At 37.8% G+C, this 1,080,015-nt stretch overlaps 8 protein-coding genes, 1 long non-coding RNA gene and 4 pseudogenes across 46 annotated transcripts; 5 read left to right on the top strand and 8 right to left on the bottom strand.

Moving 5' to 3' along the window:
• The first annotated feature begins 113,332 nt into the window (after positions 1-113,332).
• Positions 113,333-261,558, top strand: SNAP91 (synaptosome associated protein 91). 10 transcript variants are annotated; one of them, XM_058734605.1, is made up of 29 exons: positions 113,333-113,446; positions 114,754-114,913; positions 163,395-163,537; positions 164,177-164,252; positions 165,011-165,113; positions 166,795-166,888; positions 168,584-168,695; positions 178,195-178,301; positions 182,733-182,774; positions 188,346-188,416; positions 193,365-193,392; positions 197,808-197,917; positions 200,011-200,129; positions 215,022-215,036; positions 215,183-215,350; positions 221,575-221,682; positions 222,320-222,580; positions 222,817-222,894; positions 223,074-223,145; positions 223,597-223,680; positions 224,996-225,079; positions 234,315-234,449; positions 236,118-236,252; positions 239,622-239,652; positions 240,614-240,725; positions 252,338-252,421; positions 253,992-254,096; positions 258,094-258,196; positions 260,144-261,558. In XM_058734605.1, the coding sequence occupies exons 2-28, from the start codon at positions 114,784-114,786 to the stop codon at positions 258,184-258,186; spliced, it is 2,700 nt and encodes an 899-aa protein (XP_058590588.1). In that variant the 5' UTR covers positions 113,333-113,446; positions 114,754-114,783; the 3' UTR covers positions 258,187-258,196; positions 260,144-261,558. The 10 variants fall into 10 exon arrangements, with proteins under 10 accessions (XP_058590588.1, XP_058590584.1, XP_058590591.1 ...); XM_058734601.1 differs by having other exon boundaries at positions 236,103-236,252; XM_058734604.1 differs by lacking the exon at positions 113,333-113,446 and adding an exon at positions 113,564-113,585 and having other exon boundaries at positions 236,103-236,252.
• A 12,802-nt stretch (positions 261,559-274,360) lies between these two features.
• PRSS35 (serine protease 35) lies at positions 274,361-288,215 on the bottom strand. The gene is made up of 2 exons (XM_058734600.1): positions 287,602-288,215; positions 274,361-277,192 (listed from the first exon to the last, which is right to left on the bottom strand). Exons 1-2 carry the CDS (start codon positions 287,610-287,612, stop codon positions 275,932-275,934), a joined length of 1,272 nt encoding a protein of 423 aa, XP_058590583.1. The 5' UTR covers positions 287,613-288,215; the 3' UTR covers positions 274,361-275,931.
• A 32,665-nt stretch (positions 288,216-320,880) lies between these two features.
• Positions 320,881-322,430, bottom strand: LOC131513465 (26S proteasome regulatory subunit 4-like). Its single transcript, XM_058732611.1, is given in 3 exon segments — positions 320,881-321,885; positions 321,888-322,223; positions 322,226-322,430. Coding segments are annotated over 3 exon segments (1,299 nt in total). The 5' UTR covers positions 322,401-322,430; the 3' UTR covers positions 320,881-321,097.
• A 60,601-nt stretch (positions 322,431-383,031) lies between these two features.
• On the top strand, positions 383,032-385,466 carry LOC131515438 (acyl-protein thioesterase 1-like; annotated as a pseudogene).
• Positions 385,467-388,635: 3,169 nt separating this feature from the next.
• Positions 388,636-578,781, top strand: ME1 (malic enzyme 1). Its single transcript, XM_058734598.1, has 14 exons — positions 388,636-388,832; positions 416,131-416,264; positions 420,339-420,488; positions 464,212-464,287; positions 470,022-470,183; positions 480,880-480,983; positions 527,472-527,581; positions 543,087-543,184; positions 544,902-545,015; positions 560,830-560,935; positions 562,306-562,448; positions 565,205-565,378; positions 573,095-573,193; positions 577,119-578,781. The coding sequence occupies exons 1-14, from the start codon at positions 388,755-388,757 to the stop codon at positions 577,287-577,289; spliced, it is 1,719 nt and encodes a 572-aa protein (XP_058590581.1). The 5' UTR covers positions 388,636-388,754; the 3' UTR covers positions 577,290-578,781.
• Positions 532,853-541,059, bottom strand: LOC131514839 (transmembrane and coiled-coil domain-containing protein 3-like; annotated as a pseudogene).
• Positions 578,782-587,625: 8,844 nt separating the features above from the next.
• RWDD2A (RWD domain containing 2A) lies at positions 587,626-590,953 on the bottom strand. Of its 6 annotated transcripts, none has more exons than XM_058734595.1 (3): positions 590,837-590,953; positions 589,572-589,911; positions 587,626-588,555 (listed from the first exon to the last, which is right to left on the bottom strand). In XM_058734595.1, exons 2-3 carry the CDS (start codon positions 589,770-589,772, stop codon positions 587,878-587,880), a joined length of 879 nt encoding a protein of 292 aa, XP_058590578.1. In that variant the 5' UTR covers positions 589,773-589,911; positions 590,837-590,953; the 3' UTR covers positions 587,626-587,877. The 6 variants fall into 6 exon arrangements, with proteins under 6 accessions (XP_058590578.1, XP_058590577.1, XP_058590576.1 ...); XM_058734594.1 differs by having other exon boundaries at positions 590,809-590,923; XM_058734593.1 differs by having other exon boundaries at positions 589,572-589,789; positions 590,809-590,922.
• A 14-nt stretch (positions 590,954-590,967) lies between these two features.
• On the top strand, positions 590,968-614,403 carry PGM3 (phosphoglucomutase 3). 3 transcript variants are annotated; one of them, XM_058734580.1, is made up of 13 exons: positions 590,968-591,075; positions 592,811-593,016; positions 594,429-594,613; positions 596,410-596,477; positions 601,402-601,535; positions 602,454-602,649; positions 605,330-605,487; positions 606,312-606,395; positions 608,850-608,948; positions 610,834-610,950; positions 611,640-611,762; positions 612,758-612,931; positions 613,991-614,403. In XM_058734580.1, the coding sequence occupies exons 2-13, from the start codon at positions 592,813-592,815 to the stop codon at positions 614,066-614,068; spliced, it is 1,620 nt and encodes a 539-aa protein (XP_058590563.1). In that variant the 5' UTR covers positions 590,968-591,075; positions 592,811-592,812; the 3' UTR covers positions 614,069-614,403. The 3 variants fall into 3 exon arrangements, with proteins under 3 accessions (XP_058590563.1, XP_058590561.1, XP_058590562.1); XM_058734578.1 differs by lacking the exon at positions 613,991-614,403 and having other exon boundaries at positions 612,758-613,977; XM_058734579.1 differs by lacking the exons at positions 590,968-591,075; positions 613,991-614,403 and adding an exon at positions 591,354-591,441 and having other exon boundaries at positions 612,758-613,978.
• A 428-nt stretch (positions 614,404-614,831) lies between these two features.
• DOP1A (DOP1 leucine zipper like protein A) lies at positions 614,832-726,388 on the bottom strand. Of its 14 annotated transcripts, none has more exons than XM_058734563.1 (39): positions 726,260-726,388; positions 694,533-694,723; positions 690,582-690,763; positions 682,301-682,471; positions 679,263-679,452; positions 675,800-675,898; positions 670,246-670,345; positions 669,384-669,493; positions 668,383-668,491; positions 666,914-667,034; positions 665,208-665,327; positions 662,220-662,334; positions 661,839-661,868; positions 661,310-661,543; positions 655,463-656,084; positions 654,324-654,598; positions 652,960-653,112; positions 650,754-650,854; positions 649,179-649,438; positions 645,440-647,429; positions 644,500-644,611; positions 644,209-644,391; positions 642,307-642,432; positions 636,141-636,323; positions 634,464-634,519; positions 633,217-633,321; positions 628,775-628,841; positions 628,461-628,605; positions 628,205-628,284; positions 627,027-627,136; positions 626,622-626,771; positions 626,423-626,484; positions 624,686-624,838; positions 623,438-623,574; positions 622,254-622,309; positions 621,231-621,395; positions 618,435-618,564; positions 617,408-617,467; positions 614,832-615,435 (listed from the first exon to the last, which is right to left on the bottom strand). In XM_058734563.1, the coding sequence occupies exons 2-39, from the start codon at positions 694,668-694,670 to the stop codon at positions 615,130-615,132; spliced, it is 7,506 nt and encodes a 2,501-aa protein (XP_058590546.1). In that variant the 5' UTR covers positions 694,671-694,723; positions 726,260-726,388; the 3' UTR covers positions 614,832-615,129. The 14 variants fall into 14 exon arrangements, with proteins under 14 accessions (XP_058590546.1, XP_058590550.1, XP_058590558.1 ...); XM_058734567.1 differs by having other exon boundaries at positions 636,141-636,275; XM_058734575.1 differs by having other exon boundaries at positions 645,440-647,261.
• Positions 725,784-974,128, top strand: UBE3D (ubiquitin protein ligase E3D). 9 transcript variants are annotated; one of them, XM_058734585.1, is made up of 11 exons: positions 728,444-728,649; positions 739,275-739,471; positions 743,157-743,247; positions 754,895-755,126; positions 760,841-760,910; positions 769,172-769,241; positions 770,227-770,335; positions 773,172-773,335; positions 822,419-822,557; positions 892,358-892,440; positions 973,952-974,020. In XM_058734585.1, the coding sequence occupies exons 1-11, from the start codon at positions 728,573-728,575 to the stop codon at positions 973,956-973,958; spliced, it is 1,239 nt and encodes a 412-aa protein (XP_058590568.1). In that variant the 5' UTR covers positions 728,444-728,572; the 3' UTR covers positions 973,959-974,020. The 9 variants fall into 9 exon arrangements, with proteins under 9 accessions (XP_058590567.1, XP_058590572.1, XP_058590573.1 ...); XM_058734584.1 differs by lacking the exons at positions 728,444-728,649; positions 892,358-892,440 and adding an exon at positions 725,784-725,923 and having other exon boundaries at positions 973,952-974,128; XM_058734582.1 differs by lacking the exon at positions 892,358-892,440 and having other exon boundaries at positions 728,443-728,649; positions 973,952-974,128.
• On the bottom strand, positions 738,014-738,715 carry LOC131514838 (elongin-B-like; annotated as a pseudogene).
• LOC131514500 (uncharacterized) lies at positions 769,243-801,197 on the bottom strand. The gene is made up of 2 exons (XR_009263099.1): positions 801,077-801,197; positions 769,243-770,429 (listed from the first exon to the last, which is right to left on the bottom strand). It is a non-coding gene; the product is annotated as an uncharacterized LOC131514500 (long non-coding RNA).
• LOC131514498 (heterogeneous nuclear ribonucleoprotein A1-like) lies at positions 947,606-949,250 on the bottom strand (annotated as a pseudogene).
• Positions 974,129-1,080,015: the final 105,887 nt, after the last annotated feature.

The raw sequence follows: 1,080,015 nt of genomic DNA, 5'->3' as shown, positions 1-1,080,015 counted from the left end.
TTTATTTATGTAATTATGTTTTCATAAGACAGAAAGATTGTGAAAAATCCAATATAAAACCCTATACATAATATGTGTGAGGGATCTTTTTTGAGTGATGGAAATGTTCTAAAATTGGATCACAGTGGTAGTTGCACAACTCTGTAATTTACTAAATGTCATTAACTTGTACAGTTAAAATGGGTGAATTTTATGGTATGCAAAATATAGCTCAATATAAAAACTTCATTTATTTTTAATTTTTTTAATGTTTATTTTTGAGAGACAGAGAGACAGAGCATGAGCAGCGGAGGGGCAGAGAGATAAGGAGACGTGGGACTTGAACTCACCAACTGTGAGATCGTGACCTGAGCCGAGGATGGTTGCTTATCTGGCTGAACTACGCAGGTGCCCCACGATATAAAAACTTTAAATATGACATTAAAGTATTGATTCCTAACCATACTCAGTCTGGGCTTCAGAAACCAAAGTTGCAGTCAGAATCAAGCCTACTGGAAATGTTTCTGAATTTGGGTTTTTTTAAATATTCCTCTTTGGGACACCTGGGTGGCTCAGTCGGTTGAGTGTCCAACTTCAACTCAGGCATGATCTCACAGTTTGTGGGTTCGAGCCCGTGCCACGCTCTGTGTTGACAGCTCAGAGCCTGGAGCCTGCTTCAGATTCTGTGTCTCTCTTTCTCTGCCCCTCCCCTGCTCATGCTCTGTCTCTCTCTGTCTCTTAAAAAGAAAGAAAAGAAAGAAAGAAAGAAAGAAAGAAAGAAAGAAAGAAAGAAATGAAAGAGAAAGAAGAAAGAAAGGAAAGACTGTAGTGAATTTGCAGTAAGGACTTAAGGCCTCCAAACTATTGAGTGCAGTTGACAAACTGTCAATATCTGTCTCTGAAGTCTCCACTATTGCTAATTTGCCAGAACCCAGGCCCTCATACTGAGGTCATTATAAAAGGAACACTCGTATCACTTCAATTTGAGGTTGACCTAAAGTGCAAGCCAAGTGTTTTCAAGTGACTAGGATCTTTATTTTGCATTATTAGAAAGTTAAACACATGAATGGGTTCTAAACTTACTAAGCTAAAATACTCTTTTTTCCCCCTTACAATTGGATTGAAACTTCTATGATCAACACTTAATGCCAATGAAATCTTATTTGAGATGGTTGATTTCATATAAGTCTTTTTCCAGTTCAAGGATTCGATTCTTAGTGAAAGGTGGCATTTCTAAGCTTCAGGCATTTGAGGATCTTCCCAGCTTTAAGGTAAAGATAATGGTTGTGGTAAAACTGACTGGGAACTGAGTGGAGCTGGTGTGTGTTGTTTTAAACCAAGAAGGTGCTCACAGATGGCTCAGAGAGAGATTTAACAAGTCTGCGCTAATCACACTCATACATGGGAATATCTCCATTGAAAACAGCCAGATTTCACTGTGCCCTCCAGCAACTTTGTTACTTGGTTAATGACAACAATGAAGTGTAGTGTGTAATGGCCTAAAAACAATATGCTTTATATTGTAGTTGCATGTATATTATGAAAGCCGCAAGGAGAGTTTATGAGAGGTGGTTCCAACTCAAAGTATATTGAAGATACAAAGTATTTGCAGACGTTTAGCTTTGACAGGTAAACTATTCAGAGTTCTTGATGGCTTCACTTCTAGATGTTTCTAAACTTCCGTACTAGCCCCAAATAGGCTAATTTCTCCTCCTAATAAACAATATAAAATAAAAATACAATATGTAAAAAATGTACTCACCTGACATAAAAGATTGATCTGTCTCATACAAAACTATATTTTACCATGTTTTGTCACATCTGACACTTTATGTCAAATGTCCATTAACCATACAATTTTAATATCTATATTAACTAAATATCAGTGGCCAAAATATTACAAACATCAAGATTTAGTTTTAAATTTTGTTTTTATTTGTTTTTCTTTTTTTTAAATTTTGTTTTTAGAATAAAACATAAAATAGAGAGATGATTCAGAAAAGAAAATTAAATTCAATTAAACACTTATTGATCAGCCCCCATGTGCCAGAAACTGTATTAAGCATTGAACATACAGTTTGAATAAGACCAACATGTCTTATTTCCAATTCTCATAGTGCTTGTATTCTAGTTGGGAAACAGAAAATAGACAAATAAATAAAGGAGATAATCACAGAGTTGCAACAGTGGTATAGACAGAATTGAAAAGGGATTTAATACAAAGTAATCAGGGAAGCCTCTTTTAAGCAGGGTGATCAGGGAAGGCCTCTGAAGAGATATTTAGGCTGAGCCTTGAATGAAAAATGAGACAGGACCATTTCCTAAATGATCTATAATTATTGCTGCTATATCCAGACCATACAAAGTCATAGCAGAAGATACCTACCTGCTGTGGGTGGCTCCAGCTATTAGTGGGAGACCAGACAGCTGGTCGTGGGCTGTACCAGAGAAGGAAAGATATATTAAATAGTATTTTTCTGTATTTGTTTGTGAGTTTTATTAATTACTTAGGGAATTACTTGGATTATAGAATAATATTTATTTTCCTTAAATATGTAAATGACTTCCAGTTTAATGAGGAGCCAAATTTTAATTGAAAGTATTAGGTTTGAAAGGTGTCATACTATTCAGGGCACCTCGGTGGCTCAGTCAGTTAAGCACCAGGCTCTCTCTCTCTCTCTCCCTCTGCCCCTTTCCTTCCCCTCATAGGGGGATTTCTCTCTAAAATATTTTTTTCTCTCTAAAATAAAAAATTTCTCTCTAAAATATTTTTTCTCTCTAAAATAAAAAAAAATTTTTTTTGATTAAAAAAAAGGTGCCATACTATAATATGGCAGCAGCAATATTTGCATGATAATTTAAGTAGGGAAACCAAATGTAGTAGTATGAAATTGAGTAGAATTGACTTTTTGTTATTATTGAATGAAGTATATAAGGGGATTTATAGAAGGTTACAAGTGAAGAATGAACTATCAGTGAATATATAAGTGAGATTTTGTCCATCTTTAATGCTGCTAGGCATTCATTAGGCTCTCAGTAATGACGGGTTGATTGAAAGAAGAAAAACAGACAAGCATGATCTTCATAAAACTTGTCTCAATTTTATCTGTTATCCCATAATAGTCTTGGTTACTACAATGAGGCATTTCAGTTGCCAGGATTGTACAAGAATCTGCTGGTTGCCTTTTCCATAGCTATTCCCCATCTCCACCCTCATTCTTGCTAAAAGAACCCCAATTGTGTGCAGATATTAAGAAGTCAAGTGCTTTTAGAAAAACTATCCTCTTTCTCAGTCACAAGGAGAGAATCATGATTGATCTTGCCAGTGATTAGTTTAGGCAGTCGTGTGATCCAATTCTCACCAATGATATTTAAATGGTAATTAATTAATTAATTAATTAATTTAGAGAGCACACAGGGAAGGGACAGAGAGAGAGGAAGAGAGAGAATCCCAAGCTGGCTCCACATTGTCAGCACAGAGCCCCATGAGGAGCTTGACCTCACGAACCATATCATGATCTGAGCTAAAGTCAAGAGTTGGACGCTTAACTGACTGAGTCACCCAGGTAACCCCTTTGTAAAAAAATGTTTATTTATTTATTTTCTGACAAATGATATTTAAAAATTAGTCAGTGTTATGGTGGCAGGGTGATTGTGGGAAAAGTCTTTCTTGCTGCCTAAAAGGAAAGCATGGGAGGAAACACACCAGACCCCCATGTTCTACTTCTCAATCTTGTATTTACTTTCGGTATCAAGACTTGGGGCTCATGAAAGCTTTTATGAGCTAAGATCCTGAAACTAGCAGGTTGGAAGGATGTAAAGATCCCGGGAACATTTTGATAACCATTTGTGGAAATACCCGGCATCCAGACTTTTGGTATGAAGATGTGAATATTCTTATTTGAATTTTATCCCCTATAAAAGGTATTTTAGTTATTTGTAGCTGGGCGTATCTTCATTCAGTGACTATTCCTATTTTGTAGTATTCAATAGATCAACTGAACATACTCTTTTGTAATCTGAATAGGCAGTTGATTTGAAATTTTAATGCAGGCATGTCAAACTACTCTTCCCAGCAATGGGATGTGGTTCCACAATGCAGTGCTCCTTGAGTAGGTAAATACAAGTTTGTTATCATTATCTCAGTGATCCTTAAAATCTTCATTGTAGATTAAGTACTATTTAGTTGTTCTGTCTTTTGAAAGTTTACATTGAAATTTAACAAGCAGGGTATTATCTAAGATGGTGTTTCTTAAGTCTGTTGACCTTTAAAAAAACAAAAGAGCCAATGTTTTTACCAGCAGAATTAGTTTCTTGGGGAATAGCAGAGAATTGCCCTTTGAAACAAGCAAACTATGGTGACCAGCAGGCGAGTCCAGAAAATGGAGGAGAGGAGGCTGCTTTTATAGGGGAAAGAAGGAAGCTGGGAAGGTCTGTTAGAACTTCTCATTGGCTGAGTGTGGTGGTTTCCCATTGGCTGAGCTGTTGCTAGGCAAGGAGAAACTCTTCTGTCCTCCTGCCTCCTATGTAGAGTAAGCTTCTTCCTGTTGGGGAATGCAAGGTATGCTTCTTATGGCAAGAGGTAGTACATGAAAGCTCCCTCCCCACAACCCAGGGCTTTCTGACTCCATTTTAAAGGTTTCCTTTAATTTACTTTCACAAGCCTGTTAGCCTCAGGACCCCTATAAACTCTTAAAACTTATGAGAATAATTATTTCAAAATGAAAAGTTAAATGAGGGCTCCAAAGACCTCTAGCTAATGTAGATCAAATCCATCAATATTTACTTTATTAGGGGCGACTGGGTGCCTCAGTCGGTTAAGCGTCTGACCCGATTTCAGCTCAGGTCATGAACTCACATTTTCTGAGGTCAAGCCTCTTATGGGGGCTCTGTGCTAACAGGGTGGAGCCTGCTTGGGATTTTCTTTCTTCCTCTCTCTCTGCCCCTCCCTGCTTGCACACATGTGCTCACTCTCTCTCAAAATAAATAAATAAACTTTTAAAAAGTATTTACTTCAGGGGCCACTTGGGTGGCTCAGTTGGTTGAGCATCTGACTTCAGCTCAGGTCATGATCTCATAGTTTGTGAGTTCAAGCCTCACTTCAGGCTCACTGCTGACAGTCTGTCAGTTCATCCCTTACTTGGCTTTGAATCCTGTGTCCCCTTCTCTCTCTGCCCCTGCCCCACTTGCACTCTCTCTCTCAAAAAAATAAATAAAACATTAAAAATATATTTACTTTATTAAAAACTAAAACTGAGGAAATTTTAAAGTATATATATATATATATATATATAAATTCATTTAAAATAACAATTACCCATTGTGTATTAACATAAAATATGTATTTATATAAAAATGGCTATATTTTCTTTTTTTAAAGTTTTTTTATTTTTGAGAGAGAGAGAGAGAGAGAGAAAGTGAGCAGAGGAGGAGCAGAGAAAGGAGAGAGAAAATCCCAAGCAGGCTCCGTGCTGGCAGCACAGAGGCTCAAACTCAGGAACGACGAGATCATGACCTGAGCCAAAACCAAGAGCTGGAGGCTTAACTGACTGAGCCACCTAAGCGCCCCTAATTTTCCAGAACTAATTTCTTTTTGTGAATTTCTTTAACACCTGGGTGAATAGAAGATGACTAGATCCTCATATCTGCTCTGCATTCAATTTGTTGCAATATGTTGCCTTGGTTGAAGGGCATGGAGAAAATGCAGTCTCAGATGGGTATGTTTGGAAAAGAAAGCGTTTCGTGAACCCTTAACTGCATTCTAGGAACTCCACAGAAGTCCTGCACACCTAATGAACCACTCATCTGAGATAACATAAACTACCCTGACCCGACAAGACACTGAGAAATCATGCTATTTTTTTTTTCTTCAGCAGGTAGTTACAAACAAACACTGGCAGATCAGGAGAGTTAGATCTTATTCTCTCCTCAGGACAATTTGTCTCCATAATCGTAATAAATGTAGATGGCTCATTCTATTAACCAATCAAATTTTTCTTATATTTAGAAGTTACTGAAAGCAAATTCAGGAGAAGACTGAAATGAGAAGACATGAGCTCAGAATTAATTGTGAAATGTTATATCTGATCATCATTAGTGTTCTCGAGTAATTTGACGATGCTCACCCCGGATACATGGCAGGATGCTCTCCCTGCCCTTTGAAGTCAGCTGTGGCCATGTGATTTCTTTAACCAGTGATATATGAGTGGAAGTGAAATGTCTCATTTCTGATCAGAGCCATAAGAACCAATAAGCAATTTGTCATGTTCCTTTCCCTCTTATCTGGATAGAGGAGATTCCATCAACTGAATAAGAAAGATATGGAGCAAGACCCTCTGCTGAAGTAAACCTTTGTGGTTTTAAACGAGTGAACTTTTGGAATTGTTTGTTCCTATAGTATAACTCAAGCCATGTTGTCTAATTCCCTTTACTTTATGATCCATGAGAGAACAATGCCATGAAAGCAAACAGTATCGTCATAAAATTCCGTCTTTAACAAGCTGCGAGACTAGATAAGGATTGTATTGCTTTTGACCAAAATTTATAGGGAAAGAAATACAATTAATGTGATTTTTGAAGCAAATTATATTCATTAAAACAATACCAAATTGGGATGAATTATTAATGTTGCGGTAGGTAACATTTTGGAATTGTCTTTACAAAAAGAATTTTCATTAATCTTCAGAAATATTCATCATCTAGCATTACATGAAGGCTCTGCTGGCCTCTAGAGGGAGACATTGATGGGATCCACTCATTTAATTTCATTTCCTGAAAACTCTATAGAAATTAAGATTCTTGGGGTGACCGGGTGGCTCATTCAGTTAAGCATCTGACTCTGGTCATGATCTCACAGTTTGTGAGACTGAGCCCTTCATTGGGCTCTGTGCTGACAGTGTGGAGCCTGCTTGGGATTCTCTCTCTCTCTCCCTCTCTCTCTTCCCTTCCTCTGCTCTTGTACATGCTCTCTCTCTCTCTCAAAATTAATAAATATTTGAAAAAAAAAGAAATTATGAGTCTAAGTCAGGCCTTCACCCCTTATTTAAAAAAAATACCATTTGTCTTATGATACATAATAGAAACTTAATAGAAATTAACAGTGACTTAAACAAAATTGAAATTTATTTTTCTCTCATATAAAATAGTTTATTAGATAGATATTCCAGGGTTGGTATGACAATTCTTTTTTAATGAGGGAACCACATGGTTTCCTTCTGTCTCTTTGTGCCACCATCCATAGGATATGGACCTTGCCTTTGTTGCCCAAGATAGCTGCTAGCGATCCAGCCATCAATCTACACTCCAGGTAATATTATGGTATCACAAAGAAAAAGTAAAAGGGTCAATGATGTCTTTTAAGGAGGTGTCTTAGAAGTTGCTATATAATTTTTCGTTTTAGTCTTTTGGTCAGAATTTAGCCACATAGCCACACCTAGCTGCAAAGAAAACTAGGAAATACTGCTTTTATTGTGAACAATCCTATTCATACCTAAAAACCAGGGGGGTTGTTACCAAGAAAGGATGAATATTGGGGTGGCAACTAACAGAATGTGCCACACTGTTCTACAACAGTCACAACATAAAACTACTTGCAAGAAATTTTATCAGAAGAGTAATTCATAAAACAATTGATTCCCTTCTTCATACTTGCAAGTTCAGTGGACTTTGGGAGTCTGGAGCTTATCTTGGCTTTGATCATAGCACGAGTACAGTTGGAAAGCAAGTTTTCTCTAAGTTTGCAAAGGTGAGATGACAGGATAAATTGGTCTATTGAGATCATCCTTAATCACTGAATGCCACCTAAAGAATATTATATCTAGGAGGTAATCTTTTGGCTATAGTATATTTTTTATAACCTTTAATATTGTATCATTTCAAACTTACAAAAAGGTTATAAGGACTCGTATATTCCCTTTACCAAGGTTCACCAATTGTTAAACATTTTGTCCCATTTAATTTATTGTTTTCTCAGTTGTACACACACACACACACACACACACACACATTTTTTCTCAATTATTTAAAACTAAGTGGCAGACATTATGCTCCTTTACTTCTAAATACTTTAGTGTGCATATCCTAAAATCAAGGACAATTTCTTTCATAACCACAACACAGTTAACAAAATCAGAAAATGCTACAATGGTACAATAGCTATTATCTAATCCCCAGTCGATATTCAAATGTCACCAGTTATCCCAATAATGTCTTTTATACCTGTGTTTCTTTTCCTGGCCTAGGCTCCACTTTAGAATCATGCACTGAATTTAGCTTGCATGTCTCTTTGGTCCCCTTTAATCTGTGACAGTCCCAACACTAAAAATAAGTAAATAAATGGGGGCGCCTGGGTGGCTCAGTTGGTTAAGTGCCGAATTTGGCTTAGGTCATGATCTCCCGGTTCGGTTCATGAGTTCAAGCCCCATGTCAGGCTCTGTGCTGACAACTCAGAGCGTGGAGCCTGCTTCGGATTCTTTGTCTCCCTCTCTCTCTGCTCCTTCCCCACTTGGCTCTGACTCTCTCTGTCTCTCAAAAATAAACATTAAAAAACGTTAATCTGTGACAGTCCCTCAGCCTTGCTTTGTCTTTCATGCCCTTAGTATTTTTTAAGAACACTAACCAGTTATTTCGTAGAATGCTCCACAAATTGAGTGTATCTGATGATTCCTCATGATTAATTCAGATTATGCAAATTTGGGGAGAATATCTCAACAGTGATGTTTTATCTCTTGCAAGGCATCCTAAAGGTGGTATATGAAATGACTTTGCCTTGTTATTTGTGACATTAAATTTAATCACTTTCTTTTTTTTTTTTTTTTTTTTTTTTTTAATTTTTTTTTTTTCAACATTTTTTATTTTTTATTTTTGGGACAGAGAGAGACAGAGCATGAACGGGGGAGGGGCAGAGAGAGAGGGAGACACAGAATCGGAAACAGGCTCCAGGCTCCGAGCCGTCAGCCCAGAGCCTGACGCGGGGCTCGAACTCACGGACCGCGAGATCGTGACCTGGCTGAAGCCGGACGCTCAACCGACTGCGCCACCCAGGCGCCCCTCACTTTCTTAAGGTAGTATCTGCCAGGTTCCTCCGTTGTGATGTTTTCCCTTTGTGATTAATAAGTACTTATGGGAGATACTTTGAGACTATATAAGTACCTGTTTCTCACCAAATGTGCACCACTAAATTTGGAATCCACTGATGATTCTTACCTAAATCAATAGCTATGATGATGGTTTCAAAATGGTTTCAAAAGATAACTTTTTTGCTCCACCATTCCTTCCACCTGTATTAGTGGGCATTTTAGGCCATAGTGTTTTGATTTTTTAAAAACCCACATATTCTATTATTCAGAATTCCATTTGATATTTAAATCTATGGGCATGGAAAAGAATATGGTTTTGCAAACAAAGTGTTTTAGTTTAGGCTTCTATAACAAATTGCCATAGACTGCGTGGCTTATAAACAATAGAAGTGTATTTCCTACAGTTTTGAGTCTAGAAGTCCAAGATCAGAATGCCATCATGGTTGGATTCTGGTGACAACCTCCTTCTGGGTTGCAGACTGTCATCATTCTGTATCCTCACATTGAGGAAAGAGCTGGAGAGCTCCCTGGGGTCTCCTTTCTAAGGGCACTAATCCCATCATGAGGGCTCCACTTTATGACCTAATCACCTCCCCAAAGTCCCACTTCCCCAAAGCATCACACTGGGGTTAGGATTTCAACATATGAATTTTGAGGCAGCACAAAAATTCACTCCATGACTGGAAGTTCTTGAAATTCTGCCTTGGAGCACAGTGTAATTTTGTGGATGATTTTTTTTTTTTTTAAATAGAAACCCCAGGTAAGTCTTAAACATATTATAACTTCAAAGGCTTGGAAGCATTTTAAAAATTCATTTTAGATCAAGAAACTGAGGCACTGGGAAATTAAGTAATTTGTCTAAGATCCCTTAGTGGGTAACTGGCAGAGCCAAAGTTCAAACCCAAGCAACTCAACTCCAGAGAATGTGCTCTATAACCACTGTGTTTTGAAGAATCAATGAGCAGAGCTGAACACTAGAAGTACTCACGGTATCTGAGTGGTTGGTCTATTGAGAGCAGATTTCCTTTCTTGGGCTGGGATCCATGGTCATGGATTCATCCTGTTCCCGGAGCAGAGGATTATCAAAAGCCAGGCAGGACTGGATCCTACAAGGGCCTGAAGTTGCATTTATAAATGATAGCTAAGAAGATTGTATTGAAATAGACATTTGGATATTAAAATTTTTGAAACTTATGTGGCAATTGATTATGTATAGTCTAGCTAAAGTTTTTAGAGTGTAAGATGCTTCCTCGTAACAGACACATTGAATCCCGCTGTCATTTCAGTATAGTGTTTCACCCACCCCTCAGCTATGCCTGTTGTCCTCAAATCTAGGACCTACCAGGGTGGACCTTTCCAGCCTTCAGCCCTGGTCAGGGAGAGATTGTTTGCTTGGTGCATGTGCTGGCATAGGGAAGTCTAACTGCTGCAAATGCAGACTTTCAACTAATTCTTCTGTTTTCAGCATCACCCCACATTCTCATCTTGAAGGATAACTGGTGCCTCTAATTCTTGAGGCTTCTCGGGGTTCTGCAGCATGAGTCAGCTTGTTTCTCGGTGTTGTCTTCTCCCACTGCTGGTTCAGGTGTCAGCTTTCTTCAAACTGATGACTCAGTTACTAGTTCTCCATTCCCTCCTTCTCTCTGCCCTTGAGCATGTGTGCTTTTCTGCATTCCTTTACCATCATCTGAGTAGGGTTTTAGAAGAGAACTGAAACAAATGTATACTCAATCCACATTTCCAGATACCTCTTTAATTATATCATTAGAGAAAGGTAGACTGGAGCAGCACCAAGAACAATCTATAGGTCCGTACAAAATCAGGTGTATTACTCTTATTCTAATAAGACTAGTACTGATAAGCTGCTGAGGCAGAAATGAGAGGGTTTTTTTTTTCTTAAAGAATGTTAATTCTAGCAAGATTATGCCAGAGCTGGTTTCTATAGACAATTTGATTCTACTGTGCCATATATGTGCTGTAATATACATAATGCACACATGTACGTGCAATACACATATTATATACTGGATATTGAATCCAGTAGTTTGTTACACAAATTATTGCAGAGTCGTGTGGTGAGCTCCAACCTGTTTAGGGAGGGTAATGTGTTACTTCTCCACCCCACCGCACTCCCCACCTTGTCTTATATTTGTTCACTATTGGTTCTATCAGTCTGTGGCTAACTTAAGGAAAAGGGAATTTATTGGAAGTGTATCAAGTGTTCAAAGATAGACCCAAAGGGATGCTGGGATTCAAGCAAAAGCATGACAAGAACAAGGAATCTCGGAGGAACTGATGCAGGAAGCAGGGAATACAGACTGTCACCAGGAAAGAACAGCCCGGTGGGAGTGTTACTGGTGACACCACCACTGTGTAAGATGGGTCTTCAGATTGCCTCCATTTGTGCCATACTCTTTCGGGGTTCAAGGTCTGAGCTGTCCTTTACCCTACCTAAGCCACTGCAAGTTGTTCACAACCACAGAAGACCGAACCCGGCCCTGCCAGGACATTCTGGTGGGTCGGGTCTGCCTCCCAGAGTTGTCCACTCACCGAAGAGGTGAGGCAACATCAGGCAGAGAACAGATCTGTACCGTTGGCTCGCACCTTCTAGGGAATGCAAAATAAGAGCCAGGAATTCCTGCCCCCAAGAATTTTCCGTGAAGAGATCAGGGTATTTTAGGACAGAGACTCTGTATCAGATGCCCATCGCAGATGCACGTGCCTCCAGCATGCCCTGAGCATCTTTTGCTGCCTGCCTAGGGCAGCTGTTGCAATGTTGTGGGTGGCCACTAGGCATGCTCCCACACACAGCCCTGAAGTCAGGGGAGTGATTGCCTTCTGGGGCCACCCTTGGCCAACAGGTTATGGATAGATGTCTCTCCCCAACCAATCATTTGGTAGACAGTTCTGAAATTATCCATACATCCCTCCACAGGCCCTGGTGGGATCAAGCCTCAGTGGTCCCCAGTAGTGAATAACTTGATAAAATATCCTTGCAGTAGTTTTTTCTTCTTTCCTATTTATACTTACAGGTCCCTTACTTTTGCTCCCTGTGATCACATGCTAAATAAACCTTGCACACACAAATCTTTGTTTCAGGCTCTGCCCGGGGCAGGGGGGACCCAGGCTAAGACAGAGCACATAATGCAGAGCCAAAATAAAGTTGGCTTCAGGGATTATGCTCATGAAAGCAGCAAACAGCATTTGTGTGGGTGCTGTTTGTTCTAATTTTATTTATTTTATTTCATTTTTTAAAGCTTATTTATTTATGTTGAGATAGAGTGTGCAAGCAGGGGTGGGGCAGAGAGAGAGGGACACAGAAGACAGAGAGAATCCCAAGCAGACTCTGTACTGTCTGCACTGTCATGACCTGAGCTGAAACCAAGAGTCAGACACTTAACCGACTGAGCCCCCTGGGCACCTCTGTTCTAATCTTAAAAAGAAGAAAGAACACAGTGTACCCAAGGTGTTGGTAATTACTGTGCCATCTTAGGTCCCTTGCATGGGCAGACTTTGCAAGTACAGTTTAGTTCCCCTAAGTACAGGCCAGGCTTCCCACCATCCCAGTGTTTTTTACTAGGTGTCCAGAATCTGATGCCTCTTGGGTTCACAGGCACCCTAAGGGGAAAAAGGCTGATCAACCAGGGGACAATCAGAAAGAAGCCCAGATGGCCCTGTTAGGTGAGCATCCGACTCTTGATTTCAGCTCAGGTCATGATCTTGCAGTCGTGACATGGAGCCCCACATTGGGCTCTGCGCTGAAAGTGGAGTCTGCTTAAGATTCTCTTTCTCTCTCGGGGCGCCTGGGTGGCGCAGTCGGTTAAGCGTCCGACTTCAGCCAGGTCACGATCTCGCGGTCCGTGAGTTCGAGCCCCGCGTCAGGCTCTGGGCCGATGGCTCGGAGCCTGGAGCCTGTTTCCGATTCTGTGTCTCCCTCTCTCTCTGCCCCTCCCCCGTTCATGCTCTGTCTCTCTCTGTCCCAAAAATAAATAAAAAATGTTGAAAAAAAAAAATTAAAAAAAAAAAAAAAAAAAGATTCTCTCTCTCTCTCTCTCTCTCTCTCTCTCTCTCCCTCTACTCCTCCCCCACTCATGTGCTCTCCCCCTCTCTCTCTCTTGAAAATAATAAAAAAAAAACCCAGAAAATCATATTTATTTCCAGTATGTCCCTCCCCCTACAAACTCACTGGGCTTGTGCCCCCAAAGTGATGCTTTCTTGGCGACTAAAAGTACAGTCAATTGGTGTGTTAGTGATGACAGCCAAGGCTATTCTGCATTAACAGATATACCCCAGATTTCAGGGGCTTACACAATAAATATTTCTCACTTACACAAAGTCCAATGCAGGTACTCCTGATCACACAGCCTTCTAGGACGGGTGTTCTCCAAATTCTTTCTATCCTGCAGATTCATTGTCTTTATACTTATAATCTCCAGGGTGCAGCAAAAGGGAAGGCAGGGTCAATCACAGTGATTCCTTATATTCCAGGTCTATAAGTGGCACTCACTACTTCCATCCACATCCCATTGGCCAGAACCAGGAATATGGTCCCACCTAGATGCTGAGGACTGGAGAATGCAGACTTCTTGTGTGTCCAGGAGGAAAATTAAACGATTTGGCAAGCCTCAGGAAGGTCTCTGTCTCATCTTCCAGGAGGTTCTTGCTCAGTGATTGCTGGACCATCACAGAAGAGGACAGAAGCAGACTTAAATCCCTCCTAAGGCCTGTTCTCTAAGCACTGGGATTTTCCTTTCTTGGGTCATTTCCTCCAGATTAATTCCCAGGCTTCTGGGGTCCCATATAGTATGCCCATCTCATGCTCCTTTTTTCAATCTTCTCATCCCTGCAGCCTCTTTATCCCTCTCCATGCACCATGTTCTCTTATAACAGACTTCAATGACTCAATAAATCTAGAGCCTAAACCAAAAGAAGCCAAAATATCCAAATCCCTTTCTCTAAGGTTATGGAAGTCTTGGTTTTTGAACTCTCCCAGAGGGTAAGAAAGAATTACATTCTCTTCCTCTCCTTCAGCAAAGAAATGGTTGAGAAAGAACTGAACAGTAAAATTTTCAGAGTGTTATTGAGTATTTACATTCTACTATGAGCATTTCATGTCCCCTTCCCCCCCCCCCCTTGTGCCCTTCCCAGTTCAGGTGCTCACCTTCTCCCACCAGAATCTTTGCCTCTACCCCACAGATATTATCTTTTGACATAAACATATGACCACGTCATTCTACAGTGTAGAAATCCGTGATGGCCCTTGATAGTCCCATAGGTACACTTCCACACAACTGTGTGATACCTGTGGTGGCAAAATAATGTCCTGCCCCCACGACTCCATCCTCATCTCCTGACTCCGTGAATATGTTTTGGTAAAGTGGACTTTGTGGATGTGATTAAGAATCTCAACATGGGAGATAATCCCGGGTTATTTGGATGGGCTCAAGGTAATTTATAAGAGGGAGGCAGAAGATAGTAGTAGGAGATGTGGTGAGGGAACTCAAAGGTTGGGGTGATGTGAAGACGGGCCATGAGCCAAGGAATGCAGGTGGCCTCTGGCAACTGAAAGAGGCCATGCATGGATTCTCCCCTGGAGCTTCCAAAAGGAGCCAGCCCCAAACACTTTGATTTTAGCCCCATTAGACTTATTTTGGACTTCTGGCCTTCGGCATTGTAAGAAAATAAACATGTGCTGTTTTGAGTCACCAAGTGGTCATATATCACAGCAACGACAGGAAACTGATACAACTCCCAAGGCTCTTTCCATCCTGGTCCCAGGCTACTTTCCCAACTTCATTTCAGCCCCTCTGTCTTCTATCTCTTCCAAACACGGTGGAGGAACCACTGCTTTTCAGATATTTTGAAACCCTGCTTCTACTATCCCCCTACCCCTGCTCTTATCCACCCGATAAGGCATTAAACTCCTGCTCATGCTCCAAGTCTCAGCCCAAATTGCCTTTGCTCAAAACAGTCCTGCCCCATTCTTCCTTCTCTCACTATGTTTTCACCACTTTGAACACACCTAGTCAGTTATTGAGGATTTTCTCCTTTGTCATATCATGAATTCCTCTCCAGGAAAGATCATTCAAGTATTTCTAGTTATTTATTTTTATTTATTTGTTTATTTGTTTATTTATTTATTTATTTATTTATTTTTAAATGCTTATTTACAGAGAAAGAGTGAGAGGGGAAGAGGCAGAGAGAGGGAGAGAGACCACGTAAGCTCCACCCATAACAGAGCCTTATGTGGGCTTGATCCCATGACCATGAGATCATGACCTGAGCCGAAATCAAGAGTCAGCACATAACTGACTGAGCCACACTGATGTCTTGCCCCAGTATTTCTAGTTTTTAAACTAGTGCGGAAACTACGATAGGTGCTCATGTTTATTGAGGGGAATTTAATTTTACATACTTGTCCATGTGAAACCCTTTAGGTGTGAAAAAGCAGCCCATATCAATATGATGAGGAACTTTCACATGAACTGGACTTCACGTTCTAAATGTTAGGCAATCTTCTCACCCATACTATGCTCCATTTTTAAATTGCCATAGGAGCAGAAGTAATAATAATCCATTGCATAAAATCATTTATTGGATCAGGGTTAAACTTTATAAATCTACTTTTAGGTAATAGATAATATTTATATATTGTTTCTACTCCATCAACTACATCGCTTATGAACTGGAAAATATATAAGGACTTCAGGACAATGTAATGGTCATAACAAAGTTTCATGTAATGAAATTAGCCAATTTCTATAAGCAAAAATTTTAAGCGATTAAAAATCTCAGATTTTAACAAGTCAAATCTAGTTGAAAGGTGTGGTGGGTGTTTTTGTTTTGTTTTGTTTTGTTCAGAGAGAGAACTTGAGCGTGAGTAGGGGAGGGGCAGAGAGGGAGAGAGAGAGAGAAAGAGAGAGAGAGAGAGAGAGAGAGAATCCTAAGCATTCTTCATGCCCAGCACAGAGCTTTATAGGGCTTGATCTCACAACTGTGAGATCATAACTTGAGCCAAATCAAGAGTCAGACAGCTTAATTGACTAGGCCACCCAGGTGCCCCAAAAGATAGGTTTTGTATAGACATTATGAACAGATATATGCTCATAACATCAAATATCAGGTTACATTATACAGACACAGCTGTTAAGGAACTGATTGTGGGCAAAAATTTCCAAACATCTGACTTAAGAAATCAGAACTCTAAGCATTTCTGAAAATAAACTCAGAAGAAATTTTGGGGCTTCCCTAGCGTTATCTCATCCACGGGAGGCACACTTGCTGACATGCTCCTATAGAAATCTGACCCTTTCGGAATTTACAAGAAACACTGCACAACGATGAATCCATCTACAGCCTCACAATCCTGAGAACTGAGGTTGGCAGTATTTTTTCTGATAATTTTATTTGCATTTTACAGATGAGGAAATTGGCACCAGTTAAATTGAGTAACTTAACTGTGGGTCCCACAGCTGGTAATGGTGCCGGGATGTGAGCCCAGGCAATCAAGTCCAATGTCTGTGGTCTCAACTCTGAGGGTGTGCTGCCTCCAAGACAGGGCATCTATCACCTGCTGCTGCTCCAAACAGGGTCGCCATTTTCTAGGTGACCTCCTCAGCAGGATGGCTTCTAAAAACCTCAGTGATCACAGTGAGTGGGTAGGGGTTGAACTGGGCTAACCAGAACATAGCAGGTGTGAACACTCCTGTCTCTATTGTTGGCGGAGGCTGTTCCAGGCTGTGGAAGTCTGACTAAAAGTTCCAGGGGCTCCAGGACCCTCAGGAATGTCTCTCTGCCTCTAATGCTGACTTTGTAATTAGAAGTTTCTGTCCCCAGATAAATTAGTGGTAGGCAGTAATGCTCTTTCTGTGAGAAATAATAGATTCTAGACTTTTCTTCCCATGGTAAGTTTGCGCCATAATATTAGATTTAATTATTTGAATTTAATTTGTTAGTAGATTGAAGTTTAATTTTAAACATAGAATGAATTATAGTAATAAGGATCTAACTTATTGAAATTCCTAATAACAACAGTTTCCTCATAAAATGAAACAGGACAGCGTCAGAAAGTGTTACCGCCGAGAAATGCCCCACCTTGATCAGGTTCTTGTCCTAAACCACACTTCTGGTTCCTTCTTCACTGTGAGTCTTGACGGTGGAACCAAGGCCTTTTGAATCCACAGCTGGGTGTGGACGCTCTGTTCCCTCCCCCACCCCTGACCAGGGAGGAGCTGGACATAATGCTGGCACGAAGCTCTGTGTAATCAATCTGCTTTCCACTCCGTCTTTCCTGAAGATTTTGCTTTGTGTCATGGTCTGCTTATGGGAAAACCTAAATAAAGATTAAGGCCAAGTGAAATTTCACTATGGTTTCACATCCATGTCCGTTTTGAGGGCTGGGTTGACACTGAAAGATCACACTATGTTTCTAGGTTTAGACCAACTGTCTCTAGTTTAGAAATCCTTCTGCAGAGGCTGAGGGCTTACCCCAAATCCTGGGTACTGGGGTGGCCATGCTCAGCCATTGGATGCTAGTTGACGACTGCCAGGTCCTGGCTGTGGAGTCAGATATAGCTTCAGGGATGCACAGGGAGTCTGTTTGGAAAGACCAGCACACTTACCTCCAACAGCACTTGCTCCATGAACCTTTTCCTAGTCTTTTCATTCCCTAAGTAGGAATCTCCTCCTTTGTGCTTCCCCCACCCCGGATACACTTCTGGCCCAACACCAATCATATGTGATTATAATCATTTGTGCACATTCAATGTCTTTATAATAGACAGCAAGCTCTTCGAAGGAAAAGATCATGTTTTCTTCATCATTGTGTCCCTGCTACCCAAGAAGATTCCAAACTCCAATATTGTGGAGGCACTTAACAAATGTTTAGTTGTTGAACAATGGATTCTACATAGAAAAATCTAAATGGATTTTTCTATGATCCTCTTCCAGGATCTCCAGGAGTAATATATAGTGAATGATGGGTCTACATAACAGCATCCACTCATCATGCTCACCTGAGACAGGTCAGGCAGGTGACTGTGCCAATTCTCCCAGCAGTGCAATTGGGACATTCCAAGGCATGGGGCGCCTGGGTGGCCCAGTCAGTTAAAGAATCTGATTCTTGGTTTTGGCTTGGGTCACGATCTCATGATTTGTGAGTTCAAGCCCTGCATCAGGCTCTGGGCTAACAGTGAGGAACCTGCTTGGGATTCTCTCTCTCTCTCTCTCTCTCTCTGCCCCTTTCTCTCTCTCTCACCCTCACTCTCGCTCTCACTCTCCCTCAAAAATAAATAAATAAACTTAAAAAAAAAAAACACTCCAAGGCAGCAAGTGAAATAGGACTGAGCCTTATAGCTTCTTCTTCACATGGCCTCTTGAACTATTTCCTAGAGGTAGACACTGAGCAGCGTATAGCTGCACAGGCCTGTGGTCATATATACTAGTTCCTATACTAGAAACAGCCAGTGTGTTCTCTGGATATGGCCAGTGCCAACCTGCTCAACAGCTACAAGCATTTAGCACCAGTTCGGCAGAGGACAGGCTGCAGGATGGTGACTCAACCCTCTTTTCCCATGGCTAGAGTCATGAAGAGCTCTGCTCCTCTTTTCTGGTTTTGGATTGTGGGTGGGGGAAGGCTGTCAGCCATCATCTGCGGCTTTTCCAGGAATCCTGTCCTGTCATTTCTGAGCAAGGAGAACGGTGTCTATTAGATAGAGCACTTTATTTTGCCCTTTTTAGTGAGAACTGTGTTCTTAGCTGTAAGACAGAAGCCTCTTCCCTGAGAAAGAGACATAATGGAAAATTAAATCCATACTTTACATTCAATTAGGGGAAGATACTTAGAAAAGGCCAGAGCCTCTTACTTACAAGGAGCATAAAAATACATGTACACGGTGTGCATAAATAAATAAATGGCGGAATGAGCTGTGTTACTTCAGAACAAAGGTTTTTTTTTTTCTTTAATGTTTACTTATTTATTTACTTAGAGAGAGAGAGAGGGAGAATGCAAGCAGGGGAGGGCCAGAGAGAGAAAATCCTAAGCAGGCTCCACACTGTCAGCACAGAGCCTGAGGCGGGGCTCATACTCAAGAAATGTGAGATCATGACCTGAGCCAAAATCAAGAGAATTGGACACTCAACCGAGTCACCCAGGCGCTCCCAGAATAAGGTTTTGTAAATGAGTGAGGAATATCTGTCAGTACTGAAAAGTAAACATATCTATGTCATACTTTCAAGTGAAAGAGCAAATGATATAATTCACGTTTTAAAAAATCCTATAGATGTATATGTATAGCCGTATATTTTGTAAAAACAAATGTCTATAAGAAATGTCTAAACAAAATGTGTCTGTTGGGTAGAAGGTAATTTTCATGTTTTTATTGTTCAGAATTCTATTTTTGTTTAAATTTTTATAACAGGTGTCTTTTTTATTTAAAAACAAAAAAATGAATAAAAACTTAATAGAAAAAAGATAAATGGTCAAAGGAAATGAACAATTTTTCAGTGAAAACATGCAAATTGCCATTTACCAAAAATTTTAAATGTATATTTTAACTAATTTTATTTTTTTTCATGTTTATTTATTTTTGACAGAGAGACAGACAGAGTGTGAGTGGGCAAGGAGCAGAGAGAGGGAGACACAGAACCCGAAGCAGGCTCCAGGCTCCAAGCCATCATCATAGAGCCTGACGTGGGGCTCAAATCCATAAACCGCTAGATGATGACCTGAGCCGAAGTCAGATGCTTAAACAAGTGAGCCACCCAGGCGCCCCCATATTTTAACTAATTTTAAAGAAAAGAAAACTAAAGCAACAACAAAGTACCATTTCTGGCATGTCAAACTGGAAACTAATTTTTTAACCCTAATAGATAGTCTGAATGAGAATATAGTGAGAGAGGTAGGCACATTTTTTCCCACCGGTGCTGGGAATTTATACAATTTACATTGGCACACTCATTCAGAACAATGAAGGCACAATATATTTGAACCTTAGAAAAGCCTTACTTTTCTATTTTACTCACCAATTCCAATTCTAGAAACTATCAAAAGGAAATAACTTATGTATCAAAAATTTACATAGAAAAATACTTATGAATCATTCATAAGAACAGAAATTAAAAGCAATCTATTCAATAATACAGAAATTGTTAATGGATAATACGCAGCCATTTAAAATATTATGCTCAAAGACATGTTAAAATCTCATTTTATAATTCAGTAAAATTGGGAACAAAAAGCATCTAAGGTATGAATTCAGCTTCATGGGTAATCAAGTACCTAGATGTGTGTACACATTCATACATAGACAAGAAACTAGAAAAATAGACCAGAACATTAAAATTTGTAATAGCTGGGGTTGTAATTATAGGTGATCTTATTTCTTTATAATTTTCTACACTTTCCATTTTTTCAGCAATATTCTGATTTTCCACCTATCAGGAAAAACAGGGAAGTTAAACTAAAATAATATGGGAAGTAAAAGGGAAAAAACTTACTACAGTTTTTTTTGATTAGCATCAAACAGAAAAACTATCAGCTGTGTTTATATGGTGTACTACTCTTAGTGAAGTGTGTTTTAGGACAGAGAAGATTTTTAAAAAGCCAGCAGTGTCTATTTGTGATTTTCCATAAGCTTTTAACATACAGTATCTTGGTTCTTGGTTTTTTGTTTTTGAATTTGGAATTGCATAGTTCAAATACACCTATAACTATTGTTAAATAGTTACATAAATACTTTTACAACATCTGGGGAATTCAAATACATTCAGCTGGGCTGTACTTGCTAAACACAGCCGTCATATATATAAAGATCTTGTTACAAAGAGTCTGTGCTTTCCATGCTTCAAATCCAACTCTGATTAAGCTCTGCACTGAAACAGGATTTCAGGCATCCGTATCTTGGATCCAGATGACAAAAGAGCTCACTTTATCTCACCAACTCTCCAGGAAACAAATGCTCCAGATATCAGGCCTGGCACCAGCAAATGCTCCCTGCTTGTTTTCACTAATGCTGTCTCTTCACGTAAATGTTAGTTTTGCTGGGAGTTTTTATTTTTGTCATTTAATATGAGGACAGAAGATTCGGGGGGGGGGGTAGAATATTTTTTAAAATCGCTTGCCTTAAAAAGTACTTCTTAAAAACATAAGTCTGTATACTTTATATGGTGATTGATAAAGTCACCATCCTTGATAAGAAAATTCCTGCCAATTTCCTCATCTTTCCTTGATAGGCTCAGATCATAGGAAAGAAGGTATCCAAGTGAATCTCACTATTTTCGGTCCACAATTGCTCTATCCACATTGAAATACATTTAAGAAAAACATCACAACCAAATTCATTTGGAGAAGAGGCAGTCCAGTCCAGATTTGGTAAACATTTATATTTTGCACTTCCTTTAAACTAAACAGAAAGCGCTGGTGTTGGCTGGAGATCTGCCTCTGAGTGCTAATGAAAACACCCCACACGGTCCAGGTGGTATGTGACAGGCAAGTGTTACTCACACAATTACCTGGGAAAATGCAGTGCTCCCACATAGCATGAGCCGCAAGCTTTGTCTGTTAATAGGGCTTGTCAATATACTTAAAAGTTATCGACATTAAACCTCTGGTGTCTCTAACTAGTCCCAGTGTGTATTTGACTCTCTTTGCCATGCCATACATCCCTTTAATATCATCTCATAGAGATTCTTCAGTGTTTGAGGTCAGAGTAGACTGGAACTTAAAATTCCCTTTCATTTGGCTCAATCTCCACCTGACTTTAGGCATTTTTCACCATGCAGGGCTGTTCCTAGAAACTACTATATCTAGGGCACATTGTAGGAACTCTCATTACTATATGTGCATTATTTGTCTTAGTTTCCAAATGACGTAATCAATGGCAGAATAATCTAAAGAGGAGGCAGGGTAGTTAACCAAAACAATATACAAAGTCTTACCAGATGCCAATGCCAGGTGCCAACGGCATGCCCATGACAAGCCTGTTGCACATCCACATATGCACAGGCATTCGAGTCGAGTTGGTCAGTCCATGGGTTAAAAGAGTACTGGCTCCAGGACATCTATTTTTTTTATTCACTTGTCCTATTCCATAGCTCTTTGAACATCCTGAGTGATCAGAAGCTCTTTGAAATACAGTCTGGATTCTGTTCCGGTTGGGTTATGTAAGTCTAACATCTTCATCTTTTATATCCCAGCCTCAGTGTTCTAGTTAATCAAATAAAATGGCTTTTCGTGAAAGAAATTAGATCTCAGTGCAATTATGACAGGCTACTTCTTTTTTTCAATAATGAGAAACAAAATGGAAATAAAAATTGCCAATGGCCTCCAGAGGCTCCCCAAAGCCTCCTTTGTGGAAGTTGAATGCCTCAGGCAAGACACTTAACAACTGGCTCAGCAACCCAGCTGTGTGTGGCTCATCCTTTACAACTGACCTGCCATGTGGGTGAGTTCCTTCCAACATGCCTTGATGGGAAACTGTGCTGTCCTTGGAAGTGTTTCTGAACGTAGGAGGTTCAGATACTCTTCAGTAGCCCAAGTCCATCATTTTCCAGGCTCACATCCCTTAGATCCAGAGTATGAAAATCCGAACCCCATTCTGCGATGACTTTGGACAATATATTTAATCTTAATTACAAAGTAAAATTACAATTTACTCATCTGTAAAATACCTATTGGGTCTATCCTAAGAGTTAAATGAGGTAAGATATTTAAAATGCTATCACAAAGACATGAATGGCAGCAAGCACGTGAAAAGACGCTCAACATCATTAGTCTTTAGGCAGATACCAATCAAAACCTCAGTGAGACATTACCTCACACTACCTAGGAAGGTTAGAATCAAGAAAAAATTGAAAATAACAACTACTGGTGAGGAGTAGAGAAATTAGAACCCGCGTACTTTCTGGTGGCGATATAAAATGGCAACTGTGAAAAACAGTGTAGCGGTTCCTCAATAAGTCAAATACAGTTAAATCATATGACCCAGTAATTCCACTCCTGAGTATATGCCCCAAAGAATTGAAAACAGGTGCCCAAACAAAAACTTGAGCATGAATATTTAAAGAAGCACTATTCCCAATAGCCAAAACATAGAAATAATCCAAATGTCAATCAACTGATGAATGGACAAAGAAAATGTGGTGTATCCATAAAATGGAATATTCATAAGCTATAAAAATGAAGGAAGTACAGATACATGCTGCAACATGGAACCTTGAAAATATTATGCTTAGTAATATTAAGTATTATACTAAGTGAAAGAAAAGAAGTTAGATCCAAAAAGGCAACATATTTTATGATTCAACTTATATGAAATATCCACAATAGGCAAATCTATAGAAATAAAAAGCAGATCAGTAGTTGCAGGGACTCATGGGAGGGAAGAATGGAAAGTGTAATGGACATAGGGTTCCTTTTTGGGGTGATGAAAATGGTCTGGAACTAGAGACTAGTGACGGTTCACAACACTGTGAATACACTAAACTACACTAATGATAAATTTTATGTTACATGTGGTACTTTGCCATAATAAAACTTTTCATAATAAAATTTCAATAAAACATGAGTTATCATTACTAAATAATTTTTGAATTTTTACATATTCTCAGAACAATATTACCTGACAATTATTATCTAACAATATTGTGCTTGGGTTTTATTCTATTAGTAGAATTATTGTTTAATTGATATAATTCTTATCTCTTCAACTAAATTGTATGCTGCATCAGATCAGGACAGGACCTCATTACCCCCCACCAAGCTATTCCTCTATACAGACAGAACTTCCTGTGAGAATTGATTTCACAGGTGCTGAACGTCTTATCTGCCCCAAGGGTTTTACCCCATAAGCCCACTTTGAACTATGAAATTCCACATGAGAACGACTCCTTTGTGGAAGGCACTGTGTCCCTACCATTGAAATACTGGTTTATTATCTGGAAGAGTTAATACAATGTACCAACAGATCAGATAATTTAACAGCTTAGCATGAATTAAGTCAGTCATCAAAAAAGGCATTTGAAGGAAAGGGACTTGGCACAGGAGATTTGGTAGGGGGGTGACTGAGCTGACAGTTTTGCCTGTTACCATGAGTTTCAGCGATTGGCTCTAAACCACCAGCGCAGTGGGAGAAAACAATACCCTGGAGGAGGATAGTTCAAAGGGAGGTAAGAAATTTGAAAAGCAAATTTCACCTAGGTGAGATTTTACTACCATCTTATGTTGTACCAAAGGTATTACGCCTATCCCTTTACAGCATGCACTCAGTATGACAATCAAGATACTTTTCTTTCGAATGAAAAAGCCTTCATTCTTTTGAATGGATGAGGTCTGGAATAGGTTTTAAAAGTCCAACTTCCTATACCCCTCTCTTTTTTCACCAGTTATAACTGAAATAATAATAATAAACATTTATCAGACTTACAATGGATTAAACAATGTATATGATTATTTTATTCAATCTGCCCTTAATCCCATAAGACAGTTACTATTATTACTCCAATTCACAGAAAAAAGGAAACCAAAACTTCCAAAGGGTAAGCGACTTGCCCAAGTCATAGCCTAGTGGGGCCAGCTTTCAATCCATCCAGAACCTCCACTCTAACTACCACGCTGACTGTTCTAATGCCCTCTGTCACTCTTCGTGGAAACATCAGCATGGGCTAATGGAGTCTAAGAAAATGAACCCTAAGCCAACAGTAGCAAAGAGCAATCATGAACACTGTATAGGGCCATTTTAATCATTTTTCTCTCTGCCACTCCCAGTCACCACACACCTCCCACCTGAGACTTTGATCTTTAATTGTTACTGTCAAAGCAAGATCATCATATCCCCTATGAGAGCATATCAAGTGCTCATTCCAGTTTGGGTTGACTTTTTTGTGTGTGTGCAAAACAAAACTAAACAAAAAGGCATATTGAAATAACGGGAAAAAAGTTACAACTCTAATTGGTTGTTACGTGATATTTGTTGCAAGTACTATGTTTAGCTTGTGTGGAATATCTATAGCCCATCTTATTTCTTTTACTGTGTTTCAACACATATGCAGAATGACCATTCATGGGTTATAGTAACACGTCTAATATGTCGTCTATATTTATTTAATGATTTCTTAAGATAGCTTTACAATCACCAGCTTCAGATAATCCAAAACCCTGAGTTGAATATTTCCTAGGTTCCCCACAAACTATTGTATAAATCTGGCCAGTTCCCTCTTACACCTATGCAGATTTGTTTATCACATTTATGTACTTTCAAAGCAGTTGAAAGGAAGACTTTGAATCCAAAGCATCTGGGTATAGAGTGTCATGTGACCAAATAATCTGGTAACACTTGGAATTTTTTACCTTCACCGCAATCTTTAGGCAACGTGTACAAATTAATCTGCATATGCATAATCTGGGCATACATATGTAGACTGAGTCTATATAGCAATCTCTTTTTCTTTTTCTACATAACATTCTCTCCAATGGCTTAAAATCAGCACAGCCATTATTTTCTTGATCTTTAGAATTTTCCTTTCATAGCTGAGGAATTTGCTAGGCTATAGTTTTTCATCCAGTTGATCATAAAACATTTATCTCTTCAAAGCTGTGATGCTCTCCAGAGGCACTGAGCAAGAAATGTATCAGGGTTTCAGGGTTTAAATCCAAGAGTGATGTGACCAGGAGCATCTGTCCCACTCTTACTTGAGCAGAGGGATGGAGCCACTGGGTCCACGTTACAAATCTAACCATGCACATGTGGTAACGTGTTACTCCAAACACCTGACGGTCCTCTGCTCCCTCACCCACCCCTCACTACACACACAAACCCACATGCTGGCAAATGGCAAAATTAGTACAGCCAGATGGGTGGTGACCTGAGAATTGCTGAGACCATCTGATGCAATCAGAGATTTTACTTGCTGGAGATGTTAATTATTTTGTGTTCAGATAAATACTATAATGTGCAGGAAAGGGACTATTATTTGGAGCTGACTCCTGTTTTAGAGCATGGGCTGTCAGGAGGATGCTCTGGTTGGTCGCTTTAGGATCTAACTCTCAACAAGTCTTCCTGAAAAGATAATTAAAGGACTCCCAGCTCAGCTAAGCACATAATGTTTACATCAGGCAGATAGCAACAAAAAAGCTTCTCAAAATTTGTAGTTTGGCTTCTGAGTTTCTACAGGAATCCATAGAAAGTATGTTAAATTTATGTGTCTACTAACTCCCACTGTGCCTGTTGAGCCTTTCTTACTTTTCAAATAGGTAGCCACTTTGGACTCTGAAACGGATCAAAGCAAAGGTAGAAGATAAGGGCTTAGGAAATGCTCTGAATGGCAGTTAAGGATTCAACAATCAAACAATTCCCTTGCTACATGCTGCTAGGTTTTCAAGACTATACCGTGCATTCTGGGTAATAAAGATGTTATCTCTCCCTTCAAGGAGACTACAGTACAGAATAAGAATACAAAAGAGGGGTGGGCACTAAGATGGCTACTCAAGAGGTATTTCTTTCTTTTTCCCAACAGAATTCCAGTTTTGTTTGGGTAGCAATGTGTCCTGTCCCTAGTGATGAATGATCTAAGACATCCCTTTTCTCCTTTCCCAGATTACGTTTTTGCTAGCATGTCTAGCTAGGGATGACACAGTTGCCATTGGTACTTTCTTCTACCTTGGGACTTTCATGTGAAGATGTAATACCCGGAGCAGCCATCTTGTGATGGTGAGGTAAAAAGGACATAGATACAAATCTAACAGTCTGACAATGATGAAACCAAAGGGTTTTTTGAGTTGTTGATGAAACTTTGGAAGCACACAATAAATATCCATAGAGTTAAACCTTCCATTAATGTGGTCTTCTATGACACATAACTGAAGGCTTTCTAAACAGATATGACATATATTCGTAAACTATCAGTTAAACAATAGCAAGTTCTAAAATCTATGATGTTGAGTACTAGAGCAAGGACAATTAAGATAGAAATGTTTACTTTTTCCTTTTTTTCTTTTTTAAATATTTATTTATAAACTTTTTTTTAACATTTATTTAGTTTTGAGAGATAGAGAGAGACAGAGCACAAGCAGGGGCAGGGCAGAGAGAGAAGGAGACCCAGAATCCAAAGACGGCTCCAGGCTCTGAGCTGTCAGCACAGAGCCCGATGCGGGGCACGAACCCATGGACCATGAGATCATGTTCTGGGCCAAAGTCGGACACTTAACTGACTGAGCCACCCAGGCGCCCCTTAAATTTTTGAGAGAGAAAGGGAGTGTGAGCAGGGGAGGGGCAGAGAGGAGAGGGGGAAAGAGGATCCAAAGTGGGTTCTGCACTGACAGAAGCTAGCACAGCAGCTAGCTTGATGTGGGGCTTGAACTCACAAACCGCGAGATCATGACCTGACAGACGGTCAGCCTACTGAGCCACCCAGGCGCCCTGATGGAAATATTTATCAAACACTTCCTATTCTGCTTGATGTTATTAGACATACACTTAGGAAAAGCACAACAGAAACTATCTCTGCTGTAATAGAAGAGGTAGAACTTAAGGTAGGCCTTGAAGGTGGCTAGAATTGAGACAGGTCGAAGGTGAGAAAGGACATCCTTCTAGGGAGGAAGAGCAACATAAACAGAGGTGAAAGGGCATGAAAGGTCATGACTTCCGCAAGAGATAGTAAGTCATGCTGAAGGAAGGAGAGGTGAAGCACTGGTTGCAAAGAGATGCCCAGGTGAGTGGGAGGGGTTTGATTGATTGGAGGTCATGATAGTCAGAGGAGTTTGGGCTTGGTCGTCCGGTAATTTGGGAATAACTGAAGGCCAGAGGAAGTACCATGAAGAAATGATTACAAAAATGAATGCAGGTTGGAAGGGAGGTGATAGAGTCTGGGGATAGATAGACAAGTAAAAAAAAACTGTTATGGAAGTAACAATATTAATATAACACTAGTTATATTAATCATTGGCTAGTAATAGCCAATGATTTAACATTTATTACATGCCAAACTCTAAGTGCTCACATTCAATCCTCAAATGACTCTATGATATAGGTTTGAATATTTTTGCAGCTGAGGCTCTGAGGCTCTGATAGCTTCCTAACTTGCCACAGGTAACACAATTAAGACAAAGCAGTAATAAAGTAATTAAGTAGTAATATGGGTATGAGGGCTGATTAGGGTGGTGTATCCGGGAAAAGAAAAAAAAGCATGTCTAGTAGACTCTTTAATCTCAGCAGCTCGCTTCTTGTCCCTGAATTCATCAACAGAAGTTCATAAAAGTTCCTTTACCCTACATCTAGTTGCTTCTGGAACTCTTTCTGGATTCTGTCTCTCAAACCTGCTTTCTCCATCTTGCAAGTTCTACACTACAACACCTTCCCCACACTTCTCATTGTTATTCTCAATGCTCTCCCATAGACTTGCTGCCTTGACCTCTCATTGATTCATGGAACATGAACCCCAACTGGCCTGTGCTTTGATCGGTCAGTCATGGCCAACCCCCTTTCTACTCCCAGGCCCAGACTGCTTTAACCCTTAGAAACCTGGGCCTCCAGCTTGGCCTGCAGGAAGAGCAGGAAGAGTGAATATAAGATACATTGACAGGGGCGCCTGGGAGGCTCAGTCAGTTAAGTGTCTGACTTTGGCTCAGGTCATGATCTTCCAGTTCCTGAGTTCAAGCCCCATGTCGGCCTCTGTGCTGACAGCCCAGAGCCTGGAGCCTGCTTCGGATTCTGTGTCTCCCTCTCTCTCTGCCCCTTCCCTGCCCTGTGTTCTCTCTCTCTCTCTCGAAAATAAATACACATTAAAAAAAATTTTTTTACAGGGGAGGATTGGTATTTTGAAGGATTGGTTTCTTGATGCATTGCTTTCAGAGGATGAATGAAAAGACACTATGATAAACACCAGTATCTCTAGTCTCAAGAGTAGAATAGTGTTGCCACCCACAGAAGGTGAGATGTGGAAAAAGGTCAATGATAAGATCAATTTGGGTACAATAGGATTGACCTGTAGCCTAATAGTGTCAGAAGTTATTAGAGGTTATTGAGCCAAATCTTCTGATGTTGGGTTTATGTATAACATTCAGGCAGAAAAAACTAGTAGCTAGGATGAAGTAGCCTACTGTAAGTCTGCAGCTCAAGAGGCTGGTTTGGGAATCAAAAACATAGTTATGGGAGTGAAAAGTGAACAGAGAGACTGAGTAGAACAAGCAGATGTCAAAGACAGAGTCATGGATTCAGGGGACAAAGCCCCAGATAGGAGGCATATGAAAAGGAGGAAGCAAGGAACCAGAAATGGAGGCTGAGAAGGAAGGAATAGAAGAATACGCATAGAGTCGACATCAGTGCCAAAGAACTCTATCAGGGGAGAGGGTTTCAAGGAATTTTTAGCTGAGTCAAAAGTTCTTAGAGAAATCACACCTCACTTGAAAAAAATCTTTTTTTTAAAAGGATCTCCAAACCTGTAGGGTTAGAGCCTACTTTAAAATTCAATATATTTTCACGGGGCGCCTGGGTGGCTTAGTCTGTTAAGTGTCCAACCTCAGCTCAGGTCATGATCTCACGTTTTGTGGGTTTGAGCCTCCCATCGGGCTCTGTGCTGACAGCTCAGGGTCTGGAGCCTGCTTCGGATTCTGAGTCTCCCTCTGTCTGCCCCTCCCCCGCTCTCTCTCTCTCTCTCTCTCTCTCTCTCTCTCTCTCTCTTAAAACAGTAAAAACATTTTTTTGTAATTTAATATATTTTCAGATTATGCCAACTGATTTTATCTGTTCACCTACTGAAGGACACCTTGGTTGCTTCCAAGTTTTGGCAGTTATGAATAAAGCCACTGTGAATATCCACGTGCAGGTTTTTGTGTGGACATAACGTTTTCAACGCCTTTGGGCAAGGACCAAGGCGCACTACTGCTGGGTCACGTGGTAAGAGGATGTTTAGTGTTGCAAGAAGCTGCCAAACTGTCTTCCAAAGTGTTTGCACCGTTCTGCAATTCCGCACCAGCAGTGAATGAGGGTCCCGTTGCTCCCCATCTCACCAGCATTTGGTGTTGTTAGTGTTCTGGATTTTTGACCACTCTAATAGATGTATAGTGACACCTCACGGTTGCTTTAATTTGCATTTCCCTGCCAACATTTGATGTAGGGTATCTTTTCATATGCTTCTTTGCCTTCTCTGTACCATTTTTAGTGCGGTGTCTGTTAAAGTCCTTGGCTTTTTTTTTTTTTTTTTTTTACTCTGGTTGTTTGTGTTCTTACTGTTGAGTTTAAGAGTTCTTTGTATATTTTACTTAACAACTATTTTTCAGATGTGTCTCTTACAAATATTTTCTCCATTTCCATTGATTTCAAAATCTCTAATTTTGTCTCATCTCTGCCACTCCCATAGTTTTTCTCTGAGCTAAAACATGAGCTTTTTCTCCTAGAATTATGTTTTGCAATATGGTAGTCACCTGTCACTTGTGGATATTTTAATTTAAATTAACCAAATGAAATCAAATTTAAAATTCAGTTTCTCCATTGCACAAGCTACATTTCTAGTGCCACGCATAAGTAGTGGCTACTGTAATGTGCAAAGCAGATATAGAACATTTCCACTATTACAGATAGTTCTGTTGGATGGTTCTGTTCTACAGACTCAGAGGATTCTATTTTTATAGGATTACAACATGCTACATTTTCTACCTGGAGACCAGAATGTCTGTACGTAATGCCAGAATAACCTCATGCTTTTGTTCTTTTTCTTCTGTCATTAATTAAAATTTCTGCTTAAGTGGATCATTGTTAGAAATAGTTAAGGTGATTTGCCACTATTCCCAGATATTTCTGGCAATTGCGAGTGTCTATAAAGTTGCTATTATCTTTTCATAATTTTTATTCTCATTTAAGGATCAGAGGTCCCTATGTACTCCATGAGTCTCAAGTTCCAGTTTAAGATGTAAATGAAGAACGTGAGTGTTCACTAGGAAATCAAGATTTGATGCCCATTCTTTGGTCTGACTTGAATGTTGAAGCATTTTATAGGAATAGCACGCTTGAGAATAAATGAACTACAATTTCTATCATAAGTACATACCTAAAAGCCAGCGTCTATTAGACTACAGATTAAGAGACATGTGATATAGATCAAATTAGCAAGAGCATTAAATGAGTAACTGAAATAGCATCAACTGAAAAACCAAGCAAAGTAAATAAATAAACCCTAAACTGGCAGGATTTTCTTGGCAATCCTAAATCCAATCAATTTCTGCTGAGTACCAGTATTCTTGATGCAATTAAAACACAGTAGAATGCATATGTTGGGTTCTAAGTAATATATGTGTGTGTGTGTGTGTGTGTGTGTGTGTGTGTGTATTTTTACAGAAATACATGATATTCTGCCAAAGATGACTTAATGTAATGTTTGGATTATGAAAGCTTTTAATATGCAATTTTGATAACTGTTGTATTTTGCTTTTCCATTATAATCATAGTCTATATGTTTATATACTGTAAACCTTCATGATGTTTATCTCCAAAGATATAAAAGAGAAATGTATAAGAAGCCTAGTGATAATTTATAAGATTTGCTTTCCCAGTCCTATGCCCCTTTCTCTTTCACACACACACACACACCCTGGAGTTATAGCGGAGAAGAAAACCTTCCAACAAACCCACTTACAATGTAACAGCATCTTTTCATATTTCCCATTGCATAGACCAGAGAAATATGTCAATATTTCTGCTCTCTTTAGAACTTGATGAGGATTACCAAGTGGTGACTGTGGGAAGACATTTTCCATCCTTTTTTTTAATCTCCCTATCTTTCAGGATGCTCAAAAAAAGAATGCTATGCTTACTTTTCTGTTTAAAAATCACCCAGTGTTTCCTGTGAGTCATCAGCCAGAGGAGTAATATGATTCCATCGTATGGCTGAGTAAACAGAGAGATCTGATTTCAGGCTAGGAACAAATTTCAACGTGCAAATATAAATCACATAGTTGATCCTCTTTTTCCTCTTTTAAGCAATCCTGCCAGGCATCCAACAAGAGGGTGAAAATCACACTTTACTTGAGCACGTGATTTTCCACTTTTTATCACCTTTTCTTGTTAAAACATGACATTTCTTCCTTGAATGTTTTTTCTCCCAACTTAGGAAATCTTTTTAATTAATTTTTCAAAGTTAAATAATTTTGATTATTAGTGTTTGGATAATGAATGAGGATGTTTCAGGGCAAAATGTCAGAGTACGTTCTAAAGAAAATAATATGGGAAGAGCTGGGGCAAACTATAAGACACACAAATCCATTTTTCTATTTATGTGGGCATACAGCTGAAAAACAGATGAATACAAATAATACAAGGCAGGTAGGAATGTTCTTTGCATCTTCCAATGCCATGAGTTTAACTCACCACTTTATTTCTTTTGTCCTAAAAAAGAAGATGCAAGTCATAACCTATAGCCACCACGAAGTGAGAACACTAAGAAGAAAAACATCTATTTGGTCATTTGGCCATTTGGCCAATTTGGGAACCTTTATGTGAAAGAAAAAAAAGAATGAGACAAATTAGAGGGTGGGTGAGAATGGAAATATATACCCCTTAGAGGAGAGTGGGTGAGCTGGCACAGATTTCTTACTTGGAATCCTGCCATCTCCTCGACCATGTGGAATCAGCTCCAACTTTAGCTGAACCATTAACTAAGTTTATGACCAAGGATAAGCTGCTTGATCTCCCTTTGGACTACAAAACTCCTTGCCTCATAAACTAGGGATTTGGAGGCCCACAGGATGTTAGGGTTTCACGAACAGACAAACTAAGAAGGGTGACCATAAAGCCCAACAATAACTATCATTTTACTCATGGTACTGGGAGGGAGAGAGCCCTGCTAGCAGATATCTGGATCCCCTAGATCCATGAAATATACTCAGTAGATTCGGCTCCTTGCCCTCGTCTCCTTTCCCACTAATTCATACTCTGTGATTCCATGCACGGCATTATGTGTTTGATCATCAGAGCAGCTTGAAACAGGGAGCCTGGGTCTTCTCACTGGGCATTTGCTTCTGTGGAGCCCTCACACAAACCAACACGATGGAGTCTGTTGGTAGGATAATTTGCTCTTCTATTTTATTATTTCCAAGAGTAAATCCTATTTGGATATACAGATTTATAGACAAACCAATGTCCCTTAGAGTGAAGGGCAGAATGGAGGAGAGGTGCCGCAGGTGCTGGTGAGGCACACTGGCTGGGCTTCCAGTTGCCAACACCTGCACCAAGAACTTGCTATGTGAGACCCCTCTGCCTCCAATATGGCAGGCCTGACAAAGGCTGGAAATGTTGCCCCTCCCCAGAGCAGGCCTCATTCAATGACTGATGGGAGCTGGTGTGTAACTATCCCAGCTCCCGCATCCTTCTGGAGTACATGGTCTACACTGGCATTCAGGATTTTCCCAGTGGGATTAGGTTTCACTCATACATGGTGATGGCTGCCTCCTCATGCACTCACCCTATATTGGCTGCCTTCCTTCCCTGTCTCACTTTCCCACTCTCCTCTGGTTGTGACTTTCTTCTCCCGAACAAACTGTTTGCACTTAAATTCTTATCTGTGGGAGGCCAAACTAAGATTGGAGATCATTGGAAATTTGGCTTATATTAGTTTTATTTAAAATAATTTTTCAAAAGGAGGGGGAGTGTCTGGGTGGCTCGGTTGGTTAAGTGTACAACTCTTGATTTGGGCTCAGGTCATGATCTCACCAGGTCATGAGATCATGCGCCAAGTTGGGCTCTGTGCTGACATCATGGAGACTGCTTGGGATTGTCTCTCCCTCTCTCTTTGCCCCTCCCCTGCTTGAGCACATGCTCTTTCTCTCACTCTCTCTCAAAATAAATAAAGAAAAATTTTAAAATAAATAAATAAAAGGAAACCTTGGGGCCTGGGTGGCTCAGTTGATTGAATGCTTCACTCTTGATTTCAGCTCAGGTCATGATCCCGGGGTCCTGGGATCGAGCCCTGTGTTAGGCTCCATGCTGAGCAAGGAGCTGCTTAAGCTTCATTCTCTCTCTCCCTCTGCCCCTCTCCTGTTCACTCTCTCTCTAAAACTAAAAAAATATAATAATTTAGAACATTTAAAAGAAAATCTTTTAAAGATAGCTTGTGCCAGATATTCCTAAGCACTTTACAGACACGAAGCTTATAAATCCTTTCAAAACTTTCTGAATTAAGGTACTAAATAAAATGTTTATATTTGAATTTTTACAACAGCAGAATATAAATGTTTCAAATGTTTTCTTTCCTCTATTTTTTTTAATTAAAGTCTAGTTGACACAAATGTTACATTAGTTTCAGGTGTGCATCATAGTGATAGCATATGATTTGACAACTCTATATGTTATGCTGTGCTCACCACAAGTGTAGCTACTGTCTTTCCTTTTTATTCTAAATGAGTTAAATTTAAAAATGGATAAATCCATAACTGTATTAGGGTTTTTAACTAGGTTGGAAAAGTATATACAATCTGAGATCACTTGAGAGACAAAAGCAGGGTACCATAGTACTGGCTTGCCCATGGTTTCGATTTCTACAGTTCCAGTTACCCAGGTCAGTCGCCATCCGGAAACAATTGATCCTCCCTACTTATCCTCCGAGGGCCAATAGTCACCTAATGCTACATCACAGTGCATGCATCACTCACCTCACTTTATCTCATCATGTAGCATTTTATCATTTCATATCCTCCAAGAAGGGTAAGTACGGCATAAGAAGATATTCTGAGAGAGAGAGGAAGAGAGAGACCACATTCACATGACTTGTAAGACAGTATATTGTTATTATTGTTCTATTTTATTACTAGTTATTATTGTTAATCTCTTACTGTGCCTAGTTTATGAATTGAAAGAGGTATGTATGTATAGGAAAAAAAAACATAGTATATATATAGGGTTCAGTACTATCCACAGTTTCAGGCACCCAGTGGGGAGGTCTTAGAACATAACCACCATAAATGGGGGACTACTGTATACTTCAGGTGTCGTTATTTTACATTGACTCTCAGTTATACTTTATTTATGCTTCAGTTTCTCTTATTAAAACCGAAGTAATTGTAATGGTTGCTACCCACTTTTACTTAATTTTAAGTTTTATTCATATTTTAATAGTACAATCACAACTAACTCATATTATTCTATTTTTATTATAATAAAATGACCTGAATATATTAAAATGCACTGTGGCACAATAGCATATATTAAGAATGAAGAATTTTTCCATTAAGATGTGTAATCAGCGTAATCTTGGACAAAGATTACTTTCCTTTCTGTGTCCTAGTTTCCTCACCTGTGAAATCGGGCTGTGGGTTTGGATTATGTGATGTCAGTCTCTAGTTCTCTTCACAAGCATGTTTCTTTTCAGGGCTGGGTTATCCTGAAAAAAACATGAACAACCCTAGATCATCATGCTCCTGTTAGGATGTGACTATGTTCCTGTGAATAAATCAGAGCTTTTCGATCTTTTCACTTTTTTGTCCCACCATTGATTACAGATTTAACCAAGAAACAGAGACAATCATATTATTGAAACACAACAGTCTTCCTGAAATTAAACACTTTCCTGTGTTTCAGCAACAGGAGGTTGGTAATGATGAGGGGAGAAAATAGTTAATTTCGTCATCTTCCTTCCCCCTACATCTTCTTGTCTTGTAGTTTGGCAGTGACATGGCAACTAGATAATCACCGTCAGACCTCCCCCGATCACCCCCTCCTCCTCTACCCCTGCAGCTCTGCCATTGTTTTAGACTTTATTAGTCATTGTATGTGTTGCCTTTCTAGCTTTTATCTCTTTTTTGAGTCATCAATTGATTTAATTTCTGTGTTTTTTTAATCTTCTGATTCTCTGGATGGCAGATGGTAGAGTTTGACAGATTTTCTCGTCTTAATGAAGGACCAAACAACTGGAGTATTGTGCATGTGTCATTACTTTCATAAATCTTAGTGGTTTTCCCCATGTTTCCCAATGTTTCAAGAGTTCCTAGAAATATAATAAGCATTAAGCTTATAAAGTCTATTTAGGCAAACAAGGTTGAACGTAATCTATTCCCTTACAAGCAACAGATATATAGAATTGTTCTCAATGTTTAAAAAAATCCTTTTAATTATTTAATCTGCACATATTTACTGAGTATCTATTATTTAACAAGCACTAGCTGGCAACTTAAAAAGGAAGGAGGAGGAGGAGGAGTAGAAAGAGGAGGAGGAGGAGGAGGAGGAGGAGGAGGAGGAGGAGGAGACATTTCTAACCCTTTCTAAGCTTATAGTCTTTTGGGAGATAATACATAATTAGAAGTCAGTAAATAATTAGGTAATACAGATGGCATAATACATTAACTAAATCCCTGCCCCCATTGAGGCTGGAACTCAAATATTAAAGGGTTTCTTACTCTCCCTCAGTTTGTGGGCTGAAATGTGACACCTCCATAAAGAAATCATTTCTTAAAATTTTGTTTCTGGTACCAAAACTCTAGGAAGTATCAGGAATGCATTGCTTCTCCTACATTCCCCCCACCCCCACCCCCCACCCCCTCCCTCCAAAAACAGGTTATCAGTAGAGGAGAAATTCAGAGAAGAGTGATATAGCTTCTGGAAGATCCTTGGTCAATTTCTCCTGCATGGCCCTGAAGTCCATGTCAACCATACAACTGCATTTTTGTCCTCACCAGTGAGAAATGAATAGAATTCGTTGACTTATTCTTTATTGCAGGGATCTCTTAAGGCCTTTCCAGGAAGATAAATTTCACAAACTGTAGCAAATGGAAAAGCAGTTTCTCTTTGCTGTTTTATTGTTACTTTCAGAGAATAGAGGGGGCCTCCCCCCCCAACCTTCTTCATATGAGGACGTGGAATTACATTTGTAGCACTATGACCTATCATTTTGTCACATAAGAGGTAAGAAAGACAGTGAGAATGCCACCTTCTCTTGTGAAGCAATAACCTGGATGCATATAACTTTATTTACTCACCCCCCCAAAATAGAGGCTCAAATATGTTTGGACATTTGGGGAAAAAACTCACAACAGAGTAGCAAACACCTGTAAGGGTAATATCAAAATATAAATATTGTTCTCAGCAGAGAATAATTTAAGGCATGGCAGAGAAATTGACTGGCCTCAAGCTTTCTTGGAGTCCTTAAATTTTGTCTTGTTCTTTAACTTAGGAGGACCAAAATTAGACCCAGTTTAGAGAAGGAATTTGCCATGTGGATAAAATAAGTGTTAATGGGAAAATTCAGGAAAGACTATGTGGAAGATGTGAGTCATGAGCAAACCTCTGAAAGATGGGTAACATTTGGCTACTTAAGGTACACCATTGGCAGTTAGGTTCAAAGCTTATAAATAGAAATGGGAATTTATACTGAGAAATAGATAAGGGGATATTTTCAGTGAATCATTTTAGAGACAACCTGATATTTAAATGTGACAAAAAGGGCCTTGCAGAAAATTACTCCAAAATTTATATCCTTGACACCAATGTGGAGTCAGTTTAGGGAGGGTAAGGATGAGCTAGGTTTTGAATATTTGATTTTAAGGCCTTGATGTGACTTTGAAAAGGCCTGTCCTTTGGATGGGTGGAAAAATGAAATTGTAACATATTGAAAGGGCAAGATGGGTGTTAGAGATTTCAAAATCACTCTTGGAACCACAAGGGCAGAGGGTTCTCTCTAAAGTTCACAGAGAGATGAGTATTGAAGGCATATAGTTGGACTTTAGGGATCCATATAATATGGGAGGTGAAAGAAGACAAGCCAGAATGGGGAAGAAAACGAAGGTTGCAAGGCTGAAGAACAAACAGGGAAGTAAGGAGTCACGAAAAACACGAAGGAAATGGCCTTTTCAAGGAATATGTGATCCATAACCCAAAATGTTATAAAAACAAGTCATATGAGAATAAAGGAAAAACTATTAAATGTTACCACATTCAAGAGAGCAATTTCAATGTAGGGATAGGGGTCAATGTGAGAACATGGGAAGCTGAAGCAATGAAGGCGACCAAGAGAGAGGTGGCCAGAGCTTAGCAGGCAAGAAAAAGATGAAGATAAATGAAAAGTACAGGTGAGTTTCAGGTGAAGGTAATGAAGTTTAAGCTTTAGGGCCCCTCCCTTACATGGACCCCTTCTAAAGCCCTGGGAGGAGCCCTAGCAATGTACTCAGCTGGTCACGTTTTGTAAATTTTGTAAGAGTAAGGTATTTTAACTGCGATTGGCTGTAAGGTCATTTCCTTTCCACTTTAACTTCCCCTCCTCAGCATGAGATGTGATTGAGGGGAAGTTGAGTTGGAGATACATTTTTTTTTGGATTTATCCAAATCATGGGGTACTAAGTCACATCTGGGTATAGTAAATTACTGCTGGTCGACCAGGTATGAGAATAGCTTCTAGAAACAGCTTTTGTCCACTCTACCAAACATCATGACTTGAAGACAATCAGCAAAATTTGGTCAAGTGTTGCCAGTTAAAGGGTATTTAAAATTAGTCACTTAGAGAAAAGTGGAAATTCCCCCAAATCTTGCAACTTATGTAAGAAAGAAACCTGATAAATATTTTCTTAAAATTGGCAACAATTCTAAAATTTAACATACCATTTCAATAATGAGTTATGACCCCCCCAAAAAAACAAAAAACAAAAACCACTTCCTTGGACTAGATATAATAAAAAACAAAGTTCAATCAACCATGCAAAAAAAATGAATTATTTTTCTTTTCTCAATGTAGAAAAATGCTATTACAAAATTGTTGTCATATGAGAAAGCAATCAAAAAGTATGTTGTTTTATCTGGATTTTTAAATCAGCTTTTAAAAAATGTTTAATTTGTTATGATTTATTTTCTCCTTATAAATATATATTTACGTTTTTTAAAATTTATTTATTTTCGAGACAGAAAGAGACAGAACATGAGCAGGGAAGGGGCAGAGAAAGAAGGAGACACAGAATCTGAAGCAGGCTCCAGGCTCTGAGCCGTCAGCACATATCCTGATGCAGGGCTCGAACTCACAGACTGTGAGATCATCACCTGAGCCTAAGTCGGACACTTAGTCGACTGAGCTACTCACGCGCCCCAATATATACTTACTTTTAAATTAGTTTTGTATTCTTAGGCTTCACACCAAATTCTTAGGCTTCACACCACGATGCACTCGTGATGTACCCAGGTTTTATTGTTTTGTTGTTTTGAGGCGGGAGGGTGAATTTCAAGCAAAATAACAGCGATTAAACACCTACTCACTAAATGCAACAAGCAGTGCATTTCCTGATTTCATCCTCATAACAAATGCACCAGTAAACTGTGGTATTATGGAGTAATGAATATTTACAGAAAAACTTGGGTTTTTTCCTACTACTTTTACTAACTGATAATTCTCACGTGGACACACAGGTTTCTAATGCCATCTCAAAAGCAAGGGTGTATGCCTGTAATCTTGAAATATTTTATATTTCTGGCCACATACCATATTGGAGTTTATTTTTCAGTCTGTAATAAAATATAACACCATTGCACTTGATATAAGTGAATATATGAATTGCTATTAAGAAATCTCAGAGAAGGAAGCAATAAATGTGCTAATAAAGTTATAAGAATTCTGTCAAAACTGGAAAACCGGTTGCATATCTTTCATAAAGCAAATGTTTTGTTCATAGTCAATATGAAGTGTGCCAATTTGGATTCCCTGGCTTGTTTCCACTTTTACTCAGTAGGCATCTGTCAATTCTTTGTGGCAAGATGTCCATTGGCCCACTCCCAGGTCCTTATGTAACAGGAAGAAAACAGCTCAGGCAAATGCATGCCCTTTTCAAATGAGAATTTCTGTTCCGTGGAATATATTCCCTCCAAGGTCTTCCATTATATTAATGCTTCCACCACTACAAAGTTGCTTTTAGTATTTCATGCATTTTAGACTAGAATATTTCATGACAGTAAAAGTAATTAGCTTTGTTTGTTTGTTTAGCATTTATAGAAAAGACAGGTTAAAAATCCGTGATTAAATTTTATTGGGTTAGCCAGGTCAAATGTTGATCAGGATGCCATAATGTGACATTTCTAACCATGGTTTTATTTATAAAGTCTGAACACCTACATAATAGGAAACGACCCACGACAGACAAGAACTTTATAGGAGGTAATTGTTATTGGATGAAGATGAATTCTTCCCTGATGTGGAGTACCTGTGAATTTCTGGGTAATTAAGTCATCATATAGTATTTTGTTTCCTGTGCCAATCTATATGGTATCCATTTTTAGCATGAATTTGTCAATTAGAGTACTTTTGAAAGCTTATTGCCTTTAAAATGACTCATTTCCACCATTATTTTTTTAAAAGATAGAGATAATAACTAAAGTACCACTCTGAGAGCTGAGCTAAATATAGAGTCTATTTGTATCTAATTCAATGTAGAAACTCGATCTGGGTGTCTATATGACAAATTCTTCAATTGCTCTTGGCTTGTGCCTTAATATAGAACTGCCATGCAGATGATTAAAGCTTCTGTATGTAGTAAGCTGAATGTTACATAGCTTGTACATTTTATTAGCATCAGAGACTTTACCAATCTTAGGTAAACAATATGATTTTTAAAATGTCGTTTCTTTGTATGTAAGAGACTAACAAAAATTACGTTACACTGTAGCAACATACTTGGTTTCATGTGAGCTCATCTAATTTAAAAAAAAATTTTTTTTAATGTTTTATTTATTTTTGAGACAGAGAGAGAGACAGAGCATGAGCAGGGGAGGGGCAGAGAGAGAGGGAGGCACAGAATCGGAAGCAGGCTCCAGGCTCTGAGCTGTCAGCACAGAGCCTGACATGGGGCTCGAACTCACGAACTGTGACATCATGACCTGAGCCGAAGTCGGATGCTCAACCAACTGAGCCACCCAGGAGCCCCATGAGCTCATATAATTTTGACGGCATTGTTTTCTTTTTTCTTAACCAACTTTGTTCTTGAATTTTATTTGAATTTTGATTACACGTTGTCAGGCACTGTATTGACTAAATCAATCATTTAGCTTAGTATCAACTAGTTAGCCACAGAGCTCATTTTGTGAAGTTATAGACATTAATAAAACCAAAAAAAAAAAAAAAAAAAAAGAAGCCTTAGTAATCACCAGACTAAGATCCTAGCATTTATATACTGCCCAGGGCCTAATAACTATTATTTAAGCAGATGACTGAAGTTATGATCCAGCTGCACCTCTATGGTAATCATGGTGTGCTAAGAGCAAACCAGAATGGAAATATGTGTGCAATTTGTAGAATAAATCATGTACTCTATGTTATTTAATTTTTATCCTTCAATAGTGTTTTTTTAGAATTGTATCCTGGAGTAGAGGGTGGCGTTTGAAGAGGCAGTTGAACACAGGAATGTTAGCATTACTCAGGAGGACTGAGGGACCTACTGGAACAGGGAGTTTTAAGACAAATCAGTATTCTATTTCTGCCCAGATAATGTAGCAAATAGGTTTAGCTGTGGGCAAAGAAATGGACTGAATTATTTCTCAAGGAAGTTTTCATACCCCAATGCTGCTCCATGCAGCAGAGTATATCTCTTGTATGAATTTTAAGGAAGAACTGGAAATAGTTGGAATCTACATACATTTTAGTATAGTTTAATAAAATCTTCAGGCATATAGATATATTTAAATCCACATATACTTATATATAATATATTTAATGTAATATTAATGAGAAAAACATGTGGGCAATGATTTCTCATGCTAATCTGAAGGGGATAGTAAGGACCCTGACAGAATCTGTCTGTATATGTATTTGCTTATCAAAAACAAAAGCACCTATATTGCAATTAGGCATTAATTCCTGCTATGAGTACTATAAACCCACCATCAATTACTGAGTTCTAATGATGCAAGAGAATGTAAACATCATAAGCAAAAGGGAACACTCAAAGAACATTCTGCTGTGGTCTTTATTTGCCTGAATTATGGTACCTAGCATCTACTGTTCAGTTTTAACAGGATTAAAATGTCCTTCTTCTGAAATGAGGACAGGACTTTAAGATAAATGTTAAAGTCCCTTAAATTTCCCACAGATTTTCAAGGGCCTTGAAAAAATCGTCTTTCTACTTATGAATAATCCAATCTTATAGATAACATCAACTCATGAACCAAACAATGAAGTCATATTTGGCCAACCTCCCAACTTTACAGATGAAAAAATGGAGGCCCATACTGTGGTTGGCTTACCCAGTCTCCCGACTGACTGTTGCAAGAGCGTGGACTAGAATCTAGATCTCTAACCAACCTCAGTCCTCTCTGCTTTGCAACATTGCACAGCCTCATACCTACACTGACTATTGGTGATTCCTTTCTTTAAAAACCACAAAGAGACAAATACGTGCTATTTTAAAAGAGAGTGGACTAGAAATATCCCATGCTGGGCTGTCCCTGATCCCTGAACATTATTGAAAGAACATGGATATTTCACACAATGTCATGGTATCACTTCATCCTAGAGGAGTTCCATTTTGGTTTCTCTATCAAATTATTTGACCTGTGAAGAAACAGTTATGTGTAAGTGGCTTGTTAGTAGTTATGGTGTATATAGTGGCCCGAGAAAAACTAATCGTAACATCTAGTACAATTTCATATACACAATCCATGCTCTGTAAATATTTGATGATCATGGCATTTAACATCTATTTGAAATGTTCTTAAAGTGAACATAACATAATTATATTGCATGGTTCACATCTTCTCTCCTTCAAACATATGCTTAGGGTAGAAATCTATCTTCTGGATTATCTTGGGTGAAGTGCTAATTAGAGACAATGGAATGAACACATTCAATTCTCCACATCCTTTCCAGATACATGCTTCTCTTACTCAACAAGTTCTTCAGCTTTTTTCATCATGAACACTGTCATAGTGTATTTTTAGCTACTTTCTACCTCTCCAAGTCATGCCCCACCCCCTCAAAAATGGTGGGAAAGTGTTGGAAACAGGACCATTTGTAATTCAAGTAGACCCCACTAGAGTGCACCATATGATCCAAAAAGCTAATTTAACATGTTTTTAAAGTCTGAGAATGGAATTACAACTCTAATCATCAAGGAATAATTTTGGAACATTGAAGCAAATATGTGCACTGACAAAGGGTGGCTTCGAAAATTGTTTAGAACAAGATCACATAATTTACGTTCACTGAATTTATAACTCTCTGCACCATGGGAGTCAGCTCCAAGGAATGCTAATGTTATGTTTTTCAAAGGTAAAAATCATTTTAACATTTTTATGTCAATAATAACCAAGCACAGACTACTTTCTGGCATACTACAGAATCTTACACTAAGAGTTTGATGGGCATCTGTTTTATGCTCTGATAAGATGGTGAGGAAAGAAAAATTACATCGAGACAAAGAGAAAATAAAAGCAAGCACCAGACAACCTGAGCATTATAACAAAAATCATAGAAGACTAACATGTCTACAGGAACTCAGCATTCAAACTTGGTTTATGGATATAGATGGTCTTAAACGAGAACGTAAATGTTCCCAGAGCCCTTGAGGGAAAAGTTTGGGAAAATGACAAACTCAGTTGGGTGGACACTCTCAGGATTGTGAGCGATGGGTACATCTCAGGAGGAGCCCAGCAAGGAGGACCCTGGAACCCTGGAATGTCATCTTCCAGGCTCTTGGAAACCTGGTGTCACTCTGAATGTTAATAATGACAACAACAAAAAGTTGATGTGGGAAACGTGTCAGAGCAGAAAAAGGGAGAGAGACATTTGACCTTTGGACTTCTAATGTAAGAAAAAGATGGCTGCTACAAAGCTCAACCCAGTGGTCTTTACACTGTTCAGGTCTCCACCAAATCACTAAAATCCTGCTCAGGAAGCAAAGCATATGCCTGGAAGCTACTCTTCAGGAAGACACAGTGTGTGGTCAAAGGCTCAGGAGGAAATAAAGGTGAACTGGGAAAATAGCCTCTCTTGGCCACATAATTCAAAGAAGCATTAAAAAGAAATATACCACGTGCTGGAAAAATAACAAGAATTGACAAAGAGAATAAAAGAAATCCGAAGGAGGAGCATCAAAAGCACAGGCCATTCAAGAGGAAATTTGTGAGTGCAGCAGCCATAAACTCATAAACAAGGTTTTTTTCTTAATTTTTTTATTGTTTATTTTTTTGACAGAGAGTGAGAGACAGAGCTCGAGAGGGGAAGGGCAGAGAGAGAGGGAGACACAGAATCTGAAGCAGGCTCCAGGCTCTGAGCTGTCAACACAGAGCCCAATGCGGGGCTCGAAATCACGGACTGTGAGATCACGAGCTGAGCTGCCGTCGGACGCTTAACCGACTGAGCCACCCAGGCACCCCAACAAGTATTAAATTAATTCTTATTTTTAAAATTATCTTTGAATGGCTGAGTCACAGAATTCACATGCCCAAAAGTAACAACAAATCATCAAATCTTTGTGTTTATTTTAAAACACAATACAGTATTTCATTGCAAGGGGCTTTTAGATCAGTCATGTGTGTAAGAAATAAATAGCCCAGTTTAACTCCCATGAAGGTGGCAAAGTGATATATCACAGCTTTTGAACATGGTAAACTGACCAGAAGAATTTGGAAGTATTGAAACCAAGCTTGTAATATGGGAAGAAAACATTTAGTATCTTATAGGAAAAACATAATTTAGACAAGAATTTAAACGTTCCAGCAATACTTAGGAAGGTGCTAATAGAATTGACTAAGAGGCTATAGACACCTGCCTGAGCTTTGTTCTCTGCGGAAAAAAGCAATAATTCCATACCAGATGGTGGGAGGTCCCGTGGTCAGGATAAACCCTCCAGGTAAGGGCGTGGGTTGGAAACAAAACACAGCTCAAGCAGCCTTTTGTGTAGGAACATCTGCAGAAAAATCTCACAGAAGTGCATGTAACAGAAGGGGACTCACCATATTCAGTGGGCTTCACTACCCTGGAAAAACCATGAAATTTAGAATCACCAAGTGATCTGCGGAATCAATCTGGGTTACATTACATGGGCCTTTATTATCATAGAATACATGCCTTTTAGATAACTTCCTGCATGCTTCATCCATAGGAGTACAATGACAATAGCAATTTATGAATAATTTAAGTCGAATCAAAATACAAGTTGTAAGAGCTATGAGACAAGTTGGGAGTTGGAGTGGTTTATTTTTATTGCAAAATCAGGAAAACATTTCAAAATATATGAATTATTTTGTTTCAGGCTAACACTTCTCCAGTCTCAGTCACTTTGCTTTTGCTTTCTTTGCCTGCCTTGATGATTTCTTTATAAACCAAATGAACTAAGTGTGAGTCTGTTCAAAACACACTTTTTAAAAACTGTATCAGATAATTCCAAATAACTGAATGTACAAAAGTAAAGAGCTGTCAGATCATTCTATGAAAGGAACAGGGGAAAAGAAAAGAACTATTTGAAAGTGGTTCTGTTAAAGATAACTATGACATATTGTCACATGAAAAAAGCAACCTGCCAACGGTATGTAAAGTCTGATTTCATTTAAAAAGAGACAAAGAGACAGATCACACATGCACACAGTTTAAAGTATAAAAGATGTACCCTAATTATTTTATTTTAACCATACTTACATATAAGTGGTATATTTGAAGCTGATTCTTGTTTCTTCAATTTACTTGTTTGCATTTTCCTAATTTTCTGCAATTATCGTGTATTACTTGGAAATAAGAAAATAATACAAAACGTATTTAAAACTAAACCGACTCATTTTCATGTAAGTGCCCCTGGCATGGTTTCAGATGTCAGAACTGGTGACTCAGAAGGGTACCGTTGGATGTGACTGCTATATTTTGGGATTTTTTTTTTCTTTTTAGTGAGTCATGGCAGTTGACTCAGAGTGAAATAGGGCAGAAGGAGCAGGGAGGTATATGGCTGGTAGAACTCATCACTTTGGGATCTTTCCTCACCCTACCCAGATTCCTGGGAGAACCCAAATTATTTAAAAGACTCCTCTTGGCCTGAGTCTTTCATTGGCTTGGTTTGTTTTGGGCAGATCTGCTGTGCAGCCAGGCCTTGCCCCACCCCAGCCTAATTTGACTTGACCCCCCCCCCCACCACCCCCACTTGGCTTAATCAGTTCCTTCCTTCATTAGCTAATCTCCATCTCTCAGGTCACAACTTGTGTCCTTTGGCTGGTTTGGCTGTGTTCTCACTGGACGTTTCACCTGATATTATGCCTTTTCTGAAGATTTCTCAAGGACTTTTTCATGTGGCAAAGGATTGGAGGGATGCGGCTCTTGGCCTGGCTGACCTGTTTGAATAGCTTGATTCAGGACTCAAGCAAACAGTATGGGGTAGTAGAAGTCTCAGGTGTAATGAGATTTCTCTGCAGGCTGATGGAGCTGTCATGGTGGTGAGGAAAGTGCAGTTGTGTAATACCAGGAAGCTACACAGGGTGGGTGGGTGGTTCCTGGGGAGGTGTGTCCATAGGATCAAGGCTCCAGCTACTGGGTCAGATTTATAGGCAATCTTGCATCAAGAGTCAAACAAGAGAAAAGCAGAGCCCTAGTACTCCTATCATTGAGATGGAGAACTAAGCAGGTTAATGGACAAAGGTCTCAGAATGCGGAGGGATGCTAAGAACTTGGGCTACAGATGAGCTCAAGCTTAGGAGCCCCACTCTCAGAATGCAAATACTACAAGAGGCAGGTTGCAACCCTAAAACCAGGATAAGAGCTTAGGAATTTAGTACGAAATCTCACCAGGAGGAATGAAGTAGATAATATTGGCTCAGGAACTGGGAGAGGGGAAAGAGCAATGCCAGGAAGAGGCTTAGATAATGTGCAGGGAACCCACACTGAGACTCCCAGAAAAATTAAAGTGGACCAAATCAGAGTTCTGAATGACACTTAAATCCAACCTTATTAACTCATTTGAAATGAAGTTTAAGTAACCCAAGTATATATATGTTACATATTTGTTACATACATATCATATATATACATATATATATGTATATATATATATATGGTATGTATATATTTGTTGTAAAAGTTCTGAACTATCACAGATAAGATTAAAGTCCCCTTTTGATACCATTCCAACCTGGTCCACTCCCTGTTCCTCTTTAATGACACTGCTGAAGTATCATGGCTACCATCCTTTCTGACTTCGTATGGATTTATATAAATATTTTGTAGGGTAATTATCCCCAAAGATATTTCTGAATACTTGGCAATTCAAAAATGACTAAAGAGAAGTAAGCTTTTTGCAGCCATGTCGTATGGCTTTTTAAGAGGCTGTGTTGCTATTACTGTCCCTAGAAAGTAAGATGTTTGTCATCTCAGCCGTATGTCCTGTGCTCATCACCGAAGGCAGCACTCAGTACCCAGGTTATGCCTTCAGAGATAAGCAGAGACCCAAAGATAATGACAAAACCATACATTTAAACGTATTTAACATTGATTTTTAAACCAATTCAAGTAGACTCTAGTAGAAAATCCAGAACCTTGTTGAACTCCTTGCAGTTGTTTCATAGTTTAATATTTTTATTTGGAAGGGCAGTATTATTTCAGTGTTTAGAGCCTTGGGAGACTCAAATCTGCAAACATGAAACAGGTCACTGGTACTATGATGTAATGTCATTGATCCACATGCCCCTCCTTTTTGAACATGAACACCACCCCCAACCAAACTAACTTGAGAATTTCTTGCTGTAAAATCTTATCCATTTAGTTTAAGGGTTTGGTTTTTATAAAAGTGCCTATACTTGCCCTGAGTTATGCAGGAAAGCCTTGTCCACCATGGATAGTGGGAAGGGAGCGTGAGGATGCTGTGAAAGAAGCAGAGGAGAACAGGAATGAGCCCAGAGTCAGGAAACGGGGACCCCAAAGGCAAATGTGACCATCTTCCATGATTTGCCTGTGACCAATTCCTCATTCATATATATATATCTATATATAATATAGATATATATATATATATAATAGATATAGATATATAATATATCTATATTATATATAGATATATATATCTATATATATATATACACATTATATATATACATTTTATATATTTATATATATTTTTTATGAGCTTTATATTTCCTGTCATTTCTTTTGAAAAAGAAAGGTGCAAATAATTCCATTGGTTTCCTGTGGCTTTGAAGAACTAATTCAAAATAATTTTACTTCACAGGGAAGTAAAACAGATGATAGTAAGCAAACAGTGAATAATTTCTTGCTACATGCAGAGAGTATTCCAGAGTTTCCTATTTTATAATCCATACAAGAAGATGCAAATTGATGTATATACAAAAGCTGAGACATGAGAATGGGGATATTTTAAGGAAAGAACAATGAGGAATTGGAGAAAATACTGAAATTCTGCATTTTCATATTTAGCTTCTTAATAAAAACCAGTGTTTGTGTGAGTGAACACATGGCACATTTTTTTCTTTTTCTTTTTTAGTTCTGAGATAATATATATCAACTAGTCCAACTTAATATATATCAGTTCATTACCTGTTTCCATGTTTGTGTATACCTTAAGAGATATTTAAATTTATCTGTGAATTTGTTACTTCAAGTTAAATTACAGCATATCTTAGTCAAATGCAATAAATATTAATAGTCATTGGGCCAGCAAAAAGCCTCAAGTTAGAATATCATTATGTAATTCAGAAAGGACATCCAACTGTAAAAAGCATTGAGGATTATTTTGGGCCAAATAGAAATTCTTCAAGGGTATTTGGGAAATATTATTTTACTTGTAGAATCACTGGTAGTAACTATTATATACAATTTTGGATGTTTGTGAGGAAAACTGATTCTTTCAAATTCTTATCTTTATTTTAAAATCTAAGTACAGGGATGCCTGGGTGGCAGAATCGGTTAAGCATCCAACTCTTGATTTCGACTCAGGTCATGCTTTCAAGGTCATGAGATCAAACCCCCTCTGAGGCTCTGCATTGAGCGTGGAGCCTGCTTGGGGTTCTCTCTCTCCCTCTCTCTGCCCCTCCCCCCACTCACTTGAAAATAAATAAACATTGGGGCACCTGGTTGGCTCAGTTGGTTAAGCATCTGACTTCAGCTCACGTCAAGATCTCACAGTTTGTGAGTTTGAGCCCCACATTGGGCTCACTGCTGTCAGCATAGAACCCACTTTGGATCCTCTGTCCCTTCCACTCTCTCTGCCCCTCCCCTGCTCACACACGTGCCCTCTCTCTCAAAAATAAAATAAACATTAAAAAATAAACATTTGTTTATTTATTTACAAATAAATCTTTCTCAAAATAAACATTAAAAAATAGATGATACTTAAAAAAAATAAAAGCTAAGTACAGAAAGTATGAAGGAGTATATTTTCCACATGTGTTCAAGTGATACAAATTTTACACACACAAAAGTGTACACTTATTACTCAACAATAGACTTCTGTGTCTTATTTCTTAAAGCTCTTTTTCACTATGATTTTAAACTCTAATACATCTGTGAATATTCTTTCTATAAATCACGTATGCCCTTATACACACTCTTCAACTCAATAGTTACCTCATCCCTCTAAACACGGTCCTCAGGTCCCTTAAGAATTAAATATTATTAAGAGTAACTACTCACAGGACTCTTATAAAGATTGAGATTAAATAATATGAAGAGTTTAATACAAACCCTTGAACTAAAAACCTAATATAAACTCACGAACCCTTAAATATGGCAGTGTTGAGTTTTGCTCTGTAATAAACTGCTTCAACTTTTTTTTTTTTAAGTTTTGATTTAAATTCCAGCTAGTTAACATACAGTGTAATATACATTTCAGGTGTGCAATATACTGATTCAACACTTCCATACAACACTGGGCGCTCATCACAAGTGTGCTCCTTAATTCCCATCACCTATTTAACCCACCCCCCCATCCACCTCCCCTCTGACAACCTTCAGCGTGTTCTCTATACTTAAGAGTCTGTTTCTTGGTTGCCTCTCTCTCTCTCTTTTTTCCCTTTACTCATTTGTTTTGTTTTTTAAATTCCACACATGAGTGAAATCATATGGTATTTGTCTTTCTCTGACTTATTTCCCTTAACATAATGCTCTCTAGATCCATCCATGTCATTGCAAATGGCAAGGTTTCATTTTTTTTTTTAATGGATGACTAATACTCCATTATATATACATACCACATCTTCTTTATCCATTCATCAGCTGATGGACACCTGGACTATTTCCATAATTTGGCTATTTGTAGATAATGCCGCTATAAACACTGGGGTGCATGTATCCCTTTGAATTAGTATTTTTGTATTCTTCAGGTAAATAACTAGTAGTGCAATTGCTGCTTATACAGTAATTCTATTTTTAACTTAATTTTTTTGAGGAACCTCATACTGTTTTCCAGAGCAGCTACACCAGTTTGCATTCCCACCAACGGTGCAAGAGGGTTCCCCTTTCTCCACATCCTCAGCAACACCTGTTGTTTCTTATGTTGTTGAGTTTAGTCATTCTGATAGGTGTGAGGTGATGTCTCATTGTAGTTTTGATTTGCATTTCCCTGGTGAGTGGCTTCTAACATCTTTTCATGTGTCTGTATGCCATCTGTATTTCTTCTTTGGAAAAATGTCTATTCATGTCTTCTACTCATTTTTTTTTATTAAAAAAATTTTTTTTACATTTATTTATTTTTGAGAGACAGAGAAACAGAGCACACGTGAGGAGGGGCAGAGAGAGAAGGAGACAGAATCCAAAGCAGGCTCCAGGCTCTGAGCTGTCAGTACAGAGCCCGATGCAGGGCTTGAACTCACAAACCATGAGATCATGACCTGAACTGAAGTCGGACGCTAAACCGACTGAGCCACCCAGGCGCCCCTCTACTCATTTTTTAATTGGAACTGCCTGAACTCTTAGTGACTTAGAACAACCACCATTTATTTAGCTCAGAATGCTGAAGGTCAGTAATTTGGAATGAGCTCAATTGTGCCATTACACTGATCTGGGCAGCCTGGATTAATCTCTACTGGAGGTCTCTCTTGCACCTGCAGCTGGCCTCCAGGTCATATAGCAGTCATAGCATTCCAAGAACAGCAATTAGAAGCTTGCCAAGCCTCTCAAGGCCAGGCTCAGAACTCACATGATGTTGATTCTGCCATACTCAATTGGCCAAAGCAAGTCACAAGGTCAGCCCACATTTTTACCTCTTGATGGGAGGAGGTGGGAAGAATTGTGGCCATTTTTGCACTCCACCACAGCCCTCAAATCATTCCCCTTCCTTTTGTTATACTCTAGCAAGGTGTCTACTTACCAAATTAATGGATTAATTTGAATTTATATACGTTTTATTTTCTCTTCCTACATTTCTGCTTTTTTTCCTGAGGTATATTTACATAGCACTTTGGCGTTATAAAGTTCTTCCACCAAATTGGTCACTTTATGTAATGCTCACAGCAATCACTGAAGTAGACACAGGAAGCATTTTAATTTCTATGCTACAATAAGGGAACAGTAACTCAAATAGGATAATTTGGGTACTTGAGCTGACTTGAAGAGGCTTCTGAGAGTCATTTGTTAAATCTTCAGGAGTCTTAGGAGCTGGTTGTTAAACACAGCCATTTTTAAAAGTTCAATTTTATAAATTTACAATTAAATAAATTATATTAAAAATTAAAAGTAATAGATACTCAAAACACATCACTCTCTAGTTATTTTACCATTATCCTGAGGTTATTTACATCTATTGTATCTTCATGATAGAAACACCATACAATGGTGTGTTACTTACTGTACATGTCTTTCCAATTCTACACCCAGTAATGTTATGTTGGTAGCTTGAAATTGGCTATGGTGACAGTATTTATGCCATGAAAATCAGTATTTATTTATTACTGTGTTGATTGCCTATGCTTTAAAAAGCGATGAAAAATGTTAATAAAGCATATTAAATTTAAAGATGTGTTATGTCCAAAAACTGTGTTATGTCTATGACTGTTACATTGTAAATAACACAAACAATTGAGGAAATATTTTTCCAGTATTTAAATCCTATTATCTGATTTAATAAAGAAGCCATATCATTGACATTCCAACATCCATCCTCATTGCCTCGCTTTTGTCTCACTCAGTAACATACATGAAAATATCAGTCAACATTCATATCAGAGCTGAGCTACACTCAGAGAGCAGGTGCTAAACATTTATCATCCCAAGTTCACATAGCTGGTGTTAAAGGGGAGATACAAACTCAGATCCAATGGCCCAGGCTTAGCATCCTTTTCTCTAACTTCTGCGCCTCTCTTTTCAAAGAGGCAAGGGGATAGGACTACAATTATTGATTGTAGACAAATGTCTAGTTCCTTTATTTCCTTTCTTCACATCTCATCTTATAGGGTCACTCTATTTTAAAGGCTTAGATATCAGGGAGTCTGAGTGGCTCAGTCAGTTAAGCATCCAACTTTGGCTTAGGTCACCATCTTACAACTCATGACTTCAAGCCCCGCATTGGGCTTTCTACTGACACTTTGGAACCTGAAGACTGCTTCAAATTCTGTGTCTCCCTCTCTCTCTGGCCCTCCTCCTGAAAACACACACTCTCTCTCTCTCAAAAATAAATAAACATTAAAAAAATTTTTTTAAATAAAACGTTAGGTACCAGAATAGTCTGACTATCTTAACATGCAAGAATTTTACACTTCGTTTAGGGGATAAAAAGAATCTCTAAATGCATTTTTCACACTGTGGCTCACAACTGGGAGACTAAATTAATAGTTACTAAAGTTCATGGATTTTCGATTTGGCCCGATGTGCACCCTGCCACTCATTAGCTGTGTGACCTTGGGTTAGCCAAGCCTTTCTCCTCTCTCTTTTCTCAACCTTAAAATGAGAATAATAGTAACCATAATGATTATCGCATGGGATTTTAACAGGTTTAAATGGAATAATGCTTGGCTCGTACTGAACACTCAAAAACATGTTAGGAATCACTAAAACTACTCTTCCCTAGCATATCGAATGTGGTAGGAGGAAAGAGGTAAGCGTGGCAGATGATGTTGATTGAAGTTGGCCTGTCCATACCTCCACTCTCTGGTCATCTGCCAGGGTTGTGGGGATGTCAGTGCAACCCAGTTAGGCCCGATGAAGTAAATTAAAGGTTACTTTTTAAGGGAACAGACTTGATTGGCATGGCCCTTTGGCCTTTTGCCGTTCTCTCCTCTCTATCCTGCCCAAGGTAGAGCAGTCATAAGGCAATATTGCGACACTAGAAGACAACATGCTGAAATGCTGGGGTGTGTGTGACGGGAAGAACTTGCATTCTGGTTTGGTGTTTTTTTTTAATTTTTTCATGTTTATTTTTGAGAGAGAGAGAGAGAGAGAGAGCACAAACCGGGGAGGGGCAGAGAAAGAGAGGGAGACACAGAATTCAAAGCAGGCTCTGAGCTGTCAGCACAGAGCCCGACACAGGGCGCTAACTCATGAACCGCAAGATCATGACCTGAGCCGACGTCAGACGCTTAACTGACTGAGCCACCCAGGCGCCCCAGAACTTGCACATCGGTGGCATCATTGGGCTATCAGATACCCTGGACTTCCATTTCCGGAATTCTTGAGATGTGAGAAAAATAAACCCTACCTGCTTAAGCCACCATAGGAGTATTTTCTATTATTTGCCACTGAGAATATTTTTAATATAACATGTCAAAATTAGAGGTGGGAGTCAGGAAAGAGAAAAGAGCACAGTGAGGAAAAAAAGAAATTAAGTTCATGAAAAACAGTTGTTTAACTTCTCAAGATTAAACACCTTCCAACCATCAATACTATATATTTTCTTATAAACTACTGATCACACAGTCAGGAAGTTAGTAAATGGAAGAAAATACCAAAAAAAAAAAGAGTTCTTTAGGAATTCTTTAGGAAATCAGGAGATTTCCCACAAAGAAAAGGAAATCTGTTTTTTCCTAACTCTGAACACATTTAAGGGTGAGAAAAATACATGACAGTAGATGGGAAATTTAATCTGAGGGAAGGTTGCCTAAGAAAAGAATGGATGATATAACTGTCAGAGGGAAAAAATTATGTGTGTATATATATATATATATATATATATATATATACATTCTTCTAAAATTACTGAACTTCTAATGAAGTCCTTCTAATGAAGAATTGCCTGGATATAGGAAATATGAGCTGTAGCAGTTGATACAATCTTGCCAAGAGTTAGCTAATTTGGGGTGAGTTATCATTTTAAAAAATGAGGCTGAAAATGATAAGCAATATTCATTGCAGTTAATTAAGGAAATCATGTATTCTGTTTCTTTCCTAATATCCTTAATTTAAGATACAGGAAAAAAAAAAAAAGCATTTAGCCAAGCATGACTTCCTCTGCAATACTCATTTTCTGCCTCCAGTAATGCCTAAGAAAAAAGTGCCTTTCTTTTGTGCATGCTCAGTACTTGGTGACTAAATAAACTCAGAGCTTCCCTGAAGTAGCATCTTAAACAATTCACAGTATAATAAAATTAAATTCTTCCTCTTTACAAAATATGATTTTTTTTTTTTGGACACAAAGAAATAAAAGCATCTGGAGGGTGCTCTGGAAGGGGGTCAGGAGACCTAGTTCCCTGGTGTCTGGCCCTTTAAGGGGCATATGGTCTTGTGTAGCCTGGGGGCAGCTGAATTAGAAGCTTCCAAGAGGGACGAACCAGTGAGGAGACAGTTTAGCCCTGGTGCACCCTGCTTCAATTCGATTCACCAGATCTAGCTTGTTCCATCGCCAGTGGGCTTGCCTTGCTCGAACATCTTTCTAGCCCTATTTCTGTCTCCTGCTGTGTCTAGCTTCAGCCCTCCCAACAATCTCATCATTACTCTGCCTTTGGTTGGTATCCTATTTTCCATTCTTGACCCTTGTCAGAATGATTTTCTAATTCCTTTTATGTTTGACTTCTTTGTTTCAGGCCTGTTAAACTCCTCGGGTTCCATAATCCACCTTGTGCTTCTTTCTCCTTCCACTTTTCATATTCCCCTTAGCTGTGGCTCAGTGGTGGGCTTTCCTAAGGACTCAATGCCCATCTATTTAATAATCTATGCTAGAATTTTGCCAGGCATTGACCTCAAGTTTGTTTCATCTGCATTTCCTAGGTCCACCTTTCAAAATCGTACTTTTGAAAGCTCCTGGCCAACTTTTCTTATTTCAGGGACCTGAACTTTACACTAGGAACCTCCAAGCTTACCTACAGAAGGCCCTGTGATCGTATCTCTAAGTTAGTAAATGGATAATATATAATATATATAATAATTATATTAATGTATTAATTATATATATAATTATATATATATATACATTAATATATTAATAAATATATAATTATATTATATAATAATGACATATAGTTAATTCTCTCTCAATAAATCTTGGTGGGGTGGTGGAATCTTGGGGATGATTTGTGGTTGCCTGTAGCTTTAAACACATTCAAAGAAGCAAGTCATTTTCAACGACTGCCTCTTTGAGGCTGGTCTTTTGTGCCCTCCAAACTACATTGACTTTATGAGTCCCAGTTTAAATACCATTTGCATCACAGAGAAATAAAAAGAGAGTTCAAAAGTTCTGTCTTTTCTCTTTAAGTCTGTTGATAGCATACCATCTGCCCCACGTCTTGACCATGTCTCTTTTTTATTGTTCTCGCTCTGAACTTAGCTTAAGAAAAAGATCACTGGAAACCCTTTTGAAAATATTGTTAGCATTTCCACAAGATTCAGCATATCCTGTACTCGAGCCCTTCTGATATTGTTCCCTTAGATTTATGTCGCCCTCACATATTGATCCTTGAAATTTTAGATCCCTTTTATCTTGTTAATCAAAATGCACACTGGATAAAGGAAATGTCAGGAAGCACAAAAGAAGTTCTGCTTTGATGGGTCCCAGAGCCGGCCTCTTGGATATTATAAACTGGATTAGAATGTTCTCCAAGGTGTGTATCATTTTCACTCAACTGCAAGATTTGTTGCAGGCTAATGATAAATGTATAGCAGAAGTCGTTCTTGTTGCTTTCTAAATCTTTTGTGATATTATATTATTAATAACAGAATTAGCTGATGTTCTACCTTTATTTTTTAAATTTCTTTAAAAGTTTATTTATTTATTTTGGGAGTGAGAGAGTGTGGGAGGGGCAGAGAGAGAGAGAATCCTAAGCAAGGTCTGCACTGTCAGCGCAAAGCCCATTGCGGGACTGCAACACATGAAGCATGAGACCATGACCTGAGGGGAAATCAAGAGTCAGATGCTTAACTGACTGAGCCACCCCGGTGTTACATGTACTTTAATGAGGGATTTTGTAGATGGCTAGACCGTTGTGGACTCTGTTGCTGTCACATCTGTCCCTGTATGTATGCCATCAGTCTCCCGTCTTCTTCATCAAGCTGGACATAGTTTGGGAAACTTAACGACATCACTTCTGTTTTCTTCCTTTTCCTCTCTCCTTCTCTTTTCACCTCAGTGTACTCCAAACTTTCACCCTTGAAAATCACACATTTCCACATGTTTATTCCTGCCCCTTATGTCCCATAGGCTTCATATGAGCTAGTCAGACCCTTCTGTTTTTCGATTTTGGCCTCAGGTGCTACCTTGACACGCTGGGTGATGCTTATAAAATCATGTTTACCTTCTAGTGCTGTTATTTCAAATCCCTTTTCTCCATTCTCCATGACCATATAGATCATCTCTGATCATCCCAGGATCTACTAGTCTTCCTTCCCCCTGTCCCTCCTTCCTCTTCTTTCTCTCTTACTCTTTCTTTATCAAATGTGTATTGAAGGCTTTACTACATGCCAGCTGCACAGGATACATCAGTGAACAGGAACTTCTAATCTTAGGAGCTGATAGATTTTAATCAAAGATGGAACTTTTGATAGCATTTAGTGTGCTTATTTATGCAATTTAACAAGTAAGCATTGTTCATCGAGTTCAGAGCACATACAGAGCACCAGACTAGGAAATAAAATAATCAAAGCAAAGTGGCAAGTGAGGGGTTGTTTTTCTGAAAGAAAATGGGCTTTGAAGTCAGGTGAGCCTGGGTTCAAAACCCCTTACCAGGATCCTGTTCTTCGACTGAGATGAGTTATTCCCAGTCTCCTCATCTATAAAAGAGTGTTTACCACCTTGTGAGAATTGGAGATATGTGTATGTGTGTGTTTGTACGTAATTTTCTCAGCTGGAATAACACTTTGAAAATTTTACCCACCGTGCAGACCAAAATATAGTCTATAGCTTGTCTACAAAAGGGGAAACCAGTTTCTCCAAATTACAAATGTATCTTTCAACTGGATATTTCTCTTAAAATAATATGCCACTTTTTTCTCCAATAAATTGGGATACAATTTTTCTCAATCCAATATCCCAAGGCAGATTTTAAGTTCATTGTACCATTGACTATTATTATTATTGTTTTAACTGAGAACATTTTGGGTGAAATCTTTGAGTTTATTTTTGGAAGTTTTCATTATGTTGTCCTTTTTACTTCATGAACAGGAATCACACGTAAGAGAAATGTTACAGTTGCAATATTGACTTAAAGTTTTAAAGCTCTCCCAGAATCTTTATTACAATCCCACCCTATGAATCACTGTGGACAGAAAAGCCTTTTGGCATTTATGTTTTTTAATTTTTTTAATGTTTATTTCTGAGGGTGAGAGAGAGAGCGAGAGAAAGAGAGAAGAAGGGGCAGAGGAAGAGGGAGACAGAATCCAAAGCAGGTTCCACACTCTGAGCTGTCAGTATAGAGCCTGACGCGAGACTCGAACCCATGAACCATGAGATCATGACCTGAACCGAAGTCCGAAGTCGGACACCCAACTGATTGAGCCACCCAGACGCCCCAGCATTTATGTTTTTTATATTGGCATAAAACAGGATGTTACCATAGCCCCTCTCATTTTTTTCAGCATGCTTCAGAATTGTGTCAGTTTTCAGGGCTACTTCCTTCCTGTGGGTCAGTTTTACCAACCACCCAGCTGCAATCTGTATCTGTAACAGACGCACCTCTGCTCCACATATCTGCAGGCACACAAAGATTAGCGACTGTCATCCAGTGGTGGACATGCTCATGGTCCTAGGCCTTCCTCCCTTATTCTCATATGCTCCTTCTTTGACCTAGTCTGGCTTCTGGTCTTTGCCTCCATCAGTTGTGTGATTGTACTCCTGACCTGGTAGACTTGTGAGTTTCTGGTCCACACTTTGATTCCCCTTCAAACACTGGATGCCATTTGTAGTGATAGCTCTCTTTAGTCGGGGTTTTCTCAGTAGTAAGACCCATGCCATTTGGGTATTCATTCACTCAATAAATCTTTACAAAGCAGCTGATTCGTGTCATTGACTCAATAAATCTTTACAAAGCAGCTGATTCGTGTTAAGCTTCCTGCCTTGAGACCAAATTCTCAAGCTTATTTCTTATTCTCCCAAAGAGAGACTTAAAAAACCCTTTTCCCAGCCCCTTCCATCCGTACTTACAATGATGGTTTCCACCTATCATTCAGTCACACGCAGCTCTCGAGCCAACACTGACAATTAAGAGATGCAGCTTTAATGGTGGATTGAATCTGTAATTGGTCTTTCTCTTGTGGACCCAATATCCAGTGTACCTGGAAAGAATCCACCACGTTGCAGCTTTCTCTTAATGCCCACTGTATTAACCAATGTGTACAATAAAGTCTATAACTCAGTTTTCTCAGCCAGCAATCTAGTCTCCCTCGTAGGCCTGGGACATGGCCTCTAACTTAAGCCAGTCCACTTTGGGGAGCTTTGACTAGCCCAACTTCTACTGGTATGCCTCCACCATCACTGCCATAGCCAACTAACTATTCTAGGCACAGTTGCTCACATGGAGTCTTGTCCTAAGCAGACCTGGATGATACACTTGGTTTTTGAGAATTGCCTGTTACTGGTCCCATCTACAGACTGGATTCCATGTAACATCCTCTGGAACCAAAATGCATCACTTGTGGCCTTTAGTGTGTTACAGTTTCTTGAGATCTTCTACTCTCCCTTCCATTCTTATTCTGTTGAGATTTTCTTCTTGACCCCCTCTTCAGCCATCATTCCTCATCCACTGAATGTGTCAGGCCTGAACTTACCTGAGTTAGGACATGTGCCAATACAAAGGTAATCAAATAACTTGTCATCCAAAGCAGGACAATTTTGAAAGTAAAATGGAGACTTATTAATGACTACATGATGGCGACAGCTATCAATACTCACTGTTCCAGGAAAATCAGGTGACCCTAGCCACAGCAAACATGATGATTTAACGCCGGACATACCGATCTTATGACTCCTTCTTTTGGCACTAGGAATGGCCTTAAAAGAGAAACACTATATTTTTAAAATCAAAATATTAATTACAGCCTTCCCCAAACTGTCATTTTTGTTAAGTGTACTTTAGCATATTGACGAATGCTATCAAATGATTGTGTTTCACAGATCAGTCTCTGCTCAGTCTGTTTTGTAGCTAAGTTATCTGCCACAGATACCAGCACACAGTAGTGCTCAAAAAAGTCTATTGAATATAATTTGTAAATTTGTAAATTCACATTTCTGCACAAATAAATATGCGAGGAGTGCTCTATCAAGATTTAGTCAGAGTAACCATAGTACGTCATATGAGAGTACACGGGAATTAAGGCATCTCACAGTTCCAATCTCCAAAATCTTCTGCACCAAAGACTTTTCTCCTATATTTTATGATTATAACCTTGGGCTTAAAATAGGTACCCATTTATAACTAAACAGATATGAGATTTGGAGGTGCGGGCTTGGAAAATTGTGTTCTTATGTAGAGATAGTATATCTATCCTCTTCTTGTGAGGGTTAGAGTATGACTATGTTAACACAAAATTACCCATGAATGTCTTTCCCACGTTTTACCATAGAAAAACACTTTGCCAACTAATGAGCATCTTCTTCCCTTTAATAACATGCCTACTTATCAAACAATATGAAATATGGGGCTAATTTAGAGGGAAATCATTGCATGAGGCTATCCCTCGTTAGAAAACATTTGGAAACAGAAACTATGCTGTATATGAAAAAAAAAGTAAAAAACAAAACAAAATCATAAGACACATTGTCCATAGCCTAATGTAATCACATCGGGTTTGTACTTCATTTGAAAAATCTTCTATTTTCTTTTCTTTTCTTTTCTTTTCTTTTCTTTTCTTTTCTTTTTTTATTATTGAGGGACAGAGAGAGACAGAGCATGAGCATGGGAGGGGGAGAGAGAGAGGAAGGGACCCAGAATCTGAAGCAGGCTCCAGGCTCTGAGCTGTCAGCACAGAGCCCGATGCAGGGCTTGAACTCACAAACTGCAAGATCGTGACCTGAGCCGAAGCTGATGCTAACCAACTGAGCTACCCAGGTGCCCCAAAATCTTCTATTTTTCTCCTTATGATGATAGTTTGTTGTCTTCCAAACACTGGTAAGTGAAGTTCACTTATGCACCCTCCCATGAGTTCTTGGGATAATTTGATGTTCTGTTACCAAGTTAATGAGACACATGCGCTTATTGAGCCTTTTACAAAAGAAGCCAGTATACTTAAAGCAAAATCATTTGTCAGATCGTGTCGTATCTAGTGTCTTTGCTAGGGAAGAAGTAAGAAGTAGCAATGAACTCAATAAGCCCACGGCCCCCTAAAACTTCCAAATGTATGCATTTTAAAGACACATTTCAAGCCCACTTACAGGATGGAGGTCATTTCAAGCCTACTTACAGGGTGGAGTCAGATTCCCTGCCCATGGCCATCAGTTTGTCTCTTTAATGAAATGCCATGGTAGATGGCAGAGGATTTCAGAGCCTTCATAGTCTTATAAATTTTGGTGTCATTATTATCAGAGAGACTAGAAAACATACTTCCCAATAAATATATCTGGACAGTATGCACAGCGGTAAGCATCCAAGCCCTGGAAAATGACTGCCTATGTTAAATCACAGACCAGCTGCTGAATAGATCTGCAACCCTGAATGAGTTCCTTAACTATGGGTATCAGTTTCCTTATCTGTAAAAGTGGTAATAATAATTGTACATACTTCAGAAGATTATTGAAAGGATTAAATGAACCAACAGCCCTACGGTGTTTTACAGAAGTGCCTGGAACAGTAAGTGCTTAATAAACATCAGGCATTATTAATATCGAACACACTCAACAGAGAGGGCCAACCATTAGCATGTATATGGCCACAGCCTGTGATAAGAGCACACTCTTCTACTGAACTCAGAGATAGGCTCTGAATCATTCTGACAGAGTCCTAAACACCGTGCTTCATCCAGCCACTTCCATTTGACCCAGATGAAACCTACATCTCAAAGCACGGACAGCTAGAAATAGGGCTTCCTTGAGAGCACACCCCAAAAATGCATTAGAAAAGCAGTCTGCATAGGCATCTGTGGTGGTTTTCATGTTGTGGGAGGAGAGTTTCCCGACATAGATAGAGAAGGTATAGCCCCATTTGGCAGGCTGTGATGTGCAGAACTCCTGTTTCAGTGGGAGATTCTCATGCATACCTTTCAACTTTGACGATGATCATGTGAAATGCCTCCTCTGAATAAGACAGCAAATGATCTTCTGCGGAGGTTTTGTCTGTAAAATGATCCCCTGCATTTTACATCTTCCATCTCACTTCCTTACGCAAAGCTTATTTTAAATCAGATGTGAAAAAAACAGGCACCAGGCTTCAAACCCAGAGACTTAAACAAGTCAAGACAGGACTCAGGAGACTTAGGCACTACTTGTAAGATCTGAGAAGTACAGATGGGTAAAATATGTTCATCAGCTGATCTTTTAGCATTTATTTTGTGTCAGCAATAGGGTTATATGTGAGTGATGGAGGGACTCATGATTTTTTTAAAGGAGAACAAAATGTTAATAGGTGAGAAAGATACATAGGCAAATAATATAATAAATATTAATAATAACAGGATAGATTTGGCTTTACACTAATTTTTAAATAGATTCAAGCACAAAGAGACAAAGAATAAATGCACTTCCCAGAATTATATAAGTGGTAGTGGCAGGGTTGGGTCTAGAACTAAGGGTCTTCCTTCTAGTCCACTGTCCCTGCCTCAACAGCACCTAATTATAATTTGATACCTTAGATTTACATTTACACTATCTTGTGCTGCAAACACAAATCACTCTCACATAAATGATCTCACTTTTCATAAAACAATCATGTTTTTCTGGTTTGGCTTGCTGGGTCGTGGGTATCTGCACACATTCACCGTCAGTGATAAGGAGAAGCGGTAGGATAATCAAGACAGTGTGGAAGGAGAAATGATACATTTTAGGAATGGCCAATAGATGTACAATTTTTGCCACCTAATGGTTTTTCAAAGTTATATACATGCCTGATGCAAATCCTTTGTACCTAAGTGTGAAGAAATGAACAAATGCTCAGGGAAGGGCTGATAGTTCACCACTATCAGGGACGGTGACACAGGACAAGAGTGTTAGAATGTTTACCTTTAGCATTGGATTTTGGGGATGTGATCACACACTTTCAAAATGTCAATATTAACCTAAATAGCAGCAAGGAATAATCAGTGGGGGGCAAATCAATACACTGCTTGCTTGTGCTTGCTACTCCACAGTGAGTATCGGTTCTAAAATCAAAGTTCTTTCTATAGAGTTGTCAGGGGAAAATTACAATTAGAATAGCTGTTGGAGGACTGAGCAAGAGAAAGAAATGTCATGCAGGTAGATTCAAAATATTTAAATAAAGTTCAAGGTAGGGAGCCTTCAGCCTTGCTTTTCCATAGAAACCAAAAAAAAAAAAATCTTAACAAAAGTTATTGAATCCACTTTAATACAATGTGGGAAGTAAATCGATGAATTGAGTGATGTGAAAGCAACAATCAAACACATTCTTTAACGTGAAGGAAAGGACACACTCAAATAAAAGGAATAATTTATTATCTGCCGGTCTCTGGTGAAGATGTATTCTGAGAAAAATTATTTATGCACTGATAAAAATGTTGTTTCTCTTCTCTGAGACCACAAACGACTGTAGTTTTGTTTGTTCCTCCTCTTATAGCACAAACGATCTTGACACGGTGTATATCGCATACCAAATGGAACATAATGTACCAAATGTAACCATCACTCAAAACAGACAAACACTGCCTTCACATCGCGGTTTGGGAGAAACCACAAAACAGCATGTCATTAAATATTCAGCATATGTCCTCACTCCTCTCTGTCAGGAACTGAGTGCTCTACTGGAGTGTACTCAAAGCGTAAAGTTGGTGTGTTTTCCCTAATAACACACCTGTGCTCTAAATAGAGTTGGCTTCTATTTAAGGAGAGACAAACTGAAGTCAGATCCTGCCGTAAATTCTTTGTTCCCTCAAGTTGTGCTACAGTACATTGCTACTGCAAGCAAACAACACCGAGTCCAAGAAGGTTTGAATTCATGCGTTAACTCTTTTTGGTCCAATTAGTATTTCACGTTGCTCAAAATTTTTAATCGGTAAAAGCTAAGTCTGCAAGTATTCTCCCATTCCTTTTTTGAGGCCAACACTTTGTAGTCTGTGAACTCAGAACTCTTTATTCATGGAGTCAGGGAACTGGATTCTAGTTGCAGATGTGCTGCTGACCAGCTATGACACATTGGTCAGGTCACTAAGTTCACCGTCAGTTCCTAACCTGTAAAGTGAGGTGTTTTTGTGAGATGGTTCCTAAGATCTTTCCTACATCCACATTCCTGTTCAGTTCATGAAATTGTGATAGAACACATTCTCTCAGCTTTCGATGACTGAATAGATATTAATCAAATATTGGTAAGTTAGAGATATGTGCAGGTCTTGTAGAACACGTAAATTAAGAAATAAATCATGATTTAGGACTGGGTCAAAAATAAGGAGGCTTCTATCAGTTTCAGGGGAAAATAAATTGTGGCTGAACTCAAAGACTACAATAATGCTAAAGCATCAAGTCATGATTTGATCTGTTGAGTAGTTGAAGTCCATCTGATTCTGAGAAGGTTTTCTAGTTAAGAGCCTCCAAAGGACAAATTTCTTGTCAAGAAAATCAGCAGAACTATTGCACATATGGGACAATTGCTTGTGTAAAATGTCTCAGTGCTTCTCCCCAAATTCCCTCTGTTAGAGCTAGGGGAGGAATAGAAGTTTCGGAGATCAGGGCCTCGAAGACGGAGCAAGAAAGAGGAGCTAAGGATGGAGACAGTGCCACTTCCTCCTGAACTGCTTACAACATGTAAGAGAAGCAATGCACCATTTCTTTGTGCGTATCAAATACAGGTCTCTAGTCACCTTTTTAAAGTAATAAACTGTTTTAGAGCAGTTTCACCTTCACAGAAAAGTTGAATGAGAAGTACAAAAATGTTCCATCTACCTCCTGCCCCCATGTATACACACACAGCCTCTCCAACTGCCAACATCCCGTACAAGAGGAATACGTTTGTTACATCTGATGAACGTATGTTGACACATCATTATTACCAAAAGTCTACAGCTTACATCAGAGTTTACTCTAGATATGCAGTCTGTGCGTTTTGATAAATGTATAATGAAACATATCTATCATTGTAGTTATCATATAGAATAGTTTCACTGCTGTAAAAATCCCCCAAGTTCTATTCACCCTTCCCTCCCCACTAACCCCTCGGCAACCACTAATGTTTTTACTGTCTCCATAGTGTTGCCTTTGCCAGAATGTCATAAAGTTGAAATCAGACAGCATATACACCTTTCGGATTGGCTTCCTCTCTTAGTGATATGCACTTAAGTTTCCTCCATGTCTTTCCATGGCTTGATAGCTCATTTCTTCTTAGAGCTGAATACTTTTCCATTGTCTGCATGGACCTCAGTTTCCTTTTTTGCTCACCTACAGATGGACATGTTGGTTGCTTCCAAATTTTGATAATCATGAAGAAAGCTGCATGTGCAGACTTTTGTGTGAATATAAGATTTCAGTTCATTTGGGTAAATACCAGGGAGTGCACCTGCTGGATCTTATGGTAAGAGCGTGTTCAGTCTTGTAAGAAACTGTCAAACTATTTTCCAAAGTGACTGCACCATTTTACAATCTCACCAGCAGTAAATGAGACTCCCTGTTGCTCCACATCCTCATTACCATTTTTTTGGTCAGTATTTTGTATTTTGATCATTGTCATATATGCGCAGCGGTATCTTGTTTTAATTTATAATTCTCTAATGACATAGGACAGTGGACCATTTATTCATATGCTTACTTACCATCTGTATATCTGCTTTGGTGAGGTGTTTGTTCAAGTCTTTTGATCATTTTTTAGTCAGATTGTTCATCTTTATATCATTGAGTCTTAAGACCTTTTGCATATTTTGATCTTTTTTTTTAAGTAAGCTCCCCGCCCAACATGGGGTTTGAATTCACAACTCTGAGATCAAGAGTCGCATGCTCTACTGACTGAGCCAGCCAGGCACCTCCACTTTCTTGTATATTTTGGATAACAGTTCTTAATCAGATGTTTCTTTTGCAAACATTTTATCCCAGTCTATGGACTGTCTTCCCATCCTCTTGAAATTGTTTCTCATAGAAGTTTTTAATTCTAATGAATTCCAGCTTATCAATTATTTCTTCCATGGATTGTGCCTTTGATATCATACCTGAAAAGACGACCATACCCAAGGTCATCTAGGTTTTCTCCTAGTTATTTTCTAGGGGTTTTATAAAACTTGCATTTAAAAAAAAAATTTTTTTTTTAATGTTTTTATTTATTTTTGAGACAGAGAGAGATAGAGCATGAATGGGGGAGGGGCAGAGAGAGAGGGAGACACAGAATCGGAAGCAGGCTCCAGGCTCTGAGCCATCAGCCCAGAGCCCGACGCGGGGCTCGAACTCACAGACTGTGAGATCGTGACCTGAGCCGAAGTCGGACGCTTAACCGACTGAGCCACCCAGGCGCCCCATAAAACTTGCATTTTACATTTAGATTTGTGATCTATTTTAAAGTGTATGTGTGTGTGTATGCGTGAAAGAGGTAAAGTTCATGTCTTTGTTCTTTTTTTTTTTTTGCTCATTTGTTTTTCTATGTGATGTCCAGTTGTTCCAATACCATTTGTTCAAAAGACCATTTTAGCTCCATTGTATTGCTTTTGCTCCTTTGTCAATGGTCAGTTGACTCAATTTATGTTCTGGGCTCTGTCTTCTGTTCCATGCATCTATTTGTCTATTTTTTTTCTTCTTTCTTTCTTTCTTTCTTTCTTTTTTTCCAATACCACAATGTCTTGATTACTATAATTTTATAGTAAATCTTGAAGTCAGGGAGTGTTAGTCCTTCAATTTTGCTCTTCTTCAATATTGTGTTGGCTATTCTGGGTCTTTTGCCTCTTTGTATAAACTTTGTATCACTTTGTTGATAGTCACAAAATGACTTACTGGGGTTTTGATTGGATTTACATTGAATGTGTAGATCGAGCTGGGAAAAACTGACATATAGACAATATTGAGACTTCCTATCTATGAATATGAAATGTCTCTCCATTTATTTAGCTCTTCTTTAATATGTTTCATCAGAGTTTTATAGTTTTATAGTTCGTATAAAATCGTATAGATCTTATACCTATTTTGTTAGATTTATACCTATGTATTTCTAGGGTGCTAATGTAAATGGTAATGTGTTTTTAATTTTAAATTCCATTTGTTCATTGCTGGTATATAGGAAAGTGATTGACTTCTGTACATTAACATTTATCCTGCAATCTTGCTATTATCACTTATTAGTTACAGGAATATTTTTATCAGTTCTTTCTGATTTTCTACATAGATGATCATGTCATGGGCAAACAAAGCCAGTTTTATTTTTCCTTTATACTCTGTATACCTTCCCCCCCCCCTCTTTTGTTTCTTGTTTTAATGCATTAGTTAGGACTTCCAATAAGATGTTGAAAAGCAGTGGTGATAGCAGACTTCTTTACTTTGTCCCTGATCTTAGCAGGAAATCTTTACATTGTCTCACCATTAAGTAAGATGTTAGCTGCAGTGTGTGCATGGTGGGTGTGGTTGTAGATTTTCTTTATGAAGTTGAGAAAATTCTTCTCTGTTCCTATTTACTGAGAATTTTTACCATGAATGGGTGTTGGATTTTGTCAAATGTTTTTTCTGCATCTAATCATATGATCATATGATTTTTCTTCTTAGCCTGTTAAAGCATCTGATTACATTCATTGAATTTTGAGTGTTAAACCAGCCTTGCATACTTGAGATAAATCCCACTTGGTCGTGGTGTGTATAATTTATATTTATATGTATATATTTATATGTATATATATTTATTTATATATTTATATGTATATATAAATATACATGTATACATGTATACATATATGCATATATATATGTATAATTATCGGATCTGATTTGCTAATATTTTGTTGAAATTTTCTGCATCTATGTTTGTGAAGAATATTGGGCTGCAGTTTTCTTGTAGTGTGTTTGTTTAATTTTGGTATTAGGGTAATGCTGGCCTCATAGAATGAGTTAGGAAGTATTTCATTTTATCTGCTGGAAGAGATTATAGAGAATTGGTATAACTTCTTTCTTTTTTTTCATATATATATATATATATATATATATATATATATATATATATTTTATTATATGAAATTTATTGTCAAATTAGTTTCCATACAACACCCAGTGCTCATCCCAAAAGATGCCCTCTTCAATGCCCATCACCTACCCTCCCCTCCCTCCCACCCCCCATCAACCCTCAGTTTGTTCTCAGTTTTTAAGAGTCTCTTATGCTTTTGCTCTCTCTCCCACTCTAACCTCTTTTTTTTCTTTTTTTTTCCCTTCCCCTCCCCCATGGGTTTCTGTTAAATGATCAGAAGAATTCACCTGTGAACTCATCTGGGCCTGGTGCTGTTTTGGAAGGTTATTAATTATTGATCCAATTTCTTTAATAGTTATAGGCCTATTAAGATAATCTATCTCATGGTGCCTGGGTGGCTCAATCAGTTAAGTGTCCAACTTCAGCTCCAGTCATGATTTCATTGTTCATGAGTTCAAGCCCTGCATCAGGCTCTCCGCTCTCCGCACAGAGCCTGCTTCAAATTCTGTCTCCCTCTCTCTCTGTCCCCTGCCTCTCCCCCATTCTCTGTCTCTATCAAAAACAAACATAAAAAAATTTTTTTAAAGATAATCTATCTCTTCTTGTGTGAGTTTTGATAGATTATGTCTTTTAAGAAAATTGATCCATTTCATCTAGGTTATCAAATTTGTGGGCATAGAGCTGTTTATAATATTCCTTTATTATCTTTTTAACATCCATGAGATTTGTAATGATATCCCCTCTAGTCAGCTTTTAATTTTTTTAATGCTTTTTATTCATTTTTGAGAGAGAGAGAGAGCATGAGGGGGGAGGGGAAGAGAGAGAGGGGGACAGGGGATCTGAATTGGTCTCTGCGCTGACAGCAGCAAGCCTAATGTGGGGCTCGAACTCATAAACCGCAAGACCATGACCTGAGTTCAACTCTGATGCTCAACTGACTGAACCACCCAAGGCACCCCTCTTGTCAGTATTTAAATGAGTGATTGGAACATTTCTGATATCTCTCAAAAGAAATCAAGTAATTGTTTTTCATTTTTATGTGACCTACAGCTGATTAACATTGAGAAATTAATGGCATTTGATAGAGAAATGAGTTCTTCACTTATACTCCCTATAAGAATAGTGTATATAATTTGGTTTGTGTACATTGGCCATAGACTACCTAATAAAGAATAATATAGCTAAAATGCTCCTGTAGAAAAGAACCTGTCTACTCAATGTGTTTCTTTCTTAATAAAAGAAACTATTTTATTTTTTTAATTTTAATTCCAGTATAGATAACAGTGTTATATTAATTTCAGGTGTACAATATAGTGATTCAAGAGTTCCATATGTTACTCAGTGCTCATCAAGATAAATGTACTCTTAATCCCCTTCACCTACTTAACCCATCCCTCCACCTACCTCCCCTCTAGTAACCATGTTTGTTCTCTATAGTTAAGAGTCTAGGGGTTTTTGGTCTCTTTTTCTCCCCACCTTTGTTCATTTGTTCTGTGTCTTAAATTCCACTTATGAGTGAAATCATATGGTATTTGTCTTTCTCTGACTTATTTCACTTAGCATTATACTCTCTAAATCCATCCATGTTGTTGCAAATGGCAAGATTTCATTCGTTTTTATGGCTGAATAATATTCCATTGTATATACATACCACATTTTTATCCATTCATCTACCAGTGGACACTTGGGCTGCTTCCATAGTTTGGTTATTGTAAATAATGCTGCAATAAACATAGGGGTGCGTGTATCCCCTCAATTTCACATTTTGGTATTCTTTGGGTAAATACCCAGCAGTGTGATTACTGGATTGTCTGGCAGTTCTATTTTTTTTTTTTAATTTTTTTTTCAACGTTTTTAATTTATTTTTGGGACAGAGAGAGACAGAGCATGAACGGGGGAGGGGCAGAGAGAGAGGGAGACACAGAATCGGAAACAGGCTCCAGGCTCCGAGCCATCAGCCCAGAGCCTGACGCGGGGCTCGAACTCACGGACTGCGAGATCGTGCCCTGGCTGAAGTCGGACGCTTAACCGACTGCGCCACCCAGGTGCCCCTCTATTTTTATTTTTTGAGAAGACTCTGTACTTTTTTCCACAGTAGCTGCACCAGTTTGCATTCTTACCAACAGTGCACTAGAGTTCCTTTTTTTCCACATCCTTATCAATACCTGTTGTTTAAAATAAGCTATGTTTAGGGGCACCTGGGTGGCTCAGTCGGTTAAGCGTCCGACTTCAGCTCAGGTCATGATCTCACGGTTCGTGAGTTCGAGCCCCACGTCTGGCTCTCTGCTATCAGTTCAGAGCCTGGAGCTTGCTTTGGATTCTTTGTCTCCTTCTCTCTCTGCCCCTCCCCCACTCACACTCTGTCTCTCTCTATCAAAAAATGAATAAACATTTAAAAAATTTTTAAACTATGTTTAAAGTATACTAAATTCCCAGACCTATCGAATGGGAGAAAATATTTGAAATCATGTATCTGATAAGGAGTAAATATCCAAAATATATAAAGAATTCATACAACTCAATAGCAAAACAAACAAACAAGCAAAAACCTGATTAACAAATGGGCAAAGGAACTGAGCAGGCATTTTTTCTAAAAAAACAAAACAAACAAACAAACAGAAAAAAACAAACATACAAATGACCAACAGGTACATGAAAAGGTGCTCAACATCACTAATCAGAGGTATGCAAATCAAAGCAACAATGAGATATCAACTCACACCTGATAAAATGGCTATCCTCAAAAAGACAAGAGATAACAAGAATTGGTGAGGGTGTGGAGAATAGGGAATACTTGTGCACCGTTGGTGGGAATGTAAATTGGTGCAGCCACTGTGGAAAACAGTGAAGCAGGAATCCAAGGGGCACCTGGGTGACTCAGTTGGTTGAGCATCCAACTCTTGATTTTGGCTCAGGTCATGATCCCAGGGTCATGGGATCAAGCCCTGCATCAGGCTCTGTGCTGACAGTGTGGAGACTGCTTGAGATTTTCTCTCTCTCTCTCTCCTTCCCCCACTCATACTTGCTCTCTCTCTCTCTCTCAAAATAAATAAAAATTTTGAAGCAACTAAGAAAGAATTCAAGAATTAAATGTGAGTCTTCCTCTCATTTAACAGTCAAAAATCTTACTTGGAAATTTTGGTCCTTTCCAGACAAATATGCTTTGGGGATTTTTTTTCCCTCAAGACATTCTTTCCATGACATCTGTCACACAGCTTATGAATTTCTGCCAACATCTAATATGTTATTATAAATTTTTAATTATTTCCTAAAAATTTATTAAAATATCTGTCACGTTCCCAACTATAAGCAAATCATTACTTTCTTCCCTAGTTTCTTGGAGTCTTCACATAATCATATTCATTCTTATTTACCAAATAGTATCTGAAAATATTTTTGGAGTCCTTGCAAGACATTCTTTCAAGATATTCCTTTTGAGAAATCCATAAAATAAGAGCTCTGTTTCTTAGAATTCTAAGTCATGATGTCAATTTTGCAGCAATGAAATAATTGTTCAGATATAGAATTAGAAACAAAATCTTTGTCTTTCATTTATTATTTTACAACTTTTCCCTGAAAGTATTAATATTTGATATTTGCATATCTTAAAAACATTTAGTAATCAACTTGCTAAAGCCAAAAATATTTCTTAACACTATTCACTTTTGCTATTGAAGTTTGGCTTTTAAGAATTACATCTGAAGTTCAATGGAGTATTTTTTTTGAGTTTATTTATTTTGAGAAAGAGAGAGAGGGAGAAATAGAGAATGCACGGGGGAGGGGCGGAGCGATAGGGAGGCAGAGAATCCCAAGCAGGCTCTGCACTGCCAGCACAGAGCCCGAAACTGGGCTCTGTCTCTCAGATCATGAGATCATGACCTGAGCTGTATTCAAAGTCGGGTGCTTAACCGACTGAGCCACCCAGGCGCCCCCTCAGTAGAGTCTTTAATATGTTTTACTTCCTTAATTTCAGCATGTTAGCCTCAGGGATTTACAATGTTTCCTCAGACCTCTATTCGTTTGCACATTATTCACAGTGAATAAATGTCACAGAGCAGAGAGCAGAGTGAGCCCAAAAGAGGTAAAAGACAATGTGATCCGGCCCCAGGGTCTGGGCTAGTGGAAAAAAGAAGAGTTTCCTTGTTCCTTTCTGGCAGGAACCAAATGCTGACGCAAGCAGAGACACTTAGAGAAGAGGGAAGCTGGTGGTCTAAAACAAGTCTTACTTGCTTTTTTTTTTTCCTTCCTGTAATTCCGGTCACCAGTTCCAACATGTGGGTGTTTTTCCCACACCACCAAGAGATTCTCTTGACACCACGTGGGTGTTCTACAATTCAACCCGATTCTGGCATGGCCTACCTGAAGATAGCATCAGATCCCATGGTTAAGTCCTGCAAGACAGTCTCACTCCCCACCTCCTTCCGTCACTACAGATGCCAAGCACAAATCCAGGTTGTTACCTGTGCTTCTGACCTTAACAGTTATAGATCGGAGGTTCCAACAAACTCCCTCCTTGGGTGAGATTAATTTGCTAGAGTGGCTCACAGAACTCAGAGAAACATTTTACTTACTAGAATGCCAGTTTATTGTGAAAGGATATAACCCAGGTATAGCCATACAGAAGAGATGCATAGGACAAAGTATGCAGAAGGAGCACAGGCTTCCAGCCACTCTCCCCACATCCCCTTATGTTCATCAACAAGTAGGCTCTTGGAACCCCACCCTGTTGGGGTCTTACGAAGGCTTCATTACGTAGGTGTGATTGGCCATTGATGGTTGATTCACCTGTGGTCCTGCTCCCCTCTCCTCTAATCATGAGGCTGGTTCTCCTTCATCCTTAGATGAAGTCCAAAAGTCACCTCATGAACATAACAGAAAACACCTTTGTCACTCTCATCACTTAAGAAATTCCAAGGGTTTTAGGAGCTTTGTGTCAGAAACAGGATGGAGGAAGATCAAATATATTTCTTATAAATCACAATGTCACATCTCTTCCCCTCCCCTTCCCTCTCTGCTCTCCTCTCCTTTCTCCATTTCACTTTGGACTCTTAGTTATAATGAATAGAATGCATTCAGATTAGTTCCCATAGAGATTTAACATTATAATATGGAGAATCCACACCTACTTGGGACACTGGATATAATGAAAACCACAGAAGTCTTCCTGTCTCTGTCTGTCTCTCTCATTCTGTCTCTCTCTCTCTCTCTCTCTCTCTGGCTGTGTAACTTGTATCTTGTGACATCTGTTTTACTTTGTGCATCTGTTCTATTTGCATCTATTCTATTTGCATCTATTAAATGACTTCTCATTACTATAATTTCTGTTTCCATCACATCTGTCTCTTGACTCTACATCACGCCCTCAGTTTGCTTCCCTTTCCTAATTCACTCCACTTCTCATTCTCCAACCCCAAGAAATGAATCTGATTGGCTCAGCTCCTCTTTACAAATCATACTATTGATGGTCTTAATCCACAGGGACTAAGGAATAGGATCACATGGTGCAGAAGGGGCTATGAGCCAGGTGGGCAATGGTCAACACTCTAGTGGTTCTCCAGCTTTCTCTTTGTTTCTTTATTTTTTCAAATAGTTACTGAATACTCACGATGTGCTCATTACTGTTATAGGCAATAGGGTTTTAAAGAGTCAGTCTCTGCTTTCAAGAAGCTAATTGTTCATAATGAGGGAAAAGCAAGCTAGCAATAGCTATCAGGTGTTATCGTAACGGCTACAATAAAGGGTGTTATAAAAGCACTCAGGAAGGGCACCTCAACGATGATGATGCCAGAAAGCTTCCTCAGGTAAGATGATGCTTGAACTAAGTGTAAAAGATTAAGTAGAAGTCACCCAGGTGATGGGAGTGGGAAGTTGGTGAAGGAGAAAAATACAAGGGATTCCTGGCAGAGGAAGCACTTTATACAAAGGCACACTGTAAACTCCTGGGGTTGCAAGAGGTTTGGTAGTGCTGAGTGCCTGGCGAGAGACAGACTGAAGAGGGTAGATCAAGAAGTGTCATGTGGGAGTTTGGAAGACAATGAAACCACTGAAGAATTTTTAATAAGGCAGTAATACAGTCATATTTTTATTTTGTAAAGAAGTCTCTAGTAGCAGTGTTGGCAGTGACTTTATCAGGTGCTACTAGAAGCTGGAAAGTAAGTTAGAAGGTCGGTCACTCTAGGTAGGTCAATCTTCAAGGTAGGAAATGACGCGAGGGCCAGAATTAAGGCACACCATTGGGGTGGAGAAGGGATAGATTTGAGAATCCTTAAGAAAGTAGAATTAATATATATACACAAAGGAAAAGGGGCCAAAAGTCTGACAGCTTTACCTGCTTGAATACTGACCAAACCCACCTCCTAAAATAGGTCCTAGTGGAACCCCTAGTTTTTGTTTTTTTTCCGTGTCTTACACTGGTGTGCATGGTGGATGAGAAGATGTGGGGAGGGGATTATGCATCCTCTTAAACATCTAGGGAGAATGATTTTAACAACTCTTCAGCCCCCTTTTGTAAAACCTTATTCACTTTCATCCCTTAAACCCCTTTCCCATCAGACATCTCTGCCTCCTAGTCCATTCTTCCATGCTCTATTCTCTTTCTTGGCCACTCTGCTCTCCCACACTCCTTTGATTGACACTGGCCAGAAATTCTTCACTCATCTATTTAATCAACACTTACTAATTTCCTCTTATAGTCAGAAAGGAGAGAGTGATCAAAGGGCAACCCTTCCATGACACCACAACCACTTATTATAACTTCAAGACAGAAGATCAGGCTGGAAGTATGTGAATGCACCAGGATTAGCAATTAATGAACCAGTCAGAAAGGCTTTAATGACCTCACTAAAGCAAGGCTTTACTGGACTTCACCACTCTGTAGGAACAGGAGGAGAACTGACATAGATCTCCAGATTTTACTATCTATGGTCAATAGCAAGGGTAGGAACAAATATAATTTGGAACTGCTGTTTTGGAGGACCCTCTAGCCTATCTAACCTGCACAGTCTCTTAGATTTGCTTTCACTTTCTGGTATGTAAGCAATATATAGCCCCTTTAGGGATAAAAGAGGTATAACTTCCTCTGAGTCACTAGAAGTTACCAGTCCCCAGCCCCACCCCCACTTTAGAAAAATGGTTACTGAATTCTTCCAGCATAGTTTGAATTTCAGCCATAATTACTCCCTGCCAACAGACTTCCTATCTCCAGCATGATGGCAAAGGACAAGGAGAAAGAGAGTAGATAGAGGGAGAATTGGGAAGGAATCCTTGTATCGAGTTTTATACTAGAATGGTCACACTGGAACCAAGCAACATCCCTCTGTTTCATAAGGCACTTCACCTAAAAAGGCTGGGCAAAGTATTTCTTGTTTACTTCTGGAAAGGAAGTAAAGCTGTGTGTGGGTTCAGGTCAACCAATGAGGAAGGCACAAAAGGAAGAACAATGGCAGAGGACGCTAGCATCTGCTTCACAGTGACTGGCAAGCAGGGGAGGGCAAGGTAGCAGTACATTTGATGGTCTGATGATACACTTCAAGGTTCCCCTGAGGTGCACTTGTGAACAATTCAACATGGCCGTTAACAGCTGAAAAACACTAATATCTGACAGAATTCCAGAGGGTGATATCAGGGCCAGGGTTTTTCTGTTTGGGCTGTAGCAAGGCAAAGGCGACAAAGAAGGCAAAGATGTACATCTTGCCCTAGAGGCCAGACACGACATGAGATTATTCACAGAATTTTCACAGCCAACCATGGTGGACACCTTGAGAAGCTTGGTAAACAATCTCTTTCTTGGCTTCTATGTTAGGGAAATGTGAGGTGGCCAAATTGTCACACACACACACACACACACACACACACAAAGAAAAAAGAAAAGAAAAAGCTTCTTGCAGTTTCACTCAGGTTACCTTCCTCCCCTAACCTCTAGAAAACCAGACACTTTCCCTGAAGAGATCTTGTCCCTTGAACCATGATTCCTTCAGCTCTCCTACATCCTACTCCCCCAGTTGTTCATTCACTGATATAGAACACACAAACACTTCACTACACATAAAACAAATGGGTTACAGCTACACGAATTTGTAGCAATACATTTCTTTTGATAGAAGTTGACTTATGTGATGTCATTTTACCGTAATTTCAGAGGCCCTCTCTTAACTTGCTTTTACATTTCATCTTCCTTGCACACCAGAAATGTTCCTCTCAGCTTCCTTGGTTCATGAGAAAGTGAAATTGCTTCTCTTTGAGCTTACAGAGTCACCCCCATTTCTAGGTCATGTTCACTTACTTGCTTGAGTCCACTTGAACTGTAATTTAATTTTCTGATAAAATTATCCCCAATTACACATCCCTGGCTTAGAAACTAAAAGTTACTCATGCTGCAACCACTTCTTCCTGTTTTAATGCCTTCTCCAAAAGCTACCGAGTTCTCTTCCAATTTTTCCAATGATTTTTTTCACCATCTAGGGTCCCCTCAGTGCCTAGGGAGGCCCCTCTCCAAGGCCTACATCTGGATTGCACTTTCCCCTCAATGACACATGAAACATCATGTTAGTGCCTCTTCAGACTGCCCATTTTAGTTGTTTTACCGTCTAGTCTTCCTTTTGTTTTGTTGGGAGACAAGGGTTTATTTTGCATTATGTGGTTAAGCTTTACTGGCAGGATGAACAGGAGGTAGGGAGGTCCATGGAGCTGAAATGTAATAAAGAAAGTCAAAACTGTCAGAGATGGTGAAAGAAAGAGAGAGAGAGAGAGAGAGAGAGAGAGATTCTGTGTAGAAAATTCCCACCCCCTGCAGTAGTTAATACTTTCCAAGCCACTTAATACAGTGCTAAGTTAATGGAGGCATTCGTGTTTTCCCTTCTCCTATAGCAGATAGTGATGATATTTGTTACAAACCTGGACAACCTATCTACTTATTCTCTACTTCTCCCTTAAACTAGTTCTCTCACAGTTCAACAGAGCCATGCTGTTTCGTTTGTTTAATTGAAATGCTTATTTTTACCAACACCCAGAGGCCTATTAGTGAAGGCACGTTTTTAGAAATCTAACAAATAAGCAAATGCATCCTTAGATCACAGACACAGTGATCCTATTTTGTTTTGTACAAAAAGGAAAGCACTTATCACACCTACACATTATTTTTTCCCCGTTTTCATCCACTTAAATGTGTTTTATGGAGAAATGACATGTGATTCCTAGTTTTTAAAACCACAACTAGAATTTCCTTATGGGGCATTAATGTGAATATCCTTTGAAAATCTTCTGTAATGATATTCAGTTTCTCCTTTGTGCTTTTAAATGGCCTTATAATTGAGCAAAGAAGCAAAAAAATTAAAGAGGCATGGGCACGCTGGAGAATAACGGGAAGGTCATACCACTAACCCAGCAGAACTTTGATCTGAGATACTGCCCAGATGGCATCACTGGTTAATTCTTTCCAACATTTAAGAAAGAAATAATACCAATCTTACGCAAAGTCTTTGAAAGTATAGAGAAATAAGAAATGTTTCTCCACTTGTTTATGATGCCAGCATAACTCAGACAACAAAATCTGGCAAGGACATTATAGGACAGGTAAATTAATAGCCCAATCTATCTCATGAACATTAAGGCAAAAAATATTTTAAATACATGGTTGGATATCTATTTGGGGGGAAAAAATGAACCTTGACTCTTAAGTCACACTAATTCCAACATGGATTATTGACCTAAAGGTGAAAACATTGAGAATAATGAAGCTGGGGAAAGAAAACGTGGATTAAATAATGGCCACAGGATAAGCAAAGATTTCTTAAATGGGACACACAAAACACTAATCATAAAGGACAACAATGATAAAATAGATTTCATAAAATTAAGAAATTCTTCTTATCAAAAGGCAACAGCAAAAAACAGTGAAATAGCAGGTCATAGAGAGCGAGAAACTTTTTTCAATACATATATCCAACAAAGGACTTGTATCCAAAATATATAAGGAACTATATAGGTCAATAAGGAAAAGGCAAACAATCCAATGTTTAAATGGGCAAAAACCTTGAATAGGCACTTCATTAAAGATGATATTCAAATGTCCACTAAGAACTTGAAAAAAGTGCTCAATATCAATAGCAGGTAGGAAGTGAAAAACTAAAACCAGAATGAAATATCATGGCATACCTGTCAGAATGACTAAAAGCATTTTTAATGATACCATTGGTCAAAGAGCTGGAACTCTCATGTACTGCTGTTTGGAACAACCATTTTGGAAATCTGATTGACAGTATCTGTTAAAACTAAACATGCAAAATCCCTATGAGTCAGCAATTCTACGAATCTACCCCTTAAAAATGAGAATACATGTAAACCCTTAAGACCCAGATCAGAATTCATCATAGCAATGTAACATATGTAGCCCCCAACTAGAAACATCCCAAATGTTAATTAACAGAAAATGATAAATAATTTATGACATATTTATGCTATGGGATGTTTTACAGCAATAATAAAGAATGAACTACGATAATTCCAAAGAAATAATGCTAAACTTTAAAAGCTGGCACAAAAGAGTAAATTAGGTATTCTTTCATTTTATAAAGTTCAAAGAAAGCCAAAACTAATCTGTGATGCTAGATTTTATATATATATATATAAAAAGCTCCCAAATGATTCTAATGTGCATCTAGCTTTGAGAACCACTTATATAAAAAAGAGATAACGGAAGTCCCAGGAAGTGAGGTGATTTGGCCAAGTTCTCTTGATTCCTAGCTTTGTTTAATTTTTGAACAATATTTCAAAATTTTGAACAATATTGTCTGTGTCTTTGGGAAAAAGATATAGCACCAGAACTTGATTTATGTGTGTTATACATGGAATTCCAAATCTTAAGATGTTTATACTGTCCCCAACAAACCTATTCAGTGTCGTTTCCATAGGCTGCCTGAGAGATCATTTTCATTTGAGAGTGAGTAAACATTTCTGTCCCTTTTCCCATGAAAACTTTCTTAGATAATTTCTATTATTTTAAAATGGCACGTGCATAAATGTATCCATAATCCAATATGAAGGAAGTAACATATATTTTTCTCAGTGTCATTTTACCTCTCTATCTGGAACTAGTTAAACCAATGCTCTCATATCTCCAGTGTTTACCTTCCAGGTTTTATTGGCTTTAACTTTTCTGTTCATTTTTAAATCATTTAGAAAATTTCCTAAAAGGCTCAGGACACCTACGTGGCTCAGTCAGTTAAGCATCCAGCTCTTGGTTTTAGCTCAGGTCATGATCTCACAATTTTGTGGGTTTAAGCCCCATGTTGGGCTCTGAGTTGGCAGCGGAGGGCCTGCTTGGGATTCTCTCTCTCCTTCTCTCTCTGCCTGCCCCCCCCCCAAACTGTCTCTGTCTCTCTCAAAATAAATAAACAAACAAAAAACCAAAAAGCAGTATGGTATTGACATAAAAACTGACACATGGATTAATGGAACAGACCAGAGAGCCCAGAAATGAAACCAAATACATATGGTTGATTAAGTTATGACAAAGAAGCCAAGAATACACAGTGGGGAAAGAACAGTCTCTCTAGTAAATGGTGCTAAGAAAACTAAGCAGCTACGTGCAAACTTATGAAGCTGGATCACTGTCTTACACCATACACAAATACCAACTCAAAATGGATTAAATACCTGAATGTAAGTCCTAAAACCGGAAAACTTTAGAAGAGAATATAGGCAGTAAGCTTCTCGACATCCATCTCGGTGATACTTTTTGGATCTGACACTAAAATCAAAGGCAGCAAAAGCAAAAATAAACAAGTGGTACTACGTCAGACTAAAAAACTTCTGCACAGTAAAACAAATCATCGACAAAATGGAGCCTAATGAATGGAAAAACAGTTGTAAATTATATTTCTGATAAGGAGTTATGATTCAAAATGTATAAAGAACTCATACAACTCTGGCAAAAAAAAAAAATCTGCTTTCTAAAATGGGCAGAAGATCTGAATAAATATTTTTCCGAAGAAAATGTGCAGACAGCCAATGGGTATATTAAAAGGTGATCAACATCACTAATCATTAGAGAAATGCAAATCAAAACCACAAGGAAATATCACCTCACACTTGTTAGAATGGCTATTACCAAAAAAGACAAGAGATAACAAGTGTTGGTAAGGGTGTGGAGAAAAGGGAGCACTCGCATGCTGTTGGTGGAAATGTAAATTGGTGCAGCCACTATGGAAAACAGCATGCAGCGTTTTCAAAAAATTAATAATAGAACTACCGTGTGATCCAGCAATTCCATTTCTGGCTATTTAGCTGAAGAAAATAAAAACACCAGGGGCACCTGGGAAGCTCAGCCGGTTGAGTGTCCGATTTCGGCTCAGGTCATGATCTCGTGGTCAGTGAGTTCGAGCCCCGTGTGCTTGTGCTGTGCTGACAGCTCAAAGCCCGGAGCCTGCTTTGGATTCTGTCTCCCTCTCTCTCTGCTCCTCCCCCACTCACGCTCTGTTCTCTCTGCCTCTCAAAAATGAATAAACGTTAAAAAAATTTTTTAAAAGAAAAGAAAAACACTAACTCAAAAAGATACATGCACCTCTTTGTGCATTGCAGCCTTATTTACAATAGCCAAGATATGGAAACAACCTAAGTATCCATCACAGGGCAAACGGGTAAAGAAATCATTATATGTATATTATTCAGCCACAAAAAAGGAAATCTTGCCACTTACAACAGGGATGGACTTCGAAGGCACTATGCTAAGTGAAATAAGTCAGATGGAGAAGGCCAAACACTGTGTGATTTTAGGTATATGTGAAATCTAAAACAACGACAACAAAACCCATCAAACTCAGAGATACAGAGATGAGATTGGTGTTTACCAGAGGCAGGGGTTGGGGAGGGGCAAAATGGATGAAGGTGGTCAAAAGACACAAATTTCCAGTTATAAAATAAAAGCCCTGGTAACTATAGTTAATAATACTGCATTATATATTTGAAAGTTGCTAAGAGAGTAGAGCTTAAAAGTTCTCATTACACACACACAAATTTGTAACTATGCGTGGTAACAAATGTTAACTAGACTTACTGTGGCAATCAATTCTCAATATATACAAATACTGAATCATTATATTGTACACTTGTAACTAACAATGTTATATATCAATTATACCTCAATAAAAAAAATGCTTATTATGTTCATTCAGTATCTTAATTCCATATGACAAGATGATAAAGGCAGAAAAATGCTCACATTTTTTGCTTTTGATGTGATCAATGTAGAATGCATTCAGATAAGTGTAATTCAAGAGTATTACCCATCTAAATAAAAGAGATGTGTTATCACTTTGCACATCTAGTTATTAGCAATCATGACAAATAGCTCAATGAAGGAAAGTCAATTGACACATTTATGTGTGAAAGGATTTAAATATTCATAGCTGAAATTCACAAACATATGTACACAAATGTATGTAACCCCTGGAAAACCTCAAGGAAAGGTAGGTTAACTAAAGGAAGACTAATAAGGAGAGTGACCAACAATAATCAGCTTTACTGCAACAAGTTTTATTCGTGCAGCTAATGCCTCACCCTCTTTTTTGTTTTTTTTTGTTTTTCTGAAAACTTTATCCCTTCTAAACTTCTTTTTCTTCTCCTGCTCCTCCTCCGCTTCTTTTTTGTCTTTCAGAGTGTTGTCATCTACCCCAAACACTCTGTGGACTTCTTACTAGTTTATCTGAAAACCCAACTCATTTCCTACCGGTGAAAACACCGGTTCGTAAGCTGTAGCTTTCATCTTCTAGTGCACCAGTGGTGCTAAGCAATAGCCATTCAGCACTATTTTCTTTATAGGTACTCTTTCTTCATACTTTTCAACATGCTTGATAAATTGCATCTACTAGTGAATTTCTTTCTAATAGTATATCATCCTTATTCACAACCAGAGCTAGGGGCTCTCTATGTTCCACTTATCTCCAGTATTGGAGTCCTCACAGCCAGCTAGGCATAAGTGATCCAACACCAAAGCCCTAACTTATTGCCTGTATTCTTTAGAACCACTCCTGGTACTATCTCAGGTTGGCTTCTCTGGATGCAACAGTCAGCACAAGTGTAAGGGAGGGGCAGGAGCAGATTGAGCATGGGGAAATGTCAAACTATGATACAGGAAGATAAAGCCTCAGCCACTCCCCCTGGGGAATTAGAACACATACTATTCATCATCTTGATGCCTCAGTGGGTCTTTATAATCTTGCCACTATCAGTGCCTGGATATGGGCCTCTGGGAAGGGTGTGCCATTGAGGGAGGGGCTGTCTGCAGCTGAGGCAACCCTAGAAGGTGCTGACAGCTAGGGCATCCAATTCTTCCTGGAAGGGGAATGGTTTCCACCATAGAGATCCATGAGGACGGAATGCAGATTATGTCAGGTCTGAAAAAGATCCCAATCCTTCAAAGTGACCCCAGATTTCATTTGAAAGACTATAGATTTCATTCAAGCCTGATCTTAATTTGCAGCCTATAGCGTATGCCAAAACTTCCCTATTTACTTTAGAAAATGCTCTAAAATCTCACTGACCTAAATACTTAGTGCACTGTAAGGTCACTAGGAAGGCTTTTTAAAATGTACTTTTGAAAGAGAGTTTGTTTTTCAAGAAAGATTGAATATGAAAAAAGGTTTTGGAGGGAAATGATGTAACTCTAAGAAAAAGTGCTTTAATATCACCAGGGGAAAAGAGAACTCCTAGGATCTCATAGAAGTATGCTCGAGTTTAGGCCGTGCTTTAGATATTAACTTCTGATCCTGTGAGTTTTGGCCAAATTCTAGGAGTGCAGGGATCATTTCCCAAAAACCTCTTTAGCCTTTTCCTGTCTCCCTAAATCCAGATTAGGATCTCATGAATATAAAATTCAAATTCCATCCAGGGCACTTAAAATCTTTATCCATTAAATCAGGTAAACATTTTAAAATTCCTAATTTGGGGACATTAATCCTTTTCTCCCTCAAGAGTTTTCTTGTTCCGCCGTACCACAAGCTGAGAACCAAGTTACCACTAAGGTTTCTCCTGAAACAGTTGCTACTAACCCGCAGGGCAGCCCCAAACAGAGAAAGGTCCGCTAGGCAAAGTGTAAATGTTACTTACCTAAGGACACCAGACCTTTGCTGTGAACTAATTTCAAATCAGTTTCCTACGCATTAGGCTTCGTGAGGTCACACTGTGCCTTTTTGATACCAGCCAATAAAGGCATTTGTAATAAGTTTTAATATCAGGAATACTAACCCAGTGTTTTGGGCTGCCTTACCAACTGTCAAACCAAAATTCCTTTGTTTTTCTGCTGGCCAATAAAAATTATCAATTTTATTCCTTGACATAAAAACAAAAAAATAGTTTCGTATTATGAATTTAGAACTTGTGTCATTGATTAAAAATCTCATTACTATTATTTGATCCCAGCAATGATGTAAAAATGGAATATCAACCTTACTGTAAGAGTTCACATGTCATTGGGGAAAGGAATGGGGGTTTTCTTAGGGCCTATGTCTTGCACTGAAAATAAATGTTCTCCTTCAGAACTAACAGTATTCTTGGAACTCTTCCCTTTGTTCAATTAGCTTGATTAGGAACAATTCAGATGCAATGTTTTCTCTTATTAAATTCATACCACCCAAAACTTCCCTCAAATAAAGCAAGGTTAACATTGTGTCCTCAGTCCATCAGAGTAAGTGACAATATCTAGATTATTCTCGCTTTTCTCTTATTACTTATTCTCCCTCTTTCTTGCCTCATCAACCAGAGTATAAGCTCCCTCAGAGAAGAAAATCAAGCCTGCTTGTTTTCTATTGCCTTCAGTGCCTGGCACTAGACTAGTGGATAGAACAGTCCCCAGGGCTTGGAGGAGTGGGAAAATTAAATGTAATTGTACAATTTGGTGGGGTTGAAGCTGTATCACATATCAGCCTGAAGGGCCTATTTAATTAGTTCCAGTGAGAAGGCAGGCGAAGGGCGCAGCATCAATAAAACAGAACTCAGTCAGCAAATGTGACTCTTGTCAGCCTATAATTCCCCTTCCTCCTCCTGCTGCTGCCACCATTCAGCCATCTTTTCCACGCTGAGAGTCAATCTGGCAGGTGTCCCTTTCCCCCTCTGCCCTCCGGCCAAAAGACTCAAGTTGATAAAATTGTTGGTAGGGAGAGAATGAAGAAGTGACCCTTTGCAGCATAACTCACCCTAAGTCCCAGACTTCTGTAGAAATCACCTGAACAGTGAGTGATGAAACATGGTCCTCTGAAGCCCCTGGGGGCCTCAAAGGTCTCTGGAACCCTGCTACTAAAAATAAGTGTTAGATAGCGATGCAGACTTTCAGGCTCCATTTCCTTCACACTGAACCAGAATCTGTGGTTTAACAAGATCCCTAAGTCATTCACAAACACAGTAAAGTTTGGAAAGCATTAGAACACCCTTCATTATGTGTACCAGGAAACGAAGCCCTATTAAAGCTAAGTATCTAAACAAAGTGTGTTAGTAAAGATTGGCTGATCAATTAATTCATTGACCCTGAAGAAACAATAACATTAAACTGTATAATAAACATTACTAAGAGAAGGGCTTTAGCTACTAACCAGAGATTCACCAATAATTGAATGAGAAATCCAATTACATGGCAATACATGGGAGTATAACTCTAGTTCATTAATATTTCTTTTTTTAATATTTATTTATTTTTGAGATAGAGAGAGATCAAGCATGAGCAGGGGAGGGGCAGAGAAAGAGGTAGACAGAGAATCTGAAGCAGACTCTGCACTGACAGCAGCAAGTCCAATGCGGGGCTTGAACTCATGAACAATGAGATCATGACCTGAGCCGAAGTTGGACACTCAGCTGAGTGAGGCACCCAGGCGCCCCATGTAGTTCATTAATATTTCTAAGCACCATCATAAGGACTGCTCAGGAAATGCTTGCATGAAATTAAATGCAAATATTAATTTGTTCATGTGTTTGGTTTTGCCTGGACTAGGTCATAAAAGGTAGAAAAAGGTCTTTGTCATTAGGCAAGACTTGTAGGAGTTTCTAGGATTTCAAAATTTGTTACTTCCTTTATCCTTGAAGTTTCTTCCTGGTCTGTTACTCCACCTCCAGCCACATGCAGGTTCTTTTTTTTTTTTTTTTCCTTTTCTTTCTTTCTTTCTTTCTTTCTTTCTTTCTTTCTTTCTTTCTTTCTTTCAGTGTAATTACTTGTTAATGAAAGGGAATACAGGCTCTACTTGGAGAACACAGCAAAGTATTTCAAAGAATAGAAATTAGGGCTACCTGGTGGTTCAGTTGGTTAAGCGTCCAACTCTCGATTTTGACGTAGGCCTTGATCTCACTGTTCATGAGTTTGAGCCACGTGTCAAGCTCCGTGCTGACTGTGCAGAGCCTACCTGGGATTCTCTGTCTTCCTCTCTCTCTGACCCTCCCCTGATCACTCTCTATCTCTGTCTCACTCTCTCTCAAAATAAATAAATAAACATAAGAAAGAAATTACTCACAATTCCAACCCAAGAGAAATAAAGTTAGCAAGGTCATGTATTTTCTTCCAGTTTTTTTGTGTAGTTAAAAAGACACTGTATTTATAGTTCAGCAAGCTTATTTCTTTTAAATTGTGATAAAGCATATTATCATGTGATTACCTGGAATATCATCAAAACTTCACTATCAGAATATAATAAGATCCTTTATAATCATAATCAAAATTTACTGGGTTCCATAATTTAATTAGGGAAAATAAAATCTTTTTTAAATATATATAAAACATTAAACTTATATTGTATTTCTTCTTCTGTGAATAATTCACTTTCCAATGCTCATTTTATCTACTGAAGTTCATGGCAATTTTTTCTCATTGATTTGCATGTGATATTTATAGTTACAGATACTGTGTATTTCAATCCAGATAGTATTGTCTGTTTCTGGACTATATTTTTGAGCCAGCAACAGTTTTTATTATTGTGGCTCTGTGGTATGTCCGCATACATGATTGGCAACTCTTTTCTTGCTGTTTTCCAAAGTTTTCTTATATATTTTCCTACATATTTTCAAGGTTTTGGCTTTTTAATTGTTAGTTTCTAGTAAACTCTTATACCGAGAGAATTGATGGCTACTGCACTGATTTTTTTGGAATTTACTGGAATTTCTTCCTGCCTTGAATGTTTTATAAATGTTCAATGTGTATTGTCTGATTGGAAAGTATGGTTTTCTATATGTATCTATCAAATCAACATGTTATTCATCATTAGTAAGATATTCCATATCCTTAATTTTATGTCTGCCTGATTTATAAATTTTTAAAAGCTATGTTAAATCACCCACTCTGCTTGTAGACTTATCAAATTTGCTTATTATTTTCTTAATTGTTGTTTTATATACACATTATGGCTATTTGGTTAAGTGCTTACGAGTTTGTGATTTATGTTCTTGATGGATTTTTCTATTATTATACCATGCCTCTTGATCCTATTAGTACCTTGGTTCAAATTCTATTTGTAACATTGATATTGCTATTAAAGTAGCAATAGTGTGTTTATCTGTGTTCATGTTTTGATTTTCAACTTATCTGTATGTTTTTGTTTAAATTGTGTTTATTAAAAGTAGTATATTGTTGGATTTAAGAATCTAATTAGATAATTATTTTTAATTTGTGAATTCAATCCTTTGGTATTTGTTTTAATTATTGATATATTTAAATTTATTTATCTACCTTATTTGGGGATTTTTAAAATCATCTTTATATACTTCTTTTTTCCTCTCTTAGTGTCTCTTTTTGAATTGCTGTTTTTCACATTCCCCCTTTTTTCTCCACTGCTGATGTGGAAGCTATAGACTGTATTTGTACTTTTTTGGTGGCTGCACTTAAGTGTTTATATATATTTAAATGTTTCTAACAAAATTTACTGTTTCATACTACTTCTATCTGCCTCTCAAATAAGACATTATTTCAGTTTAACTCTTCAACCACTCATCTACCATATTAATGGCATTTAGAATTTCATTTTTCCATCTTAAATGCAAAAATTGTTAATTATGTTTAAATAGCCAATTACATTTAATAGGTCTTTTTATCATTTTCTGAGCTCACAGTTGTTTTCTGGATTCCCTGCCCCCACTCTCCATCCAGTGTTACTGTCACATTGATAATTTAGAAAGACTGTGTCAGTGGTGAGCTCTTTTTCCCACATATGTTTGACTCTCTTTTTTTACTTTTACCTCACCTTTTTTTCATACTAGTTTTGCCACTTGGCAGGTATGTTTCTTCAGCACTTTGAAGATAGTATCCTATTGTCTGTGGATGCTGAGGAAAAGTTTGTTGCCTGTTTCAAAGTATTTCCTTTCAATATAATTTGCCTTTTACTTTGGTAGCTTTAATAATTTTATTTTTTCTTGATGTTCTTCAGTTTCACTATGATAACCATCTTGCTTTGAATTTATTTATATTGCTTGATATTCATAGCATAGTTTGTTATGAGAACTCATTTCTTTTTTCAGTTAAAAATGAAAACATTTTCCTCAAATGTTATTTTTCCTTCACTCCCGTCTTCTGGAACTTCTGTCAGACATGCATGAGAGCTGCTATACATATGTCTCAACTGCTCTTTCATGTATCTTCTCTCTTTATCCCTCTGAGCAAACTCTTCAGTTCCATCTTTCAGTTTGCTAATTCTCTCCTTGATTAGGTCCAGTCTATTTTTAGAGTCTCTCATTTTTCTATCTTTTATTTTCATAATTTTAAAGTGTTTTTTTCTTCATATCCATTTAACTTTTTTAATTTCACCTTTTATATTTTATTCTTTTGTAACTCTGATTCTTTCATTTAACTCTTTGAGCATTCTACATATATTTATTATGTTAAAGCTTTTATCCAACTGATATAATTCTATTTTAATCTGAGGTCAATCCATGTTTTACTGTTGATTTTGTTGGATACTAAGATTATATTTCTTCACATCGTATAGAAATTTGGTCATATTTCTGAAGTTAAATTTCCTTATGTATGGTAAAATTTTGGTTTGTAAGCTCATTTTGAATGCAAAGTTTTAGGGTTTTGTTTTGGTTTTGTTTTTTTTTCCTCCATCTCTCGTTTTAGCTACTTACTTGCTTTGTATATTACATTTTATCTAGAATTTCTCTATGTTTGAAATGGTTGGGATAGGGAAATAGGTCCTAACCAGTTAGCTCTGTCAAATGTCATCTCTTTATGTATATTAATATTAATATAAATTCCTCCAAGTTTCACTGAGATTCTGTTCAGACAGAATCTGTGTTAAAATTTTAAATTAATTTGGGAAGAATTGATATCCTGTTTAGACTTCCCAACTAGAAACATGGACTGTGTGAATTTCCACTTTATCAGGTTCTCTTTTCTATTTCCTAGTAAACTTTCATATGTTAATGCCTTTTGGAGTAGTTAAATCCATATCACTCAAAACAGAGTTCTTCATCAATATTACTAATTTAAAATCCCTTGAATGTAGCCAGGATACAAGAACGTTCAGACTTGATGTGATACTTCTCCTTAGTCCCTACAAGCTCTCCTCTATGAACTAATGCCACTTTTTATTTGTTTCTTGCCATCAAAGGATTCCATGGGCAGTACTTCAGGCTTTGCAAGGGCATGAGTGCATTTCTCTCCCTAGGATTGCTGGCTACTTTGATCATTTAGACCTACAGCTTCTTGGACTAGTTTCCTCCAGTCATCTGTTTCCTTTTTTAAGGACAATGTCAAGGCCCAAAGCCAGAAACACATGGCCATCAGCCAAGAACAGAATTGGTCCATAGGGTAAAGCAGCAGCAGTTGTTGATGGAAGGCATGTGTGGGTGTGTATTTATGTGTATGTGTGTATGCTAGGGACACCTGTTTATAAATCTTTGGAGAAAGGAGTCTTATAATTGTCCAGCTCTACTTCCTTTACTTAGCATTTTGTTGATTATAAAGTATTTGTTCTAAATGCAAATTTTCTAGCTGGGTGGGAGGGTCGATAGCAATCTAATAAATAAATATGCCCTAATGTTCATATTTAATCCATTTAAATTTGACTATGTGCTTATTTAGCAATGGAAACCTTCAAATGTTTTTGGGTACCAGCATGTTATATGTTTGAACCTAATTAGCTCCTTTCATTCCAATTTATTTATGTCTGCTATCTTCAAAAGAAATGTCACTTGGCCTAGCACTCATCAAGGAAAAATAGACTTAAAATATAAATGATCTGGGGTGCCTGGGTGGCTCAGTCAGTTAAGCATGTGAATCTTGGTTTTGGCTCAGGTCATGATCTCACAGTTAGTGAGATCAAGCCTGGGGTCAGACTTTGCTCTGACAGCATGGAGCCTGCTTGGGATTCTCTCTTTCCCTCTCTCTCTGCTCCTCCCCCAACTCATGTTGTCTCTCTCTCCTTCTCTCAAAATAAATAAATAAACTTATATATATATATATATATATATATATATATATATATATATATATATTCTGAGAAAAAAATGTTTACAAGATGGAATAATTTCTGAACTGTGTCTTGAAATGACAGATAATATGTACCTATATGTGATATATTTTCTTTCAAAATAAAGAACCTAAAGTTTAAACCTAATCAAAATTTCAAGATCTACAAAATTCCTGATGACAGCAAGAATCAAACCAAAATAAAACAAAACAAAATCTCATTAGACGGGAAAGACAAAGCCAAATTGTCTTGAGATGAAATGTGTGTTACATGGGTCATCTGTTTTGGAGCCACAAAATCTATCTGCCACAAGATAAAATAGTTTCAATCAAGCATTTTTAATTAAACTAGTTTACTACGGTACCCCATTACCCTAATTAAACAGCTAAATACAGTATTTATAGACATTTCTTAAGAATTTAAAACAAAATCCCAAAACCCAATAGATCAAAGTAAGTCATTATAAGAAGGAACTCCAAAACGTTGGTTGTTTTTTGCTGCTTACACTGTGCAACACTTCAAGGGGCATGAGAAGACAAACCAAAGAGACTCAGAACATTCCTTTGGCTGAATTATGTCCTTGCAGTTTGCCACAAATCATTCAATTAAAGCAAAAAGCCTTGAAGGGTTACAATAATAATCTGAATCTTTGACTCTGTTTATACTAGAACTCCAAAGTAATGAGCGCTGTCTTATGAAAATCATTGACATAGGTAGCAATAAATATGCTATTATTTTGGGAGGTTTTTTTAAACATTTTTTTAATGTTTATTTATTTTTGACAGAGAGACAGAGCATGAGTGGGGGAGGGGCAGAGAGAGAGGGAGACAGAATCTGAAGCAGGCTTCAGGCTCTGAGCGGTCCGCACAGAGCCCGATGTGGGGCTCAAACTCACAGACTGCGAGATCATGACCTGAGCCGAAGTCAGACGCTCAACCGACTGAGCCACCCAGGCACCCCAATTCTGGGAGTTGTTGAGACAAGACTTTAGTAATCAATCACAGAAAGTTCCTGGTTCAGAAACCAGCTTTGCAAGAATAAAAAGATTCACTCAAAAATATGTCTTAAGTATATCTTTCATTCTCAAAGACTCAAAACTATGTGAGTCCATAGCTATTTCTCTTGTTTCTGCAATGTTCCTTCAACATTCCTTCTGAGGATTTAAATGGATTTAATTTTTACTGGAATGAAATCTAATAAAACCGTTCCTCATTGCAAAATGTCAGCGATTGGAATAGTGACCGTTAACACAAGATTTCAGCTTTTCATCCAACTATTTATTACTAAAGGATTTGATGGTAACATCTTTTCAAGTCACCTCTTTCATCCTTAAAGACCAACTTTCATCATTTCAGCTGTCATTCTAGCATCTCACCCAGCCCTTTCTCATTCCTAAGCATAGCATCCCAGTTAATCATAAGCATGACGCAAAAGAGAAGTAACTGTAGGTTCTGTAGATTCAAAAGCATGCCAAGTTGTGGATTTCTTGAGAAGACAATTTGAGTTATTGACTTTCAGAATTGTTAACAAACATCGATCCAAACTCTCACATCCTCTGTAATATCCCCCACAGATCGTATCATCTAGATAAAAGTCTAATTCCAAAGAATTCATCATCTTTCATGACAGACCATTTTGCTTTGAATAGTACTAACATGTATTATAAATGACGTTAATTCCATAAATTTAGATCTGCTTTCCCATAATGTCCACTGATGGGGACTCCTGTGTCTATATAAAGAAAGTCTACTCCACCTTCTAGAAGACAGCACTTAACTTTTTTGAACATAACTATGCTATCTACCGTCTCCATGTCGTCTTTCTCCTTCCATATTAAACATTGACACATTCTTCAATTTCATTCCCTCACCCTTTCTTATGTAGACGTACTCAACTTGCCTATAACCATCTTTAAAAATGTGGCTTCCAGAACGAAAGAATATTCATACGTAGTCTGGTCAATGACAGCTGAAAGAGGGCTGCCTCCTATAAATCCTCTTCTTGTCATTTTGCTCATTAATAAAATGGGATTTCCTTTCGGGGGAGTGATATCAAATTGTTGTTTTATGTTGAATTTACAGTTAATTCAACTCCCTGGGCTTTTTTATCTGATATGTTGTCAGTACAATCTCTTTAATCCAATATTTATCTTTTTGACCCTATATGAAGAAATTTTCATTTTCTTTTGTTTTAAAAATAAACTATCAAAAAGGAACTGGGAAAATGTTTAAATACCCACAACTTCACCAATCTAAGCATGTCAAGTCAACTCTTTAAACTTTTCCCTAAGTTTTCCTATATGTTTAATAATCACATCATAGAAGCCATCTTGTATTATTTCATTTTACATTTTGTATATTGTGTACATTAAGTATATTTTCATATTTCTATGTGGATTCCACAATTTTCATCTTTTTAAAATCTTCTGCCAAATTTTTCATCAGGTTGATGTACCACAGTTTCACTAAGCATTTCAAACTTTTATTATAAATAAGCCTATTTATTTCCTTAGAATAAACTCCCAGAATTATAAGGTTGGATGAATCCCTCTCTGAATCTACGGTACTATTGCCAAACTATTTCCAAAATAGGAGTTTTTTATGCTAGTTTTCCCTAACTCTCCAGGAATGAGTATTTAAGGATATCTTTGTTCCCCTAAGATTACTGGATGAATATTCTGTATATTGACTTTAACTTCTTAATGTTGGAAAATAAACTGATTATTGTCCTTTGCTACTTTATGCCAAATTCCCTAGCAATACTATGTAAGTGTCTGTCTGTTATAACCTGGCCTCAGATGACCTTTCCTGGGTCATTTCCTCCTAGCCAGGCAGGATTAATATCCTGACCTGCTTGTTCCAATAGGCTTTTGTACACGCATCATGGGTAAGAGCGTTTCAGTAAGCATGAGTAAGATACACAATTCATCGCACTGTTTCATAATCATTGTCTACATGTTTGTTTCTCACCTAGACTGTAAGGAAGGCTCTCAAGGAAGTATTGAGGTCTTCATTTTTCTATCACGAGTACCTACAAGTGTACCTAACATGAAGAGTTAGTATTTTATGACAGAATAGAGGAACATCCCATTCAATCTTGTCTATAATGGCATTATCATTATAATGGTATCTTGTTATCTTTTTAAGATGTGTTTCATTGGTTATTACTAATGTTGAGTATTTTTCCATGCTTATTCAATCACCCGTTTGTGATTGTCTATGCTCTGTGTCCATTTATATGCTTAGATGGGTCTTTGCATTTCTCTCGCCAATATGAATGTTAATTTAATTTATTTTCATTTAGCAAATAGTTATATAGCACTGATTATTTGCCAGGTATTGCTCTAAGTGCTTTACAAATATTAGCTCATTTAATCCTTGCAAAAACCCTTTGAGATAGCTGTTGTCAGAGGCTCAGAGAAATTAAGTAGCTTGTCCACTACTAAGTGGAGAGCCAGGATATGATTCTAGGGACTTCAGAGTAAGAAATACTCCAAGTGGGCCCCAGGCATCCTCATACCCACTGACTCCTTCCCTCCCTCTCCTCACATGCAATCCAGATTGTGGAAATTTACCTTTGTTTACAAAATGCAATTCACTTTCCCTTCTAGGACTAAGATTCACTTATCTATAGGACTAACTTTGTCCACAGCTCTTCCAGCCTCCATTGCTGGGGACTATGCCACTCCTTCAACCAGAAATCCTGCTCATCTCATTCAGGCCACCTGGATGCTACTGGTCAGACTGTACCCTCTACTGAGACACTCCCACTGCCTTGCCCCAACTATAAGACAAAATACTAAGTGACAATAAAATGTTTTCTCTGATCCTGAACTGACCTCACCTTTTGTGTGTCACAGTCTTAAGCTGTTGTTTGCACCTGCAGAGACTATGGTGTCCCTTAGCGTGTAAATGCAGTCCCCGATCCTCCAAGGCACAACACAGGTAGACACAAGATTACACTTCCAGCTTTAACATCCTCTGCCACTTCTTGGCATAGCTCCTATTGGCCACTGCCCCATGTAGAGATGCCAGCCTGCCTTGCTGCATTGGAAGAATCTATTGGTCTTTTTCTTCATGTTCCATTCTCTTATTTCAAATTTTAGAAAGTTGTTAAAGCTTGGGGGTGCCTGGATGGCTCAGTCAGTTAAGCATCTGAACCTCGATTTTGGCTGGGGTCATGATCTCACAGTTCGTGAATTTGAGCCCCGTGTCAGGCTCTGCGCTTCACAGTGCAGAGCCTGCTTTGGATTCTGTCTCCCTCTTTTCCTGCCCCTCCCCCACTAGCTCTCTATCTGTCTCAAAAAAAAAAAAAAAGTTGTCACCTCTTGAAAGACATTGGGATTGGAAGGCAAGTGTCATGCTCTTTCTTTAAAGTTCAATCTCATTAAGTTTTACCAATTAGTCCACCTTTTGGCATTCTTCTGAATATGAATTGTATTTCTCAATATATTCACAGTAGCAAATTTATCATCTAAATCTTGATAAAAATGTCTCTTGTGTTTTCATTCAATTTTCTGGCTCAAAATTATTGTCAAATATAAGACCCCATACATACACCCAGGGTCTCCTATCTTATTTGAACACTTCTGGATCTATATAGCTGTCCTGTAACCCACTCCACACTTGTCTCTCCTGTCCCTTATGTTGTCATCAGAGGTTTTAGAAAATGCCTTCCCGAAATCCAGGTAGATTTTTTACACAGATGTGCCTGATAAAACAATGTATTTGCGTTAAGAAAGGAAAATATGTCCCCAGGGGATTTTGTGAAATGTATGTTTCATTGTTTTATCTTAATTGTGTCTCTCTCCCATATTCAGAAGTTGTAAAGTTGATGTGGGATATCCCTAAATGGCTATTGATTTTCATTTCATCCTAATAGTCCCTGTAGGTTTCAGAAGTAAGGCTGTCTACTTACTAAAGTCCCTAGTTTTATAGTTTCCCAAGGTTCCTCTAAGTCTAGTAAATTTTCTCAGGGGAGCCATAAACATTTCACAAGGTAGAACTGACTGTTATTTTCTTTTTTTAACTCATCAGCTATTTCTTGATCACTAGGTTTGCATTAAAATAGCTTTCCAGTAAGTATTACAAATAGGCAGATAACTTCTTTACAGTCATCAAGAAATAGGAATTATTTTGAGAATACAATGGAGACTTTTCCAGTTTGTAAAAACTAGTTTTGTTGCATTCACGATTAAGTGATTTCAGTTGTTTATAAAAATAGAACTCTTTCCACTTGATCCCAGTCTTCATATGAAAGACCCTCATCATTTCCAGTCCATCATTTCATTGACCTCTTTAAAGTGGACTTCAAGTGAAGCCGGAAGCACAAAGTTCCAGGGACATTTAACTAACGGATCAGCTGTCTAATCACTCACAGAATTCAATTCTGCCTCAGACATTACTTTGTCTTATAAAATAACTTTTCAGTGACTCAGATATAAGAAAGTAGTTTCACAACCATGATCTTAAAAAAGTCCTGGGGCACCTGGGTGGCTCAGTCAGCTAAGTGTTAGGCTCCTGATTTCAGCTCAGGTCATGATCTTAGGGTTCATGAGATCAAGCCCCAGAGTGGACTCCATGCCTGGCATGGAGCCTGCTTAAGATTCTCTCTCTCCCTCTCCCTCTGGCCCTTCCCCCTGACCCTCAGGGAAAAAAAAAAAAAAAAGTCCTGAAGTGACTTCATGTAAAAAATTCCATCCTGCCTAATGTTAACCCTAGCAACAGGGCAAACATAATAGAAATGAAAAAGACCTCTTACCTCCTCTATGAAATTCTTGACATTTTCCCATTGCTATGGGGATTTTCTTAGCTGAATGCACTTTAAGTTAGTGCTTTCCCTTAGCAAGCTCTCATGATATTTTTCCCCAGAGCTCCAGAACTAGAACTATTAGTTTAACCCCTCCCTATTCAGAAAACAGAATCTAATCCAGATTCGTCTTTTTAGGTTTATATCTTTTTAAAGTAATGTTTACCCTATTCGTCCTGACTTTTGATAATCTCTCATTCCAAAGAACAAGACTGAAAAGAATGCATAGTTTGTACTTAGGAAATTCAATAACTATCCCCATGGAATACTAGAAAGCTTAAAATGAGAAAGCTGGCATAGATTTTAGTTCTTTAAACACAGTGGTTTTTCCTCACTGATTCACTGGCAACACCAAGTGAACAAGTGTTTGCTGGTATGAAAGGCATCCTTTCACTGTAACATATCAGGAGTAACATGTTCAAAACCCACATTCTCAGTTTTAATTGTCAAGTACTATATCGTTTGTATGTTTTCATATATTGTGTGGAATCTTGGCATCCTTTTACTTTAATTTTAAAAGTTTTTTTAGTGTTTATTTATTTTTGAGAGAGAGAGAGAGAGAGAATGTGAGTGGGGAAGGATCAGAGAGAGAGGGAGACACAGAATCTGAAGCAGGCTCTAGGCTCCCAGCTGTCAGCACAGAGCCTGATGCGGGGCTCGAACTCACCAACTGTGAGATCGTGACCTGAGCCAAAGTCAGACACTTAACCAACTGAGCCACCCAGGTGCCCCATCACCCATTTACTTTTACATTTCATCAGGAGTAACATGTTCAAAACCCCTGTTCTCAGTTTTAATTGTCAAATACTGTATCATTTGTGTGTTTTCACGTTTTATGTGCAATCCGGGCCATTTTCCTTCAAAATCTAATCATAAAAGTAAACTAGCAACATATATGGCTATTTCTGTAGTCATACACGTTTGAGTTCAGTTTTAGTAATGCTTGTGAGTGGGCGGTTTATACCTGTCCATACTTAGCTAAAGAGCCAGCTTAATTGTGAGGTTAATTGCAATTTGCCACAAATTTATTTTAATATAGGCATCAAGGAAAGACATAAAATGAAAACACATGGTCGCAAAGTTATTTGTGGACACCTTAGAAAACATTAATGGTTCCACTTATACGTATTACAGAGTGATGAGTGTGACGGAAGATGTTAAATCCCCACACTGTAGTGATGAGTAAATTTTGCCCTGTGGCAATACAAATAACTGAATAAAACAAATTTGCCCTTTGTTGTGTGCTAACCGAATTACCATGTGTTCATACACCATAATTAGTGGCATTTCACAATCCAGGGCATCTCAGAATGTAGAAAGTTAGTGGACAAAAGAATATTATCTAATGCACCAATTCAAATGCGCACATGATAAAATGGTTCCTTTTAGTATAACATGCATGGAATGAGGTCTTCAGAATTTCTCAGTAGCAGGTGTTGGATATATAAATACATACCCAGAACTGTACATTTGGCTTCTCTCTATTTGTTTCCCCTTTTCTGTTACTCTTCTTTTTTAAGCCACTGACCTTATTGCTTATTCAAGAACAAGTTACCTGAAGTGACTGTCATGTTCTTCAGATTAGAATAATAAATGCATGTTATTTTGTGCTACTATGAAATCCATATAGAATGCCTTTTAAGTAGATGAATTGTTTATTCTTAAATAGATTGCTTTTCAGCTCTAAGGGCTTCATATGTCTGATTTGTTTGGATATAGAATTGCCTAGCATACAGTCCTCTGATTAAAGGTCTATGAAAAGGGGCACCTGGGTGGCTCAGTCGGTTGAGTGTCCGACTTCAGCTCAGGTCATGATCTCGCGGTTGGTGAGTTTGAGCCCTGCGTGGGGCTCTGTGCTGACAGCTCAGATCCTGGAGCCTGCTTCAGATTCTGTGTCTCCCTCTTTCTCTGCCCCTCCCCTGCTTACTCTGTCTCTCAAAAATAAATAAATGTTAAAAAAAAAAAACTTTAGGGGCGCCTGGGTGGCGCAGTCAGTTAAGCGGCCGACTTCAGCCAGGTCACGATCTCGCGGTCCGTGAGTTTGAGCCCCGCGTCAGGCTCTGGGCTGATGGCTCGGAGCCTGGAGCCTGTTTCCAATTCTGTGTCTCCCTCTCTCTCTGCTCCTCCCCCGTTCCTGCTCTGTCTCTCTCTCTGTCCCAAAAATAAAAAAAATAAAAAAAAAAAAGATTAAAAAAAAAAAAAACTTTAGAAAAAAAAGGTCTATGAAAAATAGGGGCACTTGGGTGGCTCAGTCAGTTAAGCGTCCGATTTTGTCTCAGGTTATGATCTCACTTTTCATGAGTTCAAACCCCACATCGGACTCTGTGCTGACAGTTCAGAGCCTGGAGCCTGCTGCAGGTTCTGTGTCTCGCTCTCTGTCCCCCTCCCCCACTCGCACTCTGTCTCTCTCAAAAATAAATAAACATTAAACATTTTTTTAAAAACCTGTATAAAAATATATTTTGCACAGTTATACTTTTGACAAAATTAATTATTGACTCATAAGGGTCATCATCCGCTCTTAAACGGTATTTTGTAAGAGTTGGGAAATGTCATGTGCCAGATAACCAAATAGACATCTCCTCATTCATTTCATTTTGAAGAATTGGAATATCACTTTATAGTCTGTACTGCTATACTACATGCTTAGTGATTGATAAGACTCACTTTGGGGCGCCTGGGTGGCTCAGTCGGTTAAGCGTCCAACTTCGGCTCAGGTCACGATCTCGCAGTCGGTGAGTTCGAGCCCGGTGACGGGCTCTGGGCTGATGGCTCAGAGCCTGGAGCCTGCTTCCGATTCTGTGTCTCCCTCTCTCTCTGCCCCTCCCCTGTTCATGCTCTGTCTCTCTCTGTCTCAAAAATAAATAAACTTAAAAAAATTAAAAAAAAAAAGACTCACTTCAATGATGTACACTGTTGAGAAACTTCCAAATAAATTTTGGTTAACTAACTCAAGCTAGTCTCCTAGTGCCACAGGAGCAGGATCAGATCTACTTGCTTACTGTATATGCAACTTTTAGGATAGAGTCTGGTACATAACAAGATATCAAGAGAGGTATTTGGTTTGTCCACTAGATGAGATCAATGGACCTATCAATTGCAGATATGATTGAACAACAGCAAGCCCATCGTTAGAGGTTATTCCAGGAGGAGCATTCTCGCTCCCCTTTTAGGTCCTGTGGATTCATCTGAATAGTATCTTCAGAAGAAAACAGTATTCAGCATCTTTGCTTTAATGTCAAGGTGACAAATAACAGAAACTGCAGGCTTTCTGGGAGGTAACCAAAGCAAAAAAACATCAGGAAAATTTGTTGGATAAAATGAAGTATTTTATTTATGGCACCTGATTAAAAATAAGAAAATGGCCTTTCCATCATTTGTTGTTTTTTTTTAAATTTTTTAAATGCTTATTTTTATTTATTTTGAGAGAGAGAGCATGTGCATGCATGAGCTGGGGAGGGGGAGAGAGAGAGAGGGAGAGAGAGAATCCCAGCTGCTCTGCACCATCAGCACAGAGCCTGACACAGGGCTCGAACTCACAAACTGTGAGATCATGACCTGAGCTGAAATCAAGACTCGGAAGCTCAACGGATTTAGCTACCCAGGCACCCCTCAATGGTGTTTTTTAAAGCATCTATGACTATGGCTATTATCAACATCTCCCATTTATTTAAAATTAAACTTCATTTCATGTTATGGCTTATAAAATAAACTTTAAGAGGGAAAGAAGAAAGAATTTTTTACTTTGGAAAAATGACTATTAAAATCTTAATTACTAAGTGAAAATTTTTATTTTACTTTTAGCTACGAAAGAATTTTTAAAATGTGATTTATATTTTTTAAATTCTGCCTGATTATTGCATCACTTTTTCTGACAAGACCAAAAAAACGTATTTTTGAATGTATAAACCTACCCAAATGAATGTTCATTAAAATGTACCCTTGACAAAGAGAACTTTGAAACAAGAACAAGCCAGATTACTAAAATTAAAGACTAAAAAGGTTGGCCAAAAGCTAAGGTACTGAGGAAATTAGGAAACAGCTAACATGTTGAGACACAAATTTGGGATCACCAAGGGATCCCAGTGGAATGAACAATCAAGACAGCTTATGGAATTCATTTCTCAAGTCTTTACAAAAAGAGAGTTTCCTTAGTACAAAATGACTTAAATGAACTGTTGCCCGACGGCAGGAGGATATAATAGAAAAACATTCAACTATCATTGGTCCCACAGCCCTTTATCCTTATATAATCTTTCGAGTCATGTGGTCCTAGTATTTCAAACTACATCATTACCTTTTCTTTTCTTGTAACACAAAAACATGCATTTTTAATCTATTTCCATGCTTGGGTGATATTGAAGTACATTTAAATCAATAATGTGTTTTCCTTGTAATAGGACCACATGGAGATTTGGTCCCACTGAGCATGGTTTGAGGGCCTTTGGTTTCTGACCTTATGACAATGTTAGTTGACATTGGTTATTTTTCTCCTTTTTTTTCCCCATTATAAACCCAATAGGACTTAAATGTAATGGAGATATGTTGAAAAGTATAGTCTGTACTTAAATTTTTATTTTGTTCAGGTTCTTATGGCAATAAACCCTGAGAAGGCAACATCCAATGATAAAGAGATTTGGAAGAGGGACTTGTGATTCACATATAGGAAACACACATATCAAGGAAGAACACTTCAAGACTGAATATGTTCAGCACACACACACACACACACACACACACACAAAGAGATATAAAACTTTTGTTTTATTAAGGAAAAAAGAAAATGAATTAGAGAGCAGAAATACAAGGCTGGTTGTTTCTGTTGTAAGCATGGTGGGTGGTCTCTTCCAGCCACCAGCTTAGCTGCCAGTCAGGATTTGCAAAACTGAGGGGTGCCACCCTGGAGAGGCTGGGCAATCCTTGCAGCTCAATGTGCTGCTGCTGCAAAGCTGGCAAGGGCTGGGAGTTGCTGTGATTGAAGAAAGCACTGACGGAGAGGTATGTGTAAGATATTATAGCAATACGGAGGATGGGCATCCAACTCAGCTTGTAGAGGACTGGGGTAGGGGCGGAGGGTCTCAAATGTCCTGCCTGAATACATCTTGCTGAGGATTTGGACTTAATCCTGACGTTAATGAGAATTCCCTGGAGAGTTTTAAATAGAAGACAAGTGTGATCAGAGCTCTCTTTTAGAAAAATCACTCTGGCAACAACTCAGAAGATGAATTAGTGAGGAGTGAGAATGGAAACAGGGATATAAGTTAAGAGACTCTTGGGAGAGAAATGGTGAGGACTGGACACAAGACAGAGACAGGTGGAAAATGAAATGCATGTAGAAGGGTAGGTATTCAGGAGGCATTGGGGGAAGTGGTAGATTGCCAGTGGGGAACGAGGGAAAGGAAAGAGTGTAGGATGGAGTTAACTGCTCTGCTTTGGATGACCGGTCTCCTTTGGCTTTGTGGTCTTGCGGAGGTACCAGTTTGAGAGAGATGGGTTCAGTTTTCCATCTCAGTACTGGTACTTGAACATATCTTTGTACAACCAAGCCTCAAAACCTCCTATTTCTTATCAGTCAAGATAGGTTATTCTGTGAAAAATCACCCAAAGTTTCAGTGACTTAATCAAGTAGAGATGAATTACTCTACATCCTTAATGGGTCAACTGAGAGCTCCATGTCATGCCCACTCAGGGTCTTGCTAACAGACTGGCTACTTCCTGAAGCACTGCCAGAAACTGTGGCAAACAGAAAAAGAAAGGTGACCAATTGTGTGGTGACTCTTAAAGCTTCTTGCCAGAAGTGACACATCCTGTATTAACTTAGTTCATGAGCCAAAGAGGATCACATGGCCACACCCAACTTTAAGACAGTAGCAAAGTGTTGGGGGGAACTGGAATGTTTGGAGAAGAACACCAATATCTACACGTTCTAGTCTATAATCATTATTTAAGGAGACTCATTGCCAGCTATATATCAGTCCATGGGAAGAATATACCCTAAAAGAGTTACTTAAGAATCTTAATGGTCTTTCCATCCCAGCCATTTAACTTAATAGTATATTAAGTTCATTCAGGGAAATACTTTTCATCATCACTTTCCCATCCTAATCTGGTACACTCTTTCCACCTAGCCCAACAACATGAATTCCTTCCTCCCACCCACCCATTTTAAGCATGCTTTGTACATTCAACGAATATTGTGCCAGCCACTGGGGACACAGTAATGAACAGGGCAGACATGAGACAACATCCCTATCATCAGTTTGTTTACAGTCTATCAGGAAAAACATAAACAAATAATTACATATTTACTTATGATTGTAATAAGGACTGGGAAGGCAAAACTGCTTTGCAATGAAGAGTCTAAGAACAGGGGATAGTTTGGGAGGGGGGATGGACAGCTAGTTGGGAAGTCTGCCAGGTAAAAATCCAGGAGAATAATTACATGAAGAGAGAAATGTTCGCAGTAACACCAGAAAGTGGGAAAGCCACTGGTACTCAAGAGGGAATTAAAATAAATCCAGCATGATTGAAGCAGAATGAAAAAGAGAAAGAGGCAGGGGGCTGGAGGTTGAGTCAGGGATGAGATCACAGAGGTTGTCATAGAACAAATTAAGGAGATTGCACATTATGCTAAAGCAATAGGAAGTCATTGAAGTTTTAGGCAAGGGAATGACATCATCTATATAAATATACAGACATGTGAGGGCTGTTCAAAAGGACATTTACAAGAGTAATTATCAATGTATTGTACATCAGTGGGGCAGTCACCGTCTCTAAGTCTTTATTCAAATGTCCCTCCTCCATGAACCTCCCACCTTTAACCATCCTAAGGCTAAATGGCCACTCCTCCCATACTAGTCTCCAGATCTCGCTTACTCTTCTTTTTTCCTGTAGTGCCACCACTTTTTAACATTTTAGACAATTTACCTACTTATTCGTTTATTGCCTGTCTTCTCTTCCTAGAATGTAAGCTCCACAACGATTTTTTTTTCCTAGAAAGTGCCTGGCAGATGGGTTTTCAACAAATATTTGTTGACTTAATGGCGTATCACATTATTATTTAAAGCTATATTGTATGATGGTTTATTTATCAGCGTTTGTGATTCAACACACTTGGTTTAAAACAACTATTTCCTAACTCTGTGGTCCGTAGGCAAAGCATATATTGTAATTTAATTCTTAAACATGAAAATTGCTGCTGCAGCAGAAATTCATCATCTGCTTATTCAAGTTTCTGGAAAAATGTTTTTAGTTTATTTTTAAAATTGAGCAGATTTTAAGAAGAAAAGATTATGAAACTTGGGTCAGGAATCATGAGTCACAGTGGCAGCTTAGCTATTTTACAAAGTTGTTACATACCCCAATCAAAATGTACTGCTATGCTAACAAAATTATAGTATTTTCACAACACAGCAGTGATTAACCCTTTAAACCCTTACTTTTGAATGATTATAACCTTACTTGAAGGTGTTTTAAGGACTAATATGCAGTTAGCAAGTTACAGCTTGTAATAATGTCTAGAATTCCTTGGAGGAACGCCAGTTGATCTGTAAAAAGTGCCAGGCAGTCTGCCTTTAATTTCCCTATGTATCTGACCTCAACTAATCAGAAGGACCCTTAGAGTTTCCTGGCTTATTTCACAAATTAAAATTTTCTGAAAAATCCGTTCTCTTCATCAATGTCGTTATTACCTATGAGTTCCCATTCATTTATTAAACTCATTTATTGAGCCTTTACTGTGTTTTAGGTACTGTGTTATTGGTCCATTCATTTGTTACCTCACTGGCCAAACGTTTATTTATCTGTATTGGGGAGAGGCAAGATTTTAAGAGGTAAAATGAGACAATTACATAGTCAGGAAATTAATTTATCTGTAAAAAAGTGAGAAGGGTTAAGTAAGCAGAGGAGGACATATTCGCTTTTCATGAAAAGAAAACACTTCAAATTAGCTCCAGTTTAAAAAATTGTTTTGGCTGTAAGTAAGGCTGAAAGCCAGAAGATGAGTTATAATTGAAAATCTTTGTATTAAACATATACAAATATGTTAAACCAAACGTAGAAACCGAAGAAAATTCTTATTTCAATTATATGTTTAGTACTATGAGGAAATACATTCTCATATTAATAGTCTACTTTCTAAACCACTTGAAGACAGCTTATGCATGAAACCATAGTGCAAGAGAGTAAGACTAAAACAGGGAAGAGTTCTTGTTCAGCTTGATTTCTTGCTCCTGTACCCCTTTTTAGAGATAGGGCTACTTTGTTCATATTTACAAAATCAGTGCTATTCCAAGTCTGAACCAAGCCAAGTAGTACAGACTTTTAATGGTAGTAAGAATGACTTTTTTTTTTTTCAACGTTTTTTATTTATTTTTGGGACAGAGAGAGAGACAGAGCATGAACGGGGGAGGGGCAGAGAGAGAGGGAGACACAGAATCGGAAACAGGCTCCAGGCTCCGAGCCATCAGCCCAGAGCCTGACGCGGGGCTCGAACTCACGGACCGCGAGATCATGACCTGGCTGAAGTCGGACGCTTAACCGACTGCGCCACCCAGGCGCCCCTAAGAATGACTTTTAATTCCCATTCTAGAGTTTCTCTTACCAGCTCTTCTACCGATATTAGAATCCTACCCTTACCCTTGGCCTGTTGACTGGACTCTGCTCCCTCATGGTACACTTGTCTGGATAACCAAATACTGCCTGCTTGGCCTTTGGTTGACTATAGCTAACAGACACCTAGCATTTTCTGGCACATTGCTACCATCGTATGTGAAATTTGGGCTTAGGCTCTTGTGTTTGGAAACCTAAAGATGGGCTGCTGTCCTTGTCCTATTTGTTTTTTTTTTTTAATCTTTCTGTAGCTAACTCAGCCTGAGTAAGACCTCAGTGTACATGCTTTCAGCAATAGTTAAAGCAATCTATTCTACATAAACTTGCTCACAGTTGGTATAACAATAGACATAGGGGCACCTGGGTGGCTCAGTCGGGTGAGTGTCCGACTTCGGCTCAGGTCATGATCTCGCGGTCTGTGAGTTCAAGCCCCACGTCAGGCTCTGTACTGACAGCTCGGAGCCTGGAGCCTGCTTCGGATTCTGTGTCTCCCTCTCTCTGCCCCTCCCCCCACTCATGCTCTGTCTCTCTCTCTCTGTCAAAAATAAATAAACATTAAAAAAAAAAAGACAATAGACATAGATTGTGCCAGAACATTCTTCCACACCCGTAAGAAAGTCTTTCATTCCATTAGCCCACGATATCCTTCAGTATTGTGAAGGTAGCTCATGTTCTTTTATTTCTCATAAAACTCTGCCAAGTGCTATTCCTCTTGAAGTTTCCATGTAGAAAGAAATTTGCTAACCATGGAACAAGCATATCTCTGACCTGATTTCAGACAAGCCTCTTTGAGGTAGCCCTACTACAATCAGGACTTCTCACCTACTCGGTGGGGCTGAAAGCCATAAAGTATTGTCTGATGATAGGGGCCTTGGCTTCCTGAATCAAGGAGATCAAGATGAAGCTGGCAAAGTTAAAAACTGGCAAGGTATCATGCCTCAGAGATATCTGTCTACACTTCCAGATGAAAGTAACACTTAAATCTTTCATAAATGTCACATTCAGCCTTTAAGATGGTCACGATGGAGAACAAAGTGGCAACCGTGACTCTTCAGCAATGAGTTCCTTGACTGTGGACAGATCCTTGTCATTAAAGTGATTCTTTATACACAGAGCTGTAGGAAATATATCAGATGAGGATGAGGATATGGAAATACCTCCATGATTGCTAGCTGAAACTCAGACAACTGCAACTAGAGAAAAGCACAGGAGATATTTTAAGGACTTACTGATGCCGAGTAAGTGGCAAGGATGTGGGCTGCTGGGGGATTATAGCCCCTGAAAGATGACGTATTTGAGCAGATGTAATTACCATCAAGGGCTTATGAGCAAAAGTCGTGTATCTGAGGCAGGTCTCAAACAGAAGTAGCCACACCAACCATTCCTATAGTTGGAAATCAATCAACAATATTTATATACACAGTTGAGAATGGACTGTGGCTCCCTAATAGGAACCATGTGGAAATGATAATTGACAACATCTCCAAGTGCATAGGACAGCAACCAGCAATAAAGTTTGCACCTGCCAAATCATGTCCCTCACTGGATATCACCAAGCCAACAAAATGTTGAAGATACAAGCAACAGTATGTACATTACATCTTCAAAATATAATGAAATGTGTACATCTTCAAAATTTTGTGGACTGTTGGGACATCTGGGTGGCCACTCAGTTAAGCATCTGACTCTTGATTTGGGCTCACGTTGTGATCTCACTGTTCGTGAGATCAAGTCTCACGTCGAGCCCCCATTGGGCTGAGCCTGCTTGGGATTCTCTTTCCCTCTCTGCCTGCCCCTCTCCACCTCCCTGTCTCTCCAAGAAATAAATAAACATTTTAAAAAATTTTGTGGACTATTAATGAGAAATATTTTGATAATATTAGGAAACAATGCTGCATAAATACTAAGTTTATTGACCTACTTATTTGATTCATATTTCATTGCTTTTGCCCTCAGAATGGAAACTTTGGAGTTTTCTTGTGTTGTCAGTGTTCATTGTTTCTTAACAGCAAAATCCTGAGTGAAGTTGACAGGGGCTGTAGAATAAAGTCAGTAACAATGAAAACAAATTAGCTGTCTCTTCACATCCAGCAGATCTAAGAGATGCACCACTGACACTGATTCAGGTGTCATTAAACCAAATGCTCATCTTTGACCCTGCCCCTTTAAAAACATCAATATAGAGGCATAACAAGCATCAAATCCATATATGATGAGTGGTGATGCCAGAGAATTTCCTGAGTTTTGTTTTTATGACTACATCTAAAATCATTTATAATGACAATAGAATTAAACCAGTTTTAGGTTGAAAAAGACAAAATCTTAAGGTGAAGTTTTCCATTGATCAAGTCAATAATGGCCATAAATTTGGAGAATTACAACAACCAATTCAACTTTAGTTTCTCTGTAGGTAATAATTGACATTCTAGCACTTTTTTTAAAATCTATTTCTTACTTAAACGTGAAAATGTGATCCTCTGTTGAAAATTTGGTTCTCCAAACTAACATTTTTAAAAAAGGAATTTATATATTTTGTTTCATTACACTTTTTTAAAAAGTTTATTTATTCATTTTGAGAGAGAGAGAGTGAGTGCGAGTATGCATGCAAGCTGGGGAGGGGCAGAGAGAGAGGGAAGGAGAGAGAGAATTCCAAGCAGGATCCACTCTCAGTGTCAAGCCTGACTAGGGGCTCGATCCCATGACCTTGAGATCATGACCTGAGCCAAAACCAAGAGCCAAATGCTTCACTGACTGAGCTAGCCAGGTGCCCCTGTTTCATTACACTTTTATTTGAGGCTTAATTTGGCAATATCCTAGCATGAGTCTAATATGAGTATGAGAAGAAACTATACATGTGGAGTCCTCTAACTTGCTAAGCCTCCCACGGCAATGCTCTGTCCTTTATAATGACTCTCAGATGGTTAAAGCCTAAGTCCTTGGACAAAGAAAAATACTCATGGCAAGTAGAGAAACAATATTGTTAAATGGATTGTGCTCTAGAAAGAGTAAGGCCTTCCTTGTTCCATTCAAAATTAGTTTAAACAGTAACACAGCAGCTCATTCTCATCTGGTTATACTGAACATCAGATAGCCTAAACTTTCCATTGCTCTTTAATGTTGTCTTTACCGGAGAAACAGAAATGGTTGGCTGATATAATTATAGTTGATAATTCTGTAATTATGATTGTAGTTGATCTAAGTAATTCTTTTTGCCAAGAGAACTTTTAAAACTGGCCAGTAATGCGTATGTTCCAGTTACACAATTGGAGAGAGTGTGAGAATACCAGATCTTCTCCCAGCACACTGCTGTGTTCCTGGAGCTGTACTGAGACAAGTGCATGGCCTTCTTCTATAGCACCCACGCAATGGATTATCAAGTGAGCCCAAGTCACTCGCGCTAAGCAGCTCAGGATGTAAACTGAGCTGTAGACAAATACAAACAACGACCAAAAATAGAGGAAAGGACACTTGGGTGACTCAGTTGGTTGAGCATCTGACTTTGGCTCAAGTGACGATCTCATGGTTCCTGAGTTCAAGCCCCACATTGGGCTCGCTTGCTGCTGTCAGCGTAGAGCCCTCTTCGGATTCTCTGTCCCTTCATTCCCTGCCCCTCCCCCACTTCTGCTGTCTCAAAAATAAATAAAAAATAGAGGAGAAAGTAAGATAATGAGAGGAAAACTTAAAGAGATAGACTTCTGGAAGGTGAGGCACACGAGCTCAGCCCTCACAAGCTTTTAAGTTAAGAGTTTATTTGGGAAACTTCCTTCTCCAGACAGACTTTCCTGATTAATCCTCTCCTTTCTCCGAGAAAATTCTTTTCACCCCACAAAATTTCCTTGAAAGTATCACTTTAGATTGAGAAAAAAGAAAGTAGGAGCTGTAGTTTGTTACAGCATTGTTGTGTGATGACTATTTGCATATGTATGTGTTTTCTACTCTAGTTCTCTAGGACTAATAGGAGCTTAGTCCCACCCAGGATGATATTGGAAGTGATCTAGTTTTATATCTCAGGAACGAGGTAAATTATTATTTTCTCACTTTAGAAATGATACTAGTAGGGGAACCTGGGTGGCTCAGTTGGTTAAGCATCTGCCTTCAGCTCAGGTCATGATCTCGCCATCCGTGCGTTTGAGCCCCACGTCAGGCTCTGTGCTAACAGCTCAGAGCACGGAGCCTGCTTTGGGTTCTGTGTCTCCCTCTCTCTCTCTCTGCCCCACGTCCCCCCCCCCTCCCCCCGCTTGTGCTCTCTCTGTCAAAAATGAATAAATGTTAAAAACATTTTTTAATAAAAAAAAGAAATACTAGTAGAATAGTATATTTATCAGAGAGCCATATAAACTTGAATTGTAGTTCCAAATAATAAAATAATATAATAAAAATATAATATAACCATAAATTAACAAAATAATAAAATCAGTTACTCCACCAATAACCACTGAGTACTATTAATCCCATTTATTGGGCTTTTGCTGTATGCCACACACTGTGTTATTGGCTGTATATGTCATTATCACATTTGATGGTAATAACGGTCCTTTGAGGTAGATATTATGATTGTGGCCATTTTGTAGATGAGGAAAAGTCATTTTGGAGACGAGGAAAAGCCCTAGAGGCTGCAGAATTTGCCCAGAGTCAAGCAGCTAGTAAGGGCCAATGCCAGGAACTCAAACCAGGACTTGTCTAATTCAATAACCTAAGATATTATATACCATACTTTCCTGCCAACACATTTTAAAAAGGATTTTTCTGACTAAGGACCTAATTAATATAATGAAATGAGAGTCTATCATAACGTTATTATATCTTTATTAGGAGCAATGGGTACAGTGCAAAGAACACTGGATTGGAAGTTCAACAAGTGGAGTTTAGGACTGCTTATGCCATTACCTCAGACTGATAGAGGGAAAGTCACTTAAATCCTATAGTCTTAAATTTCTTCATCTGTGAAAAGAAGGCTAAAATAGAGGATGTGGAAGAGATTTGCAGGTCATGATACAGCTGGCCAAGGGGTCTTGAAGAATGAGCAGGACTTTGCCTGATATGGGAAAGAATATTCAAACCAGAGTAAATTCATTGTGTTATTTTAATTTATGCTCAAGTCATTTTTAAAATCAGTTTCCAATTAGTTTTCAGTAGTTCTCAATGAATCTTAAGTGAATCACTTATCATACTTCTGAGAGTACGGGTTTCTCTTTACAGGTTCTTCACAAAGGTGTACTTTCGTGTATCGCTGTGGTAGTTGGTCCTTCAATGAACTTCCCAGCGATAGTCTTCTCCCTTTAAGTCTGGGCTGTCTTTGTAACTTGCTTTTGGCTGATAGAATATAACAGAACTGATGCTGTACGACCTTGGAGTTAGGTCACAAGAAATCTTAAACTTTTACCAAAGTTTCTTGGAACACTCTGCCTTGGAACATTTCCTCTTGGAAGCCAGCCATCATGTAATAAACGTGACATCCCTGGACTCTGACATGAGGAACCCAAGCCACATACAGATACCCTGTGTTGGTGCTCTGGTCCAACCTCAGCTGAGCTCTCAGTGAACAGCCAGCATCAACTGCCAGACACGTGAATGAATAAATAAGTCATCATGGGCAGCCCGATAGCCCTGGCTGTCATTTGATGACAACCAAATGAAAGACTTCAAAGGAGAACTACCCAGCAGAGCCCTGTTAATTCACAGAACTATGAAACATAATTAAAAATTATTTTTAAGACAAAATTTATTATAGGTAACCAGAACAACAACAGGAAAGCAGAATGGCTGTATTAGATTTAAAACAGGGAAGCAAAATGAAAATACCATATTTAAATTATTTTTTTATTATGCATGTGAGATGTAGTACATGTTCCTTCAAATATGCTGGTTGCCATGGAATTCATTTTAACCTATTAGGCAGAACAAAACTTAATAAATATTGTTCATCCTGATTTGGAATATACTATCTCTTCATTTACTTTTATTCTCAAATAACTTGAATGGTTTCATGGATGAAATATCTAGTTGCTTGAATCTCAATCTTACTGATATTCTATGCAACCTACTATTTTCTTGCTACATTACAATGCTCATCAGGTTTATGGTCTCTTTCATTTGTCCCCTTATAAAAGTAAACCAATCTTTTTGTCTCTATACAAGTACATTCAGGATATCAAAACTTGCTTTTTGTTGCCAGTTGCTTTTGAGTTTGGATAGATATGTCACATTTATGTGTGGGGGTGGCTATATTCCAGTATAATTATTTTTGCACATCATGTGTTTTTTTTCTAATTTGATAGAAAAGCATCCCTGGAATAAAAGTACCCTCTAAACTACTTTAAGGAGGACATTATAGGTTTTAGAGAAAAATGTGAATCTTCCAACACCACCTCAGTTAGTTGCCTGAGCGAATCAGGAATTAAAGTTTCTCTTAATCTTGTTGTATCTTACAAATAAACTGAAACCAATAACTTGAAGACATTTGCCTTCAGGTGTTGATATAAATTGTGTCTACATGTCATCATTGTTGGTTTGGCTTTTATGTATTAAATCTGATACTGAGAAGAAAACATGTATATTAAATCAGATTCAGGAAAAAAATCTGTGTGGTAATATATATGTATATTGACTAAGAAAGAAAAGCTCAATATATATATTTTTAAAACACATTGTGAATGTCTATTGTATTTAATCTCTTTTCTGACCACTAAGAGAGATCAAAAGATTTTTCAGTTTGTGAAAGTATTGAATGTAAATGCCTGTTCTTGACTAAAATTTACTCGATGTTATTTATTGTGTTCCTGGATCTTCAAAGGGAATATACTGATAACGAACCATTTTTCCTCCCCTCAATGTATTTCTATCTTTTGATCAATTTTCTTTCAATATCATATACAACATTCATGGCTATATTTCTAGGTTTTCCTAGATATAAGAACCTGGCATTTCTTAATCTTTGCCACTGCAAACATGTTATTATTTCTAAAGCTCAGTAAGACCGTCTTCCAAAACAATAACATTTCAAAAGTTGGTTCTACCCTTGACATAATTTACTAATTTAAATATGACACTGCTACAGTTTGCAGATTTTCAAACATTTTTCTGCTGCCATTCATGACAGAAGGATGTCCATGTGTGGGATACTCTCCCATGCATACCAGCAGAAACATGGGCAGTACACCAGAGACAGACTATGGTTTCTCACACTTCACAGTGTTATCTGTACATAAATATCTGTAATCTCACACTATTATAGGATTGACCATGAATCTACTCCAATTTAATTTTGAAAGGTAAATCACTCACAGACTGTATTATTTTAACCATTACTGAAACATGTTACAAAAACCTCTGAATTAATAGCATTGTATGTGACATGACATTACTAGTGGAATGTTGGAGAACCACTCTTCTACTCTGTTTCCTATTTCATGAAAATTGTCTAATTTGCATAATGTTTTTCATAACGTTCTCTTATCCTTTTAATGTCCATGGGATCTATTTTTCCTTTCTTTCCTAACATTGGAGATTTGTAGCATCTCTTTCTTTCTTTGATGAGTCTAATTTTTTTCTTGATCAATTTCATTGGTCTTCTCAAAAAAACCAGCTTTTGGTTTCATTGATTTTATCTATTATTTGTCTATGTGCTCTTTCACTGATTTTTATTATTTCCTTCTTTAAGCTCATGCTGAATTTAATTTGTTCTTCTTCTAGTTTTTTAAGATAGAAACTTAAATAGTTGCTTTTAGGTCTTTCTTCATTCTGAACATAAGCATTTTAATGCTATAAATTTCCCTCTAATCACTTCTTTACCTGCATCCTATAAATTTTTGATATGCTGAATTTTCATTATCATTCAGTTCAAAAGTAAATTTTCTTACAGGAGAGTTAGATCCATTGGTTATTTAGAATGTGTTGTTTAATTATCAAATATTTAGGTATTTTCAGATATCTGTTATTAAATTTTAATTAAATTCCACAGTAGTAAGACAAAACAGTTTCTATGATTGTAATTCTTTTAAATTTATGTGACTAGCTTTGTGGCCCAGAAGGTAGTCTATCCCGGTGAATGTTCCACGTGTTCTCGAAAAGAAACTGCTGTTGTTGGGTGGAGTTCTTTATAAATATCAACTAGGTCAAATGTTTATATGGTTATTTCAAGTCATCTATACCCTTACTGATTTTCTATCTACCTGTCCTATCATTACCAATCAAGACAAGAGTGTTGAAATCCTCAAATATAATTGTGGATTTGTCTATCTATCCTTTTAAAGGTCTTAGTTTTTTGTTTTACCTTATTTTTAAGCTCTGCTCCTAGGTATATAAATGTGTAGGATTATTACATATGCCTGATGAATTTTTATCATTATTAAATGTGCCTCTTTATCTGTACTAATATTTCTTACTCTGAAGCCTACTTTGTATATTAATATCGTCACTCCACTTCCTTTCATCAGATTTATTGAGGTATAATTTACATACAATAAAATTCATCAGTTTTAAGTGTATAAATTGATGCACTTAAGAGAAATACAAGAAGTTGTGTAACCATCATCACAATTTATGATATAGAGCATTTCCATCCCTCCAAAAAGTTACCTGCTATCCCTTTGTGGTCACTCTTTCCCCCACTCCTGCCATCTGATAGCTTTCTGTCTCTATAGTTTTTCCTTTTTGGAATGTCATATATATGGTATCACAGCAAATAGCATTTGGGGTTTGGGCTTCTTTGATTTAACATAATGTATTTTCAACCATGTTGTTAGTTTGTTCTTTATTATTGCTTAATAGCATTCCATTGTGTGAACAGACCACATTTTGTTTACCTATTTGCCAGTACAATAGCATTTGGGTTTCTTTCAATGTGGAGCCATTCTATAAAGCTACTACAAAATTTGGGTACATGTTTCTAAAATGAAATGTGTTTTTATTTCTCTTGGACAAACATCTAGGTGTTGTATTGCCAGATCATATGGTAAGACTGGTATCTGAAACTCAAGAATGGTGGTCTTAGGGTATCTTTCTTTACCCATCAGGCTTCTATCTAATGCTAGAATCAGTCCCAACAGTTATGAAATCATGACTTCATAGTGAACAATGTGCCAGGTAACAGGAGTACACAACAGAAACTTGCTATCTATAGGTAGACATTTTAAGGCCTTAAGGCCCAATAGTGGCCACCTGTAGCCAGAAAAAAACATCAAAAGAATTCACAACTTAAGTTCCGATCTTGATTCTACTTTGAGAGTGTAAAAGGTTTTTTTTTTTTAAGATTACAATAAATAACAATCTTCGAAAACGTGAACACGTGATACTATTAACCCAGCCCAAATCCCTGTTTAGAAATTCTTGTATGCAATTCAAATATACTTAAGATCTTCAAACACTATATTTAATTGGCAGATGTTACTTTTTAAGGATACAAAGAGTTTTCCTTACACAACCAATTAATTACTGTGGATATAATCTGGGCCTTGACTGCTGGTTTTGTTCAGTATTCGCGCTTGCAGCAGACCTCAGTATCTGTTTAAGACCAAAATGGCTAGAATTACCTGCCCACCCCAGCTCCCAAACGTAACTGAAAAAAGTAGAGGAGCTCCAAGGAGTTAAGGAGGCACAGACAACGGGCACCGTGTGCCTGCAGAATCTGACATTTAAATCGCCCTGCCCTTCTGGGCCAAGGCTGCCTTGGACAGGCGGGCGTGTCAGAGACAGAATGTAGAGGAGAAAGGGCTGGGCTCTGCCAGGCAGCGCGCGGCGACGCCCGAACCTTGGCCTTCACAGCAGCACTCGAGAAGCCCACTGCCAGGGTTGCTCCAACGCCCCCGCCGCCCTCCGCGAATCCCGCAGTAGCCGCGCAGGTGTGCGCGGTGCGCGCGCACGCAGTGCGTGCCGGGTGCGGGTCTAGCAGGCGGAGGGGCTGCTGGGCGCCTCGCGGAGGGTGGTTGGCTGGTGGGTGTCGGCCTCCCAGCCATCCCGCCTCCTTCTTCTTGTCTCGCGCCGGCCGGGGATGCTCGCGCGCGGCGCCCCCTTGCCTGTAAGCCGGCCGTCTCGGGGGTGCGGGGGGGGGGCGGCGTGTGTGAGTAGCTGGGAGGGGGCCGCGAGGAGCTCGGCGGAGAGCTCGCCCGGGTTAGTCCGCCGTCGTCACCTGACTCGTTGGAGCAGCCACAGCTGAGGTGGGGGCGGGGATGGGAACGCGGCGCGGATCGCTAGAGAGACGCGGCAGCGCCGGCGGAGGAGGCGGCGGCGGGCGGGTACAGGCTTCTGGGGCCACGGGCGGCGGGCGCAGGGACCGCGGAGTGGAGGGCGGGGGGCCGGGCTAGGGCAGGAGGCATCGCGCCCCGGGGCACCGGGTCCGCGCGCGGCCGCACACACCCACCCGGCGCGGCTTCCCTCGGCGGCCCGGGCTCCGCTCATCCTGCGGCGGGAGGCGCCGCTCCCGGGGCGGGGTGAGTACCCGCGGCCCCTGCTCGGCCCCCTCCTCCGCGCCAGGGCAGCGCGCGGATCCTGAGAGGATAATCCTAGGGCGCGGAGAAGGGCAGCGGCTGGGTGACAGCTCCGTGGCGCGCTCGATTGCGGGCGGGGGGGCTGGGCTGGGCTGTCAGCCCGTCTCTGCTCCACTGCCAGGAAGGGCGAGGCGCCGAGAGACTCCGGCGCCTCCGCAGAGCCCCCGGGCGGCCCCTGCGGCGGGGATTTGGGGGCGAGGGGAGGGGACCCGGGCGTAGGGCCTCGGCGGGCCTTTGGAGGCGGCGGTGAGGAAGGAAAGGGAGGAGAGGGCATAATATGGCGCAATGCTAGGATAATCTCCACCGCGCCCGAAGGAGGACGAGCCCACTGCTGCAGCAGCGCGAGGAGGAGGAGGAGGAGGGAAACGGCCAGGGCTTGGGTATCCGATTCAGACCCCGGAGCCTGCGGGCTACTGGGAAGAAACGCTGCGGCGGGCAAGCGAGAGGTGGGCACACGGTGGGCGCGGCGCCCAGGGAATAACCCCGACGCACGCCGGAGCTGGTCGGACACGCGGGGATCAGGTTGCAGGCGAAGTGCTGATTGACTGGGGGGGAGGGGGGCGCCGGAGGGGTGAGGCGGGAGGCACGGGGAGTGGGATGGGGACGGTGTTACGAGGCTGGGACCGGAGGGGGCTCCGTGACAGACCTACTCTGGTTCAAGACCCTTAGATCGCGTCGCAAGAGAGGGGCTTAGCGCTTTGCTAGCTCCTGGAGGTGGTACCAGGGCGGGGACGGAGGAGAAGGGAGCCGCCGTGCGGCTGGAGGAGGCAGGGCCGGGGTGCTCGGAGGGTAGGGTCTGCGGGTTTCAAGCAGGACCATCTCCCCTTCTTTCCCGCAGAAGAGGAGGCGATAGACTTGGCCGGAGAAGATGTCGGGCCAAACGCTCACGGATCGGATCGCCGCCGCTCAGTACAGCGTGACAGGCTCCGCTGTTGCGAGAGCGGTCTGCAAAGCCACCACTCATGAAGTGATGGGCCCCAAGAAAAAGCACCTGGACTGTAAGCATCTTTTTATATAAGCGGGACTTGCGCAAGGCAGAGGCGCCCTGGATGCCGGCGTGCGGCCTGGGCTCGCAGTCTGTAATGCTGCGGCTTTCAGAACTCCCAGCTGAGCTCCAAATCTCCAGAGGTGGAGGTGTTGCCTTGGGGCAACCCTGAAACCTTGTGTTTGAGCCATTTTTTTTCTCCTGTTGACCTCCAAGGTCTTGGTGGAGAAAAAAAAAAAAAAATACTTGTATGTATTAATACTATAAAATACTGAGAAATTGCACATTCTGGATTGGGCACTTTTCACCTCTTTTTTTTCTTTCTTTCTTTCTCCACACACCACTCCTTTATCCAGGTTATAGGAAATCAGGGGTTGAACAGTCATAACCCTCCCCCACCCCCAAAAAAGAAAAAGATGAAATTATAAAAGGTCACATTTATCACCCTAGTTTTCTAAATACATTTTAAAAGTGTCATCTCTTTCACTGTGGCTGCTGAGGTTTTGTGTGTGTGTGAGTGAGTGTGTGTTGTACATAACCACACCAAACTGAAATAAATTCAAACTATTGAATGAGGAAATTGAACTTCAGAGATCATGGAGATTTCATTTTACACATCCTGGCACACTTCTTTGTCCCATTCTCAGAAGCTGCTGGGCAGAATGACTGCTGTGGTCACAAAATGGATGTGCTTTTTCCAGCATTTGTGATGGTGCACTTTTACATGAAAACGTTTCATTCATAATGCTTTCTTTTTATATTTGTTATTTGATGGAAAACAGCTTTAATCTAGTTTAGAATCTGATATAAAATTTTCACATGATTAACGCTGTAAATACTTAGTTATTGAAAGACAAACAGGGACTTAGAAAAAGGCACTCACTGGGTTTAGGTGTTGAGACTCTTTATAGGTAAGGCTCCATCAGCACATGTCCTCTAGCTGATTCAGCTCTAGCTGTTCAGTCTCGTTGACCTGCTTAGGAACTGCTCTGTTATGATGTTTGTTGATAAAGGTCAGTGCTGGCATAAGAGACACAACTATAGCCATACCCATTTCCTATCTAGCTTCCTTTGCCCATTTTCTGAGTTTCTTTTGCTTCAGGCCTTCCCCAGTGTCTGCCTTGTGCAGCGGAGAAAATGGCACCAGTGTTAGAATTGACTTTAGTGCTATTATCTGTATGAGCACAGCTTGATGAAGCATACAGCTGGACATTGTGAGGGTTATCCAGGCTTGTGAAGCTGTTGTGTCACAGAATTGAATAATTTTGCTTCTAGAAGCTTGTCTGAGGGGAAAACACCATTACCCCTTTCCTGGGGGAGTTTCTAACAAAATTTGTTGATTATGGTATCATGTGTTATATGTGCAGTACAGGATGGAAGAGGCCACCAGGGCCAGGGCACCTAACAGGAGTGGAAATTATAAATTCATGACCAGCTCATTTTGCTGCAGCATGCTGAATCATTTAGCCATCTTTCCATCAGTTTCCCCAACTCTGGAAAGATGACTCATGTCTTAAAGGTATGTGTCAGTCTAGCAAATATTCATTAATAAAGAACTTATAGGTTATTGATTTGCTAAATGCTATGAAAATGATAGACCAGTATATTGATACATATCATAAACATTCACAGGTTTGAGCATTTCATCAAAACATTATTCAGATAAAGACCCACTTTTCCATATCTAAATATTTAGTCGCCTTAGTATTTTAGATCTGGAAAAGTCTCTTAAAAATTTTCAAGGTGGGAGGTTTTCCAGTATCTCCAGCATATGTTACTGAGTGGGGTGATTTTGAAGATGTGGAACATAAGGGGGAGATTCTGTATTTAGGAAGCAGATGAAGCAGGAATTGGTATTGAATTAGTGTGAATAATCATAAGAGCTAAACATTTATTGAGCAGTTAGTATATGCCAGGCACTGGGCTTTACATTATTAATTTATTGCTGCTTAACAGGTTCAGGAAAGGTAATTAACTTTCACAGCTTTTAACCACTGCACTTAACTATTGTCTGTGGCTTATTGAGTAATATTTTCTGTGGGGGGCTGTGGGGAGGAACAGTATTAGCCTGAATGGTTAATCTCCAAAACACCTATCCTGTTTGTATGGCTTTGTGTGAAATCATGCAGCACAACCCATGCTCTATTGCAAATCTCTATGGTATGCATGAAGACTTTTGAATTTGGTCACTTAAAAAATGAGCAAAAGGCAAGCACTGAACAGTATTAGTTTTCTTTTTAACATTTTAGTTTTTGAATAAGTAATAAAATAAAAGAGCTGCACTTAAATACAACCTTAGGGCAAAATTTGGAAAGATAGATATCACATTATTGATATGTCCTATCTTAAGAAAAAATGACATGGAAAATTTGAGTATACAAATATTGTTATATTTATATGCATTTTAAGAGGGCATTTTATTTGGAATTCCTTGTGAAGTTCCTTTAAATAATAGTAGACTATCTTAGCAATTTTTTCACAGGTTTTCGGTAACATAACAGTTATAACAGTGAGTCACATCCATTATTAGGACATGCAAACACATAACTAAGTTTCCCTATAGGCATTGAAGCACTCTGAAGTAATGTTTTAGTATTGAAAATACTAAATAGTAGTTGGGAGGAAAAGAGCATAATGTAGAGTGGAAACAAAAAAAAATAATTAGCTTGATTTGTGTATAACTTTTTAGTTTGGAATTTAGCTTGAAAGGTTATAAGATTAAAGTTTATGGTTTTGTGATTTTTTTTTTGCAGATATTGGATTAATGGAATAGGCTCTGAATATTATTTAAAGTATTGGTTTAAAATATGATTTTTTTTTCTGTTTGGGATGATAGGCCAAGAAAATTAGGGTTCATTCTAGTGGTTTATAAAATGATGCTTAATGGTATATGATTTAAACATTTAAAGGAATGATTTGTTAACATCTGAGGGCAGAGCAAAGGTGGAGATAAAGAAACTCTAGGCATATAGTCTCAGATTTCCCCCCTTTTCAGTAACAGTAAGTTTCTTAGAGGAAAAATATATTCAGAAAAAGCTTCACCATAATCAGCAGATATTTATTGAATTTAAAGTAAATTAATATTGGGGCTCCTGGGTGGCTCAGTTGGTTAAGTGTCCAACTCTTGATTTTGGCTCAGGTCACCATCTCACGGTTCTGCTCATGAGATTGAGCCCTGCGTCAGGCTCTGTGCTAACAGCATGAAGCTTGCTTGGTATTCTCTCTCTTCCTCTCTCTCCTCCCCCACTTGTGAGAGGGCATGCGTGCACATTCTCTCTCTCACAAAATAAACATTAAAGAATAAATTAATATTTTATAATATATATTTTAAGGTACGTTTGAATTATGTAAAACTTTTATTCCATACTCTGCTATAATAATCTTGCTCCTTGCACATGAAAATTAAATACTTGACCAATGTTAGTTTGACATTAGTTTTTCTGGGTCCCTTTATACATCTTTGTTTCCTTTTCTTTGTAACTTTGTGTACCTACTTGGTAACACATGAAATATCCAGGATTCAGCAAGTATTTAACTTTTGGTTACAACTTTTGTGTATTTCAGTTGCTTTTCCTTTTCTGTTTTGTAGTTGATGGCCTGCCCAAGTCAAATAATAAAGAGATAAGATCCAGTAGGGCACCTAGTATCTGCCCAAGTGCTGTATCACAGTTAAAGAACAACCAAAAAATAGAATCGGCCCAGTGTAACACCTGCAGGGAGAAATTTGGAAAGTTTGGCAGCCTAATATTCATTTCTGTTAATAGCTCTTACAAACAACTTCTATATATGTCCTGTGGTTAAAAAACCCTATTTAACATTATGAAAATTTAAACATAGACATTTATATCAAACCAAACCTCATGAAAAGCCAAATTGGGTATCAATAATGCAATTTTTTTTCCATTTTAAACATCTTGAGGGTTTTTAATAATGAGCTTATGCTACATAATGAACAAGTGATTTGAGTTCTGAATCTTACGTTTGAGGGATACTGACTGTCATTTTAGAAATGAGTCCTATCCCAAATTAAGAAAAAGATGTTACTTCTTATTACAATATCTATAAAAGTAGTGGGAGATATGGATTATGTTTTGATTCAAGGCAAATATTGGCAAGTTACCACAAGATTCCTACTGTTTTAATTTTATTCATAAGATATCTGCAAATAAGAAATATTGTGAGTATATATAATGAAAATTTAACCTTAAAAGTTTATTTGCTTTACAGAAGCTTGCTTAGTATAAATAAAATATATTTTGATTTATAGAAATGCTATTTGCATGCTAATTCAGTTGATACCATATTTATACTTGTGATAACTGAAAAAAATCTTTCTATAGTGCATAGATCCAAAAAATAAAGACTATTGAATAAAATTAATAGGATCGATGTATAAAAGTTTACTGAACACTAGAGTAACTTTCAACGTGAGAAGTGTACTGTTTTGCTGTAACATATTTTACTTTTATCTCATTTGTTCTCATTTCACTATTTGTTATTGACTAAATACACCCTCTCATTTTTCTGTACCAAGGCACGCTCCATTCCTCCTTGATTTCACCAGAAGACCCAGTCTAGGTGTGGAGATGGAGGAGATAGTATTTTTTAGGCAGTGAGGAAGAGCCGGGGGAAATCACTTCTGAAAAAGCATTCAAGTCAATGATCATTTATACAGTAAATCTGTAAAGACGCCAATCTGTATGGTCCTGTGATGTTCCCAGACAACACTCAGCATTCTGGGAGAGGGTGGAGAGATCATGTGAGGTTTGGGGGCTGGCAGGAGCAGGAAAAGCAGAAGAGTGGCAAAGAGTCTCAGGTAATAGTAGGGAGCATGCTTTAGAAATGACTTAAAATTGGGGTGCCCGGGGTGGCTCAGTCAGTTGGGTGTCTGACTTCAGCTCAGGTCATGATCTCACAGTCTGTAAGTTCAAGCCCCGCATCAAGGCTCTGTGCTGACAGCTCAGAGCCTGGAGCCTGCTTCAGATTCTGTGTCTCCCCCTCTCTCTGCCCCTCCCCTGCTCATGCTGTGTCTCTCTCTGTCTCAAAAATAAATAAAAACATTTAAAAAAATTTTAAAAAACAATGTCTTAAAATAGTTAAGCAGGCTTTATATCAACTGTTTTTTCCTGGATCTTTTTACTTGCAAATTTTCAGAGAAATCTTTTTTTTTTTTTTTTATGGTATAATATTCTATTTGGGTCACTTTGGATATTTTTTTCTCCTTTGGTGATCAGTGTAGTTAGCAGATACTTTCTTAGAACCAGTATATAATTGGTAACTCACAATTTTTTAAAAGTTGCAAAACTTGTATATATGGAAAAAAATAAAATCATGTAAGAGTAGGTAAATTTATATATTAATTGCAATATTAGCTTGTAGTATTTTAGATTAAAATCTAGATTTTTGATACATTGCCATATTAGTTTTAATGTTTAATAAATGGCTGCTGAAGTCTTGTAATTTAATCTGTGCACTCAGTTGCTATGGATCTATCTCTTAGCTTTTCACAAATAAATATCCTTCAAATATCTTACCTCCTCTTTTCAGATTGATTGATGCTGGGATGGGATGTTCTTGGAGCTTATCTAGGTTTCAGTAACTTCGTAAAGAAGGTCAGAAGTGACATATAACCTTCTTCCCTGAGGGCCTAGGATGCTTTCCTTAACAGAGTTGTATTTTAGGTGGCTCAACTCCTGAGCCAGCTGCTATTAAGTGAGCCTTCAAATATAATCATAGTTCAATTAAATAATTTGAAAAGCCCCATTTCTTTCCATTAAAAAATATTTATTCAGGGCGCCTGGGTGGCTCAGTCAGTTGAGCGTCCAGCTTTGGCTCAGGTCATGATCTTGTGGTTTGCGTCCAGCTCTGTGCTGACAGCTCAGAGCCTGGAGCCTGCTTCGGATTCTGTGTCTCCCTCTCTCTCTGCCCCTACCCCGCTTGCTCTCTCTCTCTCTCTCTCAAAAAGTAAATAAATAATAAAAAAATATGTTTATTCAGTTCCACCTTGTTTGCAAATTATTTTCTCTTTACAGAGAAACACCATTTGCTTGTGAAGGGAAATGTTGGCTGTCTTTTTTCTTAGGGGTTTATGTAATGTGCTCTATACTTTGTTTCTCATTAAGGAGAGAATAGTAGAATGGCATACCCAGTGTCAGTTAAATGATGACCTATAAGACAGGATGGAGTCTTCCTAGGAGCAACTCGATGACAGCCCAAACCAGAGAGAGAATTGCACCCAAAACCCCACAGCCTTTTTACACCTGGGTTCCTGCTCTCTCTTCATTTGTTCCAAATGTGTGAGGATCCCTCCTGCCTTCCCATGTGTACATAAACTGTCTCTACTATGCATCTTTAAGAAGGATTTAATGTTTTCTAAAGGATTTTGTGATAAGCCATTCCTGGCTACTCAAGAGAGAAGCTGCATTTTTGTCTACTTTGTGTGGTTTTGCTTTTTGGCCTGATCATTAATTATTCTCCCAGGGTTAGCACTTTTATTTTATTTTTTTTATTTAAAAAAATTTTTTTCTTTTAACGTTTATTCATTTTTGAGACAGAGAGAGAACGGGGGGAGAGTCAGAGAGAGGGAGACACAGAATCGGAAGCAGGCTCCAGGCTCTGGGCCATCGGCCCAGAGCCTGACGCGGGGCTCGAACTCACGGACTGCAAGATCGTGACCTGAGCCGAAGTTGGACGCTCAACCGACTGAGCCACCCAGGCACCCCAGCACTTTTATTTTAAATGATAACTCTCCTCCTTTCTGTATCAGTTGTTCTGTCATCTGTATCTTTAACCTCTCCTCCTATCTCTCTCATGAGCATTTTCAAGTATCTCCATTTAAAACAAGCTCACCGAGGGGCGCCTGCGTGGCGCAGTCGGTTAGGCGTCCGACTTCAGCCAGGTTACCATCTCGCGGTCTGTGAGTTCGAGCCCCGCGTCAGGCTCTGGGCTGATGGCTCGGAGCCTGGAGCCTGTTTCCGATTCTGTGTCTCCCTCTCTCTCTGCCCCTCCCCCGTTCATGCTCTGTCTCTCTCTGTCCCAAAAATAAATAAAAAACGTTGAAAAAAAAAAATTTAAAACAAGCTCACCGACACACAGCCCTCCTTGGATTCTATGACCTCTTCCAGCAGCCAACCTGTTTTCCCTTGCCTTTCTTTCACAGCCAAGCTTCTTGAAACAGAAGCTCACCATTCCAAAGAAAACAAACACAAGTCTACCCCTCTTTGGATATCCTGTGTCTTTGGCTTAACCCAAGTGTGAACTACTAGGATTGTTGTTAGGTTCCAGGCATTGCCCACCGAATTGGCCAAGCCACTAATTTGAGTTTCCCCTCATCTGTCACATCCAGTCAGTGATCAGTTGTTAAAAAAACTCTCTGAAATGTCCTTCTTAACTGTTTCTGCCTTGGTTTAAATCAGTTACAAACCTCATTTGTAAAACAAAGGTGAGTAATGTTACTTACGTGTTATCTTTGGTGAGATACAATGCATGTGAAATACCTGGCCCAGAGCTTGACTCACAAATGTGCACTGAACATCAGTTATGACTACCGCTGTTGCTAGTGCAATCGCTGTTGGTGCTACTGTTGCCCTTACTCGTACCATTACTGCCACTACCACCACCATAACAACAGACATGACCATTAGTGATTTGCCCTTACCACTTCTCCACGATTGTTTTTTGCCCCCTCCTTTCATTTACTTCAGTTTGTGCTTTAATTCCAACTTTCTCTTTCTATAGTTTGAAAGCTTAAAATACATATTATTTCTGTTTCTTTTCATGACCACCTTTAAAAATGTAGTTATGTCTACTTAAAGTCTAAAGTAGAACAGTATCTTTTTATTTCCTCCTAAAGAAGAGAAATTTAGAAACTTCAGTCACCCACTTCTCACTTACATGCTATGTTGGGTAGTGTTTTAATTCTACCATAGTTTTAACTCCCAAAGTTAGATGTTATTATTTGATACAGGCAGTGTTTATGCAGGTAAATCCTCCTTGACTTTACCATTCCTTCATTATGTCTAAGATTTTCCAGAACTATATCCTTTTAAAGCTCCTTAAGTGAGGCTCTTTAGTAGTAAACTCTATTTTTGTCTAAAGATAAATTTGTCCATATTTTTGAATGATAGTTCATATATCTTATATATGTATATATATTTTTTTCTATATAGTTTATATATAGTTGTTTTCTCTTGGAACATAATTTCACTCTTTTGGCTACTGTTGTTCCTTGTAAGAAGTCATCTATGAGTCTACATGTCTTTAGGTAATCTCTTAGTACTTGTGGCAGCTTCTAAAATCTTGTTTGTCTTGTCCTGCTGTAGTGCATATGTGTATACATGTAACTTTTTTTTTTAATTTTAATTTCAGTATAGTTAATATAACAGTGTTGTTTTAGTTTCACAGGTACCATATAGTGATTCAACACTTGTATACATTAGTGCTCATCATTCTTAGTCCTCCTCATCTGTTTCACTCATCCGCCTCCCACCTTTCCTCTGATACCATCAGTTTGCTCTCTATGTTTTGGTTTCTCTCTTTTTTGTTGTTGTTCTTTGTTTTGTTTCTTAAGTTCCACATATGAGTGAAATAATATGGCGTTTGACTTTCTCAAGCTGACTTATTTCATTTAGCATTATACTCTCTAGATCCATCTGTGGTGTTGCAAATGGCAAGATTTCATTATTTTTATGGCTGAGTAATATTCCATTGTGTGTGCATATGTGTACGTGTATATACCACATCTTCTTAATCCCATTCATCTATTGATGGAAACTTGGACTATGTCCATAAATTGTCTATTGTAAATAATTCTGCAGTAAGCATAGGGATGTATATATCTTTTTTAATTAGCGTTTTCATATTCTTTGAGTAATTACCCAGCAGTGGAATTACTGGATGATATGATAGTTTTATTTTTTATTTTCCGGGAATCTCCATACTGTATAATGGCTGTACCAGTTTGTATTCCCACCAACATTGCAAGAAAGTTCCTTTTTCTCCACATCCTCACCAACACACTGTTTCTTGTGTTTTTGGCTTAGCTATTCTGGCAGGCATGAAGTGATATTCACTATAGTTTTGATTTGTATTTCCCTGATGAGAAGTGATATTGAGCATCTTTCATGTGTTTGTTGGCCATCTATGTGTCTTCTTTGGAGACATGTCTGTTCATGTCTTCTGTCCATTTTTTACTTAGATTATTTGACTTTTTTTTGGTTCTGAGTTATATACATTCTTTGTAGATTTTGGTTACTAACCCTTATTCAGATATGTCATTTGCAAATATCTTCTCCTATTCAGTAGGCTGTCTTTTAGTTTTATTGTTTCCTTCACTATGCAGAAGCTTTTTATTTTGATGTAGTCCCAATAGTTTATTTTTGCTTTTGTTTCCCTTGCCTCAGGGGACACATCAGAAAAATATTGCTGTAACTGATGTTGGAGAAATTACCACATGTGCTCTTTTCTAGGATTTTTATGACTTCACATCTCACATTTAGGTCCTTAATCCATTTTGAATTTATTTTTGTGTATAGTGTAACAAAGTGTCCCAGTTTCGTTCTTTGGCATGTAGCTGTCCAGTTTTCCCAGCACCTTTTGTTGAAGGGACTGTTTCCCATTGCATATTCTTGCCTCCTTTGTTGGAAATTAATCGACCATATTGTAGTGGGTTTACTTCTGGGCTCTCTATTCTGTTCCATTGATCTATGTGTCTGTTTTTGTGCTTGTACCATACCGTTTTAATTACTATAGCTTTGTAGTATATCTTGATATCTGGGATTGTGATCCCTACAGTTTTGTTCTTGTTTTTCAAGACTGCTTTAGCTATTTGGATTTTCTTTTCTTTTCTTTTGTGGTTCTGTACAGATTTTAGGATTGTTTGTTCTAGTTCAGTGAAAAATTCTGTTGGTATTTTGGTAGGGATTTCATTAAATCTGTAGATTGCTTTCACTAGTATAGAAATTTTAACAATATTCTTCAAAGCCATGAGCATAGAATGTCTTTCCATTTCTTTGTATCATCCTGAATTTCTTTCATCTGTACTTTATAGTTTTCAGAGTCCAGGTCTTTCACTTCCTTGGTTAAGTTTATTCCTAGGCATTTTATTTATGTATTTATTTTGGTGCAATTGTAAATGGGATTGTTTTCTTAATTTCGCTTTCTACTACTTTATTATTACTATGTAGAAATACAACAGATTCCTGTATTTTGATTTTGTATCCTGTGACCTTACTGAATTCATTTACCTCCTCTAGTAGTTTTTTGGTGACATCTTTGGGTTTTCTAGATCATGTCATCTGAAAATAGTGAAAGTTTTACTTCTTCCTTGCCAATTTTGAATGCTTTTATTTCTTGTTCTTGTCTGCTGTGGCTAGTAGGACTTCCAGAACTATGTTGAATAAAAGTGGTGAGAATGGACATGATTTTGTTCCTGATCTTAGGGGAAGAGCTCTCCATTTTTCACCATTGAATATGATATTAGCTATGGATTTTTCATATATGGTCTTTATTATGTTGAGGTATGTTCTCTCTAAACTGACTTTGTTGAGGATTTTTATCATGAATGGATGTTGTACTTTGCCAAATGCTTTTTCTACATCTATTGAAATAATCATATGATTTTTGTCCTTTCTCTTGTTGATGTGATATATTGCATTGATTTACAAATAATGAACCACCTTTGCATCCCTGGAATAAATCCCACTTGATTGTAGTGAATGATTTGTTAATGTATTGTTGGTTTGGTAATATTTTGAGGATTTTTGCATCTATGATCATCAGAGATACTGGCCTATAGTTCTCTTTTTTTGTGGTGTCTTTATCTGGTTTGGTATCAGGGCAGTGCTGGCCTCATAGAATGAATTTGGAAGCGTTCCTTCCTCTTAAATGTGGCTTTCTTTTATTTATCCTCTTAACACTAAATCTTTTCATTATATTCTTCTATCTCATTATATCCTTATATAACATTTATAGTTTCAAATGTTTTTTTTTACTGTTTAGCATGCTTTGTTTTTCAGGTATCTTCCAGTTTATTAATTCTCTCTTTATGTTGTGTCTGCTTTTACTCATCCTTTCATTTCGAATTTTATTCATTAATATTTTTCATTTTTGAAGCTTTTCAAATTTGCTCTTTTTTGGATGACATAGATTTCTTACTCACATTTTTGAGTTCCTCTTTGGTTTATTCACCATTTGGAACACAGCTCACTTTATATTTGTATCTCATACAAATAAATGTATATTTGTATCTCATAGATCATGAAGTTCTGTGTCTGCTCCTGTTTTTGACTGACTGACTATTGTGAAATGTTTCCTCACGTGTTTTATAATTTTGGACTTCATATGTGGGAATCCTGAAAATTTAGGATAACCTAGAGAGGATTTGTGTTTGCTTCTGTCAAATCCCACAAGTGCTACTGTCCTGAGGGCACCTTTAGGTGGTTTCTGCTATTGGAGTTTCCCATCCAGTGCAGGTCTAGGTGTGTAATTCGAAGTCTAAAAAGCTCAGAATACCAGAGTTCTTTTTTATAAAACATTTTATAGCAGAACTTGACCTTATCCAGTCTTTATGTTTCCTACCATCAAAGTTTGTATGTTGAACTACAGAAATACTGTTGTATTATAGTCTGCTGTCCAGATTAGACTGGGGTGTTACTTAATATATGGCGTATGTACCATTTCACTTTTGTAAAATCTGAACAATCCTAAATTCTGAAACACATATGGCTCTGAGGGTCTTGGATAGAGGAGTGTGAATCTGTAGTCTAAATATGAGTCACCAACTTGGACAAGGGAAAAGCTATGGTTATAAAAGCCCTAGATATTTCTTCTTTTTCCTTCATTTACCCAGAACCTAGACTGAGTAGGACGAGCTTTTGTCTTCCTTTGCTGGAAGTTGTTCTTTTTTGTTTTTGTTTTTTCTTCTTATTTTACAAAGGGAGTAACCCTTTGAGGATCCCAGCTTTCTGTGGAGGTCTTTATTCCAACTAGCCACCTTGCTTAGTCTCAAGACCTTGTTTCCTGTTCCCCATAGGGCTGTTAAAATCTAAGCCTCCTGGCCTCTCAGATTAACACATGGCCTCAAGGAGCCTGCTCTTCGGTATCACTTTGCCGTGTGTTTTTCTGCATCTTCTTTCTGTTTTGGCCTTGGGGATTGCTCTTATTTTCTTGTGAGGTCACCCAAATGAGTGGAAGGATGACAGTAATATTTACCCAAATTATCAGGTGTGCTTTTTTTCTGTATGCTAGAGATGCAAGCAGCCTGTTTTCCTATCCTCTGTTCTTTCCTTCCACTCCCCATACACACCACAGTTCGTTCCTGAGAAACTTTGAAATTCATTAGGTTCATCTATTCTCTGTATTACTTTTTGTCCTTTATGCAGTTTCTGTGTTTTAACGTATTTTTAAAATTTCACTTCCAAAACCTAGTTTAGTCATTCTTTCTCAGGACTTCGATGGCCCCCCATGCATGCATCCCTGCCATATCACTCACGGGGCTGCAGAGGGATCCTGTTTAGTAGAATTTCTTGTTCCCTCTAGTCTTCAGTTTCATTGAGGCTGCCTTATCTCTAACACCAAACAGCATGGGAGCGGGTTTTGGTAAACCTTTAGTGAATGATTTTTTATTTCAGATTTCACATCTCCCAAATTTTAGAACTTTTTTGTTCTTATAAACTTTCTCTTTAAAGATTTTACTTTTACTTGCTAACCTTTCAGAAGAGCAAGGAGTTTAACTTGATTCATTTCCTCTCAAGGTTTTGAAAACCAAAGTGTAATATTGGAGGAAATAAAACAGCTAAAAGAAATATTAAATTGCTTAATGTACATAGCTGTACATTTCCTGATGGTCTTTTAACACTTGCATTCCTGTGACATGATAAAAATGTTATTTGGGAGAAAATTATATCCTTGACGTGAAAAGATTTTTTTGGTTGTAAGTTAAAGCATATGTGTACTTCTCTTGATGGATGTCATCAATAATTAGGTAGTATATGATTATTAATATTAGAGAAAATTCTTCACTAGCATTTATTGTGTGTATATGTGGGTACCCATTTGCTTTAGTTTGTTTTGAGTTGGATGCAGTTAGGTAGCATTGTTTTTCCATATCCACCTTATAATTCACGAGTGTATACATTATGAGTAGTAGGGATAGTTATAGAAGAAAAACATTATTTCAAAGTAGCTGTATACTTTTAATTTTCATTGAAATGATATTCACCATTCATGATTCACTAACATGATAATATCACCATTGAGGGTTTTAGAAAAGCTATGAAGAAAGGGAACAAACTTAAGCTAAAATTTTGGGTTGTGTTTCCTTTGTAAAGAGAGCAATAAATGTTAGCATATTTAATTTGGCTTTAATTTCACTTGTTTGTAGAAATTAGAAATTACTTTCAGTATTGAGGCTTTTAGTAGCTTATTTAGCACAATGCCATTATTTATTCATTTAACAAATATTGGGTATTTACTAAATGTCAGGAATCATTCCAAGAGGCAAGGATACCATGGTGAACAAGATACATATAGCTCTTGGCAGCTTATTAGGGGAGAAAATGAAAGAAATAATTATGAGTGGCTCAAAAAGAATTAAGTGCTAACAGGGGAAGTAAAGACCCCAGTGGAGGTACATTGCCGAAGTGATGTTTAAGCTCAGACCGGAAGAATGAGTGGACTACGTAGGTGAGGGACAGACAGGAGCTGCTGCACCCTTCTCTAAGAAGAGGTTCAGAGAGAGCAGGGCACACTGTAGGAATTTAAATAAGTTAAGGGTTACTGGAAAAGTAAATTTAAGAAGGCTAAGAATGTTAAGAAGCAAGAGCTGAGTTGTGGATGGTGACCAGATGTGGAGGGCCTTCTAAAGCTGGAGACAACCTTCATTTTCACAGATAAGGAAGCTAAGTGCCAAGGAGGAAAAACCATACATTCTGTGTGGGTTAATCCTGAATAATTCCTATCTGTCTGCCTTGAGCAGGTGCCCTAATGGGTTATTGCTTTGTTCACCTAGTTCTGATTGCTCTGTTGATGCTAGGAAATAATATCTGTGTGAGTCACGTGGGAAATGGAAAAATATTTAAACATATATACATACACACCCACATACACTTTAGTAGTCTGAATTCAAATTCACCATAAATGCAAACCAAACCCAGGGCACTTCTGGCACAGTGGGCAGTCACGAAGCAGTCCCTAATGGCATTCTAGGACGCGCCTTGCCAGTCTGACCTCTTTTTATCTTTTTCCTCTTTTTGTCTGTTGCTTGGTTGTTGGGTCATAGTGCTAACACAGAGAATGCTACCTCTGCCATTGGTGACAGTGAAGACTAAAAAGATTACAGATGTGTGTAACTTAGTTGAAAGTCTTAAAAACTGTGTATTAAACAAACTTTAAAGGCCTTTTAGTTCGACCTTATTTTTTGATGACAGAATTTATAACATTCCTTAACCATTACCAGTGAAATAATAGAATTTTATAATCAGGCTTAACTGTTAACAGTCCAAAACAAACCAAAAAAAAATCAAAAGTAACCCCCCCCCAAATCACCATATATATTATGTATATCTAAGTACGTTTATGCCATGTTTTGCTGGGTTTGTTAGAATGTTACTGTCAAAGAAAAAACCTAAGTTATTAATATTGAGGTTAAGTAAATATCCAAGTGAAGAATTTTATTGTTCTCCTGTTCTTTCCGAAGCTAGTTGTTTCCACATTATCATCTTCTGTAATTCTTTTCCTTAAGAGAAGTATTAAAAATACCAGGAAATATTTTATTATTTTTCCTTAAAAGCTGGAATGTAATTTTAGAAAACTTTCTATAATCTCAATGCCAACTTGATTAGCTTCAAATTGTATGCTTTACAGACCCTCCACCATCTGCCTAAACCATTCAGTTCGGCCATGGCTTCACAAAGTTTTGTAATTTTTGTCTCCCTAATTCAGGAGGGTTGCAACGTGTTCATGTTTTTCTGGGCTCTTCATTAAGCATTTTACATTTAACATTCTGGTTTTTGCCTGCCACTAATTAGCATGAGTGCACCCTTGGAAGGTTCCATGGAAAGCTGATTTGAGGATGTGCTAACAACAGGCTGAACTCACTGTTAACACCTGCATCTCCTCTTTGCTTTGTTGTTTTGTACTTCCTTTTTTCCCCACAAGGGAGCCCATCATGGTTCAAAAAGAGTCACTTAATTTTTAGTTATACTTTATTGCATTTTATGAAAAACTGTGTGCTGCAGTAACATTAGTCTGTCAAGGGTCTATTTTCTCTCTTGCTCTCTCATTCTGTCTCTATATGTGTGCGTGTGTGGTGTATATATATATATATATATATATCAGTGGAACCTAGTGACTTTGGCCCTTCTTTGGATTGTTGTACTAATCAATTCATGCAGTAATGCTGTGAACTTAGAAGTGTTTCTTCAGTTGAGTTCAGCATTACTTTTTCAGGTGGAAAAATAAGAGTATAAATTGGGCACTCAATTGGTGGGAATGTAAATTGGTGCGAATATTTGGGAGAGAAAATTGGCAATATTAGTCAAAACTCTTAAAGATCCTTTGACACAGCAATTTGACTGCTATAAATTTATCTCTGATAAATAGTTGGCATAAAAAAGAAAAGTATGCATTCAAAGATGTTTGTTGTAGCAATGTATATAGGAATACAAAATTGAATACACCTAAATACTTGATTAAAAAATGATGGGTGTCCAAACAATAAGATCTGGGCAGCTTTGAAAAATGAGGTTGTTAAAGTATATCTGACATGTGAAGACAATTTATTAGATATGGTCTAATTTTCATTTTTTAAGATATAGATAGATAAGTTCATTATACATATTTTGGTAGAATATTTACCAAAATGCTATCTGTGTGTTGAAGGATTTTTACTTCCTACTTTATACCCATATTAGTCATGACTAGTTTGATTATGAGTTACAGGAATATAGATGAAACTAATTTGGGCAAAGACAGGGTCATTTTGGCCCTTGTAATCAAGCTGAGGGAAAGGCACGGTGAACTGGACCTCCCTGGTGCTTGTTTAGGATTCTTCCTCCACCTCCCGTTTCTCTCACCTCCATTTCACACAATAGTGACAGAACACGTGCTTCAGTCTCACAGATTAACTTTCTCAGTGAGTCTGGAAACACAGTGGACTAAAGCTCCCAGGTTCACATCACCACAGCCTCACCAAGAGAAAGGAATTCTCTTCCTAGAGTTTTACAAATTCATAGGGAAGAATTCTGACTTGCTGTGCTCAGGTCATGGTTTGTCTCTGTGAGTACGCATGATACTATGGCTGTCGGTCTTAACCAGAACTACCTTGTTGGGAATCCCAAGAACTAGTGGCTTGATCTGAGTTTTATTTCTTGCTCACATCACAGTCTGCTGTGGATGGCACCTTCCTTCTAGGGATTCTATCACTTAGGATTTCACCACTGAATTCTATGCATATATAACAGAGGAAGGAAGATAGTTGAGTTGGGGGCAGTATTGCAGGGAAAGATTTAGGTCCAGGTCTAGACATCATTTGGCCTATATTCCATTGGCAAGAACACAGTGGCCTCACTAGGAGAAGGTGGGAAATGAAGACTAGTTGTGAATCCAGGAGGAGAAGGAAATGGGATGTGAACACATAGTATTGACTCTATAATGTCCATGGAAAAAGAAATTGGATTATAGCTTGTCACCTATATCTTAAAACACTTATTGTATGCCACCTAGATCTCCAGGGATTTCACTGCTATAGTAGTGTGGTCATTAATATCTAATAATAAGCTAGCTACTATCATTTTCTTTTTCAGTGAGATCAGATGATTCTGGAAATGGATGACTAGTGGCCAGCCAGTAGACTCGTTGCATATTTCTCCATCCTTGGCAGACATTGCAGATTGATCCTGGCACAGGTTTCTTCAGAGCTTTGATTTGGCCTCCTGGTGCATCCATAGACAATACTTTGGATTTCTGCTATCAATCATAGTTGACACTCAGGATGAAACACATTTGCCATCACTCGGCTAGGCAGTTTATCCATGCAAGATAGTAAGGCAAAGCATTTGCTGGATTTACCTAGAACCCAAGATTGGCATTCAACTTGGATGGTGCCAAACCTAGAATTCATCTGACAGTGACCTTGTCTTTAGCATCTAGTAATTCAGGGCACCTGGGTGGCTCAGTCAGTTAATTCAGGGCACCTAGGTGACTCTTGATTTCAGCTGAGGTCATGATCTCACAGTTCATGAGTTCAAGCCCTGAGGCAGGCTCCACACTGACAGTGCAGATACTGCTTGGGATTCTCTCCCTTTCTCTCTGCCCCACCCCCAAAAATAAATAAACTAACTTACAATCTAGTAATTCAGTGATTTGTGTGGTTAGGCCATGGGGAGTAGTTCTTCCTTGCTCTGTTTGATAGCCACAGGGTGTTGTTCCTGGTTGTCTGTTTTGCATTAACAGAGACTGTTAGGGCCGGTGTGAGACAGGGAACAGATGTTTGAAAATTTGCATTTAAGATCTAAACTTTCAGGCATCAGGTCTGATTCTAATCAATTGCCTTTAGATATGTTATACAAAGCATATTTGAATTTTAGTACCAAGGAGTTTTCTTTGAGTTGTTACTTAGGTACCTACATGGATATGATTTCTTTTTTAATGTAAGGTGGTTCTTTATTCACTTTTTGATGAATAAAGGGATTCTCTGGGGTGAAGGAGGGGCTCACACATGAGCATTGTGCATGGCACATGTATGCTATCGATTGCTGCCATCCTCACGAACTCCTGTGAGGTAAATACTGTTATCCTTACTTTACAGAGAAGGAAAACAAGGCCGGAAGAGGTTAGGGAACTCATCCAAGGTCCCACAGATAATGAGGGGAGAAGTCAGGACTTTATCAGGGATTCTGTTAAGACAGTGGGTTTTATTTCCTTTGCCTCATGTTTTTTGCTTGTGTGTGTGTCTGGTGTCACAAGTAACAATAATCCAGTTAAAGCACCATGTGATTGTTTTAGGAAGGAAAAACAGGGGATGGGATATGAAGACAGTTTATTAGCAAATTAGCTAGATGGGCAAAACCCCTGCAAAGTCCCTCCTCTGGCTCATGGGAAAAAAGGTGGACAGGTTGGGTTCAAATGACTGTTCCTGAGCCAGTCTCACCCCTCATGGGTTATGTCTTTTGATGGCTTGACACTGAAGCCTTTATTTTATCATATGTGTTAATTCAGGACTTCGGGAGGTGATGGAAGCTACAGCAGGAGGAGCACTGATTAGTGATCAGAGGACCTGGTGGAATTCCAGGCTCTGTTGCTTTAGGGCCATGATCTTGGCCAGATTAACTTTATTTCTTTGGGCCCCAATCTCTTCTTTTCTAAGGCATCCTGGGGATATGGTAACACTCAAATGAATAGATTTGTTAAAAACAGGAATAACAACAAACTTAGACCCTAAATTACTCTCCAAATTATTGTTATTAGAGGCAAAAACCTTTTGAGCCCCAACAGTTATCTTCCTGGGTACCTTTCAGGTCCTGCATGCGGCAGTAAATATGCAAAAGAAGACCAGCCTTAGCTACTCTGTGCTGATCTTGCGTTACTTGAGAGATAATAGTTTATTCTGAGAACATGTGAAAAGAGAATGGGGATAGTTAAACCCTCACTGTATGTTTGCATGATTTTGTTTTTGTTCTGTTGACAAATGTTAGTACTAATTATAAAAATATTAGTGTAACTTGTGTTTGATTAAAATAATCTCCTAATATATACTGAGACTTGGTGGTATAGGTTTAGACTTAGCATTTTTTAGATATTAAAACTTTCAAATATAGTCTTTTAGTAAAAGGTTATTGCTACTTAAAAATAATAGTAGTTGTCCATGGAAATGTTTAAGACATACAGGAAGTGATAAAACTAAAATATGTGGAGTGCCTTTATTGTTGGGCCTTAGCATTTTGTACTACTCTCTGGTTATAATTGAAGAATAGAAAAGGAGAGGCCCTAAATAGACTGTTTTGCATTAGGCATTAATGAGTTGCCTTTGAGGAAATATATATTTTTTTGATATTTGGAAAAAAATTTTGAACTGGCAGTAAAATTGGTTGAAAAGTAAGGTCAGTTTTCATGGTGAATCTCGATGTATATTGTGTATACTAATAGTGAAATGTATTTTAAGGAGTTTTTAATACTAACAGAAAGGTGAACAAAACTTATCACTGTGTAACAAAACTTAATAATTAATAATGTTAAGGGTACTATCTTCATTTAGTTAAAGACATTTTGAAAAACTGTTAGCTGGATAATTGAATCATTTAAAATTTTACATATAAGAATTTTATCCTTCTAGCTATCAGTAAGCTATATAGTTGTGGTTAAGAATAACCAATAAACTAAATAAACTAATAAACTAATAAACCAGATACAGTATAACTTCAGGCAAGTTATAATTCTGAGAGTTTGTCAAAATCTTAAATAGGTAATAAATATGAGCTCTTTTATTTTTAAGCATTTTTGTGTGTTTTTGGTTTAATTAAACTGCTAAACTTGAAAAGCTTCTGTGAAAAGTGTGGAAAGAGCAAACATTTGCCTTGATTCAGGAGTACCATTCTTGAATTAAAATTTTAATATTAAAAATCCAGGAGTTGTTAGTAGTAAGAATACTGGAATTTAAATGCATAAAAAATGGAATATTAGCAATTTCTGCATCACAGTATGATCCATTCTGTATATCCAATCTTGGTTATCTTATATAAAGCTGAGTTATATAGTTTGTAGTTTAAATAGTTTTCTTTATATTATATGAATGTATTTAGAAAAATTAATTTCTTTCCCATACTAATTTAAGTTTTTTTCGACTTTTAATATGGGAACCAAACTAATACTACCCATATCCATTTTCTTATAGTGCATACTGAAAAGATAAAATTGAAGGGTGTTAAGGAATGAGATATAAAAAAAGAAATTGCTAAAGTTCTAAGACTTGTCCCTTTTGAGCTAAAGATTCACTATTCCTATTTCCAAACTTCTATGAAAACAGGATTTTGCAACATTGGTGCTTTCTTTTTTTGGAGTCACATTAGTCAGTATGGACATAACCAACCAAACAAAACAACTTGTTCAATGTACCTATTGCTTTAATAGAGAATGGAGTATTTTAGTAATGTGTTACTGAGCAGAATTGTGTTTTCTTAGACTTGCAAACTTTTATTCAGCATGTGCTTCCTGACTAATTTTGAGATCTCAAAATATATTCTAGTCTCTTTTGGATTATAGAGCAAAATAAAGATATTGAGATCAAAGGTCTCTTAAAAAGTTGTGCTAAAGGAGAGGTACTTCAGAAATGTGTTACATTTGTCTTGAATAACAGTATTATTTATTCCTCAAGGAGAGATTTGTTCATCACAGCACTATTAGAAACCATTCCCTGGAAAAAATTAAAATAGTCAAGTTATTGTTCCATGTCCATAATCATTAGGAAGACCCTAATAGGCTCTTTTTCCCTATGTTTCAGAAAACTTACCTGAGAGTATTTTTTATAGTAATCAAACAAATGCAAAGATAATTTTAATGAATTGTTCAGAGATAGGGTAGAGTAGGTAGGAGGAAATTAAGATTAATTTAAAAATTTAATATATATAATGAAAATAAAGTAAATGATGACAAACGGAAAGGAAGTAAAAGGAAAAAAAATGAATACAGTTACTCTAAATCACTGAAGATAAAATTTTATATCCTACAGGAAAGGTGGAGAGTTAAATGTCAGCATGTGTAGGATAGAAAATAAAGAAAAGTAAGGCAACTGACATGAAGCAAAAGAGGAGGTTTGGAGACAAATATTTGACATAGTTTAATAGGAAATCAAACATGTGATATTTATATCCATAGTTTTTTGAGGACTGATGTCAAAAATTTTCTAAATTTAAGACCTCGTTCTTTTCTTTACTATCCTCTCTCTTGATCTTTAAACTTAGATAATGGTAAAGGGTTAATACTGAAATTAGGTTAATATTTATCAGATTTTTAAAATATTTATCCTGAAGTTATTTGGAAGTTTCCATTTTTAGTGCATGTTTTGTGTTTACTTTTTCACCTACTGTTTTTTGGGTTTTTTTTGTTTTGTTTTGTTTTTTTACCGTTTTTTATGTGAGCAACATGTTTTAAGGTTCATTCATCATTGCTGCGTTCAACAAATGTTTATTGAAGACCATAGTATACTCTTCTAGGGTTGGTTTTCTTGCTCTTATAGTTTCATAACTTGATAGGAGAGCCAAAATGGAATTTTTAATTTCTAGAGTTTAAGTGGATGATTATTTGAAAGCTGTGCCATGTAGTCTCATAGACACGTTCTAAAGATTGCAATATATTCAAATATAAAGGGCTGATTGACAGTTCAGTTACCACGATGGCTGCTTTGTCATTAAGCTGTTTGGCCCTGCTACCAGCTTCTCTTTCTTTGGGTGCCCCTAAATGTCTTCATCTCTAATGTTGCAGATAGAATGAGAGGATGTTCTAAGCCTCACCCTGAGCCTTGAAGGGTGGCACACTTGGAGTTGATAGATCTTGAACAGGTGCTTTTGCTCCCTGTGAGTAATACTTAATTCCTTCAGGGACTCAGTAAGCAGAGCATAGAAACTAGTGAGATGTTGTGGAAAACAGAGATGAGACAAGCACCCTCTATTGAGAGCCTCATAAGATAGATATAGAAGCAAGCCAGTAATGATAAGCCATTATAAGTTAAATAGTGAAGTTATGATGAATATATTGGGAAAACACATAAGAGGGAATGGCCAGTTTTGCCTGAAAGTTGTTGGGAAAGACTTTTCTGAAGTACTGGTGTTTGGCTGGGTATTGGGGGATGAATAAGAGTTTGCCAGACAAAAAGACGCATGACTACCCAGGACATATTTAGTATGTAGTGAAAAGAAAAGTAGGGTGAGACAGTGTAGTAAAAAATCACAGAGGCCTCCACAGAGGCCAACTTAAAAATAAAATAAGTTTTATTTTGTAAAGCAGTGAGAAACCAGTCCAGAGTTTTAAATAGGAGTGTACCATCATCAGATTTATTTTTTAGGAATATACATCAGGTTATGTAGAAAACAGCCTCATTAGGGACAATCAAGATCAGATAAAGATACTAGAGTGAGTCAAGTGATAATGAAGGCCTGAACAAGGAAAAACCAACCGGATAAAATGGAGAGGTTAGATGGGAAAGGAAATTCTGCTCCTGAAGCTATGAGCTTGTTTTGAAGGGGAAGGAGGCCTAGGAGACCAGGGGAATCTAACATTGTTAGTTGGACAAACTATGGAGGCAAATTTCTTCAGTTTGAAAACATTTTCAGGCTCTTACACTCAGTGCATCGAAGACTGGACTCTTTATCTTGCCCGGAAACCTGTTTAATCTCATGTCAGTCATCTGAATCTTATTTGACAGCAACTTCATCTATCCAGTCTTTTGTCATTAAAGTCATTCTTGACTCTTCTTTCTTTCTTACCCATATTTATTTAGTCGGGAAAACCTTTTGGCTCTGCCTGTCTGCAAAACATATATATCCAACCACTTGTCACCACCTCCAATGCCACCATCCAATCCTAGCCACCATTATCTGTTACCAGGATTACTGCAATAGCTGCCTAATTCTGCTTCCATCCTTACCCCCATCCCCAACACAACAGCTAGAGTGATCCTTTTAAACGTGATTCTAGTCATGGCACTGCTCTGCTCAAAATCTCCATTTCAGGGGCACCTGGGTGGCTCAGTCAGTTAAGCATCCAAGTCTTGATTTCGGCTCAGGTCATGACCTTATGGTTCATTGGATCAAGTCCTGTGTGGGGTTCCACACAGTCAGTAGGGAGCCTACTTGGGTTTCTCTCCCTCTTTCTCTTTCTGTCTCTTGCCCACACACACACTTGCTTTCTTTCTCTAAACAAACAAACATTAAAAACCCGCCATTTCACTCACCCCAAAATCTAAAAGCCATTGGAATGGGCCTTCAAGGCCCTGTAAGATCTGGCCTCTGCCCCCTCCACCTCACACTGGACTGCAGGCACATCGGCCTCTTACTGTTTCTGAACAAGTCAGGGAAGCCACTGTATTGGCACCAACTCTTTTCTCTGCCTCAAATGCCCTTTCCCCAAATGTCTGCATGGATAAGCATAATGGTCTCTGCCTAAGATGAGCTTACAGTATAGTAGGAGGAAAAGAAATATATGTAGGAAAGAATATTATTAACCATATTATTAATTGTATTTATGTTCTTGGTATGTTGTGATACAGGTATGATTTGGAAGTTCTAACCACAGTTAAATTGTAGCTGAATTTCAAGTGAACTTCATCACAAACATATGACCCATTTAGGATATTAGGATTTCCTGAAAAGCATGGAATAACTTGCTATTTTTTTCTTAAAATGGTGTCTTTCATTGTCACAGTTTAAATAAAAACAACTAAATCCATGCAGTACCCATATCCACTTGAAGTGACTGATATTTTACCACGAATCCCACTGAACACTTCACTCTGTTTATATTACGAGAGCTCATCAAACCCCCATATGAACTCGGCAAGCTTAAGAGTTAACAACTAGCTTAAATGAGGCACAGAATATCTGGCTGACTACAATCAAATCAATCATGTTAAATCCATTCTTCACTATCAAAACTTGATAAACTTGACCTTTATCAATGGCTTAAGTGTTTACATAAGAATTACTGTCCAAGAAAGCCAAAACCTAGTGAACATACCTTGTATTCAAGCAAGGCACTAGGAGTGCCTAAACAGACTTTCATGCTCATCAACAACAACAAAAGCAACATCACTGTTAATTCACCAAGTGTGCAGTTGTAAACACGCTGGTAAGAATGCCTCAAGTTATTTCTAATCTCTATGGAAATTGGCCTTCATCTCATCCTTATTCAGTCATACCCCCATGTGAAACAGCACTAAAGAAAAGTTTGATTAAGCTCTACTAATTGAAATTAGAGTTGGTAAATTTAGTGTTGGCTGTTGAATCATCATTCCATTAATCCAAATGTTTGTAATCGTTGTCCTAAAGGATGTTTAGGCTCTAATATATTGCACCGGAAATTCAAGGAGGCTACCTAAAGACAATATAAAAGTAAAGTATAAAAGCATTCTTATCCCCATTTAATGGCCTGGGCCCAAATTGTGCCCTAAATTTACATAATGCATTTGCTGAATTGGTCTCTAAAGACCTATTAGCCACAATTTAAGCACAAAGCTTTGTCAGTGCTTTGAAAAAAAGAGATACTTTAATATTTAAATTATGTGGAACTCATTACACTCTACCCCCTGTTGTTAAATACCTCTGTGGCCAGTAACTTTTTAAAAACTAAATGGCAAATTTTATTAGGAGCTCTATAAATATGACTAGTTTATTTAGAGGAACACTAGAGGTAATAAAAATAGTGGTTAACTAAGTAGCCAACTTACACCTGAGAGGCTTCATCTAATTTTGATGAACTTTCATAGGCCTAATACAGGAAGAACCCAAATAAAAGACACAAGAAAAAAATCAGTGCTAAGTATGGGATATGAAGGAAGGCTAGAATAAGGCAGTTGAGATCAAGGCAGAGTGCATTCCGGGTTCACAACAAATACTTAATGGATAGGTCTAGGGTACACCAGGTACTATTCCAAATGCTTAGGGGTATGTCTGTGAACCAAGCAGATGAAAATGCTTTCCTTGTAGAGTTTATATTTGACGTGACTAGTAAGATAGTCGATAAGCAATAAACACAATAAATAGAGTAAGATATTAAAGACAAAAAATTCTATAGAGAAGAAGATGTAAGCACAGATACAGGAATTCATTAGGTGGGCCTTGAGTGTAAAATAAAAATGACTGAATTTTATGTGTAGGTGATAGGCCATTGAGGTTGTTTAGAACAAGAGAACCATCAGCTCAAAGAGATGTTTTAGGAACGTTGGTCTTGTCGAATGCAGAGAGGATTGGAGTGATGGGAATCCGCTTAAAAAAAACTATCTCAGAAGACCAGAAGCAGGTCTAAAGGGTTGGTAGGTGGTGTGTATAGGGAAACTGGAAAGAATGGATAGACTAAAAGACATGAAGAAGATTATAATAATGTGTTGTTAAAGAAAATGAAAGAGTCAAAGATGACAGGTTCCATGTCCAGTTTTGCCTTATAGAAGGGTTAAGTAAAAAGTTAAGCAGTGTGTGAGAGTCTTAAACCTCCTAAAAAAAGAGAGAGAATGGTGATACCTCTTTGTGTTGGGCCTCACTTTAATTCTTTTTAATAATATTGAGATGAATGTTTTTGGACAGGGAAAATCAAGTGTTTATGATTTTTTGATTCTCAGTCTGTGCCAAGCAACACATTACGCATTGCTCCTACTGCTTATAGCCTCTGCCAGAAATAAGATGTCTTCCAGTGTGGAAAGAGCTGATGCAACTCTGTATTTGGGGATGGTGCAGAGGGGTTTCCTCCCTACCAATAGTCATGCTCTGAGGGCATGACAGAGTAACTGTGTCCACGTGGGGTGCGTTCTGACCCTTATTATAGCTTTCTTGGAAGCATAAATGTTGGCCTTGTGGCATCCACTCATAATTCTTCTCTTGTTTACACCGTGAGGGACAAGTTTTGCTCCTTTTTGTAACAGGAAGTTAAAGCAGCGAATGGGGATGATCTTTAAAGAGAATTATAGCAAGGTCTATGCAGACATTCCACATCCTCCTCCTTTTTCTGCCACATTTTGGTTATCTTCTGGGAAGGAGACACAGACCTTGGTGTAACTCATTTTAAGAATGATTGTTATGGTTTTCTCCCTCCTTCTGTTCCTTTGAGAAAGAGGAGTAATTACTCAAAGGTGACGCAAAGGTTTCTTGAAAACTGTTTTTAAATTCAATACGATATGAAATCGTTTCTGATTTTTAAAAAAATAATGGCTAGAACTCCAAGAATTGGAGTTACTAACACAGGTTTTAGGGATAAGGAGAAAAGGAGCATTTATTATGTTTCTCTCAAAAAAAAAGTTTATTTTGTATCTATCATATTTTAGAAACTTTGCTGGTGATGTCTTCCAGAGCTCACATTCTAGTAAAGCACACAGATACGTGAATAAACCTGCATGGTATTGTAAGATGAGCTCTAAAGGTGTGTAAACAGACCAGGGAAAGGACCATGTTTGGTAAAGTCAAAGGAAGCTCCCAGAGAAAGTATTGTATGAACATTCAGCATGAATGGGAGCCCTAGAGTGGACAGCAGGAAGAAGAGAATGCCAGACCTGAATGACAGCGTATGCAAATACAGACAGGTGTGAAAGAGCACAGGAGGCTCCCAGTTTTGGAGGCATGCTGTGTGTAAGGAAGCAAGATGTGGTGCAGGTTGGGCAGGCAGCAGGAGCATGTTTCGGCCTTTTTCAACCAGGCTTCCTCATCTGAACTACAGAACACAGAGCATGATATAAGTAACAATTTCAATTCCCCCAATGATATTATATAACTAAAATCATTCCAGATGGATGAAAGATAAGTCAATTTGTTACATTACAATGGCTACTTTAGGATATTGAGGAACCCAGGTTGAGAAGGACTTAATTATATGAAGTTATTTGTTTCTTTTTTTTTTTTTAACTTTTTTTTTAACGTTTATTTATTTTTGAGGCAGAGAGAGACAGAGCGTGAATGGGGGGAGGTCAGAGAGAGAGGGAGACACAGAATCAGAAGCAGGCTCCAGGTTCTGAGCTGTCAGCACAGAGCCCGACGCGGGGCTCGAACTCACGGACCGTGAAATCACGACCTGAGCCGAAGTCGGGCGCTTAACCGACTGAGCCACCCAGGCGCCCCTGTTTCTTTAGTAGAATGACATGCTCACATTTGCATTGAGGAATATATTTTTGAGAGCTAGTTAAAAATATAAAAAGGGTAGAGGAGGGGCACCTGGGTGGCTCAGTAGGTTAAGCATCTGACTCTTAATTTCAGCTCAGGTCATGATCTCCCAGTTGGTAGGATCAAACCCTGCACTGGACTCTGAGCTGAGCATGGACCCTGCTTAAGATTCTCCCTCTGTCTCTCTCTGTCTCTCCCTCTGACCCCGCCATACACGCGCACTTGCATGCGCCTCTCCCTTTCCCTCCCCCACTCCCCCCTCTCTCTCAAAATAAATATATTTTTTTAAAGTAAAGTAAGGGAACGAGTTATGAGATAAGTGGGACAGTGTTCTAAGCAGAAGTTAATAAGATGATTAAGGTAGAGCAGAGAAAGTTTTAGAGACATGTACGAGGCAGCATCTATATGACTTGGTAATTGATTGAACATAAAAAGCAAGACAGAAGGGACAGTGCTGAGCTAGAAAGCTGAGGTGCCTTTGTGAATGGCAGCACCATTTTCTGGGCTAGGCGAAGTAGGTTTGGAGAGAAGGAAATCTCTTGGAAATGAGGAAATGTCTTGGAAAAATTATTTCCATTTTTGTGTTGCTGGTCTCTTTTAGATTATCCAGGTCTAGTGGAAGTAGAGGCATGGAAAAGATTGCTTGAAAAGATAGTCTTGACTGAGAAAGGAGAAGGACTGAGGAAGTTTTCTTGGGGACATCCATTATTTAAGGGATTAGGGGAAGAAGAAGAGCTTTATTGGAGACTAAGGCAGAGATAAGAGAAGGGCCAGAAAAGGGTGGTTCTCCGAAATCCCAGAAATACAACATTATAAAAATTAGGTCAGTATTGTCCAGTAGCACATGAAATGGATTAGGATGGGAACTAGAGAGTATCCACTGGTTTTGGCAGTTCAGTGGTCACTACTGACCTTGGAGCAGATTCAGTGAGGATTATTGTCATTTCATAGAGGCTCATGAGGGCTGACCAAGTTGTATTGGACTCCAGAGGTGTGAGTGAAGAAACAGAGAAAGAAGTTGTGAGTTTAGTGGTCTAGAGTATAACACAGTGTCAAGAGAGGGATTTCATGTTTCCTTGTCCTCAGAAATGGACTATATTAAGCACGTGTTTAAAAGATAACAGAGGAGGGACGCCTGAGTGGCTTAGTCAGTTGAGCGTCCGACTTCAGCTCAGGTCATGATCTCGCGGTTTGTGAGTTTGGGCCCCACTTCCGGCTCTGTGCTGACAGCTCGGAGCCTGGAGCCTGCTTCGGATTCTGTGTCTCCTTCTCTCTCTGCCCCTCCCCCACTTGTGCTCTGTCTCTCTCTGCCTATCAAAAATAAATAAATGTTAAAAAAATTAAAAAAAAAAAGAGAACAGAGGATGATGGAAGGAAGTGAGTGGAGAATAGGCTGGGTGGGTGATGGGTACTAAAGAGGGCACTTGTGATGAACACTTGTTGCATGTAAGTGATGAATCTCTATAGCCTACTCCTGAAACCAGTATTGCACTGAACATTAACTAGAATTTAAATAAAAATCTTGAAAAGAAAGAAAAAGATACAGAGGAGAGGGTACAATAGAAAGAATTTAAAGGTACAGACAGAGTAGGGAGAAAGGCCTGGGGGTTGGGAGCCCAGAATGAGCTGTGGCTGGAAAGGAGAGGAGGGCTCATCTTTCTCCAAGGTTGAGGAGAGAAAACAGTGGACTGTTATGTCACCAGATGGAAGGGAGGTCTAGAGGGTGTCAGAAGTCAAGGGAGCCTGTAACTTAAAAGCACGTTGCTTTCACTGCTGGGACTCAATAATGCGAGCTCTGTGACCTACAGAGCTTCACATTTAAAATTTCATATCGAGGTGCCTGGGTGGCTCAGTCAGTTAAGTGGTTAAGTGTCTGACTTCAGCTCAGGTCATGATCTCACAATTCGTGGGTTTGAGTCCTGCATCAGGCTCTGAGCCTAGGACCTGCTTCGGATCCTTTGTCTCTCTGCCCCTCCCCTGTTTGTGCTCATGCTCTCTCTCCCTCTTTCTCTCTTTCTCTCTTTCTCTCTTTCTCTCTCAAAAATAAATAAACATTTTAAAAATACAATAAAAAAAATCCGTATCTTGAGGGTTTGGAGGTCCATGATTCCTGTCACCAGTCCCTATTTCAGAACACTTGGGGAATGTGGTAAACCATGATCAGTCATCTTTGGGACAAGTTATTGCTTTTAGAGTTGATTAGAGTCAATAGATAACCCTCTAGTCTACCTCTCAACCCTTGATCTTGTCTGTGATAGACAATTGCTGCTCAGAGTGTGTGCCCTTCAGTTATCCGTATTCTCTAGTATTTCTCACTGCCAACAGGTGCAATTCTTTTTCTTTCCTCATCTGTTTTTCCCTTGATGCTGTGTGTGTGTGTGTGTGTGTGTGTGTGCGCGCGCGCGCGCGCGCACGCACACGTGCACGCATGCATGAATGTGAGTGTGTGAGTGAGTAGGCTACTAATCTTTGTCATTTTGCAAACTATAGATTAATCTTCTGTCTTTTAGATATACAAAGACTCATCATTTGTCTTTATTTTGGGGATCTAAACTAATGGGAGAAAAGTGCTGAAGAGAAATGTGGGAAAATAGGCCTCTCTCTCTCTTTGGGCTGCAGGGTCACAACAGTTCTGAGGCTGTGTGCGTATTGTTCCACAGGGTCTGAAGAGGTGGACGGCCTTAAAAGAAGCAGTGACTGCTCTTGGGGGAAATGAAAATGAAGTCAGTAGTACCCAGGGACCTCAAGTGAAATAGGAGGCAGCAGGAGTAGAATAGTTCAGTAGGATTTTGTGGGAATGTACCATTGCTACAGAAAGAAATTACTAGGTTGAATTATATGAAATTGCTAAGGTTGTTAAGCCATTTTTTTTTTTTTTTTTTTTTTTACTGAGACAACAATGGTAATTTTGAGTAGTTCAACTGAATGTTCTTGATTCCAAATATACTTGTAAACTTTTGGATCTAACCCTTCTAAAGCTGGGAACTGCTATCCTTGATTATGTGTGGTTCTCTTTTCTATAAATATTACTTGGTTATAACAGTAAATGCTGTACCTGTATATTCCATTCTTATAGACTGTTACTCATAGAGCATGATCATTTGCCCACAACTGAAACTGGGGAAAATATTGATTACAAGCTGGGACAGCTTCCCTGGGGTCCTACTCTAGCCTGACTTCAGCTCCTGGGGTTTCAAAACTCTTACTCTACACAAGCAGTCCTCATTAGGGGCTGAGTTTGCCCCAAAGGGGAAATTTGACAATACCTGGAGATGCTTTTGATGGTCTTGACTGGGGGAGGGGGGATGCTACTGCCATCTCGTGGTTAGAGGCCAGGAGAACTGCTAATCCTCCTGCATAGGACAGCACACTCCCCACCCGCCTCCAACCAAGAATTATCTAGCCCAAAATGTCAGTGGTGCCAAGGCTAAGAACCTTCTTTTAGACTGAGCACCAGGGAACTTTAGAAAACACTTGCAACGTTATACATCGTATTTCTTAGTGGTGAGCATAAAAAGTTTATCAGGAAATGGGCAGAACTGAGAAGAATTAAATTTGTAGAGAATGTAGTGGAGTGCAATTGATGGCCAAAATATCCTGTGTTTGTGAAGCCGCTAGTCTGCACAGCATGCTCTGAGCATTTAGACGTGGAGAGTTTTAAAGACGAGTTGGATCACCAAAGAGTGAATTTTTGGCGGGAAGTAACAGTGCCAAATTTCTTATACCATATGAATGAAGGGAAATGCAAATGAGAAGATCGGAAGTTATAGAATAGGATAAGAGGGAGGTAGCCACAACAGAAGGTTTGCAAATTCAAAACCTTACTTGTTCCTTCTAAATTGTATAGTGATATGTCTGTTACTATGGTTATTAATGTGTGTAACGTTCTAAACACAGATGGTTGTATAGGTATGAATGGAAAAAAGAGTCGTGGTATGATAAACTCTGTAGTCCTAAATTTTTAGACTTTACTGATACATGTGAGAGAGGTTTAGCTTTTTCTGTGACATAAATTGTGTGACCCAGAAGACTTTATAAATATATTTGACTTGACTCACTCCTTCCTCTTAGTGCTAAAGAGATGTTACAGTGTCTTTATAAACAGCTATTAAGAATGAATAATAATCAAGTATTACCTGTGTAATGAGAAAGATGGTTATATTTTGAGTTAGCTTATCTTTAGGAAAAAAAATAAGTGGACATGGGTAGTATATACCTTTTTGTTGCCAATTACAAACATTGAAGCTTTGTAAAGTCTTAACTATCACCTTCTTGTGGGACAATCTGCTTAGTGTTTAAGTTCCTTAGGTGTCTCACCACAGCCTGTAATCATAACGTATCTGAAGTATAGTAAAACTTAGGACTAATCTACCAAAGAAACTGACTGTTGCAATATTTCCAGGGTTAAAAAAGAGTGAGTTTCATTATGGGTCATCAGAAAGCTCTTTCCTCCTAGCCCCCTAATCTGTTGTGGAATCAGCAACTTAATTCTTTTTTTTCTGGCCATTGAATGGAAGAGAGCGGTCTCAGTTAGCCTGATGGGGATTCTCCACTGTGCAGGGCTTGTTGCAAAAGAAAAGAAAGGGAGGCAACCTGGCATTTCAGGGGTCAACGTACTGATTTACCTTGCTGCTGCTACCACCTGTTTATCAGAATTTCTGTTCAATACTTTTCCCCTTATATCCACTCATCAGTAAATGTAGTGTCAACATCTCCTGTTGGGTGCTTCTAAAGCAAATGTAGAACCCGATCTCAGTTTTTCCTTATTTTTTTTCCTTTTTTTTTTCTCCCCTAGGAATTAAGGATCTACATGGAGGAGAGACTTACATGTTCTTTTCATCTCACTTTAACATTCTTTTTCTTTCTTTTACTGCAGTAAAGTTTTGTATCTAAACAGTAAAGATATATTAAGAACTAAAGTTGTATCCCTTGATATTTCAAAAGAGCATAAAATTAGGTGTTTTTTGGACATTTCCTACTATGAAGTTCTGTAAAAGTTTCTGAAAAAATAAAAATAAGACTTTGGGAGAGGCCAAGGAGATAAAATAATATTGGGAAGTGTTGCCAAGGAATCCTGCCTAGGGGAGAGGGAATTGGAAGGTAGATAAAAATCCAGCCTTGTACTAGCCTTGGAGTGAAAGATGGATATGAATTTGGGAGACATTCTAGAGATTAGGCTATAGATTACAGCAAAGGGGAAGAATCCTGAGTGTCTGCAGCAGAAGCTGCCATTTTGGGATATTGTTTATTTTTAGGGAACATAAGTTGCACATGTTGGTAGGGAGCTTGATTGGAACAGAAAACTGATGCCTTCTTTCTGCTGCTTGGGTCCTAGCTATGAAATACTGCTTTTCTTTATGGCTGGAGAGCACTGTAAAAAGAGGCATTGAATATAAAGAATTAACTGAGGATGAAGTGACTATTACTTTCTGAGAACAGAATAGAAAGTGATGGGCTGTGGTTAGAGCATGGGAAACTTAGGTTAGATAGTTCAAAAGACATGCAGAGTTGATGAGTTTTGGGATATGGTAAATTTACTAATGTGGTAAATTCTTGAGACATCCCTAAAATACTGTTTTGTGATAAGTTAAATGCAAACTCCTTATGCTTATTTTTAGTTTGAGGCTCTGTGAAAAAAAAAAAAAAGAAACCTTAAGGCCATCAAGTAAATAAGACATGAGTTAATTTATCTGACACACCTGAAGACTAGACACAGGTAGTGTGGCAGTAGCAGGAAATCAGAAACCCAAACCACACGTATCTTCTAAAATCTCCCTAGCAACGAAGTCAGCAAAGGCCATCCTTCCAGCAATTACTGCCAGGTTAGAGAACTGGCTTGAGATTCTTTGTGGATTGCCCAGAACACCAAGATCTTCTGTTTCAGTGGCCTGTTACAAATGTCATCTTCCACCTCTTTGGTGCTACCTACTTTTTACATGCCCTTTTAAAGTCCTGTTCATATAAATTGTCTGATTCTTAAGGCCTAGAGTTCTTTTGAAACCCACAGGATAATTTATAAGAAAACACTTGGAGAGGATAAAATATAAAAGCAACATAGTGTTATGGCTAGTGGACATATGTAATTATTTCTGCCTCGTGGCTGAAGACTCTAGGCTAAATAAATCCAGTGACTTATTTCCAGGTTGCATGGTTAATGCCAGAGTGAGCTGTGTATGGATCCTAAAAGACAAAAATATAAACTACCAATTTTTGTCTTAATAGTTTTCTACCAGCAGAAGCTTAACTAGAGTTAACTGAAGATGAAATATTTGGCACATGGATTGTTTACATCCCCCAGCCCCCAATCTCATGCAATAGTGGTACATGGCTCTGGACTCAGATTCATGCGGGCAGGTGGTTGGGCTCTTAAGCTGGCTCCTTGGAGCTTTGTGACTCACGAGGCTGCATTCAGGAGACAGCATGGTCAGTATCTCCTCTATTTCAGTGGGTCAAAAGAATCATAGTAATTTATGATGTTGACTTTGAAAAGTTGCTGATGGCTACCCCTGAAACTGACCCATGTTTAGAATTTAGAATACTCTTGGGTATAGTTTGTCATGATGCCTCAATGATTGACATAATTCTTAGGACATCCTTTTATGTGCCCCACAGACAGTAGACATACCTTTCGATGTCTTTCAAACATTACACAAGGCATGGCATTCCCTATGGTTGGAAGTGAAATCAAAGAAGTGAAAGAGTAGGTGGAAGTGGGTAGAAAGAGGAACAACATAAATGGAAGCACCCACCTCACTTACCCTGCTTCTCTCTCCCAGGGGGTGCAAGAGGGAAGTCATCCAACTGTCCAGATACTGTAAGCTTGTCATTCTTGATTCCTCTCTGTAGCTCATGCCTCCCATCAAATCCATCAGCTAATCCTCTTGGCTCTACCTTTGAAATATCCAGAATCCTACCTTTTGTTTTCCTGCTTTTATCTCATTGCCACACTGATACCAGCTCATTATGTCACTCTCACCTGAACTATTAAAGTAACCTCCTTTTCTTGTCTTCCTGACTTCACTCCTTCCACCCGGACTATGCTCCACACAACCACCATAGTAAATCTTCAAAATATAAGTTGGGTCATGTTATTCCCTTGATCCCTCCAGCAACTTTGCTGCATTTTAATGATATATCAAGTCCTTCTTGTGACCTGTAATATATTTTCTTTTCCTGATCAGTTCTGTCTGCCACTCTCTCCCTTGCTCACTGTTCTCCAGACACACTAGCTCTCTTGCTGTTTCTTGAACCCATTAGGCATGTTCTTACCTTGCGGCCTTTGCATTTGCTGTTTGCTCTGCATGGAATATTCCTTCCTTGCTGCATTTAGGTCTCTTTAAATGTTATAACCTTTAAGAGGCCTTTTCTGGTCACCCTATCTGAAATAGTACCCACTATTACTCTCTGTCCCCTTATTTTATTTTCCCTCACAGTACTTATCTCTGCTGGGCACATGATAAGCATTTAGTAAAAATTTGTTAATGAATTAAATGAATTAACAAAGTATGCCAAGTCCTTTTTGATATAGGTAGCAAAGGGTAAATCTAATTATAATTCTGTGTGTATCTGTCTCTTTTAGTGTGTATTACCCTATGTATAGAGTATATGTGTCTATCTATATATAAATATAGTGTATATTATTTATATACTTTACAGATTTTTATATACAGATGCTTTGATATCCATTCCTTACACATCAGACTCTGTGCTACATATTTTGTTTGCATTACCCACTTTACTAAAACAGCTGTCAGATAGGTGCCATTATTATCTTCATCATAGTAATGTAGAAATGGAAGTTAAGAGAGGCAACTTTGCTGAAGGTCACACAGTTATTAAATAACAGATGGTAATTGAACTGGATGGATCTGGTCTGGTTTCAAAACCTTAACTGAAATGACTCACTACACTGTGGATGCATCTCCTTATTTCAAATCTGCCAAAATCCTATGGGGGAGCAAACAGCATAAGAAGGGGATTTTTGTAGTATATATTTCTACAAAGGACTACAACGTTTACATATTTTTCTTTGAGATGAAAAAATGGTTTACAAATAGTTTACCTAAATAGTTTAGAAACTAGATTACATTAAAATTCTAGTAATGTAAAAATACAAGTAAAGTTTTTATTGAACTATATTGACTAAGTGGAAAAAAAATTATTTTTTAAAAATCACTTTATTATTAATTTTGAGAGAGCATGTGTGCGCAAGCAGGGGAGGGGGAGAGACAGGGGGAAGGAGAGGGAGGAAGGAAGGGAGAAGATCCCAAGCAGGCTCCTTCTGTCAGCACAGAGCCCGATGCGGGGCTTGAGCCCACAAACTGTGAGATATGACCTAAGCCAAAAAAATCAAGAGTCAGACGCCAACCTACAGAGCCACCCAGGCGCCCCAAGTGAAAAAAATTTAAAAGCTCACAGTTTGCACCTTTCCATTTAAAGAGGAATTTATTTGAAGAAGGACACTGTTGTTAAGTTCTGCAAATAACTGTTCGTCACAGTGGGCACATTTACAAGCTGCTTCCCCTTGATCTCTGTAAAGCCATAGGTGTTTATTCTTTTATTTCTGGCTCCATTCATCCTCATCACTTACAGTTAACAGTTGAGGGTCATCAACTCTTACTCCTGCTGGTCCACCTTTGCTGTCATGTATGCAGTTCTCAACACCTCGCTCTGTAGGGCATCACTCCCACCGCAGCCCTCACGAGGTCATTTCATTCTGCACGCCAGGCTAGCCTACACTGGCTGCAGTTCTCTCAACATTTCCCCTCAACCTTTATGATGTCCATGGGATGTCCGACCACCTCCTGCATATTTTTGTTCTGATTATTTTCTAGTCATCCTCCTGTCACCTCAGAACTTCTATATGCAAAATTTATATTTTATAAAGTTATTTCACATTATCAGGTCTACTTTCTGCATAGGAGAAAGATATTCTGTTTCTCTTTCCCAAAATGCAAGCCTTTCATCTATGCTCTGTGTCCTATAACCAGCTCACCTGCAACAGAATTTCTACACAAAGGACCCCTTTTATCTCAAGGGAAGGCACTGCTGGGGGTTGTTGAATGCTATAAAAGGGCAGAAACAATGGGGTCTCGAGGAGCAGGGAGATACTCAAGTGATATCAGAGCTGGGACACTGTAGAAGTCATGGGCCTGGTTCCTTTTGTTGTGTGTTGTTGCAATTTGTATCACTTAGGATTCTTTCAGTTGCAAGTAAAAAGAATGCCCCAAGTTGGGAGTTAATAAATTAATTAACTATCTTCCTTAACAAGTCTGGAGGTGGGGCAGTTCCAGCTCAACAGCACCACCACAGACCTAGGTGCCTTTCATATTTCCCCACTGCTGTCTCTGGCTTGCTGAAGTCTATCCTCGTGCCTCAAGATGACCATGATGTCACATGCATACACAACTACATCCATTGAAGGCGAGGAGGCATGTTTCCACTCTGTTAATTATAAAGTGCTATTTAATACAAAGAAAAAGGTTTTCCCAGGTGACTCAGCAGACTACCCTTTGTATGTCCATGTCTAGCTACAAGGGAAGCAGGGATGGCACGCATCTGACATTTTTTGCTTTTCTGATGGGTGGACCAGCAGAGGGGATGGGTGGCATCCTGCTGGTACAGAAGAAGAGAGAAGGAAATGGGTATTGGTGAGGCAACCATTAATGTCTGCCATTCATACTGAGCCGAGAACAACCTTGAAACCATCTGCATCGTTATCTTTTTGTATTGCCCAAATTGGAAAGATTACTTTCTGTTTTCAAATGTTTGAGTTCTTTGATGTTGTTAACTAGCAGGAAGGAAGTGAGAGAGTAGAGAAGGAAGAAAAAAAGATATAAATTGAAAAGAGCAGTTTATCAATTTACACATAAGTTAGTTCACGTGGCAGTTGCTCTGAGCTGTTGATGTTTAAAATGTGTGTATTGGCAATCGTGGTTCTGTAGCTTTGCATTTTCTTTCTGAGGGCATAAGTTTAGATGATGGTTGTAAGATAAAGGAATGACCCATCTTTGTTCCCCTTTCTGGCATTCAGTCTAAGGAAAATTGCTGTTCTAGTGGTGTTTGCCAGAATCTTGTAATTAAACTTACAGAGAGATGTTCAAATAGGAATATAAGTTGCCTTTCTGAACTTTGGCTGCTGATAAAAGCATATCAGTGACATAGAAAGTAACTCTAATTTGGTGATGCAGTTGTATCCAGGAAGAATTATGGAAAGAGGGGCGCCTGGGTGGCTCAGTCGGTTGGGCGTCCCACTTCGGCTCAGGTCATGATCACATGGTTGTGAGTTCGAGCTCCGCGTTGGGCTCCGTGCTGACATCTCAGAGCCTGGAGCCCGCTTCGGATTCTGTGTCTCTCCATCTCTCGGCCCTTCCCCTGCTCATGCTCTGTGTCTCTCTGTCTCTCAATAATAAATAAATGTTAAAAAAATTTTTTTTAATTAAAAAAAAAGAATTATGGAAAGAAAGAGACCCCTCATATCAACTATCAGTTTTAGTCTGGAAATACTTTATACTGAGGCAGATAATGCTAAGCCAGCCATAGGCATCTCATTTATTAAGTGTCTTTTATATGCCAGGGCTTGTGTCAGGTACCAGGGATCAAAAGATACAGATATGACTTCATTTCTGCCTGTTGGATCTTGAGCTCCAATATAGCAAAGACATATGTGAATCAACAATTATAATTTTATGTAATAAATAATAATATGGACTGTAATAAAGGACTGTAATAAAGGACTGTAATAAGGACTGTAATAAAGATGTGTAAAGATTAGCACAAATGACAATGTCTATCCTGTAAGGTAGTTAATATTACTCCCATTTCTAGGTGAAAATACAGAGCCACAGAGTGGTCAAATTCAGTAGCAGAGTTAGGTTGTAATCCAGGTCTCTGGTCCCAAGTCCAGTATCCTTTGCCACACTCTGCATGGAAGAGAAAACTAAAGCCTCTCCTCCCTTTGAGGGCGATATTAGAAGAGGCTTCTTGGAGGTTGTATTATTTGAGATTGCCTTAAGAGATGAGACCTCAAGCAAGTGAAGGCAGAGATATTCTAGGCAGTAAGAACAGAATGAAAAAGTATCAATACAACATTGTTGGTACACCATGTGTAGCAAAGAGGAGGACAGGAGCTATGCCTCATAGAAGGCCTTTTACTCCGGGTTGAGGTCATTGTGTTTAATTCAGTGGGCAGCAGAAGGCCCCCAGCGGGGTTTTGAGCAGGCGACTGCCAGGATCAGAAGTGTACACTTGGGCGGTCATTTTTCCACAAGTACATCTAGTTGGGCTGGATGCAATCCAGAGAACAGGTTACAGAGCAGTCCAGGTAAGAGATAAGAAGGGCCCTGTCATATGCCATGCTTTCACATGGCTCAGGTGGTTGAGAGTGTCACACAGCAGTGGAAAAAGAAGTAGGTGATCATGAATTTGAGAGTTATTCAGGTTTGTTGCATTTTCTTATTTTAGTGAATAATTATTTACAACTCTCAAAAGTTAAACTTCTTTTTCCACTTATATCTATTTCTTTTCTTCTACTACTTTTGGATATTATCTTGCCTCAGAGGAATTTTCCAAAAGATGTTCAAGTGCTTAAAACTACCAAAATGAAAGACTTCTACTTTGTGGCAAGATGGAGTAACAGGGTCCATATTTACCCTCCTGCCTGAAAGAACTGAGAAACTGGACTAAATGTATTCAATAACTGTTTTAAGTATTTTGGATGTCAGGCAATAGGGCACAGTGATCTCTGAGAGGCGGAAAACAAAGTGAGTTCTACGTTGTAGCAAAGAGAGGTTCCAGGCTGTAGCAAAAGGTGGAGGACACCACCTGAACTGCAGCCTTCTCTGAACTGCAGGGATGGAGCTGGGTCTCTGAGAAGATTGATACAGTTAAAATGACCTTAACCAGGCTGATCAGAAAGAAAAAGAAAAAAACATAAATTGCCAGTATCACGTAATTATGAGACAGATGACATCACTGCTGACTCTATAGATGTTAAAAGGAAAACAGGGAATACTGCTAACGACTTGTTGCCAGGATAACAACTGATGTGAAAAGGACAAATGTGTTTAAAAGCACAAACTACCCAGACTCATTCAAAAATAAATAACCCAAACAACTCTGTATCTATTAAAGAAATCAAAGTTATGGTTAAAAACGTCTATCAAAGAAAACTCCAAGACCGGAAAAGAAATAACCCCAGTTCTATACAAACTCTTCCAGAAAATTGAAGATGAGAGAATACTTCTCAACTTATTCTATGAGGCCGTTACTCTGATTGCAGAACCAAAGATATTACAAGAAAAGAAACTGTAGTCTAATATTCCTTATAGACCTGCATGTAAAAAGTCTTGACAAAACATTAGCAAATCAAATCCAGTGACAGAAAGATAAAGCATCATGACCGAGGGAGTTTATCCTAAGAATGCAAGGTTTAACATTTGACCACTAATCAATGTAATTCACCATAATAACAGACTAAAAAAGAAAAACCATATGATCATCTCACTAGATATAGAAAATATATTGGACAAAATCCAATATCCGTCTATGATAAAAACTCTCAGCAAACTAGGAATATAAGGAAACTTCCTTAATGTGACATGGGATATCTCTGAAAAACCTACTGCTAACATCACGTTTACTAATGAAAAACTGAATGTTTTCCCCTTAAGGTCAGGAAAAGAAAGGGATGTTCTTTCTCGCCACTCTTCAAATTGCATTCTAGCCAGTAGCAACACCATCAAGCAAAAAAATAAAATAAAATAAACAATAATAATTGGAGGAGGAGGAAGAACAGGTATCAGGACTGTAAACAAGTAAAAACTGACTTTATCACAGATAGCATATCTATGTAGAATATATGATAGAATCCACCAAAAAAACCCCTGATAAGTGGGATAAGCAAAGCTGTGGGATATAGTCAAAATACGTAAGTTGTATTTTTTAATATTGGCAGTGAACAATTAGAAGTTGAAATGAAAAATGGGGTGCCTGGGTGGCTTAGTCAGTTAGGCATCTGACTCTTGATTTTGGTTCAGATCATGATCTCGGGGTTGTCAGATTGAGCCCTGCATCAGGCTCTGTACTGAGCGGGGAGTCTGCTTGAAATTTCTCTCTCATATTCTCTCTCTCTCTCTCTCTCTCTCTCTCTCTCTCTCTCTCCCTCTCTCTCTCATACTCTCTTTCTCTCATTCTCTCTCTCTCACTCGGCCACTCTCCCCTGTTCCCACACACTCCCTCTCAGATAAGAACAAAATTTTTAAGAAGTTGAAATGTAGGGGAGTCTGGGTGGCTCAGTCAGTTTAGCATCCGACTTTGGCTCAGGTCATGATCTCATGGTTTGTGGATTGGAGACCCGTGTTGGGCTCTGTGCTGACAGCTCAGAGCCTGGAGCCTGCCTCGGATTCTGTGTCTCCCTCTCTCTCTGCCCCTCCCCACCCTCTCTCTTTAAAAATAAATAAACATTTTTAAAATTTTTAATAAATAAAACGTTGAAATGTAAAAAAAACAGTACCATTTACCATGTTATCAAAATGTGTGAAATACTTAGGAATGAATCTGGCAAAATATATGTAAGACCTGAATACTGAACACTGCCCAACGCTGCTGGGACAAATGAAAGCAGATCTAAGTAAGTGGGAAGACAGACTATGTATATAAGTGGGAAGACTCAGTATTGCTAAAATGCCAGATCATCCCAAATTGAACTATACATTCAACATGATCCAAATCAAAATCCCAGCAATTTTTGTTAAAATTGAGAAATTCAACATAAAACTCATAGAGATACAAAGGATCTAAAAGAGCAAGAAAATACTTTGAAGAACAAAATTGGAGGGCTAGCACTCACTGATTTCAAGAATTATTAAAATTTACAATAACATGGGGCACTTGGCTGGCTCAGTCGGTTGAGCGACCGACTTTGGCTCAGGTCATGATCTCACGGTTTGTGAGTTCAAGCCCCACGTCGGGCTCTATGCTGACAGCTCAGAGCCTGGAGCCTGCTTCAGATTCTGTGTCTCCCTCTCTCTCTGCCCCTCCCCCACTCGTGCTCTGTCTCTCTCTGTCTCAGAAATAAATAAACATTAATTTTTTTTTAATTTACAGTAACAAAGATAGTGTATTGGTATAAAGACAGACAAATGGATGAATAGAACATAGTCCTGAAATAGACCCCAAGATATATGGTCCACTGATTTTTGACAAAGGTACAAAGTGGGAAAGAATAAAAGGGATGTTTCTCAACAAACGGTGCTGGAACAATTTGATATATGCAAAAAAAAAAAAAAAAAAAAAAAAGAAACCCTATATCCTTTCCCCATACCATTTATAAAAACTAACAATGTATTGTAGATCTAACATACAATCCTAAAACTATAAAACTTCTAGAAGAAACAAGAGAAAATCTTTGTGACTTTGACTCAAGCAAAGATTTCTTAGGTATGACACAAAAGCACAAACCCTTAAAGAAAATCTTGGTAGATAGGACTTCACATAACTGAGAATTCCTGTTCTTTGAAAGGCAGTTAAAAGCATGAAATGAGAAGCCATAGACTTGGAGAATGTATTTGCAAATTATATATCTCATAATCAACTTGAAGCAAAATAACTCCATAAATTAGAAAACAATCCAATAAAAATGGCTAAGAATTCATACCTATGGCAAATAAAGTAACAAAAAGTACATGGAAAATATGTTCAACTTCAGTAGCCATTACAGAAATGCGAAGAAAAGCCATCATGAGACACCTTGTCACGCCTGTTAGAATGGCAAAAAGATAAACTATAGTGCCTGTATGCTGCTGGTAGGAATGTAACGTGATACAACCATTTTTCAAGTAGTTTGGCAGTTTCTGATATATTTACTTCCAAATGATTTAACCAGTCTACTCCTAGGCAGTTACCCAAAGGAACTGAAAGCATATGTCCATGTGAATACTTGTACACAAATGTTCATAGCAGTTTTACTTGTAATAATCAAAAACTGGAGGCATTCCAAATGTCCATCAGTAGGTGAATGAATAAACAATTTTTTTATGTCCATATAGCAGAATACACCTCAGTAATAAAAAAGGAATGCAACAGTTGGATGAGTCTCAAAATAATTATGCTGAGTGAAAGAAACCAGACCTCTCCCCTGCCTCCCCCCTCCAAAAAAAAAGTATGATTCTCTTTATTAGAATCTTTATGTGTTGGTAGATACAAACTAATGTATGTTGGATAACAGCAAATTGGTGGTTGCTAAGGGACAGCAGCAGAGAAGAATGGGGAGGGGTAGGGAAGAGGAATTATAAAAGGTCTCCAGGAAAACTTTGTGGGTGATGGATATGTTCACTATCTTGATTTTGATGGTAGTTTTATGGATGGATATTTGTCAGCATTTATCAAATAGTATTCTTTAAATGTGTCTAGTTTTCTTTGGTATGTCAGTTGTACTTCAATAAAGATACTGTCAGTCGATTAAGCACCTGACTCTTGATTTTGGCTTAGGTCATGATCTTGTTGTTCCTGAGTTCAAGCACCACATTAGGCTCTCTGTTAGCAGCAACCCTAGGATCCTAGGATCCTTTGGATCCTCTGTCCCTCTCTCTCTTTGCCCCCCACTCTCTCTGCCCCCCCCCAACTCATTTTCTCTCTCTCAAAAATAAACATTTTAAAAAAACTATCTTTACAAAGATACCAGTTCTGTCTCAAGTTCAGCTAACACTTTGAATTCTAAGGAATTCAAATATGACAGATATTTTAGCATTTAGATTTGCACAATTTTCAGGAACTTTTTTTCTGCATGTTTATGTCTATGCTTTGTTTTAATTTTTTGAAATTTAAAAAATCGAAACCCTTGATTTGTTGAGCAAGTAGAGCAGTAGATAATTGTATACACTACTAGTGAAAATGTAAATGTTGTAACCACCATGTAAAAACATTTTGTAAAGTTAACTATGTAGATACCCTACAACCTAGCAATTCTCTTTTTAGATATATACCAAGAATAGCAACTCTCAAACTGTTTGGTCTCAGGATACCTTTGTACTTTTAAATTATTGAGGAATTTTGAGAGCTTTTGTTTATGTAAGTTATATCTTTAGAAATGTATTAGAAATTGGAACTGAGAAAGCTTAAAAATACTTTTCATGTTAAAATAACAGTAGTAATCCTATTGGCATATTAACACAAATAATACTTTTAGGGAAAGTAATTATTTTCTAAAACAAAAATATGGAGAGAAGAATGGTGTTTTAAATCTTTATACGTATTTTTCATGTCTTGTTCAATAGAAGACAGATGCTCATATCTGTTTCTATATTCAGTCTCTTGGGATATACTGTTTGAGTTGAGGTGTATGAGGAAAATCGGTCCTCACACAGATACACAGTTGGAAAGGGGAGAACTATTTTAATAACTTTTTCAGAAAATTGGTGGATTTCCTTCTTTGATACTACACCATAACTCCCTAAATGGGAGTTTCTTTCTTTTCTTTTCTTTTCTTTTCTTTTCTTTTCTTTTCTTTTCTTTTCTTTTCTTTTCTTTTCTTTTCTTTTCTTTCTTTCTTTCTTTCTTTCTTTCTTTCTTTCTTTCTTTCTTTCTTTCTTTCCCTCTCTCTCTTTCTTTTTTCATTGTTTATTTATTGAGAGAGAGAGCATGCATGAGTGCACAAGCAGGGTAGGGGCAGAGAGAGAGGGAAAGAGAGAATCCCAAGCAGGTTCCAAACTGTTACCACAGAGCCTGAAGTGGGGCTTAAACTCAGGAACCATGAGATCATGACCTGAGCTGAAACCAAAAATCAGATGCTTAACCAACTGAGCCACCCAGGCAACCCTTCAGTAGTAGTTTCTTGAATTTAGATTGCAATATTGATTCTGAAACCACATCAGTGAATTTTTTATACTCTGTTATGTTAAAATCCATTCTCATTGGTCTATCTTTGAATTAATTGAATTTTTATTTTGTAACATTATGTACTAGCCTTTTGAAAAATATTGGTTTGCAGAGTTGCATCTTCCAAATGTTGTCATATTTCATTATATAATACCAACAAATGATACTCATGAATGTCACCAACAATCTTAACAGAGAGCTGGAAAATTGTGAAGCTTACTGTGGCAGACACAAGTTTTCAAAAATTCTAATTTTAACTAAAATATGGAATTTTATCATTGGCAACCAGTACTGTCATTTGTTTTCTTTGACAGGCTCACTTTCTTTATGGTTGAGAAAATAAATGCTGAATACCAAGTCAGAATCACCATGATTTGAAGTCTGTCAGTCACTCTTTCAAGTAAAAATCACAGTCTACACAAGTGGTTAGTTCAGTTCATAATTCAACACACAATTGCTTTTCCAGCATTCATCTCTGCTGTGCATCAGAGTTGCTTTATGCACACTTCCCATTTAGTGACAGAACAGGGTCAGCAAGCATTTTTCTCTAAAGGGTCAGAGAGTAAATATTAGGCTTCGTGGACCACTGAATTTAGTTTCAGTTGAGCATTGTAACTATTCAGCTATGTCACTGTGGTGTGAAAGCAGCTTTAGACAAAATGTAAACAAATGGGCATGGCTGTGTTCCAATAAAACTATTTACAAAACAAGAAACATGTCCAGGTTGCCCAACAAGCTACAGTTTGCCAGCCCCTGACAATAGAATATTTAAAAGATGAATATTTTAAGGTCAGGATTTAATAAAATCTATAACCTCTGCTTCATCAAGGACATGCCTCTCAGTAGCATTGTATCTCATCACTCATTCTTCCATCTCCACTCCACTCCCCATCCTTACCTCTCTCCATTGTGTGGCACTCCTCTCTGAGGCTAACACTAACATCTCTAGAATTCAGAAATTGTAGAGCTCCTTCTGCCTCTAGAATTCCCCATAAGTTATGTCTGCTCTTTTCAACCTTACCTCTTTTTGGCTTTTCCTACTTAGATTTAAATATGCTTAAATGTGTTCCATCTTTAAACCATAAAAACCATCCTTTGACCCTCTCCCCTTCACAACTAGTCTGTACTTGAGCTTTATTTCCTGCGCATGACAGCAGGCCAATAGTTGTATGTATTCTATTCTTGGGGTTCAGTTTGTGAGGACTCAGTAGTAGTTGACATTGGTGATCCCTAATTGCTTCTTGAATTTTGTGAAGCTCTCTTCTTAATTGGCTTTCACAATTTCACTTTCCTGGGCTTCTCTTTGCCATCTGTTACCTCACTCATTTTTCTTCCATTTATCTCTAAATGTTAGTCTTTTTTAGCTTTGATTCTTATTTCTTATTTATAACATAATCTCCATGGGGGGAGGGGTATTGCCTCTTCTACTTCCATGATTTCAGCTCCCATTTCATTGCTGATGACTCCTAAATTTGTATCTAGGTCGAGTGTTGGTTCTGAACTTTATTTATTTTATTTTATTTTTATTTTAGAGCATGAGCAGGGGAGAGGAACAGAGGGAGAGAGAAGGGACCTTAATTAAGTAGGCTCCGCACTCAGAGTGGAGCCAGACACAGGGGTTGATCCAGTGACCTGAGCCGAAATCAAGAGTCAGATGCTCAACTGACTGAGCTACCCAGGCACCCCATCCTGGACTTTAGAACATGCTTCCAGGCCACTATCAGACATCTCAACATTGATCTTCGCATCTGCTTCAAATGTTTTGTGTTCAAAATAGTTTATGTCTCCTTTGAAACCAGCTTTCCTCCCTTTCCAGTAAAAAGCATTTACTGGACCCCAAACCAGAAATCTGAAATTGGTCATGATTCCTTTTCCTTTCCCCTCTAATATCCATTTGCTCACCTGGAGACATCAGTTGAGCCTCCTGAATATTTTTCTACTCCATTCATTATCTCCCTCTATCCCTACTGCCTTTTCATTAGCCAGGCTCATCTCATCTCATTCTCAACTGGGCTTTCTAACTTACTCTCTTCCTGTATTCTAGTATATCTTTCCAGGCATATCTTATCCCATGCCTCTGCTTACCTTTGCAGATAAAATTTAGTAGTCACTGAATGATGTGGTTGACTATAAAAGTGAAGTCTTATACTTCTCTGCTAAAATCCTGCCAAGGCTCCTGTAGGGTGAAATCATGTGTGAGATCCCTCACTGGTCATGCCCTTGCTCTTCAGTTAAGTTCCTCCCCATCACCTGCCCACACATACCCAGCCCCCAGACTGCCACAGTTCTCCAAGGACATCTCACCTCTTAGGATTCCACACTTTGCTCACTTGGTAAAAATGTCCTTCTCCTCTCCCATGGCATAGCTGACTTTAGGATCCTCCCCATGGATGCTTTCCTAGTACCCTACTCTGTTCTCGTAATTCAGTGTGTGTATAAGAATACTTACAAACATTTGTTTTCAGTGCCTACTATGTTAAGACACTTTGCAATCCTTATAATAGTCCTGAAAGGTAGTAATTATTACCTCCTATTTTAAAGATAAGGGCCTAAATGAAAGAGACATTTTATTTGTTAGAGTTTGTTATCTAGACAGGGGCTAAGCTAACCCTGGACCTGGGCTCTCTGGACTCTATCTTGTTGCTTCTCTTTACTCATTTCTTAGAGGCTTTCTCAATTATCTGACCAGGTATTTGTCTCCTCTGACCAGAAATATGTTTCTATATCCCCAGATCCCAGTTCAATAAATGAATGAATAAAATAATTTGTGACTGAAACAGAATTTCAAGTATAAAGTAGTCCCATGATACAGTCTTAAGAAACCATGTCACAGCTTTGTGATTTTTCTTCTTTAAAGAATTGTTTGCTTATATTTTGGGCTAAAGTATGGGGTTTTTTGGTAAATTTTGCTTAACAAATATTTATTGTGCACAGCGCACTCCACAGAAAACAGACATTGGCATGACTGTTGCCATCGTCAAGGAGCTTTGGTATGGTAGGAACTTACGAGGGATACACATCTAACCTGAATACCCAGCGGGAACAAAATGCCTCAGATTTTAAAACAGAGGGAGACCACATCGGCCTGCACTTAAAAGGGAGCAGAATTTATTTCAGGGTTGCAGTATCAACTTTTTTTAAACCTAATTTTTTATAAAATAAATAAATGAATAAAGCAAATGTATGGTTTATTGATTACTGAGCATGGAGTTTGGTCAGGAAAAGGATGGGTCTGTCTCTGCATTTGTTGCATGGGATTCTGAGTATCACCTGCAGTTCTCTGCAGGGTGGGTGTGGCTTGTAAGAGAAGTCTTGTAGGATTGTCCTGAGGGATCATACTGTGCTGTTGGAAGTACCAGTTGACCCTTGAACAATCCCAGGGGTTAGGGGCATTGACCACCCATGTAGTCAAAAATCTGAGGCTAACTTTTGACTCCTCCAAAATTTAACGACTAATAGCCTACTGTTGACTAATAGCGACCAGAAACCTTACTGGTAACCTAGTCAGTTAACACATATTTTATGTTACATGTGTTATGAACCATATTCCTTACAATAAAGTGAGAAAAGAAAGTTACTAAGAAAATCATAAGGAAGAGAAAATACATTTATGGTACTGTACTGTTAAAAAAATCTGTGTGAAAGTGGACCCTTGCAGTTCAAACCCATGTTGTTCAAAGGTCAGCCGTACCGCCCTCAAGTCTGCGCTGCCCCAGTGTGGCTTAGCTTCTGTCCCGTGGCACATTGTCTTTGGTTGCCTCATACCTCTTCGGCAGCACTCGCCACTTTTTCTGAATGCTAGGCAGCCCGCTTTGGCCACTATATAAATTTTTTTTTCCCTGAGGCACGACTGGAATCATAGTGATAATATGTAAATATGGACAGTGAATGTATCATAAAGGTTTCTCTCTTATAAGCTCAAGTCACACCCTAGTAATTTAATGCATTCATGGTGTTTTTTGGTAGCTTAGGTAAGTGTGATGGAATTTTTTTTTTTTTTTTTTTTTTACTGTTTGCTCTCATTTGCCACTTAGGTGGTAAGTATATTTATTAGGACCCATCAGAATTAAAATCCAGGTGAAGTATGCATTTTAGCAGCTTCGTGTTTCAAAATATACATTTATGTTATTGCCTTCAAATGCTGTGTAGAATGAGTACATTTTTGGGACATTGTGCTAGGAAAGAAGAATTGACATGAGGCTTAGCTTTCCTGTAATTCGTAATTTTATTTTATTTTATTTATTTATTTTTTTTTTAATTTTTTTTCAACGTTTTTTATTTATTTTTGGGAAAGAGAGAGACAGAGCATGAACGGGGGAGGGGCAGAGAGAGAGGGAGACACAGAACTGGAAACAGGCTCCAGGCTCCGAGCCATCAGCCCAGAGCCTGACGCGGGGCTCGAACTCACGGACCGCGAGATCGTGACCTGGCTGAAGTCGGACGCCTAACCGACTGCGCCACCCAGGCGCCCCTGTAATTCGTAATTTTAAAGAGTGATATTGGTACCAGAAAACCAATAAAATTCAGAATAGGACACAGAATTCCGTAGAAAAAAATAAGCTCAAGAAAAAAATAAATGCTTTGGGTAAAACATGTATTTATGTGTTCATGTGTAAAGATACTGTAATTTCATTTTAATTTGGTTATTAGTTATTGTTAAAGCAATTTTGGGACTCCTGTTTTAGTAAGCAGGTTTAAAAGTTTAAAATTTGAAATGAAGTTTTGTGTGTAATGATTAATATCATTGTTGGATTTCTTCTACTTTCATAGATTTGATCCAGGCTACCAATGAGACCAATGTTAATATTCCTCAGATGGCCGACACACTCTTTGAGCGGGCAACAAACAGTAGCTGGGTGGTTGTATTTAAAGCTTTAGTCACAACACATCATCTCATGGTGCATGGAAATGAGGTAAAGGAAGTAAATGAAGTAAACTTAACTTTTCTTTTTTTGGGTCAGGGAGGGAGACTTTTATGGAGGGTTCTTTGACTTTTCACTAATTAGGAGAAGAAGAAGAGGAAATATATGATTCAAAATCATCGGGAGGAGTACAATTCTAATCTCTTTAGCTATTTTTCAAAAAATAAATGTTAGACATTCTTTTGGAGACATTGAAATATTAAATATTACTGGTACTTGAAGTGTATATACCATATAAATGCATTAGTGGGCAAAAATGTCAGGAGAAAGGAACAATGAAATTATTTTTCCCATTAGGAATAGTCTTTTTAAATGAAAATTGCTTTCATAAAGATGCTTAATTTTGGAAAATATTAATAAAATAAAAATTACCCATTTTATATGGGATGCCTACTGAATCATATTAAATTGCAGTGTTTCTGTTATATAAGAAATGAAAGGTCATAAAATTTAATTCTAATTCAATGAGTACTTTTCAGTCTTTTTTCCCTTTCAGAGGAAGAGTGAGAAGCTTTATAACTGAGTAAAAAATAAAATCATTATGAGAATTGGTAGCATCCTTTAGTATCAGAAATTGCTTAAAGGTATGATTTGGGAATATTGGTTTTCATTCTAATTTTTGTTTTTCAGAGATTTATTCAGTACTTGGCCTCTAGAAATACACTATTCAATCTCAGCAATTTTTTGGACAAAAGTGGATCCCATGGTGAGAATATTTATGTTTTCTAAATTTTTGGATAATGCTTTTGATGCAGGTTTTTTTTTAATTTTTGAAGTGAGGTTATTAATCTGTAATTAGTGTGGCTGATAGTTCTGTTGGGTATTCAGGAAAAAGCTTAAAAGTAATTATATTGTTACTTTGTAAAGCTTCAAAATATTTAATTTTTAGACAACTCAGCATATAGATAACATTAACTTTACTTTTTGTCTTTTTCAGTGTTTACCTTAATAGTCAGTATTCTAGACCCACAATTGTTTATGAAAGTACAAAAGGCAATGAAATGAAAGGTACTTTCCCAATTAAAAAAGAAAAAGATTCCAGCCTTGAAGCAACGTTCTTCATAAATTAGAATTTGAACTGCAGTCATGTGTCCATTCATCATACTTACTGGTTGCGTATCATGTATAAGACAAACGCATCAAGCAGGTAGTTCTCAGGTAGCTATGCGTATTAAGATGGAAACAGCCTGTTTTTTGAAATGATAAACAAATTTTAAGGAAAATCAGAAAAGATAATTAATCTGTACAAGGATGGTAGTATAACGAAATTGAAATGTCTTAGAATGTCTCAGGCCTAAAGTATTTTTGCTTGCAGTAGGATTTAAAATGAGGCCTTTCTGATACATTTATTGACCTCATTCTAGCATTATTTACATTTGCGGAATTTAAAAAAAATGGTACTAACCAAAGCACAATTGAAGGTATTATATTAATTAGTTTTACTTCTTCTGCCCCTCTCCCCAGGTTATGATATGTCTACCTTCATAAGGCGCTATAGTAGATATTTGAATGAAAAGGCTTTCTCTTACAGACAGATGGCATTTGATTTTGCCAGAGTGAAGAAGGGGTATGTTTGGGGTTTTTTTTCTTTCTCATATTTATTTGAGCAGAGTAAGTCTTTGGGGAACACTTGACTTTCCTTAACTAAGCTTAAATGCCAAATAATTTGGTCATGAAGGCCCAGTTTACAATCACCTGAAAAAAGAGACTCAATAGTATTTTAGAACTCAGCCTTGAGATTGTAATATGTATTACTTCATGTATATTTTCTTGCAGAAAATCTAATTTGCTGCCCATAGTTGACATGGCATAACATTTTATTTGTTAAAATCAATTCAAAATTCTTAAACACATATATTCCTTTAAATAATTTTAAATGGAGAAATTTGAAACAAAGGTCAAAGTTCAAAGTACAGTGGCTCTAGTTGACAGTAGTTATTTCAGTGTGTTTTGATTGAGGTAAAACTGAACACACACACACACACACACACACACACACACACACACACACAATTGAACTGGTTAGTAATACTAACCATGGATTTAGAAAACCTCATCGAAAGAGAAGCACTTGATTTTAATACATGATTATCATTTATTTCCCTCTAAATTGATGCTGAATTTAATCAGAAGTGTTCTGCCATAAATTTGTGCAGGTCTTGTATCTGTTCCTGATTTTAAATAATGACAAGATATTGTAAGTTTAATATTTTAGTCTTAAGAATCCACACAAAAAAAAGACAAAATTCTATTTTTCTAATACTGACCCAGGCTTAGCTTTGATACACTTTTTTTTTTATCATGGTGGTGAACAATATAAACTTGCCCATTCAAAATAATTAGCTTCTTGTGGGTGAACATTTTATAGAATGTTAGGTTTTTACTTCATCTCCTTCTCATTATGGATGATTCTAGTTTACATGCTTTCCTCTGATGTCCTACATGGGCCTGGGCAGCCATGGCTGTTGTTCCCAGCTGCATTGTGGCCTTTCTGTAGTAGGTCCATAGCCTTCTTAGGAACTTCTACACCCTTTTATGGGCACTTAAGGATACTTTGGGATGCTTTCCCTACCCTCGAAGTGGGAGAGACCCTGAAAGTTGCCATCATTAGCCTGTTCACATCACCTGGGTATTTCCCTCAGTTACTTCAATACTGCCGTCACTGGATGCAGTGGCCCCCTAAGAGGCCTGTGGGTAGACACAGGGTTCAGTGCCTTCTCTGATGCACCCTCCGTCATGAACCTCTGGTTGGGTCCTCTGCAGCTAGTTAAATTCTGTCTCCTTTTGGCCAAACTGTGCATATCCGCTTGCAGTTTTCTCCCCTTGATAGTTAATAGTATACACTCTGCACTCCCAGCCCTACAGGTTTCAAAAGCTTCTAAGACATGTGTTCTCTCTTTCTCTCAAAAACAAGCCAATAAACTGGCATTCACAAAATGTATACCTCTGTTATAGATTTGGAAAAGTACATCCAATAATTCAACTGATCTCTTTTATCCAGACCACACTGCTTTCTTCCTTAGGGCAATGCAGAGAAAAAGAAAGCATTGCCTGTGTGATTGAGGAACGAGAACGGGTAAGAGGAAGTAGTGTAGAGAGGGTAATCAACTACAGCCTCTTAATATCTCAAAATCATCCCGTAAGATTAACAGGGAAATGGTGGGGGGAAGCTTAGAAGAATGCATGTGGTCTTGAATTTTCCATATACAAGTGAGTTTTATCTTTCTCTTTTTTTAAAAAAATTGTAGGGCCGATGGTGTAATGAGGACAATGGCTCCTGAAAAGCTACTAAAGAGTATGCCAATACTGCAGGGACAAATTGATGCACTGCTTGAATTTGATGTATGTATCTCACTAGAAAATGTTTCTTACACAGTCAATACTGTCTTTTGTTTGAAGGTGGGCTACAGGTAAAGCTGGGAATATGCTCAGGAAGCAGATTTAGATCTCCCCTGTTTCAGTGAACTAGAAGAACACTTCATTTAGGCTCTTCGCACAGTAGAGATGACCTTGGTTGCCCAGTTTGGGCACTTTACCAGGTGTTTACTTAAGTCATGGAAAAATACAAATGGCGTGTTCTCAGAACCCCACTTCAGAACAGGGTGGTGGTCTTCTGTTGTGTTTGACAGGATGAAGAAGCTACAAGATGTACCTTTAGGCAGCTAAATAACTTAGCCTGCTCTTAGAGGCCATTTTATATAGATAGCTTAGATGATACCATCCACCAAAGAGAATTATATTTGCTCTGTCATCATCTTTCTTCCTAGCGATACCAATGTGATATGTGTCTTAAAACCATACCTGTATCTTGAGTGTGATAAATACACTGACCTACATATGTGATAAGATCATGAAGAAAAGCACACACGTGCATGCGTGCACACGCACACACACACACACAAACCAGTGAAATCTGAATTAAGTGGGGAAACTGGGGAAATCTGAATAAGATTGGTGGATTGTAGCAATATCAATATCCTAGTTGTGATATTGTACAGTAGTTTTGCAAGATGTTGCCATTGAGAGAAACTGAATAAATCGTACGTAGAATTGCTGTATTTTTTACAACTGCATGTGGATTTATGATTATTTCAAAATTAAAAGCTTCAGTAAACATGTCTGATTCACAAAAATAAAATATTCTGACACGTGAGAAGATTCTTGACTCACATTAGCTTTCCTCTCTTTTTGTGGTTGCCTGAAACAAAGATTTCCCTCCAATATTAGTAACTTAAAATTTCTGCTAACATTACACAGTTTAATCTGTAACTGAGTCCTGGTCACAACATTCATCTCTTGTGAAATTTCAGTAAAATCAGCAAAACATCTTGTTTTTTTGATGGATTTTACAGTAAAGATTTCACTAAGTATTTATGGAATTGCTTCTCTTAACTTTTTTTTCCTCTTTATTCATTTATTTTTCTTTGCTTTTCTTGCCCTTAAAAACAGTGCTGTCTTAAGGGGGCGGGGGGAGTCATACAGGAAAAAAGAACAGACCCTTGAGGAGTTGGGAACAAGGGTTGGGGATGAGGACAAATTATTCTTCTTTGCATTTGTGATTAGAGTATTTGGTGGATGGGTGAATGTTATAAGTCTCAAGAATTATTTTGGAGGTCGGTGACTAAGGTGTCTATTCCCCATGTGTGTGCTTCCTCGCTAAGTCACTTCAGGTCCCTTTGAACCCTTCCACAGAGACCTTTACATCTGTAAAGGGGAAGTGGAAGAATATAATATAGCATAGTAAAAGTAACAAAAGACTAGATGTTTAGAAGTGTATTTGATTGACCTGTGGATCATTGGTCAAATAGGATGTATAGATGTCTTGTAATTGATAGGACTAACTCCACTGACTGAAACTGAAACAAAAAATATATATACAGTCCATCTTTTAATATTGGTAGAGTTACTAAAAGAGTTATACAAATTTATAGAATGTGAATTAATTTGTTAGTAATCATTTGAGACATTTCCATGTGCTCTGAGAAAAATTGTCATTTAATGACATGCAATTAACATTAAATTTTTATCTTTTTTTAGGTGCATCCAAATGAGCTAACAAATGGTGTCATAAATGCTGCATTTATGCTTCTTTTCAAAGATCTTATTAAACTTTTTGCTTGCTACAATGATGGCGTTATTAACTTACTTGGTATGTAGAACTGCTAATGGTATGGTATCTTTGAATAAAGACTGTATCAGAATGCAAAGATTTGGATACCATAGACTTACTATGTAATAATCTAAATATATGATTCATCGAGGTCACGTTTCTCTGTTCTTAGTCAAGAGTAAGTGCAGGAAACAGCACTCTAGATGTTTTAAGCAGGAAGGGATTTTATACAGGGATTTTGGTGCTTACAAAATATTGGAATTACTGAAGGTTCTAGGCTTTGCCTCTTGGACTAAGTCCCAATATGTTCTACTCTACTGTGCTAACAGCTACCTCTGGTACCACCTGTAGTGATGTGTAGGGAATAGGAAGCCACTTGTCACCTCACCAAGTATAAGGGGTACTCCAGCTCCTAGGGTCCTTGACCCATATAATCCAACAGTGGTGAGCAAGGTACCATATACTGGCCAGTGGTTCAGAGCATATACTAGAGTCTTTAACTTCTTAAGGTATCTTCTTCGATACCTTTAAAATAGTGTCTTCTGTAGACCATTCCATCATTATGTAAGGTCAGCTATTTCTGGACTGAAGGGATTCATGCTACGACTGACAAATTCTGTGGGATGCATCTGTTGTCTCACTTCTTGTGCAGTAAAATAGAAGTAGGATTGTGTGAGATACCGTGATGGGGAATAATTCCACAGATGGTGGCACTGGCAAAGCACTATGGGCAGAGGTGATAAACCCATATCCAGGATGAATTATCTATTATGCTCTTTTCCTTGGTAAAAGGAATTAATCCTTAACCTGGTACTTGGAGGATGACTCTGTACTCCCTGGATTATGATGCCGTGGTAGAAGTTCAGCACTGATCTCTGCTTTTGACAGACTAAGGGCTTAGCAACAGTGGCAGATACATCAGACTCTGTGGTTGGACCTACTCACAACCTCCATTCTGATGTAATCACTTTGTTCATCAGTGTATGGAGTCCTCTTATCCCCCCGATCATTGAGAACCTTTTTGTGGCATATGGCCTTTGGTCTACATTTGCATGGAATGAAAATAGTCTCATGCTCTTTATCCTTTCTGAGAGGTCCACCCACTCCTTTTCTCCAGACCTTGTCACCAATCTTCCAGTTTTATTTTTTCTAAGTCCCTGGTCATCCAGGCCAGCAGTTTGCTCATATTTTGGGGGTAGTTCCATTTGTCTCACCATCTTTCCTTTGACCTAAAGTAGAATTCAGATTGATAATACTGTTTGAAGTTTGGCCTACAGTGAAAGATTTCTTTCCACTCTCAAGTTCATCCCTTTGTGGGGATTTAATGATTCAGCAAACCACTTTTCATTAGTGCCAGCATGAGAAACCATCTCTAAACCAACCTTGAATTCTTTTTCTCCTCAGTCTGCTGGTTATGGGGAACTCCCCAGAGGGATTGGAGGGAGAAATGCAGTGCAGAAGAGCCATCTGTCTGTACAGCCTGCACGGGTATTCAGAGTTGACTTGAGGCTGACCTCTTCCATACCACTCTCATTTGATGATAGAGTGTTCTTGCGCTTGCCCAGCTTATGGGTCTGTAAATTAGATAACACTTGAGGTCTTATGATCACTTGATATTCTATGGTTAGAATCTCAGCCTCTATAAGCAAGCCAAGAACAGTTTTTCCAAAGGAGATTAGTTACTGTCTGAAGAAGACATGGCTCTGCTCCAAAGCACCAGAGGCTTCCACTGTATTTTCCTATTGGAGTGTGCCAGATGCATTCTGCAGCATTTGGATCTGCCGCAGACACTTTGAGTACTTTTAGGTTTGTGGGAACAAAGGCCCATGTGGCTCTAGTTTGGAGCAGTTGCAGAACCTTCCCCTGATCTGGATCCTACTTATATCTGACACCATCCCTGATACTCATTTTAGAGCAGAGCACACACATATAGTATATGTTACCTCCAAAACTAAAACAGCTCAGCAAAACTTTTGCCTACATTTTAGTTATAGGGGATGCGTGAAGCAATTTGTCTTTGACATGGAGGGGACCTCTGGACCCTAAGAAACTTTGTTGATGTGGCAGGTCTCTGAACTTTCATAAATTCTGTCTCCCACCCCATGACATACATGTGACTTATCAAGGCATCCAGCATTACTGAAATTCTTGCCCACCGGGTACAGTCAGCCTGATATTGTTAGTGTGATAACCCATGGGATCATGACAGCTAGAGAGGTTAATATCCTTGAAATAAGACAGCAAGTGTATGATATCATCCCTGCCAGATGGAAGCAAACTACTTTTGATGGGCTCTGTTTATTGAGATAAAGATAAAAGAGTTTGCTGGTTTGATAGCTGCCCATCAGGTGTCAAGAGTGATGCTGATTTTATGCTGGTAAGGAGGATACATCTGGAAGTCTGCAAGTCGGGGTCATCACCTGATCAGATTCACAGTAACCTATTGTAAATCTCTATCCGCAACCCGTTTCACAGACCAGGTATGCAGGGTAACTGAGGAAATGATGGAATTGCTACCCCTGTGTCTTTCAAGAGGTCAGGAAACCAGTGTGGGGACTCTGCTAGTTTCATAGTGTTTCTATTAGAAATATATATTCAGGAAACTGGGGAAATAACCACAGATAGTGTAATATATCCACTGGATGCACTTTTCTTTTATCACCTAATCCCCAAAAAACTTCAACTCAAATTGGTAGAATGAATAGTGACATTTTGGGTCCACAGGGAGTAGCATCAGTTTAGCGTCAGTGTTCCTGAAAAGTCTGGGTATGTCCCCTTCCCCTGGGTATAGTCACCCTGGTAAGGGTCCCTTTTGCAGAAGAGTAAGAAAAAGTGCTCTTGGCTGTGTTTCGAGGACATTTCTCAAGAATATTTGGAAAGCTTATTAAAATTCAGCTTGCTAAACCTCAACCCAGACTTTCTAATTCAGTAGGTCTGGGGTAGGGCCTGAGAATTTGCATTCCTGGTAAGGTCCTGAGTGGTGCTCTTGCTCCTGGTCATGGACTTCAGTTTGGGAATCACTATTTTAGAGCTACTTCCAAATACTCAGGCTAGCTTTTGAATCCCTGTTTTGTGGCATGTTCACCCAAATTGACAAATTATCAATTATATCCAAAATCTAATTAAATACACTTTCTTCCTGGTCAGAACCTTTAGAATCTATACCAGCTGTCTACATTTTTATCAGTGAGGGTTTCCAGATTCACAGGGAAAAATTCAAGATGCCCACTTACTTAAATTTGTATTCAGATCAACATAAATAATTTTTTTGTGAGAGAGAATGTGCATTTGCATGCATGTGGGGGAGGGGCAGATGGAGAGGGAGAGAGAGAGAGAGAGAGCGAGCCCGCCCCGAACAGGCTCCATGCCCAGGGCAGAGCCCCGTGTGGGGCTCGACCCTACGACTGTGAGATCATGACCCCAGCCAAAATCAAGAGTCAGACACCAAACCAACTGAGCCACCCAGGAGCCCCATGAATAATTATTTTAGTATTAGTAAGTCCTATGCAATATTTGAGACATACTTATACTAAAAAGTTATCTATTTACAATTTGTTTAAGTCAGTGTCTTGTATTTTATCTGGCAACCCTACTGCCAACAGAAATTTGTAAGAACTTGCACTTCTTTTAGCCTGTATATTTTTTTCCTCCTGGGTCAGACTTTGTATTTGTCTCCCTAGGGCATGCTGGCTTCTAAATCTCATTCTAGGTATTTAGGCAGTTGGCAAAGGGAAAGGGGTATGAAGTAGATGGATTGGACATGAGAAAATTTTTCATTCCCTTATGAAAGGTGGCTTGATTACAGGATCTCCAATCAGGGCAGGATCAGCCTCTTCAGACAGAGAAGGAAAAGCTTCTAGCAAGAGTAGCTCACTTTGGTTTGAATCTACCCAAGCACTCTCCTTTCCAATTTTCCTTCTCAATAAACATCCTAACTTTCACAAAGGAGACCGTGGTGAGGCTGGGAATTTAACTTAACGACATATGTTGTAATTCAGCAACCTACAAGATTAGACTCTGACTTTGAGTGATGACAGGCCTGTGTCTGCCAGAGATAAGATTATTTGAGGGCACTTTTGGAGTATCACTGTCTGACTGGTGCCTTGAGCCAGTAATTTAAAATCCTGTGTTGTCATTGTTCTTTGGAGTCAGGAGCAACCATTCACTCTATATTCTGTTTGCCTTATTCCCATCATGGTGGTCTGTCTCAGCAGCGGCTTGGTCTGGTAAGCTTCATTTTAGCTGCTCATTTGAGAAAAACAGAGGTGATGATTTCAGTAATTATTTTACTCCTGCATGGCACAGACTGTGAGAATCAATTTTTTGATAGTTGTGGGCGGTCATCACTGCCTTCGGATCCAGCCAGTTACACATCTAATCCCGGATTCCTATCTTTGACATTTTTGAGGGCCTGATTTCTACAACCACTTCAAATACCAAATACGACGTACTTACTCAAGAAACAGAAACCACTCGACATACTCTAAATTTAGAAAAGGATCTAATGTAGGGAGGTGGGTGCTTAAGTAATTATCAGAAGCCTTTAGGACCTGGTCTAGGCTCAGCCTCCTGAATGACTTCCGGAACAATAAATTCTCACACACCAGGGAAGCTACTATTTCTGAAGTACACGGAAAATAAGAAGCTGCTGCCACCGCCTCAGCTGCCTTGCAGCCTGAGGAAGCTAGAGAACGGACACCTGAGGCTACCTTCCAGGAAGTAGGGAGTCGCATCAAGAAGGAGTAACCACTACTCAAAACCTGGGAAGCTGGAGGGTGGGCAGTGGAGTGCTGCCGAAAGATAATGTATCTCACACTTCTAGGAACTTTCTTGTGACAGAAATAGCTTGAAATGTGCAGGAAAATGGTTTCTGCCTCCGTTTTACCTTCCAGATCTCTCACAGGTCTGTCTAATTTACAGAACTGATTTTGCATCTAGCTTCCTGGCTTCTCATGAGTCTAGAAAGAGAGAGAATGGAGGTTGGGTAAGGCAATCAGACACACTGGTCTTAGAGATGTTGCCTTATTGGGGAAAGATACCTGCTCTTAATATGTAATGCAACACTGTGTTACCTTTATTTCAGGTGAGAGTGTTTCTCAGTAAACCAAATAACAGATCTTCCTTCCCTTTTTTTGGGCTTATTTTACTCTTCTTACCACTCATAAATTTGAGTTTTTGTTGAAGTTCATTTCTAGCCAGTTTTTTGTGTGTATATTTTTCATTGAAAACCCTATGGTTTCCTATGGAGATACGAATCTCAAATCTGTTGTTTAAGCCCTTACCTTTCTTACAAGCTTCAGTTTTGCCGGCCTTATTTGTAGATATTGAAATTTAGATACTGTGTTTTTAAAATTCAGCAATCTCTAAAAAATGAACTCTTGAATTTTCCCTTCCTAATCTCCTTATTTCTGTTGATATATAAGTCCTTTAAAACTAAAACCTGCTATCTTTGAGTTGCTCGTCTTAACGCCTTAGCCAGTCAGAAATGAAGTTCTGCTGATTTATACTTGTGCCCTCTCACTAGTGTGTGGCCTTGTTTGTTTCCTGCTTCTGCTTCAAGAACATTGGACTTACTGCCTTTACAATTTTCTTAGCAATTAAACATGCGAAGCCAGGGGCACCTGGGTGGCTCAGTTGGTTAAGTGTCTGACTCTTGATTTCGGCTCAGGTCGTGATCTCACGGTTCATGGGATTGATCCCTGTGTCGGGCTCCGTGCTGATAGTGCAGAGCCTGCTTGGGATTCTCTCCCTCTCACTTTGCCCCTCCTCTGTACCCCACCCCCAAAAGTAAACAAACTTTAAAACCATGTGAAGCCATGTGATTCTCCTTGATTGTCTTCAACATCTACTTAAATGCAGCTATTTTACTTTATTTTGACTTCAGAAAGAAGACTGTAGTAAGAATGCATTTTCTCTTTATATTAAAATAATAACCATGCAATATATATATTTTTATTTCATCTAATTTGAAAAAGATAGTCTGTTGGCTAACATTAGAAACAGAAAAGGTGAGTTGTATCTTCATATTAAAGACCTGACTTCAAAAGATGTAGAGGTGTGCATTCTTGCCTCATCATATTCTGGTGTTGAGTGGCCTTCATTCAACGTTGCTGTCAAATTGCTCATGTGAAAGTAACATTCTAGAAGATATGTACACTTGCTATCCTGAGTGTTTTGAGACAGGTATGGTTTTTTTGTTTGTTTACTAAGTAGTGCTGGGAGTTAGGTTTATAAATGCACTATGGGTTAGTTTTAATTAAAGACTTCATGAACAATTCTCTGGATCTAATGTTGGAATCAGTAGTGGTGCTGCAAATCTTTGCAAACATTTTATCACTATGATGAAACTATGATGTGCAAGCAAGAAGATGCTTTCCTTCTGATGAATGCTCATTAGTAATAGTCCACATGCACAGCCTCAGTGTACTTCACAAGATGAGATTCTTTTTCATCTGGTTCTTTTCATTAGGACAGTTGTTCTGTGAAAATTAATACTAATATGACAAGGGAATTTATCAACACATTATAAAGATTACGTTACAAAGGCCAGATTTGACTTTGTCTCAGTCGGTTAAGCATCTGACTTCAGCTCAGGTCATGATCTCGCGGTTCATGGGTTTGAGCTCCACATCAAGCTCTGTGCTGACAGCTCAGAGCCTGGAGCCTGCTTCAGATTCTGTCTGTCTGTCTGTCTCCGTCTCTCTCTCTCACACAAAAATAAGCATTTAAAAAAATTTTTAAAAGAATATTAATTTCTCAGGGCGCCTGGGTGGCTCAGTCAGTTAAGCATCCAACATAGGCTCAGGTCATGATCTCACAGTTCATGGGTTCGGGCCCCGCGTCGGGCTCTGTGCTGACAGCTCAGAGCCTGGAGCCTGCTTCAGATTCTGCGTCTCCCTTTCTCTCTCTGCCCCTTCCCCACTCATGTTCTGTCTGTCTCTGTCTCAAAAATAAATAAATATTAAAAAAATAAAGAGTATTAATTTCTCTTGGCCATACCCTAGTCTGAGGGGACAAGGGAATCTCACAGTTTCACTTCTCAGTACATGTTGCTTTACTGTGTCATTACCACTGTTACAGAAACAATTATGAAATTATAACCTAAAGCCATAATAATTTCATATCTTTTGTTCCCATATCCTAAATTATCATGAAAGGTAAGAACAGTTTAAAACGTATCCGGAGGAGACAAGTTGCTCAAAATTCTGATGCATTAGTTCTAAAAATAAATTGAGATTATTCAGTTGATTCTTCTTTTTGTGTTATTGCTAAAGATCTGATGCAAAGAAATAAAGTTAGATTAGTAAAGAAAAGTAATTTAGACATTTGGAAAAAATGTGAAGATTATTTAAAAAGAAAGAAAATTATGTTTTACCAGAATAAATCATTTTTTTCAAAAGTTTAAGTTAAAAAATACTTGTTCCCTTATAGCACCATGATTCCATCTGTAGCATTAGACAACAGAAATGGGTGGATAAAGATTATATTTGGCCAGTTTTTTAAATTGAAGCATAGCTGACACACAATGTTATATTCATTTCAGATGTACAACATTTTGATTTGACGATTCTATATGTCATCACTCAGTGCTCACCGTAAGGGTAGTACCCATCTGTCAGGATACAGTGTTATTACAGTATTATAGAAGGGAAGGGAAGCAGTGTTATTACAGTGTTATTGACTGCATTCCCTATGCTGTACTTTTCATCTCTGTGACTGACTTATTTTATAATTGGAAGTTTAGACCTCTTAATTCCCTTCATCTATTCCAACCACGAGTTTGTTCTCTGAATTTAAGAGTCTGTTTATTTTTTGTTTTGCTTTTTAAATTCTACATATAAGTGAAATCATATGGTATTTGTCTTTCTCTGTTTGACTTGCTTCACTTAGCATAATACCTTTGGGTTAGATTTGACCATTTTTTAAAAGCCTCACTTCTGTCTCAAATCTCAAGTGGAAAACAGTTTGTGTTTGTTTTCTTGATCTTTTTCTTCCCTTGAATGCCCTACAGCGGAGGTCTGTGTTAAATGTAAAATTACCCAGACTGTCAACAGAAGGTAATGAGTAGCTACCCTCAATAATTAGTTCTTTGTGTAATTACATATTATTAAACCTTTCTTGAGAAAATTAAAAATACTTTTAAGGTAGTAAAATTACATGCTGAATGAAATTAAGAACTTTAAAATATGAGAGAATATAAAAATAGCATGAGTTTAACAATGTGAAAATACAACATAATGAAGAACAGTGAATCATCTTCAGTTATGATCTAGAGTTGTCTGGAAGCTAGGGCAGGGTCTGCTGTGTCTCCATCTGCAATGTCAGTAATTATTGACTGAATGAACTGATGAATGACTGGCTGCAAAAAAAATACTGATAAAGTAATGGTTTCCTTCCAAAGATGTATGGAGAAAATACACTCACATACTGTAAGTATAATGGAGCTATAGTACCTTACTGATTGTGAATTCCAGTCTTGGGAATGTAAGAGAGAGCAGCAAACGGATCCTCCTCTGTTTTTCTGTCTAGGAAGTTGAAGGTTAAGAAAAAGGATACAATTATGTATTAGAAAGTCATGATGAGTTTGGTAAACCAAATGGTTTTCACAAAACTCCACTACTTTGTAACTAAGAGACACATTATAATGTTTGAAAAAAATCACTTATGGACAACAAAAGTATCAATTTATAAGGAGTGTAGACAATTTAAAGAATTCTTTAATTTGGATAAGTTGATTGCTTTATGATGAGCTAGCAAGAAAATAAGAATGCTGTAGAACACAATCATAACTTTTGAGATCATCAGCAAGTATTTGATAAAGCAGGGTACTGGGACATATGGATCATGAGTTTCACTTGTGACATTTCATATGTTCTTCTACTTTAATTGTGCTTTTACTGTTTAAATGCCTTCGTTTGAGACACCTAGAACATAACACTGTTCTTAAACTTTGCAGGTCTCCTTGGTTAGGTGCTTTAGTACCTCATGTGGGTTTTAAGGCCTGGTGTTTTGATCCAAACATTCATTTAGGTGTTTCAAAAATTGTGGGTTTATTAATTTATATTTTATTTTTTAATATTTATTTATTTATTTATTGTTGAGAGACAGCACAAGCAGGGAAGGGGCAGAGAGAGATACAGAATGTGAAGCAGGCTCCAGGCTCTTAGCTGTAAGCACAGAGCCCAATGCGGGGCTCGAACCCACTAACTATGAGATCGTGACCTGAGATAAAGTCAGACGCTTAACCCACTGAGCCACCCAGGCGCCCCATGTTTACTTATTTATTTTGAGAGAGACAGTAGAGAGCACAAGCAGGAGAGGGGCAGAGAGAAGGAGAGACGGAATCCCAGGCAGGCTCTGCGCCGATAGCCTGATGCTCACAAACCATGAGATCATGACCTGAGCTGAGATCAAGAGTCCGATGCTTAACCAACTGCGCCACCCAAGCACCCCTAGGTTTTAATTAATAGTATTAACATAAACTTAGAAGAAAATTGAATACAATAGCCTTTTCAAAATGCTTGTCTATCTCTTCCAGAAAAGTTTTTTGAAATGAAGAAAGGACAATGTAAAGATGCCCTAGAAATTTACAAACGATTTCTAACTAGAATGACGCGAGTATCTGAATTTCTCAAGGTTGCAGAGGTAAGTAATATTAAGCTTTGTTGGAAAAACATTCCAACAAAGAATATTAATTTTGTTAATATTAATTTATGTATCTGGAGTCAATAGTAGGGTTTATAATATGTCAAGACATTCTGTCCCAGATCCCCAGTGTGTTAGGATTGGAAGTGAACTCAGAGGTCATGTCTTCCAGCTTCTCATCCACAACTGTATTCTGCACTCCTGCATCCCAGTTAATGATCATTCTGTGTTCAAATACAGGTGTCCTGGACACTGAGCAGATTCTCAGCTCTGCAAGGTGGTTCATCTCCCCTTCTAATTAATGGCGATCTTTGATTGTAAGGAAGGGTTTCCTTTTTACTGAACCCTGTGGGAAAAAGCCCTTAGGAAAGTCTGTGTATTGTTGTTAGTGTGTAGAAGTCATAAATATGACCTTCTTACTTTGTCAATGACTTAAACACAATGAAAAAATTAAACAGAAAATTTCATTAATTTTATGAAGTTTATACATTGTTTCTTAAGGATATCTCTTTGTTCGTAATCATAATAACTGTGTAACCATACAGTTGGTGTTCCTGAGGTTACCTGTAAGTTAGTGTTTTATGAAATCTAGTTATTGATGAATACTGATATTGGAAGAGATGACGTTGTTACTATAGTCCTTTGGCAGGATGACCAGTTGGTTCTTCTCTTACATGTCAGTGAACGAATTGTTAGCACTAACTGGAGTGCTGTGTAAGGGGGGGTTCTGAAGCATATGATGCCATGGATATTGGACATTCATCCCATGTTTTTGCTGTTTTTGCCGTTTTCAGAATATAACGCCAGAACAAGCGTTTTATACACACAATTCCAATGCACTCTAGTCCGTGCATTATCTATCTTTCAAATTTCATCTATTCACAAGGAATAATAATTGTCACATTCATATTAGGAGACTAAAATAATGTTATAAAGTGCTACCTCTTGACCTTTGATCCAAATAGTTTGTAATCAGAATAAAAGTCTTTTCTTGTATATAATATGGGAAGCAGTAAAGAAGAGTGTATAGGAATTACATACACATTAAAGCATATTCATGTGTACTTCTCATGGGTTTATTGATGTTGGTTGTCTTTAAGGAAGGATAGAATTGCTTGAAACTTTCACTTTTGCTGCCACACAAGTTTTATTTTTTGTATTTGATAAGATTTTCCTGTGGTTTAGCCTTAGTTATCAAAATAATCTAGTAAAATTTTCCCTTTTTTTCTGTGAAAAGATCAGTAATGCCTAAGCATCAGAGCAGAACATCCTTTCATTGTTTCATTAATGCTTGGTGCACATTTCATTAATGGTGCACATTAATGCTAGTCAGTTTTCCTATCTCTTACTGTATACATTAAGGTAAGGAGCTGGGCATGTGACAGCCTGGGGTATATGTTTCTCTAATCGCTAAGGCTGGGATCAAGGTCTTCATGAGAAAGGGGGTATTTATTGATTCATTCTGTATTTTTTTTAACGTTAATGTTTGTTTATTTTGAGAGAGAGAGTGTGTGTGAGTGAGCAGGGGAGGGAAAGAGAGATAGAATCCCAAGCTGAGTGTGAAGATAGAATCCACACTTAGTATGAAGCCTGGCTTAAGGCTCAGTCTCATGGCCATGACATCATGACTTGAGCCAAAATCGCACATTTTACTGACTGAGCCAACCAGGTGCCCCATTCTGTTTTTAGATGTAAAACTTTATTTTATGTCTCTTGATAACCTCATGTCAGCCTGGGCCCATGTCAGGCTGTCGAAAAGAAAATATATAGAAATTCAATGTCATTCTGAGAGTTTTTCTTCAAATAACTGAATACAGTATTATACTTTTATTTGAACGTTATGACCAGGACTTTGTTATAGAATGATACTAATTTACAAAATTATTTTTCATAGAATAAATGCTAACCCACAATGGGCTAACAGTAACCATTTGTGTTTTCTTTATTTAAGTTACATTGTTCATAATTTAGACATTAATTGTTTGAATACCAGTGTTGAGTGGTTTGGTTATGATTGGTAAATACAGAAATTTCTTAACACATGTACAAAGCTTCCCTCTCTACCAGACGGCTCTTGTGTGGTGTGCATATGTGTGGACTCATACCAAATAGTTACCTTGTAGTTAGTACCATTTTCCTGAAGAATGTACAGAAGACTTGCAGAATGTCATTTTTAAAATACAACTGTGTATATTGGCTATTTGGCAAATGTTAATGAATTGTCTGCCATACTAAAAGAAATATAGACTTGTCAAACAACTAGTATGCAAATATTCAAATATCCCAGAAGAATTGCTTAAAGTGTAGAAAACTTCCCATGTTTTGAATTCTTACAATGAAGTCTCCTGAAGCAGAGAACTGAAACTTTGTAAAATGGTTGTTTTATAGGTAATAGGCGTTTTTGCTAAACACACTTCCTTTTTTATAGAAGTAAGTTATTCTTAGTTTGCTATTCTAAGATAAATACCAAGTCGTAGGAGTTATATCTCCCAGAATATTTGCAGACAGAAAGTGATGAGATTTCTGTAATACAGCCACCCCTCAGCTCAAGCCTTCAATTACATTATGGTTCAGAAGTTCAGGTGAGTGAAAATAGCAGTGTCAAGGAAGAATTCCTAAATTATGTCTTTCTGTTCAAGAAAGTTGTGTTAACTATTTAAGAGAAACACATCACCTTTTGCCAAGATGATCCCAGTATTAAAGATCCATAATACTTTAATTTCAAACATGCTGACTTCATTCATATTAATATTTTAATGGATCACCTAAAGAGGTATTAAAATATAGAAATAAAAGGAATGAAGTTACCTTAGTTTATAATTTCCATAATTTGTAATATTTAAGTGAGTTTAGGGAAGCAGGAGTAGCTTCCCTAAAGTCAGAGTTCAGTCATTAGCAGGTAAAGTCTACACATCTGGGAGGAATCTACAGCCTAAGTTGCTCTAGAGGGATGAGGGTCAGTGCCCTACCTCATTGGTTCTTCACACTAGGCAATTAATGCTCCCCTTACATCCCCAGCAACCAATGTCTTGAGACATTTTTAGTTGTCGCAACTGGAGGTGGGGGAAGTCTACAGGCATCCAGTAGGTAGAGACCGAGGATGTTGCCAGTATCCTACAGTGCACGAGACAAACCCCACCAAAGAATTATCATCCCAAGATGTGAATAGTGCCAAGGCTGAGAAACCCTGCTGTATATAGAGAGAAAGCAAAAGAAATAACTTAGTTAAGCATTTGTCACACGAGTAGATTTTCCGACCTCCAGTTTGTCTTATTGTCTTTGTAGGAGCCGAACATTTACGCTTCATGTATTGGCTTCTGCATTTCCATCAACATCAAAGCAGTTCATTTCTCAAAGAGAGAGACTTAATTTAACCCACTTTGTTCCTTTGAGCCTAAATTTCATTATTTATAAAATGAGAGAATTTAAGTTATGATTTGTATTTTTCTCCAAATTTTTATTTTGAATTGTTTTAAAATCTACAGAAGAGTTGATAGAGCATATAGTCAACACCTATATACTCTCTTCGTTGATTCACTTCATTAATATATTCCCATATTTTTGCTTTTTCTTGTTCTTTCTTTCTCTTTTTCTGCTCTTCCTCCCTCCCTTACCTCTCTCCCCAAGGTACCAACACTAAAAATTCACATATGCTTTTACCTAGTAATTCCATTTCTATAAATGCATCCTACAAATGTATCCACGCAGGTGCAAAATGCCTTACAACATTATGTGTAAGGCAAGAGACTGGAAGCAACTTCAGTGTTTGTTAATACATGACTCGTATAAATAAATAATAGGAAAAGAAGCTGTTGTAAAAATAAGGAAACTCTATGTGTTAATGTGGATATAGGTCTAAGATATATCATTAAATGAAAAATATAAGCCCGGTGTATGTAATACACTATTATTGTATAGTAACATGGGAAGTGAATATGTATTTATACATTTCCTGTTTCCTTGGATATACATAAGGAAACTCTGGAAGGATACATAAGCAACAAACAAAATGGTTCTCTGTGGGAAGAGAGGTGGATACTATACTCTGAACAAGTTATTAAGATGAACATTCCCTGTCCAGAGGACTTACTGAGTATAATTAATTTAAATTTAGTATAAGAATTTTGTTTTAGGCTTTTAGTTGCCATTAGCCTTGGAGGAAACCTTTACATTTTATATTTCAATTTCTTAAGTCTTTTTTGGGGTTCCAGTAAAATTCTGTGCATTTGTTATATCTAACTACATTAACAAAATCATTGCTCTGTTATATTGAGTAGAAAACTACACAAAGCATATTTTCAAAGTGAGATTGACAATTCTTTTATACCAGGATTGAGCCGTACTTAACTAATCCTGTGGGTAATCTGTTAAATGCAAAGAAATTAATTTTTAAAATTCCCATTAAGTAACTTATTTTTTTTTAATCTGCAGCAAGTTGGCATTGATAAAGGTGACATTCCTGACCTCACACAGGTAAGTGATTCTCTGAATAAAAAGTATAGTATACTTTACTATACCCCTATAGTGGTACTTTACTAAACCACCATAGTGGTTTGCCATAAATTACCTAGGGCATAGTCTTGTAAGCATTTAATGCATTTTGAATTTAAGTCAGCCAACTTTCTTGGAAATTATTTTGGCTTGCTTATTTTTTCTAGCTATTGAATATATTTCTGGAGATAATGTGAAGATTTTCCTGCCCATTTAACACAATTTCTTCTTTAAAGGCAACTGAATTTACTTATTGAGACTGTGTTTTCATTCTTGAACTTGATTCAAAATGAAACCTTGAATAATGTTTGAAAAATGCTTTATGAACAGTGACTATTGGTAGGCATGTAGTCAGAACATTAGGAATGTTTTTTCTGCTATTCTCCTAGTTTTTAACATTTCCCAGGTATGCACTGATTCTTGACTCCCCTGTGAAGTGGAAGAAATTCTGTAAAAGAACCTTTAAAAAAAAAAATGCTAGTGGTAGATAAGTGATTTTTCGAGGGACCATCTAGTAAGCAAAAGCAATAGTGGTGCTATCTTATCAATCTTTTTATGTGTCAAGAGGGCACACTGTAGGGTTCCTAATATGTAGAATCAAGACCATTCACGTGTGCAGAATTACTTTGTGACTTTTCTCATAATTGGCAGGAACTGTTTTTATTTAATCAACTCTTTACTCTGTTATGGTAAATTCTATCCCAAACATGTCCTTTAACTAGAGACAGTGAGATGATAAGAGAGAATATAGAGCTCCTTGCATACCAGCAATGAATGTATGAGTTTCCTGTCTTCGTAAATAAAAACTAATTGTAATAGAAGGAAATGTTCATAATGAAAAATACCCAGTTTTTAATAATGTCAAAATGTATATAATAGACTATAATCCCTTGCAATGTTTTTAGATTTAAAATAATTTTAACCTTAAATTTTTATTAAAAATTAGAGAACCCCAAAGTAATAGTCTCTGTATTTATGTTATTAAAATACCAACTAAATACCAATAATCTTTCATAAGTAAAGTTTTGAGAACAATTCAAACATGATGGCATTGTACTTTTTGCCTTAAAAGTTGGGAGATCACTGCTTCTAGTAGACAGAATATTAATATATTTGTGCTATTATGAGAAGATAGTGTTCTTTGATCAGATATGTACCTGAATAAGATATTAGTATCATTTTGGATATGGTTTAGATATTAAGTATGTAAAGTACCATTAAAAATTTTTTATTAGATATGGACGCATGAATTTAATAACGCTGTAATAAAAAGTGAAGACAATCAGTATGCTTTCATTTTAAATTATTTAATGATAATAAACATTTACATTGTAGTTTGGTAAAATAGCCCAGATAAATAATACATATTAACCTAAAAAAGGTAGATATTAAAATGTTTTGCTCAATGAATAGCTTTTAGAGATAGTAAATCACCTTTATTTAAACTGTATAGACCGCTCTCACTGTGGAATAAAAGTAAAACTATCATATCAGGGAGGCTCTCAGTTAAGAAAATAGACCCTCATTTGTCTCAGTTTGTACAGTGTTTGAAAGAGACAAAGTTTAAAAGAATGCTTAAATACCTTTTTGTTTTTAAAATTAGAAAATTGTAGGTATCATTGAAAGAAGGATTCACATACTTGGGTTTAATTTTTAATGTTACTATAGTATTCATTATCACTTATATAATCTCCTCTCAAAAAGTCCAGAGACATATTGTTTAACGTTGTACATTGCGTTACTCTAATTTGGAGAACAGATATCCAGTCCTTAAAGAAGGTAAAGTTGTGCCCTGGGTATTCTGTGGTAGAGATTCATTAGAATCTGGTATCATTCTTTCCTCTGCTATTTTAGTGTCCTTAAGAGCCACATAAACTTCCATATTAACATTTATTCTTAAATTACTTCTTCACACATTCCCTAGTTAATTTCTCCAGCATATACTTAAATCTCAATACAAGAGTATTGAGTGCTTCTGAAATTTCTTAGTAAGTAACCTAATTGTGATTTCTGTTAGGATTGTGACAGAGCTAAATATACTTCCTAATTCTTATTTAGAACCCCTCCCATAGGTCTACTGGAGGCTTCTAACTGATCTGGCAGTTTAGACCCACTATGATGGTATGGTCAGGCAGAGCTGGAATGTGAACTATTCTAGGGTTAGTCCTTTAGACAGTGTTAGACCATGGTTAATCTGGAAATGGGTCAGAGATACCAGGTTGTGTGGACTCAGTTTAACACCTTTGAGATTAGGTTCTCTCTGCCAGTTCCTGTGTGGCCATTACAGCCACTGAATCTAGCTGTGGCAGTGAACCAAAATACCCAACATGGAAGAGGGCTAAGGAGGAGCTGGAGGTCAGAAGGCTACCTACTGACTGGGAGTAAGAATAGGCTGCTTGTAACTGGAAAGATGAGAATTCTTACAGCAAGGTGGAGCAGAGGAATTTAATGGACATCATTTTGGTTGGAAAATGCACAATAAATACCAGTGTGGTCATCTGTAGCCCTCTTTAAATAATTGTGCATATAATATCATCAGAACTGCATTTAAATGATTTATGAACATCAATGAACTTTTAACAAAACATTCAAAAGTGCTATATTGGGTGAGAAGAAGAATAATACAGTATCAGAACTGCTTCTTAGCACTTTCAAATGGTTTCTGAGTTCTAATGATGAAAAATTTGAAGGATCTTTTGGTTGCTTTTTTTCCTGTTTGGTTTTAATGATGCAATAGAATCTAAAGTATCTGAATTGTAGATGAATGCTTCCTTTTTGATCCTGGGCTCACAAGTCGGATTTAAATTTGTTCCAAGAAAAGGATTTTCAAAATATCATTTCCTGTTTGGGGTGTGTATATGTGTATGTGCATTACAAATTTAAAATACCTCCGTTTATGAAAAACATCTTAGGTTTTCTTATTAGGAATTCTGGTTGATCTGAAAACTGCTGGTAAAGAAAAGTTAAAAAAAAAAAAACAAAACACAACTGTCCCACTGATGAATGGATAACTGTGATACATTGCTATTACCTGTTAGCTTTCACAGGCTGACTCTGGTCTTTGGGTTGGTGTTTTCCACCTGATTGGCCCGTTGACTTCAGCATTTTTAAAAATAAGGAACTAAAGATAACTGCTAATTGTAGTTTGTTATTTTAAGTTCCTTTTCCAACAGCAGAGGTATTCTCAAAGTTTTGTTCCTTGGAAATTTGACACCGTTTTTGTTTATTTGTCTACTATATGCCAAGTTCTACTCCATGCCATAGAGTTAAAGCAGCTGATACTGCTACATTTGTGAATATTGCTATCAAAATTGTTTTTTCCTCCAAAAACACTTGAGGAATTTATTTCTATTACACTTCACATGTCCTTGTAAGAACTATAAATGATGAAGCATTTTTAAACCTATAAGATAAAATGCTCCAAATTTAATTGTATCTGCAATTCATTACAAAATAACTCCCCTTAAAGATAAAAGTCAGTTTTGTAGTCTGCTCTTAGTAAAAAATTGTTTAACTATTATGATTTTTGTGACTGGTACTTTATTTTAAACTTTTCATCCTTAAATTATGAAAAAACCTTGCAAAAAGAATGGAATTGCAAACTGTCCTCTGGTTTTTTGGTTTGTTTGTTTTTAAGAAACTAAGGAAGTTTATAGGTGAAAACACCACCTCTTTCTTTGTTATCCCATATTGTTCTGTTTTGTGACTGTAAGTAGCACTTGTCTTTTTAAACCGTTTTAGAATCACATTTTCTTTACTTTGCATTTAACATTTAGAAGACCTATGTCTTATAACCAGGGAGAGGTTCTGTGGCTTGATGTATTTTTTCCTTACTACAATCCCAGTGAAAAAAAATAGAAATATGAAAATTTTGAAGTTCTATTCCCATGCTTCCTAGGTTCCATTGTTATGGCAATTATAATAATAAGTATTATGAAAATTAGCATGATAATGTTGAAGTTATTGGGTGTTAATTTGCCTAAAAGTTGTGAGGCTCTATTTTTTTTCCTTTTAATAAGGCAATGCATATTCTGTTTATTAAATGAACATGTCTTTATAATATACTGTTTGTTCTATAGAGCAAAATTTTCCTTACATCTTAAATTTTTACCTTTTTTAAACTTAGAGATATACTCGTATTTGCAATTTGTTGGAATTTGTTGAGTAAGTCTACTGTCACCTAAGTTATATTTTTAAATCATAATTTTTATAATTTTCTAAATTTATTACATCCCCTATAATCATTACTCTTTCTATTCTAGAGTCCATAATGTTTTAGATAATGGTCACAGGTCTGACTCTTTCTACCCTACCTCCATCACTTTGATGAAGTTAATATTTTTGTTCACTTAGTAACTTATATTTATAAATTTACATGTTTGGCTCATTTAGTAATTTATATATATAATAATCATATAATTACATATATAATAACCACATAATTGTTAAGATGGCTCATGAATCTATTGGTGAAGTGAAAATGGTATTAGATATCTAGAACCTTTAAAATTAAAAAACTTTAATAAGAATTTTACTTTGTCATTATAGGTACAATGTAAAATGTACAGTTGTTTGAATTTCCTTGAATTCTGTGAGCTGTTTTAGCAGTTAGCATATTAAAAGTCTTCAAAATCAATTTCATATTAATTTGAAGGCTGTTAGAATTTAATGTATCTATAAATGTAGTTACATATTTCATTCGTGGAATGCTGTTCTTTGAATGCTTATGCTGCTATTAAGGTCTAATTTAGGTTAAAATTATTTAAAGATGACATTAAATTTCTAATGTTTGAGGAATAGATGGAGTGGAATATATATATGAACCTCATATTTCTCTTTCTAATATACAGTAAATGCCATCACTTTGTATTGCCTAAAATGTTATTATAAAAACAGTTCAGGTACCTTTTAATAAAAGAGTTAAATATATTAAATTTGGCAATACACAGTAGTTTAACATTATCATATTTGCTAAAGTATTTATTATGTATATAAATTAAGTAGCTCAGTAATAAGAAAATCTTAATTGTTGTTGACTATTAAAGTTGTATTCTTTTCTCCACAACTATCACTCCCCCCCCTTTTACTTAATATAGTAGCAATTTTTCCTAACATGTCAGTCAAACAGAGATAAGTGAGAGTTTACTGTATTTTCAAACCTCCATAAGTTTGTGTTTGAGCACTTATATTTCTTACTTAGATACAAATACCTATTCTTTTTTCATGTGGTCTTATGGAAATATATGGTTAACTTGATTTGAGTTTACTGCATATAAATAGTATCATAGAAAAGTCTATCCAATGTAATCTCTACACTGAAACCATGCTGTAGTGCTATTTGTTATGCAGTGGGAGTAAGTATATGTACGATGGCCTGTCTGAGATTCCATGGAATTTAAATATTTAAGTGCCAAAAGACTTGGAATGAAATCATCTCACATATGTATTGGGGTCCACCCACAGAACTCCACCATACAAAGTTACAGTGATGTTCCAGTGTATTTACTTTGAAAGAAAGCAATGCAGACATTTATTTTTACTTTCTTATTGTAGGCTCCCAGCAGTCTTATGGAGACCCTTGAACAGCATCTAAATACATTAGAAGGAAAGAAACCCGGAAACAAGTATGCATTAGTTGTATATTCTAAATAAGATTAAAAATGCTACAGTCGTTCTTTATAAGAATGAGATATATCATGCTACCATGTATACTACTACAGATTTAGAGTATGCTTTATTGTAATTCTTCTAGGTTCCCTCAAAAACCCCATTCATCCCATTGACTTGTGGCAATGTGACCCCATGTATAGGCACTCTTTCTGCAGGCTCATGCAGCAAATTAGTAGGTTATACATAGGTTGCCTGAACTTGCTGACATATATACCTGCCCTTAGAGGGGATTCACAATATACCGAAAAAGAGTTGCTCATGTTTAAAAATTGAGGCTGTTGTTATTGGGCATATGAGTAAAGCAGTTTCACAGGTAGCCTTGAACATTCTTTTACACTGCCAACCCTGTTGTGAAAGAAAGCAAAGCCCTCAAGTATAGTTTTCTGCATTTTAGACTCTCCTTACTTGAACCATTCAGCATGGCATACTGCTGACATTTTGCTCAGACATCTTTTTCATACAAAGAATAGCAATCAGCAATAAGTCCAATTTTACTGGATTTTCATTATCTTTGTGTTTGGGCACATACATTTTTCACTATTTTTACTCATTGCGTGCAAAAATGTCCAAGTTCCATTTTTTTTTTCTTCTCTCTAGCAAGTATCAAACTGGTCTATTCACCAGACCCTGTGCTTTTCAGTCTTTGTGCCTTGCTCAAATTACAGTTCTGCTAGTCTTGGATACCGACCTTCCTTGTCTCCGTGTGTGTAAATCTTACCCATCCTGGGAAGGCTACCTCATTAAGCCTTCCTTAATCATGCACTACTCTGTGTTGTGGCCATTTTATTCCCACATATGTGGTTTAAATAGATTTTCTTAATCTAAAGTTCAGGGACTGTTTTATACCTCATTATCTCTACCTATTCTCTCTACAGAGTCAGCTTGAAATCTGTCTTTGTTGGTCCCAGCTTTTTGTTTATTTCATTTAGATTGACAGCAGAAGTTAACAGAGATGACCTATGAAATGATCATTGCAGGGCTGTATGCTGATGATGGATTTTGCCTATGATATAGTTATCAAAATGCAACCTCTTCCTGCTTTCTTCTCTCTCGGCATTTGCCCAGAATCTAGATTCATGTCTCAGTGTTACTTTTTGCTTGTTGTTTCATTAGCTAAGTGTCATTTCTATCATCCTTTCCAAGTTAGTATAAAGATCGTTGCATATTTTAAATTTTCAATGATAAACAGTAGTGTAGGAATCTCTCAGGCAGTTATGGCAGAGCTGTTGGGTATGATGCATGGCAGGACTTCTCAGGGGCTCTGTCAAGGTTATCACCACAGTACAAGGTCTGCCCCTGCTTCACCGTGGCCATGGATGATCAGAATTTTGTGGATAAATTGATGTCAACTAAAAGACATGAGAGTACATTAAGTGACATGGGAGTATATTAGATGACCACTTCCAGTTATTGCTGGGGCCACCCAGTATTAGAGTATCTAAGAAGCCAAAGGAGTTGTATAGGATTCGAGCAAAAGGAGGCATGAAGCCTAAGAAATGTCCCTGCTCCTTTGATAGAAGGACCTCCAACTAAGGAAATATGCACATCCCCTGGACTTAAAGCCTCTCCCTTGGGCAATGCCTGATACGTATTGGTGAAAAGTCAGCTGGTCTGTACTCTTACCCTCCTCAGGGTCCCCCACACCCTGAACAGAACCACACTTTCCCCTTGTTAAATCTGCCAATGCTGCAGTCAACAGAAAAGCAGCCTATAGGGTGAATTTTATTAGCCCCAACTTCAAGTCTAAATTCGCCCCCTTGTGGCTGCTGCAAACTATTTTTGGAAAACTTAGCTATGTACACATAGTCACATTTCTAAGAGCAGGGAAATAGAATTTCAGTGATCTTCTGTTTTGAATTACCTTTGGCTGAGCATAATGTTTCTCTCTCCTTTAAAAATCATTTTATGCTTGTCATATTTCTTTTCTGAATTGGCTGAGAGACTGAATATGAACTTGTCTTTTGCTTATTCCCTATTTTTAAAATAAATGAACTATAGTAGTTAACTGTTTTCTTCTTTGTATGTTTGTGCTTACCTGGGAACTTAAGTGAAGGGTGAGTACTACATTGAGTGGCTTTTTTGCATTTGGTTATTATTGAGAATGCAAAAAGCACTCTTAAGACTCCACATTTGGTATTTAGAACATTTATTTAAAACTGATTTCTGTCAATTTTACACATCTGTGTTTTTTCATCATACTTTTTTACTTGTCTCCCAAGGTGACTGGCATAAATGGTTTTGCTTTATTTTGGTCTTCTCAGATCAAGATTACCAGTCTCTCTTAGGTGTATTACTCTTAGATTTTGGAAATAAAGGTTGTTTTTTTTTTATTTGATTAGTAAACAAAAGATTTTCCCATGGCATATGGCAGGAATGCCAAAAGACAGTATTATAGAGAAAATTAAAGTTGTTTGTCTTCCAATAGCAGTATAAAATTATTCTAATCTCTGAGTCAAGGAAATGCATACAATGCCACATTTTTAAATGTCTGCCATAAAAATATGTATGCTCTTTATATTTAATGGCTTTTATCCACTGATACTTATTTTTGAAGTCTTATATAGTACTATGTGATATATTTGTATATTTTATGTTTCTGTGATTCCATAGAACAAAAGAGAAATTGATTTTATTTTATATGTGGGTTTACTAAGTGTTGAGGGTACAGAAAACCTGAGAAGAAGTCTGTTGTAATTAAAATTGTTTAGAAGATGTAGATAGGTTTTTCACATCTGTTTTTTTTTGTCTCTGTCTACCATCTATAACCAAAATTATGTAGAGATTATTGTGAATAAAACATAACAAAATGTCCTCATTTGATGGCTGACTATTAACATCTTGGAAGTAAACCTTGGCATTTTCTATGTTCGTCATAAAAACCCATGGATTTGTCTGTAGCATTTCACAGAATTTAGGAAAGGACTATATGGGTCATTCATTCTCTTCTAAAGTTATAATCGTGCTTTATTCTTCCCAACACAGTTCACTATGTACTAGATTTCTCTCATTAAAATTATAAAAATGAATATTGGCTTTTAGCAAATGTCATTATATAAAAGATTGTAGCATTTTCTTTTATAAAGGACAAATGACCAATGGTAGGGTATTAAGTCAATCAAGAAACCGGTGAAAGGAAGCAGTTTGTATGTTGTGTAAGAGAGGAACACACGTGCTGGGCCCACGTGTGTTTTTGTCAAGAGAGGCTGGAATGTGAAACGAGCGCAGGCTGGGGCATCAGACAGACTTGGACTGGAGTCTTAAATCCACCATTAAAGAATGGTGAGGCTTGGGCAAGTTATTTGCTTCGCTGAGTCTTGAAGCCCTGGGATTTTAATCAGTAATTAATGATGCTTTTTAAAGCTATGGCCCAATGGGAGCACACCTCTGTTTCTGACCTCTTGTATGAAATCATGGCAAAGGCTAAGTATGGTCCATACAAAGAGACGTCGCATTTCCTGACAGTTTAGTTTCACACAAAATAATTTTAAGACTCTTAGTTAATTTTTTTAAAGGAGTACATGAATGTATTCTTATTTTAAAATTCAAATGATAGAGAAATATCAGTGCCTGCAAAGTGCCAGGTGTTGTGTAAAGTGCTGGGGATATAAAGCAATGAGATGGATTCCCTTCCTTCAGAGAATTTAGCATCTAGTGGAAAAGACAGATAACTAAACAGACAAATAAGGTACAGTGTGGTAAGTGGGGTGATGGCTGGACAGAGACAGGAGCTTTTATTTGTTTGCTTAATCCATGGGCTAATTAGAAGTGTCATTTAGTAATGGTGCTCATGGAGGAGCTTGGCAACCTGATTCTTTTGCCACTTATGGTATTTGTACTTAGGTTTGAGCATGATAATCTTTAAATAGCAGGTATTTGCAAATAAAGTTGAATATCAAAGTTATTAATGTGACATATAATAATACATTTCTTTTGCTGCATTCAATAAAACAAAAATTCATGATACTGTACAAAATTTCAGTTATTAAATCTCTGCTAATTTTGTGTTGCTAGTGCTACTTGTGATATTTCCTCTGTAGATGAGTAGAAAGCCACCCTGCCATCCTGAACGACTCTGACACTAGGCTTCCTATTGAAATATGTTTTTTCTTCACTTTGTTTTATTATTAATTTATTTTCCACCGACTTGGGTTAGTAAATAGTAAACTGTTGAGGCAGCAAAGTGTTTCTGAAGCACTTTGATAGAGATCATGTATAATAGTGCTAGCAGTAATCTCACTAAAAATTTTTTTTACTGCTTTCTAATTTTCTCACTCCTTTAGAAACAAGCATTGAGGTTACTGTTCTTTTTCAAGCTCCCACCACTTTGAACACGATAATGGGAATACTTTCCATAGATCGTTTTCACTAGAGCTGTGAACAAAACAAACTTCAGGAGTATACCATGTGGAAGTTGAGACACATTTCAGACACAGGGCTCATAGGGATTTTTTAAAGTCTAGTGTTACTTTTATGCATCACAATTGTGATTAAATGAATCACAGTGTACCTCAATGAGTTTTCTAACTTTTTAAAATAGTACACCAGAGGGTTTTTTTTTTTTAATTCTGTAAAGCACTATATTCCCCAAGTCTTGGCAACATTTTTAAAATTCCAGTTTTATTTTTGATGGACACAGGCAATAATGATCAACTCAAGTTGCTAGAGATACACACAAAAAAACTTAAGTTTAAGAATCTCTAGTACTAGAAATTGAGTGGGTGGAAAATATTGAAAGAGGATGTCATAATTGAATGAAAGAAAAATTATTTTTTAAAAAATAGTTTGTCCATTACTAAAACATCTGCATATAAACGAGTTAGTACTTGACCAAGCGTTACCGAACTTAATTGCTTCTACAAATTTATTCACGTATATTCAGGGTTTTTTTTGGTTGCCTTTTAGATCTGGTGCTCCCTCTCCATTAAGTAAGGTAAGTTTGCTCTTTCTTGTGTTTTGACCATTTTATCAATTTTTGAGTGTACAGTTAACTGGTATTAACATTCACTTTGTTGTGCAACTGTCGCTGTCATCCCGTTTCCAGAACTTTTTTCATCCAAACTGAAACTCTACACTTTCAACACTAATTCTACATCCTTCTCCTCAGCCCCAGGCAACCCCCATTCTGCTTTCTGTCTCTGTGAATTTGACTACTCTAGATACCTCAAATAAGTGGACTTATCCAGTGTCTGGCCTTTTTTGACTGACTTATTTTCCTTAGCATAATATCTTGGGGAATTTTTTTATGCGGTAGCATATGTCAGAATTTCCTTCCATTTTAAGTCTGAGTAACATTCTGCTCTATGTGTATACCACATTTTCTTCAACCATCTGTCAGCGGTCACTTGGGTTGCCTCCATTTTTTGGCTGTTGTATGTACATGTTCCTTTCATCAAAAACCAAAAAATAAAATCACCATGATCCGGAAATTCCAGTTTTGAATGTATACATACTGAAAGAAGTGAAAGGAGAAAGTCAAACAGGTACCTGTCCTCATGGGTCCTCTATTAGGACTAGGCTGTTTTTTTTTTTAAGTAGGATAAATTTTCATACTTCTGTATTTCAACTGAAAATAAATGTAACATTTTACTAGTTACAAAGCACATGCATGCTCTGCATCACAGCCCTGTGAGATAAATAAAGCACATGATTTTATACGTGTTTGGTTTAAAAAGTCAATTGTAGTTGGGTGTCTTTCTGCAAGCATGCTTTTTAGGCAGTCTACTATAATAATTTTAATAATTCTTTCACCTCCCTCTTTTTTGGTATATTGGAGGACATGATTGGGATTATCAATGACAATAGTATTTTTTTCCCCTAGTTCACAGCTGCCATTGTACTTTTCGGGAAAAAAATGTAATAAATGTACTCTTTCATCTATGACAGATTTCCATTATGTGATTGCTGTTATTACAGACATGAAGGATATCATTATGACTGCAGTGGTAGTTCCCATACACCCTGTACTGTGTCAGTACCGGGCTGGCTGCCTAAGATTCCCTCAGGCAGCTCAAACAAAAAGATCCCTGGTGATTGTGTTATACAACCAGGTTTAAAATCATTATGTCTATGTGAAAAGTCACAACGTATGACTGCAGAGTAGAGTGTGGTAAAAATTATGGCATCATTTGGGATGATGTCTCCACATTTTGGCCAAATGAAATTTAATTGGTATTTTCTTTTTGTAATAACAGGATTATTCTGGTTCTGTTTCCCTAGCTCTCTCATTTCTTCAGAGCTTATGGTTACAAGGCAGTTTTTAATGGGTCTTTGAAGACCTTCATTTCTGCATTTATGTTGGTAGAGTCATTGTCATCATTAAGTTCTCAGTGGTATTTTCATAAACATCACTTTCCAAACTTACTTGCATGTATTGGTTTAAAAAACACTAATTTCTTTTAGAGGAGTTGTCAGTATCCACAATGGATGACCTACAAATTAAATTTTGTTATTCCTTTATATTCCCTTGATAATATTTCGTGTTCCATTTGAAAACTTTTAATTTTTGGTGCAGAGAAAGGCTTGAGTTAACCTTTTCTGAGCAACAATATCCATACTCGTGTGTTTGTCTTTCTTGACTGCTGAATGCTTAGCACTTGTGTAGCTATTGAATTGTGACTTCTTGATTCATGGACAGATAGTATCAGACAAATACTGTTTAAGTCTAAAACCCCTAAACATTATCTCCTCAGTCCTTTTTCTAAAAATTTATTCTTATTAAAGCTTTCTTTTTAAATTTTTTTTTAAATGTTTATTTTTGAGAGACAGAGCAAGCAAGCTAGAGAGGAGCAGGGGTGGGGGGCAGATGATCTGAAGTGGGTTCTGTGCTGACAGCAGCAAGCCCGACATGGGGTTCAAACCCACAAACAATGAGACCATGACCTGAGTTGCAGTCAGACACTCAACTGACTGAGCACCCTGCCCCACTGCCCTAAAGCTTTCTTTAAATTTGGTCTATTTGAAATTAGATATCCATTTACAGCAGTATCTGATAGCCCTTGGTTGGTCTTAGTCTTCATGTGTTTTACTTGCTATTATATAACATTTCCACTTATAGAAGTAAGTATTGGTGGGCTGGTTTGAGATGTTCTATTAATATTTCCCTTGTAGATACATGGAGAATTAAATATAGCAAATAAAGAGAAATGGAATTAAAAAAATTCTCAACAAAATTTTTTATTTTTAATATTAACGGACTATTAACTCTTTAAAAATCAGTCCAGGGAGGGGCACCTGGGTGGCTCAGTCAGTTGAGTGTCCGACCTTGGCTCAGATCATGATTTCACAGTTTGTGGGTTCGAGCCTGGCATCAGGCTCTGTGCTGACAGCTCAGAGCTTGGAGCCTGCTTCAGATTCTGTGTCTCCATCTCTCTGTGCCCCTCCCCTGCTCGCTCTCTCTCTCTCTCTCTCTCTCTCTCTCTCAACAATAAATAAACATTAAAAAACATTCAAAAAAAAATCAGTCCAGGGCACCTGGGTGGCTCAGTCGGTTGAGTGTCTGACTTCGGTTCAGGTCATGATCTCACCATTCATGAGTTCGAGCCCTGCATCAGGCTCTGTGCTGACAGCTCAGAGCCTGGAGCCTGCCTTAGATTCTGTCTCTCCCTCTCTCTTTGCCCCTCCCCTGCTTGTTTCCTCTCTCTCTTCCTCCCTCCCTCTCAAAAATAAGTAAAAAATATTTAATAAAAAAATAAGTCCAGTGCAGGGCACCTGGGTGGTTCAGTAGGTTGAGCATCTGACTCTGGATTTTGGCTCAGGTCCCAATCTAACAGTTGTGAGATGGAGCCCTCTGTCGGGCTCCACAGTGAGCATGGAGCCTACTTGGGATTCTTTCTCTTCTCTCTCTGCCCCTCCCCCACTTGCAAATGCACACTCTCCCTCTGTCTCAAAAATAAACATTTTTAGGGGCGCCTGGGTGGCTCAGTCAGTTAAGCATCCGACTTCGGCTCAGGTCACAATCTCATGGTTCGCAGGTTCTAGCCCCACATCAGGCTCTGTGCTGACAGCTCAGAGCCTGGAGCCTGTTTCAGATTCTGTGTCTCCCTCTCTCTCTGCCCCTCCCCCACTCATGCTCTGTCTTCCTCTGTCTCAAAAATAAATAAACATTAAAAAAAAATTTTTAAATAAATAAACATTTTTAAAAATAATAAATAAACCAGTCCAGGACAGTAAGTGTTAGATTGTATTTTACTTTTTTAGTTTTATCTTTGTCACATTAGGGACTGGATATAGTCAAGACACCCTTAAGCTGTCAGTGGCTTGAATCTTGTTTATGAATTGTTCTTTGCCATCTGTGAATTATTTTGAAAGTTAGATTTCTAGAATTTAAAGGCATCTGAGAAGACTATATGAAGTCTGATTAAGATGTGAAGGAAAAAGAATGGGCTTGGTTTTATAGCAATTATTACAATTGATAATTTTTTTTCACTTTTAGCAGCTAGTGAGATCTTTCCTGCTAATTTTATGTGTAGGAAATATCATTTAGCCTTAATTTAATTTAATTTTATTTTATTTATTTTTTTATTTTTTAATATATGAAATTTACTGTCAAATTGGTTTCCATACAACACCCAGTGCTCATCCCAAAAGGTGCCCTCCTCAATACCCATCACCCACCCTGCCCTCCCTCCCACCCCCCATCAACCCTCAGTTTGTTCTCAGTTTTTAACAGTCTCTTATGCTTTGGCTCTCTCCCACTCTAACCTCTTTTTTTTTTTTTTTTCCTTCCCCTCCCCCATGGGTTTCTGTTACGTTTCTCAGGATCCACATAAGAGTGAAACCATATGGTATCTGTCTTTCTCTGTATGGCTTATTTCACTTAGCATCACACTCTCCAGTTCCATCCACGTTGCTACAAAAGGCCATATTTCATTCTTTCTCATTGCCACGTAGTATTCCATTGTGTATATAAACCACAATTTCTTTATCCATTCATCAGTTGATGGACATTTAGGGTCTTTCCATAATTTGGCTATTGTTGAGAGTGCTGCTATAAACATTGGGGTACAAGTGCCCCTATGCATCAGTACTCCTGTATCCCTTGGATAAATTCCTAGCAGTAGCCTTAATTTTAAATACATGACTAGAAGTCATTGCAATATTAAGCCAAATATTTTCAACATAATTTTATATAAACTACATTTAACTTTTAAAATTTGAAACCTGTTTTGTCCAATATTGATTGCTTATTATAATTCTCAGTTTCAAATTTTCTTGAGTTTTTCCCTCCCACAGGGCATTACCCAAAAATTGCCGTGAATGTCATAGGTCTGCAGAGTTGAAGTCCTGTTGCTCTGTGTCCTTTAGATTCTCATTTGACTAGAGTCTGTTGTGCATCTTCACTTTCAGTCTTCTCCAGCCACAACCGTTACGTCTCCCAATTCTACACCAGCTAAAACGATCGACACATCCCCACCAGTTGATTTATTTGCAACTGCATCTGCGGCTGTCCCCGTCAGGTTAGTTAATGAGCATGTAGTGAACTGTTTATTAATATTTTTTGTTTTATTTTTGTGTGCTGAACCGCCATGTTTTCACAAAATGAAATCTAGTCCTAGTAACATGATAGTTTGGGCTATTTTTAGGTTCACAAAATAAGTCCTTTGACATTTTAGTCAGTCAGTGTCCTAGGCCTAGACTCTGAAAGCATCAGAGAGACCTAAGCTGTGGAAATCATCTTCTTGCTCATACATTTAGGAAAAGAGGTAGAATAATGGTACACACACTTAAATGATACGGAAAATGCCTTCTGAAATTAGCCTCATCTTGTATGAAATTTAAAGGGTGTCTTAAGGTGCTTTAAAACAAAACAAAACAAAACAAAACCTTGCAAGTGTGGGCCAGTTAGCTGGTACTTATGAGGAACTCAGACACTGGTGGTAGGAAGAGACCATCAGGATCTTCCTAATCAGCTTTTATAGCACCTAAATGTCCTAACAGTAGTGAGAAAAGTGGGGATGACTGTGCACTGTGTACAAATCTCAGGGCTGCTTACAATGAAGCCCCAACTCAAAGAGGCCTCCTCAAATCATAATTTTGGGTCACCTTTGTTTGGTTGTTACCTTGAGAGGATTGATAGTATCTGTGACTTATTATGGATGCCCTATATTTGGAGACCTGAATTTTGAACTAAGCAATAAACCCACATAAGGTACCCATGTTAACTATGTGTGTTACCCCCTGCTTGCTTAGTTCTGCTTTTTATAATCACAGACTTGGTAAAACCAAGTCCTTTTTGCATCTGTACTAAGATAAATTGCTTCTTATAAAAGCTTTGGTTCAGGTCTTAATGATAAATATGTTTCCCTATCCTGGCTCTTAGACCAGTTATATTTATGAAGTGAATATCAAAATTAGGCACGTTTCATATGCTTTGAGAAAAAAAAGTATGTCGAGGAATCCTGTCTTCGAAAGAATATCACTTGAAAATCTAGTATGTGAAAAAGATAAAGAGGGAACTGCTATTTATGAGGAAGGGTGGGGAATCTGGCACCCTGGTGGATTGGTACCTGGCCTGGTAACCTCTAGAGCAGTGGGTTTCAAACCCGAATGAAACACCTGGGACCATGTTAAAATGAAGATTCTGATATAGCAGGTAAGAGGTGAGACTAAGACTTTATGCTTCTAACAGTGTCTCAGGATGTTACTGGCTTAAAGACCACACTTTGAATAGCAAAGCTCTAGGCTCCTCCTTGGAACTTCTACAGATGGAGAAGCTTTGTAAAGCACAGTGCCAACTGAATGAGAATAAAAAATACAGAAGTAAATTTTAGATGAGGCTTCTTATAGGCAAACTTGATATGTTGTAGTTTAACTTAGAAAAAGGTATTATTTTTATTTTATTTTATTTCATTTCATTTATTTTTTTGTTAGTAATTATTCATTTTAATATTCTTTGCTTTCTAAATTCTTAAGACAAAATTTTTTTCCATATAAAACAATTTAGAAAATAGAGAAAAGGATAAATGATTCATGATTCTTACTCTAATACCTTTAATATTTGGAGTACACTTCCTTTTATCACACTCATAACCAGCACTTCACATGCTACCCCGTGGACATTAACATATTTAATAAAATTCCCCCTTAATTTGAGGCATTTAGGTTTTCTCCTTTAATTTCTGCTTTATGATTTGTTGAGTGACCCATTGACTGAGGTTTGGTTTACCTGTGTTATTGCATATAAAACAAGAGTTGGCCAACGATGTCCTGTGGGTGAAATCTAGCCCGCTGTTTTTATAAAGTTTTATTGGAACAAAGGCACATTCATTTGTTTATGTATTGTCTGTGTCTTATTTCATGCTACACTGTCAGAATGGCATAGGGATAGACCATCTATCTCACAAACCTAAAAAACTTCAGCTTCTGGTCCTTTTCAAACTAGTTTACCAAGCCTTGGTATTGAAGAACATGTGCTGTACTTTCCAAAATACTATTCTGTTACTGGATTTAAAATATCCAAAATCTTTCATGGTTTCTGCATCAGTATTTAAAAGCATCTTCACATTATAAAATTTTTAAATCTGATGTTCAAGTTGTGTTCTCCTTTCAGCACTTCTAAACCATCTAGTGATCTTCTGGACCTCCAGCCAGACTTTTCTTCCGGAGGGGCAGCAGCAGCCACGGCACCAGCACCAGCACCACCTTCCGGAGGAGCCACTGCGTGGGGAGGTGAGTGAAACCAGACAGCCGTGTCGTCTTTCTGTTTAGTTGTTTTTACTCAGGCTGTTACTGTTATACTTACCTTTAGTTACCCAAAATGTTGCTAGGAACTTAGAAAATGCCAAGAATGGCATCTATCGATTTAAGTATATATTGAGAGAGACAGAAAAAGTACCTATAGTACAGTTAAAATGTTCAGGTAGTCATATGGTTTTTATTTTAAGAGTTGGAAAAAGGCAGTATTTTTCTTTGCTATTTTAAACCTCTGATTATTTTGGGGGGCACCTGCTGGCTCAGTCAGTTAAGCATCTGACTCTTGGTTTCGGCTCAGGTCATGATCTCATGGTTTGTGGGTTTGAGTCCCATGTTGGGCTCTGCACTGACACTGTAGAACCTGCTTAGGATTCTCTCTCTCACTTTCTATCTTCCCCTTCCCTGCTCACACTCTCACAAATAAGTAAATAAACTTTAAAAATAAAATAAAATTCTAATTATTTTTAATAATTGTTTTCTAGAAATTCAGGCATTAGAGAATTGGGTATTCCCATGAACAGCACTTGTAATTTAATTTGTTCAGGTGTAACCTCCTTCCTGGATTACTTTTATACCCACATTGGTTTTAATTCATAGTGGATTTGACTTCAGCCAGTTGAAATCTGGGATAGATTCTTGTTTGTGCCAGAAAAGATCCATGCTAAACTAACTGAGAAGAAATTCACCTAAGTGCTTGATTCCCATTTTATTCATGGATTGTAGAAAAATTAAACTTTTGTAAGTATTTGATTAAAAAGCAAATTAAATAATGAAAAATAAGTTAATTACTGCATAATTCTTAGGGCTGCACAGAGTTGGTTTTGAATACCTTGCACTATTGCACCAAACTATCAAAATAATTTTTTTAAGTTTAAAAGTGATTCGTACAACTATAGGAACAACACAGAGGGAATAACATAAGTAATGTAGTGTAACAGGAGGTGCCCCATCATAGCTCCCCACACACAGAAAAAGTAATTTGGCAACCATCTGTGAACAAAGTGCCTTTGTGGGAGCTTCAGGATCCAGGTAGGAGGTTGCAAAACCCCACTGGAGCCTAATACCAAGGGAGGTTGTTTTAAGAAGGCAGGCCTACGCCCACATAGGGGGCTCACCACCCTTCCTCCTGGCTACAGACCTGGAAACACCACCATGCTTCTGTGGACACATTTACAGTCCTGTTTGGCATTGGTCCTGCCATCAGCAACATCAGCAAAGGGACCTAGGAGGAGCCATGCTTGCCCTTGCCTCGGGTAACACGTCTGCTGACCTTGGTCTCAGCTGTCGATTCTGAAATGGCCTGTGACCCAGCTCCAGACTCTCTCAGTCATGGTCTGGGTGCAGTCCTGCCTGCACAGGAATCCAGCAAGAGACACACCTGTCTGTGCCCCTAGAGGCAGGCCCAGTGACCTTAGTCCAACCTCAGATCCTGAAGCAGTCCTGTGACTCAGCTCCAGATCTGCCCCGCATAAGGGAGCATTCCTGCCCATGCAGGGACCCTATGGGAGACAAGCCCATCTGTGTCCCTAGAGGCGGACCTGCCAACCTTGGTCCCAACCTTGGTCCCTTGCCCCCATGAGCAGCCCTATCATGTCCCAGCCCCACCCAGCTATGGTCCAGGAGTAGACCTGCCTGCCCAGGGACCCCGTTGGAGCCACACCTATCCATGCACTTGCCATCTTTGGACTCAACTGCAGACCCTAAAGTGGACCCTTGTCCCAGTTCCAGCACTACTGACCAAGGTCCTGAAGGTCCACTCAGGGATGAGGCAGAATCGGAACCCATCCAAGCCCCTGGCAAGAGGCCCACCAACCATGGACATCATAGTATACCCAGCAGGTAGCCACATGACCCAGCTCCAACTCCACTCACCTGTGATTCTGTTCTGATACTCTAGGCAGTGTCATTAGCCCAGAGCAGGTGAAAGTCTTTACCTGCCAAAATGAGTCCTTGGAAGAGCCGTTTACTTCTTTAAATTCACAAACACCGACACAAGACTACATGGATCATAAAGAATCAGGGAAACAAACATGATACCACTAAAGGAAACTAGTAACATTCTTAATAACTGACCCTGAAGAAATGGAGATTTATGAATTGCCCGACAAAGAATTAAAAGTAATCATCTTAAAGAAGCTCAGTGAGATGCAAGAGAACACAAATAGACAACAAAACAAATCAAGAAGACAATACATGAATAAAATGAGAAGTTTAATAAAGAGATAGAGGCCATAAGAAAACCAAAGAAAAATCCTGGAGCTATAGAATATAATGACAGAACTGAAAAACTCAATAGAGAGCTTCAACAGCAGACTTAATCAGACAAAATAAAGAATCAGCAAACTCAAAGATAATTATAAGACAGCAGTTAGAAGAACAAGAAGGAAAAAGAGTGAAGAAGGCATATGGGACCTATGGATGCTATCAAATGAATGAATACATGCATTGAGGGAGTCCCAGAATTAAAAGACAGAAAAAGAGGGGCAGAAAGGTTATTTAAGGAAATAATGACTAAAAACTTCCCAAATTATATGGACATGGGTATGGATATTCATATTCATGAAGTTCAAAAGTCCCCAAGCAAGATCAACCCAAAGAAGACACAATATAATCAAATTGGCAAACATCAAAGATGAAAAGAAAAACCTAAGAACAGCAAGAGAAAAGCTACTTGTCACATAGAAAAGAACCCTGATAAGGCTATCAGCACATTTTTTCAGCAGAAACCTTGCATGTCAGGAGTAAGTAGGATGATATACTCAGAGTGCTGAAAGAAGGGGGAGTAAAAAACTTCAGCCAAGAGTACTATACCCAGCAAAGTAAAAAGATCAACCCATCAAGATGATATAACAGTTGTAAATATATATACACCAAACATTGTAATACCTAAATATATAAAACAAATATTAACAGAACCAAGGGGAGAAATAGCCATATTGTAACAGTAGAGGACTTTATTATGCCACTTTCAACAATGGATAAATAATCTAGGCAGGAAATCAATAAAGAAATAGTAGGTTTGATAACACCTTACTCCAAATGGGCTCAACAAATATATACAGAACATTCCATCCAACACAGAAGAATATACATTCTTCTCAAGCACATATGGAACACTCTCCAGGATAGATCATAAGTTATGACACTTACCAAATATTAACAAATGAAAGAAGATAGAAGTCATATTGCTAACCTCAGTGATAGAAACTAGAAATTAGTAACAGAAGGAAAATTGGAACATTCACAAATATGTGGAGATAAACAATATACTCCTGGACAACCATTGGGTCAAAGAAGAAATCAGAAAGAAATCAGAAAATATCTTGAAACAGATGAAAATGGAAACATACCAACACATATAGGATTCTACAAAAGCAATTCTCAGAGAAATGTTTATAGTGTTAAATGCCTACATTAAGAAAAAGAAACATCTCAAATAAACTATATAGCTTTATGCCTCAAGGAACTAGAAAAAAGAACAAACTAATCCCAAAGTTAGCAGAAGAAAGGAAATAATAAAGATTAGAGCAGAAATAAATGAATAGAAATTAGGAAGACCATAGAAAAGGTCAGTGAAACTAAGATTGATTTTTTTGAATAAACAAAATGACAAACTTTTAACTAGACTCACCAAGAAAAAAGCAAGGATTCAAAAATGAAATAATAAACGAAAAAGGAAACATTACAGCTGATATTGTAAAACTACAAAGGGCCATGAGAGACTACTATGAAAAATTATATGCCATCATATTGGATAACCTAGAAGAAATGAATAAATACCTAGAAACATATAATTGACTGAGACAGAACCATGAAGAAATAGAAAATCTGAAAAAATTCACAATGAGCGAGGAAATTGAAGCATGAGTCAAAAATTCCCAACAAAGAAAAACACATGATAGCTTCACAAGTGAATTCTACCATTTCAACAAGAATGAATGTCATTACTTCTCTCACTCCTCAAAAAAATTGATATGGAGGCAACACTTTCAAACTCATTTTTTGAAGCCAACATTATCCTCAGACCAAAGCCAGATGAGGACCCTCCAAGAAAAGGAAATTACAGGCCAATAATCTTGATGAACAAAAACACAAAAATGCTCGACAAAATATTAGCAAACCAAATTCAGTAGCACATTAGAAGGATCATGCACCATGATCAAGTGGAATTTATCCCTGGAATGCAAGGATGGTTCACTATATGCAAATCACTAAACATGGTACATGGAAATCATATGATTTCAGTAGATGCAGAAGAAGCATCTAACAAAATTCAACATCCTTTCATGATAAAAACTCTTAACAAATTGTATGTAGAAGGAATGTACCTCAACATTACAAAGGCCTTATATGATGTGCCCACAGCTAACATCATAGTGGTAAAGCCGAAACTTTTTCCCTTAAGATTAGGGACAAGGCAAAGATGACCACTCTCCACTTCTATTCAGCGTAGTGCTGGAAGTCTTGGCCAGAGCAGTTAGGCAAGAAAAAGAAATAAAAGGCATCCAAAAAGGAAAGGAAGAAGCAAAATCGTCTCTGCAGATGACATAATCTTGTATGTAGAAAACCCTACAGACTCCACCAAAAAACCGTTAGAACTAATAAATGAGTTCAGTAAAGTTGCAGGATACACAGGCAACATACAAAAATCAGTTACATTTCTATACACTAACAACAAACTATCTGAAAAAGAAATAAAGAGGACAATCCCATTTACAGTGGCATCAAAGGAATGGAATACTTAGGAATAAATTTTCATCAAGGACATGTAAGATCTTATACACTGAAGTGCTGTGAACATTGATAAGAGAAATTGAAGAAAACAAATAAATGGAAAGATATTCTGTATTCAGGGATTGGAAGAATTAATATTGTTAAAATGTCCACATTACCTTTTTTTAACCCCTTCTAAGATTTTATTTAAATTCAAGTTAGTTAATATATAGTGTAGTATTGGTTACAGGGGTAGAATTTAGTGATTCGTCACTTACATACAACACCTAGTGCTCAACACAAGTGCCCTCTCTAATGCCCATCACTCATTTAGCCCATCCTTCCACCCACTGCCCCTCCAGCAACCCTCAGTTTGTTCTCTGTAGTTAAGAGTGTCTTATGGTTTGCCTCCCTCTCTCTTCTTATCTTATTTTATTTTTCCTTTTTTTCCACCTATGTTCCTCTGTTTTGTTTCTTAAATTCCACATATGAGTAAAATCATATGGTATTTGTCTTTCTCTGACTTATTTCACTTTGCATAGTACACTCTAGCTCCATCCACATTGTTGAAAATAGAAAGATTTCCCTTTTTGAAGGCTGAGTAATATTCCATTTTACACACACACACACACACACACACACACACACACACATCTTTATCCACTCATCAGTCAATGGACATTTGGGCTCTTTCCATAATTTGGTTATCGTTGATAATGCTGCTATAAACATTGGGGTGTATGTGCCCCTTTGAATCAGTATTTTTGTATCCTTTAGGTAAATTCACACACATATAGTCAATTACCAGGAATACACAACAGGCAATTGCTGGGTCATAGGGTAGTGCTATTTTTAACTTTTTGAGGAACCTCCATAATGTTTTCTAGAGTGGCTGCATTCCCACCAACAGTGTAAGAGGGTTCCCCTTTCTCCACATCCTCACCAATATCCTGGCTAATTCTGACAGGTGTGAGGCGGTATCTCATTGTGGTTTTGATTTGAATTTCCCTGATAATGACTTATGTTGAGGATTTTTTCATGTGTGTTAGGCATTTGTATGTCTTCTTTGTAGAAATGTCTGTTCATGTCTTCTGAACTAGGTTATTTATTTTTGGGTGTTGAGTTTGATAAGTTCTTTATAGATTTTGGACACTAACCCTTTATCAGATATGTTATTTGTAAATATCTTCTCCTATTCTGTAGGTTGCCTTTTAGTTTTGTTGATTGTTTCCTTCACTATGTAGAAGGTTTTTATCTTGATGATGTCCCAATAGCTCATTTTTGCTTTCGTCTTTTTTCCATTGCATATTCTTTCCTGCTTTGTCAAAGATTAGTTGACCATACAGCTGTGAGTGCATTTCTGGGTTCTCTATTCTGTTCCATTGCTCTGTGTGCCTGTTTTTGTGCCAGTTCCATACTGTCTTGGTGATTACACCTTTGTAATACAGCTTGAAGTCCAGAATTGTGATGCCTCTCACTTTGCTTTTATTTTTCAACATTACTTTGGCTATTTGGGGTCTTTTCTGGTTCCATACAAACTTTAGAATTGTTTGTTCTAGATCTTTGAAAAATGCTCATGTTATTTTGGTAGGGATTGCATTGAATGTGTAGATTTCTTTGAGGGGCGCCTGGGTGGCTCGGTCGGTTAAGCGTCCGACTTCGGCTCGGGTCATGATCTCGCGGTCCGTGAGTTCGAGCCCCGCGTCGGGCTCTGTGCTGACAGCTCAGAGCCTGGAGCCTGTTTCGGATTCTATGTCTCCCTCTCTCTGACCCTCCCCCGTTCATGCTCTGTCTCTCTCTGTCTCAAAAATAAATAAACGTTAAAAAAAAATTTAAAAAAAAAAAAGAATCTTTGAGTAGTATAGACATTTTAACAATATTTGCTCTTCCAATCCATGAGCACAGAATGTTTTTCCATTTCTTTGTGCCTTCCTCAATATCTTTCACAAGTGTTCTATAGTTTTCAGAGTACAGATCTTTTACCTCTTTGGTTAGATTTATTCCTAAGTATCTTATGGTTTTTGATGCAAAAATATCCATATTACTTACAGTGATCTATAGATTTAGTACAATCCCTAGAAAAACTGCAATGGCATTTTCCCATAAATATAAAATAATCCTGTTATTTGTACAGACCACAAAAGACCCCAAGCAGCCACAGCAGTGTTGAAAAAGAACAAAACTGAATGCATCCAACTTCCTGATTTCAAACTATAGTGCAAAGCTATAGTAATCAAAATAGTGTGTTACTGTTATAAAAGCAAACCCCTTCACCAACAGAACAGAGATCCCAGAAGTAAATTCACACACATACAGTCAATTACCAGGAATACACAACAGGGAAAGGATAGTCTCTAATAACTGGTGTTGGGAAAACTGAATATCCACATGCAAAGGAATAAAATTGGAACTTTATTTTATACCATACATAAAAATTAACGCAAATGCATTAACAACTTAAATATAAGACCTGAAACCATAAAAAACCCCACAGGAAAACAGAAAAATCTTTTCAACATTGGTCTTAGCAATTATTTTTTTTTTTGCATATGACACCAAAACGTAGGCAACAAAAGCAAACATAAGTAGGACTGTGTCAAACTAGAACACTTCTGCACAGCAAAAGAAACAATCAGTAAAATGAAAATGCAACTTCCAGAATGGGAGAAAATATTTGCAAACCATGTATCTAATAAGGAGTTAATATCCAAAATATGTAAGGACTCAATTCAATCGCAAAAAAACAAATAACTTGATTTAAAAATGGGGAAAGGTCCTGAATAGACATTTTTCCAAAGAAAGCATATAGATGACCAATAGATATATGGAAAGGTGTTCATTATCACTAATCATCAGGAAAATGCAAATCAAAAGCACAATATTATATCAGCTCACACCTGTTGGAATGGCTATACCAAAAAGAGATAACAAGTACTGATGAGGATATGGAAAAAAGGGGACCCTATACACTTTGGGAGTGCAAATTGGTATAGCTGTTATGGAAAACAGAGAGCTTCGTCAAAAAATTTAAAAAATAAGACTACCACATGATTTACTAATTTCACTTCTGGATGCATACACACACACACACACACACACACACACACACGCACGCACACACATATCAGAGAGGTCATCTGCACTCCCATATTCATTGCAGCAATATACAGAATAGCCAAAATATAGAAATAACCTAAATGTCTGTCAGTGGACAAATAGAGAAGGAAAATGTGTTTTATATATGAATAAATGTAACTATATATATATATTCATTCATTCATATATATATTCATTCATATATATATTCATTCATATATATACATTCATTCATATATATACATTCATTCATATATATATATATATATATTCATTCATTCAGTGGAATATTATTCCGCCCTAAAAGAGAAGGAAATCTTCCAATTTGCAAACACATGGATAAACATGGAAGACATTATGCTAAGTGAATAAGCCAGACACGGAGAGACAAATATGTATGATCTCACTCATTATGTGAAATCTAAAACAGTCAAATTCTCAGAAGGAGAAACTAGAATGATGGTTGGCAGGGGGTGGAGAGTAAGGCACAAAATGGGGAGACATTAATCAGAGGGTACAAATGGTCCATCGTAAGATGAGTAAGTTCTGGAGATCTAATGTGTAGCTGGTGACCATAGTTAATAATACTGTTATATACTTGAAATTTGATAAGAGAGTAAATCTTAAATATTCTGACCACAAAAATAAAGGTAGTAACTAGCAGTTATGTGGGGTCATGGATGTGTTATGTCGATTGTAGTAATCATTTCACGAAATATATCAACTCATCACATTGTACATCTTAACTATATACCTCAATAAAGCTAGAGTGGGAGGGTGGAAGAAACAGCACAAGTGAGACATTAACTAGCTGATGAGGAAACCAGTAAAATGATAAATACAGTTCAGAGGACATTTCAAGGAACTTGGTATTTATTGGGATTTGAAAAGAAATGTTAGGGGCGCCTGGGTGGCTCAGTCGTTTAAGCGTCCGACTTCGGCTCAGGTCACGATCTTGCGGTATGTGAGTTCGAGCCCCGCGTTGGGCTCTGTGCTGACTGCTCAGAGCCTGGAGCCTGTTTCGGATTCTGTGTCTCCCTCTCTCTCTGACCCTCCCCCGTTCATGCTCTGTCTCTCTCTGTCTCAAAAATAAACATTAAAAAAAAATTAAAAAAAAAAAAAAGAAAAAATGTTAGGTTAGATACAAAATTAGTTAATGCCCAGTAGGTCAATAAAAGATCATATCTTGAGGTTATCTTCTTCTCCAAGACAGAATATAAAAATCACTTATCAACAAGATCTGTAACTTTTAATATATCATTTTAGAGTCAGAATCCTTAATTAACATTTAAATTCAAAGCCAAATGAAGTTACCTTCCCCAAGATAATTAAATAATCCTTGGGTGAGCTTGCTAAACAATGTGTCAGTATGACATCAGAGTAATGCTATAATCTCTGGATTGTATTTCCAAGTTGTTTTGGCAACAGAATAAACAACAGATAACCAGTCCTGCAATAAAATTGCTAATTATAAATATGAGCATTTTAAATATTGGTGTTTTCCCACTGAAAACATTTAAACCTCCTGTGTTGAAATGTTCAACTCTTTTTTTTTTTTTTTAATGTTTATTTCTTAGAAGGAGGGAGGGAGGGAGAGAGAGAGAGAGAGAGAGAGAGAGAGAACGAGAATGAACGGGGAAGGGGCAGAAAGAGAGGGAGATAGAATCTGAAGTAGGCTCCAGGCTGTCATCACAGAACCTGATGCAGGGCTCAAACCCATGAACTGTGAGATCATGACCTGAGCCAAAGTCGGACATTTAACCGACTGAGCCACCCAGGTGCCCTTGAAATGTTCAACTCTTAAGCCTACAGCTATCAATTTTTTTAAATAAAATTGCTCTTTCAACTTCACTTAACTTTGTTAAATTTCAGTTGGTAAAAGGAAAATATTCTTGCTGAGATTTTATAAGGGCATTCTTCTGGTTCTCATGTTTTCATTCTGAGCTTCAAGTTTCAGAAATTTTTGATTATTTCAATTTACTAATTTTCATTACCACAGTATCTTATACAATTAATTGTGTTTTCTGGTTCATTTAAGAATGCTCCAAATCCATATCCTTAAATCAGACTTTTTATGTCATAAATTCTTGTAAATGGCTTTTAGAGAATTTTTATAATTTAAAACTTAGTGTTAATTATAATTTGTGGGGTTATACGAAAATTTTTCAGTTTTATATGAATATAATAACTCTTTAATTCTGTCAACTATTTAAATCAGTATGTATTCACACTGTTAATTTTCAGAACTTCTCAAACATTTATTTAGTGACTGAGTTAGAACTTTAATGAATAACCAGTGAAAACTTAAACCATCTCCTTTTACCTTATTCTTTGGCATGAAATTGAAGAGAAATTCTCCTTTTCTCTTTCTCTTTCTTTCTTTCTTTCTTTCTTTTCTTTCTTTCTTTCTTTTTCCTTTTCTTTTTCTTAAATTTTGCACCAAAAGAATGCCAAGTAAAAAGTAAAAGCTAGATGAGATCTTTTAAACTTGCATTGAAACAGTTTTATTCATTTCCATCTTCAAGCACTTTTTGCTAAGGCACACAATACTGTAAAGAATAGGTTATAATAACCAATTTTATGAGACTACATTTCAGCCTTTACTTGTTCGAAATAAGTGATCATTGAGGACCAAAGCATTAAGATAGCAATGGATAAAGAAGAAAGCAGAATTGTGTGATTTTAGTTAGGAGGCTGTTCAGGAGGGACATGCAGTTTGTGCCTTGCTCAAGGCAGAATGAGAGGGGCTAAAATCCAGCCCACTGTCTGCTATTCAAGCTGTGACCCTTTTCATCCTTGAAAAAGGGGTGCTTTTCTTTTCCTTATCTGCTGGCGCAGACGGAACACTTTTTATATAGTACAAAGCACCCTCCAGGCTAATAGAACCTTGGCTCAGGACCTGATGGTCACTTTTTGATAATTAGACATCATTAGTCTTCTGTCTCAAGAAAATGTCTATGACTACAGTATTTCATAGCAGTAGAAAAACCAGCTAGAGAGAAAAATACTAATAAATTCTCTAATTCCCAAGCAAAATAGTAAAAATAATAAGTCTTAAGACACTGAAGTAAACTTGCATAATATGAAATGGAGTAATATTAGTCATGTTCAGTTTGCATTTATCCTATAGATATGCCAGGGTAGTAGAACATGATGCTAAATTGTAACAAATATATTTTGGCTCATTTGACTAAGCAAAAATAAATAAATAAAATCACTTTCTCAGTCTTGTTCGATGAAATCAGGTCACTTCTATTATTAAAGCACATTTTAATTTTGTATAACCAGACAGTAAAATACAAACTCTAAAACTCTTTTAGACCTATTTGGATATTTTTATCTGCCCATAATGCTAGTAAGAGGATTCACTTTCCAGCATCCATGGCCACTTCAGATGTTTAAGAATTTCTCTTGGAGGTTATACATACTGATAAATATTGGCATTTTAAGGGATATCTTGTAATGAGGGTATTTTTTTCTATTGGTGTAAGAGACAACCAAATTTTAGCAAATTCATATTTTAGTAAACCTAAGTTAAATAATGCATACAAGATTTGCCTCTGTTGACCGATAGTGAGCATTTTTGACTGAAAGAAGATAGAGCTTTTTGTAATCCCTGCCTCTGGCCCCGTAATAAGGAGAGTGTTTTTCTCTTCATAATAAATTCATCTCTCAGCACAAACAAGTGAGTATGTATGTTGTATTTCTGTGTGTCTTAGAAGTGGGAAACAGATCATTACTTATTATAAATGTTTGAAGTGAAATTTCTAACTTTTTGAGAAATACAGAATTACTGCTAGGGTTTTATTAGAATTAAGAAACCTAATAGAAATTAATTACCAACGTGCATTTGAAGGCTCATCATTATTATGCAGTAATATGACTTTAATAGTTTTCATGGGGAATATTAGCCATAGTATAAGCAATTTTGGTGACCTATATTACCATTTACTTGCTAATTAAATCTGAGGGGCATATCTATGGGCTGTTTAGGAAACACAGAAAGATTTATAGAAGCTTTGAAATTCATATTTCTGTAATGAAAATTATAATTTGACTTAAATATTAGCTATTGCTATTGTTATCATTAACAAGCATTTGATACACTCCAGGCATGGGTGAGCACTTTAAATATATTAATACATTTAATCTTTTACAGTAACCTAAGAAGTTTAGCTGCATATCACTGCAAAATACAGATTTCCTTGTTAATTCGGTTATAGTTCTGTTTCCTCAATTACAGTGAATATTTTCTAGTAATTTCCTTAGTTCAAAAAAATATGTCTGATTATGTAGTACTTGCAGTGAATTGAACTCTGCTGCTGTGGGTTTTGGGGCAAGGGTTTGTATAGTTTAATCCTTTATAAAAAGTGGTAGCTTTGAGAATAATAACTATTCCCATCATCCTAAAGTAGGGCTTTCTTTTATAGTAGGGAAAATTTTGCATAAAGCAATAAATAAGTAACATAAATTATATTTCCTCCAGAAAATTCAGATTTTAGAGACTAAAACCTGTGGCAAAAGTTTTCAGCATCAGTAATGCCCCAGTATGTTTAATCATCATAAATTTTCCTAGGAAATTTTACTCTCTATCTTTAATCATATTGCAAGCAGTCTTATAGCCCTCCATCTGAAAAAAACAGTAGTCACAAGCAAGGAACTAGTGTTTTAATCTTTTATAATTTTTTTAAGGTTGTTTTTGTTTTTTGGGGTTTTTTTTTTTGAGAGAGAGAGAGAGAAAGAGAGAGAGAGAATGAGAGCGCATGCACACAAACAGGGGAGGGGGCAGAGAGAGAGGAAGGAGAGAATCCCAAGCAGGCTCTGTACCCACCAGCAAGGAGCACAACACAGGGACTCGAACCCACAAACTGTGAGATTGTGACTTGAGCTGAAATCAAGAGTCGGACGTTTAACCGACTGAGCTGCTCAGGTCCTCCTTAATCTTTCATACTTTTAAAAAATATTTCTATTTCTCTCCTTCTAGTACACATAGATAGTCTTCTCCTTTATCACTTACCAAATGTACAAAATAAATTGCCCATTCCCTGTCATAGACAATCGCAGGTCTGGAAACTTAACATCACATGGCTCTTAGCCCTTCTAAGTCAGATTGCATCTTGAAATAGCCATTGATAAAACAAGGCTAGAGAGAGTCCCACCAATGCCAGGAGAATAGAGAACCAAGTCTTTCTGGCTTCTGATGACCCACTTTGGTTTCCAATTAAAATTTTAGGGTGTATGACTATTGAGTAACAGTTGTATTGGGCCTGATTCTGCTGGTTTAAGGAATTATTGGAAGGACCTTCTTTTTCTCAGGATTTGGGACCTGATCACCTAACAGTCCCAAATCAGTATAGCTCCTCTTTGCTTGGTGTTCATTATGCATACATTCTAAAATTAAAAAACTGTTTCTAATGGGATGTACCCTGTATGTTATCATTTTCTAATGTAATGAAATGTATAAGATTTGGTTAGGTAGAGCCTTGATTACCTTAGTGTATCTGTAGAGTGCTTTATCTAATATTTATTGGGTTTGAAATTGCATAGTTAAATGAGTATGATCATTTTTTTTTGAAAAAAAAATTTTAATGTTTATTTTTTGAGAGAAAGAGACAGAGCAGAAGTGGGGGAGGGGCAGCGAGGGAAGGAGACACAGAATCTGAAACAGGCTCCAGGCTCTGAGCTGTCAGCACAGAGCCTGACATGGGGCTTGAACCCATGGGCCATGAGATCATGACCTGACCTGAAGTCGGACACTTAACCGACTAAGCCACCCAGGCACCCCAAATGAATGTGATAATTTTTAATGTCAAATTTATGTTTCTCAGTTTTTTAAAATGTCTTCTAGAACTTTTAGCTTATTGAGTTCTCATAATGTTTTTAAGCCTCTTAAAAAAATAGGTCACTAATGACTTCTGATAAAATGTCTTCATGATTAAAATAAATTTCCAGTAACATTCATGAACTCAAATATGAGCCCTGAGGCTTATCACATGACTGGGAGTATGCGCATACCATTGGACACTAAATGTTTAACCTAAAGTCATAGTATAGTTAAGAATTACCCCTCCCGGGCTTTTTATTTGGATCCCAACTGTAATCTCACTATTGAACACTAAGAAAGTATGTACCTCTGAAGGGAGTACAGACCTCAGAAGGGCTGAAAAGTGTTAATGCTACACAATCTGTCACATTCATCTTAAAAATAATTCTCGGGGTGCCTTTGTGGCTCGGTTGGTTAGTGTCTGACTCTTGATTTCCACTAAGTTCATGATCTCATCTTGAGAGATCGAGCCCTGTGTCAGGCTCTACACTGATGTCTGTGGAGCCTTCTTGGGATTCTCTCTCTCCCTGCCCCTCTCCCACTCACATGTATAAACACACTCTCTCTCTCAAAAAAAATCTGTTTTAAATAATAATTCTTATATGTTGTCACATAATGTCTATAAATGGAAAGATTATATATTGAATTGAAAAACCTCTGAGAGTGTGAAACTTATGAAGAAAAAAATCATGTAGTTTGAGGTTTTTTTTTCCCCTAACTCCTAAGCTTGCATTCAGTTCTTTGACTATGTGTGGTATGTTCTTCAGTCAGACTATAGCTATCATAAAGTCTCTCTTTATTCTGTGGTATTCTGGACTGAAGTGACACATCAGATACAGAGGATTAATAAAGTTTGATCAACTACAGTTTCTTCAGAATTGATATTTATCCTATAGTAAATCAGTCAAAGCAGATGAAATGATAAATCTGACAATAAATTGAGTTTGTCAAAGTTGTTTAGTGCTGACTTCAGGTAAGTGTCTTGACCTTGCTCTCTGTGTTCCCACCTATAAAATCGAAAGCATGGTCTAGAGGATCCCTACGGTCCCTTCCTGCTCAAACATTCCATGATAATAACAGATAATACATTAGTTTTTAATTACAAATGGTTCAGAAAGGTGCATAAAGCTAAAACATCTTCAGTTAGTACCTCGCCCTGCTCGGACGTTGGTGTGCTTGCGTGTTTCAGCTCTCTCTTATTTCTTCATACGCTGACACATAATGGACATCGATAGACCTTTTGGGAGAGGGTGAGTAAAGCTTTATTTTAAACTTCTGTTTTAAAAGAGACTTCTGTCTCTTCATCACTGTCCTTAATTTGATGATTTGGAGCCTGGTACATCTTTTGTCCTTTCCTCTTCCCTCCTGTTTGTTCTTTGTCTGTGGTACAACACAGATTCTCTGGCTGCAATTTCCTCTGTTCCCTCTGAAGCACAAATTTCAGACCCATTTGCACCAGAGCCTGCCCCTCCTACCACAACCGCTGAAATTGCAACTGCTTCAGCCTCTGCCTCAACTACTACAACTGTCACCGCTGTCACTGCTGATGTGGACCTCTTTGGAGGTTAGTCAGTCACATCACTGTTTTGTCCTTTTCCTTCCAGGTTTGGGAGTTGCCTTAGAGTTGAGGTGCTTAAAAATGTTCACGTGATAGGACAACATGTCAGAGTGTTTACTTTTTAGATGTTTCTTCATATATATTTATCAACACTAACTTTATCAATTTCATCTCCACTTAATTTTAGTAGCTTTAGAGCAAAGATTGCAATGCTTTAGGCCCGTGTGATGTTTCCAGTTTTTAAACGTCGGGATTTAAGTTGCTGTTAGAACCCTTGTCCCATGTATGTCCCTGCCCTGCAGCATCTATGTGAGAGTGGTGCCAGGCCACTCTATCACATTTAGGTTTGGCTTCTTCACCACCTTCAAACTAGCTGAACGAATCATATTTGCAGAATATGGAAGGGGAAGTTCTGGCTTAAGTTATTTTTTAAGATTTGGAAAAAAAGTCATCCAAGAGTAGTTCAGATTTGGAGGTCTCTGAAGAAAGTTTGGGGATACGCCCATTTTGTAACTGTAAGCTTGTTCTGTACAAGCAAAGAGTTGGATCATCTTTGGCCTTGGAACTTTGAGAGATCATTTGATACAACGCTCACATGCTGATTGAAAACAGGTTTAGGTTAGACTTTGAAATGATCATCTGAAAATACACTTTATGTTCAAATGTAAATTCTGACAGAGTTGACTCACAGCTGTGAACTTGCGTCAGGTATCCTAGACTCTGGCGGTATAACATGCCTGGACCTTATGAACCGACCGAAGCCAGTGTGTTTACATATTCCCATCTGAGCGGTGCTAATGTCCACACCTGGAGAAGTGCTCATATCAAATACATGCATCGAATAGTGTTATATTCATCATAGTTTTGTGTTTCTTTGTTACCGTATAACTTTCCCGGGGCATTTTGAGAATATGGTAAAGAAATTGGAGGAAGCAAGTGATGGGGACAGCGGGACAGATTTGGCAGGCTCTCATGGAGTTAATACATTCCCCTGGGAACATACACTTACTGGTCCGTCCCGCTGTGCCACCCGCCGTGCCCCAGTCTCTGAGGCTTGCCAGCACTGTCTCGGACAGGAGCGCTCCGGTGGACACAGCACCGTTGCCATTGTTTCACACAATGAAGTTGCCGCTGCTTGCAGCGCAGCCATTCCTGTTGCAGGAGAAACCTTTTTTTAAAGTGGGGGAAGGGGGTTTGCAGGCTCTTGCATATTTTATTGAAAGTAGTCAACCACTAGTGAAAGTTAGTTTTTCAGTTATTCCTCTATAACTTTGAGACCAAAAATTAAATTTTCAGCTTAAATTTGTAAAATGAACTTCTTCACACACCCCCTTCCCCCCTCCCCATTATTAGTATTGGGTATGGGTGGTTTCTCGTACGCTTATCTTTTCAGAAACACTTCAAGGAACATATGAACAGGGCAGATAACTATTTTGTGCTTAAATATTTCTGCACCTTTAGCTGTTTAGATTTTTATTTTTCAATCCAATTGTAAGAAACTTAAGTGCCTTTAAGAAAACAGTCAATTCCATCTTGCTTCCTCCGTGGCTCTCTAGAATAGTAAAGCCTGATATAGTTCCTTGAAATAGTCTTTGTGCCATTATGCTGTTTGTGTTGATCATTTATGGCTGATTTTTCTACATTCATCAATCAGAAAAACCTGTATATTTGTAAATATTTTCATGGTTCTTTCTATCCTGAAATACCAATTTAAAAGACTAATACTGCAGAAAGTCATGTAACTTAATCCCAAAGAATGGGGCTCTCCTTGTGATTTTCCCAATATCCTTTCTAGTCATCTGGCTGTAGGTAAAGTGAGTACATCTGTAAATCTCATCATAATTATTTTTACTGATCTGGATAGCTCCATAAACTATCTCCTGACCTCTTAGCTGTAAAATCTCTACCTTTATGGCCAGGAGTCTACAGGTGTCACGGTTGCACAGTTTTCAGTGATATTCCCTAATTTCTTTCATGTTCTTTATTGATTTATAACGGATCATCTAGAGATGGGCCATGTTGTGTGGCCATTTTTTTTCTTACTTTGTGTCACTAAAATGGGCAAGTGGTAGAACTCTTAAATACAGTAAGGGCACCAGATATTTTGTTTACATGATTTTAAAACATGCACTTTTGAGGTTTTATCTAGCTCATACAGCAGTATTAAGTAGATGTCTTTTTTTTTTTTAATTTTTTAATGTTTATTTATTTTGGAGAGAGACAGAGACAGAATGTGAGTGGGTTAGAGGCAGGGAGAGAGGGAGACATAGAATCTGAAGCAGGCTCCAGGCTCCGAGCTTGTCAGCACAGAGTCTGACATGGGGCTCGAACTCACGAACTGGGAGATCACGACCCGAGACAAAGTCGGGCACTCAACCAACTGAGCCACCCAGGCGCCCCAGTATTAAGTAGATGTCTTTAAAAATAAGTTAAAGAGATTTATTTCTGGGAAGTAGTTAATTGTTTAATTTCATGAATATTAAATATTAAAACATTGATATTTCTATGCACTCATAATAAATTTGAAAAACGGAAAATGTCTGATATTTTAAAATATTCACATTGATACCCCACATAACATTTTAGTTATTTCAATGTAAGTCATTAAAAACATTTTCAGAAAATTATATTTACTAAACACTTTATTTTTTTTTTTTAATTTTTTAACATTTATTCATCTTTGAGAGACAGAAACAGAGTGTGAGTGGGGCAGAGGCAGAGAGAGAGGGAGACACAGAATCTGAAACAGGCTCCAGGCTCTGAGCTGTCAACACGGAGCCTCACGCAGGACTCGAACTCACTGTGAGATCATGACCTGAACTGAAGTCAGACACTTAACCGACTGAGCCACCAAGCGCCCCACACTTTATTTTTTAAAGTGAACTTTTAAGGGGGAAAAAATGCTTTCTGTGATCATACAAGATAGTATTGTACTTTTAAAAATTAGTAAAATTTACAGATGTTGATAAAAATAAAAGACAGACTTTTCTAAAATATTCTATTTTTCACTTATGGATACTTTGCCAACAGCAGCATATTGTTTGTGACAACACAGGGTTTTTTTTTTCCTGAGCACTCAAATGCTAATTGATACTAATTCCTCTACACATTCACCAGGGTACACTTTCAGTCACCTGTGTCAGTTTGGGAGCAAGCTTTCAGGAGCATGTAGTCTGTGAGCATGAAACCAAGTGGCTGGAAAACCAGAGAACTTCCCTCACAAGCCTGCTCTCATTTGTGCAAGTTGGTTAACAAACTAAGTACTAAGTACTTAAATATAAGCACTTGAATCTAGATTTTGTGTAAGAGTCATAACCTGGGACCTTTGGGGAAGACTGGAATGGTGACTTTCAGGTTGTTGACAGTGATTAAAACCCCTGTCCAAGTAAGTGATTTAAAGATGGCTCATGGGACTGGAGAAGATGGAGAGAATTCAAGCTGGGAAAATGATAGCTATACGAAATTTTTAGAAAGGTAGTCACATGATAAAAAGTTGGAGAGAAAATTCTTCCTAGATTGCTAGAGGGAAAAAAAAGACTGGTCCGTAGCAGTGGCTGGGAGACTGTTTTGCTGGGGAAGGCCTGGACTGGGTCCATAATTATAGAACAGCAGGAACATGCATTTCCAGGAAATAGCACGGGTTGAAAATAGCCAGTATGTAAAAATGAACTGCAAATGGGTAACAAGGGAAAGAGAACTTGATTAGAAAGAGCTTGAGTTTTCAAAACTGGAAGGTTAATACTGCCTTTGATAATGAAAGAAAACTAGGTAGTAAAACAAGTTTAATTTGTTTACAACAACAACAAAAAATTCTATTACCTCTCACAGCTTGAGGGCCAACTGAGCTCTGCTGGACAGTTCTCATTCATGGTCTCCTTCCTGGCTACAGTCGGGCTGGGGCTGGTGTTATTCAGGCAGTGGCTGGGGCTGCAGTCTTACTCGTGCACATCTCTGCCTTCTGGCCTGGGAAGACAGCCAATGGGACCTGGGGCAGCTGGGCTCCTATCTTTAAGAAAACCTCTGATGAGAATAAATGAGTTTATAATCTTTAATTTTCAGTAACAGGGGAAGCATTTAAAAGAGATACACATCTTGCTGGCAGGGAGAAAAAACCTCTTTTGAGGACATGGTTACAAATATGTGTTTCACCTGCTTACATGTAAGTGGTAACTGCAGAGGGAAGCCTGTAGATATTTATTTGACCCCCGTCCCCAACACTGACATAACTGGTGTTTATTCCATCGGACAAACACGAAATAGTAGAATGTGTCATGGTTCATAACAGTGTGGCATAGTGGTTAACACAAAGCCTCTGTCATTTTATAGCCAGATGCTGACTCTACCATTTGCCTGCTGTGTGACCTTGGTCAAGTCACTCAGACTTTCCAAGCTTCCATTCTCTTATCTACAGAGTAAAGATAATAGAATCTACATCATGAGATAGTTACAGGAATTAAATTTAATAATGTCATAAAACATTTACACAGTGACTGGCACATGAACACTCACTAGGGACAGCTATCACTGTTTCTACTAGTTCTAGTATTATTATCCTCACTTCTATTTATAGAAATAAAAAGAAAAACTGACCTGACCCATGGCAAAATACTCTCAGCCCTGCCTACTTCCTCCTATACTTTCTTGTGTTCTGCCCCAGCTCTTCAGGTATTGCTCTAAGCCCTCTCTATCACAGCACCCTTAGCATGGCTTCTGGGGAAGCAAGACTGGCCTATCCACACTCCAGTATTATTTGGCCTCTCCCCTGACTGACCTCTGCTCAGAAAACATATTCCCTTGTGTGGCTTAGGGAAGTAAGCAAACCAAATAAACCTGTAAGATATGAGTAACTGATTGTCTCATTATGTCTTCTGAGGATATTTGTGTTTTTATAAAGACACTTTTAACCCAAGTGTCTAATTTCATGTTTGTTGTTCCACTTAATGCTGGGCCTCAGGAAAGGAAAACAGGAAAGTCTGTTTCATACTCAGATCAGTTTGGAACATGCTCCGTTAAACTCAGAATCAAGTGCCTTGACTATGTAAATCTCCAAGAAAGGGAAGATACTGTGTAGTAGTTCACAAGCATACCTGACAATTTCTTTTTAATGGCCAGAGGAACAGTGTTCTTGGGGACACTTGTAGATATTGTGGAAGGCAGTATTTTAGGATGAGAAGTCTAGCAGGTAAGTGGCCGATTCTAGATGGGTGTTGGTCCCCACTTTCAAGGAGTTTCTTCTAAGCAAATCATATTTATGTTGGCTCATTCTGTTGTACTTTCAAATTATAGAATTTCTTTGAAAACTCTGGGTTTTTTTGTGTGTTTGTTTTTTACCAAACTAACATGGTTTACTGGCAGAAATACATTGGGTGCCATTTGTACACATCAGCCATTTATATATTTATAAATTGGGGCTACCTGTTTGTTAATGAATTTTCTGCTCTAAATAGTAATATGCTTGTAGTCTTAAATGAAACCGTGTTTTTAGTATGTTGAAATTAGATCATTTTCCAAATAATGAGAGCAATACAATATTTGAAAACAGCAATAAACTTAAGTTGAAATAAAGGCAGTATGGTATCATCCCCTAGTTTTGTTTTCTATTTCCTTAAATCCTTGCTTGTATCTGAAAATGCTTTTCAAGGATAACAAAGACTTAACTTTTATGAGTACTTAGTAAACTTTTCATGTTAACAGTGTAATTTTTCCTGTACTAGACCATAAAATATTTTTTTAACTAGAATTATTTGTTTACATTTCCATCATATGTTTAATTTTATGGGCATTAAGGAAAACATCTATGTTTGGTAGAAACCACCAGTCGGAGACATCTTAGTAACATAGGGAATAAGTATTACCTAGACATGAAAGATTAACAAGATCCTAAATTACATAATAAAGTTATTTTGTGTTTTAATTTTCACATCCATTAATTTCTAATGATACATAAAACATGCTTCTCAGAGCCCTTATACAATGAGAATCCTGTGGCCTGATGGATCCTAATAGGCCTCAGCAGTATGAACACTGTATCCTTTGCATGTGACTAACATGAAGGAGTGCAAAGAATCATTGTTTTGTGACTGCCAGCAGCGCATGGGCCGTAAAAATGCATTTTAAGAAATTCATGTTGTATAAGGGAGCCTTTTTCGCAATTTAACTTGGTTCTTTTACTATATTTTCTTCTCTTTTTATTCCTTTTAATTTCTGTTGTTTTAAAAACTGCACCCAAGATGCCTTTGCAGCTTCTCCTGGGGAGGCCCCTGCAGCATCCGAAGGGGCCGCCGCACCAGCTACCCCAACCCCCGTAGCGGCAGCGCTCGATGCATGTTCAGGAAATGGTGGGTTGAAAGTCATGAGCAAGTCTGTTGTTTCTCTGTCCTCATGTGAAACTCCCATAGTTAGATGTGGCCATGTTTTTCTAACTTTAATCTCTTCCAAGTAGCGAGTATCATTCACAACGGAATAGATAGTGCTGGCACTTAAAACATTAAGACGATCAAGTGCATACTTAATCAAAATTGACAATTTCTCAAGATTGACAATTTTTGTCAGTGCAAGTATGCTCTCTTAATGTTTTTGTCCTCCAACGCTATACTGTACTCCTTTCTAACACTGAGTTCTAATATATAGGCATGTTTTAATGAGTTTTCAAAGCTACCAAATTGCCCAGTTTGAGGGTTTGAAGAAAAATCTCTGATCCTAGACTGGAGGCTAATCTTAACAGTACTTTGAAGTGTTCGGGTTTCTTAACTGTGTTACCCACTAAGTTGTTTTTTTTTTTTTTTCTTTAGAGAAACGTCCAAACCACTGACCCTTGCTAATAGGCTAGTAGTGCCAGTAATGCAATCCACGCAGCCCAGTGCCTAGCTAGTGTGTGAATATCTGTGTCAGGTGTCTTTCACCCTAGTTGTGATGCCTCTCTCTTGTCTCTCTCCTTACCGATGCTGTATGTGTCTCTACTTTCCTTTCCAAAAGACCCCTTTGCCCCGTCCGAAGGTAGCGCAGAGGCTGCGCCCGAGCTGGACCTCTTTGCAATGAAGCCACCTGAGACCAGTGTTCCTGTAGTTACCCCTACAGCTAGCACAGCCCCTCCGGTTCCCGCCACTGCTCCTTCTCCTGCTCCCGCTGTCGCAGCTGCCGCTGCCGCCACTACCGCCTCCGCCACCGCCGCCGCCTCCGCCGCCACCACCTCCGCCGCCACCACCGCCGCTCCTCCTGCTCTAGATATCTTTGGTGGTAATTCTTTGTTGTTGTTGAACTCTCTTCACCTGGTGGATTGAATTCTGATAACTTGAGATACCCTGCACACACAACTGTTACTGCATGACTACCGTGTAAACTACATGCTTTTCTAGAAACCGTTTGCTGCTTATTTCGGAATTGTCCCACGTGCGCACTCAGAATCGGAAATGTGATGCTGTGTCGGACTGCTTTGTCGAGTTGAGTAAAGGCATGTGTGTTCTTGGTCTTAGATTTGTTTGAGTCTCCTCCTGAAGTCGCTGCAGCGCCTAAGCCAGATGCTGCTCCTAGCATAGACCTGTTTGGTACAGGTAAACATCTCAAGCAACCCCCCCTCCCTTTTTTTTTTTTTTATATATTAGTTCTCCCAGATGTTTTCTTGATTGAACTCTCTGTGCTCACCTGTGATAATGCATTTGTTAGATATTTAACTTTGATTTCAGCTTTCTACTTACCTCTGCTTGGTTTTGGTTTGTTTCACTTTTGGAAGATGCTTTCTCCTCTCCACCACAAGGGGCCTCTCCTGTGCCTGAGAGTTCTCTCACTGCTGACCTCTTATCCGGTGAGTGCTTTTGCCAAGGCCAAGCCTTCTGAGATGTCTGCTGGGGGTTATGTGTGTGCAGAGGCGGATACGAAAACACGCAGGTTCGTCTTGAGTTCTTTTAAACTCAGAATTCGCTTGAAAGAAATAAATCTCATTTTGGCTCATCACCAACTGATGAGGTTACTGATTTCAAATCTAATGCTGGTGAAAAGACACAGCTTTTATCCACCCCCCCCCGCCCCCCCCCCCCGGCCCATGTTAAAATCTCTGAGTTTCAGGAGTCAAATGTTATTTTCTTCTGCAAAGTATGTATTTTTAAATCCATTTGCTTCTTCTCAACTGTTAAAATGGTCTGCAGTCTTACTGCCTGCTGTTAAACATGAAATCCTGAGAAGCCACCTGTCAAGGCTCGTGGTTTTATTTTCCCTTGGGTGACATGCCCTTTTCCCTGTTGTGTGCTTCACCGCAGTGGATGCATTTGCAGCACCGTCTCCTGCAACCACTGCCTCTCCAGCAAAGGTGGACTCTTCGGGCGTGATAGACCTTTTTGGGGGTGCGTATCTCTCCTCCTTCAACACGTGAAGAGTCTTTTCCCCCCCTCTCAGAATAGTTTTTAGATCTTCCGCTTCATTATATCCCATCAATTTTTCTTTTGACTACGTGAAGTTATTTCCGTCTCTCAGCTGTGTAAGCTTACGTTCTTAAGACCTTTTCCATTTCTTTGCCATCGTCATCTTCATTCTCATCAGCTCACCATAATTTCCAGCGCATGGCCTAACGAAACCGATCGTTTCTTCATTTGAAGTCTTTGTGTTTTTAACTTTTTGTTCCTCCTAATGTAGAATCAGCTGGTTGGAATTTCCTTCTACTGTTCTTCATTGGCGATCCTGATCTATTGGCTAAATCAACATTTATAAGTTCTTAAAAAAAAAAAAAAAGCAATGTAAATATTAACTAGATAATTTGGAACTGAAAACAAATAAACCAGTCCAAACTGAAAACATAAGCTGGAGAGCCATACATTATTCTGTAGGGTTTATTTATGTTGAGCTTAATGTTTTAAATCCTGCCAGAGAACCGGAAGATGTTTCACTGATTTAAATGTATTCTTCCGTTACTTTGTGTATTATCTGAAGGCAGGGAGATGCACTGAATTAACTCTTAAGCTACTCAGTTGGATGATGGATTTAAAATCTTATTTTAGCATTAAATTTCAGGGAAAAGTACAGATTTGAAGTGATTTCTTCATGAATGTCCACAAATGTGTGTGCCACAGGCTAAAATGTCATTTTTAGTAAGTTAAACCACACCGAGTACCTTCCCCACTGAATGCCGAAGCATCATGGTATGAGCCCTGAGGGGTACAATGGTGTCACAGTCTCTGACATTCAGGAGCTCAAAACTTGTGGCAAATAAACACTGAACTGTGGTATAAAAGTACAAGTTGGGCTGCTGCTGCTGCTCAAATTAAGTTTGTTCTTTTTTTTTTTTTCTAAGTTTAATGGAGTTCTAAATGGGAAAGTTCTATTGTATTACCTCTGGGTAAAATTTTTAAAACCTTGATCCTATTTTAAGAGATGACAGGATTCAGTCCAGAGGGTCTTTTCTTTAAATGGAAAAGAAGAATTGTCTTACTCTTACAAAGAGGTATTAATCTGAAATATTCTCGGACTCTTTTTTGAGAGAATAAACTCAGAGCGTGGTCAGAACATAATTCAGTTGACTCAGTCATTTCATGTATCTGAAGGTGACAGGCTCACCACACAAAGTATCATGTCTATGCATTTCTCGGGTAAACACTTAATTTACTTACTGTACTTACTGTTTACACTCTTTTACTTTTTTGCTGCACAATGGATAATGGGTAGATGCATTTGGAAGTAGTGCTTCTGAACCCCAACCTGCACCTCAGGCTGCTTCTAGTTCATCAGCATCGGCAGACCTACTAGCTGGTAATTAATTCATTAAAATAAAATGGTATTTTGTGGAAGTTAAGTTTTGATATATTTTTATAAGTTACAGATATGTAAACTTCAACATGCATGTATTCCTTCCCTTTTGAGACATAAAACTGAAAAACAAGACATTGTATAATAGAAGGTTATTTCCCAGGATTGTATAAATACCAATATTAAAATCACAGTTGTATACAAGTCACCCCTGTGGCTCCTTGGATGCTCTTAAATGCCTTACTTTCTTTAATGTTAATTTTATTTTTGAGATAGAGAGACACACACACAGAGTGTGAGTGGGGGAGGGGCAGAGAGAGGGAGACAAAATCCGAAGCAGGCTCCAGGTTCCGACCTGTCAGCATAGATAGAGCCTGAGGCAGGGCTCAAACTCACAAACAGTGAGATCATGACCTGAGCTGAAGTCAGACGCTCAACTGACTGAGCCACCCAGGTGCCCCAAATGCCTTACTTTCAGTCATCACATTTCTTTTTGTTTACAAAAGAGGTAATATGCTTATGTAGCAAATTTTATCTTGTATTGCCTGTGCCCATTTTTTTTTTTTTTTTAAGAAATTTGTGTGGAAAGATACCATTATGTTTGTCAACTGATTCTGTAACTCCAGGATAAAGTGTTACAGATTTCCACCAGGGTTGAAACTGTTGCTACCTATGCCACTTTTTTTAACTAGCTGTTTGTTTGTTTGTTTGTTTGTTTGTTTTTTAATCTGAAAACTTCTGGAGAGCTCTCAGTTCAACAGGGCCATAGTGTGGCGTAGACTGACACAAGATGTCTAGGATTATTGCTTATTGCCAGGATGGGAAAGATGGAATAGCAGGGAAGATTTCAAAGACTCAAAGATAGTAAAAGCTAACTGTCAGCCTTCCTTGTAAGCAGGGAAAAGTATGCTTCATGTTAGCCAGACCTAGAAATTGCTATTTTTACAGGCAAAGCATTTGCCATTTGCAAGACCACAATAGTAAGTTTGAGGCTCAGGTTATCAGTCAAACTCAAAAGACACTGCTGGTTTACCTCATTCTGACTTCACTTAGAAGGTTACATAACAAAGTGCAGCGGTAGCATCATAGAGGCCTCAGACACTCAGATCCAGCTTCCAATGTTCCTCCTCAGTCACCACAAGGAATGCATTTTGGTCATATGGTTGGCAAGGGATTGATGTGTGTGTGGGTCACATCAGCACAAGGACGTTGCCACGTTCAGAGTCTCTCAGCTTAAATTTCCTGCTAGTCATGTTGCACTTGAAACAGTGACTAGGTCTTATTTTTTCATGTAATGAACAATCCTGTACAGGTGTAGCAGGCATAGAACATTCATTCTTGGGTTAGTAATGAGTAATGACTTCATTAAAGGATCCTCATCACTTTTCAGAATTGTAGGAAGTTTGATATGAGGTCAAGTCATTTTTCGGTAATTTTTTAAAATGTTTATTTATTTATTTTGAGACAGAGAGAGAAAAGGCAGGGGAGGGGCAGAGAGAGGGAGAGAGAGAATCCCAAGCAGGCTCTGCACTGTCAGCACAGAGCCCAACATGAGGCTCCATCCCACGATGGTGAGATCATGGAGGTCAGATCTTTTCTCAAGAGGCCCGAAAGGATAATCACAGCCTAGCTGTTGACGCTTCCCTTCCATCAGCCTTTCAGACTGGTTATTTAACAAACTGTCCCAGGGGTGGTAGCAGTTCTTTGTGTCTTTCCCACCCTCTCCAGACTACCCTGGTTAAATATGACATTCTTGTTTGCTGAATCCACTTCATATTAGTGACCACCAGCTGGTATTTTGTGAATGGTGAAGAACCAGGGTTCCACCGTAATGTTGCTGTGCACTTTTGGAACCTGCAGATATGATAAGAGGCAGTGCACTTAACACACACCACAGCTGGTTACCTGGGGAAAAAATACCGGCTCACCTGGGTTTCCTCCTGGCCTGGTGTTCTTCATAGCAGCTTCAAATGGGTCACAGAAGCTTTTAAGCTCTTACAAAACCAATAACCTTAATTCAGGTTTTCAAAGTTCAGCAATAGGTTTTATTTTAATAGGCCACAGAAATAGCATAGTTTTCAATGGTTATTTGGGCGAAATGACCTTGTCAATTTTAAAAGGAGATTACTGGAACACCTGGGTGGCTCAGTCAGCTGGGCATCCAACTTCAGCTCAGCCCATGATCTTGCAGTTTGTGGGTTCAAGCCCTACATCAGGCTCTGTGCTGATAGCTCAGAGCCTTCAGCCTACTTCAGATTCTGTGTCTGCCTCTCTCTCCCCCTCCCCCACTCACACTCTGTCTCTCTCTTAAAAATAAACATAAAAATACTGTTAATAAATAAATAAAAGGAGATTACTGATTATAAGCCTTTTGCTTTGCAGTTATAATTAAGGTTTGCCGTTATAATTAAAGTTATGGCATATGAAATCAAATGTTCTAGCTTTTTGCAGAATTCTCAGAAGTCTTTAAAAGACAATGTTCCCTTCCAGTTCCAAGTTAGAAGTCAGTGGCAGAGCCAAGAGATGTGATCCTGGGTGTGAGATAGGGTCTAAAACACACGTGGAACAAGCAGGAATAGTTTTGTCACCCACTGTCAAGTGCAGCGTCGGGTACCTGAGCCTACACAGCTTCGTATACAAGGAGGTCCAACAAGGAAGTACACACAAAGTACAAGTTAGAACTCACCAGAAGCAAGCTTGAATTGCTCGATTGTGTCATCCATCGTGAAATCTTAGTAAAATGAGATAGAAAGGGAGAAAATTGGTGATGAAAGTGACAGTGTCATTTACATAGGTTTTACTGATTGTACACTTCCCATTTTTTCCAGTGCATCATCTTGTGACCTCTTCAGTGATGGGAAACATATTTTGTGCACATTTTTCCCTTTCTCTATTTTTTTTATTTAAATAAATGAATTTTTAGTGTAAGTAGGTATAAATGGGTTTTAATGTCTAGCTTGTTCTACAAACAATTCTTATAATTTAATCTGTACATATCTGAGTCTGATTTACTTGACCTGAAGGCAACTATTCATTTACCTTATATCCTGATATAAGAGATTTTTAAATTCTAATTTCTCTAGATCTTAAGTATTTGGACTGGTTTTTCATACTTCTGTTTTGCTTATTTAGAAACATTTCTCATATTTGTTCAGGTAACACAGCATGAATCCATGTTCTCATTGAAGAATATCATGGAATATTAATATAATTTTGTACTATGAACTAGAAGCAAATTTCCTAGCCAAAAAAAACCTGCTAAAGTACACATAAAATCCCAGTTACATTTATACATTAAATCCAGCTGACAGCAGCTATTTCAGAGTTTTCATACTGCCTAGACATTTCTGTTGAATGAATATCAATGGTAGAACAAATATTTGGAGTACTATGTTATGATAATTTGCAACGAGGCTTAACATGTGTGTTATACTTGTGTGTGTGTGTAGAGGGAGAGAGCAGCCAAGTCCACTATAGAGAGGAAGCTTTTTTTTTTTTTCCCTAAAGATAAATTTGCCCAATCATAGATAACAAGGAAATCCACAAATATCATGTTCAAAGTAAGAATTTGAACCAAAAACAAAAACAAAAAAAAAGCAGGAGGGAAAGTTGTATTTCATGAGTCTCTAGAATCTTGAATACTGGCTTTTGTTAATAAGACTGTTTTATAAGAGAATAAAAAGAAAAATAAGGGGCGCCTGGGTGGCGCAGTCGGTTAAGCCTCCGACTTCAGCCAGGTCACGATCTTGCGGTCCGTGAGTTCGAGCCCCGTGTCAGGCTCTGGGCTGATGGCTCGGAGCCTGGAGCCTGTTTCCGATTCTGTGTCTCCCTCTCTCTCTGACCCTCCCCCGTTCATGCTCTGTCTCTCTCTGTCCCAAAATAAATTAAAAAAAAAAAAAGAAAGAAAAATAATACACAGACCCAGTAATGGAAGGTGTAGACTCTTTAGAAGTAACGTTGGTTTTTGAACAGGGCTCTCGCTCCACAGATTTTTTTGAGGCAATAAATTTACATGTAAGTCACAGGGTAAATGTAATAAATATGTAGTATAATTAAATGTTAAAATGATCTTTAGAATTTTTAAACCCAAAATTAAGAATCATCTCAAATTGGGGGGAAAGCTTTGTCAAAAGTTGATATGTAATTTAAAACTAGAAAAAAAAATTGGGGCACCTGGGTGGCTCAGTCGGTTAAGCGGCCGACTTCAGCTCAGGTCATGATCTCACGGTCTGTGGGTTCGAGCCCCGCGTCGGGCTCTGTGCTGAAAGCTCAGAGCCTGGAGCCTATTTCAGATTCTGTGTCTCCCTCTCTCTGACCCTCCCCCATTCGTGCTCTGTCTCTCTCTGTCTCAAAAATAAATAAATGTTAAAAAAAAAAAATTAAAAAAAACCAAAAAGAAAACTAGGAAAAAAAAGATCAAATGGGCAGTCTTTTAAATTGGGCATATCTCTCATAAAAACTGGCTATTTTTTATTCTAATGTACTCTTCTAGAACTGTCAAATAATACCAACTCCAGAACTGAACTATGCATGAAATATCATCTTAGTCGTCTTCTGCCCCTTGAGTAAAAATTTCAAGTTCTGTTTGGTGTACCCAGAATGGTGAAACTAGACAATATTCTAGAAGAGACAACTGTTTTGGCCGAAGAGGACAGACTCAAAGAATAATTCTTTCCAAATCATTGAGATTACTGATAAGATACAGAGATTATCCATAGCTCAGGTGGAATCCGACTAGAAACTTGAGTTAAGTTTCTATCAAACAAATGGAAATATTATTTCATACAGTGAGTAATAAAGCTCTCAAATGCCTCTTCAGATATAACAAATGAAAATATAGATGTTTGAAATATATAGATTTCTGGATGACAGATGTAAAAGTGGATGATTAAGAGAGATTTTACCTAACTTCTGAGGTTGACAGCAAGCAAGAAAACCATTTTCTTCCATTATAGTCACAGTTCTGGGGTGACTGCCCATAAATTTGTACTAGTATAGGAATGGGCCACATCCTATCTTTAATTCTAAAGGCAGGAAATCATACAGGCCAGTCTTTGAGGCCATTTGTAGTTTTTGTATTCTCTGCTAACCACATGACATAGATGACTTTTTAGCAGAGCCGCAGAGGTCTTTAAATTGATTTAAAATATAAAAATGTTCAATGTGGAGTTAATAACTAATAATAGCCACTAAATGAGAATTGGTTCTCTACAGAGAACCAATTCTTTCATTCTCTGTGGGGGTGGGAGACAGTCTGAAATGTGTCAGACAAAAGACTCTCAGGCTGTTAATCCTAGAAATACTATCTCAGATTGATCTTAGTAAATAGAATGTGTTGATAACTGACTATATTACAGAGTAATTGAGATGGCATCATCTTTAACCTAAAAGAAGACTACCAGTAGTTTTAATTTTTTACTCTCCTGACCCAACTGATCTATTATATTGACTGTGGCTATCAATTTTGATATATCTGTTAATAGAACTTAAGTGTATGGGCTGTTCCCCTTAGAAAGATAGATTCATAAGACTAAGTATCTGTGACAAAAGGCAGTGTGTGTGTAGATGGTTGAGCACTTGAAGGTAGTTGGTGATTCATTATAGTGTAGGACAGTCCAAATATGCCTGCAGGATGTCTGGAAGCCTATTGATTATTAGCATAAATTCCATAGAATATCTTTCTTAATGTAACTTAGAACCATATAGAAAGAAATATTAGTGGTGTGAGTTTTCTTACCTCTATTCCAGGGCTCTAAAAGTTTTCACTTAACAGAAGGAGTTCCCTCGTTAATATCTATAATTCACTTAAAGTATAACAATAGATTTTTTTTCTTTAAGATAATCAGTTGGCTATTTTATAGCACTTTATAGCTTTTCAATTAGTTTAGGTTTATGAGGGCACATACTGAGCATAATGCACAGAACTGAGCATAATGGGAAAAAGTCATCTTTCTAGATCTCTGTCAACTTCGTAAGCCACAGGAAGAGTACAACTCTGATGTTACTCCTGGCTGTGGAAATGAAGCATGTGGAATCCTCTCTCTTACTTGCCATCATTTGGCCTTGGGCAGATTATTTAACCTCTCTGGCCTCAGTATTTTCATCTGCGAAACTTCATAGAGTTGGGGTGAGGATGAAATGAGCTAATGTATGTTTTGGGTTGAGCAATATTATCCTGCTGTTTTTGTAGGACCAAAATGGTCAAATATTGACAATTCATATGGTTTGTATGGTTCAACCTTTAAAAATTCTTAGGGGTGCCTGGGTGGCTCGGTCGGTTAAGCGTCCGACTTCGGCTCAGGTCATGATCTTGCGGTTTGTGAGTTCGAGCCCCATGTTGGGCTCTGTGCTGACAGCTCAGAGCCTGGAGCCTGCTTCAGATTCTCTGTCTCCCTCTTTCTCTGCCCCTCTTTCGCTCATGCTCTGTCTCTCTCTCCTTCAAAAATAAATAAACATTTAAAAAATTAAAAAATAATAATAAAAGTAAAAATCTTTAGAACTTGGTGAGCCCCATGACAGTGTTAGCTTTACCCTTTCTTAAAGGTTTAAGCTTTCTTGAAGAAGGGGCTAATTTTTTTTCATTATTTATTCACCTATGGATGTGATCTGCTTATGTTACGAAACTCAGTAGCACTAAGCACATGAGCCCTGTGTTGTAAATGCATGTTTTTCCCTTTCTACTACTGAATATTGGGTGAATATGTTAACTTCCCTTTGCATCACTTCTAGTGATAGACAGGATTGAATCAGATGATCCAAGGCTTTCTCCAACACTAATATGCTATGATTCTACAATAAGTTTTCTCTTCTTGGCCAAGTTTTAAGAAACTGAGATTCAAGCAATTCTCTCCGCATTCACCTATATCAAAGAGAACCACACCAAAGAAAAATTGCCTAAATTAATCACAGCCATTTTCCAACTTGAGGTGTGGTATGTTTCAAGACACTCAGCATTAACACAGCCGTCAATCTCCTTAAAACCAAACGATCCTATCCACAAAAATAATTACTTCTCACCCATCCTTGCTTCATAGTATTCTTAAAGATCTAGAGAATGTCTTTTCTTCAATGCTTATGTTACTAAAATCCTAAAGGTCACCTCAGGTAGCCACTGTGAACTTTAAAGACCATCCTCTATTAAGTAACAGTTTTCTGAGTTGCATTGTTTTCATACATCTGTAAGGAAAGCCTAAACTTGTGTCATTATCAATATCCAGGAACAACATGACTTGAACATTATTGTCTGCTTTAGAAAATAGTAATCGGAGAATTTCAGTGAAAGTCATTTTCAGTATTATAAACTGGTTTTACAGAATGTAAGCTTAAGGATTTTTTAAAGCATTTGTTATGTTTTTGCAAGAAGTTTCTGAAAAAGAAAAGATGCGGCTAGATTAGAAGGGAATATTTACACCCAAACTAAATATAGAAAAGACTTCTGGAAGTAATAAAATTCTTTAATAATAGAGCATCCTCTATTAAGAAATTGCTGCCTTCTCCGGTTGTATGTTTCATAAAGAAGCAATACAGAGAGAGCTTTGCTTCTGCTTCTATCTGTTGAGAGAAATTATTTGCTTCCAGCCTTCAAAAGATAAGTAATTTGAATTTTGGTTGCTTTACAGTGGCCTCTGATTTTTCCCCACCTTTTGTATTCAAAGTGTCCTTATTCAGTAAACATTAATCCAGTGTTTTAGGCATTGTGCTGATTAGTGAAAAACAGGAGGAGACACAGTTCCTGACACCAAAAAGCCATCCCCAGAGTGGGGTTTGGGGGTGGAAATAAAGACATATGATGGGAATAGGATGAAGATATGTATCAGATGCAGAGGGCACAGAGGCAGAGCATGTAACTAACTCACTTGGACTTGGGGTGGGAGGAGTGGGCATAGCTGTGCCTGATAGTAGTGGGTGACAGTATCAGTCCAAGAGGCCTTCCTGGAGTAGGCATCTGAGTCACCATGATGGTGTTATGGATGCAATCTAGTTTGCAGGGAAGGGGTAGGGAACAGAGACAGAAGAGCTTGATTACTATGCAAAGGAATCTGCGTTAGATGAATCTGAAAGTTATGGAGAGCCATTGAAGGACACCATTTAGAGAAGTAACTTTGTCAGCATTTTCCACTCAGAAAGATCACTCTAGCTGCACTGCAGAGACTAGATTGGAGGAGGTCCAGACTAGAGGCAGGAAGCCCCTCTGGGTGGCTATTGATGAATCCTGAGAGCTGAGTGAGGGAAGCCCACACTTAGCAGTAGCAGCACTGGGATAAGAACATGTATGAAAGATGTTAAGAAGGATTTGGTGGCAGAGTGCATGAATATTTTTATGATTTATATTTTATTATTATACTTAGCCAGTGTGTACAACTGAGCATTTTCTAGCTCCCTGATACTGTGATTTGAAGAATCAAAATTTTAATGTATTGAAATTATCTCCATTTGAACCCTATTGGGACCTTCTTAGCTCTGTGTAGCTCCATTGTAATGATAGATTTGGTTGCCCCAGGTTCTCTCAGCCAGGGTTGAGATATATTCTTATGTGCTATTTCATTTCTAATTAAATTAGATCTCATTAATACATGACAAAACCAGCAGTTTCCAGAGGGGAGATTGGGGGTGGGGGGCACGGTGGGGGGAAGATAGGTGAAGTAGCTGATGGGGATTAAAGAGAATACTTATCATGATGACCACTGAGTAACGTATAGAATTGTTGATTCACAATATTATATACCTGAAACACTAGTAAAACACTGAATGTTATACTTGAATTTTAGAAAATCAGTAAAAATCATTTATTTCAACGTTTTTTTTTTGTTGTTTTTTTTTTTGTTTTTTTTTTTTATTTATTTTTGGGACAGAGAGAGACAGAGCATGAACGGGGGAGGGGCAGAGAGAGAGAGGGAGACACAGAATCGGAAACAGGCTCCAGGCTCCGAGCCATCAGCCCAGAGCCTGACGCGGGGCTCGAACTCACGGACCGCGAGATCGTGACCTGGCTGAAGTCGGACGCTTAACCGACTGCGCCACCCAGGCGCCCCAAAAATCATTTAAAAATACATGACAGATATCAAGATATGTGAAAAACCTTATAAAAAACTAAGTTCCAGATTTCATTGACTTCTCATCTACCTGCATTCGATTCCTTCTCAGTCTTCTGTAACTCTTCCTGACTCTGTTTTTCTTGCCTTTACCTACGTTTAGTTGTTTCTGCTTATATTTTTCTGGAACTGTTTTTTCCCCCCAGGATTTGGGGGTTCTTTTATGGCCCCTTCTCCATCACCGGTGACTCCAGCTCAGAATAACCTGCTGCAGCCCAATTTCGAAGCAGCTTTTGGAACAACGCCTTCAACTTCTAGCAGCAGCTCCTTTGATCCATCAGGTGAGGCAGTGACTTTCAAACGTTCTTTGCGTTTGTTCTGATTATAAAATATGCCACCTAAGGTTAGTGTGATATCAGAAAACTCATAAGCAAATACTGAGTGGCGACCTGGTTTTAAAACTTTAATAAATCTTTTATTCTGTGTTTTAAGTAAATATTTCAGTACATTTTAGAAGATTTAAGGATAACCTGTAATCCTTTTCTGTGTTTCTGTTTTAAATTTTTAGCAGAGATCTAACGGCACACACACCATCTGTTTGCATGAGCTTACGTGCACATGGCTTAGAGACAGTTAAGGGAAAACAAACATTTTATGCAGTATCTGAATGTGTGGACACTCCCAACTGCTATTGCTTACACCCTCTGAAGCTTGCATGGCCCTCGGTTTTATGAAGTTGAGACACAAATAGTATTCTTTGCCTGCCTTTAATCTTTCATCCTGCTGTCATTTTGTTTGTATTCTCTTCCATTCTACTCTTCCCATGCTGGGTCCTTACTACAAATTTTCAATTGGTGAGTTTTTGGCAATTAAATGTGCTTCAGAAACACCCTAAATATATCCCCTGCCTGACAATTTGGTTGCTTCTATTGCCAGTGCCTAGTTGAATGCTGTCCCTTTCCAATTTAGAATTACCGTATGGTAGTGTTTGTGGTAAATATTCAAAGTTCTTTAACAAAAACTACCCACAAAAATTTCGACGCGGATAAGATATTAGCAACAATTTATGTAGATCTTTTGAGTCTGCATTTTGAATGGTCTTTCTGTATTTGAGGAATGAAACAAGTGGTAACTGGTTACATAGTGATTAGGAAACATCAATAATAGAATGATTTCTAATGTTTAAAATAGTTTTTCCCTTAAACATTCCTTGAAAGTTAGAACCTAAATTGATTACTATAATGAGGAGGGGGAGGGTCACAATTTTTTACTTCTAAAATATGGTCAACTGTTTGTCATATACTCATTACTAGGTACTAACCATTAGATCATGTTTTATTCCACCACTAACTTCGTAAGAAACTAGGAGATCTAGCCTTCTTTCTCATTTAGAATTGTTTTAAAGATAAGCATTATAGGAAAACAAAATAAGCATTGTAGGATCTCAGAGTACATTATCTAGGCTTTGCTGTAAATTACTACCATTTTCAGTAAAAAAGTATTTTAGTGATTGTTTTTAATAAGAGTACCACTTATTGAGTGCCTATATAGAGGAAGCATTATAATAAAGACATGACATATATTATCTAATTTGATCTTGACAACAGGACCATGTGGTAGTAGTATTCTTCCCATTAGTTTTCAGAGGAGAAAACTATAGCTCAGACAGTGATTTTCTCAAATTCACACAGTTAGTGAGGCATGCAACTAAACTGAGCCTAATTCCAACCCCAAAATCTGTGCTCTTTCCTGTACATTACACAGATTTTTTTCCATCTTTATTTATGTTTACTAGTATTTCTGTACTTTATGGGTAGACATATGTAGACATGTTCTTCTACGTGTTACAGTCATAAAAAGTGTGAATTACATGCCTTCTTTTGTAAGATTGTACATTCACTTCTTTTATAGTTTTTCAAAAGACAATTTCCATTTAAGTTTGCATATGGCCTTATTTTTCCAATTATTCTGACTCTGGTCTATTTGATTTTTAGTGTTTGATGGTCTAGGTGATCTACTGATGCCAACCATGGCACCAGCCGGGCAGCCTGCACCCATCTCAATGGTACCCCCCAGTCCAGCCATGGCAGCAAGCAAAGCCCTTGGGAGTGACCTTGATTCATCTCTTGCCAGCTTAGTAGGCAGTGAGTAATACAGTTGTTTGTTGTTGGGTTTTTTACTGTATCATATGTGAATTTTTGTTCTCTATCCTTTCTTATATATTTGTTTCTGGATTCACTTACAGGTGAGTATATCAAGGAGCGGACAGAAATTCTTAATGTTCTACCCAGTACAGTTCCTTGAAGGATAGACAGTTGTTGTGCCATTGTTTCACAGGCAGCACCCATGCCGTTTTTGATATAAATTACTAAAGGGATAGAGAGCATATGCAAGTGTCAAACCAAGTACATTATGTATACTAAGTACTTAATTTTTCATTTCACTTGGAAATAAGAACACAAAGTAACTTAAATACTGAAATAATGACAATTGACCATCCATGTGAATTTTGGTTACTCATTCAACAAATATTTACTGACTACCAAGCACTCTTCCAGGCTCTAAGGCTAAATCAGTGAACAAAACAGGTATAAATTTCTGTTCTTACGGTGCTCAGGAAGGGGAGAGACAAACAGTTTGAAATAAGTAAGTTCTGTAGTACATGAGGTCATAAGCATTCTGGGGAAGAAACAGACCGGGCGAAGAGGAGTTGGGAACACTGTAGAGGGGAGTTGGGTTCCCTGAGAAGGTATATTTTGAGCAAAGATCTGAAGGTAAAGGAATGAACCACATGGATCTGAGGGAGAATATTTGCAGGCAGAGAAGATAGCCAGTGCAAAGGCATTGGGGCAGAAAACTGCCTGTCATATTTGAGGAATAATAAGGAGACCAGAGGCTAGAGATGGGTAAAGAGAGAGTCCTAGGAGATGAGGGCAGCTAGTATAAAGACTTGCCTTTCCTTTTAACCCTAAATTTGATTCTTTATTAAGGTGAATGGGTTCACACTGCCGATACCTTTTCATTTTAAGTAAAAGTGAAGTATTTTTTAATAAAATATCTTCCAAAACTGAAAAAAAAAAAAAGATCTACATACCCCCTATCAGTATTCCAGTTTCCTTGTTTATAGAGCTTGATGAGTTGAACCTAAAATTCGTATGGAAATGCAAGGAAGCCAGAATAGCCAAACATTCTAAGTAAAGAAGAATAACCTTGGAAGACTCACATTTAGTGATTTTAAAACTTACTACAAAGCTATAGTAATTGAGAGAAGTGGTATTGCCTAGGGATGGGCATATACCTCAGTGGAATAGAATAACAGTCTAGAAATAAGCATACATCTGTGGTCAGTTGGTTATCACCAAAGTTGCCAATACAGTTCAATGGGAAAAGAATTATCTTTCCAACAAATGGTGTCAGGATAGCTGGACATCCACGTTTAGAAGGATGGAGTTAGATATCTTGCTTACTGCAAAATAATTAATTCACAGTGGATCATAGAACTGTATGGATCATAAGTGCCAAAACTATAAAACTCTTAGAAGAAAATGTGTTAGTAAACAAATTTTCATGACCTTGGATTGGATAATGTTCTTAGATATGACACCAAAAGCACAAGCAACAATAGATCAAAATAGATAAATAGAACTACGTTAAAATTAAAAACTTTTGTGCTACAAATGACACTATCGAGAAAGTAAAAAAATAACCCACAGAATGGGAGAAGGTATTTGTAAAACATATATCTGCTAAAGAACTTATACCCAGAATAAATAAAGAACTCCTACAACTCAATAATGAAAATACAAATAACGCAATTTTATTTTTTTTAAGTTTCTTTATTTTGAGAGAGAGAGAAAGTGAGTGGGTAGGGGCAGAGAGAGAAGGGGGAGAGAATCCCAAGCAGGCTTTGCAGGGTTAGCACAGAGCCCTATGTGATGTCGGGCTCAAACTCACGAACCGTGAGATCACGACCTGAGCCAAAATCAAGAGTTGGATGCTCAACCGACTGAGCCACCCAAGTGCCCCCAAATAACCCAATTTTAAAATGGCCAAATGATTTGAATAGGTCTTTCTCCACAGAAGATATATGTATGGTCAATATGCACATGAAAAGATGCTCCACACCAGTCATCTGGGAAATGCGTATCTAAACCACATGAGATATCACTTCTCACCAATTAGGATGGCCATAATTTAAAAAAATAAAATAAACAAACAAAAACAAAAACAAAAGAAAAAAACAGTGCTGATGAGAATGTGGAGACATTGAAACTCTAGCATTGCTGGTGAAAATGCAACTGTGGAAAGCAGTTTGGCAGTTTCTCCAGACCTGAAACAGTTACCCTTACAGAGCATACCATATAACTAGCCTAGAAGCTCTTCCCATACATCTCTGCCCAGCTTTGCTCAAATCTCACCTCCCTGAGGCCTTCCCTGAACACCCTGTTTAATGCCCATCACCCTCATCCTACCTGACCAGATCCCTTGTGCCCTGCTCTTCCTTTGCTTATTTCCGTAGGCTTTCCTATCACCTTGTAGTAGCCTACATAATTTACTTTATTATTTTATTGTTTTATTCTCCATCTCACTCTATTAGAATGCACATTCCCCTAGGATCAAGATCTTTGTTTTCTTTACTAATGTATCCTATGTGCTTACAACAGTGCCTGGCGTCTATGGAGGCTCAATAAATATTTGCTGAAGTAATCAGTGAATTGAGATTAGAGTGGAATGAGTAAGCCAATTATGTCAGGAGTCCCCAAGACCACCTTCACATTCAGAGATCCACTAGAATTCAGAGGACTCAGCAGCACATAGTTGTACTCACAGCTAAGATTTATTACAGCAGCATAATAAGGACACACAGCTGGATCATTAGGGCAAAAGACACAGGCAAGTTTGGGAGTATCCATATACCGACTTCCTTATGCTCTCCCCTTCCCAGGAGGGGAAAAGCATACAAAAATGCAGCAAGCAACACGTGTGATATTTCTGCCCAGGGAAGCCCTGTAGAGACTCCACACCCAGGTCTTTTATCGGATGCTGATCATGTAGGCACTCTGCTTAACACAGCCCAAAATTTCAGTCTCGCAGAAAGAAGGAAAGCAGGTGTTCAGCATAAACCACATTGTTTGTACAAACAGTTTAGACACAGTAGCCACCCTTATCATTAGGAAAAGTATTACCGCAGCATGGAGAACAGTTTACTAAGCTGGGTTCCTAGATGCCAGCCACATAGGCCTTTTAAGAGAACAGTCTCAAGCGTGCTGTGTTTACTCTTTCCTAGATACCAGCTGACATTAAAATGTGATCCTTAAGTATAATGTGAAGTAAAAGAAAATGTTAGATTTCTGAACATGTTTCCTAACATAGTTTCTCCTTTGTAAAATTGAATACAGTCATTCTTAGGCAAAATGTGGACTTTTTCTAGAACTCTCTTTGATCTTTTAAATGTCATATCATTTAAGCTGAGTATAGAGGTTTAAGTTCTTTTTTCTTTTATCCTTTTATAGATCTTGGAATTTCTGGTACCACATCGAAAAAGTAAGTGTTTTTGAAATTATCTGGTTTTCTTGTGGCAGTGTATTTACATTTATTTGAGACGATTAGATGCATTGGAGTAATAACTTATTCTCGAGCTCAGTAATTTCAAAATTGGTTTTTACTGCATTCTGGACTTTTGTTTTTGTTATTATTCTACTGGAACCTCCAAACTGTTGGCTCTGCAAGGAAAAGGAACAATCTATTTTGGTCTCCAAGATTGTCACTAAATTATAGCTAGAAATACTTCAGAATTATGGTTTGAATGCTTTAAGAGCTTTAAATTCTAGAACACTATTCCTAGCTAACATTGGTTTTTAAAAGTCTGTCATGGAGGATCAATTTTAAGGAAGGATAGAAAGAATGGTCAACGATGTACCCTCTCTTTAGATGCACATTTCAGTACCTTTGAAATTGGGATGCATTTTACAGTAGATATATCTGACAGTCACTGTAAGGCAGGTTGTAGTCATGATGCAGTTGTGTGAAACCTTCTGATGAACCCTCCGACATCTAGAAGAAGTGCCATGATGGATGAAACAAACTACAGATATTTGATAAAGTATAGAGTATTTATGATATTTGGAAGTTTTTGTAACCAGTGAGGAATTTGGTTGAATTTTGTGGCACATTCTTCTATTGGAAGAATGCATGTTCCTCTAGGATCAGGATCTTCATTTTCTTCACTAATAATCCCAAGTGCTTACAACAGTGCCTGGCATCTATAGAGGCTCAATAAATATTGAGATCCAAACTCTAAATAATTTTTTATCAAATGCTTTTTTATACTGTCTTAGATACAATACAGTAAGACTCCTCTATAAGTTTAATTTGTTCTCTTTATTACCACTTGCCTTAGACTACATCTAATCCCAAATAAAAGTATCTAAGGAGCCACACACATTGTTTTCTGAGTAGTGTGTTTTTAATACATGTGTTTGTTTTTTTGCATGCTTGATTTTAGGGGCGACCTTCAGTGGAATGCTGGAGAGAAAAAGTTGACAGGTGGAGCCAACTGGCAGCCCAAAGTCGCCCCTGCAACCTGGTCAGCAGGTGTTCCACCAAGTGCACCTTTGGTACGTAGCCACCAGGGCCCAGGGCAGTGCTGACAATTTGCCATTTTCCAAGCATGGGACAGAGTGCACTTTGTTTAGGTTTGCTACTGACATTGTACTTTTTCATCCACATTGAGGGGACATAAGCAGGATGCGATATTTACCAAAATGCAAATTTCATTGACTTTCTATTAATAGATTGTGGCCCATTTTTTTATTTTCATTATTTCAAAATAGTATTTATGCTTCTTTAGATATTACTTCTATATTTGTACAGTTATGGAAATAACTTTTCAAAATAATTCAGTATCACTGGTAATTATCCATATTTTGCTCCCATTTCTTGCCCAAGTCGCCTAATTGTCTTAAGAAGTAATGAAAACTTTTTTTTTCTTACCAGAAAGATTGGGCAGTTTTCTGTTGTGTAAATGGACTTTGATTTTAAAACTCTATTAATTCTGCTTACCACTTTTTAAACTGAAATACTAACACCATCTTTTCTATAAAATTTAAATAGATTTCATGTTTGTGTATTAAATTTCTATTAATACCAATCATTCACTCTGGGAAAGAGTGTATCACTGGAAGTAAAGACTATCACTTTGTGAGATTTGTTACCACAAAAAGGATGTTTCCTAAGGCAGCAAAATTTACTGTTTTCCTGTATATGCTCCATTTTTGGCTAAACTGGGCTAGTCACTGTTTCCCAAGCTCAGTTGTAATTTTTCAGCTTTGCTTACTACCTTCACCTGAGTCACTCTTTACTAAGGCTTTCTTGATGCAAACCTTTCCTTGTTGCCTGAATTAATTCCTAACCATCACCCACCAACCCCAGCCAAACATGCATAGAAGTGAATTAGTATAAATTAGAATATAAACATTTTAGGTAGACTTTATTAAAATTAATCATGCTCCATAAATTAATTTCAATACCTGAATTATAGAATTTAAACATGTTTTCTTTTGAATAATTTGATAAATAGTAATGTTTTTATATATAAAGTTTTATTATAATTTTATAAATAAGTGTAAACCAATCTGAAAAGGGCCATTTGAACTAAAATTTACCACTAAACAATACTAGTAGTATTAATCAAACTACAATTTATACTGATGTGGGATCACGGAGCCCAATGGTCAAGAAAGAATTTTTGAGATATTTTACGGTGCAAAAAAGTTGTTTATTGAAGTACAGAGATAGGACCCATGGGCAGAAAAAGCCCCATTGTAAGTGTGAGGAGTGACTGATTATAATAGGGTTTTCTGTCTTACGGAAGGGAAGGTGACATTAGGGCTCCAGGAAATTGAGTCTATAGGTTTCTGGAGGTCTGACTATTCTCAAGATTGTGCTTTTCTTGTAAGTCATTAAGACAGTGACAAACTGATGAAGTTTCATGTCCTCCATGACTGTGATCTTTAGCAGTTAACCATTGGCTTTTTCCTTCCTTTGTTCCTGGGCAGTCTTGAGTGCCTGAGAAATGTTAAATATGTCCCTCTCCCACCTTGGGGAGATTTTTGCCCTCAGCTTGCCTTTTGTTATCTCATCAATGAATACCACATATTGACATTAAATTTCACGATTTATATTATGATTACCAAATTAAAGAAACTAATTTTCTTATTCTCTCTAAAAGAGGTCTAAAGAGACCTCATGTGTTGTTCTGAGAGGTTTATACTTTAGTGTATTGCCCTTATTAGCAGGCTTAAACTTTTCATTGTTTTTTTAACAGGTTAATTTCAGAACAGTTACAGTGATAACAGAGTTTAAAGATAGACTGGAGGAAGCTTGGGTATCTGGCAGATAAGCTGTAGGCTTAAAAAAAGAATAAACAAAAAAGTGGTTGAGAACCACAGGTGAGGGTGGAAAGGAAGACAAGGAAGAAAATCTCAGGTAGAATCCACACAGGGGATCACTGTGAATGAAGCTACAAGACAGTGGTTGCCCGGGTTTCTTAATGGGGCGGTCACTAAACAATGAGGCCATTTAACCAAGAAGCAGAAGGAGGGAGAACTACTTTAGTAATAGTATTAAGTTGGAGACCTTCCTTGGTCAGCACCTCTCCTGAGATCAAGATTTTCACCATACAAGGTTACAGATTCATCAGATACTTAATTTACAGCTGGTCTGCTTCTTCAGGACAACAAGGCTACTCATTATCTGATTAGCAGGCACCGTCACTGAGAATGAGATTGATATTCTCTCTCTTTTTTTTTTTTAACTCCAAACTCCTTATTTTTATTTATGAAGCAGAAGATGTTAAGTTGTTAGTAATTAAACTCCAGGAAGTAAAAGACAGTACACTTTAGCATAAAGTATCCACAACAGCTGTGGAAAGAGAAACTAGACCAACAGAAATAATTTATCAGTAAGGCAGAGTCACATATTGTTCTGTTTCTTTCTGTTTTTTTGTTATTTTCCTTGACTTTTTAGACAACAATATAAAGGCGGTCAAGGGGCGCCTGGGTGGCGCAGTCGGTTAAGCGTCCGACTTCAGCCAGGTCACGATCTCGCGGTCCGTGAGTTCGAGCCCCGCGTCAGGCTCTGGGCTGATGGCTCAGAGCCTGGAGCCTATTTCCGATTCTGTGTCTCCCTCTCTCTCTGCCCCTCCCCCGTTCATGCTCTGTCTCTCTCTGTCCCAAAAATAAATTAAAAACGTTGAAAAAAAAAAAATTAAAAAAAAAATAAAGGCGGTCAAATGCAGAGTTATTTTATCTTCATTAACTCTAAGTCTTATATGTTGTCTATATAAATTTACTGCCATTTACCCATTTACTGCAAAGCTCTTCTATAACAAAGCTCTGGCTTTGCTTTGACTTAAGAAACTATTCTGGCTTAATTACATAAGAAGGCCTCTAGCTTCTTCTCTCCACCCCATTCTTTCATAAAATGCTGCTTCCGCTTCCCTAAATATGTCTGAGTCGTCTCTTTTTTTAAGCATATTCAAGCAAAGGAAGAGAGACAACTGAAATAAAACTTCTGCCTCAGAAGCAGCAAAGCAGTGTTTCCGTGTCCTCTGGTAATCTGCAGGCCTCTCCTTTTGAGTAGGAGATGAAAGAGCAGGTGTGAGGGTGAGCATCCTTCTGCTGCCTTCTAAAGTTTCTATTGATAGACGAGAGCTAAGGTTACCTTCCCAGTTTGTTTCAGATTTCCCTCAACTGCTGCTTGGAGGTACAGCTGTAGAATTTTTCAGATCATAGAACTCAAGTTAGATCTAAAAATCTTAACAGGACTTGAATACTTTAAACATGTCTGCTGGCAGGGCTCTGTCATCATGGCCATCAAGAGCCCTGTGCTTCCAGGATTACTTTTTCCTGTTTTCCGATACTCACTTAAGTTTCCATCCTACAAACTGGGAAGATTCTTGCAGTTCAGAAACATATGCATTTGGCAGGGGGCCACAGAATCCACATTTCTTTCCCTAAAAACAACTAACCTTCGTGTGCCTACATATGAAGCATTCGGTAAAATGTTGAAAAGAAAACAATAATAATAAGTAAAAAAGAACCTTAGGACAAATAATATTTGGGGAGTAAATTATTAAGGGTTAATCTGTTCAAGCAAAATGGAAAACTTAGACTATATTTAAATTATTTGACCTATTTATTTGATCAGCAATTTCCACAAGTTCATTTTATTTTGATAACTAACAAAAATCTTTTTTTTTTTTTCATAGCCTGAAGTTCTAATGATAACAATTCTGGTAAATAATACAGTTATCATTGTATAATTCAATCCTGATAAATGATATGATTCTGAACAGCCTGTTACCCAACCTGTTGAAATGATGAGTAAGGAGTGAATCTGAAGTATAATACCTGTTTGCCTGTTTTGTTTTTAATTTTTTTGATAAAATTTACATAAACATTAAATTCTCCATGTTCACAACTTTAAAGTGAATATTCATTCAGTATATATTCAGTGATTTTCAGTATATTTACAGTTTTAAAACTGTCACTATTGTCTAACTCCAGAATAGCTCCACCACCCTAAAAAGAAACACAATCCCTTTGAATTCCCACCTCTCCCTATCCCCTGGCATCTAATAATTTACTCTATAGATTTGTCTATTCTGGGTATTCCATATCATCAGACTCCTATAATATGGAGCATTTGGTGTCTGGCTTCTTTTACTTAGCATGACATTTTCAAGGTTCATCCATGTTGTAGCATGTGTCAGTACCTCATTTCTTATGGCTGAATTTGGATATACCACCTTCTTCAACTGATGGGCATTTGTGTCATTTCTACTTTTTGGCTGTTATGAAAAATACTTCTGTAATTTGTAAAGAAGTTTTTGTGTGAACATATGTCCTCAGTTCTCTTGGGTGTATACCTATGAATGGAATTGCTAGGTCATGTGTAACTCTCCACTGAGCCTTTTGTTTTTTTGTTTTTTTTAATTTTTTTTTTAACATTTATTTATTTTTGAGACAGAGAGAGACAAAGTATGAACGGGGGAGGGTCAGAGAGAGGGAGACACAGAATCTGAAACAGGCTCCAGGCTCTGAGCTGTCAGCACAGAGCCTGACGCGGGGCTCGAACTCACGGACCGCGAGATCATGACCTGAGCCGAAGTCGGCCGCTTAACCGACTGAGCCACCCAGGCGCCCCTCCACTGAGCCTTTTGAAGAACTGCCAAACTTTTCCACAGCAGCCACGTCATCTGACATCCCTACCAGCAATACGTAGGGTCTCAGTTGTGGTTTTGATACAGATTTCCCTAATGATAAATGAGGTTGAGCTTTTTTTATGTGCTTCTTGGCCATTAGTTTGTTTGGTTTTTTGTTTGTTTGTTTGTTTGTTTGAGAAATATCTTCATATCCTTTGCCCATTTTATGATTGGGCTGTCTTTTTATTATTGAGTTCTAAGAAATCTTTATGTATTCTGGATACTAGATACTTATTAAATACTGTATATGATTTGCCAATATTTTCTCCCATTCTATGAGTTGCCTTTTTATTTTCTTGATAGTGTGTGTCCTTTAATGCACAAAAGATTTGAATTTTTTAAGTTTATTTATTTATTTTGAAAGAGAGAGCTGGGCAGGGACAGAGAGAGAGGGAGACAGGTGAATCCCAGGCAGGCTCTGCACTGACAGCACAGAGCCCAACATGGACTCGAACTCAATCATGACCTGAGCTGAAGTTGGATGCTTAACCAACTAAGCCATCCAGGTGCCCTCAAAGATTTTAATTCTGATAAACTTCAATTTATTTATTTTTGTTGCTTGTGCTCTTGGTGTCATATTTGAGAAACAGTTGCCTAATCCAAGATCTTGAAGATTTACACTTATGTTTCTTGCCAAGAGTTTGTATACTTTTCTCTCTTACATTAGCCCTTTTACCTATTTTAGGCTCATTTTCATATATGGTATCGCACAGGGGTCCAAATTCATTATTTTGCATGTGGGAATACAGTTTTCCCAAAACCATTTATTGAAAAGACTCTTCTTCATTTATTGGCCTTGCCATCCTTGGCAAAAATCAGTTGACCATAGATGTCTGGGTTTATAATTCCAGAATCTTTATTCTGTTGTATCGATTTATATGTCTGTCCTTCTGCCAGTACCATCACTGTTTTGATGTAGCTTTGAATTAAATTTTAAAACCAGGAAGTGTGAGTCCTCCAAATTTGTTCTTCTTTTTCAAGACTGTTTGGCTATTCTGGATCTCTTGCATTCCCACAAAAATTTTAGGTTCAGATTATCCATTTTTCCAAAAGAAGCAGTTGAAATTTTGATAGGGATTACACTAAATGTATAAAGCAACTGAGAAATATTGCTATCTCAATATTACGTCTTCTAATCCTTGGACACAGGATATCTTTCTCTTTATCTAAGTTTTTATTTCAACAGTGTTTTAACAAGTTGTTTAACAAAGTTTCAACAAGTGTTGTCCTTTGTTTAAGTTTCTCTTTTTAGTGATCTCTTTGCTCAATGTGGGACTCCAACCCATGACCCCAACATCAAGAGTTGCACACTCTTCTCACTAAGCCAGCCAGATGCCCCAAGTCTTGTACTTCTTTTCTTAATTTTATTCTAAGTATTTTATTGTTTTTTTTTTTTTAATTTTTTTTTCAACGTTTTTAATTTATTTTTGGGACAGAGAGAGACAGAGCATGAACGGGGGAGGGGCAGAGAGAGAGGGAGACACAGAATCGGAAACAGGCTCCAGGCTCCGAGCCATCAGCCCAGAGCCTGACGCGGGGCTCGAACTCACGGACCACGAGATCGTGACCTGACTGAAGTCGGACGCTTAACCGACTGCGCCACCCAGGCGCCCCAGTATTTTATTGTTTTTAATGCTATTGTAAATGAATTGTCCTTTTAATTATATTTTTTTATTGTCCACTGCTAGCATACAGTGAACACTACACTGATTTTTGCATATTGATGTTGTATCCTACAACTTTGCTGAATTTGTCTATTAGTTCTAATGGGTTTTTGGTGTATTGATTCCTTAGGCATTTGTATATATAAGGTGATGTCATCTACAAATAGAGATTGTTTAATTTCTTTTTTTCTTTCTGGATGCTTTTTCTTTCTTTCTTACCTGATTGCCACAACTAGAACTTCCAGTGCACCTTTGTCTTTATTCTAAGGAGAAAGCTTTCAGTCATTCAGCATTAAGTATGATGATAGCCATGTGTTCTTTGTAGATGCCCTTATTCAGGTTGAGGAATTTCCTATCTTATCATGTGTGTTGAGTGGATTTTTTTGTTTTTTGTCGTGAAAGGATGTTGGATGTTGTCAAATGCTTTTTCTGCATCTACTTATATGATTATGGTTTTTTTTTATATATTCTATCAATATGACATATTACATTGACTGGGCCAACCTTACATTTCTAGGATAAATCCCACTTGGTCATGGCATATAATTCTTTTAATATCTACTGGATTTAGTATGCTCGTATTTTGTCAAGAATTTCTGCATCAGTGTTCATAAAGGATATTGATTTATAATCTTCTAATGTCCTTGTTTGTCTTTGGTGTCAGGGCAATACTGGCATCAAACAATAATTAGGAACTATTCCACAACTTTTTTTTTTTTGGTATGGCTTGAGAAGGATTAATATTAATTCTTCTTTATAGTTAATAGGATTCACCAGTGAGGCCATCCAGTTCTGGGCTTTTCTGTGGCATAAGTTTTTTTTTTATTGTTGACTGTATTCCCCATGCTGCACTTTTTTCATAACTAGAAGTGTGTACCCTTTAATTCCCTTCATCTTTTTGCCCATCCACCTCCCCTCTGGCAACTACCAGTTCTTCATATGTAAGAATCCGTGTTTTTGTTTGTTCATTTGTTTGGGTTTTTACATTCCACATTTAAGTGAAATCATATGATATTTGTCTTTCTCTGACTTATTTCACTTAGCACATACCCTCTAGGTCACTAATGGCAAGGTCTCATTCTTTTTTATGGCTGAGTAATATTCTAGTCCATATATACCACATCTTCTTTTTCCATTCAACTCTGGATGGACACTTAGGTTGCGTCCATATTTTGGCTATTATAAATAACCCTACAGTAAACATAACGGTGCATATATCTTTTTGAAATAGTGTTTTCATTTTCTTTGGGTAAATATTCAGTGGTGGAATCACTGGGTCATACAGTATTTCTACTTTAAGTTTTTTGAGAAACCTGCATACTGTTTTCCACAGTGGTTGCACCCATTTACATTCCCACCAACAGCACACGAGGGTTCCCTTTGCTCCACATCCTCACCAACACTTGTTATCTCTTTGTCTTTTTGATATTAACCATTCTGACAGGTGTGAGGTGATGTCTCATTGTGGTTTTCATTTGCATTTTCCTGAGGATAAGTGATGATGAGCATCTTTTCATATGTCTGTTCACCATCTGTAGGTCTTTTTTGGAAAAATGCCTGTTCAGGTCCTCTGCCTATTTTGTAATCAGATTGTTTAGCTTTGTGGTGTTGAGTTGTGTAAATTCTTTATATACTTTGGATATTAACCCCTTATCAGATCTATTATTTGCAATTATCTATTCCCATTCACTAGGTTGCCTTTTTGTTTTGTTGATTTTGATTTGGTTCCCTTTGCTATGTAAAACCTTTTTATTTGGTGTAGTCTCAGGTTTATTTTTGCTTTTGTTTCTCTTGCCTGAGGAGACATACCCATACATATGTTGCTAAGGCCGATATCCAGGAGATTACTGCCTGTTTTCTTTTAGGAGGCTTTATGGTCTCAGGTCTTACATTTAGGTCTTTAATCCACTTGAGTTTATTTTTGTGTATGATATAGGAAAGTAGTCCAGTTTCATTCTTTTGCATGTCCCTGTCCATTTTTCCCAACACTGTCTATTGAAAAGACTGTCTTTTCCTCCATTGTATTTCCTTGCCTCCTTAATTGACCAAATAAGCATGGCTTATTTCTTGGCTCTCTCTTCTGTTCCCTTGATCTTAGTATCTGTTTTTGTGTCGGTATCATACTGTTTTGATTACTATCGCTTTGTAGTATAACTTGAAATCTGGTATTATGATACTTCCAGCTTTGTTCTTCTTTCTCAAGATTGCATTGCCTATTTGAGGTGTTTTGTAGTCCATACAAATTTTAGGATTAGTTCTAGTTCTATGAAAAATGCTGTTAGTTTTTTGATAGGAATTACATTGGATCTGTTGATGGCTTTGAGTAATATGGGCTTTTTATTTTTTTATTTTTTTATTTTTTCAACGTTTTTTATTTATTTTTGGGAGAGAGAGAGACAGAGCATGAACGGGGGAGGGGCAGAGAGAGAGGGAGACACAGAATCGGAAACAGGCTCCAGGCTCCGAGCCATCAGCCCAGAGCCTGACGACTCACGGACCGCGAGATCGTGACCTGGCTGAAGTCGGACGCTTAACCGACTGCGCCACCCAGGCGCCCCAATATGGGCTTTTTAACAGTATTAATTCTTCCAGTCCATGAGCAAGGTATATCTTTCCATGAGTTTGTGTCATCTTCAATTTCTTTCATCAATGTCTTCTTGTGTTCAGGGTATAGATCTTTCACTTCCTTGATTCAGTTTATTCCTAGGCATTTGAATCTTTCTGGTGCAGTTGTTTTCTTAATTTCTCTTTCTGCTGCTTTGTTATTAGTGTAGAGAAGCATAATATTTCTTATATTGAGTTCATATCCTGCCATTTTACTGCATTAATTTATCAGTTCTAATGGTGTTTTGGTGGGGTCTTTAGGGTTTTCTACATATAGTATCATATCGTCTGCAAATAGTGAGAGTTTTCCTTCTCCCTTACCAATATGGATGCCTTTTATTTCTTTTTCTAGTGTGATTGCTACAGCTGGGACGTTCAGTGCTATGTTGAATAAAAGTGATCAGAGTGGACATTTTTATATTGTTCCCTATCTTAAAGGAAAAGCTTTAAGTTTTTCACCATTGAGTATGATGTTAGCTGTGGGTTTTTCATATATGGCCTTTATTATGTTGAGGTATAGTCTCTCTCAGTTTACTTTGTTGAGAGTTTTGATCATCAATAGATATTGTATTTTGTCAAAAGCTTTTTCTACTGCTATTGAGATTATCATATGGTTCAGGACTTTTTTGATTACTGATGGAAGTTTTTTGATTACTGATATAGTCTCTTTATTTGTTATAAATTTATTTAGATTTCTTTTATAACTTCTTCAATCTGTTTTTGTACTTTGTCTCTACTCTCGTGTTTATCATTTCCTTTCTCTGCTTTCTTTGGGTTTAGTTTGTTTCCTTTTTCCTAGCTTCTCAGTGTGGAAGTTTAGTTTACTGAGTTGAGGTCTTTCTCCTGCATATGAGCTATATGCTCTTATTTCTTTGTATGTCTCATAATTTTTTTGTTGAAACCTAGACATTTTGAATATTATAATGTGTCTACTCTAGAAATCAAATTCTATCTGTTACCTAAGGGTTTGTTGTGGCTACTCTTTATAATTTATATAAATTATAAATATAGTTTATTTGTTTTGATTGTTTAGTGACCATTCTGAACTAATTCTGTAGTCTCTGTTCTTTGTTATGTGTGGCCGTTGAAGTCTCTGCTCCTTTAGCTAAGTGATGAGCTAATGATTAGGCAGAGATTACTTAAATTCCTTGAACCAGAATATCTCCCAGTCTTTGTAGAGGAGCTCTGAGTGTGTGCTGGGGCAGGTCTTCAGAGTCAACCAGGCAGTTTGCAACCCTGCCTTAGCAATCACTTACAGCTTGCGCAAAGCCTCAGGGTCAGCTGGGGGCCCTCTCCTGTCTTCCCTGACCCTGCACACAGCCCTGGGCGTGTGCATGGTCTTCCAGATTCCCAGGAGTATGTCTGAGATTTTTAAACCTTTAATCCCCACATCTCCTTCTCCAGCCTTTCCTCCCAAGGTTTTTGTTTAGTCTACTGTTTTTGCCCTGTTATCCATTGCCTCAGACAGCAACAACTAAAACATTTGCCTGTAAATGGCTTCCACAAATGGCTTCCCCCAAAAGTGCTTAACAACTTTAGCACTAGGTGCATTCCCTGTTTGGTGAGACAAAGACAAGCCTTTTGAGCCAGTCTTTCCAGGGAGCCACACAGACGAGACAAAATAAATAATTAAATATATTTTACTCCCTCTGGTACTATTACTGAAGACATAAGCTGTTATTTTCAAGACTACAGCTATGCTAAAGAACAGTGGGTGAAACTTGGGTAAGTTAGGATGCCACAGAGCTCACTACTCTTGCCAAGATCCAGCTGATTTTCTTGAATAAGTACTTTCTTGATTACTGCAAGCTTTTGGTTAGTTTTCAGAGTTCTAAAATAGTTGGTTCTAATAGGTTTTGCCTGTTTTTCTACCTATTTTATAGATTGGGGAGACTTTCAGAGTTCCTTACTTCACCATTTTTGCTGGCATCACTATTTTCTTTTTTAATTAGGATTTTGCTCTAATAGTTGAGTTCAATTTAAGGGATTGCAGTAGGGTTAGTTTTAAACATAAGGAAAATATTAGGAGATTTGTTGTATAACTAAAAGCTGTCAGACCTGTATCTGAAATGGGATATTTGTGCTTTATTATGTAATGTGCAGTCTTCTAAATGCTTCCTAAAACTTGGATTTAATTTTGTCCCTTGAGCAAATGTAGAGCCATCAAAATTCAGAGAGAAGTATAACACAGAAAAGAATCCAAAAATGGGGGGAGGGGGCAATGGAAACCAAGCACTGATATGTAAATGAAGACATGTTTTTCTAATGTCTAGCCCAGTACCTGTAGGAGGATATAATGATAGGAAAAGACATGCTTAGAGAAACTCAACTCATTTACAGTGAGGGTGGAAGAGAATTGTAAGAGGAGGAAGAGAGGAAGGCCAATGCTGTGAGTAGGCTTTAAACCAGTGAGCCCAAATAAGACAACAGTGAACATCAAGTTAGTAACCTTCTTCATATCATTAGCATGGTGCTAGAGCCATTTTTTTTAATGTAAAACTAAAATGGGATATTTCTTTACATACCCACACATATTTAAAGGGGCATGTATTTTAAAATTATATTCTGTCATTTTAAAACCAAATTATGTTGGTTCTTTTTGTTTGTCATTGTTGGTGGTGGTGGTGGTGTGTGTGTGTGTGTGTGTGTGTGTGTGTGTGTGTGTGTGTGTGTGTGTTGTGATTTTTTTTGGTAGCAAGGAGCTGTACCGCCTACCAGTTCAGTTCCTCCTGTTGCCGGGGCCCCATCTGTTGGACAGCCTGGAGCAGGATTTGGAATGGTGAGTGTCGACTTGTGCTAAAAATTGTAATTAACATTTTTGAGGCCTTTGCCAAATCCTGTATTAACAAATACTACTACAGAATATAATTCTTCCCTGAATACAGTAAAGTAAAACTCAAAAAATTAAGTCATCTGCTTTAAACATTAGGAAGTCTACACATGACATGACAAAGTCAGCTAGAAAATATTTAAAATTGGGGTGCCTGGGTGGCTTGGTCACTTGAGCATCCAACTCCTGGTTTTCTGCTCAGGTCATGGTCCCAAGGTTGTGGGATCGAGCCCCACATTGGTCTCTGCACTGAGTGTGGAACCTGCTTAAGATTCTCCCTCTCTCTCTCTCTCTCTCCCTCTCTCTCTCTCTCTCTCTCCCCCCCCTCTCCCCCTCCCTCCCCATCCCTCCCTCCCTCTCCCTTTCCCCCTCTCCCACCCCCCCCACCCCTCTCCCCCATTCACACTCTCTCTCTCCCTCTCTCTCTCTCAAATAAAATATATTTATATTTAAAATAAGTTCTTATATCAAGATAATTTCTATGGTAGATAGTTATGTCATTTTTGGAATACTTACCAAACATATTGTTAGCTCAGTTATCAAAATCAACTCTTAATCATTATACTAGCACTTTTCACTTACCACTTTTATCACTAGTAAATATTAGGACTATGATCCATAAATCAACACAGTTGATCGACAATTCTTTATCTCTTAAGAATTATGCTTACAGCAGACAAATAATCACCAACAAAGCCTGGTTGGGATAAGGATGCCCTGTGGCCAGCCGGACTTCTACCGCACCTCAGTGATTCTCTGCCGTCTGCCAGCCTTACGGCACCCATTGTTCAAAATTACAAGTTATACTTTCTCACAGACCTACATTCCTCAAAAATTTTCAGAAACATATTAAAGACATAAACGTCAGGCACTACTGTTACAGGATTCTTTACCTCAGTACCTGGAGGTCGCTGTCTCACTCTTCCAAAGAATGAAGGCACAGAGTAAAATGAACAGCAGGCAAGAGTTTGGAAGAGTGTAAAATCAGAAAGTAAGAACAGTATGAAAGCTCTCTTTACAGAGAGGGAGCATTCGAAAGTGAATGCCTGCAGACTGTGGGCCAAGGGCTTTGTTTTTATAGGGTTTTGCTTGGCCCCTTTCCTTCCCCCTTGTTTCTTCTCAGGTCCTGCCCTTATTGGCTGGTAACTCTAAATGCCTAGTCATTCCTTTTTGATTGGGTCATTTCCACTGTATGAGGGGTGGTCTGCAGCCATACCACTCCTGGTGGGTCGTATGCTTTATGGTCTACTACTTATTTTTAGTTATGTCTTTTGTCAAATTCCTGAAGGAAACCTGACGGGAGTAGGTGGTGTCTGCTACATGCTTAAGAGGAACCTTCTGCCTGATGGGGGGTTTGCTGTGGTCAGGTGCTCCCCACATTCTTCCAAAATAGGTGTTTTTCCCCACCCAGGGACCCCAAGTCCTAACATTTCCCTCTCTGCCCATTTTATCCTATCTTTTCCCCATCATGTGACCATAGTGGATTCCACTTAGGCTGTGAACCACTCTTCCTTTTCAGCCTCCGGCTGGGACTGGCATGCCCATGATGCCTCAGCAGCCAGTGATGTTTGCACAGCCCATGATGAGGCCACCCTTTGGAGCTGCAGCTGTACCTGGCACACAGGTCAGTTTTTTAATGTCCTCAAAATAATGACATTAATGTGTGAGTATAAAACTGCCATGTGGCAGACTCTTTAATCTTTTACCTGATATAATCCTTATATCTGTTGCTTCAGAAGTTAGGGGAACATGAAAGACAGATTAGCAATAGTGTGAGAAAAATGAATAGAAGTAACTTCCTATCCTAAGTCCCTCCATTCCTCTCCTACTTAATTCGGAATAATTCCTGAGAACAGCTAGACATTTAAAGTATCTGAGCATTTATTCTATAAAAATGAGTACTTCTGATCCGTAGTTTTATTATGTGTTTCCAGAGTTAGGTAAACTCAGGGATAGGGACCGCAGTCCTCCAGACCACCAGGTTTGCCCAGGCGTTGTGATACTAATGACAACAAGTAGCCAAACTGCAGAGTCCAGGGGAGCAGCCCCTACTGTTGCAGGATTTTTTACCACAACACCCGGGATTCGTTGTCTGGCCGCTTTGAAGAATGAAGAGGTGGACACAAAATGAGTAGCAGGCAAAAGTTTACTAGAGTATAAGATCAGAAAGGAAGAATAGTAGGAAAGCTCTCTTTACAGAGAGGGGACATTTGAAAGTGAATGCCCGAGGACTATAGGTGAGGGTCCTTGTTTTATAAGGTTCTGGTCAGCCCTCCCTTCCCTTCCCCCTTGTTCCTAGGTTCTACCCTTATTGGCTTGATAGCTCTAGGTGCTGGGTTGTCCATTCCTGATTGGCTCGTTTCCATTGTATGTGGGTGGTCTCGGGCCATACCTAGGTCTTTTGTCCAATTCCTGAAGGAAAACCTGAGGGGGGAGTAGGTGGGGTCTGTTACATTCTTAAGAAAAACCTTAAGCCTGAGGGGTTTTGCTGTGGTCAGGTGCTCCCCGCATTGTTCCAAAATAGGTGTTTTCCTCCATCCAGGGACTTCAGGTCCTAATCTTTCCCTCTCTGCCTACTGAATCCTATATTCTCCTATCAAACTACAAGGCTGCCCTCACTTCAGACACCAGCCACAAGTTTGAGAGTCCCAAGGGCTACCCTCTCACTTCAGACCAGCTGCCTACAAATTTGAAGGTTCTCAGACAATTTCCTAGAATAACACACAGAACTCAGGAAAGCATGAAATGTATTGCAGTTTTATTATAGTGAAAGGATACAAATTAGATGTAGCCAAAAGAAAAGATGTGCAGGGTGAAATCTGGAACTGGGAAGGTCCCAAGTATGAAGTTCTTTGCCCTCCAGAGTGTGTTACTCACCTGGCATCCGTGTATAACAATATACATGCAGTATCGCCAACCCAGGAAGCTCCCCTGCACCTGGGGACGCGTGCCGCGTTTGTATTGAAGTTTCCGTATATAGGAACTACTGAATTCTTGTCTCTGTGGTTGAACTTAATCTCCAACCCCCCCCTCCCCCCCCCCCCACCTCACTGAAAGGCTGATATCATGTAGCCCCAAGAGCCAACACTCTAATCATACTGGTATTTCTGGTGTGGCCAGTCCCCACCCTGAGTCCTCTTACTAGCATCGACTGTCAGGTATGGTTCCAAGAACCTTTGTCCACCCTGAATGACAAAGACATTCCTATCACTCAGGAAATTCCATAGGTTTAAGGGTTACCTACCAAGATTCAGGACAAATGACAAACCCCTCTTTAGATGAGGCCCTATTTCTTACTACACAAAGTGCTACCTTTGCTTACAAAGATGCTAAGGCATGTACATTTTGCTGAATTGTTTTGCTAATAGTGATAGTCATGCTGATGAGTAACCAGTTCTTGATTCCTCTTATAAATGTCCTGGCCAAGGTGAGGGTATATGTAGAACCAAAGAGGCTTTCACCATGAGAAACTGCCATGGATGGAGTCAAAACACCAAGTATGACTTTACTAGCACCATGCTGAGCAAAGCAAAACAAATAGCTCAAATACAATGTAATGGTATTGGCAAATGGTTTCACTTCTATAATGTTTTTAACTTACCAAATGGTGTTTATATTGTGTTATCCTTCAGATACCTACTTTGAACTTTCTGAGAATACTTTAACCTCTTTGGCTTCCTTTCATCGTCTCTAAAATCCATCCTCCCTACCCATTCCCAAATTTTACTTTCAGCTTCTTTAACCCCTCAAAAGCCACAGTGACCAGAAGAGAGAATGATGGGTGTTCAAAGAGATAAATTTAGAATGTGAGAAACCCTAGCCTGCAAGGCCATACTCAAAATACTGGCTTCCTGAGAAATTTTCTACCCTGCTCTGAGACAAATGGACCCTACCTCATGTGGTTTCTGAAGGGAGTGAGGAAGGTTCTGGGGGTAATAGCTGGGGTTTAATTTAATCTAGATATATTTAAATTGTAGGAAGGACCTGATTTATTATGAATGTTTTCGTGATGGTTGAATATACCCATGACTACCACTTTTTTGAAAAAAGGCAGAACATTTCTATTTTTATTACTTGGAAGAATTATTATTGAGGCTTTTAAAATCTTATTGTATTTAGTGTGCTGAAAGCTTTAAAAATAAATTAACATAATATTATTTAAATAGTTGTTTCTCTTGCATAATGCCAGTGTTACATAGCATCAGTTCATTTACTTATTCAAAGAATGAAAATGAAAAATAGATGGCATGATGAAAATCGTGTTTTAATCATTTAATTGAATTTATAGTGATTTAGGAAACAGTATGCCATTTTAATAAAAGTTTTCGATTGTATTTCCCATATCAGAGAAGCATCAGAGGTGATTATACTGGATAGTAAAATATGATTTTGTAACTTCAGAAAACAAAACAGTTTTTCATTACTGACACCTGGACTGTTCCACTCTATCTCATTTGGTTGGTATCATGATGATGTCATCTAACCAAATTATTCATGATGAACCAACTCTTGAGTTTCTTACCTTCTGAACAACTTCAACACTTGCATTTATTTTCTTCCTGATCTTCCTGTGAAGTAGGATTCCTGCTTTTCAAAAAGGAAATTTGACTGATAGGTACTACAGTCACTCAATAGTTTCTAGACGTGGGAACAAATCTAAAAATCCTTACTTCTGGAGCTCTATTTATTGAACCAATGAAAACATATATCACTACCCACAATCAGAGATTTCTATCCTGTTACAGGGTAGGAGAATAATTAGACTCTAAGGATCCATGTAAATTATTATCCTATATAGATTACGTGACCTTTTCCAAGGCCTCATACCCTCACACTCCTGCAAAAGCCTGCTTCCAAAGCTTATTTCTGTCACGTAATGAAATAATATGGGTGTTAATTAAAGAGAATCAAGGTAAGTTCATTCTTTGTTGCTTTTGCTAACAGTACAATATGATTTTATCCTATGGCATTTAGGAATTAGCCCTCTCTGTGAGCCGGACAGGCAATACAATTTACTGACATTCATAACTGGGAAACTCTTTGCCCATCTGAAACAGACAGTGCCCCCAAACTTGTTTTCATTTAAAATGCTTTGTATGAAATTCTGGGATACCCTAGCTAATAATTTAAAGTAATTTCTTAAGTGACTTTCTGCAAATTATTTCCTTTCAATTTTTCCTTCAAACTCATTCTCACTGTAAGGAAAAGTTATTAAAATTCCTTTATTAGCTTAGTGGTACTGATAACTCAAAGTAAAAATGCTTTTGTATAGAGCAATTGATTGTTGTGTTTTTTTACTCCATATTCATAATATCTGTATGTGACTAGTTTTCCATGTCTTCCCTCTTACCCATATTGTTCTGCCTGAGTCCTCAAATACTACTTGGGCAAAATCTGCTGTCAGAGAATTTTGAGAAAGCCAAATATCATTTGAAATGTACTTTATGAATCCAAAATTAAACACAACACTGTGGCTGAGTAGAACAAAGTAGATTTTATAAACCTTTAGCCATCTGATCTTCTGCATGTTTGGTTTCTGTGGTATGTGCTCTGCCTAATGCTTACCTGTCTCTCTGTTTGATTTCTCTTTCTGCTGTCTTGGGCTGGCTTTTCCCCATTAGCTTTCTCCAAGCCCTACACCTGCCACTCAGAGTCCCAAGAAACCTCCAGCAAAGGACCCATTAGCGGATCTTAACATCAAGGATTTCTTATAAACAATTTAAGGTATCTAATGTTGAGCTTTTCCTGTGGGCTTGCAATAATGACCTATGCAGTGCTTAGCTATTTCAGGTATGATATTTGTACCTCTGTGCTTTGAATACATGTATAGAGTAATAATTTGAGTGTTTATACTTATTAAGTCAGTATTAAAAGCCATTAATGAATTATCAGTAAATTTTTTAAATCTTAATTTATAAAACTAAGAGAGAGAAAAACCTCTAAGTTGTCCTGAAAAGCACAAAAATTTTACTGATAAAGCAAAAAGTTACCAGCTTGGTAAGTTAGAAAATTACCACTTTACTACCTGATGATTGGAATTTATAAAAAGCTAACATTTATAATATTGCATTTAGAAATCATCTAAGAATATACTTGACTACAAAATTGTATTTTGTATTTGTTTATACTTTTTTGACCTATCAAATAAAGCCTAGATTGTTACCCTTTGCATTTCTGCATTCAAGCAGAATTTTAAATTTCTAATGCTGTAGTTTTAAATTTCTAGTATAATTTATGCAGTGATGATTAATGGACTTATGGAAGGAAACCAATAAAGGAAAAATGTTTACTACTAACCCCAAACCTAACACAGTGGGTAGATTCTCAACAAATACTTGCAGAAAGTGGATAAACAGTAATAATGCTGCTTTTTTTTGCACAGTACTTTTCATATCCACTTCCTAATCATGAACTCCTCTGGTCATCTTTGTGAGAAATTAAATCCTGTGGAATAAACTAGCCAGATACTTTTTGTCTCCATTGCACAGCTGAATGAACTGATCATTGACATTGAGTGATTTGCCCAAGGTCACACACTAGAGGAAGAGGAAGAGTGTCAACATTTTTGGGCCATTGTCCAATGTAATTTTTATTGTGTGTGTGTGTGTGTGTGTGTACACACACACATATGTATATGTATATATATATGTGTGTATATATATGTATATATATACACACACACACACACACACATACACATAATACATATACATATGTATATTTAAACTTTCTCTAATGCCTACTAATATTTTTATGGATTCCTACTTGATGTTTTTTTCTTATATAAAGTTAGTAAGTTTTATCATTTTAAGGCCTTGACATCTCAGCCAAGTAATTTCTCCTTGTGCCTAACTTTTCTTTTCCACTTTTGGTTGGATTGGGCTAGGGTAGGCATAAATGAGACAATGAGCACTTCTTATCCATTAAAGTTTCAGGACCTACCAAGGATACTGCAGGGAGCAGCCTTTTATCTACCTCTCATTCATTCAGTAAATATCACTCTCATCATATGCCCGGAACTCTGATGAGCACCTGAGACAGAGATGCTTGAGACAGCCCCGAACCCAAAGGTTCACAGTCACAAGGGAGACAGACACAGACTAATTTATGAAAAAGAGTTACCCATGTGATTAAGGCTTCACCCCAGGAAGATTTCCTGGCAGAGGTGACTGGTAAAGCACAGACTGGCCAGAGTAAAGGGGGAAGTGGTATTCGCAAAGGCACTAAATCGCCATGGAAATCTCCCTCCTCTATTCTGTTACTTGTTCAACTGTTTAGTGACTCAGTGAACACCATAACTGAAAAGAAGCAAAAAATAATGAAAACGACTGCCATTCCTTTTCCCCCCTTCTGCCCTGTTTTAAAGGTGAACTGTTCTTAATTAATAGCAGATGTCTCACTACTAAGATTTCTAATAAGTATCCACATCTCAAAATTTTGCTATTTTTATCTAAAATGAAACTATACATTAAAAGTTTTTAAAAAAATTTTTTTCCTTGCTAAAACTTTAAGCAAAGAATTGTGAAAGGTATATAAATGTGAATTTGTTATACAGAAACATTTTGCATGAAGATTTTTCACGGTAACTGTGAAATAAAAATTGAAAGGGAGCTAGTATGTTTGAGGAGTGTGTAATATTGTTTCTAACTCAAGTGCTTTTTATCTTTACAGCTGCAATTTTTGTGACTGAATAGGAAAAAAATAATGAGTTTGGAGACTTCAAATAAAATTGATGCTCAGAGTTTCAAAGTGAGCCACCAGTACCAAACCCAATGCTTACTCGTAACTTCTCTTCCAAAATGTGTAGCACAGCTGTGAAAGTGAACATTAGGAATGTGTACTACCTTAGCTGTTATCCCTACTCTCAAAATTGTAGTGTATTTGGGTTATTTGTGTGTTGTACGATGTAAAAACAATGAATGGATGTTCCTGATGCCTTTAGTGCTTTTCTGGACCTCGCCCATGGACGGATGACGCAGCTGTTGTGTGGTGAGCCATTTGGAAAGATGTGTCTGTGTTTTTGAAGGTTTCAATGTATATATGACTTTTGGACAAACCTAAACTCTCCCCATGAATTCTCTTTTTCTCTGTATCTCTGTTACAAACATAGTGTGATAATATCAAATAGTAAGGAAAACACTCTTAAATATACAAAACTTTTTCGGTGTGGAGTACATTTTTCCAATCACAGGAACTTCAACTGTTGTGAGAAATGTTTATTTTTGTGGCACTGTATATGTTAAGAAATTTTGTTTTAAAAAATATAAGGGTTAACGTCCATAATAAATACTTCTCCTTGAATCTACCTTATCAAGAATGAAAAAATCATATGGAAAGAATTCCATATGTAATCACTGCTATATTAAAATGTATATTTTGATTATATTTGACAGGTTTTGCATCTAAATTGACCTATTTATTCATTCTTGATTAAATGCACTGAAAAGTAAAGGGTCTGTTTCTATCACGTCCGTGAAAATGAAATTAGAGATGTGCTATTCAGATGATTATGAAGGCACCCCGAGGTATATCTGTAATTTAAAGATTACTGCAAATATTTTTATTTTATTGTGGGTTTTATGTACATCTGTTAATTTAGTATTTCTTTGTGTGTTCTGTAGACTAGTGTTCTTCCATCCCTCAACTGAGCTCAAAGTAGGTTTCGTTGTACCATTGTGATTAGAATTTAAACTAATTCAGAGAATTGTATCCTTTACTGTACATATTGTATTCTTTAATTTTTAATTTGTTGTCATACTGTATGTGCTGATGGCTTGGCTTAAGATTTTGATGCATAAATGAGGTCACTGTTGATCAGTGTTGCTAGTGGCTTGGCAGCTCTTTGTAAAAGCATACTGGGTTGGAAAGGTGTTTGCCTATTTTTCAAATTATTTAATAGATGTATGGTACCATTTAAAAGTGGTTGTATCTGAATTTACTGTGGGGATAACATACACTGTAATGGGGAAAAATTACCTAAAACCAATTTCAAAATGGCATTTCTTTCTATTTCAGTTTAAAAACCCAGTGCATGTACGCCCTCTGAGATGCAATAAACACCTTGAACAAAGAAAATGCAAACATAATCTTTCTCTTTTTGATTATTTTTTAGAGAAAACATCTGCTTCAGATGACACACAGCATATACAAATATTGAACACTTAAAAACATTCACAGTGAGAAATGCTGGCCGTGCCAACATAGTTGTGATTATTTTACCATAAGTCAAAAACCAGAAAAAAAACATTCTTATCAGCTGTTGCTAAACTTGGGACTCCATGGATGCTGCCAAATAAACTGAATCCCATATTTCAAAAAAGAAGAGGATGAACTATCTTTTAAATTATGCAACTCTTCTAATAGTTTGGTGAGAATTATCCATGGAAGTTGAAGAATAATAAGACTTTAGATTATAGTTTACACACACACATTTGTATGTGCATGTACTCAGATACAAAAATCTAGATCAGCCAATTATATTATATTATATTATATTATATTATATTATATTATATTATATTATATCATATCATATTATATATTATTATTATAGTTTATACCTATGACTAGATTGTAACAATAACTCAAAAAGTAGTCCAATTCAAATAGAAGTATTTCTCAGCTAGAACCATATTCTTATTTCTAAAACTCTTTCTCTTAGTTAACTACAATTTGTACCTTGAGAACTAACTTTCAGAAGCTAGTATCTGATTATGTAATATGATTTTTGTAGATTACATTTTGGTCATATATTACTCTGTAAGCATATTGTGACACAAATATGTTTTAGTCTTTAAATAGTTTTAAGTTTAATACTGTTGTGTTTTTGTTGTTTTTTTTTTTTAGTTTTTTTAATGATTTATTTATTTTTTTTTTTTTTTTTAATTTTTTTTTTTCCAACGTTTTTTTAATTTATTTTTGGGACAGAGAGAGACAGAGCATGAACGGGGGAGGGGCAGAGAGAGAGGGAGACACAGAATCGGAAACAGGCTCCAGGCTCCGAGCCATCAGCCCGGAGCCTGACGCGGGGCTCGAACTCACGGACCGCGAGATCGTGACCTGGCTGAAGTCGGACGCTTAACCGACTGCGCCACCCAGGCGCCCCTTTAATGATTTATTTTTGAGAGAGAAAGAGAGAGTGCGAGCGGAGGAGGAGCAGAGAGAGAGGGAGACACAGAATCCGAAGCAGGCTCCAGGCTCTAAGCTGTCAGCACAGAGCCCAACACGGGGCTCAAACCCACAAACCGCAAGATGATGATCTGAGCTAAAGTTGGACGCTTAACTGACTGAGCCACCCAGGTGCCCCTAATATTGTATTTTTTAATAGGCTTTTTCTCTTCATTGAATGGCCCATGTGGTATAAATTCTTAACAGGTCAAGCTGCAAGAACATTATTTTTAAATCATTCCCTCGAACCTTGCTGCAGTGAGGTTTTTGGTGGTCCTTGAAGAATTGTCATATAGATGAAATGCTGAAATGAGGTCCTCTGGGAACTTAAAAATGAATCTCTCTGGATAATTTTCAGCCTGGGTCCAGTTTACCCATGATGTTTTCTACATGGTGAGCATGCCTTTCTAGCCTCACTTCTGCCTCAATCCCCAGCCCCTGTATGCATCAGTATATGGGCACATGCACACTGTTCTCCACATAACCACACCACTCCTGAGGCAGGGGGACACCAGGCACCTTGCTGGCTCACCCAGGGCCCTCACCAACTCCAGCAGTGCAGCGAAATCCCACTTGTCCATCATGGCCCCCCACCCTGCTCTTCTCAGAGCACAGCTTTCATCAGCCTTTATGACACTTAACATATTGTGTTATAATCATCTGTGGCCGTGGCATCTGCTCTGGTTGATTGTGAGCCTCAGAGGCAGGAAAGGTCTCCTGTTCATATCCTCAGGAAGTAGCACTTCAGTAGCCACTGGGTAAGTGTGGGATGGATACAAATATACTAGTTCTCAGAGGTGTCCTGCTTTACCTGGATATTGCTGGGATGATAACATGTTTCTAATTACTGAAGAGTAACTCTCCTATAGCACATTGTCAAATGTTTACAGAGTTTTAATAGCTCACTGTCAGCTCATTTTAATAGAAGAACTGACGTCAATTAAAAACCCATCCAGTTGAAGACTTGAACCACTTATTATATGGTATAATGATTGCAAGTGGTTCTCTCCATGTCAACGTGTCTCCTTTGTTCTCTTTTATATTATCTATTGTACTTTAAAGAAGAGAATAAAAACCAAAGACTTTTTAGGAAGCGTCATGGGGTTTGCAAGAGAAGGAAAGGAGTGCACATAAAAAGAGAAATGGAAACTCAATTCACAGAAAGATAAATTGTGTGAAGGCCTCCTTCTGTCTCTTAGAGTAGACACCTTTAATAATCTATCCCCAAATTTTTGTTGGTGGAAAGGGGCATGCTCTCACATCAGTGATTATCATGGTGTTTCTTGTGTGGAAGTATAGGTTGAAAATAAAAATCTGTGTTAGTTGCGAAGTCACATTGGTGTATATTTTCAAGGCACCAGCTTTTGTGGTAGTCTATTGTTCACCCTTTTTAACTGTAAGAAAATTTTAGTTTCTCATAGCCTTGCTGAGAGAACATGTCACTACAGCACATGTTATTCAGATACCCTCTGTGAAGTGGAAACATGCGGGAGCTATGTTTGTGATTTAGTGATACGGTAACTACCCTTAGCTAAACTCTCAGAGCTGCTGTGCTGATACATCTGAATTCATTTCCATGTATGCATGTTCAAATAATTCTGAAGGATAAAGGTATTCTATAATTGACTCTATAATACATACTCTATAACTGATTTATAGACAAGGGGTTTTCAGACTCTGGTTTCATTCTACACCTTTGCACTTTTTATTGAGGACCTCAAAAAGCTTTTGGTTATATGGGTTATTATCTGTCAATGCTTACTTTGTTATAATTAAAACTGAGAGGGGTGCCTGGGTGGCTCAGTCAGTTAAGCATCCGACTCTTGATTTCGGCTCAGGTCATGATCTCGCAGTCTGTGGGATTGATCCCTGTGTCGGGCTCTGTTCTCTTAATGTTGAGCCTGCTTGGGATTCTCTCTCCCTCTCTCTCTTCCCCTCCCCTAGCTCACACTCTCTCTCTGAAAATAAATAAACATTAAAAAAAAAAAAAAGAAATCTGAGAAACTTTTAACTGTCTTTAATTCATTTAAAAATAAAAATATTAAACATTGCATGTTAATATGCATAAGATATTTATGAAAATTCCAAAAAAATTTAGAAGAGTGGCATTGTTTTGCCATCTTTGCAAATCTCTTTAATGTTAGGCTTAACAGAAGACAGCTGCATTCTTACACCTGCTTCTGCTCTCACTGTGTGGCTGGCAGTATCCTGTGTCTGACAGTCATTGGCAAATTTCCCTGTGAGCACAATTGTGAGAAAATAAGTAACTTAGTATTCTTATGAAAACAGTTTTGACCTCACAGTATTATTATAATTTTGATCACACAGACCCCTTGGAAGGGTCTCTGGTCTTCAGGTATCCCTGACCGTATTTTGAAAACAGCTTCTTTAGATCAAAAGAATTGTTCTCATCTTTGAAAGAGATAAAATTTACTAGTTCTGTTTTATTAGGTTGAATTGTTTCGTGTACATGGGAACATGATAACCCCACCACCATCACTATTTTTTTTTTGTTCAGTGTCTCTCCAAATGCCCACCTCCACCACCCCTGCATTACTTTTTAGGTGATTCTGGGACTCGTGCAGGGATGAGGATTTTGCATCAGTCTGCATGGAAGGGAGCCTCTGCTCATACTCCCTATTACCTTAGGCAAGTTAGTTTACTTCTCTAAACTTTCATTTTCTTGTCTGTGGAATGAAAATGTCCATCTATGTACATACTACTAAATGAGATAATGCATGGAAAATACTTTACACAAAGTAGTGCTTCATGCACATTGCTGTCGTTCCTTTTTTAAGTTATTGTTATTTTTGCTATAGGCTTTGCCAATTGTCTACAGTTAGAAGAACACTAAAGGACAGAAAAGACAAGTATAAAAATAGTCAATAGTAGGAATATTCTTTAATAAAGCACGGTCACCAGAAATTCTAAATGTGTTTAAAAATTCGGAAAGCGTAAGTGGCTATCATCCACAAAAGTACAAATCGCGGTTTAACACAGAGCTGGAGGATGAATGTGTCAGCTGGGAAAAGGTGTCCAGGAAGGGCACAACACCCACCAGAGTTCTACTCTGTTTCCTAGAGACTCCTTCTTAGATTTTCCAATCCCCACTGATGCTTATTAAGAACATAAATGAAAGATGCTGACATGTAAATGCTTTATGATAGGATTAAGTCTTTCTACCTGGAGATGAAGAAGTTTAATAAAAAATATACTTTGATTTTTTTTTTTTTAAAGCTAGAAGAAGTGTTTAGGGATGATTGGAGATGGAAGATGCCGTCGTAATTAAATATATCCAGAATAGGCATGCTGTGTGCAAGGTAGGTAGCCATCAGGGCTGCAGGAGCGAGATAATTTTGAATAAAAGCCTATGGCTGCAAGAGACTGTAGCCTGGGATAGAACCCAGGCCTGCAGACTGCAGCACCCAGAAGGATCAGGACCTAGAAGGGTCCCTTCCCAGCCAGGCGAGGGGGAGACAGTCATCTCTCCGTGATTGTGTTCTCTGCTGTTAACCCCATCTTGAATACTAGATTCATCTCCAGACACCCAAACATCCCGTGGTTCATTTCTCTCAGAGAAGGGTACATCTCTTGGTAGGTCAACTAATTTCGTAATTTATAATGGTCTTTGTAAAATCTAAACAGGAAGTTACACTTTACAGCCTGAAAAGCCTTGTAAATATGTCCCAAGGAAATTTGGAATTATTTTTTCAAGTATCTGCTATTTTGGATCACGTGGATTTGGCACTCTATGGGAAACAGGAAATGAAGTTGTGACCATGTGTGTGATATTTCAGATGTAATTTAGGGCTAAATTTTTAGAAGGTCTGTCCTTTCTCCGAGGAAAACAAAATTATGGCTTCAAAGCTACATTAAAAGGAGCATTTAGTTTAGAACAGAGACAAAGGTGCAGTTGCTATTTGGGTTCAAAATAAAATATAGTTAAATGACTTACTAGGTGGTTATGTGTTAACTAAGGTTAGTTTGCTGAAAAACCACATATGTTTATTATGTAACTTTCTTGGCATTGCTTTGCATATGGCTATTATCAACCGTATTGACTAATAATACTCTACAAAAGTGTTAAACATACATATCTAAAAGTGAACTCACTGTCTTTCTCCTCAAGCCTAGTTTTTCTGTCTCGCGTGGCGGTTTCCCCATCTCCCTAGTCTCCACAGCAGAAACCTAGGTGACGCGACACCCTCAATTCTCTCCTCCGTTCAGTGGGCTGCCAAGTGTACTGAGCATCCTGCTCTCAGAATGTCTCACAAGTCGCCCTCTCCTGCCATTCCCACCACCGCTTCCTTAGCAGCTTCACCTGACTCTTTCCTCTAGACTAATCCCCACCCAAACGCACTTCCATCCAGCCTAAAGGGTGCTGCCGGGTTTCCCTCCCAAAATTACCATCTGATCACATTTCTCTAACTTAAAAACCTGCATCAGTCCCTGGTCATCTGAAGGTTAAAGTCCAAGCTCTCGAGCATTGTATTCAAGTCCACAAGGCTTCAAGTCTAGCTTGGAAACCTCATTTCTTGTCATTCCCCACCAGTAGGAGGTGCTAACCTCCTATACCAACAATCCTTAAATACTCACTGTATCCTAAACACACCGTGCAGTGTCACACTTCCATGAAGCCTTTGTACAGGCTGCTACTCCCATGGATGCCCTCCTCTCCCCCAAGTTCTCCACTGATAGGCTGACAGACTTCAACTCACCCTTCAAAATCCAACTCAGGTATCACCTCCTCCAAGAAGCCTTTCTTTTATCCTATCTACTCTGATAGAGTTGATCCTTCTCAAATGTGTTTCTTCAGCTCCTTATACTAAACCTTTTCCACACTATTTTGTTAAATGTATATCTGGCTTCCTTAGTATGTTATGAATTCTTTGAGGAAGGGTAGAATATAGGACTTAACTCTATATCCCATGTGTCTAGGATTGGACTCAATAAAAGTTTGTTGAATTACATTAAATTGATCTAACCTAAAATGGATTATAAATACAAAATATATAGTATCTAATTTTCAGGAAATATGTAAAATTGGACTTCATCACTGATTGTAAAATGATCGCCTATGTTCAAGAGTTTTGCAAATGTGACCCATTTCTTACCATCATAAAACAATATTATAACAGTGTGTTTGCTAAATGTATTTCCATTTTATAAAAGTACTGAAAAGAATACTGTGTGCATATTTGATAGTTTACCACCACTCTCATTACCAAAGTCCTTGAGGTAGCTTACAAGAAAAAATATAAAGGCAGGTAAAACTGAGAAAATGTTTAACCTGCAAGAAAAGGACAAACATCATCGTGCACAGGAGGAGAGCTGCAGAAGGGGGTTTAGGGAACAGGTCGTGAGAGTGGTTCCCAAACCTAGATGACCATTATCAGTATGTGGAGAGATTTATCAAATCTAGATCTCTGGGCCTCACTCTGAGGGATTCCAGGGTAGATCTTGGTGAGACCCTGGAAACAGGCTTCCTAAAATAATTCCCTCGGGTATTCCGATGAGCAGCCAAACTTGGAAACCACTAGGCTAAGGGAAACCACTGAAAAACCAGAAATCCAATGGAATCACAGTGAGTGGCTCTATTTAAAAGCTATAGATGATTCCAGCAAAAGAGAAATTGTCTAAATACTTCAAAATAGGAAAGCCACAAAGAGTGTTTTGTTTCATCTAGTCTAAAAAATGAGACATTTAGTTACTAGTCATAAAAAAAAGGTGGCCCATACAGCATTATGATACAGTAGTTTCCACCAAAACCCAAGGTTTAATTTGGGGGTATGTGCAGGAGAGAGATGCTGCCATCTGTGGGCCAGTGACATCCTTTCATGGAACCACATCACTCTTGGACCAGGCAACGTGAAGTGCCACGGCTGCCTATTTGGTGGGTACAGAAGTGTCATTTATTTTCCCAGGCCACAAAGAAAGCCTTTTAAAGTAAATGTTCCAAGTGCAGTGGCAAAATACTAAATTCAGGTCTGTCTCAAAAATAACATGCTTTTATTTTTAGGAAATTGCTTGATAAGGTGGTACTTTTGTTTGGCAGTAGAATCTTGGCACCAAGCCCATACTGATTTTTTTTTAATGTTTATTTATTTATTTTGAGAGAGAGGGGAAGAGTGCATGTGCATGAGTGGGAGAGAGGCAGAGAGAGAGAGAGAGAGGGAGAGGAGAGAGAATCCCAAGCAGGCTCCACACCATCAGTGCAGAGCCTGACTCAGGGCTCAACCCCACGAACCATGAGATCATGACCTGAGCAGAAATCAGGAGTCAGACCTTAACTGACTGAGCCACCCAGGCGCTCCCAAGCACACAGTGATTTTTAAAAGAAAAACTAAACGCATTTTTCTAGGTAATGCAAAGAAAAATTTTTGATTATTTGAAGTTGTATCTTCTAAGATTGTTAGCTGCAAGTTTTTCTAACAGCTGATCCATTTAAAGTGGTTTTGAGGGGAAAAAATATTCATGTGTTCTCCCAGAGATTTCTCTACTATGTGCTAGTACATTCTCCTATACCCTAAGATTTATGTTGTTGTGTGATCTGGTATCTGAGTCATTAGCAGTAGTTTAAATTCTAAGTAAAGCAAAAATTGCAAAGTCTCGACTCCTGCCAATCAATGGGAAAAAAGGGCTGATAAGGGAAAGTGCTTGGAACCCTTCTCCTCCTTACCATCCAGAAACCTCAGTACTGTAAAGATTACTTTTAGGAAATCTCTGAATTGCTTGTCTAGTTTGTAAGCTCCTTGATGCGCAGTTTTTAGAAAAACATTGCATCGTTAGCTAAACCCCAGTAAGCTAGAAGCTTCGAAGTAACATAAGGGGGGAGGGGTACCAGACTCAGAGAGGCTCCTAGCACGTGTGACACACACAAACTCGTACACACTCACACTTGCTCTTCAGGATGAATGATTGCTAGTCTCTGCTCTTAGGAAATGCCAGTCTCTCTTTCTTTCAATTATAGAAGGTAATTTCTACAATCTTATAATACTAATTATAATTGTCAGCACATTATGTTTGTTGAACATTTACATTATACAAGGCAGTCCACCGTGGGTAGACAATTTTTTCCATTACACCAGAGTTGCTGTCTCTACGTGCCATAGTGCTACATGCATGCATAAATTGGGTACAGCTGTATGACAGATTCTAAACTTTCAATAACACACATTAACATTCAAAATGCACAAATATTTTAGCAGTTAAGGATGTTGGGGGTTTGATAAAATATTTGGGAAAGATACTTTTCTTGACTTTTGAGATTAGAATTTCGTTGGAGCATAAAAACAAGTCAATTATGTAAACCACTGACGTTTCTCTTCTTTTAAACAAGACTGTAATTCTTTTTTAAATGTGTTAAGCTTTTTGGATAAAAATCTTTCTACAGTGTAATGCCTTCCAAAACTCATTCTGAATATAGCTAAATGTAATATTGATCATGTAATCATCATTATAAATATGCCATATATTGGTATGTCTTCACAGGCCAGTGTGTTCCCATAGCTAACTTCCCCAAAGCTCAATAGCTCCACATGACTAGAATTCTGTAGTTTTTATACCTTTTTTAAAAGTCCTTTAGTAGTTTCCTGCATCCTTCTTTCTGTCAGGCTGTCCCTTCTTGTGACTGCTATAGACTTGCCTTGGCAGCTGCCTTCTAACTGTAATTTGAGAAATCAGATTACCAAATTTGTTCAGATTATTGTTCAGATTATTCAGATTCATGTCACGCATGTTTGACATAATATTTTTTGTGACGTTTTAGACATTTGAAATTACCTGCAAAGGAAATTCTAGAAAACAGATATTAATTGCATGGCATATTACAAATTACTGATGAAATTAAGAGTAAAATATATAGAAGAGTAAGGAACTGCATGGTTACCAGACTAAGAGCCTAGAGGAAGTTTCCAAAGTCTATATTCAGCTGTTTGAGCTGTTTCTGAAGTATTCCCTTTAATCTATGCCACATGTGTGAAACTATACACACGTTTTCCATTTATGAATAGATAGAGGATTTCAATAACATAAATGCAAGTTTAAGTATTAGTAAAGCATTTACAAGTATAGATAGAAATAGCCTCAGTTTGGTAAAACCACACTGGAAGGCAATAATGGGTCATATGATCATGTTGATTGCAACGTATTCTAGGTAGTCTGCTTGTCCCCAGTGCTTGATAAAAGTAAATGGATTTTAAGGTGTTATTGGAAATGTTTATTTATTTACTTTTTATTTTATTTTATTTTTTATTTTAGAGAGAGAGCGTGCAAGTGGGGGAGGGAGGCAGAGAAAGAAAGAATCTTAAGTAGGCTCCATTCTCAGCACAAGCCCAAGGTGGGGCTTGATCCCAGGACCCTGGGATCATGACCTGAGCTGAAATCAAGAGTCAGATGCTCAACCGACTGAGCCACCCAGGCACCGTGGAAAATTTTATTTTTTTTTTATTTTTTATTTTTGAAAATTTTATATACTACTAAAGCAAAAAGATTTTGGGGGGAAATTTTGAGGCTGAGATGATCTGATTAAACGTTTACATGGAGATTGAGAGGATAAGGAGTACTACAGGGGCCTGGCTCCTGTCAGTTTGTAGGCACTTTTATCCAGAAACACGCACATGAGTCAGTAGGGAATATGGCAAATATCTGATTCCGTAAGTGCCATGCAACAGTATTCCAATAATAAAATTATTATTACAAATAAACATTCCATTGTTTAAATATGTAGCTATATCTTTAGTGCAATATACAATTAACATGATACCTCCAGTTTTTGAAGCACCGTCACATAGCGCAGAGTAATACCCTGAAAGAGGAAGCCTCAAGGTACACTTGGTGATATTCCTTAGCATGTATTGATCACCTTCTCTGTGCCAGGTTTGAACACTTGAGGTGATGATGATGAAAGTGGTGAGAATGATGTTGGTTGGCTTAAGCTGCTGCTCATACCCTTTGCCTAGTTCCTGTGGTGACTGGTGTCTGTGAGGTTTCCTGAGCCTGGCACAAGGTGTAACTTGTGGCTTTTGAATGGACCCCTGTTGTGGACAGTGTTCCCCCACCCCAAATTCATGGTATTTGGAAATGGGGTCTTAGCACGGTAATTGGATTAGGTGAGGTCATCAAGGTGGGGCCCTTATAATGAGATTATATCCTTATAAGAGACACCAAAGAGCTCGTTTGCATTTTCTCTTGACTGTTCACAAAGAAGAGGTCATGTGAGTCCACAGCAAGATGGTATCCAGCAAAATTTCTGTTGTTTAAGCCACGCAGTCTATGGCATTTTGTTACCACAGCCCAGCTAAGACAACACCTCACCTGCAAGTGAAACAAACTAGCCTAGATTTGGATCACAGGTTAAGTTGGCCGCCATGCTCTAGACAGTTGAACTAAACAATCAAACTGCCAGTTATTAAATACAGAAAGAAGTAGACAAGGAAGTTCGCTCCCTGGGCTTTATTTGTGAGTAGGGCAGGAAACCATCTAAGAGGTTTCCCCCCTCAGTTAAATAGTGACTCAATAAAGAATCGTGAATCCATCCATAACTCACCTCATCTGACAAGAAAAAGATTTCACGATCAATTAGACCCAATCTCCCAAGTATCTTTTGAACCTAATGGTTAGGGCTTTAATGAAAGAGCAATTCTAGCTGGGGGGGGGGGGGGGGGGGGGGGAGAATATATATATATATATATATATATATATATATAGATATATATATAAAATATTCTTCCATTAATTAATTGGAAATGTTTACTAACATAAAACTAGTTTCTAAGCCTTAGCAGATAATCTTTAAAATCAGTAGCCAAAATATAATCATGAGAGGGACATCACATTAAAGAATAATGATGCTGGGGCGCCTGGGTGGCTCAGTCGGTTAAGCGTCCAACTTCGGCTCAGGTTACGATCTCGCGGTCCGGGAGTTCGAGCCCCGCATCGAGCCCCACGTCGGGCTCTGTGCTGACTGCTCAGAGCCTGGAGCCTGTTTCAGATTCTGTGTCTCCCTCTCTCTCTGACCCTCCCCCGTTCATGCTCTGTCTCTCCCTATCTCAAAAATAAATAAACGTTAAAAAAAAAAAATTTAAGAATAATGATGCTATTTCCAGGCTATTTATAGCTATAGATCCTCATCCTTGTAATCCTTGTGCTTGGTTCAGTTGCCTTACCCCAATATACTTAATTAAGGCTCACAGTTTACTTTTGATGAGTAAACACCCAATTTGCCAGCATAAGGCCAAAGAATTGAGTAATTGAAATGTGAAGATGGGGATAAAATGCAAGATAAGCCATATAATTTTTGTACAATGTAGCAAACTGAACTAATAATTTTTAAAAGTTAAATTCCTGAATTAATTTTAATAACTAATCAATATTTAGGTGGTAAAAAGTTTTTATTACTGGACAACTACTTGAATGGAGTGCTGTGGATGGAAATTAAAATCTAAATTTTGGAGTTAAACTAAATAATCTTTATGGTCTCTTCCAATTTTGAGATTCTTTCTATGAAAAAAGAATTTCAAAGAATTCTTTGATCTAAAAATATAAAAGGTAATGATTTGTCTGGAACTCTGGTCTTGTTCGTACATACATTTAAATCTTTTTTCAAAGAAAACATTTGGGGAGCACTTGGGTGGCTCACTCAGTTTAAGTGTCCGATTCTTGTTTTCAGCTCAGGTCATGATCTTGAGGTTCGTAGTTCAAGCCCATGTCCGGCTCCATGCTCAAAGTGCAGAGCCTGCTTAGGATTCTCTCTCTCCTCTCTCTCTCTGCCCCTCCCCACTTGCTGTCTCTCTCTCTCTCTCTCTCAAAATAAATACACTTAAAAAATAAAAAATTAAAATTAAAAAACACATTTGGAATTTAAATAAGCACATCAAAAAAGGAAAAAAGAAATGTCTCTTCTGCCCACACACTCATCCATTTGAGCAAGAAAAAAACAAATAAAATGAAATACATTATTTGGGTAAAGAAAAAAACCTCACGATTTTCAATTTCATTTGTTTTGTAAATACTGTAGTTATTTGAGCTCAATCGTTGATAAGTTTCTTTTCAAGCAGAAGGTCACTATAGTCCTTTGCACACAGCAGACATATGTGTGCATGAATGTATTTCTTCAGCCAAGTGAATTCGATTTAATTTTCTATTTCAAGTCTGATAAGCATGACAGGGAAAGTATGTGCATTACAACCTTCTGAGTAATGTAGTATACTTTAGTGGTCCTAAATAGGTCATATAAGACTCATGATTCACTTGGAAAACAGAAGAGGAGAGAACAAAATAAATCTCTGCAAATAAAATAAGCTAAATTTTACAGTTTTGAAAAGTATAATGATCTTAGGGAAATTATATGTATTCAGAATTTAAGCTTAAGCTCTAAACGATTGATACCAAGCACCCTAAATTACTCTGAACTGAATCAAATCCCAAGAAGTATTTCCTAAGAATCAAAGATGAAGATTGTGTGTTTGCAAACACATAAGTGTGCAAAAATCACATTGAAACACTTTCCGTTGCAGTGATCATATAGATGTTTCCCCAAAAAAGATTGCATCAAAACTTTTGAGTCAATAGCCCTATTCCCCTGGCACCAAGGATGAAATCCTGCTTGGTGAAATGCATTCAGAATTAAATAAAATCTTTTTTTTAAATAAATGACACATTTTAATATTTCCTGAAACCCTGTATATACATATATACAGATACAATAAGAGTTATGATTGATTAATTTTTTAAATTTTTATTGAATGATTTTTAAACAGATTCACACCATAAAAGTATGTATACTCGTATTAAATTCCAGGTATTTTGGACAACATTCATAAAATCACCTTTTATCATAACCTAATCCAATATTCTTTTGCATACTAATCAAGGGTATAACTCCCCATTCTCTTAAAAAAAATAATAGGTAAAATAAATTTTGACTCCAGCAGAATCAATGACTTAGGTGAGTCATGAGAAAAAGGAATGTGTGCTGTAGAAACTGCCAAAAATAGCAGACCAGAAATTAGGCCTGCCATTCCCGAATTTTATGGTGTGCTCAACAGCAAATCACTACAACCCTTTCAACATAATGGCCTGAACTAACCCCCTTTTACAACGATTCAGCAAAATATCTGCTCATTCAAGAAATATGTAACTACTCTGTGTTGTGCCTGAAGGCAGTCATTGGATTCTGTCTGCTCAGGCGGCCATGGTGGCCGGAAGGAGTGTACAGCCTTGGTCCCTAATGAAAATAATCAGAAACTCCTTTTAAAAATTGTATTTGTAAATTATATTCATTTTTAGGGATATATCTAAAATTATTAGGCAGAGAAATAGCCAAAATAATATGTGTATGGCTCTATTAAGAAAGCTGAGATCTGTCATGTCAATGGGAAAAAGATTCTCTATTGAAAAAGACTAAATAAAATTCCTTGTCCTAAAACTCTAACACCTCATACACAGAAAACTATAGCATAAAACGATGAGGCTTTCAATACATGATCATTTGTAACTTTTTAACTGTCTTCCCTCTGCATTCATGAAAAGTCTATGCTTTCAGTATTAAATAAAAACTTGAGATCTTAAAATGTCTCAGCTTCCCTATTTTTTCAACTAGATTTATTTCATAGAACAAAGTATGTCTCTCATTTTTAAATAATAAACACTTCAACTGATATTTTTTAAAGCAGTGAAACAGTTGATAGCTTTGCTTATAAAGTTTGCTGTACCTTGTAATTCTTAAAAAAAAAAAAAAATCTAAACCAAAGTTTCTCAGACCCAACAGAAAGCATAATATAAGCACAGAGGGCATGAACTGAATGGGTCCATCTCCAAGTAGTACAAACTATTGTAAGTCATCGTCTCCACCCTGACACTGTCTATGTCTGTATACGCAGTTTCACATTTAATATGCAACCAGCACCCTATTAGATTCTTGTTAGAGTAGGACCCTGAGAATAAGTCCACTGAAAAATCATACTGTGTATAATACCAGTTTGAACTTTTAAAGAGTGACTAATTTTAAGAAGGCAGAGAGAAACAAAAGACTTCCCACAAATGATACTTATCACTATGTAAAAGAAGAATATATACTTGACATTTAGGTGCCCATCTAGTTTCAGTATTTGTACCTAAGTATTTTTTAAACATATGAAAAGCTTCTAATTTTGAAAAGGTAAATTTATAAAAATGTTGAATTGTTATTGATAGGGTTCAAGTCCGGGCATAACCTATGAAGTGATCTTGCTACCATAATAACTGGTTTGCTCCACGATTTAGGTAATCCATTGACTCGTTTCAGATTTCCATCAGCCGTAAGTACAGTTGGCATTATCTCCATGAATCCAGAGGCAAATCTGGGCATACTTGAGGGGAGTGATGCGCACCGCCACATTGTAGTCCTTCTGAACGCCATGGACATCCACCCACTGGTGGCCCGAATAGACCGCAATGATTTTGCGTTTCCAGTTCTTTTTGTCTGGTTCTTTCAGACGAAGATAGACCCCAGAACCAGTGGAGCCCGACTCAGCATCACAGTATTGATAGAGGAGATCATTGGATTCATCAGACACACTACAAAACCGGTAGACTAATTGATCTGCCCTATCACGATCAAATCCTGAGAAGTGGATCATTCCTCCAGGCAGCTTCTTGATGGTTGGACTGATTCCTAGTTCCATATATTTCTTTTTATGAGGGCGCTTCAATTCCAGAAGAGCATAGTCATAGTCCAAAGCGGCTTCCCCTCTCCCTCCTCTAGCCCAGCCTTTGGGGATGTGGGTATTCTTGACCCGGGTCCATTGGAAGGAGGGCTTCCCCTCAGCAACTCTCTGGCCCCGACCAGATTCCTTTCTTCTTCTTCTTCCAGCCTTGTCTCTCTCCAGATTCACCTTGGTACCTTCTCTCTTGTCACCACCATTCGCCTCTCTCCTGCTCCTCTTAGAACCTCTACGTTTCTTGCCACCACCCTTATTTCTCATCTTCAACAACCCTACCCTTAGCTTTTTACTCCCTTTGATGTAGTCCTTTCCATCATGCACACAGTGGGCCGCTGTTAGAACGTGGCTGGGGGAAATGAGGATACCACTGCAGCCTGTGGAGAGCTTCACAGCTGTATTGAAAGGGAAATTGGTTAAGAACCTTTTGTCCAAGATGCTGAACCTGCTGTCTGTGCCATAAACCTGCCTTCTCCTCCTCACCAGTGCTCCTTTTGTGGTGATATTCTGAGTTGGCTCAAGGAGCACATCTTGGACTTTCACTCTAGTCAGGGTTCTGGTGCCATTCTCAAAGACAGTCTCATAGGAAAGAGAGTCTTCCACATCAGAAAGGCTGGGAGCTGGGAGTTCTTTCTGGCATTCAATGCCACACACTCTATCTAGCACCATCTTAGTATCTGCCTTGAAGGTGGGGCTGGTGAGACGGAAAGTCCTTTCACTGACAACCCGGGGTATTTTTCTCAAGTGCCACATAAAATCCTGTTCCATTTCAGATCCATCAGTGAGGGTCCACCCAAGGGTGAAAAATATCCAACAAAATAGCACGTTTTCCATTTTGTTCTTCTCTTTTGTCCTTAAAAATATAAAGAGAAAGTGACGCTTTATAAGGTTCTCTTTTTAAATATGTTACTTATCATTTCATTTAGGCCTTGAGTCTTAAATGTACCATCACCACCAAATAGTCCTTATTTTCACGGTACTTCAATTTTGCTGAGATTAGATAAACACCCTGCTAGAAGGTGCACACAAACTTCCAAAATTAGTAAACTGTATTTCACCCCACCTTCTTTCCACCAGGCCTAACCCACCTCCCCTTACCCCCACCTGCCATTTCTGCCTCTACCTCCCAGACAGCCCAATGCATGGGACGGTAAGATGGGGTGACAAACTGTGGTCCCTTATTGCCTGAGCCACACTCTCCCTCCCTAGGTCTCCTACAACATTATTTCCAGATGATTTAGAAATAAAGGTAGCAGCAGATGTCATGCTCTTCCCCCTGCACTTCGCTCTTTAAGAGCAAGGATCATAAATTCCTCATCTCTAGAGTATAATTGCCTAGCACAGAGCTCAAACAATGTTCACTGGAATACACTGAATTCCCTTAAACCATGGTTTGCTGACCAAACTCACTGATGGTGCAATGTGCCATGCGTTTTTTAAAAAGCTGTGCTTGGAACTACCATCTAAGCAAAGTAATGTACAAAAATGCTTCACAGTAGAAGCTTACTGTGTATTAAAATTAGTTGTAAGAATTCAAGGCGGTGGTTCTGAATTTGCCACTTGGGGGAACATGATCCTGATTAACTATAGTCCCTTTTATCGTTAGTTTCATCATCTAAGAGCAGTGCTTTTGTGTTAAACATCTTTTAAGTTTTCAGTACTTTATACATTATATAATACCTCTTCTGTTGTCTACATCTTCTTGCCCTCTTTTCCTGCTTCTCTAGGCTCCCTGGTATGTAAATCTATTTCATCAAACTGATGTTTGTCAGTTTTCATTTGTGTGGGTAGGAGACAGTGGTGGCATTCTTTACAGCAGCAATTTTGAACTTCTAGGTCACTATTATTCGTGACCTATGCTCCAAGTGTATTTTAACTAATCGTTAAAATACCAAGGCTCACCGTATGCTATTCATTTTATAGAAAACCAGATGATTCAAGGTTAGATTATTCCTACAATACCTTTACCCTCAGTGCTTTCTGATGAGTTTTATTTTATTTTTTTTCATGGAAAAGAAACTAATGAGAAATATTAGGAATGGCCCACAACTCAGGGCACATTATGAGATCCTGTGCACTGCCATGAGAAGCAAAAATTGTCTCTGAGGCAGGGTTGAATATGGGCATCTCTTGACATGAGAGTTCATTTTGCCATACGTAAGTAGAGAAGTTTGTTAACACACTAATAACATTCTTTTGATAGAACAGAAATGCATACTACGTGAGCCATTTTATTGTTTAAGCATGATATATTCAGTGAAACATGACATAATTCATTTGTTTCATCATATATTTGAACACATTAAGCAAATTTAGAATACCATGATTTGGTATCAGCAAAATTACATTGAAGTTTTGCAATTTCATTTTTTTATCTGCCCATACTTGACTGCTGAGTAATGATAATTCAGGTTAGTATTAGGCTGTTTTGTTTGCTAAATAGCTTGCAGTTTATTTTGGAGAGAGGGCATTCTTCTGTACACAGTGATGGGTATCATCAAAAAATCAATAACGAACATTGTTCAGAAAAACTCCACACTCAGTCACAATATTTTCTAATCATCCGCATGGCAAATGTCACTTTATACAAAGTAGTAATTATATTGGTAATTATTTTGTTGAGCCAGTTAGTATTTTCTTTTGTTATAATTTTCACAATGAGTATTTCATTTTGTCAATTTTATTTAATTCAGTTGGAGTGAAAAGGGCTGACAACTCAGTAAACCTATTGAGGCCTTGAAATCATGTTTAAGTGGGTAGTTCCCATGATGAAAAATTACGCCTTTGCCTTTAAAAAAAAAATGCTAAAATCAGAGACCTATTTGCTGCCTCTAGGCCTAACAACAGAGCAAAATAGACTATTTTAAAAATGTATGTAGGGGCGCCTGGGTGGCTCAGTTGGTTAAATGCCCAACTCTTGATTCTGGCTCAGGTCATGATCTAACGGTTTGTGAGACTGAGCCCCATGTAGGGCTCTGTGTTGAGCATGGAGCCTGCTTGGGATTTTTTGTCTCCCTCTTTCTCTGCCCCTCCCCCATTTGCACACACACATACATGCATGTGCATGTGCTCTCTCTCCTCTCAAAATAAATAAACATTTAGAAAACTGTGTGTGTATTTGATATTATCTACTTGATTCTTAGCAAAATTTCAATCAAGGAAATTTTTTAGTGTGGGAAAAATAATTTTTAAAAATTGGGTTTTTTTTTTCATTTAGTCCTTAATGACAAAAGCTGTCCATTGTGAACTTAATATAAGAATACACCAAAGACAGAACATCAAATATCCATGTTGAGAAATACAAAGAGTCACTCTGTACATTTTAACAGTTGATACTAATTATCCAAGGAGTAAAAATGTGTGAAAGGCATTCCTAGGCAAAACAGAAGACATCTAAGTCATGGTACCATGATATTGTTTCTCCAGTCCAGTTAGGTTTTTTTTTTTTTTTTTTTTTCACTGCTATTTAATCTTGTCTTACAACTAAAGCTAGTTAGGGATTAGAAAGGCAGAATGCAAATATTAAATGATAATTGACAAGATGATCTTTTGCTACACAGATCATTGAACTAGAGTAGTAAGCTCAAATATAGAAGTTCATCTACTCTTTACCAAACAAAACATGCACCTTGTGCCATAATTCTCTAGGCAGACTTTTAAGAAAGCCCCATGTAATGGCAACTTATATGTGTCAACTTGACTAGTTGGTACTAGGGTACCCAGATGTTTGGTCAAACATTATTCTGGGTGCATCCGTGAAGGTGTTTCTGGAAGAGAGTAGCATTCAAATTGGTAGACTGAGAAAAGCAGACTTCCCTTCTGAATGTGGGTGGGTCTCATCCAATCAGTTGAAGGTCTGTATAGAACAAAAAAGGTTGACCCTCCTGTGAGGAAGAGGGAACGCCTCCTGCCTGACTGCTTTGAGCTGGGACATTGGTATTTTTCCTGCCTTCAAACTCAAAATGAAAGATGAACAACTCAAAAGAATGTTATTGGTTTGTTAATAAAATTCCACACTTGTGTATGGCAAAATAAACTCTGTCATATCAAGGTATGCCCAGATTGCAGTCCCAGACCAGCAGCAGCATCACCTGGGATCTTGTTAAAAATGCTAATTCTCAGGGTCCAACCCAGAGCTACTTTCCAAAATTCTCCAGAATCAGAATGGGGGTGGGGGGAGTGGGAGATGGGGTTCCCAGCTATCCATGTTTTGACCAGCCCTCCAGGAGATTCAGATACTCAGTACAGTCTGAGAACCACTGCAGCGGTAAAGGCCCTGGGGCAGCATCTTGAGCCATACACCAGAAGGCAGCTTTCCCAGGGATGATTGCTTAACCAAGTTTCAAGTGACCTCTACTTCATCTTTGTGAACAACTTTATTCTTGACTTTGCTCTTTTACTATGTCAGCCATTGCCAATATCAAATGGTTCAGCCATTAATAAAGAAAAGATATTCTTTTATATAAGTGATTTAATAATACATCTGAAAATATCCAAATTCAGTGGGCTAGTTGGGGAGCAAAAGAGCAAAATGGGTAAAGGGGAATGGGAGGCACAGGCTTCCAGTTACGGAATAAAAGGGGCAGCTTAGGGAATATAGTCGATGGTATAATAGTGCTGTATGGTGACCCATGGTAGCTACACTTCGGGTGAGCATCACCTATGGGGTTGTCAGATCACTATGTTGTACACCAGAAACTAATGTAACATTGTGTGTCAACTCTACTTCAATTAAAAAAAAAATTCAGTAGGCTTGTAAGCAATGCTTCCAACATCTGATGCTACAAATTATAAGACAGCATGGATTTGCCAGCCCTGTCTGGTGCCCTTTGAGGGAGCCCTGCTACAGTGCACCGCAGGAATAAAAGCTATGCCCACATCTATCCTTGGGCATGGGAAGGGCAGAGCCTTGAAATACAACCTCAGAATCACAGTAATAAGAGGACATGAATTCAGTTAGCCTGTCCAATTTGGCCTGTAATTTAAAATTGGACAAATGTTTAAGGACACTTTCTTTTGGAAAATCTAAGTTTGCCTTGTGGTAAAGTGTCAGTGTAAGGTAAATGATAGCTCTTACTGATAGAACAATCCATGGTTCAGTGGACAACACATCCACATGTGCCCATCATCCAAAAAGCACCAACTCATTGATCTAAAGAGACACAGTCCCAACTGGTAGGGCAGCCATAACATTTTGAAAGCTTTAATGTCCAGTGTCTTCCCTCCTCCTCCTCCTTTTTCCTGTTTCCCATTATAACTGTGACCTTCACTGTCACTTTCCAGCTGCCTTGGATTTGGGGCTTCAAATACCAGTTCTGGTTAGCAAAAGTGAGGTTGCAGCCTTGACTCTCCACCATGAGTCAGTGTACACACAGTAGATTATGGGTTGGATCATGGAGACAAACGGAGTGGAAGGGAATCAGGGGAGGAGGCTTTGTAGATAAATTCTCACCGATGGAGTAGATATTACTTCACACTTGTTCTTGGTCCAGATTAATAGCAATGACCACATGAAACTCGAGAGAGAACTTACTATCACCCTCTGTTTGCTTATGCTTTCTTAGACCTGTGATGGCTAACGTATTTGGAATCCTGGAGCAACCGTCCAGCGGAGTGGTTATGTGTATAGACCAGGGAGTAAGAACACTTGGGCTGAGTCTCATCTTGACCACGTACTAGACATATGAATTTGGGCAGTTCACTGTGCTCAGTTTCAGCGTCCTCATTTGCAAAGTGGGGAGAACAGTAATCTCTCCCTCATAACGTAATCGTGGAGATTAAACAAGATGGTATATCCAAAGAATGATCTGTAAGCCCAGAGCACAGTAAAGCAGTCAATAATAGGTTCTTTTATAATTATTACTCTAATGGCTGAATGACTATCACTTTAAAATAGTTTATTACATAAGCCACAGCTATAACACTCCTACTTTTCTAAAACTAAACAAATATATACATATTTTTTTATTTCAGAAGAGTTTCAGACACACTCTCAAACTCCCCTTTTCTTTGTTTTGTTTGCTATGTTTTTTGTTCAAGGACAGCTACATTTTAGAGACTTCCCACATGAATGCTTTCCTAATTACTCATGTCTGTGAATATCTGTGGCTTTGTAATATATTTTTCTCAGAGCTATTAAACTTAAGTGTGATTAAACATTACCCAGCCACAGAACACTCGAATTGCATTTCCTGTGTCTTATTTATAGCCTGGATCTACATTAGGAATTCTAGAATGGCATCAGGCCCTCAGCTTAAAAAGAAACAGGGTCAATGTCAAAATAATTACTACAAGGGAGCAGTTTACCGTGAAATAAAAACCTAACCTTTTGAGCGAGTCTATCTATAGTGTATAGAATTTTACTATGGCATGACATAATTATATTCTAGGATTCAGTTTCTCTTCTGTTGTTTCGTTTTGTTTTGTTTACCTGGAGAAGTGTATAGTCTAGCTTAAGTAGGTAGGTGGATTAATGAAAGATTAGATGATTGGTCACTGTATTAAATATTTCACATGAAATATTTTTCCTGCCTGTGAAAATAAGGATGCTGACTTACCGTCAAGAATCTGCACCAAGTTACTTTCCCTCACCAGGTAAGAGATTCTCACTTACTCAGTCCTGTGTTTGCATCGGCCCCTTGCTATGTATGGTGACATTGGTGACATAGTTGTCCAAACTCAAGTGTATACCACACTGCCAGGAAACATAATTTTGCATTAACCTGTCAAACATTTTCTATGGGTAGTGTGGGTCAGGCACTGCTCAGATCAATGACCTTGGAGGGCCAACACCAATTTCGACCTAATGTGTGTGCTAGGACACAGAAATGATCACATACCCACTTTTTTACAACATGCCTGTGCCGTATTTAGCCATCCATGATTCCAACCACCTGCCCCTCCCAACAGCACTGCCTACATTTACACACTACATAGACGCGAAAATGCGCATGTCCGTCTTCTCTCCTCCCCTACTTTCACCCCCACCTACCCAGTGGAAGGCTGACACACAACAGGTGTGAAGATTGACACACAACAGGGAGTCACTGGGGCCCGGCCCAGATGCTCTCAATAACTGCAGAGAGTAGTGCTGGTTTGGGCAAAAGGCCACGGCAAGAGGGGAAGGGTATTACCAGGGAGAACAAGCAGGTGTGCAGAGGGCATGACACAGGTCACCTTGGGGAGATCACGTTTAAAAGCTTTAACAGTCACTTTCACCAACTGGGAGAGATGCAGGGGAGAATGGGGATTCTGTAAAGTCTAATTCCTTGCCTCCCGGAGGCCCTCACCTAATGTCACTCCCTGACTGGAACACGGAATGGAGGCCACATTTAAGTTACAACATGGGGCTCCTGGGTGGCTCAGTCGGTTGGGTGTCTGACTTCAGCTCAGGTCACGATCTCTCCATCTGTGAATTTGAGCCCAGCGTCAGGCTAGTGCTGACAGCTCAGAGCCTGGAGCCTGCTTCGGATTCTGTGTCTCCCTCTCTCTGCCCCTCCCCTGCTCATGCCTCCCTCCTCTCTCTCTCTCTCTCTCTCAAAAGTAAATAAACATTAAAAAAAACTAAGTTACAAAGTATATGGGATCACAGTGATGAGAAAGTAACCGTGTTAGCGATGGAAGCACGGTGGACAGCAAGAACACAGGTGTTTCAACAATTATGGAGGCAGTGGGCTTTGAGGGCAAACCGACTTGAGTATACTTGTGACTTCCTGGCAGTATGATTCTGTGAAGGTTACTTAACCTCTCCCAACATTATTTCCTACAGTGGTTAAAACACGAATAAAATTTTACGGTAGTTTTGTGAGAAACTAATATGACGTATATAAGCGTCGTGCCCAGAGCACAGCAAGCACTCACAAATGACAGCAATTACTACTATTAACATCAAACAATAGGAGTCAAAACATAGGTAGATATTTATAAGGGATTTCATACATCTCCATCTGTCGGGCACCTCACTATGGTATGCCAAATAATGGCTCCCCAAAATACCGTATCTGAATCCCCAGAAGCTGTGGATATGTTTCTGACATGGTCAAGAAGCCTGCAGATGTGATTTGGTGAAGGATTTCGACATGAGATTAGCTGGGATTCTCCAGGTGAGACCCATTCATCACCGGGATCCTTATATGAAGAAGGGTGAAGCTTGACGAGGAGCCGAGAAGACGAGGCGGAGGTCGGAGTGTTGCAGGCCTGCAAGCTAAGGAATGTGGGCAGCCTCTAGAACCCAGAAAGGGTGAGGAAACAAATTCTCTCCTCGAATTCCCAGGAGGAATGCAACCCTGCTGACCCTCTTTAGGCGTCTGGCCTCCAGAACTGTAAGGTAATGTGTTGTTGTTTTAAGTCTCTAAATTTTTGATAATTTTTATAGCAGCAGTAAAGATAAGAGTCTAGTTTTTACAACTGTCTACTCTGGATGTTTAGAAAGAAAGAACAGTAGGGAGTGGTAGAAAGTGGGAAAGAAAGTTTGGTCCAGAGACTAGGACATAAACGGAGATTTTCATTTCATGGAAAATCATACAGTCATGCAGTTTGAGAACTAAAAATAGAAGATCCTATTAAAACTTTATGGTGGCATGGAGCAACGTTGCTAAAGAGAGACAAGAGCTGGAACAGGGTGGAGAAATTTGTTTATTCCACAAAGGCATGCTGGGTGCTTACTAGGTTATGCATCATTTCAAAGTTTCTTTCTTTGTTTAAGAATCTCTGCGGTAATCCTCCTGACTTACAGAGCTGGAGTAGAACACTTCTAAGATACCTTTCAGCTCTGAAGTCTCAGATTAAACCACAAATGAGAAACACAAGTAACTTACTCATCGGTGATCTTTGAGAAGCTTCTATTGCTGGTCCCTGGCCTGCTGTCCATACATCCACCACTAGATGGCAGAACTAGCCAGCTGATGGTGAAGCTAAAGTCCTGAGTTTAAATTGTTTACATTCACTGAGCTATGATACAGAACTTATTTTAAAAGCACGTAGGATTCAGCAGGGGGATAAGTCCAACTGGCTAATAATATACTAAATGGTTGTCACATATGGAATTTATCACATTTAGAAAACCCACCTACAGGCCACAGAGCCTATCCTGATGAACTGAGGGCTGAAGATGCTGTCTACAGCCAGACAATTTTCTGGCAGGTGGTTTTCCAAAAACCATCGTCGTGCCAGCACACTTCCACTGTGACCTACAGCACGGCTGAAGAGTCCCCAAAATGTGCTGCAAGTCATTTCAACCCAAAGAAAAAGCTTCAACTTGCCAAATATTTCACATATGTTTATCAAATATTTTATAATCCATTACCAAAGGGTAAGCTCTCCACTGACTCAATGCTGCGAAGAAATGGCAAGAAGTTCATTGACAAAATGCCAATTTCTATTCAAAATATCATACCATAGCACTATTTTCAAGTTTAGCTTCAGGAATGGAGACAAAGTAATGTCTGCTTTAAAAATTTGGCAGTACTTGAGGGAAAGGAAGATGGTAAAGTTACACAGTTGATTATTTTACAGTAACCCACAACTTCTGTTTCTCATCACAATAAAAAAAAATAAACCCCCCCTTTGTTTTTTAGCTATTTTTCCAGGAGATGTACGTTTCGATTCATGTAATGGATATGCGGTGTGTAAATCAACTTTGGGGTGCATGGCACTTTTGGGAGCCCCAAGCAAACACTCTGCTGGCTCTCCCGTACAATGACATAGGAAGTGCACAGCGTATGGCTCCTGACTTATTTTTTATCTTGCAAGTTGGCCTTTGAGACCAAAGAATATATGTAAATGTACCAGGTTCGCTACTCATCAGTCTTCGAAGCATCTTACGATCACAATCCTTTCGGCTAATCATGTATCAGTTTAACCTATTTGAAGCTTTGAAAGAAAAATGGGGTTAAGCAAAGTTCTAAAATAACTTTTACACCACTAATTTGATTTTTGCTGTTTCCTAACCTCTCCTCTCCGATTTCTCATCTGCAGAGTTAACTCAGCCTCCAAAATTCCAAGCCTGATCCTACTGTTAAAATTCAGTATGCTTGCCTCGGATATTTGAGCACTGGGCAGAGAAAGATAAATAATTTACTCAATAGGGAAAATTAACTCACATTAGCAGTTGTTTATTTGAACATATAATGAGCACATACTATGTGCCAAGCACTGAGCTAAACAATCTCACATTTAAAAAACATGAAAAAGATTGAGTCTACAGGTTTCCAGGTTGTCTGGAAGAAAAGTGGGCAGAGTATTCATGCCCCGCCTCTTCTTGTACTAAAGGGGCTCCTCTAAGATTTCCTAATAAAAATAAAATTCCACATACTTGGCCACTGCTTTCCAGCCTAGATGTCTTATTTGGCTGGAATGTGTACATTCTCTCTTCTAAATTAAAAACCAGATTCTAGGCATAATTCTCCAAGCAGCAAAATATGACTTTTATAATCCTCTGTAGAGACAAATGCCCTGGGATAAAATGAGAATTAATTTCAGAAGTGAGAAGGGTTAATAAAAGGGGGGAAATACCTACATAGGGCAAGCAGCTTCTTTTCAAATCAATGACAGGGTAAAAAGGTCAAAGGAAGTAGGTGGGAGTGTTTCTACAACTTTGCAAAAAAAACTTTATTATTGGAGAACATTTCCCAACTACACAAAAGTAGAGGGAAAGTATAAAAAGGCGGAGAAAAAAGTGTAACCCATGTGCCCATCACCCTGCTTCAATAATTACCAGTATTCTGTCAATCTTGCTTTGTCTATCTACATGCCCCCTCCCCTTTTTTTGGTATTTTAAAACAAGTACAAGACTTTTCCATTTCATTTCACCTTCTCATTTTAAAAATGTTTTTCACTGCTCCTTTTGCTGACCTGTGCAGCCAAGTTGATGAGCTAGAGAGACAGAGGTTCCTAGCTTTCATAGTAACCCTGCCAAAGAGGCTTTCAACCAGAGTAGGCTTTCCAAGAATGGTTTTACACCTTTTTCAATGGCATCTGTTAATAATCATAAAAATAAAGAGGGTCCCCTCTGGTACTGCTTAAGCAGAAAGAATTCCGTTTATAGTCCAATGCAAACACTGTAACTGCTAATATTAAACTGTGCAGAGGCCGGCACACAGAGTTGCCTATTGAGACAGTAGTTTCTTTGAGGACTTAAAGTGCTAAGTTTGATCCATATCCTTAGAGCCCCTCAAAGAAGCTCTCCTCGGGTGGGTCTGCCTTTCTCGCAGAAACTTGCAGATTCTAGGGTTTTGCCCTGTCCGCGGGGGGCTCCGTCCTTACCTGCGAAGCATATTCGGTGCCCGGTGCCCGGGACGCTGCCCAGCTCGACTCAAAGGCCCCCGAGGCGGTCCCAGCGCTGGCGAGGGCGGGCGGGGGCTGCTGCCACGAGCCTCGCGGACCCGCCAGCACCACCAGCGGCTCGTGGCGGAGACTGCGGAGGAGGCCAGAGCTGAGCTGCGCGCCGGTCTGGAGATGGGAGGGGAAAGGGGGCGATGACGCCCGGCCGACGCGGGGGGAGGCGAAGAGGGGGAGGAGGTGGGCAAGAGGAGAAAAAGGGAAAGAGGGAGGGGAAGGAACCCGGACGCTAGGCCCAAGGAGGTGTGTGTGGGTGGGGGGTAGGGTTCCCTGGAGGTGCAGAGCAGACGGGGCAACCTCTCACCCCAGCATCTCTGCCCCCAGAGTGAAATAATGCAGCACCACGAAGAATTCCTGAGTCCATTCACAAGAGATGTCTGTCCGCGTGACACTGTGCATCCCTTGCATAGCCTCAAGAAGAGACTTTAAAGTCGGGGGGAGGGCTGATGGGGGTGCGTGGGAGTTGTTCATCAAATCTCACTTGCCCAGCTCGCCGTCTAGACCCCAGCCATCTAGAAGAACCAGAGCTGTTTCCCCAACCCCAGCCCAAGCCTTCTCTATTGGGGACTTCGCTTCCTGGGACGTATCCCCCCACGGGGCAGTTCGGATTGGCGCCTGCGCCCAGGGTGAGCGCGGCCTCTGTAACTACTCTAGTTCCCGCAGGCGCCCACCCCGGGGCTGGGCTGAGGGGTCCCTCTGAGTGTCCTGTGCCGCCGCCAGGGGGAGAGCGTCAGTTTCCGTCTGTCTCCAGGCTAGCTGGCCTTTACTATTTTCTGAGTTTGTGGTTCTTGCCCACCTCGGTCCTACCAGCATGCTAACCTCGCCCTTTCCCGCTTTCTCTTACTCTCCTCCTTAGCAGACTTGTTCCTTTTGGGTGGGCACCGCGTGCAGAAGGGAGTCTCATTGATTCAACATGTACTGAACTGCTACCGGGTGGCAGGTCTGGGGCAAGATGCACCAATAACAAGAACAAAACCTGGGTCCTGGCCCTCCAAGGAGGGAGGTCAAATAAGTGCACAAGTGTTTCTAACGCAAGGCCCTCGCATGTTCCATAGCACTTGGCTCATTAGTGGGTTATTGCATTTCTCAAGTTTCTGTGTATTTTTTAACACAATTGAGATCAGAATATATATATGTATATATATATTTAGGTTTCCTGTTTGTTTCACTTAGCATTTTTGTATATTCACTTACCCATATCATTAAAATCTATTAATAATTTTTATCTGGTATAAAACAATTCTGAAGCTCTCTGTCTCACTAATTAGGTCATAATCTTCATATGTATCTTTGAATCCCTACCCTCTACCACAGAACCTAGAATGGACTAGATGCTAATTATGTATTCAACTAAAAAAGTTTGTCAGTGAAATTGAGTGTGGGGAAGTCCTAGAGAAAGCCCAGAACTCAGAGTGGGAAGCCGCATCTGACCCTAAGTAGCTGTGCCCTGGGCCTCCTTTTCTTCAACAATACATTAAGAAGGTTGAGCTGGGGAGGTGGTGGGAGTGATTCTGCAGTCTGCCCTTCTCAAACATTTGAGGATTCTAACACTGCATAAATCCGGAAGGATTTAGTGCAGGAGTAGGTCTGATTCCTTTAATTTAGTAATCACCCCAGTACCGCTTCAATTCCTCTCACACTTTCAGGGCCCCCTTCCTGAACCTTATTCCTGGAGCACTTCCCGTCCCACCTCCAGCTTTACTGAGATGTAATTGACATATAACACTGTGTAAACTTAAAGGCATACAGTATGATGATTTGTTACATATGCCACAAAATGTTTACCACAATTAGGTTAGTTAACACACCCTTTACCTCACCTCATTGTCATTTTTTAAACTGTTGTGGTAAGAGCATTAAAGCTTTATTCTCATAGCAACTTTCAAAATTTCAATACAAAATTGTTAACTATAGTCTCTGTGCTGTCCATTAGATCCCTGAAACTTATCGATCATATAACTGAAAGTTTGTGCCCTTTGACCAACGTCTTCCCATGTCCCCAACCCCTCAGCCTTTGGTAACTACTCCTTTCTACTCTGTTTCTATGAATTCAAGGTTTTTAGATTCCAGTGCTCTCAGAGTCTATCCATGATGATAGCAGGATTTCTTTTTTATGGCTGAACAATATTCTATTATATATATAAATATATAAATAAAATTATTTTATATATAAATATATAATTTTATCATATGTAAATAATATTATTATTATTATTATATTTATACATAGAGACCTTTTCTTTATCCATTCACCTGTTATTTATAAACTTTTTTTTAACGTTTATTTATTTTTGAGACAGAGAGAAACAGAGCATGAACAGGGGAGGGGCAGAGAGAGAGGGAGACACAGATCGGAAACAGGCTCCAGGCTCTGAGCCATCAGCTCAGAGCCCGACTCGGGGCTCGAGCTCACGGACCGTGAGATCGTGACCTGAGCCAAAGTCGGACGCTTAACCGACTGAGCCACCCAGGCGCCCCAACCATTCACCTGTTAAGGGACACTTAAGTTGCTTCCATGTCTTAGCTACTGTGAATAATGCTACAGTGAATATGAGTGTGCAGATAATCTCTTTGAAATAGTGATTTCATCTTCAAATATATACCTACAGTGAAATTGCTGGATCATATGGTAGTTCTATTTTTAATTTTTTTAATGTTTATTTATTTTTGATAGACACAGAGTGAGTGGAATAGGGGCAGAGAGAGAAGGAGGCACAGAATCTGAAGCAGGCTCCAGCTCTGAGCTGTCAGCACAGAGCCCGACATGGGGCTCAAACTCATGAACTGTGAGATCATGATCAGAGCTGAAATTGGACGCTTAACCAACTGAGCCACCCAGGCGCCCTATTTTTAATCTTTTGAGGGACTTCCAGACTGTTTTTCGTAGTAGCTGTACCAATTTACATCCCTACCAACAGTGAACCAGGGTTCCCATTTCTCCACATCCTCATCAACATTTGTTATCTCGTATCTTTTCAATAACAGCCGTTCTAACATGTGGGAGATGATATTTCATTGTGGTTTTGGTTGCATTCGTCTGATGATTAGTGATATTGAACACATTTTCACGTATATTTTGTATATCTTCTTTGGGAAAATGTCCATTCAAGTCCTCTACCCAGTTTTTAATCAGATTATTATATGGGGCTTTTGCTATTGGATTGTATGAGCTCCTTATATGTCTTGGATATTAACCCCTTATCAGGTACATGGCTTACAAATATTTTCTCCCACTCAATAGGTTGCTTTTTCACTCTGTTGATGGTTTCCTTTGCTGTGCAGAAGCATTTAGCTGGATGTTGTTCCACTTATTTGTTTTTACTTTTACTGCTTGTTCTTTTGGTGTCAGATCCAAAAAACCGTTGCCAAGACCAACGTCAAGTAGCTTTTTCCCTGTGTACTCTTCTAGGATTTTTATGATTTCAAATCTTACTTTCAAGTCCTCACCACATTTTGTGTTAATTTTTGTGTGTGGTCTAAGATAAGGGTCTAATTTCATTCTTTCCCAGGTGGATATCCAGTTTTCTTAACATCATTGGTTGAAGAGACCATCCTTTCTTGAGTATTTGTGGCTCCTTTGTCATATACCCGCTGAGTATATACATGTGGGTTTATTTCTGGGCTCTTGATTCTGTGCCATTGGTACATATGTCTGTTTTTATGCTAGTACCATACTGTTTTGATTACTATAGTTTTCCACTATAGTTTGAAATCAGGAAGTGTGGTATCTCCAGCCTTGTTTTTTCTCTAGATTGCTTTTGCTATTTTTTTGGCTATTTTGGGATTTTTGCGGTTTCATAAGAATTTTAGGATTTTTTTTTCTATTTCTGTAAGGAATGCCATAGCGACTGCATTGAATCTATACATGGGTATAGGTAGTATGGATATTTTAACAATATTAACTCTTCTGATCCATGAACACAGATATCTTTCCATTTATTTTTCTCTCCAGTTTCTTTCCTCAATGTTTTATAGTTTTTGGTGTATAGATACTTAACTTTATTGGTTACATTTATACCTAAGTATTTTATTGTTTTCATTATTATAAATGGAATTGTTTATTTTGTTTTCAAATACCTTGTTAGCGTATAGAAATGCAACTGATTTGTGTATATTGATTTGGTATCCTGAAATTTTACTGAATTGATAGGTTTAACATTTTTTTGGTAGAGTCTTTAGGATTTTCTATATACAAAATTATGTCATTAGGGGCACCTGGGTGACTCAGTCAGTTAAGTGTCCAACTCTTGATTTCAGCTCAGGTCATGATCTCATGGTTCATGAGTTTGAGTCCCACATTGGACTCTGTGCTGACAGTACAGAGCCTGCATAGGATTCTCTCTCTCCCTCTCTCTCTGCCCCTACCCTGTTTGCGCTCTCTCTCTCTCTCTCTCTCATACACACACACACACACACACACACAAACACACACACAAATAAAAATAAATAAACTTAAAAAAATTCACTTTACAAAATCATGTCATTAGAACACAATTTTATTACTTCCTTTCTGACTCAGGTGCCTTTTATAAGGTGCCTTTTTTTTCTTACCTAATTGCACACGCTAAAACTCCAAGTAATATGGTGAATAGAGTGGTAAGAGTAGACACCCTTGTCTTGCTTCTGATCTTAGAGGGAAAGTTTTCAATCTTTCACCACTGACTATGATGTCAGTTGTGGGCTTGTCATATATGACCTTTTATTATATTGAGGTATGTTCATTCTATACCCATTTTTTAAAGAGTTTTTATTATGAAAGAACATTGAATTTTGTTAAATCCTTTTTCTGCATCTATTGGAAAGATCATTTGATTTTTGTCTTTCATTCTATTAGTGTGGTGTATCACATATTTATTGATAAGCATATATTGAACCATCCTTGCCTTCCTAGGAAAAAAGCCTACTTGAACATGATGTATGATCCCTTTAATGTGATGTTGAATTCAGTTTGCTAGTATTTTGTTGAGAATCTTTGCATGTATATTTATTAAGGATCTTCACCTATTATTTTCTTTTCCTGTAGCATCCTTGTCAGCTTTGGTATGAGGGTAATGCTAGCCTTGAAAAATGAGTTTGGGAGTGTTCCCTCTCTTCAATTTTTCTAAGAGTTTGAGAAGAATTGGTATTAATTCTTCTTTATATGTTTGGTAAAAATCACCCATGAAGTCATCTGGCTTTTCTTTGTTGGGAAGGTTTTGATTACTGACTCAATCTCCTTACTTCTTATTGGTTTGTTCAGATTTTCTATTTCTTCATGATTCTGACTTAGTAGGTTGTATGTTTCTAGGAATTTATTCATTTCTTCTAGGTTGTCCAGTTTGTTGGTGTTTAACTGTTCATAGTAGTCTCTTAGGATCTTTTGTATTTCTGTGATATTGGGTTATATAATATCTCCTTTTCTTTCTTTCTGTCTTTCTTTCCTTCTTTCTTTCTCTGTCTTTTTTTTTTTTTTGAGAAAGAAAGAGAAAAAGAGCATGAGCATGGGACAGAGGCAGAGGCAGAGGGGGAGAGAGAAAGAAAGAGAGAGAGAGAGAGAGAGAGAGAGAGAGAGAGAGAATATCCCAAACAGGCTCCACACTCAGCACAGAGCCCGATGTGGGGCTCAATTCCACAACCCTGGGATCATGACCCGAACCAAACTCAGGAATTCAATGTTCAACTAAGTGAGTCACCCAAGTGCCCCTCCTTTTTCATTTCTTATTTTGTGTTTTCTCTCTCTCTCACTCTCTCTCTCTCATTCTCTTCTTTGGTAAATCTAGCCAAAGGTTTGTGAATTTTATTTACCAACTGAGAAAACCAACTCTAAATTTTGTTGAACTTTTCTATTTTTTTTAATTCTGTAGTTCATTTATTTCCACTCTGAACATTGCTATCTTCCTCCTTCTACTAACTTTAGGCTTAACTTGTTCTTGTTTTTATACTTCCTTGAGGTATAAAGTTAGGTTATTTGAGACATTTCTTTTTCCTTAAAGTAGGCATTTATTGCTATAAGCATTCCTCTTAGCATTAATTTTGTTGTATCCCATAGGTTTTGGTATATTCCCATTTTCATTTGTTTCAATATATCTTTTTATTTCCTTTTTAATTTTATCTCTAACCCATTTGTTGCTCAGAAGTGTGATGTTTAATTTCCATATATTTGTAAATTTTCCAGTTTTCTTCCTGTTATTGATTTTTAGTTTCATACCATTGTGGTCAGAAAACATACTTGATATGGTTTCAATCTTAAATTGGCTGAGACTTGTTTTGTAACTAACATATGATCTATCCTAGAGAATGTTCCATGTGCACTTAAGAATGTATATTCTGCTGCTGTTGGATAGAATATTTTACATATGGTTGTTAGGTCTATTTGATCTAAAGTATAGTTCAAATCCCTTTTTCCTTATTGATTTTATGTCTGAATGATTTGTCCATTTTTAAAAGTGGGGTATGGAGTCCCCTGCTATTATTGTATTGTTTTCTATTACTTCCTTCAGATGTGCTAGTATTTGCTTAATATATTTAGATAATCCTATGTTGGGTGCCTATATATTCACAATTTTTATATCCTCTCGATAAACTGACCCCTGAGGTTTGAGTTTTTTGGGTTTGGGTTTTTGAGGTTTGGGTTTTTTTTTAATGTTTATTTATTTTTGAGAGAGACAGAGAGCACAAGCAGGGGAGGGTCAGACAGAGGGGAGGACAGAAGATCCAAAGTGGGCTCTGAATTGACAGCACAGATCCCAAGGCAGGGCTCAAACTCACCAACTGTGATATCATGACCTGAGCTTAAGTCGGATGCTTAATCAACTGACCCACCGGTGCCCCCATAATGAGGTTGTTTAACTTTAAGTCTGTTTGTCTTATATAAGTGTAGCTACTCTGATCTGTTTGGTTTCCATCTGCTTGGAATATTTTTTTTCCATCCCTTCACTTTGCGCCTATGTGTGTGTTTGAGGCTGAACTGAGTCTCTTGTAGGCAGTATATATTTGGGTCTTATGCATTGAGCCAGTATATGCCTTTGGATTGGAGCATTTAATCCATTTACATTTAAAGTAATTATTAGTAGGTAAGGGCATACATGTTCATTGTTTTGTGGTTATTTTGTAGTTTCTTTATTCTTTTATTCCTCTCTTGCTATCTTCTTTTGTGAATGGATGGATTTTCTGTAGTGGTATTCTTTGTTTCCCTCCTTTTTATCTTCTCTGTATCTACTATAGGTTTTCATTTGTGATTACTCTGATAATTTCCTGAAGCATCTTATAAACATAACAGTCATTTTTTAATCTTATAACATCTTGACTTGAATCACATACAAAAACTCTATCTACTCTTTGGGGCACCTGGGTGGCTCAGTCGGTTGAGTGTGTGATTTGATTTTGGCTCAGGTCATGATCCCAGGGTTGTCAGATAGAACCCCATTTCATGCTCCATGCTGAGTGTGGAGCCTGCCTAAGATTCCCTCTCTCCCTCTGTCCCTCTCTCCCTGCTTGCATGGTCTCTCTGTCTCTCTGTCTCTCTCTCTCTCTCTCTCTCTCTCTCTAAAATAAAGAAAACAAAAAACTCCAGTCTTTTATCATCCTCCTCCACTTTTTAAGTTTTTGATGTGTCATTTACATCTTTTTATATTGTGTATCCATTAACAAATGATGATAGCTATAACACATTTGATTACTTGTGTTCTTCAACATTTATACTAGAATTAAGTGGTCAACATAGAACTGACATTACAGTATTAGAGTGTTCTGAATCTGACTATATCCTTATCTTTCCCGGTGTGTTACTCATTTTCATGTTTCTAGTTATCTCCTTTCATTTCAACATTTCTTGTAAGGCGGGTCTAGTGGAAATGAACTCCCTCAGCTTTCGTTTGTTTGGGAAAGTCTTTATCTTGCCTTTTCTTCTGAAGGACGACTTTGCTGAGTAAAGCATTCTTGGTTGGCAATTTCTTTTTTTCGGTGCTTGGAATATTACCCTATTTTCTCCTGGTCTGCAAGGTCTCTGCTGAAAAATCCACTGAGGGCCAAGTACAGGGGTGTGTGGCTGCACCGGGTCGAAGGAGCCATGTGGTTCATTTTCTCAGGCCATTGCCTTAGGGTCCACAGCATTGATAACTGCATGGTCCTGGGTGGGCACTGCAGGGTGTTTGCTAAGGGTGCAAGGTTGTTTGAGTCCTCAGCAGCCCCTTTACATACAATGGCTAAGGACTAGGGCAAGCACTGCTAGTGGCCAGAGCCAGTGGTATGTACATGCTCTGTGGGGGCCAAGTGCAGGCGCCTGTGTGATGGCAGGGCTGGTTTGAAAAACATGTGGTGTCAGGGACCAAAGCAGGAAGCAAGGGCCAAGGCGCACTACTGGTATATTGGCAGCTGCAGGGGCCCTAGCTATTGGCGTGCCCTAGTATGGCTGTTGTGTCTTGCCACGGGCACACAGTAGTGGAGGCTGGTGATGGAGGTTGGGCTGGGGCATGCAAATGGAGCTAGCTGGAGGAGCCAGCTGCAGGTAAGGACTGTAGCAGAGGACAGGGCTTGATCGGGACCCCCACAAGCAGCTGAGGGGATCCTGGCCGTTGGCATGTTTTCCCATAGCTACAGTCTTCTCCCTGGGCGCTCGCACATCAGTGAAGGCCAGTGATGGTCGTCAGGCTAATGATGTGCAGGTGCGCAGCTAGAGGAGCTAGCCTTGAACGTGCACACAGTAATGGAAGTCAGCCACTGCGATCTAGGCTGACGTCTTGTACAGGCCTGGGCTGGCTGTGGGTGTGGTTCTTAGGCTCTGGCAGAGTTTGGGGGAGGGAACAGGGAGAAACTTGGGTGGCTGGTGTCAGCCAACGTGAACACCTGTGAGATGAAAATTGGTAAAATCCAGAGAGGATCAATGGCTGTGCTGGCCACTGTTTTCTTTTTTTTTTCCACCGGGGGTAAAAGCCACTGGGTTTGTCTATGGAGCAGATCACTGAAAACCACGATCATTCCCACTGCATGACTGCTACTGGCAAGCCCTGCTCTTTTCCCTTGGTTCTACCATCTCTGTATATACATCTCAGCTTTGCATGTCCGTGGGTGAGGTGAAACTGTGACCTTTGTGTAGGGCCCTGAAGGCCAGCGAAGGTCTTTGCTCACCCTGTTCTTCCTTTCCCTGCAAGGGGAACTCTTTTCTAGCCTGGAAGCTTCTTCTTGGCGTGGAGTAATGCCAACTTGGGGGATGGGATGATGTAAGCAAAATCAAGCTGTCTTCCTGCCCATTTTGTGCTGTTTTTGTTTCAGTGTATTGCTGAAGTTCTTAAGTGGCTTCCAGAGCTCTTCCAGATCTATTTTTGTTCATGGATAGCTGCCTAATCTTGATCTTTCTCTGGGGAATGGAGGCTGGGGTCTCCTACTCTGCCACCTTGGCAACATCACTTTCCAATCTACTCCAGGCCTTGTTGCACTTTATTTCTGGATCTATTTCAGGTTGTCTTAGCATCAACTGGACTTTTAAAAATCAATTAACTAATTAATTCATTTCTAGTATTACCGGATCTGGCCTTGATGCTTGATAATTACTGCTTCTCTGGTTCAGAATTCTGGCTTAACAAAGATTCTTTCTCCTGGCTTAGTACAGTCTCTCAGCTTTTCTACAGCCTCATATAAGCAATTTGGCACCCATACCCAACTATGTCACAAACGGGCCCCTTCTAATACCTCAAGTTCCCCATTCTGCTTCCGTTGTGATGATCCTACAATTTTCCACTACTTGACAACCAATTTTCTACACGAGAATTAACACTTTGTACTGTGTGACTCTTACCATTTTAGTAAATAATGCACTGTAAGGAATGTTATCAGTTTTTTTAAAAAAAAACACACACAAATAATGAGGTTTCTGGATTTTCCCCCCAATACTCCGAGACGTGATCTTCTAATATTGTGACTATAATGACCAAAGATTTTATCAGTTTTATTACTTTTAATACAACCCAACCTCTTTATTCATGCACCAATAGAATTCATAATTACCCATCCTGTGTGGGGTCCCTAACCTAACAGTGGTTTTGGTATAAACTCTCCAGAAATGAACCAAAATGCCTGGACACATTTCTTGTCACATTTCAGGGCACTGGGGATATTGAGATCTAAGGGGAAATGGTGATCCCCATCATTATTGGCCATGATTAAGACTATATCACTTAGCTTTTTCTCCCCCAGACTTGATTTCCCAAGAGACTCACACCAAAATAGAACAGCTCCCTTTCCAAGGCTAAATCTTATTTGTTATGGAAATGTACTTGGAAAGTTTTAACAATGGAAAGACAAGAAGAGGAGATGCTTCATGAGCTATGGTCAAGGTCTAAGTGATGACTCAACCATGACTTGCTGTGGCTGGAATTTTTTCTGTTTAATTTTAATCCCAAAGTTTGATCAAAACGCTTTACCCATTATTAGGTAGTATGGATCTACATGTTTAAAAAGCCAGGGTCTATTGGTTAAGACAGATTGAGTAAATTAAGCAAATGTAAGGCTAAGAAAAATTGAAAGATAAGATGGCATTTGTCCTCAGATTAGATGTACTCTAACAGGTGCTACCTACAATTAGCTAATGTGAGAAGCAGTCGCTGGCTTTACACATACCTGCGGAATCATTGACTCTCACCATCCTTCTGTGTGGCCTGAGGAGAAGCAAGGATGTGTTCCCAAACGAGATCTGAAAGTTGGGTTCCTCACTGCAGCCATGGTGCAGGCTTCCTCCATTTGGGGCCTGTTCTCTCAGATTTGCAGTGTTGATGTCCTCCTCCTTTGTGCCAGCACTGGACCTGGGTACTTGCTGCACTTTGGGGGAATTATTTGTTCCCATGCCTGCCTCCCAAATTGGATTGCGAGAGCCACAAAAGCCACAAAACTTTTACATCTCCAGCACGAAGTGCAGCATCTGAAATTTAGATGTTTAATGAATGTTACTGAGAAAATGAAAAGTTCTCCAAAAATGGACTTGAATTAAAGATTCTCTGCCACTCTCATCTGTAGTTTAGAGAAAGAGAAGATGATCAGAAGAAACTGGATTTCCCAACGGAATCTCTGAGACTTTACTTAGAACCATCACAAATAAGTATGTATAAAAAAACCTGAAGAGGACATGAGCTCCAGGCAACACAGCTTCGATGAAAACACTGAGCCCCAAGCAGAAAGTCTCTCCAAGACAGGATTCCATAGGCCATTGCTGGAGCATAGAGTCCCTTGTAAAGCTGAATTTATAGGAATGTAAATTGAGGCTGATTGGGCAGAATCATTTATACTCCAAGCTTGGAAGCTTGTGGTAGCATTTTCCTATTATCACGTGTGTTTTTATTCTGGAAATAGTGATAAATAACTAATGGATATGAACAAGCCTTCAATAAAGATCTTTATCAGGGTCAGAGTGGTCCTGGGCAAACCACACTTTTAATCACACATCCCATCAGGAAGAGTAAAGTTCCTCCTCCTTGTACATGACCCCTGAATATGGCACTAAATCCATCTTGGGCTTGTAACAACAATGCACTCAATGGAAATGTATTTGAAGTTGGAAGACTAAGGTTTGAAACCAAACTCTACCATTCATTATGTGACTTGAAGCAAGTCACTAAACCTCTCAGAGCCTATGTTCCCTATTCGAAAAGTTGGCCTGACGAAACTCCCCCAGTTATGAGGCGTAAGTGCAGAAATGTATGTGAATGTCTTTAACTGTGGCTTGGCATGTGATGGGCATGCAATAAATAGAGCTAGAATTCCAACTCCATAGATCCAGAGAAATGGTCCCTGGAAATCAGTGTGTGGGTGATATCTGGCAGACATCACCACTTCACTCCCAGGTGCCAGCAGAGGCTGATTTCTTTGCCTCCACAGGACCCCCAGGAGAGGGAATAAACCAGAGACCTCTAATGGCAGCTCTTCTCTCTGTCATTTCCTTTCTGTTCTCATACCCCAAGACTCTGACTAGATCCAAAAACAAAGCATCAATTAAACCAGACAGTCTTCATTACATTTAAGTTAACTCCCAGAGGATGAACAAACAAGGAGCGACCACCAGAGGTCAGAGTGAATGGGTGTGTGGAGCTGAGTCCTGGGAGATGGAAACAGCAGGAGCCACTCTGGATTTGGGGCCAATGTCTCTGATGGCAGATGTTTTGGTGTAGCTAGTAAATTGGAAGGTTACCACAAAAATCCAATTTTACCACGAAAATGTCCAATTTTTGTGTGTGAAAAATTAGAAGATTAAGCAAGTCTGGTCCACATTCCCTCCTGGGGATGATTGAGGCCAAGTAGGAGCTAACAATTCAGATGGAACAGGCCCTCTCTCATTTCACAGTTGTCTCCATTCCTCAATGTCTGCCCTGCATGCGGTCTAAGTATTAGTTTCCATTTGTCACCTCAAATGCATTGCTGTTTCTCTTAGCCAGCTGGACTATTTGCATGTTAGGGAGCTTCCTAAAAAGATGAGGTCAGTTTGCATATTAAAGGAGCACCTGGGTGGGGCCCCTGGGTGGCTCAGTTGCTTAAGTGCCACCTTGGACTTTTGCTCAGGTCATGATCTCCTAGTTTGTGGATTCGAGGCCCACATTGGGCTCTGTGCTGACAGCTCAGAGCCTGGAGCCTGCTTTGGATTCTGTGTCTCCATCTGTCTCTCTGCCCCTCCCCTGCTCACACTTTGTATCTCTCTCTCAAAAATAAATAAACATTTCAAAAAATAAAAAATAAAGGAGCACCTGTGTGGCTCAGTGGATTATGCTTCAGACTTTTACTCAGGTCATGATCTCACAGTTTGTGAGTTCAAGCCCCACAACAGGATCTGCACTGACAGCCTCCTTGGGATTCTCTCTCTCTCCTCTCTCTTTGCCCCTCCCCTAATCATGTTCTCTCTTTTCAAATTAATACATTTAAAAAAACTTTAAAAAATAAAAAATTTTAAAAAGATGAGTTCAGTTTGCATACTAAAAAGACACTCCTCAAAGCAGAAGGATTTGTTTTTCTGAGAGAAAAATGAAGTGAAAGAGTAAAAGAGATCTTGAAGTAGAAAGAACAGCTAAGAGGTATAAAATAGTTCAAACTAAACATTACAAAGATTCCAGCTAGGCATGAGCCCTGGAGCCCTGGAGCCCTGGACAAGGGGAGAGGATATATTCCAGAGACACATTGAGGATAAAATTTAGTGAGCTGGTGACTGAACATGGAGAGTAAATAAAGGAAAGGGATGATTTTAGAGTGCAAAATAGATCAAGACTACGTACAAGGATGTTTATTGCAATGATTTTTATATGGTAGCAGAAAAATCGAAAGCAAAGTGAATGCCTATCAAAGCAAAATGGTACCGTGGTATACCTGTACTCTGGGACAGAAGGCCAGCAGGAATAAGTCAGATCCAAACAAGCTGCCTTGGAAGGAGTTCCTTAAAGTATAGTTAAGTGAAATACCCTGAAGAACATATTAATAATGATTCCACTCATATAAAAGCAACAACCAAAAGACCTAAATATGTATACATATGCAGATAAGTATATATCCATAGTCATGTGTGTGTGTGTAGGATTATGTGAACAAGTGGAGGAGGCAGGAAGTAGGAGACAAGCAAAAAAAAAAAAAAGAAGAAGAAGAAGAAGAAGAAGAAGAAGAAGAAGAAGAAGAAGAAAGGAAATCTGTATTACAAAACATCTTTGAATTGTTGAAGAACATATATGATTCCATTGTTGTCAAATTGCATGGATATGTGTAACCATACAAAAGATGCATGAAATGGTTATTTGGAGTTTGAGGGACTCCAACTGTTGTTGATTTTCTTGTATTGTTATAGATTATTTATAAAATTGGCATTAAAAAGCCCACAATATATGAACCTAAAACTGCTTAAAACTGAAAGTTTATTAATTTTTTAAAAACCCACAATAGATCCGTTTTCATCATAGACATGCACAAATGAAGGTATGATTCTCAGTCATTCGACATTCCCCTCGTATTAGGTGTGAATCCCACCATGGCTATTTACCAGCTGGATGAACTCAGGCAGTTTACATAATCTCTCTCTCTCTCAGCCTAATTTGTCTTACATGAAAAAGGGGAACAATTCTCTCAACCCTGAAAGGCTGTTTGTTTATAGGATCAACTAAAAGAATATTTATAAGTGCCTGGCCCACAGTAGGCTCTCCTCAGATGGCAGCTACTATTTTCAGTGCTCTTAGAAAACACTCCCTACCCAACTCACAAGGGTGACATGATTGATTTCATCCATGGCCTTGAGTTCCTCCCTAACTAACCTCCACTGATACTTTTCAGTCCAGTTCCGGGGGTAATGGTCCCTCCCCTTTTCTCTAGACTTTAATCTGTTACTTGAGGCCAACGAGGGAATTCTGGGCCTCTGGCCAGTGAGCAGGCATCAGGGCTCACATGTAGTTTCTTCCTCATCCTATTTTTAACTGATCTGACTTCTTTTTTTTAGAACTTACCCTTAAATTCAAAGTAATTTTCAAAACTCCTGTCTACATTTAACACGTAATAGCCTGTTTTTGCAAGTTGTGCCACAATGTAAAGAAAAAGGCTAAACAAAAGTGGGATTTGTGTGTGACAGCATTACAAAGCGCTAGATAGTTAGCTAATGGGTTTACAGAGCTTTCCTCCCTCCCAGCCCTACCAAAATAGAAGAGAAATAATTTGAACTTTTGATGCAAATATGGTCATATTACCTTGGAAGAATTAAAACTACCTTATTTTTTGCATATTTGTTCAGTGTCTACACTCTTAGAGAAACCAAAGATACTGAGATATTTCAGATAAAGCTGTACAAAGTTGGCACTGAAGCTACTTAAGAATTTCAGTGTTTTTTTTTTTAAGTTTTAATTTGTTTATTTGGGGGGGGAGGGGCAGAGAGAGAGGGAAAGAGAGAATCCCAAGCAGGCTCCTCACTGTCAGCACAGAGCCTGACACTGTGCTGTATCTCACAAACCTCGAGATCATGATCTGAGCAGAAATCAAGACTCAGACACTTAACCAACTGACCCATCCTGATGCCTCAAGAATTTCAGTTTTGTTTTTAGCTAAGAAGTTACACATAAGCCTGGATAACACCTAACCATTCAATTTGCTGGGTTCCCTGTTTTGTTTCTAAAATATATCATTGATATAGGAAAAATGTATAAATAGTTTATAAATGTAAGTCTAAGTCAACTGAATGTTTCCCTCAAAGTTTGGTTCTACAGCACACGATATATTAGAATGAGTCTGTCCTGGCCCAGAGCTTTTCAAAAGGAACAGCAGGGCCCTTTTATAACCAGGAGTTAGACTTCTGGTATTTCTTGAAGTTGATTTCTTTCCTATTCTTTTTTTTTTTTTTTTTTTTTTTTTTTTTGTGAGAGAATTTTATTTCTGAATGGAGTTTCCTTCTTTTTGGCTCTAAATTCCACTTTAGTCTTCTTTACAACAGAATATTTTAAATATGTTAGAAAACCAAGCCTTTAGTTGTGGCCACTTATGGGTAAAAATTCTACTCCATTTGGTTTACCATGATTAACATAAAGACAGAAACCAATACTTCCTGTTTTTATAATGCCTTGGACATTGTTCTAGAGCAGGGTTTCTAAATCTTGGCACTCTGACATTTTGTACCGGATAGTTCTTTGTCAGGGGATGGGGTGGGGGCGCTGTCTTGCACATTAAATAATGTTTAGTAGCATCAGCCCTGACCTCTACTCACTAGAGACTAATAATAAATACACTACCTCCCACCCCCACCCCACCACCAGTTGTGACAACCAAAAATGTCTCTAGTTATTGCCAAATGTCCTTTGAGGGGCAAGATCACCCCTGGGTTAAGTAACCACTCCCTGCTCCAGACATTTTTACACAAGTCATTTTATTTACTCTTTACAGCAGAGACTGGGAGAATTCATATAATTTTCCCAAGGTCATACAGTGGGTTAGTGAGTGGGTTTCTGGGACTCATGTTTCACTTGGTATAATTCCACAGCTCCTCCTATTTTAGAAAGCATGCTGAAGAAAAAAAAGAGAGGAAGAAACCTGACTTAGGTTCAACATTTTTTAAAAGGTAAAGGTTATTCTGAGTGTTTTTCCTAATTCTTTCCACATCCCCAAATCTCATCCTTGTCCCCAGGGGGTGGTTTTAGTTGCCACCAACCCCCAGTCCTTCCTTCCAGCAAATCCTTCATTTTCTGAGAGATCAAAGGTGTCTGACATAGAGATTTTTGTTGTTGTTGTTTTGTTTTGTTTTCTGCTTTTCCCTCTTCACCTCAAAACTCTTGTGTGATGATTAATTTTACATATCAACTTGACTAGGCCATGCTACCCAGATATTTGGTCAAACATTCTAGGTATTTCTGTGAAGGTATTTTTTAGATAAGATTAACCCTTAAATCAGTAGACTTTGAGTAAAGCAGATTGCCCTCCATGATGTGGGTGGGCCTCTGGAAGAAGAGGGGATTCTGTCAGCAGACCACGTTAGGGCTAGAAATGCAACTCTTGTCTGGGTCTCCAGCTGGCCAGCCTCCCCTGAAGATTTGGGATTTGCCAAGCCTCCACAATCCCATAAGCCCCTTCCTTAAAGTAAATATTCCTCTCTATGCGTGTATCCTTTTGGTTCTGTTTCTCTGGAGGACTCTGATACACGTCCCTTCCTAAAAAGGCCCTTTCACTGAAGCTGCTTTGTATCTAAACCCAAACGCCCCCTTCTCCACAAGGTCAGCGCTGCTATCCTTTCTCCCACTCGTGCTAGTATTGCTCTTACCATAAGATGTTTGAAATGTTGAGATTTCTGTCCTGTGAAATAGAGACCTTCTCTATTTCACTGTTACATTTCCAAAATATGTCTAGCACAATAACTTGAATATTGTGGATAATTAAGCTTTATTCATTTGAAATGTCAAAGTTTTTCTCTAGGCCTGAAAACATCTGAAAAAATGCAACAATAAACATTTCCTTTTGATATTGTTAGGCTTAGATGTTTGATATGAACTCTGTCTATTAAAAACATCCCTTTGTGGTAATTTAGTCCTCTTTTCTCTTAAAAACAGTTTTTCAGAGTTGCAATAAAAGAGCAACCCAAATGCAGAAACATGTAGTTTTCTTTATGGAACTTCAAGATCAGAGAAATCATCCTTCAAATCCAAGTGGTGTTGAATAGACATGTGCTGAGTGGCTGGCAGACACTTCTTTACTATAAGTTTAACTCCTTCACTCCTACCATACTGCCTAGAGTGTCCTTATAGAATTTAGGACATTAGGAAAAAAAAAGAATTATGTGTTTAGTTAGATTTTTTTTTTAAGTCAATACAGAAAAAAAGGGCGCCAGGTTCAAAAGAAAGAATGTTTCTGCTGTTAGTGAAAAAGTTATATTGGACAGAATTTTGACCATTAGACTAAAAAACAGAAAGTGACAAGTTGTTTCTTGTAGACATAACTTTTTTTGATGTTTCTTTGTTTATTCAGAGAGAGAGAGAGTGCATGCTCACGAGCGGGCCAGGGACAGAGAGAGAGGGGGGCAGAGGATCTAAAGTGGACTTTGTGCTGACAGCAGAGAGCCCAATGTGGGGCTCAAACTCACAAACCCTGACACCATGACCTGAGCCAAAGTTGGACCCTTAGCCTACTGAGCCACTCAGTCACCTCTAGACATAACCTATTTTAATAAAGTGGCATCTTTTTTCTACAACGGTAAAAATCGAGCACATCCTTTAGAGGCTTCAGCAAACCTGAAGGGTATAGGAAGCTAAGCCACAAACAGTGCCTCCTGTGAGTCCATTTATGACTCCTAACTCCATCCCTTCCAACCAACTGATGGGCTTAAACACACAATGTTGGAGAAGAGGTTCAAAATGTATATTCCCCAGGCACCTGGGAAGCTAAATCTTGAGCATATGATTCTTGCTTTAGGTTCAGGTTATGATCCCAGAGTGTTGGGATTGAGCCCTGAGTCCAGCTCCATGCTAAGTGTGGAGTATGCTTGAGATTCTCTGTCTCTCTGTCTCTGTCTGTCTCTCCCTCTTTACCTCTACCCAACTTCCACACTGCTTCTCTAAAAATAAAATAAATCTTTTAAGAAAAAGTATATACCCTTTCACATCTATTGCACACCTGCTAGGGCCAAAGAACTCCATTCCTTGGTGACATTTTTGATTTTATTGCAACAACACATGAGCACCATCTCCACTTATACAGGAACAAATAGGAGTCATGAGAGCTTATTGAATTTGCCCACAGCAAGTAAATGGTGAGTAATGTCAGCCTCCATCTGTGTGGCTGTGAGGTTTTTGCCTTTATTTGCTCCCCAAAGGCAGTTCAGCAAAGTGCCTAAGGAAGCAAGCAGGTCAGTTCTCCCACCAGTCAAGAACTCAAAGCACTTTTTTCCCCCAAATTTTTATTTAAATTTTAGTTAGTTAACATAAAGTGTAATATTGATTTCAGGAATAGAATTTCGTGATTCATCACTCACATATAACACCCAGTGCTCATCCCAACAAGTACCCTCCTTAATGCCCATCATCCATTTAGCCCACCCCCCACCCACTTCCCTCCATCAACCCTCAGTTTGTAATTTATCATTAAGAGTCTCCTGGGGTTCCTAGGTCACTCAGTTGGTTGAGCATCTGACTCTTGATTTTGTCTCAGGTCATGATCCCAGGGCTGTGGGATTGAGCCCCTCATTGGGATACCTGTTGAGCATAGGGCCAGCTTAAGATTCTCCCTCTTTCTCTCTCCCTCTGCCTCTCTCCTCTGCTCATGCTATCCCTCTCTAAAATTTAAAAAAGAAAAAGCATTTTAAAAAGAGTCTTTTATGGTTTTCTATCCTTTCTCTCTCTTTTCCCTTCCCATATGGTCATCTGTTTTGTTTCCTAAATTCCACACATGAGTGCAATCATATGATGTTTGTCTTTCTCTGACTGACTTACTTTGCTTAGCATAAGACACTCTAGCTCCATCCATGTCATTGCAAATGGCAAGATTTCAGCTTTGGATTACTAATATTCCACTCTACACACACACACACACACACACACACACACACACACACACCACATCCTCTTTATCCATTCATCAGTTAATGGACATTTGGGCTGTTTCCATAATTTGGCCATTGTTGATAATGCTGCTATAAATCTTGGATGCATGTACCCCTTCAAATCTGTATTTTTTTATCCTTTGGGTAAATACCTACCAATGCAATTGCTGGATTGTAGGATAATTCTATTTTTAACTTTTTGAGGAACCTACATACTGTTTTCCAGAGTAGCTGCACTAGTTTTCATTCCCAACAAGAATGTAAGAGGGTTGCTCTCTCTCTACATCCTCACCAGCATCTGTTGTTTTCTGTGCTGTTAATTTTAGCCATTCTGACAGGTGTAAGGTGGTATCTCACACCTGATTTGTATTTCCCTGATGATGAATGATGTTGAGCATCTTTTAATGTGTCTGTTAGCCACCTGGATGTCTTCTTTGGAAAAGTGTCTATTCATGTCCTCTGCACATTTCTTCACAGGATTATTTGTTTTTTGGGTGTTGAGTTTGTTAAGTTCTTTATAGATTTTTGGATACCAACCATTTATAGGTCATTTGCAAATATCTTCTCCCATTCTGTAGGCTGCCTTTTAGTTTTGGTGATTGTTTCCTTCACTGTGCAGAAGATTTTTATCTTGATGAAATCCCAATAGTTCATGCTTGCTTTTGTTTCCCTTGCCTTTAGCGATGCATCTAGTAAGACATGTCTAGTAAGAAGTTGCTATGACCGAGGTCAAAGAAGTTGTTGCCTGTGTTCTCCTTTAGGATTTTGATGGTTTCCTATCTCACATTTAGGCTTTTCATCCATTTTGAATTTATTTTTGTGTACGGTGTAAGAAAGTGGTCCAGTTTCATTCACTGTCCAGTTTTCCCAACACCATTTGTTGAAGAGACTTTTTTCCACTGAATGTTCTCTCCTGCTTTGTCGAAGAATAGTTGACCATATAGTGTGGGTCTATTTATGGGTTGTTTTTTTTTTTAATTTATTTTAGAGAGAGAGAGAGCATGAACAGAGGGGAGGGGCAGAAGGTGAGAGAGAGAGAGAGAGAGAGAGAGAGAGAGAGAGAGAGAGAGAGACTGAGTGACAGAGTAAAAGAGAGAGAGAAAGAAAGAGAGAATATTTATTAATTAGTCTCCATGGTCAGTGCAGAGTCCAACACTGAGCTCGATCCCATGACCCTGGGATCATGACCTGAGCCAAAATCAAGACTTAGATGCTCAACCAAATGAGACACCCGGGTGCACCTATTTCTGGATTTTCTGTTATGTTCCACTGATCTATGTGTCTGTTTTTGTGCCAGTATCATACTGTCTTGATGACTACAGCTTGGCAATATAGCTTGAAGTCCAGAATGGGTATGCTTCCAACTTTGCTTTGCTTTTTCAGAATTGCTTTGGTTATTCAGAGTCTTGTGGTTTTATCCAAATTTTAGGATTGTTCTAGTTCTGTGAAAAATGCTGGTGGTAATTTGATAGGGATTGCATTAAATGTGCAGATTGCTTTGAGTAGTCTATATACTTTAACAATATTTGTTCTTCCAATCCATGAGCGTGCAATGCTTTTCCATTTCTTTGTGTCCTCTTTAATATCTCTCATAAGTCTTCTAGAGTTTTCAGAGTACAGATCTTTTACCTGTTTGGTTATGTTTATTCCTAGGTATCTTATTGTTTTTGGTGCAATTGTAAATGGGGTTGATTCCTTGATTTCTTTCTCTGTTTCTTCATTATTGGTATATGCAGCAGATTTCTGTACACTGATTTTATATCCTGGGATTTTGCTGAATTCATGTATTAGTTCTAGCAATTTTTTCATGGAGACTTTTGGGTTTTCTACAGAGTATTGTGTCATCTGCAAATAGTGAAAGTTTGACTTCTTCCATGCCAGTTTGTATGCCTTTTATTTCTCAGAAAATGAGTTTTAAAACAGTAACATGTTTAGGGAATTATAAGAAGCTTTTAAAAACTCAGTGGAGACTTGCCACTGATGCTTTTAAAAAGTTTTTAGCAATGTTTAGAATGCCCTAAATTGAAAAGAAAAAAAAATGCCCACAATAACAAAAACACCACAAGTCACATCACTTTCATTTTTATGTTTGACTCTGGCTCTGTATTCCTTGTCTATATAGATTTATAATTTTTTCTAACATTTTGTTATATATCTCTATCCATCTTTTTTTTTAAATGCATTTCAAAGTAAGTTGCAGACTTCAGTATACTTCACCAAGAACAAATGGAATTTATTATAGGTATGTGTGGCTGGTTCGACATTTAAAAACCAGCTAGTGTAATCCATCACATTAACAGGATAAAAAACAAAAGTCATATGATCATACTAATAAATGATGAAAAAAGCATTTGACAAACTCAAATACCAGTTCATAATAAAAACTCCCAACAAACAAGGGATACAGAGGAACTTCCTTAACTTGATAAACAGCACCTACAAAAAATGCATAGGTAAGATCATATTTAATGGTGAGAAACTAGATGCTTTGTCCCATAAAATCAGAAACAAAACAAGGATGTCCTCTCTCACCTCTCTCTCCTACTCAACATCATACTGGAAGTTCCAGCTAATGTAAAAAGATAAGAAAAGAAACAAAATCCAGATTATATAGGAAGAAATAAAGCTGTCTTTTTTCACAGGTAGCATTAATGTCTATGTAGAAAATACCAAAGAATCAATTAAAAAAAAACCTGCTGGAACCAGTATGCAATTTCAGCCAGGTTGCAGGATACAAGATCAATAGTCCAAAGTCAATTTTCCTATATGCCAGCAATGAAGAATTGGAATTTCAAGTTAAAAAGAAATGCCATTTACATTAACACTAAAAAAATTTTTAATAAATACTCAAGTATAATCTAACAAAGTATGTGTAAGATCCATATGAGAAAAACTCTGAAATTCAGGTGAAAGAAATCAAAGAATATCCAAATAAATGGAGAGATATTCTATATTCATGGATAAAAAGACTCAATATTGTCAAAATGTTCATTCTTCCCAACTTAATTTATAGATTCTACACATTCTCAAAATCCCAGAAAATTATTTTGGTGGTTATGAACAGACTGATTCAAAATTTATATGGAAAGGTGAAACACCCATAATGTCCAACACATCACTGGCAAGGAACAAAGAGGAATGATACTACCTAACTTCAAAACTTAATATAAAGCTATGGTAGTAAACACAGGTATTAGTAAAATAATAGACCAATAGAATGAACAGAGTAGTTTAGAAATAGGCCCACACAAATATAGTCAGCTGATCTTTAACAAAAGAACAAAGGCAATTGAGTGGCGAAAAGGATCGTCTTTTCAGTAAGTGGTGCTGAAACTACTGGATATCCACATGAAGGATACCCTTCACAAAAATGAACTCCAAGTGGATTACAGATGTAAAATGCTAAGCCACAAAACTTCTGTAAGATAAATAGGAGAAATCTAAGTGACCTTGGATTTGATGATGACTTTTAGATATGATACCAAAACTATGATCAATGAAAGGAAAAATTGTCAACTTGTCTTTCATTAAAATTTAAAATGTCTGCTCTGCAAAGGACACTGTTAATAGAACGAAAACAGAATCAACAGACTGGGAGAAAATATTTGCAAAGTACATATCTGACAAAGGGTTGGTATCTAAAATATATAAAGAACTCTTTTTATTTAAGTTTATTTATTTATTTTGAGAGACAGTATATGTGTGTGTGAGCAGGTGAGGGGTAGAGAGAGAGGAAGAGAGAGAGAATCCCAAGCAGGCTCCGTGCTGTCAGCACAGAGCCCGGATGCAGGGTTCAAATTCATAAACCTCGAGATCATAACCTGAGCTGAAACCAAGAGTCAGACACTTAAACCACTGAGTCACCCAGGTGTTCTAGAAAGAACACTTAAAGTTCAATAAGGAATTAAAACATGGGCAAACAACTTGGACAGACACCTCACCAAAGAATACATACAGATGGGAAATAAACATATGAAAAGATGCTTAACATCAGAAGTCATTAGAGAATTACAAATTAAACTAGCTACTACATACCTACTAAAATGGCTAACATCCAAAGCACTGGCAATACCAAATGCTGAATTGGGTGTGGAGCAACAGGAACTCTGCCATTGCTGGTAGGAATGCAAAATAGTACCACTACTTCAAGAGAGTTTGGCAGTTTCTTACAAAGATAAACATAGTCTCCATGAAATCTAGTAATAGTGGCCCTAAGTATTTACTAAATGACTTGAATATATATATCCATACCAAAACCTGCATGTGAATGTAGCAGCTTTATTCATGATTGCCAAAAATTGGATGCATCCAAAATGCCCTTCAGTAGGTGAATGCATAAGCAAACTGTTGTACATCCAAATAATGGAACATTATTTTGCAATAAAAATAAACTATTAAACCATGGTGTTGGTAAAACTGGACAGTGAATGAAACTGGACCACTTTCTTACAACATACACAAAAATAAACTCAAAATGGATGAAAAACCTAAATGCGAGACAGGAAAGCATCAAAATCCTAGAGGAGAACACAGGTAACAACCTCTTTGACCTCAGCCATAGCAACTTCTTATTAGACAATAACCAAAGGCAAGGGAAACAAAAGCAAGCATGAACTATTGGGACTTCATCAAGATAAGAAGCTTCTGCACAGTGAAGGAAACAATCAACAAAACTAAAAAGCAACCTATAGAATGGGAGAAGATACTTGCAAATGACATATCTGATGAAGGGTTAGTATCCAAATCTGTAAAGAACTTATCAAACTCAACACCCAAAAAACAAACAACCCTGTTAAGAAATGGGCAAAAGACACTTTTCCAAAGAAGACATCCAGATGGCTAACAGACACATGAAAGATGCTCAGCATCACTCATCATCAGGGAAATACAAATCAAAACCACAGTGAGGTACCACCTCACACCTGTCGGAATGGCTAAAGTTAGATGTTGGTAGGATGCATAGAAAGGGGAACGCTCTTCCACTCTTATTGGGAATATAAACTAGTGCAGCTGCTCTGGAAATCAGTATGTAGGTTCCTCAAAAAGTTAAAAATAGAACTACTCTATGATCCAGCAATTTCACTACTAGGTATTTACCCAAAAGATACAAAAATACAGATTCAAAGTGGTACATGCACTCCAATGTTTATAGAAGCAATATCAATAATAGCCAAATATATACACACATATATACAAATATATATATATACACACACACAATTATAAGTTATAATTTATAAAGTACACACACACACACAATGGAATATAACTCGGCCATCAAAAAAATGAAATTTTGTCATTTGCAACAATGTGAATGGAGCTAGAATGTATTTTGCTAAGCAAAGTAAATCAGAGAAAGACAAATACTATACGATTTCACTCATATGTGGAATTTATAAAACAAAACACAAACATATAGGAAGGGGGGCAGATAAGAGAGAGAAACTAGCCACAAAAGACTCTTAATAATAGAGCAACAAATTGAGGGAAGATGGAGGGAGGTGGGTGGGGGATGGGCTAGATGGTGATGGGTGCTAAGGAGGGCACTTGTTGTGATGCACACTGAGTGTTGTATGTAAGTGATGAATCACTGAATTCCACTCCTGAAACCAATATTGCACTTTATGTTAACTAACTAAAATTTAAATTTTCAAAAATTGCATTGTTTGCTGCTTTGTTATTAAATTGTAAGAGTCTTGGGGTGCCTGGGTGGCTCAGTCGGTTGGGCAGCCGACTTCGGCTCAGGTCATGATCTCGCGGTCCGTGGGTTCGAGCCCCACGTCAGGCTCTGTGCTGATGGCTCAGAGCCTGGAGCCTGTTTCAGATTCTGTGTCTCCCTCTCTCTGACCCTCCCCCGTTCATGCTTTGTCTCTCTGTCTCAAAAATAAATAAACGTTAAAAAAAAAAATTTTTAATTGTAAGAGTCTTTCATATATTCTGTATTCAAGTCCTTTTTCAGGTATACATATTGTGAACACATTCTCCCAGCTTATGGAGCACCTTTTTCACTACTTGAATAGTACCTTCTGATGAGAAAATTTTTAAATACTGATGAAGACCAATTTATTAATTAAACATTTTTGTGGTTTGTGCTGTTTGTGTCCTATTTAAAAACTCTTATCTCAAGATAGGTTCAGCTTTCAAGTTGACATTTGATCTCCCTAGAATTGATTTTTTGTGCGTGGTGTAAGATAAGGGTCAAGTTTTCTTTATCACATCAATGTCTAATTGCTCTAGTATCACTTATTAATAATACCATCCTTTCCCTTTGAAGAGCATGAATATCTTTTTAGTAAATAAAATGAACATATATACCTGGACTTATTTCCAGGCTGTTAAGTTCTGTAGATCTGTTTGACTATATTTATGCCAGTGTCATGCTGTCTTAATTACCAAAGCTTTAGGGTAAATTTAAAATCTGTTAGTGCCAGGAGGCGTCTGGGTGGCTCAGCTGGTTAAGTGTCCAACTCTTGATCTCAGCTCAGGTCTTAATCTCACGGTCATGAGTTCAGGCCCCATGTAGGGCTCTGCGCTGGGCATGAAGCCTACTTAAAAAAAAAAAAATCTGTTCGTATAGGTCTTCCAATGCTTTTCGTTTTTTGTTTGTTTGTTTGTTTGTTTGTTTAGATTGCTTTTAGCTAGTCTAGGTCCTTTGTAATTCCAAATAAATTATTGGTTCAGATTACTGATTTCTATCACACACAAAAATTAAGCCTGCTGGGATTTTGATTGGAGTTGTGTTAAATCTATGGATCAATTTAGGGAGAATTCATATCTTAATATCACATCAATGGTGTATCTCTCCATTTATTTGGGTCTTCTTTAGTTTTTCTGAGCAATGTTTGATAGTTTTCACTATACAGATCTTGCATATTTTGTTAATTTTCTAATTAATATCCCTAATGACTTCTCCTTTGTCCAGTAAACAATTTAGAAATGTGTTGCTCAATTTCCAAACATTAGGGAGATTTCTATATTCTAGTTACTGACATCTAATTTAATACTATTGTGGTCACAAAATATATTCTGGGTGACTTTGGTCCTTTGAAATTTATCAAGACTTGCCTTATAACCCAGAATATGGTCTACTTCAGTGAATGATCTTTGTGCTTTTATTTTTTTTAATTTTTATTTTTTAATTAAGTAGGCTCCACACCCAACATGGGGCTCAAACTCACAACCCTGAGATCAAGAGTCGCATATGTACATTTAAATATGTATGTATTCTTTCTTCTTTTTCATAGTTGTTGGCTATAATAAACTACAAGTAATTTACAAATGTCTATTTAGGTCAGATTGTTCATATCTTATATATTGTTACTAAGTTTTGTTTGTCTTTTCTACCCCTTACAGAAAGAAATATTTTTAAATCTCCAATTCTAATTGTGGATTTATCTACTTATTTCTGTCAATTTCTGCTTTCTATTTGAAGGTATACTATCAGGCACATACACATTAAGGATTATTATATCTTCCTATTAAATTGACCCTTTTATCATTATTAAATGCCCCTCTTTATATCTGATAATACGTTTTGCCTTAGAGTCTACTTTGATACTATATCCACAGCTATAATTTTTTTTTTGATTCATGGTTTCTTTCTCAAAAGAGAGGCCATGCCTTCTCCATCAGTTTATTTTTTTTTATATTTAATATAATTTATTGTCAAATTGGTTTCCATACAACACCCAGTGCTCATCCCAACAGGTACCCTCCTCAATGCCCATCACCCACTTTCCCCTCTCCCCCACCTCCCATCAACCCTCAGTTTGTTCTCAGTATTTAAAAGTCTCTTATGGTTTGCCTCCTTCCCTCTCTGTAACTTTTTTTTCCCCTTCCCCTCCCCCCAGTCTTCTGTTAAGTTTCTCAGGATCCAAATATGAGTGAAAATATATGGTATCTTTCTCTGCCTGACTTATTTCACTTAGCATAATACCCTCCAGTTGCATCCACGTTGCTGCAAATGGCCAGATTTCATTCTTTCTCATTGCCAAGTAGTATTCCATTGTATATATAAGCCACATCTTCTTTATCCATTCATCAGTTGATGGACATTTAGGCACTTTCCTTAATTTGGTTATTGTTGAAAGTGCTGCTATAAACATTGGGGTACAAGAGCCCCTATCACACCTATAATTTTTATAAATGTAACCTTAATTTTTAAGCTTTCTTATGTTTAGTGTTTATATGGTATACAGTATTTATGTTTTCATCATTTTACTTTCAACTGTTCTGTGTCTTAACATTTAAAGTTTGTGTCTTACAAAAATATTGTCGAATCTGGTTTTTTACTTAATCTAATCATATCTGCCTTATAGTTGGAATAGTTAGTCTTTTCATATTTAATGTAATTACTGATCTGATTTTAAGTCTACCTACCTTCTCAGTATTTGTTTTTACTTGTTTCATATGTTTTTTTGTCTTTGCTCCTCCTTTGCTGGCTTCTTTTGGATTGTCAAAAATTTCCCTCCTATTTTGTCTATTCTATTATATTACCTTGTGATGTTTTGATGATTCAGGGAATAAATTAGTAATTCAAAAAGCTTGTGCCAAAATTCACAGTCACAGGACTTACCTTTAAACTTTTGCATTGTAGTTATCATTTTCGCTATGTGACACTGTTTGGTTTGCTATTACAAAGTATGTGTGGGTGGTACATAGGTATAGATATGTGTGTTTGTATGTGTGTGTGAGTGGGTGTGTTGTGCATATGTGTGTTCAAACACGTATGTGTGTACCTGTGCCTGAGTTTATAATGTGCCATGTGAATGTTGCCTTTAATTCTTAAGTAAATAAGTGATGAATTTAAAAAGCATATTTCTTAATTCAATGATATCTCTTCATTAATTTCTGAGTAGAGTGAAGTCATCAGTAAATGACAACATAATGGTCTATCAGGATAAAGGGTTCTGTCAAACCGTTTTAAATTGTTAGCCAGAATTTAATTCAAGCGTTAGAAGAAAAAAGTTGTATGTTCATAAACAATCTCAAGGGGCATATATGAATGATGTCCTAATATAATTCAGTATACATTTCCATAAAAACTTACGACAATAAAATTCATGAAAGCCTTAGAGGATGACGTCAGCCCCTTCTGACATAGGAGAAACATTTATTATTTTGTCTTCATGTTGACTCTTTTTTCCCACTAATTTCTTAAGGAAATTCCTTCCTCTCTCCCTCTCTGGTAATGTGGTGAGACTTTGTTTTGGAAAGCTTCAGGGGAAGAGAGATTTTAGGAAAGGTTTGGGGCAGTCTAGAGGAACTTACTTCCCTTGGCGATTAATCTGATCAACACTTGCTGCACACAGGTATGATGCAAGTCTGTGCATGTGTGGGGATTATGTTTAACCAAGTGTTTGTTCACTGAAATGGTGAAATGAAATTTGGGGGAGTTTTGAGAAATAATTTGTGCAATATAATTGTAACAAAGGTCTATTTGATGAGACTAAGGTCTTCTCTAGCAGCAGAAATTATATTAATTTCTTTTACTTTGATTTGATGCTGTGATATAGACAAAAAGATATATTCATTCGCTAGATTAATCCACAATTTTTAAATACTTATAATGCTAAGTATTCTGCCAGGTCCAATGGGTAATCTGAAATGAAACAGTCCAAATTACTACTGCACAAAGACACAGTCAAGTAGGGGGAGCTACAGTATGAACACAAATAACCACAGGGTAAGGTAGGAAGTGACATGAAACTGAAGTTTGAACAAAGTGCTGAGGGAGTTCAGGCAGAAAAGATTATTTTCAACAGAGGCTACGATAGATCAAAGAAGTCTTCATGAAAGAGGGGATATTTGAAATGGGCCCTAAAGGATCAGTAAAATTTTATAGGTACCATTAAATTTGATAGAATCTGATAGGGGCATCTGGGTGACTCAGTTGGTTAAACATCCGAATTCAGCTCAGATCATGATCTCACAGTTTGTGGGTTGAAGCACCTTGTTAAGCTCTGGGCTGACAGCTCAGAGCCTGGAGACTGCTTCAGATTCTGTGTGTGTGTGTCTCTCTCTCTCTCTGCCCTTCCCTCACTTGTACTCTGTGTGTGTGTGTGTCTCTCTCTCTCAAAAATAAATAAACATTTTAAAAATAGAAAAAAATTTTATGACATTGAAGGTATTATTAGAGGTAGACACATGGCCAAAGGTGTAGTGATGGATTTAGGGAAAAAGGAACAATTCTGTTTTGTTGGTATATAAAGTACAAGTAAGAAAGTAGGAAAAGATAACTCAGAAAAAGATAAGATGGACCATAACTAAGGGAGTATTAAATGCCAACCTATCATTATTACTAATTGAACAATCAACTTTTTATAATTTCCCTTACCATGTGTTAAAAATAGGAATAGCTGCTATGTAGACATATAGAAGAATGAAACATGGTCTATATGTATATAGGAAATAAAACACAATTCCCCCAAATTTAAATTGTCCCATTCTTTTCAACTTTATAAATATTCTGTTTTTTTAAAATGCTTTGTAGTGGCACCTGGGTGGCTCAGTCTGTTGAGCATCAGACTCTTGATTTTGGCTCAGGGCATGATCCCAGGGTCACGGGATCGAGCCTGGCATTGGGCTCCACACTGAGCATGGAAACTGCTTTGGACTATCTCTCTGTCTCTCCCTATGCCCCTCTCCCCTGCTTGCATAGTGCGCGTGCTCTCTCTCTCTCTAAAAAAAAAAAAAAAAAAAAAAAAATGCTTCATTTGTATTTATATTCAGTTATATTTATATTTAATTTTGTATTATATTATATTTATCTATCATTTACAATGGCGCTAATTCAAAAGCAGGTTCAAATAGCAAAGTAGTTTTCCATTGACCTGCCTATGGTCAGTAACCCCCGCCTATGGTACCTCTTACTGAGCTTCAGTCTGCCAAGATCACAGAGATTTCTGGCCTTTGTTTTCTTCTCCTAAGTTCTAAGCATTCAGAACTTCATGAGCCAGCTATAGTAGCCCATCTTTAACATTAAACATTGAGCACATCTATGGCCACTACTTAATAACTCCCCTGGTTTTGACTTTCTATTCTATACTCTCCCTAGTTCCAGTCTGTGGTAGGTGGAATTTGGTTCTCTAAATTCCTGACCCCTGGTATACGTACACTTTCTTCCAGTTATTCAATCAAACACTAATCTAGGTGTTGCTATAAAAAGAATTCTGCAGATGTAACTTAAGGTCCTAAATCAGCTGACCCTAAGATGGAAAGATTGTCTGAGTGGGTCTGACCTAATCATATTATCCTTTCAATCTGACTCTAGAGGTAAGACAGGAAGTCAGAGAGAGTTTAAACATGAGAAGAATTTAACAAGGGAGAAAATCTCTGTTGCTGGCTTTGAAAATACAGGGGGTCATGTGGCATGGAATACAGGTGGTCTCTAGGAGCTGAGAGTAGCCCCTGGCTGGGAGCCTGCAAGGCAAAAGGGGACCTCTGTCCTACAATGGCAAGAAACTGAATTTTGCCAAAAACTTGAATGAGTTCAGAAGGGAATTCTTCCCCAGAGCCTCCAAACGTGAACTCAGTCTAGCCAATACTTTGACTTAGCCATTAGATCCTGAGCAGACAACCCAGCCATGCTGTGTCTAGACTTCTGACCCACAAGACTGTGAGTTCATAAATGGGTGTTGTTTAATTTTTGACTTTTATTTTTAATATATATTTTATTGAAGTATAATTAGCATACAGTGGTATATTAGTTTCAGGTGTACAATATGCTATCCAGATATGTTTTTTAAATGTTTTTCTTCTAGAATTTTTAAAGGTTTTCTGTCCATATTTACATTTTTATTCACCTGAAATTTGTTTTGGGGAATGATATGAACTAGAGATGGAGGCACTTTTTTTCTCAGTTTGGAAAACTAGCTATTCCCACACTGTCCCCACTCATTTGCAATGTCTGCTCTGTTATATAATAAGCTTCCATATGGAAGCGGAACTATTTATAGGCCTTCTATCAATCTATTTGTTCTATCCCTGCTCTAGTGTGTTATTCTGTCTTACACCACGCTGTCCTAATTACTATAGCTTCAGGATACAAGGTGCATGATATTTTGAAGAGTGAATCCCCCTGTTCTTTTTCAAACATTTTGGCAATTCCTGGCCCTTTGTTCATTCAAATGGACTTTAGGATAATACTGATTAACTTTTAGCAAAAAGGTTTTTTTTTTTTTAATCAAAAATGGACTTTGGATTTGGGGAGAACAGATGTCTTTCTGTTATTGAGACTTCCCATCTGTGAACATTTGTTTTTTTAATTAAAGTTTTCTATTTTTCTCTTATGAAAGCCTTACACAGGGGCTCCTGGGCGGTTCAGTTGGTTAAGCCACCGACTCTTGATTTTGACTCAGGTCATGATCTCACGGTCATGAGATCAAGCTCAGCATTGGGGTCCATGCTGAGCATGGGGCCTGCTTAAGACTCTCTCTTTCCCCACTCTCTCTCTCTAAAAAAAAAGGAAAAAAATGCCTTACACCCTTGCAAAAGATTTATTTCTATATACCATACATGTTTTCTTGCTATTATAAATGACATCTTTAAAATTATATTTTTGAACTATTTGTTGCTTTTTTGTGTGTGGGGGAATATAGTTGGTTTGTGTAACAATTTACCTGTTGGTTCCTGTGGATATCTTTAGTGGAAAAGCATATAAGTTGAAAATAATGACAGTTTTGTGACTTTTTTCCAATCCTTATATCCCTCTTAACTGTATAATATTACTACATATCATGTAGTGTATGGTATAGTATAGTATATGGGATATCAATGTATATGTACATTTGACCTTTGAGCAACATGGATTTGAACTGCACAGATCCACATATGTGCAGATTTTTTCTGATAAATACATTACAATACTGTAAACATATTTTCTTTCTTATGGTTTTCTTAATATTTTTTTCTTCTAGCTTTATTGTAGGAATACAGTTTATAATATGTATAGCATACAAAATACATGTTTATTGACTGTTTAGGTTACCGGTAATGCTTCTAGTCAACAGTAGGTTATTAGTGCTTAAATATCCAGGGAGTCAAAAGTTATACACAGATTTTTGACTACATGGGGGTCAGCACCCCTAAGCTCCATATTGTTCAAAGGTCACTGCATATACTATATGGTATAGTATACCTATAGCTTTTACTATATTACTGTAGCTATATTATATAATTATATACCAATTATATAATTAGATATACTAATTATATAACATAATTATATAATTATATACCAATATAATATATAATTATATACCAATTATATAATTAGATATACTAATTATATAACATAATTATATAATATAGCTACAGTAATACCCCAAGACTCTCGCTAACAGATACAACAGGAAGAAAAGATGTCTAACCTATAAAGATCTCTCTGTGATTATTTTTTAGTGATAAGCTCAGGAGCTGATTTAAATAGCTATATTCAATAGTTCACTACTAGAATTAGGCCTGTAAATACATACCAGTATTTTCCCAAAATAAAATTGAATATACTGTTTATCAGGCAGAATCTATTAGCTTAGGCTCTGCACTGTAAGTCAGTTCTCCAGAAATGGTAATAATTTTGTATTGATCCAATGAGCTTTACTGTTAAGTGTTCCTCAGAACCAAAGACATGGTGTTAAATATTAAGTATGAAAGGATAGTGCATTAGTCTGCTTCCATAACAAAATACCACAGACTGGGTGGTTTAAGCAAATTGCCACAGACTTGGTGGCTGAAAAAATAGACATTTATTTTCCCACAGTTCTAGAGGCTGAAGTCCCAGATCGAGGCCCACAGGGTCAGTTTCTGGTGAGGGCCCTCTTCCCAGCTTGTGGATGGCCACCTTCTTTCTGTGTCCTCACAGTGTGGACAGTAAGCAAGCTCTCTGGTATCTCTGCCCATAAGGATACTAATCCTTTCAGATCAGGGCCCCCATGTTAAGACCTCATTTGACTCTTAATTATTTCCTTACTCAAAATTCAGTCACGTGGAGTTTAGGCCTTGAACAAATTTTAGAGGGATACAAACATTCAGTATAACAGATAACTATTTCAATACCCCCACTTAACTTATTTTTCAGGTTAACTGGTCCTCTCCATCCTCTTTGTAAAAGGTGTACATTCTTATGGCCTGACAACTCGTGGCCTACTAGTATGCCCCACACTGCTATTTCCACATGTTGAATGGTCAGCTTCTTTTTTTTGGAGGAGGAGGAGGAGCTCACTTTATTGGGGGGAGAGCACTGCACGTGGCCAACACATGAAGGCAGCCTGGCAGGCACCCTACACACTGCGCTCAGAAAGGGACATGGGAAGTTTTGCTAAGAAAGATCAACTGGAACATGGGTTCCTCTGGGCAGCTTCCCAGCCTCATCCCTCTGAGGAGTCAGGATGCTCCTGATCGTTTCTTTGAAGGCAGATGTGGTCACTACAAGTAGAGCCCCTCAGGGGTGCCTTCTTGTTTTTTATAAAGAACATTTTCTTTAGATTTTTTAAAGTCTTCATTTGTTACTTTCATTCTGTGTTCTCTCAAGGCCATCAGACCAGCTTCTGTACAGATCGCCTTGATGTTGGCCCCAGAGAGGTCATCTTTAGCCATGATCAAGTCGTCCAGGGTCACATCATCAGCCAGCATCATCCTGCTTGTGTGGATCTGAAAGATGCACTTCTTAGTCTTTTCATCAGGCTGGGGGGACTCATTTTTCCCATCAATGTGGCCTGGTCTGATAAGTGCTAGATCCAAAGTTTCTATTTGGTTTATGGCCATGATAACTTTCTGGTCACCCCTTGAATCAAATCCATCCAACTGGTTCAACAGTTCCAACATTGTTCGTCGAATTTCTCTTTCACCACTGGAATTTGAATCATATCTTTTTGTTCCAATGGCATAAATTTCATCAATAAACACGATGAATGGCCCATGTTCTTCTGCAACTCGAAACAACTCCCAAACGAGTTTGGGCCTATCACCTAGGTACTTCTGAATAAGTTCAGAGCCAACCACTCTTGGGAAAGTGGCTGAGGTTTGGTTTGCTACCGCTTTGGCTAATAAGGTTTTACCTGTGCCAGGCGGCCCATAGAGAATGACCCCTTTGGGGGGCTTTATACCCATCTCTTCATAATATTCAGGATGAGTGAGAGGAAGCTCCATAGATTCCTTAATTTCCTGGATTTGGTTGTCCAATCCCCCAGTATCAGCTTGGGTTTCCTGGGGGCCTTTTCTACTTTCATCACCATGACCAAGGGATGCGTGTCATTCATGAGCACCCCTATTATGGCATGTACCTTGTGGTTGAGCAGGACTGAACAGCCTGGCTCCAGCAGATCCTTGTCTCCAAAGGAAAGAATGCTGATATAGTGTTCTGAGCCCACAGATGTGGACACGATGGTATGATTGTCATCAATGATCTCTTCCAACGTTCCTACCAACATTTGGGTCCCCCTCAGATCATCCACCTTTGATCTTTCCTCCTCTTGCTTTTCTTCTAAAGGCTTCATTTGTTCCTGATTTCTAATGAATTCTTCCTCCATGCGAAGATAGTCTTTAATTCTAACTTGAGTAATTTTAAGCAGCACCGAGTGCGAGGTGTCACCAGTGGCAGCTTGCTGGCAGCATTGGTCCCTTTGGTTGGTACTCTGGTTGGTACAGGAGGTTTGTACTTCTTTTTCTTGTCCTTGTCATCCTTTTTGCCACCTCCAGGGCCATGACCACTACTCTGACTTTGACCCATCTTGCTTTGACCGCTCAAACTGCCACTACCGGAAATCAATGGTCAGCTTCTTAAAAGTAGTTCTGTTGATTCCCAAACTCATTCATACCTGTTGAACTTGTTATTGTAATTATAGAATTTGATTTGCAAGTGAATAAATATGCATGTGTAAAGAAAAAGTTATTATTTCTATGAAAACGAAATTATGAATTCCAGGAAAGATTCAGTAGTTTTAAAAATTGTCGTGAAAGTACTTGACAAGACAATGATAAAGGATTAGAAAACAATAAAAATCCAGGATTTGCACTAAAATTGTCTCAGAAGTGGCTTTAGTTCTCCTTCCACTTTCAAGAAGCTGTAATTGGATATTGTGACAAATGCATTACACACGTTTATGTAAACATTTGGTCATGGAATCCCTCACATCAGCAGATGCAAAGCATAGATTTCAGTAAGGGCTAACAGATCATGTGCATTTACGCATTTTATGATCAAATACAATGGTAAGGCATATTTTTATTATTTTGAACTGTCTTTAGCCACCAACCACTTTTCCTAATCACTCCAATAAAACTTCTTATACTGCTGAGCAGGGCTATATTGGGGCACAATTAGTACACCGTTGGCTGACTTAGAATCTAAGCCACAGACAAAAGCCCAGCCTTCAGCACTGTCTGTCTTGTTTGCTTATCTCAGTAGCCAGCCATCAACATGTATAAATAGAGGAGGCATGTATAAGCACCAACTATCAGAATGCTATTCTTTTCACCCATGCCATTGATTTCTAAAGCCAGAAGGCAATGAGGTGAATGCCCTGGCAGATACCACTCCACAGAACCCCGGGACAAATAATCCTAGGGAAAAATAATCTCCCCCAGGATACTGCCTTTTCCTTTAGCTGTAGTGATTGAAAGGACCTTAATTTCTTAATCTTTGCACCCGTAGTGCGTCAAGGACAGCACAATTGTAAAAACCAACAGCCCTTTAGAGGTACATCCTACCTTTCATCCAACAAGTTCCTTTTTTTTTTTCTACAGATGCTTTCCTTTGTCCTCACAGCCCTGCAATGGGGAAAATAGAAGTTAATTCACGATTTCATCTTCAAAAGAGACCTCACCCTCAATAGAAACTCAATTGTTTACTTAGATTCTCTTATGAGTCTATCGGTTCCAGTCTTACTTAATTTCCTCCACCAGCCCCACAGAGTCAGAAAATTCTCAGCGTGGTCAGGTTCACCAAGCCCTACTTATGACCCTCCACGTGTTTGCTGCCTGTCCTGTCTCTTCAGAGACGATGTTAAACAGCTGTTGGAGAATTGCATTTCAGCTACCATCCCCTACTTCCACGCCATCCCAGCAGGACTCCCTGTTAATCCAAACAGGACAGAGGTTGTGAGAGTGGGGAGAGCCACTTCAGCTCAAATCTGACAGGGCAATGATTGCCTTGAACTGCTGGCTAGTAAAATATTTAGCTGACCGTGTTTCCAGACTTTTTTGTGTTATCAGCATCACAATGACAAATACATTAAGTTGACTAAAAGGGCTCTTTGAATTCTCACCAGAATGGGCAAGTTGTATGTAATAGGGAATGATATGAATTTATGTTCATTAAGATTAATCTCTGTGACTGGCTCCATTGGATGGTCTAAGTAAAAATGACATGGACTTGCAGCAGGCATAATTAGAGGGAGGGGAAGACAGCACTGAGAACTTTCTAAACCAGTGTTTATGACAGCGGTAGAACAAAAGATTCTTGGAGCTGGGAGAAACACTGGCATCTATTTAGTCCAAGTGCTTATTTTACAGATTAAGAAATAGCCAACATGTTTCTCATCAGGAACACCATTGTCATTTGGGTGGGACAGTTCTTTGCTCTGAGGGATCATCCCACACATTGCAGGATGTTTAGCATCCCTGGCACCTGCCCACTAAATGTCAGTAGTCTCTACAGTCATTATGACAATCAAGTGCCTCCCACCACAGACTTCCCAATGTGCCTGAGGGGGTTGTGCCTCTCCCTGATGAAAAACCTCTGAGCCAAATTGCTCATAAACAACCAGGAAACGTGTGCTAATGCAAACGATTCACTGATAACACTTCTTAAGATTTAATGTGTAGGAGAATCAACGAGAAATCTTGTTAAAAAGGCAGACCCTGATTCAATAGACTCTGTATTTTTAACCACGTCATAGGTGATGCCAAGACTATCAGTTCAGGGGCGCCTGGGTGGCTCAGCCGGTTAAGCGTCCAACTTTGGCTCAGGTCATGATCTCGTGGTTCATGGGTTCGAGCCCCACGTTGGGCTCTGTGCTGACAGCTAGCTCATAGCCTGGAGGCTGTCTTCGGATTCTGTGTCTCCCTGTCCCTCCCATGCTTTCTCTCTCTCTCTCTCTCTCTCAAAAATCAATAAAACATTTTAAAAATTAAAAAAAAAAAGACTGTTAGTTCACATATCCCACTTTGAGTAACAAGGAACCAGGGATCTAATTAAGAGGATGTCTAAACTGTCTTGGTGTCCTTACTAGTTCATTTCACACCCGGAGTTGTGGGTAAGGAATGCCACAAAAGTGTACCTGCTCTTGGTATTGGCTTTTCAGATCTGCTCTGGCTTTGCCTTGAGGACTCTGCTTTAATTTGTTCCTTCTCCTGGGTGACCTCATGGTAGATGGTCTTTGCCACTCTGCACAGCACTCTTCAGACTATCTTTTTGTTTCCAGAGCCCAACTTTATGTGAGAGCCTCTCTTCGAGTCTCAGCTGCTGCTCCAGGAAGCCCAAATGAGACCAAAAGCAAGGTCCCTGCTTGCTATGTGAGCTGGCAGAGGCGGACAGGGCCTGGGAGAGCCTGAGCTATTACTTATCTTGGTGACAGAGCCAGCCAGGGCCGGTATTTCCTAACTCCCTGCTCAGAGGTCCTCCCCAGTGGCCTATGATCTTGTTTCCCTTGTATTCCTACCATTAAGCAAAACTATGTGTCACTCAGTACACCTGTTTAACTTACCAAGAAAATGCCACCCACTCTGCTTCAGTAAGAAGGTTTCTTATGGGTCAGCTTCCTGGTTGAAGCTCGATGTGGAGAAACACTCTTGCATCATGTAACATATGGCATACTGAAAAATAAGTTCCTGCAGGCACTGTTGCCATTTTTTCCCCATTCCTGCCACTTGGAAATAGTTGGATCCGTTTCCTGCGGTGATAAAGCAATAAGATATAAAGGAACTTAATTGTTATGTATAGAAAATCAGTTCCATATTCTTCACTCCCTTTTCTGGTTCCCTCCATGCTTTTTCAGCCAAAGAAAAAAACTAGAAGGCCATCCATGTGGGTGAATAGGCACTTTATCAGGAGCAAGGAACTCTGTAACTCCAGAATGTGTGAGGCTGGGTTCCCCTGAAAGCAGATTAAGGTTTGTGTGAGTTTGTTTGAGAATGGAGATTCCATGGAGCCAGCAGGGCAGCAGGGAGAGTCAGATAATGTGAGGAGAAGCAAAACAAGGATACTTTGTCAAGTTGGCCACTGCTACCTGTGCTGGATGCTGCCTGGGCCATCTGAGAAGGCCTATGAGAACTCTCATCTAGAGGATGAAGGGAAGAAACATTTATCCATCACCTTCCACACCCCATTTGTCAAGGTTGGCCCACAGGTGTTGACGCCCCTGAATTTCCAGGTTGTGCAGGTATGAGTGCCCAGGGAGTTCCTGAAGGACCTCACTAAATCAGAACCAGACAAAATGTGTGAGGAGGTCCTGGGACAAGAGGTGGGGTTGAGTGAAATTTTCATTGATTTCTAAGAGGCAATAATCCTTGAGATGATGGAAGACATTTAGGACAGCTGTGGGAGTCCCAGGAATTGGAGACATCCCAGTTGAAATGTCTTCGGCTTTCCTAACACAAGCTTTTATCTTATGAGGGCTGTACTTTCTCAAAGTCATACTTCCAACCTGCATGCTGCAAACCTGATTTGTCACAGGAAGGGCCCAAATGAGGAGTCTTACAATTTTGCTCTTAGAGAATTACAGAGTCAGTGTAGACTACCTCCCAAGTGTTTCTCATACTCAACTTTGGGTACAGGAAGACTCGCCATAAAAATGGCTTTTTCCAGACTGGATATGCGCACGCAAAAAATCAAAAGAAAACATAGGAGAAAAGCTTCATGACATTCAATTTGGCAATGATATCTTGGTATGACAACAAGACAGGCAGCAAAAGTAAAGATAGAAGAAAATATTTGTAAATCGTATATCTGATAAGGGCTTGATATCCAGAATCTCCTACAACTCAACAACAAAAACACCAACAACTCAATTTTAAAATGGGCATAGGGCTTTCATAGATGATTCTCAAAAGATATACAAATGGACCATAAGCATATGCAAAGATGCTGACTGCAAATCCTTAAAAACATGCAAATCAAAACTGCAATGAAATACCACCTCACACCCATCAAAATGACTGTGGTATTAGTTTGCTAGGGCTGCCATAACAAAATGCCACGACCTGGGTGGCTTAAACAGCAGAAACTTCTTTTCTCAGGTTCTGGAGGCTAGAATTCCCAAGGTATCTGGAGCTTTCTTCTTCTAAGGCCTCTCTCCTTGGCATGCAGGGAGCAGCCTTTTCACTGTGTCCTCACATAGCCTTTCCTCTGTGTATACACATCCCTTCTTTCTCTCTGAATAGCCTAATCTCTTCTCTCTTTTTTAAATTTTTTAATGTTTATTGATTTTTGACACAGAGAGAGGCAGCATGAGCAGGGCAGATGCAGAGAGAGAGAGAGAGAGAGAGAGAGAGAATCCAAAGCAGGCTCCAGGCTCTGGGCTGTCAGCACAGAGCTCAACATGGGACTTGAACCCACGAACCATGAGATCATGACCTGAGCTGAAGTCAGACACTCAACCAACTGAGCCACCCAGGTGTCCCCCTAATCTCTTCTTATAAGGACACTAGTCAGATTGGATTAGGGCTAACCCTAATAGCCTCATTTTAATATAATTACCCCTTAAATGCCCCATCTATAAATATGGTCATGTTGGAAACTTAACATATGAATTTGGGGAGGACATGATTCAGTCCACAACAGGTGCTATTGGAAAAACAGAAGATAAGTGTTGGTGAGGATGTGGAAAAACTGGAACCCTTGTATACAGTTGATGAAAATATAAAATGACACAGCTTCTTTGGAAGGCAGTGTGGCAATCTGCAAAAATTTTAGAATAGAATTGCTTTATGATCAGGGCACCTGGGTGGCTCAGTTGGTTGGGCGTCCAACTTCGGTTCAGGTCATGATCTCATGTTTCATGAGTTCAAGCCCCGAGTAGGGCTCTGTGCTAACAACTCAGAGCCTGGAGCCTGCTTTGGATTTTGTATCTCCCTCTCTCTCTGCCCCTCCCCTGCTTGCACTCTGTCTCTTTCTCTCTCAAAAGTAAAGATTTTTTAAAAATTAAAAAAAGAAAAAGAATTACTTTATGATCTAACAACTCCACTTGTGGGTATATGCCCAAAAGAATTGAAAGCAGGATCATAAAGAGACATTTGTCCACACATGTTCATAGCAGCATTATTCACAGTAGCCAAAAGGTAAAAGCAACCCAGGTGTCATCGAGGGATGAACGAATAGAGAAAATGTGATATATACATTCAATGGAATATTATTCAGTCTTGAAAAATATTGTTCGGAAAGAAATTCTGACACATGTTACAACACGGATGAACCTTGAGGACATTATGCTGGTCACAAAAAGACAAATACTGTATGATTCCACTTAAGTGGGGCAGTCGAATTCACAGAGACAGAAAGTAAAGTGTAATTATAGGGGCAGGTTGAGGTGGCAGAGACTGAGGAGTGGTGTTTAATGAGTATAGAGTTTCAGTTCTACATGTTGAAAGAGTTCTGGAGATTGGTCACACAACAATGTGAATGTGAATGCACTTAACACTATTGAACTGTACACTGGTTAAGATGGTAAATCTTATGTATCCTTTACTACAATTAAAAATAAAACAAAAAATAGCCATGGAGGTGATAGAGAAGGAAAGCCATCAGAAAATGGGTGAGTGGGCATACGGCTGGCTCAGTCAGTAGTTATGCAACTCCTGATCTCGGGGTTGTAAGTGCGAGTCCTACATTGAGTGTAGAGATTACTTAAAAATTTAAAAAAAGATCTTTAGAAGAAGAAAGTGGGCGAGTAGCTAAATGAATGGATGAATGAGAATGAGCAAGTGGAAAATGATAAATCCTTACAAAACCGTTTCATTACAAAATGGAGATGTTTTAAACTACTAAATTTGCTGATACAAACATAGGTATTTCCTTTGTGGTTACCCAGAAATCTGCTGCAAGGCAGGAATGGACTCTAAATCTTGACCTCTTCCCCAGGTTTTGCTCAGTAGGCCATGCAGCATAATGCCTAGAATTAGACACTGAACTTGATGAGCAGTGACATAGAAGGATCCGTAGGGGCTCGAGGCTTCTTTAGCTATTGCTGCCCATTTACAGGATTCTCTTTGGGAACTATTGGCACAGGATTCTAAAGAGCTTTGTCCCACTGTACTTCAATCAGTAATGAGAACAGCATACAGATGTCAACTTGAAAGCTATTCAATCTGGAGATAGTTACACTGGTGGTAGCTGTTAATGCACTAAGTCATACCTCTAATGCTAGAATTATGTTGCCTAACAAGCGATCATCTTTGACATTCACCAGAAACCGAAGTCATGTTTGCATAAGGCCATAAGGAAGTAGGAAATACAAAACCATTGCAAAATTGTTTTGCATTCAGAATAGACTGATTTTTCATTTGGATTTGGCTGATATTCATACCATCTGCCATTTGCCCATACCATGTAATGAACACACTATAATCTTCTCTAAGACATTAAGAGAGTATGGAATTCACTTTAATCGCATATACTAACGTTTATATTAATTTAATTAATTGAATTTTATAAATATGATCAGCAAGGGTTTTTCTCAATGATAAAGTTATTTTATAATGATCACAATAAACATTAGCATTTATGAAGAGTCTAAAAGAGATGACCAAGCTTAGAATGAAGGAAGAGAAATTTATTTAAATGACAAAAACTTGGGTTCCTACTACACTCTTATAGTTGATCTATGTTTTTTTGTTTGTTTGTTTTTAACAGTTATTTATTTTTGAGAGACAGAGAGAGCGCATGAACAGGGGAGAAGCAGAGAGGGAGGGAGTCATGGAATCTGAAACAGGTTCCATGCTCTGAGCTGTCAGCACAGAGCCTGATGTGGGGCTCAAAACCCACGAACAACGAGATCATGACCTGAGCCAAAGTTGGACACTTAACCGACTGAGCCACCCAGGAGCCCCAGTGTTTTAAAGCAGTTATTCCCATTATTTTAAATATTCTTTAGCCATTTAGTGTCAAGAAAGATTAATCTCATTTAACAGAATAAAATGTTCATATAAAATGCAGAGGCACTTGGGTGACTCAGTTGGTTGAGTGTTCTTGATTTCAGCTCAGGTTATGATCCCAGGGTTGTGGGATTGAGTGCTGTGTTGGGCTCTGTGCCGGGTGGGGAGCCTGCTTGAGATTCTCTCTCCCTCTCTGCCCCTCTCCCTCACCCACATTCTCTCTCTCTCTCCCTCTCTCAAAAAAAAATTTTTTTTAATATTAAAAATAAATAAAATGCAGAACCCAGTTTGATCACCAGTCTTTTTATTTATTTATTTACTTATTTATTTATTTAGTTATTTATTTATGATCACTGGTCTTTAAGAGACACAAATAAATAGGATTGAGGATGTACAAATAACAGTAACTATAATGGAAGTGTCTAGAATATGTGATAAATGATTAATGAACATAAGAATACTAACACAGAAAAAATCTGAGAGACAAGATATCCATTTTAAAATATTTTAAGAGTTGCTGGATGAAAGATAAGTTATATTTCCATGGCACCAGGGGGTAGAAATATGACCACTGGATAAAAAGAGTGGTGTATTACATATATTAATACCTTAGTTGATATAATGCTAAAAGTTCCTATGGCCAGTAGGATTTTTAAGTCGCATACTAACATCTACAAAATGTAATTTTATGTTTTCAAAGTCTATCATATTTTTTTAATGTTTTATTCATTTTTGAGAGAGAGAGAGAGAGAGCATGAGCAGAGGAGGGGCAGAGAGAGAGGTGGGGACTGAGAATACAAAGCAGGCTCTGCCTTGACAGGCTGACAGGCTGTTAGCAGAGCCCAGTGTGGGGCTCAGACCCATGAACCATGATCATGACCTGAGCTGCAGTCCAATGCTCAACTAACTGAGCTACCCTGGCACCCCAAGTCTATCGGATTTTATCTCAAGTCTCCAATTGCAAGGGAAAAAGTCATTTTAGGGTAAACCAGGTCAGTTCAAGATTCCCCAGAAGGGGGGCACTTTTCCCTCACAGACACACCAAGCCATGCAGCCCGGCACAGGGCTTAGATAGGGAGTCACATACTGGCCATGCAAAACTGCAAACCATATATGATAGCTGCTGGTGGAGCAGGGAAGCCAGGTGGGCAGAGTCTGGGGACACTTAGCCACACAGTCTTCTTCTCTCAGTCCCCCTCTTGCTTCTCTAAGTTCAGGGGATCGTTATGTATTCAGAGGATGGGAGGAGGCAGGGTAGGGAGGAATTGGGTCGCTTATTCATCCAGATCCTTCTTGAAGAATTTGACATTTGGGAGTGTTGTTTTATTTGAAGTCCCTTCTTTTATTTGAGGCAATGGAAGCTTTAGACAGCATTGTAAGTGGCCAAAATGGGTAAGAGTCATGGGGTGAGAGGGATGAGAGGAGAATTCTTCACACGTGGCCACAGCATTTTACGTTACTACCATTTACAAATGCTCAGTATTGCCAAACGTTGGGCACTTCACATTTAACCCTTATGGTAGAAAAGTAGTTAAACATTTTAACTGCATGTTATAGATGATGAAAGTTAGGTTTGCAAGATTTACATCTCCAATAGCACTATTTTAAAGAATAAAAACTGAGATCTGAAGCTATAATTGATCCAAAGTGAGTTGAGTTAATATTTTTTGTTCAACTATGTGCCAGCCACTGTTGTATATACCAGGAAATACATCAGCTTTAAACTACAGCACTGCCTTAGAACACACTGCATTAGAGAATTGAAAATTCTTGCTCACCAGAGGCCTTTAGGCTAGACTAGAAGACCATGTTGCCAAGATTGTTTCTATTGCACAGTTATCTGTAGCAGTCATTTCAAATAAATACAATGTTAAGGCTTGAAGAAAATAATCATTTAATCCAACCACCCCCATGAATTAAAAAGCATAGTTTTACCTTCTAATTCCGCAAAATGCTTATTAAACTTTGGGTGCCAGTAACATTTATGGAGCTGCAGTCATGCTGAGACTACAGCAGAAATTTGGTGTGGTCATACGGAGGCTGAGCTCAAAGCCAATGAGAAAGACCCCTTTCCCAACGCACATCTCCAATATCTGAACAGTACTGACTGAATTCTAGAGGTGTTTGATCCACTGCAGAACAATGTACAATCTCATTAAAAAGAAGAATTTATTGGGGGCGCCTGGGTGGCTCAGTCGGTTGAGCATCTGACTTCGGCTCAGGTCACGATCTCGCGGTTCGAGAGTTCGAGCCCCGCGTCGGGCTCTGGGCTGATGGCTCAGAGCCTGGGGCCTGCTTCCGATTCTGTGTCTCCCTCTCTCTCTGCCCCTCCCCCGTTCATGCTCTCTCTCTGTCCCAAAAATAAATAAACATTAAAAAAAATTTTGTTAAAAAAAAAAAAAGAAGAATTTATTGGAACATATGAGCAATGGGGATTAGGCATAAGCAAACCGTGGCCCAACTGCCTACTGGTTTTGACAGGTCCAGCCTGACACTCTTTGGGGATGTGCCATGAAAGGCTTGCTGCAATCACACAGTCCTTATGGATGGCACCATGAGCCATGGCTTAGATGGTCCATGGGAGCAATTCTGTGTGGAACTCTTCTGCTCCACCCTCCTATTTCCAGAAGTGAGCGACAGCTAAGAGTCACTGTATTTACTACCATTGATGCATAATAACACAGGAATGCACCAGAAGATCATTACGGACACTTCTGCTCTCTGCCTTTATACCAGTCAGTGCACTGTTTTTATTATTAGCACATAGAGCACTGTTGACTTGAAAACTTGGTATATGCTTTGAGCATTACAACACCATAAAACATAATGGCAAAGTCTCTCTCCCTTCCATTATGGTATTTCTAAATGTGCCTGTGGGTACATTTGACATATAGCACATTTGCAAGAGGTAACAGCTACCATTCAATGTAACAAATAACATAGACAACTATATTTGCTTCATCTACCCATTTGGCTAAAATGTTGCCACTTTGATTTCTGCTTTGTGCTCTTCAGATCCTAAAGTGATGTGTTAAATAGATGACTCCTAAAGGTACATCTTGAGCTTGAACCCTTTGCTGAATTCTAGATTCATATATGCAGTGGCTAATTGACACTTCCTTTTTTTTTTTTTAATTTTTCTTAAGTTTTATTTATTTATTTTGAGAGAGACAGAGACAGCATGAGCAGGGGAGGGGCATAGAGAGAGGGAGAGAAAGAGAATCCTAAGCAGGCTCTTCACCATCAGCACAAAACCTGACATAGGGCTTGAACTCACAAAACCATGAGATCATGACCTGAGCCAAAACTGAGAGTTGGCCACTCAACTGACTGAGCCACCTAGACCTCGTAGCATTTCCTTTTAAAGTTAACTCTTGGGAGGGGCGCCTGGGTGGCTCAGTCAGCTAAGCCCCTGACTTCAGCTCAGGTCATGATCTCATCACTCTGTGAGTTTGAGCCCCGCATCAGGCTCTCTGCTGACATTGCGGAACCTGCTTGGATTCCTGTCTCTTGCTCTCTCTGCTCCTCCCCTGCTTGTGCTTTCTCTCTCTCTCAAAAATAAATAAAAACATCAAAAAAACCCACCATTTTTTAATAAAAAAAAAAAAGTTACTCTTGGGCGCCTGAGTGGCTCAGTCAGTTAAGCATCCAACTTTGGCTCAGGTCATGATCTCACAGTCAGGTCTGAGAGTCCCAGCCCCATGTCAGGCTCTGTGCCCACAGCTCGGTGTCTGGAGCCTGCTTTGGATTCTGTGTCTCCCTCTCTCTCTGCCTTTCCCCTGTTCATGCTCTGTCTCTTTCAAAAATAAATCAACATTAAAAAAATTTTTTAAATAGTTAACTCTTATCCACTTCCCCAAATCTATTTTCCCCAATATTTCCACCAAGTGATAAATCTAAGTGTCCTCCTTGATTTCTCCTTTCCCTACATCTAATCTATTCATAAATAATTTCCCCTTTCAAATATATCCTTAATCTGTTTGTGTCTTTTTGCTCTCTGCTGCTACCACTACACCAGCCTAGTACAAGCTACCATCACATATTCTCCAGATTTTTCTAACATCTTCAAAATTGTTCTCCTCCTTCCACTCTTGCCCCTTACCATTCTTATTTTCACAATCAAAAGTACAAAGATGATGATAGATAGATAGATAGATAGATAGATAGAATGTTCTCACTACCCTCTCACACTGGTCCACTCTTCCACTTAAAATCCTTCATGAGTTTCCATTTATACTTAGAATAAAATCCAAACTCCTTACCACTGCCTCTGAGGTCCTGTGTAACCTGGCTTTCCTTCTCCAGCCACATTTCAGACCACTCCCCACTCATTCATCATGCTCCACCTACTCCTTTCTGTTCTGTAAACTCGCGCAAACTATTTTCACAACAAGGCATTTGTACATGTGGCCTCTGTCCAGAATGCTCCTTCTCCACATCTTTGTATGACCTCAGGACCACTCAGGTCTCAATTTAAGTGCCTGTTCAGAGAAGTTCCCTGACCTCCATATCTAAAGCATGTCTCCCTCAGCCCATCACGCTCTATCACATTACCCTATTTGGAATATCTTATACCAATTTTCTATAAAATGTTTCAACTAAAATTATCTTTTTTTTTCTTATTTATTATCTGTCTCCCACTATTAAAATATGGAATCTCTGGGGTGCCTGGGTGGTTCCGTCGGTTAAGTGTCAGACTTCAGCTCAGGTCATGATCTCACAGTCCGTGAGTTCAAGCCCTCGTAGGGCTCTGTGCTGACAGCTCAGAGCCTGGAACCTGCTTTGGATTCTGTGTCTCCCTCTCTCTCAGTCCTTCTCCCACTCACTCTCTCTCTCTCTCTCAAAAATAAATAGATATTAAAAACATAAATAAATCTAAAAAATATGAAATCCTTAAAAGTTTGTCTTATTCACCACTGTATCCTCAGTGCCTGGAACAGAGCCTAGTACATGGTAGGCACACAATGAATATTTGTTGAATGATTTGGCTTTTCCTTAGGGCACAAAGCATATTTCAAAGTAAGATACCTAGGTGGGTACAGAGTCCATTTGTTTACTTATGATAAGAGATGCAACCCAAAGATTCAGAGGTCTCCTAGTTTGCTTTTCTAATATACTCCTTTCTCAACCTTATTAATGTGAATTAAATCTCTGCCTCTTAGACATTAGTGATAATAGACATCGCAAGTTCATTGAATGTAACCTCTGTTTTTCACAAATGGCATGACTGTGGACTATTAGGTATTTTTAAAATAGTGAAAAATTAACACCTTTCATTTTATTCTTTGAGAACACTGGTGTCATGGGAGGAACTTTATATCCTTATAGTCACTGACAAAGACTCCTTGACTAAACTTTAGTCAGACTCCTCTGAGTCCTGTTCCTAACTAGGCCTCAATTTTTCCCTCTAGAGAATTTGTAACTTTCAGTACAAATGACTTCATCTATCTCCCACACTAAGACTTGGACAAACACATAGTTTTATCAGCTCAAATCTGTGTTCCTAGGATGAGGACCCCAACTCCCTCAAAATACCATGCCTGAGAAAACTCAACATTGCCTAAAGAATGTATTGTTTGTTCCAGATGAAATCTGACTATAGGCCCCTGACCTCCCTTTTCTTGGAGCATTTACTTTAGAAAGCATACAATTGTAAATCCTTTCTCTTTTTTGAGACTGTATATTCTATAATCCAAGAATGCCTTTCTTGAGGAGGTGGGACCATCCTTTTGAAATGTAATCATCAAGAAGGATAGGGCCCTGTCTCCTAGTCTCTGTGAGAGAACAGGAGCCTAACTTTGACCCCTGTTAGCAGATAAAGATGGTATCAACACATTGGCCAACCCCCCACACCATCTTGACACACACACACACACACACACACACACACACACACAAACAGTGTCCTTCAGTACTTTTCTTTTAACACACCCAGAGCTTAAAAAGCCTATACTGCTCTTTCTCCCATACTGCAGTAGCTTGAGTAAAATCTGTCTTGCCACTTTTAACAAGAGTCCAGTGAACAGTTTCTTTTTAACATCATGAGCTAGCCAGTTATTATGTGTGGCATATTTGGCTCTATTTTCATATGGATAAATTCTTACAGATAGTGTACTACATTCAGCCAGCATTTTCAATTTAAGATGATGATATTCTTTAGAAATAGTTCTTTTTTTTCTTAAGTTTTTATTTTAATTTCACTTAGATAAAATACAGTGTAACATTAGTTTCAGGCATACAATATAGTGATTCAACACTTCCATACATCACCCAGTGCTTATCACGACAGATGCACTCCTTAATCCCCATCACCTTTTTAACTCACCTTCCCTCTGGTAACCATCAGCTTGTTCTCTATAGTTAAGAGTCTGTTTCATGCTCTCTCTATATACATAGATAGATAGATCCATAACTATCTATCTATATCTACATATGTAGATAGAGATAGAGAGATCTATCTATATATAGAGAGAGATCTATCTATCCCTTTCACTTGTCTATTTTGTTTCTTAAATTCCAATATGAGTGAAATCATACAGTATTTGTCTTTCTCTGACTAACTTATTTAGCTTAGCATTATACTTTCTAGCTCTATCCATGTTGTTGCAAATGGCAAGATTTCATTCTCTTTTATGGATGAGTAATATTCCATTGTATATATATGCCATTTCCCATTTCTTTATCCATTCATCAATCAATGGACACTTGGGCTGCTTCCATATCTTGACTATTGTGAATAATGCTGCTGTAAACATAGGGGTTCATGTATCCCTTTGAATTAGTGTTCTTGTATTTTTTGGGTAAATACCCAGTAGTGCAACTGTGGGATCTTAAGGTAGTTCTATTTTTAACTTTTTGAGGAAACTCCATACTGTTTTCCAGAGTGGCTGCCCTAGTTTGCATTCCCAGCAACAGTTCTCCACACCCTCACCAACACCTGTTGTTTCTTGTATGCTTGATTTTAGCCATTCTGACAGGTGTGAGGTGATATCTCATTGTAGTTTTGATTTGTATTTCCACGAGGATGAGTGATGTTGAGCATCTTTTTTACTTATCTGTTGGCCATCTGTATGTCTTCTTTGGAGAAATGTCTATTCATGTCTTCTGCCCATTTTTAATTGGGTTATTTGGTTTTGGGATGTTGCATTTTGTAAGTTCTTTATGCATTTTGCCTACTGACCCTTTACTAGATATGTCATTTGCCAATATCTTCTCTCATTCCATAGACTGTCTTTTAGTTTTTTTGATTGTTTCCTTCATTGTGCAGAAGGTTTTTGTTTTGAAATAGTACCAAGAGTTCATTTTTTCTTTTGTTTCCTTTGCCTCAAGAGACCTATCTAGAATGAAGTTACTATGGTTGATGTCAAAGGACTTACAGCCTGTGTTCTCTTCTAGGCTCAGAAATGCTTCTTAAGCCTGTCTTCAATGTGACGGGAAATGGGTTCAGGGAAAGTCCTAGGGACAGATCTCTATCGAAAAAGAAAAGAAAATTGTAGAGCTATGCCCTGAAGTAATACCCAGACACCTACATCTCCAAGACTTTCTTTATTATCTGAATTCAAGCCACCCTGAATTCCTTTTATTATCTCATTTGGGTCTCACAGTCTTGAAGGACTGTGGCGACTACAAGTCCAGCAGACAATTGGATATTGGGCCTGGAGCTCAGAGGAGGGATCTGAGCTTGGGAAACATAGAGTTGAAGTAATCAACTTTCAGGTGTATGTTGAGTAGATAAGATTACCCACCAAGAATGGGTTAACTGAGAAGAGAGTGAAGGAAAAAACCTCCTAGGAAACACCAATGTGTTCAGGAAAGGTGGAAGACTTATTACCCAACTTTTTACATATCATGCCACATACAGAAAATAGCATTTATATGGCACATTGCAGGCAAATTGTAAGAGATTTAAGGGTGCCTATATGGGATTGGTGAAATTTTTTATTACTTTCTATATTCATTTCCTAGAACTGCCCTAAAAAAGTACCACAGACTGGGTGGCTTGAAACAACAGAAATGTATTATCTCAGTTCTGGAGGCTTTAAGTCCAAAATCAAGATACTGGCAGAGTTGTGTTCTTTTTGAAACCTGTAAGGGAAGTCCTTCCTCTTCCTTGCTTCTTGTGGTTTGTCAACAATCTTTAGATTTCCTTGGCTTGAAATGTCTGCCTTTGTTATTATATGGCATTCTTCCTGTGAGTCTCTCTGTCTTCACGTGACCATTTTCTTGCAAGGACATCAGTCATATTGGATCAGGGGGTCCACCCTACTCCAGTATGACCTCATCTTAATTAATTATATCTGCAACTGGGGCGCCTGGGTGGCTTGGTCGGTTGGGCGGCTGACTTCGGCTCAGGTCATGATCTCGCGGTCCGTGAGTTCGAGCCCCGCGTCGGGCTCTGTGCTGACAGCTCAGAGCCTGGAGCCTGTTTCAGATTCTGTGTCTCCCTCTCTCTGACCCTCCCCCGTTCATGCTCTGTCTCTCTCTGTCTCAAAAATAAATAAACGTTAAAAAAAAAATTTAAAAAAAAATTATATCTGCAATGACCCAATTTCCCAATAAGATCACAATTTGAGGCACTGGTGGTTAGGACTTCAACATATCTTTGTTTGGGGGGGAACACAATTCAATCCATAATAATTTCTTATTATTCCACAACTATTACAAGAAAATGAAATAAAAAGTATGGGTGTTAATATTGAACTTATATAATATTTAAGCTGACTTTTTAATGCCAGATTTTATGTTTGTAATGAAATGGATAAACTTTCTAGTTATGTATAATCTTTTCAGATTATTTTTCTCTTGCAAATTGCTTTTAACGAAGCCACGGAGTGCAGAATATGCAACATGACTCAGAACACAGCGTGGAAGGGCCTAGATAAGAAAATAATTTTCCAGACACCTTGGGGAAAGAGGTGATCTGTATTTCTTTATAAACACTATTTTATTTTATTTTATTTTATTTTATTTTATTTTAATTTAATTTAATTTAATTTTACTTTATTTTATTTTATTTTTTAATATAAGAAATTTACTGTCAAATTGGTTTCCATACAACACCCAGTGCTCATCCCAAAAGGTGCCCTCCTCAATACCCATCACCCACCCTGCCCTCCCTCCCACCCCCCGTCAACCCTCAGTTTGTTCTCAGTTTTTAAGAGTCTCTTATGCTTTGGCTCTCTCCCACTTATAAACACTATTTTAAAGATGCAACACCTCACAACACTCTCCAGGAGCAAGAACCCAAGAGAAAGTGCTGGGGATCGTCGTCCAATGGGACACCAGAGGCAGCCTCTAAGGGAGGGGTAGGGAGTCTCTCCACAGCCAGCAGACGCTGCAGTAGTCCTGGTCTCTGCCAGGAATGTCAGGCAGTGACAAGCAGTGAGGGGACGCAGGGAACTGCAACAACATTTTGCAGCTCTTTTAGCATCTTCATTACAAATATTCGGTAGGATCCAGTTGGTGGCACTGCCACTGGGGCCAGAGAGGCAGAGGGAGCCTTCTCCTCCCTGGGGCAGAGAGTGCTCCTCTCTGTTTGAAGAGGGAAAGGAGTGAGGCAGCAAGGAGTGAGGGAACGCAGGGCTCTCATAGTCTTGGTGACCTCAGCTGGGCCACAGCTGGGCATCACGAGCAGGTTAAACACAGCCACTTTCAGGAGGAAGATGCAGAGCCCTGTTGCTGACAGGTTTTGGAATTTAGATTCATATCTGTTTTAGATATTTTTCAAGCTTATTTATTTATTTTTGAAGGAGAGAGAGCTCATGCACACAAGCAGGGGAGGGACAGAGAGAAGTAGAGACAGAATCCAAAGCAGGCTCCCCACTGTCAGTGCAGAGCCCGATTTGGGGCTCCAGCCCACAAACCATGAGATCATGACCTAAGTCAAGATCAAGAGTCAGTCACTTAACCCACTGCACCACTCATGCAACCTGGAGACTCATATCTGCTTTAAAGCTTTTCTCTACCCACTTAACATCACCGGGAATTTCTGATCCAGAATAGAAGGTCTGGTTAAAAGTGCTTTTGCAACCAAATTAGTATGACTGCTCCAGGCCAAGACCCTGTTGCTCTTGGAATCCATGATCCTCATGACTAACACAGTTCTGTTGGAGCTAAACACTGCGGGTGCCATGACTTGTGGCACACTGGCTTGAGAATCAAAATAGTGGTACACAGGAAGTGTTACAGGATTTAGGGCTTCTCAGCTGGTATAGCAGAGTCAGTGTTCTGGATATCCACATGCCCTGTCATCTTAAAACAGATACGGTTTCTTTCCTCTGTTCTGGGAAATTTGATTCTCAAATTCTTGATCGTTACCATTGGTGAGAAATGTTCACACAAATAAGTAATAAAAAAAAGTAAGAACATTTTTATAATCACTCAAAAATTTATGAGAGTTGAAATTATACTTAAAGATGCTATCAGCTCTTTTTTTTTAATTGACAAACGTAATAGTAAATTTCTTGCAAAGATAAGAATGGATTTTGAATCCAATCAAATTTTCTCTTGATGACTCTTGGAGAGTACTACAAGTATAGTTGGTGCTATATATTTGAATATAGAACTTGGTCCTTTGATCTCTGCTCCAGTAAGGGTGAACCCCTTTTTGCTTCCCCCCCCCCCCCCACCCGCCAGCTGTATCTTGAAGTATGTACTACCCTTTTTGGTCTTGTCAAACTAAAGTGGTAAATTGAGGCAAGCTCACAATTGTCAAAAAGATAAGGTTTTTAGGGAGTAGGAGAGGAATTACAATTTAGGACGTGCAAATGGTAGCCAGTTGCCTACAAGTCTCTTGAGGGTTTGGGATGGGCTGTATTTATAGGCAGGGAATGTAAAGAGAAGAGAGCTCAGTTAGAGAAGAGAGCTCAGTCAGAGTCTGTGAAAATCAAAAAGAGGTGGAGACCAGCTTTGAAAATCCCCAAGCAAACAGAACCAGTCCAGTCACACAAACAAAGCTCAAGTCAGTGTATTTTTTGAGACCAGCCCGACCTGTGTCATTTCTTGTTCATGCCTCTGGAGGCCATAACTAAAACTTCCCAAAGTTGATATGAGGCAAGCTCTGACCAATTCCCTGTCAGTTAGGAAAAGTCCAATATTATCAGTTTTCTGTGAATCAGGCATTTACAAGAAATCAAACTCTCAGTCCTTAAGTTTTATTTTCTTGAGGACACATCTGTGAGATTTTTCCATTATGTATCCCCTAGTTCTATTTTAGGCTGAAATTCTTTCTCGGGCTATTAAAGTCAATGTGTAACTTGGCCTCTACCAGAGCTACTCAATACAGCAGTGAGTTCTGTATGTTGTTGGAAGGAGAGAGGCACACTTTCTGATCCATTTTTCTTAGGTGGCTCTCATAGGGGCACAGAACACAAATGTTTCCAATGATGGCCATCAACTGGGGGGTTCTGGACTTCCAGGGCCTGCCTGGGTAAAGCAATCTCTTTGCTTCATGTCTGTTGGAAAGCTCTAATGTAGAAGATGTTGAGTCCTTAAATTGGGCAATTGGAGGGGTGCCTGGCTGACTCAGTCAGTTGAGCATCTGACTCTTGATTTTTGCTCAGGTCATGATCCCACGGTTGTGGGTTCAAGCCCCACATTGGGCTCTGTGCTGAGCATGAAGCCTACTTAAGATTCTCTCTCTCCTTCTGCCCCTCTCCCCCACTTGTGTGTCCTCTCTCTCTTAAGGAAACAAAAGAAAAGAAAAGGAAAGAAAAGAAAAAGGAAAGAAGAAAAGAAAAAAAGACAACTGGTTTAGCAATAGAAAAAACAAAGGAGAATGATGTCTAAGGACCAAGCAGGTAATGGCCCAGAAAGTCAAGGGCTAATGGTACTCTGGGTAGATGAGGGGAAAGTTTTCACAAAGAGGTAGGAGTAGTTTTAGTCAAGTGGTAGGAGCCCAAGCACACATTGCCATGAGTTACAGAGAATGGCAGTGAGAGGTAGAGGTACACAGCTCTTGGGGAAGCTGATTGCCCCTCAGTGTCTCTGAGCTTCTGAATTTTTGTTTGGCATTATTTTGGTAAAATAGGCAAATATAAAACCCACCCCATGAGACTATTAAGAGGATTAAAAGAATTAACATGAAAACTTTCCAAAAATTATAAAGCACATGAAATGTATAAATATATCCATATATTGTCACATATTTTTAGTTCTACTGAAAGTATGTGATTCTTCTCGTGTCATCCCCAGCACCCCCATGAAGTATCATTTTTCAAATCTGGTTTAAAAAAATGTTTTTAAGTAGTGAACCAGGAATAAGAGCTGGGGGGGAGCCAATATTTCTTGATCCTCTCTGATCCTCAGCCAGTTATGGAAGTAAATGTCCTGGGATGCCAGTAAGAAAGGAAAGAAAATCACCCCAAAGAGCAATCTGTCAACAAATCATTGAATTTATTCTCTGAGAAGAAAGTATTTTTCATTAATAGTGATTCAACTTTGGCAAAATGCTGAAAAGCAGCCAAAAGACATAATAATTAATTTTCTGAAATTTTCAGAAAATATAAATTCTAGGAAGACCTGAAAAGGTAGATTTAGGCTAAGCATGGCCATGGCTGGGCTTGAAAATCCTAATGGAAATACAGTAGTATCTCCCCTCCCTCTCCTTCCTGACCAGCTGTGGTTTTGCTTTTCGCTGTTTCAATTACTGGCAGTCCACCATTCTCTAGAAGCACGTGATCCTCCTCTTAGTGAATCATCAGAAGGTCAGTAGTAGCCTCACACTTTATTATAAAGCCTACATCATTCACCTCACTTCATCACCACACATAGCCATTTTATAATCTCACATTATCACGAGAAAGGTAAGTACAATACAATCAGATATTTTTAAAAATGTTGTTACGTTTATTTATTTATTTATTTTTTATATTTTAACTTTTTTTTATTTTTTATTTATTTATTTATTTTTTTTAATATATGAAATTTACTGTCAAATTGGTTTCCATACAACACCCAGTGCTCATCCCAAAAGGTACCCTCCTCAATACCCATCACCCACCTTACCCTCCCTCCCACCCCCCATCAACCCTTAGTTTGTTCTCAGTTTTATGTTTATTTTTGAAAGAGACAGAATGCTGGGGGGGGGGGAGGGGCAGAGAGAGAGGGAGACACAGAATCCGAAGCAGGCTCCAGGCTTCGAACTGTCAGCATTAAGCTTGAAGCAGGGCTCGAACTCACAAACAGTGAGATCATGACCAGAGCTGAAGTCAGACACTTAACCAACTGAGCCACCCAGGTACCCCTGCAATGAGATATTTTAAAAGGCAGAAACATACCATATTCATATAACTTTTATTACAGTTTATTGTTATAATTTTTATTAGTCATCGTTGTTAATCTCTTACTGTGCCTAATTTATGAATTAAACTTTATCATATAGAAAAAAAAAATTGTACATACGGGGCTTGGTACTATCCACAATTTCAGGCATCCACTGGGGGCTTTGGAATGTAACCCCCATGGATAATGGGGGCATTACTGTAGATTGCTGGAAGGTTCCCCCAGTGAACCCAGCTCTACCATTTTAAGCCTTGATGGGATATACTTTGGTGGTCAGCCAGAGGAGGAGCATGTTCTAGAAGAAAGTGTTCCTAGATCAAAAAACTTGGTTTCCTTTCCCATTATACTTTCATGGGAGAACAGTTAAACTGGGTAATCGGTATATGTAGAGTTGAAGTGGTGTCAGGCATAGCTACATATAATTGCAATTCTATATCCTTAAATCCTGGAACTGGATCTACCTTTGCAGTCAAACCATTTCACTTTGCCCACACAACTATACGATTACAACTATGTATACCATTTAATAGGTGGTTTATATTAAGAAAATATCAAAACTATTTTCAGCATACTGAGACAACTATTTTGAATGACTATTTCCATTTTCTGAAAACTGATGTCAAAGCAAAAATTGACCAAAGTTAAGTAGCAAGAAAGACCTTATTAAGGCTATTGCATTAGGGGAGAGATGTCAGAACTAATTCTGAACTTAACTGCACTGAGACAAAAAAAGGTAGGGCATTTGAAGGGCTGGGGTGAGGTAGTGGACAAGTCCTAGAAAATGTTAGGGGGAAGTCATAGGCCATCAGTGTTTGTTCATTGGTTTTATCTGAAGAAATAATCTCATATCTTTATGACAGGAGATAGTTTCCTAACCTGGAGCAAGGTGCCCATTGAAGTTAGGCTGAGGTCCACCCACAGGAACTGGGAGATGGGGGTGCTATCTCCTTTGATGATTATTTCAAAGATGGCTCCCAAGTCATTGAGAAAGATATTCCTGAGTTGTAAAACCAGCAAGATGCTTTTAAAAGACTTGCATACATTCCAGCATCAGTCTCATAAAAGACTTGCATACAATGCAAAGTTCAAAAAAATCATTTCCAGTTAAAAATTTTCTAAAGAAAATGACCTGAGGAAAAGGAGGTCAGGGGCTCCAGTGTGAGGAAGAAGTCTGTCTAAGTCTGTCTAAAGATTACTCAGGCTGAGGGGAAATGCTAAGGGCATCTTTGTCATTGGTCACAAAATAAATTATAACTTAAAATTGAAATAATGTTTTGGAGCACCTGGGTGGCTTAGTTGGTTATGTGTCAGACTTTTGATTTTGGCTCAGGTCATGATCTCATGGTTCATGAGATTCAGCCCCACAAATGGCTCTGTGCTGATGACATAGAGCCTGCTTGGGATTCTCTTTCTCTCTGTCCCTCCCACACTCGCTTTCTCTCTCTCAAACTAAGTAAAAATAAACTTAAAAAAATAAAATTGAAATAATTTTTGCTCAGTCTAATTACTCAGTTGTATATCAAAGTCCACTTTTTTCTGCAATGAAAATCCCATCTGTTTTAATTATTGTAAACCTCCAATTAGCACCGCCCAATAGAAGATTCTTCAATGAGGGAATGTTCTATAATCTGCACTGTCCAATCCAGTAGCCACTAATCACATGTGCCTATTGAGCACTTGGAATATAGCTAGTGTGACTGTGAACTGAATTTTTAATTTTGATAGATTAAATTTAAATAATCACATGTGGCTAGTGGCTGCCATATTGGACAATGCAACCTCCAAATCGATCTCATTATCATTTTATCTGCAGAAAAATTACTACTACCAAATATAGTATCCATAATCTGGGTCATTCTTCAAGGAGGTGCTATCAGCAGGGCATAGGAATACTTAAATTCACTTTGCAGGATGGTGGTGAGAATTGAAATATTGTATGTAAAGTGCCTAGCAAAATGCCTCCTACAAAATATATAGCCAACAATGATAGTTTCCTTTTCAGTCTCCTTCAAGGGCACATACACAGTGTGACAGGGTCTTTACAATCTAGAACATAACAAACAATAGGACCTAGGTTATATGAACCTTTAGGAACAGATACGTTAATTTTCTTCCTTGTTACAAGACACGGATGCTCTTGCTTTTTTATGATGTACAGGAAGTTAGTTAATCTTGGACACAATCACCATCTTTATATTGACTCAAATAAAAACGCCGAATTTTAAAATCAGAAATTGCACGCATTTGGGTTCCTCTCAATATTGAGTTAATATTAATAATAATCTATTGCATGATATTGATGCACTCTTTCCCATGGAAGAGTTAAAATAAACAGAAGCTACATAAAGACTAAATCAAATCGGAATGTGCAACCTCTGAAGGTGTCTCTGATTTTATGTATTATATAAATTATATAAGTGTGTTTTTAAAAGAACTTATCTTTCCTACTGACAGTGAATTATATATTTAGAAATGTGGGATACACAGAGGAGGAAAGGAAAAATAGCATATGTAATGGAGGAAATAGAATAATTTTGGCAAATGTGTTTCAGCAGAATATGAGGATCTTGGCATACTATAATTAGCCTTAATCTGAAGTGAAGCTGCTACAGCCTAAACCAGCAGGAATTCCACAATATTAAACTATAGATACACAGCTCTTTCTTCCAGATACTGTGTTCTCCCCTCTGTCTGGCTTTTTCTCCTCTGTTGATTACTGTCATGTATTTCTGATGTATAAATGGGGTTTGGAGCTGATGGCCAGGAAAGAATTGAGATGTCTTTGGTGCAAAAAGGTGATTTTATGAAAGCACGGGGACAGGACCTGTGGGCAGAAAGAGCTGCATTATACGTGTGAGATACTTAGGAGTTGGGGGAGGTAAAGACAAGGGGAAGTTTTGAAAACAACTTTCTCTTTCTTTCTTTCTTTCTTTCTTTCTTTCTTTCTCTTTCTTTCTTTCTTTCTTTCTTTTCTTTCTTTCTTTCTTCCTCTTCCTTTCTCTCCCTTTCTTTCTTTCTTTCTTTTCTTTCTTTCTTCTTTCTTTCTTTCTTTCTTTCTTTCTTTCTTTCTTTCTTTCTTCTCCAAACCTAGTTTGGACTGACCCCAAAACTTCTGATCTGTTTTCTAAAATTTATTTATTTACTTATTTATTTTGAGAGAGAGACAGCCCAAGCAAGAGCACTTGCATTGATGTGTGTGCATAAGCAAGGGAGGGGCAGAAGGAGAGGGAGGGGAGAGAGGGGGAGGAGAACCTTTCTCTTTCTTATTTAAATTAATGTTAATTAACATATAGTGTAGTATTGGTTACAGGAGTAGAATTTACTGATTCTTACATATAACACCCAGGGCTCATCCCAACAGGGGCCCTCTTTAATGCCCATCACCCATTTAGCCCATCCATTCATACCCACCTCCCTTCCAGGAACCCTCAGTTTGTTCTCTATACTTAAGAGTCTTCATCTTAACTCTTAAACAAGCTCCAAGCTCAGCGTGGAGCTCCAGGTGGGTTCCTGTCACAACCAAGAAACCCTGACCTGAGCTGAAATCAAGAGGCGGACACTTAACCACAGAGCCATCCAGATGCCCCACCAAGAGGATTTTCATATGTTAAAGAAGATTTACAGTATCCTGGCATGACTATCGTCAAGGTAAGATTGTCTTTGCCTCTAGCAAGGCATTAACAGACAGTTGGGAGTTCCTGGAGGAATGTCATACTCTGCCTGCTTCAAGTATCTGTCAATGGGCTGGAGGTTATGAGGAAATTTAATTTTATCTACATTTCCTTTTGCCTTTCTTCTCCACATCATTTCCACTTGTGTTCAATAGTGCCATCCGAATTTTCTCTTGGGAATTGTACAGTGATAAGTCGGCCCAAGAGATGGTAAAATTTTTATAACTTGATAAGCATGTTTTATATGAAAGAATAATTATTTTGAACGAACTACATTTACCCTTTCTGATTCAAGAGTTTGGAATGTTGTATGCAACCAAAATCTCCCACCACACTGACACTTAAGAATAAGTGAATTTCAGCAGTTTATTTCATTGGTCTAAATATGGAGATGTCATATACTATCTTTTTATTCTGAATTTTATGCCAAGCAGATATGACCCATTACTCAATAGCTTAACAAGTTTATTTTCTTTAGGCAAAATTTACTGAAAACAATAAATTTTACACAATGTAGAAACGATAATGTTATCATTTGCTACATCCCACTAAAGCAAATGCTAATATACCCCATCAGCAGTTGAAAAGGTTGTAATTTGATAACGCATTTAATACACCTAACCTACCAAACCTCATCACTTAGCCTATCTTCTCTTAAAGGTGCTGAAAACACCAACATTAGCCTATAGTTGGGGAAAATCATCTCACTTAAATCCTAGTTTATAATAAAGTGTTGAATATCTCATGTAATTTATTGAATACTGTACTAAAGTTGAAAACAGAATGGTTGTGGGGGTACGGAGTGGTTGTAAGTATATCGGTTATTGACCCTCATGATCGCAGGGCTGACTGGGAGCTGCCGCTGCCCCTGGGCAGCATCGTGACAGAGGATGTACCGCAATCGCTAATGTAGGAAAGATCAAATTTCAAAATTCAAAGTAGTTTTTATTGAATGTGTATCGCCTTTGCATATGGTAAAGTTGAAAGATTGGAAATCAGGGGCGCCTGGGTGGCTCAGTCGGTTGGGCGTCCGACTTCGGCTCAGGTCATGACCTCGCGGTCGTGAGTTCGAGCCCCGCATGGGGCTCTGGGCTGACAGCTCAGAGCCTGGAGCCTGTTTCGGATTCTGTGTCTCCCTCTCTCTTTGACCCTCCTCTTCTCATGCTCTGTCTCTCTCTGTCTCAAAAAGAAATAAATGTTTAAAAAAAAAATTAAAAAAAAAAAGAAAGATTGGAAATCAAACCATCATATATTGGGAACGGTGTGTACATAATGATGTTTCCTTTGCCAGAGTTGGACATACAATAAACAGTAAGGAAGGAAACTAACATTTGCCTGGTAGCTTTATGTGCCAGATGCACATATGAAAAAGGTTTTTTTTTTTTTTTTTAATATACGTTTATTTTTATTTGAGAGAGAGAAAGAGAGCATAAGCGGGGGAGAAGGGCAGAGGGAGAGAGAAAGAGAAAATCTTAAGCAGGCTCCATGCTCTGTATGGAGCCAGACACAGGGCTCGATCCCACAAACCTGGATCATGACCTGAGCTGAAATCAAGAGTCAGATGCTTGACCAATTGAGTCACCCAGGTGCCCCTGAAAAAGACTCTGATAATCCTGTTTTGTAAAGACCTTCTTAATTTCCATCCACCTTGCCCTGAATTAACTTGTCTTTTTTACTTACAACCATTTTATGATTCCTTTGTGATGTGGTTTGAAGTGTTGGGGTTCAGAACTGATGGTCAAGAAAGAATTTTTGAGACATCTTTGGTATAAAAAGATGTTTTTATTATAGCACGGGGACAGGATCTATGGGCAGAAAGAGCTGCACTGGGGTTGTGAGGACTGACTGATTATATAAGATTTTCTATCCTATAGAGGGAGGGTCATGTTAGGGCTCCAGGAAATTGAGTCTATAGGTTTCTGGAGATTGCTTTTTTTCTTATAAATCATTAAGACGGTTGCAAACTGATGGAGACTCATGTCCTACAGAACTGTGATCTCTATCAGTTACCCATTTGTTTTCCCCTTTCCTTTGTCTTGGGCAGCCAGGAGTGCCTGAGGTATGTCACACATATCCCACCTCACCTGGGAGTGAGGGGGGTGGGAAGGGTTGCTAGCTTGTCCTTTTGTCCTTTTGCTTGCCTTTTTCTCCCTCATTTCCCTCCTGAACAATTTTGACCCTTAAATCTTTAAGGTTGTTGAAGGTGGAAAGTCTCATCTTCTGTAGTTTCTTCCTGCTGAGTAGGGGCATAGAGACGTCCCTACCTTTGGGTCAATATTGGTCCATTGGGGAACATATAGGGGAGTTACGTGAAGCAGAGGCAGCAGAATCCAATGTGGACAACCTACATGAACATCCTTGAGTAAAAAGGATCATCTATTGGCTTGAAGTTATTGCAGTGATGGAGTCTTGGCACCAGGTGGAGAGATCTGGGAGAAATATAATTAGAATAACAGGAGAGAGGAGTCAAAATAAAAGTCCTTTGGTAGCTGACAAAAATCCTCCTCCAGTCCAGGAGTTTAACCAAGCATTAAAGAAAAGAGAGGGATCATTTAAAGTGCCAGTTGGACTATTCATGTCAGTTAGAAACCCAGAAATATTTTTGTGGTAATCTGGAATGTATGCACAGCATTCTGTTTCTATGATAGCACAAGTTCCACTTTGCGCAGCAGTTAAAACATCTAATGCCATATGTTTTGTAAAACTGCTTTACACATTTGTGTTACTTCAGTATTTAATAGGAAGTGCTATGTTGGGTGTCATTTAGGGCTTTGTGTACTTATGAAGAGCTTCCATGTGCCAAACAACATCCTCCAGTCCCAAAGAGGGAACAAAGATGGATGCTAGATGGTCATACCGATGAAACAGATAATGTGTCCACTGTTGTTTTAATTTGGAAGGTTGGCTGGTTGGTAATGGCTTTAATAATGCATCCGTGCATCCAGGAAAAACCCAGAGTGCAGCAGCCTACCCAGCCTGGGGGAAGTTATGGCCACAAGTTAGAGCCACACAGCCATTGGGTCCCGTTAGGAGCCAGCCATCTAATTCTGGGCCTCCTTGAACTGCAGTCAGAATATCAGGAGCTATTAGGTTTTGGAGAGCCATCTTTTGAATTTATGGACAACTACAAGTTGGGTCTGGTTAAAGGTGGCCGCTGTGTGCTTGGCTGAAACCTCTATTTGCAATTTTTTATCAATAGAGGTGACTTCTGATGCAAATATGGCTAAGGGATAAAACTGTCAAGAAACCCTCTTTGTGTGATGTCTAATTATGAGGAATTACTGGCAAGTAGGAGAAGATTTGTCTGGGGATATGGACATCCCAAAGTGCATCATCCAATGCGATCATAAGGAAAGTGGTGCCATCCACTATCTCCACAAGTCCATAGTTAACCCCATGGAGTAAAGTGGCTTCTAAGGAACAATTTTGTCATTCCAGCCACACAGAATTGGCCAAGGTGCTAGCTGAGTTACACAATTGTTGGGGAATCCATCCCATTTTCCAGCTGTTCAAATAATTATATGCCCATGGGGTCTTGTTATTAACCTCACAGAATGACAAGCAAGAAGTCTGTCTATACATGAGCTATTGTGGCAATTTCTCTGAACTCTACCTCAAGTTGTCCAGCATCAGTTTTTAGAGCTTCTACGAAAAGGTAGTTTTAGTTTTTAATGACTTTAAGTCAAGTGAATGGAAGAAGATTGGAAACCTTAGGTGAAGAGCCATATCCAAATATTTGAGAGAACCAGAAGAATCCAGGGTCTACTCTAGTTTATAATCAATAGTATTAAAATTTAATATCTACAAAGATGTGCTATTAAAACACATTTTTCTCTCTATGATCACCCTCATTTTTATCAAAGATAGCCAAATTGAGACTAATTTGTTTGTAAAACAAGTCCAATTTTATCAAAGTTGGCCTAATTATTTACATAAGCTCACCAAGAATAGCGATTGATTATATAGATCTTTTAAAATTTGCTTTGCGGGAATTTTTCATAAGGGAGATATTGAAGTTTTAGTTGCCTCTCTAGGCTGGAAACCAAACCAAATGCTTGCCATCAGAAACGTCTGCAATACCTGTAGATTTGGGTGAGGTCCTTTCTTTCTTTTTTTCTTTTTTTAAAAAAATTTTTAAGTATTTATTTAGTTTTGAGAGAGAGAGAGAGAGAGAGCATGAGTTGGGGAGGGGCAGAGAGAGAGGGACACACAGAATCTGAAGCAGGCTCCGGGCTCTGAGCTGTCAGCACAGAGCCCGATGTGGGGCTTGAACCCACAAACTTCGTGATCATGACCTGAGCCTAAGTCAGACACTTAACCGAGCCATGCAGGCACCCTAAGGAAGTGGCATTCTTTTTTTAACATTTTTTTGAGAGAGAAAGAGAGTACGAGCAAGCATGAGTGGAGGAGAGGGGCAGAGGGAGAGAGAGACTCTCAAGCAGGCTCCATGCTCAGTGCAGGGCTCGATTCCACAACCCTGGGATCATGACCAGAGCTAAAATCAAGAGTTGGACACTCAACCAAATGAGCCACCCAGTCACTCCAGGAAGTGACATTATTTACTCATCTGGTAAGGCTGCTGGGAACTCTGTAAGCAAGGTATCAGGCCAACATTTCAAAGGGGATCTTTTGGCTTCATGCTTCATAACGTCAATCTTAGTTCCTTAAAGCTATATGGTCATATTTGAGTCTATGTATGTCTCTCTCAAATATGACATTCCAGTCAAAGTCTTGGTAAAATGTTTCCAATGGTGTTCTGTTATGTGAAGAACAGATTCTTATTGAATAATTGTAATTGCCATGAAAGAAAGTATACTTACTAAGACTTTTTGAATTTCAGAGGGTTTAGGTAGAGGGAAAAGTTCAGTGCTTCAACTTGTTTATAAATGAATATTTTATTACATTTCTATAGGTCATAGATTTCTTAAAAGGAAATTTCCTTAATCTGGAAGAACAAACATTAGAGAACCAGCAATGTTTCAGATAAGAGTCACAAAAATTATAATCCTCTTCTTCCATTCATTTAATCCCATGTTACTAATTCTTATTCAGTTTGAATATAGATTTTAGTTAGTTCTGGAAATTCTTACCCATTTCAGTTTTATGGTCTCAAACATATCAAATACTTGCATTTGTCAAAAGCCCTTTATATGAATCTTCTTGAAGATGAAACATGTTTTACAAGACAATAAAACAATAACTGTAAATGACAAAAGACTCAAAAATGGACATGTTTAAAGACCTGATGAGAGTTCATTATAATGTGGCTGACGAGGAAATCCAGTGACTTTGTGACATACAATACTTCAATAATCAGAATGTTAAGTGATAACCTTATAGCAAAACATATTAAAACTACAGGAATTTTATATATATATGTATATATATATATATATATAAAATTCCTGTATATATATATATATATATATATATATATATATATATATTTGAACAATTATAGCATTTACCCAAGCATAACCTAAGACTTATCATTATTTGCTTGACAGTTCTTTCCAAGTAACTTAACATACCAAATAAACAAGTCTAGTTGGTGAAAAAGACTTCATTTAAAATTTAAATCATGGGAGGGGCCCTTGGGTGGCTCAGTAGATAAAGCATCTGACTCTTGATTTCTGCTCAGGTCATGATCTCAGGATTGGTGAATTGGTGAGACTAAGCCCTGCTTTGGGCCTACTTGAGATTCTCTCTTTCCCTCTCTGCCCTTACCCCCCTTTCTTAAAATAAATAAACTAACTTTAAAATTTTAAATCTTGGGAAAGTTTGTTGAAAACTTCAGAAAGTTATAAAGCACATGACTAAATAGGATTATTGGTCATTATACAACTTAAAACTTAATTATTTCTTTAACCAATGTGACAATAAGAAATTCCAAAGGCAAATACGCAGGGTTATGTAGTTGTTAGCAGAACTTAACTCCTTTAACATTGAGAAGTTTTAACTTTACCTAATCAAAGACCTGACAAAGACAGAACTTAGAAACTGGCTTTTCTGGGCAGATAAAGACAAGAGAAAACAACTTTGTTTACATTTTCTTATCAAGAGCAGACCAACAATCCAAGAAAACCTTGTCTTCTGAACAGACGGAAAAGCAGAACTTTGATATTATACCAGTATACTTTTAAAATCCACTCATTTCAAATACCTTAGTCTGTCCTGACCACACATAAAATTCCTTTACAAAGATTTCCCTTCACAAAACTTCTACAACTTTCTTCTGTGTTCAGATTTTGCCCAAGCCATTTTTCTCCAAACAACTAGCCTCATTTTAGGACTAAATTATTTTCTTTGACCTTCAACAAAAATGTATTCCCATTCCTGATATGTTTGTGTCTTTCTGACACATACAAACTTGCTTCCCTTATTTTCATCAGTCTTAATTACATTTAAGGAACTCTTAAATGTACATTACATGTACATAACTCTTAATGTACATTAAATGTACATTAAGGAACTCTTAGGAACCTTAGTCTCCAGTGAATATTAACTAGTAGCCAGTTGTGAACTGTTACAGCAGAATTCTTTAGATGGCAAATTTATGAATCAAAGAAGCAGAAAGCATGTGTACCAACAGACTCAAATATCCTTAGTCTGCAATAAGAAGTCAAAAGTAGATAAATCTCATATTTAGTAACCAAAGTTGTAGTGTTTTATCTAATTTGGAGAAGACTTAGATGTCCAGTGAATTCAATCCATTTTATCATCTAAGCAAAACTTTAAAGTTTCAGGTTACCAAAGATTTTGAAAGCTATCTTAACAATTACCCTTGAAAACTTTGAGACAGACAAAATTTACCATCATTGTAAATCACCCTTTTCCTAACAAACTACAGCAGGGCTAACACGAGATTATTTGACCTTCAGTGAATTTAGGTAGAATGAAAGGTTTCCTATTTAATGCTGATAACTCTAAAGACATGTCTATTTTAATTAAGCCAACAAATTAACAGTTTAAATACTGAATTATATTCCACCTGGGTCCACTTAAAAGTCAATCAATTTATTCCTCATTATTAATTTTTACCTGGCACACTGGTAGGGAAATCTGAAGTAGGTGATGTTAAGTCCAAGGGGGTGCTTTTTGCTCTTTGATAGTTAGGGTGGTAGGAGGGGCCAGTGATGCCCAAGGCACCCAGATGGTATAGGAGCCAGTTATACAGGCCACACACAAGATGGTGCAGAAACAGGAGGAGCAGGAGGGGAAGGCAGAAGCGGTGAGGTGTCACTAGCAAAGTCAGAGGTGGGTAAAAGCCTGGAGGCCAGAGAAGGTCTCCCGGTTCTAAAGTTCGTCATCTTGGACCGATGAAAAAGCAGGTTTTCTTTCCACCAAGTGGAATTAGGCGGTTCATGTCAGGCCAGAGAAAACAGGGAACTTCCCAGAAACAAAGAGAGTTTCGGCAGCTGCTTGGGAATACTCCTTAAAGTCTCTGTCCTGAGTTAGACTAACCAGAGACAGTTGTTTCCAATTATCATAGCCATTAACCTGGGAAATGAATGAGGGAGAAGCCCTTCCACACACCGGAAGAGTAACCTCAGTCTATTAGAGAGAACAGTGAAAGAGATAGTGTCCCCTTCCTTAGGGATGGCATACATTTCCTCTGAGCAACCTGGGTCTTTTCAGGAGGAGGCCTTTTTAGATCATTATCATCCAATATATCAAGAGGGAGTTTCTCTACCTAGTTCTGCAAGAGGCCCTTAGGTCTAGGTCCTGATTTAGAGTCCTCAAGGCCTGGACCTATAGTACCTCCAACCATTTTCCCTGTTTCCTGCAGAAGAGATCTAACTGATAGATCCTTTTGAAGCCATGCAGTGTTACAGGAGATCACTCCTTTCTTAAGTTTTGCAATCCGAATTGTTTTCCATGGGTTATAAGACATTCCAAGAGAAAGTCCCTGGGAACTGAAGAAGAGAGAAGGTCTGTTACAAAGAACCCCCTCCCCACCCCCCCCATCAACTCCCAGGTGGCATCCCATGCAGGATATGTCAGAGGTTCTTAGTGTCAAAGCAACCTGAGATGTCCCTGGAATGAAATCGTTATGATTACCTCACTGCCGTTAAAGGCCCTGAAGGAGGTATGTTAGTGTCCCTCTGTTTCCCCATCAAATCCTAGACTGCAAAATGGGTGTTAGCATATGTACCAAGATACCAAGCCTTGTCTGCCTTGCCTTGAAGGCCATGCCGTGAAGGCGGGCCTTACTTTCCTTGCCTTGCTGTGAAGGCTGTGACATGCCATGAAGAACCTGCCATTTTTAACCCATGGAAAACACTTGAAAAGTTTTACAAGGGGAATTACCCAATTTTTTAACTTAAGTAGTCAGTAGAGGACACTGACAGAAAACAGCAAAGATAAAAATCTATCATGGCCTAAACAACATTCTAATATTGGTCCTGGTTGGACTTCAATTCAATCAGATACTCGTTTCAGCCAGTTCTGAGTAGAGGTCTCACAGCCAGAAGCAGCTAGACCAGAAATTTGAAGGGGATCACATTAGACCAACAGGAGGAAGCAGCCATCCTGGTGACTTAGGTGGCTGTCCTGTACCTAAGACAGACAACTTTGTATAAAGACAGAAACGAAGAGAGAGCATCTAGTTTCTGGGTATTAATACCATTCCAGCCAGGATGCTAACTTTCAGCCTCCCCATAGAGTAGCCATGGGCTGGAGGATTGCAGCCTGAGCAATCGACATGAAAGTGTTCCAATAAGGCCATACTCCCTGAAAAACTCCTGAAATAAAAAAGTAAAGGGAAGGGAGAGGAATTGCCAAGTTTGCACCGAGGCTCAGAGTCCAGATGAAAAGACTTGAAGCCCCATGTTGGGTGCTAAAATGATGTGTTTTGAAGTGTTGGGGTTCAGAGCCTATGGCCAAGAAAGAATTCTCGAGACATCTTTGGTGCAAAAAGGTGTTTTTATTATAGCATGGGGACAGGACCCATGGGCAGAAAGAGCTGCACTGGAATTGTGAAGAGTGACTGATTACGTAAGTTTTTCTATCCTATGGAGGAGAGTGTGATATTAGGGCTCCAGGAAATTGAGTCTATAGGTTTCTAGAGATTGCTTTTCTTCTTGTAAATCATTAAGACAGTTGCAAACTGATGGAGACTCATGTCCTGCAGGACTGTGATCTCTATCAGTTAACCATTTGTTTTCCCCTCTCCTTTGTCTTGGGCAGCCAGGAGTGCCTGAGGAATGTCACACATGTCCCACCTGGGGGAGGGGGGTGGTGGCTGTGGGGGTCCCACCTGGGCAGGGGAGGGGGAGTGGCTGTGGGAGGTTGCTAGCTTGCGCTTTGCTCTCAGCTTGCCTTTTTCTCCCTCATCATTTGGATACCACAAGTCACCTTTATGTTGTGCTGACTGATTAAACATGCTAATACTTTATATTCTACAAGTATATAACTTGCTTTCACTTTTAATTTTCATATCAATTAAAAAGTGTACTAATTTTTCATGGATAGCTACTGAACTCAGCATAGATTGAGTTTTAAGTAAATTATATAAGAATATCCTTATTTATAAGCATTAGAGAGCTAACCCAAAAAGATTAGCAAAAATTGGGAAGGTGGGAAGTACTTAAAATTTCAGAAAAAAAATTCTCTCACAAAGTTAATCCCTAAGGATCATTTAGAAGCCTTGGTTTATTGTTTTACCTCTATATCATAGATAATCTCTTTGCAGAATATCTTTTGTCCACAGATCTAAATGTAACTCCTTTCAAACACCTGAGGTAAAGATTTCTGATAAATGAATTGTTCACCAGTATCTGGTTTATATTTACCTCTTTAAAAAACTTCAGTATTGGGGCGCCTGGGTGGCGCAGTCGGTTAAGCGTCCGACTTCAGCCAGGTCACGATCTCGCGGTCCGTGAGTTCGAGCCCCGCGTCGGGCTCTGGGCTGATGGCTCGGAGCCTGGAGCCTGTTTCCGATTCTGTGTCTCCCTCTCTCTCTGCCCCTCCCCCGTTCATGCTCTGTCTCTCTCTGTCCCAAAAAAATAAATAAATAAAAAACGTTGAAAAAAAAAAATTTAAAAAAAAAAAAAAAAAAAAAAAAAAAAAAAACTTCAGTATTTGATTAAAAAAAAAGATTCTGAGTATATTCAAGGTGTAAGGTAATAGGTAGCTTCTATATAACATATTTTCATTTCAAAGTGAGTTGTAGCAGCTAATCCTATAATGGGCAATACTGTAATAGGTAGACTAATTCTTTCCAAGAATGATTCCTGGCACATTGCCAATATTCTTTTCTCATTGTTGACTCTTTTTCACAGTTCATGATGGGAACTTTACTTAGACATTCACCTGAAACAACTATTATCCCAATCACTGTACAATTTGCTTTCTTTATTGAAAATTTTCCATTTCATAGTTTCAAAGTTTTAGTTTTTATTTTTCCATGTAGATTATAGGATCTAGTGCATTTGAAACACAAGTATATTTCTGTATTCACTTGCCACACCATCCAACTAGGATTAAGGGATAATGTCACAGCAATTGTGTAAATTCACATTCTTGGGTTCCAAGCAACACTTTCAGAAAAGTTTTCTTTTCTTCTTTGTTATTTGCAAAATAAAGAAATTCTGTTGTAGAATCAGTTCCTATCATGAATGGGCTGATTCTGTCACAGAATCACAGTCTTACAAGTTGGACCTACTTCAACATCTCTCTTGGTTCAAGAATCCATTGTCTAGCATAATTTAACACCCTTGATAGATGACCATCTAGCCTTGGCTTAAGTGATAGGAAATTCATCTCCATAAAAATCTTGCTCTGTTTATGGTATGGTACAAAGCCCACTGGTTTGGGAAACAGACTGGATTATAAACCCAGTTCTAGCTACATGAGGTAGGGCAAAGTTGTTTACCTTCTCTGAACCTTAACACCCTTGCCTATTTCTGGCATATAAATACTCAAAAGATAGCTAATGATAAACTATAACGATAAAACTAGTTAATGTAAAATATGGTCAGTGATTGATGGCCCCTGCCCCATACTTTTCTGTCCTCACATAAAGATGAAATCTGCCTCTATAAGTTAATTCATTCAATAAACAGTTATAGGAACACTGTTCAAGGGACTGTATGTAACTATGAACAAGGTAGAAGGGACCTCATTCTCAAGGATATTATATTCTACTGAGGAAAAAAAACAGACCAACAATGAGTAAATGAATTAAGTTTACAGGAAAAAAAAAGTGAGTAGATAGTGATAACCAATTACACAGAAAATTAAAATAGGGTTATGTACTCATTACTGAGTGGCTACTTCAGGCAAGACATTGATGAGGAAATATCACTTATGTTGAAACCTGAATGACAATTCTACCCCCGATCGTATCCTCATTATGCTCTCTGGAGCTGCCCGGGGGGGGGGGGGGGGGGGGGGGGGGGAACTTTCAAATTGTTGAAGGCAGCTAGTATATCTACCTTTAGATTCTTTCTTTTTAAATCTAAACATCAGTAGTCCCTCTGACTATTTCTTATGTAACATGATTTCAACAAAAAATTTCAACTGGGAAGACTCCCTCCAGGTTTACCAACACTGTCTTTAAACGTGCACTTAGAATGAAAACAATTCTCCAGATGTAGCCCAAACCATGTGAAATAGAAGGTATCTCTTGCCTTCATCTGAATTCTGTGGTACATAAGCTTGCATTCACTTTTTTGCAGTCACTTTTTTTGTAGTGACTATAGCAAAATACTGACTAAATTGTCATCAACTACAAGTGCCTGGTCCTTTCCATAGGAACTCCTATTTGGATGCATTGCCTCTTTCCTATGTCTGCACCTTTGTTTCTGTACCAAAGCTTTATCCTTCCTTTTGCTACAGTTTATCTTGTTCATTTCAACCTGATTCTTCCAGCCTGTGGTGAGATTTTGAATCTTAGTTCTCTCCTCTACTATATTAACTATTCTTTTAATTTCCATGTCACTCATAAATGTAGTTAATATGTTGCTAGGCCTATCAATTAGATATCTAGCAGATATAAAACTATTTCAGACCCATGCTACATTATTCAAGAAATATAATTTTCCCATGAGAAAGAAAAGTCACATCATTATGGATAATTTCCTTCTGTGTTTTCTAAATTACCTGTATTAATCATGAGCTATTTTTATAATTAGAATGAAAAGTTATAAAAAACACATATCACATTACTTTCTTAAAAGGTATGACAATTTCCATCTAAAAAGTTTCTCGGTCTTGGGATGCCTGGGTGGCTCAGTTGGTTAATCATCTGACTCTTTTTTAGAAGCTTTTATTTTTTTTTTTAAGTTCATTTATTTATTTTGAGAGAGAGAGAGGAGTGCAAGCAGGGGAGGGGCAGAGAGAGAGGGAGAGAGAGAGAATCCCAAGCAGCTCCATCAGTGCAGAGCCTGGTGCAGAGCTTGAATTCACAAATCATGAGATCATGGCCTGAGCCCAAACCAAGAGTTTGGACCTGAACCCAAACCAAGATGCTGAAGTGACTGAGGCACCCAGGCACCCCTCGTCTGACTCTTGATCTCAGCTCAGGTCTTGATCTCAAGGTCATGAGATCAAGCCTCCTGCTGGGCGTGAAGCCTACTTAAAAATAAATAAATACATGATAGTTAAAAAAAAAAAAAGTTGAGGGGTGCCTGGGTGGCTCAGTCCGTTAAGTGTGTGACTTCAGCTCAGGTCATGATCCTGCGGTTCGTGGGTTTGAACCCCTCCATCGGGCTGTATGCTGACAACTCAGAGCCTGGAGCTGGCTTCGGATTCTGTGTCTCCCTCTCTCTCTCTGCTTCTCCCCCATTCATCCTCTGTCTCTCTCTGTCTCAAAAATAAATAAACATTAAAAAAAAAAAAGTTCATGAGTTTTAAAGAATATAGACAGTGATAGAGCCCTGTGTCATTCAATTAGAGATTTCCCACCAGGCTGATACAGGGCTGTTAATTTATTATTAACTTAATCCAACTGCTCCTGGGTAATAGTAACATATTAATAGCTTATTAATATGGTATGGTACCAACATAATGATCCAGAAGAAGCAGACTTTTGATTCTATATCCTCATATTTGTTATATTTTCAAAATACGAGATTGTCTGGTGGAATTTCTCCTTCTATTTCCTGGTTTCAAAGTACTTTTGTCAAAAATTCATGGAAATATTTATTAACTCTGTGAGTCACTCAAGCACAAAGAAAATAATGTTCCCTTTTCCTATACTATGTGCTTTAAAAACTAAACAAAAGAATTTAGAATTAAAACTTTGAAACTTGGCATAAAACAAATACTCAGAGGACCAAGAACACATTTCTGAGTGTGGGAAAGCATTTGCCTTTGAGAAAAATTTTGAATTAAAAAAAAAAAAGAACCACTTTGCTGGGCATGGGCAGATATTAGGCCTTATTCAGAGAAAAATGGCTACATGATGTAATTGTTTTGATACAATATAGGCATAGAACACATTGACCTTGAGAAATTCAGTTCTATTTGAATTTTTATCTATTTCCCTGAATACTTGACATTTGAATCTGATTCTTTTTTTTGGTAAAATTATCTTAAAACTTAATCAGTGTTTTTTTGTTCTTGTTGTTTGTTTGTTTTTTGTAACACTTGCCACCAAAACAGGCAGAAGCAACGATCATCCCTTTAATAACATGGTCCTCTTTTCTCCAGCATCCAGATGGCTTGGTCGTCTCAGTACAAGAGTTGAGGTGTATCACGATAGGTGGAACTGTTGCACAGACTCTGGTCAGGAAAGTGGGAGAGGCCCAAGATAAAGAAGGATTTTGGGTTAATAAAACATAGCAATGTGTTTCTAACCAATTATTCTTGGAAAGAATGCATATGGTCATGATAAATACATTTCTTACATCGTATTGATGTAGGACACAAAGGCAAATGGGAAATTAAGTTTCCTTACAACTTACAGCCCATTGACAAGTCCTTGAGACAGAAAACTGACATTGCTCCGGGAACACCCAATTGTCTTAATGTCCATGCTTTGCTAGAGGAAAAACAAGTGGTTAACTGATAGAGATCACAGTCATGCAGGCCATAGTCTCTATCAGTTTACAACTGTCTTAATGATTTACAAGGAAAACAGCAAGTTTATCAATAGCCAAACTTCCAGAAACCTATAGACTCAATTTCCTGGGACGCTGACGTCACTCTTCACAACCCAAGTGCAGCTCTTTCTGCCCACAGGTCCTGTCCCCGTGCTTTAATAAAGCCACCTTCTCGCACCAAAGACATCTCAAGAAGTCTTTCTTGGCTGTCAACTCTGGACCCCAACACTTCAAACCACATTATTTGGCAACTACAAAGCAACTCAGTATTCTCATCTGGACTCTGGGCCTCGGTGCAAACTTGGTGAGTACTTTCTCTTCTTTCCTCTTCCTTTACTTTCACTTCAAGGAGTATGGTCTTTATTGGAACGCTGTCAGGTTGATTGCCCAGGCTGCAATCCTCTAGCCCATGGCTACTCTATGGGGAGGCTGGAGGTTAGTATCCTGGTCAGAATGGTAAAAAGACCCAGAAACTTGATGCTCTTTCTTCATTTCTGTCCTTATACAAAGTCGTCTGTCTTGGGCACACCACAGCCACCTAAGCAACTAGCATGGCTGCCAATCTTCAGACTCTCATGTGAGGCTTCCTCCTATTGGTCTAATGTGATCCCCTCCACATCCCGAGACACTGGTCCCTGGTCCCAATTGAATTAAATTCCAACCACGGACTGTTTCCTCGAGAAGTTGGCTGTGAAGACTACATATTTAAAAAAAAATTTTTTTTTAATTTTTTTTTACATTTATTTATTTTTGAGAAACAGAGTGAGACAAAGCGTGAACGGGGGAGGGGCAGAGAGAGAGGGAGACACAGAATCTGAAGCAGGCTCCAGGCTCTGAGCAAGCAGTCAGCACAGAGCCTGATGCGGGGCTCGAACCCACGAACTGTGAGATCATGACCTGAGCCGAAGTCGGACACTCAACCGACTGAGCCACCCAGGCACCCCGAAGACTACATATTTTATTTAGAATGTCACTTAGACCGTGATGGATTTCTGTCTTTACTGTGTTCCATCAGTCTCCGCTACTAACTACTTAAACTACAAAATTGGGTAATTTCCCCTTGTAAAAATTTTCCTGTGTTTTCCTTGGGTTAAAATCAGTAGGTTCTTCATGGTCTTCATGGCCTGGCCTTCACAGCAAGGCAAAGCAAGGCAAAACATGGCCTTCACAGCATGGCATTCATGGGAATGCTTGGACACAGTATGGCATGGTATTTCAATCCATTTACCAGATACACATCTGTAGCCTCAGATGCAGTGGGGAAGGGGAGGGACACTGTCATCCTTCCTACATTCAGAGCCTTTACTGCAGGATGGTAACCAATGGCGATTTTCATTTCAGGGACATCTCCAGTGACGTTTGACCCATGGAACCTCTGACATATCCTATATGGGACACCACTTGAGAGTCAAGGGTGGGGGGAGGGGGGCTTGGTAATGGACTTTCTCTCTTCTTCGATTTCCAAGGACTCTCCCTTGGAATGCCTTTTAACCCACTGAAAATAATTCAGATTGCAAAATTTAAAAAAAGAGTGATCTCCTGTAACACTGCATGGCCTCAGTAGGATCTAACAGTTAGATCTCTTCTGTAAGAAACAGGGCAAATGGATGGAGGTACCCTAGATCCAGGCCTTGAGGGCTCTAAATCAGGACCCAGACCTAAGTGCCTTTTGCAGAACATGTTTGGTCAGTAATCAGGCCAGTAAATTCCCTCCTAATATATTGGATTATAATTATTTAAATAGGCGTCCTAATAGAATCCAGGTTGCTGGAGGAAAAACAGGCCATCTTTAATAAAGGAGACGCTGATTCTCTCACTGTTCCTCCTCCTCATTGATATGGGGGCTTCTCCCTCATTCATTTCCCAGGCTAAAGGCTTTGGTTGGAGCCAACTGTGGTTAGTCTACCTCAGAGCATGGTCTTTAAGGAATATTCCTAAGCAGCTGCCAAAACTCTCTTTGTTTCTGGGAAATTCCTTGTTTTCTCAGGCTCAACATGGACTGCATATTTCCACTTTGGTGGAAAAAAACCATGGCGTCTGCTCATCTGTCTAAGCTGATGAGGTTTAGAACCAGGAACTATCTTTCTCTGTCTTTTGGCAGTGCCTCACCTCTTCTGCCCCCCTTGTTTATGCATCACATTAGGTGTGGTCTGCATAACTGGCTCTTGTACCATCCTTGGTGCCTCCAGTGCCATTGACTCCTTCTCCTACCCTCGCTTTCATGGAACCAAGGGCATCCCCTGGACTTAACACCACCCACTTCAGATTTCCTCACCAGTGTCCCAGGTAAAAACTGACAAGGGGGAACAAGGTAATTGAGTTTTAAGTGGACACAGGTGGAACGCATTCAGTGTTTAAGCTAATTTAAGTCTGTTGGTTTAATTAAGATACACATGTCTTAAGAGTTATTGACATTAAGTATGAAATTTTCATTCTACCTAAGTTTACTAAATGTCAATTAAGCTTGTGTTATCTCTGTTGCAATTTGACACCAAAAGATGACTTAAAATGATGGTTAATTCTGTCTCAAAGTTTTCATGGGTAATTGTTAAGATAGCTTTCAAAGTCTTTGGTAACCTGAAACTTTAAAGTTTTACTTGGATGATAAATTAGATTGAATCATTGGACATCTAAGTCTTTCCCATTTAGGCTTATTTCCAAATAAAGTGCTAAAGCATTGATTACTAAGCAAAAGGTTTACCTGCTTTTGACTTCTCATTGCAGAGAAACTAAGGATACTTGAGTCTGTTGAAAAACAGGCTTTGTACTTATACATATCCATAAATTTGCCATCTAAAGTATTCTAGTGTGACAGTTCACGATTGGTTACTACTTAGTTTTCACTGCAGACTAAGGTTTCTAAGAGTTAAGACTGACAGAAATAAGGGAAGCAACCCTGTATGTAGATAGTAGGAGATGTGTAAGGAAGATATAAGGAATGAAAATACATTTTTGCTGAAGGTAAAAGAAAGTAATTTTGTTCTATATGAGTCTGGCTGTTTGGAAGGAAATGGCTTAGGACAAAATCTGAGTGCAAAGTAAAGTTGTAGAAGGCTTGTGAAGGGACATCTTTGGAAAGGAATTTTATGCATGGCCAGGTTGGACTAAGGTTGAAATGAGTGGATTTTAAAGGTACACTGGTATAAGATTGAAATTCTCCTTTTCTTTATTAAAAAAAAAAAAAAAGTTTTCTTGGCTTGTTGGTCTGCTCTGGATAAGAAAATGTAAACAAAGTTTTTTTCTTTTGTGTCTTCCTGTAAAACCAGTTTCTGTGTTTTATCTTTATCAGGCCTTTGATTACTTAGTTGAAACTTCTCAATATTAAAGGAGCTAAGTTTTGCTAACAACTACATAACCTACATATTTGCCTTTTGGATCTCTTATTGCCACATTGGTTAAATAAATAGTTAAGTTTTATAATGATCTGTAATCCTATTTAGGCATCTGCTTTATAACTTTCTGGGGTTTTTTAACTAGCATCCCCAAGATATGAATTTGTAGATGAAGTTGTTTTTTGGGTTTTTTTTTTTTTTTACTAATTAGGTCTTTTTATTTGGTATGTTAAGTTACTTGAAAAGCACTGTCAAATAATAAGTCTTAGGTTATATTGGGTAAATGCTATAACCGTTCAATTATACATACATACATACATATATTAAAACTTTTATATATATACAAAATTCATAAGTTTTAATATGTTCTGGTATAAGGTCATCACTTGATATTCTGATTATTGAAGTGTTATGTGTCATAGAAATAACTGAATTTCCTTGTCAGTTATATCATAATGAACTCTCATATTAGATCTTTAACAATGTCCATTTCTGAGTTTTTGTCATTTATAATTGTTCTTATTCTCTTACAAAATGTGTTTTATATTCAAGGAGATTTATCAAAAGGACTTTTAAGACAAATACAGGTATTCGATATCTTTAAGATCTAAACTGGAATGGGTCAGAATTTCCAGAACTAAAAAGCCACATTCAAACTAAACAAAAATTAGTAACATAGGACTAAATGAACTGAAAAAAAATGATTATAGTTTTTGTAACTCTTATTTGAGACATTGCTGGTTCTCTAATGTTCTTCTGGATTGAGGAAACTTTAAGATGTCTGTGACTTACAGAAATGTGATAGATTATTCATTTGTGAACCAACTAAAGCATTTAACTTTTCTCTCTACCTGAACCCTCTGAAATTCAAAAAGTCTCAGTGAGTATTCTTTCTTCCATGGCAATCATAGTCATTTGCATAAGTCCAAAAAGAATCTGCTCTCTTAGGACATCATTGGAAACATTGTTTATTTTGCCAAAACTTTGACTGGAATGTCATATTTGAGAAAGACATGCATAGACTCAGATATGACCAAACAACTTTAAAGAACTAAGGTTGACTTTATGAAACATGGAGCCATAAAGCCACTTGGAAATGTTGGTCTAATGGTACCCTGCTTAGAGAGTTCCCAGCAGCCTTACCAAGTGAGTAAAGAAGGTGACTTCCTGGCAGGTACAGGAACCTCAGGATATACTGGGGAACTCCTGAAGAGGAATTCGCCCAAATCTACAGGTATTGCAGACATGTCTGATGGCAAGTACCTGGCTTAGCTTCTGGCCTAGAGAGGCTAGTAAAAGTTCAATCTGGATTCCTTATAAAAGGTTCCAGCAAAGCAGATTTTAAAGGATCCATATGGCCAATCGCTACTCTTCCTGAACTTATGTAAGTAATTAGGCTAAGCTTGTTAAAAATTGGACCTGATTTTCAAACAAATTAGTCCTAATTTGGCTACTTCTGGAAATAAGGGTGATTTTAGAAAGAGCAAAAAATTTCGATAACACATCTTTGCAGTTGTTAAATTCTAGTTCTAATTGTCTTTGAATGTTTATTGTTTGCCTAAGCTAGACAACTTGTGGTAAACTTCAGAGAAACTGCCACAATAGCTAATGTATAGACAACCTTTGTGCTTGTTAGTCTGTGGTAATAATAACAGGACCCCATGAGCAGATGAGTATTTGAACAGCTGGAAAATGGAATGGATTCTCCAACAACTGTGTAACTCAACTAGCACCTTGGCCAATTCTGTGTGGCTGGAATGACAAAATTGTTCCTTAAAAGCCAGAGTATACACGACTCCATGGAGTTGTGAAGATAATGGATAATGGAGACAATCCCACTTTCCTTATGCACTTGGGGATACACTTGTGGATGTCCTTATCTCCTGAAATAAGTCTTCTCCCATTTGCCAGTGATTCCTCATAATAAGGATATTGTTAAGGCTAGACGTCTGATGAAGAGGGCTTCTTGATGGTTTTATCCCTAAGCCATATTTGTCCCAGGCACTACCTCTATTTTTTTTTTTAACGTTTATTTTATTTTTGAGACAGAGAGAGACAGAGCACGAATGGGGTAGGGTCAGAGAGAGAGGGAGACACAGAATCGGAAGCAGGCTCCAGGCTCTGGGCTGTCAGCACAGAGCCCGACGCAGGGCTCGAACTCACGGACCGTGAGATCATGACCTGAGCCGAAGTCGGACGCTTAACCGACCAAGCCACCCAGGCGCCCCAGCACTACCTCTATTGATAGAAAATTGCAAATAGAGGCTTTAACCAAGCATACAGTGACCACCTTTAACTAAGGCTGACATGCAGTTACCCCAAAATTCAGAAGATGGCTCTCCAAAACCAAATGGACTTTGATATCCTAACTGCAGTTCAAGGAGACCCAAAATTAGATGGCTGCCTCCTAATGGGCCCCAAAGACTATGTGGCTCTAATTTGTGGCCATAGCTTCCCCCAGGCTGGGTAGGCTGCTACACTCTGGGTTTTGCCTGGATTCATGGATGCATTATTAAAGCCATTACCAACCCAGCAACCTCCGAAATTTAAAACAATGATGGATACATTCTGTGTTTTATCGGTATGACCACATAGCATTTATCTTTGTTCCCTCTTTGAGAGTGGAGGATGTTGTTTGGCACATGGAAGCTCTTAATAAGACACAGTCAAAGCCCTCAGTGACATTCAACATAGCACTTCCTATTAAATACTGAAGTAACACAAATGCGTAAAGCAGTTTTACAAAATACAATGGCATTAGATGTTTTAACTGCTGCACAAGGTGGAACTTATGCTATCAATGTATGCTCTGCATACATTTCAGGTAACCACAAAAATATTTCTGGATTTCTAACCGACATGAGTACTCAAATTAGTACTTTAAATTATTCCTCTCTTTTGTCTAATGATTGGTTAAACTCCTGGACTGGAGGAAGATTTTTGTCAACTACCAAAGGACTTTTATTTGGGCTTCTTTGTCTTTTTGCTATTCTAATCATACTTTGCTGTTTCCTCCCAGGTCTCTCCACTTGGTGCCGAGACTCCTTCACTGCCATAATTTCAAGTTGACAGATGATCCTTTCCACTTAGGAAGCCCCATACATGTGTCTTCCTTGGATTCAGCTGCTTCTGCCTTTTGTAACTCCTACATATATAAACGCCCAACTGACCAATGTTGACCCAAAGGTAGGGACATTTCTTTGCTCCTATTCAGCAAGAAGTTACAGAAGATATGACCTTCCAACCTTAACAACCTTAAAGATTTAAGGGTCAAAATTCTTCAAGGGGCAATGATGTGGGAAAGAAGCAAGTGGAAAATTAAGTTTCCTTGCAACTTAAAACCCATTGACAAGTTCTTGAGACAGCAGAGTGACAGTCCTCTGAGAACACCCAATTGTCTTAATGTTTTTTTAAATTTTTTAATGTTTATTTTGAGAGGGAGAGGGGAGAGGAAGAGATAGATGGAGACACAGAGTCTGAACCCAACACTTCAAACCACATCAGTATCAGATCTCATATCAATGACATTCATTGATTTTGCCTGGAACCTAAAAGAAAAATGCCACTCTATATTTTACTGCTTAAGGCAGAATTTATAGAAGGTTTTGGGGTATGTGCAATCCCTCCACTGTTAGCCTGTCTCCTCAAGTGTCGGTCAATAAGCATTTATTGAACTCCTGCTAAGCCCCAAGCATTTGGGATTCAGAAAATAATGAAAGGTTGGTCTTGCTCCCAAACAGTTCACAAGCCAAGAAGGAAAGAGACACACTAAAACAGATGGGACTTTAATTGGGGACTACCCAATTAAAGGTATGCTCACATTAGTTTATGCTCACAAAAGGGGAAACCCTAATCCAGCCCAGAGAGATTCCTAGAGGAAATACTCATCTCTGCCTCCCTAGCATCTAGCATAGTGCCTAGCCCCTAGTAAGTGTGTAATAAATAACTGCTGTACTGAATTGAGTGTACTTTATTGTGTAAAAGGTTTTAAATCAGAGACTGATTTAAGATGAACTGCATATATCTATTAATGCTTCAAATGATTCAGGTATATCTGCTTATTTTTTCCACAAAGCTATCACATCCAATATTGTCTATATTAGTGTGTTTATTGTCTGCCCCCAGAAGTGTGAGCTCCTTAAGAATGGGACTTATATTTCCTTTACCTAGAATTGTGGCTCAAATCTAGTAGATATTCAACAAATATTTGTTGAATGAATGTGGAGACCAACACTAGTTACATTGATGAAACAGACAGTTTAAAAAAATCCAATAAATCCAACAAATTCATGAGGCTCTATATGAGAATTTAGTGCGTAAATTTTTGTTCCCTAGGGCAATGGTTCTTTGTCTGTTGAGAATCTCATGAATGTTTTTGTGATAGCTGGGTAGTTTAGTTAGTTGAACATCTGACTTCAGTTCAAGTCATGATGGCATTGTTTCCTGAGTTCAAGTCCTGCATTGGGCTCTCTGCAGTCAGTGTGGAGCCTGCTTTGGACCCTTTCTCTTCTGCCCCTCCCCTACTCACTCCTGTCTCTCTCAAAAATAAATAAACGTTAAAAAAAAAATCTCATGAATGCTATTAGTTCTGTCTATAGAAAAATGCACATAGGTGTCAAGTTTTGACATCAATAAGTACAGAAAAATATCTGGTTGAGAATGCTTGACCCAGTACAGAAGAGAAAAATTTTAAAGAATTGACTGGACTTTTTTGTGGATTTACTTATTTTTTTGGAAACAATTTTACTGTCCAACTATAACTGTTCTTTACCTTAATTTATTTGTAAAATGGGAGAGATTGAATGATAGATGTGTCAAAGAAGCTACATTCTATGATACTATCTAGGTCAAGACTGAAGCATATTAAATATATATATATATATATATATATATATATATGTATATGTATGTATATATACACAAACACACATACATATATATACTTATTTAATATTTATTTATTTATCTATTTATTTATTTATCTAATTTTTCCTCCTTCTGACTCCCTTTAATTTTGGTTAGCCAAGAAAGTGTTTTAATATATCAAATGTTCAGATATATCACTAACATGTGAAAACTAGGCAACTGTTTTAAAATGTATATAAAAAATTATTTCAAAATACCTTTTTTCTCCTTTAACATTTCAGAATACAAAATAGACAATTTATTCAAATAAAACCTTTGGAAATGGTTATCCAAAAATACTGCAGCGTGAAAAACTCTGGAGTTATAAAGAATTTCCTATGGCAGGGGTGGAAGGCAGTCTCTCAAATGTCTCCCAAAGATCTGCGCCTCCTGGTATTCACACATTTGGTGTCATCTCCTCTACTGGAGCGTGGACTAAACCTAGTGACCTGCTCCTAAAGAATAGAATATATCAGTAGTGATGTGATGTCACTTCTGAAATTAGGTAATAAAAGACCGACTTCCATTTGGCTAATATTCTCTCTTTCTGGATTTTCTGCTTGCTCGTTCTGATGAAGCAAGTTGCTGTGGTTGCTCTGCCCTATGGAGGGCCTCCCAGAGCAAGCAGGGCCAGCCAGGAACTGAACCCTGCCAACATCAGTGAGCTTAGAATCTGATGTTCTCCTGGTCGAGCCTCGAGATGAAAGCAGCCCCGGACATCACCTTGACTGCATCCTTGTGAAAGGCCTTGAGCCAGGGCACCCAGCAAAACCACTTTCGGATTCTTGATCCACAGAAACTGTGAGATAAAGATGCCTGTTATTTGTCATTTTTTATTTTAGCCACTGTTTTGTGGTAACTTCTTACACATTAGTAGATAACAAGTACATCAAGGACTACCATATCTACTGCCGGCAACAGCCTGCCTGATGTCATAACTCAATGTTACTAAAATGGCCTGTAGGGTAGATGTCAGTAAATCAGTAGTATTTCATAATAAGAGTAACATATTTCCAGCAAAACCATACTTACTAAGATTTCAGTTAACCCATTTTTTAATTAAAAAAATTTTTTTTAATGTTTATTTATTTTTGAGAGAGACAGAGCATAACTGGGGGAAGGGCAGAGAGAGAGGGAGACACAGAATCTGAAGCACGGTCCAGACTCTGAGCTGTCAGCACAGCGCCTGATGCAGGGCTCAAACTCACAAACTATGAGATCATGACTTGAGCTGAAGTTGGATGCTTAGATGACTGAGCCACCCAGACACCCCTCAGTTGACCCACTTTTTAAAAAAATTATCTAATTTCATGGTTCTCCAACAATTTTTCCCCCCTAGCTTTTTATTTCTGGTATTCTTCTGTATCATTTAGTACATTGAATGGGAAGAAATATTAGCAATGTCTTATTAAAATTAATAGATTTGAAAAAAAAATAAAAGAGTTGATAGTTTCATTAAATGACTATGTAGAAATAAGGAGATATTTAAAAAGAAAAATTGGGGCTCCTGGGTGACTCAGTTGGTTGAACACCCAACTCTTGATTTTGACTAAGGTCATGATCTCACGGTCATGTGAGATCAAGCCCCACATAGCACTCTATGCTGACAGCCAGAACCTGCTTGGAATTCTGTCTCTCTCTGTCTCTATCTCTTTCTGCCCCTCCCCAACTCGCACACATGTGTTCTCACTTTCTCTCTCTCTCTCAAAATAAATAAACATTAAAAAAATAAATAAAAAGAAAAACATATTATGTTTATAAAATGAATTTATATTTATATTCATTATAATTATTGAGAGTTTTGAAAAGTTGGTAGAATTTTTATTTATACATTTCTAAAAGGAATCTAAGGAGACTCCTATTTTAGGCTGGGTTTATTAAGTGCTCTTCCTCCTGTAAGAATATGATAAATTACAAAGATGTCATAGGGAGAACTAGGAATCAAGGAGAACCTATATGCAAGTTAATTCTATCACTGAAGGAAATACAACTCTGTCCTCTGTGTTTTAACATAGATTTTAAAGTGGCTAATTCTAGAAAATTTGTAATACATTATCTCCTTGGAGGTGTGGGGACTGGAAGGTATGAGGGGCATATGAAAAAGTGGGATCTTTAGATACCAGAGAATTAATAATTAATATACTGTGGTGCTCTCTCTGCTGCTTTTTAATCATTCAGAAACTACCATAAGGCTTCAACTGTAAAGGGCTTTGTTCTTATGTCCTTTTACTTTTTCTATGTGCAGATCTACTTACAAAAATGTACAGATTGGAGAAAGATATTATGAGTAAAAAACTCTTTTAGCCTCATGAGATAGACTTAGTGTCTTTCCAACAGATGCCATCAGAAGAATTGTGAGAAAAATGATAGAAAACAAAGTGCAGGTGATTTAATATTTGTATTAAGTAATATCTTTTCTACAATTATATGCTGGTTTCTGTGTAGACAGGGCAAACAAGTCAAAGTATGAATCAAAGTATGAGTTTCTGGGACTTGACCTGTAAAGCATTCAAACGTTTATTCTCTGATGGACTTACACTGTCTGAAATTCATTCCAAGACCTTGATGGCATTTTGATATACTCCTTTCAACAGAGGAATTTTTATAGTTTTCCTCTAACTTTGCCTGTGTTTTTGAATGTTTCCTCCCTCTTTGCTCAGCATGGTCCTTTCATTTCTTGCTCCTTGTTTTTTTTTTTTCCATTGCCTCTAGAGTGGTTTAGTAAAGCATGAAGAAAGGAAAGGAAAGAGCTGAAGAGTGTGGGGGATTATTCCTGTCTGTGTGATTCTGGTTTACCTGATAAAACTTAATTCCTGCCTTATCTTTCTTAGCCAGCACAGTTAGGGAGGGCGAGGGGGGCGGGGCATGTATAAAGGTCTCAGGTCTCTCCAAAGCCCATTTTAACTGCTGGACAGAACAGCCTCCACCGTGTAAGGTTAGGAAAGTGCTCTGATAATCCACCTTTGAAGCTCCACTGCCCATAGAAGATACACATGCTCAGGGAGCCGAGATGAGGGTAGGGGAGGTGCAGGACAAGTGACTGGCTACTTCTTCCAACTTTTTTTTGCATGTGGTTCTAGCAAAGAATATGTATCTCCAAATCTGAATGTGACCAGTCTGAAAACTATTACGTGTAAATTCCTATGTCAATATATATTCTACTCTAATTGGGAAATCTCGAATGACTAAATGGATTTGTGTGGAGAACAAGTAGTTAAAGAATGGTTCTTTTCAAAACTCCAGAGTGACTTGATAACTTTCCTACCAAATCCATACAATGTTTTTCTTCTGCCCAAAGATTCCCAATTTCCCTTAGAAATTGTGCCATATGTTCAGAAAAAATGGTTTGGTCCTGCTCTTTCCACTATGGCAAAATTTATTTTAGTCCTCAAATTTCCCCTCTGGCCTACGTGCTTTCTATCGGGTCTCTTCATCTATCATGAATGAATCTCTTGTATAACTCTCCTGAGTACATCCTTTCAGACACATATTCTCACTCTCCCATAAACCAGAGTGTCTGGAGCTCTGCCACTGCATTTGGAGCTTCAGCTTAGACCTAGATTTGAAATACTAAGTTTCTGGTGACATTACAGATTGATAGTTGGTGCCTATTTCTGGCAGGTCACTGGATGCTAACCACTAGATACAGCCCACGGATGCCAGGTTAACAATGTCGATGTAGTTTGAGTTGATCTCCAAAACAAAGAATATTCTGTCTCCTAAAACTCCACTTAAATAAAGCAACTTAATAAGGTTAACTCTTCATGTGTGTGATTTTTGGTTCATTATTTTTTATATTTGTTTGAGGTATGAAGACAATTTGATATAGTGTCAGAAACTAATGGCAATCTTAAAGCACTAACTAGATATTCCTTCCAAGGAGAAATTTAAGTAGTTTTTGAAACATGATACTTTTGTGATTGAAAACGTTTCCTGAAAATAAATCATATTTAATGTTTATTTTCTCGGGGTGCCTGGGTGGCTCAGTTGGTTAAGCATGCCACTTCGGCTCAGGTCATGATCTTACAGCTCATGGGTTCGAGCCCCGTGTTGGGCTCTGTGCTGACAGCTCAGAGTCTGGAACCTGCTTTGGATTCTGTGTCTCCCTCTCTCTCTCTTTGTCCCTCCCCTGCTCACATTCTGTCTCTGTCTATCAAAAATAAGTAATAAAGTTTTTTTTTTAACGTTTATTTGCTCTAATTATAACATCAAAAATTTCAAAACATGTAGCAGATACTGAGAAGTAAAAAGCCTTATAATGTCACCACTTAGAGAGAATTACTATTAATATCCTGTTATATTTGAAAATCAATGATTTATTAACTAAATTACATGCAAATCTGTTCTGTAGGTGAGTCAGGGTTAAGTGGTAAATTTTAAACACATTTTTTTTTTTTAACGTTTATTTATTTTCGGGACAGAGAGAGACACAGCATGAACGGGGGAGGGGCAGAGAGAGAGGGAGACACAGAATCGGAAGCAGGCTCCAGGCTCTGAGCCATCAGCCCAGAGCCTGACACGGGGCTCGAACTCACGAACTGCGAGATCGTGACCTGAGCCGAAGTCGGTCGCTCAACCGATTGAGCCACCCAGGCGCCCCAAGTGGTAAATTTTAATACATATTGTTATGAAAAAGGGTTACATTTCTACAAAATGTTTTAACTTTAATTTTTTATGGTTAGATTTGGGGGGGGGGGGTTGTTGTTTTTAGTCCAGCTTTTTCAAACTAAGAAAAGCGGGGTGGATCTGAACAGGTGTTTGACAGAGTAAGGTATTATGAATACCTTCCTGTCTCAGTGTTGCATTATGTGGTTGGCCTCAGTGCCTCTGGCAAGCAGAGATTTAAATGCATCCATACTGCAGAAAGAGTAATTAGAGAAAATCATCATCTCCAATTACCTTTGGAACAAAAGAAAAAAAATTGAGGTTCCTAAAATTTTACAGTATATTGCTCCCAGTATAAATATACAGTATATACACTCCCCTGGATATATCCTAAGTTTTTGTGTTTTTTTTTCTGAATATGAAAGTAATATATATTCCTTTAAAACAATTTTTTTTAACGCGTTTATTTATTTTCGAGAGTCAGAGAGAGACAGAGTGCAAGAGAGGGAGGCACAGAGAGAGAAGGAGACAGAATCTGAAGCAGGCTCCAGACCCTGAGCTGTTAGCACAGAGCCCAACACAGGGCTTGAACTCATGAACTGAAAGATCACGGTTGGACGCTTAACTGACTGAGCTACCCAGGCACACAGTTCTTTAAACTCCAAACATTACAAAACTATAAAATGAAACAAACCAGCAATAATTTTGGAGCATATTTTTTCAAAATAAAAAAGAAATCTCTATCCAGTCGATATTTTGTGTCCATGATCAGTTTTAATATGGTATTCCTACTACGGCTGAATCAGTACATGGTTCTAATAAACCCAAATGCCTTTGGTTTCTAATATGCAATTCTTTTACTGCTCCTTGTTAACAGTCTATGAAACTAGCCCAATTTAATAATCTCCTAACTATTTAAGATAGTTAAGATATTGTATAATGGTGTATTATGGCTAATTTAACATTTTGGCTGAGCACTAACATATATTTTCCTAGGAATTGCCATTTTTCAAAGTATTAGAAGAAAACATACCACATAAAACACATTGAAAGCAATTGAAAGAGCACTTGGAAATCTCTTTGTATTCAGAGTCACCAGTGACTCCAAAATCTGATACACCCAAGATACGGTAAGGGATAGGGCCTGAATCTAAACTCAATTATAAAACACTCTCTAAAAACTGCTTTTCTGGAATAGGTTTTTTTCAACTTGTTTACTTATGTACATGTTATATTGGTGCCGATAACTTGTCTATGTCCAGTGCACCACCCACTGCATATTCCAGAGGAACTAATGATATATATACAGATATACACAAATGTAAGTAGATCTATTCACTCCTATGTGGCAGATGGCATTTTCCAAATGCCTATCATCACATCTCCTATCACAAGAGCTCTTCTTACATGTGACTTTGGCACTCCTCTCATTGAGACAGGCTTTCCTGACTGGATCAAGAGAGTATGGGAGAAGTGACAGTATGTGACTTCCAAGGCTAAGTAATCAAAAGAAAAAGCACTTTCTACCCTGTTCCCTGAAATACCTGTTCTGGAATACCTCAGGCTCCATGTAAGCAGCCTGACTGTCCTGAGGTGGCCTTGCCGTGTGTGAGGAACTCAAGCTAGCCCAGAGTGAGAGACCTCACATGGAGAGCCTGAGATGACCTGGAAAGGGAGGGAGGGAAAGAGAGAGAGTTTCTGCCCAGCCCCTAACTGCTCCAGCTATCCCTCTTCCCAGTCCCAGCTACTGTTGAACTGCAACCACGGGAGAGATCCTGAGCCAGCACTGACCAGCTAAGCCTTTCTCACATTCTGAACACACAGAACCCATGAGAGATAACAAAATGGTTATTATCATTTTACGCCACTAAATTTTTGAGTAATGTGTTACATACCAACACCTTCCTGGAATACCCTACAAGCTTTTCCAAATTTTTAGTAACATAATTTCTTTGCTTCTTATAGAACCTGAATAGCTCTGGCACTCCTCAGTCTAAGGGAGAGGTTTGGACAGGAAGGGGTACCAGGGACAATTAGAGTGGTGGGTTTTAGATGCAATACCATAGGTAGTTAATGTAGATGATGTATTATGGTGGCTATACTGTGATGATATCTGGGAAAAGCAAAACAAATTTAAAAAACTTCCATGGACTCAACTGCATTTTCAGGGACCTTTAGCTCCAAATTAAAACAAAAACAAAAACAAAACAAAACATGAAATTTAAACAAAACAAGCAATTCCAAATAATACTTATTTTGTTATGAGAATAAAAAATACACAGTCCTCCAGGATTCATATTAACACCTGTCAAGTCTCACTCAATTCTGCCAAAACATCTGTTTGCTGAAACTCTAAGTAAAAATGATATTCTTAGGATACTTAATTTCTTCTAATGATGGTGATGGATAGTGTTTTCTTTCTAAAAGTTCAAGCTAAGTATATAGTGTGCCTGATTTATTTATCTCGTTTTCATTTGATACATATTTATATGGCATTACTACTAGTGAGGATAAATCATCTGAGGAGACAAAGGGAGGTAAGTTACTTAACAAGAGTACATAAGCTGGGGCACCTGGGTGACACAGTCGGTTAAGCATCCGACCTTAGCTCAGGTCATGATCTCACGGTTCATGGGTTCAAACCCTGCATCAGGCTATGTGCTGACAGCTCAGAGCTGGAGCCTGCTTCAGATTCTCTGTCTCCCTCTCTCCCTGCCCCTCCCCTGCTCACTCACTTGCCTGCTCTTTCTCTCTCTCAAACATAAAATAAAACATTAAAAAAAATTAAAACAAGGGTACCCAAGCTAGAAAGTGGCAAAGCTACAACAGGAGAGTCTATATTCCAAACTACTACTTTTTTTTTTTTTTTAACATTTTTTATTTATTTTTGGGACAGAGAGAGACAGAGCATGAACGGGGGAGGGGCAGAGAGAGAGGGAGACACAGAATCGGAAACAGGCTCCAGGATCCGAGCCATCAGCCCAGAGCCTGACGCGGGGCTCGAACTCACGGACCGCGAGATCGTGACCTGGCTGAAGTCGGACGCTTAACCGACTGCGCCACCCAGGCGCCCCCGCAAACTACTACTTTTAATACCTCTTTGACAAGTATATTAGCCATTACTAATATACTTGTATATTGTATATACAATTGTATAATTGAGTATTTTCCCTTTCATACTTGATGGAATATTTCTGTAAATATCTCCACTGGGGACAAATCTGCTATACACATGTAATGAAGCCTTATTGAGGTTATCTGTGGTTACACCTGAAGAAATACTTCAGAACTATTTCCAAGTACTTAATATATAAAGCATCCCAAGAACTGTGAAAAAATACAGTTAAAAAACATTGTAAGTATTTAAAACTAGACATCACTTGGGGCACCTGGGTGGCTCAGTCAGTTAAATGTCCGACTTCAGCTCATGTCATGATCTCACGGTTTGTGAGTTCCAGCCCCACATTGGGCTCTGTGCTGACAGCTCCGAGCCTGAAGCCTGCTTTGGATTCTGTGTCTCCCTCTCTCTCTGCTCATCCCCTGCTCGTGCTCTGTCTCTGTCTCTGTCTCTGTGTCTCTCTCAAAAATAAATAAACATTAAAAAAAAATTAAAACTAGACTTCACTCGTATGTGGAATTTAAGAAACAAAACAGTGAACATGGGGAAAGAAAATGAAAAGAGGGAGGCAAACCATAAGAGAGAGACTCTTAACTGCAGAGAATAAATTGAGGGTTGTCGGAGGGAGGTGGGTGGTGGATGGGTAAATGGTGATGGGCATTAAGGAGGGTACTTGTTGGGATGAGTACTGGGTGTTATATGTGAGTGTTGAATCACTGGGATCTACTCCTGAAACCAGTACTATACTGTATGTTAACAAACTAGAATTTAAACTCTACAACTTAAAACTTGAAACAAAAATCATAAAAATTAAAACTAGTCTTCATGTTACTGATTGCTGAAGTGCACACTCATTTCTTTCACACTTCATATAATTATCAACTTCTTTACTTGTGTATTAGCTGCTTCTCCTCATAAGCTTATTTCTGAATATTAGTGCATAGCCTGAGTAAATGCTCAATAAACGTTTTGAATAAATTAGGGGATAGTGGGGGATGGCTTCATAAGATGATGTTTGAGTTGGATCTTGAAGAAAAAGGATAAGATTTGTTGAGTACTAACTATGTGACAAGCATATTTCTAAGCACTATACATGTACTGTATAATATGATATTAGTGGTAGCACAAGACTCAAACCCAGTCTGATTTCAGAATGCATGCTTGTTATGAATTGTGACTCCCCAAAGATATGTTGAAGTCCTAACCCTGGCACCTGTGGATATCAAACTAATCTAATACTCTCAGAAGACTGTGCTGTACTGCTTACCCAGAATGAATGAGAAAGAATTCCATAAGAGAAACTGCAATAAAACATTTCAGTTGATGGCAGCAATGTTAGGAGTATGCACAAAACTTCCCAAGTAGTAGGACTATTTTGAAGAGCAACACCTACTTGAACACCTGAATTTCAGAAATTTGTTTTAAATGTAATCTTTTGTATTTTGTACTTTTATTCTATATATCATGGTACCAATTGGGACTTCGTGAACTTAGTTTTAAAAATTTTTAAATGTTTTTATTCATTAAAACAATTTTTTTAATGTTTATTCATTTTTGAGAGAGAGAGCGTTAGCAGGGAAGAGGCAGAGAGAGAGGGAGACAGAGAATTGGAAGCAGGCTCCAGGCTCTGAACTGTCAAGCACAGAGTCCGACGTGGGGCTTGAACTCACGAACTGTGAGATCATGACCTGAGCTGAAGTTGGATGCTTAACTGACTGATCCACCCAGGCACCCCTGTTTTTATTTGTTTTTGAGAGAGAGACAGACACAGTGGGGGGGGGGGGGGCAGAGAGAGAGACACACACACAGAATCCAAAGCAGGCTCCAGGCTCTGAGCTGTCAGCACAGAGCCCGAAGCAGGGTTTGAACCCATGAACCGTGAGATCATGACCTGAGCCGAAGTGGGATGCTTAACCGACTGAACCACCCAGGCGCCCCATGGGACTTTGTGAACATTTAATAAAACAGTTTGAGGAATGAGCCAACTAGGTTGACTGAGAAGAAGGAAAAGAATCAGTGCATTTAAAGGAAATCAATATTCTGCACAGCACTTATAAATATATAAGTGGAAGACTAATAAGGCAGTATAACTCTAGTTATTCTGAAAGTAGAGTAACAATTCCTATGTGAATATCACAAAAATAGGGATATGTATATTTGACCTTCTTCAATCACTTAAAGCATTTATTTAAGAACCCAAATATATTGGATTAGATTTGTACTCTCTAACTTGACAGCCACTTGCCACAAATAGCTATTAAGTACTTGAAATATGGCCAGCACAAGTGAGACCCTCAATTCAATGTTCAAAGGTACATGAATACCATGAATACCAATGCCCAATAGGTACGTGAAAAGATGCATTATATCATTAATCATTAGGAAAATGCAAATCAAAACCATAATGAGAGGGGTGCCTGGGTGGCTCAGTTGGTTGACTGACTGACTTTTGATATTGGCTCAGGATGAGATCTCGCAATTGTGGGATTAAACCCCACACTGGGCTCCACGCTGTGTGGAGCCTGCTTGGAATTCTCTGTCTCCCTCTCTCTGCCCCTCCCCTGTAGATGCACTCTCTCTCTCTCAAAATAAATAAGCATTTAAAAAAAACCATGATGAGAGATCCCCTTATACCAGTTAAAATAGCTATTATCAAAAAGACTAGAAATAACAAGTGATGTGAAGAAAAGGGAACTATTGGTGGGAATGCAGACTGTGCAGCCCCTGTGCAAAACAGTATGGAGGTTCCTCAAAAAATTAAAAATAGAACTACCATGACCCAGCAATTCCACTTCTGGGAATTTATGTAAAGAAAATGAAACACTAACTCAAAAAGATACGTGCACCTGTATGTTACTTTCAGCATTATTTACAATAGTCAAGATATGCAAACAACTTGGGTCCACTGATGGATGAATGGAAAAAGTGAATGTGGTATGTGTGTGTGTATGTAGGTATGCATATACACACAAATAATATTCTGCCATAAAAAAAGAATGAAATCTTGCCATTTGTGACAACATGGATGGTCCTTGAGGACATTATGAGAAGTGAAATAAGTCAGACAAAGACAAATACTGCATGAGCTCTCTTATATCTAGAATCTATAAATAAATAAATGAATAAACATCAAGCTTATAGATTGGTGGTTGCCAGAGATGGGGTTAGGGCTGTGTATGTAGGAGAAATGGGTGAATGGTTTTTCCTTTTTTTAGTTTAAATAAATTGAATTAAAAAAAAAAAAGAAATCACACCAACAAATGGCAGAGTTGGTAGGCTAAAGAGTAATTGGAAGCAATGATATAGATTTATTCATTACAATGATGGGAGTTTGGTTTTTATCTAAATTAAATGTTTAAAAAACAGATTTAAGAAAGTAGTACAATTTTAATTCAGTGAAATCAAATGACAAAAATCATTGAAATGGATCTTTTTCATAGAAGTGTACTTTTAGGTTTTAAATAATATAGTACACACTATTCACAAATGGGTACTTTATTTAGACAGCTGATATAATTCTACAGGGTACTTGAACATTACACAATTATACAATCCAAATGAATATTGACTACAGAACAGCCTCAACAAAATTTGTCATCCTATAGGGATATAGAAAACATGAATTTTTTTTAATGTTATTTATTTTTGAGAAAGAGAAAGAGAGCAGGGGAGGGGCAGTGAGAGGGGGGAACAGAGGATCTGAAGCTGGCTCCATGCTGAGAGCATAGAACCCAACATGCGGCTCAAATTCATGAACTATGAGATCATGACCTGAGCCAATGCTTAACCAACTGAACCACCCAGGCACCCCAGAAAACATGAATTTTTAAAAAAGTTTTATTGATTTAAGGAATCTCTATACCCCACAAGGGGCTTGAACTCACAATCTGAACATCAAGAGTCACACGCTCCACTGACTGAGCTAGCCCTGAAAAAATGAATTTTTCAAAATGTTTGAAGACCAAGAATTATTTGAAAGGCTGTTTCACCAGTTACTACAACAATGAATTTTCTACCTCCAATTAAATCTTTTGCCAAAGGGAAGATGATCTATTCCCTTCATTCAGAAGACTTAAAGGAAGATAGTCAAGTAAAAATTGTACATATAAAAGATGTGTGTATAAATAAATAGATCATAAAATAACTTAGAAAGTTGTTTATGTAGAGTTCAGGAACATAAAAGTGTTAGGTTCCACAGAAAGGACCAAAAAATATTAAATCACCACTGTCATGTTGTTGACATGTTAGTGGTGGTAGCAGTGAGATGACAAATAAGTGAATTGCATATTATATTTAAATGTGAAAAGTTATATGGAGAAAAGTTAAGGAAGAATGATATAGAAGGAAGGTGGGGGGAGGGTTAGTAATTGCTATGTGGAATGATTGGTGAAGACCCAAACATTTAGGAAAAGACCTGAAGGGAATAAGGAAGCCCTGTGTGATCTGGGTGAAGAGTGTTTCAGTTAGAGGGCACAGCAAGAGCAAAGGCCCTGAGGCAGGAATGTGTTTGTCCTGTTTGGGAGATCAGGGTCCTTTGGAATGGAGTGAGAGACAAAGGGAAAGATAAAGGTAACAAAGCCACAGAGATAAAACTGGAGGAGATCTTGTGGGTCTTACAGGTTTAATTAATAACCTTGTTTCTATGAGGGAGTGGGATACAATTGGAGAATTCAGAGCAGAGGACTTGAGTTTAGAACTATATTTTACATTTGGAAATATTCCTGTGGTTTCTTTTTTATGCATAGGTTGTATGAATGTCCTTTATGTAGTGAAATGCAAACAGTTGTTTTAAAACCAAATGTGACTGTAATTGAGTCTGCCTTCTAAAGCAGGTGACATACTTCACATCTGTTGGGAACTAAATCTTTATATTGTTCATCCATTTTCAAAGGGCACTTATTGAAAGAGAAATATACTCATGGAATACTGAATTGGAATTTGTCTGATATTTTATTCAGAAACATTTTATTTTTTATTTATTTATTTATTTTTTTTATCATTTCTTTCTTTTTTTTAAATTTTTTTTATTTAAAATTTTTTTAACGCTTTTATTTATTTTTGAGACAGAGAGAGACAGAGCATGAACGGGGGAGGGGCAGAGAGAGAGGGAGACACAGAATCAGAAGCAGGCTCCAGGCTCTGAGCCATCAGCCCAGAGCCCGACGTGGGGCTCGAACTCACGGACTGCGAGATCGTGACCTGAGCCAAAGTCAGATGCTCAACCGACTGAGCCACCCAGGCGCCCCAAGAAACATTTTATTTTTAAAAACTGCAGAGAAGTACTCTTTGATTCTTTGTATATTTCAGCCATTATGTGTTAAGTGGGCTTTAATAGGATACCCTGGAAGCATTTGTTGTATTATTTCTATGAAGAAATGCAATCTGATTTCTAAATCATTGACTTGCATATGAGCTTTAGGAAGCACAATCTATTAATAATATGGAAATTGTACAAACAGGTAGCAACAGGTAGATAATGATTGACCTTCAGTAAATAATCTTAATGCATTTTTCAAATAGGGAAAAATAAATTTTATTTTATGTTAATTTAAATGTAAAATATATACTGAATTTAGTTACTGGAATCTTCTAAGTATGTTTGCAACAACTTGGGTATATGTATCTATTATGTCAATTGTAAATTTTATAAAATCTAAGTACAGAACAAGCATTTCTGATAAAAATTTGGTGTCCAAATTGAGATGTGCTATAAGTGTAAAATACACTAGATATCAAAAACTTAGTACAAAGAAAAAAGAAAGTAAAACATCTCATTAATAATTTTTATTTTGATAACACATTGACATAATATTTTGGATATAATAGGTAAAATAAAATATATTTTTAAAATATATTTTACCTGTTTCTTTTTACTTTAAAAAAAATGTGGCTCCCTGCAAAATTTTAAATTATGTATGTGGCTCACATTATATTTCTGTTAGATAGCATTGCTCTAGACTAGTTGTTCTCAAATGTGTTCTCTTGACCATCAGCATCAGCATCACTTAGGACTTGTTAGAAAAACACATTATAAACCTCACCTCAGATTTATTGAATCAAAAGGTTATTTTAACAAACCCTCCAACTGACTGTGATGCATGCAAAAATTTGAGAACCATTATTTTAGACCAGTGGTTCTCAACTTTGCGAATTAGAATCATCTGGGGAGCTTGGGGCAAAAAGTCCTGGTGCTAAAGTTACAACTGAGACCAATTAAATCAAGAACTCTTGGCCTAGGCAAGAGTGTTTTTTAAAGCTCACCAGATGATTCTAATATGGGATAAAGATTGAAAACTACTGGTGTAGACCCATGATACTTGTGCCTTCTAGAGGGGATGCAGCTCACAGGCGCCACTTTCGTTCCTGCTTCTCACATGGCAGTACCATCGATGTCTGCACCCCTTCTCACCATGGAGATACTGAGCATGGGTGGGCAGAAGACTTTGCAGGTATCAGAAGTTCACATATCAAATATATTTACCCACGTGTGCCAGTTATGCCTGTCACATTAACTGTGAATATGGCTATGCCTTGTTTAACGTTACTGGGCTCTTACCAGATTTACAGGATGAACCTGGAATTGGATAGCATAAATGTAAAGCCCTTGATGGAGCAGAGGTGAAGAAAGGTATTCCTTTTAATGTTGTTATTTGGGGAGGCTTTTCTCAGGACAGAGCTTTGTCTTTTATATACTGCTCTACCACACAGCAGGAGCTGGCAGGCATCACTGTACTCACTTCCCCTGTGTGCTTCCATTCCACGGAGTCCTAGCAGAGGCTAACAGATATTTCTATTCTTAGTGCCATGGAGATTACCACCCTTTGGTTTCTAATAATGGTTGGTTCTCTTATTGTCAAAAGCTAAAAACATCGGTAAATCCAACCAGTGTAACCTTAAAAACCTAGGAAGGCATGATGCACAGTTCATGTCACCAGGAAATGATGGATATGAAGCAATTCATTGATAAAACCCTGTCAACCTTAAAAACAAAACACCCATTAAAAAAATTAAAGAAAAAAACCAGCCAGTTATTTATCCAGCAAAAATGAATTTATTTAGGAATAGCAGAGGAATTGCAATTTAGGACTGCAATCATGGCAAACCATAGGCAAGTCCCAAGAAGGAAGGAAAAAGAGTTTCCTTGTATAGAGGAAAGAAGGGAGTGGGGAGGGGCTGCTTTGAACAAGAGTTCATTGGAGGAGAGGGAGAATTTGAGGGAGAGTGAGGGCTTCTCATTGGGTAGGTTGTTGCTGGGCAAGGAGAATCATCCTTCTTCTCCCTGAGGTATGCTAAGTAAGTTGCCAGGAGTGATCCTGAGAACTATCCCTTCATTGCCTCCAGACTCCATTTTAACTTAGCTTCTTTATTGGTTTTCACAACTTTTACCTGCAGTTGATTTAACATTACTAAGATGTCTTGTGTAAAGTTACCTGTATCATTGTAGCAGAGTAGAAACCTTTTCAGGTGCCCCATCTTGAAACTGCTAATGTTTGTAGCGTTAAAATGTTTGGTAAATACACACCAATGATAGAGACTAAATGTCTCCTTGTGGGAAATACATGCTCTTTTAAGTTTCTATACATGCACTGCATAACAAGATCCAGAATATACTAGTATTAAAATAGGTGAAGGAGCTGACTTCTTTTTCAAATGTGCTTCAGCAAAATAAAATACTGCAACCAGATTATATAATTAGAAAATTAATAATATGCTTAATGAAAATTTGTTCAGGTATAAGTAAGCAGTTAAGATATAAATGATTTATACATGCTGTGACTTAATCTATGGATTTATTCCAAAATTAGTCACCATGCAGTGCCTGTATTTTTATATTTATATCCATGTGAATGATTGTAATACATAGTAAGAATGAGGTGGTATTACATTATCCCTAATAGGAATAATGCTTTGGACTGTTAAAGAGTAACATTGCTTTCTTCAGGGGGAAAAACAACAACAACAACAACAACAACAACAACAACAACACCACAACTCTATAGAGCTCCAGGCATTCTGTAGAATCCTTTAGAGGATGGGGCTTTTGCACAAACTTTTGCTTAAAGAATAGAATATGGGCACATCTCTTTAAAACATTCTTCTTCTTTCTTTCTTTCTTTCTTTTTAAAAAAGAGAGGGAGACACAGAATCTGAAGTAGCCTCCAGGTTCTTGAGCTGTCAGCACAGAGCCTGACGTAGGGCTCAAACTCGCGGACAGACTGCGAGATCATGACCTGAGCCACAGTCAGACGCTTAACTGACTGAGCCACCCAGGTGCCCCAGTTATTTTCTTTTCCTTAACGTTTATTTTTGAGAGAGAGAGAGAGAGAGAGAGAGAGAGAAAACACTTGCATGCAAGTGGGGGAGGGGCAGAGAGCGAGGGAGACAGAATCCGAAGCAGGATCCAGGCTCCAGGCTATCAGCACAGAGCCCTATGCATGAATTGTGAGATCCTGACCTGAGCCATAGTCTGATGCTTAACTGACTGAGCCACCCAGGCGTCCCTAAGACATTCTAATGAAATGGCTCATGCACTCATTTCACCTATAACCAGGATACTTAAATACCAATAACTGAGTTTTTTGTTCATCAGGGATTCCTTAGAGCCAGGTATAAAACCTAATGAAGGAAACCAAGATATGTCACCCCAAAATTTGAATCTTTGAGAAGAGGAATTGGCAACAAACCTTACTGTTAAGTTTCTTCCCATATATTTACCCTTCCAGTTTGCCACCCTTGGAAGCCTAAAACTGTTTTCCTTTGTGCTATCATTTCTCTACAAATGTATTGGTCTTTGTTGAAGATGCTATATAGACAGTGGTTTTAAGAAGCTGTTTTGAGTTACTCTTTGTTTCAAGTTTCTTCCGTGTGATGTGCACTGCAAGCATTAATAAACTTTTTCTTAACGTCCTCTTGTTAAAGAGTCCCAGCTGAAAACCTAAGGTAGGAGAGCTTAGCCTCCTCCACACTAGCACTCATTCCAGTTGTATGCTTCACAGTCCTAGGGCTGGATATCCCAAGGATGCAGCTGCTACACTAAATTCTGAATTTTTAGGGTCACTTACTCTGGTGGACTTTCTCCTCCCTAATACACTGAACACTGAATTCTAAAAACCCCAAAAGATCAAAGGTCTTTCCTTCATGCAGAAACACACCAAGAATCAGGCATGTTGAGATATTCAACTAAAAAATCAGAACTTATTTTACATAGTAGTAACATGCTTTTTGTATAAAGAAATAAGGATTACTTACTCATATCATATAGCTACATCTTTGTTTTAGATGGTATTTTTTCTCAGGGTGCCTGGGTGGCTCAGTCAGTTAAGCATCTGACTTCGGCTCAGGTCATGATCTGAGTTTGAGCCCTATGCCAGGCTCTGTGCTGACAGCTCAGAGCCTGGAGCCTGCTTTGGATTCTGTCTCCCTCTCTCTGCCCTTCTCCTGCTCGTGTCTGTCCCTCAAAAATAAATAAACATTAAAAAAAATTAGATGATATTTTTTTCTCATGAAAGTAAAACATTTCCAATGTCCCATTTTGAAAGTTCTAGTGTTGTACTGTTGAAATGTTTTGCAAATATACACCAATGATATAGACTAATCCCTCCTTCTGGGAAATTTGTGTACTTTCAAGTTTACTATGAAAGTAGAACACTTGAAATGCTCTATGTACCATTAGATATTTCCTAAGTTTTCTGTACTTCATCTCAACGACATTAAATCAGAATACTATAATCATATTTTAATGATTTTAATGACTAGAGTTCATTGTGCATTAAATTTGGCAAGAAAAATTTGATTTTTATTTGATAGTATACTCACCTGTGCAACAGAAATTTACAGGTTCTAATCCCTTAGTTTGTGAATCATAACCATTTTTAACATTACCAATTATGTGCAGATTGCACAACTGTAGTTTCTTACAAGGAAAATTAAAATAAGTTGTTTTTTTTTTCTGTTTCCTGAGATTTTGTTTTTATATTAAAACCTAACTTTACAAACAAACAGGACTGAAATTTAATGTTCTGGATAACATTTACATGGAAAAAGAGTTCCTTCCAGTACTCTTGGAACTGCACATGAATATACAAAGTGACTCCCCCCACTTAGGCCTCCTACTGTTATCATTCAAGATGACTGAACTATTTCTCTTAAATTCACATCTCCCATATGTTTACTTCTCTTTACCTGCACTGCCAGGATCTTGTACTCCCTTTAATGAGGGCTTGGGGGTTGAGCCCATATACTTTGGGCTCCTCCCTATATTTATGTCAGCTTTCCTATCAGTATGTAATACATCACAGAAACAGGAATAGACAGGCTAAACTTCTATAAGAGGGGCATAATAACAAGGTTCAGTTGTACTGACATTTTTGTTTCTTCAGCATCTAAGTTTGCTTCCGAGGCCTGTTATTAAACTGTTTCTGTTTCTGATAAAGTACTCTAATTGTGACATGTCTCAGTTAACTCCCTGGGAGTGAGTTTTGTAAAGTATACCTTCTTCTCAGGTATTGTAGTTAGGGTTAATTATTTATGGATTGTAGCATTCACAGTGAGAACTGTTATTTAAATGCAAGGAGTTTTGTTTTTTTTTTTAAAGAACTCTATGATGCCAGTAAAATGTTCCCAATTAATAAAATGTTCTCCCTTAAAACAACTGATTCTAGGTAATTCAAAGAATAGGCCCAAGAAGCTTCTGGATATAAGCATAGCTAAAAAACAATTACTATAACAATCTTTCTGATAAGGTAACGTAAGAAATTATTGGATGTGTGTCTAGTTTATGGATATACAAAATCAACCCATAATCAATCCCTAATGCTGTCTTTTGTACTACCATTAGTTAGAAATGAATCAGGTAGAAACTATTGATCCTGCTTACCTGGAAAAGAAACTGGAGCACCGACATCTTTCATGGTTTTTGTGTATCACACACCCCTTTTGGCTTTGATCTGACTGCTCCTCCATTCCTGGAAACTTCAAGTAGAAATAACAATAACAACAGAATTCCAGTGCTGGAAGATCATTTATTCTGACCCTCTCCTTTCACCCAAGTAGAAACTGAAGCCCTTGAAGATTGAGTTATCCAATCTTTGAATATGAATTCAAAGAGGTTCATAAACATCCTGGCTTCTAGAACTCTCACAAAATTATATACAAGATAAATGTGACTGTTCAGTGGGCCATAACCATCTGCAGTGTAACACACGTTGGCTTGCAATTATATTAAGGTAAAATTCCCATGTATAATCTAGAGCTCCACAGGCCCACACTTCCTCCCAGTTCTACTCAGGCCTCTGCTTTCTGGGTCAAGGTTAGTTCTGTCTGGCTCCTGGGCGTGGCCGGCATCGGGACCCTGGATAGAGAGCTTCGAAGCGCCTAATGGGAAGAGAGAGAGAGTCTCAGTCGAGGTCTTCTGCAAACAGCCCCTTGGTCCATTTCCTGAGTGCTCCCATCCCTCGGTCCTACAGCCGCTGTTTTCTGCCAGAACCTCCCCATTTCGCATCTCCCGGGTATCCTTGCGGTTCCCGCTGAGGGCCCAGGGGCTACGGTACCCGCAAAGCCCCCGGGGCGGGCGGGGGGAACATGACCTTGCTACTCGTATGGGTCTCGGGGGTAAAAGCATTCCGTGCACAACGGAGGCACGCCCCACTCAGACACGGGCTAGGACACTTGCGATCATCAACCCAGTGGTGAGTGGGGCCCAGTGCATGTAAAGGAGCGGCTCCTGCGGCCGCCGCCCCTTGGGAGCCGCGAGAGCCTCGCTCTTCCTCCTCCTCCTCACTCGCCGGCTCGGCTGATCTCCTGCCATGACTCAGCGATTCTCGCAGGCTGCCCGGCTGGGGACACCGGCTTCTCGCGGGCTCCTCCCGCCGCGTCCACCCCCTCTCGCCACCCACGCCCGCCCCCGGCTGCCGGCTCTTTCCCAGCGGGGCCGCCGCCGCCGCCGCACTCAGCGCCGGCGTCTCAGCAGCATCGCCGCCTGCGCCGCGCGCAGCGCGCCGCCGCCCGACCCCGCCGCCGACCCGCACGCCAGCCATGGAGCCCGCAGCCCCCCGCCGCCGCCACACCCACCAGCGCGGCTACGCCTTGACGCGGGACCCCCACCTCAACAAGGTGAGTCCTCCGGCCCACCTGGCGGCCCAGTGGTCGCCTTCGGTCTGGGACCGGCCCTCCGGGGGTTTCCCCCAACGCGGCCTCACCCCTCTGTCCGCTCTCACCCGACGCGGCTCTCGTTGCGGGCGGAATGGAGGGGCCACCCAGTAGGCTGTGTGCCCAGCAGTGTGATGGGCTCGCGGTGCTGGTGCACCTCGGCATCCCTTTTTGGGACCGGAGGAGATGTAACTTGTTTACTTTTCGGCTTCTCTTCTCCAGGAGCCAAGGCGAAGAAAGTAGTATCAGGCTAAGTGCTTGAACTGTTTCTGTGAAGATAGGTTGGCTGCCAGCTCAGCCTGTATGTGCCACCTACTTACTGGTTTCACTCAGTGTGGCAATTCTTGGACGCTGCTCGGAGAGAAGTGGCCCTACTGGTCCATCCTGGACAGAAATGAGTTCCCAGAGCCTCAGATCACATTAACAAGCTAGAAGTCAAGGCCTCTTGGTTTCTGGAGCGACACGATTAGGAGGCTGGGAATGCGTGGTGGGTGGCTTCTGCCTTGGACACTTTGCATGGCCTGGTACAAAATCCCTGTCCTAGACCTGGGGCCGTGGGTAAAGCTAGTCCTATGTTTTTGAATCTGGCCTTATGGAAATTAAAAACATTTTTTTAAAGACCTCTTATGAAAACAAGAATCCACTGTAAATTACAGACCCTTTTCCAGATCTCGCTAACATTTCATTTTTTTTCACTGGTAATGTCGAGTGAACACCTAATATTTTTCTCAAATGAAAAATACCTGACTTATAATTTTGCTTATCTAGATACTAAGCAGTCACACTTTATAGCTAAATTTCTCTCTAGATTGTTTTTTTTTTTTTTTGTGTGTGTGTGTGTGTGTGTGTGTAGCTGTGATTTTGACATTTCCTAATTTAGGATATGGGAAATGCCATCAGTCAACAGAGATCTGTTTAGTCATTTTGGTTGTCTCTTTAGTAGATACTCTTTTTCATTAGGAACTGGACCCCACTCTTACCTTCTGGTCATGTTGCTGGTGATTTGTTGATCGTTATTAATGGCTTGAAGGTTTGTGATTTCTTCTATTTAATAAACTATAGCTAGTGTGAGTTCTTTTTGATTTTTGTGGTGACAGGTAACTTTTAAAAAATACATGGTTGTTTAGTATTTGGGGTCATAAAGCATCATGAAATTTTAAATAGTTCCTACTTATTTTTTTCTTCAAAATGAATTTATTTGCTAGATTTTTCTTTTTATTAGTCTGCATGTTGGGGCCTATTTTCAGTAGAACAAAGGTAAAATCTGATGTTATAAAATAATTTGTTACTTTCATGTGTATCTGCTTGCTGTAATTTATGACCAAATAATGTGTTGTTAGTTAAGAAGGACCACATAAGTGGTATAACCTGTTTGAATTTCCCTGAAGTCATGGGCAAGAATGAGTGTTTGGAGTGGGTAGATGGCATAGGCAATCACTGAGCAAGAGTAATTATTATGCCTTTACTTAGAATCTTTTTGGCTTCTATTTACCAATAAAGATTAACTCCTACTTAACAATAATATCACAAAGATCTTCCACCAAGTTGAAAGGTGCAGCATAATGTGTTAACACATTTTTGAATTTGTAATTGAACTTTATTGTCTGCATAGTATCAAATTGGATATAAAATCTAGTTCACCGGGGCGCCTAGGTGGCTCAGTTGGTTAAGAGTCCGACCTTGGCTCAGGTCAGGATCTCACAAGTTCATGAGTTTGAGCCCCACATCAGGCTCTGTGCTGACAGCTCCCAGCTGGAGCCTGCTTCAGATTCTGTGTCTCCCTCTCTCTCTGCCACTCCCCTGGCTCATGCTCTGACTGTCTCTATTTCAAAAATAAATAAACATTAAAAAAAAATCTAGTTCACCAACTCTGGGGTGATTAATGGAATAAGCTTTACTTTTTCTTACTCAGTTCTAAGACAGTTGTGTGTTGCCTAATGGAAGTAGCAGAGTATCCTTACCATTGAAACCATGGCTGTGGGATGTTCTGATTTGCCCTGCACTGAAGACCTCTGGGCTTTAAAGTTTTCTGGTAGCCTGGGAATTCTTATTGATTTCTGTGATAACCTAGGCTAGTAGATCTTGCCCTTTAACACTCCAGCCTGTCATCTGGCCGCGTGAAGACTTCTTCAGCCACATTCACACAGACATTTATCACCTCAGCTTTTGGGTAACTGCAACGATTTTTACCGGTTTTATTTTCAGATTATAGTCTGTCCTACATGTAGATATGAGAACAATACGTACATCAGTTAGTGTTTTCTTCATATTCTTCTTCTGTCATCCAAGTATTTATAATAGTTCCTATAATATTGAATATAAAATCAGTCTTGTCAGGTTTACTGTCTTCTTCAAATTGATCTCATTAGTCGCCCAATTTAGTCTTCCACTTGAAATATGTTTGCTGGATCTCTTAATACTCTCCTTTTTGTCTATGTGTAATTTCCTAGAATTAAAATGGCATTAATTGATTTAATAATCTCTCTAGGGAAGATGTTCCTAATTCTCTTAGTCCTATTATCATTAACATTTGTGTATTCAAATGTACCATGTCATGTTGTATTCACTGCATTGTATTTTTTTTTTTTTTTATTTTGATTGTCATAGGGCAGGATTCATACTTAGTACAGAAATTTGCCCAGTGGGCTTTAAATAAATGTCTATTTCATGAATGAATGAACCATGTTTTTATTTCTTTTGTCTTTTAAACAGTCTTTTAAAAACTCAGCTTTTAAATCAAGAAGCTTTTATTTTTATTTTTATTTTTTTATAATTTATTTATTAATTTACATCCAAGTTAGTTAGCATATAATGCGACAATGATTTCAGGAATAGATTCCTTAATGCCCCTTACCCATTTAGCTCATCCCCCCCCCCCACAACCTCTCCAGCAACCTTCTGTTTGTTCTCTATATTTAAGAGTCTCTTACGTTTTGTCCCCCTCCCTGTTTTTATATTATTTTTGCTTCCCTTCCCTTATGTTCATCTGTTCTGTGTCTTAAAGTCCTCACAGGAGTGAAGTCATATGATTTTTGTCTTTCTCTGACCAAATTCGCTTAGCATAATACCTCTAGTTCCATTCACGTAGTTGCAAATGGCAAGATTTCATTCTTTTTGATTGCCAAATGATACCTCATTGTATATATATACCACACCTTCTTTATCCATTCATCCATTGATGGACATTTGGGCTCTTTCCATACTTTGGCTATTGTTGATACTGCTGCTATAAACATTGGGGTGCATGTGCCCCTTCGAAACAGCATACCTGTATTCCTTGGATAAATACCTAGCAGTGCAATTGCTGGGTCGTAGCGTAGTTCTATTTTTTATTTTTGGTGGAACTTCATGCTGTCTTCCAGAGTGGCTGCACCAGTTTGCATTCCCACCAGCAGTGCAAAAGAGATCCTCTTTCTCCACATCCTTGCCAACATCTGTTGTTGCCGGAATTGTTAATGTTAGCCATTCTGACAGGTGTAAGGGAATCTCATTGTGGTTTTGATTTGTATTTCCCCGATGATGAGTGATGTTGAGCATTTTTTCATGTGTCGGTTGGCCATCTGGATGTCTTCTTTGGAGAAGTGTCTATTCATGTCTTTTGCCCATTTCTTCACTGGATTATTTGTGTTTTGGGTGTTGAATTTGATAAGTTCTTTATAGATTTTAGATACTAACCCTTTATCTGATAGGTCCTTTGCAAATATCTTCTTCCATTCTTTCGGTTACCTTTTAGTTTCCTTCGCTGTGCAGAAGCTTTTTATTTTGATGAGGTCCCAATAGTTCATTTTTGCTTTTGTTTCCCTTGCCTGCGGAGATGTGTTCAGTAAGAAGTTGCTGCGGCTGAGGTCAAAGAGGCTTTTGCCTGCTTTTCCTCTAGGCTTTTGATGGCTCCCTGTCTTGCGTTCAGGTCTTTCATCCATTTTGAGTTTATTTTTGTGTATGGTATAAGAAAGTGGTCTAGGTTCATTTTTCTGCATGTTGCTCTCCAGTTTTCCCAGCACCATTTGCTGAAGACACTGTCATTATTCCATTGGATATTCTTTCCTATAAAGCAAGAAGCTTTTAGAGTGGTCGTTTGAGCATTATTTTGACATTTATATCCTTTTTATTATAGTTTTTTGAAAGTAAATTTGCATTTAAGTCTAAAGCTCAGTTGCCTATACATTATACAATGTATAATGGAATATAGGAGAATAGTTGGAATTTGGTTTAAGCCTGACCATCCATGAAGTTTTAATTGCTTGCTAGATAACCTTAAAGGGGTGATTAGTCTTGGTAAACTCAAGGTTAACAGTAGATATGATCCAAATTAAAAAAATAAAACCTTGTGAAAACTTAAGAGAAATTACGATCTGTCTTCATTGGTAATAATGTATGATTCTCACTATTTGCTTTTACTCAAATTACATCACTCCAGGTAGTATTTCATCATAGTATTTGGGAAAGTACTTCTGCCTCATGCTTCTGAGATTCAGTATCTTTCTCTACACAGCCCAAACTATTTTTGAGGTGCTTGTCTTTGTGTTATGTGCACTTTTCTAATTTAATGTTTAATGTTTATGATTTTCAAGGATGCCTTCTGGTTTTGATGAGTTGTATTTCAAATTTTTTCTCAGGAATTTTCATGTGACTAATGTTTCATAAATAACTCTTCAAAAGTAAAATTCTACACACAAAATCACTTATTTTTCATTTCTAAATTTATTAGTTCGCTTTATACCATTCCTCTAGCAATGGTAGAAAACACTAATTGCTAGTTCTGCCATAATTGTGCTTACATGGTTTCTATGTCTTTAAGATTAAATCATGTACATGACCTGTAAATCTCCAAAAGATACCACTTTTTAATATTTTAGGCATTTTAATCCAGTTTAAGATAGTGATGTATCAAAGTCAGTTTCAGTCAGCATCGTTAACTTTTCTATCTAAAAAGTGAGCTTCTGGGCAAGTGCATTTGTAGATGTTTGTGTCCTGGCATGTCAAGACCTAGTTGGATGTGTTGTAGAGAAAAGAGACAAATAAGTCTCATGGTTATGAAGGAAAGATACATTGAACCTCCTCTTTTTCTTCAGTGTAAATTATACCACGACAAATCATTCAGAAATTTTTATCTATAACAGTTCTCTGAAGTTGCCTCAACAGTATGGGAAACTGATGTATTATTTAATGTGGAATCCCACTGATACAAATGCCATTGTATTGTGGGTGGATAGCCATATGCCTCCACAGCTGATACCTTGCTGCACTTGAAACAACGGTGGTAGTGTAGGGGAGCGCAAAAACAAATACACTCGAATGAGTAGAAAGAGGAGAAAGAGGAGTTTGACCTGAGGACTTTTGAGACTGGTGATATGGAGTATAAGAATATACTGAAGAAAGTCTAAGAAGTTTTGTTTTTGTGTTATAATTTCCTTCTAGCTTTTGGGCAAGTATGAGAAATGTAATGTAATGGAATGAACATTCTAAGGCATTGTATTTAGAAAGCGAAAGCCCCAATTCTTCCATTTAGCAGCTATGAGATTTTAAGTGAGTTTTTCTTAACTAATTTCAGTTACTATCCTTATAAAATAAAGTGATAATTTCATTCATTTATTATTTTTTTATGTAGAAAATATTTGTTCAGAGCCCAGTATATACTAGATAATGTTGTGGTTGAGAGAATATTGCAACGAATAAGATTCTTGTGAGTGCACTTAGATTTCTGTTGTAATGTGATTTCTGTCTTGCCTCTTCAATCACATATTGAAAAGATTTGAGATAGTGAATATTAATTTTTTCTAAATTATACATTCAAAAACAGTAGGTTTTTTTAGTACATCCTAATATTAATATAGTACTTTTGTATAGAAAGTCCGAGCTCATAGCTGGAGCAATTATAAAGAATTCTCCTTTTAGTGTACTAATCCTCTTCCCTTGAATTTTCTATGACAAGATTATGTTCCTTCTTTATTTTATAGTAAAAACAAAAACGTATCTTCTCTTTATGGGAGAGACATTTATGTTTTACCCTCAAATTCATATAACTGAGCTTGACTGACATCACATGACCTTTGCAGTCTTTCATACACTTTCACAGAATGCCAGGTATAGGTTAAAATATATATTTGTGAAGACAAAGAAAAAGGAAAGCTCTTTGCTTCTCAGGACTCTGTTCAAAGCATGTGAAGGCTTGGAAGTATGAAAGAACATAGCTTGTTAGAGAAAGGTAGAGGTATGCTTTGGTCATTAAAGTTATTGGGAGAAGAGGGAGTGAATTGCAGAGACAGGAAATTTACAAGTTCCAGTGGTGTGAAACCAGCCTTTACTTGAGTCTGGCTTTGGAAATAGTCTGTTACTCTAACAAAACAAATATTTGACTATTTCCAATGGTTTTCAAAACTGACGTGACCAAATACTGTGATAGACTTAAGACTGATTGATTTGTTACTTCATTATGTTATTGAACCAACTCAACCAACTTGGACAGTATATAGATCCGGAATAAATCATGAAATACGTTACAGTTAGAACAAATTTGGAAATGTTTCCAACCTAAATGTTTAGGAAATTTTCTTAGACATGGGACCTAAATGTAAAATGTGGATGTTTGTATTCTTAAAATGATATTTAAAATATCTTATGGCTTATATGTTAATTTTTACCTGTTTTTAGCTTTATGTATATAAAGTAGTACATTTTAAAACAAAGGATTATTGTTGTCTTAAGTGAATTTAGAGAATTTAAAGCCTCAGCATTTTCCCTCAGGCCTTAAAAATATATCTAAGTTAGCCATCAACTAAACTGTTAGATACTTGAGGCCTTTGAGTTTAAACAGAGGGGAGAGACAGTATGGCTTTAAGTTTCTATAGTTTGGTCCGGGTAGCTTGGGAAGTCAATATAATATTGAATAATAGTCTTGGGGCACCTGGGTGGCTCAGTTGATTAAGCCTCCGATTTTGGCTTAGGTCATGATGTCATAGCTTGTGAGTTGAAGCCCCGCGTCAGGCTCTGTGTTGACAGCTCAGAGCCTGGAGTCTGCTTTGGATTCTGTGTCTCCCTCTCTCTCTGCCCCTAACCCACTCACATTCTGTCTCTGTCTCTCTCAAAAATAAATAAACATTAAAAAAAATGAGTAATAGTCTCAAACACATGGAAATATAACTGTTAGAGCTTTATACTAATACACCCTAGATCTAAAGCACTAAGTTTATTTTTTTTATCAGGTAATGTTGAGTAAGAATATCAGCAAAAGTATTTACATGTTCATCTGAATGTTCATAATTGCATTATCAGGATCTCTGGAGCAGTTAAATTCTAAACTACTTCATGAAGACCTGGAAATCTGGAGACTGAAGGAGTCCTGACTCCATGACAGTATTAAGGCTAGGCCCCTTAAGCTTAGAATATATTTAATACATTTGAATTATCTATTCAGAGTCTTCTAAGATATTTTAAAACTTTTTTGATTGTGACACAGTACACATATATAATACATGTATAAGCATAATGTTGTAGGCTGAATTGTGCCCTACCAAGAGTCATGTATTGATTTATCCACTGTCTCAGAATGCAATTGCATTTGGAGTTAATACCTTTAAAGAGGTAATTAAGTTAAAATCAGGTCTTTAGGGTGGACCTTAATTCAATATGGCTGATAGCCTTATAAGAAAAGGAAAGACCATGTGAATACAAAGAGAGAAGTCAATGAGAAAAGTCTCAGAATGTAAGCAACCCTACCAGCATCTTGATCTTGGACTTAACAGCCTTCAGAACTGTGAGAAAATAAATTTCTGTTGTTTTAGTTACTTAGTCTGGTACTTTGTTATGGCAGCCTTAGCAAACTAATACATATTGTAATGGAAACAAAATGTCATAATACAATATTTTGCTGTGTTTAGTGCACACTAGTAGTACTTATCATATTTCAGTTTTTAAGAAATGTGAGTCACAACCCATAGTTTAAGAAAATTTTGCTTTATGACTTCTTTAAGTAGTGCATTCACATACCTGGGAAGTTATTAGAAAGTAACTTTCTTTTCTGTGTGTTAGTGTTGCACATATGGGGCTCTAGTTTGCCTTGGCAGTACTGGTCAAGCCCCCTTGTGTTTTTCTGTCTACATGTCCAAATTGAGGTATCTTTTGAAACAATAATCTTGAAATGATGAGAATGTTATGGTTACTAATAGTGGCAAGTCTTGGTTAGTTGGCCAAAATATAAGTCCTTACTCAAGTGCTCAGAGCCAGGAAGAAACTGCGACTTGGTTAATGAGTATTTTTGTAAGCCTTTAAAATTTTTACTTATTCAAAATTATAGTTAATTTTTACATGTAGAGATTATAATAAAGACAGAATTGAAAGGAAATATATTGGTTATATTGCAGGGTTGTTGAATGCAATGGTCAAGAAATAATTCTTGAGATGTTTTATGGTGCAGCTTAGTAAGTTTATTTGAGTAGCATGGGGACAGGACCCATGGACAGAAAGAGCTGCACTATTGCTGTATGAAGCCGGTGGTTATATGCTTAGTACTCAAGGGATAGGGGATGTGCAGGAAGTACTAGATCATAAAGGTCTTCTTCGAATTTCTGCTTGTAAAACTAGTTTCACAAGATTTATCTGGTGCCTATCATTCAGTTCAATATTAACTATTGGTGAGATAGCCAGGCAGTCATGAGACCTTTTAAGAATGTAGTAACCAGCATGTATTTAATCCTTATCAGAATTATGGATGCCATAGATCAGCCTTCTGGGCTAAAGGTGAAAATTTTCTGCTTCTATCCCTCATCAGTGTCAGTAAATATAAATGAGAATAACTCCTATATTAATAGAATTGTTTTCGGATTGTTCCACAAAGCAGAAGCAAACTATGCTATAGATAAGAGATACATTGAAAACAAAATGCTATGGAAAGACTAAAAATAAAGACGTTGGAAAATGCAACCAGCAGGAAATCAGGGTTATACCTGACGTCAGACAGTGTAGAGTCTATATCAAAAAGCATTAAGTGAGACAAAAGACTCTTTATAATTCTGAAAAGTACAATTTTGAATAAAGTTAAAAAAGTAAGGAATATCTATGCATCAAATAACACAGCAGTCACCCTCATAAAAAAGACCGTACAGAACACGCAGATAGGAATAAACACTAATACTAGCAGACTTTAACATATTTCTCTCAGTGCAGGACACACCAAAGGTAATAAACTGTTTCCATATACGAATTCCTCAAATTTCTAAAGAAATTGTTTTGCCAGATAATGAGAAAATTCACTTGAGAAATTGGGAAAATGGAAAAGAGTATTATTATAACTTCCCTTTGAGAATTAAAGCTTAATAAATAACACAGAGACATTACTGGTTTGAAAGATCCAATGATAGAAGTCAAAAAGAAGAGCTGGAAATGGTGACATACAAAGAGGTTAAGACTGACATTTCCCAATCTTCATAGGAACATGTAGGTGAGAGATTGTAATGATCTAATTAATTTTGCTTGTAGCTCTTGCCATTTTCTGGTAATATATCTCTTTTAATTTCTGTGTTTAGACCATTTACACTTAATGGAATTATTGATATGTTTGGATTTCTGTCTACTATTTTATTATTAGGTGTTTATTCCCTCTGTTTTTCATCTCTTTATTTCTCCCTTTCCTGTTTGAATATTTTATTCCATTTTATCTTTGACTTTTTGACAATATCTTTTTATAGGCAGGTTTTGGTACTTTCTGTAAGAATTATACTATATAGGAGCATCTGCGTGGCTCAGTCAGTTAAGCGTCCGACTTCAGCTCAGGTCATGATCTCACAGTTTGTGAGTTTGAACCCCACTTCAGGCTCTGTGCTGACAGCTCGGAGCCTGGAGCCTGCTTCAGATTCTGTGTGTCTTTCTCTCTCTGACCCTCCCCCACTCACATTCTGTCTCTGTCTCTCTCTCAAGAATAAACAAACATTAAAAAAAATTAAAAAAAAGAATTATACTATATATAATTTTTCAGTCTACTTGAAATGACCATTTTATCAGTTCAGTTGGAATGTTCGTACCTCATCATCATTTGTCTAATTACTTTCCTTTGATTATGTTATAGTTGTTATATCCACTTACATCTCCATACATACATTACATAAAATTTTTTAAATTGAGATATAATTGACACATAACATTAAAGTAGCTTCAGGTATACAATACAATGAGTTGATATTTGTGTATATTGTAAAATGATCACCATAATAAGTCTAGCTAACATCTGCCACCATACAGTTATAAAAAAATTTCCTCTTGTGATGAGAATTTTTAAGATTTATTCTCTTAGCAACTTTGTAAATATGCAATGCAGTATTATTAACTATACTCACCATGCTATATGTACATTCATCCCTATGACTTATTTATTTTATGACTGTATGTTTGTACTTTTTTAACACCTTCATCCATTTCCTCCACCTGTCTACTTCCCACCTCTGGCAACCACCAATCTTTTTCTGTATCTATGAGCTTATTTTTTGTTTTTGTTTTTTGTTTTCTTTTTAGATTCCACATATAAGTAAGATCATATACAGTGTTTGTTTTTCTCTGACTTTATTTCACTTAGCATAATGCTGTCAAGATCCATCCATGTTGTTGCAAATAGTGAGATTTCCCTCTTTTTTTTAGTATGGCCAAATTATATTTTATATATATACATATATATGTACACACACACACACACACACACACACACACACACACACCACGTTTTCTTTATTCATTCATCCGTTGATGGACTTTTAGGTTGTTTCCATATCTTGGCAATTGCAAATAATGCTGTAGTGAACATGGGGGTGCATATATCCTTTCCATGTTGTTTTTTTCTTTTCTTCAGATAAAAACCCAGAGGTAGAATTGCTAGATCATATGGTAGTTCTATTTTTAATTGTTTGAGGAAACTCCATATTGTTTTCCACAGTGGATATACCTATTTACATTCCCACCAGGAGTGTGGGAGAAAAGGTTCATCAAAAACCTCCAAAAAAGGGAAACTTTTTTTCCATATCCTCACCAATACTTGTATTTCTTGTTTTTTTGAGAGTAGCCATTCTAACAGGTGTGAAGTGATATCTTGTGGTTTTGATTTGCATTTTCCTGATGATTGCGGATACTGAGTTTCCTTTCATGTGTCTGTTGGCCATCTGTGTATCTTCTTTGGAAAAATGTCTATTCAGATCCTTTGCCCATTTTAATTGGATTGTTTGTTTTGCTACTGAATTCTTATGAAAAATATTTTTGATGTAATAATGTAACGTTTATTATTTTGATTTTAACTGTCATACATATTTCAAAGAATTTAAGAGGGAAAGGATAATCTGTTACAGTTACCCAGATGGTTGTCATTTAGGTTATCCTCAGGTATCATTTCCTTTCTATGTAAAAAATGTCCTTTAGCATTTCTTTTAGAGCAGGTTTGCTGGAGACTGCTTGTCTTTATTTCACTTTCTTTCCTGAGGGGTATTTTCACCAGTTATAGAATTTTGGGTTGACACTTCTTTACCTTCAGCACGTTAAAAATGCCATTCCTCTTTCCTCTGGCCTCCCTTGTTTCTGATGAGAAACTTGCCATCCGAATTGTTACATATGTATGCAATGAGTAGGTTGGTTTTTCTCTGGCATCTTTAAAGATGTTTTCTTTTTTCTAGTTTTCAGCATTTTGAAATAATTTTTCTGGATTTAGATTTTTTTTCGATTATCTTCTTGGGGTTTGTTGAGCTTCTTGAATTTGTAATTTTATATCTGGTGCCAAAATTGATAAATGTTTAGCCATTATTTCTACAAATATTTTTTCTTTCTTCTCTCCTTTTGGCATTCTGTTGATAAAAATGTTAGGTTTTTTGGTATTGTCCCACAGGTCCCTGAGGCTCTGACTTTTTCTTTTCCAGTTTTTTTTCTTTGTTTTTCAGATTGGTTGATCCATCTTCAAGTTTACTGACCCTTTTCTCTTGTATCTCCATTCTGTTCTTGAGCCCATCCTATGAATATATTTAGTTATTATATTTTTCAGTTCTAAAATTTCCACTTGGTTCTTTATAGCTTTAATTTGTTCACCAAGACTGTTTTTTTCCATTCATCTCAAAAGATTTTGTCCTTATGCTTTGGGGTATGGTTACAATAACTGTTTTGAAATCTTTGATAACTCCATTCTCTGCATTGTCATTGATTTTTCTTTTCCCTTTGAAAGTTAACATTTACCTGTTTCTTCATATGCTGAGTAATTTTTGCATGTATCCTGGACTTTTGCATTGTAGGTTTTGGTTAAATCCCAAAGGGAATACAGTTGTTTTTAGTTTTTGCAGTCAGTCAAACTGGTTAGGTGAGTTCATAAGTTGGACCCTTGTTTTATGGATTGTGGTTCCAATATTCCATTTTCATAGCCACTTTGTAGTGCTGTTTGGTTCTGTTCATCGTGTGTACTGCCCAAAGGTCAGTGTAGGATCCATACAGCGGTTTATACCATAGTTTAGTTCTCATATCTTTTGTGAGACTGTTCAAGATCAGGTCTCTACATGCATAGCTCAGAGGCGAGCCCAGGAGTTCATATACAACTTTATGGGATTGTTCTCTTGGGTTCCTTTCTTTCTATGATCTCACTGATACTTTTTGTCTCCTTGATTCCCCCTTTCCAGCCCACTAGCCGGAAAACTGGACCTTTAGTTTCCTTGCTCTGTAGTATACTTCTTCTACCTGCATTTGCATTTAGGGCCAAGTGACTGGAAGACAAAGAAAAATGCTACAGACGTTTAATCCGTGATCTTGGGACCATTGCTTCTCTGGCTAAAAAGAATGATTTTCCTGTCTTACAATTTTAGACATCTGCAGTGGTCATGCTTCTGCCCCCCACTGTGGGATTCACAGGGGGCTGGGGCTGGAGAGAATGGAAAATAAGAATGGATTTCCCTCTTCTGTAACCTTTAAGAGCCCCCTTTCCTGGTTCTTGGACCAGAAAAAGAAAGCTTTTCTTGGCATTCTTTTTGTCTGCACTCAGTTGCACTTCCAGCATTTCTGTTACTTTTTAGTCAAGGCCAGTTGATTACAGAGGGGGAAAAAAAGCCAGGCTGTACTGAAGGGCAAAACTCCAGGAAACTCACTGTTAGTTTCGTGGTACCTGGGATTCAGGTCTTCTTCCCCTGCTCCTCTGCTGCCATTTACTTTTCAGACTCTTCATATAGCTTCCTGGTGTATTCTGCACAAGGTTTATAGTTAGATTCATTGGGAGAGACAAGGTAAAGTATGCTTACACCATCTTGCACAGAACCAGAACCCTCAGATTGTTATTTTTAGGAGGTGAATGTGTGAAACTCAGTCTAACTTGGTCTTAAGTTTCAGGGGGAAACATCAGAGAATATGTTTTCCAATATATATTCACATATCTTCCTCATTTCACTGGGTACATATTTGCTACAGTAATTTTGGTAATAAAGGTCATTCTGTTGAAAATGATTTATGTAAAAATAAGAACATGACATAATTTGTAAAATTTCTCCAGTCTAAGGATTTTTAAAAATTCTTGGCCTTGTTGGTATTTGTATCCTTCTGTTTCTCTTCATGCTGTGATGGAGAAAATACTACAGAAATTACAAGGTTCACAATTCCTCTGAGGAGGTGGGTGGGGTTGTTATTCTGGTTTATATCATAGCTTTATCTTTGCACATACTTGCTCCTAGGACCTGGAGTATAGTTAGTATTCTGTAAAAGTTTGTCAAATGGGTAAATGATGGTTAATTCTTGACCTAATGTATAGTTCTGTTTTGCCTTTCAAATATGCTTATAACTTCTCCACAAGTTACATTCTACATTGTGGGTTAAATATGCTGTTGGGTATATGTTGGAGAATCTCTTTCCTTTAGTGGGTACAGGAATGACCACTATATCATTTACGACTTGGTTTTGGTACATATAACAGCAAGAACAACAACAGTAAAAACAAGTAACAGTGATTTGGTTAGGATGTAGCTTATTTTTCTTTCACACATGAAGGAAATCAGAGGTAGACAGTCTGGGCCTGTTTGGTGGGTCACAGAGTCATCAGGAACATTGCTGCACTTCCATCTTCCAGAACCCTTCATGGTCCTGACTGACTATGGGTCTTAGATAGCATTTGCACATTCCAAGCTGGTTGCTGGAAGAAATGGGAGAAACACAAGAAGGGCCACCTTCCAGTGGAGTCCGCTAGCTCCCTTTAAGGAGCCTTCCCTACATCCCACACATCCCTTCCACTCAGATTCATTGTTCAGAAGTCATTCACAGGTCCTCTTTTATGGGGGAGTCTGGAATTTTAGTTGTTTATCTGATACATTACCACCCAAATAATACAGGGACCTCTTACTGCGGAAGAAGGGGAGAACAGATGTTACGGTAAACAGCAGTGTCTGCCGTACCCAGAGCTGCCAGAAACATAAGGATAGAGATTTAAGAAATGTAAATAAGAAGTATGGTTATATAGGTATATATTCCTGAGATTGAGATAAATGGTTCTTAATAGTTCTTAGTATTTTTAATAGCCTTACAGATTCATTGTATAACAGCAAAAATATGAAGAAGTGAAAAGTTTGTCTCCCTTTCACTTTTGTGCGCCAGCTAGCTTGTTCCCCTTTCTAAACAGTAACTGTGGTTTCTAGCACTCAATATGTTTCCATTATACACTGGAAATATTGTATGACTTCTATTTATTTATTTATTTATTTGACAGTGAGCAAGGGGCGGGGGGGGGGGGGAGCGGTGGACAGAGTATCTAAGGTGCTGTACTGACAGCACAGAGCCAAATGCAGGGCTCAAACTCACCAACCCTGTGAGATCATGACCTGAGCTGAAGTCCGACGCTTAACTGACTGAGTCACTCAGTAACCCTTGGCTTATATATTTTTAAGGTTAATTTTCTTGTTAAATGTTACTGCTGTAGAGCATGGCTCAGATCTGCCCTTGGTGTGGCAGCTAGGAGGTGGTGTTACAAAGACAAGTGTTGCAGTTAAGAGTATCTTTGTGAATCATGCAGGGACGAGGAAGACAGATTGAGAATCTTGAGCCCAGGTTGAACCTTCTGTCATTTGCCTGGTGCTCAGCAACTGCTTCTGAAGCCGTTTTCTCTTTCTTTAGTGAGCTAGCCTCGGGATGGAGATTCCTCGATATGGTGAATAACAAACATCATGGGTGAGCGCTGCTGACACACTTGCAGTGTTTTCATGAAATGGCATCACTAGTCAGGCAAAGAACCAGGTCTTCCCGTTACTTTACCTGCCTATCAGGGATTTGCCTGCTCTGGTTCCTGCCTGTCTTCCCCAGGGTCACCTTGCATCATTCTTCCCTTAGTTGACGTTTCCTTCCTTATACTATCTCCGAGAAGCCAAGTTGTTCTGCGCTGGGGTTTGTGCCCCTGCTGTTTCCTGCACAGTCACCCTGAGTCTTTCACCTGGTCAGCTTCTACTCTTCCGTTTCTCCTTCAGATCTCATTTTATTTTACTTTATTTTATTTTATTTTATTTTTAATGTTTTTATTTATTTTGAGAGACAAAGTACAGATGGGGGAGAGGCAGAGAGAGAGGAAGAATCCCAAGCAGGATCTGCGCTGTCAGATCTCACGAACTATGAGATCATGACCTGAGCTGAAACCAAGAGTCAGATGCTTAACCTACTGAGCCACCCAGCTACTTCCAGTTCTCATTTTAGTATCACTGCTTAGTGAGCTCTTCCCTTTTAAGCCCCCAAGTTAAGTTAGATAGTAACTTTTCCCTTTTCTTTCCCTGTACTTACCACAGTGTTATTTTATAATTATTTGTGTAGCTCTTCATGTAATATCCTGTTAAGCTCTCTAGATTGTTAGCTTCATGAGACTCTGGACCATATTTGACATAACACTGTTTCATTGGCTCTGTGCCTGCAAGCATTATAAGCATTCACTCAACAAATATTTGGTGAGTGTGATAATTACTTTTATGTGTCATTTTAGCTAGGCCCCTGGATGTCCCGACATTTGGTCAAATATTATTCTGGGTGTGTGTGTGAGGGTGTTTCTGGATGAGATTAACACTTGAATTGGTAGACTGAGTAAAGCAGACTTCCCTACCTAATGTAGTTGGGCCTCATCCAGTCAGCTTCAAGTCTGAATAGGACAAAAAGGCTGACCCTCTTGTGACAAAGAGGGAACCCCTCTTGCTTGAAGACCTTCAAGCTAGGACATTGATTTTTTCCCCCTACCTTTGGATTTGAACTAAAACACTGGCTCTTCCTGGATCTTAAACCTGCTGGCCTTTGGACTGTAACTATACTGTCAGCTCTCCTGATTTCTCAGTCCTTTGGGCTTGGGCTAGAACTACACCATTGGCTCTCCTGGGTCTCCAACTTGCCAACTTCAGATCTGGGGACTTGTCAGCCTTCATAATTGCATGAACCAATTCGTTATAATAAATTTCTTCATATATGTGATGTTTATACACACGCCCTTTCATTCTGTTTCTCTGGAGACCCTTGAGCAATTCCGTGAACTTCACAAGTTCCCATAAAGTAACTAAGAGGAGACCAAACATTTCGGAAAATCTCAACTGTGGATCTGAAGTAAGAAAGCCATCTTGTGGTGTTTCTGGGAATATCATGTTGATATGTGAGATATATCGCTTAGACACTGAAGCATAGTTCTCTGCAACAGTTCCTATCTTTTTTTTAGGTTTTTTAAAAAATTCCAGTTAGCAGACATACACTGTAATATTACTTTCAGGTGTGCAATATAGTGATTCAACGCTTTTATATAACAGTGTTCATCACAGCAAGTGCCCTCCTTGATCCCCATCACCTACTTCACGTATCCCCCACCTACCTCCCCTCTGGTAACCATGTGTTTGTTCTCTATAGTCAGGAGTCTGTTTTTTGGTTTGCCTCTCTCTCTCTCTCTCTTTGCTTGTTTGTTTTGTTCCTTAAATTACACACATGAATGAAATCATACAGTATTTTTCTTTCTCTGGCTGACATATTTGGCTTAGCATTTTACTCTCTAGCTCTATCCATGTTGTTGCAAATGGCAAGATTTCATTCTTTTATATGGCTGAGTAATATTCCATTTTAGACACACACCCCACATCTTCTTTATCCATTTATTAGCCGATGAACACTTGGGCTGTTTCCATAATTTGGCTATTGTAGATAATGCTGCTATAAACATTGGGGTACATATATCCCTATGAATTAATATTTTTGAATTCTTTGGGTAAATATCTAGAAGTGCAATTGCTGGATTGTTGGGTAGTTCTATTTTTAACTTTATGAAGAAGCTTCTTACCTGTTTTTCACAGTACCAGTGTCTGTACCAGTTTACATTCCCAGCAATAGTGCACGAGGGTCCCTTTTTCTCCACATTTTCACAACACCTGTTATTTCTTGTGTTGTCGATTTAAGCCATTCTGACAGGTGTCGGGTGAGATCTCATTGTAGTTTTGATTTGCATTTCCCTGATCATAAGTGACGGTGAGCATCTTTTCATGTGTCTATTGGCCATCTGTATGTCTTTGGAAAAATGTCTATTCATATCTTCTGCCCATTTTTTAATTGGATTGAGTTTTATAAGTTGAATGTTGAGTTTGAGTTTTATAACTCCTGTATATATTTTGGATACTAACCCTTTATCAGATATGTTATTTGGAAATATCTTCTCCCATTCCATAGGTTGCCTTTTGTTTTTTTGTTTCCTTTGCTGTCTGCAATAGTTCTTAAAATATTTTGTACCAAAGTCCCCTTTGGAAATTTTTATATATAATAGGCTTTGTGTTAGGTAATGTTGCTCAACTGTAGGCTAATGTAAGTGTTCTAAGCACATTTAAAGTAGGTTAAGCTAAGTTATAATGTTTGGTAGGTTAGATGTATTAAACGCATTTTTGACTTAATGGTATTTTCAATTTATGATGGGTTTGTCAGGGTACAACCCTGTTGTAAAACTTATTGAGACCCTGATCCATCTTGACATTTTATTAGGTACTATTCAAATATGAATATCACAGTTCCTGTTCACCAGAAGCACCTAGACCTTGGGCAGGGTAAAACAGTGCTTCAGCAGAAATAATGGAGTGCGAAGTTCCATGATAGAAGTACATGATGTTATGGGAGTACATTGGAGGACATCTCATAACCCAGAGAGGAGGAGGAAAAGCCTTCTTGAAGATCGTCATCATTCAGGATCGGCAAGGGACATTTACAAAATCATGTGTAATTTAATTGGTAATGTGTTGAATTGCCATCTAATTTTTATACTCTGTAGAATCTTTGATTAGCTCAAGGAATTAAGAAATCAAACAAAGGGGTGCCTGGGTGGCTCAGGTCATGATCTCATGGTTCATGAGATTGAGCCCCATATCGAGTTCTATGCTGACAGCATGGAGTCTGCTTGGGATTCTCTCTCTCTCTCTCTCTCTCTCTCTCTCTCTCTCTCACCCCTCCCTTACACATACACTCTCTTTCAAAATAAATTAATAAACATTTAAAAAAAGATAAACCAAACAAAGGCACAATAGATGATTACCTTGCAATCCTGATGTTCCGGTTCACTATATGAATAATCACTACACATACTATCATAGGCATACCTGGAGGATTTTGTCTAGGTCACATATATTACACTTTTTAGAATAGTGTAAATGTGCATGTGATTACTAGGGACTCTACTGGCAATAGGTATTACCCATTTGGTTTGGATTATTCATACACAGTTCAATCAAAGATCTGAGATCTGGCTTTCTTTTCTTTTTTTTTCTGAAATCATTTGTGTTCATTTGTAGTTTCAGTAATTTACTAAGAATTATCAGTCTGGTTACTTACCAGGTACTTTTACTGGTTTGGTGACTTTGTGAAATTTACCTTAAACCTTCCTTGGGGACAACAGCACTCCATCTTGCTGAAAGAATTTTAAAATCTTTTTTTTTTTTTTTTAATGTTTACTTATTTATTTTGAGAGAGAGAGAGAGAATGCGAGTGTGTGTGTGTGTGTGTGCATGTGTGGGGAAGGGGCAGAGAGAGGGAGAGAGAAAGAATCCCAAGCAGGCTGTGTGCTGTCAGTGCAGAGCCCTGTGTGGGGCTTGATGACATCAACTGTGAGATCATGACCTGTGCCAAAATCAAGAGTCTGATGCTTAACAGACTGAGCCACCCAGGTGCCCCAAGTTTTTAAATCTTACTAATGATTGTAAGAGCTATGTTTGGAAAATATAGTATTGCTACTGATGGTTACTAATTTCTCGGCCTTACAAAGGAATCTGTAGGAACTGGGTTTTAAATGAGAAATACTTAAACTATTTAGTTAAACCTCTCATCCAATATTTAAAAAATCCATTGGCACAAATCAAAGCCACACTGATACTACCTCACACAAGTCAGAGTGGCTAAAAGGAACAAGTCGGGAAACTACAGATGCTGGCGAAGATGTGGAGAAACGGGAACCCTCTTACACTGTTGGTGAGAATGCAAACTGGTGCGGCTGCTCTGGAAAACAGTGTGGAGGTTCCTCAAAAAATTAAAAACAGAACTTCCCTATGACCCAGTAATAGCACTACTAGAAATTTACCCAAGGGATACAGGAGTGCTGATGCATAGGGGCACTTGTACCCCAATGTTTATAGCGGCACTTCCAATAATAGCCAATTTTTGGAAAGAGGAATGGATAAAGAAGATGTGGTTTATATATTCAATGGAATACTACTTGGCAATGAGAAAGAATGAAATCGTGCCATTTGCAGCAATGTGGATGGAACTAGAAGGTATTATGCTGAGTGAAATAAGTCCATCAGAGAAGGACAGATCTCAAATGTTTTCACTCATGTGTGGAACTTGAGAAATTTAACAGAAGACCATGGGGAAAGGAAAGGGGGAAAAAATAGTTTCTAACAGAGAGGGAGGGAGGCAAACCACAAAAGACTCTTAAATACAGAGAACAAACTGATGGTGGATTGAGGGGTGGGGGAGAGGTGAAAAATGGGTGATGGGCATTGAAGAGGGCAATTGTTGGGATAAGCGCTGGGTGTTGTATGTAAGCAATGAACCACGGAAATCTACCCCAAAAAACAAGAGCACACTTCACACACTGTATGTTAGCCAATTTGACAATAAATTATATTCATAAAAAAGTAAATGAAAATCCACTGGCTTTCTTAGGTAGAGGTGTTCTTTCTTTTTATTAATCAAGCAAATGTGTCACTTAAACTACAAAATAGTTATACTTGCTTATATCCTAAAATACATAGATGAAATGAATTTTAGGTGTTATGGTTATGGTATTTTGCTGTAAATTTTAGGGTAATGAAACCAAATTTTTTTTAAAGAAGCTGTTGTTAATATATTATTGGTTGTAGCTAATTGATTTTATGCCTCTTAAAGCACATGATCATGAGAGAATTTAGTTGCACAGATGAATGCATTCAAAATAATCATTTAAAAACTTGCCTTGGAAATGTGTATTCTATCTGGCTGGTGGGTTTTGAAGAAATAAGGTTGTGTACCACCAAAAAAATTCTAGAAGTCATTATCTATGTTTTCATTTAGAATTAAATAGATCAATATCAAAGAGCAGTATTTGGCACTATGGAAGATCTGGGGGAAGAAACCATTCAGTAGAATGTGTCCAGGACAAATTAGTATCACTTCTCTTTCTGTAGTTATAAAATATGCATATAAACTATGTTAATACATAGTTGAAAATATTGAAAATATTGACATATAAAGGTACAGCTCACTTTGATCTCTTTATTTCAGAATAATAAATAATAAAAACAAACCTTACAATGAATACATTTTATAATGAATTATACATAAATCGATTACTTAAAGATATTTGTGATTTAGACAGTGTTTTCCTTTTTGCCATTTTGCTTGATTACTTTGAGTCCTTATTCAGGGAAAAAAACAAGGCAAATTACTGAAGCTCAAACATTAAAGATGGTTAGTGCAGAATTCAGAATGTATCTTTTCTGTTTTTATGGTAATTGTTTCTGATAAATTACTTAGGAAAAAGTTTCTTTCTCAGTTACCATGCAAGCACAGTTTTTAATGGAAGTCTCTTGTTATGCCAGGAATTTTGTTTTCATTTCTGCTTGATGGTCTCAGTTTTCTCAAGAAGATATACATAGATCAATTAGTAGAGTCCAGAAGAATAGTTGTCCTGTGTGCTATCCTCAGCAGTGAAACAGCATACCATTCTGCTGTCTAGGGATCTAGTCCAAAAGGTTTTTTAAGGAGTAGTGAAAGTAAAAGGACAGAAAATGAGAAAACCAGGGTTGAACCTTGGGTGTATGAGAACGCTATTAGGGAATTAGAATTATAGGTGGTCTGGAAACCTAATATATGTATAGACGTCTAAACTTTTTAACTGCATGAAAGACTCAGTAGAAAGCAAATGGAAGTTAGAAGCTGCATGTATACTTGGGATACACTGTCCTTTGTTGGATAGGCCCCACAGCATAACCCTAAGGTAAAAATTCTTTGAAACAGATACTTGTTACATCAGCTTTTAATAAGGAGAATGCATTAAGATAGTGTTTCACTGTATTAAGCTAGCGTTTAATAAGGAGAATGTGTTAAGCTACTGTTTGTAATTTCTACAAAATATATATGAATATGTCTGTTAGTATGAAAAAATGAAACTTAGAGCCAGGATTATTAAATGGTTCAGAATTCCACTTACCATTTGCTGCATACTTTCTGGGAAGCCGCAGGTTGGTAGGAATCACCTTGATGTGTCATTCTTAAAAACTGTGGTTTAAACAAAATCATGCCATATATATTTTTGAATTTTCAGCGATTTTAAGATTTAAGTTTGCTTATATGTTAACTTTTTTTTTAATTCATAAAGATTAGTAATAGAATATGAACCCAATCATAGGACTTTAACCTGGACCAGTTCCCAAATTTTTAAGCCGTAGTTTTTTTTGCTTTGTTTTGTTTTTGGTTGTTGTTTTTTCAGAGTCAAATTGACACTATTATGCCATAGAATATTTGGCTAACAGCATATGGGGGGGGGTTGTAGTTACTAAACATGAAAGAATATCAGAAGATAGCCAGATGGCATTGTCATTCACATGGCATGCAATATGGGAGATCTGTTAGGTCAGACCGACATTGGAAAATTTATGTAAAAAGACTGGCTAATATACCAATAAATGACTAAGTGCCATTATTAAGTGAACACAGGAGAATATGTTAGTGCTTCTGATAATAAGTCTTATTCTCATAATATTGATAATTTTTATTCTTGGTTTGGAGGCATATTTTCAAGGTGTAATATTCAGAAATTTACTGATTCTTTACATATGTTCATGTATTTTTGAGGCTCAGTTTTACTCTAGCTTTTTTCCCATTTTTAACTTACAAATTTTTCATTTTGAGCGAGAGAAAAATTTATTGAATTTTTCTTTCTTTTTCAATTACATTACTGTACATAATTCTGTTTAGAAAAAATTTTTTTCATGTTCATTTTTGAGAGAGAGAGAGAGAAAGAGAGAGAGAGAAAGTATGAGCAGGGAAGGGGCTGAGAGAGAGGGAGACACAGAATCCAAAGCAGGCTCCAGGCTCTGACCTGTCAGCACACAGCCTGATGTGGGGCTCAAACTCACGAACCGTGCGATCATGACCTGAGCCAAAGTCTGACACTTAACAGACTGAGCCACCCAGGCGCCCCTACATAATTCTGTTTTATTCTGAAGAGTTATTCATGACATTATGTTTTTTTTTTATTAAATTTTTTTTAACGTTTATTTATTTTTGAGACAGGGAGAGACAGAGCATGAACGGGGGAGGTTCAGAGAGAGAGGGAGACACAGAATCTGAAACAGGCTCCAGGCTCTGAGCTGTCAGCACAGAGCCCGATGCGGGGCTCGAACTCACGGACCGCGAGATCATGACCTGAGTCAAAGTCGGATGCTTAACCGACTGAGCCACCCAGGCACCCCTCATGACATTATGTTTTAAAGGATCAGTCTTCCCAGATATTTCTTTAACAGGTGAAGTATGCTTTCCATTTTACAATTACTTTTTTTAAAACAATATCCCTTACTGATTGCTTTTAATTTTAAACTTAATTTTACCAGAATTAATATGCTAATCAGTTTCCTCAGCAGCAATTGTACTATTTTTTAAAATTTTAATATTTCTCAGAAGTTAAATATTTAAAGCTTTCCATTTTGTTTATGTAGCAAATTACTGAATCCCAGTTATGTCAGGTACTTTTAACATTTATTTTGTTTAAATTTTAATTAATTTAATTTATTTTAGTTAAATTCAATTAACTTTAGTTCATATACAGTGCAATATTGGTTTCAGGAGTAGAATTCATTGATTTCTCACTCATATACAATACCCAGTGCTCATCACCACAAGTGCCCTCCCTTAATACCTATCACCCATCTAACCCATCTCCCACCCAACTCCCCTCCAGCAACCCTCACTTTGTTCCCTATCGTTAAGAGTCTCTTTTGGTTTCTTTCCCTCTTTTCTCTCCCTGCCTCCCACCCTGCCTTTCCATGTGTTCATCTGTTTTGTTTCTTAAATTCCACATATGAGTGAAATCATGACATTTGTCTTTCTCTAATTGATTTATTTCGCTTAGCATACATTCAGTCTCCATCTGTGTTGTTGCAAATGGCAAGATTTCATTCTTTTTGGTGGCTGAGTAATATTCCATTGTCTGTGCATGTGTGTGTGTACATATATACATACCACATCTTCTTTATCCATTCATCAGTGGGTGGACAGTTGGATTTGCCATAGTTCAACTATTGTTGATAATACTGCTGTAAACATAGGGGTGCATGTAACTCTTTGTATCTGTATTTTTTTCTATTTTTAATTTCTTGAGGAACCTCCATACTGAGTGGTGGCACCAATCTGCATTCCCACCAACAGTGCAAGAGGGTTCCCCTTTCTCCACATCCTCGCCAACACCTCTTGTTTCTTGTGTTGTTAATTTTAGCCATTTGGACAGATGTGAGGTGGTTATCCTGTTGTGGTTTTGATTTGTATTTCCCTGATAATGAGTGATGTTGAGCATCTTTTCATGTGTCTTTTAGCCATCTGGATGTCTTCTTTGCAAATGTATCCATTTTTTATGCCCATTTCTTAACAGGGCTGTTTGATTTTGGGGTATTGAGTTTGATATGTTCTTTATACTAACCCTTTATCAGATATATCATTTGCAAATAACTTCTCCCATTCTGTAGGCTGCCTTTTAGTTTTGTTGATTGTTTCCTTTGCTGTGCAGAAGCTTTTTATCTTGATGAAGTTCCAATTGAGTTCATGTTTGCTTTTGTTTCTCTTCCCTTGTCTAGTAAGATTTTCTCTGGTTGAGGTCGAAGAGTTTGCTACCTGTGTTCTCTTCTAGGATTTTGATGGTTTCCTATTATGCACTTAAGTCTTTCATCCATTTTGAGTGTATTTTTGTGTATCGTGTAAGCAGTGGTCTAGTTTCATTCTTTGGCATGTCACCGTCCAGTTTTCTCAACATCATTTGTTGAAGAGACTTTTTTCCATTGGATATTCTTTCCTGCTTTGTCAAAGATTAGTTGACCATATATGTATGGGTCCATTTCTGAGTTTTCTGTTTCATTTCATTGATGTATGTGTCTGTTTTTGTGTCAGTTCCATACTGTCTTGATGACTACAACTTTGTAATATATCTTGAAATCCGGAATTGTGATGCCTCCAGTTTCACTTTCCTTTTTCAGGATTGCTTTGGCTATTTGGGGTCTTTTGTGGTTCTATACAAATTTTAGGCTTGTATGTTCTAGCTCTGTGAAAAATGCTAGTGGTATTTATTTTTATTTTTATTTTTATTTTTTTGTTTAATTTTGAGAGAGAGAAACAGAGCACAAGCAGGGAAGGGACAGAGACAGAGGGAGACACAGAATCTGAAGCAGGCTCCAGGCTATGAGCTGTCAGCACAGTGCCCGACGTGGGGCTCAAACCCACGAACCATGAGATCGTGACCTGAGCCGAAGTCAGACACTCAACCAACTGAGTCACTGAGGCACCCTGCTGGTGGTATTTTGATAGGGATTGCATTAAATGTGTAGATTCCTTTGGTAGTATGGACATTTTAACAATATTTGTTCTGCCAATCCATGAGCATGGAATGCTTTTCCATTTCTTTGCGTCCTCTTCTATTTCTTTCATAAGTCTTGTATGGTTTTCAGAGTACAGATCTTTTACTCTTTGGTTGGGTTTATTCCTAGATATCTTACTGTTTTTGGTGCAGTTGGAAATGGGATCAATTCTTTGATTTCTTTCTCCGCTGCTTTGTTAATGGTATATAGAAGTGCAACAGATTTCTGCTCATTGATTTTATATCCTCGGACCTTGCTAATTCATGTATTAGTTCTAGGTACTTTTCTAAGCACTAAAAATGGAGCAGTGGAAAAGAAAAAAAACCCCAGACAAAATCCTGATCTCATGGAGTTTGCATTGTGGTTGGAGACACAAACCACTGATAAAAAAGCAAATGGCATGCAGAAGGTTCTAGCAATACCATGAGTATCTCCTGGTGCCTACTGGAACTCCTAGGCAAAGGACTGACAGGCTGCACTGTCTGCTGTTCTCTAGGCATCCAGGAGAGAATGGTTGGGCCAGCCACAGCTGAACACTATGGATTATCATTAGGAAGGGCCCATTGAGCTCCTGGGGAACAGAACAGCTCCAGAGGACCCCCAACTGAACTTGTAACAATGGGGCATTTGCGGTCATAAGAGTGGCTGCTAGTGGAGAAAAATATCTGGAAACTGGACACCACCTGTGCTGATAGCACTTGGGAGACCTTCTGCTGAGAAGTCAAGATTGTATACAGCTTCTCATTCTGGAGGTTCTGGAGCCATCACTCCCAGCTAGCCCTTGTAGGCAATTTACAGTGCTCCACTATGTGTCATTCAGTGGACTAATCTATTTGACTTTCTTCAGTCTGTTCCCTGACCCAGAAGTTTAATTAAACATAAGGCTTTTTCATCAGTGACATGAATAAATGGGCCTATTAATATAAAAAATAAGAAGAAAGAAAGAGTTGCTCATCTGTTGACCTCCTTCACCTACTTTCTGAGGTTCAATGTGTTCATTTCTCAACAGTCAGGGTCTGTCATCTACTTCTGGGATGAACCAAATTGTCTTTTCCCCTGAGTAATAAACCTTCTAAAGACTTAGGAATCACTGTTCTACCATTGCAAGAAACTTTCAGGGGCAGAGGAGGATGGCTGTAGAATCACCCATTACAAAGTCAGTGGACACATGTCTACCCATCCAAGCTGTCTTAAGAAGCGTCAGTAATGGTCATAATGAGTGAACCCAACCATCATCATTTTGGTGCACTTTTGCCAGACCCAGAGAAACAGTTGTCAGTCTAGTCAAAGAAGTGTTTTGGGCTTCGGTAGCCCCAGGAGGAGTCATCTCCAGGGGAATGGCTCATCCCATTCTTCCAGATTAATGACTACTGGGGTTTCTCTGCTACTACTTCCCCTCTTATTATATTCCAGCAAATCTCTTCAGTCCATTCTGGGTTTTTGTATCAGCCCATCAGTTATATTTTGTTACTTATTTTTGAGCTTCATGTTTTTTACAGTCAGTGTTCATGTAAACAGATAACATAGTATAAAATAATAGGGTTCTAATGGACATACTGGCTGAATCTGGAGAGGCTTTAGAGAGGCATTAGAGAGGAGGGAGCATTTAAGGTCAGGCTTGAAGGACAGAGAAGCAGAGAAAAATTTTTGTCCGTGGTGTCATGAAAGAATAAAAGGGTGTGGTATGTTTAGGCAATGGTGAGAAAGTTTGTGTAGCTAGAAATGTACTAAGAACAGTAAGAGATAGTTTGGGGGAGCAGTGTTGGGTGTCTCAATTATATGTAAGGCATTTCCTGATCTATTTTATAGGTTGAGGAACAGCAGGTCATAGGTGGTTCATAATTTTAAAATGTTCATAATTTAAAAATCTTTTGTAACTCCTATTCATTTATATATTTAATGACAGTAATAATATTTATGTCTTTCATTTGCATATCTTCACATCATTTTCTCCATTACCTAATTTCAAACCTCAAATATGAATGACACAGACCTGAAAATATTATAGTACTCTAATATATAAAGATGAGGAAACTGAGGTATTGAGAGATTACACAGTTGGATGGCCTTGTTTAGGCAATACCAGATGTTCTGATTTTTAATTCCATATATTTGTTGGGTTTTAAGTGTGTGTACATCTATAGTTTTTGGTTATTATTTCCTTTAAATTACTGTTTGTTTGTTTTTTTCCTCCATAGGACTTGGCTTTTACCCTGGAAGAGAGACAACAATTGAATATTCATGGATTGTTGCCACCTTGCTTCATCAGTCAGGATATCCAGGTTCTTAGAGTAATTAAAAATTTTGAGCGTCTGACCTCTGACTTTGACAGGTAACATATTCCTGAAGATGATTTTTATGTTTCTCTTAGGCAGTTGTCTATTTTTTTATTGGATGAGGAAGTTAAAATATTTAGTGATTTGGACAGAGTAGTCAAGTTTGAGAAGAATTTGCCTAGAAATACAATGATGTTTTTAAAAAAAATTACCTTCAATAGCAGCATTTGAATAATATAAAATTTTCTTTTCTAAACTATATCCTCAGAGAGACCACTTTTCTTTTGTGATCAAATGGTTGCTATAAAGGTGAATTATCAGGAAATGCTATTCTAAAATATATATATTTTTTATTTTGAGATAGAGTGTGAGCAGGGGAGGGGCAGAGAGATAGGGGACAGAAGATATGAAGCAGGCTGTGAGCTGTCAGCACAGAGCCCGACAGGGGGCTCAAACTCGTGAACCGTGAGATCATGACCTGAGCTGAATCGGATGTTTCATTGACTGAGCTACCCAGGCACCCCAGGAAATGCCATTCTAGACAGAGCAAAACAGGTCATAGTGGCTTTTAGTCAGACTTTAAGTTCATTGTAGATAAAAGCATACTTTTTCAACTTCCAAGCTTGGTTCTAACACTACTGCAGATTTGGGTCACTTACTTTTAGAATTCAGTTTCTGTGTCTGCACAAAAGTGAAAGTAATGTTTTCCCTACCTTTGGAATTAGAGAGCCCTTGGTTGGAATTCTGGCTGTATTTCATGAGCAGTGGGGCCTTGAGCAAATTGCTGCAGCCACTGCCATGACCACTGTACATGCCTGGCCCTGTGCTTTTGACCTGGCCCTTTCTTAATAAGGTACTGAAACCCTCCAAACCTCAGGTTTTTCATTTGTGGATTAAAAGAAGTGACAGTTCTTTGAAAATATTGCTGCAAAGGTTAGAAGAGGTAGCAGACCAGTACCTAGTAAGTATTTGTATTAGGGTTCTCCAGAGAAAAAGTACTAACATATATACAACATACATAACCTGCTGGTTCTATATAGATTGATTGATTGATTGATTGATTGATTTTAAGGAATTGGCTCACATGATTATGGAGCTGAGGTAAGTCCTAAATCCGTAGGCGACTGGCAGGCTGGAAACCAAGGGGAGAGTTGCAGTTCGAATCCAAAGGCAGTCTTTGGCAGGATTCCTTTCTGCCGTGGGGTTGAAGAGATTAATAATAATAATAATAATAATAATAATAATAATAATAATGAAGTAGCAGTCCAGTTTCCCTTTGGTAGTCAGGATCAATCACCCCATCCCAACCCACCCCAAAAGAAAAGTAATTCTTTTCTTTGCTTGTTGATTCAGAGGCATATGGTGCCCAGAGTGGCTAGCAGTGGTTTTAACTTCCAGTTCAGTGAAATCATTGTCTCCTGGTAGAAACATTCCTCCCTTTGGAACTAAGACTTCTAGGCCGGCAGAGCATAAGTTCACAGGGACAGGAAGCAGAAATTTTGTTAGTGGGTCACCGGAATGGCGGGGGGGTCATAGTGGTGCCACTTTTATTTCCATCCTTTGGTTCCTTGACCTGTGAATCCTGGCTATAGGAGAAATAGCACCATATATTGGACACTGATTCAGAGTATAGCTAGCATTCTGGAGAACCTTGCCCCAGCTTTGCAAGGTGTTGCCACCTACCTCGTACTGTAACTGAGTCACCAGAAGGCCATTCTACCATTCTGTCAAGCCAGCTGCTTCAGGATGGTGGGAAACATGGTAAGACTAGTGAATTCCAAGAACATGGGCCCATTGCCACATTTCATTTGCTCTCATTTGAAGTAGTTCCTTGATTAAAAGAAATATTGTGTGGAATAACATAGTGGTGTTTAAAGCATTCTATAAATCTGTGGATTGTAGTTTAACCAGAGGTATTGTGTGCAGAGAAGGCAAATCTGTATCCATAGTAAGTGCCTATTCCAGTTAAAAAAAAAAAAAAAAAAAGCACCACTCCTCCATGATGGAAGCAGTCCAGTGTAATCAGCTTGCTGCCATGTAGCTTGCTGGTCATCCCTTGGAACGGTGCCATATCAGGTGCCCAGCATTGGTTTCTTCTGCTGGCGCATGGGGTACTCAGCAGTGTCTGTAGTTAGATTGGTCTGGTGAGTGGAAGTTCATGTTGCTGAGCCCATGGATAACCTCTATCACTGCCATGGCTACTTTTCATGAGCCCATGAGCTTCCCAGGGGCAGCTGAGGAAGGAAGCTGATCCATTTGCCTAATGTGTATGTTTGCAGTTTCTTGAACTCCTTTACAATCTCTTTCATTTGTTCTGTTAGTCTTTCCTTCAGACTCAAATGTTTTTACTTTACATTCTTTTCCTGGGCCATTTACCTCTACCGTGTAAGAGCTAGTCACGTTCATGTTTTTACCACAGACTGTTCCTCAAGTATTTATTGAACATCGGCTCAGTGTCAGGTGCTCTTTCAGACATTAGGATTATAGACAATGATCTCTGCCCTCATGGAACTTAGGTAAATTATTTTTAAAAATTATTAAATACTAAATAGTAAAATAACAAATTAGTATGCTAGAAATTGACAGGTGCTAATGGAAAAAAATAGGATAAGAGGGGCTGAGAATATTGAGGGATGGTATGGTTAGTTTGTATTATTATATTGTCATATTGATCAGGATAGACTTCATTGGGAAGATGACTTATGAGTGAATAATCAAAGGCAGTGAGGTGATTAGCCATGAGGAAATCTGGGAAACAGTGTTCTTCACCTGGTATGTTCCAGGATCAGCAGGGAGACTTATGTCTGGATCAGAATGAGCTCGGGGAATATGGTAGGTTGGGAGGGGAAGTTAGCAAGGTAATGGAGGACAGTTTCCGAATGGCTTTGAAGGCCACTATAGGACTTTGGTGTTATTCTGAGTGAAATGGGGAGCCATTCAAGGTTTTAAGTAGATCAACAAGACCTGATCTATTTTTCAAGAAGATTGTCTGCAACGTTGTGAATAGAATGTAGACTGGAAGAATATTTAGGAGACTATTACAATAATAATAATTATTAATACAAGAGATTAGACCCAGGATGGTAGCAATGAAGGTGTGTAGATTTTGGGAATATATTAAGGGTAAAGCCAACTTAATTTCCTAATATATCAGATGAGTGTTAGCTTTCAGAGAAGAAGAGGAAGCAGCAACGAAACAGGAAAGGAATAACCAGTAAGACAGGAAGAAAACCAAGAACAGTATGATGGCCCAGAAGTCAAGTAAAAAAAGTATATTGAGCTCTAAGGAAAGACACCTGTGTCAAATATTTTGACGGGTAAAATAAAATGAGGTCTGAGAATTGATCATTGATTCAGCAGTGATGATTTCCACATAACTAAATCAGTTTTAGCTTGGCTGAAAGTCATCATCTTCAAATGTTACAGGGGTTGGTATAACCCATCTGTTTGCCAAACATTAGAATCCTTGTATCTCTGGCTCCAAATTTTGTGCATTTTCAAGTCTTCTGGTGAATGGAAATGAACCTAAAAAGTATGGTAAGACTGTTAAGTGCAATTTTGCAAGACTATTTTAAGTTGTACTCAGCGGTTTGGGTGTTATTCTATGAATTCTCGAAGGTTACAGGTAACATAATAAGGTTGGTGTTTAGAAAGGTAACTCTGGGTTAGAAATGCCTCTAGAAAGAAAAAGGACATTTGATAAGATGATAAGAAAAGTCTCTTGAACTTGCCTACCTTAGTAATTTTTAGAGTCACTGCTTATTCCTTATTGTCTACTTTTCATTTCCCTTGGTTATTCAGTACTACAAGTTAAAAGATGAAGTCTATTTACTTAATATTTAAATTCTATCTATAGTGGCATTTTCATTTTAAAATAGGGATAAAATCTTTCCAGGTATTAAATAAACCTGCTGTTTCAGCAATGATTTTAATGTTTGAATAAACCTCACACAGGTTCATAGTTCTTCATTCTTTGAGGTGTTTAAGAATATTTCTAAAGTCCTTTTTGATCAGATGTTGTCTTTATGACCTAAAAAGTACTTAATGCTTTGTTGAACAGTGGTTAAAAATCTAAGCAGCTATTTCATGATTTGTTGGAATATAGATCTCATTATGTCCAATTTCCACAGGTATCTTCTCTTAATGGATCTTCAAGATCGAAATGAAAAACTCTTTTACAGAGTGCTAATGTCTGACATTGAGAAATTCATGCCTATTGTTTATACCCCCACTGTGGGTCTGGCTTGCCAGCAATATAGTTTAGCATTTCGGAAGCCAAGGTATGTAAACTTTCATTTTAAATACACTTGAGTCTTTATTTTTTTGTAAAGTTTTTATAATAATTAAGAAATTATTGAATGGAATTTAATTTTGGAAAAATTGAAATCAAATTTCATTTAAAAGAACTTCAGATATAAATATGTGTAAACATTAAAAAATATAGTATTATTTTTCTAGATTTAAGATCATGGGAAAGCATTATAAGCCAATTTAGGTTTCCTTTTATAGACAATAAATGAACTTATTTTTTATTTGGGAAGAAAGTAATTGACCATAATTAAGCTTGACTTTGAAATGTTAATTAACAGTATTTTCTATACATATCAGAAGTTAAAACAAGGATTCCAAATTTTTCTGAAAATGAATACATTTTCTAAATTAAGAGTTGGCATTAAAGTAGCTCTTTAAAAAAAATAAAGTAGCTCTTTTGTTGATTTTCCTTAAGTGAAATATTAGTCACCTTTAAAGTTGTGTAAAATATAGAATATAATTTTTCTAAATCCAGAGCTTTATTTTATTAATTATATTACTTTAAATACTTTGAAGCAGGACACATTTGAAATAAATAATAAATAATACTTTTAACAGCAGCAAAATCAAAAGCTCAAGTTGAATATATTTATGCTTCAGAACTTATAGTTCTGAATTTAAAGATAAAAAATGTTTGTAAGTTTATACCACAAGTAAAAAAGCTTATTAAAAGAACTGCCATTGAAAGGAGTGTTCCAAAGGTAATATCTGAAACTTAGATTGAATATGTGGATTTCCCATAGATAATATTGGTAATATTTAACACACTTGTGTCATGTTATTCTTTGTATAAAGAAAAGAATTGACCCCATCATCCCTTGTATAAAGAAAATAATTAGATAAATATCTGTAGATGGTCTGTTAAGTTACATTAATAGCATATATCTATATTGCATTTATAAAACAGCTGTATTAACAGTGGATACATATTTTATTAATAGAGCAAGAGTTAGAATTTAGCTGGTAATTGTATTGTGAAGAATAATTTTGGGGATATAGAAGTATATTTATTTTTTAATCATACAAACAATATATCTTCATTATTGAAAAAATGAGAAAATACAAATATGCAGAAGGGAGAAATGCTTTGGAAATACCTAATGTCATTATACCAGAAAACCTTTAAATTCACACAAATATATACTGTTTTCCTTACACAAAGATCATACTATATAAGCTCTTCCTTATCTTCTCTCAGTGACATGAACATCTCTCCATGTCTATAAAGTGTGTTTCTAAAAATAGTCTTCATAAAAGCATAAGTGTGTAACACTCAGCTGTTTTAAAATGTAATTTAAGCATATTTTTTGAAATTGTAACTGTTTGGGATATACTGAGAAATGCTAACTATAAGAGATGTAGAGGAGCATAACTCAAAGGATTTGGGTTGAAGTTGACATAGAAGTCCCAATAGCAACAATTACTTTTTGTGCATTTAGTATACATTAGATGATTTTCTAAGGGCTGAGCATACATTGGTACACCTATAAATCTAAGAGCAGAAAAGATAGGGAGATAAAAAATAAGTGAACTGTCTAGGATGTTGGAAGGTAATAAATATTAGAAAAACTAGGGCAGGAAAAGGGCATTTGGAGAGTCCATCGCTCAGTGGGGGGGTAGTTGCACCTTTAAATAAAGTGGACAGTGTAGGGCCTCATTGGAAAATGATACCATAGTAGTGAGGGGGGCAGTCGTGTAGATATAAAAGGAAACATGTGCCAGGCCCTAAGTGGGAACATGCCTGGGGACAAGGAGTTGCATAGAGGCCAGTGTGCTGGTGGTGTGAGAGAGAGGAGAGTGGTAGGTGAAGTCACTGGTATAACATAAATGAGAGAGCACAGAACCTGTAGTTTCTTGGAGGCTAAAGAACATTAGCTTTTACTAGTAGTCGAATGGATAGAAGAACCAGATGGCCTGGGTAGCAGGCTATTGTAAACCCAGTGAGAGGATGGTGTCCAGATTAGGCCAGCATTACAGTTAGGGGTGATGGAATTATTCTGGATAGATCAAGAAAGGCATGAGGGTTTCCTGTTGGACTGGAGGCTTCCTAGAGCAGTGGTTAGAAGTAGGCTCTGGAGTAGATTGCCTATATTTTCGTACTTGGTTTTGCTACTTGTTTTAGTCTTGAATACATTATTTATCCTTTGTATGTCTTAGTTTCCGCCTCTGTGACATGGGGATTAAGCTGCAGCCCACCATCCTTTATCTACATTTAAAAAATTTAAATTTGGGATAAAACCTGATGTGTCTGAACCCATTTGGTGGGAAGTGGAACTGAATTTATATAAGGGTATTTTTAGTATTTATCTGACTTAGTGTTATCTGTTTTTCTTTAGAAGTATTAATATATTGATTATGGGGTGCTTGCCAGAAATAAATAAATTGATAGATTAAAGAAAGGGGAAGAGGAAGAGATGGGGCAGGAGGTAGCAGAGCATTTGTAACAAAATGCTCACAAATGTTGAATCTTGGTGGAGATATTCATCTTATTATTCTTCCAACTTACATACAGTATTTGAAATTTAGGTAAAGGAATGCTTTACTAACAGAGAAAGTCAAGTTCCTAAAACTATTTATATATGATATTTATATATGATCTATATATTTATATAAATAAATATATATACAATCATATTTATATATGGTTGCTTTATGGCAGTTTTCTTTAATGTTGATTTTTAATGTGTAGATCTTGCTAAACTTTTGATGATTTTGAAGTTCTTTAATGCAATCATTCTCCTGGCTTCTCTTAGGACTGTAAAGAAAGAAACCTGTTTGAAAATGTGTTATGTGGGATATATTTAGACATTGTATTTAATTGGGCAGGAAACTGTTAATTGTGTTTGAATAATAATGGATCTTTCAGGCCTCATTTAGCATATAGATTATTTTTTAAAGCCAAAATTGACAAATGTCTATTTAATCTTTCTTACTGCAACAGCAAGTATTGTAAGACATTCAGAAAATGAACAGGAGGATTCCTCTTGTTATATTTACTTTGTATAATTGGGGGTAGCAATTAGGAACATAATAAGTGAAAGTTAAGAGATAATAGTATAAGTACTGAGCTTAATACAATTACAAACAGGTATATCTTTGATCTCATACTTTCTAATATAGCTTAACGATATTGATGCAGGCTGGCTGGGTCCAAGGACCCAGAGGGAGGTCCCATAGGACCAGCCAGGAGGGTTCTTGGCTGTTTTTTAAGGTATGGAGAGTGTGTAGATATGGACAGAGTGTCTGGGAGACTGAGAAAGGAAGGAAGAGTGAACCTCGTCTTTGCTTGGGGCCTGGAGTTTTTATTGAGGATGGTGGTCTGGTGCCCAGATCTTGTCAGTAATCCAAGAATGAAGAGTATTTAGGTATTCTCCATAAGTCACTTGTACCCTGCAGCCAGGGGTCTTGAGTCAGTGGTCTTGGAAGACATTCGTGATGAACCTTCCTGGTCACTCCTTCAGTGGTATCTATTGTGCTCAAAGTCTCCAAAGAAATCATTAAATCCTTGACCTTTGCAAGGAAGACATACATTATGTGTTCTATGAGGTGTGTGTAGGGGGGTGGGGCATAGGTCCTAGCAAGAGTAGAAGCAGAAAAAAAGAGAAAAAAGTAAAGAGTGAATAAAGCAGTTTTTCATGGGCCCTTTGAGTTTCCCTGTCTCAATATGATACTTTTCTATGACTAGATATTTATTTTTCATTTTAAATATGGCATTAAAATCTGGCTAGGTATCCAAAAATAAGTTCTTATATGAATAATTCTGCCAACATATTTTTTCCTAAGGTATGATGCTGGATTATCCATTTATTGGTCTTCTGTGGAATTTCTTTTTTCTTTGGCATAGATACTTTGGGTTTTTCAAGATGTTGTGGATAATGATTTTTAAAAATGTCGAGTTTGTTTGGATTATCTTGTTCCCATGTACCCATAACATTTTAATTCTTGCAGAATTTTCAGTATTTGGTATTGCAATATGCTTATGTCAGCATATACAATTGTGGCTAATTTGTAGATAGAGGTGATTTTTGGAGCTAGACATGATTCTTTTTGTATTTTTGCAGAATGCTGAGCCTACTGTGTTACTTGAATTACTTGTATTCTGTAAAACTTTTTTTTAAAAGAAAAATTTAATGCAAATTGATAATGCAGGTATACATAAAGAATCGCTAAAGCAGATTTATGTAATTTCTTTGGAAATATTTTTACCTGTTTTATTTTACACTGCATTTTCCAAGAATCCTCTCTTTCTCTTCTGAGCTCTTATTAGCTACATATCATTTTACCATGCCTTTGGCAATTAATCATGTTCCTTCTTTTGATATTTCTAATGTTCTATCAAAGTACTCTTGGTCTGTTTTTATTTTACTTTTTAATTTATTTTTTATTGGCATATAATTGACATAACATTATATTAATTTCAGGTGCACAACATAATGATTTGATATTTGTGTATTGTGAAATGATCACCACAATAGTTTTAGTTAAAATCCATCACCATACATGGTTATAAAAATTTTTTTTTCTTGTGATGAGAACTTTTAAGATCTACTCTCTTAGTAGCTTTCAAATGTGCATTTTTATTATATGCAGTATTATTAACTGTAGTCACCATGCTGTACATTACATCCCATGACTTATTTATTTTATAACTAGAAATTTTTACCTTTTCAACCTTTTTACCCACTTCACCTACTTCCTGTCCCCCATGTTTGGCAATCACAATCTGCTCGATCTGTGAGCTCAGTTTGTTTTTTTTTTTCTCTTCTTGGTCTTTCTTGTTGGTTTTTTACTATTTATTTATTCCCAACTAGATTGTAAGCATCTAGAGAGAAGGGATCATATTGTATAAATTATTCCTCTATTTCCCATGCTTTTAAGCTTAGTGCCTGGGTAGTGCTGAATATGTTATTTGGTACCTCCTAGAAATAGCAACTTAATATTACTCGATTCATTCAATCTCATAACAAAGCATAAAATACTGGTATGTTCTTTATTTCTCCTACTCTTTAAACATATTATTCTAACAGGTAAATTTTCATAAAGAATTGATTTGAAAGAAATTGGACTTACTCTGAGCAATCAGGCTATGAGGAAGTAAAATTTTGTTTACATACAGACAATACAACTGTAAACTTCTATAATCTTCCTTTCAGCTACTCATTTTTATCTAGTAGATCACTGATACGATTTTGGTAAAAAGGATGAGCTAACAAAAAGGTTTGATGATGGTTTTTTGTTTTGTTTTGTTTTTTAAAAAGGCATTTCCAAAGTTTGATCTGACTAGTACCGTTGCTTGGTTTGCCAGAAATTATGGTGAAAAAAGCATTCAGTGCTCAAATTAATTGAAGAAAACCTGAATTGGCTGAAATTAAACAGGATTCTTTACTGTAAGATTTTTTGGAGTGATACCTATTTTGCAGGTTTTGGAGGGTGGTGTTAGATTTAACATAGTTAATATACCTTGCATAATTCTTGGCACAAAGTAGTGTCCCCAGGTAGTGGTTGTTACAACTGATATTATTATAACTCCCAGGATGATGATGATGATGATGATGATGATGATGATGATGATGATGATTTTTTTTAACTTTTATTTATTTTTGAGAAACAAAGAGTATGAGCAGGGAAGGGGCAGAGAGAGAGGAGACACAGAATCTGAAGCAGGCTCCAGGCTCCGAGCTGTCAGCACAGAGCCCGATGCAAGGCTCAAACTCACGAACTGTGAGATCATGACCTGAGCCAAAGTTGGATACTTAATCAACTGAGCCACTCAGGTGCCCCGTAACTCCCAGGTTTCTTGATAACTCAGTGGATGGTGGTATCATTCACCAAGTTTCAGAGTAATGGAATATGTTTGTAAGGGAGATAGTTCTTTTCAGGACATGGTGAATTTTAAATGTCTGTGGGACTTCCAAGTAAGGAAGTCTAGTTGGCAATTAAATGTATGGACCTGGAACTTAGTAGATAATATAGTTAAAGCTCCTTGTATTTTAACTCCCACATTATGTATGCTACATAGATGGTACCTGTTTTGATTTTGACAGTGGCAAAGGTTGTCAACAAGACTAATTGTCAGAGAGTCAGTCAATAAGATGTTCTATTTTTTTTACTTTATTTTTTCCCCAGAATATTCTTAGAGAAATGCACGAAAGGAAATATTAAGATGAACCAAAACAAAATACTAAAATAGTTTTTCTACATTTATAGTTTGTTTGTATATATATTTCCTTCACAATTCCAAAAAGGAGTTGGAGTGTTTATTTAAATTACAAGGACTAAGCTTTTATTACCTCAAGTGCAATTTTATATGAAGACAAATACCTAGTAATATAGAAACAGTTAAAACCATGACCATAATTAGACCGTGATTAGAAATGGAGATTGTTTACTCATATGGAAACATAGTTTTTGCAGATGTGCCAGAAGTTCAGCAAGTGTTGTAGTCTTATAGGGTGAGAGTCTTGGTTTTGATGGGAATCAATGTAAAAACAAACCTTCCCAGAGCTAATACTGCTTTAACCCAATAATGTTCTTATTCTGTAGTGCAGATTATAACTATAATAACTATCATTGAACAATTTAGAATGGACGCTTTCATATTCTTTTTAAATTTTCTCATGTTAGATCTACCTGCTTTTAAAACATTTTTTTTAAATGTTTATTTTTGAGAGAGAGAGAGAGAGTGCGAGACAGAGTGTGAGCTGGGGAGAGGCAGAGAGAGAGGGAGACGGAGAGTCTGAGGCAGGCTCTAGGCTCTGCGCTGTCAGCACAGAGCCTGACACGGGGCTTGAATTCACAAAACATGAGATCATGACCTGAGCTGAATGAAGGCAGGCGCTTAGCCAAGTGAGCCACCCAGGCGCCCCTACCTGGTTTTCTTAAATGTAATCTATTTTTGTGATGTCCTATATAGCTGTATGATGGGAATTTCACTTTATGAAGCTATAAATACTTAAGTACCTCAGTAATTTATAAATCAAGCGTTTAATTTGCTTATGGGAAAGAAATATGGTTTCACAGACAGTTTTAATAACTATTGGTGAAATTTTCAACCCTTGAAGTAAGGCTGTGGCACTTTTCAATAATTTAATGCTATCTGGTTGTTACTGAACCATTGTGATGTAAACAGCCAAGTGATCTAGGGCCCAGAGGTTAATAGATATCTCTTGCTGTCCCGGATTCTCCTGCTGTCCTGGATCCCCTCAGTGTCAGCACTGTAGGTTGTCTGGGAAGGGGTGAGAGCAGGTCATACCCCTATAAGAGGTCCTGGATACAAGAGGCGCCCAGGAAGACCAGGGCTATTCTTGATTGGATTTGGCTTTCTTCAGTTAAGCGACTTCAGAATCTTTAAAAAAATGTAGGTAACTTTTGAGAATCAGGGAATATTTTTGCCTTTAAACTCTGGTTTAGTTCGTAATTTTTATCTTTTACTGTATTAGGATTTTCTGTATCTCTAGAAACTCAAATAGTTGATGTTTAAGAGAGTAACTCATTTTTTAATGTTTCTACAAATCATTTTAATGTTTGATGTTAATAAACTTTTCCGCCATTTACCTACAATAATAAACCTTTGATTTTGATTTATACTTATTTCAGAATATTCTTTTGTTAATTGATCTCCTTTCCCTTGAAATAGGCCTAATATTTGCATCTATTCCACTTTAAAGTATGAGAAAAAGCACTATATATTGGAATTTTTTTTCAAAGATTTGAAACAAGTTAGATGGAATGTCTGGACTAGTTCAAATCTCTTACCTGTTAATTCAGCTGATTTTTTAGAGATAATTATTTGCAAAATTGATTTTCATTTATTATGGAGATGTAGGTAATGATTTCTTGAACTAGTAATTCAAATTAACTTTTGTTTCTGAGCAGACTAAATGCGATATTTAAGAAAATGTGTATGTGACTTGTGCTAAACAGGAGTTGAGGTAGAGTATCCTATATCTTAAGTGCTGGAAATTCAGTGTGTGCCCAGAGGTGGTTTAAGATTCCAGACTTTCTTTTTTCCTAAGTATTGCCATAATTAGGAAAAATTTAGAGAATGGAAAAAATGTAGGCATGATTCAACATTAATTCTTCCTATCAAGATCTAAGGATTGTCTAAGTGTATGCAAAGACATATAAATCTCTTCAGCAAGGCAGTGAAACTTATCTTTTACTGTAAAAGACCCTTAAAAGTGTAAAGTAACAGTTCATCAAGTCTCCATATTCATGTAGAGATTTTAAATGTGGAAAACTTGAATGGAAATGTAAGTTTAGGATCCAAAAATAACTCTGCTACAATCCGTGTGGTACATCCAGGTGTTTTGATTTAAATTTATACACAGCATACAGAGAATTAAGAAAATTGCCAAGTTTTATCTCCAGCAGTATTTATGAAAATATATTAATTAGGGCATCATTATGTATTTTTAAGAAGGGTTATAAATCAGTGTTGTTATTACTAAGAATAAAGGTTGTTTTTTTTTTTTTTCAAATGGAGGCAATAGTTCTTTATATAACATCATGTCAAGAATATTGCATTTAGTTTGGATGCCATTCTTTTCAGGGTCGTTGGCAAACAGACACGAGTGACCAAAGCAATAAGAGTTCTAACTTGTCATATTAGAAAGGGTTGGTGAAAATAGAAATATTTAAACTAAAAGAGGAAACTTGAAAGGGATATAGCTAATTCTTCAATTATTTGAAATATTTTCATGTGGAAAAAAAGTATAAACTCGCATGGTCTAGCCCCCAAGTGTAGACCTAAAATCAGAGGATGGACATTATATTACAGGGTTATAGATTTAATTTCAATGTAAAGGAAGATTTTTCTGATAATTGAACTATCTGTCATTAGAATAAACTTCCTTACGCTCCATCATTGGAAATACTTACATGGTTTGGATAATCTGTTGGTTATATATTATAAATCAGATTTTTGCATTGAGTGTAATTATAAAGTAGTTGAATTCTAAGGTCACTTTTAACTAGAAAATTCAGTGAACTTTTAAAAGAGCAGCCTACAAATGAGTAATTCCTAGGTGCTTGGAACATCTCACAACTAACTCACACCTCATTTCAAAAAACCCTTTCTAATTCAGAAAGTTTTTTAGTGACCACTTTAATCATAATTTTAGGAATTATTTAAAATAGTATGTTTTGAAGCAAGGATTTTAAACAGATTTACAGTGACTTGATGACACATCTCATCAAAATTCCTACTCCTTCACCCAAACACACAAACACATGTCAGTTTACACAGCTGTATCCTGGCTACAATGTTTTGATTTCAAAATTTCTCCAGTTTTAATGGATAAGAAGTTTAATGTTGACATTTTCTTACTTGAAGTAATTACATCTTCTGATCTAATCTTTTCTGTAGTTTTTTTTTTTCAGACTATTTGTTTTTCTGTATATGCTTTCAAAGTCTTGGATATATATATTTAAACTTAGTTATAGTCTAGCTAGTAGAGGCATTATTAGCAAGAGTTTTCTTTAAGGCGATGTTTCTACCTCCCCTACTGGCCCCCTCTGCCCAAATCAGTAATTGAAGAGAATCGCCAGGTTACAGTTTGCCCTTTCCAAAATTTCCTACATGCCTCTCAGGTATGCTTCTGAAATTTGGAGATTTGTTTCTATCAGTTTTCTTTTTTGTTGTTGTTTTAAGTTTTTATTTATTTTTATTTTTGAGAGAGAGAACACAACTGGAGGAGTGGCAAAAGGAGAGGGGGACAGAGGATCCAAAGTAGGCTCTGTGTGGCCAGCAGAGAGCCCAATGCTGGGATGGAACTCATGAACCCTGAGATCATGACCTGAGCCAAAGGCAGGTGGCTGAGCCACCCTGGGGCCCCTGTTTTCATCAGTTTTCTTGACAAAATAATCTATAATTATCATCTAAGAATGCTTTTATATACCTTTAAAAATGTTGGTTATTTTATACATAAGTAATTTTATAGTATAAAGTTTAACTATTTTAAAGGCAAAATCGAAATGGTCAATTTTAGCTTCATATATGTGATATGTTCACAGTACTAAAATTTATAAAATATTTGATAGCATTCCAAATTATATAATTATCTATGAAAGTTACTGAATTTCACTTTTTTCTATGCAAATTTCTCATTTAGCAATATACGTCCTAGTCTTAATATGATTGTCTAGTGGCTGAATGAATGGCATTCATAATAATTTGGAGGCTATCATATTTTACCTATTTTACAAAAATAGTGTTGCCTTGTGAAATAAAACATTTTCACTATGAAATGAGGTAATTTATTTTAAAAGCTGAAAATGTTGTAAGAATATTATTTCCCTAATGGAAGAAGTTAATTTTTATTGACAATATGCCAAATAAATGCCATCTGTCTGTTGAATTCAGTGTTACATTAGGATTCTTTCCAGTATTTTCTACTATGGAAGGTCCTTTGGATTTTAACTATAAGAACACCGGTTACTTTGTAGTTAATTGGTATGCTCATACTAATTAAATTTTTTTAATGTTTATTTATTTTTGAGAGACAGAGAGAGACACAGAGCACGAGAGAGGGAGGGGCAGAGAGAGAGGGAGACAGAATCTAAAGCAGGCTTCAGGCTCTGAGCTATCAGCACAGAGCCCAACATGGGGCTCGAACCCAGGAACCACAGATCATGACCTGAGCCAAAGCCAGATGCTTAACTGATTGAGCCACCCAGGCGCCCCTGCTCATACTAATTTTAAAATGAGTAGATGAATAAGAGCTTCCCTAAAATTATTTTTATGTACATTTTCATTTCACATTTATTTGGAAACAGTTGAGTTGTGGTATATTGGAGACAGAATCATTAACGTTTGGTAGTTGTTGATTTTTTCAGTCCACTCATTTTATAATTGAAAATAATCATTCCAAGGAAACTCAGTGATCACACAGGTTGTAAGTACCAGAGCTAGGACTTGAATATGTGTTTTCTACCCTTTAGACCTCTGTGTTAGAGCTCTCCAGAGAAACTAAATCAGGTGTGTGTGTGTGTGTGTGTGTGTGTGTGTGTGTGTGTGTGTGTGTAGAGGTTTATTTTAAGGAATTGGCTTACACAGTTTTAGGCACTGGCAAGTCCAAAATCTTGAAGGTAGGCTGACAGCCTGGAGACCCAGGGAAGAGTTGATGTAGTCAAACCCAAATGTAGTCTGCTAGAAGAATTCCTTCATCCTTGGGAGGGATCATTCTTTTCTAGTAAGGCCTTCAACTGATTAGATGAGGCCTATCTACATTATGGAGGGTAATTTGCTTTACTCAAAGTCTATAGACTTAAATGTTAATCTCACTTAAAAGTTACCTTCACACATCCACACACACACAAAATTACCTTCACAGAAACATCTAGTGTATGACCAAATGTCTAGATACCATACCTACCCAAATGGAGACAGAAAATTAACCATCACATCTTTGCATACCAGTGTTGAGTCTTTTTTATCTTAGATTGATTATGTTTTCTACTGAGGTGGTCAGAGAAGCTCCACTCTTACGTAGTTTCTTGAACCTTTCCTCTAAACTATTAAGATTATTAAGATTTGTTAATTAAGATTATTTTCTTAAATATTACAGTATATGCAAAGAATTTCATATCTTATTTTCTAGATATATCTAATAGATATTTCATAGGAATATTGCTGAAATACAGTTTTTCTTTAAAAAGTTTCTACCATTAATTGAATTAATGACATTAATTTAACCGTTTAAACCTGGTTTTAGAAATTATCAAATAATATGGTTGATCAGTCAGTTCTTCCCAAAGGTTTTTGCTTTGTTTTCTTCTTCAACTTTGCCACTTCATCAGAATCTTTTTGTTGATTCTCTGTGCTCATGGTTTCTTCTCTCCTTCTTTTCTTTAACGGAAATGTAGTAAAGTGCATGCCAGGCACTTTACTAATCTGAGTGCAAGTAAATGAAACACATATTTCCTGTCTTTGTGGAACTTACAGGTAATATTCAAGTGAACAAAGAAATACATGAGCACAGCTTGTATTATGAAGGGTATGAACATAAGGCATGATAAAGAATAACAAGGGAATTTCCTTTCAGAGTGTAGTCAGAGATGTATCTCTGAGGAGACAGTATTTAAGCTGACACCTGAAGGATGAGGAGTTGGCTTGTAAAAAGCCAGAGGAAAAAAGCATTTGAGGCTGAGGAAGTAGCATGTTCAAAAGGTCTGATAGTGGAGAAGGTGGTTTGAGATGAGGTTTGAATAAGACAGGAGTCACATGCAGGGCCTTGTGGATCATGGTAGAGTTTCATTGTTATTCTTAATCCATTTGGGAAGCCATTGAAGTATTTGAAGCAGAGGAATGATTGCATTCTCTTAAAAGTTTTCAAAGATTATCCTAGCCGCTATGTGGATAAAAGATTGGAAACGAGAGGCTAGAATGGAAATAGGAAGACCAATAAGAAGACTGTTGTGATATTGGCCCTCCTTCCATCAATCCGAATCACTGAGCAGACTTGATCCTCTTAGGATGTGGAGCAAGGAGGTCAGGCAAGTCCCTTAATCCTGCAGTGACGGTTGCAACTAGGTGGATATACAACACATGGTGTATTTAACTGACCCTGAAAACATTAGCAGGAGATAAGAAGATCTGCTGTCCATAAGAATTTCTCAAGCATGCAGGCTTATGGCAGTCCATTTTATTTACAACCCAAGTCAGTACTCTTATGATCTTGTCCTTTGTCCACTGCACAAATCCATCCTGAACCAACTCTTTCTTTTCCTTCAAGGAAGAGCTAATTAGACAATGTTTTATACTGCCATAAAATACTATTCATTTCATTTCTATGCACCTATTTTTTAAATTAAAATATTATTAATGTGGGGGTGGATTTCTATAACTCTGCATAGTTCAGTCTCAGCTGGACCTTCTATTCCACAGAGTTTAACTCCAGCTGTGTTCTTGGCTCCTCTCACTCTTGTGGTTGTAAGAATGTAAACACTCTGCAGCTTTATCCTCCTTATCACGTATATTCTTTCCCATGTCCCCTATGAATTCATTGGCTTCACATTTTATTTCCATGAACTAAACCTAATACATTTCCCCTCTTCGATATATTTCCTTCTTAATCTGTACAACTAAGTGCAGTGATCCATTCCACCCACTAAAATGTCAGTGCTCTCTAACGTTTTCTTCTTGGTTCTGTTACTCCTCAGCTTAACATCCCAGTCCCCAGGTTTCTTAACACTGTAAGTTGCAACACGACCCACTCAGTCACCTAAACCAGATACCTCAGACATAGTCAGGGTTTTCCCCCTTCCTTTTCCTTTTGAGCCTTGCCAATTTTACCTCTTAATTATCCATTGAATCTCTCATCCATTCAATCCTGTTGCCAGTCTTTTAGATTAGACCCTTCTCATTTCAAAAGAGAGGGAGTTTCAAAACGGGATGCCTAATTATATCACTTTCTTGACCAAAATCTTTGAATGACTGTCTATTTCCACCATTGAAAGTCCAAGCTCCTTAGCATGGCTTTCAAGGATTTTTGTAATCTGGCTCCTTTGCTTACTTCTCTGTCTTCATTGTTAACCTTTTTCTGCTCTTCATACCCAGCTCCCCACCCCAAGTCAAGTAGCACCCATACCCCTGGGTGGTTGCTTTCACACTAACATAGAGCAACTGACTCTTTTCTGTCTGACTGTCTCTTGACCATTTTTTTCTTGAAGGGAGCAATTCTGTACACTTCACCTCTACCTAGAACCAGGCAGAACTTTGCACAGTTTTTGTTGAGTGTATAAATGGGTGAGAGAGTGAATAAACATTCCCAGCCCAGAGTGTGCTTTGGACCTGAAGAGGCTTGGTGTAAATCTCTTTATTGCTTCTTATTAACAGTGTGATCTTTGGTCTGTAATGTAAATTCCCTGATCTGTAGTTTCCTCATCTGTAAAATTACTATTGTGATTATATTTAAATAAGATGATCTTTTTTAAAACTGTTGACAGGACATATATGGCAGAAATTCTATAGTTCTCAAGTATCAAAATCTTAGGAAGCAAAATTTCTTTTTGTAAGTATTGAAACTTAGATTTAACACTGACTACATAGTTATAATTGGAACATAACTTGTTATGTTATAAAATGTATTTAGAAAAATGTAAGAAAAGTCTGGGTATCATGTGAATCATCAACCCAAATTATTTTTAGGATTAGAAGATTTCAAAAAAATGATATTCAAATATAAGTTATATATTATAAATATGATTAATGGAAATATTTCTAAGACACTAGCCAGTAAAGACTTATATAAAAAATTACCAGGAGCATGTTTTTTTTAAAGTATTCATAGAGCACAAAGGAAGTTTGTATGTTATTTAGCCTCATGACCAGTTTATTATATTGGATAGTTCCAAGGAAGTACAAATATTTCTGAAAACAGATGGAAAGTGTTAAGTCTAAGCAATAATTGAAACTATATAAAGCTTCTCAAGGAAACCCTCATCCAGAAAAAATCTATTTAATATTAGGAAATTCTATTTTTTTTAACATAAGGTGAACTCACTAATTTTTCCAGTAATATACATGAGATCCTGATGTCACATACATTTTTTTGCAAAGGTTTCTATACCAAATTTAGCTTCTAATTTATTATTTTGCAGTTATAAGACATTCCCAACATGTGACTGTTAAAGTCTTGGACGTGGCAATGTGGTTTCTTTTTCCTTTATTACTCTCCATTATTTCTCATGTAACAAATAGAGCACAAAGTTCACTCTAAATAATGTGGAATGTTGTACTAATAAAATTCATTTTATTAGTAACATAAATAAGGAAGTAATTTGAACTGTGTGTGTATACTAAAGTATGTAACTCACTAACATGAGGAATGCCAAATATATATATGTATATACACATATATATATATATATATATATATATATATATATATATATATATGACAGCTTTCTTCTCTTATTTGGAATGAGATACATTCCTCTAAAAATAAAAAATACAAAACAATCTCAAGGGATGATATTCTTCACTCTTTACCCAAAGAAAACCACCAATGACTAGGGTGGGAAGAATTCCTTGTGGTTGGAAAACAGATGAATAAGTTGCTGGAAGTCGCATTTATGTATTAAGCTACTTACAAGAAAATTTTTTTTATGAAGGATTTATATTGTCCAAAGTATCTGCTAACTGTGACCTTGAATTTGTATAAAACCTACCCTCTAGTCATCCCAATCAGTAGGTAAGTATTGAGCAGAGAATATACCTCCTGGTTTGATTTTTTTTTTAATGTTTGTTTACTTTTTTGAGAGAGAGTGCGAGAGCAAGGAAGGGGCAGAGAAAAAGGGGGACAGAGGATTTGAAGGGGCTCTGCACCAACAGCAGAGAGCCCTTCGCAGAGCTCAAACTCACAAACTGTGAGATCATGATCTTAGCTGGAGTCGGACACTCAACCTACTGAGCCACCCAAGTGCCCCTCTCCTGGTTTGACATTTTAGCTGTACAACAAACTATTCTCAGTGAAGTGTATTTTTGATTTATTCAACCTGATTTGCAGGCATTCATAACTTAACATTATATTCTGTTTTGATTAGGGTCCATATGAGAAAGAAATGCCAAATAGAATAGATTCTTCTATATCTTTTATTAAAACTTCTAATGGAAACAATATCTAATATATTGTTCAATGTCCTTTATATAAAGAATATTTGATAAATTCCTCTCAAAATTGAAGAAAAGCTTTTTTTCCCCCCTCTTCCCAGATGCCATGGTATTACTTCCTTTAATTAGACTTGAGAACTAACTCCCTTTCACCCTTGGACTTTGGCTGTATTTTGTACTCAATCACAGTAGTTTTTTTAAAAACGATTTTCTTTTTCCTGTCTCTCCCCACCCCCCATTACATTCTCTTTAATGAGTATGTCTTGTAAACCCAGATTTTTGGCAGTCATTAGCCCCTAAGATTTCCTCCCAGGCTAAGTGAAAAGTGCATGTCCTCCTTAAAAAGGCATCTTACTAGGATTTCATATCTGCTTTCTTCTCCAGGGTTGGGTGGCTTCCTGCAGCTCAGAGAAAACAGACTAAAGCTTGCCAGTCTTCTGGATTTCTGTCACGTTCCTATGATTTGAATGATTTCATGATTTCCCCGAATCTGTAACTCATATTGGTTACTGCCTCAAATCTTTATAAGTGAAAGCATTTATCAATTTGTTGATTCTGTTTTCTTTTAGTTTAAAAGGAAAACAAAAGACCAGAAACTAAAACCATCATTTTAGTCTTTGTTTTAATACCTTCTAAGCAGCAGTCCCTTTGTTTTCCCAGCTATGAATATGTGACATAGTTAATTAGCAAGGTCTTGAGCTTGATGGCTGAGATCCCAAATGTTTCATACATTTTTCTTTCAAATAATTCTTCATCAACTTATTTCTTCTCTCTTTTAAACTAATTTGTTATATATTTGGGAGCTTGAAAGATTAAATTCTTTTGATTACCAATATACTGCCAAATTGGTATAAATTTAAAATTTCCAATAATGATACTCTCAAGCATACTTGAGAGTAACTGTGGTAATTTCACCAATGCCAAATGATTTTCTTTCCCTTTCTGAAGAGGCATGCTTGATAGAAACTTAATTGTTTCCCCTAATACTTCTGGTCATATAAATGGGCTAGAGTATAACTACACCATTGGGAGGATTCTGCAGCTATTCACAATGTATGGGAAACACAAACCCTTAGAAAGAAGAGTCTACAAATAGTAAAAAATAACTTTCAAAATTCATATGTTTCATCTTAAATACAGTGAAAACTATTTTTTGGATTCTAAATCATTGCTAATCCCTGTCGAAGTGCATGTTCTCTTGGTATGCCTCTCAACTGATTTAAGAATTTTGCTCAGGGGCACCTGGGTGGCTCATTTGTTTAAGCATTGCACTCTTGATTTCGGCTCAGGTCACGATCTCATCATGGTTGGTGAGATAGAGCCCTACACCGGGCTCTGTGCTGACAGCGTGGAGCCTACTTAGGATTCTCTATCTCCCTTTCTCTCTGCCCCTCCCCTGCCTCAAAATAAATAAACTTAAAGAGAAAGAATTTTGCTCAGTTCTTTGACCAGTCACATTTACAAATAAATTTTATTTAACACTGAACTTGTGCATCATATAGGGAACTAATATCTGTCAACATCAGTGAAAATTCAACATCATTGAATTACTGTGTATCAGTGATCATCATACTATTTTGCTTGTACACCCCTTAAGAGAATTTTGAAAAACTGTCCTTCTTGACATCTAAGGGGCATCTGGATGGCTCAGTAGGTTAAGCGTGTGACTCTTGATTTTAGCTCAGGTCAGGATCTCATGGTTTGTGAGATGGAGCCAAGTTGGGTTCTGGGCTGACAGCACAGAGTCTGCTTGGGATTCTCTCTCTCTCCCCCCCACCCCCGACTCCCGCATGTGCATGCATGTGCTTTCTCTCTCTCTCTTTCTTTCAAAATAAATAAATAAACATTAAAAAAAACTTGTATCGTAACTGTGAGTAATTGCAAGGAATGCAGTTTCCAATATATTTAATTATTGACGTATCAAAATAAAACTATTATATTTCATTTAGATGTATCCAATGGGATACAGTTTTATATAGTCATTGTGTATTTAAAATATATAAAAACAAATGTTTTTTAACAGAAATATTATAAATATCTTTGGATTTATATTTTCATTCCACTCCTATTCATGATTTTATCCTAAATTAATACATTTTAATGCCTGAAAGTCTTTTATTGATCAAGCATTATACTTCTGTGCAATGAAACTATGTGTATGAAGTGACATTAAGGTTCCAAATGTTAAAAATTTATTAGGATTATTACTAGCATATAATTGATCTAACAACAGATATGTGTGTTAAATTTTGATTATTAAAATAAAAACAATTTTATTGGAAATAAATCATTTATTGGAATGGGAATTATTTTTCCCCCCTCCTGATTCGTGTGTATCTAGATGTATGGTAGTTGTGGGTAGACGATAATTATTAGGATTAGTTTTATTCCTGTTACTTATTCCTGTTGCACCTTTACGTGCTACAAAATCTATTCATGCAAATACGTAGATAGGACTGGAGAGAATTTTGTTATAGCAATATCAGTTAATTTTTTGAACTCTTTCCAAGTTATGTCCCCAAAGTTATATAGAGATATATCATAAACATTTATTTTTAATGACTTGCCAAATGACTAAATTATATCTTCCTTCAAAAATGTTGAAAGAATTGGAAACCATCTGAATTGCAAAATGTTTTGTTACCCAGTTGTTAGAGTAAGAACTTATTTATTTATTTATTTTTAATTTTTTAAAAACCTTTATTTATTTTTGAGAGAGAGACAGAGTGTGAGCAGGGAAGGAGCAGAGAGAGAAGGACACACGGAATCCAAAGCAGGCTCCAGGCCCTGAGCTGTCAGCACAGAGCCCGACACGGAGCTTGAACTCACAAACCGTGAGATCATGACCTGAGCTGAAGTCAGATGCTCAACCAACTGAGCCACCCCGGTGCCCCAGAGTCAGAACTTTTTTAATTTCTGAGAGGTATCCCAGAGTCTTTACCAAGACTTTGCAAATAGCTGCTAATGTCTGTTATTCTTCACTTGTTAGCAATTTTGTTTAACCTGATATACTCAGAAAGGATTGGGAAAATTGAAACATTAATTTCAGTACATCTCTTACAGTACAGACTTTTAAAATATCAAATATGTTTATCTTAAGCTTTTGTCAAAACTTAGAAGTTGTAGATTTAGCTCATTCACTTAAAGTACTTGCCATATACCTTTATTGGCCTAATAGTCCTTTTTATCAAGTCTTTCAGCCAAAAGGCTTCCTGCCAGTTCAAAAATGCATTAATATTTCTTTTTGAATATTATGAACACCAATGAGAAATAATTTATAGCACACATCTTGTATGGTTGATTATTGAAAGTCGTTACATCAAGATTAAGATGGTATAGTACAAAATAACTATAAAACGTGTATTTCATTCATTTATTATATAGCAGTGTAATATATAGCTGAGATTATAAGTTTTTATGAAGTAAGGAGTATGAAAGAAGGCATATTACTTTGGTAAGAATGTATGTATGCATGTATTAAGTTCTGGTGTTGGACTTTTAGAAATAATTAGATAAATATATGTAAATAATAAATACATTAATTTTGTCAGACATAATGATCAAACTTTTGACATAGTGAAGGATAAAAATACATATTGCTAAAAATGGTTTGGTGGCTAATAATTTTTCCCTTGATACTAAGATATAGAAAATATCCATTTTATAAAATATAATAATAGGGTTAAGTATAATAGGAATAAATGTATTATAAATTTGATAAAATTATATAGTACCTTATTAAAAGATAGACCTTTTAGGGGCGCCTAGGTGGGTCAGTCGGTTAAGCGTCCAACTTTGGCTCAGATTATCATGTCTCAGTTCGTGGGTTTGAGCCCTGCGTTGGGCTCTGTGCTGATAGGTCAGAGCCTGGAGTCTGCTCTAGATTCTGTGTCTCCCTCTCTCTCTGCCCCTCCCCTGCTCATGCTCTGTCTCTCTCTCTCCCTCAAAAATAAATGAACATTAAAAAAAATTAACCCCCTTGAGACTAAGATATAGAAAATATCCATTTTATAAAATATAATTGTAGGATTAACTATAATAGGAATAAATGTATTATAAATTTTATAAAATTATATAATAACTTATTAAAAGATCTTTTAGGGGCGCCTGGGTGGCTCAGTTGGTTAAGCGTCCCACTTTGGCTCGGGTTATGATCTCACAATTCGTGGGTTCGAGCCCTACGTTGGGCTCTGTGCTGACAGGTCAGAGCCTGGAGCCTGCTTTAAATTCTGTGTCTCCCTCTCTCTCTGCCCCTCCTCTGCTTGAGTTCTTTCTCTCAAAAATAAATGAACATTAAAAAAAAATTAAAAGATAGACCTTTTATTTGATTGAAAATCATGTTAAATTTTTACATGTGTGCTTTATCCAGCATATCCAGAAATATTTAGTAATTTGGGGAAGTACTCAGTTATATTTAAAACAATCAGTATCATTAACTGTTTTCTGCTTCCAGCTGTTTGAAGATTGCTTTCTTTCTAGTAGACATTCTGACATACTATTGAGAGTAACTGAAAAGATAGATTTCTCATTAAATATGTGAGGGAGAAAATCCATTTTCAGTGTGTGGTTCTTTTGCCTTTTGGTGGTGTCTCCCTCAAGACTGAGGCCAGCTCCCACTGATTTACTCTCTTCTGTGTCTGAATTCAGAGCCCAAATACCCTCATTCTGGTGCCTCTACACTTTACTTGTAAGAAGATTATGTGAAAGATAGGGCAAGGTAAGCCTTACCAAATCCAATAAAATCCCAAAGGTTTTGTACTTTGGGACAATGCATTATAGTAAAATTCAGGATAGGTGATATGATGCCTTGCTTTTATAAAATAGGTCTTGTGAAAAAGGAGATAGAGAATCAATCTGCATGAGTGGATTAGTCTTTGGAGAACCACACCAGGTCATAGTAGATCAATTTTAGGAAACAGAGAAATGGAAGGTAAATATAGGGAAATTGATTCCCTTAAAACTATAAATGCATTTGTATTCCTTGTACAAATATGTGTCAACTGCATCTGTCAGTCATAGGGCTCTAAGAGCAAGTGTTCTAAGAGACTGGAAATGGAGTTGCTAGTCTCTCGAGAACTAGTTAGAAATTAGCAGTTACTAATTAGTAGTTAGTGTTAACTGCCATACTGTGTTGAATGAAGAGCAGAATCAAGGAGGGGACATAGACCCCACATTTCTATGGGAGGAGTATCAAAGAATCTGTGGCTAACTTTAATCCGACTCACCTGCTATGTGCCAAACATTCTGTTAGGTTGTTGTAGTAAAATCATGCACAAAACAGACATAACAGTTTGCTTAATGAAGCATATGGTCTAATGGAGGAGGTAAACCTTAAACAAGTAATAACACTGTGTGATAAGCACTGTGATAGAGTACAAAGGAATGATAGGAGGGGTCCCTAACCTAGACAGAACTGGAGTAAAAGCACAACTCCCAAAGAAAGTAGCCTGAGAACTCTATTATGTTGAGTTAATGATGTTTAACTTTGTCCTTTAATTTTCTAGAAGTCTTCTTACATGGTGATAATACAGCTTTGATTTTTGAAAGCATATTTCTCACTTACGCTTGACTTAAAGCAAACCAGCGACAGATTTCCAGTGATTGTAAATTTGAATTTGTGGGAGGATGGTCTAAATCTGAGGGAAAATGGACATTATTTGGTTCTTGGAATAAGACTGAGGAGGACCAGTTTCTAGGACCCAGCAGTGGCAACCTCCCCTGGAAAACCCTTTGGAAAAGTGGCCTCATATTAAAGGAATTTGCTTGAACTGTATTTGGCAGTATCCCAAGTCTGCCCATGTGGCTTATATTTTTCTGTTGATGAATTTTCTTTCTCTGAAAAGGAAGGAAAAAAAAAAAAGACTACCTAGGGACAATGCCTGTCTGTACACAGCAGTATTTTTCTTTTAGGTTAATAAAAACTATTCCTGTAATTCTTAGCATATGCATATGGGGTCTCTCAGTTTTCTTTAATACTAGAAAAGGAAATGGGATTAATTGGTTAAATGCTTTGATCACTAATTTTGGGCTTAGATAAAATAGTCTGCAAGAATACTTCCAAAGAAAGTAAAGATTAGCAAAAGGAAAGACTTCTGGATAAAGGCCCAGAGTTAAGACTGTGGGATTTACTTTATTAGCGATTTGAAAGGAACCCGAAAACAAAGCTTCAACTAAGAACTGCTTGCTATCCAAGAATGCTGTTTATCAGAGAAACAAGAATGAGGAATTATATGTTAGTCCATTTATAGCAACAACAATGGATTAATAGAGGTTGTTACATTAATGCAGAGATTCCCCAAAGACTTTGGATATGGGATGGTGAGCTCAAGTGTAACATGTAACATTGGAGCAAATCTTAAAGGCCTGAACAAAGTGTTACATGTGTAGAAGCAGTTGAATTCTTCTGTATCGGTTTTTCATTGCTGCTGCTTGTTCTTAGTGCTTTGACTTCCTGCATCAAAAGCAGTGGCATGAATCTAAGTGCACTTCCATCACTGAGTGTCTCTATTATTTCCGTTCTTGGATCCTACTGCAATTGTCAGTTTATACTGGCTCTGGATAGGCCTCTCATTCCATAGACATCAAGTAACTGAAGGATTTTTTTCCCTTGCCTTGCCAATAAATGTCTGATAGGATAATATGTATTTTCCCTTAAAAAGTGAGAAGAAAAGTGCTTTTTCCCCTTTACTGTTTTGCTATTTATAATTTTGGAAGGAAACTTGAGATACCAGCCTCAATGTGAGACTAGGTAGTTATTCTATTCTGATAGACTTTGCTAATTCAAACAGGGTAAATAAGATGGATGCTTGGCAAGTAATTGGTGCTAGTTTGTTTTTATGAGTAGCAGTTTACTCTTCTATGGCCATTTCTCCATTTCTCCTCATTTTAATTTCTGCTTCTTAGCTCTGGGAATTTTTAATTTTCCTCCCGATAATATCCTATTCAAAGAATTTTAGTGCATCCAGTAGATATTTCTGGTGTCTTTGGTACTGCTGTCTTTACTGCAAGGGAGTTTAGAGGAAGCAAATATTTTCTAAGGGACTGAACCCAAGGTAGATAAGGGTGACTGGTTTTTTCCCTTGCAGAGTTAAATTGTAAAATTTGTTGTGTCTTTTCTGTTCACCATATAGTATATTGGAATAATAGTAGTACAGACTAAGAAAAGACCTGGCTATACTAACTACTTTATTTCCTTAACTTCCATTATCAGAGAAAACCTTTCATATCTTCTACAATCTTCCTAAACTTATTCACTTGAATATTGAAGAGCTTTGCAAATGCAAGCATGGGTCACTTGTGTTTTATCTAAGACTTGATTCTTTTTTTTAAACTATGTATGTATGTATGTATGTATGTATGTATGTATGTATGTATGTATTTAGAGCAAGCACAAGAGGGGGAGAAGCAGAGAGAGAGGGAGAGAATCCCAAGCAGGCTCCACACTGTTAGCACGGAGACTAATGTGGGGCCTGAACCCATGAACTGTGAGATCATGACCTGAGACAAAATCAAGAGTCAGACACTCAACCGACTGAGCCACATAGGCGCCCCTATCTAAAATTTTATTCTTGATAGAAGTTTTACAAATAATGATTTTTATACTTTTTGTAATAATCCTATAAATATTTAAAAATGATTTATTTTTCTCTTTGTGCTTCTTCTACTGCATTCTTTTAAAACTTATCCTTTAATGGTTTCCCTTTAAAACATTAAATCCTCTTTGATGTTCTTTTAAGACCTTTTTTTTTAATGTTTATTTATTTTGAGAGAGAGGCTGTGGGCAAGCTGGGGAGGGCCACAGAGAGAAGGAGAGAGAGAGTGCCTGAAGGTTCATCAATCCCATGAACCTGTGAGGTCATGACCTGAGCTGAAATTAAGAGTCAGATGCCTAACCGGCTGAGCTACTGAGGTACCCCTGTTCTTTTATGACCCTTTAAAAACCTCTGTATAATCAGTTTAAATGTTATTATACCAAAGTTAATTTGATTGAAAATATATGGGACTTTACTATAATAACTGCCAGATTTTGACCTGAGCAAAAGCATATTCCTTCCTCTGACATAACCTAATTAGAGAAAAATCCATCATGTGCATGGTGGTGGGAATGTGAACACCAGCAGCTGGGAGATCTTGGGGCCCATCTTAGAAATCTGCCCGCCACACATTTTCCCTCCTCAGGAGAATTGACTAGAAATAGAACTTTAAGTATTATCTACAATAAACAAAGCAAATTCGCAAGAGTATCATCGCAGAACAAAATCAACTAGTTACACCAAGAAAAATATTACTCATGTTAGTAATATTAGGATATTATGTGATAATAAAAAAGAAAAACCTTACTTTTGGAAGTAGCTGACTAGAGGAAATAGTTCTACCTTGTTCTTCTGGCCTCAATTAAAAAGTTTTTTTACTTCTATATTAGAACTGGTAATCAGTTACAAGGATGTCACTTTTCCTTTGGCCCTTGCACCTTCCACCGAGTCCTTCTCATCTACAGGCTCTGTTTCATTGTAGTTTTATTTCTGAGTAAGACAGATTGAAGCCCTTAAACCACTTTATTTTCTTTTCTCTTAAAGCTAGTGTATTTTTTTTTTAATTTTTAATGTTTATTTATTTTTGAGAGAGAGAGACAGAGTGTGAGCAGGAGAAGGTCAGAGAGAAAGGGAGACACAGAATCTGAAGCAGGCTCCAGGCTCTAAACTATCAGCACGGAGCCCTATGTGGGGCTTGAACTCCCCAACGGTGAGATCAGACCTGAGCTGAAGTTGGACGCTCAACCGACTGAGCCACCTAGGTGCCCCAAAGCTGGTGTATTCTTAACAATCATGGTTCTTCCTCAGACCTAGTGGCTCTGGTTCCCCCCTTATTTCTCAAATCCTTTGCTGTCATTAAGATCTGTGGCTCCCATATTAACACTGAGATCTCACACTGCTCATATCTTGGGCCCCCAGTATTCCACGTCCTTGAACGGGGCATTGGCTCTGATTCTTCCAATACTTTCCCAGGGACTTTTCCCCTAAATTTTGATTTCTTCTATTTGTTCCTTGGTCTTGTCATTTTCAGAAGAACCCCCCACCCCCCACCAAAGTGTGTACATGGGCCACATAGCTCCTGAGTGTTCTCCAGTCCAGTTTTTGGCAATAGCGTGTTAGCCACCATTGGGTCAGCTGGTGCCATAGTCCTATCTGAACTACCTTCTTTTCTCCTTACCTACATCTTTTCTTTTCTTTTCTTTCTGTAAGAAAAGCAGGATTCCTGATTTTAAGAATTAATAATCTGGTAGGACAGACATTAGAAAGTGAAAAACTATATGACAAATATGATAAGTGTTATGATAGAGAAAAACAGCCAGGTTCTATGGGATTGCAGAGAGGTTCCAACTCAGCTTGAATGTGGGTCAGGAAATAGTTTCAAGAGAAGGTAACACTTGAACTGCCTCTGATAAGCAATTAGAAGCTAGCCTGGCCATGAAGAGTAGCTGGAGGGATTGGAGGGATGCCTAAATGAATCCCTAAAAGACCATCCAGAGTTGAAAACTGGATAGTTCTCAGGCTGAATTAGTTGATCAAATGCCAGAAGCAAAGATGGGACTAAAAAGGGAGATATATCAGACATTCAGCTGAAGCTAAGGCAAAGGGAACCTCAACAATTACTCCAAGGTGGGGAACAAAGCAGAATCCCTCAGCCTTCACTGTGTCTTAGAGTGAAAAAAACGTTTTTTTTTGAACCCTGGAGAATGCCAGCATTTAATGAAGAGGACTGAGTCGCCAGAAGGTGACAGCATGGGGGTAAACTAGACCACAGGACAGTGATACTGACACTTTACTCACTAATGAATAACGGAAGGCAGTTTATAGGTGGATAACTAGGAGCTGAAAGTTTCTTCTGAGTGAAGAAAAAAAGTGTGCTCATCTGATAATAGTGTAGAGGGGTGGGAATGGGAGACAGGAGAAATATGAAGTAGCTTTAACGAGTAATCTAAGAATAGCCAATAGAAGACACTTAAGGAAGTCATGTTGAGTTGTGAGGACCTAGCTGACACTGGAGAGACTGTGAGTTCTTTTTTTATTATGCATTTTATCTTAAAATTCCACAATAGTTGACATAGAGTGTTGTATTAGTATCAGGTGTACAATATAGTGATTTAACAATTCTGTATATTACTCTTATTGTGCTTATTGTGATGTATACTCTTAATCCCTGTCAACTATTTCACACCCGCCCCCCTTCCCTCTGGTAACTATCAGTTTGTTCTCTATAGTCAAGTGTGTTTCTTGGTTTGTCTCTCTTGTTTTTTCCCTTTGCTCATTTTTTTTTAGTTTGTTTCTTAAATTCCACATGTGAGTAAAGTCATATGGTATTTGTCTTTCTCTGACTAACTTCACTTAGCATTATACTCTCTAGCTCCATCCATCTCATTGCAAATGACAAGATTTCATTCTTTTTTTATGTCTGAATAATATTTCATCATATATATGTGCCACGTCTTTTTTATCAATTTATTGATTGATGGGAAACCTGAGGTTTTAATGGATCTAACACACCTGATTGAATGTCCTTTTCAAACATTATTCAAACATGCCTATTGACAGGCAGTAGGGCCTGAGGAAAAGAAAGGCAAATGGATTGATTTAGATTTGAAGGTTTTCAGAAATGGTGTGATGGAAAGAGAAGAAAGCATGAGAGTTAAGACTAGTTGGTGGAATGGATAAAACCTAGCTGCATTAAGAAGGAAATTCAGTCACGGAGCACCTGGGTGGCTCAGCCGGTTAAGCCGTTAAGCGTCTGGCTTGGGTTCAGGTAATGATCTTGTAGTTCGTGAGTTTGAGATCTGCATCCGGCTTTGTGCTGACAGCTTGGAGCCTGGAACCTGCTTTGGATTCTGTGTCTCCCTCTCTCTCTGCACACCCCCCTCAAAAATAAACAAACATTTAAAAAAAAAAGAAGGAAATTCAGTCAGGATCGATAATTTGAAGGGAAAAAAAAGCAGGTGTCAAAAGACAGGAGACCTTAACAAGGTCAGAGTGTAGTAATAGCAAAAGTGTGATATTTGGAAAAGTATGAAGTGAGATATTAAATCCTCATATCACAGAGTATACTGAAATTTTAGATAGATTTTTTTTTAGAAAAAAGGGTAACAGAGAAAAGTAATTGATAAGACAGGACTTTGTATGCTTAAAACGTTAAGAAATCTGAAAGGAGAAAAATCCACTTGTTTCACCACATACAAATGGGAAACTACAACAAACAAAAGTCTAAAATAAACAATTAGGAAAATAATTTCCACAAGTACTATGAACAGAGGACATGAAAATGAAAATACTTCCAAGGTAAAATTCCTTAAAGATGTACTCGAGGTTGGTATTCCTCCAGCAGCCGAGAATAATTATAGCTTCTTTCTACATATCCAGTGTCAGTTTTGTCATGTTCCTCAGAGGTGACAGCAGCAGTCTGGCTGCGTCCTGTCTCTACTTCATGGTGCTTCAGTCTCCAATTAAAAGGGTGGGGACTACATTTAAAAAAAGGGGAGGCACCTGGTGGCTCAATAGGTTAAGCATCCGACTTCAGCTCAGGTCATGATCTCATGGTCTGTGAGTTCGAGCCCCATGTCAGGCTGTGTGCTGACAGCTCAGAGCCTGGAGCCTGCTTCAGATTCTATGTCTCCCTCTCTGTCTCTGCCTCTCCCCTTCTCTCTCTCTCTCTCTCTCTCAAAAATAAACATTAAAAAAATAAATAAAAGGGTGGGGACCCAGCATGGAGTGTTGGAGCCTGGGCAGGGTTAAGAACACCCACATAGAAGGGCAGTCTGAGTCAGGGTGTGAGAGCCAAGCAAGGTGAAGGGAGAGTCCTTGTAGGAGGGTGGTCCAGTGCTGGGTGTCAGAGCCCCAGTGGATGGAGAAGGCACCTGTGTAGGAGGGCTGCCTACTTCAGATATTGGAGCTTTAGTGAAGTGAGCAGGGTGTCTGCATGGGAAGGGAGACAGGATTGGTTTCATACAAGAGGACTGGTCAAATAAGTAAATATATTAAGCATAATGGGAGCTAGGTTTTTCACTATAGGAGAAAGTTGTTATAAGTGTGAAAACTGAAGGGAGAACACTAGAATGAGCCCTTAGGTGTTGAATTGGAATTGAGGGTATTAGTGTGACCGTATGGTTTTCAGTGTATAGATAGATGAGATGGATAGGTATAGAAATGTATATATTATGTATGTATTATATATACACATAGGTATAGAAATATATATGTGTATAATACTCATACACATGTGTATACACATAGATGTATGAAGTATGTATGTACATACATATATTCTTTTTCTGTCCATTGAGTTGTCCTGGGAGCAGCAATACCCCAGTAACAATGAGCACATCTAGGACTCAGATCTGAGTACTGTTTCCATCACAAGGAACCAGAGTTCCTTAGAGAAATTACTGATTCCAGGACTGTGCCAGGATAATTAAAAGATGAGCTGAGGACATCTGTACCAGAAAGTAAGGAAGTGCTCAAAGAATGTCCTTGTGGCAAAAGGACAAAGCAGCTAGCTTGAAGGGGTTCCCTCTGGCTAAATCTGGGACATTTTGAGCATCAAATAAATATTTGCTACCGATTAAAACCTATTGAGTAGGGGCGCCTGGGTGGCGCAGTCGGTTGAGCGTCCGACTTCAGCCAGGTCACGATCTCGCGGTCCGTGAGTTCGAGCCCCGCGTCGGGCTCTGGGCTGATGGCTCGGAGCCTGGAGCCTGTTTCCGATTCTGTGTCTCCCTCTCTCTCTGCCCCTCCCCCATTCATGCTCTGTCTCTCTGTCCCAAAAATAAAAAAAATAAAAAACGTTGAAAAAAAAAAATAAAACCTATTGAGTAAAGTAATGAACAGGAGCCCACATTGATATCAATAAATAAATGAATAAATTGAAAATTGGACAGAGAAATGGGGAGTTTTGAAGAATCATCCCATAAAATGCTTGTTAATTACAAAGGGAAGAAAGAGTAACTTTGCAGTGAAGAAGCCTGGAAGATATCACCTTAATCAAGTGATCAGAGTGAACATCACCGCTAATGGGACAGACCAGGAACAGTGCCACCTGATAGGATGCAGTGAGAAGAAGCCAATGTCACTTCTGTGATATTCTTGCAGCATATGTATAATCTGAATCTAGTCATGAGGAAATGCCACACAAACCCAAATTGAGGGACATTCTACAAAAATACTGACTTGTAACTTTAAAAGTATTAAGGTCATGACAGTCATGGAAAGACTGAGGAAATGTTCCACATCGAGGAGGACCAAAGAATCATGACAACTAAGTACAACATAGGACTTTGAACTGGACTTTTGTTATGCAGGACATCATTGGGACAAATGGTATAATATGAATGGTGTCTGAGAATCAGATGGTAGTAATGTGTTAGTATTAGTTTTTTTATTATACTTATGTAGGAGAATATTTTGTTTGTAGGAAATGCACTAAATTATTGATAGTGATGAGACGTCATGTTGGCTACTTGACTCTCAAATAGTTCAATTCTTAATGTTACTTAGAATTCTTCTAAGCATTTACTGCAGGAAATTAATATTAATCCATGCCTTCTTAACACTGCCTCCCTTGAATTCCCTTGGCTTTAGAAACATTGGTGGTCTTTTAAATTTTCTTTTTTCTTTTCTTTACTCTTTCTTTCTTTCTTTCTTTCTTTCTTTCTTTCTTTCTTTCTTTCTCTTTCTTTCTTTTCTTTCATTTCCTTTTATTCCTTTTCTTTCGTTTCCTTTTCTTCCTTTCCTTTCCTTTTTTCTTTTCTTCCCTCTCTCCCTCCCTTCCTTCCTCTCTCCCTTCCCTTCCCCCTTCCCTTCCTTCCCTCCTTCCTTCCAGGACTCTTAGTCATCCTGTTCTTTCATTGTGGGTACTAACTTGGAATGCTTTCCCCTTGGCCTTCACTTCTTTCTCCTTTAGCAAGCTATTCTCTTTTTCTTTTCTTTTTCAAATTGATCTAGTTTTTTTTTCTTTTTTTTAATTATAATTTTATTTATTTATTTTTTAATTTACATCCAAATTAGCATATAGTGCAATAATGATTTCAGGAGTAGATTCCAGTGATTCATCCCCTACATATAACATCCAGTGCTCATCCCATATTCTACTCTTTTCAACTGTAGGCATATGACTCCTAACTCTGTACCTTTATCCTAGGTATTTCCTGATTAGACCTACATTTTACCTGAACTTAGGTTTCTTGAGTACTTTGTTTTCCCATTAGCTCAGATCTGCTGATATGACTCCACTTTGGGCTGACTTCCAAGACTCACTAGTGCATACTCACAATTTGTGAAAAATATGGGGTCTAATTTTCTTATTTCAAAAGATATTAAAATGAGCTTCTGTAACGGAAGAGAGGATTCCTATAGAAAATAGTAGAGTGTTTGCTTCCTCCACTGGGTCAGGAGCAGGGTCATGAACTAATTTCCACAAGAAAATTGAAGTCTAGTTATAATAGAGGGTTGCATGTTAGAATATGAATTCTATTTTGATATGAAATAAACTTCATTAGGGATTTATCTGAGGCAACATGAAGAATTAAGAATATTATCTCATAAATCTCTTTGGAGAGTGTAGTATATATAATGTTAGAGGTTATGAGAAAAGTTTGAAGTATGTACATGAGAAAATGACCCACATTTTGAAATTATCTTAGTTCTTACATGAACTAGACACAAAAGCATGAGTATTTTTAGTTTCCATATTTAATATACTTTGGATAAAAATGAAATATTCTAAATAAACTGATCAACAAATCATGGGTGGAGAAGTGTTTATTGAAATTCCATTTATTTAAAAATATAATTGATAAATAACCTTCTGGTCTAAAGTTTTCATTTGTATATATGTAACTATATGTATATGTTGAGGATTAATGTTTTATATTCAACTCTGTACCAGCAATTATGAGTCATGTCCTGCTGATTTTTGGGTATCTCATTAGTTTTCTGATCAAGGAGATATTACATGAGGTTTTGCAAATTATTCTCCCAAAATGCTTGATTTGGTGGGACATTACAGATGCTTCATTTATTGAGCTCTCTGTAAGAGTAAGCACTTTAGCCACAAATGAATCTCTGCTCAGTACAAGAGATTACAGGTGGTTAAATGAATCTCCCAGTGAAATCGTGTTCATATCTTTGTATAATAAACCTTGGCATTTAATTTATGTAAATTTTAGTATCATTTGTTGTCCCTCTTGTTTTTTTTTTTTTTGTTTTTTTTTTTTGTTTTTTTTTTAAAGATACTATTTCCTGAGACTAGTGGTGCTTGGAAAACCTTGGATAACTAACAAGTTCCCAAGAAATATTACTTAATGATATATTGCCAAGAACATTTTAGATAATTCAACAATTTGGACTTCCTTAAAAAGTCCAAAAATATTTCCTTTTAATTTTAGAATAATTCATTGAGAATTTGTTGATTGCATAGTTGGATATGACAGGGATCCAAAAAAAATATGTAACTAATACAGAGCTTATACTTATTTTGGAGAAACAAAATAAATTCATGTGAAATAGCAAAAAAAAGAAAAGAAAAAAAAAAGAAAACCCAGGAAAGGATATAATTTAGTGCCAACTTTGGCAAATTAATGTTTTTGTTGAGTCAGACAATCATCTGTGATCTGCCTTTAGCACTTACTATCATACTATAATTTTTGGGTATTTAATAAGTCAGCGTAAATCTGGGCTTATTTCATGTTTTCTGTACTTTAAGAATTTTGGTTATAGAAGACTTATTTTTTCAGTACTATCATCAGCATGTATTGTTGGACACATACTATGTGCCAGCGTAGTTAAAGACATTGGAGTTACTAATGTGAGAAAAATAGAATCTGTACTTAAGGAACTCATTGCATTGTGTGTATATGTATACTGGGGGTGGTGGTGGCAAGGAGGAGACAGATAGTAAATGTGAAAAAATAAGATCATTTCAGATACTTGGAAGTATTGTGAAGATGATCAAAATGCTAGCGTGGAAGTACTTTACTTGCTATTATCAGAAAAGACCTGTTTGAGGAACTCAGCTGAGAGTTGAGGCCTGAATGATTAGAGGAGTTAAGTAGTTGGCTAAATACATAATTTGGAGCTGAAGGAAGTGGTCTAGGTTGAAGACAGAAGTCTGAGAGTCATCATTATGAACATACTATTTAATGTCACGTCAAACACAGTTGAGAAGTAAGATGAGAATTGAGCATTGACCTTTGCCTGCAGTCAGATGTGAGTTGTTACTGACTTTGGTAAGACTTGTTTTGGTGGGGAAGTGAGGGAAAAAAAGGCTTATTAGAAGATTGAAGATAGAATGGGAGGTAAGAAAATAGAGACAGTAAGAATACATCAGTCTTGGAAGATGGCGGCGTAGGAGGATGCTGGGCTCACCGTGTCCTGCTGATCACTTAGATTCCACCTACACCTGCCTAAATAACCCAGAGAACCTCCAGAAGACTAGCAGAACAGAGTCTCTGGAGCCAAGTGCAGACGAGAGGCTCATGGAAGAGGGGTAGGAAGGGCAGTGAGGCGGTGCGCGCTGCACGGACTGGCGGGAGGGAGCCGGGGCAGAGGGGCGGCCTGCCGGCCAAGCAGATCCCCCGAGTCTGGCTGGCAAAAGTGGAGGGGCCGGACGGAGTGTGTTCTGACAGCAAGCGGGACTTGACATCTGGAAGGTTATAAGCTAACAGCTCTGGTCGGAGAACAGGAGGGCTGGAGGACAACGGGAGGGAGAGTTGTTGAGCCCTGGAGGACAGAGCTCACCTTGGCGGGAACAAAGGCACTCACCAGCGCCATCTCCCTCATCCATCCCCCAGCCAAAATCCCAAAGGGAACCAGTTCCTGCCAGGGAACTTGCTTGCACCACGCAAACACCCAACGCTGTGCTTCTGCGGATCCATCCCTCAGGCGGGTCTGACTCCCCTCCTGTGCCACAGGGCCCCTCCCGAAGCCGATCTCCTAAGGAAAAGCCAGCTGAGCCTGCCCCTCCCACCCCTGTGCACCTTGCCGATCCACCCCAGCTAATATGCCAGATCCCCAGCACCACAAGCCTGGCAGTGTGCAAGTAGCCCAGACGAGCCGCGCCACCCCACAGTGAATCCCGCCCCTAGGAGAGGGGAAGAGAAGGCACACACCAGTGTGACGGTGGCCCCATCGGTGGGCTGGGGGCAGACATCAGGTCTGACTGTGGCCCCGCTCACCAATGCAAGTTATTCAAGACAGCACAGGGAAAGTGCCCCACAGTTCCGCACCACTCCAGGGACTATCCAAAATGATGAAACGGAAGAATTCCCCTCAAAAAACCATCCAGGAAATAACAACAGCTAACGAACTGATCAAAAACGATTTAAACAATATAACAGAAAGTGAATTTAGAATAATAGTCATAAAATTAATCGCTGGGCTTGAAAACAGTATAAAGGACAGCAGAGAATCTATTGCTACAGAGATCAAGGGACTAAGGAACAGCCAAGAGGAGCTAAATAATGCTATCAATGAGCTGCAAAATAAAATGGAGACAACCACGGCTTGGATTGAAGAGGCAGAGGAGAGAATAGGTGAACTAGAAGATAAAATTATGGAAAAAGAAGCTGAGAAAAAGAGAGATAAAAAAATCCAGGAGTATGAGGGGAAAATTAGAGAACTAAGTGATGCACTAAAGAGAAATAATCTACGCATAATTGGTATTCCAGAGGAGGAAGAGAGAGGGAAAGGTGCTGAAGGTGTACTTGAAGAAATAGTAGCTGAGAACTTCCCGGATCTGGGGAAGGAAAAAGGCATTGAAATCCAAGAGGCACAGAGAACTCCCTTCAGACGTAACTTGAATCGATCTTCTGCATGACATATCATAGTGAAACTGGCAAAATACAAGGATAAAGAGAAAATTCTGAAAGCAGCTAGAGATAAATGTGCTCTAACATATAAAGGGAGACCTATAAGACTCGTGACCGATCTCTCTACTGAAACTTGGCAGGCCAGAAAGGAATGGCAGGAGATCTTCAATGTGATGAACAGAAAAAAATATGCAGCCGAGAATCCTTTATCCAGCAAGTCTGTCATTTAGAATAGAAGGAGAGATAAAGGTCTTCCCAAACAAAAATTGAAGGAATTCGTCGCCACTAAACCAGCCCTACAAGAGATCCTAAGGGGGATCCTGTAAGACAAAGTACCAGAGACATCGCTACAAGCATGAAACCTACAGACATAACAATGACTCTAAACCCATATCTTTTAATAATAACACTGAATGTAAATGGACTAAATGCGCCAACCAAAAGACATAGGGTATCAGAATGGATAAAAAAACAAGACCCATCTATTTGCTGTCTACAAGAGACTCATTTTAGACCTGAGGACACCTTCAGATTGAGAGTGAGGGGATGGAGAACTATTTATCATGCCACTGGAAGTCAAAAGAAAGCTGGAGTAGCCATACTTATATCAGGCAAACTAGACTTTAAATTAAAGGTTGTTACAAGAGAGGATGAAGGGAATTATATAATAATCACAGGGTCTATCCATCAGGAGGAGCTAACAATTATAAATGTCTATGCGCTGAATACAGGAGCCCCCAAATATATAAAACAATTACTCACAAACGTAAGCAATCTTATTGATAAGAATGTGGTAATTGCAGGGGACTTTAACACTCCACTTACAGAAATGGATAGATCATCTAGACACACGGTCAATAAAGAAACAAGGGCCCTGAATGATACACTGGATCAGATGGACTTGACAGATCTATTTAGAACTCTGCATCCCAAAGCAACAGAATATACTTTCTTCTTGAGTCCACATGGAACATTCTCCAAGATAGATCACATACTGGGTCACAAAACAGCCCTTCATAAGTATACAAGAATTGAAATCATACCATGCATACTTTCAGACCACAATGCTACGAAGCTTGAAATCAACCACAAGAAAAAGTCTGGAACACCGCCAAAAGCATGGAGGTTAAAGAACACCCTACTAAAGAATGAGTGGGTCAACCAGACAGAGAAGAAATTAAAAAATATATGGAAACAAACGAAAACAAAAATACAACAATCCATACACTTTGGGATGCAGCGAAGGCAGTCTTGAGAGGAAAATTCATTGCAATCCAGGCCTATCTCAAGAAACAAGAAAAATCCCAAATACAAAATCTAATAGCACACCTAAAGGAAATAGAAGCAGAACAGCAAAGACAGCTTAAACCCCGCAGAAGAAGAGAAATAATAAAGATCAGAGCAGAAATAAACAATACAGAATCTAAAAAAACTGTAGAACAGATCAATGAAACCAAGAGTTGGTTTTTTGAAAAAATAAAATTGATAAACCTCTAGCCAGGCTTCTCAAAAAGAAAAGGGAGATGACCCAAATAGATAAAATCATGAATGAAAATGGAATTATTACAACCAATCCCTCAGAGATACAAGCAATTATCAGGGAATACTATGAAAAATTATATGCCAACAAACTGGACAACCTGGAAGAAATGGACAAATTCCTAAACACCCACACACTTCCAAAACTCAATCAGGAGGAAATAGAAAGCTTGAACAGACCCATAACCAGCAAAGAAATTGAATCAGTCATCAAAAATCTCCAACAAATAAGAGTCCAGGACCAGATGGCTTCCCTGGGGAATTCTACCAGACGTTTAAAGCAGAGATAATACCTGTCCTTCTCAAGCTATTCCAAAAAACAGAAAGGGAAGGAAAACTTCCAGACTCATTCTATGAAGCCAGTATTACTTTGATTCCGAAACCAGACAGACACCCAGTAAAAAAAGAGAACTACAGGCCAATATCCCTGATGAATGTGGATGCAAAAATTCTCAATAAGATACTAGCAAATCGAATTCAACAGCATATAAAAAGAATTGTTCACCATGATCAAGTGGGATTCATTCCTGGAATGTAGGGATGGTTCAACATTCACAAATCAATCAACGTGATACATCACATTAATAAAAGAAAAGATAAGAACCATATGATCTTGTCAATTGATGCAGAAAAGGCATTTGACAAAATTCAGCAACTTTCTTAATAAAAACCCTCGAGAAAGTCTGGATGGAAGGAACATACTTAAAGGTCATTAAAGCCACTTATGAAAAGCCCACAGCTAATATCATCCTCAGTGGGGAAAAACTGAGAGCTTTTTCCCTGAGATCAGGAACACGACAAGGATGTCCACTCTCACCGCTGTTGTTTAACATAGTGTTGGAAGTGCTAGCATCAGCAATCAGACAACAAAAGGAAATCAAAAGCATCCAAATTGGCAAAGATGAAGTCAAGCTTTCACTTTTTGCAGATGACATGATATTATACATGGAAAATCTGATAGATTCCACCAAAAGTCTGCTAGAACTGATACATGAATTTAGCAAAGTTGCAGGGTACAAAATCAATGTACAGAAACCAGTTGCATTCTTATACACTAATAATGAAGCAACAGAAAGACAAATAAAGAAACTGATCCCATTCACAATTGCACCAAGAAGCATAAAATACCTAGGAAGAAATCTAACCAAAGATGTAAAAGATCTGTATGCTGAAAACTATAGAAAGCTTATGAAGGAAATTGAAGAAGATATAAAGAAATGGAAAAACATTCTGTGCTCATGGATTGGAAGAATAAATATTGTCAAAATGTCAATACTACCCAAAGCTATCTACACATTCAATGCAATCCCAATCAGAATTGCACCAGCATTCTTCTCAAAACTAGAACAAGCAATCCTAAAATTCATATGGAACCACAAAAGGCCCCGAATAGCCAAAGTAATTTTGAAGAAGAAGACCAAAGCAGGAGGCATCACAATCCCAGACTTTCGCCTCTACTACAAAGCTGTCATCATCAAGACAGCATGGTATTGGCACAAAAACAGACACATAGACCAATGGAATAGAATAGAAACCCCAGAACTAGACCCACAAACGTATGGCCAACTCATCTTTGACAAAGCAGGAAAGAACATCCAATGGAAAAAAGACAGTCTCTTTAACAAATGGTGCTGGGAGAACTGGACAGCAACATGCAGAAGGTTGAAACTAGACCACTTTCTCACACCATTCACAAAAGTAAACTCAAAATGGATAAAGGACCTGAATGTGAGACAGGAAACCATCAAAACCCTAGAGGAGAAAGCAGGAAAAGACCTCTCTGACCTCAGCCGTAGCAATCTCTTACTTGACACATCTCCAAAGGCAAGGGAATTAAAAGCAAAAATGAACTACTGGGACCTTATGAAGATAAAAAGCTTCTGCACAGCAAAGGAAACAACCAACAAAACTAAAAGGCAACCAATGGAATGGGAAAAGATATTTGCAAATGACATATCCGACAAAGGGCTAGTATCCAAAATCTACAAAGAGGTTACCAAACTCCACACCTGAAAAACAAATAACCCAGTGAAGAAATGGGCAGAAAACATGAATAGACACTTCTCTAAAGAAGACATCCGGATGGCCAACAGGCACATGAAAAGATGCTCAAGGTCGCTCCTCATCAGGGAAATACAAATCAAAACCACACTGAGATACCACCTCACGCCAGTCAGAGTGGCCAAATGAACAAATCAGGAGACTATAGATGCTGGAGAGGATGTGGAGAAACGGGAACCCTCTTGCACTGTTGGTGGGAATGCAAATTGGTGCAGCCGCTCTGGAAAACAGTGTGGAGGTCCCTCAAAAAATTAAAAATAGACCTACCCTATGACCCAGCAGTAGCACTGCTAGGAATTTACCCAAGGGATACAGGAGTACTGATGCATAGGGGCACTTGTACCCCAATGTTTATAGCAGCACTCTCAACAATAGCCAAATTATGGAAAGAGCCTAAATGTCCATCAACTGATGAATGGATAAAGAAGTTGTGGTTTATATACACAATGGAATACTACGTGGCAATGAGAAAGAATGAAATATGGCCTTTTGTAGCAACGTGGATGGAACTGGAGAGTGTGATGCTAAGTGAAATAAGCCATACAGAGAAAGACAGATACCATATGTTTTCAGTCTTATGTGGATCCTGAGAAACTTAACAGAAACCCATGGGGGAGGGGAAGGAAAAAAAAAGGAGGTTAGAGTGGGAGAGAGCCAAAGCATAAGAGACTGTTAAAAACTGAGAACAAACTGAGGGTTGATGGGGGGTGGGAGGGCAGGGTGGGTGATGGGTATTGAAGAGGGCACTTTTTGGGATGAGCACTGGGTGTTGTATGGAAACCAATTTAACAATAAACTTCATATATTGAAAAAATAAAAAGAATAAATAAAATATAAAGACAATTAGCTCTAAAAAAAAAAAAGAATACATCAGTCTTTTAAGGGTTTTGCTCTGAAGAGAGGAGAGTAGAGGACAAAACCCAGTCTTTTCAGAAGATAGATAATATTAAGGCAGGTTGTTATGCCAGTAAGAATGATCCAGTAGAGAAAATGATGGTATAGCATAGAGATGGGATAATTGTAGGAATGAAGCCCTTGAAAAGCTGAGATGGAATAGAATCTAGAGTGCATGTGAGAGGTTGGCCTTGGCAATAGGAAATTTCTTCCCCTGTAACAGGAGGGAAGGCAGAAATTCAGAGCAACACGATGGATAAAATGTAGTCTTTTCAATAAATGGTGCTGGAACAGGGGCGCCTGGGTGGCGCAGTTGGTTAAGCGTCCGACTTCAGCCAGGTCATGATCTCGCGGTCCGTGAGTTCGAGCCCCGCGTCAGGCTCAGGGCTGATGGCTCGGAGCCTGGAGCCTGTTTCCGATTCTGTGTCTCCCTCTCTCTCTGCCCCTCCCCCGTTCATGCTCTGTCTCTCTCTGTCCCAAAAATAAATAAAAAACGTTGAAAAAAAAATTTAAAAAAAAATGGTGCTGGAACAACTGGACATCCACGTGAAAAAAGATGAATCTAGGCAGACTTTATATCTCTCACAAAAATTAAAATGGATCACAAACCTAAATGTAAAACATAAAACTATAAAACTCCTAGAAGATAACATAGGAGAAAATCTAGATGACCTCCGGTATGGCAATGACTTTTTAGATTCAACACCACAGGCACAATCCACTTAAAGAAATAATGGATGAGCTGTACTTCATTAAATTTAAAATTTCTGCTTTCTTTTCCTTAAAAAATTTTTTAAAATGTTTATTCAATTTTGAGAGACAGAGTGCGAGCAGGGGAGGCGCAGAGAGAGAGAGGGAGACACAGAATCTGAAGCAGGCTCCAGGCTCTGAGCTGTCAGCACAGAGCTTGACATGGGGCTTGAGCTCATGGACCGCGAGATTGTGACCTGAGCTGAAGTCGGACGCTCAACTGACTGAGCCACCCAGGCGCCCCATAGAATTTCTGCTTGCTGAAAGATACTGTCAGGGTGACTGACTGCCTCAGTTGGTAGACTATGCAACTCTTGATCTTTGGGTGTGACTTTGAGCCCCACATTGGCAGTGAGTTTACTTAAAAAAAGACACTGTGGCCTGGGTGGCTCAGTCGGTTGAGCGACTGACTTCGGCTCAGGTCATGATCTCGCGGTTTGTGAGTTTGAGCCCCTCGACGGGCTCTGTGCTGTCAGCTCAGAGCCTGGAGCCTGCTTCGGATTCTGTGTCTCCTTCTCTCTATGCCCCTCCCCCACTTGTGATCTGTCTCTCTCTGCCTATCAAAAATAAATAAATGTAAAAAAAAATTAAAAAAAAAGACACTGTGATGAGAATGAAAAGACAAGCCACATATTGGGAAAAAATATTTGCAAGAGATGTATCTGATAAAGGACATTATCCCAAATATACAAATAACTCTTAAAAAATCAACCATAAAGAAACAACCCAATTTAAAAATGGGCCAAAGACCTTGACAGTCACCTCACCAAAGAAGATATATTAATGGCAAATAAGCCTGTTAAGAGATACTCCACATTTCACGTCATCAGGGAAATACAAACTAAAACAATAGTGAGCTACCACTACACGTTTATTAGAATGACAAAATCCGGAACACTGACAACACCCAAGTACTGGTCAGGATATGGAGCAATAGGAACTCTCATTCATTGTCGGTGGGAAGGCAAAACGATACAGCTACTTTGGAAAACAATTTGTGAGTTCTTAAAACCTCTTCTTATCATACAATCCAGTAATTGCATTCCTAACATTTACCCAAAGAAATTAAAAACTTATGTCTGCACAGAAACCTGCACACAAAAGTTTTTAATAGCCTTATCATATTGCCAGAACTTGGGAGCAACCAATATGTCCTTCAGTAGGTGGATGGGTAAACAAACTGTGGTATATCCAGACAATGGAATATTACTCAGTGTTAAAAAGAAATGAGCTATGAAGCCATGAAAAGACATGGAGGAACTTTTTACTAAGTGAAAGAAGTCAATCTGAAAAGATTATAAACTGTATGATTTCAGCTATATGACATTTTAGACAAGGGAAAACTTTGGAAACAGTAAAAAGATCAGTGGTGGCTGGGGGCTTGAGAGGGAAGGATAAATAGGTAGAACAGAGAGGACATTCAGAGCCATGAATCTACTCTGTATGATACTATGATTGTGGCTACATATCACTATAAATATGTCCAAACCCACAGAATGTACAACACTAAGAGTGAACCCTAATGGAAACTATGTACTCTGGGTGGTAATGATGTGTTAGTGTCCACTGTGGTGTGAAGGATGTTGTCGGTGGGGGGATGGGGGTGGGGAGGCCAGTAGTCATGTGGAGGGGAGGCAGGAAGTTTATGAGAAATCTCTATACCTTCTGCTTAATTTTGCTGTGAACCTAAAACTGCTAAAAAAAAATCTATTTTAAAAGATGCAGATGGGTTAGTGGAGTTTATATTAGAGAGATGAGGTAGTTTTCACCTTGTTGGATCTAAGAAGATTTGCTCATCAGCTGAGAGAGGGAGATGGGTGTAGGAGGTGAGGGGAAAAGAGAAAGTGTGAAATGGCCCTCTCAGAGACTGCTAAGTTGAATTTGCTAGGAAATCATAGTGGTAAATTTTGCAAAAGAAGAGTGCCAATTTGGGGCACCTGGCTGTTTTAGATGGATGAATGTACGGCTCTTGATCATGTGGTTGTGAGTTCAAGCCCCATATTGCATGTACATATTACTCAAATAAATAAACTTAAAAAAAGTGCCAAATTGAGATTTCTGGCCATAAGTAGGAAGTGAATCTTAACAATGTTTTTAATTTTCTATAACAGTACTTTAACCAACCAATAGCAGGAGGGATGTCTATTACCTGGATTGTGGTCTTAAAATATCATTTTCTACTAGAAGAAAACAGGATTCTTAAAGAAATGGCTCATGGGCCTTGGGCAGATCTTTTAGAGACAAAAAGGAACATTTTGTCATAACCAAGATCAAGGAAGCTGTCCAAAACTATAGTCATGTCAAAAGGACTCAGAGGCCAACATGAAGAGTCTTCCACTGACTAAGTGTGGGGCAATTTTAGTATCAATAAAGAAAGTAACTGTGATGGATTAAAACACATCAAATATGTTTAAATCCATGAGTTTATTTTGATCACACACACACACACACACACACACACACACACACACACACACTTTAGTGGAAATTCTTGAAGGATTCTAGCAAATGGCCTCTTTATTTCAAAAACTGGTAAATAAAGGGGTGTGTGGGTGGCTCAGTCAGTTAAGCATCCAACTCATTTATTTTTTTTATTATTTTTTTAATGTTTATTTTTGAGAGAGACAGAGCGCGAGCAGGGGAGGGGCAGAGAGGGAGAGAGAAACAGAATCTGAAGCAGGTTCTAGGCTTTAAGCTATCAGCACAGAGCCCGTTGTGGGGCTTGAACTTCCAAAAGAGAGCTCATGACCTGAGCCAAAGGCGGATGCTTGACCAACTATGCCACTCAGGCGCCCCTAAGCATCCAACTCTTGATCTTGCTCAGGTCATGATCTGATGGTTTGTGAGATTGAGCCCCGCATTGGGCTCGGCACTGACAGTGCAGAGTCTACTTGGGATTCTCTTTCCCTCACCCTCTGCCCCTTGTCCACTAGTGCACGCAAGTGCACGCGCACACACATACACATTCTCTCTCTCTCTCTCTCTCTCTCAAAATAGATAAATAAACATTAAAATAAAACCGGTAAGTAAAGAGGAAGAATCTAGCTTTTTGTATCAGCTTTACCATTGGGTAACCAAACAATAGGTGTGGTGAAATTTCTCTTTAAAGAAGAGTTTCAGCAAATGAGGAATGATTGACAGAATTGGAATATTCTATTGTAATCCCTAATGAATTAATGAATTTAGGTATTAAGCATTAGCAGCTGTGGCAATCACACAAAGCACTGCAAGATACTGTAACTGAACCAATGTGAGTTTGCTCGTTTGTGCATCAGAAACTGCACTGGGTTAGGTTATCTCACAAAGTACTTTATTTGCAGCAAATAAGGAGATCATGGGGAATGGCTTCCAAAGCCATGACTCCTGAGCAAGGGTGGTTGGGTTTCTTTTGTTTAGAGTTAGGATGAGTATTTAGACAGGGCTGCCTTGTCATCATTGTATGTAGAGGCAAGCATAAAGTCATGCATGTGCCTTAAGGAAACATGTCTATACATACGTTGTGTGTTATGTAAATGGAGCTTGTGCCTCCTCCCTGGGCAGAGATTCTAGTATTAGAACAAGATAAAGGTAGTTGTTGGTCACTCTGGAAGTCATTCCAGGATCCATCCGCTCAGGTGTGAGTCGGGTTAAATTCACACTAGTCTGGGTAGTCTGGGCCGGCTGGTCAGGACAGGCTCTCTTGCTCAAGAGAAAGTTTTACTTTCCATTTGCCTCAGTTAAGAGATAAGCTGGAAAGAAGAGGTAAGGAAAAATAGAGGACAAATGTCAGTGAGTACAAGCAGGTGGACAGGAAGGATCAAGTCTTGAGGTCTAGCTGGTGATAATACTATGCATCTTCTGATAACACCCAACTATGAAGTGTCTTATAAAAAACGGACACGAATCTCATTAAGTCTTTAAATTCAATTACCAATTTCTCAAGAAATACAGAAGAAAGAGTAATTTGTTAATCTATACCATAGGAATTTAATCAGCAAAATTCAGATTATGGGAAACTTTAGAAGACAAATTGTGTCTAGAGATGACTTTTCATTTGGATGATAGAACTATAAGTTAAAGAAAAGAGACCATAAAAGTTGGGACAGTTGTTACTCTTAGGAGGGGAGGGGGGTTTTGATTGGGAGAAACATGTGGAGGGTTTCTGGGATGCCTGCAAGGCTCTCTCTGCTTAAATGCTATTATGTACAAGGGTGGTTGCCTTATAAATATTCACTAGCTGTGCATTGGTTGTATCTGGCTCTCTGTATTTGAGTTACATTTAACAATACTAAAGTAAAGCTTTTAAATGAGATTAAGATATTGAAGTTCATTTTTAATTTTAATTTTCAGTTAGTTGTTAGGTTTTCATAGGAAGTGGGAGGCAGGAGAGGCAGTGTTAAAGACTTCGATTGAGTCTTAATAACAGAGTTGAAAACAGCAACTAAGACTGCAAATCAAAGAATTGTAACTTGGGTATTTGAACTTAAAAAAAAAATCAAGTAAGTTTCACACAAAAGGAGTGCCCAGCATTCGTCAGTCACTCCAGCCATTTCCAATACAGGCTTTCATCTTCACACTGTGACTATGTAATCAAGTGGAGTGTATACTGAAAATGCCTGTTTACATATACTTCATCTTTTTCTAAGTGCTTTTACGTATATTATTTAATGAAAGCCTAAATAAATCTGTAAGTGGAATTGATAATGCTGTTTAATTCTCTGTATATAAAAGAGTGAATGCTTCTTTAATTACAAAATCTTAAAGAATATGTAATAAGAATGAACCTTTATTATTATAATCTACCTTTAATGTCAATACATTATTTAAGGTAATTTCTCCCTAATTTATAAGATTCCTAGCTTTTAAATGTGTAAGGAAATAATTGTCACTAGTTTGATAAAAATGGAGGTGTATCAAACAAATCTGAAAAAAAATTTAAATATTCATGGTAGTTTCACAAGTCTGAAGTAAATTAAAACTACCTTTTTTTTTTTTTTTCTGTCAGGGGTCTCTTTATTAGTATCCATGACCAAGGGCATATTGCTTCAGTTCTTAATGCGTGGCCAGAAGATGTCATCAAGGTAAGTTATCCAATTTTTCTACTATGGCAAATTTGTTCTTTTTTCTATCCTGTAACATGCTGACAATTTTCATGATATCAGATAGCATTCACTAGCTTTTCTAGTGAATGTCACCTAATTTATATTCCTTTAATTTTTGCATACTGGATTAATTTTATTCTGATACCATTTAGAGACTAAGTTTCCCCATTTTTTTACCTAAGTTCTTAGTATTTCTTTGTTTATTATAAATGATAAGTGTTGAATAAATGTTGAAGTTGCCTCTGAATTTCTTTAAGCAAAATCCTTTTTCACATTTGTTGGGTTTAATCATCCACTAAGAGGAACACAGGTAGACAAAAAATCCATTTCCTTTACCATTTCCTTTACCATTGTGACCTTAAGTAGCTCATCTGACTTTCCTCAGTGAGTGAGCTAATGAAAATAAAATAAGAATAGTATCCAGCATTTAGTAGCTTTCAGTGAGAGAGACTACCTGGATTAACTCTTACAATTATCACAATAATTCAGTGAGGAAAGGAAAGGGGAGTGTGCTCCACAGTAGTGCAGGGTGGCAGTTGGAAGGTGCATGCAGGCCTCAGAGCCCTTGCTCTTGGACATGGACCCTGTCACCTTCCTTGTCTCAGGAATGTGAGAAGTACTTGTCTCTGCCTTGGCTCTTGTTCGTCTGTCCTTCCTTCCTTCCTTCCTTCCTTCCTTCCTTCCTTCCTTCCTTCCTTCCTTCCTTCCTTCCTTCCACATGCCAGGCACTTTGTGCTATGTTTTTGGAGTAAGAATGAACAAACTGATACTTTTTAGGGGTGCCAGAGGCACTTCAGCTGTGACTTCTTTTTTTAAAATTAATTAATTATTATTATTTTTAAAAAATTTACATCCAAGTTAGTTAGCATATAGTGTAACAATAATTTCAGGGGTAGATTCCTTGATGCCCCTTACCCATTTAGCCCATCCCCCCTCCCACAACCCCTCCAGTAACTCTCTGTTTGTTCTCCATATTTAAGAGTCTCTTATGTTTTGTCCCCCTCCCTGTTTTTATATTATTTTTGCTTCCCTTCCCTTGTGTTCATCTGTTCTGTGTCTTAAAGTCCTCATATGAGTGAAGTCATATGATTTTTGTCTTTCTCTGACTAATTTCACTTAGCATAATACCCTCCAGTTCCATCCACATAGTTGCAAATGGCAAGATTTCATTCTTTTTGATTGCCGAGTAATACTCTGTTGTATATATAGACACCACATCTTCTTTATCCATTCATCCATCATTGGACATTTGGGTTCTTTCCATACTTTGGCTATTGTCGATAATGCAGCTATGACTTCTGAAGCATCACCCCCTTACTGATCTTTCTTTTGAGCAGTCATGGCTAGAATTGATTCACTTTGCTCTTTGAGGCTTATACCAGGCAAACTTGTAAAGCAGAATGTTTTTCATGATTTCCAGTCTTCCCAATTTTTTCACTTTTTTTTTTTTAACCTAAGTTGCTTCCTTAGCTTTTCTCCCACAAGGTAAACTGCACTGTCCACAGATCCTGTCCTTAGGAACTACCCCCAAAATGTGTTAATTCTGTGAAGTATAAAATGTCTAAGAAGGACACTTATAATTCAACTGGAATCTAGAGAGAATTTTAAGAATGAGTCAATATAGAAAATAGTTCTAGGGTAGAGAGGGCTAATTAATATGGCTATTAATATTAATAATTAATATCCATATAATCATAACAGCTAGGCAATACAGTCACCTTTATGTTTTTCCTAGCTCATCTCTGAATATTTATCTTCATTAGTAGCCTACCTTTAGTCTTTCAACTCTTAATATTAGGCCCTCACTGATATTCTTGATCTTAACTACACCTACTATTCTTTTAAAAGTCTAGCATAGTATCTGACACAGAATAGGCACTTAAATGGCAGCTGTTTATTTATAATAGAATATTGAAGAATAAGATGTCGTCTCTACTGTATAGTTGAAGGCACACATAAAACAAAGGCAATCAATTATTAGACAATATGTACATAAACTGGTATAAATTGTAAATTCCATATTCATTCAGAGGATAATATCATTCAGAGAAGGCTGAAACAGTTAAATTGTTTTAGCAAAATTGGAACTTAGATTTAGCCTTGGATAATTACCAAGGGAAGAAGATCCTATCTTAGGAAGGGAAGAGATGCATGTAAGTATCTGGTTCAGGAAGAGAATGGTGTATTTTTGTGCAGTAAGTGAATTGGATGCCCTGAACAAAGCTAAGTGTTAATGTTGAAATGTAGTGGAATTCAGATTTCAAATTATTATGAAAGTTCTTGAAATTCAGAGAGAGGTGTTTAGACTTGAAATAATAGAATGTCATATTTAAAGAAGGGGACTGGCTTTATGTAAGTAGTGCTTGAGGAAGGTTCATCAGAGAAGGAAGAAGAGGCAAGAGTGTTGCACCCAGGGTGACCATAGTAGAAAGGCCCTGGGGAAGGAAAAGAAGGAATGAAGACAAGACACATGGTGAGGGTGTCTGTGTGTGTGCCAGAGAACCCCCGCATGTTTCATACAGAGTTACTAGTCAGGTAATGCCCAGATAAAAATTGACAGAGTGGGATGAAGGTTGAATTTGTGAAATGCAGACATCACTGAGAGAATTGCAGTTGTCTTACTGAGATAATCCTGCTGTTGTGACTTCACTGTTGTATAGAAGACATCCAGCTGCTTGATTTTCCTTACGTGGGAGATAGAGTAGGTAAAAACAAAAGCCAAGGGAAGGTCAATATAATGATAAGCTGTGTAGATGGCAATTTTTTGTATTTCAGAGGGTTCCTTCACTATTAAGATCTACCCTTCAATGTTGAAATGTTTGCGAATTAATGCTCCAAATGTACATTTGTAACAAGGCACATAAGCAGCTAAAATAGCAAATGCCTCAAAACATTTTAAAAATTACTCAAATAGCTATCACCTTTATAAATGTCCATGGCATATTTATATAATAAAATTAATAGCTCAGGATGAGAGAAGAGCTTAGGGAATAAAATTTATGAAGAAAAAGAAGATTTTTCTTTGACTTTATATATAAGACATAGATTTAGTTTAATTTAGATGTGCTATCAAAAATAAATGGAAATACTATGTTATTTTCAACCTCTTCTTTTCTTTCAAGAGAGAGGGTGCAAGTGAGCAAGGGGTAGAGAGAGAGGGAGAGAAGTGGGACTCATGCTCACCCAAAGTGAGGCTCGAGCTCACCCACAGCAGGCCTCCAGCTCACCGGAAGCGGGACTCAGCTCATCCAATGCAGGGCTCAAACTCACAAACCGTGATTTCATGACCTAAGGCAAAGTCAGATGCTTAACTGACTGAGCCACCCACGCATCTCTGGATGACAATCACAAGTAGCAACTCCCTGGGTCTAAATATCTTTAATGAAACCTGGAAAGCATTATATACATTATTATTCAGATATCTAAGTTATATGATTATGTTGCTGTCCTAAAATATCTTCTGAAAATATATAATTAAAAAAATTTTTTTAATCTTTATTTTGGGAGAGAGTGTGTGAGCAGGGGAGGAGCAGAGAGAGAGGGAGACAAGAATCAGAAGCAGGCTCCAGGCTCCGAGCTGTCAGCATAGAGCCGGATGTGGGGCTTGAACTCATGAACTGTGAGATCATAACCTGAGCCGAAGTCGGATGCTTAAAGAACTGAGCCATCCAGGCGCCCCATATTCTGAAAATATTTTTAAAATATATGCAGGCCAACTGGCTTTACCTGTTTAAAGGACACATTTATAAAAATATACATTATCAGCGATAGATAAAGTACCTCTGTTTATGATAGTATGATAAATAGAACAATCTCAAATATGTGTTTGAAGTATTTGGACTTTGGAAATTTGGTTTTAATTTAAAAAGCAAAGTTACCATTTTCTGCAGTATTTGTTTATCTTTCTTATCTTAAATCAGAGCCAGCTAACCCAGTGATATCAAGTTGCCTTCTTCAAAACAGCATAACCTATTGACCCTTTGCGATTAGACATGGAAAATTTGACAAAGATCATGTCTTTATGGGATATGCAAAAATAATTTTCACCCACTTCTCAAATGTATTTATTTTTAGGGCAGTTCTTTAAGAGCTGCATAATATAGGTGAACAGAAATGTAAAAAGATCTCAAAAGTATATTTAAAATTTTTTTTCAGTTTATTTATTTATTTTGAGAGCACAAGTAGTGGAAGGGCAGAGAAAGGGGGAGAGTCTCAAGCAGACACTGTGCTGTCAGCATAGAGCCCTGTGCGGGGCTTGAACTCGCAAAACTGGGATCATAATCTGAGCAGAGAAATCAGTCAGATGTTCAACTGATTGAGCCACCCAGGTGCCCCTCAAAAGTATATTTTAAAATATGTTCTGCACTATAGCATAGTGGAAAAACATTGTACTAGAGGTTAACATACCTAGTTTCTGGCTCTTTGGTATTAACCAGGTAAATACCTCAGGCAGATGATTTCAGTTCTCTGATCTTAATTTCCTAATCTATAAAATAAGAGGGATGGACTAAATATATTCTAAATTCCCCTTCAAAAATACTATGACTTTGTAAAACTCTTGATGATAATAGTATTGATAGCTACAATTTGTTGAGGATTTGTAATATACTAGGAACTATGGTTAAGTACTTTGCATATCATTTTATTGAATCATAGATTTATTCAATTAACTGATGTTTATTCATTGTATACTATGTGCCAAATCCTGTGCTTGGTGCTGGTGCACAGTAGTGAATAAAACAGAGTGGGATCCTATTTTTATGCACCTCTTCTGTAAAGTATCTTTATTCTTCCCATTTTACAAATAAGAAACAGAAAATTTAATTTGTCCATTTATTTAAGGTCAAATGACTGACATTTTCCCAAGGCTGCATGGAAATAATGAGTATAACAGTTTATAGAAAATCTAATAAATTGTGTCTCATGAGATTGGTTTTGCTTAAATTCATATAATGGCCATGAGTCACAGAACAAGGATGTTAGATGTGTTAATTTCACACAGATCTCAAATAAATTAGAAATAAAATCTCCTCATGATTAAAATGTATGACTCCTAGATATTCAAGGTGATTGGAAAGAAATACACAAAATTCATTGAGTCTAGTGGAAGATTACGAGGTAAAAGAAGTAGCAGACTAGACTTGGCATATGTCAAAAATGGTAGAACAATATCCAGTGGTTAGGTTGCTAAAGAGGATAGTTCAACATTGCTCTGAAAGTAGGATGTGTGAAAATTGCTGTGAAAATGGTGCCAAGATGCATAAAGTAAACATCAAAGCATTTGGAGGATACTTAGCAGTCATGCATTATTTAACTAGGGCACTCCCAAAATCATGCTCAAAGTGGATGGTACTGGTTTCAAAGCTTCTCTCAGTTTCACTCTGAGCTCCTAATTCCCTGTGTCTTCCCACTCACCACAAAAGTTATTTGACTCTTTATGTGCATATCGTCTCTTCTCTCTTCACTAACCAATTAATCGTATATATGTATTTTTTAAAAAATAGTTTAAAAATACATATCAACTTTATTTCTTCCCTCCACTCTTCCACACTTAAGATCATATAAAATCTCTTACATGTATATTCAATTTATGTTTTTTGATAGCTTAATATTTCATTACATAAGTAGAGACTTCTGCTTCAGAAGTAGCGACCAGGAACTGTGCCCCTGGATTTTCAAACATCTATTAATAGATACTTTTTTTCTTTTCTAGGCTATTGTGGTGACTGATGGAGAGCGTATTCTTGGCTTGGGAGACCTTGGCTGTAATGGAATGGGCATCCCTGTGGGCAAGCTGGCACTGTATACAGCCTGTGGAGGGATGAATCCTCAAGAATGTCTGCCTGTTATTCTGGATGTGGGAACAGAAAATGAGGTAAACAATTTAAGTCTATAAGACAGCTGAATACCTTAAAATATAGCACCAATTCTTGCGTTTTGAGCTTTTTTCAAGAACTTCATGAAATTCATTCTTTTCTGTCTAGTTCTCCCTCCCTCCTCAAACTCTTCCCCTAAGTCTTATAAGAAAATTATTCTCTTTTCCCTTTTTCTTCCCCTTCTCTATAACAAGATTAATCCTTTACTAGCTCTTTAGTGTTTAGTATCCTTTGATGAACATTCACACCACTATTCTACAGAGTATATGTTTTATAAACTTTAGGAGATCATAGTTACTTTTTAAAATTATTGATTCCGTACTATGCAGGAACTAATCCCAAAGGATTTACTAAATTTAATCAGTGTGAAATGTAGTTTTAAAAGTCTGTTTAAACCTGTAGTAGATGATTTGGAATTTAGTGTTTCTCATTCCTGGATCAGTATTTTAGAATCTTAAAGTTGTATATCAGTACATATTTTTGTTCATCCTTTGTTGCTAATAGTTAGATTCATTTATAGTGATACATACTAGAAATTAAAGGTAGAATATGTACAGTTTTTATAGTTGTTTTCTTCCCTTCTAAAGCAATTGACCCGTTAGTAATATATTATATTAGCTTGAACAGTTTTTATATTCATTAATAGAGAAAGTTATAATTTTTAGCTTCCTATATATGTGAATGTTCATTTAACCTTTATAAAGGAAATATTTTTGTTTTAAGTTTTATTTATTTATTTTGAGAGAGAGAGAAAGAGAGAGAGCACAAGCAGGAGAAGGGCAGAAAGAGAGAGGGAGAGAGAGAATCCCAAGCAGGCTCTGTGCTGTCAGTGTGGGAGATTGCCCAAAGCTGACTTTCAGGCTTGATAGTTCACTAAAAGGACTCAGATCTCACTGAAAGCTATTATAGTCACAATATAATGTATTATAGAGACAGGATATAGATTAAAATCAGTGAAAGGAAGAGATGCATAAGACAGAGTCTAAGGGTTCCAAATGTGAAGATTCTGTTTTCCTTTCTGTGGAGTCAGGACAAGTTACCCTGTGGTATTAATGTGTGAGATTGATATGTAACCCCCACTGTTCAGAGTTTTTATTTGGGCTCTATTACCTAGACATGATTGATTGATTGCCCCTGTGAACCCGGGCACCTGTTCGACCGATTACATTTGGACCAAAGTCGCCCACCCCAAGTCACATGGTAATTTTTTCTGGTGTGGTCAGTCTCCACCTGGCGACAGTTAGTTGGGGCTCCTAGGCTGTTAAGTAAAGTGGTCAGGCTCTATCCAAAATGGTTGAATGCTTGTGAATCATGTCACAGATTTATGTAAACAATAGACAAAAATATAAGAGACAAACACACAAAAGGAAAAATAGGTCTAAATTTTAATGTTAAATTAAGTAGAATTCAGTTTTAAACTCATATAAGATTATGGATTTGATCATTCAAACTTTTAAGGAAATGTAGCTCCTGTACTCTATAAAATGTTCCAGAGTATATTAAAATTCATAGCTTCACATTTCATTTTGAAAAGAACATAACCTTGATATCAAAACCTGGTAAAAAAGACAAATAGCACATAACAAGAAACTGATAATTTGGCTCATGTTTACCCATGTTCCTACCTATACCACTTTCTAGGTGTGTACTCTTGAAAAAGTTACTGAACTCTTCGGTGCTTCAGTTTCCTTTGTAAAATGAGTACCTGCTTATAGAGTTACCACAATTTAATACTCTTAGAGTGTTTATGATTGTGATTAACATTTTGTAAGTACTTATTAAATGTTAGTTTTATGAATATAGATGCAGGAACAAAAATCTTTCATAAAATACTGGCAAACTGAATCCTGCAGAATACTTTTAATGTCAAAAATTATTCAAACTATTAGCAACATCATAATCCATGGTGCTATATTAGAGGAATTCCTTTAAAGTTATCAAGACACTTGTTATCACTGTTCTCTTTGATTATTCAGAAAGTACTAGCCTTTGCAATAAGACAAGAAAAACAAAGGTGATAGTTTCCTGGAAAAGACACAGTTTTCATTTTTATAGGTAATATGTTTATTGATGAAAACCAAGAAAATCAAGTAAAAATTATCATGACCAAATTAGAGCCCTCAGTAAAGTGATTTCTTGTAAAATAAATATTTTCTTTTAATGTTTGTTTATTTTTGAGACAGAGAGAGACAGAGTATGAGCGTGGGAGGGGCAGAGGGAGAGGGAGACACAGAATCCAAAGCAGGCTACAGGTTCCAAGCTGGCAGCACAGAGCCCAATGCGAGGCTTGAACTCATGGACCATGAGATCATGACCTGAGCCAAAGTCAGACGCTTGACCGACTGAGCCACCCAGGCGCCCCATGCTTATAAAATAAATGTTAAAACTCAACAGCTTTTCTAAGTATTTGTAATAACTAATCAACAAAAATTGTTCCATTTGCAATAGCAACAATGTTTATTCTGCTAATGTTATATGGTATTCAAAATTTTAAGCAAAGAAATAGTGATATTTGATTTGGTTCATCAGAGGAATGATTTTTTTTTAAGTATACATTTGTCTTCTTTTTTTTCCAAAAACTAATAGAGGTATGTTTTATTTATTAAGCAGAATATATTTTGTTTTTTAGTTAACTTTTTCATAATTTTATTCACTTTTGGGACACGTATCAACTGTATTTTGTTAACAATAAAGCACTTATATATCAGGAAGAATAGAAGCCATTTAGATTCTAGATTAACTTTTCTGTTGCTTAAAATAGAAATGCTCCAACACATGATTTTATTTTTCTGTTAGCTATTGGAGTTCAAAATCTGTTAGTAACATTCTAACTTATGAGCAATATAACCTGAATTTTTATGTTTATAGCTCTTAATTAATATGTATTGGAGAATAGTGAAATATTTAGATTGAGATGAGTTGCTAACTCTTAATGTTCTTATTTAATTCATTCTGACCCTTTTTTCTTTTTCTTTTTACTGCTGCTTTACTGAGAAGACAAAATTCACTACGATATGACAGTGTAAAATATAATGGAGTTTTTATGTTGCTGCTTTATGTTCCACTTTCACATGTGGAAAATTGTTTGCTGTGAAAATATTCCTGTGATAAAGACTTTTTGTTTTTCCCTGTGGTAAAAGCTTTTAATCTTCTGTCTTTTGTGAATCTCTGTCCAGTTTGGCACCTCATGGTAAAAATACACAAAAAATAACTTACTTCCTTATCCAGAATAATGTAGGAAAGTTTGAGAACTAGATCTGTTTTTATAAATTATAAATGTTTCATCTTTTATTATAAATGCCTATATTGAGTAGTAGTGAAAACAGGAAAGAAATTAGGAGCCCATTGATAAGACATTCTTCACTTGGTATAAATCATACTCACCTGACTTCTTAAATCTCTGCAGCTTTCACCTAAAGAAGGTTTAAAGATCAAAGACAGTAATGGAGTGCCTGGCTGGTTCAGTTGGGAGAGCATGTGACTCTTGATCTCGAGGTTATAAGTTCAAGCCCCATGTTGGATGTAGAGTATTACTTAAAAATAGAATCTTAAAAAAAAAAAAAAAAAAGAACAAAGACACTGAAACTGAGCCATAAAAGTGCTTGGCTAAAAAATACTCTTTTTCTTTAGGTTAATAAAGCAAAGCATTCATTTAGTCAGGATATATGTATGTCTGTCTTATTTTTCATCCGTTACTTTATAGATCACATTTTATTTATGTTCCTTGTGAAACAGTTGCTGTATACAATTTACTTAAAGTAAATTTTCTTCAGTTGTCTTTTAACAGCATCCCATATTCAGTTTCTTTTTAAATCATTATTGCAAAATCTTTTCGTAGTAATCATGTTTATTATTTGTCTATTTTTCTTATATAAGTGACCAATATCAAAGTTTGCTGTTTGACTAAAGATGTGAGTAGATGTTCCTTGTGTCCCCTACATGCTGATCTAGGTTTTATTAGGTCTTGAAGACTGCTTCATGTATTACGTGGTGTATTTTCTAGGGCTGCCAAAATAGTACTACAAACTGGGTGGTTAACCAGTAGAAATCTATTTTCTCAGGGTGCTGAAGGCTAGAAATCCAAGATCAAGGTGTTGACAGGGTTAATTTCTTCTAAGGTCTCTCTTCTTGGCTTTTCTTCCTCTGGTTTTTCTCCAGTGTCTTCACGTGGTCTTTCCTCTGTGTGCATCTGTGTTCTAATATTTTCTTATAAGAACACTAGTTATATTGGATTATGACCCACCCTAATGACCTCATTTAACTTAATTACCTCTTTAAAAGACTCCATTTCCAAATATATTCTGAGGTGTTGGGAGTTAGGACTTCATATGATTTTGGTGAGGACACAATTTGGCCCATAACATTTGGTCACTCTTAAAGAGGGCATGGGCACTTGTTTTTTGCATAGTTATTCTTTATTTATGAAATCATTGCTCTAGGTCTCAGATTTCTGATTCAGGTTTTATGTTTCGTTTGCCCTTCGGTTCATATTTACAGTGTATCTAGATCTAGAATCCTTACTGGAACTTGAACTCACAAAGTCGAAGCCTTCTTGCATTCAGAAAATTCCCCCTTGTCTTCCAGAAACTGCTCTTCATATTTGGCATGAACCAGCTATGATGGAGAGAAACTGAAGAAAAACCTTACAGACCTTATGTCATATATAGCTGCCATGTATCTTTTAGCCCTTGCACAGAAACTAGTGTTGGTGCTAAAATGTGGTTTTAATGTGTTAGTTTTCTATTGCTACCGTAAAAAGTTATTACAAACTTAATGCCTTAAACAACACAAATATATTACATTATAGTTCTATAGGTCAAAAGTCTGACACAAATCTCAAAAGGCTAAAATCATTAAAGGTGTCTACAGGGCTGTGTTTCATATCCTGTCTTTTCCAGCTTCTAAAGACTGCCTCCATTCCTTGGTTCATGGTACTCTTTTTCCATTTTCAAGCTAGCAATGTAGTGTCTTTCTGGCTTTACTTCCATTGTCACATCTCTTTCTCTGACTACAGCCAGGAAAGATTTTTCAATTTTCAAGACTCACCCTTAATCACATCTCCAGTCCTTTTTGCTACATAAGGTAACATGTTTACTGTTCTAAGAATAGGGGAACTCATTATTCTGCCTACCATTGGGTCCCAGATAGAATGTCATTTGTCCCTCCACCCTCCTTCATTTCTGTCTTCTTCCTTTCATATTATGGGATTGCTTGTCACTTAGACAAGTGATCCTGCACTGGAATGAACACTAATCATTACAGTAAAGCCAGAGGAAAGAAGATCGCTCAGTTTCCAGGCTTTCAGTTTGTAGTGTCATGTGCTTACTTTTTGTGGTCTCTTTTTATCTCATCCTCTCTAAATTAGATGATAATGGATGGTATCAAGAATTTCTTTATTTTTTGAGATACTAAACCAATGCCTTGGAAATGAAATGAGGTCTCTTCAGTTTGGTTTATACGCACTAAAACTATCAGGAAGTTCTTGAAGTTTGTGATCTATTTAGGAATACCCATTATATAAACTAAAATAGGACAAAATATTTACCTGAGACAGAAACCTTTGGGGAAGGAGAATACTTTTATTTTAACTTAATAATATAAATTTGAAATTGGTGGTTCTCAATATATGTTCCATGAAGCAACTACTTCAGAATTACCAGGGGTGCATGTTAAGAATGCAAAATCCTGGGGTGCCTGGGTGGCTCAGTTGGTTGAGCATCTGACTTCCGCTCAGGTCATGGTCTCATGGTCCGTGGGTTTGAGCCCTGTGTTGGGCTCTGTGCTGACAGCTCGGAGCCTGGAGCCTGCTTCGGATTCTGTGTCTCCCTCTCTCTCACTGCCCTCCCCTGTTCACTCTCTGTCTCTCTCTCTCTCAAAAATAAATAAAACATTAAAAAAAAAAAGAATGCAGAATCCTGGGCCCTGCTTCAGATTTACTGAATCATAGTCAGATTTTAATCACTTTTACTTCTACCACTTTTTAAAATTTGTGCCAGCTCATATGCGTGCTGACATTTAAAGTATTGCTTTTATGCAATATTTAAAATTTTATGTCTCAGGCTCTTGACTGAATGTTGGCAGTTGGTTTGCTTAATTGTACTGATCATATGAGCCAGCAAAATAGCTAAAATTATATACTATTTACAGAACCTGATTTTTTCATTTGAAAATGAGTAAATAACAACAAAGAAAATGATTATCTGTATATTATAAATAAAACTTAAAAACAAAGTGGGGAGTGTTCATACCATTACAGATAAATATTGATAATATTCTGAATATTTAGAGAACACTTTGAAGTCAATAAGAAAATGTCAAATGTGAAATGTAAAAATTGCCTAGGGACATATGGGCATAGATAATTTACAAATGAAGAAATAAAAATGATCAATAAACTTATAAAAAGTAAAAGTAAAAGCATTATCAAGTAAAAGATAATACTTTTACTTGAAACTGCAACAAAATAGATATACAGACAGTTCCTGACTTATGATGGTTTGGCTTAGGATTTTTGGATTTCACATTGGTGCCAAAGCTATATGCATTCAGTACAAACCATACTTCACATTGTGAATTTTGATCTTTTCCCAGGCCAATGGTATGTGGTATGATCTTCTGTCTCTCTTGTGATGCTGGGCAGAGGCAGCCATCTGCAGCTCCCAGTGAGCCACACAGTCATGAGGTTAAACAGCCAATACGCTTACATTCTGTACCCAGACAGCCATTCTGTTCTTCAGTGGAGTATTCAAGAAATTAAATGAGATATCCACATTATTATAAAATAGGCTTTTTGTAGATGATTGTGCCCAAGTATAGACTAATATAAGTGTTCTGAGCACATTTAAGGGAGGCCAGACTAAGCTATGCTTTTCATAGGTTAGGTGTATTAAATGCATTTTCAAGATATTTTCAATTTATGATGGGTTTATTGGGATGTAAATCTATCATAAGAAAGATCTGTACTTATGTGTCATTGGGTGGAGATGTTAATTTGTTCATCCTTTCTAGGAGGCCAGAATTTGAATACAGATCACAAGTTTTTAAAGTGTTCATCTAATGACCTGAAAACTCCTCATGATATATTCTATGTGAAAAGGGGTTATAAAACAGTCTATGATACTGTCATGCATTTGGAGAGATAATATTCTACATGCATAAAGAAAAGGACCTAGAAGAATATGCATCAAGATGCTAGTAGTCAGTAGAGATTATTGGTATTCTTTGTTTTTAATTTTACTTTTCAGTGTTCTCAAATTTTCTTATAGGCAAACATTGCCTTTGTAATGAAAAAAGAGTCCTTAAAATATTAAGAAACTTTTTTTCTGACTACCAGATTTTTGTAATTTGTTGGAAAAAATCTGAATACAGAATATTTAGGGTGTTCACAGGATAAAAATCATTAAATTTAGGATATGTCCACAGATACAGGATGCCTGGCAACCCTAAACACACAGTAACGTCTATTTAGGAATGAAAAATAAATTATTTTTTTGATTCTTAAGAAAATATTTTTTAATTCTCCATCTCCATATTGGAAAGGCAGGAATGTGAGAGATCAGAACAAGGTGAAAGTTGATAATGATTTCTGTTAGCATTAAATACATGAATACTTTGAATAAAAATTTCCAACTTTCCAGAAATGGGATATTGTTAATGAGTAATTAGCTTCACCAGTGTATTCCCTCCTTCTCTCCTTTTTGGAACTCTCTTATATTTCCATATGTTTTGTCTTTTACTGTTTTTCCCCTACTCTTTTTCCTTCTTTCATGCTTATAAGTCGTTAGTGACACCACATGTATTGTATGTGACATCTCTTGCTAAAGAAAGTCTAACCTTTTTTAAGTGCTTGCTTAATATCAAGTCTTTGATTTATTCTCCATCAAAGATGTATTAAATGTTTACTCATGGCCATAAGAAGTTTTTAATACAATGAATTAATATCACTTGTATGCCAAGCTAGTTGGTCTATGGAGCCATTATCAAAATTGGGTAATCTTGTTAAATTGTTTTGTGTAGATACTAATTTTTTTGGTCAGAAAGCTCTCCATGAATGCACTCAAGCCTTAATTATCATGACATTTTTTAAAAATAGTAACTTTTGACAAGGACATTATGACTGTAAGAATTTTATAACTTCCTGGTTTAATTCAGAAGCTTTATCTTGTTTATAAATCTTCATAATTGACCCTTCATTGTAGTCGGACTTCTTTATGATATATACTTTAATTATTAGCATGGGAAAGAATGAGAAAAGAGAAGAGGGGGCGTGTAACATCTTTTCTCAATTGTGTTCTTTTTCTAATTCACATTTTCGAAGTCCAAATATATTCCACACATGGAGAAGGTATTTTAATTCTGGCAGCCATTAGTAGCTCATTGGCACTTCAACCTCAGCTTTTAAGAAGCCTGCCAGTAGATTGTTTAAAGTTTTCAGGCCTCACAAAACAGCTGGGCTTTACAATAGCACTGTTTTAGATTTTACATTTCATCTGAAATACATTTATATGATTAAATATGTTAACTTCCAGCTAGTTGGAAAGCCTCTAGTCAGGTCTAGATGCAAATGAAGCTTCTTGTGTTTTATTCCTTGGTGTGGCTGCTCTTAGCTATTCAGTGGTGAGGCAGGAACAGAATAACCATAATCAACACTTCGATTCAAAATGGGAGGAATAAGAATCATATTACTCTCAGTGGCTCATGGCAATTTTGAATTGCCACTGGACACATGTTGCCGGGCTGCCTACCTAGGGGGAGGGCATATTTTTTGAAGGGGGCCTAGTTGTGTTTCCTAAGAGTGGTTCTGTAGTTCATTGTTCTTTTAGGCTTTTGGATCTGAGTCTGAGCTCTTGGCGTTGTCCTTTGAGCTATCCCTCCTTTTCCATAAGAAATGGGCATGTTGCAGCTGAATAGCTTTCTCTGTCTGCTCTCTGCCTGTGGAAAGTTGGGGGCCCAGAGAAGTGTTTTCATTTTGGAGTGTCTCTGTTCCAAATCGTCCAAATAGTACCATACCCTAAAAAAATTTTTGAAGACTTTTTATATGAGACTGTCTACTTCATTAGATAAAGAAAGGACTTACTATAATTCTTTTCAAAACAGACCTTCTCCTGACATTGGCTGCCATATCAGAATGCTGCAGAACCAGTTCTTTTTATCTAGTCAAGATGGTCTGGTAGGCTCCAATTTAAATCAGAGTTTCCCACAAAAGGTGTGCTAACTACACAGTTGAATCTTTGACTGCAGGCCTTATTTTACTTTGGAAATCTTTCACAAGCAAGTCTTGTGTCCTCTGTATTCTCTTTAAATTTTGCTCACAAGCTAAACATTTCCTTATTTATCTCATCTCTGTTTTGACTTTATCATACAGCTAAGAGAAGCCAATTTACACATTCAGCATTCTGCCCGGGTATCTCTTTAGCCAGATTCACAAGTTCTTTAGGTACATCGTCTGTGTTTCAGGTTACAGAAGATGACAGTTTTTCCATTGTTTCACTATAACATGGCATAGAATGCAATTTTCTTTCTAGTCCACAAAAGCAGTTTGTCTTTTTAAATTTGTTTCAGCAATATTTTGTAGTTTGTAGTGTATTGGGCTTACACACATTCTCTGAAATATATCCCTGTGAATCTTATGTTTTGGAATGCTATTGTAAATGAGGCTTTATATTTTATTTCATTTTCAACTGTTCATTGCTAGTATATAGAGATAGAGTTGATTTGTGTATGTTGATCTTAGATCTGTGTTAAATTCACATATTTTTTTTCTAGTGGGTTATTTTGTGTGTATAGATTTCTAAGTATTTTCCATGTACGTGATCATGTGTATACAAATAAAAACAGTTTACTTTTTTCTTTCCAGCCTATATTCTTATGTTTTCTTTTTCTTGCCTTATTGTAACGGCTTGGGTCTCCAGTATAGTGTTGAATAGTGATAGTAGATATCTTTGCTTATTTCCAGTCTTAGGGGAATAGCGTCCAATCTTTCACTGTTAAATATATTATTAGCTGTGGTTTTTCCACAGATGCCCTCTATTAGGTTGAGGAAGTTCCTACCTTACTATTCCTACTTTACTGAGAGCTTTTGTTATGTATGCATTTTATACATTGAAAAAATTGATCTCATAAAAAACACTATTACTTATACCAAAACTTGAACAGAGTAAACTTGAGCTTTGTAAAGTTTAAAAAGTTTAAGAAAACTTTAGTTGAGGGTAAAAGTTTATTTTTAATATCAGCCAGTTAATATATTAAAACTGTAACTAAAATGCTTGTTGAAGATTTTACTTTCAAAAACAAAATAAATCTAAGAAAAGAATTGGTATCTTTCCATTTCCTAAACTAATGTAATACTTCAAAATTCAATATTATTTTTCTATATGATAAACTTTGCCTGTAAAATCTGAATTGAAGTCTTCTAATTAGCACTACTGAGAGATTTTAATTCCTTTTATTATCCCCAAAATAAGGCAGAATGTTTTAATGTCTAGTAATTACTTTTCTTATTTGACATATGAATACTGTAGATATGTAATACTAATAAAATACAGTACTCTGTAGGTGAATTCTGGCTCAGTATGGAAAGATTTTATTTCCATTTCTATCCTCATTATGTAGATGAGGAAACTGAAGCGCAGAAAGAATGAATGATATACCTATCATTATTTCTATATCTATGGTAACTTTTTTTTTTTTTAATAGGATTTACTTAAAGATCCATTGTACATTGGGCTACGGCAGAGAAGAGTGAGAGGTCCTGAATATGATGACTTTTTGGATGAATTCATGGAGGCAGTTTCTTCCAAGTATGTATCATCTTTATTTATCTTTATTTGAATTGAATTTCAAAAATTTAAAGATAACCTAACATAATAAACTACACAAGTATCCAAGTTTGGTGTAGTGTGTTTAGTAATTGGAAAGGATTTGTTTGAAATGCGGGCGCACACACACACATACACTGTCATGGTTATTAGTGACTAAATGATAAAGTCATGTATCTGTCTCAAAAAAGATTGTCTCTGGGGGAGCCTGGGTGGCTCAGTGGGTTAAGTGTCCCACTTCAACTCAGGTCATGATCTCGAGGTTGGCGAGTTTGAGCCCCGCGTTGGGCTTTGTGCTGACAGCTCAGAGCCTGGAGCCTGCTTTGGATTCTGTGTCTCCATTTCTCTCTGCCCCTCCCCCACTTACACTCTGTCTTTCTCTCTCAAAAATAAACAAACATTAAAAAAAAATTAAAAAAACTGTTGTCTCTGTTGCTATTCCTGAAGATACTTTTACAAAAATCTTTAGATCTTGTGGTTATTGAAATACATGATTATGGTGAAGGAGGCAGTAGTCAGTGACCAAATTACCTGAGCAAGACTTTCTGTGATTATTGGCAGTCTGTACTTCATTTCTGGCTGCTGATAAAATGTGATCTTTAGTCATCTTTGTGGGTGTATCTGACCCTTTTGTGGTAGGAGAAGCAGAGGAAGTGGGGAGCAAATGTGAGTTAGTATAAGCCACAAGTCCAGAATGGTGTTTAAGAAACAGGACATCCAATCACAGTTCATGAGTCTCTGATTAAATCTACAGTGTATGATTAAAGTGCACTACTGTATTTCACCTAGTTTCAATAGCACTTGATTGTGGGCCGAGTACTACTATAAAGTTTTCCATTTTTTTTTCTTTCAACAAAGAAATTTCCACCATAGTTTAGTAATGTATTCTGCGATAGTTTTGTCACACTAATGGACGGTCATCCCATTTGCTACTACCACAAAAACCAAGTACTATTTTAAAACATATACGTTGCCTTGGTTTTTCATAGAAATAAACTCATCATTAGAATGAGCTGTAACTAGAGACATACTTCTGGGTTTTTTTTTAGTGTAAGGTTTAATTTTAAGAAGTTGTATGCAACAGCAGAAAGTGCTTTCATCAGCTTGCACAATATTTAGAATATATTGAGTCTCCTGTTGCCCAAAGTTTCAAGGAAGAGTATATTTGCCAGTTAGCATGGGCTACTTTTTAAACACACATGCCTGATTTATTTATTGTTGTTATTAACTTACTTGGTTAAGCTGTACTTATTCATAGAAATAGTTGGAAAACTGTACAGTTTAAGCTCCAGATTGCATGGTACAGTTAATGTATTGCATGGTAAAGTATACAGTTAGATACTTAAGGGAACACTGATTTCTGCCAGTCCCCCCCACCTCACCCAATACTATGTTGTATTTTTTTCTAGTAGTTAATTTCTAATAGTTTCTCATATATAATGTAATGTTTTGAAATTACCTGTAACTTTTTAGGTAGCAACACTAATCAGGAGATTATGTTAGGGGTGCCCAGCTAGCTCAGTTGGTGAAGCATGCAACTCTTGATCTCAGGGATTGTGAGCTTGAGCCCCAGTTGGGTGTAGAGATTACTTAAAAATAAAATTCTTTTTAAAAAACCCCAGAGGAGCACCTGGGTGACTCAGTTGGTTAAGCGTCTGACTTCGGCTCAGGTCATGATCTTACAGTTTGTGGGTTTGAGCCTTGCGTTGGGCTTTGTGCTGGAGCCTGCTTTGGATTCTGTGTCTCCCTCTCTCTCTCTGCCCCTCCCACACTCATGCTCTGTCTCCATCTCTCTCTCAAAAAATGCACTAACATTAAAAAAAAAACAACAAAACCAAAAACAGTATGTAGGGAACACTGTGCCACTATAAAAGAAGAGGAAAATGCCGTTCTTAGCATAATTGTTTTTATTGTCTATTTGAGTAAGTAGATTCTATCTTTATATACACGACTTCAGTATACTTACAAAGAAACTGTTACACAAGTTTATGAACATAGTCTGTATGTCTTATATACTTAATATACTTACATACTTAAATGCTGATGAAATAAAATAGAAATAATTCTATTAGAATCAGTGAGAAGCTTTCTGGAGAAAATGAGATATGAGCTAATTTTGAATGCTCTGTGTCAATATAGAGTCAGAAAAGCTTTTTTTAAAAAACAGTGAATTGAAGGATTACCTAAGATCTTTGATAAGGATATAGAGATTGATGAAAAGTCAATAATTTTAAATGCAGAGAGCACCTGTATATCAGGAATTATATATGGGCTCTTCCCAGAGAAGAATCCCAAAGATTTTTCAAAAATATTTCTAGCATGTCGCTGCTTTGGTAAAAGTTTTCTAGAAGAGACACCAATTAAATTGGGAAATGGTTCTGACGATAAGCCCAAGATTATTTAAAAAGAACATGTAACTTAAATTCAAAAAGAACATGTAACATGTAACTGTTGCAAATTGAGTTACTCAGGAACCAGGTTCCGAGATGGAGTTCATTAAGGAGTACCTTTGAAATGAACCCCTTTGCAAGGGAGGGGACAGAAACAGGAGTGGATAAGAGGAGAAGTTGAGCTGCAATGTGGAACCACCAACAGCTTTGGATAACTTCATTGGAATCATCCTTGTATTTCAGTTAGATACTTAAGGGAACACTGATTTCTGCCAATCCCCCCTACTTCACCCAATACTATGTTGTATTTTTTACTTATTACATTCTCAGGGTTGGGTGGGTCAGTTTCAAATTCTTCCTCTTGACTTTCTTCACAATTATAGCTCTTTACCTCCTAGGCCAAGGACTTGATATGAGTGTTATGGCACTTACTAAGTTAGTCTGTTCTGATTATGCATTTGGGGACTGAGGAAATCAGTCTGTAGTCCTAATGGATGGACCCATTATGAGCTAGACTTTGGTCAGGGCTCCATTTATTACTGGCTTCCATATGCCTCTACTCTAATGAGGAGGTTGACATTATATAGATGCTTTAGGTCTTCTGATATCACTGTCAACTTTGTGCCCTTGAAATGTTTGGGTATTCCCTGTCTCCAGAGCACAGTTACTGAATAAAGGGCTATAGGTTCCATTGGAGAAGGATTAAGGGAATTGTTACCCTGTATTCTTGCCATGGTGTTGGAAGACCTTTCCCTCTGGATTTTTTTAAAACTTATTTATTTATTTTGAGAGAGCGAGAGGGAGAGAGAGAGAGAGAGAGAGAGAGAGAGAGAGAGAGAGAGAGAGAATCCCAAGCAGGCTCCACACTGTGAGCATGGAGCTCACCATGGGCCTCCCATCTCATGAGACACGAGAACATGACCTGATCCCAAATCACGAGTCAGGTGCTTAACGGACTGAGCCACCCAGGCACCATCCACCCCCCACCCACCAGGCCTCTAGACGGTTTTGAGTTAAAAAATTAGGTCAGGTTGGAAACTGAGTGAGAGATTGTGACTTCACTGGGGCAGTTTCCCTCAGATTTGTTCATTCATTATTTATTTTGATTGTACGTATTGAGTAGTAGCTTTGTCAGCTGTTTTGCCTCTAGAGATGCTGTATTTTTAAACTATCTCTCTGTGGGTCAGCCCCTCACTAACCCCAGCCTTGCCACTCTAATGATAATTATGTCCACCTAGCTTCTCATGGCTTCTGACCCTTAGCTGGTCCTATCATCCCCATTGCTATCATTGACCCTAATTCTTTTAACAGCCTTTCCTTCTGTCAGTTCTGGCCTTTAGAAAAGAACCACCACAAAACTTACTCATGTGGATATCTTCTCGTTGGCATATTCCTTATTGCTTTGTGTATGGTGTGTTTTCTGGACCTTCAAGTGGAACATAGTAATTTGATGGGTTTTCTGGTCTTACCTAGCACGTGCATTCTAGAATTACTCTCAGGCACTCGTGATCCCCCTTTTGCCATCTGCCACAGCATTCCTGGCATTTCAACAATATTTAATATGAGCCTTTACCTTCTCTGTTTCCAGGAACCATCCTAGTAGTGAATTTATACCATCTCCTGAGATTCTTACTGGTTGTAAATCTTGCATCTCAGGATGGTGCCTTCAAATCGATAAACTCTTATCTAATACTTAAATTCCAGCCCCTTTAAGCAGAATTTAATCTCATATGTACTCTTCTGACTAATATAAAGTAGTTAGATCTTGCAGTTTCTTTGTGGAATATCCCCTTTCTTCCTTTGCTAGGCCTAGTATGTCTTAGGTGGGTTATATTGTGACATAACCCTGGTTATAGGCCCAAGGGTCTGGAGAGGAGGTGAAGGTGGATGGAGGTTAGGAAGGCACATGTTGTCTTAGGAGGGGGAAGCTTCTGTGTACGTGATTCCCAAGAAGGAAAGGGCAGACCATTTTTTTGGCTCAGAATGTTTTAGGGAATCTGGAAATTCAAGATTTTGGGAGGCATCAAACCAGACATCTCATCTCATGTGTCAAGATCCAATCAGGAACCTGACTTAGCAGATCTGCCTTGTTAAAGTTTTGGAGTGTTTGACCACTCTGATGATTAATGCCTTATTCCTGGTGATTAACTTTCTCTGCTCAGGAGCTGTAGAATCTGAGAGCATTTTTGTATCTATTAGAGAGGTCCTCTGGCTTTTACATTACATTACTCAGTACCATGTCACAGCATTCAGTATAATGACATTTAGATGCAGAAAAAAAGTTTCAAGGTAGCTGTAATTAAGGCATATCTTAGAATCTGTTCAATAGACTATTTCTGATATTCTGTTATCAAGTCATATGACAGACAAATGCTGGCTCCTGCAAAATATTTTTGGTTTAGAAAAATTGGCTACTGGGGTGGCTCAGTCGATTAAATGTCTGATTTTGGCTGTCATTATCTCACTTTTTGTGAGTTTGAGCCCCCACATCAAGCTCTGTTCTGGCAGCTTGGAGCCTGGAGCCTGCTTCAGATTCTGTGTCTCCTTCTTTCTCGACCCCTCCCCTGTCTCTCTCTCTCTCAAAAATAAATAAACATAAAAAAATTAAAAAGAAAAAGAAAGAGGGGCTCCTGGGTGGTTCAGTCAGTTGAGCATACGACTTCGGCTCAGGTCGTGATCTCACAGTTTGTGAGTTCGCGCCTCACATCAGGCTCTGTGCTGACAGCTTGGAGCCTGGATCCTGCTTCGGATTCTGTGTCTCCCCATCTCTCTACTCCTAACCCACTTGCATTCTGTCTCTGTCTCTCTCAAAAATAAATAGATATTAAATTTTTTTGTAATAAATAGAAAAGAAAAGAAAAGAAAAGAAAAGAAAAGAAAAGAAAAGAAAAGAAAAGAAAAGAAAAGAAAAGAAAAGAAAAATTGGCTTTTGGAGCAAGCCATTGAATTCCCCCAACTACCTGTGCCCTAACAGGAGCTAGATCTCTGTGGTAAAAGTGTCTTGTCAAACTACCTAGTTTTTCTTCCTTATTGTTTTGATTCATTTTTCATTTGTTGAAAGTCAGGCACTGTGTTTGGTGCTGGGGATACAGGGATGAATAAAATAAAAATAATCCCTGTCTTTCATATAGCTTATTCTTTACTAGAGGATACAGATAATAAACAAGTAAACGAGCAAATAATCAGATGAAACAATGAAATCGTAATAAATGTAACAAAGGAAACAATTGCTGTCTAAGAATAATAGGTGACTTAGTTTATGTAAATCAGATGAATGTTATAGATGTAGTTATCTCTTTTTGAGCATAGATTTTACTTTTATTATATTTACTTTATTAATAAATACAGGTAATTTCTGTTACGAAGTCTATTGCTAAAGTCGTGATACTCTTTCAGTTATACTTTTGTTGAAAATTAGCATGAGCTTTTTGATTACAGTTAGGTAAATTAATAAACAACAGAAAAACTGAATTCAGAAGTACTGATAAATTAGTCTGGATTAATTAGCCTGGATGTTAATTAGCATCTCCAGGTCTGTTTTCCTGGTACTTGCCTTTTCAACAGTTTCATCAATTGGGCCTAGTAATTCTACATCTGAGAGTATAGTTAAGAAAATAATACCAAATAAAGAATGAATTTGATGCCCAAATATATTCGCTGAGCATTTTCATTATATGATTTTCTTCCCTTTGTTTCCAGCACACTCTCTTTGGCTTCTTTCTACCTCAGTGATGGCCCCTACACACTTTGCTTGTCTTGTTTATTCTCATCCCCCTAACCTCTATACTTTAGTGTGCTTCAGGGTTGGAGCTTAAAACTCTTCTCTTTACTATTATCCTCACTTCCTTGGTGACCTCATGTAGTCATTCATCTTTTTGGCAAGAGGGAGTTTTTTTCATGTTTGTTAAAAATTGTTATTGAAATATAGTGACATACAATGTTATATTGGCTTCATTTTTTAAAGTAATTTTTAATTTTAATTCCAGTATCGTTAACATACAGTGTTCTATTAGTTTCAGGGGCACAATATCGTGGTTCAACAATTCTATACATTACTCAGTACTCATGTGATAAGTGTGCCCTGCATCCCCATCACATATTTCGCCCATCCCCCTACCTCCCCTCTGGTAACCACCTGTTTGTTCTCCATAGTTGAGGGTCTGTTTCTTGGTTTCTCTCTCTCTTTTTATTCCCTGTGCTCATTTGTTTTGTTTCTTAAATTCCACATGAATGAAATCGTATGGTATTTGTCTTTCTCTGATTTATTTTACTGAGCATAATAATCTCTAGCTCCATCCATATGGTTGCAAATGGCAAGAATTAATTCTTTTTTATGACTGAATAACATTCTGTTTTGTATACATATGCCACATCTTCTTTATCCATTTGTCACTTGGTGGACACTTGAGCTGCTTCCATAGTTCGTCTGTTGCAAATAATGCTGCAATACATATAGGGGTGCATATGTACTTTCAAACTAGTGTTTTTGTATTTTGGGGGTAAATAGGCAGTAGTATGATTACTGGATCATAAGGTAGTTCTATTTTTAACTTATTTCACTTTCAGGTGTACTATAGAGTGATGCAACAATTCTATACATCACACTGTTCTTACCACGGTAAGGGTAGTTACCATCTGTCACCATATGTTATCATAATATTGACTATATTTCCAAATGCTGTACTTTTCATACCTGTGATTTATTTATTGTACAACCGGAAGTTTGTAACTCTTAATCTCCTTTACCTATTTCACCTATCTCCTACCCCTCTCTCGTCTGGCAACCACCAGTTTGTTCTCTATATTTGTGAGCTCTTTTTGTTGTTGTTGTTTTGTTATTTTGGTTGTTTGTTCAATTTTTAAAAATTGAAGTATAGTTGACACACAAAGTTACATTAGTTTCAAGTGTACAACATAGTGATTCAACAACTCTATAAATTATGCTACACTTACTGCCAGTGTAGTTACCATCTGTCACCATACACTATTAAAATACCATCAACTGTATTGCTTTTATCTTTTATCTCTGTGACTTATTCATTCTATAACTGGAAGCCTGTACCTCTTATTCTCCTTGCGTCATTTTACCCATCTGTCTTGCCTCTTCCCTCTGGCAGCCACCAATTTGTTCACTGTATGTATGGGTTTCTTTCTGCCTTTTTTGTGTGTTTTGTTTTTCAGGTTTCACATGTAAGTGAAATCAAATGGTATTTGTCTTTCTCTGACTTATTTCGCTTAGCCTAATACTCTTTAGGTCCATCCATGTTCTCACAAATGGCAAGATATCATTTTTTTTATGGTTGAGTAATATTTCATTGTGTACATACACCACATATTCTTTATCCATTCATCTATTGATGGACACATGGGTTGCTTCCATATCTTGAGTATTATATGTATAACGCTTCATATTTACATATTGTGTACAAATATGTAAATATATAAATAATTGCATATTTATTGTAAATAAGGATGCATGTATCTTTTAGAATTAGTGTTTTTTGTTTTCCTTGGATAAATAGCCAATAGTGGAACTACTGGATCATATGACATTTTTGTTTTTAAGTTTTTGAGGAACCTCCATAGTCTTTTTCACAGTGATTACACCCATTTACATTCCCACCAGCAATGCACGAGGCTTCCCTTTTCTCTACATCCTTGCCAACGCTTGTCACTTCTTGTGTACAAGTATACCAGGAAGAAGTCTTATATTTCAAAGAATTCCTTCTTCTCATGTAATTTAATTTTAGGAAATACTGTATTAAGGTTCTTATAATCCTTGCATATTGTCAAGTATATATTAAAATCACCAAATGTATGCATTCCTTACATATTTATATTTGTTTTTCTGTTTATACTTTTCATAGTAGTATTTTTTTAAATTATGGTATAATTGGTATATAACATGTAAGTTTCAGGTATACAGCATTAATATGACATTTGTATACACTACAAAGTGATCACAACCAAAAGTCTGGTTACCATCTGTCACCAACAGATAACCCTCTTTAAAACCATTTTGCCCACTCCAACTCCCTTTCTTCCTGCTAACCATCAATCTGTGCTCTATGAGGGTTTTTTTTTTTTTGTATTTTTTGTCTGTTTCTCTTTTTTAGATTCCACACATCAGTGAAATCAGTGTTTGTCTTTGTAACTTTGACTTACTTTACTTTGCAAATTCCCACAAGGTCCATCCATTTTGTCACAAATGGCAAGATTTTAATTTTTTATGACTAAGTAGTATTCTATTGTGTGTGTGTGTGTGTGTGTGTGTGTGTATCTTATCCTCTATCTATTCATCTATCAATGGACACTTCAGGCCAATTCCATACATTAGCTACTGTAAATAATGCCTCAGTGAACATAGGGATGAATATACCTTTTCATATAAGTGTTTTCATATTCTTTAGATTAATATGCAAAAGTGGAATAGCTGGATCATATGCTGAATGTATTCTTAAATTTTTGAGAAATCTATACTCTTTTGCATAGTTCTGCAGCAGTTTAAATTCCCTTTTTTCCACATCCTCTCCAAGACTTGTTATTTCTTCTCTTTTTGATGATAGTCATTCTAACGGGTATGAGGTAATATATCATTGAGGTTTTGATTTGCATTTCCCAAATGAGTAGTGGCTTTTGAACATGTTTTCATGTGTCTTTTTGCCATCTTTATGTCTTCTTTGGAAAAATGTCTGTTCAGATCTGCCCATTTTTTAATTAGGTTGTTTGATTTTTTTTTATTGTTGACTGAATTCTTTGTATATTTTGGATACTAATCTCTTATCAGATTTATGATTTGCAGATATCTTCTCTCATTCAATAGGTTCACTTTTTGTTTTTATGATGGCTCTTTTCACTGTACAGAAGCGTTTTAGTTTGATATAGTCCTAATTGTTTATTTTGGCTTTTGTTTCCCTTGCCTTTGGAGTCAGATCCAGAAATAGATTGCTAAGACCATTGTCAAGGAGTTACCATCTATGTTTTCTTCTAGGAATTTTATGATTTCAGGTCTTACAGTCAAGTATATTCCATTTTAATTTTTATGTACAGTGTAATATAATGTTCTGGTTTCATTCTTTGTTTTTTGTTTGTTTTTTTCTTTTTTCTTTTTTTTTTTTTTGCATGTGGCTGTCCAGTCTTCCCAGCACCACTTATTGAAGAGACTATCCTTTATTTTATGCTCTTGGTTCCTTTGCCATAAATTAATGGTCTGTATATGTGTGCATTTATTTCTTGGCTCTCAATTCTGTTCTGTTGATCTGTATGTCAGTTTTTATGCAAATACTACATTGTAGTATAGTTTGAATTCAGGGAGTGTGATACCTACAGCATTGTTATTATTTCTCAAGACTGGCTATTTGCAATTTCTTTTGGTTCTCTACAAATTTTAGAATTATTTGTTTTAGTTCTATGACAGATGCCATTGGAATTTTCATAGGGATTGCACTGAATCTGTAAATTGCTTTGGGTATTATGGACATTTTAACAATATTATTTATTCCCGTTCATGAGCATGGAGTATCTTTCCATTTATTTCTGTCTTTTTTAGTTTCTTTCATCAATGTCTTACAGCCTCCAATGTACAGGTCTTTTGTTTCTGTGGTTAAATTTATTACTAGATATTTTTGGATGCATTTTTTTAATGTTTATTTTTAAGAGAGAGAGAGAGAGAGACAGAGTATGAGTGGGAGAGGGGCAGAGAGGGAGACACAGAATTCGAAGCAGGCTTCAGGCTCTGAGCTGTCAGCACAGAGCCTGATGGAGGGCTTGAACCCACGAACCGTGAGATCTTGACCTGAGCCAAAGTTGACGCTTAACCGACTGAGCCACCCAGGCACCCCTTGGATGCGCTGTTAAATGAGATTTTTTTCTTAATTTGTCCTTCTGGTGTTTTGTTATTATTGTATACAAACCCCATAGATTTATGTATATCAGTTTTGTATCCTGTAACTTTACTGAATTTGTTTATTAGTTCTGACAAGTTTTTTTTGTTTGTTTTTTGTTTTTTTGTGGAGACTTTACGGGTTTCTGTATATGGTATCATGTCATCTACAAATAGAAATGGTTTTACTTCTTCTTTTCCAGTTTGGATGACTTTTATTTTTTTCTTGTCTGATTGCTGTAGCTAAAACCTTCTAATACTGTGCTGAAGGGAAGTGGTGGGGTGGGCATCCTCATCTTGTTTCTGAACTTAAAGGAAAAGCTTTCAGCTTTTCACTATTGAATATGATATTGATGGTAGGTTTGTCATATATAGCTTTTGTTATGTTGAGATAAGTCCTTTCAGTACCTGTTTTGTTGAGAGTTTTTATCATAAATGATACTGAGTTTTGCCAAATATTTTTCTGCATCTGTTGAGATGATCATATGATTTTTATTCTTCATTTCGTTAGTGTGGTATGTCACATTGATTGATTTGTAGATGTTGTACCATTTGTGCTTCCCTGGAATAAATCCCACTTGATCATGCTATATGATCCTTTTAATGTACTGTTGAATTTGATTTGATGATATTTGTTGACAATTTCTGTCTCTATGTTCATCATGGATCTTGGCCTATAATTTCCCCCCTTTTTTTTTGTGGTGTCCTTACCTGAGTTTGGTTTCAAGGTAATGCTGGCCTTGTAAAATGAGTTTTGAAGTATTTACTTTTCTTCAGTTTTTTTGGAACAGTTTGAGAAGGATAGGTGTTAATCTTTTTTGAATATTTGGTAGAATTAGCTTGTGAAATTGGCTGATCCTGGGCTTTTGTTTGTTGGGAGGTTTCTGATTACTGATTCAATCTTCTTACAAGAAATTAATCTATTCAGATTTTATATTTTTCATGATTCAGTCATGGAAAATTGTGTATTTCTAGAAATTTAACCATTTCTTCTAGGTTGTCCAATTTGTTGTATAATTCTTTGTAATATTCTGTTATAATCCTTTGTATTTTTGTGGTTACAGTTGTAATTGCTTTTTCATTTCTGGTTTTATATCTTTGAGCCCCCCTTTTTTTTTCTTGGTTTGCCTCGCTTTGTAACTATTACTTATCTTTTCAGAGAATCAGCCCTTAGTTTCATTGATCTTTTTTATTGTCTTTTTCATCTCTATTTCATTTACTCCTGTTCTGACATTTATTATTTTCTTCCCTCTCCTACCTTTATTTAGGCTTCATTCGTTCTTTTCCTAGTTCCTTTAGATGTGAAGTTAATTATTTATTTGAGAGTTTTCTTGTTTCTTGAGGTAGACTTCTATTACTATGAACTTCCCTCTTACAATCGCTTTTGCTGCATCCCATAGATTTGAATGTTGTGTTTCTGTTTTTGTCTCTAGCTATTTTCTGATTTCTCCTTTGATTTCATTGATGGCCCATTGTTTTTTCAGCAACATGTTGTTTAATCTTCGTGTATTTGTAGTTTTAACAGTTTTCTCTTTGTAATGATTTCTAGTTTCATACCATTGTGGTCAGAAAAGCTGCTTGATATAATATGTCTTCTTGAATTTATTGAGATTTGTTTTGTGATCTTACGTACAATTAGCACTGGAGAATGTTCCATGAGCACTTGAGAAGAATATGTATTCTGCTGCTTTTTTAAATGGGTATATCTATGAAATTCATTTGGTCTAGCATGTCATTTAAGGTCAGTGTTTCCTTATTGACTTTCTGTCTGGATGATCTCTCTAGTGATGTAAGTGGGATGTTAAAGTGCTCTACTACTATTGCTGTCAATTTCTTCCTTTAGGTCTGTTAATATTTGCTGTATATATTTTGGTGCTCATATGTTGGATGCATATGTATTTATAAATGTTATATCTTCTTGCTGGATTGACCCCTTTATCATTATGTAATGTTCTTCTTTGTCTTTTATTACATTGTTTAAGTCTATTCTGTATGATGTGAATATAGCTACACCAGCTTTATTTTCGTTTCCATTTGCATGGAATATCTTTCTCTGTCCTTTCCCTTTTAGTCTCTGTGTGTCCTTACTTCTGAAGTTAGTCTCTTATAGTCAGCATATAGATACATCTTGTTTTCTCATCCATTTGAGCACTCTGTCTTTTGATTGGCTAATTTAGTTCATATACATTTAAAGTAATTATTGATAGGTATTTACTTATTTCCAATTTATTGTTTTCTGCATGTTTTCGTTGTTCTCTCTATGACTTCTCTTTCTCTTTCCTTCTTTGATTGCTTTCTTTTATGTTCAGATTTCTTTGTCATTATCTCTTGTGTATTTTTAATAAGTTTTTGCTTTGTGATTACTGTGAGGTTTGCATACAACATCCTATGTGTATAATGGTTGGTTTTAAGTTGATAAAAAAAATTGAATTTGAACACATACCAAAGCTACATTTTTACACCTCCCCATTTTACATCCCCAACTGATTCTTTTTCCTGAATCAGTTGCCCCTGAAATGGAATGACTGCTTCAGTTTTGCTACCAAAAATTCTCTATATCAGAACTCCATTGATGATTAGTAACTAAATGGAAAAAAAAGCTATACCTTAAGTGAGTTTTTAAAAGCTAGTATTACATTTTTAAATGAAAGAAATAAAAACTCCAGCAAGGACTGTATTTTTAATTTTTTTTCCTTTTTTCCTTTAAATGATGAAAATTAAAAGTCAATTGGAATCACCAGGAATGACCACAAACATGATTATTATAATATTTAGAGACTTTCCCCAACCGTGGCTGCCATCACAAATTTTATTATGATCTCTCACATAGTATTTAAGAAAAATAATCTTAGTCTGAAGCCATACCGCCTGCCATATGCTGCAAGGTGTGATGATGGTGTTTTCATAAAGTGATGCTTTTTTTTCACCCATTCAGTATTGAATGGGTGTCTCAGACCAGACTTTTCAGAGAAGCTATTAATTTGGTCAAAGTTCTTGAAGGTCATATATCAGATTTCAAAGGAATAAGATATATAGCCCCTGATTATCATGGCCAGATTTACTAAATTTATTTTTATTATTATTTATAATGGTCTCTCTTTTTAAAGAATTCACCAGAAATGTAAGTTTATGTGGTCTTCACCCTTACTCAAGGTTGCAATTTAATGGTTTCTTCACCATTCTACCAAATATTTGGCCTTAACATACTTTCCTGTTGTTTGTCTTTCTGCCATTTCTGCTGCAGTTAGTTGCATGGCTGACTTTCTCTGCTGCCTTATTCCACCTGTTCCAATCATTGCCTTTTCTACCTCATCCTTTTTTTTTCCCTTTAGTTGAATGGATATATTTATAACTTTGATAATTTTATCTATAAATCTGTGAGACCTTTTGGACTCCACCCATCATTATAATCAGCATAATTTACTTTGGTTTTCATAAGAAATTTAATGAAAACATATGACTCTGTGGGACACCATCTGCTATTCTTCTCTGTGGTCCAAAGGTGATGTAAACTATTTGAAAAAAAAGTCAGATGGAAAGAATGTCTGTCAATATGAGAAAAGTCAGCAACGATGTCACTTACCAAGGAACATGACTCAAATCAAATTTATGACTCAGAATTTTTTTCCACTTGCCCATACAAAGAAAGATCAGATTGACAATTTAACTATAGCCATGTTTTTCTTAAAAATTCTATCTTTCTCTCTACTTTTTTTTCAAGTGAATGAAAAAGGGAGGTCATAGAACAATTAGAAATCTGTAGGCATGCCTTAGGTATATGTATTTAAGAATACGTATATATATTTCTTCAAAGATTTAAGGTGAATTCTCAAATATTTTGTTAGTTTTACATCTTTGCCTATATCCTGACCCAACCTTCATCTCTTGCTGAACATGGTTTACAACTTTTTCCTTTCAGATGCTTTCCTTGCCTAATACTATTTTATTCAAGTCATTAATTCTGATTGCATTAATTCCAGCATTCCTTTAATAGGGGTGTAAATGTTTTCCATTGGTTTTATTCTATTTGTTTGAGTCTTGTGAATTTAATATTCCCTATTATGCCCTATTTTCCTTACTAGAATATGAATCGTGCCAGAAAATGAACTTTAGGGATGTTTGGGTGGCTCAATCGGTTGAATGTCTGACTCTTGATTTTGGCTCAGGTCATGATCTCACAGTGCTGAGATCAAGCCCTGTGTCAGGCTCTGCACTGAGCATGGAGTCTGCTTAGGATTTTATCTCTCCCTCTCTTTGCCCCTCCCCCACCTTGTGCTTTCTTGCTCTCTCCAAATAAATAAATAAACACACAAAAAAGAACTTTATTATCAAGGGGTGACAGTTATTCTCACTATCCCACAATATACCCTACCACATAGTGGGTATAAAATAACTTCTTTTGAAAAAGTATTACTTAAACATTAAATCCAACCTTCACAAAACTATGGTGACATATATGTAAAGGAAAGGTGGTCCACTAACATAAACTAGAGACACACACAGTTTTCCAAATAAAGTGGTTCTGCCTGTGTAAACTAAAGATTTGAGTTTTCATTACATAGGTACATTTATGTTTTAGATTTTGAAGTTTCTCTAAAGAAATATTTTAATAAATTACTGTTGTATCCATCATTACTTTTTCTCTAAGTTTTTACTTAAATTACAGTGTAACATACAGTGTAATATTAGTTTCAGGTGTAGAATTTAGTAATTCGTCACTTACATTGCAACACCCAGTGCTCATTACGACAGGTTCACTCCTTAATTCCCATCACGTATTTAATCCACATACCCCCTCCTGTCCACCTCCTCTCCAGTAACCCTCAGTTTGTTTTCTATAGTTAAGTGTCTGTAATAGTGTCTATAAGTGTCTATATAGTTAAGTGTCTATTCCACATATAAGTGAAATCATAGGGTATTTGTCTTTCTCTGATTGACTTATTTTGCTTAGCATTACATTCTGTAGCTCCATCCACATTGTTGCAAATGGCAAGATTTCATCCTTTTTGATGGCTGAGTAATATTCTACTGTGTGTACATACATATATATGTATACATGTATATATACATACATGTATACATATATATGTATGTACACACACACCACATCTTCTTTATCCATTGATCATTCAGTGGACATTTGGGCTTTTCCCATAATTTGGCTATTGCTGATAGTGCTGCTATAAACTTTGGGTGCATGTGTCCCTTTAAATCAGTACTTTTGTATTCTTTGAGTAAATACCTAATAGTGCAATTCCTGGATTGTAGGGTAATTTTGTTTTGAACTTCTGAGGAACCTCCAGCTTCTGCTCATTGGAAGAAACAATCAACAAAACTAAAAGGCAGCCTACAGAATGGGAGATGACATTTGCAAATAACATATCTGATAAAGGGTTAGTATCCAAAATATGTAAAGAACATATAAAACTGAACACTGAAAAAACAAATAATCCAGTTAAAATATGGGCAGAAAACATGACTAGACATTTTTCCGAAGAAGACATACAGATGGCCAACAGACACCTAACTTGTTCTCTTTGAATTGATACCAAGGTCTATATAGAGGAATCCCTAAATATTTTATCTGAGCTTATTAAAAGTAAATTATTATATCTATTAAAGATACTAAAGTTTGACAAAAATCTATATCATGCTTCCTCTGTCTCTCTTCTTTACTTATTCTCTTAGCTTATTTAGCAAGGTAAAGCAGCCTAGTTTCTTAAAAGCTTGTTTTTCTTAGGTTTCCATCTGTATTACCATGTGTAATAAATTGGAAAATAAGAACGAATATATCTACTCATTGGTAATATTTAAAAAGGAGACTCAATATAGATTTCCTTAATTGTACTCATAGAAACAAAAGCAAAAAACCCCATCAGTGGCAATGCCTTATGTGTCAAAACAAGATTCTTTGTTGTAATCTTCTTTTCTTGCTCTCCTTAATTTAAACATATTTATAACCAAAAATAAAGCAGGTATGCACTTATGAAAGCAGTTTAGTTTTTATTTTTAAGACTATGTATGTGGTCAGTTTGGGGAAATAGTACAACAATATTTGAACAAGATGTAGTTTCATTAATGGGGATTAAAGATGCTGAAAGGAAAAGAATCATTATGGAAGCAAAGTTAGAAAGTTGGTTTGGGGTAAAGTAGGAAGTTAAGGGGACGTTTTGTTCAGTAGGAAATGTGAAAATAACTTACACTTAATATTCTATCTTGACCTAACCTTATTATTGATAACCAGTGCATTTTAGTTAGTAAAAGCTGGTCCTTCTCGCGGCCCCTCCTGACATCTCTGACGCACTGTGCTGCAGCCACACTGTCTGGACTGCCTTTGGAGTCATTGAACTCTCAAGGCATGTTCCCCACTCAGAATATTTATTCTTGCTCTGCCCTCTGACTGAAATATTCTTCCCCCAGAAATCAACTTGTTAACAACCTCATCTTTTTCAGTATTCGTGGAAATCTTACCCTCTTCTAGACTTACCCTGATTACCCCAATGGTACTGAACTCTGCCCCACCTTCCGCCCATCCCTGGCCCTCCTGATACTCTTGCTTTGCTCTACTTTTTCTTGTATAATTTTATATAATTTATCCACTTATTACATTTACTGCTTATTGTGTGTCTCACCTGCTAGAATGTATGTACCCTAAGTACAGGGATCTAGTTCTTCTTTTTAGGAACAAGTTCTTACATCAATGCCTGGCACAGAATAGGTATGTAATAAATATTTGTTGATTGAATTGAACCCTTCAAAGAGAGGCCACACAGGAGAATGTGAGTGGATTGGCACAAATCTTTTACCATTACTAGAAAATTAAATTTTAAACATGCTTTACTTTTGATGAGTTACCAGCATCATTTTTATGTGGAAAGGAGAACCATAGGACATGGTGAGGGATGAATACTTCATTTTCTCAGGCCTCACAAACATCAAGGGTTATCTATCCCTTGATGGGTGGAGATAAGTACAGTGATTGGTATGTTACATAAAGTTAAATACTTTTAATGTAAGTTGATGGTGAATATTTTTTGAGCTGATATATTTCAAAGTTCTGACATTGAAAGCTGTAATGAAATTTGTATAAAATTTGCTATAATCAAGAGTTGAAACGAAATAATCATTCATATTGCCAAGATGATCACATTTTGGCTAACTCAGTTTTCCATCATTGACGGTTGTTTTTATTTCACTAACTGTAAAACAAGCCAGAATTAACACAGCATGCCATGATTTTGATTTAACCATGATGTAGTCCTTAATTCATAAGACTGTTTTTCTTTTTGGCATCCCCAGATGGTGACTCATTTTTTTTTTTCACATCTTCAGCCAAAATAATACCATATCCTGTAGTATTCATGGTAAAGATCACCATATTGGTAAACAGAAAACAAAACAAGCAACTGTTAAATTTATTGTTAACCAATATGGTTAGGTTGGGATATGTAGAAATTTGAATGGAAAAAAGATTGAGTCATACTGAGCACATGTTGGAGTGGTGTTGCCTGAGATAGGTTCACAGTCCATTTCTTTAGCCTCAGAGAATGACTTTTTTGCTTCAGTGGTTTGAGATCTGACTCAGCTCAGGAAGTTTAGAAAGCTGGTTTTGCCAGCCTACAAAGGCCATGTCTCAGGAGCAAGTGGGAAGTAAAAGCTGGGCTTTCAAATTAATCCTCATCTCCATCAAAGGGAAAGGTATTTGCCTTCCCTAAGGCTTAGTTCTTTCTCTTGAAAAATGTGAAAAATCATAACAGTACCTACTTTACAGGGTTGTTGTGATGACTGAGATAAAATTTTTAAAAAGAAAATTACTTTTTTAACTGCCATAAATAGTAATTCTAATTTTTTCTGTAGGAAGCATGATTAGGGCCAATAATTTAAAAGTTATAAGCTGGCAAATTTGGTTTAGTAGTAGATGGAATATGTAATAGTTAGAATTATCCCAAAATAATGTATGTAAAAGTACTTACTATAATGCTTGCACATAAAAATCACTCACTAATTGTTTTTCTTGGTTATTTTTATTGTTAGTATTCTTTGTGATGTGTCTGTCACTCTATGTGGGGAGATACGCCTAGTATATAAAGATTTCTGCCTTAAGTAGAGGAGGATGGATTAGAACTAAATATTTTCTAGGGCGCTTGGGTGGCTCAGTCATTTAAGCATCTGACTCTTGATTTTGGCTCAGGTCGTGAATCTCACTGTCAGGAGATCCAGCCCTGTGTCAGGCCCCATGCTGGGTGTGGAGCCTGCTTGGGATTCTCTCTCTTCCTCTCCCTCTGCCCCTCCCCCGCTTGCCTGTGTGTACTCTTTTTCTAAAAACAAACAAAAACCAAAAAAAAACCCAAAAAACCCAAAAAACCCAATTAAGTATTTTCGGAAATATTCCAGCTTTAAGATGCTGTAAAGTGTTAAAGAAGCTGTGTTTTGTTTCATCATTCAGGGTTGATCTATATCATAAAATTCAGCAGTTCACTGATAATTGTTACCATTATGAGTCAGGTGAGAACGTTTGATCATCACATTATATAATTATACTTGACCCCGAGGAATAAGCTTCTCATTCAGCATTTTAAACTATTTTGCTTTACATAAACGTTAGCTTTCCCTTGCTATCCAAAGTTTATTTCATTAGTAGCTCAAGAGACAGATGGCAAGGTGATTAATTCAATAGAAAATATTTCACAAAAAGTTTTTGTTTGCCTTGCTTTATATTCCCTGTGCTACATATTAATTGAATAGTCAGCTGCAAAATAAGTTCATAATAAAAAATAAAAGTAAATACAATAAAAGTGATACAAAGATACTAAAAATGCTGAATTAACTTTGCAAAGGTTAAAATGAGACTTACGCATACATAAGCCATTCATGCCAATCAACTAGACCAGTCCTTTCTCTCTCTCTCTGTCTTTTTCATATATAGCTATGTCTGTATCTTCTGATTGTATCCCAAAGCAAATTGAAATAATTGCTTCCTCTTGAGTATCTTCTATGACCCTCCCAATGTTTTCCTGTGCATTTGTCTCAAGAACAGATTCATTACTAAAGCCATCCAGACCGTTTCTCTATTATGTCCTTGATCCATGCCTTGATTCCATTTCCATGGCCATACCCAACTTCCCTAGACCTTGATTTTGAGTTCAGACACCTTATAAATTAAGCTTTTGGTATAATGGAGAAAATAGAGATGACAATAACTGTAAGCTTGGGGCTGAATTTTGAATACGTAGCTGTGAAGATAAGCAGTACCCTAACGACTGTGGAAAAACAGTTATGGAAAACTAGGTAATTTGGTTCAACTATGAGTTTTTTTCTTTCCCTCAATGTTATAATTCCCTAAACAAAACAGTGTGATGATATTTTGTGTTATTTGAGTTAGAAACAAATAGGAAATATATGTGCATTCAATAGAAGCTTCATTCAATGGCCATTCCAAATCTTGCTGTTTCTGGTGCACTTCACGTGTACTCCCACCTCAGGGTCTTTGACCTTGCTGTTCTCTTGAACCTGTAAGCCTTTGTCTCTTTCCTTTCCCTCCTTCAGGGCTTTCCTCATTTGTCACTTCAGTGAAGACTTCCCTGTACCAGTCTGTCTTAAATTGCACTTCTCATGCTGGCTGGCTTTCTTTGTCTCCCTTCTCTGTTTTATTTTTCTCTGTCCTAATTATTACCTTGGAGCATGTTGTATAATTTACTTATTATTTATTGTCTGTCTCCTACAAATGCAATATAAATTCTGTGAGGGCAAGGATTTCCATCTATTTTGTTCAGTGCTCTTTCCCCAGAGCTTGACTCCTAGGAAGCACTTAGGAAATATTTGTTGAATATATTCATTTTACCTCTGGTTTCAAAATATTTCACGTTAAGATTTTTCTGGTAGTTAACTAGAATTAAAACATCCATGCTTTTTGTTGTAAGTAAAAGAACAAAAGTGAGAAAACCAGTCCCACTTGGTTTTGAATAGTCCCTATCACATGGTAAGTTTTCAGTAACTGTTAAAATATCTATTATGTGGGGCACGTGGTTGGCTCACTTTAAGTGATCTCACAGTTCGAGAGTTTGAGCCCCGTGTTGGGCTCTGTGCTGTTAGTTTGGAGCCTGGAGCCTGTTTCGGATTCTGTGTCTCCCTCTCTCTGCCCCTCCGCTGCTCACACTCTCTCTCTCTCTCCTTCAAAAATAAATAAACATTTAAAAAAATTAAATATAAAATATCTATTATGCTATCATGGTTAAAGTTGTGTTAGTTTTATAATCTATTCTGCACCCATTCCCCTTTTTTCATTCTGATGTCAAGAAAAGATAAAATATATGTCCCATAATTATGCATATTAAATTATAAACACAGAATAGATATCTTCTGAAATTGTATTCTGCTTTATAAGCAGACTTCATTCAGCTAAAGCACTGGAAGTCATCACATTTTTTTTTTTTTGCCTTTGTTCCTAAATTTAATTTAGGTTGATGTTTATAGGTCACTTTGATAAGAACTCATATGTTATTTTTGCAAAAACTGAAAAAGAATGGAAGTTGTGTTTTTTCTTAGAATCACCTTATACCTCTAATATGCATTAGTTGTCATTAAATGTCGATTTACAGCTCTGTGTTATTTTTCAATAAGGAAGAATCATTGGGTGAAAATTTAAATGCTGGCCTACAGAGATTAAAAAAAAAAAATTCCCCAGACATCTTTTTGAATAGAAAGATAGCCATTTTAATTTGCTAGTTTGGGTGATTTTAGCAATACAGTGCTGTGTGTAGGAAAAGAACATGCTATAGCCAAATAGGACTTAATATGAATGTTTATTTCAGCATGGGTTCACAGTTATACCACTGATTTTTTTAGCTGTCTAAGTTATGCTTTTCCTCTGGGTATGCTATATTGATTTAGTGGAAAACAAAATTTCCATTTTAGTGGAAAACAAATAGAGTAAAGGTAAAAACAAAACCAAAAACATTATTGACCAGTAAACAGGGGAATTAGCCTAGTCTTCTAGAGTTCTTCCCCAATCATGCCAATAATTTCTATAAACTTAGTTGAAGAAAGTTTTCAGGGTACCTTGAATTATATATTCACTGAACAAACACATTGGGCATCTTTATGTGCCAAGCATTCATTTTGCGAAATGCTCTTAAGGAACTCAGTGTAATTGGGGAGAGATATAAATAAATAGACATTTTTAATAAGCTTCTAGTGGAAATGAGTTTAGGGTACTATAAGAGAATATGGAAAATAATGTACCTAATAAATAATGTGGCGGAGATGAGTTGTCAGAGAGGACCTATTTCACTTGTCTCTTCTGGCTTTTATAGAAAGAATAGTTTAGTATTAACTGTTCTTTTTCCTAAGTGCCAAACCATATGAAATTAAAATTAGGGCAGATTTTGCTTACTTTGTACATTTTGATTCACCATCATCCCTAGATATTTTGAAAAGTTATATTAAATTTCCAAGAAATTGGCTTTAATCATGGGTAAGACTGTTTAAATGTGCAAACATATCTGGAATGCTTTCAAAATATTTTTTCACAAGTGAGTGTTTTATGTTTAAACACTTAGACACCTGGTCTCACCACCTTTTAATGTGCCAGATGTAAGATCTTTCCCAGATCTGAAATACTTGTGTATTTAAGAGGAAGTGGACTTAAGAAATAAAAAACCAATATAGGAGACTTCATTTTATTTGTAAGATGGATGTTAAAGCAAGTTGACAAATAACATTAAAAAAATTTTTTTTGTTGCCCCTCAGCAGGTATCAAATCTTCTTCATTTCTTCATTCAATAAATATTGGGTATTTTTGCTATATGCCAGGTGGTGTTCTAGGCCTTGGAACTATAGATCTATTTTTACTACTAGTATTATTTGAGACTCATCTGTACAGGGTTCTGTTATAATCAACAAATACCCAATTATATGTTCATGGTGAGGCAAGGTTTATAGAATTCTGTCGTACTTCCATATGTTTTATTCAGTGTGGTTGTTGGATCAGTTCTTTATTATTGTGAACAGCTTTTTTGTTTGTTTGTTTTCAACGTTTTTTATTTATTTTTGGGACAGAGAGAGACAGAGCATGAACAGGGGAGGGGCAGAGAAAGAGGGAGACACAGAATCAGAAACAGGCTCCAGGCTCCGAGCCATCAGCCCAGAGCCTGACGCGGGGCTCGAACTCACGGACCGCGAGATCGTGACCTGGCTGAAGTCGGACGCTTAACCGACTGCGCCACACAGGCGCCCCCGTTTGTTTGTTTTCTTAACCTAACAGCAAAAAAATAGAGCAGTTAGAGGAATCAAAACTTGAAATACACAGAGCTCCAAAGACACATGTAACAGATTCCTTAAGGAAAGGAAGGCCAAGGAGTTAATTGTATAAGAAGAAGCAAGTTCTGACCCTGGATTCATTTTTCTTCTGCATTAGTGTATCACTTATACTTTAAAAAAAAAAATGTTAGTGGTTGCCTCAGAGTTTGTAATACACATTTACAACTAATACAAGTCCACTTTCAAATAACACTAGATAGCCGCACAACAGTCATAATAGACATACATAATAGTATGTCATAATAGAATATTCCAAATTCCTTCCTGCCATCTCTTATGACATTGCTGTTATTCATCTCACTTGTCCGTATAAACCGTAATCACCAAATACATTATTACCGTAATTATTTTGAACAAACTGTTATCTGTCAGATCAGGTAAGATAAAAAAAAGGTAATGTTCTTCCTTTCTTTGTGTAGCCCTGAGTTTCTGACCTACATCATTTTCCTTCTCTCCAAGGAACTTCTTTTAATATTGCTCGCAAGGCAGGTCTGCTGGCCCAAAATTCTTCAATTTTAATTTGTCTGAGAGAGTCTTTATTTCTCCTTTGCTTTTTTAAGGATAATTTTGCTGGATACAGAATTCTAGATGGTGGTTTTTTTTTCTTTCAACATTTGAAATATTTCGCTCTACTTTCTTCTTCTTTACCTGGCTTCTGAAGTGAAGTCTGATGTATCTTTAACTTTCTTCTTCTGTAGGTAAGGTGTTTTTTTTTCCCCTTCAGGTTTATTTCAAAGTTTCTTTTTATCTTTGATTTTCTGCAGTTTGAGTATGTTATACCTAATTATAGATTTTGGGGTGGGGCTGGGGGTGGTAGGGTATTTTTCCTCCTTGATATTCTCTGAGTTTCCTGGATCTGTGGTTTGGCATGTGTCATTAATTTTGCAAAATTCTTAGCATTATTACTTCAAATTTTCTTCTGTTCCTTTCTTTCTTCTCTTGGTATACCCATTATGCATATATTATACCTTTTGTCCCACAGTTCTTGACCGACCATTCTATTCTTTTTTCTGTTAGCATTTGAGTTTTACAAGTTTCTAGGGTGCCTGGATTGCTCAGTCAGTTGGGCCTCTGACTTCGGCTCAGGTCATGATCTTATGGTTTGTGAGTTAGAGCCCCGCATCGGGCTCTGTGCTGACAGTTCACAGCCTGGAGCCTGCTTCAGAAATGTGTTTTCCTCTCTTCCCCGCAACCCCCCCCCCCCCCCCCCCCGCAATTCACACTCTGTCTCTCTCTCTCAAAAATAAATGAAGATTAAAAAAATTTAAAAAAAGTTTCTATTGACATATCTTTGAGATTACTAATCTTTTCCTCTTATATCTAGTTTACTAATGAGCCTATCAAATGCAATATTCATTTGTTACTATGATTTTGATTTTTAGCATCTCTTTGATTCTCTTAGAGTTTCCATTTCTTTGCTACATTACCCATATGTTCTTGTACGTTGTCCACTTTTTCTGTTGGGTCTTTTAGCATATTAACCATAGTCATTTTAAATTCCTGGTTTGATTATTCCAAAATCTTTATCTTATCTGAATCTAGATCTGATGCTTGTTTTGTCTTTTCAGACTGTATTTTTTGCCGTTTAGCATGCTTAGCATTTTTTTGTTGAAAGCTGGATATGATGTATGCTGTAAAAGGAACTAAATAGAGAAGACAGGTATTTAGTGTGAGGGTTTTTGTTCTGTGGCTAGGACTTAGGTTGGGTATACTGTTTGCTATAGCTGTGGTGTTAGAGGCAAAATTTTCTGAGTGTCCTTGTTTTTGTCTCCCTTGTTATCTTTGGATTTTCCTACATACTTCTTAGAGTCTGAGGCTTGCGGGTTTGTTTTTTTTTTTTAAATCTGTAATCTCCTATCATGCTAGGTCCCATTGGTGTGTTAATAAACTGTGGGGGGAAGAGGAGGCCTGCTGCAGTCCTATGTTTAGGTCTCAGTCTTTAGTGAACCTAAGATGGGTATTTTTCTTCCCCCATTTGGAAGGCTAGTGGGGCCTTTTTAAGAAGACTGGAAACTGGGAGCATTTCAAAATGGTTACTTTTCTCTTCCTTCTGCTGTAAGCACAAGGGAATTTTTCTCTGATCTTCATCGTGAGAACCTGGTGAGGTTTCTGAAGGGTAAAACTGTGAGGGGTCCTCCTCTAAGAGTGGGCCCCCTAGGAGCTTTTAACTCTCAAGTTAGCCTTCACTGGGCCCCCAGCCATTCATCAATTACAGTTGGCACATTGGCACAGATATTGGCTCCAGTGGCAGGGCTGCTTCCTGGCCGTGCGCTCCCGTGATTACCTGTATTTGCCAATTTGTCCCTTCAGTTCCATGGGCCGTGTGATTGGTCCATGAATTGTTAATTTTGAATTGGTTCAGTGTTTTTCATGCTGTGATGACTGGAGTGTCAGCTTCCAAGCTATTTGCTTGTCAGACCGAAACCTTAACCCTAGATTTTGAAGTCTGGGATGCCGATGGCAGGAGATCCAAGAAGATGAGATTTGCTACACAGAGTCACATTACAAATTTGATTTTTTTAAATGTTTATTTTTGAGAGGGAGAGAGAGTTAGTGGAATGGGGAAGGGGGGCGGGGACAGAGGACCCAAAGTGGCTCTGTGCTTCGGTGCAGCACCTGATGTGGGGCTCGAACTCACAAACCGTGAGATCATGACCTGAGCCGAAGTTGGATGCTCAACCGATTGAGCCAACCGATTGTGCACCCCACAAATTTTATTTTTGTTCTCAGTTTTAGTTTGACAGTGCAAGCTATGATCTTGCCTTAGCACATCCTATATGAATCCTTTCCCCATGTTGTGTTACCTTATACTCCATAGTGTTTGCACTGTTCTGCCAGAAGCCTAACTGAACCTCTGTTCTTCCTCGACCTGTGATTATCTATGATGCAGAGTCCACATATTTGTGGTGGGCATGTGGCCATTGCTTTTCAGGTGTATTTCCTACAAATGTAGGATTATTGGCTGATTCTGAGTAAAGTGAGAGCTGAGAGCTCAGATTCAAAGCCATTGAATTTCACAGGCTGTAAAAAAGTTATGGAGGGGTTGTGAGAGGGGGGCTGGGCTAAATGGGTAAGGGGCATTAAGGAATCTACTCCTGAAAGCATTGTTGCAATATATACTAACCAACTGTAATGTAAGTTAAACAAAAAATTAAAGAAAACAGTTATGATAGTGAAGTGGTTAGCATTACACATCTTTTCTCTTACAGTGAGTAAATATGAGATTATAAATATTCTGTCTATAAATGACAATTTAATGGATATCTAAGTGGCTTGCTTATTTTAATTATGTAGTTCCCAAAATATATTAAAAGCTACCCTTGAGAGAATGTTTATTGCTATATTTTCTTATAAAGGAATGCTATCATTCATCTCTTAAGTATTTGTTTGAGGTGGGATTAAGTTTATTTCAAAACAGATGGCTGTGTTAAGACTTAATGTGCTGGCATTCAGTCTAAAAATCTTTAACAGTTTATCATAGAACTAGAGAAATATAGCATATAAGTTATTAGTCTCTTTCCCTGTTGCAGTTTGTTATTAGTGATAGAACTTCTATAATCAAGAAATTAATAAAAATACACTTTCCATCTATTCTCCTTTTTAACATAACCACGGACACATACACTTATCAATACTATAGGAAAATTAGAAATGTAAAAGTCAGGTAGTAAGCGTAATAATTTTATATACTCCTTTTCCATATTTCAGTGTTAGCAGATTATTGGGTATCAGCCCAGCAGAGGGAAAGAGCCAGATGATGGAAGGGTAGCAGGCTAAATGATAAGAGTTTCAGGAAATAGGGATTAACAGTGTCCAACACAGCAGTGAGTCAGGCAAGGCAAGGATTAAAAAAATTGCAGTTGAAAGCTTACCTTTTTTCATTATCAAAATAGGGTTCTTGACATAAAAGGTTAGCAGACGCTTAACCAAGTATGGTCGGTAAGGCACACTTGTGGGCACAGTTTCTAAGCGCTGGCAGAATCACTGTACTGTACACCTGAAAGTAATATTACACTGGATGCTAACTAGCTGGAATTTAAATAAAAGCTTTTTTTAAAAAAGGGGGAAAAAAGCCTCAGTGGAATAAGGCTTAACTGAAGCCGCAGAGATGGTGTCATGTAACTTCCATTTCTTAACACATAACATGAAACACATTCTTGTTGTTGGCAGACAGAATCTTCTTTCAAAACTGGTAGTCCTTTTACCTGATTTGGCACCATAAAATCAATCATCTGCATCTATTAATATAATTTTATTTAAAGAGTTTAAGGGAAAACCAACCTCTATCTTTTTTTAGATAAAAAATACTTCACCATAGAAGAAAAACTTCTTTCCAGTCATGGAATGTTGTTTCTGGTCACAGAATAAGACTTAACTTTTTAGGGTCTTTTGTTGAAAATATGTTTTGCATTGAGACGTTTGATTGTTTTGTAACTTTTTAAATATTTTGTTAAAAATTGATAACAGTGGAAAACTTGGAAAGCAGTCTTTAAACCAAGGCTCTTGTGAATCTGAGCTAGAAAAAATAGCATTTCTCTATAATATATTTAGTCAATATATTTAACTGTATTTTTGCAGAAGATTTGCTCATAGGAATATCAAAACCTTATTTTATGTATTTTCTTAAAAGAGATCATTTGAAACTCTCATTTTGGAAACTAATATTGCAGTGTTTGCCTTGATTCCATGGAGCTGATAGTTGAATTCTATAAACGGATATATGAATGTGAATGTAAATTCTAGATGTATAGAATTATAGATCTATAAAACATATATAGATATATAAAACATTTGCATATGGCTAAAGATATGCTAAGTATATGCATACTAAATCAATAGTGTTTGCATATAACAATAGATATGCTAAGTATATGCATGCTAAAACAATAGAGATTTATAAATACATGATATGCATGGCCTCAGTATTAAAGGAAAACTTCATCTTGGCTTTAGTTGTGTGAATCTAATCCTCACATTTAGGGAGCCAGTCAGAGCCAGTAGCTGATTGCATTTCCAATTATCCCTAACCACAGCAAGCCCAGCTTCCCTGCTATATAGAACCATAGGATTATTTGAAAGCATAATATGGAAGTCTTTCCAACTTTAATGCTGATATCCTTTGTTTCACTTTCTCCTATTTCAGATGGCTTTTAAAAATCTGTCACATACTTCTGTATTAAGGCCTAGAATATTGTGCTTAGATACAAATTATCTTCTATAACATTTGAAATTGGTACCTTTTAAAATTTAACATACAGTAATGTGACATGTAAGGTAGCATATGTTTCAGGAAAAAAACCCTTCTCTTTGTTAGGATTTCGTGACAGTGTTAAGACTTTTCTATGCCATGGTTTCAAAGGAGATTTTTGTGGATTTGTTTATTTATTTGGTGGTGGAATATCAGGGATACCTTCATATTCATATCTTTAAGGTCCTTTAGTCTGTCTTGAGTTGGTTTAATGATGGCTACATTTTTAAATGTTGTCCCTACTGTCTTACATTCTGATTATGAAATTGAAACCTTTTCCTTGAAGTCATAACCTCCTATACACTCCATATTGTCTTTACATTGCTTGGTATGTAGAGAATTTGGAATGTCCCTTGGTTGATGTTTTGCTTATAAGCAGCATCACTCCAAATCTGTAATCTCCTCTATTGAAAAATTCCTTCTTAACTGGGGATTTGAAAATATAAACCTTTCTCCTTTTTCCCAGATACCACAGAATCCACAAAATGTTACTGTTATCAACTTATGGGAAAACAAAGTGACTAATACAGCGCATATGAGAAGGAGGAGCAGGGACTTCTTTACTCCACATATGCTTATGATTTAAGCTTTGCCAGCTTTCACGAACCCCCTTGGCAGCCTCCATGTGACTCCCTTGTGGCCACATTCCCCTTCTTCCTGCTCAGCTGCTGTGCACCTCTTCTCTTGTGAACTGATAGGACCAGCCCTCAGAACAGAAGAGGGGGTGAATTCATGACACCATGTCTATAAACTATATTTGACTTACTTAAAAATTTTTTTTAATGTTTATTCATTTTTGAGAGAGAGCCAGAGCATTAGTGAGAGAGGGGCAGAGAGAGCAGGGACACAGAATCTGAAGCAGGTTCCAAGCCCTGAGCTGTCAGCACAGAGCCTGAAGTGGGGCTTGAACCCACAAGCCATGAAATCATGACCTGAGCTGAAGTGATCATTTAACAACTGAGCCACCCCCCCCGGTGTTCTAAGCATTGGACTCTTGATACTGACTCAGGTCATGATGCAGTTATGAGCTGAACGTGAAGCCTGCTTGGGATTTTCTCTCTCCCTGTCTCTCTGCAGCCCCCCTCAAAATAAATAAATAAACATTTAGTAAATAAATAAGTAAGTAAGTAAATTAATAAATAAATAAAAATAATTTCCCCTTCCAAAAAATGACATCCTTCTTCTGTTTACCAGTATAGAATAATAATTACCTCTTACAGATTTTGATCTTTATCATAAACTGTTAAACAGCTCGGGGATTTTCCTAACCATATCTTGAGAGTTGCTCATGCTTGGTCTTTCAGTATTCTTTTCAACACTTTTTGGGCTATGAACTGGTATTTTCTAGTTAAATAAGAATGATAAGTTCACATATTATGCAGCCTCTTAGAGATTATCAGTTCGCAATAGTATGTTAGAGTTCTGAGTTCTCAAATGCTGATTGAAGACCTGTCTTGTTTTGTCTAGTGTTTCTCAAAATCACTTGGTCAAGGACTGCTATGTTTGGAAAATCCCAGTTATCTTGCTGTAGCACATGGTTCTGAGAAACCCAGTTTCTTAGATGTTTCTAGTCACTAACCAGAGTGGTGATTGCTTTACTCAGAAGAAAGTTTAATGATTAATACGATTTGTCCTGCATAAAGATCAAGCTATTTTTTTTTTTAATTTTGAAGGAATTTTAGAGAGAAGAGGGGTTTTGATCATTGCTCATTTACCCAGAAACCTGGAACCTGATCTGTTCTGGAGATCAGCTAACAATTAAAAAAGAAATGAAGAGTGGTGATTTAGAAGATAAGTTATACTATAATATGTAAAAGCAGATACAGTCTGATAAGAAATATATTTTAATAGTATATATGTCTTAGAAAACCCAGTAGGAATTTATCATACAAGTCAACTGAAGGATGATAATATCACTTATTTTACTAACAAGATTTTACAATTTTTTTTTCTCTTCCCATCACTTGCTCCTGCACTATTTTCTAGTACACAATCCTGGTGTTTTTTCCATTGGGTGGATTAAAGAATGAGACATATGATCTATTTTCACAAATTCGTTACAGAGATCTGTAGGCCCAGACCTCTGGGTATACATTTCACATGGGGTTTTGGAATAATATAGAGGTTATTTTTCTTGCTCTGAAGGAATACAGAAGTTTGGAATGAGACAGAAAATATATTTCACAAAGTTGAGACTTTTATTTTTATAAGCATCTACTTATTCTAGAAGTTTATATTTGGCCAAATTCCTAGTTTTAAAACAGAAGATAGGGAACATAATTACAATAAATGTTTGGGTCATTCTTAAAGACCTAATGCTCTTCCAAATTCTCATTAACCTGGTCTTTGGGGAGAAGGGTATAGGAAAGATGCATTAGTTACTGAGCTTCTTTCTTGATCTTTCTTCACAGATAGATTAATTTGGGGTATAATTACTCTAGATTTTAGAAAAATTATTAAGGAGAAACTGGTGGACATTTCTGGGAAAATAATTTCAGGGAAAAATCAATTTAAAAAAGAATACTAGCTCCTGACATCTGCATTATCTCATGAAATTTTAATGTATCATTTGATTGATTCTTAATATCACCCTTAAAGGAAACTAATCGAACAGTCCCAAGATTTGTAGACTATAAGATCCAAATGTATACTGCACTTTATGATAGAAAAGGCATTTAATCAAAGCCTCATAAGAGTTAGCATTCCTTAGCATTACCTGTATATGTAATTTATTATGAGGAAAAAAAATCAAAACACAAATGCTAGAGGAACAAGTTCTAGAATACAGATTTATCATTGATAAAGACAATAAGACCAGAACTATTTGTTATCACTGAGTATTTTGAGATCACCCTACCTTTACCCACATGCTATAATAACACTTACCTAAACACACACACACACACATATCTAAGGAAAGGACCAATAAATATTCCCAGGTCATTGTTTACTCAGTTATGGTTTCAGATATCCTCCAGCTTAATCACAACTCTGGTGATAAATAAGGAAATCACACCGGACAAATAAAAACTGATATTTATTTATTATTTTTTTTAATGTTTATTTACTTAAAAAAAATTTTTTTTAATGTTTATTTTTGAGACAGAGAGAGACAGAGCATGAACAGGGGAGGGTCAGAGAGAGAGGGAGACACAGAATCTGAAACAGGCTCCGGGCTCCAAGCTGTCAGCACAGAGCCCGATGCGGGGCTCGAACCCACGGACCGCGAGATCATGACCTGGGCCGAAGTCGGACGCTCAACCGACTGAGCCACCCAGGTGCCCCAATGTTTATTTACTTTTGAGAGAGAGTAGAGACCGAGCATGAGCAGGGGAGGGACAGAGAGAGAGAGGGAGGCAGAATCTGAAGCAGGCTCCAGGCTCTGAGCTGTCAGCGCAGAGCTCAATGTCGGGCTCAGACTCAGGAACCATGAGATCATGACCTGAGCCGAAGTCGGACACTTAACTGACCGAGCCACCCAGATAACACCCAAACTGGTATTTATTGAGTGCTTATTATGTGCCAGAGGTTGTTCCAAGGGCTTATGTTAATTTAATTCCCTCAAACCTTTAAGGCAGATAGTATTATTATTCCCACTTCAGAGATGAGGAAACTGAGGTATAGGGTAATTAAATAACCTGCCCAACTTAGAAACAGTTTGATTCTGTACAGGTTTGAGCTCTAATCTATACACCATATCAGTTTCTATGAAGTAGTTCCTGACTTGGCATTGAAGTGTGAGAACTATATTAGGGGTAATGCTTGTGAAGCATTAACAAGGAGGGAGGATTGGACAGGAAAAGCCTTAATACCATAATGCATATCTGGGAAGCAAATCGGGCAGAGAGAACCTCTGACTGTAATATGTATCTGACAAAGTCTCAGCCAACCTAATGGGGAACTCCAGAGCCAAGATTGCTTGTTACATGAGTTCACCTTGAGTATAAATGACCTGGCCTTAGTATTACTGCTGTGCTCAATAATTGACTGGGGACTCCCTGGGAAGAGCATGGCTGTGGATGGAATGCTGCATCTGATCTTAAACTATTGTGGCTGGAGGCAGCTGTCCAACTGCATCCTTAGGCAAGTTCTTTCTTGAAGGTCAGTCCAAGCAGCATGTTTCCATGGCTGCTCAGCACCATATTGTCATTTCATAGACGTCAAGTATCATGTCACATCCATCAGATTGGCAAAAATGTTTAAATCTGACAATGCTAAATGTTTGTGAGGCTGTGGATGAATATGTACATTGCTTTCAAGAGTGTAAATTCATAAAACACTTTGGTGTGTAATTAGGATTGCCATAGCCTACTGTATGGCATTTGCATCCCAGAGAAATTTGTTCATAAGGAGACATGCCCAGAAATTTTCAGAGCAGCGTTGTTTGCAGTAGTGAAAAGCTGAAAGCAATTTAAATGTCCATCAATAAGGAGAATTGATAAATTGTGCCATATATATAGCATACAGTATTGTACAGTACATAAAAATGGAATGAACTACTTCTTCATATGTCCACATTAATATATCTAAGAATTACAGAATTGAGGAAAAAATTGCAAAAGGAGACAGTTCAGTCTACTCACCCTGAGCTGTTAATAATGGTACTAAGGTGGCATTTCCTAAGAGTCAGATACCATTCAACACCATCAGATTAATATACAGCTATTCATGTATATAAAGCTCAAAAACAATACCAGGTTTGCTTTTCATGTCATACATTTGTAGTAAAAAGTATAGTATGCATGGAAATGATAAGCACCAAATTTGAGAGAGTGGTCACCTGAAGGAGGTGGGATCAAGTAGGGGCAGAACAGGTTTCAGTGATATGTGGCCCTTTTTTGGTCTGAAATAAATGTTAACATTTCACAAAATTGTGTAGGGAGCACTTACATGTTAGCTAATATTATTCTGTAATGCTCTTCTCTATGATTAAAATATTTTATCAAAACATAAATGTAGGTATTTAGTAGTGAAACAATAGGTGCATATCTAAAAGTTATTCACATGAATGGGAGAAGATATTTGCAAATGATATATTTGAGAAGAGGTTAATATCCAAAATATATAAAGAACTTACACAACTCAACACCAAAACAAACAGTTCTATTAAAAAATGGGCAGAGACCTGAACAAGCATTTTTCCAAAGAAGATATCCAGATGGCCAACAGACACATGGAAAAGGTGGTCAGTATCACTCATCATCGGGGAAATGCACACCAAACCACAATGAAATAATCACCTCGCACCTGACAGGACGGCTAATATCAAAAAGTCAAGATATAAGAAGTGAGAGTAAAATTGTCAGAATTTTATCTTCTCACTTTCACGAATCATATTGGTAACAGAGTCGGATTTTTTTCAAAATCTGAGTATTTTACGTACTAGTGGGTGGCCTGAGTTGTTGATTTGACCTCTGTTGGGTATATTTTTCCAATTCTTTTTATAGATTTAGAATTGCCAAAGAAGTTCTCAGAAGGGTAGTGGAAAGACTGAGAATTTGACTTAAAAGATTCAGTTTATAAGTGAAAAGGCAGAACTTAAATCCAGGTAGTTAGAGTCTAAGCCCATTGGATTATTAACTTCATTTTAAGTGTTCTTTTCAGTGAGTATTATTTTAGGCACAGAAATTGTCTTGGCTTTTCTTTCTCAGTGATACCAGAATAAAATGATTTGTTTACAGATCTTAAATTATATTTCCACATACCCCTATAGTAGTACATTCAGTAAACTACCTAAAATTACCCTTGTAACACAAAGATAGCTTTGTTAATCAGATTTTAGAAATATGTCAGTCAGTTGGTCAGAGACAGAGTTGCACTGTTGAAAATTGAGACTGAAATATCAATGTACTTGTTAACTAAAAAAGGTATCATTTAAAAATGGTTTATTGCAAAAGGAAGTAAAAACAATTCTAGGAGTACATCATATTTTGTTACTAAGAATTGTTCATAATTAAGTGGGGATTCTAAATTTAGCATGTTGTGTTAAATCAATTCAACCAATTATTGAGGTGTTTTAAAGGAAAAAAGGCTTTGACATGTAGGTAAATGTACCCATACAGATGTCAGTAGAAATAGTTTTAAACCAGTTTGGGTTTAAAAGACCTTCAGTACCACTGGAACATATGATGGCTTAGTTCTTGAGGCCCCCAGGGAAGAAAAGAGCCTATTAATATAGCAGGGAACACGATAGTTTGGTATTTTTATTGTTGTTAGGCAATAATACTCCCATAGGAAATACCACTAATATGGAATTATAAAGACTTAACTTTAGGACACATTACTGGTAGGTGGACTCTAGTTATGGAAGATGGTGAGTATTCAAACTTCGACATTCATTCAGATGATTGTGCCAGAGACTCCAGATTTGTAATTTCTTTTGAATTTGTGCCTTCAGCTATTTATAAGTGTACAGTTCTCATATTTTTCTTGAATAATATACATGGATTTTTGTTATTCAGTGGCACAAGGATGTGTACCATTTTTCAGTGTTTTTATTTTAAGTACTTACATATGCAAAGTCTTTTTTTTTGTTTTTACTTTGATTTTGAGGTTTCATTATAGAATAACGTGATTGATTTTTTTTAAATGAAGCTAGATCTGAGTATTATCTCTTTCCAAGTAATACCCTGGAACTCTGAACAATAATTGCCATTAATGTTCACAGTGCTTTTGGAATGCCACTTTGAAGCTTATCTTTAAAACCTACAGTAATGCTTTTTATATATCACAATGATGACATTTTAAGAAAAACCCTTTGACGCTGATACTGATTCTTGAGAATAGTAAGAATGAGAATATCAACCCAAGTCAGTATTTGGATCTAGCTTTTATTCACAAAATATTTGTTTAAATCTATTATTGCTGGTTAAGAAAGAGGGAAGAAGATAAGTACAAGATAGAACTTTAAAACAATGGAACTGATTTTAGTAGATTTACTAGATTTCTAGTGGATTTTACTGTCTATTAGCATCGTAAGTACCATGTACTTGGCTTTTCTGTCTTTTCTCTTAGGTGCCAGTATGCACTGATGTGTCTGTTCCTGTGATCTTGGGTATCATTCAGCATTCCTGGGCATTATCTGTTGCTAAATTGTGTCTAAGGATCTTTCTAGTTTGAAAATCTTAGGACTCTAAGCAAAGTAACCTACAGTTCTCTTGCTCAGAACTTGATCCCTAGTGTTTTGTGCAAGTTAGAAATAAACAGTTTGATTTAGACTAAATTGAGAAGGAGACATAGACCGATTTAGTGATTCAAACTGCAGAAATAAATGACATGATTGAGGCTGGGGATAAGGTATTTACTGGAACCTGCATTTGAGGAGACCTTTAATTGTCTGTGGTAAATTTGCGGATGGAGTTTATAAAAACATTTTCTAAGTTTCTGCATCCTTTATATGAAGGCATTCTGACCCAAAGAAATGATGCAGACTAGAAGTGGAAGATCACAGTACAGTGGTCTGTAGAAGCACAGGTTGGTCCGTTAGAGCCCAAACTGTCCTGAGCATTTCAGCCTGTATCCCTGCTGCCCTCAAATTGGAGAGACAATTGAGGACCAACCTTATAACTCCTCCCATATACCCATCTGTCCACACTCCACCTTTGCAGTCCATCCGTGGCCTCTGGACATAATTCTTAGAAAAACTTCCTTCGCATCATTGCTATAATTGGTCTCCTATTAAAATGTAAATTGTTAAAATGTAAAAATAACATGTCATTTGTTCATTTCTATATATTTTTTCACAACGTATGTGCCTTTTCATACTTCATGCTTTGTGTTTCAGCCCCACTAAGCCAAACTTCCAATACTCCCCTCCCTCTCAAACCTTTCCACTGTCTGTGGAAATCTATTCCTTAATAAAAGGCTCTCTGATGTCCTCAGTTTCTCCCTGAATGTTCCCTTGACCTTCTTGCTTTATGTCAACATGTCTGTCATAAGACTTCCACTTTTTAAGTTCCACTTTAAGTTCATTTAACTTCCATTTTCCATTTAAGACTCATTAAGACAGCCACCTGGCTGGCTCAATTGGTGGAGCAGGTGACTCTTAATCTTGGGTTTGTGAGTTTGAGCCCTACATGGGGTATAGAGATTGGCTAAAACTAAAACCTTAAAAACAAAAAAAAGACATCCACTTTTCATGTAGTGCTTTCAAACGGTAATGGTCACTGGTTCACACAATGTTTTAGGGTTGGGAGATGAAATCAGTGTCTTCTCTCCTCTGTCCCTTTCCTCACACGACCAGTCTTCCATCCTTATGTAAGCTTCCTGCCCCCAACAAACTTCTTTGATGTTTATGTCAATCAGGTTTATCATATCTCTATCTTCTCCCAGTTTTTTTTTCTTTTTAAAAAATTTTTAATGTTTATTCATTTTTGAGAGAGAGAAAGAGAGAGAGCAAGCTGGGGAAGGGCAGAGAGAGAGAGGGAGACACAGAATCAGAAGAAGGCTCCAGGCTCCGAGCTGTCAGCACAGAGCCTGACGCAGGGCTTGAACTCAGGAACCGCAAGATCATGACCTGAGCCAAAGTCGGACACTTAACTGACTGAGCCACCCAGGTGCCCCATATCTTCTCCCAGTTTCTTAACCACTGTCCCCAAATTACTGCCTGTTTTTAAAGTCTTGTTCTCAGCCTCCTTTAACTTTCATGTTGATGATTTTTCTTGTACGTTGGACTTTCTTGTTCTTAAGATCTTCATTTCTAATGGCCTTTAGTACCACATCACTTGAGATTCATAGCGGTATCATGGGCCTTATCTTCCCCCGCAGCTGTTCAAACTCTAAAATACTGAAGTCCTACATCTTAATTTTTTTATGACAACTTCCTTTGCTTGCATATCTCTGTGGTTGCTCAAAAGCAGTTATCCAAAGCTGAACTCAGAATCTTCCTTATTGAGCCTTTTGCTTCTCCTGAGGTTTCCTATTTTTTAATATAATCCATCCTTTACCAAGTTGTCCAAGCTATAAATTTGGAATTCATTCTTGATTTTTTTCTTTTTCATCAGCTGCTTCTTTTCACCTGATACTGTTAATTCTATCATAAATATTTCTCAGACCCATCGACTTGTCCCTGTCCCCATTCTCGTTTCTGGGTGCAAGGCTGGGGTTTTGCAGCAGCCTCTTAAGTAAGCCTCCTGCTCTAGTCCTGCCCCTCTGATAACCGTTTTTCAGCCTGACCACCGAAGTGGGTCTAAAGTGGAAATTATCATGTCACGCTCCTGTTTAACATCCCAATCTTACGTCAAATATACCAGTTAGAGGCCCTGTTTAATCTGACCCTGTTTACCTCTCTAGCCTTAATTCTTGTCTCTTTCCCTGTAAACACTATGATTCAGTCATATTTAATTTATTTCAGTTCCTGGAACATGACATTGACTTATTTTAGCCCTGGGCCTTAGAGTATGTTCTTTCTGCCTCACAAATTCTTCCCCTTTTTGTTAACTTGGTAAATTCCTACTCATCCTTCAGGCTTTAGCTTCCTCCACAAAGCCTCTCCTAATCCCCTTAATACTAGATAGGTGCCCCTGCTCTGCATTTTGGCACCCTAAATTTCCTCCATTATAGCCTTACCACACTGCATTGTAATCTCCTATTTACTGTATCCTCCACAAGATTATAAATTTTGTGAGGACAGGAATGTGTCAACAGCACTTAGAATAATTTTAGCCTCTAGTAGGCACTCGGTATGTTATTTGATAAATTAATAAATAAGGGAAGAAAGGAAGGATAAGATTTCTTTTTGAGAATAGCAGAGATTAGGTTAGATGAGATCCCATCACACAGTACCTATTTAAAATGCCATGACAAAAATTTTTTTAGCATGTAAATTACTTCAGTGGGAAAGGAAACAAAAGCAAGGAGATTAATCAGGAGATTGTGATACTGTTGCATTGATGTGATCCAAAGAGCCCAAACTTGAGTTGAGGCACTTACAATAGAAAGCATAACAATTTTATAAAAGAAGAAGGCTTAAGAGAACTTGACCACTGGGATGGAAGGTGGAAGGCAAAATGGAAAATGCCTATAGTTCTTTGCCATTGGTGGTACCAATGATAGAAATAGGGAATTTGGATAACAAGTTTTGTAAAGAAAAAACAAACAAACAGAATTTTCAGAAGTTTTAGATTTATATATTAAGTTAAATCTTAAAGGAAAAGAGTGCACTGATTCTAGAGACAAGAAGTATCTTTTAAAATGCTTTTTAGTAAAATATACTAAGTGGAGATTTTAGTTATAAATGCAACTTTTGAATTTGTTGAATTTTAAGGAACTCACAATCTCACACGCTGCTATTTTCCTGAGAAGCAGTCAACATCTAAACAAAATGACTCAATTTTGCGTGTGACTTTTGGTTGTCCTAGATATAAAAGAGTTGTGGGTTTTTGGATACTATAGACATTTTTACAGAAATCCATTACAGAGTAAGAATGACAATATATAAAAAAATCTTGAACAGTTATTTCTCATTTAAAGAAAAAAAAAAGATCCGTAATATGGCATTTCTCCAAGTCTTTCTTAGTATCATTTTGGCAACAGAGAGTTGGAACTTTGAAAGATCAGCAACAGAGATGAGATTTAGAAGTCATTTGTCTAAAGTTGATTAATGAGTCCCTAAGAATAGGTAAACTTGATAAGGGGAAGATTATAGAGGCAAAAGAACAGAAAGAATGGATGATTATTGCTGAATCTTTATAACCTCCACTCTCACAGGGGATAATTAAGAAGTGTCAGCAATATATAATAGAAGGGGTGATTAAAGAAATGAGAGGAATATCTAAGTGTTACACAATGATGAAGAAGTAAAGTAGTAGGAAATGGACCCATATCACAATGAACTAACAAGGGAGGAGCGCCTGTGTGGTTCAGTATCCCTGACTTTCTCTGTCCCTCCCCTGCTCTCCCCTAGTTCTCTCTTGTGTGTGCAAAATGAACAAATAAACATTAAACAAAATAAACAAACAAGAGAGTGAACAATTTTCTGTTCTCAGTTCCTACAAGGAAGCATTAAATGTCCAGGGAGAGCCTCATGAATTTAAAATTACTTATCCTAGAATTCTAGAGTATTCATAATCTGAAACTCAGTGACCAGTCCTGATTTTCTGAGGTTCCTCAAACCCGTGTGCTCAGTGTCCTCTAGCACAAACTTTGAGGTCTCTATGATTTTATTCCCCACCCAGCTCTTTACCTCATTTAAATCTTAGCCAAGGGCCCAACCTAAGCTTCCTCTAATTCATATTGTCTTCCCTAAATCCTATAGTGATCTCTTTGTGTGCCCCTGATTTTCCCTTTAACCTGAACCTTTAAATTTTTGCTTTTTTCCTTTGTCTTCCCAATGAGACTGTGAGCATTTTATTTTTTTTTAATTTTTTAATTTATTTTATTTATTTTTTTAATGTTTATTTATGTTTGAGAGAGAGAGAGAGAGAGAGAGAGGCAGAGAGAGAGGGAAACACAGAATCTGAAACAGGCTCCAGGCTCCAAGCTGCCTGCACAGAGCCTGACATGAGGCTGGGAGTCACAAACTGTGAGATCATGACCTGAGCTGAAGTCGGATGATTAACCGAGTGCCACCCAGTCGCCCATGACTGTGAGCATGTTAAGCACAAGATCCATGAGTCCTATTTGCTGTTTAATTCTTTGAGCACTGTCAGACCTCAGTGACACTAGTAAAAGTGAATGATTTGTAAAAAATTAGATCTAAGGTGCCAATCAGAACTAAAGTGTTTTAGATCTTAAATACTGCATAGTGCCATGTATGTAGTAAGTCCTAAAAGAACCACATGTTACTATATCTCTCAGGGAAAATCAAAATGTGCTTGGTTGACATGATTACAGTGAATTCTTAATAGTTTATAATCAAAGAAAATCTAATTGTTTTCACCAATATCTGTTTATATACTTTCTATAATAAAAATACCTAGTATATTGAATATATGTACAAATGATGTTTTTATACATCATTGCTAGTTTTATAAAATTATAACTCCTTTATTTTATCAATGCAGTCTTTTTACTAATAAATACACTGTTCGCTTCATTGAGTCGATCATGACATTGGTGCTCTATGAGAGCCGGTACATATAGTAGTTAAAACTATGGGCCCTGCAGTTCAGCCCAGACCCTACCAATTATTAGCAGTATGCACTCTGCTATGGCCCTTAATCTCTCTGAGCTTCAGTTTCTTCATCTGTAAAATGGGTCATATCTACCTTCCTCATTGCTGAGAGAATTGAATGACATAATCCACATAAAGAGTGGAGCACAGTGCCTGCCACTCACTGTTAGATGTAATGATTAGTCACTGTAATGAAATTTTCTGTGATTTAACGGTGCTACCAGAGAAAACAGTGCCACCAGTTTTTACAGGTTAATTTTATGGGTGGTATTTCTGTCAACTTTTAAAACCATTTACACCCACTATTTTATGTGATACTTTGATCATAAAATAGTAGGTTCTTTTCATAGTTATGTAGAATCGAGTTGGCTAGCTTCCTTGTGTTCCACTACTTATAATTTCGTAGTGACAAGGTTGGTCAATGTGGAACAAAATATCTCTTACATGGTTTTCTTTCATTATATGATGCAGGATGCTGTATCACAAGATGAATCCAGGATCTCCCTCTCTCTAAATCTTTAAGAGTCAAATCAAAGTTAACTACCAGGTACAGAAGAATCATGAAAATAAAACAGATATACTGTATTCTCCAGGGGATAATTCTAAAATAAACTTTTGTAAATGATAAAGTATCTTGTGTAGGATTTTACTACCTATAACTGGTAGATTATAGTTAGAAAATATTATAAACATAAAGCCTGACCACATTGTGTCCTAAACACTGAAGGCAAACCATATTGTGGGGATTTCATTTTAACCACAGAGAAATTGTAACAAGTCCAAAACCGCAGAACCCAAGTAAGTAGTAGATCCGGGAATAGAACCGAAAAGGCTCTGATTCCTCCTCACATATGGAGACCACAAGGTTCTGCTGCTTCTGAACATAATGACAGATCATCTAATGCTGCTAGCCATCTGTACATGACACATCAGGGGCAGACTGTATGAGGGAGGGCACTGTCTAAAAGCATGCAGCCTTTACTTTCTAAAGGCCTGTGTAGAAACCAGAGAAGTGGGGAAGGAGCCTTTATAAACACCAGATGATTATCAACTGGTATTTGTGTTTGGGATAATCCGTTGCTACCACAAAGTTTGCTTCTTTGCTAAGGTTGTAAAAGAAAAGCAGTAGTTTATAACCATAGAAATGCTTTTGTCCGTTCTTAAAAACATCTTAGTAATTTTTAAGAAAGCTAGCTAAAGAGTTTCCTAGAATGGCATCATATATATAAGGAGCCTAAAAATTGTATGTTCCTTTCAAGATTTGACCCCACTCCCACATGTTACTTTTAAATTTTTGCTCCTTTTGCCTTTAGTTGATTTCCAGAGCACTGAAATGATGATTTTGAAGGATTTGTTCTGCTTTATTGTTGCCGTTTGAGGAAAAATTTTCCCAGCCTCCTCAATGTGTCATGCTTTATTCCTCTTTACTATTTTATATGGATAAAAGTTTATTGTTATTATATTTTACTGTTTTATTATATCATAAACTTTTTTGTGGGATTATTTTCTTTTTACCCATGAAAAGTTCCTTTAGTTGAAGTCTTTGGGTTTCTATTTATCGAAAGATGTCTTTGTTTCAACCTTACTTAAAAAGAATTTTTCTTACTTACATTTCTTTTTTTATTGAAGTATAGTTGATGCATAATTCAACCTTTTGAAGAATGGCTTTGATAGATATTCTGTTCTAGGATGACAGTTATTTTCTCTTAGGCACTTGAAGATACCCACTATCTGTGGCTTCTATTGTTCCTGTTAAGTGAAAATTATTTCACATTATAGGGCACTCATGTACCTGTCTTCACACATCGAGAACTTACATTTACCACTTAATCCTGATAACAACCTTATGATAATATTTTATTCTCATTATTCTCATTTATTCTAGTAGAGCTACAGAGGCACAGCACAGTTAAGAATACAGAATGAGTGTGGAGAACAAGATTACACCCTAAGAGCACTGACTCTAAAGCCTGTGTTTTTAAACCATTGCCACAGCCAAGTGGATACATAAAGAGAAAGATGAGAGATAAATAATATTGTTAAATATTAAAGATATTTAGGCATGCCTGGGTGCCTCAGTCTGTTAAGCGCCGACTTTGGCTCAGGTCATGATCTCGCAGTTTGTGAGTTCGAGCCCCGCGTCGGGCTCTGTGCTGACAGCTCAGAGCCTGAAGCTTGCTTCAGATTCTGTGTCTGCCTCTTTCCCTCTGCCCCTCCCCTGCTTGTGCTCTTTCTCTCTCTCTCTCTCAAAAATAAACATTAAAAATAAAAAAAATAAAGACATTTAAAAACTGTAGTAATTAAAACAGAGTCATTTTTTTCTGGATAAAGAGATTAGTACCCTAATCGTTGCTATTGGACTGTTATTACCAGGAAGTATCAACAAGCTGTGCCTGTTTTTCTCATGTGTAAGATAAGAATAATAATACTACTTGCCTCATAGAATGGTTGTAAAGAATAAGCAAGTATGTACAGACATATGCATATTGCTTTAAAGTGAAAAAATATTTGTTGTCATTAGCATCAGTAGAATAAAAGGAAAAGCACATCAACGTCACTCCTCATCAGGGAAATACAAATCAAAACCACATGGAGATACCACCTCTCGCCAGTCAGAGTGGCTAAAATGAACAAGTCAGGAAACTATACATGCTGGCGAGGATGTGGAGAAACGGGAACCCGCTTGCACTGTTGGTGGGAATGCAAACTGATGCAGCCACTCTGGAAAACAGTGTGGAGGTTCCTCAAAAAGCTAAAAATAGATCTACCCTATGGCCCAGCAATAGCACTGCTAGGAATTTACCCAAGGTATGCAGGAGTGCTGATGCATAGGGCACTTTCAACAATAGCCAAATTATGGAAAGAGCCTAAATGTGCATCAACTGACGAATGGCTAAAGAAGATGTGGTTTATATATACAATGGAATACTACTTGGCAATGAGAAAGAATGAAATCTGGCCATTTGTAGCAACGTGGGTGGAACTGGAGAGTATTATGCTAAGTGAAATAAGTCATACAGAGAAAGACAGATACCGTATGTTTTCACTCTTAGGTGGATCCTGAGAAACTTAACAGAAGACCAGGGGGGAGGGGAAGGGGGAAAAAAAAAAGTTACAGAGAGGGAAGGAGGCAAGTCATAAGAGACTCTTAAATACAGAGAACAAACTGAGGGTTGATGGGGGGTGGGGTGGGGGAAAGGGGAAAGTGGGTGATGGGCATTGAGGAGGGCACCTGTTGGGATGAGCACTCGCTGGGTGTTGTATGGAAACCACTTTGACAATAAATTATATATAAAAAATAAAAGGAAAAGCACAGAAACCAACCCTGCTATATATCAGAATATAGTATTTGATTACAGATGTTGAGAGGAAATGATGGCTATTAAATAAATAGTTCTGACATAGTTGAATGAATTATATAGAAAATAGAAATTTTGAATATCTTTTTTAAAAAAAAGAATACATTCGGGGTGCCTGGGTGGCTCAGTCGATTGAGTGTCCCACTTCGGCTCAGGTCATGATCTTGCGGTCTGTGAGTTTGAGCCCTGCGTCGGGCTCTGTGCTGACAGCTCAGAGCCTGGAGCCTGCTTCGGATTCTGGTCTCCCTCTCTCTCTCTGCCCCTCCCCCGCTCATGCTCTGTCTCTGTCAAAAATAAATAAACATTAAAAAAAATTTTTTTTAAACTACATCCAAACAGTAAAAAAATAATACCAGATATAGAGATTATTTCCTAAATCTATGATATCACCAGAATAAATTTTTAATTAATATTTAAATGTAGAGAAGACTGTAGTAAGAAGACTGTCAAGGGCAGAAACTGTAAAGAAAAAGAGAGATCTGACAACATAAAAATTTTAAATTCCTTTTGTGAAAACAAACAGGGACATTGTAAATGATTAATGGCACAATATACTAGAGTAGGGAAACCATATGCAACATATATAACAAGTTAATATTCTTAACATTATGTAAAGAGTTCTTATGAAATAATAAAGGAATGTAAGAATAGAGCCAAAAAACATAATCTGACAGAAAGGATTACAAATGACCAAATGACATAAAAAAAGATGTTGGACTTCACTAGGAATCAGTGAATCAATCAATCAATAAAAATTCAGAAACCAGTTTCCCCTATGAATTTAATGGTGATTGAAAAAGATTCTCCACCAAGGGCAAATATAATAATATATAAATTACCACAATGGAAGAAAAATAACTGATTCACAAAGTATTTGGTTGGATAAGGAAAGACCTCTTCTGCAAAGTTTGAGATGGCCTTTGAATTATTGGCAAAATATTGACAAGAAGTGAGAAATGAGGGGAAGTTTATCACCCTCTCTTCTGAAAAAATTGGCATCATGGGGGAAGAAAGATAAGGAACTATAGCTTTGATTTTGTCATGACGAAGGGATGTGGTATTAAAATCAGGAATTAGAAGATATCTATAAGTTACTTCTTCCAACAAAAACTTGTGCACTTATAGGTACTGTGGGAAAGTAATGAATTTAATTGTGGATTTTCTAGTTTGAGGTACGTTCAAGTAAAATTATCCAGCTGGTTGTGGGATATGCATATCTGAAGTTGATAGGAACAGACTAGGGATGCACATTTGGGAGTCAGTATATATGGTTGATAATGAAAGCCATAAGCGGGATTGAGATTTTATAGGATACACACATGCTCATACACAGTAGCCAATGACAGAGTAGTAGAAAACACCAATGTTTAGGTGCTAAGGATGCCACAAAGTAGAAAGAAGAAATAATCACAAATTTAGGAGAAGGCACAGAAAAGTATGACATTTCAGAAGGCTGGGGAATAGAATTTCAAGAAAAAAGACAAACAGATTAGTGGCAATGCAGCAAAGAGGTCTGGTAAATTAAATATTGATAATAGTGTTCATTAGATTTAGTCAGGAAATATTTTAACTTGAGAACAACAATTTTACTAGAATGATGAGGGTAGATAGGAAACTCCAGGGGACTGAGAAATAAATAAGAGATGAACTATAAACTACTATTTCAAGCACATTAAGTAGGAAAAACATGGGGTCAAGAGAGAACTTTTTCCCTTTAATGAGAGATTCAAACTCAATCAGGTGAGAGGATGGAACTTCTCTAGAAGAAGTTATAAGTACAAGGGAGGGAGCTAACTGAGAAGAAGGGAGTGAGAATGTGGCACCTGTGGTGAGGTACCTTGAAGAGGAGGAGGAATACCTTGTCCACTGATGCCTGAAGAATACAGCTAAAGATAGAGGTCGGGGTCGGGGTGGGGGGCACAGTTGAGGGAGATCATGTATTATGCCCTCACTATGCCAGATGTGGGAGACATGTGAAGAGGTCAAGATTTTAAAGGATTGGGAAAGCTTGGGAATAGCCACTGGGTATAATGGAAGTGGAAGCTGACCAAGAACAAATAAGAGGAATCACATGTAGGGTGGCAGTGGGAATCTAGCCAAGGTTGGAGACCATATAACTGTAGTGGCAAGGCATGGGTATATGGCTTTCTCTGGCAACTCTTAGAATCCTGGGTTATCAATAATGTTAATTCCTCTTGCTTTGGATAGGTTACCCAGGTGGATGATCATATAAGGGGTCAGACAAGTAAGCTATTAATATCAGAAGTAAAAATCTGTCCAATATACTTCAAAGCTCAAAGCCTTTCAGTGTTTGGCCATTAATATAGAATAAAAACCAGAATCCTAGGCTAGAATTTTAAGGTTTCCAATATAAAATTCTGACCTTATTTTTAGTACACCCTTACATGTATCACCACATTATAGCCAAATAGGGTTTCTTGCTATTTTTTGAAAATTTTTTTCTTTCTCAATTTGCATCTCATGTTGCTTCTGGTATTTACCTGGCTTATAAAAACCTACATCTCTGTTCCTTAAAACTCAGTTCATTTGTGGGCACCTAGGTGGCTCAGTTGGTTAAGTATCTGACTTCGGCTCGGGTCATGAACTCATAGTTTGTGGGTTCAAACCCTGGGTTGGGCTCTGTGCTGACAGCTCAGAGCATGGAGCCTGCTTCAGATTCTGTGTCTCCCTCTCTCTCTGCCCCTCCCCTGCTCACACTCTGTCTCTGTCTCTCTCTCTCTCAAAAATAAATAAACATTAAAAAAAACAACAACAACTCAGTTCATTTATTACCAGGTCTTTGATTCCAGCCCGAAGAAATATCTGTCCTCTCAACATCTATAATTGCTTGTTTATAACGCTTTTATGTTACTTTCTATTTTTTCAAAAACTTTCTAAAAATTACTAAATTTTAAATTCTTCAATGATAGGGACCTTATTTTTCTCAGTTTTGTATTATTTCACAATGCCAACACAATGCTTTTTCTGTACTAAGTATGCAGTGAATATTTGCTGAACAGACATTGTATTACATACTTACACTAAGTAGCAAAATAGAACCTTTAAAAGAAAAGGTTTTATCTTTTCTGTAGACTGATTTCAGAGGTTTATTTTTATGTTATTTCATGAACCTCTTCTAAAGTGAATGTTTTGTCCCATAGGTATGGGATGAATTGCCTTATTCAATTTGAAGATTTTGCCAATATAAATGCATTTCGTCTCCTGAAGAAATATCAAAACCAGTATTGCACATTCAATGATGATATTCAAGGTAAGCTGGATAGGGAAGGAAGTGAAGATACAGAATGCATAGGGCAAAAGGGTCCAGATATTCCCATGAGGTTAAAGAATGTGTGTAATAGGGGGCACCTGGGTGGCACCTCAGTCTGTTAAGCCTCCGAGTCTGGGTTTTGACTTAAGTCATGATCTTAGGGTTCATGAGTTCCAGCTCCACATAGAGCCCCTCGTTGGGCTTTGCACTGACAGCGCAGAGCCTGCTTGGGATTCTCAGTCTCCCCCTCTTTAAAACATAAGTAAACTTAAAAAAAATAATAAATTGGATGTTTAAAATGAAAGAATCGGCATAATGGGGAAAATTGAACAACCTGGAAAGGTAAGAGGTTGTAGACCATGAGTGAGGTATTCTAATGTAGTATTTGAAAGAAGCATTAGATCTGAGTGGTGATAAGTGCCAACGGGGAACTTAGCAGGAAGACAGCCAATGTGAAATAAGATGTTGAATGCTATTGGAAATGAGGTGGTCTAAGAAGAGTTTAAATGTAAGACGAGGATGCTAATAATGTTTGTCTATTCATAGAGTTTATATTGAGGACAAGTAATTATGTGTGAAAATACCCTCTGAACTGAGTTGTACTTTACAAATATAACTTTTAAAATTCACTATGCTTAAATTCTGTATTGTGACATAACTATATGAATATAATGTGTTTAAAAATAATGAGCCTCTGTACCTTTTGAGGCATACTAAAGCAATTGGTTGAGTCTTTCTTTCCCCCAAATCCTTTGTGATGTTAATCACATGGTTACTGTAGTATCATTTTCGTGATAAAGATGCTGCTATACGTTACTTCAACTTTATTTTCTTTCTTTTTTATTTAAATTTCTTTTTGAATATTTATTCATGAGAAGTGAATATTTGGAGAAATTCAAAAGGGAAGTAAAGAATCTAATTTTACAGCACTATAGCTCTATTATAGCTATAACTTGAAGATACATATATAGTGATAGCGTGCTTTTGGTGCTGCAGACAGATTTTGTAGACCAGTGACTGGGTCACTGACCAGTTAATTTTGTAGTGGTCTCTAAAATAGTCACATTAGGGGCGTCTGGCTGGCTCGGTTGGTAGAGCATTGACTCTCGATCTTAAGGTTGTGAGTTCAAGCCCCACATTGGGCGTAAAGATTACTTAAAATCTTAAAAAAAAAAAAATAGCCATATTCACTGCTGAAAAAACTATCCTTTCTTTAATATTCTTATCTTTGGATTTTGTGGGTCCCACAGAAATATCCATCTTTACAGACTGATATTACATACTTTTGAATCAATACACAGAATTAATAGGCATCAGAGTTCAGTTTAAGACAAACAGTGCTAAATCCAAATTATCAAACAAAATGAGCAGTTTGGAATTAGGGTCAGAGCTCCTATCGACTTAGTCAGAATTTAGAGGTCAAGGCCTAGGCTGTATCAGAATTAAAGTCAGGAGCACAAGAAATCTGAGGCAGATGCTTACTTAAGTCAAGGCCAAGAGTATTGCATGTGGAATTGCTCTGGAGTGTCCACAACAGAATATTCCCCACTCCACCCAGCGGGTCACCACTGTGGAGGCATTAAATAACTAATTTTTCACCCCAGCAAATCTGTCCTAAAATAAAATCTGCATGTTTACCTCTTTACACATAGGAATTTTAGAGTATGACTGCCTTAGCCAACAAAAAGACAGATTTGACAAAAATGGGCCCAATCTCTGACTAGAGAAAACTTTTGGCAAGTTATTGGGGTTCTGATTAGAAACAACGAAATCATTTTGTGCATTTCTCCATACCAAAATAGTGTCCTTAGTGACACATTATCCCCATATGTTTCTATTTTACCTTTTTAACCTTATGTTTTTACCATTTTGCCCACAATGTAATACTTTCCCCACTGTGGGCATAGAAATTGCTTTCCAGTGCCAAGGAAAATAATTATGTAGCCATTACAGCCTTACCATGTAAATAAATGTTTCACACTGGACCCTGGGGAGAACTTTTTTCGTTTCTTTTCTTTTCTTTTTTTTTTCCAACGTTTATTTATTTATTTTTGGGACAGAGAGAGACAGAGCATGAACGGGGGAGGGGCAGAGAGAGAGGGAGACACAGAATCGGAAACAGGCTCCAGGCTCCGAGCCATCAGCCCAGAGCCCGACGCGGGGCTCGAACTCACGGACCGCGAGATCGTGACCTGGCTGAAGTCGGACGCTCAACCGACTGCGCCACCCAGGCGCCCCTTTTCTTTTCTTTTTTTAACAGATGTGTTATTTAAAGATATTTTATGAAAAGTATTTGATTTTAAAAATCTTATAATTTATCTAAATAATCTAAAATAATTTTAAATGATAGAGATTTTGGTTTTAGATAGAGATTTGGACCTTATTGCATTGTAATTATAATTATTTTTAACTGGAAAAAATGTGCCAGTTAAATATGTTAAGAAATTGGAAATTTAATTCTATAATCTGAATTCAGCAAATTCAGATCAAAACAATAAGGTCTCATCCTCTGGTCATTTAAAATCAATGACATGGGGCGCCTGGGTGGCGCAGTCGGTTAAGCGTCCGACTTCAGCCAGGTCACGATCTCGCGGTCCGTGAGTTCGAGCCCCGCGTCAGGCTCTGGGCTAATGGCTCGGAGTCTGGAGCCTGTTTCCGATTCTGTGTCTCCCTCTCTCTCTGCCCCTCCCCCGTTCATGCTCTGTCTCTCTCTGTCCCAAAAATAAATAAAAAACGTTGAAAAAAAAATAAAATAAAATAAAATCAATGACAAAAAGAGGTTTTTCTTCTCATAATACCCTCTCTGGAATGGCTGTTCTCTAACATAACATTGTAAATATTTTACATAGAATATTCAGCCATAATAAACAAATTTGTTAGGATTTTTTAAAAAAATAAGGTAAATATAGCCTAATCTTATACTAAATGCTTTGATAATTGAAAAGATCAAAAATCAGACATGATAGAATGGACTTTTCACAAAAGAAGGAAGACTATTGGCCAGAAAACATGCTTCAGAGTTTAACACCACTAAGTTTTAAAAAGAATATTGAAAAGCAAATGAAAAACTGATTTTCTGTATCAAGCTGGCAAAGATTTTCTATAGTAATCCCAACTGTTAACGATGCTGTAAGAAGATGAGCACTCATATATCAATGGTGGAAATATAAACTGGTGCAACTCTTGGGAAGGCAGTATGTGTCAAAAACCTTAAAAATCTACGGCTCTTTGAGCCGACAATTCCATTTGTAGAAATTTATCCTGAGCAAGTAAAAGTATGTAAAGCAAATGTACAAGGATATTTATTTATTTTAAATATGTGTTTATTATTTTAATGGAGATATAATTGGCATGTAACACTATTAGTTTTAAGTGCAATATAATGATTTGGTATATGTATATATTGCAAAATGACTGCCACAGTAAGTTAACATCTATCACCATGTATAGTTACAGTTTCTTGTGACAAGAACTTTTAAAATTTACTCTTAGCAACTTCCAGATACACAATATAGTATGTCACCAGGCTGTACATGACATCTGCAGGACTTATTTATTTGTTTGTTTATTTACTTTTAAATGTTTATTCATTTTGAGAAGGAGAGAGAGAGAAAGAACACAAGCAGGGGAGGGGCAGAGAGAGAGGGGAACAGAATATCTGAAGCAGGCTCCATGCTGACAGCAGAGAGCCAGAAGCGGGGCTCGAATTCACTAACCTTGAGATCATGACATGAGGCAAAGTTGGATGCTTAACCGACTTGAAACACCCACATGCCCCAGGACTTAGTATTTTATAACTGGAAATTTGTACCTTTTGAAAACCTTCATGCCTTTTGCCCACTTCCCATCCCCAGCCTCTGGGAGCCACCAATCTGTTCTCTATGAATTTGGCTTTTTGGTTTTGGTTTTGTTTTAGATTCCACATATGAGTGAGTATTTGTCTTTCTCCATCTGACTTATTTCACTTAGCCTCATACCCTCAAGATCCATTTCTGTTGTCACAGATATTAGGATTTCCTTCTTTTCTTATGGCTGAATAATATTCCATTGTGTGTGTGTGTGTGTGTGTGTGTGTGTGTGTGTGTGTGTGTATCACATTTTTTTAATTCATTCATCCATCGATGGACATTTTAGACTTTTTCCATGTCTTGGCAATTGTAAATAATATTGCAATGAACGTGGGGTTGCAGATAATCTTTTCAAGATAGTGATTTCATTCCTTTTAGATAAATACCCAGAAGAGAAATTGCTGGATCATATGGTAGTTTTATCTTTAATTTTTTGAAGAATCTCTATACTTTTTTTCATAGTGGCCGCACCAATTTACTTTCCACCAGTGGTGCACCAGAGTTCTCTTGTCTCCACATCCTTGCCAACACTTGTTACTTCTTGTGTCTGGTAATAACCCTTCTAACAGGTGCAAAGTGATACCTCGTATGGTTTTGATTTGCATTTCTGTGATGATTAGTGATGTTGAGCACGTTTTCCTGTGCCTATTGGCCATTTGTGTATCTTCTTTGGTAGAATGTCTGTTTAGATAAGGATACTTATTGTTATTAATAGTATTGTTAACATTAGTTATGTATTATTAACATTATTGTTGCAATACTATTTTTTCAATTATTCTCTGATCATAAATGATCTTTTTTAAAAGCATGTGTATTCTTGTGAATCAAAGCAAATATTTTAAAAGAATGATATATATAATAAAAATTGAATTGAGCTTTTAGATTATTATAATAAAGAACAAAGACATTTAGAATATACTTGTCTCATATTAGAAAGTGTAGGCCTTAAGTATTAAAAGTAACTTTTCAAACTCATTGCCAGAATTAAAATTTCACATCACGGGATTGTTAACAAACATTGACCAACATATTAAAACGGTAAAGTTGAACAATAAATAAAAACCTTTCTAATTATTATTCTTTCCGAAAAAATCATGTACTGATGAAGTAACAATAGAAAGTTAACATTAATTTCAGAAGAAAAGGCACATCCAGACAAAATAGTCAAGGCGATTTGTAAAACGCAGCATTATATTTGTACTATTCTTAATCAACTGAATGCGGTAAATTATTTTGGTAAATCCTAAACTATGGCAGTAAGTTATAAAGTCAGGCCAGTAGGAAGGCTCCACCCCCCACCTTTAATGGAGTGTTTTGTTCCTGATGTAGCTGGCTCACAGAAATGTGCCCTAAATGTGCCCTCACTGAAGTGTCCCAAGCTTCTGGATTTCCATACCCAGGTTTCACTTTGTGAAGTCATGTGTCATCTCGGTGCCCTTAGGGACTTGACCAACTCTCCTGAGGTGGCACACACTTGATAATTGCAGCTCTTCATAGCACTGGCGCCACAAAAGGCTGAGCATAGTCACAGTCAGGACTGGGAGGTACGCCTCTGAGAGGTGATGCCCACTCTGCGCACTCTACTCCCAGAATGGAAGAGAAGCTGCTCACTTGGGCCCTGTGGCCGTGAGCCACTTGATGTACTGGCTGGTCTTCGGCAGGAAGAGACAAGAACCAGAGATACTAGATCAAACTTCATGATCACCACCAACAAAGTAGGGACCATCAGGACTGTGAGCTCCTACACCACAAAAGTGGGAAACAGGTGAAGACCTGCTAACTGATGCAAAGAAAATGGTAACCAGGAAGTCACAAGTAGGCTTAACTTAAGACACGATCTCCTCGGTGACCTTGTAGCCTTGGGAAGAGATGAGCAGTCTGGCCAGGAAGCAGCCCAGCTCCATGGAGACATCCAACAGCTCCGTGACAGCATTAAAAAGATGAAGGCAGGGGCACCTGGGTGGCTCTGTTGGTTAAGCATCCGACTTTGGCTCAGGTCATGGTCTCATGGTTTATGAGTTCAAGTCCCGTGTTGGGCTCTGTGCTGACAGCTCAGAACCTGGAGTGTGCTTCTGATTCTCTCTCTCTCTCTCTCTCTCTCTCTCTCTCTCTCTCTCTCTCTCTCTCCTCTCTCTCCCTCTCTCTCTCTGCCCCTCCCCCACTTGTGTTCTGTCTCTCTCGGTCTCTCAAAAATAAATAAATAAATGTAAAAAAAAAGATGAAAGCAGTGGGGCACCCCGGTGGCTCAGTCGGTTAGGCTTCCAACTTTGGCTCAGGTCATGATCTCACAGTTAATGGGTTTGATTTGAGCCCTGCATCGGGCTCTCTGCTGTCAGTGCAGAGCCAGGGAGCCTGCTTCTGATCCTCTGTCCCCTTGCCTATCTGCCTCTCCCCTGCTCTCATTCTCTCTCTCTCAAAAATACATAAAACATTTTTGAAAAAGAGGTGAAAGCACAGATTCTTATAAGATATTTTTTATTCCCTTTGCTTTCAATGTGCAGCTTTAGATAAGATAGACCTATGAGATAAGTCTTTATGATAAGGCATAGAAGAAAAGCAGCAGCCACAGAGAAGAGAATCTAGCCAACAAGCCAGTATTCACAGTAGTGAATTGGATAAGGGCCGCCCTGTGGGCCATGACTAAAGCCTGGCTGCGTGTCCTGCACTCTGAGCATCTCGAGCAGCACCGTGTATAGTCAGCATCACCTGCTTCTTTTTCACCACAGGTACTACCCATGAGGAGCCTGGACACTACGGGTGTGCTTGATAAGGACAAGCAAGTAGAAATAAAGTGCTCTGGGTGCGTCTGATCTGTAAAAGATGTCCCCATAGTAAGCCGAATGCAGTCACTGCTAGTGCCATATGACGTGGTCCTTGTAGGGCAATCTTTCCTACCTTTCTCAGCTTCACTGGGGAAAATTCTAAGCCAATAAGAAAAAGAGTAAAGAACCCCAAATTCTCATGTCTCCACTTGTACAATAAACTTAATCCCCTTTCGTCCTGGAGGTCCCAAAAGTACCCCAGCAGTCGTGAAAGGAAATATTGTATGTTGGCAGTCCCGTTGCTATGCACACCCGGCTCCAAGGAAAGACAATGCTCCTGTGCTAACAGCGTTCTTGGTCAGGTGGTGATCTGCACCCGGGATTGTTGTGTCTCTGGGCTTGGTCAAAATATACTGGTCATTCTGGGAGTCAGTCAGCATGCTAAGACCCAGATCAGGCTCCACTTCTCATTTTTTGTGAGGTGTTGCTTAGAGTTGCCTCTTCTCCCACCCTCAGAACTGCCTCAAAATTGACCCCTTTGATGCATTGTCATCAAAAGTGCGTTCTTCCTCTTTCTCACATCTTCAAGAATGTCATCAAGCATGGATAAACTCTTGTTTTGATGATGTGTATTTTTGAGGGCTTCAACTTGATGTTTTTCTGCTGCTAGAAGTTCCACAGGTTCCATCTCTTCCTTTACTGCAGCCTCTCCCAAGGGCTCTAGGTGCTGCCTGCTGCTCTCCTTCATGGTCACAACATCTTTGTAATTTCCCTGCAGGGCTCTCTCAGGTCCATGGACAGCCTGGAAGACTGTGCATTTTCACTTCATTCAGCTCTTTTTGGAACATTTCAAATGTATGCACCTGAAACATTTTCTCTTCATCCCACAGACCGGCATCTTTTCCCACTTCTCTGACTGTCCTTTTCAGTCAGTAAAGAACCCCAGTCTTTTAGTGAAGAAAGCCAGAGAGCTTTCTGCAACTATCGAGGATCCACTGCTTCCTCTGAGTTATAGCCACCCGTCCGCCTCAAGCTGTAACTTGATGGCATGTTCCAACACCTCTCCATGTTCCACAGCATCCATTATCAAAGGAAGTACTAGAAGCAACATCCAGAAGTAATTTGCTCTAATACCTTCACGATCCAATTTTACAGGACAAGGCAAGGCTGTCCAAAGCTTTCTGCTGAGCTGAGCTCATATTTAGATACACATTTTCAGCTGATACCAAACGCAGCACCTGGTGCTGCATGCAGGTGGTCCTGGAGCAAGCAGTGTGAGTGTGGCAGGAACAGGCCTGACGAATCCAGCATCAGTTATCTAGCTACTTTGGAACCTGGCCCAGCCGCAGTGCATGCTAGGCCTGACTCGTTGGCACTGAGAGCCAGACAGGGAGAAGCCTTCCTGTTTCCCCTTTCAGGTGGCATGTGGTGGGGCTGCCCCCCAGGGTGGGGGACGGGGGCAGGGTTGGGCTTGAGGAGGGCCCTAGCCACCCATTGCCCTCTCCGGAATGCAGTCTCTATTGTAATGTTATTTTTAAACACAAAAAATCAGAAGTCCTCTAAATATCTAAAAGTAGAGGTTTGGTTAAATAAATTTGACATATCCATATTATGGAATATTATAAGTATACAGAATATTTTAAAATATGTTATTGACATCATAAGGTAGTCACAGGATATTGTTAAGTGGCAGAAAGTATGCTAAAATCGTATGCATGGCATGAGATATTTTTTACAAATTAAAATTTTCTTTACTTTGCACATATCAGATATAGAAAACAGCTGTAAGAATATTCATCAGAATGTTGAAAAGGATTCTACCTAGGCAGTAGGATTATAGGTGATTTCTTTAGTCTTTGTATATCTGGATTTTAACTGTTTAATGGATTTGCTACAATGGGCATCTTTTTATGAATACATTTTTCAAGTGTCAAAAGATACCACGCTAAACTGTTGAGCCATAACACAAGAATACCTAACATATAATCTTTCATTAGCAAGATTACTTAATACCAAAAGCCTATTGTGTCTGTTAGTGTTCTTTTCAAAGTCGTATTGTTATTAGTTTATGTAGTAATTTGGTATGTGCTCTCATTTCCTTATAAGAGGCATTCTTCACGTCACCACTTAATTGATACCAGTTATGTGAAGGATAAGAAGTTATACAGAGAAAAAAAGAAAACAGTATTCTGACTACACTTATTCCTTCCTCTTATTTGTAGATTTTAATACTCAGTTGGCTTAACATTCATATTCCAGAGCACTTTATTTTATATGGAGACACCACAGTTGCATTCCCCTACGTTTCTGCTAAGATGTCTTTATACTAGAAGACAAAAAAACTACTTAGACTATTTTGTTATATTAGAATTTGTTTTATCAAACATTTAACAGAAAAAGCAGCCCATGAATTAGAATGCACGATTCTTTTGTCAAATATTCTTACTGCAAAAGAATTTAATCTAGCAGATTTTTTCAAACATTACTCTGCTTTAGTAACAGCGAAACCATTCCAGTTTGGAAAAACTCATTAGAATTAGTGGTTAGCTTCTTTTCCTGTGTCTTCAGCCACTCTCTCTCTACTGCCTTCCCATGAGCCTTCCCATGTTTAAATTGCTTTAATTCTTTTTTTTTTAAGTTTATTTATTTTGAGAGAGAGTGAGAGTGAGAATGAGTGGGGAAGGGGCCTAGAGAGAGGGAGAGACAGGATCCCAAGCAGGCTGCACACTGTCAGCATGGGGCTCAATCCCACCAACCACGAGATCATGACCTGAGCCGAAATCAAGAGCTGGACGCTTAACCGACTAAGCCGCCCAGGCGCCCCTGCTTTAATTTTTAAAATAATTGCCTTCATCCTCATTTTCCCCAGCAACAGCCCTTGTCATTCTTTCCTTAAAAATATAAAAATAAACTATTTTACTTGGCTCTGTTTCCCTCCCACCCCCATCTTCATCTCACTCTTTCTTGTCTTATCTAAGCTTTTCCAAGGACTGCTCTACACCTGCTGTCTCTGTTCTTTTTCTTTTATTTACTCCTCCGCACACTGCCCTCCAACTTTGGCTCTAGCCCGTGTAAATAAAGTAGCTCTCTGAAAGGTCACCATGATGTAATTACCAGATCTAGTGTGGTTATTTGTCATTTCCCTTCTTGATTGACCTTTCTTATGTTTGTCACTACTTCCTCCCTTTGTTTCCATGACAGCCATCCACTTTTTTGCTTCTCCTACCTCTTTGACCACTTTTTTTACTTAGTCATCTTCCTTATAGCACATTCTCCTGCCCTTACTCCTTACATGTTTATATTCATTAGGGTTCTCTCCTTTTGAAGAGAACTTACTCACAGAATAGTGTTATCAATCCACATGACCCAAATACAACTACACATTTTTGAATTCCAGATCTTTTATCTCTGCCCTAGATTTCTGGACTGAGTTCCAGACCTGTATATCTAACTACCTTCTTGACATTGTTCCCTGAGCAGCACACAGAGAGGACAACCTTATAAGCTCAAAACTGAACTCCTGTTTTCCTTGCACATTTTCCCCTGGTCCTCCAAACAAGAAAATGTATGATTATTCCTGACTTTTTCCTCACCCATCCTATGTATTTAATCATTAAGTCCTGTTGATTTTTCTGTCTTAAATATTTCCTCCCTCTCAACTTGCTTCTCTCTTGGATTGTTGCAATATCCTCTCTCCTCAATAATTGCAGTGACCTTTTAACTCATCTACATCCCACCAGGCCTCCAACTCGCAAATGTATTCCCCCCCCCCACTCTCTGAATTTAGAATCTTTTAGCAGCCTTCTGTTACCTATAATAAATTATAATTGCCTTGCTTTATATACTTCCTTTATATAGTTACTTTTAGTGTGTAGTAGAAGGCCCTGCATGATCTAAACACTTCTCTAGCCTCATGTCACTTTGCATTCTAATAAGTTGTGTTTGCTTCAGCAACACTATAAAACCTACAATTTCACATGTGTTCTCTCCCCTTTTATATTTTAGGAGGCTTGGTATACAAATGGAGCTTGTATTCAGGGTTTTTACTATAAGGTATTTGGTTGAGCCATTTCCTTAAGGAAATCTCCCTTGTCAGTTTCTGGCCTTTTTCTCTTACATTGCTCAGATTCTACAGAAAAGGTTTTTCAGTCTCTCTCCTGACATTAGCTTTCTGCTAGGATGAGCTTTCTGCCAGTATTCTTTGAGCCAAGTAGGAGTGGGGGGGGGGGGGGGTCTGCATATTGAGTATGTAAATTTGCATTTAATCTTCTTGTTTTCAAGTATGGCACCCCTTGCCACCAATTTCCCCTGATGTTTTACAGTTATGCCTGGTGTCTTAATAATCAGGTTACCCTTTCTATAACATAAGCCTCCAGAGTGTGGAGGGTCAGCCATCTAATAAAAGGTGAGGAAAATGGATCTAGATTATAACTACTTCTTAACAGATTTTTGAACAACCTCCTGTTTTCAGCCTCTTCTTCATCCCCACTTTCAGAGGTTCTTGGTCCCTCTTATAACCAGGCCTTTCAAGAGTTCTGCTTTATCAGTCTAATCACTTGTTAGCATTCCCCATGGCTGGCCAACAGTTCAGCTTTCCCACATCTACTAAGTCTGTCGCCATTTGCCCATCTGCCTTCTAGCTGGTAAGATTTTGCTGCTATCCTCTTCTGGTTCCTTGACCTTTTTTTTTTTTTTTTTTTTTTTTTTTAATCTTCTCTCTGTTGTTTTAGTAGAGTTCATTGGGGGAGATGGAAAACTAAATTATGTGTTCAGTCCCTCGATTTGACCAGTCTTCTCTGCCTCCATGTCTTTGCACATGCTTGTCCTATGGGAGGTCCTGGAGCTCTCATCTCAATCTTTTGATACTGTGCTCAGGTAGCATGTCCTCTAAATACTGTGGCCCCTGCTTCAACACATTCACTCCCACCCTGCTTGCTTCTAGTTCTGTCTGATCTCTTTATTTAGTAGCACGTGAGGATTATAATTATTTGATTACGTATTAGTCACCTTTGCTGGTTATATATAGTAATCCTAATCAGATTTAACGAATTACTGCATTAGTAGAGGTCATTCTTTGGTCAATGTTAAATATTAACTGCTCTTTAAAAGTCAGAAACTTCAGCCTGTCTTTGTGTGCTTTACTAAAAATTCAGTTTTCAGTCTCAAAAAAAAAGTTATTTTGGAATAATTTATTGTGAAAACCTACATTTTTGTGAAGTATCAGCTTGCCACACTAATTCCCTTGACTGTAGTGAAATTTAAATCAAAGTAGTACCAGAAAGTAGGACCAGGAAATGTATAAGAATAATGCTCAAATTAATTTTTTGTAGTAAAAATATCTTTTTGATTCTTAATTCCATGAAGAGAAGTTTGGATGTTTTATTATGTCCTCATGAAATGTTATAGAATACACATTTAAATAGAAGCCTCTGACATCCACTGTAGACAGAGATTTAGTTTATCTTATTTGAGTTAATACGAATTTAAAATGTCCTGACTTTTTCTTTCTCCCTTCCCCGCATTCCTAATGTCTTGACTTTTAATACAGGATGATCCAGCACAACCATATAAAAATGTCATCATATTATAATTTAGATCTTTTGAGATATTTTATTCTCTCTGTTCTTAAATGCCCAGTTCTGTTTAAAATCAAAACAGGGGAAAATTTTTTTAAAAAATCAAATCAAATAAAAACTGGGACGCCTGGGTGCCTCAGTCAGTTAAGCATCTGGCCCTTGGTTTCAGCTCCAGTCATGATCTCATGGTTCATGAGTTTGAGCTCTGCACTGATAGTGTAGAGCCTGCTTGGGATTCTCTCTCTTCCTCTCTCTCTCTGCCCCTACCCCGCACATGCTGTCTGTCTGTCTGTCTGTCTCTCTCTCTCTCTCTCTCTCTCCCCCCCTCTTCCTCTCTCTCTCTCTCTCTCTCTCTCTCTCTCTCTCTCTCTCTCAGAATAAACAAATAAACTTAAAAAAAATAAAAAAATAATACAGATACAGTGATTGCTGATGATACTTCAACTTTGATTCATCAACTGGTTAAATCTTGTTGGTTCTGGTGGAATGTATAGAGACCCTTAACATTGCAGAATCTCAGAGATGGAAGGGAGCTTAGAATCCCTGAAATCCAAACTTCTGGCTAGCTTCAAAAAGCCTGAGATAGAGATAGAGATAGAGATAGTTTGAACTACTATTTGTGAATAACTTCGTATCTTCTGGATACCAGTGTCTCTCTCAAATTTTTTTTTCATCTATTTAACAGCTCTTGTGAGTCTGTCTGTCTTGATGTAGGAGACAAAGAGACAAACACATAATTGTTATGGTGTCTTTTCTGCATAGATAAGCCATTGTTTTACACATGCTTTCATTTATTACTATTATTTTTTATTTGATTATAGTTGACACACAATGTTATGTGAATTTCAGGTATATAACATAGTGTTTCAATAACTATATGTTATGCTGTGCTCACCACAAGTGTAGCTACCATCTGTCACCATATAACACTATGACACTAATACCACTGATTATATTCCTATGCTGTGCCTTTTATTCCTGTGACTGATTCATTCCATAACTGGAAGCCTGTATCTCCCACTCCCCTTCACCCATTTTGCTCATCCTCCTTTTCTGGTATCCATTAGTTTGTTCATTCTCTGTATTTATAGATCTGATCCTGATTTTTGTTTGTTCATTTGTTTTTTAGATTCCACATGTATTTGTCTTTCTCTGTATGACTTTCTTAGCATTATATCCTCTAGGTTCATCCATGTTGTCGCAAATGACAAGATCTCATTTGACTGTGTAATATTCCATTGTGTGTGTTTGTGTATGTACGTACCTGTATGTACCACATCTTCTTTACCCATTCATCTATCAGTGGACATTTGGGTTGATTCCATATCTTGGTTATTGTCAATAATGCTGCAGTAAATATAGGGGTGCATATATCTTTTTGAATTAGTATTTTCATTTATTTGCAAATGATATATCTGATACAGAGTTAATATCCAAAGTATTTAAAGAACTTATAAACTCAACACCAAAAAACAAATAATCTGATTAAAAAGTGGGCAGAGGTCCTTAACAGACATTTTTTTTTCCAAAGAGGAGATTAAATTGGCCAACAGACACATGTAAAGTTGTTCAACATCACTCATCATCAGGGAAATGCAAATCAAAACCACAACGAGGTATCACTTTATACCTATCAGAATGACTAAAATCAAAAACACAAATATTAGGTGTTGGCAAGTATGTGAAGAAAAAGGAACCCTTGTGCACTGTTGGTGGAAATGCAAATTGGTGTAACCATTGTGGAAAACAGTATGGAGGGTCGCCCAAACTAAAAATATAAATACTATATAATCCACTAATTCCACTTCTCAGTATTTCCCCAAAGAAAATACAGACTTTCATTTTAGATAATGTATAGAAGTGTAGCCTTTGCGTAATGTATGACTTACCACAGTTCATACTTTATTATAATGGTGGCTCAAAATGGCTAGCATTTTATTTTCATGATTCACATTGTGTTTCTAAATAAAAAAACATGCAGGAGACACACAGGTCTTCAATAATTATCGTGGTCTTATTTATGACTACCAAAATTCTGTAAGAAAGAAACAACCAACCAAAAGATTGAAAATAACAAACATACTAAAGGTAAAAACTTAATCTATCTTTGGCACATGGCATATATAACACTTCATCATTGTGTCATGCATCAAACCTATTACAGTCAATTTTTTTCAACTAAATATGGGTGTTTAAAAATTAACTAAGCTTTACTACCCAGGTGAGTGATCTAGTAACCATTATAGTGTTATTTAGAGGAGTATGTATATACAGCTGGAAAGTACTGCATGAGGGTACAAAGTTTTATTTTAGACATGAGCCAATAAAGAAGTTGAGCTATGTAATTATGTTTAAAAGCACAAAAACTGCTCTGTGATCTGTGAAAGCCTGTATGTCAAAGTAGTAAAATTAAAACTGTGAAGTTTCTATGACCGTAAAGCATGATGAGGAAAACTCAGTCTTCATTCTAAATAAATTTTACATTAATATTGTTCAGCACCTTTGGGGTTATTATAGGTAGGAAGCCAATTAAAGGATGCAATAACATCAGATTTTCATTGCTATTAACTATCAGTTTTTCAAATTGAAGATTAAAAGATTAAATTCCAGATGTATGTAAAATATCATTACCATCAATACCCTAATCAGGAAGCATTTACTGTGCACCCGCTTTGTGTAGAGGGGATTAGTAATAGGTTTCAGAGCCCCTAGAGTAATTAGGGGGAAGAATCGAATAGCACTTAGTACTCTTTTATCTCATGCAGTACAACTATTTTACAGATGAGGAAACTGATATACAAAATAATTTCTCTAAATTCATTCAGCCTGGGTGGTTCAGTTGGTTAAGTGTCTGACTTCAGCTCACGTCACGATCACATGGTTCATGAGTCTGAGCTGCATCGGCATCTCTGCTGTCAGTGCAGAGCCTGCTTTGGATCCTCTGTCCCCTCTCTCTCTGCCCCTCCCCATCTTGGCGTGCTCTCTCAAAAATAAATAAACCTTTAAATTCATCCAGCTAGTAAACAGGTTGAGCTGGAATCCACATAAGAATCCAAATGCCATGCTCTTAGTCATTACATCACTGCATTAAGTCACAATATTTTCAAGAATAGTAGCGAGTTTCTGTCTTAAAATATTGATGACAGTAGCCTGAGAATTTTGCCTCATATATAAGTGTGGGGTCAGACAACTGCACGTTCCCTTTCTGTACCAGTTACCACATTGTATGATGATTTCAAGATGTGAATAAAGATTTGAGGCTTAGAATTTGGCAGGGTCTGTTTGAGGATCACTCAAGGGTACTTATTACTTGTTTCAGGAACAGCATCTGTCGCAGTGGCAGGGATCCTTGCGGCTCTTCGAATAACCAAGAACAAACTGTCTGATCAAACAATACTCTTCCAAGGAGCTGGAGAGGTACCTGCCTTATACAGTCTTATGTTCTCTGAAACTAATGAGTGGAATTTATCTTAATTATTCATTAATTTGAAGTTCAGGGTATTCTTTTAAGTTTTTAGTAGATTGCATCTGTAGGTTTTATTGAAAGATTTCCAAAAGTAAGTATTGAGGCATTTTAATTTTTCATAAGGAGGCATAGCGATAGTTTTCAGTCTTAAATTTGTAAGATAATCAAATGGTGCCATGGGTTTCTGTTTTACATATTTAAGGTGCCATGTGGGAACAGAGAAGTTTCCAGTGTGTGATTATGTATAAAAGCCTTTAAGGATTTAAGCTGTTGTATCTGATGAATTTAGTATCCTCCAGTTTCACATATGAGAGTTTCCTTGTCTCACAAGTCAATGCACACATAGATCACTTATATGCAAGTTTTTAAGAAAAAAAATTGAAATGGAGATTCGTCATGCATTATAACTGTTTACGTGCAAAAGCACCAAAACATTTACAATTGCTGGAAGGAGATGGCAGCAAGACAAAAGTGGACTGTTTTCTGTCCTCCTTTGCTATGAGTTAATCATTTGAAGAAAGAAAACTAGACTCCAGTGATAATAATTCACCCCCAACAATAGGAATTAAAATGTCAATTGAGTTTGAACTTCTTGTGAGAAAACTGCCCAAATTATTTGGAATTATAGAATGTAATGAATGGAGAAATACTTTGTGGCTGTATATATCTTAAGAAGCTTTACAATTTCAAATTGAATAGGATTATGAATAAGTGTAATACACTGGTCAAAATTGTATATATTGTGTTTGTTTTGATTTTACTTGTTCTTAAAATATGCAAAGCTAGAACTTAAATGCCAAGATGTAAACCTTTTAAAGTATTCTGATGTAAATCACAAATTCGTTTTCACATCAAAATAAAATCAAGGCTAAATTATAGCTTATTAAAATTTGAGTTTTTATTTGTGTCGATGTTACATGCTGTATTTAATTTTAGTAAATTTCTTCTTTGAATTCAAATTGTTTGAATTTCCCAAGCGTTTTGATGAATGGCACAGGCCAGTTCTTGATACTCAGCAGGGCAGAGGTATTCATGGTTGGATGACTCAAAACTGCCACTTGTTTGTCCCTGAAAAGGTTTCGGACATTCACCGATTATCACAAAATTTATCAAATACCAAAGAAGTAGATTCCTTTAATCTTGCAAGAGATTTCACAGTACTTTCTTTGTCCAAATTAATGGAGTAAATAAGTGCTTGGGGACAGAGATTTTATATGTTTTATTCTATTGCCTAATTGGTCAAGTTCCCATCCAAATGACCAGGCTTCATTCTTCAAATTCAATTAGAGGATCTGGAGCCCAACAATAAACAATACAGTCCAATGAGCAAGGCTGACCAGTTCATTATTTTAGGGTCAATATTTGCTTGTTGAAGCAAATCTTAATTGCATTAACAGGATTAAAGATGATGACAAGGATATCACTGGTTTATCTGTGGCTAAAAAGCAAGCCACATAATAGTGGTTCTGTTGTGATAAGAAGAGTAAACAGTTGTCCTTTAGCTTAACCTGAATGTGACAAAAATACTTTGCTCCCAGTACAAATGAATGAATATAACTCTTTAGGTCAATGGAGCCGTTTTGTTCTTTCTTGTTAATAAAGATCTAATGGAGTGAAACATTACGTGGAACAACTTTTTAAAGTTTGTGTTCATTACCTCCTTCTCAGGCTGCCTTAGGGATTGCACACCTGATTGTTATGGCCATGGAAAAAGAAGGTTTACCAAAAGAGAAAGCCATGAAAAAGATCTGGTTGGTTGACTCAAAAGGATTAATAGTTAAGGTAAGAATCTGTCAGTTTTAACTAGAATAAAAATTAATGTGCCGTTCTGGCTGCCCATCTCAAAGACTACAACTGCTTCCACCCACCCTACCCCAACACCATGTGAAAAGAGTAGCCATTACACATGAATGACCGTGTCGTACAATAATACTGATTACTCTTCTGAAAAAGAAGCTTGTGGCTCAGCTGTAGAATCTGCCTGTAGTGTACGTAGGCCCTTTACAACTCTGTGGATTGTCAGGCCACTTGAATTAGTTTGCACATGAGGCAGTTTGATAGTGACACAACTGAAACACCTAGCTATAGGTCCTTTTACTAAGGGCTATCTGTCAAAATGCACACTAGCTGGAATAAAAAAAGAACAAACAATGAAATAGCCCCTCTTTTGCCGCTTTCTCTCAACCAAAGTCTTGAGGGCTTCAATGAGAATTCCTGAAGGGGCGTTAATAAATGGGCTGTTACAGTGTTAACTGACAAAGTCATTTCCCCAGCTGTAATAGAGATAACAGGACCTACTTCATAGGTTATTATGAGAACCAAATAAGACTAAGAATGTGACCATGTTGCTACATAGTTATAAGGCATTAATATTACTTCTACCTTCTGTGCACATTAATCACTCTTCCTTAAACTGCCAGAAAAAATACTTGTAAATCCCCTTTCTACATGGAAATGAATTTTTAAAATAACCAGTGATAAGCATAGGCTTCAGGAATTTAATATAGAAACAAATGTGAATGTGAACAAACTTTCTGGAAAACTATCTTATGTGTATCCAAAGCCTTTACAAGTTTATGCTTCTGATCCAATAGAATTGTAAGAATACGTCCTATAGAAATAGAGATGTACACAATGTTTTTTGTTTTTTTTTCTTTTTAAATTTTTATTGAAATTCATTTAGCTAACATACAGTATATTTTTAGTTTCAAGTGTACACTTTAGTGATTCAGCACTTTCATACAACACCTGATGTTCATCACAAGTGCCCTCCTTAATCCCCATCATCTATTTAACCCATTCCCCCAGCCACTTCCCCTCTGTTTGATCTCTCTAGTGAAGACAGTTTCTTGGTTTGCCTGCCTCTCTCTCTCTCTCTCTCTCTCTCTCTCTCTTTTTCTCCCTATGATTTTTGTTTTGTTTTGTTTCTTAAATTCCAGATATGAGTGAAATCATGGTATTTGTCTTTCTTTGACTAACTTATATCACTTAGTATAATAGTCTCTGGCTCCAGCCACATCATTGCAAATGGCAAGATTTCTTTCTTTTCTATGGCTGAGTAATATTCCATTGTGTGCACATGTACATCTATCTATCTATCTATCTGTACATACATATACGTACACACCACATCTTTTTGCTTTCCTTAAATGTTTTAAAAATTTAAAACCACACATCTTCTTTATCCATTCATCAGTCAGTGGACACTTGGGCTGTTTCCATAATTTGGCTATTGTAGATATGCTGCCATAAAAATTGGGATGCATGTATCTCTTCAAATTAGTATTTTTGTATTCTTTGGGTAAATACCTAGTAGTGCAATTGCTGGATTACAGGGTAGTTCTATTTTTGACTTTTTGAGGAACCTCCATATTGTTTTCCACAGTGGCTACACGAGTTTGCATTCCCACCAACAGTGCAAGAGGGTTCCCTTTTAGCCACATCCTCACCAACACCTGTTGTTTCTTGTGGTATTGATTTAGCCATTCTAGCAGGTGTGAGATGATATCTAATGGTAGTTTTTTTTTTTTTTTAATTTAAATCCAAGTTAGTTAACATATAGTGTAGTAAGGATTTCAGGAATAGAATTTAGTGATTCATCACTTATATAGAACACCCAGTGCTCATCTCAACAAGTGTCCTCCTTAATGCTCATCACCCATTTAGCTCATCCCCACACCCATCACCCCTCTAGCAACCCTCAGTGGGTTCTCTGTATTTAAGAGTCTCTTATGATTTGTTTCCCTTTCTGTTTATATCTTATTTTTTGCTTACCTTCCCCTATGTTCATCTGTTTAGTTTCTTTTAGAACTTTTTTTTTTTCAAATGTTAATCCATTTATTTTTGAGAGAGAGAGAGCACACAAGCAGGGGAGGGGCAGAGAGGGAGAGGTAGACACAGAATCTGAAGCAGGCTCCAGGCTCTGACCTGTCAGTGCAGAGCCAGACACAGGGCTCGAATCCAAGAATGGCAAGATCATGACCTGAGCCGAAGTTGGATTACCAACCGACTGAGCCACCCAGACGGCCATCTGTTTTGTTTCTTAATTCCACACATGAGTGACATATCTCATAGTAGTTTTGACTTGTATTTCCTTGATGATGTGTGATATTGAACATCTTTTCACATGTCTGTTGGCCCATCTGTATGTCTTCTTTGCAAAAATGTCTAGTCATGTCTTCTGCCCATTTTTTTAATTGCAGTGTTGTTTTTTGGGTGTTGAGTTTTAAAAGTTCTTGGTATATTTTGGATAATAACACTTAATCAGATATGTCATTTGTAAATATCTTCTCCCATTTTGTAGATTGCCTTGTAGTTTTGTTGATTGTTTCCTTTGCTGTTCAGAAGCTTTTTTATTTTGATGAAGTCCCAATAGTTTATTTTTGCTTTGGTTTCCCTTGCCTTAGGGACATATCTAGTAAGAGGTTGCTAGGGCCAATGTCAAAGAGGTTACTACCTATGTTCTTCTCTAGGATTTTGATGGTTTCCTGTCTCACATTTAGGTCTTTCATCCTTTTTGAATTTATTTTTGTGTGTGATGTAATGAACTGGTCCAGGGTCATTCTTGTGCATGTTGCTGTCCAGTTTTCCCAACACCATTTATTGAAGAGGCTGTGTTTTTTTCCACTGGATATTCTTTCCTGCTTTGTCAAAGATTTATTGAGTTTATAGTTGTGGGTTCATTTCTGGGTTTTCTGTTCTGTTCCATTGATCTATGTGTCCATTTTTGTGCCAGACACATGTTTTATGTTTAAGAATGTTATCACAGCATTAATTGTAATAATGATATGTTTTATCATATATATTCATTATAATAGTAATATGCTGTATTTACCTAAATAGAGGATAACTGTGAAATAATTATGGAATAGCCACATGAATAGAATATACAGGCTTAAAGTTTTTTTGAAAGAACTATAAGTAACATTAAAGGACTAGTAATGTAATGTTAGATGAAAAAAGGAAAACACCATGTTATATGTCACTATTTTGTTTAAAAAACTGAGTTGCATATAGAACTATAGAAGTAAATGTATCAAATACATATTAGTTTAAATCTTATTATTTTTAATGCCTTTCTGTATATTACAAATTCTCTATAGCAATTATGTTAAAGCCAGAAAAAAAATTAATATAGATAATATTTTCCTTAAAGAGTGTATGAATAAGTTTTTGTGACAAATGAAAAAGAAGTAAAACAAGACAGGACATACTTTATAACATCTGAAAATCAAATAATCATTTTATTAACTTGCCATGTGATTTTTTTATCATATATAAGAAAAACATGAAGTTTAAAATTTCTTGTCTTAGAAACTGCTTTTGCTTTGAAGAATCAGCATAAATAGAAAAAGTTTTGCATTCTGGCCACACAACGTATATTGTGGTCAGGAAATGAGATTTACTGAATGAAATTGCCTCTGGGTCAGGTATTGTACTAGACTCTGGGACTCAGTAAGGCCCTTGATCTTAGAAGGCTTACAGCCTAGTGGGAAAAACTCAAACAAGCCACTATGACTCTACAAGCCTAGTGGGAAAAACTCAAACAAGCCTAGTGGGAAAAACTCAAACAAGTCATTATAACTGTATATGAAAATGTTATAGAAATATGTCCTTGGTGCTAGGGGTGTTGAGGAGATGATGCTTCCATCTGCACTAGAGAAAATAGTGGGAATGTCAAGAAGGGCTCTTAGAAAAGGTGTTTCTTCAGCTCATTTTGAAAGGGAGAGTTGGGAGTTTATCTTGAGTCTCCATGGACATCTTAAACGTCTTCTGTCTGAAACTGAGGCAAGGGAAGCAGAATGGAAAGTTCACTAGGAGATCTTGGCTGAATTTGAGGATCATGTCTTTCATCTCTCTGTATCTTCAAAGTCCTACATAGTGTCTAGCGCATAATTGACAATAAATGTTTTGTGAAAAAGTGAATTGATTAATGAATGGCCTTCCAGGCAGAAGACCAACGTTTGCAAAAAAAAAAGATATTTCACTTGGAGAGGCATTTAGAGACTAGGTTTCAAAGGAAACAGATGAACAGTGAGGAAGGCTCTTGAAGCAACTTACTGCTTCAAGCAATTGAAGAAACTTAATGCAGAGGAGTCTTGTGTCTTGTGACTTCTCAGCATTGTTGAAGATGGACTGAAATGAGGTGAAACTGAAAAAAGGAAACTAGTTACAAAGCTGTTGTAATAATACAGATAAAAATTAATTGGTGCCTGAAACAAAGCAATGATTATGAGGGTGAGTAAAAGGCATTTGATTTGGCAGACTTTTAGGAAATAGGATTGTCATACTTAATAGCCCACTAAATATGGGAGGAGAAGAAGGGTAGAATACAGACGGGAATCTAGCAGGACTCCTTGGGTGTCTAGATAAGTGATGTGGCCGTTGTGATAGCAAAGGAATGGAGAACAGACTAAGAGAAAGGTAATGCAATCCATTTTGGACAGAGCAAGTTTAAGGTACCTGCGCAGATCTCACGGTGCTACCCCCTTGGCAATCAGAGGTTACAAGAATGATGCTCAGGATAAGGATCTGGGCTCCTGGAGACAGATTTCCGCACGTAAAAAGTTGGAGCCATGGAAAAGGCCATACACATTGTGCTGTAGTTAGGGATGTAACAGATTTAAGGACCTAAAAAAGTGAGTCTTTGTGGTTTTCTTTTGTGATTTCTAATGACATTTTTATGTGAAATCTTTATAGAAATGTACCGATTTTAGCATCTCAAATAATTTTATTTCAACGTTTTGTTTTTTTTTTATTTATTTTTGGGACAGAGAGAGACCGAGCATGAACGGGGGAGGGGCAGAGAGAGAGGGAGACACAGAATCGGAAACAGGCTCCAGGCTCCGAGCCATCAGCCCAGAGCCTGACGCGGGGCTCGAACTCACGGACCACGAGATCGTGACCTGGCTGAAGTCGGACGCTTAACCGACTGCGCCACCCAGGAGCCCCGCATCTCAAATAATTTTAATGTAGACTTACTAAACTGAGACTGCAAATTCCATGGATTATAATACTTGGAATAACTGTGAATTTGTTGCCTAGGCCTAATCAGTCACTCTTACCTCATGTCTTTTACTTGCCAAAATAAAGAACTGCATATATTCTGCTTGCCAAGATAAAGTTACATTTTAAAAGGTTGCTATATATTTAACACCTTGTGCACTATTTAATATAAAAGAAACATGAGGCTTCAATTAACCACTTTTTCTTTCAAGTTTTTAAAAAGTCAAAATTATTATGTTGATTTTTGTTGCAGAACTAATAAATCTTAGGATAGCTAGTAAATTAATGTATCTTGCTTTCAAGTTTACGTGATTTTTTTTGTTTGTTGTCCTTTATCTTTAGTACTTTTACAGCCTCTCCTGAGAACCAATAATAATAATTTATTAATTGTACTAACTGGTAATGTCATTGTTTATAATACACACAAAAAAAAAACCAAATTCATGCTTTAAACACATAAAACCAAAACCTAAAAAGGAAACTGTGAGGTTGCCTCATTTATGGAGTTCTGTCATCATCAGACCAGATGATAATTACTCTGACAGGGAAATGCTACCACAGCCTGCTAGGAAGGCCCTGTCTACAGATGCAGAGAGGGGCCCAGTTCAACTCTGGTAAACTAATGACCTGACACAGAACCAGGCCCGTGCAGTGGGCAAACTGTCCAGGTGGGCATGGATTACAAAACAAAGCACTTGTGGAAGAGTTCTTCTAGTGCCTGTGTGTAGGAAGGAATAAATACTTATCAGTAACAATCCATAGTTAGTTTTCTAGGCCTGTCCTAGCTCATGAAATGCTAAGCCAAAATCTCGAGGTCTTTGCTGCCTATCCTCTCCAGCCACACGAGAACATCTGAGACTTTGAAAAAGGTAGTAATTCAGTATGGTTAATCATAGCTTCTATCCTGTCCTAAGAATCAGCACAAAATAAGGGAGAGGGGAGATTGAAGAAATAGTAACATTCAAAAGAAATTCTCAGCTATCCATAATACATTTAGTGTAATTAGAGACTCTTGAAAAAAAGAAAGAAACACCATAGGGTTTGAGATTTCTAAGAAGTATCCACGTGCACTTTGCCAAAAGAAGGCAAAAAGCATTTCAGCAAGGGATCCTGGAGAGGGGAATGAACAGAAAAGAAGTCTTCTGTATCCATATCCAACTGATGTGAGTGGCGTAAAGAATCTGGATTCCAAATTAGATTTTGAAAGAAGGAGGAAAATGAGCCATTGGTGCAGAAAATAGAAGTCCAAAGGTATAGGCAGTTGCTTTAATATTGCCAGATCTAGAGGTCACATTTCAATAGTTCTTTTCATCTAAACCAGATTGTCACATCAACTTTGAAAACAGTGAAGAAAATACTTGAAGGGCGCCTGGGTGGCTCAGGCAGTTAGTGTCTGACACTTGATTTTGGCTCAGGTCATGATCTCATGGTTCGTGGGATCAAGCCCGTGTCAGGCTCTGTGATTGGGATTCTCTCCCCCTCTCTCTGCCCCTCCCCCTTTCTCTCTCCCTCTCTCCCCCCAAATAAATAAGTGAACATTAAAAACAAAGAAAATACTTGTACCTTTATTTTTGTCTTTTGATTCTTCTGTTTTTGGCAAGTAGAGTCCTTCAGCAGTGCTAGTATTATCGTTTCATGATTCCTGGCCTTGCTAAGTCAGTGCCAAGAATCGAGCCTTTGGGGGAGAGACTGTGGGTAATCTGTGTTTCTTACTGGGTGGATGTCTTCTGGTCAAGATCTGGCTTCAGTGGCTAGGAGCTGCCAGTGCTGTTGCTACGCCTAAGAAAATAAAGTGTTCACGATGGGCGCCTGGGTGGCTCAGTCGGTTGAGTGTCCGACTCTTGATTTCAGCTCAGGTCATGATCCCAGGGTCGTGGGATCGAGCTCCGTGTCAGGGTCCACACTGAGCTCAGTGTGGAGCCTTTTTAAGATTCTCTCTCCTCTTTCCCTCTGCCCCTGTCCCTGCTCTTCTGTCCCCCTCTCTCAAATGAAAAAAATAAATAAATAAGAAAAGAAAGTAAAGTGTTCATGCTAAAAGTATGCATCTCTGCCTTTCATACAATGTTTATCCATCTTCTTTGTGATTTGCTTCTCATTCCAGGAAATTTAGGGGCTTTAAAGCACATTAAATATTTTTCATTGTATCTGAAGTTGTCAGTCAAAAAAGCAGTAATAGAAATCTGTGATTGCTAATTTATGTTATTCTGTAGCTTTTCTTCTTACTAACAGAAAAATCAATTTATACATTTTTTAAAAACGTATCACATATCTTTTTAAAATGCATCTGGTAGAAATGTGACAAATCATTTGGTGCAGTGATTCTAAATATTGGCTGATCATCCTAATTACATGGGAAATTAAAAAAACATATATGTACAGATTCCAGGGCTTCATCCTGGACTTGACTTAGAATATCTGAAAGCAAGGTTCAAGAATCTGGCTTTCCTGAAGTGAGTCTGGTGCTCATTTGGCTTTGGATCTCGTTCACTTTCATCACATTGTCATCATCACTAACCCAGACTGCTTTTAGATGGAGAAATCAATGTCCATGGAAGTATCATAGGGCGTGCCCTAGGTCGTGAGGTGAGGGAAGAGGCTGAGGACTATTGTCCTGAACCTTAGTCCTATGTTCTGTGTCCAGCATTTGTAGATGGTGTCTTCTGTGTCTCACCCGGGAGCTCTTTTTTTACCCTTCTGAATACCATTACAAGCTTTCAGAAGTAACATGTATTTATTTGCTGTTGGCTCTTAGAATGCATTCTTCTACTAGTTATTTATTCATGTCCCTAGCCAACAAAATTAATCAGAAATTAATGGCATATTGACAGTAATTACAGTTTTGTAGACAATATTATAAAATACATTTAAATTTTTTTTGAATTTACTGTTTTGGATAGTCTGAGACACTGCACTTAGGAAAATATTTTGAATCATTCAGTTAAAAAAATGGGTATCACGTCTCTGTCACTTTCAGTTTATTCAGCGTCTTCTAAATTCATTTTACAACTTGGATTTGCAGGTCCACGTTCAATATAAACAGACTAGATCCCCTTTTGTTTGCATTTTGCAGTCCCAGCACAATTCAAAATGTACCAGGTTGAATTCAGTTATTTCAGCTGCTAAGAAATCATTACTTTTTTTTCTTTTCTCATTTTTCTCTTTTGTTTTTTTTTGTTTTGTTTTGTTTGGTTTGGTTTGGTTTGGTTTTTTTTTTGAGAGAGAGAGAGAAAGTGCCAAGTGCACAAGCAGGGGAGAGGGGCAGAGGAAGAGAAGAGTCTAAAGGAGAATCTCCAGGTTGAGCCTGGAGCCCAGTACGGGGCTCGATCCCACCACTGTGAGATCATGACCTGAGCTGAAACCAAGAGTCCAATGCTCAACCGACTGAACCACCAAGGCTCCCCCAGGCAGTTTTTAAAATAAACAGATCAGTGGCGTCTTTTCCTCTTTCATAGTATTTCTTATTTCCTATTCTTTGATAATTCTGAAAATGTTACAAATGTTCTTTTCTCTCACAATCCTTTCTGTGAGGTTTCTCCTTTCTGCTTAAAGTAATCCATAGGTTAAGACTGATTATATTTAACTGTTATTAAAGAAGAAAACATGATACTAGAATGCAGTAATATAATATTTAAAAGCCAGATCCAGGAAGTATGGTCTTTTTTGGCCATATTCATCATTGGTTATTCCTTTGATGGAGTACAGTTTTTAGTCCTGTGGTATGTAAATTTTTTTTTTCTTTTTACATTTATTTATTTTTGAGAAACAGAGTCAGACAAAGCTTGAGCTGGGGAGGAGCAGAGAGAGAGGAAGACACAGAATCTGAAGCAGTCAGCACAGAGCCTGATGCGGGGCTCAAACCCACGAACTGTGAGATCATGACCTGAACCGAAGTCGGACGCTCAACCGTCTGAGCCACCCAGGCGCCCCTCAGTCCTGTGGTATATAAAGGGGAAGCAAGAGTGTCTGAGAGTTCACTTGAGCCACCTCACTGATAGGGAAGAGAGATGGGTTCAATTAGAACAGATTCAAAATATCTGGGTTCCTCACCTGGGAAAGGAAGACTGTGATTCAGTATCTCTTTTCAAATACACAAAAGATCATTTAAGGGCAATGACACAGAATTGAACAAAAGGAAATTATGTAATAAGCAGGAATTCAGGAATAAAAAAAACACCATTGTTTAAGGATAGAACAGTGGTAAAATTTACACTACTATGAATCTTAAAAATGTACAGGGGCGCCCATATAGCTCAGTCAGTTAAACATCCGACTTCAGCTCAGGTCATGATCTCGTGGCTTGGGAGTTCAAGCCCTGCATGGGACTCTGGGCTGACAGCTCGGAGTCTGGAGCCTGCTTCGGATTCTGTATCTCCCTTTCTCTCACTCCCCCTCCCCCACTTGGGTTTTCTCTCTCTCTCTCAAAAATAAGTAAAACTTTTTAAAAACCATATAGACACTTTCTTGGTTTTAATGTTTGGTCATTGGCCTTCCCAGAAGATAAGGGCTTCTCAAGGCAAAGTTTCCTCCTGATGGTGTGTGTACTATTTTCAGATACAAAATGAAGAGACTACTAGCCTAAAGATATGTATTAGTTCGATTTTAGGTTAAATTGCTCTCCAAGGAGACCCCAAAATATGTTAACCCAAACAAGTTAAAATGTATTTGTCATCTGATAGTATAGAGGTGGGCAGAACAGAGTCATCTCTGTGTCCATCATCTATCTCTGGGAAAGCAAAGAAGCTTTCCAGGTGTCACCATCACAGCCACCTGGGGAGAGAGGGTGGGGAATGGACTGGGGGGGGGGGTGTGCCGCCTCAGAAGGTGCACACCTCACTTCCACTCCACCCTTTCCAACAGAGATAGTCTCATGCCACTCTACATTGCAAGGAGGCTAAGAAATACGGTCTCCACCTGGGGAACAATGTGGTTGGCTAAAACTGGAAAATCTTATCATTAAAAAGGAACGCATGAAAAAAGTTTCAAAAAAGAGATTGTACACTTAAAAATTTTAAATTTCATACTGTGTTTTCACGGTAATGTAATTTTTTTTAAAGGATAGCATGAAGTGCCTGGCTGGCTCAGTCAGAAGAGCATGTGACTCTTGATCTCCAGATCATGAGTCCGAGCCCCACACTAGGTGTAGAGATTACAAAAATAAATAAATAAAATTAAAAAAAATAAATTAAAATTTAAAAAGGAGAGCATGAATATTGATGGACAATTAGAATTCTCTACCATGGCATGAAAAGAGTTTCAGAATTTGGGTATAAAAGTAATATGACATTTTCAGACACTATAGTAAATTTATTGAATTGTATTTGCATAATACTTATACTTTGTCTGGTGGAAAATCGAAAAGACCAGAAAGCAAACCCTGTGACATGTTGTTTACTCTAAGAGTTACGCATCTTCTCAGTAGCCCTCAAGATTACATAGCATTGCATTGAGGTGACTCTAGCTATTTTGGAACAGGTGAATGAATATCCTGAGATCTCTTTCTCTGTTAGGGAACCTAGCACACGTTAAACAAGTTCTCTTGTCCATAAAAACATTCTGAAATGCAAATCTCCAAACCTTAGAAGAAGTAGACACAGGGCCAAATGTTCAGGAGTAGTTGTAATACACATCTGCATTAGCAAGGAACTGCTGAGGCTGTGGACTCAAGAATCAGTGTCTTAGCCACAGACAGGAAGCTGCCAAATATGGTGGCTGCCACCACCACCATTACTCAGCACACCTGTGGGTGGTAGGCTAGCTACGAGAGACCACTGCTTTTGCCTAAAAACAAACAAGCACTACCACACGCTTCCAGAAGAGCCACATGGCTTCTACTTCAGGATGTGCGTTTTCTCCCTCAAGGTCCTACAAAGGTACATCAGCGTGGTGACTGCTGTGTCAGAAGTAGAAACTCAAGCTTCAAGATATAGTTTAGCCCTTTAACCTCAAATGTACAGGAAGCCACACTAGAAGCAATTTAGAGTTCTGTGGTATTTGCCATAAGAGCCTCAGGTAGATGTTAGTCTAACATCTTGCCTTTATACTTGATATTGAGTATATGCATTTCTGGGAAAGAGCAACAAGCCAAAACTCTGTTGTGTTTATGTTGGAAGCTAAAAGTTATTATTCCCAGGAAATATGTCTCACCAAGCTGCAACTTTATTGAATACCTGTTCTAGAAATTTCACTGTAGTGAGAACAAAAATAGTTGTGAATTTTAGCTCATACTACTTCCAGAAATAGTTTAGAAATAATTTAGATAGTTAAATACTGTAATCATCAAATGGTTCCAAGTTCTTATTCCTACCCAAAAACCAGAATTTTTCATTCTTTTCCAATAATGCAAGTTTTTTTTTGTTTTTTTGTTTTTTGGTTTTTTTTTTTTTTTTTTTTTTGCCAAATAACTAAGCAGTAATAAGAGCATTGAGGATTGCAAAAGCATTCTTTTCATTAAATCATTTCAGGGAAAGGAACCTCTTATTCCCAAAGCAGCAAATAGTAATAATGAGTAAAAGGAAATGATGGAATATATAATCAAAATTTAAATTATCCTCTGTATCACCCAGCTATTGCTGAGTTATCAAAAGCTACAATATCTCAGTGACATACAGCAATAATGATTTATTTCTCACACACCTGAGGGTCAGGTGGAGCAGCTCTGATGATGTTGGCGGGGTGGCTCTAAGCTGTAGTTTGGGTCCAGGTCTTTTTCACAAGGTTCTCATCTTCAGTGGACCATCAGGCTACCCAGGTTATGCACGTTAAAGCACAAATGGCAAAGGCACAAGAGAATGAGCAGAAACACCAGGTACTCTTAAGGCCTAAGGTTGGCACACTTTCATGTCAGTGTACATTTTATTGACCAGAGAGAATCACATGTTCAAGTCCAAAGAGAAGGGGTGGGAAAGTATAACTTCTTTTTGTGGAAGGAACTGTCAAGTTACATTGCAAAGAACATTGACACAGGAAATGGATGCTGAGGAATTGGGGCCTAAATCGAAGTCTTAATTATCAAAATATTTAGAGGAAATTCTGTGGTACTCCAAGGCTTCTGTTTCTTTCATTTGTGACTAATAAATTATCATTAAGCCTAGCCTTTGTTTATATACTAGGATAACATTTAATTAACCTCCATAATTGAGATATGTAAATGAAATAGACTTCCTGGCTGAGAAGATAAGAGAGGGGAGGAGGATGCTACCAGGTAGCTCCTCCCCCCAATTTGGTGAGAGTTGTAAACATTTCAGTGTTGTCATAGATTTCTTTACATTATTAAAAAGCAATTTAAAAAAATCTTGTCTCATAAATACAGTGTTTACTCATGGAATCAGTCTAGGTTTGCATAAACTACTTGTTAGACCCATGACTAAGTTTAAAAAAACCTATGATAATAGATAGGTTTTATTGATAAAAGTGGCAACTGAATTTATATGATTTTTGACTTTTTCTTCATAAAGAGGATGAATAAGAATATGGTCTAATATACTCAATTTAATATTACTGGAGACTAGTAAGGAATATGAAATAGTAATCTTCAAATTTGATTCTGAATGAAATAAGGTTTTTTCTCGATATATAATTGATGTATAAGTTTGTGTCAGTTTTAGGTACACAGCATAATGATGCAAGACTTGTGTATATTCCAAAATGATCACCACAGTAACTCTAGTTAACACTTATCATCACACATAGTTACAAATGTTTTTTTTTCTTGTGATAAGAACTTTTAAGATCTATTCCCTTAAAAACTTTCAAGTATACAGTACAGTATTAACTATAGTTGCCAAGCCATACATTATCCCCAGGACTTACTTATTTTGTAACTGGAATTTTGTACCTTTTGACCACCTTCACCCATTTTGCCCTCTGTCCCCCAACTCCTCACCTCTGTCAACCACCAATCTTTTCTCTGAATCTGTAAGTTCAGGCTTTTTTTTTTTTTTGGTTCCTTTTTTAGTTTCTACATATAAATGAAATCATATGGTATTTATCTTTCTTTGTCTGACTTATCTCACTTGGCATAGTGCCCTCAAGGTCCATCCATGTTGTTGCAAATGGCGATATTTCATCATTTTTTGTGGCTGAATAATATTCTGTGCGTGTGTGTGTGTGTGTGTGTGTGTGTGTGTGTGTGTGTGTGTCTTGTTTTTAATCCATTCATCCATCTATTCATGGACATTTAGGTTGCTTCCATGTCTTGGCTCTTGTAAATAACACTGCAGTGAACATGGCATACAGGTATCTTTTCTATTTGGTGTTAAGATTATTTTTCACAGTGTCTCAGAAGAAAAGGTAGGATAAATAACTTTTTAGAATGCAGAAGTGACTAACAGTAAATTGTATTCTTAGGAAGCTATTCACTCTAATATCCTGCTCATAATAGAAAATAATAATATGGAAACAGCACTTTACAGAAGACTGTAAGAAAATATACCAAAATTATAGCTGTTGGTATTATGACTTTTTTTCTTCCTCACAATAATTTTAATTACAACAGCTAATGTTAAGCTATTGTTTAAAACTGGCACAATCCTGGGGCACCTGAGTGGCTAGGTTGGTTGAGTCTCCAACTCTTGATTTCAGCTCAGGTCATGATCACAGTTTGAGCCCTGCATCAGGCTCTGCACTGACAGTGTGGAGCTTGCTTGGGATTCTGTCTCTCCCCCCCCTCTCTCTCTACCCCTGCTCTCTCTCTCTCTCTCTCTCTCTCTCTCTCTCTCTCTCTCTCTCAAAAGCAAATAAATAAACATTAAGAAAATTTGCACAGTCCTAAGTACTTTAGATGTATTGTTTGATTTAATTTGTAAACAACCTGATGAGGTAGAAATTCTTTCTTTCTTCCTTTTTCTTTTTTTCCCTCCCTCCCTGATTTTTTTCTTTCTGTTGAGGTATAGTTGGCACACAGTGTTACATTAGTTTTAGGTGTACAACATAGTGATTCATCAACTAGACTGTGCTGTGTGCTCACCACAGGTGTAGCTAACATCTGTCACCATACAACACTATTACGATACCATTGACTATAATTCCTATGTGGTACCTTTCATCCCTGATTTATTCATTTCATAGCTGCGATCCTCTACCCCTGGTCCCCTTCACCCATTTTGTCCCCCCCTCCTCCCCTCTGGCAACCATCACTTTGTTCTCTGTATCTGTGGATCTCTTCCTGCTTTTTTGTTTCTTCATTTGTTTTGTTTTTTCAATTCCACATATAAATGAAATCATATGGTATTTGTCTTTCTGTGTCTGACTTACTTCACTCAGCATAGTACCCTCTAAGTCCATCCAGGTCATAAAGGGAAAAACCTCATTTTTTTTATGGCTATTACTCCTTTGTATATTTATTACCACATCATCTTTAAGGTAGAACTTACCATCTTTATTTTACAGATGAGGAAGCGAGTGCAGCAAATAGGTTCATATGCTGCAAGTGATCTGTAATTCACATGTACAGTATTTTAAAAATGGAAATAAAATGATAATAACCTTTTAAAGCAAGAAAATTGTACCATCTTTAGAGCAACAATTTGTAAACAACCTGACCTATACCACTTGTAAAGCTTTTTCTCCAGGACTGTACCGTGCTGTATTATTGGAAAGACTGAGTTCCAGGGCCTTCCTTGGGCAAGTCCTTTAATATCTCTGAGCCTCTGTTTCCTCATGTAAAATGACTCTAATTACTTGCCTTACTTCTTAAAATTGTTGAGGGGATCATATGAAATATGTGAAAACAACTTGTAAGTCAAAGTACCATATAATATTAGGCAGTGATTTATTACTTTAAGTCAAGATAAAAAATTTGCAGCTAGAGGAGCACCTGGGTGGCTCGGTCAGTTGAGCGTCGATCTCTGCTCAGGTCATGATCTCGCGGTTCATGAGTTTGAGCCCCACATCGGGCTGTCTGCTGTCAGTGCCGAGCCCACTTGGGATCCTCTGTTTCCCGCTCTCTCTGCCCTTGCCTTGCTCGTGCATGTGTGCTCCTTTCCTCTCTCTCAAAAATACATAAACGTAAAAAAATTTGCAGCTAGAAAAGTATAATTAGATGTTTCCTAGATAACACATGACACATTGATAGTCAAAATATTAACATAAAAATATTCAAAGCTAGTACTTATTTAGAAAATCAAACTATGGTATAAATATGGCCTCGAGTCCAATTTTTACTCAGTGATACATGAATTGGGAGTGTTGTGACTAAAGCCAACTCTGCATTCTAAGACACATTTAATACAAATAATGTTTAGTAAATGATATCTTTATTTAAATGACATTTTGCACTGTCATTTATTAGTGCCAGTTTCTCATAAATGTCTGTAGAGTTAGGATTTTAATATTAAATAATATTTAAGAAAGGGAAAGACTTGTTTGCTCACTGCTCATCCCCATTGCCTAGAATATTGAGAAATAAGTATTTGTTGAAAGATTGAATGAAAGAATACTCCAATAATTAGAGAAGAGAATTTAAGAACAGGTGTAATACATGATACACAAAAATGTTAAGCACAAATACTCGTAATATGTGTAATATTCTGAAATTTCATTGGCTCACAAATGTTTGGCAGATTTAACATTTCTTTTTATTTGCCTTACTTAGGGACGTGCTGCCTTAACACAAGAGAAGAAGGAATTTGCCCATGAACATGAAGAAATGAAGAACCTAGAAGCCATTGTTCAAGAAATAAAACCAACTGCCCTCATAGGTAAACTTCTCCCTCTTTCCCATAAACCCAACCCAACCCCATTTTGGCCTGATTAATTTTCTTAATTGATTTTTGAGGCATAATTTAGCTTTTTGAAATTTTGACCTTTGGAACTCACAAACAAAATTACACATTCACTGAATCAACAGTACCCCAAGGACACTTAGATTTGTAAATTTCATACTGTGTTCTCAGTCCTATCAGCTGAAGTGTGTAGCCCCCTCTGCTAACTCTGTCAACCTGTCAATCCTTGGCAGATTCAGCACTTTCCCAGGCTTGATTGCTCCAGATACACACTGGTTCTCAAATGGGAGTGACTTTGCCCCCAAAGAAACATTTGGCAATGTCTGGAGGTGTTTTTGGTTATTACAACTTTGGAAAGGGTTGGGGGAGGGGTGGTCAGGGCCACTGACATCTAGTGGGTAGAGACTGGAGATGGTATTCAACACCCTACAGTGCACAGGAAAGCACCCCTTCCCCCCCACACAAAGAATTATCCGACCCACAATGTTCATATCCCAGAGGTTGAGAAATACGGCACTAACTACTAGACCCTCCTTGAAGACAGGGAGACCACATCTATATTCCTCATAGCACTTAACACAGTGCTTACACAGTGCGTGTGCACATATGATGTTTAATATAGTCAAATTTAATGTGGTTAAAAAAACTCAGAGGAGGGTATGAAACTTTGTACCTTATTTTGTGTGTATAGAATGTCAGTTCTTACTTTGTATCATAATCCACTCCTGGAAGTTCTTGTAAACATGACAATATTGAGAACAATGATAATAATCGTAACGAAACAAATACTCCATCGCAGAAACTGTAATAAGCCTTGTTTTTTACGAAATACGTTGTATCAGGATTTTTCTCCATTTCCATCATGCTAATTGCTTTATCCTTTGTCAGGATTCTTTCAGTGAGTGATACTGCAGTTTTACAATTGAATTGGATGGTTGTCTTAAGTGTTAGCACTGGTTTATAAAAAATAATTACTTTATAACCTGAGAGACTGGAATATACTCCTAGAATTATTTATAGAGAGATAATATATATTAGGCACATTTTAATTTCCTGACATCAGTGTCTGTCATCAGAATACCTAGTGATTTGATCACTGACTCGGTGTATTATGGGCCAAATGTTAGATCTGTGTTGTTTTGTATAGATACTTGGAGATTTGTAACCCTAAATGTTGTTGGCATTAACAAACGTATCTCTTTCTGTCACTGTTAATGCAGATCTTCTATATTTTGTTTAGGGTCTATCAGAAAGTGACCTGACCTGTCTCATTGTCTTGAGGGCATGGACGTCTTACTTCACTAACCGCTGATAGTCTATTCACTGGTTTCTCATTTCTACATCAGGAGTTGCTGCGATTGGTGGTGCATTCTCAGAACAAATTCTCAAGGACATGGCTGCCTTCAATGACCGACCTATTATTTTTGCATTGAGTAATCCAACTAGCAAAGCAGAATGTACTGCAGAGCAGTGCTATAAACTAACCAAGGTAAAGCAAAAGTGTAACTTCTCTCCCCCCCACCCTCCAGTCCCCAGCTCTGCCAGTGCTGACACAGGGTCTGATATTTTAATACTCTAATTCTTAATCATTATGGAGGAACCAAGGATATGTAAGATTCTTACTACTTAATTTAAAAGTTAAACCAAGATTGAAAGAAAAGTGAATAGGGGTGCCTGGGTGGCTCAGTCAGTTGGGCGTCCGACTTCGGCTCAGGTCATGATCTCGCGGTCCGTGAGTTCGAGCCCCGCGTCGGGCTCTGTGCTGACAGCTCAGAGCCTGGAGGCTGTTTCAGATTCTGTGTCTGCCTCTCTCTCTGACCTTCCCCCATTCATGCTCTGTCTCTCTCTGTCTCAAAAATGAATAAACGTTAAAAAAAATAAAAATAAAAAAAAAAAGAAAGAAAGTGAATAGGTCAGAGGGGTTTAGAATTGTTTCCTCTTCTAGAATGTTGTTGTGTAAATCCTCCTCTTCAGTAAAACAAACTTTGTAAAGTTTATTGATAATTTTTTCAAGTGATTTGGAAGCATTTAACACTTAAATATAAAAGCTAAAAAGGAAAAATTTTGATGCTAGATGCTTATTAAAATAACTTTTAACTAGCTATTTCTGAACGTTGAAGCATACTGTATAAAACCTCAGTCTTATTTTTGTTTTGCTAAATCCTGGGTTTGGATTTTGATGCCATGGGTGGTACATTTGGGCAGCTATTTTGACATCTAGCCAGTTTGGGATAGAAGTCCTTGAAGCTTCAACACTTTACTGTTTCAAAAAAAGTGGCTTATTTTATACTGTGTTTGTATTAACATATATTTGACTGATAGGTTGTCAATAGCCTTTTTTCCCTTCAAAGACTTGAAAATGTCATTATAACGAAACAGGTTGAATCATATATATCTAACACTTTTATTTTGGAAAGAAATCCAAAATGCACTAGAAAAGGCAAACATGACACAAAGTTAGGTCACTCTGCACAAATCAGAAACTGATGGCTTTACTTCCTTAATAGTATAACCTTAAATGCTCATTACTAGAATTAATGAAATGTTGGCAAGGAGCCACTCCATTGTCTATCTCTCTTAATTTGGGATGGCATCAATGTCCTCAATAATTTTAATTTTCAGCCCATCTGCAGATTGGGAAATTTGCCTGACATCCTTCAGTAGTCCTTAAATTTTTAAAAGGGGAAGAAAAAAAAAACCCTTTGAGCAATAAAATTGTAGCATGGTGCACAAATAATAAAATTTTAGCATAGTAGACAAATAATAAATAAGTGGTTTTGTAGTTATTTTGTCATATATCTCAACAGGTGTCAAGAGTTTATAGACTCACCAGTAATAGAAATAAACACAATTAGCCAAATTTGTATAATTGTGTTTTTAAATTAAAAAAAAAATTAATGTTTATTTATTTTTGAGAGAGACAGAGCATGAGTGGGGGAGGGGCAAGAGGAAGGGAGACACAGAATCTGAGGCAGGCTCCAGGCTCTGAGCTGTCAGCACAGAGCCCAATGCGGGGCTCGAACCCACAAACCATGAGATCATGACCTGAGCTGAAGTTGGACACTTAACCAACTGAGCCACCCAGGTGCCCCGTAATTGTGCTTTTAAATTTGAATGTGTCTGATATAAATGACCTAAACTCTTTCTTAATCATCTTGCATGATGTTCTATGTTGTTAAAAAAAAAAGGGGGGTATAAAATTGAAAGTCATTTTGAGGCTGAAAACTTAAACACTGGTTTAGCTAAAGGATACAGAACAGGCAAAGGTCTGTCTGTGCTGGATGAGTCTCTGCTGCTTTAGGCACAAGGGAAAGGTTGTCAGGAAAGGTTAAAAATAGAAATACAGGAAGATTATTGAAGCATGAAAAACTATAATCCAGAAATAGTATGAAGAGATTTTCTTCTCCATATTAACACTCCATGTACACAAGAATGTTTAGCTGTCATTTACTGAATGCTGTTCTCCTTAAAATATGATGATTATAAAACAATAGGTAGGAATTGAAAGCAGGGAGGGAGATAAATGAGCTTATATATCGTGTTGCAGGTCTTTTTCTTAAATATATGTGTGTATACATATATGTATATATATAAAATAATTAAGTTACATTAGAAAGTTGCTTGTAGGGATGCCTGGGTGGCTCAGTTGGTTAAGCCTCTGACTTTGGTTCAGGTCATGATATCGAGGTTTGTGAGTTTGAACCCCAAGTTAGGCTCTGTGCTGACAGTTCAGATACTGTAGCCTGCTTCAGATTCTGTGTCTCTCTCTGTTCCTCCCTGGCTTGTGCTCTCTCTTTCTCGCTCTCAAAAATAAACATTTTTAAAAAATTAAAGAAAACTGTGTAGATTCCTAAACTCTAACCTAAAATGTCATACTTTCCAATACTCTAATGTTAACCTATCATTTTTTCCAGCTTCAGAAGTCTGTTATCTGAACCCCATATAGAAATGGTTGATAGGCTTCTGGGTTGGACCACTGCAGCAAATAGAGTGGTGGTCTTGAGTTTCCTGTGCTTTACACACTTCTCTGAGGAGTAGAGAGGGAGGCAGAAAGTAGTAGTAATCACCCACTCCAGAACTTACTGCCAACATCATAAAAGCTTGCCCAGACTTATTAGAGGGTTAATGAAAATTAGTCTTCTTTCTAAATGCTCAGTACTCTAACTTTGGGGTAGTTCTGTTATGATACATTTCTTTTAAAATACCGTGCTTCTTTTTAAAGTTAGTTGTGTGTCTGTGTTGTAGGGGCGTGCAATTTTTGCCAGTGGCAGTCCTTTTGATCCAGTCACTCTTCCAGATGGACGGACCCTATATCCTGGCCAAGGAAACAATTCCTATGTGTTTCCTGGAATCGCTCTTGGTGTTGTGGCTTGTGGACTGAGACATATCACAGATGAGATTTTTCTCACAACTGCTGAGGTATTGTAAACTCTGTGTTCACCAAGGCTGTAAAACACCAGATGAGCTCCATGTGGGTTAATGATTTATTTATTTATATAGCATCTCAGCTCACTCCCTATAAGGTACAAAGTCCGAAGAAGAAAAAAATCTCTCCTGGTGGAGAATAAGGGGTCGGTAGCAGGTTCACAATGGAGTCACGAGTAAAAGACTATTTTTCAGTAGCCAGTAAAAAAACTGTTCTGATCTCCTACAAGGAACTCGTTTTCGTCTTCATACTTCCAATCAAATTCTGTGACAGTAGTGACACAATTGAAAATACTGTTTCCAAATCATAATGAAGCGGCCAATGTTTCTCCAAACTTTCCTAAATAACAGCATTTTGAAGGTTTAAAATGAAAGTCTGATTTGGTATAGTGAAGAAGTGTGTATCATTGAGGGTACAGGGCAGAAAACAGAAACTACTCTAATATTTTAAGCAGAAAGAAAATTATAACAGGGAATTAGTGTTTTTGAACTCATTAAAAGGACACATGTGGGTTTGAGTGTGGGCCTTCAGGAAAGATTCTCCGAACATCACGCAACAGACCCAGTAGGGACTGGTGAGCTGTTCTTAAGAAGTGAAGGATCTGAAACCTTACCTTAGTTGCAAGCTAATGAGTTAGCCTGCCACAGTTTCATGGATGCTGGCAAAAGACCCAAAACCCTTAGGTCGGAGACAAAGACTTTATTACTTATGGCACCAGACGTACCATAAACTTCAGGTTCCCATCAGTTCCCTTTCCTCCCCACACTTCAGGGGGACGATACAGTGATTTGGCACATATTTGTAAAATCATGAGCTTTTGATAATCAGAATGTTCATCTGGTTGATACCTTGTTTGAGCAGGATGCAGTTCACGGATGAGAGATTTGAGTGAATTTCTTCTAAAATGAGACCACTGTACAACATGGTAACTGAACTGAACCAAATAAAAGTTGATTAAAATTCAGATATTTTCAGCTTGCAAACATACTATGCTTTCTGTTTTGAAGAGGAACTCAGAGAATATAGATGGAGTCTTCTGTTATTGTTGTGGTCTAAGGAGTATAATCCCAGTGTTTAACGCCTGGCATCATTCTGTGAGAACAGATATCGAAGCTGTAATGTCCTGCTCTTTTCTTTGTCTTCCCTGCAGTAGAAGCATCGCAGCTGGTGTCCTAGAGTTTCTTTACCTCCTAAAATCTTGTTACACATAAGTAGATAACTGCTCACTAAGAGAGCTTATCAAAGCTGTTCACACATTAAGAAAAATATAATTATTGTTCTACATAACAGACACATCAAAGGGGGGGGGGGAGATCTTCTACTCAATGTAGCCCATGTTTGCTTTCCTAAATAACTCCAGCACCATCTAGTGACAAACTCCATGAAAAAAAAAAAAATCCTTCCATTTACCATCCAGGCAAAGTAATAAATACTATCAAAAAACTTTGAAGGAAAAAGAAAATGTAATGTCAGCAGTGCCCTTCTTGTAGCTAGTGATCTCTCTGGCTACCTCTTCTGGCCTTTCCACTGGTTTTCTCTTAGGCTTCAACACAACAGTCTTGTTTTTCACACCACCTCATTGTTTACTTTGTCTTCTTTCCGTGTCCCTTTTAACTAAGAGTTTTTTTCTAGCATTCATTTTGTTGTTGTTGTTGTAACTTTTTCCCCCTTTTTCTTATGCTTTCAGAGATTTCATCCATTCCCTGGGTTCCATTATCTTAAGTCTAAAAGTGTCCAAATCTGTGTCTCTAGTCTCATCTTGTAACGTGTCTCCAGTTGCTTTTTCCTTAAACACAAAATGCATAAAACCATACTTTTCACCTTCCTTCACCCTCAGTATTTGCGTTGCATTTAGTGATAACTCCTTTCTAAGTAGACACCAAAGCTTACAAGCCTGTCATTCTTTCATTCTCCCTCATCCCAAAGCTTCAAACACAACATGCAGGCACACACCTGTATAACTGCTCTATTATCCTGCCTGGAAAACTCTGAGAACTATTCATCTATCTAAGCCTCTCCTTCTGTTAACTTCACTCCCCACCTCATGCTTGAATCCTTTGGTGACTACCATGGCTCATCTTGAGAAAATTAGGCTTAGGAAGGTTAATTAATTTGCCTAAATTCAACCAAATAGTAATTATTGCAGTTAGAATTTGAACATAGACCTACCTCACATCACAGCCCGAGCTTTCAACCACCATGCTGTTACAACAAAGAGGATTCTGGCTTTCCTGGTACCCTCACAACCTTCTGAACCTCTGCTAAGAGCACTTAGTGCTCCCTTGGGTCAGCCCTCCTGGGAACATACTCCTCGCCTCCTGTCCACATCTGAGAGGCGTGTCTGGCTGCCTGTCCTTATCCCATTCCTCCTGAACCACCTGCTCTGTGTTCTCTCATCTGCCTCACCCCACCCCTTTCTGAGGTCTGTGTGGAGGACACTAGAGACGGTCACCACAGACAACAGCATCTGGAGGAAACTTTGATTTATTGAAGTCACTGGATAACTGAAAATCCAGCTGCTGTAACATTGCCAAAATGAAACAAAGACAGATCATTTGAAAGCGGACACAGTGTAGTTAGAGAGACACCAGTGGCATATCAAAAGCAGCAAAGAGTTTTTGAGTGAATGAGGTAATAGGTGAGAGCAACATTAAGACTCTTGTATACTCTCCCCTTTTCCCCCAGGTCAATCCCTTCCATGTTAGTGATTTAATTCCTAACATGAGGCTCCCCTGGTCACGTGTTTGCTACTTGGCTCTGTTCTGTGGTGTCTCGGTTCTCTCTGTGTGTGACAGGCATACGTGGAGAGCAAAGATTCAGACTGATTCTAATTTACTCAGCCATCTTCTTACTGTCCCCAGGCTCTTTAAAATGATATTGTGCAACATTCTAGACAAGAAGCAATGATGCTGGACCCCAATGGTGAGAGGAACGGTATACCTATTATCTCATAGAAATAATTTGCAGTTGATTGGTTATAGAACTTGCCTCCACCTCAAAAAGCTTACTAGCTTTCATATTGTAGAGCTAGATCTGGCCCCCAAAGCTATTTTACTTCCATTCTGCCATGGTGACTGCCCCTCTGTTCTTTTAAAAGTGAAATAGCTAAGAAGGCTCAACCTGGGCTCAGTCGGTTGAGCGTCTTACTCTTGATATCCTCTCAGGTCATGATCTCATGGTGGTGAGACCGAGCCCTATATCAGGCTCTGTGCTGGGTGTGGAGCCTGCTTGGGATTCTCTCTTTATCTCTCCCTGTGCCCCTCCCCCATCCGCTTGTGTGTGTGCACGAGTATGCGTGTGCAAGCATGCATGCTCTCTCGAAATAAATAAATAAACATTAAGCAAAAAGTGAAATAGCTAAAACATACCGAACATTTACTTTCTCAGACAATGTGGTAAATTCCTTACTGGCATTTATTTTGTTTAATCTCATGAATTAGGAATTGTTAGTAGTCTTCTATCGCCAAAGGGAAAACTAGGCTTAGGAAGGTTAATTAATTTGCCCCAATTCAAACAAACAGAATTATGGCAGTTAGAATTTGAATATAGACCTACATCACATCACAGCCTGAGCTTTCAACCACTGTGCTGTTATATCCGTTCAACATTGTGCTACTCATTTTTTATCTATCCAGTTAAATAACAGTACTAGATACCTATACAGGTTTTTGCTTTAACATCTAAGAAATGCCGATGATTTGAATCTGCTACAGATCCTTTGCAGAACAGCAAGAAGTAACAGGATTTTGTAAGCAGCCTAAATTCAATGGGGCATCAACATAAAATGGTTTTATTTTTCCTGACAATCACTGTTTTGAATAATTCTCCATCAAGTCTTTCTTTTCTTTCTCTTAATGGCATCTCAGTAACTTTTAATTCCATTTCAATTCACCCATTCTTTTAACAAGTATTGATTAATACCTGCTATGTGCTACTCATTATTCTGGGTGTTGGGGAATACATCAGTGAACAATAATTAAACATCTGTTCCATTCAGAATCAGTATCCAATTCAAATATCATCTCTTGTTCCTTCAGTACAAGAGGCCTGCCGCAGCAGCTGGCTGAGAGCCCCTTCTCTTTTATTATTCTCCCATTCCAGCATCTTGAGGGGCTCAGGGAAAAGAGTATGTCTGGGCTCTGAACACCTCCTCCCCCTTCTTATCAAGGCCTATTTCTTCAAATGTGTTGGAAACAGAAAGGAAGGGTATGGAAAAGGACAAACATATCCTTTCCTTTTCCTTTTCCTTTTCCTTTTCCTTTCCTTTCCTTTCCTTTCCTTTCCTTTCCTTTCCTTTCCTTTCCTTTCCTTTCCTTTCCTTTCCTTTCCTTTCCTTTCCTTTCCTTTCCTTTCCTTTCCTTTCCTTTCCTTTTTTTAGAGAGCATATGAACACGGGACAGGGGTAGAGGGAGAGGGAGAGAGAATCCTATGCAGGTTCCATGCCTAGTGCAGAGTCCAACACAGGGCTCTATCCCACGATCCTGGGATTATGACCTCAAAGTCAAGAATCAGACATTCGACCCACTCAGCCATCCATCAAGGCACCCCAAACATGTCTTTTATTAACTCTCCACTTTTTTAGGCCATTGAACCATCTGAGGCAGGAGCCCATATCTGGCTTTCTCATGGGGTATGTGTACAAGAGTTTAGAGGACCCTTTGGGGCCCTCTGTGGCATAACATGAGAGATCTGGCTCTCCCCTTCAGTTCAGCCTTCTCCCCTTGCTCAGCTTGTGAGATCCTCCTCTGCAGTGGTAACTTGGCTTGGAAGCTCATGCCTTCTGGGGATACAGGCTCCTCCCCAAGCAACCCTCCCACCCCCCTTTCTATCTGATTCTCCTTTCCCATCCTCTTCACCTCTGCTTACATAAACATGTCTGTAACTGCTCAGGCTAAGTGAGGAATAGAATGCCAAACTCTCCTTCTTGAGGGCACCTCATGCTTTCAAGAGAGGGCAGTGTGCAAGAAGAAGAGGGGGAGAGAAGCCACTGCATTACCCACTAGACTATAGTTCTAGTGACTCTCCCTGATTCTCCCCATTGCAGCCTTCTGAAAAGGGGTGGCTGTGGTTGTGGGGCTGGCAGGGCTGATTCCACCCCCTCTTAGGTTCTGAGGAACGTGGCAGTCCCCACGTATTTGGTGGCTTCATTATAATGTGGAACACTTAATTCCATTTCTTCTAGTGTTGGGGGCCCTGATCACCAATTCTGGGGCCAAGGAAAAGTTTTGCTCAACATCCTGTTATAAAGGCAAGAAATAAAGGACTGAACAATGTCTTTATTATAAAATTCTTTGTGATCAGCTTTCTGTAATTATAATTATGTATTTTGCATAATATGTAAATTATTTATTAATTAATAAATTAATATTAATATTAATCAAATAGCAGTTGTAGTAATATTAATTTGCAGTTGCAGTAATATCAAATAGCAGTTGTACTAGTAACTTCATCCTGCTCTCCCCCCACCCCACATTCCTGCCTAAATATCCTTGTTCAGAATATCCTCAGTCACCCATAGAATTTAACCAAAATTCCTTAATTTGGCATTGACAGTGCTCCAATCCTTATTCTCTATTCAGATCCCCCTCTGCTCCCCAGATCAGGACACTGGGGATCACTGAGTCCAGCTCATACATCTCTGCCTTTGGTCTGAATCTGTCTTCCTTTCTGGAGTGCCCACCCCTTCCCTTTTGTCTGACTCTTAGCTCTCCTTCAGTCCCATGACTAAGCTGTCTCCACTGTACTTCTGGATTTCTTTTTTTTTTAATTTTTTTTTTTCAACGTTTTTTATTGATTTTTGGGACAGAGAGAGACAGAGCATGAACGGGGGAGGGGCAGAGAGAGAGGGAGACACAGAATCGGAAACAGGCTCCAGGCTCCGAGCCATCAGCCCAGAGCCTGACGCGGGGCTCGAACTCACGGACCGCGAGATCGTGACCTGGCTGAAGTCGGACGCTTAACCGACTGCGCCACCCAGGCGCCCCTGTACTTCTGGATTTCTTAACACTCACATTTCACCTTTGACCTAGGCTGTCCTCTCTTTCAGTATTCCCTTTTTCTTCCTCACTAACTTCTAACTTTTTCAAGGGCAGGAACTGCTTTTTTATCCTCTCTTGATGTTATACTTGCTCAGTGTCTTTCATATTTGCTGATGGCAATAAAACAATTGCAGAAATAATTTCATGATTTAAAAATCTAACATATTAAGAGATAGTGAAAAATAAGTGTTTGCTTATGCAAAATGTTTCAAATGAGGAAGATTTTCTACTTCCTGTCTTCACCCTCAGGTCTGTTAAATAATAGAGCCAGCCACATACTGCTTTAGACTTGCCACACTGAAATACCTAATCAAAGTCTTAGAGCTGGAGGGAACTTCACAATTGCTGAGTCTACCTCTGTGCCCCAGAAGGTTCAGCAAATAACTTAGCATATAGAACTTTATTGTTGAACTGCTTGAGAGCAACTTACAGTATCATGTCCCTTTACCCCTAGATATTTCAGGACATTTTTTTATGTGATCTCTGTACCATTTTCAATTCAGGAACTTTAACACTGATAGAATATTATTATCTAATGCACAGTCCGAATTCAAATTTCACCAATTATCCATTAGAAAAGGCCTTTATAGCCTCTAGACTAATCCTTTAATCTGCAAGAATATTTCAGTCTTTCCTTTATGGCACTGACATTTTGGAGCATACAGGCCAGTTGGTTTTTACAATGTTCCCCACTTTGGGTTTATCTGATTGTTTCCTCATGATTGAATTCAAGTTATGCGGTTTTGTTAGGAGTACTAAATGCCTAATGATTGCATCCTTCTCAGTGCATCACATCAGGAGGCATGTAGTGTCAATCTGTCTCATTAAAAAAAATACTTTACTGAGGTATGATTGACATACAAAAATCTGTACATACTTAATCACACAACTTGATCACCAAAATACATGCCATAAATATGTCTATCATTGCCAAATGCTCTTTCCTACTCTTTGTGTGTGTGTGTGTGTGTGTGTGTGTGTGTGTGTGTGTGTGTGTGTGTGACTGTGAGAGAGAGAGAGAGGGAGAGAGAGATTGAGAGAGGGAGATAAGAATACTTACCATAAGATCTACACTCTTAGCAAATTCTTAAGTATATGTCATTTAATTTAGAAATGGGGAATGGTCTGGGAACAGCAAATGCTGAGACCAGTTAGGTGATTCGGAGAATCCAGAATCTGGATAAATTGAAACCCTACTTGCAATGTGACTCCAAAGTGGCTCTCTCAGTCCCGTGCTGTACCTCTTGTGCCAGAATATGTGAGCTAGGAGAAGCAGTGTGATCAGCCTTGGATCCCTTCCCTCCTGTACTCTCAGGGTCCTTGTCCATCACTTCTGTCATCCTCCTCTGCCTTCCTCGCCCCTCTCTCCCCTGTTCCTCAGGCACATCGGATGGAAAAGCTTCCAGCATTTCATGGCACAGTAGAAAAGGAACTGGAGTAAAAGGCAGTGCAGATTCTGTTCCCATCTTTACTAATGGTGGGATCCCACCAGTCACCAAGTCTTCTGGACTCAGTTTTCCCATTGACAAAGGGAAAGACAAAATTAGGTCATCACATTAATGTGCCCTGCTTCCATATATGACCATATGTGATCATTCACCTAGGTATCCTCATAACCATCACATTGTATGGTGTGAAGTAAAAACATATTTGTCTTTCTTATTTTGAAAGGTTATAGCCCAGCAAGTATCAGATAAACACTTGGAAGAGGGCCGGCTTTATCCTCCTTTGGACACCATTAGAGATGTTTCTCTGAAAATTGCAGCAAAGGTAAAACCACTCTTTTTCAAGTCTTATTATTTTTAATTCCTTCTATTGCTAAATATGCATTTTTAGCCACTAAAAATCACTTCACTTCCTTGAAATGTATATCTGTATCAACTTATTTTGTCAGAAGTCAGAGAAATGAGACACAGTGCTTTAGCAGAGCTTAGGAACTACACTTCATCCCTAGGAATGGAAGAATTGGGGTGAATCATTGATTTCCCTATCATTCTTTATCTGTCCCATAATCTAAATAAGTTAGTAGGATTCCCTTTCAGTTAGGTTTCTCCTATTTCACCTTTTTTAACTTATTGTTTTCCATATTTCAGTTGTGTTGTCACCAAAATATTGCAGATACGGTAGAGTAACATTTAGAATCATTTGAATCACTTGTCTTGTCTATGTTTCTATGATGTATAGCATCTTAAAGATCACAATTGATAATATTGGGCAGAGGGCTAAACAATGAGGGCAAGGAACTCAAAGCTGTTGGGGTGGCAGATGAGCTAATGAAACAATTAGCCAAGAAGAACCTAAAGACAGAGAAATTTTCTGTAATTAAGATGAGAGAGAAATTGACTTTTTTTTACAATATAATTATATTAGCCTCTTAGGGCTGCTGTAGCAAAATACCACAGACTGGGTGGCTCAAACAACAGAAATCTATTTCTCACAGTTCTGGGGGCTGGAAATCTAAGATTAAGGGGTAGAAGGCCTGATTTCCTTGGAGGGCTCCTTCCTTAGCTTGTAGATGACTGCTTTCTCACTGTGTCCTCACGTGGTCTTTTCTTTGTGCACAAACATCCTTGGCTCTCCTGGGGTGTCCAAATTTGCCCTTCTTATAAGAACACTAGTCAGTTTGGATTAGGGCCCACCCAAACAGCCTCATTTTTAACTTAATTGCTTCTTTAAAGTCCCTGTCTCCAAACATTATCACACTCTGAGGTACTGGGGGTTAGTGCATATGAATTTTGGGTGACATAGGTCAGCCCATAATGGTTATGTTTATATGTTACAGATGTAAACTAGGGTTTCTGAGCCGCAGCACTGTGCACATATTGGCTGGATAACTCTTGGTTGTGGGGGTTATCTTGGCATTATAGAATGCTAAGCATACCTGGCCTCTACCCACCAGATGTCAGCAGCCTCTGCCCAGTTATGACAACCGAAAATGTCTCCAGACATTGCCGAGTATCCCCTCAGGGGAAATATTGTTTTTTGGTTGAAAATAAAGACTATTAGCAAATTTACCAAAACAGTACCATATTTAGGATTCATGTATCATTATATGCCCTATTGATTGAGGGCATATGCTTCAAAACCCAAGTAATCCTTCAAAAAAACTTTAGATAATCTGCTTGATTACCTATTCATGAAAGAGTATCTTTTTATCTTCTACTATTTTATATCTCCTAGTTTTTAACTAATTTGAATTGTTAATACACCGAACAGCACATTATTATGTTAAATTCATTGTGAAGATTTAAGCGAAAAGGTGTTGGGGTGCCTGGGCGCCTGGTGTCGGTTAAGCATCCGACTTCAGCTCAGGTCATGATCTCAAGGTTCGTGAGTTCAAGTCCCACATTGGGCTTTGTGCTGACAGCTCAGAGCCTGGAGCCTGCTTTGGATTCTGCATCTCGCTGTCTCTCCGCCCCTCCCCTGCTCTCACTCTGTCTTTCTCTCAAAAATAAACATAAATGAAAAGGTGTTAGCTTATGATTAGAGGAGAAAATACAAAAGCAGAGGACCTCAGGGAAGTTCATAAAGACTCGGATATTCTACCGAGAATCATGGGAAAATCAAGTGCTGAGACAGAAACTGGGAAATCAGAACAAAGAATCAAGTTGAGGGAGGAAGATAGTGTAAGTGACCTGCAAGTTTGAAGTTTCAGGGCACCTTCACATAGAATTCATACAACTCCAGCAAGTTGATAGAAATTGTTGAAACTTAAAGAGACACTAAATATAAAGATGTGGGAACTGTTTTCCATGTGGTAATGGGGGAAATGCCAGGAGTTTTTGGAGCTACCAGGACAGCAAGTATGGCAGGTGAGAACTAAGGATGGAAGATGGTTTGTTACTCTGTCCAGAACACAGAGGTAAGAAGCCAGTGAAGGGAAGTTAGGACTTTAAGATGAGACTCAGAACTGAGCAACATGTCAGAAACTAGACAAGACACAGTGTCAGGATGGGGGTGGAAGAGCGATATCCTGGTGAGAAAAACAGGTGAACTTTTAGTACGTACAGAGTTAGCAGGACCTTTTACAAAAGCAATTTCAGTAGCACAGAAGTTACTGGGGAGAATTAGGAAAGCAACAGAGAACAAACTGCTCTTGCAGACTCTAGCATTGAGGGTGGAGGCTTCATGGGGGGGGGGGGGTGGTCACTGATACAGCGGTGTGTCCTGGGACCAGAAAGAGGAGTGAACTTTCACACAGTCTGTGTCAGGAATGAAATAATGTGTTTTGTTATAAAAATAGTACAACTATTGCAAACAGGCACAAGGGGTCTCTGGGGTGATGGAAATGAAATGTTCTAAAAGTGGATTTGGTAACAGTTGCACAACTCTGCGAACTGACAAAAATAATTTCATTGTGCACTTAAAATGTTGGGATTTTGCAATCAGTCAATTATACCTCAAAAAAGCTGTTAACTAGTAATAATACCACATTATAGGCACTTTGGGAAATACAGAAGAAACTATCCAATACTCTATTTTTCTAACATAAGCAGTTTTATTATTTTGGTGTGTTTGCCTCCAGTCTTTTTTTCATTTGCTTGCTATCTTTGCTAATATTGTCATAATCATGGTATATACATTTGTTCTGTGTGTTTTTAATGAATATTTCTCCATAATATGGCACAGTCTTTGTAACCATAATTTTTCACAATGCGTAATTTTTCATTGAGAAGAAATACTTAATCATTCCAATCTTCTTCAAAATCAGACTTATCCAAATAACTCTATTATACAGATAGCTCCTAGCGATTGCTTTTTTTTTTTTTTTTTTTTTTTTTTTTTACAACTGGAGTGAATTAAAGAGTACGTATAGAGTGATTAATTTTGACAAGTGGGAGAATCCATTCTTCTCAAAGTAAGGGAAGAGTGAATGTTTGAAGATGTAGAGGAGTTCACTTGAGTTGATGGAAGGGGAAATTGAGACTGTTTTCGCTGAGTAGCTGGAATGTTCTCAGTACAGTGATGAGTCAAATGCAGTTACGACAGAGGAAGGTTTGAAATTGCCTTGTGGGAACTGGGAGACAAAGGGTGTTTGTTTGTTAAAGAAAAGGATAAAAACATAATATGCAACCACATCAACCCAGGTAAGGTTAGGAAAACTATGACATCACTGGAGGCAGCCATGAAGGGGGAAAGCCAGCACTGAGGGTTGCCCAGACCAGGAACTAGAATGGGGAGTGTGACAGCAAGACAGGGAGACAGGAGATTCTGTGATACTGGGGAGGGGGATTATAACTGACTGTGGAGTCCAGTGGATTAGGTGAACAGGAATAAATAAGGAAATTTTGTAGGAGGCTGTGGTCAGGACAGGGATTGTGGATACCACATGCTATCTGAGTTCAAACTTAGCAGGAATACTAAGGTATTTAGTTCAAGTTAGTTACCGTTCAGGTCATGTCAAAACTTTCACCACTGGATTATCTGTGAAATCCTGTTATGATCACACTTTTGATAAATCTCTGTTCTTCACACTTTCCGTTGTTGGCGATGTCCTGTTCTCCTCCTGCTATGTGATTTATAATTGCATTTTCCTTTTGTATCTTCTTTGTGTATGTGTGCTTTTATTATAATGTAACTTAATTTTTTGTAAACAACCGAGACATAAATTAATTTTTGAAACAGATGAAAACTGACATGTGCTCACCATCAACTCTATTCATTAAAATAATTAATATTCTTTTTTTATTCCTAGATTGTGAAAGATGCTTACCAAGAAAAGACAGCCACAGTTTATCCTGAACCCCAAAACAAGGAAGCATTTGTCCGCTCTCAGATGTATAGCACTGATTATGACCAGATTCTACCTGATTGTTATTCTTGGCCTGAAGAGGCCCAGAAAATACAGACCAAACTTGAACAGTAGCATAATTACTGACATTTCTAATTCCATTAATGAGATCTTAAAGTCTCTCATAATTTTTAAAGATTGGAATCTTTTCTAATTACTCATAATATTCTAGACTAGGATAATTTTACTTTAACTATAAAAATTCATGGAAGAATATTAATATACTTTGGGGTAAACATCACACTAGACAATTTTGCTTCATTTATTTTCTCATTATTTATGGTTTCTCTCTTAATTATTTTGCCCAAGTTCTCTTAAAAAGCTATTGTACCTACTACTGAGAAACACACCATTTTTATATAGGGAACTAATGGAAAGACCAAAATTAGTAATAAATTGATATGCTCAACATTAAAATCCATAATTGTTTTGTTGACCATTTTGTTAAAAATCTACTCTTTTTTCTTTTTAATAAAGATAGAAATGAATTTAGGCATAGATGAATTTTTGCTAAAAGCAGAAACAACACTTACTTCATTGCCTAGAGAAAAATAACTTCTCAGGTATTTTTATTCCAGTCCTACATTATATTAGTTCTTCTAGTGCAACTGAACTCTAACATTTCTAAGAAAGATCATTGCTGTTTACAATGCCTTGTGCAGCCTTAGATTTTAATATTCTTTCCCCATTGTTACATCTTCTTATCACTTTCGTTCTCAGTCAGATATCCCTTCTAGAAGCACTTTTCTTCCTCCCCTGACTGAATGCCCTATCCTTCACACTATTGCTGCTGAACATTTGCAGACTGTGGTGCCTGTCCAGAAGTTGGTACCTTCAATTCAGCATAGCCTGAGCCACAGAAAGAGCTGAAAGAGAGTAGGTAATATCCTTGAGAAAGGGCTGCCTGTGGAGCTGACCTCTTAGGACAAAGATCTCTGGAGTCAGGGGCAAGAGCGTGGTTCCCAGACAAGCTGGGTTCTCACTTAAGTGACCTGCCCTCGTGTTTCCTTGATTAGCTCAGGTAATTAGAGCTCACTGTGTTACAATAAACTCACTTTACTCTGAGTATGGAGGAAATTTTGTAACCCAATTCCCCAGTATCAGAAACTATCTTTACATCAGGTATTAAGATATTCTAATTACCGTCAGTACTTATAGCCCAGAAATTGTTAACTTCAAGTTTTACTTTAGAAATTAATAACTGAACCAATGGAAACCATTTTAAATTCTTAAGCTCAGGTGCAATAACATTTGCTATTTATTTGTAGGATTATTTGGAGAATTTCTGTTCTTGAAATAATGCTTTTAAAAAGTATAAGAAGATGTTCAAGATAAACTATACTGTACAATGACTTTATTGAAGGTTGAAGATTATACAGATAGTTTCAGGTGTGAATAGACAGGGTGCGGTTATTTCTGAAAGTAACATTTAGTCAAGAGTTTCCTCAATATAGTCACTTTGAAAAGATTCAGAATGTTTATTTCTTGTCTGTTTCCATGTTGTCTTGCAACTCTAACTAAATGTATTTACCTATGCAAAAGATTTATTAAAGTGTAGAAAAAGTGACTGAATAAAATTATGATTGTCTTTTTCTCTTAAAATACTGTTACATTTTAAAATGATAATGCTGGGCCTTGGCAGTCATGTGACAGTGTATGAATTTTAAAAATATTCTCATAGCTAATTTCAATATGAACTTCATTTAATACATGTGTAGTCATATTTGCTCTATACTATAATAAATGAGCGACTTCCTTATCCTCGGAGAAAGATAATAAAACAAGCATTGGATGATTACTTACTAGGTTTCAAGTATTCTGTATAGATTAATTAATGTAGTCCTCACAAGTTCCTATGAAGTAGGTATTTTAAGTGGCTTACCAAGTCCACAGAGCTAATAAGTCAAGGAGGTGGGCTCTAAATCCGTGTTTATCTTGCTTCATAGTCGGCTCTCTTTTTGCTAGAGTGCAGTCTAGGATACCACCATACAATAGACAAAGGAAGTGAGCCACCTATGTAATTTCTAGTGGCCTCATAAAAAGAAAATATAGGTGGAATCCATGTTAATTTTATTTAAACTGACATCTCCAGATTATCGTTTCAATATGTAATTCATATAAAAATATTAATGAAACGCTTTATCTTATACTAACCTCCAAAATCTAGATATTTTCATATGCATCCAAGTCATGGAAGCTCACAGACCCCCTGAATATATGAATTACAAAGATAGCACAAAAATCAACAGATAAAAAGAATAAGGTGTTTAGTAAGAGGATTGGGAAAGCTGACCTACTATGTGGAGAAAATTAAAACTAGAATCCTACCTTACATCATTTAAAAAAGGGGAGCTTAGATGGCTTAAAGACCTAAATATAAATTGTAAAAATATAATGTCAATAAAAATTAATATAGCAAAGTATCTTTGGGACCTCAAGAACCCAAACAGGAGGTAAAAAATGGATGGAATGCATTATCTAAGGATGGGGAGGTTTGGGCTGACAAATGGATCCTGCCATAAAACACTGTAAAGGGCGAAGAAATCCAGGAACTGTGGGATATGATGGTTGCTTCTACAGAGATGGGTTCATAAAGAAAGAGATCATTGAGGCTCAAAGGATTAAATTCTCAGCTCAAGGCAATGCTTAGGTTGTTGCCAAAAGAATCTTTTCTGTGTTACTAGCTTTAAGGCTGAAATAACTGAAAACAAGGTCATACTTAATCCTAGTCGTTGCCAACTTATACGAGGAGTTGCACTCACAGCTTCACCAGACCTTGTACTTAAGAATATTGATCAGAAACAGTAGGACCTTGATTTGGAATGGGGATCTATGGGTAGGGGGATTTGGAAGACATGTGATACCCTAAGCTACTGTGAACAATAACCCAGGTTTGAATACTGTAAGTTCTGTGTCCCAGGAAACCCCTCAACCCCTAGGCAAACTGTAAGAATTGACTTGTCCTCCCTTGCTAATCAACGTGGGAGCTCTTCCTGTCTAACGAGGTTATTACTGCCTTGCTTAAAGATTTTGTGATCGCCTCAGTTTACCTTCTGCTCTTCCCACATTACTTCTCATGACCTGCACATTCTTAATACCAGATTCCAGAGAGGAGCTGTGTTGGATACAGTAGAAAGGGAAACCCAGGAGAAGAAGATTCCCACCAAAAGAATTCTTGACTTTGCTTATTTATATTGGCAAAACCCCAAGAGAAAATATGGGATTCTGAAAATGTACTGAGAAAGGAGAAGTGCGCTTTTGGATTGGATAGAATTAACTGATAGGGATGTACCTGCCACAGATTTTGGATTTGGTGTGCTGCCTTGAGCAGCTGAAAGTCATTCTACTTGGTTCAGTTAGTTGACTGAAATATGGACTTAATGATGAAATTAAATGAAACTGAGAATGCAAATATTTCCTGAAATAATATAAAGGAATTCAAAGATTTCAATGATAGGAATGTTGGAGTGGATTTGTCATGTGCAACCAGACCATCTTTATCCTAGTGATCTCCTGAGTCTCCCAAGAAGACCTTGTTACTGACCCCCCTTTCACTAAAACCTTGAGAAATACATTGGTGATGGGAAGAGCAGTATCATGAAAAGCATTTTTTTTAAGTTGGAGTGTAATTAACATTATATTAGCTTCACATATACAGCATGATTAGATATTTACATACATTTGGAAATAATCACAATAAGTCTAACATCCATCACCAAATTTTGTTCTTGTGATGAGAACTTTTAAAATTTACTCTCAGCAACTTCCAAGTATGCAATAGAGTATTATTAAGTATAGTCACCATGCTGTACATAACATCCCCTTTTATGTAGACTCCGCATATAAGAGAGATCACACAGTATTTGTTCTCTGACTTATTTCACTTAGCATAATGCTCACAAGGTCCATCCATGTTGTCACAAATGGCAAGCTTTTATTTTTTTTTTATGACTGGACTATGTATATACACACATATTACATTTTCTTTTTTATCCATTCACCTGCTATTGGACACTTAGCTTATTTCCGTGTCTTGGCTATTGAAAATAATGTTGCAACAAACATGGATGTGCAGATATCTTTTCAAATCAGCATTTTCATTTTTTTTGGGTAAATACCCAAAACTGAAATTACTGGATCATATGATATTTATATTTTTAATTTTTTGAGGAATCTCCATACAATTTTCCATAGTAGTTTTACCAATTTACCTTCCTATCAAGAGTCCCGAAGTGTTCCCTTTTCTCCACATTCTCATCAACACTTATTTCTTTTGGATAACAGCCATTCTATCAGGCATGATGTAATATCTCACAGTGGTTTTCATTTGCGTTTCCTTGATGATTAATGATGAACATCTTTTCATGTGTCTGTTTGCCATCTGTATGTCTTTGTAAAAATGCCTATTCGGATCTTCTGCCTATGTTTTAGTTGGATTTTTTTCTATTGAGTTTTATGAGTTCTTTATATATTTTGGATATTAACCTCTTATCAAATATTTGATTTGCAAATATTTCCTCCCATTCAGTAGGTTGCTTTTTCTTAAAAAAAATTTTTTTTAATGTTTACTTATTTTTGAGAGACAGAGAGTGGGAGAGGGGCATAGAGAGAGGGAGACAGAATTTGAAGCAGGCTGCAGGCTCTGGGCTGTCAGCACACAGCCTGAGATGGGGCTCAAACCCATGAACTGTGAGATCATGACCTGAGCCGAAGTCTGATGCTTAACCAACTGAGCCACCCAGGCACCCCAAGTTGCTTTTCATTTTGTTGGTTTCTTTCTTTGTGTAGAAGCTTTTCAGTTTTGATGTAGTCTCAGTTGCTTATTTTTACTTTTTTTGCCTTTGCTTCTGGTGTCATATACAAAATTTCATCACTGAAACGGACATCAAGATGCTTACCACCTATACTTTCTCTTACAAATTTTATGGTTTCAGGTTTTTCATTCACATCTTTAATTCATTTTGAGTTGTTTTTTGTGAATGGTATAAGATAGGCACTGAGTTTCATTCTTTTGCATGTAGCTTTCCAGTTTTTCCAACATTGATATTGAAAGACTGTTCTTTCCCTATTGTATATTCTTGGTACTTTTGTTGTAAATTGACTATATATACATGGGTTTACTTCTGGGCTATTGTGTTCCATTGATCTATGTGTCTTTTTATGTCAGTGCCATGCTATTTTGATCATTATGGCTTTGTGATATAGTTTGAAATCAGGGAGTGTGATTCTTCCTGCTTTGTTCTTCTTTCTCAAGACTGCTTTGACTATTTAGATTCTTTTGTGGTTCTATGCAAATTTTAGGATTGTTTGCTCCATTTCTGTGAAAAATGCCATTGGAATTTTTTATAAGGATTGCATTGAGTCTGTAGGTTGCTTTGGGTGGTATGGACATTTTAACAATATTAATTCTTCCAGTCCATGAGCATGGGATATCTTTCCACTTATTTTTGTTGTCTTCAGTTTCTTTCATTAGCATCTTATAGTTTTCAGTGTAGAGTTCTTTCACTTTCTTGGTTAAATTTATTTCTAGGTTGTTTATTTGGTGTAAATGGAATTGTTAATTTTTCTTTCTGATGGTTTATTAGTGTATAAAAATGCAACAGATTTTTGTATATTGATTTTGTATCCTACAGCTTTACTGAATTCATTTATTAGTTCTGACAGAATATTGGTAGTTAGGGTTTTCTCTATATAGTAACATGTCATCTAAAATAGAGACAGTTTTACTTCTTTCTTTCCAACATGGAAGCCTTTTATTTATTATTGACTGATTGATTGATTGCCTAATTGCTCTGGCTAGGACTTCCAATACTATGTTGACTAAAAGTGGGGAGAATGGGCATTTTTGCCTTGTTCCTCATTTAGAGGAAGAGTTTTCAGCTTTTCGCCATTGAGTATAATATTCGCTGTGGGCTTGTCATATGTGGTTTTTATGTTGTGTGGTACATTACCTCCATACACACTTTGTTGAGAGTTTTTATTATAAACGGATGTTGAATTTTGTCAAGTGCTGCATCTGCTGAGATGATCATATGATTTTTGTCCTTCATTTTGTTAATGTGGTATGTCACATTGACTGATTTGCTCATTTTGAACCATCCTTGCATCCCTTGAATAAATCCCACTTGTTCGTGGTGTATGATCCTTTTAATGTATTATTGGATTCAGCATTTTACTGAGGAATTTTAATGACTATTCTCTGTAAACTGGGAAGACTTGTGGGAAATTCTGTGGTTAAAAATGGGCTCCCTATTTTAATGGAGACATCAGAATCTTGGGGTTGATAGAGGCTGGACAGCAGCACTTTGCAGCAATTAACAACTAGAGACACAATGGAAACAGTATCATAATAGGAAGCTGGTTCACTGTAATCATCGTAGTTTGGCCTACCAAAATCTTTGGTGGTGGCTGGTAAATCATTGGGCCTCATAGCCTGAAATGATGTTGAAAAATCTAATTAGGACAGCACAGATACTGACCAAGAAAAATTAGTGCCAGTGTATAATACAACTGATATAACCACACCAGTGTATAGCAGCTAAATATTAGCTGGACTTAGGACCAAATATATGGGCAACTCAATGTAGGCCCTACTTGGAATGTGTAACAGCAACAGTATGAAAAACTTGACTAGAGCCACCAATATAGAGTGTCAAGGCGTTCACGAAATTGTCATGCATAGATATGGATGAAAGACCCTAAGGTGATGAACTCTAATATCCAGAATCTTTCTTTGAGTTTCCATTTACTAGGGTAACAATTCATTGCAGAAAGGAGACTACTAGGCCTTCTGGAAATCACCTGGCAACAGAACTCTGAACGAATACAAATTTCTAGGGTCTCAGAAATTATTGCGGTCTATAAGACTAAGTGTACCCTTAGGACTAAGTGTATGTAGGAACAAATCCACCCTCTAGTCATTTTCTTAATGAGTTAGAATTGATTTCTTCATCATCTATCACCACATTGGATCCCTGATAACACACAAAAAAGGGTTGTTCTGGCAGGAAGTACCCATTGATTTGCAGAGGTAAGTCCCACCATCAAAAGCTTTAAAAGAAGCTTTAAAAGCTTTAAAAGATGTGATTCTTATCACATCTTGACTATGATCTTTGGATCACCCTAACTTAATCAGATGGTGATTCCAACTGCAGCTGACAGACAAGTTCTCTTTCTTGGAGCAGATCAGTGAGTAGCTACCGATCAGGCCAATGCTTTTTTGTTTTTCCTATAGTCTAGTAAGTAGAGGGCCCTTGAAGCAGTTTGTGCTACCAATAAACAACATTACTCTCTGACTCTGTGCCAGAATATAACTCTTGACCTTGATCATCTCACCATCATACAGGGCATCACATTGGTCTAACACCTTGATGATGGTATGTTCATAGGACCTGGAGCATGGGCATCATTGGATTTCCTGAATAGCTGCTAAGACCTCATGAAAGCACAAGAGCCTGCCGCCTTAGCCAAGTTTGTGGAGGTCCAATGTCTGATGCATGTTAGGATGTTACTTCCATAATGATTAACTAATTGTGTGCCTTGCTCCACCTGTGACTAAGAGGGCCCTCTGTGTTTGCGGGGCTTCTTTGAATTTTCTGTCCACTGCTCAAACCCATTTATGAGTTGATCCAGATGCTTCTGGCTTTAACTGGGCTCAGAAAAAGGCTGCTTTAGCTGGTCCAGGCTGCAGTGAAAGTAGTTTTACCATGTAGACCTTATGAGGGAGATGCAATGGGCTCAGAGTTTTGAGGCAAGTCAGGATTCTGTATAAAATAAGGATTTTTTAGCAAACTGTGCCATCTTCTGAAAATACCTATTCTTTCAACTTACTACTGGGCTACATGAGATAAAAGCAAATGAAGGAAAATTGTCCTGAACAAGGATTCTGTGAAGACCTCAGATAGACTCCCTCAGGCCTTCACAAGTTCTCTGAATGGATGGTTGGCATTTAACAGTCATGTATGGAAACTCAAATTCACAGGCAATATACATCTGATTTAATATAGGGATGGTTTAGAGATACTGTATTATGCCCATCAACTCATCTGGCCCACTCCTCAATCCACTATGCAAGTGTCCTCAGCCCTTAGCCCAACACATAATAGACCAATAAGGAATGAGAAGCAGAGAACATACTTGAAGAAAGGCTGATTTAATCCAGTAAGTTTTAAAAAGACACTGCAATATTTAGAAAGATCATTCTTTTCAGATAACTGTTAAAAAAATATAATGTATATAGTATCAGGATTCTTAAATTCCAAGCAACAGAGACTGATTATGTGACTTTCAAGGAAAAAAAAAGGCAGATGTTGAACAACTGAGCATTCGGTAGGCCAGAAATGAAGGTGGCACTATGGATTTAAGCAGCAAGAGCTCAAAACCATCTCTCTGGAAGGCTGCCAGAGGGTGACTTGAGTCCAGTCACTTCTCCCAAAACATACAGAGAAAGGGCAGTTCCTCGGAGTAAGTGCTGTATGTGTGCTGGGGAGTGGGGGCTGTATGTGGGAGAGGTGCTGGGGGAGGAGGGTGGTCTGTGTTTCTATCACGTTGAGCAAAGAAAACTAGCAGTCTACTATACATACAAAACTGAGCTTTGAATTATCTTATATATATATACATATATTTTTATAAAACACACTTTTTCTGTAATTAATGTCTATTAGTGTTCCTGATAGGAAAAAGTATTGCTACATGCTAATACTGAGCATGTAAAAATAGGTTCTGAAAAAATTATCACCAGAAATAGCTCCAGAAGCAGTAAAGAGTTCATAAAAGTTACTCCTTTTGTTTATTGAATTATATGAATAATCTATTTTTTGTTCCATACTGTAGTTCTTTAAGCTTCTTTATCTTTCCATCACTATTTCTAATGTAATCATAGAAAAAAACCATTGATGAGAGGTTTCGGCATAGATTAGGTGGAAGGCACCTAATGTGGGAAAAAAAGTTAATAGAGTCACATCTGCTTAGGGCCTAAGAACTTCTAAATACTAATTATACTTTATTGATGGTCTTGGGGAGATTATATGGGATACATGTTGTTTTCAGTCCTGATAAAGATTGAGAAATGAGCCTTTGGGAATATAAGTCCTATTTTTTCCCTTTGTATATAGGTAAAGTGTGAGGCTCTTGCTTGGGTCCCACCCACATCCAAGGCTAGGTTTAAAACATGAATGGGCAAGCTGGATCATCTGGCAAAGACAGACGAGAGCCTTGGTTTGAAGGTCTGAGTTGTGCCCTGAAAAGAAACTCATTCTGAGCTAAGAGTGTAGGCAGGGCAGAGTGGGCCCAGTTTCAAGGCCTCAAGGTCAAGGGAGTCAGCTTAGTGCAGGGTCTGCTGTTCCATTATATCCTTGCCCCAGTTCAAGGACATGTGTCTGCATGCTAGACACAGAAAGTAAAACCAGAATGTACTATTCCATCAAAAATTTTGTAAGCTCCCTGGCACATGCAGCTATGTTTGGCATCTAAGAGAATGTATCACAAAACGGGAGTGAGGCATTCATTCCCCTCCACGTTACTAAATCTCGGCACGCCACCTTTAGCATCCTGAGGGGCCAGGACATCAGTGGGGTGCCTGAGACCAGCCGGAGAATGAAATGGTCCCTGAGAAAGGGCAGTAGTAGCTAAAGAGAGACCATGGAAGCCAAAGAAATTTGCAGAGTCTCAGCTCAGGACATCTCTTGACACAGGTGAGACTCCCAGAAATTCTTGGGGAGGGTAAATACTTTGCAGTGAAACAGCGTGGCAAGTGCTGCATAAATAGGGGTTACTGTCATTAAAAAAGTCACATTTTGACAAAGGCTGGTGAAGCTGGGAATTTTCAGATGAGATGGCAGTGACTTCTCACCAAAATGCAGAGCTTGGATCTTTCCCCCAAGGTGACAGTACAGAGCCACCTGTACGACTCCTCCCCAACACTCCTGCCCTACAAAGCAGTGTATACTGGCACACAGGCAAAGGGTGCCAGTACCCATTGGTTGTGGAACATTTTTCTGGCCAAGAAACCGTATCTTTTTTTGTCGGGAAGAACTAAGAATGTTGGTATCCTTTTCCTTAGTATCATAAATCAGCTGGTGAAAACAGCCAAAGAATACATAGCATCATGTGTCATCTTCATTTCCCTTGAGACCTCACTTCTCTGATTCCTCTGCCATTACATTTAGGACCTAGTTCTGCTAAAAGAAAAAACTATAAATAGGCAGTTTAACTTAAAGTAAGAAATGTAGTAAACATGTGCCCTTTGTTCTCGCTTTGAACCTTAGAATCCACTCTTCCAATAAGAAAAGCAAATGTGGTATGTCATCGTGTGGTGGTATCATGAAAGACAAAAATGTTATTTATGGGTTCAGAGCTGTAACATGACTAGTGATACTAATTATGGGCTTTGGACTCCTCTTTAATCATCAGCTTCATTAGTTAAAGTGTTTTTATTAACTTGCAATTAAATAGTTTTCAGTTAACATAAGAACATAGAGATAACATCACATTTGCACTGTGAAAAGGTAAAAGGCCTTTGTGTTTCATTACCAGGTAAAAAGTCTGGAGCTAGGTGTCTCACAGATGATACTAAACAGCCACTGGCCCTTTTATTTTGGTCTTATTAACAGAAAATACTGACTTAAAGTGATGAAATTACACACATAGGCCACTTAATGGCTTCCTAGGAGTCTGAACTTTTACTTTCAATACCAAATAGTATCTGGAAAACATGTTCACTTTTGTGTTTTTTCAGAAATTCTAAGAATTGGCCCAGATTCATGTGATAGTCATTCCTTAATCCATAGTCACCATGGGCCTCAAGGAGTAATTCTTCAAAAGAATGGAAAAGGCGCAGATCCTCTCCATTTCCTTCCGTTTCCACACTTTCAGCATGCTTACAAGAAATGTGTTTCCAGTTGGGATACCTAATTGTGTGCCAGAATTCCTCACAGTGCTCCTTGAAGCCCTCCACACAGATTATACCCGGCTTTCCTGTCATGCAAAACCCAGTCACATCTAACCTTTTCCCAACATCCAAAATCTTTTTTCTTAGGTCCTGCTGATATATGTGGTGACTGTAGATCCACATCCGGAGGAATGTGTTCTTGACTGGCTTTGCTTGTGTAGACGGTTCATAAACGAGCTTTCTGTTCAGAAAATAGGAGGCACTGTTGTCCTGTAACCACTGGATTGCTGCACATACACAGAGCTCACCTGGATCAAAAGTCCCTATGTAAGAAGTGAGACCTTTGTTGAGAAGTAGTTGCTGTTGTCTGTCAAGCTCAGGAGACCGTCCAAACAGCTGCAATGCTACATAGGGGTAGCTGTGAGGCATGGTTACTTGCAAATCAATTTTCACCTTAAAATGAAAATCAAATAGATTTAAGTACCGTAAAATCACCTAAGCTGGTTTATCAGTGGCAACTGCATGATTTTGATAAATGTAATAGTTATTGCTACTGTTAAATGTCAGCTATGTGAGACTCTACCGAGTACTTTATATACACTATTCCTTCCATGTAAGCATCCATTCATTCCAGTATTTACTGAACACTCGCCATGTGTCAGGGACCCTATGCTAGGATAAAGAAGCAAAGGAGCTAGACACAACTTCTGCTCTTTGTGAAAAGTAGAGCCTAGTGAACGAGACAGACATTAAACTAGTAAGTACACAGAACAAGTATTTAATTCCAATGGTAATGTGAAGCATGGAAAAGTGCAGGATCTGCTGAAATGTGTAACCAGGGAGACAAAATTCAGTCTGAGGAACCAGGAGATCTTGTCTGAGGAAATGAGAGCTGAAGGATGTACAGAAAATCGCTAGAAGTGGGGTTCTTAAAAGCCTAGTCCACTTGTTATCTATGCTATGCTAATGTTACTGGAGACAATGGATCAGAAGATGAAGGTAAACTCATTTTTAGTATTTAGATTTCCTATCTGGTATTTGCTTTCTGTGCTATGGTGTCACCAAATAAACATTCATCCACTCCTTACAAGCCAGATTTGCTAAAGGTAAGATTTAGATTTATCAAAATCATGATATGTATACAAGACAGTACATACTACGATAGTTGGGTTGGTAAAAAACTGGTCGAGTGAACAAAATAATGATGGTAGTATGAGACTGCAGATGTTTTTAATAAAAACACTAGATATATTTGTTAAAAAGTGTGCGCATTTATGTAAAATCCAAGATATTTATTGAAGACAATTTACAGTGCATCCCATATTTTACGTATTTCACTTTCAAACAAGTAAAGGAAATAAGAATCTGGAATATTCTCTATTTGTTTCCTGGACAGAAAGCTCTCCTTCCAAGTGTTTGCAATAAAAGCTGGGCACCCAGCAACAATAAAAGCAACGCAGGGTACCTACCTTGGGCTCCTCAATCTGGAGTGTAATCACAAATTCGATTTTGGGTGGCAGTGCCTCCCTTTTTCCTTCCAAATATCTCTTTATATTCGTCAGGACATTTACATCTTCGAGTTTTACTTCTCCTTGGTTAGGAAACATAGAGAACAGCATTTCCATCTCTAGCAGCTGAAGCTGCAGGCATTCTTTCATTGAAGCGGACATGCTGCCTCCAAATCCACCTGCCAGGAAAACCGGAAAAGCCCAGGGGCACTAGGTTTCTTAATTTCAGCGGCGTCCAAAGAAATTTCCGGAAGGTCCCTTTCCCTGGAAGCGGTTTTGCAGGAACGTTGTGCACCGACAGCTAGGGGCACAAACCGGGACACTTACACTCTTTCTTCGCTTTATCTCCCGACCCCCAAATCTAGTATGCACGACATCCCTCCAGAGACTTCGTTAAAATTCAGATTCCCAGTCCGTCACCCACCCACGCCCACCCCCGCTTCCGATCCAGATCCGGGAATCTGGACTTTCAACAAGTGTTCCAAATTATTCCGTTGCAGGTGGTTGGCAAACAACACCTGCAGATGCTCTGCAAGCCTGAATTCTGGTTAAGGCAAGGAGCCCAGTTTCCGAATCCCACCCAGGTCTCAGGCTCAGGCGGAGCTGGGCGCTGTGGCCAGGGAGGCCCGCAGTGCTGACGGGGCTGTGGTCAACTCCCTTGGCTCCGAGGTCTTGGGGGCCCCGCGGCCCCCAAACGCTAGGTGCCGCCCCTCGGCCCCAGCGCCAAGAACCCCTCCCTAGCGGGCCTTTACCGCTCTTCGGGGAGCCACACCAGCCCCGGGCGGCCCAGATCGCTCCGGACGATTTGGACCCACCTGGCCTCTGCCCCGAGGGGCCTAGGCTTAGGGAGAGTCTTACAGGTACATACATAAGATGGTGTTTAGTGCGAGCTGGTGCGGGTAGATGGTGGCGGGGGTGGTGGGGGGAGCGACTCGAGAAGGCTCCCAGAGTCAAAGGCTGGGGAGATGAACCCCGAGAATCGAGGAGGGGATGCGAGAAAAGGGTTTATGGCCGAGGCCACCTTGTCAGAGGCCCCCAATCGGGGTTGGTACCCCCATCTGGGACCACTAGGGACCCTGGCTTCCCAGGGACGCAGGAATGCCACCCCGAAACCCAAATTTGGAGGCGGGGACTGTCGCAGTACTCTGGTGGCCTACGACCCTCGGCCCCAACCCCCGGGCCACCGCGGGGGCCTCACCCTTCCCGGTCATTCAATGGAAACAGACCCAAGCCCTCTCAGAACCGGGATCCGCAGTTCCGCAGGCGCGAGCTGCGCACTACCAGCGAGGAGGAGAGGCGGGTCCAGCGGCCCCTCCCCCGCCGTGATTGGCTGGGGGGCGTGGCGGTGGGACGGAAGTCACGCAGGGCCACGTCTGCGGGTTCCGAGAGCTTCAGTTAGGTTGGAGGCGCCGCGGCGGGGGAGCGGCTCGGTTAGGTGGAAGTGAGGGGGAGTCTCCAGGCAGAGGTGAGCGGGGGCCCTTAGGCTTGGCGGCGAGAAGGGGACTTCCCAGTCCGTAGGGGCTCGGCCTGCCGACGGTCTAGTGGGCCAGCTAGCGGGTTGACCCACGGACCGTGCGCCGGACACACCCGCCCAGGCGCCTCCAGAGCGCCCGGAGGGTCTCGTGCCCCTGGGCATTCTGGTCCAGAGGCCTGGGGGGCGGTGCGGCGTGGCGGGGGGGGGGGGGGGAGAGGGTGAAACTAGGGGTTGAGAGCCGGAAAAAGTGCGGCGACTTGGGGGCTGGGAGGAAAGCGGAACAAACCAGGGGTTGGTAATTGAATGAAGGGAAGGGGGATGCACTCAACTTTTTTAGAGTGGTCGCCGTTTGGACCTGTAAGTACTTTCAAAAAAAAGAGTTTAGAGTGGAAGAGAGCCAAAGCATAAGAGACTCTTAAAAGCTGAGAACAGACTGAGGGTTGATGGAGGGTGGGAAGGAGGGGAGGGTGGGTGGTGGGTACTGAGGAGGGCACCTTTTGGGATGAGCACTGGGTGTTGTATGGAAACCAATTTGACAATAAATTTCATATATTGAAAAAAAAAAAAAGCGCTCGCACCCTCGTTGAACGTAGTTTTAGGACCGAAAACGCATTGAAGGGTGGAAGCATTTGATCTTTTTTCTTTTTAAAAGACTTTCTGGATTTAACAGGACTGGTTTACGCCCTTATGAATAATCATGATATACTACCGAATGGTCAGTTTTTAACAAAATATATTCTTGCTTGTGCAAGAGATTTGATCACTTTGGACCAAACTAAATTAGCTTGCTGAATACCAGCTTGTTCCAGTTGGACAAAAGCAAAAATTTTCTACCATTTTCTTTAACTTTTGTTCATTGAAGCATCGAAGGACAGTAAAGCAAATGAGACAGGACTGCTGTTCATCTCTGGGCTAATTGGAAATGGGACTGACTGGGGAAGTGAATAGTATATACACCTGAGGTTGGAAACCCCAAGTTCCACTTAAAACTGTAGTATCCCAGAGAAGGAAGTGCTAGTGGGCTCAGGGCCACTGTTTAAAATTAAAGGGAGAAAGAAGATGTTGCTACTGTCAGAGCTTAATTTAGAAGGGTGTCCTGGTCCTCTGTTAATGAAAATAGAAAAATCTACTGCAAGGTTTATTAGGAGGTCTGGGCAGTTTTGGAGAGGAAGCTGTTGCCCTTTGCTTTTCCTTTGGGAGTATGTCTCTGGTGTGGGAGGAATAACAAAAGAACCACACAGACTTTCCAGATATTTTGGATACGTAGTCCCAGTCCATTTGACATTGTGACCTTAGGCCTCAGTCTGTCACCAGCTACCCTTGTCTGTTTATGTTATTTAACTGAGGCCCAGACTTAAGTTTCTCCGTTTATGAAATGAGATAGTCTTTGAACTTGTAGAATTCTATGAATCTATGTGTGGAATCTTCATTTTAGTTGAGAGTGGACCATTTAAAATTTTCCCTGGGTCCAGGAATAGTCCTGGCGACAAAACGAGAGAGGAGTTGGAGGGACAGTCTGCTGCTATCTGCCCTCGAGTGGACGATACAATTTGGGGAGGATCTTCTAAGTAATGCCTATCACCAGGACTTATTCTGCCATTCTTTCTCAAACCTTCTTTGTGGGCATTCAGAATGAGGCAGACCTCTTAGTTTATGGTGGCAGCTTTTAAAGCAAATGGTCCTTGTAACATTTCTCGTGCCTGAAAAATATTCCTTAATTTTGTAGACATGGATTTAGATGCTATTACAGAATACTCCGCATTACATCCCAAGCCCAGTGGACTCATTCTTCAGTATGGGACTGCTGGCTTTCGAACGAAAGCAGAACATCTCGATCATGTCATGTTTCGCATGGGATTATTAGCTGTCCTGAGGTCAAAACAGACAAAATCTACAATAGGGGTCATGGTAACAGCATCACATAATCCTGAGGTAATGCTTTTCGTGCTCCGATAAAGCAAATCTTTGTTTACAAGAACACGTCTTAGTGTCTGAGCAGTTTGACCAAAAGTACAAATTAATTCTAGGAATGTTTGTGCTCCTTATGTGCCTTTGGGTTTGAAATGGCTTTTTCTTAATGAGTGGTCATTTAGCTCATGACTCCATAGAGGGTGTAGAGAGAATTAAATGAGACTCATTTCTTGGACTGTGTTCATATTAGAGAAATAACAGAATGTTCTTCCAAGTTAGTTGTATTGAGACAGTATCAGTAACAAAAAGTGTTACTTCTGTTAATGTAGTAGAGAGTAGAGAGATTGGAGGCAAGATGGGGAAGGGCAAACATTTGAAAAGATTCATTCAGAATGTCTTGAACGTATTTAAGACTGGTTTTCTGTAGTTAGGGAATAGCTTCCTGTTCTGAATGAACAGCCAAACGGGTGGCTCCAGATACAGAAGTGAGCTTTGGGCAGGTTATTGATGAGGTCTAATGGTTGTAGGGTTACGACAATTACATTTTTTTCTCAAAGTATTCCTTTTGACATAGTCTAACTCTTCTGTATTGTCCATAGCCCACTAATACATGGTTTGAATAATATGCTTCTGTTTGGTGGCAAGGGACTGAGATTTTTGCCTTTGTAGATAAATTTGCACCAAGTTTAAGTAGGTCTGTGAAGGATTATAACCTCCTCTTCCCTCCACACAAGAGGACACTGCTTGTCCAACTTGTAAACGTGGATCACTAGAAATGCATGTCTGAATGTCTAAATCACCATAATTGATTGACTTACGGGCGGAAGCCTATATTTATTGCTACTTCCAGAAGTACTTCTTAATACTGAGTTGTCTCCTTCAGTTGACAATCATGCTGAACTACAGTTTATTTCTTCCCAGAAATTTGAGCAAAACGGAATGGGGAGTCTGTTTTCAGCTTCTGTTACCCACCAGTTGACATATTGGCCAGTATGTTCTTAGAGTACAGAGTCATAGTGGGGAGGAGCTCTCACTGCCCTCATTCTGCTCCATTTGCACCATGGTCATGTAATTGATGGTGAATGCACAGATGACAGCCTTTTAAAAAAGCTAGTGTAGCATAGTGGCTGTGGGCTTAAAACTAATATGGACTTGGTATTTTAATAGCAGCACTGACACTTATTAGCTATATGAACATAAGCAGATTTCTTGATTTGAATCCATTTTCTCAAAGTAAGACTGGAATAATAATAGGATTATTATTATTATAAGTATTATAAAATACTTAGTCCAGTGCCTGGTATTCTGTACTGGTCACTGGTGAAGTCACTCAGCCATCAGTGTCTTTTTTAGGGGAAAACAGCTTGAGTTTACTTCCTCAACTCACCCTTGTGAATGCTCGTAGATGGCTTATTGTTTGTTTTTCTTTTAAGGAAGACAATGGGGTAAAATTGGTTGATCCTTTGGGTGAAATGTTGGCACCATCCTGGGAGGAACATGCTACCTGTTTGGCAAATGCTGAGGAACAAGATATGCCGAGAGTGTTGATGGACATCAGTGTGAAAGCAGCTGTGAATCTGCAACAAGATGCCTTCATAGTGATTGGTAGAGATACCAGGTGACCATCAGAGTTACTGGTGAAAGCAGCTTTGGGGACTCCACATAAGTGATTACATTAATGTTAGTGCCCATGATAAACTGAAAGAAGGAAGTAAAGTGGAACTGCCCTAAGAGGCTCCTCCACCTACCTGGCCTTTTTTTAGTAGGATGTAGGAGCTAAGTCTCTCTGTGCATCTTGGGTTTTGGAGTCTGAACCCCAACTCTGACACTATATAATTGAATAGGTTATTTAACCTTTTGGAGCTTCCATGTGCCCGTCTATAAAATGTTGATGATAAAGCCTAACACAGGATTTTTGTGAGAATTACATGACATAATGTATACAAAATACCTATTTCCTGACATGAGAGAAGTACTTAACAAATGCCTCCCGCCCCTTTATTTCTATAGGTTTATTTTCTCCTGTAGAGTAAGAACACATTATAATATTTTTAGAGATTTACCTTATAATCTACATAATTGTTGGTTCATATATTTGTATCGTTTTTGCATGCTGGAGTTCACTGGAAACATTAACAATTTATTTCTACATACAGTATCCCCCAATCCCCCATCTGCGAGGGATACATTCCAGGACCTCCAGTGGATGCCTGAAACCATGGATAGTACCAAATTCCATATATACCATGTTTTTCCCTGTACATCCATAATTATGATAAAGATGAATTTATAAGTTAAACGCAGTAGGAGATCAAAATGAATAATAAAGTAGAACAGTTACAGCAACATACTGTAATAAAAGTTATGTGGATGTAGTCTCTCTCACTCTCAAAATATGTTAGTGTACTGTACTCTTTTCTTTCTTGTGATGCTATGTGATGATAAAATGCTCATGTGAGAGAGGATGTGAGGTGAATCATGTAGGCCCTGTGACATAGTGTTAGGCTACTGTTGACCTGATGATAAGTTAGAAGGAGGGTCATCTGCTTCTGGACTGCAGTTGACCCCAGATAACTGAAACCATGGCAAGCGAAACCATGGACAAGAGGGGACTATTTGTCATAATTGGCAGCTTTTGCTGTCCTTTACAAAAACATATTTTTGTAAAATGTTAGATTAAAAGTGTACTTTGAAACAGAAGCATTCTCTTTTATATAAGATCTTGTTTTGCCAGAGATTCTTTCTAAAGGAAATTTCCAGTCAGTGTCCTCATGGCTTAGACTGGTGTTTTATCCTTAATATGTTACCAGCGAGACTTCCAAATACCATTGATTGTGGATTTATAGGTATCAGAAATAGCCTAGTGATTTATGTTCTGAAACAAATAATTATCCCCCAGGAAAGCCTTCCCCCATGTAATTGCCTCTTACCAATTAACTAGTTTACATGATGTATAACATTATTTTTTACAAGGCAGTTATATAATTATTTTCAGATTGATAATTTGTTCCGACTTTTCCAAATGAAAAACAGGTTGCATAACCTTGGTGGTTTACTCCCCTGTACTGCATAATGCACACTGTTTGCATTCAGTATTTATTGCTACTGTTCCTAGGTAATGTACATGTTGTTACAGTCAAACTTGACCACGTATTTGGGGATGGTGTAATCAGTGTATTTTTATATCTGTTTTCTAAATTTGTTTAAAAACCAAACTCTTTCTGAGAAATGTATTGTGAAAGACTGCTGGAAAATGCTTATACTTTGCCTATATCCTCTTTCCAGTGTTTTCAGACTTGACAGGTTTCTTATTATTCTGAAATATGTAGCACATAATTTCTGTATTTGCTTTCAGAATTTAGCAACTCTTGGTTTCAGGATGGGATGTGTTATTTTCTTCCTTTTCTTTTCTAGGCCCACCAGTGAGAAACTCTCACAGTCTGTAATAGATGGTGTAACTGTTTTAGAAGGTCAATTTCATGGTATGTAGCTATCTTGAGCTGTGAATTAAGTTAATCTTAGAAAAAAAGTTTTAAAAAGTTGTAAAAGTAGTAACATTTTAGAAAAGTTTGAAAACGTGGATAAAAAAGGTTTTGAAAAATGAACTCCTAGGTATTAAATACTAGTTTTTTAAATTTAGAAAATTCAATAATTTTTTTTCTTGGTGTGCATATTTTGGTTTACCTATAGGAGATTATATGTAAGAAATACTGATCTTAACTTCCTTTACTTTAGTAAATTTTCTGGTATGAACACCTTTGAAGTTACTTAAAGATGTTCATTCTGGGGAGCTTCTGTCAGTATTCTCTAATAGCCGATCACATGTGGAATCAGCCGTTACATATCAAATCATGATGCAAAGTCGCTTTGGCCTACTTATCATGATTTAAGTTTTGACAGGTAGTTTTTCCTATAGAATTACATGCAGTACAATGGAAGCTTGAATCCTCTTCTCACATCATCTACCATGCATGCCCCTTGTGAATGCAGTGACTCCATTGTGCTTGGAGGTGAATTTCCCTAGTGTCTCCCTACTTTCTTATTTAAAAATATCTTCTCTTGACCTTTTCAATCTCCTTTCCAGCCCCTGTGTGCTCGTTTCTTCAGAGTAATTCCAAGAGCTTGCCTTGGCTTACTTCTCTGCTTTTCTAGTCATTACTTATCCCACCGCAGGCAAAGTCTCCATCCTGGCCCCTTCAGTGAAATGTCTCTCTCAACACTCATCTGAATTCTAATTGCCAGATTCATTGGCTGTTAAAAAGTGGGAATTCTTGGGATGCCTGGGTGGCTCAGTCAGTTGGGCATCTGACTTTGGTTCAGATGATCTTGTGGTTCGTGGTTTTGAGCCCCTCGTTGGCCTCTGTGCTGGCAGCTCAGAGCCTGGAGCCTGCTTCGGATTCTGTGTCTCCCTGTCCCTCTGCCCCTCCCCCACTCGCTCGCTCGCTCTTTCTCTCAAAAATAAATATTAAAAAAAAAAATTATAAAGTGGGGATTCTTAGCCTGGGGCCCAGGGTTTCCTGGGAAGTGTTTGGTTAAGCTGCAGGGATCTGGTGACAGAGAGTTCTTGCTACAGTGTGCAGAGTGTTACCTGTGCGTGCACTTTTTTAGGTAGAGGATTCTTTGCTTTTGTCAGATAGATGCTCAAAGGGATCTGTGACCTAAAAATTATTTCCAGAATTTATATTTTGAAGTTTTTATTTTAGTTGCTGTCTTGATAGCTCTCCACACTGTGACCTCCTCCTTTCTTTCTTTAAGATTCTACTTCCTTGGCCACTGTCCCTTATTGGTCTTCCATTTGGGCCCTTTCTCTCAATTTGGGCATTGCATATTTCTTTCGTTCTGCTTGCTGAATGATCATCTTTACTGCCATAGCTCCAGCTGTGTGAAGCTTAATTCTTCACTTGTTAGTTCAAACATTTTTGATTGTGTGCTATGTACAGTTCTCCAGTAGTCTGTTTCATGCCAATCACAGCTTATCGTCAGAACCCCATTTTGCATCACAATGTGTGCATACATACTTGTGTGTATAAGTGACACAAAAGCATCAATAAATAATACCTATACTGCACGACATGCATTCACCTGTGTTATTTAAAAAAAACACAAAAATGTTGGTTGTATCTCACTAAGTGGGTTCCATGAGCCCTGACAGTCTCAGGTCTGCAGTGGTCTGCCCTTACCCCAGATTCATCCTGCCTGAAACTATTGTTTGTACCATTCTCAGAATGGTTCACTTTTTCAGCACTGCCATTCTAGCTGTATAATACTTTTCTAATGTTTTAGTCTAGAAAAATTTGAGAGTAATTAAAAAAAAAATTTTTTTTTTTACCTTTCCCTCATTTCTGTCTTCAGCTTAGTGAAAGGTTAATGTAGCTGCTGCTTAGAGAGAATGGGGGAAGCTGGTAGAAGATAAGGTTGAGGAGGGAAGCAGGGGCCCTGTCCTTTCAAGCCGTGTAGGTTGCGGTAAAGATTTGGGTTTTATTCCAAATGCACTGGAACTCCATTGAAGGATTTTGTGCGTAGGAATATGATCACGTTTCCATTTTAAGTCAGTCTGGCTTTTATGTACAGAGAGACAGGAAGGTTGTAAGAAAGAAAAAGAGACTACTGTAGTTCATGTAAGAGGGATGATTGTGAGAGAAGTGGAGAAATTTGAAGTTAGTATTGACTTCAAAGGATTTTATGATACATTATGAGCTAGAGCTATGAAGAATGGCTTGTAGGTTTCTGGGTTGATCAGTAGACTAGAAGAGTAACTACATAAGAGTCATTGTTTCTTGATTAACTGTATATAATAGTCATTTGTAAAATGTTTATTTGGTCATTTTGATATTGGTCACGAAATCCTTTTGTTCCATCTTTTGGTAAGTCTTTTGAAATAATCGTTTTCCTCTCCTTATACCCCTCTGTTAAGCTAGGTTAAGCGCTGATCCACTTTTTTGAGCTCCTACACCTCTTTCCACCTGATCCTTACGTTAGAGCCATGGGTGCCTTCATGAAATACCATTTCCATTGTAGAACTGCAGGGTTCAGTAACTTTTAAATGATCTTTTGCCTCTAGTCTAAACTTTGTGCTTGACTTTGAAGATCTGTGTTGGATTTAGTTACAGAATATTCACTGGATACTGGTCCATCTCTGTTATTTTTTCTGTTTCTTGTTCTTGGTACTTTTCTTGTGTGTTTAGCTATTTTTGACTATAAGCTGTTTGTTTTTCTTGGAAAATTATCTGTGGGACATTTTTGAGGTGTATGGTAAGGCATATTTCTCTGGCAGAGTTTAGTTATTGCCTTTGCTGGGTGCCTGGGGGTGCGACTTGGCTGGTGGATGACAAGGTTCTTTGATGACAGAGTTCTTCTGGACCTCTGTGGTTACGTGAATTGGGGCTGGAAACCTGTGGGAGGCCTGTGCTTCTGGTGACAGCTCTTCAGGGATGGGATATTTCCTGCTCTGCTTGGTGTCAAGACCACTCTTCTGGGAGTGGGTACTTGGGGCTGATTCACTTCGGACTCACCCTTTTTCTGAAGAGTAGTCCTTTGAAGCTTCAACTTCATGAGGGCCTGGCCTTCTATTGGGTGTCCTTCCTTTTTTTTTTTTTTTTTTTTAAACCTTTAATTATTATTGAGAGACAGAGAGAGACAGAGCATGAGCAGGGGAGGGGCAGAGAGAGGAGGAGACACAGAATCCAAAGCAGGCTCCAGGCTCTGAGCTGTCAGCACAGAGCCCGATGTGGGGCTCGAACTCACAAACCGTGAGATCATGACCTGAGCCAAACTCTGACGTTCAGTCAACTGAGCCACCCAGGCACCTGGTGTCCTTCTTATCTTAGGTCAACATGGACTTGTTTGTACTGGAAGCAGTAAGTTAATTTCTGGTTGAGAGGAATGACCTTAAAGCAAAACTGACTTCCCATAGTTGAAATCTTGGAGTTCTTCCCTTCACAGAGATTTTAGCCTAATTTCCGCTTTAACTCATTGGCACAGCAATGCTTTTTAAAAGGAGATTTTTCTTTTATCTGGCATTTTTGGTGGTTTTTAGGAGGTTCATCTGAATTACATAGTTTGCAGTATTATTCGAACTATAACTCAATTATTATTTTTCTATATTCTATTTTTGTTACCTGTCCATATTAAATGATTTTTTTATTAATAGTAGTCATTCATATTTCTTTTAGAATTGAGTATGTGCCCACTGTGTGGGGTTCCCCCCCCAACATTACCAAACAACCAATTTAATTCTCTGACATTATCTACTTAGAAGTAGGGTCAGATCCCATAGGTTAAGGGTACAGTGCCACATGACTCCCCATGCCCCCTCTTTAGATGCCAGTCACCTGGGCTTTTGACAACCCCCTTCTTTGTTTTATTAATTTGCTAGAGTGCTCACAGAACTCAAGAGAAAAATTTTACTTACCAGATTACTGGTTTCTTATAAAGGGTATAACTCAGGAACAGCCAGATGGATGAGATACGGCAAGGTATGTGGGAAGGGGCACGGAACTTCCATGCTCTGGCCAACCACTCTCCCCAGTCTCCACATGTTTCACCAACCCAAAAGCTTGTCCTTTTGGGTTTTTAATGGAGGCTTCATTACATGGGTACAATCAGTTAAGGGATTGACTGTTGATATTTGAATGCAATCTAGCCCCTCTTTTCTGTTCTGCCTGGATTGGCAAGGGGGACCAGGAATATGGGAGAGGTCTGAAAGTTCCAGCTCTCAAATCACATGGTTGGTTCCCCTGGCAACCAGCCCCATCTTTGGGTTCCCTTGGAGCCTTCCTTGTCTCATTAGCATAACAAAAGACAATTTCTAGTCTCTTCACTTAGGAAGTTCATGGGTTTAGAAGCCCTTCTTAGAATGGAGACAAAGACCAAATCTCCAATTTTTTTTAAGTTTATTTATTTTTGAGACAGAGAGAGCCCACACCCACGCACACACACGCACGCACACACACACACACGTGTGTGTGCGTGCGTGTGTGTGCGTGTGTGTGTGTGTGTGTGTGTGTGTGTTTAGAGGGAGGGTGGTGTGTGGGGAGGGCCAGAGAGAAAGAGGGAGAGACAGCTTCCCAACCAGGCTCTGGCTGTCGGTGTGGAGCCCCACTCGATCCCAGAAACCATGAGATCATGACCTGAGCTGAAATCAAGAGTCGGGTGCTCAACGATCTGAGCCACCCAGGCACCCCTGTTTCTTATAAATCACAGTATCATAATGTGACAGGCAGTTGTAATAACTTCAGTGGATATATTTATGCATATTTCTGGATAGTTTGAAAGTGTTTTTGTGTCCTCTGAGATGTTTTTATTTTGAAGATTTGTTGCTCTCAAATTCATATGGTATGAATCCATTTAAACATTTTTTTCTTTATTAAGAAATGTGGTGAATTGCTTTTTGTATTTCTATGACAGATTACGGCTTGGTAACAACGCCCCAGCTGCACTACATGGTATACTGTCGAAATACCAGTGGCCAATATGGAGAGGCAACCCTAGAAGGTTACTACCAGAAACTCTCTAAGGCCTTTATGGAACTTACCAAACAGGTAAAAATCTCGTGAACATGGTTAGAGTTTAAGCAAATGAATAAAATAAGATCAATTCAACAATTTATCTTAAGTAGATAGCTCATCACTCCTCCTTTTTCCAAAAATGCAGTGTATTTCCTTTTCTTTTCTAGGGCTCCACAAGGCTTGGCCCTTGTGTCCTGCTGTCTATTGGCATTTACTTGGCGAGGCACGTAGTACACGTAGTACATTCTGAGATCACGGTGGGGGAAAACCTGGTGGGGTTCTTAAGGTTACAGAAGTATTTATTCAGATGAATTTGCTCTTAAGGTTAATGTTAGATGCTATTGGCATCATACTTGAGGTGTCTGCTGTTGAAAAAGATTTTTCTCCTGTGTAGATTAGCTGCTTAAACCTTGATGGGGTTTGCGGGGTGTAATTTGATCAACAAATATTGAATATATGTTAACCAAAACAGAGCCCTTGTTCTTAAAGAATTTTTATTCTGAAGTGAGGGTGGGCCAGAGAGGAGACTGACAAAAAAACCCATACATCCCAGTGGTGTTATGTGCTGGGAAGGGAATAGCAGGCATCATTCTGCTCATCCATCTGTATATTCATTCCCACATTTGAATGCCTGTCATGTAATATAGGCTGTAGTATTATTTTGAAGGGTCCCTGCTTAATTGAGGCTAAATTCTAGTAAAGCTCCATTTCCATAAGGTATTCAGTCAATGAAACTGTTCTAGTGTCAATTTCCAAAAAGTTTTAAAGGCCTTTAAATTTCACTTTGGTTTTCTGCAATTTTCATCTGAATATGTATACCCTTTTGTTTCCCAGGGTAAAATAGATGAGTTAACTGAAATAATAGAAGATGTTTACATATACCTATATGTGCTATATGTTTCGCTTTTTTGTAACTTGAAATTTTTCTTCCATATGTCTTTTCCTTTTAAGACTTTGTGCAGCGAAGATGAATATAGATCAGTTAAGGTTGACTGTGCAAATGGCATAGGGGCCCTGAAGCTGAAAGAAATGGAACACTACATTTCCCAGGGGCTGTCAGTTCAGCTCTTCAATGACGGCACCAAAGGGAAACTCAATCATTTATGTGGGGCTGACTTTGTGAAAAGTCATCAGAAACCTCCACAGGGTATGTAGAAAATGTGTTTTTAGAGTTCTTTGAAACCAGTCTTACTTAAGAGACAGAGGTGGCCAAGTGAGTTGAGTCATGCTGCTCGTCCTGGCGCCCCGCTTTAGACATCTGGACACTTTCTTACTGTCCATGCCATTCGAAACATGGTCCATGCCCTTTGCCTATGAGTCACATGACTCCTACAGTGTGTAGGCAATGTCTGGGGGAGGGGTGGGGGGGGAATCAAAATCAGGAATTGGTGTTTTAAAGCAGTAGTTCTCAAACTTCAGTATGAGTGAGAATCACCTGGAGGGCTTGTTAGCACACAGATTCCTGGGCTTTACTCTAGAGTTTCTGATTCTATAGGTCTGGGTAGAATTAGGGTAGGAAAAAAATTTGTCTTTCTGTCAAGCACCCAGCCTTTGTTAATGTCGCTGGTCTGAGGACCACACTTTGAGAATCCTTGATCTAAAGGATAGCAATAGTGACTAGCATTTTTCACCTTACCTGAGTTAGACACACTATGGAAAGGGAATGCAACTTGGCTTAATTATAACTGTATGCAAAATCTGTTTTCTCCAGTTGGTATATTAGGAGGAAGACTGTAGTTGTACTAGGAGATGGTCTATGTTTAGCTGCGTTGTAAATCCTGAATTGTTAGTGGGTGGGCCAAACTTGGCTTAACGGATGTATTTTGTTTGGTCTGCTGTGTGGTGTGTATTGCATTACTTGTCGCCATTTAAACATTTCATGATTTTACTTAAATATTAGGAATGCTGGCTTCTCTTTACCGATGTCAGAAAATGTCCATTTTCATGTGGCAATAATTGGCTGCCCTAGAGCGGCTCCTGCCAACTTCAGACAGGACATGCATTCTTCAGAACTCCACAGACCTCATCCAGTTGCCTCTCTCCTTTACGTTATTCTGCCTCACTGTAGTACACATTTACATTTTTAGTTCATCAGCTAGTTTGAACTCCTTTTTGTTGAATTGCTTGTTTTTGTTGAATTGACAGTTTGGTTCTAGATCCTGCATCTGTCCATCCATCTAAATACTGAGCTCTTCTCTCCCTTGCTCTAAGCACGGGTGGTGAGAACAAAGGCAAGAGAAATGTAGCTGAAAGTAAATCTTACAGCTTGCAGCGCACTGATAAAAACCCAGACGTGCAGAGTGTGACATACCTCAAGGGACTTATGGCTGCCTTAATGTTGATGTTTTATTAGAGACTAAAAGCAACCTTATCTTGACAATAGCCAGATCTCTGTCAACCTCGCTTTTAGCATATAGAAATGCCTTAGAAACTTATGTTATCTCTATCCCCCGCCAACCTTAAAAGTATATAATCAGTCACTTCTCACAGTCCGAGCGCAGCTCTTTCTGCCTGTGGGTCCTGTCCCCTGCTATAAGAAAATCACCTTTTCGCACCGTAAAATGCCTTAAGAATTCTTTCTTGACTGTTGTGCTTGGCGGCCCTGCACCACGGGGCTACAGAAAGAACAAAACCATAGGCCCTCACTTTTCCTGAAGCGTGTGTTATGCCTTGTAGTCAACCTTATATTCATATTCCTCATGAAAGCCTCATGTTGGATTTGTCCACCTGCTGCTCTCATGGCTAAGGAACAGCAAAATCTTCTAAGTTTGATGTGACAGTTGCTGAGGTGTTAATAACCCTATGCAAATTACACTGGCCATGTATCTCTCACAGGTTACAATTCTTCCCTCTAACTTACCAATGTTTCTTGTTACTGATGGTGTGAACAAATAAAAATCACTTCTACCAGAGTTGAAGCACATAACTCATCTGTTGATTATTTTTTATATCTAAAGGGCATCACAGTTCTAGGTAAATTGCATTCACAAATAGTCTGTAGCTTTCACCAAACTATGGGAACTTGTCTTACCAAACCAACCGGTTTATAAAACGGAATTTTACTTTATTTTATATTTTTTAAATCTTTATTTTTGAGAGGGAGAGTGCAAGCAGGGGAGGGGTAGAGAGAGGGAGATAACAGAATTCAAAGCAGAATCCAGGCTCTGAGCTGTCAGCACAGTGCCTGAGGCGGGGCTCGAACTCACACACTGTGAGATCTTGGCCTGAGCTGAAGTCAGACGCTTAACTGACTGAGCCACCCAGGTGCCTCTGGAATTTTATTTTAATATTATATCAAGTTTCAGCATAGAATTCTCCTTTTCTAGTTAGCTATGAAAGAATTTACCCTGTAAAAACTGCCAGTAAACCTGTATACTATTTAAAAATTAATTGGGGCGCCTGGGTGGCTTGGTCGGTTAAGCGTCCGACTTCGGCTCAGGTCATGATCTCACGGTCCGTGAGTTCAAGCCCCGCGTCGGGCTCTGTGCTGACAGCTCAGAGCCTGGAGCCTGTTTCAAATTCTGTGTCTCCCTCTCTCTCTGCTCCTCCCCTGTTCATGCTCTGTCTCTCTCTGTCTCAAAAATAAATCAACGTCAAACAAAAAAAAAATAAAAAAAAATAAATAAAAATTAAGACATTGATTTTTATTTGGAAGGATAATTTTAAGTACCTCTTGAAAAGTGATATGTGGAACACATAAGGCCAGTTGTGATCATACTTTAGTGAAATATTTTTCCCTTGTAATTAATGTAAGAGAAAAAACTTTTTATATTGAGTTTTATCCCTATTTCTGTGACTGAAATGCATTTTAAAATTCTGTGTGCTAGGAATGGAAATGAAGTCTAATGAAAGATGCTGTTCCTTTGATGGAGATGCAGACAGAATCGTTTATCACTACCTCGATGTAGATGGTCACTTTCATCTCATAGATGGAGACAAGATAGCAACACTGATTAGCAGTTTCCTTAAAGAGCTCTTGTTGGAGGTATGGTGGGATGATTGACTGACTGCTCTTTAAAACAAGACTCACTGGTGACTAACAGGTCTCAAAGGCACAATTTATACAAAGTTCCTTACATCTGTGGCCAGAAAATACAAGATGACACATGGTAATTTTAGTCATTTCACCATGGGGCACGGGTTTTCGAACCTGAAAGTAGTGCTCTTTTCTTCCTTATACTGGCAGAGTTTTATGATTCGAAGCTTTATGAAGATTTTGGTGTCTTCACAACTGACGCTTTAGTGAGCGTTCCATCATCACTCCCAAAGCTTTAAACAGAAGATTGCATCCTCTGAGAGATGTATTTACTATGTTATAATGTGGTTAGTAATGCGAGAGAGGTTTATTCTCCTTTGCTCTTTTGGAAACCTTAGGCCAGCTTTTAGTATAGCATGTAATGGGAAGTAGTTATTATAATGTGGAAAAAGCTATACTTTAAAAGAGTTCAATAACTACTTTTATTTAAAATACTAGAGAGGTCAGGAAATCACAAGCTTCTTTTGGAAGGAATCCTTGTAGAATTTAAATAATGCTTGGGGGATGGGTATTGAGGAGGGCACCTTTTGGGATGAGCACTGGGTGTTGTATGGAAACCAATTTGACAATAAATTTCATATATTGGAAAAAAAATAAATAATGCTTAAAAGTATTTTAGCTTTTTTTTCTGGCATACATGTAAATTTTCATTTTAGGCATTTATTGCATAAACTGGTAATTTTGGCATCCTTTAGAACTCTCATTATATGTTTGCTTTTGTAGTTAGTGTTTTTACTTTTGATGGCAAGGCAATTATCATTGTTTTTATCTAGATTGGAGAAAGTTTGAATATTGGTGTTGTACAAACTGCGTATGCAAATGGAAGTTCAACACGGTATCTTGAAGAAGTTATGAAGGTACTGAACCATTTCCATTTTCTGGTAGCTTCTTAATAATTCTATCTTAAGATATTTCTGTGAGGAAAACAGTGTGGTCATACAAGTGAACAGGTCGCAGTACATGAAGCTGAGCTGTTGTCCATTTAAGGGTAAGATATTAAGATACGGGGAAAAAATTGTCCCTGGTGCAAAAAGGGAAAGAGACTCCCCCACCCCCCACCCCTTTTCTTATGAATGTAAATGTTTTAAAAGGCTAAGCAGATTTTATAGTTCAGGAATGTTTTCCCTAAGGGTCTAGAATCCCCTCATTGAAATGTAAACTTCCGGGGAAAATAGCATCCTGTCTCCCAGGCTCCTGAGAGTTTTAAGTTAGTTACAGCTTGGAATCAGCCACATATATTTACTTGTTACCGAGATATGAGAAGATATACTATTCTTTTGGTAAGGACTAAACACCGATTGCCACCACAATTATCAGGTAAATTTAAAATAAGTGGTCCTGTAAAGTCTTCTTGAGAAGCAGGCCTATTCAGTAGACATAGGGACTATTGCTTTGGGATTTCACAGGCGGGGAGAGAGACTCGGCTACTCTTAATACAACAAGGAAAAGTGGAGACTTAATCCAACAAGGAAAAGTGGGAGAGGGGGTTGGTGGATGGAACATTACTAAGGAATCTTCAGGAGTCAGGATTCCGACTGAACATATCTTACAGGACTCCTGTTGAAGACAGACCGGGGTGGTTAGATACTACCTGGGGTATGGTATGGGGTGAGGACTTCGATCAGTTTTGGAGGGTAGGAGATTCTTGCTGAGACTGGACTCTTCCAGACATGCAAGGATAGGACCTCTTTGGGATCACAGGAAAAGTTTGTTCAGGGATAGAATCTGTTACTAGTTACCTTCAGCTGTATTATAAAAGGGTGAGATTGCTGTCTGTAGTTCTTAACAGATTTCCTGTGGTGTGCATCACAGTCTAGCTTGAGGTGTGTTCAGTAATCAAAACTGTTTTCTTACTCTTCTATAGGCAAGTTTTCTGGGTTGTTAGAGGAGGTTTTGTATCTGATTTTTTTCCCCCAACATCCCCCAGATGACTGACCATCCTCTGTACCCCATCACCTGCTCTAAGAGTTGGAGGGTCCATGGCCAAAATTATGTCTGTTTGCCTTTACTCTTTCTCACTAGCTAGTGTATTTTCCAACTTTTGTGCATTCCTTTTCAAATTCCTGCATTTTACTAGTTTTTGTTGCTTTTCCACTCTTTTTAAAGCAGGGGTAGCAAAGTCCAATTCTTGTAGAATCTGGATAAGTGAAGACAAAAAGTACAGCAGGTGCATAAGGACTAGGAAGAGTGTGCCCAGACAGGTCAGCTGCTGTCACATTTAGTCAGATTCTTCAAGAAAAGCTGAAAATCTAAGTTTTTATGTGACTCTCCTTCCTACTACTTTTTAAGTCTTGACAGCTGATTAAAAATTTAAAAGAAATAGGTAGGCAAAATAAAACACATCTGGAAGCTGCTAGTTTGCGACATGATTTAAATATAAAGTTGCAGTAAACACACTCAAGGAACTCCATTGGTGTCCAGTTGCCCACCATTTATCAGGGATTCTCAGTATTTGGGTTATCGTTTTAGTATTTCTTTTCTGTGTTAACATTTTTATAGGTAATATATACCCTGTTTAAGAAACAAATACATCAGAAACTGTTACTCATCAACCCATTCTCCTATGGATGAATTAAATATTTTTAGCTCTAACCTTTCTCGAGGTCTTCTAAATGCAATCAATGGCCAATCTTATTTTATCTTGATCTCTTTTGAGATTTGCCACTATCAGACTTATTAACCACTCTTCTCTCTCAGATCCATCCAAGGCTTGGGCTGCCCAGTGTTGTTAGTTCAACCATCGTAATTTCTTAATGGGATTAGTTCTAGAAACCTCCTAACCAATGTCTTTTAACCTTCTAAGCCACGGGTTAAGAAACTGATCTGCCACATGTTTATGAATAGTTTTATTGGAACACAACCATGCTTATTTGTTTCTGTTATTTTCTGTGATTGCTTTCACACTAGTGGCAGAAGTGAGCAGTTGTGAAAGAAATACGGCTGTAAACTTTGAAATATTTATTATATGTCCTTTTATAGTAAAGCTTGCAGACCTCTGTAAACCATTCTCCACATTGTAGCTAATGGAGCTTTCTACACAATTAGATCATGTCACTCCCCCACTTATAATCTTTCAATATTTTATCCGGGGGTGCTCCTCTTTCCCGCCTTGCTTTTTCCCTTGGTTGTGTATTTCTATAGTTGCCTTCTCTCTCCCATACTAACACTTACCACTTGGTATTTTAATTGCGTGTCTTCCTCACTAGATGGCTCCTGGTTTGTTCCCTGTTGTAGTCTTCGGAGAGTAGGTATATAATATGTATTTGCCCATTGAATAACTGCTATTGTGTTTCTTTAAATATGTGTCATAGGTACCTGTCTATTGTACTAAAACTGGTGTAAAACATTTACATCACAAGGCTCAAGAGTTTGACATTGGAGTTTATTTTGAAGCAAATGGGCATGGCACAGTAAGTTCTCCTTAGTTACAACCAGCTTTAGCTGGACTTTTTTTTTAATGATGGGAATTTTCTGAGTAGTAATACCTTATAATCGATTCCCACTTTGTTGAAATGATCAGTATGACAGTAGAGTAAGATTGGGTTTACTTAATATATTCTTATGTGTGTTGAAACTGGTTTTCTGGGGCGCCTGGGTGGCTCAGTCGGTTAAGCGGCCAACTTCGGCTCAGGTCATGATCTCGCAGTCCGTGAGTTCGAGCCCCGCGTCAGGCTCTGTGCTGACAGCTCAGAGCCTGGAGCCTGTTTCAGATTCTGTGTCTCCCTCTCTCTGACCCTCCCCCGTTCATGCTGTGTCTCTCTCTGTCTCAAAAATAAATAAACGTTAAAAAAAAAAAAAATTAAAAAAAAAGAAACTGGTTTTCTTTTAGGTTGTTTATGATCTTTGAGTGTGAACAGATAATACAATTTGTTCCGACAGGTTTTGTTTTTTTGTTTTTGAGAGCACGAGCAGGGGAGGGGTAGAGGGAGAGAGAGAATCCCAAGCAGGCTCCACGCTCAGCGTGAAGTACAAAGTGGGGCACTGTGAGATCATGATCTGAGCCAATATCAGGAGTTGGATGCTTAACTGAGCCACCCAGGCTCAGTTTTTTTTTTTAGTTTCTTAAAAAAAAAAAAAAAAGAAAGCAGTTCTTAATTTTCTTACAAGCAGATTGTTTATCATTTAAAATCTTTTCTTTGAACTGGCCATAGGTAGTGAAAGTTCAGTAGCTGTGGTAAACTGAAAAGTGTTGGAATGCTTGAGAATTAAGTTATGAGCGACTAGAAATGAGTGTAAGTAGCAATAAGCATGTAAAATTTTTATGGTGCTTTTTGTAGGCAGAATATTTAAAGAATTTTTTGAGATATAGTTCACATACCTTAAAATTCACCATTTTGTAGTGTACTAAGTGGTTTTTAGTGTATTCATAAGGTTCAGACTTTTGTTTAAACGTTTTTATGCACACCTCATTTCATAAATAGATTGGAGGTAACCAAAAGAAAATGTTACCTAGGTCAGATTTTCATTAATTCTGAACTGGCTTCTAGAGGCCTTGATCATAAGAAAAATAATTTCTCAGGAAATGCAGTTAAAATATAACTTCAGTGATCTAAGGCAGAGGTTGATAAATAATTTTAAAGGGCAGATAGTATTTTAGACTTTTGGCTCGTAAGGTCTCTGTTGCACCTTTCAGCTCTGCTGGTGTAGGATAAGGGAATGTGTATGGCTGTGTTCCAGCAGAAATAGTGACCAGAGTGTAGTCTAGTTTACCAGCAAACATGTCATTTCATCAAGTGCTGACTATAGTATTGAGCCACTCTGACGTAACTAAACTCATGGGCAAAACATTTTAAAATGACAGGAATCTTGAGGAACATGATGTATATCATATACATGGTACTATTTGCCATAGTAAGATAAGTACAATGAACTCTTCTTTTATCTAGATTATATCCTTTAAATTTTTACGACAAGAAAACTCTGCTAGTTGTGTTGAATTCTGTATTCTTTCAAGTAAAATGGATGCAGATAGGCTTAAAGAACTGGTTGCACAGAACTAATTGAGCTGGCAGAGGGGCAAACATAATATACTCATCATGTACATTTGCCTCTGTCAGAGTGGTATTTTCTTTGTAATCAGCTCTTTGTATTTTGATAACCAGTTCTTTAATTCATGAAGGATATTTTTCCCCCAACTATTATCTTTTGGGTTCTGATGTGATCTTGTCAATTTCATACATTCTAAGGCTACCATTATTTTTCCCAGATTCATTCAGAGTTTCAAAAGTCGTTTAACTTGGATGACTGGGCACGAAGAGAATGTTTTACGATTGTGTGTTTATGCTTTCCTTGCAGGTACTGTTTAGTAAAGCTGCCGAAACAAAGATAAGACAACTCACAAAAGAATTAGAAGATGAGAAAAGGAAAGCTGCTGCTAAGATGCTTGAAAACGTTATTGACTTGTTCAACCAGGTCAGAGCTGGAGGGTGGCGGGCTCTTGGTTACTTTACCATTGTTCATAAGGTAGACAGAATAGTGTGTTGCATAAAAAAGTGGAAAAGTCCTGGCAGCTTCCTTGCCACAGTGGTATATACAGTGGAGATGGACACTGAAATGCAGTGACAGAACACTGATGTGCTTCCTTACCCCTGTATTTTATGATGAAAACTTGTAAGTATAATGAGTAGCTCGCATCTAGATTCAAAACTCTGCTACTGAGTCTATGTATATGTGTCAAATCAGTGAGATTGGAGTCTATACAGTATGGCAGAGGAAGCAAAGAGTAGGACCGGAAAAAGTGACAGAACTAGTATTTGAATATCTTGCACATAGTAAGGCACTTAACATACCTCAGTGTAATCCTTGCAGTAACCCAGGGAGAGGGGTTGTTATAATTCCCATTTCGTAAATGAAGAAACAAAGGGCTTGGAGCTAGTTATTCAGTCTTAATTTTATAGATAAGGAGGAAGAGTAAAGGCAAGTTTCTCAAGAGCTAGTTTCAGTATTCTTTGTAGAACTCTTTGTGGTCTTTCCTTTTATTTCTCCACACACTCTAGTTTAATAATCTGTGTGAGGGTGGGGAGGAAGCACAGGAATACTGTGATTTGTTTTCTAAGAGCATTCATATCCAAGGGTACACTTTCTTTCATTGTGTCTCGTAGGCAGCTGGTGATGCTATTTCTGATATGCTGGTGATTGAGGCAATCTTGACGCTGAAGGACTTGACTATACAACAGTGGGATGCTCTTTATATGGATCTTCCAAACAGACAGCTCAAAGTTAAGGTCTGAGCAATATTTTAAAATTACTTCTTTTCTGAAAATTAACTAAAATGTATTATCTCCAATCTCTATATAAAAAATATTCCGTGTCATGTTTCATCATGTACATGTAGATATTATAGAAAATGCCTTATATCCTGTTTTCCCACATCTTAATCTTAACCAGTTGTTTGAGAAGTATTTAGTTTACCGACTTGAAAAGAAAAAAGTGATACATATTCTTTATAATAAAGATTTTTATTGTGGAAAATTTAAAACAAATATAAATGTGGAGAGAACAAAAAAATTAAACCGCTGTGTTCTCAGTTTCTACAGATTTCAGCTATTGTCCTTCCCCATTCTCCATAGCCCCCATGTTATTTTGAAGCAATCCAGCTAGCCTATTATTGCAAGTGAAAATATTTCCTTTGAATTATTCTTGGGTCACGCAGAACTTCCTGGGGCTAGCTAGATGCTGAGAAGTAGGATCTTTGGGCTTAAATGGAGAGAAATTTTTTAAAGGCAGTTCATATAAATGCTCATTGATTTCTGTACAGCTTTATACCAGTGTACATACTCACCAACAGGATTTGTGAAAGACAATTAGAGGTAGTAAAGCCCGAGGTCACAGAAGTGGCTACTGATTGGCATATTTAGGAGATTTTTATCATGACCCTCTTACATAATAGGTTGCTGCTTTGTCAACAGTTTATAGAAATAGTTATTTGATCAGGGACTTAAGTCATACAGTCCTTCCTGGCCACTATTGTAGTGGTAACTGTAAGACTGTGGAAATGTTGCCTATTTTTGCTAAAGGCAATCTTTAAAGCTACAACTGAAATTAATAATCCTGATTTTGGCAGAAATAAAAATTATAAAATTTTAATGTAGTTGCACTCTGTGGTACAATAAGCTGAAATGTAGGTCTGTTATTGTTGAAATGGCCACAGTCTTTTGATGGGAATTCTGTTGAACAGGTTAGGCTTATATAGTAACAGATATGAAATGCTTGTGCATAGGTTGCAGACAGGCAAGTTATTAGCACCACTGATGCTGAAAGACAAGTAGTTACACCTCCCGGACTACAGGAGGCAATCAATGACCTGGTGAAGAAATACAAGCTCTCCCGAGCTTTTGTCCGGCCTTCTGGTACGGAAGATGTAGTCCGAGTATATGCAGAAGCAGACTCGCAGGTAAGCTGGGATGGTTCTATTGAAAAAATGTGCGGTGAGAGTCTGATACCATGGGTAGTGGGGGTCGTAGTAGGAGAGAAAAGAAAACCATTTCAATAGTGTTGCAGTCTCACTGTGATAATTGTTTATGGAGATTTTTAGGTTCATATTAAGACTGTAAGAGTACTTTCATCAGTCATTGAACAAAATTAGACCAACTTAGTTTATTTCCCCAAATATTTTTCTTTTTATTCCAGACTTCCTATTTCTATCCATGGCATGAATAATCAGTAGACACTTTGCCGTGCGTTAGTCTTCTGTGGCCTGAAGTGGATGATCCTTTTTTTAAAAACTCCTTTAAAAACATAATCCTGTTGCTTAATGAAAACAACAGGCTTTGAGGTACATGTCTAAGTTAACTGGTACCATCATCCAGGTTGATGGAAATTCATCTTTGTCTCTGGACTTTTGATTTGTTTTTCAAAATAATTTCCTTTAAACAGCCTTGCTCTGTGCCTCTGCTCTTTTCCTAACAGGGTCAAGACTTCACTGTCTCGATTTTTTAAACTTCGCCCTCTTCACACACTCTTTTACTCTTAAACCCTTGATCAGTGTTTGCACAGCTAAGGCAGTCTAGAGTGGGTTGAATAGGCACTCAGAAGGAGGCCCTTATAAGGGAGCTGGCAGCTTTTTGGCAGAAGCTTAGGCCATCCCAGAATATAGTGAATAGAAATTGCTGGTGGATGGGGAGAGGCCATCTGGGACTTAAATGGTTATTTACACTTAGGGCAATTGTGGCCGTACTTTTAAGGGCTAGATTTTATTGAATTTATTCAGAATTTTGGAATAACTAATTTTACAATTTGATTTGATTAACCAAGAACTCACCGGACTTGGAAGAATTTGAGTTTTCCATTTATTTAAGAATCTTGGAATTTGTTACTGAAAGGTGAAAAAAAAAGAAAAATTTTCATTTGAGTATGCTAGTGAGACAAAAAGTTCTCTTCCCTTCCCTCAGAGTTGTAAGTTACCTGATAGATGCTGTCTTTCTCCTCTAATCTCCTTTTGTGTCATTTTCAGGAAAATGCGGATAGCCTTGCACGTGCAGTCAGCTTGGCAGTATTTCAGCTGGCTGGAGGAGTTGGAGAAACACCCTAACCAGGTTTCTGAAGATAATTTTTATATTCATGACAAACTGGATTTTTAAGAACTTTTTACAAAATAATGGTACTGCCACTAATGTAACAGGTTCAGACACATTTATAATCATGTTTACGATGCACCTTACTAGATTGTTTCTAGATCTGATTGTTTTTCTTAAACACTACCACAACTGTTATTTAGAAATAGGGAAACCTTTTACCTGTTAAAGTGAAACTTGAACCAAATTTCAGTCTCACTAATGTAAAGTGCTCGGGGCTTAATCATTACCTTTATAGTACATTCGGGGACAAATTCATGAGGGCTGCTGGAAAATTAAACCTTACTACCAACTCCTTGGAATGTCTTTTCCATTGCCGTTACCTAACCGTGATCGTTATTTTGCAGGATTCACCATTGTTGATATGGAGGGGGAGGGTGGAGAAGACTTGACACAACCAATTTTTCCACAGCAGAATTTAGAATGATTCTTCAGTGACTTACCTCGTCACATAACATCACCAGGAGCTCAGAGTGTGACATGGAGGTTGTGCATCTCTACTCTGTACTCAGGTTGAGATGCTCGTGCTACATTTAGGAGGATGCATAGCCCAGGCTTCAGTTACTCTTTATTCCTCTTAGTGCAGGTATGTGGGAGAACACTAACTGTCACACTTGACACCAAGCCTCTGCCAGAGAAGCGCCACCATTCTGATACTGGAATGTGGTTAATAATGGAAAGAAGATCCCAATGAGTCTAAATTAAACAAAGCCTGAAACCAACAGCAAAAAATGTGCAGTGTGTATTTTGCAGGTTTAAGACAACTCAGGACAATAAAACAATGGACTATATATGTATATATAGATCTCTCTTAGGCACCATAATCAATATGAGCCAACAATATTTAAACTTGATTCAGGCCACATTCAGACATTTGCTCTTATTTACAAATATTTAAATTAAATACAACCTGAAATGTGTTTTGTTACATACAAAAAAGAAAAAAAAACCTATACAACTCAGAGCAATGTTTGTCTTAAATAATTACATTTAACTAAATGGAACCACTTGTGGTGCTTCAAGTTTTTATGACCCCTTCCAGAAAATCTTTTTCTACCATCTCTTCTATTTTTTGCCTGGCTTTGCTGGAAAAGGGTTTGTGGTTTTCCAGTTTCATGTCCTTATTCGGGAAGGTGTTTGAGTAGAGGATGGGGCTCCCTGAGTGTCCTACACATCGGCTGGTGACTTTGCTGTTGAAGACTTGGCTGAGTACGTTGAAGAATGGCAGCAGCTGCTCAATACTGCGCACGGTGCAGATGGTAAGCAGCAAGTGCCCCGGCTCCCAACCCAACGTTCTCCCTGAGTTGTCTTCCTCTGGGTTTTTCTGTAGAAACACAAAGGGAATTGTTATTATAGAGATGCAGTACGTGAGAACATTTAAAAGGGTGTAAACATCAGCAACAGTTAACAAATACAAATGATGACATCAAGGCTCCATTCCAGACTTGATTAAAATCGTGCTTCTGACTGAAGCATTTTAGTGCCAGTTATTAAGTACAGATAGACGTGTCCAACACTGTAGTAATATTTTCCAACTGGAGTGCACAGGTAAGCTTAGCAGAGTCGGTTTTAGATAGAGTCAAATATTAAAAATTTATGTTGTGCTTTGCATATACTCAAAAAGCTCCCAGATTTCTGGATTCCCACTAATGTAACCAAGGACTAAATAAATCATAAAGTGACTGCAGAAGAGGGTTAGGAAGAGACAAAAAAGTCTTCTACGTTTCACCATTAGTAATCAGTTAATTCCTTTTCAGCCAAATGGCTTAAACTTATTACCACAAGATGGTAGCATGGTTTGGAGGGAGTAATTATTTTCTGTACGAGAGAAAGGAAAAGAGCACTCAGGAGAGACATTGCCATCTGTTTTTGTGTTGTGTAAACAACATGGGGAGGAGAGCTGCACCTAGAGTCAAAATAACTGGGTTAGTGTCTGGGCTTTGCAATTTAGTGTGGGACATCCTTGGGCAGGATACAGAAGATTCCTCATTTAAAAAGATGGGGAAATATAATCTGTCTTCTGGCAAAGAAGTCAAATGAGAGTGCAGGTGAAAACTGTCAACTAAATATAAATGCAGTTAAAATCATTCATTAAAACTAACCAAGAGACTAGTTTAGGAAGCCAGCTGGATTATATGAAGTTGTCGATGTCAGTCTGTCTAGGAAAAGTTAGGAGAGAACTGGAGATGTTTTGAGTTTGGGGGGAATCACAGATATAAAAACACACTTAGAATGAAAACAGACGTGAATTGGATAGAAAATGGAAAAATCAGCAGGTGGGACTTAGAAAGAACTGTCATACTGAGGAGTTTGCCTGTTGCTGAGAAACTTTCATTGTTTACCTAATATTTAATATCACTAGTTTCCTAGAGGAGATAGCAGATGCAAAATACAGCTTATTTTCTCATATGCGATTACAAGGTTTGTCTGCTTATTTAAAAATGAAATCCCGAGAATGGAAAATAGATTTAAATTAAAAAGGAGCAAACAAATCCTCCAGTTCTCTAGGGCCAGAAAAAAAGAAAAAAGTAATTAACCTCAAAGCTAAACTATAGGATATAGAAAACCTCTTCCTTCCATTTAACTTGAATGCTGGTTTTAATGACCATCCTGGGAGACTGACTTTCACATCACTGGCTGCTGTTAAGTGGCTGACCACATCACCTATTAGTCCCCTGAATCAAGCTGCAATTCAATAGTGATTAAAGGATAAGCAGAGATGAATTTACCCTGAAGGAAAATGCATAATATCCTTGAGAGAGAACTAAGGTAACCTTTTGTTTATATTCCTGCCAAGATGTACATTTTTTTAATTTTTAAAATGTTTTATTTTTGAGAGAGAGCATGAGCAGGGGAGGGCAGAGAGAGAAGATGACACAGAATCAGAAGCAGGCTCCAGACATTGAGTGTGTCTGCACAGAGCCCGATGCAGGGCTCGAACCCATGAACCGTGAGGTCATGACATGAGCTGAAGTCAGCTGAGCCTCCCAGGTGCCCCAAGAGGTACCTTTAAGAGAGGGGCTTACTAAGCTTGTGACCAATAAAGAGCGCACCTGTTTTGGTGTTCTGCTCCTCTTCATCACAACTATACCACCTCCTCAAAAATAAAAGCCAGACATGTTCCCATAAAAACGATTTCTCCTTTAACTTCACCAGTCTACACTTGAAGACAGACTTCCTTCCTGTTTACCTCTCTTGTACTTGTTGAAATCCACACCTGGGTTTGTGTCTCAATATTTGGTCCAGATGTGGCAACTTTTGCTGCCACATCACAAGCATCAAAAAGCCACCCTCACCTGATGCTTGGCCATCTCCAATCCCTCCAAAATCACTGTCTTAAAGTCCTCCTCCTTGTCCTGTGGAAGGAAAGAGGAGAACTCATAGCCTTTGTTCCAATGAAAAGTATGTTTGGCCATGAAGACCTTGTTTAAAGTGTGGAAAATGCTTTCTAATCAAAATTGTTATCTTATTCTATGGGACACATTTTAGGCAAAAGGCTGTCTTGTTTATCCCATAGATACAGAGAGGAGTCTTACAAAAATTGTCATTACTAATGAGATGCAGGGATGACAGAAAGTGCATGTGCCTGGGGTCATAATCATCACACAGCTTGTGGGTTTGTCGTCATGATTAGTTTTTCAAACCCCTATGATATTAAAGGGAAAAGTACCTAAACTCTGGACCCAACTTTCATGTCTGCCCTTTTACTTCCTTAAAGACTTGATTTTAAATCAAGTTCCTCAGATCCTTCAAGCGCAACCTCCTCTTTAATCCTCCAGTTCTCTATGGCCAGAAAAAAAAGTAATTAACCTTGAAGCTAAACTCCTTCTCTATTCCATTTCTATAGTTTGTGCAGTGTGGTTTAGTTCAGGGGCTGCTGCCTGATTAGGGGACCCCAGAAGACTGGAAAATTTCTGAGCACTCAAAGCACATACTGCAAATTGAGACTCCAAAATACCTGGGTCATCCCCACACTGTACATTTTGTAACAAAAATTGTTTTTTTTAATTTTTTGATGCTTTATTTTTTTGTAAGTAATCTCTACATTCGACATGGGGCTTGAACTCAACAACCCTGAGATCAAGAGTCGGATGCTCCACTGACTGAACCAGCCAGTTGCCCCTGAAAAAACTTTAATGCAAAAAAGACAAAAGATTTGAAATAAAGGCTCACTGGTGAGCATGCCAAACTCATTATTATTTTCTTGGGTGAAGATCTCTTAATTAGCCTGAGGCATACCGAAAGATACAAAATACATAATCCATGATATAAATACATTTTACCAATTCTGTCTTCTTACACTTAAAAAGAAGAATGTGGTACCTTTGCCCTTTTCCGAAGAAGTTTTGCTAGTCGAACTACATAAGGTTTAAATTCTCGTTGATGTATGCCCTGCCTTCGGACTTCCAAACCCGAATCATCGGAGGCTTCTGGGATAAAGGCCCATCGGTACCTATGTACAGAAGAATGATATCGACACTGGTAAGACAAGATGTGCCATTTGAGACAAGGCCACGTTAAATGTAGTGGAAAGAACGTGACCCACTGCCTCTACAGATTCCAGTGCCAGCTGTGCCGGGTGCAGCCCCGTCACCTAGGACAGGACTCTCAACCTGACCCTTTTCTTCACCAGCAAATAAAGATACTATTAACCATCTCCTAGAGTTGTAAAGAATAAATACATATGGAAAGTCTCATCATTGTTCTTCATGAGCACAAAGCCAGTAACTTAAATGATTATGTCCTCATTTGTTAATTGGCAAAATCCCCACCGTATACTTGGCCAGATGCCCTCCACACAGGGGGCAAAGAAATGAAATAAAACATGAAGTAGGACTTCTTTCTCATGACCCCTGTATTTTTGTCTTTAATAAATAAAATTAGTATCTGACTATGGGAAAATTTTGAACAGTATAAAAGGACATACCAGAGAACGGTAGTGTCTCCCTCCCACCACAGGGTCCATCAACATAGCCAGTTTCTTGTGTTGGCATCCAGAATTCATGAATAGAGCACACATGCACAGAGCCAACCTCCTCTTCAGTAAACTTAAAAAACCACGACTGCTGCTTGTGATGATTTAATTAGATTTAATTGTGCTGATTTAGATAACATGTAAAACCCCACTCTCTTTAATAGCTACACAGTACTCCAGTGTTGGAATGTACTGACTTAACCAGCCTCCTAGATCGTCTCGTTATTACAAGTAGCACCTCGATGGATACACTTACAGTACTGACTTTTTGCGTATCTGACTGTACAGTGGTAGGATAAAAACTTGTAATAGTAGAATTATTGGCTTAAAGAGAATGTGTATTTTGAATTTTGGTAACTACAACTCTGGAGAACAACTAGACGATATCAATGTACACCTCCAACTGGAGTAAGAATGCTTCTGTTAAGGTTAAAAAGAAATACACTTTTAGATCGTTACCATTATGATCACTATTTATAATTGGAAGTTCTCTTAGGAGTAATGGCTTTTCCACCATTTATAGGCCCTTTTCTGTGAACTCTTTATTCTCTCACTGACCCATTTTCCTGCTGGGTTACTGATTTGTACATATTAAGCAAGTTAGACTTTTGTCATAAACACCGTAAATATCTTTCCCCAACCTTCTACTTTTTCCACTTCATGGTATTTTTTTTTGTCACACAGAGACTCAACATTTTTTTGTGGTTAAATTATCAAAGATCTTTAACTTCTGAAATATATATCATGTTTAGAAAGATACTAATCTTTCAAGATTAAATTCTCCAGGTCATCATCTACTACTTCATAGATTTTTTTAAAAATAGTTTTTTAAAAATTATAGTTCTACAGCCTTTTCCATCCTTTTTTTTAGTAACTCTGTCCTAACAGGATGAACTAATTTTGGTTCTGATCATGGAAGCTAACAAGTCAATACGATGAACATACTACTTAATGGTTCTTCCTAGAGCACTGGAGACTAGCTTCTATCACTTTTTTGATGATAAGCATCCCAATTAATTCTGGCCACTTTGCTACAGTTCTGCATGGGATTCCTTCCTGAATTTCTTCTTTATCAAGAAGTAGGTGTATATGGTTTCCAAATGGAGAAAAAAAAGGAACTGGACTTAATCTAAAAAGAATTTCTAGTTCTTACCGTTAAATTTAACAAAAAGTAAACTTGTGAAACAGCAATTTTGGGGGATTTAAGCATGTCCAATATAGAAAACAGATTCTGATGTCTTACTCTTTAGCCTATTAATACTCCATTCCAGAAGAATAATATAATACGTTATATATAAATACATATTTGATCATATGGATAAATTCTTAAGTTAGCTATGTTTGATTAATCTTACATAGTTTGCCTATTTAAAAATTTAAATATGAAAAACCATAAATCAGTATTTTTGAACAAAGGCACTTATGAGAATTTATTTCTATTCAGTTTCTCCCTATTCCCCTCTGTTCTCAGTTCCCTATCATCTGAAATAAAAACCTTGATTCCAGTCTTGCCCATCTCTAGTCTTCTGTCCAAACTGCAGCCAAGGTAGTTTCTAAAATGCAAGCCTGATAACATCACTGCATTCCTTAGTATGATTCAGTGTCCCTAGGTGAAAGTCCAAATTATCTAATACAGTTTATAAGGCCTTACATAATTCAGCCCCTTTCCAGCCTCTTCTCACAATATTCTGCTCCGGCAATATCGATCTCAGCATTTCAGACAAGCCAGGTCCATTCTAACCTCCCAGACTCCACATGTGCCTTCCCACTCACCACCTCAATATAAATCTGCCCTCATGGCTTAAAGCTAGGTGGGGGTCTTTGTTCTGTGACCTCAACAGTTCCTGCGTGTCAGCTAACAGAACACCCATCATGTGTTCAACTGTACAATGAACTGGAAGCTAGTGAGCCATGTATCCCACTGTCTCACATATGGTAGGTATTCAACTTATTAAACTAAATGCTCTAATTTATCCACAGCAACCACTTACTTCCAATAACTGTTTGAGCCCCCCACCACGTTAGTAAAAATTAAGAACATTTCACTTATACAAAAAAAAAATTTAAGTTAGTCTTAGAGGTCACTGACCAAAGCAAACATACTTTCAAAAATATCCATTTAATATCTTTGCTTTTATACTTACATCTGAAACTGAGGAAGATTTTCGGAGGGCAACGCCAGAGCCAAATCCAAAAATTTGCAAGCAGATAAATAGAGGTTTAACCATCGCTGGCTGTTATATGAAGTAGAAAAGCCATTACCTCCTGTGTAGGTTGTCTCCAGACCAGCCACAGAGGGGCCTGAAGTCCTGTAAGCAGGAGACAGTGTGTCAGCAGCTGAACCCATTTCCTAATAATTCCCAAGGTGCCAGCTAGTATTTTCCTTCTGCTAAGTTTACCAGTAACTGCTGAGCAAGGTCACAACTAAATTAATTTCGCTGTCTTCAAATAAAAAGTTCACTTTTACTCTTTAAATTTTGAGAATGTAAAAATTGCACAGAAACTTGTGTTACACTCAAGAAATGTAAAAATACTAGCTGTGAAACCCAGAGACCTCCCTACTACTTGATATTCTGTGAAAATTGCGGGTGGGGGTGTCTTTCTATAAAAATAAAGTTATTAGGACAGGGGAACCTTTTAAATAAACCTGGCATTGAAGAATAATATATATCCAAGACACATGGTGTTACAGGAAACTTTTCAATTTACACAAAATGGTACAAAAATTCCTACATAAAAAATTATAGTCATATTAATAAACTGCCTTTACTAAAAAGAATACACTTACAGTACATTGAGATCATTCTGGAAGATTGGGACACATGGATACCTTAGTTACAGCTTACCTGCCATGAAAGGTTTTGCTGCATGTTTCGCGGATAAGATCTGACCTACCAAAACCAACATGGCTCATGTAACTAAGACATATTGCTTCAAACTAAATTTGTCTAGAGGACAAAGGCCCTGGGTGTTGACAGTTTAGTCTACTATGATTAAGGAATAAATGAAGCTATATTATTTCCAAATATAATTGATTATGTAGTAACAGACTAATATATAAAGTATTCATATAAAACTATATACTCTCCTAGTTGTAAAGTAACATTCTGGATGATTTTAGGATAATGAACACTGACAAGAAAATATGGAAATATATTACATATTACCGTGAAATATCTTCATCAGCAGTGAGTTCCTGCTCCATCAGTAAAAATACCTGTACCTGAAGACCGTGAAATTCATGTTAAATGTTTATTTAAACTTAATATTTAATTTTTCTTTCAATCTATCTTTAGACTGTTTTCATTAATCCAAAAATAAATTTTAGGATACAATCAAATTAAATTATACTGAGTCTGTGGAAGTTAAACTGCAAATCAAGCACACAGCCTTCCTAATAACTTGACACAGCTGGGATGAAGCCATACCTTTTTTTATTTGTCAAGGATGGAACAGAGATACAGTTATTAAAAAAAAATATTAGGGGCGCCTGGGTGGCGCAGTCGGTTAAGCGTCCGACTTCAGCCAGGTCACGATCTCGCTGTCCGTGAGTTCGAGCCCCGCGTCAGGCTCTGGGCCGATGGCTCGGAGCCTGGAGCCTGTTTCCGATTCTGTGTCTCCCTCTCTCTCTGCCCCTCCCCCGTTCATGCTCTGTCTCTCTCTGTCCCAAAAATAAAATAAAAAACGTTGAAAAAAAAAAAATTAAAAAAAAAAATATTAAAGCCAATTTCTTTGTGAGATTATAAATGCTTGGGTTTTTAGAGTTACAGATTCACTTCTCTTCCTTTACTCATGTTCCTTTATCCCCAGGTCCCCAAATGATTTAGATGAGGAAGATGGTAAGATCTGGAGAGAATGGAATAGTATAGTGGGATTGAGGAAGGTTTTACTGTTTGGGAGATAACAAAATCTTTGTGAAAGTCTCTCTCAAGGAAGCTTAACTAGGGTAAGTGCTACACTTCAAGAGTGAGGACATGCCTTATGTCAGTCCACTGGAATCCAACTAAACCAGCTCTCAGCACCCCAGAGGTTCTGCTATAGGCTGGAACCAGGCCTGGAAGCCATGATAGAGTTACCCATTTGGTGTACAAGAGAATAAATGAAACCAGATCAGATTAAGTAATGATTCACAAGGAGCTAATATTGGGAATGTTAACATATTTGGAAGCTTAAGCTATATGGAGATGGACTCTGACTTGTTTTACCCTTTTCAACTGTAAAAACTATCAGTAACAAGTTTAACTAGAGTTCAGTTCTCTTCCAAGATTAGTTTATATCCAGTAAGCATGCTGATGCTAATCCCATTGTTTTACAGTTTAGATTTATGACCTGATGATTAGAATTAACTCACAAGTTCTGTAATCATGGTAGGCCAGAGTGAGGTAAGATGTTGTGGAGACATTCTTAAAAGTAATACTCTGAAAAACAGGAACACTTGAGAGTGAAGAGTTGGCACCTGGGGCAAACGGAGACTCTCAACCAATCTCTCTGAAAGAAATGCAGTGTATTTTCAGTAGGTTAATAATTAAAATCATCTTCATGTGAACTTTTCCATATAAGCTAGCCTACTACTTCTCAAACTTTCTGGTGGACTAATGAAAAAAAAAATTCCCCATAAAATATAATAAAAATGAATTGCTAGAAAAAAATCTAAAGAAGATATAAAATACAAATGCCATTTTCTTATTGTTAGATGTGACAGATTCTGTCAAATTGCTATAAAAGTTTAAAATGCTTACTCTAAATTTCTGTACTTATCACGGATGGGATAACAGACTGGTACTAGTCCATGGACCACACTTTGAGTAGCAGTGATCTGGTCAACTTAAAAAAAAAAAAAAAAAAATCGCAAGACAAATAGTGTGTATGTTGTATATCTGACATTAGGTATAAAGGCTAAGGAAAGGAGTCACTTCTCTTCCTACAGAAATGATCTCACTAAAGAGATGACAACTGTCATTCCCAGCCCAGTCGCCAGGCAGTTGAAGCTGGTGGCTGCATCAGCACAATGACTCAGTATGAACAATTCTGCCCCAGGACGGGGAAGCTATCTGGTGGCGGAGCGATGATGAGTGCACTGGTACCCTTCAGGACACACAGGGCCACTAAACCCATTTGGTAAAGGTTATCAAAAACCTTACACAACTCCCCCCCCCCCCCCACTACAGATCTCCAAATGTTACTTCTAGCCCCCAATTCCTGGCTCTGCCTATATTTTAGTCCTCCTTGAAACTATAGAACCCCTTATCCACAGTAAAAAAAAAAAACAACAAAAAAACAAAAAAACAACACTAACCTGCCTGCAGCAAAATAGTCATATGCCTCAACCTTAAACACGAATTCTTAGGAAACTAGAACCAAACAATAAAATAGAGACCATATTTAGGCAAGTCCTACAAACTCACTGTTTGATTTCTTTTTACATGCTGATGATGGTAATTTTTGTGTCAGAACAAACTTCTAATTCTACAGTGTTCTCCATCTACTTACACTTGGTATATTTTACCCCAACTTAACAGTTTAAGGAAAAGTATTTACTAAAGAACAACAATAAAGAACACAGTTTGGAAGACAGAGAAAACAGTTTTACATGATTTACCTTGTATATCTGGAAGATATTTCTGGTACTGGTCAATTTCACTGCTAAAAATAGCAAATGCTAATCTTTTGAGAAGCATGGCTCTTTGCTCTAGCTCCACATCACGGTTTGCAAAGAGATTAAGTGAACTGCTCTGAGCCACAGCTACACGAGCTGAAAAAAAGAATGTACGTGCGGTCATTTGAAAAAAGATTATTCTATTATTTGTTTGTAAAAATGGCTAGACACCTTATGGCTTCCAAGAGTGGGAGGAGCTTAGGGTAGAGGATTCATGGCTCCTCTCTGGGGTAGAAGGGCTGGCAAACAGACCCAGCGTGTACAAGCCAGAAGACCAAAGGATAGGAATTGTGAATGTGGAAAGAGAGGAAAATTTAGAAAATCGAGAACACCAACAATGCCATTTTATAACACCCTTTAATATTCCATGCCATCTGCCTAATTCCTCATTGCTTTAAAAATAATTTCTGGCCTGGCCCACCTAGCTCTCCATTCTTAAGTCTTGTCACTCAATTCCAGCTCACTCTTCTGTAGCCACACTGTGTTCTTGCTGTTCCCCACAGAAGATCTTTGTAATTTTTGTTCCCTATGCGTGGAACACTTTGTCCCTAGACCTTCCCAAGGTTGGCTTCTTTAGTTCCAACTGTGAGCTCTTCAGGTGTTACTTAAAATCTATCGTATCACCCTACCTTCTTCACAACTTCTTATTCCCTGAAGTAATTTTTTTTTTTAAGTTCATTTATTTATTTTGAGAGAGAAAGGAGGAGACAGAGAATCTCAAACACACTCCAAGGTGGGGCTCAAATTCATGAACTGTGAGATCATGACCAGAGCCAAAATCAAGAGTTGGATGCTTAACCGACTGAGCCACCGAGGCACCCCTACTCCCTGAAATAATCTTATTTATTTGGTTAAGGTTAGCATAATGGCCTGCCCCATGTTTGTCTTTTAATAAATATTTGTTGAACAGATGAATTTGTCAAAATTCATTACCTTAAAACAACCCTGTGATGATCAGAGGAGAGACAATATGCTGCCCCTTTTACAGACAGGGAAACAACAGCTTGTGCTTACACAAAATCATACAGACTCATCCAGCTTTACTGCTATTTAAGGTCATTAGTTTAGGAACTTTAAACTTAAAAAACAAAACAAAACTGGGGCATCTGGCTGGCTCAGTTGGAAGAGCATACGACTCTTGATCTCAGGGTTGTGAGTGCAAGCTCCACGTTGGGTGTAGAGATTACTTAAATTAAAAAAAAAAACAAAACAAGAAAACACGTTTTTCAGATGAAATACTACAGGAATCCTAATATATAAAACCAATCAAGACAGTAGAAACAGAGTGGAGAGTGATTCTAATCTTCTTGGTCCTTCTCTTTCTTCCTTCAAAAGAGATAAACAGAGCCCCCGGATTTAGAGTGACATGTCTGATAGGTTGAATCCAATTGCCAGCCTTTCATTCATTTAATAATTACTTATTGAGTGCTTACTATGTGCCAGGTTCCATGCTGTGTGCTGTGCAAAAAATTTAGAGACAAATTAGACATGGCCAAATAGCTCTACTTATTATTTATCACCATGCTGTCCTCTTTAAACTTTAACATTCCATCCCTATAGGATATACGTACAACTTGACAAAGAGCTAATTCTGAAGTTTCTAGAGAAGGACAAGGCAAACAATAAGAATGGGTCCTGATAAGGACATACATCACTTAGGTTTCATCCCATAATACTCACTCATCAAGTCTCTAAATGTTGTTTTATCATGTGTCATCAGATTGTCCATTATTGCTCTCCAACTGAAAGAAACGAGGAGTATGATATGTAATTAGGATTTTCCTGTTGTTACCGGGAAAAAAAAGTGTTCTACTTTGCAGGACAGTGGTTGATTTCAGCGAGATGCATCATCACACTGAATAAAAGCAAGACGACTTACTGATTAACACAAGAGGCATCCATCTGAAAGAAACTGGGATCCATAAAGAGGTCAAAGGCTTCTTTCTTCCAAGCTCTCCGTGTGTACTGATACCCACTAAGACTACTAAGCAGCTGGACGCAGGCTCGATAACTAGGAGCATTATGTGCACTAGGAGGAAGGAGCACCAGAACCACTTTAACCTATGTGTTATAACTTGAACCACCATGTTATTCATAAGTACTCACATTCCCCTAAAACAATATGAAACAGAAGGCACCATAACAGAAATAATGTGTTTTCTTTAATCATTATAATTCAAGGCAAAAATAATGCCATTTTGTGGTAATTCCAAAAATGGCATTAAAGGAACACTATTTGTTTCTAACAGGCTTTGAATTACGAAATCTACTTTAATAACAGTACCTGTGATTTCGGAGGTAGGGTACAACATAATGCATAATATTTACAAGTAAAGGAATAACCCGTTCCTTCTCATCACTATAGAAAACCATATCCAAAAGATGAGCCAAAACCTAAAAAACATAAGAAGTGAAATGGAGTATAATCTAACAGCTGAAAGTGACAGCATTCAGACATGGGTTTCAGTCTGTAAGAATACCTAGAATACCTTAAAATTTGAAAAATCTGAAATCAGATCTAAGTCATTTAAAAAACTTTAATGTTTATTTAGTTTTGAGAGAGAGAGAGAAAGCATGAGTGGGGGATGTGCAGAGAGACAGAGGTGACAGAGCATATGAAGCAGCCTCGACAGCAGAGAGCCTGATGCAGGGCTCAAAATCACTCATCGTGAAATCATGACCTAAGGCGAAAGTCAGACCTTCTCAACCAACTGAGCCACCCAGGCACCCCCTCACTAATCCATTTTAAATGAATGGTTTCTGCAACTTTAAAAAATTTTTCTGTCCATTACAAATATAGGATATAAGTACGAGCAAATTTTGCTATTTTCAACTGTGAGAGGGAAGTACAGAACCTTCTAATAGAAGGTTCTAAGAGAGGTCAAGAACCTTCTAATGTGACAGTGACTAAAGAGTGAATCAAAGACTAGACACTCTATTCTCTTTCTCCGATTCAGTTAAAAGAGAGCTTAGAAATAAACTCAACTGTTTAAGTCCCAGCTCTATCAATTAACAGCTATTTAGCCTTAGTCATATTGTTCTAATCTTTGGGAGGCATGGTATCCACATCTGAAAAGGGAAATAAAAATGACCTACAAGGCTATATAGCAGGGTATAAAAAAAGAGCATGTCAGAGGATGAATCTAAAAATCTTTGGTATAATATTTCATCATGGCAAGCATCATTATACCACCTTCTGATTATACTGTCATACAAAAGCACTTTTCTTTTTAAAAATCATGCTTAAAAAAATAGTGCCCGGGGAAGGAAACAATATCTAAAGTTATCACTAATATTTAACAAACTGGTCCAAATACAAAGTCACAACTTTATTTATTATAGTGATCTCTAGAAGTGCAAAATGGTTTTTCAAATTAAAAACTCCTCTGTAAGGATTACTTGCTAATCTTGAATTTTGACATTGTTTACTTGAAAGTTCATGTGAAAAAACTTGATATTTACCTCAGAAAGTAATGTCAGTGCATGGACACTATATACAGAAGGAGTTATGTTTGAGGTTTCCATTGCAGGTGATAACATATCTAAATAAGAGAAAAGACAGGTAAAGTAAAGATACAGTTAGGTCTTTTCCCACTAAAGAAAGCTACCTGCTAACATGAGGAAAAGGATGATTTTCTAGTGCTTACAGTGCTAGTTGCAATGATTTCTTAGTAAACAGGTGCCTATAAACATAAACCTCAATCTTTGAGATCAATACCTTCAACATCAGATTCCAAATTGGTCCCATCCACCATTATTTTGGGAGAAGGCTTAACTTCAAGATTTCGTCGCAGCCATGTTGTCTGTTCTAAAGAAGAACCAGCAATGGCACCAATTGCATCCACTATTTTATGAGTCACATCCTAAAGAAACAAAGAAAAACCACTCTACGTATACATGCGTATACACATACCCAAATACGCGTGCTCGTGCAACTTCGTAGATGGATCTTACCTGACCTTATCCTTTTACAGTTAAAGGCAGTGAGAGATGCAGAGTTTTGGCAACAGCTCTCAATTCAGAATGCCTTACCTGAAGGTCTCTTTGGTCTTTCTTATTTTCCAAAGTAGGGTTTTTCATAATGAACTCATTCAGAACCCTAAAAGGGCAGAAGAGAAAAACGAACAGGAAACATCAGTGTAAAGGAAATGATGCAATCTGATTTCTCACAGTGACCAAGTGGCTCTGTAGCCTCAACTTCTATTTTATGTGTTTAATGAATGTATATATGAATATCCTATGACTTTAAAAGGAATCAACATATGCAGGAAAACACATGTACAAAGATGTTCATAACAACATTATTTGTAAAAGCACCAAAGTGGAAAGAACCCAAAAGTCCAGCAAGAGAAGAAATCGTAGCATATTCCTACAATGAAATATGGAACAGCAATGGAACTCAATAAATTACAGCTACATGAAATTACATGGAGGAATCTTATACACATATGTTGTGTGAAAGAAGCAGACACAGAATAAAATATTTACATACAGTTTTTAAAAAAGGGCAAAATTTATCTGTGGTATTAGAAGTCCAAATAATGGTTATCTTTGGGGAGAGGGAAAGGACAGTAATTGGGAGGGGACCTGAAGAGACATATGGCGTTTTATTTCTTAATTTAGTCTTGTGATTATATAATTGATATGTTCACTCTGTAATAACTTGTGGAGTTGTATACTAATTATTTGTATATTTTCCTGTTTACATTTTATATATTAAACAAAAAAAAACCCCCAAAACTCAAACCCCACCAATCTTAAATTGTAATACAGAAATGGTTTCTTATCCTGTGTGTCTATATATAATAGATTAAAAATACTTTATAAATGAAAAATCAACTTTTTTTATTTGCTAAACTTCCACTCAATATTTACTCTGACTTGGTTAAGATAAATTATATGCATGATCATTTCCAAACTAAATGTGAAATGATACTGAAAAGCAATCTTCATCTCAATTTCTATTTTGTAATTAGGAATTTTTAGAGGATCAGTGGAATGGTTGGTATTAAACAAACACACAATCGAATTTAAAAAGGGAATTAAGGGGCGCCTGGGTGGCGCAGTCGGTTAAGCGTCCGACTTCAGCCAGGTCACGATCTCGCGGTCCGTGAGTTCGAGCCCTGCGTCAGGCTCTGGGCTGATGGCTCGGAGCCTGGAGCCTGTTTCCGATTCTGTGTCTCCCTCTCTCTCTGCCCTTCCCCCGTTCATGCTCTGTCTCTCTCTGTCCCAAAAATAAATAAAAAACGTTGAAAAAAAAAAATTTAAAAAGGGAATTAAGTGTCTAGTCTAACTGACAGTGTCCAACTTTTTTGCTTAAATAATCAGAGTATACACCCCGGAGAAGGAGGTAGGATCTTCATTTTCTGAGAAATGAGAAAGGAAGAAAAGGCAGGTGAAGAAACAGTAAAATCCTGTAGGGAAGCTACAAGTCACAATAAATAGCTTTAATTTTTGATGAAATTAGGCAGCAGGGTTATTTGCTGATAAGTCAAGAACTGTACATATATTTCCTCTTTGAGCCTTAAGACAACTCAGGTAGGTAGGCCAGGCACCACTATCTTTGCTTGACAGATGGGAAAACAGCCTTGGAGAGGTTTACTGAGGTACCCACGATCACAGAGATGAGGGCTGGAACTAGAAATAAGAAGAATCAGAAATCTTCATGAGTATGTAGTTTGATTTCTAGTATTTACATTTCTTTCTCATCACTAAAACTCATACACACTAGTTATATTAACCTTTGATCCAGGAAGGGCAGACGTTGAGCCCACTGCTCTTTTCATTACATCTCCATTGTCTAAAACTCCTTAGGCTTTTTGATTTAGATAACTTTCAAAATAGATAGTATGAGGGTCTGGCGATCATCATAATCCCTGAAATTCTTGAGCAGGGTCTGTGACTCACTTTGGCTGGGCTGGGCCCTCCATGTTACTCAACTACCTTAGGCTGACCAGCTCTCCATCATGGTTCCTCCACCTCCTGGCAGAAGACTACATTCCCACATTTACCAGAAAACTTGAGGCCATCTCACTGAAGAATTCTCACCTTCTCTCTTCTTCACTTGAAACTCTTCTAGACCACTAGATGCCAAAACAGAATTGCTAGTTTCCATAAGGACACGGAGGGCAAAAGCGAAGTCTGTGTATACAGATTCACACATTTACACATATAAAATCCCCTTCAGAACTACAGAAGATGGCTAAAAGCTCAAAATTCTTTGCACTTGGTTGAATTTATGTCCATTCAGTACGAGAACATGTTGACTGTCGCTGGCTATTAATGATATCATTGGACTGCCTGATGCAATGTAAAAAAATTGGGGAAAAGCTTACTCTGTTTTTTCCTTCTTCTCCTTATATCTTAAGCAGTCCTTTTCAAACTTCAGTGTGTACTCACTCAAATCACTTGGGAATCTTGCTAAAAAAGCAGATTCTAATTGGGGTGTTCTGGGTGGAACCTTAGATTCTACATTTTTAATAAGCTCCCTGGTGATTCCAATGCTGCTGGTTGAAGATCAACCTTTGAGTAGCAACATCTTAGAGGAAAATGTATCCTTCTTTCTCACTCTAATACCTGTTCATTTCCTTTTCTCCACCTCTTCCCAGCTGTCTCTGGAATGTGATGCTATCAGTGAGCCCTCTTCTCTCTAGAATTTTCTATCACTCTCCACTTACATAACACCTATGATTGGCCAGGCACTGTTCTAAGAATGTAACAAATATTAACTAATTTAATTATCATAACAACTTTGTGAGTTGGCATTATTATCATCCCTCATGGGGATGATAATATCATCTCACAGATGGAGAGGTTAAATAACCTGCCCAAGGCCACGCGGCTTAAGAAGTAAAGCAGCTGGATTTGAACGCTGGCAGACTACAAAGTCTTTGCTTTTAACTATTCAACATCCTCAGATCTTCTTTACTATCTTTTTTTAAAAAGATTTTATTTTTTAAGTAATCTCTACACCCAATGTGGGGCTCCAACTCACAACCCCAAGATCAAGAGTCGCACACTCCACCGACTGAGCCAGCCAGGCGCCCCAGATCTTTACTACTAATGATGACTTCCAAATCACATTTCCTCCTGCTACTTTATACTATCATTTTCTTTTCATGATCAAACATCTTCAAAGAATACTTCATACTTTCTCACTCTAACCCTTGGCTGTTAACGTCTGTGCTCACTACCTCACCAAACTCCTCTCTCTTAAATCACCAGTCCTCTCCAAATCATCAATACAGGCTCTTATTCCCCATCTTCCTTCATCTCTTTGGAAGAGTTCCTTGTGCCCTCTTAACTTACGTTTGCTTCTAGAACACGGAATATAGCCGGTTTTCTTCTAATTTTCTTCTATTTCCCTTTCTATCTCCTTTGCTAGTCCCTTTTCCTTTATTCTTTGTCTTGGTCCTGCAATTCCATCCTTAGTAGTTCATAGTCCCTACCTCCTACTTGAAACAGCATTCCTGGCCTAGCCTCCTTATCCTCTAATCCATTCTACTACTAACCTGCCACTCACGTCCCTCCTCAAGACCTGCCATCACTCTCACCCCTGCCCAAGACCAAATTTCTCTTTTTTTTTAATGTTTAGTTGAGAGAGACAGAGAGAGACAGAGAGAGTGCGAGCAAGGGAGGGGCAGAGAGAGGAGGAGACACAGAATCCAAAGCAGACTCCAGGCTCTGGGCTGTGCCAACACAGAGCCCAACACAGAGCTTGACCCACGAACCATGAGATCATGACCTGATCTGAAGTCGGATGGTTGACCGACTTGAGCCACCCAGGTGGCCCCCCCCCCCCAGGACCAAATTTCTTAAGCTAAAATGTGAATCCTTCCCTATCCAGCTCCCATCTCCCTTTCCATCTCCCCACCATTCTGTTGCCAGTGCTCTACTCTAAGAACCAAACCAGACAACGCACCGTGCCCCAACATGCCCCTCCCATTCCTGTCTCCACAAAGGCTTGCTGCTCCTGCCAACTCCATTCACTGACCAGTATTTACTGGAGACATATTATGAACAATGGTAAGCGAAAAAACCGACACTGTCCATGACATCATGGTGCTTGCAGTTAAGTAAGGGTGACTGGAATTTATCAAATAATCCTACAAATTGGCAACATAGATAAGGAAACTCCAAAACAGAGAAAATGACTTTCCAAGACTGTTCATGTTCAGGGTCCTGAAGGCAAATGACTCCTGTATGAAGTTCCCCATCAGACATCCTACTCATCCTTGAAGAAACTACTATAGTAAGGTTTGTTAGTGCATTTACATTTTGTATACACATAAACACACAGTTTTCTCCCTACACCCTTTTTTTACAGGCCTCAAATCACACATCTAGTTCTATATCTTGAAAATTCCAAGAGAAGACAGAGAGAACATGTGCTCACTCAAAACATCTGCTATTCAGCAATTAGGACAATGAACATTATTTTTTTCAAAATAATATTTTTAAGTGAAATTGCTTACCCAAGTATAAGAAACTGCCCTGGGGCTGGAAGACTCAGTTGTATGGAGTCTTTCAGAAGTATCAACAATGATGCCCAGCTATCCACTAAATTGGGCACTGGAATTCTGCAAGATAAATATAGTTTTGTATATATAGAGAGAGCCACAGTTAACTTTTATTTTCTTTATATTTTCCCACAGCCTTTACCACATTTTCCTACTAGTTTCTCTGAAACATTCCCTAAATTTTTATAGACTATGATAGGACAAAATTCTTAAAAGCTCTTTATTTTCTACTATTGTTATATAAAAAGAAAACCAACATATTTAAAATATCCGGTGTAACTTAATTAGTATAGAAATTTTAATTGTGCTATAGAAATCCCAGTTTTTAATCACACGGACTCTCAAAAGTAAAATACAACTGAATTAAGTCTCAGTTGGATTACTGACATCATAGTCACCTGCTCTTGGTCCTATTCTCTCCACTTATCTCTTATTTTAGTTCTTTTTCCTTCACCTAGGAGTCTTTAGTTCATCTAAGGGAGAGTTACCAATCTATCCTGAACATCAGTCTCTCACCTCTAAAGATATTCAGATTATCTTTGTTTCAGTCTGGCCTTAACCCTAACACCTATATGTATCTAAGTTCAAACTATAGGTACTCTTTGCTCTAAATCACAATCAGTTTAAATATACTAGATAACCTGACTTTATAAATGTTAGTCATAGATCATAAACTGATGCCAGTTTGGTAATTAAAATGCATTTGCTCTCTACAGGAGGACATTAAGATTCAGGTTGTCCCATAAGTTTATCAAAATTGAAATCAATTGACTTCTGTTTAGGGGTCAGCTAAACACAAAACTGGAATACTAGAATGGGAAGATATTTTCCTTTCATCATTCCTAATATTAAAAAAAAAAAAAAAAAGAATCAGATTAGATTACCACATATTCACCTATATCAAAATAATAATGGATTCAGTGGCGACAAGCATGGCTTCAAGAGTTGTAATTTCTCCTTTATATTTAAATGATTTTCTTACAATTCATTGTTTCAATACCATGTCTTCAATACCCGCAGGTCTTTAGGTTTGCAGGACCTACATGGCTGTGGGTCATTAACATACCCACTGACTTATATAAATATATCCACAAAAGGAAAAATTAGCAATTTCTTGAACGAACTCAGCTGCCTTTGTCCTATATTCCAAACTTTTATACATTGTTAACGTAGTAAGGAGAGATCTACATCAGTTATCTTACCTTTGAATATAAGCATAGAAAAACTGAAGCATGCAGACTTCCAAAGAAAGGTGCTTCTATAAACAAAAGAAATCAATTTTACAGTGAAGAAAAATGCTGCCTTTGCTTTTTCATTATTGCAGCTACTCTGTACTTTACTGTCAAAACATTGAAAGAAAACAAAAACACTAGTTTGCCATTAAAAATGCCACTCAAGTCTTTCATTTAGTAGAAACAAACTTAACCTAAGAGCCATTTAAAAAGTTGAAAATGGATAGAAGAAATAAAGAGTCTCAATTGCCACCCCCTGTACACATCAAAAGTTGATACTCCAGCCATTACTTTCAAATGATCCATTTACTCTATAAGCATCAATATGTTTTATTTTAATCACCTTATACTTGGTTGGTGCTATCAGAATTAGGTTGAAGATTTTCATGAAATTTGAATTTAAATCTATTTTACTACAAGTTTCTGTTAAATTAGTGTAGGTAGTTCAAATCTGAGACTAACGCCTAACATGAAGTTAAAGGACAGTGCTTAGAGTAACAGAAATTAGTAATAGGCAAGAAAATGATACTGATGTCCACTGACATTTATCAGTTTGTTCCTTTGCAGTACCAACTATCCCCTTGAAGGTTCCCCTTTATCACACAAAAATCAAGTGCCTAACGGATTCAGAACCCAGATCGAGAGCAAGAGGCAGCCGCTGGAGGGTGGTGGAAGCTGCTATTATTTGCTTCCAGGGTCTTTCATGCTTAGTCCAATGTCTGACACAAGCAGATGCTCAAAATACGATGCTGAACTGAGCTTGGACGTGCAAATTTAAAATCCTATGGCGAATGCTCCAGAGGTGATGTTGCAACAGTAAGCAAATTATTAAAAGTTAATATGGATACCGGCTATTCTACACACAGAAGTATCCTCTTCCCACGGGCAATTCAACAAAAAAGATAAAACAAAAAAAAATTAACATTTATGTTTAATAAAGCAGATATGTGTGATAATTCTATGAAGGATATGATTAGGTTTATTTGGCTTGGCTTAAAGTCCAACATTGGCAGGTGGTAAATATTTTCTTAGCAAATATGACCTCTCAATATTGCTAGAACAAAGAGCAGAAGTAGAGAAGTCCATAATTTTACTAATTTGCAGACTTTGTATCTGCCTAATTAGAGACAATAAACTGTGAGCACAGACTATGTTACTCATTTTCTGTAGCCCCTGCAAAGCACAGTTTTGTACGTGGTCAATAAATGACATGGAGTAGAGCTAACGTTACAGCAAAATGCTAGACATTTGTCCAAAGAGAAAGGAAGAAGCTTAAAAAAAAAAAAAAAAAAAAAAAAAGCAACAGTTGAGGTAAGCAGACCTTGAGCACTGGTTTACATGTTCTCCCTTTAAATGACCAGAACCTTCCCCCCACCCCCTAAGATTTTGGTCATAAACTCTGTAACTGCCTTAGAAGGTTCATATAAGAGATCTAAGCCATTAAGGGCTCTTCACCAGCTACAGGAATGATCACAATAGCAGTCACTGCAGAAGTTGATACATGTTTTTATTACAGGAGTGTGAGGGCAACATGCATTCCTCTCTGCAATCTGTAAGCATAAAAAGGACGTCACTGAACAAAAAATATCTTATCTCAGCATTATTTCTAAAATAGAATTGTAAACAGCTCAGAAAAGCTCTTCTTACCTTGTCCTTGGCTATGGCTGGGGGCTGCTTTAAAACTTCTTTCACGGTCTGCATAACGGTTTCTGCTCTCATGACACTGATGGAGCGAACCAGTTCTACTAGTAAGAGCTGCTCTTCACTGGCTGCAGGGATGACCTGGATAAACACATCACTGCGGTTATGCACGTACGTGGGCACACAGGCCTTTTAAGAGAAATCACAGAATTAAGAGAATATTTCATGGCCTCTTTTTAATATAAAGGACTTTACAGGTCTCTTGATTAGGTAAAATATATGTACTTTTTATCAATACAATGTATACATCATTTCAAAAAATCAAATAGGACAGTAAGCTACGTCCTATCCTATATTTCACACCCTAGATCAACCATGCTCAACTCTTAGCTCTTTTCTTTTTGAGTAATACACACGGCTATTTTTAACTATTTTGTGTCTTTTTTTTTTTTTTCCGATTTCCTACTGACTTCCTACCTCAGAAGACAAAAACTTAGCTCCCTTACATTTTTCTCCCTATCCTCCCAACATAGTTATGTTGTAATTTTATTTAAATAAATATCCAATATTCATATGACTATTTATGGTTGTACTATGTATTATACTGCCCTTACATTTCTTTCACTTTTTGTTTTTCCTAGAGCTAATAAACTGCTCTATTTTTGTTTGGTTTTCTCCATCTTGATCACAAATTCATCCTCAAATGCTCCAACAACTGTAAATCTCTCATTACATATTAAAATACATTAGGCAATTATTAATCTTCTACCTCTTCCTTTTCCTTTTTTTTTTTTTAAAGTTTATTTCAAGAGGGAGAGATAGAAAGCGTGCACCCGCACAAACCAGGGAGAGGCAGAGAGAAAGGGAGAGAAAGAATCCCAAGCAACGTCCGTGCTGTCAGCACAGAGCCTCATGTAGGGCTTGACTTCAGTAACTGTGAGATCACGAGCTGAGCTGAAATCAAGAGTCGGACACTTAACTGACCGAGCCACCCAGGTAGCCACCCCCCCCTTTTTTTTTTCCCTTGAGACATCTATTTGAGGTCTTTCTGCTCTCTTTCTGGGTTGGTACTCTGTAGGTGTGCATAGTAACATCTTGGTAACTTTTCTGTGACCGTCAGCCTTCTGTATCAGAACCTCTATTGCTTGGATCCCCCTATTTCTTGGTTTATTCCTCCTCTAATGGAGAGGATCTTCCAGGTGCTGAGAGAGTGGGAACTGATGGTAATGACTTTTTTAAAAAAATAGATATTGCATGGTTCAAAACGCTTTGAGTGACAGTTTGGGTTTAGCGTTATAACTTAAAACTGATTTACCCATAATTTCCAGTGCTGCTCTTAACAAGTTTTATCATTTTTCCACTGAATAGGAACAGTATTTTCTCCGAAGAAGATTTTCAGATCTTTTATCTCCAATGTTCTGACATTACATGCTGATCTTTGAGTAAATCTCTTTTTTTCACAATGTCTGTGCAAACTCATTTCCTTCATTTCTGGAAAATTTCCTTGTAGTATTTCGTTAAATTTTTCCCCGTCATTTTTTTGTTCTTTGTTTCTGCAAAAAGATATTGAGCCTCCAGTATCATTCTCCTAATTTTCTGATCTCCTTTACCCTACTTCCCTATCTCTAAATTTATATTTTATTTCTAGTATTTATCTGCTTTGTTTTATATTCATTATGGGGCGCCTGGGTGGCTCAGTCAGTTAAGCGTCTGACTTTGGCTCAGGTCATGATCGTGGGTTTTGAGCTTCACATCGGGCTCTGTGATGACAGAGCTCACACTCTGTCTCTTTCTCAAAAGAGAGAGACAGAGACAGAATGCGAGTAGGTTAGGGGTGGAGAGAGAGGGAGACAGAATCCGAAGCAGGCTCCAGGCTCCAAGCTGTCAGCACAAGAGCCCAATGTGGGGCTCAAACTCACGAGCTGTGAGATCTTGACCTGAGTCGAAGTCGGACGCTCAACCAACTGAGCCACCCAGGAGCCCCAACATTAAAATTTTAAAAAAAAGTTTTATATTCATGAACAATTTTAGTTTTTGCAAATCTCTTTCTTATAATCTTATTTCATGGATGTAACATAGCTTCCCTTCTTAGAAAGGCACTGTTGTTATTACTTGAATGTTATTCTGTAACTTGCATTGTTTCTTTTGACTTTATCTAGTTGTTTTTCTCATTGTCTATCATATTAGAGACTTTCTTCATGTGACCAGTAATCCTTGGCTCTTTATTCATATTTAAATGTGAGGAATAGTAATAAAGCTAATATTTACCGAGTGCTTATTAAGTGCCAGGCATTGCTCTAAGTGCCACATAAATATATTCTTCCAATTCTCACAACCTCATGAAGTAGTATACTTCTTCTCCAGGGTCATATAGTTAGGGATTAAAGTAAGGATTTGAACCGCATGGATCTGGTTTCAAAGTCTGTGCTGTTAACAACTACACTATTATTGCCTTTGAAAAAGGAATTAAAAAGTGATGGGAATTCAAGCATTTATGTGCAAGACTGATGGGAAGGGAGGCTTCCCTGTGTGGTGACTACAGCCTAGTGTTTTTGTTTTTTGCTTTGTTATTCATTTTTATTTTTTAATATAAAATTTATTGTCAAATTGGTTTCCATACAACACCCAGCGGTCATCCCAAAATGTGCCCTCCTCAATACCCATCACCCACCCCCCCATCAACCCTCAGTTTATTCTCAGTTTTTAAGAGTCTCCTATGGTTTGGCTCCATCCCTCTCTTTTTTTTGTCCTCCCCTTCCCCCATAGTCTTCTGTTAAGTTTCTCATGATCCACATAAGAGTGAAAACATATGGTATCTGTCTTTCTCTGTATGACTTATTTCACTTAGCAGAACACTCTCCAGTTCCATCCACACTGCTACACATGGCCAGAATTCATTTTTTCTCATTGCCAAGTAGTATTCCATTGTATATATAAACCACAACTTCTTTATCCATTGATCAGTTGATGGACATTTAGGCTCTTCCCATAATTTGGCTATTATTGAAAGTGTTGCTATAAACACTGGGGTACAAGTGCCCCTATGCATCAGCACTCCTGTATCCCTTGGGTAAATTCTTAGCAGTGCTATTGCTGGGTCATAGGGTAGATCTATTTTTAATTTTTGGAGGAACCTCCACAGTTTTCCAGAGTGGCTGCACCAGTTTGCATTCCCACCAACAGTGCAAGAGGGTTCCCGTTTCTCCACATCCTCTCCAGCATCTATAGTCTCCTGATTTGTTCATTTTAACCACTCTGACTGGCATGAGGTGATATCTCAGTGTGGTTGATTTATATTTCCCTGATGAGGAGTGACATTGAGCATCTTTTCATGTGTCTGCTGGCCATCTGGATGTCTTCTTTAGAGAAGTGTCTATTCATTTCTTCACTGGATTATTTGTTTTTTGGGTGTGGAGTTTGGTGAGTTCTTTATAGATTTTGGATACTAGCCCTTTGTCTGATATGTCAATTGCAAATATCTTTTCCCATTCCATTGGTTGCCTTTTAGTTTTGTTGATGGTTTCCTTTGCAGTGCAGAAGCTTTTTATCTTCATGAGGTCCCAATAGTTCATATTTGCTTTTAATTCCCTTGCCTTTGGGGATGTGTCAAATAAGAAATTGCTGTGGCTGAGGTCACAGAGGTTTTTTCCTGCTTTCTCCTCTAGGGTTTTGATGGTTTCCCATCTCACATTCAGGTCCTTCATACATTTTGAGTTTATTTTTGTGAATGGTGTAAGAAAGTGGTCTAGTTTCATTCTTCTGATGTTGCTGTCCAGTTCTCCCAGAACCATTTATTTGTTAAAGAGACTGTCTTTTTTCCATTGGATATTCTTTCCCACTTTGTCAAAGATTAGTTTGCCATACTTTTGTGGATCCAATTCTGGAGTGTCTATTCTATTCCATTGGTCTATGTGTCTGTTTTTGTGCCAATACCACACTGTCTTGATGATTACAGCTTTGTAGTAGAGGCTGAAGTCTGGGATTGTGATGCCTCCTGCTTTGGTCTTCTTCTTCAAAATTACTTTGGCTATTTGGGGTCTTTTGCGGTTCCATACAAATTTTAGGATTGTTTGTTCTAGCTTCAAGAACAATGCTGGTGCAATTTTGATTGGGATTGCATTGAATGTGTACACTGCTTTGGGTAGTGTTGACATTTTAACAATATTTATTCTTCCAATCCATGAGCATGGAATGTTTTTCCATTTCTTAGTATCTTCTTCAATTTCCTTCATAAGCTTTCTAAGGCTTTCAGCATACAGATCTTTTACATCTTTGGTTAGGTTTATTCCTAGGTATTTTATGATTCTTGGTGCAATTGTGAATGGGATCAGTTTCTTTGTCTTTCTTTTGCTTCACTATTCGTGTATAAGAATGCAACTGATTTCGATCAGACAATAAAAGGAAATCAAAGGCATCAAAATTGGCAAAGATGGAGTCAAGCTTTCACTTTTTGCAGATGACATGGTATTATACATGGAAAACCCGACAGACTCCACCAAAAGTCTGCTAGAACTGATACATGAATTCAGCAAAGTCGCAGGATACAAAATTAATGCGCAGCCTGGTGTTTTGTTAGTAGACTCAATAACTTCAGCAACTATAGGTCTTTTTTTCTTGGTCAAGTCATTTTCCTAGAGGTGAATCCTCAAAATTCCTACCTAAGGGCAGTACTGCTTCCTGCCACCTCACTGGGGTGAGGCTGATGCCCATTTTTCAGTATGTAAACTTGTTGCAAATGCCCCTGTTTTCATCATGAAGTCTAATGTCTATCCCTGTGAATCTTGTGCTCTCAGGTTCAGAGCCTTTCTTGACCAGAGTCTTCACAGAGCAAACTTGGCTCCAGTCTCTTGCTTGGGTAGGGTAAGAGAGTGGGTGGTGGCTTGAGTTGGGGAAAAGGGATCTAGAAGTGGTCTAGTTGTTCCTTATATAAATTTTCATTAATCCTCCAGATTTCACCCCATCCCAACACTTTGTCTTCAGAAGTACGTGACATTTCTGAGGCACCTGGGTAGCTCAGTCAGTTAAGTGTCTGACTTCAGCTCAGGTCATGATCTCACAGTTTCAAGAGTTCGAGCCCCGTGTCAGGCTCTGTGCTGTCAGAGCATGCTCCTGATTCTGTGTGTCCCTCTCTCTCTCTGCCCCTACTCTGCTCATGATGTCTCCCCAAAATAAATAAAAACATTAAAAAAAAAAAAAGTACATAAGATTTCTACTTACAGAGACCATCTGTAGTTTTACAGGGGCAAGTGGTTCCTTTTTTACAGCAATGAAGACTATCAATTTTCTCTACTAAATCTGTTACCACACAGATCTGTTGTTTTTCATCTTGGAAAATTTTGTTGATACTTCTTATTTTTCTGTGGTCAACTCCCTCAAGTTCTGTCATTGTGGGTTTATGTCTTTTTAAATTCTTTTACTCTCATTTTTGAAAGAAGAGCAGAGAAAAATACATGTGTTTGATATGCCTTGTTAAACCACAGGTCCTTGGCTGATTTTAAATAGTCCAGGATTTCTGTTCTGTCTAATGTAGTATCTGCTACTGGATCCTCACATGCAAAAAAGTGTCCTAAGTAGCAATGTTCGTTTACTTTTATTCCTTTTGAAACTTCAACATATATGTAATGTGAAATCAGCACAAAAATAACAGATCAGAAACCTTAAACTAGACAAATCATATATCTTATGTGAATGTTAATTATTTAATAGCCTAATATTCTAATGAGCCACTATGTATCTCCAACAAAGAACACTTTTGAGTTTTCAAACTCACAAAGCAACAATTTCACATATACAATCCAGTTAAACCAATATACTAATTACATTTAGAAACAAACTACTTAAGCTATCATGTCTTAATGAAAAACTAGTCAAGATGAAAACTCTCCATATCATTCCTAAATGATAAACATTTAAAAAATACACTGTACTATGTTAACTTTTCCCTCTAAAATATAGTTAATATCATACTAATTTCTTTTTTTACACAAAATGATTATTTTTATACTCAAGGCATTCAGGCAATACATCATTATCTAAACCTATAGAAAAACTATTGTTTCCACTCCTCATCCCACCCCAGCCCCACTGCCATTAATGGAGACTTGAAAATTGACATGTACTCACCAAATGCTTATCAAACGAAAATAAAAATATCAAATGGCTGAACACATACCTTGGTCCTGGTGGTCGTTTTGTTTTGTCTTCTTTCATTCCACACAAATGCAATAGCAGCCATAAAATGAACACCATGATTCATTGAAATGGGGCCCAATAATTCAAGGATCTGTTGTCTCAAGTTCTAAAACAATTTAAACAAATGAAAAGTGGATTTTAGTTGTTTTTTTTAAATAATATATAATACTTCCATGTTTTGCTACCTACATAACAGTAGAGGAAATTTTAATAGTGTTAAGAGATGCAATCATGGTCATTTTAATTGGAAAAGAAAATTTCTATATTTGACACTATATAATGACACTATATAATGACAACTGCCAATCAGCCAAATGCAACAGTCTCTAGAAATAATAGGAAAACACTATATATGAAGTTCAATTACATTTGATGTTGATTCCTTTAAAAAAGAAAAGGGTTTTTTTTTTTAAAGTAAAGTTATACAAAAGAAAAACAAAGTTTAATCTAAACCTAAGTACTTAGATAAAACTTTCTAATGGTAGAAGTTTCCACTCTTCTCCTTCCCTCAATTTCAGTTGTGCTCCCATTATTCCCAGATCTAGGGAGTCAGGTCAAGGAGTAAGAACAGGTAACTTGACAAAAGTTGTCAAATTCGACATATTATTATATTATTCAATTGAATAATTGAATAATATGCCTTGAAATATAATTTTCCTCTAAATATAAAGTAGAAAATTTGGAAAATGCCTGAGTATGAGAAAAAAAATTTTAAACTCAACCATTAATCACATCATCCTGAGATAATCACTATTACTACATTAATTTCTTTTTCTGCATATAATTTTTCATGTAATTATAAATATAAGATTTGTTCAATTATGTAACATGATAGTTTCAGTAGTTTTATACATTCTCCATCCACTAAGATTTTTTCAAAACTGCAATTATTAGGGGCCCCTGGGTGGCTCAGTCAGTTGAGCGTCCGACTTCAGCTCAGGTCATGATCTCACAGCTCTTGAGTTCGAGCCCCGCATCGGGCTCTGTGCTGAAAGCTCAGGGCCTGGAGCCTGCTTCAGATTCTGTGTTACCTCTCTCTGCCCCTCCCCAACTTTCGCTCTCTCTCAAAAAATAAGTAAATATATAAAAAAAAAAACTTGAAAAAAAAGTGCAATTATTAGTAGCTACATCATGTAACACTAAAAGAGTTAATTTAACCTTTTCCTTATTTACTGTTTAGGATCTTTGTGCCACTAAATAAGGCTATAAAGATATATAAAGACACATATCTATCCATCTATCTATAATATATCTATCTTTGCCTAATTTTGATTGCCTTAGAACTGATTACTAAAGCAGCTTACTAGGTCAGACTACCAAATTTTTAAAGTTCTCTGTACATATTGCTAAACTGTTTTCCAGGAGGACTTTGCATATTAAAATGTCAACCTTAAAAATCCTCAAGAAAGGGAACAAAATTATAATATGTATGAACGAACCTCAAAAACATTATGTCACATAAAAGAAGCCAGATACAAAAGACTAAATAACATGTGATTTCATTTATAAAAAATGTCCAAAAAAACCAAACCTATATGTAGAGAAAACAGGTTAATGGTTGGTTGGAGTTGGTGATGAAAATAGGGAGTGACTGCAAATGGGCCCTGGAATCTTTTTGTGGTGATGAACATGTTCAAAAATTGTGGTGACAATGTACTAGAAAACTGTCCATGTACTAAGAAAAAAAATCATTGTACTGTATATACTTAAAATGGGTGAAATTTGTGATATATTTCTCAATGAAATAGTTAAAATTATTTGAGAATTAATTAATTTATGCAGCATACTGCATACAATCTTTTCACGAGATGCTGAATACAATCTTTTGGAAAGTCCTTGAATGTTCTCTTGAGCTCCACAGATGAAGTGTGAATTGTCTAACCTTTGTGGCTCCAAGATTAATAGTGGTGACAGACGCAGAGGCAGCAACAGCCATCTTTTCTGAGGAATCAGCCTGATGCAGGATGCTCCAGAGCAAGGTCACAGAGGACATGATCATGTGAAGGATGGAGAGGATTCCACTGCGGGCTTCAAACAAGTGTTTTTGGTCTACGTTGACCAAAAGCTATTAAAGTCAGGGGAAAAATAACATATCACTTACTGAAGTTTATAAGTGGCTACTTACTAGACCTCAGTCTTGAAAAAGGAATCAAATATTTGTGTGCAGTCTTACTTGGTGATACTGAGTAGTAGGATCCAACAAACAGTAATGAATAATGGCTGTGATCCCTTCTAAAAGAGTAAGAATCATATCTGGTGGAATGATTGATGCCATCCACAGAGGCCTGAAATAAAATGTACTCAGTTGAACACAAGTTCTGTGAAAGACAAATTCATGTTTTAATCAATGGTAAATGTCCAGCATGTGCTAGGCACAGAGTAGGTGCTCAATAAAGATTACATAAATAAATGACTAAGAGCATAAATTAGAAGCTTTTACATCCCAATCTATGAAGTGAGTGAGTTGTACTAGAGTTCTTTGGCTAAACAAATTCAATACGAAGTAAACAAATATAGCTAGTAAATCTCTAGCAACTGTGTAACAGCAGGCATATCAATATTAACTGATAAAGGCAATTTTCTTATATTTTACATGTAATAGCTAAGGTTATACAGGAGATTAAATACTAGTCGATGAAACATTTGACTAATTTCTGACAGACTAATTGAACACGGGGATACAGGTGGAATTCACCACTAAACCATGAAGATCAGGAACAAGAAATAAAATCAGACAGGAAAGCAATTATTTTTAATTTAAAATTAATTTTAGTGTGCAATTAATTTCTACTTAGATAATTTATCATATAAAACTAGGGAAACCCTTTGCTGGGCTTTGTATTAATTTCGCCAGCTCGTTCAAGAACATCTAAATTAATGTTTCTTCCCTTAGGAGAAAAAAGGCCTCTTTAAATCTTCCTCCTCCTTTCCATACTTAATTCTTTTACTGACACTCTTCCTCAGGGTGAGTTTCCTTCTTCGTGAAAATAATATACTATTTGTAACCTAGTGATACCATTAATTTATGTACTCAAATTATAACGGACTTTCTGGATGATTAAGTAGTCCTAATGTGAAAAATGTCCATGATAAAGTTAAAAATCAATGCTTACCTACTATCAGATAATCCTGTTTCGTATTTGTACTGCTGAATTAGATTATCTAAATTTCTGCAAAGCTGTAGTGTCACAGAAACAACCACTCTCTGTAGAACTTTTCCCATGTATGGCAGAGTAGATGTGATTAAACCAATCCACTGTGGGTGCATCTTACAAGCACAGTGTTGATGCAAAGCTCGTATTACTGCACAGAGGAACATGCCTTGACATGTAATTGGCTGAGCATGCAAATACTGAAGAGAAGTCATGGGCTGATGGGGATTGATGTGTTCCAGGTCAGATACAACGAAATCGAAACCCGTTTCATTCTCTTCGGGGATAGTCATTACCCGGTGTTCTAGAACAATGAGCCTCTGAAGCACTTTAAGAAGCTGTGACTGGAGTGTGCTGCCATTGTCAAATTCATCCTCTGAGAAATTGATAAGGCTGTCTTCTGAGAAACCTTCTTCCACGGCAACCATGTTTTTACCTGCCATTTTCTCACTATGCCATTTCTGTGCACTAAAGATAGATGACAGCAAACAGTGAAGAATCACTTTCTGAACTTTGCACTTAGATAACATGTCAGAGATAAAACTAGGGAAACCCTTTGCTGAGCTTTCTATTACTTTTGCCAGCTCAGTAAAGAGAAGTGTCAAAATTTCTATGCTCATCATCTGCATGTTTCGATTGCCTATTAAATCTTGTGCAGTGACCTTGACGTGAGTTGGGTAATGGCTTCTCATGTAATATAAGCAGAGGGAAATAAGAATTTCTATGTACATAGAACTCCGGAAGTTATGATTAGAGTCTACTGGAATGTGACTATAAAAGTCTTTGCCCATAACAGAAATCCGGTGTCTGGCCAAGAGATTCTGAAGCAGAGACAACTGAGGGGTATATGCATTATTTACACTAGTGGTTGAAATGGCATTTACAAAAGTAATAGGGTTAGTTTTCAGGATGGCTTTGATGGCAGAAAAAGCATACAGAGTCCTTGATGAATCATACAACTGGAGATACAGAAGCACATGCTGATAGAGTGGGTGGATGTTGAAATGGGGAGATTTCCGTGATCCTGGAGAACCCATATCACTCTCAATTTCAGAAATCTCTCCTTCTCCACAGCTGTACCAGTTCTCTAAATCCAGACCATCGCTGAAGAATACACTGGTTTGTTTGAGTTTTTCATTTGAAGCTTTTTTCTTGTCGTCATCCTTTTTTCTGGCAAGTTTTACTTTAGGTTTTGCTCCCGGTTGTTTACCTGACTCCTTAACAATGGTCTCTTTCTCGGAGACTTTTTCTGATAATTTTTCTTTGAAGCTGAACTGAATACTGCTGTGACTCCTCTGCCTGGATTTAGTTTCTATGGAAGCAACATTAGAGTCCTGGAGAATCTGTGTGGTTCCTGAAATACAAGGTGAGGAACTATTTCTGGAGATTCCATTTGCCACACACTCATGGCCTCCCTCTGCAGACACAGCCAGCAACTGAGAACTGTCGTTACTCAGCAAAGCACTCTGACCCTGTGGAGCAGACTGCTCGTCAGTTTTAAGAGCCTCCTCACCTGGACCTACATCACTGTACTCTGGGGGCACAGCTTCCATTTCTAACTGAGAAGTCAATGATGCAGATTCTGCTTCGAGGCCACTTACGACTTTACATATCAGGTCAAACACTACCTGCTGAACATCATCATCTGGGGAGCTTGCACCTGGCACTTGAGAATCTTCTTGGGCGTTCACATTTTCAGGATCTACTTCGTAACTCAAGTTGTCCCCAGCAGAGGACTGTGAGCATCCAGAGTCAGAACTCTGAAGTACTTCTATCTGTTGGTCTGGAAGATCAAAATCAGATACAACCATTGGAATTGTCTCACTGCTGGTACTTAGAAGGGAAAGTCTGTCACTCAATGGATTAACAGTGAGACTAAAGTTCTCTATTTCGTCCATAGTGAGTGGCTTTTCGCCACTTCCTTTAGATGCAATGAGTTGTACTTGGCTTACTGGCATATGAGAAAAATAGTAAAGAAGGAAAAAGATAAAATACATTAAAATGATTGAAATGTAGACTGAACTCAAGATTCTTAATCATTAGCTTCATCACCTTATACTTTCCTACGAAAATTACATTTTGTTACTATTTTAGACCCTTTAAGTTAGAAAATTATGTAGATGACTATTAACTAGAATTTAGTAAAGACAACTCAACAATAGAAGTATTATTTAATTGAATTAAATAAAACAACACATTAAAAACAGCTACAATATCAAAATTTGCCCTTACTCCCAAATAAGGTATCTTTTTTTTTTTTTTTACTGCAGTTCAAAATTTTGTTTTTTCCTCCCTGTGTAATATTTCCCTTAATTATTTTATTTCTAAGAATTCAAATACTTCAGTAGTTGATATGTATATATATATACACACATACATATATGTATATATATACACACACATATATAAGCTTGGTTTCAATAAAATTCAATATTTACAAATTATCAACATTATCAATATTCAACATTTATGAATTATAAGTAGGGCCCTAAATCAAGAGACAATGAGGGTGAGAGAAGGAAAAGACATCATTGCTCTCTCTAGAGTTTGAACTTGGCAGGGGATCACAAATATATTCATCCATTTCTGTACTTTTTGGAGAGCATACAGTGCTGATAGCATTCTTTTAAGAAAGAGCAAAAGGCTTAGTTCCATATGAGTATTACAAAGCAAATGTTATAGAATTCAGGGAAAGCATCATGACCCTACAGGTAAGGAGATCAATCTCGGAGGAAAGGTGAGAATTCAGCAGACAGGCAGGAATGGCAGCGGGTAAAGGGCTAGCAGAAAGAAGTTCAGGCAATAGGAAGGGTAGAACATGCTCTGAGAAGACTCAGGGAAGCAGTGGAAAGTCGGGCTCTATAGAGGGCTCTGTCCATACTCTGTAGAAACACATTAAAGATGAAATGGGGGCATGATGGTGTAGCTGCAGCTTCATCACACAGCAGCCATGGGACTTTGAGAAAGCCCTGGCCCGCTAAGCATCTCTACCTGCTCGGTAAAATGACCTTTTTATTACTGACCTCCCAGGATTATTAGTCAAGATGTGAATGAGTTTTGTGAGAATCTTTTGTCCCTAAAGTATAATAAGTTAATCTAAGGACCCATTATCACTGTATTGTAGATGTCCTCACTCAACAATTTGTAAAATGTAGACTTCCAAGTAATAATAGTGAACACCTAACTAACACTTATGATAGGCCAGTCTGCACTAAACATTTGTAGACATTTGTTTGCAGTCACAAACAGGACTATGTGTTATGTTCACAATGAAGCCTGGAAAGGTGGGTACTACTATTCCCATTTCACAGATGAGGAAAATGACTCATGAAATACAAATGGGCATTATAAGCTTTTTTTTTTTTATTCCCAGTGAAGTATCTCTAGAGCCTCGCAAAACCAAAATTGCTCATTAAACTCTAAAGGTATTTCCATCAAAATTGAAGACTGTCTCTGAAAGCTGTGCTGACTCCTTCCTTGAAAGAGTCAACTGATAAGAGAAATCCAAGTCCTCTAAGATGACCATTGATGAAGTGCATTCTGGCATGGGCCCACGTGAGCACTGCCAGTACACATGGACGGGAGAAAATAAGTCCATGGAGAAAACCTCACTGTCGCCAATCACTATTGTGTTCACTTCGCATTTCATTTTAATAACTTAATTCTAAATAAAGCTGTTCTACTTCCATGTGATATTCACCATTGCTGCAGGCAAAATTTTGCATGAAATGCTTGTCACTCTCTTCTCCGGGATAATAGGGAGCCTTATTCCAATAGCGTTCTGCTTGTACACGCTGCACTGAAACCCTCTGAGTTTTGGGATGAAGCAGGAGCAATAGCAATGGTTCCAAAACTCTTGCAATATCATGTCTTTGTAGCACTTGGTTCAGCCAGGCTTGTCCCACAGAGCTGGTGGAACCATCGAGACTGTTAAGGCTATCTAACATGATGAACAGTGACCTACAATAAACACCAATAATTAAAACAAAGAACAAAACATCTACTTTAATTGTCACACTCTAGTTTTTCTTAAACCAATATTACTGTAAGTTTTATTTTTAACTAACTTTTTAAAAGTAGTCATACTTCAGAAAAACTTTTGACCACATCATTTTAATAATCTTAATCCCTACAGTCTCAGTAGATATGAAAAAGGAGAAAATCATCTTTTCCCTTTTCTTATATACTTGTGTTTTAATTTCCCAAGCATACGTTACTTTTATAAGATAAGTACTAATGAACAAGGGAGAAAAAAAACTTAGTTTTGTTTCACCAATGTACTCCTGCTCATATCGCCAAATACTGAACTCTGTGCAAGTTAACACTACTTCCATGCTCTGCTGTGCCCAATCTCTTTATAAGGCAAACCTGTGTGCTTAACTCAAAGAAAGAACTTCTGTGAAAGTTATGGAGGTGTGGCTTGGAATCTGAAAACCCGAGATTCAAATCTGGGCTACCAGCTCTACATCATGTGTGGTCTTGGGCAAGACACTTATTTCTCTGGTCCTTCAGTGCCTCACTTGGATGATGAGAAAAGGCAGTCACCAAATGAGAGATGGTATTTGTAAAGTACCTAGGCCAAAGGCATAGTTCATTGTACTAGTTCAATACCAAATCACTTAAAAATGGTGATGTTGAAAAAGTAATGTCTGAATAATGTCCAGTAAAGCACATATCTGATCCTGGGCTGGGCTTTAAGCAGTCAGATCTGTGGCCTCCTCTATGGTGGTGAGACTGCTATCCTGGGCCAGTATCTCAGTCTACCTATACATAGCATCTCCTTGGAAGTTAAGGCAAACCTCATATTTGGGGGATGAGTCATCTCGAGTGGTGTAGACAAGTAGCAAAACTACTCTCAGGCAGCTGCAGGTTCTCTGAATCCATGGAAGGGGTGTATATTTTAGCTTTAGACTTATGATGTCCAGTTCAGGCAGAAGACTGAAAATAACTGTTAGAGCAACAGTTACATCATCTACTGTTTATGTTGAAATTTCTCTGTGAATACAGACCCATTGCTGTATCCCTGACACCTAGAATGCTGCCTGGCACATAGCAGGGGTCTTGTTGAATAGTCATCCAGTAAAAGAAAGGGGATCTGGGTGCTTCAAAGCCATGCATTTTAATACAGCTTAGATTTTTTTAAAAATAATTTATAAGCTCTCTTTATAATATCTGTAGATTGCTATCTTGCACCCCTGCCAAATTAGGCAGAGGATTCAAGAAAAGAGACACTGAAATACCTGACTGTAAAATCCGAGTATCAAATGTAACCAACCTGTCAAAAGAACGTGCAAAAGATGACGACTTATTTATATGGAGATCCCTTGTCAGATGCCAAAGAACTGCAAACTTTGCATGTGCTTCCATCCTTATTTTCTGAGGAGGAATATGGGAGATTAAATTATTTTTTTCTCCCTTAAAGATATTAAGCGATTTTATCAAAATCAAAATAGCAATTTAAGAGACAGTATTAGGTTCGATGTTCACAGTACTCAATACACCACACAATAAAACTATTTTTATGAAAGTAGAAATGTAAAAAAAAAACAAAAAAAAAACCTTAGAAATATTAAACCTAAAAAGTCATCTCACACTACCTCAGAAATTGTTATTATTTAGTTTAGACTAGGTAACCAGTTTTCTAGATTATTATGTAACAGGGGATGGAAAAAGCTAATAATGTGCATGTTATAATATCTTCAGTATTGGAAGCATTTTTCCCTTATTTTAACAAAAATACTTAGTAGTGAAAATTTATTTTATTATACCCTACAATTTACTTTTGCTCCCAGACATTATATATTATCTCAAATGAATTGATCACTACTTATAAAGCTGGCTTATTAGATTCAAAAATTTAGACACCTAAAAAATTATTTCTATAAGAAAAACATCATTTTGAGATTATTTGGAAAATGTTAAGTGTTATGGTAACAATGGACAGAATAATGGAAAAATAAATGATTTAGAAAGACCAGCACTTGGTGTTAGATAATGAACATAAATGAATATAAATCAGGTAGAAACTCTGACGTTATCAAGCTTTTCATAGTGTTCCTGTAGCATCTGTGGAATTCTTCAAGTAAAAGCCCTCCAAAATCAGGGACTGTAACGGTCTCAATTGTTTGTGATCAATTTGAGGGGTGCTTCCTTTTTTTCTATGGGTCTAATACATGCTTTTCCTATGAAGCCCATGTTTATACATCAACATATTAAAAAGTAATAACAGTATCTTAATTTTTTTTCATGGATGTATAATACCTTTATTCAGAAGTTAGTATTTCTTTAGAAATGTTACACAAGTAAACAGGTATATAATTTGTCCTAGATTTACACTCATTGTAAACAAATTAAATGCCAAGTCTTTATTAAACATTTTATTCCTAAAAATTTTTGAGAAAATGTGTTGAAGCAGAAATAGAATTTTAACATTTTTCTTGCAGTAAACTTTCATGCCTCTCATATTCTGCTTCATTTGCCACTTCCTTCCTGGACAAAAGCTTCATTTACTTAACCCTATGCCTTTCTGAATGACTCAAACTCACTTGCATTTAGAGTTCTTAAAAATTAGGGTGATACACCTCTAAAAGCTGTTCAATAAAATCTTTGATTTATGTTACAGACAAGGCATGGGACGATCACACACTTCATTAAACTGCCCCAAAGAGATCAACCAGATTGAAAGTTCCAGCTTGTCAGGTGTACCAATGACTCTATCACCTTTACTCTCACTGACTTATTGACCATTTCATGTACATTGGGATGCAAAATCCTTATTTTGGATACTATAATACAAATAATATAATCTCATATATTAGCATTCTATGGCTTATAAATGTAACTTCACATATACATCATTTCACATACATCAGTTAATGTATGCATAGTTCCATAACCAAGGCTACTGCTTCCTCTTTAAATGGTCTAAGAACTTGGACCAGCAACAACTTTAATCACCACTGCCTACAAATGGTGTCCTGAACCAAGAAATAAACCTAGTATTTGATTTTGGGTTACTAGATTTTTCATATTACTGATGCTTTTGCAAAGAACTTTCTTCTAAAGGACAAAATGGGGTGCCTGTGTGGCTCAGTAGGATGAGCATGTAACTAGTGATTTCTGCTCAAGTAATGACTCAGGGTTGTGGGACTGAGCCCCACACTGGGCTCTATACTGGGCATGGAGCCTGCTTAAGATTCTCTCTCTCCCTCTGTCCCACCCCGCTTGGGTGTGTGCACTCTCTCTCAAAAAAATAAAATAAAATGAAGTAAGATAAGATAAAATTAAATTAAATTAAATAAGTAAAATTAAAAAGGACAGAACAAATTTGTTTTAAACATATGAAGATCACTCTGAATGAATTTACACAATCTCTAATCAGATGCTACCTACAATAATTTTCTTACAGTTTCTTTAATTTACCTTTTGGTATAATGGGAGTCGGGTAGGTGGGGGTGGGTCAAGATGAAAAAAGAATTTACCTTATCTTTATGGGTTAACTGCTGACTTATAACATCCTCACAGATGCTAGAAGAAGGAACCAAGTTATGTAGTTGATAAAACAGTTCCACACTTTTCTGATGGTGCTGAGGTGTCCTATCTCCCAGCTGATCCCACAATGTTAAAGCTACATGCTACAGAAAAAGATTGTCAAGGTGACAGTGTTACCAAACCACACATTAAAACTTATTTAATAAGCATTTCCTGTTAGGTACAAACAAGCCTCTGAATGCCATTCAAGGTCTTCAATGTTCATTATGTTACAAGGATGAGATTTAAAAGTATAGCTTTCCATGTGCTCACTTTTTGGTCATCGAGGTCGTTAGAACCTCTTAAGATAGACCTTTAATGATTATTTTTATTCTTTTAAGATCCCTCCCTAATGATACTTATTTTAAACATCAAACATGGAAGAACTTTCTGCAGGGCCCAGAGAAGACCCCACTTCATTATTTTAGTGACATTTAGTAAAGTGCTGCTAGAATACATTATCCTTAAGAGGATACAAATCTCACATTGAATACAATATTTATGGTTATAGGTTACAAAGTAAAATATAATTTACAGTTCAAATATCCAAATTACTTAAGCTTATATAAAACAGGTTGTATGTATTTTAGAGCTACACGTGTTAACAAAGCACTTGATGATCTATGACAGCATTAATAAAAACGTAACCATCTTCAGGGTTTACTGTTGTACCGTTGTTACAGAAACCAACTTTAGCAGCAAGAACTATCTGGTGGGGCACAATGACTTGAACTGAGATAAAATTAAAACAATTTTTTTTATGTATAAAGCATCTACCTGCCTAAGATGTAATACAATCCAATACACTTAATGTTCTTTCTATGTAGAGGGTATCATCTATACTGCTGTGATAAAAATCAAAAACTGTATATATATATTTTTTTTCCTGAATGGCATCATATACCACAGATGATAATCAAACAATACAGAGTCAGAACAAATTTTTCCCGGGAGTTTTGGAGAGCTGAGATTATACTCTACGAAAAGCAAAAGTGTCATAAGCACGTCATGTCGAAATAAGTTTTATTGTATAAATGGACTTAACCTCTTTTTTAGCTGAAATTACTCCTTCTGTGGTTTTGGAGCCTTAATACTTGCCTTCCCTAACCTCATCCTCATCTCCTCTCATCCTTTTTCCCTCTAGCAAAACTGGGGACAAGACTGGCAAAGCAGTACAGATGAAGTGTGGTATCTTTTTCTAGACATTGTAATATTGACAGGTATTCAACGAAGCCTGATTATCATCTTTCAGATCTCTGGTAAGCAATCTAAGTCAAGTACCACCTTAGTCATGCATGTATTCCTCAGAATTTACCTTGAAAAATTCAGTCTTCTCAGCAATGAATCTCAGATTGCCTGGAGTGAGGGGAGGTCTAATAACTACCGCCACTCTTCCCTGGTTTGGACTTAAGGGCTGTGCAGGCTCCACACTGTTGATGTTCTCCCCAGTGACCATGGCCACAGACTGAGTCAGTCCCACCAGGTCCATGACTAATGAAATAGCAACACTCTGCACACTGAAATCACTTGCTTGGCTGCAAGCGTTCATCAGGGTCTGGAGCCACAGCGGAGGCTGCACGTGCTCCCAGTCTGAAACAAAAGATGGAAGATGGAGTTCATCACACTAAACCTTTCACACATACACCAACGTCCAGGTACATTTCAAAACAAAGCACCTCTTCTCAACTTTAGGCCTTGATCTGTTAGTAAAACCAAGGTTTCTCACCTAGACTGGAGCTTTAAGAAAATAAAACAGCAACAGGAATCCCATACACTTTTTTAGTATGTAATTTTCTTATGCCACATCATATAATGTATTCCCCTGTCCTAAAAAACAGTATATTAACCAACAGATATTATGTAGTACTCACTCACTGCACTCTGTATGCATATATAAAAATTTAAATAATGGTAAACTTTTATGATATTAGTCTTAATAAAGGAAACCAATGGATCTAAATGATATGTTACTTTTCTCCAGAGAAAGAAGTTAATTTCCTTCTTACCTTCAACTCACTTGTAAGTACACTGTGGAAGACATCAAAATCACAAAATTTTCCAATATGCCAACATGTATTATCTCCCCATAAAGACAATATTTCATTAAAAATACTAGGGGTGCCTAAAAAAATTAGGGGTGGTACAGTCAGTCAAGCATCTGAATTCAGCTTAGGTCATGATCTCAGAGTTCGTGAGTTCAAGCCCTGCATTGGGCACTGCACCTATCATGTAGAGCCTGCCTGGGATTCTCTCTCTCTCTCTGTCCCTCCCCTACTTTTGCGCTCTCTCAAAATAATAAATAATTTTTAAAAATCTACAAATTAAAATAACACTTTAAAAAATTAACTGGCTAAAAAAAATCTTAGTTTTAATTCTGAGTGCTTTAAAAAAAAAGTAAATAAAAAGCATGCTATAAAAAAGATTCAAATATAAATAAAACCAAGATGACCTTACCAGTCTCAGACTTCTCAGAATGTAGGTCTGAAGTATGGTTCCCCTCAGCAATGTAAACTGGGAAACTGGAGCACTCCAGGAAGAGCTGGCAGGCAGAAAGGAAGGCAGAAAGGTATTCTTTTGAAGTTTTCTGTTTACTTATGTTTCTCTCCTTTACATCTCCATGGGAATCCCTATCCCATTTTGAAGTCTCTTCTTGCTCTCTACTGAGATCCCCTGAATGCTCTGTAGCCAAAGCCTGAGAAAAAGAGTTGCCCTGAATGATGTAGAGGTTGATAAGTCTAGTGAGAAACTGCTGGACATACTCCAAGCAACACTGCATTGCAGTTTTTTGGGCTGTCTTCCCACTTCGGGGTGCTGTGCCCTGGGTGACTATGGAAGGGGCCTGGATGATGGTTTCTTCAGATCCTACGGTGGAGGCTGTTTCGGTCTCAGAGGATGTGCTACCGATGGGAATGGCAGCTGTCCCCTGCCCCTCACTCAAGTCTCTGTCAATATCATCACTTCGGTCTGCTTGATACTGTATAAACTCAGTAAATCCACTCTCTGATGATCGACTGCTTGGTGGGTTTTCTCCATCTTCAAATACTTCAGTAGGATTTTCAAGAGACACTGATGATACCTGGTAGTGATTAAAAAGAGCAAAGGCTAAGTGATTAAATGCATATATTAGAAATTAAAAATTAGAAATGGCCACATTGAGAGAAGTCAGTTTAGATTACATGATTCAAAACTTAATCTACACGTTCGGCTGAATCTTAGAGCAGTTTCTACAACTGATTCATATTTCTATGATAATCAATAGGGAATACTGGTACAGTTCTAATGAATATATTAAAATAAACCCGGGGCACCAGGGTGGCTCAGTTAAGCATCTGACTTCAGCTGAGGTCACTATCTCATGGTTCATGAGTTTGGGCCCCTCATCTGCGCTGACAGTGCAGAGCCTGCTTCAGATTCTCTGTCTCCCTCTCTCTCTGACCCTCCCCAGCTTGTGCTCTCTCTCTCAAAAATAAAATTAAAACATTAAAAATAAATAAACTCATTAAGAATTATTTGCTGTATGCAAAGATTTGGTTTTTGAAGGCAAAATACGCATATAGCACAAATCTCTAACATCTATATCCCTATTTTCAAACAACTGACAATTTATTCAATCTGCTTCACGAAATCACTTTCCTAATGTCTAAATGAGGCAAGGAATGAGACATTTTAAAAACTAGAAATAAATTCTAATAGGTCATCTGTTCAATAATCATGAATGTGCAATTTCTATGTGAAATGTGTAAAATGCTATTTAAATGGTTACCATTAATCTTACATTCTTTTAACAGTTACTGAACCTATGTTACACGGCAGACACTGTATTGTGTACCAGGAACAAAAAGATAGTTTGTAATCTAAGGGAGAAGACCATAAGTTATAAGATAAACAAAAATGGACCAGGTACTGGAATAGAGCTGGAATGAATTAATCGTCCCCTTCCTACAAAGACTGGATAAGTACAATCATCAAACATATTTTTGGGTTTAGTTTAAGGAAACAAAAGTTGTACATATCATGAATTGCTTGGGGACTTTGCCAGAGCATAATGTGAACTTGAATGAGATTACTTTTTAGTGACTACAAAGGGGTATTATTGAAGATTATAGAAGATACAAACTAATTGTTCTGCTGCTACAAAGCTGGGCCTCACCCACTGTTCCTTGCTTCAGTAAATGACATCACCATTCATCAAATCAGAAGACAGAAATCTAGGGGTGATCCCTGGGATCTTCTCCATCTTTCCTTGGCACTTCCCCTATATCCACTTCAGAATAGTGGTTAAGAGTACTGGCCATGAGTCAGCTAAGGTTCAGCCACTTACTAGCTTGGCAAGTTATTTAACCTCTCTAAAATCTCAGTTTCCTGATAAGTATAATGGAGATAACAAGAGTTCCTACATTTTACAGTTGCTATGAGAATTAAGTAAAACAGTATATCTAAAGCACATGGTTTAGTACCAGCCAGTTTGATTTTTTTTTTTTTTTTTAACGTTTACTTATTTTTGAGACAGAGACAGAGCATGAACGGGGGAAGGTCAGAGAGAGGGAGACACAGAATCTGAAACAGGCTCCAGGCTCTGAGCTGTCAGCACAGAGCCCGACGCGGGGCTCGAACTCACAGACCGCAAGATCATGACCTGAGCCGAAGTCGGCCGCTCAACCGACTGAGCCACCCAGGCGCCCCTAGTACCTGCCAGTTTGTAAATAAACATTCAAAAAATGTTTGTGATCACTTATTACCCTTACCAAACTATTACTAGGTCTGATTTTTTTTTTTTTAATTTATTTTGAGAGAGAGAGAAAGGGAGCGCACATGCACACAAGTGAGCAGTGAGGGGCAGAGAAAGAATCTTAAGCAGTCTCCAAGCCTAGTGAGGAGCCTGATGTGGGGCTTGATCTCACAAACTGTGAGACCATGACCTGAGCCGAAATCAAGAGTAGGATGCTTAACTGCTTAACCGACTCGACTGAGCCACCCAGGCACCCTGAATTTTTCTCTTAAATGTCTGGCTAATCTATCCATTCCTGTGTGTTCACTCCCGCATCTTGTCAGCACATTACCACCACCTCTCACCTGCACTACTGCAGGTCTCCCCACATCCACTTTGTTTCTGAGATCCATGCTCCATACTGCAAAGTAATTTATCTCTTATAGAAGTCTTATTATGTTGCTTGCTTCTACCCTTCAGTGTCTTCCCACTGCTCCTAAGATAAAGAATAAAAGCCCCGCTAGAGTGAAAAGGCTCTGCATTACCTGGTCCCTGCCTACCTGAAGACTTACCTCTCCCTCACTGTGTGCAGTGTTCCTTTCTGCACAAGAGCCTTGGGGAATGTTTCTTCCTCTCCCAAGCGCTCTCTCCTTTCTACCTCATTCCACCCCACTTTCTCTAGGGCTTTACTCAAACAACCCTTCCTTAAGAAAGCCTTTTAGGCCCACAGTCTAGGTCACATCACTGCATTTTCCACATTCCTACCACTCTATATTCTCCTTCATTTGTTTATCATGACTGTAAGTGTGCAATTATTTGTTTAATATGTGTCTCCCAACTAGCAAAAACGGGTCAGGAAGGCAGGGACTGTGCCTACTTCACCACTGGATCACTGGCTATACAGAGTGCATGCTGGATAAAGAGAGGCTGTTTTCTCTATTTCAAAGCTAAGAACACTGAGGGCTCAGGGAAGTTAAAAACAAAACTTGCCCAAGGTTATACAGCAAATAAGGTTAAAAGTTATTAGAAAAGCTTAGCTTAGGTGATTCTAAACTTCATGATGTTTTTATCATAGCCTATCACTATTATGAGAACTTTTCATATTATAATGACAAAGTTTACAGGCAGGTATCAGAACTGAACTGTCAACCTTTAAGGTTAACAACCATCTAAAACCTTGTACTAATACATTTTTAAAAAGAAGTCCTATTTAAATGATAAAATTGTCATTAGCTTATTGCTATTTCTGTATTGATCTTTTTCATATAAGGATCGTAAAACAACGGACACTTATTAATAGAATTTAAGCTACAAATTCAGTTAAACTTATATACATTTATAATATTTAGTTGCGTGGTCTATATCATATAACTATGTTTCAGATTATTTTATAGTAAAATGTCTTTCTGAAGAGAGGAAGACATGACATATTTTGGACATAGGGGTATAGAGATCCAATACACTGATCTTACAAAAATGTACTAAGTGCACGGAGAGAAAAATTGATTCGTTTTTAATGAATTATTGTTTCACTTACACTTTAAATAAAAAGAAATAAAGAAAATACCCTCAGCTTTCAAATACGATAAATTTTAGACACTTCAGTGAAGATAATAACCATTGTGCTTCCATAAAAAATAGGAAAGAACATATATGGCCCGAGAATATAGAAGAGAACCAAAGAGAGAGGGAAAAGCATACTCCCAGGTTAACATACCATTACATTAAAAAACATACCATTACGTAAAAAAAAAAAAAAAAAAAAAAAGTACGAGCCCTGGGTGAGCTCTGCTTCTCTCTCCCCCTCTGTGCCCCTTGCTCACTTGTGCCCTCTCTCTCTCTCAAAACAAAACAAAAACAAAAATAAAAGTATATTATTTGTCCCTTATTTAATATGAATGGATATTCCTATTTACCTTAACCTGTAACCATCAATAAGTGCCTCCACTTGTTTTCGACATAGTTAATATTCACATATTTGAATATGCTATCAAGAGAATGCTAAGGTCCTCCTTTACTTGAATGAATTTCACTCAACAACAAAAAAGCAATTAGTAACTATTTTAGTTTAATTTCTAAGAAGATCCTAGAAGTATATATTAAAGAAAACTAGAACAAAATGAATTTTCCTACAACAGAATCAATATATATCACATATAAATAACAGCAGATAGGAAGGAAAATAAGAGATTGGTTTTAGTTTATGCCTGATAATCCTGGGATATGTTTAAATTGATCACGGGTCAGTCACATTCATTTCATACATGAAGAGCAAAATATTTAAAAAGTCCAACAAAAACGTTTTAGGATTAATACTTGATGGGAAAGGTTGTATTAGACTATCCTGATGATAAAACGTTTTGCCTGGCTGGGGGGGAAAAAAAAGCAACTAGAAAAAAAAAGTAAGGGCAACAATACAAACCCAGGATTTAGGTAATGAACTCAAAATACTAGAAAAATTTTAAATCCTTGTTTTAACATAGTACCACAATGGCTAAATTCAATGGAATTATATAGGTGTTTTTTTCCATAAGTGTATCACAGGTATTTTAAGTATGCTACTTGGCCAGACACTAAAATTACTGTAATTTTATTCAACATCATAAAGCATTAAAAATCTGGAAGACTGAGGAGAGTAAAAAAGATTCTGGATTTCAAGAAGAGCACATCAAATTAGTGTATATATGAAAAGGACCACTAAAGTTTAGATTATAAACCTGCTGTCCAGTATGGTAGCTACTAGTCACATGTGGCTACTGAGCTCTTGTATTATGGCTGATCTGAACAGATGAACTAAATTTTTTCAATTAATTTAAATTGAAATTCAGAAAGTAATACCTAATTTAGTTATGATAAAACTTTTAAATATGTTTAGGACAATTTGGATATGTAAATCTAATTTTTCAAATATAAACTTTATAAAAAATATACATCAAGTATTTCTGATAAAAATTTTAACTTTCAATGCTGTTAAGTATAAAATACACACTGGAATTTTGAAGACTTAGTACAAAAAGAATGTAAAATATCTCATCTTTTAAATATTACATCAATTTTGTGTTGGTTATAGGGTTAAAATGATTATTAGCTATATTGGGCTAAATAAAATATAATTAAAATATTTTCACCTGTTTCTATTTTTTAATGTGGCTACTGGAAAATTAAAAATTACATATGCTACTTGCATTATATTCCCAGTGGAGAGCTGATAAAGACCGTTAAAATTGCCAAAAGCCTACAAGACTGTCTACTGCCACAACATTTAGGTCTAGAAAATATTCACTAATATTTAAAAAAAAATTTTTTTTTTAATTTTATTTATTTTGAGAGACAGAGAGTGCAGAGGAGGGGCAGAGAGAGGGGGAGAGAGAGAATCCCAAACAGGCTCTGTGTTGTTAGCACAGAGTCCGATGTAGGGCTCAAAGTCACGAACGATGTGATCATGACCTGAGCCGAAACCAAGCGTTGGGCGCTTAACAGACTGAGCCACCCTGGTGCCCCATCATTCGCTAATATTTAAATGAGTATGTATAAACTATTCTGCTCTGAAGAAATGTAATTGGTCTAGTAACAAAAATAATAGCAAATATTACCTTTTTGTCTTCCCATTCTTTGACTGAGTTGTTCTGCCCACTTGAAAACTGCAACACACCTCCAGTGCTGGCAGACAAGAGTGGAGGTTGCACCTTGCTAAGGATCTTTGAGCAGAGCCTGAGTGAATCTGTGAGTTCAGACAAGTGTAATGTCTGGAGATGGCTTGTCAGGGCAGAAATCATCCTGAGGAGCAACTGGGGCAAGTGTTCAGTCTGGATTTCAATGTAAGTCTCCTGAAGATGAAAGCAAAATGACAAAAATTTATGTAATGTATAACCCTATTTATTTTTAATCTATACAACACAAATAATTTTACTCATCTGTGATATTACATAGGTATCATGCACTTAATTAATATGGTATGGTCATTTTATTACTGATTTACAAAATTTCTATTCCCAAATTCTCAATTTATGTACCTCATGGTATATATTATAAAATAATCCCAGTTTTATCTAATTTACCAAAATAATAATATAAAAAATGTGAATGCAATCAGTTAAAGACAAAATAGGCTGAATGTCATACCTGACACAACACCCTCATACTTCTAGTAGGCTTCAAAATGAGAAAGCAAAGATTTGAGGAGAGAAAAGGAGAAAAGGTTTCCAACAGTCTTCAGTGAGCATAAATGCAGTATTAGACCACTATACACTAAACATTTAAGACTACAATAACAAGCAATTATGAAGTATATTCCACATATCACATAAAGCTTATATATGTATTATATATGTCTGAGGAAAAACATTTGGAAAAGTTTAAGAAAAAAAAAAGCTATGCCAAAAGGAAAAGTAATCAATTTAACTTTAAAGATGAAATTTATTTAAGGATGAGGTCTCCAACATGAAAATATTTGAACTATGTTATTACATTCCTCAATACTTTTTTTTACCAAGGTCGTCTTACCAAAGAAACTATATCCAACAAAAAATCCACCAGTAAGCAGAAATTGGTCAGCTGTAACTCAGATGACTCACTACTATCTCCAGGCCCAATCTGAAGTCTGGCATGCAGTGTCCTCCTAAAAGGACAAAATTCACTTTATCAAGTATAGTATTAAGTGATATGAATATTCATATCATACATACCTCACTTTCTTTTTTAATGAGAGTCAACACTGGGGCATACACACAGTGATGTTCCTGTGAACATTCCTTTCCCACAGGACACTACTGTACCTCTAAGTGAAAATTTTCCAAAGCAAGATTCCTAGGCTTACACTCTCCCTGGAACTCCCATCCTGCACTTCCAAGTGTTCTGGGTGGATCTTTTTTGGACTTATTTCCCACTGCTCCCTCTACACATAATATCTCCTAGTTAAAGTGGATTATTTGTGATTTGATTTATAACCTCAGGGTCTCTTGTTATACCAACTTTTACTCCTGATGTGCCGTCCTCCCTCAACCCCAGTCTCCCAAATCCAGAATGCATGTATCCTTCAAGGTTTGAGATCAAATGTTACCTCCTCTAGGAAGCCTCTTCTGATCTAAGTTGTAAAGATCATTCCTCCAACATTCACTTTAAATATTAGTTCTATATGGTCATACATTGCCCTACACTCTAAAGACAAAGAATATATGACAGAGTCCCTAACCAGCAAGAAATATAAGCATACAGACAAATAAGTGTAACAGTGTAGGATAAACTGATTCTGATGGGAGACTTGAAGGAGTCATGGAAGGCTTCAGAAAGGTGGGGTCACCTCTCTATAGGACCTCCCAGATGGGCTAGGGGGAAGAATATTTTCAAAGAAATAGCACAAGTGAAGGCTCAGCAGCATGAGTAAAGGCTCAGTCAATATGTGTTCAGGGAATAGTACAGATGGGTAAAGAAGGGTAGATGAGTGTGAATGAAGGTGGAAACTCAGGTCAGGGCTATGTAGCAAAAACACGTTCGTAATTCCTCAACACCCTACCACATTGTAATCTATGAAGGTATCTGTAACTTTAATACTAGAAATAATATGTCCGTGTTTTACTTGTTCCCGCTGTAAGGTCTTTGAAGACAGGGACTGTCTATATACCTAGGTGCTCATTATCTATTGAATAAGTAAGCAAACAATTTTCTAAATCATTAAAGGGATTAATGTTTTATATTTTTAAGACTTCTAAATCTGAGATCACATATCCTTACTTTTTAAAAAATTTTTAATTTTCTTTTTATGTTTTTTAAAATTTACATCCAAAGTAGTTAGCATATAGTGAAACAATGATTTCAGGAGTAGATTCCTTAATGTCCCTTACCCATTTAGCCCATCCCCCCTCCCACAACCCCTCTAGTAACCCTCAGTTTGTTCTCCATATTTATGAGTCTTTTCTGTTTTGTCCCCTTCTGTTTTTGTATTATTTTTGTTTCCCTTCCCTTATTTTCATCTGTTTTGTCTCTTAAAGTCCTCATATGAGTGAAGTCATAGGACTTTTGTTTTTCTCTAATTTCACTTAGCATAATACCCTCCAGTTCCATCCACGTCGTTGCAAATGACAAGATTTCATTCTTTTTGATTGCTGAGGAATACTCCATTGTATATATATACCACATCTTCTTTATCCATTCATCCATCGATGGACATTTGGGCTCTTTCCATACTTTGGCTATTGTTGATAGTGCTGCTGTAAACATTGGGGTGAATGTGTCCCTTCGAAACAGCACATCTGTACCTGTGGATAAATGCCTAGTAGTGCAATTGTCAGGTTGTAGGGTAGTTCTGTTTTTAGTTTTTTGAGGAACCTCCATACTGTTTTCCAGAGTGGCTGCACCAGCTTGCATTCCCACCAACAGTGCAAAAGAGATCCTCTTTCACTGCATCCTCACCAACATCTGTTGCCTGAGTTGTTAATATTAGCCACTCTGACAGGTGTAAGGTGGTATCTCATGGTGGTTTTGATTTGTATTTCCCTGATGATGAGTGATGTTGAGTGATGTTGAGAATTTTTTCATTTTTCACGTGTCCTTGGAGAAGTGTCTATTCATGTCTTTTGCCTATTTCTTCAGTGGATTATTTGTTTTTTGGGTGTTGAGTCTGGTAGGTTCTTTATAGATTTTGGATACTAACCCTTTATCTGATACGTCATTTGCAAATATCTTCTCCCATTCTGTTAAATTTTTTTTAAACATTTATTTATTTTTGAGAGACAGAGAAAAAACAGAGTGTGAGCCAGGGAGGGGCAGAGAGAGAGGAAGACACAGAATCCAAAGCAGGCTCCAGGCTCTCAGCTGTCAGCACAGAAGCCGATGCAGGGTTCGAACTCATGAACTGCGAGATCATGACCTGAGCTGAAGTTAGACGCTCAACCAACTGAGCCACCCAGGCGCCCTGCTTACTTTCTGACTATATGCTCCCAAGGCTTGAGGGGTTTATCCGGTTCTGAGAGGATCTGGTGTAGAATACAGAGATTCTACTCAGGTTCACCAGTATTTTAGGGTTTTCAATCTTTATGTCGTAAGAGGTAGAGGGTTTTTATCACTCACCAGTGACAATACGGGCTGGTTCTATGATTTAAAAAAAAACACAAGAATGACCAAGGAAGTTTTTGTTATTAAAAGTGGGAGCCATTTTGGTGAAGTGTGCTGAATCAGAAGCCACAAATTTGGTATTTTCTCTACAACAAAGAAAAATTGGATTACTATAGATTGAAGAGGGAAAATCTTTCATCTATGCTGGTGACTAAATAACTCGTTTTCTAAACTCCTTTTCAATTCTAAGCTTATATGGTCAGGGATTCTATATTCCAGAGTGATAGGACATAGTCAGATTATGGCTACTAAATAATTAATAGTTGTCAGAAGTAGTAAAATATATAAAAGAATATTCTTTTCATTAGACTCAGGAAGTTAAAAAAAAAAGTTTGGCTTTGGATGCTATTAAAATAAAATGAATGAAACAGTTTTACATACCTACAACATTCTTCAAACCAACGTGCAACGTAATCCCACATATAATAAGGCTCAAAGGAATTAAAGAGAAGGTTGGCAGTTTTAATCAGCTCTGCTGTTTTCTTATTTTCCCTTAATTTACTAAAAAGGAAAAAGAAACAAACCAAAACTAAGAACTGTTAACATTTATTTTTTCAAAATTATATTTGAGTGCAAATGTTACTTACATATTCCTAGGTAGTTGCTAGAACACTTGCTAGCAAGAAAACTGCAACAAATCATTTTTATCTACTGCCACTCTATGACTTTATGTGTATTTTCCAAATTCAGGTTATCATAACTCAAATGTATGATCATGATCAGAAATCAACCTTCCATGAGAAAAAAATAGCTCTGCTTCAGCAAAAGAACACCAAGTTATTTTTGAATTTTGAATGCCTGTTAACCTGGCATTACATTCTTTTGTTTCCCCGGCACGTGTAAACCAAGTAGTGATTTGATTTTGACAGCCTTGATTTTGAAAGAATTTTGTCTGCTTTCCTGTGCTATTCAGAATTTGCTTAAGAAAGGTTAAGTTTATTCTGGTGAGTTTCAATCAAATTATTGTTCTTAGCTGAAAAACAACAAAATAATACTGTAAATTGCCATTATTACTGAAACTCCATCAGGAATAATACCTTATTTCTAGTGGGAGCCCTCTGGCCTATTAACAACCCACCTGCCTACTATCTCCTGCCACCCCTCCTAATAATGAAAACAGTTGTTTTTATATATATTGTGGTACTATCAATACAGCTAGCATGTCATAGCACAAATGACTAACTGAATATTCGATGGGGCAATATAAATTATCAGGCAGAGTACAGAATGAAATCGAGTACCAGGATAGTCAATATTAACTTCTCAAATAAAGATTCCACGGATACTTAATAGAAATCAAAAACTGTGTTAAAATGTTAAAATTTTAACTGCATTAAAATATACAAAACTGTGTTTTAGGAAAGCCCACGTTATATCCAAAGCTTCACCAAGGAGAGACAAATGGAACGCAGATTATGTAAAACAAACTGTAGTCTTGTGACTTTGTCATGTTAGATGAGACTGGAAAACACGTAAGCTGCTAAAAGTAGACAAGAAATGAAAAAGTAAGACCTTGTTGACATGAATGAATCTACCACTGACTTAGAGAAGAGGATATACTAATATTACAGGACTTGTCCCAGGCATTAAAAAAAAAAAAAAAAAGATATATATAAAACTGAAAGAAGAAATAATGATAACTTGAAAAGAAATTGTTTAAGGAGCACTTGGTGCCCTTCAATTCATTTAACTCTACATTTAAGTCTTTTTCTGAATTATGATTTGGTCTCCTGAGAGTGTCGAGTAACCAAGAGGCACAACCCCATGCAAACCACCAGGCCTAGTTCGCAAGAAGGTACAACTTCCATTATTAACTGACATGTGGCAATTAATCTCTCGTGAGTTTGAACAGTGTGAATAAATTCCCTGAAATCTGTATCTTCACATTAACTGGTTAGAACCAACCCTGGTGCTGGTTCTACTATATAGTCAGGCTGTAAATGCCTAAAAAATCAGTGCAGTTAGTAATGAGAGTTCATATTACCAAAATAAGGTAATATTTTAAATCAAATTTATCATTCAGAACACAAATTTCATATGATGAATGAGGACATCTTCATATCATGCTTAATTTTTTGGTAATCCACCTGCTTAACTGAGCATGATCCTTGCTGAAGGGTGGTTCCATTTGAAGATCCAATTCTGCTTTGCATTGCGAATATAATGTTCTAAATACTTCAATTAGGACATCTTCCAGAATTACAGGTCCTAAAATTAATATACATATTAAAGACAATAATTAATGAGCACTGACAAATCATGATTATTTACAAATTAGCCTGATCAAACAATACTTTAAAACAAGTATTTGAAAAATATTTTTCTGGATGCTAAACTGAGCTTCACATTTTGATCCGAATAAATGGTTATTTAACTATAGGTTGACATAATAAAAATTACAGAACAAAGGAAGTGTGTTTGACAGTTAACAGCAATAACCTTGGAAAGTTATTTAATGTCTTTGAGTTTTAGTGTCCTCATCTAGAATGAGGATAATAATACCAGACTTACAGGGCTGTTACAAGGGTTAGGAAAAAATATTTACAAGGTGGGTATCGTAGTTCCCAGAATATAATGAGGATTCAAGAAATACTATCTATATTACTACTATTGTGTTTTTAAATGATACAAAAACCCACAAAGTTTTTGTACAAAGTATTGCTACAATAGATACTCATCTCTTTAAAACAATTTTGAAGAGCTTTATTTATTATTATACAATAGCTAAAACACATTCTCAAAGTCATTGATACAACTCAAGTTATTTTTATATTTAAAATTTTTCATTTTTATTTTAAGAGTTGGTGAGAAGACATATATATTTGCTACTTTTGGGTTTCTTTTTGTTTTGTTTTATTTTTTATATCTGAGAAGGAGAGATGGAGACAGAGACAGAGAGTGAACAGAGGAGGGGCAGAAAGATGAAGACAGAATCTGAAGTAGGTTCCAGGCTCTGAGCTGTCAGCACAAAGCCTGACATAGGGCTCTAATTCACAAGCTGTGAGATCATGACCTGAGCTGAAGTTGGACACTTAACCAACTGAGCAACCCAGGCACCCTTACTTTTGGTTTTTCTTAATTTCTGTCTCAGGTGCCATAACTAACTTCCCAATAAATCTACTATAAAAGAAATACACAATGAAGAAAGGGAAAACACACAAAACAAAGGGGATGTAGGGAATCAAGCTGAGGGATAGAACCCAAATATTTTTGCTCAAGTCCTTGAGTTTTGTGAACTAGGACAGTCATGAGAGATCACAAATGTTTCAGTAACTTAATCAGGATTAGGAAGAGCTCAGACATTATCTTTAAAATGACTTATCTACTACATATATAGTATAGGGTAAAATATGAGAACATATGTGTTGGATGTATACATACGTATCTTCTTAATGTTCTGGAGTAAATTTTAGGTAAGAAATTGTTGAGAACCTGCATTTGAAGTCCACCTCAAAATATAGCAATTTTTCTACATAATGACTTTTATCTTATTTTTATTATGAGACAGTACAAAACAACCACATGTGATCTTATGTCCTATGACAGTATACATTACCTAGCTCAGGTTTGTCAAGTAAACTGATTAAAATACGAAAAGGTTTTAGATCCTGCATTAAAGTGCTCTCTTCTCCAAATCCATTCACTTGTAAGATGCCCACCATTGCCTTTAAAAAAGAAAAAGTACATTACTCATTTAAATAAACAGATTCAAAGACACTTTGCTTAAGAAAAAAATTTAAATACGACCATATGTAATGGAGATTGACATCTATTGCTTTTCTGAAACTCTTTCACTGAAGTTAGCTTTTTTCCTCTGCTAAGGGGGAAAAAAAGGTTTTATTCATCCATCTTGAGAGAAAAAAAGAGTGCTTACATTTGCTCTAGAAAAGAAGTGGAAAAGTTAAAGAAAATCTAGAAAAATAAATTCATGGTTATTTGAATTTTTGCCTAAAAGAAAAAAGTGTTTCTATTTAACATCATCATCGATGCTCCAAACTATGGCACAGTATCATGACAGCATCTGCTATTATACAATTGTCTTCCCATTGGTAGTTCAAAACTATATTCTTATAACTTCACTCATTTAAAAATGCTTCGGATACCAACAAATCTCTTTATCTTGAATATAAAGTAAAAATAATATAAAAGTATGGCTCATTTTAACTTTTCCATTACAATAGCAGTTTTACCACATTTAGATTCCTCATGCAACCCAAATTTTCCCAAGGCTTCGGAGGATATAACAGAGGTCCTAGCCCATTTTTGGAAGAGCTCCAATTCACAGGGCAGACAGGTAAGAAGCTGTAACTATGTACTAATAAAGTTATGAGATCAAATTAAGCAATCTCTGGACTGACACAGAAATGAGTCTATTTTAGGATTACTTACTCATTGTATTGTAATCATTTGCTTGTTATAATCATTCTTAGGAAGTTTGTGAGTCTTGTCTCTACCCGTCAGTGATGAATTAATTCAATTAAGGCAGCACCTTGTCTTACACTTGTTAACTCTAGTGATCAGGGAGTAACCAAAAAGTAAAATGAAAGCATTCATTACCTGGACCAACAATTCTTTTGAAAAGGTAGTGAAATAGTAAGTAGCATGTTCTTCAGGATTACTGTGTCTTGTGCTTCTGGGTCCTATGATAGCACCGTTGTTATCAAAACCTCCATGGAAACAAATGGCAAAATAAATTATACTGGAATTCTCAAAACTGTTGTTCATTAAATACCAAAACACCAAATATCTCAAAAACAACACCAAACACTTACCAATTAGTAGCCCAATCAATGTCAGCAAGAGAGATCATTTTAGATAATTTAATAAAGGGAAACCAATTCAATACATAAGCGAGTATCATAGTATTCTTCCAGCATTATCCAATATTTTTCTTTTCAATCTAACAAATAGTGAAATAACTGAAGATTCAGAAAATCCAAGATAAGTTATATTTTATCTTTTCACTCTAAGCAGTAAGCAGTTGTGGATGGGCCAAACACTCAAAGTATGGAAAAACAAAGAACTTACTGCCTGAGTGCGAGACTGGTAAGGTACCATGTGTGGGTCAGCAGTAATAGTTCTGATTCCTTTGATGACTTCAAAGTTTTGGAAATTATGTTATTATTTTGATTATTTATCCTTTTTTTGTCTACATACTCACAGTATAACAGCCTCAATTTATAGGAGGAAAAAAATCTTGTCAAAGGAAACAGGAATGGGTTAAAATAGCCTCTAATGTTAAGAAGATTTTGAAATTTCTTCATATAATACACAATTAATCCTATTTACATTTTTATTGTCTATTTAAGCAAACTATTAATTTCTTCATTTAGGACACACATGAAACTTGATAATACTTATGTATGGCAAATTTCCCCGTATCTTTCCCAAGCTAAGACCATACACATCAAACACCTACCAAGGAGCCATGCATAAAGTCTTCGGTTCAGGGACATATCCCTCCTCAGTACTACATGAAGAGCTGCTGACAAGATCCTGATCATATCTGGTCGAGTGGCCTGAAAAAGTTAAAGATGTAGTTGTATTTCATCACATACAAAAACACATTCTTTTTTTTCCTCTTTAAAAAACATACCACCTTGCAATACGCTCAGAACTTTAGGGCTTATGAGGTAGTTTCATAGAAGACTCATCTGACTCTTCAAACACAGGAATGGTTATTGCCATTTTACAGATTAGGGAACAATAAGAAAAGGTAACGCAGCTGTTTAGTTGCATACGTGAAACTATACCTCAATTATTTTAATCTCCATTTTAAAATTTGTTATCCTATCCAGAATTAGCAAGCTCTGACACAAAACAAAAAATGGAGTAAGATGGAACCAACTCAAGAAAATCATGTCTTTAGTCTTTTACATTCATAGCTGTGTCAACTGGTGGTAATTACTTTAGATGTTCATGATCTTCATCGATTTCAAGCCTTTCATTTCCTGATCTCTTAAAAATTTTTATCTTGCAGTATTTCAAACATACAGAAAAATATAAAAAACAATATAATGAATGCTTTTTGTGCCCATATCCAGCTTTAACAAATCTTTTTTTTTCATGTTACTCAAGATCTTCTAAAGAGAAAATAATTTTTCTTTGCATCCTTCCTAATAGCCTTAATTAGATATTTAAAAAATATACTAAAGAAGATCTGGTTTTCACTAAAAGAGGTGAAGTTAAAAGATAACAGGAAGGCAGCTAGTTAAATTGCTATTAATTTTAAGACTATTTCTAGATAATCACTTTAAAAGAGAATCTTGGACCCTGAGCATTAGAAGGTAACGTGGAAATCAATTAGTCTAACAATCACTCTAGAATAAAAAGGGCCTAAGTACTTAGCCAAATTCAAATGTCTGGTTATTGCCTCACCTAGATAGAGAATGGACTTTACAAAAAAAATTAACTTTATTTTTGAGAACTGACTTCTTTATCATAGACTTCTCAACTTTTTACTACGCCATGCTTCTTGACAGTATTAAGCAGCTTACATGTTTTAAAGGAATCTTCGAGAAATAACTGAGATGTTACAGAACACAGATCATCAATAGCCAAAAAATTATGGTCATTCATCTGAACACAGAGGTCTTTATTAATCTAAACAATTCGCAAAGTGTGGCCCCTGAACTCCTGAGGATCTCTAAGACTCTTTCAGGGGGTCCACGAGGTAAAAACTATATTCATGACAATTCCAAAATGTTATCTGCCTTTTTTGATGTGTGGCATTTGCTCTGATTATGCAATGCTGAGTAAAACTGCCAGCATCTTAGCATGCAAAGAAGCAGTACTGCAGTGGCATCTACTGTACTTGTGGTCATGGTATTCTTTACTGCCATATACATCTAGTAAAATTAAAAACAAAGAAAAAGAAAAGCCAGTTTCACTCAAGAACATTGTTGATGAAGCAGAAGTTTGTTTTATTAAATATTAGTCCCTGAACACACGTCTTTTAATATCCTGTGTAATGAAATGGGGAGTATACACAAAACACTCCTGACATATACTGAAGTATATATGATGGATGTCTAGGGGCACATGGGTGGCTCAGTCGGTTGAGCATCCGACTTCGGCCCAGGTCATGATCTCGTGGTCCCTGAGTTTGAGCCCCTTGTCAGGCTCTGGGCTGACAGCTCGGTGCCTGGAGCCTGCTTCAGATTTTGTGTCTCCCTCTCTGCCCCTCCCCCACTCACGCTCTCTCTCTCAAAAAAAAAAAAAAATATGATGGATGTCTTGAGGAAAAACACTTGTGTGACTGTTTGCATTGTGAGCTGTACTATCGGCTTTTTTTTTTTCATCACATACCACTTTTGCCTGAAAGAGTGATTGATACAAACTATGATTATCAGGCTTGAACACTTGGCACATATTTTCTCAAAAATAAAGTGTCACTGCAACAAAAACAATTCATATTCATCATTACAAATAATAAATTTAGAGCTTCTATGAGAAAATCTGAATTTTTGTTTTAAGATTTTTTGTTTTATTTTTTTAGAAAGAGAGGACAGGAGCAGGGGAGGAGCAGGAGAGAGAGAGAATCTTAAGCAGGCTCCACTCCCAGCACAGAACCCAACATAGGGCTTGATTTTACGACCATGAAATCATGACCTGAGCTGAAATCAAGAGGTGGATGCTTAACTGACTCAGCCACCCAGGCACCCTAAAGATTTTATTTTTTAGTAGTCTCTACACCCAACTTGGTACTCAAACTTCATTCCTGCCTCCCCCCGCCCCACCACTGAGGTCAAGACTCACATGCTCTACTGATTGATCCCACCAGGCACCCCGATAAAATCTGTTATTTGGCTTGAAACTGTATGTACTGAATTAAATTGGCTTGAAAGCTTCCCAATACCTAAAAAAATTTACTGAGGAGATCAGTGGGGACAGTAAGAAATATGATAGTTGTTACTGTGTTAACCTTTGAAAGATCTGCATAATTCGGCAACTAACATTTTCTAAATAACCAACCATGATGTTACAAAAGCATATTTGGGTAAAACACCCATTCAAGGGTAAGAAAGACCAGCAGGTTTTCATGAAACAGAACATGAAAAGTTTATTGATATGGTTTCAGATTCCATACTGCAACTAATTTTTTAAAAACTGCAGCTTATTGAAAGGTGCCTGGGTGGCTCTGTTGATTAAGCATCTGAAACTTGATTTCAGCTCAGGTCATGATCTCTCATGGTTTCATGGGTTCAAGTACCACATTGGGCCCCACGCTGACAGCACAGAGCCTGCTTGGGATTTTCTCTACCTCTCCCACTCATGAGTACGCGCTCTCTGTCTCTCTCAAAATATATAAACATTTTAAAAAACCACTACTTATTGAGTTATGGTGTAGTATCAAAGAAGAATATGCTGTTTTAACAACAACAACAAAAAGACTGCTGAAACACTCCTCCCTATTCCAATTACGTATCAGTGTGAGATCAGATTTTTTTCATATACTTCAAATGAAAGAAAAAAATCACAACAAATTGGATGCAAAAGCAGATATGAACATTTTGTTCCATACTAGAGCATACATTAAAGAAATCTGTGGAAAATTTCTACTCTATTCACTAATTATTTCAATGTGTTGGAAGAGTTACTTTCATAAAATGTTATCTATACTAACATGATAACTCTGTTACTGTTAGCTTTAAGTAAATTAGTAAATATTTAAAAATCTGTCAGTTTTAATTTCTAGTATGATATAGATAAATCTAACCTCCATAAACAAAAGATTTTTTTTTTTAGGATCCTCAATATTTTTAGAGAGTATAACAGGGTCCTAAAACCAAAGCATTTGAGAACTGCTGATCTATCTAACATCAGATATGAAGATTACAGATACTGCCACAAAAACGTGAAAAGTACTAATGTCTCCCAATCTTATTTTGAGAAAAAAAAACTATTCTTAAGGAAGAAGTCACTACTTCTTCTTTTTTTTTTTTTTTAATTTATTTATTTGAAAGAAAGAAAGCGTGCATATGTGCGGGGCTGGAGGCAGGGAGACAGAGACAGAGGGAGAAAGAGAGAGAAAGAGAAAGAAAGAAAGAAAGAAAGAGAGAGATAGAGGGAGGGAGGGAGAGAGAGAGAGAATCCCAAGCAGGCTATGCACTGACAGCACAGAGCTCAATATGGGGCTCGATCTCAGGAACGGTGAGATCATGACTGGAGCTCAAACCAAGAGGTGGACACTCAACCAACTGAGCCACCGAAGCACCCCAGAAGTAACTTCTTGCTTACTGTTGACATCACCACATATTTCTAATATGGAAAACAATTCTCACTTAAAGGTACAAATGTTAGAGATTAGGGTCAACTTTCCATGAAATAAGTAAAAAGAGTCTAATAACCTGTCAACTGCTGAAGCTCTTAAGAGTAATCACTTATGGGACAAGGTAATAAAGGCTCTGTTAAGTTACAATTACAATCAGGATTTGCTTAAAATTATATGCAAGATATGGAAAGAGGAAAATGGAGAACAAAGATGACAACTTCACCCATACTCTCAGGTAATCTAAAAACATGGTATGGTAATAGGTGGAAAATATTGGCTCTGGGTATGGTACATACTTAAAAAAAAACTTTAAACATAGCTATTGTTTTTATAATACAAATTATAGAAGGCAAGGCTTGAGAAAATCTTCTTGGCTGGGAGGGATACAGAGGTGGTAGAGTAAGAAAGTACTGAAGGAAACTCAGCTAAACAAAAGGTTGAGAAACACTGGTCTAATGAGATTACAAATTAAGTTCTTCCCAGTTTAAGTCTACCATGACTTAATCCCTCACATTTTATTGAGTCACCTATAGTACACTGAAGGAGTTAAAAATGTTGAATGCCTGGAAGGGAAGAAAGACGGGGAAGGTTTAAGAGTAAAGGTCAATACATTTTTTTTCAATAAAGATCCAGATAATAGACATTTTAAGCTTTCGAGCCATATACGTTATTTTAGCATATTCAAATCAAACTCATTATTACCTTGTGAGCTGTATGCCCACCCCTATACTGGTAAGTTCAGACTACACTGATGTCCCAGCAGGTGTTTCTGTGAAAAGTCAGAGACAGAATAAAGGCTTCTGGTTTAAGGATGGAACATTTAAAAAAATTGAAACTGAGTATAGTTTGTGTCCCAATTAGGGGCAATATAGACAATGAAGTATAAAATTCTCCAATTATTAACAACTCAATTTCAAACCGAATAAAGTAATAAAGAAAAAGCTGAGTATGACAAATCATAATGAAAATCCACCAGTTTATCTACTAACCACAGCTCTGACAAAACTCCCAAACAATAGTCTTTTCTGCTAATGACTTTTTAGAAATAAAGTTTTCCAAGGCAGAAATTCTTCATATCTTATTACTTTTGTTGTACCATTCTGAATGTTCACATATTGGTGCTCATAACTTTTCAAAGTTTAGAACTCGAAAGAATTTAGACCATTTCTTTAAAAATGAGAACACTGATTCAGTTAAGTTCTACCAGTGAAACACTTCACTCATGATTGGTTAACTGCTCTCATTTGTAACAAAAGTACTAGAGAATGTCACAGTGACTGAATATTTGGCTTTCCAACAGCCAACACTGCTAAAGTTCTAACATACATCACCAAATCGCCAAACCAAGAAAAGGTAACATCATGACAGAGATAACAGCTAGGTGAACCTAGGTCTCAGAGACCTGCCTCACTCAGAGTTAGCAATGATTATCTTTTGTTTTTCATAGGTTACAACTTTTTTAAAAGGTATGAAATTTTTAAATTTCAATTTCCATGTTCTTATCCAAATCAATAAACCTTTTTTTCCCCCAAATTCCCAAAAATTCCACTCCTTGAAAAATTTGCTTTTTATGTATTATACTTACAAATTTATAAAACAAAAGAATTCAACCTAAATTCTATTAAAAAAAATAACTACATGAGGAATCTAGGATTTTCCAAAGAATTCCTTATGTTAATATCATTATTAATGTTGTTACCTGACTCATGTGGAAGGGAAAACAGAAGAGTATGAGGTCCAGTGTGCTTCTCTGTACAAGTACACTTGAGTCCTGCACGGAAGTACTTACTGCTTCTACCTGAAATAAAAGAGCCTTTAACATCTCTTGTCTGTTACATTGAGAAATATTTACTGTGCAAATGGAATGTTTCATTTTTTCCAATAAATAAAAGTTTGCTTCTCAGTTTCTTATCACTAATTAAAATGTATTTATATTATTTTGAATAAATAGGTAAATATATTATGAGGGCTTAAAAAAAAATTAAGGCACACAAAAGAGTATACAGCAAAAAGTTCTCTCCCATATCTATCTCCCAACCGACTTCTTTTCTACAATGCAACCAGTATTATTGGTGACTATTTTCTGAAATGTAAGTAAATAAAAACATACATCCATATATCCCGAACTTTGCTTTTCTCTTTTAACAATATATTTTGGAGATCTTTTCTTAACACTACATAAAGAGCTTCATTTTTTCATGGTCAAAGAGATACTCTATTTCATAGATGAATCCTAATTTTTTAATAGGTTCCTAATAATAGACAGTAGTACTGTTGGTAAATATTTACTAAATAATGCTGCCACATATAATATACAGGTGTACATTATAGGATAAATCCCTTAAAGTAGAATCTCTGGGTCTTGGGGATATGCATTTGCAACATGAATAGAATGCTTCCCATTAAGGTTATGTACATTTATATTCTCACCAGCTATGTGTGACAATTTGTTTTTTCATGTTTACTCACGTTTTTTTTTTTTTTTTTTTTTTTTTTGCCAATCTGATGTATGACAATTGGTATCCTGGTATAAATTTTTATTTCTATTATAAGTAATAGAGCATCTTTTCATATGTTTATTTGTATTTCTATTAGGTAAATTATCTGTTCAAATCCATTTTTCCACTTGATTGTTAATAGTTGCTTATTTATTTATAGTAGCTCCTTGAATAACAATGAAGTTAGTCCTTTGACTGTGATATGTTACAAATAGTTTTTCAATTATGACATTTATTTTTTAAAGAAATAAAGTGACTTGTTTAAAATTTCCATTAATTCATTAAAAGGAAATGTTAACAATACATTTAAAAATCTGCATCAAAATGGTATAGTCATTTTGGAAAATTGGCAGTGTTTTATAAACTTATACACTAGAAGAAAACACAGGAGGAAATGTTTGTGATCTTAGACACAATTTCTTGTATCTAACACTAAAAGCACAAATGACAAAAAACAATACAGATTAACTGGATTTGATCAGAGTTAAAATTTTTGTGCTTCCAAGGACAGTATCAAGAAAATGAGAAGACAACTCCACAAAATGAGAGAATATATTTATAAATCACAGACACAAGGGTTTAACATCCAGAATATATAAAGAACTCCTACAGTTCAACAACAAAAAGGGAAATAACACAATAATGGGAAAAGAATTTGAAGAGACACTTCTCCAAAGAAGATATAAAAATGGCCAATAACCACAGGAAAATATGTTCAATGTCATTAGACATCAGGGAAATGCAAATCAAAACCATAACGAAATAACACTTCACACCTGCTAAGGTGTCCTATATAAAAAGACAGACAATCACAACGGTTGAAAACGATGTGACAAATGGGAACCCTCATGTATTGCTGGTGGAAAAATAAACTGGTGCAGTCACTTTGGAAAACAGTTTGCCAGTTCCTCAAAGTTAAACACAGGTACCATATGACCCAGTAATTCCACTACTAAATCAAATGAAAACCTATGCTGACACAAAAACATAGGCGTTCAGCATGTTCTGAACATAAATGTTCAGACCATTATTTATAATAGCCAGAAAAGAAGTAACTCAAATGTCCATCAGCTGATGGACAGCTAAATAAAATGTGGTATTCTCCATACAAAGTAGTATTATTCAACCTATAAAAAGAAATGAAGTACTGATACATGCTTCAACATAGGTGAATATTAAAAACATTGTGGTAATTCATAAAGGGCTCTATATTGTATAAGTGCATTAGTATGAAATGTCTAGAATAGGCAAATCTACAGAAACAGGAAGATTAATGGTTGCTAGTGGCAGGAGCGAGGGAAAAATGTAGTGAGATTAACGACTATGGGGTTTCTTTTTGAGGTGATAAAAAGGTTTTCAGAGTTAGATAAGTGATAATTGCATAACTTTGTGGAAAAAGTTGAATTGTACAATTCAAAAGGATAAATTTTACGGTATGTGAATTATTTCTTAATAAAGCTGTTATTTAAAAAAGTTAACATACCTTTACAATATGAACCATTCAGGAATCCTATTCCTAAATACTTTCCCAGGAAATAAAAACATTTCTACATAAACAACTGTACGCAACTGTTTATAGCAGCTTTATTCATTACTGCCCAAACCAGAAACAAATGTTAACTGGTGAATGAATAAACAAACTGTGGTACATTCATACAATACAATACTACACAGCAATGTAAAGGAACTAACTACTGATATATACAAACACATGGATGAATCTCAAATGTTATACAAAGTGAAAGAAACCAGACTTAATGGCTGATATTGTATGATTCCATCTATGTAATGTTTTAGAAAAAGCACAACTATAGAAACAGAAACCAGACCAGTGTTTGCAAGGGCCTGGGAACACAGGGTAAGAGAAGTAACCACAAAGGGGCACAGAAGAACTTTGTGGGGTGATATAAATGTTCTTTATCTTGATTAGTGTATTGATTACCTGACTGTAGGCATTTGTCAAAATTCATACAACTGTACACACAAGATGTTATTTTCAGTGTATGTTTATTACAGTTTAATAAATGTAACCAAAATCTGCATAAAAATCTCAGTCATTTCATAATCAGATAGGAGAAAAGTATGGGATGGTTAATCACAATTTTTAAAAAAACTTTTCAAAGTGCCTTTGAGGGTTTGTTGTTTACTCCTTGCTAGTTTTCAGAGATAGCACTACAGAGATAAAAGGTTTCCTTTTGTTCTTCATCTAGAAATTAAAAAGTTTAATCAATGTGATTTTTTTGGTACAATTTTTCACCATCTACTTTGGTACTAGAGATCTTCTTGCAAAATTCCCATACAGAATCTAAAACCCATCTTTCCCATAATGAAAGCTATGATTGAAGAGAAGGTTCGCTTGGGTATAATTAACGTGGCTATATTAACAGTGGTCTGATCAGTTAGCAAGATGGTAATAAGGACCATTTATTTGCTTGAATAACAGATGGAGATAACATATAACCTACAATTCTTTTTCCATGAAAAGAAATTTTTGAAGATTTTAAAAAGAATAATTAGTGACTAATTTTGTCGTTAAGTTTCCTCGATGAAAAGTGTAAGCTCCGTGAAAATAGGAACTTTGTGGCACGATTCTCAATATCTGTCTGTAATAGTGTGCCTGGCTCTTGAGAAGTATGTTAAATGAGCAACCACATATAGACCTACCATTAGTTCAATATCACTGCCAATTATATAAAGTTGATCTTCCATGGAAAGCTTTCTGTTCAAATGGGCGAGAACATATGTGATTCCTGGTAAACGCACAGCAGGACTGGTGAGAAGACTCCCCCAGAGGGCACTGTAGAATGCGGACTGGTCCACTGCAGCAGCAACCTTCTCCAGCAAAGTGTTTGTTCTGAGGTACAAAACAGAGTGGCTTAAGAAGAGAAGCATTTAGGGGGCACCTGGGTGGCTCAGCTGGTTAAGCATCGAACTCTTGACTTCGGCTCAGGTCATGATCTCATGGTTTGTGAGATCCAGTCCCATGCCGGGCTTTGCACTGATAGTGCAGAGCTGCTTGGGATTCTTTCTCTCCCTCTCTCTCTCTGCTCCTCCCCAACTTGTGTTCTCTCCCTTTCTCCCAGAAATAAACATTAAAAAAAAGAGAGAAGCATTTAGTTTCACAATGTTAAAAATAAATTCTTCTTTTCTGGAATGTATGAAAGTATTCACAGTATAGTTTACATGCTGTGCCCTGGAGACAAATGTGATAGACTGAGAGAAGCACATATTTTAGAGGACTGGATTTAAGTCCTGGCTCCCCCCATTTACTAGCTGTAAGTTGGAGAAATCAGTTAATCTTTCTTCAGTTTCCTGATCTGTAAAATGAAGACAATGACAACAAAAAGAACACCCCAAGTTCTATCTACGTTAGTGGGTTGTTAAACACCATATACATTCATATTTATTTTTAATTTTTATTTATGTTTAATTTTTATTTATTTTTAATTTAATTTTATCTTATTTGAGAGAGAGAGAAAGAGAGAATCTTAAGCAGGCTCCATGCTTAGTACAGAGCCTGACATGGTGCTCAATCTCATGACCCTGGGTGGGATCATGACCTGGGCCGAAATCAAGAGTCAGATGCTCAGACTGAGCCACGCAGGCGTCCCAGACCACCATATACATTTTGGTTAACAGTAATCCTGTAGCAGAAAATATTTTCTCTTGGATTTCTATGAAATTCTTAAAGGACATTTTCCAAATGTTTCCTTTTCTTTGAAATCATATTATGCAACTCACAATAACTTTGAGAGTGTCTTGGGGATTCTAGCAGGGGAATGTAGCTACTCATATATCCTTGACCAAAGAACAATACTCCTCTATCAGGGAAGGTCATCCCTTTCAACTAAGCACACAGCTTTGGGAGGGGCACACATGGAGTGGTGAGGGAAGAGGGAGACACCTGCTTAGCAAGCCAGGTCAGCTAAATCAACCCTGGCGATCAAATCAATGGGGTGACAGATATCACAGCCAGATCACCCTCACATCTTATAATTTACAAAACTTTAATGAATTATACCTATAACAAAATCAAAGATATATTATTGCTTTATTAAGGACTGCATTCAAAAATTAATTACTTATGATTAGTTTCAAATATAGAATAATGTAATACATAAAAACTTATTACACTGTAGTAGAGTCAGAATCAAAAGAATCTGATGATGCGTTCTACTGTTTACTTGCTCTGTGACTTAACCTAACACTGTACTCCCTTCTGGCCTTAATATATCTATAGATTAAAAGAACACATTTATCAATCCCTTTATTATACTTTGTGTTGAAAAGCTACTAAAACCTAATGCTATGGTCTAAATGTCTCCTCAAAAGGTCATATTAAAACCCTATCCTCCCAAAATGATGGCATCAGGAGAAGTGGAGCCTTTGCAAGATGCGTAAGTCATGAGTTCTTATGAAAGAAATTCCACAGAACTCTGTAGCCCCTTCCACTATGTGAGGACACCAGCTACGAACCAGGGAGAGGGCCCTCACCAGAATATGACCATGCTGGTACTCAGATAATGACTTCTAGCCTTTAGAACTCAGACAAATAAATTTGCTGTTCATTAGCTACCCAACCTGTGGAATTTTGTTACAGCAGCTCAAACTAAGACACATAACAAGATAAAACACAGACTATAGTCCTAAAAATCATTATTCACTGTTATATTTTTAATTGTAACTAGCAAACTTAAGTGCTTCCCTGAGAATACAACAATTTAAAATTTAAAATAAAATGGACTTATACACTAAATGAAATAAAACATACGTTTCTAAAATTGTAAGCATGTAAGTAAAAAAGTTAACAAAAGAAAATGATAACTTTTTAGGACCAAAATTATATTTTCTCAAAGTAGCTCAGGAGCGTAATCTAGTATTTTCAGGGTTAGAATCTCACTATATTACAGAAACATATAAACCACCATAAAATAGAGTATCTGGTGAATATGCTAGAATAAATTAAATTTAAATCATTAAGTGTACTCATAAAATTAAATTTAGCCTTTTTTATGTTTGCTACCTCAACTCATAATTTCCTTTTTGGTGAGAATATCAGTAACAAGCTATTAAAGATAGTTAATACCATCATGTGCTGTCTACAACTATAAACTTCCTAAGAAATAACAGGCTCCAAGATGCATTAATTCATTTTCTTTGAAAAATTAAAATATCAAGAGCATCATGTCAACAGCCAGTAAAACATCACTGTACTTGGTGTTAGTGGTGTAAGAATTTAAAAACTGTTGGCACATGGTTCAATTTCCCATTCTTTTATTAATTTAAATTCTTATATATTGTATTATTTTAAATTATGGGTCACAATTTTTTGAGCAACTTACATGTGCTAGGAACTGGATTGATTTTATTATTATAATAACAGAATGAAATAAGTATTATGTGTGTTTATAGATGAGGAAACTTAAAAAAGTTCAGACATGTTAAAAAAGCTTTCTTTTTAGCTAGGATTTGAACCCAGTCATCTATCTCCCAAGTCTGTGCCCTTAGCTATATTTTCAGTGCAATACACAAACTAGATATATTACAATAATTATTTTTTGCTACAGAAATCTTCACGTGATATATTCAAGGGTCTAGAATAATTAATTTTTGTGATGTTAAAACATTATCGATCCAAGGATACTTGGTGACAAATCCAGGCCTTTGATCACTTAGTGGCAACAACAGTAGCACCATTTCACCTCTCGTAGTACTCTGATCCTTCTTCTAAGCCAGGCAGAATACCAGTTAGCAATCCTTGTAGACCAGGCTTCAGTGTTTTACCCAAAGGCAGGTAATATATCTCATACAAACTTAGCAATGTTGGTTTCACAGACATGGCAGCATTTGCAAGAAGAGGAAATAATCCAGAACTGTTTAAAAACATAGAAATAAATGGGGGTAAGGAGAAGCACATTAACTACAAAATATTAATTCATATGCACATATGATGAGGGAGTGTGGGGCAAGCTGAGGGCAAAATACAGGCTGGCAGACCCTTTCCCCCAGGTAGAATATGTGTAGATAATATGTGTGAACACTCCTGGCTACCCAAGAACAAAGGAAAGGGTGCTTGCCATGGTGATGTGGGAAACTAAGGCTAATGAAACATTAAATCCCCTTATTGCCTACAGCCCATTGACAAATCCATGAAACAGGCAGTGTGACTTCCCTCTAGGAGCTCAGTTGCCTTTGCTTTGCTAGGGGCAAAAGAGAATCTTAGCTTAACATTAACCCAACCTCGAGGATCCTGTAAGCCTACTTTAACATATAAAAATCCCTCAGGAGCACCTGGGTGGCTCAGTTGGTTAAGTGTCCCACTTTGGCTCAGGTCATGATCTCATAAAGTTCATGAGTTCGGGCCCCACGTCGGGCTCTGTGCTGACAGCTAGCTCAGAGCCTGGAGCCTGCTTTGGATTCTGTGTCTCCCTCTCTTTCTGTTCCTCCCCTGCTCTCTCTCTCTCGCTCTCTCTCTCTCTCTCTCTCTCAAAAAGAAATAAACATTAAAAAATTAAAAAAAAATTCCTTTGGAAACTTCCTTTATCTCAACTGCCCCAAGATATGTGCTGGCAATCATACTCCAAGCTTATGGCCTCCTGATATCCATCTGAAGGGTCTCATGACTGACATTTTATTAAATGGTAATAAATGGCATTTCCCTAGCAAAAGCTAGCCTCTCAAGGTCCTGGAGACCTTGCATCCAAAATACCTTCGAGACTTACTCTATCCCCGACCCCCTCCCAACCTGAAGGTATATAATCAGTTACCTATCATGACCCCAGTGCAGCTCTTGCTGCCCATGGGTCCCGTCCCCATGCTTTAATAAAATCGCCTTTTTGCACCAAAGATGTCTTTAAGAATTCTTTCTTGGCTATTGGCTCTGGACCACGCCACCATCACCCCAAAATTTCATCACCTACGTATGTATATAAACCTTAATTTATATTTTGATGAAATAATAAGTTATACCGATTGGCTCAAAATGATATCCTGCATATTGATGACTTCTACTTCCATTAAACCCAGATTTCTCACCTAAGTTTCAGACTCAAAAGCCAGTGGCTAGCTAGCTAGCTATTTCACAGTCTTCAAATGTCACAATTTTAAAATATGGCATCACCATCTGTCTGGGTGACCAAAAAGCTATAAATTTAAAAGTGATCCTTTACCCTTTAAAAAAAATCTTCTCTAACTTATAATCAATCACCAAGTTTTCTCTCCAAGTCACTCTTCTAGATATTTTTTAAATACTGTAAATTATCTCCATCTCTGCCACACTTTTTCTTAGAACACACCACCATTATATACAGCTCAGTCATCATGACTTACCACGTACTGCTTCAGTATTGCCCTGAAGCAGCTGTCCTCAGTAAAACTTTTCATTGGCTTCCTGTTGCCTTTAGGATACAGTCTAGTTTAACACAGTTTTAACATTTTGCTACTCCATATCTCTGTACACCTCACATAAACTCACCCATTTTACTCCTGCACCCTCTGCTCCAGCTATACTGAAGAATTCCTTTCAGGTTTGTTTTAAATCCTTCCATGCTCTTTTTAGCGTCCAGGCCTTTCCACAAGCTGTTCTGACAGGTTCAATTACTGCTCCCTTACTTCTGTCCTTTTTGTTGACTCCTAGACTTTCAGGAATTAGCCTAAGCCATTCCCTGGAGGAGAATGTCTCTTAATTAGACTAAGTTAGGCTCCCTATTTTATATTCCCATAGTACCCAATACTTACTTATTCTAGTAAGTAATTCTGTTTTTATTAATTCTAATAAGTAATTCCGTAAATATCAGAAAGCAAGGTACCATGACTATCTTTCTGTTTCTGTATCCCAAGTCCCTAGAACCAAGTCCTCTTGCACTTAGTGACTGCTTAACAAATGAATTAAGAATCTCTTGCTCCTAGTTTGTACAGTAAATAGAGGTCATCAAGAGAGAACTCCCTGAGTTTCCCACATTCCTGCCTCCAATTTTAGGCAGTCTGATTTAAATTTATAGTTGAAGCCTCCTCAAAGCTACCTTCCTCCATAAACTGCAGCGTCCAATGCAGGCCTTTGCCAGAATCCTGCTTCATCCATTTTCCTTTTCACACTTCTAACTTCTTTCTCTTTTTAAAAATATTTTATTTTTTAAGTAATCTCTACACCCAACACGGCGCTCAAACTGACAACCCAGAGATCAAGAGTTGCATACTAACTCATCAAGAGTTGCATGAGCTAACCAGGTGCCCCCTTTCTGATAACTTCTATCTTCTTCCACTTACATCTTTGCCTTTCAACACAATTGTGGTTATCTGTGAGTCTAAAAAGAGAATAAATTACAACAACAAAATCCTAAATCCTTTATCTTCACTGCATTCTGGCTTGAACCCATCTTCCCATTTCAATTAAAAAAAAAAAAAAAGTATGCATTTTCCCCTATTTATCACCTGTCATCTGATCTTCGATCAGGATACTTCTATGCCCTCTAATGAAACTATTCTCATTATCATCAGCAACGTCTATTAACTGCCAGATCCTATGGTCTATTTTCAGTCCTTTTACTATTTGCTTTGCCTGTAATATTTGATACTGTCACCCACAACTTTCCGTTGAAACTCTCTTCCCTTTTGGCTTCCACGTTAGCTATTTCCTGCTACATTTTCTATCTCTGACTCTTGTTCCCCTTCACTGACTAAATATTCACAGAATGGTCTTCCTTTTCCTTCCTTCTTATTCACAATGTACCTGGGTGATCTCAATTATTCTCATGGCTTCAACTGCCACCTAAATGATCACCGCTCTAAAATCTCTCTCCAGCCTGAGGTCCAAATTTGTTTTACCAAAATCTTACATACACATTTAAGACTTTGTGGTACTCAAACTGCACATCTAGCCTTCTTAGTAACACAACCATATACTGTATCATGTTTAAAATAATAAGCCCAAAGAGGCAAGATGATATTTTATCAAAATATAGTTTATATATTGTGTAAACTATACATTTATTGTATATTTATTTACAAATATACTATATATATCAAAATATAGTTTATATATTGTATAAACTATACATTTATTGTATATTGTATATTATACAAGTTTACAAAGTCTTTGTATGTAATTATGCTAAACCCTAAGCCTTGAGATTAAAGAAATTACTTAATGAAAAATAAAAAGTCCAACATTAATATAAACTTTAGTTTTTAAATTAGGTATGCTTTTAACAACTATAGAATAGCAATATAATTTTACTCCAAAATGTGTATGTGAGAATGTCTGCCATATTTAGAAATGGTTTTCTAGAAGTGGTATTCTAGAGATAATTTACTATTTTTATGTAACATACCAGTGACAAAATGAGATATACTGTAATTTATTTTTTATTTTTTTTAATGTTTATTTTTGAGAGAGAGAGAGAGACCAGAGGATGAGCAGGGAAGAGGCAGAGAGAGAGGGAGACACAGATTTGAAGCAGGCTCCAGGCTCTCAGCTGTCAGCACAGACTCTGACGCAGGGTTCGAACCCACTGTCTGTGAGATAATGACCTGAGCTGAAGTCAGACACTCAACCGACTGAGTCACCCAGATGCTCCAGATATACTGCAATTTTGTAAAATAGCTATGTTTCTTAAGGTAAAATTTGTGTTATTTTAAAGTTGAAAAAGTAGCAGGCATGAATTATAAAAGAAAAATATTTCATTAAGGAAGGAAAATCCAGGGGCGCCTGGGTGGCTCAGTTGGTTAAGCGTCCGTCTTCAGCTCAGGTCATGATCTCACAGTCCGTGAGTTCGAGCCCTGCGTCGGGCTCTGTGCAACAGCTTGGAGCCTGGAGCCTGCTTCAGATTCTGTGTCTCCCTCTCTCTCTGCCCCTCCCCTGCTCATGCTCTGTCTCTCTCTGTCTCAAAAATAAATAAAAACATTTAAAAAAATTAAAAATTTAAAAATTAAAAAAAAAAAGAAAAGAAAGGAAAATCTATCAGTTAATAGAGAATTACACACATTGATTCAGCAATTCTCAGCTTTTCTTTTTAAGTGCTTTCTCTTTGGAATGTAGTATTTATTACTATTAAAAACCTGTTACTGACCTCAGATGGTATTTTTAAGACATCCATGCAGAATTTAAAGATAAAACATATATGCACAGTAAGGCAAATCAGCAAAGCTAAAAGTTTGCATTAAAAAAAAAAAAACTGAAGTGATAAACCCATGACAAGACTGACCAAAGTAAAAAAAAAAAAAAAAAAAAAAAAAAAAGAAATGAGGTCTGAGTTACCAATGTCAAGACCGAAAGAGGAAAACTAGATATATACATGCAAAAGAATGAAACGAGACCCCTATCCTATGCCACACACAAAAGTTAACTTGAATTAGGGACTTAAATATAAGGCCAGAAACTATAAAATTCTTAGAAGGAAACATAGGGGGAAAGCTCCTTGATATTGGTCTTAGAAATGATATTTTGGATATGAAACCTAAAGCACAAGCAAAAAAACAAAAATAAACAACCAGGACTACATCAAATGAAAAAGCTACTGCACAGTAAAAGATGATGAATAAAACAAAAAGTCAATCCATCGAATGAGAGAAAATATTTGTAAACCACATATCTAATAAAGAATTAATATCCAAAATTAATATAAGGGACTCACATAACTGGATAGCAAAAACACCTCCAATAATCGAATTAAAAAATGGGCAAAGGACCTGAACATTTTTCTTTTTTTTTTTTTTTTTTTTTTTTTTAAATTTTTTTTTTCAACGTTTATTTATTTTTGGGACAGAGAGACAGAGCATGAACGGGGGAGGGACAGAGAGAGAGGGAGACACAGAATCGGAAACAGGCTCCAGGCTCTGAGCCATCAGCCCAGAGCCTGACGCGGGGCTCGAACTCACGGACCGTGAGATCGTGACCTGGCTGAAGTCGGACGCTTAACCGACTGCGCCACCCAGGTGCCCCCTGAACATTTTTCTAAAGAAGATACTATAATGGCCAATAGGCACATGAAAATGTGCTCAAGATCATTAATCATCAGGGAAATACAAGTCAAAACCACAATGGGGTACCATCTTACAACTGTTAGACTATTATCAAAAGACAAGAAATAAATGCTGGAGAAGAAGTGGAGAAAATAGAATCATTGTACACTGTGGGAGGGAATGTAAACTGGTACAGCAATTATGGACAATAATACGGAGATCCTTCAAAAAATTGAAAATAGAACTACAATATGATCTGGAAATCCCACTTCTGGCTATATGTCTGAAGGAAATGAAATCAGGATCTTGAAGAGATACCTGCATTCCCATGTTCACTGCAGCATTATTTCCAATAGCAAGACATGGAAACTTGTGTCCACTGACAGATGAATGGATAAAGTGTCACACATGATTACGCACGTGCACATGCTCATGTACACACACACACACATTCTCTTTCTCTCTCTCTCTCTCTCTGGAGTATAATTAATCATGGAAAAAAAGAAATCTTGCCATTTGTGACAATATGGATGGATCTCTAGGGCATTATGCAAAGTGAAATAAGTCATACAGAGAAAGACAAATGCTGTATGGTCTCACTTAAATGTGGAATCTAAGAAAATCAAACTCATAAAAACAGAGAAGAGAATGGTGGTTGCCTAGCAGGTGGGGGGAGGAGAAATGAGTGAAGGTGGTCAAGGTACAAGCTTCTAGTTATAAATAAGTTACAGGGATGTAATGTACAGATGGTGACTAGGGTTAACAATACTGTATTTGAAAGTCGCTAAAAGAGAATAGACCTTAAAAGTTCTCGTCATAAGAAAAAAAATCACAACTGAGGTTATGTTGGATGTGTTAACTAAACTTATGGTAATCATTTCACAGTATATACATATATCAAATAATATGTTGTATACCTTAGACTTAGTGTTGTAGTCAATTTTATGTCAATAAGGTTAAGAAAAAATTTTACATCTATATGAAAAGAGAGAGAGAGAGAGAGAGAGAGAGAGAGAGAACGAACTAGTGACCTCGAAGCTAGGTAAGAGGAAAGTACCCTGAATGCAGCACAGATAAGATGTTTAAAAACAAGGAAGAGAGGATCAGAAATGGGAAAGTGAGAGTGAGAAGATCTAACACATGCTTACTCATAGTTCCAAAAAGGGGAGACAGAATAGATGGAATCAAGGCAATTTTAAGAGTTTCAGAATTGATAAAAGTCACTGATTCATATATTTAAAAATCTCAATGAGTCCCAACTGGGATAAATACAGATACCTCCCTCTAAATACATCACAGTAAAACCACTGAGTACTAATGATGAAGATGAAGAAAGTCTCTTATAGATAGGATAACTAGGCAAGTCTTCTCTGGGGATTTGGTATTTAATCAGTGATTTGGATTAGAGCGTTACAGAGTGAGGGGGAAAAAGAAAAAAATGAGGAACAATAAACAAAGAGACCTGTGTTACAGAATGGAATAAATTGGGTAGAAAGTGGCAGGAGCTGGAGGTAATTGACAGGGGCAGGGCCAAAATATATAAAACTTTAGAAACATAGTAAGGGCTTTGATTTTGACTTTAAGTAACAGGAAGAAGTCAATGGAGGTTTTTAGCAGGGGAATGACATCTATTTAATGTGTTAAAAAGTTTACTCTGGTACTGTATGGAGAAAAGGGTATAAAAGGGTAAGAACAAGATATTATGTGAATGTTAGAAGGCCAGTGACAAAGACCAAGCTAGAGATAAAGCTTACTTAGAATAGACGCTGCCAGTGAGGGTGGAAATAAGTAGATGTATTGGAACATCTATCGGAACAATAGGTAACAATTATTGAGTACTTCCTATATGCTGCACATTGTTCTAAACACTTTATATATATTTACATTTTTAATTCTATTAACAATCCTGTGAAACTGGTAATCTTATTCTCATTTTGCAAATGAGAATACACACAGAGAGATGAAGAAAATGATCCAAGATCACAGAGCTGGTTAGTGGTAAAGACAAACTATTTTGATTCCTCTGCTCCTGTGCTTCACCAATGAAACACATCTCCTAGTGAGAGAATGTACTTGGGAAGAAGAATATGGGTAAAGAAAACAAGTTATTAAGTGTAACCCTTGGATTTCAGGCTCATGTAAATGGATGGACAATGGTGCCATTTACTGAACTTTAGTGCACTGCAAAAGGCTGGGTTTATAGAAAATGAATTTAGTTTGGAAGAGGGTGAGCTTCAGCTGCTTTTAAAGAACCACAAAGAGATGGCAAGTAATCCAGAAGTTTAAAGCAGGAGCCAACACTGGTGATCCCAAGTTGGGAGTCAGCACTTAAAAGATAAATCATGGGTGTGAATATGCCCACCCAACAAAAGAATATAAAGTGAAAACATAAGACTAAGCAAACTTTAAGAAATTCTGTATGTCCAGGGATGCCTAAGTGGCTCAGTCAGGTGTCTGACCTTGATTTTGGCTCAGGTCATGATCTCATGGTTTGTGAATTTGAGCCTTGCATGGGGCTCTGTGCTATCACAGCACAGAGTCTGCTTGGGATTCTCTCTCTCCCTATCTCTCTACCCCTTCCCACCTGCTCGCTCTCCTCTCAAAGTAAATAAAACTTAAAAAAAAAACAAAACCTCCATATGTCCATATCAAGATTGAGAAAGTAAACTGGAGAATGTAAACCAACAGAAAAAGGCTATTCCAGGTAAAGAATGGTCAACTACATTGAAAGCTGCTGAGAGATAAAGGTATCTTATTTTTTTCTCAGGGTAGTCCTTAAGTTTAAAAAGGCAGAAAGTACTGTAGTCTCAACAATTTTAAGTAAAAATCATAAATGACATAGAAAAAGAAAAAAAATTAATATTAAGGAACATCCTAAATTTTTCTGAAGCACTTAACTATCAAAATATTTGACATTGATACCTAAAAACTTCATTAAGGAGTTTTCAGTACTTTAGCTTTTACTGCACAAAGCATAACATAGTTAAAAATATATTTTATTTATACATAAAAAATTATTCTTACCTGTATAAAAAAAGATCTTTGGCAAGTCTCTTGGGTCCAATGATTTTAAAGATAATTTCATATGTTTCAAGTGCCTTTCGATGAACTCCACCTGGTAATGCTGGATGTAGGCATTGAGCTAGGCGTTTGCCTATAGTCAGCTTTTTGGGTACTACCTGGTACTTTGCATTATTTTGTAAAACCTTGAAGAAAACATTTTAATTCAGCTGAGAAAAACAAAAACATTATATCTTTTATTTCCATTTCCTAGCACAGAATTTTCAAAAATCCTTACAGGACTTCTTTACATTCTAAAAAGTTATAAAAGATGCCAAAGAACTCCTGTCTTAGTTACATCTATCAATATACACATTTAAAATTAAAACTGAGGATGCAAAAAAATTATTTTGTTAAAAAAAACCAAACCACTCCACGTTAACAGAAATACCATTTTTATTTTAAAAAATCAAAATATTTTGGGCGCCTGGGTGGCTCAGTAGGTTGAGCGACCAACTTTGGCTCAGGTCATGATCCCACAGCTCGTGAGTTTGAACCCCGCGTGTGGCTCTGTGCTGACACCTCGGAGCCTGGAGCCTGCTTCGGATTCTGTGTCTCCCTCCCTCTCTGCCCCTAATCCACTCACATTCTGTCTCTGCCTCTCTCAAAAATAAACAAACATTAAAAAAGAAAATTTAAAAAAAAACACAATATTTTGCCAACAAATTTATTCAGAAGAGAGGCAATGATTTTGATTTTTGCAAATCTTTAATGTCAATCTATTTTTGATACACTATTTCAAAGATATGAAGGAAACTGGACCTCAACATAAATATGTCGTTGAAAGAGGGAGAACCACTGCTTCAGGATATCATATGTCAGCAAGGAGTTCTAATGCTTACAAGAATCTACAAAAGATTATAACTGCTCATTTGTTTTTACTAATTTCCCAAGTGGACCAATCACAACTGTGTTTATTCAAACATAACATTTATTTAGAGATAATGGTCAGGGTGGAATTTACAGAAGATCCTATTTTATAAACCACCCAAAGGAGATTAGTTATTTAAGTAACAAAAAAGAACTTATTAATTAATTCTTCAAAGTATTATAGTACAGTGCTGATAGAACATTACAGAATAAATGCACAATGAAAACAGGATAATATGCTAGAATTTGATTTAGAAGAAATATTAAAAAAAAGTCCTTTATCTTACAAAATAAAGAACTGAAATTAAAATACATAAAATGATCTGTCAAAGGCAGTACAGTAGAAAACTCAGAACAAGATCTCCAGGGTTTTAACAAAAGTGAAGGCTCTGAGGTCCACTTAAATATAACATTTTCTTCATTCATTTTTTTTAAGTTTATTTATTTTGAGAAAGACAGAGAGAGCGCAAACAGGAGAGAGCACAGGAAGAGGGAGAATCTCAAGCAGGCTCCACACAGCCAATGTGGAGCCCATGTGGGGCTCAAACTCACGAGACCATGTGATCACAACCTGAGCTGAAATCAAGAGTTGGACGCTTAACCGACTGGGCTACCCCCGTGCCCCTACATAAAACATTTTCAAAATTCTTCCCACTACAAGTTTTTAATTTAGTTTTAAACTAGATGCAATGAAGGCAAATAAAGTTAAATCTAGAAATGAAAAGCAAATTAAGGGCAAAACACTGGCAAGAACACAGCTATGAAAAACATTTTTCAACTAGCTGCTTCCGTGTGTCCAAAGTTTTAATCTCAATTTTAAACACAGTAGCCAAGAGTCAGTATTTACATATTTTAAATTTATTTATTTTTAGTAATCTTCACACTCAACATGGGGCTCAAACTCAAGGCCCTGAAATGAAATATGTTTTTCCAGCTGGGTCAGCCAGACACCCTAATATTCACATATATTTTAAGGAAAGGTATAATTACTTCTGCAGAAGGAAATTTAACAATCTATAACATAAAATGCTTTAATAAAAAAACTGTGTTAATATGAAATAAAATTTTAAAAGAAAAGTAAAATATAGCATGATTTTTTTATAGCACCATTATCTAAAAGGATTTCTGAATTGGAAAACGTTCTTTTTAAAAGCAATTTTGAATTGAAAAAAGTGTATAACGAGGTGAAAATGTAGTATATTAATAAATAACATTTTATATTAAAACATGTATTTAGACTATTTTCAACAAATTTATACTAAATACAATCCTTGCCTGTTCACAGCTTAAGTTTTCCCAATGACTTACATATCCTCCTCTGTGTTATCTGGATACAATAAAATGTTTTCATAAATATTAAGTATAAAAACTACTTATGTACTTAATTAGGTCTATTAATTTCCACATTTAATAAATTGCTTATAGGAGTGCCTGGCTGGCTCAGCTTGATCTGAGTGAGTTTGGGCCTCATGTTGGGTGTAGAGATTACTTAAAATCTTTAGGGGCACCTGGGTGCCTCAGTTGTTTGAGCGTCAGACTTCAGGTCATGATCTCGTGCTTCGTGAGTTCAAGCCCCACGTCAGGTTCTGTGCTGACAGCTCGAAGCCTGGAGCTTGCTTCAGATTCTGTGTCTCCCTCTCTCTCTGCCCCTCCCCTACTCTCTCTCAAAAGTAAATATTAAAAAGTAATAATAAAATAAAATCTTTTAAAAATTAAAAAAATAATAAACTGTTTTTAAATATAACTCCTAGTAAGTCTTCAGAAAGAGATTCTTCAGAAGGAGACTGGGTGGCTCAGTCGGTTAAGCGTTGGACTTCAGCTCAGGTCATGATCTCACACTTCATGATTTCAAGCCCCGCATAGGGCTCTGCGCCAAAAGCTCAGAGCCTGCCTTGGATTCTGTGTCTCCCTCTTTTTCCGCCCCTCCCCTGCTCACGCTCTGTCTCTCTCTCTCTCTTAAAAATAAACATAGAAAGAAAGAAAGAAAGAAAGAAAGAAAGAAAGAAAGAAAGAAAGAAAGAAAGAAAGAGAGAGACTCTTCAGAGCAAGAAAGAACCTAACTACCTTTAAGCATACTCATAATTTTGGATGCAATTTCTTGAGGATATTATAAAAAAAATCTGAGAATTTATCAAACCCTAAATGATAAATGTTACAAGTTAACATGTCAAACAGAAGTTTGTGCATCTAATTTTAAGATAAATCCTTGGCACATTAAAAATGAAAGCTTTTCTGGAAGACATTAATTATCTATAGTATGTATGAGGTCAAGCAATAGTGTACTTAGAATGTATTTTAGGATAATTTCTTTCCTAATAATTGTATGTTAAGCTATTTGATGTTAAAAGTTACGGGGAGAGCTCTCATTTCTTATCATCTTCCCTACTGCATTTAATATTTAAAAACATTCCAATTCAGTAACAACTGCTAAAAAAAAAAAAAAAAACAAAAACCCTCCCAAAATTCCCAAAATCAAAACTATAAGTACGAGGTGAGCAAAGTGTGATCTAAGAAAACAAACAAAAAACAATGTAAAAATGTAAAGCTATGAATTGATCTGTAATGCCATCATAATAGTGGATTAAAACCAGACATGTTAAGAGGAAACATTCAAGGCCAAACCCCAAGGCCTAAGTGACTACTTATCACTTTTGTAAAAAAAAGTACTGAATATATCTAAGAATTGCCTGGATACAAAATTTTCCTTACTGCTACATAACATTTGTAAAGCACATTGCAAGTTACCACTTTCTACACCAGTTTCTGATTTTGTTGTCAGGAACTCCAGAACCGTATCTTTGCTCAATTAGAGAAACTTGTTAGCCCTCAGAGTTATTAGCATGTTTGCTTCCTAGTCTCATGTTTTTAATGGTAATGTTGTTTTGGCCTCAAAATATGCCTGGTTGTTCAGGCATGCAATTCACGAAGTAAAATAGCAGTACCAAAAGTAATCCTAAGCTTTAGTTATGTTTTTACAATTCTTTACTTCAAGCTTTAGAGAAATCCAGTAAGTAGAAATTCAGATTTCTGAATTTCTGGACATACCTTATTAAGTTTTCCAAGTGCCGATATCAAATCTGCCCATTCACTGGAATATTCAAAATTCTTTAGTGCTTTGTCAATTGCGGCTACATAGTTTCTGTATTTGGAGTCACTCAGTAACTCCAGCTCTTCTGTGTTCATCCTCCCACAGCGTTCCACTAGAGACCAGTTCCAAAGTCATGTAAAATCATCACCTATAAAAAGTTTGCAGAAGGAACCAAAGTTACAAAGTAAAGTATTAAAATGAGTTCATATGCTCTTGCTATAAAACTATTGGCTAACTTAAAAATGTTTCTTGAGTGAGAAGTGGTCAAAACTGGTCAACTAGTACACAGAGTCATGAAGAATTCACGTGTTCCTTCCCACAAACTGGAAAATGGCTGTGAGAACAAAGGGATATAAAAGAATAGGAAATATTCTGGTACTTATTTCAGCTTAGAAATCATGTTATTTATCTCCTATTTTCTGATACAATATTTGTGATAGACATACTCTTTTGCTTTGTTTTGATACATAAATACATTAAGATTGGTTTGGATTTGATATATCAAGGACATGCAGCGAAAAAAAAAAATGGAAAAAAAAAAAAAAAAAAAAAAAAGAATGACTTGGAGGGCACCTGGCTGGCACAGTTGAAGAGTATGTGATTCTTGATCTCGGGGTTTTGAGTTTGAGCCCCACGTTGGGTGTAGAGAGTCTTAAATAAAGCTTAAAAAAAAAGATTTGGAGGTCATCTCATTTTATTAGACAATAAATGAGCATTTATAGTATAAAGGAACATCAACTATTCGGAATTTGACCTTACTTTTGATAAAACTGACAAATACACATGGTAATTTAAAACATGTTCATACATTCTTTGATACTGATTTTAAAAATGTGGTTCCAAATCCTCTAGCCCCTTGGGCTGGATTTTGTGACTCAATTCTGACAAAAATAGCAAGGCAGAAGTGATAATGTGTCATGGCTAAAACTAGGCTATAAAAGAACTTTAGCTTCCTCCCCCTTATCTTCTCTAAACTAAGATCATTAGGTCTGGGGAAAGCCAGTTGCCACCTTGTGAGAACACTTACACGAGCCCTATGGGGAGGTTCCAGTGGTAAAGAACTGCAGCTTTCTGCCAACAGTCATGTGAGTGAGTCATTTTGGAAGCAGATCTCCCATTTCCAAGCAAACCTTCATTTGACTGCAGTACCAACCAACATACTGACTGTAACTTCATGAGAGGTCCTGACACAGAGCTACATAACCAAAGTCTCTCAAATTCATGACTTATAATAATCTTGCTGATTTAGGCCCCTGGCTTGGGGGGTAATTTGTTATACAGCACTAGATAACTAACAGAGTAGTAGTAAGGATTTAAATGAGGCTCAACTAAATTTGGCCCAATGTGGCCTCTCCTCCACTATTTGTGTTATCCTGTCAGACTTTTAACTAACTCTGTACCTTTCTTTAGAGCTGGATTCATGGATCTGGAGGAGGGTCTAAGAATGGGACTCAGAGCATCTCAACATGATTAAATGAAAGGTAAAAAGAGTCTTTCCAACAAATGGTTTTGAGGTAACTGGATATCCACATGTAAAGTAATGAAGTTGACTCCTTCCTCATATCTACACAAAAATCAACTCAAAATGGATGATAGCTCTAAATGGAACAGTTATAAAAGTCTTAGAATAAAGTACAGGAGTAAGTTTTTGTGGCCTAGGGCTAGGCAGTCTTCTTAGAAATAACATAAGAACATCACAAGCAACAACAAAATAAATTGGACTTCATCAAAATGAAAAACCTTTCTGCTTTAAAGGATATGGTCACAAAATGAAAAGAGAAGAGGACTTCCAGGGAAGATAGCAGAGTAGGATGACACTAAGCTCACCTTGTCCCATGGATACAGCCAGATGATAAACACATTAGTGTAAGTAACTAAAAAAAAAGACCCAGAGACTGGAAGAACAAACTCTCCACAGCTAAATGTAAGGAAGAGGCCATATCAAAGAGAGTAGGAGGGTGGTGACAGATTAGGAGCTAAACAGACCCAAGGGACTTTCCAGAGGAGGGAAGGAGGAACACCCCAGGCACAAGAGAGGAAAGAAACAAATTTTCACACCAGGGAGACTGCACAGGGAAGATGAATCCCCAAATATTTGGCTTTCAAAACCAGAGGGGTCAAATTTTGTGAGTTCTTACAATCGCAGGCAGGACTTAAAAACCTGGAACTTTAGGGGGCACCTGGGTGGTCAGTTGGTTAGGCGACTGACTTAGGCTCACGTCATGATCTCAGTTTGTGAGTTTGAGCCCCACCTTGGGCTCTGTACTAACACTCAGAGCCTGAAGCCTGCTTCGGATTCTGTGTCTCCTTCTCTCTCTGCCCCTCCCCAACTTGTGCTCTGTCTAAAATAAATAAATGTAAAACACACACACACACACACACACACACACACACACACACACACCTGGAACTTTAAAAATCAGGAGGTTTATGAGAGAGCAAGGAGGGGAGAGGAAACTGAGTCCCAGCCTTAAAGAGACAACACAACAAATAGCTCCACCCAAGATACAGCAAAGCAGCAGCAATCTGTAAAGAGCCTCGGGCATCCAGGAGGAAGATTTGCTTACTAATCTCAGAGCATGTGCCACAGGGGCAGGGATCTTTGGGAGACTTCTCCAGGAACAAATGAGCTTTCTCTCCCTCACTCCGCAGCATAAACACATGGACACCTGCAGCAACCAGCCAGGGCACCAACACTTGCTACCTAACTTGTTCATAGTGCCCCCACCCACTTGTTCTCTTGCAAACATGCCCCAAACAGCCAGAACTCTACTCCAGATCATCACCCATAGCAGACCTGGACAAACCTTGCTAACACTACCAGACCCGCCCCCATACACTTCTGTATATCAGCCTCTTCCAACCCACGTGCCTTAGTCCCCAGCAGCTGCAGGAACCCTCCTGTGGCTGACAACCTTGCTGGCACCAGATGCCCTGTCCTCACATTCTCCTACACCTCTGTGCTACTACATCTCTGGCAAATGTTCAAGTTAAGTCCAAGGTGGCCCCAGGCTGGCTGATTAGCAACACAAGGACCAAATCCTGCCCACAACAAGCAAAGAGAGCCATTGTAGACAAATAGACAGAAGGCAAAAGCTGCTCAGCTACAACAGCAGGGCACAGACAACGCACACAGGAGATACCCCTGAAGTTCCAGGTACTGGTCAGCAGGGGACAAAGCACTACAGGGCCCTACATGCCCTCTTAATAGGCCACTACTTTCCAGAGCAGGAGACATAGCTGACTTTCCAAACTTATGGAAACAGACACAGTTAAACAAATGGAAGAGACAGAGAATATATCCCAAATGAAACAGGACAAAAATCACAGTGAGAGCTAAACAATACAGAAATAAGTAATACAACTGATAAAGACTTTAAAGTAATGGTCATAGAGATACTCACTGGACTTTTAAGAAAAGAGTGAAGGACCTCAGTGAGACTCTTAACAAAGAGAGAACATAACCAATTAATAATGAAGAACTGAATTACTGAAATTAAAAATACACTACATAGAGGGTGCCTGGGTGGCTCAGCTGGTTAAGCATCTGACTCTTGATTTCAACTCAGGTCATGATCTCACGGTTGTGTGATGGAGCCCCATGTCAGGTTCTGCACTGACAGCATGGAGCCTGCTTGGGATTCTCTCTCTCCCTCTCCTTCTGCCCCTCCCCCACTCATGCTGGCTCTGTCTCTCTTAAAATAAATAAGTAAACTAAAAAATTTTTAACAATACACTAGGTGGAATAAATAGTAGACTAGAGGAAGCAGAAGAACGGATTAGTAATTTAGAGGACAGTAATGGAAAGCACTCAAGTTGAGCAAGACAGAAGAAAAGACATAACAAGAAATGAAAATAGGCTTAGGTAAATTTAGCCATATCATGAAGTGTAATAACATTTGCATTATAAGGATCCCAGAAGGAGGAGAGACAGAAAAGGGGACAGAAACCATATTTGAAGAAATAAGAGCTGAAAACTTCCCGAATCTGGGGAAGGAAACAGAAATCGAGATCCAGAGGCACAGAGAACCTCTGACAAATCAACTGAAGGAGGTCCACACCAAGAATTAAATACACACACAGTAATTAAAATGGCAAAAAGTAGTGATAAAGAAGGAATTTTAAAAGCAGCAACAGTTACATACAAGGGAAACCCCATAAGGCTATCACTGGATTTTTCAGCAGAAATTTTGCAGACCAGGTGATGAGCATGACATACTCAAAGTGTTGAAAGAAGAAAACTGCAGCCAGGAATACTCTAGCAAGGCCATAATTTAGAATAGAAAGAGGGATAAAGAGTTTCCCAAACAGAAGTTAAAGGAATTCATAACCACTAAACCAGTCCTGTAAGAAATATTACAGGGGACACTTTGAGTGGAAAGGAAAGACCATAAGAGGGAATAAGTAGGAAAGAAAAAAGCAGTAAAAATAAGTATGTCAACAAAAATCAGTCAAGGGATTCATAAAATAAAAGCATATAAAGTAAGATACCATATACGTAAAATATGAGGGGGAGAGGAGTAAAGAATGGGTTTAAACTTAAGCCATCATCAATATAGACTGCTATATGTATAAGATGTTATATACAAACCTAATGGTAACCACAAAGCAAAAATTTGTAATAAATATGCAAAAAATAAACAGAAAGGAATCCAAGTATATCACAGAGTGAGCCAACAAACCATCAGATAAGAGAGCAATAGGAAGAAACAGAGAAGAACTACAAAAAAAAGTATAAAACAAGTAACAGAAGAGCAATAAGTACATATCTATCATTAATTACTTTGAATGTAAATAGACTAAATGCTCCAATAAAAGGGTGACAGAATGGATAAAAAAGCAAGAACCATTTATAGACTGGCTACAAGAGATTCATTTCAGACCTAAAGACACATGCAGATTGAAAGTGACAGAATGGAAAAGCACTTATCATGCAAATGGAAACAAAAAGCAAGTAGAAATACTTACATCAAGCAAAATATCCTGTAAAGTTTTTATCTTTATTTATTTTGAAAAAGAGTGCGTGTATGAGCAGGGGAAGGGCAGAGAGAAGGGGAGAATCCGAAGCAGGCTCTGTACTGTCAGTGTGGAGCCTGATGTGGGGACTTGAATTCACATGAGATCATGGCCTGAGCTGAAACCAAGAGTTGAATACTTAAACAACTCAGTCACCCATGTACCCCTGGATAAAACAGCCTTTAAGCAAAGACTGTAATAAGAGACAAAGAGAAGGAAGCATTAATTATATACATTAATAAAAGGAAAAATCCAACAAGAAAATATAACAATTACAAATATTATGCACCCAACATGAAAGTACCCAAATACATAAAGCAGGGAACTTTAACACCCCAACTACATCAATGGATAGATCACCCAAAAGCAAAAGAAACATGAAAACAGTGGTTTCAAAGGACACACTGAAGAAGATGGGTCTAATGGATATATTCAGAACATTCCACCCTAAAACACCAGAATACACATTCTTTTCAAGTATACATGGAACATTCTCCAAAAGAGATCACATATTAGGGCACAAAACAAGTCTCAATAAATTCAAAAACACTGAAGTTATACCATGCATCCTTTCTGAGAAGAATGCTATTAAACTAGAAATCAATTCACAAGAAAAAATCTGGAAAGAACACAAACACATGGAGGTTAAATAACATGTTACTAAAAAATGAATGGAAAAAAAAATGAATGGAACCACCAAGAAATCAAAGAGAAAAATAAACAAAACACATGGAGACAAATGAAAATGAAAACACAACAGTCCAAAATCTTTGGGGAGCAACAAAAGTAGTTCTAAGAGGAAGTTTATAGCAATACAGACTTACCTGAAGAAATAATAAAAATCTCAAACAACCTAAACTTACACCTAAAGGAGCCAGAAAAAGAAAACCAAAACCCAAAACCAGTAGAAGAATACAAACATTAGAACGGAAAAGAAATAAAAACTAAAAAACAAACAAACAAACAATAGAACAGATCAATGAGGGCGCCTGGATGCCTCAGTCAGTTAAGCATCCGACTTCCACTCAGGTCATGATCTCACAGTTTGTGAGTGTGAGCCCCGTGTCAGGCGCTGTGCTGACAGCTCAGAGCCTGGAGCCTGCTTCAGATTCTGTGTCTCATTCTCTCTGTCCCTCCCCCACTTGTGCTCGGTCTCTGTCTCTCATAAATAAATTTAAAAAGAAAAAAAATTAAAAAAAAAAAAAAAAAAGAACAGATCAGTGAAACCAGGAACTGGTTTTTGAAAAGATCGATGAAATCAACAAAACTTTAGCTAGACTCATTAAAAAAAAAAAAAAAAAGGAATTCAAACAAAATCAGAAATGAAAGAAGAGAAGTAACAATTGACACTACAGAATTACAAGGGATTATTGGAGATATTATGAAAAAATTACATGTCAACAAATTGGACAACCTAAAATCATGTAACCTCCCAAAACTGAATCAGGAACAAAGAGAAAAATGTGAATAGACTTCTTAGCAGTAATGAAACTGAATTACTAATCAGAAAACTTCTAACAAACAAACGTCAAGGACCAGACAGCTTCACAAGTGAATTCTACCAAACATTTGGAAAAAGAGTTAAGTACCTATTCTTCTCAAACTATTCCAAAAAAATAAAGAAAAGCTTCTAATTCATTCTATTAGGCCAGCATTATTCTGATGCCAAAACCAGATAAAGACACTACAAAAAAAGAGAATTACAGGTATCTCTGATGAACACAGATGCAAAAATTATCAACAAAATATTCACAAATGAATCCAATAATATACTTAAAAATTTATTAACGATGATCAAGTGAAATTTATTGCAGGGATGCATGGGTGGCTCAATATTTGCATGGGTGGTTTATATCACATTAACGAGAGGAAGGAAAAACACCATAGATCATCAAAATAGATGCAGAAAAAGCATCTGACAAAGTACATCGATTCATAAGAATTCTCATGAAAGTAGATTTAGAGAACATACCTCAACAAAATAAAGGCCATATATGAAAAACCCACAGCTAATATTATACTCAATGGTGGAAAGGTGAAAGCTTTTCCTCTAAGATCAAGAACAAGACAGGGATGTCCACTCTCACTACTTTTATTCAACACAGTACTGGAAGTCCTAGCTGTAGCAATCAGACAACAAATAAAAGGCATCTGATAAGGAAGAAGTAAAACTTTCACTACTTACATGATGACATGATACTATATATAGAAAAACTTAACGACTCCACCAAAAAACTATCAGAACTGATAAATGAAATCAGTAAAGCACAGAATACATAAAATACAGAAACCTGTTGTATTTCTCTACACTAATAATGAGATAGCAGAAAGAGAAATTAAGGCTACAATCTCACTTCTATTTGCACCAAAAAGAATAAAATATATTGGAATAAATTTAACCAAGGAGGTAAAAGACTAGTACTCTGAAAACTGTAAAACACTAATGAAAGAAATTGAAGATGACACAAATGGAAAGATATTCCATGCTCATGGATGTAAGATCCAATATTATTAAGAGATCCATACTCCCCAAAGCAATCTAGATGTAAAGATTTAATGCAAATCCCTATCAAAATACCAACAGCATTTTTCACTGATCTAGAAAAAACAGTCCTAAAATTTATATATAGAGCCACAAAGGACCCTGAATAGCCAAAGCAATCCTGAAAGAACAAAGCTGGAAGTTATCACAATCTTAGATTTCAAGATATATCACAAAGCTGTAGAAAACAAAACAGTATGGTACTGGCACAAAAACAGACATATAAATCAGTAAAACAGAATACAGAGCTCAAATAAACCCATGCTTATATGGTCAATTAATCTATAATAAACGAGGCAATAATATACAATAGAGAAAAGACAGTCTTCAATGAATGGTGCTGGAAAAACTAAACAGCAACATGCAAAAGAATCAAACTGGACCACTTTCTTATATCATACACAAAAAGAAATTCAAAAGGGAATAAAGATCTAAATGTGAGACCTGAAACCATAAAACTCCTGGAAGAAACCAGAAGTAGTAATTTGACAACAGGCATAGTAACAATTTTCTAGATATGTCTTCTGTGGCAAGAGAAACAAAACCAAAATTAAACTATTGGGACCACACCAAAACAAAAAGCTTTCGCTCAGTGAACAAAACCACCAATGAAACAAACAGGTAACCTACCGAATAGAAGAAAATATTTGTAAATGGTATATGCCATAAGGGTTTCATTTTCAAAATACATAAAGAGCTTATAAAACTGAATACCAAAAAAATCCAATTAAAAAATGGGCAGAGGACCTGAATAGATGTTTTCCAAAGAAGACCTACAAATGGCCAAGAGACCCATGAAAAAGATGCTCAACACTAATAATCTTCAGGGAAATCCAAAGATAAACCACAATGAGATCTCACCTTATACCTATCAGAATAGCGAGAATCAAAACAACAAAAAATAACAAGTTGTTAGCAAGGATGTGGAGAATAAGGGACCCCAATGCACCGCTGGTGGGAATGCAAATTGGTGTAGCCACTGCAGAAGACAGAATGGAGGTTCCTCAAAAATTTAAAAATAGAATTACCATATGATCCAGTAGTGGGAATTTACTCAAATAAAAAGACATATGCACTCCTATGTTTATTTATTTAGTATTATTTATAATAGCCAAGACATGGAAGCAACCCAAGTGTCCACTGATAGATGAATGGATAAAAAAGATGTGGTATATGTAGACACAATGGAATATTACTGCGCCATAAAAAACTGAGATAGTGCCATTTGCAACAACAGGGGTGTAACTAGAGGGTATAATGCACTTTAATAAGTCAGACAGAGAAAGACAAATATCATGATTTCACTCATATGTGGAATTTAAGAAACAAATGAACAAAGAGAAAAATAGATTAAAAAAAACAACCCAAACTCTTAAATATGGAGAACAAACAGTAGTTGCAATAAGGGAGGTCAGTTGGAGTATGTATGAAATAAAGGGGATTAAGACTACACTTATCTTGATAAGCACTGAGTAAAGTACAGAACTGTTGAATTATTACTGTACACCTGAAACTAATATAACACTGTATCTTAACTATACTTCAATAAATAAAAATGACTGTAAAGATGGTCATACAACTCTGTACTGAAAACTGCTAAATCATACACTTTAAATAGGTGAATTGTATGGTAGGTGAATTTTATCTCAATGAAGGTAAGTATATATATATGTGTGCATACCAGTACATCTACATTTTTATATAATGGGGCCTTAGGGACCTGTGAATTACCTCAAATTACATGCAAAATTTACCTCTTATATTTTATTGGGGAGAGAGTCTACTGCTTTTATAACATTCTCAAAAATGGTTTTTAACAAAATCCTCAAAAAGGTTAACAGTCCCTACTCTAGAGAATATAACCTATACTAGTAATACCTGTTGGCACTGAAAAAAGGATAAGAATCTATGAATTTATTAAATAAAAAAAAATTTTTGGTTAAGGTTGTGACAGAATGATACAAACCACCCAGTTCTCTACCTTAATTCTTTTATCCATAAAAATAAAAACAGACAAATCCTCAAATCCTATTTTTACAGACAATAATTATCTTAAACACTTGACTTACTTCAGTACACAAAGTGCCAAGCACTATGTCTAGGTGCAGAATAAAGAGAATAACCCTGACCTAATGCATGATACTTTCATTCCCAATTGGGAGGGGCAGGCCCTTGTGGTTTAAAATAATGTCTGGGGCGCCTGGGTGGCTCAGTCGGTTAGGCGTCCGACTTGGGCTCAGGTCATGATCTCGTGGTCTGTGGGTTCGAGCCCCGCGTCGGGCTCTGTGCTGACAGCTCAGAGCCTGGAGCCTGTTTCAGATTCGGTGTCTCCCTCTTTCTCTGACCCTCCCCTGTTCACGCTCTGTCTCTGTCTCGAAAATAAATAAATGTTAAAAAAAAAAAAATTTAAATAATGTAAAATTTATGCAGGAAAAAAACTTACATTGTTATTATATCTTTATACCCTGGACTTTAACAGCAACAAAACAAAGCAGTATTTTGAAGTATTGTGAGAAACCCAAAATGAACTTAAATGAACCAAAACTAATCTTAACTGTCTTCCCTTTCAACATTGATTTTGTTTCACAGATTCAATACACAATTCCCCTAATTGGGAAGAAGTCTTTGAAAGCAGGAACTCTATTTCCTACTTATTTGTATGTGGAACAGCACATAACTTGGAACAAATAGTTAAGCTCAAGTCGGATTCATACACAGTGATGTAAGTATAATAGTTGAGACTGGGAATGAATTAACAATTCTGCAAGCTGTTTTATCATTAATCTATGGTTAATAAAAATCTTTTAAACTAGATTTAACCATAAACACACACAGCAATGTATGCTTCAGGGACAAAAGACAATCTTTTTTTAAAGATTTAAAGTCTATTTTGTCTGATACAATTATTGCTACCCTGGTTTTTTTCACTTCCACTTGCACAGTATATGTTTTCTGCAATCCGTCATTTTTAGTCTGTGTCTTTAGGTCTGAGGTGGTAGTTTTTCCCTGTTTTGTAGTTTTTCCCTGTTCTTTTCTTCTCTTGCTCTCTTCCCTGTTGTTTGATGGCTTTCTTTAGTGTTATACTGGGATTCCTTTCTCTTTTTTGTGTATCTACTGTAGGTTTTGATTTGTGGTTATTATTAGATTCATATATGTCATCTTATATATAAGCAGTCTCTATTAAATTGATGGTTGCTTAAGTTTGAACACATTCTAAAAGCACTAAATTTTTACTCCTTTGTCCACATTTATGTATATGTCATATTTAACATCTTTTCATTTTGTGTATACCTTGGCTGATTTTTCTACTTTGGTGTTTTCACCTCATACTGGCTTTATAAATGATTAATTTACTACATTTACTACATGTTTGCTTTTACCTGTGAATTTTTTTCCTCTCATAATTTTCTAATAGTTATGGTCTCTTCGTTCGAGTTAAAGAATTCCCTTTAACATTTTCTGATAAGACTGGCTTAGTGGTGATAAATTTCTTTAACTTTTCTCTGGGAAATCCCTTACCTTTCCTTCTATTCCAAACGATAACCTTACTGAGTATTCTTAGTTGTACATTTTCTCCTTTCAGAACTTTAAACATATCATGCCACTCCCTTCTGGCCTTCAAAGGTTCTGCCAAAAAATCAGCTAATAGCCTTATGGGGTTTCCCTTGTTTGTAACTGTTTTCTCTTGCTCCTTTAAAAATTTTCTACTTATCTTTACTTTTTGTCATTTTAATTATGTGTTTTGGTGGGGACCTCCTCGGATTAATCTTAAGGGCTCTCTGCGTTTCTGGATCTGCATGTCTGTTTCTCTCCTTAGATTAGGAAAGTTTTTAGCTATTTGTTCTTCTGATAGGTTTTCTGCTTCCTTCTCTCTTAAATAAAGCAAATGTTAGCAGACAAAAAAGAAGAAATTGACAGTAATATGATAATAGTAGCGGACTTTAACACCCTACTTACATCAATGGCACGATCATCCACAGAATATCAACAAGGAAACAGTGGCTTTGAATGACACATTAGACCAGGTAGTCCCAATGTATACAGAACATTCTGTCCAAAAAGAGCACTATACAAACTCTTTTCAAGTGCACATCAAACATTCTCCAGGATACATCACATTAGGCCATGTCTCAATAACAACAAGTCTCAATAATTTTAAAAGACTCAAATCATACCACCCATCTTTTCTGACCACAATGGTATGAAACTAGAAGTCAATTACAAGAAAAAATCTGGAAACCACATGAATATATTGATGCTAAACAACATACTAAACAATGATTGGGTCGACCAAGAAATCTATGAGAAAATAAAAAAATACATGGGGACAAATGAACATGAAAACACAACAGTCCAAAATCTCTGGGATGCAGCAAAAGGCAGCAGTTCTACGAGGGAAGGTTATGTGACCATAATAATTATTACCATACAGAAAAAATCAAATGAGCATATGCATCAGTTAGTACTGTGTTTGGCACATATTAACCTTTCTCACTTGTTTCTGGTAACTAACTTCTCTCCTAGAACTCAAAAACCACTGTGTGTGTGTGTGTGTGAGTGTGTGTGTGTGACAACAGGCCGTTTTCTCCCTAAACTCTGCCTGCAAGCTTATGAGTGGTCTCTATCAAAATCTCTTGATTTCAAGCATCTAAGTAAATCCTGCTTCCTTCTAGGAACCTAATTAATACTCCTTCTATCTTCTGACAACTCCCAAATTTCTATCTCTTGCCAGATCTCTTCCTTGAACTCCCAGCATATTAACTGTAATCAGAGTAATGATGTAATTGTGAAGCAATATTACCTCAATTGGCATATTCTGCAGACATACTTTTTTTTAATTCAGTATAAAAAAACTAACCAGTAATGACCAGCTAAGTTTGTGGAGCTTAGAACTCTTTAATGTGTTTGCAGTTAAAAAAAAGTTCAGTCAGGTAAGAAATTTGATTTTTTCTTTTTTATTTTGCTAAAAGTTGTCTAAACACTTAAATATAACTGAAAAGAGTTCATACAGTATAGATACATATAACACTAGGCAGAACATGAAAAACAAAATCTTACGCAGACAGCTGAGAAATGAGACAGGACATTTTGTAGAAGTTTCATCAGCAGGGAGTTATGGTATTTTTGTGTGAAAAGATTGCCAGATCCTGGGACTAGAAATTAGGTTCTGCTTCTTCAATTATTTTTAATGAAAATAAAATCACTTACGGCATATCAGAAGAAGTCTAGGGATGTATCACTTTTGAATTTTTAATCCAATATATGATAAATGCAAATTCCAGCTCTCAAGTATTTTTTTTCCATATTTTATTTCAAAGTGGCTTAGATCAGTACTTTCCAAAGTTCTTTTCAAAGAACCAGTTTTACCCTAATCCACTGGTGACTGATATAAATCATGTACATAGTTGTTGTAGGAATATAAAATTGCTATAAAAATGTCTAAATGCTTACTTTCATCTGTGCTTATTTCAAGTTGTCTTAACAAAGAATTTGTGAATGGCTCACAAATCACACTTTGAACACCAATGACTTAGATCATAATGCGAATACATCTTTTCTCATATTGGATCAAGGAAACTTTATACACTGCCTCTTCTTCAGAAATGTAGTTTCACTTCATAAGAAATGCATATATTTAACAACAAAACAGTGTTTTGTAGAACCCGCCAGCCCACAAAAGATAGGCGATAGGCAATAGGCGGCAGAGTCTCCAAACACAGGAATTAAAGTCAAGACAGCTGAGAATCCAAATCCTACTTAACACTTAGCTGTATGACCTTGGGCAAAATGCCAAACTTCAGTTTCCTCATTTATAAACCAAGATGATAATACCCAACTCAATGGTTGCCAAGATCAGATAAAGAACATATTAAACTTATCAGAGTGCCTGGCACATAGAAAATGCTCTAAAAACTTATTGCTACCATTATCACCAATAAAAATAAAAAAGTACTAGGAAGCAAGTATGCAAATTATAAGGAAATTGTAATTTAAGAGCCAGATATGGCTCTGAACTTATTGGTAGTAAAATGGAAAACTGAAGACTCTGACTAAATTATATCCAGTTGTCTCATGAATGCAAATTAAAATGTGTCATTGCCAGGGTGCCTGGGTGGCTCAGTTGGTTAAGCATCAGACTCTTGATTTCAGCTCAGGTCATGATCTCAAGGTATTGGGTTTGAACTCTGTTATCAGCAGGGAACCCACTTCAGATCCTCTGTCCTCCTCTCTCCCTGCATCTCCCCTGCTTACATTCTCTCAAAAATAAATACTTTAAAAAAATGTGTCATTGCCAAATGTGTGGAATTTTTTTTTTTACTATTTTTATTGAACTGCACATATTTAACTAAATACCTTCTAAGTTCTGACTAATGTACACATCCATAAAACCATCACCACAATCAAGATTTCTCACCAGAGAAATGTTCTCTAACATAGAGAACATTTATATCACCCTAAACAAGAAACCTACCAATTCTACTACCTCTATCAAATGAGGTGGTTTTTTGTTTGAAATTAAAAACAAAAACCAAAAAACAAAGCCCAAAACCTATTCCCGCTAGTACAATAACTATTTAATATAACTAGGAAACTTGAAAAAGTAAAAATCACTAAATAAAAATAAAAATTGTGGTTTGTTCTTAAAGTGATACAGGTAAAGTCAGAATGGCATTTATAATTTTTCTTTCAATATGGAATTGCTGAATCACTATATTGTACACCCGTAACTAATATAACACTGAAAAAATAAAGTTACACTTAATAAAATTTCTCTTTTCCTTCAGGAGCTGCTAACAAGTAGGTTTTTGACCTTAATCTGTAATCGTATCACCTGACAATTCAGCTATTCTTTCAAACTTACAACTCATATAAACTGGACCTGAACTGTCATAAAGCATGATTTAGTGCAGTGTTTTTGTCTCATTCAAATATAAAAATGAAACAAAATAGCTGTTTAAAAAAGAAGGCAGATTCTCTAGGCAAATTAAGGCTTATGAAAATTATCAGGGAAGTATATATATTTATGTTTTCACACATTACAGGGTGATAAGGCTGTATTCAAGAAACAAAACATTCCAACAGACCATCTGAATCTTAAAAAATTTTGTTTAAATCGTTATAAAAAATGAGTAGACCTAATTTCACAAAATAACCACACAAGGATACTTTGGCTGATTTGCTTATTACTAGCTGAGCTCCTGGCTTCCCCCTCTCCTTTGCCATGAAAAGTTTGGGGGAGGGCTGAAGAGACAAAGAACTATTCAGTATTAGCCAATTCTACAGATATATCTGGGGATTGTCCAAGAGTTTTATCACATTCCAGGTATGTAAATGAATACATTCTGAAAGTGCCATGTAATTCAGGGGGAAAAACTTTACTTGTTGATTATGAATGAAAAAGTACTTTAAAAACTGCTATATAGATATATAGTAGACATTTTTTCCAAACTGTTTTGCCTAAATTAAAAATTATTCGGTAACTATTACAATCTAACAAATAAGACAATTATTAACAAATTTATCTCATTTTGGTCAAAAGTTCTGGGTTTCAACACTGACACACTAATACTTTTCAGTGAATAGTTTATTTAATCAACTCATAAAGCTAGTTATTCCAGAAAATTGGAAACTTCCTGGGAGGAAGAAAACACCTACCAGGTATTTCATTAATCGGTTTAAGTACCCACAAGAACCCTAATGATCTGTATGTTCCCTCAGCTGACCCAATCTCAAACCTTCAAATGGTACACACTCTAAGAAACCCCAAATATGTGATCAACAGATCTTCAGCTTTTCTTTGCATGTCTGGCTGCCTTCTGGTCCTAACTACCTTCTCAGGATAAGACCTCCTCTGATGCAGCAGAGGTAGGAACACCTTAGCTAACCTTATATTGTGACTTACTATGTGCCTGGCACCACTCAAATGTTTTGCATATGTTAACTTAATCCTACGAAGTAAACATTATTATGGTCCACACTTACAGATAAAGAGACTGAGGCATAGAATTATTATGTGATACGATGCGTTTAGTAAAAATGATAGAGTCAGAGATTTAGACATAAACAGTCTAGCTTTAGAGTTCTAACTCTTAACCACTACTCTTCATTCCTCTTTTATATCCATCTGACTTCAGGGCCAGGGAGCAAAGTTTCCTTACTCCCTTCAAACTTACCTGGCAAAATCCCAATCTTAGTTGAACTCTATTATCTTTTTCCATGCGAAAGCCCAAACAATTGAACACTGCTGAAGAAAAATCCTACGACCATAGGCTGACTGATTGCATTTTAAATTGAGAAACAAACCTCAAACAGGAGTTCAACACTGTTCTAATCCACTGTTTCCTTAGTAAATTTACTTGCCTGACACAATTATTCATACCTTCTATTCTTTTCAAAAATCTAATACCACATCCCTCCATTGTTGCTAAAGACCCAACTTCCAGTTTAACTAAGAAAACAGAAGCAAAAAGAATGCTTATAGTCCCTTCAACAAATCTGCAAATCTATCTCCACTTATATCCATACTCTCTACTTTCCCTCCTGTTCTGAGGAACAAAGGACCCTCCTCCATCAAAGACCCACTCTTTTGCTCTGGATCCCATCTCCTGTTACCTCTCAAAAATTTCCCTTAAGTGCCTTATTGGTTTACTCTTCTTCAGCACCAATTTCTCCTCCTGTGCAGGATCATTCTCCATCAGCCTATAGACAAAGGCCTGGAATCTCCCACAGTGAGAAACTAAAAGCCATAGCATCCTCTTGACTCTCACAGACTTTTTGGCTATCAACCCATTTCTCTGTCCTCCCTCATTACAAAACTTTCTGAAAGATTTTCCTATACTCATCATTTCCTTATCTCTTCACTCTTTGGCCTACTCAAAAATGTCTTATGACACTGATCTGCAGGGAAACCACCCGTGTAAGAGTCACCAGTAAACTGCTTTAGACAAAGTCAATGGTCATTTCTCCAGTCCCTCATCTTAATTTCTCCTCAGTATTCAATACCTAGTTTTTGGCGACCAGGACTCTTCATTTTCAAGGGATGTTCTGACTTCTTTAACCAGTCTTCTCCAATCTGTGGCAGCACCTCTTCTCTATTCAAATTTTATTAAAAAAAATTTTTTTAATGTTTATTTTTGAGAAAGAGAGAGTGTGAGTAGGGAAGGAGCAGACAGTCAGGGGACACAGAATCGGAAGCAGGCTCCAGCCCATAAACCCTGAGATCATGACATAAGCCGAAGTTGGACACTTAACCAACTGAGCCACCCAGGCGCCCCTATTCAAATTTCACTTTATTATTACTTTGTAAATGTTGAACTACTTCCAGGCTCAATCAGGAACTCTCACCTCTTCTCTAGAGTTATCTCCTCTAGTCCTATAGTTTCAAACAGCATTTGTTAACAAACATATCCTAAACATATACAAAACGCCACTTTTCATTTTCTATTATCCTGGTTAAGGTCTGCTTCTATTCTTAAATCCTTATAATCTATCCTCCACAGAGAAGCTACAGATCTTTTAAAATCATATTAAGTCATTATGGGAATATCCACACTAAATACACCAACATTTTTTGCACTGTAGGGCGTTTTGTATTTGCTATTCTCTGCACCCAAAAGCTCAAAGGTCAACTCTGTGTGGCAAATTCCTTCCCATCCTCCAATATCAAACCCTCAGAAAAGCCTTTTTTGAACAGTCGATCTCAAGTGGCCTACGCCAAGCCCACAATCTGAACATCTATTCTAGAATATCATATTATTTCCTTCCTAGCACTATTTTGGACTGAAATTTCCTATTATTTGCTTGTTTTTTTAAATCTACATTCCCTTATTGCAATGCAAATGCCATGAAGTTAGAAGCCTTATTGGACTTGTATGAGCAGCCCCATACAAGTAGGCCCTCAAATAGGTTTTGAATAAATGAATCTATAAATGTAAACACTGCTCACAAACCATTTGCTTTTTTTCTTTCCTGAGAAATCTGGAGAAAAGAGCAAAGCTACAGTTCTATTTTTTAAACACTACAGTCACACTTGACCTCACTCCCTTCAAACAGACTATATTCATACGGTCATATTAAAGTACTTAATAGTACTTTAAAAAATTGGAAGATTCTCACAAAAACACCTATTAAAAATGTGCTCTATCTAGTTACATTTTAAAATATTAGCTCAGTTTTAGCATCCTTATTTAGTGTAACTACTTAAATGTGGATAATGTCACTCTAGAATGTCCTTTTCTAGGACTGAAAAGGAAATCCATTAAATATGATACTCCTAGAGATCAAATCTTTTAAAATTAATTAGATGCAAATCTCTAGTTGAAGAAAATTCTGACAGTTATATATTTATATTTTCACTTTTTTTTTCTTTTTTTTTTTTCAACATTTTTTTTTATTTTTATTTTTGGGACAGAGAGAGACAGAGCATGAACGGGGGAGGGGCAGAGAGAGAGGGAGACACAGAATCGGAAACAGGCTCCAGGCTCCGAGCCATCAGCCCAGAGCCTGACGCGGGGCTCGAACTCACGGACCGTGAGATCGTGACCTGGCTGAAGTCGGACGCTTAACCGACTGCGCCACCCAGGCGCCCCTTTCACTTTTAATCTCAATGAAAATCATAAAAATAAAACCCAAGATATGAAAAATCAAAAATCTCATATTTCTGCCAAGATGACAAACAGCAAATTTTATTTACTTGGAAAAAAGAGAGTAAAATTAATCAACATATAAAAAATTATCCATCTGTTAGAAACAGTTTGAATTCTATAAAAATTATAACTAAAGATTCCTTCTAGCTTTAATCGCTGATTTTGTGTGACACATAAGCATCATGAAGAAAAGTAATTTAGAAAATAGAACAGTGTGAGCACGTATTACAACCTAAAATAATCCGTTAATAGGTAGCTAGGATTCTTTCTTAAGGATCAAATAGTTAATAGCTATAATAATGAAACTAGACATATGCCCTTGAGTTAAAGATAACATCCTGCTCCCAAAGCATAGCAGCCAAGTAAACACTGCCCATACATTATTCAAGATGATGATGATGATCTGACAGCAGCTCACACTGACTTCGTAATCACTCTGTGGTAGGTACCATGCTAAGCCTTTTACACAAATTATCTCATGTAATCTTCAGGTTTGCTCACACAGCCATGTACATATGAACATTCTGGTGTTTGGTATTTCACACAGAGTTAAGAGGAGGAACTGGGAAGAACTCTGGCAGGCTGACCACTGGGCCTGGTTCATAATCATTATCTTTTTGAACTTTTCCCCACAACTCTTAATTCTTCTGCCTGACCTATCCTACCTCTCCTCTCTTACCCAATTTTTCAAAAACCTGTTCAAATTATATAGCTTCTCTTGACTCTTTATCCAGTTTTTAGACCCTGTTCTTTCTTTTCCTATTCCACTTATTTTCTTACATCATAATAGCAGCACCTGGGTGGCTCAGCTGGTTAAGTATCCAACTCTTCATTTCAGCTCAGGTCACGATCTCATGGTTCATGGGATCGAGCCCTACATTGGGCTCTGTGCTGATGGCACAGAATTCTCTCTTCCCTCTCTCTCTGCTTCTTCCCTCACTTTGCGTGCCCTCTCTCAAAATATATAAAAACACCATAATAATGTAAGTACATACATTTCTGTCGTTCCTTCTAGATGTTGGCTTAAGGACAAGGACCAGAGCTGAACACTGAATACCCCAAACCTATGTCACTGCTCAATACTGAAAGTGTGTAGGTTGAAGTATAAGGCAAAATAACTATAAATTCTAATATTAAAGGGTTTTGTCTGGTTATATGTAAAACAGTGATTCTATTTCAATAAATGACCACAGTGAAAGGGGCATTCTACTCAGTATGTACAGGAACACAATCTACTCCCCTGAGAAAACAATTTCAAAAAAAGTAAAAATATAGTCTCAAGTGGGATTAATCCTGGAAAGGTATTGCAGGATGGGTTGTACATCTCCAAATAGAATTATAGGTGAGGTTGTCCTTAAATTAAGGAAGCCCAAGACTGATGTGAAGATCCATGTTGGATTAGGGGCATGTTCTAAATTAGAAATTTTTTTTATAAAGCACCCACTTCCTCTCCTGTCCTTAGGATGTGTGTTCTGTTTGCCTTTCCTGCTTCCAAAAGCTCATCTAAGCATACAGCCTTGAGATAGAAATATGAATCGCTTCTCGGCCTTTTGGCTAAGATCAAGTGGAGATAGAAATATGGTGTGGGGGCTACCTGAACTGGGTACGTGACCGAACCCAGTTAAGGTCTCTATATAAATTTTTAAGATTCTGGCAGGTGAGTGTGGAGATCTACTTATTTTAAGGCCACCCAAGACAAGCCCTATATGTAAATTCCCTCACTTATTAAACTTGCCACTTACAAATCTGGAATGGTTGCCCTCTTTGTTCTGTCTCTCCCTTCCCTCTATAGAGAGGGTTGGGTTTCAGATTTTAGATATAGGTTCTGAGGAGGTTACAAACCAACACTTGCCCATGCTGTATTCAGAGTAGAGACCAATTTCTCTCCTTCACTGCCAAACCCCATTGCAGTGGTCCCTATATCTATCTATATCTATCATGATGATCCTTAATGAAGCTGGCCTTACCATCTTTAACAAGCATCATTGCATATATATATTTCGTTTTTTTTTTTTAACACTAGCCAACTGTACAAAACTTGCTGCCACCTCCTACCTCAGGGCCTTTGTATGTGCTCTTTCTTTTCCGGGTATGCCCCATTCTCTCTTTCATCATTTCAAATTTTCCTATCAAACTATATTCAAAATGCTATGACTCTGTATGATATCTTCTTTTTTTTTTTTTTAAAGTAAGCTTTATGCCCAAGCTGGGGCTTGAACTCATGACCGTAAAATCAACAGCTGCATATTCTACCAACTGAGCGAGTACATCTTCTGATTCAACCCCTTTAGGCTCATTCTTTAATCAGCCCCTTCTCCAATATTTAGAAACATGGCTTTCATTACAGAATAGCATTTTTAAAAAAATGTCTATTTTATCTATCTTGAGAGAGAGAGCACACAAGCAGGGGAGGGGCAGAGAGAGAGGGAGAGACAGAATCTCAAGCAGGCTCTGCGCCAACAGCACAAGGCTTGATCTTACAACCCTGAGATCATGACCTAAGCCAAAATCAAGAGCTGGACACTTAAATGACTGACCACCCAGGATCCCCTAGCATTTTAAAATGCATATATGCTTCATGTTTCTAAAAGTTTCATGTCATTTATCTTTTTTCAGTTGCAGTAAAAACATACAAAATTAACCATTTTTAAGTGTATAGTGTTAAGTGTATTCACATTGTGCAATTTACTTCCAGAATATTTTCGTTTTGCAAAACTGAAACTTTGTACACATTAAAAATCAACTCTTCTTTTCCCTCTTCCCCAGCTTCTGGCAACCACCATTTTACTTTCTACTTCTAACTAATCTGACTACTTCAGATACTTCATGTAAGGGGAACCATAAAGTATTTTGTCTTTTTTGTGACTGGTTTATTTCACCTAACATAACATCCTTAAGGTTCATCCATGTTGTAGCATGTGAGAGGATTTCCTTCCTTTTTGTTAAATAATATTCCATGTAGATATATATTTATCTATTCACCTGTTCAGAGACATTTACCTTGTTTCTACCTCTATGCTATTGTGAGTAGTGCTGCTGTGAACTTGAGTGTGCAAATATCTCTTCAGGATCCTGTTTTCAATTCTTTTGAATACATACTCAGAAGTGGGAATGCTGGACCATATGGCAGTTCTGTTTTTAAGAGGAACCACCATACTGTTTTCCATAGCAGCTGTACCACTTTACATTTTTTTCCTTCAAAGTCATTGTATTTTACTCATTTTTAAACTTAAATCCAAGTTAGTTAACATATAGTGTAATAATAATTTCACAAATAGAATTTAGTGATTCATCACTTACATATAACACCCAGTGCTCATCCCAAGTGTACTCCTTAATGCCCCTCACCATTTAGCTCATGCCCCCACCCAACACCCTGCTAGCAATCCTCAGTTTATTGTTTTTGAGTCTCTTACGGTTTGTCTCCCTCTCTGTTTTTATATTACTTTTGCTTCCCTTTCCTTATGTTCATCTGTATTGTATCTTAAATTCCACATGAGTGAAATCATGTGATACTTGTTTCTCTGACTTACTTCGCTTAGCATAATACACTCTAGTTCCATCCATGTTCTGCAAATGGCAAGACTGCATTCCTTTTGATTGCCGAGTAATATCCCATTATGTGTATTTGTATATACACACACACACATACACACCACATCTTTATCCATTCACCAGTCGACAGACACTTGGACTCTTTCCATACTTTGGCTATTGCCGATAGTGCTGCTGTAAACACTGGTGTGCATATGCCCCTTTGAATGAGCACTCCTGTATCCTTTGGATAAAATGTCTAGTAGTGCAAATGCTGGGTTGAAGGGTAGTTCTATTTTTAATTTCTTGAGGAACCTCCATACTGTTCTCCAGAGTGGCCGCACCAGTTTGTATTCCCACCAGCAGTGCAAAAGGGTTCCTCTTTCTCTGCATCCTCGCCAACATCTGTTGTTGCCTGAGTTGTTAATGTTAGCCATTCTGACGGTGTAAGGTGGTATCTCATTGTGGTTTTGATTTGTATTTCCCTGATGATGAGTGATGTTGAACATTTTTCCATGTTTAGCCATCTGGATATCTTCTTTAGAAAAGTGTCTATTAGTGTCTTTTGCCAATTTCTTTACTGGATTATTTGTTTTTTTGGGTGTTGAGGTTGATAAGTCCTTTATAGATTTTGGATACTAACCCTTTATCTGAAATGTCATTTGCAAATATCTTCTCCCTTTCTGTCAGTTGCCTTTTAGTTTTGTTGACGGTTTCCTTTGCTGTGCAGGAGCTTTTTATCTTGATGAGGTCCCAATAGTTCATTTTTGCTTTTATTTCTCTTGCCTCCAGAGACATGTCAAGTAAGAAGTTGCTGTAGCCAAGGTCAGAGAGGTTGTTGCCTGCTTTCTCCTCTAGGATCTTGATGGCTATCTTACATTTAGGTCTTTCACCTGTTTTGAGTTTATTTTTGTGTACGGTGTAAGACAATGGCCCAGGTTCATTCTTCACATGTTGCTGTCCAGTTCTCCCAGCACCATTTAGTAAAGAGACTGTCTTTTTTCCATCAGATACTCTTTCTTGCTTTGTCAAAGATTAGTTGGCCATGCATCTGTGGGTCCATTTCTGGGTTCTCTATTCCATTGGTCTATGTATCTGTTTTTGTGCCAGTACCATACTGTCTTGATGATTAGAGCTTTGTAATACAGCTTGAAGTCCCAGAATTGGGATGCCTTCAGCTTTGGTTTTCTTTTGGAGGATTGCATTAGCTATTTGGGGTCTTTCTGGTTCCATACAAATGGTAGGATTATTTGTTCTAGCTCTGTGAAGAATGTTGGTGTTATTTTGACAGGGATTGCCCATTTTACATTTCCACCAACATTGCAGAAGGCTTCTAATTTCTCCACATCCTTGCCAACGCGCTTCAGTTTTTTGATAGTAGCCATTCAAATGGGAGTGAGGTGGTATCTCAACACAGCTTTGACTTACATTTCTCTAATAATCAATGATGCTGAAAACCTTTTCATATGCTTTGGCCATTTGTATATAATCTTTGGAGAAATGTCTATTTAAGTCTTTCCTCGTTTAATTGGTTGTCTTTTTGTTGCTGAGCTGTAATTCTTTATACATTCGTGTGGTAGCTAGCTTCCAGGATGACCTCCAATGATCCTCAACTCCTGATATTCATACTGTTATATAGTCACACCTCTTACACAAAATCACTGCTGGTCTATGTGATATCTCTTGGATCACTCATTCTGGGGCAACCTAGCCTTATGTGATAAGGACACTTCAAGTTGCCCTCCAGAGAGAAACTCAGGCCTCCCTTCAACAGCCTGCAACAACTTGCTAGTATGTGAGTGACCCACTTTGGAAAGGGTTTCTCCAACCCCAATCAAACCTAAAGATGACAGCAGTTCAGGCCAACATCTGACTGCAACCTCACAAAACTGAAGTCAGAACCTCACAGCCAAACTGCTCCCTCAAATCCTTCTGAATGAAACTCTGAGAGGTTTTATTGTTTTAAGTCACTATGTTTTGGGATAATCTGTGCAGCCATAGATGACTAAAAAGTTTATTCTCAAAATATTTTCCTCTTTTATTTCAAACAATTAAAAATTTTTTTAATGTTTATTTCTTTTTGAGAGAGACAGAGTGCGAGCGAGGAAGGGGCAGAGAGACGGGGAGACACAGAATCTGAAGCAGCTTCCAGGATCTGAACTGTCAGCACAGAGCCCAATGCAGGGCCTGAACCCACAGACTGCAAGGTATGACCTGAGCTGAGGTCGGTCGCCTAACCTACCGAGCCACCCAGGCACCCCAAAACAATTTAAGTACAGCTGACACGCAATGTTACATTAGTTTCAGGTATTTGACAAGTTTACACATTACGGTGTGCTGACCACAAATGTAGCCACCACCTGTCATCACACAACACTGCTACAATATCATTGACTATATTCCTCATGGTGTGCCTTTTATTCCAGTGATTTGTTCATTCCACAACTGGAAGCCTACATCTCCACTCCCCTTTACCTATTTTACCATTCTCCCACCCCCACCCCTCCTGCAACCATCAGTTTTCTGTAGGTCTGATTCTGGTTTTTGTTTGTTCGTTCATTTGTTTCTTTTGATTCCACATGAGTGAAATCATAGGTATTTATCTTTTTCAGCCTGACTTATTTCACTTAGCATAATACCCTTTATTGGTCTACCCATGTTGTTGCAAAAAGACAAAGTCCAAATAATTTTCCTCGTGTGTGTATTATGCACCACATCTTCCTTATCCAATTATCAGTGGACACTTAGGGTGCTTCCATATCTTGACTGTTATAAAAAATGCTGCAATAAACATAGGGTGCATATATCTTTTCAAGTTAGTGTTTTCATTTGTTTGGTAAATACACAGTAGTGTAATTACTAGATCACATGGTATTTGTGTTTTTAATTTTTGAGAGACCTCCACACTGTTTTCCACAGTGGTTATACCCATATGCATTCCCACCAATAGTACACAGGGATTCCTTTTTCTCCACATCCTCACCAACAGTGATTATTTGTCTTTTTTATTTTAGCCATTCTGGCAGGTATAAGGTGATATCTCATTGTGGTTTTGATTTGTGTTTCCCTGATGATTATTGATGTTGAGCATCTTTTCATGTGTCTGTTGCCCATCTGTACATCTTCTTTGAACAACAATCTATTCAGATCTTCTAACCATTTTTTCATTGGATTGTATGGGGTTTTTTTGGTGTTGAGTTGTATAATTCTTTATATATTTTGGATATTAACCCCTTACTGATATAAAGTTGGAGGTATCACAATTCTAAATTTCAAGATGTACTACAAAGCTCTAGTAATAAAAACAGTACAGTACTGGCATAAAAACAGACACATAGATCAATGAAACAGAACAGAGAGGCCAGAATTAAACCCATGTTTATATGGTTAATCTGTAACAAAACAGGCACGAATAGACAATGAGGGAAGGTTTCTTCAATAAATGGTGCTGGGAAAACGTGATAATTATATGTAAGAGAATGAAACTGGACCACTTTCTAATACCATACACAAAAATAAAATGGACTAAAGACCTAAAACCATAAAAATCCTAGAAGAGAACACAGGTAGTAATTTCTGACACTGGACACAGCAACGTTTTTCTAGATGTGTTTCTACTGGCAATGGAAAGAAAATACCGGGACTACATCAAAATAAAAACTTTTGGCAAAGTGAAGGAATCCATCAGCAATCCATGCTCTATAACTTAAAACACGTAATAAAAACAGTAGTTACCGCATCACATAAAACTAACACGCAACCTCAAATCACTAACATCAGGGACGCTTGGGACACCTTCTAATAAAATGACAGGTGCCATAAAAATAATCATCTTGGGGGCACCGGGGTGGCTCAGTCTGTTAAGTGCCTGACTTCAGCTCAGGTCATGATTTCATGGTTCGTGAGTTTGAGCCCCACACTGGGCTCCCTGCTGTCAGTGCAGAGCCTGCTTCAGATCCTCTGTTCCCCTTGCTTTCTGCCCCTCCCAACTTGCACACGTGTTAACTCTCTCTCAAAAAATAAATAAAACAAAAGAAAAAAATAATCGTGTTGCCAGAACCCCTCACTCAGGCTTAAGAGTAGACTCCTGATCAACTGGTGGTAACATTTATGGAATTGCTGGTATACAAAATAGAAGTCGCTTAGTATTTATTTTTCTTCCAAAATGACAGACACTAACTTTAAAGCAAGTACTACATTCTATATTTTTCCTCAGGAGAAAAACTGTCCAGGAAATTTTAAAATCAAGATATTGTAAGACATGTGTTAAGTGGATATGAAAAGCCACTAGGCAAAGTGCATCATGCTGAAGACAAGCAGAAAGTATCATAGCAGACTGGGATGGCATTTGTGGTATATAATAAACAAGAGTTCCAGCTATTTGGAAAATTTGATTGATCATAACATATCCTAAGTGTTTCAAGTAGCTGATACAGCACAAACAAAAGCAAATGGAAACGTAAGGTTATTTACCTGTATAATTTAAAGGACTGCTGTGCTTTTATAGTTCTTCTGATTATAGTCAGTATTACTTTCAAGTGCTAAGAGTTTATATGCATTGCTTCTATGCTGATTTTCTAGTAGAGACATAGGAAATAAACTACTTGTTTGGGTGAAATCTTTTATGAAATAAAGACTATTCATCCAAAGGGCTCTTTTCTTACTTCCAAATGGAGGTTGTATCCCAGAACCTGAGATTAACAGCAATGTGACCTCTGGTTGAGTAGCAAATTATTGTGTATACTGATAAACTAAGTGTTACCATTTAGGTAAATTGGCTTTTGGAAATCAGTAACACCAAACTAAATGACTTATTTACCCGAACTCTTGGTTTGTGAACACAAAATAATGGTAATTTAAACATGAAGCTCATAATACCGATGTAAGCCTAAAAATAACCACAGCAAGTTGAAATACAGGATGTATTTTACAGAACAAGAGTAGGGAATTTATTTTCTGTCTGTTCACATTACACTCTTTCCATAAGAGAGGAGAATTTTTCATTGCCTCAGAAGAAAAAAAAAGTCTAGAAATGTCTTCTGTAGGATGGAAATACTAAAATATAGCTCAAACTTAAAAAGCGAAGAGAGGAAGAAGAAGGTATTATATTAAGTTTATTACCTCATCCATGCTTATAGGAGCTATTGCCAGATAAACATAGTATCAACATTTCATCACTCCTGAATCAACACTCATCACTTTGTCATTTAAAGGCTCTCACTGACTTTTAGATTTAGATTTATTTCTTTATATTCGAAGGTTTATCTTACAGCTAAGGTACTAGTTTAAAAAGGTGGATGTTTTATCTATAAAAGTAACATTAGTAACATTAAAGACATTTTTTTGGAAAAAAAATAGAAACTTACCTAATTCAGTAATGATCATAAAGTTTAAATTATTTTTTGAAGTTAACTCAAACTCTAGTACACCTTTTAATTTGCAATTGAGGCTATATTTCCAAATTCTTCCACAGATGAAATTCTAAAGAATTCAGGCCCTGATGAATCCACTATCTCCCCAAATTTTGGCCACCAATCAGATGTGAGATGATTTTATGGGGTCCAAGTAATGCGCTAAGTGACACTGAATCAGTGAGGGATTTATTCCCTCTTCATTCTCTTGCAGTTCCTGACTGCATCAGGAAGTTCTCAGATTGATGGCAGAATGTTATCAACACCTCTAATTCTTGCTTATCTCTCCTTTAAACAAAGAACAGTGTTCAATGGCCAATACTTTCTAGAATTTAACAACACTTTTGTTTCCATTATTTTCATCTTTATGTCTATCTTCTGTTTATGGCAAGTGATACCTACTCTTAAAAATTTTTAAATGTTTATTTATTTTTGAGAGAGACAGAGGATGAGCAGGGGTGAGCCAGGGGCAGAGAGGGAAGGAGACACAGAACTCAAAGCAGGCTCTGCACAGAGCCTGATGCGGGGCTTGAACTCACAAACTGTGAGATCATGACCTGAGCCGAGGTCGGATGATTAACTGAGTCACCCAGACACACCCCTACTTTCTATTTATGGTGGTTATTGCAAGTTTTCTTTAAAATTATGTTAATAACTACAAATAAGTATACAGGAAGTATGCAGATATGGCCAAAGTTCTGAAGATAGAAAAATGACTGAAGTTCGAGAAATACTACACTCACCATTTGGTCAACAAATAAATACAGGTGCCTACTATGAACGTGCCATTGGTTTCACCATTAAGGATAGACAAGAATGATAAATGCTAACAGGAAAGTCAGAAGAGAATTACTTCAAAATGAGGTAATCAAAAAAAAAGATCCACAGACAAGGTGGCATTGGAGCGAGGGTAGTATGATGTAGACATGCCAAGACAGGGGCAGCATGTGTTTGGAGGAAGCAAAAACCTAACAATACAGGCCTAAGTGGTGGCCTGTTCCAAATCTTGATTGTGCTGGTTACCTGGGTGTGTATACAATGTACACACAAAATGAATGCACATTATATGTAAAATTTTTCTTAAATTTGATACAATGTCTTTGACCTGCGCAATTAAAAAAAAAAAAAATCATTGATATTTTAGGCTTGGAATAGCTTGGAGAAGGAGAGGTAAATAGGTAAAGACAATACAGAGAAAATGGACATCACCATTTAAAGACAAGGGAATCAAAAGAACTTACTTTCATATCATAAATTTTCAATAAAAACTGTAAACTATGGTGCACCTGGCTGACTCAGTAGGTAGAGTTTGCGACTCTTCATCTCAGGGTTGTGAGTTCGAGCCCCACACTGATGTGGAGACAGCTTAAAAAAAAATTGTAAAAAGAAAAACAAAAAAAACCCCAAAACACACACCCACACACACCAAACCAAAACCACAAAATAACAACAACAGCAGCAAACCCGTAAGCCATTAAACAAAAACTGCAGCTATTTACTTCTTGACAGTTGCATTTCATAGAGAAAATTTACCTGAATTAAGGCTTACCTCCTGACCCCCTCAAACAAAGGAGCACATTAATAGCAACCATTCCTAACAAAGTATCAGTTAAAGTAGCCACACTGTGTGCTAGTGACACCTGATAGAATTTAGCAAAATAATTTAAGACTGCATTCAACACTTACATCCTGTTTGTAAGCGACTCAGAAAAGACTACCTTAGAATTTATGTTTTAACCTTGAACCCCTTCTAATGATCTAAGCTCTTAAAATCAGTAATGATTAAGAACATTTCCAATGGCTTTTATTACATTTCATAGTTTAAGAACTCACGACTAGCGAGGGAACTCAATCATAGTAAAAAAAAAAAATGCCATTATCAACAAGTCTTGTTGGAACTTTATAATGCCATTCTTAATAAAATCAATGACTTAACCATAAAATTAAATTCAAAACATGAATTATGATTCAAGAAAAGCATCAAGAGACCAGAAAAAGATGATCTTCTGCCATAAATTAAAGCATTAAAGTACATAGAAACTTATGTGCATCTTTAATATTTTATTAAGGAAAATATAAGCCTTTTGTTATACCAATGAGTTGTCACTAGATCTTCATGCCCCAGAAAGCTTAAACTGAAAGCTAAATAAAAAGCACAACGTAGGGAATTTTAGAGTTGAAAGAAGACGCAGCTCAGGTATAGGCAGTCCCATCTTATTAGAGTCTGATTTATAATTTTTCACAGTGGCAGCAAGTCACAGCTCCCAGTCACACAATCATGATGGCAAACCACTGATATACTTACAACCATTCTTTATCCACGCAATTATTCTTTTTCATTTAGCATAGTAGTCAATAAATTACATGAGATATTCAAAACTTTTATAATAAAATGTGCTTTGTGTTAATTTTGCCCAACTGTAGGTCAATGTAAGTATACTGACAGAGAGAGAGAGACAGAGGACAACTGGGGAGGGGCAGGGAGAGAGGGAGACACAATCTGAAGCAGGCTCTAGGCTCCCATGCTATCAGCACAGAACCTGATGGGGGCTCAAACCCACGAACTGTGAGATCATGACCTGAGCCAAAGAGGCCTAACTGACTGAGACACCCAGGTGTCCCTTGTACACTGAGCATTTTTAACATACGTTAAATGTATTAAACGCATTTTCAAATTATGATATTTTCAATTTATGATGCGTTTACAGGGACACAACCCTATAAGTTGAGGAAGATCTGTATAGTAATTTTCAAATTGGTATTCTATGTAATTATATTTCTAATGTTAACAGGTTGGCCAAACCACAAGAGACTCTTTAAATACAGAGAACAAACTGAGGGTTGATGGGGGAGTGGGGGAGAGAGGAAAGTGGGTGATGGGCACTGAAGAGGGCACTTGTTGGGATGAGCACTGGGTGTTGTACGGAAGCCAATGTGACAATTAAAAAAAAGAGAGAGAGAAAATAGGCTTTCTGGCCAGGTAAGTTTAGAAAATGCTTTGATAACCTTCCCCTGAAGATTTATATGCATATGAGCATAGTAGTAAAGGTTTTGAAAAATCCTGCAGTTAAAAGCAAATCAGAAGTTAAAACTGATTTAACCAATGCACCCCTAAATCATTTGCCATGGAACACTGTTTTGGGGCAGTAAGGCTATTGATGGATTGAGAAGAGTGTTCAAAGGGAGACATCAATTTGGAAAATTTTGATCTTATGAAATTACCTTACAGATGACAAAACTGATTAGAGATAACATTTCTTTAGGAGAACAAAGGATTTGAACAAAATCTTTACTTCCTAGGCCATCGCTCTTTCCACTACTTTAACTACAAAATAAGACTCTTTAAACTCTATATAGTCAAACATTTAATTTACGTTTAACATTCTGGCTATGGTGTCACATTTTCTGATTTGTGTACTCACTTAGGCATTTTTAATTCTTCCTTCAAGGCCTGGTTTCCTTAATAACTAGGCCCACCTGGAAATTTACTATTGTTTGGTACTAATGGGGAATGATTTCATTTGGAGTAGCAGCTTAAAGTGATCACTAAAATAAAGCATTTGTACAACTGGTTTTAGTTTACTCTTGTTATAACTTAGCGCAACTAAATCACTATGTTATGAGATGGTGAATTTCTTAGCATATAATGTCAACATATGCTATCCATGATAACATACTAGATCTTCTGTCTGTGTAGAAGGGAGCCAAGAACATCAAAATTGAGAGATTTCTGTCTTTGAACAATTCTGAGCTTATCTGTCAGGCAAACAGTTTCCTATCTTTTTTGTAATTATCAAAAAAATGTTTTCATTGCTTTAACTATGGTCTCCAAATCAGATTATCACAATATAGTTCTCAAACTCCTTAGAACTATACATTATAGTGTTCAGAAACACAATTCTTCCAGCTTTACATAAGTATCGTTGTGTGCCACTCCCCCCTCCGGGTAGGAGTGAAGAATGGAAGAGACTGAACAAGTAACTATTGTTATGCTGCAACTTTAAAAGGCTTGAGAATCAAAGGTGATAATAGTTAACAACTTCCTTATGACTAACCTGACTTCCTCTAAAAAACTTCTGCACTCCTTTCCAACCCCCACATGGAACCTTAACTATAGCTGGCATTCGTGTCTCCTCAATCTTAAAAGAACCCACCAGATGAATGAGAAGGCACGAAGCCTGGATTCCACCAACAAAGAGGTTAGTCCGTGCGCCTTTATCGCACAGGTGCGACCTCCACCCCCAACCTTGCGCACCGCTGGGCCCCCGCGCAGGAGGCCCCACTGCCTTGGGGCCGCCCTCGAGCCTCCGCCCAGCCCCGGCCCGCCGATCCCCGCGCAGCTCGCGCCTCTCCGGAAACCGGAGGGCGACCGGCCGGCTTCCAAGCTCCAGGCGGGGCCGAGGCGGCAACACCCCCGACGCCACAGAGCCTGCCCGGCGGGGCGTCCCCGCAGCTCCGGAACAGGCCAGGCCGAGGAGACCGCTCAGGGCCGGCAGCCGGCCTCGCGACCGCGCTGGGGGCGGGGACGCTGTTACCTGCCGTGGGCTCGGCCGCTCCCCGCCGGCGCCGCTCTCCTGGCAACCGCGGCAACGACGCGGAGGCCGGGAGCCGAAGGGCTTAGTGACAGCTCCCAGCGTGCACCGCGCCCGCGCCCACGCCGGCGTCGACGTCGACGGCCCCTGGATCCCCGCCCCCGGTCCGTGCTTCGCCTCTCGGCTCTAGCTGTCGCCACAGCGCCCTCGAGCGGACTGTTGGGCCACCAACTATGGGGATGGATGGGCCTGGAAAGTGAATAGCAGGTGTTTTCAACTTTCCAGCACCAGGGGCATCTTAATGAGGAGTTGGCAGGAATGCTAGGAATTGAGAACAGCTTTTAAATATTATTTAAACAATCACTTAAGTGCTATTTAAACTATTCTTCAATATTTCATATGAGGAACTTGAGGCCCAGAAGAAGTTAGAGACTGGTGAAGTTAGGAGATAAATAGTTGTTATCAGATTTGGAACCATTTTGAGTTTATGTGTCTCTAAATCATGTAGTTACTACAAGGAAGTTGCAGTTTTGCCTAAACCGTAGGATCACAGGAAAAAAAGACTGATTTTATGTTTTATAAATGTGTGAATATATATGAAATATAGCAATCTTTAAAAAGAACCAAACGCCAAGTTCGAAGCACATGCTGTGCTAAGACTTAAATATTTCAATATAATGTGTCTGTATTTAAAACTCAATAGCCTTGAGAACTAAAGATGGAAGATATTAGGAGTTAAAATCAACACCTATGATCACCATTATTTGAGGTGGAATAGTAGTAAATACAATTGTTTAACTGCATTGTTACCTCCATCCATGATTTTGAATTATTGTGATGAAAACAGGAATTTGTGAAGCAACACAATAAGCTTTGAAACAGCAAATACTTAACTTTAGAAAACTGTCTTAAAATAGTATCTCTAAAGTGGATTTATTATTTATTTGGAAAATCTTCAAATTAAGAAGCAATCCGTAAGCACGATTTTCTTAATTTATATTCGGAAATACATCATTGTTTCTGTTTTTAAGAACTAAAAGCTTTTTTTTTTTTTTTGGTAAGATTTTATTTTTAAGTTATCTCTACACCCAATGTGGTGCTCCAATTTACAACCCTGAGATCAAAAGTGGCATGTTCCATCCACCAAGTCGGCCAGGTGCCCCCAGCCTCTTGCTTTTAAAATTCTTATTGGGGCTCCTGGGTGGCTCAATAGGTTGAGCTTCAGACTTGGGCTCAGGTCATGTTCTCAGGGTCATGATATCACCGTTTGTGAGTTTGAGCCCGGCTTCCGGTTCTGTGCTGACAGCTCAGAGTCTGGAATCTTCTTCCAATTCTGTGTCTTCCCCCCTCTCTCTCTGCCCCTTCCCCACTCATATTCTCTCTCCCTCAAAAATAAACATTAAAATTCTCATTGTAAGTCCACCACTATAGCTTTACATTTTAATATTTCCCCATTTTAAGTATTTACATTATAGTAGATCGTTTTCTTTACTATGTCAAACTTTCCAAAATTATCTTCTAGTTGTAATAAGATTGTGACTTCTGTGAATAAGTTTTTATTTATACAAAATATGGGGAGTGGAAATGTATATGCGGATCATTCTCATCTTCCTGTTTTCAAAGGTTATAGGAATGGTTAATGCTATGATTCATGACACTTGATTTAACCACACTCCTTTCTGCATCGGTAACAGAAAACTTCTTACATTTTTGCAACTGTTTACATCTTGGAGCAACTGTGTCTAAATCGAGAAGCAATGCCAAATCAATCTCGGACGTTTGTTGCCTTAGAGGAGAGCTAGCAAAGGACAGACCACAGTTCATAAAAAAATATACTGTACTTTATTAAAAAACGAAACCAGATTGTATGTTTGGGGTGGAGAAATCTGCTCTCAGGCCTCCAGGGGTCAGTGCCAGTTCTATACCACCTCCCTCGGTCATCTCCCTTTCTTCCAGCCTTATTTCTACCCTAGCTAGTCAAGGGAGTGTACTCGGCTCCGATTTTTAAGGTCCTGTCCTGGGAGACTAACGCACCTGGCCACGCCCACACGGAGAAGAGTGGGAGAACCGTTTGGTTCTCCCTGCCCACCTTTGTGACCACTCAGACCCGAGGCCCATAATTGAAAACGCTCACGTTGCCGGGTCTAGTCCTCGCGGTAGCGCGCTCTCCACCCGGCAGGCGGCGCTGTGGGCTGGCGGGCTGTGTCCGCCCAGCGATCCGGTCTGGGAGGCCCGTGCGGCCGCCACCGCCGCACGTGCAGCCGCTGCTGGCCGTGGTGGCTCCGCTTCGCCAGAAGCTGCGGCCGGGCGGCGGCCATGGCGACGACTGCCGCGGGGACGCCCGTGTTCCTGGAGGTGCGGACACAGCTGCAGAGCGCGCTGCTGATCCTGGGGTAAGGCCGGCGCTGGGCGTGTGGGGCTCCGACGTGCCGTGCGTAGCCTGCGTTTCTGCTGGCCCGGGAGCCTCCGCCTGCCTCAAAAGCACGGGGTTTGGAGTTCTTGACGGTTGCTTAGAGCCTGTCCCATTACTGAAAGTGGAGCTTCTCTTCCCATCCCTTGTGTTTTTAGTCCCCCCCACCCCTTCACTGGTAATCTCGGTATCACCAGGAGCTTTTCAGAAATGCAGTCTCAGCCCCACACCAGACCTGCTGAATCAGAACTTGTCTTTTAACACGCTTTCCAGGAGTCAGAATACACACTGAAGTTTGAGGATCGCTGATATAACAGTATCCGGCCTTTCCACAAGCAGTGCAAAAAATGCCGTGCCTGTTTCTTTTTGGGATCCTCACTAGAGGATAAGTTCCAATGTGAGAGCTTCTTATTTTGTAAATAAACTCGAGATTTTTTTTGTTTTGTTTTTTGTTTTTTGTTTTTTGTCCGCAGCGTTCTCTGCAGAAAAACTGAGACGCTCATTGAACGACTAACAAAGGTTGCAGGCTTCTTATTGGAGCTCATTCATATTCTGCGTTCCAGTGAGAAGTCAGCAAACGTTTGACTTCGTTATTCACTATAACAAACAAACTTTTAGGAGAAATGTCCTCTTTTTTTGCTTGTTTGGTAGTATGTGGTCCCCTCGATTGTTCCCTTGTGACTGCTGTTTCAAGTAGAGTAAATTAGATGTTAAAATCCTGAAACTTTTACTACACAGAGCCACTCTGAAGTAGATTGATGCCCATCTTTCTTTTCCTTATATTTGCCAAGTATAAGTGTGGCAGTTTGGGATTTGGTATGAGAATTGAATTCAAATTCTAGCTTCTTCACAAGGGCAGAATTGCTTAATCTGAACTTTTCCCCTTGTCAAATGGGGATGATATTTATTACCCTTCTCTTTTTCTTCTGTTTCTCCCGCTACCTCTTAAATCATAAGTTCAGACAAGTCTCTCCAATTCCAGTCCACTCTGTAGGGTTATTAGCAGCCGCAAACTTACATAAAACAAAAACAAAAGACAACCTCCCTACTTCCTCTCATCAAAGAGGCCCTTCAGTGTTCCCTTGGGTTACTACTCTCTCGTGTTTAAGCAAGTGAAGAAACCTGACTTTGCTAGTTTGTCCCTGATAGTCTTTGGCTGTTGAACTTTATCACCACCTTGCCCCTGGTAAAAGCAAAAGCAACCACTCTTCTGATTTTCTTTAAAAAAAATTTTTTTTTAACGCTTATTTATTTTATTTTTTTTTTTTGAGACAGAGAGAGACAGAGCATGAACGGGGGAGGGTCAGAGAGAGGGAGACACAGAATCTGAAACAGGCTCCAGGCTCCGAGCTGTCAGCACAGAGCCCGATGCGGGGCTCGAACTCACAGACTGAGAGATCGTGACCTGAGCCGAAGTCGGACGCTTAACCGACTGAGCCACCCAGGCGCCCCTCTTCTGATTTTCTTTAACAGGGATTAGTTTTGCCATGGTTGGATATAAATGGATTCATACAGTATGTGCTTTTTTCGTTTCTGGCTTTCCTTTAACAGTGGTTTTGAGATTTATGCCGTTGCACATGTCGCCTATTCTTTTTTCTCACTGAGTAGTTTTCTATTGTATCGATATACAATTTATCCATTCTATTTCTGGATATTTTGTGTTTTTCTAGAACTTGATTATTGTGAATAAAGTTGCTATAGCATTGTTGTATAAGTCTTTTAGTGGGTTGACATTTTCATTTCTCTTAGGAAATGACCTAATTCTGTAATGGTACAAAATGCTATCTCATTGTCATTTTAATTTGCATTTTCCTGATTAATAGTATTGAGCACCTTTTCATTTTCCTTTTGGTCATTCACACATGTTCCTTTGGAAAGTGTCTTCTAATTTTTTGTCATTAGAAAACAATCAGATTGTTTGTCTCTTTGTTAAATTTAAAGAGTTCTTTATATAGTCTGGAAATAAGACCTTTCTCATTTATGCCCTTGTGAATATGTGAACGCGTGTTCCTAATCAGTAACTTACCTTTTCATTTCCTTAATAGTGTCTTTTCAGGAACAGAAAATTTTAATTACAATGAAGTTTAGTTTGTTGCATTTTTTTCTTTAATGATTAGTTTTGTTTGTGTCTTAAGAAATCTTTGCCTACCTCAAGATGGTAAAGTTTTCCTCTTAGTTTATTTTCTAGGAGTTACATAGTTTTAGCTTTGACAGGTGGAATTCATTTTTGTGTGTTTGGAGTAAGATAGGAATCAAATTTCCTTTTTTTTTTTTTTCCCTGTAAGGATGTCCAGTTTTTCTATCATCATTAGTTTAAAAGACTGCCATTTCTCCCAGTGAAATTACTCAATGTCTTTGTCAGAAAACATTTGTACTGTTTGCCATCATGTATCTTTCTATCCTTTCACTATTAATCTATGTCTTTACATATAAATTTTTTAAATGGTTATTAATTTATTTTGAGAGAGAGAGAGAGAGAGCAGGGGAGGGGCAGAGAGGGAGAGAGAGAATTCCAAGCAGGCTCCACCCTGTCAGCACAGAGCCTGACACGGGGCTTGATCTCATGAACCGTGAGATCATGACCTAAGCCAAAATCAAGAGTCAGACGCTCAACCTACTGAGCCACCCAGGCACCCCTATATATAAATTTTTTTAAACATATGCTGGGTGGAGTTTTTCTGAATACGTTTTGATAATTTGCGTTTTAATGAAATTTTTTAACCTATTTCAGTTAATGTAAATGATATGATTGAGTTTTATTCTTATTCCTAATCTTTTTTTTTCTTATTTTGGAGAGAGTTGCAAGTGAGCAAGAGGCATGGGGAGAGAGAGAATCTCATGAGGGACAGAGAGAGAAGCTCTCAAGCTTCAAGGCTCAAGTTCACCTGAAGTGGGGCTCCAGCTTACCCTATGCAAAACTCGAACTCAGGACCTGTGAGATCATGACCTAAGCCAAAGTCAGATACTTAACCAACTGAGCCACCGAAGCACCCCTAATTTTTTTTTAAGTTTTATTTATTTACAGAGTCTCTTCACCCAGAATGGGGCTCAAACTCACAACCCCGAGATCAAGAGTTGCATGCGCCTCCAACTGAGCCAGCCAGGCACCCATCTTGTTCCTAATCTTAAGTGTTTCTAGGCGTGTGGGTGGCTCAGTTAGTTAAGCAGCCAACTCTTAGTCTCAGCTCAGGTATTGATATTAGGATTGTGAGTTCAAGCCCCCAATTGGGCTCCACACTGGGTGGGAAACCTACTTAAAAATAATAAATAAATAAGTGTTTCTAGCATTTTATCATTAAGTATGATGAAATTTTTGGCAAATCTGTGTGATAGATTGCATAGTTCCTTTGTATTCCTAGTTTACTATGGGTTTTAATCATGAAGATACTATTTTTTCTGTAATGATTTTTGCATGTATTGTGATAGTCATATGTTTTCCTTTCATCTTTACGTCTGCGAATTGCATAAGAAAAATCTATTTATATTAAGCTATTTTAGCATTCCTGGGATAAATCTTGGCCATTCATTTATTCAGTCCACAGATGTTTACTGAGTTCCTATTCTAGTGCCAAAAATTTGAGTTCTAAGTGCTGGGTATACAGCTGTGAACAGTGACAATAGCAAAAGCAAAAATATCTTGGCTATCATTGAGCTTATGGTCTAATGGTGGCAGCGGGTGAGAGGTGAGCAGAAATTACACAAAACAAATAACACACACACACACACACACAGATGTTTATTTACTTTTGAGAGAGAGAAACAGAGCTCAAGCAGGGGAGGGGCAGAGAGAAAAGGAAACACAGAATCCAAAGTAGGCTCCAGGCTCTGAGCTGTCAGCACAGAGTCCAATGCGGGGCTCGAACCCATGAACTGTGAGATCATGACGTGAGCCAAAGTCAGATGCTTAACCAACTGAGCCACCCAGGAGCCCCCAAATCATATATTAAATGGAGATAAGTATGTAGAAAAAAATAAAACACGAAGGGTTAGGGAGAAAAGATTACATCCAAGTGAGAAAGCAGCACTTGAGTAATAAACTGAAAGGGCAGAAGTTTGGAACTATATACCTGCTGGAAGACCATTTCCCTCCGAGAGAACAGAAAATATGAGGGGTGCCTAGTTCAGAGAGAGGTGGGCGGACTGGTGGAGCACGTAGCAAATGGTTTTACAGGGGTATGCTAGTAAATGTTTAAAAACCTGCTTTCCAGGGGAACCAATCAAACACAAAAAAATCTTCCTGATTTGTAGCATTTACTGATTGTTATGATGTAGATACTTTCACTGTGAATGATGTCTACCAAAGTGACTTCAGCTGGTTTGCAAAATGCCTGGAATTTCAGCAACCTTCTCTAGTATAGCACTGGGTCTCAATGGGCCGTTGAAAGGATTTTAGCTTGTACTCAGAATGAGATGACAGTCATTGGATAGATTCAAGCAGGGTGTGACACCTGAAAGAATCTAAGTGCACGGTGAAGAAGCCTCAAGTATATAAAATCAGGTCTCAAACCGGTGGAAAATCAGTTCTCAAACGCTTTGTTTTTGCAGTCTCAAACTTGAGAGTAAGTTACTGTCACTCCTGACTATATTACTGTATATTTCCTATAAGCAAGAACATTCCCATACATAACCACTGCACAACCTTCAAAACTGGAAAACACATTACTGCCGTCTTAACACTCAGACCTCGCTCAAGTTTTGCCACATGTCCGCATATTATCTATAATAGCAAAAGAACCCAGGTCAGAATCATGCATTGCATTTCATTGTCATGTTTCCTTAGTCTTTTATTTTTTTTTAATGTCTATTTATGTTTGAGAGAGAGTGTGTAGGAGGGGCAGAGAGAGGAGGTAGGGAGGGGGGCAGAGAATTTGAATTAGGCTCCTCTCCACCCGTGCAAAGCCCAAGGCAGGGCTCAAACCCGCGAGCCCTGTGATCATGACCTGGGCTGAAGTCAGGCGCTCAACCTAATGAGCCACCCAGGCGCCCTTCCTTAGTCTCTTAAAATTGGAAACTTTCCACAAACTTTCCACTTTTCTCGACCTTCACAATCTTGACACTTAAAGATGACAGCCTATTTGTTTTGTGGAATATACTTCTATTTGGGTTTATTTCGTGTTTCCTCAAGATTAGGGTCAGGTTGTACATCTTTGGCAGGAATATCACAGAAGTGATGCTGTGTTCTCATTGCATCCTATCAGGTAGCACATGATTTTGACTTATTCCATTAAAGTTCATCTAACTTTGAGCATGTAGGTAAGATGATATCTACCTTCACCATAAAGTTACTCCTTTTTTTTTTTTTTTTTTGAGGCTTTAACATTTTTATTTAGGAAAACATTGAGTCTGAAGCTATGATGGTTCAGCCTAAAGCATCTGGTTTTCAATCATGAAGTCAATTTATGTAAAATATTTTTCCCTGTCTATAAAAAACAAATTGAACAGTATTTTAATTATAAGGAAATGCAAACATACACTTTAAGCTAGCATATCTGCACTATCATAAAAGAAAGAGGATGTTCTTCCCCTTCCCCTTCCTCAACCATTCAAAGAAGAGAAGAATACTGCAAACTTTAACAACTTCACTGGCTATCATCAGAGTAACTACAGAACAAGGATATCACAGGGATGAAACTACTTCTTTATCTTCCAGAAGGCAGAAGGCTGAGTGCTTTAGCTTTATGAGTGCAAGTAGCATAGGCAGACAAAAACTCACAGTAAATGCACACCAGAGCAGGGGCCTAGGTGAAGTTGTCTGACTGGGTTACTGCTTTTATAGGAATGAAGAAGGACAAATCTGAAATGGAGTAAAAAAACAAAAAAAAAAAAAACCTTTTGTCACATGTACGGGAATCTCAAACCTTTTGCATTGCCATACCCCTGGGGAGTTTTGATATGTACTGGAAAGAGCTTCAGTGTTCAGGAAGAATAATGTATGGTTGACAAGGGATAGGAGAAATCTTCATGCTTCTGTTCTCTCAGACTTGCTGAGTGCAGTAGCCAGTTCTGACTCCCTGCTCTTGCTGATTCAGTCTGGCAAGACTCTGTCTCTTTATAATCAATAAATATTACTTGTAGAGGTCCTTTGAGACTATCTGTAAATGCTCTTGTTCCTCATCAGACTTTCATTTTATTCATTCATTCATTTACATCAGTATAGACCTATGGTCTTATTCATTGGGTTACTTTTTTTGCTCCGGTTATACCGGATGTGGCCAGGGGGAGTCCCTTCAAGTGGATTTCTGTCTTTTTTAATGTGCTCCTATTATTCCTTGACTTTTTTCTTTGCACAGCAACATGTTCCAGGCTCATCTCATTCTTTTCCTGTTCCAGCCCTGGATATAGTTATTTTTTCAGGGAATGCTATTTTGTTTTGCGTTTGTTCATTTGTTTTAAAGTGGGAAATGACCTTTCGAAACCAAAATCTGAGCACAAAGTATTCTCATTACTATTGACATGTCACTCTTCCCAGGTCTTAGTGGACAAAAGTAGTGTGTATGTGACATATATGTGATGTTTATGTATATGCTTGTGTGTTTGTATATTATACATACATCTACACACATATACATCTGTATTACTGTATCTACTTATATACATTGATTCCACATTATATACCATGACTCCACACTAGTATTTCTAATTCTGGTCTATGGTGGTAGGATCCATTCTGGTGTTTTCCCTTTCCCTCTTTGTAACCGTATTCTCCCACAGCGAGAATACTGGCTTCCATTATTCTCATGACATACATCTATTTGGTTAATTCCCTTTTATGTAACTTATCTTCTGCAGACATCCTTTGCTGCTTCCCATCCCCCCCTCCTCCCCACTCAGTGTTGACACCTTCCTGGTATCTGCTTGGGCTCTGCTATGGAATGAATTTGTGTGTCCCCTCAAAATTCATGTGTTGAAACCCTAATGCCCAATATGATGGTATTAGGATATAGAACCTTTGGGAGGTAATTAGGTTTAGATGAGGGCATGAGAATGGAGCCACCATGATGGGATTAGTGCCCTTATAAGAAGACACACAGAAGATGCTCCGTGCCATGTGAGGATATAATGAGGAGGCGGCCATCTACAAGCCAGGTAGAGGGCCTGCAGGAAGAACCAAATCTGCTGGTACCTTGATCTTTTACTTCCTAGCCATCAGAACTGTAAGAAATGTGTGTTGTTTAAGCTACCCAGCCTATGGTATTTAATTATAGCAACACGAACAGTCTAAGGCAGGCTCTGAAGCCCTATACCCTGTAACAGCCACCCTCACCCCTCATCCTTAGAGTTCTCCTCATCCCTCTTGAGATCTGACATCCCTATGTGGTGGCTGTCCTGGTGGATGCCCTCCTTCCTTCCTCTGCTGGGTTTCTCACATCCATCCCAGGCCACTCTGGTTCTCCGACACTTACATAGATGCCTCCTACCTTACTTAGCCCTCTGTAATTGGCTGAATTTTTCAGGAAGGGGAAGAAGAGTGGTAAGCCAGAGATGGGATGGGGGTGAGGCCTAGAAACCCCATGATATGCCTTGAGGCACTTCTAAGTGCCAACTGCACAGTCCAGCTTAAAAATCGCTGAAGTAGCAAAATGGACAAATTGTACATCTTTAGAGCAGTGGTCAACAAACTATGGCCCATGGGTCAAATCTAACCCATGGCCTGTTTTGGTACAGCTTATGAGCTAAGAGTGGATTTTAATATTGTTTAAAGCATTGTTAAAAATAAAATACGGGGGCGCCTGGGTGGCTCAGTCAGTTAAGCGTCTGACTTCAGCTTAGGTCATGAACTCACGGTTTGTGAGTTTCAACCCTGCATCCGTCTCTGTGCTGACAGCTCAGAGCCTGGAGCCCGCTTTGGATTCTGTGTCTCCCTCTCTCTGCCCGCCCCCTCCCCCCCCCCCCCGCCCACTCACACTCTGTCTCTCTCAAAAATAAATAAACACTTAAAAAATTTTTTTTAAAATACAAAGTATAATATGCAACAGAGGCCATATATGGCCCGCAAAACCTGAAATACCATCTGGCCCTTCTAACCTCTGCTTTAGAGGATTATTATTATTATTTTCTTTTAATTATTTATTTAGAGTGAGCACTAGCGGGAGTGGGGGAAAGAGTCAGAGGGAGAGGGACAGAGAATCTTAAGCAGGCTTCATGCTCCATGCTGAGGCTAATGAGGAGCTTGATTCCATGAACCGTGAGATCAAGACCTGAGCCAAAATCAAGAGTTGGATGCTCAACCGACTGAGCCGCCCAGGCACCCTTTGAAGTTTATTTCTTGAGCATCGGTTCTTAAAACTAGACTTAAAAAAAAATTTTTTTTTGAACGTTTGTCTATCTTTGAGAGGGAGAGAGACAGAGTGTGAGCAGGGGACGGGCAGAGAGAGAGGGAGACAGAATCCGAAGCAGGCTCCAAGCTGTCAGCACAGAGCCCAGTGCAGGGCTATATCATGACCTGAGCCCATGTCGTACACTTAACCAACGAGGTACGACACCTGGAGCCAGCCAGGTGCCTTCTCAAAATTAGACTTTTGACTCAAGAGTTTGGGAATGTATTCCCTGGAAAAGACTCAGGGTCTTAATATTCTGTATTGCCAGTTAGGTGCAGATTCATATGGTTTGAAGAGAAACTAGCCAGAAAGTAATCTTAAGGTTTTCTAAGAAAGAGGCCTGATCAAGATTCATACCTCAACACAGGGTTTGATCTCTGTTCTCAGATAACACTCAAGTAGATGGCCTACCTTTTGTACTTAGGTTATACCAAGTTGATGGCCTGCCCCTGCTGTCTGCACTTAAGAGGGAGTCAGAATGCTTGACACCTCTGTTAACACTGCTAAGCATATTTTAGCTTCATATAAGGATAATTTCAATATGTCTTCATCCCCTGCCATGCTTTTGGTGCCTGGTGGACAGGGAATGTACTCTGTTTTACGCTTGGTTGGCTACTCCAAGTGATTTGTGCTTGTAGTGAATTGGATTAGCAAATCCTTTCATATCTGGTATTCATACATCACTAGATTGTATTCTTAAGTGTTTTCTTCTGTATCTTTTGTTTCATGTAATCCTGGTCTTATCAAAATCCTGTATATCAAATGACAATACTTTATTGTAAGTAAAATACAGCATCATTGTAATTCTAGTCTCAGAAGAATATTTCACTCTCTAGCCCATTCATTATTCAAATAACAGTGCTTGACCTCTGACAGTTACTGCAGCCCTTCTCGGTGCTTCCATAGTACTCACTATTTACCATGAATAAGTGCAATGCAACATAGTTGCTTTTTTTTTTGACACCCAAATGTCTTTTATGAGTGGGGGTGGGGCACAAGGTGGGGTTGGGTTCAGGGCCCTCTCACTCACTAGGCCACTTGCTCCTTGGTGCTGCTTCCTGAGTCCTGTGGCTTCATCACAGCAGGCAGCCCAGGCAGGCTGGAGAAGGGCTTGGTGCACAGGCCCTTAAAGACTTCATCTGGTGCACAGGGGAGTGGGTGGAGCTGCCCAGAAGGCCAGGCCCACAGTGGGTGGGGCCTGCAGCCGTGCTGCCGGACTGGTGAAGCCACACTCCCGGTGTCTTGCCATCATCCAGAAGCTGGTCAGCCGTGTACAGCTGCATGGGTGGCTGCTTGAGGATGCGCTCAATGATGCGCTTCAGCTTGACCGTGGTTCAACTCTTTGGCGTCAGTGAAGATGATTGTCTTGTGGCACCAGATCATGAGGAACATGTCCCGAAGTTGGCAGTCTGCCCCCCAACCCCCTCCCGGTGCGACTCATCATCCTGGCCTCGCCACGTGTTTTAACACTCCCTTGGTCGTTCCTGTTCACTTACCTGTGTCCTACTTGGAGTAGGGGGGGTGAGGAGCAGAGAAAATATCTTGTTAATTGTTGTATTTCTGGTACCTGGCACATAATAGAACTCAAAATAGGTGTATTGAATGAATGAGTGAAAAAGTAAATGAATGTACAAACCATGATAGGGCCAAGGGATGCATAGGTGAATAAGCCGTAGATGAATGTGCTGCCTTGAGTTCTCTTACCAGAAATACTTTGAAGAACAAGTGCATAATGTAGGACAGGCCAGCATTAGATCGTGCTAGTTCAGAGAACCTGCATTTGGGGAAACTGGTGGGAGGAAATAAGGGCTACTAGGAGGTGGAAGGTGGACTGTGTGTGCAGGATGGCCCTGGGAGCAACCCCACGAACTGGCATTAGAACACAATCTCGCCGCTAAAAACTTAAAATTTAAATATCCCTCCACCACGAAGGTCTAGGTGGAGTAGCTGCAGAAAGCATTAGAATAGAGGAGAATTGGGGCTCAGAATCTTTATTAGCAATGGGGTTTGCACATTTAAAAATGCATCATTATTACCATAAAAAAAGCAAGAATAAAAATATGTTCCAGAACTTTCATGTTACTGTGACTGTGAAAAGTAGTCTGACCTCGTGTAAATCTAGTATATGATGCTTTCCTTTATGATCTGTTCACTGCTATTTTGGGAGACCAGTGGCTTTAAAGCATTTATTGAAAAGGAACAGAGAGATCCTCGGCCATTTTGTCTTGTGTATCGTGTGGTTTTCATCATTGAGAAGCAATTTTTTGTGTGTCTTATTTTTAATTACCAGGGAGCCTAAAGAAGGAGGTACGCCCATGGATATTTCTATAACACCATCATCACTCCAGGTGAAGACCCCTGCAGACTGCACAGAGCTCCGGCTTCCAGCAGAGGTCAGGCTTGTACCTTCCTCTTGCCGAGGGCTGCAGTACGTGGCTGGAGATGGGCTGCACCTGCGGCTGCAGGTGTGGGCAGAATCCAACGCCAGTAAGTGATACCAGCACTCCTGTTTTAGCATTTAGTTCTTCATTGTAAATCAAAGCTGATTCTCCCTTTGAAAATTTGACCTTTTCCCAGGTGGAAAAGACTGTTCTGCAGCAGCATGGAAAGAGCTGATGGTCAGAAGGTTTCTTTGTCAGCTCTGCCAGTTATTAGGTGTGCAGTTCAACATGCCCCTTAACCTTTCCGAAGTTTTGTTTGGGAGGGGGTTGCGGGGGTTAGTGGGTTTTTTGTCCTCCATTTAACAGATTTTATTTTTTAGAGTAGTTTTAGGTTCACAGCAAAATTAGCAGAAGGTACAGAGATTTCCTATGTAACCCCTGCCTTCTTTCTTTAATTGTAAAATTACCTACCTTGGCGAGTTGATTACCTACCTCACTGAAAATTAAATGAGAGGGCAATTGTGCAACACCTGGTTGATTTTCAAGCATTAGTATTCATCCACCCAACAAACATTGTCTCACGCTGTGTGCTAGGCTTTGATCTAGGTGCTGGGATACAGAAGTGACCACGCTCAGAAGGTCTCTGCTCTTTGGGAGCTTACATTCTCATGGGTGGGAACAGATAATGAACAAATAAGTTACTTGGGCACAGAGAAAAGTGCTCTGGTCAAAGTAGAGCAGAATAATGGGATGGGGAGTGACTAGGGTGAAAGGTGCCCAGGGAAGACCACTCCAAGGAGGTGACGCTCGACCAGGGGATGGAATGATGAAAGTGGTCTCATGCACGTAGAGACATTTCCAGATAGAGCAACACGTATAAAGATTCTGAAATTGAGTTTGATGTATAATTTGATTTTGATTATTGCTATGCCTGTTATGTTTCTGATATTTTGTTACTGCCACATTCAGTCAGATGGTAGAAATGTTTCTCAGAGTAACTTATTGAATAAAATATTGGTTCATTAAATCTCTTACCATGGAAGTAAGATGCTTTAAAGGATTAAAAATGATGTAAAAAGGGGAGGGGCACCCGGGTGGCTCAGTCCATTAAGTGTCTGACTCTTGATGTCAGCTCAGATCATGATCTCACAGTTCAGTGTGAGTTCAAGCCTGGCATCAGACTCTGTGCTGACAGTGCGGAACCTGCTAGGGATTCTCTCTCCCTCTCTCTCTGCTCCTTGCCTGCTCGCTTATGCGTGCGCACACGCTCTCCTTCTCTCTCAAAATAAATAAATAAACTTAAAAAAAAAAATGATGTAAAAAGGGGAAACAGGCTGTAACAGACCTATGAGATGCTCATTATCAGGGAAGGATCATAATTGTTTCAATTGCACCCTGGGACTTTGTTCTGCTTCATCTGTGCTCAGCCTTTCATTTGAGCGACATGGACGCTAGAGGTGGGGTCAGCAGGATTGTTTTGAAGAGCCATGTAGGTGATGTGGAGCATTCCCCTGAGTCTTGTGCTGCTCTTTCATTGGAGAGTCATTTTTGCTCAAGTCCTAGATTAGTGAATAACTAGTCTGAGTTGGGCAGAGTTGGTTTTAGGAATATGGGGTTGGAAAATGAAATGTCATGGAGCTCAAGTGACATATCCAAATGCTAAAAATGACTGTTGTAATAACCATGGAAAGAAGAATGGGGTCACCAAGATGGGAAATAGACTAATAATGGAAACTGGGGACAGGCAGGCATGAAAGCCACACTGGGGTATTTTCAGATCTTCTGCTAGTTTTCTGGATTTGTGATTTTAGATCCCACACTGGGGAGGTAGGGAGGCCTTCTGGAGATGGGGTTGGTTTGTTGCCTACCCACCTTCTGTAATAGTTGATAAATAGCAAAACTTGAATTAATAGAAAAAATTTGAATCAGCAAGCATTGTTGTTTCATTTTAGCTGTAGAACAGAAGAAATTGCTGTATGTTGGTTTGCATATTGTTTGCATTCCATTGGTCTCCTGTTCCTTTACATTTTTAAAACATTTTACTCAAATATCTGAAAAGGAAGACTTTCAAAGACCTGTTCGGTAACGTGTAAAAGGGAATGCAAAATAGATCTCAGTACTTAATAGCTTTGGTGCTTTCCACATAATAGGTGGTGAATAAATATTTGCTGGATGAATAAATATCAGATAGATACATACTGATGTTAATTTGAGTCAAAATGTAGTGTAGGAAGTGACTTTTGACATTTTTAGCATTTAGTTGTGTTTTGAGGTTCTTAAAAAGTTGACTTTTCAACTATAAACGTTCTTTTAAGGACTATAGTAAACACATTATGGTATTCTGACTGGAACATAAGTCAGATCATGACCTTTGACAGGGAACTGGCTACAGTAAAATCTGATACAGCACAAGCATTAAATTCATCCCCAGGTGGCAGTGCTCTCCCAGGATGCCACTCTGTCAGGAAGTTCTGACTTGAACCTGAGCCAGTGGATCCTGCTGGGTGACCAGCAGGGGGGAGTGTTTCACTGAAAATTTGTTTATTCGTTCTGAAAAGAATATTTTGAAAGAATGTTTTGAATGACTTACCCAGGTCTACTTATTATCTGCTCAAAATTAAAGAATACTGTTTACTTCACTTTACTGCTACAGGGATTGGTGGATACCCCTAGAAATTCAAAGGATGACTTTTTAATTGTCAAGGCTTAAACTTTCTTGCATCAGTTTTTAAAATCTTAACATACCTACAAAGTAACATAAACCAAGTTTACATTGCTTGATTTTAATGTGTATGACCTCATTTCATTAAAAAAAATTTTTTTATAGACAAGTATTTTTGTGTGTGGGTTTTTGGTTTTTGTTTTTGGAAATGAAAGTTTCCTTTCTTCATGAGTTAAAGAATGGAAGCCAAGGGAATGCTGTGCTTTACATAATGTGGGAAATGTACATTTTTCCACAGCTCTAACCAGGAATTGAGTTTTGCTCTTGAAAAATTGCGTTCTTCTTAGGAGCCATTCTATTCCCAGGAACCTGTCCAATAGAGACCAGTTTCAAGATTCTTTTTGTATGCATTGGTAATAGGCCAGAGTTGACACAGACCTTGTTTAAATCAAATTAAACTTAAATTTGAGAGAGCCAGCAGTCATGGTGATGAAAAACTATACCTAAAACAGCAGAGGAAAGCTGAGGATGGTGAAGCTCCTTGTAGTTAGTTTGATGTGAAAGAAATTGCTACTTTTCTCTCATCCTTAGTGTCGGTATTTATGGAATGAGTGAGATAACTCAATGGTATGTTACATGGATCATCTAGGGAGATACCTAGCTCTGAGACACTTGGCAAAATCTTGTGGTATTTTTAAAAAATTTTTTAAAGATTTATTTATTTATTTAGAGGGAGAGAGGAGAGAGAGAGAGAACATGAGGGGGTAGGGGCAGAGAGAGTGGGGGAAAGAGAAAACTCCAAGCAGGCTTCACACTTTGAGCACAGAGCTGTATGCAGGGCTTGAACTTACAAACCGTGATCATGACCTGAACCGAAATCAAGAATCGGATGCTTAACCGACTGAGCCCCCAGGTGCCCCAGCAAAATCTTGTTTTTGAGAACGCTTCACAATATTTGCTTCTGGTTGAGTCATCAGATAATGCTAATTAAATGTGTACTTCTGGGTAGATCGTAAACAGTGTTTATTGATCGTAATTTATTGTGGCTGTTAAACTCTTTAAGTATGTTAATATATTTGTCCCAAACCTCTAAGATTTGCTATTTCATTGATTTTTTTTTTTTTTTTAGAACTGATTTCCATGTTTAATCAAAGCTCACAAGCCCGAGAATGCTGTACATTTTATTGCCAGTCCTGCGGTGAAGTCATAATAAGGGACAGGTAAGGAATTTATTTAACACTGATTAATTCTGTGCCTGGCAATGGTTTTCTTTTTCTTCTATCAGAATTTTTGAAGTAATTACCAGGGGAGAAGTATATGGCCTTAAAATGAGAGCCAGCTTAATGTCACTTTGAACAAAATCAACCATTAAGCTCTCCAGCAATCATAGAGCAGTTAGGTCTTCTAAAAGGGGACAAAGGGGAACATGGCATGCTGGCTTTGAGGGAGGAAGGCTTATCTTGGTGGAAGCCTGTGTAGATCACTGAAGCGTGTCTCTTCTGAAAAGAGACATGGACTCTCTTGCATGTTTTATCCATCATGTTGGTGAATGAGGTTTTCTCCACATTAAGTGAATTTTCTAAATCACAGAGGCTCATGCAACACAGCTTTTTATTTGAGCTATTTCTATTAGTGCCTTTCTAAACTCCATGTCCTATTTCCCCATTTATTAAAACAGAGCTTATGGAGCACAAATTAACCTTTTCTTGATGATTAAGTTAATCTTGTAACCTCTTCTTGCAGGGTGCTGTGGTTACTCCATTGAGGTGGGAAGGGCTCTTTGCTATATTCTTTCTATTCCCAAGGTGTCTCTTTTCCTTATTTTTTCCCATCTTCTCCTGTTCTTTTGTCAACCTTCTTGTTACCTTGGCACAAACCATTTCCCCTGAATTTTCACCTTCTAATCATTCATTGGTTGGAAAGACAGATAAAACTGTTAATATTTTTAACAATATTTAAAGAAAGAAGTTAGATTTCTTTATTAGATGTGTTTCCCGTGAGACAGGTGCCTGAGACTTAGATGTGAATGGCTCCTTGTCTGCATCTGAAACCTGCTCCTCTTTCAGTGTTCCTTGCCTCAATGAATGCCAGACCTCCACCTGCACAGAGCTACTCTCTCCCCTGGAATGCTCCACACAGCCCTCTGTCCCTCTGGTTAGCACCTACCTAAATTCATCCGACAGGGCTCAATTGCCGGGAGCCCTCCCTGAACCCTGGGTTGGTTTATGTGCTCGTCTAAAGTTTATGTGCTCTGCTAAGGTTAGTGTCTAGTGGTATAGAGTCAGAAGCCAGACTATTTGGTTTGCATCCACTATTTATTAGCTGTGACTCTGGGCAAGTTACTTAACCACTCCGTGCCTCAAGTTCCTTATTACAAAAATATAAATGATAATAGGAGCTACCTCATAGGGTTGTTGGGAGCATCAAATAAATTTAAGTGTTTATAGCAGTGCCTTGGCACATGGTAGGCACTCAGTATATGATGGTTACTGCTGTAATCATTATTCTTATCATCATCCCTAGCATCATCAGCATCAGCCCCAGGATCAGGCCACAGTGCCTGAAAAATAGTGCGCTCTCAATAAATTCTTCCTGGGTTGAATTGAATAAACAGTGGGGTGTTTATTTTGGCTTTCCACCAGCCTCTCTTGCTTACTTTCTGATTCCTGGCAGTGTCCCAGGTAGATGAGATCATGGAAAGTTACCCTAATACAAGTGGGGGGATTGTGAAAGGAGCACCTCTGAATGATTATCTTGGGTAAGAAATGAAGTGACTAAATCTGCAGAAGAGAGGAGAATGTCCTTGCTCAGATGTCCTGCAGGCTGAAGTTGCTGCCGAATGTGTACTCCGTGACAGACCCACTGTAGCCTGACATGTCCAGAGCATTCCAGTTTATGTTGTTGTTGAACCTCGAAACTTTTCCTTCTCTCAGTCTGTATCAGGCTTTGGTTTAATTCTCACATAAAGTTTCTGAAACGGGCCTGGCTATCCAACATTGAGGTGACCTAGAAGTTACAGGAGGAGCAGGTTAAATTCACTGTAACACTATTTCCTGATACCGCTCACCATAAAAGATATGCTCATTCGTTATTGGCTGATATTTGTGTTTCATTGGAAAAGGATGATGATATAAAAAATTGTTAACCTGTAGCAATTTTTCCTATTCAGGGGTTGTATCTTCTGTTTTGTGTCAATTCTTTTTATAATCATGGAATTGAGAACTAGAAGGGCTTCCAGGTGAACACAGAGGGACAGTTTCACTCTCCCTAATGCTGACTGTCTGGAAAGCCATGTGATGTAAAGCAGAAGTAGGAGATGGGACCTTGGGTTTGAACTCCAGCTTCACCACTTAGTAGCTGGGGAAACCTTGTCCACATCACCTCAGCTTCTTCTTGAGTAGACATAATGAGTTTTCTTAAATAGCTATGTCAAGAGACAGAATCTTAGTGACAGAGAAGATTTAGGAGCTTGTTTGGGCCTAATTCCCATTTTAAATGGGCACTCTTATTTGCCTTCTTCCTCTTTGTAAAAATTCAAATCTGACCTGTCACTTCCCTGCTTAGAATTCTGTAATGCTTCCTACCCATTTCTGTTTCTTTTTAAGTAGACATTATAAGGCCTATTTTCTGAACTTGTCAGAAGAGTTAAAGGCTGAAATATATATAATAGTAAAAGCTCGACAAGCTCTTTTTAATTGTTTTTACAGACTCCTTCCACCACCACCCCCTTTCCATATTGGTCTTATTAGAAAACTAGCAAGTTATCTAGTTTAGTGTTTCAAATCCTTTTGATTCAGGACTGTGTTTTTTAGATGTGCCAGGGAAATGACCCTCCTTTCTCCCTTTTTCTTTCTGAGAAGATAAACATGGACTTACGTGAAAGTCTTTTCCTATCTCACCTGTGTGCCTGGCATGTGTGTGCCTCTGGAACAATGCAGAGAACTCATTAGTAGGTGATTCAAGGCTTTGCTTACATTTCACTCTTAGGCAGCATGCCCCATGACTGTCTGTTGGAAAAACAAGTATCATCCAGTATCAGCACAAGGATTTCATGTTGACTTTTTACATTAAACCCAGTGGTCTTTTCATTTCTCCCTCAGTTTCCTGTTTCATGCAGGTAGTAAGGACATCTTTTGTGCTTGTTAAATAGAAAACAAAATGAAGTGTATTTCAAAAAAGGCTTGTATGTTCCATAATCAAAGTCAACTAATTGTAAGCATCTTTTCCAGGAGGGCTTGGATAGGTTGGATAGGGCAAGGATAATCAACCTTGGGATGGGTTGATTTGTCTGTACTGGGAAATCCTCTAATGAGAGGATCTGCTTACTTGCTAGCCTTATTATATGGGAATAAGACCCTTTAGTTTTGTAGGCCTCAGTTTTCTCACCTGTAAAATAGGAAGTTGGATTAGATACATCTGTAGGAGCCCTACCATCAGAAAATTCTGTGATTAGTAAACCTCATAAAGTTATACTTTGGGTTCTGTGATTGATGATTATTTGGGTAATGCAAGACTAATCCTTGTTCCTTTTTTTGTTTGTTTCTTTTTTTGGCTTGTTTGTTTGTTTTTAATGAAAAAGGTTCTTGTTAAGCAAATTATAGAAATAAGATGCAAAGGTCTGTTTAATCTATTCACACTCATTAATGGTTTTTAAAACTTAATAGCACCAAGATGCATGAAATCTGCTAATGATAGCAGTCCTTTTTCTTAGTTTAGGAATACATGATCTTAACCATTTGTTTTGGTTATTTGAAAACAAATAATGCCTATTTTTTTACCATAAAATTCACCAACATACATTTTTTACCAGTTCAGAGTTTTTGTATAAAATTGTCTAAACAGGGGTGCATGGGTGGCGTAGTTGGTTAAACGTCCAACTTCGGCTCAGGTTATGATCTCACAGTTTGTGAGTTCGAGCCCCGTGTTGGGCTCTGTGCTGACAGCTCAGAGCCTGGAGCCTGCTTCAGATTCTGTGTCTCCCTCTCTCTCTGCCACTCCCCCACTCATACTCTCTCTCTCACTCTCAAAAATAAATAAACATTTAAAAAAGTTAAAAAGAAAAATTGAACATATACAGTTTATGATTACAGTCTTGAGACCAATAGGCCCTAATATCAAGTAACAATAATAACAAAATTTACTTTTTTGTGAGTAGTGTCAGAAACAGCTAAATGGTTATTGTGTTTGGGATTTGTTGTGTCTCCTAGAAATAAATTCATGCCAGACTTGAGTTAAATCAGTTAGACTTTCAAACAAAAGCCTTTTGATTTTCAGTCCATTTGAGAGGTCTTCTAAGGTCTCTGGACAGGCCCTCCTCATTTCACCTGCACCAGCAGAGCTGGATGTCAGCCGGCAGCCAGGGAGGCCATGGAAACTAGAAGAAACAAGTAGAATGGACTTTATGGAAACATAAGAGATGTCATAATATCCAACCAGGTCCGCTTGACAGACCAGCTATAATTGTATTCTGAAAATAACTACTCTGAGTACAGTCACTTTTCTATGAAAGAGAACAAAGAGGTGAAAAAAGTGTACAGGTACAAATTGGATTGTTGGTAACACTATACACATTTATGGGAAAAAATGGTTGTACTTTTATGGGTCTAGTTATACCAAGTCCATAATGGTGATCAAATGCTAAGTTTGGCTCATAGGATTTGTCATCTACCAGTTGGATAATACCAGCTGAATTTTTCTAGGTTCTGGCAGCCATATTTTGAGCTTTAGATACTTGATGTTGTTCTTTATTATTATTTTTTAGTTTTTTTAAATGTTTATTTTTGAGAGAGAGAGAGACAGAGTGCAAGTGGGGAGGGGCAGAGAGAGAGGGAAACACAGAATCTGAAGCAGGCTCCAGGCTCCCAGCTGTTAGCACCACCAAGCCTGATGCGGGGTTCGAACTTACAAACTGTGACATCATGATCTGAGCAGAAGTTCAACGCTTAACCCAACTGAGCCACCCAGGCGCCCCACTTGATATTCTTAAAATTCCTAATGTCTACTTGGTTATAATCCAGTCTGTAAAAGCTCTATGTTGTTACCATTGTTATTATCACTGATTAATGATTGATTTTAAAGTTAAAGGGTATTGGGGCACCTGGGTGGCTCAGTCCGTTAAGTGTCCTGCTTCACCTCAGGTCATGATCTGTTTGTGGGTTTGAGCCCTGCTTTGGGCTCTCTGCTGTCAGCACAGAGTCATCTCCCGATCCTCTGTCTCCCTCTCTCTGCCCCTCCCCTGCTCATTCTCTCGCTCTTAAAAACAAACATTAAAAAAAAAGTTTTTTTTATGTTAAAGGGCATTGCATTTTCTTGTCTACATGTTTAAGTTTTTTTTTCTACATGTTTAAGTTTTAAATAAACATCAATCAGTAGCTTTGATTAAAATTGTGTATTTTATTTTGCCCTAAAGCTTGTGGGTAAGATGCATTAAAAATAACTAGCAAATTTTAATTCATTATAAACATGTGTTGCTGTTCATGTTATTTTAAGCTGAGAGAAAAATCAAGAAATTATTTCACTCTTTTTCTGAGCTTCATCACATTTTTACCTAAACAGTGCTTTGAAAAAAAAATGGTATTTTATTTTGAAAGTTCTCTTGGGAAATAGATCATATCAAAGTTTCAGGGTTTTCGGTAGATATGGTTTCAGTAGAGCTGTGATTATAATACATGTTTTGTTCTTAAAGGTTTTATGTTTTCCAAAACATCAAAAAAATTATTTTCATTGTAAAAATACTTTTATCTTTGTAATGACTTGTGAATTAGGCACTTTCTTGCTCCTGATGCATGAGGTAGATAGTTACAGGATATATTATAGCTCTTATTCATTGTTATATGGGGTCAAGTTAAGTTTGAAATATCACATTTTGTGCTAATGTGCATCAGGTCTCCCAGTTCTCTGTAAATGTTGGTGCAGTGTCATTTCTGTGATCACGCATGAGATTTTTACATTGCTGTCTTTTGCACTATATTGAGGATCTGCTTATTGGATCTTTTGCACTATACTGAGGATCTGCTTATTGGCACTACATGCAAAATGTCAAGAGACAATGAATCTTAGTGATGGAGAAGATTTAGGAGCCTATTTAGGCCTGCTTCCCACTCTAAACAGGTAGTCTTATTTGCCTCTTCTTTGTAAAAATTAAAATCTGACCTATCACCTTTCCACTTAAAATGCTGTAATGGTTCCCACCTATCTGTAGAAACAAATCCCTACCCCTTAGATTGGCATGTAACACCCAGCACAGTTTGCCACCATCCCATCTCCCCCGTCTCCTTTACTGATGTTCTACATTGTCAGGGGAGGGATTATATTCCAAGGGAAAGAGTTCAGTTTTGGAGCCAGGAAGACCTGAGTTAAGATCCTGCCTTCATTCATCACCTCTGGCTCTGTGAACTTAAACAGATTATTTAATGTTTCTGAGCCTATGTTTCCTCCTCTGTAACAGGAGAATGGAAATTGTCACCTCACAAAGTTGTAGTAAGCATTAAGTAGAATAAGGTGTGTGCAGTGCCCACCAGAGGTCTTCTGAAATTCAGTTAAATATACAGACTCACAATACTACCACAGGCCACATTTCTTGCCAGCTTGCCAGCAGGGCAGCCTTGGGAGGAGTTCCTCTCAGCAGGGGTCCTGCAGTAGTTGCAGGAAGTGACAGCTCACATACCCATCTGGAGACTCTTGTCTCCCCATGTGACACAGTTCCAGGTACAAAGCTCAAGGTCCACAATCAAGCAGGTGCAGGAGCTACCCTGAGAAGAAGCCTCATGACCTAAGCAGCCAATATATCTTGTAACGCTTTTTGCATAATTTCTAGAGTTTCTTGCAAAGGACTGCATTCAGGGAAGTCCAAAGCATGGCACCCTCATCAGACATTTACAGCTCATTCATACTTCCTTTCAGTCCAGATGCAATTTACCAGTCAGGGGTCATTTTTACCACAAGCAGTGTTGCCTAGCAATATAATTGATGCCTACCATCTACCTAGTTTCCAGGGTAGCAGAGCTAGGTGGTTAAACTAAACATTAGATTCTCAAGTAGCAAGGGAAAAGGTTTGTTAACCCTTTTGTCCCAATAGGCAACAGACCCAAACAGGGGCCTCACGTGTTAATAGTTATCAAAATATGCTTGTTCATTCCTTTAACAAGTATTTAAGAACTTATGCTATGAGTCAGGCACTGTGCCAGACACTAGGAAGACAGAAGTTAAGGAGATACGGTGCTCATCTTTATATTGTTAACTCCACCTGTGATGATGTGCTTAATTCCTTTAATTGTCTGAAGAACTACTTATCCTTCAAAGGTCAGCTCAGATATCATCTCCTCTCTGAAATCCATATACACTTTACTACCCTAGGACTTTGTATTTATTGTCCTGAATTTGTGGGTTGGTTTTATGAATCCACGAATCCCCTAAAGTAATATGCAGATTTTGTGTGCATGTGGGAATATGAGTTTGAAGAAAGGACAAAAGCTTTCGTTAAATTTTCAGAGGAGTCTAAACTGTCCTCTCTCCCAACCCCGTTTAGAATATAGAACCATTACTTTTATATAAGCGTTAATCATATTTTATAAAGCTTTATTATCATTTGTTTATAGTCTGTATCTCCTACTAGCCCATAAGTACCCTGAGAGAAGGAACTGTGCATATGAATATTTTGTGTCAACAGAATGCTTGCTTCATAGAAGGCTTTTAAAAAACATGTTGAAAAAATTGCTTATTAACCTTAATAGACTCAGCAGCTTGAGTGATGCTCCTAATGTACATTTCCTAATTTGAAAGGGAAAGTTCTTCCTTATGTTAAAGTAAAATCAACCTTTCTTGTTCCTAGCTTTGTCCTCTAGACTTCTACATTAAACGTCTGCTCTCTTCCATATTGTAATTACCTTTTTTTAAAAAGATTGACACATTTTAATATACTTTAATTTTATATTGATACAAAAGCAGTAAGGAAGAGATTGAGAAGAATGATGATTAAACAGTAATAGAGTGAACCACTTTTATACTTACAAGCCCCCCTCCCCCCATCACTGATCAAATAACAGACCAGTCCATGATTCCACTTGCTGGTGGTATTCCAGGTTGAATGTTTGAGGGTTCCCTGCAGTTTGTTGTTGCTGGTGGATCCACAACTACTGGGCAGAGTCCCGTGGTGGATTGGAGCAGTGGAGCAGCTGTCAACCTTTGTGGATCTTAGCTTTGTGCTGGTACTTGAGAAGCCGGGTAAGGTGGTGATAGAGCTGCTGCCCAGCGGCCTGTGTCCACAATTCACTTTCCACAGACTCCAGTGGGAGAAAGTGGTGTGTTCACCTATCATTTTCTTACTGGTGGGTCTTAACATACAATGTAATATTAGTTGCAAGGGTACCACTTTGTGGTTTAGCACTTCCGTATAACATCTGGTGCTCATCACAACAAGTGCACTCCTTAACCCCCATCACTTCTTTAACCTCCCCCCACTTCTGGTAATAACCATCAGTTTGTTCTGTAGTTAAAAGTCTTTTTATGAGACTCATTTGAGGAGATCAAAGAAAAAGGGTTACATGGGGGAAATCATTAAAAAATAATACATTTGTGTCTTAAATATTTTAACTTAAAACATGCAGATATACATTAATTTACTAATATTTTACTATGGAACCAATATATTTTTGTTAAACATGACTCCACTATTGTCTAGCTTTTTTCACTGTTAACATGTTATCGAAGATTCATCATCTACAATTTTCAGTTTGTTTCTTAAAATTTTTTTTAAACTTTATTTATTTTTGAGAGAGAAAGAGAGCATGAGTGGGGCAGGGGCACAGACAGAGAGGGAGACACAGAATCTGAAGCAGGCTCCAGGCTTTGAGCTGTCAGCACAGAGCCCATTGTGGGGCTCGAACTCATGAGCCGTGAGATAGTGACCTGAGCCGAAGTTGGACGCTTAAGCAATTGAGCCACCCAGGCGCCCCTCCAGTTTATGTTTCTTTAGAGTAGAATGAGTCATTCGACACTTTTAGAACCTTGGGATTATAGAATTTTTCTAGAATTTTACTCTTTCTCTCTCTCTCTCTCCAATGTTCTTTAGTTATATCTTCTCACCACTTATTGGGGTTTTGTTTGTTTTGTTTTGTGTGTGTGTGTGTTTTTTTTTACAACCGGCTTTCATTTAGTCTGAAATTTTTTGTTTTCAGAGGAATAGCAATTCGTATTTCCTTGGTTTATATACTATTTAATTAAATTAGATAACTAAAACAACATATAAGTATCATAAATAGGTCTGTGATCAAATACAATTAATTCTTAATGAGCATGTGTTTCTGCTGATAGAAACAGAGGTGTGCAAGTATTGAGACTGCTTAAGCATTTGCACTGCTTGTGGGCATTAAGAAGACCACAAGCATGTTTCTGTTCTGTTTTTCTCAGGATTACTTATTTGGAAGTTTCTTCATCATCCCACCCACATTCCTTGTCCTCTTAGACCACTGATCTTCCTAACTTAGAATAGAAGTAAACCATGTTTGGCTTTTCTTCTGGTAACTTCTGACGTATCTATTGTTGTCCAGGAGAAAAACAAAACTATCAAAAAAGAAAAAAAGCGGTAGCAAATATAAGGGCCTAATTAAGCATAAGGATGTTTTAAGCATAAAAAATAGTAGCAACGTAGAACTCAATTTCTCTCCCTTTGAGTGTGGTCTAGACCTAGTGACTCACTTCCAAGGAATAGAGTATGCAAAGGGAGAAACATAGCCTTTTTACTGGAGAAACCTAGTAGATACCACACTGGCCAAGTGTTCAAGTTGAACAGCACCAGTGATAAGTCATATTGATAGAGTGTACCCTCTGGTAAGATGTACTGAGGGACGCACCTCACTTCTGTGGTATTCTTCCCCAAATCCATAACCCCAGCCTAATTTCGAGAAAATATCAGACAAACTTAAATTGAGAGATAATCTGTAGAACACCAGACCAGTGCTCTTCAAAAATGTCAAGGTCCTGAAAAATAAGGAAAGACTAAGAAAATGTAACAGACTAAACAAGACTGGGGAAACATGATGATTAAGTGCAGTGTGTTATCTTCAATTGGATCCTAGAACAAAGGGAAAAAGGATATTAGTGGAAAATCTTGGGGAATCCAGATAAAGTCTGTAGTTTTGACAAATCTTCCACGGTTATAAAAGATGTTAACCTTAGAGAAAGCTGGGTGGAGTGTATGTGAGTACTGTTGGTACTGTTTTTGTAACTTTTCTGTAAGTTTAAATTTACTCCCAAATAAGTTTATTAAAAAATAGTAATGGGAGAAATCACAAAAGAAAGGGTTAGGTGATTTGAAATCTAAGACAAATAAACCACATTAAAAGGCAGTAACACTGGGACACCTGGGTGGCTCAGTCAGTTTGAGCGACTGACTCTTGATTATAGCTCAGGTCATGATCTCATGGTTCATGAGACTGAGCCTTTTGTTGGGCTCTATGCTGACAGCTTGGAACCTGCTTGGTATTCTCTCTCTCTCTCTCTCTCTCTCTCTCTCTCTCTCTCCCCCCCCCTCTCTCTCCCTCTCCCTCTCTCTCCCTCCCTCCCTCTCTCCATCTCCCTCTCCCTCTCCCTCTCCCTCTCCCTCTCCCTCTCCCTCTCCCTTTAACTGTGCCCCTCCCACTTGTATGAGTGTATGTGCTTGCTCTCTCTCAAAATAAATAAACTTAAAAAAAAAGGCAATAACACAAAAAATAATTTGTCACAGATGATAGATAAAAGGCTAATATTCTTAAAATAGAATATACTCTTATCTTTCTTATAAAAATTTTTAAATGTTTATTTTGGGAGAGAGAGAGAGAGAGAGTGCCAGCAGGGGAGGGCCAGGGAGAGAGGGAGAGACAGGATCCCAAGCAGGCTTCACACTATCAGTGCAGAGTCTGAGGTGAGGCTTGAACTCAAGAACTTTGAGATCAGGACCCGAGCTGAAATCAAGTGACCGACACTTAATGGACTGAACTACCCAGGCACCCCAAGATAGAATATACTTTTAAAAATTAGTAGAAACATACTAATACCTCATTGGAAAATAGCCATTGATCACAAATCACAGAAGAAACACACTGGTCAATAAATACGACAGCCAGTTCAATCTCACTAGCAATTTAGAGTTGCTAATTGAGAACAGTATTGAGAACATTTTCACCCATTACATGGAAAAGTGATAGTATTCAGTGCTGAAGAAGGTAAGTAGAAGAACTATAGATTGATACAGCCTTTCTGAAAAGCAGTTTGCCGATATGTATTGGGTTGTAAAATATGTATATAATTTGTGATTGTGATCACACTTGTAAGATTTTTTTCCCCCAAGGAAATAATCATATATTATACAAATTTTCTAATGAGAATGTTCATCACAAGGATGTGATACTGAAAAGCTTGAAACCTAAATATCTATACCAGTGGGGGAAATGATCTAAAAGTTTTGGCATACTTATAGAATAGAATGGAGACATTAAGAGTCATCATATAACTAAAAAAAAAAAAGAGAGAGAGAGAGAGAGAGAGTAAAAATAAAAGCAAGATACAGTTTGTGTATATCTTCTGATCCTGGGCTGTGTACATGTGTACTGCAGTGGTTTCTTGAGAGGATTGCAAGGAAATATCCTGTCATTTGCAAAGTAGTTACTTGTCTTTGGCTGGGAAGGAAAGGATGATTTTCATTTTCTTTATACCTTTACACATTTTCAAACTGTCTATAGTGAGTATATGTTACTTTTGTAATTGAGGGGAAAATTTTCCATTACAGACAATGTGATTAATGAGTTTCTTTCATCTTTCATGCTGGTTTAATTTAAAAATGCTAGATTTCCATTTTGTTCTGTAAAAAATTGTTTCTCCTCTTTCCACTAGGAAGCTCCTCAGGGTGCTCCCATTGCCGAGTGAGAACTGGGGAGCTCTAGTTGGAGAATGGTGTTGTCATCCTGACCCCTTTGCTAATAAGCCACTTCATCCACAAGAGAATGACTGTTTTATTGGAGACTCTTTCTTCTTGGTGAATTTAAGAAGTGATTTATGGCAGCCAAGACCTGAACTAGCCCCAGTGGAGACACACTGTCTTTCTTCTGAGAACCATTTTAAATTGGTAAAATATCTTTTCAAAATAAATGCTAATTTAGAGGTTGGCTTAGAAACTGGTTTCTCCAATCTTTTCTTAATTAAAGCACGCTACACAGACTGTTCTAAGGACCAAAATCCATTATTTTCAAGTTCCTCTATTCTCCAGCTCTGCTCTATTGATATAGGAAGAGCATATGGCCTTAGACCAAAACAGCTTACAGGGTCTGGAGGAAGAAGGAAAGAGGACTTTTTCGTGCATAGAATTGGGAATGTTGCCATTTTACAAACGAAATTGCCCTACTTTCTTCTTTTCAGGACAGTATTCTATAATCTGTATCGTCTGATTTAGATTAAAGTGTTCTTTGTTCCAGGATATGTAGTACAGAGTTAGGCCTGGGTATTTCCCTGTGTCCACTGATGTCATGAGAGTAGATGCCATCAAGGAAAAAGAGGAAATGGAGGAGTCCAAGTGTGGAAAGGATGCTTGTGCTGCAGGCTCCAAGTTGGTGGTTGACACTGAGGTCAAGTGTCTCTTGCTGTAGAAGTTGCTTTAGGGAGAAGGCAATTTCCTCTCACTGCAGAGAACAAATGGTTTACCTTACTTTAAAAGAAAATCAATGGCATTGACTTGGCCCTTGTGAGAAATCATTCTCCTGGTGGCAAATCAATACAGATGTGATTTAAAAAGTAAAGGAAATCATTGCCAGAGAATCTTCATTTTCACATCTGATTATTGGTAGGAACGAAAGCATTGTACGTTAAATTTCATTTAAAATTCATTTAATTTTTGTAACAAAAACTGAACCACTTTAGGAAATATGCAATAGTTGAGCAGCTCTTAGATTGTAAGTTAGCTTACAGAACTATTTTCTGTTTTAAGAACAGATTAAGGAGGTTTATCAAATATCAACGTTATCAGAATTAGTTAAGTGCCTTATCTCTCACCATAAGCACGGATCCTTTTACCTAAATATGGTTCATTTAAAATTATAGTACTTTATCCTTTTATAGTTTTCAAAGATAAATGGTAAGTTAATATAAATCTGTTATATGTTTAATATGGTTATATTAAAATTGTATTTTAATCTAAATTTGTATACTAATACTTTACTGTTTATGTACTTTAACTTTCATTCTTGTGATAAGCTATAAATTTTTAAAATATTTGCAAGGAAATATTTTTAAAATACTTGAATGGAAGAGGAGAGGAGAAAAATTAAAAAAGAAACCACAAGTTTCCCTTTTTAGATGAACTGTATGGAAATACATTCTTCTCATTTATGTCTTTATCTGTTATATGATGCCATTTCCAAGAATGTTTCTTCATTGTGAACAGTCATTGTATGTGTTAAATGAAGACCCTTCATAGTCAGACCTAATGGTGTTTAGTATCGTTGAGACTGTGGGAAACTCATATCACAAGTTGCTATTGACAAGATTGTTTCTAAGTTAGCCAAGGTGGAAGTTTCTCTTTAATTGCATATTGCAGCAGTTGAAAGAGTATGCCTGTGACCAAAATAGTAACATAAATTTGGAGGGACTGCTTAAACAGTGCTCTCAAGGCTCCTGTGGGAACAAGGCTGCTCTGTGCTATTGAAAACCTATTTCTCATATCACCAATTCTAGCCATCTAGCAGGGTTTTGAAATGTCACATGGTGACACAGCATCTTAATGGTATCTCTTGGGAAACATTTTTTTGGCGAGACAATATCAAGGGTCCTTAGAAATTGAAACAACACAAAGGGAAATAAAAATGAAGACAGGAGGCTAATCCACATCTCTGTGCAGTGGTGCCGTCTCTCAGATATATTGATTTAATTAGTTCACAACACGGTCTTTCTTTGATGTTTGCTCTGCAGAGTTCCCACAGTTAGGCTGCTTCATCGCACAACTTGCTGTATTATTTCCTTTAAGCATTGGTCCGGAGAAATGCATTACAAAGCGGAGCTTCTCTTTAAATAAAATTTAGACTGTTAAAATATTTTAATTAAAAAGACCTGAATTTAAAAATAAAATCCAGCACTTAATTCTTTCCTGCAGTACCGCCCTTAACACTGTACAGTATTTGTCCCTGAAAATGTGGCAGTATATAACTTTTGTTTTCACACGGTAACCTCCCGAAGATTTCCTTATTCTTGCATTTACTCATTGTCTCATGCTATTTTTTTTTTTGTCTACCAACGTAATAAAAATTTCACATCTTGTAATAGGATGATAGAGATGACAAAGTTGGCACCTCAGCCGTTTGTAAGATACATAATATTATTCTAGACTTAGAGAGTGTGGTCACACAGGAACAAGCTGAACTTTGATTATATTACAGCTGGCAGGTACAACTAACAGCTTTACCTTTTTTCCTTTCCTGGGGTGCTTGGCAATAATTTATTGATTTGGTAATTTGTTAAGTCCATAAGGGTGTATTTCTTATTTTCTCAGAATAATGTGTTGTGGGGCGCCTGGGTGGCTCAGTCGGTTAAGCGTCCGACTTCGGCTCAGGTCACGATCTCACGGTCCGTGGGTTCGAGCTCCGCATCGGGCTCTGGGCTGATGGCTCAGAGCCTGGAGCCTGCTTCCGATTCTGTGTCTCCCTCTCTCTCTGCCCCTCCCCCGTTCATGTTCTGTCTCTGTCTCAAAAAAAAAAAAAAAAAAAAAAGAAGAATGTGTTGAATTTTGTAAACATGCACAAATGTAAAAAGGATAGACTTGGGAACTTCAGAATACCAGTCATCTTGACTCATAAAGTATGCTTCATCTCGCCCTTTAACCTCCACCCCTGCCCCCACCACCACAGGAGGGCTTTAAAGCAAATCCCAGACATTATGTCATTTCATCCCATATGGATTTTTCTTTTTTACGTAACCACAGTGTCATTTCACATTTGACAAAAATGAACAATCATTACTTGGTGATAAAATCCTAGGCCATACACATACAGATTTTACCATTTATATTAAAGGTATTTTCTATTTGTTTGAATCAAAATACAGACATTTGGTTGTTTGAAATAATTTGCTTTTTATTGATCACATTTTAAAATCCCAATTACCAGTGTCTTGAAAAGGTAGACTTCTTTTTTTGGTGAACAAACCAACAAAAAAAATTGTTTCGCTTCATTGAAAGACAAAGCAAAATGTGCCGTAAGAGCAATTATAAATGAAATACATAATGGAGCACCTGATGAAAATTTTTTTTGCTTTGAATAGCAGATCTTCTCAAGCATTGCTACTCCAATACCCCATATTAGTTTTTAGTAAAGCCTTTAGTTTTTGGTAAGATTTAATGAGGATGGTTTGATTTAACTGGTACAAAATAGGATCTTTGAAAAAGTGTCTTAAGACCAATTTGGAGCCATACAGATAGATTTTATTGTAAGAAAGCATGAAACTGCCCAAATGTCAAAGTTTCAGTTGAGCATATCTGCTTTCTGAGCTTCCTGTATCCTTTAAAAAGAATTTTTTTTTTTTTTTAATTTTTATTTTTGAGAGAAAGAGGCAGCATGAGCAGAGGAGGAGCAGAGAAGAAGACACAGAGTCCAAAGCAGGCTTCAGGCTCTGGGCTGTCAGCACAGAGCCCTATGCAGGGCTTGAATTCATGGACTGCGAGATCATGACCTTAACCGACTGAGCCAGTTAGGTGCCCCTATTTCATTTTGTTTTAAAAAAAAATGCAGGCCATAACCCATTGAAGTGATTCTGTGAATTAGTTTGGAAAACACTTGGCATAGTGCTTAGAAGCATAAGTTTTAGCATCTAAGGGGTCTAGATTAAAATATCAGCTCTATCAGTTATTAGCACATCCATGGAACTCAGTTTAAATGTGCTTCTTATACAGTTTTTCAGAAAATATTTATTTATGCTAAGGAAAATATAATTGTACTCAAACTTACCCTAATCAGTTAAGATTCCTCAGATTAATACATATATCCCACATCAGGAAGACACTCTTCCTTTCTTAGACCAGCAATTTAGTCTGCCCTTTCCTAGGAGAGATGACCTAGGTGGCCAGAGTTGCAGAAATTCCTTCGCCCCGCCCACTTTTACGTGACGTCTGCCATGTTGCAGTGTGTCTATGTGAGAGGAATGTTACATGGTTTTAACAAAGGTATTGCTATGGATGTGAAAAAAGCATATTTTTTGGTAGATTCTTAATATGCAGTTGTTGTCCAGTAAAAGGCAAAAAGTTGGTCTCTTTGTGGGAGGATATGGGTTTTCAGCCTGTTCCTTGAATGACATGTGTCCAAACTATGTTTTGTTTATGTAACATCCACCTGGCAGTCAACATGAGCCTGGGACAGTGCTTTGTAACACTCCCTTTTAAATACTAATAAACAACACTAATGAGTAGAACACTACTATTTACTACCTTAAATGGGTGAGGAAACCAAAACAGGTTAATTAACTTGCTCAAGGTTATGTGTGTAATAAATACCAGGACTGGGATGTAAACCTGGGAAGTCTGGCCCCAGACTCAGGGCTCTTAACCACCATGCTACCGCTTCTAACATAATCTCATATAAAAAACTAAAAATCAGTTTTTTTTAAAAAAATATTGAGGTATAATTGACATATAACATTATATTACATTTAGGTATATAATTCCATATATGTATATGTTGTAGAATTGTGCATATTGTACATTGTACATAGAATGTATATATTATAGAATTTGATGGATGCTAGCAATTTTAATCTGCATCCCAAATGATGAATTTGGAGTTTTACAGTTTAAGAATGCTTCAGGAATTTCTCTGAGAGCACTATCCAGTTTTTCCAATTATAATGAATATCTTAAGTAGAAAAATGTGTTATATGAATGTGTTAAATTTATTTATTTTTTAAAAAATTTTTAATGTTTTTATTTATTTTTGAGAGAGAGAGAGAGAGAGAGCACTGAGAGAAATGAAGACAGAATCCGAAGCAGCCTCCAGGCTCTGAGCTGTCAGCACAGAGCCTGACATGGGGCTCGAACCCATGAACCATTAGATCATGACCTGAGCCAAAGTCGGACACGACTGAGCCACCCAGGCACCCCAAATGTGTTAAAATTTTTTTTTTAATTTTAAGTTTATTTACTTATTTTGAGAGAGAGAGAGCACAAGCAGGGTAGAGGCAGAGAGAGAGAGGAGAGAGAGGATGCCAAGCAGGCTCTGTGTGTCAGCCCCGAGCCCCATGAGGGTCTCAAACTCACTGTCCTTGAGATCATGACCTGAGCCAAAGGCAGCTGCTTAACTGACTGAGCCACCCAGTTACCCTGGTTACATATTTTTGACTTCTGGTGAGGGCCTATGAATTATAGATTACTTTTACATAAGTTACACTGGACTAGAAATCAAAATAATGGCTCTAATTTTTGATTCTCCTGTTTGCAGACACATGAATTAGAACAAGTCACCTACTCTCTCTGCCTTTGTTGCCTGCCATCTACTCATTCTAAATGATAATGTGTATTTGGAAGTACATTTTAGAAATGTAAAGTGCTTCTTTTTCAAATTATTTACAACAGATTATCAAGAAGTGGTTAGGTTTGGAAAAATCAGTGTGTTCATTATTCTGTCTTTAGATCTGAAAAAAAAATCTCTGCATGTGAATTATGCATACAAGCTAAATGTGTTCTCAGTATTTAGTAGAGGGCAAAATAAAATGTAAAGTTCAAAGTATACTCTAGAGACTATGTTAAAATTATATATTCCTTTTAAGAAAAGCTGAATGACATTTAAATGACATTTTTCTGTTCTACAGAAACCAAAGGCAAATACCAAAGTAATTTGTAAGCGTTGCAAGGTAATGTTGGGAGAGACCATGTCATCAGGTAAGAATTTCATAATAAAAAAGCCAAAATGATTGCCGCCTTATTAAAAACGAGTAGAAGGAGATTTTATAGGAAATCTATGTGAAAGATAGATAACTAATATATGTTGTAAAATTGATGATTTTTAAAATAGAAATCAAGTAACATATCATCAAATATGCCAAGAAGTTTGTGTATTTTGACCTTTATAAGTACATAGTATTGAGTTTTAAACTTAGGTTGGGTCATTTTCAATATTTCATATCCTCTTAGTGGATATAAAACTACAGTATGAAGTTTGTCCTTGGGTCTTTCTTAAAGAATATCAGGGCTTTTTTCTCAGTACAAGTCCTCAGTCAGAGTTGTTGGTTGCTAGAGATGATGAAGAAGTTTTCTTGGCTGCCATCTGCCTTAGGGCTGTATTTTGGGCTGGGGGTTGAAAGAGAACTTTTGAAATGGAAGAAAACATATTCTGACTTTCGTGCTCTGTTCCTATTCTCTTCCCGATAATTATATAAAGTCTATGTTAAATCACTTTCATATATAATAAAATCATGATAATTAAATTGCATTACTATTTTTTTTTAATGTTTATTCATTTTTGAAAGAGAGACAAAGCATGAGCAGGGGGGGAGCAGAGAGAGAGAGGGAGACACAGAATCTGAAGCAGGCTCCAGGATTTGAAAATGTCTGGAGAGCTACAACATGCTGCATTAGCTTTATGGATGACAAATAATTTTTTTTTAATACAATTAATTAGAAATGTAGGTAAAGCTAGTGCACCTAAAGAAGGCGGATGGTAGTGTTGTTTGTTTCTTAAAATCATCAGAATCTTGTAAGTAGTTGACTTGCTCAGAGTGAACAGAAAAGAAAGAATGAGCAGTGGTAAAGGATGCCATCCCCAATGTCACTTTGGAGAATGAAAGCAAACCCTTTAAGCAACAACTTAGAAAGTTTTAAGGCTTCCAGTCTTAGGCAAATTGATTTTTTTTTATAATTTTTATTTTTTTTTTATTTATCTTAGAGAAAGAAGAGAGAGAGTATGAGCAGAGGAGGGGCAGAGAGAGAAAGAGACACAGAATCTGAAGTAGGCTCCTGGCTCTGAGCTGTCAGGAGAGATCCTGATGCGGGGCTCGAACTCAAGGAGCGTGAGATCATGACCTGAGTTGAAGTTGGCCCTCAACGAACTGAGCCACCCAGGCGCCCCGATTTTTTAATTTTTTATTCTTTTCTCTTGTCCCTGAAGCCCAGTTAAAATGCCAGTTAAGGAATAAAAAATATGTATATCCACAGAGACCATGAGAAATTGAGAGGAAGTGACAGTAATGTAAACAAGAGATATAAGCAGACATTTTTGGAAACTGTAAAGCTGAGAGGTGTGGGAACACACTTGGCAGTGTGGAGGAAGCTGCAGTCTCAGTGTCTGCAGATCATCTGAGTGAGGAGTGAGCCAGTACTCGCGGTAGAGCCTCAGAGCTGGTCAGAATTTGGAGGCAACAGGTAACAGGGAAAGCAGTCTGAGACAATTGGCTGGAGGAAGGATGGTTAATTCAAAATTTTTATATGGAGCTGTAAAACTCCTAAGATTCCTGTATTTGCAACTTGCTTATACTCTCAAGGTAGGAGATTAGAGGACTCTTTTCTTGGAAAATGAAAGAATACCAATCAGAGAAGAGATTTGCAGATACTCTTTTAGGGGTCATTCAACAGTAAAATGAGCCTAGATCTAGCCATCCTACAGTCAACAAGCCTTGTACCTACATGTAAGAGTTTCCTGTCAGTATTTTTTTATTTATACTTAAATATGAATGGATTGCTGAGAATCAAAAAATATTAGAGCAAACCTCCAACTAAGAGACTGAAGTAAATAATCAAGTAAACAGAATAAAGCACCAAGAAAAACAAATTAATGTATAAAACAGAAGAAAATCTTGAACAAAAACAGTGTTCTTAGAGAAATGAAATAATGTTGTCTCCATAATTCAGAGAATATAGAATTAAAGATGTGACTGCTTAAAAAAAGTAATGAAAGGACTAAAAGATAAAATTAAGGAACTATCTTATCTCCTAAATCAGAACCAAAAGTCAGATATTGAAGATTGGAAAGGAATTGTAGGAAAAAACCATCATGTAAGTTTCCTGAGGATAGAGATATTGTCTATCTCATTTATCACTATAACCTCAGCATTAAAACAATATCTGGCACATAGTGGGTACCCAATATTTATTGAATGAATGAATGAATGAATGGAGACTTTTAGGATATTCAACATCTAGCTAATAGAAATTCTAGAAAGAAAGAATATAGACAACAGAGTTTAGTTAATTATCAAAGAACAGAAATACTAAAAACACATTACAAGGCTATTTTCCAGAGCTGGGGCTTCAGTTTCTCAACTGAAGGGGCCCACTACATGTCCAGTATGATGAATGGGATGGGAGGGCAGCTACCCAAAGCTGCATCATTGAGTAATTTCTGAATACCAAGGAAGAAGTTTCCAAAGGAAAAAAAAAAACAAGTAGTGAACAAAGGATTAGGAATTAGAATGGCATTGAACTCTTTTTTTTAGTTTATTTATTTTGAGAGAGAGAAAGAGCATGTGCGCAGGGGAGGGGCAGAGAGAGAGAGGCAAAGAGAGAATCCCAAGCAGGTTCCGTGCTGTCAGCAGAGCTGGCATGGGACTCGATCCCATGAACCATGAGATCATGACCTGAGCCTAAATCAAGAGTCGGACACTCAACTGACTGAGCCATCCAGGTGCCCCAAGAATGGCATTGAACTCTTAACAGCATTGTTGAAGGCTAGAAGACAAGCAATGCCTTCATAATTTAGAAGGAAAAAATATTTTTAATCCATAATTCTGTCACAAACTATCAATCAAGTATGAAGATAACACATAGACCTCAAATGTACATTTTCCTTAGGAATGTGATATAGGATATATCTCACCAAAACTAAGGATTTAACCTCAAGAGAGAAGACATTGGTTTTGGGAAACATTATCTAACACAGATAAGGGAGTCTCAGAGTGAGGGACACACAGCAGGCCTAGAGAGTAACAGCCCGGATTGAAACAAAAGGAGAGAAGATTGCAATAAACATGTTTTCAGTTACAAAATGAAACTGATACATTCTTTGATGTATATGACCACATGTAACATCTTGAGATAAGCCATTCTATCATATGGGAAGAATTAGCTAAAGGTGCTTGGAAAACTAATCCAATGAAAAAGAAGTTATGCACTACAGGAAAGCAGAAGGTTGAACAAGAAAGGAAACATTTCCATGGTATTATAGCCATAATAACATGAAGTTCAATAGGCAAAGGAGAAACTAGAAATTTAAGAGGGAGATTTTGGAAGCAAAAGGCTAAAGACAGGCTGAGATGATAAGCTTTTCACACAGTTCTGGCTGACTGCTAAATGCACATAATAGATGCCAGAGCATCTAATAAGAATTGAAAGCCTGGGGAGACGTGCACATTTTCCCATGCCTTTAATTTCATTTCTCAGTCGATAACACAATTGGGCAGCAGAAGGTAAAAACCTTAATGGCTTGAAGTATTTAAGCAAAACATCTCCCCAAATCTGCTGACAGCTGAACTATGAAGGTATAGTGGATACTTCCTAGGGAGCCAGGCTACATAAAATAAAACTGAGCAGAAACATTAGTGGCTGCACACTGTGGGGAGACATATTTCATAGTTTGAGCCCAGGTTAGTTAATTGACTATTATACTTTTCAGCCAACAATCCTTGAAAGAACAAAACAAAATCCAGGATAGTGACGGGTATATTACATACAATGTCCTACTTCCATTTAGAAATTACTAGACCTGCAAAGAAGCAGAAAAGAGTGATTGATACTCAAAGGAAAAACAGGACTCAATAAACAGGTGATGAGTAAGCACAAATATTCGACTTAGTAGACAAAGATGTTGAAGTAGCTGTTATAAATATGGCAAAGAATTAAAAAAAAAAAAACCTCTTGAGTGAACTAATAGCAAATCTCAACAAATTGAAAACTTCAAAGAGAAAATCATTGGTAATTACAGAGCTCAAAAGTACAGTAAGTAAAAAATTTACTAGGTTAGCTGTACTACATATTTTAGATGGCAGAAGAAAAAATATAATCATTGAACTTGAAGGTATATTAATAGAAATTCACCTATCCAAAGAACAGAGAGAAAAAGTTCTGAATCAAAATGATCAGGACCTCAGATATTTGTGGGACAATATGAAGTGCTTCGGTAGATGTGTAAATGTAGTCTTGGGGTGAGAAGGAAAAGAGTAAGTCAGGAGAAAAAAAATTGTGGAAAAAAATGGCTGAAGTCTTGGCAACTTTGGTGAAAAATATTAACTTTTAGATCCAAGAATTGCAATGAAAAGTAGGGTAAACACAAAGGCCACCTCGCCCAGCCACATTGTAGTCAAACTAATAGAAGCCAAAGATGAAGAGAGAATCTTGAAAGTACAAAACATCTCTTACAGGGATTTCATGATACAATTAAGGCTGACTTTACGGAAATATGCAGCCAGGAGACACTAAAATGAGATATTCAAATGCTGGGGGTGGGGAGAAAAACATTAAAAAAACAAACAACTGTCAACTAACAATTCTATATCAAGCAAAACTGTCCTTCAAAAAATGAAGGCAAAATAAGGGCATTTTCATATAAATAGATGGAAGTTATGCATTACTTGCAGACCTTTTCTACAAAAAATGATAAAGTTCTTCAAGCTGAAGTAAAAGATAGCAAAGGTAATTGGAATCCACAGGAAGAAATGAAGAGCAAGATAAATAGAAAATATGTGGATAAATTACCACAAAAGTAAACTCAAAAGTTAGCACAAAATTGAAGTCACCTTTTCAATACATTGTGCCAATTCTCTAAAATTAGAACTTTTATTTTGATTGCTTTGAGAAGTAAAGGTATAAATTAAAGACTACACAAAAAGGGAACCTAGTAGAGTACTCTCTGCACAAAAATTGGAGGCCCTAAAGACCCATACCCTTACCGTGGAGGTGAATCAGAAGTGGAACAGCCCTGTGGAATTACAGACAGGTCCTATCAGTCCTTTGGCACTTTAGGGAATTTCAAGTCTTGAACTTGGTTAGTCTGCTGTGGGCTAGCCATAACACCTTGTGCCTGCCAAAAATCAAATGCATATCACGTCCGGAGGAAAATACCTTCATTGTAAAACTCAGAATACCACAAATAATTTGTCAAGTACAGTGTTCACCATACAACCAAAGATAAATAAACATACAAGTAGACTAGACTTTCATCAACAAGAACTAACAAAAATAGCGAACAAGAGAAACAGACTTCTGTTACTGGAATTCGCAGACATAAACTGGAACAATCATGCTTTCTATATTTATAAGAGAGGTTTGAAGGTATCCAAAGGAAAAGGAGACAACAGCAAGCATATTTGGTAAAGATCTATAATGGAATTTCTAAAAAATATATAACTGAAATTTAGAATTTGGTGGAGGTTTTAATGGCAGATTAGGTACAACTTAGAGAAAGAATTAATGAATAGACAATTGAGAAGAAAAATCTGGAAGCCAGCACAGAGAGACAAGGCAAAAAATGTGGGAGAAAGTAAGACATAAAACATACACTGAGAAGATCTAACATATGTTTTGTTTGGTTATTTTTTATTTAAATTCCAATTAACATATAGTGTAATACTATTTTCAGGTGTACAATTAAATGATTCAGCACTTACATACAATATCTGGTGCTCATCACAGCAGGTACACTCCTTAATCCCCATCACTCATTTAGCCCATCCCCCTCTCCTCTGGTAACCATCAGTTTGTTCTCTATAATTAAGAGTCTGTTTCTTGGTTTTCCTTTCTTTTTTTCCCTTAGGATCATTTGTTTTGTTTCTTAAATTCACATGAGTCAAATCATATGGTATTTGTCTTTCTCTAACTGACTTTGCTTAGCACAACACTCTCTAGCTCCATCCACATCATTGCAAATGACAAGATTTCATTCTTTTTTATGGCTGAGTAATATTCCTGTGTGTGTGTGTGTGTGTGTGTGTGTGTGTGTGTGTTATCATTCACCAGTCAATTGATTTGGGGGCTGTGTGTGTGTGTGTGTGTGTGTGTGTTATCATTCACCAGTCAATTGATTTGGGGGCTGTGTGTGTGTGTGTGTGTGTGTAATCATTCACCAGTCAATTGATTTGGGGGCTCTTTCCATAATTTGGCTTTTGTTGATAATGCTGCTATAAACGTTGGGTTGCATGTGCCCCTTTGAGTTAGTATTTTTGTATTCTTTGAGTAAATACCTAGTGGTCCAATTGCTGAATCATAGGGTAGTTCTGTTTTTAACTTTTTGAGGAATCTCCATACTCTTAACAGCGTATGTTTAATCAGACTTCTGGAAGGGAAAGAAATAGAATGGAGCATGGACAATATTTGAAGAGATAATTGCTAAGAATTTTACAAAAGTGATGAAAACAGTCTACAAATTGAGGAGGTCCAATGAATTCTAATTAAACGGGGCCCAAGTAAGATAAATAAAAAGAAGCCTATAGCTGGACATATCTGAGTGATACTGCAAACAACTAAACAAAAACCAGAACATCTTAAAAACAAAGAAAAGTGACAGATCACTCTCAAAGGAACAATAGTAATGGAAGATGGAAGACAATGGAATGAATGTCAATATGTACAAAGGTTAAAAACTGTTAACCTAGGATTTTACATGATGAAAATGTCTTGATAGGAAAGAATCAAGACAAAGATAAATATATTTTCTGACAAACACTATAATAATTCATTTCTACTGGTTTGTTTTTTATTAAAAGAAATACTACTTGTAGAAGAATAGAATTCTACCTGTAGCAGGTAAAAGAAAATGATCCCAGATAGAAGGTGTAAGTTCAAGAAGGTTTGGTAAAGAAAAGTGGTAAATATGTGGGAGACATTAAGTGGATGCTAACTGCATAAGGCAATAATAATAATACCTTGTAGGATTAAAATTGTAGAATTAAATTATATTTTAACAGCGGCTGGGATGAAAGGGCTCACTTCATAATGTTAAAAGGTTCATTTTTGCATCCAATAACATGACTTCAAAATAGTAAAGTGAAAATTGAACTTAAAGAAGAAATAGATAAATGCATCATGATGGCTCTAGCTATATAATAATATGTTAAACTATCTATTGATTTTCTTGCCTTTTTTTGTGTATTACATTGAAAAATTGAAAACATTTTCAGACAATGTACTGAGAATGCTTTTCCATCTTATTAAAACAATTAAGAATTGTTTGGCACACCATTTTTAATGCCTGCATAGCATTCTCTTCCTTAAATGTATAATTGTTTAGCCCAACCAGTTTCAATTTTTAAACAACTTATTTTCAGTTTAATTAATGAGCTTATTTACAGATAAATTTTTATAGATATGAATATTTCTTTGAGATAAGTTCTCAGATGTTTAATGATGGTATCAAAATATATTTAAGGTCTTTGTCAAGTGGCTTTCCAGAAATCTATCGTTTGCAATTCTGACAGCAATATGTGAATAAGTGCACCCACTTCTCCATATTTTCCTCATTGCTCCATTTTATCATTTAAAAATATTTATTTGATGCTAAAGAATATCTCCTTTTAATTTGTATTCCTTCATTATTAGTAAAAATAAACATTTTTTTCGTGGATTTTGTAAAAAATTCAGAATGGTTATGTTTATATTCATTTCTGTAAGATATTTAGTTTACTGTTTAAATTTTTCTGTAAACTAATCAGATAACCAGATTTGTTGGAAATTATACATTAGTAGACTCAGTGAGATTCTGGGAAATACTCATGTGAGGTTCCCAGCATTTTTGCATGGGCTTTGGGACACCATGATGAAAAAGCCTTTTTCAATGACTCCTAGATTTGTGACTACTCCATAGAAACGAGGAAACTAGATGACTACTTTCTACATAAGTGGGCTATGACTGTGATGTGACTGATTTTTCTACCTTTTGTGTGTGTAAACAGAGTGTCCTTGCACCAGGTTCACTTGGGCCATGACCTGCTGAAACAACATCGAGCCCTCTCAAGTCTCAGGACTCTCTCCTTGTAGTCATCAATGCTTTCTCATCTTAATTACTAAGTCGTTTGGGGAAAAGTTTTACTGAATGTTAATTTTATCAGTATACATACTGAATATTCAATTTGGTATGTCATAATTAGGGACCAACATGTCCACAATAAAAATATTAGTGCAATGGGAAGATTTTTAATTTTCTTATTTTTTGTTTCTAGAAACCACCAAGTTTTATAAGACAGAGATAATTATTCAGCCATCTGAAAGAAATTTTCCCATCATACCAAGGTACAAATAGCAAATTAAGTTTATTCTGTAATTTTAAATGTGGAGAATGATAGGTACAATTGATTATTTGGGAATTCATTTTTATTTATACCTCCTTATTGGGGAAAAAAATAAAAACCCTTGAGAAAGGCTTTTAGACAGTTGAAGCAAACCACGCATATACAAGATTTGAGGATTCATTTATGGCTTGCTTACAAATTGGCATAAACAAATGTGCTTATATTAACATCTTCAAATTCTGAAAGCTTTTTGTGCTTCTTTCTATTTGCCAGATATCCAAGTTCTTACAACCTAATCACCAATAGGTTTTGAATAATTATTTCTGTTTTAATTTGACTTATTTAAAATGTGAAACATGGGTCAGTTTTCAAACAACTCCTGTGGTTTTTTTTAAAATGTTACTTAGCCACTAAATCCACTAGTGTTTTCTTTCTTGGAATCTTTTTAGTTTGCAAACAGAAGTTAATTATAGCATATCTTTCAATTCATTTATGGATATCTGAAAATTATGGCAATCTGATTTTAACCTTAAAATTTATCCTCCTGTAAATACTTTGATTCTGTACCTCAGCTCTGACTTTTTGAGGGGGTCCAAATGGAAATCATTGTAGATGACTGTCTAATGTTTGGGAGGAAACATCTCGCCTTCTTTTTTAACTCATTTTTTGATGTGGTATAGTGCAAGTGGAATATTAACATGTCTAATACAGTATTTTTTTTATTCAGTCAGGGAATAGTTAGGTTCAGGGTGGGAAATGTATTAAGGATTGGAGAATAGGTTATAAGAAGACTGGAGCAAACACAAATACATTAAAATATATTAAAATCCACATTAGCACAGTCTGTGAAGGAATGAGCAGCATATAGAAAAGTCTGGCTGCACACGCCTCTGCCTTTTAGGTACCCTGTGGGTATTTTTGGCTCCTCTTGCCAGTGAGAGTTATTATGAGAGGCACATTGTGAAAATTGATTTCTGTTCAAACAGGTCCCAGTTTGTACAGAGTGTTATCGCCCAGTGTCTGGTGGAACTCTCCACTGCAAGAAGCACTTTTAGATTCACTATTCAAGGTCATGACGGCAAAGTGTACATCTTGGTAAGATGTTATTTCTCCCGTCTTTCTGTAGCCTGGTAATCCAGGGTCTCAGAAATTCTTTAGTCTTGCCATTCTCTTTTCTTAATTCTCAGGTCTAGAAAATAAATGATCAAATACTGAATTTGTAATATCCATTGAATTCCCAAACCAAACTCAATAACAAAAGAGCAAGTGGCTCTATGTGCTAGGCACTGGGGATATAGAGAAAAATAAAACCTGAAACCTGCTCACACCACAAAATAAAGTTTTTCACTCTAAGTTGTTAATGACTTTTCTTGGTCAGTATAACACAGTTCTGTCTCTGTCACTTTTTTCCCCCTATTGATTTTTCCGTTTTTCCTTTTTGATACTCTTATGTTCAAAATATATTCTGTTGCTCCTGCTTTTATATATATGTGTGTATGTGGTAAGAACACTTCATGTGAGATCTACCCTCTTCATAGATTTTTAAGTGCATGCTAACAGTGTTGTTAATTATAGGCACAATATAATAGGCAGATCTCTAGTACTTATTCGTCTTGCCTAACTTTAACTTTATACTCTTTTCATTAGCAACTCTCCATTTCTCCCTCCTTCCAGCCTTTGGCAGCCATCATTCTACTCTCTGCTTCTATCTGTTGGACTGTTTTAGATTCCTCATGTAAGTGGAATCCGGCAGTACTGTCCTTCGGTGTCTGGCTTATTTCACTTGGCATACTGTCCTCAAAGTTCATCTGTGTTGTTGGATATTACAAGGTTTCCTTCTTTTTTAAGGCTGAGTAACCCATTGTATGTATGCAGCACATTTGTTTTATCCATTCATCTGTTGATGGACATTTAGATTGTTTCCGCATCTTGGCTATTGTAAATGGTGCTGCAGTGAACACAGGGGTGCAGATACCTCTTTGAGATCCTGATGTTAACACATTGATGTTTGAGAAGGAGTGGCAAGGTTGGGATAAGAGGCCCTGCAGTTAACGGAATCCTTTCCTTCATGTACCACAAGCATCTACTATTATACTGTTGCTGTTAGAAATAATGGTCTGCAGAAAAGAATTTGGACCACTTATATGAGAATCTTAAGGCCCAAGTCTCTTTTCTGCCTCCATATCTGTTTTTTCAACCAGTGAACATATATTGAACATTTCTTATTCTAAAGGCACTGTTCTAGGTGTTCAGGGTAGAGCAAAAATTGCCATTAAGGAACTCACAAGCTAATAGGGAAACATGGTAGCTAGAAGGAGGCAGGGGGTTAGGTTGTTGTTAGGTGGCTTCGTAGCTGGCCATCCATTAGGGGGACCCCATGCTTCTCTGACTCAGATAATTTCTACCAAAACTAAAATACTTTTTGACTGAACTTAATACTGACTATGCCTGATAGCCATAGTCTGAAATTAGTTTTAATTTTCTTTTACTGTAAGGTTTTCAAGTTAAAACTCAGGAATAGGAACTTATAAAATCTACTACTAATATAATATTTAAATTCAAAAAAATTTCTGTGTTATAAAAGTAATACATTCTTGAAACAGACAGTGTGAAGAATGTAGTGGCAGTGGTAGTCCTCCACCTTGTCTTCTCTCCTGTCTTGCTATATCATAGTATCTGAAGGTAAAAATTATTAATTTGGTATGTGCACTTCCAACATTTCCCCCCATCCATATATGACTACATGTTCATACACTCACATTCTGCTTTTCTGTTTGTAAAACATACCAGAATCATATGATGAGCATTTTTCTTCAATATGTTTACTTCACACAGCAGTGTATCATAAGGATTGTTTCTTGTTAGTGTAAATGTAGATCAGCGTCTTTAAGGTCTAGAATTCCAGTGTGTGGCTGTTAAAGACAGTGCGGCAATGAAAGTGATCTTCGCATGTGTATTTTAGCACTTCTTTAGAAACAGACCTTTTTAATCTAATATGGTATTAGAATTTGTGTATTTTAAATTGATAATTATCATCCTCCAGAAAAGCTGTATTAATTTATCCCGTATAGTGAGGCAATCTTGGTACCCCACCCAGATCCCCTTTACTCAGGCTGATACACCCATTTCCCAGCTGCTGAGAGGTGTGGACTGCTAATGGCACTCAGCTGCCTCTTCTCCAGAGACTTGCCCTTATGTGACAGTTGTCACCTTGTTCAGAAAGTTACCTCTTCCCACCCCTGCTCTGGTCCGCCTACTGACATTGATTTGACCCTGTTGTGCAAAAAGAAGGGGCCTCCTGTCTGAAGGTGGGACAGATTTTGTGGGTGGGATTCTTGCTTCAGAGCTCCCCATGGGGTAAGGCTGAAGCCAGACCCCTGCTGAGCTCCTTAATGAACGGCAGGCATCCAAATCCCAAAACACTCTTCTGCCAGCAGTCCAGACCCCTCTTCTGAACTGGATGGTGCCATCTTGTTGTACTTGCAAATCTAATAAGTGGAAAAGGGTGGCAGATGATTTTCACATTTCCTTATTACTAGTTATATTAACATTTTTATGTGTTTATCACTTATTTCTTCTGTTAATTCTGATCATATTGTTTGCCTTTATTTCTGTTGGGCTGCTTTTGCCCCCTTATTGTTTCCTGGGAGCTGTATATATTATAGATAATACCTTTGTTATATACTATTAAATAGTTTCTCCTAGTTGGTTGCCTCTCTCTCTTTTTTTTAACTTTTATAATCTCAGTGACTCTACCAGATGTTATACTTTGAAAGACTTACCGTGCTTAAAAATTATATACATGGTTCTCCTGTATTTTTTCTGGTATTTTACAGTTTTATTTGTGTTTTGTTTTTTAGTGATGGTATGAAATATGATAATGAGTGATAATGATATCCTTATACTTGGACTTTTCTCTCCGTATCTTTAGCTATGGCTTTTAAACTCAGACAGTTTGGTGATTGAATCTTTGGGAAGTTCCAGAGGTATCACAAAATTCTCCCTGTTGGAAGACATCTTAAAAGCAGATTCCAGTTCTGCCTGGAATGCTGTCAAGGTCCTCTACCAGCCATGCGTCAAAAGCAGGAATGAAAAGTAAGTTGTGTGTTTGTTTTCTCATTCCACGTTGTTTAGTTTCTTTTGCCATTTGGTGTTGAGAAATTAATGAATTAAATGGTACTATACCACTTCCCTATTTGAAGCTTCTAGGAGTTGTACTGCTAAATGTTATGCTTTCAAGTAGATTGAATTATTACAGATGATTCATGCTAATGTGTACAAAGCTTGCTTTTACTGAAAATAATTGGTCTTTTTCTTGTAATCTCAGCTGTCTATGCATATGGCTGTAGTACTTAATCAGGCATCAACAGCTATGAATATTTACTGAGAAGCACTTTCCAGGCATTGGGGATGCAATAGTGAAAAAAACCTAGTCCTTTCTTCCTGGGATTGTCATTCTAATGGGGAGAAGGCAGACCATAAACAGAAGAGGCATAAAACCGTGGACCAATGTGGCCATGTGACTTGTGGCTCCTGCTAAAGAGTCAGGCACTCATCTGAGGGCTTGTAGCTCATTTAAGCCTAACAACAACCCTGTGGGGTAGGTACTATTATCACAAAACACAGGTGTTAAATTACTCTCCTGAAATACAAAGCAAGGTAAAGTAGTTGGGGAGGAGTAGGATGGGTGTAGGAGGTTGTCATTTTATGTTGAAAAGTCAAGGATGTTTCCTAAGACGATATTTAAGTGGAAAACTTGAAGTAAAGGAGTGAGCTTTATCTGAGAGAGCAGTGTTCCTGGCAGAGAGAACAGATTGAAGTTTATACTTGTCCTGTACTCTCCAATGGGTTTGATCAAATTTGTACTGAGAACAGAAAGATGCCAGTTGTTTTCTAGGAAGTAAATACGAAATTTTGAAAAATTGCTCATCTTTTTTTTTTTTTTTTTTTTGGATTATATAAGCAGTACCAATCATGAAATATTTAAACAGTTGAGACATACATAAAGTAAAATGTGAAAGTTCTCCATCATGCCCCTTTCTGGAAGTAAAAAGTATGTTGTATATTCTTCAATTCCTTTTTCTGTTTATTTTTCATCTTAACATAATTTGGAAGATACTTGTGTATTTTTTACACTTAAAAAGAAAGCAACACTGTGTCTTGGGAGATTCTTTACAAGTCAGTGCTTTGCATTTTTATGTAATGGGTGTACTATAAATAATTTAACTGTTTTTCTGTTGATAGATACTTGAGTTATTACAATTTTGCTGCTATAAGTAGCATTTCATTGTGTGTCGTTATACAAATTTGGTTTGTAATTATGTGTGCTTTTTTTTATGAGGGATTTCTAGAAGTAGAATTGCTGAAGCAATGGTACAACATTTAAAATTTTGATAGATAATACTAGTTACTTTGTAAAAAGGCATTGCAAATTTATATTCCTACCTGAAGTTTCTATAAATGCCCATTTTTCTGTAACGTCACCCAAGCTGCCATTTAGATTTTTGTCCATCTGATGCCAGTCTAAATGAAACAGGTCAGATATAGATCCTTTTGTTGTTTTGAGGTATGATCAGAGACTCTGGCTTATGCTTTGATGTTTTGGGCACTTTGGTGTGTGTATGTATGTGTGCACGTGTATGGCCTAATACATAGTTACCTTTTAAGCTCTTTGTTGCTTGTATTCTACATTTACTTCTGTGTGTGTTTGTGTGTGCCTTTATAGATTTATGTGGATTTATGTGGTGAAGCTTGTTAAAATCTTTTATGTTTTTTATTTATTTGAAATGTGGACTTTTGAGAAGGATGTGTTAAATCATACATTGATTATGAATAAGTTATTTTCTTCTGATTTTGATATCAGTTTTTGCATTGTGTATTTTGAAGGTATGTTATTAGGTACATAAATGTTTGTGCCATGACAACTTGACTAGTTGCATATTTTATCCAGGAGAGATTTTTGCTGTCCTTCTATGTGATGCTATTTCCGCTTAATTCCAATTTGCCTGATGTTAATATTGTTATATTTACTTTCCTTTTTTTTTTTTTAATTGCTAATTTGTTATATAGTAGTCCCTTCTTACCTGCAGTAAGAGAAAAGACTTTTCCTTAATAAGGTTTTGCATTTCTTCTTTTCTCCCTGTCTCCTGAACTCTGTCCTCTATGTTGAGATCATGTATGATTCTGGTGATGGTGGCAGTTTCTTCTTAGGGAAGTATCAAGCCACTGCCCTGACCTGACCTATTTGCTTCCCTCTTTTTTTTTTTTGTAATATATTTTTAAACTTTATTTATTTTGAGAGAGACAGAGGGGAGGGGTAGAGAGAGAGGGAGAAAGAGAGAGAATCCCAAACAGGCTCCTCACTGTCAGCACAGAGCCTGACACAGAGCCTGAACTCACAAAACTGCAAGATCATAACCTGAGCTGAAATCAAGAGTTGGATGCCTAACCAACTGAGCCGCCCAGGCTCCCCTTGCTTCCCTCTTAACGTATCATGGCCATAAGGGTTTTATATTTTTATTGTATGAGTCCATTTTCATAAAAATATTTGATGTTTTAAAAATATTTATAAATAGTACTGTATAGTATGTATCTTTTTACAGTTTGGTTTTTCACTTACTAGTCTTTGTTTCATTGATTTGATGAAATCCGCTCTTTTATGTACTGTTAAAGTTGGACTGTAGTCAATCCTTGAGTATCTGAAAATCTCTTACATGTTATCTCTCTGAAAACCTATAGGATTTCTCTTTATCATTGTTTTTCTAAGATTTCACACAGATGTATCTAAATGTGTTTATTCAAAATGTTCTCTTATGTCACAATCTGTTCTGTCTTACAAATGAATTGTTCTCTCAGTATCTGTGATACCAATAATGATACTTCAAGTCTTCTGTTCTCTCTGTTAACTCTTTTCTTGGGGTGTTAACTCTCCTCTCTTTGAAAACGTTCCTTGTGTTTCTAACTTTGCTTTATGGTGTTACTTTCTGCAAATGTTTGATAATTCCACTAGAATTCATGTGCTAGGATGTATACTCCTTGTGAACCAGGACCTTGTGCGTCTTGCTCCTTACTACATCTAGGTGAGTTCTTGTAGAAGTTCTCAGTATATAAAATTTATGGTCACATTTAACAAAACATTTGTCAAATGAATGGTACCTCGTTTTCTGCTTATTTTTATATTTGATAATTGCTGTTCCTCTGTTGGTAACTGCCTTTATGGATTTGTGAAAGAGAACTCTAAGGATATACCAGTTTGGTTGTGACAGTTTGTCTTTTGACAACTTTTGGGTGCTAAGAAAAAGGAAGCGGTGGTAGACTAAGTTACTGTGATGAACCTTATATTCATTATTGTGAAGAATCTTTACACTGCCTGTTTTGAGTTGTGTGACAGAGATTCGATGCACTGTCTCATTATTTCACTCATTCCTAACAAATTACCATGACACTGGAAATACAATGACTATAGTCAGTTGTGTTCTGTATTTGATTAGTGGACTTTTTTTTTCCTTTTTTAACTTTGTATGTCATGTCTTAGGGATATAATAAATGAGTTTGATGACTTCAGTTTGCCTGTTGTGTATAACTGCTTTTGTTTTCTTCTTCTACTACTGTTTGATTCTTTATCCCCCAAAGGTAGGAGGGGAACTTCACAAGTTGGGTAAGCATTCTGCTAGTTACTTGCTTTTGTCTTTCAAGGACGTTGTCTTTTGGGAGACAATAGTTTCTTTCTTTGGGGGCATTACTGAGCAAACCGTAGATTCCCTGGCATATTTTTGGCATGTGGGGTGGTGCATTAACTATTTTAGTCCAATTGGTTGCAGTTTTTTTTTTTTTTTTTTTTAGTGGAAGTGTGGATTGCCAGATGGCAGTCTAAAAGAGGAAAATAGCAAATGTAACTATGGTTTTAGTTCCTTGAGGACACACACAAAAAGTGGCAAGTAACATATTTAGAATGTTCTTTCTTTCTAGCAATAGACACACATGTCTCTTGACATTTTGAAGTCTATTGTTTTTATCCCTGTACCCCTTGCCCACAATTATCTTACAACTTATATTGTTTAGTTTGTATATCAGAATTTAGATCATAAATATTAACTTTTTAGCTTTGGACCACCCTATCTTAACTACTTCTGCAGTTTGTGCTAAATCATCAATTCATCCATGGCCTCCTATTTTCTAGAATGGGAGTCATTTTGCCCCTGAGGGGATATTTGGCAATGTCTGGGACATTTTTGGTTGTCACAACTTGAGGGGCTACTAGAATCTAGTAGGTAAAGCCTAGGATGCTCTTAAACATCCTACAATGCCTCAGAGAGCCTCAGCAACAAAGAATGATCCAGCCCCAAATGCTAGTAGTACCAATGTTGAAAAACCCTGTTGTGGATGATCTCCTGAAACCCAGCTGTGTCTGGCCTTTTCCCTCTGGGTGGCACAGCCCACTAATTTCTGGAAATTTTTTTTAGGCCAGCAAATAAGAGAAATTTTACTGCAGCGTGAGCCCAAACCTCTATAATCCCACATGTTAAGTTAGTTAGAGTAAAAAGGATAAGTACAAACCTAACATAAATGTTTATTGTTATACTTCGCTCATTTTCTTTAGGGAAATGTGAAAAATAGATTTATTTTTAATTAACAATGATGAAGAATTTTATAGATTTTAAGTCCTTTGTTCTTATGTCTATAAGAGAAAAGAATTTAGGGAATGTAATCACTAAGTGCAAAGAAGTGGGCTTTTTTTAAAAGCTAAATTGAATTCTCTTCATTGTTTTAAGTCATGAGTCCTATTATTGGTAGTGGATCTTCCCACATTTTCCCACATTTTCCAAAATGAGATCGCCAGAGCTTTTTTATTTTGCAGCTGAAAACTCTATACCCATTAGACAATTCTTTCTCCCTCTATCCCCCAGCCCCTGGTAACCACTATTCTATTTTATGTATTAAAATAAAGTAGAAAATAAAGTAAATAAAATAAAATAAATAAATAAAAATAATTTTAAAAAATAAAGTTAAAAAAATAATAAAATAAAATAAAATAGAGTGTGTTAGTCTGCTACGCCTGTCATAACAAAGTGCCAAAGACTGGATGACTTAAAAACCAGAAACTTATTTTCTCAAAGGCTCTGGTGACTAGAAGTCCAGGATCAAGGTGCCATCAGGATGGTTTCTGGTAAGGCCTCTCACATGGGCTTGTAGACAACCTCCTTCTCACTGTGTCCACCACGCATGACCCCTTCTGTTTGTGAGAACAAAGAGAAAGATGAGAGGGGGTGGAGATGGAAGAAGTTCTTGCTTCTCTTCCTCTTCTGATAAGGACAGCAGTTCTATCTGATTAGAGCCCCATTCTTATGACCTCAGTCAACTTAAGTACTTCTTGAAAGGCCCTGTCTCCAAATACAGTCCCATTGGGGGTTAGAGCCCTAACTGTTCATATTCAACATGTGAATTTGTGGAGAACACAATTCAGTTCATAATACTGACCACTTTAGATACTTCATACATGTGGAATCATGGAGTATTGTCTTTTTGTGACTAGTTTATTTCACTTACCATAACGTCGTTAAGGTGGTTCATCTATGTTGTAGCATGTAACAAGATTGCCTTTCTTTTTGAAGTTGAGTATTATTCCATTGAACGCTTTTTGATTATCCATTCATCGCTCAGTGGACATTTGGATTGCTTCTTCTGCATTTTGAACAGTGCGCCGGTGACCTTGGTGTGCAAATATCTCTTGGAGACCCTGCTTTCAATTCTTTTGGATATATACCCAGAGATGGGACTGCTGGGTTGAATGGTAGTTCTGTTTTTAATTTTTTGAGGAACCTCCATAATGTTTTCCATGGTAGTTGCAGCATTTTACATTCCCACTAACAGTGGTTCTGATTTCTCCACATTCTTACCAACACATTATTTTCTGTTTCTGGTTCTTTGTTTGTTTTTTTTAAGATTTTGTTTTTAAGTAATATTTACACACAACACAGGGCTTGAACTCATAACCCTGAGATCAAGAATTGCATGCTCCACCGACTGAGCCAGCCACGTGCCCCTGTTTTCTGGTTTTTTAATAGTAGCCATCCACATGGCTGTGAGGTGGTATCTTATTGTGGTTTTGATTGGCATTTCTCTGATGATTAGTGGTATTGAGCATCTTTTCATATACTTGTTGGCCATTTTTATATCTTTGGAGAAATGTCTGTTCAAGTTCTTTACCCATTTTTTTAATCAGGTTACTTGATTTTTTTGTGGTTGAATTGTTGGAGTTAATATATTCTGATATTAACTCTTTATTTGACATGTGGCCTGCAAATATTTTTTCTCATTCCATAGATGGCATTTTTTAACTTTACTTATTTATTTTGAGAGTTGGGGGGGGGGCGGGTGCAGAGAGAGAGGGACAGAGAGAATCCTAAATAGGCTCCACGCTCAGCACAGAGCACGACATGGGGCTTGATCTCACAACTGCAAGATCATGACCTGAGCCAATATGAAGAGTCAGATGCTTAACTGACCAAGGCATCCAGGCGCCCGGAGGTCACTTTTTTTATTGCATCTATTGATTGTGTCTTTTGATGCACAAAAGTTTTTAAGTTTAATGTAATTCCATTTAGTTTTACTTTGTTCCCTGTGTTTTCTGTGTCACTTTCATAAAATCATTGCTAAAGTATGGTTAATTGAGGTGCTCGTACCTGATGTGTCAGAGACTATCATTGCCTGAGATAAAATTAGGTGATTTTTAGGAGATTTAGAGGCCTTTGTCCTTTTTGATTGATGAAAACATAAACCAAATGTTAATTTATGCTAATTTTATATCTAGCAGAATATATAAGACCTGTTACTTAAAAATTACATAACCTACTAGAACACTTGACATGAATTTATTTGGATAGTGTGTGAATATGATGCTAAAATGAGTGAATGAGCAAGTAAGTGAATGAATTGATAAGTGTGTCACCAACTCCTAAAAAGCACTTTATTAAACCATTTCTATGTCTTCTATGTCTCCACATAGAAGTCACAACGTGATATTGTCAGTGCACTCTAATTAGGGGCATTCCTTTTGTAGAGTAGGATGAATTTAAACTTCAGATGTGAATGTCCAAGTCTTATATTTTATAAATGAGGAAACTGAGGTGCAGTAAGAGAAATAATTAGTCACTTTATTAGTTGGTAATAGAGCCAGAATTTGAGCCAGGTTGTCCTGATTCCAAATTCAGTTATTTTTCATTATATCATGTAGAGTCCCTCACCATAAAATTTTAGGAGATGTGAAAATGTCACCATAAATGTATGTTCTTCCTCAAGAACAATTCCTTTGATAGTTTAGAATGTGTCAGCATTTTGATTACTCCCCAAAATATACTGCTTACTATACTATATTCAGTAAATATTTATGCATCTTAATACATAACATCAACAGTGGAAACTTCTGATTTATACCATGTCCATATCTGATCTTCTAAATCAGAATTGAAGGATACAAATGTGATTTTTTTTCAGAAGTCCATTGCCTTAGCTTCTTAGAACAGGAATCCATTAAAAGGAAATTAACCTAAAAATACATAAAAGTTATCAAATACCTCTGGGAAAATATAAATGCTTCTTTGGAAAGTACTTTTCACACATTTGTCTCTACTACCGTCACCACTGCTATTATCACCTAGACTTACTCACCTAGAAATTGTTCTACATTATGAAGCAAGTGGAGCACAAGCTTCTTTAATTTGTAATTGGAAAAATCCCTCCTGTGAGTGGACTAAGTACAGTGGTCTAAATTCAAACTTTTTTATTTGGAATTCTTATCCATGAATTATAATCATTAAAAAAGATACAGGAAATAAGACCAGGACATATAATAAGAGTGAGCTTTTTCCCTAGAGATACCAGTCAAAGCAGGTTTTCCTATGAAAAGCATTCCATCTCTTGGAACTGCTTTCTGGAAAGAATCTGCTTTCCTTCTTCTGAGGAAAGAATGTGAGACAAGTATAATCGTGATCTGTGGGGGTAAAAAGGGAGAGGGGACTGGGATTGGCTAAAACATGGAGAATGTGTATATGAAATTGTTTCTTCACTTTCCTGTGTTTTCTATTCATGTGTTAGGTATTTTTATGAATCAGACCTGGAGTAAATGCCTTCACTTTTCACATCAGAAGGGTTTGGGTTTTTCTTTCCTCTTTTTTTATTACCTCCTACTATACTTGGTATTATATGTGATTCCAAAGCAGGAGACCAAAGATTAGTGCCATAAAGGAATTTACAGTAAAGTTAAGGCAACATGGTAAACGTACACAGAAAAATTCTTTGAAAAGAACAAAATCTACATTTATGTTGAGGAAAGGATTTTCATGGAAAAATCATATTCATTAGCTGATCAAAGAAAATGGAAAAAAGAGAAGTACTATCCTCCACTCCACCCCCACCTCAGTAAAAGCTGAGAAGGACTGGGCAGGGGAAGCATGCATGTTTCTATGTAGAAACTGCCAGTAGGCTGCTCCTGTTGCAGTGGCAGAGAGGGGTTGCGTGGGCAGTGGGGAGGTGGCAGTCATCTGCCCTCAGAGATGCTCCCATGTATCAGTCTGGCATATGAGGTTCTCCTCAAAACTTTTGTTTGAAGAAAGATTTCCACAGCTGATACAAAAATGCTTGAGAACCACCATTCTCTGTGCTATGCCTTTCACCAGACAAGGTTTGAATTCACTGGGTCATGACACAGTTAATGGCTTTAAAAAGAGTGACCACACTGAGATAGTTCTAATTGACTGAATGGTCTTCCTCTTATCAAGCTGAGCTCTGTCTCCCAGAAGCTTTCATCCAGAGCTACCAAAAATTAATCTGTTGATTCTTGAATATAACATCTCTTCACATATTAAGATAATCTAACATTTGGTCCTAGAGTTTTTCTTACCAGCCTCAAATGAATGGTTTCAAGCTTCCCTTTCCTTTTGCAGTCTTTTTTTCCCTACTTGGTCCCCTTTTCTATTACCATCTTGACTGCCCATAAGAAGATGCTGCCCCAGCATCCTATCAGCTTTACATAGGGTGAATCAGAGAAAAGCAAGCTGGAGCTAGGGATTCATTTTCCAGGGCTATCTTAAGTAATTTAGATATAAAGGGAAGAAGGTATTTACGGTGGTCCCAAACAAAAGTGACCTGATTTCAAGAACCCATTGAATTTGGACATTTAGCAGAAAAGTTTTCAACCTCAAGTGTTGTAGATGGTCATTCATTTGTTGATTCAGCAGATAGTTATTAAAAGCATACTACTGTGCTAGATACTAGAAATACAAAATTGAGCTAAAAGAGATCTGATTCCTTGCATTGTAGACCTTAGTGGAGTCTACTGGGAAAGACAAATAAATGCAAAATTGCAATACAATCAGTACTATGCAAAAGAGCTAGATAGTGTTAAGAGAGCAAATCCTAGGGAGACCAACCAAGTCGGGATGGGATTCCAGGAAGAACTTATGCTTAACTGCTGTCTGAAAGATGAGAAGCAGGAGACTGTGTGAAGAGTCTCTGGGCAAGGGAGAAAGCTATATAAAAGGCCAGTGGTGAGAACGAGCACAGTGAAGACAAGAGCTGGGAAGAAGACCCAGGTGGCTATTCTGGAATAGAGTGAGGAACAGGAAAAGGGTAGGGAGGAGGCAGGCCAACTCAGGATCTTAAATGCATTTTTGAAGAGCTTTGTCTGTGTGTTTATCCTAAGAACAATAAGAATCTATTAAATGTTTTGTCTAAAGAGAAGGATGAGTTTATGCTTCCAAAAGTGTATTCTGGCCACCAACCAGGGAACAGATGGTTATGGTAGATCCCATAGGAGGCTATTGCAAAAGCCCAAGAGAAATGACTAGAGTGGGTGACAGTAGCTGAGATAGATTTGAGAGATAGTAATATTGCAGTGTTTGTGATTGATTGAATTTGGAACCAAACCATTATTTATTGGGATAGATAATGTTGGAAGAAGATCAAGTTTGGGAGATCATGAGGATCAGTTTTATATGTATTGAGTTTGAGTTACATTTTAGTCATTCAAGAGAAAATAGCAAACAAAGTTAATATGCAGACCTGGAGTTCTGATGCAGGGTTTGGGCTGGGTTTTTAAATTTGTGAGTCATCTGCATATTGGTCATAATTGAAGCCAAGGACAGGGGTGGGATTGTTTAGGAAGAGAGGTGGAAGGACTGAGCTGTGAAGAACTACCACATTTATGGGCCGGATGAAGGAGGGTGAGCCTGGAGAGGAGATGGAGGAGCAACCAGAGGGCTAGGAGGAAATTTTCATAGAGGCTGAGGGAAGAAGAAAGTACTTTAAGAAGAAATAAGTGGTCAGATCCTGCTGAGAGGTCAGATAAGATGTTGGATATAAAACATGTATTGGATTGGGGCGCCTGGGTGGCGCAGTCGGTTAAGCGTCCGACTTCAGCCAGGTCACGATCTCGCGGTCCGTGAGTTCGAGCCCCGCGTCGGGCTCTGGGCTGATGGCTCGGAGCCTGGAGCCTGTTTCCGATTCTGTGTCTCCCTCTCTCTCTGCCCCTCCCCCGTTCATGCTCTGTCTCTCTCTGTCCCAAAAATAAATAAAAAACGTTGAAAAAAAAAAAATTTAAAACATGTATTGGATTTAGATTGAAAAAGTCATCATGACCTTAGCAGGAATTGTTTTGTCAGGTGACAGAGCTGGGAGCTATATTGGAATGGGGGAGCAGTGAGTGGCAGCTGATGTGACAGAGACACATATGGACAACTGTTTTGAGAAGTTTGGCTTTGAAGGGAAGGAGAGATCTGAAGGGATGGGAAGCTGGTGAAGGCAGGCAGGTGGGGTTAGATCCTCTTGAGCCTATTTAAAAGCCAATAGAAAGGATCCTGTTAAGAGGAAGAGGTTGATTACACATGAGAAAGAAGTGGTGATTGATTTTGACAGGATAGGAGGGGCTGGTATCTCAAACTAGCCTTGGGAGTAGGGATAATTACCTTTCTGTTACAGGAGGGAAGGTCACAATTGGAGTAGATGGAACAGGTTTGCATACTAGGTTTTGGGAAGATAAGGGACTTGGTCCTCTATGGCATCTATTTTATCTATAAAATAGGAGTGGTGTAGGGAGAGGCATAAGAGGGAAAGGGATGGTGTGGTGGACGGTTGGAGGTTTGAGGAGAATGGATAAGATTCAAAATGGTCATTTGGAGAGGAGGTGAGTGAGATAACTAGAGATGTGTGGGAGTGGTTGGTGGTGTTCATTGCCTATTGAGGGTTGCAATTGTGAATTTAGAGTGTGACTTTTTCCAGCATATCATTTACCTAAGTGTAAGCACAGAGAAAGCGCAATTGGGTTCAGCAGGGTTCAAGTTTTATTGTCTCAGTGCAAAGAGTATTGTGTTAATTTTGTGCTATTAAAATGATGAACTACAGAATCTCTGTGACCTGTTTGAATGAAGACTGAGAGTTGGAAGGAGGCCTTGGCTTCTCATCATCTGAAATATATTTAGCTATGGTAGAGGAGAAACTTACTTTTAATTGTATAGCTAAAGCTTCTCAAATGTTATTTTAAAAATATCTGATTACTGGTGGGAAATGATCTCTTTAAAACATATTAAGGAAAACTGTAGTATTTTAAATGGAGCTTTAAGCACTTATTTAAATATATGCTCTGAGTTAAATTTTCTCCAACCTATTCCATGTGTTTTTGTAGTCCTATCTTATAAGGAAGTTCAATGTGGCTTAATGTAGGATAATGAGTATAAAAGAAAAGGACAGTATCTTCCATATCTGCCAGAATAGTTTGACATTTGTCATCTAAAACAACGGCAGTAGTCCTGATTGGCTCTGCTTTTATTCTTGACAGTGAGTGTAAAATAAACCTTGGATTCTAAGGTCAGCTGGAGTAGAGGGGAAGAAGTCAGTTTCTTTCAGTAGCACATGGGGATTTTTTTTTTTTAATCCAGGTGGCTGCACGAGCCCTCAAGGCATTGAGGTGCTTGCACCTCTATTGGAAACAAAATACATTGAACATGACATTATTGGCCTCTCCAGTGTTAAGGCCAGCTGCTGTTGTAACATCTACCACGAGAGTACGTGCTTGTCTCAGGGACCTAGGCTGGGCTTCCGGCCAAGGGCCTCCAGTAATACTGCTGGTCTCCATGGGATGCCCTCTGCATTATTGCACCATAGCAACTGCCAGAACCTTACCCTGCCATTTTCTCTCTAATGTTAGAGGAAAATTTTCTCCCTACCTTAAAAAAATTAATCACTTGTAATTCCCCAGGTAAATAATGTAGGCATTCTTCTTGTACAATAAATTCAACATCTTGGAATAAAACTCAAATCCCCTTGGCCACCATCTTGAATTCTAGTTTCCCTTATGTAAGTCGCCACTGTGAACACTCTTTATCTCAACATAGACGTGTTTATAAATGCCCCAGGAGTATATATAGAAAGGTTTTGTGTGTTATCTTTTCATTTTTCTTACCATATCTCATAGTACCCTTCCACAGTCTATTTTTTCACTCAGCATTGTATCTTCCCAATACATGTAGATATTTCATTTTTAAGTGCTTTATAATATTCCGTAATATAGATATTTCATGGTTTCTTTAGTCATTCTGTTGCAATTATTTTATTTTTTTTTTCTTTGATAGTAACAGTTCTGCAGTGAAGACCCTTGTACACACCTCCTTGTGCAATTCTGCAAGGACTTGTTTGAAGTGGATGGGAAGAAGTGGAGTTGCTGCTCCTGGAATAGAGTTAATTTACATTTTTTTCAATAAACTTTTTATTTTGGGAGTAGTTTTAGATTTATAGAAAAGTTGCAAAGATAGTGTAGATGGTTCCTGTATACATACCCTTGACCCAGTTCCAGTTTTGCCTAATGTTATCTTACATCACCATGACACCTTTTTCAAAACTGAAAAACCAACATTGGTGCATTAATATTAACTAAATTCCCAGATTTATTTGGATTTCACCAAGTCTTCTACTAACGTTCTTTTTTTTTTTTTTTTTTTTTTTTTTTAATTTACATGCAAGTTAGCATATAGTGCAACAATGACTTCAGGAGTAGATTCCTTAATGCCCCTTACCCATTTAGCCCATCCCCCCTCCCACAACCCCTGCAGTAACCCTCTGTTTGTTCTCCATATGTATGAGTCTCTTATGTTTTGTCCCCCTCCCTGTTTTTGTATTATTTTTGCTTCCCTTCCCTTATGTCATCTGTTCTGGGTCTTGAAGTCCTCATATGAGGGAAGTCATATGATATTTGTCTTTCTCTGACTAATTTTGCTTGGCATAATACCCTCTAGTTCCATCCATGTAGTTGCAAATGGCAAGATTTCATTCTTTTTGATTGCTGAGTAATACTTTCATATATATATGTTTATGTATGTATATATATATATATATATATATATATATATGTTTATGTATGTATATACACACTATATATATATATATATATATATATATATATATACATACATACACATATACACATATATACATACACATATATATATACCACATCTTCTTTATCCATGCATCCATTGATGGACACTTGGGCTCTTTCTATACTTTGGCTATTGTTGATAGTACTGCTATAAACATTGGGGTGCGTGTGTCCCTTCAAAACAGCATACCTGTATCCCTTGGATAAATACATGGTAGTGCAGTTGCTGGGTCATAGGGTAGTTCTATTTTTAATTTTTTGAGGAACCTCCAGACTATTTTCCAGAGTGGCTGCACCAGTTTGCATTCCCACCAGCAGTGCAAAAGAGATCTTCTTTCTCCGCATCCTCGCCAACATCTGTTGTTGCCTGAGTTGTTAATGTTAGCCATTCTGACAGGTGTGAGGTGGTATCTCATTAAGGTTTTGATTTATATTTCCCTGATGATGAGTGATGTTGAACATTTTTTCATGTGTCAGTTGGCAACTTCTCTTTGGAGAAGTGTCTATTCATGTCTTTTGCCCATTTCTTCACTGGATTGTTTTTTGGGTGTTGAGTGTGATGAGTTCTTTACAGATTTTGGATACTAATATCTGATATGTCATTTGGCAAATATCTTCTCCCATTCCATCAGTTGCCTTTTACTTTTGCTGATTGTTTCCTTTGCTGTGCTTTTTATTTTGATGAGGTCCCAGTAGTTCATTTTTGCTTTTGTTTCCCTTGCCTCTGGAGATGTGTTGAGTAAGAAGTTGCTGTGGCCAAGGTCAAAGAGGTTTTTGCCTGCTTTCTCCTCGAGGATTTTGATGTCTTCCTGTCTTACATTGAGGTCTTTCATCCATTTTGAGTTTATTTTTGTGTATGGTGTAAGAAAGTGGTCCAGGTTCATTTTTCTGCATGTCACTGTCCAGTTTTCCCAGCACCACTTGCTGAAGAGACTGTCTTTATTCCATTGGATATTCTTTCCTGCTTTGTCAAAGATTAGTTGGCCAGGGAAGATGGCGGCGTAGGAGGACGCTGGGCTCACCGCGCGTCCTGCTGATCACTTAGATTCCACCTATACCTGCCTAAATAACCCAGAAAACCGCCAGAGGATTAGCAGAACGGAGTCTCCGGAGCCAAGCGCAGACGAGAGGCCCACGGAAGAGGGTAGGAAGGGCGGCGAGGCGGTGCGCGCTCCACGGACTGGCGGGAGGGAGCCGGGGCGGAGGGGCGGCTCGCCAGCCAAGCAGAGCCCCCGAGTCGGGCTGGCAAAAGCGGAGGGGCCGGACGGACTGTGTTCCGACAGCAAGCTCGACTTAGCGTCTGGGAGGTCAGAAGTTAACAGCTCTGCTCAGAAAGCAGGAAGGCTGGAGGACAAAGGGAGGGAGAGCTGCTGAGCCCCCGGACGGCAGAGCTCAGCTTGGCGGGGAACAAAGGCGCTCGCCAGCACCATCTCCCCCGCCCATCCCCCAGCCAAAATCCCAAAGAGAACCAGTTCCTGCCAGGGAACTTGCTCGCTCCGCGCAAACACCCAACTCTGTGCTTCTGCGGAGCCAAACCTCCGGCAGTGGATCTGACTCCCTCCCGCTGCCACAGGGCGCCTCCTGAAGTGGATCACCTAAGGAGAAGCGAGCTAAGCCTGCCCCTCCCGCCCCCGTGCACCTTGCCTAACCACCCCAGCTAATACGCCAGCTCCCCAGCACCACAAGCCTGGCAGTGTGCAAGTAGACCAAACGGGCCACACCACCCCACAGTGAATCCCGCCCCTAGGAGAGGGGAAGAGAAGGCACACACCAGTCTGACTGTGGCCCCAGCGGTGGGCTGGGGGCAGACATCAGGTCGGACTGCGGCCCCGCCCACCAACTCCAGTTATACACCACAGCACGGGGGAAGTGCCCTGCAGGTCCTCACCACTCCAGGGACTATCCAAAATGACCAAACGGAAGAATTCCCCTCAGAAGAATCTCCAGGAAATAACAACAGCTAATGAACTGATCAAAAAGGATTTAAATAATATAACAGAAAGTGAATTTAGAATAATAGTCATAAAATTAATCGCTGGGCTTGAAAACAGTATACAGGACAGCAGAGAATCTCTTGCTACAGAGATCAAGGGACTAAGGCACAGTCACGAGGAGCTGAAAAACGCTTTAAACGAAATGCAAAACAAAATGGAAACCACGACGGCTCGGATTGAAGAGGCAGAGGAGAGAATAGGTGAACTAGAAGATAAAGTTATGGAGAAAGAGGAAGCTGAAAGAAAGAGAGATAAAAAAATCCAGGAGTATGAGGGGAAAATTAGAGAACTAAGTGATACACTAAAAAGAAATAATATACGCATAATTGGTATCCCAGAGGAGGAAGAGAGAGGGAAAGGTGCTGAAGGGGTACTTGAAGAAATTATAGCTGAGAACTTCCCTGAACTGGGGAAGGAAAAAGGCATTGAAATCCAAGAGGCACAGAGAACTCCCTTCAGACGTAACTTGAATCGATCTTCTGCACGACATATCATAGTGAAACTGGCAAAATACAAGGATAAAGAGAAAATTCTGAAAGCAGCAAGGGATAAACGTGCCCTCACATATAAAGGGAGACCTATAAGACTCGTGACTGATCTCTCCTTTGAAACTTGGCAGGCCAGAAAGGCTTGGCACGATATCTTCAGTGTGCTAAACAGAAAAAATATGCAGCCGAGAATCCTTTATCCAGCAAGTCTGTCATTTAGAATAGAAGGAGAGATAAAGGTCTTCCCAAACAAACAAAAACTGAAGGAATTTGTCACCACGAAACCAGCCCTACAAGAGATCCTAAGGGGGATCCTGTGAGACAAAGTACCAGAGACATCACTACAAGCATAAAACATACAGACATCACAATGACTCTAAACCCGTATCTTTCTATAATAACACTGAATGTAAATGGATTAAATGCACCAACCAAAAGACATAGGGTATCAGAATGGATAAAAAAACAAGACCCATCTATTTGCTGTCTACAAGAGACTCATTTGAGATCTGAGGACACCTTTAGATTGAGAGTGAGGGGATGGAGAACTATTTATCATGCTACTGGAAGCCAAAAGAAAGCTGGAGTAGCCATACTTATATCAGACAAACTAGACTTTAAATTAAAGGCTGTAACAAGAGATGAAGAAGGGCATTATATAATAATTACAGGGTCTATCCATCAGGAAGAGCTAACAATTATAAATGTCTATGCGCCAAATACCGGAGCCCCCAGATATATAAAACAGTTACTCATAAACATAAGCAACCTTATTGATAAGAATGTGGTCATTGCAGGGGACTTTAACACCCCACTTACAGAAATGGATAGATCATCTAGACACACAGTCAATAAAGAAACAAGGGCCCTGAATGATACATTGGATCAGATGGACTTGACAGATATATTTAGAACTCTGCATCCCAAAGCAACAGAATATACTTTCTTCTCGAGTGCACATGGAACATTCTCCAAAATAGATCATATACTGGGTCACAAAACAGCCCTTCATAAGTTTACAAGAATTGAAATTATACCATGCATACTTTCAGACCACAATGCTATGAAGCTTGAAATCAACCACAGGAAAAAGTCTGGAAAACCTCCAAAAGCATGGAGGTTAAAGAACACCCTACTAACGAATGAGTGGGTCAACCAGGCAATTAGAGAAGAAATTAAAAAATATATGGAAACAAACGAAAATGAAAATACAACAATCCAAACGCTTTGGGATGCAGCGAAGGCAGTCCTGAGAGGAAAATACATTGCAATCCAGGCCTATCTCAAGAAACAAGAAAAATCCCAAATACAAAATCTAACAGCACACCTAAAGGAAATAGAAGCAGAACAGCAAAGGCAGCCTAAACCCAGCAGAAGAAGAGAAATCATAAAGATCAGAGCAGAAATAAATAATATAGAATCTAAAAAAACTGTAGAGCAGATCAACGAAACCAAGAGTTGGTTTTTTGAAAAAATAAACAAAATTGACAAACCTCTAGCCAGGCTTCTCAAAAAGAAAAGGGAGATGACCCAAATAGATAAAATCATGAATGAAAATGGAAATATTACAACCAATCCCTCAGAGATACAAACAATTATCAGGGAATACTATGAAAAATTATATGCCAACAAATTGGACAACCTTGAAGAAATGGACAAATTCCTAAACACCCACACTCTTCCAAAACTCAATCAGGAGGAAATAGAAAGCTTGAACAGACCCATAACCAGCGAAGAAATTGAATCGGTTATCAAAAATCTCCCAACAAATAAGAGTCCAGGACCAGATGGCTTCCCAGGGGAGTTCTACCAGACATTTAAAGCAGAGATAATACCTATCCTTCTCAAGCTATTCCAAGAAATAGAAAGGGAAGGAAAACTTCCAGACTCATTCTATGAAGCCAGTATTACTTTGATTCCTAAACCAGACAGAGACCCAGTAAAAAAAGAGAACTACAGGCCAATATCCCTGATGAATATGGATGCAAAAATTCTCAATAAGATACTAGCAAATCGAATTCAACAGCATATAGAAAGGATTATTCACCATGATCAAGTGGGATTCATTCCTGGGATGCAGGGCTGGTTCAACATTCGCAAATCGATCAACGTGATACATCACATTAACAAAAAAAAAGAGAAGAACCATATGATCCTGTCAATCGATGCAGAAAAGGCCTTTGACAAAATCCAGCACCCTTTCTTAATAAAAACCCTTGAGAAAGTCGGGATAGAAGGAACATACTTAAAGATCATAAAAGCCATTTATGAAAAGCCCACAGCTAACATCATCCTCAATGGGGAAAAACTGAGAGCTTTTTCCCTGAGATCAGGAACACGACAGGGATGCCCACTCTCACCGCTGTTGTTTAATATAGTGCTGGAAGTTCTAGCATCAGCAATCAGACAACAAAAGGAAATCAAAGGCATCCAAATTGGCAAAGATGAAGTCAAGCTTTCGCTTTTTGCAGATGACATGATATTATACATGGAAAATCCGATAGACTCCACCAAAAGTCTGCTAGAACTGATACATGAATTCAGCAAAGTTGCAGGATACAAAATCAATGTACAGAAATCAGTTGCATTCTTATACACTAACAATGAAGCCACAGAAAGACAAATAAAGAAACTAATCCCATTCACAATTGCACAAAGAAGCATAAAATACCTAGGAATAAATCTAACCAAAGATGTAAAAGATCTGTATGCTGAAAACTATAGAAAGCTTATGCAGGTAATTGAAGAAGATATAAAGAAATGGAAAGACATTCCCTGCTCATGGATTGGAAGAATAAATATTGTCAAAATGTCAATACTACCCAAAGCTATCTACACATTCAATGCAATCCCAATCAAAATTGCACCAGCATTCTTCTTGAAACTAGAACAAGCCATCCTAAAATTCATATGGAACCACAAAAGGCCCCGAATAGCCAAAGTAATTTTGAAGAAGAAGACCAAAGCAGGAGGCATCACAATCCCAGACTTTAGCCTCTACTACAAAGCTGTCATCATCAAGACAGCATGGTATTGGCATAAAAACAGACACATAGACCAATGGAATCGAATAGAAACCCCAGAACTAGACCCACAAACGTATGGCCAACTCATTTTTGACAAAGCAGGAAAGAACATCCAATGGAAAAAAGACAGTCTCTTTAACAAATGGTGCTGGGAGAACTGGACAGCAACATGCAGAAGGTTGAAACTAGACCACTTTCTCACACCATTCACAAAAATAAACTCAAAATGGATAAAGGACCTGAATGTGAGACAGGAAACCATCAAAACCTTAGAGGAGAAAGCAGGAAAAGACCTCTCTGACCTCAGCCGTAGCAATCTCTTACTCGGCACATCCCCAAAGGCAAGGGAATTAAAAGCAAAAGTGAATTACTGGGACCTTATGAAGATAAAAAGCTTCTGCACAGCAAAGGAAACAACCAACAAAACTAAAAGGCAACCAACGGAATGGGAAAAGATATTTGCAAATGACACATCGGACAAAGGGCTAGTATCCAAAATCTATAAAGAGCTCATCAAACTCCACACCCGAAAAACAAATAACCCAGTGAAGAAATGGGCAGAAAACATGAATAGACACTTCTCTAAAGAAGACATCCGGATGGCCAACAGGCACATGAAAAGATGTTCAACGTCGCTCCTCATCAGGGAAATACAAATCAAAACCACACTCAGATACCACCTCACGCCAGTCAGAGTGGCCAAAATGAAGAAATCAGGAGACTATAGATGCTGGAGAGGATGTGGAGAAATGGGAACCCTCTTGCACTGTTGGTGGGAATGCAAATTGGTGCAGCCGCTCTGGAAAGCAGTGTGGAGGTTCCTCAGAAAATTAAAAATAGACCTACCCTATGACCCAGCAATAGCACTGCTAGGAATTTATCCAAGGGATACAGGAGTACTGATGCATAGGGGCACTTGTACCCCAATGTTTATAGCAGCACTCTCAACAATAGCCAAATTATGGAAAGAGCCTAAATGTCCATCAACTGATGAATGGATAAAGAAATTGTGGTTTATATACACAATGGAATATTACGTGGCAATGAGAAAAAATGAAATATGGCCTTTTGTAGCAACGTGGATGGAACTGGAGAGTGTGATGCTAAGTGAAATAAGCCATACAGAGAAAGACAGATACCATATGGTTTCACTCTTATGTGGATCCTGAGAAACGTAACAGAAACCCATGGGGGAGGGGAAGGGAAAAAAAAAAAAAAAGAGGTTAGAGTGGGAGAGAGCCAAAGCATAAGAGACTGTTAAAAACTGAGAACAAACTGAGGGTTGATGGGGGGTGGGAGGGAGGGCAGGGTGGGTGATGGGTATTGAGGAGGGCACCTTTTGGGATGAGCAGTGGGTGTTGTATGGAAACCAATTTGACAGTAAATTTCATATATTAAAAAAAATAAATAAATAAAAAAAAGACCAAAAAAAAAAAAAAAAAAAAAAAAAAAAAGATTAGTTGGCCATATGTTTGGGGGTCCATTTCTGGGTTCTCTATTCTGTTCCATTGATCTGAGCATCTGTTTTTATGCTAGTACCATACTGTCTTGATGATTACAGCTTTGTAGTACAGCTTGAAATCCGTAACGTTCTTTTTTTATTCCAGGATCCAGTCTGTGATACTGCATTGCATTAATTCATTTTGTATCCTTTGTCTCTTCTGGTCTTGAACAATTTCATATTTTTCAGAAGGACTGATTAAATATTTTCTTAACTGTCTTTTACTTTGGGTTTAGTTGATACATTTGATTGGACTGAGATGATGGGTTTGGGAAAGAATATCCTCATGTTATATCAGGAGGTACAGAATATCCACAGCCATCACTGGTGATGTTCACCATGATCACTTGGCTAGGTGATGTTGGCCAGTTTTTTCACTGTGAAGTGACTGTTTTTCCTTTTCCACATTCTGTTCTTTGGAATTAAGTCACTGAGTCCAGCCGACACTCAAAGAGGAGGGGGAAAGTTTAGCCTCATCTCCTGATAAAGAGGTGCTATCTATATATATTATATATAGTGCTGTCTATGTATATTATAGTGCTATCTATATATATTATTTGGAATTTTTACATGAGGAAGATTTGTTTCTTTTATTTACTTATTCAATTATTTTTTTTTAATGTTTATTTCTGAGACAGAGAGAGGCAGAGCATGAGTGGGGGAGGGGCAGAGAGAGAGGGAGACACAAATCCAAAGCAGGCTCCAGGCTCTGAGCTGTCAGCACAGAGCCCGATGCGGGGCTTGAACTCACAAACCGTGAGATCATGGCCTGAGCTGAAGTTAGTCGCTCAACCAACTGAGCCACCCTTTATTAGATTATTTTTATCTGATGGACTCATGTATATTTATTTTATACCTTGGGTTATAATCCAATACTATGTTATATATTTTGTTATTTACATGCTTATTGATTTATTTTTTTTGCTCAAATTTTTCTAGTTTTGGCCATTGAGAGCTCTTTTAGGATGGCTCCTGGATCCCTTTGACATGCCTCCATATTTTTCAATTTTGATCACCCTTTTCCTTTCTGGTGCTGTAAAATGCTCCAGATTCATATTTTCACTGCTCCATCTCTAGAATCTGCCATAACAAGGAGCTCTGATTCTTTTTATTGGAGAGTGGGAGTGGTCCTTACTACTGGTATTTGAAATTTTAATAGATATTGTTGTTCTCCTAGGGACTATTCTAGTCAGCCCTTTTACCCTTCTCCTCATACCTATTCCAGTGTTTGATACCATCAGGTTTATTAATTTTGGTCAATCTGATACAACTGCATCTTTTTTAAATATGTGTTTTCCTTACTTTGGTTGAACATCTGTATTTATGTTTACCATCCATTTGAATTTTCTCTTTTGGGAATAGCCTGTTCATATTATTACGACCCTGTCATAATCCAATCGTATCAAAATTAAAATTGGAATTGGCGGCCTTTTACTTTTGGATCATGTTTAAAGAGGTCTTCTTTCTAACATGTCCACTTATGTTTTTACTTCAATTATTTATTGAAGCTAATGATCCACAGATCTCAAGTGGGTCATCTGGTAAGCGAAATCATGTGCTTTTTCTCAATCCTTAGCATTCATTTTTATTCACCATTTATTCTTCAAAGCATTTGTCTTGGCCTTCTTTTGGTTTTCTTCGGGCTTCTTTGGTCTCTTTCCTTTCCTTTGTTTTGACCTCTTCTCTTCTTCCTTTGCCATTTCTTTTTCCTGTAGCCTGAAACCATGTCCCTGACTTCGTTTTCCCTTTTGCTAAAGCCCATCTGCTCTCATTGTAGAAACTCTAATTTCTGTTGAGGAAAAACTTTCAAGTCTACATTTTCAGACCTGCCTTTCACTTAAGTTCTTTGCTTACATCTCTGTTTTGTCTCTAGGTTGTCTCTGCCCGATGTCCCACTGGCTTCTTATATTCAATATGTGTAACGTAGAAGAAATTCATTAACGTTCCTGGAGAGCGTATGTTTTCCTTCCATTTGTATCTATCAGTGGCATCTTGATTTTCCCAGTCACCCAGGCTCAAATCCTGAAGTTGGCCATTAATTGTCTCCTAATTCCCCTACTTGCAACCAGTTAGGAGGTCATGTCCAGTGTTCTTTCAAAATCTTCTTCATGTGTATTATTTTTGTTCTCTTCAGCATTGTTACCAACCTAGTTCAGGTATTACTATTCTTTGTGTGGAGGTTATGTGTGTCTCTTCAGCCTGTCAGAACTCTCTAATCCAGTTTACCTTCTGCAGCCAGCCTGGCCATCCCCAGTCGTATCACTCCTCTGCTTCCTTCTGCCTATCCAAAGTCTTTATCTCCTTGGATTAGTATGTGAGGTCTTCTACAGCCTGGCTCTGTTTTAACCTCATTAGTCCTGCTTTGTCCTATGCCTGCCACATCCTCTGTCATGTCCAATCAGAATGGCATTCTCCAGCTTCTCAAATCATTCATCTGTGCATGTCATACATAGTTCATTGTGTTTAAGAGTTTATAATTACCCACAGAACTCTAAGCTTTCTATTTCAACCAATGTCCATATTATTTTTGTGGTATTTCTGTAAGAGAAGGATTGATATGGAAATTGATATTTTTGTTTATAAGTATTCTTACATGTGTAAGGTCTTCATTAGAGACCTATAATTTTTTTTCTCCTATTGTGCATGGCTAATAAACTATTCCTTACATCCTAGGGAATTATATAAAGATAAATATATAAAAATTTATTCTAAGCCCTGTGGGTTTCTAGATTTTTTTTAACTCTTATTTTCTTAGCACCTCTTATTTCCATAATTTTTCTCCTTTTAGCTACATAAAATAATGATATCTTTACTGGTGAAGTGACTTAACCTTGCTAATTTTATCACGGAGTTTGTTTCTAAATCAATAAGGCCAAAAGGGGGAGGTTGGGAGGCACAGCTGACATTTTATGTGCTAGGTTGTTCAAGTTAACTCTGAAAAGTTATTCGGGCATAGTTGAGTTTTCTGAATAGAAGTGTCTGGGTTCAAATAAGGTTTATATAGAGACTATAGATTGTCATTTCTACTTTTCTTCTCCTTGGGAGTAATTTTTTTTTGTTGTTTTCTGCGTATCTGTCTATTCTTTTTTGTAAGCTTCCTATAAATCCCCTTCTCTTTATGTCTTTAAAGATATAAGGATAAGTATAGTGGTTTTAATGATCTAACAAAATATTAACTATTTTCAAGACTTTACTATGTATCAGACTTGTTCTAAGCTTTTTAATACATTGTACCACTGAATCCTTATAACATGTGTCAAAGTGCTGTGGTTAGAACAAGTCCTAGAAATTGAGGTTACTTGCCCAATGAGGCACAGCTAAGATGTAATAGATTTAGGATTCAAAGACAGGTCTGTCTTCAAAACCTTTAGCTATGTCCTTATGTCAGTACTCACAGTACCATCAAAAAACACTGCCTGTAAAAGCCAAACACACACACACAGACACACACACACACACACACACACACATACTCACGTAAATGGATTTATTTATTTACTAAGTGCTGCTTTTGGACTCTTCAGATTGATACCATCAAACCTCTTTCCTGTTAGCCCCCAAGTAAGATTAACTAATCCACTCTTTTTACCTACCTAATGAAGCCTAAACTCGGCTTCTGCCTCTAAACCTAATTTCAATGTCTTCTCTTTTTCCCTGCTAGTTGCAAACGCCAGTCTTAATTGGCTGCTCCCAAGCCCATCTTAATCTATTTTTACACCATGCACTCACAAATGGCTCCTACCCATGTTAACGCATCTTGGGCTGACCTCCTTCCTTCTCTTTTCCACATTTGCCTCACATGCTCAGCTCCTTTGCAGATACTTGGTTTTTTCAGCCTTCTCCACATTGAGTTTTCATTTAGGTCTCCTACCCGATTTGCTTTCCCTGGGCTTCTTTGGACCTAATTCCAATAGCTACTTGTATATTCACCCTATTCTTTTCCCAGTGCAGGGTTACAGGCTTAGTCATTGTAAAACCTCCAGATCCACGTTGTCTTACCAGCCACTTTTTACCTCTTTGATGAAACTCTTGGTCTGTGTTTAAAAAAACAACTGCGGTGAAAACAGAACTTTAGGGTAGGAGATTATCTGGAAATACCTTGTCCTTAGCAAAATTCCTACCCAAACAGTTCTTCACATAGTTATAGATACATGCAAATTATTAGTGCACTTTACATATAATTCAGCAAATGTGTTCTGTAAGAGTAGTGTGAACCTAGAAAGATTAAAGTGACTGTGTTATCTTCTAATTGAAGAAATTGGGCATAGGGCTTCATGATTCATTTGTGGAAATGTATTTCTTAAATTTAATAATCATATCTGGTATGGGACTTCACTCTGAAGTAAGTCAGTCACAGAAGTGATTCCCCTATTTGTAATTGGGGGTAATTGTTAGGGCATTTGATATTGAGATGACCTGAAACATTTGGGGCACTTAGAAGTTGTAGGAGTACATTTGACATTTTAAAATGGGAAGAGTATGGGATTGGAGTTAGACATGGAATCTCGTTCCAGATTTTCCATTGACTAGCTACATTGCCAGGTAAAGTGATAACCTCCAATCTGGGCCTTAATTTCCTCATCTTTTGGGGTAAGTATACTTAACTGAATGGAACATTTATAAGCATTTTAAACAGTGTGATCACAAGCTCTGTTGTGTTTAGTTTGTCTTATAAACCGAAGGTTAGTTTTCTCTTGCTGCAAGTATTTAATGCATGCAGTACTTAGTCTCAGTTCAACAGACGTTCACTTAGGCTTCCTGTGTGTAAAACTTTCTGCTTAGAGATATAGAAGATAAAAATATAGATGAGACAGAATTTTTACTTCCAGAGTTTCAGTGTTTAATCTTGGAAACTAACAAGTTACATAAAAGCTCTAGAAGGTATGCATGCTCTGTCCTATGACAGACATAAACAAATGGCTTTCTCATTAATTCTAATTAAGAAAAATTTCATAGAGAAGGTAGCATTTGATCTGAGAATTAAGGGAGGGAAGGATAATGGGGGCAGGAGGTTGAAAAAGAGACATCCTGAGAAAAGATAGGAAATTGCAGGGTGCATTTCCCAAATGATTAATAAAGATATTAATAGGTTTTTGTGGGAGCAAAAAAGGATGCCATAGTCAAATAATACTGAGATTCTTACTATGCAATAATGGTTGCTTATTATTGTTATCATTTTTGTTATTAAACAAATTTGTGACTCAGTGGGCTCAGTGAAATTTTATATAAGCATCTTTACTGCTATGCTGCTCAGCACCTTAATAGTCCAAAGTTCAATGTGAATTGTTAAGAGGAAAACATAACACTTAGCACTTAGGAATCTTAGGTGATCATGGAACCCTTTTTCATGGGAACACCAGGTCCAAAGAATATACCTTTGAAAAATTGCACAGAATCCTGTATATCAATGGAGCAAAGTGAATGTAGAGAGACTTTCTGATATTACATGAATTGAAGTTGGAAAATAAGAATTTAAGAAAGAAAGATTGTAGAATGTATATATGCACACAGAACACATTTTCCATCAGCCAGTAGGTGTCAGTGTATGTCAAGTATAGCTTGGTTACATCCAGCAAGGGGAATAGACTGAAAGAAGAGAGTCACATGTTGATGATTTCCAAGAGTGTTTATATACCAAGGGAAGGGAATTCATAAAAGAATTTATATTTATTTACAATTTTAAATTTAATATGTTTTGGGGCGCCTGGGTGGCTCAGTCGGTTAGGCGGCCGACTTCAGCTCAGGTCACGATCTTGCGGTCTGTGAGTTCGAGCCCCGCGTCGGGCTCTGGGCTGATGGCTTGGAGCCTGGAGCCTGCTTCCGATTCTGTGTCTCCCTCTCTCTCTGCCCTTCCCCCGTTCATGCTCTGTCTCTCTCTGTCTCAAAAATAAATAAAACATTAAAAAAAATTTTTAAAAATTTAATATGTTTTAAACCACTCAAAGAATGAATTGTATTTTGCTAACATATTCATGACAGCCTTGCCCTACTGTACATACAGGTAAGGTAGAAGATTTGTTTATTTATGTGTTTGTTCATGCATTCAAGTGATGTGTCAGGTGATAGGTACACATTAGTGAATGAAAACAATGAATCTCTTGCTTTTGTAGAACATATATCTAGGAATGGGATTAATGTATATGTGGTATTAATCTAGTATATGTATTGTATGTTCTGGTGACTGCACGGAAAATACCCAAAAGGCAAAGTTAGTTTTTACTAAAGGACTCAAATCTCTGGAATGGTTCATAATATAAAATATGCCCAAAAGCATCAATATATACATGAGCCACTCATATTGGACTCTGTCCATGTGCTAGGCTCCCTGGATTGTAACTAGGAGTAAGCTGGCCTATGAGGAATTACAACTACTGGAGCTGTTACGCAAGTATACATGTATCATCGAGTGTTAATTCACCATAGTGCCCATGTCTGGTAAGGAGGAGAAAAGGTGTAGAGGTAACCAACTGTCCCAAAGCTATCTTCCTGCTTCCAGTTTCATACTTCCATTGGAAAATTCGGTTTCTCCTACTTTGCCTTCCCTTAAAGAATGCAGATGTTTTTACAGACACAGACTAACTACAGATCCCATTTCTGTACCTTGGAGACATGACCTATAAATGTTGGAGGGCTTATTTGACATCTTGGAATATTTATATAAACTCTGCGCATATTTGCACTGAAATCAATTGAAAGTGAAGAAAAATTAATGGAAAATTTTTAACCTAGGGCTTTTTTTTTTTTACATGAAGATCTTAATTTTTTATTGATGCACTTGGGACATTTGCAGGTGACACTAATTAATGCTAATGTGACATGTACATCTACCTCTCTCCGACCATATTGATTATGCCTGGCAGCTCTACCTCCTGGGGCTATGTGCTTGGCAGGTTTATAGATAATCAAAGCCTTGGTGAAAAACCTGAAGGGAAAATTCCAAAAGTTGGGAATTCAGGAAGTGCTCAGGGGATGATAGTTTTTGTTTAGCCATTTTGGAAGGTAAATCTTAATTAGCTAGGGATTGCTATGCTGTTTTTTTTTTTTTTTTTTTTTAATTTTCAAAGTGATAGCTCTTTCTTATCAACAAAATTTGTCCTTTTTACCTTCTTATATAAATCTCCCTAATCCAAAATTTTGGGGGGAAGAAGATTTGCTTAAGCCATGGCAGCATAGCTCAGGAATCACCATCCATTCTTCATTTTATAGTTTAATTGATTTGTGAAAGCTAAATAAAGATTTTATTTAGATACTTCTAAAAGTGGTATGCTACCAAATTCACAGGATTATTATGAAAAACTACCTGATCCCTGCCTAACTCAGTGTATTAATGAATCAGTGCCAGGTATTTATTTGATAAGCTAGGAACACTGAGGTATTACCGGCAGATTAAATAGAATCCTACCTTCTTGGTATCACTGGGTTACATGGAGATGTGTGATGGTTTTAAAATATGCCCACAAATTCTTTCTTCCTCCCTTTAAGAGGTAGAGCTTAATTCCCCTGGCTCTTGGGTGTGGGCTGGACCTAGTGAAACACTTCTAATGTATAGAACAAAGTGGATGTGACAAAGTGTAAATTCTGAGAGTAGGTCATAAAAGGCACAGTGGATTCCTTTTGGTTGTGTGTCTCACTCACTCTCAGGGGATCCAGCTGTCAGTATGCGGATACTGGGGCCCCAGCCCAGCCTTCAGATGACTGCAGCCCCTGCTGACATCTTGATTACAGCCCCATGAGAGAGCCTGAACCAGAGACACCTTGCTAAGTTGTTTCTAGATTCCTGTCCCACAGAAATTGTCAGATGATTGTTGTTTTAAGCTGCCCAATTTGGGGGTAGTTATTAGTAGCAGTAGATAACTAACTCAAAGAGATAAGACAGAAACCTGGAGTTCTTAGACATTTTGCCCTCACTTCCAGCACATTTCAGGGTGTCTGTGAATCCCATGAAATTGCATAAAAAATTATGTGTGGTGTATGTGCATTTTTGTGGCAAGTATTCAACGCTTGCATTAGCTTCTAAACAGAGCTCTTAATCTCTGAAAGGCTACAAATCTGTTTTTATTCAGAGGAAATAGAGCAGTGAGGGCCAGAGAAGTAGAAAGATTTCATTGTGGGAAACATCTCTTATATATAAGTAATTGATGTGTATTTGCTGATGAAGACTGGAATGAATGGAGCTTTATTTTTTTTTTAATTTTTTTTCCTTTTTTAAGTTTTTTTCAATATATGAAGTTTATTGTCAAATTGGTTTCCATACAACACCCAGTGCTCATCCCAAAAGGTGCCCTCCTCACTACCCATCACCCACCCTCCCCTCCCTCCCACCCCCCATCAACCCTCAGTGTGTTCTCAGTTTTTAACAGTCTCTTATGCTTTGGCTCTCTCCCACTCTAACCTCTTTTTTTTTTTTTTTTTCTTCCCCTCCCCCATGGGTTTCTGTTAAGTTTCTCAGGATCCACATAAGAGTGAAACCATATGGTATCTGTCTTTCTCTGTATGGCTTATTTCACTTAGCATCACACTCTCCAGTTCCATCCATGTTGCTACAAAAGGCCATATTTCATTCTTTCTCATTGCCATGTAGTATTCCATTGTGTATATAAACCACAATTTCTTTATCCATTCATCAGTTGATGGACATTTAGGCTCTTTCCATAATTTGGCTATTGTTGAGAGTGCTGCTATAAACATTGGGGTACAAGTGCCCCTATGCATCAGCACTTCTGTATCCCTTGGGTAAATTCCTAGCAGTGCTATTGCTGGGTCATAGGGTAGGTCTATTTTTAATTTTCTGAGGAATCTCCACACTGCTTTCCAGAGCGGCTGCACCAATTTGCATTCCCACCAACAGTGCAAGAGGGTTCCCGTTTGTCCACATCGTCTCCAGCATCTATAGTCTCCTGATTTGTTCATTTTGGCCACTCTGACTGGCGTGAGGTGATGAATGGAGCTTTAAAAAGTGAAAACAACTAACATGGTCATGTGAGACAGTTCTCTTTCCAAAGTGTGCTTGATTGCTTTAGATCAGGGGTGGGCAAACTATAGCCAGCAGGACAAGTCCAGATGCACTCCTCACCCAACTCCTTTGCTTTTGTAAATAAAACTTTATTGAAACAGCCACGCCTATTTGTATAAACATTGTTTATGGCTGCTTTTGCCCTACAGCAGCAGAGTTGAGTAGTTGTGACAGATGTCCAACAAGCCTAAAATACTTATTGTCTGACCCTTTCTGAAGAAGTTTGCTGACCTTTACTTTTCAATACTGAAATGAGGTTGGTGTTCTTGTGCCATAAAGTGGTAGCTAAAATTCATGTTTCTAACTGATGAGTGAATGTACTACATCAGCCTGTCTTACAGGTAAGTAATACATTAACATTGACTCTTCAAGCCCCATAGGAGTAATTACTGTCCAGGTCTGAGGAAGAAGTGGCTATCTGGGCAGTCTCCTGGAGAAATGAGATTTGTAGAACAGAGGGCATGGGTTAATGATGCTGGATCAGAGGTGAACACACCAGCGCCTTGAACTGCTAACAAGGCTCTTTAGCCATAAAGGGCATAAGTGGGAGAGGCCTGTGTAATTTCTTACTCTAAAGGAGCTCTTGCTTCTTCCTCTGTATTTGTCCAGATGACTTGATATGTTACTTTTCTACCCAAAGATTTCATAAACCTGATCTATAAATGGTACATACGTTATTTTGAAATAAGGTGCTTGAGGGTGAGATTTGGGTGTTTCCTTTTGAATTCTATTTTGTGTAGTGTTGTGAACTCTCTTGCCACTAAAAGTTATGAATTGATCCTTCCAGATAAAAGTGATATTTGCTTTAGTATTCTTTTTTTTTTTTTAATTTTTTTTTTTTTTAACGTTTATTCATTTTTGAGACAGACAGAGACAGAGCATGAGTGGGGGAAGGTCAGAGAGAGAGGGAGACACAGAATCCGAAACAGGCTCCAGGCTCTGAGCTGTCAGCACAGAGCCCGACACGGGGCTCGAACTCATGGACCGCGAGATCATGACCTGAGCCGAAGTCGGACGCTTAACCGACTGAGCCACCCAGGCGCCCCTAGTATTCTTAATCCTGGAACTTCTGGTCTTCCATTTTGTTTTTTTGCAGTTAGTTTCCTGGCAACAGCTGGTTTTGCTTTATACTTTTGGTTCCAGTGTGCTAAGTGTTTATCTTTAAATATAGAAGACATTTCTCAATCTTTATGAATATCTAGTTTAGAAACTGTCAAGAAAGGAAATGACACATAGTAGATGATTCAGGGTTTTTATGCAATCATTTCGTCTTATTTCTGCTGGCTGTGTCTGCCCAGGTGCCCCTCCTTAAGCCCTGTATCCAGTATACACTCCTGTAGACCTCTTGTGAACACTGGCTAATGTCCTCAGCAGGGAAGAACAATTGACCTAGTCATGTATCTGTATTCAAGGCTCATTGTTGAACAGTTCTGTCTATATTGTTGGTTATGTCAGTGAAAGTATTTGTTTTCTCACATCTCATACTTCAGTGAGGGGGCCAGTCTCTCAAAGCACTTTAGCTAATTTCCTAAGAGTTCTGATCAAATTTATAATCTAATCAGTCTAATCTATATAATCACCTTTTTTATGAACTGTTTTGAATTTATAGAAAAGTTAGAGAATAATAAATCCCCATTTTCTTCCCTGTCTTTAATAAACCTTACCATATTACCGTATTACCATATTTGTGATAGATTGATAGATACATACATAGATAGGTAGATAATTTTTTTTTTTTTTTTTTAAATTTTTTTTTTCAACATTTTTTATTTATTTTTGGGACAGAGAGAGACAGAGCATGAACGGGGGAGGGGCAGAGAGAGAGGGAGACACAGAATCGGAAACAGGCTCCAGGCTCCGAGCCATCAGCCCAGAGCCTGACGCGGGGCTCGAACTCACGGACCGCGAGATCGTGACCTGGCTGAAGTCGGACGCTTAACCGACTGCGCCACCCAGGCGCCCCAATAGGTAGATAATTTTTAAAAATAAGACATTAAAATAGTTGAAGCTTCTATCCACTGAATCCATCCCCTTTTGTCCTTCCCCAGAAGAAACGTGGTATTTGAAATTTGGTGTTTTTCATTGCCATGCATACTTTTACTATGTGTATTTTTATACTTTTGCTAAATATAAATATTAAGATTATATGCTATGAATTTACATGTTTTTAAATACCATGTAGATGGTATCATGTTGTATTTACTCTTTCTCAACTTGCTTTTTTCACTTGAGGTTTTTTTAAAGGTTTTTTTCATGTTGATACTTGTAGTTCATTCATTTATTTTAATTGCTGTAAATATTCCTTTATCAGAATATACCACAACTTATTTATTGATTAACCTTTCAGTGGACATTTACGTTATTTTCAATAACGTTATTTTCAATTTCAAATTCAATTTCAATTACGTTATTTTCAATTTCGATAGACAGACCATTGGAATTCAGTAGAAATAGACCTGATCTCATGTAGAAATAGAATGTATAATAAAGGTGGTCTCACAAGTTAGTGTGGAAATGTAGACTTTATAATAGTGTTGGGATAATAGGATACACACACAAGGAAAAACTAAGATTTCAATCTTCCCATAACACACTAGAACACATTCTAAGTGGATCAGAGGTTTTAAAAAAGGGAACCACATAAGTATAAAAAGAAAATAGGGGTGAATTCTTTCATCACCTTAGAGTGAGAAAAATTTTTCTATGTCTCAAAGTCTAAAAGCAGTAAGGAGAGAGTGATGAATTTGAGTACATAAAAAATAAAATACTTTTGTTCAACAAAAAAACAAGAATAACTATGAAAACTCTGTAAATTCAATCACAGACAAAGCCTGATAAACCTCATGTATGAAAATCTACAGAGGAAAAAAGCTAACAACCCTGTAGAAAAATGGACTACAGATATGCACAGATATTTCATAGGAAAAGAAATTCAGAGAACTCTTAAACACAGGAAAAGATGTACAATCTCACTGTTAATAAAAGAAGTGCAAAATAAAACATTGTATTAGATTTTATTGACAAAAATCCAGAAGATTGACGACATACTCTTCTGATGAAACTGTGCAGAAATGGGAAGTCTGGTACAATACTGGGAACACAAAATGATACAATCCTTCTAGAAGGGAATGTGGCAAAATTACAAGTGCACTTACCTTTTGATGAAGCTGTCTCACTTCTGGAATTTATTTCAAAGGCACATTGGTCAAAAATGAAAGGACGAACACACACAAGACTGTTCAGTTTAGTAGTACAGGTATTTGCATGGTCAGTAACATGAGTGAATGAATGAATGAAACAAAGAAACAACTCAAATGTCCATCAGTGGGGACTAGTTAAATTTTGAGGCATTCTTGCAATTAAGATCCATACAATTGTAGAAAGTAATGACAAGTACTGGGGCGCCTGGGTAACTCCCTCAGTTAAGCGTCTGACTCTTGATTTCGGCTCAGGTCATGATCTTAACAGTTTTGTGACATCACGCCCTGTGTCAGACTCTGCTCACAGTGCGGAGCCTGATTGAGAGTCTCCCTCTCTCTCTGCCCCTTCCCTGCTCACTCTCTCTCTCAAAATAAATAAACTTTAAAAAAATTTCCAAAAAAAAATTATTGACAATATTGTGGCAAAGTTAAGAAAAATATGTCAAGAAAGTGAGAAAAATTTTTGATGAAGAAATGTATATAGTGTGGGGCGCCTGGGTGACTCAGTTGGTTAAGCATCTGACTTCAGCTCAGGTCATAATCTCATGGCTCGTGAGTTCAAGCCCCGCATCAGGCTTTGTGCTGACTGCTTAGAGCCTGGAGCCTGCTTTGGATTCTGTGTCTCTGTCTGTCTCTGCCCCTTCCCTGCTCATTCTCTCTCTTTCTCTCCCTCCCTCTCTCTGTCTCTCTCTTTGTCAAAAATAAGTAAACATTAAAAAAAAATTAAGAAATGTATATAGTGTGTAATTGTTTATTCAAGAATGGTTAGAATATGAATGTATTTGCTTGTATTTAAAAAACCAAAGGATAAAACATAAAATTTAAATGGCATATAAAAAGAGGAAAAGTAGAGATGAGCAGAACAAAAATAGAAATTACACTTTTAAAAATTTACCTGATTTTATCAATCTGTCTTTGGGACAGGTATATATTTTACTTAGTTATAAGGCAGAATACAATTTTTAAAAGCCATCCCTAAAAATCTAAAGGAAATTTAAAAAGAATGCAAGGTGCACCTGGGTGGTTCAGTTGGTTAAGCATCCGACTCTTGGTTTCAGTTTAGGTCAGAATCTCACAGTCTGTTGTGGGTTTGAGCCCCGCATTGGGCTTCTGCGCTGACAATGCAGAGCCTGCTTGAGATTCGCTCTCTCTGCTCCTCCCCTGCTGTGCCCTCCCTCCCTCCCTCCCTCCCTCTCTCTCCCTCTCTCTCTCTCTCTCTCTCTCTAAATAAATAAATAAACATTTAAAAAGAAAGAAGGAATGTAAGTGCATATATAGTATAAATGCATAAAGAGAAAGTGCTCCAGGAGACTAAAACATAGTAATTGGGCTGTACATCTTTCTTGGGATAAATCCTAATGATCAAAACAAACAAACAAACAAACAAACACCAAAAACAAAAAAAAAACCTTTGAAAAAATCTTAAAATCTCTTCAGTAATCATACTATTGGTCATAATGTGGTAATGACACACTGAGACTATTGTATGAGCATCTTAGGATGAATCAAACAAGTAATGAAAACTAGGAGTTTGAGGATGGGAAAAGGATTGCAAGATTGTTGAGGTTAAGTAAAACTGTAGTCCTGGGTTTGAAATAGAATATTAAAACAAAACATGATTTATTTTAATCTTAAAAAAGAATAGTTTTTAGCTTTCTTCACTGAAAAAGGCCTAAAAACATTTGACTAACCCAGTGACAATGCATTTGACCACCCAGTGGTCTGCAAACCCAAACCAATTGTTTGGTTTCTAAATGCCATTTCCCACTAACAGCAAGAAGGATTCCATCCAGAAGTGGGTGATTGCAGGTCTGTACAAGCAGAGTACAAGAAGAACTTGTAATATCTTGTTTTAACCAAGAATAAGTTGTCAAACATTATCACTCGTATCAAAAAGACTGAGGACACAACTTGAATACTTAACCCCCCCCCCACCCCCCGCTAGGTAAGGATGGATTGATTTGAGTATCAGTAAGGAAATAACTTAATAATAAAATAATAAATATGTTTAGATCCCTAAGTTCTTAAACTACTAAAAAAAAATCAAAGACATTTCATTTGTTATTACCATTTAAAGATGCTAGTGAGCCATCTCATTATTTTGAAAACTAGATGATAAAGGGGGAAAATTGAGCATTTATCCTGCCTTTCTTCTTTAAACCATACCTCAAAGTAATAGATGGTGATGAAGGGAAGTTTCTTTTTATAGAAACATTCCAGCTGATCAATCAAAAAGAAATCCTAGAATTGGGATATCACCATTTCCTGACCCATCATGAAATCATAGAACTTGGAAACATCACAATAAGAAAGACAAAGAGAGTAGGGTTGATTATATGTCTCTTGACAGAAGTATATAACCTTATCTATGAAGTAATCTTCCCCAATGTATCAAATCTGATCATGTCTCTAGATCCAGCTCTCAGCTTGCAGGAAATTCAGAAGAGAGGAGCATATTACATTATGCCATCACCTTGTAATTAGCAAAATTCAGACTGAGAAACACTACAAGACAAACAACCTGGTTTCCAATGAAAAATTAGCAAAGTGGGGGGAAAAAGACAAACAGAAGGAGAATCTATGGAACTTAAATGGATCTCAATTTAAACAAACTGAAAAAAAAAGTTTTAAAATAGTTGAGGACATGTGAATATTTGATGGCATTGAAGAGTTACTGTTAATTTTTTTTTGGTAGTATGATTGTGGATATTTTTTTTTTTTTAATTCGGAGTACAATTGAAATATTTACAGATAACATGATAGTATTTGTAGAATTTGCTTTTTTAAAAATTCAGGGGTTGGGGCACCTGGGTGGCTCAGTCGGTTAAGCGTCCGACTTCGGCTCAGGTCACGATCTCACGGTCGGTAAGTTCGAGCCCCGCGTCGGGCTCTGGGCTGATGGCTCAGAGCCTGGAGCCTGTTTCCAATTCTGTGTCTCCCTGTCTCTCTGCCCCTCCCCCGTTCATACTCTGTCTCTCTCTGTCTCAAAAATAAATAAACGTTAAAAAAAAAATTTAAAAAAAAATTCAGGGGTTGAGGGTACTTGGTGGGGAATACAGCTGAAGCAAGGTTAGCCATGAGTTGATACTATTGAAATTGGGTGATGGGGATATGGGTGTTTATTATGCTATTCTCTCTACTTTTGTGTATCTTTCAAATTTTTGACAAAACACTTTTTAAAATTTATGTTAAATGATTTTCATTGAGAAACAGGTAGTTTATTATAGGTTTCTGCTTCTTTGCTTATCAGTCCATCCTTCTATAAAACAATTAAATGAAGGAAATCTTCATCTTATTGTGGTGTTTTTGCAGCAATACTTGATAAGATGAATTGAAAGTCAGTTCTCCATTACCTAGATCTAGAATATACACTACTACTTTATTCCCCTTGAAAAATAAGACTAAAATAATTATTTAAAAATATCCTGTTATGCCTTGGAAAACCATTAATAGGCCTTTGCAAAGGGAAAAAAAGCTCTTCTCGCCTTACAAATGGGTATGTTCTAAAGTTTCTTTCCTGGAACTAGAACAATGTTCCTCATAGAATTGTGTTACAAATGTCAAATAAATTTCCAAGCTAATCCACAAAAATCCATAACATAGTGTAATATAATTTACAAAGCTGGCAGATTACTAAGCATTTATAACAGGCAAAAATTAAATAATTTTTTCTAGGAAAGTCCTTTCTTAATTGAATTTTGAACTCCAAAGGATGAGTGACTTTCCCATGTCTTTTTAGGGGTTAGTCTTGTTATACTCCTGGATCATTTAGTTGCCATATGCTTTGAATTCTGGAAGCAAAGAACAGTGACATTTTCATTGTTGTGATTTGGACTTCTATTCATAAATTAAATACTTGAAAGAGCACAGATTATCTGCATATGAATGATATTAGCAATAAAAACCTGCTTTTTATGGTTTTGTTCATATATTCTCATTTGATATTCCCAAGAAACATTTGAGGCTCAAAGGGCAAATATCATTACCCCCGTTTTACAGCTAAAAAGACTGAGGTTAAAGAGTATAATGGAAAACACTTGGAATCAGAGGTACTGATCTGAGTCTTGGTTCTTTAGTGACACCATCTGCATGTTATTTAACCTCTTGAACTTAAGTTTGCTTCTCTGTAAAATGGGTCTAATGAAACCCCATTTTACACTGTTCTTGTGAAGACTGAATGAACTGATACATGTAAAAAGTTCGTAACATATAAGATCCTATACACCAATGAAGATTATGGTAGGGCTTTTTAAATAAATGGTCATAAAAATGGAATGTTTAGGAAATGGGGAATATTTCCTGTTAGAGGAAATGGGGAATGTTTAGCTTAAAGAAAAATCAGGAGAAAGTGTTCGATGTTGTCAGATATTTTCTGAAAGTCTCAGATTCTGAAGAGTAGATTTCACACCCATTTAAAGTACTGCTTTGCAATGAGTCTCCCTGTTACTTGAGTTTTTCAACAAAGACCATATAATCACATGTTAGTAATATTGCAGAGGGGCTTAATTCCTCTCAAGTCCATTATTGCTCTAAAGTTCTATCATTGAAATCTACCAAATTTTCAGAGTTGGGTAAAGACTCCTCATCAGTGATTCCAAGGCCTGCAAAGCACTAATGATGATTGTCCTTTAATGGGATAAAATGGCAGAAAATGATCTATAAGCTGATTTAAGTTCACTTAGCAAATATTAATTAGGCACTTACTATATTGCAAGATGATGTGCTGTGTACTGAGACAGTTTTAAAGAGCCATCTCTAGTGTTTTATTGTTTGAACATTTAAGATTCTGTTCTGTTTTCAGTCATCCTCTCACCTTTTAAATATACTGTGTCCGTCTTGATCTTCCCAGGTCCTGTGAGGAATATGATGAAATGTTAACATTGCCCATTACTTATGTTCTTGTTATTCCAACTGATTTAGTTTCCAATTTTGTTGGAACTTTCCTGCATGGACTTTAATTCTCCAGAGTAGAGTCAAGATGTGTTGAAATGACCTCCTAAAAAAAGAAAGGGAAAATAGATCACCTGGTACAAAATATGTTTTTGCATCCTAGGCTCTGAGGATAAAATATGTGGTTAGATGAGTAATATATAAGAACCTTAATGCTATTTAAACATACGGATGAGTGCATTGTGTGTATTTTGTGTATTTAAAATTGAGATTTTTGTTTGAACAGTGTCTTTCATTTGGTGTACTTCATGGTGATTTATCATAATAGACTGCTTTAAATCATCAGAAATAGCAAGACATATGAATTTCAACAATAACTTCCCCAAGGCTAGAGAAGTCAGCAGGAGCTCAAACTGCTAGGTAGACATTTTCTTTTTTCAAACTCATATGCAAGTGTAAAACTTTTATGAGGCTGCTTTAACGAGGTCCTTTGGGATTTAAGGTTATTTATCTAAGCTCTTATTAAAAATGAAAACTTTTCTATGTTTAGCCCTGTAAAGCAAAACTGATCTTAACAATACTGTAAGCTGGAAGAATGGATACTGTTGTGCAGACTGACTCAAAAACAAAGTTAGGAAACTTTGGGGCTAGTGTGGCACTGGCTTTATGGTAATGGGATAGTGAGAGCAGAGCCAGTATTTCAAAGTCTCCTTTAATTAAAAAAAATCAGCTTTACCATGCTGGTAATTTAAGGTTTGACATGACATATAAAAATGACTTCCATCCCGGAAGCCCGGGATGCACTCAGTTTCTCAGAGCACTCCAGTGTCTCCCTTGGAGTCGAGTTGCCCCAGGACAGTGCTGCCTGGCACAAGGTCTGTGAGCACCTTTTCATTTATGGTATCTGCACTTGCTGTAGTGTATCTTTGACTTCCACCCTCCCCCGCTGAGAAGCGGGGCATGAAGCAGAGGTTGTTTCTAAGATTAATGTGCCAGAATCACTCTGTACGTAACCTAGCGGAAGAGCTGGAGCTGCTGCAGGAAAAAATTTGTAATTTTGAAACGTGTTCAGCGTCTTTGTAGGTTTGTTCTGGTTTGATGAGTCCGGGTCCTGCAGTAAATCTGTTCTTAGACCCTGGGAGCCAGGATTTTAAATTATCTGTAATGCAGTATAATTTAAAGGAGTGAGGACATTATGAGGGGACAGCGAGCAAATGTTACAAAATCAGGGTCAAGATCTTTTGCAGACTTTGTTTATCAGAGTCCATTTAGTCTGGGTATGTCCAGGCCAGCTGGCAGAAATTTTAAGATAAGAAGGTGGTAGAAAAATGGATGAATGCCTGGATAGAAAGGTTGAGTAGAGAGATGGACAAAGTATATACTCATTATTGCATTATTGATAATATAAATTTTTGGCGAAAAGGTTTCTCTGCTAGAGAGTATTAAACAATTGAACAGACATCTGAATGAGATCGTGGTGACAAGTCCAGAATTTTGAAGACATTTATAAAGTGACCAAAAATTTAGCCAGAGAGCACTTAAAAAAATTTTTCAACGGTCCTTACTTCAACAGTTAATTAAGTCACTGGAAATAATATATCACTTAGTGGAGTCTAAGGACTCCTCAGTTACCATCTCTGTTTCATAGGAAGTAAAAATACTTCTTCTGAGACAATAGAGAGAAGAGTAAGAGTGTAAAGCACACAGATGAGATTTCTAAGGAGGGAAGTACAGAACCACCAGCGGGTAATTATGGTTTAGAGTATGAAGGAGACAAAGGGCAAACACCAAGAGAGATGATGATGGCAGAAATATTGGCTGAAGGTCAGAGATAGAGGCAATACAAGTATAAAACTTTAAACAGATAGGAAATGTCAACATGAACTTAAGTTTAGGAATTTCTATTCTGAAAGAATCTCATAGCCATTGCAAATGGAAGAAGACTGTATGTACACTTGGTTTTACCTCTTCAGCTGGAGCAGCTGTTTCAACAGTTGAGTTGCTAGGCACAGTCAGGAATAGAATATCTTAATTTTGGAGAAACCCAACTGTTAAAACAGCTGTTTGGTCTGATTAGTAGACTTAAGCTGGCTCTGCTGAGGTTGCAAGACCTAATGGGATCATAGCACCAGGCAGATTGGCTATTATTATGATTTTATTGGACATAACAAAAATATGAATAGATGCTAGGTTGAATGCTAGGTTGGACAGGACTCTCCAAAGATGTCACATTCCCTGGTTTGTTTTGGCAAAGTGGTAAGGCAAATAATGTGGTCTTTTACCTTGTTTCAGGTTCATGGAAATTATCTGAAATAATTATGCCTCACAGTCTTTGGATGCTAACTTTTTTCCTAGCATTAAAAACAACAACAACAACAACAAAGAAAGCTCCCTAGTGCTATTAACATCTCTTTATTTAGTCTCTTAATAACAGATAATATGCCTGTTCAACTCACTTCAAGTAGTCAGTCACTTGTATTGTTTATTTCCTATTCTTTGTGGTCTAAGAATCCTGTTCATAGTAACCACCAAATTTGTCAACTTGTAGGCAATGCATTTTTAATATCTAGAAGAACTGTGAGTGATGCTCACAATGATAAAAATCTTGAATTCCAAATGTACCGTCTCAAGCACCTTTTTTCATGGAAAAGACTCCCTGTTAGGTTAGTTTCAGGTAAATGAAAGATTTAAAATACTCGTTGAGGTGATTTGATTATTTCTTGCTTGAAAGACGAATTTTATTTGATATAAATACATATTTTAAACATTCCAAAATAGATTTCATTTTCTCTATTTTCAAAATGAAAATAGCTTTGCTTTTTATATAATCACAAATATAGTCATATTCACTGTAAACATTTAAAACAATATAGGAAAATATGGCGAAAGAGAACAAGCAGAACCCTTGTACTCTCAGTCTTCACAGAAAACTGCTGTTAACATTTTGGCATTCTTCCTTGCATACATCTCATGTACATCTACATAAAGATACAGATAGGAAATTTAATTTTACATAAATTAATTTTAGCTGTATGTGTTTTTTATTTTGCTTTTTTGTTTTTAGTTTCAAATTTTTATTTAAATTCCAGTTAACATACAGTGTAATGATAGTTTCAGGTGTAGAGTTTAGTGATTAGTCGCTTACATACAGTACACAGTGCTCATCACAGCAAGTGCCCTGCTTAATCCCCATCACCCATTTAACCTGTCCCCCACCCACTTTCCCTCCAGCAACCCTCCGTGTGTACTCTTAGTTACAAGTCTGTTTTATGGCTTGCCTCTGTGTCTTAGGTTCATTTGTTTCTTAAATTCTTCATATGGTGAAATCATATGGTATCTGTCTTTCTCTAATGGATTTATTTTGCTTAGCATAATAGTCTCTAGCTCCATCCACATTGTTGCAAATGGCAAGAATTCATTCTTTTTTATGGCTGAGTAATATTCCATTGTATATATCTCACATCTTCTTTATCCTTTCCTCAATCACTGGACATTTGGGCTCTTTCCATAATTTGGCTATTGTTGATAATGCTGCTATAAACATCAGGGTTTATTTTATTTTTCTAAAACAATCTTATCAGGGCACCTGGGTGGCTCAGTCAGTTAAGCATCCAACTTCAGCTTAGGTCATGATCTCACGATTCTTGGGTTCAAGCCCTGCATCAGGCTCTGTGCTGACAGCTCGGAGCCTGGAGCCTGCTTCTGATTCTGTGTTTCCCTCTCTGTCTCTGCTCCTCCCCCACTCGCACTGTTTCTCTCTCTCTCTCTCTCTCTCTCTCTCTCTCTCTCTCTCTCTCAAAAATAAATAAACATTAAAAAAAAACTTATCAAAATTGTGTGACTATCTTTCCATGTCAGTATAGATCTACAATTAAAGTCTTGATTGGGGGGGAGGGGTGTCATACTTTGAAGCAGTGACTTACTGTTGCTAGTTTCTAAAACTCAATGTTGTAAGTAAATCAGAAAGCAGAATTGAAGGTAATTCTTAGGTGTTATAAGAGATGAACTCAACTATGGAAGGTATAATTTTGCTGCTTTCACTGAAAAATCTATGTGTTTATTTTTCTAACTAAAGCAAATGTATATGTTTTGAATGTTTATATTAACAACTAAATAAAAATGTTTTGGTTATAAATGAAGTATTTTGTTTTTTTTTTTTTTACTTTTTTAATGTTTGTGTATTTTTGAGAGAGAGGGAGGGAGAGAGCGTGAGTGGGGAGGGACAGAGAGAGAGGGAGACAGAATCTGAAGCAGGCTCCAGGTTCTGAGCTGTCAGCACAGAGCCCAATGCAGGGCTTGAACACATGAACCGTGAGATCATGTCCTGAGCCGAAGTCGGACACTTAACTGACTGAGCCCCCCAGGCGCCCCAAGTATTTTGTTATTTTAAAACAAAAATTCGGGCACCTGGGGGGCTCAGTCGGTTGGGTGACTGACTTCAGCTCAGGTCATGATCTCTCTATTGGTGAGTTTGGCCCCACATCAGACTCTGCTATCAGCACAGATCCTGCTCCACATCATCTCTCTCCCTCTGTCTCTGCTCCTCCCCTGCTTGTTCTCTCTCTCTCAAAATAAATAAATAAACATTTAAAATAAATAAAATGAAAAATTAAATAAGCTTTTTTTTTTAGTTAAGAAACACTGCTTTGCTTTTTCCTATTTTCTAGGCTAAAAAATACAAGCTTTCCTCACTTTAGCATTCATAAATAATTTCTCATTATTATGAATTGGTTCAGAAGATGAAAATATTTTTTATATTCACACTATGATGTATTGCTGTTGAAAAAAATGGGACAGGTTAGCTTTTCTAGCTCTTCTAGCACTGGTAAATTTGGGTGCTTAACTACCTTTAACCAGTTTCTGAGAACAACTTCAAAATTTTTGTAGAATACTAATTTCTTGAGTATCCCATATTTAACACTTCCCCTCCTTCCTACTCCATTTATACACACATACACTGTATAGGGAGGATTAGACACATTTGAAGTGTGAAGTTTTTTTATACCTTGGTTTCAAACATTGAGAAGCCATGGCGAAGCCAGCTACCAGAGAGAGCTCATTTCAAGTGTGTGATGGCAAGAAAAGAGAATATTATGTATTTAATACTTTAAAAAAAATCATGGCCTTTGGAGGTTTCAGTGAAATTCCTCTTAGGTTCCAAAAGCTTCCATTTAATAATATTTGATTCTGCCTTGGAAAAATTAGTCAAATATTTCCCTCTTTGACTTAAGACACTTTCTAGGGAATACATCTTAACTCACAAAACTTTTGAATAAAACTTTGGAGCATACTTACCAGTTTCTGAAATCCTGTCTTTTTAGGGCTAGTGTATAAATAATAGACATTAAATTTAGGAGACTTTCTGGCCTGACCTGGTAGAGTTTTTTGTTTATATTATTAAGGTATGGAAGAATCAGATTGTTACAGGGAAATTGAATTTAAGTTGATAGAAATGAATTTTCTCTATGCAAGATTACTTGGAAATTGATTTTCTTACCTTCCCTCAAATGGGTGTGGCCAGTTTTATGCTCTCACTCTACCAGAGTTATGTTGACATGTGATTTCACAAAAGGTCTGAAGTCTTAAACATGAGGACATTTTCTCAAATCTAGGACGCTTGCATAGAGAACATGAGTAGCAGGTTAGTGATCTTGGCATTGAGTTCTCATCTCTCCTCATGGAGGGACACAATTTTAGTCATTGGGATTTGTCTTTTAATGGATCAGACAGAGCTAATTGTGACTTTGGGTTATGCAGTTTAGCATATCGTAATTGCTAAGATACCAAGATTGGCCAGGCTAATTCATCTGAACTGTTACACCATTGCCAATTGCCCTTCTGTGCAGCGTATGGATTTCCAGGAGAAGACCATCTGAGAGTGGACTTAGGAAGAGGTGTAGACAGAAGCCAGGGACACTGAAGATGACAGTGTCCATAAAAGCAGGGGAGAGTAGGGTTGGATATGGTGCAAACCACCAGTATACATCCCTTTCTGAAGCCACGGGCTGATAGAGCTCCAGTAGATCATCTCTCTCATTTCTGTTGAGACCAAACATGGTTTCACCATACATGTCAACACAGTCCCTGCCAATCCTTTTGAATTGAAAAATGAAGAAAACCTCTATGTTTTATTAGGCCTAGGAAATAATAAAAGAAGTCTTACATTTTTGCTTTATACTTTATGCGTCACAAACACTTTTCCATCCACATTGGCAAAGGACTTAAACTGTGGGACAGACTGGGCAGTGTTGATTAATGTAAGTGTTGGCTGAGTTGGCCCCCTGATGGGACAGGGAACCTAGTGGTTGCCAGTGTGAGGTTTACTTATGAGAATGTTATTAGAGTGGACCTAATTTATTACATCCCAACCCTCATATGTTGACTTCCAGTTACTCAGTAAAGTAATTAAAGGATTGGAAGTGCATTGCTCAGCCTCACTTTCAATTGACATTCTCTGGTAATGGAATGGGGTAAAAATGTAAGCCAGGAGACCTCTTCAAAAACTCTTTGAAAACTTTTCGTAAATGGTTATGTTTATTAATATGCTAACATAAATATTATGATACATAGTTTAAGATGGAACTGCTTTTAATATTTTATAAAAAGTGGTAAATTAGAATCAGACTTTAAAAGCAAGAGGTCTAGGAGCACCTGGGTGGCTCAGTCGGTTAAGCATCCGATTTCGGCTCAGGTCCTGATCTCGCTATGCATGTTCGAGCCCCACTTTGGGCTCTGTGCTGACAGCTCAGAGCCTGGAGGTGGCTTCAGATTCAGTATCTCCCTCTCTCCGCCCCTCCCCTGCTCGTGCTATCTCTTTCTCTCTCTCTAAAAAATAAATAAACATTAAAAAAATAATCTAAAATCAAGAGTTCTTTCTCTGAGATCCATGTATCTTGAAAACATGCTAAGTAAAAGAAGTCAGAAAAAAAGGTCACATAATGTATGATTCCATTAATATGAAAGGAGGACATGATTGGGCTTAGGGAATCGGGTGGTCTGAGAAATATTTTTAATTTTATTTTTTTAAAGTTTTTATTTATTTATTTTGAGAGAGAGAGAGAGAAAGAGAGCAAGAGCCCCCCCAGGGGAAGGACAGAGAGGGACAGAAAGAATCCCGAGAAGGCACTATCCGTATAGACCCTGATGCACAGGGCTTGATTTCAGGAACCATGAGATCATGACCTGAGTGGAAACCAAGAGTTGGATACTTAACTGAGCCACTCAGGTGCTCCAGGAGCCCATTAGTTTAAAGAGAATTGAAAAACAGTTTGAACACTTGTGACTTTAAAAACTCGATTTTTTCCTGTAGTTTTCAAAGAAGATACTGTAATTTCAAAGAAGTGCTGCTCATGACTTACTGAACCTTACTTTGAAATTTATAAGCAGTAGCACTTTTCAGGTTCTATTTTTATGAATTAGTTCTTTTAAAATATTTAAATATACTGGAATTAATATGGTTTGCTATCATACATAAACAGTACATTTAGTTGTTTCTGAATTGTGTGTTCTTGACGGTATAAGAATTTATAAAATTTTGATTCCCTGTCCAAATCATGTATTAAGTAGCTGTATGTTTATAATGATTCTAGCACTAAGTTGTGGTCCTTTGCTTGTTTTGGTATTTCGAGAGTTTGAATCGATGAGCTTGTCATTTGTTGTAGCTTTGGAATTGAATTTTAAAAATACACAGATATAAACAGTGTTATATTTTAACATCATTAATAGGCTCTTTGCTTTCCTGATAGGTCCTTCTAGGACTGAAGAGTCCAAATCAACTACTAAAATATGAGAAAAATGAAATTTAAGTTAAATATTTTCTTCTTGAGCTCTCTTATACGCTCTTATTTTTTTCTTCTCTATGCAGTATGTTGGACTCATTTGAAATGTCTTAAATTTTGGTAGAGTTGTTTAATCCTGTCTATTTGTCATTTTCATGTATTACATTAAAACAACCTCTGATTTTTAGTAAACTGTATCACCTTTCTGTTCTCCCAAGTTCTTTTCTTGGTATCGATTGGTGTTTGATTCATTCTCAATTTCACTATTTTTGTTAGAAGTGATGGAGAGTGACTTTTCCCCCCTTTGCATTGCCTCTTTAAAAATAGATAGGCCATCGTTGCTTCTCTAGGGGATTTTGTCAAGGCAAAGATTGAGAAATAAGGATGGTGTGTCCTCTGCCTGCATTTTGGTCTCTTCGACTCGGGTCGCCTAGTTGACAGCTCTGGTGTCTTAGGAAAGCTTCTCCTCTCTCACCACTTTAAAAATACCAAAATAGGTTTTAAGTAATGTTAAGTTTGTTGTTCTCTTTGAATTATCTTTTTTGTTGGTTTTATAGTGGAAGTTTACTGATTTAGGTCTAATAGTCCAGGGTGTTTTTGCAGGAAATAATCCAAATTCTGGATTATTATAATCTTGTGTTTCTTAAAATGTTTATATCGTTAACAGAACTTTCTACTGATATTTGAGCCTTTGGTAAATAGTATCAAGTATCACTTTTGGCCTAATTAATACATGCCTTTAATTTTCATAACGAGTTTAGTGATTGTTTTAAGATAAACTGAATTTTAAGTATGCCGAGACCATTTCTCCATCTTTCCTTCCTGCTCTCTTTATTTCTTTCTTCCTAAATCAAAAACAAACCAAACCAAAAACAATATAAAAACATTAGCTGAAGTTTTGGGGGAAAGTTACCCATAGTTCTAACTTTCCAAAACAACTGTAATCATTTTTCACGTATTACTTTCTGTCTTTGTCCACATATATGGTTATTTTGTGTGATTAATATGTAGTTAAGATTATAGAGAACATTTATAAATCTTAACAATAAAAAGGTAAATCCTGGGGCTAATGAATATATGCTGTGGGAAAAGAAAGCATAAATAGATAAATGTTTAGGATAAACAAAAGGATAAATTTTAGGAATTTGAGCCATCCTAGGTCCAGCTGTGTTATCTAATTTTCAAAAATAAGGTGGTTCTAATTATTAAGAAATGAGGTATTCTAAGAAAGCTAAAATTTGCTCCATCATTTACCCTTGGGCTTTTCAATTTGTTTTTTTGATAGAATTTGTTCAGAAATACCTAGTACTTCTAGGTATAAAAGAGAATGCAATTTAGTTGGAGAGGATCATGCTTGATCTTTTCCATCACTTATCATGTGATCCAGATAATACTTTGTACCTTCATGAGCTTTAATAAGGAGAAAAATTGTTAAATCACAGAATACTTAAAGGATTAGATTAAAAATGCCAATGTTGGATTCACATGCCATGCAAATATTTGTAATTACATAGAGACATGAATAATTAACGTTTATAACTGTATCTTTTTTTGTGTAACTGTGGATATCATTAATGTGATGAATGTCCTTTTGTGTAAATTTTGGTGGTTTGATACATAGTATAGGTTGTGTGTGAACTCCAGGATCTCATGAGGAAACTGGACTTGTCCAGGAGTACGTGTCCCAGATCACTCACTGCTCAGTGACAAGGCAGTGCTAGTGTATTTTAATTTCTATTTGAGTGCCATTTTTCATCAACTACACCATAGCCACATAGCAGCATGTTGACACCTTTGAGCAGAAGTTAAGCATTCCTTTCTCTGTACCAGAAATCACATCAACATCATGACATTAATTGGTTTCCTTTTATAAGAATAACACTTGGAAAATAAATTAAATTATTGAACATACAAATGTAAGTGAGGTGTATTTTATTACAGCCAGTAAAAGGTGGGAGTGTCTGAGGAAAAACAACTAATCTAATCTTCCATACTGGGTAACAAAAGTTAGAGGAATCCACAGGGTATGCTTGCTTATGACTGACCTAGAATGAACCAGAGATGCAGACACAGCCCAAATAAGAATACAGGTAGGGTGGTGGTATGGTAGTAGGATACAAATAATGGTATTAGGCATGTAGTTCTTGTAGAGGAAGCAAGAGGATGTCTCTAAGGAAATGATACTTCAGTGGGTTTTGCAGGATGAACAGAAGTTCACCAGGTAGCCTGCAGCCTTCCCGGCCCAGAAAACTGCATGAGCATGGTGTGGTTAGTGTATGCAGTTCAGGGAACGGAAATGGTTTGTGGAGGGCATAAGAAAGGTGGTAGAGAGAATGAGTTTAGAGCCACTGCACTGGTCCTACATTTGGCTTTTACCAAAGACAGCAAGATTTTTGTTTCCACGCCAGAGAAATGTTGAAAATGTTGTATAATTAATGAAAGGAGAAAGAATAACATAACCGATCAATATAAAATAATGGAGAAGTGTTTTTAAAACACAGAGAAGACAATCATATGTGGCCTTGCTGAAAAGGGACTATTTTGAGGGAAAGTGGGCAGTGTCCTATTCCAGTCTGACTAGTAGGCAAATGCTTCAGAGAGTTAATTTCCCAACCCACATCAGAAATGTGTTAGCACAGGTAGCCTGATTGATGACGCAGCTAAACTATCTGCTATGACTCATCATATAAATGTTAAAATCCATTATGCCCTCAACCACTGATGCTCTTCGACATTCTAGAATTCACCCCTGACTGGGTTAAAGGTAGCTTTATAGAAAGAAGTTTATATAAATAGAATATATATATATATACATACATATATATATATATGTGTGTGTGTGTGTGTATGTGTGTATACACACACATATATATATACACATATATATGTATATATATACACATACATACATATACACACACACACACATATATATTTCTTTTTAAAAAATTAGGAGTGTTAAGAGACATGTTGATAGGGGCACAGACAGGAAATACTCAAGTAAATAAAAGATTTGACAGCATAAGACACATCCTATTCTTATTACATTGTTTTCCCATAATGATTATCTGATTTTCCATTTTAAGTACTATATGGGAAGACAGGAAACCAGGATTCTAGACATAGCCATATCATCTTCTAAACATGTATCTCATCCCAGAGAAGTCTCTTTACTTTTCCAGCCTTCACTTTCCTCATTTCTTGAATGAAAGAATTTTCTAGTAGGTTCAACAGGATGTAGCAGAGATGTTTCATAGGCTACTTTGGAAGATGAAGGGAGCCTCCTGCCAACCTTACCCCCTCCAAGAGAGCAGCTTTGCTTTTATTTATATTATAAATGGAGCTTTTACAAGATTTTTTGATAAAAGTATTACATCACTTTTTAAAGGTTTGAAAATCAGCTAACTAGAAACTTCATAGGGCATATCCAGCTCAGAAACAATTTGCACATCTGTAGAAGGAGGATAGCAACAGTTCTATTTCATAGGTATCAGAGGGTTGAACAAGATGTTACATGGAGAAGAGGGCACAGAATATAGGAAAAATTCGATATGTTAGCTATTATCCGTTCCCCACCCCAAATAGGTCCCTTACAAATAAGACTGCATTTCATGTCTTATTTGTACTCTTTGAGTATGAAATGTTGACTCGAAAAAATTGCCTAACCCATCTGTTTTGTATCAAAAACACTATAAAAATGTCTTGGACATTTACTTTGTGAATATTTACTATAGCCATTTTATTTCTGTTTTTTTGTGCATTGCATCTTCTTCCACGTTTGAAAGTCGTCTTCTTTCCATCAGGTTTTTGAAATAATTATGACCAGATGGAATTGTGAAATTATACGTATCAATGTGTTTCAGGCTTTCCAGTGCATGGGAAAGTGACATCAGCATCCACACTCTAACCCTGCCCTCTGCAACCTGCTTAGAGCTGCTGCTGATATTATCCAGGAACAACGCCACGCTACCTCCATCTCTTCGCTACATGAATTCCTTTCAGGTAGGAACAGCTCCTTTACCCTGGTATGATTTTTCAGTTTCACTTGTGAATTGTTTTTTGAGGATCTTGTGTTTCATAGGAGATAGCTCACAGAACCCAGAGTTCCAGATGATAATAATAATAAGCACAATAAGCTCAGAACTGATTAGGTAATCGTCCAATAGTGGCAGAACCCATATCTGTCTAACCCCAGAGTTTGTTCTCTTAACCTCCACCTCTCCTGCCTCTAAGAAAAATGGCAAAAACATCTGACAAAGACACTGTGAATGCGTTTTCCTTTTCCTAGCTTTGCCCTATAACAAAGATTTTCAACCATTATGAGTAGCTTTGCTACTCTTAGCTTGCAACCAAATCACCAAATAGATGTTTAAGTTAAGCTGATGGTTTTCTACCCACTTCTGGCACCTTTTCCCTCTCTGCCAGGTTCTTCCCTCATCACTTTGACCCTCCTCTGGATTTTTATCAGGACATGGTCACAGTAAGACAAACAGGACAGAACAGCATATGGTCTGATCAACAGGAAGACCTCCTTCCTAGTAGGCAGCTAATTGTCAATGAGGTGGCAAATGAGAGTTAAGGTGTTAACTAGTTGCTTAAGTTATCCCGTAGCTACTGAATGTAACATTGAACTTATCTATGACTCTTGACAATGGAAAAATACTCATAAGCTCTCTGAGGCTTGTGAGACGGCCACATGCATTGCTGAGAAATGAGTAAACATGGGTTGGCTCTACCTCTGAAGTATTGTGGCTGTATCCTAAGATAACTTCAGGATCAGTGTATATTGCTTGATATACCTCTGGTAAAACAAGATGTGGATTTTCCTATGAAGTATACCTCAGGAAATTGTTTGTAAAAATTGCTCCAAGGGAATGCTTCCAAACTCATTTTACAAGGCCAGCATCCCCCTGATACTAAAACCAGACAAGAATACCACTAGAAAAGAAAATTATCGGTCGATAATCCTGATGAACATAGATTCAGAAGTCCTCAACAAAATATTAGCAAACCAAATTCAACATACATTAAAAGGATCATACACCATGACCAGATGGCATTTCTTCCAGGGTTGCAAGGATGGTTCAGCGTCTGCAAATCAGTGTTAATACACCACATTAACAAAATGAAGGATAAAAATTATATGATCATTCAATAGATTTAGAAAAAGCATTTGACAAAATTTCAACATCCATTTATGATAAAAACTCTCAATAAAGTGTGTATAGAGGGAACATATCTCAAGATAATAAAGGCCATAATATGGCAAGCGCACAGCTAACATTATACTCAATGATAAGATCAGAAATAAGATAGCGATGCTCACTGTCCCCTCCCCACCCACCCACTATGTTCAACATAGAATTGGAAGTCCTAGCCAAAGCAGTTAGGCAAGAGAAAGAAATAAGAAGGATCCAAATTAGAAAGGGAAAGAAGTAAAACTATTTGCAGAAGATATATCACATAGAGAAAATCCTAAAGAGTCTACCAAAAACTGGAAGAATTAGTTGCGGGATACAAAATCACTATGCAAAAATCTGTTGTGTATCTATATACTGATAACAAACTATCAGAAAGAGAAATTAAGAAAACAATCCCATTTCCAATTGCATCAAAAAGAATAAAATACCTAGGAATAAATTTGGTCAAGGTAAACGACCTATACACTGAAAGCTCTAAGACATTAATGAAAGTAATTGAAAAAGAAATAAATGAGCAGATATTTTGTGCTCATGAATGGGAAGAATTGATATTGTTAAAATATCCATACCACCCAGTGCAACCTACACATTCAATACAACCCCTGTCAAAATTCCAACGACATTTTTCACAGAACTAGACAAAGAATTCTTAAATTTGTGTGGAATCACAAAGGACCCTGAATAGCCAAAGTAATCTTGACAAATAAGAACAAAGCTAGAAGTATTATACTTCTGATTTTAAACTATATTACAAAGTTATAGTAATCAAAACAGACACATAGATCAGTGGAACAGGAGAGAGAGTCCAGCAATAACCCATGTATATATGATCAATTAATTTATGACAGAGAAGCCAAAAATATACAATGGGAAAGTCTCTTCAATGAATGAAATGTAATATGGGGACAGTCTCTTGAGTGAATGTTGGGAGAACTGGACAGCCACAGCAAAAGAATGAAACTGGACCATCTCAAAATTCAAAATGGATTAAACGCTTGAATGTAAGGCCTGAAACCATAAAACTCCTAGAAGAAAACATAGCCAGTAAGTTCCTTGACATTGGTCTTTGTGATGGATGGTTTGTCTTTTTTTTTTTTTTTTTTGAGAGAGAGTGAATGTGAGCAGAGGAGGGGCAGAGGGAGAGGGATAGAGAGAATCTTAACCAGGTTCAACACCCAGCATGGACACAGGACTCAATCTCACAACCATGAGATCATGACCTGATCTGAAATCAGGAGTCAGATGCCCAACTGACTGAGCCACCCAGGCACCCCAGTGATGATTTTTTCATCTGACACCAGAAGCAAAAATAAACAAGGGGATCTACATTAAACTGAAATGCTTCTGCACTGTAAAGGAAACCATCAACAAAATGAAAAGGTAACCTAACTAAATGGGAGAAAATATTTGCAAATCATAGATCTGGTTAATATCCAAAATATATAAATAATTCATTCAGCTCAATAGCAAAAAAACCCACCCTAATTAAGAAATGGGCAAAAAGTGTGAACAGACATGTTTCCACAGAAGTCATACAGATGGCCAACAGGTACATGAAAAGATGCTCAGCATCAAAAGTCTTCAATAAATTTCATATTAAAAAATAAAAATTGGGGCGCCTGGGTGGCGCAGTCGGTTAAGCGTCCAACTTCAGCCAGGTCACGATCTCGCGGTCCGTGAGTTCGAGCCCCGCGTCAGGCTCTGGGCTGATGGCTCGGAGCCTGGAGCCTGTTTCCAATTCTGTGTCTCCCTCTCTCTCTGCCCCTCCCCCGTTCATGCTCTGTCTCTCTCTGTCCCAAAATAAATAAAAAATGTTGAAAAAAAAAAAAAAATTTAAAAAAATAAAAATAAAAATAAATTAAAATTAAAATAAAAAAATAACTTCAAAAGTCTTCAGAGAAATGCAAATTGAAACTACAATGAGCTATCATCTCACACCTGTTAGGATGGCTATCATCAAAAATATAAGAAAGAACCAAGTGTTGGCAAGGAAGTGGAGAAAAGGGAACCCTTATGCACTGTTGGTGGAATTGTATATTGGTGTAGCCACTGTGGAAAACGGAAACCTGTTGGCCGAAAATTTAAAAACAGAACTACCATATGATCCAGCAATTCCACTACGGGGTGTTGATCCAAAGACAATGAAAACATTAACTCAAAAAGATATATGCATCCCCATGTTCATTGCAGCATTATTTACAATAGCCAAGATATGGAAACAAACTAAGGGTCCATCTGTGGATGAATGGATAAAGAAGTTGTGGGGTATATATGCAATTCAACCATTAAAAAAGAATATAACTCTATTGTTTGTGACAACACGGATGGACCTAGAGGGGATTATGCTAAGTGAGATAGAGATAGACAAATACCATATGATTTCATTTATATGTGGATTATAAAAGACAAAACCCAAACCAAAGATAACCAACCTCATGGGTACAGAGAGGGCAAACTGGGTGGAGGTGATCAAAAGGTACAAAGTTCCAGGTATAAAATAGGTAAGTCCTGGGGATATAGTATACAGTGTAGTGACTATAGTTAATAATACTATATTGCATATTTGAAAGGTGCTAACAGATTAGATCTTAAAAGTTCTCATCACAAGAAAAAAAATTTTTTGTAACTGGGATGGTGATGGATGTTAACTAGACTTATTGTGATGATCATTTTGCAATGTATATAAATACGAAATCATGTTTTACACCTGAAACTAATATAATGTTACATGTCAATTAAACCTCAATTAAAAGTGTTTTTTAAATAACTGCTCCATTCTAATTCACAACCATATTCTCCTTGTAATCTGTTATGTTTGATTTTCTTCAATACCAATTCATATTTTGGCCTTGGTGTACCTGTTTTATTAATCAGTACTTGATTCAGCCTCAACCCTGAACTGACCTTTGAGAACATCTTCTTCTGTAGGAGAGGGAACTGAGATTCAGAAAGATGGAGTGAGTTGGCCAGGGAAATCCTACCATGTTAGAGACAGAGCTGGACTCACCAGGCTTGTGCCCCAGTAACTCCGCCTGCACCTAAATGCAGAACTTGCTGAGGTCCTGGGATGTGGAATGTGTGTGATTTATAGATGGAGGCACCTTAGTTTACAGTATTTCTTTTAAGTTTTGCTCATTGGATCGAACATTGAATAATATAAAAGTTTGTGTTTGCCCACAAACATTTATGGAGGAAGATACAAGAAACTGAATAGTGGTTATCTTTGGGAAGCGAGGTTAGAAGACAGTTACTATTTATTTCACTTTCTCATGTACTGTTTGAAATGTTTATATGATGGGTGAGTGGGGATCAAGAGAGATGACTTCTAACTTTGAGGGTTTTACAGCCTTTGGGGGAGAGAGAACAATCATCCATGTGTGATATAAATTGGGGATAATTTTATTACAAAGTAGCCTTAACTCAAGCCTTAAAGAGACTGAAGGTAAAAGAATAATTTAAACTGGCTATGGGAAAATTGAGAGGAGGCCCAATCTGTATTCTCCATGAGAACAGAGGAGGTCTTAATCCCTTCAGGGATCTTAACTCAGGCTCAGGTAGACACATGGGCATGAAAGCCATGCTTGCTCTCATGGTGTGAGTGCCTCCTCATAGCAGCTTAACCACAGGAGCTCTGTTACTGTATATCCCTCTCTACTAGTGATTATACTTCCTCTGCTTTCAGTCTGTTTGCTGAATATTATTAATCAGGAACACAGACACTTTCCCAGTTTCCAAGGTTCAGAGAAACTTGGCACAAGTTCACGAACAATGTCTGCTAAAACGATGTAGTCCCTGCTGCTACCCCTGGAAATATGCATTCTTATCAGGAACATACCAGGAATCGACTTCCTCATGCAGGTCTTCACTGCAAGATAAAGGATCAGTGAAGAAGGGGAGGATGTCTGTCAGGATTAGAAAGAGATGCTCTGCTTTTTCATCTTTGTAACACCTACTTAATCATTTATTACAATGGCAAGGAACAGGGCTGCTAATTTTGCCCATATTTGGGATTTACTCTTTCAGTTGGAAATTCACTGTAACACACATCTTTTAAAGTGCTGTCCTGGCAAGAGCTATAAAATAGTAGAATGACACTCGTTAAGACACCATCTTTACATTTCCAATTCTCTTACCTTCTAGGCCAAGTTAGTTACCTGTGAGCATTGCTACTTTTTTTGTAAAAATGTTATTTTAGGTTTTCCAAGGATTCAAATGGCACTCCTGCTTGAGCTGTTATCACTGCCAAATCCCAAAAGGAAAGGTTTATCTTATTAATTAGAGCTATTTACATATATGAAATTCTAACTTCTTAAATTACAGGGTAGCCAATAGGGATATCTTTTGGTGGTTTTGTTATAATTTTAACTTCTGTGTTACCAGCATATCTTAATATCCATAGTGTGATTATAAGCAAACAGAATGCAGGATTTGGTTGAGAATCACTGATGGATTGCTAAGCACATACGATAGTTGTTGTGCCCCAAGAAGAAGAATGGACTTAGAAGAATTTTAAGCTGGGAATGAAATTCTTCTGTGACCTTCCTCTTGCAATGAGAATAAAATCCAAACATTGTATCAGAAACCAGATCTGACTTTGGTGTTCTTGTTGTATACTTAATCAGGCCAGAGGCCCCAAAGGCCCCCAGCTGAGCATTGTTTTCCCAACTTACACATGCTTCCATTTCCACGTTTAGAGACATGGAGTAACTAAGTAGTAACATGGCGGAGGGCTCCATTAATAGACTGAGCCATCTGGCTAAACTATCTCTCTCCCTTAACTTTTGGCTTGACTCCCTCCCACTGAGAATTCTCAAGATGAGTCTTCCTTGGAAACTTATACTCAGCTGAGAGATAAGGAGTGATCCACTGCCTTGAGCCCTGAGCTGAGGAAACCTTTTTTGTTCTTTCCCATACCTTACCTCATTAACTCCAGCTCCATCAGCTACTCCAGGCCTTCCCAGCTGTGCAGATGGCATTTCTAAGGGCATAGAGCACCCAAATTAAAGTTTTTTTGTTTCCCACAGGTTGATAGCTGTGTTCTACAGTTACTGTAAATGTTTTCACAGACATTATCCTTTTTATTATTATTATTATTATTATTATTATTATTAATATCATCCTTTAGAGAACCACAGCCTTCAAATGTGGGAGCAGTGTAACATTCTCAAGCATTATGGGTCCTGGCAAAAAAGTTGAGCCTCATCAGATTAGAGTTTTATGTGTATGTTGTGTGGTTGAATTACATAGTGAAAATATGTAGAGAAGAAGAAACAGAAAAGCTTTATAGGCCTTATCTATTACCATCTGATAGTTAGGGTTGGTCAGGGATATTTTCTCAGCTCTAGAAGGATTTGAAATCATACAGTATTCACTGGGGAAGGGTAAACTAGATGAAGCATCTCGAATAACGGCCCTCTATAATGTTTAGAGCAGGAAATTCTCATTTATGTTACTTGATTTTTAAGAAATCCACTGATAGTTGAATTTCATCATTTCCATGATATAAAAACCATATATTCAACTTCTCAATTGTTCAGAAATTAATAATTTTACAAATAATTCTCCCATCCAGCCACTTTCCCACCACCTGCTAATATCTCTGTCATGAGAGAAGAAGAAAGGAAAATAACATGTGAAAATTTGGTTTAATCATTTGGCCATTTGTTGGCATCTCAGGTAAAAAGCGCTTATGGTACAGTAGTATGTAATCTATAGGGGATCTAAGAAATCGTTAGGCAAAGGCCTGAGAACTTTACAGATGATTAGCAACAAAGGGCTACAGAGGAGAGAAAGTGAAGTTTCTTTTTTTCATCTACTTTTAGGCAGCACACAACATAGATGGCCTTGTCTGTCTATTACATGCCATGTTCATCTCTGCCTTTTAAAGTAACATTTTACAAAATGATTATTAAAAGATCATCACTTTCATGATAAAAATTACCACTCTCATGATAAAAAACAGAAAAGTACAAGGAAAATTAAAATCACTAGGAATAACCAATATTGGCATTGTAGAGTAATTCTTGTTAGTGTTTTTTATGTATGCTTTGAGAACGCATGTGCACACATACATACACAAGTACAAATATATTTTAGTATAAAACTGGCCTCATTGGAATGGAGAATGAGATTCTGGCAGTATTCTCTTTCCTTTGCTTAATCTTCTGGCATGAAGACAGTCTTCCTGGAGACTGTTAAAGGACCTTGGGGGACTTTTGTATAAAGGTCCTGTTATTAGGTGAGCATGGATAAGGTGGGAGGCTGTGAGCCACGGCAGATGTCCAAGGGTTGCTGCAGATGTAACAGGAGGCAGATAGACCTGCATCAAGATGGGCAGACACTTGCCAGAATTTGTGCTCAGCTCTCATGGTAATCCTTGTGTGCATTCCAGAGAATTAAGAGAGTAGTGTTGGCACACTCAACTCCTGAGAAGTGTCAGCCTTTTTGTTTTTTTCCTGCTAATTCCTTTGTCCTTGGTGGGCAGAGATAATCAGGAGTTGAGTGCTACTCATTATATTTAGGGAATCCAGTCTCAGAAGTAGTGATTACTGCTCCATTTTCAGTCTCTCCTCTAAACAGATTTCTGAGCGTTGGCTTCAGCAATTTGGGTGTGAAAAGGATGTTGCTTTCTTCATCCCTTTTTGCCCTGCAGGGCGTTCTTGGTTTGGGAAAATGAGTAGGTATCCTTAGTTTAATACGGTTCTCTAGTATGGATTCTCCCTTCCTCTGCCTCCTTTCACATCCAACTGTCATTCTGCCCTACTCTAGAGAGAGCTTGGAGGATGCGGCCAGGCGGAGAGCCAGCTAGAAGCCACTCACCCTGCGCATGTTCCCCGCCACACATCCCTCTTCTCAGGAATTTCTATCCCTACCTAGGAGTTAGGGTTGTAGACAGAGCAGGATAGTTCCCAGGCTGTGCATGGCACTGGCCTGTACTCTGAGGAGCTGCTACTTGGTAGGAGAGCTTGACTGGGCTGGCTTTGTCCTTATTGAGAGAAGCAGGAATGGGGTATAGCCCAGAAAGTCAATAATTATGTCTTTTGGGGTGCCTGGGAGGCTCAGTTGGTTAAGCGTCTGACTTTGGCTCAGGTCATGATCTCATGGTTCATGAGTTCATGAGCCTACTTTGGATTCTGTGTCTCCCTCGCTCTCTGCCCCTCCCCCACTCAGGCTCTGTCTCTCTCCCCCTCTCTCTCTCTCTCTCAAAAATAAACATTAAAAAGAAATAAAAAATAATAATTATGTCTCTTGTTTTGTTTGCTGTTTTAATATATTAACTTCCCTACCCCCTGCCCCAACTCTAAAGGAAATGCATACTCATGGCAGAAAATGTGGTTTTCATTAGAAAATGATACGTATTTGCACTTTTAGCCTAAAAAGATAGAATCTTATAATTAAACCAACTACATCCTAGTCCATTTCAGCCCATCTGTCCTTCTAGACATGGTGGGGAGAGAAGGCCTGATGGCACAGCCTGGTAGGCTCTCAGCAACCTTTGTGATTTGAGGGCACTCACTCTCTCTGCATTTCTAACTCTGAAATCCTAGTGAGGAAGACTGGAAGACAAACAGGGTCTGTCTAATTCTGCAGTGATGGGATTATGGCTGTATTGATTCTTACATGTCAGGATCCATGGGAAGCTTGTTGGAAATTCAGGTCTCTGGTCAGTAACTCTGGAGGAGAGCCCAGGAATCTGCATTGTAACAAAAAGCCAAAGTGTTTCTAATAAAGCTGTTCCAGGACCAAGGTATGAAACACTTGTATGATAACAGAATATACTCCCAATAAATGTAAAGGGAAAAAATCTTTTAATTATGATGAACACCTGGTTCATGAACTCAGGTTAATTATTTTCCTCATCACTTTTCATTATTCACCTGCACTTAACACAATCCCTGACTTTTGAAATAACCTGAAGCATTGTCATGGTGTTTATATTTTTTCTTTTACTTGTTTTCTTCTACCATGACCCCTCCCTTTTACAGTCAGGTGCTTTGTAAAATCCAGGTGTTAGTTACCTCTCCAAGTCATCTTGCTGCCACTCAGTTATGCACACCTAACATCCCAGTATCTCACAGCCTCTGAGTTTCTTCCTTCCTTCGGGGATGTGCAACCTCTTGACTCCTCTCTCCTTCTCAAGGCAAGTCTAGTCTGGTAGGACACTCAAGGTGTAGCATAGTCTTAGATCTGCCACCAACTGGACTTGCGAACCTGGTCTAGTTAGGTAACATGTACGGGTCCCAGTTTCTTTATCTGTACATTGAGGGGATTGGGTTAGATTATAAAGTTCCTTTAAAGTACGTGCACACAGAATCATTTTGTCTGCTCCCAGCTATTCATAATTTATCCACCAAGGCTGAATAGTATAACTTTGTTCCTTAAAGGGACTAGGTTCTTATTTCTCCTGAACATCTTGAAAGTGTGTAACTGAAGAAAAGTATAGATGAAGCCACATTATGTGTTTTTATCTTTTTCTCTCCAAGAGAATGGAATCCATATCACAAGACCTTCCTAGTAGTTACAAAGAAGGGTCAGGAATGATGGGAGTAGAGAGCTGTGTGGCCCTCGGCTCTTCCAGCCTGAGAGACCCAGATCACTCCTTCATGAGAAGACCCTGGCAGATGGACCGTTAGAGAAAAGGAAGAGGAAGAAAGTTGGGATATTCTCTGGACAGCCCAAGCTTGACTTCTCTGCTTTCCTTTTCCTTCTCTACTCTCCCTCAGGCTTCTAGTACTTTCAAGTTTGCCTTTTGTTTCCAACTCTGGATCCTGGTCCACATTGAAACATTTGTGACTTAGGAATTTTCCAGTGGTTTTACATTTGCATTTATTTGTAAATAAATAAATTATAAATGATTGCTTATTCCAAGAAACTTTTCGAAAATGTGGGCCTTTCCTCTTGCCTGGAGCTATAGTAACAAGAGGACTTGGCTCTTTCTCACACATTTAGCACGACTGTGTTCAGTCAAGTGGCTTCCTGGTGGTGGGTCTTCCTTCCTTGGAAAGGAGGCTAAAGATACATGTCTGCTTTTAGAAATAAAGTAGCATCAAGATGGAAATGACTGAACATGCTAATCCCATAGAGGAAGCTACTGTGTTGTTCACAGGAGCTTTGCTGGCTGGAGGGGGAAACAGCAGCCTGGGAATGATGCCAACCTTTAAGGGAATGATGGATTGCAAGGTGGAACTGCTCTAAGTCTCCATTGAGAACCTCTCGTGAGCCCTCCTAGAAACGACGAATAGCTTAACCAAAGTGAAACGATTTAGAACAGGAAAGGTGTTAGGGCACTAGGCCAAAAGAATGGTGAGAAACAAAATGAAGTTATTTTATTGTCCTTTCCATCCTTGCTCTTCTATTTTTTAATTTTTGTTAATGTTTATTTATTTTTGAGAGAGAGAGAGAGAGAGAGAGAGACAGAGCATGAGTGGGAGAGGGGCAGAGAGAGAGGGAGACACAGAATCCAAAGCAGGCTCCAGGCTCTGAGCTGTCATCACAGAGCCCAATGTGGGGCTTGAACCCACGAACCATGAGATATGACCTGAGCCAAAGTCAGATGCTTAACCTACTGAGCCACCCAGGTGCCCCCCCATCTTTGCTCTTCTAGACCTGCTAAGTGACATGGTAGGGAAAAGCCCTGGCATGGAGGCAAGAGATGGGTTTGCATTTTGCTCAGCTGCTCTACCTGCACCAGTGTGATGGGGTATGAATCACCTACCTGCCTAGATCTCAGGTTTCTCATTCTTCCAGCTCAAAAATCCACTGATTCTAAATTTCAGTAGTTGAAGGACTCACAGTAGTGTGAAAGCTTCTGAATTAAGTTCACCTGAAGAGGAAAGACTGACATCCAATTTAAGGCTGGCTTCCCCTTAAAGATCAGCATGTTTGCTTCTTACTAGCTTAGAAGTTGGGAATGATAGTTGCAAAGGAATGATTATGTTGGGATGGCAGGGAAGGGATGTCTGTACCTTCAACCTGGGCTTCATGCAGTTAATATCTGTTAGCTTTCAACAATTGAGGTCAGTTGGATTAATCTGTTGTATACAGAAGGCTGTCTAGTGCATTGTCTGAAGCTATAATAAAGGAACATAGACTAAACCAGAGTAAAGAATTAGCTGAGTATTGTTTAGGTACTGGTGCCTTTTCTTGTCTTTTTAGAGTTGTACATATGTAGGTTTTTTTAATGTTTATTTATTTATTTTGAGACAGAGAGAGAGTGCATGCATGCACAAGCCGTGGAGGGGTGGAGAGAGAGGGGTAGAAAGAATCCTATGAGGATTTAATCCCATGAGCCATGACATCATGACCTGAGCTGAAATCAAGAGTCAGATGCTTAACCCACTGAGCCACCCGGCACCCTTGTGTGTAGTTCTTTATAAACAACTACCTTTGTCCATACTTCCAATGTCTTTGACTCTCTTGCTTCTGATCTTAAATTATTATTTCCTTACCTTTTAACTTCAGTTTGGATGTCATGTGTAAAGGCAATAAACATTTGAGACATTGTCCATTTGGACTGTCAGCTGCTTTTCAGCAGGTCTTGCTAATATACTAATGTTTTTAGCAAAAATCAGCGTTACAAACAGAAGACATGGTTCTCCGTATTTTAAATAGGTGTGTTAAATCTGCTTACATGATTGTGATTTCTAATATAGTTGGAATTATGTATACCATCTTTGTATAGGTGAGTGTGATGAGAGGGGTGTGTATTTTTTGGTAGTTACACTTTTCTTCCTTTTTTCTTATTTTTTAATCTCTGTTTTCTTGATTTTTTTTCATCCTTTTAAAGAAAATTCTCTGCTGTCTTAGAAGCAGTAGCATGAAGGGGTTTTTTTTTAATGAGTGCTCTTAAAATTTTTAAACACATAGAGTAGAAAGTTTTCTAGCAAAAACAAAATCAGTATCTTTACGTTTTTCAAACAGGCAAGAACTTTATCAGTATTTTATCTGTGTTTTTATTATTGAAGTATAGGTGACATACAATGTTATATTGGTTTCAGGTATACAGTGTAGTGATTCAGCAATTCTGTACATTAGTCAGCACTCATTATGATTAAGTGTAGGCACCATACAGTGTTATACTGTTATTGACTATGTTCCTTATGCTGTACTTTTTATCCCTATAACATTTGTTTTGTAACCGGAAGTTTGTCCCTCTTAATCACCTTCACCTATTTCACCCATTCCTCCCCACAACCATCTGCCCTCTGGCAACCACGAGTTTGTTCTCTGACTTTTAAGAATCCATTTTTGTTTTGTTTTTGGGATTCCACATATAGGTGAAATCAGGCAGTATTTTGTCTTTCTCTGACTTATTTTGCTTAACATAGTCCCCTCTATTCCATCCATGTTGTCGCAAATAGATCTCATTTTTTCTGGCTGAGTAATATTCCATTGTACATGTATACCACATCTCCTTTATCCACTCATCTATTGGTCACTTGGGTTGCTTTCATAACTTGGCTATTGTAATATGACAGTAAATATAGGGGTACATATATCTTTTCAAATAAATGTATTCTTTCAGTAAATACCTAGTATTGGAATTATTGGATCATATGGTATTTCTATTTTTAATTTTTTGAAGAACCTCCATACTGTTTTTCACAGGGGTTGCACCAATTTACATTCCCACCAGCAGTGCACAAGGGTTCCCTTTTCTCTACATCCTTGCCAATTCTTTTTATTTCTTGTCTTTTTGATATTAACTGTTCTGACTGGTGTGAAGTAATGTCTCTCTGTGGTTTTGATTTCCATTTTTTTGATGATTAGTGATGTTGAGCACGTGTCTATTGGACTCTGTATGTCTTCAGAAAAATATCTATTCAGGTCCTCTGCACATTTTTTAAATGGATTGTTTGGGTTTTTGAGTTCTTTAAGTTCTTTATATATTATGGATATTAACTCTTTATTGGATATATGTTTGCAAATACCTTCTCCCATTCAGTAGATTGCATTTCAGTTTTGTTGATAGTTTTCTTTACTGTGCAAAAGCTTTTGATTTTGATGTAGTCCCAGTAGTTTATTTTTGCTTTTGTTTCTCTTTCCTGGAGAGACTTATCCACTGCCAAGAGATTACCACCTATGTGTTCTTTTAGGAGTTTTATGGGTTCGGGTCTCACATTTAGGTCTTAATAAATTTTGAGTTTATGTTTTAAATGTACGAAAGTAGGCCAGTTTCATTCTTTTGCATGTAGCTGTCCAGTTTTTCCAACTCCATTTATTGAAAAGCCTGTCTTTTCTTCATTGTATGCTTTTGCCTTTGCCATAGATTAATTGACGATTTACACATGGGTTTATATCTGGGCTTTCTATCCCGGTTCACTGATCCATGAGTCTATTTTGGTGCCAGTACCATACTGTTTTGATTACTGTAGCTTTGTAGCATATCTTGAAATCTGGGGTTGTGACACCTCCAGCTTTGTTCTTTCTCAAGATAGCTTTGACTATTTGCAGTCTTTTGTGGTTCTATACAAATTTTAGGATTATTTATTTTAGTTCTGTGAAAAATGCAATGGGTATTTTGATAGGGGTTGCATTGAATCTTTAGATTGGTTTGAAGCTTTAGATTGTAGCGTGGACATTTTAACAATATTAATTCTTTTAGTCCATGAGCATGGAATATCTTTCCATTTGTGCCATTTTCAGTTTTTTTTTCATATAGCCTTATAGCTTTCAAAGATTGGATCTTTCACCTTCTTTGTAAAATTTATTCCTGAGTATTCTAATCTCTTTGGTGCAACTGCAAATGGTATTATTGTTTTCTTAATTTTTCCTCTGCTGCTTCATTATTAGTGTATAGAAATTTAATGGATTTCTGTACTTTGATTTTGTATCCTGTGACCTTACTGAACTCACTTATCAGTTCTAGTAGTTTTTTGGTGGGAGTCTTTAGGGTTTTCTATGTATTGTATCATATCTTCTACAAATGGTAAAAGTTTTACTTCTTCCTTACTGATATGGTCTGATTGCTGTGACTGTGACTTCCAGTACTATGTTAAATAAAAGTGGTAAGAGTAGATATCTTTGTCTTCTTCCTGATCTTAGAGGCATTGAGTATGATGTTACCTGTGGGGTTTTCATATATGGCCTTTATTATGTTGAAGTATATTCCCTTTAAACCTACTTTGTTGAGAGTTTTTATCACAAATGGACATTATATTTTGTCAGATGCTCTTCTGCATCTGTTAAGGTAATCATAAGATTTTTGTTTTTTCTCTTGTTAATGTGATGTATCATGTTGATTGATTTATGAATATTGAACAATGCTTGCATCCCTGGAATAAATCCCACTTGGTTGGGCGAATGATCCTTTTAATATATGTTGAATTTGGTTTGCTAATATTTTGTTGAGGGTTTTTGAATGTATATTCATCGGGAATGTTGGCCTGTAGTTTTCTTTTTCTGTAATGTGTTTGTTTGGTTTTGGTATCAGGGTAATGCTCTCTTTGTAGAATGAATTTGGAAAATTTCCCCCCTCTTGTATTTTTTGGAATAAATTGAGAATAGCTATTAATTCTTATTCAGATTTTTGGTAGAATTTACCTATAACCTATCTGTCTTAGACCTCTGTTTGGTGCGAGTTTTTTGATTACCAATTCGATTTTGTTAGTAATTAGTGTGTCCACATTTTCTATTTCTTCTTGATTCAGTTTTGAAAGATTGTATGTTTCTAGGTTTATACAAATTTTCTAGGTTGTCCAGTTTTTTGGCATATAATTTTTCACTATATTCTCTTGTAATTCTTTGTATTTTTGTGGTTTCAATTGTTATTTTTACCCCTTGATTTCTGATTTTATTTATTTGACTTGTCTCATTTTTTCTTGATGAGTCTGATAAAGGTTAATCAATTTTGTTTATCTTTTCAAAGAACCAGATTTTGGTTTAATCAATCATTTCTATTGTTTTTTTTTTTTTTCATCTCTCTGTATTTACATTCTGATCTTTATTACTTTCTTCCTTCTTCTTTATATTGTGAATTTTATTATACTTGATGACATCACAGAGTTCCCCTAACCTCTCCTTAATTTTTATTATTATATTTTTCTTTTTACTGTGCAGCTTAGTTGCTTTCCATTACCCTCTCTTCTGGGTCATTGATCCATTTTTCTTCATCCTGTAATCTGCTGTTGATTTGTGCTAGAGTATTTTCCACTTCAGGTATTGTATTCTTCAGCTCTGTTTCTTTTTTACATATATATATATATATATACATATATATATATATGTATATATATACATATATATATATTTTTATCTCTTTGTTGTTCTTACTGAGTTCATCCATTCTTTTCTTAATTCTGGTATCTTTATGATCATTACTTTGAACTCTTTATCAGGCATATTGTTTATCTCCATTTCACTTAGCTCGTTTTCTGTGATTTTTGTCTTACTCTTTCACTGGAATATATTCCTCTGTCTCATTTTGTCTCACTCTCTGCATTTGTTTCTGTAGTCTAGGTAAGTAAGTTACATCTCCTGATTTTGAAAGTAGCGGCCTTGTGTAGAGGAGGTCCTGTAGCGCAGTCCCTGCTGGTCATCAGAACCAAATGCTCTAATGCTTCCCTTTGTGGGGTGTGTATGCCCACCTGTTGTAGCATAGCTGCAGTTGCCTTCAGCCCAGCCGGCTGCAATGAACTAATACATCTGTTGTGGGCACACTAGGCATGGTTTATTCCCTGCGTTGCTGAGAAGTGTGGCTGCAACAGCAAGGGCTTGTTGGTGGGTGGGTCCAGTACTCATCCTGACTATCTGCAATTAACCTCTCTGCCACAGCGGCAGGTATATAGAAGGCAGGACTTACTCCTTGCACAGCCAGCTCGAAGGCCCAGCTGCTGGAACTGTGGGCATGATGGTGTGTGAGGTTATCTCCCCTGCTGCAGGAGTCACTTTGGAGGTGGGTCTGCTGAGGAATGCCAGGTGGGGCATTTGGTGCTAGCACGGTAGATGGAGAGTTAGAACTGGCTTCTGCAAACATCTGGCTATGTAGGCTGGGGGAGTGCAAGAAAATGGCTCTTCCCAGCACTTTTGTTCCTGAAGAAATCTCCTACAGATCCCTGCCCCTCCTGCACAGATGTAAGATTAGTCAATAAATCTCATTCACCTATACCCCAGGTACTTTTCAGACTGCTGCTTCTGTGCTGTGTCACAGGCCGAGTTACTTAGCATGGGCTTTTTAAGGGTGGGGACTGGATTTCATGCCACCTTATGGAGTTAAGTCCCACTAGTTTTCAAAGCCAGATATTATGGGGACTTATCTTCCTGGTGCAGATCCCCAGGGCAGGAGTGCCCAATGTGGGGTCTGATCTCCACCTCTCCATGCTTGTGATATCCCTCCAGATTTTGGGTAGTCATCTGGGGGATTGGTTCCCAACTGTGTCTCTGCCCCTGATACCCTTTTCTCTGTGGACTTCTCTCTGTGACTAGCTGTGGAAAGTCTTTTCTGCCAGTCTTTGTTTGCAGAATTAGTTATAATAGATGTACTTACCTCAGTGCATCCATGGGATGAGGTGAGCTCAGGATCCTTCTACTCTGTTTTCCCCATCAAGTTCCTTAACTCTCTATTTAGCACATTTTCCCCTGACCCCACATCTTCCCCATTTATTCTCTACTGTTTTTATGTGTTTCACTTAAAAACAAATAAATTACTAATTTTAAATATTTTAATATTCATTACATACCTACATAACAGTCGGCATGCTTTTTGTTTTTATCCTGCATCCCATATCCTTTAGTATTCCTTTCATTAAGTCTATGAATAGCACACTCTCTTAGTCTAGGTCTAAAATGTCTCTATTTTGTTCACAGTCTTGAATGATGACTAAGCTAGGTATAGAATTCTGTACTCCTTTTCAGTGAAGATCTATCACTTATTGCTTTCTGCCATCTATTTCTGTTGATAAGACAGCTGTTGTAAGATTATTTGGTATTACTCTGAAGATAACCTATCCTTTTTTCCCTACCAGTCTGTAAGATTTTATCTTTGTGCTTGGTGTACTGTAGTTGTATAGTGATGTCCAGGTGTGGATTTAAAACAATTTTTTCTACTTAATACTCTGAGACCACTTTATCTGAGGACTCCTGTCTTTAATTGGTTCTGGAACGTTGTTAACTATTATGTAGTAAATCTCCATTATCCCTCCCCTCCCATTTCCTTCTATTTACCTCCTATGAGACCTGTATTAGAATCTTTTAAGCTTTTCTCCTTTGCCCCTTAAATGTTCTTTCATTTATATACCTGAATTCAAGATAAAGCCCTCAGTACTAAGTTTTCCATTTCACCCATTCTGGTGTTTATCCCCATTATTGAGGTTTTTTTCAATGGATATATATTTTTTATTTCCGAGATACAAAGTTTCAAAAACCTTTCTGAGAAAAAAAGGGGGGACACGTGGGTGGCTCAGTTGGTTCAGTGTCTGACTTCAGCTCAGGTCATGGGCTCATGGGCCCATGGGCCATGGGCTCATGGTTTGTGGGTTCAAGTCCCGCGTCGGGCTCTGTGCTGACAACTCAGAGCCTGGAGCCTGCTTTGGATTCTGTGTCTCCCTCTCTCTCTGCCCCTCCCTCACTCACGCTCTGTCTCTGAAAAATAAACATTAAAAAAAAAAAAAACCACCTTTATGAGAATTTGAAATCAGCATGCTTTTAAGTCTTTTTTCATTTGTTCTGTTTTTTTAATTTTGTGTGCAGCTGCTTAATCTTCTAGTTGTTAATTTTGTAGCTGTATGATTTAGGGTTCAATTTCTCATGTGTTTTAGAATTTTAGTGTCATCTTTGGCTTTCTAGGACTTAACCTTAGTTTTCATACCTGTAGAAGGGGAATAATACCTACCTTTACTGTCTGGAAGGACTTTGTAAATAATAAAGGCAAGGTGTGGCCATTTTTATAATTAATGTAAGTGGTATCACATTTTACCACTGCTCTCTATCTTTGAAGTCAAATTTGTTGAGGATGGGTAGGTGGCATGATGAGAAAAGGAAATGCATTAGGTCATAATAGAATTATACATCCCCAGATTTTTAGTTGTCTGCTAAATGTCAGCAGTTCAGGGCACAAATTGCAGAGTAGTTTCTAGAAGCAAATGGATTGTGGCTTTGTTTTTACTTTTAGAGTTGTGTGAAATAGAAAGGAAATTGTGTTTAATGACAGTAGAGCTAGCTCAACCATTCACTGCATTTTCAGTTTTTCTTGACTCTATTGTTTCTTTTCAACCCGATAATGGTGTCTCGAGTGTACCTTGCTGTATAGTGTTTAGGTGCTTTTAAAAATCCATTTAAACTAAACTTGCTCTGGATATAAACAGAGGGTTTATTACATTATGTCTTTCAGTTGATTATTACTTTCATTTCATAACATCAAAGGCTTGGAGAGTCTCACTGTGGAGATGATGCTTTTTATCAGTTTTATAAACCACTTTGTATCATCCTTCTCTGTCCTGTGCACCCCGCCCCCCCCCCCAAAAAAAAACCCTCCAAAAACGGTGTTGAGAATCAGTAAGAGAAATCACAGTCTGAGTTTGACTCTGGATACACAGAACTAAACATTTTCTTCTTCTGTTGCCACATTCTTGGCAAAAGTCGGCTGGACCCCTGCTTTTCTCCTTAAACAGGATATTTTTTAAATTGAAAAACTTGTATCTCACTCTTTGTTCTTCCTCTGGAGAGTCAAAAAAACGTTCCATACGCATTTCCAGATAGCACAAAATGGCGGTAGCTATATAATAATCAGGCTCAAAAACTGAAAACAATACGAAACAATTTCCCAGTTATCACAGTTCTGCGCACATACTTGGAGAGAGACAAGCCCAAAAGTGCAAACTAACTGTGAGTAAATAGAACAAAACATCAACAAGTCTAATTCCTTATACTTTCTTCCCACCTCCACTCTGTCATAAGGGTTTTTGTGAGCAAAAGCAGAACAAGAAAAACTGCAAAGAAGACAGAAGAGAGAGGCTAGCAAAGGTACCTAAGGGTGATTTTGAATGGCCACTAGAAAAGTTAAATCCAGCCTAAAATAAATGCTGGAAAAATGTGTAAGCAGATCAGAGCTTGGATTATAGGGAAGAGATTTTAAAGTATATGTGATTGAAAGGGCCAGGTGACATATAGGACAAGGTATAACATTTGAAAAGACAGACACAGTGTATAGGGGGCAAGCATAATTTATTTTATTTTATTTTATTTTTTATTGTTATTTACTTTGAGAGAGCAAGAGAGAGGGCGCGTTTGCGGTCTCCAGCAGAGAAACGGGAAGGGGGGGAGGGACAGAGAGAGGGGGAGAGAGAGAATCCTAAGCAGCAGAGCCATCCAGGCACCCCACAAGGCACAAGCACAATTTAAAAGGGTAAGCATTACTTACTGGGGCAGTCTTTCCTCTGGAGGAGAGGAAAAAAGGCAAAGAAAAAGAAAGGGCTTTTTAGCAATTAGATGGAGAAAAGAAGAAAATCGGGTTGAAGGTAGGGGGATTTAGGGTGGTTCTGTAAGACAAAGAAAATCACATAATCAGAGGTCTGACAAGTCCTTTCCCACCACCAAAAGAAACACACTGACAGAAAAAACCCACTCAAGTACCTGGGCTTTGCTAGGCTGACGGAAAAATCCCAGACTTTTTTAAAAATAGGGATTAAAAAAAGAAATACTCCAATAGCATAAAAATGAAAAAAAAATAGAGAAATTTTGCAAAAAATCATGAAACACAGTCTTAACCATCAATTCAGGAAAGACCTTCCGTGCAAAATGACCACGAAGCAAAAGAAAAGTGTTTAAGTTCACACTCTAGACAGAATTAAGGACATCAAGCATTTGAGATATGAAAAACCACTCTGAGTCAGAAATGCAAAATGGACAAGAACTAGGATAAATAGAAAAGGAGTTGATTGAACTCAGGAAATGTAAAGAAGAGAAGATGGTCTCAGGAATGAAGATAAATTTTAAATTGCCCAATTGAAAATAGACACTAATGAAAATTTAATAAAGGGTTTGAAGATAGGAAAATAACCAGGAAAATGAAAATGACATAAAGGAAGAAAGAAATAAGGGTCTGAAAGGGAGGCAGATTTTTACCTCTGCCCTCTTAGGTTTTTTTTTTGGCAGGCTCTGAGAAACTGACATAAGACAGATTAACAGGAGAAAGGCCTACAAATTTATGTAAGTTTTGCATGACACAGAAGCCCTCATAGGGTGAAGGACCAAAGAAATGGCAAAACCCATTAGCTTGGAAAGAAACTGTGAATCAAAGATTTTATATAATTAATAGGTTGCACAGAGAAGCAATTGGGGAAAGGCAAGCTATGTGAGGAGGCAAAAGGAAGGTAAGAATTATTTTAACAAAGTCTGTTTGTATAAAAACTTTTTGTCTCAACTTATGGTCCTTGGAATGCTATTTTCCTTCTGGTTTAGGAAGGACAATTTGCATATGGGAATTTCATATCCTGCTTTTAAGAAAAAAGAAGGAAGTCAATGTGTTTTTCTTGTGTGTGTGATTGCTGTTTTTCAAGTACTTTAACTCAAAATAATCTTTATGTTAAAGTAGCCTATTTTGGAGTGTCTTATTCTGCAACCCTTCAGGTCTAAGAGAAATGGGAATGAAAGATAAGTAAAGAAAGGATCACTTAAAAATTTGTTTTCAGAGTCCCTAAGGGAAAAAAAGGGAAACAAAATAATGATACTGAGATAATATTTAAAACTATACTTTAAAAATAAATTACAGGGATGCCTGGGTGGCTCAGTGGGTTGAGCGTTCGACTTCAGCTCAGGTCATGATCTCACAGTTCATGGGTTTGAGCCCTGCATTGGACTCTGTGCTGACAGCTCAGAGCCTGGAGCCTGCTTCAGGCTCCCTCTCTTTCTGCCCCTCCCCCACTCATGCTCACTTTCTCTCTCTCTCTCTCTCTCAAAAATAAATAAGCATCTTAAAAAAATTTTTTTAATAAATAAAAATAAATTAAAGAAATAGAAAAAGACCTGAATCTACACATTGAGGGAGTTCGTTGAGTACTTGGGAAAATTAATGCAGACTGACCAAGTCTAAGACATATCTGACTAAAACTCGTAGATTTCAGAGATAAAGATAAAATACTCAAGTGCTCTAAGCCAAAATATCAAATAATTTAGAAAGGCAAAATAATTAGACTAGCATGAGACTTAAAAACCTACAAATCAAGACAACAGTGATTGATATGTAAATATCAATATATGCCTCTTGTAGGGAAAGAAACTACAAGAAACTTTTGTAAATTCTTGGTTATAAAATACCATGATAGATGTGTGACTAAACATATCAATGCTAACAATAAATGTGAATGGGCTTAATTTACCTATTAAAAGAAAAATATTTACAATTTGGCTTATAATGTAAAACCCAAGTATATATTCTATATCTGATACCTAGCTGAAACAGTGATTTACATATTCAAAAAAAAAACCCAAAAACTCTCAAGGAAAGAAAGTGTGAATCAAGGATTTTATATCCAGCTAAGCTGTCTTTTCAATATCAAAGCAAAACTGAACCAGTTTTGGCCATACAAAAACTTAGGGAATCCTGCATTTATCAGTCTTTCTTAAAGAATGTACTAGAGCAGGGGTCAGCAAACCATGGCCTGCCATCTGTTTTGTAAGTAAAGTTTTACTGTTAACATAGCCACAGTTACTTGTTTACATATCATCTGTGACTGCTTTTCTGCTACACTGTGACAGAGTTGAGTAATTGCAATAAGGCCTACAAAACCTAAGTATTTACTTTCTGATTTTTTACATAAAATGTGTGTTGACCCCCAACCCCAAGATTCCCAAATAATGACTGAGAAAACATCAGTATAGGACTAACATCAGTTGTGGCCTTTACAGGTACATAGGTGTTCATGGAAGACCAGAACAGGGATGGGCATGATGGCATAAGACGAATACACAAATGTTGTATACTGTGATGAAGTTGAAATAATGTAACTAAAAACTGGGAGGGGAAGAGATAGAGAAAGATGAAAATTGGGGGGAAAAATCACAGTGTATAAACAATAAGCGAGTGATAAAGAATACCATCAGCCAAAGAAAAACCTAATAAGCCAAATGGTGAATAGTTAAGGGACATTTAAAAGTGCATAAAGGGGCCACTAGAAGAAAAGTAAGAAACTCTTCTAAAAATCAATATATGCCTCTGGTAGGGGAAGAAACAGGATTATTTTTTGTAAATTCTCAGTTATAAAATACCATATTAGATGTGTGGCTTGACATATCAGTCCTAACGAAAAATGTGAATGGGTTTAATTTACCTATTAAAAGAAAAATATTTACAATTTGGCTTATAATGTAAAACCCAAGTATATATTCTATATCAGATACCTAGCTAAAACAGTGATTCACATATTCTAAAAACAAAGGATGGACAAAAGTTTGTATTGTATAAATGGAAACAAAAAGGAACGTTAGTGATTCTGGTATCAGGCAACATAGGATTTAAGCCACAGAGCATTAAACATGACCAAGGACACTCCTTAATGCTAAAAGCCAGAGTTTACCAACAAAAACAATAAAGGGAAACACCTTTATACCTAGATATTAATTAAATTCTCTTACTAAACAACTCCTAGGTGAAAGGGGACATACAAATTGAAATTACAGAGTTTTTAAAAAATGATGACTGCTCTTTTATAACTGGCTTGAATTAGCATAGTTTTCATGGTTTATCCACGTTGTAACATCTATCAGTGCTTCATTCTTCTTTGTTGCTGGATAATAATCCATTGTATGGATATATCAGATTTTATTTATCCATTTATCAGTTAATGGATATTTGGTTGTTTCTATTTTTTGACTTTTCTGAATAATGCTGCTGTGAACAATCAGGTAGCTATTTGGAAAAAGATCCGTATGTCACACTGTACATAACAATAAACCCCAAACTGATTCGGGATGTAAATATAACAAATGAAAAATGATAGTGAAAACTGGTGAAATTTGAATAAGATCTGTAGTTTACTTAATCATATTGCACGACTATTAATTTCCTGGTTTTGATGATTTTTCTGTGGTTATATAAGATGTTAATATTAGGAGAAGCTGGGTAAGGTGCACATGGGTATGCTCTGTACTTTTTGGGGACAACTTTTCTCTAAAATTATTTCAAAATAAAATAGTTTAAAAATATTACATGGCAAACCAAAAAAATAAAATAAACATGTTCTACACAAGATGGGAGACTAGACCAAGGCTTATCCTTAGAGCCTTAAAAAAGGGAACATACTGGGTGCCAATTAGAGAAGAGAGGTGTTAGAGGATGGCCGGACTCCATTTGACAGTTGGGGCCAGGAGGGAGCTGGATACAAATCAAGAAGGCATCAGACTGAGTGTAGTTTACTTTATTACCATAATATGTAAGATAACATGTAAGACTTGACATAGAGTTGGAAACTTTTCATATACACACCATAATTAATTGTCTTTCAGTTTGGCTACCATTTATTTCAAAGCCTTGAGGCTTGTTGGTGGTGTGAATTCACATTCTGAGGGTTGGAAGGATGGATGGAAAATTCTGAAGAAGTAAATGTTGTTATCTTCATCTTTTTAAAGATTCTAGTGTTGAAACACTTGAGATACTGTCAGTGTTCAAAGAATAGTTAGTGGTGTTGAGGAGCTGGAATCTTAAGAAGATTGGTGGGGCGCCTGAGTGGCTTAGTTGGTTAAGCATCGACTCTTCATTGCGACTCAGGTCATGATCTCATGGTTCATGGGATCCAGCCCCATGTCCAGCTCTGCACGGAGCCTTCTTGGGATTCATTCTCTCTCTGTCTCTCTCTGTCTCTCTTTATCTCTCTCTGTCTTTGACCTTCCCCTGCTCATGTTCTCTGTCTCCCTCTCAAAATAAATAAACATTTAGAACTAAAAAAAAAAAATTAAAGAAAATTGGAAATATTCTGTTTTAGAAAGCCCGTATCTAAGTCTTTAATTATAAAAGAGCTTAGTAAAAATGATATTTTCTCAAAAAGCAGTTAAGTGACCCTTTTTTCCCAAAAGTCTTAGTTCCATGATGAGACAGACAGTTCCATTTTATGAGAGTTTATCTCTGTCAGATGTGATTAGGGCCCAAGGTCATGCAGGACAAACATGGCTATTGAAAAGCCACTCATTCCTATGAAGTAAGAAATCCTTTGTAGGCTAAATGGACATCTTATATTTACCTAAAGAAAGATTTGTTATTTCTGTGGTTCTGATTATGCCATTTCTTCATACTCTGATTTTTATGTTTTTATTTTATTTTTCAGAGAGAGAGAGAGAGAGAGAGAGCGAGCATGAGCAGGGGAGGGGCAGAGAGAGAGGGAGACAGAATCTGAAACAGGCTCCAGGCTCTGAGCTGTCAACACAGAGCCTGATGCCGGGCTCGAACCCATGAACCATGGGATCATGACCTGAGCCAAAGTCAGACACTTAACTGACTGAGCCACTCCCCTTTCCTCTGATTTTATCATAGAGGCTCCCCTTTCCTCTGATTTTATCATAAAATCAAGCAGGAACCATAGTAGACATAGTTTTATTATTTTGGTTGCCATTTTGGTTTTTTGGAATTATGTTTGAAATAATGCAGAACAGTTGATTAAATGAGATGTTTATAGTCATTATATATAAAATTTGGACTAGGTTTAAATATGCAAGGCTTTGTTGCAATAGTGTTTCCATAAGAAAAGCAAGTTCATATTACATCACCTAACTTACAGATTTTTGTTTCCCCCAAGAACATAATTTACCATATGTACAAAGACTGCTGCTACTTAGATTCCCTTGGATATCTTTATCCAGCATTTTGTCAAAGGGGAAATTGCCTTATGCATAATCTGAAATAATTGAAATAATTGGAAGTATAATGAGAGCCAACATTTAGAAGCTCCCTTGTGCTTTTTTCTACTCTGCAAAATAAAATTATCACTGAATGCATTCATGTTTTAAGATTTAAGCAGACTTGGTAAATGAATCATGTTTTCTAAATGTGTAGAGGGGCTAATATAAGGTGGTTGGTCTCCCTAAAACAGGTGTTGAAAGATCTTTTTAAGCTTCCCAATACATTTGCAAATTTATCATGATGAAGTGGCAATTTGCAATATAGAGCTGATTACAGAAATCAGGATATAGTTGAACCGTATTTTTAAAAATTCATATTATTTCCTGTTCCTCTGCTTTTTATGATACATGTAACATCATTAATAATGTTCTCAGATGTCCCTGAGAGGTTTGTAGTCTTGTTTTGTTTTTAGTGAATGATAGGAATTGACTTTAAAAAGAAAGTCATTCCTATGTGTGATTCCCAGGATCCGTTTTTAACATCTGACCAAATTTTGCATTCTTACTCACTTTTCACGTGGATTCCATTCCATTTCTGTGTTTCAGTTTAGAAGGCACAGTAAAGTGAACTGAAAATCATCCTGAAAAAGGGCTTGGGTAAAAGCAACTGGGATTTTCTTCTTCAGGAAGTGTTTTTGCAGTGTCATTAGATCTTTGTTTTATATCCCCTGTTGGGTTGTGTCAGGGGAGAAGTCCATGTCAGTTTTAAGATTTCACACTCTGGAGCCAGAAATATGTAGATTTGGATATCAGTTGTACCATGTGCTTACAAGTTGTGTGTGATCTGGGAAAAGTTTCCCCCACTTGTAATGGGAATTTAGTCTCTACTTAGTAGGAAAAAAGGACCTACCAGTCAAGTACTAGTTATCTAATGTTTTTGTAATTCTGTGGGGCATCTACTGTTATTCCTTATATTTTAGAGGTTGCATTTGTCACCATTCCTAATTTTTGGTTGTTTCTTTGAAACAACAGACTCCACCCTGGCTGGTTTGAGCAAAGCAGAATTTATCTGGTAGTTAGTTACATGTGCAGCCAGGAAGAGCACAGTGTGCCACCTAGGTTGTTTTGGGGAAAATGTCACTATGTCACTTTTCCAGGTGACCCTACCCTGCTGCCCTCAGAAAGTCTGACACTTCCCTCCATGGTCACCGCAGGATTCTCCATATTTCATCTTCCAAGTTACTTACTTTGAAAGCTAAGTGCTGAGCAGGGCATCCGTTTGGAGTCTGGTCCCACAATGCTGCCCTGGCTTCATGGAAGGTGGGGGAAACCAGTTTTCTGCCTCTGACCTAGGAGAGTAGGACCAATAAAGAAAGAAATTCCTCAAACATTTCAAGGGTGTTCAGAAGGTGCTGGGCAAGCAGAAAATATGACAGCACTCCAGGGACAGTTTTGTTACAGTAGATTGATTCATAAAGACTAAAATATATCTAAATTACAAGAAAGGTGACTTTGGCTTATTATTCCTTCTTCATATCATATATTTTATTTTTAAAGTAGACTTTGTTTTCAGACTTAACTGTGTCGCTTGTCCTTATCATTCAAATATTTGTCTTTATACATATAGGGCATCTTGACTTTGTGGGCTGTAACCACAGAAGCTAAGCAAGTTAAACCTTAGGGAATAAAAACCTCCTCTTCCTTACCCCCAAGCTTCTGTTGGCTTTTACTGTGAATGCCACCTAGCCAGTCTGTTTTTCTGCACAGAAATATTGAAACTATTTGTCTCCTCCATGACGTGGGAACCTGCTAATTTTCCCTCTGATATTTTTTTTTTTCCTTTAGACATCTTTCTCTTATCTTACCTACTAACCTGGAAATGTGGCTAAACTGGATCTCTGTGAAGAAAATGAGCACGCTAGCATTGGGGGCGGTACCAGGATTCAACTAGAAGAAACAGGAGTCTTTTTTTTTCCTAAAGTATTTCTTTCTAATTTTAAAACAAATATATAATGATGGTTGGGAATTTTAAAACTTAAAAGTCTAAAAAGGAAAATAAATTTCCCCTCCTCCAGAGTTAGCATTTTGGTGTGTTTCCTTCCAGTGTTTTCTTTGCAGGCATGCTTGGGCGGGAGGAGGGTAGTTGAAGAGAGAAAGAGAGCAGTTGTATTTACAAAAGCGGAATCAGGTTGTTTATAAAGTCAAATCCTACTCTCTTCATTTGTTTCCCATATCAGTTAATAATAGCTAATATTTATTGAATATTTACTTTGTGGTAGTCACTCTTCTGAGCCCTTTTATACATAGTAATTCTTGTAATCTTTTCAAGAGTCCCCATTATAAGTACTATTTTTCATCTATAAATATTTTATATGTATATCTAAAAGCTCAGTTTAAAAATAACCATAGGGGCACCTGGGTGGCTCAGTCAGTTAAGCATCCGACTTCAGCTCAGGTCATGATTTCGAGGTCCATGGGTTCAAGCCCCGCGTCGGGCTCTGTGCTGACAGCTCAGAGCCTAGAGCCTGTTTCGGATTCTGTGTCTCCCTCTTTCTCTGACCCTCCCTGTTCATGCTCGCTCTCTCTCTCTCTCTCTCTCTCTCTGTCTCAAAAATAAATAAATGTTAAAAAAATTTTTTTTAAATAAAATAAAAATAAAAATAACCATAATACCATTACCACACTTAAAAAAGTTAGACATAGCCCTAATGACCAATTTTCAGATTTTTTAAATTGCATTAATAAATTTGGCTTTTTTGTGGTTTTGTTTTTTTATAACTTTTTTTTTTATAATTACTATTATCATTTGCATTTGTTACATGAGGAAACTGAGTCACAGAAATATTTTGAAAGTTGTGCTCACGAAGTGGGTAAGTGGTAGTGACTGTGAGCTCCTCCTTGGTATTTATCTCTGGTAGCTCTTTGAGGCCTAGGTTGAAAGTATATTCCTGCAGAGAGGATTGTTTGTGGGGTCCCATAAGTAGTATGAATTCTATCCTCAGACGTTCCTAAGAGTAGGCTTGTGACAAGGAACTCTCAGGGGTGTCTTTCCTCCCCACCCTCCTGCCCTTGGAAGACAAATTGTTTTTCCAATTCATTTACTGTGGGGGAACGGCAGAGAAGGAAGGGCAGGGATCCCAAAGGCTTCTGATCCAAGCTTTTATTTTACAGGGCCACAGGCGTGTCCTCAGACCCCTAGCATTCCACAGGTTAAAAAGCTCATGCTCTAGTCCAGACCTTCAAGGATGAGCAGAATCCTCTGGGAAAACCCTCTCTTCAGACCTGGCTTACCAAGGGATTTCAGAATTCTTTCCTACTTCATAAGATTTGGTTATTCTCCTGACAATTCAACTATGTACTTAAAGATTTTAAGAATATTTATTCAGCATTTTTAGTCTTTCATACTGAGGGCTGCTGCTGACATCAAGTCTACCATATTGAAATGGGAGTTAGATCTTTTTTTTTTTTCTAAAAGAGAAATATAAGTTTGAAATTTTAAGTGGTAACTTCAGAAGTTAAACTCATGGGTCAACTTAGTTTTCTAGGTCACAATCATGAGCAGAGAAATATATTAAAAAGAAGCGGTAACTACCATTTTGGGTCTCTTAATGGCATAAAGGGCTCTATGCTAAGTGCTTTTGCAGGGATCATCTCATTTAATCCAACACCACTATTCTGTATGATAGATGTGTTCTATAATTCTCATAGTAAAGATGAGGACACTGAAGCATAGAGAGTTCAGGTGATTTGCCCAAGATCACACAACTAATAGGTAATTTATAATACTGACCTTGGGTCATCAAGAAAAGGTTAAATTATGCTTGATGAAATATTTTTAGGCTTGGTGCATTGCATTTTGAAAGACAGCAAAATGTGTAATATGTCTTAAATTTCCATTTAAATTGTATTGTTGCAGATCAATGTGGTGTTACCTCATTAAAAAGATAAGCATGTCAAAGATATACTAAAGGCAATTCACCTTGCCTTCTTTACTACTTTGCCTCCTCTAAGAAAAATTACTCTTAAAAGACCTCCCAAGGATTTTTCTGGCTATCAAATCCCAAAACACATTTGTCAGCTTAGATGAGAAGAGAAACTTTGTCCAAGGACTTTAGAGATTAATTGCTAGACATGGATACCTTTTGTTCCATAATTCATCCCAAAACGCTTCTCTCTCAACTTCAGCCAACTGTGTGGTATTGAGTTATAGTGTTAACGTATACTTCCCTCTATGGAAGTGTTTCTTGGAAATTTACATATATTTTTCCAGTTGAACATTAATATTATGAATCAGACTTGGAAAACGTGACTTTCTTAGTACAGTAATTTCATGTGGTGGCATTTGAGGTACTGTTTTCTCAGGTAGTGGTGTTTTTAGTGAACCTTCTTTTGCGTGTGTGACACTGTTTCCTGTTTGCCAGTTTGGGGATAAATACTGAAACAACAATGTCTGTGTGTTTTTCTCAACCAAGTTTTCATTCCCCTAAAGTAACCAGTCTCCATTAGTCCAGGAAAATCAGGAAAAAGATATCTGGGAAAACACTTTGCCAATTCAAAAGTGGGCAGTTTCCCTGATATTTTGACTCCCTCTATGCCAGGCTAGTAATGGAGACCTGTGCTCCGGGTCTCCCCTCGCATCCTAATAATTATCTGCCCTCCTGATCTGCTACTTCTAAGGCCTGGCACTAAAAAAAGAGCCACCACTCTGGAACTTAGCAGCCCACCCCCTCCCCTGAGTTGCGTCTCAGGAAGTCAGCTATATCCTTGTGGGTGGCCCTCTTCCTTGCCTCTGAAAGCTCTAGCCTCAAAGAAAGGTAAGGGAGGCCAGTATTCAAACTCACTGGAGTCTTTCTGCCTTTCTTACACAAGAGTGAACACTCTTATAACCTATTTGGAAAGGAATCCTTAGCAGCAACGAAAATACACTAGTTTATGTCTCGTTAAGTCATCCTGTTTACACCGAACCATATGTTCCCACAAGACTGTAATTATCTAAGCTAAACTAGGAATGTGTTCTGGAAAATGCTTTGGTCTTCTTTTCAACTTTTTCATTGAATCAGCTCAGGTATGTTTCTTGGTACCTGCTACCATCACTTTCTCATTTGTCAAATGACTTTATAAACCTTGTACCTTTACCATAAATTGTGCATATATATAGCATAGAAAGCTCAGATTTGTGAAGGGTTCCTGTGACAGTAAGCTCAGAAAATAAAGGTCATTTGCTTGCTCTTTCCTTTTACTTCCCTAGGAGAAGGGCCACTGAGCATTGTATTTTCAGAAATTGAAGGACGTCTCAAAGACAAACACAAAACGGTTGCCAAAGCAAGGAAGCTAACTTCCTTTCCTCCTGCCTTTGCTGCTGCTCTGTTTGCTCCAGTATCGCCCTCTGCTTTCTCCTTTCTTCCCAGTTGAGCTTCTGTCATCTCTCAGGAGAAAGTGGAACTTCTTTTCCTTATAAGAATTGGAAAAGAGTTCTCCATTTGAAATGTCATTTTCTTTGATATCCTTTAGAAAAGGAAGCTAATGCAGGATTTTTGAGGCAGAACCTTAGCCTTTCCCTTGTTCTCTAAGTGGCCCCATGTATCCCTTCTCTACAGTCAGCCTTAATTTTCACATTCAATCTGTAGAAACCAGCTTTTTTATTTTTTATTTTTTTTTAAGTTTATTCATTTTTGAGAAAGAGAGGCAGAGCGTGAGCAGGGGAGGGGCAGAGAGAGAGGGAGACACAGAATCTGAAGCAGGCTCCAGGCTCTGAGCTATTAGCACAGAGCCTGATACGGGGCTCAAACTCACAGACTGCAAGAAGTGAGATGCTTAAGCGACTGAGCTACCCAGGCACCCCAGAAACCAGCATTTTTTTAAAAAAGTAATGTTTATTTATTTATTTTGAGAGAGAGAGTGCACAAGAGAGCACTCTGTCAGTACAGAGCCCGACCTGGGGCTCGATTTCACGAACCACAAGATCATGACCTGAGCTGAAATCAAGCATCGGACGCTTCACTGACTGAGCCATGTAGGCACCCCAAAACCAGCTTTTAATAACTGTAGTGTCTGACCTCTTATGGGATGCTGCAAGTCCCAGAGGCTGGATAGATAAAGTGGAAGGTTCCGTCTATAATGTAATAATCTAAAAGTAAGTAAAGTTGGCATTATGGGGTCTGGCTGAACACACCCAGGCATTACATTAATTTGTTGCCGCATCCAGAAGTGAATGCACCTTCAGCTGACTTTCTTCAAGCAGCAGATGGGACCTTAATAGGTGCACTTTCCTCAAACTGAAGGCTGAGTCAACTGTATTTGTTCCTATTTAAAAGTTATACTTGAAATGTGTGTAGATGTTACTAGTTTATAGTCATTTTCTTATAACGGATCATTAAATATATTGGATTTGTATCTGCTTTCACCCACCAACACTGAATTCATCCATCCCAATGCTTAAATATCTTGAGTTCAACTCAATGTTCCATTCATCAGAGCTAAATAAAATAGCTAAACAATTTACCAGTTATGAATCTATTCTGAATGTACCATCCTTTGATATGAATCTCTGGAAACTAATAATAAGGTGTATGCTATGGTTCTTTATCTCATTATAAGATCTATTAATATGAAAAGTAGAAAAGTATTACATACTTAGATGTCAGTAAAATTTCTGCAGAAATAACTACATACTTTATGAGCTTTGCTATATTTCATAATTGAAGAAGGCATCATCATAGGTGTGTTAACACATTTATGGAATCTCAGAAATAAAAGGACTGAGGAATCAGGATCACAGCATTGTCTTAGAAATCAGACAGATGCTATGTGAAAGCTCAGCCACTCCCATGTGCTGGTTCTAGGACCTCAGGCAAAACATGTCTCTGAACCTCTGTTTGTTGATCTGTCTATTAATTATATTGTTTACCTTATGGATGTTGATATATTAAGGAGTACTTGGAATATAATAAATGCTAAATAAATAGTTGTTACCTTTTTTTTTTTTTTTAGAAAATTTTTTTACTTATTTTGAGAGAGACAGAGACAGTGCAAGCAGGGGAGGGGCAGAGAGAGAGAGAATCCCAAGCACCTACCAGCACAGAGCCAGACATGGGGCTCGAACCCACAAACTGTGAGATCATGACCTAAGCTGAAACCCAACAGTTGGATGCTCAACCAGTTGAGCCAACCAGGCCCCCCAAATGGTTGTTACTTTTATCCCTGTGACTCTTCCTTCTATTTCTAATTTTAAACATCTACTTCTATTGCTATGAGAGATGTGGCCCCTTATGTCCCAGCCCAGTACTGTATTATCTATGCTACTCTAGTTCAACAAGCTCTGTTATACACCTCATGTTGGGAACTGTAAAGGATGACAAGAAGGCAATAAGATTAACATGTGTGTTTTCATCACTCCTTGCTCTGGCTGCCACCACTTAGTATGACTGACAGCTGCTTAAATGTATGTCCAGGGTTTCCAGTGAGATGATAAATTTCTTGAAGACAGGAACATGATCTTATACTTTTATAATAATATATAGTACCCAGAAATTTGTTGGGTATAGGCCCAGCTATTCAGTGACAAGTAGGCCCATGCTGACAAGTAGAGATGGTTACAGCTGTGGAGAGAGGAGACGTAGAGTTGAACCAACTGATCTCTCACCACCCCTCAAACCCCAGGGCTCTCCCGTCCTTCATAAATATGTTAAGTGAAGGGTGAAAAACAAAAGAGAAATAGCAAACCTCAAATAAAATATCTTATGGGGTAGTCATTTTTCATTATGGTACTTATTTTTGAAGTCATATATTTATATGAGAATTGTGTCTAAACTCACACAGGCCCAGGCCGTGATCCTGTTGTTTATAACTGAATCTGTAAGAGTGATTGCTTGCCAAAATACTCCTGCGAGCTTCTGCTAATGTTATAACTGTTTTTTGTGATTTCCTGTAATCTACTTTTGCCATATTATAGCTTAAGGTTAATGCAACACAAACAACATTATTTAGGCTTGTGTCTTAGGGGCATGAAGTTCTAATTTGGGGTGAAAATGACCAAATATATTGCTTTCTAAGCTTTATTGCTTTTTGCTAGTTCTCATTTTTCCCCATCCCAAGTTATCGAACATTCTATAAAACTTAAAACTACTTGCTTCTAAATATATGCCCTCAACTCTTTATTATCTGAGAAAAATGGAGGGGAGAATTTTTCTCAGGTTATAAAAAAAGAAAAAGGTGGACAGTCCACTCAGGGTTTCTAATACGAGGTATGGCAGCACCTAGGCCTTTGGGATGAAGATCATCCTGTGAGACGCCAGGAAAGAAAAAAAGTGATTTCTTTTTTCTTTTCTGACTTCCTCACGGAATAAGACAGGATGGATTCAGGTTCTTTTTTCTAACCACTTTGAATTTCTGGTCCTTATTTTCTTGCCACCAGCAGGCATTCATGAAGATGAGGGGAAGACAAGAGATACCTTGATTTTAAACACAGAAATATAGAACAACAGATATAGTCAGGAGAAGGGGCTCTGGGTAGAATGCTGAAAATTATTTTTCTTAGATGGGCAGAGGACCACACCTTTCTTAAAATTTTATAGAATATGGTAAACAGTGGCTTTCATCCCCCACTACTGCAAGCAGCAGAAGTCTTCCCTTTAGCAAACTGAGTGGAACACTAATGTGGAAAGCATGTAGAAAATAGAACCTCCCTTCTGGAAGGCAAGGTAGGACCACAGAGTCCACTCTGCCAGCTAGCTTCACCCTACACCACATCCTCCATGTCTGCATTGGAAGCATCCCAGCCTGCAGTGGCTTGGAAATCACTGGTCTTATTACTCTTGTCTCAACCCAACCCACTGCAATTAACTTTGTTTTGCTCACTGATACTTATGAGACTGTGTTAAAGCTTTGGACTTTATTCCTAGAAAAATGGACATCCACTTAAAATTTTACATGCCATTTCAGGGCATTTATGGACGGTTCCACCACCACCACCACCAGGCACATGATGTAAATCCCCACAGGTCCAGACCTCTTTTAAAAGTCGGACTGAATCTCTTTCACTGTAGACAAAAACACAATAGCAAACAAAGACAAAGTAACATCAACCACCTAAACGCTCTGTACCGTAGTCAATTTAAATTTCTCTTGGAATGAAAATGTGAAAAAGCTAGATTCTAGTCCTAGTTCTTCAGCGATTAGCTGGGTTGCCTTCAGCAAGAATTCTGAGACTTCTCTGGGCCTCGGTTTCTCTATCTCTAAAAAGATGGGCTTGGACTATTTTTGGCATCTCTTCCAGCTCTAGCGTTGTATAATTCTGTGAACTAAATTGAGGTGAACACACGGAATCAGTAGTCCTCTCTACAACCAAGCATCAGTTTCTGTTATTAGGCTTGGATCATTAAGTCCCTCTTTTTTGGGGGGTCCATTATCCCTATGTCCTTACTATTCTCTTCTTCACATTTTCATCATTTCTATCCCTAAGCAAAAAGAAAATTGATTTATCTTCCCTTTCTTTGACTCATGTAAAGGGACTAACTGCTTTCCTGTGTTAAGCTATCTCTAAACAAGTTTGAGCTAGAAAGAGGAAAAGATAATGGTGACAGGTAAGGTCAGTGAATGGGGTACTTGGTGGAGGGGGCATTTATGGAGATAATAAGTGGGTGCTTCAGTGAGGGAACTAGCAGAACTCAGGAGAAAATGGGCAGGGCTAGTACATGGGATACACTAATTTTCAATCTGTGTCTCCTTGAAATCAACTTTATCATTCCACTTCTGAGAGAAAAAAAGAGTTCCTTGGTTTGAGGCAATCATTTCTCTGAGCCTGTAAACCCCAGCCATGATAATGATACTGCTAAAATTATAATATATTGATCATCAACTTTGAGACGGGCACAATAATAGAAGCTTTGTGGATTTTATTTCATTTAATCATTATACCCACCCTTTGGGACTGGTGCAGCTAGTTCTCTTCTGCACAGAAGGAAACCAAGGCTCAGAGGGACTAAGAAAAGGCACACAAGCAGCAAACCACAGAGCAAGAATCCAAGCCCAGAATCCTCCCCCCCACCCAACACTGTGGTACATGCCCACTGGACTACCAGTTAATAACTCGTGAAACAGTCATGGGTTTTACAGAGTGTTCTGAAACCACATCTGCCTTAGTGAATCTGCCTGCAGATAGGTTTATTACTGTTCCTCCTCATTTTCTGCAGGTAAATGCAATTTATGAGATAATCTTTGAACTGAGCGGTATGTCCAAAATAGAAGATAACCATCAGACAAAAAAAGATCATTTTTTGTTGTTTCTTTAATTTTGATTTGATTTTATTATTCTGTCTGGCACATTGGAAGAACCCAATGAATATGTTGAACAGATGAGTAAATGGATGTGTGCATGAATAAAAACCAAGTCATTTTTCAATGTTTAAATGAACTGATTTTGTGATAGTGAATCCAGAAAGCAAAATTACAGCATTCCACACCAGCATGGCTTTATTACCTACCTTGTAAGAGCAAAATATCATATAACTTTGCACCTAACTCCTTAAAGCTCTTGATAGGTTTTTTGTATATTTTATTTCCTAAATCCTTTTGTGCAGTTACAAGTAAAGTATTACATCACTTTTGTTGGGAAAAGGACTAATTTTACATTGTAAAGATTGTGCGTGCTCTGTACAAAGCCTTGGTTGTTTTTTTTAAAAAAACCATTTTCTAATTTAATAGCTCACAGAAGAAGATTGTCCCTAGGGGAACTGTGACACAACTTTACAATTTACTCATTGTACAGCTGTCCTTCAGGGCTAAAGTTGGGGGGGGGGGGGTGGGGAATAAGGATAAATGTAGAAGGAGAAAGCAGAGAATAACTAAGCTCGAAGGTCATTAGTGACACTAAGGAGTAAAAATGATAAAGTGAACACAGAAAATCATGTTCTGTGAAAAATGAAATAGGATTGCTCTGAGCAGGAAGAAAGTAAGGAAAGAAAAAAAAAAGAGGACAGAGGAGAGCTTTTTAGTACACTTGGGGGGAAGAGAGGAAGGAAGTACTGCACCAAATGAGTGTCTCTGAATTGGAGCCAAAGAATGGGTTCTAGCCCTTACCACAACTTCAGAACAAATTTCTTTAAAAATATAGGTCAATAAGAGCACATAGTTAGGAGAGGAGCCTGGTTTCCTGGAGATGATTTATCTGTTCCCCAAGAATAAAGTCCAGTGTCAGCCAGTCTGTGAACCCAAGTGCCTGATTGTCCGGGGCCTCAGCAGTGACCAAAAAAAGCTGCCGGTGTAGGAATCATGTTGCATGTCTTTCTGACCAATAACAAGACAAAGCCTGAGGCAGTGTGGGTTTCAAGCCTCTCTGATGACTTTCCTGAGATTATAAAATCATCCATGTGAATGTCATGGTCCCCCTTCCCACTACTGTCCACCCCTTTTTACTGCCATCTTCATTGTCACTAGGAAAGGCATTCATTATTTAGAAAGCAACAGCACTGGTGCAATGCACACAACTCAAATCAGCTTTGCAGGGTCTGTCTTTTGAGTTTAAATAGACATCTCGACAGAAAATGCTGCCCCACATGTGCCATATGCTGAGTTTAAAAGGTTGCTGGAAATGCTGTAACCTCTAGCCACCATGACTACATATTGCCTAGCTCAGACTCCTGATAAATGTGCTAATTTATGGTGATAGGTTTTATTTTCATGTCACTGGAAATAAAACAACAACAAAATCAGTGGCTGTCTCAAATCCTTGAGCTCTTGTCAGTGTAGAAGCAGCTTTCTGGTAAATGGGGCCTTTTGCTATGTTTGCAAATACTGCATTTCAAAGCCTCGTTCTGGTCCTGTTAGCATGTAGGGAGATGATTAGAGACTACAGAGCGAACCAATGATCAAGTCTTACACTGAGTTGAAAAATTAAAAGATTGTGTCACAAAACCCATTCGTGTCCACTCTGTTTTGGGGTGTGTGTGTGTGTGTGTGTGTGTGTGTTTTGCCAAATGTTCCTGCTGTGACCTACTTCTGCAGATAAGAAAAATGATTTTGCCATCCTTCTATGACATTATGGCAGTAGTGAACTATTCCCAAGTGTCTTGGTGTAGGTGGCCTTGTGAGGATAAGCATTAATTATTTTCAGACTGCTGATGCATCACCTCTGTGGTGTCTATATTTGTCTTCTAAGAATGCATCATCACTCTCTAATTATAGGTGATCTTGTGGGATTAAATCTTTTGAGTTAAACAGACTAGAATGACACAAAATATGCATGGAAAGCAAACACTTGAGAAATTGGTGAGCCGTCGTCATTGTTGAGAACCAAACTATGCATCAGTGTTCAGAATAACACTGGGAACAATCTTCACATTGTCCATGTTACCACCTGCCTAATTCCTATATTTTAAGCCACTTGATGATGGAGATCATGTTTAAGTTTGTGTTTTCAGCATGAAGACTGTTATCCCCTGATCCTAATTCTTCGAATCTTACAGTATTATCCCAACAAATAACTTTTTTTTAAATGTTTATTTATTTTTGTGAGAGAGCACACAGGCAGGGGAGGGGTGGAGGGGAGGGGCAGAGACAGGGGCACAGAAGATGGGAAGCAGACTCTGTGCTGACAGCAGCCAGCCCAATGTGGGGTTCAAACTCACAAACTGAGATCATGACCTCAGCCGAAGTCATATGCTCAACCCATTGAGCCACCCAAGAGCCCCCCCCCCAATAAATAGCTTTTATAAGAAAGAGAATCCTCAGGATTCTCAGGACCCCACTGTGATAGTTACCTCTTCATGGAGCTAAGAAGAGCAGTGAGGGTCTCCTCCCCTTGGTCCCAACTTTGAGGCCTGTGAAGCAGGATTGGGCATAGCTCCAAACAAAGTCATTTTCTGGCCAGGGTGCATTGCCTGGTAACATGCAAGTATTGGAGTACTGTGGTTGAAAGTACCAAAATTCCCAATCTCTTTTTAGCTCCACCCTGTAAAACAGTATTTTCTTTGATACCCCTATAGAAATCTACTAAGCCTAGATTCTAGTTACATAATTCATTAATTCAGTCATTTATTCCTTCCAGCCAAAAAATATTTATTGAAAGCTTCCTGTGTGCCAGACCTATGGAAGGTTATATAGAGATATAGGCAACACATCACCATTCCACATGCAAGGTTGATTTTTGGGGTGCAGAGGGGGAATAAGAATGGTTTTTGCTGGGAAAACAAAAACACCAAGTGTCAGCAAGAAGAAATATGGGGTCCCCCCATCAGTGTTTATGTGCATGAGCCAGGGCTGCTGGACGTACCAGGGAGCTATGTCACATGCTAGGTTTGGGAGTTAAAAATCACTAGTGCTTTGTCTTTTGAGTCCCACTCTAAGAAGTAGCTCTCTGGATTCAGAAGCTTAAGTGTTTACTCAGAAATGAACATAAAGCTGGAGCATTTGACTATGTCAAGGATAGTGACCAAAGTATAAGGATGCCTTTCTTGTCCACCGCCTACCACTTCTAAAACTCAGTGCCATTTTAAACAGTAAAGTTAGGAGGTGGGGAAAGGATTGCATCCAATTTCATTCCCCTACTGTGCAGCAGATGTGCCCACAGGAACAACTGCACAGTGTGAGGTTGTCAGGTTTCCGAAAGAATTTAGCTAATGGGCTTCATTGCTCATAGACCTCGAATCCTGGAGAATCAACGTGAAGGTTAGAGACAAGCATAGAACATCAAGCTTCCAAGAGTGAGTGAGTGATGAAGTTTTTGTGGATAATTTTTTTAACTTAGCAGTCCTAGTTTGCCCCACCCAAAGGATGAAACAGCAGCTCCAACCTAAAGGGAAAGAAAGCAGATGTGAATGCTTACGTTAAAAGTCAGTTAATTTAAACTTAAAGAAAAAGTTCTTGGCAGGGGAGAAGGCCAGAATATTGAAGGAGTTCCACAGCATCTCCTCCAGAGGCATTTCTGAATAATATCTCTTCAATGGCTTAGGTATACAGGTAATGGGAAAAGCTGACTCAGGGCTGCCTCCAGGCTTAACAGAGAATGTATTCTGAGTACCACTGTAAGCATTAGAGAAGGCCTGAAAAATCACTGGCAGGAAGGCTAATATTATACAGTTCAGATTCCCCCAAGGAAAAAAAAATGTTTATGAAATTCAACTTTAGTAACCCAAGTCATGAGCTACTTGTTTTCTGCAAACATCAGAGTTAATATTAGCTGTACTATAAACTAGTTCACAGCATTACATTTTCACATCCATTTTTCTTTCCACTTTAAGAGCATCTTTTTACTTTATGCTAGAAATTCCTCTGAGATTCAGATAGGACCACACAAATCAGTTGCCAGCTTGTTACTGTGACCTGTGGGACAAAAGGACGTCCCTTTGGAAGCCCTCACCCTGCTCTGTGCCTGCTGCTCACTGTGGCTGCCTCAGACCCCATGCCTTAGTTGAGCACAGAGCAAATGGGCCCAGCAAGAGTATGGCATTCCAGGGTTGTTGGGTGAAGGAATGTGGGGCTTACTAGGAAATCTGGCCTGACTCACCTGCAGCCTGCACTGGGCCCTACTCCAGTCCCATGCTGCTTTCTCGCCACAGGACTATCTGTGCATGGACTGTCTAAACATTTCCCTGAGGCCAAAATTTAATTCCTTCAGGAATTTTTAAGTAGAGTGCCAGGTATGAGTTATACAAGTGGACGAAGGGAAAATAGGAAGAGCATGTTTGAAAAGAGAGTTGCTAAAATGACTCCCCAGACCCCATCCCTCTTTTTTGATATTTTATAAGTCAAGTTTTTATTGAAGTATAACATGCAGGAAAGCACACCAATGTTCATCCGTGAATTTTTAAGAAGTGGGTCCACTTGGGGTGCCTGGGTGGCTCAGTCAGTTGAGCATCCAACTCTTGGTTTCGGCTCAGGTCATGATCACATGGTTCATGGGATCGAGCCCTGTGTCAGGTTCTGTGCTGATAGCACGGAGCCTGCTTGGGATTCTCTCTCTGCCCCTCTCCTGCTCTCTTTCTCTCTCTCTCTCAAAATAAATAAATAAACTTAAAAAAAAAGTGGGTCCGCCTATTTAGCATGTAGATCAAGAAATAATAAATAGGGTGTGAATCCTGCCCTCCAAAGGGCAACCTCCACCCTGACTTCTGTCATAGTTGATGAATATGGCCTATTCCAAAATAGCCTGTAAGCTGAATTATATACTATTTCCCCCTTTGTGTCTGCCTTCTTTCAACATTATGATTGCCTGGGGTGGTCGGTCAGTGGTTCTCACTGCTGTAGAATATTAGTTTATGAACGTAAACTACACACTTTATCCATCCTTCTATGGACAGATGCTTGGGTTGTTTACAGTTTGTAGCTATTGCAAACTGGACTACTATGAACAGCCCTATATAGTCTTTGGTGTTTGTGTGTTCTTTTCTGGTGGATATTTACCTAGGAGGAAAATTATAGATGTTCAGCTTTAGGAGATATTTGGCAGTTTTCCAAAGTATTTGTACTAATTTAAACTCCCACCAGAGCGTATGAATTCTAGTTTCCTCTAAATCCTCTACAACACTGAGTATTTTCTGTCTCTCTCATTTTGGCCCTTCTGGTAAATGTGGTGATAGTTCATTGTGCTTTTCATTTGTTTGCCCTAATGACTAATGAAGTTGAGCACCTTATCTGTCTGTGGGCCACATAGATACCCTTTTTTGTGAAGTGTCTGCTCAAGTCTTTTTGTCCATTTTTTAAATGGAGTTTCCTGTCTTTTTCTTAATGATTTGTAGTTCTTTATACATTTTACTTTGTCCTTACTGATCTTCTGCCTGCTGGGTCTGTCCATTTCTGATAGAGGGTGTTGAAGTCTCCCGACTATGACAGTAAATTCATCTCTTTCTTGCAGTTCTCTTAGTTTCTGCCCCATGTAACTTGATGCATTGTTGTTGTATGCATACAGTTTAAGGATTGTTAGGTCTTCTTAGAGAATTGACCCCTTTATCATGATGTTAATGCCTTTCTTTGTCCCTGATAACTTAGAGGTCTGCTTTGTCTGAAAATAATAGCTACTTCTACTTTTTGTGATTAGTGTTAGCATGGTATCTTCCCCCCATTTACTTTTAATCTGTATGTCTCTTTATATTTATTTATTTTTTTTTATTTTTTATTTTTTAATATATGAAATTTACTGTCAAATTGGTTTCCATACAACACCCAGTGCTCATCCCAAAAGGTGCCCTCCTCAATACCCATCACCCACCCTGCCCTCCCTCCCACCCCCCATCAACCCTCAGTTTGTTCTCAGTTTTTAACAGTCTCTTATGCTTTGGCTCTCTCCCACTCTAACCTCTTTTTTTTTTTTTTTCCCTTCCCCTCCCCCATGGGTTTCTGTTACGTTTCTCAGGATCCACATAAGAGTGAAACCATATGGTATCTGTCTTTCTCTGTATGGCTTATTTCACTTAGCATCACACTGTCCAGTTCCATCCACGCTGCTACAAAACGCCATATTTCATTTTTTCTCATTGCCACGTAGTATTCCATTGTGTATATAAACCACAATTTCTTTATCCATTCATCAGTTGATGGACATGTCTCTTTATATTTAAAGTGAGTTTCTTGTAGACAACATTGGGTTTGCCTTATTTTTTATTCTCAAGTGAGTTAACAGACAATGTAGTCTTGGCTTCAGGAGTAGAATCCAGTGATTCATCACTTACATCTAACACTCAGTGCTCATCCCAAGAAGTTTCCTCCTTAAAGCCCATCACCCATTTTCCCCACCCCTGTCAACCCTCAATTTGTTCTCTGAATTTAAGAGTCTCTTATGGTTTGCCTTCCTCTGTTTTTATCTTATTTTTCCATCCCTTCCCCTATAGTCATCTGTTAAGTTTCTCAAATTCCACATACGATTGAAATCATATGATATCTTTCTCTGACTGACTTATTTCACTTAGCATAATACCCTCCAGTTTCATTCATTTGTTTCAGATGGCAAGATTTCATTCTTTTTCATCACTGAGGAGTATTCTAGTGTGAGTGAGTGAGAGTGTGTGTGTGTGTGTGTGTGTGTGTGTGTGTGTGTGTGTGTGTGTCTATATATACCACATCTTAATTCATTCATCAGTTGATGGACATTTGGGCTCTTTCCTTAATTTGGCTATCGTTAATAGTACTGATATAAACATTGGGGTGCATGTACCCCTTCTAATAATCATTTTTGTATCCTTTGGATAAGTTCCTAGTAGTGCAGTTTCTGGGTTGTAGGGTAATTCTATTTTAATTTTTTGAGGAACCTCTACACTTTTCCAGAGCAGCTGCACCAGTTTGCATTCCCACCGACAGTGCAAGAGGGTTCCCGTTTCTCCACATCCTTCCCAGCAGCATCTGTTGTTTCCTGAGTTGTTAGTTTTAGCCACTCTGACCAGTGTGAGGTAGTATCTCATTATGGTTTTTATTTGTATTTCCCTGATGATGAGCGATGTTGAGCATCTTTTCATGTGTCTGTTTGCCATCTGGATGGTCTTATTTTTGATTCACTCTGACAATCTTGGTCTTTTAATTGGTGCATCTAGACCATTGATGTTCCAAAAGTGATGATTCATAATAAGTGGGTTAATATATACCATATTCGTTGCTGTTTTCTATTTGTTGCCTTATTCTTTGTTCCTGTTTTTGTCTTCCTCTCCTTTTCTGTCTTTTATGGTTTTAACTGAGCATTTTATAGGATTGCATTTTCTCTCCTTTTTTTGCATCATAGTTATACTTTTAGTAGTTGCCCTGGAGTTTGCAGTATACACTTACAACAATCAAAATCCACTTTCACATAAAACTATACCACGTCACAGATAGTGTACTTTATAATAATGAAACAATCCTATTTCCTCCCTCCTGTCCCTTGTATCATTGGTGTCATTCATTTCATTTATATATACTACACACACACACACACACACACACACACAAGATATATGTATATCTAAGCATACATAATCAAATACATTGTTGTTATTATTTTTTGAACGAACTGTTATCTGTTAGAACAATTTTTAAGAAGGTTGTATTTTACTTTCCCTTATTCCTTCTTCCATGTTCTTCCTTTCTTTATGTAGTTCTGAGTTTCTGACCTATATCATGTTTCTTCTAAAGAACTTCTTTTAACATTTCTCCCAAGGCAAGTCTACTGGCAACAAATTCCCTCAACTTTTGTTTTTCTGAGAAAGTTTCTATTTCTCCTTCACTTTTGAAGGTTGATTTTCCAGGGTACAGAATCTGGGTTGGTGGGGGTTTTTTTTCTCTTAATACTTGAAATATTTCATATTACTTTCTTGTTTAGATGGTTTCTGAGGAGAAATTGGTTCTGATTCTCATATTTGTTCCTCTGTTGGTAAGGTGTTTTTCCCCTATGGCTTCTTTCAGGATCTTTTCTTTATCTTTGATTTTCTGTACTTGAAAATGATGTGGCTAAGTGTAGTGGGTTTTTGGGGGGCATTTATCCTGCTGCATGGTCTTTGAGCTTTCTGGATCTGTGGTTTGGTATCTGACATTAATTTGGCAGAAATTCTCAGTCACTTTTTTTTTTTCAGGTACTTCTGTTCCTTTCTTGTATTCTCATTACACATGTGTTGCATGTTTCGTAGTTTTCTAACATTCCTTGAATATTCTGGGGTTTTTTTCTTCAGTGTTTTTTTTTTCTCTTTGCTTTTTGGTTTTCAGTGATTCTGTTAATACAGCCTCAGGTTCAGTGGTTCTTTTCTCAGCTGTGTCCAGTCTACTATTTAACCCATAGAAGGCATTCTTCATTTGTGTTACAGTGTTTTTGATCTCCATCATTTCTTTTTGATTCTTACTTAGGACTCCCATCTCTGTGCTTACATTATATATCTGTTCTTACATGCTCTGTTTTACCTATTAGAGTTCTTAGCAAGTTAATTATAGTTGTTTTAAATTCTCAGTATGATCATTTCAACATGCCATGTCTGGTTCTGATTCTTGCTCTGTCTCTTCAAATTTGGTTTTTAACTTTTCATATGCCTTGTAATTTTTTTCTTGATAGCCGGACATGATGCACTAGGTAAAAGGAACTGCTATAAACAGGCCTTTAAGAGTATGTTGGTGAGGTATATAAAGAGGGTTAAGTGTTCTGTAGTCCTGTAATTGGATCTCAGTCCTTTATTGAGCCTATGCCTCTGGACTGTGAACTACATAACTGTTTCTCAGGGTTTTTTTTCTCCCCTTAGGTGGTACAGGATTGCTAGAGCTGACTGGAGTTGGGTATTTCCCTTTACTCAGGTACATTAGGCTCTGATAATAGCCTGGCAAGTTAGGCTGTGGTTAACTGGTTTCCCCAGAAGATAGACCTTGTTAAGAAGAGAATACTTGCTCTGGTATATTTCAAAATAGAACTCTTTTTTTCCCTCCCCCTGATGGAAGCATGAGGAAAATTTTTTTCCCTGATATTTACTTGTGAGAACTTGGTAGAGCCCCAAGAGGTGAATCTCACAAAATTGCGCGAGCTCACTATAACGGACCTCCCTGGAGTTTTTAGCTCTCAGATTTTTCCACACTGAGTCTCCAGCACTTCATCAATTATCGGTTCAGGTTTTCCTGTCCTGGCACTGGTGCCCACAGCAGTCGCCGCTCTTAAATCTCTGCTCCAGTAAGCCATGACTCCCTGTATTCTCTTACCTCTCCAGTCTTGGAGGCAATGGTTTGCCCTGTGTCCTCCTCTCTCTTACTGATCCAAGAAGAGTTTTTGACCTTTCAGTCTGTTCACACTTTTTACTTGTTTGTTATGGAATGACAATTTCTAAGCTTCTTACATGTAGAACCAGAAACTTGGAAGTTCCTTCAATGTTTTTTTGTTTCAGTAAACATTAATTGAGTACAGTTTGGATATGAAATGCATTTATTGAGCAGCTGAACTCTCATAGGTTTAAAATATGAGATTTTGGGGGCACCTGGGTGGCTTAGTCGGTTATGCGTCTGACTCTTGATTTCAGCTCAGGTCATAATCTCATGGTTCATGAGTTTGAGCCCTGCATCAGGCTCTGCACTGACAGTGCAGAGTCTGCTTGGGATTCTCTCTCTCTTCCTCTCTCTCTGCTCCTGCTTGCTCTCTCTCAATCTCTCTCTCAAAAATAAATAAATAAACTTAAGCTGTGTGATGGATATCCTTAAAAAAAAAAAATAAACAGCTGATAATCTAATTTGTGAGTTATAATTAATTCTCAGTCCTAGAAGTAAATTAAAAAAAAATACATTTAAAAAGTGTATCTTCACCAATACACTTTGAGGGGGTTTGTTGAGTTCTTCCTTCCTTCCTTCCTTCCTTCCTTCCTTCCTTCCTTCCTTCCTTCCTCCCTCCCTCCCTCCCACTGTCTCTTTCTTTCTTTCTCTTTTTCTTTTTGTAATAATTAACATTTAATAAAATGTGCAGATCTTAACTTTTCTGTTTGATGAGTTTTGACAATTGTATATACACTAGGTTTCTTGGACCCTTGTTTTCGACTAGATAATTCTTTGTTATAAGGAAACTGTCCTGTTCATCCCTGGCCTTTTGCCACTAGACTCCAGTAGCATCCCCCTAGTCATGACAATTAAAAGTGTCTCCAAGCCTTGCCAAATGTCCCCTAGGATGCAAAATCACCCTGGTCTAGAACCACTGACATACAGCTGTGTAACTACCATTCAGAAAAGAAGATATAAGTCATATCCATTCCTCCAGAACGTTCTCTTTGGGCTCTTTGATTAATCCACCCTCCCCCCAAAACCACAGCATCTAATTTTTATCATCTTAAGTTCATTTTACCTGTATTTAAACTTTGTATAAACTGAATCATACACTATATACTCTTTTTTTTGTCTGCTGTCTTAAACTTAACATGTTGTGTGTGTGTGTGTGTGTGTGTGTGTGCGCGCGCGTGTGTGTGATTTATCTGTGTTACTGCATTTACCAGTGGTTTATTCTTTCTTACTGCAGAATAGTGACCCATTATATGAATATGCCACAATTTGTTAATACATTCTGCTGTTGATGGATACTTGGGTTGTTTCTGATTTGGGGTTATTTTGAATAAGGCTAAGACAAATATTCTGTGGATGTCTTTTTGTAGACATATTTCCATTTCTCTCAGTAAATATCTAGGAGTGGAATTTCTGGGTTATAGGGTAGGTGTACATTTAACTTTTAATAAACTGCCAAACACTTCTGCAAGTGGTTATGCCATTTTGCTTGCCCAGCGGCTTTCTAGGAGTGTTAGAGCTGTTCTATGTTGTCATCAACAGCAACATCATTTCGAGTTGTCCGTCTTTTTTATTTTAGCTCTTCTGGTGGATATCTCATTATGACTTTTGTTTGCATTTCTCTGTTGACCAGGGATGTTGAGCACCTTTTCAGATGCTTTTTGGTCATTTATCTTCTTTTTTGAAGTGCCTTTTTAAGTCACATTATGGTTAATTTGTGGGAGTCCCCATTACCCCTTATCCTCCACATAGTAGCCTTATAGGAACCTGCTTCTATTCCTCAGGGACTGAAAACCCTTTCGCCTTGTGAATAAATTTGGTCAAATTATAAAACTGTGAAACATACCCTTCTATTTTTTGTTCTCATCTCTGTTTCCAAACAGAAGTTTGGGGTTTAGAGAGTATTTTCCTTTAGTGAAGTCAGAAATACTCCTCCTAACTAGCCAGACAAGTACACAAAACTAATTTTATTTTCTTTGTGATAGATAACCTTTGAATGCCCACAGCCTCATACAGTGATCAGCCCTATGTCATCCTTCCACAGCTTTGACAAACAAATTACCAGTAGGGACCTGTCCCCACACAAGGCAGTGAGTCACTTTTGTTAATTCCATGTCCAAAGGAGATTCTTGGTGAGTCTTTTTCTGGAAGCATTTTTCTTTTACTCATATGGAAATGTCTTTACCTAGTTAAAAAAAAATTACATTCTCTATCCAGAAAGATTCCTTTTTCCATCTAAGTTCTCATAATGGAACTTAGCAATTTCCTTTTAATTCCAGTGGAAAAGGAAGGGACTCATTAGCTTTCTTTGTCTTGGGTTTCTGTCCACCAAAATAATTTGTTACTAATGTGGTATTTTTTTGACCTGTCCTCTGGCTGACCAGACAAAAGGATTCAACTATGAGTCGTTTAGGACTTGGTTTCTGAACTGGAAACAAGAGCACTTGAAGCTTGGTATTTTCTCACTGCACTTTGAAAAGGAAACATGCTGCATCCCAGAAGGAGAGTGGCTTATGTATACGTGTATACATGAGGTCACATGTACAGAGTGCCATCTGTAGTTGTGATCTCTAAATACCATCCCCCTAAAGGAACCAGGCTATTAGCACCATACTAATGTTACGAACCTAGGGTTCCGTAGAAAAGGAATAGGACTGTACACACTTAACCTCACACTGGGTCTTGGTTGCCCAAATATCCTGACTGGGGGACTGCCATCTGGGCCCACTTATTTCTCCCAGTTTAGAAAGATGAAGACCTTTCAGGGAAAGAAACTTCAGGGAAATTTTTAAGAAACGTTGTTCCTTTTCAAAGAAATTCTTTACCCCTAAATCAATGGAAAATAGAAAACATTTGTCAAAAGTGTTTAAAGCCTATATCAGGTGGAATAGTTCTGAGAGCACAGCACACCCAGTGGAATATTGTTTATGCTCGCAGCCTGTTAGCAATTGCGGTGTGTTAAAGATACCCAAAACAATATGTGAGTTTCAAAAGTTTCTTCCCTCCCCACCAAATCATAATGTATTTTTTTCTCATGGTTTTATGACTTGGACAACTAATACAGTCTTTACTCTCATCAGATCAAAACTTAACGTTTCTGTGTCTCCTCTTAAAACTTCTCTAATCCTGAAAGTTTTTTTTCTCCTTTTACTATGAAGTACCCCTAGATACTTGATATTTAATTTTGTAGGTTACCAGTCATGAATTTCAGACCCCTTTTAGGCATAGAGGAAGGCTTTTGGCTAAGAAAACTTTTCCAGGCACAAGTGTAGGGAAGAGATTGCCTGTTTGGGGCCAGTCACAAACACTGTCCTGTCTGGTGTAATCCTTGACCAGCAGAGGAAGAGGGAAGCCCATCTCATAGCCCCAACTAAGGCATGAAGACCGAGCAACCTGACCACGTTTTCTCTGGAAAATACATGTGTTCTTTCTCCTAAACCCGGCTACCTCTTTCAGGTACATGTTGTGCCAGCCCTGACTTTCACTGAAATATGCAAATTCCTCAGTTAATCGGTGATGCCAGCTCCTACAACCTGCATTTTTGTGGAGAAATGGCAAGATCCAGATCTTAGCATTTTATGGCAGTTAGCTGATTTTAAAGAATGATGGTATGTCCCAACAAAATATCACTGAACTTTGGTCATTTCTGAGTATTTGATGCCCCAATAGCCAGAAAAGTCCAGTTCACATTGTAATACACTAATGATTGAGTGGTTTGGGGTTGCATTTATAGCCACCCATTCATTCCCGTTGTTTTCTAGAATGTCTTGAATAATCAGACTCTTCTTTCTAGTTAATGTTATGATATAATTTGGATATAGAGTAAAACCTTGGATTGCGAGTAACTTGTTCTGTGAGTATTGGGCAAAACGAGCAAACATTTCTAATAAATTTTAACTTGATAAACAAGCAATGCCTTGTAATACGAGTAGTACATGACACCAAATATCACAAGATCACAACTGAGACAATGGTTCTTGAAATTCACTTTGATATACAAGTGCTTTGGATTACGAGCATATTTCCACAATGAATTATGCTCACAAACCAAGGTTTTACTGTATTTGGTAGGGGCCTGATTATTATAAATTAAGCCAAATAATTTCATGTAGTAAAGACTCACAATGTAGTCAGTCATCCTGGATTCAGAGCTGAGTTTTTAATGAGTAGATTATGTTAGTAACAAAGGATGTCTGGTTTGAACCCCTAGGAATCCTACCCATTACACACCTTCAGAGAACCCCTACACAATACTATCAGTGGCACCTGAGCTTGGAGTTATTTTTTAAGTAGCAGGTGATATTTTGCGCTACATTCTTTACATCTTACATCTACCTTCTTTATTTGCAAACACTATAGGGTGGCAGTGTTTTCTTTAATATCTGCAATTTTGGTAACTGTCACTGGTCACTGGTAACTGTCATTGTTACTTAAGGTAGTATAAGCCAAAAAAAAAAAAAACCTCACTTAAACCTTGGTTATTTTATATATATAATCAGCCATTTGTACTCTTTCAAAATAATTAAAGAAACATAGATTCATTCATGAATAGCAGACAGAAAAAAATGCATCTGTAGCAATATTTAAAATACCTTATAAGGGACACCTGGGTGGTTCAGTTGGTTATGGCTCAAGTCATGATCTCACAGTTTGTGAGTTCGAGCCCCACGCCAGTCTTCCTGCTGACAGTATGGAGTCTGCTTGGAATTCTTTCTCTCCTTCTCTCTCTGCCCCTTCCCTGCTCGTTCTTTCTCAAAATAACTAAATAAACATTTTTTAATAGTAAAATACATAAAACATTTAGGTTGAGTAATAATAATTATCTGTATTCATTTATTGAGGGACTCATCTGTTCCAGTGCCTGCCAGGCTATTTATCTTATCACTAATTCCTACAGCCATCAGTGGGCAGACCCAGAGGGAGCTGAGGCTCTGAGTGGTCATTCAGCTCAGAGGGCAGGAAGGGAGAAGGGGCAGGTTTAGTCTCCTCTTTCCCTCAGTCCAGAGTCTGGATCTCTGGTCTCCTACAGCTTCTAGCTGTGTACAGAGTGCTGCCTTCTCACACTAATCTGTTTTTTCATTTCTCTGTTTCATATACTCTGTCTCCGGCTTTGTGCAGTCTTTCCATATCACTTAGAGTTCACCCTTTAGTACCTTCCGAGTACCTCTCTGATTGTTCTGGCTTCTCCTGGAGCTTAGATGATGGGTACAAAACTTACCACTCTGAACCTTGATCTCTACCTACCCTTTCCTAGCACCAGACCCTAAGCTGTTGTTGACTTGGAGAAGCTCCATGAGCAGTCCCGTGTAAAAGAGCCCCTCTTTGTTTTGCATGTGACCTAAAGTGAAAAAGGGTGAAGCTTGTGGTGAAACATCACATAGCATTGTCCTCCTCAGTGTTCCCCTGTGTCAGTACCAGAGTTTACTTTCGTTTCATTTTGTAATTCTAAAATCCTCATAAGCCATTCTCCACCCGTTCTTTAAAATAAATAGATTACCAGTTTTATGATCCCTGTTTATTCCTAGCAACTCCAAATAACAGGCTTAAGAAATAAATGATGTTTATTTAAAACTGGATATGTTACTATGTTTTCCTTTTTAAAGATTTATGTGCCTTTAAATATTATATTTTCAAAGTAATGCCTAAGTAGTAAATGGCTAAAGAAAATAAACATCTGGTTATAATTTGATCCTCTTACTTGCCAGTCCTTAACTGTTACTTGATTATTCCAAGTTATAATCCTTTTTACTGAACTGCCAAAACTATGCCAGTATTATTCATCCTACTTTTTAAACTTACAGACAAAAATTCCTTTCCGAGATTTTATGCCAATTTCTCATCCATCCCGTTGGCTCTCCTCATTTGCCAGACACGTTCCCTTCTAATCAAAGAATTATTTTCTCTATACAAGAAGGGCTTTATTTTGCATCCTGGCTTTTCTTTCTCTTGTTTACATCTAATCCAAAAAAAGTAATCTACTTTCTTCTCAAAAAATAGAGTACCTGCATCATTTTAACTGCTACTAAATCTGGTTTAAAATTGGAATATTATGGATTCTTTTTTCAACTAAAGTTACTATAGCAATTATCTCTTGCCATAATTAGGTAGAAGGGAGCTTTTATGATGGAGTGAATACTAGGCTCAGAAACAGAGACCTGGTCTTATTCCTGGCTTCTTCTTATTCTTATTCTTATTCTTATTCCTGGCTTATAGTAGTGAGCAGAATTTGCTTACCTTCTCGGAATCTTGGTTCCTCTTTTATAATTTGGGGCCAATTAAATTAGATATTTAATTCAAGTTTTTTTTTAAGGATTTAGCGAGATGAGACTGTGCCTTGCACTTAATTTCTTCACTGCATCAAAAACATATTAACATTTACTAAAGAACTTTTATAAAATATTAAAAAAATTAAACCCCCTATGGGTAGGTAAAGAAAAAGGACATGAATTCACAATTAACCAATTTACAAGAAAACAAATTATTAAACAAACATTTGGGAGAATGTTTAAACTCATAGCAAGTAAATAAATTCAAAAAGCATTGTTATTTTATTTATTTTATTTTATTTTATTTTTTTTTATTATTTTTTTTTTTTATTTATTTTTGGGACAGAGAGAGACAGAGCATGAACGGGGGAGGGGCAGAGAGAGAGGGAGACACAGAATCGGAAACAGCCTCCAGGCTCCGAGCCATCAGCCCAGAGCCTGACGCGGGGCTCGAACTCACGGACCGCGAGATCGTGACCTGGCTGAAGTCGGACGCTTAACCGACTGCGCCACCCAGGCGCCCCTTATTTTATTTTTTAAATTTACATCCAAATTAGCATATAGTGGAACAATGATTTCAGGAGTAGATTCCTTAATGCCCCTTACCCATTTAGCCCATCCCCCCTCCCACAACCCTATTAGTAACCCTCAGTTTGTTCTCCACATATGAGTGTCTTCTGTTTTGCCCCCTCCCTGTTTTTGTATTATTTTTGCTTCCCTTCCCTTATGTTCATCTGTTTTGTCTCTTAAAGTCCTCATATTAGTGAAGTCATATGATTTTTGTCTTTCTCTGACTGACTAATTTCATTTAGCATAATACCCTCTAGTTCCATCCACATAGTTGCAAATGGCAAGATTTCATTCTTTTTGATTGCTGAGTAATACTCCATTGTATATATATATATATACCACATCTTTATCCATTCATCCATTGATGGACATTTGGGCTCTTTCCATCCTTTGGCTATTGTTGATAGTGCTGCTATAAACATGCGTGTGCATGTGTCCCTTTGAAACAGCACACCTGTATCCCATGGATAAATGCCTAGTAGTGCAATTGCTGGGTCATAGGGTAGTTCTATTTTTAGTTTTTTGAACCTCCATACTGTTTTCCAGAGTGGCTACACCAGCTTGCATTGCCACCAACAATGCAAAAGAGATCCTCTTTCTCCGCATCCTCGCCAACATCTGTTGTTGCCTGAGTTGTTAACGTTACCCATTTTGACAGGTGTAAGGTGGTATCTCATTGTGGTTTTGATTTGTATTTCCCTGATGATGAGTGATGTGGAGCATTCTTTCATGTGTCGGTTGGCCATCTGGATGTCTTCCTTGGAAAAGTGTCTGTTCATGTCTTTTGCCCATTGCTTCACTGGATTGTTTGTTTTTTGGGCATTGAGCTTGCTAAGTTCTTTATAGATTTTGGATACTAATCCTTTATCTGATATGTCATTTGCAAACATCTTCTGCCATTCTGTCGGTTGCCTTTTAGTTTTGCTGGTTGTTTCCTTTGCTGTGCAGAAGCTTTTTATTTCGATGAGGTCCCAGTAGTTCATTTTTGCTTTTGTTTCCCTTGCCTCTGGAGACATGTTGAGTAAGAAGTTGCTGTGGACAAGGTCAAAGAGGTTTTTGCCTGCTTTCTCCTCGAGGATTTTGATGGCTTCCTGTCTTACATTGAGGTCTTTCATCCATTTTGAATTTATTTTTGTGTGTGGTGTAAGAAAGTGGTCTAGGTTCATTCTTCTGCATGTCGCTGTCCAGTTTTACCAGCACCACTTGCTGAGGAGACTGTCTTTATTCCATTGGATATTCTTTCCTGCTTTGTCAAAGATTAGTTGGCCATATGTTTGTGGGTCCATTTCTGGGTTCTCTATTCTGTTCCATTGATCTGAGTGTCTGTTCTTGTGCCAGTACCATACTGTCTTGATGATTACAGCTTTGTAGTATAGCTTGAAGTCTGGGATTGTGATGCCTCCTGATTTGGTTTTCTTTTTCAAGATCACTTTGGCTATTTGGGGTCTTTTCTGGTTCCATACAAATTTTACGATTTTTTAACTCTGAAGAATTCTGGTGTTACTTTGATAGGGATTGCATTGAATATATAGATTGCTTTGGGTAGTATCGACATTTTAACAATATTTGTTCTTCCTAACCAGGAGCATGGAATCTTTTTCCATCTTTTGGTGTCTTCTTCAATTTCTTTCATCAGCTGTCTGTAGTTTTCAGTGTATAGATTTTTCACCTCTTTGGTTAGATTTATTCCTAGGTATTTTATGGTTTTTGGTGCAACTGTAAATGGGATCGATTCCTTGATTTCTCTTTCTTTCACTTCATCATTGATGTATAGGAATGCAACCGATTTCTGTGCATTGATTTTATATCCTGCAACTTTGCTGAATTCATGAATCAATTCTAGCAGTTTTTTGGTGGAATCTTTTGGGTTTTCCATATAGAGTATCATGTCATCTGCAAAGACTGAAAGTTTGACCTCCTCTTGGCCAATTTGGATGCCTTTTATTTCTTTGTGTTGTCTGATTGCAGAGGCTAAGACTTCTAATACTATGTTGAATAACAGTGGTGAGAGTGGACATCCCTGTCTTGTTCCTGAACTTAAGGGGAAAGCTCTCAGTTTTTTCTCATTGAGGATGATATTAGCATTGAGTCGTTCATGTATGGCTTTTATGATCTCGAGTTTGCTCCTTCTATCCCTACTTTCTTCAGGGTTTTTATCAAGAAAAGATGCTGTATTTTGTCAAATGCTTTCTCTGCATCTATTGAGAGGATCATATGGTTTTTGTCCTTTCTTTTATTGATTTGATGAATCATGTTAATTGTTTTGCAGATACTGAACCAGCCCTGCATCCCAGGTGTAAATCCCACTTGGTTGTGGTGAATAATTTTTTAATGTATTTTTGGATCCGGTTGGCTAATATCTTGTTGAGGATTTTTGCATTCATGTTCATCAGGGAAATTGGTCTGTAGTTCTCCTTTTAGTGGAGTCTTTGTCTGGTTTTGGAATCAAGGTAATGCTGGCTTCATAGAAAAAGTTTGGATGCTTTCCTTCCATTTCTATTGTTTGGAACAGTTTCAAGACAATAGGTGTTAACTCTTCCTTAAATGTTTGGTAGAATTCCCCTGGAAAGCCATCTGGCCCTGGACTCTTGGTTTTTGGGAGATTTTTGATTACTAATTTAATTTCCTCACTGGTTATGGGTCTTTTGAAATTTTCTATTTCTTACTGTTTCAGTTTTGGTAGTGTATATGTTTCTAGGAATTTGTCCATTTCTTCCGGATTACCCATTTTATTGGCATATAATTGCTCATAATATTCTCTTATTATTGTTTTTATTTCGGTTGTGTTGGTTATGATCTCTCCTCTTTCATTCTTGATTTTATTTATTTGAGTTCTTTTTCTTCTTGATCAAACTGGCTAGTGGTTTATCAATTTTGTTATTTCTTTCAAAGAACCAGATTCTCATTGATCTGTTCTACTGGTTTTTTTTTGTTTCAATAGCATTAATTTCTGCTCTAATCTTTATTATTTCCTGTCTTCTGCTGGTTTTGGGTTTTATTTGCTGTTCGTTTTCGAGCTCCTTAAGGCATAAGGTTAGGTTGTGTATCTGAGATCTTTCTTCCTTCTTTAGGTAGGCCTGGATTGCTATATACTTTCCTCTTATGACTGCCTTTGCTGCATCCCAAAGGTTTTGGGTTATGGTGTTATCAATTTCATTGGCTTCCATGAACTTTTTAATTTCCTCTTTAACTTCTTGGTTAGCCCATTCATTCTTTAGTAGGATGTTCTTCAGTCTCCAAGTATATGTTACCTTTCCAAATTTGTTCTTGTTGATTTCGAGTTTCATAGTGTTGTGGTCTGAAAATATGCGTGGTATGATCTTGATCTTTTTGTACTTACTTAGGGCTGATTTGTGTCCCAGTATATGGTCTATTCTGGAGAACGTTCCATGTGCACTGGAGAAGAATGTATATTCTGCTGCTTTAGGGTAAAATGTTCTGAATATATCTGTTAAGTCCATCTGGTCCAGTGTGTCATTCAAAGCCATTGTTTCCTTGTTGATTTTTTGATTAGATGATCTGTCCATTGCTGTGAGTGGGGTGTTGAAGTCTCCTACTATTATGGTATTACTATCAATGAGTTTCTTTGTTTGTGACTAATTGATTTATATATTTGGGTGCTCTCACATTTGGTGCATAAATGTTTATAATTGTTAGGTTTTCTTGGTAGATAGACCCCTTGGTAATGATATAATGCCTGTCTGCATCTCTTGATACAATCTTTATTTTAAAGTCTAGATTGTCTGATATAAGTATGGCTACTCCAACTTTCTTTTGTTGACCATTAGCATGATAGCGGTTCTGCATCCCCTTACTTTCAGTGTAAAGCTGTCTTTAGGTCTAAAGTGTGTCTCTTGTAAACAGCATATAAATGAATCTTGTTTTCTTATCCATTGTTACCCTGTGTCTTTTGATTGGAACATTGAGTCCATTGACGTTTAGAGCGAGTACTGAAAGATACGCATTTATTGCCATTATGATGCTTGTAGAGTTGGCGTTTCTGGTCCTTCCTAATCTTTTGTTGCTTTTGGTATTTATTTATTTTTATTTATATATTTTCATCTTTTCTCCCTTAAAAAGTCTCCCTTAAAATTTCTTGCAGGGCTGGTTTAGTGGTCACAAACTCCTTTAATTTGTGTTTGTTTGGGAAACTTTTTATCCCTCCTTCTATTTTGAATGACAGCCTTGCTGGATAAAGAATTCTTGGCTGCATATTTTTCTGATTCAGCACACTGAACATATCCCGCCACTCCTTTCTGGCCTGCCAAGTTTCTGTGGATAGGTCTGCTGCAAACCTGATCTGCCTTCCCTTGTAGGTTAGGGACTTTTTTTCCCTTCCTGCTTTCATGATTTTTTCCTTGCCTGAGTATTTTGTGAATTTGACTGTGATATGCCTTGTTGATGTTCGGTTTTTGTTGAATCTAATGGGGGTCGTCTGTGCTTCCTGGATTTTGATGTCTGTGTCTTTCCCCAGGTTAGGAAAGTTTTCCACTATGATTTGCTCACATAACCCTTCTACCTCTATTTCTTTCTCTTCCTCTTCTGGGACCCCTAATTATTCTGATGTTGTTCCTTTTTAATGAGTCACTGATTTCTCTAATTCTTAAATCATGCTCTTTTGCCTTAATCTCCCTCTTTTTTTCTGCTTTGTTATTCTCTATAAGTTTGTCCTCTATATCGCTGATTCTCTGTTCTGCCTAATCCATCTTTGCTGCCGCAGCATCCTTTCAAGATTGCAGCTCAGTTATACCGTTTTTTATTTCACAATTAACCAATTTACAAGAAAAACAAATTATTAAACAAACATTTGGGAGAATGTTTAAACTCAAAGCAAGTAAATGAATTCAAAAAGCATTGTTATTTTTTTTAATTAAGTTTGTGCTGATTAAAAAACAAAGACCAAATGCTAATGGCATTGCCAGTTGGTACAGCTCACTGGAAAAAATATGCATCAAATTATAATAATATTTATACCTTTAAATCTAGTAATCCCATTCCTGAGACACAATCCTAAGGGAATATTCTAAAATATGGAAAAAAGTCTATAAACATGAAAATGATTGATGCTTATGATCTTAATAAACCTGGGAACAACTTAAGTTTGTAATGGATTAAATTAAGATGGACTATTTTACAGCTATTCAAATATGAATAAAGACTTACTGAGCAACATATAAAACTGTTGATGATATCAAAAATTATGCACATATGATAATCGATATAAAAATGTATCTTAAAACTATATAGAAATAGGCCCAAGTGATAATTATGTTAGATTTTATAGTACATTTTTTTTCCTTTTTCTCCATATGTTTTCTAAGGTAATATTACTTTTAAGAGTAAAGTTAGAGGGGTGCCTGCCTGGCTCAGTCACTTAAATGTCTGACTTGGGCTCAGGTCATGATCTCGCGATTTGTGGGTTTGAGCCCCACATCGGGCTCTGTGCTGACAGCTCAGAGCCTGGAGCCTGCTTTGGATTCTGTCTCTCTCTCTCTCTCTCTGCCCCTCCCCCACCCATGCTCTGTCTCTCTCTCCCTCTCTCAAAAATAAATAAACATTAAAAAATTGTTTTAAAAAAGTAAAATTAGAACTTAAGTCTAATGTATTCAGTGTGAAAAAAATATTTATTGAGTGCCTATTATGTACCTGGAAATTTTGCTATGACATTTTGAATTTTAAAAAACGCCAGAATACTTTCTTCATTGTTTACTCCAGGGCAATAAAAAAGCAAAAAAAGAATGTGCTTAGTGGACTATTTAGAATAAGTGGTTCATATACAACCTAAGATTTAAGGTGCTATTGTGTGTAACCTAAGCATTTAATGCCAGGCTGTCAGCCCAACCACATTAAATATAATGGTGTTCTGTCTCACTGTAGCCATCTGCTTCAGGACTCGTTCCAAAATTATCTTACTAACTTACTCAGGTCATTCCACTGGAAATGAAATATCAGTGATATATTGACCAGAACATCAATGTGGGCAAGATTTTAAATAATGTATCTCAAGCTACATGTAGAGGTAACTGGATTGAAGTAAGCTAGACAAGATCATTTGCCAAGAATTGTAGCATTATTGGGGCACCTGGATGGCTCAGTGGGTTAAGCGTCTGACTTCAGCTCAGGTAATGATCTTGAGGTTTGTGAGTTCAAGCCCCGCATCAGGCTTGTACAGACAGCTTGGAACCTGGAGCCTACTTTGGATTCTGTGTTGCCCTCTCACTCTCTGCCCCTCCCTGACTCATGCTTCCCCTCTCTCTTTCTCTCTCTCTCTCTCACTCACTTTCTCTCTCAAAAATAAATAAACATTTAAAAAATAGAAAAAAGAATTGTAGCATTATTTTTTGTTGAAATTTTTATTTAAATAGTTGTACATTCACTTGTAGTTATCAGAAATAATGTAAAAGATTACTTGTGTCCTTTACCCAGGTTCCCCAAAGGAAACATTGTTCAGAACTGTAGTATATTGTCAAAACCAGGGTATTGACATGGTATGGTTCCTCCCATCTTACTCAGATTTCCCTGGTTTTATTTTATTCCTCTGTGTATGTGTGTGCACATGTATGAAGTACCACACAATTTTATCGCTGTATGTTTGTTTCCAACACCATTGTCAAGACACTGAGCAGTTGCGTTGGCAGTTAAACCAGGATCCATCCTGTTGCCCTGTTATAATCACACCATCTCTCCCCTCCCACTACCCCTAACCCTGGCAACCACTACTCTGTCCTCTCTTTGTAAAAATTTCTCATTTCCAAATGTTATATACAATGGATCAGAATAGAAAATCCAGAAATAAACCCACAATTATATGTTCAAGTAATCTTTGACAAAGCAGGAAAGAATATCTAATGGGAGAAAGTCTCTTCAACAAATGATGTTGTTAAAACTGGACAACAACATGCAAAAGAATGAAACTGGACCACTCTTTTACACCAAACACAAAAATAAATTCAAAATGGATTAAAGGTCTACATGTGATACCTGAAGCCATAAAAATCGTAGAAGAGAACACAGGCAGTAGCTTCTTTGACATCAGCTGTAGCAACTTCTTTCGACATATGTCTCCTGAGGCAAGGGAAACAAAAGCAGGAATAAACTACTGGGACTACATCAAAATAAAAAGCTTCTGCACAGTGAAGGAAACAAACAACAAAACTAAAAGGCAGCCTGTGGAATACAAGATATTAACAAATGACATATGATAAAGGGTTAGTTTCCAAAATGTATAAAGGGCTTATAAAACTCAACACCCAAAACAAATAATTCAGTTAAGAAATGGGCAGGAGACATGAACAGACATCTCTCCAAAGAAGACATCCATCCAGTGGCGTCTGGATGGCTCAGTTGGTTAAGCGTCAGACTTCAGCTCAGGTCATGATCTCACAGTTCATGGGTTTGAGCTGTGTGTCGGGCTCTGTGCTGACAGCTCAGAGCCTGGAACCTGCTTCAGATTCTGTGTCTTCCTCTCTCTCTGCCCCTCCCCTTCTCACACTCTGTCTTTCTCTCTCTCAGAATTAAATAAATATTAAAACTTTTTTTAATTAAAAAAAAAGACATCCATCCAATCAGCATCGCTTCTCATCAGAGAAATGCAAATCAAAACTACAAGGAGATATCACCTCACACCTGTCAGATTGGCTAAAATGAACAACACAAGAAACAACAGATGTTCGCAAGGGTGTGGAGAAATGGGAACCCTCTTGTACTGTTCATGATAATGCAAACTAGTGCAGCCACTGTGGAAAACAGTATAGAGACTCCTCAAAAAGTTATGAACTTTTTATAATCAGTCTTATGATCCAGCAATCACACTACTGGGTATTTACCCAAAGATTACAAGAACATTAATTCAAAGGGATACACCCATGTCTTTATAGCAGCCTTATTTATAGTAGCCAAACTGTGGACAGAGTCCAATGTCCATCAACTGATGAATGGATAAAGAAGAAGTGGTATATATACAATGGAATATTATTCAGCCATAGAAAAGAATGAAATTTTGCCATTTGTAATGACATGGATGGAACTGGAGAGTATAATGCTACATGAAATAAGTCAGAGAAAGACAAATACCGTATGATTTCACTCTCATACATTTTGAGGTCGGCTTTTTTTAACTCAGCATAATTCCCTGGAGATTCTTCCAAGTTGCATGTATGTGTAATTTGCTACTTGTTACTGCTGAGTAGTATTCTACAATATTGATATACCACAGTGGGTTTAACTATACACCTGGTCTGATTCCAGTTTGGGGCTATTAAAATAATGCTCCCATAAATATTTGTGTCCAGCTTTTTGTGTGAACACAAAGTTTGCATTTCTCTGGGTTAAATGTCTAAGACAGCAGTTGCTGGATCATATAGTAAATACATGTTTGCTTTTCAAAGAAATTGCTAAACCATTTTCTAGAATGCCATACCGTTTTATATCCACCACCTCCCAAGCAGTATATGGAAGATTTTGTTTCTTTGCCAGCTTTTTGGTGCTGTCATGATAGTCTTTATTTTTAATGAAAATTTGGGACAATTTTGTTTACCTGAACTAACCAAATAATTTTGGTAGAGACCCATGTGGGGTAACTAGATTTAGAAAAGAAAACCACATTAAGGCATATCAGAAGCTATCTTTTCCAGCCCCTCCTCACCCCAAAATCATTTACTTAACTCTTAACAGCCTAATTTTACACAGTAGATCAGTTTGAGATATTTGGCCCCTTCAATCTCTAGATAATTAACAAAAAGGACTCAGCTCTCCTTTTGTAGATGTTGGGCCCAATATCCTTTATCAATATCAGGAAACCAGGACTGGACATTGTTTCTTTCTCCCTTGTTTGACAGTCTTACTGTCTTCTAGAAGAAAAAATATTTTTAAAAAATTTTTAATGTTTATTTTTTTATGTTTATTTGTATTTTTTTTCTTTAGCGTTTTTTTTGAGAGAGAGAGAGACAGAGCACGAGCGGGGGAGGGGCAGAGACAGAGGGAGACACAGAACCTGAAGCAAGCTCCAGGCTCTGATCTGTCAGCACAGACCCCGACACGGAGCTCACACCCACAAACTCTAGACCATGACCTGAGCCAAAAAGTTGGATGCGTAACCGACTGAGCCACCCAGGCGCCCCGAAAAAATGTGTTTTATAAGGATTTTTGGACCCCCTAGACCAGTGTCTTCCTTTTGCACTGGTCTGGAAATGAAGATGCTGGATTAGGATTTAGACTTGTGTTTGAGTCCCTCTTCTTATTAGCTGTGCCACTATAAATAAGTCCCTTTCTAAGTTTGCTCGGCTGCGTAAAATGAATGGATTAGACCAGTGGCTCTCAGACTCTAACATACAGTAGAGTCACCTGGAGGACTATTAAGACACCAATTGCTGGGCTCCATCCCTAGAGTTTCTGATTCAGCAGATGTAGAATAGGGCACAAGAATTAGCCTAACAATTTCCTGGTGATGCAGATCAAGCTTGTCCAGAGACAACACCTAAGGAATCACTGGACTAGATTATGCTAAAATACCCTCTGGGTCCAATAGTCAATACCATCCCTTAACCCCCAAAGAAACCTCTCAATTTTGCTTTCTTGTAAAATGTTTTGTATTTATCTTTTTTTTCTTAAAGTGATACAGATATATAGTGGAATTTAATGCAGCCATTAAAAAAATATCATAGAAAAATAATCATTGTTATGGGAAGATCACCACAATAGATTATTAGGCTAAAAAGGACCTATATATTACAAAGCAGCATATATAAAAATGTCCAGTTACACATAGATAATAGAAGTCTAGAGAGCTATATCTAAAGTGTTAGTAGTTATAGCTGATAGTGGAGTTACAAAAATTTTATTTTCCTAATTTTGTCTGTAATTCATATAATCATTAATCAGTTATTAAAAAAAACTGAGCAATACAACTCTCGATTGCTCTAAGTTTTAAGAATTACAGTAAAGAACTTATTGAATACTAACCAACAACAGTAAGCTGTTCAGGTATGATATACTATTGTCTAGGACCATTTGCAAAGGCAGCGGTGAACCTCCTTAGCCTTTTCCCTGAAAAAAGTGTGGTAAATCACCCTTGTGCCTTCTTCCTACTTGATAGAATTCTGCACTCACGCACCTGCATCTGAATAGGTCTGGCCCCAGGACTACTCATTACAGCATCACATCACTGCCTACTTAATGTAGGCACTTTTCCAACTGTTAGCTAGTGGGATCCACACTGCTAACCTCACAAGCTAACCTCTCCTCCATCCTTGACAATGGGTCAGAAAGTGTTTTATCAGGCAGCTTTCTGCCTTAGTCGTATCTCTCTTAGAAGAATTAATATTTACAAGTAAAATAGGAATTTAAAAACATCACTGAAATAAGTCTGTTTAGATGGCAGAAACCAGTCATCTGCTATAGAAGGGTATTTTGTTTCCCATGTGTGTTCATGTCCCTGCCTGGGATTTCTAATTGTACTGATATCCCAAGTATGTCATCTTCTTCAACACTCATTCATGTCAATGTTAAGAGAGATAGATAAGAATGAACATAGCTGCCTTGAAAGATTACTTATTAAAGTAGTTTTGCTACTAAATATTTGAATTCATTGATACTGGAGAAAAATACTCCTTTGTTTCTGAGCTCTGACAACTGTTTCTGAATAAACTTGTTTGGTAAGAGGCCTGTCGCCAACAGGACAATGCAGTGGGATTGTCACAACACCACATCCAAGGCTGTGGTTGTATCACTGGTTCTCTTCTGCCAAGTTATCTCCTGTAGATATTCCATAGGATTGAGAAGTTAAAAAGACCTTTTGATATATGAGTGATGGTGTGTTTATTGTGGTAACACTGTTTTTTTATATTGTGCATTTGAACACCCACCCAGAATTATTGATTTTAACAAATGTGTCTTGTGCTTGAGGCAGTATTTTTTATGTAACATCTAAAGACTACTGCCATAGAAACGTTCACCCCATGGGTTTGCTGTCATTGGCACAGTTATTCATTTGCTTTATATAACTGGAGACTTCAGTGATTGCATCAGAACCAGTAGTTCACTATAGTGTTGCAGTAGCACAATCCAATGCCAACAATATTCTCCACCATCCCCTTGTTCCAAAAGAAGTGAGGAGAATTTTATGTCTAGAACTTACTTGCTTTGGTGAATAGGATCAAGATCTAGTAACCGTTGAATTTGTCCATGTTTTTGGCTCTATGTACAGATGAAGGGACATCAGTCCTGGTTTCTCCCCCACACATCTCTCTCTTCTGATACGAGACATACTGCTGGCTTTCCACCTAGATGTCCACTGGGAAACAGCCAATCTTAGCATAACTGGTTCCCGCATAGATGAAAATCAGCAGGCTTTTTATTTATATTTAAATTATCATAGTGCATCCATGGCTTAAAGAAAATACAAGGCCAAGGTTTAAATTAAGTTACAGACATCCATCTTACTCTTTCTTTCCTATTTTCTACAAGCTCTTATGGATTTTATGCAGAAAGTCAGGAGTTGGAAGGCTGCATGGATGTTCCCTTAGTCTGGAGTCTCGGTCTGCAGTTGAGTATACACATAATTGTTGTCATTTTAGAGGGAGAGGATCTTCTTCCTTATTGTATTGTTTCTTTGGTCTTTTGTTGCATCCTTCCAGTTTGCTAGTCATTCATTTAGAAAGCCACCATCCTTAAGCAGGAAGAAGTGTTTGCCACTCTGTGCCATGCCAGGTTTTGCCTCCCCCTGTCAACACAGTATTCATAATTAGGGTAATAAAGACCTCTCTCGGGGTCTGCCTCAGAAATCTTACTTCCTTTCATAACCCAAGAATGGTATTTTTCTCCCAGCGGGTGTTAGGCATCCATCTCAAAACTTATCCCACATTATTAGAATCATCTCATTCTGTGGCTGTCTCCCCCACCAGCCTCTTAGCACCGGGGGAGAATGCCTTCTCAGTGTGGTCTGACTGGGCCAGTCACTGGTGTGTAGACAGTACCTAATGATTAAATGAATTGAATGAATGAAGCCAGGCTGCCACCCCAGAGAGAGAAATCTTATACTATTTATCCAACTCAAAAAGATGAGTCCAGGTATTATCAACATGGGCCTGATCAATGCTGAATTAGTGAGTTAGTAAAAATTACTTACTGTTATTTTTTTAATGTTTATTTATTTTTTATTTTTTTCTTTAAACTTTTTTTTATGTTTTATCTGTTTTTGAGAGAGAGAAAGACAGCATAAGCAGGGAAGGGACAGAGAGGGAGACACAGAATCTGAAGACAGGCTCCAGGCTCTGAGCTGTCAGCGCACAGCCCGATGCAGGCTCGAACCCACAAGCTGTGAGATCATGATCTGAGCTGAAGTCAGCCACTTAACTGACAGTGCCACCCAGGCGCCCCACTTAATATTATTTAAGATGTTAAATGTATTTGATAAATGCTTGAGTCATTTTCTGAAATTATTTTTATATTTATATTTATATTTTTTGTTTTGTAAATGAAATTTGACTTTTGAAACAGTTGTATAGTATAAAGTATAAACTCTTCTGATATTTTTCTGAAATTATTTTTATAGTTACATTTATATTTTTTGTTTTGTAAATGAAATTTGATTTTCGAAACTGTTTTATAATATAAAGTATAAACTCTTTTCCGTGTCATAAAACATTCTATTTCAGAACATAACTTTGAACATGAGCCATACCTAGACAAAAATACATATTTCAGGCATGGTTTTATATATTTAATATCTACAATACTCTTTAAAGAACATTTGTGTGTGGCTATGCTTATTCTAAAGAGTTTCTTCTAAAGCTTGCAGTTGCTATGAAATTCACATTTTCCAGTATTTTACTGTTGTATCTGTCTTGTTTAGCAACCCCAAAGCACTTAGATAGCCTTTTCTTTTAATGTTAATCTTGTGCAGCCTGCCTTGACAGCATATTTTTTTATTGATTGAAATTTCAAATCTATGCTGAGGAATTGAATTTAATAATATAAATTTGTTAACTAAGATAAAAGAACATTAAAGAGTGTTTAACATATTCTGTAAATGTATTAAAGCATTTTAAACTGAAATTTGGTCAGCTATCACATCAGCCTAGCCCTATTTGTTGTGGTTTAAGAAGATTGTTTTTAGGTGATGACTCAAAGCAGAGACATTATTTTTAGACATCTTTACCTCCTCTCCCTCTTCCTATTCCCAACTTTCCAAATTCAAGTGCACAGAAGAGGGAGACTCAAACCTTACAGCCAATAGGAAAGAGTCCCATTTCTGTTGTTTTTAAATAATAATATATACTTTTGTAACTATATGTTCCAGAAATGTATCAATGGAGCCTCAAGCTGTGGCTGTGCTCATGTACTCTGAAAAGCCTTAAAACTTTTACTTTTGAGAATCAAACTAAAAAGATGAAATACAGAGTTTTCTTAGTATAATGAAACAGAATTATCCTCAGAATAAATGGCAGTTAGGGCGAACAGTTTTTGCTGTCATCGATAAAAGCTAGAGAACACAAAATCAGCGTTAGAAATGCTGAAATATATTAACTCGCAGTGTTTTAAATAAAAAGAAGCTAAAATGCATTGTACAGTACCTGTTCCCAAGGATGATTGCAGTTTTTTGTTATTAAGAACTGCAAAATACATTATGTACTTGGCAGGCAGAATTATGAAAACTAGACATGAAAAAAAAGACATACTGGGTCAAATTCTAAAGTTTTCCCTTCTTGGTGCGGGGGGAGGGGGCTCCACTTTGCATTTTTTAATCAGCTCAGTCTCTTGTGTAATAGTTCCATCCTGTAGTTCATATTCACAGGCATGCAAAAGAAAATAAATCTTTGATATTTGAGGCAATCATGAAGATTAAAAGTCCCCAAACCTCTGCAGTTTACCTCATTCGTCTGAAAACTTCTAGTGGGAAAAGCATGGGTTAGGAATCAAAACTTCTTCCTGAGCCCATTATTGCCACTTAATAGCTTTGTATCCTGAGCAAGTCACTTAATTTTTCTGAGCTTCTGTTTCTTCATTTGCTTTATGTAAATCACAGGTTATACTCAGGATGAAAGCAGTCCAAATAGGCTTCATAAACTATGAAGTGTTGTACAAGTTTCAGATAGGTCCAGTTATAATTCCCGTTTTGCAGATGAGGAAAGGCTGAGGGAGGCTGCTAACAAGATTGTTGAAGGTCACACAGCTGGTGAATAGAGATCTAGCTTTAAGCGCTTATGTCTATAATGTTGGTATTTTTCAGCATCAGCACTATTGACATATTAGGGCTGATAATTCTTTCTTGTGGAGGGCTGTCCTGTGCATTATAACACGTTTAACAATACCCCTGGCCTCTACTCTCTAGATGCCAATAGCATCCCCCAATTTATGATAACCGAAACGTCTGCAGACACTGCCAAATGTCCCCTGGTGGGTAAAATCACCCCAAGTTGAGAACTGCTGGTCTGTCTGTGTGATTCCAGGGGTAAAGTTATTAACCATTTTTATGGTGATGTTTATCAGTGGTATTATTCTGAGTGGTTTCTGGTTGGAATACTCCACGAAATAGCAATTTTCCGAATTAAAAAGGAGACAACTGGTTTTCCTATTTCTCAATATTAACAGTGGCATTGTCTTCTTTGGAAGGTCTTCCCCATAAACTGTTCTTACAGAAGCAGAGTATCACCTGACAGAGACACTATCTACAGTGATCCAGAAGCCAGACTGATAACCTTTCCCCTGTAATTCCATGGTCATCCCCTAAGGGGCCCTACTGTTCTCTCTTGAACAGCCCCATCTCCTCTGGTGTATTCATGGGCTCCTGATTGATATCTGTTATCAGCTGAAAGGCAAGGGAGAGGAACACATGTATTTTCATAACCATTATCTCATCTAATCCTCACAGTAAGCCCTTGAGATTTGTATCAATTGTCTGTGTTTACATTTTGTTTAGGAATCTTAACCTTTCTTCTTTGCCTGCTCCTTCAACTTTGGTGTTCTCATTGCAAAACTTGATATAGAAAACTCAGCAGGAAGTTGATATGGAAACGCAGCAGGGGCCTTTCTCACCAGCTCTGTATGAAGAGTAACAGCCTTCTGAATTACTCAACAGAAAGCCAATGCTTTCTGCCCTGCCTGACTCTTCCTTTTTCCTTTCCCCTTAACAGGGATCATTAAATACATGCCTCCTTTGACTGCATTTGGGGACTTAAGAACCAACTGTCCGGGAGTAGAATGTTTTTTAGTTCTGTTGCTCACTCTTTCCCCAAAAAAGGGCCAAGCATGACTTTGTCAGTCCTCCCACACTTCCCCATCTTTGTCTCTAACCTGCAGTCTGTGCTCTTCCTGATACTGGGACAGTTCCCAATTTATTTATCACTTCTGAACTCAACTTTTATGATCAACTTTAGTGTTTGTTTCTCTGTTGTTTAAAACTCCTGGGGGAAATAGATGCATTTGATCTGAGCCTCATTAAATAATCTGAAACGATTTTGTACGTAGACCTGTCTGAATTTTTTTAAACACTAAGTTTTAAGATCAGTTGCTACCGACAAGCACAATAAATATAACTGAATGTGATTAAAAGCATTCACACGACCTGGGGAGAGGCTGGCAGTGAGGAGCTGGACTTGGCGGGAATCTTCTGGACTCAAACTTCTGCTCACGGAAAGTCCAAAAAAAGGCAGTCTGAAACAATGGGAAGGAGGACTGGATTACTTCACGGCCGTACAGCTTCAGTGTCAATTAAAACTTATTTATTTTTTTCTTTAAAGTGCATGCGAATCATGTTAATTACTACATGGTTCATTTAAAAAGGAGTAATTGGCTCCCGCTGTAAAATGGCAGTGTCTGCCCGGACTCAGGAGTTATTTTTCTTTTGTAGATCAGCATGCGTCTCTATTGACCAGATTTCCCTGATTCTGATTTGATGTGCATTGAACCATTTCATCATGTTATATAAGTGAAGCATCGTGGGTCTTTCTTCCTTCTCCAGGTGGCCTTTTTGAAGATGTAACTGTTGGAGCCGAGGCATTCCTGTCCCTGGAAGCCAGCTCTCCCGCACAGAGCACCCCAGAGGCCAGCATTCTGCACAGTAGGCAGCCATTACAGAGACAAGAACCATAGCTACTGAATAAGAGCATCACGTCAAAGTTGTGAGTTTACTGGTTCGCATATACTCTCCATAAGAGGAGTTCACTTCAAATCTTTGAAGAACCAAGACTGTGAAGAACGTTGTCATAGCAGGTTGAGGAAAGTGTAGAAGTTACATCTCTATTTCCCACAGAGAGGAATATTCCAATATGTGCCGCGTCAGCACCACCTGGAAGGAGATTAACTGGTGGAGTCCCATCTGTCCTTTGTGGAACGCAGTGAGGGGCTTCACTGGTGGATCTGAATGTTAACTGCCGTACATCCAAGCAAATAAACTTACATAAGCTTCCCATTTGGTTTGTTGAAAACAAATGTTTAGAAAGAAAAATAATAGGAATTTGTATGCTTTATTCAGAAGAGATGCTCAGTGAATAAATGTTTGTTGAATGGTTATCACATTAAAGGTTTTCCTGCTTATGCAGGCCTGCATGGGTTCCTTTTCTTTATTTCCTTTACCAAATACTGTTGCTGATCAACAGATACACCTCATTGGCGTCCCAGTATAGACTGGTCTTAATCCTTGTGTGCCAGAGCCCGTGGAGAGGAAGCTGTGGAGCGAGCATGATGGAGCTAGGGAGATTGCTACAGAGCATCACGGCGAGCTGCTGATTTCACAGAGACGGTTGGATCCTCGCCCACAGTCCCCCAGCTCCGGGCAGAGCTGCTCCGAGAGCCAGGCAGATCCCCTGTCTGTCACGAGGACAGTCTGGATCTGCACCCGTACCTGCTGCTCGCCCAACCTTGTGGTGTTCATCCTAGCCTACAGGCTGCCTTATACCTCTGTGCCCCCAAAACGCTGGGTTTTATGTCCCCAGATTTCCTAACACCCAAAACATGGGTGTCACTTGGCCTTGTGCTTTAGCGAACTTTCTGTTTCACCCAGACCCTTGTCCTGCCAGCACAGCCATGCTGCGGCACTCCTAATGTGTAACGGGCAGACTGACACAGGACCAAAACCCATCTGTTTGGCCCTGCAGCGTCACTTTATTAAGCGCAGTTTGAAACAGCAAAGATCTCAGTGATCTGTCCAAGACACACAGCCACAGATGAGAATTCCTTTGGCTTCTCTTAAGCTACTAAGCTCCCAAATACCAAGCTGGGAGTTTTAGATTTCTAGCTGTCAGTATAGAGCAGGGTTTCTCCACCTCGGCACCATGTAGGTTTGGGGCCAGATGACAGTTTGTTGTGAGAGATTGTCCTCTGCTGTGGGGAGGAACTCTTTTTCCCTCTAAATTCTGGGGCTGCAGTTTGCAAATCAAACTGATAAAAGATAGGTGAATAAGAAAAACAATTTAATTGCATACATCCACAGGAGAGTTTCACAAAGGAAGGAGACTCAAGGAGGTGGTCAGACGATTGAGGTTTATATACCATATTGGGCTAAACAAAGAAAAAAGAGGTTTTGGGCTTTTTGGCAGGGGAGGCAAATTATAGGAAGGTGAGGGAAGGAAATGTATGGTAATAGGGTTGTCTTGTTATGCAGATAAGAGTTTCTTTGATGATATGAGTTGTCTCCCGGAGTAGTGCTCTTCCTGGTACAGAGACGTCTTTACAAATGGAAATTTCCCTTATAAATGTAAATTTCATTTACAAAAGAGGAAATTTATACTTTATTTTTAGGTAGTTACACGGAGGTAAAGAGCTTTTTCTGCCTCTGCTGGCTTTCAGTTGTCTTTAGCTCAAAATAATCCTTATGCCAAAGTGGCGTATTTTGTGGTGACATAATTCTGGTACCCTTCTGTACAATGAAGGATGTTTAGCAACATCCCTGGCCTCCACCCACCAGATTCTGGTAGCCCTCCAACCCCAGTTGTGACAACTAAAAACATCAGCAGACATTGCCCTGGTGCCCAAAATTGACCCCAGTTGAGAACCACGGCCTTAGAGGTCATAGCCTAAGAAACAAGATCTGTGACTTTGTATAGTTGTGTGTTGTCACTGACACAGTCATTACAAAATCTAGGTCTTTTGTGGCATGGGGCCTGGCCTTAGTGTACTATTGGTTTCACAAATGAATACATTCATGATGAATGCTTTTATGTGTGACTATTTCTTAAGAGTTCAGTTTATATTGTTGGAGACCAGAATAAACTCAGTAAAGCAGAGTTCAGTCTGTGCATAAAATAGAAATTTCTTCTGAGATAGTCTTTTCTTCCTCTGGAGAAGAAAGCAGCTGTTACTGTGTTTGTTTACGGTTTAGATGGTGAAGGTACTCAGGATTCAAGACAACTCTACCACTCAACCAAACCCAGCTAGAAGAGGATTCCAATTTCCTAACCTTGTGTAAGTAAAATCAAGTTAAAGTCAAGTGTAGTTACGGGCTCCTGGGTAGCTCAGTCGGTTAAGTGTCCGACTTTGGCTCAGGTCATGATCTCATGGCTCACGAGTTTAAGCCCTGCGTTGGGCTGTGTGCTGACAGCTCGGAGCCTGGAGCCTGCTTCAGATTCTGTGTCTCCCTCTCTCTCTGCTTCTCCCCTGCTCGTGCTCTGTCTTTCTGTCTCTCAAAAATAAATAAACACTAAAAAAAAAAAAAAAAAAATCAAGCGTAGTTAGACCTCTTCACCTCTCTCTGGGTCTTATGAGGAACCAAGCCAGAGAGAGCTAAGCCCACCTTCTTCTTAATGGCACCAGTGGAGGATGGAAGTAGAGTGGCTTTGAGAAGCTCTGAGGAAGGGACAGGAGTAAGAGGTCTGTCTGTCCATCTCTGTCTTCTCTCTCTCCTCTCTCTCTCTCTCTCTCTCTCTCTCTCTCTCTCATGTGCGCGCGCACACACACACACACACACACACACACAGGATTTCTGTTTATACTGTGGTTGCTGTGTGAAGTTGCATCTGTCATGCTACTTAAGACCTTGCCACAGGGGCGCCTGGGTGGCTCAGTCCGTTAAGTGACCAACTTCAGCTCAGGTCATGATCTCATGGTTTGTGGGTTTGAGTCCTGCATTGGGCTGTGTGCTGAATGCTTGCTCTGAGCCTGGAGCTTGCTTCAGATTCTGTGTCTCCTTCTCTCTCTGCCCCTCCCCCACTTGTGCTCTGCCTCACTCTGTCTCTCAAAAATAAATAAATGTAAAAAAATATATTTTTTAATAAAAAATAAAAATCTTGCCACAGTGAGGTTCTCAAGCTCAACATGTCTCCACTGGTTCTAGGGCTGGGAGGGAAGGGCCAGCACAGTTGAGCTGAGCTGTTAACGTCTAAGCACTGGGTAGGTCTGAGGGTAACGTGTTAACCTATAAGAGTCTTCTTCTTTGGGGCCACAGGAAGTGGGGAAAGGAGGGGAAGGGAGCCATTCTACTTATCCTTTGTCTTTGTCTAAATAATTTTTTTTTAATTGCTTCTCTTTCTCTGCGAAAGAGAAATATCCAACAATGAAGAGATTTAGTTAAACCACATAAGGAGGGCTAGAGAGAATTGAAGCAGGCTGTACAATCTCCATATTGGTCCTGGGAAGTCATTCCACACTAGCCTCATGTGTCATACGAGTATAATTCCAGAATCTATACAAGAGCAGTCCTAAATGGAACCACAGAATTTTAATATACTATTAAGAGGTTCAAAAAAAAATCTACCAGGGGTTAGCCAGCAAAAAGAGAGGAAGGGACATTGTGGGTCAAAAAAAAAAAATGTTCACTATCATCAACTGAGTAATTCTATGCATGACACTATTGATGGTCTTTAACATAAATTACCTCATGCAGTTCTCTCCACGGCTCTGTGACACAGGTGCTAGTATGTTCCCATTCTACAGATAACAGGGTAAAAGCAAGACAAGAGCCATTTGTGCAATTTCCCTAGATGGTCAGAGAACCCTGAGGCAAGAAGTCTCTGGGTGCCAAGAAGACCAAACAGAATAAATACATAATGAAGCAGGGTTTTAAAATAATTGGCAATAAGACAAGAAACAGGGCAAGAAAAACATCATGTAGTGTTTGAAAATGATTGAAGTTAACGAAAAGTAGGAGTGCCTGGGTGGCCCAGTGGATTAAGCATGCAACTTTGGTTCAGGTCATGACTTCACAATTTGTGAGTTTCAGCCCGATGTCAGGCTCTGTGCTGACGGCTCATAGCCTGGAACCTGCTTCAGATTCTGTATCTCCCTCTCTCTGCCCCTGCCCCACTCAAACTCACTCTCTCTCTCTCTCTCTCTCTCTAAAAAATAAATAAACATTAAGAAAAAAAATTTTAATAAAAGAAATAGGAAAAGTAAAACAAATTAGAAACCCCAGAAATAGCAAAAACCCAAATGACCGTCAAAATAATAATAACAGAGTTACTATTTCTTGTTAGCCAAATCTCAGGCCTTGCTCTGTATGCTTTCATGTATCATCTCTCTTTTAATCCTCAAAATAATCCTATGAGGGAATTCTTACTTTTCCTTTTTTTATATGAGGATACTGAGGAGCCAGAGGCTAGGTAAATATTTCAATCACACAGTAGAGTTACATTTTGAGCACAGGCATATAAGCATTGTTCCATCGGACCTCTTGGATATCAGTGATAGAATTAGCATAGTCTGTTAAAGGTGCCTGGGTGGCTCAGTCAGTTGAGCGTCTGACTTCAGCTCGGGCCATGATCTCATGGTTTTGTGAGTTTGAGCCCCGTACCTGCTCTCTGCTGTCAGCACAGAGCCCGCTTTGCATCCTCTGTCCCCACCTCTTTCTCTGCTCTTTCTCTGCTCCTCCCCTGCTTGTGGTCTCTTTCTCAAAAAATAAATAAAACATTTTTAAAAATATTAAAAAAAAAAAAGGAAGAGGAGGTTGGCAAGGACCAGAGCCATATTAAAACACCAAATTTCCAATCCATTTTTGATATCTAAAAACTGTGATAAATGAGTGGTTCTCATTTATAAATGAGTGGATCTCATTCTTACCCTGTATAACAACAATGGATAGACCCTGTTGAAAACTTCTGTTGGCCACCCATTTTTGGCAAACCAGTCACTGAGTCTGTTCATTTAATGTGTGCTCATTGAAAGCCTACTACATGCCACGCATAGTTACGGGGACTGCAGATAGGATCCATCAAACCAAGGCCCTGCCCTCATGGAGCTTACATTCCCATGAGGGAGCAGACAAAAAAGAAACACTATATTTTACTATATTTTATTATAAAATACTGTTATAAAGTAAATTAATTTCTGAAAATAAGTACAATAAGAAAAAGAAAGCTGGGTAAAGGGAGAGTGTACGATGGGGTGCTATTTCAGACGGAAGCTTTGGTTGAGCTTTAGGTGTATGTATACCATTAGGGCCATATATGTCACGATATTTGAACTCCCAGTTAGAGCGACTATGGAGAGACATCATTAAATGCCAAAGATTGAGCAGAAACACAACCTTACATCATTTTTCCAAAAGTAGCTTACTAAACAAGGATACACCGATATTAGCAAGGCTTGTTTGATTCCATTGATCACAAAAAATTTGACTTGAACCAGGCACTCAGTGTAATTGGCCTTGCACTAACCACCTTGGTAATTAAACCTGATCAGTCGCCCCTGTAGTAAAATATGCTGACAAGGTTAAATGGTTTTGTATGATAGATAAAGCTAGCCTAGCTGTTGTCCCTGGAACATTTGTTTTTGCTTTTAATGTATAACAAAGATGAATTAGGACCCACATTTCATTATAATTCAGGAATGTAAGGATGACTAGTATATCTTAGTCTGTAGTTAGAAAAGCATTAACATTTATCTTCTACATCAGAGGGATGGTTCCCACTAATTGCTTATCTAAGAGTCCTACATCTTCTTAAATACTCCAGAGCATTCAGTGTGACTTAATGTAACAATTTCTCTTTGTTTGCCTCTTGAGATGCTTCAAGCTATTAGTTAATGAACCAGAACTCATCATCATTCCTCAGTCTGGGGGAAAAAGTGGGCAGGAGTTACACGGAAATAAGTTCTTTTAACAGGTAAGTTCCCTAGTTTTAAAACAAGTAAGTTTTGCTTAAAAGAACATTTTAGAAAGCATCAAAACTATACTACTATTCTTTTTAAAATATGGTTCCATTTTTGACTAGGAATGGAGTAAACCAGTTTGTCCTCAAACCTGCTACAGATAAATTAAGAAACCCATTTTCAGGGCCCCGCATTTATGCTAGGGCCCTTTGGCTACAGGTACAGTAAGAGGGCAGGGTTTGCCCAGACCCCCCCACCTGTGACCTTCCACAGCCTTTCTGGTCAGAACGGGAATTACTGACATTACTCCATTTCATTATTCATCTTTCTTCCCACCTAATTGGCTTCTTTCTGTAAATCTTTTAACATTTTAATTTGATCTCTTTTGACATTTCATGGGTTAAAGACTTTTTCCTTTTATTTTATTATGCTTTGGAAAGGAAAAAGAGCATTTTTATTGCTATAACTTGTTTATACAAATTCTGTTAGCGTACTGGTTACAAATTTCAGTACATCTACCAAAAGCCCCAAACCAAGAACACTGGTGGTGCCTGGGTGGCTCAGTCAGTTAAGTGCCCGACTTTTGATTTTGGCTCAGGTCATGATCTCACGGTTTGTGAGTTTGAGCCCTGCGTTGGACTCTGGGCTCAGTGCTGACAGTGCAGAGCCTGCTTGGGATTCTCTCTCTCTCCCTTGCTCTCTACCTATCTCTTTCTCTCTCTCTCTCTCTCTCTCTCTCAAAATAAATGAATAAACTTAAAACAACACCACCACCATAAGTGGGTAACTTAGTTTAAAACAGTCACAGCAGTTGGTTGCCTATTTGGAGTTTCTGGTGAATCTTTTCTAAACTCAAGAGAAATAGGGTTCATTATTTCTTTTCCCAGAACCTTCCAGGCCTGAGCAGAGCATGGCAGGCTTTTTGTAGACTTATGCTAGAAAAGGTATTATAGAAACAAAGCACTTTATATGTGCTTATAAAATAGTGAAAGCTATTTCTTCACTGAGTCTTAAGAAACCAGTGCTTGGGAACAGGAACAGAACTCTCTGACCTGTCCCACCCCTTCATTTCCAACCACTCTCCCTGCCCCTCCCTAACCAATACCATTTCTAGGAAAATGAGCCTGAAGTGCCAGCCTCGGTTACTCTTGTACTCCCTTCCAGAATCAAGACTGAAGGGTTATGGCCTCCTCATTTGAAACTGTTGGAGAACAAGGATTCTTGTCCCCTCAAAGGGCCTTCTAGCTGGATTAAAAATCAAATCAACATAAGACAGATTAACAGGAGGAAATCAAATTTAATGGTGTACATATGAGGAATCCACACAGACGTGGAGATTCAAAAGACAGGCAAAATGACGACTATAAGTCATCCTGAACTAAGGAGAAGAGGGCTGAAGTCTGGGCTTCAGAGGGAAGAATGTACTTCACTGGGCAATAAGTAGAGCAGATGTGTGACAATTAGATATTTGCCCTACCACACAGTTGGGTCACTCAGATAAATTGTATCTCTGGTAATAACCCTTATTCTGGGAAAGACCCTCCAATTTAGGTTCTTCTATGTAGTTACAGGAAGGGCAAACGTTTCTCTTGAGCCCATAGGCTCTCATTCATCTTCAGCTGAAAATAATCTTCATGTCAGAGTGGCCCATATCTGGGGCCAACTGCCTTTGGTTCCTATAAAATTTTCTCCTCATAGAATTGTGACAGTATTGAAATTAGTCATTATCAGGTTTTTTTCCATGTTGAAGTCTTTTTTTTAAATTTGAGTATAGTCATCATTAGTTTTATGTTCCATAATAGTACATATTGGACTTAGAAAGTACATTCACTTACACTTTCTGAAAAAAAAAAAAAATAATTACAGCCCTTCCCTCTCTTCCAAATATCCTGCATAGTAAGGTCAACAAAAGGCACTATAAATTCTCTCAGTTGTCCCTGTGATCATAAAGCTTAGTCCAAATGTTAAGAAAGATCCTTGAAAGGTTCATAAGGTAACAAAAGCTTTTAAATAAATTTCCTCATTTTAACTCAATAAAATCTGAGAAATCATGTCAAGAAGAAAAGGAAAAAGCGGCCAAGATATTCTCTCATCAAGCACAGACAAAAGAAGTCGTTTTAGTGTTGCTATTAAGAGAAAAATAAGTTGACATGTATTTTAAAAACTTTTTTTTAAAGAAACCACCAGTAAATTGGAAATATATGTGTTAGAAATCACTACAGGAAACAAAGAGGACTTGATCAATAAAACACATGTCCTGTATATCTGTCCAACCCTGTGATAATTGTTCCAGACAATTTTAGAAGAGCTCATTTCAAAACTTGTGTGTATTTGTTTCTCTGCTTTATTCTATCAAGCCAGGGATATCCTCTAAATAAAGGCTGCTGTCTGTGGAACATTTGGTGGTTGTATCTCTTACACAATCAATAAAGTGTTTCTGAAATGTGTACTGTCTTTAGATCCAGTTTTGATGAGGTTAAAGCTGAGAGTGGAGGTGAGAAAAACCATATGGGAAAAGAACCCATATGACTGTGGGGTCCCAAAGAGGTCCCCCTCAATTACTGTGGCAGAGAGGGTGTTTTTGTTCAAATGAGGCAGGATTTGTTGTGGGATTTGAGTGACAGTTAAGATTTGGAAAGACAGGAAGACAGACATCTTCAGGAAGAGCAGCATTCAAAACAGCAAGAACATCTGGCTAGATTGAAGGAATTAAGAGGAGACAATGAATGATAAAATAGGAAAGAGTTCTTGGATTGTGGAAGGCACTGAATGCTTTTCCTAAATTCTCAGGGATCAAGCACAACAAGAACAGGGAACACTCTGTGTGTGTGTGTGTGTGTGTGTGTGTGTGTGTGTGTGTGTGTGTCTGCCCCTGAGGGCCACTTGAGCTCTCAGATTTAAATGCTATGGTTAAGACTGAGAGGTTTAGCATCAGACTACCAGGGTTGAAATGTTGTCTGTATAATCTTGGGTTAGTTCCTTAGTCTCATCTTTAAATTGGTGTAAAAAATAAGCCTCTCCTTCATATGAGTCTTTGAGTTTTACGTGGGTCTCTGCATGCATAGTGTTTAGAACAGTGCTTGGCACAATACATTTTAGCTGTAGTTGATACTCTATGAATTTGCTCTTCTCTGCCACTCCTCCTTCCCATTGCCTACGAAATTTATTTTTGAGGCTTTAAGCAGGAGAATGACATGATGAAGGCGATGCCTTAGGAAAATTAATCTGGTAGCAAAGCATGAGGTAGATGAGAAGAAAGGAAGAGCCATTGTTGCAAAACAAGAGGCTTTCCAATTCCAAAAAAACTATCACAGAAAGTCTTCACCAAATAACTTTGTCAGTGCTTTTTCCTACTCTGTTTTTAATTATTTTTGAAGGCCATTATAAGTACAATAGGATACATACTTTTCCATTTGCGGTCAGCATAGGTCTAACAGTGCAGGATAACCCATTTCAAGCATTTTCACATAAACCTTTTAAAATGCGTTCTTTGTCAGAGTCTTCTCTTGTACGCAGAAAACCTTTTGCAAAAATCTTTAAGTGAGGAAGGGAATCCAGCCCAGAACTTTCTGACCAGACATCCTACAGGTATGCCCTCAGGACTAAAGTTCAATTTAGTTTTTATGTAATTTCCAAAAGTACCAGGAATCCTGTTTTTTTGTTGCTCAGTGTCACTGGTTCTCAGGAGAACAAGGCAGAGTCTTCATGGTGTACCAACCCTATTCCTTGTGTTTTTAATTTCTTGTGTGTTTGTTCCCCCAATTTATGTTCCGAATTATGCTATGGTGACAACAGTGTAAAATCTGAGTGCTTGACTAGAAATATCATAGATGGAAAGAAGTTATTGAATATATTACTAAATCTCAGCTAAATAGGTACTTTTCTCAGAGAATCATTCAGCATGTTCTTGAAATGAATTAGGACCTAATGTTTGAGTAACCTACATTTATGTAGTATATGTAGTCCAATCTAGCTCAGAGAAGTAGGCAAACGGGGTCAGATGAGCAGGAATAAACCATATTTCTCTGGTTCTTATATCTACCTACTATTGAAAGTCCTGCAACTCACTACAAAATACTCAAATTATTTATTTTTAATTTTGTTTAATGTTTATTCCTTTTTGAGAGAGAGAGAGAAAGAGAGCACAAGTGGGGTTGGGGCAGAGAGAGAGGGAGAACACAGAATCCAAAGCAGGCTCTAGGCTCTGAGCTGTCAGCAGGGTTCTAACTCATGAACTCTGAGATCATGACCTGAGCCGAAGTCAGACACTTAACCAGCTGAGGCACCTAGGCTCAAATTCTATCTACGGTACCCATATATATCGTCTGCCACCTATCATCTACTCAAGGCATCTGCCATGTTCTTCTTTTCTTCTTAATCAGTACCATTTGGTGCTGGTGATCTCCACTGCTAATGTGTCCACAGGGGGCCTGTCCTGTGTGAAGTGTGGCACCTCCCCTTCCTGGATGTGCCAATGGAGAAAATAATGCAATTGTCTTGGAAACTTCAATAAGCCAAAGTTCAGCTGTGTAGTATACAGAGGTAGGGAGAACGTAGACTCTCTCCATTTTGTGCTGTGCTTTGTGACATGGACCCTAAAGCAGTATTATGCCAAACCCCAGTGTCTATAGTTACAACATTTTTAGTAAAACTTGCTTTATCAATTCTTTAAATTTGAAGTCCCCAGCCCAGCCCAGCAGCCAGACTTAAAGACCAGTTTTGACTAATATACACGAATACACCATATTTTTAACCACTCCCATGTGCAGAATTCTCTTTTTTTGAAATGAGTTTCTCCCAATGGATCTCTTAGTCCCTCATAAAAACAGACTCAGGCCAGAAATCCTAGATATTAGCTCTGTTTGGGTTCTAGCTGAGACTCCAAATCCATTTATATTTTTTTACTATTCTGCCCTTAAAAAATTGCCATAACATAAGCATTAACCATTTTTTTTTCTGTTTTAGTTTTCAGTCAGTTTTCTAGAATTACTAACTTTGTGGCTATAGTTATGGTGAACCATTTGTAGGACTCAGTTGATTTTTGCAACTACATTCTGCCCCAGAAAAGCTGTCTTCTTTGTATCTTAACTCATTTGATTTCATTTTACAGAGAAAATTGCTATGAAGCAAAACTTTCATGTAGACCTTCCAAATGAACTTCAGGATCAATTTATAATGATTCTTGTGTTTTATTTTATGTAATAAAATGAGGCAATAGTTGAACTTTTCGAAGAGTGAGAGCTCCTTGAGGGCAGGCCCAATGTTTTATTCATCTTCTTAATCCCATGCTTAGCAATGATACTAAGCATCTCTACATGGTAGAGAATGTATTCAATAAATATTGGCTTCATTAATTACTGAGGACATTAATATTTGAAAACTAGTGAAGTGGGATCTATAGGGCAGGATTGGTTTGAGTCATTCCATTCTTACAAAATGTTTATGCATCTTTGTGACTGTTAGAAGTTCTTACATCCTGCAATGTTTCTTTCCAATATTGCTTCCTCTCAGAAACATTTTCTTTATCAGTCCCAGCTCAAAAATACTTGTTTCATTTTTGAAAATATATTTTTCAAAAGTAAAATGATTAAGTCTTTGGTCCTATTAGAAATACCTTGAAGACATTTACCCATGGCTGTAAAATCCTGATGAAAATTCAGTCTTTATTGGATGGTGTGGCGTTAGATGAATGTAATGACCACGTTTACAAATCCATTCTGGGTCTTGACTCTTTCCTGACCTGGTTTGGAAACTTTGTGTAAAGTGCCGTTTTATCTCTTACTAATTCCAAAGATGACAGACACAGGATTTCATTGTCTAGTTAGTGAAAGCTGCATTCTCTGATTAGCTGCCTTGCCCTTTTTGAAGCTTTGATTTATTGGGGCAGAGCAAGCACTGGCTTTTGTATGTGCTGAAAGCAAACCGGGGTGAGGAATAATTTATAGTTCTGTCTTTGCCGCTGAAAAAAAAAGTAAAGGTTACTTTCATTATATTGCTATAGGAACTGCTCTAAAACAAAAGAAAGATACTGTAATAAGTAGAAACCCAAAGAATGACATTGAGCTACTGTTTCAGTTAACTTAAAAAAATTGTTAAAATCATATTTTGAAGCAGATTGGCCCATCTGAACTCTTATCTTAATTTCACAGAGAACAATGTTTCTTCCAATTTGGCATCAGGGCTGTGCAAAGTAGCATTTCTGCTGCTCCCAGGCAAGTTACATTTGCCAAAACAAAGCGTGGGTGGAAGGTAGCAGGAAAGAACTGACTGGTAACACTTTTCACCTGGGAAAAGGCTACCAAAAAGGAATCAAAATAGAAGCACTGAGGAGAAGGTGCTCAACTGTCCATGGGAAGAAAAAAAAAAAAAAGATAGCAAACATGAGACATGTCCAAATTTGTTTGGGCTTCCCAGGTTCTTGTTCTTCTGCTTTCAATACTGGATAAAGCCTGTATGTTGGCAAATGATTTCCTATATGATCCTTCTATAAAAAAATATTAGGAAACCTCACAGAACCAGAGTATTTTCTATAATGGAATGAATTCTGGATTTCCCCTTCTGAGCCAGCCAAGAGTTTGTGTCATCAGAACAGTGAATGTGCAAACCCTTCCAATCATGTGGATAATTCCAAATTCTAACTCTGGCTCCAAGAGTCAAGAATAAGTAGGATTTCAGGATCTTGAGTAGGGAGCAGGTGAAATGTAGGAATGAATTCCATTGGTGAATGGGTTGGGGTCAGGGTGGGAGGGCATTCTAAGCTGTAAAAAGCAGCAGTGACTGGAGGTAGGAAAGTTCAGGGTATGCTTGGGGAATGGTAAGTCATCAGGTTTAATAACAGGCAACATTTTTAGGTACTTATTACAATATGCCAGATACTAACTCAGTTGTGGAAACAACATTATGCAAAAATACTTTTGTTATCACCATTTTATAGGTGAGGAAACCAAGGACTTAGTGATCTCAGCTGAGCTCATACAGCCTGAGAGTGGCAAAGCTAGTATTTGGCTTTAAGAAGTCAGTTGGGTCCAGAACATGAGCTCCTAACTGTGCTCCTAACAGTGCTATCTGTAACCTTTCAACTTTAACAGAGAAGAGAGCCTTTTTCAGAAGAGGAGAAAGCAGTAGAGAAGTGCCAGATAATCTGGAAGTTGTAGAGCACTCACCTTCTTTTTCTGATAGTTTGTTGGACATCTCCACATGAGTACAGTAGCCACCCTTTAAATCCAACTCACCTAAAGGCAGAGCTCATTTTCAACTCCATCTTCCTGGGCAACCCTCCCCTGGTGGTTGGCAGTATCAGGGTTACAGCATCATCATCAGGAACTCATGCAGCCAGGCAGGAGCCTTTGCAGTCAAGGTGTACCCCTTCCCCCCAATCCCTCTCCCCCATGAATCTCTCCTTCCACCCTCCAGTTCCAGTCCAACTACTCTTTTTCCCACCTTGCTAGCCTCACCAGAACTAGTACAAATGCTAACTAACAAAAATTCCTTTTTTTCTATCTTCTCCTGGCCCCCAATCCATTTTACAGAGACCAATTAGAACATTTTCAGAAACCGGTGCTCCAATCATATCACTCTCCTCAAAATTCATGGCTTTCTGTGGAAATGCCTGAAGAATTCCTTTAATTCTTAATTCTTTTAATTTTTGAGAGAGGGAGTGCAAATGGGAGAGAGGGGCTGAGGGAGAGAGAGAGAGAGAGAGAGAGAGAGAGAGAGAGAGAGAGAATCGCAAGCAGGATCCATGCTCAGTGCAGAGCCTGGTGTGGGGCTCAATCCCATGACCCTGGGATCTTGACCTGTGCCCAAATCAAGAGTTGGATGTTCAACCAACTGAGCCACCAAGTGCCTTTGCCTGCAGAATTCTGTCCTAGACTCCTCGGCCTGGCTTTCAAGGCCCTCCATGATTAGGTCCCAACATACCTTTCCAGCCCTACCTTCTCTAAGACTCCTTACTGATATTAACTTTCTGAGATCACTGACCAGGCCCATGGCCTGCCTTCCACTTTCTATCTTCTACTCCACTCCTTGTTAATGGAGTGCCTCTTGCCTGAAACACCCCATTCCACTTCTTAAAACCTTTCCTCATTCTCCCAAGTCAAATTAGTTACTCTGCATACAAGCTCCCCCATAGCAATTTACTTACACTTCACACTTCAGATTCTTCCATTCCCTAAATTATGGCATAGCCTTTTGGGTTTAAGACTTTCTCCCCAGTTACATTATAAGCCCTCTGGGATGATAAGCATTGTCTTACTCATCAGTGTGATTTTATTCCTTAGTAGTAAGTTCACTGAAATGAAGACATACTCATGTGGTTCTGAGCAGAGTCACTCAATATCAAGAGTCTGACATTTAACTGAGCCACACAGGTGCCCCTTGGTATATTCTTCTTTTTTTAATGTTTTTAATGTTTATTTTGTAAAAAAATTTTAATGTTTATTTTTGAGAGAGAGAGAGAGCACGCAAGGTGGGGGGTGGGGGGGCAGAGAGAGAGGAAGACACAGAATCCAAAGCAGGGTCCAGGCTCTGAGCTGTCAGCACAGAGCCCGATGTGGGGCTCAAACCACGAACCATGAGAACATGACCTGAGCCGAAGTCAGATGCCTAACCAACTGAGCCACCCAGGCTCCCCAATGTATTTATTTATTTTTGAGAGAGAGAGAGACAGAGTGTGAGCAGGGGAGGGACAGAGAGAGAGAGGGAGACACATAATCTGAAGCAGGCTCCAGGCTCTGAGCTGTCAGCACAGAACCTGCTGTGGGGCTCGAACTCATGGACCACGAGATCATGACCTGAGCTGAAGTCGGATGCTTAACCAACTAAGCCACCCAGGCACCCCAGTATATTCTTAATATGGAATATCTTTCCAGAAAAAAGGGAGATCCCAAATCATTCTCTACTTGGTATAGGGCAAATGTGACAGGCAGACCACGACCCCACACAGAAATAAAATCCATAGGTATTATAACCTACATACACATACAATGTAAAATATGTATGTATGTGTGTGTGTGTGTGTGTGTGTGTGTGTATTCCACTGATTGAAATGCAGACAAGAAATGCAAGAAAGTGATATTATAACCCATTTCAATATATAAATGCTCAGTTTAGAACTACAGTGGGGGCCCTGAGTATAAGAGCTGCACATGCAGCCTCATGCAGGTGGGTGGTCCTAGTGACTCAAACATATAAGTGGCATTGCTGAGAAAGTGCCAAACCAGACAATGTACAATCTTCCCTTAATTTACCTAGTAGTTATAAATTTGGAAAATTCCATGCATATTAAAGTCATGCAAAAACATAAATTGTTTTTATGTATAAAATTGAGTTAGATTCTAGGCTCAGACAGTTAATAAACACACGTCTGATCAAACACCCAAAAGTTGTGCAGGATGCAGAACAATTCTTTTTCGGGCAGTTCTGTCATGGAGTATCTAAATCTCTGGCTCCCCCCACATGCCAGTTGCACTCCCCAATGTTAGGACAACCAAAAGTAGCCCTAACAACTTCCCAGAATGACTCCTGGTAGGCAAAATTTCCCCAGTAAGAATCCCTGAACTAGGTCACTTGGTTTATGAAGGAGTAGACTCAAAGAAGATAAGTGAATCACCAAAGTTGACTAAGTATAACCCATGTCTCTTAATTACTAATCCAGTGCTAATTTCTTAGGTATATTTATACAAATATAGGCATACATATATATATTACATTTCTGTATATTCACACACATGATGGCATTTGCTTTGTCGAAAACCATCCAGTCAGGGTTTGACTAAACCCACGTCATAAAAGATGGTTCTGATATTTTGATTAAAATTAGTTCAGTCATGCTGCTTAACTAAAGTAAATAGTTCTGTATGTAAACATGGACTAAGGGCAGGATAGTGTTACATTTCCTGGTTATTACAGACTCTTCCATTTCTAATCATATGGCTGGCTAGATAATAAGACTATCTTTCCACTGAAAGCAACAACTTTCCATTGAAAGTAACTGCAGAGTTGGGGAAGTCCCCAAGACCATCCTTCTGATACTAATTTCAAGTTTGGGGCTCCCCAAGATACCCATAGGTTTGATAATTTGTTACAAGTACTTACAAGGTTCACTGAAAGCCATTATATCCATGGTTATAATTTATTAATAAAAAGATACAGATTGAAATCTACCAAGGGCAGAGAAGAGAAGAGTCTAGGAAAGTTTCATGTATGAAGCTTTCTTACTCTCTCCAAGTTTAGTCATGGATAGAGCAAACTTCTCCCAGAATGATGTGTGACAATATGCATGGAGTATTGCCAAAAAGGGAAGCTCACCTGAGCCTTGTGGGGCAGAGTTTTTATTGGGGCTCAGTTTCTGACACATGGTCGATAGCCTGTGTGGCTCACCCCTCCAGAGCTAACACTGAGTAACTCAGGGCCCCCACCCTAAATCACATCGTTAGACTACTGATGTGACCCAAGACCCTTAGGTAAACCAAGGCATTCTTATCAGGCCGTACATTCCAAGGGCTTAGAGATCACCACCCCAGAGCCAAGAGCAAAGGCCAGACCTTTCTTTGACTAAGGTTAATTCTTTACTATACAACAAACTAAGATGCTACAAAATAGTTAAAAGCCTTCTTTTTAATAACATCAAAGCACTGACAACAGAATTATTACGCCAAAATTAAGTGAAGGTTGGACCCAGAGAGGCAAGCTATCTTTGAAGCCATGCCTGCCTTGAGGACAATTGTATGTCTGGTTCATTTGTCAAGCTGACCTTAACAGTTTAGGGAACCGGACAAAGCCCAAGATGAGAACTGGAAACAGCAGACCCTTCTGCCCATCATCCTGGAAACTTGAAGAGAAAGGGTAAATCAGAAATATTCACCTCACACCCTCGTCTGAGAGAATGCAAAGATGTTTACCTTGGCACCAAGCAGTGATGGAAGGAGGGAAACGCGAGATGCAACTGCACATTAATGCCAACCAAGATTTGCAGGCTAAATGCCCGGATTTGCAGTCCAATGAAACCCAGGCTGTGAATTTTGTTTAAAGTAGCCTTAAGTCAGTAGTGTGTGCAAACATTTGGAAGAAGTAAATTCCAATCCCCTCTGGAGGAATGCACCTTTATCATAGACCTCAAAGAATTCTCACAAATGGTTTTCTGAAGGAAATGAGCATCTTACAGTAAAAGCTGTCTAATCACATAAGGAAATGATACACAAGAATAGGAACCAGACCCAGACCCACAAATAAATACTTCAGACATTAGAAATATCAGTTGTTTTAGATAAAACAACTATGCTTCCCATGCTTAAGGAAATCTAAAACCCCAGTTACTACAAAGAATATTAGGAAAGCTTAGAAAAGCATATTGACACCTTAGAATATTCCAAGACTTGAGCCTCTTCACATAATACTCACATGCACATAGACAATAAAGAGAAATCATTGATCTTCTGGAAATGTTTATAGAGCTATGGTGAGTTAAGTTGGCTATAGTCAAAAGTACATTCTGACTTTGACCATTCAAACAAAAAAAGTGGAAATTTTATGATTTATATTACTCAGTGCTAGTTTTTGAAAATCTAAATACAGTTGTGCCTCACTTTAATCTGCCTTATTTTAAACTTAAAATAAATTGGGTCTACCATTTATTAGCTATTTGGCCTTGGGAAAATTATTTGATACCTTTAAGTCTAAGTTTTCTGGGTAATGAGGATAATAATAGCAGCTGTTAGTAAAATGAGGGTGAGAATTGTATTGACTTCCCAAGGAGCAAAAGGCACAATGAATGTAAGGCTCTTAGCACACCTGGCGTGTGGTCATTGATCAGTACAGACTGGCTTCTTTTTAAATAGGAAAATGCAGTGTTCATTTATTATTATGTTTTTATAAGTTTATTTCTTAATTTTGAGAAAGAGAGAGAGAGAGAGCACAAGCAGGGGAGGGGCAGAGAGGAGAGGCAGAATCCCAAGCAGGCTCTGAGCCATCCATGCAGAGCCTGATGTGGGGCTCGAACTCACAAACTGTGAGATCGTGACCTGAGCTGAGAGCAAGAGTTGGCTGTTTTACAGACTGCTTAATTGACTGAGCCACCCAGGCGCCCCGGAAAATGCAGTGTTTAAAAAAAGGATAAATTATGGGTCAACCAGTCACTTGACAAGAGTGTACAATAGGGTGTTCCTTTAAACAGTCTATCTAAGACACATGGATTAAAATATTCCTCTACTCCTGAGGAGACTTGTCTGCCACAGGAACAGGGAGGAGAGCAGCAAAGACCACTGTTTACAAGTCTTTACCTTGTCAGGACATTGTAGTCAGCCAGCTCCAGCCCTGCTCCTTTTCACCTCTCCCTTTCCTCTGATTCCGGTGTCTTTCTACTCAGTGAACACTGAAAACAGTCGGATACATCTTCAGCAAAATAGCACTTTGGACACATGAAAACTGTTGTATTATTTTTCTCTGTTGTTCAAGTTGAATAAATCAACTCATGTAAACTATGCATTTGGTCAGGGTTTTCCAAAACTATAATCATCACTATTTTAGAACCCATGCATGTTTAATTATATCTCACTTAAGTGTGGAGCCTGAGGAAGACATTTCATGGAGTGATGGCCTGACTAATGAACTATTCTGATTCATTTAGAAGATTAATTTCCTGTTCCTACTTATGTTTTCTAGTACAGTCTCATGCCTGCCTTCATGCTTCCAGGGGTTGAAAGAAAGAATTTGCCTGTAGGCTAAGTCCACCTACTGCCTGTTTTTGTAAATAAAGTTTTATTAGAACCTAGCCACAAATAAGTATTCATTTTAAGTTTCGTTGAAGGCTTGCTGTCTTGGTATAATCGGACGGTTGTGTACTTGTGACAAAGACCTTGTGGCCCATAAAAGCCTATGTGATTTACTGTCTGGCCATTTACAGGAAAAGTTTGCTAACCCCCTGCTTTAAAATGTTATTATGCAGGGGCACCTAGGTGGCTCAGTCAGTTAAGCATCTGGCTCTTGATTTCAGCTCAGGTCATGATTTCACAGTTGTGGGATCCAGCTCTGAGTCAGCCTCCATGCTGATCATGAAGTCTACTTGAGAGTCTCTCTATCTCTCCCTCTGGCCCTCCTCCACTTGCTGTCTGTCTGTCTGTCTTTCTTTCCCTAAAAAACTAGTAAAAAAAATGTTATTATGCTGCTGATCATGTTTACCTGGATGTCTTCTCTCCCACCTCTTGTCTGTCTGCCCTCTCTCTCTTGTTCACTGTGCTAAAGCCACACTGGTCTTCCAGTTCCTAGGAAAGGTCAGCACCAAGACCTTTCCTGCTGAGGGAATTGCTACAGGATATTGGCTTGGCCTGGACCAGTTTTCCTTTCAGAGCTGACCACATCTCATCTTTCATGTTCTGGCTCATGTTCCCTCCTCAGAGAAACTTCCCTAACCAGCCGCTCTACCTAAATAGTCCTTCCTCACACACCAAGCTGTTCTTTTTCATATCACTCTGCTCTTTGCCTCAAAGCACTGACCATGATTGGAAATTACATGTTTGTTTGTTTATTTACTTGTTTAAGGCCTCTATTCTCTCTTGTCTGTGAACTCCATGAGTGAGGGACAATGTCTGGTTTGCTTACTACTCTATCCCCAGAGCCTAGCACATAGTATATGTTTAATAGCTAATTGCTTAAATAAATTAATAAATGGCAAACTTGTATGTACATTGACCCTTTTATCTTGCAGTTCGGATTTTCTCCTTCAGTAGTGTACCTTGCTCAGATAATATTTGTTATATTTTCTCTTCTTCACTCCAAATTATCAAAGTCATACTACACTTAAAATTTTCTCTCCCCTTGGGGGTAATTTCTCGTATAGCTTGATGCCATCCGCAGACTTAATGAAAACTATTTGGTTATTTATGTGGTTAGGAGCAGAATGATGAAGACAGACTGTACTGACTCCTTCACTGCCTTTGGGTCATTTCAGTAATAGGAACACTGAGTCTTTACAGAGAATGTATCAGCTGGTTCCTGAAATGAGAGGCTGGAAATAGTATATTGGAATGTTAATGAATACCTTGTAAATTGCATAATGTTTGTTTCTGGAATATTTGTGTGTTGATGCCAGTATGCATTTTGATTTCTAGAAAAGTCTTGCCATAAGCCAAAATTGATTACACTTATATTCTCTAATTATAAAAATTTTCCTTTAAAAACTGTCTGCAGTAAATGCCTCTTCAGAGCAAAATGAGATGCAGCAGAGTAAATGAAAATCCTTATGCAACGTACCAATTATGGCTCTGATTAAACTGTGTTTCTGTTTCGCAGTGATGGCCTTACCGAAATGAAAGCTTTGCTGTTGCTGTCTCTACTGTACACATCTCTTAACCTACCACTCCGTCAGTCCAGCCTTTGGCTAAAATCCAATAGCTCCTTAGCAAATCAAGGGCACTTTCCAGAGTGGGAGAGAATATAGAGCCTGTAGGTAGGGCCAGTAGTTCTCAGAAGGTAGATCACCCCTGGATTTACCCTGGGTTTACTTGAGAGCACACTTTGGGAACCCCTGGTCTAGAAGAGCAAAAAAATCGCTTTAATTCATCAAACAGTATGTGAGTGTTTAAAACAGATGTGCCTACTGGGTATTCATCCAAAGCTAATCCTAATGGTGGATTTTTTTGAAAATATATATATATTTTTTTACAGCTTTACACTACTCAGTATGGGGAAAGGTCGGTGGTATCTGGCATAAGTCATTTGATACATCTCTTTCCAACTCTGTGTTCAGTGACATCATCTTGATGGCTTGAAATCATCCATGGTAGCAGAATTTAGAGCATGGAATTCAGACAAACGCTACAAATCAGGGCTCTTTTTGAAACTCCCATCCACAGCATGGATTGTTAAGTGTATATCCATGCAGCACTGGGAAGAACCGTAAGTAATGAGCCTACAAGGTAAAATCTGACATTTCCTTGCAGGAGCATGGATGTGAATTGGAGGGGTGTGGGGAATGAAATTAGTAAATATATCTTTTTGGCAAGGAAATGTCAAAGGAAATGGTGAGCTTAAAATGTTCTTCAGCAGCTTTTTAAGAAAGTTGACAGGGCAGGGAGAAGAGAGTATAGTATAGAATTTCAGTGGTGGGCTTTGGAATCAGATACACCTGGGACAGAATCTGGCACTCTCACTTATTGGACGTGTGATCTTGGGAAGGGGTCTCACCTCCACAGATTTTAATTTCCTTATTTGTAAAATAGAAATAATGTGTTCTTACGAGGCTCACATGAGAAAAGTAATTTAAAATCTGGCACAATATCAGATGCATAGTAAATTGTTACTTTCCCTCAGGAAAGGTTAATTATTACTACTACTACTACGATTATTATTGGTGTTATTGGTATTAAGTATGTAAACAAATATTTACTGAGTACCTTTTATCACACCCAACACTCTGCTGACACCATTAATAAGTTGTGTAAGATCAAGGAGTTTACAATGTAATGGTGGTATCACATTTTCTAACCAGATTGCAAGAGGGAGAATTGAAAGGTATTTATTTAAGTATGTATGCTAATACTTTGGAGCATAAACATTTACCAAAAAGGAAGTAGACCAAAAGAATTAATAGGATTATGAACTAAAAAGAACTGTAGTTATGAAATATAACATAAAGTGATTGCTCTTTCTTATCACGCTTTGGCAATAACTGAAATAATTTCTTAGGCACTAGAATACTTTGCAAATACATAGAGGATAAAAATCCTCTTGTTTAAACAAGGGAAAATGTTAATATATGATTTAAAATGATTAAAAGTGAGAACTTCTTGTTTCTTTTCAAGATAATATAGAATCTTGTTATGTAACACAATGTGAGCTGGAGTATTAATTGCACACCAAGTTAAAACACTATTTAAGGTATAGTTCTTTTATTTTTTATTTTTTAAACGTTTATTTATTTTTGAGAGGGAGAGAGAGACTGAACACCAGTGGGGAAGGGGCACAGAGAGAGGGAGACACAGAATCCCAAGCAGGCTCCGTGCCATTGCCATCAGCACAGAGCCCCACGTGGGGCTTGAATCCATGAACCACGAAATCATGACCTAAGCTGAAGTCAGATGCTTAACCGACTGAGCCACCCAGTGCCCCTCTTTAAGATATAATTCTGTAACAAGGGGACTATTTGTATGGTTTTCCATTCTTTCGATCAGTGTATTGACTGAAATATTTATGTACCTATTATTGACAATAGTTAGAGGGGTTCTTTAACATATAATTTCACGAAGATATAAAGATAATTCATTCAGAATGTCTGAGTCCACCTTCTATAAAGAGGATGCCATTATTTTATTATATATTTTTTAAAGGTTAAATATATACATTGATGATATATACTGAGTGGGGTTCAGATGTCAAAAATCATGTTCTTTTTCATTAAATATTAGATTATTATCCTTATATGGGTATTCAAGAGAGGGGTCTGTTTTGGATTGCTCCCCTCCTGTATTGTCCAAATCCTCCTTATGTCCTATGTCTGCTTCTTATCTCACATGATTCTGGACCAAGAGTATAAGCTTTTTGTTAAGGCCACCTGGATTCTGTCACACATATACTGTGTGATTTGGGACAATTTGTTTAACCTTTTTGAACCTCTTTCCCCCCCTCTGTGAGATTGCTTAAATAATAGTTCAGTTTCACAGAGTTGGCGTGAAAATTAATTAAGATAATGCTATAAAATACTTTGCATTCTGCCCAACACATGGTAAACACTCAGTATATAGTGATGAGGTTTGTTTTTTCTCTCCTTTCAGGGTTCTTATTATTAGTTGCAAATTGCCTCCAGTCAATGAATATGCAAATATAACTGTTCACTTTAAGTGCAGTCTTTATAGAAGTTTTTCCTTCACTCTGCTCTATAAAATGCCAGCTGCCTGCCTTACTGAAAAACTGTAACTTAAAAATTGCCTCTTGCCATTGTTAGACCCTGTTGTAGCTCCCTCTCTAACCCTGCAAATTCTTCTTTAGTTGGATACTTTCTCCAGTCCTGGGTCCTCAATTTTGATGGCTGGGGTTTCTTGCTAAGGGACTTTTCCTCCTTTGGCCTTAGATTAAGAATGGATGTCCACTGCATAGGTTCTAAGACTCTCTGAATCACAGCATTAAATATCCCCACTGTGTTCCAGAAGCACTTGGAAGAAGAAATAAATCAGAAGACTTTAAAAATTAAAATGTATACTCTCAGCTGCAGAAGCTTTTATAGAGATGGGAGGCAGAGTGGATGGAGATGATGAAATTTAAGTCAAATGGCAAAAATTAAAGGAGAAGTGAAAAGTTTGGGTATAGTCAGGAAGAGGAGAAGAAAAAGTTCAGGCGACAATGAAAACTTCAATCCCAGAGTATGTGAAGGGCAGAGAAAAGAGAAGAATGATTTAAAGAAGAAAAGAAGGAAAATGAAGATGGTGCCAGGAGGGTTTTCAGGAGGAGGGAGTACAGAGGATATGGCTCCACCCATTAAAAGGCTCCAGGGAAACAAAGCAGTGAGCTGTTGATGTCAGCTCAACTGAATCGCAGATAGGATGGGTTCTTGTGAGGGGTATAATTTTTGAAGCTATATATACGCTTTCTCCTTTGCATTTCCCCTACAATATTCTGGAGATCATTCTTTGCCTTGGAGAGGCTGAAGACCATGATAATAGGAACACAAAGGGGGAGGAGGGATGTAGGATATATTGAGTTTCAGTGGGGATGGGGCTATTGGAGGTGGGGTTGGAGTCAGGGAGAACAAGATAAAAAGAAAAGCAAAAAGTAAAGCAAGAAGGTTTTAAATTAGCTTCTGAAATCTGAATTAGAATTTTGCAAGAGGGCACATTTAAAAGCGAGGCTTTTTAAGACAGGAATTTTCTGATTCTTTTAATGATTGTTAATGTATTAAGGCCTAGTGGACTTGACCGCAGAGGTACATTTGATGGAAGTCCCTGCAGACAGAAGGAAGGGTCTGAGTTGGGTTCCTGTGAGAAATCCTGGCACCTTGTATGACCTGGAGGAGGCGGGGAAGTTTTTGCTGGCTCCTGAGGAGGGACACCAGGGATATGGTGCTGCCCCTGGAGTGGGAGGAACTGGCCTTGTGGCTGAAAACTTTGGGGGACAGTCTGGGCCAGGGATTGGATGGACATTGTAAATGCACCTCTGATGTTGTATGGGTTAATGTGAACCAGGCTGAAAGGGAACAGCCGTAAATGCACCAGACTCCATCATTGCCACAAAACCTATGAGGACAGCAACACAAACCTTTGGCTGCTTTCTAAGTGGCATTTAGAAGAATGATGGAAAGGCCCACGATAATAGAGCAAACTTCTTCATAATGATATTTTTGAGCTGATGGGTACTCGTTTAAAGAAGTTTTCTAGATTTTTACATAGCTTGTGCTTCAAACATAAATGTCTGAAAATACAAAGGACGTAATGCATGAGATCCAGCCGGTGCAGTGGAAAAAAGAAGTTACCTTAGGAGAAATTCCAGAGTATATCATAAGAGTAAAGCATGTAGTTTATATATAACACGTGAGAGTTTTGACTCTTCAAAAGGTGCCACATTTTTCTCTTTATAACTGGACAAAGATTTAGTTGCCAGATCACCCAGACATGCAGGTGTATGAAAGCCATAGATCCTCACCCCAACCCCACCCTACCCCAAGCTGCATCTGTGATGAGAAAGTTGCTGGGGATAAAGTGTAAGTGATGGGAGAGAACCATTAAGCAGGGCCAGCCATGAGATATTCCTGTGTACTCTTCCATAAAAATGTTAACATCATATGTGAAGGTGATGAAAGATGAAGAAGAAAAGAAGAAACAACTTGAAGTTGGAATAAGTCATAGCTTATTCAGACATTCTCATGTGTTAAAGCCAGAGAAGGGTTGACTTAACAGCCATCCTGCTCAACAAGTATTGTTTGCTAGTGAAAAATGAGCATTGGTGAAGGAAAGATTCATTCACCCATCGGGTTTGACAGGGCTCTCCTTTCAGGGGCACAAAAGCACAGGGGCTTTGACTGATCCATCTGCTGAAACTGCCCAAAAAAGGAAAGACAAGGAGAAAAAGCACAAGTGTAGAACTACAGCAGTCTCATTTGTGAATCAGTTGACCACCCCCTCCCCCCTAGGCAGAGATGGGCACCTTGCTGTTTCTGGTCACTGCAGGGCTGTAGGAATTTGATAATCATTAGCTGTTTCCTGTTCACTGGACTGGATGCAAAACAGATTCCGGAAAGGGTTAGCCACCCACCTAATCTAAGACTCTTGGGAGTTAACACTCATCCAGACAGTAACTTTCCATGAGGGCTGCTGACGTTTGTTTTTTTTGTTGTTGTTGTTTTTTGTTTTTGTTTTTGGGGTTTTTTTTGGTCATTTTGTTGTTGTTTGCTTGGTTTTTGTTTTTGCTTGGTTTTTGCTAAGTAAATTATGTGGCTCGTGTTTGTAGGATTTGGTAGATACCCAAGTGTGACAGGTGCTTCTTTTGTGTTAAGCTAGGATAATTTGTTATATGAAGTGGCCCTGAATATAAAAATGGCCTTTGTTCAACTTTTAAATCAAATATTTACAATTTGAAGTAATTAGCTATTAGGACAATAACACCTGGTAGTTTTGCAGGCATATTTCAAGAACATTTATAGCCTTGGCTCAATGACATTTACTGAACTCTGTTAGCCCAGTTGCAAATAGTTGCCTGCTCTCACTCTGCTGACTGAAAAACTAAGGCAGAAATGGTAAATTACCTGCTCTGGACTAGTGGCTTAGTGGCATGGGTAGGATTAGAGCACAGAGAAGCTGATCTGGTCCCAGGGATCTGGCCTTTGAGGCATAGCAGAAGCTGTGTTGCAAATGCCAATCCCTGTTTGCCATTATTGATACTGGGAGAAATCTGTGACTTTAAGGGTATGATGATGTTGCTTTCATAAATACTATTTACCAGGTTATTTATTCATGGGTTAGAGACTATTTGTGGGTCATAATTGTGAATGAAGCCATTGGAGCTGATCTTGCTGTGATGATTCATATTACACTGATGCATGGGAAAAGAGAATCAATACAAGCAAACCTTATTAGTAGAAGAGGAAGCCAAAACTGAGCTGACAGTGCAGACAGCTTCTAGAAATTAGAGGATTTGCCAGTTCTTTACTGTAGGCCTGGCAGTCTATTAGGGAAGCCTGGGAGCAGAGACAGGGAAGGGCATAAAATAGAGCTGCCTGTAAACGGAGCTGATTTCTCCTTTGCAACAGGAATAACTGATGTTATTATGAGCTAGAGGACTTGAGAGAGAAGCTTGCATGTGGATAATCTGCATACTCAAATGCTTCACCATACATGCATTACATTGAAGGCCTTTACTTTATTCTCTTATCCACCTATAGAGAAAACCTGAATGCGTTATCAACTCAATGGTAATTTCATCTAACTGTAAAACATAAAGATATTTATTGGCAAAACACCTCACAGGGGTGTTTTGTAAGAAAAATGAAGGCCATCTGTGCTAGAGTCTCTAGGTAGTACTTCCTTCTTTTCTTTTGTTCTGCAGAATTGCACTGCTTTGTACTCTCTCACTTTCAGCAAGAAAGCAATTTTGTAAATGGTGCACTCAGATGCTCTGATGAAGTTATAACTGATAAAGGCACTGAGACGAAGACGCTGCAGTGAAAAATGGGGCACGTCAGAGAAAACTGATTCGTAATCATAAAATGCGGTCAAGGTGGCATAAAGTGGTATGTGTATCGCAGGCTGTCACTTGCCCACTTCCAGGTTTGTCCACAGCCTAAGGGAACTATGTCTTGTCAGAAATGCTTGTGGATGCTAATCTGTCAAAACTTGTTCAGTGTCAAATTGTATCAGAGGGTTCAGTCTCCTTTTGGACTTCAACAATCACTTACTAGTTCCATTATATCTCCTTTGGTCAAATGAACTTTCATTTAAAAACTGTCAGGGTTTTCTCTTATGTCTCTTTCCCCAGGGAACTGGGAAGGTAGGCTTCTTCTTAAAGCCACATGTACTCTTTACTTCTTTTTATAGTGATCTCATATATCTTTGATATAAAACTCTAGTCACTTACCAGAAAACATAAAATCCAGAACATTCCATTCCTTCTGTGGCCCTTTATCTAATAGTCATTCCAGGCCGGGCCAGTGATTTTCTCTTCAGTCATGGAAACTGACTACTTTACCTTTCCTACTGTGGATTTTTCACAAGTGCTGCTCTCCGGCCTGGGGTGCCTTTTGTCCCCCTCCTTCCTTGCATGCATGTTTCTCTTTCCCTTTCTCAGCAAATTAAACTCTCCCCTAAGATTCATTGTCCAACAGATCTTTGCAATTTCATACTACTTGAGACTTTCTTTCCAGACAATATTTTATATTAAATAACAAGCAAATTGTCTCATGACAAAACATCTAGAAATTATGAATGAACTTTTTTTTAAACCTCCCCTTTAAATGCATAAATGAGTTTGCAAAGCATAATCTTTAGCAAGTGAATGAAAAGCTATATCTGGCACTGTAGCACCTACTTCTATTGCTCTGTGCGCATGCGTGTGTGTGTGTGTGTGTGTGTGTGTGTGTGTGCATGCATGCATGTGTGTGTGTGCCTGCGTGTGTGTGTGTGTGTGTGTGTGTGTGTGTGTGTGTGTGTGTGTAGGAGGATGGGCGCCAGTAGTCATGATAACCTAGGGATCCAGGGATTTAGATTGTAACACCATAGAGGGATGGATGACAAGACTTGGGAACTATAAGAGGAAGGAGCTGGAACTAAGACCTATGTCTAAAGGTGGGACTTGTGAAGGGCAAGATCCTCCATAAAAGTGACTAGAAAATAAATTTGCTCACCCACACAAAGAGACCATGTAGAAGCTGTAAAGCTAAGTCTGGCTGCAGGGGGACAAAATCTTCCCTAGAGAATCATAATCATAGGCATCTCATCTCATGGGTTTGTGATTCAAATATATACTATTCTGATGATTCATGAATTCACAAGCTGAGAATAAACATGAAAACTAGGTATAGGTCAGTGAAACCATGGGTAAAACACCCAGCCTAGGCCACATAATTTTCCCAGAGCAATAGACATGCTGAAGATGAGCTCACAATCTAAAATTACAAAATATTTAAGGAAATTATTTGCCCTGAACTAAAATCAGCAAAGACAGTAAACAAACAGCAGGTTCATGACCTGAAGAAATTCAGATGTTACATTTATCTATTAGACTTTTAATGGGTATATTAAAATGATTAAAAGGAGTATAGAAAAACATGACATGGAGAGGCACCTGGGTGGGTCAGTTGGTTAAGCATCTGACTGGCTCAGGTCATGGTCTCACAGTTTGTGGGTTTGAGCCCCATGTCAGCCTCTGTACTGACAGCTCAGAGCCCGGAGCCTGCTTCAGAGTGTGTCTCCCTCTCTCTCTGCCCCTTCTCTGCTCACACTCTGTCTGTCTGTCTCTCTCTCTCAAAAATAAACATTAAAAAAAAAGAAGGTGACATGGGTAGTATCAAAGAAACAAATAGAATCTCTAGAACTTTAATCATTTAAATAAAAACTCAGTGATTATATTAGATAGAATATTAGACACTGTTGAATGTGAAATAATGAACTGAAAGATGTGAAAAAAACAATTTTGATGTAACTCAGATACAATTATAGATGGTATGAGCTAGAGATAGACATAAACAATAGACTAATGTTCTAAATATGTCTAGCACAAGTTCCAAAAGGAAGAAATAGTTTAGAATTACCCTTAAAAAAAAAAGATCACATACATTTCTTCTTTGCTATTACCACACACCCATCCATTCATCCATCCACGTATTTGTTAGTCCTTCCTAATCCTTCCTTTCCATATATTCATTCAATAAACATTTATTCAAGTACATAATTTATCTTATGTATTGTGTTACATGCTATGTATCTAAAAATAAAAGTCTAATCCCATACTTAAACTTCCAAAACAATGCTTAATGTTGTTCAGTCACCTTTTGGATTATCAGAAACTCTCAAAGGGGGGAATTAAAGTTTATTTAAGATTTCAATCAGATTATCATCTCAAATTCTGGAATACAAGTATAGTACAGCAAAGTTAACTATCTGAGGGAAAAGGAAAGAAAAGAGAAGGGCATTTTGTAGGTATATGAATAAATACATAAAACATCAAGAAAAAAATATACAACAGGCATGAGCCCTGGTTGATATGGCCTTCTGCAAATACCTCAGGTTGTTGGATTTCTCACTGAAACCTTCATTCCTGAGGAATCTGAGCTCTTGATGTCCAGTTTGTTTTTGATTGCAGGACTCTTCCATTAACCTTTACCTCTTGACTTAATAGAGGCATCTTGGGATGAACTAGGTTTTAGCCAGACTCCTTTATGCTCCCATTTTGCTGCAGCCATTCTATTTCCCCTAGGGATCCAGGACCAAACATTACTTTTTTGTTTTTTTGCTTTTATATTTGTTGTCCCCAGGAGGACCAAATGGGCAGATGACAGTTGCCACCTCTAATTTAGTGGAATTATTATTAAATCCTTTTATGGAAGCATTTCTCTTTGGATATTGGAAACTCCAAGTCAGCAGAGTAAAAAGTCATGGAGATTGGGAGAAAATATTTTGTGAATGAGTCATTGGGTAGAACTATAATAGGTGCCAACCCCACTCACTCCTTGGTTTTATGTCTTTATGTCTTCTAGTCATATATTGAATCCTCTTCAGAGCATTTATCATATCCTGTAGGATAGCATTTCACACTTGCAAAATGTTATGTACTGGTTTGACATGGTAACTGAGTATTTAATAGGCAATTCCTACTACATGTGGGTAATGGGAAAACAGATATGACCAGTGAATTTTTTTCATTGACTTATTTCTTTTTATAGTGAAAGGACTTTCTTGTCCAGAAGCAATATTGTGTAGCATTCCATGAAGATGAAAAAACCATAGAGTAAGGTTATAGTTAGTGTTACTTGAAAAGACCATCCAACATGGAAGGAATATCCAAATCTAGAATAAATGTTTGTTCCAGGGGATTTACCAGGATTCAGCTTCATCTGCCAAAAGATGGCTTCCTGGTCCAATTAGGTATTCTACCATATTGAAGGGTTCAGGCTCTGTAATTGTATTCTCTGTAGGGAAGCCATTAAAATTAGTGTCAGTGTGAGACACAGATATTCTCCTTGTTGCCAGTTCTCTGATTCTGTTTCTTCTAAGGGCTTAAGAACACATTCAATCTAACCAATCAAGACTTTCTTTTGAACAATATGGACCAAAAAATGTACTTGAATCTGCCTCCTGGGAAGATTTCTGTCTCCATTTTACTTCTCCTCAGGGACACCCTGAAGTGGGCTCTATCATGGTGATATACCTTTGTCTACTGTCAGCCACAGATTTCTCTTCCACATCACCCAGTCATAGGGAACTTTTCATGAAGCAGTGTGAGGACATTAAGTGAGGTGAGGGAGAAATGGCAGCATGAGAGACATAACCCTACTATGTGTGGACAATGTTCTTTTTCAATTTTTGCCTTGAGGATTTTCCTAAAGCTGGTTGGTCTCTAATATACCAACTTCTCCTTGATGTTTGAATGCATTACTTACAGCCAGTTTTATGGCTAGGTAGATCTGAAAACTCCAAGTTTATGATGGTCAACTGAGGTTTCTGATCAACAGATGTCTCATGGTTAGCAGGACTTGGTGGCAAGCAAACTGTTGTTTCCCACAAAAATAATAGTTACCTGTCAAAGAGGACGTGGCTTTCTTCCATATTCTTAGGAGTTTTTGCTGTGATTTTTCTACTGGGATTTTCCACAGGCTTAATACTTTATCTTAATCTGCCCAAGATATTTAATCTGCCATACAATTGAATTGGCTGTCATGGGGATCGAAGAGCAAAGCTGTTTGCACTGTGGCTTGGACAAGATGGGCCTTGTTTAAATTAGATAGAATTTCAGGTAGAGTCACCAAATAAATAAATTGCCTTATAAATATAGTATTTATAGTTTCCAAAATGCAAAGATCCTACCAAGAATTGTAGGTACAAGGTACTGCAACTTATTTTTAATTTGGAGGGAGAATATCCTGTGTTGTGCCAGTCTACTGGTCTGCCAAAAACTTCACTGGGCAATCAGATCCCTCTATGGAGAGAATACTTCGCATCTTCTGATGAATCTGTATTTAATGTGGGCCTCTAAGAAACCTGCTACTTTCTGCTCTTCAGGTCATATTGTTGTTATCCTCAATGTGGTAAACCGGTGAGATATGTTGTTGACTGAGAAATAGTCAAGTTCCCCGAGAACTAAGTTGTGTTATGAAACTGGGGAGTTGATATATCCTGAGGCAGGATAACAAAGATGTACTATTCTCTCTTGCAGGGGGATTTAATGGTTTCTGTTGTTTTCTAACTGTTGAGATTGAAAAAATAGTCACTGGATCAATAGCCGGTTACTAGATGCCATTGGCTATACTAATTTAGTCCATTAAAAAGATTACATCTGGTACAGCAGCTTTTGTTGGCATCATCAACTAACTCAAATTATGAAAACTCATTATTACTTTCTGAGAATCAATGATATTTTACATTAGCTAAACTAAAGAATTAAACTGGGGACATTGGAATTACTACCCTGCATTTTCCAGCTTTCAATGGTAGCAGTAATCTCTGTTCTTCTCCTAGGGGCATGGTATTGCTCTTGATTTACTAATATGTACAAAAAGAGAGATACACAGGCTCCACATGAACCTATTTTTCTATAGCTCTTACTACATGAGTTGGAAATCTATTGTGAGTATTTTTCCAGCTACTGAAATATATTCAAACATTATGTCCAGGACCTAGGGAAATAACCATGTAATGGGCTGAGGGTCATACATAGATAATTGTGAAGGAGACTTGCCGGTGAAAATTCTCTTCACAGCTTATAGCTCTGGGAATATAATGAATTTGTGTGCATGTGCATGTGCATGTATCTTTTGAGGGAGGTGTCTTCTTATTGGGGGAAAAATCCAAATACTTCATGAGACATAACTTTCTGTATCTTGGTTAGAAGAATTAAGAAAAATATCGGGGCACCTAGATGGCTCAGTCAGTTAAGCCTCCAACTCTTGTTTTCAGCTCAAGTCATGATTTTGCAGTTTCTTGAGTTCAAGCCCCACATTAGGCTCTGCACCCGCAGCATGAAGCCTGCTTGGGATTCTCTCTCTCCCTCTCTTCCCCCTCCCCCACTTGCTCTGTCTCTGTCTCTCTCAAGATAAATAAATAAACAAGGAAAAAAAAGGAAAAATCTCAAAAAGGGAGTTAAGATGGCAGAGAAGTAGGGGGACCAGGATTTCTCTCATCTCCCAAACTCAGCTGTATTGAGGTCAAAACACTTGGAATACCCAGGAATAAAGTCTGCAGAGTGATGGAAAAATCTCCACAGGTGTTCAGAGACAGATTGGTGGGACAGAGGTGCTTGTTTGCAAATTGGGACATAAAGCACAGTGTAGGCATGGAGGGGAGGGGACCCCTCCTGTAGAGAGACAAAAGAAGAGAAACAGAGGCTGCAGAAGTGTGGTATTGTATTTGGACGAGAAAAATCTCTCTGGACCACAGACTAGGGAACAAGAAATAAGCAGAGTGCCAGTTTCTGCTTTGTAAACAGCCTTACGAGCTGAAGATTGGAGTTTTCAGGAGTGTGTGACTTTCTCTGGACCAGAGCTGCTGCCTGTGCACGTGCCTGGTGGGGAGGGGAGCCAGCCCAGGGAGCAGTAGCAATCTTGGGGTGCACTGGGAAAGAGCAGTTCCCTCCCTCAAGTACTGTGGGAAGAGGGTTTATTGACCCGCCAAGGACAAAAGACCCTATAGGCACCAGCCAGAGGCCCTTTGTCAGCTGGGGAGAGTGGTGTTACCCCATAACTAGGTCCTTGAGGTGCAGTATCCTCTAAGACATTGGGCTTTAAATCTCAACTGAGTGCCTAGGAGATGCGGGAGACTGTGGAGCAGGGCAGGCCACCTGCCTGGGCTACTCATTGAGGGCTGCCTGAACAGCGTGGTTTGAGACACCCAGTCAGGGGAGGAGAGATTGGGATGTCGCCGTTTTTCTCTCCAACATCAACACTGTGGGGCTTCCTGGAACAGGACAGTGACCCCCAGTTGAGGCAGAACCTGCTTACACCAAACCCCACTCCTCCATGCCTGGTGACTTCTTATCTACCAGAATGAGACTGACACTGACCCAACCAGAAGGCCTTTCCTCCAGACCAGCACAGCCACTGGTCCCAGGCACCAACAGACAAATGTCCTGTGGTTTTGTATGTTAGTCTGTGTTTTTAAATTTCTAATTTTTCTTCTTTTTTCCCTTTTCTCACTACTCTCCTTTTTTCTTTTCTTTTCTTTTTTTCCCTTTGGAATCAGGCTCATAGTTTCTGATTTGATTTATGGTCAATTCTTATATATATATATGTATGTGTGTGTATATATATACACATACATACATATATATCTACTTTTTACATATAGATATACATATACATATATATCTATCCTTTATATATACATATATATCTTTTACATCTATCTTTTACATATCTATCTGTCTATCTATATCCTCTTTCTTTCTTTTCTTTCTTTCTTTCTTTCTTTCTTTCTTTCTTTCTTTCTTTCTTTCTTTCTTCTGTTCTGGTTGTTTGTTTAATCAGGCATTTTTTCTCTCTTCTTTTTACACCTTTTCTGTGATCTCCTCCTTCTTTATTTTCCTCTCTCTATTTCTGGATTTAGCCTTATAGTTTCTTTGAGTCTCTGTGTGGTCTTCCCCCCCTGCCCCCGCCAACCTTTCATTTCTCTCTTTGTATGGGATAAGGTCCCCCCCCCACTTTTCCTTTTTTCAAGGGTTACTTCAGTGAACAAATCAAAGCACACCTGGTGGAAGTTCCAAAAAACCTACCACTATGAGCAGTCAGATAGAGCAGCCAAAGACGTAACAACAGAGAGCACACAACACACTCCAAAAACACTTCCTGAAGTGCCAGGCCCTGGACAGTGTATGGTCCCTTTTTAATACAGTAATATTTGCAGGTGCAGGACATATAACAAGCTATTGAAACACATAAAAGACATAAACCTAGCCAAAATGATGAAATGGAAGAATTCTTCTCAAAAGAAATTCCAGCCAGAGAACTGCTCAAAACAGATGTAAACAATATATCTGAACAAGAATTTAAGATAATAGTCATAACACTAATAGCTGGGCTTGAAAAAAGCATAGAAGACAGGAAAGAATCTATTCCTGCAGTGATCAAAGATGTAAGAAATAGTCATGATGAATTAAGAAATGCTTTAAATGAGATACAAAATAAACTAGATTCAGTGACAGCAAGGATGGAAGAAGCAGAGGAGACAACAGGTGAAATAGAAGATAAAATGATGGAAAATGATGAAGCTGAAAAAAGGTGGTAAAGGAAAGTACTAGACCATGAGGGGAGAATTAGAGACCTAAGTGATTTAATGAAACAAAGTAATACCCATATTACAGTTATAAAAGAAGTTACAAAAGAAGGAGTTACAAAAGAAGAGAGAGAGAAAGGGACAGAAGGTTTATTTGAACAAATCATGGGTGAGAACTTCCCTAATCTGGGGAAGGAAACAGACATCCAATTTCAAGAGGCACAGAGAACTCCCTTCAAAATCAACAAAAATGGGTCAACACCGCAACATATCATAGTGAAACTGGAAAAATACAAAGATAAGGAGAACTCTTAAAGTTGCTAGGAACAACAGGCCTTTGTAAGTCTACAAAGGTAGATACATAAGGGTAGTAGCAGACCTGTCCACTGAAACTTGGCAGGCCAGAAGTGAGTGGCAGGAAATATTCAGTGTGCTGAATAGGAAAAACATGCAGCCAAGAATCCTTTATCTAGCAAGGCTGTCATTTAGAATAGAAGGAGAGATAAAGGCTTTCCCAGACAAAAACTAAAGGAGTTCGTGAACACTAAACCAGCCCTGTAGGAGACCTTACGGGGGACTCTGTGAGTGGAAAGCAGCAAAGATTACAAAGAACCAGAGGCATCACCACAAGCATGAAACCTACAGGTAACACAATGACACTAAATCCATATCTCTAAAAAAAATTGTTTTAATGTCTATTTTTGAGAGAGAGAGGGTGTGAGCAGGGGAGTGGCAGAGGAGAAAACAGGCAGCAACCTCTCTGACCTCAGCCGCAGCAACTTCTTACTTGACATGTCTCCAAAAGCAAGAGAAATAAAAGCAAAAATGGACTATTGGGACCTCATCAAGATAAAAATCTTCTGCATTGCAAAGGAAATAGTCAACAAAACTTAAAGGTAACCAACAGAGTGGGAAAAGGCATTTGCGAATGACATATCAGATAAAGGGTTAGTATCCAATATCTATAAAGAACTTACCAAACTCAACATCTGAAAAACAAATAATCCAGTGAAAAAATGGGAAGAAGACATGAATAGACACTTTTCTAAAGAAGACATCCAGATGGCAAACAGATACATGAAAAAATGCTCAACATCTCTCATCATCAGGGAAATACAAATCAAAACCATATTGAGATACCACCTCACACCAGTCAGAGTGGCTAAAATTAGCTACTCAGGAAATAACAGATGTTGGCAGGGATGTGGAGAAAGGGGAATCCTCTTGCACAATGGATGTGAACTGCTGCAACCACTCTGGAAAACAGTATGGTGGTTGCTCAAAAAATTAAAACATAACTACCCTACAACCCAGCAACTGCAATACTAGGAATTTATTCAAAGGACATAGGAATGCTGATTCATAGGGGCACATGTACCCCAATGTTTATGGAAGCACTATCAACAATAGCCAAATCATGGAAAGAGCCCAAATGTCTATACACACACACACACACACACACACACACACAATGAAAGACTACCCAGCGATGAAAAAGAATGAAATCTTGCCATTTGAAACATTGTGGATGGAACTGGAAGGTATTATGTAAGTGGAACAGTAAGCCAGAGAAAGACAGATATCATATGGTTTCACTCATATGTGGAATTTGAGAAACTTAACAGAAAACCATAGGGGAAGGAAAGCTAAAATAAGATACAAACAGAGAAGGAGGCAAACCATAAGAGATTCTTAAATACCAAGAACAAACTGAGGGTTGATGGGGGTGGAGGATTGGAGGGATGGGGAAATGGGTGATGAGTATTGAGGAGGGCACTTGTGATGAGCACTGGGTGTTGTATGTAAGTGATGAATCATGGGAATCTACTCCTGAAGCCAAGTCTCCACTGTATGTTAGCTAACTTGACAGTAAATTTAAAACAAAAAAAAAGAAAGGAAAAAAAAAGAGAAAGAAAAACTCTCAAAAAGGCCAGGTGGTTGGGGGAGGAAAAGTTGCTAAGAGTCAGCAAACAACAAACACATATGAAAGGAGGGATTCATCCAAAATCAGAAACCAAATTTTCACTGTGGCCTGGTCTGGTGACAAGGTGGGAGAGAGAAATTGCTAACCCTTAGTGTCCCAGATTAAACCTAGAAAACTTGAAGGTGCCTGAAGTGGTCATAGGTTGATAGCTTATCCTGGGTCATGGGTGAGGGAAACCAAATCTTCTTTGCTAAAAGTATCTTCATTTTATAGTCTCAGGTTTTCCACTGCTTCAGCTCAACAAAATACAAGCCCACAATCAAAGATTACCAAACACACAAAGGAACTAAATAAATGAAATTAGTTATAATAGGTAACCTACAACAGACCTAGACCCTAAAAGTCTTTACACAATAATCCTAAAATATAGCTCCATAAGATGTGGAACATAAAATGACATTTTATGATACAGTTAAGAAATAGAAGATGGAATGACCAAAATATTCAAGCTACTGTTTAAAATCTCTAGGTATATCCAAAGCCAGAAGAAGGAAGGAAATAAATGCAATAGAGACCAAAAAGCCAATAGAACAGACCAATGAAACCAGGAGCTGTTTCTTTGAAAATATCAACAAAATATAAACCTTTAGCCAGACTAAGTTAAGAGAGTGAGGGAGAGAGGGACTCAAAAAATAAAATATAAAATGATAGAGGAGAAATTATAACCAACACCACAGAAACACAAGGGATTATGAAAGAATATTATGAAAAATCATATGGCAACACATTAAACAACCTAGAAGAAATGGGTGAAGTCCTAGAAATATATAATCTCCTAAAACTGAATCAGGAAGACGTAAAAAACTTGAACAGACCAATTACTAGCAATGAAATTGAATCAGTAATCAAAAAACTTCCAACAAACAAAAGTCCAGGACCAGATGGTTTCACAGGTGAATTCTGTGAAGAAGAGTTAATACCTATTCTTCTCAAACTGTTCCAAAAAAATAGAAATGGAAGAAATAGAAAGTAGAAATGGAAACTACAAAAAAAGAGAAATTGATTGCAATTTCTGATGAACATAGATGCAAAATTCTTCAACAAAATATTAGTAGAGCAAATCCAGCAATACATTGAAAAAACTATTCACAGTGGTCATATAGGATGTATTCTTGGGATACAAGGTGGTTCAATATTGCAAATCAATCAATGTGATACATCACACCAGTAAGATAAATGATAAAAACGATATAATCATTTCAATAGATGCAGAAAAAGCATTTGACAAAGTACGACATCCATTCATGATAAAAACTACCAACAAAGTAGGTTTAAAGTGAACATACTTCAACCTAATAAAGGCCATATATAAAAAACCCACAGTTAACATCATATTCAATGGTAAAACACTGAGAACTTTTCTTCTAAGATCAGGAACAAGATGAAGATTTCATCTTTTTCATTTTCACCACTTTTATTCAACATAGCACTGGAAGTCCTAGCCACAGCAATCAGACAAGAAAAAAAAGGCATCCACATTGGTAAGGAAGAAGTAAAACATTTACTATTTGCAGAAGATATGATACTATATAAAAAACCCTGAAGACTCCACCAAAAAAACTACAGAAACTGGTAAGTAAATTCAGTAAAGTCACAGGATACAAAATTAATACCCAGGAATCTGTTGTGTTTTTACACACTAATAATGAAGAAGCTGAAAGAGAATTTAAGAAAACAATCCCACTTATAATCATACAGAAAAGAATAAAGTACCTAGGAATAAACTTAATCAAGGAGGTAAAAGACCTGAAAACTATAAAATTGTTGATGAAAGAATTGAAGATGACACAAACAAATGGGAAGCTATTCCATGTTCATGGATTTGAACAACCAATATTGTTAAAATGTCCATATTACCCAAATCAATCTACAAATTTAATGCAATGTCTATAAAAATACCATCAGTATTGGGGAACCTGTGTGGCTCAGTCAGTTAAGTGTCCAATTCTTGAATTTGGCTCAGGTCATGATCTCACCAGTTTGTGAGTTCAAGTCCTGACTGTACAAAACCTGCTTGGGATTCTCTCTCTCTCTCCCTCTTTCTCTGACTCTCCTCTGCTCAAACTGTCACTCTCACAATAAATAAATAAACATAAAAAAATTCCATCAGTATTTTTCACATAACTAAAACAAATAATCCTAAAATTTGTATAAGACCACAAAAGACCCTAAATAGCCAACACAATTTGAAAAAGGAGAACAAAACTGAAGGTATCCAATCCCAGATTTCAAGATATAGAATAAAGCTGTAGCAATCAAAATGGTATGGTAGTGGCCCCAAAATAGACACATCGATCAATAGAACACAATGGAGAGCCCAGAAAGAAACCCATGATGATATGGCCAATTAATTCATGACAAAAGAAGCAAGAATATACAATGGGAAAAAGACAGTCTCTTCAACTCAAAATGGATTAGTGACCTAAATGTGAGACATGAACCATAAAACTGCTTGAAGGAAACATAGGCAATAATCTCTTTGACATCAGCCATAGAAACATTTTTCTAGATATGTCTCCTTTGGCAAGGGAAACAAAAGCAAAAAATAAACTATTGGAACTATACCAAAAGAAAAGCTTTTGCATACTGAAGGAAACCATCAACAAAACAAAACAAAAAAAGACAACCTACAGAATGGAAAAAGATATTGCATCGATGCATTTGAAAAGTAGTTAATATGCAAAATATATGAAGAAAAAAACTAAATAGTCCAATTAAAAAATAGGCAGAGGACATGAGTAGACATTTTTCCAAAGAAGATATACAGATGGCCATCAGACATGAAAAGATGCTCAACATAACTTATCATCAAGGAAATCAAAGCCACAATAAGATATTACCTTATTTCTGTCAGAATGACTAAAATAAAAAACACAAGAAACAACAAGTGTTGGCAAGGATGTGGAGAAAAAGGGACCCTTGTGCACTATTGATGGGAATGCAAGCTGGGGTAGCCACTATGGAAAACAGTATGCAACTTTATCAAAAAATTAAAAATAGAATTATCATTTGATCTAGTAATTCCACTACTGGGTATTTACCCAAAGAGTACAAAAACAGTAATTCAAAATGATACATGTGTGGAGTTATTTTTATAGAGTGTATTGTAAGTCCTGGGAAAGTGAATGGGGTAATTGCTGAAACATCAGCAATGTTCTGGTCTCAAGGCTGTTGAATGCAATAGCACCGTGAGACTCAGAACCCCATGATCCCCCAGGAGCCAGTTAGGGAACAGACCCACTGTAATCACCTGGCACCTTGAAATCGCACATCTTCCCTGCATGCTTTCATGTAAACAGCAGATGTGTGTCTGTTTATGCCTGGAGACTTTTTGTGTTTTCCTCTCATGCTTTGACATTCCTTGATGTTTATACCTGGTGACCATGAAATAAAGACTATGTAGAAACTGGCTACTACTGTTTTGCTGGCAGAGGCAGCCCTGCACATGCACTCAGTCTAAGTGTCTGAGAACATTTTCTTCAGTGTGCGGCTACATCTATGCACCCCAATGTTTATTTCAGCATTATTTACTGTAGCCAAGATATAGAAGCAACCCAAGTGTCCATCAATGGGTGAAGGGATAAAGAAGATGTGGGATACATATATACAGTGGAATATTATTCAGCCATAAAAAAGAGTGAAATCTTGCCATTTGCAACAACATAGATGGATCTAGAGGGTATAATGCTAAGTGAAATAAGTCAGATAAAGACAAATACTATATAATTTCAGTAATATGTTAACATAAGAAAGAAAACAAATGAACAAAGAAAAAAAGAGACAAAAAGTCTCTTAAATATAGAGAATAAACAGATGGTTGCCAGAGGGAAGGTAGGCGAGGAGATAGATGAAAAACGTGAAGAGGATTAAGAGTACGCTTATCATGGTGAGCCCTGAGAAGTGTATAGAATTGTTGAATCATTATATTGTACACCAGAAAATAATATAGCACGGTATGTGAATTATATTTAAATTAAAAACAAAGAAACAAAATATCTGGACCTACATGAAAAAGCACAAAACACAATTTTTAGAAAGGAAAAATGTAGTTGTTAACAAATGAACAGATAAAGACCAGATTCAATACAAGGGAAGAGAGAAATAAGCTAACTGGGAGATAGGCGCGAAGATGTAAACTGGAATACAAGGAAACACAACGAAAGAAGAAGGTGTAAAATAAGAAAGAAATGTTAAGAGCAGTGGAGAATGGAAAGAGAAGATCTATTACCACATTACATGAAGCATGATGCATGGAACAGTAGTGAAAGCCTCACCTGAGAGATGGTTAGAAATTCAGACCCCACCTCACCGCTGACCTCTTGAATCAGAATCTCCACTAGTCAATAAATCCCCACATGATTCATATGGCACCCAATGTTTGAAGAAGCACTAGGGGAACAAATGTATAATCAGAATCCCGGAGAGAGAGAAAATGAAGAGAATGAAGAAGAGGCAATATTTGAAGAGATGATGATTATACCTTTTCCAGAAATGATGGAAGATATGAATCCATCTATACCAAGAAGGATAAATCAAAAGAAATTTACACCTAGGAAAATTGTAATAAAACTGTAGAACACAAAGACCCCAAAAGAAATTCTGAATTAGCTAGAGAAGAAAGACAATTAAACTGACTTCAATAGTGACTTCACCAGGAACAATAGAAGCAGAAGACATTGCACTAAAATCTTTTAAGTGCTGAAAAAATAGCCACCTTTTAAGAATTAGTGCAAAATAAAGGTTTTTTCAGACAATTGAAAACCGAATTTATCAACAAATCTATACTTAGGAACTCCAAAAGGAAGTACTTAAGAAAGAAGACCCGTTATTCTAGGAGGAAGGTCTGAGAAGCAAGAAGGAGTGGTGAACAAAGAAATTGATACATTTATAAGCCTAAACAAACATTATTTGTACAAAATAATATCTAATTTGTGAGAGTTAAAACAAAGGTCAGAATGAACATACTTGACAACTAATATAAGTCTAGAGGAGTGATTAAAATTAGTGTTTCAAAACTTTTTAGGAACGCCTGGGTGACTCAGTCAGTTAAGCAACTGGCTCTTGATTTCAGGTCAGGTCATGATCTCACTGTTTGTGAGTCCCATGTCGGGCGCTGCACTGACACTGTGGAGCCTGCTTGGGATTCTCTTTCTCTTCGTCTCTCTGTGCCCCTCCTCTGCTCATGTGCTCTCTCTCTCTCTTAAAATAAATAAATAAATGTTTTTAAAAAATTGTATCATGTGAGAGAAGATTAAGCTGTTAATGATGGACTGTGCTGTGCTAAGTATTCATGTAAAATTTCAAGGATAACCCCTAAAATAATAGAAGTAAACAGTTGAAGTTTTCAAAAGAACATATAACTATACGAAAGAGTGCATGACTTCTGGTTTGATTTAAAAATAAAATTTTTAAAATTCATTTTAAATGTATGGATTAGTTTCTAGTATGGAATCAAGATATTACAGCATTACCTATTTAAGGCTAGCATTGTTGTTAATAGCCAGAAATTTTACATTATTCTAGTATCCAATTGAAGCTAGATTTCCATTTCAGTCTTGCTTCAAAAGTCATAATACTATAATATACTTCCTGGTGGACGCTTTTTAACTGATCACTCTATCACAGTTCTTCCACAAAATTATGGATATACAGTTGACCCTTGACCAACATGGAGGTTAGTGGCACTGACCGCCTATGCAGTCAAAATCCACATATAACTTTTGACTCCCCCCAAACTTAGCTACTAATAGCTTATTGTTAACTGGAAGCCTCATCAATAGCATAGTCAATTAACACATATTTTGTATGTTGTATGTATTGTATTCTAACAATAAAGTAAGCTAAAGAAAAATAAAATGGTATTAGGAAAATCGTAAGGAAGATGGCTGCCTCTGACGGTTGATTTTGGCTCAGCGCATGAACTCACTGTTAGTGAAATTAAGCCCTGTGATAGACTGACAGCCCAGAGCCTGCTTGGGATTTGTCTTCCTCTCTCTCTGCCCCTGCCCTGCTCTTGTATGCACTCTCTGTCTCAAAATAAATAAACATACTTAAAAAAAAGAAAATCATAAGGAAGAGAATATACATTTACAGTAATGTATTATATTTATTAAAAAATGTGTGCATAAGTGGACACACAGTTCAAATTCGTGTTGTTCATTTGTGTTGTATTTATTTTGATGATTTAATTGTCTCAAATTTGCCCTGTGGGAGCACCTTCAAGAGGGTTTCTTAGTTCTTTTGAAATGTCTCCCTCATTCTGTGAGCATTTTCTGGCACAAGATGTTCTAGGCTCATCTTATATTTTCCTTGTTCCAGCCCTGTAATTCACCATTTTACGAAGGAGCCATGGTTCCTTTCAGTGCGAAATGGTATTTAGATATACTTTTACAACAGTACGTCTAAATTCATCTGTTTCAATGGTATCCTATTGTACCAACCAATATAAATACCTTTATCTATTCATCTTTGGCTTCCATAAAAATTTCTGATCTGAACATATTAACACTAAGCTTTCATGTAGTTGTTCATTTTTTAGTATTTTTATACATTATACAGATATAATGTGATTAAAGGAAAGAACACAATCATATATCTGTATAGAAATTAGCATATATGACTCCTAGTTCTAGAATGTATTTCTGTGAAAGAAATGAATCTCATTTATTTCAAAAAGGAAAAATTAGATAAGAAATCTAATTAGTTTCCCAAATCCTGCTTTCACCCTCAAATCAATTCATCAGAGATGTCACCTGATTGGATCTGATAGGAGAGCCAAATGTATGGCAGACTTGTACAGCCACTCCTAAAACTGAAATATGAAATGTAATCTGTATGTAGAATGCAATTTGAAAACATTGGCCTCTTTCCACACAACCATAATTGCATCTAAGTTAAAACCACTTAATTCTGAAGGGGTACCTTTTTCCGTTTATTTACCACATCTTTCTGAGAAAATATTTTCAGTTTTCTTGAATTTTCTTTGTATTTGAAGCAGTTGGAAAAATAACTTGATGATTTCTATTCTTGGCTTAAAAGCTGGTCTTTCTCTATTTTTCTTTCCTATCTTATGCTTCTCACTTCCTTTTGTCCTTCTTTGCCTGTCTCAGTTTTGTTAGTTCATATCCTCTCTGGATATGGTCAGAGTCATCAGTGGTGGAAAAATGTGACTACAGGAAGTCTACCTTCATTTTTGAAACTAAATAGCTTGAGAGCCTTTTAATTTACACTCTTTTCAGAGATGGCATGGCAGTTTTAGGCTTTGTTAGTGATTTCTGACATTTAAATCTGTCAAATAGTGTGGAAGATGAAATCCAGGAACTTCACATTGGCAAAAAGACATATTAATTTCTTTACAATATATATCTTTTGAAGTTTTTCTTTTGGGAACTGTGACGACAAACTCTGAGAAAAGAGTTTTTTTGAGAACTATAAAAATGTGTGTCTAGTCCATGTGAAAAACGACCTACTTCTGGACAATTGGACATGTAGAGAAAACCTAGCACGTATATCATCTATAAATGTGACTTTCAAATTCTAATATTTATGAACAAGTCTTTCACAGTTTATGATAAATGATATTATAGGAACTAATTAAAAATGAGCAGATTTTTAAGTAACTTTCCACTTTTGCACTTCTTGGGACTCTGACTCAGGAATCATGCTTCTCTCATAAGGTGTTCAATAAACTACAATGTGTATGCTGTAGTTAATATCCACCATTAGCCTGGTTCTTTTAAATTGTTGAGGGATGTGTCTAAAAGAATGTTCAAAATATACTCTGTGACACATAAACAGTTTAATTCAAAGGTCAATGGAAATTTAAAAAATCCAAAAACACAATAGAAAGCATAACCAAATAGGAAGTCAGAATTCATTTCCTCTTATTTTTCATCCTCATTTATTTTGAAATGTAAACCAGCTTCTTAGGTTAATAGGCATTTATAAGATCATGTATATTTCATGTTAGTAGATATACAAAAATATTATCATGAATTGAGATCCTTTATAAAATTTTTTACACAGAAAGCTTTTTGTCTTTATCCATTCAGGCTGCTATAACAGAATCCTATAGGCTAGCTCATAAACAACAGAAATTTATTTCTCAGTGTCCTAATCCAAGTCCAAGATCAAGGAATTGGTAGAGTTCATATCTGGTTGAGGGTCCACTTCCTCATTCATAGATGCTATCTTCTTACTGTGTCTTCATATGTTGGAAGGGGTGAGGAGTTCTCTGGAGTCTCATTTACATATATGAGGGCTTCATATATATATGGGTGCTAATCCTATTCATGAGGGGTTCCCTTCTACGATCTACATCCTCCAAATTACCATCTCATTGGGGATTAGGTTTTAACATGAATTTTTGGGAAATATGAATGTTCAGTCTGAAGCACTTTTTATTTAGAAATCAAATTCTTTTTGATAAACAATATTTTGTACAGTCACCTATTCACAGAAGGGTGAATAATAACAATTATAATTCAGTTATGGCTACCATTCATTGAGCATCTACTATATCCTCGGTTTTCATATATATCTCATTTAATCTCATGGCAATTCTACAAGTTAGAAGTTTCTGGGTGGGAAACCCAGTTTCTGGGTGGGAAACTGAAGCTCACTGAGCCTTAAGTAACTTCCCTATGACCCCACAGACTGAAAATAAGGGGTAATGGAAAAACCTAAGTCTTGCTGAAAAAAAATTCATAAAACACTTTTCATTATATCATATGGTCCCTGAACAAGTTACAGTGCAGTTTAAATATACTTATTTCTTCGAATTGCTCTCACTGTCCACGTACTGAAACATGAACCCTGATTCCTAGGCTCATGCTTTCATTTTTGTTTATACTCAGCAAAAATTGCGTAGAATTATGTACAATTATTTTTCATGGTCATAATAGGCCCTAACAAATATGTATTAACTGAGTGCAAAACTGATTCCAGAGCAATCTCATTTTTGTGCTTTTAAAGGACAATAGCACCTTAATATACACTGACCTGTGGAGGGTTGTATGTTGCCAGAGACTTGGACAGTTCTGGTTCCCAGATCTCTACAGCAGAATATATATATATATATAAAAAGATTTCCTTCCTGAAACAACAACTCCTCCCTGTGGAATAGCTTTTAGGCCACCTGGCATTTTATAAATATGATATCATTCAGCTAATCATTTCCTGAGTTGTGTTGGGGTCTGAATGTAGATCATGTTTATACAAACCTCAGTGTATGTTTTTTTGTGTGTTTTAAAAAAGTGAACTCCATGACAGTTGCTACAAATGTCTCAGCTTCATTTTCCAAGGTATCTCACCAAGGTCAATAATTAAGAAACTGACTTGCTGTTCCTTTGGTCACTATCATGAGAGCTTGAAGATAAGTAAAATTTGTACTGTGCAAAGATTCAGAGTAGCAGCTGGATACTACATGTTCTAATATATTGTCTGTCTATGAAATGCTGTAAAAAAATCCAATAAAATGCCACTCTAACTACTTTTTAAGTGGAAAAATCCCATTACACCAATCACATTGAGACACTGAATAATATATTCTTTACTCCTCATTGGAATTTCCCTCATTATGTTTTTCACAAGGCTTTCTCATTTTCCCCTGAATACGTGTGCTTTAACTGAAGTTAAATTCTTCAGTATCATGAGACTTGTGCTTCAAAGGGAGATAAGAAGAAGATCCAAATTATTCAAACAAGACCTCTTTTATCTTCATAGATTGGAACCAAAAGGTCTGCTTAACTCCAGTACCCATGATAGGGTCTTTTCCTTCCTGAAAGACCACAAATAGTCAAGGATGAAGCTTGTGCTCCTGACACCTCAGCGCCCAGAAAATTGCTCTCTCCCTCTCAGTTGGTATTTCTGCACTCTTGCACGAGTGCTACCAAGGGCTGGCAGGAAGCAAGTTTGGAACAAAACTAATGCTTTCCATTTCAAGTGGACCAAGGATCCTAGAGGTAGAAGCAGTCTTCAAGAGCCCGTTTCATCTTACAACAAGGCTCTGCCGTTCATCCTGCTGGAATCTGGGTTGCTTCGGAAACTCCGCTTGTTACCTAGAGATGTGAGAAGTCTTGATTGACCTGTCCTGCTTCTAGAGCTAATAGAACTGTCAGCTCTCCTGTCACTCAGCCATCACCAGACCTCAAATATAATAAAAGCCTTGAAGGTAATATGGGAAGTGGAACATCCCAAGGGCACAACCTTCTCAAAAATGAGGCTGTGTGTTGAACTAAATACTTTACCTCAAATGTCTGAATTCATGGCAAAGGGGAGTGAACGTGATACAGCCTTGTATTTTTTTATCAGTATAATTTTCTTTTCCATTTCAGCATGTTCATATCACTTCAATCTGTGAACATCCCAAGGGTAGCAATGTAAAGTCGAACCTGGCAAGGTCAGAAAAGGTCACTCAGAGAAGGCAATGATTTGTGTGTGTGTGTTGGAGGATATATTTGAATAACAACAGTTACTTGTAAGGGATGCTTTGCTTGTCTAAAGGAAAACTAAAACCCAGGTTTCAGTCAATAACTATTAAACTTTGTTCAATTTATTGAATCAGCCAACATATGTTGAGCTCCTTATCTTGATTGGCATTGTTCTCTCTGCTGGGGTTGGACACAGAAGACTTACTCTGACAGAGGCTGTTAATGCTCATAAAATACCCATGTTCTCCTTCACAATGTGAAGGACAGACAATGTGACTAAGTTCTGACCAATGAGATCTGAGCAGAGATGAACCACTTCCAGACCTGACCCCTGAAAACATACCACATGACTCTCCAGGTCTCTCTCCCCTTGCCATGTGACTTTAGAGAACACAGGTTCCAGATGGCATCACTGCAAGGTAGAAACAACCTGGATTCCTGGGCTTCTGCTTAGAAAAGAATGCCCTGGAGAGCGACCCTACCCAGTCAGATTTTGAATAAATGAAAATAAACTTTTGTTTTATGAACCTGTTGGGATTTCAAGGTTTGTTTCTCATCAGAATATAGATTATCCCAGTGGTTTATTAAGCGTGGTATACAGACTGGCAGCATCAGCAGACCTAGGAACTTATTAGAAATGCACATCCTTGGGCTTACCTGATATTTTCTAAATTAGAAACTCTGATGATGGGACATAGGTGTCTATTTTAATAAACCTTCCAGGTGATTCTGATGCACATTGAAGTTTGAGAAGCATGACTCTAAACTATCTTGTCAGTACAGACATAATCCTTGATCTCAAGTTTCTCATAGTCTAGAGACCCTAGATCTCTAAGTCTAACAGACAGATGCCCTTATATTCTACACTCTTGTCAGTTTTCCCAAGACCCTCTTGCTTTAACTGAAATCAGGCTCTTCCTTGAGGACAGGGCATCCCTTGTAGCTATTCAAAGTGGGGCTATTCTTTTACTACTCACCTTCCATACCATGTGGTTGGAGATGGAATTGGTATTCACTTTGCTTCTTCCAACTTAGTATTCTCTTACTCTCTTTCAAAGTCTTTTCCTTTGAAACCCATAATATTCAGCTATATCACTTCATCTTTCTCTTGGCTCATGTCATCTGGTAGTCCCTCTGCCTCTTTCATTTGTTGATAATTTTGGCATCTGGATCAAAGTCTTCACCCCTACCAAGAATATGGATCACTTTTATGCACATTTATACTTGCTGAAGTTTCTCCCAAGTAAAATAAATTCATGAATCTCAGATATCCACATAAGTTTCTATTCCATTTCTTCTCTCCCCGTTCAAAACTCAATTTCTTGAAGAATTGTCTACAATCATTATTTCATTCTTAACTCCTTTCAAAATGATTACAGTCTAATTTATTCCCTCAACAGTCCACCAAAATACCTTTTGTGAAGGTAAAAAATATCGTCTGTGTTGCTGAAGTCAATGGATAATCCACATATTATAATAAAATTGTAAAAAAACAAAGACAAACAAAGAATTTCCAAAGTAGCAAGAGAGAAGTGACTCATTACATACAGGGGATCCACAATAACATTAACAGCTCATTGTTCATCAAAAGCCATAGAGGACAGGGGTGCCTGTGTGGCTCAGTAGGTTGAGTGTCCGACTTTGGCTGAGGTCATGATCTCACAGTTCCTGAGTTTGAGCCCTGTGTTGGGCTCTGTGCTACGGCTCAGAGCCTGGAGTATGCTTTGGATTCTGTGTCTCCCTCTCTCTCTCTGCCCCTCCCCTGCTCACACTCTGTCTCTCTTTCAAAAAATAAAGAAACAGGGGCGCCTGGGTGGCTCAGTTGGTTAAGCGTCCGACTTCAGCTCAGGTCATGATCTCGCGGTCCATGAGTTCAAGCCCCGCGTTGGGCTCTGTGCTGACAGCTCAGAGCCTGGAGCCTGTTTCAGATTCTGTGTCTCCTTCTTTCTCTGACCCTCCCCTGTTCATGCTCTCTCTCTCTCTGTCTCAAAAATAAATAAATGTTAAAAAAAATTCAACAAATAAAGAAACATTAAAAAAATTAAAAAAAAAAAAAGAAACCATAGAGGGCTGAAGGTAATGGATGACATATTATAAGTACTAAAAGAAAAAAATTGTCAACCAAAAATTCTATACTGGCAAAATTATCCTTCAGCAATGAAGGAAAATTAAGATATTCTGAGATAAATATAAGCTAAAGAATTTGATTACTAGTAGATTTGCTCTATAAGGTAGAGCTAAAGGAAGTTAATTAAGTTTTTCTTTTATGGTTCATGCTTTTTGTGTCCTATGTAAGAAATCTTCACTTACTGAAAGCTCATAAAATTTTACTACCATGTTTTCTTTTGGAAGATTTTTAGTTGTAGCTTTAATATTTAGGACTATAATCCATTTCAATTTAACTTTCGTATATACCATGAAGTAAAGTTTGAGATTCATCTTTTTTCCATATTGATATTGAATTGTTTCAGCACTGTTTGTTGAGATGACTATATTTTCTCTGCTGAATTACCTTTGCACCTACAGAGAAAAAAATCAATTGACTGTATACATATGGGTCTATTTCTGGTCTCTATAATCAGTTCCTTACATCAATATCACACTATCTTAATAACTAGCTTTAGAGTAAGTCTTGAAATCCATTATTGTAAGTCCTCTAACATTTTCTTCTTTTTCAAAAATTGTTTAACTGTTCTAGATCCTTTGCCTTTCCATATAAATTTAAGAATTGACTTGTCAGTTTCTACTATAATAAAAAAACTGGTTGTATTATTATTATTATTTTTTTTTTTTTTTTTTGGAATGGCATTGAATCTAGAGATCAGTTTGGGCAAAATTGATACTAACATTGGGTCTTTCAATCCACGAAAACAGTATCTCTTTTTCTCAGAAATGTTTTGTAGTTTTTAGTGTATGGGTCTTGACCATATTTTGTTAAATTTATCTCTAAGCATTTCATGATTTTTATGCTATTTAATTGTCTTTAAAATTATACTATCAACCATTCATTGTAAGTTATAGAAATACGATTTTTTAAAAAATATATTGACTTTGTAACCTGTGAACTTGCTGAACTTACTGGTTAGCTTTAGTAACTTTTAGGTAGATTCCTTAGGATTTTCTACATGGATAAACATGTCATCTGTGAATAAAGACAACTGAATTTCTTCCTTTCCAATCTACATGTGCCTTTTTCTTTTTTATTATTATTTTTTTTCAACTCGCAGCACTGGCTAGGACTTCTGGTACCATTAGTATGACTAGTAGGCTGTATTTGGGTTCTTCTCTTTATACTACACCCTGAAAACCCTTCAGCCAGTAAGCTGGCATGATTATAGGGCCCCCTTCATTTGTCTGGATCATAGTTCTACACTGCTTGATGTCCATTGGATGAAAATAGTCATTTCCCATATTTATCTGGATTTCTAGGTGCTTATGGCAGGATGGAAATTCTTATAACAGTTAATATTTCAAAGTCAGTGTGAATGGTCCATCTAAGAGACATTTCAAGCAAATACTTCTATATACTCCAAGATTTATACTTTTATTATACTAGATCACTAAAAAATTATGTACCATAGAAATTCCTTCATAGGATAGTAATTTAACATTATATTCTCAACATTTTTTGAGTACTGATCTTAGTAATGGTCACACAAAGAATATTTGTACGTCTTTTATAAAGCTGTGCATGGAAGAAATTGTGTTCAATGCCCCATCTCTAACCATGGACACAATGACATATCCTTAGAACTTAGTGCTAGGAAACTTGATAACTCTCACATTACTGCTCTGTTGTCTGTATGACTGCTGCAAATTATTTAACTTCACTGATTTGCATTTATGGGGATATGCTCAGTGTCTGGAACACATCATATCATAAGTGGTAGTGGCATTTCTAAAATTGTTGTAGAATTCCAGTAATTCTAATTATATCTAAATTTAAATCTCTGTTTAAATAGATTGTTCAATACAAATCACAAAATACCATGTTACAAGTCTTCTGTCATCAGTGTTTTTTGGAGGCCCATTTGTGATAAAAAAAAATGTAATTCCTGAAGTATTCTGGGTGGATTTTGGGGATATGTAATTCCTTCCAGTTTTCAAAATGCTACTCAGGACAAGCAAGAACATTCTTAAGGGTTCTTTATTGTAAATCCTCCTTGGTCAGTTAATTGATGGAGTTGGAGATTTTTTTTTTTTTAATTCAGCACTTCTCCTAGGTTTCAGTTTGATCCTATGTCAATGATGATGAAGAAACCATTACAATTTAGGTGTTAACCATAAAAATGCAATATGGATGCTTAATATGAAGGATTTAAAAAAATGTTTATTTTTAAGAGAGAGAGAGAGCACACACATACATGAACAAATGAAGGAGGAGCAGAGAGAAAAGGAGAGAGAATCCCAAGCAGACTCCAGTGCTGTCAGTGCAGAGCCCTACATAGGGCTTGAAGCTATGAACCATGAGATCATGACTTGAGTTGAAATCAAGAGCTGGATGCTTAACTGACTGAGCCACGCAGGCGCCCCATATGAAGGATTTAATTAGATCAGTTACTCTCAAGGTTATTATAAAGGGGGTATTCAATTCCTGTTGTTCAAATTGTTTCAAGCTTGAGAAAATGTCACTTCCCGGATCTTCAGGTCTATTATTTATCTAATGTCTAACCCAAGTTAACCTTTTGAATGATGGTTGTTTGGAAAAGCTAGCTGAAATATATTGTTCTAAGGGACTATTGACATATGGGATACCAAATGAAGCTTATGCATTTGTTCTTTAAAGAAATTTCTTCCCTTTTATCCTTTAAGATAAAAACTTAAGGAAGAATTAGAATAGAACTAATATATATATAAAATGGAATATTACTCAGCTGTCAAAAAGAATGAAATCTTGGCATTTTCAGTGATGTGGTTGGAGCTACAGTATATTATGCTAAGCAAAATAAGTCAGTCATAGAAAGACAAATAACATATGATTCACTCGTATGTGGAATTTAAGAAACAATACAGATGAACATATGGGACAGGGAAAAAGAGAGAGAGAAACAAACCATGGAAGACTCTTAAAGACAGAGAACAAACGGAGGATTGATGTAGAAAGGTGGGTGGGGGTGGTCTAGAAGGGTGATGTGTATTATTAAGGAGTGCACTTGTGATTATTGTGCGTAAGTGATGAATCACTGAGTTCTCTCGAAACAATATTATACTGTCTGTTACCATATTACACTGATTATAATTTAAATAAAAATTTGAAAAGGAAAAAGAAAGAAGCAATAGGCTGGCACAGTTAAAGCATGATTATTTTGGTCACTCTGATGATGTGCACCTACCTAACAGATTTTCCATGGCCAAACTAAATCCATCTGGACACCTGCCTGTGTGAGCAAGATGCTGTACTGATTTTCATGACATGAACTGGATCCTTCATTGACTTAATAAAATAACTGGTTTTCTGGCACTATATACATTGTTATTCTTTTAGTTATAAAAGAAGCAACTCAAAATCATGTTAAGATCCATGGAAACAAAACTTGCCAAACATGCTATAACAATAATGGCATATCTTCATTTATTTACTTCTGAAACTATAAACTGGAAAGAGCTATGTAAGTAAGGATGATAATAATGTTCTTGTATGAGCTCCTTAGCTACCCAAACCAAATAACAGGAAATAAAATCATTTTTTACTCACAATCATCTGCCCAATTATGTCACACTGTGCAAAATGAAACACAGGACATTCATGGGACAAGAAAGCCTAGTGGGTCTGCTTAATAAAAATACAAAGTAAAAACTATGAAGGTCCACATAGAATATTTTGAGAAAGCCATCCTTTTAAGGATTCCCATAGAGTCTGCTGGGAGAAGAGTTTCAATGATCAGAGGTTCTAAGGATCACTTTGGTGACTGCTAACTCTTGATATTAACAGAAATGTCTCATCATTGCTAAATGGTGTGTTTTTTTTTTTCACAGATCAGTGAAATTCCATTACATTCTACAAGTATTTATTGGGCCCCTATCATGTTGGTATCTAGTATTATGTCAGGGACTGAGTAGTTAGAATTTGGCATTTTGAGGCACATTATCAGTGTGCATTTATCTGACATCATAGAATGACAAAATAGTTGAGAGCAAAAGCTCATGAATAATTTTTTTTCAATCAATCATGTACATATTACATGTACTTTAAGAATTGAGAGGTATAAGAATACCAGGTGATGTAGAATGTTGGACAATGTTTCATGTATAACATGAGATTTGAACTGTACTTTGGAGAACAGATAGAATTTAGAGTGAAAGGAAAAGAATGGAAAAAATATCTCTGTACCATCTATCTATCGATCTATCATCTATCATCTATCTTTCATCTATATTTTGGTGGAGAGCAGCTTGAATTGAGTCACTGTAATTAGATAGAGTAAATCTGAATTTCCAAAGACATGAGAATAATTACTTGATGTAATGAAATAATCAGGAGAAAAAGTTTTGAAAGTTCCAATAAAGATTACATCAGTAATAATGTTTTTGCTGTAGCATATAATATTCTTCTTCTTTCCCACCACATATAACTCATTTATCACCCAAATCCAGTTCAAATTCATTTATGTTTTAAGTCTCCACTTCACCTTGTGCTGTGTAGACACAAACCTAAATTGGCACATCCACTTAATATAAGCTCTGATCCAGGCCCTGTAAACAATGGTCAAAGATGATGCCAGAATGGTGCAAAGTTGACTGCCTTTAGCTACTTCTTAAGTATTATTATTTATGTTCTTAGAAAAAAATTATCTGTGTGAGTTATATATCAACTGGATACCTGACTCCAAGGAAATATGAAGGTCTTATCTAGGTGCTTATACCTTATACACAGTGGTTTTACACATACAGGATACTGAATACATATTTTCTGAATAAATGAATAGATTAATAAATACATTTAGGCTCTTTACAGGCTTTAATCCTTTCAGAGTGATTGGCATGTGCTGCTGTTGTGATTCTGGAGTTTTTATGGTGAGGGGATTTTTAATTTACTCAATAAATGAGACAGATAATTCTTTGGATACTTCTTGAACAACTTGAATTCTCTCAGCTATAATCAGAAGTAGATTTTTTTTAAAGTAGATTTTAGGGGCACCTGGGTGACTTAGTTGGTTAAGCACCTGACTTCAGCTCAAGTCATGATCTCATGGTTTGTGAGTTCAAGCCCCGCGTTGAGCTCTTTGCTGACAGCTTGGAGCTTGGAAGCTGCTTCAGATTCTGTGTCTCCCTCTCTCTCTGCTCCACTCCTGCTCACTCTCTATCTCTGTCTCTCTCTCTCTCAACAATAAATAAAAATTAAAAAATTAAAAAGTTAAGAAAGTGGATTTTATTAAAATTATATGTGAAATAATAAAATTATAGAGAAGTAATATTTTACTAGCCAAAAATTAAATCTACATCTGTTATTTATTAAACTATCTCAACCCACCTCTCAGTGTGATGGGGATCACTTTCTATGTCCCTGAATTCTCTCCTGCCCAATTCTTTTTTTTTTAAGTTTATTTATTTATTTTGAGAATGAGAGAGAGCACATGTGCATGATCAGGGGAGTGGCAGAGAGAGAGGGAGAGAGAGAGAGAATCCAAAGCAGGCTCCATGCTGTCAGCACATGGGACTTGATCTCCTATATTGAGATCATGACCTGAGCTGAAGCTAAGAATCTGATGCTTAAATGAGCCACCCAGGTGCCCCTCTTATGCCCAATTCTTATGAAACCTAAGTTCATAATGTGGCTTTTCTAACTGAGTGAGATTTTATCTCACTCTGAATCAAATTTTCAACCCACTTTTAATAATTGTTCATGCTGCACTTTTTTCTTTGATCAGATTTTTAAAAATACATTTGTCATGTATGTGTTTTGTAAGCCTCAAACCCTCTTTTAAAAATAATAAAGCATAAAGAAACATACATTTTCAAAACACATACTCTGCTTCAGTAATTGTGTTAGGTATTACAGATAGAAGTCAAAACTTGATTAGTAAATTATAGGAAAGAACACTGAAGCCTAATGAAAATTGGTAAAATTTTTCTACCCCCTAAATATATGTCAATTTGAAGGATAATATAACTCTTTCATAGGTCTAGAAGTAGGAAAGGACTAAAGAGGCATTTAACACAACTTTTTATAAATGTGTTCCACAAAACACTATTGCAGAAGACAGTTTTAGTTTCAAGAATTAAATAAATACTTCCTGTGGTCAAGTAATGACAGTACAAAATCAATGGTGGGTACAATTGCTGGTGCCTTAGCACAAATCAGGAGAGTGGCTCCAAAGTGTACTAGTCATCATTGTATTCTTCACTGCCACACACTTTCAGTAAAAACAAATAAAAAAACCCCTGATACCTCATTGTAATTTTGATTTGCATTTCCCTAATGATGAATGATGTTGAGCATCTTTTCATGTGTCTGTTGGCCATCTGGATGCCTTTTTTGGAAAAATGTCTGTTCAGGTCTTCTGCCCATTGTCTAATAGGAGTTGTTGTTGTTTTTTTTGTATTGAGTTAGAAGTTATTTATCTATTTTGGATAGTAACCCTTTTTTGGATATACCATTTGCAAATATCTTACCACATTCAGTAGGTTGTGGTTTTTTATTATTATTAATGGTTTCTTTTGTTGCAAAGAAGGTTTTTAGTTTGAGGTAGTTCCAAGAGTTTATTTTTGCTTTTGTTTCCCTTGTTAAAGGAGACATATCTAGAAAAGTGTTGCTATGGCTGATGTCAAGGAAATGACTGCCTGTAATTTCTAGGATTTTTATGGTTTCAGGTCTCATGTTTAGGTCCTTAATCCATTTTGAGTCTGTTTTTGTGTATGGTGTTAGAAAGTGGTCCAGTTTCACTCTTTTACATGTAGCTGTCCCATTTTCCCAAAACCATTTGTTAAAAAGACTGTCTTTTCCCCATTGTATATTTTTGCCTTCTTTGTCATAGATCAATTGACTATATAATCATGGGTTTATTTCTGGGATCTCTAGTCTATTCTATTGATCTATGTGTCTATTTTTGTGCAAATACCCTACCGTTTTGATTACCACAGCTTTGTAGTATATCTTGAAATCTGTGATTGTGATATATCCTGCTTTGTTCTTTTCAGGATTGCTTTGGTTATTCAGGGTCTTTTGTGGTTCCATACAAATTTTAGGATTATTTTTTCTAATTGTCTGAAAAATACTGTTAGTATTTTGATAGGGATTGCATTGAATCTGTAGGTTGCTTTATAAGCAACGTTTGTTGCTTATATTGTTATAAGGACGTTTTAACAATATTAACTCTTCTAACACATGAGCATGGGATATCTTTCCAGTTGGTTTCTGTCATCTTCAAATTCTTTCATCAGTGTTTTATCATTTTTGTAGTACAGGTCTTTCACCTTTTTGGCTCAGTTTATTCCTAGATATTTTATTCTTTTTGGTACAATTGTAAATGATGTGGTTTTTTAAATTTCTCTTTCTGCTACTTCATTATTAGAGTATCGAAATGCTACTGATTTCTGGGTATTAATTTGTATCCTGCCATTTTACTGAATTCATCATTACTTCTAGTAGTTTTTGGTAGAGTCTTTAGGATTTTCTGTATATAGTATCATATTATCTGCATATAGTGACAGTTTAACTTCTTTACCAATATGGATGCCTATTATTTCCTTTTCTTGTCTGATTACTGTGGCTAGGACGTTCAGTACTATGTGTTATGCTAAGTGAAATAAGTCAGACTGAGAACGACAAATACCATATGATTCTACTCATAAGTGGAATCTAAAAAAAATGAATAGGGACGCCTGGGTGGCTCACTCGGTTGGGCGTCTGACTTTGGCTCAGGTCATGACCTCGTGATTCATGGGTTTGAGCCCCGCATCAGGCTCTGTGCTGACAGCCTGGAGCCTGTTTCAGATTCTGTGTCTCCCTCTCTCTCTGCCCCTCCCCTGCTCATGCTCTGTCTCTCTCTGTCTCAAAAATAAATAAAAACATTTAAAAAAATTAAAAAAAAAAGAATAAATAAACAGAAAGCAGAATTAGGCCTATAAATACAGAGAACAAACTGATGGTTCCCAGAGGGGAGGGAGTTGGAGATTGGACAAAATGGGGGGGGGGGGAGGGGGAGATGGAGATATAGACTTTCCATGAAATGAATAAGTCATGGGAATAAAAAGCACCATATAGGGAATACAGTCAATGATATTGTAATAGTGATGTAATGGGACACATGGTACCTATACTGTGGTGAGCATACCATGATGTCTAAACTTGTCAAATCACTAAGTTGTATGGCTGAAACTAATGTAACATTATGTGTCAACTATACTCAGATAAAAAATTAAACAAACAAACCCCTAAAAGCAGACAAACAAAAGCTAGTTTTACTTAGTAATGTCCTCAATGGAGCAGTAAAAATTATTAAAGTTATTAAGTCTTGGCTATTGAGCACATTATTTTTAGTAATCTAGGTAGATAAATGGTAATTGTGCACAAAACATTTCTACTGCATGTGAAGTAGGATGGTTATCTTGAAGAAAAGTATTTCTAGATTTGTTTGAGTTGTAGGTAAACAAGCCATGTTTTTCTTGGAATACCAGGAAAAGTTTCCTTTTCACTTGAAAGAATGACTGACAATTTGTATTGAGACATGAATATTTAGCTGGCATCTTTTTTTTTTCAAGAGAATATTAAATCATCTATTGATTACACATGATAATGGATGATACACAAGCTTTAATCCCATCTATAATTTTATCTGATACCATAATTCAATTTAGATATATTGCATAGGATTTGCCAACAATCATATTAATAACTAAATAAATTCCAGGACTTTGCTTGGGTGACCCTTTTAATGGTGACCTCCAGGTCACAACACATTAACTGTCAGTTCAACCACACCAATGTTTGTGGAGACAATGGCTTCTGTGCCCAAGCAGGTTGCACATAAATTTCAAATGGAACCTGGCATCACCCTGAAGGATCTAACTTCACACTGTTGGGGTAGTTTACTAAGATGGCTTCAGAGGAGGCTAACTTTACACAGCACATTTAAAAAAAGACACACTTATTCAGTGTCATGATCAGACTATTACATTTAGCAATCAACAGCATGGGTGCAAAAAAAAAAAATCTAAATTAAAACCCTTTGTTGGAGTGCTTTACACTTTCCTCAGAACAAAAACTAAAATAACCTGTTATACAATTAGTCACAAATACAGTCCTCGAGTTTTTTGCCCATACACATGAGTATTGTCTAAAACATGTCTTCTTTGTAGCAGCTAGGCCCTGCCACCACTGTGCTTGGCTGAGTTCACAGATCTGTTGTAACCTGTAGCTTCCCTGTCACTTCTCTGGCTCTTCTTTCCTGCTAATCTTTGTTTCCTGGCAGTAATTAAAATCTTCTGCCACTGCCATAGCTACTGCTGCTGCTGCTGGAACTGCCATAGCCACCTTGGTTTCGTGGTTTGGCAAAATATTGACCTCCACCACCATAGGGGCCGGAGCTTCTGCCTCCAAAATTTCCTCCTTTTCATGGGTCCAAAATTTGAAGACTGATTGTTGTAATTGCCAGAATCATTATAGCTTCCACCACCTCCAGAATTGCCTCCATCATTACCAAATCCTTTATAACCATCCCCACTGCCACTATACCCATCACCACCTTGACTGCCACCAAGGCCACCTTGTCCACTGAAGTTTCCTTCATGGCCAAAGTTGTCATTCCCACCAAAACCACCTCCGGGACCATCACTGAAGTTCCAAGGACCACTTTGACCTCTTTGGCTGGAAGAGGCACTTGCCATCTCTTGCTTAGATAAAGCTTCCCTTACTTCACAGTTGTGGCCATTCACAGTATGGTATTTTTGAATGACAATCTTGTCTGCAGAGTCATGATCATCAAATGTTACAAAGGCAAAACCTCTCTTTTTGCCATTGCCTCGGTCTGTCATGATTTCAATCACTTCAATTTTCCCATACTGTTCAAAATAATCTCTTAGATGATGTTCTTCAGTGTCTTCTTTAATGCCACTGACAAAAATCTTTTTCACAGTTAAGTGGGCACCAGGTCTTTGAGAATCTTCTCTTGAGACAGCCCTCTTTGGTTCTACAACTCTTCCATCCACCTTGTGTGGCCTTGCATTCATGGCTGCATCCACCTCTTCCTCAGTGACATAGGTGACAAACCCAAAGCCTCTGGAGCACTTGGTGTTTGGATCTCTCATTACCACACAGTCCGTAAGCATTCCCCATTGCTCTAAACGGCTCCTCAGACTCTCATTGGTTGTTTCAAAGCTCAAACCTCTGATGAAAAGCTTCCGCAGCTGTTCAGGCTCTTTGGGAGACTCTGACTTAGACATGACCATGGTGGGAGGGAGACTCATGATGCTTACTCGGTGGTGTCCATGGGCAGAAAGTAGCTGACATCTTTTTAAAAAGTGTATGATTTATTTCTGTCACTACAAGGAAAACAACTGACAGCATTTGTTTTTAATGATAAAGTTTGAGTTTTCAAGAGAAAATTGAATTTTGAATCAGCTACTATGCTTGATTGCTTTCCAGTATGTGAAAACCTTGCTGATCAAATTGGCGGTGATATTAATGGATGTATTTTTTTTTTAATTTTTTTTTTGACGTTTATTTATTTTTGAGACAGAGAGAGACAGAGCATGAAGGGGGGAGGGGCAGAGAGAGAAGGAGACATAGAATCGGAAGCAGGCTCCAGGCTCTGAGCCATCAGCCCAGAGCCTGACGCAGGGCTTGAACTCACGGACCGCGAGATCATGACCTGAGCTGAAGTCGGACGCTCAACCGACTGCGCCACCCAGGGGCCCCAATGGATGTATTTTTTGATATGGTATAATGAAATATGTCAACATTTGGAAGATCTCCATAACACAGTGAATCAACATGCTCCAAATGTCATAAGATCATGCATGGGTAAAAGATCCATTGAAAGAGCAAGCTAGACAAGTAGATTTTAATGTAACAGAATAAAAGTTTATCGATATGTCTTCTGATTCCATATTGTAATTAACCTTTCAGAAATGACCACTTGTTGAGTGTTGGTGTAGTATCAAAGAAGGATATCCACAATTATCTGAACATTAAAATTCCCTTTCCTTTACAGATTATAGATCTTGAGATGCTATATTTTCTTTATATCAAAATAAATTGAATGCTGAAGCAGATATGGGAATCTCTCTGTCTTCGAGGAAGACAGACTCAAAGAGATTTTTTAAAATGTAAAAAAAATGATATTCTTTTTTACTACATATTTTTTTATTTTGGAAAATTTACTTACTTTTCCTAAAGATCCATTATTTATAGTGAAATGTAATACATATACTATTATTATTATTTTAAAATGAGTTAAACGTATAAAAATTTTCTCAGTTTTAGTTTCTAAATGAGTAAATATCAATAGGATGGACACAAACAAAAGCAATTTGTATACTCAATAATTTTTAAGGATGAAAGGAGTCCTGGAACAAAAAAGTTTGGGAACCATGGTCTAGGAAAAAGAAAAAACCCTGAGGTCACATTTAAGTCTTTTCATTTATGCATCTTCTATTTACTAATATGGAAATGAAAACCAGCACTCATATTTCTATGATGTGAACAAATAGAAGTAAAAAACTTTAATAGTGTTGTAACTGTGAAAAATATGTCTTTTCTGGTTATTTCTAGGTACAAATATTTATGGGAGATGGAAATCCTGAAATATTGTACTTGTTTTATTTTACCAAAAATACTTTGTGTTTGTGTATCAAAGAAGAATTCTCCATAAAAGTTTAATGATATTACTATTAAAATAATGTTGCCATACAGATAAAATCTGAGACTCTTAAGAAATATCAGCATAAATAGAAATTCAATAGTAAGGAATACATTTATTATAATTTCCCAAGGGCTTTTTTTTCATAGAATTATGACACCTGACAAATGGCTGCAGGGAAAATATGCCGAATGAGTTCCCCTGTTGTTTACAGCTTGTCACAGACTGGGGCAATATAGAAAGAAGATGAATGCATCCTTCCCACTCCAGATTGTCTCTACTCATAAAGGGAAACTGTTCTCTCCCCATCTCAACAATGATTGGTTTGGATCACTACAATAGATCAATGATATTCTGGTTACCTGATGAGTTTATGGAAACAGAACAAGGAAGATGGAGTCCCACTCAAGGATTTCCCTGCAAGGTGACCCCACAGTAGCCAAAGCTGAAGAAGCACTCTTTATGTTTTGTATAGGTGCCATGTTTTTTGTATCCAAATTGCCCTTTTTGTTTTTCTGATTCAATTAATGCCACCCTTAAACATTGCTACATACGACAGACTTGTTGGTCCAAGAGTGAGGCACAGACCAGCATCTCCATCATCCCTTGAAGCATTTTAGAAATATATACTCCTGGGCTCCACCTTGGACCTCCTGAATCAGAATCTGCATTTTAACAAAATCCCCAGGGGATGTATATATTTATTTATGTTGGAAAAGCACTATTGTGCATCGGATGATTTCAACCATGGCTTCACTTTGCAATCACCTGGAGTTTCTAAAAATCCTGATCCTTGGACTACACTGCAGAGCAATGAAATCAGAATCTCTGAAGATAGGACACTGCTTAAGAAGAATAAACATTCTTTAAGCTCTGTCAGTGTCACCCTTTTCTACTGCATTTATATTCATAGATGTACCTCAGGATTTATTATGGAAGTCGGTGGGGAAAATACTCCATAAGAAATTTTTTTAAAAAACACCTTTATTGAAGTATAATTGATATTTAAAAACCATACATGTTTAATAATTACAATTTGGAGTTTGGACATACTACATACACCCATGAAACCATTACACAGTCAAGGTAATAGGCATATCCATCACCTCCAAAAATTCCCTTGTGTCCCCCCTTTTTTTGTGGTAGGAACACTTTTTTGTGTGTGTCTGTGTGACAAAAACATAGGATTGACCTTGACACCTTTTTAGGTATACAATATAATATTGTTAACTATTGGCATTGTTTTACGGGAGATTTCTAGAACTTATTGATCTTGCATAACTGAAACTTTATGCCATTAAACGACACTCCTCATATCCCCCAGCTCCCAGCCTCTGGCAACCAATCTATTCTCTGCTATTATTTTAGCTATTTTAGATATCTCATATAAGTGGAATCATGCAGTATTTGTCCTTCTGTGATTGGCTTATTTCACTTAGCATAATGTTGTCAACAATCCAGAAATAGCAATATTAAAACCACTGAATCAATAAGTGGTACTTAGTAAGAGTTTATTGTAGATATAAGAACAGTTCTTGAACTGGAAGCCTTTAAATTCAAAGACTGATGTGAAGCTCAGGAGCATGACATTACATGACAGTTTATAAAGTGAAAATGAGGAAGTTGTTTAACCTTTACAATGATTTGTTATTGCATTGAGGGTTTCTAGAAGGCAGGGAATGGGTTACAAGTGATTATCTTACACAATTTTTAGGAAAATGACTTGTTTCTTTTATTAGAGGCATTTGTAAGAATCAACCCATGGTAAATTTCAGCTTGTTTTGCAGAATAAGCTAAATTAAATTTCATTTATATAGCTTAAATGTTTTTTCTGCTCAGGGAATTTTCAAGTCCCCTCTCCATTTTGTATTTAATTTTAAGTGTCCTCTGGTTTCAGCCATGTTGTCACATATGGCAGGATTTCCTTCTTCTTAAAGGTTGAATAATATCTCATTGTATTTAGGCACATTTTTTCTTAATCCACTCATCTATTAATGGATATTTGAGTTGTTTCCTTATCTTGGGTATTGTGAATAATGCTGAAATAAACACGTGAGTGCAGATATCTCTTTGAGATCCTGATTTCAAATCTATTGGGTTATACCCAAAAGTGTATTGCTGGATGATATAATAGTTCTATTATTAAATTTTGGAGGAACCTCCATACTATTTTCCATAGAAGCTGCACCATTTTACATTCCCACCAATAATACACAAGGGTTCTAATTTCTCCATATCATTATCAATAATTATTATCTCGTGTCTCTTTGACCCTAACAGGTATGAGGGATAGTTCATTGTGGTTTTGATTTACGTTACCTAATGATTAGTATGCTGAGCATCTTTTAACTTATCTGTTGGCCATTTGTATGCCTTCTTAGGAGAAATGTCTGTTCAGACCTACTACCCATTTTAAAAGCAGGTTATTTGTGATTTTGGTATTGAGTTGTGCCTACAACTCAATGTATATTATATGTATATATATATATATATATAACTCAATATATGTTATATATTTTGAATTTTTTTTTTTTTTCAACATTTTTTTTTTTATTTATTTTTGGGACAGAGAGAGACAGAGCATGAACGGGGGAGGGGCAGAGAGAGAGGGAGACACAGAATCAGAAACAGGCTCCAGGCTCCGAGCCATCAGCCCAGAGCCTGACGCGGGGCTCGAACTCACGGACCACGAGATCGTGACCTGGCTGAAGTCGGACGCTTAACCGACTGCGCCACCCAGGCGCCCCAATATATATTTTGATATTAACACCTTATCAGATATATGGTTTGAAAATTTTTTCCCCATTCTGTGGATTGACTTTTTCACTCTGCTGTTTCCTTTTCTGTGCAGAAGATTTTCAGTTTGATGTAGTGCCACTTTTTGTCTTTGTTGTCTGTGATTTTTTTGTCTATTTTTGTCTTTGTTGCCTGTGAATTTGGTGTCATAACCAAAATGTCATTGCAAAGACCAATGTCAAGAAGTTTTTCTCCTGCGTGTTCTTCTAGAAGTTTTACGGTTTCAGGTGTTATGTTTGTCTTTAATCCTTTTTGAGTTCGTCTTTATGTATGTATGGTGTAAGTTAAGAATCTCATTTCATTCTTTTGCATGTGTGTATCTAGTTTTCGCAACACCAAGGAAGGGAGACGACCCTTTCTCCATTGTGTATTCTTGGTAGTCTTATCAGAAATCAGTAGACCATTTATGCATGGGTTTATTTCTGAATTTTCTATTCTGTTCCTCTGGTCTATATGTCTGCCTTTATACTATACTGTTTTAAGTACTGTAGGTTTATAATATATTTTAAAATCAGGATATCTGATGCCTGTGTGATGCCCTTGTTTTATTTCTCTTTCTCAAGATGACTTTGGCTATTTTATATGACTTTTATGGTTTGGAATAAATTTCCTATTTTTTTTTTCCTTGAGAAGCACCTTTGGTCAGCAGGAGAAAGACAAATACCATATGATTTCACTCATGTGGCATTTAAGAAAAAAAATGAGCAAAGGCAAAGAGAGAGAGAGAGAGAGAGAGAGAGAGAGAGAGAGAGAGAGGCAAACCAAGAAAGAGACTCTTAACTATAGAGAACCAACTGATGGCTACCAGAATGGATATGGGTAAGGGGATGGGTTAAATAGGTGATAGGGAGTAAGAAGTGCCCTTGTGATGAGCCCAGGTGTTGTATGTAAGTGTTGAATCACTATATTGTACAACTGAAACTAATATTACACTGTAGGTTAACTAACTGGAACTTAAATGAAAACTTAAAAATATCTTTGGGATTTTGATGCAGATAGCATTGAAAATGTAGATTTCCTTGGGTAATATGGAAATTTTACAATATTAAGTCTTATATGAACAGATATATTTTCATATATTTGTGTCTTCTTTAATTTCTTTCATCAGTGTTTTGTTGGTTTTAGTGTACAAGTCTTTCATAATCTTGGTTAAGTTCATTTCTAAGTATTTTAGTCTTTTTGATGTGATTGTAAATGGGATTGCTTTACAATTTCCTTTTCAGGTAGTTTGTTGTTAGTATATAGAAACACAACTGATTTTTGTATGTTGATTTGTAACCTGCAACTTTACTGAATTTGTCTCTTAGTTCTAAGAATTTGTGTGTGTGTGTTGGAAACTTTCAGGTCTTCTGCATATAAGATCATATCATCTACAAACAAAGATAATTTTACTTTTTCCTTTCCATTTTGGATAACTTTTGCCTGTTTTTCTTAAATAATTTCTCTGGCTAGGACTTCCAATACTATAATTGGAAAGAGAGGGCATCCTTATATTGTTCCTGATCTTAGATGAATAGTTTTCAGATTTTTACTGGTAAGTACAATGTTGGCTGTGAGCTTGGTCATATATGGTCTTTATTATGTTGAAGTACATTCCCTCTATACTTAATTTGTTGAGTTTTGATCATGAATAGATACTGAATTTAGTTGGATGCTCTTTCTGTACCTTTTGAGATAATAATATACTTTTTATCCTTCATTTTGTTACTGTGGTATATCACATTTATTTCTCTGCATATTTGAACTATCCTTGCATAGTTCCAAGCATAAATCTCACTTGGTTGTTGTGAATGGCCCATTTAATATGTTGTTGAATTTGTTTTACTAGCATTTTATTGGGGATTTTTGCATATATGTTCATCAGGGATATTGCACTGTAATTTTCTTTGCCTGCGACATCCTGGTATGGCTTTGGTATCTGGATAATGCTGGCCTTGTAAAGAGAGTTTAGAATATTCCTTATTCTTTAATATTTTGGAAGGGTTGGTGTTATTCTTTAATATTTTGAAAATGGTTGGTGTTAATTATTCTTTAAATGTTTGGTAGATTTACCTGTGTAGCTATGTCGTCCTGGGCTTTTCTTGTTGGAAATATTTGATTATTGATTCCATCTCTTTACTAGTGATTGCCTGTTCAGATTTTCTATTTCTTCATGATTCAGTCTTGGTAAGTCAGATGTTTCTAGAAATTTATCCCCTTCTTCTAGATTACCCATTTTGTTGGCATGTAATTATTCTTACCAGTTTTTTTTTTGATCCTTTGTATGTCTCCAGCATTAGTAATAATGACTCCTTATTCGTTTCTGATTTTATTTATTTGAGTCTTTTTTTTCTTTAGTTTAGCTAAAGGTTTGTTAATCTTGTTCACCTTTTGAAGATACCAGCTCTTAATTTTACTGATTTTTTTCTATTATTTTTCTAGTCTCTATTTAATGTCTACTCTAATCTCTATTATTTACTACCTCCTGCTAACTTTGGGATTAGTTTGTTTTCCTTTTTCTAGCTCTTTGAGGTATAAAGTTAGGTTGTTTATTTGAAATTTTTCTCTTTTTTAAGTATAAACATTTATTGCTATAAACTTTCCTTTTGGTACTGCTTTTGCTATATCCTATAAATTTTGATATGCTGGGTTTTCATTTTTTTCCCCTCCCATCAGTGACATTTTTTTTAAAAGGATAGACATTCAACAAAGATGGTAGCACAATTCTATACATGTTGAATGGGTAAGAAATACATAAATATGACAATAAACATGGCACTTTGCCTTGAACAAGACCTGAGGGTAGCTTGTGGAAGGGGGCATCAGAAGAATGAGGTTTGTTGGTTATTATGAAGCAGTGGGAAGGAGGCTTAGTTGAAACTGGGTAGAAAGTTGGAATACCTTCTGTGTGGGGGGTTTTCATTTTCATTTGTTTCAAGATACTTTCTGATTTTCCCTTTGATTTCTTCTTGTATCCATCCCTCTTTTTCCAGGATATGTGTAATTTCCAATATTTCTGAATTTGCCAATTATCCTCCTGACTTTAGCTTCATACCATCATGGCCAGAAAAGATATGTGGTATGATTTCAACCTTGAATTTGTTTAGTCTTGTTCTGTAGCCTAATCTGGGATCTATCCTGAAGAGTGTTCTGTGTGTGCTTGAGAAAAATGTGTATTCTTCTGCCATTGGGTAGAATAGTCTGTATATGTCTATTAGGTCCATTTGGTGTATAGTGTTGCTCAAGACTATTTCCCTACTGATTTCCTTTCTGAATGTTTTATACACTGCTGAAAGTGGGGTATTATAGTCTCCTACTATTACAGTATCACTGTTTCTCTCTTCAGTTCTATTATTGTTTGCTTTATATATTTGAATGCTCTGATGTTGGGTATGTATGTAATTATTATATCTTCCTGGTAAATTGATCCTTTTGTCATTATATAATGTCCTTCTTTATCTCTTGTGACCATTTTTGACTTAAAGTATATTTTGTCTGCTATAAATATAGCCATGTCTGCTCTCTTTTGTTTACCATTTGTATGGAAGACCTTTTTCTATCCCTTTATCTTCAGCCTATGTGTCTTTAAATCTAAAGTGAGTCTCTCTCCCTCTCTCTCTCTCTCTCTCTCTCTCTCTCTCTCAAAAAAGGGAGAGAGAGAATGCATACTCCGTGGGATGGGGGTGGGCGGAGAGAGAGAGTATAAGAGAATCCCAAGCAGGCACCACACTCTCAGTGCAGAGCCTGGTGGGGGGCTTGATCCCACAAACCATGAGATCATGACCTGAGCCAAAATCAAGAGTAGGAAGGTTAATGGACTGAGCCAACCAGGTACCCCTAAAGTGAGTCTTTTATTTAGCATATAGTTGGGTTTTATGTTTTATCCATTCAGCTATTCTATATCTTTTCCGTGGGGAGTTTAATCAGTTTATGTTTAAAGTAAATATTGATAGGGAAGGAATTAAAATTGCCACTTTCTTTCTGTCTTACAGTTCTTTCGTTTCTCTTTTCCTCTCTTGGTGTCTTCCTTTGTGTTTTGTTAATTTTTGTAGTGATGTTATTTGATTCCTTTATCTTTTGTGTGGCTTCTATAGGTATTTTCTTTGTGATTACCATGAGGCTTCCATAAAACATCTTATAGTTTTAACAGTCTGTTTTAAACTAATGAAAACCTAATCTCAACCACATACAAAAACTCTACACTTTTACTTCTCCCCCTGACACACACTTTGTTATTGATGTCACAGTTTACATCTTTTTATATTGTGCCTCTATTAACATAAAAAATATAAAATTTCATAGTTAAGAGCTTGGGCTTTGGAGTAAGAAAGACTTAGTTGTGTTGGTCAGAAGTCTTTGGTTGCAAGTAACAGATGGTAATACAAGTTAGCAGATATCTGTTTCCAGATATTCAAATAATGTTATCAGCGACCTCTCCCTTTCAGCTTTTTCTTTCCTCTACGTTGGCTTCATTTGCAGGCACACTCTCTCCATTTTGCAGCTCTAGGCATATGTTGTATATACAGTTAGTGAGGCCTGAGAAAAGAGATGCTTCCTTGTTTAGAGAACTCTGACTGGCCTAACCTTAGCTGTATGCCTGTGGTAGGTAGAATTTTAAGATGGTTCTGAAAATTTCTAGCCCTTATTGTATAAAATACCCTTTTACAGTTATTCTGTAAAGCACTTGTTTAGATGTGTGTGAAAGCACTTGTTTAGATGTTGCTTTTACAGATATAACTCACGTCCCCAAATCAGTTGATGTTAAGATAAGGGAGACCATCTAGGTGGGCCTGATCTATTCACACACACCCTTTAAATCTGGGTCTTGGGCTCAGAGATGGTGATGTCAGAGATCTGAAGTATAAGAGGTATTAAACACACCATTGCCAACTTGAAGACGAAGAAGGCCATGTGGCAAGGAATGTTCTTAGCCTCTAGAATCTAAGAGAGGCCCAAAGCTAACAGCCAGCAAGGAACAGTGACCTTGGACCTATAATGGCAAGGAGTTGAATTCTGCCAACTACAAGAATGATTCTAGAAGTGGATTTCTTTCCCAGACCCTCAAGAGGAGACCTCAGCCTGGCCAACACCTTGATTTTAGCCTTGTGAACTCTGAGCAGAGAATTACTTAACCTCGCTGTGTTTCAGTTTCCTTATCTGTAAAATGTGGACATTAAAGAATATCTACCTTTTATAGTGATTGGGTTGCTTAAATGAGATAATGCATGTAAAGTGCTCAGTGGAGTGTCTGGCATATAGTCTGACCTCAATAATGTTACCTATTATTATTGTTAATGAAACCAGTTCAGGCACACTTAGTAACATCAGTTACAATAATAAGAGTGGGAGAGAAGGGAGAATTGCCAGCTCCTCTCTAGGTCTATTCTACAGCCTAGAAGGATGGTAACACTAGGGTGTCCTGCCATTATGTTAAGGTTCATCTCTTTTTAGCTAGTATTTTGGCTGGGGTTTGGTGGTAAAGAATGAAGAATGAGCTTCAGGAGCTCACAAAAACCCCAAATAAAAAGAGTAACATGACTAGGAGTCCAGAATATAATGGCATTCAAGAAGTTGTGGTTTCTTATAAAGAAATATTTTCTTTAGGGATTCAGTGTTGCCATGAGTCCCATAATCACTTTTGGAGGCAAAATGTAGTAGGAATTATTTGGACCAAAGAGAGAATGCTGTGTGGACATTCTTCATGTCTATATTTTTAATTCAAAACATCAGCATATGCTTGTTTTCTATGAAAGCCCACTGCAAAGGATCCTGGTTAGAAAAAAAAAAAAAAAAAGAATCCTTGTTACCACTAATTGACACGTTAGATCTCAGTAGGAAACTGCAGATGTTAACTGCTCACTGATGCACTAAAGCTTCCCAGGTTTCTCACAAAGGTTCAGAGTCCTTGTGAAATATTTTCTGGAAGTCCATGGATTAATGAAGTTGTTACTTGGAGAGGTGCTGTGAGGCCCGAGCTAATGTTGAATACAAAGTCTCCCTGGGAAGAGAACACTTGGTGGGTTTTTGAGTTGTAAGGGTAAGCGTTTGGTTGAGAAACACAGGGAATGTTCATGCAGACCCTGCAAAAGAAAGGCTTCAGATTTTGTAGAATCTGAAGCTTATAACATTTGGAGAGGTCCTCTTTCGGGGATAGATTTTAATTAATTACAGTTAAAATAATTGCGCTTTTGCAAATTTCACAAAACCATAAGACCATGTGAGATCATGTGAGAGGGCCACCCAGGGCTCTGGAAATATTGTATGCATATGTATTAAGGCTTCATGGGATTTAGGGTAAATCTACCTCAGCCTGGCAGTAAGATTATTTGGACAGCATGATCTAGAATTAGGGTCCTGCAGCCCATTCCCACTCATACCTTTGGCTTACTGAGTGATCTCAGGTGATTCACTTGCTCACATGCAATCTTATTGTCTTGGTTTGTCCTGGAAAACAGTGATTTTTTTTTTCTGTCAGTGTGGATGCAGGAATAACTATTTTTAAGATATGTACTATCTTTCCTTGGCAGAAAGCTGTACCAGTACACCATATTACCACATTTTTCATCCTAAATTCATCTTTTTAGTGACCTCAGACTCAGTGGAGTGAAGGCTCAAATTTTAAGTCATCGTTTCATGTCTTTACATATCCATCAATATAACAAAGGGAGAGAGAAAAGCCTTTGTTTTGAAAACCTGTAAATTCTCAGCAAAACCTATTTAATAAAAACTGTGCATTGTTATAGAAACTAAAGTGTTATCAGATAGCAGTTTAGTAAGAACAAAAAGTAAAAAGCAAAGTTTTACAGCAAGTATGTCTAGGGTTACTTCAATATAAATTTAATGAAATGTAGGCGTAAAAGGGTCTTGGTTAAAGTAAAGCCGAAATACGGTGAACCAGTGTAGCTTATTAGACTGAATAAGAGCTTATTTAGACCAGGTTTATTTGGACCGAATAAGAGACCTACAGAATTCTTATGCTTTGCTCTCATACATCAAATATCCCAAATGCTACTTTTAGTTTTTTGAGGAAATATGGTTACTTTTTTAGTTTTACCTCAAAATTGCTTGTTAGATCAGTTTTGAACCTGATTGATATGTATTCTTTTTTTTTTTTTTTAATTTTTTTAACGTTTATTTAGTTTTGAGACAGAGAGAGACAGAGCGTGAACGGGGGAGGGTCAGAGAGAGGGAGAGACACAGAATCTTAAACAGGCTCCAGGCTCTAAGCGGTCAGCACAGAGCCCGACGCGGGGCTCGAACTCACGGACCCCGAGATCATGACCTGAGCCGAAGTCGGACGCTTAACCGACTGAGCCACCCAGGTGCCCCGATATGTATTCTTATTCAATTCTTATTAACTCCCTAGTGTAAATTGAGACAAAGATTCTGAACACTTGGCCCTTGTAACAACCAGATGAACACCTCTCACGCTGTTTGAGACAGAACTGTTTACTTCTTCCTCTAGGTTCCCATGACATAATCCAATATATTTGTCCTTTTACGATCAAAACCAAACTGCCATAGTTGTAGGACTTGGGTGTAAGCCCCAGAAGCACATGCTGAGACAAGACTGGAGTGCCAAGCAGGACAGGGAAGCCAACACAGGGTGCGTTGGCAGGCAGGTTCCCACATTTGGGACATGGTGTACTGCACGCCTTAGAGCTGTCCCACTTGGGGACACAAAGCTGGCTGATAATCTAACCTCTTCGTGTTATTGACAGAGCTGGTCTGGAGGCGTTATCTCCCAGCACCTTCCTCCACCCGGTGCATAGGCTGAGCTCTCCCTCTGGCAGGTGGAGAGGCACAGGTGCTTGCTGTGGGAAGCGGTGGGCAAGTGTGGGAACCTTGACTGACGAAGGGGTAAGGGAGGACACTAATTGCCTCTGCCATATTATGAAGTCACAGTTTCAGTGCTGGAAGGAAATTTTGAGCTTACCCTACAGGATCCAGTTTCTTTAATTGCAAGATGAGGGTGGTAGACTAAATTCTAGTCATTTTGTCTCTAACTCTTAAATTATTTCATTGGCTATAGATCTTTCATGTATGTGTGATCCTGTACAAAATCATGTGCTGATTTCGATGGGTAGAAGGATATTTGCTAGACAAGTGATACAAGTACCAAGAGGCTTACAAATATTTTGGAAATGAACAAATTCAAATATTTCTGTTCTATGTTAGCATTAGCTGGGGGTTTTCTGCGCATGCCAATACGTATGATGTGACATAAGTGTGTCTGAATCAAAACACTGCTCTTTTGAGGTGGAGAAGGAAATCTATACTGAATAAAGTCAAGTAGGTAACTTAGTATTTAACTTGGACCTGGTTTTAAAAGTAGTCACAACTCAGGCAATTATTGAAGTTAAACAGAGTGAAAGGTTAGATATTTGAAAATAGCAGGGGAATGATTTTCGATATTTATCTCAGCTCTTCCTTCTTGAAAAGAACCGGGGGAATCAGCGAACAGTGTGCTTTCCCTCAGCGGCCACGTTGAACTTTAAACTTGTGTTTTGTTGTGTCTGCTATTGATCAATGGGGGCAGGAAGATTTATGGGTGCTCGGCTGGGAGCAGCACCGGCCAGAGATGCAGGCAAAAATCCCTCCGTGACTCACTGTGGGAGCTGCCCTTCCGGAGCCAGGAATATCCGTCAATAAATAGCAAGGCGGGGGGTCAGAGACGCCTCCGAGGAGCCACATCAGCTTCGGCCCATCCCACGAAGGGTGGGGATCCGGCTGCCAGGGGCCCTCTGAGGGCTGAAGATCTGTCCCCAAGTCTGTAAATAGCCCTAGCGTCTCTGCATCACAGACATCGCGGCCTTCCTTCCTTCGCCTTGCGCACTGAGGGAACAGGATAATTCTAAGCCCATCCGCCTGAAGGTGGTGGCCTCGTGCCAACTTTGGGGAACTTTCCAGTGATCTGAACTTTGAATTATCCTAATGCTACTGCACCGATGTGACTATGTTCGCTGATGTATTTTAAGAGCCTTGAAGGACTAGAGGGGAAAGGTTCTTTTCCACTGAGCAGTTACCCCCAAAATCGTAGGGATCCTTATACTTCAGTCCTTTTATGAATCATCTGGTGAATTTGTTAAAATGCAGATTTTTGCGCCCTTAACAGTTCCCATGTGGAGCCCAGAAATCTGCATTTCCTAGGTAGATTTTGTGGTGGGTGGTCTAGGACTGCACCTTGAGAAATAGCTTTGTCAGGTGGATCTGGTTCATTTTAACAAAGGAGAAGGGGAGGGAGGATGCCTGTCTCGCCTTTGAGTACAGACCCACAGCTACAAGTAAACTAATTCTTGGATGTCTTTTCGCTGATGTGGGGGAAAACACACCATCCCCCAATTCTTGTTGGAATGTATCTAGGTAAAAATTATTTATTTCACATATTGCATATATCCGGTTAAAAAAAAGCTAGGAGACTTTTCTTAAGCCTATGTACAAATCTAACCCAAGCAAGTAAAGAAAGAAAACCCCCAAATTGCTGATATAATAGATGTCTAAGGCTGTCTTATCACAAACAAGGTTTTGAGATCTAGAAAACAGCAGCATCCTAATGCTGGGAAGGATTCTGAATTTGAAGGTACCGTGAGGCTTGCTAGAGAGGAGAGGAGACCCTGAGGACAGGGTCTGTATGTATTCAACTCAGAGGGCCCAGACTGTCCATATTCCATTCTGTCCTGTCCTCTTTGCCCTGCTGCTGTCCTGTCCTTGTCTTGCAAGGAAACAGCCCTTTGTAGCACAGACAACTAGTTGGGACTCCCAGCATGGATGGGTCAGTGTTACAGTTTCTACGTTTTTCATACCTCACCCTGAACTGGTTATTATGGAAAATCAGTCAGTTGCTTGCATGGCCTATACTCATGTCCATACAGAACCATATTGCTTCAGTCTGTTACTTCTCTAGGTTTGTCCTCATTTCAGCTGTTGTTACCAGTATCGTGTACTGTGTAAGTAAGAATCTACAGATTCTCAAATTCTTTGGAGTGGCAACACTCAATATTTTGTTTTTGAACGTTCATCATGGACCCTAAGCCCCTTTCTTTAAAAATTTTTTTTAATGTTGGGGCGCCTGGGTGGCTCAGTCGGTTAAGCATCTGACTTCAGCTCAGGTCATGTTCTCACAGTTAGTGGCTTTGAACCCCGCGTCAGGCTCTGTGCTGACAGCTCAGAGCCTGGAGCCTGTTTCAGTTCTGTGTCTCCTCTCTGTTTCTGCCCCTCCCCTGCTCATGGTCTGTCTCTCAAAAATAAATAAACATGAAAAAAATTTTTTAATGTTTATTTGTTTTTGAGAGAGAGAGACAGACAGACCACGAGTGAAGGAGGGGTAGAGAGAGAGGAAGACACAGAATCCAAAGCAGTCTCCAGGCTCCGTGCTGTCAGCACAGAGCCCGATGCGGGGCTCAAACCCATAAACTGTGAGATCATGACCCGAGCTGAAGTTGGACGCTCAACCAACTGAGCCACACAAGTACCCACGGCCCCTTTCAAATGTAACTAGAAAATCTGGGGAGACCCATTGGAATATTTTTGACTGGCTTGGGCTTTTAAAAAATTTCATTTTCTTTTTGGTATTTTATTTTTTATATAGGTCTATATACTGGACTTCTTTCCACCTGCTTTACATTGTGGAAGTTTATTGTAAATGGGGTTTTTCTTCCAGTTACAGTTTGTTTATTTTATTTTTAATTGAAGATTAGTGGACATACAATATTATAATAGTTCTGGGTGTACAACACAGTGATTCGACAAGTATACACATTACTAGATGCTCACTATAACTGTAATTACCATGCTACCATACAAAGTTATTAAAGTATTATTGACTATATTCCCTAAGCTGCACTTTCATCCTCAAGATTTATTTATTCAATAACTGGAAGTTTGTACCTCTTAATCCCCTTTACCAATTTCACCTATTTCCACCTTCTCTCCCCTCTGGTGGTTGAGGTTTTTGGGAATCCAAGGTTAGGATTTCTTTGTTCAATTAAAAGGCTGGTTTGATGCAAGCCATTTCCTAAACTGCAAGAACATGGACAACCCTGTCTACTGGCTGGTTTTGCTGACACCAAACCCAGTTTGTGAGAAGCTAGACTCTGTTGCCTGAGATTAAGGACTGTGTTTAGTTATCTTTATGTGTCCAGTGTCTAGCATAGTGCCGGCTCATACTCAATTCTAATTACGTCCCACTCAAGTTCAGTTAATTGTTGAATGAATCAAACAAACTTTGCAAGCCCTGGTGATTACATCAAGAATATTGGAATAGTAATTTACCAGATGAGAGAGTTAGGCAAATGGGGCAAATAACTAGTATGTATCTCACTGCTCTTGATTCTTGATCACTTAGCAAGATGTGGCTAATGCTTTATAACACCTTTTCTTCTTGGGCCTACTTCTTGATCATTTTAAACCCAGTGCTCTGGAAGAACCACTACCAGTCAATCAGAATGGGGTTGGGTGTGGGGGTTAAAGAAAAGGAATATATATATTTTTGTCAGGTCAGTACTAAGGTTTATATAAATTAATACTTTCTACTGTCATAAAAGTGAAAATTCCCTAGAGATTAACAGACTCATATTAATTGCTGATGGCTGTCTCTAGCCCTGTATCAGAATTTTGAGATTGCAGGGAAGAGTCTTAAGAATCAACTAATGAGTTTTGTCCTGGGCATATGAAAGATGAATGGTAACACTCTGCTGGCCATTTTCCATCTGTACCCAGCGATATTTTTAGCCCATAGGCTATCCTGGGCACAAGCAGGGAAATGGGAATAATGGAGCGGGGAAGAGAAGAGAGCAGCAGAGAAGAAACAGAGTGAGAGAGAGAGACTTTGAGGGAGAGACATGAAAGAGGGCTATGCAGTGGGCAGTGTGACAATGTGTCACCACCAGGGACTTTAGGCGCTGTGTTGTCATTTCAGTGCCATAGGCTGTCTGTCCCTACATTGAACTGTTATGGGTCTAAATTGCCATTCTGTGCAGCAACTGACACACTCAGAAGAGACTTATATTGTGAATCTAGTAGTCACAATAGCAACGGAATTGAAGAGAGAAGGAGAATGAGGGCTATGGAGTTGAGAAGAACTCAGGGGAAATAGTCTTAGAGTGCTTCAACACCCTGCACCCTCTCTGCCCTGCCACCCCCACCCCGCCATTGCTATGGGGATTAGCCAGCAGGACTGAAAAACTCTGGCTATAAGATTTCATTGTTTATTCATCATACTGTGGGAGGCTCTGTGCAAGTTATTGGGACTTATTCAGAGATGAATAAGACCTGTTGTCCACCTGCAGGGGGGGTCCCAATCTGGTAGTAATAAAAGATCCATCAACAACAGCACCCGTTAAAAATGTGAGAAGCATCATGATATATGTATGAACAAAAGCTATTAATTCTGCCTAAGGGGGTTGGGGAATTTCAGCTGTGAAAAATATTTAATAATACTGTACCTTAGGAGATATTTATTTTGATAGATTGTTAGGAAGATAAATAACTTGCTGTTGAAAGAGAGATTCTAATGTAGTATAGAATTGCAAAGTAGATACAGCATACCCCACTGTATTGATGGATTTATTAGGAAGAGCCGGTGACACTTGAGCATGTCTTCCCTCTTAAAAATAATGTACGATACGTGTGCATTAAATTTAATGAAGCAAACCAAAAGACATGGATCAATTTGCTGGTTGATAAAAGACAAAGTGCTTTTTCTACAGTAGCCAATCTAAATGTTTGCTGATTGGAGTTGAATTTCTTAATGAAAAAGACTTATTGCTCAAGATGACCCCAGAATACTTGTGTTTAATATCAGTACTCTAGTGATTCCTAAAGGTAAGAAGTTAAAAATAATCTAATCTTATTTATGTGAGGCCATCTAATCAGTTTGGGTCTGGTAGGTGTTAGTTTTTGCAGGCCTAATTGCTCATTGGACCATCCACTGGAGTCAGAAGAAGCACAGACAAAGGGAATCTATTCTGTAAGAATGTGCTTATATTGCAGACCTATCGCCCATTGTGGATTTTCATTAAGTGGACTTTGCAGTGGGCGGTTCTGCTTTATATGTCCAGTGGTTGCTCTATTGATCTTCTCAGGGGGCTGGCAGGCATTTCACGGTTTAGGATTGCCCGAAACATTTGGCAGGAATGTTTAATTTTAGCACTGTTTTCTAGACCCATTCTATTACCTGCTATGAAGCCAGAGCATCAGTCCCCAAGGAGCTTACACTAATTAAAGGGCAAGGTTCAAGAGAACATACTTCTTGTTTCACCAAAAACCTTTTATATGAAATAATAGCCCTGAGTGCATGGATAAACAGTCCAATAAAGACTGTGGGTAATTTCAGTTTATATGGTGAGAGGCTGAAGTAGTCTTTTGGGAAGAAAAACTTGAAAATGCGATCAATGTGTAGATATCATTTGCAGTAGGTTCTTTAGACCCGGCACTAAATATTACTCAAAATAGGAAGTATCAGTTTGGTCAGAATCCATTACAGATTTAATTGGGAGTCAGATGTGTGCAAGAAATTATGGGCTGACTATAAACATTACAAAAATTTCAAAAAGTCTTCAAATCTGAGAAATTCGGACCATTCAGGGACTGACAAAAGAGATTTGAATCTATAGAGTACTTTGAGTTAACTCAGGGTGATTTTGTTTCGTAACCCTTCTGATAAAAAAAGAAAAATTTTCTTCTGAGGTTGTACTGTCAGATATGGTGAGTTTATTTCTCTTTTTATATGATTACTTTCTGTTTATTAGCCTTTATGTTTTTAAACTTATCCCCAAATATGAGCAAATGTAGCTTATGTTTCTCTTGAGAAATGAACAGAGCAAAACAGACTCCTATTCTTTTTCCTTTTTTTCTTCCTTAAACTTCTAACAAGACAGATTAATTTTTTTTTCAGTCAAAATGAATCAACCTTTACTATAGAGTTATCATGTCAGAGATAGAAAGGTTGTCAAGCAAAGCCCTGTATGATATAGTCTGTAATAGAGTAATCCCATCTCATACATAGTGAAATACTTTATTTTTATAATAAACTTGGAATTTGGGGCATAGGAGTTATGGTACTTATATTGCAATAATTGTCATATTGGGATAAAGTCCAATTGCTTGATCCCACTATTATAATGCATTTAGATAAATTTAGACAAAGTAATTTTATGACAAAAAAATGATCACTTTCAGTTTAACGATTATGAAGATATTTCAAACTAGCAATCTACAGACCAAATCCAACCTATAGACTCAAAAATAGATTTATAAAAAGTTCAAAAGGCATTTTTTGGTTGTATAGGAAAGGCAAATCTCTTTTCCACCATTGTCCCCAACTGAGAAACTAATCAGTTTCTTATGTATCCACCAGAGACAGTTTGTGTGCCTGTGTATATAAACAAATATGTGCGTCCATTCCCAAATATTGAACCCTGACTTTATACCACTGTTCTATGCCACTTTTTTCTTTCTTCCTTCCTCCCTCCCTCCCTCCCTTCTTACCTTCCTTTCCTTTCTTACCATTATATCTTGGAGCTCATTCCATTTTAGTACATTATTGTTCTTTCTGATTTTATTGTATGCATTTACCAAAATTTGTTTAATAATTTCCCTGTTAATGCCCATTTTGGTTGTTTGCAAATGTTTGCTAAGTTTTGTGTGACTATAAGTACCTTTGTGTAAGTACCACATCAGAGATGCCAGTAATATATCTATCTGTAGGATATATTTCTGGAAGTGAAGTTGCTGAGTTGGAGGATAAGGACTGTTGTAATTATGCTATTGTTAAATAGTCCTCCATGGTGGTTGAATGAATGTGGCCTCCCAGCAGCAATGCATGAGAATGCCTTTTCCCTCCCCCTCCCAGCCCAGTGAGCTATCTCACTTTTTGATCTTTGCCAGTACAAGTGAAAAATATCATCTCATTGTTTTATTTAGCATTTTTTTAATGAATTTTTTTTAATGTTTATTTTAGAGAGAGAGACAGAGACAGAGTGTGGGTGGGGGAGGGGCAGAGAGGGAGGGAGACACAGAATCTAAAGCAGGCTTCAGCTCTAAGCTGAGAGCCGGATGTGTGGCTCCAACTCACCAACTGTGAGATCATGACCTGAGCTGAAGTTGGACACTTAACCGACTAAGCCACCCAGGAGCCCTAGCATTGAGGTTTAGTAACTTCTTTTCATATGTCCAGGAGCCATTTTGACTCTCTCCTCTGTGAACTGTTCACAGCCTTTTAAACTTCAGTTGTTGGTCTTTCACATGTCAAATTGTAGAGGCTCCTTTTAATTTAGCAATATTAGCGATTGGGATATGTGTGTAAATATGTTGTGTGTTTTTCTTTTTTACCTTTTTCCCCCTTGTATTTTGCCTTTGCCATGTGGAAATTTGTGTTTTGCATATTTTATTTTATTTCTTAATTTTTATTTTATTTTTTATGTTATTTATTTTTAAGAGCGAGCAAGACAGAGTATGAGCAGGGGGAAGGGCAGAGAGAGAGGGAGACAGAATCTAAAGCAGGTTCCAGGCTCTGAGTGGTCAGCAGAGAGCCCACATGGGGCTCGAACTTGCAAACCAGGCAATCATGACCTGAGCTGCAGTTGGACGCTCAACTGACTGAGCCACCCAGGTGCCCCAATTTCTCTCTTTTTTTAAATGAAATTAGTTTACTTTAGATTTTCTGTTTCCTTTGTCAGTTTTGGTAAACGGCCTTTTCTAGAAAGTTATCTATTTCATACAGGCTTTTAAATTGATTTCCATAGAATTCACCACATTCTATGAAGATGAATCTTGTTACCACCTCACCATTCAGAATGTCTAAAATTAACTCAGGCAAGGACAGATGTTGGCAAGGATGCAGAGAAAGAGGAACCCTCTGCACTGCTGGTAGGAATGCAAACTGGTGCAGTCACTCTGGAAAACAGTATGGAGGTTCCTCAAAAAATTAAAAATAGAACTACCCTATGACCCAGCAATTGCACTACTAGGTATTTATCCAAAGGATGCAGGTATGATGTTTTGAAGGAGCACATGCACCCAGTGTTTATAGCAGCACTATTGACAATAGTCAAAGTTAGCCAAAGTATGGAAAGAGCCCAAATGTCCATTGACAGGTGAACGGATAAAGATGTGGTACACACACACACACACACACACACACACACACTGGAGTATTACTCAGCAATCAAAAAGAATGGAATCTTGCCATTTGCAACAACATGGATGGAACTAGAGTATATTATGCTAAGTGAAATCAGTCAGTCAGAGAAAGACAAATGTCATAGAACTTCACTCATTGGTGGAATTTAAGATACAAAACAGATGGACATAAAGGAAAGGAAGCAAAAATAATATAATAAGAGGGAGGGGGAAAAACCTTAAGAGACTCCTAAGGATAGAGAACAAACTGAGGGTTGCTGGAGGGGAAATGGATTAAATGGGCAAAGGGCATTAAGGAGACACTTGTAGGGATGAGCCCTGGGTGTTATATGTAGGGGATGAACCACTGGACTCTACTGAAATCATTATTGCACAATATGCTAACTAATTTGGATGTAAATTCAAACAAATAAAAAAATAAAATAAAATAAAATGAATCTCGTGATTCTTTAAATTCTTCTGTTTGCATTTCCATTTTATCATCTTTTTTGTTTATACAATTTTTCTTCTTTGTTTTGTTTCTTGATGTTACTTAATTATTCACCCTTCCTCTTCCTTCATAAAAAGAGTTTTTGTATCTATTTATAAGTTCTACTGTATGTTTCTAACTTATTAATTACTATTATATAGTCTTCATTAATTCCTTTTATATGTTTTTCTTCTGTCAATTTTGCTGATCTCTATATAACTTTTAATGTTGGATGCTTGTGCCTTTTGCCTTTATTATTATTCAAATAGGCATTTAAGGCTATCAGTTTTTCTCTCAGCACTGCACATTCTGATATGTTGCAGCATCCTAAAACATTGTTTTCCAGAAATTTGTAATTGTGCTTTTTAGTTACTTTTTTTTCTTTCTTTTTTTTTTTTTTAAGAGAGAGAGAGAGAGCACGGACAGGAGAGGGGCAGAGGGGGAGAGAGAGAATCTTAAGCAGTCTCCACACAGAGCCCGATGTGGGGCTTGATCCCACGGCCCTGGGATCATGACCTGAGTCAAAATCAAGAGTTGGACAATCAACTGACTGAGCCACCCAGGATCCCCTTTAGTTACTATTTTACTCAAGAATGGTTTAAGGGAGAGTTTTACTATTTCTAGATGGAATTGTGATTTCTACATTTCCCAACTTACAATGTTATCTTTGGGGTCTAATATGTTGTTAAATTTTTGTGAATGTTTATGTTTATGTAAAATGAAGATATAGTCTCAGTTTTCCAGGGTGCAGAACTTTATATTTATCAGTTAGATCTCTGTTGTTAATCTTTATTTTATTCTTCTATAACTCTACTTATTTTTCCTCTACACAACTTGTCAACAAAGAGAGAGGACTTCAAATCTCTCACTACTAATGTGTTTCTTGGTATTTTTCTTTGAATCTCCTATAATTTCTTCTCCATTTCTGATGCTGCTGTTATTTGGTGCAGAAATATTTGTAGCAGTTGTATTTCCATTGTAGATTTTACATAGTGTCATTACAAGTAGATTTATTTGTCTTGTTTAATGCTTTTTGCTCTGGATTCCATTCTGACAGTTAAAATTCTAAGCCCTGCTCTCTTTTTATTTGCCTTTGCTTGTTAAATATGGTCTATCTTGGGGTGCCTGGGTGGCTCAGTTGGTTAAGCATCCCACTTTGGCTCAGGTCATGATATCCATATGTGAGTTCAAGCCCCACGTCAGGCTCTGTGCTGACAGCTTAGAGCCTGGAGCCTGCTTTGGATTCTGTGTCTCCCTCTCTTTCTGTCCCTCCCTTGCTCATGCTCTGTTTCTTTCTCTCTCAAAAATGAAATAAAAACATTAAAAAAATTTTTTTAATGCTATCTCTTTATTTTTACTTTCTGAATCACTTTAAGTTTTCATCTATATAGAATTGGGTTTTGATTTGTGACTCAGGTTTTGTCTTTCATCAATTAGTGCAGGCCATTTAGTTTTATTGATATGACCTGTATATTTGGTCTGGGTTCTGTCAATTTAGTTCATGCGATCTTTTCTACTTTGAAGAGACTTTTACTTTGTAGCCTGTTTTCATTCAATTTGCCTCTGTGTAGTTTTTTTGATACTAAGAAGTTTGCATATTTGTTCTAGTTACCTTTTAATTATAGTTTTATATAGTATCTTTAGTTCCTCCATGTTTTTAGACTGTACTTATTAGTTTTCTACTATATACAATACTGAAATTTGTGTGTTCCCTCTTCCCCTTCTCTTCTTTTACTTTATTAACTTATTTCAATCAATACTGCTAGCTTTTTTAGTGTCTCCCTTTGAGTAGCTAAGTATGTTTAAGTTTGTATTATTTGACTCTGTTACCTTTGAGATCCTTTGATTTCCAGGTATTAAAGATGAGGCCATCAAAAAACTTACCGCCTTTTTTCACAATCCTGTCACAATTTTAAATAGTTGTATCATGTTAAAATATTCTTTCTTTGATTTATGATGAAATATATTAATTGTTCATCATCATTCTCTTGCTTACTTTCCCAAGCTGTATTTTGTTGGATGAAACTTGTCATCTAATGGTTTTCTTAAGGAAGAATCATGGCAATATTACCTGAATTTTTACATATTTTAAGTGGTTTGACTGAAGCTTTTATAGAATATGAAAGATAGATTGACTGCATATAAATTCCACAGCTCACAATTCTTTCTTGGTAATGTTATAGGTATTGATTTGCTGGGTTTTGGCATTGGATTCTATGGATAAATCTAGATCAGTCTTATTTTTTTTCTCCCATCATATCTATTGCTTGATATTTTTGCCTGTCTTTTTCCAAAATTTTGTACTTATTTTGGAAATTCAATGACTTTTCTAGGATATGTCTCCATTTTGATCATTCTGGATGAATTTTTCCTGGGTCAGTGTATGTCCTTTTCCTCTAAAGGAAAAACTCATGAGATTAAGCATGTTGTATTTGTTATAAAACATATTATTTAAAATGTAAACAGCATTCTACCAATGCATAATCAAAGCCTACATTTCCATTAGCACTAAAATACTCAGTCAAATTGGGGCACCTGGCTAGCTCAGTAGGTTGGACATCTGACTTTGGCTCAGGTCATGATCTCGAGGTTTGTGAGTTAAACCCTGCATTGGGCTCTGTGCTGGCAGCTCAGGGCCTGGAGACTGCTTCAGATTCTGTGTCTCCCCCTCTCTCTGCCCCTCCCATGATCATGCTCTGTCTCTCTCTGTCTGTCAATAATAAAACGTTAAAAAATTTTGCACTTGTTAATGTCTATCTATATGAATGGTAGGTACATGTTTATAGGTCTAGTCTATCCAACAAAAGTTTGAAGGCCACCTGTGGTAATGGTAGTTGATCCACATCATTCCAGATCTTTCTGTGCTTTATTTTGTCCAATCTTCAAGACAACCCTATGTGTAAATTCTATTATTATCCCTATTTTGTAGAGGAGAGACTGAGACTTAGAAGAGACAGGTAGCTTGCCCATGTTAGTAAAAGGTAGAGTCAGGATATAAACCTAAACCAACTGACTCATAACCACTAGATCATCCAGTTGTCTAGCTATTTAGATACTTCTCTTGATGCTTAGCTATTATTCAATCTATCATTGTATCCTTCTTATGAAAACTATGTACTTAAAGGTTTTTGAGTTTTAGATCCAATTAGTTCTCAATGAGAGGTGATTTTATTTCCAGGAGACATTTGTCTGTACGTCCTGAATGTCTGAAACTTTTTTGGCTGTTATAACTGGGACAAGAGGTGGTACTTTTAGGTTGAGTAGTGAGCCAAGAATGCCATTAAACATTCCACAAAGCATAGGACAGCCTTCACAACAAAAAATTATACAGCCCAAAATGTTGATAGAGCTGCTGTTGAGTAAATAGGACTTAGATGCTGGTTTTCTTGAGGGAAGTCTTTTTATATATGTGTATAACTTTGTGTAATTTAATATGCTATAACAGAGAAGATGCATAAAAATGCAACTACGATTTTTAACAAAAATAATATTTAGGTGTATTTTTTAAAGTTATAGTACTCTTTAGAATTTTATTCCTTCAGTGCCAAAAAGGACAAGCAACCAGGCATACCTTATTCAAGATTTGACCTGGTTTTTAAAAAATTGCTTCTTTTTTCTGTCCCTGATGTAGTTTTATACCAATAAATATTTCAGGAATAGTGGTCTCATCATTGAGTTCAAGGGAGGCTGTTCATTAAGGAACTCCACCCCCATTACTGATGAAGAGCTCCAAATTAATTATTTCCTGATTGCATAGTACAGTATTTATGAAAATTAATAAGAGTTGTTCATTGTTCTTTGGAGGTGGAGAAAGAGGTTGTTAGAATAATGAAATTGGACAGTTGTCAGAGTTTCTATTTAAAAGACCATGTTATTAATTAGTCTTTCTCTCCTTTCAGGGAATGAGATCAACACTGACTGAAATTTGCTCAAGATCACTTTCCTTCAGAGAAGCTTACCTGTCGATTTCACCCCACACTTTGGAGCAACCAAGAACAATTATGCAGTATAGTTATAATAAAGTCTGGTCACCTCAAAGTCAAGGCCCACTGCCAAAATGATAATTTAAGAATTTCTCTTCTTCTCTTTCTCTCTCTGTCTCTCCTCTGTCTCCCCCCCTCCCCCCCCACCCCCCGCCCCGCCACCCCCACAAGCCACATGTATCCAAAGCAAGAACTTGTATTTATTGCCTCTGGATAGTGGTGTGGAGGTATGTCACAGTATTCTAAGCACAATATCTTTTAAAAAGTAATTTAGTGATATGTCTAACAGAGAAGTACCTAATATCTGACTTCAATATTCAAAACTGTATCTTTGCCATTCCCCTGTAGTACAATACCAGAAGCTACCAGCCAAATACTTGGGACGTTTTAAAAACATTTCAGGAAAATGATTCCTGTTATAGATTTTCCTGAGCTCACAAAATGTTTTTTTTTAAACTGGTGATAAATCTTTCTTATCTTAATGAGCTCTCTTAGTAATTTAAGGAAACTGATTTAGAAAGGATGAATTGTGCATTTTAGAACAAAAATATGAGCATAACTAAGGTGTTTATCAGTATGAATTCCTCGGAGAGCTGGTAAATGCTCTTCCTAACAAATTTTCCAGCTAAAGGTTCCCATTAGCAGCTGTTGGTTCGTTAATTGTCTTTCTTCAACAAGTAGTCACGGGAAGGTTTCATGGCACCAGAGTTCTTTCTGTGTGTCTCCTCCATCCAAATTCAAAGGCATCATTAGAACATCTGGAGGACAGTATGACAGATAGCACAATCCTTCTGGTTCTTGTACTTCCACGTGTCTCTTGGTGTCTTCTTAATTAGGACGCAAAGTAAAAGTGACAGAACTGTTGCTGGTGAACAGACAGCAGCTGGCACCTCCATGAGAGGGGGCAGATTTAGCAATCGGGGTGTAGCATAATAATTCATATGCCCTGACAGACAGGAACACTTTTGAAAAGGAATGTTGCAAGGTTCTTTGCTAGTCTGATGTAATTTCCTTGCTATGTTTTGCAGGCTTGTGTGATGAGCATAAATGGGGCTACTCAGGTCCCGCCAGATCTCTAACTTCTGAAGCACTCAGAACTGAGTTCAGAGGAGTTGAGTTTCTTTAGGAGATAGTGGGGAGAATCGAGATATTTCTTTGGGAAGGATAACCTGCAGTAAAGATACTACAGTAAAAATATCTTCAAGTCAGTCTAGAAATTCTTGGTGACAGAGTTGATTGCATACATTGACTAATCAGAATTGTTAACAGGTGAAGAGTAGACTGGTAGACACGATGTCTGAGATATGGTGCCAGAATGCTGTTTGTAAATTTTAGAATAGCCGTGCATGTCTGTAAATTGGAAATTGGTATCTCCCCTCTTATTTGTCAGATGGCTATAATGGATGAAGACAATGTAATTTTGTGCTATATGCATGGAACTCTAATAGACCTGAACAAAATGTGAAAAATCAGTTTTGTCACTGGTGAAAATTCATCAAATTATATACTTTTCTGTATGTATAAGGTTAATAAAGCCTTTGAAAAAATCACTTAACTGTTACATTCTCACAAAACCAACTGAACAGAGTAACTTTTGCACCATTTTAATTGACCAAATTAAAAAAAATTTACAATTTTTTACAATTTTACAATTGAGGTGAGTTGTTTTCATACTGGATAGAATATGCTGTGGATGTCCCACTTTTTTGCCACTTGTTAGCTACATGTGAGTTTGGGCAAGACCTGCAATTTCTCTGAAGTTGATTTTCTCTATCTGTAAAGTGTGGCTAATAGCATCTGCCTTGTAGAAGTGTTATGAGTATTAGTGATCCTCAGCACCCAGCATTGCATCTGGCACATGTAAACCCACCATAATTGGAAGCTAGTAAGATGATTGTAATGATGATTGATGACAATGATAATGTAGATTGTAGTCCTGCAGGAAATGGAAGCAAAACAAGTTTAATGTAGCATAAAAACATATTCAGGTAGTTGCTCAGAAAATATATATTGAATACTTCTCTGCTGTAAATCACGGTAGTAGTAATTTGGGGAAGTATTAAAAATATTTTAAACTAGATCATGCTGGCTGGGTGGGTCTCAGATTAATCTTATTATCCCAGACCAGGTGTGTGATGTTTCTAGACTGAAGTCTAGGCATTGACAGTCTGCTCATCAGGGGAATGGCCAGGACCATTCTTTATGGACCTCAATTTCTTTAAGTACTCAAACACTAAGAGGGATTGTACTCTGTCTTGAGCCCATGGCTGAGCCTTTGCCAAAGTCTCTCCCAGGCTCTGGTTCTCAGAGCCAGAGAGAGAGACCTGGAACCATGGTTCTGCTGACCTGCAGACATCAGATACTGCCTGCTGCCTGGGCTCCTGTTGCTGATCCCCAAATTGGTAGGATTTTGGTCAATGTCAGGACTGGTAGAGGGTACACATCCTTTAGGCTCCTTAACACATTGTCCATTAGGTTGTGGGCTATTTCCCTGGGGCCATTTGTAGTCTGGTCAATTACTCCAGCCTCCATTTCTGTCCCAATTAAAATACTCTATCTTTCTTGTCTTTAAGCCCCTTGGAAAAATTTTACTCACCTTTTAAGGCCCAGAACAAATATTATCTCCTGATGAGATTCTCTCTGGACATTCTAGGCCGGGATTTTCACTTTTTTTTTTTTTTTTAATGCCCAGAATCATCATTTAATACTTATAGACTTCATTATATACTATGATTTATGGTTGCCTATGTAAAGATGGTGAGTTTCTGGAAGGCAGGAAATGTCTAACATATTCTGGCATCTACCAAGATTAGAACACATTTCACTCATTAGTAAATGCTTGTTAAATGGCACTGATTTTTAGGATCTTATCATTTGACCTCAAAAGTTACATATATATAATTATTTTAGTCAATCCTAGGAAAATAGAATATAAGTTGCTTCATTCACTTTTGGAATGTAGGGAGCCAGAGGGAGGAGAGAAGGACGTGGGGAACTTACAGCTGAATGTGGATATGTATAGTGTTCTGGGAATTTAATGAAGCTATAAAGCATCTCAGTTCTCTCTGCTCAGCTCCCTACTGAAACTTCTGCTTCTCTTGAAAGCTGTTGTCTGGATCTTGTCTTTCCTTCTGTATCGTGTTGGGGGGAGGTGATTAAGTGTTATAAAATCAAATTAAGTTTTGAAGTTCTATCTTTGTGTTGTGTCAGGTTTAGGATAAGGGGGGAAATGCTTTCTTTACTGATTTGTAGGAGGACATTACAAACTTCTTGGCTTCTTTCTATGCCAGACCCATGCCTCTCTTGGGTCCAACCAGTGTTTATACCCTAATTTCTCTTACTCTCTTTCATTTAAAGTTACTCCAATGACATCTCCATGATAGCCATATTTTCATAATTCCACCTCCAGTGTTATGTGATAGGAGACTGGCCAGTTACATGCATGAAAGGAATTGCCTATAGAAAGAGACTGAATTGGGAGTCAACAGACTAGAAATCTAGTGTCCTGGTCCTTCACTAGTTGGACTGAGGCAAGTCCCTTAACCTTGAGAAGAATCAATTTCCTCTCTGTAATGGGAACAATCAAATCTATCTCATGGTGTCTAGGGCTGAGACAGGTGATACTGCCAGTCCATTGGCTAGAACACAGTAGCCATTCAAGAAGTAGCAGTTGTGATTACTGTTGTTGTTATTGTTCTTATTGTAACTTTGGTTCTTTTCTCTACTAATGTGCAGAGTTTCAACCTGGGTGTTTTCTTTCCTAAATTTTATTTGACCTCTTACTCTCTCTCCATTACCATATCTCTAGTTGCCCACAAAACATGGATGTTCTACTTATCCTAAAATCTCACATTGACATGAGATTATCTGCCCCCCTCAGTCACCTCAGCTTACTTTTCTCATTGCCTTCAAGAGCTCCCACATTCTTCTAGTGCCCACCCTTCAAAAGACATGGAGCCAGATCTCCTTCATCTTTCTCCCACCATGCAACTCTGAACAATTCTTTCTTAGATTTGTCCCTTTCTACTATTACCCTCAAGTCCTAGCAATTGTTATTTTAGGTTTTAAATCATTTCAACAGCATAAAATACTAGGCTTTCTGTCTTTAATCTTCTCTTCTAATTCATCCCATACACTGTTGCTCAGATCTTTCTCCTTGAAGACTGATTTCATCACATCACCAGGTAACTCAAGAAGCTTCAAAAACTCTGCTCTATAATACAAAGATCTTCTTGGCCTTGTCTTTATTTTCAAGTAATGACAAAAATCATTTAGTTCCAATTTATCAAAGACAAGTTAGTATTTTCAAAGGAGATGAGTACCCAACTCTAAAAGAGAAAAAAACCAAATATATATGTAAACAATTTTTTTTTTAATTTTAGGAAAATCATTATGTAATCTATTGATACACTTTGCACAATCTGAGCCTTGAATTTCTTTTTTTTTCACTTCAGCTCTGAAATTGGCATAGACTCTAGGCTGGTAGAATTCTCTATCCCTCTCAGAACTTGCTTTTATTTTTTCTCCCTGGTCATAGTCCTAGGGTCAACATCTCCTTAGATCCAGAGCCGGGCTACACTTTAGCTCTGGCCAGTGGATTCCTCTCCTGGACCCTGTCGGCTTGTGTTGACCTCCTGTATGGAGAATATTCTGACAAGGACAGCCTACATCTCACTAGCATGAGGTGGAGTGGGACAGTGAGCACCAGTTGTGAGAACAAGTCCATCGCACTTGCCTGTTGCGCAAAGTCTGTGCTTTCTAGGAGCTTCCTCATACTTTCCTACTTCTGGTCTGAGTGATGGCTCTAGTTTGATAATTTGTGAAACAGGGGTGATAGGCCTTGATCCTGATAAATACAGTCTTCTAGGTTCTTTTCAAATGCGATCCACCTCTTCATGGATGGCCTAACGGCAGTCCCTGTGAAATAGATCTTAAATAATTCTAGTTCTTACTGGTTATACCGATAACCCCGAGGAGCTCCTTTCCTTCTGTTCCAAAAAGCAATGACAGTGCCATTCCATTTTTACTTGACCGTACTGTCTGCTGGCAATTTACTTCTCAGCCACAGGTTAAGGATGAGCTTTACCTAGTGCAGTTTTCTCTTTATCTGCTTTCTCAGCTTCAGCTGGAGCCCTTATTTCTATAACCTGCTGAGCCTTGTCCTGCTCTGGCTCCTGCAGCCACAGCCAGGTCTCAGCTGCAGGTCCTCAGTAACAATTACCGAGAAAGACAAATATGTTTCTCCAAAAGAAAACAGTTTGCAATGTCCAGCCCTGCCAAAATCACCAGGGTGGCAGATTCCCACAGTGTTGTTTAGTGTCTCCATTCAGAATGACTCAGGTATCCAGAAATTGGTCAGTGCATCCAGACTGAGCACTCTTTTTTTTTTTTTTTTTTTTTTAAAAAAAGGTAATTGATGTGAACTCCTCCACTCCCCACTTCAGAGGGTGAGACTTGAAACATGGGAAGCCTGTCACAGGTTCCTTCACTTGAAATTTTAAAGACGACCATTTAATTCAGTTTTAGTGTCATTTGCTCCTCTTAATTGTTTGCTGCTTCTATCTCGATTCAGGACCTCCAGTTTCTCAAGCTTCCAGAATCCAGATAAGGTTCTGGCTGTCACAAGCTAGGCTCCCCTCCCCCACACTCTTTCTCCCATGTTGCCCTTTCCCTCTCACACCTACGTGCCTCTTTCCCTCAGTTTTCCTTATTCCTATAGGAGCTAAGCAAAACTCTGTTGCATTTCCCACACTCCCCAGGTTTTTTTTGTTTCTTCTTCTGGCTGTGGCAGATTTTGCTTCTTCTGTAATCCCCTCTGCCAACTCTACAGACCTTCCAAACATGGCCTTAAGCCACTGTCTCCCAGGAGGCTACCTCTAACATGACTACCATTCCTGTAGTGATGTGCATGCCACAAAGCATTTGTATGAAGTTACTAAAAGAACCTCATGTCACTCAGCTCTCTTCTACTTGGTGATTCCTCAGAACTTAACACTTAGCACTATTATGGCTTGCACGTAGCGATATTTCCCATGTTTTCCTCTGTCTATTTCTGTGTGTGAACTCAGTCTTCCCACGAAAGGGGTAAGTCTTGAGAACAATAATTCTTTTATTTCTTTTAGAAATCTCTTTAGAAAATTCTTTTATTTCCCGCTCAATTAGTATCATTGTTTAAGGGGGTAGTGAAGAGAGGCCAAAACGGGCAGTGAGGAGGCAGTGACTGAAGGAGGATGGTGTGACACAGGGCGAGTACTTCAGTCAGGAGAAAGGAATGAAGCTGGCCTCAGTGATCTCAGCCCTTTGCCCCTCGCCCTGAACCCCATGGTGAAGCAGTGCCCTGTGGATCTGTGTTGCAGCCTGGGGTAAAATGGAATATCAGTCACACTGATCCTGTGTTGAAAATTATGGTATTTTGTTCATCATGGATTTTTCTTGCATTAATTCTGATTTTTAAAGCACTTTATTGAAATACTATTCTCTTGATTTCTGCATGTTTTGGCACCCCACTGGCTTTGCCTTAGTGCCTATCTCATGCTGGGGCTCTGTCTTCAAACATGGGAATCTATTGCTTGTGAATTTATGTGTCTGCTAACAAATGGAAAGTGGAGGGGAGCCTGGCTGGCTCAGTGGGTAGCGTGCGTGACTCTTAATCTTGTGGTTGTGAGTTCTAGTTCCCATGTTGGGTGTGGATATTACTTAAAAATAAAATCTTGGGGTGCCTGGGTAGCTCAGTTGGTTAACGTACTGACTCTTGATTTTGGCTCAGGTCATGCACATTTTGTGAGATTGAGCCCCGTGTCAGCCTCTGTGCTGACAGTGCAGAGCCTGCTAGGGATTCTCTCTCTCTCTCTCTCTCTCTCTCTCTCAAAATAAATAAATTTTAAAAAATCTTAAATAAAAATAATAAAATGGAAAGTAGACATCTGCTGACTTTGAGCAGAGCAGTAGCCATGAAACTTCAACAAACATCTGACTCACCTGGAGGGGTGGATAAAACACAGATAGCTGGCCACCCCCATGACTCCTTAATTCAGCAGGTCTGGGCAGACTGAAAATCTGTCTTTCTAGCATGTTGCATATGAAGCTTATGTTGCTGTGCAGACTATGCTTTAGGAATCACTGAATTGGTAATTCCTTTGTGTCTGAAATGGTTCAGCATAGAAAAGGTGGGCACTGGAGCTGGGTTCCCTTTAGTCTCTGAAAACTTCTCTTTCTTTCCTTTCTTTCTGTGTATGTATGAAAAAGCAGTAATACATAGGAATGAACTCAGATACATCCAATCTTATTTAAGTAAGACCATTCTCACCTTTTAGTTTTTTATAGTGACTTCTTTTTTAGGGAAAAAACCCCCATATTTTTATGGGCAGGGATATTTTCTTTTTTAATTTTTTTTAATGTTTATTTTTGAGACAGAGTGCAAGTGGGGCAGGGTCAGAAAGAGAGGGAGACACAGAATCTGAAGCAGGCTCCAGGCTCTGAGTGTCAGCACAGAACCCAATGCGGGGATCTAACTCAGGAATCGTGAGATCATGATCTGAGTTGAGGTTGGATGGTTAACCGACTGAGCCACCCAGGCACCCAGGGATATTTTCTTTTTAAGAGAGAGAGAGTGCGTGCGCATATACATGCATGCACCTGTGCTCACTCATGGGGGAGGGGCAGAGGGAGAGGGAGAGAGAGAATCTTTTTTTAAAATATAATTTATTGTCAAATTGGTTTCCATACAACACCCGGTGCTCATCCCAATAAGTGCCCTCCTCAATGCCCATCACCCACTTTCCCCTCTCCCCTACCTCCCTTAAATCCACAGTTTGTTCTCAGTATTTAAGAGTCTCTTATGGTTTGCCTCCTTCCCTCTCTGTAACATTTTTCCCCCTTCCTCACCCTCATGGTCTTCTGTTAAGTTTCTCAAGATCCACATAAGAGTGAAAACATATGGTATCTGTCTTTCTCTGACTTATTTCACTTAACATAATACCCTCCAGCTCCATGAATGTTGCTGCAAATGGCCAGATTTCATTCTTTCTCATTGCCAAGCAGTATTCCATTGTATATATAAACCACATCTTCTTTACCCATTTGTCAGTTGATGGACATGTAGACTGTTTCCATAATTTGGGTATTGTTGAAAGTGCCGCTATAAACATTGGGGTGCATGTGCCCCTATGCATCAGTACTCCTGTATCCCTTGGGTAAATTCCTAGCAGTGCTATTGCTGGGTCATAGGGTAGATCTGTTTTTAATTTTCTGAGGAACCTCCACACTGTTTTCCAGAGCAGCTGCACCAGTTTGCATTCCCACCAACAGTGCAAGAGAGTTCCCGTTTCTCCACATCCTCTCCAGCATCTATAGTCTCCTGATTTGTTCATTTTGGCCACTCTGACTGGCGTGAGCTGATATCTGAGTGTGGTTTTGATTTGTATTTCCCTGATAAGGAGCAACGTTGAGCATCTTTTCACGTGTCGGCCATCTGGATGTCTTCTTTGGAAAAGTGTCTATTCATGTCTTCTGCCCATTTCTTCACTGGATTATTTGTTTTTCAGGTGTGAAGTTTGGTGAGTTCTTTATAGATTTTGGATACTAGCCCTTTATCCAATATGTCATTTGCAAATATCTTTTTCCATTCTGTCAGTTGCCTTTTAGTTTTGTTGATTGTTTCCTTTGCAGTGCAGAAGCTTTTTATCTTGATGGTGTCCCAACAGCTCATATTTGCTTTTAATTCCCTTGCCTTTGGCGACGTGTTGAGGAAGAAATTGCTGCGGCTGAGGTCAAAGAAGTTTTTTCCTGTTTTCTCCTCCAGAGCTTTGATGGTTTCCTGTCTCACATTCAGGTCCTTCATCCATTTTGAGTTTATTTTTGTGTATGGTGTAAGAAAGTAGTCTAGTTTCATTCTTCTGATGTTGCTGTCCAGTTCTCCCAGCACCATTTGTTAAAGAGATTGTCTTTTTTCCATTGGATATTCTTTCCTGCTTTGTCAGAGATTAGTTGGCCATACATTTGTGGGTCTAATTCTGGGTTATCTATTCTATTCCATTGGTCTATGTGTCTGTTTTTGTGCCAATACCATACTGTCTTGATGATTACAGCCTTAGAGTAGAGGCTAAAGTCTGGAATTGTGGTGCCTCCTGCTTTGGTTTTCTTCTTCAATATTACTTTGGCTATTCGGGGTCTTTTGGGGTTCCATAACAATTTTAGGATTGTTCTAACTTTGAGAAGGAGCTGGTGCAATTTTGATTGGGATTGCATTGAATGTGTAGATTGCTTTGGGTAATATTGATATTTTAACAACATTTATTCTTTCAATCCATGAACACAGAATGTTTTTCCATTTGTTTGTGTCTTCTTCAATTTCCTTCATAAATTTTCTATAGTTTTCAGCATACAGAATTTTTACCTCTTTGATTACATTTATTCCTAGGTATTCCAAGGTATTCTTGGTGCAGTTGTGAATGGGATCAGTTTCTTTGTCTTTCTGTTGCTTCATTATTGGTGTATAAAAATGCAACCTATTTCTGTACATTGATTTTGTACCCTGTGACTTTGCTGAATTCATGTATCAGTTCTAGCAGACTTTTGGTGGAGTCTGTCAGGTTTTCCATGTAGAGTATTATGTCATCTGTGAACAGTGAGTTTGACTTCTTTGCCAATTTGGATGCCTTTGATTTCATTTTGTTGTCTGATTGCTGAGGCTAGGACTTCCAACACTATATTGAACAACAGTGGTGACAGTGGACATCCCTGTTGTGTTCCTGATCTCAGGGGGAAAGCTCTCAGTTTTTCCCCATTGATGATATTAGCTGCGGGCTTTTCATAAATGGCTTTTATGATGTTTAAGTATGTTCCTTCTATCCCGACTTTCTTGAGGGTTTTTATTAAGAAAGGATGCTGTATTTTGTCAAATGCTTTTTCTGCATCAATTGACAGGATCATATGGTTCTTATCTTTTCTTTTATTAATGTGATGTATCACATTGATTTGTGAATACTGAACCAGCTCTGCAGCCCAGGAATGAATCCCACTTGATCATGGTGAATAATTCTTTTTATATGCTGTTGAATTTGATTTGTGAGTATCTTGTTGAGAGTTTTGCATCCATATTCATTAGGGATATTGGCTGTAGTTCTCTTTTTTTGCTGGGTCTGTCTGGTTTGGATTCAAAGTAATGCTGGCTTCATAGAATGAGTCTGGAAGTTTTCCTTCCTTTCTATTTTTTGGAACAGCTTGAGAAGGATAGGTATTATCTCTGCTTTAAATGTCTGGTAGAATTCCCCAAGGAAGCCATCTGTTCTAGACTCTTATTTGTTGGGAGATTTTTGATAACTGATTCAATTTCTTCACTGGTTATGAGTCTGTTCAAATTTTCTTTTCTTCCCGTTTGAGTTTTGGTAGTACATGGGTGTTTAGGAATTTGTCCATTTCTTCCAGGTTGTCCAATTTGTTGGCATATAATTTTTCATAGTATTCCCTGATAATTGCTTGTATTTCTGAGGGATTGGTTGTAATAATTCCATTTTCATTCGTGATTTTATTTATTTGGGTCCTCTCTTTTTTTGGGAAGCCTGGCTAGAGGTTTATCAATTTTGTTTATTTTTTCAAAAAACCAACTCTTGGTTTTATTGATCTGTTCTACTTTTTTTTTAATTCTATATAGTTTATTTCTTAACGTTTATTTATTTTTGAGACAGAGAGAGGCAGAGCATGAATGGGGGAGGGTCAGAGAGAGGGAGACACAGAATCTGAAACAGGCTTCAGGCTCTGAGCTGTCAGCACAGAGCCCGACGCGGGGCTCAAACTCACGGACCACAAGATCATGACCTGAGCCGAAGTCGGCTGCTTAACCGACTGAGCCACCCAGGCGCCCCTATATAGTTTATTTCTGCTCTGATCTTTATTATTTCTCATCTTCTGCTGGGTTTAGGGTGTCTTTGCTGTTCTGCTTATAGTTCCTATAGGCGTGCTGTTAGATTTTGTATTTGGGATTTTTCTTGTTTCTTGAGATACGCCTGGATTGCAATGTATTTTCCTCTCGGGACTGCCTTCACTGCAATCCAAAGGGTTTGGATTGTTGTATATTCCTTTTCACTTGTTTCCACCTATTTTTAAATTTCTTCTCTAATTGCCTGGTTGACCCATTCATTCTTTAGTAGGATGTTCTTTAACCTCCATGCTTTTGGACATTTTCCAGACTTTTTCCTGTGGTTGATTTCAAGTTTCCTAGCATCGTGATATGAAAGTGCATGGTATGATCTCAATTCTTTATATTTATTGAAGGCTGTTTTGTGGCCCAGTATGTGATCTATCTTGGAGAATGTTCCATGTGCATGTGAGAAGAAAGTATATTCTGCTACTTTGGGATGTAGAGTTCTAAATATATCTGTCAAGTCCATCGGGTCCAATGTATCATTCAGGGCCATTGTTTCATTACTCATTCTGTGTCTAGATGATCTGTCCATTGTTGTAAGTCAACTATTAAAGTCCCCTGAAATTACCACATTCTTATCAATAATATTGCTTATGTTTGTGATTAATTGTTTTATATATTTGTGTTCTTCTGAATTCGGAGTATAGACATTTATAATTGTTAGCTCTTCCTGATGGATAGACCCTGTAATTATTATATAATGCCCTTCTTCATCTCTTGTTACAGCCTTTAATTTAAAGTCTAGTTTGTCTGATATAAATATGGCTACTCCAACTCCAACTCCAGCTTACTAGCATGCTAAATAGTTCTCCATCCCCTCACTTTCAATCTGAAGGTGTTCCCCGGTCTAAAATGAGTCTCTTGTAGACAGCAAATAGATGGGTCTTTTTTTTTTTATCCATTCTGATACCCTATGTCTTTTGATTGGAGAATTTAGTCCATTTACATTCAGTGTTACTACTGAAAGATATGGGTTTAGAGTCATTGTGTTATCTGTAGGTTTTATGCTTGTAGTGGTGTCTCTGGTACTTTGTGGTCCTTGCAACATTTCACTCACAGAGTCCCCCTTAGGATCTCTTGTAGGGCTGGTTTAATGACAATGAATTCTTTCAGTTTTTGTTTGTTTGGGAAAACCTTTATTTCTCCTATTCTGAATGAAAGGCTTGCTGGATAAAGGATTCTTGGCTGCATATTTGTCCCGATAATCACATTGAAGATTTCCTGCCATTCCTTTCTGGTCTGCCAAGTTTCAATAGATAGGTCTCCTACTACCCTTATGTGTCTACCTTTGTATGTCAAGGCCCATTTATCCCTAGCTGTTTTCAGAATTCTCTCTTTATCCTTGTATTTTGCCAGTTTCGCTATGATATGTCTTGCAGAAGATCGATTCAAGTTACGTCTGAAGGGAGTTCTCTGTGCCTCTTGGATTTCAATGTCTGTTTCCCTCCCCAGATCAGGGAAGTTCTCAGCTATGATTTGTTCAAGTACACCTTCAGCCTTTTTCTCTCTTCTTCTTCTTCTTCTTCTTCTTCTTCTTCTTCTTCTTCTTCTTCTTCTGGAATTCCTATGATATGGAAATTGTTCCATTTGATTGAATCACTTAGTTCTCTAATTCTCCCCTCATGATCCTGGATTTTTTTATCTCTCTTTTTCTCAGCTTCCTCTTTTTCCATAATTTTATCTTCTAATTCACCTATTTTCTCTTCTGCCTCTTCAGTCCACACTGTGGCCGCCTCCATTTTATTTTGCAGCTCATTTTTTAATTCATCATGACTATTTTTTAGTCCCTTGATCTCTGCAGCAATAGATTCTCTGCTGTGTTCTATGCTTTTTTCAAGCCCAGTGATTAATTTTATGACTATTAGTCTAAATTCTTGTTCAGTTATGTTGCTTATATCTGTTTTGATCAATTTCTTTAGCTGTCACTTCTTCCTAGAATTTCTTTTGAGGAGAATTCTTCTGTTTCATCATTTTGCCTAGTTTTCTGTCCCTTATGAGTTTTAAAAGCTTGTTATGTGCTCTGCACCTGTGATCACTGCTATATTAAAGGGGGGTCATACACTGTCCAGGGCCTGGCCCTTCAGGAAGTGTTTTTTTGGAGACAGTTACTTGCTCTCTTTGTTGTGACTTTGGTTATTTTATTTCCCTACTTGTAGTGATGTTTTGGACCCTCCACCAGGTGTGGTTTGATTTGTTCCTTGAAGTAGCCCTGGAAAGGAAAACAAACAGACAAATAGGAAACAAAAACAGGCAAACACACAAACAAATAAACCAAACAAACAAATAAACAAAACAAAAGCTGAAAACAATCTAAAAGCAAAACACCAGAAACACCAGCTACAAGTAAAGAACAGGGTGGAGGCAGTGCTGATGGAAGAGCACATACAAAGAGAGAAATGACGGGGGCGGGGGGGAAAAGAAAAAATAAACATTGACCAGGCAGAGACTAAAAGGCTTAACACAGAGAGAGAGAAAGGAAAATAAAGAAGGAGGTTGGGGAAAAGAAACGAAGATAAAGTTACCCAAACAGAGAAACTATATGGCTTGATTATTCCAGAGAGAGAGAAAGAAGAGAAGGAGGTATAGAACATGTATCAAGAGAATGGATTAAATATGTCTGTTTAAACAAACCAATAACCAGAGTAACCAGCCTAGTGGAGGGAAGAGATAAGAAGGAGAAATGGAAGGGAGAATATATCTATACAGAATTGACCTAGAATTAATCCAGGCAGGGTAGTAGCTCTGGGGTGGAGGAGGGGTCCGTCTGGTTCCATAGCTTCTCTCTCACTCCAGTAGATATGCAGTTACCCATTACCAGGCATGGAGGGGCATGGTTTGGTGAAGGCTGGTCCCACCTCCCCTGTGGCCTAGAGGTGGGATCCCTGAGGCCCCAGTTTGGTGGTGGTGGGGAGAAAGATGGAGACCCCCCAGTCTCTTCTCCATGACTTAGTGTCCCAAAACACTCCTTTGGAGCCAAACTCACTGTGCCGCAGGTGCAGACGAGACTCCTGTGCCCTGGCACTTGGCTGGGATTTAAATTCCCACTCCATGCGCCCTGGTACTGGGGAAGCACCTGTCAATGCTGACCGATATGTGGTCCCGGCTGATTTTGTCCTGTGCCTCAGCCCTTCAGGGGAGGGGATGGGTTTCTCCTACTGCAGACTGCACCCCTGACCTACCACCAAACCCGGAGGTGACTCCCTTCCCCCCCCAGGTGCATGAATAGGACAGCCAATCCCTGTCCAAAGAAAGCCCTGCAGTTAGAGATGGGATCCCTCTCCGTCCTGGTCTGAGGTTTTTTTCTCTTGGTCAGATACAGTCTTATGCTTCCCCATCCGCTCTTTCTCTTCCCTTTGTCTCTCCACAGAAGGGGATCCCTCCCCTCCTTGCCTATGCAGGTTGTCCAGGTTTCTCCCTGGTAGACTCAGTCTCTTTTCCTCCCAGACTCTTGGGGTTCAAAGTCCTTTGGCTACTTCTCCACCACATTGGCCCCTCTGCATTTGGGAGAATGAGAATCTTAAGTAGGCTCCACACCCACCCAGCAAGGAGCCTGATGCGAGGCTTGATCTCATGACCATGAGATCATGACTTGTGCCGAAATCAGGAGTTGAATGCTTAACCGACAGCCACTCAGGTGCCATGAAAAATATTTTTATTAACTCTCTGAAAGAATTCTCTATTTTTAAGTGTACAATCTGGTATGTTTTTACAAATTAACAGACTTTATTTTTTAGAGCAATTTGAGGTTTAAAGAAAAATTGAGCAGTAAGTACAGAGTTCCCATATGCTACTCTCTCCACACCCAAACACATAGTTTCTCCTATTAACATATTGCATTAGTGTGGTACATTTTTTACAATTGATGATTCAATCTTAATATTGGTACCTTATTATTAACTCCAAAAGTTTTCCTTAGGGTTCACTCTTTGTACATTCTATGGGTTTTGATAAATATATAATGACATGTACCTACCATTACAGTATCACATAGAATAGTTTCACTGATTTAAAAATCCCTTGTGCTTCAACAGTTCCTCCCTCCTTCCCTCCTGAACCTTTGGCAACCACTCATCTCCATAGTTTTCACTATCTCTATAGTTTTACATTTTCCAGAATGTCTTATAGTTGGAGTCATATTCCAACTATATGACTTTTCATATTCATATCAACTTAGGAGGGTGCTTTTCTGGTTCCTCAATCTTTTTGTGGCTTGATCATCTGTTTCTTTTTATTAATGAAAAATACTCATTGTATGGAGGTACCACAATCTGTTTATCTAACCACTTAATTGAACTTCTTGGTTGCTTGTAAGTTTTGACAATTATGAACAAGACTATTTTAAACATTCGTGTGCAGGTTTTTGCATCAACCTAAGTTTTCAACTCACCTGGGTAAATACCAAGGAGCTACAGTGAGTTTTAAAACTTTCCATCACTGTGATTCCAGTAGAGAAATAGTGGCATGGGCATACAGTCCTCAAACTGAGCACTGCTATTCCAGTGACTACTGCTTGTTCCTTTTCATGGAGTAAATAAGTTTGTCCATATAATGCACTCAGAAAAGTGCCTGGCAAATAGTGGGCACTCAGTAAAGGTTGCTGTTGTCATCGTTGTTGTTGTCATCATCATCATCATTATGGTTACTAGGGTCCAAATCCTGTGTTATGAGCTTCATCTACTTTCTTCTAAAAGAACTTGGCAAGTTAGGATTCCATTTTCCTACTACACATGTGGATATCTGAAGCTTAGGGAGATGAAGTGACATGTGTTATGTCACACAACTAGAGAGTGGCAGACCAAGATGTACACCCAGGCCTTTCTGATTTCGAAGCTTTAGAAATGCTCCTATGTGAAGGGGAGAACGGTTTACTAAAAAGGTTAGAAAGAAAGGATAATAGTAATAATTAGTTAAGCATTGGGATTTTTAAAAAGGAATTTTGGGAAAAAAAGAGATGAATTTTATTAACCCTTGTGAAAAAAACCACAAGCCATTGTGCTATAATTATATGCCCTAATCATGGGTCTAAATATTGTAAATAGTTCATTATGCATATTTGTACAAATTACAAAATGAGTTGTAATTAATCTCATGTTGTAAATAAATGACAAGTGACTACATGCTTCCTGAAAAACATAAGGAAATGACTTGTCAAGTACATTATTCTTATTAAAGCAAAGGAATTCCATGTTACTGGAATTAACTTCTCCCTAACCCAAAGATTAACATTCCAGTCATAGCCATGCCTTTCTAAACTGCCCTTCCTGCCTCTACCACTCATGAGATTAATATATGTCTTTACCATTTTCTCTCATAGTCTTGGGAATGTCACCTTTAGTATAATGCAGTGGTTAACTATTTAAGCTCAAAAGACAGAAGGGTGTAGGCTCAAATCCTGTATCTACCCTTTATTAGCTGTGTCTTGTGGGGCACATTACTTCTATGCCTTGATTCTCCGTGTGTGCAGTAGTGATAAAATAGTTCCTGACTAAAAGATTGTTGTAAAGATAAAATAATACAACATGTAAATAAATACACACACACATGCTTAGTACATAGTCCAGAACATAAAAAAGAATCAGTACATGTTGTTACTGTGATTAGAGCCCAGTTCTCATAAATGCTCTTCAAATACTGAGTCAAAGATTCAGTATCTTTAGGGAAACGGGGATGAATGTGTATGGAAGCAATAAATATATAACTGCAGGGTAGACTGTCCAGTAAGTAATATTTTAAATGTTTGTTTGTTTGTTTATTTATTTATTTGAGAGAGAGCATGTGAGTTCACACACGAGTTGGGGAGGGGCAGAAGGAGAGGGGGAGAGAGAGAGAGAGAGAGAGAGAGAGAGAGAGACAGAGAGAGAGAGAGAGAGAGAGAGAGAGAGAGAGAGAGAGAGAATCTTAAGCAGGCTCCATGCCTAGAACAGACACCAATGTGGGGCTCAATCTCCGGATCGTGAGATCATGACATGAGCCAAAATCAAGAGTCAGACGCTCAACCGACTGAGCCACCCAGGTGCCCAGCTAAGTAATATTTTAAAAAATTCACTAAACGCTAATCAAAATTTTGTTTCTAGACATTTTGCACCCAACTGGGAGGCACCAAACAATAAGACAGTTCCCTTGTCCTCATAGAACTCGCATTCTCAAGGGGGAAGATAACACTTGTAAACATATAAATGAACAAATGGTAAAAAGTGTCATTAAAAAGGTACAAACACTGGGATGCTGGATATTTTTGGTCTCTGGCAATAGTAAATCATGAAAGAGCAATTAAACCTGCTCATAGTCACCAGATACAGACCTGCAGCTGAATTCAAATCAATGCCAAATGAAGCCTTGAGGAGGTAGAGCCAATATTCCACCCACACAGAGTTGGTGCATCTACAAACCCAGCTGGAAATGTGACACTAAAGCTATATCATTGGTGCACACAAATGTGGTTACATTCCACTTCTGGGCACAGCACAACCCTAATTTTGGTTGTTGAAAACACTCCAAGAAAAGAGCACAGTATCAAATATCGAACCTATGTTTAATGCCTCAGGGTCACGTTTCAAACCTATTTTAACCAAAAGGGCCACATGACTCCTGGTTACCTTGAAAAATAACCTAATAACTTGATACAGAAATGAGAAGATGAGCCCCACAGGCTGGCTATGAAAGATTCCCGTGGCTTTCAAGGAATGGCGAGATCCTTGTATGGACACTGAGACTCCCCTGTGAATTTCCTGTGAGCTGCTTTTCTGTCTTACTCACATTCGTGTCCTTCAGGTCCTGGCAAAGGTCCTCTCACACAGACTCTTGTCAAAAAGTTTGTTGAATGTAAGTGAACTGAATTATTACATTTTAACAACTTGCAAAATACTGAGCTCTCCCTACAAAAATTATCTTAATTAAGGCATAAGAGGCCTATGATACAGAAGTAGGAATTAATGCCTGGGTAATTCAATATTTTTTAAAGGACCATAAATTAACATTCTAGAAATTACCATTGGCTAAGTGCTTGCTAATACATTTGTTAATAATAAATATAATTAATAAATTATAATAATAGCATTCTTCCTTTTTCTAGTAATATAATGTTAACAACTATCCATGGGGAAAATGTCTTAATTTTTTTCTTCCAGAAATGATGAATAGCGTATTGTCCAATTGTCCACTCTCTTGACTAGTTTTCATTACTTTTACTATAAATTTGTGTTATTTTTAATTTTTAAATTATAAAATTGCAAAATAAATACTAGTCTGAAGCAAATGTAGGAAGTAAAAAATGGAAATCTTTCATTTCCTCCACTTACTGCTCCTAAGGCCGACCTTTTGTTGTACAACTTTTCAGTCCCCTTTCTATGTATGTTTAAACCAACATCTGTAATGCATACTTTTGTATTTATATACCCTTTTAACACAAAACTGGCCATGTTACATATTTGTTTGCTGCAACATAAAGGCCTTTTCTTGGGACTCGGTCTCTGTATGGAAGTCCTAATGTAGCTATACACTTATTTCTATGTTTATTTATTTATTGTTTATCTTCCCTGCCAGATTGTGAGTTCTCTAATGTATGCCTAGTGCTTAACACAGTTCTAGGCCCATAATAGTCCCTTGATTAATATTAACCAAATAAGTGAATGAAAAACATTTTTACTAACACCTGTGGACATCCTTCTGCGAGGGCCTCAAGCTTCCCTTCTGTCTTTCCAGCATCCATCCTTCCATTCTGTATCCACCAGGATTCCCTGCATGGATACCTCACCATCTATTGGAGGATGTACCACCAATTTCCTAGTGATGAAGGTACACCTGAATTTTATTTTTCTCATTTTAAGCTAGTCTTTTTAAAAAATTAAAGTTGTATCTAGGCATATGTCAGGCTGCGATGGCAAAATACCACAGACTGGGTAACCTACAAAAACAGACATTATTCGTCAGAGTTCTGAGGGTTGGAAGTCTGAGTCAGGGTGCTTGTATGATCAGGTGAGGGCCCTCTTCAGGCTGGAGGCTTCTCACTGCATCCTCACATTGTAGAAGGGGTTCAGGAGCTCTGGGGGGGTCTCTTTTATAAAAGCACTGATCCCACCCATGAGGGTTCTACCCTGATGACTATTCACCTCCCAAAGGTCCCACCTATTACCATCACCTTTAGAGGTTAGGATTTCAACATACAAATTTGGGGGGACACAAACATTCAGACCATAGCAGCATAGTAAAAGTATTCAGACACAAAGGAAAAAAAATACATAAGATGAAAAATAATGGTTGTCATCTCTCCCTACCCCTAATTCCATTTCTCAAAGGGAGTACAAGTACTTTTAACTGCTTCTGTTGTATTTCTTTTGGGGCTTTCGTTTATAATTTAAAATATTTATGATTCATAATTCACAATTTGGATGACACCTTTTAATTCTTAACTGTGGAAGATGAGAAACTTTGTATATATAGTTCCTTAACCACAGTCCCTTCAATTTCCTGCTTTTAAACAACTTTTGTTCTTATTTTTCATGGCCAGTGTCTATAACATTTATAGTATGATATTGAATTCCCTATGATCAGCATTCCCTGATTTATCCATAGATCGTTTCTAAAAATTTAAACCCAAATAAAAACAACACAGTATTAAAATGTTCTTCATTGCCAAGTCAGGTTTTGGCAGGTTTGCTCTAAAAAAATAAAGAACTAAGACACTGTGTCTCTGAACTCTACCTATTGGAAAAAATATCCCAATTGCCAAAGAACATGGATTTGCCTCTTTGGTTTTCTTGTCTTTTAGGTAATACTCAGTTGCCATGGCACCTTGTATCTCATTTCATTGTTTCTTGCATTCCTTTTTTGTGTTACTTAAGGTTTTTCTAGAGAAATATAGGATGCATAAATGAAAAGTTTTTAAATCCATACAGGGCTGAAATTATATTCTTTTATTCTTATAATATTTGATAATTCAGATAGGTATCAGAATTCCAGCTTGAAAATTATTTTTCTTCGGACCTTTGAAGGTGTTGCAATCTGGTATCTGGTATGCAGTGTTGGTGATGAGAAGCCTGTTGACAGTTTAAGTTCTCATTTCTTTGTAGGCTGGAGGGAGTCTTTTTTTTTTTTTTTTTTTTTTAGCAAAGTAGTTCATGATTCTCTCTAAGTTGTTGTTGCTATTTTCAGATTGAGTCAAATAGCTCTAAAAAGCTTATTAAAAAACATGTATTTCTGTTACTTCTGGGTTTTTTTTTTAAGTTTGGGCGTTATCTATTGATCTTCTATAGTGGAAATTGAAGATTTATGATTCCTTTATCAATTCCCCCAAGCAGTCTTCCATTCCACCCATCTTTCTGATGAGTGTATATATAATTTTGATTAAATCAACATTACATTTTTGTGATTATGACCATGTAAACTTATTCAAAGACATCTTGCACATCTTTTTGCTCTCACTGGAATGATTCAGTTTTTTATTTTTATTAAAAAATATATTTGTCATTGATTTATACCCAAAATTTCTGCTAATTCTTAAATATTCTTTTGATATATGTTTGAGCACATGGGGTATGCCATCAATTTTGTCTTTTTGGAGAATTCTCTCTGGAAATGTCTGAATTTCTCTAGTTCGAACTGTTTTTTTCCCCAGCTGTTTGCATAGCTATCATCTGGGGACCACTTTCACCATTATTTGGGGGAATTTCCTCATTGCATTTGGGTTGAATTCCCTGCTCCGGGATCTCACATGTTATTTCTTGTTTGACTTGCTCATTTTGGAGGAATGCCTCTCCCAACAGCTTTCTGAGAAACAGTGTGTGGGATGTAAGTTTTGACATCTTACATTTCTGAAAACATCTTTATTCTACCCTTCTATTTGACTGATGATTAACTGGATTTAAAATAAATTCTGTGTTGGAATCCATTTCCCTCAGAATTTTTGGAGGCATTGTTCCATTTTCTTCAAGTTTCCAGTGTTGACATTAAGAAGTATGATATAATTTCAATTCTTTTTTCTTTTTTAATGTGCACACCACCTAATTTTAGCCTCTGAAAGTTTTAGGATTTTCTCTTTGTTCCCAGTGTTCTAATATTTATCCATCATATATCTAATTTTCAGAGATGTTTTTGCACTGCATGCTTCTTATTAAAAGCATTCTAATCTTATTTTATGGATATAATATTTTCTTTTATTTCTCCGAGAATATTAAAGATAGTATTTTTCAAAGTTTTCTTTAAAACAATTTCCTCCAACTTTCTTTATTCTAGTATAGCTTTGATCTTTCCTATGGTGCTTTCTTCAGATATATATTGGTCCTTGGTTCTATGTTCATTTAAGAATGGACACTAGAAAACTGATGGGAAACTTTGTGATCATAGCTGGGGCTATTGACCCAGCAGGGATATTGACCAGGTAATTGGGGAATTTCTGATCCTTTGGTCTGTTCTTTTAGGTTGTTCTTATTTCTCAAAGAAGAATCTCCTGGTGTTCTGTCTGAAGGATAAATGCACCACTGAAAGCATTTTGAGATAGGTGAGAATAGGCACTGGGTCTCAAGATTCTGTATATACCTAGACTTCCAGTTACTCCTCTGTTTTTCATATGGTAACCCTTCCCTCTGCTGTATCTCATTTCCTCCAGTCAAGAGATTGTGTTTAGTTCAGGTACCCTAAGTCAGTAACCATTTACCTTTCTGTTTCCAGATCCCCAAATTTTGTTGAAATAATCTTTCTGCATGTTCTTTTTATCTTCCTTAATGTCTTTGATTTTAAAGATTTTAAAACTCATTCGTATTTATTATGATTAGTGATATGCTTGAATCTATGTGCTATCTTATTTTGTTTTCTAGTTTCCATTCATTTAAAAACTTTTTTCCCTCTGTTTGCTCTTTCTTAAAAAGATCATTTTTCTGTTCCATTTCTACCTCCATCCTAAGGTTTGGAATTTTACAATCTTTACATTATATTTCTAATCTGGTGATTGGTCTTAAAAATTGAATAGCACTGAACATTTTTCTATGAATATTTTTGTCAATATCTATATAATTTTGCAAAAAAAGATAAGAACATTAGAATGCTTATATTTCCTCCTCACTACTCCCCAGCTATTTCTCATGTTGAGATTATCTGAGATTTTAGTTCCCAATTATTAGAAATATTTGTATACTTGACATATATTATTTTATTTATATCATTATGGTTGAATATGTTATATAGTGTACTATATGTTATATACTATTTATATAATAGATATTATATATTTATATATTATAATTATATTTATTACATATGCTATGATACATATGATACAGTATATATACTATTATTATTTATATTATTATCTTTGCTTATCATTGCTTTTCTGGATCGAACTCTTAGACTCATTTTTTGTTTGCTTTTCTTTGTCTTTTATTTTTTTTTGCTGAAATAAAACTGAGCCATTCATTGAGAGAGAATTTATTGGTTCAAAAAAGTTCTGATTCCTTGTATGTTCAAAAATGTCTTTATTTTGATTCACTCTTGAATGACAATTGGCTGGACGTAGAATTCTAGATTAATTTTTCCATATGAGATTTTAAGAAATGGCCCCAAGAAGACATTTTTGCATGTACTATGGATGATGGGAAGGCCTATGTCAGTCTGATACTTGTTTCTTTATTTGGAATCAGGATATTTTCCCTCTATGAAGCAATTGAGATTTTTGCTTCTGTCTTTGGAGTTCTGAGTATACACTATAAGTGTCTTTTTTATTCATCCTGTTTGGCACTTAGTGGGTCCTACCATCTTGTTGAAAATTTCTTCCATTATCGCCTTGAATATTTCTTCCCTTCTATACTATATAGAGAGAATACTATATATTCTCCTTTCTGGATATCGCCTTGAATATTTCTTCCCTTCCATACTATATATTCTCCTTTCTGGGATGATAATTAGATAAGTGTTGAAACATCTGGGTCTAACCTCTGAGCCTCTTGTTTTGTTATACATTCAATCTCTTGAGTTATGTCATAGAAGAATTCCTCATTCTGATCATCTAGCTCAATAATTTGCTTTTAATTGTCCATTTTGCTACTTAGCTTATGTACTGAGTTTATTTTTTGATTTAAATGATCAAATTTCTAGTTTTTAAGACCTACACTTGAATTACTTTATAGATGTCATATTCACTTTCATGTATTTGAGGACATTATTTTTTCCTATGCTAGAGGTTTATTCTGTTTGCTCTAATTCCTCAGGGTGCAAATTGCTTCCACTTGTTATGTTTGGTGATGTTCTACATCAAATATTAGTGCCTCATGGTTTTGCATTCTTCTTCAGAATGGAGCTTCCCTGTTAGCCTGTCCGTGAAACCTGTCTTTGGGAGAGGGCCAGGGAGTGAAGGAGAGGTAGACATGCTTCTGTCTTTATTCTCCAGAGGAGAGTGGGTGCCATTTTCTCCTCCTTTTACCCAGGGTTTTGTTCCATGTCCAGGACCCAAGTGCCTCAGGTCATAGTTCTCAGGGGCCAGCATTTCTGTTACTCAACAGCACAGGCCAAGGGCAGGTGGGCACTGGTCTCAGCTGCCCCAAGGCCTACTTCTCTCCGCAGTAACTGCCAAGTCTGGGCTTCAAGTACCCTAGGCCTCCATCCTCTTTTCTCATTAGTCCTTTTTTGTAAGTGTTTTGGTTTGCCATTTTTTTCTTTGATCCCTTTTGACTTCTGTTTTTCATGAGTCCTCAAAATTTCTGGTCCTATGAAAACGTTTTTTGCTTTTCACTGTAGAAATGAATGCTGAAATTTTTTTTTGTTGCTATTATTTCTGGGGATGGTCCAGGAAGGTAAGGCTACAGTTGGTGCTCAGTCTGCAATCCTGAATTTGAAGGTCTCCAATTTCATAAAGGAGCAGTTTTTAACTGCCCTTCTATGGCAGTATAATATAGATGGCTATTAGAAACATCTTTTCTGGAGCCAAACTGTTCCTGGGTTTGGATGCTATCACTTACTAGCCAAGTGACTGTAATTGAGATGCTTAACTTCTCTGTACCTCAGTTTCTTCATTTAACAAATAAGGATAATAATAAAACCTACTTCAGAGAATTGTTATGAAGATTCACTGTGTACCTGGCTTTTGTAAGTCCTCAACAAATGTTAGTCCTTATAACCCCAGAAATTGGAAGGGGCTATTTGGCTCAACTGGCATTTAGCTCTTTACTAATCACTTTAATGAGTGCCCCAGGTTCCATTCCTGCTTTTTGTATCAGTTGACTTACATCTTGAAGTTTCATTGAGCACTACAGTTTTGAAATGCTGTTTTCCCACCCTGTTTCCTTTGTTCATTTGATCGTATTTGCTTTCTCTCTTCCTGGTTCCTTTGGACTTTCTGTTCTTCCACTTGATTCCTTTCTTGCCGGCTTTGTGATAGGTTCACTGAAAAAAAAAAACTGATCACTTTTCTACCATTTCAATAGGACACAAGAGGAGGAAGGATACATGATCCATGTGCTTGGTGTTCCATCTTGAATCTGCATCCTGCCTTAGGAAATACTAAACTTCCCAGCTAGCATTGGGGTGAGATCCATGACCATTGGCAATGACACAGCATTTTATCCCTAAATATTGCACTGAATCACAGTTTTGTTTTTTCTGGGTTTTTGTTTGTTTGTTTTAATTTGCTTGAGTTTCAATGACTCACAGTTTCTCCCTTCTGCGGCGACTCACACAGCAGCATGGATGAAACTCAGCCACCCGTTCAGACTAGAATATTGGCACTTACCGATCTTCAGCCATAAGGCTGAGCAGCAGGTTCTCTTTCCAAGCTAGCCTCCTCAGTGTGTCACAGCCCCACACATTCTGTTTTCCTATGGTTCACAACTAGGAAAACATGATTCTTTCAGAAAAATTTTCTTGCATCGCTCCAAGAGCAAACACAAAGTCTAGGACTAAGTAAACCTCTTTAGTTTAAACTTTTAAGGTAGAGGGGCACCTGGGTGGCTCTGTTGGTTAAGCGTCTGACTTCGGCTCAAGTCATGATCTCAAGTTTGTGAGTTTGAGCCCTACATTGGGCTCTGTGCTGATAGCTCATAGCCTGGAGCCTGCTTTGAATTGTGTCCCCCTCTCTTTTTGCCTCTCCTGTGCTCACGCTCTCAATCTCTCTCTCAAAAATAAACATTAAATATTTTTTTTTTGAAACTTTAAGATAGAAAAGGGCCAAAAAAGATCAGACTGCAATAAATTCAGATTGAATTTACTAGATCAGAAGCCACTCACTCACTGGTTTGAAAAGGCCCATTTTCCTCCAAGAGATTGGAGCAAGCTATATTAATGGATACCGCTCTCTGTAGGGAAATAGCACTTGCCTTTTATAAATAGGGTTTGCATGAAATGAATTTATGAGTGATAATCATAATATGTATTATTTAAGAGAAGACCTTACCTTGCAAAATGCCATAGAGTCACTTCCATTCAATAGTTAAAATGGTTTAACTGTTATGTGTGGTGCTGGGGAAAATGTTTGGGACTGCAGGGAATTAATACAGATACACTTCTGTCCATTTCCAACCAAATAAAGAGAGTCATTCTCTTTTATGAAATATAATAATCTTAGATTTAACTGTGTGGAACACATTTCTATAAGTAAAGATACCAATGATTGTCAATCTGGAGAGAAATACAAATAGCTACTGGAAAGCTATTATCCAGATCTTTAAAACTATGGTTTTAGCCAGAACTTTCTTACAAAGACATTGTTTTCACATCTGTAATTACTAAGGTGTATAAATAGCCCCCAGATTAAAGCACAGTACTTTCTTTATTCCTTCTGCTTGAGAGATGAAAGTAAACTCTACACCAGGGCAAGGCCTTGTCTATAATACTCTCATATCACTATGCCTTCTTTGCTCAATTTAGACCCAGATGGATTCTCCCTATCTTTATCTATTTTTTATTTTTTTGGAGGATGTCTGCAACTGGTGCTAACATTAGATGATATTAAACCTGCAGAATATTGCATCTTGCAGTTTTGCTCTGTTGTGCCCAAATCAGAAATACCCTGTGTGACTTCCATTTATTTCACTTATTACCAGACTAATAGTAAGGATGGATTAATAAGTTAGGTTAAAATGAATCCCACCTTGAGCTTTTAATGATTAACTGACCCAAGGTAGTTTTAAAGATCATAAGAATTCGAAATGAAATAAGGAGGTAGATCTCTGTTTACTTGTGACTTGTTAATAGATGGTGCCCCTATTAGTAGTTAACATTGTGATTTTCCCAGGATTATATACATTTTCACTTGGCTGATGGAAGAACAGGATCACAGTCATGAGTGCTGTGGCAGAATATTCCTGGCAGATTTCCTACCTTAGAATAAGAAGGCTTATTTGCCTCTGTGGAACAGAAATTTTCAGACCGTCCCAGGGATTTATGGGAATTATCTGGGGGTCCCGGGGGGATGTGGAGGAGGTTGGTTGTTGGAGAGAAGTCAGCTGGCTAAAGGCCAGATTCTACCCTGTTCCAAACTTACATAGGTTCACCATCACATAGTCACAAATTCTACTGATTTTATAGAGATTGTGTGCTTCAACATAACATTTCAGTTTAATAAAGATTGTCCTCCTTAAAACAAAGTAAAATAAACAAACAAATAAAACCTCCTCATGTTTGGAAACTGGCACTTTCAAAGAAATGTATGGTTTTTTACTTTCTGAGGACCAAGTGATGTTTAAGAATTTTGAGATTTTCTGAAGGAAAGATCAGACAGATGGATTGAAAACTCACTATTCTCTGAGTTCTTCTTCAGGGATTTGGGCTGGGGTGGGGACCACAAGAGAATTGGAAGCCACATATATTTGCCTTCAAGGACTGGGGATGTCTAGCTTCAAGTTTAATTCATATTCATCCCCAACCAACATTTGCAGAACTCCTTTTGTATGTCTAGCCCCATGCTAGGAGTTTTTATGCATGTTATCTTGCCCATTCCCCAAAGCCCATTTGAGGTGTTATTATCCCTATATTATTTTTGAGGAAACAAATGTTCATGAAGGTTAAATGTTTTGTGCAAAAGCACATGACTCCATAAGTGGTAGAGCCAAGATTTAAGCCCATCTCCTCATAGCTTTCTTCTACAACATGATTTGGGTCTTAGACCCTAAAACTCTGAGAGTTTATACATTGTATCCTACTTCCATATTATTTGCACTGTTTGTGATTAAAATATTGTTAGCATTCAGTAAGTAAGTGGATAAATGTGGTCTATCTACACAATGGAATACTGTTTGGCACTAAAAAGAAATGGGCTAGCAACTCATGAAAATATATGGAAGAATCTTAAATGCATATTAATAAGTGAAAAATAATTCTGAAAAGGGTACATACTGTTATGATTCCAACTATATGACATTCTGGAAAAGGGTAGATTATGAAGACCATAAAACTATCAGTGGTTGCTAAGGGTTGGGGAGGAGGTGGGGGCAGCATCAATAGGTACAGCACAGGGGACTTTTAGGGCAGTGAAAATCCTGTATATGATACTTTTAATGGTGGGTATGTATCATTATACATTTGTCCAAACCCAGAGTGAATTTTAATGTAAGCTGTGGACTTTAGGTGATTATGATGTGTCAGCGCAGTTTCATCAATTGTAAAAAATATACCATTCTGGGTTGGGGTCTGTTGATAATGGGGAAGCTATGCATGCATGGGAGTAGAGGGTATATGGGAAAATCTCTATACCTTCCCTTTAATATTGCTGCAAACCTAAAACAGCTCTAAAGGAATAAAGTCTTAATTTTTTTAAAGAGAAGTATATTTAATACTAAATACTGCAAGTATATTTATTATAGGCAATAAAATTCTACTTTGGGTGAAACAACTCATTTTTATAGTGATTCCATGAAGATGCCTTTGCATTTCCTGGGTTTTCCTATCCTTACAATAACAAGCCACTGAGACCAGGACAACTTTAGGAAGTCAGAGTATAACGACACCCAGATTCAAGAACTCATGGAGTTATTCCAGAGGATCAAGGAAATTACTTGCAACCCATCACCCAAGATTCTCCATTTTGAGGGTTTTCCAACGGGTCCAACACTAATAAAATGCATTTTAAAGAGCTACTGATTTTAACCTGAAAGAAATTGCCCATCTAATTTGTAATAAAAAGTAGATTTCGTTTATAAGTGTTTACTTATGATCTAGTAAAGTTTTCTAACTTCTCAATATGATTATATTCAATAATGTCTTAGTAGTTAATGTGTATTTTCTCAAGTTCTAAGATAATAGCGATCCAAACTATACCCGGAAATATACATCAAATATATTGTACCAAATTATGATGCTTTCTCAGCACTATTCAGTATTATTGTGTGTTCTTCTCTTTAAAAAATTGTATTCTTCTTTTTGTATTTATAAAACACTAAGCACAAGCCAGCTTGTTAAATATAAGAGCTACTGCAAATATTTCTTTGAAGAAATGAAAACACTGAATCAGCAATGCTGCAAAGTTGGAAGCTGAATGTGTTTTCTCCTCTCGCATCATTGAATGGCCTCTGCTTTGTTCTTGAATGTCCCCTGAATGTCACTACATATTTTCCATACCTAACCTATCTACAATATTTTTAGACAGAACATTTATATTTTACTATATGTATATACACATACACGTATGTGTATATACATATGTACATATATTCATGTGTAAAGCTATGAATTGTCCAAGTCAAACCATAGCTTCCTGGCCACTGCAGCATGGTGGGAATCCTATGATATCAGTTCTTGGCCACCAGAGCCAGAAAATAGAGCAAATTTCATAGAGTCATTCTGTGTGTTACTAAGAAATACATTTCTTGGGTTGGTGAAAATTGCCCATGGAGTTGAGTGCCTGGATTCAAAGACTAATTCTGTTTCTTATTTCTTGGATGACCTTGGCAATGCCATCCCCCCTCTATGCCTTAGTTTCCTCTTCTGTAAGGTGGTGCCATTAGTCCCTAATTCAGAGGGACCTAATACAAATAGCTGCTACTCAACGAGTACTTTCTCCATGTTAGTTGCAGTGGAAAATGCTCTACTATATTAGATCATTTTATCTTCCCAACAATTCTTTGAGGTTAGGTATTCTTATCTAACTGTTCTTGAAGAAGTTAGCCAGGTTTGCTCAAGGCCACTTAGTCATTGAGTGCCTGAGATGGATTCAAACGCAGACTCATTTCTCTGGACTCTCAAGCCCACACGTCAGGGGCAATTGTAAAGTTACCTTGTAAACTGGAAACTGTTGTCATAGGCAAGGCATTTCTTTTGGGGAAAGGGAGAAAAGGCAGAGAGTGAGGAAAGTGGAGGGGGTAGAGAGGACAGAAGATGAGAAGGGAGGGCTCTAGGAGCTGCAGGACTAGAGCTCTAGTCTCTGTGTTCATACACTCCCACACACAGCTGAGGGAGGATGAGGGGATAGAGTGTCTGTGAGCTGGGTGATCCTCACATATCAGGTGCCCACACTCAGGTGTGTAGACACATCTACAGTATGTTAGGACAATTTCTTCCAGCATATTCTAGGCACCTTTGTGGGCAATTAGCCTTTTGGGGAAGGATACTGAACTCCTCCAGGTGTCTGGATTCCATCCTGCTGGGCCCCAACTGCCCGATTTAAGCTAAGAGTGTCACCTACTTCCTTTGAGAGTCCAGATGAATAAACAAGACATGTGGAAAAGGAAACATTCACAAAGCTGCTTGCATAAGAAACCTGTTCATCAGAGGCCAATGTAGAAGCAGGCAAGGGCTCACCAGCTGCACCTAGAAGCTCCCTGCCTGGCACACTTTGGAATATTCTCTCAATGGATTATTTTCCAGTGCCTGTAGTTTCTCCATGCTATTTGAAATTCCAGTGTGGTCAGTTGGCTAGAAATTGACCACTCGAACAAAAAACTCTAAAGATCCTTGCAGATTGCTGTATTGAAACTTATCTCCTTAAATGTTCTTTGCTTTCTTTACACTTTATTGATTACAAAGACCCCTTCCCCAAGTGCTTTCTCTGATTCACTTCTCATGCCAAAAGGAAGCGGCCTCTTGAAAAGCAATTTCCATTTATGGGGTGGGGGAAGGATTTTTGTTCTTTTCCATTGCAGGTCAGGGCCACATGAGTAATGAAGCCTTAACAAGCTGAGTAATCAATCTTCAGCAACTGAGTGTTTCTGTGCACAGAGAGGACTTAACTGCAGCACTTTACAGAAACTAGGAAGTGTCTCGTAATAACAACTAAGAGTTGACATTTATATAGTATTATTGAATTTATAAAGTATTTTCACAAGTTTTACGTAACTTCACCTCCAGCATGTAATATGATTTTAAGAAGTAATAGCTAACATTCCCTGTGTCGTCTCATGTGTCAGGCAGTTATATTAAATGTGTTCGGTACATTATTTCATCAGTCCCCAAGAAAACGTTATGCTTCCTCCATTTCATAGATGAGGAAACTGAGGCTCAAAGGAGTTAATGACTCACCCAATCAGTCAGCAGTACTTGGTACCTTTCTATTTCCTCACACCCACACTGCCTGCAGAAGGCTCTGGTTGATTCATTACCTGTAAGGCTAATCCACACCTCAATATTGGGAGGGGATGAGGGGTGGGTGAGAGGAGTCCTTAGCCTGTGGCACCGTGTGTTCTCTGAACCATTGATTCTGCAAGGTGCTGGATGTTGTATGGAAAAAAAGGATCTGTGGTAAAGTGTGGTTTTGAACTGTTTTGTTACACAAAACTAACCAGGTTTGTTACTTTAAAACACTGCTTTTCAGGAGCCTCAAGTTTATCCAAACACATGTTGGGGGATGCTGACCTAGGTTATTTCCTCAAAGAAAGACCTCTAGAGGAAGAGCTAGAGGCTGAGTCATTTTGGTCTCGTAGGGTCTGTGACCCATTCTTCTTTCTATCCTAAAAAATAGTTGGAAAAGTGCTGAAAGTGGCTTCAGGTAGGAGAATTGTATAAAACAAATACTACTGCCCCAAGGGATGATCCACATCTGATGTCGTTCCTAGCTCCATCACCAGCCTCTGTGTTCCAGGTGAGAGGCCTTCACAGAGCTGGCCCACCCTCCCCAAGGCAACTCAGGGCAACAAGTAGGATTTGGGAGATGAATGGCTTTGAGATCCAATCCCATCTTGTCACCCTCAGCATGGCTACTTTAGGTAAGTTTCTCCCCGACGTGCTTCCATTTCAGTACTTGCAAAATAGGAACCGTGATATCTACTTCATATGGTGTTTGTGTGGATTCAGATTATATAAGAAGGCAGCTAGTATAAAGTCTGGTGCTGAGCAGGTGATCAATAAAGGTAGTTATTCTGGCATGCTAGAAATAGAGCCTTCAAAAGAAAAGCTGTGGCTTTGGTCCCAGCATACAAAAGGGGTTTAGTAAATATTTGCTTTGCTGGCTCCTTCTTGAGTAACATTCAGCAATATTTTATATTAGCCACAAATCTCCATGTTATTCCTTGGGCAAAAAAATTAAAAATATTTTTCTCATACATAGCGGTAGAATAATAGTGGACAGTCCTTTGGGAATCTTTTTGTATGTCCCCATCATAATATGTGGTTCTACATGGAGGTAAGAGGAACACGAAATCGAGCACCCACCACTTATCATTCTGTATACCATGGCACCATTTGTAAGCACTTTCCGTCTTCAGTACCAAACCTTACCTGTGGTCCCTTCTATCAGAGTGAAATATTACTCTTCCATGGAGTTTCATGCTACCCTCAGGGACTTTGGAGAAGTACACTGAGCCCTCTCCCTGAGGATATGCCTTCCAATCTATGACAGCAGCTGTCATGTTCTCCCACGGTCTCCTCCCCATTTGTAATAAGGAGAACACAGGAAAGGCATTTGGATTGTTAGGATGATCCCCTAACTATTCTATCTCCAGTACTCATGTCTTTTGTACCTTTGTCCATTTCTAAGTTTTCTAAAACAAAAAGAAAACTCCTGGCCCTTCTGGAAACCCGTGGCCCACTGAATGAAACCAAATTCCTTGGTAAGGCTTTCACAACTTGATGACAACCTATCTTTCAGGTTACTCTTGCTGGCCCTCTCCTCCTGCCCTTGGCCAACTTACCACCATAGACCCACCTTCTTGACTTTGAATACAATATATACATTTTTTTTATATATTAGTATCTTGTTCAAGGCACTTTCTTTGACAAAAACATTCTATTCCTTTTTTCTTCCAGGCACATTCATATTTATTCTTAAGGTTCAGCTCAAATTTTGCACCTTCCAACTTCTCCATGCACTTAATTACTTCTTCCTGTATGTTACCATAGCATATAAACACAGTACCACACATAGAGGACTTAAAACCCTCTAACTCAATAATTGGGTTTATAATCAGTCTATCCCACCAGACTATAAGCACCTGGAAGGTACGGGCAGTGACTTGCTTGCTTTTGTTCTCTCAAGCACTTAGTGCAGTATTTGGGGCAACTTGGAAGATGTTCAAAACATGTTGGTTGAATAAGTAAATGAAGAGCAGGGAAGTGAAAGCAGCCTTCTACTTCATGAATTGACAAGCATCCAGGGGCCGCTTGGAGTCAGGAGAGGCTGATGGTTTGAGACTCTCATGTTCTAAGTGAGAGTTATCCCATTAATGTTGGGATAATTGCATCCCAGACTTAGCAATCCCAGGAGATATATGTATAAAAGTATGGTATGAACAGAGGGTGACTGTGTCTTATGCAGAGGAGGAGGAGAGGGAAGGCTTAGTAATTGCCCTGAGGATCTGTGCAAGAGTGTTCATTATAAGAGTATTTTCTTCATAGCCAGAGATGTTTTCTTTTTATTTCATTATTGAGTTATAATTGACATATAATATGTTAGTTTCAGGTGTATAACATGTTGATTCAATATTTGTATATATCATGAAATGATCACCTTGCTAAATCTATTTACCATCTGTCACTACACAAAGTTATTACAATACTATTAACTGTATTTCTTATGCGACACATCACATTCCTGTGACTTATTTATTTTATACTTGGAAGTTTGTACCTCTTAATCTGCTTCACCTGTTTCACAACCACCAATTTGTTCTTTGTATCTACGAGTCTATTTCTGTTTTGTTTGTTCATTTGTTTTGTTTTTAGACACCACATATAAGGGAAATCATACAGTATTTGTCTTTCTCTGTCTTATTTCACTTAGCATACTGAGTCTATCCATGTGGTTGCAAATGGCAAGATTTCATTCTTTTTATTTATGGCCAAGTAACATTCCACTATAATGGTATATCACTTCTTCTTTATCCATTCATCTATCAATGGTTCCTTGGGTTGCTTCCATATATTGGCTGTTGTAAACAGTCTGCAATCAATATGTCTTTCTGAATTAGTGTTTTCATTTTCTTTGGATAAATACCCAGAAGTGGCCATTCTGAATCACATGGTAGTTCTACTTTTAAGTTTTTGAGGAACTTCCATACTGCTTTCCACAGTGGCTATACAATTTTACATTCCCACAATGAGTGAACAAAAGTTCCTTTTTTTCACTAACATTTATTATTTCTCATATTTTTGATAATAATCATTTTTCAGGTATAAGGTGGAATCTCATGTGGTTTTGTTTTTTTTGTTTTGTTTTGTTTTGTTCAATATATGAAATTTATTGTCAAATTGGTTTCCATACAACACCCAGTGCTCATCCCAAAAGGTGCCCTCCTCAATACCCATCACCCACCCTCCTCACCCTCCCACCCCCCTTCAACCCTCAGTTTGTTCTCAGTTTTTAAGAGTCTCTTATACTTTGGCTCTCTCTCCCACTCTAACCTCTTTTTTTCCTTCCCCTCCCCCATGGGTTTCTGTTAAGTTTCTCAGGATCCACATAAGAGTGAAAACATATGGTATCGTCTTTCTCTTTATGGCTTTTTTACTTAGCATCACACTCTCCAGTTCCATCCATGTTGCTACAAAGGGCCATATTTCATTCTTTCTCATTGCCACATAGTATTCCATTGTGTATATAAACCACAATTTCTTTATCCATTCATCAGTTGATGGACATTTAGGTTCTTTCCATAATTTGGCTATTGTTGAGAGTGCTGCTATAAACATTGAGGTACAAGTGCCCCTATGCATCAGTACTCCTGTATCCCTTGGGTAAATTCCTGGAAGTGCTACTGCTGGGTCATAGGGTAGGTCTATTTTTAATTTTTTGAGGAACCTCCACACTGTTTTCCAGAGTGGCTGCACCAATTTGCATTCCCACCAACAGTGCAAGAACGTTCCCGTTTCTCCACATCCTCTCCAGCATCTATAGTCTCCTGATTTGTTCATTTTGGCCACTCTGACTGGCGTGAGGTGATATCTTAGTGTGGTTTTGATTTGTATTTCCCTGAGGAGGAGCGACCTTGAGCATCTTTTCACGTGCCTATTGGCCATCCAGAGGTCTTCTTTAGAGAAGTGTCTATTCATGTTTTCTGCCCATTTCTTCACTGGATTATTTGTTTTTCGGGTGAGAAGTTTGGTGAGCTCTTTATAGATTTTGGATACTAGCCCTTTATCCAATATGTCATTTGCAAATATCTTTTCCCATTCCGTTGGTTGCCTTTTAGTTTTGTTGGTTGTTTCCTTTGCTGTGCAGAAGCTTTTTGTCTTCATAAGGTCCCAGTAGTTCATTTTTGCTTTTAATTCCCTTGCCTTTGGGGATGTGTCAAGTAAGAAATTGCTACGGCTGAGGTCAGACAGGTCTTTTCCAGATTCTCCTCTAGGATTTTGATGGTTTCCTGTCTCACATTCATGTCCTTTATCCATTTTGAGTTTATTTTTGTGAATGGTGTGAGAAAGTGGTCTAGTTTCAATCTTCTGCATGTTGCTGCCAGTTCTCTCAGTGCCATTTGTTAAAGAGACTGTCTTTTTTTCATTGGATGTTCTTTCCTGCTTTGTCAAAGATTAGTTGGCCATACGTTTGTGGGTCTAGTTCTGGGGTTTCTATTCTATTCCATTGGTCTATGTGTCTGTTTTTGTGCCAATACCATGCTGTCTTGATGATTACAGCTTTGTAGTAGAGGCTAAAGTCTGGGATTGTGATGCCTCCTGCTTTGGTCTTCTTCTTCAAAATTACTTTGGCTATTCAGGGCCTTTTGTGGTTCCATATGAATTTTAGGATTGCTTGTTCTAGTTTTCAGAAGAATGCTGGTGCAATTTTGATTGGGACTGCATTGAATGTGTAGATTGCTTTGGGTAGTATTGACATTTTGACAATATTTATTCTTCCAATCAATGAGCATGGAATGTGTTTTCATTTCTTTGTATCTTCTTCTATTTCCTTCATAAGCTTTCTATAGTTTTCGGCATACAGATCTTTCACATCTTTAGTTAGATTTATTCCTAGGTATTTTATGCTTCTTGGTGCAATTGTGAATGGGATCAGTTTCTTTATTTGTCTTTCTGTTGCTTCATTATTAGTGTATAAGAATGCAACTGATTTCTGTACATTGATTTTGTATCCTGCAACTTTGCTAAATTCACGTATCAGTTCTAGCAGACTTTTGGTGGAGTCTATCGGGTTTTCTATGTATAATATGTCATCTGCAAAAAGTGAAAGCTTAACTTCATCTTTGCCAATTTTGATGCCTTTGATTTCCTTTTGTTGTCTGATTGCTGATGCTAGAACTTCCAACTCTATGTTAAACAACAGCGGTGAGAGTGGACATCCCTGTCGTGTTCCTGATCTCAGGGGAAAAGCTCTCAGTTTTTCCCCACTGAGGATGATGTTAGCTGTGGGCTTTTCATAAATGGCTTTTATGATCTTTAAGTATGTTCCTTCTATCCCGACTTTCTCGAGGGTTTTTATTAAGAAACGTTGCTGAATTTTGTCAAATGCCTTTTCTGCATCGATTGACAGGATCATATGGTTCTTTTCTTTTATTACTGTGATGTATCATGTTGATTGATTTGCGAATGTTGAACCAGCCCTGCATCCCAGGAATGAATCCCACTTGATCATGGTGAATAGTTCTTTTTATATGCTGTTGAATTCGATTTGCTAGTATCTTATTGAGATTTTTTGCATCCATATTCATCAGGGATATTGGCCTGTAGTTCTCTTTTTTTTACTGGGTCTCTGGTTTAGGAATCAAAGTAATACTGGCTTCATAGAATGAGTCTGGAGGTTTTCCTTCCCTTTCTATTTTTTGGAATAGCTTGAGAAGGATAGGTATTATCTCTGCTTTAAATGTCTGGTAGAACTCCGCTGGGAAGCCATCTGGTCCTGGATTCTTATTTGTTGGGAGATTTTTGATAACTGATTCAATTTCTTCGCTGGTTATGGGTCTGTTCAAGCTTTCTATTTCCTCCTGATTGAGTTTTGGAAGAGTGTGGGTGTTTAGGAATTTGTCCATTTCTTCCAGGTTGTCCAATTTGTTGGCATATAATTTTTCATAGTATTCCCTGATAATTGTTTGTATCTCTGAGGATTGGTTGTAATAATTCCATTTTCTTTCATGATTTTATCTATTTGGGTCATCTCCCTTTTCTTTTTGAGAAGCCTGGCTAGAGGTTTATCAGTTTTGTTTATTGTTTCCAAAAACCAACTCTTGGTTTCATTGATCTGCTCTACAGTTTTTTTTAGATTCTATATTGTTTATTTCTGCTCTGATCTTTATTATTTCTCTTCTTCTGCTGGGTTTAGGCTGCCTTTGCTGTTCTTCTTCTATTTCCTTTAGGTGTGCTGTTAGATTTTGTATTTGGGATTTTTCTTGTTTCTTGAGATAGGCCTGGATTGCAATGTATTTTCCTCTCAGGACTGCCTTCTCTGCGTCCCAAAGCGTTTGGATTGTTGTATTTTCATTTTCGTTTGTTTCCATATATTTTTTAATTTCTTCTCTAATTGCCTGGTTGACCCATTCATTCTTTAGTAGGGTGTTCTTTAACCTCCATGCTTTTGGAGGTTTTCCAGACTTTTTCCTGTGGTTGATTTCAAGCTTCATAGCATTGTGGTCTGAAAGTATGCATGGTATGATTTCAATTCTTGTATACTTATGAAGGGCTGTTTTGTGACACAGTATGTGATCTATCTTGGAGAATATTCCATGTGCACTCGAGAAGAAAGTATATTCTGTTGCTTTGGGATGCAGAGTTCTAAATATATCTGTCAAGTCCATCTGATTCAATGTATCATTCAGGGCTCTTGTTTCTTTATTGACCGTGTGTCTAGATGATCTATCCATTTCTGTAAGTGGGGTGTTAAAGTTCCCTGCAATTACCACATTCTTATCAATAAGATTGCGTATGTTTGTGAGTAATTGTTTTATATATTTGGGGGCTCCTGTATTCGGTGCATAGACATTTATAATTGTTAGCTCTTCCTGATGGATAGACCCTGTGATTATTATATAATGCCCTTCTTCATCTCTTGTTACAGCCTTTAATTTAAAGTCTAGTTTGTCTGATATAAGTATGGCTACTCCAGCTTTCTTTTGACTTCCAGTGGCATGATAAATAGTTCTCCATCCCCTCACTCTCAATCTGAAGTTGTCCTCAGGTCTAAAATGAGTCTCTTGTAGACAGCAAATAGATGGGTCTTGTTTTTTTATCCATTCTGATACCCTATGTCTTTTGGTTGGCGCATTTAGTCCATTTACATTCAGTGTTACTATAGAAAGATATGGGTTTAGAGTCATTGTGATGTCCATAGGTTTCATGCTTGTAGCAATGTCTCTGGTATTTTGTCTCACAGGATCCCCCTTAGGATCTCTTGTAGGGCTGGTTTAGTGGTGACGAATTCCTTCAATTTTTGTTTGGGAAGACCTTTATCTCTCCTTCTATTCTAAATGATAGACTTGCTGGATAAAGGATTCTCGGCTGCATATTTTTTCTCTTCATCACATTGAAGATCTCCTGCCATTCCTTTCTGGCCTTCCAAGTTTCAGTAGAGAGATCGGTCACGAGGCTTATAGGTCTCCCTTTATATGTTAGAGCACGTTTATCTCTAGCTGCTTTCAGAATTTTCTCTTTATCCTTGTATTTTGCCAGTTTCACTATGATATGTCATGCAGAAGATCGATTCAAGTTATGTCTGAAGGGAGTTCTCTGTGCCTCTTGGATTTCAATGCTTTTTTCCTACCCCAGATCTGGGAGGTTCTCAGCTATTATTTCTTCAAGTACACCTTCAGCACCTTTCCCTCTCTCTTCCTCCTCTGGAATACCAATTATGCATATATTATTTCTCTTTAGTGCATCACTTAGTTCTCAAATTTTCCCCTCATACTCCTGGATTTTTTTATTTCTCTTTTTCTCAGCTTCTTCTTTTCCATAATTTTATCTTCTAGTTCACTTATTCTCTCCTCTGCCTCTTCAATCCGAGCCACGGTTGTCTCCATTTTATTTTGCAGCTCATTAATAGCATTTTTTAGTTCCTCCTGGCTGTTCCTTAGTCCCTTAATCTCTGTAGCAATAGATTCTCTGCTGTCCTTTATACTGTTTTCAAGCCCAGCGATTAATTTTATGACTATTATTCTAAATTCACTTTCTATTATATTGTCTAAATCGTTTTTGATCAGTTCGTTAGCTGTTGTTATTTCCTGGACCTTTTTTTAAGGGGAATTCTTTTGTTTCGTCATTTTGGATAGTCCGGGAGTGGTGCGAACTGTAGGGCGCTTCGCCTGTGTTGTCTTGAATAACTTGTGTTGGTGGGTGGAGCCACAGTCAGACCTGATATCTGCCCCCAGCCTACCCCTGGGGCCACAGTCAGACTGGTGTGTGCCTTCTCTTTCCCTCTCCTAGGGGCGGGATTCACTGTGGAGTGGCCGCCCGTCTGGGCTACTTGCACACTGCCAGGCTTGTGGTGCTGGGGATCTGCCATATTAGCTGGGGTGGATTGGCAAGATTCCCAGGGGTGGGAGGGGCAGGCTCAGCTCGCTTTTCCTTCGGAGATCCACTTCGGGAGGGGTCCTGTGGCACCGGGAGGGAGTCAGACCCGCCGGAGGGATGGATCCGCAGAAGCACATCGTTGGGTGTTTGAGTGGTGCAAGCAAGTTCCCTGGCAGGAACTGGTTCCCTTTGGGATTTTGGCTGTGGGATGGAGGAGGGAGATGCCACTGTCGAGTGCCTTTGTCCCCCACCAATCTGCACTCTGTCATCCGGGGCTCAATAACTCTCCCTCCTGTTGTCCTCCAGCCCTCCCATTCTCTGAGCAGAGCTGTTAGCTTATAACCTTCCAGATGTTAAGTCTCGCTTGCTGTCAGAACATACTCCGTCCGGCCCCTCCGCTTTTGCCAGCCAGACTTGGGGTCTCTGCTTGGCCGTCGGGCCACCCCTCCGCCCCAGCTCCCTCCCACCAGTCCGTGTATCACACACCACCTCTCTGCCCTTTCTACCCTCTTCCGTGGGCCTCTCCTCTGTGCTTGGCTCCGGAGACTCCGTTCTGCTAGTCTTCTGGCGGTTTTCTGGGTTATTTAGGCAGGTGTAGGTGGAATCTAAGTGATCAGCAGAACGCAGTGAGGCAGGCGTCCTCCTACGCTGCCATCTTCCCCCATTCTCTCTCATGTGGTTTTGATTTGCAGCTCCCTGATTAGTGATATTGACCATCTTTTTATGTGCCTTTTGGCCATCTGTAGGTCTTTTTAAAAATTAAAAAAAAATTATTCAGCCTCTCTGTTCATTTTTTAATTGGGTTGTTTTTGTTGTTGTTATTGAGTTGTATGGGTTCTTATCATATTTTGGATATCAACCCCATATTGGATATATCATCTGCAAATATCTTCTCTCATTTAGTATGTTGCCTTTTCATTTTCTTAATGTTTCCTTTGCTAGGCAAAAGCTTTTTAATTTGGCATAGTTCCGTTTGTTTATTTTTGCTGTTGTTGCCCTTGCCTGAGGAGATCTATCCAAAATAATATTTATGACTATAGTCAAAGAGCTTACTGCCTATTTTTTCTTCTAGGGTTTTTAAAGTTTTGGGTCTCACACTTAAGTCTTTAATCTATTTTGAGTTTATTTTGTGTACAGTGTAAGAAAGTGGTCCCGTTTCATTCTTTTACATGTAGCTGTCCAGTTTTCCCAGCACCATTTGTTGAAGAGACTGTCTTTCTCATTGCGGATTCTTGTCTCCTTTGTCATAGACTGATTGACCATATGAGTGTGGGTTTATTTCTGGGCTCTCTCTTCTACTGAGCTATGTGTCTGTTTTTGTGCCAGTACCATGCTGTTTTGATTACTATAGCTTTACAGTGTAGTTTGAAATCAGGGAGTGTGATACCTCCGGCTTTGTTATTGTTTGTCAAGATTGCTTTGGCTATTCAGGGCTCTTTTGTGGTTCCATACAAATTTGGGGAATATTTGTTCTAGTTCTGTGAAAAATGCCACTAGTATTTGAGTAGAGATTTCATGAATCTATAGATCACTTTGGGTAGTATGGACATTTTAACAATATTAGTTCTTCCAATCCATGAGCACAGAATATCTTTTCATTTATTTATATTGTCATCACTTTCTTTCATCAGTGTCTTACCTTTTCAGAGTATAGATCTTTCACCTCACTGGCTGAATTTATTCCTAGTTATTCAAGAGTATTAAAGCTTCTTAAAAATTTAGATTTTGGAACTCTCCTACCCAATGTGGCCTACCCCTGAAAGTTTCTGAGGATTTGAAAAGTAAGTGACCCACCCCCCCGGATGATGGGGGCTCAATCAGAACAGAAAGCTCAGCTGATGTGGAGAGGAGGGATAGGATTTACTGAGAGAGGGCAAACCTCCCTGGGTTGGTGCATGTTGGATCTGCATATCTACCCAGCTCTTTGGTCAATGAGAAGAACACCTCCCTCTAGTCGAGATTTCCCTTGCATCTCTTCTGCTCAGTCTGCTAACTTCAGCAAGTTTCCTTGGTGGCAGAGGAGTCAGGACTAGAAAACAAGTCATGACCCAATTAAGTGATCCTTGAATCTGAAACAGCGCCAGCTGCCACAGAACAAAGCAAGTTTTCAGGGACCTGATGGCCCCCGAGGAAATCAAGAGAAAGCAGTGTCATTGGAAGTATGTAAATAAACTTTCTCATTTGATGAATAGGCATGGCTCCAAGTGGTCAGGCAGGGGGATTTGTTACCTTGGGGGTGGCTGTGGAATTTTCTTTCCTGGGGATTTTAACAGCAGGTTACATTTTTATCTGTCAGAGTTGTTCAGCTGTGAACCCTCCTGGAAGTGAAGAGGGAGTGGCAGCCAGGAGGGATTAGCTTACCCTTAATTATGGAATCTGCTCTAAAGCGGGAGATATGAGAGGAACTGTGTATGATCTATAGATGTATTTTTACCACAGGCAAGTTTCCCTTCAGTTAGCCATGCAGGAATAACTTGTTTTCTATGATGATTCAGAGTTCCTGGGATTCAGCAGGCTAAATGAGCCCCTTATTCAGTATCCAGAATAGGATAAGAGTACTGGAAGATGAACAGATAGATATAAACCAAAAAGTTGCTTTAACTCACTCTACGGACTAAAAGCAGCTTTTTAAAAAGCCTGAATCAGAAGGTTACAAGCAGGTCGTTAGAATAAGTAACCACATACTTAATGCGAGAGGCACCATGGTCACAAATTAGCCCTGGAGCCAGACTTTCTTGGTTCAAATCTTAACTCTCCCACTCACTAGCTGTTTGATCTTGGACTAGTCTCTTAACCTCTCTGTGCCTCAATTTCTTCTTATAGAGAAGGAGGAAATAATAGTTCCTACTTCATATGGAACACATATTCTAAGTGTTCAATAAGTTCATTTGTGTAAAGGATTTAGTATACAATGCCTGGCATGCAAATAGTACAACATAAATATGTTGGGTGTTATTGTGTGTAATATTTGCATGTAATACAGTTCTGTTTTTTCCCAGTTTTCTTGAGATATAATTGACATATATCACTGTTTAGGTTTAAGGTATACAGCATAATAGCTTGACTTACATAAATTGTCAAATGATTACTTCAATAAGTTCAGTTAGCATCTATCCTCACATATAGATACAATAAAAGCAGACAGAAAAAAAAAAAAGAAAAAAATTTCTCCTTACGATGAGAACTCTTAGGATTTCCTCTCTCAACAACTTTCCTGTGTATCCTACAGCAGTGTTAGCTGTAGTCACCATATTTATTTTATCACTGGAAGTTTGTACCTTTTGGCTACCTTTTTCCAATTCCCCCTCCCTTCAGCCCTCAGCCTCACATAACCAGAAATCTCAGCTCTTTTCCTGAGTTTTATTGTTTAAATTTTTTTTGCTTTTGTTTTTGCTTTTAGATTCCACACTTAAATGAAATCATACTTTGAAATCAAATGTCTTTCTCTCACTTATTTTACTTCGCATAATACCCTCAAGTTCCATCCCTGTTGTTGCAAATGGCAGGATTTCCTTTTTTTTTTTTTTAATGCCTAACTAGTATTCCAATGTGTGTGTGTGTGTCCATTGATCCATTCATCCATTGATGGGCACTTAGATTTCTCTTGTGTCTTGGCTGTTGTAAATAATGCTCTATGAACATGGAGGTGCAGATATCTTTTTGAGTTAGACTCAGAGTTCCTGAGATTCAGCAGGCTAAATGAGCCCCTTAATCAGTATCCAGAATAGGATAAGAATACTGGAAGATAAATAGATAGATATAAACCATTCATTTCTTTTGGATATATTCCCAAAAATGGAATTACTGGATCATATGGCAGTTCTATTTTTAATATTTTGAGGAACCTCCATACTGTTTTCCATAGTGTCTGTACTAATTAACATTCCCATCAACAGTGCCCCAGAGTTACCTTTTTTCTGCATCCTCATCAGCATTTGTTATCTCATCTTTTTGATGGTGGTCATTCTCTTTTTTAAAAAATTTTTTAATGTTTATTTATTTTTGAGAGAGAGAGAGAGCAAGAGCATGAGTGGGAGGGGCAGAGTGAGAGGGAGGCACAGAATCTGAAGCAGGCTCTAAGCTCTGAGCTATCAGCACAGAGCCTGATGTGGGGATTGAACTCATGAACCACGAGATCATAACCTGAGCTGAAGGTGGACTCAACCAACTGAGCCACCCGATGTCCCTGATGGTGGTCATTCTAATGGGCATGTATCTCTTGTTTTTGTGTGGCCAAATTCCATTTGAATATAGTAAGAGTATAGAAATGAATATCTCAGGGATTCCTATACTGGGTAAACAAGTTGTCAGCCATGCCTAGGTGATTTGCCAAATTTAAATATTTAGCATAATTAGTAAGCATTTAAACAAAATCCAGCTTCTTCAAATAGGGTTTGAAGCTTTATATCCCATTCCTTCCTTTCTGGCCTTACAGACTACTCTCTGTGCTGTTATTTTCCTGGTAGACCCATACCCTTTTCTTTAGTCCTTTCTTTTCAGTTGTCTATTCTATCTTGAAAACCACTCTTCCAACATGTTTCTCTGCTTATTAAAAATCTAACCTATCTTTCAAGACCCTTCAACTCCTGTCTCTTCCTATGTTCTCCATGCAGCCTTCCCAGACTTCTCCAAAGAAATGATTTCCCCTTCCTCCATATCTAATATTCTTTTGTGTATTTTTTAGAATATTTATCTTTTCCTATATTTTTTATACTTTATTTGTGTATTTGTCTAATTTTTCCTACTAGATTTAAACAGCTTGTATCTTCTGTATCACCTACATAAAGCCTTCTTTGTCATAGTGCTTAAAACCTTTTATTGAACTGAAGTGAATCTTATAATGTTTTCTATGAAAAACTTCTATTTTGGGTATGTCAAGGTTGAATACTACCACCTATGTTTCTGGCAGCAGGCATAACTAGGGAGAGTGATTGAACAAAACTTTTATTCTATTTTTAAAATTTTTAATTTTTTTTTTTTGAGAGAGAGAGGGAGAGCAAGTGCATGCATGCATGTGCATGGGAGAGGGACAGAGAGAAAGGGAGAGAGAGAATCTCAAGCATGCTGCACTCCCTGCATGGAGCTGAAGTAGGGGCTAGATCTCATGATCATGAGATCATGACCTGAGCCGAAATCAAGAGTGGGATGCTCAACTGAGCCACCCAGGAGCCCCAGAAAACTTATTTTTATGTAGAAAAATGTGTTTTCCTGGAAAGAGGCAGATGTCTTTGCACCCAGACCCAAATGTGTTACTGTATCAGATTCTAATCAGTGTATTTTAACATAGACATTGACCAAGTAGCATATAGTTTCAAGGATAGCATCTTGGGGGAATGAAGGGTCTATCTCTAAATGAAGAGGTGTGGAAACGGGAAGTACAACATGGCTGAAGTAAGCTCTCATCGCCTTCAAGTATTTGAAGAGTTGTCATGGTGATGATGGGTTAGACCCTGATATGCTTCAGAGGACAAAACTAGGACCAGTGGGTAGAAATACCAGAAGGCAGATTTCAGCTCAATATTAGAACATCCTAAAAACTACTGCTCTTCCTCAGTAGAGGGGATGCTGTCTTAAACAGTGGTAAGCTCCCCAAGTGGAGGTTTTTGAACACAGGCTGGTTAATCTTCTGACTGTGGGAGTAATTTGGTAGAAGATTGGGCTTCATGACCTCCAAGGCCCCTTCTAACCCTGAGATTAATTGATTTTATGCAAAGGGTAGAGGATAAATATCCTGCATTGTACTGCATTCTGGATGCTGGTTAAGTTAGGGATTTAAAAAAAAAAAAAGTCAATTTCTTTGCCTTTCCCAAAGAAAGGGATCTAGGCTTTAATTTAGGGATTTTATGAAATCTATTTAGTTTGATTTTCTCGTTTCATAGCTTAAGTGCAAGTTGGTACTAGCCAGGTTTTCTATATGCTGACAGGCTAAACTTGTTCCTTTGAATCGTATTTTGACTCCATATTTATTGGCTGTACTTGATACCAGGATTGTGTTTCTATGCCTTGATAATTAGTGCAAAGATGCTCACGCTCTGCATATTGGGGGAAGGAAGAGCTGTTTGTAATCTTGTACTAACCTGAATCTCCTGAGTGACTTGAATAGTTTTCACACACTTTCTACACTCCTGTGGATAATGACATTGCTAGCTTACTCCCATGCTGTTCATGTGTTCTGTGTAGGACAAAAAAATGTGCAGTGTTGGCGAAGTGGCCCCTTCATTTCTTTCTCCTCTTGTCTCTCCCAGGCAGAGCTAAGTCTTTCCTGCCTTTGATAAAGACCATGTTTGCATTTTCTTTTTTTTTTTTTTTTAAATTTTTTTTCAACGTTTTTTATTTATTTTTGGGACAGAGAGAGACAGAGCATGAACGGGGGAGGGGCAGAGAGAGAGGGAGACACAGAATCGGAAACAGGCTCCAGGCTCCAACCCATCAGCCCAGAGCCTGACGCGGGGCTCGAACTCACAGACCGCGAGATCGTGACCTGGCTGAAGTCGGACGCTTAACCGACTGCGCCACCCAGGCGCCCCCATGTTTGCATTTTCAACGTAATTTGCAATGGCTTCTTTTGCACTGTTTTCTATATTGCTTTTAGCTTACAGTCATACCATTGGATGCAGGGCTTGCATTCTAACTACCATTGACTAAATCGTTTATATCAAAGACTCAAGTGTTCCTGCTGTAACCTTAGCATGAGACAGTCTGAACTAGGTATCTTCACATTCACTAGGTTATTGCAAAGGCAGGAAACCTCACCTAATTTTTATTTAAAAGAAAACAATGCATCACCTCTACCCCCAACCCTGCACTATCTCTAGGCTCTCTTTTGAGTTTAGCACAAAATAGTAAGATTATTCTGGAAATCCTGGGTATCTCAGGGCAGTCAGAAACAGAAATTGGCTTTAGTTAAATTTAAACACAAAATAAACAGTCTTTTGGTAGCGGGGCCTTCCCCTTGCTTTTCACCTGCAACAATTACAGTAAACAGAGTAATTGCCCTCACCCATACTTATTTGGGAAAAGCCTTATTGCTAGCAGTGCTCTGATTTAATTAAATGGGATGACCTAAAGTAGAATTCAGTTAATTTAAGTGACAATGGGGAATGTTATATATATTAATAATGTTTGTATTAATTTATATTAGATTTAGAAGCTATTCTCCTTAAAATAATTATTGAACTTTATAAAAAGAGCTTCTGAACAAATAAAAACACCTCTGTCTCTAACCTAGAAGGGGAGGCAAAGAGAGGAGAAGTGCCTTGGTAATCATTCACCTATCACCATTCTCTGTTTTCTGTTATTGGGAGTATTTGTCCTTTTCTCCAATTCAATAACAATAGAAATAAGGAAGGAGTATCTCTACCCCATCTTCTGATTGAATCAGTGGACAAAAGTGGCTGCAAAAAACAGGCTCAATTTTCTAGTTCTTCCTTAGGATCAGGAGGTAGCCATATAACACATTTCTTCTCTCCACGCTTACATTTTGTGCTGTTCTCAGTGTTTTATTTTGGGTGTGATTGGTTTCACATACCACCAGATAGAGCACAGAGAGAAATAATTTCCCCAGGAGGTCTCCAAGCTATTAGGCTATTACTATAGAAACAGTCTGCCAGCACTGACATTCTCACACGTCAAAATTTGTTTATATGGAAAATGAGCTATATAAACCATCCTGATTGCACTGGTCCCCTCCTCAACTAACTGAGCCATGGTCTGGGTTTGGATTTTGATGCCATTCTCACAATTATTTATTCCACTAAATTAAAATCAGTAGGTTTCTCCTTGCTTCTACATTACATCCGCAGCATGTTCTATTACAACCTGCGTACAGAATACCTTGAGCATCGTGTTCAGCTACAGCGATGTGATTAGAAATGCCACCTGATTTTCTCAGTGTTGGCTCATATTACCCGAACTTTACTTAGATTTTTATGAGCAAAGTTGGAAGCTCGCCATCACCAACTTTTATTCTCGGAGGTCAGGCTCTCATCTGCATGGCGGCAGGGAGGCTTTTGTGAGGACATGCTGTCATCTTTGGAATAAAATCCGTAAGTCTTTAGAAACTCCTGGTTTAGATATAAAGTTCAGATTTATGTGCTTACTAAATCACTATAGCTTTCCAAGTGTCAAGGTGGTTTTAATATTCCTAACTAGGAGAAAAATTCAGAATGAAACTTTAAAGGATCGAGCAGAAAGGGGCAGGGGAATTAAGATTTCTACAATCTTATTTATAAAACCAAAGATGTTTCTTACTTTAAAAGGATAATGGCATTATTTCTTGCTTGTTGAAATATGTTTTTCCCCACCAGTGACTTCTCTTGGCCCTTTTAGCGTAGTACTACAATTTTGACCATGGAGTATTCTGCCTTTTGAAAGCCAGGCTGTTGGGAGGCTGTACAGCAAAACAGAAAGAAGAAATCTCAGGGAAAAGGGCTTCCTTCTGGTATCACTGGTGTACTTGGAGCTTCATAATGCTACCACTCTCTGAGTGACATTAACATAACAGCACACACAGCTAAATATGTTACATACACTATTTGGACTTCAATTATTCTAATTATTGTTTACTTAAGATCAGTTCAACATATACGAGAGGGGTTTTTTCCATCCCCATTTGAAAAACCACATCATCTGCTAGGAAACTGACACAATCCAGATCTCATTTACTCTTTATCGGATGACTGTGTGCCAAGAGAAACTGTCACCAGTTGCCAAGTGTCACTTCTGTAGTCGAAGTGTGACTTCTGTATTGCTTGGGGTGAGAGGGAGGGTTTTGAGGGAACAACAAGGATGTCAGGGTTCCGACTTTTCATTCCTTGTGGAGTGTGAATGCCACGGGCCCTGCAGGTACAAGAAGTAACATTAGACACATTCCTGGAGAATGGGCCAGAGAGTGTTAGGAAAAGTACATGAGACTAAGAGGGAAAACCTGAGGGATGATGCAGAAGAGGGTACAAAATGCCGTAGTGGGGACAAACAAAGGTAAGTAGGGGCAAATCCAAAGACAGACCTCCAGAGGCTTAATTCGCTAGAGAACTTAGCTCTTATTTGTTCTCCACGTGAGAACCAGGTTGTAAATGGTGCTGTCTGTGGCATTTGTCTTCAGTGTCCCTATCTGCCATTTCTATGCCCCTTTTCCTTCTGCTTGGCAGCCTGTGTGCTCTGTCAGCTCTGTCTTTATGGTTTCCTATGTTCTAGATGTACCATTTGTGAGTGCTCTGCTGTTCTTTCATAGCTTCTCTTATTGTGAAAATTTATTTTATCTCATTTTGAAATCCTCCATTACAGTCGTCCGTTGCTTTGTGGTCATCTATTGTTTTCTCCCAGTATGAAGTAATTGTCCCAGTATAGTTGACCCTTGAACGACATGGGTTTCAACTACACAGGTCCACTTGTATGTGGATTTTTTTCGATCCAGTACAGTACTGGAAATGTATTTTCCTTATGATTTTTAAAATAATTTTCTTTTCTCTAGCTTACTTTACTGTAATATAATACAGTATATAATATATATAACATACAAACTTTGTGTTGACCAACTATTTCTGTTATTGGTAAGGCTTTCAGTTAACAGTAAGCTATTAGTAACATTTGGAGTGGGGGGTGGCAAAAGTTATATGGGGATTTTCGAATGTGTGTGTGGGGGGGTTGGTGCCCATATCCCCTCTGTTGTTCAAGGGTCATTTGTACATGACTTGGACCATTTCCCCTTTTATTTGCATGGGGCTCCATCTCAGTCCTCTTCAGTTACCCATGGCCAATGTGATGACTTTTCCTGCACGTTTAGGAGTTCTTTGTAGGAGGTACACAGGAGAGCTTTCCCAGCCTTGTGAATGTTGCCAGACATTTAAATAATATGGCATTCTTCTGGAGCTACCTCTGATTCCCTCCTTCATGAATAGTTGTCTGTCTCTGTCTCCATCCCTAGGATGCCCGTTCTGCTCTTGGATTGTATTCTCAGCGGTTTATCTCTGAGTGTGGTTTTGTTCATTTGTTGAAGGTTCTGAGAGCCTTGATTGTGATTGCTCAGATCACTCCTTTCCTGCCCCATCTTCTGTCTTCCCACAACCCCTCTGGGTCTCTGGAGGCTTTCTGCACACACTCCTGGTGAGAGTGTGCGCAGTCCCTGGAGGACTGTGTGGCCTGGAGGCTAGTGTGGTGTCCCAGGATCCCACAGGGAGTGGGATCACACCTCTCTGGGTGTGATCCCTTGGTGGGCTGTTTCCTCTTTCCCAGCTCAGTCAGATGTCCTCTGCTGCTTTCCTAACACTATTTACCCTGCAGGTTCAGGCTGCAGGGGGGCCCGGGTGGGTGAGGGGCTACATGGGAGATGAGAGAGACCTGCCCCTCACCCCCACTCATTTTTTGAGGATTCCTTTCATAGATGTTCTTTCTCTCTCTGCCTCTCCCCACCCCTTTCTGTTATATTATGCTGTTTTGTGAAAGGATCTGGAGAGATTCACAAACTGTTCCAGCAAACCCCCAGTTTGCACCTCTCAGAAGGTCCCCTGTACTGGTCAGGGTTCTGCAGGGAAACAAAACCAGCGATATATATATATATATATATATATATATATATATATATATATATATATAGAGAGAGAGAGAGAGAGAGAGAGAGAGAGAGAGAGAGAGATTTATTACAGGAGGAGGTTCAGGCATCACAGAAGCGGAGGCATCTCATGATCTGCTGACTGCAAGTTGGAGGACTAGAAAATTCCACAGTGTAATTCGGCCAGCACCCCCCCCCCCCCATGTCTGATGGTCAAGGAGATGGATGTCCAAGCTCAGGCAAAGAGAGTGAACTCCCCCTTCTTCCTCTGTTTTGCTCTATTCAGGCCTCAATGGTTTGCTGATGCACACCCAAGTTGGAGAGCACAATCTTCTTTACTGGGTCTACTAACTCAAATGCTAATCTCTTCCAGAAGCGTCCTCACAGACATATCCAGCAATAATGTTTTACCAATTATCTGGGCATCCCTCAGCCTGTTCAAGTTGACACATAAAACTAACCGTCACACCATCCTTCCCCTCTAGGTTGAAATTGTTCTTTCATTGGGTTCCAGGGTTTCAAATCACTGTTTTTGGGCCTCCTGCTTCTTGATGATTCCAATACCTTTTTATAGTTCCCTCGTCTAATTGCCCTTCTGTGTGTGATCTTCAAGGGCTGTGTCTTTAGCCTTTTCTCCATATTTTTTTCTGGGTAATTTTTACTATACTTGCTATTTTTAAATATTACTGTTTGGTGAAGACTTCTCTGATACGTATCCAATTCTCTGCCAGTTTAGTTCTCTGCTAAACTTGAGACCCGTGTTTCAGGCTGCCAGTCAGATGTACAATAGGTAAATTAGAAAATTCCAAAACTATACACTTCAGCTTCCCACCAGAAACTATTTTACCCTAATTCAGTGTCCAGAACCAATTTCTCAGAAACTAGGTTGTCATTCTGGATTCTTCCCTGGACTTCTCTATTCTAGAAATCTCTCACTTCTGTCTAAAAGTTCTGAGAACTTTTAAGATTTTCTATCTTAGCAACTTTTAAATATATAACACAGTATTGGTAACTATATTCACCATGTCATATATTACCTCCTCTGGTGTCTCTTTTCTATGGCCACTAACCCCATTCATGAGGAATTCATACTTGTGAACTAATCAATTCCCCAAGGCTCCACCTCCTAATGCAATTACATCAAGAATTATGATTTCAACATATGAATTTGGGGGGGCACACATTCAAAGTTCTCATCACAAGAAAAAAATCTCGTAACTACAAGGTAATAGATGTTAACTTATTGTGATCATTTCACAATATATACAGATATAGAAACATTATGTCATACACCTAACCTAATGCAGTGTTATATGCCAATTATATCACAATAAAACTGGAAAAATAATCTAAAAATTAAAAGATTGAAATAGAAAAAAATTCTGTTCAAGTTAACATTGTGTACACAATCAGGTTAATGTTGCCTTGACACCATTAAGATAAATTAGACCTTTACATGTTTGGAATAAACGTATTGATAAGAAATGTTTAGTAAGCTATTACATTTTTATAAAAACAAATCTTATCTCAGTGTACATCAACGTAGTTTCAGAAACATCATTAATTTTTCACATTAACAATTGATTTTAGAACTTATGTAATTGATGCTTCAACAGCATTGAAACAGCCAAAGGCAAAAGAAATTAGCAGACAAGTAAAATAGTAAATTTATGAGCATGAGATGAATCCTTGTCTCCAAAAATATATTGTTCTCCATGGGATCAGTCTGCTCTATAACATGGCTGGAAAAGTTTTGTCACTTTGCAATGCCTTTTCCTTTGCTTTTACATTTTCTGGCAAACAAAACACTGTTCAGAAACTCACTATCCTAAAAGGAAAAATAGATTTCTGATCGTTTTCTTCCCTCATTCAAGAGAAGCTTGTATGTTCTTCTCTGGCATTCTCTTCTCTTGAAGTTTTGTTTGTAGCCCCAGTTTCCTCACATCTGAATCATTTTTCTCTGAGGCACACTTTTTTTTTTTCATTTTTACACACGTGTAATCTTTTTTGGATACATGAAGAGCTTCCTGCATTTCATCAACATTTTAGTGCGTGTAAGCAAACTCTTACTGATAGCATTGTTATGACATTTTGTTTACTTCCTCCTCCAGATTCTCCCATTAAGTTAAAAACCCAGGTGGCTGGTCTCTACCTTTATTCTGAAATGATTTAGTCTAATACGTTGGTTGTGATATCTTTAACTTTTGTTTAAGAAGGCTTGGTTGGTACCATCTTTAGAACATAAAAACATATTTATAGCTAACTGTCCCAGTAAATGTCTGTCAAATGATTTTAATATTCATGTAATTTTTATATTTTATTATTTTAAAGATGTCTTTTAAAGTCTTCATTTGACAGCTTTAAATTATGTTTTGTCTTGATAAAGAAAATTTGAGAAAGATATAAATATTTTATGTTCATTTAAGTAACAGAATTCTTTTTTACAGAAATGATTATTGCTAAAGCAGTTGTAATCCAGTGCCATCTTGGAGTTAAAAAAAGAAAACTATTCTAGCATGTTTTGCAGAGAGAAGAGTATTTGCAAATAGGCCAGACTGATTCCAGGATGGAAATCAGCCACTAGAAAAATTTAAACACTCAATACTGCTTTTTAGAAATCTGATAAAACCTTGAGTTAAATTGAGAAGAGAGGTCAGGAGTTCAATGGTTCTCTTAAAAAATGGAGATATTAAAAATTTTTTTAAATGAAAGGAACATTTGATGAGCCTTGCTTATAATATATAAATAAAGAAATGTATCTGATTTTTGCAGATTCTAAGTCATGCAATCATTTTATATGCAAGAATGTTAATGGAGAAGATTGGGTACTTCTTGAAATTCAGTTGGTCTGACTCTTAAAAGCTTCAGGGCCCACTCCTTCTCAGGAATTTGGCTGAACCAAATTTTAACTGCCAATTTGCATGCAGGAGTACATTAATGAGAGCTAAAACTTTCCTTGTGGGTATGCTTGTGATGTCTTTTCCAGGAATTGTAGGCGTAGCTAAGTGTGTCTTTCCTCAGGTCTTTAGAATATCTGTAAAGGTACATTATTTTATAGTGATATAATATCACTGCAGGGAAATGTTTTGAGCTTTGGATTTGCAAGAGAGATGAGATTCAGTTTGTGGTTTTGACAGGGTGGGAGTCAGGCTACGGCCAAATGAAAGTTAAGTAAAAAAGGAAGAAGGCAAATATGTAGAAAAGTGTTAACACTCTTTTTACATCAACTCCTGATTCACCCCCTCCACCGCAAGTTATTCCTCTGTTCCCATTCCCCCACCAAAGGACTCTTGTCTTACTCATACCATAAATTTGGTTCCTCAGGCCCAAAACTTTTTTGAGTCATTATTGAATTTTCTTTTTTTTTTTTTTTTTAAATTTATTTTTGGGACAGAGAGAGACAGAGCATGAACGGGGGAGGGGCAGAGAGAGAGGGAGACACAGAATCGGAAACAGGCTCCAGGCTCCGAGCCATCAGCCCAGAGCCTGACGCGGGGCTCGAACCCACGGACCGCGAGATCGTGACCTGGCTGAAGTCGGACGCTTAACCGACTGCGCCACCCAGGTGCCCCTGAATTTTCTATCTTTCACATCCTACATCCAGCAAATCCTGTTGGCATTGCATTCACTATATATCACAAATTTGGCCATTTCTCACCACTTCTGTCTCCCTCACCCTAGTCACCATTTTCTTTTTCACCAAGACTATTGCAATAGCCTCCTAATTGATATTCCCTATTTCTGCTCTTGCCCCCTTACTGGCTTTCTTGTGACACCTAGCAGCTAAAGTGATCCTTTAAACATGTAAATCAGATCGGTTCACTCCCCTGCTCAAACTTACCACACCTTCCCATCACATTTGGTGCAAGGCCCCATATCAGTTCTTAACATGTCTGCACATTAGAATCACCTGCGGAATTTTGTAAATTACCTTCGCCTGGGTATCATCTCCAAACAACTGAGATCAGTTGTCTCTGGGGTTAGGGCCTGTGAATTTTTTTCAAATGTTCATTTATTTTTGAGATAGCACCAGTGGGGGAGGGGCAGAGAGAGAGGGACAGAGGATCCCAAGCGGGCTGTGCACTGACAGCAGTGAGCCGGATGAGGGGCTGGAACTCCCAGACCATGAGATCGTGACCTGAGCCAAAGTCAGACACTCAACCGACTGAGCCACCCAGGCGCCCCAGGGCTTGTGAATTTTACACGCTCTCCAGATGTTTCAAAGGCACAGAAATGACTGAGAGTCCTTTCTGGCTACGCCTCCAACCTATTGCCCACCCCTCTCCCCTTTGCTCCCTCTGATTTACCATGTTGACTTCCTGTTGCTCCTCAAGCTTGTCATGGATATTCATGACTCAAGGCTTCTGCACTTACTACTCTTCATTGCAGTAGCTACATAACATCCCCTCACTACATTCAGATCTTTGCTTAAATGTCACCTCTAAGAGACTTTTTCTGGCCATCCTATCTAAAATAGGCCATCAGTCCTCATCATCTTGCTCTAGCCCATTTCCCTCTTTAGTTTTCTTAAAGAAAGCATTAATATTATAGTACAACTACTGGTTTGTGGGTTTTTTTCCCTTCTTTCTCACCACTAAGAATGTAAAATTGAGGAGGCCAAGAAAATTTGTCTAATTTGTTCACTGCTATACTTCAAGCTTGTAGAACAGTTCCTAGCACATAGATATTGTAGAAGCTTAATACATATTTATTAGCATTTTATATTTATTTTTAAGTTTTTTTTTTTTTTTAGTTTGGGTGGTAGTAGAAAGGATACCACTGCCTGGGATTTGTGGCTTGAAAGCTAAACTTTGCTTCTTTCTGGTGTTTTGTTTGTTTCATTTTGACTTTTTTTGGAATTTCCCCATGGTCCTTGTCTGTGAAGCCTGGCTGGGGCACTTGACTACAGTGTACCCTGGGGCTTGCCAATGGATGGTCTCTGCTGAATCTCGGGCCCACGGGGCTGGGCGCAGCTCTAGCTCCGCTTGAATTAGGTACAGCTGGGCAGGCTCGGGGTGGGCTGGGAGGCTGCAGCCGCCATTGTGTCCCCGGACCTTGCCAGAGTCATGGGCGAGAACTAGGCTGCAGGAAGGATCCAGCAGAAAAAAACCTGGAGTTTTAAATCCAGTGGTTGCCCAGTTATTTCAAGACTCTGTTAAAAATGCAGAGGAGGTAAAATGGAAATTAGTTGTGTTTGTTTATACAGCAATATAATTGACACGCTATATTCATTTCGGTTTACAACATAATGATTTGATATATGTTATATTGCAAAAGATCACTCTAATAAGTGTAGTTAATATCCATCAGCCCACAGAGTAACAATTTTTTTCTTGTGTTGAAAACTTAAGATTTAACTTAGCAATTCTCAAATATACAGTAGAATACTGTTTTTTGTTTTTTGTTTTTTTAGTTTATTTCTTTACTTAGAGGGAGAGCGAGAAAGGGAGAGTGAGAAAGCGAAAGCGAGAGCATGGGTGGGGTAGGGGTAGGGGCAGAGATGGGGAGAGAATTCTAAACTGGCTCTGTGCTGATGCAGTGCAGAGCCCCCCACACAGCTCAAACTCATGAACTGTGAGATCATGAGCTAAGACAAAATCAAGTGTCGGATTCTTAACCGACTGAGCCACCCAGGCACCCCTACGTATAATATTGTTAACTATGGTCACCATACTATTCATTACATCTCCAGGACTTATTTTGTAACTGCAAGTTTGTACCTGTTGGTCACCTTCACCCATTTTTGCCCCCCTTCTCTGTATCTATGAGTTCTGTTTTTGTTTTGCTTGGGTTTTGGATTCCACATGTAATATCGTACAGTGTTGTCTGGCTAATCTAACTTATGATGCCCTCAAGGTCTGTCTATGTTATTGCAAATAGCAGGATTTTATTCCTTTTCATGGCTGAATAATATTCCATTGCATATATTTTCCATAATTTCCTTATTCATTCATATGTGGATGGATACAGTTTGTTTCCATGTCTTGGCTGTTATAAATAATGCTGTAGTGAACAGAGGGGTGCATATATCTTTTTTCAGTGTTTTTGTTTCCTTTGGATAAATATGCAGAAGTAGAATTGCTGGATCATATGATAGTTCTATCTTTAATTTTTTGAGAAACTTTCTTATTGTTTTCCTTAGTGGCAGCACCAGTTTACATTCCCACCAACAATGCACAAAGTGTTCCCTATTCTCCACATCCTTTCCAAAACTTGTTATTCCTTGTTTTTTTTTTTTTTTGATAATAGCCCTTCTAACAGGTGTGAGAAGGTATCTCATAATTTTGATTTGCATTCTCCTGATGATTAGTGATGTGAAGCATCTTTTCATGGATCTGTTGGTTATCTGTATGTCTTAGAAAAATATTTATTCAGATCCACTGCCCATTTTTTAATCAGACTGTTTTTGCTATTCAGTTATATGAGTTCTTTATATATTTTGGACATTAGCCTTTTATCTGATATATGATTTGGAAATATTTTCTCCCGTTTGGTAGATTGCCTTTTCATTTATTTGGTGATTTTCTTTTCTGTGCAGAAGCTTTTTAGTTTGATGTAGTCCTACTTGTTTATTTTGCTTCTTTTACTTTTGCTCTTGGTGTCCTATCCAAAAAAAATCATCACCAAGACAGATGTCAAGGAGCTTAATGCCTATGTTTTCTTCTAGGATTTTTGTGGTTCCAAATGTATTGTTCAAGTTTTTAATTCACTTAGAGTTGATTTTTGTGTGTGATTTAAGACAGTGGTCCAATTTTATTCTTTTGCTTATGGCTGTTCAGTTTTCCCAGCACCCTTTATTGAAGAGATGGTCCTTTTCTCATTGTATATTCTTGGGTCCTTTGTCATAAGTTAATTGTCCATATATGCATGGGCTTATTTCTGGGCTTTCTGTTCTATTAATATATGTCTCTGTTTTTATGCCAAGACCATTCTGATTTGATTACTACAGCTTTTTAATATAGTTTTAAATCAGGAAATGTGATGCCTTCAGCTTAGTTCTTCTTTCTAAAGATTGCTTTAGCTATTTGGAGTCTTTTGTGGTTTTATGTGAATTTTAGAACTGTTGTATTTTTTTTGTTTTGAAAAATGCCTTTGGTATTTTCATAGGGATTGCATTAAATCTTGTACATTGTTTTCAATAGTATGGACATTGTAACAATGTTCTTCAAATCCATGAGCATGGAATATACTTCCATTTAACTGTGTCTTTTTCAATTTCTTTCATCATTGTCGTATGGTTTTCAGTGCACTCTTTCACCTCCATGGTTAAATTTATTCCTAGGTTTTTTTTATGCAGTTGTAAATGGGATATAAAGTAATTTTTTTCTGATAGTTTATTAGTGTAAAGAAATGCAGTTGATTTTGTATCCTTTAACTTTGCTGAATTTGTTTATACTAATACCAGTCTTTAGATTTTTTATATATATCATCTGCAAATGGATAGTTTTCCTTCTTTCTTTCTGTTTTGGATGAATTTTATCTCTTTCTCATGCCTAATTGCTCTGCTTAGGACTTCCAATAATATATTAAATGAATGTGGTAAGAGTGAGCATCTTTGTCTTATTCTTGATCTTGAGGAAATCTTAGAGTTTTCAGCTCTTCACTGCTGAATATGATGTTAACTGTAGGCTTGACACATATGGCCTTCTTAAGATGAAGTATGTTTCCTCTATACCCACTTTGTTGAGAGTTTTTATCATGTATGGGTGTTGAATTTTGTCAAATGCTTTTTCTGCATCTATTGAGATGATCATATGATTTTATGCTTCCTCTTTTAATGTGGTGTATTACATTGATTCATTTGTAGATGTTGAGCCATCCTTGCATCCCTGGAATGAATCTGATTTGATCATGCTGTATGTTTTTTTAATGTAGTCTTTAATTTGGTTTGCTAATGCTTTGTTGAGGATTTTTGCATCCATGTTTATGAGGCACATTGACCTGTAGTTTTCTTCTTTTGAACTGTTCTTGTCTTGTTTTGGTATCAGGGTATGCTGGCTTTGTAAAATGAATTTGGAAGTGTTCCCTTCTCTTCTATTTTTGGGAAGATTTTGAGTATTGGCATTCATTGTTTAAGTGTTTGGTAGAATTCACCAGTGATGCCATCTGGTCCTTGACTTTTGTTTGTTGGGAGACTTTTGATTACTGATCCAATCTTCCTGCTAGTAAATGATTGTTTCAGATTTTCTGTTTCTTCATGAATCAGTCTTGGTAGGTTGTATATTTCTAGGCATTTATCTATTTTTCTCAGTTGTCCAATTTTTGGGCCAATGATTGTTCAGAACATAGTTTCATATGATTCTTTGTATTTCTGTGGTATCAATTGTAATATCTCTTCTCTTTTTAGTTACTTGAGTCCTCTCTTTTTTTAGTGAGTGTAACTAAAGTTATGTCTGTTTTATTTATCTTTTCAAAAACCAAACTCTTAGGGCACCTGGGTGGCTCAGTTGGTTAAGTGTCTAACTCTTGCTTTCGGTTCAAGTCATGATCTCATGATTTGTGGGATCAAGCTCCATGTTGAGCTCTGTGCTGACAGTGCAAAGCCTGCCTGGGATTCTATCTCTCACTCTCTCTCTGCCCCTTCCTCATATGTGCTCTCTCTTTCTCAGAATAAACTTCAAAAAACAAAACGACACAGTTTTTAGTTTTATTGACCTTTTCTATTATCTTTTAAATCTCTATTTCATTTATTTTCACTCTCATCTTTGTTATTTCCTTCCTTCTACTAACTTTAGGATTTTTTTTCCTAGTGTTTGAAGTATAAAGTTAGTGTGTTTGAGAAATTTCTTGTTTCTTAATGTAGGCATTCATCACTATTAGCTTCCCTCTTAGTACTGCTTTTGATGGATCTCATAAATTTTGGTATATTGCATTTCATTTTCATTTGTCTCAAGATATATATATATTTTTAAATTTCTTCAAAAAAATTTTTTTAATGTTTATTTTTGAAAGAGAGAGATACAGAGTGTGAGGAGAGGAGGGGCAGAGAGAGAGAGGGAGACACAGAATCTGAAGCAGGCTCCAGGCTCTGAACCATCAGCACAGAGCCTGATGCGGGGCTCAAACCCATGAACTGCGAGATCATAACCTGAGTTGAAGTTGGACCCTTAACTGAGTCACCCAGGCACCCCAAAATTCTTTTTTGACTCAATGGTTGTTCAGTCAAATGTTGTTTAATGTCCACGTATTTATGGATTATCCAGTTTTCTTCTTGTAATTGAATTTTTGTTTCATATATTTGTGGCCAGAAAATATGCTTGATATGATTTCAATCTTCTAAATTTATTAAGACTTGTTTTATGGCCTAATGTATGATATATCCTTGAATGTCTATGTGACCTTGAGAATAATGTGTATTTGGTTGCTTTTGTATGGAATGTTCAGTAAATGTCTGTTAAGTCCATTTGCTCTAATATGTTGTTTAAGGCCAATGTTTCCTTATTGTTCTTCTGTCTGGGTAATCTACCCATTGAGGAAAGTGGGTTATTAGTGTCCCCTACTATTGTACTGCTACTTTTTTCTTAATTTTGTTAATATTTGTTTTATATATTTAACTGCTTCTATGTTGAGTGCATAAATATTTATAAGTGTTAAATCTTCTCTTTAGCTTGAAACTTTTATAATTATGTAACGATCATCTTTGTTTCTTATTGTTGTCTGTGTCTTAAAATCTATTTATCTGAAATAAACATAGCTACCCAAGCTTTCTTTTGTTTTCCATTTGCATGGAATATCTTTTTCCATTTCTTCACTTTCAGTCTGTGTATGTCCTTATATCTGAAGTGAGTCTCTTGTAGGCAACATATGGATGGGTTTTGTATTTTTATCCATTCAGCCACTCTGTCTTTTGATTGGAGAATTTAGCCTGTTTACATTTAAAGTAATCGTAGATAGGTATTATTTATTGCCATTTTGTTAATTCTTTTCTGGTTGTTTTGTAGCTCCCCTCTGTTACTTTCTTCTCTGGCTCTCATTATTTGTGATTTGGTGATTTTATGCAGTAGTGTGCTTAGATTCTTTTTATCTTTTGTGTACCTATTGTAGGTGTTGCTTTGTGGTTACTATGAAGCTTACATATAAAAACTTATGTTTTTAACAGTCTATTTTAAGTTGATGCCAATTTAAGTTTGAATACATTCTAAAGCTCTATATTTTTACTCTCTCACCATGTTTTGTGTTTTTGATGTCACACTTTCATCTTTTTAGCTTGTTTATCAATTAACAAATTATCAAAGGTATATTTATTGTTATTATTTTGGTCTTTTAACCTTTATACTAGCTTTATAAATGATTAACCAACCATCTTTATAACATTTTTCTGAATCTTACTATATATTTGCCTTTACCAGTAACACTTACACTTTCATATGTTTTCCTGTTACTAATTAGTACCCTTTTGTTTCTGCTTAAAGAAGACCCTTTAACATTTCTTGTAAGGCCTGTCTAGTAATTATGAACTCCTTTAGCTTTTGCTTGTCTGAAAGACTCTTTAGGTCTCCTTCAATTCTGAAGGATAGTTTTGCTTGGGTAGAGTCTTCTTGTTTGGCACATCCCCCACTCCTTTATATTTTGAGTATATTGTGCCACTCTCTTCTGGCTTGCAGTTTCTACTGAAAAATCTGCTGATAGTGGGATGCTCTTATACATGACAAGTTGTTTTTCTCTTGCTGGTTTTAAGAGTCTTTCCTTTAACTTTGACAGTTTAATTATACTATGTGTTGGTGTGGACTCCTTAGGTTTATCTTTCTTGGAACATTATGGGCTTCCTAGATTTGGATATCTGTCTTCTTCCTCAGATTAGGGAAATTTTTGGCTATTTCAAAAATCGTTCTTTCAAAATATTTCAAAAGTCATTCTTCCCCTTTTGTTCTCTCTTCTTCTGGGATCCTTATAGTGCAAATATTGGTCCACATGATGTTGTCTCATCAGTCCCTTAAGCTATCTTCATTCTTCTTCTTCTTTTGTCTTCCCTCCTCCTCCCCTTCCTCCCCCCTCTAACTGAATAAACTCCACTGTCCTGTGTTTGAGTTTGATCATCCTTTCTTTTTCATCTAGTCTGCTATTGAACTCTTCTGTTAAAGTTTTTAGTTCAGCTATTGCAATTTCCAGCTCTGTGTTTCTGTTTGGTACTTTTTAAATATTTTCTCTTTGTTGAAATTCTCACTTTATTCATGCATTGCTTCTCTGACTTCAGTAATCATCTTTATGGCTGTTAGTTTAAACTCTTTATCAGGTAAATCACTTATTTGCATTTTATTTAAAGTCTTTTTCTGAGATTTTATCTTGTTCTTTCTTTTGTAACAGATTTCTTCTCTCTCTGTTTCTTCATTTTTTAATTCTCTATGTTGGTTTCCATGCATTAGAAAAAACCACCTCTCCTCATCTTGAAGGATTTTTCTCATATAGGAGATGAATCTTGTTGTTCAACCCTGTCCTAGCTCTTTGTTGCCTCTCAAATCTTTGTGATTGTCCAAGCAGCCTATTTTATTTTTAATAGGTCCCAGTCATTGAGAGTGTGCCAAAACCTGTCCATGTCCCAAAGGGGAAGACCTTTGGGTCTTCAGTCAGCACCTAGACTCTGGCTGATTGGAAGGTGAACCCTCAGGCAGCAGCTTTTAAAGTATAGAAATATTTACTTTTAGAGGAAAACTGGGAGGTGAACACTTCTGCCTGTTCTCTTTATGCAGAGACCTGGAGTCATAGTCAATTAAGAAACATCTCTTTGTTTGCTACTGTCCCATTGAACCCATGAACATAGGTCCCACTGGCCACCAGAGCCAGGCTATCAAAGAATCTGTCTTCTGGGCAGCAGCCACAAAATATGGGGTACCAGATATGTGCACAAGTTCCTTTCTTGGAGATATTGGTGACCTGGTGCAGGGTAGAGCATAAGTGTGGTGTCTGCCAGCCTCCCTGGTCTCTGGAGATTATTGCAGTATGTCCCTAAATATGTGTTTAATTAGAAGTCTGCCCTTCATACTACAGCTGTGAAGGTAAACTAATGGGCCTTTTCCACAGAAAAACAGGGGGTTTCAGTCCACTGTCTCTCTGCTGTGCACTGTGGTGGAGGTGGGGGTGGGGAGGGTGGATAGCTAGTTAAAAGCTCTTTCTCTGTTTATTACAGTCCTGTGGAACCCACAAATGTAAGCCCCATTGGCCACCAGAGCTAGGCAATCAAGTGATGTCTCCTGGCAGCAGCCACAAAAAACAGGGTTCTTTACATGTGCACGGTGACTTTCTTGGAGATATTGGTGACCTGGAATGAGGCAGAAGGAGAGTACAAAGATGGTGTTTACCGGCCTCTATAGTCTTTGCAGAGTAATTTTTTTTCTTTTTTAATGTTTATTTATTTATTTTGATAGAGCACAGGGGAGGGAGGGGCAGAGAGTGAGGGAGAGAGTGAATCCCAAGCAGCTCTGCACTGTCAGCGCAGGTTCCCATGAACCATGGGATTGTGACCTGAGCTGCAATCAAAAGTTGAATGCTTAACCAGTTGGGCCACTCAGACACCCCTGCAGAGTATTTCACTAGGCCCTTGGATGTGTGTTAAATTAGATGCCTGCTCCTTAGGCTGATGCTTTAAGATAAGCAGATAGATCTTCTTCCCAGAAAGACAGGGCGTTTCAATCCACTGCCTTTGTGCTAGGTGCTGTAAGTACACACAAATCCTTAAGAACTATATTTCAGTTCAGTGGACCTCAAGGATACAAGCTGTATTGGCTTTCAAAACTAGGTGTTTTGGGGGCTTGTCTCTTAGGTACATTTAAAATTGGGATGCCAGGGCCACCTGGGTGGCTCAGTTGGTGAAGCGTCCAACTTCAGCTCAGGTCATGATCTTGCAGTTCGTGAGTTCGAGCCCTGTGTCAGGCTTTTGGTGACAACTTGGAGCCTGGGGCCTGCTTTGGATTCTGTGTCTCCTTCTCTCTCTTCCTCCTCCACTTGCACTCTGTCTCTCTCTCTTTCTCTCTCAGAAATAAAAATAAAATATTAAAAAAAATTTTTTTTAAGTCTGTTTAAAATTGGGATGCCAGATGTGGGGTTCAAATCTTCTGTTTCTCAGAGAGAACCTTGCTGTTGTGGCCCTCTTCCTGATTGTGGATTGCCATGCTGGCAGTGGAGCTTATGGCAAAATTGTGTCTCAGGCTCGCCTATTCATTTCAATGTGGGTTTTTTTCTCATCTGCTTGATGTGTGAGAGTCATTCATCTAGTTTTTAGGTTTCTTTCAGAGGAAATTGTCCTGTGTAGATGAGGTATCTGTGGGAAAAGGTGAGTTCAGGATCCTTTTAAGATGCTATCTTGAACCAGAGATCAATAAATATTTATTTAATAAATGAGTTAATTAACAAATGTAGTTTAATTTTTATATATACGTATATATTCATATTAATATATGTTTATAGCTATTATACCATAGGCATTGTAGGAGGTTCTTCAAGCTGTGCGAAGAACAAGAAATGGTTCTCCCTCTAGGCAGGGGAGGCTCCCATGCCAATGGATGAAAATAGAATCCAGTCTCCTGCATGTGTTATAAATAATGTGCTAGTGGCAACATAGGGATATTCACACTGATATATCTTCAGGAAGTTCCTAATATATACTTTTATTCATATGGAACATATAGTAGATGGGTTTTTTCAACATCTTTTTGCAACTTCTTTGTACCTTTCTTGATTATAGATGCTGGAAGACTAATAGGATTTTCTAAACTCTTGAAGCTTTTGGATGCAATTTAAATTCTACCAATTAGATGCATATGTAGGAGACCATAATTCAGAATTGATTTAAGTGTGGAAAGAAGCAGCAGTATCTGACTATCTATGCTGCTGGTGTGGACTGAGTAGATACCACACGGCTCTGAATTCAGCAGCTCCTACAGCCACTTTTCAATCCCAATATCACTGTGCCTAGCATACTCTGTGCCCTAAACTTATTCACTACTTCATATGGGTCCCATTGCCATAGTTTTTATAATAATTTTTCTTGGGTATAGCATTCTAGGTTGACTGTATACCACTCTCCACCCTGTTTTAAAGATGTTGCTATATTGTCTTGACATTTGCATCATTTCCAAAGAGAATTTTGTTGTCTTTTTTATCTGTAAATAATGTATATTTTTCCTTTGCCTGCTTTTAAGATTTTGTCTTTATCACTGATTGTGGGCAATTTGATTGTTATGTGCTTGGTGCAGTTTTTTCAAGTTTCTTGTGCTTGGGATTCATTGATCTTCTTGTGACCGTGGGTTTATAGTTTTCATTAATTTTGGAAAATTTTGAGCCATTACTTCTTCAAACATTTTCCACCTCCTTTGAAGTTGTTGCCAGAGCTTACTGATGCTTCATTTTGGTTTATTATTATTATATCTTTTTCTCTTTGTTTCATTTTGGATGCTTTCTATTACTATGTCTTCATGTTCACTAATCTTTTCTTCTAAAATGTCTAATATTTCTTTAGTTTTATCTAGCATATTTTTCATCTCATGTGTGATAGGCAGAATTCTAAAATGGCCCCCTGAGAGTTTTTGTCTAATCCCCAGAACTGTGAATATTCTGAGATATCATGTTCCAAATTATGTGATGCTACATTAACAAAAGGAATTTTTCAAATGTCATCAAAGCTACCAGTCAGTTGACTTTTAGTCAAAAGGGAGACTAATCTGGGTGGGCCTATGTAATTATATAAGTCTTTAAAATGAGTGAGGTTTTCAGGGTGGTATCAGAAGAAGCCAGAGAGATATGAAGGATTGAATGTTCTGTTGCTGGCTTGAAGATAGTGGGATCCATATAAAAAAGATCTGAGAGTGGCTTCCACGCTTCCCGTTACCTCTGGTTGACAGCAAGAAAATGGGGACCTCAGCCTCATATACACAAGAAACTGGATTTTTCCAACAACCTGAGTGGTCTTGGGTTTGAATTCTTCCTTAGAGTCTCCAGATGAGAGTCCAGACCAGCCAATAGCATAATTTCAGCTATATGAGACCATAATCATCTACCCTAGCCTGTCTGTCCTGGACTTCTGACTTATAGAACTGTGTACTAATAAATAGGTGTTGTATTTAGTTGTTTTAAGCTACCAAAATTGGGATAATTTGTTCCTTAGCAACAGAAGACCAATACGTCATGTTTTGTTTTTTTATCTCTAGAAGTTTAATTAGGGTCTTTTGTATCATCCATGTCTCTACTTAACTCTTTAAACACAAGGAATGCTATTATAAGCATTGTTTTAATATTCTTGTCTGCTAGTTCTAATATCTGTGTCAGTTCTGTGTCAGTTTCATTTGCTTGATTTATCCAGTACTCATTGTGGATTATATTTTTCTTTTGCTTTTCATGCCTTGTAATTTTTGATTTGATGCCGTACATGATGAATTTTCCTTTGTTAGGTGCTAAATATTTTTGTTTTACTAAATATATATTTAAATATTTATTTATTTTTGAGAGAGAGAGAGAAACAGAGCACAAGCAGGGGAGGGACAGAGAGAGAGGGAGACACAGAATCTGAAATGGGCTCCAGGCTCAGAGATGTCAGCACAGAGCCTGACACGGGGCTCGAACCCATGTACTGCAAGATTATGACCTGAGCCAAAGTCAGATGCTCAACTGACTGAGCCACCCAAGTGCCCCAGCCTACAAATATTTTTGAGCTTTGTTCTGGATGTGCAGTTAATTTACTTGGTAACAGTGTGATCCTTTCAGGTCTTGCCTTTAATACTTGTTAGGCAGCACCAGAGTCGTATTCAGTTTAGTACTATTAATTTTGTACTCAGAGGCAAGATGCTTCTAAGTACCAATTCCTTGTGAGTTACAAGGTTTTCCGGTTTAACTGATGGGAATAGACACTATTCCTGGCCCTGTGTAAGTACTGAGATGCTATTTCTTACTGTTTTTCTAGTGATTTTTTTTTTCCTGATAGCTTTCACAAGTGTATGAACTGATCCATGCTTAGGCTTTGAGGTTTTTTGGACTTCTCTGTGAAGCTGTCTCCTCTCTGGTATTCTTATTATGCAAACTCTAGCCTTCTTTGTTTGCTTGGATTCCCAGCTCTGTCTCTTAAATTCAAGGAGTCTACTGGTCTCCACCCAGGCTCCTTTTCCCTGTGCTATAGCCCGGAAATTTTCTCAAGGCTGTAAACTGGGCATTCACAGGAATTACCTCATTTGTTCCCTATCTTTCAGGAATTACTGGCCTTCATTGCCTATGTCCACTGTCTTGAAAACTGTGATTTCATATATTTTCTGTAGCTTTTTGTGGTTCAGGTTCAATCATAAATCTCTTTCCTCCATCTTAGCCATAAGAAGTCTTTCACTGATCTTTTGACACGTAGTGGTGTGTTGAGATACACTGCTCATACCTAGAAAACATTACCTTGTTAACAATTACGTATTGTAAGGCATAATTCAATGAATGGCATGTATTGTGTACCACATTTATTTATACATTTATTTCCATGTCATTTTGACATCCAAATACAAATAGACAACTGTTCAAATCAGATGAAAGTGGTTATTAGAAGACAGTAGAGAAAAAGGCAAGTTGTGAGAATGATCAGGAGTTGGCAGTAGAGGTTATGGCAAAAATAAAATGCTAAGAAAAGAGGAGGGCATATCATAAAAACCAGTGAGGTAGTAGCATAGGAGGAGGAATGGAAATAAAGATGAAGAGGGAAATGATGATCCTTGGGGGCAGTTTTTATTATAATGAGTATGTTTTTTCATGTAGAGAAGGGTAAGTCTGTTCTCTTTTTTTCTGTGCCTTTGTATTACTTCTATACAAGCATGTAGCTCTAAATAGGGGACATGATAAATGGGGAAAGTCATTTATTCCTTTGATAAATAAGTTTTACTTATCGTCTGTTCTAATTGTGGCACTGGGATATGATAAAAGATGGAAGTTTTAACAAAGCAGATACAGTTTTTATCTCAAGAATGGTAGAGTCTAGCAAGGGGGACAGACAGTAGTCCATAACAACAGAATTTGTTGCTAAGAGTAAACAGGGTACTAACAGAGCCACGAATGCTACCTGTTCCAGAGTTGGGATGGGGGTGCTCAAGGAAAGCATGTCATGGTGAAATTTGAAAGATGAAGAATTGGGCAAATAAAGGGGACAGGGAAGAAGGGATGGGTGTTCTAGTCAGAGACAACAAGGCTAGTGTCAACAGAAAATGATTTTGCAAATGGCAAAACTCAGTATAGCTGGATCATGGACTACAAGGAGTAAGGGAACTTATTGGAAGGTTTAAGAAATTTGGGGTAGACTTGGCACTTTCTAAGAGTTAATATAAGTGGTGGCTAGAGTCTGAAGAGTGTCTGTCCTAAGGATTCCTGTCATATATTTCCTGGATATATAAACTTGTCTGCAGAAGAGGCACAGGGTGAGAGATGACATTTTTTGTTGGATGCTTTTCCTGGGAAAATCCCTCTTTCATTATTTTATAGCCAGGAACATACTACACAAGATGGGAATTCTTGTAGAGTTTGTATATGTATTCTGACAGACTGTAGAAACTCTAGTGAATGCTTCTATCTACTCCAAGTAGTTAGACATGTTCCTCATGATTTTTGCAAATAAAGAAATGAATACCAGGCAGTATGAAATGATGGATAGGTGGCTACATCTTGGCAGTTTTATTTTCAGAAGAATGTTTGGTTTTCTTTTGAGGTTCAAGGTGGGGCATTTGAGTGTTTGAGCACCTGTTTCTTGATCTGCAGACATAAAGAAGTGAGGGTGACATAGCAGTCAAGGTATAACAATTGAGACTGTTACACAGTGACATATTTTGGCATTTTGGAACATAAGCCAAGCAATTTTTTAAGTGTCCAAATATATAGAGTGCAAGGAACAGGCTAAATTACCTTCTTCGATCACTTGAGCAATTATAAATCACTGATTAAATATTTAAAGTTATTTTTGTTATTTACAGAAGGCTGATAACTTTAAATTTGCATAATATCTCATAATAGTTTATTAAAAAATGACGCACAATGTAGAAAGCAATATATCATTTAAATTACTTACAAAGTAAAGGCATTTACCTCCTGTGCCTCATGGTTTATTAGAATAATTTTGATTGTAAAATAGCATTTCCTTTAGAGAATTTGTATATTTTTTGTGTTAGTTTTCCAGATATAAGATGAGGAAAAGGAAAAAATAGTTATAAATTTTTTATCCCCTGGTGGCCCGTCCTCCCAGACAACATAGAGGTAATATTAGTGTGATCATCTTGAGCATCTGTCTGGGATCAAATTGGAGCCCTTCAATTCTGGCTGTAAAAACTTGAGTTTGTTATCTAAATTCACTAAGCATGTGGGCATCAGTTTGCCCATCTGAAGTACAGGTATCTCAATAGTACTTTTATTGTAAGATGGCATTGAGAATTTAGCTCTTTCATGTTAGTACCAGGCATATATTAAAGACTTAATATGTGTTAGCTGTTAGTATTAGCTCATAGAATAGTGGGGCTAAATGTTTTGGTTCCCTCTGAGATTTTTGTGACAACTATAGATGTTTCTTCAGAAAAAAATACTTATGTACAGGACATTTTGCATGTATTTCCAAGAGTCTCACCAAACCCTTGAGGCTCCTTCATAATTAAGAGCAGATGAGAGGGGGGAGATCCAGTGTAGATAGGGAGGGATTGACTAGATAAGAACAAGAATGATAATGTACATAAAAATTGGTAAGTTTGATAATGAAAAGATATGGAATTCTCTTCCATATCTTAAAATAAGAAGCAACAAAGCTGTTGGTTGAAATAAGGAGGGTAAGGAATGTTGAAGACTTAAGGAAGAAAAGTCATGCGGGTGCTCAAGGTGCTCTAATTGGGAGAATTAGAAAATGAATTGCATAGGAGAAATAGAGAAGGATTGCCAGGCAGTGCTGAGGTCAACTGGAGATTTGTGATCACAAATTCAAAATGAGACCAGACAACTGTTTAAGTACAAATGCAGAGTAGAAGGATAGTTCAGTGTAATAAGGTGTAGGTGTTTTCAGATGAGTATCAAGGAAGGAGAGGCACAGAAATTGCGGTATCTGATAATATAATATTTCTCATGTGACTGCACTTACCCCTTCTTATAGCTTTTGTTTGGAGAATCATGAGCCATGAGATGACGTGCAGACCTTCTGTTACCGAGAAGTGGTAGGATATCTGTCATGGCAGAGGCAGGAGTATCCTCCCTTCCTTCTACTTCCCCACTCCTCTCTTCCCTGTCAGGAGCCGAGGGCTCAGAATCTTCCTCTGCTTTTACCTTGTGGGGAGGAGATGCGTTTCTGAGATGGTGCAGGGAGAGAAACAGTACTCAACATATTCATGCCTCTTTCTAACTATTGCTTAGGGAAATATAATACTTAGGCCAGTTCCATCTTAGGTAACTACATTTCTGACAAGAGAGTGTTCTGTTGGATTATCAAAGTGTTCTTTGATAATCAAAGTATCTATGCATTTAATAAAACATTTTCCAAGAAAAAGCACTTTGTATATAAAACGTCATGCTCATTTTGAATTTCTGTGACTTAAAGGGGAAAATACATGCCTTATTTCACTTGCTTTACAGGGTAGGAAAATAAAAGCAAGTGAAAATAAGGGGTATAACTTTCCTTGCTCTTTTTAGAAAAGTGTTCTAAAAATTTCTGTATGTATTTAACTCCACTGCTAGCATTTTATTTTCTCCATCAACTATTTCTGCTAAGCCCTTGAGAATAGGTGTTACTAGCAGTTTCCTTCCCATTACTGCTGGAATTTGCACTGTGATGAAACATAACCCAGGGAAGCCACAGAACAAAAGCAAAGCCCACAGTTTCTGCCCCTACCACCTCCATAGGATTTGGGTTTCTCCTTTCAAGTCTGGGTTCCAGGAGCAATATTCTTTCCTTTCCTCTTATATACAGATCTTTGTTTCTCAAGCAAAAATGATTTTAGCAGCTGGTGTGGAGATCCAGGGCACACCCCACTCAGGCAGGAAATTAAGAGTGTGCTCTTTTCTACTATTTACTGAAGAGAAGCAACATGAAATGATAGTGGGAAAATATAGGCTTTCAAAGTCAGCTAGACAGTAGTTAGAGTATTGATTTACTGCAATTTGTAATAATTTTTCTGAGTCTTACATGTAATTGAAGATTTTGATTTCTCCTCATCCTTGTTATCCTCTTCCTCTTCTTCCACCTTTTCCTCCTCCTCCTCCTCCTGTTTTTTTTTAACATGGTGTTATAGCTACATATGACAAAAGTATCAGAGTCAAAGTGGTTTCAATCATGATAAGGATTTTTACTGGCTTGTGAAACTGGAAGTCCTAGGTAGGACAGCTCCCAAGTAACTTAATCTCATGGCCCTTGCTTTTGGTATTTGTATTTTTTAGCTCTTCTTTTACTAGTGTACTGAATTCGTGCCCAGGTTGGCAGCAGTTCAGGGCCCTACATCACAAAGAACAATTTTTGAGGAATGTCCAGAATGTCTTCCAGAAGGAGAGGATGAGCTTTTGCAGAAGCCCCAGGAAGTTCTCCCATTGGGTCACATGACAATGTACCAACCTCTGGAAAGGAGGACAAGATTTCTTTTAGACAGCTAAGACGCACCCTAAGAACTGGGGATGGAGTCAGCTTTCTCTGAGGCTGTATAGAGGAAGAGAAAATTCATGGAAAGAAATTGAGACTCTGTTAGGAAGGAAGAAGGTGGGGATGGATAAAGGGTAGACAAGAACAATCCAGTCTATCCAGAGCTCATGCACTGTTCTCTTAGCTCTTCTGCTTTTGTGACAAAAAAAATCTCCCTTCCCTATTTGGTTCCAGGTTAAGACTGTTGAGCCACCTGGCCCCAGAGGTCTCTTTCATCTACCAATGGCATTTCTCTGAAGTAGACTTTCTGGGCACATAGGCTGTACTAGAGTGTTGGAGACTTTGCCCTCTGTCTTTGTCTTTGTCTTTCCTTTTCTTCTTTCTTTCTTTCTTTCTTTCTTTCTCTCTCTCTCTCTCTCTCTCTCTCTCTCTCGAGAGAGAGAGAGAGAGAGAGAGAGAGAGAGTTGGGGGGAAAGGGGCGGGGGCAGGGGGAGAGAATCTCAAGCAGAGCCCATGCTGCACTGTCAGCAGAGAGCCCAATGCAGGACTCATGAATTGTGAGATCATGACCTGACTAAAATCAAGAGTCGGGTGCTTAACTGACTGAGCCACCCAGGTTCCCCATCACCAATTCTTTCTTTGTGCTTTTGGTGGGCTGGCTTTTCTGACAGGATTTTGTATTTTCTTTCATGAATTAATCCTTTCCTTGACCTTCTCACCATCTGAGGCTTCCAGGTCTCATTTGAGATTCCTGTGCTCTGCTCTGTGAACCACCTTTCCCAGGTGCTCATCATCTGGTCTTTTCTCGTTACAGACTTTGGCATCTGCTTTGAAAAATCTAAAACCCAACTATGTTTGATTCATCTCCATCCATTATACCAGATTCTTGTCAAAACCAAATTATTCTCATTGTCATCATCTAGGGGCATGGACTGAGTAGAGGATAAGATGCACAGGCTGCTGTTGGGAGGAGCCACAGTTATGACTCTTTGATTGTGACAAGAGTGACTCTACTGAGGGGAGAAAGCTTTCCCAGCTTGTGGATTGGAGAATGGGGCTACATCTGCAACATGGAGAATGGGTCTGCTTGCTCTGTTTCAGGGAGATGCTGCTACTGAGAAAAGGGAATGCACACTGTCCTTGTAGTTCTATTCTCATCAGTGACTAATTTCAAAGAATTTTGAAGCATAGTCCCAATTTTTCAAAAACACAAATTAAAAACCGATTTACTACAAGGTGGTTTTTCACTCCTGACAACAACTATATGTCATAATTGGTCAAACTCCCTCCAGGGAGAAATATGTGTTACTCTGAGTGAAGGGGCTGACACAGTCCCCTTTCTTATATTCTCCTCCAGAAACAATACTCCTTTTGTTACTTGGAGAAAATAATGGCCCTTATAGATGCACATATTAGGACCTTGTACATATATTTAAGACACTTATAAAAGGTCAAGGACCTGAGTGATATTATCATGATATTAACTAACTTTAGCTGAGCACAAACTATGTGTAAAGTATTAAAATGTATTAATATATTTAGTCTCCACAAGCTGCTATGAGGGTAAGTGGTATTATTCATTTGCTGAAGCTACAACCCAGAGAGAGAAAGTAATTTGTCCAAGTTAACCCAGTTGTTAAACAGCAGAGCTGGATTCAAATCTAACACTCCAAAGTATTTGCTATTCACCACTTGCACCTCTTAGAAGTCTGCCCTTTACCGTCTTATAACACATCTCTTGCATGATTGTACGTTGTCTCACTTCTCTTACCTTTAGGACTATTCCTTTGCTGTCTTTTTCTTTCCCCTGGCTCCTTTCTCTCTCCTATTGCTTTTCATGATTTCAGTGTACTTTCAATGTGGAGGCAGGTTCATGGAGGGGTCTGACGGGCCTGAGGGAAGAACTCGGTGGAGTTGAAAGAGGGATTTTGGACTGGATGAAATCAGTGAATAATAAATTAATTCCAAGGGCCTAGAAAAGAGAAAGTTATACAGAGTGGCCTTAATAAGCAGTCAGACAGCAGAGTATGGGCCACAGACCTTCTATTTCTCACCTGTGCCTATCACATGATCCATTCTATTTCTAGTTCTGTTTCTAGTGATCAGAACTTTTAGATGCCCTTCCCAGCATTTTTTCTTTGACACATCTTTATTCTGCCTTTGTTGGGCTCCTGGACCTTCCTAGATGAAATAAAAAAAAAAATTCCTAGAACACAAGCTATTTCTTAGTTTTTTCATGCATCAAGAATTTATTGAATGCATACTACATTTCCATACACAAAATCACCCCAAAATGGATTTAAAAATTGAATGTAAGATCTGAAACCATAAAACTCTTAGGAGAAAACATAATGGGTAAGCTCTTCAACACTGGTTTTGGCAATGAGTTTTTACATTTAACATCAAAAGCACAGGCAACAAAAGCAAAATGAAACAAGTGAGCCTACATCAAGCTAAAGAGCTTCTTCCCAGCAAAAGAAACAAATTCTCAACAAAATGGAATGGGAGAAATCCATGAAATGGGAGAAAATATTTGCAAACCACATATCTGATAAGGTGTTGATATCCAAAATATATAAGAATGTGTACAACTCAATACAAAAACAGAAAACAAAAACCTAATTATAAATGCTCAAAGGAACTGAAAAGACATTTTTCCAAAGACGACATGCAAATGACCAACAGGTACATGAAAAGATGTTCATCACTTATCATCAAGGAAATGCAAATTAAACCCACAAGGAGATATCATCTCACACCTATTAGAATAGCTATTATCATATGAGTGAAATACTCATATGAGTGAAATCATATGGTATTTGTCTTTCTCTGACTAATTTCACTCACATATGGAATTTAAGAAACAAAACCAACAAAGAAAAAAAAGAGACAAAAAACATACTTTTAAATACAGAGAATAAACTGGTGGTTGCTAGAGGCGAGGTGGGTGGGAGGGTTGGGTGAAATAGAGGGAATTAAGAGTTCACATATCTTGATGAACACAGAAATGTATAGAATTTTTGAATCATTATATTGTACACCTGAAGCTTATGTAACAATTATACTTGAATAAAATATATAAAATTAGGAAAAATAAAAATAATGGATGAAGGAAGAAAAGATAGTGCTGGCAAGGATAAAGAGGAAAGAGATCCCTTGTACGGTATTGGTGGAATTTTTTTTTCCACTGTGGAAAACAGTACAGAGGTTCCTTAAGAAATTAAAAACAGTTCTACCATATGATTCACTAATCCCTTCTCTGGATACATCCAAAGGAAACAAAACAGTTATCTTGAAGTGATATCTATACTCCCATTTTTTATTGTATCATTATTCACAACAGCCAAGATGTGGAAGGAAACAACCTAATTTTCCATCAGTGGATGAATAGATCTCTGTCTCTGTCACATACATACAGAGGAATATCATTCAGCCTCTAAAATGAAGAAAAACCTATAATTTGCAAAAACATGGTGAACACATGGAGCACATTATTCTAAGTGAAATAAGCCAGAGAAAGAAAAATATTGCATGGTATCACTTATATGTGAAATTAAAAAAAAGTCAAACTCATGGAAACATAGAATTGAAAGGTGGTGACCATGGGCTGGGGATGGCTGAAATAGGGAAAGGTTGGTTAAAGGGTACAAACTATGAGGTGTAAGATGAATGAGGTCTGAGGATCTAATGTATAACATGGTGACTGTAATTGATAACACTATATTGAATAATTGAAATTTGGTAAGAGAGTAATACTTAAATGTTCTCACTCACTAAAAAGAGGGTGACTATATGAGGTGATGGATGTGTTAATTAACTGGATGAGAGGAATCTTTTCACAATGTGTATGTATATCAGGTCATCACACTGTATACTTTAAATATCTCACAATTTGATTTCTCAATTGTACCTCAATAAAGCTGTAAAAAAAGAAACAAAAATTTTCTGGAGCCCTTTCCTGTGATGATGACAGTGGGAGAGAGAGAAGATGGGAGTGCATTCTGTGTGAAACTTTTGCTTGGAAGTCCCTGGAATTAAAACTGAATTAGATTTTCATCGCAGCATGTGATGGGATATCACGTTCCTCTAACATATTTTCTCTCATTTTTCCATTGTCTTCAGCTGTGGGGTATCTGACACAGGAGAATGTGTGAGCACAGAAATTTCCCTCAGAGACTGAAGGTACACGGCATAAATGAATTATGACAAAACACTGCCTACCGTCTTCCCAGGTGTCCTACATGTGTGAGAAGAGGGGCAAGGAAGAGGTAAGTGTTGGGTAAAGACTGGGAGGTTAGCTATTTGCTACTGTGTTTTTATACTCTGGTAAAAATGTAAAATTACATGGCATGCCTATTTAAATTGGTTTTAGCACCAGATATAAAATTCTCAGAAGAAAGATTATCAACTTGCCTATTTATTAAAAATCAAGCAAGCTGTGTCTGAAAAATGTTTAATGAAAACAGACTCTTTGGGGGAAACCATGCTGAACTATCATCGTTTAAGGGACCTTGTGCAGGTTCCTATTATTGGCAGGGCACTCACTCCATCAGCGTGAGTGACATCCTTCTCTCCTCTGGCCTTCCGCTCCACTGGCTCGTGGCCATTACCACTCTCAAGGTTAAGCTATGAACAAGGATGTTGTTAGTTGGAAGCCTGAGAGTGTGATAATCTTTCCCTTTTAGTCCTAATTCTGAATAATTGTTCACTAGCAACTCAAGCCTGTATTTTCACCCATAAAACCAATGTGATTCTCATGCTTTCTTTCTTTTTATCTTACTGAGCCTCAGTTTCCTTGTCTATTAAATGGAGAATGTAGATTTCAAAGTTTCTTTCCAGCTCTGATCTCCTGTGTTGTCTAGGATCTGACTACCCTGAGAAGAGGATTAAAGTAGATCATCAGTGGGGAACTTCATTTTAAGTAGCAAAAGAGTTCCAAAAAAATGTGTAGAAAATTGAATTTTTAACATGCCAAAAGAAAGGTTTTTGAAGGAAATTTTTAGTGACCTGCTTTGGAAAGTTATTTTCTCCAGTTTCACCTAATTTGATATGTTTTGATAGCTTGACTTAAAATAACCAGTTATCTGTTGTTTTCTGTCTATAAAATATAAGTTTGTTTTGCCATATGCTTGTTAAATGGTAAAAGCATCAATAAAATGCGCAGTCTCCATGGTGCTATATAGAAATCATCTGAAGAGAGTTAAATATACATTACTCTGCTCTGAGAAAGCATGTGACAGAGTAGTGGTGTGTATAGATAAAAGATACAAAAACAAGTGAAGTTACAATATTTTAATTGAGTACAAGGAACAGCAAATATCTCAAGTGATAAACTGAGTGAATTTTTATTCAGTGGAAAGAAGAAGACATCTTCTCCTATAGTAAATTAAAGAGCACAGGTTGAAGGACATCAGAATTTATGAACCCACAAAGGGAATGAGAGATGCCTCATCAATTTGGGGAGAAGAAGGCTTTAGTATCTAATGATATCTGGAAGACTTGAAAATGTGAGTTTAAGTTATTCTGAGGAGGATCCAGTTTTCTTTATTGGGGTAGGTGGAATAGTGCCCCCCAAAGATGTCCATACCTGACTGTTAGAACCTGTCAATATGTTACGCTACATAGCAAAAGGGGCTTTTGCTGCTGTGATTAAGGTTGGGGAGATGAGCCCAGTCTAATTACATTAGTCCTTTAGATCAGAGAAACTTTCCTAGAGATGTGGTCAGTAAAAATAGATCAGAGAGATGGGGTGTCACTGGCTTTGAAAATAGAGGAACAGACTGTGAGCTAAGGAATGCTTGCAGCCTCTAGAAGGTAGGAGAGTCAACAAAACAGATTGTTCCTGAGAACCTCCAGAAAGAAATACAGCTCTGCTGACACCTTGATTTCAGTTGATGAGATGTGACGAGACTTCTCGCCAATAGAACTGAAAAATAATAAATTTATGTTGCTTTAAGCAACTAAATTTGTAGTAATTTGTTATAGCAACAATAGAAAAATAAAATACTCACATGCATATCCATGTAAATAAAAACTCTGACATTTGAATGTCAAATGACTTTATAAAAACATCAAGATTTCATCCTCAAAAATGCTCCAACAAGGAAATGTTGGTCTTGCAATGCTGAAACCAGAACAAAATAAAAATTGGGTGCTTCTTTAATTTCTCTGACCCTTGACTTTCCTTGGCTTGTGCAGGCTGATCTTGTATTGTTCTTCCTCATTTTTTCATGTACACCAGGGAATGGTGTCTCTTTGCCTTTCGTCACTAACTTGCCTTAAAGCCTTTCAATTTGTACCTTGCCATTTGAATTATTTTTGTTAAGTGTTTCAAGATTTTTGTGAAGAGTACAATATTCTAATCCTTTCCTTGAGAATTCCTGCTATAACTTATGCTTATTATTATTTGAATATGTTTTGAATGAACTCAGTTTGCCGAGCCTTTGTCCTTTCTCCTAATGTTCAGATACTCTTGGCCTTGAATATTGAGATAAGATCTACCTTTCTCATTTGAACCCATTTTGTATCATTTGATAAGCAAATAACTTATCATTGTAGGATTTCCCAGGCATAAAGGCCTCCAGGCAAATATTTTCTACAGATTTCTTTTGGGTCTCCCACTTCAGGGAGACTAGATGACATATATCTAAAGACTTTCCCTTTAGTCTTTTTCATTCAAAAGCAGGAGTAGAGCCAACCTAAGCAGCTTAAAGTACAGTCAACCAAAGGCTTCACCTTTGCCCTGCTTGACCAAAGGTGAAAGAAGTTCCAAAGCAATGGATTCATGCAAACCCATGTTGCCTCTCTTGGTATAAAAGAGGAAAAAAAGGGGTGCCTTGGTGGCTCAGTTGGTTAAGCATCTGACTCTTGGTTTTGCCTCAGGTCATGATCTCATGGCTCGTGGGACTGAGGTCTGCATTGGGCTCTGTGCGCTGACAGTGTAGAGCCTGCTTGGGATTTTCTCTCTCTCTCTCTTGTTCACATGCTTTCTCTTCCTCGCTCTCTACCACTCCCCATGCTCTCTCTCAAAAATAAACTTAAAAAATAATAAAAAATAGGAAAAAAGGAAAATGTTTATCCCAACCCATATCAGTTGAATGCTTACAGCATGGAAAAAATCCAAAGGCCTTACAGTTCTATCTCTGTAATAAACCCAGTTTGCCCACTTCAGTCACAGCTATTTTTATTTAGTCTGAATGTTTGTTTCCCCACAAAATTGATATGTTGAAATCTTACTGCCCAATATGATTGTCTTAGGAAGTGGGGCCTCTGATGGGTGATTAGGTGAGGAGGGTGGAGCCCTCATGAATGGGATTAGTGCTCTTATGAAAGAGACCCCATGGAGGTTAGTAGCCTCTTCTCTCTTCTGTTAGTGAAAACACAGTGGGAAGAGGACCCTCACCCAATCATGCTGCACCCTGACCTGGGACTTCCAGGTCCAGAACTGTGAGAAGTAAATTTCTGTTGTTTGTAAACCATCTACCCTGTGGCATTTTGTTATAGCATCCTTGATAGATTAAGACACTCCATCAAATTAACTCACTTTATAAAAAATTGTGATGATTAGGCTATAGAGAAGTCTCATGAAAGTCTTGGAAATGCTGAAAATTCTTAGGATGAGCAGGCACTGGGATAGCATTGGAGAGCTCAGCAATCAGTTCATGGACTTTCTAGTACTTCATCACTCAGTAGCTTTTCTTTCTTTTTGTCTTGCAACAGTTTGAGGTTCTCAGCATCCCAGTGCAAATTTCTGTAAGAAGAATATGAGTACCTCCCACCCACTCCCACCATGATGAACCCTGGAACAACCATCTTGCTTGGGGAAATCACATGGAATAAGCATGGCCACCCAGGTCTGTCCCTTTATCAGGGGCCAAGGCTGGGAATAACTCCTACAGGAGGTGTTTTGGTGGATCAGGACATATCTGATTCACCAATTCACATGTCCTGCTCCCACTGCTCCCACTGTTCCTCTTCATATCCTGTTCTACATTTTAATCTCTTGCCCCTCAATCAGTAGATCATTTTTTGCATTGTTTTCCTGCTTTAAGTTTATCACTCTTTTTAGAATACAACTTCCTATTTTCTCTTTAACAGTTTGTTATTACAATTAAGAGGCATTCTGGCCAGTGTTTTACCTTAGAGTCTATTACCAACATATTAGGCTCATTTCTTGCCCTTATTACCATCAGGAGCTGTAAGGAGCAGGAGATGTTTGATTCCTTTGTTTCTTCTAACAACAGCTCATCTGGTCTATAGGTTGTGACCCTATTTTGTATCTTAAAATTATCATTCTGGCTTCTTTGTGATAAATGTAAGCCATAAGGGAGTGGGAGACAAAGTAGCATAACCATTTTAGATACTATTGCAATGGTCCTGGGGAGAGACAGGTGTGGCTTGAACTAGGATGGCAGAAATGAAGGTTATAAAAAGCAATCAAATTTGGCATGTATTGTGAAGTTAAAGTCAATAGTACTTGCTGTGGATTGGATGTGGAGGGTGAAAGAAAGAGAAGTCAAGAGTAATTCCAAGTGGTTTTTGATCTATTGGAATAAATGCTGATGCCATTTATTCAGCAAAGGAACCAGTTTAGGGAAAGTGGGAATGAATCATATTAGTTGAGCTATTGACATACATGTTTACTCTTTTACTGAAACATTTTCTTCATTTGGCTTTGGGAAACATCTCTTAGCTTTTTTTCTGCCATACCCACCACTTGTTCTGTTTCTTGTCTAAATCCACCTCTTATCCCCAATCCACAAAGATTGTAGTAATGTAAGGTTAGCCCTCATTTTTTTTTTTTTCTGCTTAGGTGATCCTTCATCCAATGATTTAAATACTATCTATGTGTGATTTGTAAATTCGTGTCTCTAGGCCACACATCTCCCTCTAACTCCAGAATCATATAAATAACTGCCTCAGCGTGTCTACTTGGGTATCTAATAGGCATCTCAGAGTCTTGACTTTACTTTTTGTACAAAGATGATATTTCTCAGAACTTCAGATAATCTATAGTGGGCCTTTTTGTCTTTTTCAAACTATGTCCTTAGGTTATACTGGGAGATGTTCTAAATTTCTTAGACGTTTAGTGATATGAACTCACTGGCTAGGGCTTTTCCTTGGCCATTATATGTCAGATTGGAGAGATTTATTGGCGGTTTCTTCAAAGCTATCCTATAATTAGTCTTCTGAAAGTGTGCTTATGCAGAGCTAATTTTTTTTTTGGACAAAATAGACTTTATCTATTTATTTTTATGAAATTTGTTGTCAAATTGGTTTCCATACAACACCCAGTGTTCATCCCAACAGGTGCCCTCCTCAATACCCATCACCCACTTTCCCTCCCCCCCCACCCCCCATCAACCCTCAGTTTGTTCTCAGTATTTAAGAGTCTCTTACAGTTTGCCTCCTTCCCTCTCCGTAACTTTTTCCCCCTTTCCTCCCCCCTAGTCTTCTGTTGAGTTTTTCAGAATCCACATATGAGTGAAAACATATGGTATCTTTTTCTCCCTGACTTATTTCACTTAGCATAACCCTCTCCAGTTCCATCCACATTGCTACAAATGGCCAGATTTCATTCTTTCTCATTGCCAAGTAGTATTCCATTGTATATATAAACCACATCTTCTTTATCCATTTGTCAGTTGATGGACATTTAGGTTCTTTCCATAATTTGGCTATTGTTGAAAGTGCTGCTATAAACATTGGGGTACAAGTGCCCCTATGCATCAGCACTCCTATATCCCTTGGGTAAATTCCTAGCAGTGCTATTGCTGGGTCATAGGGTAGATCTATTTTTAATTTTTTGAGGAACTTCCACACTGTTTTCCAGAGTGGCTGCACCAATTTGCATTCCCACCAACAGTGCAAGAACGTTCCCGTTTCTCCACATCCTCTCCAGCATCTATAGTCTCCTGATTTGTTCATTTTGGCCACTCTGACCAGTGTGAGGTGGTATCTCAGTGTGGTTTTGATTTGTATTTCCCTGATGAGGAGCGAGGTTGCGCATCTTTTCATGTGCCTGTTGGCCATCTGGATGTCTTCTTTAGAAAAGTGTCTATTCATGTTTTCTGCCCATTTCTTCACTGGATTATTTGTTTTTTGGGTGTGGAGTTTGGTGAGTTCTTTATAGATTTTGGATACTAGCCCTTTATCCAATATGTCATTTGCAAATATCTTTTCCCATTCTGTCAGTTGCCTTTTAGTTTTGTTGATGGTTTCCTTTGCTGTGCAGAAGCTTCTTATCTTCATGAGGTCCCAATACTTCATATTTGCGTTTAATTCCCTTGCCTTTGGAGATGTGTCAAGTAAGAAATTGCTGCGGCTGAGGTCAAAGAGGTTTTTTCCTGCTTTCTCCTCTAGGGTTTTGATGGTTTCCTGTCTCACATTCAGGTCCTTCATCCATTTTGAGTTTATCTTTGTGAATGGTGTAAGAAAGTGGTCTAGTTTCATTCTTTTGATGTTGCTGTCCAGTTCTCCCAGCACCATTTGTTAAAGAGACTTTTTCCCATTGGATATTCTTTCCTGCTTTGTCAAAGATTAGTTGGCCATACATTTGTGGGTCCAGTTCTGGAGTCTCTATTCCATTGATCTATGTGTCTGTTTCTGTGCCAATACCATGCTGATTACAGCTTTGCAGTAGAGGCTAAAGTCTGGGATTGTGATGCCTCCCACATTGGTTTTCTTCTTCAATATTACTTTGGCTATTCAAGGTCTTTTGTGGTTCCATACAAATTTTAGGATTGCTTGTTCTAGTTTTCAGAAGAATGCTGGTGCAATTTTGATTGGGATTGCATTGAGTGTGTAGATTGCTTTGGGTAGTATTGACATTTTAACAATATTTATTCTTCCAATCCATGAGCATGGAATGTTTTTCCATTTCTTTGTATCTTCTTCAATTTTCTTCATAAGTTTTCTATAGTTTTCAGCATATAGATCTTTTACATCTTTGGTTAGGTTTATTCCTAGGTATTTTATGATTCTTGGTGCAGTTGTGAATGGGATCAGTTTCTTTATTTGTCTTTCTGTTGTCTCATTATTAGTGTATAAGAATGCAACCGATTTCTATACATTAATTTTGTATCCTGAGACTTTTCTGAATTCATGTATCAGTTCTAGCAGACTTTTGGTGGAGTCTATCGGGTTTTCTATGTATAGTATCATGTCATCTGCAAAAAGAAAAAGTTTGACTTCATCTTTGCCAATTTTGATGCCTTTGATTTCCTTTTGTTGTATGATTGCTGATGCTAGAACTTCCAACACTATGTTAAACAACAGCAGTGAAAGTGGACATCCCTGTCACATTCCTGATCTCAGGGGGAAAGCTCTCAGTTTTCCCATTGAGGATGATGTTAGCTATGGGCTTTTAATAAATGGCTTTTATGATCTTTAAGTATGTTCCTTATATCCCGACTTTCTTGAGGGTTTTTATTAAGAAAGGATGCTGAAGTTTGTCAAATGCTTTTTCTGCATCGATTGACAGGATCATATGGTTCTTATCTTTTCTTATATTAATGTGATGTATCACATTGATTGATTTGTGAATACTGAACCAGTTCTGTAGCCCAGGAATGAATCCCACTTGATCATGGTGAATAATTCTTTTTATATGATGTTGAATTCGATTTGAGAGTATCTTGTTGAGAAGTTTTGCATCCATATTCATCAGGGATATTGGCCTGTAATTCTCTTTTTTTTCTGGGTCTCTGGTTTGGGAATCAAAGTAATGCTGGCTTCATAGAATGATACTGGAAGTTTTCCTTCCCTTTCTATTTTTTGGAACAGCTTGAGAAGGATAGGTATTATCTCTGCTTTAAACGTCTGGTAGAACTCCCCAGGGAACCCATCTGGTCCTGTACTCTTATTTGTTGGGAGATTTTTGATAACTGATTTAATTTCTTCACTAGTTATGGGTCTGTTCAAATTTTCTATTTCTTCCTGCTTGAGTTTTGGAAGTGCATCCCAGAGTGCATCCCAGAGTGTTTGGATTGTTGTATTTTCATTTTCATTTGTTTCCATATATTTTTAAATTTCTTCTCTAACTTCCTGGTTGGCCCATTCATTCCTCAGTAGGATGTTCTTTGACCTCCATGCTTTTGGAGGTTTTCCAGACTTTTTCCTGTGGTTGATTTGAAGTTTCATAGCATTGTGGTCTGAAAGTGTGCATGGTATGATCTCAATTCTTTTATACTTATTAAGGGCTGTTTTGTGACTCAGTATGTAATCTATCTTGGAGAATGTTCCATGTGCACTCGAGAAGAAAGTATATTCTGTCGCTTTGGGATGCAGAGTTCTAAATATATCTGTCAAGTTCATCTGATCCAATATATCATTCAGGGCCCTTGTTTATTTATTTATTCTCTGTCTAGATGTTCTTTCCCTTGTTGTAAGTGGAGTATTAAAGTCCCCTGCAATTACCAGATTCTTATCAATAAGGTTGCTTATGTTTATGATTAATTGTTTTATATATTTGGGTGCTTCTGAATTTGTTGCATAGATATTTATAATTGTTAGCTCTTCCTGATAGATAGACCCTGTAATTATTATGTAATGTCCTTCTTCATATCTTGTTACAGTCTTGAATTTAAAGTCTAGTTTGTCTGATATAAGTGTGGCTACTCCAGCTTTCTTTTGACTTCCAGTAGCATGATAGATAGTTCTCCATCCCCTCACTTTCAATCTGCAGGTGTCCTCAGATCTAAAATGAGTCTCTTGTAGACAGCAAATAGATGGGTCTTGTTTTTTATCCATTCTGATACCCTATGTCTTTTGGTTGGAGCATTTAATCCATTTACATTCAGTGTTATTATAGAAAGATATGGGTTTAGAGTCATTGTTGTGTCTGTAGGTTTCATGCTTGTAGTGATGTCTCTGGTACTTTGTGGTCCTTGCAATATTTCACTCACAGAGTCCCCCTTAGGATCTCTTGTAGGGCTGGTTTAGTGGTGATGAATTCCTTCAGTTTTTGTTTGGGAAAACCTTTCTCTCTCCTATTCTGAATGACAGACTTGCTGGATAAAGGATTCTTGGCTGTATATTTTTCCTGTTCATCACATTGAAGATTTCCTGCCATTCCTTTCTGGCCTGCCAAGTTTCAATAGATAGGTCTCCTACTACCCTTATCTGTCTACCTTTGTATGTTAAGGCCCATTTATCCCTAGCTGCTTTCAGAATTTTCTCTTTATCCTTGTATTTTTCCAGTTTCACTATGATATGTCTTGCAGAAGATCGATTCAAGTTACGTCTGGAGTTCTCTGTGCCTCTTGGATTTAAATGTCTGTTTCCCTCCCCACATCAGGGAAGTTCTCAGCTCTGATTTGTTCAAGTACGCCTTCATCCCCTTTCTCTCTCTCCTTCTTCTTCTGGAATTCCTATGATACGGATATTATTCCATTTGATTGCATCACTTAGTTCTCTAATTCTCCCCTTGTACTCCTGGATTTTTTTATCTCTCTTTTTCTCAGCTTCCTCTTTTTCTATAATTTTCTCTTCTAATTTACCTCTTCTCTCTCCTGCCTCTTCAATCTGTGCTGTAGCCACCTCCTTTTTATTTTGCACCTCATTTATAGCATTTTTAAATTCATCATGACTATTTTTTAGTCCCTTGATCTCTGTAGCAGTAGATTCTCTGCTGTCCTCTATGCATTTTTCAAGCCCAGTGATTAATTTTATGACTATTATTCTAAATTCTTGTTCTGTTATATTGCTTAAATTGGTTTTGATCAATTCGTTAGCTGTTGCTACTTCCTGGAATTTCTTTTGAGGAGAATTCTTCTGTTCCATCATTTTGGTTAGTTTTCTGTCCCTTATGTGTTTTAAAAGCTTGTGGCATGCTCTTCACCTGTGAGCACTGCTATATTAAAGGAGGGTCAAATACTGTCCAGGGCCTGGCCCTTCAGGAGGTGTTTTTTCAGTGATTGTTACTTGCTCTCTGTTGTTGTGACTTTGGTTATTTTATTACCCTACTCATAGTAATATTTTGGACCCTCCACCAGATGTGCTTTGATTTGTTCCTTGGAGTAGCTCTATCTTTCTTCCAGCTTTCCCATTTTCTTCCTAGTAGATTCAGTCTCTTTTCCTCTCAGGCTCTGGTGTTCAAAGTCCTTTGGTTTCTACACTTTTTTGTTTGAGAAACATGGGAAGTATGGATTCCCCCTACTTCTCCACCACGTTGGTCCCAGAACTAAAATGTTTTATGACATACTATAATAATACCTTCACTATTCTCATTTTATTGGTGAAATTTAAATTTTTTTAAATGTTTGTTTGTTTATTTATTTATTTATTTATTTATGTATGTATGTATTTTGAGAGAGAGAGAGAACGTGTGTGCACAAGCAGGGGACTGACAGTGAGAGAGGGAGACACAGGATCAGAGCTGAGTTCTTAGCACAGACCCTGACATGGGGCTCAAACTCATGAACCGTGTGAGCATGACCTAAGCCAAGGTCAGATGCTTAAACAACTGAGCCACCTAAGCACCCCTCATTGTTATAATAGGGATGGATAATAGAGATGTGATAATTTCACCAAATATGCAGATTTGGATCCCCACTCTAATATTCTGTCTCATTTATTTACTTTAATATTGAATGAAATATTTTAAACATATGAATTCCAGGAGGCAGGATGACTGGAGAGAAGTTTTGGTTAATAATTTGATATTTTTTCTTCCTTGTAGATAGACCATATTGAATTCTGTAAGCTATTAAATTCAAAACAGATTTCATGATAGGATTCTAGTAGGCATCCTGTCTGCCAGTGTGGTGATGGAGAAAGGCATAGACATTGGGCATCAGATATTCCTCTATTCAAATTCCAGCTCTGCTACCTACCAGTTGTGGGAACTTGGACAAGTGGTTTAATTTCTCTGTGTATCAGTTTTCTCTTCCTAATTAAGGAGTTAATAACTGCTCTTGCAATGAGGATTAAGTGTGTCTGGCACTGAGTTATAGGTCTTCTTTTTTTTTTTTTACTACCTCTTTCATTTTCTGTAGAAGTCCTTTTACAGTGAGTTCATTCAAATTTCAGTACAGAGTTACTGAGATACTTGAAATTAGATTTTTGCTGCCTGCTGTTCAGCACTTTTCCTTTTAAGTAGTATCCCAATCTGGTTGCCAAATTATAATTAATATATTCTTTTAATATCTCAGGTAGCAGGGGCTCCAGATTAAATTATTTCTTCCCTAGGATTCTAGGAGGATTTGGTGGATTTTTACTTTATCAAACCAATGAAACTCATAGGAAATAACTCAATCTATGAGAGGGAAAAATGGAGGTAAAAGTCTGGTTTTAGGTCGGTGGGCTACAGCTTGAAGGGGACAACAGCAAGCTGAATGTGGAGCTCTGGGACCAGAGCTTGATTTCAATCAGACAAGACTCTTACTCATCATGTTCCCTTGGAAGGTTTATTATTATTATTATTATTATTATTATTACTAATTATTAAGAGGGTTTTACACCTTAGAAAAGTTTGTATACTATTTTCCTGTGGTATGATGTTGGGACTTGGGAAAATTTAACTCAGTAGTCAAAATGAATAATATTCATGCTAATATTATGCTACTAATTTCCTCATATACCCATAATATTTCCCAGGACTTAAGATTTTTTTTAAAATCTAACACTTGGCAGGGTTCTTATTTTCATTTAAATTTATAGGTTGAGGTGCCTGGGTGGTGCAGTCGGTTAAGCATCTGGCTCAGGTCATGATCTCGTGGTTCATAAGATTGAACTCTAGATTGGGCTCTGTGCTGATAGCACGGAGCCTGTTTGGGATTCTTTCTCTCCCTCTCTGTCTCAAAATAAACAAACATGAAAAAGATTTTAAAAAATTAAATACATTTAAGGTCATGTCTAATGTTCATCAATCAATGAACACACATGACCTCAAAGTCAGTTGAGTTTCTAGTCACATTTATTTATAATCTTGTTTTATGATTAACGATTTCTAAATTTTTATTAGACACTGTTGCTCTATCAAAATGTGTTTCTTGAGTCTGTAAAAATTTGTGTTTATCTCCATTTCACAATATTACTTTTTGGAAAGTATTATTTTGGTATAATGTCTATTTCTCTTGGGTGTGAAACCATTCCTTTGCTTTTTAAACAATTGTCTTGGTTAAATCATCTCACTGCTGTAGACCTCTTAGAAATATAGACATTACTCTCCTTTTTGTCACAACAAAGCATTGGATACATAATCTGAAAGGCTAAATTAGGCTATACAACTCATAATGAATAGAGGAGGAACAGCATCCATCAATAGTAGGCCACAAAGCAATTTAAACTTATCAGGTACGTTCCTGAAGTATAATTAAGCAACAAGTTCTCATGTTTCTTTTTCTTGAAAGAAAAAGAGTCCTAGTGATCTCAGGAGGTAAACCATGTTATTAATATTAGCCAAAGTCACCATATGCCTTCTATTGTATGAAGAAGAGCAAAGTTGCACAAGGTCCTGGGAAATCCTGGCTACATCTTAGAACACTTTTTAATGTTGTATCACTTAGGGTTGTATTTTCCTCCATCGAGTTTTCTTTTGAGTAGCAGTAGTTCTTAGCCCTTACAGTCACATGAGGAGCTTTTAAGAAATACTGATGCTCATGCTCCTGTACAAATCAGAATTTAAATCAGAATTTTCCTGTATAATTCTAATATGCTGCTTGGGTGAGGGCTTCTCACTTGAAGGTTGAATTCAACATTCATTCAGTTCTGAAGACAGCAGGTGGATGTGACTTACAGGGCCATCTGGTGGGTTTTTCGACATCTAGCCTGGTTGCTTGCCTGAGGAATTTAAAATTTTATGCCTGAGATGGTTCTAAAAATTTATCAATGTGATCTCCTGAAATATTAATTTTAACCCTCTCTAAGGAAGGTTGCTACTAGTAACAGAAATAGGTTTAATAGTTCTTTTTTCTGCCCGCCCCCCCCCCCATCCTGTTCACTTGTTGGGGAATTCAGATTCACATCTTTGACCACTCACCCATACAGTGGAAAACAACTGACTAAAGAAAACTCAAGCTATGTATTTGGTTGACAGCTAATCTGCATCCTGGCAGTTTCTTCAAGCTGCTCTGGAGACTGCCATGTTGTGTCATGGGAGGTTTCCAGCCAAAGCTGTTAATTAAGGCTCATTAGGATAGTCCAAATGGATCGTCTGTCTTGCTTCCATCTTCACTCCCTAGCATCTCCATTAGTTTTAGAGTCACAGCCTTAGCCACGACTCTAACTTTTGTTTACATGCCCTCTGTATAGATCTGCCAATTCACCCCTCCAGAAGTCTGACATGCCTTTTTGGCATGCTCACCTGGTGCCTGTACTTCCTGGCTCCTCCCACTTGTCCTATACTCTTGCTTCCCAAACTTGCATCCCTATTCTGCCATTTGCTCCTGTTGTTCGTTTACCAACATCTTCCTTATCTGCCTTGACACTCATCTGTTTTGGTGCTCTCTACTCTGAAGTCTGAGTTCTGTATCTATTCTTTTCTTGACCTCTACCCACCTCTGCTAGCCTCCATTCATTCAGGAGACCAAGTCATGAATTTCCACCACATCATGTGAAAAAAGGGTTAGTTTTCCTTTCCTAAAAGATATTTTAATCAAACTCTATTTTTGCTATTGCTGTGAAAGACCTTTAATATTGGTGCTTGCCTGAATTTTGGTAAAAGAGCCCCTTGTAAGATAAATGGAAAACTCTCTCATGTGTAATTAGTGTATATTATAAAATTACATTAGCTCCTAGAACACTGGGACAGCATGGAGCAATTAGCATGCAAAATACAACCTGCAATTACAAATAATAATAATTGCATATAGATATATTTAATTTTTCATGTCTTATAAAATAGAACAAGGAAAATAAATCTGAAGGTGCAGTCTTGTGTCTGGAAGGGGCTAGGTTAACTTTAATAAGAATCAGTCTTTGGTTGGTGAAAAATAAATAAATAAAGGCCAGATCGATGGACACTTCTGCAGACTAAATGACATTTTCTGCCCTTATGAGCATTTTATGCCTACTGGAGGACTATATACAAATCAGGCTAGTTGGCAAATTTGAGGATCTGTGTAGTTCAGACTATGTCTGACATTTTATTGGGAATTGCATGTGCATTCTGGCTCTGAGAAAGAAAAAGGCATATTTTTGTAACTCAAATATTATTTTTCTGAATTCCATAATATATATTCAGTTAGGTAAAATTGGAATTAATGGTTCTCGTGGAGCTTGCCAGAATAAGGGCATTTGATGATTTAAATTTTGAGTAGTCAGAGTCCACATGGTAAACAGAATATGCACCATTATAAAATAAACCCTTTTTATTTACAGTGATCCAGCAAAATCTGAGTGTCTTTGTCTCTACAGATAACTAATAGAATTGGAAATACAGGTGAGGGAATTTCAAGAATAATCTTTCCAAGGAAAGCTATGGCCCATTGTGAATATTAAACATTAGTGTTTAAAAGTAAAAACCTCAAATTTTTGCAGATTTTCTTAATGAACCAATTCTGAACTTTTTATAGAGTTTGGAAAACAAGGCAAAGACCTGGCTTCTGTGAGAACTGAACATAATGTGAAAACAGTGTTATTTTGTTTTGTTTTCTCTATAGGGGTGAAAAGCGAATAGGACAGTCCCAGATTCTAAAATGGATTATTGTCTAGATAAGAGACAGAAACATATTCTTTATCCAATTCTCAATCACTCCAGAATGGGTGGCCTGTTTTTTGATTTGTTGTGATATTAAAGGAGGCCAGTTTAGGGTAAATTAGAAGTCTTATGGCTTCAAAAAAATCTTATTGCATCATTAAAACGTCAACCCTTGAATAGAAAATGATAATTCACATTTTATTCAGAAGTCCGATTCCTGGAATTCTTCATAAAAATTCCATAGCTTCCAGAAACAAGTTTCAATATCTATAATTTATGCTATTAAGTTGCTCTTCTAACTTATGTTAAGTAAACATAGGGAAACATCTTTTTCTAAAAGCTTCTCAGAAAATGGTAGGTAAAACATTCAAAGATACCAATCAGTTCTGGGTTATGGTTGAATTATTTAGTGGATTTCCATATTGATCTGGCCCCTTTGTTGTCAAAGTGTACTCCTCTACCCCTACCAACAGCATTGGCATCACCTGCGGGCTAAGGATTATTACAAATACAAATTCTCAGCTCCTGCCCCAGACCTGCTGAGTTGGAAGCTCTTGAGGTTTCTCTTCAGGAACCCAGCAATCTGTATTTTAACAAGCCCTCCTGGTGATTCCACTGCATATCGAAGTTTGAAAAATAGATCAGCGTATATATTCACTCATTCATTCAAAATAACTATTGCCACCAAATATGTACCAGATCATATTCTAAATTGCTATGAAGAAATGGGAGGCAAGGAAAGTGATAGGAACAAAGAAGGCCAAGGTTCCATATCTAGATCACCTTTGGAGACTTGTCAAAATAAAAATGCCTGGACTTTACCTCACACCTAGTGAACCAAAACCTTTCTTGTATTAGTCCTGCCTCCTCCCAAGGAATAAGGGCAGGCAGAATGGTAAAAATTTTCCTAACATCTGCTAAAAGGACAAAATATTGATGGAAGATCCTTTCTCTGTAGGCTAAGGCTTCACATAGAGCGAGAGGAGTATTCCACACTAGAGGCATCATTTGGTGGCAAGTGTGTTTACTACATTTGCAGGAAGGGACAGGAAGCATACAGAGATAATAACACTTCTAAGGAATGGGTGTGTTTCCAGGCATCACTCAGCTCAATATATTTTATGCAGTAGATGTTTGCAAAACTCTTCCTGTCATTGAGGTACAAAGCACAGGGCTCTGGCAGAGCATGTGTGGAATTTTCAAAGAGGAACTTAGATTCCAGCCAAATTGGACCATCATTTTTTTCCTGAACATTTCCCACCTCCTCCCATTTCCTAGGCTTTGATCAACCTCTTTCTGCCATATGGAATGCCTCCACCTCATTTATACTTCTCAAAATCCCATAAATTCAGTAAGGCACAGTTAAAAAAATCCTGTTAAAAATACTGGCCCAATATTCCTCTGTCCCTCAGTGTAATACAATGTCTCCTTCCTTCAGTTTCCACACAGCACTTGGTGTGTACCTTTGTGTTGTGGGCCCCATGTCCACACTGTCTTATGTAAAAATATAAGTGGTTTCTTATAAATGAATCTAACTTTATCATCCACCCCAGTCAGTTGTAGAGAAGACTTGATTTTACCACTTCAAGTTTACTCAATCTCTAATCAATCAGGATTTATACAGTCAACTTAATTTCATGCTTCCTACCAGAGTTGGTGTTTTCTTATAAGTACCTCCCTTTTCCTTTCCAGCTTCCAGAAAGGAAGCTCAGGGGCCTCGTAGCATGAGGGAGGTAGGTGTACCTGGTTGGTCTTCTGTGACGTCTCACTGTGTCTGTTCTGGATGTCTCTTTGGTTGTGTGTTGCTTGTCATTTGTGCTCTCGGTATGGTCAGTCTCTTCCTACTGTCTTCTCTCTCAACTCCTATGTTGTGGCTGTATTCATAGTCTCCTGGCCTTTCAGCCTCTGCTTAGGGTCCCCCCCTCTCCCTGATACAGCATTCTCAAGTAGGCTCAAGGACCTTTCTTCACACACCAAGGTTCTTCATTCTTAGATACCTTCCATGCCCCTCTAAAAGGACTCCATTTTCTGGGTTGTTTTTCACTTTGTGCTAGAGCAGAGGGTGGAGGTTTATCTCAGACTCTCTCAGGCTAAATACAACTTGCTATTAATTCTACTCTATGGGCCCAGGGTGGCCCAATTCACTGGGTGAAGAGGTCTCCAAGAGTCCCTGCAGAGAGTGATGCTCAAGCCACCTGCACCCTGGGATTATCATCCTCCTATTTCTGCATCCTCCCTTCCCACCGAAGCTTTGAGCCCCAGAGGTACCCAAGACAGAAGCATCTCAACTCTTTGACTCTTCCCTCCCTAAGTTTTCTCCTCCAACCTTAGGATGGGCTTTCCTCAGATCCCTGCCCCTTTCCCTACCATTTCCCTTCTCCATGTTTACAGTTCAAACGACAGCCCAGTCTTCTATGCTTGGCAAGTTGGTATTTTAAAGCCCATCTTTGATATTTCTAAGAAAATGCTTTGCCTTTCATGTGTCTAGCTCTTATATTTGAAAGCTAGGGGTTTTCATGTCTATAATGAACTCTCTAAATTAAAAAAAGGAAGAAAAGAAAATCATAGTGTGGCTGTGACTTCTTTATTCTAGGCAGACCCACCCTCCCCCTGAAAATGGTGAGCACTTCATTCTCAGTATGTGGGGGAACTTTAAGGTGGAATGTTTGGGAATTAAAAATAGAGATATTAGAAAAACAAATGAAAACTATGACTTTTGCTACACCTCTTTGGCTTAGCACATTCTGCCTCTTATCACATTGCATATCTTCTTGTTTTCACATACCTCTTCCACTTTTTTACTAACTCTTAGACTGTCAGCTTGAGGTAAGGGTGGGACCAGAGCCCTATTCGTCTCTAGATGCCTCCAGTACCCAAATGTGGTATCATCCTCAGAAGTATTTCTTGCATTGTATTAATTCCCACTATTTTGTTAAGATTTTCTCCTATAAAATAGCTGTATGTTTATTACTGAAAAGAAGTTTCCCTTGTCAGTGTCATCTTTTTGAGTTACTTATTTAAATCATGAGTAGAAAATAAAATTCCCTTAGGAGCTTACCTCTGATTCCCTGAGGCTTATACTGCCTTTATTTATAGTGATGATACTAAAAGCACCACCTGGATACTGCTTTTTAAAAAAAGGCACCAGCATTCATTAGCTTTGCCTAATTAAAAGAATGCTCAAATATGATTTCTATAGCTGTTAACCATCTCCGTGAGTTCTCTCGCTCTCCCTCCCTCCCTCCCTCCCTCCCTCTTCCACCCTTCCTCCCCTACCAGCTCTCTCTCTCTCTCTTACCTGACTGTGCATTTTGAAGGCAGGTGTATAGAGCCAGAGGAAGTCCTTAAGCACACTGGTGTCTCTGAAGAATGGGTCTAGGCAGTTACGATGATGGGGAAGGCTAGCTGGCTTGCTCATATGTCCCAACTTGTAATGGAACCAACAAGAACCTTGAGTTTGGTCCCTGAAATCTGCAAGAATATTAGCAGGGGTTTTTTTTTGGGGGGGGGGGAAGGGGCAGATAGGATTCTAAAAACACAGGCTTATACTATGAAAACTAATACAAATTTATAGGCACAAAAGGAGTATCTACCTATCCATGGTGTTAGTATAGATAATACCTGTCTATAGTGTTTGTTGTCATTGCATAGATCAAGATTTGCACCTTTACTTCTCACAGTTATTTCAATAATCAGAATATGAAACCTGCATATATCAGTAAGAGTCTTAGAGCTGACTTGAGCAGAAAGAAGATTTATTAAAAGAATGGTGAGTCATGGAGAGAATTACCTGAAGTCTGGAGGACCTGGCTCAGGCTCCATGTCCATGAGACCCCTGTCACCACTGCTGCAGCATTAGGTGCTACACTCAGGTTGCCAGCCTGGACCCTGCTGGCAGAGAGCCCTGCTGATACTGCTGCAGCCAGGGAACCTGCTCTTGCTGCCACAGCTACCAAGGCTTCCTCCCACCATCCTTGCTGCTTTAGGTTGCTGGCTGGAGCAGGTGTATCTGATTTGGGCAGGTGCTGGCACCCTAGTTGTAAGGTTGGCCTGGGAAAGTGAGAAACTGACAGGCTTAGCCTGGGGAGTGGGAGAGAGCTCTGCCTCCCACCAGGACTAGGAGGAGGGAACTTTTTCAGACAAATGGGTGGAAGGAGGTTCAGATGAATGATGGCCAAATGAGAGATGTGGACCTGATTGCATTAGAAGGATAGTGGGGGAGGGGGATTATGGATGAGGGTCATTTGCAGCAATTAGGCTTTTGATTACCTTGGGGAAGATCTCTATGCTTTTGTTTTTAGAATATATTCCAATATATGGAATATTCCAATATTCCATCAAAAATATTGTGAAGGAATAAGCTGCTTGGCAAAGTTTGGTATCTATCTCACTAAACACTATTTTTATTTCCTCATTATTTTCCTCATTTTTTTCCTTCAGTGTTCTAAAAAGAAATCTTTGGGTTGAAAACTTCCAGTATTATAAGTACATAATAGCTTCTCTTAACATAATCTCCTTCAACATTTTGACTTTATATGCTATCTCAGTGTCTCTCTCTCTCTCTCTCTTATCTAATGGGGATAATATATAAAGCCCAAATTGTTGAAAGAACTGCCAGAGAGGAAAAGAACTGTTTCCTTTTTGATTTCTTGCCATAGTTTTTCTGACTTTCTGTGTCTTAGGCATCTAACAAAGGAAATAAATAAATCATTTAGGTGAGAATTCATGTTGATACATACAAGAAATATAATAAATATGACAGGTTTTCTCTAATTAGAAGAGAATAACTTTCTATCCTTACTTAAAAAATAAACAAGAATCTTTCCTATACTAAGAAGACTGTTGATGCTCTCTGTTGTAGGATGGGAGGTAAAAGTAACAGTGTCTCTGACCATTTCTCCTCTCAGAAATCACTACAGAATAAGAATGGTAACAGCAGCAAAATTACAGGTGTTCAACTTTGTCTTTGATCCAGCCAGGAAATATCTGAAATCCCAAACTATAGTATAAGAAGATGGAAAGAGGATGTGTGGGTTTTCAACCGTTTAGTGGATCAAAAGTAGGTTGAATCTAAAAGGGTGTGTGTGGAGTTGGGGGAGGTAATCAGTGAGAAACCAAATTCCAGGAATTCTTAGAAACTGAAAACACCAGGTACCACACCTGGTATGGAAGGAAGGATGGAAGATCAGGAGGCTGAAAATAAGATGTCTGTTTGTTTAAGGAGCAATTGGACCCTAGTTTCCACCTTCATTCTGAGAAGTTAGGTAACTACCCTTCCTGTAAGTAATCCAGTAAAGGTTGAGAGATCCATTTCCTGGAGAAATTTCAGAAACAGTTTTTGAAGTTGTGGATACCAAGCACAGAAGAGTGCAATGATTTGGTTCTGGATGGAAAGCTGAGGATATACAAGAAACTTTGCATTTATAACAAAGAGGTCTATAGTGTTCTTTTGTTGTCTCACTTCAGAATACCAGCAGCCAGATTCCTATCCCAAGAAGGGATTAAAAGATTCTCCTCCTAGGAAACTCAGAAACTGACCAGACCTACAAATAAAGATATCTTGGTGGTGTCTCAATGAAAAAGCTAGATCCACATTTGATTGTTCTACAGTGAAGTTCAGGAGTTGCTAAGCCCTACCCATACAGCAAGGTATCTGATACACCTTTTAATGCCTTGTTTTAACATATGAACAAATGGGGTGCCTGGGTGGCCTAGTTGGTTGAATTTCTAATTCTTGATTTCGGCTCAGGTCATGATCCCAGAGTCATGAGATTGAGCCCTGCATCAGACTCTGCACTCACTGTAGAGTCTGTTTAATATTCTCTCTCTCTGCCCCTCTCCCTTACTTGCGTGTGCACTCTCTCTCTCTCAAATTAGAAAAAAATGAACAAATGACCAGACATTTAAAGAAAGCCTCCAACATGAACCACTCCCCTCAAAAAAAAAATTACAAAGAAATTTAGAGGTAACAGAGGCAATACAGGGAACTGAAGAAAAAACTATAAATCAACTCTAGTTAATATCTTTAATGAAATAAAAATGTCATGCTATAAAACAAGTATGGTCAGAGCAAAGAACACTTGGAAATTCAAAGTGATACTTGAAATTAAAAATGCTTATCATGATTTAGAAGATAAAGTCAAGGAAACTCCCAGGAAGAAGAAACAATAAAGAAATGAACAGTAAGGAAAAAAAGCTAAGACGACTTGAGGCTTAATCTAGGAGGTCCAGTATACTAACAAATAGGAGTGTCATAAAGAGAAAACAGAGAAAATGATGGAGAAGACATTTTCAAAGTAATAAAAGAAAATTTCCTTGGATATGGGTCTCCAGATTTAAAGAGTCCATCACGTACCAAGCACAATGAATGAAAAATATACTCCTATTGAGCACATCATTGTGAAGTTTTAGAACAACAGGGATAGGGATATAATTCTAAAATCTTCCAGAGAGAAAAAACAGACACATACAAAGGATTATGAATTAGAGTGGTATCAGCTCTCTCTACAACACTGCATACTAGAAGAAAATTTTCACAATTCTGGGAGAAAATTTTTCCCTCCTTACTTGCAGATTCATATCTGTTTTTTTCCCCAACTCTTCCAATTATGTTTGACTTTTTACACCGTGTGCATGCCTTGGTTGACTTGACAAGATGTTTTTTGAGTACCTACTGGTACCTACTACTAGCTGGCAATTTATAATCTCTGGTTGCTTTGAGGAAGTTAGAAATGACCAAGAAACATATTTGATCCTGAAGGAGTTTCCAAAAGGGAATAAACATATTTAAAAACTATAAATCCATAATTATAACCTATATTATAATCTTTATATATGAAGCCCATGAAAAATTACCATAGATATGAAATGTCCAATAAAGTAGCCACTAGCCACATACGAATATTTAAATTTAAATTGGTTAGAATTAAATAAAATTAAAAATCTAGTTTTCTATCTATAATATCCAAAGCAATCAACACATTTAATGTAAGCTCTATCAAAATACCACCAGCATTTTCCACAGAACTAGAACAAAAAATTCTAAAATTTGTATGGAACCACAAAAAACCCTGAATAGCCAAAGCAATCCTGAAAATGGAAAACAAAGCAGGAGGCATCACAATTCTGGACTTCAAGCTGTTTTACACAAAGCTGTCATCTAGACAGTATGGCACTGGCACAAAAACAGACACATAGATCAATGGAACAGAATAGAAAACCCAGAAATGGATGCACAACTATATGGTCAACTCTTCTTTGACAAAGCAGGAGAGAATATCCAATGGAAAAAAGACAGTCTCTTCACCAAGTGGTGTTGAGAAAACTGGATGGCGACATGCCTAAGAATGAAACTAGACCACTGCTTACACCATACACAAAATAAATTCAAAATGGATAAAAGTCCTGAATGTGAGATGGGAAATCATCAAAACCCTAGAGGAGAACACAGGCAGCAAACACTTTAACCTTGGCCAGAGCAACTTCTTACTAGACAACATCTCCAGAGGCAAGGGAAACAAAAGCAAAAATGAACTATTGGTACCTCAACAAGATAAAAAGCTTCTGCACAGTGAAGGAAACAATCAACAAAACTAAAAGGCAACTGACAGAATGGGAGAAGATATTTGCAAATTATGTATTGTATAAAGGGTTTGTATCCAAAATCTATAAAGAACTTATCAAATTCAACACCCAAAAAACAACCTGGTGAAGAAATGAGCAGAAGACATGAATAGACACTTTTCAAAAGAAACCATCCAGATGGCTAACAGACACATGAAAAGATGCTCGTCACTCATCATCAGGGAAACCAAATCAAAACCATGATGAGATATCATCTCATACCTGTCATAATTGCTAAAATTAAAAACACAGGAAACAGGTGTTGATGACGATGTAGAGAAAGGAGAGCCCTCTTACACTGTTGGTGGGAATGCAAACTAGTGTGGCCACTCTGGAAAACAGTATGGAGATTCATCAAAAAGTTAAAAATAGAATTATCCTATGACCCAGCAATTGCCCTACTAGGTATTTACCCAAAGGATACAAAAATATAGATTCCAAGGGGTATAATGCACCTTGATGTTTGTAGCAGCATTATCAGCAATAGCCAAACCATGTAAAGAGCCCAAGTAGCCAATGACTGATGAATGGATAAAGAAGATGTATACACACACACACACACACACACACACACACACACACACACTGGAATATGACTCAGCCATTAAAAAGAATTAAATCTTATCATTTGCAATGACATGGATGGAGCTAGAGTATACTATGCTAAATGAAATAAGTCAGTCAGAGAAATACAAATGCCATACGATTTCACTCATTGAAATTTAGGAAACAAAACAGATAAACATATGGAAAGGGAATAAAAAGAGGGAGGGAAACAAACCATAAGGGGCTTCTAAAGATAGAGAACAAACCGATGGTTGATGGAAGGATGTGGGTGTTGGGTGGGCTAAATGGGTAATGGGTACTAAGAAGGGCACTTGTTATAATGAGTACTGGGTGTTATATGTAAGTGATGAATCACTAACTTCTACTCCTGAAACCAATATCATTCTATATGATAACTAACTGCAATTTAAATAAAAATTTGGAAGAAAAAATGAAAATGCAGTTTTCATTTACACGAGCCACATTTCAAGATGTCAGTAGCTATATGGAGCTAGTGGCTATCATATTGGACAATGCAATAAAGAACATCGTCATAAAAAGTTCCATTAGACAGTGCTGCCTTAGACTATCTTTATTTGCCCATGGATCCTGAGTAATGAAGGGACAAAGTTCTGGCTATATGCTTGTTTGCCCATTTGTTTGGGAACCCAACAGAGTAGGGGTTTGTGTAGATACATTCCATCACATTGAAAGCAAGCTGCAGAGCCATTACTTGACATTTACAAGAAAAGTCTGCTGAGTTTCCACATCAAGTATGCTGGAAACCTGGGAGAATGATAATCATCCTCTAGCACTTCTGCCTGAATGGCTAGACTGCTTTTCCTAATTATACAGCTGCCAGTGAGCCAGGCCAAAGTCCCATCTAAAGGAGATGCTTTTATTATGAGCTCATCTTTTCTCTTGTGGGGGAAGGTTGGAAGCATAGAGTGAGATGGACAGAGGTGAGATTAAAGAGACAATCCTTTTATATCAGTGTTTCTGAAAGACTGGTTCTCTTCCATATGTGTCCGAACCTTCTAGTGTGTGTGGATGTTAGTTCTGGTAGGTGTACATTGTGTGTGCTTGTGTGTGAGTGTGTGTACGCACACACGTGTGCATGCACTTTGGGGGATGGGAAGCCAGAGGTGTTAGAAGAAATTTTTTTGGGTCCCACTCTGAACCTAATGAAGTAGAATTTCTGATGTCAAGACAAGAAATCTGTATTTTTAAGCAAATTCCCCAGGCAAATCTTTATATGTTGAAGTTTGAGAACCTTTATGTAGGTAAGGGTCTGTGCTACGTTCTTATTGAGAAGAAACTGAAAATTGCTGTGGGACTCAACTGAACTGGGTTCATAGTGAATACTTAGACATTTATATGTAAGTAAAATGTATCTTAGGATTTTTCTTCTGTGTCATATGCTTTTTCTATTAAAAACTATATTAAAACAGTGTTTTAATTATTAACTATATTTTAAGTATCAATGGAAACGTAGCTATAAAGTTAAGAGACTAGACGAGAGAATAGACTCTAAGTCTTTTAAAAATAAAAATCTGCCCTTTTAGAGACTGTAAAAAGTTTTGCCTTTAGGATAAAAATTACCAGAAAACGTTGGAGGCATGTAGTCCTTTTATCCTGCTCCTTGAATAAGTCATTTTGGTTGGAGAAAGCCTTATGTATTCCTAGGGAATGTGGGGAGGAGTGTTGTGGCTTGGAAAGTGCCTAAAGATTTACATTCTATTGATGGGTAAGGATTAAGGGGTATCTCAAAATTCTCTCTAAATTTGCATAGGATGAAGCAATGTAATCTCTTGCCTTTGAAATTTAAAGTTTTTAGAACATATCAGGTAGACGGAAGGAAGAGTCCACTGAAGCAAGATTATGGGAAAGGATGATGACACAGCCCTACAGAGAAAGCTTACCATTAAAGAAAAGGTAGTCTGGACTGGTCAATCCTGGAAACACATTTGACTCAATTATCATTATCACTTGTCCATGTCTTTAAGGAAATGGATTATAACGGAAGGGCTTTAACACTAAAAGCTATGATGCCAGGGCCTAAGGCAGTTTTAATTTGGATAGTCCAATTGGGTGTAACATAGAAAAGGGGAATTAAATTTTTTTTGAGTATAGTTGACACATAATGTTACATTAGTTTCAGGTGATTCCACATCTCTGTACATTATGCTATGCTTACCACCTTACAATACTATTACAATACCATTGACTATATTCCCTATGCTATACCTTTCTTCTCTGTGACTTATTCATTCCATAATTGAAGGCCTGTATCTCTTACTCCCCCTCACCCATTTTGCCCAGCCCCTACTTCCCCTTCCCTCTGGCTACAATTAGTTCTCTGTATTTATAGGTCTATTTGTCCATTTGATTTGTTTTTTAGATTCCACATATGAATGAATTCATATGGTATTTGTCTTTCTCAGTCTGACTTATTTCACCCAGGCTAATACCCTCTAGGTCCATCCATGTTGTCACAAATGGTAAGATCTTCCTTTTTATGGCTGTGTAATATTTCACATTTCTGTGTGTGTGTGTGTGTGTGTGTGTGTGTGTGTACATACCACATCTTCTTTATCCATTCATCTATCCATTGACAACTTAGGTTGCTTCCATATCTTGGCTATTACAAATAATGCTGCAATAAATACAGGGGTACATATATATCTTTTTGAATTAGGGTTTTCATTTTCCTTGGGTAAATATACAGTAGTGGAATTATTGGATTAAATGGAATTTCTATTTTTAATAGAAGTGTTTGGAGGAAACTCCATACTGTTTTCTGCAGTGGCTGTTCCAATTTACATTCCCACCAACGAGTGCACAAGTGTCCCTTTTTCTCCACATCCTCACCAACCCTTGTTATTTCTTGTCTTTTTGATACTAGCCATTCTGGCAGGTATAAGGTGATACCTCATTGTGGTTTTGATTTGAGTTTCCCTGATGATTAGTGATGTTGAGCATCTTTTCATGTGTCTGTTGACCATTTGTATGTCTTCTTTGGAAAAATGTCTTTTCAGGTCTTCTTTACATTTTTAATTGGATATTTTGATGTTGAGTTGTATAAGTTCTATATATATTTTGGATATTAACCTCTTATTGGATATATCATTTGCAGATATTTTCTCGTATCCAATAGGTTGCTTTTTGTTTTGTTACTTTCTTTTGCAGTGCAAAAGCTTTTTATTTTGGTGTAGCCCCAATAGTTTTAGTTTGCTTTTGTTTCCCTTGCTTCAGGAGACTTATGTAGAAAAATGTTGCCATGGCTCATGTCAAAGAAATTGCTGCCTATGCTCTCTTCTAGGATTTTTATGGTTTCAGGTCTCACATTTAGGCCTTTAGTCCATTAATTTTTGTGTATGATGTAAGAAAGTGGTCCAGTTTCATTTCTTTTGCATGTAGCTGTTCAGTTTTCCCAACACTATATATTGAAGAGACTGCCTTTTTTGAAAGGGGCATTTTCTTTCGGGAAACATTGATGAATTTGCAGCTATCAGCCATGAAAGTTATAAACATGTACAGTGGTCAGTTCAGCTGTGGATGGTTCACTCAGGCCCTATCTATTTGGATGAGCATCAGGGAGAAGCCAGTCCTGAAGTTGTGCTCTTCAGACAGGTTCTAATAGGAGAGCAACTGATAGGCAGGATAAGGAAACCTGGGGTCCTACATACACAATGAGCATGTATTAAGTGCTCAACTAACAAAAGTACACTGATATGAAGATGGATGATGTAATGGAAATGGCCGTTATAAAACTTAGTTGAACTGAATAAAGCTTTTGAAAATTTTATTCTGACTTTTGGAAAAATTGTAATCTCAGATTCCTTAGAAAGAAGTTGATACCTAGAAGAGATTGATCCTAAGAGTGAACTGACAAAGAGAATTGACTGTGTATAAATTACAAAGTAACAGGACAGAAAGGAGAATCCTGTAAAGAAGTGGCTGGCAAAGTGTTTGTAAATATTTTAGGCTTTTGAAGCCATGTGGCCTTTGACCCTTTGTCATAACCACTCAATTCTGCTGTTACAGAGCAAAAGAGCCACAGACAATACATAAATGAAAGAGCATGGCTGTGTTCCAACAAATACTTCTATTTTTACATGTACAAATCATTCGTAGTTCACAGACAGTACAAAAACAGGTGGCAGTGTTTACCAGCGTGTGTTCTAAACTAGCAAAGACCAAGAGACTATTTTCTAGCAGTATAAAACCAATCACAAGGCTTCAACATTTGCCCAATCCCCTCCACAGAAACTACTAAATAATCAAGACAGAAATGCCTATCTTTCCCCAGGCTTAGAGTGACTAGGGCATTGGGAGGAGAATGCCAGGGACAAGTAGGGAAAATCATGATAGTCAACAATTATTTATCAAAAAAGGCAGAAGGGAACAGGGGATTTACTGTTATAGCTGCTAAACATAAAACTTTCAGTAGTCATATTTTTGGAAGATGTTGGTAACTCTGAGAAAAAATAGACTGAATTTGTCCTCTCATGTTTATTAAAGTGATAGAATTTGAGTCAAGCCAAATAAAAACCAAGAGAATACAATGAATCATCTGGTCATCTCTAGGTGTTCATGTTTCTTTAAATTTTGCTTCAAATCATTTATCAGTTTATGACAAAACAGCTATGATTGTCTATAACTGTTCACTATGAGTAAAGAACACAAGATGGAGAGTCAAGAGATATGAACTTGAGTCCCAGCTCTAGCAATTAGCTATATGTCTTTGGCACGTAACTTAACATTTCTAAATCACTGTTCTGTTTCCTCTTTTTTTAGAATTATGGGTTTGACTAATCTGTTGAGTGATTCCTCATCTAAAATTCTATGTCTGAATGTATTTAAAATCTAAAGTATGTACAAAATAGTATGTTCCCTTTTATTTAAGAATGTTTTGGGGATGTGAATATATTATATTAAATATGGGAAGACAGAAAATGCTAAAAAACGAAGGGGGCAAGAAGGGAAGAGACAGAGGAGAGGTAAAAGAGAGTCTAGACTTCTCTAATTAAACTGTAGTTTATAGGTTTGGATATGGAATCATGCAAATATTTCACATAATTCTAAAATAAAATAGTAGAAAAGCATTCTCATAATTGAAAGGAAATGAACCTGTTTATAGAAATGGTGGTATAATAGAAACTAATTTGAGTAACTATAACATTTAGTAATTTGATCATGCATCCTAGTAGAATGTATCATCTTAAGGACAAAAAGAACTTAAAAAATTTTAAACTATTTTCAGTAAGCATATTATTGGTAATTTGGGTGATAATTTTGTTATTTTTATTCTGAATCTGATAGGCATTTATTGTGTATTGGTACTATTGAGAAATGAGATTTTTGGAATAGGAGAAAAGAGCTAAAGGTATCAGACTAATGAGATTCAGATCAGAATTGAATTGGAGAGACCAGTATAAAAGCAGGATATATTCTTTTTAAAGAACCTATGTTTTCCCTATTTCTGTTCCTGAAAAAGTCTAGAAGCAACCACCTACCCAGTATCATACTAAATAATCACATCAAAGCACACTTTGCCCTCCCAGCAGAGGGAGACCTTGGTGTTTAGGTTTATAGAGTCTCCTGGTTCCCCTGTGTGTAGATGGGATCTCAAAGTGGCTGAGGGTCTGGCTGAAGAGTCATCCAGATGGAACCCTCATATTAAGGTGGATTGAATCATTAATGACCGTGGAATGACCCTTGGACAGGGGATTAATGGAAATCATGGCCAGACTTAGAGGTGATACACTAGTGAGAGCCAAGGTGGGGCTGACCAGCATGGGAAAATCATAGAGCTTTGCCTTAGCTGAGAGGGAACAGACCATGAGTGTGCCAGTCCCTGACATTAGCAACAGAAATCAGAATGCCAAGGGAGGCCACACCAGGCCAACTCACCTTAGCAGCCTCTATTAGCCAGCTCATAGTCAAGTATACAAGCAGCGGGCCAGGTCTCCCTCCCTAAGGCCACAAGGTTATATGAGCCACACTCCTTTCCCCACATACCCAGACATTATCTTGGAGCAGAGGAGGAAAGAGCTCTGAAACGTTCTTCATTTTCCTGACTTATATAAGCCAAGTCTGAGTTCCTTATGGACATATTTTAAATTGTTGGATCAAGATTAATGAGTGGGACCAAACAATTTGTTCCCTGCCTGCAACTCAGTGGATGGTGCTGATGAACAAGACCAGATCAATTATAGATAAAATAATAGGCCTATTTTTTTTTTTTACAAATCTGAATTGTAAGGTAATTTTCCATCTCACCGAACAGTTTATTAAGACCGTCATTAATAATTTTCCTCTCTTTAAAAAAACAATCATTTACCAGTTGATTATTGTTTCCTTAAATAAAACAGTATGTACCTCACCAGCAACTGAAAAGTGTGCTCTTTCTCTCTTTCTCACACACACTTTAAGTGTATACTTTCTCAGAGTATATATAGTAATATGCCACTTCTCAAGGAGTTGTAAAGTTAAATGCTCACAGGGACCCAGACAAGTGAGAATGGAAATGAGGAAATCCCACTGGGTGGGACTCTGGCACACTGGAGAGCCCACACCCTGCCTGTGGGAAGGAGGCCAGTGTTTTGCTCTGGGCTTGACAGATGTTAGAAGACAGTTGGGAGCCTAAACTTGTAACTGAAACCTGTTTCTTCATGCTGGCCCCGGGATAAAACAAAAAGAGAAACCCTACTATGACAGCCAAACATACCATGGTTGTGGGTTAGATTTAATTCAAGGACCTCTGGTTTACAGCTTTGAATCCAGTCTAATCAAAGGCACTTAGCATATAGGAAACTGAGGCTCACGGAGCCTGTGACTTGCCCAGTTGTTCAGTCCGCCTTGTTATTTTAACCACCTTAAACATTGTATTGTTTCTGAAAAAGTTGTTTTAGTTATTTGCAATAGGTAATATGTAAAATGGCTCAAAATTCAAAAGGGACATGACGTATAAAAGATTATTTAATGCCCTAGATTGGCAACCAATGTTAACAGTTGCTTGTATACTTTTCCAGAGATATTCTATGCAACTCCCTTATGCTACAATATTTTTGTAAACAATAGAAATATCTTTATTAGCAGATGATATGATAATTTTTATAGAAAATCAAAAAGAATCTACAGGTAATTTACTAGAAATAAGAGTTGAACAAGGTGGATGGATATAAGATTTTTTTTTTTAGACAGAAGTCAACTCCATTTTTTTACACCAGCAACATATACCTAGAAAATGTCTTGGAAATATCAGAAAATATCAAGTAAGTATTCAGGAATAAATTTAATAAAAGGCATGCAAAATATCTATGGAAAAACTCTAAAATGACATATATATTTAATACATAATGAGAACTATAAATGAGTCATTACCTGAAGACCTGAATAAATGAAGGGAAAAACTGTGGGTAAAAAGATTCAATATTATGGAGGAATCAGTTCTCTTTCAGTGGATCTATAGATTCAATGCAATTCCAATCAAAATCTGAATAGGTTTGCTTCATGGATCATGGTAAGCTGATTCTCTTACACATTTTCAGGAAAATTCATTAGCGTTTTTGGTTATTTGGGTGAAGTATTCTTAATGAGCGAAACTAACCTCTGCTTTTTCCTCTTTACATGTTTCCTCTTTACATGTTTCCTCTTTACATGTTTCTGATGAACCTATGTCTGTTCATCTCACATCTAGATTTGAGCGTCTGGTTAAATAAAAAACAAAGTCCCTGGAACCCTTATGTTCCTTAAAGGACAAAGGGTCCTTTAATTCTGTCCCATTTTGTCTGCCCACAAGTTACCAACCCAGGACAATGCAACTTAAAATGGGGGCAGCTGTATTCCCTCTTTCATACTTCTTGGAAATCCTGTTGGTCTGTGTTTGGCATTGTCAATCTTCATATCTCATCAACATTTTGGGTAGGGTCCATCCTGCTTCTGTGGGGTGCCTATAACAAGGCATTACCCAATGCATTTGCTGCTGCTGTTACTTTGTTTTATTTTCTTCATGCTCTGTTATACAAATGTGAGTAAAAATTGTGGTGATGCATATTCAGAGGCAAGTAAATCTCAGGTTAAGTTTTTCTGTCTACCTTGGGCTGGAGTGGTGGCTCCAGAAAAATGGTCTCAAATGTAATGGTGGCAATACTGCCCCCGCAGACGAGGACCTAGGTGAGCAGGCCTGGGAGAAGGGGGAGGAGGTGAGAATAAAGCCCTAGCTGGATGGTGGGATGCACAGACACCTCATTACATTGTATTTTAATATAAAAATAATGAATTTCAAAAGCCAAATTACCTTTTAAAGGAAGTTTTTTATTTGAGTATGTTTGACACACAATATTACATTAGTCTCAGGTGTACAACATAGTGATTCAACTTTTCTATACCTTGCCCTATGCTCACCACAAGTGTAGTTACCATCTGTCACCATACAATGCTATTACAGTATCATAGACTATGTGATATGGATTATGTAGTCATGCCTGTTATTCCTGTGCTGTGTGCCTTTTATTCCTGTGCTTTACTCATCCCATAACTGGAAGCCTGTGTCTCTCCCTCCCCTACACCCGTTTTGCCCTTTCCCCCACCTCTCTGCCTTCTGGAACCATCAGTTTTCTGTGTTTAGACATATGATTCTGCTTTTTGTTTGTTCATTTGAACAACCAAGGTATCTTATTTCTTTCTATGAAGGCTTCTAAAATTTTAAGTAATAATAAAAAATCAAATATGTGAAGATGTTACGTTCTCACTGCTATCTTATCTATAAAGAAAATTGGTAAGAGGTGGACCTCATTCCTTTTTACCTCATTAAAAAAATTTTTTTTAATCTTCATTTATTTTTGAGAGAGAGACAGAATGTGAGCAGGGGAGGAGCAGAGAGAGGGAGACATAGAATCCGAGGCAGGCTAGAGGCTCTGAGCTGTCAGCACAGAGCCCAATTTGGGGCTCGAACTCATGAACTGTGAGATCATGACCTGAGCCGAAGTCAGACGCTCAACTGACTGAGCTGCCCAGGCCCCCCCTTTACCTCATTTTTAAAATAAAAGTCATTTTTCTCAGTGTAAAACATACTGGTTGCCAAGTATTGTGAACAACATGATCTTATGAAAAAAACTTCCTTTAAATTTACAAGCATAAAGATGTAGAAGCATACAAAAAATAGCTTTTGAGGACAGTAGAATTCATGACGAGTGTTAGGGACACTTATTTTTTCTTTAAATGTGTCTTTATTATATGCTTTCTTAAAATGATAATGCTCATATGAATAAAAAGGTTATAAATTTCAAATGAAATACCGTTTCCCCAACATTTTATTATAAGCATTTTCAAACATATAGCAATGCTGAAAGAATTT

This window comes from Neofelis nebulosa, chromosome 6 (assembly GCF_028018385.1).
Source record: "Neofelis nebulosa isolate mNeoNeb1 chromosome 6, mNeoNeb1.pri, whole genome shotgun sequence".
In the NCBI taxonomy this organism is placed as follows: domain Eukaryota; kingdom Metazoa; phylum Chordata; class Mammalia; order Carnivora; family Felidae; genus Neofelis; species Neofelis nebulosa.
This window is presented reverse-complemented; position numbering and strand designations above follow the sequence as displayed.

What these genes read in the sequence shown, in the direction of transcription:
- SNAP91 (XM_058734601.1), top strand. Translation starts at nt 114,784, where the DNA reads ATGTCGGGCCAAACGCTCACGGATCGGATCGCCGCCGCTCAGTACAGC. An exon ending in GGAAAGAAACCCGGAAACAA is followed by an intron (nt 188,417 to 193,364) that starts GTATGCATTAGT and finishes GTTGCCTTTTAG; the next exon opens with ATCTGGTGCTCCCTCTCCAT. An exon ending in TGCTCTAGATATCTTTGGTG is followed by an intron (nt 222,581 to 222,816) that starts GTAATTCTTTGT and finishes TCTTGGTCTTAG; the next exon opens with ATTTGTTTGAGTCTCCTCCT.
- PGM3 (XM_058734579.1), top strand. Translation starts at nt 592,813, where the DNA reads ATGGATTTAGATGCTATTACAGAATACTCCGCATTACATCCCAAGCCC. An exon ending in GTGATTGGTAGAGATACCAG is followed by an intron (nt 594,614 to 596,409) that starts GTGACCATCAGA and finishes TTTCTTTTCTAG; the next exon opens with GCCCACCAGTGAGAAACTCT. An exon ending in AAGCAAATGGGCATGGCACA is followed by an intron (nt 608,949 to 610,833) that starts GTAAGTTCTCCT and finishes CTTTCCTTGCAG; the next exon opens with GTACTGTTTAGTAAAGCTGC.
- RWDD2A (XM_058734593.1), bottom strand. An exon ending in TCCAGATTGAGGAGCCCAAG is followed by an intron (nt 588,556 to 589,571) that starts GTAGGTACCCTG and finishes TTTCATTTTAAG; the next exon opens with GTGAAAATTGATTTGCAAGT.
- UBE3D (XM_058734582.1), top strand. Translation starts at nt 728,573, where the DNA reads ATGGCGACGACTGCCGCGGGGACGCCCGTGTTCCTGGAGGTGCGGACA. An exon ending in GTGGGCAGAATCCAACGCCA is followed by an intron (nt 739,472 to 743,156) that starts GTAAGTGATACC and finishes TTTTTTTTTTAG; the next exon opens with AACTGATTTCCATGTTTAAT. An exon ending in GCTACATGAATTCCTTTCAG is followed by an intron (nt 822,558 to 973,951) that starts GTAGGAACAGCT and finishes CTCTCCTTTCAG; the next exon opens with GGAATGAGATCAACACTGAC.
- DOP1A (XM_058734563.1), bottom strand. Translation starts at nt 694,670, where the DNA reads ATGAACACAGAAGAGCTGGAGTTACTGAGTGACTCCAAATACAGAAAC. An exon ending in TTCCCTTCCACATGAGTCAG is followed by an intron (nt 670,346 to 675,799) that starts GTAACAACATTA and finishes TAACTTTTTCAG; the next exon opens with GCCACTCGACCAGATATGAT. An exon ending in CAAAAGAATTGTTGGTCCAG is followed by an intron (nt 668,492 to 669,383) that starts GTAATGAATGCT and finishes TCTTTTTTAAAG; the next exon opens with GCAATGGTGGGCATCTTACA.
- ME1 (XM_058734598.1), top strand. Translation starts at nt 388,755, where the DNA reads ATGGAGCCCGCAGCCCCCCGCCGCCGCCACACCCACCAGCGCGGCTAC. An exon ending in GGGACCCCCACCTCAACAAG is followed by an intron (nt 388,833 to 416,130) that starts GTGAGTCCTCCG and finishes TTTCCTCCATAG; the next exon opens with GACTTGGCTTTTACCCTGGA. An exon ending in AGTGCTATAAACTAACCAAG is followed by an intron (nt 562,449 to 565,204) that starts GTAAAGCAAAAG and finishes TCTGTGTTGTAG; the next exon opens with GGGCGTGCAATTTTTGCCAG.